At 48.1% G+C, this 1,153,433-nt stretch overlaps 1 protein-coding gene across 1 annotated transcript; it reads left to right on the top strand.

The window, feature by feature from the left end:
* The first annotated feature begins 319,881 nt into the window (after positions 1 to 319,881).
* Positions 319,882 to 1,088,666, top strand: LOC138468303 (zinc finger protein 318-like). Its single transcript, XM_069608797.1, has 6 exons — positions 319,882 to 321,043; positions 525,189 to 525,331; positions 606,320 to 606,584; positions 739,435 to 740,931; positions 919,619 to 919,718; positions 1,087,152 to 1,088,666. Exons 1-6 carry the CDS (start codon positions 320,063 to 320,065, stop codon positions 1,087,415 to 1,087,417), a joined length of 3,252 nt encoding a protein of 1,083 aa, XP_069464898.1. The 5' UTR covers positions 319,882 to 320,062; the 3' UTR covers positions 1,087,418 to 1,088,666.
* Positions 1,088,667 to 1,153,433: the final 64,767 nt, after the last annotated feature.

Genomic DNA, 1,153,433 nt, shown 5'->3' with positions numbered 1-1,153,433 from the left:
TCTCGGCTCCCCACAAAGGCGACTCCTTCCCAAGGAAGCACCCAAGCGTGAGGGACTTCTCGGGTCCTAAAACCAGCAAGAACACAGAGGCTGCTCCAGCTACTGGCCACCAGGCTGAGGGGTCGCAAGATCCTACTGGTACTACCGCTGTAGGACCGCAAGGCTCTATTACGGGGTCCCAACCAGAGGGGCTATGCCCTAACACCAGACCTATGTCTGAGGGGGCACCTGTACGTAGCACTACCAGCACTACAGCCGAAGGCACTCCGCCTACCAGGCTTCGACCTGAGGTGCAGGGAAGGCCACAAACCCAGCTCATAAAGTTCCACGACGCAGACACGTGGCACGGAGCAAAAACAATGGCCAGACAAAATGGCGGTGGAATGAACTTCCAGGTGGATTGGTCAACCTCTGTCACTTGGTCCACATCCTATCCATTCACTTCACAGGGCAGATATACTTCACCCTATGCAGCGAGACAGAGCACGCCGAGTACATAGCAGCCTCAGGGCCTGACCCCCGTGTCTATGCCTATACCATCATACATCCCTCCGGCCTGTAAAGACAGGTTTTTCTAGAAGTTCCTCGCACTCATGAGATCACCACAGATGGGTACCATCCTCAGGGACGTGATATGCTCCCTCCTGTACAGCCGTAAGCGCCCACGGCCACACCGCACCTGAGTCCAGCTCGGCCCCCGGCTCGCATGCCTGTACCAGTCACGGCAGCCCCGGCTCTGCCTCCTCAGCAGCCTCTGGCACTGAATCAGCACGCCACAGCTGCCTGCGCCCAGCACTCCTCCGGCTCCCCCGGTCTTCAGGACACAACAGTGGACACAGACAACGAGGAGGAGGAGGACTCAGACCCTCATTTGTCAGCCAAAGCATTTCATGAGCGGCTGGCTGGCATGGCTGAGTACCTAGGCATCCCGCAGCCACGGGTGGAACAACCGGAGGCGAGGGTACTGGCTGAAGTTCTCACGCTACGCCCTACTTCAAGAACAGGAATCCCACTTCAAAAAGTTGTTGCAGCACTTGCCAAAAAAGGTTGGCTGAAGCCACACTCTACCCAACCTACCAATAGGTGTTTTTGACGCTAAGTACAGGCAAACGGAAGGAGACCCCCTCTTATTGTCAGCGCACCCCCAACCACATTCCTCGGTGATAGCGGCAGGATCACTTTACTCCAAGCCCAATCTTCTTCGGCAACTTTGGCCTATGCACTCCTGAGCAAGGAGGAAAAGATCATGGAGGCATTCGTGAAGAAAACTGATTTGAACGCCACTCTCCACCTGTGCTAGACCAACGCCAACACCATGTTGGCGGCTTTCAACCAGAAGCTGTGGCGGCAGATAGCCAATTTCCTCCCTGTGCTCCCTAACCACAACCAAGCTCGCTTCAAGGCTGGGCTGACGGAGGCCAAAATCGTGGCACATGACATAATGGAGTCCATGGTGGCCCACATTGACACTTCAGGACGAACCATTATTTATGAGAAGGATGGCTTGGCTCGGGTGACAAAATTCAATCCAGATGTGCAGGAACGCATACTAGACCGGCCTTTCGAGTGGGGTGACCTGTTCCATTCAATAGATGAGGAACTTGATAAGAAAAAGAATAGCTCGCAGACAGCTAAATCTATCCTTACCAAGTCCTCACCTAAGACCTACAGCCAAACGCACCAGTGCTCTGAAAAGGGTCAGTCCTTCAGAGGCTTCCAGGAGGGACGGTCCAGACAACCGCACAGATCCCCTAGCCTGCACAAGGCGGCTAACAAGGGGATTTTACAGTGCCCCTCCTCAGCCTCAGAGGGGAGGAAACTGTGGTGGGCACATACGGATCCACAAGTCTTTGTTGGGGGGCAGGCTTGCCCTTCACATACACCGCTGGCAGACAAAATTCACGGACCCATGGATCCTCTCAGTATTATCCATGGGCTTCCGGTTCCCCATTCCTCCTCCTCCTTTTCCTCATTCCTCCCCTCTTCTCCCACAGATTGGTACCACAACTCTGTTGGCAGAAATCCTCTTGCTAGTAGATAGCCGGGCAGTGGAGGAAGTTCCAGCCTCTTAACGGGGCATGGGTTTCTATTCACAAATATTCTTGATTCACAAAAAGAACCAGGCTGGCCTGAGAGTTGTTGGACCTTTCCACCTTGAACATTTCCCGTCCCCTCCAAAAGTTCAAGATGGTTACCCCAGCCCTCATAGCGGAGACATTGTGTGTGGGAGATTGGATGTGCTCCCTAGATCTGAAGGATCCCTACCTACGCATCCCTATCTGGGAACCCCATCGGTCCTTCCTGAGATTCAGGAGCATGGGTTTTTATTTTCAATACAGAGTTCTGCCCTTTGGACTCAATTTGGTAATACAGTGGCAGCCCTACTCGGGGCACAGGGCCATCACATTTATACATATATAGACGACTGGCTAGTCAGGGCGTGATCCCTGGGGCGGTCCAGCATATGACTACACTATACGAACTGGGATTTTCTGTCAATCTGAAAGTCACAGTTGGTGCCCATGCAGAGTCTGACCTTCCTGGCACTTATCTGGAACACAAGCTCCCAGAGGATCTTCCCCTCAGCAGACAAGATCGTAGCTATCAAGAGGGCCACTGAACATTTTCTCAGAGCAGTGACCTTGGCCTTGTGGTACCAACACCTGCTGGGAGTTATGGTTGCATGTCTTCTTGGAGTGCCACATACGAGGGTCAGAATGAGGCGGCTGCAGCTACACTTCTCAGCCTCCTGGAACCCAGGAGGAGGGTTTGTAGCGGAGGTGGTCAGCATACCACAACATCTCCACCAGGATCTAGTCTGGTGGGGTGCAGACAACAACCTGTGGATAGGCAGGCCCTTCCGGCAACCAACACCTCAGGTCACTATTACTACAGACTCATCCCTAGGGGGATGGGGAGCTACCCTGGAAAGCCAGAGTGTCCATGGAGTATGGTCGCGTCAGGAGCAGCTGGCGCTCATCAAGTGGCTCGAGATGATGGCTATCTGGCTTGCTCTCAAAGCTTTCCTGTTATCGCCGGCAAGGTGATTCTCATACAAACTGTTACGCTCACCTGGTATCCACAGGTACGCCACCCAGCCCTGGATGATTTGCACTCTCGAACCCTCTCCTGGTCCCTGGGTAAGTCCTCTGGTTAAAGATGGGTCTGCAACATAGGAGAGCTGGATTCAATACCAGATTGTCTGTTTTCCCACCTCCCTTGGCCTCAACTCCTTCCTCCCCCTTGGGCCCTCTCCTCACCTTAATATTGTAAAAGGTGGATTCTCCGTCCTGCTCCTCGTGGCAGGGGCGCATAAATGTGGGGGGCGAGCAGCGACCAAATTACTTCACTGGTGCAAGCCCCCCTGTCGGAATCCAGGCCTGCTGCGACTCCGACAGTCCTTATTATGTTCCTCTTAGTTTGAATAATGTCTTGCTTCTTTCCTTTTAGGTATGGAAAGGTATTTTGGTGTTGTCATGCAGTTTGAAGATGAGCAGGGGCCGGTAGGCGAAAGCGCGGTGTGCGCAATGCTGTCCGGTGAGTAATGCGCGATGCACAGCACTGTTTCGCCTTTTATTTTGCTAACCTGTGTCTTTTCTCTCCTTGCAGTTCACGATGTTCCTTGCTGAGCGCCATGATGTTCCAGCAATGATACTGACCAGCTACGAATTGTGTGGCTTTCTTCGTTCGGGACGAAACGTGAGTAGATGCTTATTAATGCTGTCTTTCTTCCTCCTCTTTCCAGGTTATGGTATTCCAGGATGCATGCGGTGCCGGATGATGGAGTTCATACCTTCAGGTGAGTGGAACTGAAGTCGGCGATGGATTCAAGACAGGATACTATTACAGGTAAGTTTCGTAGTGTTCTTTCTCTCTCTGCAGGTCCTTGGTTTCAGGTAAACTGGCATCAAAGAACTGGACACAGTGAGCGTTACGCTGCCCACAGCAGAATAACACAAAGCGTGTTCTGCTGTTTGGGTGTGGTTTAAATAGTCTCAGGTAAAGTAGTCCAGGTAAAATAGTCCCAGGCCTGCCACACCCAAAGTAGTCCAGGTAAAGTAGTCCCAGGCCTGCCAGACCCAAAAGACTAGACCGTATAGCTCAGTTCCTTGTAACTGAGCTATGCATGTGCCTCCATGTTGGCTGAACCCCTCCCCCCCAAGTTAAATAGTCCCAAGTAAATAGTCCCATTCTAATGTTGCTCTTCATGATGGTTATGAGCCTGGCGCCAAGAGAGTTTTGGATAAGGTTTTAAGGCCTTTGATCTGGCCCTAACTGGAAGGCTGACTTGCCAGTGAGGGCCAGGGTTAAGGGTCATGACACAAACAGATGGCTCCGCCTGTATGTATTACATCAACAAGCAGGGTGGCACCCGGTCCCCTCCCCTCTGCAGACTGGCAGTCGACATTTGGGAGTGGGCTCTGGTAAACAACATGCACCTGTTGGCAGTCCACCTCCCAGAGGAGTCCAACCTAGAGGCTGACAGGCTCAGCAGCAGCAAATGGCAGTTAAACAAGCAGGTCCTTTATGGGATCTTCAACAGGTGGGGTCATCTGCAGGTGGACCTCTTCGCCACCAGTACCAACAGGAGGTGCCACCAGTTTGCTTCCTGGCTGGGCAAGGCAGGGGTCCGCTGGGCGATACAATGCAGATCCCGTGGAATATGAACGTGTATGCTTTCCACCCACTCCACTGGTGCACAGGGTCATCTGCAGGATCAGGGAGTCGAGGGACCTTCGGATCATTCTAATAGCTCCATGGGGGCCAGCAAGACCCTGGTTCTCTGAACTGCTCAGCCTATCGAACCAGGCCCTGGCCCACCTACTCTATCAGCAGGGCGGGCACGGTCATCCACCCCTCCCCACAGAAGTTGGCTGTTGGAGCATGGTTCCTGAACAGGTCTCCCTGAAGCATCTGCACCTGTCACAGGCTAACCTGGCCATTCTACAGGGGGCTAAGAGAAACGTTACCAGGAGCCAGTACAAAAGCAAGTTGACCAGGTTCTGTCACTGGGCAGAATCAAAGGAAATTGATCCTTTGACTTGCATGCTGGACAACGTGCTATCCTTCTCTGCACACCTCGCACACTCAGGGCTGCAAGTAGACATAAATGCCGTACTTATCTGGCGGCCATTGGAGCTTACAAGAACTCGGAAGAGTAGGTATTCTCATGCTCGTATCCGGCAGTTAAGAGGCACTCGGCGGGTCTGACTAGACTATATCCACCTATCAAGAAACCACACCCGGCATGGGACCTCAATGTGTTCCTGACCTTCCTGGCGCATAAATTATTTGAGCCTATTGCCCCTGCAACATCAGGCTAGTTACCATTAAGACGGCCCTCCTCGTGGGCCTCACCTCGGCATGCCGAATCAGTGAGATCCAGGCGCTCGTGACTTCAGTGCCATATACTACATTTCATAAGGACAAGGTAATGCACAGAAAGCGCCGCACATTTTTACCTAAGGTCTTCTTTTTTCACCTAAATGAGGAGATAGTGTTACCAACATTCTTCGCAGGCCCTAAGGATAACGCTCACAGGGCACTACACTGTCTACATGCCAGAAGAGCGCTAAGATTCTACCTGGACAGAACCAAGAGCTTCCGCAAATCAGACTCCCTCTTCGTCACCTTTACGGATTAACACCAGGCTGTCGCGCCTCCAATGCTTCCATAGCAAGATGGGTGCTTATGGCCATCAAGGAGGCATATAAGGGGCAGCACAAGCCATTGCCAGCAAACATGCATGTCATCAGTTAAGGCCACAGTGGTAGCTTTCTAAAGACATGTTCCGTGGCAGGTTATCAGCAAGGAAGCTATGTGGGCTACACCCTTAGCCTTCAGCAAGAACTACTGCTTGGATGCCAGCGCCAGGTTGGATGCAGTATTTGGTCAAGCAGTGTTGAGGAACTTGTTTTCTTAAGAGGGGCAATTCTCCACCCTGGGGCTACATTCACTTGTAATCGTCCATAGAGTGTGGAGGAAAGGGGATGGGACATAAGAGTAATTAAGTAACTCACCGTAGTGACTAACATACTCCTAGTGCATAGTCCCCTTTCCTCCATACGTCCCACCATCCTCCTAATAAAAGCAGTGTCATTAGGCAATGTTAATATTGTGGACGCGTCAAAAGGGACTGATTAGCAGCGCTGGTGGGCGGAGTCAGGGAGCACAGGCTCTCAGGAGGGCCACGCACCTTAATTTAAAGGGGAAGATGATTTTTCTGGTGAAAAGGGTTCCGTCTCCCGTCCCTAGTGAGGAACGCCCATACAGTATGTAGGAAAGGAGACTATGGACTAGGAGTAGGTTAGTCACTAGGGTGAGTAACTTATAATTGTTTGCGTATAAACTAGATACAAGTCTTCCCACACACTCAGCTAATATTACCCCATGGGGTATCTGGGCCATTGCAGCAGGACACGGAAATGCCACATAGTTCAGTCAGTGTGTTGTTCAACCAAAAATACAGGAACGGATTTAGAGCTCCCCACCCCACCCACCCCTCCACTTGAACTCTTCAATGGAAATTAATTGCCCCAGTTGAAACAAATCCTGAAACTGAGTGATGTGTAGTCTAGCCATGCACTGAACATAACATCTCACTCGTCAACGGAACCCCCGGTATGTGTACCACAGGGAGACTCAGAGAATACAGAAGCTCTGTCCTTCCTTTTTTTTCTTCAATACGCACCCATGTCCTACCGGTCAGTTCCCATATTCCTAGGTTTATCAGGTTCTGCGGGGAAGTAAGTGTCCTAGCCCGTAATAGAAAGGGAGGCTGCCCGAAGCTCTTTTTTTGCACATGCTGCCTATCAATGTCGGAGAAGAACCAGTACGATACAAATGATGCTCGTGCCGAGTCGTAATACAATTCAATATCTGGTAAGGCTGGCCCACCCCACTCCAGAGGGGCGCTCAGTCTCCCACCATGCTCTGGACTGTTTGCCAACCCAGTCTAGCACAGCCTTTCATCCTTGAAAAAGCTTTTTGACACCGTCATGGGCACGTTCAGAAATATATATATATAGGGACTGTGGCAGCAAGATCATCTCAATCATGGATATTCTACCATGATGCGACAGAGGCAGTCTCCTCCACCTCTGTGGTTTCCCTCGCCTGTTCTAACACCCTCGCTTAATTTTTTTGACAGGGAACATCCGTGGACCGTGACCTCAACCCCAATAAACCGAGTACTTTCCATGTGCCATTGGAACTCCAGCGTGTCCCGATATTTCTGCGTCTGATCCGTAGGCAGACACAACACTGACTTACTCGGGTTGACCTTCAACACTGACAGCTTTCCAAAATCCAGGATATCCTGCATTTTAGGGGCCAAGTTGGACTCTGGGTCCATCACATAGAGTACCATATCATCGGCATAAAGGGACACCACCAACTGATGAGTATACAGCCATACCACCCTTTGAAAGTGCCGATCAGTGATTCTATGGCAAAGGCAAACAGGAGGGGTGATAGAGGGCACCCCTGCTTAGTTACCCCTCCCCATAAACACTGGCCTAGTAAGTTGATCATTAATTCGAGCAACTGTAGAGCTATATAGTAAAGACACCAGTGACCGAAACCCCTCCCCACTCCCATCCATTTCAACAGTATAAACAAGATAAGCCATTTTATGGAATCAAGTGCTTTTTCAGTGTCCCATAGTGTTGCAACCAAGGGAACGTCACAATCTGCTGCTGACATTAACCCAAAAATATGTCTCAGGCCATAAGATGTGGACCTGCCTGGTATAAAAGCAGATTGGTCCGATTTGACACAGCAGCACCTTAGAGGAGCCAGTCTGGCAGCCAGGATCGTGGACAATATCTTATCTAAATTAACGAGATGGGGGCGGTAGGACGCACACTCATCCGCCACCTAGCGACTCATGACTCTCAAACCGTGCCAGGAAGCATCCCATCCTTCAGGGCTTATTGCTACATGCCCAACAAATGTGGGACCTGGAAAGTCATAGTCTTTATAAAAGTCTGCAGTAAGACGGTCCGGCCCAGGAGCTCTGCGCGCTGTGAGTGACTTGATAGCTCAATGCACCGCCTCCTCAGTAGTGGGACTATTCAGCACCTGCCTCTCATCATGCCCTAACCAATACTCTCCTCATAGCCTAAAAAATGCAGTGCAATCTGAATAAGGAACCAGTCTAGGTCTGGCTGCTGCACCTAGCTGTGTGAAGAATATAACAATACATAAAACACCCAAATCGCATGCACAATGTCACTGTCCGTGTACCGCATCACCCCATCCCTGTCCCTAATAGCCATCACATGCGTCCTAGTGGACTCAGTCCCACTCCCACCTGCCATTTCCAACAGCCAGCCTGGGCATTAACCTTCCCCATACTGCCGGACTGGCCTTTGCCTCTGTAAGAGCAGTGTGCTGTTGGATTTTGTGAGGCAGACGGGCGGTGGGAGGAGTTGTGAGTTTATGTGAGCTAAATAATGATTGGTGGGTTTGGTGCACATCAACCTTTAGGATGGAGAAGCGCCTGCGTGGGTCCGCCCACGCATCCGATAATGAAGAAGAAGAACTAAACGTCAGGGGATTGCATGACCAAGATGGCGGAGCGGCCGGTCGTCTTTCCTTGAGCTGCTCCGTTGACCATCCTGGCCTGCTGTCCTGAAGGCATGCCAGCAATTCTAGAAGGTTCCGGAGGCCACGGAATAGGCAGCGGAGGCTGAGAGTGCGCCTCAGAGGAGTTAGGTTACTACAACAGCAGCTTTTAGCGCCCAGGAAAAACTCCCAACAACGACACCAGAAGACACGCCAAGAGGGCGACTGCAGAGAACGGCTTCTGCAGAGACGAGTGCTGCCAGCTCTGATCGGTGACTGGTGGCTGATACCGTCCAGGGGCTTGGTTACTCAGCGGAGGGTGCCGGGCGTCAGACTGCAGTGCTGGAAGGCGAGCAGCTGCCGGAGCAGTACCAGCTGCGGAGGCTGGAAAGGGACCTTGTGCCCAGTGGGAAGCGCTGAGCGACCGGTGCAGAACAGGCACCTGCCACAGTGTAAGGGCTCTGGCAGCACAGTACAGGAAGCAGCATGGCGATAGGCACTACGAGAAGGCTCTCCAGAGGAATCAATGCTTTATGCTGGGAGCCAGTTAAAGTGGGTCAACCAGTTTGTGACTGAAGCAGTGGGTAAACAGAGGTTGGACCGAGGGAGCTGGCCCACACTATGGGACACTGGTAAAACTCTAATGCAGACCTTCAAGCCCGGGTCATGAGGTTGAGCATGGCAAAGGAGTGAGCACTGCGAAGAAGTGGCATAAAACCCAAAGCAGGCACCTGTGTAGCTGGACTAGGGACCAAGAAGAACCCCCCCCGCACCCCCAATAAGCACCTGGAGGGCTGGGACACAGGCTCTCCACGCAGCCAGATCCCCCCAGCCCCCCCATGTGGGGATTGGAGGAGGACAGCAGTGTGTGAATTCAGCTGGAGGGGCAGTGAGGATCTGAAGGGTAAGAACCGAAAGCACCTTTGATGACTGTCCCCCCCACAACACTGATAGCTGGGAGTCACAGTATGCCCAAACCCTCAAGGAAAAACGAAAGCATCCAGGCTTTCTTGACTACGACCCAGAAGCAGCCCTCACATCCTTTGTCAATGGAATGGAGGGGGGCACAATCCCAAGGATATAGGGGCTCTAGGAGATAGGGTTGATGTTAGAAGGGTTACTTGAGTTCCCATGGATGACAATCTGTTACTAGTTATAACAGTACCTTTGTGTCATAGATATCCAGGTACTGTTCATCATAGTTACTGTTGCTATGAATATTCATCACAAGGTTCAGATGATGGAATAAGAATGATCATGTTCCACCATATTCCATGTGAGAGCATTTGGTGGCTGTATCCCTGGTTTGAGTTTGTTACCTTTGTGTGTACAATAAAACTGAACTTTGATCAACTCATCTGTTCCCGTTTGGGTTCATGCACACTCAACATTGGTGACGAGGATCTAGTCTGGGTAGGATAACGACCCCCAGCGGCTCCTGGCTGGAGCTAATGGTGAAGGGACGTGGATTGCTGCGAGGGAGGAGAGACTTCGATTTGACAGCCCGATCCGACCCAGCGACAACACAGGGATGCGTGAGCCTGAATCAGGCGCAACTCATCGAAGTGCTAACCTGTTGAGGTGATTTCATACGGAAGCTATGCAGCGATAGGTTTGCGTGACCACAGGGAGCTCGCAACCTTAGCTCCCTGCAGATGTGGACAACGACCCTGTATAAGTAGAGTGTTTACACTTTGGATTTTGGCTGACTTTAAGGCGCACAACAGCAGCGAAGGAGATTTGGTTACTTTGAACTGTCGACGGTTACGGTCTGACCATTATTGACTTGTGCTTACGTTTGAAGATCTAGGCACCCACCCAAAGCAAGTCTGAGACTTGTTATGGTCCACAACAAAAGCCATTCCCAACATTATTAGAGAACACCCTACCCTGGCATTCCTGTGGAGCCTATGGAAAAAGGCTAAGTCCAATGACCGCCTCTCATTGTGGCCGTCTTCACTAACTTCAGTGTGGGTGCTCCCTCTGAAAGTGGGGGGTATGGGCTTCCGCCATTCACAAACATGGTCAGACATGGGCCTGGAAAGGGCTGATCAACTGTCCTCAGAAGATCACTTCATTGAATTTGAGGCCTTGTCCGGGATTCTGGGTAGGGAGTCGTTAAGTGTGTTGGAGTACTTGTGACTAAAGGGTATCATGTCTGATCCCAGATGGTGACCCTAGGTCTCCCGAACCCCCCCTCACCCCCACCTCCCCACACACACCCTTTGAGAAAGTCATTAACAAAGCCACATCACAAGGGGAACTGTCTCTAAACTATACAAGGTGAGGGTAACGTCAGAGCTAGAAGGGAGACAGAACTTTAAGGCATTTTGGGCCAATCAGGCAGGGTGTGAAATATCAGATGTCACTTGGGGTAAAGTATATAAACTATTGTTTTCTGGTAACCTCTACACCTCGGCAATGGAGCACAATTTCAAAGTGTTTCACTGGGATCCTCCCCTCTGTGCCCCAGCCACCGTGGCCAGGCAGGTTTGTGGTATCACATGTGGTGGTCTTGTCCAAAGGTAAAAGTCTACTGGTCGGAAGTCCTTAGTTGGACCAAAGACACAGTGGGAATATCCCTCCACCTTGATCCTTAGCAGGTTCTCTGGGGTGTCCTTGACGAGGATAGCAATGATTCAAGATTACCAAAACTTGGTGAAGCAATGATGAGAGCGGGGACGGGGACCCTAGCCCAAAAATGGAAGTGCAGCTCCTTACCTTCCAAGAATAACTGGATGAACCAACTATGGGACATATTCACGTTTGAAAAACGGTCAGCCGTGGTAAATGACTGTGTGGAATCGTTCCATATCGAGTGAGGAATTTTCGTTCTAATATGGGGAAAGTGACAGGTTGAGACGCGGCTCCCTGATATGACAACTGCAAGGGGAGTAAAGTGGTACTCAATGAATCAGTGCTGCCAATGCAAGGCGTTATGTTCCTCCATTAAAGTAGCTGATCCGCTGTCCTAACTGATTGAATGGTTACTGTGTGCAATCCATTGGGGGGTGGGTGGGGTGATTTTTTCTCAATAAATGTGGCAATTGTGAGGTTTCGATTTTTTTTTTTGATGATGTATCTCCTAAAAATGCCAATACACATCCAAGTTTCAAATGATAGACACGGCTCATAGTCGATCTGAGGAGGAATGGGACGAACTGGCACCCCAGACAAGGTGAAAGAAGCCATTTTGGGGGAGGTTGGCCAATACAATACTAGGATTCAGTAGTTCAAGTTTTTCAAGATGTCTCTCAATCTACATTGGCCAAACGCAGAGTGCTGAAGCCCATCACTGAGGAGCCACATCGTCAAGAGAGTTGATGGAGCTTGCATGGGAGGACATCATTGTTATTAATCAATGGTTTGGTTCTGTCGAAGTTCTCAGTTCTGCATCCTTTAGAGTTCACAATACTTGTTGTGTCAGTGGTTGCACAAATGGGAAGCAGGTCGGGTGGAGTGGGAGGGAAGGGTCTAAATCTTCTGTTCCAAATCTGGGGTGGATGGGAAGATGCACATGGGAATGTAGCGTAGTTAAAATTAGACGCAGATATGGGGGTGGTGACCATTCTCAGAGGCAGACATGAAGGAGGGGCACGAAATTAGGGCGATAAACGGGACCTATGTGGGGATGGAGGAAACTAGTGAAGAGAGGGGTTCTGAGGTTGCTAAAACGGATAACATCAACCGGGAGGATGATGATGATGATTAATGCGGGCACATTAAATGCCCAAAGTCTTAACCCGGACAAACGCACCCAGCTATTTCCAGAACTCCAGCGCCTACATCTACATATAGTGTGTCTGCAAGAAGCGCTTCTCCTACTTAAGGATCAAATTCAGCTCAAGAATATGCACTTCCCACACCAATTCTTCTGTTCTGCGTAGTAAGAGGGCAGGTGTTGCAATCCTATTGCACAAAGACTTGGGGGTTCAAGCACACCCGCACCACCGATGGGAGATACGTTATGATTGTGGGCGAGATTCAGGGGTCCACAATAACAATACTCTTTCTATGCACCCAACACAGGGCGGGAGTTTTTTATGCAGCAGGTAATTGATAAGTTGGAGCAGAAGGGTCTGGATGACCTGATATTGGTGGGCACTCGACATACTCTGTAACAGGCACTGCGGTCCCGTGTAGCTGAGTGTGACCTCATTGATGTATGGTACAACCATCACCCCACCGACATTGCCTTTACATATGTCACATGTTCACACCTCAGCATCACAAATAGTCTACATCTTCACTTCCACTGGGCTGGCCATTGCCTCAAATATCGGACCCATGACCTTGACAGACCATAGCATGTTATTACTACCCCTTAAGGGATGGGGGAAGACCTCGACAGCCGCATCAATGGAGGTTGCCCCCGAACATCCTATGGGACCCAGTTAGTTTGGTGGAAGTGAAGGGAGTCATACAGATTACCAGAGAAATAACCCTAGGGGGGGTTACTAGTGACGGTATCTGGTAGGATGCCCTAAAGGAGGTGACTAGGGGAAATAGTATGGCGAGTGCAGTGTCATTGAAGAGAACTAGAGGGCTAGTGGAAAAGGACTTGATAGAGGAGGTTAGAAGGGCAGACAGAATGTATATCACAGACCCGAACCACCCCAATTTTAGGCGAATGACTGCAGCTAAACAGCAACTGAAATTTCTGAGAACAGAGCGGGTAATGGTTTGGCTAAGACATTGGTAGTTTGAGCAGGGTAACATTCCAGGGAAGCTACTGGCACATCTTCTCAGACAGCAAACAAGCTGTGTATTCATCCATACGGCGATGGATGAGGGAGGCAGGGCATGGGGGGAGGGAAAAGAAAAGGGTAATGTTTCGTGACTTCTATGAATCCCTTTTCACAAGAGGACCAGATAGCCTACCTAAATGGAGTGGAGCTGAACCGACTGTCTTGAAAAGATAGGGAATTCCTAGAGACACCCATAAACCCACAAGAAGTCCTCCGATCTATTAAAAAAGCTCAAGCCCAACAAAGCCCTGTGATGGTCTGGCGACTATATTTTTCTGCTCACTAAGTCAGGAACTGACTTAACCCCACACCAGCGTTTTTAACTCCATACGGAATGGGGGTGAGGGGTGCGTCTACCACAATCTGAGGGAAGCCCAGGAGACACTGATACCCAAGCCTGGGAAGGACCCCACTCTCATATATACCTATAGCTCTATTAAACCTGGATGGCAAGGTATTTACCAACATTTTTGCTACCAGACTGGAAAGGTTCCTCCCTAGTCTGATCAACCTAGACCAGTGTTAGGCAGAATCCCGTGCAGTCCCCTCAGGGACACTACCCAGGATTAGGACTACAGGTAAGAGCAATAAATCCCCTTTGGTATCAGTCTGTACCACAAATATTTAGTTGGTAGCTGTTGCTAAGCAGTCAGACTTATCTCAAGAGGGAGATGAGCAGTATTCGGGGTTTACACAAGAGGCATCACAGCACTATGGAACATGGAAACACTGACCAAAGCTTTGTATCAAAAAGAGAATATATATTTATTTTATACACATCTAAGTCAACACATGAATCACAGTTGGTAAAGTAGTTAAAATTCAGTCAGGGAAAAGTATATACAACTCCCTATTCAATTGTAGATTAAGTTTGAGTTAGAGTGAAAACTGAGCAAAACGGCACAGTGAAAACCAACTACAAATGGCACTCTAGCAATTTCCCGAAAGGGAGAGAAAGCACAAGTTAAACCAAAATATCATCAGACACCCCCTAGCAACACTTCCCTGAAGTTTTGTGGACAAGTAATGCACAGTAACACCTTAGCAGAAAGATAAGTGAGCAAAAAACGGAGCAAAATGACACTCCACAAGTTAAAACAGTAGAGAAGAAGAGGGTTTAGAAGATTTAGGTGCATCAACACATTTCTCATTGAAAAACATTCTAGTGAGAGCAGATCTAACAAATCAGCCAGAATCAATAGGCCTGAGCCAGAGTCAGTGGTACAGGACCAAGAGCTTAGGAGCAAAAATGTTTTTGTAGCTGCAGTCAAGTCTTTGTTAGACAAATATTGAAAAGGTAGATGCGAGACGAAAGACAATGTAAAGAGAGAGGGCGGCCAACCCAACAAGTAGATAAAGGATTTAAAACACCTTTAGGGCTACCACGGAGAAAGGGCGGCCGGGCGGAACAATGTACCGTAAACATGAAGAAGTGGCACCTGTGGTGGCGGTTGTTCCTGGTAGTTCTAGCATGTCGAGGGGTCCAGCAGAGGAAGAGAGGCTCTCGTCGTGGAGGAAGGTTCGAGTCACTGCACTACCCAGGGATGAAACCAGCCGCGGTACTGCCAAACGAAGTTTAAAAGGTACGCTCCGAGGAAACCACCAGGGGGCACAGAGCATGCAGGACGCGTAAGCATCGCGCTCCTGAAAGCACCGCAGGGCCTAGTGGACTTCCCTAGTCCCCGGCCTAGAGTACGAGACTGAGCCGGAGAAGACCTGTCCCCTGATCAGCTGGCCCCACCCTGAGAGTACCGGGGGACCCGCTGCAGCGTTGCCCGGGGTCCTGACTATAGAGGTGTCCTGAGAAGTGCACACGAGCAGTGGGTACCGGTGCAGGCCTGCGACACCGGACACTGCCGTCCCTGCGGCTCCTCGAGGAGGCCCTTGGAGCCGGGCGCCCCAACCCCCCCTGTTGCGGAAGCATATCTCGCAGAGGTGTGCTGGGGACACACCGCACCGAGGGGGGCTCGGAGTGGGGCTCATACGAACGCTGCCCCCACGGACACATACGAGAGCCGAGGGCCGAAGAGGACACGGCCCAGGCTTCCCACCCTGTATTAGTGCATCAGAACGGGGGCAGCACATAGGAGCACCCTCCAGCACCCTGGGGCCCAGAGCTCGCTCCCGGCCCACACCCAGCACACAGACAATGCCCGGACGGAAGCATCGGCCCCGTGGACGCCACGGAAGCGGGGCCCAGCACAGTGACGAGGAGCAGTTGGAGGTGAGGAGAGCATGGGGGGGAGGGACAATCGAGTGGACAAGCCATCTAGGGGCAGCCCCCCCCCAGGGCCTTCTCCTTGGTTGTACACAGGAACGCCACCCGGTCGGGGCACGACGAAGGCAGGTCGGTGCTGCATGAAATCTACGGATCCAACTAGGACCGGTACCTCAGAGAGTCTACTTAGACCAGCAGGCCCCAGCTAGGGCACAGCGCCACTCACAGAGCAACGTGCGCACATCGCCCGAGTTCCCAGTGGTCCGGCCACTGAGAGGGCCTTGGACCATCGACCCTGACACCGTCCCTCGTAAGGGGTATAGCAGCACAACCCTGAGGTGCGCCAGAAGTCTTGGACCCTGGAGCGACCCCCAGTACCCGGGGCAATCTCATCCCTCCAGCGCTTTCGCCGGCCCCTCACGGTCACGAGTACGGTCCCCAGGAACACCATAACCACCATGCCAGCGTGCGGCGAAGCCCCTCCTGCTGCACTTACTAAAGAGGATCTCAAGGACATTCTCCAAGAGATTAAGGCGATATGCACAGACATTCAAGCCTCCATAGTGGATCTCAAGGGGAGGGTGAAGACCCTGGAGGATAAAATGGAAGGGATGGAAAATAATCACCTCCAGGCAGACCTGCTCGACATGAAATATGAGGCTAGGCTAATGGACTTGGAAATGAGAGAGGAGGACATCATTTTGAAGATGGACGATCTGGAAAACAGAGAGCGCCGAAACAACCTGCGCATTATGGGTGTGGCTCAAGAGAGGGGGGAAACTGCGGTGGACGTGGGGAGGAAGGTCCAGTCCCTGATAAACCAGCTTTTTACACTAGAGGGTGGCAAGGAGGTCCAGCTGGAAAGAGCGCATCGAGGTGGAGGGGGTGCGGGCGGTGGCCCGAGGTCCATCGTGGTGCGGTTCCTCCGCTATAGAGAGAAAATGGAGGTCCTGGAGAAGGCAAAAAGACTGGGGAGCTTTACCTTTGAAGGCGATACAATTAAGATATTCCAGGACCTATCATCCCTCACGCTCACCCGCAGAAGAGAATGTCGTCCACTCACCCAGTGGCTCACAAGCCAAGATATCAGATATAGATGGTCCTTCCCTTTCGCCCTTTCTTTTGAACGGGCTGGGGTAGACTATAGAGTGATTAGTGGCAAAGAAGCCTCACAAGTATTACAAGTGCTTAAGGGGGACACCCCGGAAGGGGGAAATTTGATGGAGACTCAAGAACCAGGCGACACCGTGAGAGAACCGGCGGGTCCCTGGTCCACGAAGAAGAAGACAAAGGGCAGGAGAAAATTCAGAAAACCTAACACTCTGACGTCCGAGGTTGAAGGGCACTAGGAGTGTAAAGATAGTTTAACGAGAAGATTAAGTCTGGCTCGTAGGCGACCCCGGCTGGGGACACAGAGTTTACCAAGAGAACTGCGGTGCAGGAACATGCACATACCCTGGTGGCTTGCCCGTTGGCAGGCGTCTTGGACAAAGGAGTGGGAATTGATGTTAAGGGGCTCGGGGCACGATATCCACCGCACTTCAAATGGGCACTGGGCAGCTCCAATATGATCAGGAGGACAAGATACTTAAGAAGGGAAAGCAATGGCAGTCAATGAAAAAAGGGGCCGGGTCGAGTCACTCAGGATGGGTTCACTCAACGTCAAGGGGCTCAACTCACCGACAAAGCGCTCCCTTCTCGGGAGGGAAATGAAAAATGGGAAGGTGGATATCTTGTTTGTCCAAGAAACCAGAACAGTGAGGGGGGAGGAGAGGGCCATCCCAGGATCTCACGTTGGCCAGACCTTTTGGGCATCGGGTCACGTAAAGAAAGGCAGAGTGGGCATCCTACTCCAAAGGAACCAGAAATTGACAGAGGTGTCCTGGTGGGAGAGGGAGGATAGAAGATCCCTGGTAGTGTCCGGCAATCTAAATAATTCCAGAGTCAGCCTAGCAGTGATACACTGCCCTAACGTGGGTCAGAGAGAATTTGCTCAAGTGGCCTTGGGGGAGGTGATGGCTAAAGCGGAAGGGCTCCTGCTCCTGGGTGGGGATTTTAATATGTGGGCAGATCGAGAGTTGGACCACTTTGGGAGTTCGGCCACATCGGGTAATAGTGGAGCTGAAGTTCGTGGTGGGCTGCGGGAATTAATGTGGGAACAGGGATTGGTGGACATATGGAGGGAGCTGCACCCTAGACGAAGGGGATACACCTTCTACTCCGCAGTCCATGGTACCGGGACCAGGATAGATTACCTTTTCGTGGGGAGTCAGCCTATGAGTAGAATAGAGGCCTGTGACATCCTCCCGGTAAGCTGGTCAGACCACGACATGGTCTGGTCGGATGTCAGTATAGCGGGGCTGAAACCCAGGATGTCTCTCTGGAGGTGCAACGATTTCCTGATGAGGGACGTGGTCTTTAAGAAAGAAATGACGTTGCAATTAAAGAATTCTTTGAGCTAAAGGACACGGGAGAGGTGAGCCGTGAGATGTTGTGGGAGGCGGCTAAGGCGACTTGGAGGGGAAGGTTGATCAGCGAAGGGGCATCCAAAAAAAGAATTAGGACCCTCTGGACCCACAGGTTGAGATCTAAAATAATCCTCCTAGAAAGCTCGGAGGGGAAGGTGGAGACAGAGAAAGAGAGGGACCTGGGCATAGCGAGGGAGAAGAGACTAGAATTGAGAGAAATGGAGATGGGGAAAATTGTAGCGGGGCTCCAACATCTACGTCAGAAATACTATGAGAAAGGGGACAAGGCCAATGCTATGTTGGCAGCAAAATTGCGAGGCCAAAGGGCAGATAGATGGGTGGCAAGAGTGGTTAGCGCTGAAGAAGGGGAAAGATCTGATCCGGAGGGGATCGTCGAGAGTTTCGCTTCTTTCTATGAGAAGCTCTACGAGAGGGAAGGGGAGATGGAGAAGGAAGCGAGTGAGGTATATCTCAATGGGTCACCCTCCCTGTCCTTGGTCCCTTAGAAGCATCGGCCCTAGACGCCCCCATAACTGAAGAGGAGGTGCTTAGAGCCATATCGGGATTGAAACTGGGCAGGGCCCCGAGGGAGGACGGGTTCACGGCAGGTTTCTACAAGGCCTTCTCGGGCCAACTAGCGGGGTTCCTGGCATACCTTTTCTCGAATATTATGAGAACGGGGAGGGCACCCCCTTCCTTTGGCAAAGCTCTGATCACAGTGATTCCGAAGGAGGGGAAAGACCCAGTGGACTGCCGCTCCTATAGACCCATCTCCCTCCTGAATGTAGATGCTAAGCTATTTACCAGGATTATCGCCTCGAGACTGGACAGCTACATGCTGAGGCTAATTCACTCAGATCAGGTGGGTTTTATACGGGGAAGGCAAGGTGCAGATACACTGCGCAAGACCTTGCACCTGATGAGAGAGGCAGCACCGAAGGGTGGGAACCCCGTCCTGGTGTCCATTGATGCCGAGAAGGCGTTTGATCGGGTTCACTGGGGGTTCCTTCAGGGGGTACTCGAGAAGCTGGGATTCGGTACGGGGATTAAACAAGCCATCAAGGCCCTATATGTGTCACCAACTGCCAGAGTTACAGTTAACGGGCGTTTGTCACGAGTCTTTCATCTCCAGAGAGGTACGAGGCAGGGTTGCCCCCTTTCCCCTCTCCTCTTCGACATGACAATGAAGATTCTGGCGGAGTACCTCAGGGGCGCATCAATGGTGAGAGGAATTGAGGTGGGCGAACGTACCTTTAAATTAGGCCTCTATGCAGATGACATCTTGCTCCACCTGCGGGAGCCAGCAAGGTCGGTCCCAGCCGCTTTGCAGGTGATTCAACAGTTCGGCCACTTCTCCGGATTCAAGGTAAACGTAGGCAAGTCAATGATCTTTCCCTTCGCACCCAATGTGGATAGAGACCTGGCGGAACTCGTCCCACTGGGCCTCCGAATTTGTACGGAGGAGATAAAATATTTGGGGATCAACATAGTCCGTCCCGAAGGGAATTTAGGCCAGGCAAACTACTCCCTGCTCTTTGATAAACTATTCAGGGACATGGAGGCTTGGGGGAAGGGCCAGATCTCCTGGATGGGGAGAATAAACGCCATAAAAATGAATCTGCTCCCAAGGGTGCTGTGCGTCTTTCAGATGCTACCCTTGGAGGGTCCTGAACCATACCTCAGAGAGGCGTATAGTGAAGTTTATATGGCAGGGCCAGCAACATAGAATTGGATACGAGACTCTCACCCTCCCCAAGGATAGAGGAGGGGTCGTCCTGCCAGACCTGAATGCCTACCATAGAGCAGCCTAACTTAGGGCCCTGGCTCCCCACCTTAGAGAGGACCCCAATAAACAATGGGTATGCATTGAAAATGTCTATCGACGCCCAGTTACCGTGGGTGAATGGCTGTGGGTCCCACTGAAAAAGCTCCCCAAAAGAATCAGGGACCAACCAATACTGGGTACAATGTGGAAAGCACTAGCAGGGAAAGGCTCTAGTGAGAAAGTCACCACCTGGCCCTCTCCCCTGAGCCATATCTGGTCTACACCATTCCTGGAAGAAATCCCAGGCCACAAACACTACCAGTCATGATTTGACGCGGGCCTGTGTAAAGGTAGGCCAATTGGTAAGAGAGGACACGTTCATAAGCATCCAGGAGCTCGAGGCGGCACTGGGAATCAGCAGGCTCTCCCCGCTCCTATACCTGTGCCTCAAGGGCATCCTAATGAAGCCGAAACTAAAATCTTGCATACAACGAGGGCTTACCCCGGTTGAGAAAATTCTAGACTCCCACACTGAAATGAAAGGTCTCATCTCCCTCCTGTACGGAGCACTGTTAAAGCTCCCACGCGGGAACGACTAAGAGCCTCAGAGGGAAATGGGAAAGGGACTTGGGTTGTGCCATTGGGGATGCGCTCTGGGGGAGACTATGTAGTAGGGCATTTAAGATTTCTATCTCATGTCAGTACAAGTCCCACGCCATCAAGCTTCTCCATATGTGGCAGTACGACCCGATCTCCCTCTCTAGGATGTTGCCAGATACTGTCCCGTTGTGCTGGCACGGATGTGGGGAAAGAGCAGACTACTGGCATATGTGGTGGTCCTGCAAGAAAATGCAAGTCTATTGGTCAGAAGTGCTTAGCTGGCTTGAGGAGGCGGGAGAGGGGGTTTACCCATTAGACCCATTTTCATTAATATTTGGTCTCTGCCACAGGGACGACCACTGGGAGAAGCTTCCGGACCTGACACTTCCTGCTATTGGCAGCCAGAGCTGCACGGGCCAGGACTTGGAAGAGAGCATCTCTCCCCTCGAAGAGGGAATGGGTGATTGTGGCCAAGGACATTTATTTTATGGAGAGACTAACAGCAGCAATACACGGCTCCAGCACGCAGGTTGAGACCGATTGGCTGCAATTCATGGAAGTGTTCTCCAACATTGAGGACGACACAGGAGTTTAACAGAGGCACTCCACCCGGCCCGAAAACTGGTCGTGGCATAAGACTCATTGTACTTTTCCAAGTAAGGTTCACTAATGTTTATCCCTTGTATGCCCGGTTGGAGCTGCCCGAAAAGGATAATCATGGAAATGTGGATCTTGTGCCCTATCATTAGGGGTCTTGTGCGGGAGGGGGTGGGAGGGTGTATACAGCAGAGTATTATGGTTCTCTAATGGAAGTTGGCACGGGCCGGTGCCCCAATGTCATTGTTTGTATTAATGCTTTGTTGCCATAAAAAACAATAAAATTGAATTAAAAAAAAAAAGGGTACGCTCCTTTTAATCGCTGTCTGGGTCGATAGCTGCCTGGCTATCAGGTCTCCAAGTGCTGTTCACTGTCGATTCGACCAAGGCAGGTCCGAGGAAGCGATGGGTGAACTGGTTGGCCCCACCAACTCAAGGGGAGAAGGCTCTTTCGATGAAGATCTCCTCTCGTTGTGTGGAAGAAAAGTGGTGAGACGATCCGGCAGGGCTTCACAGGTGGTGTAGATGCTGAAGATGTCTTGTGGCTTCTCTCCCCTTTGGTTCCGTAGTTCCAGTGGCGACGTCTTGCTCTTCCAGTCCTCAGGACCCTGCTTTTATGCAGAAAGAGACCCATTCATACAGCCTAGCTGTCACTCACACAGTGGAGTGGTCTTCTTGGTGGGAGACCCTCCAGCCTATCAGGTTAGAGTGCGACCTGAGTTGCTGTGGCAACTCTGTCCAGGGGTTCTACTCCCCCTCCCAAACAGACCCACCCCAGACTCAGAGGTGCCGAAAGGAGGGATTCTTGGCAGAAGCCCGCCAAAAGAGCGAACAAAGGATCCCCGACCTGGGTTAGGAGTTTAGAGTAAGACACGAGAAAGAATTTGTATTAAATTTCTGGCAAATAAAACCTACTGGAGTAAAGTTAACAATAAAATAAACCGGCGGTATGTTAGAGGCTGTCAGTAAAAGTGTTAGCCTCGAACAATGGGAAAATCCCATAGGAAAATATTTGCGGTTGAATATTTACGGTAGTAACCACTGCCACCAGCCAGAAACTTTAGAGAGCGGGACTTTAAGGTACCCCCTCGAAAATGAACCTAAGGGAAAAACTATTAACCCTTTCCAGTACCTCCATAGTAAGATGGGTTGGACTGGTTAAGTTCATAAGAATTGACTAGTAAAGTCAATGGGGACTTTACATGCCCTGGGAGACAGTAGTCAGTCCCAGGGTATGGAGTCTATGTTTGGGGGTCGCTACGATACCCCTGTGTTACTGCACTGAGGGTGCTGTGTAACACGTGCATAAAGATGGTTCCTATGGGTGAGATAAAATCCCATCGGCATTAAACACAAAATAGCCTAGAACACACATAGCAAAAAATGCCTAAGAGTGGGAAAAAGAGTCTCACTCTTAGCAGGTAAAAAGAAACAAACCCTTCAAATCCAGCAAAGCTGCTGGGGGACTCTATAGGTAAGGGAAATTAGCCATGAAATGAGAATTCTCCCTAACACTCCCTAATACTCGCCCCACCCACCCAAACCCAGACTAAGGGACAGGAGGATCTAATCCACTCCTGGATGAGTCTCGTACCTCTAGTCGGTTATAAACATCCTAGAGAGACCATCAACATTTTGGTGGTGACATCCTGACCTGTGCTCAATGGTAAAATCAAACCCTTGGAGGCAGATTGACCATCTTAGCAGTTTTGGGTTTTCCCCTTTCATTTGCATCAACCATCTCAAGAGTTGGTGGTCTGTTTGAATGGTGAAAGTAGATCCATACAAGTATGGTCTAAACTTCTTCAAAGCCCACACAATGGCAAAACATTCTCTCTAAATAGTTGCCCACCTTGTCTCAGGTTCCTTCCGTTTCCTTCTGATGAAGCAAATGGGGTGCTCCCTACCTTTCTCATCCAGTAGACCGAGTACTGCACCTATACCTATATTGGAAGCATCTGTTTATACAATGAAGGGTTGGTGGTAGCCAGGAGCTCTGAGAACTGGAGATTGACAAAGGGCTTTCTTCAGGCTTTCAAAGGCCTGATTGCACTCCTCATTCCATTTGATCTTTTTAGGGAATTTAGGAGAGGAGATTACATTCAGAGGAGAAGCTATGGACCCATAGTTCTCAATGAAATTCCTGTAATACCCAGTGAGGCCTAGGAAGGCTCTCACCTGGGTTTGAGTAAAAGGGGTTGTCCAATTTTGCACAGCTTCAATCTTGCTGAGCAAAGGCCTTATTTCACCACCTCCTACCTCATGCCCAAGGTAGACCACTTTACTCTGACCAATTTGACATTTGCTTGCCTTTATGGTCAGATGGGCCTGTTAAAGAGCCTGCAAAACATATCCTAGGTGGTCAACATGTTCTTTCCAAGTCGGGCTGAACACTGCAATGTCATCCAAGTATGCCATGCAGAAGTCCTCCATCCCATTCAGAACCTGATTAACCATCCTTTGGAATGTAGCAGGTGGAGAAAGCAGTTTTTTTCTCCTTGGCATGGTCAGTCAGGGCTATTTGCCAATAGTCTGAGGTGAGATCAAATGTGCTGAGGAACTTGGCTGAACCAAGTCTATCCACCAGCTCATCTGTCCTTGGCAAAGGATGGGCATTAGTCTTAGTGACTGCATTTAGAGCTCTATAGTCCACACATAATCTCAACTCTTTAGATCCTGCCTTTGGTACTAACACAACTGGGCTAGACCATGGACTAGTAGAGGGTTCTATTAGCCTGAGATCAAGCATCTTGTTGACCTCTCCTTTGATGTGGGTTCTTACATTTTCTGACATCCTGTAGCCCCTGCTTTTGACAGGTAAACTGTCACCAGTTTGGATATCATGTTGTCCCCAAGGGGTCAAACCTGGTGTCAGAGAGAACAGAGGGGCGAATTGATTTAACAAAACTTTGCACTCCTCCTGTTGCTCAGGTGTCAGATTAGAAGAGAAATTGACTCCTATTTTCTCATTTAATGGTTTGCCTCTGAAGAGGTCAGGTAGAGGTTCACTCTCCTCCTCCTCTTGAGCTGAAGCTAGAAGCAAAGCTCCCAGTTCTGGTCTCGAGACATAAGCTTTTAGACGGTTGATGTGAAAGAGTCTAGGAGCCTCCTTAGGATTGCCTAAGTCCACCAGATAGTTCACCTCTCCAAGTTTTCATACAAACCTTGAAGGGTCCCATCCATTTGTCCTGGAAGGCCCTCTGCCTTGTGGGGACCATAACAAGAACTAGCTGGTCTTGAGCGCACTCAACCATGTTGGCCTTCTGGTCATGCCAATGTTTGACCAGAGCCTGACCTGCTTTCAAGTTATCACTTGCTTCAGCCATCATGTGTGGCATTCTCCTCCGGAGACCTATCACATAGTCAGTGTGATGCTGGAAATACATCGGAGGGACAGGGCCTCTGTATCCTTGTCCTTTACTGCCTTTTTAGCGTGTGTTCTGTCATGTTTTCCGCGCAGGAGTTCATGTGGGACTCCTGGCGGTGCGCTCTCTCTCTTTTGGTTTAGTGAACAGACCCATGGGTGGGGGTACAACCCTGTGCCCCTAGTGTATGTTTTTGGGCACCTGTGGGTGACCCACAGAGCAAGGTATGGGCTGGTGGCAGCTCCATGCTGAATTTGACAGGTGCTCTGAGTATCCTCCATTTTGGGATACCCAGGCCCTGCCACTGGAATCAATTGATTCCGGATAGAAAACAAGATGGCCTCTGTGGCCTCTTGCTTTCTATTGCCTGTTACCTTGTTTTCCCAAAGTCCTGGGAAGCCCTGACTCTGTCCCTTCCCCCTGACTGGCTGTTGGGTGGAAGTTCCATATATGGTGTTGACGTGCTACGTGCAGCGTCCTGAAACCTGTCCAAATCTTCCTGTAGTTGTACCCTCTGCGCCATACTCTTTCTGCCCCCACCCCCAAACTCTGTGTTCGCCTGCATCTGGCGTGGTTTAGCCTCAATATCTGGAAGTTACTTCCTAATTGTACGCAGTATGCCTGCCCCCTTGTTTATGTACTCCCCCCGCACAAAACATTTAAAGGCCTCCCACAGTACTGCCTTTGACTGAACCGAGTTTTCGTTATCAATAAAGAAATTGGAGACCACATCCGCAATTGCTTTGCGAAACACACTATTCAATAAACCCTCATTCATGAAGGACCATACCGGTCTGCTAAGCAGCTCCCCCGGGATTCCCATACACATCATTACTGGCGCGTGGACCGACGGTGTGGGTCAGTATCTCACACTCAACCCACCCCGTAGTGTCGTCAATCAGGAAATGACCAAGCCACGGTTCCCCCATGCTGCACCTTCCAAATGTCCCTCAACTCCCAGGTTGTACACATCCCCACCAGCTTCTGAGTGATGTGCATAAGTGATCCCTGCACCCCCTGTGTTCTGCCTAGTGTTTGGTGCAGCACCTCATTGAAATCTCCGGCCCATAGTATAAGACCAGGAGTGAGTCTCGATAATTGCATCACAATCCATTCCAGGGTGTCTGTTGAATTTGTATTCGGGCCATAGTAGTTAATGAGTTACCAACTGCCCCTGTAGCACCCCAGTGACCAGTAGTGCCCTACGCTCTTCTTTTCTCATGTCAACAAAGTGAAAACCAACTGAATCACTGATAAGTATGCGCATCCCCCTGGACAAACTGGAATAGGATGCAAAATACCTGCGACATCCCCATGGTATACCCACTCGAGACTCCTCCGCAGGGGAGAGATGGGACTCTTGTAAGAAGGCAACGTCCACTCCATGTTGTTTCAAATACAACAGCACTCTGCAAGTTTTTGACTGGCAGTTCAAACCTTGGACATTCCATGACATAAATTGCGTCCCTATAATCATTAACTACACTTAAACAGATCATTCCGGCATTTCTCACTGGCCGTGACCAGAATTTCCAGTATATCAAAAGTCTCATGTGGTCAGACTGGTGAACTGACAATCAAACCCATAATGCCAAACATCCCTGCCAACCCCCACCGGCAATCCCAATCTGCCAGTTATCGCCATCGCCTCAACATCAACTCTTATTTGCAAATGCATGAGGAACCCTACTGAGCCCAGCCACCCCGCCGCCCTCCATGATCATGTGGCTGCTCCCACCACCTCAAGCAGAAACAATATGCACCCAATGTCTCATCACCCCTCAACGGAGAGGACCGCTGTTCTGCACTGCGTACCACTTGTCTGGGAGCCAGCGGTAAGGATTCCTAGGGCGAATGAAAAACTAGAACACGACCATTGTGCTCTGTTAACTTCGCCAGGACCATCATGGGGTATCGTAGGCCCCTGTCCCTGAGCCTTTTCTTAACATCCACATTCTCTGCTGCCTGCACTTTTTTTAGAAATATAGGGGAAGAACTTTATGCTGTCACCATTAAAGGTCAGGGTGCCTTTTTCCCTTGCCTTACGGAATGCCAAGACACTGTCCTGGTAATTCAGCAGCTTTGCTATGATTGCATGGGCCTGAGCCCCAGAGACAGGCCACCTCCCACTTAGAATCCGATGTGCACGCTCCACAATAAACAATGAGGAAAAGCCCTCAGAACCGAGTGACTCCTGTATAATGGACTCCACTAGAAGCTCCATTGATTTCTGTAGAATAATTGGTGTCCCTGAATCGGCTAAGATTATTCATTCTCAACCTGGATTCCAGGTCATCCTGCTTGTCAGCTAGCTCCTTGACCACTCTCTTGGCCTGGGTTAACTCCTGTCGGTGACTCATCCTCAACTGCAGACAATCTGGTCTCGGCTTCGTCCAGCCTCTCACCATGCTTGTCCAGCCAGACCTGTATGTCATCCACTTTGCAGGTTAAAGTATCCATTTTGCCATCAAGTGATTGGATCCCAGCTTGTACCTGCGTGAACATCGCAAGAATGTCTTTCAGGGCATCACTTGGGCCAGCCGCCCCTCGAGCAGGCTCCTGTCCTGCAGGCAGTTCCAGAACTTTGGATTTATTAGAATGGGCCGGGTGATCAAGCCAGAGCTTGGATTGGTTTTCTCTGCTTTCCCCATGATGTACTCCAGTGCAGGCCGTCCTGCCACAACCCTTAGGATAGGTTTCGTAGTGCACCTTCAGTTGCGCCCCGTCCTTTCCTACCACGCCAATATACTACACGTGGGGCCCCATGCCCACCCCTGGCCCTACAACGAGGCGTCCAGGCTGCTTTAGTTGTGTCCTGAGAGTCCCATCACCTACAGAGCGTGCTCCCATAGTGTTTACTCTATGACTGGTTCCTACAGTACAGGTTGCTCACGGTGCTGTGCACGCCTCTCCTTCTGCAGTATCCCCCTGGTGAGGATGCTCGGCCCGAGAGCATTCACCGCTCCCTCACATTGGATTACAAACCAGGACTGCACCTGAGTGAGAGGGCACTGTCTCTCCTCCTGTGATCACCCCTCCGGCCAATTGAGTGGGCATGCCGGTCGCTCCTGTTTGATCAACAAGAGTTATGGCATAGAACTCCTGTCCAAAGTCATTGGGCCAGCCTCCAAGGTGCCCAAAATACCGAACGTCCTGATGCTCAACGGGAGTAGTAGTAGCAAGAAGTGACCAATATCAAGATGCCCACTCCCTTGGAGTCAAACGTACCCACTCTGCTGTGGGAACAGGAGCCACTTCTCTCCTCCCACTGGTTCAGTGCTGTGCACGGACCCACCCACATCGACAGACCTGCAGTAGATGTTCCTCCCTCCCTGCCTGCACTGGGTGCTGCAGCAGGCATATGCTGGCCCCTGCCACACGGAACAGTTGTCTGTCTCGCCAACACTACTTTTTGGGTCAGGGCTGCATTTCTATACTCACAAATGGCACACTGGGCCCGCCGTCCACACCGAGCGCCTCCGCGGGTATGCACTGCCGCTCGCCGTTTCACCACGTCGGAGGCCCCCACACCATGTCCCTTTCTCACTACCACCTCACACTGCTCACTGTCAGTCAGAGCAGCACCAAGCAATCCGCCACACAGTATCTCCGGTGCCAGTGCATTCAGGGACAGCCCGTCATTGTGGCTGCTGCCGAATTCCAGAATGAGCTCCCGCCCTGGCGACCCTCAGCAGGCCTCCCATCACCGAGGCTGCACGGGATAACTACTTGGCCAGGGCAGTCGTTGCTTTCAGGATTTCACCGGCACTTCACCGCGGGACTCCTGCGGCAGGTTTAGGATTTGCGAGGCATCAGCACGCCACAGTGACAGGATAGTTGCCGGAGTTCTAGGAGGCCGACCGGGAACTCAGACTGGTAGCCATCTTGCCAGGGCTCTCGAGCGCCCTCCACTCCAGATACTGGCTGATTCGCTAGCAGTCAGGCAGGTGGATTCCCATCCTGAACTTGCATTGTCTTAAATTCCTAAAGTCCCGGAATTTCAGGATCGTTAAGGTGCAGCACATGCTCAGCCAACTGGAGAAGGGAGATTTCCTGGCGCCGCTGGATCTGGAGGATGCATCCTCATTCACCCAAAACATTCGAAGTGCCTAAGGTTCATCGTCCAAGGTAGACATTACCAATTCAAGGCATTACCCTTAGGCCTCAAATCACCCCGAGGCTGTTCACTAGTGACAGCTTTGCCTTCCTCGGAAGGGAGTGTTTGTCTACCTCTACCTGGACGATTGTCTGGTCAGGTCTCATTCTCACCCCAGGCGACGCAACATACAGCAGAGATGATCAATCAATCAGTTTCTTCCGTAGCGCACTGTCACCAAAGGCATCATGGTGCTTTTGAGAGATGGCAAAGAGACTAGATGGATGAATCACATAAAAAGACATGTTTTGAGATTTCGTTAAGAGTACGAAATCCGTGGTAGCTCACAGTTGGAAAGGCAGTGTATTCCAGAGCCTAGGCCCTGCAATAGAGAAGATACTGCCACACAATCGCTCCTTTTGATATTTGGGAACGTGCAGAAGTGCTGCGTCTGTGGATCTAAGAGGCCGATCCGGAATATAGCTCTGAAGCTTCTCCCGAATGGCCAAACATCCTTTTCCACTTAGTGCACAGTGAATCAAACAGGATGCTTTGAATTTAACCCAGGCAGTGATTGTCAGCCAGTGGAGGGATTGATGTGACCTAGTAACATGCAAGCCGAAGGGCATATGCTTCACCAATCGAAAAGCTGCATTTTGCAGCCCTTGGAGACGCTGGATAAGATGGCTATGCCAGATAAATCGCATTGCAATAGTCTATATTTCCATTTAGGCAAGCTGCAAGTATTTGGGAATGACATTTGTCAACCATAAAAGGAAGAGCCTTCTTCAGCTGCTTGAGTTTAAGAAAGCCCAGCCCACACACTGAATTTACCTGGGTCTCCATAGATAATGAGGCATGTATTTTGATACCTAGATTCCGGACCACTTTCGCTGGTTCTGGCAAAGCTCCAAGTGAGGCCGGCCAAAGGTCAGAGGTACAGCTGTTCGCTGCCTCAGACGGGGCCAGTGATCAGGACCACCATCTTCTCACCATTTAGCTTGAGCCAGTTGGCTTCCATCCAGCCACGAATGGCATCCAAGGAATGTTTTAATCTTTCGCCCACACCTGCCTGGTCAGGATGAAACCTGAACAGAATTCGGGTATCCTCTGCATAGGAAAAAATCCTAAACCCAAACGAATGAATAAGCGCCATTAATGGCTGAATGTACAAAGTAAACAATAGTGGGGACAGGGCCGAGCCCTGTGGAACTCCACAGGTTACAGCGACCAGTGATGAGCAATAAGGGGTAGAGAGACCGTTTGACAACGAGAAGCCAGGAAAGCACAACACCAGTCCAGGACAGCCCCTGAGAACCCTACCTCTTTCAATCTAGATATTAGAATCCCATGACCAATAGTATCGAAAGCAGGTGACCGCTCTAAGCGAATAAAACCTGCCGTGCCACCCTAGTCTCTGATCATAGTGAGATCATCAAGTACTGACACCAGAACTGACTTGGTGCCCATCATGGGATGAAAGCCTATCTGGCAGCTATCTAGGATGTTTTGGCCCTCAAGAAAAGCCCTCAGCTGTGGGGTATATACTGCTTCCAGTACCTTCATCAGAAAAGGCATCAGCGAAATGGGACCATAGTTTGCCGGGACTGAAACATCCAAAGATGGCTTTTTCAGTAGAGGGATTACAAGGGCTTCTTTTAATGTAGTAGGGATTTGGCCACAGGCCACAGGTGTGGAGTTCACGGCTTCGGCCAAAATACTCAAAAAAATCCTCTGGTGCCAACTTTAGTAAAAGCAAGGGGATATCATCAAGGGGAGAAGCTGACTTAAGGCTTGCCACCGTCTTGCTAATTTTGTCCCTATTTGTAGGGATGAAGACGGGAAACGGGCGACAGCCTCCGCTACAATAGAAGATGTAGAAGTGCTATTTTTATAGACCATAGTGATGATCTGTTCCTTTTTCCCTTTATCTGTAATATCTTTCCTGATCTCTTTGATTTTGTTGATGAAAAAACCTGAAAGGTCATCAAAGACTATGAACTAGCCGAGTCGATGTTTACATTAGGTTTTGTTAAATTTTGTACGATTTCAAAAAGCTTTTTGCGAGCATTTGCCGCTAATTGACTAGCATTAGCAAAATAGTGATTTGGTTTCTTTCAAGGCCTTATGATAAGCTGTGCATTGTTTCTTGAAAACATATACCAAGGAGCAAAATGAAAATGAGGTTTTGACATCATTTGAAATGGTGGCAGATGGTTTGCCACTACTTCCACAGTATTAACTAATCTAGATATATCTGATGGCACAGAGCCCAACTCCCGGGAAACCAAAGAGTAGTGACAAGCAACTTCCGAAAAAACAAGACCAGGATCCACTCTTGCCCAGTTACGTCGTAATGTAGGTATGCTGTGGTTTAAAGTTTGCTTAAGTCTCCCTACTGCCTGCATCGTGAAAGGAACCACATAGTGGTCCCACCAGATGAGGGGGTGGCTAGGAAGAACTCTCACAAGTGAGGGAGAAATAACATGTAAAGTGTGGACTTTAACATGAGTAGGGTCCATCTCTTGTTGCACTAGTTGCAGTTGCTTCATAGCATTCAGAAATACCTTGTTGGGCCGGTCTGATCCCGCCTCAGCCCATACGTTAGTCACCTAGAATAATCAAATTCTTATAGTGTAGCAGTAAATTGGAGGCACCATTCACAAATACATTGTTAGCTGATGAAGGATGATACCCAAAAAGGAGGTGACAAACCCAGGAGGCGTTCATTATAATTTTAAGTGTTTCATAACAGCATCCAAAGAATTAGGCACCAAAGAACATTCATATTTCACACTCTAGATCAGTGCTACACCTCCCCCTGGATGTTTAGAAAGTTGATCTTCCTGGAGTATTGCGTATCCCTGAGGCAGAGCTTGAATAATATCAGGGCCAGATGATTCAGTGACAAACACAAAATCAGAACAAGGGTGTTCCAAAAAGGAGTACATTTCTGATCTGTGAGCCACGAGTGATCGTGCATTAATCAGACATGCTTAAAGAGAAGAGGGGGGCTCAGTCGCGGTTGGCGGCTGCTCTTGCAATCCTTGCCAACCAGCTGTAAAAAGTGTCAGACGTGCCAAGGCAAGTATCCCTGTACATGTAACAGACTTACCAGCAGTATGCTGTACCCAGAGCAAAGACTCTACATGGACGAGCGCAGGCTGGCCGGACTTTGGCCTAACTGCGGGCTGCACACGGTCTCTACGCTCCTGGCACCCTCTCGTAAATAGTGAGGTCATATTATTGCAGAGATCAATCCCGGAGGAGGCCGGTGTTTGTAGAAGGAAAGCGAGAAAATACTCGCCTTCTACAATGCATGCGTGTATGAAACGCAAAAATAGCTGGGAAGTGTAGTCCTGGTACGAGCACAAGTCTAGGCACACTTGAGACCGCTGCAGGCGGCATATGAGGAAATAATGCAAACTGAATTTATAAGAGATTTTTAAAAGAAAGTTAGATAGAGTAAAAATGACTTGCAAAGTATTATTTGCTTCTTAATCCAAGGCATCCAGTCAGCCACCTGGGGCTGTAGCGCCTAAAAGGAAATCAAAATGTTTAAAAACACAAAAGTCAGAAATGCAACAAACAAAGCAACAAACCCACACTTTTAAGTGTTTCCTCGCACCTCTGCAGTATCTGCAGTCATCTGTTGGAACAGGGCTAATAAGCCCAAGAAATGACCAATCACAAAGGTCCAGACTCTACCCTTTCTGGGATTCTTCATAAACTATGTCAAATCCTCCATGGTGCTGTCCCAAGACGCAATGTTCCTGGGCGCCCTACTCAACACATTTTCGTGCCTGGCGGCCCCATTGGAGAAAAGGATACGTACCATCCCAGGAAAGGTCAAAAGGCTATCCTCCAAGTGGCGGCAGTCCGGTCCATCACATCGCTGTTAGGGATGATGTCTTGCTGCAGCCATCCGGTTTATAATTGCATGTTACACATGAGACCTCTTCAAGAGTTCCTGAATGCCAAGGGGAAGCAGATCTGCGGCTCATGGACGAAAAGATGGTCCTCAATCAAGCGTGTCTCCTGTCATAACCCTGGAGGCACAGAAACTATGGTGCTAGGCCATTGCTCAACAAATGTTTCTGGTCCCGTTCCACTTGGCAGGCGTTCAAAACACCATTGCGGACTCTCTCGGCAGGGACCTTCCATGTGTGGGAGCTCTAGCAAGCTCAGGTGTCTCAGATCTTCAGAAAATGGGGCTTTATGTAGGGACAGGGCCCCGTGTCGGTGTACTACCGCTTCTCTGTGTGTTTTCTCCGTTTTCTGTTTTCTGCCACTGAGGTCCAGCCTGGACCTCCGGCAGTGCAGCTCTTCATTTTATCTTTTGGTGAATGACACCCATGGGATACCCTTTTGGCAACCATGGGTGAGGGTACATCCTTGTATCCCTTATGTGTGTTTTTGGGCACCTATGTATTGCCCACAGAGCAGGGTAGGAGCTGACTTGGCAGTGTTCGGAGTATCCTCCATTTTCGGATACCCAGGTCCTGCCATAGGAATCAATGGATTCCTACACAAAGACCAGATGGACACTGTGGCCTCTTGGTTTCTATTGCCTTTCACCTTGTTTCCCAAAGTCCTGGGAAGCCCTGTCTCTGTCCCTTCCTCCTGAATAGCTGTTGGGTGGAAACACCATATATGTCTGTTTCCTTTCACCCTGACTGGCTTTTGGGTGGAAATACCATACATGGGTCTCCTATCAGGCTGACTGGAGCCTTCCCAGGTGTTGTGTGTTATCAGTACACCCTACGGGTGGGACCTGTGCAAATGGAGTCTGAAGTGAATGCACATTCTCTGTTGTGGGTGTCTGTTTTCTGTGTGTGACACAATGAATGAGACAGCCTTGACTGAAACAGACATGAATGGAGTGCAGTGTGCTGAGAGGCTGGGTACTTGCACCAATCCACATCTTGTGTTATGAGTGTCTGGATGGAGTGAATGCTTGTGAGCCTGATTGGCTGTCTGCATAAAGGCCCTTCTGTTTGATTGGCTGACTGAGCCTGGCTCAGCCAGAGGGAATGGAAAACATATGTGTATATCTGGGGACCTCTCACCGATTTGTTAAGAAGCTGAAGTCGAAGCTGAAGCAAGAAGCTATCCTTGAAGCCCAGCTGGAGGAGAAGTCTGCTGCTGCATTTTCTTCACTTAAATCCGAAAGTTGTCATGCACCGATTTGATCCCAAGGACTGATCCAGAGAGGACCTGCAAAATAGACATCTCACCGAGCTACGAGGGACTATCGTGCAAAGCTGCTGCTCTTCATTGAAGTATCCCTCCTCGCCACTTGGCATGTTAATCAGAGGTGAGCCTTAGTGTGTGGAACCCTCCTTGGTCCTATTGTGCTTCTCCACCTATATTTTAGAGCAACGATCCAGTGCCGTTGGCCTCTCTCCCTCCCCTCCCCAGCATCGATTTCCTGGTTTGTGTTCCCACCCTCCTCACCTGACTGGTGGCTCTGCTGATCTTCACTGACCCTTTCAGGGCAGCTCTCTGCCCGTGCAGCCACTTCGGCTAAGGGTCCCGAGACAGAGGCGGCTCCGGAAAGTGTCAGCAGGTGAAGCCAGTGTCTAGCCGTCGACCAGCAAAGACCGGTAAGGGAAGAGTGGCCCAGGTGGGGAGTAGAGAAATAACTCTACCCTGGAAGGCTAACTACTTCAAATCTATCTAAAACACCTTAATAATAAATAACCTCTTCTGCCTTCCTCAACTTCACACTATTAAACACAGCTGTGTTTACTACAACACCCATTTGACTCTCAAATCTAACTGTGTTTAGGACTGTAATCTTTTCACCTGTTAGGCGTAGGCCTCTCTCCCACTGTGCAGGACTCTCGGATCTAGCTGTGTTTAGCATTGCACTCATTGGTTCATTTGTGTCTCAAACATAACTGCATTTAGCACCGCACCTATTTGATCTGTCGGGCATAGGCCTCCCCTCCACTATACGGGACGCCCAAATCTAGCGGTTCCCTATCTCAAATTGCATTGTTGATTGCAGACCTCTCTCCCACTATACAGGACGCTCATATGTGACCAACCAACTCACATCTAGAGAGCGTCACCGTGGAGTGAGACAGACATCATTGGCTGATTATTGTGGAGTGATGCTGTGATTAGGGGCTCACGCCTCATTAGATGTCACAGTGATTGTTAGTTACGCCCATTAGGATAATTCTTTAGTTACTAGCTATCCTTCCTAACCCCCACATAGTTAGCTCACTGCAGTCAACCTCAACCAGGGAAAATCATATTAAGGACAGCCAACGTTAACCCAACGATATAATCCTAACAAACCTCCCCTACCTTAATCAAAACAGCGACTGAACAAGTCGGCAATACCAGCTGACCACCTACAGACAGTACCCAAACTTGTAGCGGACAATTCTCTACACCCAGTACTACACCACAAGACAGCCGGACCAAAACAAAACAAAAAAAAAGACCAAAACAGCTCTCAACCTCAAATGCCGCGAAGTCTGTACCAAGGGAAAGAAAAAGAGCAGAAAGAACAAACACACCAGAACAGCAACAAAGACTCGCAACTGCAGAACACACTCCCACAGACAGGAGCAACAACCGAACCAACGCTGAGAGAAGAGACAAATCCCTCTACTTAACTGCATACCTCACACACAGACGCACCTGTACCAACACCTTAACTAAAGATCGACCTGAAAGGAAACCCCAACACCGATCAGAAGACAACCCAACAATAAAGCCCAAACCAAACCACACCTCTAAATTTCACTGCAATCTAATAAACGCAAGATCCATGTCAAAACACTCAACAGAGATCTTTGACAACAGCATTTACATCCTATTTATCACAGAAACATGGCTGGACGACAACTACAAAATCACACTCCAAAGCTGCCTACCAACCAACTTCAAATGCCTTCAAATAAACAGAAAAAAATAAAAATAGACAAACCTCTCAACATCATTTACTGCGAAACCATGGTCATACACCTATCAGCGAACCCAAAAACCAACATCACATTCATCCTGGTGTACAGACCACCGTCATACGATGCAACCTTCGTCGATAAGTTTATAGAGGCCATCACAAACATAGCCAGCGAGCCCAAACATCTAATTATTTTGGGGGCCTTCAACATCTGGTTTGAAGAAAGTCACGGCAACTCCCAAAACTCACTGATTGGACAACTTACAACCATGAAACTATGACAGCTGGTCAAAGAGGCAACACACTCTACAGGACACACCCTCGATGCAATCTTTGCCAAGGAAAAACTTATCACCACGGCACCACCAATACAAATACTGTGGAAGAACCATCTCATCATCCCATTCGTCATCAGACTACCAACCCTACTCTGCATCCAGGCCCCCAAACTCACAACCACCACAAAAAGAAACTGGAAAACCGTCAAAGCAAGCAACCTGTTCGAACAACTGATGACGACCAAACCCTCAATTACACAACTTGAGCCGGCTGACCTAGACGGGAAAGCGGAGCTACTACACAAATGGAGCGCTGATACAATTGAAAAGATCACCCCAGAAAAACTATTCGCCCCATCAAAAAAAAGGGCAATGGCAAAATGGTTCACACCACTACTAAGCACAATAAAAAAGGACAACAAGAAGATGGAGCTGGAATGGAGGAAAGAATACAACCCAGATCAAAAAATACTGTTCCAGAAACAATTCTGAGCATACAAGAAGGAAATACAAAAGTCAAAGAGAAGGCACTATGACAGAATCACCAATGCGACAAACACACAAAAAGAAAAGTTCAATATCATTAAAGAAATGAGAAACCCACCAGGCTGCAACAATACCCCAACCCCCTCAGAGAAACTTTGCAATGACCTGGCAGAGCACTTCAAGAACAAAATCAACAAGATCTGACAAATCATACAAAACAGACAAACCAACCATAACATTCAACCAACTGGACCTAACACAGAACTACAACAAAAACCCCAAAACTTTCCCGAAATATCAGCAGAGGCTTTCGTCTTGCTGGTGAAACACAACAAGAAAGTAGGGTCACCCATGGATCCCTGCCCACTAGACATTTACAAATCAATCCTCGCACAAGGAACGCTATCGGAATATTACAGAAACCTCCTAAATCTCTCACTAGCACCAGGAACCATATGAAGAACCTTCAAATCCGCTTATATCAAACCACTTTTAAAAAAACACAAGTGGCGACGTAGAAGACTTCTCCAACTACAGGTCGATCTCAAACATTTCCTATCCAGCAAAACTCCTGGAAACCTACGTATACAAACTAACCCAAGAACACGTAGAAAAACACCATCTGCTAGACCAAGCACAAGTCGGTTTCACACCAGCCAGAGGAACAGAAACAGCACCACTATCCATCTGGGACGACCTAAAAACAAATGCTCACTCCGACACAACCTCATCCCAGATTCTGCTCGACCTCTCTACAGCCTTCGACACAGTTAGCCATGACACCCTAACCAAAAGACTAGAAGACATAGGCATAACGGACATGGCACTACTCTGGATTAAATCATTCCTAGCAGACAGAACAGAAACCGTATGGATAAAGCCCTTCAAATCCACCCCACGAGTTAACGACTGGAGTACCATAAGAGTCCTCACTATCACCACTGTACTTCAACATCTACCAAACTCCAGTAATCGGAATCTTCAAAAAATACAAAATTAAATGCTATAACTACGCAGATGACACTCAAATCATCTACAAAATCGAAGACCCTCAAGCCGATCACTGAACCCTAACCGAGTGTGTAAAAGAAGTCTTTAACTGGATGAATGCCAACAAATTGAAAATCAACTCAGGAAAGACAGAAATCATGATTATATCCAACAACCAAGAGAACACCTATATTCCATGGCCAACGGAAATGGGAACCGCACCAACACCATCTAAGGTAGTAAAAATCTGGGAGTCCTGATGGACAACACCCTAACCTTAGAACCACAAATGCAATAATCAAGAAATGCTTCTTCCTCTTTCACACAGCAAGAAGAATCATACCTTTCCTCTCCTTCACCCACAAAACACTCACAATCGTCGCCCTCATCATGTCAAGAATCGACTATGCAAACAGCCTCAATCTTGGGATATCAGAATACCTGCTGAAGAAACTACAACGGATCCAAAATACAGCAGCAAGACTGCTCCTCAAACTATCCAGAAGAGACCACATCACTCCAGCCCTAAAAACACTGCATTGGCTCCCAGTCAAGCATTGCATCACCTTCAAAACAATGTGCATAACACACAGGGCAATCGGTGGACAAGGAGCTGAATTCCTACAAAAGAAATTAACAATCTACAAGCCAACAAGACTCCTTAGATCAAGCAACAAAACCCGTCTGGAACAAAAACCACACCTTAAGAAGAAACTTGGGGGCTCCTCCTCCTCCCACTTAGCCGCAAAAACCTGGAACAACATCCGAAAGAAATAAGAAACAGCAAAGACCACTTACAATTCAGAAAATTACTAAAAACCTGGTTCGAAGGGATTGGTTCCTCTGACGTATTCGACATCTATGACAGGTAATCACGACAGCTGTGCTGCTTCAGGAAGTTTTCTGCGTTCTGCGTCAATACGCTGTCCACGAGGGCCTCTGTCGAGCCGATGTCACCGGATGTTATAAGTAGGACACACGACGCCCATAGCCTCAGTTCCGTTTTTCGCGCCAACGTGTTCGCTTCGGAGATCTCGGCATGCCTCGGTTCTTCTGAGTTATATTCTATCGGTTCTTCGACCTTGTTCGTTTGTGAAGATTTCATGTCTTCATCTTCTTCTACCCCGCGGCCGGGTTTCAAGAAGTGTCGGGACTGCTGTTCTAAGATGTCCCTTACGACCCGAACAACGCCTGCCTCTGGTACCTCGGTGAGGACCACGCCACGGATGATTGTGACGATTGCCAGTCATTAACATCGAAGGCCTTGCAGGAGCGGAAGAAGAAGCTTTCTGTCGGTAGGGTTTCCAAGCCCCGAAAGTCGATATCCGCTGGGCTTTCGACTGACGATTTGAGAGATGACTCTCCGCGTCGTTGGCGTAAGTCCAGGGGGTCTTGATTCCGGAATGGTTCCCGCCATTCCTCTGCCTCTTCGAGGCACTCGTGGAAGCGCCGTCACCGGTCGCCTTCCCCGTCCTCAACTGAGGACTCCGCCCTTCAGCGAGTTGCTTGTCCCAACAAGCACTCTTCTCCTGCGGAATGGGATGCATTTCGTACGGAGATGATGGCGATTTTTCAGTCGCAGTGCTCCGTTCCGTCCGTGCCTTCGAAAGAAGCCAGCAGGGAACGTGCTAGGACCACCGCTCGCACGCCTTTGGGCTCGGGTGGTCGGCGCGATAATCGGACGCCTTCGAGGTCCCGATCGGACAAGGTGGATCGCTCTAGTCATGCCCACTCCAGGTCCCGGTCCTCGACGCCAAAGAGGCAGTCGGAGCCTGTGAAGTCTTCGAAGAAGACGTCGATGCCATCGGCGCCATGTCCATCGAGGGACTCTCTCAAGGCTCTGCCTCCGAGGAAGTCATCAACGCCATCGGCGCAGAGGCCGTCAAAGGACACGCTCGGGGCTCCGCCCTCAAGGCCTGTGTCGAAGCCATTGGCGCCACGCTCGACGTCGACGCCGATTCTGTTGACGCCTTTCGAGGATGCTTTATCGGAGGTATCCTGTGCTTCAGTGGAAACCCAGAGTAAGGCCCTGAAGAAGTCGGTGAGGCCTGTCTTTGAGCCTTATTCTGTGCCCTCTTCCAGGGATTTATTCCAGCCTCTGGATTATATTTCTGAGGTGGAGGAAGGGTCTGAGGAAGGTTTGGTTCCAGATGACGTTCCTGACTAAATATTGTCTGGTCATAGCCAGATTGAAGACCTGCATCAGTCTTTGCATGAAGCCAGTGGTCTTGATACCTCCCCGGAGGTTGAGTTTGGCAGGCCTGAGCCTGATACGCATGTTGACTCTTCGTACAGGCGGCTGATGCCGAGGGTGACGGAGTACTTGGGGTGGTCTGCGCCACCAGTAGATTTTCTGCAGGATGACCATACAGATCTCTTGGACCGAGGTCCACCAACTTACCCGGTACTGCCATTCCATATGGCCTTGCAAAGACGGGTGGCAGCGGCTTGGACTGCTCCACAGAGTCTCCCGGCAGTGGGTAAGTCGTTGCCGAAAAAGTACCGCCCAGCCAGTGGCGACCCCGGCTACTTGTCCATGCACCCTACTCCGGAGAGTTTGGTGGTGCAGACGGCTACGGCCCCAGAAAAACAGACGTCCTACCCTACCATCCCTCCTGACAGCCATGACAAACATTTTGACGGTTGGGCGAAGAAAGTCTTTTCTTCAGGGTGTATGGCTTTGAAAGCAGCCAACTCTGTGTGTGCCTTAGCACGTTTCACTCACACTCTGTGGAATTGTGTTTCATTGGCGGCTGAACATATTCCCGAAGGGGAGGAATGGGATGGCTTTCTTGCCCTTGTACAGGATGGCAAGGATGCCATGTGTGAATCCGTTCAGTCGGGTCTGGACGTGGCAGACTGTGTCAGCCGGTCCATGGCGGCGAGCACCGTGATGCACAGATTTGCACGGTTGCGGAAGTCAGGGTTTGCTCCGGATGTACAAGCCTGGCTTCTCAACATGCCCCGAGATGGTGATTTTTGGCAGCAAGGCTGACGAGAGGCTTGAGAGGTTGCAGACCTCCAAAGCTGCGACGTAGTCGATGAGCGCTGCAGTTCACCAACCTCCGCATTTTGGTCCTGGGGGACCGCAATGGAGGGGAGGTTCCTTTCGAGACTACTCTTCCTTTGGTAGATCAAGGGGAGCTGCAAGTCAAAGGGGCCAACATAGGAGTACCAGAGGTGGAAAACAAGGTACTCGAGGTGCCAAGGCCGCTCGGGCAGTTGCCACTTTGCCCTCAGGCACTGCTGCAGCTGCTTCAGCTCAGTCATCAGGCCATGTCCCATGGTTCGCCGGTTGGGGGAAGACTGGCACAGCATCTTGTAGAATGGCGTGCCATTACTTCAGATGTGTGGGTTCTGGAGATCATAGCCCACGGCTACTGTCTTCCTTTCCGGCAGAGGCCTCACGACAATCCACCAGGGAATCTCTCTTTGAAAAGTCCGGATCCGCTCCTTGCGCAGGAAATCAAATCCCTGTGAGAATTCTCCTTGTGAGAGAGGGTATGCCCAGACGTGGGTCCCTTGCTCGCTGCGCCACAGGGAACCAGGCTGCACCTCACTGAGGAGGTCCAACAAGGCCGAAACATGTCTGGGGTTGCTTGGTTTTCTGTGCAGAGGGGACCTGGCCTAGCAGTTCGGGCAGGGCTGCTACCTTCGGTGGCGGCAGCTGCTGACTGATTTGCACATGGGTGGTCCCCTTTTGCAATGGCGCAGACGGGCTAAAAAACGGTGGTGTGGAAGGTTGCCCAGAGCAATTGCCAGTGGTTTAGATTCATTCGAAACCTTCCACCCATCACTTTTGTGGTCAGCCATAGAACTGGTGCCTGTAGCGGAGAGGAACAAGGGATGGTATTACCCTTATTTTTTTATTTTGAAAAAAGACGGGGGACTGAGACCCATCATGGACTTGCGTGGTTTGAACAAGCTCCTCAGGAAGGACAAGTTCAAGATGGTTACCCTCTCTCAAGTCCTCCAGGCCCTTCAACTTCAGGACTGGTTGGTGTCTCTCGACCTCAAGGACGCTTACTTTCATGTGCCGATTCATCCCAAGCACAAGAAGTACCTGAGGTTCGCGGTTGGCGACTCGCACTTTCAATTTCGGGTCCTGCCTTTCGGATGGATCTCCGCCCCGAGGGTCTTCACCGAGCTCATGGTGGTGGTGGCAGCATATATCGGGAAAGGGGGGATTCACGTCTACCCCTACCTGGACGATTGGTTGATCAGGGCATGCTCTCCCGAGCAAGTCCTGGATCATCTGTCAGTCACCTGCCACTCCCTTCACACGATGGGCTTCTCCCTCAACTTAAAGAAAGCCCACTTGACGCCAGCCCAGCGGCTCCAGTACATTGGAGCAGTGCTCGACACATCCCTGGGGCAGTGTTTCCCTCCCCAGGTGAGGGCTCCTCACATTCTGCAGATGGTACAAAAGTTTCAACTTGCACACAGTCTCCCGGCGTTCGAGTTCTTGAGGTTGCTCGGCCTCATGGCATCCTGCATTCTCCTGGTGCCAGAGGCCAGGCTGCGGATGAGATCTCTGCAGTGGGCTCTCAAGATGCTGTGGTCGCAGTCCTCCGGCAGAATGTCGGATCCCGTTCAGGTGCCGCCCTCGGTCGCCCAGGATCTTCTGTGGTGCGCCGTCGAAGGCAATCTGATGAAGGGGGTTCCATTTTGGCTACCCTGGCCGGAGGTGACGGTTGTGACGGACGCATCCCTCACGGGATGGGGAGCTCATGCCAACGAGTTGACAGTCAGCGGTCGTTGGTCTCCGTCGGAGTCCAGACTCCATATCAATCTGTTGGAGCTGAGGGCCATCAGGCTAGCTCTGAAGGCTTTTCTGCCGACTGTGCGAGGGAAGAATGTCCTGATTCTGACGGACAACACAGTGGACATGCACTACCTCAACAAAAAGGGGGAGGGGGGAGGGGCACTTCCTCTGTGCAGAGAGGCGATGCAGCTCTGGTTCTGGGCCATCCAGCCGGAAATTTCGATCTCGGCAGTTCATCTGAGACGAAAATGAGGCGGCGGACGCTCTGAGCAGGCAGAGCATGATCTCTCACGAGTAGGAGCTGGCTCAGGAGATTCTCCTGGAGATCTTCGCCCATTGGGGGACCCCTCAAGTGGATCTCTTCACCACCAGTGTCAACCGGAAGTGTGTAAGATTCTGCTCGCGGGAATTTCCTCCAAGAAGAGCCTTAGGGGACGCGTTCGTAGTGGAGTGGTCCTTCCCACTGCTGTACGCGTTTCCTCCAGTCCCCGTCATTCCGATGGTGCTGAGGAGGTTACGGAGGTTCAGTTCCCGAATGATCCTCATTGCTCCGGCATGGGCCCGGAGAACATGGTACCCGGACCTTCTCGACATGTCCATCTGCCCTCCGCGCGATCTTCCCTATCGAAACGATCTGCTCTCACAGGAGGGAGGGGTCAGGATCTCCATCCAGAGGTCAAGTCCCTCAACCTTCATGCTTGGCTTCTGAACGGTTGAGGTATAAGGATTGGGACCTCCCTGAAGACGTGATGGAGGTGTCGCTTTCGGCCAGAAGGCCTGCAACAAAGTCTCTGTACCGTTGCCGTTGGAGAAAGTTCTGCGACTGGTGCAGGGTTAAGAATGTGGATCCTTTTACATGTGCCATTCCTGTGGTTCTGTATTTTTTGCTTTCGTTAGCCCACAAGGGCCTGCAAGTGGGTACCATTAAAGGTTACCTGGCGGCGCTGTCCATATTTAAGCGCTCGTCTGAGGAGTGTTCTTATTTTAAGATTCCTTTTGATTTCTCAGTTTCTGAAAGGGCTCAATAATGTGTTCCCACCATCACCTTTCCAGGAGCCCGGTTTTGATTTGAACCTGCTTCTAAAATTCCTAATGGGAGCTCCGTTTGAGCCTTTACATTCTTGTCCTTTGAGACTGTTGACTTTGAAAACTGTATTTTTAGTTGCGGTCACTCCCGCTCGCAGAGCGAGCAAGTTGCAGGCACTTTCCGTTAAGCCACCCTTCACAGTGTTCCATAAGGACAAGGTTGTCCTTAGGGTTTGTACTTCTTTTCTTCCGAAAGTTGTGTCGGAATTTCATTTAAGCCAGAAAGTCATTCTTCCGGCGTTCTATCCTCCTTCGCATTCTGGTAAGGAAGAGGAGAGGCTCCATAGGTTGGATCCTAGGAGAAGTTTCTACATCTCTCGCATGTCCCGGTCAGAGTGGACGATCAGCTTTTTATAGGATACGCTGGAAGGCGTTTGGGACAAGCTGTTACTAAGCAGACTTTGTCTATGTTATGTTATGTTATGTTATGTTACTTTGCATTTATATAGCGCCTTTTGTACCATTGGTATGGTCTCAAGGTGCTGGTAGGTTGAACGCCCTCGGGAACCTAAGTTCATGTCAGTAGAGAGAATAGAGAGAGTCAAAGGTGTGTGTTAGCACCGGATATGTGTGCAGCTGGTGGGGCATTCGTGTGATAGCTGCTTCTTAGCGTGAGGTGTGGTGGTTGAGAGATCAAGAGTATGTGTTCGTTCTGGCAGGTTTTATCCAGACCGATTCTGGCTGCGTTAGGCCTGAGGAGAACGCCTGGCTCGAGGGTGTGTAACCAGCAATTTTTAGTTAGAGTGATGGGGATTATGAGGCAGATGATGGTATGAGAACAGCTATACCGAATGGTGTCATAGTATTGCTGTGTTCTAGTTGACTGGTGGTGTAAGAGAGTAAGCGTGGAGATGTGATATGGTTTACATGCTCTTTCAAATGTTCCATGCACTTCAATCCGTTCCATGCACTTCAATCCGTTCCATGCACTCCAACCATTTTATGCAATGCTTCTTTCATTCGTTCTACCCAGGTTATCATTTCTCCATGCATCATCCATCCACATACGTCCTCTTTATACGTTCCATCCACTTCACACGTTCCATCCACTTCACACGTTCCATCCACTTCACTGGTTCCACCCATTTCACACGTTCCATCCAATTCACACGTTCCATCCACTTCTACGGTTCCAAACGCATCACCCGTTCATCTGCCTACGTCGTCCGTTCTACCATTTCACCCATTCCATTCACTTCACCTATTCTACACCCGTTCATCCGTTCCATCGACATACTTCACCCGTTCCTTCCACATATTTCACCTTTCCATTCTATGTACTTCAGCCTTTCCGTCCACATATTTCACCCATTCCATCCTTTTCACCTATCCCACCCTGTTCATCATTTCTGTCTTGTTCATCCATTCCACCCAGTTCATCCGCATGCCCACAGTTCATCCGCACCCCCCGGTTCGTCCGTTCCACTCACATAGTACACTTGTTGCAACCCCATACTTCCATACTTCCTCCGTTCCAACTATATTTTTCATTTGATCGATCCACATCACCCGTTCCATCCACATACTTCTATCGTTCTATTCAATAGAGTTGACCCATTTTGTCCACACACTCCACCCGTTCCTTCCTCATACTTTACTTGTCTTATCTATATACATCACCCGTTCTTCCAGATCCATCCTCCATTCCTGCCACCCACTATGTCAAGGAACTGAAGTAGTTGGATCCTGCAGGAGTGAAGCTGGCCCACCAAAACCCCTAAGCCTGCCTGCTCAACAATCCAACTCTTATAAAACTATTGGCCAGGCAAACCCAAGGGGAAAGGGGAATGGAGAAAACAACAAAAGACAAAAACTCCCACTGCAGGTCTTTTAGACTTTCCTCACTGGGAACTTTCGACTCAGTAGGGTTCCTAAAGAAAAATACAACTCTTAATATAATGCTTTTCTATTCATCATCAGATATTCTCCCACTAACTATTTACTCTAATTACCTGTAGACTAAGCTTCCATTGCCATTAGGCTGCTTCTAGGATGTATAAGATGACTGTAGTACTCTCAATTCTTTATCTTCACCTTGTCTATCTTCTCACTTGATCTCATTACTTCTTCACTCCTTTAATTATTTTCCAAACAACATTGTGATTAATAGTGTTACTTTACAGACTATTTTGTGAATGAGAACTTTAATCTTCTTAATCTAAATTACCTGCTGTAATTTCGTTGTAGACTTTTTTACATTCAGCTAGAAGTTTTTTTTCCAATATAACTGCTGCGTGTTCTTCGAATTATGTCTTTGTAAAATTCTGGTCAGCAGCACTCAGTTGCCCTTCTGCGTGAACGAAAACACGTCTGAAAATGTAATGTAACCTGAAACCTTCTCGTTCACGCAGCGTATACAATTTAAAGCATATCTCTAGTTGCTATTTGTATACTGAAACTGCAGGTAAACTAGGGGAGTTAATTCTGCTCATATACAAAACGCTGAGTTTCTTAACTACATGTACAGCTTGTACAGTTCAATTCCGAACAATGCGCAACAATGGAAACCGAACGATAACGTTGGAAGTCCACAAAATGGCCGCGACGCACTTGCGACGTCGGAGGGTCCTTTCTTCTATAACCGTGCTCGCTCGGAGATGCAACACTATGCGCCGGAAAAATCTGTACGGAAAACCACTAAGAAGTGTTAGTTTCTTGGTTTTAGAATTGTTATATAAATTAGTAATGCGATGGTAGCGATCCGCACGCCTTATTAATATTATAAGAACATTTACATCAAAAATAAATCGCTGAAAGACTTTTCGTGTATTTTCTTGAGGAACTTGTTTACTCTTCAAATAAGTATACGGAACTCAAAATTAAACATAATACATTCCAACTGAATCTTACTAAGACTTCAATTGAGCTCAATTCAACAGTCCATACTTTGAATATTTCACTATAGAAGATTCACTTAGCTCAGTCCATGAAAGATATGCAAGGAACTCTGCAACACAGCAATCCAGATTTACGCTGGGAATCTTCCACTGTAATTTTCTGCTTCCTTGTACTTGACTGGTCTAATAATATGATCTAACTTACAACTAGAGATTCTACTATTTTTAAATATAACTTTTACTGTGTTCTTTCTCAGAGCTAAGGGAAAATGTGACCTACACTAATCAATACTTTAATGAAAGGCAGTTTAGAACTAATTAGAACATTCCAAATGACAACACAATGCTGCCTGCTGTGAACTAAACCAATCACTGTTGGCAAGGTGATCCACCATCTTGACCTGGGAGCTTTTCATCTTTCTATAATGAAAGTGGGTTAAGGATAATAGAGTAAGCCTAGAAAAGAAAATTAAATCTTTTAATTCTCTACCCAGGCTTGTACTATACTTAACTAACCCCCTTTTTTACACCTGTTTCTTCTTTTTACTACATCCGTTCCTTCCAACCACTTCACCGGTTCATCCGCATACATCACCCGTTCGCTCCGCACTCTACATCCGCTCGCTCCGCACGCTACACCCACTGGCTCTGCACTCTAAACCCGCTCAATCTGCACTCTACACCCACACTCTACACCTGCTCCGCACCCACGCCATACTCTACATCCGCTCAACACCCTACGTCTGTTCAAGACCATCACGCCCTACATCCGCTCAACACCGTAAATCTGTTCGACACTCTACATCCGCTCCACTCTATTAACCACTCGCACAACCTACATCTGCACCACGCTCCTATCTGTTCCACGGTCTCATCTGCTCCATGCCCTCATTCATTTTGCACTCGCCCGCTGCACGCACTCGTCCGCTCCACGCACCCATCTGCTCCACGCACCCATCTGCTCCACGCACCCATCCGCTCCACGTGCTTCATCCACTCTACCGACTTCATCCGCTCCACTCACTTCGTTCATTCATCCTGCATTATAGGTTCAGGCCATGTCACTTGTCATACGCACTCGATCCGTTCCGTGATCTCCATCTGTCTCATGCACTACACATGTCTCATGTGCTTGAATCGTCTTTTCTGTACATTCCATGTTTGCCATGTACTCATAGATTCCATGCCATCTGTCTGTGTACTCGTCAGTCTCCTGTATTCATCTTTCCATCCTCTTCTCTTTATTCATTTCATCCATTTTGTTCATTTCGTCCATTGCAATCATTACATCCATTTCATTCATTTCAACCGCATTACTGTTTTCGTACGATTTATTTTTTTTATCCACTTCACTGCTTTGATCTACTTTACTCATTCTGTTCTGTTTGTCCTTTTAGTTTACATTAGTGTTTGTTAGTTGTCGATTTCTCGCTAGGATCTTGATGTTGTATTGTTATTGGTCTTATTGTTATTTAAGATCTAGTTGTTTGTTGAGTTGCTGTCATTGAGATGCTGTTATTCAGTTTGAGTTAGTTTGAGTATGAGGTTGGTTTTAGGGGAAGAGCCAAGTTTTCAGTAATTTGCAGAAAGACAAGGGCCCTCATTACGACCCTGGCGGAAATCGAAAAACGATGGCGGAAATGCAATACCGCCATCGAATACCGCCCGTTGCGATTATGACCCGTCACCGTAAAGTACGATGCCATTAGCGACACCGTAGTGAACGCCAACGCTAACTGCACCAAGTACGCGCACGCGCGCACTGCGAAACCGTAATTACCACCATGGCGCAACGGTACGGGAATTCTGACCCTAGCGGACATGAACCTAACGCCATCAAGAATGGCGGAAAGTACCATTCCGCCATGGTGATAAGTACGGCATCGCAAACCAACCGTAAAAGGCCTTACTGAGTGCCTGTACACCACTCCCTGGCCACATTGCACAACTCCTCGTAGGTGCAATGAAGTCAAACTATGCAACCAGTGAAATGTACAAGTCACCCATGCATGCCAACGAACAAATGAATGTAGGGGCTCCAAGTGCCTTGTGAGTGGGCATCCATATTAGCCATGGCACCATTGCCGTACTGATGCAGCACAGGCATGTGAAGCTCCAAGTACAGCAACATGAACTGAAAACTGAGACAAACAAAAACAGGCCCCCCATCGCTTGACACCAGTGCAAGGCAACATACAAAGCAGTATCCTGAGTGAGACTGCACCAGCCCTGTACTCCTGCCAGTAAACAAACCAACCAGCAGCATAAGCATGTACCACACAAGTTGGCAGAGTGACTGAGCAGCCAGGCACATCTCAAGAGGGGCCAATGGGAGCAGCAGGGCACAGACGGCACGAATACAGAAGCCATTCCAATGGACATGACCTCAGTCTCCCTCTAAGAAACGCACGCAAACACAGGCACCTGTGACCAGCCATATTCTGAAAATCACATCATTCCACCAATCCACCTGGCTGACCGGCATCTGTTACACAAAAGCCAATCCCCCTCCCATGACCATGACATCATTAAAACAGTCATAATGGCAGCCCCTATCCCTGACCTTACTGGCCTTCGTAGGCAAACGCGCCCAGTACAGTACCACGCAACTATGCTCAGAAGGCCGAACCCAAAGCAGATCTCCTCACAATACATCGCTCCACAAATAGGAATATGCTACATTACTTGCAAAGAATAACGCTACAAGGTCAATATCATAATCAAAATTTAATGCACAACAAAATCACCCGGGCCATACAGCTATTAGGTCATGAACTCCAAATCATATCTCATAATTGTGGGCTGCATCCGCAATAAATGACCAGCTTCTTCTTGTGTGACGCCCTGTTCCTCCATGGTACACAGGGGCTACATCCACGTTCAAAAAGGCAACATGGAAGCGCCTAGAACCGCAGGGCCGTCCCATTAGGTAGGCACTAGTCCAGCTGAAAGCTCGAAATGTTGCTCCTAGCCACTAGTACTGCGTAAGGGCATGTGGGCCATTGGCGATCGTCCCATAAGATCGTAATGGTGCTCCACTGATTAACACGAAGCAGCAGGTGTCGGGAGTAAAAGCCATCTGCAGGAGCGGCATACAGATGGCAGCGGCAAAAGGGGAGGAGATACCTGTCACCCAAATGAAACGAAAAAGAATAGTATGGGCATCTGAACTCCATTTGAATTACTCACTTCAAAGATCACACTAAATCCACAGCCATATGCATGCTAGCCCACTCAAAAGGAATATTCGCACCCAATAATCACTTGCGAATCATAACCATATAAATCGAGTTGAAAACACTATTACAAACGAGTGTTTGTGTGCATGCGTCTGTTAAAACAGAATCCATTAGATGGGATTAGTAACGTGCATAGACACAAGTGTTTGAAGGCGCGTCGAGACAGGGAGGGTTCAACAAGGGCAGATAGACGATGGCCCCACTATGGCAGCCCTGCATCACATAGCGCAGAGGAAGTTGATAGATTCTAAAAAGCCATGTACATGGCAGACTCTCTATTAAATCATCTGTCCATGCATCCATACATCATTCCCTCATCCCGGTATAAAAACGCCTGATTATTTACTCACATAACATTAGAAATTTCCATTGAATCTGTGCTTAATGCAGTCTGCTAAATCCACTGTGCTCCAGGCCGGAATTCTAGTGTTGTGAAGTAACATGTATTTGGGAACGTCCTGCCTTATCCTCCACTACGCTATTGCGCATCCCATACTATTCATATTAATCATTGCATTCACGGCATGGCCCCTGTCCCAAGGACATTAAACAATAGAACTTTCTATCTGCAGTCAGACCTGTGGGCGTCTCCTCGCCGCTAGCTGGAAACCGAAAGCGCTGTCCTTCGAATTCCTCATTTGCAACATCACGTCGAAAAGGCATCTGTGGCCGCTTGAAATCACAAATCCATCCATTTAGTGCGGCAGTGTGTGAAAATGGCAACTGGCTACACTCACAAATGGGACGCCCCGCCCGTCGGTGAACCGCGGTACAGCGCTGCATGAGGGTCCACCGTTAATCGAGTACTACATTCCACGGACCCTTCACAAGTATGTTCCCGACTGCAAAGATAGTATGTGAAACAATGGGAGCATAGCAGAATTAACATATGAAGCAAAATCTCACTGCCATCGGGATGAAATACATGATTGTAATAGCAAGATGCCATGCGTCGATTTGCAGCGTTGTGTGCGGGACGTGCTCGCCCAAAGGGGATTGCAGCTTGCACAGGTGGAATGAATCACCATAGGTGGAGGCTATACAGCTTGGAAACACATATATTGCACACCCAACCCCCTCCCACAACCACACCCACTCCAAAATGCTACCGGCAGGACTTGCGATGTTGGCCCTGGGGGACCTGATAGCACTGCAAGTACTCCAACTTCAAGAAGAAGACGAACACCAACTACTACAACAACCGGCCGCACAGAGGAGACGCAGGAGGAGGAGGAGGGCAAGGCAGGGCCAGCAAGGCCCACCAGCACAGCCACTACCACCACGCAGGCAGCCCGCAATCCCACGCCTCCGAGCACATCCGTTCAACCTCACTGATGAGCAGATCCACACCCTCTACCGTTTGGACCGGGACACCATAACCGCCATTGTGGACATGACACACGCTGACCTTGTCAGCATGATAGATAGCCCAACCGCCATCCCACCCCTACTGAAGGTGGTGTCTGTACTCCACTTCCTGGCCACAGGCACCTACCAGCACACAGTCGGACAGTTGCATGGCATTTCACAGCCACTGTTGTCACGGACACTATTGCAAGTGCTCGATGCCCTCCTGAAGCACGCAGACGACTACATCTCTCTACCACGCTCGGAGCAGGAAATTACGAACACAAAAGTGGGATTCCATGCACTTGCCGGCATACCGGGTTGCATTGGTGCCATCGACTGCACCCATGTGGAATTGGTTGTCCCACATGCCATGGAGGCCCAGTACCGCAACCGAAAACAATATCATTCTCTTAATGTACAAATGGTGTGTGACTCAAACAGGATCATTACACATTGTTGTGCCCGATTTCCTGGATCAACCCATGATTCCATGGTCTTACGGAACTCAACAATACCACGCTACATGGAGCGACATGCAGGGAACAGATCCTGGCTACTCGGTGAGTCTCATTTCATGCATGATAATGTGGGGTATGTGATGCGGCAATGACCTGCCAGGAAGGGGGGGGTGCTTACGAAGCAATGTCATTCCTCAAACATCCTTTATTGTCCACATACAGGTGATGCCGGGTATCCACTGAAGAGATGGCTCCTTACACCACTCCGGAACCCACAGGACCAGCATGAGGAGGACTACAACCATGCCCACTCACGTACCCGTGTAGTCATAGAACAGGCATTCGGCCTACTGAAGGGTCGTTTCCGCTGCCTCAGCAGGTCTGGCGGGGCACTCCTGTACCGCCATGAGAAGGTTGCTAAGATGGTCATGGCATGTGTCATGCTACACAACATGTGCATACGTAGAAATTAGCCCATGCCCCCTGACGCAGAACTGCAAGCACCAGAATATGGTCATGATGTGGGTGGGGATGTGGCAGAACCTCAAGGAGTCCGCGAGGCACAGGAGGGCCGTGAAATTCGTCAGAATATCATAGATTCATGCTTCTAGCACTCACGCCTGGTGGTTGATACATGGACACGGGAGTTGTGGCACTGTGTGTGTCTGGAACATGCACAATATGAACTGTACGCCTATGATGGCCTCGTACACAAAGATCAATGTCCACACATCTCATTGGATGATTGTGAAATGTTTATAGCAAATGTGAAATTGTGTTACACACCCAATCGACCCGCCACCCAAGTAAGCCCAACACACCCCCTCCACCCTCCTACCTCCCCCCGAACACCAGTGTCCAAGGATGCTCATTGTCAGTGGGCAGACGCTATTGCAAGCCCCCTCTCCGGGTATCAGGGGCACCCCTGCCTGTGGAGCGCAGGTTCCTCCCAGATCTACGTTGGGGGCTGCCCTGGACGGAACTTGCAACGGATGATGTCTCTGCCTGCTCACGTCCATGCATGTCCCTAAGGGTTTGTGAGAGCTCAGTGAGCACACGGCGCACAGCGGCAAGTTCAGCACATACGTCTTTGGACGTCGCATGCAGTTCCCCACTCAGGCTCTCGGTGCTTCTCTCCATTTGTACTCTCAGGCTCTCGGTGCTTCTCTCCATTTCTGCCCTTAGTGTCTCTGTACATGTTTCTATGGCTGCCTTGGTACCCCCACATTCATCAGCATGGTCCTTGAGGAGCGTGGCCAGTTGCTGCTGTTGCACGATCACCTGGTCGAGGGACTTTTGCCTCTGCTGGGCCATGGCCATTTGCGGTGGTGTCACAGAGGGGCTGATCACCTCATGTTGCCTTGACACAGGGCTTGTGGGGGATGGCCAGTCGTCGTCTTGTGAGTGCCCCTGCGTGGTATCCTCATGTTGTACGGGATGAAACAAACAGGGGGATTGAGACAGGTCATGGATGGATCGTACATCGACATCACCGTTTTCTGTGTCGGAGCATGCTGCCATTAATGCAGTGTCACCTATGGTGCTGCTGCCACCAGAAGCAGTGCCTTCTGTGGCATCCATTGGGGGGGCCTGTGGTGGTGGTGGTGTTGTGGCCATGCTGGCTGCTGGGGTGCCTGTTGAAGTCCCCTCCTGTGTGCTGCCACTTGATTTGTGCTGCTGCCGTGTCTTGATGCGTGCAGCTGAGGTGGAGGGTCTTTGGCCGTTGGTCTTGGCCCTCTTTGCAGGTGTGCTGGTAGGGGTGTCCTGGAGCTCGTCGTTAGAATCGGACCCTGTGGTGGAGTAAAGGAGGGCGAGCGTTATTAATGGGTCTGTGGAAATTGGAATGGCAATGTATCACATGCATTGTGGTGGTACCTGAGGGTGATTTGGGTCAGGGCCTTGGAGGTGGTTTCATTTTTGTGTGGATTGAGGGTGCAGTTGTATTGCAGCCTGCAGTTAGGGGGTGCCTGCTGCACGTGTAGAGGGTGTTTTTAGGAATTTTAATTATTTATTTATTTAATGTGCCTTTTAATGTCCGCTATCAGGCCAATGTAAGTGGACGTTCTCCTGGACATGTGTTTCTGTTGCACTATGTGGACACATGGTACTTCACATGATTGGACATTGTGGTTTTCGCATAGTTTTATTTGGGCCACCTACCTGATTCTTCGGATGTCTGCACTCCTTTCTCCATCCCTCCGACTCCCTCTATGGTCTCCATTCCAATGGTGGAGGCACAGATTTCTTCCCAGGGGGTCAGCTTGATGGGTGATTCCGATCCTCCCCCGGTAGCTGTGGCAATGTTACGGTTGGCGGATAGTATGCTCCGTACGCGTATCCGCAAGTCGTCCCATCGCTTTCTGCATTGCTGTGGGTTGCGGGGTGCGGTCCCCACCGCACTTACCCGCTGTGCCACCAGGGCCCATATGGCCTTCTTGTTCGCAAGTGCCGTCCTGGTCATTTGCGTCGAGAAGACGACGGCAGCATTCTCCTGGAGGGTCTCTGTGAGCACCGTGAGTTCCTCACGTGAGAAGTGGACCTGCCGCTTGCGGTCGCACGCTTTTTTCGCTACTTTTCCCATTGTTTTGGTTTAACTAGGATGGATGACGGGTTGGGATGTCTCTCAGGGTAGTGTTTTTAATGGTTGTGTGAATGTTCTGATTTTATAGGTGTACGGCGTGCTGTTTCCCGTTCCGGGACCATGTTTTTGCTTCCGTTACCGTATATTTACGGTCACCGTATTTTCCGATTGCCGCTCTTTACGGTGACCGCTATGTCCGGTGGCGGAATTGCACCTAGGTCGCCGTACGACGGCGGTGAGGGGCGTTTTGGGGACATTTCCGCCATCGCGGACTTTGCACTTCCGCCAAGGCGTACTGCTCGTGCCCGATGGGTCAGAATTAGCCGCACTTTACTCTGTCGTGCCATGGCGGAAACGCTATTTACGCTATGGCGGTCAGGTCAGTTGCTTTCCGCCAGGGTCGTAATGAGGGCCAAGAGGTCTTGAGTTAGGCGGATGTGGGGTGGGAGTGCGTTCCACAGCGTGGGGGAAAAGGCTGAGAATGATGGTCCGCCTAACCTAACTGAGTTTGTTTTAGGTATGACTAGGAGGCCGGCTGAGCTTGATCTTAGAGTACATGGAGGGTGATAGGGTTTTAGTTTGTCTTGAAGATATTGAGGTCCGGTTTTATGCAGTGCTCGGTGAGAAACGCATAAGGTTTTGAAGGTCACCCTTCAGGCAATCAGAAGCCAGTGCAGAGTTTTGAGGGCTGGGGAGATGTGGTCTCTCGGGCCGAGCGCTACTAGCAGTTTGGCTGCAGCGTTTTGTGCTCTTTGTAGTTTATTCAGTTGGTAAGCGTGGACTCCGAGGTAGAGGGGGTTAGCGTAGTCCAGTCTTGATATAACAATTGATTGGACTGCGGAGAGTCTGCTGGGAAAGGAGAGATTTGGAAAGATGCGCCTAAGAGTTTTAAGGTGGTAGTGGCAGGACTTTGAGACGTTGTTGACTTGGCGCAAGAGTGTTAGGTCAGAGTCAAGGGTGCATCCAAGGTTTTTTACTGAATTAGAGGGAGTCGGTGAGTTGCCCCTGGCAGATGGCCAGGTTAGTGGGTGTGGAAGAAGTTCGGAGTTGCCACATACCATGATTTAGGTTTTGGAGGGGTTTAGCAAGAGGTGGTTTCTGGTCATCCAGAGTTCTATGTCGAGGAGGCAGGAAGCGAGGTCAGGTCGGCAGTTGGATTTTGAGTTCAGGAGTTTTAGAATTAGTTGAGTGTCATCAGTGTAATTGTAACACAGGATGTTGTGTGAACAAATTATTCCTGGGTGGGTGACCAAGTAGAGATTGAACAGGGGGGCTGATGGGCATGCTCCTTGTGGAACTCCCGTGTCGACTGGTCGGGCTTGGGAGGAATAGGTGGAGAGTAGCGTTATTTGGTACCTATTTTTGAGGAACGAAGCTATCCATTTGAGAGCGGTTCCACAAATTCCTACTGAGTGGAGGACTTCAAGGAGGATTGAGTGATTGATTGTGTCGAAGGCGGCGGATAGGTCAAGAAGGATTAACGTGGCGCATCCCGCAGAGTCTGCCGTGATTTTAAGGTCATCCCAGATTGAGGTTAGGGTGGTTTCAGTTCCATGTCGGGCTCTGAAACCTGATTGTGCGGGCTCTAGGAGATTGTTGGCTTTGCCAAAGGCATTTAGTTGGGAGTAGGCGGTTCGGTCAATGAGTTTGGCAAGGAACCTGGTGTTTGAGATGGGGCGGTAGTTTTTGGGCTCGAGAGGGTCGAGGGAAGGTTTTTTTATTAGAGGTTTGACATGAACCGTTTGGAATGCATCAGGAAAAATTCCTGAGGATAGGGAGTCATTTATGATGGATCCTGCGTATTCTCCTGCGCAGGTATAGCGAAAATTTCTTTGAGGGTTGTGGCCGGGCAAGGGTCTAGCGGAGAGCCGGATGGTTTGCGGGCAGAAAGAAGTTTGAGAAATTGGTTCGGTGATATTGGACTAAAGGAGTCGAACGTTGGTTGCGTAGTGGTCGCAGGCGGTGGGTTGGCCGGTATGGGGGGAGGGTTGCCTGGTGGATGTAAGAGAGCTAGTTTGTTGGTTAGAGCGTTTGTTATTTTGAGAGCTGTGGTGTAAAAGTGGAGAGAGAGTGAGTCGCACAGCAATTGTGAGGGGGTCAGGACGGTGGTAGTGCTTGATGGTTTGGTGAATTCGGTGATGATTTTGTGAAGTTCTTTGCTGGGGTTTTTACAGTTTAGGATTCGGGAGTTGTAATGGGCTTTTTTTGCTATCCGGATTTCAGCCTTGTACTGATGAAGGTGCCGGGCCAAGGTGGATCTGCTCTCTTCGGTTTTGTCTTTCCGCCATTTGCGTTCTTGGTATTTATATAGTTGTTTAGTGGTCTTCAATTCAGGTGTGAACCATCTAGGGAACAGGCCATGGCTGGCTGAAGGTTTGCAAGAGGGTGTGAGCCGCATTAGTGAGGTGTTGAGCCATGGGTCAAAGGCGTCAGGGGTTAGTTGATTATTGAGTTGGTAGGTAGGTGGAGGAGACTGGTGGAGCGCATCGGCTAGGTCAGGAAGGATTATTAGTTTTTTCCAGCATTTGCGTAGATTAGGAGGTTCAGGTTCGAGTACAGGAAGCGGGTTGGGTGAGCGAATGGCAAAAGAAACAATGAAGTGATCAGAGCAGATGATAGGGGAGAGGGGGGTTTAGATGTATCCGGTTGTGGGAGCTGAAGATGGCATCAAGAGTGTGTCCTTTATAGTGAGTCGGGCCGTTTATGTGGGGTTGGAGGTTAATCGCGTCTAGGCCGTCAACCAGAGAGTGTGTCATAGGCTTGGTGGGGATGTCGAGCCATGTGTTGAAATCTCCTAGAAGGGTGAGATTGGGATGGTTTAGTAGAGGGTGGCAATAGAGTCGCAGAGGTTGTTTGAGAATTGTCTATCGTAGCCAGGGGGTCTGTAGATTATTAGGAAGCTGTGTGAGAACGAAGGGGAAAGGGATAGTTTAATGAGGAGTGATTCGCAGGAAGGAATGGAAGGTTGGTTGTCGATGATTGAGGCGTGGAAGCGAGACTTGAAAACAAATGCTATTCCTCCTCCTCTAGAGGGACGGTTCAGTGGGATGAGGGAGTAGTCGCGGGGGAAGGCTTCAATGGCGATAGGGGCAAAGTCGTCAGAAAACCAGGTTTCGGTGATGAAAACCAGGTCTGGTTTGTCAGAGGTGAGGAGGTCAAAGATGCTGTCTATTTTTTTGCATACTGAGGGATCTGAAGCAGCATGTTTTGAACCCTCTCGGAGTGGAAGACTGGGCCGTCTTGTCTGAATTCGAGCACCTAGAAACTGTGACTTGACTGGGGTCTATTGTCTTCTGAGTGGCTCATAACCAGGGAGTCCTACGAGACATGCCTATTGAACAGTCATTGAGGTGAGGGTAAACTGGGATGGATAGTCTGTGCAGGTGTGCTGCCGCTACTGCCAGTACCTTTGTAAACACCCTTGGTGCTGAGGCAATGCCGAAGGGAAGTACCTTGAACTGATAGTGCTTGTCCACCATCATGAACCTTGGGTATTTTCTGTGTGCTGGCAACATCGAAATATTAAAGTATGCATCTTTCATGTCCAGTGTTGCCATGTAATACCCCTGTTTCAACAGCAGGATTACTTCCTGTAAAGTGACCATACAGAACTTGAGGTTTGACAAACTTGTTTGCTGGGTGCAAGTCTAGCACAGGGCGCATGGTGAGATCCTTTTTGGGTACAAGGAAGTACATTGAATAAATCTCCTCATTTACCTGTAGAATAGGGACGACTTCATTGGCATCCTTTTATAGAAGGGTCTGCACCTCTTGCAGTAGGATTTGCAGGTGGTCCGGCGTCAGGTGTCTTGATCATGGCGGTCTGAATTGGGGTGGTCAGGCAAATTCTATTCTATGGGTGGGGACTTGGATCCGCAGGTCATTACTGACCAGAGGCCGGAGCACCTCTGGGGTTGGAAGCTCATCCTCTACCTTTCCCACGCTGCTGTCCTCTGGGTGGAGGCATTATACCCTTGTCCCAAATTCCATTTGTTTCCTGCATTATACTGGGTTCTGGGAACAACAAGATTGCCCACGAAAGAACCAACAGGAGCAGCTCTCTTGAGCAAGGTACCTTGTGCCAAGGTTCTTCCTGTTGTCTCGGCAGCGTCCAGAGTGTTTTTGAGCACATTCTGGTTAACCTAGATTATCTTGACAATATCTGAATGTTACCGCTTGGCGGGTAAGGACCCTCCGGTAGGCTTACAGGCCCATTCTACCAGCGGTGTGGCTGCCTCTACTGCTCTGCAGAGGGGTGTTCCCATTCGTAACATTTGTGAAGCAGCCAAATGGGCCTCTGTCCATACTTTTGTAAAACATTATTCCCTGGATTCTATCCATGGGCAAGATTTGGCCTTTGGCAAGGCGATCCTTTATTCTGCAATTTAATTGGGCATTCTAAATTTCTAAATTATTTTCCCACCTCCATACATTGGTACTGCTTTGGGAGTCTGTCATAGATGTGGAATAAGTCGGCGGAACCAATCCCTTCGAAGAACAAGTTACTTTCTTACCTGGTAACGTTCTTTCGATGGGATGTTCCGACGACGTATTCCACATCGTTCTCTCCCAGCCTGCCCCGCTACAGAATATTTTATGCGATTGGAGCTTACATTTCAGCAAGGCTTTCTGTGGTCATACTGGCAGAAGATTGGTGCCACACGTTCTGGGAAAAATCTACAACTGAGGTTACGGGCGTTGTGCGTCCTACTTATAACATCCGGCGACGTCGGCTAGACGGAGGCCCTCGAGGACAGCGTTTCGACGTCATCGACGCAGAACATTTTCTGAAGCAGCACAGCTGTAGTGATTACCTGTCATAGATGTGGAATACAAGCCCAGCCAACAGACTTCTGGGCTGAGGATGCCAACAGCACATCACTGCTCTCTTTCACTTTTCCAGCTTATTCCCACTAACTCACTCCCCACCCCTCCCTTTTACAGAGCCGCCGGTGCGCCAGGGGACCACTCCAGTGGTGATAGTGCGCGGTACAAATATCCTTTAACATTAACATCCTGGAAGCTAGTACTGTGTGACTGCCGCCCAGAGTAGGGGTCTTCGAAGTCCAGAAGAGGAGTGCCGGACATCTCGAGCCAGAGAAGTCCATTGGTGTAACACAGGGTCCGGAGGTGCATTTCATGCCTGCTGGAAGCCGTAAATCTACTGCCCTGATGATTGGGTACCCTGGCATCGTGCTGCTGGACACCCAGAGCTGCGAAAGTTCCAAACTGCCTAATAACATTTGAAAAGGATATCCTTGCAGCCACCACTGACCACCTTCTCCTGCCGGAGAGAGCGCAGAGTCGTTGGTTGCAGAGGAAGGTCTGTCGCTGGGTTTCCCACCACCAGAAATTAACAAAGACGTCCAGAGGGTCCGAGGTCCACTCCAGTGGTCGAGTCCAGGTTGCCAGAAGCTATCCAGAGGTCCGTGTTGCGGCTGCAGCACTGAAGAACAAAGTCAGAAAAACGCAATATTCCGAAACCCGACACCAAAAGTGACATATGCACTCGCTGTCGCAAGAAGTCATCAAAGGGTCCCAAGGGTCTTACTTTCATCTGCCTAGTCTTTAAGGGTGCCCACAGCAGGTTTCACCTTCACAGGACTTCTACAGTCGGAGAAATCGACAAAATGAGAACACCGCGAAGATCCAAATTGCTGCACTTCCGAAAGACTTTGGTTCCTTTTTATTCTTGGACTCTGCATCCCAGTGGCTCCTTCTTCCAAAGGGGGTCCATACTCGGAGGGAATCGTTGAGTAAAGCCGAGAAATTCTGCCACTTCGCCTGCCAAGACACCAAAGGTACTGTGATGAGGAAGAGCATCATCCAATGCCCCGATTTCAGCCTCCACATCTGTGTCGGGCCCCTTCTCCCCGAGCAGACAACTATACGGGGAGGGATATGGCCACAACTATGGATGACCATGAAGATATCGTCTCAGGGGACGGCGAGTCTATGCATTTAGATGCTCCACCTAGGTCGTCCCCATCGGACAAGGTGGGGTCGTTCCACTCCATGATCTCCAGAGCCTCTGAGCTATTCCAGCTTGTGCCCGAGGAAACCATGAAGGAGAGTTTCTTATACCAGAGGCACGAGGCCAAGAGGAAGACAATCATGGGAGTGCCCCTTGTGCATGACGTGTGGGAAGAAGGCCTGGTCCTCATGAAAAACCCTTGTACGGCTCCAGCCAAAACCAGATAGGCTGGAGAAGAAGTATTGGGTGCCGGACTACGCATCCAAGTGCCCGAGGTTGCAACCATCGCTGGATCCAGTGATATCGGTGGCTGCGAGGAAATGACTGGCTAATCCGTCCTCTTTTTTTCAGTCCCTCCGGACAACGAGGGGAAGAGGATGCACACCATGGGAAGGCAGGCGATTTACACTGCGGAGTCCATTATGAGGGTGGCCAACGCACTGGCGATCCTAGCCAGGTACTACAGGGAGCTGTGGTACAAGCTGGGGCCTATTCTGTAGTTCCTCCCCGACAATAAGTGGATGGAGGCGATCGCTCTCTTCCAGGAAGGTTAAGTAGCATCTGATCATGCCATCACAGTAGCGTAGGACGTTGCTGACACAGGGTTCCGGCAGATGGGGGAACAGTGTTTGCCTTCATCGCCAAGGCTGGATGAAGGCCACGAATTTCCAGCAGGCGGTCCAGGTGAAGGTGTTGGACATGCCCTTCGGAGAGAACTTGTTTGGGAAGGTTGTCGACGAGTCCCTCCAGACCATCAAGGCGGATACGGAGATGGCCGTTCCCTGGGCACTCTCCAGCAGCATCGCTCAGATTTTCGCTCCTCCAGGGGAAAGACGAGCAGGTCTGCCAAAGGTTTCTCCTCTATGTACTGTCAGCCCTCCAGCTCCATGACTCAGGAAGACTGCAGAGGCCGTTCCCAGGCCTACGATAGCGGAGGACAGCGTCATCGCCCGCTGGGCAGGACGCCGGCTCCGAAGCAGGCCTGAACCAGCCGAGACATCGGGGCCCCCCATGCGTGCACCCTGGTGGGAGGCCGGCTGACTAGGTTCTGGAAGAAGATCACCGACAGATGGGTGCTGGACGTTCTCGCCCAGTGGCACACCCTGGAGTTTCAACGGAGGTGTCCGGGATCCCCCCGATTACCCTTCGGGAGCAGCACATCCCTCAGTTCCTGGAAGAAGTACAGGCATGCTGCAAAAAGGGGCGATAGAGCTAGTTCTCCAACGACTCCAGGGCTCTGTAGTCTATTCCAGATACTTTCTGGTCAGAAAGAAGGCAAGGGGCTGGAGGCCCATCCTAGACCCGCAATGTCTTAAGAAATACATAAAGTCCCAAAAGTTTTGGATGGTCACCTTGCAACATGTGCTTGGCCAACTGGAGGAAGGAGACTTCTTGACGTCACTGGACCCCGGAGGACGCCTATTTCCATGTCCCCATTCACAAGAAACATCAGAAGTTTCTTTGTTTCATAGTGCAGGGACAGCACTACCAGTTCAAGGCTCTACCTTTCGGATTGAAGTCGGCCCCCAGAGTGTTCACAAAATGCCTGGCACCGATGGCTGCCCTTCTATGTCTATGGGGCATACACATATACCCGTACCTCAACAACTGGCTCATCCGGGCCCACTCACTGGAGTTGGCCGTCAGACACAGAGAGATGGCAGTCCAGCTGCTGATGGTTCTGGGATTCTCCATCAACTATGCAAATTCCTGCTTAACATCATCGCAGAATGTGCTTTTCCTAGTAGCCAGACTCAATACGGTGTCCTGCCTGCGTCGCCCTCGGAGGAGAGGGTAGTGGCCATTCAAATAAGGTTCAGCAACTGTCGTTGATGAAGACAGCCACGGTGCGGGCCATCAAGTCGTTGCTCGGCATGATGTCCTGCATCTACCTCATCCAGCTCTGCAGGTTGCAAACGCAACCTCTTCAGGAGTTCCTGGATGCTCGCTTGATACAGGTGTCCGGATGCTTTGCAGACAACAACCCGCTCGACAACGAGTTCTGTAGGGCGATCATATGGTGGGGTGGCTGCTCCAATATCACTTGGGGCACTGGGTTTCAAAACCCTCCATACCAGGAGGTGGTCACCACCAACGCTTCACTGGAAGGCTGGGAAGCCCACACCAGACGTCTGCACACCAGAGGCCTGTGGCTGCCGGAGGAGAAGGGTCTTCATATCAACATCCTGGAGCTACGGGCAGTGTTCTTGGCCCTTAGGTCGTTCCTTCTGTCCCTGAAGAGCAAAGTGGTGAGGATCTTCACAGACAACATCACCACCATGTTCTACATCAGGAAATGGGGGCACTTGATCCCCAGCTCTCTCCAAAGAAGCACAGGACTTGTGGCGCTGGCCATCAGACAAGAGATGTTCCTCGTCCCTCTTCACCTAGAGGGAGTCAAACACACCATCGCAGACTACCTCAGCAGGGAATTGTGCTCCTGCCAAGAGTAGGAACTTCGGCAGGATCAGGTGGACTGCATTTGCAACTGCGGCGAACTCCAAATGCCAGATGTCTGCCAGCAGATTCCACCAACCAAGGAGCCTGGGGGACGTGTTCTCTCCGTGGGAAAGGTTGTTTCTGTACATGTTTCCTTCGTTGCCTCTCCTGCTACGAGTCATCAATACACTCAGACAGTGCCAATGCAGGATGATGCTCATCGCCCTGGCGTGGCCGAGGCAGATTTGGTACCCGGACCTTCTCAGCGTTGCCTCCGGTCACGCTACCAGCAGTTCCGGATATTCTCACTAGAGAAGGAGGTGCAGTCCTACATCATGACTCGGGATCGCTGAACCTGAGGGCTTGGCTCCTGCAGCCCTAGAGTTACCAGCGGACTGCAGGGAGGTCCTCGCAAAACCCAGGGTGTTGTCGACCTTGAAGTGCTACGATCACAAGTGGAAGTGTTTTGCTACGTGGTGCCAGTCACAAAAGCTTACCCCTTTGAGGGTCACGGCCCCACAGATCCTACCATACTTACTATCCTTGGCCAAGGACAAACTGGCGCACGCCTCCATCAAGCTACACCTGGCGGCTATCTCCCGCTACACCAGGTTGCCAGGAAAATCTTTGCTTTGGTCCCATCGACTCGTCAAAGAGTTTCTAAAAAGGACTTTTCAGATCTTTCCCACTGGTGAAGGCTCCTGCCCCGGGGTAGGATCCTTTCCCTTCAGGCCTCTGCATCGGGCCCCACTCAAGTTCTTCTCTTGGAAAACTGCTTTGCTGGTGGCCATCACCTCTGCCAGGAGGGTAGGTGAGATCCAGGGCCTGCCCTGCAAACAACCATACCAGACTTTCCACGAATCGAGGGTGGTGCTACGTACGCATCCCTCCTTCATGCCGAAGGTTCCATCGGAATTCCACCTCAACGAGCCTGGTGTTAACTGTTTTTTTCCCTGAAACCTTTGTCACCGGCGGAAAGGGCCTTACATTCGCTGGACGTTGCTCGTGCCCTGAAGTTCTACGTCACCCGCATAAGGAGTTTTCAGAAGACTTCACAGCTGTTCGTGAATTTTGGTCCTGTGAACCATGGGAAGGCCTTGCCCAAGACCTCCATTTCAAGATGGCTCTCCGTCTGCATCACGCACTGTCTAGCCGTCCGAGAGCCCACTCCACCAGATTGATCGCTGCGGCAATGGTGTTCCTGTCTGGTGTGCCCATGCTCGACATCTGCAGGGCTGCCTTGTGGAGGTCCACTCACACCTTCACGAAATTCTACTGTGTTGACAGGGATTCCAGGGAGGAGTCCAGAGTCGGTCAAGCAGTGCTATGCAACCTATTTATTTGAGGTGAGTCTGTTTCAGGGGTAAGTGTAATTGCTTCTGTTGAGCCTTGGCAGCTTGCGTGGTTGTGTAATATTGTACTGTTATGTATTCGTTATTCATGAGCATGTGAATCCATGCCAGACCCCATGCTGGAGAAGGTTTAAGTTACTTACCTGTAACTATTGTTCTCCAGAATGGGTCTGGCATGGATTCACATGCAAACCCTCCCTCCGACCCCTCTGCGTCTCTTCTTGGTCATAGTGCCACTTTATGTGCTTACCAAACCCGAAGATGGCTGCCAGAGGAGGGGCTTAGGGAGAAGACTGTCATTGGATGGGGGAAGTATGACCCAGAGGATAGTGATTGGTTTAAAGTAGAAATACAGTTTGTACTGAGGATTCCCAGCCTGACGGGGAATATTCATGAGCATGTGAATCCATGCAGGCCCCATGCCGGAGAACAATAATTACAGGTAAGTAACTTAAACCATATTTGATACATTTAGAGACTGTTTTGGCATGGACTCGGCAAAGATTTTATTTTGGGCCAGGCTTATGTGGGGGGAAGAATGTTTCATTAATTATTGCACTGTGTTGTTTTGTATGTGAGATTGATGTATTACTTGAAAACAATTATTTTATTTTCTGTTTTATCTATTGTATGCAATTGTTTTTAATGCTTTTTATGTTGTGCTGATTGTGTAAGGTTTATTTTAAACCATTTCACAATTACAAAAAAGACCTGTTGATGCTGGGATGCTGAAACTTGTCAAGCAAGCGACTTGTAGGACTAACAGGAGACCATAGAAGTGTCGGGCCAAAACCCAAGATAGCGACTCTTTTAGCATGGTAGCCCAAAACAGTCTACTGGGTGGTCCAGGGACACTTCTGATGGCTGCAGGATCGTGAGAAGGCATCGAGACTAGTTGGTCACACCAGTCCAAAGGGTCAAAGCACCAGCAAGGTTCTTCTGTGATCAGGTAGTCCAGCAAGGCTTCACCGGACAGCATCAAGAACGATCACCAGGCCTCTTTAGGATTCATCCTCGGGTCTTCCGTTGTCTGCACAGCTACACATGATACTAGGCTCCACGTCCGATCTGCTTGAATGGCTGCAAGAGTACTCTTATCTTAAATTTAGATAAATGGTCAAACTCATCCCTCCAATAGCAAGGAACTGCACCACTCATGCACACCAACAATGGTACAATCAGAGACCACTGTGGGCTTTCTCATGCATGCACACTCGACATACTGGCACCACTATGTGGATTGCAACCAGACAGTCCCAGCCCACTTCCTGCGCCCATACATACATGGCATGCACTAGCCCGCGAAAAACGGCAGCATTCCCGGGCAAATGCATGACCATAAAAGGGAATTCCTAAGAAGGCCAAAGAACAAGTGAAAAATCTTGTGACCCGGCCATCGTACGACACTAGCCACAGTTTTCGAACACAGTAAATGCGAATTAGCCAACTAAAAATATAGCAGAAGTGGTAAGAATGTAACTGCTGCCACCAACCTGTCTGTAGGCACTTTTTAAAGTAACCAAAATACCTTTGGTGTAAGTCTAGGGTGATGCAAAAGTATCCCCACTGCACTGCATTAAAAGATGTTGGTTGCAATATGAAAACGTTACCCAAAACAGATACGTCAAAAGAAAAAAGGGAAACCTAGTTTCCCAGTACTGACAGTCTGAAGGACTAGTCAGTTTCCCCATAACAAATGAGCAAAAGGCCAGTGAAGAGAAGCTGAAGGCTTCACTTCTCTGCAAAAAGTCAGGACAAGGTGTAAAGCAAAAGCAATACGTGTGGGGGTCCATTCAATATGGAAGGAAAGTTGTCTAAAAGAGGAATCTTTCCTAACAATATGAACGGTCGTCATAGGACCCAAAAACGTATATATGTGTGAGAAAATACATAAAATTAGTCAATGTCACTGTTCAACAAGATCTCATTAAATAATCACACCCAATTCATTTTAAATGTAATTTCTCTGACCCAAGGAAGCCAATTCTTTCCTACCCTTGTTCCAAAGAGAATTGTTACAGTTTCTTGGTTACCCATTGCCTGAGTATTTTTACATACAAAGTAAATTCAATTACTAAAAAGCACAACCCGTATTTTGTATCTGCCGCCATTGAGATCCACAAGGCTTTTTCATCCAAAGATGGCCGCCGCCCATCACATTTGACTTCGGAGACCACTTTGTAACATGCTGGGCAGGCCGTGTTGCTGATTGGGTACTCGCTTCCATAACCACCAATCAGCGAATGGCGGCAGGCGAAGCTGGCCTCTCCCACAAAGGCCTCACCACTAAGGCTACTCCTGTCCGATCCTGTCGACACCTGGAGAAGCGGAGACTGAAGGATCTCTATAAGGTGACCCCCTCACGAATATCTGAACGCCTTTAACTATGTTCTACTATCTAAGCATTATCTAATCTGTGCATATGAGTCTCGCTGTAACCAAAGCCCCACAGGCCGGTATTTCACCTTCCCTCACTATCACCTGAAACGCTGTTTTAACCTGGCCATTGCACTCCAGCCCACCCGAACCCTGTATTTGTCTTGATGTATGCGCCTCATACCGCGCTCGCTCTCGTGTGAGCCCAGGCTCATGACCGCACAATCCCATTAAGCATTACCTGCCGCTTTTCTTGCACACTTCACCATCGCACAACTGCTCCGAGTCACGACGCTGTACAAAAGTGATTGCCGCAATATATGCTCAATCTGCGCAACCCTCTCTGCGTACTATTGATTTACTGAATCCTGTTTCTGTTGCTGAAAAAACTGCTGCCTTACTTTAGTCCATTCCAACAAAGTACTTCTAGCCGCTTTTCTACCAGACTGCTTATATGATTGTAGTTGCCTGCTAACAACGGCAGCAACCGCATTACATCATTGTTACAAGCTATTATGCATTGCAGACCTACTTAAGTTGCCTAACACTCCACTACGATGTTTATATTTACCCCCTGTTCACATGTCTACTGTTTGTACTGCCCAACCTGTGCCCATCATATAATCAGTCGCCCATGTATGCGCTTAGCATCCAATCCCCCCTTGTAGGATTAACAATTCATGTTGTATTACCTCATCTGTATGCTTAACTGCTCAGAACTGATTTAGCCTAACTGTATGCAGAAGTGCTCTCTGGCCCACTGCCTACTGTTGGGACAGTTTTTCTGAAGTCCAAATAAGGGCCTAGAAAAACCATTCAACTGAGGCAGTACAAGACTCCACTCTTACTATAAGGCTGTACCACCTGAGTTCAGGGTAGTGTAGACAGAGCAGCCAGGCTTATCTTAGGAGGGAGAGAGGGCAGTAGACACAGTACAAGTTAAATTGTAATACAAATGATGCAAAGAAACACTGAAACACTATGTATTGTAAAAATAAAGGATTTATTTAAATACAGGTAGACCCATATAACACATTATATGAAATCACAATATAAAACACAACACTATACTTGAAAGTACACAGACCCAAGTATAAACCTTATTTGGAACACCTAACAGTAGTTCTAGGGAAGTCAAAACCTTGTTATACACATTTAGTATAGGTCAAGCCTATTCTTTGGGAGTAAAAGACCAGTGGTTACTTTCAGATTACATTCAGTAATACAAGGGCAGCAGGCCCTTCCAGTTGTACAGTGACTCTTGGAACAAATCACTTAAACAGTCAACTGGACAATATACTTTTGTTGAATAGTGAAACACTTATCTTAGGTGCAGTAAAAACCTAGAACTACTTTTGTCATAACACACAGTTATACCAGGTGAGTAAAACCTAAGGATGTAATATACAATTACAGATGCTTTTGAAATCGGGGAACCCCAGATTGAGGTAAGCAATAACTCTGGTAACTTGTTTTGGATGGCACACAGCTAACACAAGGTAAGGAAAACCCACATACTTTAACTTCACAATGAAGGGGAAAGTAAAACCCAATGTCACACTTTATTGAATAGTTATTCTATGTAGGCAACAACCTAATGTAGAATTATTAAGGACAGGCTAGCAGCAAATCAGGGGAAGCCAGTTGGGGGACACTCATACAGGTATCCTAACAGGACTAACCTGGTGATACCAACAGTTGGAGGACACTCATCCAATTACCTTACAGGAATAATCTGGTGAAACCAACACATTACTTTTTTTTTAAACATATTTTTATTTTATAGGTCAGCAGCAAGATACAACACAAACATATCAAAACATAGCTTAATTATTTTACAGCCTTCATGGTAAGGGAGGAGGGGAAGAGGAAGACATCACAGTTTTCAGACATGAGAGCAGCCAGTACAATAGTAGTAGACTTTGCAAATCAAGGCGAGGACCCGGGTGTTGCATCAGGGTCCGAGTCCAGGTCGCACAGGTAAAAGCGTAGCAATGACCAAATATCCTTGGGGCGACATGGTGGCGGAACCGACAATACAAATAGTTCCTCATCGTCATTTACCATACAAAGGTCTTTTAAGAAAGTGGTTTTGGTTGGGGCGGTGGAGGACTTCCAACATTTAAGAATACAGCGTTTGGCGACAATGCAAGAAATGTTAAATAGTCGCCTCGTGGTTTCCTTTACCTTGCCTATATCGCCCAACAAGTATTTCAGGGGGGAGAGAGTCGCCGGGATGGCCGTGATATCTTCAAGGAGCCTCGCGACTTCGTTCCAGAACTCCACAATCAACGGACATGACCAGTACATATGATAAGGCCCCGCATTGGGGGCGTCACATTTGGGACAGGCACCTGTGCAATTTTCCACAAATTTAGCTAATCTGGCAGGGGAATAGTGTAATTGGTTTAAAACTTTGAACTGAATCAGCCGGAGCCCAGCATTCATGGACACTGATCGAGTAAGCTGACAATACCGGGCCCAGCGGACCTCATCTATCTGAGTGCCCACGTCTCGCTCCCAGATTTCTCCCATCGTGTTGCGCGATGGGGAATGGGTCTGAACCAATGAATATATCATGGAGACCCCCTTGCCATGACCGTCCATAGACGCTATTGACCTAATGCATGCATGGGACTGGGGTTCCTGCGGAAATGTCGGCCACTTCGCTGAGAAAGCAGCCCTCATCCTGTAGTATTGAAGGCGTTTAAGCTGGCCCCTCCCCACTGCTTCAGTAAAGCCCGTGAGGTCACAGAACTCACCATCAGGGAACATGTCACGCAGCGTGAAAAGCTTGTTAGGGTCCCAGGATTGCTGGAGGGCTCGATCAAATGTGGGGGAAATGCTGGAGCTGTCCCATAGGGGGACTTCCGGGTCATAGGGGGATTCCAGTCCTAGCCTCTTGTAAATTCTGGCCCAAGCATGAGTGGTCGTTTATACCGGATCGAACGGGCATATGTCCCCATAGCTTTGGTTAAGAAGGACTGAGCGTATGTTGTTTGGGCAAACAGAGTGCTTTTCAATCAATATGTGGGGGGCAGTGTCCTCTGGTCGAACCAGTGCTTTGCAAATTGAGCTTGCACGCATAAATAATAAAGCTCAAAGTCTGGAGCCGCAATGCCTCCCTGCACGAACGGCTGAACCATCTTATTCCAACCCATCCTGGCAGTTTTCCCATTCCAGATAAACGAGTTGGCGAGTGATTTAAGTTTTGAGAAGAAAAGGCCAAAGTGGGATGTTATTGAAGTAATATAGGAGTTGGGGAGGACCACCATTTTGAGTAGCGCAACTCTGCCATACAGGGATAGTGGAAGGCTAGCCGACATCTGAAATTTGGTCGCAAGGGCTGACAACAGTTCCCCATGATTGTGCGTATATAGCAGGGTTTTATCTCTGGCGACCATTATCCCTAGGTAGCGTACCTTGGTAGGCGCAGGTCTAAATCCCTCTATTTCAGCTAGGTCTCCTGTGCCGTCAGTAAGGGGAATATTTCTGACTTCGGTACATTAATTCTATATCCCGAGTATTCTGAGCATTCATATATGTCCGACATGATGTGTTGCACATTTTCTTTGGGGTCGCGTACATATAATAAAGTGTCGTCCGCGTAAAGTGATATTATCTGAGGGGGGCCGGTTATCCTAAGACCTCTGTGTGAGTGGTTCGGACGTATGAATTCCGCCATTGGTTCAATGGTCAGAGCGAAAAGTATGGGCGAGAAGGGACACCCCTGCCTGGTCCCCCTGTCTAGGTGGAATGACGGGGAGAGAGTGGTGTTAGTCAGGACCTTAGCTGTCGGCTGTGTATATAATAATCAGAAAGTTAATATAGTATTGGCCAAGACCAAACCGCTCCAGCACCAGAAAGAGGTATGCCCAGGAAACGGAGTCAAAAGCCTTCTCGGCATCTAATGCGACCACGGCCGCCTTGGCATCTGGGTCTATCTGTGCCATAACATTAAATAGGCGTCTCAGGTAGAGAGCCGTGGATCGGGCTGGTATAAAGCCGGCCTGGTCAGGATGAACCAGGATCGGCATGTATGGCAGGAGTCTGGTGGCCAGCACTTTTGCGAAGATTTTTGCATCAGTGTTGATTAAAGACAGGGGTCGATAGGACGCCGTATCTTGTGACGGTCTACGGGGTTTCAAAAGGACCGTGATGATTGCTTCTCGCATCGATTCCGGGAGAACCGTAGTCTCATTGCCTCTTCCCACACTTTCAGCAGTATCGGGGCCAATTCACTAGAGAATTCTTTGTATAGTTCGGCTGGAAGGCCATCCGAGCCAGGGGAACGGCCGCTCGACAGAGCTTTTATGGCCTCTGCAATCTCCTATGATGTGATTGGCCTGTCTAGTATATTACGGGTTTCGGCCGTTAATGTGGGAAGGTCGAGATTATCTAGATATTGAAACGTGTCCTCTTTGGTTTTTTTATCATGGTTGGAATAGAGGGAGGAGTAGAACTCGGTAAAAGCGGAGTTGATGTCTCAGTCTCTGTTTACCGTCCCTCCCGTCGCTGTCTGTATGCTCGGGATCGGGTTATGGTGCCTATCAGTTCTAAGCATGTTGGCCAGGAATCTCCCAGCCTTATTGCTTTCCCCGTATCGTCGGGCTTTGGCTGGTGCAGCCATATAGAGAACTTCTCTATGGGCCAACTTGTGGAATTCTTTTAGTGTAGTATGTATTTGCGACAGGGTTCCCTTATCCTGTGTGATGCTGTACTCAGTCTGTAACATGTCCATTTTTGTCTCGGCCAAACCCAATTCCTCATGTATCGACTTCAACATACCAGTCGACTTGCCCAGGATGGCCCAGGCCTTGAATGCATCCCATAATGTGGCATAAGTGGCAACCGAACCCTTGTTTAGTTCTAGGAACTCCGCAATCTCTGTATGTAGCGATTCGCATATGTTGGGGTCTCTTAGGATTGCAGGGGGCATCCTCCATCTTCTCTCCGGGGGGGAGACGTCCCTAAAGTTAATGTCAAGCGACACCGGCGAGTGATCCGAAAGAGTCCGGGGATGTATATCGCATTGGGAGATCGCCCCAGATAGGGACTGACTAACGATCCAATAGTCAATGCGCGAATGAGAATCGTGCACCGACGAGTAAAAGGTGTATTTCTTCTCACTTGAGTGTAATGCGCGCCATGCGTCTACCATACCCATCTGTTCCATTAATTGTGTTACTACCAGTGCGGCCTTGGAGGGGGTTCTGGGGACAGTCGATGAGCGATCCAGGGATTGGTCCAATATCATATTGAAGTCGCCACCCCAGAGTATTTGTGTCTCCCCAGATGATGTTAGCATATCCAGTATTGTGCAATAAAACTGTGGGTCATCTAAATTGGGACCATAGGTATTAATCAGAAGCACTTGGTGCCCCGCCAATTCCCCCCACACCAGTACGTATCTTCCCTGTGGGTCTATTTTGCTGGACTGATATTTAAAACATAATTTGGGGTGTATGAGAGTCAACACTCCTTTGGATTGTGCTGAATATTCTGTATAGTACCTGTGCGACCCCCACCTTGGTAAAAGTTTAGTATTGACCTGCCCAAGCGCGTGTGTCTCTTGCATAAAAAGAATGTGAGGGTTATGGCGTGTGATGTATGCTGTGATCTTCCTTGCCTTAATCGGGTTATTCAACCCTCTGATATTCCAGGAAAGGAGCTTAACATTCAAGCCCTTCTTGACCTGTGTCATGGTCGTACCTGAGATTAGGCATACGTCCACACTCCCGCCCCTGCCGCAGGGAGAATGGGTATCCCGCTGCAAAACCGCTCTCTATTTTAACCGCAATAACAACCCGAAACATGGGTTCCCCCAACAAGCCCGGCATTCTGCACGGCAACACCGTATCCCCATTCCGCTCGCAACCCTCTCCCGCATCATCCTCCCCAACTGGACGATGTACCCCTAAAACCATAACCTAGGAACACTCCTGGGGGTGTGAGCTGCACTCATATGACCGCCGACCCAGGAAGTCTGCACGGCTCCATTCCAACAAACAGTTACATTCAAGGCCACCCTGTGGCCTTCAATTTAACACATTATAACAGTGTGGCATCAGAAAAAACACATCACCCCGCGGGGTCGTCGGGCTCCACCGCGCCCCGGGGCGGCAGATTCTGGTTCCCGGCTGCTCCCTGGTCGGTACAGAGATGGAGACTTCAACGTAGAGCATGGCTTCGGTTGGATTTTCAAAAAAGTGCGCCCTGCCTCCATGTTGGATTCTCATTTTTGCTGGGTAGACGAGGGAGTACGGGACCTGGCGAAGTCTCAGTTGTCTCTTGACGGGCTCATAAAATCTCCTGAGTGATTGCACATTGGTGGAAAAGTCCGGATATATGTAGATTCTGTTGTTTTTGTGGAATAGGGTGCCCTTATCCCTGGATATCCGCAGGATAGCGTCCCTGTCCCTATAATTGAGAAGGCGGGCAATTATTGTACGAGGTGGAGCTCCAGGCCTGGGCGGATGCGCCGATGTACGGTATGCTCGCTCCACAAGGAAATGGTACGAAAAGGAGTCGGAACCCAGGAGTTCCTTCAGAAGGGCCTCTACCTGGCGTTCCATAGACCCCTTGCCAAAGGTTTCAGCCACACCAACCAGACGGATATTGTGTCATGATCTCTGCTTCCAAAAGGTCAGGGTTTTCCCAACTCCCTTGGAAGCAGATCCATAACCCAGGTTCCGAGTGCCAACCAGTCCCAATTGGGACCTTTTGGACCCAGTCCTGGCGCCAGTGGCACCAGGCTCATAAATATGCCCAGTCCCAGCGCTGGAAGCGCCAGGCTCATAATGCTTGGGTGGACTTACCTGCAGCAGACCATGCTGCTTACTTGCCTGCCAGTTGAGCCTCTGATCCTCTTCTGTTTGGAACTACTTTTCCTGTTGGGTGGGGCAGGAGCCACTCCCTAGATTCAGAACACTGGAACTCTTCTGGAAAGCAGGAACTCTTTTCTTACCTAGGCGTGGCTGTGGAAGGAGACACCTAAGCACTAAAGGAGGCTATTTAAACCACACCCGATGGATGAATCTTGCTTTGCGTTATTCTGCATCCTCTGCAGCAGAACGCTCATTGTGTCTTCTGCATCTGATCCTGGGCCTAAGGAAAAAGGCTTACCATCCTGAATCCAGTTTTCAGCAACACCTATAAAGACAAGAAAGAACAGGTTAGCATTACGGTCTTCAGTGACAGCTCTTCACTTACCTGGTCCATCGGCTGTCACCAACGCCTCGCGCTGCATTCCGGCATCTGAAAGACAAAGGCTTACCTACTCTTCGTGCGCTCCGGAGGTCTTCACACTGCATTCCGGCATCTGAAAGACAAAAGCTTACCAACTCTTTGCACGCTCCGGAGGCCTTCAGCGCTGCATCCCGCATCTGAAAGACAAAACAAGGTGCATTTAAAGACATTGGGGAACTTTAATACTCACGTGCCATTACTCCTTTCCACATCTAACCCAGTGGGTATTCCGGCACCCTACAGCCCCTCCGAACTTGTACCTGCAAAATAAAAAGACAGTTAGAGCGCATCGTGAAGCAGGCAACAAGCGCTTACTTACGTGCTTCCAGGCGCTTCTACTCATCACACGGGCTCCATCTTCAACTCACTTCAGCCCGTCATCCCCGGAACCCTGCAAAACAAGAAACATCATTACTAAAGACTTTAAAGACATTAGAATTACTCGAAACTTACCGTTCGTGCAGTAAACGATGGACAGCAGTCCTCTGAAGTCAAGAGGCCTGCTCCCCTTATCCAGTGAAGAAACTGGTTACAGCACCCTGCCCCGAGGCAGATGGAGAGCACGGCGTTCACTTACCTAAGGTGAGAGCGTTAACCTTTGGGGTTCTACAGGAGAAGAGAAAGGGAAGAAGAGAGAGACATTCAATAACCCAGTTCCTTAATCCCATATTTTCTATCTGCAGACATCTTACCCTTCGAGTCAGACATGCAGTGCACAGAGGTCCAGCCCAAAGAGCCAGCCGTGTGTTACACATCACCTTTGAAGATACGGTATACGCCCAGTCAAGACCGGCGCCTCTATGGGAATCAGGTGAGCGTTACAGAACGCAAAGCCTACCACAAAACTCCCGTCCAGGCGCTATGGAAACCTCGGATACCGACCAGCTAGCCCAGTTACTTGGGGAACTAAGGGCAGAAGTGCATGCAGCCCGTCAGGAAACAAACGCTCTAAGAAGGGAACTGATTATTTCCAAGGAGCGAACAGATGATCTCGCTAGACAATTGCTACAGTCACAAGCCGGACAGACCCTGTAACCCGCATCTGGGGGAAATCTTCCTTCTACATCCTCTATGAATCTAGTGCAGATCAACCTACCTGGGAATGTACCTCTGGCTCCGCCCAAACGATCATCTGGTGACCCAAAGAGGTTTGCAGTATTTATCAATCAGTGCCGGTTGCATTTCTTATGCCGGCCAGCAGCCTTTCCAACTGATCAAGCTAAAGTAGCTTTCGTGCTTTCGTACCTTAGTGGCAATGCGGCAGACTGGTCGATCCCTCTAGTAAATCAAGATGATCCGGTCCTCCATGATTTTCAAGCATTTCAGCTCAGTATGGAAAAACTGTTCGCAAGACATTCACAGGGGCAGGCCTTGGACAATGAGCTTCTTTCGTTGCGACAAGGTAATCAAGACCTTTTGGCTTATATTGCGTCTTTCAACAGACTGATAGTGGAAACTCAATGGCCTGAGGACAAAAGGATTACGCTGTTTTATAGAGGTCTACGTGGAGAGCTCAAAGATGCGTTAGCCCAAGTAGTGAATTCCCCACAAGATTGTTTGGACTATATAGACTTAGTCGTTCAAATAGATCACAGACTGCAGAACAGGAAGGCCGATCGTTCCAAGTTTGATGTTCGAGTATTTTCCAAACCGCCAACTCCTTCCAAAGGAGTAGACTCCGGGGAACCCATGCAAATAGGGGGTCTGAAAGGTCCTCTAACACAAAAGGAGCGGGAAAGGAGAAAACAGTTGCAATTAGGCCTCTATTACGGAAACTCAGGGCACTTTCTTCGAGACTGTCCGGTGAAACCTGCCAAGAAGGCAGTAGGAGCTGCAGTTACCAAAGTTACAAACTCTGAGCAGGGAAACGACCTCGCCCGACAAGACTAGAGGTCCTCTTGCCGAGCGTGAAAACCAGTTCCGTGACCTCGCATTTCGTGATACCTATGGTCCTCATTAGCCCTGATAATCCGGATTGATTACATGCAATTGAAGCTTACGTCGACAGCGGTGCCATCGGCAATTATGTGGATCATGAAATGGTTTGGAGGATGAATCTAACTCTTTGTCCCAAGGCTGTAAAGGACGTCATTACTACGGTGGATGGTACGGAGATAGCCTCCGGGCCAGTAACGCATACCACTCAAGAGGTGACGCTAGTAAGTCAAGATGGACACCATGAGAAGATCGTGTTCGATGTGATCAAGGCCCCTCAGTTTCAGATTATTCTAGGAATACCTTGGTTAGAGAAACACAATCCTCTGATCGATTGGCGAGCAAGAACGGTCCAGTTTCCAGAATGTGTCTCTACTTGTCACCCTCCACCTGGTGTTGCACTGGCAGCAATTTCTTCAGAGACTCCCCAGTTACCTCCCGAATACCTAGAATACCAAGATGTTTTCCGGAAGGATCAGGCTAACTCTCTACCTCCTCATAGGTCTTATGACTGCCAGATAGACCTGATACCTGGATCTACTCCTCCTTGTAGTAGAATTTATGCCCTCACCGAGCCGGAGAACCTTCACCTTCGACAATACCTGGATCAATACCTGGCAAATGGGTTTATTCGTCCTTCCAAGTCCCCTGCTTCTTCAGCTTTGTTCTTCGTTCCAAAAAAGGAAGGAGACCTTAGAACTTGTATAGATTATCGCTCCCTGAACCAGATCACCGTTAAGAATAGATATCCGTTACCTTTGATCTCTGAACTCCTGGACCAAGTCAGAAAAGCATGCATATATACAAAGCTGGATCTTAGAGGAGCTTACCACTTGGTACGAGTAAAAGAGGGCGATGAATGGAAGACGGCCTTCCGCACCAAGTATGGGCTATTTGAATATCAGGTCATGCCCTTCGGACTTTGCAATGCCCCGGCCGCCTTTCAATATTTTATGAACGATGTCCTCAGAGAGCTCATAGATGTGTGTGTTGTTGTTTACATTGACGACATCCTCGTTTATTCTTCATCGGAATCTGAACATCGGAAACACGTGAAAATGGTCCTCGAAAGATTGCGTCAACACAAACTTTTCACTAAGTTGGAAAAATGTGTTTTCAACATGACTGAAGTTGAATTCTTGGGATTCATATTATCACCTGGCGGAGTGCGTATGGATTCAAAGAAGGTCGATGCAGTTCTCAAATGGCCATCACCATCCTCCGTAAAAGGTGTGCAAAGCATGTTAGGCTTCGCTAACTTTTACCGCAGGTTTATCCCCGAATTCTCTCGAATAGTCCAGCCCATCACTGCCTTGTTAAAGAAAAACAAACGTTTTGAATGGTCTACCGAGGCGGAACAAGCTTTCCAGGATTTGAAGACTAAATTTATCTCTGCACCAATCTTAAAACACCCTCGCCCCGAACTCCCCTACATCGTGGAAACTGATGCTTCAAGCCTTGCCATGGGGGCAGTTCTATCACAAAAGGACCCGGTAACCAATCAGTTGCATCCCGTGGCATTTTGGTCCCGCAAATTCTCGCCTCCTGAAATCAATTACACGATTACTGACAAGGAACTTCTGGCTATCAAGTCTGCCTTTAAGGCTTGGCGGCATTATCTGCTGGGGGCCCGACACACCGTTACTGTGATTACGGATCACCGAAACCTGCAATATTTGAAAACCGCAAAAGCCCAATCCTCTAGACAACTCCGTTGGGCATTATTCTTTGCCGAGTTTGACTTCATAATTACCTATCGACCTGGCACAAAGAACGGTAAAGCTGATGCCCTTTCTCGGATGGGAGTGGAAGAATACTTGATCAACCCTAAACCTGTACCAATCATTCCCGAGCAAAGAATTCTGGGTGTAATCGCCACAGAATCCATAGAGGAAGTTAAGGATAAAGCCAGGCAACTTGTAACTCCAGCAGACATACAGAATTGGCATCTGCAGGGAAAGGACTTTGCAGTAAAGGACAACTTATTGTATTTCCAAGAACGATTATACCTACCCAGCACAGATTTACAGAAAAAAGTAATCTCTTGTTATCACGATTCTTTAATGGAAGGACATCCCGGTATGGCCAAGACCTCAGAAAAGATCAAGCGCTACTTCTGGTGGCCGTCTTGGAAAAAAGATATCAGAGACTTTATAATGTCCTGTGGAGTATGCGCCCAAAACAAGAGTCAAAAGGAAAGACCAGCAGGCCTCTTACGCCCTATTGACATCCCACCTCGCCCTTGGCATACGCTTTCTATGGACTTCATCACCGATCTACCTCCATGCTCCGGATACAATACGTTTCTAGTAATCGTGGACTTATTCTCCAAGATGGCGCATTTCATTCCGCTCAAAGGCTTGCCAACAGCAGCAACTCTGGCCCGAGAATTTCTCGAAAACATCGTCCGACTGCACGGTTTTCCTTCGGTTCTAATTTCAGATCCAGAGGTAGTCAATTTATTTCTCATTTATGGCGAAGTTGCTGTCGGTCGGCTCAAATTGATGTGAGACTATCGACCAGTCACCACCCTCAAACCGACGGACAAACCAAGAGGACCAATCAAACTCTGGATCAGTATTTACGCTGCATGCTGCAACAAACTGAAAAAACTTGGAAAGACATCCTTTGGATAGCCGAATATGCCTACAATAACTCTGTCCATTCGGGAACTGGGAAAACCCCGTTTTTTCTTTTGTACCGCAGTCACCCTCGAACCTCGGAGTTGGATCCCCTCCAAGATCTTGAAACACCAGCAGTAGACTACCTGCATTCTACAATCACCCAAGCCTTTAAGGAAGCTGTTTCTCACCTTCAAAGGGCTAAAGAACAATACAAGAAAGGAGCAGATCAACATCGGAAGGAAGCCCCTCAATATCAAGTAGGGGATCAAGTCTGGTTATCCACCAAATATCTACCTCTAAAAGGGGCACGCACATTCAACCCAAGATACCTTGGTCCCTATTCCATCACTACCATAGTAAACCCAGTAGCGGTCATGTTGGACTTGCCCCCGCACATGAAGATACATCCGGTCTTCCACGTCTCTCTATTAAAACCCGTGCTACCTCAAACCCGACTAACTAAATCTCCAAAACCTATCCTAGTTGATGGAGAACTCGAGTTTGAAGTCAAAAGCATTCTGGACTCCAAGATCTCCAAATCTAAACTATTTTACCTAATTGACTGGAAAGGCTACGGCCCCCAAGAGAGATCCTGGGAACCTGCTGAATATGTCCACGCTCCTCGCCTAATCAAAAGATTTCACCGAACATTTCCTGACAAGCCAAAACCCCCGGGGAAGCCCGGTTTGGGAGGGGCCTTGAGGGGGGGTACTGTCATGATCTCTGCTTCCAAAAGGTCAGGGTTTTCCCAACTCCCTTGGAAGCAGATCCATAACCCAGGTTCCGAGTGCCAACCAGTCCCAATTGGGACCTTTTGGACCCAGTCCTGGCGCCAGTGGCACCAGGCTCATAAATATGCCCAGTCCCAGCGCTGGAAGCGCCAGGCTCATAATGCTTGGGTGGATTTACCTGCAGCAGACCATGCTGCTTACTTGCCTGCCAGTTGAGCCTCTGATCCTCTTCTGTTTGGAACTACTTTTCCTGTTGGGTGGGGCAGGAGCCACTCCCTAGATTCAGAACACTGGAACTCTTCTGGAAAGCAGGAACTCTTTTCTTACCTAGGCGTGGCTGTGGAAGGAGACACCTAAGCACTACAGGAGGCTATTTAAACCACACCCGATGGATGAATCTTGCTTTGCGTTATTCTGCATCCTCTGCAGCAGAACGCTCATCGTGTCTTCTGCATCTGATCCTGGGCCTAAGGAAAAAGGCTTACCATCCTGAATCCAGTCTTCAGCAACACCTATAAAGACAAGAAAGAACAGGTTAGCATTACGGTCTTCAGTGACAGCTCTTCGCTTACCTGGTCCATCGGCTGTCACCAACGCCTCGCGCTGCATTCCGGCATCTGAAAGACAAAGGCTTACCTACTCTTCGTGCGCTCCGGAGGTCTTCACACTGCATTCCGGCATCTGAAAGACAAAAGCTTACCAACTCTTCGCACGCTCCGGAGGCCTTCGGCGCTGCATCCCGCATCTGAAAGACAAAACAAGGTGCGTTTAAAGACATTGGGGAACTTTAATACTCACGTGCCATTACTCCTTTCCACATCTAACCCAGTGGGTATTCCGGCACCCTGCAGCCGCTCCGAACTTGTACCTGCAAAATAAAAAGACAGTTAGAGCGCATCGTGAAGCAGGCAACAAGCGCTTACTTACGTGCTTCCAGGCGCTTCTATTCATCACACGGGCTCCATCTTCAACTCACTTCAGCCCGTCATCCGCCATCGCCGGAACCCTGCAAAACAAGAAACATCATTACTAAAGACTTTATAGACATTAGAATTACTCGAAACTTACCGTTCGTGCAGTAAACGACGGACAGCAGTCCTCTGAAGTCAAGAGGCCTGCTCCCCTTATCCAGTGAAGAAACTGGTTACAGCACCCTGCCCCGAGGCAGATGGAGAGCACGGCGTTCACTTACCTAAGGTGAGAGCGTTAACCTTTGGGGTTCTACAGGAGAAGAGAAAGGGAAGAAGAGAGAGACATTCAATAACCCAGTTCCTTAATCCCATATTTTCTATCTGCAGACATCTTACCCTTCGAGTCAGACATACAGTGCACAGAGGTCCAGCCCAAAGAGCCAGCCGTGTGTTACACATCACCTTTGAAGATACGGTATATGCCCAGTCAAGACCGGCGCCTCTACGGGAATCAGGTGAGCGTTACATATTGTTCCTCCTGGAACGGGATTCCAAATCCTCGCATTTATCAAGGGTTTTCCAGAGGTCCCCTTTCAACTGGGCAATATCGCGGCCATGTTGTAGTATCGAGTCTTCGTTGATAGCAATCCTGCCTTCGGCCTCAGTAATCCGTGTGCTTTCCTTCTCCACCCTCGCCTTCAAGGAGCTGATTGTTGCCCCTATGTCATCCAATTTAGTGTTCACCGCTAGGAAGCCATTCTGAACCATAGCCATCAATCGGTCCTCCCTCTCCTCCGTTGGCAACTCGGGCTGACTGTCCACTTGCTGCAACGGGGGCGCCATGGACCCGCTGGGCTGGGAATTGGCAAAGGAGTCCATTGGGCCTGTTTTCTTGGGGCGTGCTCCCTTCTGCTTGTACTGGCCCATGTGTAGATTCAGGTAGACCGCGTCTTCCAGCGCCTCCAGCCCGGTCCGCCCCAACGTATGGTACGGACTCTATACAGGATTGGTAGTGAGCTTAGACCCAGTTATCGTGCAGGAGAGGTGTGTAAAGGTTGTCACCCAGGGAGGGCTGTAGTCGGATAAAGTGTCCCCTCCTCGGCAGATCCACCCTCCTCATGCGTTGCCCCACCCGTTCTTACTTGTTTTTACGTCCGTCCACTTGTGGAGGGGCACTTCACCAGCGGGAGATATCAGGGGAGCCAAGGGCAGCTCCGCAGGCATGGGAGTCGGATCAACAGTGACCCGCGTAGCACGGTGGCTGCACACCACGCGGCCGTTGGCGGGGGGCCACCGCGTTCGCCTCGCCCAGTGTGCGGCGGCGATATATACCGACGTGGCACCCTCACATTAGCCTGCAGCGATGGTCCGATCCCCTCCAGGAGTTTGGTCGAAGTGCGGCCTATCCGACTCGATCCGGCCCCTGCCCCCGCGGCTCCAGGGGAAGTTCGCCTGGAACTCGCGGGCGGCCAATGTCCCAGCCTCCGTCCGCAGGATCTTCAGGACGGTGTAACTTCAACGCGGTCCGGCGTAGCGGCCCACATTTTTCCCAGTATGTGCCCACAGTCTTGTGCCACAGATCGACGCGCTTCGTTTGTTCCGGGGGCGGCCCTGAGAGAGGATGCGTATCTTGAAGGATTTATAGAAGCCGGAGCTCTGGAACTAGGCGGCCATCTTAGATGTGCACAACAGCACCCCCGTGTGCAACCCAACACATTACTTTTGTAAAGAGGCACATCCTAATTACAGGAGAGTAAAATACCTTCACATCTACTTTCTATTAGACTGGCAAGACAGTAGCTAAGGAAGAAAAGATGTTAACCATACTTTTAAGAATAGTGCATCCCACATTCAAGATCAGTAAGAACTTTTTTAACTGTTCACTCTTAGAACTACAGTTACCAACCAACTCTTTACAAGTAAGTAAAACACTTGAATTCTTTTCTAGGCAGAAGTCCCAATCCCTTCAAAGTCTTTTCCTTATTCTTAGAGCATGAGTGTTTTCAGGAGCAGAAGGGGGGGGGGGGCGGGTCACTAGGACTAGTGACCAACAAACAGTGTCAGAATAGGTTCGGTCAGGTTGAAATTAGATCAAGAGGGACACCTGACTGATAAAGTGCAGCAGAACAGGGGGGTGAAACAGGGATGTGTGACCGCCCCTTTGATATACAATCTCTATGTCCATGACATACCTCTGACTTACCTGTGGCTATAACTGCCGCTTCTAATTGCCCTCCTAAAATCGGGGAGGTGGTTTGCTCTGTCCTGGCATACGCAGACGACTTGGTCATTTTTGATCATACGATCAGTGGTCTGCATAGATCAGCTACAGCAATGTGGGATTATGCTAAATGCAACGGTCTCACCATTAATCTTGACAAAACTAAGGTCCTGCGATTTATCAACAAAAGAGTATCACGCGTTAACCTTATGGTGGGCAATATCATAAAACCCTATGTGCTGCAATATCGCTATTTGGGTATTGATTTTGAGCTTAGCGGGGAATACGTGGCATGCAAACACTCCCGGAGCACGCGCACAGCGCAGGTCACAGTGTTAATTGCTAGCTTCAAAACAAACAAGGAGGTTTTACGCTATGGGGCACACGCCAACTCTATCTGCAAGTGTTCATACCCATGATGACCTATGGACTGGAGGCTCTTTTTGATCTAGAGCTCAGCTGGCTTCAGGTCATAGAGGGGAAGTTTTGGCGGCAGGTACTGGGCCTAGCACCAGGAATTCCAATGGCCATTATATGTTAGGAATTGGGAATACCATCATTGAAAGCTATTGTTATGAAAAAGAGGTCTGGGTTATTCAAGAAAATGCATAGTGGTACAACGAATCCTCTACTGATTACAGTTAACAAGGAAATATGCAAGAAGCAAAATCCCCTCTCTCCTGCTGTCAAAATATCTTGCACAAGTAGGGTGGTCTTGGCGAGAAGGCGGGTACTCTAAGCAGCTCCAGATGGCTCTTGACAAGCGTATTGAAATGTGGGACTGGCTGGAGAACTTTGCCCACCTTAGTTCATTGAAAAGCTATGAATTTGTGCAATTTAGGCTTTACTCATTCATGAAACCGCAAGACTACCGCAACCTTTGCCCCACTTAAAGACTGCAACGCTTTGTACTTCTATTAAGATTGGACCAACTACCAACCTTATTGGTCACGGGCAGAAGAGAGCGAACTCTGTCGGAACAACAGATCTGCCGATTGTGTAAAATTGACAATGTTTTGGGGTCAGCACGTCTTGATACAATGTAGAAGTATGATTGACGTAATTCATCACCGTATTGGAAAGTATACTCATGATCTGGCAGCAATCCCTGATTCATTATTTTTGCATCACTGCTTAAATTCGGAGAGTATTCGAGTCTTGACTACCCTATACAACATCTGGCTTAGGATAGAGGAAAAACTAGGCATCAAGATCGAATATGTTGTCCATATTACAACCTTAGACTCTGCCTATACCAAGGATCATTGAAGTCCGTGACCATATGTGTACCATAATGCCTTGATACTCTGAATCGTGTTCTAATTTATGTTAACTCTCTACTCCTTGTTAGCTAAGGTGGTATACTTTGGACATGTTTTAGGTTGGATTGTTATTTTAATTCTTTACCTTATTTTTCTAAAAGTAGACATTTACTGCTATTTTATGGTGGTGTTATTATCTCATGTCAGATTAGTTTGATCTTAGAATTAATTCTTGTTTAATTATTACTATGTATGTGTAAAGTTTATTAACTGAACTGTAACACATTAAATACATTATTAATAGGTTCTTTAGTAGCAAAAGTCAGAGTTCCTTAGGAAAACTGGGCAAACAGGTGAGTACTTTACTTTTAGAGTTAGAAGAGGGCCCAGGGGCTTCACAGAAGACATCCTAGCAGGATTCTAGCAGTGGGACTGGGTGCACTGGATGAGGGCCTCCCAATCACAGAAAACACCCCAGGACTACACAGAAATCCCAAAAGACTTAAGGTAAGTATATACCCAAGCCAACACAGTACCTCAGCAATGAAGAAGAGATTGCAGCAGGAGAACTTCAGGGACTGCAGCCAAATACCCAGATAGAGGTTTCCTTGTCCTGGAGACTGAACACAAGACCTCAGAAGGGGCTTTGCAGCAGGGGTCGATGAAGAAGGCTCTAGGCAAGATTTCTCTTGCGGCTGAATGCGGTTCTGCGGATTTGGCGCCTTTCCAAGGAGCACAGAAGAAGACAGAAAATCACGGTTGAATTCTCATCGTTTTAAAGGTCCAACACTCTTGTGAGGGGACTTTTCGGACTCGATTTGTGTCTCTGGAGATACACCAGGATGCCCACGAAGTTTCAGTGAGATTCGGAATTCGGAAGACCGTGCACCGCACAGTGGCAGGCGGTCCCAGGGTATTGGGGTATTGCAAGAACGCAAGGTCGCAGCAACCCGTGGGATGGCTCAAAATGCAGGTCGTCTTGAGTCTATTGGATCTCACCCGGCTCGCTGTTCGGGTCATCGTTTGGAAGGAAGGGCTGCAGCAGGCTCCGGTTACACAGCAGGCTCTCTGGTCGCTGGAAATCATCTCTGCCGCTTTTTTGTCATCCTCTTCGGTTTTCTGTTCCAGTGGTCGACATGACTTCATCTTCCAGGTTTCCAGTATTTATCAGGAACTACAGCACAACCTCTGCATTCTCTCCCCGCATTTTAGAAGAAAGGGGCGTCTAGTTATCCAATCAGGACAGCCAGCCCCCGACTGGGAATTGTCCCGGTTCAAGCAAAACATAAGACAAAGGAGGGGGAAGTTTTGGACTCCTCCCCAACTTCCTGTGCTTACAGACTGACTGGAGCCTGGGCGGGGTGTCCAGGGGACTCCCGCCGAAGACAAAACTCACACAAAGGAATTTCCCGCCCTGGATGTCAGGGGAAGGAACAAGAAACGACAAACACTAAAATGGCAGAAAAGGAAGACGGGGCCATTTTGGTAAAATGAGCTCCCTTAGGTGATCACAGCCCGCGGTAAAGTTGCACCAAATTAGTAAAAGGTATCACTGCCACCAGCCATTAAAGGTAAGCTTGTCACTGTAAAATAATTGTTACAGTTTTAATATGAAAGGGGATACATTGTATCTCCCCAGCACTCCACATAAGGTGGGATGTGCTGGCTTTACAGAATAAAATGTAAAAGGGATCCAAAGATCCTTTCTACCCTTGGGAACTGTAGTTCACAAGGAAGTTAAAAGGGGAGCCACTAGGGCTACCCAGAAACAACAGGCACTTATTGCCAATAAGTTGTTAAACATTATAACTTTAAAAAGACACTATGGAGAGTCTTAAAAATTACACCCATAAAAAGAGTTAAAGATTAGGTGAGTGTGGAACAAGGTTCCCACTCACTGAGGTATTAATGAAAAATATCCCACTAGAAAAGCAAACGGTTCTGGGGTTCAACCAGGAAAGAAAGATTTACCAGCTCTGTGGAAATCTAACCTAACACCTACTGCTTAATTAGCCTATTTTTTTATGATGTTCTCTGGCTTCCTGCTCAATCTCGAATTAGCCTTTTTTTTATGATGTTCTCTGGCCTACTGCTCAATCTCGAATTAGCCTATTTGTATGGTGCTTCACGGCCCACTGCCTAATTTTGAATTAGTCTATTTTTATGATGTTCACTGACCTACCATTAAACTTTGAACCAGCCTAGCTGTTTGCATAAGTACTCTCTTCACTACGCCCATACTAGTAGCCCTTTGCTGCGCCAGCTAGTACACTGTATCTACAGTTTTACAATTCCCTTCACTATTCATTGTGTGCCCTGTATCCATCTCACCCTTCCCAACCTTCAGCACGCCACTCCAACCACCTATCACACCCACGGGACCATTAGTGTGTCTCTTTAGCACCCCATGCATACTGCCAGAGCGCCCGCCCCAATGAAAACACACACACACACACACACACCACCCTGCGTTGGTGTACACCCCCCCACCCCAGACTAACAAGCCACCTATCAACAGTTCTGGGCACCCACTCCTTCGAGTTCCAACACCAATCCACGCAATCTTACCTATCCTCAGTTACTTTCTCCTCATACATAGTGCCTCATTCCACCAAACTATGACCGCCTGCGGTAATAACACCAGACCCAGCATTGGCACACCTGGTCACTCAATAGTTATGCCCATCGTCAACACAGTCTGCTCTAAAGGTGCATTCATGTTCTTCAAGATAGGCCTGGCTTAACTGCCCCAGACACAACCCCATGCCATGCCCCCATGCCATTCCTTCATAGCGCTCCAGCCTTCCCGACCATATCTGTTATGCTTGAACTAAAATGGCGCTGGTGCGCAATGCATTCTGGGAGCACTCTGAGCCATGATGGATATTTACTTCATGCCGCAGTGAAAAGCTGCACGCATTTTGCTGAGAGTTAGATTCACGGTTCTGAAGAAAACATGCTTTCCAAACCTGGTATGCAGTCAAGGACATTTCTGCTGGGAAAGCTAACTTTGTTATTTCTTGTTATGAGCTATGGGACTGTTTTTCGTGGTGCTTGTTTTTAGAGGAGGGAGGCACTCTGTTCCTTGAGGGTACTGTCGGTTGACCCAGCTGGCAACCAACGGCTGCTCATCAATGCGCAAGTGCGTTGCCAGAAGGTTCGAGAAATCGCCACCCCTTTTTGGAGTGTGCATATATGCGGAACCCCGAGGGTGGTCAGGTGAGACTTCAGCCGGAGGGGGACGCTTTCGTCTGGCATTCCTGTGGGGAGTTGTGCTCTCGGCCTGGCTGTTATCGGGGTCTTCCAGCCGCTTCTGGCGAGATGAGGAATCCAGTTACACTCACAGTGATGTATTTCCTTTTGAATTCTTTGCTTCTTCTGTGATATATTTCTATGATTTATTTCTATGTTATCACTGGTTGCTTCTAAGCTTTGAATAAATAGCCGTATAAGTGCTCATTATTTTCAAAGAGTGTGTGGTTGCAAGTTATTGCGTCTTACTGCGTTCAAAGTATTGGCTCCGTAATTGCATTGGTGATTTATGATTTTCCATGCACTCTGTAAGAGCAATACATTTTTGGCGTCACAAACAGGATATTTGTGATGAATTGTTCCAAATATTTAAGAATCTGTTTGAATGTAGATAGGGTTTGGTTACCTTGCAAGCGAAAGTGATTTGGCAGTGAGTGTTGAACTGTGAAGTTGTTTTTTTTTACTTTGCCGGTGTGGGAGTGATTGCAGTGTGGAAATAAAAAATATAGATACAAAGAGGTTTTGTTTGCAATAATGAGTAGGTTGTTCAAGAAAAAGAGCGTTACCGCTGGCCGTGAATGTTCTGATGTGATCATTCCAGGCTGGACTAAGAGTCCATATGATAAATTGGCCCAGGCGTGGGCATGCGGTGCAGGGCTAAGTGAAACATGGGATCAGGGATTGGGAGATGCTGGTCCGTCTGATGTAATGGTATGCTTGCAACAAGTTCTAGTGGAACGTGGCAGAGAATGCGCTGCATTAGGTAGGCGAGGTTGGGTTCTTTTGCATACTTATAGGAAAATACATCAAATGAAGGTGGAAATGAAAAATGAGGTTTTGCGATTAGAAAGAGAGCTGGCTGCAGAAAGTCAGTCTGCGGTAATGCAGCAGAATCAAATGAAACTTTTTAAAGATAAGGCTGACACATATCAGGCTGTGGCCGAGAGGGCAGCAGTCAGAGTAGCCCGGTATAAGTATAGGAAAAGAAGGGGAGGGGTCAACAAAAGAAAGGTGGCAGCTGTAATCGCTACCACTGGTGTGGACTGGGATCCGGATAGGTGGGATGGTGATATTTTTGACTCAACCAGTCTAGAGAGTAGTTCCACAAATGAGTCCGACCCCAAAATGGAAATGAAGCAGAAAACAGTGGTGGCTAAGCCTGTTAGAAGACGGCGAGCCGGACCCCATCCGCAGAATCCTGCAGGCGGAATGGTGGATTTAACCATGCTGGAGGATTACACCCAGCAGGAGGTTGGGGAAATTATTACCCGTTTGAGGCAAAAATCAGGGGAATCTTTATTGACCTGGATGGTGAGATTGCTAGATGGGGGCGTGCAGGGTTGTTGGTAGATTCCACGGATTCACCGCGTTTTCTGCTCCTGTCAACTGACACCAATGTACAGGAGGTCTTAAGGGCAGGACCGCCCCCTGATGACAATGGTCACGATGCACAGGTGTCTTTGTTGCACCTAATAGCCCATGCATGTAACCGTAAATACCCCATTACCACAGATTGGCCAAGTGAAGAAACGAAGTGGTATACTTTGAGAGAGGCAATTAAAAAAGTCAGAGAGCATGCTATGAAAGAGGCAATTCACGTAGATGCTCCAGGACACATGGGAGCCGTGCCGCTCTCAGTTTCAACTCGAAATATGGTGATTACAACTGCGCCACCTGCATACAAAAGTGTCATGACTTTGCCCGTAGGTATGATGGGCAAATCCACTGATGAGGTAGTGGATGCCATTCGGCAACTTTCAGATTTAGGGGAGTGGGACAAGAGTGATGAAAAGCCATGGGAGAGAGAGGGGCGTATTGAGAGAAGAACTGAAGGCAGGCAGCAAGATTGCAGAGACTCCCGAGTGTCCCGAAAGGACATGTTTCTGGCTTTGTTAAAAGACGGTATGCCACCTGAAGAGATTGATGGCATTGAAACTCGAGTAATGTATGAATTATTTAAAAAAAAAGGGCTTGCAGCCAAAGAGCACTATAAACAGGTTAAGAAACAGGTAGTAACCAAGCCACAGGGGGACACCTCACCTTCTGCTCCTCCTGCGGAAGAACAAGAAGAAGAGTCTATGGGGACACCTTCCCCGTACCAGCCAACATACGCTGATTTGAGAAAGGTGGTGAGTGCAATGTTAGAGGCGGAGTCGAGTCACACTCATTCGATATTTGACTAGGGCTACGGCCAAGCTCCGGCAGCGTCTGCTCGCATAAAAGTTGATAGGCGGCCCCATGTTGATTTTTTGGGGGTCAGGAAAAACACAAGGGGTGCGACCATTGATAGACACTGGGGAGGAGGCCTCTCTGATTTATGGCAATCCAGCACGATTTAAAGGCAAACAATTTACTATTACAGGTCTCGGAGGGGGGGGGGGATGGAGACCCCCGCAGTACAAACGAAAGTGGAGATGAAAATAGGCAATTTGAATAGGCAGAAATGCCAAGTGTTGATTGTTCCGATACCTGAATATATAATTGGCTTTGACATTCTGGAAGGGTTAACTTTGGGACTTGGTGGTAAAACGTACCAGTTTGGGGTGAGTGCATTGATCTGGACACCCATTACCGTAGGCAAATTGAAGATGCCCCCAGTGCAAGTGTCTGTGGCAACCAAGCGGGTAGCTATACCGCATTCCTGGGGGGCACAAGGACATTTCAGACACCATTAAAGAGTATGTGGAGGCAGGTGTGTTGCGCCCTATCACCACCGCATGGAACAATCCTCTCTGGCCTATTAAAAAGGGGGATGGGTCGTGGAGGATGACGGTGGATTACCGGGAGTTGAATAAACACACTCCTCCCTTAGTGCCCGCGGTCCCAGATGCTATTACCTTGATTGAGAATGTCCAAAAGTTTGAGGGAACTTGGTATGCAGTGATCGATTTAGCCAATGCATTTTTCTCTGTGCCAATTGCTGAAGAGTGTCAAGAGCAGTTTGCATTTTCTTGGAGTGGACGTCAGCACACCTTTACAAGGCTACCTATGGGGTACATACATAGCCCGACTATCTGTCACCGGCTGGTGGCAGAGCACTTAGATAAGATACTGTGTAAACCTGACATACAAATCTCTCTTTATATTGATGATATTTTGATTCAGGGCAAGGATGAGCACAGTGTGCAAAGCCAGTTAGATGTCATGGAAGGATTGAAGAAGGAAGGGTGGGAGATTAACCCGAATAAAATTCAAGGCCCAGCTGAAACAGTGATATTCTTAGGGATTCAGTGGCATCATGGGCATCGAGAAATGGTGCCAAAAGGCTGACAGAAAATACTTGAATTCACCACTCCAATGAACAAAAAGCAAGCTCAGCAGTTTATAGGGCTGTTTGGGTTTTGGAGACAGCACATTCCCCATTTAGGGCAGATATTGGCCCCCCTCTACAAGGTGACATGCAAGAAATATGAGTTTCAGTGGGGGGAAGAGCAGCAGAAAGCATGTGAGCTGGCGAAAGACACCGTGCAGCAGGTGCTTGATTTATGGCCATTGAAGGAAGGCGAAGTGGAATTAAATGTGTCTGTACAAGACAATTATGCTAACTGGAGCGTGTGGCAGAAACGGGACAGAAAACGTGTCCCATTGGGGTTTTGGAGTCGTAAGTTGCCCGATGCTGGTAACTCATACACTCCGTTTGAGAAGCAGTTGCCGGCTTGTTATTGGACCCTTGTTGATACCGAGCAAATGACGCTGGGCCATGATGTATTGATGAGGCCAGAAATACCAATCATGCAATGGGTACTGTGCTCTCCTAAAACGCACAGAATAGGACATGCTCAAGAAGCCAGCATAATTAAATGCAAATGGTACATTCAAGACAGAGCCAAATCAGGGAATGGTGGAGTTGCAAAATTACATGAGCAAGTAGCCAACATACCGCCCTCAGATTACATACCAACGGATGTGCCCGAAATACGCGAGTCTCCGGTGAAATGGGGAGTACTTTACAGCGATTTGACCGTGGAACAAACAGAGCATGCTTGTTTCACGGATGGCTCAGCCCGATATGTGGGAACTGAGCGATACTGGAAAGCAGTGTCGTACAATCCCAAGACAAAAAAGATGTTGACAACGTCAGGAAAGGGAAGAGCAGTCAGTTTGCAGAGCTTTACGCAGTTTACCAAGCATTGAAACAAGAAACCCCTGGTCAATGTTATGTGTACACAGATTCATGGTCAGTGGCGAATGGATTGGCAGTGTGGTTGCCAACCTGGCAAAAGAATGGGTGGAAGATTCATTCAAAAGAGTTGTGGGGAAAAGAACTGTGGCAAGATATTGCAGAAATGTTATTACAAAGTGAAGTCACTGTGTATCATGTGGACGCGCATTGTGCCACAGACTCATTAGAACGTTGGTTTAATTCTGTTGAAGACGAACACACCAAGATTTCATCTGTGGATGCGGAGGCTCAGGAAGACGATTTGGAGGGTTTGGCCAAATGGGCTCACCAGAAATGTGGGCACCTTGGAGAAAAGGCTACTATCAGGTGGGCACAAGCTCGAGGAAACAATCTTCCTTTAGAGGTAGTGAAAACGATCATTTTGCAATGTCCAGTATGCCAACACCAACAGCATAGACCTATCCCTCAGATTGTTCAGGGTACATTGCGAAGAGGAAAACTACCAGGTCAAATTTGGCAGATTGATTATATCGGTCCCATGCCAATCAGTAAAGGTTGTCAGTACGCATGCACTATTGTAGATACATACTCGGGATATCTGATGGTTTTGCCGTGCAAGCGTGCAACACATCTGAACACCATCAGGTTGTTAGATCAGATCATACTACATTATGGAGTGCCTTTGCAGATTCAAAGTGACAATGGGTCACATTTCAAAGGCAAACTAATACAGGAGTACTGCCAGGAAAAGAACATTGAGTGGCTGTACCACGTGCCTTATTACCCTGCTGCTTCAGGGTTGATTGAACGAATGAATGGGTTGTTGAAAGAACAGCTGCGCAAATCTAGAGATGGCAATTTGACAGGCTGGGGTGATCGTGTGTTTGATGCGGTGCAAGTATTAAACAATAGGCCTGTGAATGAGCATGAAACTCCTTTGATGCGACTAATGACTCCTACTTTACAGGTTCAACCCAATTCAGTCAGAGAAACCCTATTGTAGTGGGAAATTACCCCGGGTTCTTTAGCTCCCTATCGAGCGACTCCAGAGTCAGCAGGAGTAGACTTGCATTCCCATGAAGAAATCAGATTAGACCCAAGAGGGATCCTTGTAATTGAAACAGGGATTGGAGTACAAATTCCCCCAGAGCATATGGCATGGATTTCCCCTAGATCTGGCCTAGTATTGAAGGGAGTTCAAGTGTTGGGAGGGGTAATTGATGCTGATTACCAAGGCGAAATCAAAGTCATCTTGATGAATAGTGGGGACCAATTGTTATCGATCCACAAGGGTGATCGGGTGGCCCAATTGATTAAATTTCCCGTTAAGTTGTCCATGATTAAGAAGGGGGAGCCTCCTACAGTGTTAACTACCCGTGGGGATTGTGGTTTTGGCTCTTCAGATAGTATGGTACCGGGTGCGAAGGTGTGAGTGGAAAGGCCAAGTGGCCCACCAGTGCCCACAGATGTCATTGCATCAGGCAAAGACCAATTAGTTTTAGTCATGGAGCCCGGTAGAAAGAAGTGGCAATATGTGCCCGCAGACAAACGTTACCTGAGAGAGTGATGTACAACACTGATATCGCTTTTCTGGGTTTGCTTTGTAGATCCTGTGTCTGGCTGGTGTAATTGTGGTACTAAATGGACTCCATTTGGGAGAGTTAAACAGCATGCTGCTACCAACGAAAAATGTCACATCTGTGCCAGTGATCAAGGGGATACTGATAGTGATGAGTAATGTTGTCCAAAAGCAGCCTTATGCCGATGCTGAAAAGCCAGCCAGACCGAAGACATGGATTCGTGAAATGCGGCAAACACGTCAGGAGCAAGTAAAAACAACCTTGATGCAAGTCATGCGAGAGGCATCTTCAGGACGGCAAAGACATTCTCCCATGATTAAGCAAACTGAGAATATGTGGATATATCTGGCACAGCAGGTGCTCAACATAACACACTTTTGCCTTACTGATGTGCCCAATGCTGAAGCCTTACTGACTACGTGCTTAGTAGCAGTGCCGACGCCAGTTCCAGTTCTAAAGCATATTTTCGGCGTCACACACAATGATCCTTTGGTTCAAGATTCTGCTATTAGGCAATCTTTTTCCGTTTATGAGTACTGCAGATTTTGCCAAGAAACCGATCGCAAATGGAGAACTTTGACACGTGTTATAACCTATAATATAACCCAAGGTGATGTGTGCTACTTTATGACATGCAATGCACAAGAAATTGGCAAATGCCAACAGCTCGATTTAACCAAACAGCAAAATCATACAATGTTTGAGCAACGATTATGTTCGCGAGTGCCACGCACTTGTACCAGTGTAAATAATACTATGTCTTGTAATCATACAGTGATAGCTGTCAGTCATTTGAATCATGTGAAACTTCACATACACTTATATTCCAGCTAACATTTCCGGAGGTCCATGTGCCTCAACTCGATTAGGATTAATGATGTTTCCTTTACACCCAGCGATAACTCGAGGCAAAAGGTCAACTTTCGAGTCTGTGGGTCTATCTCCCGATTGTGATTCACATGTACACTTGTTATCAGAAGACGAGGTTCTAGCATTAACCCTTTCATTAGTGGGAGTTTGGGGTTTAGCGCTGGGGGTTACAAATCTTTGATGAAATTAGCATGTTTAGTAGTCAAAGGCCTTAATCATACTTCTCAGGCATTAGAAAAATGACTCCTTGATAGTCAAGTTATTAGAAAAGCAACTTTGCAAAACAGAGCTGCTGTTGATTATCTATTACTAAAGCATAAGTTAGGGTGTAACGCAGTCGAAGGTATGTGTTGTTTTAATCTAAGTGACCATTCGGAGGCCACCAGGGGGTGCACAGGCAATGGCTGCCTGAGTGCACAGCTCCCGCCGAAGGCTGGGAATCCGAGGGGATTGAGCCCCCCCCCGAGGCCCCCCAGCAGGCCCAACATGGCGGATCAATTTGGCACCCCCCCGGACCCCCAACGAACGAAAGAGCGGGGCTTGAGCTCCCCAGGGAGCCGGAGATCGCAACCCGTGGCTCCCGGGCGGGTGACGCAGCAGGGCCTGAGCGGCCTCGGAGCCGCATGGGAAGCGGTCCTTCCCCGGCCATGCACGGCCTCGCTGCCCGGCCAGCCTTCTCTCCCCCTGCGACTAGCCCCCCCCTCTGTGTGCGGGGAGCGACCCAGTCGGGGTCCGGGCCTCCGCGACATCGGAGAGGCGGCCGAGGAGCATGGACAGCTCCCTCCGCCCCTCCCCCCCACACCCCGAGCCAGAGCACAACACGCCGGGATCTCCCGTGCGGACAGGAGGCGAGTTCACGCCCGGCACCCGGGGGTCTGGAACGGCGCCACCAGGGACCCGGCGGCCCCCCCGGGAATGAGAGGAAGGAGCGGAGCAGGCCCCCCCTCGGGAATCCTCATCGTGGGCATTCACGGCCCGCCGAAATCCAGAGCAGCAGAGTCAGCGGAATCACGGAGGGCCCAGGAGTCGCGCCCCACGGGTGAGCGGATGACGGGGTGAGGGCTCCTCTGCACCCCCGCTCGAGCGGAGAGGGGCCCCAGGAGCACGCGGGCAAACGTTGTGGAATTCCAGCTGGGGGCTCCAGTCCCCCCCCCTCAGGACACAGAGGCGACCTGGGTGCGGGGCCCCCGCCTGCTGTTGGTGGGGCGTGTGCCTGCCCAGAGGTGCCCCCCCCCAAGACGAGGCCTGGAGGGTGAGCCACGGCGCCCTCCCCCCCTAGCTCTGCAGGGAAGGCCCTTTTGGCCTGGACAGTGGGGCCCCCTTGAGTCACCACCTCCCCTCCACAGGGAGACCAGAAGAGGCCTCTGCCTACCATGAGGAGCTTGGATAGGGTGAGAGGCCCCCGCCTGGGAACAGATGAGGCGTGTTCCCACCCCCCCGGACTTTGACACCCCCTTTGGGGCATCTGACGAGCGTACAACCCAAGCAAGGAGTGACCTTGCCTTGCTTTTCCCCCCCAGCACGGGCCCAGTCGGAACACCCCGGGAAGAAAGCAGAGGACTGGCGCAGAGGGGACCCTCGGCCCCCCGCCGGGGCCACGGGGATCTGGATGGCAGGGCACAGGAAAGCCCACATGAGCTGGAGGGAAGCTTTACAGAGATACTGCTTCCAAGAGGTTGTAAGAAGTGAAAAAGGCACGAACCGCAAAAGGCTCATGGCCCAATCTGTGGACGCAGCCCCCCCCTCGGCGACAATGGAAAGGGGCTTCGCCTCGATCTTGCAGGAAATCGGGGACATGCGCTCCGACATTGCCCAGAAATTTGAGAAAATGGACCAAAGGGTGGATAAGATCGAGGACAGACTGCTACAGGTCGAGTCCAACCAATCGTCAACAGCAGTCCAAGACGTACAATACAGCATGAGGCTGGAGGCCCTGGAGAAGAGGGACGAGGAAAGGGCCCGGCAGATGGACGATTTCGAAAACAGGGAGAGGAGGAACAACCTCACAATCTTTGGGGTGCCCGAAATGGAAGGGGAAACGGAGAGGGACGTTACCCGAGCGGTGCGAGATATCATCACCCTCGTGTTCGCGGAGGAGATGACAACTGAGCTCACATTCGACAGGGTGCACAGGGCGGGGGCAGGGCCGGGGCCCCCCGGTCGATTCTGGTCCGGTTCCACTATTACTCGGAGAAGACTAAGGTGCTGGAGGAGGCCAGAAAGGCTAGGGAAATCACCTATAATAACGCCCAGGTCTCCATATACCAAGACCTCTCTGCCTATACGCTGGCCAGGCGTAGAATGTGCCGCCCTCTTACACAGGTGCTTAAGGAAAAGGGAATGCGCTACAGATGGGGCTACCCTTTCTCCCTGACTTTTGAATACATGGGCCAACGATCAACCCTGATCATGGAAGAAGACATAAGGGGAGCCATACAAGAGTATACAGTGGATACGAACCCCCGGACGGGTTCGTCAGGGCCAGAGCATGGCAGACCCAGTGGCCCTGGACTGTCCGGTGAGAGGAGAAGGCACACCGGTGCGAGGAAATTCAGGAAAATGAACAACCCCTCCCTATCAAAGGACGGAGAACGTAATGACTCCAAGGACTGAGTACGGGGTCACCCTGGTGTGCCCTGGTCAGAGGGACGCAGACTCAGAGGATTCACTACTAACAACGTCCCCACGATCAGCAAGTAGGTGGGGTCCATAGAGGGGTCCGCGGGCGGTCTTTGGGGGCTCAAGGAGATGACCTTCTTATGCAGAATGCTTGGCCGAGGTGGGCAGGCTTGTGGTTCGGCCAAAAGCCAGCGATGGCAGAACTACTTGGCTGGACGCCGGGGAGGGGGGTGGGGGAACATGGGAGTTGGGGCAGTTCAGTTACGGTTCAGGGAGGGGGGGCAGTTGGGGTTTTGTTCTAAGCACACCCGGGGGGATGGGGAGGGGGGAGAAGGGGAACATAGAGCTGAATTAACAGAGCACACGGGGAAGAGCCCCGAGAAGACGTTGACCGAGAGAGAGGAACATAGAGATCATGGCTGACAGTCTGCCCGCCCTGGGTGTGGGTTCACTTAATGTACGTGGCTTAAATACCCCCACTAAGAGATCCCTGGTCTGTAGGGAATTTAGAAGGGCTCACCTAGATTTCCTCTTCGTGCAAGAGACTCACTGGCCACGGGGGAAGGAGCCCAAATTGCGGGGAGGGGGAATTGGGGAGGTTTACAGCGCATCCAACAAGTGCAAAAAGAGAGGGGTTGCCATCTTAATAGCGAAGAACGTGGGCTTCGAGAATGAAGCCACGCTGAAAGTCCCAGGGGGGCGTTACCTGCTGGTGCGGGGGTCCCTGCAGGGGGCCCCACTAACCCTAGCCGTCATTTACGGCCCAAAACGAAGGCCAAGGCCAATTTTGGGAGGAGGTAGGGGACAAACTCAAGTACTTCGTCCATGGCACGGTGGTGGTGGGGGGGGGGGACTTCAACATGGTCCTAGACCCTGCCCTGGACAGGAAACGTGCAGGTCCGCAGTCCTCCAGGGCAGCAGATGAGACCATGGCGCGTAATTTCCAAAGAGTCAACCTAGAATTGGGTCTGATGGACATGATCCCCATCCCCAGAACAGACTCCCCCTCTTTCACATACTACTCAGCCATCCACACATCGTTCTCCAGGACAGACTACATCTTGGTGGACGAGACCCTACACCCATTTATCTCGGGCCACAGGGTTGACCCCGTCCCCTGGTCTGATCACGATTTGGTCCGAGTCACTATAGCAAGGGGAGGGCTAAGCGAACGCAACGACTCCCTGTTAAAGGACGAAGTCCTAGCCCAGGAGGTCCTCGAGGCCATCACAGAACTTTTCGAACTCAATGACAAAGGGAAGTAGGTTTACACACCCTTTGGGACGCCTTTAAGGCGACCCTACGGGGAGTCTTGATCAAAATGGGAGCTCAGAAAAAAAAGGGAAAGGGGGGCCCAGGAAAGGTATCTTAGGGAGAAAATCGCCTTACTCCAAATGGGGGGTCTCCCCACGGTTCCCCTAGACCGCGACCAGGTGGCCCCCCTGGACAATTATAGACTCCAGCTGAAGGATCTCCTCCTCCACAAGACAGAGAGGAGTCTTCGACTGGTCAAACAGAAGTACTATGAAAAAGGGGACAGGGCGGATAGGATTCTGGCTTGGAAACTGAGGGAGGTGCAGAGAAGCAGATTAGTGAAGGCGGTAAAGAGCGAGGTGAGAGAGGTAGGCTACAATACACCCCACACTGGCGAGGCCTTCCGCCGATACTATGAGAAACTATACTCGTCTGAATATAATGGGGATGAGGCGGAGATTGAGGGGTTCCTGAACTCGATCCAGATCCCGGCCTTGACCAGGGAGATGGCAGAGGGGTTGGAGGGCCCGGTGACCGAGGACGAGGTGGAGCGCGTGATTAGTGGGATGAAGGTGGGCACTTCCCCGGACTCCATGATGGAGGCAATTATTGTAGTGCTCCCCAAGGACGGCAGGGACCCCATGGAATGCTCCTCCTACCGCCCTATCTCCCTGTTGAAAGTCGATGTAAAGATTCTGGCCAAGGTGATTGGGGGGCGTTTGGAGGGAGTCTTGCCGAAGCTGGTCCACGGAGACCAGGTGGGGTTCATTAGGGGAAGACAGGGCTCAGATAATATCCGGAAAACTATAGACCTGTTGCACTATGCCCAGGTGTTGGATTTGGACGCGAGCGTCCTGTCCCTAGATTCGGAAAAGGCGTTCAACAGGGTGGAGTGGAGATTCATGGAACTTACCCTCCAGAAAATGGGCTTTGGGCCACACATCAGGGATTGGGTGGCGGCTTTATACAGAGCCCCAAAGGCCAGAGTTCAAGTGAATGGCGGGTTGTCGGAGCCCTTCCCCCTTTCGCGGGGGACAAGGCAGGGATGCCCACTCTCCCCTTTAATTTATGTCCTCTCCATGGAACCCCTGGCCATAGCAGTCAGAGCACACTCAGAGATTAAGGGGATTAGGAGGGGGGAGGTGGAATTTAAGCTCTCCTTGTTCGCGGACAATATACTGGCTTATCTGGTTGACCTGAGATCCTCGCTCCTCCCCCTCTTGTCCCTGATGACCACGTTCGGGCGCTTCTCAGGGCTCAAGATTAATGCGTCCAAAGCAGTCCTGCTCCCCATGAGAACCCGGGACCCGGGCTTGGACACTCTGGACAGCTTGGAGGGAATAACGGTGGGGAAGGCCTCCATTCGATACCTGGGAGTCGTCCTCACCCGGGACTTATCCAATCTTGCCCCTGCCAACTACGACCCCGTTGTGTCAAGGGTTACCGCAGATTTAAGGAGGTGGAGGTCAATGATTCTGTCCTGGTACGGCCACATGACGGCAGTGAAGATGAACATTCTCCTGCGATTATTATATCTCTTCACCGCCCTCCCAATTGTTGTCCCCGACCGGACCTTCAGGGTCCTCCAGAATGCTGTGCGTGAGTTCATATGGCAGGGCAAGACCCTGAGGACCGCAAAGAAGGTCTTGACCTTACCGAGGGAGGAGGGAGGCTTCGGGTTGCCAGACTTTCAACTTTACTTCCGGGCCGCCCAGCTGCGCGTCCTCCTGGAACATATGAAAGAGGGGATGGGCACGGACTGGTCCTATTTGGAGGATATGGACGCTCACCCACTTAAGATTCGGGACCTCCTGTGGGCCCCTAGCAAGTTCATCCCGAACAGACTTAAATCTCATCCAACCTTGGGTGTTCTCTGGACAATCTGGAGGGAAAGCCCCCAGACGGCACACCTAACATCGTGGCCGTCACTGATGTCATCGCTCTGGGGTCACCCCCTCAAACTGGGAAGCAGGGGGTTCCGCAATGCCCAGTCATGGTCCGACTTGGGGATGGAGTGGGCAGGGCAAATGTTTAAGGAAGGGGAATTCCGACCATATGAGGAACTGAGAGACGCCCTCGGTCAGGGGTCCCTCTCCATATTTGAATATATCCGCTTGAAGGGAATCCTATGTGACCAGACCTGGGGCCAGAACTTGAAAAGACAGCTGACCCCCTTCGAGAAACTCCTGGACACAGCGACCTCCAGGAAAGGAGCGGTATCAGGGATGTATAGACTACTGAACACTGTTAACCTGAGGGAGAGAAGAGGGTTCCGCACTTTTTGGAATGACTTGGCGGGGGAAGAGATCTCGGAGGACGCCTGGTCAAGGATATTTAAAATAGCTTTCCATGGGAACTTATTCACAGCGGACATGGAACACAACTTCAAGATCTTACAGGGGTGGCATAGAGACCCTGTGAAGTTGTCTAAAATGTTCACGGGAGTGTCCCCCGCATGCCCAAGGGGATGTGACCAGGTTGGTACAAGAGGGCACATGTGGTGGCATTGCCCGAAAGCTCAGGCATATTGGGAGAAGGTGAGGGGCTGGATCGCCGAAGTTTCTGAAGAACTTCTCCCCAGAACCCTCTGACAATGCTGCTGGGCCTCCCCCGGAGGATACGGACATACCCCGATACCCAAGAATGTGGGAAACAATGTTGAGGGCGGGAAGGGTTGCACTGGCCCAGAAATGGAAGAGCCCGGAGACCCCTTCGAAGAAGGACTGGCTAAAAAAGGTTAAAAACATGTTCCTGAATGATAAATTGACGGCAATGATGAACAATGATTTGGGCTCATTCCAAGCAAATTGGTACGGGGTACAGCAGACATGGGGTTGAGATGTGCACTGATCCTCAGGGGGGGAATAAGGAGTGAACAGGCGCCCACAGCCCAGGGGACGATGGTCGATATTCAGCCATTCACATAGTCAACACTCACGCTCTTTCTCGAGCTCCAGACATTCGGAGCTTTCAACACGGCTCCCCAGTAAGATGACTCTATGGGGACTAAGTTAATGCGGGGGTGGGTTTGTTTGGGGAAGGTCAGGGTGGGGGGATACTGGGCCAGTTATCTGCACAATTTGTGAAAATGTCTTGCACCTTTTTGTTATATTATGAAAATGCTAATAAAACAAAGTTTAAAAAAAGTGACCATTCACGATCCATTGAAAGTCATATTCGAGGTTTGAGGGATCTCATTTCTCAAGTGTCCCAAGATCGTACTGGGAATTGGTGGGATTGGTTATTTTCATGGATTCCTGATATTGGGGGTACACTACGTTACGCTTTTGCTTGCATTTGCATTATATTAGCTATCATAATAGCTTGTTGTTGTTGTATTCAATGCATTCCTAATTTAGTTTTAATATTTCGTCGGTTTCAGAGACTGGCTCCTCTGCCACTGGGCTATGGAAGGTAAATATCCAAGGGTGGAATTGTTATGCTTGAACTAAAATGGCGCTGGTGCGCAGTGCATTCTGGGAGCGCTCGGAGCCATGATGGATATTTACTTCATGCCGCAGTGAAAAGCTGCATAGATTTTGCTGAGAGTTAGATTCACGGTGCTGAAGAAAACATGCTTTCCAAACCTGGTATGCAGTCAAGGACATTTCTGCTGGGAAAGCTAACTTTGTTATGTCTTGTTATGAGCTATGGGACTGTTTTTCGTGGTGCTTATTTTTAGAGGAGGGAGGCACTCTGCTCCTTGAGAGTACTGTCGGTTGACCCAGCTGGCAACCAATGGCTGCTCATCAATGCGCAAGTGCGTTGCCAGAAGGTTCGAGAAATCGCCTCCCCTTTTCAGAGTGTGCATATATGTGGAACCCCGGGGGTGGTCATGTGAGACTTCAGCCGGAGGGGGGCGCTTTCGTCCGGCATTCCTGTGGGTTGTTGTGCTCTCGGCCTGGCTGTTATCGGGGTCTTCCAGCGGCTTCTGGCGAGATGAGGAATCCAGTTACGCTCACGGTGATGTATTTCCTTTTGAATTCTTTGCTTCTTCTGTGATTTATTTCTATGTTTCTTCTGTGATTTATTTCTATGTTATCACTGGTTGCTTCTAAGCTTTGAATAAATAGCCGTATAAGTGCTCATTATTTTCTAAGAGTGTGTGGTTGCAAGTTATTGTGTCTTACTGCGTTCAAAGTATTGGCTCCGTAATTGCATTGGTGATTTATGATTTTCCATTCACTCTGAAAGAGCAATACAATATCTCATCCCCACATCCAAACTCTACAGCTACTAGGCAGAACACGCTGCACACGCCTCTCCTCCAGAACCACACATGATATAGCCCAAACAAGACCCATCACGGCATCTAAAAGAAATGATAAACTCACAGCACGCACCCACCACCAACTCCGCCACAACAAAAACCAGCACACCCTTCCTTGTATCACCTCCACTACCATGTCCAAACCTCTTGTGATCCAGGAGAACCCTAACATCAGTTCTCAGAGACTCCACAAAACGTACTTAACATCACAGCGACCCTCCCTCAGACCAACCTGACCCCGTCTTTGAGCTCGTCCAAATCCAGTCAGCCTTTACTAGGAGCCCTACTAAATGTTAGATCCATTGGGGCCCATGCGATCGATATACACGATTGCATTCTAGAACTCAAACTTGACTTTTTAGTGCTCACCGAAACATGACTACATACTGCCTCAGGCCCACAGATCACACTCCTCAGAGCAGATCGATTAGATGCCATAGGTGGTGGAGTAGCCATTATTCACAAAAGTTCACTACAATTTAGAGAATGTAAAATGGAATCACTTACTGGCTACGAAGCCCTCGCGCTCAAGCTAGCCGTCAGCCCTAAGGTAACAATTAACTTCCTAATAGTTTACAGAGCACCGAGTACCTCAAACAACCCAGATATAGACTTACCTTTATTAATGCCACCCTTACTCAAACCCAAAATAAAGTGCATTCTCCTAGGAGACTTCAATCTAGGTTACAATGACCTCATGGACAGCAAAGCTACAGTCTGCCACAAGGCTTTCCATGAAATGCAATTCACCCAAATTGTGAATACCCCCACCCACTCCAAAGGTAGAATTCTTGTTTGGATACTCACCTTGAATACTGCAGTAACCATAGTAGATATCCTCAAGATGCAATGGACTGACCACTGTTTAATCAAATTTAACATAAATCTAAATATAGACCCAATAGCTAAAACATATAGCCCAGCACACGTTCAGGTCAGAAATGCATGTAAACACCCCTGAGAACTTAAATCCATTACTTAATGACCTGCTAAATGCCAAATCACTAGACAGCATTAATACAGAAAGCATTTTGGATCACTACCACCAATGCGTGAAATCTGCGATAGATGAAGTAGCCACTCTCAAATCCAAACTGCCCAAGACAAAACGCAGCTCCCCTTGGTTCAATGACTAACTCATAGAACTCAGAAGGGAAAAAAGAGCCCTAGAACATGCATCCAGAAAAAAACACTCCCCAGAGCTCCAACTCAAATTGCAACAACTATCCAAAGTTTATAAACTCAGTGTACTCTCCCATGAAGCTGAATCGTTTAATAAACATATCTCCAACGTGGCCTCCAACACAAAATAATTATTCACTATTATTAGAGAACTAGAATCCCCCATCCAACCCACCAGCCCCAATATTACTAGCAAAGCCTGGTGTACCAACATTCAGGATGCTCTATCCTCTAAAGTGAATACACTCCAAAGCAAAATAGCCTCGCCAAAAAAGCTCCTAGAGCTCGCAGCCAAACCATCCCGCCTTTCAGGCACCAGCACAAGGTCTGATGTACTCGAATTCCACTTTGCTCAAGTTACCAATGACAAGGTCCTTACAACAATAGCATCTCTTAAGCCATCCAACTGTAAAGGCGACAACTTTCCTGCTAAAGTAGCCAAAGACTATGCCACCACACTAGCACCCATCATCACCAAATTTTGTTAATGAGTCCTTCAAATTTAGTGAAATACCAGCATCCATCAAAGCAGCATGGGTCACACCCCTACTCAAAAAACGTTCTCTCCAGCAATCCCCTCGAATTACAGGTCCATCACAACAGTGACATTTCTCCTTAAAATCATTGACAAAATAGCATACACCCAAGTACAAACCCACCTAGAACAGAACCACTTGCTAGGGGATAGACAATCATGATTCCGCCCTAGTCACAGTACTGAGACTGCCCTTCTAGATTTAAAAGACCAGATGGACTCTATTAGAGATTCTGCTAAACTGTGCATCCTACTACTTCTAGACCTCTCTGCAGCCTTTGATTTAGTAGACCACGACAAATTATGCCAAACCCTATCCACTAACTTTCACTTTTCCAAGAAAGCCACTACTTGGATAAAATCCTTCCTTTCTGACCGCACCTTAAGAGTCACCCTAGGGGAAGAAGCAGCTGATCCCATCCCTGTACCCTTGGGACTCCCGCAAGGATCATGTCTCTCCCCCACACTTTACAATGCCAACACGAAATTACACTTCGCGGCACTCGATGCTACGGGAGTAATTTATACAAATTTCGCCCATGACACACAAATACTTATTCCCATCACAGGTAACCTCGAACAGGACACGGCTTGCATTAACAAAATCTACTCCTTCATCCAAAATTGGATGGCTAACAGTATCTGCCTCAACTGAGAAAAAACAGAGATTCTCATAGTCGGCTCCCCAGCCAGACTCAGCAAACTCCACCCTGACTATACATCTATAGTGATTGACGGCACACCCATCACTATATCGCACAAAGTCAAAACCCTAGGAGTGCATCTTGACTCCAATCTCACCATGAATAACCATATTAGCGCTTTTGCCTCCTCCACGGCATACACAGCCAAACTCATCACACTAAGCAGGCCTCTTCTCTCAAACTGTCTGACACTTGCCAGAGCCCTTATCCTAACAAAGATAGACTACTGTAATGTTCTACTGTTAGGGACTTCAAAAGAAAATCTAGCCAAAGTACAACTCCTCCAAAAACAAAGCCCTCCGAGCAGCCCTGGGCATTAACAGAAGAGAGCATATTTCTCAACACAAAAGCGATGCTCACTGGCTTTCAGTACAAGCAAGAATGCTCCACAAAACTCTCACCATCACCCACAAATGCATATCTGACACTGCCCCCATCTACCTCAGTCGAAGCATTTCTCGTAAAATCGCAGCCAGAACACTCGGAGCCAGCGCCAATACACACCTCCACATCCCACGCTTCACTACATCCAGAGCAGGCAACGCCAGCTTTCCCATAGCAGCTCTGCGCTTCTGGAACTCAGTTCCCATCCACCTCAGCAACAAAACTTCCTTCCCTAAGTTCAAGAAACAACTAAAAACCTGGTTATTTAACAAATGCGTAAGTGTAACGCAGCTTGTCGTCACAGTCTAATTACTGCCAAATCCTTATTTACTGCGCCTTTATTTGAGGAACCCTCCTGTCCTCTTCATACCTAGGTTACTGCCTAAAGATTCCCAGGTTTGATGTTAAATGTTCAAAGATGCCTAAAATGCCTGTAACGGCTCAAGATTCACAAGGCGCATCGAAGTGGGCTCCAAGTGGCTGTTGGGCTGCCCGGAATTGCTTGCCTACAGTGGATTGTCTGCAAGCTTTAAACTGCTTCTTCACCTCTCACGCGCCGTGCGCAAGAGGAAGCACCTTGACGGCGAAACGCCGTTATTGGACTTCTAAGCAAGTAATGGACTAGCAAACTTAAATACCTGAACATATTTTCTTTGCGTTTTGTTTAAAAGTGTGCCACAGCTTCGCCGCAGCGTTCTTAATAGGTTGTGTATGCATGCACACATAGTCTTTCTCTGAGGGTAACTGTATCTCTCTCCTTTTCTTTTTAGTCACTCTTTGACTGACTATGCCTCCCTCCTTCCTCGCACTGCCCCCGGCCCGCTTCCACTTCCTATTTAACTTTATACGCGCGCGCGCATCGAAGTGGGCTCAAAATGGCTGTTGGGCTGTTAGACTGTGAAGGTGTGGAGGTGAGCACTGCCTTATATTAGGTTGTGATTTAACTTTGTATCACCTCACTGTATAAGGTTGTTGGCTCAGTGGGGTTGTAAGGCTGTTTTTGCTTGTTTGTAGTGCCATAATCTTAAATGGTTTCAAGTTTGCGTAGTGGTCACGCTTTAAAATCGCCTCCACCTAAGACAGTGTCCACGAAAAAAGTCCTTAAAAACAAACGCATGTCGATGTCAAAAAGCACTGTGAAGAGTGCTGCTCCTGTGCACTGTAAGGACACTGAATTAGCTGCATCATGGGGTCCTGCCACAGATCAGGACTTGGTACGGCATGAAGTAGCCTTCTCTTATGCGCGTGCTCAAGCACTCGCGGCGGCTATTAACGGGTCTGCCTCTATTTCTTCTAGTCCGACCCAAAGTAATGTTTTTCCAAAGCCGCCTCGAACGAACTTTCTTAGTATGCGTATGGATGATTGAAACCCTGCTCCAGACCCTTCAAATGACGATCTCCCCTCTTCACCCTCAGACAATTCTATACCAGTAGTACTTGCTGCCCTCAAAAAACGGGTGCGGCTATCGGTTGGTCCCTCCACTCCAGTCACTTATCCAAGTTGTAAAAGAGCTGATGTGCATATTCATTGTAAAGATGTGGCAAATATGGCTGACTCAAACATCTCCCCAGCACCTGCCATATACCTTTGTTGTTATTTTTTTGCTATTGTTATTTTGCATTTATATAGCGCCTTATATACCATTGGTATGGTCTGAAGGTGCTGGTAGGTTGAACGCCCTTGGGAACCGAAGTTCGAGTCAGTAGAGAGATTAGAGAGAGTCCAATGGTGCGTGTGCGCACCCGGTATGTGTGCAGCTGGTGCAGAGTTTGTGTGGTAGCTGCTTCTTAGCGGTAGGTGTGGTGTTGGAGAGATCAGGAGTATGTGTTTGCTCTGACAGGAATTATCTCGACCGAGTGTGGTTGCGTTATGCCTGAGGAGAACGCCTAGCTGGGGGTGTGGGGCCAGCAGTGTTTACTTAGAGTGATGGGGGGTGAGCGGAAGATGTTGATATGAGAACAGTTATACCGAATGGTGTCATAGTATCCCTGTGTTCTATTTGAGTGGTGGTGTAAAGAAGAGAGTAAGCGTGGGGTGTGGTATGATATATGCTCATTCAAATGTTCCCTGCATTCCACACATCTGTCTGCTTGACATACTTACACTCTCAAGTGCGCCTTGCGTGTACTGGTCTATCACTCGTTCTCCAGTGTGCCGCTGCGTGTGCTCTCATGGATTCCATATGCATGCGCTATGCACTCTTGTCCTCCCCGCGCGTGCTCCCGTCTCATATATATACACAACAAATCCATGTAACTCACCTTCTTCTAGCTCTTGTCCTCCTTCGCCAACCAAAAATCCAACTGCTTCTCTAGAGACCGCTTTAGATCCCTTGTTTTCGCCCACCAAAAAATCGATGAATCATCCCTTGGGATTTGATATTTTGGAACCCACAGAGGATATGCAATCCCTTGAAGCATCATATCCCGCATTAACAAGGATACTTAATTTACTAGATCGCGGCCACGATTACACGCATTGTAAGTTAAGAGACTGCAAGGCATTGCTGACGGAAATTCTCATAAAATCAACAAATTGGAGGGCTTTATATTTGCTGATAGACTCAGACGGGAATCAGGGGCCCACCAGCCGCTGAAATCAGATGCGCCTTGTTTTACCTCTGTGACTACGCAAACAGATGAGCTAGCTGCCCCCCAGAATGAAACACAAGCCAGGAATATTCCCTGTGCCACTTATACATTCCCCCCCAATCATTTGCTCAAACTGTACTTACCCCAGGAGCGGACACCTCTTGCCATATTCTCACGCATGCTCAACTATGTCTTGAAGTTGCTTCGCATGCTGAGAAGGTGGAACAGGTCCTATTCTTTTTACAACCTGGCCCTGGGGAAAAGGAGGAGGAAGCTTCTCTTGAAAATACAGAGGGGTGTCAGATTTTCCATCCTGACGGTCCTTCAGCATTAACCAAATTGTTGGATGCAAATGACCAAACGGATTCTGTTTCTGATCACATTGCACCTGCATCTGTTGAAAGTCCTTCGACTAATTCGGAGCGCACTTTTATCTCGAGGAAGGAAAAAAGACTTTTCTTCCGAGCTCTGAAAAGGAAAGTTGATAGAAAAAAAGCAGTCCAAATCCCCCATGTAGAACTAGCTGGACAAGACAAAATAAGTGAAAAAACCAAAATAATTGTTAAGAACAATGAATCCAAAGCATCGATGGGCATTGTCGGACAGCCATCGAACAAGCAACAAACAAGCAGTAACTTAGTAGAACTGTCTGAAAATCTTAAAAAAGCATCTGCACACATGGGTTCAGATAAACTGAAAATCATTAAAGGTGATTTGGACCCTGGTGAAACCTATTCCAAAGAAATCACTAAAAATCTACTAAACCAGCAAACGCACCTTCATACAGACGAGAAAGTGCACTCGTCTTCTCAGACCCAATTACCTAACTTTTTCAAATCCCTTGATAATAAAATCACTCAAGTAGGGAAGGCGGCAGATTTACTGCCCGCTATCAGTAAGATGGAACTGGACAATGAACCAGAGTTTGGAACATTGTCATCTAATGATGGGCCTCACCAGCCTCAGTACTCTGAGAGTTGTTCTGAGTCCGTACAGAATCTTCCTCTTTCGCAGGGTCCAAAGGGAGAGGGTTCAAAGAAAAGGCAGCGGTCTCAATCTCCGAATCAGTTTGGGGGGGAGGATGAAGTGATGGGAGAAATGAGTAAACATTCTACAACCATTATAGGATGGGAAATAATTTCTGACAAAAACGGTATAAAGCGATGAAATCATTCTGCATTGTTGCAAGTATTCAGCAGAATCCCAGCTCTTCGAACATTGAACACGGCAGACATAGAGTGGGTTACTTTGCCCCCAATTCAGAATCATCGAATGGTATGTAAGGTGCAATCGCCCGTTATTACTAACCTGTTGATACAATACACGAAAGAACTGCGTTTTATTGGTCTGATGTTGCACCCTTTCAATTCCATCGATGATGCCATCTCTTTTAATGAAACTCCCGTGGTGTCTACTTCTACGCAGTTGCCAAAAATAGCCTCTGGCGACGCTCAGAGTGGTGTAAATGCAGAAGTAATTGCTCAATTAGTAGGTTTATCCAACATCAGTAAGGACTGGTCATGGTTGTATCTGCTTTACATAACACTCTAAACCCAGTAATGGACAACACTGCCCACTAACCAGCCCTCCACCTTGTCAATTTTGTCTTGGAACTCTTGTGGTTTTAGAAACTTACATTCATGGATCACTAATGCATATGTAGGCACAGTATGCAATATTCTGTTATGCCAAGAAACTATGTGCGAGCATGAACTTCTGTTGCCTGGTTATACTGTTATACTGGTGGATTAGCCATATGTTCTTATTTTAGACATCTACAATGCTTTGGCAACACTGGCTTTATTGATCATACTCAATGATAAACAGTCTAATCCAATGCTCATGTATTGCGATTTACAAAGACAACTTTTACAAAGAGAACTTTTTTGGATCCAACGGCTTGACGCAATGACACCACTAGGCATGAATGAGGACTATTACCTTGGACCATTCCTCTAAGGTTTTAACATCTATTAAAGTAAACCAATTGCTGCTACCAGTTTAAACCTTATAGGTTACTATTGCTTCTTTGTTTTTAAATAGATTCTCCCATCAAACATACCCTAGCATTACGGGGGTATCGAATATTAGAACGAAGACCTTTATTTTCTTCACATATGAGTGTTTTAGTTACATTATCTGCTGTCAATTCACTTGTGATTTTCATCTTCAAGAAACTGCTTTTAGTGATGCTTTTGCTTTAGATTGTACACCCATACAATTGGGGTAGTGCTAACACAATGGCCTATATTTGTCAAAAAGGTTCACAACATGATAAAAAGTGTATAATGGTTTACACAAGGTCCTAGATTTGTCAAATAGGCCAATCACATGTTTTAATGTGGATAATGGTCGACACTAAGATATCCATTTCTTTAACCATTAATAATCAGGCAGGTACTCCATGACTATTTTGCATCTATGACCATGTGCCCATGTAGATTATTCTACTTAGCATAAGGTTTAACACCCTCATTTACCCAAGCATGTCCTGTGGACCTTTGAAATGCAGTCAATAAGACCTCACAGTTACATCGGATAAAATTTAATTTGTATTTTTAGTCAAACGTGTAAACATGACATTAGTCAAAATACAGACAGCCATTTACACCAAACCTATCACTGGCTTATCTTCTTCATTCTCCCCTCTAAGTGTTTTAACACACATATAGAGATTTAACTTGGTGGACGTACAACGCGTATGTGCGATTGACGTCACTAAGTTGGAGTCATTACCTATAATGTGACATGCACCTTTTCCACCTTCATTGGAATCGTTTCCCATTTATTTTCTAGCTGTAACAAGACGACATGCCCCTTGGAGCACCTGATCGTCTAATATTACATGTTGTTTACATAGACACCTTTATTTACACTTTGCACGCGCACGCGCAAACAACGTCACTCACTCAATATATAAACAACAGTGACGTCACTCGCGCATGCGCGAATGACGTCAGCTTGTCCGAAAGGTACATAAAGACGAGTTCCATCACAAAATGGCAGACGCCTCCACAGCCTTCGCCGGTCTGGATGTTGCTCCATTTTGGGACCTGTAAAAAAGGAAGAGAAGTAAGTTGACTTGGACTTTATCAATTTTTTGGTATCACTTAGTTATGTAGAATCGAAATAAGATACTTACTATTTCCAATCTGGCCACATAGCCTTAACTTGTTCTGTGCCAAGTACTTTGGGGAATAAAGCTTTTCTTTTTCCAAACACTTTTATGTAGAATCATAATAAGAGACTAACGATTTCCATTCTGGCCACATAGCCTTTACTTGGTCCATGACAGCTTTTCTAAAAAATACCCCGTTTCCCCTTTACTTACCTCTACCACCTTGGTTTTTTAGGTTACTCTTCTTGGAAACAGTTGATTTGGATTAGTTTTCATCGATTAACCGTTTACCAGATTAAGATACCCAGTGACCTTTGACTGGTCAGCTCTACCATTGGACCAGTTGTTCAACCAAAGACTTGTAAGTGTGTTTTCACTTATGTATAAACATGACAACCAGATACCTATATTCTTGTCATTAAGACAGCGTCTTTCTCCTTATCTGAATATTGCTTCTTAGACCAGATCTTACGACAGGTCAAGAACAAACTTTGCGAAATCATCTCAGGAACACTTTCATCTATGGCCACACAAGACACTCCATCATTTTTGGCCTATTTTTAATAGGTAAGAACTAGCTATAATTGTTCCTTATGTGACAACTTCAGTTTACCATTTTTGTTCAAAAACACTTGGAGCATTGAATTATTCTCTCCGTGAATAGCATATACAGGCATTTAGCACCAGTAATAACCTGGTTGTATGAAAAAATGTATCTGTTTTGATGAAAAATGTATCTGTTTTGATTCAAATTAAGAGTTTTAAGTTTTTGTCAATTTTTGATAACGGTTTCACTCTAAAGGCTGTTAGACACTCTAAAACAATTAAGTTCATTTGAATTATGCACTGTACACTTTAAGTCCAGGATCTGTGTGTTGACATGTAACTCAGAGATGTCCTTGAATTGAGGTTGTTTTGAAATTGTTGCTTTCGAAATTGCTTATTGACTAAAAATATTATATTGTTTAAATTTAAAATGTTTATTTTCTTTATAGAAATGTTATTCTTAAAGAAAAAATGCCCCTGATGAAGAGTTGTTTGCTAATCGAAACTCGTTGGGCCTACCATCTTGTATGAATAATAAATCATCTTGCTTATGAATTTATCCTTCAAGTTGTCAAAATTTAATTATTTAGTGAAATTTTGAATATATATCTAAAATGCCTTTAAAAGACTTTCCATCTTTAACGATTCTCTAATCACCATTAGGCTTTGGCCTTTTAGATAGTGTGCAGGGGACGAAGCTTTCCTAATAGGAAAACACTCTCTTTTGTTCTCTATCTCCAGCCTAGGTACCAAGGCTGAGCACCTCTCCCCGCACCTTTACTTTGTTTAATATCTCTAGATATATATAAAAATATACAACCTATATGTAATAAGATCGTCCAAATCAAGGTGTGCACAGTGTGTTTTCCACGTTTCTAGTATAGAAAATACGATACATGCACTGAAGTATTCAAAAGCAGCTGGCCCAGATGGGATTCCTGCTTGTGTTCTCAAATGGAATCCAGCTATGTGGGCTCAGATCTTTAAAAAACTCTTTGATAATATTCTAACAAACGTCGTTATCCCCCCGTCTTGGTTAAATTCTATCATTTTGCCAATATACAAAAGGGAGAAAGATCTGACCCCTCTAACTTTCGACCCATCGCGCTAATTGACACTGCTGCGAAAGTTTTTGCTGTTTTACTTTTGGGAGAACTACTATCAGAGATTAGACAGCTTAAGATCCTGTCTCGGTATCAAATTGGATTTCGGGCAAGGATGGGAACTGCACTTAATGCAACAATTATGGCACACTTGCTAGGGAAATCCAAAGTGCAGAACTCTGGTCCCTTGTACATGGCATCTATAGATCTTACATCTGCCTTTGATTGCGTTATACGCACACTACTCTGAGAAAAAATGGCTTCTATGAATATACCCAGTATACTATACAGTTAGTATCTAAACTTCATGCAAATACCACCTATCTTGTAAGAGTTAACAATGAAGGTGCAACAACAAATGCAATAAGGATTGATGTAGGCGTGAAGCAGGGATGCAACCTAGCGGCCACCCTCTATTTATGTGGCATAAACGATATTTGGGATAAGCGGATCTTTTACCCGGCGAGGCTTGGTCACTTAAAAATCCAATGGCTAGCTTTCGCCGATGACATAGTTATCTTTGATCGCACACCAAAAGGCCTGCAAGTTAAATTAACTTTGTTTGCCTCTTATTGTCACAGTCACAATCTGAAATGTAATGTAGAAAAATCACATATTGTGGTTTTTAGGAACTTCAAGAGAAAATGCACTACTCACAAATGGGCAATTGAAAACTTTCCCATGACCATAGTTCCTGCCATCCGCTATCTCGGTTACACAATAACCGACTCCAATTCTTTGGCAATGTGGAAAGAGGTACTAAATAAGAAAGCGCTCCTCTTGCCACCCAAATGCGGATGGTTTATATTAAGTTCTGCAAATTCTCTTTGCTTCCACTACTGCAATTCTACATATTGAAAGTGGAATCAGTGCTCCTTTTTGCTTTGGACATGTGCCTTGCGAATATTAACAGCTTTCTTGACCAATTGCAAGGTCGTATATGGAAGGGGGCGTTGCGCTTGGCCAATTCTATTCCCAACTTGGTAGTAAGGCAGGAACTTGGCCTTCCTACACTATCAGCGCGTTACAACTGGCAGCTATTTTCTCACTTAGCCAGAATGTTATATCCTCCGGATAATTGTCTATATGAAGATCTTGGTCAATTAATGGTTGCCCCTGAACCTTCCTCTATTACAAGATATTACGAACGAATGGTTCATCTACTTGATGAAATTGCACTTAAACCATCAGACTTGGAATTTAGACCAACTTATGTTAAATTACGTATATTTGATCATGATTGGTGCAAAACTTTAAATGGAATTGCTTAACTCAAATTATACAAAGAAGCTGCAAAGTTCAGCACCCCAAGACGTCCGCACAAACCTTATGTAATGCAATTTCCATGTAACAAAGCTAGGGAAATTTATCTCCGATTTAAACTGAACCAATCACTAACTCTTGAAAGAATTTGATGGTGGAATCTTTTCTTAAAATCTGATAGTGGATTGGGATGTAGGTTTTGTAATGACGCATCTAGTATAGAATCTCTGAAACATTTAGTTATATTCTGTCCCCACTTTGAGGCAACTCGTTTATTAACATTTGACACAGACGGTGTAGGCTCTGGATAGCCTGCATGTGGGGGAACAGAACGAGTCTTGTATTATCCCTTTGCAGATTTCTAATGATCATAAACCGAGAATTTGAGATTATGTACCAAAATCTTGAAGGGGTGAACTAATATTCTGGAGTGAATTTATATTATCTTACTGCTTTCACTACAACAAGTCGTAATCGTCTGTTGATTTATTTGTCATGCGTATGATTTGTTTTTACTTTATTATATTGCTTTTATATTCATGATGAGTTACACTTGATTGTAAATTGTAGTTTTGAACAATTTGTTGAAACATTCAAGTGGACAGATTGAAGTACTAACATAGATGCACTTTATTTTTCTTATTTTTTATGTATGTATATATGTAGAAAATCACTTGCCGCATGGCTTATAGTATACAAATGAGTTTCAATTGTTAATTTATATAATCTCCACTAAATTGTATAAAGCAAGAAAAGAGAATGGAATCAAAAGAAAATGAACTAAAATATTGTAAATATTCAATTGTAAGAACAAGAAACATATAACAAAAAAGTTGTAAAAGTTTGTTGATCGAACTAATAAACAACGGTTTGAATAAAAAAAATAAAAAAAAGATTCACAAGATTTCTTTAAGGCCTAAGATGACGATGTACGTAACCTACGCTGTGACACCCAAGGGTTTGGGTGTGTAACCAAATGCAATAAATAAAATAAATAAAAGGATTATGAATAGGTTTTAAGCCTATGTCCCCAAAATTGAATGTGCACAATTTCAGTTTTGATATGGGCGTGAAACCTGTTCATATTCCTTTTACCTTGGCTTTACTTTTCTTGGTTACACTGTGCCTGAGTATTTTTAACTACAATTAAATGTATAATGAACTGGGTATGATATTTCATGAGATCTTCTTTTACAGACAAATTGACTAATTGTGTTTTTCACAAAATATATACATGTTTTTGGGTGCTATGAATTATTAAATAGGACTCTACAAATCATGTGTGTTTGTGCAACGTTTAAGGTTTCTTCAGTATGTTAGGCATTTAAGGTTTGCACACTTTTCAGCTCCAAATTCCCCTGTAGAGAGGGTGTGTAAAAAAGGTTTCTCAAGGGATCACGCTAAAGACTGCTGCCTGGCGTGCCAACTATGTAAACCGAGAACTCATCGGGAGTGCAGTTCTGAGTGCTGAGCCTTTTTACGCCATGCACATGGTTTCGAAAGATGTAGATTCCAGCACTTGTGCTTTGGAACTTGAGATCAGTGTTTCGAACGAAGGGGTCGACACTGTCCGCCTACCGCCAAACAAAGAGGCTCTTCCAAGTCCACTGGCAATCTAGAGACGTCAAAGACACGCCAGCATAAACACTGACATGAACATAGCAAAAGTGTTGAGTCCTCGACTTTGTTGGATATGACTAAAGAAACTACGCACGCGGTTAAAGACAAGACAACCACACTCTTCAAAACAGTCGACCCCACAAAAAGGTCAATTGAAACAGACAATGAACACAGTGGAGGCCAGCAGAGAAAACTCTTGCCGAGACATTGAAACTGAAAACATTCGTATACATCTCTGATTCTGAGGAGTAGTCAGAGGAATATGACGAAAATATAGCTGCCGCCATTTTAGTAAAGACTCCAATTCTGAGTTCTACTGCATCAGACCCGATGCCGAAACGCAAAGTGGTCAATGCAGGAAATAAGACACTGTCGAAAATGATAGCTTGCATGGACAATCAGGAAACGTACGAATCACCCTCAAAAAGACACAAGTTACACCCTATGGCAAACTAAATCTAAGCACCTCACTGAACAGGAGGAATATGAGGGCACTGCTGGCACTGACTCCTCCAGAGTTTCACGATTTTGACTCTAAGGAATATTTGTTGATTTCCCTAAATGAGGTAAACCCCAGTATCCTATTCACCAACAGAGGACAATTTCCTTCTTTTCAGACGTCTTACAAAGAGCGACTGAACTGTTTGGTATTATCAGAGAAGAGCCTGAGGAAGATAAGAACCAATGCAAAAGCATCAATGTCCAGATACAACAGGGCACAGTGACATGACGTGGAGGAATTGCTAAAGCATGTCCCCGCAAATGTACAGTCATTTGGGAAAACTACTGAAGAGGGGAAAAAGTCACCAAAAGCAATAGTCAAAAAAACCTGATGCAGCGGATACAGTAGGACAGATTGCAGGGGTGGCAGTGATAAAACACTTTGCATGGCTAAGAGGCTCAGGCTTCAAGTCTTAAACACAGGCTACGTTGTTCGACAAACCCATTGAGGAAGCGTGCCCATTTGAGAAACAAGTCGACAAGACTTTATTAGAAAAAGCAAAGAAGGGCCATGACGCACTCAAAACACTGGGTCAAATGTCAGGTAGGTCTTTCCAACAGAGGGGGGGTGCAAACAAATCGACTCTCCATTTGTTCCAATACTTTTGCTCAACAACAATTCCACTTCACGCAGAATCAGGGACCAGCTGGTTTTCAGGAAACAAACAGTAACACTCGGGTCCATCCACCTCCAGGCAACACTGTAGTGGTAACTCCAGAGGGAGAGAACAGACCACTAGAGGTGCAGCCTCTGCCTCTAAGCAATGACTCCCCCCTAATCAAGCTAGGAGAACCCCAACTTGATTGGAGTTTCTTTAAATACAGAATGCGATTTTGATCTAGCATGTGACATTCGACTAGCAAATGACGCAGGGTTTCATGTTTTGAAGAAAACCTACATCTTAATAAAATGCTGGGCAGCATATTTGATGTTGGAGCCAACAGGCATTTTCTAAATAGAGCACTCTAATGTCATAAATATCTACCATGCAAGGATGTAAGTCCTAGTTCATGTCTGATCCAAACCACAGGGACCCATCTAGGTATGGTGTGTTAAGCTTATTGGGGGACTGGTCCTCTGCCTATCGACTGAATCAGATTGTCCTTTATGTTTATGCCACGTTTGAAATCATGCAAAGGTTTTTCCCATTCAGGAAATCTGGTCTGCACAATTTGCCACAATTTATTTGACATCCTTAACTTTGTTGATGAACCGACTAAATGTGGATACACACACACAATGCGTTGGTTGGGTGGAGTGGTATGTGATGGTTTTAATAGTGCAGTTTTGTTGTAATAACGTGCTCTTTTTTTTAGTGGATCTTTTGATAATTTGGGTTGGTATCTTCGCTCCCTGAGTCGTTTTTCCAAGGCAGATGCTGACTCTGACATATCAACGGGGTATTTCTATTTTTTTTTTCCTTTATTGTATTTGGTTTGTGATCTGTATACAATAGCCAAACCTTTACAATATGAAACAACACACAAAACATAAAACTTCACAGTTCATTTTTCCAGTAAAACACCATGGTTCCTTCGCCCAGCTTAAGCTTTCTAGAGCATAGGTGCTTTTTCACGTCATTGTCTAATGATCACCAGCACCCCCTCCTTTGATGTTATTCTGATCTTAATTTAGGAGGTTTAGGGAGCTTAACAAATCCACCAGTGCAGCTGTCAACAGTACTTCACGCCCTGATATCATTCTTTGCCACATATTTTCTGACGTTAACCATTCCGTCCTTTCAACAAATTTGGCCAGCTTTTTTAACCTCAGCGCCCAGGTTCCTCCACACTCCATTAGTAAATGCTGCAATGACTGATTTGCTGGAGCCGCACAGCCCTCACAATATATCACAGCCTTGTCCCCCTGCTTTCGATTTTCAAGTATCTCCCCGGCTGGCAGTATCTTCAGCCTGACCCTCAGAAAGTTATTTCTAATTTCAGTATCTGGGAATTTTTCTAGGTATTGCGGGAGGAAGCCTAATTTTTGGTCAACAACCAAAAAGGTGTTTCGGGGGTGTGATGACCTTACTTTTGCAATGGTTTCTATCCAATCTAAAGATTCTAGCTCCCGTTTCACCTTCAAAGGGTTGTTGACCAGGACATCAAGGGATAGTCATGTTTTAATCAGTAACGCTTCCACCCTAGATTCTAGACCCTGTAGGCTGCTGGATAATGATTTCTCATAATGCACCTTAATGTCCTCATACAGACATGTACAGGGTATTTCTGTCAGTGGGTTTCCGATACAGGGATAGTATTAGTTTCCCAGACTCATGTTTGATAGTTAAATCCAAGAAAGCTTACTTGAATCTGTCGTACATGGATGTAAATACTAGATTGGAATTGCAAGTGTTGGTCCAAGTGACAGATTCGAATAGTTTTCTGTACCTTTCCAGATGAAAATTATCTATATACCTCAGCCAATGGCGGATACTAGCTTGGAAAGGATTGTTGGCAAACACATACTGGGTTTCAAATGTGGACTTTCTAAGCAATGACTCTAGCATCCCCGTCCCCTGTCATGCAACCCCCATAGGCGTCCGCATAAAATCATTCACCTACACATGGGAAGGGATTTACATCCAATAAGTGGGTGCTGGACACAGTACACAGGGGGATATTGCATTGAGCATGTAGAATCTCCAAGAAACCTGTCACCATGCGACGGAAAGCTGCTGCAGAAACACCAACAGCTCCTACAAAAAGAAGTCGAGTCTCTCCTCCAGAAGAACACCATCGGAAGAGTAAAACCAGATCCGGTAAACAAAGGCATGTACTCGCTATATATCTCCTAATGCCAAAAAAGGCAAAAGACTAGAGACCAGTATTGGACCAATGCCAGCGAACAAATTTGTAAATAAATTCAGGTTGACAACCTTACAAGAAGTCATCCTCCTTTCTAAACAGGGACATTTTTGTGACAACACTGGACATGAAAGATGCATACATGTCACATTTCAATGTTCCCTGCACACAGAAAATAAAATTCAAAATAGGAATACTATCAGTGCCTCATGTGGTCACAAACGTGCTAGCGGTGGTAGCAGCACACCTACGCAGGCAAAGCATTCCTGTTTACCCTGAACGGAATGACTGGCTCATAACGGGGGAATCAGACAGAATGCCTACAAAACACTCTGCAAATGGTAGACTTAATTATTCCAATTTAGGTGCACCATAAACAAGACTCAAGTGTGGTACCAGCCTAGAGAAAAGCAATTCCTGGGAGCAATAATAGATTCAAGGCAAGCTGTGGCTTACCCATTCCCATTCCCAAAAAGAGTATAAGCGTTTCTCCTCTTGATACCTTGCTTCAAGAGAGGAGCCCGGTTTACAGTGAGGAAAGACATGAAGGTGCTCGGTACGATGTATAAACATAGTACCAAATGTATGTCTAAACACGAAAAAGAGACAACCGTGGCTATCAAGACAATGGTCCCAGGTTTTGGGCCAATTGGGCAATCTAGTGGTGGTTTCCAAGGAGGTGGTGAATGTTCTGCAATGGAGTTAAAAGGGTGCATAAGAACAAGCCTGACACAGAGGTGCCTTAATGGTTGGCATATACTTGTATTTACAATAACAAAGGAAAAAGAAAAGCCTATCTTTTACATTCTATGAGAGGTTGCCCTACCTCAACACTGATACTAAGGACTCAGTCAGGATGTTGGTAAAGTATCCAGCATCCTGTGTCTAAACCTATTTCCGTTCCCTTACACTTTCAATCTAGCTAAAGAAAACTATTAATCCAGGAGCAGCGCTCTGTCCTTCTGGATGTAAACTCCAAGACACAGTTTCTGTGAAAGAATATGTAGTTAACTGTTCACTGCTTGACGGTTCAGACCAACTTAAAGAAAACACAGTTCCTCACCCTCCTGGGAGGACCATCTTCCTCTGTGAATCAAAAATGAAAATGTCTAGTTGTTTATCAAGCATAGTTCACTAACCTGCCAGACCTGATCGTAGACTTTCCCAATGGTGTACCAAGTCAGGTTCCCTAACCTGGTAGATTTGATTCCATAGCTTTTGACTTCCAAAGATGTTTGCTCTTTCACTGGTTTTCTGTTTTATCTTTTTATGTCTTCTTGAGGTCTCGCCGACTGCTTCTGGCCTCCGGGCCACTGGTTATACGTATCTTTGCATTGATGTTGGCCTTTGCCAGTTTCTATTTGCGTCCCAGACCCTGTTGCACACTGGCGGGGCCCCCGCCTCTTTCATATGGGTCCCAGGCCCTATTAGTCTGCCTCTGCGAATTCCCTTTTCCTGCTTTACCTAGTGTCCACTTGAAAAGACCTGGTATACTCTCCTGCCAGATACTATCCCACATAGGTTTAATCTCAGCGTGTAGGACTCTTATGCTATCCCCTTGTGCTCTTTGGGATCTGCTTTCCAAAGTTTGTATCTAGTTTTACAATTCCTCTTTTATCCCAGTGTGCTCTGCAGGATATATTCAGTGTATTCAGCTCCCTCAATGCCACAAAAACCGGTCTGACTCTTCCCTACCTTTGCAAATTCTCTGGGCGGTCTCCGGCCTGTACGGGAGGTGGAGCGGAGCTTCTCAGTTGCTGCTGCGCTCAGTGTGCTCTTCTTTGCGGCCTGCAGTTCCAGACTGTCTATGGCTGCTCGCATCTTCGCTCTCGGTTGGTTTTCGCCATTCTGGCTACCTTTCTCTCTGCCACTGGCCAGGTCCACCTTGCTGGGACCTCTCAGTCATGCCTCTCTGGACCCCGGTTTCCAGCTTTCGGGTCCCCTGCCACGAATAGGCTTCTTGTTCTTTGCTGCACCAGGGCTGGTTCAACAGACCATTGAGTCCTTATTTCCTCTTTATGATTGGGGCCACTTCTTGACAACTGTACCGCATGTGTTCCGCAGTGAGCTTTTGTCTCCTTGTTCCCTCTTCTTCGCCGCAGTGGTAGTTAAGTTTGGGTAAGTCTCACTCTTCCTTGTCTCAGTATTGTCAATGAGACTCTCTACTCCACTATGACACCCAGAGGTATGGAGGACCAGAGTGGACTGAGTGAGGGGATAAGGAGAATGGGGGTTCAAAAGTGATAGGTGAATACCGCGTTCTACCAGGACCATCATCACTGGTCCCATGAAGGATTTCCCTGCCCATGAGATCCACCCGCTGAGTACCACCCCCCGGGGGGACTATCAGGTAGCAGCCTCCTCTCCCTGGCCTCATGGAAAGGACTCTTACCCCCCCAACCCTCCAAATAGAAGCAGTAACAATACTGTGGGAATCGTCACTGGTGTACAAAAGAGAAACTCTTAAAAGAAATGCCCTTCAAAATGCCAACAATTCAGAAGACAATAAAGGCGCCTCAATGTTAGGCTGGGGGGGGGCCCATTGTCAGAAACTCCCGGTTACAGGTACATGGACAAAAAGACAGCCTACACAACACTTCTGGGGGTCCCCCCAAAGGCTCACCATCTCCAGAGCCCTGGTTCTCTCTAGGCTGGACTACTGCAACAGCCTCTTTCTCAATCTTCCTACTTCTACTCTCAGTCCGCTACAACTCATCCAGAAAAGAACTGCGAGACTTAACCTTGGCCTCAAGCCCAGGCACTGCATCTCTCCAGTGCCAAAATCCCTCCACTGGCTCCCCGTGACTGCAAGGATCAAGTTTAAGACCCTCTGCATAGTCCACAAGGCTTACTGGGGCCGGGGCCCACACTATCTACAATGCTCTTACTAAATACTCTCATTCTAGAGCCCTCTGCTCGTCCTCCAACTCCTTGCGGGTGAGCCATTTTTCCAAACCGATTTAGGGGTAGATCTCTATCCTCTGCAGGTGCCTTCCTCTGGAACAGCCTCCCTGCCTCTCTCCGTCTTGAGCCAGTGTCCATCTTGACCCCAGCTCCTTAAGTTCTGGAACTTTCTCAAGACCTTCCTCTTCTCCTTCTCTTTCGAATGGATTTTGTCCTCCCACGTATTCCTCATCTTATAATATTTCCATTTCCAGCTTCAGCTGCTTCTGAAATTATTTCCGGCAGGGGGTGCTGAGTGTCGATGCCGTTGACTTAATGTCCCTCGGAGGCCTCCATCTCGATGTTGACGTCATTGATGGTATAAAGCACCTGCAGCAACCGTTGGCTTCAGTTCAATTTTTCCGCGAAGGTTATCGCTGCGGATATGGTACCCTTCGGTTCCCTATTGAGAATCTTCGAGTATATTATTGAGAAACGGCATCATCATCGACGTCTTCAACTCCGAGATCAGGGTTTAAGAAGTGCCAAGATTGTGGAGGCAAAGATGTCCCTTACGGACCCCCATCGGGTGGGTCTGTGGTGCCTTGGTTCCTCTCAAGCTACCTTCGACTGTAAGGCCTGACTATTGATGTCAGTGAAAGCCCTGAAAGAGCAAACAGGAAAATTTGCAGCAGGTAGGTCAAAATCACCAACGACCCTGTCAAAATAAATGTCTTCAGATGAGTCAAAAAAAATGTTCTCCTCGTCGTAAAAAGACAGCGATTGAGATCATGTTGTGGTTCTCACGTCATCTTGATCTGTCTTTTTTAAGTCAACGGTCAAGGAAAAGGCACCATAGGTCGTCGTCAAGTTCCTCCCCAGAACAAGTTAAATGCCCGATGAAATCGGCCTCTCCAGCTGAGATGGAAATGTTCCAAATAAAAATGATGCAAGTATTTGAGAATGCAGCTTTCACCCCCTCAAACTCATGAAAGCCATGCCCAGGTAGAAAAACTCAACAAGAAAAAGGATAAGGGCAAAAACTGTGCGCTAACGGGCCCGGAAGGGAAAGAAAGATCTCCTCGAGAGCGGTCGAAGGATCCCTTTAGTCGAGACAAATCTTCCTCGAGGAAGAAGTCATTGATGCCATCGGTGCCAAAAGACTCATCGGACCATGATAGGTCCTTGATGCCAAAGGCGTTAGACAAGTCATCAATGAAGAAAGCGTCGAAGCCCTCAATGGCGACTGTGTCGAAGATTTCCGCGCCACTATCGAAGATCACAAAAAAGGTGTATACACCACAACCAAGAAAGGATTTTGTTTTGTCACTTTCTACAATTTATGAAGAGGCAGAGCATTCTTCGGATGATTCACAACCTCTTGTTCTTCAATATGGAACACCTGGGGTCCCTGAGCCTTTGATGTCAGAGGAATCAAGACAAAAAAATGTACAGGAGTTCCTGCAGAATGCAACCTGGACTAGATATATCACCAGAATTAGAGTTTGGGAGGCCGTACCCTACTGACGATGCTGAAGGGTCTTATAGACAGTTAATGTCCAGGGTGGTAGGGTATATGGGGTGGAAAAAACCAACACCAATATACAAACAGGATGATCTAACTGACATCCTTGGTAAGGGACTCCAGGAGGACCCTATTCTTCCTTTTTATGTGGCATTGCAAAGGAGAGTGAGTTCAAATTGGGAGACGACAGAATTGATTCCAGCAGTGAATAAAGAATTGACATCTAAATACACGGCATACAGTAGTGACCCCAGTTACTTGACAAAGCATCCCACTCCTGAAAGGTTAGTGGTACAAGCTGCCACATCAACCTCTAAACAGAACGTATAACCAACTATTCCCTCAGACAGAGATGACGAGCGTTACGATGCTTGAGCCAAGAACATTTTCTTTTCAGGAATTATGGCCCTAAAGTCAGCAAATGATACATGCACGTTGGCCAGATTCACTCACACTATTCGGGAATATGTAGCAACGGTGGCTGATCGTGTCCCCGAAGGGGAGGAAAGGGACAGATTTTTAAATCTAGTCAAGAATGGGAAAGATGCAATGTGTGAATCAGCAGGTCCATGGCGGCTAGTACAGTTATTCGCAGATTTGCCTGGTTAAGAAAGTCTGGTTTTACTCCAGATGTGCAGTCCAGATTGTTTAACATGCCCTTTGATGGTACACATGTATTTGGTAGTAAGGCTGACAAGAGAAATTAAAGACCTCTAAAGCGGCAGCAAAGTCGCTTGGTGCTGCTATTAGACAGCCGCAAAACCGCCCCAGCGGCACACCTTGGAGGGGTAGGTTCTTTCGCTTTTACTCCTCAGTTGGAAGGGGAGAGGACTGTCCAATCAAAGAGGTCAGAAAAGATTTCCCTGTGGTGTAAGTGGAAGAGGTACTAGGACCGCCCAAGCAGAGGCTGCTTTACTGTCAGCCACTGCTCCAGCTGCCTCTAAACCTCTCTGAGGTCTTAGTTCACAAGACCCTAGTGGGAGGCAGACTGTCACTGCATCTGAAAGAGTGGCGAGGCATTACTTCAGATGCATGGGCATTGAAAACAGTTGCCCAGGGTTACTATCTTCCCTTTCTAAAATAAAGCCGGCGTCATCAACAGGGAAACAGCTCTTTGAAAGTTCCAGATCTGCTCCTGTTGCAGGAAATATTAACCCTGCTAGAGAAAGGTTTTATAGAACCAGTGCCTGTAGCAGAGAGGAACAAGGGTTGGCACTCCCTTGACTTTCTAATTCCAAAAAAGGACAGCTGATTGAGACCCATCTTGGATTTAAGAGACTTGAAGTTCCTCAGGAAGGACAAGTTCAAGATGGTTACCCTTTCTGAGATCCTTCAAGCCCTCCAGCTTCAGGACTGGCTGGTTTCGTTGGACCTTCAGGATGCTTACTTTCATGTGCCAATCCATCACAAGCACAGAAGGTACCCGAGGGTTCGCCGCTGGCGGTTCTCATGATCAGTTTAGAGTTCTGCCATTTGGGCTGACCTCCGCACGAGGGTTTTCACCAAGTTAATGGTGGTTGTGGCAGCGAGTCTCAGGAGAGGGGGATTCATGTCTACTCCTACCTGGACGAATGGCGGATCAGGGCACGTTCCCCCAAACAGGCCCTGGAACATCTCTGCTCCACCTGTCACTCCCTTCAGAGACTAAGCTTCTCCCTCAACTTCAAGAAGTCTCACATGATACCATCTCAAAAGCTCCTATTCATTGGAGCCGTCCTAGATGCATCCCTGGGAAAAGCCTCACCACCAGAGGTGAGGGCTCAAGAGATTCTGCAGATGGTCACCAAATTCCAGAGTGCCCAGCGTCTGCCAGCCTTCGACTTTCTATAATTGCTCAGCCTCATGGTATCCTGCATTTGTCTGGTGCCAGAGGTGTACCTGAGAATGAGATCTCTCCAGTGGGCTCTCAGGACTCAATGGTCTCAATTCTCAGGCAGGATGTCAGATCTCCAACAGGTCCCAAACAGAGTCATTCAGGATCTCGTATGGTGGGCCTGTGAGGACAACATTTCAAGGGAGAACCTTTTTGGTAACCATGGCCGGAATTAAAGGTAGTAACGGACGCCTTACTCACAGGGTGGGGAGCACATACCAACGGCCTGACAATCCGCGGTCGATGGTCTCCATCAGAGTCCAAACTACATATCAACCTGTTGGAGCTGAGGGCAATCAGACTAGCGCTGAAGGCCTTTCTGCCCTCTGTGTGGGGGAAGAACATCTTGATAATGACCGACAACATGGTGGCCATCTACTACCTCAACAAAAGAGGAGGTGTAGGGTCACAACCACTGTGCAGAGAGGCAATGCAGTTCTGGTTCTGGGCAGTTCAGGAAGGAATCTCCCTATCTGCAGTTCGCCTAGCCGGAGAGAAACAAACGACAGCGGACGCTAGGAGCACAGTCTCTGACAAGTGGGAACTAGCTCGGGAAGTCCTTCAAGAGATCTTCACCCTTTGGTGAACCCTCAAGTGGATCTGTGTGCGACCAGTGTCAACCGGAAGTGCGAATGGTACTGCTCAAGGGAATTTCCCCTACCAAGGCCACAATTTCCAGCTAGATTGTCAAGTGTATACATCTCTTATCTACTAGCAGAAATGGCACTAGACATGCAGCACAGGGGCTACTCTGGTATTGAGAGCCAATGGAATACTGGTGGAAATCTGCAAAGCGACTATGTGGAGCTCAGTTCTCACGACACACAGGCAAAGCTAAACTCACAGGTGGAACAGGCAGTACTTAAACATCTTTTTTCAACTTTCCCAAATCAAACACCTCCTACTTCAGGTACTGCTTGCTTATCTATGCAAAGCATGTGAATCCAAGCAGATTTGCAAACTCCAGAAGACCAATATTACTTACCATTAATAGTCTTTCTGTAGTTTGTATCTGCTTCAAATCACATGTGCCCGCCCTGCTTCCCCACAGGAGTTATGGGACAGTAAAACAAAAAAATATATGTTATGTACAACCTTCACAAGCATCAGGCAGAAGAAACCATCCGAAGAGTCGACGTTTAGGGGATTATGGATACCTTTACACATAGGATAGGGATAGTGTGACAGGAATGTCTGCGTCAATGCCTTTCTTTTTGACTTTGAAAAAGCAACTGTTAAACACAAAGTCAACCGATAGAGTGCAGAAGCTTCAGAAAGACTCTTACTGGTCAGTAATATTTGTGTTCCATTTCAAATCAGTTTGAAGTTGCCAAACCAGCATTACATTTCAACATATATTTATAGTCCAATATGTTTAAAGATGTATGTTTTGCCTGCAGCTCAATGGCCTATTGGATGTCACAGCTGAGACTCAGCAGAAAGCAGAGTGGATGGCTTTGCGTACTTTATTTTGGATTTCAGCCCCTTTTTTTATATATCAAGTAGGGGATTCTTCCATGAGAATGTGCGAACCAGACATACAGACGCCGGAGGCGTGCTTGCTGGGCAGTTATAAGAAAAATGCAAAGGACAAACCATTGAACAGGCTTAAAGATCTAATATACATATTAGCCAAGCGGAGTATAGCCATGAATTGGAAAAATGCTAGAGAACCTAGCTTTGTTAGGTGGTGGAGGGACCCAGATAAATGGATCAAAGCAGAAACCGGGACATGGGAGAAAGCCTTAAGGGAACAAAAAACAGAGGCAAGCTTGGACATCCAGCGTTGGATAACTCTGACTGTCACATTATTGGTTAACAGGAGCATGGGAGAAACAAATGAACAGACATTGGGGGAGGCTGATGCAACAGGCTAAGATGTGTTTTAGCAGGAGGCAGGGGCTGAGGGGGGGTGTGTAGTAGTATAGAATTGTTAGTATATGTATGCGCTAATAGGCATGAGTAAACATGTTACAATTGTACTGTTTGTCTATAAAATGCAATAAAAATTGTTTTCAAAAAAAGAATGTGTGAACCAAAGGCCCCATTTCTTTTCCACTTAAATAAAATATGTCCATCATACAGTAGTCGAATTGGGCCATTTGAATGTCTGGTTAGAATTTATCTCCTTAGGGATGTTCATTGTTGCAGAGCAAGTTGACAGTCTCTCTATTCTTTAGTTCTATGCAGATCATAATTGTGCGCCTGATAAAATAGAGTGGGCAATTACAAAGTTGAAGTTTGGGTACATCCTGGCTACCTGGTTCTTCAGCCTTTGTGACTTTTGAATTTGTTGCTCTGTAATTGTAAAACCAGTGCACAAGATGTTACCGTTAATTTGTGATATCTGCCTAGATTCATGCTTCCATTAATTGAACCAGACCCTTTCGTGAACTCCAGATTTATTTACTTTTTTCATAGGGCCGGACGTGTGCTTGGGGACCAGGGCCATATAGGTAGAAATCTCCTCTTTAATTCTCACCACATCCACTTCAATCAGTGGTACCTTTCTTAGTAATTTGAGAAGGCCATATGGTAACTTCACAGGATTTTGCAGGGCAACAGCACAAATACAGTTTTTGGGAATCTACAGTGAATGGGTGTAGTTGTAATGTTTTTTGTAACTGAAAACTGCTCTTTGTAGTAGACATGTGTTTTACAGTTCCACAGCGACAGGCAGAATGTTTGGGATTAACTCTAAGTTAAGTGGGATGGGTATGCCCAGGCTTGTGGTCTTGTGCAGAAGGGATGTGACCAAGCAGTTTGGGCTGGACTGCCCCTTTTGGGGTGGGACCAAACCTGATTTGCATGTGGTGTTTACCCTTTTTGTAACTATGATCTGGAGGATTGTTCAGATCAATGTCGGAGGTTAAGATTAATTCTAAACCTTCCAGCCATCACCTCTTTTGTTTTGCTGTGATAAACTCTGCGCCATGGTGCTACATATTAATGCCAGTAGACCGGGTCTTCTTTTCCCTGCCTAACCTGTATCCATTACCTGTAAACCACTGGATCCCTGTGCATGATTGCCTTCAATAGACTTATTGGCGGCAGACCATTCTCTGTCACTGACCCATACTGAGCCTGTGTACCAGGCTGCAGGAGCTTGCATCTCGTGCAGACCTCGAAAATTTTTTAAAAACTACTAGAACAAGGGTGTGCAGGGATGCTGGAAGCCTCTGTGTAGACCTCCGGTCCCAGTAAGTGGATTGAGCCCCCATTTATTACCAGAGGAGATGGGACAGCGAGATGTCTGAGGTTCTCCTGCACCTCTGGTCCCAAAAACAGAGGGAATCCGCCCAGGTTTCGTGGAGAGCGAGCATTCCAACGTCAGCGTGGAAACCGAAAGTGATAGCCCGCTCGGCCACGGAAGAGGTGGGAGGGCGATGAGTGTTGCACCCCCATTTGTTTGCCACTCTGTGGGTGAGCGTAAGGCCATGACAAAGAGGGAGCACTGGGCCACGTACATGTGGAATACTTATAGTGTGAGGAGACGGTGGCTTCTCTGTGGCCCTCCCTGACAGTGTGGACTACCGGGAGGGACAGGGGAAGATCACTCAAGAGGTCCTCTCCACTACACAGTGACCTCCAACGACTAATCTCAATGGAGAGTGCCCATCAGCTGCCTGTGATGCGCCGCAGGCCCTGGTCGACTGGAGGGTTGGACCCCCAGTCTTGGGGTGCGTGCCCTCCTCCGAGGCACCGGACAGAGAGACTACGGATACAAAATCACAGCCACAGCTCAGAAAGAACGGAGGGAGTGCTTGCTTCTCGATAACTCCCCTGCCGAGGGATAGATTCCAAGGGGCAGTGATACTCAGACAGCTGCTGAGCACAGAGGAGAAACTAACCACTGGAGCGGATCATCGGGGAGTGCCTAGAGAAAATGGTGGGACCTGAACGCCCCCCCTGCCCCGCCTGACTGCTCTCTGGTGGTGTGGGCACCCGACACAGGGGCGTTTGCCCGCCACAGGGGCCACATGTATAACTCGATGGCCAAGGAGTGCTCTGGAGCGTAGGGGAAGGGCCGCTCCGGGGACACGGGACCGAGTGTAGAGGAGCTGATTTGAACATTGAACAGAAGAGACACCCGCAGGCGACAGACATAGGGTGTATGGAAGTGAAAGAGAAGTTTGCAACCTACAAATACGTCCCACAGCGTCCCAGGTCTGAGACCCTGACAACATCCACTATGGCGACTTCGGTGACAGAATCGGCGGCAACTAAGGGGGATGTAGCGGCCTTGATGGAGGAAATAAGGAGCATGAGAGCAGACATTGGAGGTAGGGTCGACAAGATCACCCATAGGATCAACAAGATGGAACAGAGACTGGAGGAAGTTGAGAACAATCAGACGTCACTGAACACATTGGAAACACAAATGGATCAAAGATTAATCGAAATTGAGAACCAGGAGGAGGAATTCCATCTAAAAATGGACGATTTGGAAATTCGTGAAAGACGGAACAACCTGCGAATCTTCCACGCTCTAGATAAGGAAGGAGAGTCAGAACTAGACCTGAAAAGGATGCTCCAAGAAATTATGAAACTCCTATTTGCAGATGACTATTGATGAGGTTAAGATTGAAAGGATACATAGAGCAGGGGGGGTGTACTGGGGGCCCAAAGACTGTCCTAGCTTGATTCCACAATTATAGTGACAAGACCAGAATCCTTGAGAGAGTGAAGCAGAGGGGGCCGATCACCCTTGGCACTGCGAGAGTGACGATTTTTCAAGACTTATCATCATTGACCCAGGTCAAGAGACGGATGTGCATGCCCCTCACTAAGTGGTGAAAGGAAAAAGGAGTCTGCTATAGATTGGGCTTCCATTTCTCTCACGTTTGAACTGGACGTACATAAAGAGAGGCTGAGGACGGAGAAAGATATTTATAAGAAACTGCATAGCTGAGCTGCTGGACAATCCTGAGAATGAACAGAATCAAGACGGAAGAGGAGAAGACGGCAGACAATGGCGTCTCCAGGAGCAGAGATGGAGACTAATACCGGGCCCCAGGAAATACAGGAGGATAGACACCAGATGTAAGGTTGGAACACCTGAGTGCTGACTGAAAGCAAAGAAGGGCTAGATGTGAAGCTACGGTTGGTGGGGGGGAATCATATGATGGCTCCCCCAAGGGTTAGCCTCGGGGTGTTGTGACTCTCACAAGACCCCAGAAATGTTACATGGAGATCCGGCCCACAGGCACACCAGAAGTGGACTCTGCTCCCCATGCACTGTGGGCGTTTGTATGTTTTGTTGATAGTTGCTATTTGGAATGCAGCGATTTGTGGGAGCATAAGGTCGATGGGATTTTAGTGAATCCTTGTATTTAGAATGGCGCCCCGAATGGGGGTCTCGGACGTTGAGGATCCTGGCTGTGCACTGGCTAGCGGAGGATGTTTTGTAAGTGAGAGTTTTTGGGTTGGGTAGATAGTGGGATAGTGGGCAGAGGGTTCAATGTTTATTGTTTTAAGAAGGGACCTGGGGAGGGCTAGGGAAGGAACGGGGCAAGAACGGGTCTTTCTTCAAGCATAATCAATGTGGGAGTGCGGGTGAAGAATATGGGTTTGGGCCGTCAGGGGTGGCTGAGGTGGCGATTGGTGGATTGAGATTAAAATGGCAGTACTTGAACTGTATGTAACTAAGTAAGCAACTCTGTAACCAGCGCCACGATGCCTTCGGTCTGATGTGCGCTTAACAAATGCGAATAAATAAATAAATAAAATAGACCTTAGTTCTCAAAGGGTGACCTTCTGAAGGTGGGCACGTTGAATGTTAAGGGTCTGAATTTGCCCACAAAGAGGTCCTTAGTTGCTAGGGAGTTCCGAAGAGCAGGACTTGATGTGCTATTTCTACAGGAGACCAAATATGCTGAAGGGGGGACCAAATATGCTAAAGGGAGGAGGAACGTAGGATTTTAGGGGTGAGATTGGGGGAGGAATACTGGGGCTCTGGCCCCCTGAGGAATGCGGGGGTGGGCATCCTTGTTAAGAGAGGGTTAAAAATGGTAGTGACCAAAATATGGACAGATGTGGATGGGAGGGCCCTGTTGATTATGGGCACTGTACAGAAGGTGAACATTACACTGGCAACGGTGTATTCCCCCAATACGGGTCAATCACGATTTCTTCAGAGAACGCTTCCGAAGATAATGCTGGAGTCCTCGGGACATGTGGCCCTGGGTGGGGACTTCAATTTTTGGGTGGATGTTAATTAGGACAGACAGGCGGGCAACTCCGGAACACCGGACCCGTCAGATGGGGGACGCACAGTAGTCAGGGAAATGTTGGAAGTTTATGGATTAAGGGATACATGGCAGAGTTTCCATCCGGATGAGAAGGGGTAGACATTTTGTTCAGCACCCCACGGCACCTTCACCAAGATACACTATTTTGCGTGACGGGCAGGCTGTGGGATGTAGCGCAGGGCTCTGGGATATCTCCGATCACATGGTCAGACCATGATATGTTAACAATCGACCTAGATTGGTCAGGACTTCCGCACCGAGGGTTGAAGTGGAAATGCAAAGAATCGCTATGGAAGGACCCAGTCTTCCGAACAGAGATGGAGGGGGAAATAAGGGAATACTTTAAAACAAACGATACAGGCGAGGTCTCGAGGAGGACGGTGTGGGAAGCAGGAAAGGCGACATGGCGGGGGGCCCCGATCAGGGAGCGGGCCAGGAAATTTGGGTGTGAGCCCTCATTAAGAGCAGGCTGATAGGAGAGATAGCCCATCTTGATAGGAGGGTAAGGGAAGCTACTGCGGAGAGGGAGGATAGAATCCAAGAGGCCAGATGTAAGAGAGAGGAGTTGCGAGGAGGTCAGATAATTCGGAAACTAGAGTCCCTAAAACAGAAGTTCTATGAGAAGGGGGACAATGTGGATTCTCTTCTGGCCGCCAGGCTACGGTGACAGAGGGCCGAGAGGTGGGTGCAGCAGTAGAGGAGGAAGGAGGGGCACATCATTATGAAACGGAGAGTATCCCGGAGGCGTTTGCAATATTTTATGAAGCCCTGTATAAATCTGAAACCGGACAAGGGAACGCGGGAGTAAACGCATATCTGGCGGACACAGAGATGCCCAAAATCTCTTGTGAGGAGGCTGACACATTGGACGCCCCAATCACGGTAGAAGAAATTAAGAGCGGTAAAGAGATTACCGCTGTGAAAGGCCCCAGATGAAGACGGTTACACGACAGGCTTCTATAAGTCGTTTCTTTCTTCCCCCCCCTCCCCTTCATGATGGAACTTTTTAATGATATTCTTGAATCAGGTGACGTCCCGAATTCATTCTCATGGGCACTCATCACAGTGATTCCTAAGGAAGGGAGAGACCCCAAAAGGTGTGGATCCTACTGTCCTGTATCGTTATTAAACATTAATGCCAAGATTTACACGAAGGAACTAGCAGGGAGATTGGAGGGGTATATGCCCTAGCTAATTCTTTTGGATCAGGTCGGATTTATAATGGGACGACAGGACGCAGACACAGTGTGGAAAACACTACATTTGATTCATGAGTCACCGAACATGGGGCTGGGGGCAGACCCAGCCTTGCTATTGGTGGACGCTGAGAAGGCCTTCGATAGAATCTAATGGGGTTTTCTAGAGGGAGTCCTGGGGAAAGAGGGACTGGGTGCTAGGTTTAGGAGGGGGTTTTTACATGCGCATTATTTCTTTATTTTCTTTGAACGTTGCTGAACTTATTTTCACTATACTAGAACTCACGCTACCTGAATTCGCACTCCGCCGCTGGATCGTGCAGATTGAAGCGGCCACTGTCTTCACACACAGCTGCTCTGACACCACCGAAACAAATCTCCCCAGATCTGACGAGAATCCGTAATACGCGGCTGTAACGGACTTCCTGGATGCGCCGCCTCACGCAACTAGGTCGTTTTCTTGAACGCGGTCGAAGCACGACGCGTTCATAAACAGTTTTACTCACACAACAGAGACTTCTAAAGTTGAGCACAAGGCGATTGCAATCACTGCCGCAATGCGGGCGCGCGTACAAAGAGCAACGTTCATTTATATTTGCACTAAAGTTTTTACTTATCAAAAAAACTCAATCACATTGGTTGCTGGAACACAGTCTTTGACTTTTCTTTACTGCCTGCAACTAAATAACTTTCCAAACAGAACTTGCTTTAATTGATATGATAACAAGAAAACACTTTCTTTAAACTTTGCTTTTGAGATAACTTCTAATGAAAGAGAAGATTCTACCTAGGAATCCTCCCGTCCCCTGCACACTTTAAATTGTTTGGACAAAGGTCCAAACCGGGTTTGGAGGAATAGAGAGGAACTGAGGGGGGAAGGGGGGAGCTAGCACACCATTCTGCAGACTGTTAATCTCCTTTCTCATCTGCAGAAGGATATTCCTACGGGCCAAGGAAGCACGATTTGGAGGTCCTGTCCAATCGGTGTTCCGGGTCCTGCGCATCACGCTAGAAGAGGCCGCAGTAATCCAGACTAGATCAGCGCCCCCGTGGGAACCAGGTGAGCGTTACAGAACGCGAAGCCTCCCTACAAATTCCCACCCAGGCGCTATGGAAACTTCTGAGACTGACCAACTGGCCCAACTACTGGGGGAATTACGGGCCGAGGTACACGCTGCTCGTCAAGAGACTAATGCCCTCAGAAGAGAAGTGATTGTAACAAGGGAAAGGACTGATGACCTCGCTAGACAGCTTTTGCAAGTTCAAGCTGGACAAACTCCTTTACCCGGTTCCGGGGGGAACCCCACTCCTGTGGTTTCCAGTAACCCTGTGCTGATTAATCTACCTGCTGGCCCCAACCGAACGCTTTGCTGGGGACCCCAAACGATTCGTCGTATTCATGAATCAGTGTCGTTTGCACTTCCTATGCAGACCCGGGGCCTTCCCTAATGATCAGACCAAAGGTAGCCTTTGTGTTGTCATATCTCAGCGGCTGTGCTGCCGATTGGTCAGTCGCACTGGTAACTCAAGATGACCCGATTCTTCGTGATTTTCAAGGATTTCAAACAAGCATGGAAAGGTTATTTGCTCGACATTCCCAGGGACAGGCTCTGGATGACGAACTTCTATCTCTGCGACAGGGCAATCAAGACCTTCTATCCTACATTGCAACCTTAAATAGACTAATTGTGGAAACTGGTTGGCCAGAGGATAAAAGAATCACGTTATTCTATCGAGGTCTACGCGGAGAACTTAAAGATGTCCTGGCACAAGTTGTAAATCCGCCCCAAGAATGCACTGAATATATAGACTTAGTGGTCCAGTTGGATCACAGTGTCATGATATCTGCTTCCAAAAGATCAGGACTTGCCCGACTCCCTTGGAAGCAGACCCATAACCCCGGTTCCGAGTGCCAGCCAGTCCCAATTGGGACCTTTTGGACCATGTCCTGGCGCCAGTGGCACCAGGCTCATAAAGATGCCCAGTCCCAGCGCTGGAAGCGCCGGGCTCATAATGCTTGGGTGGACTTACCTGCAGCAGACCATGCTGCTTACTTACCTGCCAGTTGAACCCTGATCCTCTTCTGTTTGGGACTACTTTTCCTGTTGGGTGGGGCAGGAGCCACTCCCTAGGTTCAGAACACTGGAACTCTTCTGGAAAGCAGGAACTCTTTTCTTACCTAGGCGTGGCTGTGGAAGGAGACATCTAAGCACTACAGGAGGCTATTTAAACCACACCCGATGGATGAATCTTGCTTTGCGTTATTCTGCATTCTCTGCAGCAGAACGCTCATTGTGTCTTCTGCTTCTGATCCTGGGCCTAAGGGAACAAAGGCTTACCATCCTGGAATCCAGTCTTCAGCAGCACCTGTAAAGACAAAGAAAGAACAGGTTAGCACTACGGTCTTCAGTGGCAGCGCATCTCTTACCTGGTCCATCGGCTGTCACCAACGCCTCGCGCTGCATTCCGGCATCTGAAAGACAAAGGCTTACCTACTCTTCGCATGCTCCGGACGTCTTCGCACTGCATTCCGGCATCTGAAAGACAAAAGCTTACCAGCTCTTCGCACGCTCCGGAGGCCTTCGGCGCTGCATCCCGCATCTGAAAGACAAAAGAAGGTGCGTTTAAAGACATTGGGCAACTTTATTACTCACGTACCATTACTCCTTCCCACGCTGAATCCAGTGGGTATTCCAGCACCCTTCAGCTTCTCTAAAGCTCCGAACTTGTACCTGCAAGATAAAAGGGACAGTTAGTGCGCATCGTGAAGCAGGCTACAAGCGCTTACTTACGTGCTTCCAGACGCTTCTATTCCTCAAGCGGGTTCGATCCTCAACTCTCATCAGCCCGCCATCCGCCATCGCCGGAACCCTGCAAAACAAGAGATATCATGACAAAAGACTTTTAAGACATTTGAAGTGCCCAGAACTTACCGTTCGTGCAGTTAACGTCGGACAGCAGTCCTCTGAGGTCAAGAGGCCTGCACCCTTATCCAGTGAAGAAACTGGTTACGGCACCCTGCCCCGAGGCAGATGGAGAGCTCGGCGTTCACTTACCTAAGGTGAGGGCGTTAACCTTTGGGGTTCTACAGGAGAAGAGAAAGGGAAGAGGAGAGAGGCACCCAATAACCCCAGTTCATTAATCCCATATTTTCTATCTGCAGACATCTTACTCTTCGAGTCAGACATACAGTGCACAGAGGTCCAGCCCAAAGAGCCAACCGTGTGTTACACATCACCTTTGAAGATACGGCATTCACCCAGTCAAGACCGGCGCCTCTGCGGGAATCAGGTGAGCCTTACAGAACGCAAAGCCTACCGCAAAACTCCCACCCAGGCGCTATGGAAACCTCGGATACCGACCAGCTAGCCCAGTTACTTGGGGAACTAAGAGCAGAAGTGCATGCAGCCCGTCAGGAAACAAATGCTCTAAGAAGGGAACTGATTATTTCCAAGGAGCGAACAGACGATCTCGCTAGACAATTGCTACAGTCACAAGCCGGACAAACTCCGTTACCCGCATCAGGGGCAAATCTTCCTTCAACATCCTCTACGAACCCAGTGCAGATCAACCTACCTGGGAATGTACCTCTGGCTCCGCCCGAACGATTTTCTGGTGACCCAAAGAGGTTTGCAGTATTTATTAACCAGTGCCGGTTGCACTTCTTATGCCGGCCAGCAGTCTTTCCAACTGATCAAGCTAAGGTAGCTTTCGTGCTTTCGTACCTTAGTGGCAATGCGGCAGACTGGTCGATCCCTCTAGTTAATCAAGATAATCCGGTTCTCCATGATTTTCAAGCTTTTCAGCTCAGTATGGAAAAACTGTTTGCAAGACATTCACAGGGGCAGGCCTTGGACAATGAGCTCCTTTCATTGCGACAGGGTAATCAAGACCTTTTGGCTTATATTGCGTCTTTCAACAGACTGATAGTGGAAACTCGATGGCCTGAGGACAAAAGGATTACGCTGTTTCATAGAGGTCTACGTGGAGAGCTCAAAGATGTGTTAGCCCAAGTAATGAATCCCCCGCAAGACTGTTCGGACTATATTGACTTAGTCGTTCAAATTGACCACAGACTGCAGAACAGGAAGGCCGATCGTTCCAAGTTTGATGCTCGAGTATTTTCCAAACCACCAACTCCTACCAAAGGAGTAGACTCCGGGGAACCCATGCAAATAGGGGGCCTGAAAGGACCACTAACACAAAAGGAGCGGGAAAGGAGAAAACAGCTGCAATTATGCCTCTATTGCGGAAACTCGGGGCACTTTCTTCGAGACAGTCCGGTGAAACCAGCCAAGAAGGCAGTAGGAGCTGCAGTTACCAGGGTCACAAACTCTGAGCAGGGAAACAACCTCGTCCGACAAGAATAGAGGTCCTCTTGCCGAGCGTTAAAACCAGTTCCGTTACCTCGCATTTCGTGATACCTATGGTCCTCATTAGCCCTGAACATCCGGATCGATTGCATGCGATTGAAGCTTACGTCGACAGCGGTGCCATCTGCAATTATGTGGATCATAAAATGGTTTTGAGGATGAATCTGACTCTTTGTCCAAAGGCTGTAAAGGACGTTATTACTACGGTGGATGGTACGGAGATAGCCTCCGGACCAGTAACGCATACCACCCAAGAAGTGACGCTAGTAAGTCAAGATGGACACCATGAGAAGATCGTGTTCGATGTGATCAAGGCCCCTCAGTTCCAGATTATTCTAGGAATTCCTTGGTTAGAGAAGCACAATCCTCAGATCGATTGGCAAGCAAGAACGGTTCAGTTTCCAGAATGTGTCTCTACTTGTCACCCTCGACCTGGTGTTGCACTGGCAGCAATTTCCTCGGAGGCTCCCCAGTTACCTCCTGAATACCTAGAATTCCAAGATGTTTTCCGGAAGGATCAGGCTAACTCTCTACCTCCTCATAGGTCTTATGACTGCCAGATAGACCTGATACCTGGATCTACTCCTCCTTGTAGTAGAATTTATGCCCTCACCGAGCCTGAGAAGCTTCACCTCCGACAATACCTGGATCAATACCTAGCGAATGGGTTTATTCGTCCTTCCAAGTCCCCTGCTTCCTCAGCTTTGTTCTTCGTTCCAAAAAAAGAAGGGGACCTTAGAACTTGTATAGATTATCGCGCCCTGAACCAGATCACTGTTAAGAATAGATATCCGTTACCTTTGATCCCTGAACTCCTGGACCAAGTCAGAAAAGCATGCATATATACAAAGCTGGATCTTAGAGGAGCCTACCACTTGGTACGAGTAAAAGAGGGTGATGAATGGAAGACGGCCTTCCGCACCAAGTATGGGCTATTTGAATATCAGGTCATGCCCTTCGGACTTTGCAATGCCCCGGCCGCCTTTCAATATTTTATGAACGATGTCCTCAGAGAGCTCATAGATGTGTGTGTTGTTGTTTACATTGACGACATCCTCGTTTATTCTTCATCGGAAACTGAACATCGGAAACACGTGAAAATGGTCCTCGAGAGATTGCGTCAACACAAACTTTTCGCTAAGTTGGAAAAATGTGTTTTCAACGTGACTGAAGTTGAATTCTTGGGATTCATATTATCACCTAGCGGAGTGCGTATGGATTCAAAGAAGGTCGATGCAATTCTCAAATGGCCATCGCCATCCTCCGTAAAAGGTGTTCAAAGCATGTTAGGCTTCGCTAACTTTTACCGCAGGTTTATCCCCGAATTCTCTCGAATAGTCCAGCCCATCACCGCCTTGTTAAAGAAAAACAAACGTTTTGAATGGTCTACCGAGGCGGAACAAGCTTTCCAGAATTTGAAGACTAGATTTATCTCTGCACCGATCTTAAAACATCCTCGCCCAGAACTCCCCTACATCGTTGAAACTGATGCTTCGAGCCTTGCCATGGGGGCAGTTCTATCACAAAAGGACCCAGTAACCAATCAGTTGCATCCCGTGGCATTTTGGTCCCGCAAATTCTCGCCTCCTGAAATCAATTACACTATTACTGATAAGGAACTTCTAGCTATCAAGTCCGCCTTTAAGGCTTGGCGGCATTATCTTCTGGGGGCCCGACACCCCGTTAATGTGATTACAGATCACCGAAACCTGCAATATTTGAAAACCGCAAAAGCTCAATCCTCTAGGCAACTCCGTTGGGCACTATTCTTTGCCGAGTTTGACTTCATTATTACCTATCGACCTGGTACCAAAAACGGTAAAGCTGATGCCCTTTCTCGGATGGGAGTGGAAGAACATTTGATCAATCCTAAACCTGTACCTATCATTCCCGAACAAAGAATTCTAGGTGTAATCGCCACACAATCCATAGAGGAAGTTAAGGATAAAGCCAGGCTACTGCTAACTCCAGCAGACATACAGAATTGGCATCTGCAGGGAAAGGACTTTACGGTGAAGGACAACTTATTATATTTCCAAGAACGGTTATACCTGCCCAGCACAGATTTACAGAAAAAGGTAATCTCTTGTTATCACGATTCTTTAATGGAAGGACATCCCGGTATGACCAAGACCTCGGAAAAGATCAAGCGCTACTTCTGGTGGCCGTCTTGGAAAAAAGATATCAGAGACTTTATAATGTCCTGTGGAGTATGTGCCCAAAACAAGAGTCAAAAGGAAAAACCAGCCGGCCTCTTACGCCCTATTGACATCCCGCCTCGCCCTTGGCATACGCTTTCTATGGACTTCATCACCGATCTACCTCCATGCTCCGGATACAATACGATCCTAGTAATCGTGGACCTATTCTCCAAGATGGCGCATTTCATTCCACTCAAAGGCTTACCAACAGCAGCAACTCTGGCCCGAGAATTTCTCAAAAACATCGTCCGACTGCACGGTTTTCCTTCAGTTCTAATTTCGGATCGAGGTAGTCAATTTATTTCTCATTTTTGGCGAAGTTGCTGTCGGTCAGCTCAAATTGATGTGAGACTTTCGACCAGCCACCACCCTCAAACCGACGGACAAACCGAGAGGACCAATCAAACTCTGGAACAGTATTTGCGCTGCATGCTACAACAAACTGAAAAAACTTGGAAAGATATCCTTTGGATAGCCGAATATGCCTACAATAACTCTGTCCACTCGGGAACTGGGAAGACCCCGTTTTTTCTTTTATACGGTAGTCACCCTCGAACCTCGGAGTTGGATCCACTCCAAGATCTTGGAACACCAGCAGTAGACCACCTGCATTCTACAATCACCCAAGCCTTTAAGGAAGCCGTTTCTCACGTTCAAAGGGCTAAAGAACAATACAAGAAAGGAGCAGACCAACATCGGAAGGAAGCCCCCCAATATCAAGTAGGAGATCAAGTCTGGTTATCCACCAAATATCTACCTCTAAAAGGACCACGCACATTCAACCCAAGGTACCTTGGTCCCTATTCCATCACTACCATAGTAAATCCAGTAGCGGTCAAGTTGGACTTGCCCCCTCACATGAAGATACATCCGGTCTTCCACGTCTCTCTATTAAAACCCGTGCAACCTCAAACCCGACTAACTACATCTCCAAAACCTATTCTAGTTGATGGAGAACTCGAGTTTGAAGTCAAAAGCATCCTGGATTCCAAGATCTCCAAATCTAAACTATTTTACCTGATTGACTGGAAAGGCTACGGTCCCTAAGAAAGATCCTGGGAACCTGCAGAATATGTCCACGCGCTCGTCTAATCAAAAGATTTCATCGAACATTTCCTAACAAGCCCAAACCCCCGGAGAAGCCCGGTTTGGGAGGGGCCTTGAGGGGGGGTTGCTGTCATGATCTCTGCTTCCAAAAGATCAGGACTTGCCCGACTCCCTTGGAAGCAGACCCATAACCCCGGTTCCGAGTGCCAGCCAGTCCCATTTGGGACCTTTTGGACCATGTCCTGGCGCCAGTGGCACCAGGCTCATAAAGATGCCCAGTCCCAGCGCTGGAAGCGCCGGGCTCATAATGCTTGGGTGGACTTACCTGCAGCAGACCATCCTGCTTACTTACCTGCCAGTTGAACCCTGATCCTCTTCTGTTTGGGACTACTTTTCCTGTTGGGTGGGGCAGGAGCCACTCCCTAGGTTCAGAACACTGGAACTCTTCTGGAAAGCAGGAACTCTTTTCTTACCTAGGCGTGGCTGTGAAAGGAGACACCTAAGCACTACAGGAGGCTATTTAAACCACACCCGATGGATGAATCTTGCTTTGCGTTATTCTGCATTCTCTGCAGCAGAACGCTCATCGTGTTTTCTGCTTCTGATCCTGGGCCTAAGGGAACAAAGGCTTACCATCCTGGAATCCAGTCTTCAGCAGCACCTGTAAAGACAAAGAAAGAACAGGTTAGCACTACGGTCTTCAGTGGCAGCGCATCTCTTACCTGGTCCATCGGCTGTCACCAACGCCTCGCGCTGCATTCCGGCATCTGAAAGACAAAGGCTTACCTACTCTTCACATGCTCCGGAGGTCTTCGCACTGCATTCCGGCATCTGAAAGACAAAAGCTTACCAGCTCTTCGCACGCTCCGGAGGCCTTCAGCGCTGCATCCCGCATCTGGAAGACAAAAGAAGGTGCGTTTAAAGACATTGGGCAACTTTATTACTCACGTGCCATTACTCCTTCCCACACCGAATCCAGTGGGTATTCCAGCACCCTTCAGCTTCTCTAAAGCTCCGAACTTGTACCTGCAAGATAAAAGGGACAGTTAGTGCGCATCGTGAAGCAGGCTACAAGCGCTTACTTACGTGCTTCCAGGCGCTTCTATTCCTCACGCTGGTTCGATCCTCAACTCTCATCAGCCCGCCATCCGTCGTCGCCGGAACCCTGCAAAACAAGAGATATCATTACAAAAGACTTTTAAGACATTTGAAGTGCCCAGAACTTACCGTTCGTGCAGTTAACGACGGACAGCAGTCCTCTGAGGTCAAGAGGCCTGCACCCTTATCCAGTGAAGAAACTGGTTACGGCACCCTGCCCCGAGGCAGATGGAGAGCTCGGCGTTCACTTACCTAAGGTGAGGGCGTTAACCTTTGGGGTTCTACAGGAGAAGAGAAAGGGAAGAGGAGAGAGGCACCCAATAACCCCAGTTCATTAATCCCATATTTTCTATCTGCAGACATCTTACTCTTCGAGTCAGACATACAGTGCACAGAGGTCCAGCCCAAAGAGCCAACCGTGTGTTACACATCACCTTTGAAGATACGGCATTCACCCAGTCAAGACCGGCGCCTCTGCGGGAATCAGGTGAGCATTACACACAGGCTGCAAAACAGAAAAGCAGATCGGTCCAAGTTTGAAACCCGGGTGTGGGCCAAAACCCACGCTAACCCCAAGGGGGCTGATGCCTTGGAGCCTACACAAATCGGAGGAGTTAAAGGACCCCTAACTCAAAAAGAACGGGAAAGAAGACGACAGATGCAATTATGCCTTTATTGTGGGTCCTCAGGACACTTTCTTCGAGATTGCCCGGTTAAGCCGCCCAAGAAGGTGGTAGGAGCCGCTGATAAAATCCATGGAAACTCTGTATCGGGAAACGACCACGCCCGGCAAGCGTAGGGGTCCGCTTGCCGAGCTTGAAAACCAACTCTCAGACCTCGCATTTCATTGTGCCAATGGTCCTCATAGATCCGGAACAGCCAAAACGGTTGCATGCTATAAAGGCATACATCGATAGCGGGGCTATAGGAAACTATGCGGATCGAGAATTGGTCTCTAGGATAAACCTCCCTCTGCGTCCTAAAACCAGCAAAGATGTCATCACCACTGTAGATGGAACCGAAATTGCCTCTGGACCGGTAACACATTCCACAGCTGAGGTGACACTTGTAGGTCCGGATGGCCATTGGGAGGCAGTTGTGTTTGATGTGATCAAGGCTCCACAGTTTCAGCTTATTCTCGGAGTCCCTTGGTTAGAGACACGTAATCCTCAAATTGATTGGCGAGCGAAGAGAATAACCTTCCCGGATTGTGCACAAACCTGCTACCCAGAAAATCCAAAGATTAATCTAGCATCAGTAACCTCTGTCCCCGTGCAACTACCTCCAGAGTACCAAGACTTTCAGGACGTCTTCCAAAAGGAACAGGCCAACACGTTACCTCCCCACAGATCGTACGATTGCCAAATCGATCTGGTGCCCGGTGCACAACCCCCTTGTAGCAGGATTTATGCCCTTACTGAACCTGAGAATCTGCATTTGAGACAATATTTAGATCAATACCTCGCCAATGGTTTCATTCGCCCGTTAAAGTCCCCGGCATCTTCAGCTTTGTTCTTCGTGCCTAAAAAAGAGGGCGACCTTAGGACTTGTATCGATTACCGCGCATTGAACCAGATAACTGTTAAAAATCGTTACCCTCTGCCTCTGATCCCTGAACTCCTTGACCAGGTGAAGGATGCTTGCGTATACACCAAGTTAGATCTCCGGGGGGCTTATCATCTGGTACGAGTAAAAGAAGGCGACGAATGGAAAACGGCCTTCCGTACAAATATGGACTATTCGAATACCAGGTGATGCCTTTCAGGTTGTGCAACGCGCCTGCTGCCTTCCAATTCTTCATGAATGATGTCCTTAGGGAACTCATTGATGTCTGTGTTATCGTGTATATCGATGACATTCTTGTGTGCTCCTCTTCGGAATCTGATCACAGAAAACATGTCAGGGCCGTCCTAGAGAAACTGCGCCAGCACAAACTGTTTGCCAAGCTGTAAAAATGTGTTTTCCATACCACTGAGGTTGAGTTTCTCGGATTCATCCTGACACCTAAAGGGGTCCGAATGGATTCACGGAAAGTGGATGCCATCCTCAAATGGCCATCACCTAGTTCAGTGAAAGGTGTCCAAAGCATGCTTGGTTTTGCCAACTTTTATCGCAGGTTTATCCCGGAGTTTTCACGTGTGGTGCAACCCATCACTGCACTATTGCGAAAAAATAAACGTTTTGAATGGACCGAGGAAGCCGAACAGGCCTTTCAGGAGTTGAAAGCTAAGTTCACGTCCGCACCTATTTTGAAGCACCCGCGTCCTGATCTCCCATATATAGTCAAAACCGATGCGTCCAGCTTAGCCATGGGAGCTGTCCTGTCTCAGAGAGACCCTGAAACCAACCAACTGCTCCCCGTAGCATTTTGGTCCAGAAAGTTCTCACCGCCGGAGATAAATTATGCGATTTCCGATAAGGAACTATTAGCCATTAAGTCCGCCTTTAAGGCTTGGCGGCATTATCTCCTCGGCGCCCGGCATACCATCACCGTGATCACTGATCACCGAAATTTACAATATTTAAAAACTGCCAAGGCCCAATCGTCTCGACAGTTCAGATGGGCTTTGTTCTTTGCTGAGTTCGATTTTGTAATCACCTACCGCCCCGGTTCTAAGAATGGTAAGGTGGACGCTCTATCCCGAATTGGAATGGAAGAAATAGACATAAACTCAGAACCTGTGCCGATAATTCCCGAACAAAGAATTGTGGGAATAACCACTTTACAAACCCTTGAAGACATTCAAGCACAAGTAAAACAAGTCCTGGACTCTTCAGACTTGCAGGATTGGATCAAAAAGGGGTCTAACTTTTCAGTCAAGGATGGCTTACCTTACTTCCAAGGATGCTTATTTTTGCCAGAAAAGGAATTGCAAGAACTGGTTATTTCCCGTCATCATGACACCCTGATGGAAGGACATCCTGGCATTGCCAAAACTGAGGAAAAGGTTAGACGACAATTCTGGTGGCCTTCCTGGCGAAAGGATATTAAATCTTTCGTGATGTCCTGTGGAGTTTGTGCCCAAAACAAAGGTCAAAAGACAAGACCCGCCGGTCTTCTTCAGCCCTTAGACATTCCACCAGCACCTTGGCACACCCTGTCACTAGATTTTATCACGGACCTGCCCTCTTGTAATGGTTACAATACTATTCTGGTCGTGGTGGATTTATTTTCCAAAATGGCCCACTTTATTCCGTTGAAAGGATTATCTTCAGCCTTTGTTCTTGCCAAGGAATTCCTCGAGAATATCATCCGTTTGCATGGATTCCCGTCCATACTAGTCTCCGATCGGGGAAGCCAGTTTATTTCTCATTTTTGGAAAAAGTGTTGTCAGCTGGCACAAATCGACGTAAGACTCTCGACCAGCCACCACCCACAGACCGATGGTCAGACGGAGAGAACGAACCAGACCCTTGAACAATTTGTACGATGTATGTTGCACCAATCGGAGGGTAATTGGAAGGATATTCTGTGGGTGGCTGAATATGCTTATAATAACTCGATACACTCTGGAACGGGTCAAAGCCCCTTTTATACCCTATATGGACATCACCCTCGTACTTCAGACTTGGACTCACCTTCGAGCCTTGAAATGCCCGCAGTGGATCATTTGCATTCTACGATAACTCAAGCCTTCAAGGATGCAACTGCACATTTGCAACATGCGAATGAGAAATACAAAAAGAATGCGGATCTACATCGAAAGGAGGCGCCTCCGTACCAAATTGGGGATCAAGTATGGTTGGCTACCAAACACTTATCTCTCAAGGGACCTCGAACTTTTAATCCAAGGTATTTAGGCCCTTACTCAATCAAAGCTATAATTAACCCAGTAGCAGTCAAGCTCAATCTACCAGCCAACATGCGGATTCACCCCGTTTTTCATGTGTCACTTTTGAAACCAGTACAACCAGGAACCAGATTAATAAAGCCACCAGACCCAATCCTGATAGATGGAGAGCCAGAATTCGAAGTAAAGAACATTTTGGATTCCAAAATCTTAAAATCAAAGCTTTTCTATCTAATTGATTGGAAAGGGTACGGGCCTCAGGAAAGGTCTTGGGAACCCAGTGATCACGTACATGCACCTCGGCTGGTAAAAAGGTTCCATCGGAATTTCCCAAACAAACTGAAACCTCCAGAAGGAACGACCTTGGGAGGGGCCTTGGGGGGGGAGTGCTGTCATGATGCCTACCCCTGGAGCATCAGGCCAGGCCCAGCACCCCCGGAAGCAGGCATCATGCCCTCGGGTAAAAGCCCAGCGGCCCCTTATAGGGATTCTGTGGACTCAGTCCTGGCGCCAGGCTCATGTTGGACATCAGTCCTGTGCCATAGGCGCCAGGCTCATAAAGGGAGGTGTTTTGTGCACTTACCTGATGCAGACCATGCTGCACGCTTCAGGCCTCCCTGAGACCTGAAAGGGACTATTTTTTCATAGGGACTATTTTTTCACTCGGGCGTTTCCAGGGAAGGATACATACCTAGTTGGGGAAGGATACATACCTGGGACTTCTTTGGAGGCTATTTAAGCCACGCCCAGACAGCAGCTCATGCTTCGCGTTGTTCTGCTTCCTGCAGCTTAAAGCTCACCGTGTCTGCTCCTGGACTACAGCCACGCCCGTCTTGAACCTGGAAGACCTGCAAGGAAGGAAGAGAAGAGAAAGGTGAAAACCAAGGATTATTTCAAGCTTCTTACCTGCATCCGGAATCTTCTCGCCAGCATCCCTGAAAGAAGACTTCAATTTAAAAGCATCGTGTTGCTCGCTGCAGCGCCACGCTTCACTCACCTGTCCTGTCCTCGAGACATCTCCCGGCTCCATCGCGGCTGTCAGCATCAAACGCCACATCTCTGCACCTAGGGGAAAGAGGAAGAAACAAAAGGTGAGCAGAAGGACCCACAGAAGGAAAGCCTGATTAACAGCCATAATACTTACCGGCTTTTCTTCCACATTTCGGGTCGGCGCCGCCCCGTTGGCAGGTACCGTACACCGGCCCCTATGGGGAAAGGACTAGAGACATTTCAGAGGAATGATAAGAACATCTAGAGGGATCGCCCTCATTACTACTCACCTCGGCAGGTTAACCCCTCGACGCATCGCCTCCATTCTGCACCTGAAATAAAGGACAGATCACAGGTGAGAAAGACAGCATAAAGGGGGCCTCACTTCAACTTTGAACTTTCATACTTACGGCGCATCGCTCAGGAAAGTCAAGTGGATTTTGCCAGCGCCATTCTGAAAACCAGTGAAGTAACTGGACGAACGCGCCCCCCTGCACCAGAAGCAGGATGGAGAGTTCAACCTTCCAAACCATAAGGTGAGCTTAAACCGGGTTCGGAGGAATAGAGAGGAACGGAGGGGGGAAGGGGGGAGCTAGCACACCATTCTGCAGACTGTTAATCCCCTTTCTCATCTGCAGAAGGATATTCCTACGGGCCAAGGAAGCACGATTTGGAGGTCCTGTCCAATCGGTGTTCCGGGTCCTGCGCATCACGCTAGAAGAGGCCGCAGTAATCCAGACTAGATCAGCGCCCCCGTGGGAACCAGGTGAGCGTTACACTGCCACGCTATCTTACCTCCCAATAACATAGACTGCCATAGACTCACACCAGGTATACTCAGAAAGATCTGTAACCACCAGACTGAACCTATTCATGACAGGATTGCAGAGGTTGCCTTGCATTACATACTAACATACTTGTCAAGGTCAACAAGCGCTATTATTATGATATTATATTAGCATGTCCACACTTAGGTGAAACTTGAATGTTAGCATGCCCGCACTTAGATAGAATTGTGAATATTAGCATGTCCACACTTAGATAGAATTTTGAATATTAGCCTGCTTCGCATCTAGATAGGACTCTGAATGTTAGCATGCCCGCACCTAGGTGAAATCTGAAGATTAGCATATGCCACACTTAGAATTGTGAACATTAGCCTGCATCGCATCTGGATAGGATTGTGAATGTTTGCATGCCCACACCTAGACAGATTTCTAAACACTAGCCTGTGCCGCATCTAGATGGGATTGTGATTGTTAGCATGCCCACACCTGGATAGAATTCTAAACATTAGCCTGCGCCACATCTAGAGCGGATTGTGAAGGTCAACAAGTGCCACACTTAGACAGAACTGTGAATGTTAGCATGCTAAAGGTCAGGTAACCCACTAACCAATATAAGCTCAAACTCTGCATGCTTATCTCACTCAAAAAACTCACAACCATCTCCCGCACAACAAGCCGCATGCACATCACAACACTGCAACAACACATAAGCCGGAGCAACAGCACACGCGGACTGATACTGATCCAACACCTGCACCAAAGCTCAGCACCCGATTTATACCGAGTTGAACCTGGCAACAGAACACCACTCATCTTACTATCCTACTCCCTCTTCACCTTACTAACCTATCCCACCTTATCGTTTGCAGATCCACCAGAGCGCCTGGGGACCAATTCCGTTGGTGACGATGCGCGGTACAAATACATTTTAACATAACTAATTCCATCCATTATCGGCCCCAGGAGGATGAAAGGCTTGAGCAAGATTCAAACCAGCAAATTCTGGTAGTAAACAGATCTCTGCAGCAGGCGCATATACCCACTGCTTCCCCTCAGCAAGAGTCCTCATTCTTGCCCATTGGATTCCTGGACTATGTTGAATTAGCTGTGCCTGTGAGTTTGCTAGTGTTGAATCATTCTGGACTAGATATGGAACAGCCATGATGGGATCCCTTGGAGGAAATATTTGCACGCCCCACCAGGTCCAAGTTGTTGCGTTATTGCTGGATCCTCGCGTGACCCTTCACCCTGCACAGCATTTCACTTTCAAGCTGTATTTGACTTTGAAACTATTGCTTTACTTAATGAAGAAGGCTCTTTGGATTTTGCGTTGAAAAACATTGTTTTTTTTAACCAAAACTCGCAGGATTCGTCAAGCAGTCTCGTACAAATCTTTGACAGTTTTCAGGCAGAGTTCAATTTATCTGTAAAGCTGAATCCTGACGGATATCCGCCACAAAACACTCTGCCTCTTATTTTGCTTCAGAGGTGCTCAGAACCTGTCCACCTTCCGTCCTCAGTATTCCCTCTTTGGGCACAGCTCATTAGGTTCGAGGGCGATTTGGGAGCATGTTGATGTTTGCAGCACCCTCTGACATAATGAGCGGCAGCCATTTTGACTGGGCAGTTCTAGGGGCTATACGCCTACATGTCTGTCCATACCTCCTGGGCTATAGGGGCTCAATTTCAACCGTCAATTCTCTGGCTTAGCTAGGGCCATGGACATGCGGCAGAAACACGTCAAGAAGATTGGTCAAGTGAGAAAAATCATAGATAATTCCTTTAATTTTTATTTATTAGAATCCACCCAAGTCCACAGGCTTCAGGGGGCACATACACACAGGACAATGTAAAAAAGGAGACAAGACCGAGAATCAGGCATTCGAGGAACAAAGGATTACTCGAATACATAAGTCTTCAAGCGTCTCTTAAAGGTGGAAAGATCTCTTTCATGCTGCAGATCGGTAGTGAGTGTGTTCCATGCAAGTGCTTCTTGGGCAGGGAAGAAACGGCGGTTCCGTCTCACCTGCTTAGTCCTAGGGCGCATCCGGTGGTTGGTGTTACTGGAACGTAGTGTTCTTGGAGGTTCCTATTGTGCTAGGCATTGTTTCAGATGGGGCTAAGGGATTCATTTTGAATTGGACTGTAGCATCCACCAGGAGCCAGTGTAGCTCCTTCCTAGGGATGGACACATGCTGTTTTTAACAATCCTGACTGCTCCTTTTGGAGCACTTGGAGTCTCTTGATTGGATGCTGTTTTGACTACTGCAACACACTTCTCTGTGGAGCTAGTAACATTCTTGGTGTAATTACTGCCCTCACTAATGTCTTGCAATTTTTACTGGAGCCAAAGTGTTTATTATGCCTCAACAGCCTTAGGTGGTATTGTGAGGTTCTTAGGGTGTTTTCAACGGCAATTATACAGCAAATGAATTCTGGTTCAAAGCGCCCACAGGGCAACAGGGAGGGAACATGGGATGCAGTACAATTAAAAATACAAAAAATACAGCGGAGGAAGGACAGCTGAACCTACTATGTCTTGTGAGTATTCAGAATGTGTAAGTGCAGCAAGGAAGAGTGCAGTGGGGTAAGTGCTTGGGGTGTCCGTGCTCGAGGGTGAGCCACATATAAGTTCTATTCGGCCAGGAGCCACGTTGGGTGGGAAAGTGAGAGTCTCCAGTGTAGAGGGTGTGCCGAGGCAAGTGCTGAAGGTATACAGAAGCTGGCGAGATTGGGAGTGAGTGGTCAGGGGCCCCGAGGATGCATAACAGTCCAAGACACCAATCTCAGCAACTGTGAGATTAGCAGAGGAGGGAAGAAGGGAAGGAGGAGGAGAACAGGGAAGTCTTGAGGTGCATACAGAACTTAAGAAGGTCCTGCTCAAGGCGCATATTGCCTTTGATATTGAAATGTGGGTATCTGGGATCCAGTTTTGCTCTGGCATGCGAGGATCCAAAAATTGAGCGCGGTCTTTAATCCATTCAGACCCATCCAGTTGTATGACATCCAGCGGCCAATGGAGTCATGAGGTTTAACCTATCCAAATCCTTGGTATAGTCGCCACTCAGCTCCATTAGTAGCTAGGTGTCGGCTGTGTAGTTTGGTGAATTGTACCTCCATGTCTATGAATATATCAGAGGGGTTGATATATACATTGAAAAGAGCTGGGGAGAGGCAAGCCCCCTGTGGGACTCCACAGGTAAGGTCTTCAAAGTTGGATATTGCATTGTCCCATTGCACCCATGATTTCCTATTGTTTCTAGTGCTTTCTAGGAGCAGCCAGCTATTGTAATTAGGGTTTCTATGGGTTGTTCATTATTGATGAGGTTGAATGCTGCCGACAGGTCTAGTAAAACTAGAAGTCAGTTTTACTTTTATCCATGACATTTAACATTTGAGATTGGACAAGACGGTTTCGATGCCATGATTCAGCCTGAAGCCGGTTTGCCTTGGGTGCACAATGAAGTAGCATTCTAGGTATTCCTGAAATTGTATGGCTGCCATTTTATCAGTATTTCTCAGGAGCAGTGGGACCTTAGTGATAGGGCTTAGGTTTGCAGCATCTCTAGGGTTCAAGTTAGCTTTCCTTAGGCAGGGCAAAATAAAAGTGGTGGCTGGAAGTTTTAGAATTAATCTTGACCTCTGACATTTCTCTGGGCAACCCTCCAGACCATCGCTCTTCACCTACCAAGCCATTACAAAAGGGGAAAGACCACATGCAAATCAGGCTTGGTCCCACCCCAATAGAGGCAGTCCAGCCTGAACTGCCTCGCCACATTCCTTCTGCATGAGACTTCAAACATCTCCAAACATGTTTCGACCTTGTTGGGCCTCATCAGTGAGGAGTAGCTTGGGTCTGTAGGCCCAGCAGGCATGGCATCCATGTCTGGGTATAACCGTCGCACTCGAGGTGACTACAAAAAATCATAAAATCTTCCCTTCACAGGGCCTACTGATAGTGGTACTAATCGATCCGGAATCCCTGTTCCACTTCTGTCAGACTGATGAAGGAAAGTGTAAAGCCTGCAGTGGTTTTCCACTGGGACCCCCATCTTGGGACAGATGAATCGCATGGTTGACCACTCTAGATGTATCTTGATATCAAGATGGACTGCCAGGGGAACTTCATGCACGAATTGCAGGCGGAAGGGCCTCACATCTTGAGGAACCACCAACCTCTTATGGTCTCCTCTAGGTCTCTGTGGGCTTACACACTACTAACCCATCTTCCTGTTGGATTCTTTAGGCTCATCCTCCAATTCAAAGCAAGCCTTTCTCCATAGGCCTTTAAGTGATGGACATTTCTTTTGACCCTTACTAATTTTATCCTTGCGATGGTCCTCTGCTGCAAGCAAGCTTGGCAGTACAGGAGATTAATAGGTATGGCAAGGGGAATATTGTATTTCTCTCTTCCTTTGTGTTTTCTCTCTCCTTTCGCCTTAGGTTTCCCCTTTGGCTTAGACTTGCCTTTAGACTTGTTTAAGGCATCTTGATTTTGGGACCTTTCATTATGATGAAATATGGTATAAAAAGAATGTTGTATTCAAAAGTGTTAAGAACAGATTAGCCTCACCCTTTTTCATATGAAGATTGTGGTGTCTTCTCTGGAAGTGTCACTATTGAGCAAGCCAATTGTAGTGCATGCGCAAAATGAGCCAGAAAACATTGCGCAATGCGCGGCTATCTTGGACATTCACTTCCATTTACCGCAATGAAAGCCTATAACATGCCATTTATATTATAACTATAATCAACGTTTTATGTGTAATTCTTTGCCTATCTGAGTCCAATAACTGATTTTGCAAGGACCCAGAGAGCGTAAGTATGAGGTCTTTCCACATGGCCAGGATAAAGCAAAACAATTGGCGCTGTGAACAGGCTCTTTGTGCTGCCATTTATGCCAAAGTTTACTGCCAATATTATATGAGATAAAAGATATTGGACTCGAAGAGGAAAAAGTTTGGGAAGTGAATAGTGTGTGCTGAGGTATTAACGATAGGAACCTGTAATATCCATTTGGTAATATGAGTTCCCCATTTAGGAAAAAGCGAAGCTCTGCAGGCGGAGGCTGTCCTGAGGGGACTATTCCGGGGTGGGCTAAGAGTCCGTATGACAAAGTAGCACAGACTTGGGCATGCAGTGCCGGTTTGAGCGAGGAATGGGATACCAGTATAGGAGAGGCGAGTCTTGCTGAAGTGGCGGGTTGTCTGCAACAGGTGATAGTGGAAAAAGGGAAGGAGTGTTCAGCTCTAAGTAGGAGGGGCTGGATTTTGTTACATGCCTTCCGAAAAATATATCAGCAGAATGTGGAATTACAGACGACTGTCCTGAAATTGGAAAAAGAGCTCGCCGCTGAAAAACAACTTGTGTTGATGCAGCAGCAGCTCCAGATGAAATTGTATCACGATAAAACAGACAAATATCAGGTGGTAGCCGAGACGAGCTGCTGTGCGGGTGGCTCGTTATAAATACAAAAAGAGACGAGGAAGAGTGAATTGTCCTAAGGTAGCTACTGTGATTGCTACAGCAGGGGTGGGTTGGGATCCCGATCATTGGGGTGGAGATGTATTTGATAGTACTGGTACTGAGAGTGGTTCAGAACCAGATTTTATACCAAAATTGGAATCTAGTCGTAAAGAGGTAGTGGTTAACCCAGTGATATGATGAAGGATGGGTCGTAAACCCAATAATCCCGGTGGAGGGGTAGTGTATATGACCGTACTTGAAGATTATTCACAGCAAGAAATTGGGGAAATAGTTAACTGATTAAAGCAGAGGGCCGGAGAACCCTTGCTGACCTGGATGGTCAGGTTACTTGGAGGGGCGGCAGGTCTTTACATAGATGTGACACTCTGCTCGGTTTTTACCTTAGACGCAGGAAGTCCAAATACAGGAGATTCTACTTGTGGGCCCTCCGCAAGAGGCTGATGGTGGGAGTCTCTCAAATGTCCTTGCTGCAATTAGCGGCCCATGGATGTAATCGAAAGTATCCTATCGACTCAGATTGGCCGACCAAGGATAAGAAATGGTACATGCTGAAAGAGGCTATTCAAAGAGTGAGGGAACATGCCATGAAAGAGGCAATCCATTTAGATGATCCCGAGCATATGAGGTTAGTAGCGTTATCTGTTTCAGCCAGAAATACTATTATTCGAACTGCACCCCCGACATATAAGAATGTCATAATGACCCAGTTAGTTGGAATGACTGGTAAAGTAACGGATGGGTTGGTGGATGCCATCAGACAATTGGCGGATTTAGGAGCATGGGAAAAGAACGAGGAAAGACCCTGGGATCGAGAGAGGGAGGGGCGAGGTGAAAGACGCACTCCTGGGAAGAGGTTTGACAGCCGTGATTTGCACGTAACCAGAAAGGATGTGTTCATAGTGTTACTGAAAGATGGAGTGCCGCGAGGGGATATTGATGGGATTGAAACACAGGAAATGTATCAATTGCATAAAAAGCAGGGTTTGGATGGGAAGGAGCGTTATAAACGGGTGACATGCCAAGAAATACATAAACCCTAGAGGGAGGAGGATTCTTTTGCATCGCCTCCTCAGAAGGTAGATGGTGTGTCATCAGGCATGCCCACGTAATCTCCGCCAACATATGCTGATTTGAGGAACATGGTGAGTGCGATGGGGGAGATGGAATCCAAAGACATGCACTCAAAATATGAATAGGATGATGGTCAAACTCCGGTAACAAATGCCCAAATTAAGGTTGACGTCCTCATGAGAAAGTAAAATTATTTATGCAATCAGGGAACGTACAGGAGGTCAATGCTTTAATTGATACCGGGACTGAGGCCTCATCAATAAATGGAAATCCTTTGAGTTTTAAGGAGCAACATTTCACGATTACAGGGTTGGTGGGCAAAGAGACCCCTGCAGTTCAAACAAACAGATATGAAAATCGGAAGTCTAAAAAGGGACACGTATCCAGTACTGGTTGTCCCAATTCCTGAATACATGATTGGATTTGACATTCTAGAAGGATTGACACTTGGATTGGGAGGTAAACTTTATCAGTTTAGGGTCAGTGCGTTCACTTGTACCCCGTAGTGGTGGGACAATTAAAGATTCCACCGGTGCAAGTTCTGAATGCCAATAAAAGAGTGTCCATGAAACAAAATCGGATTCCCGGGGGACAAAACAAGATTTCAGAAACCATTAACGGTTATGTGGAAGCCAGTGTGTTGCGTACTGTGACCACGGCTTGGAACAATCGATCTGGCCTGTTAAACAGTATGGAATCTACAGGATGACTGTTGATTATTTAGAGTTGAATAAACATACTCCTCAGCTAATACCGGAAGTCCCCGACGCTGTGACTTTAATTGAAAATGTACAGAAGTTTGAGGGAACATGCTACGCCATGTTAGACTTGGTTAATGCCTTCTTCACCGTTCCGATTGCTGAGGAATGTCAGGACCAGTTTGCCTTCTCCTTCAATGTGAGGCAGTATACGTTCAAACGTTTACCAATGGGTTATATGCATAGTCCAACAATCTGTCAACGGCTGGTGGCAGAACATTTAGACAAAATCCTGTGCAAGCCTGATGTGCAGATCGTACACTACATTGACGATATACTAATCCAAGGGAAAGATGAGCATAGCCTGCGAGTGGACCTAGATCTTATTATGGACAGTTTCAGGAAGGAAGGATGGGAAATAAATTAGACTAAAACACAAGGTCCAGCAGAGACAGCGATTTTTCTGGGAATTGAGTGGCACAATGGACATCGCGAAATGGAGGCCAAAGCCAAACAAAAGATCCTTGAGTTTTCAACCCTGAGGACTAAAAAAACAAGCTCAGCAGTTTATTGGGCAGTTTGGATTTTGAAGACATTTACATTTACATTTAGGGCAGACTCTGGTGCCCCTTTACAAAGTAACACGCAAGAAATTCAATTTTGAAGGGGGTGAGGAACAACATAAAGCGTTCCAATTAGCCCAAGACGCCATTCAGAAAGTACTTGATTTATGACCATTGAGGGACGGAGAGGTGGAACTAAATGTATCCGTCCAAGGTGCATATGCCAACTGGAGTTTGTGGCAAAAACAGGACCAGAAACGGGTGACTTTAGGGTTTTGGAGTCGCAAGTTACATGAAGCTGGTGACAGATCTACTCCATTTGAAAAGCAACTGTTGGCTTGTTATTGGACACTTGTGTATACAGAACAAATGACGGTACGTCATGATGCATTGATCCAACCAGAAATACCTATCATTCAATGGGTACTGAGCTCCTCTAAAACACATCGGATTGGGCACACACAAGAGGCGAGTATCATCAAATGGAAATGGTGCATTCATTCAAGATCGTGCCAAGACAGGAAAGGGTGGAGTAGCCAAATTACACGAACAAGTGGTAGGGGTTCCGTTAGCAGATTTACAACCCAATGAAGAAGGGATCATTGGTAAATCTCCCGTTAAATGGGGGCTCCCATATGGAGAGCTGTTCAGTTAGCAAGTCGAACATGCCTTGTTTACTGATGTCTCAGCCAAGTATTTGGGAGTTCAGCGACATTGGAAGGCTGTAGCCTATAATCCCAAATTGAAAAAGGTGTTAACCACCTCTGGAAAAGGGAAGAGTAGCCAATTTGTGGAATTTTATGCAGTGTATAAGACTTTGAAACAAGAGACGCCCGGGAGTTGTTACATTTATACAGACTCCTGGACTGTTGCGAATAGGTTGCTAATGTGGTTGCCTACGTGGCAGAAATATGGATGGAAGATTCATGCTACAGAGGTATGGGGGAAGGAATTGTGGCAAGAAATTGCTGAGATGCTAATGCATACTATAGTAACTGTGTATCACATAGACACACATTGCAACAGATTCATTAGAACGGTGGTTCAATTCGATTGCAGATGAACATGCAAAAATTTCAATCATGGACGCGAGTGTTGAGGAAGAGGATTTGGAAGGGATTGTTAAATGGGCCCACGAGAAGAGTGGACAACTCAGAGAGAAAGCTACTATCAGGTGGGCACAAGACGGGAATCAGCATCCTGTTAGAGATTGTGAAAACAATAATCCTACAGTGTCCCATGTGTCAACATCAGAAGCAAAGATCTATTCCACATATAGTTCAAGGCAAATTGCCTGGACAGATTTGGCAAATCGATTACATCGGTCCCATGCCCATTGGCAGGGGATGTCAATATGCATGCACCATTGTAGACACATTCTGGTTTCTTGATGGTGTTACCATGTAAAAGAGCCACACAATTGAACACGATTAAATTGTTAGATTAAGTAGCTGGGTAGATTCCCTTGAAAATACAGAGCGACAATGGGTCCCAATTTAAGGGAAAGTTGGTTTTAGACTAGTGTCAAGAAAAAGGAATCAAATGGATCTTTGATGTCCCCTATCACCCTGAGGCTTTGGGGCCAATTGAGAGAATGAAGGGATTGTTGAAGGCACAGTTGCGTAAAAATTATGAGGGTACTTTGAAAGGGTGGCGGGTCCGCGAGTTAGATGCTGTTCAAATGCTTAATAACTGTCCCATTGCGAACGGTGAGACTCCCTTAATGCACATGTCAACGCCAGCCTTACAATTTAGAACCCAAAGAGCTATGGAAACTCTATTGTACTGGGAAATGTCTCCAGGTGCATTAACTCCTTATCGTGCCACTCCTGAATCAGCTGGGGTGGATTTGCATGCAAGAGAAGAAATCTGACTAGAGCCTAGAGGTATTTTGGTAATTGATATGGGTATTGGGGTGCAAATTCCATCTGAACATATGGGATTGATTGCCCCTAGATCCGGACTAGCCCTAAAAGGCATTCAAGTGTTAAGAGTGATTGTGGATGCAGATTATCAGGAAGAAATCAAGGTTATTCTCATAATATGGTCGCCTACAGACCACTTTTGAAGTTGTGCTGTGCCCTATGGTCGCCCACAGACCACTTTTTGAAGTTGTGTTGTGCCCCATGGTCACCTACAGACCACTTTTAAAGTTGTGTTGTGCCCTATGGTCACCTACAGACCACTTTTAAAGTTGTGTTGTGCCCTATGGTCGCCTACAGACCACTTTTAAAGTTGTGTTGTGCCCTATGGTCGCCTACAGACCACTTTTGAAGTTGTGTTGTGCCCTATGGTCGCCTACAGACCACTTTTAAAGTTGTATTGTGCCTCATGGTCGCCTACAGACCACTTTTAAAGTTGTGTTGTGCCCTATGGTCGCCTACAGACCACTTTTAAAGTTGTGTTGTGCCCTATGGTCGCCCACAGACCACTTTTTGAAGTTGTGTTGTGCCCTATGGTCACCTACAGACCACTTTTAAAGTTGTGTTGTGCCCTATGGTCGCCCACACACCACTTTTGAAGTTGTGTTGAGTCCCCCCACTCACAGCACTACCAAGTACACTATCATGCCCTTAGCGTCCTGCAAGCTCACAGCTGCTACCACCACGCTGCTCACCATCCTCTCCACACTCACCACTCTCAAACTCTATCCTCCCATCCATCCACACATCCACACACCACCCAGCCCACTCTTCTGCCTTAAGCATTTCGCTATTAAGGATATCACACCTACCATGACAGATCGTGCACCATGTGTAGTAACTCTGCACAGACTAGAAAGACTTAGAGCGCGCACACAGACCCCAGAACTTAGCACACTAGCCCTTCCCACTGAATTCAGAAACTATAGACTGAGCTCCCGCACCACCTCCACACGCTGCCCCCGCACGGAATACCCACACATCCACAGTTCACCACCCACTAACCTAGCCACACCCTGCAATACCACCTCACAGAACATTCCAGACACGACCATCACTCACACCTCCACAAGCAAACATCACACACCTCACATCAAATGTGCCCTCCTCAATGTCCGATCATTCCCAGCTCATGCCTCTGATATCCATGACATTATAACCAGTAATAACATTGACCTCTTAGCCATTACCGAAACATGGTTACATGAAGCATCAGGCCCTGCCGTTACACTTGCGCTACCACCGGGCTTCTCCATACTCAGACAAGATAGGCCAGATCGAATAGGAGGCGGAGTAGCCCTCATCTACAAAGAGAACCTACAGCTCCGACCTATCAGTCACCCCTCCACCAACAACTCTGACCTCTTATCGGCCAAACTTTCATTGGGCCTCATTACGACCCTGGCGGAAATCCAAAAACGATGGCGGAAATGCAATACCGCCATCGAATAGCGCTCGGTGCGATTATGACCCGTCACCGTAAAGTACGATGCCATTAGCGACACCGTAGTGAACGCCAACGCTAACTGCACCAAGCACGCGCGCGCGCGCCATGCCAAACCGTAAATACCACCATGGCGCAAGGGTACGCGAATTCCGACCCTAGCGGACATGTACCTAACGCCATCAAGCACGGCGGAAAGCACCATACCGCCATGGTGAGAAGTACGGCATCGCGAATCAACCGTAAACGGCCCCACTGAGTGCCTGTACACCGCTCCCTGCCCACAAAGTACAACTCCCCGTAGGTGCAATGAAGTCACAATGCAACCATTGAAATGTACAAGTCACCCATGCATGGCAACGAACAAAAGAAACACAAGAGGGGCCAATGGGAGCTGCAGGGCACAGATGGCACGAATACAGAAGCCATCCCAATGGACATGACCACAGTCCCCCACCAAGAAACGCACGCAAACACAGGCACCTGTGACCAGCAATATTCCGAAAATCACATCATTCCACCAGTCCACCTGGCTGACCGGCATCTGTTACACAAAACCCAATCCCCCGCCCCTGAGCATGACAACATTCAAACTGTCACATTGGCAGCCCCCATCCCTGACCTCACTGGGCTTCGTAGGCAAACGCGCCCAGCACAGTACCACGCAACTAAACCCCGAAGCTGGAACCCAATGCAGATCTCCTCACAATACATCGCCCCCCAAATAGGCATATGCCACATCACTTGCAAAGAAAAACGCTACACGGGCCAAATCATAAAAGAAATTTTAATGCACATCAAAGTCACCAAGCCCATACAGCCATCAGGCCATGAACTCCAAAACACTGATCACCATTATGGGCTGCATCCGCAAGAAATGACCAGCCACTACCTGTGTGTCGCCCTGTTCCCCCATGGTACACAGAGCCACATTCACGTACGAAAAGGCAACATGGAAGCGCACAGAACCGCAGGGCCGACCCAATGGGGAGGCACTAGTCCAGCTGAAAGGCCGAAATGTTGCTCCGAGCCACCAGTACTGCGTAAGGGCATGTGGGCCATTGGCGATCGTCCCATAAGATCGTAATGCTGCTCCACTGATTAACACGAAGCAGCAGGTGTCGGGAGTAAAATCCATCTGCAGGAGTGGCATACAGATGGCAGTGGCAAAAGGGGAGGAGATACCTGTCAACCAAAAGAAAAGAACAAGAACAGAATGGCCATCAGAACTACATTCGAACAACTCACTTCAATGATCACACGAAATCCACAGCCATATGTATGCTAGCCCACTCAAAAGCATCATCACCACCCCAAAACCACTTGCGACTCATAACCATCTATATCGAGGTGCAAACACACCATCACAAACGAGTGTACCTGTGCATGCGTCTGTCAAAACAGAATCCATCAGATGGGAATGTTAACGTGCATGGACAAAAGTGTCTGAGGGCGCCTCGAGACAGGGAGGGCTCAACAAGGCCAGATAGACGATGGTCCCACTATGGCAGCCCTGCATCACATAGCGTAGGGGAGGCGGATAGATCCCAAGAAGCCCTGTACATGGCAAACTCTGTATCAAATCACCTGCCCATGCATCCATTCATCATTCCCTCATCCCGGGATCAAAACGCCTGAATAATTACTCACATAACATTAGAAACATCCATTGAGTCTGTGCGTTATGCAGCCTGCTAAATCCACAGTGCCCCAGCCCGTAATTCCAGTGTTGTGAAGTAACATGTATTTGGGAACGGACGGCCTCATCGCCCACGTCGCTATTGCGCATCCCAAACTATTCATATCAATCATTGCTCCCTCGCCATGGGCCCTGTCTCAAGGACATTGAACAATAGAACGTTACATTTGCAGTCAGACCTGTGGGCATCTCCTCGCCGCTAGCTGGAAACCGAAAGCGCCGCCCTTCGAATTCCTCATTTGCAACATCACGTCGAAAAGGCATCTGTGGCCGTTTGAAATCACTAATTATTCCATCGAGTGCGGCTGTGTGTGAAAATGGCAACTGCCTTCACCCACAAATGGGACGCCCCGCCCGTCGTTGCAACTCGGTACAGTGATGCATGAGGGCCCACCGTTACTCAAGTACTACGTTCCACTGACCCTTCACAAGTCTGTTCGCGACTGCACAGATAGTATGGGAAACAATGGGACCACAGCAGAATGAACATATCAACCAATCTTACACGCCCATCGGGTACAAATACATGATTGCAATAGCAAGATACCATTCCCCGAATTGCAGCGTTGTGCGCGGGACGTGCTCGGCCAAAGGGGAGAGCAGTTTGCACAGGTGGAATTAATCACCACAGGTGGAGGCCATACAGCCTGGAAACACATAAATTGCACAGCCAGTCTCCTCCCACAACCACACCGAAATGCTACCGGCAGGACTCGCGATGTTGGCCCTGGGGGACCTGACAGCACTGCAAGTGCTCCGACAAAAAGAGGAAGACGAACACCAACTACAACCGGCCGCACGGAGGAGACGCAGGAGGAGGAGGAGGGCAAGGCAGGGCCAGCAAGGCCCACCAGCACAGCCACTACCACCACGCAGGCAGCCCGCAATCCCACGCCTCCGAGCACATCCGTTCAACCTCACTGATGAGCAGATCCACACCCTCTACCGTCTGGACCGGGACACCATAGCCGCCATTGTGGACATGACACAGGCTGACCTTGTCAGCATGATAGATAGCCCAACCGCCATCCCACCCCTACTGAAGGTGGTGTCTGTACTACACTTCCTGGCCACAGGCACCTACCAGCACACAGTCGGGCAGTTGCATGGCATTTCTCAGCCACTGTTCTCACGGACACTATTGCAAGTGCTCGATGCCCTCCTGCAGCACGCAGACGACTATATCTCTCTACCACGCTCGGAGCAGGAAATTACCAACACAAAAGTGCGATTCCATGCATACCGGGTTGCATTGGTGCCATCGACTGCACCCATGTTGAATTGGTCGTCCCACATGCCATGGAGGCCCAGTACCGCAACCGAAAACAATTTCATTCCCTGAATGTACAAATGGTGTGTGACTCCAACAGGATCATTACACATTGTTGTGCCCGATTCCCTGGATCAACCCATGATTCTATGGTCTTGAGGAACTCTACAATCCCACGCTACATGGAGCGACACGCAGGGAACAGATCCTGGCTACTCGGTGAGTCTCATTTCATGCACGATGATGTGGGGTATGTGATGCAGCAATGACCTGGCAGGAAGGGGGGGGGTGCGTACGTATCAATGGCATTCCACATCATACGTTTCTCGTCCACATACAGGTGATGCTGGATATCCACTGAAGAGATGGCTCCTCACACCAGTCCGGAACCCACGGGACCAGCATGAGGAGGACTACAACCATGCCCACTCACGTACCCGTGTAGTCATAGAACAGGCATTCGGCCTACTGAAGGGCCGTTTCCGCTGCCTCAGCAGGTCTGGCGGGGCACTCCTGTACCGCCATGAGAAGGTTGCAAAGATGGTCATGGCATGTGTCATGCTACACAACATGTGCGTACGTAGAAATGTGCCCATGCCCCCTGACGCAGAACTGCAAGCACCTGATGATGGTCATGATGAGGGTGGGGCTGTGGCAGCACCTCATGGAGTCTGCGAGGCACCGGAGCCCCGTGACATTCGTCAGCATCTCATTGATGTATGCTTCTAGCACTCACGCCTGGTGGCTGATACATGGACACGGGACTCGTGGCACTGCGTGTGTCTGGGACATGCACAATATGGACTGTACGCCTATGATGGCCTAGTACACAAAGATCAATGTCCACACATCTCATTGGTTGATCGTGCACTTTTTATGGCATATGTGATGTCATGTTGAACACCCTATCGACCCGCCACCCAAGTGAGCCCAACACACCCCCTCCACCCTCCTACCTCCCCCCCGAACACCAGTGTCCAAAGATGCTCATTGTCAGTGGGCTGTCGCTATTGCATGCCCCCTCTGCGGGTATCAGGGGCACCCCTGCCTGTGGAGCGCAGGTTCCTTCCAGATCTACGTTGGGGGCTGCCCTGGACGGAACTTGCAACGGATGATGTGTCTGCCTGCTCACGTCCATGCATGTCCCTAAGGGTTTGCGAGAGCTCAGTGAGCACACGGCGCACTGCGGCAAGTTCGGCACATACGTCTTTGGACGTCGCATGCAGTTCCCCCCTCAGGCTCTCGGTGCTTCTCTCAATTTGTGCCCTTAGCGTCTCTGTACCTCTCTCCATTTCTGCCCTAAGTGTCTCAGTTGATGTTTCTATGTCTGCCTTAGTGCCCCCACATTCATCGGCATGGTCCTTGAGGAGTGTGGCCAGTTGCTGCTGTTGTTCGATCAACTGGTCGAGGGACTGTTGCCTCTGCTGGGCCATGGCCATTTGCGGGGGTGTCACAGAGGGGCTGTTGTCCTCATGTTGCCTTGCCACAGGGCTTGTGGGGGATGGCCAGTCGTCGTCTTGTGGGTGCCCCTGCGTGGTATCCTCATGTTGTACGGGATGGGACAGATAGGGGGATTGGGACAGGTCATGGATGGATCTGACTTCGGCATCCCCGTTTTCTGTGTCGGAGCATGCTGCCATCAATGGGGTGTCACCTATGGTGCTGCTGCCACCAGAGGCAGTGCCTTCTGTGGCATCCATTGGGGGGACCTGTGGTGGTGGTGTTGTGGGCATGCTGGCTGCTGGGGTGCCTGTTGATGTTCCCTCCTCTGTGCTGCCACCTGATTTGTGCTGCTGCCGTGTCTTGATGCGTGCAGCTGAGGTGGAGGGTCTCTGGCCGTTGGTCTTGGCCCTCTTTGCAGGTGTGCTGGTAGGGGTGTCCTGTAGCTCGTCGTTTGGATCGGACCCTGTGGTGGAGTAAAGGAGGGCGAGGGTTATTGATGGGTCTGTGGGAATTGGAATGGCATTGTATCACATGCTTTGGGGTGGTACCTGAGGGTGATTTGGGTCGGGGCCTTGGAGGTGCTTTGATTTGTGTGTGGAGTGAGGGTGCAGTTGTTTGGCAGCCTGCAGTTAGGGTGTGCCTGCTGCACGTGTAGTGCGTGTATTAGGGGTTTTTAATTATTTATGTATTTATTGTGGGTTTTAACGTGCGCTATCAGGCCAATGTGTGTGGACGTTCTCCTGGACATGTGTTTCTGTTGCACTATGTGGACGCATGGTACTTCACATGGATGGACATTGTGGTTTTGGCATTGTTTTATCTGGCCCACCTACCTGGATCTTCGGATGTCTGCACTCCTTTCTCCATCCCTCCGACTCCCTCTATGCTCTCCATTCCGATGGTGGAGGCACAGATTTGTTCCCAGGGGGTCAACTTGATGGGTGATTCAGGACCTTCCCCGGTGGCTGTGGCAATGTTGTGGTTGGCAGAGAGTATGCTGCGGACGCGTATCCGCAGGTCGTCCCATCGCTTGCGGCATTGCTGTGGGGTGCGGGGTGCGGTCCCCACCGCACTTACCCGCTGTGCCACCAGAGCCCATATGGCCTTCTTGTTTGCAAGTGCCGTCCTGGTCATTTGCGTGCAGAAGACGACGGCAGCATTCTCCTGGAGGGTCTCTGTTAGCACGGTGAGTTCCTCACGGGAGAAGTGGACCTGCCGCTTGCGGTCGCACGCTTTCTTCGCTACTTTTCCCATTTTTCTTGGTTTCGCTAGGGTGGTTGACGGGTTGGGGTGTGTTTCAGGGTAGTGATTTTAGTGGTTGTGTGGTTTTAGTGTTTTTATAGGTGTACGCCGGGATGTTTCCCGTTCCGGGCCCATGTTTTATCTTCCGTTTCCGTATATTTCCGGTCACCGTACTTTCCGGTAGGCGCACACTGCGGTGACCGCTAAGAGGGGTGGCGGTATTGCACCTAGGGCGCCGTACGGCGGCGGTGTGGGCCGTTTTGGGGTCATTTCCGCCATCGCGGACTTTGCACTTCCGCCGTGGCGTGGTGCTCGTGCCCGATGGGTCGGAATGGGCCGCACTTTGCTCCTTCGTGCAATGGCGGAAACGCTATTTACGCTGTGGCGCTCCGGTCAGTCGATTTCCGCCAGGGTCGTAATGAGGCCCATTGTCTCCCAACAGCACCATCAACATTCACCTATTATACCGCCCCCCAGGCAACTCCCCAGACTCCCAGGACAACATATTGCACATCCTTAGCAACAATATCAAAAGCTCCACCAAAACCATTCTACTAGGGGACCTCAACCTCGGATTTAATGATCCCAAGGACAAATCTGCAGCCACTCTCACCAAGGAACTCAATGACCTGGGCTTCATCCAAAAAGTAGAAAGTCCTACTCACATCAAAGGCCGCATACTTGACTGGATCGCAGACCATAACTGCCTCTCCACTATCACCTCCAACTCCTCACTGCCTTGGACTGACCACAACTGCATAGAGTTCTCTATTCCTATCACCAAAAACCCTAAGACTCTGACCCCTGCCAGCGCTGCACAAGTCAGAAGCAAAAAAAAACTCACAGAGGAGAACCTACGCCCATACCTCAATACCCCAGTGTTAGCCCCCCCATTCGCTAGCGATCCCAATATCCTAGCCGACATATACAAAGATGTCCTCACCAAAGCCATCGATGAAATAGCGCCACTTGAATGGAAAAAAAAAAAGAAATCCTTACACTCCAACTCCTGGTTTACTGAAGAACTGCACTCAATGCGATCCCACAAAAGAGCAGCTCTAAAAAACTGGCAATCTGACCCCTGCACCTTTACCAAAAACATATTCAATTTAATCTCCCACCAATACAAGAGAGCTATCTCCAATGCCAAAGCCAACGCCTTCAACACTCGTATCGCCAATGCCAAGTCACACTCCAAAGAGATTTTCGCAATCTTTAATGAGCTCATCTCCCCCCCTAATACTCCAGATGAAATAATCAAAGATGAAGCGTGGTGTACCAGCATTCAAGCTGCCATGCTTCACAAAATTGACCTTCTCCAAAAGAAAATCAAAGACCACTGCAAAGCACTTCCTCACCAGACAGGAACCAAACCGACCAACACCCCACCCACCTCCTCCAAGCCCACCACACCTGACTTCTCCTTCAGAGATGTCACTGAAACAGAAGTTATTAACCTTCTAATAAACCTCAAACCCTCCCCATGCAAAGGCGACATCTGCCCACCTAAACTAGTCAAAGACTGCGCAGACTGCCTTGCGCCGCTCCTCACGGCATTTATCAATGCGTCCTTTAAAACAGGCATCATCCCAGCCAACCTCAAAGAGGCTTGGGTCCGGCCTCTCCTAAAAAAGCCGACTCTTGACCCCTCACAACCCAACAACTATAGACCAATAACCACTGTGCCATTCTTGCTGAAATTACTGGACAAAGCCGCACACCGCCAAATCCAACACTTTCTGGAAACCCACTCCATCCTCGGGACGAGACAATCGGGCTTCCGGAAAGGACATGGCACAGAAACAGCCCTGGTAGATCTGAAGAGTCAGATCACCCAAATCATGGACAAAGGCAAGCCGGCTCTTCTGCTCCTTCTAGATCTCTCAGCCGCGTTTGATCTGGTTGATCACAAGATTCTCACCTCCCACCTCACGCACTCAGCCAACTTCTCCAAAAAAGCAGCCGCCTGGATCACTTCCTTCCTCAAAGGTAGGGCCATGAAAGTCTTCTCGGACATCGCTAACGCCACACCCACGACAATCCACTGCGGGGTCCCTCAAGGTTCCTGCACTGCACCCACACTCTATAACTTGTTCACCAAGCCCCTCTTTGACAAACTTGACTCATACGGCATCACCTACACGAACTACGCGGACGACACACAAGTACTTCTACCCCTCTCAGGCTCATACAACGAAGACGCAAAGGCACTCCATACTATCTACTCCATCATCAAGGCATGGATGGCAATTAATGGCCTCTGCCTCAATGGTGACAAGACCGAAATCTTGATACTAGGTCAACAGAACACCTTAGACAAACTGGACAAACTGTACACTAACTTCTCAATTGACAACTCCATCATCCCCGTGTCCACAGCCGTCAAGACACTGGGAGTATACCTTGACTCTTCGCTATCTATGACTAGACAAGTCAGCGCTATCACTTCCGCATCCGCACACACCACCAAACTTATAAACGCCATCAAGCCCTACCTCTCTAAACCTAACTGCCTCTCCATAGCGAGGGCAACCATTGGAGCCAAATTGGACTACTGCAATGCTCTCCTAGCAGGCACATCAGCCAAAAACATAAATAGACTACAAATCACACAGAACAACGCTCTCCGGGCCGCTCTTAGTATTCCAAGAAGAGAGCATATCACCCAGGCCAGGCTCTCAGCCCAATGGCTCCCAGTCAAAGAACGGATCACCCTCAAAATCCTCACCCTCACTCACAAATGCCTCTCCTTCTCCGCCCCGTCCTATCTTTCAGATACCATCCTCAAACCTTCCTCCACACGTCCCACCAGGACGCAATACGCTAACCTACTCTGCACCCCGCGCATCAAAAAAGCCAAAGCCGGAGGTCTAGGTTTTCCCTACATTGCAGCACAGACCTGGAACGCTCTCCCTTCAGACATCCGAACGGAAAACTCACTTCCCATCTTTCGCAGGAAACTGAAAACCTCGTTCCTTGCTAAATAACTAGCAAATTTCAGGAAGCCATGTAAATATACTGCCTTGCTATTGTATATATTTCCTCTGTAATTTATGTATTGATTGTAACTACGGTTTCCTTTGCAACTAAGATGTCTGTAACAAGCGCCACGATGCTTCTGGGCTGTTGTGCGCTCAACAAATTTGAATAAATAAATAAATAATAAATAAATAGTGGTGAAAACATGTTACCTATCCATAAGGGAGACAGAGTGGCCCAATTGATTAGTGCCTGTGAAGTTATCCATGGTGAGGAAAGGAGAGCCACCCACAGTATTAACTATTCAAGGGTTTTGGCTCGTCAGATACTATGGTGCTGGGTGCAAAGGTATGGGTCGAAAAACCTAGTGGTCCGCCCATTCTGGCGGATGCGGTTGTAGTAGGGGAGGATCAGGTAGTTCTTGTGATGGAACCTGGGAAAAGGAAATTGACTCATATTCCCGCTGACAAATGTTATTTACGTGAGTGATGTACTCTGCTGATACCTTGTTTTTGAATTCTGATTTATGGATCCTGTGTATGCAGAGTGCCTGTGTGAGGCCCGGTGGAGTATCTTCAGGAGGGTCTGGGGACATGCTGGAGGAAGTGGCAAATGTCTCCATTCTGCCGATAGAATCAGGGATCTGGATCAAGACTGACACGCCGGTTACTACTATTGAGCCCAATGATGCATCCATTGCGGCATACTGCAGTGCTTTGAAAGGAAACGACGTGGACGTAAACGTGATGCTTTGAACCTTTGCGATCTTTCTATATTCTCGGTGCAAAATAACTATCCTACACTCGTCGGGCAGACCGAAAATATATGGGTTTACCTGGCTCGACGTGGTGCTGAACCTTTCACATTTTTGTATGTCGGATGTACATGACTCCGCCACTTTGGTTTCCACACATCCAACGGCTGTCCCGTTGTTACAGAATTTTTTGGAGTCTTGCATAAGGATTCCTTGGTTGTGAACTCTGATGTGCGAAGTTCCTTTTCAATGTATGAATATTGTAAATTCTGTGTAGACACGGACGGTAAATGGAGAAATATGACAAGTATTATTACTCACAATATTGCCCCTGCCGATGTCTATCAAATGACTTGTGATCCGAGCTTTGTTGGCAAATGCCAACAGCTGAACTTAGACCATGGTGAGAAGAGGACAGATTTTGAGCGGCCCCTATGCACTCGACCGACTTCTGTTTGCATTGATGTTTCCAATAATATGTGGTGTAACTTTAGTGTTCTAACAGCCAGACACCTGAACCATGTGAAACTTCCTGCGGCTTGGTTATTTTCCTGTGGGAACCAAACCTATGCATATATTCCTGCTAATATTTCAGTTGTTCCTTGCACTTTAACACACCTTGGCTTGATGCTATTTCCTCAACGCCCTGCTATTCGGTGGTCCACACAAACCGCCTCCGACACCGCCCTATCCCCTGATTGTAATTCCGATGTTCATTTGTTGTCTGAAACTGAGATGTTAGCGTTCCTTAGTGGGGATTTGGGGACTAGCGGCTGGGGGATATAAAACTATGATCAAATTGGCTTGTCTGGTAGTTAAGGGGCTTAATGAGACTTTGCAGGCTTTGACTGAACTATTGTTAGATGATATGAAAATGTAGGAAGGCTATATTGCAAAATAGAGGAGCTATTGATTATCTGTTTTTGAAGCATAATTTGGGATGCAATGCTGTGGACGCAATGTGTTGTTTTGACTTAGAAGATCGTTACCGTTCCATTGAAGACCATATTAAGGACTTGAAAGATCTAGTTGCCAGAGTCACACAGGATAAGGACGGGGACTGGTGGGGTCAAATGTTTTCCTGGATTCCCGAAGCGTTGCGTTCGGCTTTGGTTTTTGGTATCTTTGCTATTTTGGTTTGTTGTTGTTGTTGCATTTCTTGTATTCTAAATGTATGGCATTTGTTTCACAGGTTCTTGGAATCTCCTTTTCACCCATTGGGTTATGGTAGTTGAATCTCCAAGGGGTGGAGTGTAGTGCGTGTGCGAAATGAGCCAGAAAACATGGCGCTGATGCGCGGCCATCTTGGATATTCACTTCCATTTACCGCAATGAAATAGCAAGGAAAGCCTACGTTTTCGCAGGCTCAGCAAGTAAACATGTATTTCTGCAGCGAAAACAAGGTCATATATTTATGTCAGATGACCAAACGGGGAGAATAGTTGTTGTATTGTGCACCGAAGGACAAGCCAGAAAGGGAGTCCGAGCGCTCTGCAGGTGCAATGATATGGGGTAATGGGAACGAAAGCAAGGAGAGAAGCTGAGTTTTCTCCACTTCTAGCTGGAATATTCCTCTCTTTTTGCGCCTCATGCTTATTGTCTGCTCTTTGGCCGAGGGCAGCATGGGTAACCCATGAGGGGCGGGGATCGAAAGTACCCCCATAAAGAGAAGAGGTTTTCCCCTTGGGAAGGCAGTTAGAATTTGGACACCAGGTGATGCGGTCTCGCTGACAGGGAGGACGCTCCGCTCCAGATTCCGTTGGGATGAGCAATCTCTGCCTATCTGATGAGGGACTAAACAGTGTCGTAGTGGCCGAGATGAAGGTGTTGATTAGTGTTTTCTTTGTCTATGTGTAACTGAGTATGTGTTTATTTTTCTTTAAGTATGTTATGAGTGAATAAAGGGCCTATAATGTGCCATTCATATTCTAACTATAACCAACATTTTATGTGTACTTCTTTGCCTATCTGAGTCCAATAACTGATTTTGCAAGGGTCCAGAGAGTGTAAGTACGAGGTCTCCTCACGTGGCCAAAATAAAGCAATGGAAAGATTTGACCAATCAAAAAGTGACATAATCATAAAAGTGTGGGAATATCACCCATGATACACCCAGAAACAGAGAGCTGTCATTCAGGAATCAAAAGCTGCATAAAATGAAAAACACCTGTTTCAAATGGATAAGAGCTGAGCCTAGATATTAACTAGAGGATTTGGGCCCTATCCATGAGGTGACTATTGCCTGGAGCAGACATTCTTTCAGAGAGCGTGGAGAGGCTGACTGGGAGTTTCTTAAACTCATGAGGGCCTATTCTGACTGTGCGCCTTAAGGAATTATTTTAAAGTGAGTACAAAAATGACCATAAAATGTAATTGGGTGAGTCCCCTAGAATCATTGCCCCGGGGAAGTGGTTTCCACTAGGGGGTGCTCATTCCAAATAGAATATCCTTAATAATGTGTGCAACAGTTCTTTCTCACTATATTTAAGGCTAACTGAAATTTGACTTGTTGAAAACATAGCATTTTTCTGTGCACAGAACGCACGGGCTGATGGGATATAGTAGTTTGCTAGTGAGTTATATCCCACTTTCACTGTACTGAAGCTAAGTAAGATGTAGAAAAATTAACCACTCCGCAAATAATCCAATCACAGGGTAGGTTGATTAGCGTCTTTAATGGCAGCCGGCAATTCAGCAGATAAAAATCCACAGGACAGGAAACTCCCGATCCCAGTTCCGGGATGCAGCATGATAAATCAGTCCTCCTGCCTCTCCCACTATCCCCCAAAGTGTCAGGGTACCACAGGCTATTCTCATACTATGATCCATCAACTATTTATCCATGCGAGTGCTGTTTGGCTGGGGAAAGCTTTCCATGTTGGATCGAGAACTCTGGACTTCAAAGGCTTTTGCTTAAAATAAAGTATTCATTTGCCTGTGTTAGTGAAGAACCATCCTCCAGCCCTTGAAAAGCATTTAAACAATGAGCGCTGGTAGGGACAGCTTTGGAGGTGAGAATGGTATTTGAACCCAATCTGCAAGATAACGCAACATAGCATTGTATTCACCGCCTAACAACAGAGTCTTCTAATAAGGTACGCGGTCTTAAACATGTTACTACTCACAAGAAGTCCCATGACACTTGGTTATCATTGTTTCTTTCAGATTGGTACATTGAACTGAACAGGGTAAGCATGAATTCCAATATCTTGTCCACTTCAGTAATTTAGTTTTTTGACAAAGACTACACCCCATAATTAGAAATCATAATAGATATATATTTGTTTATAGATCAGAGCATGTTTTAATCCAAATAGGAATCAGGATGACTGTCACATAATAAGGTGTTCAATTTAAGGGAAAGCCCTCTGGGTTCCACATCCTTATGGCATGTCTAATAACTCATTATTTATCCTTATCACGGTACTTCCCTCAAGTAGATTTGAATGATGGAATATTGAATTCAGAACAACTGTTCATTGTGTTATTTTCATAAATGTTTCTTTGAATTGCATATCTGAATCCACAACCCGCCTATAGCCTGAATTGCGGTATGTTTGGGTTTTTTGTCTATATATATACATTTTCTTTCTTTTTGTACTAATTTACCAATGAACGTATGTTTATACATGGACTATGGACATCAATATTGTATGACCATGGGAACATCTGTGGTCCATGTTCTGTAATAATCACTACAAACATTACTCTAATGCAATTGTGAACAGACTTGAAAACGACCAGGAGGTCGAAACACGTGTCGGCTGTACTGCTGTACTGATACGTGGAATTAACCACAACCTTGTTACTATAGAACTGTGTAAAAAGATAATCAGTGACATACACATGGACATATTGCACCAGACACACTTACTAGTCAATCTAACCTGTACAGAAGAAGAAGAGGAACTAACAAAGGAATCATTGATGAATGATCTGGACATTGAGGAGTGTAACATCAAAATCAAAGAACTCAAGAGGAAATCAACCTTCACACCCAACCTACAAGGGGACAATGTGATTGAGATCTTCTCCAAAGCAGTAACTAGAGACCTGCATATAATGGAAGACAAAATGAGCAAAGCAAAACCAAGAAGGAAAGCTAACCTGAACAGCCAGGAAATTCATGCAATGAACAAACTTCGCATGAATTCCGACCTGATCATCAAGGAGTCGGACAAAGAACAAGTTACTTCTTACCTTGTAAGGTTCTTTCGACGGGATGTTCCTCTGACGTATTCCGTATCTTTGATAATACGTTTCCAGCTTGCTGGCCTCGGAAATGTTTTCTGTAGAGGGCGCTGCGCGTCGACGTCTGCCGAGTCGATGTCCCTCGACGGCCACTGTATCGGCGCCGACGTCATCATGCCCATAAATAGCCACGCGCTGCGTTCGTTGCTCAGTTCCGTTTTGTAGCATAAGAAAAGTCATGCCTGAATTGGTTATTGACCTTGAAGGAGCATAAGCTGCAACCACAAGGGAAGTATCACTGCAGGCATGGATGGGAGGGGCGATAAGGAATACGTCGGAGGAACATCCCGTCGAAAGAACGTTACAAGGTAAGAAGTAACTTGTTCTTCGAAGGGATTGTGTCCTCCGACGTATTCCTTATCTTTGATAGACTCCCATAGCAGTGGCATGTAATTGGAGGTGGGAGTGAGAATGTTATGTATCCCTTTAGGGATGGACCAAATGTAATACGGCCTTGCCAAATCTGGTCTCTTGAGTAGTGGAGGAATCCAGATTGTAAAATTTTGTGAATGTATGTGCGTACGACCATGTAGCAGCCGCACATATGTCTCGGACCGGTACCCCTCTTTGGAGAGTCGAAGAGGCTGCGATACCCCTGGTTGAATGAGCCCTGAGATTTTGGGGTGGCTCTTTCCCTGCCAATTTGTAACATTCCAGAAGGGCCAAAATAATCCACCTGGAGATGGTTTGTTTTGTTATGGGTAGTCCCAACTTGTGACCTGAGTATCCTACAAACAGTTGGTCTGCTTGCCTGTTCCTAGCCATTCTGCTGATGTAAAAGCTGAGAGCTCGCCTTGGGTCCAGCCTACGTAGCCTTTCCTCCTCTTTCCCCGGATGGGGAGGAGGGTAGAACGAAGGTAAGGTAATTTTCTGAGTAATATGAAATTCAGAAACCACCTTTGGGAGGAAATTAGGCTTCATCTGTAGGACAACTTTGTCCTTGTGGAAGATTGTATGTGGGGGTTTACAGGAGAGAGCTTGTAGCTCGCTCACCCTCCTAGCAGATGTTAGTGCTACCAATAGAACAGTTTTAAGCGTGAGAAATCTCAGCGCACAAGAGTGAAGTGGTTCGAATGGAGTGCCCATTAGGAAGTTTAAGACTAAATGTAAGTCCCATAAGGGAACCTGGAATGGTTTTGGAGGATAAACATTAGTTAATCCCTTGAGAAATTGTACCACTAGAGGAAGTTTGAAATACAATGGTTCCTCCGCAGTGCGCTTGAAGATAGAAAGTGCTGCGAGATAGCCTTTTACAGTGCCAACTTGAAGGCCTGAGTTTGCCAAGTAGAGTAGAAACGATAACACCGGGTCGATATTCTCTTCCCTACACCAGCTGTAAAATGTGTTCGAACGGCAGCGGTATAAAGACTTTGTTGCTGGCCTTCTGGCCGAAAGCAACACTTCCATGACGTCATCAGGGAGATCCCAATCCTTGTACCTCACCCTTTCAGAAGCCAAGCGTGAAGGTTGAGGGTTCTGGTGTCTGGATGGAGAACCTGACCTCCATTCTGCGAGAGAAGATTTGAGTGGAAGACGGATTGGAGGACAGATGGACATGTATGTATGTATTTGTATTTAATTTTTGTATAGCGCCGGTAGCCCGAGGGCATCAGGGCGCTTGTACATGAAACACTGGTACTGCAAGACGGACAACAAGTATGAGACGGACGATGAGTACAAATAGCTATTGCGTACCGAGGTCCCTGAGAGAAGTCCTAGGCCCAAGTTCTCATCTAAAGAGGTGTGTCTTCAGCATCTTCCTGAAAGCAGAGTGATTAACTTCAGACCTGAGGGATTCGGAGACGCTGTTCCACAGTTTAGGAGCCAGCACAAGGAAGGATCTGCCTAGCCCTGTTCTTAGCTTAAACTTGGGCACGTGCAAGAGGCATTTTCCACCCGAGCGTAGGTTTACTGGTGGGGTTGTAGGCAGGGGCGTTGCTAGGGGGGAGCTAAGGGGGCTATAGCCCCTGATCTTTTGGTTGTAGCCCCGGATAGAATCTCAGGAGCTACAGCCAAAAGACTAGCTAGCCCCCAGTCCCAACAGTTCCGACATCAGCGTAGCCCCGGGTCTTTTCCAGACCTAGCAACTCCCCTGGTTGTAGGCCACTATATGTGTTTTTAAGTAGGCAGGTGCTGTGCCATAAAGGCACTTGTGTACCAGGCAGAGAGCTTTGAACTTGATGCGCTCTTCTACTCTGAGCCAGTGCAGAGCAAGCCTCTCTTCAGTCACATGGTCTTTCCTTTTCAGATTTTTCACTAATCTGACCGCGTTGTTCTGGATTACCTGACAACTAGATAGATCCTTGGATGCGGCCCCCAACAGCAGGGCGTTCCCGTAGTTGAGCCGTGAGAGAATAATGGCTCTTGCTATCGTTGCCCTGTTTTCCTCATTAAGCAGTGGTTTGATTGCTCTCATAAGCCTGAGATAGTATGCTGAGTTTTTTTGGAGGAAGTTAGTCTGGGCGTGAGAGTCGACCGCTGAATCGACCATCATACCCAGAGTCTTCACCTTGGGAACCACCTGGATAGTGGCGTTTTTAATTTGAAAAGAGTTGTACTCTGCCCCTAGTTTTTCCAACTGACGACTGGAGCCAAACAACATCAATTCGGTTTTAGAGTCGTTCAGGCACATCCAGTTTGCCTGCATCCAGTCGTCAATTAACTTGTAAACCTTGGTGAGCACTTCACTGTCCGTGGCATGATTCCTACCCCCCAACTCCAATATGAGTTGGGTGTCATCTGCGTAATTTGTAAATGCCACTCCAGCTTTCACTAGAAGGCTACACAAAGTGCGCATATATATGTTGAAAAGCATTGGAGATAAACTAGCCCCTTGAGGCACTCCAAATATGATGTCACATGGGTCGGAGAAACTGCTACCCCAATGTACTCTCGCTTGGCGGTTAGAAAGAAAGGATAGGAGCCAATCGATAGCTCCCTCCGAGCAACCAACGTTCTCCCTAAGCGCCTTGATGAGAAGGTGGTGATCCACCAAATCAAACGCTGCACTAAGGTCTAAAAGCATCAGCATCCCCAATTTGTTATCATCCAGCATAGTCAACATCTGATTCTGCAAGTCTAGCATAGCTGTTTCAGTGCTGTGAGATGCTCTAAAGCCGGATTGTTGCTGGTGCAGAATTTCCTGGTTCTCAACAAAGTGTTGGAGTTGCTGTGTAGCTACCTTATCCAACAGTTTGAGAACAAAATTCGAGTTGGTTATGGGACGAAGATTTGCGGGATCCTTGGGATCTAGTCCTGCTTTTTTAACAAGTGGGGTGATAGTGACTCTCTTCAGATCTTTAGGCACCATGCCCTCATGAAATGAAGCATTCACTATTCTCCGGAGGATGGGAGCAAATATATCCTTGTGTTGAAGAATAATACCAAGGGGCAGGATATTTTCTGCGCAGGTGGTAGGTTTCATATTATTCATCACCTCTAGCATATCTGCTTCTGAGATAGGGTCAAATTTAAAGAGTTGTTCTCTGACAGATACATTCCCTTCGGTGGGGCAGATCTCCTGATTTGAGGACGTTCTGGCCTTAATAATGTTTTGTCCCGCCTTTTCCGTTTTGGCTTGGAATGCATTGAGCACCGTATTACAGTCCTCCTCAGATGGCGTGAATGGGGGAGTAAGAGATGCAGGTTTTTCTATACTCTTCAAAATATTGAAGAGTTTGCTAGTATTGTTATCAGCATGCTCGATTTCTGCGTTAAAGAAATTAGCCTTGGCTGACTTAATTTTCTCTTTATATTCCCTATCCTTCCTTTTCCAGCTCGCTTTACTATCCGCCGATTTATCTGTGATCCATTTTCTTTCCAAACGTCCGTTTTTCCTTCTTCAATAGAAGAAGCTCTGGTGTGTACCATTTTTGGTTGTTACTGTTCCTCCTAGTTAACTTGGTGGTGAGCGGCGCCACGGTTTCTACTAACTCATGTAAGTGTTTGTTATATTTGTCTAGCAATTCGGCACATGAGTCCTGATCCTGAAATGAGCACAGAATTTTCTCCAAGCAAGGCTTTAGCTGGAGTTCGTTTAGATTTTTAAAATTTCTGATTTCTGCCTTAATGTGAGGATTTTGCTTATGTGCATAGCAGGGCAGCTTTAGGTTGGCCGATATCAAATAATGATCACTCCAAATGCAGGGAGTGGTGCTACAGTTTTGTAAAAAGATGTTGTGACCACACAGCCAGTCCAACTGGTTTCCCTGGGGGGTAGTGGGATCTTTATTAAGGACTTTGTAGTCAAGATTATTCAGAGCTTTTTCCAATGCTATAGCCCCTTTGTCCCTCTTATTGCCTCGCCAAAGGTTCCAGTCTCCCATAGCAACCGTAGACGCGTTGACGGATATCAAAGTGTTTAAGTGAGAGCAGAGTTCCAGTGAGAAATCAGAGACCAATGATGGTGGTCTATAGATAGCTATCAAGTTGAGACAATTGTTGGGGAAGAAAATCAGTTTGAGGTGTAGTGCTTCGCACCCACTAAAACCTACAGATACCTTAAAATGTTTGAGGCTGTTCTTGGCAATAATTGCTACTGCACCTCCCCTACCCTGTACTCTGTTGTCGTAGTAAATAGTGTAATCTGCTGGAATGGCCTGCTCACATGTAGGCCCTACTGGGTCTTTGAGCCAGGTTTCTGTTATGCAGAGAATGTCGTAATTGTTGGAGGATATCATGTCTTTGATGTTGATAGCGTGTTTGGTTAGGGAGCGTGTATTGAGAAGACCAATGTTCAGGTACATCCACTTCTCCATACCATCTCTAAGAGTGTCAACAGACGAGTTCCCCTCCCTCGCATGGCTAGTGGCCTCCTCCCCCTCCCTCAGGCTCACTTGTGTGTCTACAATTGGTGCATGCATGTCTCTTGCCCCCGCTTACCAAAGCACTAGGGCACCAGGTGAGTTCGAGAATCCCGTGGGACAGGTAGAGGAAGATTATGGTCCCAACTCGGAGTTGCACCGAGCGCCGACACGTCCGGCCACGGAACGGCACAGACCGGCTTGCCCCCTTCGCACCGGCGCGTTCGCGCCGGGTTTAAACAGATAAGGCAGCCTAAAACTACAAGGCTGCTGGGAAGTGTAGTTCCACTACCCAGGTAGCACGAGTAGGGAAATAATCAAGTTGCAGTCAAACTGCGCAAGGTAAAAACAAGTACTGGCACGTGATCAGCAAGCACACTGTTAAAAATATAAGAGTGAATTCTTTAAAAGCAAAACTTTGAAATTTTTCTATGTGAGACTTCTTAAGAGCAAAGCTAAAATTACCAGATGCGACGAATTACGGCAGCGTTTAAAATGAAGATCCTTTAAAAAAAAGAGGTAGATCAGAGTGGACTTTATAGTCCGGCCAGACCGGCACAGATCGGCTTGCCCCCTTCGCGCCGGCGCGTTTGCGCCGGGTTTAAACAGATAAGGCAGCCGAAAACTACAAGGCTGCTAGACAAATCTAGAAGGTCCGGGTACCACGTTCTCCTGGCCCAATCCGGGGCAATTAGGATCATGGTTTTCCTGAATCTTCTCAACCTCCTCATCATTTGGGGAATAACAGGGACTGGTGGGAACGCGTAAAGAAGTGGAAACTCCCAGTCTACTACGAACGCGTCTCCTACAGCTCCTCTCGGGGGAAATTTCCTTGAACAGAACAGATCGCACTTCCTGTTGGTACTTGTGGCGAACAGATCCACCTGAGGGGTTCCCCAAAGGGCGAAGATCTCTTGAAGGACTTCCTGAGATAGCTCCCACTCGTGGGAGACTGTGCTCTGCCTGCTCAGAGCGTCCGCTGTCAAGTTCTTCTCTCCGGCTAGGTGGACTGCCGATAGAGAGATTCCTTCTTGGATTGCTCAAAACCAGAGCTGCATCGCCTCTCTGCACAGTGGCAGTGATCCTACGCCTCCTCTTTTGTTGACGTAGTGCATGGCCACCGTGTTGTCCGTCATTATCAGGACATTTCTCCCCTGTACTGATGGCAGGAAAGCTTTCAGCGCTAGTCTGATCGCTCTCAGCTCCAATAGGTTGATGTGTAGTCTGTACTCCGATGGAGACCAACGACCGCTGATGGTCAAGTCGTTGGCATAGGCTCCCCACCCCGTGAGTGAGGCGTCTGTGACTACTGTTATCTCTGGCCATGGTTGCCAAAACAGTTCTCCTTTCAAGATGCTCTCTGGATAGGCCCACCATTGAAGGTCGCGGGCTACCTTATCCGGAATCCGGAAGAGATCTGTCATTCTCCCTGAGAATTGCGACCACTGACTTCTCAGTGCCCACTGAAGAGATCTCATTCTCAGGCGAGCCTCTGGCACAAGGAAGATGCAGGATGCCATGAGGCCTAGCAACCTCAAAAAGTCGAAGGCTGGGAGACGTTGGGCATTTTGAAACTTGGTGACCATCTGTAGAATATCTTGAGCCCTCACCTCTGGTGGCGAGGCTTTTCCCATGGAAGTGTCCAGGACCGCTCCAATGAACTGGAGTCTCTGTGATGGTATCATCTGTGACTTCTTTAAATTAAGGGAGAAGCCCAGTTTGTGAAGGAAGTGCCAGACATAATCTAGCTGGGCCTGGGCCTGTTTCGAAGATACAGCCCATATCAGCCAATCATCCAGGTAGGGGTAGACGTGGATCCCTTCCCTCCTTAGACTCTCCGCCACTACCGACATCAGCTTGGTGAAGACCCTCGGGGCAGAGGTCAGCCCAAATGGCAGAACTCGAAATTGATTATGAGAGTCGCCCATTGCGAACCTCAGGTATTTCCTGTGTTTGAGATGGATTGACACATGGAAATAAGCATCCTGAAATTCCAGAGATACCAGCCAGTCCTGGAGCTGGAGGGCCTGAAAGATCTGAGAGAGAGTTACCATCTTGAACTTGTCCTTCCTGAGGAACTTGTTCAATTCTCGTAAGTCCAGGATGGGTCTCAGTCCTCAGTCCTTCTTTGGTATGAGAAAGTAGGGGGAGTACCAGCCCTTGTTCCTGTCCGCTACAGGTATCGGTTCTATGGCACCTTTCTCTAGCAGGTCTATCATTTCCTGCAAGAGGAGCAGATCTGGAACTTCTAGAGAGCTGTTCCCCGGTGGATGACTCTGAGGGATGTGTAGAAACGGTAGGCAGTAACCCTGGTCAACTGTCTCCAACGCCCAAGCATCTGACGTTATAGCCTGTCATTCCGTCAGATGGTGAGTTAACCTTCCCCCTACAGGTGTATTGTGTGGAAAGGCCTCAGAGTGGTTTGAGGGCGGCTGATGCAGCTGCCGAGGGTAAAGAGGCACCTGCTGCTGCTGCGGCCTTAGTACTTTTGACCCGTCCACCTCGGGTGGATCTCCTTTGGCCTCTTTGAGCCGGCTGTCCTCTGCCTTTCCCGAATGCGGAATAATAGCGAAAGGACTTTCCTCTCCCAGAGGTTCCTGAGGGGCGAAAAGGAGTTTGGCGGATAGCAGCTCCTAAAGATTTTGCTGCTGCTTTAGAAGTCTGCAACTTTTCCAGACTGTCATCAGCCATTTTCCCGAATAGTGAAGAGCCGTCAAAGGGCATATTCAAAAGTCTGGCCTGTACATCTGGAGCAAAGCCAGACTTTCGCAACCACGCATGCCTGCGGATTGTTGTACTTGCCGCCATGGCCCTGCTGATACTGTCAGCGGAATCGATGCCAGTTTAAAGTGATTCGCACATGGCATCTTTGCCATCTTTAATAATGTTAAGGAAGGCTTCCTTTTCCTCTCCTTCGGGTATGCAGTCAGCCGCTGATGAAGCCCACTCCCATAGTGTGTGACTGAACCTGGCGAGCGTACAGGTGGCGTTGATAGACTTCAATGCCATACTACAAGCAGAGAAGACTTTCTTCGCCAAAGAATCGTACCTCTTGTCATCTCTATCCTGTGGGACAGTAGGGTAGGCGGTCCTACTTCTAGATGAAGTTGCCGCTTGAACCACCAGGCTCTCTGGAGTCGGGTGTTTTGATAAGTATTCAGGGTCAGCAGCCGCTACCCTATACTTGGCTGACAATCTTTTATTGACCGCAGGGATAACTTCAGGAGTTTCCCAATTAGATGTAATTTTCCTTTGTAAGGCTGCATGAAAGGGGACCACAGGGTCCTCCTGTGGACCTTTGTCTAATATGTCTGTTAGGTCATCCTGTTGAAAAACAGGTGAAGGCGTAGACCAACCCATAAATTCAATAATTCTTGCCATAAGGGTTCTATAGGGTGTTTCGGCATGTTCCCCTGGGTCTGGTTTAACAAATTCCACTTCTGGGGAAGTGTCCAGCCCACTTGCCTCATGTAGTGACTCTTGTAGGTCCTTCAGCCTTCTTTCCTCAGAGGTGAAATCCTCTGAAATAGGCAGTGTGGTCCTCTGTAACCCAAATATTTCCTGGTCGGAATCTTCCCCCTCTTCATAAATTGAAGATAGTCCAGGGTACTCCGACCTCTGAAATGGTGTAAAACCCATCTCTAAGGCAGAAGGAGCCAAACTCGTCATTATTGGGCGAGAAAACGTTGATGTCGTCGACGCCGATGTGACAAGCTTCGAAGGCGCCGAAAACACTGGAAGGGGTCTCGAAGAACTCGAGAGGATTGGGATCCTACTCGAGGACATCGACGACGGTCTCGGCGTCGTGCTGGAGGCCCTTGGAATCACTGTTGGCTGTGGAGTGGCCTTGGTCTTCTCTTTCATCGGCGTCGATGTTGACGATGTCGTCGAGTCGATCGACCGATGCGTCGCGGAACCCTTCGACAACGGCGTCGATCCGTGCGTCGAAGGAATCTTCGACAACGGCGTCGAAGATGGTGCCTTCTTACCCGATGGCTCTCGGCTGGAATGTTTAGGCGGGTGCTACGACTCGCGGCGTTTTGATTTTTTGGGTTTTTCACCTGGGGTATCACCCTCAGCTGTCTTCGGGGGGGTCGAGGCCGCGTTCTCGAAGACGCTTAACATTTTCTTTCTGAATTCCTCCCACTCAGCTTGAGAGCTGTGTTTTGTGGGACAGGAGACCCTTTCTGGGGACACAGAAGACGACGAGGAAGGGGATATTCGACGTCTCTTTTTTGAGTGTCTTGATCTCGACGAATGGTGGGAGCTACTTCGAGATCTAGAATGGGAATGTTTTCGACGGCGAGGAGACGAATGCCTCGACTCAGCCGAAGAAACCTTCGATGAGGTTTTGACGGACTTACCTCTCTCGAGCTTCCCCTTGCGCTCCTTCAAGGCTTTCGCCGTCATGGACATGCAGTCCTCACACTCCGAACAATGGTGCTCGGATCCTAAGCACCACAAGCAAATCCTGTGTGGATCCGTCATTGAATTTTTTTTTACCGCAGTCTCGACATTTCTTGAAGCCGGATCGCGGCGTCGTCGGTTCCGATGAAGATGCCATCGAGAACGAGTAGGTATTATTCGAGTAGATATAGAGTTATCCTGACTGAACTGAGCAACGACGTTCCGAGGCCCCACGAAGCGCGGAAAAACAGAACTGAGCAACAGACGCAGCGTGTGGCTATTTATGGGCATGATGACGTCGGCACCGATACGGTGGCCGTCGAGGGACATAGACTCGGCGGACGTCGACGCGCAGCGCCCTCTACAGAAAACATTTCCGAGGCCAGCATGCTGGAAACGTATTATCAAAGATAAGGAATACGTCGGAGGACACAATCCCTTCGAAGGGGGAAACATTGTTGTCATGAATAGGAAGGATTACATCACGATGGCCCAAACCCACCTGGAAACACCAGGGTTTTGCCAAGTCTTACCCATCAACCCCATCAACAACATTAAGGAGCAATCCATCCAACTAATCAAGAAATGGCCCACGAGAGAAGTACTAACGGATGATGAAGAAAGATTTCTAAGAACTGATCACCCAAGGATCCCAACAATATATTTCCTTCTGAAAGTGCATAAACCATTTAACAACACACCGGAAGGCAGACCAATAATGAGTGCAATAGGTTCTATCAATGAACACTTAGCCAAATACATCAACAATGTTATTGAGAAAGAGGTGCCTAAAATCCCCACCTACCTACGGGATTGTGTTATGTCACACTCTTCAGGCACTGCCTGAGCCAGCTGAGCTAGCCACTTGGTACTGTGATGTCATGCAAGTACCAAGTGGAATGTTGATGTATGAGTGAGAGAAGGCTGTGCTGAGTGTTCTGTTTGTGGGTCAGTTGGTCGCTCCCTCCCTAGGTGATGGGTGCCGGTGATCTATCTTAGTATCTATCTTATGTCTTTATGTCCTGTGACATGTAACTGAAGAACTGGAAGTAAACTTACTTATAAGCAACCTATCTCAAGCATGGACATTGCTTTACTACAATGGCGACGAGAATGGGATCCCTTGAAGAGGAGCCCTGGAGAAAGGAAAGCTGGAAAGGTGACTGCAGAGACCGGCTGCGGGGGTGCAGGAACCAACAGGACCAAGGAAGGAAGAAGACATCACCGCCCCCAAGTAAGCATACCCATCACCGAGGGTGGACAAGGGAGGAGAGGGAGGAGGAGGACCACAGCGAGGACCATAGCAGATTGGATCAGCAGCCCGTTGCTTTGGGAGTGCTGGTCCTGCAGCCCATTGCCTTGGGAGTGAAGGGTCCCGGGGCAGAGAAGCCTAAGGGGTCCATGCAACAAGGGTGGCCCTGGAATGGTGGATTGTGGGACGAAAGAAGAGGTTGTCCATTTAAGAAAAGTGCCTCTGGAGTTATATGAACAGACCAGCAGCCTGTTTTCTACGGGAGTGATGTGTCTGTAGCCATAAGGAACTTAAAGGGACTGCGGAAGTGATGAAAGGCTTGCCAATAAGATGGAAGGGTCCCTTTTAATTAGAAGTGAAGCCTTTCCTTTGTGTGCACGCAGTGAAGGGTCCCATAATCAGAAATGAAGTAAAGGAAGGATAATTGCTTCTTTATGTGCTTCATAACGGAAGGACAATGGATTTAATATATATGTGCCAAGTATGTTTCCTGAGACTGTTCAGTGCACGGATGATCAGTGCTTGGGGAGTTTGAGCGGATCTCTTGTCAGTGGTGCGTGAAGAAACAGCGGGTAGAGCAGAAAGCAAAGGAGCTCAACGGACCGTTGGTCTACTAGAGAGCACAGGAGGAGCACAGGAGTTTAAATTGGATTTGGATGGATCGGAGACTAGGAAGGGAGAAGCGATCCCGCGTTTCGGGAACGCGCTCTAATTTTACTGTGTGGGGAGGAACGCTGTACTGCTCGGTATGCAGCAAACATCCTCCGCCCGTGAGGGGTACGATGTAGCGGGCGACGTGGCGAAGTACTGTGGAAGGCATCCTTCACTCATGAGGTCGGGTGCAGGTAACGCCGCTCCGCCTCACTACTGAGGTGCTATGCAGCGGCCAACATGTTGGTAAAATTGTTGTACAATGCTACTTGTATGAGACTGTATAATGCTTAAATGCATGTTGAGATGGAGTTTATTTTGTTTTGCATTTGGGATTTAAGTTAAGAACTTAATTAATGCAATGTTGGTTGTTGTTGTGCTGAGTATTAGTGTGAGCTTTGGTGAAAACTGTTGTATGAGAAATGCTGATCTGGTGAGACTGTGTATGGAATGGGTTAAGTCACTGCAGTTAGAATTTAACCATTTCTTTAATATTTGCAGGTTTATGGACTTTTTACACAGTTTACTGAAAGGTGCATAATTAAATGCAATGCGATACCGCGTGGAGCTCTTTGTGTGTGAATGAGCTAGTGTAATTTATTGAGGATTTTTAGGTTCAAAGAGTTTTATAGACTTTTGGACTTTGACATTTAGAATTAATGCAGGACATGGACGAGCAAAAGAACTATGTAGGAAATATTTTGCATTTAGGATTAATGCAAAACATGGATAAGCAAAAGAACTATGTAGGAAATGTTTATGTTAAATCACCAAGCCTAAAGAAATGTCATTTGTGGTTCATACATTGTACATAAGGTTGACTGTGAATAAGTAAACCTGATGAATATGTATCTGGTTATGAATGATGTGAGCTTAGTTCATGTTCAAATGATTTTGGGTCATTAATCTGTTTGGTAGGTTAGGAGTTAGGACAGTTAGGATTACCGTCCATCTGTTGAGATGGGGTAGCGCTTTTGCTTAAATATGTGTATTAGGTAGCGCCCCATGAGATGGAGGAAGTGCTTTTATTTAAATTGACGGTATTGAGGTAGCGCCTCATATAGGTGTCAATTTAAGGGGTAGCGCTTTTGCTTAAATATGTGTATTAGGTAGCGCCCCATGAGATGGAGGAAGCGCTTTTATTTAAATTGACAGTATTGAGGTAGCGCCTCATTTAGGTGTCAATTGGTTGGCAAGGGACACTTGTTTTAATATGACTAAGTGATGCTGGGAGGTAGGATCAATAGTAGTTGTGGATTTTGGTACATTGTATACGGAGGTAGCGCCTTTGTTTACTTAAACATGGTGAGTAAAGTCCTCTTTTGGTTATGGGGACGTGTGAGGTAAATCCTGGGGGTAGCGCCCTTTCAGGTGCAGGAGTGAGTAAGTGGAGAAGTGCACTAAGGTGAGTGGGAGTTGTGGTCGGGTGATTTTAGGAAGATCTTAGGAATGGTAGTAGTGCACTGTTAGAAGAAGTCAACTCTTATCTGAAATGGACAGGTGGTTTTGTTGGATGAAGATGTGGTAGTGGTTATCTTAGAAGTAGCTGTTGTACTGGTTGGGGACGCCCTCTGGTGGTAACATTGGCTAAACGGAAATATGTTGTCCAAGATGAAGAGTTGCCTTGTAGTTGTTTTCTTTTTGTGTTATATGTAAATCCAGGCCAAGGTACCCCAAGGTCAGGATTATGGGACTCGTCAGTGCTGCCATTGAGTTGAGCGTTTAGTCCAACCCACTGTTTTGTTGGTGGTCTTGGAGATGCCTGGCCAGTCTCTTCGAGTTGTTGTAGGATCTGTTTATCTTGGTGTGGTTGAGTTGGGCTCTTCTGACCTACTCCTTTTGTTGTATTTGTTTGTATATTTGTGATGTAGGCATAGTGGTGATATTTCAGCAGTGGTTAGCGGTTTTATGAATTCTCTCAATAGGTATGGTGATTCTGTTGTTTTCCTGGATGTCTAGTATTGCGCCAGGATCACAAGCCATGCTTCAGGGTGGCAGCCTGGAGGCTCGCCTGTGGCAGGGGCGGGCGGAAGGTTATATGTTATGTTAGCGAGTGTTTGGTTTGTAGGGTAGCTTTAGCCTGGTGTATAGGCTGGCATGTGTCTAGGGTGAGAGTCTAGAGTTTATCCGTGGCAGGGATAGACAGAAGGTGATTTGTGTTGGTATTGAGGGTGACCTGGATATGTAGGTGAAGTTTGGAATTGCATAGCTGTGGGATTTCTTGTGAAGCTGTATGGTGGATGGTGATATGACTTGCCTATATGTAAAGTGCTTATTGTTTGTGTAGATGTTTCGGTAAGGAGGGAGATGTGTTATGTCACACTCTTCAGGCACTGCCTGAGCCAGCTGAGCTAGCCACTTGGTACTGTGATGTCATGCAAGTACCAAGTGGAATGTTGATGTATGAGTGAGAGAAGGCCGTGCTGAGTGTTCTGTTTATGGGTCAGTTGGTCCCTCCCTCCCTGGGTGATGGGTGACGGTGATCTATCTATCTTAGTATCTATCTTATGTCTTTATGTCCTGTGACATGTAACTGAAGAACTGGAAGTAAACTTACTTATAAGCAACATATCTCAAGCATGGACATTGCTTTACTACAGATACTTGTAATTTCTCATCATCTCTCCATCACGCGGCCCTGCGCGTGATGGAGGGATGGAAAAAACGTGGAGACTGACGCATGGAATGCGAGGTTCAAATCTGCATTTCGTCAGTTGCTGCCCGAGGTCGGTGGGGCCTGTACACTCTCACTGAGTGACTTATGATAATAAAATAGCTTGTAAACTACTCACGTTTCCTCACGTATGTTAACCACTACAAGTGGCGACGAGGATCTCCAGGCCCCAACGCCCCCCTTATCTCTCCCAAGCGTTCCGCTCACTGATCTCCTTGACCGCATCCATCACGAGTGCGCAGCAGGCCATGCAGCTGTCCCAAAAGCTGTGGCCGCTCCGCTCTGCTGGAGATTATTTGATTTTCATCAACGCCGAGCGAGCAACGTATCACGTGAGTGCCCTGCGTGTATTTCTTACTGCATATTTTATCCTGACACGCCTCCTGATCTGTCTCCACAATTTCCTACCGTAGTTCTCAGTGTATAAGCTCATGTGACTGTTTTAAAAAATTCCTACTGTAATTCTCTGCATACCTGTGCAAGTGAAATTACACAAGTAGCTGGAGTGTCAATTTACAGTTACCACGACGGAACGCATTAAATTATATCAGGACACACTATCCGCTGTAAGCAAATCAAAATAAAGGTCAAGAAAAAGACTGCAACCACTTTCACAAACCTTTTGCCATGAACCCCAGCATATGAAACATGCGCACAGGAAGTGATAGCATGCAAGCATGAATTAAAACAACAGTTTTATTGCATGAAGTCAAACATATTGTGCAATATTCATGTTCAATTTGGACCCATTTTTCCAGTATATTTAAAGCTTAAAGAGTCAAAAGGAGGAGTGAGATTATACGGTTGAATATCAATTCTCAGCTGTGTGAGAATTATTCCATCTCCATCGTGATGTCTTTCAATAGTGTCCCACCACCCATGTCTTTCCTGCCTGATGTTGGGGAACCAGCTATTCCATGGAAAAGATGGATTAAATCATTTGAACATTACGCTGGCGTTGTATGCGGTCAGAACTGCAGCGTTGAGAAGAGGAAATCCCTTTTGATGCATTGTTTGGGTCCAGCAGGACAAGAAAAGTTTGAAGACCTGCCAGATCTGTTACCTGATGAGGAAGATGAACTGAATGAATATGAGGGATCAGTGAAGAAAATGGATAAACATTATGAAAAGAAGTTGAGCACTATTTTGGAACGTTATAAGTTTGGGAAGAGAACTCAAGGGGATGGAGAGAGCATAAAGCAATACATCACTAGTTTGAGGAAACTTGCAAAATCATGCAATTTCAATACTCAATTAGATGAGAGATTAAGAGATCAATTCATGTTGGAATGTAGGAGCAGTAAAGTAAGAGAAAGGCTATGGGCTGAAGATGACCCTAACCTCGACACTGTCCTACGTGTAGCCAAGGAAGTAGAACACACTGAGAAATGCGTCAAAGAATTAGAGAACAGAATGCAGGCTACAGATATTAAACAAGAAGTCTCCAAAGACAAGAATGTAACATATACTGCAAGCAAGGATAATGAATCCGTAGCTCAAGTATCAGGAAATCCCAATAGGAGGTACAAGTCAGAAAGGAGTGGGAGATTATCTTGGAATGATGATAAAAGGAAGAAAACGAATTCCAGAGCTAATAACAGTGATGGGCGGAAAAAAAGCCCAGGCAGGTGTGGAGATGATGCCAGGAAGAAAAGTACAGGAAGATGTTTTAGATGTGATAGCATGGATCACTGGGCAGACAATCCAGAATGTCCTGCTCTAAAAATTATATGTGGGAAATGCAAGGGCAAGGGGCATTATGCCCAATGTTGCAGAATGCAAAATGCCTCCACTAACGGGATAGGTGATGATGAGTATACCGATGAAGATGGAGAAGAGTGCGTGTTTGTTGTGACTGATTAAGAAAATGAACAAGAAATGGAAAGTCCTAAAGCTGTAGTGTGTGTAGATGGAACTGGCATGCACATGATGATTGATTCGGGAGCAAAATATACTTTAATACCACAAACTCTTTGGGACAGAAAAAACACAAATATCTACATGAGCCAGACATAAAACCCAGAGCGTATGGCGAAGTTGAAATAGATGTCATAGGGTGGTTTTGGGGAGCACTCAAATTTAAGGAGAGAAAAGCCAATGGAAAGATATATGTAACAAGGAAAGGTAGAACGCCATTGTTAAGCTGGACTCACCAAAGCAAACTCAAAGTAAAGTTTGATGCTGCATCGGACAAATCTGTATATTCTGTTGAAGGCATTGCTGGGAGAGTTCGAGGAAATAAAGAAGTCACCGGAGATGTTGACATAATAGAAGAAATTTTCAGGAAGGAAATTGGATGTTTACGTGGGTTTGTTCATGAAATCAAAATGAAACCAGGACATGTTCCTGTGGCGCAGAAGTTACGAAATATTCCACTCTCGATGAGGGAAGAAGTGAGGAAGGAGATCAAATTGTTAGAAGATCAGAAAATTATTGAGAGAATAGATGCCAGTGAATGGGTTTCACCATTAGTTGTACTGAGAAAAAGATCAGGGAAACTAAGAATATGTGTGGACATGAGAGAATTAAATAAGAATGTGATCCCGGATAGACATCCACTCCCCAATATACAGGAGATTGTTTCCACCATTGGATCCTCGAAGTATTTTTCTACCCTGGATCTAACGTCAGCGTACCATCAGGTTAAGCTTCACAAAGAGTCCAGGAAAATGACAGCGTTTATCATGCCAGATGGATTATACCAATACAGAAGGCTACCATTTGGGCTGGTGTCGGGCTGCCTCTGTATTTCAGAGAATCATGCACAAGTTGTTTGAAGGTGATGAAGGGATCATTTGCTTTCAAGATGATGTATTGGTGCATGCCATTGATCAGAAAACACATAATGAAAGATTACAACATGTCTACAAAAAGTTATATGAAGCAGGTATGACTCTCAGTAGAGACAAATGTAACATCAATCTCAGTGAAATTGAATATCTAGGACATACCATTTCTGCTGCCGGAATAAAGCCAAAGAAACAACTGGCGGATGCCATAATGAATATGCCAAGACCAGAGACAAAGGAAGGAGTACGTACGTTCATTGGCATGGCAGAGTATTACTCAAAATTTATAAAAGATTTTGCTATACATACAGTTCCGCTCTGTGAGCTCCTGAAAAAGAAATCATTCGAATGGAGCAAGGAGTTGGGTCAGCAACTGGCTGACCCAACATACTGGGCCTGGATTCCATAAATGCGGAACCTGCACAATGTGTTCTCAAGCGACCACAACCAATAGAGTGCACTTTGATAATCTTTATGAAAAAAAGATCGAACAATTCATCAACTGTCGCACTTAATTTGTTATTTATGTAATAATATGCATATGTGGATTGAAATATATAGGCAGCACCATACGGGAACTAAGCACAAGGATAAGGGAACACCTACATTCCCTGAAAACTACTGAAGCAAGATATCCACTGGCCACCCACTGGCAAGAGAAACATCAAATGGACAATCAGAAAGATATCAGATTTGTTGGTCTCGAGACCATCAACCTCAACTCCAGGGGAGGAAATCGAGCCCTAAGACTTCGCCAAAATGATACAAGACTCATTTGTAGAACAAGAAATACGGAGCTCGGTCTTAATACCCAGCATGAGTTCAATGTGTTCTTGTAAAATATAACTATTACCTGAATTATACTATCCCCACTATACCACCAGAACAAAGTCAGTAACTCAGACATTGGCCCACACTACTGGGCACTATTTCCCATGACCTCCATCACCTGACAATCCCAAATGGGCCCTCTCATGGACAAACCAGTGGAATTTGGGTGACCCAACTGACATCCAGATGCCAGTCTGGCACCATGAGTATAGCGTCACGCTCATACTGAATGAACCAGATTACATGCCTGCATCACATTAACTTAATTACAATGCATATAATCACTAGCACAATGCTACCAGCCCCCAAAACACAGCCATACCATTATTGCCATACAGGAACCCTTGCAATTAGTCAGGCTCTCGTGTTAACCCATACCTGCCCAATGTGCACTAAGGCGCCACGGCACGCACCTAGATCCGGGCCATCTTAACATGGGCCAGCACTATTTCACTGTATGCATGCCCTGCCCAAAAAGCACAAAGGCCCTTCCCACGGCAGCCGCTTCAGGCCAGTGAGGGAAGGGTCCCAGGGCACCAGTGCCCTTATTATGATAATCACCTAGACAACTGAACCCCAACTGGGCACTCGCCACTGTCGGGGCCGCACAATGGTAATATTTGATACAAAATATGAAATGAACCACGGAACCCTGTCTTTACACTATATCTATCAGCGCAGCATTTTGGCACAAACTATTCACAATAGCTTACAACATTTCCTTACCCTTAGGCATTGACCTCTAAGAACCAGGCAACTGGGCGGACTGAGCCCTCGCCAATACAACTACCCAGTAATTAACTGAACTGCGTGCAACAAGCAGGACCCAAGACAATCCCTCTATATTACCTACCAGGTGAGATCTGTTGCAACTGACTCAATCATTACCAAATACTCAAAACCTATTAGGACCATTTCCATCCAAACTTACGGAAATCTCTTCTTTCCTCTCCCTAAACATGTACTCAATACTCTTATTAATACTGTTTATTAAAAATTGTCTTTTACTGACCCAATATGCAAATCACTATGAATCTGTATATATATCACGCTCACTGGGAATTGAATCACCCAGACGTAATGTGTCCAAACACAAATGTCACACGATAACTGTTAGGCAGAAACCTGTGCAGTTCTCTTAGGAAACACTGCAAAAGATTTAAGACCACAGGTGTTGGCAGTAAACCCACTTGGTAGCAGTCTGTATCACCCAGATTTACCTGGTAGCTGTGGGTGAGCAGTCAGACTTCCCTCAAGAAGAGTTAGACAGTATGCAAAGTATACACAATAGGTACCCAGATACAATAATACAAGCAAACACTGACCAGAGCTTTGGTATCAAAGTATATAATTAATTTATTTAAAAACACACGGTTTGAAACACTCCAGCACCCTTATTGTAAAATATTCTAAACACAGTTACTATTGTAATATATGCACCCCTTTTCCTTATTAGATAAGTCACAGTAAAACACCACTTATTTTCATACAGAGGTGAGCGCTTAACTAGATGGCACTCCAATAAGTTTGTGAGAAAGGGAGGGAAAAAGACAGAATGTGGAAAGGTACACCACTCTAAGATTCAGGAACACTGTTAGCAAGGCTGAAGAGCAAAAAGTCACTGGTGAGCCAAAGTCCAAAGGCTGGGCCCACTCTTAGAGAGAGCAGAGCACGAATGCGCCCAAGATCACACAGTTACACTAGGCTTTGAAAGTTTTGCAGAGGGTTCAAAAAGAGTTTAGAGAGGCTTAGGAAAGTTTAGCCAGGGTATCCCAAGCTAACCCAGGTTCAAAAGCCGGGGACTAAATCTACCCGTACAGTCGGTAGCAAGGGAAGCCAGGCGGGACACGGTACCTTAAGTGGGAAGGATCCCCCAGCGGTGGCAGTTGTTCCTGGTAGTGGGTGCAAGTTGCGTCGTCGTCCAGGGGAAGAGAAGATCTCGACTTGGAGGAAAGATGAAGGTCATTGCACTACCAGGGCAGAAACGAGCCGTGGAGATTTCCGGTTAAAGGTGGCACCTTGGTTTCGCGGTCGTGGTAAAATGTGGTATCCCGGTTGCCGGGGTGCTTGGCACAGGCAAGGCGGCCACGAGGTACGTCTGGAAGGCGAAAAGACGGTGAAACTGGTTATCCCCACCAGTCAAAGGAAGAAGATTCTCCGGCGGGCGATCTCCTCTGTCGTTGGGAAAAGTGGTGAGACGGTCCAGCAGGGCTCCACCGGCGGTGGTGTCGTGGCAGGTCGGCTCAGCTTCTCCCTCGTCGGATTCTTAGGTCCTGTGGCGACTTCTGAAGTTCCAGTCCCCAAAGCCCTGCTTTTATGCAGAAAACCCCCATTCACTCAGTTTAGCTGTCACTCAAACATGTTAAGTGGTGAGCCGGCCGGCTCACCACTTGGGCCAATCAGGACGGAGTGCGACTTGAGTTGCCTAGGCAACTGAGTCCAGGGTGCCTAAATCCCCCTCCACCCCTCCTAAGTACCCCAGACAGAGTGGCACCACTTTGGAGGGCTTCTGTGGAGAAGCCCGCCATAAAGTGGAACAAAGGACTCGACTTGGGTTGGAGTCACAGAAGAGAACACAAACGCCATTTTAGAATCAAGTTTTGGCAAAAAATACCAACCAGAGAATTAATATTAATTAAATAAACCGGCGGTATGTTCGAGGCTACCGTAAATAATTAAATAAAGATAGTAGCCTAAAACAATGGGAAACCCCATAGGAAAATATTTGCGGTTGAATATAAAAAGTAGTATCCACTGCCACCAGCCAAAACTCGATCAGGGGGGACGGAGCCAGCCAGTACGTCCACAATATGGTTTGTACTGGTTCTGTTCAGAATTTAAGACTAGTAAAGTCAATGGTGACTTTACATGCCCTGGGAGACAGTAGTCAGTCCCAGGGTATGGAGTCTATACTGGGGGGTCACTATGACACCCCTGTGTCACTGCACTGAGGGTGCTGTGTAACACACATCACAAGAACACATGAAGCCCTATGGGGTAAAAGACCCCATAGCCCATTAAACACATCTAGATTCAAAGAAACACACTCACAGAGAATTCTCCCTAACAATAACACAAATCACGAATGGTGAATGCCCGATCTGGGGACCACATTGTCACCAAATATGTATTCAATCCTTGTGTATTCCAAAATTATAAATGGTAGCCTAGAAAAAGACCTGTTAGGTTGAAACACGTGTCGGCACCACCTGTTATATCATCAATTCATGAATTTGAGACAATAAAAGATTGGAAGAAATGAAAATTACAAACCTTGTGGAACTGCATTTTCCGGGCGCCGAAACAGGCAATGGGGTAAATCCCAGCATAAGAAATCGTACACACGCCGAATGAGTGGAAACTATAACAATTCTCTCTGTGTAAAAAGATACTTTGGTCACTGATTAATTCTCAATCAGAGCGCAAGTTGCCCTCCCTGATCTTCAATTCTCTCTACTTAATACGCTGGATGTTTTTACAGGAGATTTATCAGTTTGTGGTTCAGAGGTTTTGATGGAGGAAGAGTCGGAAGTTCTGAACACTGGCCAAACTATTTTTCAAAATGTTTGGATCGGGTGGACGGGAGGCCTGGCCAGGATGGCGGAGAGGTAGGACACGTGCCCTTAACCCTCTCAGTCCACCGACCTGCATTTGAAGAAATTCTCACTATACAGATGGCATTGCTGGTTGTCCCGGGGCTCTGTTGAGCGGGAAGAAATCTAGCAGTGCCGGTGTGGAGGGGCATGCCCGTGACACAGAGCTGTGCGGCTCGGCGGAGCTGGCTCCCCTAGGCAGTGCTGAGCCGTGGATTGTGGCACTCCCACGCAGGCACAGAAGGAGCGCGAAGAACCAGTGTGGCGGAGGCCCCTCCGGCAAGGAGAGACGCGGCTGCCTGTGAACCCAGAGGGGCAGCAGGGATCCGGTGCTGTGGATGGAGCAGTGGGGCTTGGCATGTGAATGCCTGTAACAGGGCAGCAGATAGGAGGAGGAGCGCAGCATCACCCCGCCGCTGCAGCGGCCTAGTCCTAGGCCGCCTTCTGGTAAGGGCGGAGAGCCGGAGAGAGCTGGGCCGGACTCCCCTGTGCTTTGCATCTGTGGCAGCACCGACAGCTGCCCTGGGAAGGCTGGAGGCCCTCTGAGGCCATGTAAGAATTCTCAGGTGGGGGTTGGGGGCTGGGCTGGAGTCACTGTCACCCCCTGCTGGAGACAGCTGGTAAATGCACCCTGCTGGCCAGGGCCCACTAAAGAAAGCCCACACATGGCAGCAACACTGGAGGGACATGCATGCCACTGAGGAACCCCTGAAGCCAAGGATTAGCCCAAAATGAGATAGTGGTGGCTGGACCAGGCCCCTTTCTGTTCCCCCTGCTGGGGGTAAGCCACCACAGCACTCTGCTGGGCAGACCATCAATAAAGGAGCCCATTCAGGCTAGAGGAAGCACCCCTGGCACCGAGTGAAGCTGTGAGAACCTACCCCTGGAGGTGGCAAGTGGAGAAAGAAGGGATCCCGCAGAGTCTTGCGTGGTGGGGGGGGGCAGTCAGACTGTGAACAGGTCCTGCGGGGCATACATCGGTCGGATCACCCCTGCCTAACAGAGGGGTGTTTGGGGTAAGCGTGGACCCGAGATCTATCTGAAACTGACCCCACAGGGACCCTAGGAGGTCGGAAGGAGCCTGAGCCCCCACACCAGTCAAAATCGCCTGGCAGCAAGGGACCCCTCCCAGAAGCCAACTTTCTCTCCTGCATGCTGCGCCCTCCTTACCCCAGGTGCAGCAGTGGTTGCTCGCCTATTGTGGGAGCCGGCATAGGAAGAAGTGGAGATGCGTAAGTCTGCCAAGAAGAATAAGCCGCAAGGTATACAGCTATACTTGGCGCAAGATATACAGCAATACTTGGTGAAGAAACCAGCCCAGTTGAGAGACATGGAGGGAGAAGCTAGAGGGATGTACCTGTCGGGCCCGGGTGTGCAGCAGCTAACTCCAGCCTTCCTAACCCATGCGCTAGATGCTTTCAGGACAGATATAAGGGACGCCATGCATTACTAGATAGCAGATCTACATAAAAAGATGGCCGACTCCACTAAGGAAAGAGATTGGGGTGCTGTGGGCGAGAGTGGATCAGGGAAAGCGGTCGACTGCGGACCTGGCATCAGAGATAAAAGAGGTGCAAGGCTCCCCATCTGCGCTCAAAGAGGATACTGAGGCACTGTGCTTGAAGTGTGAGGACTTGGACAACAGACCGAGGAGAGAGAACCTGTGCATCAAATATCTTAATAAACGGAACTGAGGGCGACAATATCGAGGGTTGTGTCTGGCAACTCCTTCAGCAGCTCCAGCCTGAAAGCTCCCAGGCTGCACCCAAGATCGATAGCGCTCACAGGATCGGCCCAAAGAGAGACTCCCTGGATCGCTGCCCCTCCCCCTCCAGGGACATAGTGGTAAAGTTCCACGACTACAGGACTAAAGAAACTATTCTGGGGGAGGCGAGAAGTGTTAAAAAAAATACAATTCATAGGATCTGCTGGCCAGATATTCCAGGATGTCTCCCAGAACACACTTCAGAGGTGGAGAAGGCTGAAACCTCTAACAGAGGAACTCCGGGAACAAGAAATACGGTACAGGTGGACATACCCTTTTGGTCTGCAATTCAAATTAGAAGACGGAGTCCACACAGTATTCTCAGTAGAGCAGGGACTCTACGACTCTACCCCGAGAGTACACAGGATGACTTGGCAAATTTATGGGGGTTGACTCGAGAGTCTTCCTGCCTGGAGGACCCTGCGCTTATCTATGGTACCTATTCAAATGTTAAAACGTCTTTTGCTACTAGGGACCCTTGATATTGAGTTAAGTCACGGTCCGGGGCGCCGCTGATGGGACGACCAGTTAAAATGTTGTCTACTAGTGCTAAAAGGGTCTTGGGGTGGGAGGAGTGGGAAGGAAACTATACCTTCCACTCTAGGATTTAGCATGAGTGGAAGCATACTGAGGGATGGGGGTAGGCGGATCACTTAGGGAGTGCTCTTAGGGCCTGAATCCAACAGGTGTCTGGGGATGACCATGCTTGGGGTGGTTGTTGGGGAGGGAGAAATAGAGTTGGGATACATGGGGGCAGGCCTCAGCGGAAAGTAAGGAAGCCGATACGGTTACGATACGGGTACATAAAGATCTGGGGTTTGTTAACGTTAAGACTAAGAAGGGGACTGATGGGAGGACGGTCATGGTGGTCAGCAAAATGTATGGGAAACTGGTTACTGGCCTTCTATGCCCCAAACACTGCTCAGGAGTCATTCATGCTGCAACTGATAGACTCTATGGAAGAGTTCGGCCAGGCTGAGTTTTTATTGAGTGTTGGCTGATATGAACATGGCCATGGATGGGGGTTCGATAGATCTACGCCAGCGACGTATCCATCAACAGGCGTGGCCTTATGCAAACTGAAGCAGTGCCTTCAGGAACTGAATCTGATAGATGTGTGGCGCAACAGAAAGCCAGCACTAAGAGCAAACACACACACTTCCCATGTTCACCTATCAGTGGCAAGAATTGACTTTCTGTCAGCTGAACTTATCCGGCGGAATTGCTCGGACGAGATCGAAATAACAATGACAGACCACTGGGCTGTGGTGGTGGGGCTCAGAGACTGGGCCGAGGGACGTCCGAGGGCAAAGTGAAGGCTACCCCCAGAATTCATGAGACCCGTGTGCCTCCAGGCACTGAAGGATGCTGTCAGGCTCTATCTGAATACTAACGCCCCTGTGGACACTTCTTATAGAACACACTGAGATGCTCTTAAAGCAGTGGCCGGGGTAGACATAATATCTAATACAGCAGCACTGAAATGGCTGCGTGGGCATGAAGAACGGCAACTCCTGCAGGAGGTGAGGGGAAAAAGAAAAGGATTACAGTTAGGCCCCCACATGAAAGGCCCTTTGGGAGGTCACAACAGTGAAAAAAGTTACAATTCCTTAGAACTTGGAGGGTAGAATGCGCCCTGAATTACCTTTGGCATCACTACTTTGAACAGGAAAATGTCCCGGGAAGACTATTGGCCCAGCTCCTTAGGCAGCAGAGTGGCTCCTCCTATATGTTAACCTTGAGGGATGCTCAGAATAGGGAGGTGGGGGGGAGAGGCAAGGAAAAAGGATATCTTTCACAAATTCTACAGCTCGCGCTACTCCTCAGACAAGCCAGACGCCCAAAGCAGAGGGCATACCTGGATGGGGTACAGTTGCCGCAGGTATCCCCCACAGACCGGGATAAACTGGAGGTGCTGCTTGACCCTCAGGAAGTTCTAAGCGCAGTTTGATCCCTAAATGCCAATAAGTCCCCCGGGCCCAATGGTTTACCGCCCAATTCTATAAGGGATTTTCTCCAATTCTGGCCAAACCCCGGCTGATGTTTTTAGTGCTGGGGGGATTGGGGGGGAGAATTCCCAGTATCCATGACTGAGGCGTAGGTAGTACTAATACCTAAGCCAGGGAAAGACTCTAAACAGTGCTCATCGTACCCTCTTGAATCTAGATTTCAAAATGTTCATGAAAAATCTAATGGTTAGGCTGGAGAAACTAATGCCATCCTTAATACATCCAGACCAGTCTGGATTTATTTGGTGAAGGAGCACTACAGATAATATTAGGAGAGTACTTCACTTGGTCCATAAGTCTAGCAGAAACCAGGCTCACTCTCTCTTGCTGGCACTGGATTCTGAGAAAGCATTCGACAGGGCAGATTGGGGATTCTTGGGACAAGTGCTTGATAGGTTTAACATAGGCCCTAAAATGCAACACATGATACTTGCCAACTACATCAGCCCTGCGGCCCGCCTAGTGATTAACGGGACCCTTACAGATTTGCTTCAGGAGAGGAACATGGCAGGGATGTCACCCCTTTTATTTACCTTCATTATAGAGCCCCTGGATGCGCAAATAAGCGCACACTGGCGATAGCAGGTTTCCAATTTGGAGGGACCCAGCACAAAATTTGTTTGTTTGCAGATTGTACCCAGGGGTCCTTAATCTGTAACATGTCATCCAAAGGATGGGGTGCAGAATAACTCTTACACCAAATAATCAGACCGACTCAGGAAGTTGGCAAAGTCTCATCTGACTGTTTTAATATCAATTGTCCAAAACGGGGAGTTACAACGGACGTTCGCTCGAGCTCTCAAACATTTAGCATGAACACATTTATATACTAAAAATTCATCATACATGACATATGTACTCAGTTTGTCTCTATGCCCCCGTTTTGTTCCTGAGCTATGTCTCTGTTTTGCTGTGTCCCACAGGGCTCTTCCCTCTCCCCTATTCTGTTAAATCTTTATATTCATCCTCTTCTGGCTATAATTAACACTTTTGGCTTGCTCTACTACTCTTATGCTGATGATACCCAGATCTTTGTACGGCTGGATATTTCCAACTCAAAATCGGCGGCCCAATTGAAGAACTGCTTGTTAGCTATTGGTGAGTGGAAGGCAAGAAACTGGCTAAAGATCAACGGGGGTATTGGTGGTGGACTCCGCTACGCCATCTCTGTATTGGACCCCAGAGTTTTGGCCAGTGAGTCTTGGATTTTTCCCTGAACCGGTTTTAACCGTCAAAGATCTGGGCGTCAAGCTTTTGGCTTCCCTGTCCATGGCTGATCAGGTCTCCTCTGTGTGTCAAAAGGCCTATTTCAAATTACGTATGCTGCGTAAGGTTCTCCCACTTATTCCAGCTAAGCTCCATGCGCTGGTTCTATCAGCCCTAGTTATCAGTAACATTGATTACTGCAATGCCCTTTACTTGGCTCTCCTTAAATACCTCCTGCGCCGCCTACAGCTTTTGCAGAATGCAGCTGCTAGGGCTATTCTTCAACCTCCATGGGAGCTCATATGACTCCGCTGTTGCGACAACTCCATTGGCTCCCTGTCGAGCAGCGTGTTAGGTTCAAGGCACTCAAGGCACTCTGTATTATACATAGGACTTTTCATGGTCTGGGTGCAGAGTTTCTTCAGAATACATTTGTCTTGACCTCTGAGGTCCCAGTGTCTTAGGATCTTACAACCCCCAAGGTTCAGGCTCTCCCATACTGGTGGCTGTGCATTCTCAGTGGCTGCCTCCACATCTTGGAAGCAACTGCTGTTCTGGCTACGCAGCACTGAGTCCCACATTGCCTTCTGCGGTGCCCTTAAGACGTTTCTGTTTTAATTCTCCAAACTTGATCCTCGTCAGCCAGCGCCAAGATGCCTTCGGGCTTATGTTGCACTCTATAAAAATTGTTAAGATAAGACGTCACACTACGTGGCAAATAAGAGAAACCTATGGGGTATTACGATACGCTCATGCGGAACATCTAAGTGTACTTTCTATAAGAGATCGGGTTGTGATTGGGTCTCTACAGTCAGGTGGACAACTTATGCCCACCCATAGTGCAAGTCATCTTCATCAGTTATTAGAAACATGGTACATCATTGGCTCTCAAAATATAAGCCCCTTCGTTATATGGCCCTCTATAATTGGTTGGCACGCTTGTACCCATCTAGAACACTCGGCTCACTAGCAGCACGTAAGATGGTACCCCAGGTGTCAGTGGGTGGCCTTTGGCCGTGTCTTCCCACCCAATTAGCCCAACATCTCTCATCGCTTATGCCTTCTGCCATTCAGATTGTCTTTGAACTTGGCCTTGCAAAGTATCCTTGCTCCTGAGAATATATGGGAGTACGAGCGTATGCTATCTCAAGTCTAGAACCACATGGCCTCCTATTTCTATCCATAGCCCACGTGACAGGAAACCGCTAATCAACTCATTTTCAAGCATTTAATTGTATTAAATGAACAAACTTTGCACCCATGGTTTCTTTCTTTGCATCTTAACAAGAGATGATTCTGCATCTCACGCCTACTGTTCTTAGAGGATAGATAACCAGTTATTGGCTGCTCCATCCTTTGACACCAGGCCAGACAGCTCTTCCATGTCGTTCCATGCTCTCGGCTTCATGTTGCCGCGACACAGCTTTCTGATCCTTCTTTCTCCGTGGGTCTGAGCTTACTAAATATGTGACACCGATGTCCAGTTTCTATATAATGACTGCACTGCCTGCAGTCTATTCACTACATATAACGAACCTCTATGATTACTTAGTCTACTTGCGTTGCTGCGTCTGTACAGTTATTAAACGGCTTGCATTTTCTGCAGTGCTCTTCACACATGCAATCTTCATTCTGCATATGAAAGTTTACTCGATTCTTTATTTCATCATCAGATTCCATAAAGTATATACATCCTCGTCTCAGTGCGTCATGCTCATCCCTTGTGATGTCAACAACTTCTCTTTCATCTTCATATTCCTTCAGGGATCTCCTCCAGGATATTGTCATCTCTACGGGGATACTTCATATAGGGGTTTTCTCAATGGATACCTTTTCTCGAAGGCTCTCCATGGAATTGGCACAATCACAGGTGCCGTGCCTGGCACGATTTCTGGTTTCCAGCATATAGGAAGTATGGGGTGGGTCTTCCTGAAGAGGCATTCAGCTGCTCCTCTACACTCCCCCCTCTGGTTGATTCATCAACCACACCGTCACCAGTCTTCACATCTTGGCATCCTCTCTTGAAGTGCTTCTTTGGAGTCCAGATCTTCTTCATTCCTTTCAGGGACCCTGCTGACTTTACATGTTCATCAACACTCGAGGTCATGTAGGTGCACTGTCCATTCGGACTACAATAGACCCATCGTCCTACATATGTCGTATGATTTCTTGGATGCAGGAACTTTGTTCCCTCAGGTGCTAAGATGCTGGCCTCTATATATTTTCTGATTTTTTCATCTGTCAACTCCTTGGGTCTGAACCCTGATTCGATATCAATCATGATCGTCTTGCACTGTGTAATTATTATCCTGATCACACAGAGTCCAAACATCACCATCACGAATACTGCTCCAAGAAGCTTAAAAATGTTTGCCATCCATTGTGGAACCCATGAGAAGATAGACACGAACCAACTGTCATCTGCAATGTCTTCTGTCTCATCTTCCATTTGATTGTGTAGTTTTGTCAGCAACGTTATAGCCTCTGTCAAGGTCCCGTTCTCGTCATCATGAGACGATATGAACGCGCAACATGATGGCCCAATTGTGGGGCAAACTCCTCCATCCATTGCTGTGATGATATCAAGGACATATCTGTTCTCAAGGGTTATCAGTTTTATGGCCCTCAATGCTTCTTCAATAGCATTGAATCCCTTTATGGTAGTGTTGATTGTCTGCAGGAGCTCCCATCGAGTGATTTACAACCAATTTGCATTGGCCATTGTCGGAATTTCAGGCATAAAGATAGTTGTGAATATCGCTGAAGTCTGGCTGAACAACCTGTGCTCATATGGAATAGCATCAAAGGCTTCTATCGATTTAGCTGAAAAGTAATTCTCCCTCTTTGTTCAGTTGAGAAATTAAAGTGATCTTGTCCACTAATGCTGGAACATGGATAATCACTATTGAGCACATTCCTCCCCAGTCTTTGGGCAGCTTCATGTAGGCTCTAGACCCACAAGCCCAGTAATTATTCATCCGCATGGCTGTTCCTCCTTTCATTCCTGTTACATCTAAAATTCGGCCACACGCGATTCTCTCCAACTTTTCTCATACCATTATTTCTGAAACATAAGGACGCACTTTTTAGAAGTATTATCTGCAATGGTCCTCCCTTATCGTCGATCCATGTCAACAACTTTGTAATATTTGGCCATTGATTTGTGTATTCTTTTTCTGCGGTTAACACAACTTCTTCCTACTGTCCAGCTAAGGCTGCTGCTCTGGACGCAACCATCCCATCAGCCCATCCTTCGCGAGTCAACACTGTTCCTTTAATTTGTAAATGTCCTCTCTCCAAGCATATCCGTATCCCTTACTTATTCTTGCCTTAGCAATTTAACATCTTGTTTACTTCAACCCTGATTCCTGCTCCGCTCATTTCAGGCTGTTCATGTCTTATTACTCGATGCCTTGTATCTGGCTTCTCTTGTGTCTTCAAACCTTAAACATAATTATCTTCTTTTTGATTTGTTGCTTCATTCATCCACACTATGGATACTGTTCCCCCTTAGAACTGTCCCCTTGACAGACAGAGTGTTAGAGGCGTCAGGCAATGAGTTTTTTTCACTGGTACATCTGTAGCTACGAATAATTTGGAAGTTCCTATGGCATAAGGTATTAGAGCACAGACTTAGCAACTCTCCTTAGACGTTCTTTCCCCCACCTTTTTCATGTGCTTGTACCACATGTTATTACCCAGGTGTGCTGTAGTATCTAGATAAGTGTTTATCCCATCATTGTCTTCCTCCCTAACAGAATGTTTGCAGCCCATGGAAACCACTCTAAATCAGCTTTACTCTGGTGAGACAACACAAGGGGCTTTGGCTCATTGGTAATGGGCAAATCTACAAGAGTTCCTGGAGTGGGGAGGATCAAAGCGACATCTGCCTTATCCGGACCAATGAAATAAGGGGCCTCAATACCCCGCAGAAGAAGAGGGAAAACTGCTAGGTGAGCTCAAGCGGCTGCAGGTTGATGTGGCATGTCTCCGAGAGACACATCTGGTCAGGAAAGACACTTGCAGGCTGAGGTCAAAGCAGTAGCAGCATCAATTTGTTTTGACGTCAAAGACCAAGGGCAAAGGGGTGGGTATCCTGGTGAGCAGAAATGTCCACTATTTTTGTGAAGACTAAGACAGACAATGAAGGAAGATATCCATTTGTAGAAGGATGGTTCAACAGGGCATTATTAACGGTAGCATCAGTAGACAACCCAAACAGTGGCCGAAATTAATTTTGCAGTGCAGTCCTACAGGAGTTCATAGAATTTGTGAGTGGGGATATGATTTTCACTGGGGACCTTAACATGACGTTTCACCCCAATTGGGACGTGTCCATTGGTACTTAATTTGGAGTGACACAGCCATCAAAAAATGTATTAAAAGGGGCTGGAGGAGGCAGGGTTAGTGGACTCATGGCGGCATGCCAATCCAGGAGTGAGGGATTTCTCATTCTACCCCCACGTACACAAAATATACTCCAGACTAGATTACATATTATTGGGAAGTGGAATACGGCCGAGGCTTGAGACGGCTATGATAGGCACAATCACTCTTTTGGACCAGGCTCCCATACATATCTCGTGGGATTTGAGCCCCAGGGAACATAGACCCAACTTTTGGAGGCTAAACCAGTCACTTTTACACTATCCTGTATGCTGGGAAGAGATTAGGGAGAGAATTGAGCACTACTTCACAGAGACCACGAGCGAGGGGATGCGATCGGACACATTCAAAGTCTACATAAGAGGGGTTATAATCTAGAAAGGGGTGGGGCTACATTGAATGCAACAGTTGGACCTGGAGCACCTACTAGCTCAGTCAAAGGAATTAGAGGGGCAGTACTGAGCCTCCAGCTCCCAGAAGGTTTATAGGAAGCTTCAGGCAACCAGAGGACAGATTACTACAATAGAAGGCAATAGGGTAGAATACACCCGGCTGAAAGTTAAGTAGTGCTACTATGAGCACGGAAACAGAGCTGGCAGACTGCTGGCATAGAAGATCAAGGTGAGAGTAAATAAGAGGGCCATTGGAGAGCTACATGCGCCCCCAGGTGAATGTGCCAAAACGGAACTAGAGAAACAGGAGGCCTTCGATCGATTTTATAGAGACCTATATTCCACAGACTCCCCCATGCACGCTGAAATAAGCGCCTTTTTAGAGGCGTGTAAACTGCCAACGGCGATAGAGGCAAGCGTTTGGGCAGGATAGAACTAAGGAAGAAATCTTGAAAGCCATTGCGTCCCTAATTTTATAAAATCATGGGTTTTGATGAATTTTGTCTGGAATTCTACAAGGTCTATGTATGCAAGCTTCTGGGCCAGCTTCACGCATTGTTCAACACATTCCGGAGGGAGGGGTTGGTCGCAAGCATGATGGAGGAAGCAAGAGTGTCAGCTATACATAGAGGGCAAGGATCCAGAACTCTACTGGTCGTACCGTTGCATTGCAGTATTGATAATAGACAGGAAGTTGTATGCCAAAATCCTAGTGAAGCGCTTGGACCAGGTACTCCTAGAATTGGTAACAGAGGATCAATCGGGATTCGTGGCAGGGAGGCAGGCAGCAGACAACACCAGGCGGGTGCGTAATGTTAATGAGAACTGCCAGAAATGGTGGTGACCTTAGATACAGGTGTTGGGTGGAAGACAGGGCTGCCTCCTCTCTTCTCTAATTTCTGTGTTGTCCGCTAGCCAAGCGTATAAGAGCCAACACAGACATAAGGGTCATCCAGTTATGAGGGGCTCTCATAAAATAGCGTTGTACACGGATATCCTCCTGGCAATCACAGAGCCAGAGTGCTCGTTACCCCAACACTAGCACTACTAGAAGAATATTGGGCAGTATCTGGATTCAAAATAAATCTGGATGTGAGGCCCTGAACATATCACTGTCGCCAGAAAGAGCGACAGGACTGCAGAACATCTCTCCCTTCAGATGGGCTGCGAAGAGCATTAGTTACCTGGGCATCCAGTAAACAGCAAAGTTTGAGGGACTATGCAACGCTAACTACTCCGAGGTATTAAAGGCGATCAGGGCGGATATGGGTAAGTGGCGCGCACAGGAGCTATCACTGGTGGGCAGAATAGCTGCAATAAAAATGAACACCTTGCCGAAGCTGTTGTATCTGTTTCAAGTTCTAACGGTGGCTCTTCCCAAGCAGGTGATGGACGAGACCCAGTGGCCTGAGATCTGGAGGGGGTGGAGGGGGGGGGGTCTCGAAAGCGACAGTGAGCACTCAGTACACAGAACAAAACTAGAAGATGCTGTCGAGATGGTATATATCCCCAGACAGAGGCACACAAGGGGAGGGGTGTACCAGTGTTGTGTTGGAGAGGCTGTGGAGCGGCAGGCACATACTTGCATTTGGTGGCACTGCCCAAAGCTATAACCTTACTGGGAGGAACAGGTTCTCACACTGAGGCAGATAACAGGCACGAGGATTGCATGTGTGGGAGAGATATGTCTGTTGGGACTGTGGTCATCACATAAAGAGCAAAAGCGAAGGAGCACGAATTCTTCAACAAAGGTCCTGAGACTGATGTCAATAGTGGCCCGGAATATCATTGCAGCAGCCTGGAAGTCTGGTTTGCCCCCATTCATTGATGACTGGTTAGGTGGCATGTGGAGGGTTCTCATCTGTGAGAAGGTGACATATGCCCTACTCAACAAACTAACCAGCTTTTTGGGAAGTGGGAAGGATTTCTGCAGTTCATTAAGTCAACGAATAGTCAACGAATAAGGACTGAACCTGCCCCCGAGACTCAGAGCACTGGGGCTACTCAATCTGCATAGGGCGCATCATAGCTCAACTCACACGCTTTTGGCGGGTGTCACCCGCCTTGTAAACAGCCGATTCACCCGCCAAGCCTCCAGCACGCTCATTCATTTCAATGGGCCTCTCACCCGCCAAAAATAAAATCGGGTGTTTTCACCCGCCTTTGCGATACAAACGGTTGAGAGCTATGGGGCGCATACATTGCAAAGTAAATGGAATGGCATGGGAAAATTGAAGCTGGAGGGAGAGAGCTACAGATTGTGGATGTGGGGTGGGGCAGGGAGACAGTAGGGAGGTCTTGAAGGGGGACATCCGAGTATGGTTTAAGCAGTATTGACAGTTAATTAAGTTACTATGATGAGTTGAGTTGTTTGTGCTGTTTTTAACCTCTTTATGGAGCAAACGTTTGACATGAGTTATGTAGTATTATGTTTATTATAATCCCAATAAAAAAGATTTGAACACAAACCAATAAAATTCGTGGCGTGGTCACTGGCCAGCCGAGGGATTCATCCTCGGTGAGCTCCAAGTCCCTTCCCCGCCCCAAGGCCCAAATCCCCCTCCAAAATGTGACCTGCGGACCGAGAAAAACTCTACAGGTGTTGAAATGCCCAGAGAACCTGCTGGGTGAAACAACAGTGGTGTCCACCTGACAAAATTATAGGAGGAAAACCTTTGAGCGGAGCCCTGACAAGATGGCGGCCGGGGTGTAGGACAGCGTCGCTGCTTCGTGCCCGGACCGCTGTGAAGCAGGGAGGCCAGCATCACAAGGAAGGAAGAACTCCCGTGGAGAACAGCCCGACAACGACTGCGGTATGCACCGTCACGGGCAGGCTTTTGCGGAGCCAGCCGTGCTGGGAAGCTCCGTCCCCCCCACATGTTAGGCGGCAGGAGAAAGCAGCCCAGGCGCGGGTTGATACGGAGACGGACACAGCACACGCGGATACCCGAAACTCACAACAAGAGAGCGCTGGGGGTGTGGGGGGGCGGCCGTGGAGATACAACGTGGGGGAAAGCACAGAGAGGTGGAGGTGGCAGCCCGTGGCAAGTGCTCACGCCTCCGTTTGGAACACTGGAAAGGAAGGTCCAGAACGGTTTTGTAATGTAGCAAGCATACATTATGGCCCACAATCAAAAGAAACCATGTAGGCAGTCTATGGCAATGGCACACACGCGCAGGGGCTGATTAGAACAGGAAGACGGCTGCAATAAGGACTGAATGCAAAACGTATGTGGGCAGCAATGAACGGCAACTACACCCAATGGCCGCTTAACTGTGCATAATATCAAAGAGCCCAGCAAAGTAAACTAGTACAGGGGCACGCATTTGACACAGACTGGGCAGGGACGTCATTTCACCAAAATGCAAGGGGTAGCGGAAGTGACATCACACGACCATTGACCCCCATGATGACATCACAGGAAGTGATGTCATTTGACCCCACCCCCAAGTGACATCACAGGAAGTGATGAAACAACCTTGCATCCCTTGACAAAACAGCCAGTGGCATCATATAGCAGTGTTCCTCGGTACAACAAGAAAAATATGGTCACAATATCACTGTAATATGATATACATTTCATACAAGAATGCATCACCATATGTCACGTTAAAGGGAATACATACATGGTTCATCAGCACACAGACCTAGAGGCTGACACCACAGCATTGTTCTCATCTATATGCTGCTGAGCTTATATGTTAGTAACCATATATGTCTGAACTATATGGTCAGTGGCATATATGGTTGAGTAGACCTGGCTAGGATTCAAACCTCTGATGGGCAGAACACACATTGACCCCAGCAGTGAGCACTTAACCCACTGAGCTATCTTAACAGCTAATTATCCTTAAATGTGCATACCACAGCATTTGCTAATGTGTTGGCTATGGGGATTACATTTCTTATTAACCTAACACTTACTATTACAGTGCTTAGAAGCAGCAGGGATATGTCGTGGCACACTAGTAAATCTGATAATTGTAGTGCTATACATTTTCTAAAAGGACTTGTGAGGTTGGTGGGTATATCTTCATAAATGTTTCTTTTTAACTTCACAATTGATTCTACAGCATAGTGTGTCACAATTGGACAGCTCATGGATTTAAATCATATGGCTTTTTTCTATTTCTGCTGCAAAATGTGCTGTCAAATGTATTGTTTCGACCTGGGGTTGGGTACAGCTCCCTCTCGTCACTTAGTGTGGGAATCTCTGCCCCCTTAGCACAAATCTAATTCTGCAACCCATTAATATATGCACATTAAGTGAACACATCTTAAAGTGAAATATACACATTTAGTTCAATTGACCTTTCCTTTTAGAAGAAAGTATTATTTGCCTTTAAAATAAGTAATCAAAACTGGAAAAATAACCTGAGAGAGAAGGATTTATAATAACTATACCGACAAAGTATAAAAGGTGTCCACCTTTTAAACCCAACAATTTATAATGAACTATTCCAAGGAAACAGGATGGGTCACTGGGGTGTTGTATTCCAGCCCACGGTGGGCGCACGCGGGGCTGGAAGGTCCGGGCTAGGCCGCGCGGCCTGTGGCGCAGCGCCAGCGCGAGCTGCAGGGACAGACACCCACACGCGTTGCTGGTCTGCCCCGGAACTGCCTCCCAAACGCGGGGGCGGGGCTTTTATTAGAGACGCCCTGCGTCACCGCGTAGCGGGACGCAGGGCGGAACATAACATTCCTCCTTTATTATAAAACAAACAAAACACAATACAACTGCAATCAACTGGACGTTCACCGGTAGTCTACGGGGTGTGTTGGCTACCACACATAGTCATTTAGCTTGGCTGGCGGCCTCGTGGCAGTTCTCAGGCCGTATCGCCCTTCTCGGGGAGTACCCCCCCTTGGCCCCTGATCTGGCTCACCTTCATTGGTGGTATCCTCGAGGCTCGGGGCATCCGGCGGTTCCCAAGTCCTGTCCCCCGCTCCTGTCTCGTCCGGGATGGATCCGGGCTCCTCTTCGCTGGACCGAGCATCCTCATCCTCCCGGTGGTCCTCTTTGTCTGTCCACATGGTGTGGGGCACCGCCTTGAACCACGACGAATTCCTCGTCACTTGACGGCGTCCTCGTGTCACTGTCACCATGGTTCCGCGCCGATCACTGACGGTCCATGGCAGTTCATCGTATCTGGTGTCGAGTTTTGCCTTGGTGGGGTTGCATAGCATGATGACTTGATCCCCTACTTGATGGTTGGACGGCCTGGCTCTCCTCTTGCCGCTCATGTGGGCATTGGCACTCCTTCTCCTCATTTCTGTGCGTTCTTCGTTGACCCCGTCCGGGGTCCTGCTCGGATGGTGCGGAATCGAGGATCTGATAACGGTGCCGAACATAAGGTCCGCCGGTGGTATACCGGTTGTGCTGTGGGGGGTGACCCGATAGTTTCTGAGGAAACGGTACAGATCAACTTTCCATGGGCTGGCATTCGCCTTGGATACCCTTAGCACTTTGTTAATTGTTCTCATGAACCGTTCCACATCCCCGTTTGCCTGGGGCCATCCCGGCATGATGTGGTGATACTGTATATTGAGTTCTTGCAAATAGTTCTTGAATTCCACCCCTGTGAACGGCGGCCCGTTGTCGCTTTTGATGGAGGTGGGTAATCCGTGAGTTGCGAACATCTTATCGATGGCCGGAATGACCACTTCCGCCGCGGTGGATTCGACTATTTCCACTTCAGGATAGCGCGAGTGATCGTCAATGGCCACCAGTAGGTAGAGGCCTTCTCGTAGCTTACAGAAGTCAATGCTGATTGCCTCCCACCGAGAGCGGCCGCGTTCAGCCGATAGAATTGGTTCCGGTTCTGGCGGGGCTCCCGTTATCTGACAGGATAGGCACGTGCTGATTAGGGCCTCTACACGTTCCTCGATCTGGGGAAACCATACCCTGTGCCTTATGCGGGCCTTTGTTCTAGCCAGTCCTTGGTGTCCTTCATGTGCTAGGGCCACAACCCTGGCTTGTAGTTTGAGAGGAATTACGATGCGGTTTCCTCGGAGTATCACCCCCCCTTCAGTGATCGACAGATCTTGCCTGACGGTGAACATGCCGGACAGAAACCCTTTCGCTTCCTCTGTCCTGTTGTGGGTGTGTCTCATGAAAGTCTTCCAATCACTCGAGATGATGGCATCTTTCACCAAGTCGCAACAAGGGTCCTTGTGGGTTTCCGACTCAATTTCCTCGATGCTCACCGCCTTAGGCCTCATTGCGCGTACCACTTGGCATATGTGTTCCTCAGTCTCTTCGGCCACTTGGATCTCTTGGTGGGTCGCCGCTCGCGGATGTCTCGAGAGAAAATCCGCGGGGTTTCCACTGCCTGGCTGGTAGATGAGATCAAAGTCGTATTGCTGAAGATGTAGGAGCCATTTGGTGATTCGTGCCGGAGGGTGCGACGATGTCCCCATGAAGATGGGCAGCAGGGGTTTGTGGTCCGTGATTGTCGTGAACCGACGCCCATATAAGTAGAGGTGAAAATGCCGGCACCCCCACAACACGGCGATGGCCTCCTTTTCGATGTGAGAGTACCTCTGTTCGGTCTCCGTGAGGGCTCTCGATGCGTACGCTATCGGCCTTTTCTCCCCTTCCTTTGTTACCTGCATCAGGATGGCACCGAGCCCAACCGGGCTTGCGTCCACGAACAGTTCAGTGGGCAGCTCGGTGTTGTAATATGCCATTTTGGTGTCGACAGACAGGGAGTCTTTGATGCTTTCGAACGTGTCCTGGCATTTCTGCCCCCAGTCCCACTTGGTGTTGGCCTTCGTCAGTTCCCGTAATGGCTCAGATAGGGTGGCCAGGTCTCGGATAAACCTCCCGCAGTAGGTGGCCATGCCTAGGAAACTGCGTACTTCCGTGGGGTTCATCGGTGGGCTTGCGGCCTGAATGTCTGCGACCTTCTGGGGGTCAGGGGAGATGCCCGTGCTGCCAAACTTGTAGCCAAAGAAGGTGACCTCTGATCTGAGGAACTCACACTTCTCCCGGTGTATGGTGAGCCCAGCCTCTTGTAGTCTGTCCAATAGGGTTCGAAGCCTCTTGATGTGCTCTTCCGTGTCGGGGGCGTGAATTAAAATGTCATCACTCACATTGAGGACACCAGGGATGCCCCTGATGACCTCTTGAATGGTTTGCTGGAATACCTCAGCTGCCGACGATATCCCGAAGCTCAGGCGTTTGTATCTCCGCAGCCCCAAATGCGTCGAGAATGTCGTGATATAGCGAGAGTCCCTGTGGAGCTTGAGTTGGTGATACCCCGCCTTCAGGTCAACCTTCGAGAATACACAGGAACCCGTGAGGTCAGCCACGATTTCATCGATTGTTGGTGTGATGTGGCGCTCTCTTTTAATGGCAGTGTTCGGGAGGCGCATGTCTATACAGATCCGCACTTTTCCAGGCTGTTTGGGTTTCCGCGTTACCACCATTGGCGAGACCCATGGTGTGGGTCGTGTGACCTCTTCTATGATGCCGGCTTCTTCCAAAGCCTTGAGTTCCTGCTCCACTTGCTCTCTCATGTGGAATGGGGTTCTCCGATGTCTTACGGCCTTGGGCTGTACTGTTTCATCAATGTGTAGTTTGATGGTTTTGCCCTTCAGACAGCCTATTCCCTCTTGGAGCTGGGGGTATTGCCTCAGTATGTTCTCCACCTCCTCGCCCGCATCGACGTGGCAGACGAATTTAACCACTCCCAGATCTTCTGCTGCGTCCCCACTCAGGAGGCTTTCAATTCCTGCCCTCACGACATAGACTTTCGACCATAGTCTATTTTCACCGTGTTCCAGCATGGTGCGGAATCTGCCAATCACTGGTAGGGGCTTCCGGCTGCCGTATGCGTATAGCAGCGTGTCTGTGCTTTTCAGCTCTGGTGGAGGGTTTAGAGTCTGGAATGTGCTTGTGGGCATCACATTCACTGTATCAGTGGTCATAAGGATGCTCTGGTTTTGGACGGTGACCATGCATTTGCACCTTCGGGCAGATTTTCTTTGCAGTCCTTGACCTTGGCTCAATGCATGCACCAGATATACCTTCCTTCCTTTTCTGTCGTTGTCTTTACTGGGATTCTGCTGCATCGTCGAGACGTCATCCCCTTCTTCCTCCGTGGAGGAGTTGGCCACTGCGACCCGCCTTGCATTGGCTTGCTTCTTTTTCTTGGTCGCATTCTTCTCAGGAAGATTTTGTAGAGGCTGGATGGAGCTGCCCGCTGATCTGCATACATTCGCATAATGATCCTTCCTGCCGCATGCTCCACACGTGTTTCCTTGTGCGGGGCAGTTGCGACGGCCATGTCGTGGGCCACCACACCAGCCGCACTCTGTGGGCCCAGGAATGCGCGGTTGCCACCTGTTCTGGCCATATCCCCTACTGTGATCATCCCTCGAGGATGGTTTGTTGGCAATCTGGGCCACCACGGCTGTGTTGAGGGTAGGTTGCAATCTGTGTAGCGTGGCCTCCATGTTGGCCGCTCTGGTGTGAGCCAGTTCCCTTTGGCGTCCGAGTTCAAGGATGCGTTGTAAGGGAATACCTCTTTCGCTGAGGACCAGGCGTCTTAGTTTTTCTGAGTGTATGCCGTTGATAACTTGCCTCCTGATTTCCCTCTCCACATTTGTGAACTCGCAGGACATAGCCAATTTTCTCAATCTGGTGTGATACGCGTCTAAGGTTTCGTCCGCTGCCTGTATGGTGGTGCACAAAATAAAAGTCTCGTAGTCCGGGTTTAGTTGAGGGAGAAAGTGAGCCGTGAGGGCATCTTTCGCGCTTTGGTATGCATCTTGGCCATCATCAACATTGAGGGAGTTGAAAATGCGCAATACCTCGTCACCCACACTGAGCAGTAGGTGTGCTTTCATCTTCCTGGCCGCCGTAATCTCCTTGCACTCCATCGCCATTTCAAACTTCTGGATCCACAGCTGCCATCTGGGTCCGCTTGACGATGGGTCCGTGAAGGGGTCAAACGGCTGGATTAGAGTTGACGACCCTCCTTGCGTGCGCGGCTGGGGGGATGACAGCGACAGGTTTGCTGCAATTCTGGATGGCGTGGTGGGCCCAGGGGTTGATGTGCCGGCCGCCATGTCGACATGTACCTTGTCGGTGTAGTCGTGATTCGCTTAGATCACCGCCAGTGCCGTGGAAATGGGCCTTCTCTGGACGTGCTGCGGTCCCCAGCCACTGAGTGATGAAGCGCAGGACCTGGTGTCTCCACGTTGTCCTGGTTGGCAATCCGTGTCGCTGCACTCAAATGGGGGGGTGCCAGATGTTGAAATGGCTCCACCATGCCCAGCAGGAGATTGTAGGGCGAAGGAGAAATGCAGAGAAAAATCCACCCCCCACCGAGTGTCCAAAAATTTCACCGCGATGGCTGTGGGCCATCGGTATGCTTTACACGCCGAGCGCGTGTTGAACTTCGTTCCGCCTCGTCGCCATTGTTGTATTCCAGCCCGCGGTGGGCGCACGCGGGGGCTGGAAGGTCCGGGCTAGGCCGCGCGGCCTGTGGCGCAGCGCCAGCGCGAGCTGCAGGGACAGCCACCCACACGCGTTGCTGGTCTGCCCCGGAACTGCCTCCCAAACGCGGGGGCGGGGCTTTTATTAGAGACGCCCTGCGTCACCGCGTAGCGGGACGCAGGGCGGAACATAACATGGGGCAGTTAAGCACCAAAAGCCGATGAGCAGGATCATAGACAGCCAGGCAGGCGAACAAATCCAAGCTGAAATGAAGCTCCCAAGCCATCCATTGCGCTGAATGTTCACACACACACACGTTTCATAGGAGGGCAGCCAACCCATAGCTGCCTACACTCTGGCGCTCACCTGGAGGCTCCAGAATTTTGTGATGGGGGCACACAGCACCCTGCCACATCAAATAGTATCTCTTTTCTGAGAGAACATTTGAAAACAGAGTTTTGTCTCTGTGAGGCACCAGGCATGACATTAAGTCTTGCTGTCCAAATGTTAATAGCAATAGTTTGCTAAGAAGCGGTCCTGCAATATACAGGAATAATAAAAAAAGGGTGGTTTAGTGCCAAACATAACATTTAACAGGCACCCACCACTGAAAGATACATTGCACATAAAAAGACATCTCCCTCTCTTGCTGCAATTAAACTATCTCCCCTGCACGTACCCGGGCTGGTGCTGCTGCTGTCTTCTCTCAGAGCTCTGCCTCTCAGCCCGCCTGATCTCCAGACGAGCTCAGCTCAAGAAGGCTACATTTACAATCACAGACAGACACTGAGACGCTGCGCCTGCAGTTTGGGGGTGCGTTGACAGCAAAGGCCAAACAGTGTAGCAAAAATACTGCTTTGTCGATGAGAAAGCACATTGGCAGGCACGGCAGGCCTACGTTTACGATAATGGCAGCTGACAGTGTTTGTAATGAGGACTTGTGTTCTTAGAACTTGAAGTCTGAAGTCTGCGCCTCAGACGTGGCGTGACTCGGAGTGCAGGGAAAGCTATCAGATGGCTGATTAATTAAATGAGCCCATTGTATTGGTTTTCACAGTGGGATAGAATAACAGTTAATAATTCTCTTAAACATTTTTTAGATTACGCTGCATAAAAAATTCATGCTTCCTTACAGCACATTTGCTGCTTTAGTGCAGTAATGGAGGGAACATTTCGGAATACCCTGGTGCTTTGCTCTGCTTTCCTTGGTGCTCGGATTTGATGACGCACACACATTGTTAAAATATCACACGTTTAAGATTTTGAAAGAGAATCTCAATGTGAATGTTTGCAGCTGATAAAATGTAATAAACCGGTGCCGTGTTATCCAGTGGTTTGAGGATAATAAATAACATTCCAAAAATAATTGTCTAAATTAATCAGAATGAACAATAATCCAGTGTCTTGTCTATAGCTATTTTCTATTAAGACACTTGGTTTTGCATGTTTCTTACCTTGCCTCCACGGGGGTACGCCTGTTGCATCTCGCAGAACTCTATTAGTGCAATCTAACAGTTGCTGTGAACAGGAGGATTTGTTCTGCCTTGTGGTGGTTTGCAGCAGGAAATATTTTGCAGTATACAAAAATGCACGTTTTGGGGCACAAAACTGCATTTATAGTGGCATTTTTGCTGGGGCCTCTTAATCAGGCAAAAATGCAGCTTCTGCAGTGCAAAACATTTCTATTGAGGTTCCGATCCATGCAGGGAAATATGTATCCACAGGACTGCTACAGCCTCGCAATTGGGAGAAAGTAGTAATACCATTGGATTCCAATATTCTGGGGGGGAGGTGGGGACTGTAAACGTAACCCTGAGAAGTTAAAGGAGATTTTTGACCTATGTGTTGTTGTTGGTGCAGACAATCTAGACCATGCATGCTTTTCAAAATAGTTTGTTGAAACAACAAACTATTTTTAAAAGCACAAAGGCTGTTGCGACAAGTTCAATGCAAAAGTAAAATCCTACCTTGCTGTGATTAAACAATCTCTCCTGCACGCACCCGGGCTGGTGCTGCTGATGTCTGCTCTCAGAGCTCTGCACCCCCATCCCCGACGAGCTCAGCTCCTCTCAAGAAGGTCAGTTTCAGTCAGACACATGCTAGTGATGCCCGCTGCCCAGGCATGGCAGAAGGCAATCTGGAGCTTGCACGCAGTTGAAAATAGTTTGTTGAAACAACAAACTATTTTTTAAAGTGCAACCTCCAGTCCGGGAACACAGAGGTCACAAAAATATTTCAGAGGTCGCTGGGGAGACAGCAGAGGTCGCTCTTGCGACCTCTGGCGACCCCCAAATGACGTCCCTGAGACTGGGAGCTGAGGACCCCTTTATGTCGCCCCTGTTGTAGCAGGATATAAGGGGAGACCTGGCAGACGTTTTACAGAGGTGCTGAAATGCAGAGAGGCCTGGGCCCATGAGGAGATTGGTTCACCTAAGGCAAGTGGGAACTCTGCAACAAGCATAAACCAAAAAGAGGACTTGAACCTCACAGGGATAAAGGCAGAGTGATCCTGCAATTCGGGTCCGCAAGAACCCGTGCGGCATCCGTAGTAGAGAAAGTAACAGATGCACGAGCCCTCCCCCCTGTGGGTCATCAGAGGCAGGTCTGATAGGACACCCGAAAACCAGGTGGACGCATGGCTGCCCCTGCTGCCTGTGACAGGTAGAGACCTGCACAAAACCTCAAGCAGTGGGAGTCCAAGGCAGAATGACAGCTGAAACATAGACACGACAAAAGGCACATTACCCAGTGTCAAATCAAGGGCCAGGGGACACCCTGCACCTCCCGAAAGGTAAAGAGAATAGCCAAGCAGGCAGCGAAACAGAAAGGGACAGCGTCCAGGGACCTTAAAGCCCTGATGCAAGTAGCAGAAGCACACAAATGCAATCAGAATCAAACAGCCGACCAGGTACATTCTCCACCACCCGAGGGCCTGCAGGAATCATAGAGGACCCACTGATACGGAAATCGGACCTAATGGCAATGTGCTGGAGCTAAAAAAGGATATCAGAGATAGCGCCGCCGACCAGGCCAAGTCGATTGCAGATGTTAACAAAGGTGTCTTGGCCATAGAGAAAAGGGTTGATAAAGTGGAGACTACAGTGGCAGAACAAGGGCAGGAACACAAGTTGGCCAGAAGGATGCAGGCTCTGGAACAACAGATGGACCGGCTCCAAAGCAAGCAAGATGATGCCAAAAAAATAGGCCAAGGCAAAATAATATACAGATTCGGGGATCCCAAAATCCGTGGCAGACACTGACTTGCAACAATAGGTGGTGGGTCTATTCCGACAGATTCTGAGCGCAGCGAGAGAAAGGGACATCATCCTAGACCAGACTTATAGGGTGTATTCTGCATATCAGCTCAACAAAAATCTGATCCCAGATGTACTGACTCAGAGACACCTATTTCAACTGAAGGAAGATATCATGCGGGCAGCCCGTAAAATGGAACCTATACGTTTTCAATCAGCATCCATTCAGCTTTATCAGGATTTAGCATACGCTACCCTAATGAAGAGGAAACACCGGAGGGTGGTCACGGATTGGCTGAGATCCAGAGAGGCGTGTTACCGATGGATATTCCCGAATGGGCTCAGATTTGAGTGGAACGGGCAATGATACACAATCTCAAAGGAAGAGGACATGGAGGACCTTATGCAAGAGGATGGAGGCACCGGAGGCGATGACAGGCAAAGAACCCTGCCAAGAAGCATGGGGGATGAGAAATGGAAGCTGGGGCAGCCTTTCCGAAGAGGACTCAATAAGGAGACCAAGACAGCGGACCCCACATGAGCGGCCTACACATGTGAATCGAACTGGTGGCTATAATCCAACCGCTGATCCATGAACTGATGGTAAGAGGGTGAATTTCTGGAAGTGGGGGGTCCGGTTACAAATCTGTCTGGCTTCCTAACAACGAAAGTAGCCACAAAGGGGGTGGAAATGAGATGAATCATAAGGAGAGAATGGGGGGGATGGGAGGGCGCATGGGGGCGTGGATTCGGACGCTATTTTCCCGGGTGTAACACAAGACTCAGTGATTCACTGTGGTATAATTACGGTGACAGGTGTTGAAGTTTATGGGGAACTTGAACGTTGGGGTTTTGGGGAGGGGTATAAAGGAAAGGGATGACACGGTTGAGGGAAAGCATAAGGCAGGCGATGTGTACAGTGTGATTAGCAGCTCGATGGAGGGCATGCTACAAAATTCTAATTATGGCTCAGCTGACATTTGTAACATTAAATGGGCAGGGGCTAAACTCCCCAGTTAAAAGGAAGTCATCATGAGGAGACTGTCCGAGCTTCGAGCTTCGGTGGTGTGGGTGCAGGAAACTCACCTGCTCCTTGAAGATGAACACATGTAAAAGCACAGAGCCTTCTCCACACAATACTTAGCTTCGAGTGGGACAAAGAAAAGGGGAGTGGGTATTTTGTTGGCTAAAAGAGTACACTTTGAGAAGCAATTAATAAAGAGGGACTCGGAGGGCCGATACCTGGTGTTGGGAGGGACACTGATGGGCCAACAGGTCACCCTGGTGGTAGTTTACGCCCCTAATGAAAAACAGGACAAGTTCTTGCTGAGGCTGCAGACCAAAATTGCAGATTGGTGTGTGGGTCAGGTCCTAATAGGAGGAGATTTCAATTGTGTAATGGATGCTCCAATGGACAAAACCTTGCCATCTACTCCCAACGATAACACATGCAGACAGGCCCTGGACCGCTTTCTCAGGGAGCTACACTTAATAGAAACTTGGCAGTTTTACTGCCCACAAGAGAAAACCTACACCTACTACTCTGCTGCACACAAGGGCTTCTCACGGATTGATACGATATTGATCTCGGACACCTGGTCTCGCAGATCACGTGATTGGAAATAGGGGTACGGTGCCTGTCAGATCATGCGCCTGTCTCCCTAAAGGTGGAACCTGTGGTCCCGCTTACACAGGTCCGAAAGCCATGGCGCTTATATGGAATAATCCTAAAAGACCAGGCCCTTAGGTCAGACATAGAATCGGTCCTGAGGAATTATTTTAAAGAAAACGCTACACTGAGGTTGATTGGGGAACAATTAGGGATGCCAGTAAGGCAGTGATACGGTGGCGGCGGGGAGGGGTGGCAGGTGGGGGGTGGGAGGGTATAGTTCAATGCACATACAGCAAACTTCTTGAAAAAGAAAGAGGGTGAGGCAGAAATTGAAAGCGGAAGTGGGGGCTGCGGAAGCACATTATAAAGATAAAGGGTCACAGAAGGCCTGACGTGAAATTAAAAAGGCTAGGACTGCCCTAGAAACACACCTTGCAGATGAATCGGCGCAGCTCCTGCTCCAGACCAAACACACGTACTATATAAAAGGGGACAAGGCTAATAGGTTTCTAGCGGCCAAACTAAGAAAGCAGAACGTCCGTAATCATATTAATCAACTCAAGCACTCTGGGGGTGACTGAGGAGAGTGGAAGGGGAAATAGCCAAAATCATGCACTCATACTAAACACGTAGCCTGAAGGGGGACAAACTAGAGAGGGAAGCACAGGTGGCATTTCTAGGGGAAGTGGAGTTACTGCAAATCACAGCGACGGACAGGCAGATCCTAGAAGCTACGATATAGGAGGAAGAGGTGGGGGTGCCATAAAAGCTTTGTAAGGGAATAAATCCCCAGGCCCTGACTGACTCGGCAATGTATACTGCAAAACGTTCAAGACAATTTTGGTGGGCCCCCTGATGAAACTATTTAATTATATACACAAAGGTAACCCTTGCACTTGCGCGATCTGATTGACACCTGGCCTATTAGGATCGCTGTCTGTCTCCCCTTGTTTCCCCCCGCCTCGTCGCGCCTTGAAACACTTGTGTATAGGCGCGTTACAAATGCCATATCATATCATATCATAAGGGATACTGGGAGAATTACTGGGGACATGGGCCCAGTTACCACAATACTCCTGTTGAAACCGGGCAGAAACCCGTCAGATTCCGCGAGCTATCCTATTTCATCATTAAACTGGGATGCAAAGATTTACTCCACTATCTTGGCACAAAGGTTAGCTAATGTTCTCCCGAAGATAATTCATCTGGACCAGGCAGGTTTTGTGAAAGGGCGCCACACATATGATAATATCCGTAGAGCTATAAATATCATTGAATGGGGACAGAGGAAAGGACAGCGTATCTCAGTGTTAGAATTGGACACTTCCAGGGCCTTTGACAGCCTAGAATGGAATTGACCTTTGGGAAATTTGGATGTGGGGCGATTTTCTCCTGTATTATCTTAGCCAACTACCGGAACCCGACCACCAGACTCATGATTAATGGGCAGCTCACAGATAGTATCCTGATTCGCAAAGGAACAAGCCATTTTTTCCATGGCCATGGAGTCCTTGGCACAGATGGTCCGGGATGGAGAGGGAATTCATGGGGTGGCGGCAGGGGCCAGTGGTACTCAGAAAATAGCCCTTTACGCAGACAATGTTCTGCGTATTTCTGAAGGAAACAGCGCACTCGCTCCCCAAGGCTATCAAGCTGTTAGATAGATTTGCGCAAGTCTCTGGGTTTCATAATTATCCAAAATCCAAGACACTTCACATTACTGAAGACCTAGAGCGGGTGTTAGAATGGGGGAGACGCTATCCATTAAAATGGGAACAGAGGTCCATCGCATATCTGGGGATAAACCTGGCATCTACATATGGGAGGCTTTATGGGGCAAACATCCTGTGGCTATTGAAATCCCTGATGGAGGATCTCAAAAGATGGGACATGCAGGAATTGTCCTGGTTTGGGCGCATAGCGGCCGTTAAGATGTCCCTCCTTCCCAGGTTTTTGTACGTGGTAGGAGCGCTCCCAATACAGATCCCAGGCTTAGTGATTATAAATCTACAAAAGGGAAGTCATGACGTTTATTTGGAAAAGGAAGTAGTCCAGGGTCCCTGGAAAGGTCCTGTTTCGGCCACAGGTCCTCGGAGGTACCAGACCTTCGCAGATACTTCTGGGTAGTGCAGGTGCACCAATGCTGTAATGGGGTCCCCGGGAGGACCATAACCGCAACCTTGGAAAGGGAGGACGCCAAGACTCCCCTGGAGAGTTTGGGATTCCTTCTTGCAAGGCACAGGGGAAGCGGGGGTGCGCTGCTAGAAACAACAAAGGCCACCTTATGGTATTGGGATAAAGGTAGGAGTAGGCGCACTTACACCAATGGCCCACAACCCGGACTTCACACCAGGCATGCAACCCAACCTCTGGCTACACTGGGGAGGAGGGCAGCCCCTGGCATTAGGGGACTTCTACACAGAAGGGACACCCTTAACTTTTGAAGGGTGCAAGGACAAGTTCCAGATACCCGAGAGTGAACGCTTCCGATGTGCCCAAATTAGACATTGGATTACGAACACAAAGGTAAGAGAGGGGGCCTCCCGGGACCCAGTGGGACTGGAACTTACTATAAAGGAGGGGGCACCGGAGACGGGGGTATCGAGACTATCGACTGAAGGAGGGGTCAGACCTGGAAGAAATCTTACCATACATGTGAAAATGGGAATTAGATGTGGGGAAACCAATAACTAGGGAGACATGGAACCAAATATGGCACCGGGCCACGAAAAATTCGAAGTATGTTCTGAACAAGGAGGCGGCATATAAATTATGCCCGAGATGCTATATGACACCCCAACGCATGCACTCCATTAACACAAACTACCCCTCAACATGCTGGCGGGGCTGTGGACAAACCAGGGACTTGATCCATATGTGGTGTGCCTGTCCGGTGGCGGAGACATTTTGGAAGGAAATCCTGAGTCATACTAAAGATGTGATGGGGGTACAGCTACCTTTTGATCCAGCTGTGGTTTTGTTGGGAAAGGAAGTAGAGGGAAGTTATGCAATCACTGGAAGTAAAGCCACCCTTATCACTCATGTGCTGAGTGCGGCCAGACTTAACCTAGTACAAGCATGGAAAAACAAACAGGAACCGGTGGTGGCTATGTGGTGGGTGAGACTATGGGGAGTTATGACTATTATGGTAACGGTGACAGCACTGGACTATGGCTCATATCAAAAATACCTGAACACGTGGATGCCCTTTCACAAATTCATGGGAGACAGGGAACAAATGTACTTTAAACTTAACATCCTTCGAAAAATCTCTATTCTTTGACCATACAAACCCTGCGAGGGTAGACATAGCCTGCAATGCAATAGAATGTAAAGATATATCTGCTCAACCGAATAATGATAAGTTAAATGGAGACAGGGGGGGTGTGGAGTTATAAATGTTAAAACCAAGAGCCTATGGACAATTGAGATGAGAACTGAAAAGAAGCTAGAGGCAGAATGTATATTGTAATGCATATTTGTAATGTGAGCTCTTGAAGGAATAAATAACGTTAGTAAAAATAAAATGGTCTCGACTGAGTGGATGAAGCGCATCACAGCTGCCATCTCCCTTCAGTCTTCATGTGGGTCTCGGAGTACCATCGCCATCCATCCAATCAGAGATGGTTGAGCTTTCCCTATCCCTTATTGTTGTAAAATTTGAGAGGGTAGGTGGTTTCAGCCTGTCTTTCGGAGGGTCTGCATTTGTCTGTAACACAGGACTCCAGATGTAACTTCGACGGGTTACTCCCAGAAGCCAGGTGGATAGGTGGTGCGTATGGGGTAGACGTTGCTGCTATTCCATCAAACCCCACTTCACACCACTTTTAGTTTTTCATCCGAGGAGTGATCTATCCTCTGTCCATGGCCATCATACTGTTAATGTGGACTACATCCCAGGTTAGACGGTCCACCAGGTTTGAAGGCACGGAATAAGGGGGTACAGATAGAGGAAGAAGAGGCCCGGGGCTACAGGCCCTACATCAACAGGGTTAGTTTTTACCCTGGCTGATGCGTTTGTAGTACACCAGGGGAGAGGAACGAGAGATGATATTCGATCACAGGCAGTGTTCTTGCTCTCCCCTTTCCCTTATCGTTATGAGTCCTCTTTAATCGGAGGTCCAAGGGGGTTTCAAGGTTTATTTCAGTCATACCATTTGTACCGCTTATAGCCCCACTTGAAGAAGCGGTTTTCAAGGCCTCAGGTGTGATCGTAGTGATCCTGTTAACCCCACCAACGTTGGCATCAACCATCTGTCTCTCTATAAACATTTCTGGGGTTTTCTCTTGGCAGGAAGTAGCGCGGTTTACACTGTTCGTTCCACAGCCTGCTCCAAACAGTCATGACAGTCCATATAGGGCAGTGAGAGGAGTGACAGAGAATTCAAAAGAGGATGCGGACAGACAGCTCCACGAGATTTTACACATTTTGAACTTCTATGTTTATGGCCCCCCGCTCTCTCTCCACATCACTCAACACACTTAAACGATGGCAGACAGTGGCCCACAAGCTCCATCAGCAGATGAGACTGCCCTCTGCTTCTTGAAGGATACAGTTGGGCCATCAGGCTGTATTAAAAGCTGAGACAAAGGTGGATATCCCCGTCGTCAAACCGCAGCCAGGCTGCACTCCAGCACCACTTGCACTCAGTTATAGGTCACAAACACCAAGACTGGAGGAATTCGTACTCCAACCTGCACATACTTTGGTGACTTTTATGACTAGGCTTGCCGTCACAGCACTCCCATGCGGCTCAAAGGGAATTAACCCTGCAGTTTCTGCACACCACTTGTATAATGTAGAGGAGTTTCACAAGAGGAAGTGTATGGCGGCCTTGGTCCGAGAAAAGAAAAAGGAATATTAAATGTAATTACACTGCTATCTGGGCATTGCTGTCCAGGACACCTACCTGTACCTATAGAGGTGGAGCCAGGTACCCCCATCCAAAGCTCCTCCCCCATGATGCCTATATGTTGGGAGCCAGAGTGTGAGACACGTGCATTATCAGTAAGAATACCTATACCAAAGAGTCCTGGAAGTAAGATTCCCATTGAGAAAGCCATACATGCATACACGACAATATGATGGCTGTTTGAATGAGACCCCAGAGGAAGTGTGAAAACTGAGCAAAAGGGAAGACTGGTGACATCATGAAAAGCAGAGCTGACGCACCCAGAAGAGATGCTGAGACGAGAGAACATAAATATTCTATAAATATTCTATAAATATTCTATAAGCTCTAAAGAGGAGGTGTTAAAGATTAGCAACATTTCAGGCTCAAGATGAAGATGCTCATGCTATAGAAATAATGAAGAAGATATCAAGTCATTTTAGAATTGTACAGATGCAGTAACGCAAAGTATTCTTAAAGGCTAGCCATGTAGTGAACAGATTGCAGCGATTCGCCAACGTATATACATAGGAAATGTAAGGACTATGGATGATCCCGCAACGCACTTTAGCAGAGCTGGATCCCGTAAGCAGAAAGACTTTCAGTGTGTTGCAGTTAGAAATCGGAAAACTTAACCATGGAGGTAAATCAAAGAAAGGCTTGGTTGGATCAACACCAAGAAGTCAAGGCCACCGTGGGCCTGGATGTGCGTACAAACAATTACAGAAAGTGTGAAAAGAATAAAACTTCTGTCTTAAGTGAGGGGCGAGAACGTTGAAGATGTCAGAGGTTCATCAAATAATAGTATTTTAAATGCAGTAAAACTCAAAAACATGGTCTACAGTGACGTGGTCAGATAAAAATAGACACTATGATGAGCTGTATCGAAACCAAGAAGACAGAGTATGCTATACTTCCTCGTGTTCTCAAGCACAGAGAACCTTTCCAAGGCCGAGTTCAAAGCCTTAATTGACTAGTAGACTGCAAGAGTGATGATGGATGCCAGGGCTAAATTGGTGGGAAGCTATAGTTATGACCAGCCCACCAGCACCTGTGTGCCAGCCTGCATGCTGCTTGCGTAGGTTGAATATTACAGAGGGCTACAAAGGTGCCAACCAATTATAGAGGGACACGTAATAGAGAGCCCTATAGTTTGTATAACCAATGGGACTTTGTGTATTTGATGACGTTCGTAGAAACGTGCACTAGAGGAGGGCTTAGTTGCCCCACCTGATGTTAGACACCCAATCACCTTCCCTGACAAGTATGGAATGTATACCTAGATGTTCCCTGTAAGCCTATTACCATCCCAAGTAGGTTTTTGTAGTTTGCAACACAGAATGACATGAATAATGATGAGTTTTTTGTATACAACCTGCTTTTTTAATGTGTTGCCTTGAGTGTGAATATCGAGTGAACGCGTTGATGTTCGTTGTAACTCCCTGTTTTAGATAATTGATATTAAAACAGTCACACTTTGCCAACTTCCTGAGTCAGTTTTGATTATTGATGCTTGAGTAATATTCTGCATTTCCATCTATCTCTAAGTATTGCTGCATCGTCTTAAAGGGCTGAGTCGGACACACCAGTTCACATGGTATTAGAGGTGATGGCTAAAAATCCATCGATCTAGTAAGCTTTGAGTTCCCGGAAATATCGGACGTCCTCTGCCATTTAACTGGAAGAACGTGAGCACACTGTAGATAGTGGCCGTTGGTTTAAAAACCTTGCAAGTACAGGTGGGACGGGTCCATCATTTTCAAGCAAAATCCCTTCCCGGCATATACAGGAAGCTGAGCGGACTGAAGGTTGAAGCGGCTGGTTTGAGGAGGAGACAATCCCGAGGGTCGGAAGTCGAAAACGCGAATGGTGAGAAGGCTGAGCGAGGTGGCAAATTGAATGAGCACTGAGTGGGGAAGAGTGATAACAGGGATAGAGTAATGGAGGCGCGTCATAGTGTGAGAAGTTGAGTGTCATGGTTTAAAGTACATAGACGAGGAGCGATCTATATAGTAAACCTGGAGAGCTACGTCAAGAACGTTTAAAAGGAGCTTGTCCTAAAGTCCCAAGTGGACGTATATAGGCTACGAATGATCAAGGCATCGTTTTATTTTTTTACATTTATTTATTGATTTATTAATACAACAAAACAATTCAAACCAAACAAGCAGTGCAACCTTCAACCACTTCATTATACTTCCTTGATTTCTAGTCGCTGCTTCCCTTTCCCTCCCCCCTTTACGAGTCTATTTCTTTTAACATTCTGTTTCTGCATCCTGTGGTACGGTCTCCCCTTCTATTGCATCTGCCTGGTCTCCTATTGACCCAAACAGCTCGGCTATCAATCATTTCCAGGCCATCAGGGGCTCAGTCTCCTCCTCCCCCCTGTGTTACTAGCTTTTTACCATTCCATGGTTTCTGCTTCCACCCATTTTTGTAAATCTCTCCACCACACATCCACATTTGGCATATGGCAGGTCTTCCAACCCATGGCAATTCTCCTTTTTGCAAGCACATAAGCCAGTTCCTTCAGTTTACTCACATGCTTGAGCTTCCGTGATCTTGGAAACCCCCCCAACAGACAGGCCCACACTGTGTCCACTACGATCTTAACCCCTTTTTTCCCCAAGTTTCTCTTTCACTGCACTCCAGAAGCGTTCTATGACCGGGCATGACCAGAACATATGCACCATGCCCGCGTTCTCCTCATCACATCATTTGGGGCATGCTTGCCGTCCTGCATTCTCAAACCTCAATATCCTCCAAGGTGTCATGTATGCCCTATGCGTAATATATAGTTGTATCTGTTTCAGTCTCGCATTTCTAGATACCTTCATATGATACCCCTGCACCCGTTCCCACTTCCCATCCTCCATCAGGGCACCAACTTCCATTTCCCAATCTAATCTCAACTGCGTGACTTCCTTCCCCACTTTAGACATTTCATATATTCTGGAAATCTCATGACCCCCTTCTGCTATGTCATATATCATATCTGTGGTGGCATCTGGTTCCTCCTCCAGCACTGTTTCAGGCCATATTCTCTTAATTCGCTGCACCATTCTGTAATATTTAATGTACTGGCCCCCGTGCAACCCAGTTTCTTCTTGCAGCTCCTCGAAAGTAATACTAGAGCCCTCCCGCCGAAATATCACCCATTGTTGCCACCCCAAACAATTCCCAGTGGTTCCTGATTATCATTCTTAGCTGCACATCTGCCCCCGTTAATACAACCAGTGGCACCTGCAGAGAGCATGGGGACGGGTTCTCCATCATCTGGCATGCCCTGCGCCATATCTTCCACCCCAATAGCAGCATCCTAGGGCGCCCCATCATTTCCGCCCTGGGTACCCACCTCATTTCTTTCAAAATCACGCCCAAACAGCCTGGATTCCGAGGTCTCCTCATCAGAAAGCCATTGGCGACATATTGCAACTGGCTTGCCACATAATACACCTCATAAGTGGGCAATTTTATCCCACCTTTGTCATGGAAATTCTGTAACTTCCATAACGCCACTCTATTCCGCTTGCCATGCCACAAAAAATCCCTACACATGCTATTCAGTTTGGTGAAGAACTTCTTGGGGATCAGGTACGGTATATTCCCAAAATAGTGTAGAAGCCCTGGCAGAACAACCATTTTTAGCATTGCTCCCCGGCCCATCATTGCTAAGGGTAGCTTGGCCCAGAATTGCATGCACTTCTCAATTTTTTTAATGGCTACTTCTGTGTTGCACCTATGCTCCTCTTCCACATTATGGTATATATTGATCCCTAAATACCGAAATGTACTGACCACCCATGGTACTTGCAATACAGGCAATCGCTCCACTGGAATCCCCATGTACCTCCCTAGTGGGAACATGCTGGACTTCTGGGGGTTCACCGCTATACCGGACAACCCAGCGAATCTCTCCATCACTTCCAAAATTTACTGGAGATTTTCTTCTGGGTATCACAAGTACAGCAACATGTCATCGGCGTATAGGAAAATCAGATGTCGCTCCCCTTTTACCTCAATGCCTATGATGTCATATTGCTGTCTCAAGTATATTTCAAGAGGTTCCAGGGCCAGTATGTAGAGCATTGGGGACCACGGACATCCCTCCCTGGTGCCCCTGCTGAGCTGCCACCTTCTCGATATCACAGATCCTGTCTTAACCCTAGCCAGTGGTTCGCTATACAATATCTTTGCCCACCTTACATATCCAGGCCCTAACAAATAACACTCCAGGGCCGCAAGCAGCCATGGCCATTTAACTGAATCAAAGGCCTTTATTGCGTCTAAAGACACAATCGCCATATCCTCATCATTTTCGCCACCGCTCTCAACAATTCTATGGAGCCGTCTATGGTTATTGGTAATATTTCTGTTTGGGACATAGCCCGTCTGATCTGGGTGTATTAGTTTGCCAATGACCTTCTTCAGTCTATTTGCTAGGACAGCCGCCAATATCTTGCTGTCTTGATTCAGCATCGACAAGGGTCTATAGGAGCCGCAGCTGTGCCCAGGCTTATTGGGCTTGGGGAGCGGTATTATGACAGCCTCTCTCAATGATTCGGGTAAACTTCTCATCTCAAACGCTTCGTTTAGCATTTCTAGCAATGGGGGAAGGACCTCTTCTATGTACACTTTATAAAACTCACTTGGGAGTCCATCGGTCCCCGGGGTCTTGCTATTAGGCAGCTGCCTCACCACCTCCCCTAGCTCTTCTAAGGTAATTGGTGCATCTAGTTCCTCTCTCTCTTCCTCACTTATCTTTGGCAATCCTATGTCCTCCAACGTTTCTCTCATCATAGCGCGACTACTTTCACCATCATCTCCATATAATACCTTATAATAGGTCATACATGCTTGATTGACTCCCTCTTGGGTGTCTGCTACGCTACCGTCCTCTCTCTCTATGGTCCTGATTGTGACTCTGGGAATCACCCTCTTATATAACCACGCCAAAAGTCTCCTCGGCTTATCACCTCCCGCATGCTGTCTCTCTACATATTTTCTATAATTGAGGTTACACAATCTGTCCCAGAGTTCTACACATTTTTGCTGTAGCTCGAGTGTCAATTCCACCTTCTCCGCTGTGTCATCTCCGCCCCTCAAAGCCTCCTCCAGTTTCTCCTCCGTCTCCCGTAGGTCAGCTAGAATCCCACCTTGTAAGCCCCTACATTTTGCTATGGCTACTCCCCTCATCACTAGTTTAAAGGCCTCCCATAGTGTTCCCGCCGAGTTCACAATCTCCCCCCTCAGGTCCTCCCTAAAGAAGGGGTCTCTCAGCGCTTCCGCTCGTAGACGCCATGTCGGGATCCTCACTCTTGGGGGGGGGGGCAGTATTGCCATTCGAGAATCATGGGCGAGTGGTCCGAAAGGACCCTAGCTTTGTACTCTATTTGCGTAATCTCCGCTATCATTTCAGGTGAGGTGAAGACATAGTCTAACCTCGTGGATAACTGCTGTGGGGCAGAATAGTTTGAGTATTGCCTCGCCCAGGGTTGTTTCACTCTCCATGCATCCTCCAGGCCAAAGTTCCCTAGCAATGTCTGTAACGTCTTGGCGGCCGGGGTCGGTCTATCCATCTTCCCATCCGTTCTGTCTACCCTTGGATTCAGTACGCAGTTGAAGTCCCCTTCCCAGATCATCGCACTTCCCACACATGCACTCAGATTAGTACACAATGTTCTAATGTACGCCGCTTTGTTCTGGTTCGGGGCGTACGTATTGACTATACTTATCTCCCTATTTTCCACTAGTCCCCTCAGTATAACCATCCTCCCGTAAGTCTCAGCTATCACTTGCAATCGCTGAAAAGGGACATGTGGTGCCACCCAAATAAGCACTCCCCTCGCATAAGCAGAGTATGATGAGCCCACCATCACTCCCTTCCATTTCTCAGCTATCCTATCCATTCTCTCTCATGTGAGGTGGGTTTCCTGCAGTGCAATATCTATTTTTTGCGTGCGCAGGTACAACATAACTTTGTTCCTCTTTAGGAAACTGTTGAACCCCCGTACGTTCCATTTAACTTTTTTAAGGTCTCCCATGGCCTATTCAAATTCCTTTCCTCCCCCCACAGGTGCAGTCTGACTCTAAGTTCCATTCCAATCCGTATAGACTTCTTAAACTCCCCTTAACCAAAAACACCCCAAACTCCCCATCCCCCCTCCCACTTCCCATCCCTGCCCCCACATCACTCCCCTTAACTGTTGCCCAGCTCCATCCCTGGATCTCAGGCTCCCCCGCATCTAGCCCTTTCCGGCCCTCGCCTGTACTCGAAGCTCCGCAGGGTGACGCCGCCCTAGTGGCTAGCCTACTACTACTACAACTATAATTCGGGGGGTAGGGTGCTTTCGCCCTGTCGCTCCTATTCGCTTAAGTTTAACTACACATAACTACACAACTTGCGCATGTATACATATTGCTATATTCCAGTCCTTAAAGTTCGTTCCAGTCAGTGGTATCTTAACAAAATGTTAGCCATACTTATTCGCACCCAGCAGCATCAATCTTTGTCTAGGCACCACTAAGGTGCTCGCGCTGCGCCTTATAAGTATGCATACAGTGTACCAGTCACTTATCGTGTTCCTCTTGAGCCTGCTCCGTGTCTCGTTCCGGGCAACCCTGCAAGTCCAGCCATGTTGTTGCTTCTTCTGGAGTATCAAAAAAATACATTTTGCTCTTGTGCACCACCTTCAATCTTGCAGGGTACAGAAGCATGTATTTTATGCCAGCCGCTCTCAGCCTCCTTTTGATTGCCACATAGCTGTACCGTTGCCTCTGGACCAACATTGTGTAGGCAGGATACGCCGTGACGGTGCTTGAAGTCTTTTCAATCGTCCCTCCTTTTCTAAAGTACTCCAGTATCTTCTAGCAATCTTTATAATTCAGTATTTTGGGGATGATCGCTGGGGGGGGGGCGCCAGGCCTAGGCTTCCTCATAAGGGCTCTGTGTGCACGCTCCACTGCAAACCCCTGCAAGAGTTTTTCAGCCCCTATTTCTTGTAAGAGTAGATTCTCAATGTAGTCTGTCGGGTCCTGTCCTTCCTCTCCCTCTGGCAATCCTACCATGAGGATATTGTTCCTTCTCGCTCTCCCTTCCGCCTCCTCCGCCCGAGTCTCCAGGTTAGCTACCTGTTGTTTAAGTATGTGGATCTCCTTTACGTTGCTCGTGCTGGTGTCCGTGTTGATTTTCACAGCACTTTCCAAGCTGCTCGTTCTCTCCGCCAGCCCCCTAACATCTTGCCTCAGCAGGGTGACTTCTATGCCTACTGCGTCTATTTTAGCCTCCAGGGAAGTGCGCAGGTCCGACATCGCTGTCCCCCATGAGTCTTGCAGCTCTGTGATGGCCGCTAATATCTGATGATGGTCAGTCCCTACGGCGCTCTCCCCCGGTGCTATCGAGCCTTTGGGCGTTATGGCCGCAGGAGATTGTTGTGTTTTGGCGAATGCCTCCATCGTGGATTACTTGTTCTTGTTCTCGCCCCGTCATCTTGCAGCCTCAGTTATACACCCGAGGTTGACTAGCCTCAGATGTGTAGTCCTGCTTTTCTGTATTAATTCGGCACCAGTGTACCTCCACAGGTATGGGGCAGCCGTCCTAGAGGAGCCCTGGCGTTATCTTATGTATACTGAGCTCTTACTCAGTGTGGGTTGTGCCCTCCCACGTATCAAAGTGTCTCACTGCGTCCTAGAGACCTCGCCACCCCTTGGTGTAGTCACCTAGCTTCCAGGCTTCTTGTATGCAGCGCATCACTGACTGTGTCCCCATCCGCTTGAGCTCGCTATGCATGCCATGCTTTGTGTGGTGACGTCCACTGTTTACTCCTTATACTTCTCACAGGCCCACTGGTCATTCCAGCCCTCCATAGTGCCAACAGCTCCCATTATTAGTCCCTCATTGTTGCCAGGGGTGCAATGGCGCTTCCATTAGAGCCGATTGAGTGTCCATGCCCCATATTTTCCAGTAGTCGCTGCTGCCGGGTGTCTTTCCCCACCCTCAGCAGCCAATTCAGTGTTCATTAGACTGCCGCCGTACCCTATTCGCCACTTCTTCTCACGGTATTGCGCTTATTAATTCATGCTGGGCGTGCGCTTCACCCATCCACTGTAGCATGGCCCATCCACTGCCATGTCCCCGCGCAGGGTGCGCTCTGCTGCTTCTTATTCAGGCGTGCGCTTCGCACCACTGTTGTGTTGCGGGGCTCCTAGCATGCTTTCTCCGCAGGATTGCCCCGCTCGCACACTTGTCAGTGCGACGCTGGGGCTCCCGCTGTACGCGGGCAAGGCCTGCACAGCGCCGTGTGCCAGCCCCTCTCCTCGAGCTCCCACTGCCCTTGGGCCCCTGCCTTCCGGATCGACTCACCCCCAGTAGGGTCCGTGTCGCAGGCCAGCGTCTCACAGTGCCTGCATGCAACTTACAGTCGCAGGGGCTCCAGTTTATCTCCACATGCCGGCATTATTTTTTCCTCACGGCTGCCAGCTCCATTCCGCCGCTCCGGGTGCTTCAGTTACAGTTCCTGTGTTAGCGGCCATTTTGTGCTACATTGTATCCAGCAGCCGCGTACATTAACAAGCGAATCCTTCAAAACTCCTCCTACGATTCGCCCGATCTTCACACAGTGTGTAGAGCACACGTTCCCACGCCAGTGCTACCGATCCTGGGACCAATAGAGCATTTTTTCTTGTAGTTTCGCAGATCATTTGGACGGATCCCTCGGAGCTGCACAGGAAGCACGTCCTACTCCATGGCTGCTCAAGCCACGCCTCGCAAGGCATCGTTAAAGAGGACAGCTCTGTTGTATTGTGCCTGACTGAGGTGAGGTAGCTTGAGATGTCATGTGGATTGTTTATGTGTGGATGATGGAATATTCTGAGTGAGTGTTCTGTGTAGAGGCGGTTACAGCTGGCTGGCCCTGGGTGATGGGAGCCGGTGTTGTCACAGCTTATGTCCTTTATGTCTTCATGTGGATATGTAACTAAGAACTTGGAAATAAACCTACATGAAGTGAACTTAAAGAGCCTGGAACCTGCTTTTTAACAATGGCGACGAGTCGATCTTTGGTAACCCACGTGCCACAAGCTGATGGACTGAGGACCCTGCTGCGGGGGGTGCAGGAAGGACAAGCTTCTGGAGAAGGACAACACTGCCCCCAAAAACTGTAAGTCCCATCACCCAGGGTGCAGGGGGAGCCGGAGGATTAAAGCCCAATCTTTGGTGGGACCGGCGCACATAAGTAGTGGGCAAGCTGGGCCCCAGGGAGTCTTCAGGGAGAAGCCCTGACATGGCTCCCCAGAGCACAGGGGCAGGAACAGGAATTGGGCCCCATTGCAGAGGGATCAGCTCCAGGAGCAGGACGGAGGACTGCGTCCCAGGGTTCTGGGGAAGTCCAAGAAAGAGGCCCCTTTTTGGATGGGCAGCTCCTTAGTAGGAGGCAGAGCTCTGCCCTGGGGGCTGGAGATGGCGCTGGACCAGCAGGTGAAAGATAATACTGGCAATACTGGGAAATTGATGTTGAAAGCAAACGCTGTACCCTGGTCCTCCGTGAGATGTAATGAAGAGCTAGCCCACTGGGAGGAATGTGATGCTACTCTACGTTTTTTTTAAAAAGTTAGAATGGCAATAGAAAAAAAGAGACGCTGCTCTGAGTTTGGGAAATGGATGTGAATTTGACATGAACAAGGAGGACTGTTTGCCTGACTACACGTCACTCCCATGTCTTGTGCACTCATAGCAATGGGGAGCTGTTGTTTTAAACGGTATCCTTCTCACAAGATAATTGCAGGCTTTGAAGTTATAGGAGCCTGGCAGCACCGTACTGTGCCTATCGTGCACATCATGTTTTTGGCTGTCTGAAATTCTGGTGATTTATGAGCCTTTCGTGGCGAGGTCTCCTGGGAAGTGAACGACCTTTGGCCTGTGAAGCTCTGCATAGCCCTGCTGAGCAGCAGTGACTGATGATGTCACATATGCAGCAGGGGGAGATGGTGAAGCGTAGAATGTTCTTTGGAATGTGCTATTGTTAGAGCTTTGTATTATAAGTGCTGTTTGCCCCGAGGATGTAAAAGGGAAAGTACTTTAAGGAATCTGACGTTTGGTAAGACATGTGTCTTAGAAGGAAGGAACCAAAATATGTGTGCAGCTATATTGAGGCAGGAATGAACAATGCTTAGAACATGGGAACCTTATGATACGAATCGGATCAAGAGACATGATTTGTTTAGGTGCCAAATGCTGTGGTCTCTGCTTGGCAAACAAGACATTTTCGGTGGATTGTGATGCTGGCATGCCGCTCCGTCTCAGTTAGTGAGGCGACAGGTAGTGGCCAACAAATAAGGTGACATTTTTAGGTCATGACAGTATGGTGGGGTATAGGCTTGTGCAGAGAGTAACAGCCATAATGTTGGGTAGTTTGGAACTTTAATATACCTATTTAAAACTGACAGAGCATTTTTGCACGTGCAGGATGGTGAGCGCCTTTGTGCGCTGTGAATCTGTAGAATGGGGGCACTGCGAGGATGCAAATGAGTTTGTGTTTATAGAAGATATACATGCCTCTTAAACAGCGCTCTTCTGTTATGTAAATGGGTATGTGAAACGGTGACAATATAGTGTGGCAATATGTTGTATTGAAGGGTATTTAGCATAATTCTTTTGAGGAATTGCAGGTTTCGAGTGCCAAGCACCATGGCACATGGACACTAATGTGCATAATTCGTTGCTGTTAGTGTAAGATGGGTGGTATGTGTATGAGTGTGATAGCTTTAATCATTTTGAGGATTTTCAGCTATATTGCACATGTCAGTTGAGCCTGTGTAAATGGCTATGGACTCATAGGTTCGCTTAAGAGCCTACAAATGGCTATGGACGTTTTAGTTCATAAAAGTGTTAGTTTTGGGGATTTTACTTACTATGAGCAACATGGTTTTGTATTCAAATGCGCACAACGCAAATGCTTTCAATGCGGTTTATGTATTGTTTACAGCATATGGTTGCAGCATTCTATGATTTTGGAATGTATGTTATGATGAATCTGACTCAGATAGGTTGGAGAAAGTCAGTGAGTGTTGGGTATTGGGTGAACTCACATTCAGCATGGAAGTGTTGCAGTGTGAAATGCATGGTTTGAATTGTTTGGGTAATGTCAGTGGGGTATATAGTTTTCCTTACATTGTTTTGGTTTGGTTTGGGTAGTTACCTGTCGTGGTAAAAGTTGAACACCCATGCGATTGTCTAGAGTGAGGTAGCGCCTCGACTCTTTCAATTAAGGATGTTAGGATTTTCTAATTTCATGTGAGGGGATTGGTCTGGTAATAGGGGTTACCTGATTCCGGTAATGGTTGAACAGCGATGAGGTTGTTCTGTGAGGGAGGTAGCGCCTCCTCTAGGTTTATTTTTATCCTTCTCATCACATTGGACAGTAGGTAGCTGGTGGTAAAGGGGTAGCTGGGGACGCCTGGTAATGACCCGTCGGTATTGAGTGTGGTAAGTCCTGAGATGATGAGTAAATTGCTTTCTATGTTACTTGTGGTATTTATTGTGGATTTCGTTGTATCCATGGGTTCAACAGCTTGTTTTGGGTTAGGATGTTTTCCTTGCTATAAAACCGTTTAGTTTTTACCAGTCATTGATGTTGGCATTGGGAGTGCATGGCCACCACTCCCAATGTGTTTGGAAGGCTTGTATATCCTGGTCTGGTGTAATGAGTATGGTATTAAGACCATGGGTGTTTGTGTTCTCAGTAATGTTGTATGTTTCCACTTTGTGAATCCCTGTTGGAGTGAGGTTGTGATTGTCTTTTTGGAGGCTTTGAGGTCTCAGTTCTCTAGAGTGGCAGTCTAGAGGCCTGCTGGCATTCCAGGGTGGCAGCCTGGACACCTGCGTTGTTGTAGGCGGGGGCAGGTGGTAGGAGGTGTAGCAGTCTTGTTGTTGTTAAGGAATGTAGGTGAAGTAGCCCAGTTTCAGGGTTGGCCAGGTCCTGGGGTGAGAGCCCAGTTGCTTGTTTGTGGCAGGAACAGGCAGATGGATGACAGTATTTTTGTTATTGGTACATGGAATGTAGTTTGTCAGGGTGTGATGTTTTGATGGTTGGGTTTGGCCGTGGAAGTGTCTGTCTGCCAGTTGAGTGTTACGTGTGCGTATATCTTGGAAGGTGGTAGTTGTGTTGTTCTGGTATGTGACTTGTTCTATGTATGGTGTAGTAAAGGAGGGAGGTGTGTTGTATTGTGCCTGACTGAGGTGAGGTAGCTTGAGATGTCATGTGGAATGTTTATGTGTGGATGATGGAATATTCTGAGTGAGTGTTCTGTGTAGAGGCGGTTACAGCTGGCTGGCCCTGGGTGATGGGAGCCGGTGTTGTCACAGCTTATGTCCTTTATGTCTTCATGTGGATATGTAACTAAGAACTTGGAAATAAACCTACATGAAGTGAACTTAAAGAGCCTGGAACCTGCTTTTTAACAAGCTCATACTCCATCTGAGTCATTTTTAGGGGCAGATATAGTCGCAAGGAGCGTGGACTAAGATATATGTGGGCCGGCCAGTCTGCCAAGTGTTGTCTGTTTGTCTGAATATGCTATATGTGACAAAGAAATTAAATATTGAAAAATAAGGAATAAATAGACTATGGTGGAAACGATGAGATTTGAAATTTGATTATTTATTAGTTAACTGATATTTTTCAGTGAATAGGTAGATTGAAGTAAAACGTGATATAGAGACTTGAAGCTGCGATGATTGGTGCACGCTCATATTGTATTATTTTTCTGGACAGTATTTATTTTGTGAAATAACGGTAAGTAGTGACAGTCAATTGTGACTAAGTCATGATGGAGGATATTACTCCGCTCATACACTTGTACAGACAGCTGCCAAAACGCGCACCCAAGCTTAAACAAAACAGTGCAGAATGGGTTAAGGGTACGGCAGCTAAGATGTTCATGGCATGGCCACAAGGGGGATCGCTGTCCAAAGCGGTCCTGCAACATACGACGACATATTTGCATGCAGCATATATGGGCAAAAAGTTAGAAAAAAGGTTTGCAAGCTTAGAGCTCTGGAAAACATACCAGGAGGAAATGGACAACCCGCCTCCTCAGGACTGGATGCTTAATCAGTGTAAAGAAGGGGGTGAAGAGCTTTCTGCTCCCCCTGCCGCGCCTCAAGTAAATGGCGATAGTATAAAAGATGAAGGATTATACCCTTTGAGGGAGCTCAAGGTAGCGACGGGGTATAGCAGCCCAAAGTATAAGTCAGCACGACAAGAGTACCACAAAAGACTCCAGAAAGAGGTTGAGATTGAAAACGGACGAGGCTAAAAGAAAGAGTCGGCAGAGACAGGAACTGTATCAAGATGAGCAGTTGAAAAAACAAAGTGCAGAGGAGCAAAGAAAGTATGATAATAGACAAAGAGCAATCAAAGAACAAGATAAGCTAGAAAAGAAAAAGGAGGAAGAAGAACAGAAGTTAAAGGATAGAAAGATACAAAGACTAAGAGATGAAGAAGTGCGTAGGGCAAACGAGAGAAGAGAGGTGAAAAGACAAGAGGAAAGGGTAAGAGAGGAAGCAAGGAAACGAAGAGAGCTTGTCGAGGAAATAGAACTCAAGAAAAGACAAAGGGCATGCGACATTGATCGCATAGAGAAAGAGTTAATGGAACCTAATCCACTAGTAGCATGAGAGGACATAGAAGAATCTTCCCGACACATGAACCAATGCCAGGTCCGTCTAGAGCAAATATAGAAGATGATTTTGATATAAGAAGCATTGGGGATAACATTGATAAGGTTTATCATGGCATGAGGACCAAAAGTGAATAAAAAAATAAGGGACCAAACAATCGATTTGAAGGTAAAGAGGGAAGTTTGTTTAGCCTTGAGCATAGAACTTTGTCTTTGGACAGGTAGACTCTGAATAGAGAAGAGAAAGAGGGAAGTCACACGATTTGGGGACAGGATATGTCAGACGAAGATAGAGAAACCTTCAGTGGGGAGGAGGTATATGGTTCTGAAGGGTGTTTTCCAATAGACAGAAGTAAGATGGTCAGATGTAGATCTACCTAAATCTCGACCGTCAGAACCTCTGGCACAGCTAGATCGACCTAAAGGACGGTCCCATAATGTAAGGGGGGACTCACCACCTTATGTGAGTCGACTAAGGTCATTACCGGGAAGAAGACGGTGTGGAACCATTGTCCCTGCTCTGGACAGACGGACGATGGGGGATGAATGCGAACTTGGGATCTCACAATTCCCATTGTTAGAGAAAGGAGGGGTCAGGCCACAGTATATTCCTTGACTCCAGATGGATAAGGGTAATTTAAGGTGTAAACTCCCGTATTTGACATCGGGTGACGGAAAATGGATCTATGAATTAGAGAAAATGAGCAAATACATTAGCAATAGGGAACATTAAGGGTCTTCTAGCAGCTATACTTGGGGAGAGAGCTGATGACATTTGGTCGAGAGCAGGATACACAGGTGTCACTGCTCAGAACACTGCTCACGATAGAGCACTGTTTAATAACTGTAGAGTGGCAGTCTGGAAAGCGCTTCGAGTACAGTATTCAGACACGTCAGACATGGGAGCTAAGATGGCACACTAGATGCAGGAAGGGGAGGGTCCGTTGATTTATATTCAGAATTTCCAAGAGCAATGGAGCTTGAAAACGCGCAAGCCGTGGGGAACATCTATACCTGTATTCTATCATATATTTTGTCAAGGGCTGCCAGACAAGGTGCAGCCAAATAGATTTGCATGCATTTTGTAAAATGTCAATGGTTGGTTTGTAGTCTCCAATTATTACCCATGCTCTGCTGATGACCACTCCTTCCTCCCATCCATCTGGAGAAAGTACTGATCCCCAAATCTGCATTTGGCCTTTGTTCTGCCATCTTCAAATGACTTCTGCTGATTTTCCTGGACTTTCAAATCTTCTGTTTACTTCCCATCTGATTCCAGCCCCTTTCACTCCAAGCTGTTCATATCTTATCCCATGATTTTTAGTGTGAGCTCCTGCTCTTCTCTTTGTGTCTTGCACATAGTCATCTTCACCTGTACATTCAGTTGCCCATGCTAAATAACCTGTACAGCCCATGAACTGATCCCTTGCTCGGCAGAGTGCAATGTGAGATAGGCATTGTGCTGTCTAAACATCTATTTCAATAGCTATGAATATCTTAGACTACCCCATACTATGTTACGAGCAGTCGCAGCTATGGGCCGTAGACCTGGTCACTATGGCAACGCTTCCCAGTTACGTTATCCTCACTGAAGTTGGCGCCGATAGAGCGAGGCACTGCTCTAGGTATTCAGGCTGACACTCCTCCTTCCTTCCCGGAAGAAGTACTTCAGACTCTGTCACTAGCAATGCAGCGCGTTGCTACTGTTTATCGCAGCTACGCTCCGTAAATTCGTAATTAGGTTTCCTTTTGTACTAACTACTTACATTACTTGCCTTAATTTCTTTAACAACTTCTCTTGTTCAATTTAGGATCTCTTACTTCCCACTCGGCTTCCTCACTGAAGTTCCTTACGATCCATTCGGTTTGGGAGATCGATGTGTCCGCATTCATGTAGGTTTTTCTTTCTTAACATCTCTTTCTTACTGGTGAGCGTGATGTGAATCAGATAGTAACCCCTTGCTTCTACAACAGCCAACCCACGATCCGCTTGCCAAGGAACTACTGTTACCAGTTTGCCTCGCGGATTCCTCAAGGAGGCTTCTACTGCTGCCCAGTGAGAATTATCATTCCCGGCTTATATCAGTATGTTCTTAACAATACCCTTTCCCTTCTCATTTTCTTTTCGACCATCACTTACTTACCTCTCATCCTACTGTCTTTCATCAAAGGCCATTCACTTAGCAGATGGAGCGGGTCTTCTACTCCTTCCTTCCGTCTTCTAGGATCTGTAAGCGGTACGACCTCTGCCTTAAAGACCCACCTCTCCTCTGTCAAGACTAGCGCTAACTGTCGTGTCTCTTCTACAGCTTCCAGCCATTCCCAGAGAGAGCGCTCTTTGTGTCCTTCCATGCGCCAACATACATATGGACACCAGTAACAGCGCTCTCTAGCTACACAGGATTTATTTTCCCCCACAACGGTTTCCCTGGCTCTTTCTCTCTGTGCCTGTCATTGTTAGGCATTGCGAGGGAGGTTTCCGGTGAACTTTCCACTCTCCAAAATTGCACCGAAGAACAGGTCAGTGATTGAATTTCGATTATATTTGGGCTGCTACTGTGTCGGCTTGAGAATTTCATGTGTTCCTAAAACTGTAGTATTCGAAGAATTGGGATTGGAAATGTATTAGATAACACTATAAGGCAGGAGTGTACATACATAGCCTTCCTCCTTTGAGGTTATCTTGCCTACTTCTTTCATGTGCTGATACCACATATTGTTTCCCAAATGAGCTGTGCTGTCTAGATAATCATTCAAGTCATGATCCTCTTCCCTTGTACTTCCCTTAGGTCTCCTTCTTGCCTCATGAGTATTTATAATCATCTCATGAAGTATATCTGCATAATTCCTTCCCACTGGGGGAATCATAGGGACATTTGTCAGTACAATCGGTGTCTTTACATGTGCTACTGGTGTAGTAACAGTCACATGAGGTCTCTTCCTATTGGCATAATACGAAGGTAACCAAGAATCATGAATAACTTGCAATGCTGACCTCCCCCCCAAAAGAAATCTTATACCTATCTGTCGGAGGGCTAGGCGCTTTCATATGCACCTCTGGAGTAGGAATAATCAAATAAGGCCTCAGTGGTCTTATACTTGCCACATCTGTACCCTCCTGCTGCATAGGAAGATACACAGGAACTACTGCTTTATTTGGATCTGCATAAGACAGTAAGACAGTACGTACTATGAGAGAAAGTAGAATGATAATGAACATAATGCATGTGTAGATAATGTGCCAGTAAGTCCAACGTATACAACAATAGCCTCTTGCACCTCGTGGCGGTCTCTCGTTGTTTTCCACATTATTGTTGCTATCAATGTTGCCCATTTTATATTTTTACTTTTAAGGAAAGAAAAAACAAACTTAATCGGGCAATCTCACAAAATATTCTGGCAACTGTCGACTATTAACTGGATTTCAGATAAAGACAAAGGCCTTGTCTTGTCGCCAAACAAAATGAGGATGAACTTCCAGCAAATAGCAAAAGTTCAAGGTCTGCATATCCTCACTTGATAAGCTCCTCAGGATGCTCACTGTGTTGTCTCAGACCATAGATGAACTTGTTCAATTATATCACGTAGCAATTGATTAATTGCTGGTTGATTCCTAGGGTCTCTCAGAAACACACGAGTGTTGGTTTGGAGTCCAACAAGGTGCAGGTGTTTCTCGATCATGAAATAAAAGACCATTCCACCTAGTTTATGAGCGTCTTCATCAGACAGAGGCATCTGTGTTTTCCATACAGTACTCAGGCAGTTGGAGGATTTGCTCTATTATGGTTGCGAACAATCTCCTCACGACTGGATCATTTTTAGAATCCTGCAAGAATACACAAACATCAGTAGTTCTCCCAACCAAATTGGGATATGAACGAAGAGGAAAACAGTAACAATGATCCAATGAACGTTGCCATTAGGCACCACCATGGGTACTTCCAAAGAGAAACTTGGCGAGGAAGGAATCTGGGTACTGCTCCCTTTTCCAATTGTACAAGATGAACTCTAGGCCTGGCATTTCTTCTCCCTTCAAGACTTCAATATGTCTCAGTCCAAGGTTAGCAAGCTCCTGTGGCTCAAGAACAATAGCTTTTACTTTCATTCCTTCTTTAGCAGCTGCATAGTGTGTCTCGGACAAACCACAGTCCAATGAACTCTTTATCTGTCTACTGGACAGTCTCTGCGTCCTTCCTCGTCATCGATCTAGTCTGCACATGCTGAACTACTTCTCCATTGCTTGCTTCAGAATGGGGTGAGGTTGCGGCAGTCTCGCCGGTGTAGATCTTCATGTCTCCCAGGAATATCCAAGTGCGTCTTCCTAACACCTTGACTGCTGATGGAGTAACGTTCTCGACAATGAAGGGACCATTAAACCTGGGTTGATGCCATTTGCGGAACAAAGTTCCAGATCAGAACTTGATCTCCGGGAAAAAGCTTTGGCAGTAAAAGTTCATTTGATCTGGTTGCTATATGGTCTTCATCTGTGTTCTGAAGCAGACACCTCGTCCGTTTGACTTGGTCTAAAATGACAGCGATACCTGTAGTCATACATGTTAAGGAGGCTCGTAGCTCATCTCCTAACAATTCTGATGTTTTCTGGGCATCACTTCTAGTCCTCGATGGAGAATTGATAGGCATTCTCATTCGCCTCCCTGTTACTAGTTCATGGGGCGTAAGATGATGGTCATAGCCTGGTTGATTCCTCAACGCATATAATGCAAGAAGCAGGCAATTCAGCCATCCTTTTTTCAATGTTAACTTAAGCTTGGCTATCCTCTCTTTAAACAGGCCTTTGAGTCACTCACAGATTCCGTTGGCTTGCAGGTGATAAACTGAAGAAAAATTATGCTTTATACTGAGCAATAAGCTGGTCTGCTCAAATACTTCATTCACAAAATGTGGGCCATTATCTGATCTTAATACTTCACATATTCCCCATCGAGGAAATACTTCTCGAACTAGGAACTTCGCAGCGCAAGTGGTGTCTGGATGTGTGCATGGGCCAGCTTCAACCCACGTTGAGAAGGGGCTAGCATATATCTATAACCATTACAGACTTGCTGCATGTCGACATAAACAATATATAAATGATGAAAAGGACCATTAGGTCGAGGTATGACTCCTCTGACTGTTCGCAGCGTGTGCCCAGCAGTAAACCTTTGACATACAATGCAATTTACTACATAAAATGCAACGTGTTCTAACCATTCCTCTCCAATAGTTGCTGCGAGGCTTTCCCTAGTGTCATGCGCAGAGTAGTGTAGCTGTTCCAACGCCACCCTTAATAAGGGTACAGGCATCACCGTTTACCAGTGCTTTCCTGTTGCCACAATGCCTCTGAGGGGATAAAGAACAACCCCTCCGTGTCCACAGATCTTTCTCATCCTGTGATGCTTCACCCTGAACTTCCATTAAATGTGTTTTCAACAAGTTATTAAAACATTAATTTATAATCATCATCCCCACAATTCTTTCATTCACATCTATCAAAGCTCATAATATCCTTTGAATATGCAACTCATTTTGCTTCTTCGTTTGCGGCTTGGTTTTCACGTGAAATAAAGTCTGCTCTGTCAGTGTGCGCTGTGCATTTAATGATTGCAATGGCTACTGGGAGCTGTAATGCTTTAATAAGTCTGACCAATAAGGCGGCATGCTGCACAGGAGTGCCGTCCACTCGGAGGTAGCCCTTCCTTTTCCAATGTGCTTACCCTGCGTGTACTGACGACGTCACATAGGCGGAGTCACTGTACACGGTTACTTACTTGTCTGTGTGGTTCGAGCGTGACAATCAGTGCTACTAATTCTGCAGCTTGTGCTGAAAAGTGAGCCGGTAGATGTGAACTTGTCATTACTTCGAATTCCCTGTTAGCCATGTGCCTTACCACAGCGGCACCTGAATATCTTTGCCCATAAGTTTGATCGATCCATGCTGAACCGTCAATAAAGAGGGTCTCTCCGGCTGCCAAAGCATTTTCTTTCACTCTCGGAATCTCGTCATAGAATTCCTCATAATTCGAGCAATCATGTGCATGCTCGTCTATTACCAGTGGTTCAGCTACAAACGTGACAGGATTCACGGTTTTACATCTGACTATTTTAATTGCCGGATTCGATATGACCACCTTGTGATGCTGGAAATGCATCAGAGGGACAGGGCCTCTGTATCCTTGTCCTTTTACTGCTCTTTATCGTGTGTTCTGTCGTGTTTTCCGCGCAGGAGTTCGTGTGGGACTCCTGGCGGTGCAGCTCTCTTTCTTTTGGTTTGGTGAACGGACCTGTGGGATACCCTTATGGCACCCATGGGTGGGGGTACAACCCTGTGCCCCTAGTGTATGTTTTTGGGCACCTGTGGGTGGCCCACAGAGCAGGGTATGGGCTGGTGGCAGCTCCATGCTGAATTTGACAGGTGAGCGGCGTATCCTCCCATTTTGGGATACCCCGGCCATGCCATTGGGATCAGTTGATTCCTGATGGAAAACAAGATGTCCCCGGTGGCCTCTTGCTTTCTATTACCCATTACCTTGTTTTCCCAAAGTCCTAGGAAGCCCTGACTCTGTCCCTTCCCCCTGACTGGCTGTTGGGTGGAAATGCCATATATGGTGTTGTTGTGAAGGCCCGGCCAGACTAGCTGGAGCCTTCCCGGTGATGTATGTTGTGGGTACCTCCTGTGGGTGGGACCTGGGTGAATAGAGTGTGTGACGAATATGCATTCTGTGTTGTGGGTGTCTAGTATCTGGTGGTTGACACAATGACTGAGACAACCCTGCCCGAAACCGGTATGAATGCAGCTTGGGGTGTTGAATGGCTCGGTACTTGTCCCAATACACATAACTTGTTGTGAGTTGGAGAGAAGTGAATGGCCTGAATACCTTGTGTGCCTGATTGGCTGCCTGCCTGCATGAATGCCCGTAGTCGTGATTGGATGCTTGAGTGTGACCCAGCGGAATGAATGGGAGATCAACAGTATATCTGGGGACCTCTCACTGCTAGGAATCGTGTTCAGAAGCTGAAGTCCACTACGACGAGTAACTGGAGTAACAGACGCTTGACCTTGAAACCCCCGCTGGACGAGAAGGAGTGCTGTGGCTCTCCCTCGCAATCTGAAGGCTGCTGTGTTTCCAAGGACTGACCCAGAGAGGACCTGGTAAGGCGCCCTCTTCCCGAGCTATGAGGGACCATCGTGCACAGCTGATCTTTGCCAGCGCTCCCTGGTAGACAAACCTTCGACAGGCTGCCAATCCGATACGGGGACTGCTGCGGAACTCCAAGGAGAAACACCCGGACTGTTGTCTGCCACTGTCGACGACTGCCGTCACCGACCGGAGTCGCCGTGCTCCCGTTTGCCTTAGAACTTTAATTGATCATCGGACGCTCTCGTCTGCATCGTCCCCCGGTTGTCTCCCGCTGGAGAAGGGCCGACCGTTGACGCGCTGAGGAGCATCCACCGGTGGGTTTCCCGCCACCTAAAGACCACAGAGACGCCGATGACTTGATGCCCTTGATGGGCCACAGTTCTTCATCATCTCTTTGCGGTCCAGAACTATCGTCACCGAGGTGCCCCGCACGCCTCTTCCTTGCGGGACGCCAACGCTCTGTCGTCAACGAGCACCGCTAGGAATGAAGCTGCCACTTCCCTGCAGTAGTTCACCCTGTTCACCGTCGGACGTTCGACGACCCGTGACTCCTGCCTTAAAGGGAGGACACTCAAGAAGGGTCGTCGATTCCCCGACACCGAACGCCAAGTTCCCCGACACCTTTCGACGATCCGTGGCTCCCGCCTGAAAGGGAGGCACTCAAGAAGGATCGGTCGGCGCATCGTCGGAGAACTCTACTCCACCAGGTACATTGGGGGGTAAAACCTTAATAGGAAGAAGTAAGACTATCGAACATTATATAGACTGGGCTTGTGCTATATATCTTTATTTACAGGTTGCACAGGTGGGGGGGATCTCCACACAGACTGTGCCTAGTGGTAGGAGTCAGTATTCTGCCTATTGTTTCAACCATCTTGCGTTCCTTCCTATATCTATTGCTGGATTCCTCGTTATTAGTCTGTGTGACATTTTAACCGTACAGTTGATGAGATTTGATAACATTAGTGGTACCACTTTAGAATTGTATATATTTATCATTTTTGACTTCCGAGTACAAAGTGCGTTATTGTGATCGTGTACATACCTTTGAATATTAATTATATAAAGACTGTGTTTTCAGTAATACAGTGTGTGGACATTCCTTTGTGGGGGTTCGGGGACCACACTGTACTTAAGAACCAGCCTGCATCACCTCCTGAGAAGCTAGGCCTTGATTGCTGGACCACGTACCAATAATAGAGAATCTTGGCTGGGGTCCTTGGCTGGGGTCCTCTGTGCCTCTCCTCTACCATATAGAGAGCGGAAGTACAGACACCCCCTACCAGTCTTTACACACCTCATAAGCAGAAGCTCTTTGAGACGACAGTGTACCTTTTTAGGTTTTTCCAAAACAGCAAATAATGCATGTTCAACAAACATCATCATGGAACATTCCATTACTATGCTGGCAGGCTTCTCAATTGCGAATGCGGTAGCTGCCAAAGCCTGTTCGCAGGGGAAGTGACCCCCTCATTACTGGGTCCAGAATACCACTGTAATACGCTAAAGGCTTGTACCCGAACATAGTTCTCTGCTTGAGTACTGCGTCATAACTGTTCCATTTGTGTGCAAGAATAAAAAGAATTCTTCAGAATAATTCGGGATTCCCAAAACTGGAACTGTGCAAATTGCCTTTTTCAACACGTCAAACCCTTCCTCCATTTCCTCGGTTCATACAGTCTTTTCCTGACTTATGTGAGCCTTTTTCAGGGCCTGCAACAATGGCCTTGTGTATGAATTATAATCAAATACTCATGCCCTCACATAACTGCATAGTCCCAAAAATTGCTGCATATTCTTTATCGTGTGTGGTTTTGCTGTCTTCAAAATGGCCTCAGCCCTTTCAGGTGTAACTTTCTTTCCTTCATGCGAAATTAACTGGCCTATGTATAACACCTCTTCTTGGCAATGCTGCAATTTTTCTTTGTCCACTTGATATCCTTTCTCAGCTAAAATAACCATTAGCTGAACTGAATCATGTCTACACTCTACTTCTGACATGCTGCAGACCAAAACGCCATCTATGTATTGATGCAAAGTACTTGGCAAATCAATATTGCTTATGTCCATCTGCAGGACTCTATTGAAAAATCGATGGGGATGCACAATACCCCTAAGGTAATCTTGTACTTTTTAACTTTGTCTGTCTGAACATAAATGCCGTCAGATCTTGAGAATCTTTATGTAATGGGATTGAGAATTTTTTTTTTTAAGTCAATCACAGTAAAATATCACACCTCAAGAGGGATACTACATAAAATCATTGCTGGATTAGGAACTAGAGGAAACTCAGCCTCTACAATCTGATTAATCGGGCGCATGTCCTGAATTTAATGCCACAACCCCCCGTTCAATTTGTTTGACAGGATACACAACCGTATTACATGGTGACTCTGACGTCACTAAAATACCTTGATCCATCATGGCGGATATCGTCTTAAAAATACCCTCATCTGCCTCTCGATACTGTCGTGCTTGAGGTAAAATTGCTCCTGGCTTCAATTTAATCTTAACATCTCCAACCCCTTTTAATAGGCCTACATCATAGGGGCCCGTAGTCCATAAAGAAACTGGCACATTTGCCATGTCTTCATCAAAAAAGGCAGGACGCTATCTCACTATCATCATTCTCTGATGGGTCTCCCGTTTTTCTGATCTAACCCAATATGTAATGCTCATCTCAAACACCACTCAACGCATCAATATCACAAAGCCATTAGGGCTGCAAAACAGCTTTATTTCAGTAATAGTATTGAACAGGCTATAAACCAGCCCAAGGCCTTATTTGAGGTTGTTACATCTCTTTCAGTACAGGCAACCTCTCAGTCGGATGCTCCTGTATCCCAGGAACTATGTAACTCGCTATCCCTCTTTTTTGAGTAGAAAATAGGTACTATACGAGATGGTATTGCTGCCTCATGTCCATCGGCAGTACAGCATCCCTCTGTGAGTGATAGTATTGCTGACCCTATTCCACCGACTGCTCAGTGGTCCTCCTTCCCACTGGTCACAGAGGATGAAGAGTTGGGCGCACTTGATTGTTCTGAAAACCTCCTCTTGCGCAGTATAAATCCATTCCCTCCTTGATCGAACTGCCGTTGGTTATTCACTTGCAGCATACCTACTGCTTGCTGCAATCCCTGCCCTTCTCCACTAGTTAACATTGCCCCTTCTATAGCATACCTTGATAGCTTCTTCAGTACCACCTTAGCCTCCTTAAGCTTCCTACCTTCTTCTTTCTTTTGTTTTTTCTCTTGTAACAAACGGCAATGATGCGCTATCGTCGACTGTATTTCTGGCCAAGGTTTTGCCTCCATACCCACCAATTTCTTGAGCTGTCTCTGAGACTTGCTAAACTACTGACATGGGTGGAAGACAAAGGAACGCCCTTGCAGATAGTGCCTCTGGAAAGTGCAAAGCTATGCTTTAGAAATAATGGGACAAGAAAGCTTGGAGAAAATGAGAATTGTGGCCAAATCTTTGATGGGCCAGGAATGAGCATTGGAACATCAGTGATAATTGATCGCTACTGGGCTTGTGGATCCAGAGCTTACATGAAACTGCCCAGGGATTGGGGAGGACCGTGTTCTATAGTAAATGTTCATGTTCCAGCATTTGTGATTCCTAAAAATGACCTGAACATTGACGAGTTTCCAAAAGCAGACGCTCACCTGAGGAAGAAGAGCTCTGCTGAAATCTTGAATCGAATGAATAGAAGAGAGAACTATTTCTCAGCCAAGTTGATAGAAGCCTTTGATTCTATTCCATATGAACACAGATTGTTTAGTAGGACTTAATCGATATTCACAATAATCTTTATGCCCAGGATCCAGACAGATGCAAACACTAAGTGGTTACAGATAACCAGATGGGAATTGCTGCAGACGATCAACACGACCATCAATTTATTTATTTATTTTTTACATTTGTATAGTGCACAAAACAGTCCATGGGCATCGCAGCGCTGTTACTTGCAGGGAACTTAGTTACAGGGAGGCACAATATAAATAAGGGAGGTACAATATACATATTTTACATAGTTTGCATTGGTAACACATTAATGCAGTCAGCTAGTTGCAGATACATTTGCAGGTTTGTCAGGAGAAGTTGCGTGAGGTCCTATAGGGACTGTGGTGTTGATCAGGCAAACAGAGTGGTTTTCATGGCTTTGCGAAAGGCAAGGAGTGAGGCTTCGGCACGAAGCGTCATGGGAAGGCCGTTCCAGTGTAGGGAGGCAAGGTAGGGGAAACTAGCGCCTCCTGCCCTGGCTCTTTTTACCCTGGGTACAGTGAGCATGTTTGCATAAGGTGATGTGGTTGGTCTTGCAGATGTGGCGGGGTGGATTCTTTGTGATAGGTAAGCTGGTGCAGAGAGATGGATGCATTTATGGGTAAGAGTCAGGGGTTTGAATATAACCTCTCCTTTATTGGGAGCCAGTGGGCTGATTTTCTCGCGGCCGAGGTGTGTTCTCTTTTAGAGATACCTTGGGCTGCACGTAGAGCATTGTTCTTGCAGTTTTTCTAGATTTTTAGTGGAGGTCCCTAGGAAGAGCACGTTACAGTAGTCCACCCTAGAGCCGGTGTTAGCTCTGGCTATGTTGGTGCAGTTTTCTTTGGAGAGGAAACGCCTGGCAGCGTTAATGAGTTTTGCATGGTAGGCTGCAGAAGAGGCAATTGCATTGACTTGTCTCGTCATGGATAGATTGGAATCGAGAAAGACTCCAAGGGTTTTCACTGTGTCAGATACTGGGATTTTAATGGAATAAATGGGGAAGTGGCTGAACTGGGTGTGAATATTTTTGAGTGTATCAGTGGATCCTACCAGCAGGAGTTCTGTCTTGTCAGAGTTGAGGCAGAGTCTGTTGACAGCCATCCATGTTTGGATGGTGTTGTACATGTTAAGAGTCGTGGAGTCTGTGTCGTAGTTGCCTGTGAGAGTGAGGCGGATCTGAGTATCGTCAGCGTCGTTGGTGTAGGAGAGACCCATGGTGTCAAGGATGAGAAAGAGAGGGCGTATAAAGATATTGTAGAGAGTGAGGGAGAGGCAGGAGCCTTGGGGCACGCCTCAGAGCATGATGGTAGGTGAGGCCAAGGCTAGGCCAGAGAACACTTGCATGGTTCTACCTTGTAAGAAGGAGGGGATCCATGCAGTGGCGTCAGGGGAGAATTTGGCTGTGGAGGTGAGGTGGTGGCATAGGACATTATGGTCTGCGAGGTCAAATGCCGCTGAGAGGTTCAGAAGTAGGAGTAGGACCGGTTTACCTTGGTCTCTCGCATCGTCCATCTGGTTTTTGAGGTCAAGTAATGTGGTCTCTGTCCTGTGCCTGGGGTGAAAGCCGGATTGTTGTAGCCCTAGGAGTTAGTTCACTTCTATGAAGTGTTGCACTTGTAAGTATGCTGCTTTGTCCAATATCTTAAGTAAGAAGGGGACGGTGGTGATGGGCCTGTAGTTATTGGGTGAGGTGGGGTCAAGTGTGTTTTTGTTTGGAGGGGTCGGACCCAGGCTTCCTTGAGGCAGGAGGGGACTATCCCTGTAGCAAAGGAAGCATTTACAAAGGCTGTTAAGAATGGGGCGAGAGTGTCAGCACAGTCTTTAATAATTGCGGCAGGGCAGGAGTCACCCTTGTAGTTGGAAGGCTTTATAGTTTTCAGGAGGCTGATTGATTATGTCCTGCTCCTGTATGCGCTTAAATGAGAAGAGGGGAGAGGTGTCAGGAGGAGAAGGGGGGTGTGGGGTGTGAGGGCTGGTGAGTGCGTGTTTGGTGTACAGGATTTTAGTTTGTAGTGAGTTCAGCTTGTTACGCATGGCTGTTTGGATGTCGTCACACCATGGGGGTCATTACAAGGTTGGAGGTAGCCATGGCACTATTAGCACCATGGCTACCCCCCTTACCGCATACCGGGTCCGGGTTCCCTGAATGGGGAATTATCGGGCCATTCCAACCTTGTAGGACCCAGTATTTCCCCATTCAGGGAACCCATTCCCATTCGAGCCCCCATAGGGCTCAATGGGAATGGGGACCATGCTAACAACGGCCCCGTTGTTAGCATGCTGGTCCTTTAGCGGCTCCCACTGAGGGTGCCTGGTAAAACCAGCCGCCCTTAGCGGGACCCGCTAAAAGAGCTTGCAATGCGGCGGTAAGGGGTTAACGGCACCAGCACCTTTACCAGCGCCGTTAACCCCATACCGCCAACCTTGTAATGAACCCCCCCCCATGTCTTGTCTTTGGTGAAATTTTGGGGGGTGGGTGTAGGGGTCTCTAGTTCTCTGAATATGGAGAACATTTCTTTTGTATTAGACAGGAGGGGAGGGGCAGGCTGAGAGAGGCATCGAATGGGCGCTCGGGCCCACAGCGGCAATTCTGGCAGGTTTTCTTGTTGTGTTGATGGCGTCCATGGCCGGCGTGAATCAACGAGGGATAATGTTAACGTTAAAGGACATTTGTACCGTGCACTATCACCACCAGAATGGTCCCCTGGCGGCTCTGAAAGAGGAAGGGAAGGGTGGTTAGTGGAAAGTAGCTGGAAAAGTGCAAGAGAGCAGTGATGTGCTGTTGGTGGTGTTTTGCGGCCGGTAGTCGTCGTGTACTGTTGTGCGAGTCTATGTGTGTTTTTTGTTTTGTTGTTTCAATGTAGTGAGGTTTTTGCGGTTTGTTATGCTGTAGGTTTGTGGTTGTGTTTGGTTTAGAGTTTGAGAGGTGTATGCAGAGGGGGAAATTGTTAGTGCAAATGGTTAGTTGGCATCTTTATCCTGAATTGAGACGCTGGGCTTCTGTAATTTCCCCATGGGGTTCGGAAGCGCCCCTGCGCCTCTGTCTAGATCTTGGTCCGTCCGGCCTTCGAGATCCCTTTCACATCTGGCCTCCTCCTCCCCCAGTCTTCCCTTCCCACCCATATGGCTAGCGCACCTGCCCATGTCCACAGCTCATATACTGTGGTGATTGCTAATATCCCGATAATTCCACTGTACTGTGGTACCCAGTGGCAATTTACGGACGAGTGCAGTTGTTGGGTCGGGAGTTGATTCCGTCTCAGTTTGGGTGTCGCCTATGTTCCCTTCTAACCGGCGTCCTTCGTCCAGGTGCCGTGGGACCTTCTTCACATAGGGAGATGTCCACAGTCTGTACTGGGGTTTGTCCGAGTCCAGTTCATTCATCCCTTTCCTTTCCGATTCGGTTTTCAGTTTGAGTCTGGTGTCGAAGAGACAGGTTTTTAGTAATTTCTTAAATTTTAGGTGATTTTTAGCGTTTATGTCTTTTGTGATGTTGTTCCAGGTTTTTGTGGCTAAGTGGTAGAAGGAGGTGCCACCCAGTTTCTTCTTGAAGTATGGTTTAGGTTCCAGGCGGTTTTCGTTGCTTGACCCGAGGGGTCTTGTTGGCTTGTAGATTTTTTTTTTGTTGTAGGAATTCTGCTCCCTGTCCATTGATTGCCCTGTGCGTTATGCCCATTGTTTTGAAGGCGATGCAATGTTTTACTGGGAGCCAGTGTAGTGTTTTTAGGGCAGGGGTGATGTGTTCTCTTCTTGATAGTTTAAGGAGCAGTCTGGCTGCTGCATTTTGGATCCGTTGTTTCTTCAGGAGGTATTCTGGAATTCTGAGGTAGAGGCTGTTTTCATAGTCGATACTTGACATGATGAGGGCAACGATAGTGAGTGTTTTGTGCTTGAAGGAGAGGAAAGGTAGGATTCTTCTTGCCGTGTCGAGGAGGAAAAAACATTTCTTGACTGTTGCATTTACTTGTGGTTCTAAGGTTAGGGTGTTGCCCATTAGGACTCCCAGATTTTTTACTACCTTAGATGTTGATGGTGCAGTTCCCATTTCCGTTGGGCATGGGATGGTGATTTAGTTCTCTTGGTCTTTGGATATGAACATGAGTTCTGTCTTTCCTGGATTGATTTTAAGGTTGTTGGCAGCCATCCAGTTGAAGACTTCTTTTAGACACTTGATGAGGGTTGAATGATCAGCTTGGGTGTCATTGATTTTGTAGATGATTTGGGTATCATCTGCGTAGTTGTAGCATGTAATGTTGTACTTTTTGAAGATTCGGATAACCGGAGTTTGGTAGATGTTGAAGTACAGTGGTGATAGTGAGGATCCTTGTGGCACTCCACAGTCGTTAACTTTTGGAGCGGATTTGAAGGGTTTAATCCATACGGTTTCTGTTCTGTCCGCTAGGAATGATTTAGTCCAGAGTAGTGCTATGTCTGTTATGCCTGTGTCTTCTAGTCTTTTGGTTAGGGTGTCATGACTAACTGTGTCGAAGGCTGCGGAGAGGTCGAGTAGAATGAGGGCTGAGGTTGTGTTTGAGTCTGCGTTGGTTTTGTAGGTTGTCCCAGATGGATAGTAGTGCTGTTTCCATTCCTTTTGCGGGTCTGAAACCGACTTGAGTTTGGTCCAGCAGGTGGTGATTTTCTACGTATTCTTGGGTTAGTTTATATACGTAGGTTTCCAGTAGTTTTGCCGGGAAGGGAATGTTTGAAATTGGCCTGTAGTTGGAGAGGTTTTCTGTGTCACAACTTGTGTTTTTAAGAAGTGGTTTGATATATGCTGATTTGAAGGTCCTTGGTACAGTTCCTGTTGCTAGAGAAAGGTTCATAAGGTTTCTGTACTATTATGCTGGCGTTCCTTGTGCAAGGATTGAATTGTAGATGTCCGGGGAACAGGGATGCATGGGTGATCCTGCTTTCTTACTGTGTTTTACCAGCAATGCAAATACCTCTGCTGATATTTCAGGAAAGTTTTTGAGTTTGTGCTGAGGTTCTGTGATGGGTGCCCTTTGTAGTATGTTGTGGTCGGTTGGTATGTTTTGTATGGATTGTCGTATGTCGTTGATTTTTTATTTGAAGCGGTCTGCCAGGTCGTTGCATAGTTTCTCTGAGGGGGTTGGGGTGTTGTCGCAGCCTGGTGGGTTTCTCACCTCTTTAATGATGTTAAACATTTCTTTTTGTGTGATGGCGGCTTTGGTGATTCTGTCATCATAATGCCTTCTCTTCGCCTTTTGAATTTCCTTCTTGTATGCGCGGATTTGTCTCTGGAACAGTTTTTTTGTCCGGGTTGTATTCTTTTCTCCATTCCAGTTCAATTTTTTTGTTTTCTTTTTTCATGGTGCTTAAAAGTGGGGTGAACCATTTTGCCATTGCTCTTTTTTTTGATGGGGTGAATGGTTTTTCTAGGGCGATCTTGTTGATTGCGTCTGCGGTCCATTTGTGTAGTAGCTCCGCTTTCCCGTCTAGGTCAGTTAGCTCTAGTTCTGTAGTTGACGGTTTGGTTAACTCCAGTTGTTCAAATAGGTTGCTTTCTTTGACGTGTTTCCAGTTTCTTTTTGTGGTGGTTGTGAGTTTAGGGGGTTGGATGCAGAATTGGGTAGGCAGAGTGATCACGAATGGGATGATGAGATGGCCGCTCCACAGTATTTGTATCGGCGGTGCCGTGGTGATGAGTTTTTCCTCTGCGAAGGTTGTGTCATACCGAGTGTGTTGCCCCTTTGACTAGTTGTCGTAGTTTCATGGTAGTGAGTTGTTCAGTCAGTGAGTTTAGGGAGTTGGCGTGACTGTCTTCAAACCAGATGTTGAAGTCCCCCAGGATGATTAGGTGTTCGTGGTTGATGGCTATGTTGGTGGTGGCTTCTATGAAGTTGTCGACGAAGGTTGCATCATATGTCGGTCTGTACACCGGGATGAATGTGATGTTGGTTTTTGGGCTTGCTGTTAGGTGCATTGCCATGGTTTCACAGTTGGGGATGTTGAGCGGTTCATCTGTTTTTATTTTCAGGTGTCCTTTTAATGCTATTGCAATGCCTCCTCCTTTTTTGATTTTCCTGTTTATTTGGAGGCATTTGCGGTTGGTTGGAAGGCAGCTTTGGAGTGTGAATTTGTAGTTGTCGTCCAGCCATGTTTCTTGATGAACAGGATGTCAATGCTGTTATCATCGAGTAGGTCGAAGATCTGTTAAGTGTTTTGACATGGATCTTGCGTTTATAAGATTGTAGTGGAGTTTGGGGTGTCGTTTGGGTTGGACTTTCTTGTTGAGGTCGTCTTCTGATCTGTGTTGGGATTTCCTTCCTGATCGAACTCTTGCTGAGGTGTGGGTGTTGGGGCGTCAGCGTCTTGTAAAATTCTTCTAGGTTCTGTCTTGGGTTTTTGTTTTCATCGGGTTCATCTTCCAAGAGTTGTGGTTGTCGATGGAAGTTCTTCTTGCTTTGGTGATGAAAGGTGTTATGGCATCGGAGGTATGTTTGTTGTTACTTGTGTTATTCATCCTTCTTCTGCAAGATTGTATGGGGTAGCTTGATGTTGCAGCTTCTAGCATTGGGTTAGTTTGCTCTGGTAACCTTTGGCGAGGTAAGGAGTTAAGTAGAGGGATTTGTCTCTTCTCTCAGTGTTGGTTCTATTCTTGTTCCTGACTTCGGGGTTGCTTTCCGTAGTTGTGGTTCTGTGTTGCTGTTCCGGAGTGTTTGTTGCTTCTTCTATTTTTCTTTCTCTCGGGATGGGTCGTTTGCGCAGCATTGTAAGAGGTTGTTTAGTCTTTATTTGTTTGCTGATGTCCAGTTGGTTCTGCTTTGGTCTGGTTGTCTTGTGGTGTCATAATGTGTGTGGAGGGTTGTCCGCTAACAGTTGGGTCTCTATCTGTGGGTGGTATTTCCAGCTGGCGGCTCATTCAGTTGCTGTCTAGAGAGGGGTAGGGAAGGTGGATTAGGGGGTTATATCATTAGGTGTTCTGAGTGGCTCTCTTTAGTGTCCGTCTCTGTATAGGTGGTTCACTGCAGTGAGTAAGCAGTGAGGGCTTAGGGAGGATATCTACTAGTTGAAGGGTTATTTGGAGGGGCGGAGCTAGGATATATGCCTTATGAGTGTTAGCCTCTAATCAGGGTGTCACATCACAGTAATTCACTGGTGGGATCGGTCTCCCTTTCGGGGTGAGAGATCAGCGGGGTTTGGGAGACCTGTCTAAGGGTCTGTCAATGAGATCTGAATATCGTACTATGCAATCTAGAACTGGAACCTCTACTAAGCTTGAGAAACCTGTATAGTGGGAGAGAGACCCATCAATGCAATCTAGATATCATACAATCCAATCTGGACACAGAGACCCCTGTGTTACGCTCACCTGGTCTCTGCAGGGACGTTGGGGCACGGTTGGAGCCCTCCCTCGACTTGGCTCCCTTGGATAGACTCTCTCACCCAGCTGCTGCTGAGCCTGGTGTTCTGGACACTGGTATTGCCCCTGAGAGAAGATGAGAGGCAATGAAAATGGCATGGTGGTGTCGTGAATTCCCTTGACCCTCTTGTGCCAGAATGAAGTGTGTAAGCGCTTTCCCATGCAATCTCACCTGTGGTTTTGTAACGTTGAGCTCTCGTTCCTGCTTCTTTTAGCAGGGGCGCGTAGTGTGGACCTAGTTGCTTCACTAGTCCATGGAAGTGACGATCCAGACCGGCTGCGACCACTCCACTTAGAAGGTAAGTCTTTTGATTATGATTAATGTTCATTTTCTTATAATGTCTTTTACCTTGATTATTAAAAGTAATTCTTGCAATGTCTTATGTCTTTCCCAATAGGTGTGAAGATGACCAATCAGAGTCGTGGAGCGAGTCCGGGGATTCCCTTGAGGATGATGGAGCTCCCGAATTAGCTGGTAAATTGGGCTTTATAATGGAACTCTAGACTCAGGTCGGCGCGGCCAAGCGTTCGTTATTTATATGGTTTCAAACCTGTTGTTTTCTTTTTCCCTTACAGGAGAAGACTGGCGGCATAGAGCAGAGTTTGGGGACTCGGGAGCAGCTCCGCCGCTGCAGGATGAAGGTACCACGAAGATGAAGAAAGGGCATGGAGCTCCGCGTTGCTGGACGCCCAGATCAGGTGAGGAAAGGCCCCGACTTCAATGGCGATGGGATGCAGGTAAGATGCGCACCCAGCGATGGAGCGGCTGGAATCAGATAAGAAGCGCCTACATCGATGGAGTAGCTGGATTCAGGTAAGAGGCGCCCTCAGCGATGGAGTAGCTGGATTCAGGTAAGAGGCGCCCTCAGCGATGGAGTAGCTGGATTCAGATAAGAGGCACCCTCAGCGATGGAGTAGCTGGATTCAGGTAAGAGGTGTCTTCAGCGATGGAGCAGCTGGAATCAAATGGATGCACGACGAGATGGAGAACAGGTAAGGACAGCGGTAAGCGTTACGCTGCTGAAAGCAGAATAACGCGAAGCGGAGGCATGTGGGTGGGTTGGCCTTAAATAGGCTGGCACTGGCCCCTCCCTTTGGCCCCGCCTCGTGGCTCCACCTTGCCCCTCCCAGGGACTCCTGCACGTGCCTTCCAACGATAGTCTATGGCTACGCCCGGCCCTGATGCACGTGCCTTATGCAAAGCACACTTTTCCATGAGCCTGGCGCCAGAGGCGCCAGGACTGGGTCCATTTGGACCCTGGGGTGAGGAAGGCCTGGACCCTTGTCCAATGGCCATGACAGCCTGCTAAATTTGAGAGACCTGTATAGTGGGAGAGAGGCCTATCAATGCAATCTAGCTATCATACAGTGCAAATTTGGGCACAGAGGCCCTGTTGGATTTGAGAGACCTGTATAGTGGGAGGGAGGCCTATCAATGCAATCTACATATCACAAAATGCAATTTTGGACACAGAGTCCCCTGTTAAATTTGGGAGACCTGAATAGTGGGAGAGAAACGTGTCAATGCAATCTAGCTGTCACCCAGGGCAAATTCGGACGCAGAGGCCCTGTTGGATTTGAGAGAGAGGCCTGTCAATGTGTTCTTGATATCACACAATGGACAATGCAATTTGGACACAGAGAGCCCTGCTAAATTTGAGAGACCTGTATAGTGGGAGAGAGGCCTATCAATGCAATATAGCTGTCACCCAGGGAAAATTTGGACATAGAGGCAGGCTATGTTGGATTTGAGAGAGGCCTGTCAATGCGTTCTAGATATCACACAATGCACAATGCAATTTGGACACATAGAGCCCTGCTAAATTTGAGAGACCTGTATAGTGGGAGAGAGGCCTATCAATGCAATCTAGATATCATGCAGTGCAATTTGGAGATTGTACCCCTACTAGATTTGAGAGGCCTGTATAGTGGGAGAGAGGCCTATCAATGCAATCTAGTTATCACACAGTGCAATTTGGACACAGAGAGCCCTGCTAAATCTGAGAGACCTGTATAGTGGGAGAGAGGCGTATCAATGCAATCTAGATATCATGCAGTGGAATGTGTTGATAGAACCCCTACTAGATTTGAGAGACCTGTAGAGGGGGAGAGGCACCTATCAATGCAATACAGCTGTCACCCAGGGAAAATTTGGACATAGAGGCTCTGTTGGATTTGAGAGAGAGGTCTGTCAATGTGTTCTAGATATCACACAATGCACAATGCAATTTGGACACAGAGACCCCTGCTAAATTTGAGAGACCTGTATAGTGGGAGAGAGGCCAATCAATGCAATCTAGCTATCATACAGTGCACATTTGGACACAGAGGCCCTGTTCGGTTTGAGAGACCTGTAAAGGTCTATATTGAGATGGGGGGGGGTCTGTGCCTAGCTGGTCATATTGGTACAGTCTTCAGTAATGATAATATTTTCTCTAAATTGAGGGTGAGAGGGATGCAGTGGGGAGTAATCACCATATTTATTATGGGTTTGGTAAGGTAGGGTGGTTGCCCTTACTCCTGACCCCGGCCACTCGTACATTATTGGTTCTTGTAGTTGATGGTTGACGGCTGGTCACTGCTTCCCCTGCGGGGCTGCCCTGGGAGGAGCGGTGATGAGGGCTGAGAGTGCCAATGGGAGCATGGGGGGCGGAGCGGGGCGGGAGGCTGGGAGGGAAGGAGAAGCAGGAATAGGATGTGGGAGAGGGTTTACTAAGGGCCTCGGGCCTTCACCAAATACACAAAAAAAATTTACCAGATAGCAGCAGCAGACAGGGGCAACACTCTGAATCACTCACCTGGGCAGGCTTGGTGGAAGAAGGTGATCGCAGGCAGTGCCGGACACCAGAGCCCCACACAGACGAGGGTTGGGCCAATCATGGAAGAGGAAGGCGGTGCGGGAGGCGGGACGATGGGAGGGTTTGTGGATTGGGAGCTGGGGAGGGTCTGGCCAAGCTACAAGGCTCGGGGGCATGGGGGAGCCCGAAATCTGTTTTAAAAAGTTGCAAACAAGGCCCAAGGGGGTACTTGTTACTGGAACACTCACCTGGGCAGCCTTAGCGGAAGAAGGCGCTCGAAGGCAGTGCCGGACACCAGAGCCCCACACAGACGAGGGCTGGGCCAATCAGGGAAGAGGAAGGCGGTCTGGGAGGACTGGAGGGTTTGTGGATTGAGAGCTGGGGAGGGCCTGGGTGAGCTACAAGGCTCAGGGGCCTGGAGGAGCCTGAAATTTGTTTTAAAAAGTCACAAACAAGGCCCAAGGGGGTCCTTGTTACCCGATCACTCACCTGGGCAGCCTTAGTGGAAGAAGGCGCTCGCAGGCAGTGCCGGACACCAGAGCCCCACACAGACGAGGGCTGGGCCAATCAAGGAAGAGGAAGGTGGTCCGGGAGGCGGGAGGGTTTGTGGATTTGGAGCTGGGGAGGGCCTGGGTGAGCTACAAGGCTCGGGAGCCTAGGGGAGCCCGAAATTTGTTTTAAAAAGTCACAAACAAGGCCCAAGGGGGTCCTTGTTGCCAGATCACTCACCTGGGCAGCCTTGGTGGAATGGAACTTCCAAACATTCCAAATTGTATCGGATGAGCTTCCGGCTGATCCACTTGTGAATCTGCTCTCAGCAGAGCAGATAAGAGCTTGGGAGGTGGCCTTTCCTCGCGGCCTTCCCTGCTCGGTTTCAAAGGGATGTAATGCAATCAAAGAGGAGTTGAGAGCCATTCGACTGATGACGCTTCAGAATAGATATGTCCTGGACATGATCACAGCCATGGATGGAGGCGTTTGCGCCAAAATTGGAGAATCATGTTGCACGTTCATACATACTCATGATGACGAGAATGGCACATTGACTGAGGCCACAGAAATTCTTACAAAGTTACACGTCCAAATGATAGACATAGTGGAAGACCTTGCTGATGACAGTTGGTTTGGATCACTCTTTTCGTGTGTTCCCAATGGATGGCAGATGTATTCAAGTTCCTTGGAGCCCTGATAGTAATGATATTTCTTGGATTCTGTGCGATTGGGATAATCATTTCACAGTGTAAGAAGACTGCAAAGAAAGCTGTGGGAAAGAAGATCATGATTGATGTTGAATCAGGATGGAAGACGAAAGCGCTGACAGACAAAAAGATCAGAGATTATGTGAAAGCCAGTGTCCATGCCTGAAGGAACGAAATTCCAATACCCAAAGAATCACAAGTAGTATGTGGGAAAATGGATTTAGTGCATTCCAAGTGGGCAATGCATGCTCATGTCTTGGAGTAAGGATGAGCATGTGAAATCAGCAGGATGCCTGAAAGGAGTCAAAGATATGGGTCCCAAAGAAGCATTTCTTCAGACAAGGATATCTAGATGTGAAAACTGATGAGGGTGGTCGTTGATGAATCACCCAGAGAGAGGAGTGTAGAGGTGGAGCCAAGTACCCCATCCAAAGCTCCTCCCCATGTTGCCTATATGTTGGGATTCACATAACAAGGATTTCAAAAGCCGTAGAAACTAAATTTGAAAAGTTATGAAATACTATTGAAATGGTATCCAACAGGATATCCTGATTGTTCTAACTTAGAACAACCCAAGGTCACCATGAGAAGCATAGAGCAATATCATTTTACACAAAGAAAAACATATTCTATTTCTGACTTATTTATTTCACAAAAAGTGAGTGTGTACAAGTACATAAAATTCATTTCTTTAAACAAAGACATACAATTATGATTTAAACAAAATCTAAGTACATTTATGTTGGGAGCCAGAGTGCGAGACACGTTCATTACCAGTAAAAATGCCTATACCAAAGAGAGTCCTGGAAGTAAGATTCCCATTGAGAAAGCCATACATGCATACATGACAATATGATGGCCATTTGAATGAAATCCCAGAGGAAGTGTGAAAACGGAGCAAAAGGGAAGACTGGTGACATCATGAAAAGCAGAGCTGACACACCCAGAAGAGATGTAGAGACGAGAGAAATTAAATATTCTATAAGCTCTAAAGAGGAGGTGTTAAAGAGGAGCAACATTTCGGGCTCAAGATGAAGATGCTCATGCTGCAGAAATAATGAAGAAGATATCAAATCATTTTATAATTGTACAGATGCAGTAACGCAAGTAGACAAAGTATTCTTAAAGGCTAGCTATGTAGTGAATAGATTGCAGCAATGCACCAACGTATATACATAGGAAATGTAAGGAATAAGGATGATTCCACAAGGCACTTTAGCAGAGCTGGATCCCGTGAGCAGAAAGACTTTTTCAGTGTGTCGCAGTTAGAAATCGGAAAACTTAACCATGGATGTAAATCAAAAAAAGGCTTGGTTGGATCAACACCAAGACAAGAAGTCAAGGCCACTGTGGGCCTGGATGTGCGTACAAACAATTACAGAACGTATGAAAAGAATAAACCCATCTTAAGTGAGGGTTGAGAACGTTGAAGACGTCATAGGTTCATCAAATAATAGTATTTTAAATGCAGTAAGACTCAAAAACATGGTATACAGTCACGTGGTCGGATGAAAATAGACACTATGATGAGCTGTATCAAAACCAAGAAGACAGAATATATTATACTCCCTCGTATTCTCAAGCACAGAGAACATTTCCAAGGCCGAGTTCAAAGCCTTAATTGACTAGTAGACTGCAAGAGTGATGATGGATGCCAGGGCTAGATTGGTGGTTAGCTATGGTTATGACCAGCCCACCAGCACCTGTGTACCAGCCTGCGTGCTGCTTGCATAGGTGGAATATTACAGAGGGGTACAAGGGTTCCAACCAATTACAGAGGGACACGTAATAGAGAGCCCTATAGTTTGTATAACCAATGGCACGTTGTGCATTTGATGACGTTAGTAGAAACCTGCACTAGAGGAGGGCTAGTTGCCCACCCTGATATTAGACTCCCAATCACCTTCCCTGACAAGTATGGAACGTATACCTAGATGTTCCCTGTAAGCCTATCACCATCCCAAGTAAGGTTTTGCAGTTTGGAATGTAGATTGACGTCAATAATGATGAGCTTTTTGTATATAACCTGCTTTTTTTTGTGTGTGTTGCATTGAGTGTGAAGATAGAGCGAATGCGTTGATGTTAGTTGTAACTCCCCGTTTTAAATAATTGATATTAAAACAGTCGCACTTTGCCAACTTCCTGAGTAAGTTTTGATTAATGATGTTTGAGTAATATTCTGCATCTCCATCTGTCTCAAAGTATTGCTGCCTTGTGTTAAAGGGCTGGCCCGGACACCTCAGATCATACCTTTTCATCAATTTTGTCACCAGAAGGAAATCGGGGGTTGGGGGGACATGCCGGCCCCCAACTCCAGGCCCTCTTTCTTTGCTTCTCGTAGACAGCACCACAGCCCCGCTGTCAGAGCCCTCTCCCTTCCTCTCCTCTCTTCTGTAAGGAACTCATGGTGGAAACAATAAAGACAGATACAAGTGATCACAGTTCAATGGTGTTTATTAAACTGTATGCAGGTTGGAAAAATGCCTAATCTAAACCTAAATCTAAGATGGGAGCAATCCTCAACCATCAAATGAATGAAAATAAGAAAGTCCTAGTGGCTTTGTGTCAAATAAAAAGGGCCTATACTAAGAAACATATTGCCAAACCTTACAACTAATACAAAAAAGGGTGTGGGATGATTTTCAAGAAATGAATGTGTCCACAAATAATAGCTTGGATCTCCCTTCCCCACATTTTGAGCACAGGGTAAGATGGGATCTTGGAGCACAGCACACACTCAAACTTTCCCAACACGAGTCGACAGTTCCACTTGCAGCTATCAGGACCATCAATGGCCAAGTCTGGTTTCCCTTGAAAGTCTCCTGCCTTCATGGGCCTGACGCATTCAACAACAAAACAAAAGTTCCTTCAACAAAATGAAAGTTAATTTCCTGGTTTTGCTTTGGGTGAGGCTTCTTCACCCCTGGGTCCCACTCTTCTGGGTGCTAAACTGTCTTTACTTTTAGCCTCACTTAAAAATCTTAATGTCTTTTGAAACAGTTGTAGTGAACATACATCGGCCGGGTTTACCTTTGTCAACACACTGTTCCTTGGGACTTTAGACTTGCCCCTTTCTCATCAGTAACCTCGGTTGGGTTCACACTTGTCAACTTCACATTTATAATTGTTTGCGGGATTCACTTCCCTTTCTTTCTCAAGTTCGTAGATCAAAGGCTTTCGACTGTACAGGGATTTTGCTTGACCTCCTGTATGACCACTTTGACCTAACGTGGCAGCTCTCCTACAGTGTAGATCGACCAGAATTTTCTTGGAGCAGCACCCACGTGGTGCCGGCCCCCCTCTGCAGCTGATCTCCCCTTACTTACATACTTTTACAGTTCTTTGAACTTTGTCACTTTGCGACTTTCATTCACCACAGCCCGGTTTTTATCTGCTATCCCCTCGACTCACTGGGTGTGATGAACCGCTTGGCTTTACGCTTCACTGGCGTCAAGGCTGGTACCACGGTAGCAGGAGTTTTCATTGCTCCAGCTTATCAGCGTCTACACGCTCCGTGTACCATTGACATCTGTTGCAGCACATTTGGGCTATTGTCCTCGGTCTTATGATTCCCTCTGCTGAGGTTTCACTGGTCTGCGTCGGAAAGCGCAAGGTCACGTCTCTCCTTGTCAGCCTCTCGATATTCGCTGCCTTTATTCTCCTCTTGAACTGGCGGGTCTGGATAGCGGTCTCGTCGTGTGGTCTGCCTTGCTCATACTGTGCTCTCTTGCTCTACGTTTTATCCCTGTGTGGAAAGGAAAGGGCTGTCAGGTGTGTGTGTGTGATACTGATCCTTGTATTGGGACATGTCAGGTAAAGGCTCTGGTGTTAGTCCGTTCTCTGGTGTGTCATTAGAAAGTGTTTGTGTCGGAAAAGGGGGCGGGTGGGGGCAGTGGTTTTGAATGTCCTACGTGGTAGGATGGGGCAAAGGTGTTGAAAGAAGAGGGATACCGTATCTCACCCGTCAGTGTCCCATCTCCCACTCCCGAGGACCCCCCATCCAGCTGCTCCTCCCTCATTGGTCCAACCCCATGAACTGGATCCAATAGCGATGGCTGTGTCCTGGCCACCTGGATGACAGATCCCTGGGGACTAGCCAGGGAGACACCTTTAGGTTTCTCACACTTCTCACAGTGTTACAAAGAGCTACAGGAACGGACAGCTAAGCGACCTTGCACGTCAGCTCTGTCATGATCATCAAGCCATGCTGCACTCTGAAACACACACTCTTGCAGCCACTTCTGACAATATTGCTAACTAGATTGATGTTCGTGTGCTAATTTTAGAAGAGACAAAATCCACAAAATGGTCTGTACAAAATGCAGGCACTAGCATATCATTAATATCACTATATACAAAATGTCACAGACCATTTTGTACAGAGTGTTATTAGCAGTACGCTGGTGGGTATAATGGTATTTGTTTTAATATTCATATTTGTATTCAGAGGGTAAATATAAAATGACATCAAAATATGTTTTCGGGAGGCCACCAGGGGGTGCAGGCAAGAAGGCTGCCTGAACGTGCTGCTCCGTCCCCTGCCTTGGCGAAGCTGCAGAGATATTACGCAAACCTGAACCTGTACCCTGGCAGAAATGCCTCTCTGAACGGGGGAGGTTCTCCTGACCCAGGGGTGTCCAAGCCGGTGAATGAATATGACCTGCGCCTTGTACAACGGGGCGCCCCATGCTGGCACGGCCCCCCAATGACCCAGCGGTGATACTGTGCGAGTCTCCTGACAGAGGGGCGGCGATGCGGGCATGAGAAGCAGGCCCGGGCTCCAAATATATGTGGATTGGTGCCTATACAGAACGAAGGCTGAGGAGAAAACGGGTCCGCCCCATGGCAGCGCCCGACTGATGAGAGAAGACCCGGTGTGTCCCGGACTGTTGGCCTGTGTGTCGGGGTTGGGTATGGTGGGGTGATCGTGGCTGCCACTGCCACAGAAGACAAGGTAGACCCTTACCAGCCTGGAGATCTCCAGCGGGCCCTCACAGCGCTGAGATGAGTGAGGAGGAGTGAGGAGGAGGTGCAAGCCGTCCTACGAACAAAGCTTGTGGCCAGGCGATGAGGACCCAAAAGGCACTGGGTTGACAGGCCCCACAGCCCTGCAACTAACGGCTGGTGGAGACCTGTGTTGGACATCGGGGCACTGGAGGAGGGGCGCATTGAGGGTGCCTGGACCCAGAGGGGGGTGTCCCTCAGCACCCCAGCACACATCAGAGCCACGGACAAGAAATGACCCCATACACAGTGAGGCAGTCAGGGTGATCTGTTACTGGAGGACAGCCTGAGGTGCGCAGAGGCAGCCCATCTGAGGTGCATTGGACACCTTGAGCGTTCACACTGCAGTGGGTGGGGGAGGCTTACTTTGAGGCTAATGACAACAGAGAGACTTGGATGTGACGGTCTGGGAGGCGACCAAGGCCACTTTCAGGAGTTTACTCATTGACGAGGGATCTCGCAGGAAGCGTGAGAGGGTGTTAATTGAAAACAAGCTCTAGGGTGATGCAATCCCAACTGACTCAAAGAGACACAGATAGGGACGGACTCTTGAGTGAAATGAGGTACAAAAAGGAAGGAACGCATACGCTCCTGAACGGGGGAAGTTGGTAAGATGCGATTTACCCAGCAGAGGTACTATGAAAAGGGGGGCAGGGTGGGGACCCTTCTGGCTAATGGGGCAAGGGGTCACAAAGCGGAGAGAAGGCTAGAGGAAGTTTGCGATGCGGGGGGACAGATAGCGAGGGACATTGCAGCATGCTTTGCAGACTTCTATAGCAATATCTATGCGAGGCCGAGGCAGCAAGCCGTGGAGCAGGTCAGAGAGTACCTGTCTGAACCGAGCCTCCCCAAGCTCACAGAGGCAGAGAGCAGGGTTCTGGAGGCTGAGATAACGCAGTAAGAAGTCGTAGGGGCCATTAAAACTTTGAAGACAGGAAAGTCCCTGGGGGACAAAGGATTCACTGCAGACTTTTATAAACAATACCAGGCTCAACTGTGACACCCCTCGCCAAACTCTTTTATTCTATAGTGGGGGGGATATGAAACACACAGACGTTCCTCCAGGCCTTAATAGCGGTAATTTCCGAAATCAGGGAAGGACCGAGCCAACTGCGCCTCATACAGGCCGTCCTCCCTCCTCAATGCGGACGCTAAGGTCTTTGCCAGAGTCTTGGCGTCGCGCTTGGAATCGCATGTTCCCTGGCTGGTTCACCCTGACCAGGCGGGCTTCGTTTTACATTAGGCAGGGGGCCAACAAAATGCGGAAGATGCTACACGTTCTGAGCACACTAATGTCGATGGAGGAGGGAGACCTTCTCCTGGCCTTGGATGCCAAAAAGGCATTTGACCGGGTGAGCTGGAACGTCATGGGGAGGTTTTTGCATCCCTGGGGATGGAGGCCAGATGGATGGGATGGATGTGGCCTTATACTCCACACTGACTGCTAGGGTAGTGGTCAATGGGTTCATATCACAAGCCTTCTTACTGCAGCGGAGGATGTGACAGGGATGCCCCCTTTCCCCATTGATACACGCACTGGTGATGGAGCCATGGGCTGCCTCAGTCAGGGAGAACAAGAAGATCAGGGATGTCACGTGGGAGAGGTTGAATGTAAGATAAGAATATTTGCGGATGGCGCTCTGCTTTACATTGCCAGGCCATCCCACTCGGTTTCCCCTTTGTTGGATAGTCTGGAGTAGTATGGGAGGCTCTTGGGGTACAAAATTAACTTGGGAAAATCTGTGACATTATGTGGTGGGGGCTTGGTGGAGGAGGAGAAGGTATATGTCGGGAGGCTCCCATTTAAGTTGCAGGACGATGGCTTTCAATATCTGGGGGTCCAGGTGACAGCGTCTCAAGGATCTGTACCCCAGAAATGTCCTACCCCTCTGGCCAGCTATAAAACGAGACATGGAAAGGTAGGCAGCCTTGGGGATGTCTTGGATGGCTCACCTAAACTGCTTAAAGATGGTGGTTCTTCCTACGTTTCAGTTCCTATTCCACGTGTTACCTGTAATAATACCTGATTTGTTCCTCTCTGAAGTTAAGGTGGCAATGCGGTTCCTCTGGGCGGGGGCTAAACATAGGATTGCCTATAAGACTCTGATTTTGCAAAAGGAGGAGGGAGGAGTGGGATTCCCCGATATAACAACATATTATAAAGCAGCCCAGTTGCGAGTTCTAGTGGATCACTTCCACCCACTTACAGGGAAACAGTGGGTGGGAATGGACAACACAGTACAAGCCCCTGTTACGTTGGATGAATGGCTGTGGGTTCCTAAAGCTCGCATTCCGAGGAGAGTGCTTCACCACCCAATCCTAGAGGTACTGTGGTCCATATGGAGGGGGGGGCACCAGGTGGCTTACTACAAGGCCGTCTCCACTGAGTTGCATCTGACCCCCTTGAACTCAAGAATGAGATTGGAGAGCCACTGGCATTCCAGACTTGGTATGAGGCCGGATTGAGTAGAGCGGGACAAATGTGGGACCGGGGCACCCATATTTTCTTGAACAGACTAGAGAAAGCATTGGGATTATGGAAACTGTCACCCTTCCGTTTCCTACAATTGAAGGGGGCATTGTCTGAGGGCCGATGGGGGAAACCCTCAGGAGGGAACTAAGGAGCTTGATCAACCAGAGGGGATCCAGAGGGCAGAAAACGGGACTGTATAGGCATATCCTCCTGGCGATCCCGAGTGACCTACTCCCAGCAAGAGCAAAATGGGGACGGGACCTGGGTAAGGAGATTGACGACAATCTATGGGTTCAGATGTGCAGGAAGGCCCAGCGCTCCACTGCCTCGCTCCAGTATAGACATAAGGCCTTGAAGCTGTTACACAGATGGCATTGCGCCCCCCCACCCCAACAGTGATTGCACGAATGAGTAAGGACTACGACCCACACTGCTGGAAATGCCACCAAGAAAAAAGGGGATTAAATTCACATGTGGTGGGGTTGCTCAGTGGTCCAAACATACTGGAGTGAGGTCCTGTCTAAAGGGGTTGATGGTATTCAGAGGGAGCTCTCGCCCTGGTTCCTCCTCTTCGGTGTAGATGTGGGGGGGGGAAATCACAGGGGGAACAGGGACAAGGGCATATGCTGCAGATCATGCTGGTGGCAGCCAGATGCTGTCTAGCCCAACTATGGAAAAACCAGCGGATGCCGTGGGAGAGGGAGTGGGTTCTAAAGATTTGAGCTATATATGCGATGGAGTATGTCACCCACCTCCTAGACAAATCCAGGTCAGATATTGAGGGCCTATGGCTTCCTTTCTTCAAGAAATGCGGGCGGTGAGACCAAAAGAGGGGGAGTAGGAGGTTGCGGGGTGAAGGGGAAAGAGGGGAATCAATCCCCACAAGAGGAGACCAAAGGTCTTGAACCGCAATCTCATTGAGGGGAGAAATGATGCTGACTTCAGAGGAGGGGGGAGTGCTTATCCACTTCACATATAAGCGTACCCGTGAGACACCTGGTCAAATTGGAGGTGCCACCTTTTGCTTCAATCTTATGGAGAGAATCGAATACCAACGCATGGTGGGAGGAGGGAGGAAGGAATGCCCAACAGCAACAAACAGAGCCTGGAACCCCACGAGATTTATAAACATTTCGTAAACACATATACATAACTCAATAAGCCAAGGCCATTGACAGACAGGAAGGTCAAGTTCACATGTAGAGACAAAATTAACAGACTTCAAACCCCACCCTGTGAGGACCCTGCTTAGAATAGCATTCGCTGATGTTCATAGTTAGCCAAGAGCGGGAGAAATTCCATTTCCCTTCCATTATATACCTCAGATAAAGTCGCTGTAAGGCTTTCCATATCATACATATCGTATGCTTTATGCAATCATTCCTCGTGTGTGGGAGGGTAAGGCTGTTTCCAGTGGATCGGCGTGCATGCCCTTGCAGCCAATAATAAATTAGCCGCTACATGAGTGATTTTAGTGTAGATCTCCCCATCATCAGACAAGCCAAAAAAGGAGCAACAAAGGAGTCAAAGGTCTCTCCATTCCATCCACAGCCTTCACCCAAGCCAACACCTCCTTCCAGAAAGTCTGCCTAGTCGGACACTCGCACCAGACATGCCAATAAGTACCAACATTGCCACATTCCCGCCAACACAAAGGGCTAGTACCTGGAAACATCTTGGAGAGCCTATCCGGAGAGAAATGCCAACGATGCAAAAATCTATACACATGCATCTTAAATTGCATGGCTATTGATGTTGTCCGTAGATCACGACACATATATGGCCAAGGATCTCTGCCCATTGAAAGGGAATATCTTGTGCCCACTGTTGTCTAGCCCTCGGAGGGTATTCTCCACCGGTTCCCTGCAAGGTTAAATAAAGCTTCCATATCAGGCCCCTAGAACCTACATGAATATCAGGCACCTGTTCAAAAGCCCTCAAAGAACGACTTTGAAGATTACTCCACGAGTAGGTGGTAGATCTCTTTCTTCGGCTGGAACAGCGGCCCTGCCTCCATGAAACTTGAGGAGAATCATTTTCGGTTCCGGAAGCACCTCAAAACCTTTCTCTTTGCGTCTGCTTTTTCTCCTCTCCCTTGCTGACTTCCTGGCTAACCCTGAAACTGCACTGGTTACCTGGCCACCCTCTGATCTTGGGCCCAGGTCCCCTCCCCCGCCAGTTGCACTTCTGCACTGCCTTCCTGGCAACCCCTGCACTAGGGAACTGTTTTCTGTATCCCTACAGTCCCACTGCCAGCACTTGACACCTGACGGCTGCACTTACCCCTGCACTTATCACCTGCTGGCCATACTTTTACTTATTGTTTATTTATTTTCTTATCCCATGTACTGCACTGTCCTCTACCCCTTCCGCCCCACACTTCTTCTTCCCCTTCCCATGCACTTGCTCGATCTGAATGACACTTGGCCTATTAGGATTGTTGTTTGTCTTCCCTCTGTTCCCCCTCCCTTGCCTCGTCACGCCTTGAAACACTTGTGTATAGGCATGCTATAAATGCCATATCATATCTATGAGAACCCCTTTTAGTTGTAGATTCATACAATTAGACAATAGGCCTGCACCCAATATCTCATCTAAGGACAAGTTTGGAGAGAAAAAAGCCCCCCTTCCATAACTGCCCTGCACGTACCAGACCTTTTTCGAAACATTACTGAAACCGAAGCGGTACAAGAATCCCATCACGGATCGGGGAAGCCCAAAGTCAACTCAAGGGGGAAGACCAGGTTGTTACACTTTGCGACAATGCAGTTTTCCACCATAAACCCCACAAGGTAGAGAGAACTGGATGCTTCCTGACTCTCTGAGGGAATCGATTACCCGGTATCCACAACCATTCCACTATCGTAACTGGGGCCATCAAATGATTCTCTAGGGTAACCCATTGCTTATCACTAATACCCAGAAGGTCATCTAATCGAACTCTGAACTGGGCCGCCCTGTATTAATTCCATAAATCGGGTAGACCCACCCCGCCCCAATCTTTTGGTTGTACCAATGTGGTCTAAGCCACTTGCGGCGCATTGGTATTTTTTATTCAGTATGACAAATATAAGTGAGTACACCCATAGGTTACAATTGGAAAGATAATACATGCTACTACATAAATTTCTATTCATATTTTCTATCTAGTACTATTAATATTACGGTCGTCTGTTCCTACATTTTTAGCTATTGTATATATTGGTCTTAATAGTACGATATGTGATGAATCAGAGGTGATCATCCCAAAAACCCTGGCCTGGGACCCTTCTCAGGTGGCATGGGAAAGGCAGACATGGCCTGATCCTGACCGTGAGGGTGGTGTTCTGTGGGAGGATCACTTGGAAAGGAACTCAGGTCAGGAGAATTGGGAGAACCCTCTAACCAACATACCTAATGATCGTACAGTGTAATTGCCTTTTGTAGAATGTAAGCCTTTGATGTAAAAAGGAACAAGAACATTAGGGGCTTCACGTCCCATAATACTCTAGGAATGGGATGAGGAGCTTAGAGGTGCAGAACTGTACTGCGTGGTCTAGTATTTCAAATGGCCCACACCTCAGCGGGACTTTTTAATATTTGAAGCCTCTTCAGGTGCGGGCCATTATAAGAAGTAGATTGGAGCAGCAGAAGCTGAACGAATAAGATGCCAGGACAGCCGCTGTAGTTGCAGCAGCGGGAAGCATGACAAGAGAGCCATGGAAGTGGGGACTCTGAAGGGCAGAGGATGCGCAGCGGGAAGCAGTGCTGTTATCGGCTGTCCCGTAGGAGAAAGAAACTCTCCTGGTCTGGTGTCCTACTCCGTCGATTGGCGTTCACCGGAGTAGGCGAGGAGTCAGACAGGCTTCCTTAACAAAAGGCATGGGCCGCAGGAGTGTGACCGGAGCTGTCAGATGCCCAGGACCCGACAAGGGAAGACGTTGCAGCAGCAAGTCGAATGGAGGTGCAGGGAAAAAACAGTGAGTTAGCCTTCATTAGGTGACCCTGGGGCGCTCCACAATAGACCCCTGGCTGCAATTAATGCTTTTGAATACCGAACTAATGAAATAAAGCATTACTGGTGTGATACTAATATTAAGAGAAAGCGAGTGAAGACAGCTTGTAACCAGCATTGCCTAAGCCAAAGAAGGGCAATATCAAATAAAAGGAGAAACCGCTTTCCTAGAAAAAGAAACTTGAATAACAGATATTACCAACAGTTAACCGGTGTGGTCGAAGGAACTACAAGGTGGCAAGATTTGATTTTGAATATTTCTTACGCGCACCAGGCAGAATGAACTGCATTCGGGTGCAGATGTTAACTATAATTCAACCTTTGACTGAGATAAGCTGCTGTAGCCCGTGTCACTTTGGCTCACTTAAATAGGAAGGTTTTTAGTGCCTTTTTAAAGCCTTGAAGCGATGGACATGACCGAATAGGAGGTAACTGATTCCATAATTTCGGGCCAAACACCGATAAACCTCCCTTTGCCCTTCAAGATCTGTTAATTGGGGGTGTATTTATCAACAATTTATCTCCCGAGCGGAGATCTCTGGTTGGTTGGTGGTGGTGGATCCTGGCACTCAGTATTTTGGTGCAGTCATAAAAACCTTTATACATAAGGCACGCCACCTTAAACTTAACCCGATCCTCTACCATGAGCCAATGAAGAGATCTACGGGAAGCCGAGACATGGTCCCTTTTTCTCAGATGAGCAATTAGCCTGACTGCCACGTTCTGGGCCCTCTGAAGTCTCATCTGTTTTGCTGGGATCCCTGCCATTAGACTATTGCAGTAGTCGAGATGAGAATTCGTTAACGCCCCTACGACCACTGGGTGATCTTCAGTTGCCACATAGGGAAGCACATTCCTGAGCATACGCAAGGAATGATACATGGCCTTGACTTTGGCCCCTACCTGGGCTTCGCTGCCCAGGTTTTCCTGCCATACACACCCAAGGTTCCTTACTTTCCTTGAGAACTGGAGTTCTTCGCCCAGGATCTGCGTGGTTATATTTTGTTTTTCAGCCCTCATCTTGCTCCCTGGTCCAAATAATATTACCTCGGTTTTAGCTGCGTTGAGCTGTAACTGGTTACATGCCATCCATCTTTTAATCTCTTGCATGCCCTGGTCAATCTTTTCAAATGCCTCAACTATATTCTCTGTTTACACGTAAATCTGGGTGCCATCGGCGTAAGAATGGAATCTTAGTCCATGCTTCAATATATCGAATAGTGGGCAAAACTATACATTAACAATCAATGGCAAAAGTGCTGAGCCCTGTGGGACTCTGCCTCTTAGCCATAGTAACTCTGAAAGGAAGCCTCGTAATGTCACCCGCTGGGTCCTATCCTTCAGGAAGGAGCCAAACCAGTTTACCACTACTTAGAGGCTCTCCCGATCTTCCCAATACGTTGAAGAATAATCTTATGGTTGATCGTATCGAAAGCCGCAGATAGGTCCAGCATCAACAAAATTGTGGATCCTCCCCCATCTGCAGCTTCTAACAGATCATCCTGGACCGCCAGTAGGGTGGCCTCAGTTCCATGATTGGGTCGAACCCACGACTGATTTTTGTCAAGGAGACCCTTGCTGTCTACAAAGCACTGAAATAGACCACAGACTGCCCACTTTCTCTAGGATTTTAGTAGGCCAGCACAGGTTGGCCACTGGACGATAGTTTTTTTTAGAACTGTGGGGTCTGAATTGGGCTTCTTCAGTAAGGGTTTCACCAGTGCTCCCTTCAGGGCACTTTGAACATACCCCTCCATTAAAGATTTATTTATAAACTTGGTTATAAATGAGTGAGATTTTCTGCCAAACGAATAGCTGTGCACGCTGGCATCGGAAATGCCAGGTCCTTTGTTGGTTTTAATTGGAGTAACAGGGTTAGAACAGTTTCCTTCTCGATGGTTTTGAAGCAGAAACTCATTTTCTCCCCGAGATTCTTCCATCTCCATCTCTTCTGGGAGCTCCTCCCATTTTTCAACCCTCCTCACTTCGGTAATACTTTTCTGAATGTCAACAATCTTTTCTTCAAAAAACTTATTAAACTTATTAGCTTGTTCTTGAGTGGCAGCAATAGGTGCTGCTGTACATTTCGGATTCCCAAACCTTGCCACTAAGTCAAATAGTCCTCTGGCTTGGTTTCCTGCCTGTTTACTTTCTCTTTGGAGGAACTCTTTTTTTGCTATTAATAGAGCTAATTTATACTCCTTTAACAGAGCTTTCACCTTCTCTGCTTCTCTATCCCGTTTAGATACTCTCCACAATTTATTGGCCTGGCGTACCTGTTTACGCATAAGGGCTAGTGCTGGTCCAAACCAGGATTTAGATTCTTTTTGTAACCTTCAATTTTAAAAAGGTGCATACTTATGGCAAATCTCTTCCAAAATATCTGACCCCTTAATTAAAAACTGCACACTTGTGCTCAGGGTCTAACTTTCCCAGTCTGCTCTCCACTTCCTCTCCTGGGATTTTTTCTAGATCCTCCATCTTTTGATTCCATGTTGGCGTACTTTCCCGTCCTCTCCCTTTTTGAGATTCTGTTCCCCTTAATCGAAATAATTTTACACAGTGATCTGACCACAAAAGTGGGATAGAGTCGAGGAATAATGCAGCTCCTCCTCTTATAGCTAATAGATCTAGACAGTGGCCCTTGTTATGTTAGGATTCCCTGGTGATAACTTCTAGGCTATGGATGTCCTGAAGTTCTCTCAAAGCACCCGAGTTGGGGTGTGCATCACTCTCCAACCATATATTCCAATCTCCCACACAGAGTAATTCTTTGTGTTTGCTCCCCATTAAGGTACAATGAGCATCTAGTTTGTCCAAAAAGTTCCCTTGGGGCCCAGGTGGTCTATAGCCCAAGATCACCTTTATTGCCCCAGTATGGGATAATAGAATTGAAAATTCCCCAAACTGAATGTTATCATTCCAACCTTTCCAAATGTGAAATATTCATGGAAGATTTATAAATTATCGCTAATCCCCCTCCTCTCCTATCCTCTATTGATGACTTGAATAATATAATTCTCAGGTACCAACTTATGAAATATCGTTTGGGACCCCTCAGTAAACCATGTTTCTGTCAAGCAAATGAGCTCCAAGTCTAGCTCTGGGATTAATTCTCCCAGCTCCACAGCATGTGCTACTGCTGAGCGTGCATTCAATGAGGCTATCTTTATAGATATGTCCTCCTCCTCGTCCCATGACATCCGGGCCCTTTTATCCAATCCATGTTCTCTGATTTTATTTAAACTTCTTAGATGTAGGTGGCCCTGCTCATTATCCCAAGATTTCAGATGTATGGTTGTGTAACTTACTTAATTTTTACTCTTATCCATCTTCTGCATTTTTGATAAAATTGCCGGGCACTGCGTCCTCAGCTGGCAGCGTTTGTCGCTGCTCGCCGACTCCAGGCCGCAAACAGGCCTAAACACGCCCAAACGCTGACGCGAAGCAGTTAAGGGCTATGCCGGCCATGGGTGATGTGCAACTGGAGCGTCCTGCACTCGTGCTTCTGGGAGTTGAAGTCTGCATCTGGCTTCACAGAACTTTCACTCGACCAGAAGTCACGGCAGAATCAGATACCGATATCACTGGTATTTAGCAAGCAAATGTTTTAAAAGTATTAAAAGCACATTAAACGGTTCACTTCCCTTCAATCCCCCCACGTTGTAAAATTTCCCCCGCTTTAAAAAGAAATAAATGTTTGTGCTAGTTACTATTATATTTCTAAATTACACATGAAATATCCAAGCCTTCCTAAGCTCACAGCCGCCTCTAACAGTCTTAATTCACCTAACTAACGCAAGAGAGAAGCCCTCCTTGTAGAAATAAGGCAGGGGGGAGAGGAACATAACCTGCATTGTAATACTGAGGTCTTAGATGTGGGTACTACATCTCCCCACCTATTTTGGACCACTGAGGTCTGGCCCTCCTCTCTTGGCCCACTTCCCACTCCTGTAATGTCGGTCAGAAATCTGGGGGTTACATTCTCTGCATCCCTCTCCATGGATGAGCAGGTGGCAGTGTTGTGTAAATCCGGCCACTTTAAGCTCTGTATCCTTTGAATGGTTCTTCCTTTTATCCCAGCAGCATGCCAGGCCTGAGTGGTTGCAGCTTTGGTCCTCAGTGTGTTGGACTATTGCAACTCACTCTACCTGTCTCAGCCCTGCTACTTGATTAAGCGGCTACAGCTACTGCAGAATGCGGCGGCCAGAGCTATTCTTCATCCCCCCATTTGGATCGCATATATCTCCATTGCTTAAGAAACTGCACTGGCTTCCTGTAGCAGACCGGATTTCTTTCAAGTCCATCTGTATAGTACACCGAGCCTTTTACGGCCTCAGAGTGGAATACCTTCTAACCAAATGTCCGCGTTATGTGCCTACCCGATCCTTGCTCTCCCACTCAGCTCTCCTGGTAGCTGTTCTCCACTACCGACTTGTCCGAACAGGAGGACGTGCCTTCTCAGTGGCAGCTGCGAAAGCTTGGAATGACCTCCCCCTTGCGCTACGTGGCACTGCTGATCATCTCATCCTTCGACGGCTATTAAAAATGACTATTTAAAAAAATCTAGCTCCTTCATTAAGACGTGCTTTCACGCTACCAGCGCCAAGATGCCTTCGGCTGTACGTGCACTATCCAAGTTCTGTTAACATGACATAACAGCATTGCATGTGACAAACAAATCAGTGGAACAAACAGCATCAATGTGTGTTCTACCCTTAATGAAAAAAGTTGTGAATCTCAATGTTGTTGAAAGTCAGACTTTTCTAAAGTTTGAAGCAAGCCTCACCACAGAGTACTTGTAGTAGTAGTTTAGAGTTTGATCCTGGTAGGCGAGTATACCAGGAAAATGACTATTAGTGGTTAGTCCTCGCAGGTTAGTGTACCAGGAACAAGACATTGAAGTATGGCATTGTGGTGGAGGTTTGTGGTAGAAAGAAAGTGGCAAGCCCACTAATGTGTTTTAATGAACTGTGGTAATCCATCCTGACAAAACATTATTATTTATGAAGAAATGTGAAGGTTTTTGTTCTTTCAAAGAAGAAAACATTATATTGCATACTGACTAGATGTGTGAAGGCAAAGTCTTTTTGGTTTATTATGCAAGAGCTTGTGGAAACTTTGGACAATCATTTGGAAGAGTGATAAATCGTGATTAGCAATAACTCAATCCGAGTGTCAAGTGAGACTCATGGAGTGAAGGGAACTTTGTACTGCATTTGGAACAGAACTTGGCTATTGAAAAGACATTTCTTAATTAGAACTTTGAGTTGGAAAATCCTCCATTAATCCTGGGGAAGGGGATCCGACTCTGGTTACAAGGATACATGTATACAAAGTTTATGTTTGAAAATAATTGTTGTTTAATATGAACGGCTATATGATACCTGTATGATTTTGTTGTATGTATAAGTATGAGGGACAGATACCTTTTGATATTAAAGTGCGATTCTTTAGTCTTAGTTTGACAGGCAGGGAAATCCTTGTTAGGTTAGGGAAAGTCAGGCAGTTTTCTCATCCTTATTATTTATTTAATAAAATGGCTAATTGTGAGAATCTCTAATCTACTTGTCCACCTGGTATTTCTGACCACTCGCATATGGTGTCAGCAGTGCAATCAGTGTCAACTGACACAAATTGGGTAATCCTAAATTTGAGAAACTTAGTAAAAGAGCCTTTGATCCTACAATTGCTACTGAATAATCTATTGGATTTGATATCTATAGTAGTAGATTTAACGCCTACCTGATGCCCTGCGGGATCGTCTGGATCTGCAAAGGGTGACTGCATTTTCCCCTCCTTGACACCTTTGGATGACTGTTCACCACCTCTCTTTTCCCCCCCAAGATTATCCTTGTGGCATAAATAAACAGACATTTTTGGGGAAAGGGAGGTGCGATATTAGTGGTAGTTTGGCCCCAAATGTGACACCTACAAAGGGGACAGTTACTACCGTGTTGACTGCCTTACCCCCACTGCTCTCCCACCCCATTGACTACTGGGGAAGGACTGGACTCACCTTATGTGTTTTAGCTGAGACTTGCACCGTTATCAGTTGCTTCACTGATCATGCTGTCCAGACCTGCTGCGACGCGCGTGTTGCTGGGGCCGTAGGAACTCTCCTTCTGAAGGTTCAGTGTCTTTGTGTACTTGTTTAAGTCTGTTATCTCCTTAGTCCTAATAATGCTTCTCTTTTTGTGTTTCGCACTTCCCTGGTGTTCTCTTTTCTTTTCCTTACAGGTTGTTGGTTGGCAGACGCAGGTTGGCGGAACATAAACGCGCACACACCGTCAGCATACCAACTCAGTAAGCAAACAGGTAGGTTGGGCCAGATGGTCTGTGGGGGTGAGGCGCATGCGGCTCTAAACCCGGCTGCTATGCAGATGGAATGACGGCAGATGGGATGCCTAAGTGTGGTGTGCGCAATGCCCCTCCTTTAAAGTCCCTACTGCTGGCTTTTGTTAGCACGGAGTATGCTCCTCGCTCAGCTCTTCCCTCAAGTTCCCGCTGTGTTCCTCCTCAGCCCGATCCATTTCTTGCTGTTGTCCCTCGGTGCGGTCCGCTTCTTGCTAGCTGTTGTCCCTCAGCGCAGTCCACTTCTTGCAGTTGTTTCTGGTTACGGTCTTGCTGATGTTCGTAGCACGCAATGCATGCAAATTATACTGTGTTTACTTTCCTTGCTGGTTCTTTACTGGTGCTGGCTCTTTACTGATGATAACTTCAATGCAGAGCAATGTTCAACTGCTCCTTGGTGAACAGATAAATGTGAAGCAGGGAGTGTGCCTTAGGTTGTCTTCTTTATAGCCCCGAGCCACTCCCTGGTTACATGGTGCGTGCAGTCTGCACAAACAACTGTGGGAAATAGTGTAGCCATGTTGGTTTCCCATGGGTCTTCTCGGAGGCAGCCTGTTGTATAAATGACTAGTTATGTAGTAGGCTCCATAGTAGAAATAGAGAGTGACTGAGCCAGGCTCATTCTAGAATGAGCCCGTGTCATAGATCATTCTAACATAGAGTGTTATGATATTGTTATTGCTCAAGCTTTGCCAGTTGAGCCCTGGGTATTGGATGTGTTGGGGGTTACCCTTGTCGATGCATAAGGCTGTACGAGAGGAGCTGGTGAAGCTGGAAAGAGAAGGTATCATTGAACCTGCCAGGACAGTTGAATGGATTTCTCCCGTGGTGGTGGTGAAGAAAGGTAATGGGGATTTGAGAATGTGTATTGACTTGAGGGAACTTAATTGGTGTGTTGTGGCTGATCACCATTCTCTTCCAAACATGGGTGAACTGCTGAGTAGAATTGGAAATGCTAAAGTATTTGCGAAACTTGATATGGCGAGTGCGTACCACCAGATCAGTTTGGATGTTGACTCACGTAAACTAACTGCCTTTATTACATATGAGGGGATATACCAATTTCGGCGCACGCCTTTTGGTTTGATATCAGCATCCTCTGTTTTTCAGAAGGTTATGGACAAGTTGTTGCGGGATGTCAGTGGAGTATGGTGTTTCAAAGACGACGTTCTGATATGTGGCGAGGAGGAGGATGAATTGAGAAGAAGGCTTGATGTAGTTTTGGACATTTTCAAGGCAAGAGGTATAACATTGCGGGGAGAAAAATGTGTTTTTATGACTCGAATTGTCAAATATTTGGGACATGAGATTTCAGAGCAAGGACTTAAACCAAAAAGGGATTTGATTGATTCCATAATGAAAACCCAGCCACCAAAGAATAAAGCAGAGTTAAGATCATTTCTGGGTACTATTGAATTCTATCATCGATTTGTTGAGAACTATGCCGATTGTGTAACTAACTTAAGGTCATTATTGAGGACGGGTGTTGACTTTGATGGAACAAGGATTGTGTGAAGGAGTTTGAAGATATTAAAAGTAAGATTGACATGGCGAAACCCTTAGCCATGTTTGACACAAGGAAGAAGACCATTCTTTCGGTTGATGCCAGCGATACGGGCATAGGTGTTGTGATGTTGCAACCTGAGGTTGATGGCACAGAGGTGGTCGTGATGCACGCGTCACGCATGTTGAGCGGTGCAGAAGTTAATTATTCTGTTCTGGAAAAAGAAGCATTGGCATGTCATTGGGGTGTAGAGAAACTCAAGAACTTTGTGTGGGGTCAGGAGTTTACGTTAAGGACTGACCATAAGCCTATCAAGTCGATATTTGAGAGTAAAGGACTGGACAAAGTTTCAAGAAGAGTTGCCTGGTCACAAATTTAATATAGAAGTGGTTGCGGGTAAGGAAAATGTGCAAGCCGATCATGCATCCAGAATAAGAATGGAAAACTGTGAAAGTGATGGAAGTAACAAAGCATGCGGTGAGAGTGAAATGATATTTGCCACCGTGGAAGGCATTATACAAAAGAGAGAATGGACCCACGTGTTGGGATCTGATGAGATGTGTAAACGCATTATAAATTTTGTAACAGAGGGATGGCCGGAGAAAAGATTACTGTCTGGGGAGGAAAGGTCACTATGGGAAGTGAGGGATGAATTGTCAGTGAAAGAAGGATTGCTGTATCGATGAGACAAATTAGTTGTTCCTGGTTGTCTGAGGGAAAGGTTGATAAAATCTGCTCATCAAGGACATATTGGTATGTGTAAGACCAAGGAAGTTATAAAGGCAGACTACTGGTGGCCAGGGATCGATCGTGAAATTGAGAGGGTGGTTGGTGCATGTGTGGATTGTGTCAGATCAGAAAAGAATCTGTTGGCGGTGTCTCAACCAATAGGAAAGGTCAGCGCTCCCGAGGGAGTGTGGCAGGATTTGGCAATGGATGTTTTGGGTCCTGTGGATATGGGTGTGGACCGGGGAAGTTTTATCCTGGTTCTGGTTGACACTTTCTCGAGGTGGACTGAATTCAGGATTATGAGAGAAGTGATTAGTAAGAATATCATAGAATTTCTGGAAAGTGTGTTCGAGAGGGAAGGTTTTCCCAAGAGTATACTTACAGATAATGGCCCGCAATTTACGGGGAAGCTGTTCAAAGAATATCTTGATAAGTGTGGAATTGGGCACAAAAGAACCCCATTGTATTATCCCCAAGGTAATGGTATGGTTGAAAGAGTTAATCGATCTATTATGGAAGCTATAAGAGGAGTGAATGCCTGTGGTTTAGACAGGAGAGTGGCTGTGAGAGAAAGGTTATATGCGTTGCGGATGGCTCTGGGTCCTGAGTCGGAGTGAGTCCCTTTGTATTGATGAGAGGATGAAGGGCGAACACTTTGGTATCGCCACCTTGGTTGGGCAGAGCAAGAGAGACGGACGTGGTTCTGGATGTTGTGAGAAAAAGGATGGATGCTCGTAAGGAAAAATGGGTGAAGAAAGTCAATGAAAAGTGCCCAAGAAAAAGAACTGTGTTTGAAGTTGGAGATTGGGTCCGGATAAGAAGAGCTGTCGTCTCAAAGAAAGGAGAGCCTCTTTATACGGAACCTGTCAAGAGTTGCCCGAGTGTTTAGGAATGCTGTGGGGTTGGAAAGTGGCCAAATCTGGAATATGTCTAGAGTTGCTAAAACAAAGAGATAATTCTAGATGATGTCCAGGTGTATAGACATGTTCACATTTGTGTTTCTCATCAGTCATTTACTTAGTTATGTAATAATGTTTTTTTTTTTTATATAAGGGAGGGGGGTGTTTTGTATAAATGACTAGTTATGTAGTAGGCTCCATAGTAGAAATAGGGAGTGACTGGGACAGGCTCATTCTAGAATGAGCCGTGTCATAGATCCTTCTAACATAGAGTGTTATGATATTGTTAATGCTCAAGCTTTGCCAGTTGAGCCCTGGGTATTGGATGTGTTGGGGGTCTCCGGTTACTGCTCTTCATGTGCCTCAATAAAAGTACAGCGTAAACATACTGGCTTGTTTACTTATATCACACAGCCATCTTGGAGAGCCTTCAGATACAGATACATGATGCGATTGCTACCTGCACCAAAATGTACCACAGTGTTCCGGTCCTTCCCCACTCCTGCTCTTACTTCTGAGATGTGTCTTAATGGGATGATGTGCCCTTTGTGTGTTGAGCCCGATGGTCATAACAGCACTCCCTCCCAAGGTCCCCCGTATGGTGGTGTTATGGCTCGGTTAGGGTTTTTCAGGATGATTACAGTGAAAGCGTGTTACCAATCGTGGGGCATGCACATGCGTGGCAGGTACCCAGGTCCTAATAGGAAGAAATTGCAACCTGCTTGCAATCTTGTACACAAGCTCCCATTGTAAGCTTTCAAATTCTTTGTTGTTGTAAACTCTGTGGTTTGCAAGGTAATTGGTTCATTGAGTTGAGGTTGCCCAATGCTTGAAAAATTGAAAATATAAGACTATTACCTTTGAGTTGCGCCTACAGATTCATGGAGGTCTGTATGTCAAACAAGTAGACTTAGTATAGTTGATTGTCATTTATTATTTGCATCACATTTTTTTAGAACATTCATATATTTTCAAATATTGTTCACAGGGTTAGATTCTGATATATTCAGTTGTTAGTCCTTGGTATCTCTTCATTTCAAGGTAAGTGTATTGATAATTGACCAAAAGTTGGAGTCCTTAATGTTGCATCACATTAGGTTTGTTATCAATGTTGGTTGGTGCAGAGTGAATCCTTGTAAATTCTCAAGGTTATTTGACTTTAACAGTATCTCATATCGACTTACGTTTGTTGTCAATTTTGGTTGGTACAGAGTGAACCCTTGTGGATGCTTGATGTTGCTTCACATAAGTGGTGTCACTTGTCTACTTTATTGTTAGTTCACATCTGTGTGAGACGTTCACTAGTCTTCATTGGTTATTGGGTAAGTAAGAGTTAGATTTCCCTCTATTAGGTGAATAAGAGGCGTTTTTCCCTCTTAGGTGAATAAGAGTTAGTTTCCCCTCGACACATGTTTCCCCAATAGCTTTGTATTGGTTCTTCTGGAGGGTGGTTAGGATTTTGATCTGTTTGTTACTGTCAGAAAAATAGAAATATAATGGAATTGAGTTAATCCTTAATTTTGTTGTCTATTTGACGAGTATGACATGCGGTTGATATGTAGGCTCATTAACAAATGCAGGTGATGGTGAGGCTGGACAACTAGTTATGGACAAACCGCTCGTTATTAAGTTAATCTCTTATTTTTGGACCAATATTTGTCGCAATGGTTGCACAAGGTAATAATGCGAAAGAAGCACCCACTTTACATGCTTAGAATCCTGCATGTGATGGGTCTCATCGCGGAGACAGTTTTAGTGAGTTCTATGTTCGGTTTGATTACTTTCCTGTCCTTGTTGCCGTCAGGAATATATGAATCCTGATTAGGAATGACATAGCATCTGTTGAGCTTTAAAATACATTCTTGTCTGGAGTTAACTTATTATGCTAAGGTTTGAGGAAATGCTTTGCTTACCTTGTGGATCAAGGAACGGAGCGTACTTGCCAGTATGATAGCCGCGATCATGGAGTTTTTTTGAATGCGCCATTTTGGATCGCACTGTTCATAATATCAGACGCAATGGCGTATCGAGGCAGTTGGGGGTGTGTTGACGTAATTAGCGTCAGACGCCCTCTTGGATTGGGCTGGACAATAACGTTATGTATTCTGTGGGTCTTGCAAAACGTTAGTACCTAAAATATTGTGAATGGTGGGTACTAAACATTTCGCCATTATAATTTATACTTTTCGCCATAATTATTTGCATTGTCATCAGTACCAGAGCATGTACATATGGGCCTGAGATACGAGGTATAGGAGTAACACCTGTAGGCAATACCCAAAGCAGATGCATCATAGTGGCTGAGGGCACTGCCTCCAGCACATACGGAGGGACACTGTGAGGAGGTCCAGAACCGACGTAAAATATGTACATCAGGAGTTCGCTGGCAAAGGCTAATCAGCTCGGGATACACTACATTAGGCATCATTGAAGGCAAAATGCATGAGTGTGCATGAGGCTACCTGCTGCAGTGACAGATTGACGCTACCAACGCAGCAAACATCAATAACATCACTCATCGGCAGAGTACTTCGGAGGCATTTGTGAGACAGTTTTGTTGCCCGGAATACAACAAATAGTCCCCACCTAACATCAGCTGGCGACCAGTGAAACAAACTACAGGCAAGTGAGGATTTAAGAGTGGGCAGTAGAACTGGTACTGAGTGAACCATTCATGGCTTCAAATGCCCAAAAGAACAAGTCTAAGCAGCCTACGTTGGACACATACAAAGCTACGAACACCATGCCATTGACTCCCGCTCCACAAGGAGAGCAGATCCAAGTAAAAAGGGAGACCAGCAGGTCCTGGACGCCAAAGCTTCCTAGAATCCAAAATGGATTCCATGAACTTGGACGTGAATGACCTGAGGAAGGATGGTCAGTAACTCGGAGAACGCACAGGAATGCTGGAAAAGGAATTTGCAGTGAACGAAGGCAGCCTGAAGGCAACCTCGAACGAAGTATCAATACCGCAGCAGCAATTGCGGAATCTTGAAGGTAGAGTGGGAGATGCAGAAGGACGGGCCAGACGCAATAATGTGAGAATGGGAAGAGGGGAAGAGTGGAGAAACCCACCAACTTTATAGAAAACATGCTGCTACAAGAAATTGGCCCGGGCACCCTCACCCAAGGCTTCACTGTGGAAAGGGCACACAGGTCTCTGATGAGGAATCTGCCACCAGGAGCCCCGCCACGGCCCATAATAGCCAGGATTTTAAAGTACAAAGACAGGGAAAAGTTTCTTGAACACTTCCGGAAAGGCAGCACAATACAGCAAACTTCAGCCAACATCGAAGCATATCCGAATTACACCTTGCTGGTGCAGACACAGAGGATGAACTTCACATCGGTCAAGAGGAGGCTGCAGGGGGCGAATCTTAAGTATATGCTACTATATCTGGCGAGGTTTAAAGTAATAAGCAAAGGAAAGCCATCTTCTTCGATGCCCCAGAGGAGGCACCTAAATGGATGGACACAGAACATTTGACAACTGAAGCGAACAATCAAACGTCAGAAGAGGGGGATACATGCTGAAAGGTCCTGGGATGGCCCGTAAGGATGAGTCCGGGCACGGCCAGCTGATTGCAAAGGGGTACAACCTTTTTGCAAAAGACACAGGCACCAACACCTCTGTGGACAGAGGGAGACAGCAGTGGGACCTCCATTCGGGAATGCACTGCAAGGAGGCGTCCTTCGCATAAGAGTGGTTTTGTTTACAGATACTAGCTGTTACGTATCTGCCTGCTGCACTCCAGGCACCAGGACAAGCAACTGGGGTGGGAGTGAGAAGCAGGGATGCCTGAGCACAAGGTATTGAGCTGGGCAATTGTTGGGGGGAGGGTATGGGAGTTGGGGTAGTTGGCGGGGAGTTAGCCTATATATCCACACAAGTAAGGCATAATATGTACGTTGGACTGATGAAGTATGTAGCAGTGTTTGTTTGGGATGGGGGATCTTAAAATTGCCTAGTGGAATGTCAGGGGGCTAAACAGTTATATTAAATGGAATAGGATAATGACGTATCTGAGATGCCAAAATATTGACATAGCACTCCATCAGGAAACGCACCTCACAAGGGAGAGTGGTACAATGTTGGGCTCACCATACTCGGCATCCGCAAGAGGGGTTTTCATATGGGTAGCACAGTCTGTACTATTCAAAGTATTTAAGACTTTTAAAGATGAAGAGGGTAGGATGATTATAGTGCAGGGACTTGTAAATAAAGTAATAATTTCTCCTGAAACTACCATATTAAGTTTGCTTCAGCAAGACTAAACCATTGTTCGCACTATATCATTTTGTCGGTGTTAAACCAACTGCCTTTTGTGTCCATGCACGGGCTCTAGGGTTTTGTCTTGAGCACGCATTACTCATAGATTTAAGAATGTCCCCTCTGCTTGCTTTTCTTGTAAATGCGTACATAACAGCATCTGTTAGCACTCTTTTGCTTCCCTTCCCACAGTGTGCGGCCTGCAAGTCAGCATGTGTTCACCGACCTTTTAGTCTCTTTCATGAATAATGATTGTTCAACATCCGCGCTCTTTCCCGAAAACATAAGCATAAACCCATCTATATTTGGCGTTGTTATTTCCTGGAATGTGTGAAGGGGAATTTTGTCTGGCGCTCATGCGTCACCCTGTAAAATGTATGACCCGCTTTTGTTTAACAGCCCATAAAAGGAAATGATTAGTGTTGCCTTAGCAAGATATGCGTTGGTGTGCAAAATTCCCCGCTGCACCAAATTTGATGAGATGCTTGTTTTGAACGACTATGCAGGCCAAGGTCAAACCTGCATCCTGCACATGTCATGACTCACCCAGATAAGTCATATGAATTAATAGCCATTAGCAATGTCCGGCCTTTGTGCTTCTCACCGCAATGTCTGGGATTACAGCCAAAAGTATCTTGGCAGGAAATTGTATGTCTGGAAGTGTCTCGTTTTGTTGCCAGTTATAGAGGCAGATGTTATCGTTTTCCTATAAAATGTATCAGCTCTGTAATATTAGTAGCTCACTCAAGACAGCATCCCTATGATGAGGTCCTGCAGTCGGAGCTTCCGCAGAAGCTTTTGTCTTGATTCCAATAAATAATTGTTGAACTCACTTACATGTGCGTTTATTTGACGGAGACCTCCGCCTGGTTAATTTTAGCATTACATAAATGGTGTCCCTGGCCTGGCTTCGCAGTTGCAGTCCTTCGCTTTGATGCGTGCCTTCCACTGAACCGTGTCTTCAGACGATGACTTCTGGGCCCAAACATCTATCGCACCTTTGATGTAAAAATCGCAGTCCTCGTCTTAAGACGGGGACAGGAAAAGGAGAGAAGACTGCTCTGCCGAAGAAAAGAACCAGACAGAGGAAGGAGGTCTCCTTGGTGCGGTGAGTGAATTGTATCTGCAGATATTGTATTGGTGGATGGTAAGCCACATTGGTATCAGTTTTATGGTACATATTATTTGATTCTTGGTAAGGATATATTATTAATAATGGGAAACTTGTGTGACCGAAACAAGAATGAGGAACCTATGCACGCACCTGCTAAAGGCACTCCGTGTTATACCATGTTAACCAATTATGGACTGGGAGGACTATACCAAGAAGTCCATTCAGTTCAAATGGCCTAAAGCAGGTACTTTTGATGTAAAAACGATTGAACACTTAGAATTGGTATTGCTAAGAAAAAAGGTTTGCCCAGCCCAACACGATGCTGTTCGCCAGAAGCGATAAAGCAGAAAATGTCCCAAGACAAAAAGCATAGGACCAAAAATGAACCATACCTGAGAAGGCCTGTGAATTAGATAACAAAGAGTTTGAGCACCAGCTAGAGGCAGAGGATCGGGCTGCACTAATAAAGTACAGTAAAGGCATGTACCCACTCCTCCCTAAAAGAGAAAAGGAAATCGCCAGCCTTGACAGCGAGGCTGATCAGGATGCAATCAGATTGACAGAGAACCTTTTGCGACTAACCATACCTGTCATACCCCAGTCTAACATTGCGCCCCCTGCCCCTTCTGCACCTCCCCCTGCACCCTCACCCCCATATGGTACCCAGACCGGCACTATGGATCCGAATAGTGCTGAGGAAGAGGAAACAGGGCACTTACCTAGAAAGCCACCCTTCTTCACACCGGTTGAATATGCCAGATTAGAATACATGGCAAAAGAGTTGTTTGACAACCCGGCCGCAGGGATAAAACAAAAGTTATACACCTGCCAAAAGAAGGAATTTCGGCAGGTAATGAGAATACATCACAGTGATTGAAAAATGAGGCCAAGCGCCACGGTCCCATGGGTTTGTATGACATTTATAAGGCCCTTGACACTGAGAGAAATCGGACAGCTCTATGGGATAAATACACTCAGATAATTGACCAGGTGACAAAAGTTATGAAAGACTACAATGACCAGGTAATGGGGGAAGAACAGGAGAATGAAAGGAGAAAGCATGCCCTACAGAATGCCAAAGTAACTGCTGATGGTTTGATTAAAGGGATACTTAATGAGAAGAAGGAAGGGAGGTTAGACTACTGGACGGAAATACTTGCTACCTATAACGCAGCAACCCAACTGGTGTGTCTAGATGGACTTCTGGATAAGATAGGATCGGAATGTGAAAATAGTGAGCAGGAAGATGTTTGTACGAAAGTGAGAGAGTGTAAGGTCGAATTAAAATCTTATGACGATAACTGGGAACATGAAAGTCCCCTTAGGACACTCAAATTGCTCAAAGAATTATTAAAGGTGTTTCTCTCAGGGATCCAAATGATGGCACCCCTGAGAGAATGGGCACCCATTGTTACAGCGGCTGAAGACCCAAATGACAAGACCCTCGTCATAACTAAGACATAGGTCTATGTACCCCTCACTAGAGCAGAATTGTTCAGTATAATAAAAATCACCCCGGACCCTAGGATGAATGCTGTGGGATTCTACCGAGAGCTGAGAGCATTATTTAAAATGTGTACCTTGACTTTGCAGGACATCGATCATGTGATGTCCGCCATAACCCCATCTGATGTATGGGAACCTTTTAGATCTCGGGACCCCCCTGGGCATGTTATTGCCTGGACCGCATTCGAAAAACAGGATACAGATCGGAAACCAACTGACCCCATTCCGGACGACCTAAAAACACTAGGGACAAGAATATTAAAAGCACCAAATGACATGTTGCCAGAGGTGGACGTGAATGTTGAGAAAATGGATGCTGTTATACAAAGCCCTGCAGAAACAGTTGGTGACTACTTCCTGAAATTTGAAAGTGCATTTAAGGCACACAGTGGTCAGTCTGTTAGCGACCCCACGGGTCAGAGATATTTTGCCATGGGCTTTGTGAAGGGTTTACGTAAGGGAATTAAGAAACCACTTAAATTGGGAGAAAATACTTGGCCGGCAAGCACCCCGTCCCAGATCCTAGAGATGGCTAAATATTATGAACGGCAAGAGGAGGAAGAAATGGAAGCTGACAGAAATTTAAAAAACAAAGTGTCAATGCAACAATTAGTACAGGCACCTTAAAATAAACCAAAGGACCAGAGACCCCAGGTAAGAAACCCCACAGGTAACGCCCCGCAATGGACACCCCCAAGAATAGACCAGTGCTCATTTTGTAGGCAGACGGGACATTGGAAAAACAATTGTCCCACATTAATGGCACGGGGCGCTCAACCAGCAGGTAGGAGAGGAAGAGGTCGAGGTGGACCCCCTGCGGTGCTACCCCAAGGGCGAGGAAAGTTTGTAAACCCTGAAAATAATGTATTCTCAACTGGCGCTGCGCAGCGACAAATGGTTGGAGTGAATGGCAATGGGTTTGTGGAAGATGAATTGAGTGGAGTGATGTTCTTTGATAATACAGCAGCAATTAGTTGAAACGCCCCTAGTGAACCTGGAGGCCGTGTCTGTTCCTATAGACCAGAAAGGACCTTATGTTAAATTGCAAATAGGACAGCACACCACCGTTAAATGCTTGATTGATATTGGAGCAGGTAACAGCTTGGTTTATGCCAAGACCGTCCCCTCAGTTCCACTATCAGGTGAAAATAAGGTTTCTGTAGGGTTTGGTGGGGAACCCATGTGTACTCCGGTATCCCAGAAAATTGTCAATTTCACGCCACATATAGATGTCTCAAACAAATGGCTACTCACCAACAGGCGTCCTGAGAATCTCCTTGGGTTCGATCTTTTGAAAGCTTTGAATGTAACCATTTATTGTTCCCCAACAGGTGTTCGCATGACTATATGTAAATCCAAAATTGGAGGTTGTTATTTGGCTGAACCATTGCCACCAGAGTTACAGGTGTTGCCCGCAGAGCTTTGGGCTGCTGGCAGTAATGATGTAGGTGTTTTGAACATCCCCCCTGTTGTAATCAAGGTAAAGCATGGGGTCCATCTATCCCGGACCCCGCAGTACAGAATATCTCCAGAAGGGGAAGCAGCATTGGTTAGGATTGTACAGGACTTAATACGGCTTGGGGTTGTTGAGGAGTGTGATGACAGCCCATCTAACCCTCCGTTGCTTCCGGTTAATAAAAAAGGAGATGAAGTGACCGTGTATCGATTTATTATTGACCTTAGAAGGATTAACAAAGTTGTGGACCCCAGGTATCCAGTTGTCCCCAGTGTGACCAGTATTCTCACTATGGTCCCCCCACAGCCACTTATTTTAGCGTAGTGGACCTTAAAAATGCATTTTTCTCCATACCCATAGCTGAAGAATCGAGACACCTTTTCTCCTTTGTACTAGCGCAGTGACAATACAGGTTTAGTCGTGCACCCCAAGGTTACACACAAAGCCCGGCCATTTTTAGTCAAGCACTAAAGCAACAGTTGGATGAGATTTTGTTACCCCCTGGAGTAATGCTCATCCAGTATGTGGATGACATCCTTATCTGTGGAGATACGGAATTGAGTTATAAGGAAGGTACCTTGATTGTGTTGCAGCATTTGGCATACCATGGTCACAAAGTGTCACTTAAGAAAATGTAATATGTACAACCAAAGGTTGATTTGGGATATGTTCTCAATGCAGAGGGTCGATCACTGTCACCTGAAAGGGTATGGGTAATCCACGAAATAGCCTATCCTAGTACCTTTAAAGAATTGCGATGCCTGTTAGTATCACCTCATATTGCCGTCATTGGGTCCCTGAGTTTTCCCTGCTAGCTAAGCCCCTGCTACAATGTTTGAAAACAGAAAAAAAATCAGATACCCTTCATTTGCACACAAGAAATGAGAGGCCTGCGATGCTCTGAAAAGCGCCTTGTGTAGTGCCCCGGGGCTCGGGACACCCAATTACGGCAAACCATTTACTCTTTTTGTACATGAACAGAATGTACTCTATCTGTATTAACACAGGAACAAAATGGAAGGCAAAGGCCTTGTGCTTATTTTTCTGGCACCTTGGACAGTGTGGCTGGAGCGCTTTCCCCCTGTATGCGATCAGTTGCTGCAGCAGTGGTAGCTCTTAAACAAAGTGCTGGTTTGGTGTTGGGAACTGCCATAATTGTAAGAGTCTCCCACGCCGTGGATGTGTTGCTCAATAGAACTCTGACTCAGCATCTCACGGCAGCCCGTTTAACACAATATGAATTAACATTGTTTGCACCAAATGTGACTATTATAAGATGCAATACTTTGAACCCAGCTTCCCTTTTGCCATTGCCAAGTGAGGAGGGAGATCAAGACATGTATGATTGTTTGATACGTACTGATGAACAGATCCGAGGTAGGGTCGACCTGAGTGACCTTCCCTTGGAGGGAGGTGATGGGGTTCTATTTTGTGATGGCTCAAGTTACAAATTGGAAAGTGGGCAGACAGTGGCTGGGTACGCGATACTAACTGAAAATGAAATTGTCCATATGGAACGCATACCCGAGTTATCAGCGCAAGCTACAGAATTAAGGGCATTAACAAAGGCTCTGGAACTAAGCAAGGACTAAGCTTTAACCATCTATACAGATTCAGCCTATGCACGTGGTGTGGTCTTAAATATTGGCCTGCTATGGAAAGAAAGAGGGTTTCTTACCTCACATAGTACCAAAATAAAACATGGTCATTTGATAAGCAAATTATTAGCAGCATTGGCTGAACTCGCTCAGGTGGCTATAGTGAAGTGCTCCACCCATAAAAAGATAGATTTTGTGGGGCAGGGAAATGATTTAGCAGACCAGGTGGCTAAATATTCCACGGAACATTGTGAATTGTCCCTTCCAGAATGTAACATGATGCAAAGGGATGTGGAAGGGACAAGGGATGGTAACTGGGAAGAGACATTGAAGTAGTAAGAGACATTCAAAAAGAAGCAGCAGATTATGAAATTAAAGCATGGACTAAGCACAGTAACAATGAACATACTTCCAAGGGTGTGTGGTTGGATAAAAATTGAATGAGGTGGCTGCTCCCTGACAGTTATTTACCCATGGTAGTAGACATGGCACATGGGAATGCCCACGTTAATGCAAGTGCAATGGAGGACATTCTGAGCAAGGTGTGGAAAAACCGGAAAATGTTATCCTATTGCATGAGGTGGGCAGCACAGTATGCCATCTGCATCCAGCATAATGTGGGTAAATCTGTGAAGGTGCCGGCAGGTCATAGCAGGCTCCCTACGCAGCCATTTGAGGTGGTGTATATGGACTTTATACAGATGGAACCAGTTGCCAAATTGAAATATTGTCTTGTAATGAGGTGTGGGTTTTCCGGCTGGACAGATGCCTACCCCCTGAGAGATAACACTGCTATTTCCACAGCGAAGTGCATTTTGAAATGCTGGGTGCCCAGTACACAGTGCCCAGCCTTTTGTATTCTGACAATGGAGTACGTTTTACTGGCCAGGTTGTAAAGTATGTCTGTACTGCTTTAGTAATCGATCAGAGATTCCATTCAATATATCATCCAAAGTCGGTTGGGATTATTGAACGTGCCAATTCCGTGGTGAAGAATAAGCTGGCCATGATCTGTGCCTCCACAAATCTAATATGGCCAGACACACTTCCTTTGGCATTGCTTAGCATGAGGACCACTCCAAAGGGGACGCATAAATTGTCCCCGTTTGAGATTGTCATGGGCCCCCCTCCAAGTGCCTGGTCCATCCCTAAACCAAAAGCCATTGGTTATATTGTTTGTTTTATTCACTTATAACGTGCACCAGACCCGGCGGTAATAGGGCGCGACAGAATGAAAATGCAAGGCTTACATAATTGTGCAATAAACAGGTATGTACAAATATAATACAAGGGCTCCACTATATACAGAGCACAAATTGCATGTAAGAATATAACATCTATATAGCTACAGTAATGTATCATGTACAAGTATGCAAATTGCAGAAAACTAAACTCCATGGGTCAGTAAGACTCGCAGGTAAAGTATGCTAAATGAGATTACAGCAATATACAATAGTCAAATGTACAAGTTATAGGAGGTAGCGTTCCTAGTATACTAGGATTTGGGGGTGAGCAAGATTCTACTTGGGTTACAGGTTGTGACAAGAAGTTAAGTAAGTTTGGTAAGAGAAGGGATAAGAGGGAATAAGTAATTCCGTATGGACAGAGGCGGTAAGAGATTATGGGTCAGACAAGATAATGTGTTTTATAACATTTTTCCTAAAGAGTAGGTATGGTTGGTCTGCTCGCAAATCTTGTGGAAGTGAGTTCCAAGTTTTTGCCGCCTTTACAGGGAAGCTGTTAACACCAATAGTAGTGAGCCTATATCTAGGTATAGTCAGGCAGTTAGTATTGCCGGCTCTAGTTGGTCTAGGAGAGATTCTTCTCTGGAGTTTATCTGTAAGGTAGCTAGGGGCAGCGTTGTTGAGAGCTTTATGAGTCGGAGACAATGGGCCTCATTACAGGTCAGGCGGTCCGGAATTAACAGTGGCGGTAAACCCGCCGTCACTGTTAATTCCAGACCGCCCGATCCCGAGTCCTGCAGGCGGGAGGTGATCTTCCCACCATGTCTGACCTGGCGGGTTGAACACCTCCCGCCTGCAGGCAGACGTGGAAACACCGGCACCATCACGAGATGGTGCCAGTGTTTCCACTTCCCTATTCCAATTGAGTCCTATGGGACTTAATGGGAATGGGGATTTACACCATTCCGCCTCCGGGATTCCCAGGACACCAGGGTCGTAATGACCTGGTATTTCCGGGAGTCACGGAGGCGGAATGGTAATCCGAGTCTGGCGGTAACCAGGCGGTTTTACCGCTGTGGTTACCGCCGGACTCGTAATGAGGCCCAATGTCTTAAACTGTATTTTATTGCCTGTAGACAACCATTTATGTTGGCGTCAAAGGGAGGAAATATGAGTTCTTTTATTTATGCCTAGGGCTGCTCTTAAGGCATTGTTTTGTAGTATCTGGATCTTTCGGATAGTAGTTTTATTAGCACCACTATATAAGGCATTGCAATAGTCAATTCTAAAAGAATGAAAGCTCTAGCCAGGATCAGACAGCTATCGTCAGAGAGGAATGGCTTGCCTGCTCTTAACAGCTTGCAGGTGTAAGCTGTGGAAGAAGGTAAAGATTTTATCTGTTTGTCGAAGGATAATGTGGAATCCAAATAGAATCCAGGGATTTTTACTTCCTTGGAGACTTTAATGGTATTACCATCGATGTTAAATGAGGAAAACTCCTTACCTAATTTTCTGATATTAGCCTGTGTACCTAAGATTATGAACTCAGTCTTGTCGTCGTTTAAGCATAGGCCATGAGTGGCCATCCATGCTTGGAAGACAAGGTATATCTTGTTCACCAACTCTGTGTCCTTACTCTGATCCCCAGAAAGCGGGAGGAGAATCTGAGCGTCATCTGCATAATTCGTGTAGGTGACACCCAGATGGTCCAGATCATCAAACAAGGGTTTGGTGAAGATATTATAGAGGGTTGGCGAGACACATGAGCCCTGCGGGACACTGCACAAGATGGGGGTCGGGTCAGCCGCTGCCGAAGGGGAGAAGACTCTCATAGTTCTCTCACTCAGGAAGGATTCGATCCACCTGATAGCTTCAGGGGAGAAATGGGCAGCAGAGTCAAGGTGTCCGCAGAGGACCTTGTGGTCAACCAGGTCAAATGCGGCTGAGAGATCAAGGAAGAGCAGAAGTACTGTTCTTCCTTTGTCTCTCAGCTCATCTAATTGGGATTTCAGGTCAATTAGAGCGGTTTCCATTCCGTGTAATGGCGGAAGCCAGATTGTCCATTACCTAACAGTTTATGCAATTCAAGGTGTTTTTGAATTTGGATATATGCGGCTTTGTCCAGAATTTTTAGTAAGAATGGAACCGTAGTAATAGGGCGGTAATTAGTGGGGATGAGAGGATCTAGTGTTTGCTTCTTGAGTAAAGGGAGTACCCAAGATTGTTTAAGGTTGGCAGGGATAGAGCCTGCAGCAAAGGAGGCGTTGATCAGTTTAGTAATGAAAGGAGATAATTCCCTGGCAGCATCTTTTATTAGTTGTGCTGGACAAGTGTCACCTTTGCAATTAGAAGGTTTCAGTGACAGGATTATATTCTCAACGTCCAAAATAGACATTGTGGAGACGTGGAAAAGATTGTTATGGGTCTTTAGTGGTACACTAGGCAAAGGTTTATTAGGCGAGTACTGTAAATTCAGTGCTTCTTTTTTTTTGGAGCGTGTTGATTTTGTTAGCTACCGCCTGTTGGATCTCTGTACACCAAGATTTGTCTTTGGTACAGATATCAGGTATAGCTATTGGGGACTCTAGTTCTTTTAGAATGGAGAAGAGTTCTTTCATACTAGAGTTTGATTTGGCAATGCGTTCATTATAGGAGTCACGTTTGGCCCGGCAGATTTCCTGAGTGTGAGGTTAATTTAGCTTTGTTCTCATTAGAGGGGCAAAGTCTCCAATTAGTTTCACTCTTTCTCTTCAAGATGCAAAGGTCTTTGAGTTGTGGCGTAAGCCATTTGTTTAAATGGGCAATGGGTTTACTAGATCTTAATTTGAGGGGGCGATTTTGTCCAGTGTAGTAAGCATAACCTTATTATATTCATGCACTAGGATGCTGGGATCAAGATTTTCAGACAATGTGTTCAGCGTAGGGAGTATAGCTATAGCCGGAATGACTTTCTCAGCTGTGATATTTCTTTTATTTCTGGTGAGGAAGAGTGGCACTAATGGTGGAGCTAATGGAGTTGGTCTTGTAGTGGATAGGTGGAAGGACACCAATCAATGGTCTCTCCATGAAAGAGGTATGATGGATGAGATAGTGACTGAGCAATTGTAGTCCGCTATCCAAACCAGTATTCTGCCTTTTAGATGGGTAGGTTTATTAACTTTTTGAGTGAGACCGAGTGAGCTGATTATGTTGACTATGTCGGAGGCATTTTTGTCCATTTGGTCATTGAAACCTATGTTAAAGTCCCCTAATAGGAGTAATTGTGAGGACGGTTTGACATCGTTCATGAGTAAGTTGTGCAGATCCTCCTCGAAGGTGCCAAGAGGACCAGGCGGTCTATATATTAACTGAATAGTGAGAGTTTGTGAGTTTTTTATTTGGAATTTAGCGGAGAGAATTTCACATGATTGTGAAGTGTGGGTAGGGGCTAGTTTTAGGGAGAGACATGTCTTAGAAATAATGGTAATTCCCCCTTCAGGGGCACTATCCCGGTCTTGTCTAACTATTGTGTACCAATCCGGGATAGCTAACATAAGTGAGGGTCCTGCTGCATTGTGAAGCCATGTTTTTTCCATAATTACAAGGAAATCCAGGTTACCTTTTGTGATGAGGTCAGCTATATCAGTGGCATGGGCGACGAGTGATCTTACATTGAGAAGCGCTCCTTTAAGGGGGAGGGTCTCACTAGCTTCTTTGACTAAAATAGGTTTGACTATATTAATGTCATCACATTGGGGGACAAATATGTGGGGAATATCCAGAGGCGGCATCCGTTTAGAATGACTAGGTTTCAGACTAAGCTTATAATTAGTTTTCAAATTAGTGGGTGGAAGGGATCTTCTCAGTGCTTCATATAGTTTGGTTAATCTAGCACAGAGTCTAATGTTTCTATTGGCTGTGGCACAAGGTAGACAAGCGTGAATTGCTGTCTCTAATGCACTAGGGGTGTTATTGGTTGCTGTCTTGGTCGATATGGGCAGACAATGGTCAAAAAGTGGTTCAAGTGGGAACTGTTTAACATGTGCTTGGCTTCTGGTGGCAAAGTATGTAGTGGCAGCCATAGTGCTGAACAGTAATGCTAAAATTAACATCTTACCCAATTAGCGATATCAAGGGTATAATGTTATTCACGGGGGTACCTAGGCAATGTTGCATGGGCTATCACAAAAAACTACTGAGCAGCATGAAAGTAGGGGTACCTATCAGTCAGCTGGTCTCTAGGCATAGTTAGGCATCAGGGGTAAGGCATCTAGACAGTAGTATTGTTACCAATGGTCACTTAATAATGACTCCAATATATTGAACAGCCATTGCTGAGTGAATACTGTGCTGAACTCACGCATAAACTGTCTATTATCCATCAACAGGTGAAAGAAGCAGATCTGTCGCCCCTAGAAGGAGGGGGCGACGCTATCAAACCTGGGGAATATGTCCTCCTGAGAAGTTTTGATCGGACCAATTGCTTGCAGGCCCGGTGGAAAGGGCCTTACTTGGTCAAATTGGCGACACAGACTGCTGTGAAGATCGCTGGCCATGAAATATGGATACACGCCAACCATCTGAAAAAGGCGCCACCTCAGATATACCACCCCCTGTGATGCTGGAAATGAATCGGAGGGACAGGGCCTCCGTATCCTTGTCCTTTACTGCTTTTTATCATGTGTTCTGTCATGTTTTCCGCGCAGGAGTTCATGTAGGACTCCTGGCAGTGCAGCTCTCTTTTGGTTTGGTGAACAGACCCAAGGGATACCCTTATGGCACCCATGGGTGGGGGTACAACCCTGTGCCCCTAGTGTATGTTTTTAGGCACCTGTGTGTGGCCCACAGAGCAGGGTATGGGCTGGTGGCATCTCCATGCTGAATTTGACAGGTGCTCTTGAGTATCAACCATTTTGGGATACCCAGGCCCTGCCATTGGGATCAGTTGATTCCTGTTAGGAAACAAGATGGCCCCCGTGGCCTCTTGCTTTCTATTGCCGGTTACCTTGTTTTCCCAAAGTCCTGGGAAGCCCCGACTCTGTCCCTTCCCCCTGACCGGCTGTTGCGTGGAAGTGCCATATATGGTGTTGCTGTGAAGTCCAGGCCAGACTGGCTGGAGCCTTCTCAACGACCGCATGCTGTGGGTACGCCTGTGGGTGGGACCTAGGTGAATGGAGTGTGTGACAAATACGCATTCTGTGTTGTGGGTGTCTAGTATCTGGTGTTTGACACAATGACTGAGACAGCCCTGCCTGAAACTGGTATAAATGCAGTGTGGAGTGTTGAATGGCTGGGTACTTGTCCCAATACACATAACTTGTGAGTGTCTGGAGAGGAGTGAATGGCCTGAATGCACTATGCACCCGATTGGCTTCCTGCATGCATGAATGCCCTTCTGACCGATTGGTTGCCTGAGTGTGACCCAGCAGAATGAATGGGAGATCAACTAGTATATCTGGGGGCCTCTCACTGCTAGAATTCGCGTTCAGAAGCTGATGTCCACTACGACGAGTAACTGAAGCTTGACCTTGAAGCCCTGCTGGACGAGAAGAATTGCTGTTGCTCTCCTTCACAATCTGAAAGCTGCTGTGCCTCCAAGGAATGACCCAGAGAGGACCTGGTAAGGCGCCCCCTTCCCCGAGCTACGAGGGACCATCGTGCACCACCTGACCTTTGCCAAAGCTCCCTGGTAGACAGACCTACGACAGGCTGCCGACCGGAGACGGGGATCACCGCGGAATCCCAAAGAGAAGCGCCCGGACTGTTGTCCACCACTGTTGACGACCGCCGTCGCCGACTGGAGCCGCCGTGCTCCCGTTTGCCTAAGAACTTCATTTGATCCAAGGACGCTCTCGTCCGCATCGCCGCCGCTTCCTCCCGCTGGAGAAGGCCTGACTGTCGACGCGCCGAGGAGTATCCACCGGTGGGTTTCCCGCCACCCAAAGACCACAGAGACGCCGACAGCTCGACGCCCTTGCTGGGCCACAGTTCATCATCTCTTTGCGGTCCAGAACTATCATCACTGAGGTGCCCCGCACGCCTCTTCCTTGCAGGACGCCAACGCTCCGTCGTCGACGAGCACTGCTAGGAACGAAGCTGCCGCTTCACCGCCCTAGTTCACCCTGTTCTCCGTCATAAAGGGAGGGCACTCAAGAAGGGCCGTCGATTTCCCGTCGACAAACGCTACACTTCCAGGGACATTGGGGCTGTAGAACTATTGTAGAAGGAAATAAGACTTGCAGAACAATATATGGACTGGGCTTGTGATACATCTTTGCTTTACAGATTGCCCAGGTGGGGGGGGATCTCCACACAGAACTGTGTCTAGGCATCTGGGCCAGTATTCTGCCAATTGTTCCAATCAACTGCTTTCCTCCTATTTTCTACTGTTGGTTTCCTTATTAATTTGATCTGTGTGACATTTAACCTGAGTACAGTTGATGCACTTTAATGAGATCCGCTAATAGTTGTGGTACCACTTTAGAACTGTATACATTTACCATTATTGATTTTCTGAGCACAAAGTGAGCTATTGTGAGTGTACATAACCTTGAATATTAATTATATAAAGACTGTTTTAACTAATACGGTGTGTGGACATTCCTCCTTTGTGGGGGCTTGGGGACTACACTGTACTCGAGAACCAGCCTGCATCACCTCCTGAGAAGCTAGGCCTTGATTGCTCGACCATAGCTACCGCATAGAGAATCTTGGCTGGGGTCCTCTGTGCCTCTCCTCTACCATATAGAGAGCAGAAGTACAGATACCACCCTCCAGTCTTTACACCCCCCAACTAAGGATACGGACCATTTTCCAGCCGAACCAACGGAGGACCCTCCAAGGTATAATCTGCACCCTAGAAAGCAGCATTGATTGCCTAGGTTTGAACTCTGACACCTGGCTGAGAAAGGACTTGGTAGAGGGTCGGAACAAGCAAGGACAATTGAACATACAGATGAAATGGCCTCAGCATCCCCTTAAGGGTAGAAAGTAGCCTCACTGAGACGTGTCAAGGTAGGTGCCAGAAGTGGTGACAGAAGAACGGGTTATACTGTGCAACCCTTGCGATCTAGCACATAAAAGGATGGCACTGTTAGGGATTTTAAACCTTTTGTGTAAATATGTATACTGAATGTAACATGTGACATTTAACAGCCAAGTTCCGGAACTCAGCCCTGTGTGAGGGAACCAAGTAGGTTGTTACAGTGGAGGACGCAGGACAAAGGCGTCCACGAGTTAATAGGTATGCATGCACAGCGAAAGAGAAAATTATATCCATAGTTTGTATTTTTATAGCAATGGGGTTCGCTATATTCCTTTGGTACCTTGAGCACCATGATATTTATGCTTCCCGTAACCTGTTACCCACCACACCGCAGCCTCCAACACCAGAACTTGTAACTACTCCCCATATAGATCAGGAGTATCGGAAGAAGCACCCCAGCAAAAGTGTCTTGACATGGATGAATGATACAAACCAAATACTAAATAAACAACTGTTACATATGCACGCATGTTCCCCATAGCCACCACAGTGGGCCCGAATGGTACGCGACTCCCGCTACGAATGATACATGTGTGCAAAGGCGAGATTTTATCTTGAGTGCCTCCCGTAACAATACCGACACACGTAACTCAATCAAATTTATAAATAAGAAAAATAAGAATGTATTCTTGGGCCCTGGGAAGAGATTACATCCACCTAACACCCGACGCAACTCGGTATCTGAATAAATCCACTTCCTGCCCTAACAAAGAGATAGAACTAAATTGGCATACTCTTAAAACAGGACGACCAGCAGAAGAAAAATTACCCCCTCCAATCCCTGTACATAATATAGTTTGAAAGGCCCCCTTTTGTTATCAGCGAAACAAAGACGCATAACAAAGCCATTTTTATGGGTCACCACAACTGTCAGATAACAGTAGATATGAATGAAGAGTCAGCACCCTTCCTTCCTCCAAAGGGGGCAATGTTTGTTTGTGGAAAGGAAGTTTATCTCAGTTTGCCCCACCTTTGGAAAGGCAGATGCGCCGTTGGTTATATAATGTTAGGTTTGCATTATAAACCATTAGAGGCAGCAAATTTAAGACAAGAAACAAGAAGGACAAAATTGAATATGGGGAATTACGGGCGAAGAAAAAGAGGTGTTATCACTGTAGAAGACACCACTTGGGACGAATGTTTTGATTTTCTAAAGGGTATAGTGATGCCGATGGGGATAGTTATGAATTCCCGGAGCATTAGGCACCTGGCTAGATTAGTGGAAAAGGAACTCAATGTGACCAGCGAAATACTCACTAATATTACCAAAGAATTACGGGCAGTTCGGATGGTCGCACTACAAAATCGACTAGTATTGGATACAATGCTGGCAGAGGTAGGAGGAGCTTGCAAAATAATTGGAACTTCCTGTTGTAACTTCAAACCGGATTATAGCACCGACATCTTTAAAGGAATCGATGAAATGCATAAAACGGCAGCTCAAATACATTCTGAATTTGGCCCCGGGGATGGGACATCCTGGTTCTGGGATCTATTACGGAGCTGGGGCTGGAAGCTTCTCACCCCTCTCCTTGTCATGGGAGGATTGATAGCTGCTTGCTGCTGTTGCATTCAGTGCTTTCTCTTATGTGTATCTGTCATAGGAGATTGCTGCAGGAAAATGATGGGTGCACTGGCACCCAAATCCACTAATGCTATGGCAAACAATGAGATGATAAAATTGGAGGAGGCAATAGAAGAGTTACAAAAGATTGATGTTTCTGACAATGAAAGTAAAAATAGGGAAACATTCAAGCCGAAATATGTAATGTATACTGAACCAACAGAGAGCCACAGTTGGGCTCTGTCCAGTGCCTGACAGAGAGCCATAGCCAGCACCTGTTAAAAGAATGAATAAATACTAGGCACACCAGGTTTATTACTGATATAGTCTTGCTGACGCAAATGGGTTGTTTGTAAATACAGAAATCATTTCTCCTGAAACTACCATATTAAGTTTGCTTCAGCAAGACTAAACCATTGTTCGCATTATAGCATTTTGTCCGTGTTAAACCAACTGCCTTTTGTGTCCATGCACGGGCTCTAGGGTTTCTCCTTGAGCACGCATTACTAATAGATTTAAGAATGTCCCCTCTGCTTGCCTTTCCTGTAAATGCGTACATAACAGCATCTGTTAGCACTCTTTTGCTTCCCTTCCCACAGTGTGCGGCCTGCAAGTCAGCATGTGTTCACCGACCTCTGAGTCGGTTTCATGAATAATGATTGTTCAATATCCAGGCTCTTTCCCGAAAACATAAGCATAAACCCACCTATATTTGGCGTTGTTATTTCCTGGAATGTGTGAAGGGGAATTTTGTCCGGCGCTCATGCGTCACCATGTAAAATGCATGTCCTGCTTTTGTTTAACTGCACATAAAAGGAAATGATTAGTGTTGCCTTAGCAAGATATGCGTTTGTTTGCAAAATTCCCTGCTGTACCAAATTTGATGAGATGCTTGTTTTGAACGACCATGCAGGCCAAGGTCACACCTGCATCCTGCACATGTTATGACTCGCCCAGATAAGTCATATGAATTAATAGCCATTAGCAATGTCCGGCCTTTGTGCTTCTCACCGCAATGTCTGGGATTACAGCCAAAAGTATCTTGGCAGGAATGTCTGGAAGTGTCTCGTTTTGTTGCCAGCCATAGAGCCAGATGTTAGCGTTTTCCTATAAAATGTATCAGCTCTGTAATGTTAGTAGCTCACTCAAGACAGCATCCCTATGATGAGGTCCTGCAGTCGGAGCTTCCGTGGAAGCTTTTGTCTCGATTCCAATAAATAATTGTTGAACTCATTTACGAGTGCGTTTATTTGACGGAGACCTCCGCCTGGTGAATTTGAGCATTTACAGACTTATAGAGCAGAGAGCTCTGCATCATCAATACATATGCACCAAACCATGATACAGCAGCCTACTTCCGTTAACTATACCCCCAATTTAGCACCTATAGGGATGGTACAGTAGTATGGGAAGGAGATTTTAATTGCACACTGAACCCTGAACAAGACAGATCGGACGATAAGTCTGTACATCCGGCCCAGCCAAAGACTTGAATACACTACTGCAAGCATTCAAATTGTCTGACAAATGGAGAACCCTGCATCCAGACGTTCGGGGATATTCTCATTCTACCGCCCTCAAACATTTATATACCAGACTGGACTAGGTCTACACAGGGGAAAAGACACTAGGAGAATTCAAACTGGTGAATACAGAGCACAGGTGCCATCAGACCATGCCCCCCCCCTGGTGGTCACATGGCAGTACTCCCCTCCTAGGGCATGCATCCCAACTTGGAAGCTTAGAAGCAAATCTCTCAGGGATATGGCATTTCGAGTACATTTAAGAGAAGGGGTTTAAGACTACTTCAGATATGACACAGGGATTGTAAACTCAGCCGGCACACTGTGGCAAGCCTTCATAGTAGTGATTAGAGGGACTGCAATAGCGAAAGCAAAGGGAATGCAAGACACAATTGAAAGTGACTTAAGGAAGGCTGAAACCAAGTTGGAGGCTATGGATTGCTCGGGGGACACAACCGGAGAGCAGGCTCAAGAAGCGGCCAGTTTGCAGCAGGAATGTTTGGAACAATGGGGAAGATTAGGCAAGCTATAAGAAATATGTAGAAAGGGAACATGCGGGAAGGGATAAGCCGGGACGTCTACTGGCCTGGCTATAATACGAGCGGTTACATGGAGAGACTGGGAGGTTTGTATGGCGCAATTAGACATAAACAAGTGCTTCTATGATTATTATAAGGAGTTATATTTAGAGACGCCAGCAACACATTTGTCAGAAATAGACGAGGCCCTGGCGCAGATAGATCTCCCCGAGCTAGATGCAGAGGCGGTGAGCGCACTGGAGGGTCCCATAGCCATTGAGGAGCTAGAGTCCACAATAAAAGGGTTGCCGACTGGTAAAGCCCCAGGCGCAGATGGAGTACCCAGTGAATTTTACAAGGAATTCAAAGAAGAAGTTACACCCCGTTGCTAGCAATGTTGAATGGAGCACTAGACATGGGCATACTACCAATATCAGTAACAGAGTCCATTATCGTCCCATTACTGAAGCCCAATAAGCCGGACACTGACTGTGGATATTATAGACCCCTGTCGTTCCTTAATCAGGACGGGAAAATACTTACAGCCCTAATGGCCAGTAGGCTTAAACTGGCAATATCCAACGTATACATTCGGACCAGTCGGTGTACGTACCGGACAGGAATATCAGATGTAACCCAAGGAGATTGCACCATGTCATTGATCATACCCAGGCAAGTTCACATCAATATGCTGTGGCCTCGCTAGATGCAGTCAAGGCATTTGACTCAGTCAGATGGTCATGGTTTCTGGTGGTACTGAAGAGTTTCGGTATGGGGCCAATATACATAACAGTGGGTACAGCTACTGTATAGCAGTCCAATGGCGAGAGTCAAGACAGCCACCTGCATATCGGACCATTGGCTGCTGGAGAAAGGCACCAGACAGGGCTGCTCATGGTCTCCCATGACATTTATACTGGCCTTAGAGCCATTAGTGGTACACCTCAGGAAAGAATACCAAGCTGCGGGCATACACATACAGGGCAGCAGTAACTTAATTTCCCTATATTCGGATGATATGCTTTTATGCACACAGCACCCAGAAACCAACTTACAGTATATTTTAGATGTGTTCGAGCGCTGACCAGACATATCTGGCATCACATTCAATGCACAGAAATTGCGTTTGTTCCTTTTAGCAGGGTACAGGGAGAGATGTCTGAACACATTGCCTGTGTTGTCGATTGGAGTTGACCACATTCTGATATTTAGGGGTGGATATCTTTCATGACCCCAAGATAGACCATCAACCGAACACACTAAAAGCGGTAGATACAATTGAGAAGTCCATGGCCTTCTGGGCCAGATTGCCGCTTTCACTGATGGGGAGGACTGCGCTGTTGAAGATGGTGGTGCTACCGAGGCTCCTCTATTTTTTCACCAAGGTCCCATATAACATACCTAAAGGCTTTTTTAAAAGACTCGACGCCAAATGCCGTAGCTTGCTGTGGTTCAATTTCGAGATGCCGGTTGGCATTAACAAAATTGCAGAGGTCGTACGATCAAGGACGTATAAATGTGCCCAGATTTCAAAGCATATTTCGTGGTTAGCCAGTTGCAATTCACCACAAACTGGCTATCGGATGAGCAGACCCAAGACACCTTGTTGCTACAGTCATTATGCACTCCATTCTTTTTGAAAAAGGTGATATGGACCGTGTCCTTGCATGTCCCGAAACCTCCACTGCTGCGGATGCTGGGTAGGACAATGTGGAATAGGGCTCATCGCATTCTGGAGAATTAATCACCCTACTCCCCCCAGATCCAATTAGTGACACTGCAAGGGGAGGATACACAACTCAGACTAAATGGGAGAAAATATTGGGAACCCATGGGGTGGTGACAATGGGAGACCTACAGAACAGTCTATCAGGGTAGACTGATAGACTTCAATGTACTCACCTAAGAAATAGGCATACAATGGAGTACAACACATTATACACGCTGCACTTATTAACAGGCTAAAGCAGAAATGGCCGGGTGCAGATGGGGTACTACAGGAAGACGATATAATATAAACACTGACATTTCGGAGGGGGACACATGCTGTGTCAAGATTATATGACTTATTAATGTCACAGCGGGGGGATTTGCTTGAGCAGACCAGGCGCAGCTGGGAAGCAGACCTACAGGAGCAATTGACAGATGTAGCCTGGGGTAGAACATTAGCGTACCATCAAGTGTCCAGAAACGTTAGGCTCCAGTTGATTCAGTTGTACTTAACTCAAAGGGCATATCTAACCCCCAAGAAGATCGCCAAATTTAGTAAGGCTACGGAACAGAACTGCCCAAAGTGTGTTATGGTTAATGCGGACCTGGTGCACATGTTCTGGGCGTGTGCAGAGATACGTCAATACTGGGAGGAGATAGCCCAGGCCTTAACCAAGGCGGGTATAACGCTAGTTTTCCCACAGCCTGCATGCTCTGCATTTTTGCACTTCCGAAGCAGGCGAAACATGTTGGCAAGTTGAAAGACCTAGCATACATCCTGGTGAAACGCAGGATAACAATGGACTGGAAGGCGTGTGAGGGTCCGGAAGTGCGCCTATGGTGGAATGTCCTCAGTTTGGGAAGAGGCAGCCCACCAGGGCCAAGGAGAACAACACATAGACTTAGATTCCTGGAAGCATAAGGTGCAAGTATTGATGGCCACGGCGCACAGTGATACTCGGAGGGCAGTAAATGCCCCGTCGCAAGAGATGGACTTAAAGGACTGACGTTGATAGGCATGCTTGTACAGTTGGATGTAATTTGGAAGAACAATGTATGTGGAATAGGCTGGGTTGCGGATGTGGGGGGTTTGGGTGGGTGCAGGAATATACACACACAAGCAGAGATACATTGTCATGCAAACATATACAAGAGTCTACGTTATACTGTTGTTAACAAATCAATAACTTTTTTAAACATTTAACACAAAAAAACACTTGATTACGTTCTTCAGGAATGCTTGCGCTAGGGTTCCTGCGTTCAGTAGGCCCTTAATAGCTATCAAATGAGCAATCTTGGATAATAGATCACCCACAACCAAAACTGTGTTGAAACCGTAAAATGCTGGTAGTTCTGTGATGAAATCGAGAGACACCATGTGCCAAGGAGCGGCACTGGTAATGGATGGAACAGGCCCTGGGGTTTTCTTTTCAGTCTTTTGTTTTGTGCACATATGTCAAAGGTATTGATGTATTGAACCACATCCTTTCGCCAGGTAGGCCACCAGTAGTGTTGTCATATTTTTGCACAGACTTTTGTGATTCCTGGATGGCCCTCCACCAATGAATTGAGAAAGTTCTGTAGGATTCTTTCCTGCATTGTCTTGTGCGGTAGCAGTAGTCTGGTTCCGTGGTCTGCAAGTCTGTTTTTGTTTTCTCATTGAGGACTTTGGGTGACCCAAGTTTGTATTTCCTCTGGTGCCATTGCCCGTTTCACGGCTCTTGCAAGGACTGCATGTTGGAGGGAACTGTGCTTAGAATACCCACCACTTTATGTTCTGGAATGATTGCCACTGGTTCTAGGGGGGTGTAGGCACTGTCTCACTCAGTGTCCCAGCCAAACTGTGATAGGGCATTGGCTTTTAAGTTTCGTACTCCAGGTCAAAAAGTTACCACAAAAATCATACTCAAAGAACTATGCCCAGCGTAGCTGGCGAGGAGACTGTGCCTTGACGGTTTTGAGATACTGTAAGTTTCATTTCGATGATCTGTAATAACGGTAACAGGATGTTGCGCCCCTAAGAGGTAATGCCACCATTCCTTAAAGGTTGCCTTGTTGGCAAGCAATTCCTTGTCTGTTACACCATAGTTTCGTTCTGCAGGGGTGAACTTTTTAGACCAAAACGCAACTGGATGCAACTGGTTTGTGTCTGGATTGCATTGGGAAAGCACAGCACTCATTGCTACATTGGAGGTATCGGTCTCTACCACATACGGGAGTTCTGGTTTTGGATGCTGTAGAACCGGCGCTGCAGTAAACCGCTTGTTCAGCATCTGTGGTCCAAGAAAAGATTCTGTTCTTCCTGAGGAGCGACGTGATGCAATGCAGTTTCTGTGAATTCTGGTAGCAATTAGTGAATCCTAGGAAACTTTGAACCAATTTAACTGAGGTGGGTGAAGGCCAATGGAGGATGGCATCGACCTTGCGGTTGTCCATACAGACTTCTTGTGGTGTCAAAATGAAGCCCAGGAACTCAACGTCCGTAACATGGAATGTACATTTCTCTAGTGGCATAGAGCGCGGGCGGAATGTGCAAAGTGTGTGGTCTGCAGTGGTCTTAAGACGCTGTGCTTCTGTGCTGACAAGAAGTCTGTTTTCACCTTCCATTGACTTGGAATGACTCCACCTCCTTAAACCCCTGACTCCAGCGTGGAGTGTGCAGAGTGTGTGGTTTGGTGTGACCTCAAGACGCTGTGTTGCTGCGCTGACAAGAAGTCTTTTCACCTTCCATTGACTTGGCTCCACCTCCTTAAAACCCTCACTCCCGCACAGTGTGTGTGGTCTGCTGTGGTCCGCGGGAGCACAGGGGCATTCATAGGCTCCCTTATGTGCTGGGCTGCACTATACTAGCAATCCCGTACTCTGAAATCTGGAGTCAGACGCCTTTCCCTGCACGAGAGGTAAGCTTTGCCTCTTAAGTGACTGAACACTACCAAAGAGATCAGGGATGGCGCCTGCAAGAGCCGGTGATAATAAAAAAGGAATTTGGAGGTAAGGGATGCAGAGTCCAATAACCCTCCACTAACTGTGCCCATGTGCTCTTTAGAATGGGGAAAGCAGGGTGGAGTGTGAGAGTGGCACGGCGGGGGGTGGGTGCAAGGATCTCAATATGCAGCAAATGAAAGCAAACAGGCAGGAACCTGCATGTTGGCCGCATTGGAGTCGCCATTGCAACTGTTTGAGGGAGAGATGCGCGAGCCATTGTTGGGAACACCATCGATCCCACGCAAGGGCCTGATCGGATCACAGCCACCAACAGGGGCTGCAGAATAGCTACCGACTTTCTAGATACTACCCGCGAGAAACAGGTTGTAAACATGGAACCCTGTAAAAACATTGGTGCCGAGGGAATCTTTGCAACGATGGATAGACCCGCAAGGCTGAGGTCAGACGAACCCCCCAAAGGCAGCAGGTGTATAAAGGAGAAGCTAGGGTCAATCATCTTTATGTCCCAGCTGAAGAGGAAACTACCGGTGCTCTCAGAGGGGGAGAACGATCCGATGAGGAAAAGAAACCTTCCACAAAAAACCTGTTGGAAGCATTAGGGAGTCCGTCGTTTTCGAAACAGCCGACCGTATTTTTCTTGAGTTAGCTGTATTGGTGGGACGTGATATGCATCAGGGCCCCGCGAAAGGCTGGAAACTGGAAAACCGGCCTCCAAAAAACAGTCTACCCGTTGCTCTTTAAACTTGATTTAAGCAGCATTTCCACTGTGTTGGAGGACCAAAGACCAGTAGCATCCAAATGGATGCAACACGAAAGGAACTATGAAGATGTAATGGAGGACCGAATGTTAGCCCCGCAGAAACATCTTTTTTCAGCGCTCTTGAAAGAGAGGGGGCACAAGGGTGGAAAGGGCAAGATGGACACCTCTAAAACAAGTACTGTTAACACCTGGGATGGGAGGCAATCCCACTCATTTTGTGGTCCATTCAAAGCTTTAACTGCACCCCCGGTTACCAGTAGTTTATCCCGGTTACCAGCAGAGACCCAGTCTACCAGCAGTTATTTCCATGAGGTGGTGGGATGCAACCTGGAGGTGGGAGGGCAGGGAGAATTGCTCTGCATTTTGCACCCCATCTGAATCCCAATTAACTCATACTGGAGGCAGTCCACCAGTGGGTCTGGTGGAAGTACACCAGGCCCCCATGGGGCCGCCTGATCACCCGAGAGAAGGTGGGACCCAGGGTCAGAGTATAGTGGTTGCCCTCATCTTCCTCTAAAAGCTTATCGTCCTCAGAAGCTTACAGTACCCCTATGGTGGCTGGCTGTTCCAGGACAAAAAGGAGGAGAAATTGCAGCCATGCTAAATTCAACCAAAGGGAAGAAACGGGCAGTGATGGACTGGATGTGGACATGATGTCAGCACGTTCCTAACGTTATATGAGGACATCAATGATAACATAAAAGATCACTCAACAATGCTAGCTATGATGCACTCTAAGCTGATCTTTTTAGAAGGGCTTGTGACCTCACCCCAAGGTGCCTACACCAACTCCCTGAAATCTACTTTGGAATCTTTGATCCAGGAATGTCACAGAAGGAAACCCCCAAGGTCGGAGGTTGATGAAGTGAGAAGCCCCTCCTGAGCTCGGGTGGAACGGGAGGTGGCAAAGTGTTCAGGGCAGTCCGAACCCTTTTTGGGGGCTGATACCAAGTCACACGGGGGGGATCTCGGTGATGATGTGGCATCACTTTTCAGACGGACCCAGAACTTGATTACGGGGTTACCCGTGGAGGAACAAAGGCACTGTGAGCCGACAAAAGGCTGCAACCTGACCCACGATAGTCCCAGTCAGTAATAGCTGAAAGGACACCCCTAGGTGGTGGCTCCAGGGACGGTGAGGCATCAAATAAACCAGACATGGTAGTGGTTGAATCTCCATACAGAGACTACCCAATATTTGAGACTACCCAATATTTGAAAGGAAAAAGCAGACGACGGGGCATCACCAGCATCTTATGACAAAGAAATATAAAAATGAGTCGCTCGGCAAAAAACAGGATCAAATGGCTCGAGAAAATTCCTGAGGGACCTATCCCTGCCAAGTTCCCCTGAGCAAAGTCTTGGGTGGCCGGTCTTGGGTTGGGTGGCCACGTCCAAAGATGGGTCGAAGTGAGGCCAAGGATGTAAGCTGGCTCTTACATGGGGGGGGAACATTTCTGAGGTAGAGGTTTCTCAGTCGGCCTCGGTTAAGTTGCTAATGAGTCGGTCACACACCACTTGGAAGGGCCATGCACAAGAGGGTGACTCACCCAAACCCCCAGGGAGAGAATAGCAAGTGAGGGTGGGATACTTGGGCGGAGGGCCCCCGCAGGCGGGCCGAGCTCTTTCTTCATTGCTGAGTGATATGGAGTGCTTAATGACGCTGGAGCAAAAACGTAATGCCCTACTGAGAAACACCGTCAGAATGCCACAGCAGACCTACAAAGAAACTACACATGATAAACAAGATGTCCACCAACACCCACCGAGTTTGAAAGGGGGAGTGGCCGTAGGCTGCACTCTGCGGGACCCTGATAACATTTCTGAACAAAAGCTGCCTTCTGACCTACGAAGTAGCCAAGAATATAAATCCTCCCTCGTTCGAGGTTTGAACATTGGCAGGGAGAAGGTGCAGTCCTTCTTAAAAAAAAAATGAGTAGCGACAATAGTAGAGGTCGCTCCAAGACCATGAAGGAACTCGAACATGGAGTCCGTCTGTAACGTCTGTTACGTCTGTTCAGCTTGTCGGTTGGCCTCACGCTGAACAAATACAACATACTAAGACTCTTTAGCTGCATACCGAAATTGAGACCCATTAAAACATGGGACATTGTTTGGTGGAATTTTTGCACTGTGTAGACAAAGTGCACATATACTTATTATCCAACCATGTGAAAGGATTGTTATTAGATCAGGCTGTGGGGTTGCTATCATTGGGGTTCGATCTAACGAACCTGGTCACTCCTAGGACTGAGACGTCACAGAGGGGGCAGAGGGACAGGGTGGTCGGGAAAAGGCTCAGGTGAGCAACCACAAAGACCGGATCTGCCAGCACATTGTGCCAGGGAAGAGGGGTGGCCTCAGGGTAAAAAGGGACCAACAGGGAAGGAAGCTTGGGAGAGAATGACTATCCAAACAGGGAGTAAGGTCCAGCCCCGGCACCTCACCATTATAGTTGGGAGTCCACAGAACATGCAGAGGAAAGTGATCTGTGGAGACAAATTAAACATGGGCCATGATGACAAGACCTTGTGGGCATGGCTATATTAGACATTTGTAGTTAAAAAACTGATGATCTAGCATGAAAGGATAACTAGGGAGGGGGATCCCACTTTATTTTCATGGAATACCTGTGGTTGCAAACACCTTTTTGGCCTAGGAGTTCCCGGTTCGTGCCCCCCAACTCTGATAGGTTTACAGGAGTCCTGGTTATGAGACCCGCCGATAATGGAAGGATACTCAGTCATCCTTAATCCGTCCATAAACGGGCCCAAGGAAGGCCTTCTTCATGGCTTTTGAAGGCGGTAGAGTTGAGCTGCAACATGATAGTGGTGGGGAATGAACATCACGATCCATACATACAGATGGTGACCATCAGGGAAGGGAACAGTACATATTATGTCATTTTTACTGGAAACCGGGTGACAAGGGCAACAAGCTCTTTTTGGACACATTTGTTGATACTCTGAACAAATGTTAGGAAGCTTGCCCGTGCTCCGATCATAGTATGTGATGATTTCAATCTCTCTGACTTTGACAGTGGATTGAATAAGGAAAAGCTGGGTGGTGGTAAGGGTGCTGCTGAGGGGTCGAGGAGAGGTATGTGGGCCCAGGAAACTCAAGAGAAATCTACATGAATTAAATGGCCAGGTGGAGGAGATATTCCGTAACAACCTGCATGGAAAGGGGGTGGAAAGTCCAGCATAAAAGACTTATGTTTGTGAGAAGCTTCTGAACTATGTCAAAAGATTTGAAGTTAGAGAAACACCAAAAAGTGACAACAACGTTCTATATTTCTGTTGTTCTACCAACTTGGTGCCTCCTAAAAAAATCTTTGCCCCTGAAATGGAGCTAAAACAGGGACGAAACAGACTCTGAATGACAATTAGGGACATTAAGCTCTTGCTGTCAAGGAGTTCCCCCCTTCTCACCTGGGTTCGTTCTTTGCTGGAGTCCTTGGTCGCTGCCTTCTTGCGGATGGACCTGGTTTTGAACAAGACTGCGTTCAGTTTCCGGGACACGGATCCAGGAATCCGGGAAACTGGAAAAGTGCAGCTAGCACACGAGTCCAGGAGATAGGAGGAAAGGAAGGGGCAAGGAACGGGTAGATAGACAGGTACAAGGAAACAATACCGCGAGCTATGGGACACACGTCGGATCGCTACTTTGCAATAGCACTGAGACACGCGGAGCCGCGGAAGGCGTGGTCTATTAATAGAATACGTTGCGTCTAGCGCATGGAGCGAGAAAGGGGTTTCACGCTGGACAACCATGTTGGGAGTATTATGGAGTACAAGCCCCGTTGTGACAAGGACCAGGAAGTCCAAAAGGGACGTGTTCTGTAGTTCATGACAGCATGCCTCCTCCGAAGACCCTTTCCTCCAAGTTTGCCCCGGTGTATGAGGTGAAGTGTTCTGCGCAACCGAGGGGTCTTGATATTAGAAATAGGTTCCCAGGTTCTTTCACTAGGAGGGTATCCTTTCCATTCAACCAGGTATTGAAGCTGGCCCGGTTTATACCAGGAATCGCAAATCCGGGATACCTCATATTCCAGTTGGTTCTCGACCAGCAGAGGAGGAGGTCTACAGGATTTCCGGGAGGATGAAATGTAGGGTTTCATATGGAGGTATGAAAAACTGGATGAATTTTCTTCCAGGAGTCTGGTAGTTTGATCCGGTATGAGACAGGGTTAATAATTTCCTTGATGGGAAATGGACCATAGTACCGGGGGGCCAATTTGTTTGGTTGTAGATGTCGGGGTAGTAGTTTTGATGACAACCATACTTGGTCACCAACTGCATAAGAGGGGCCTGGTCTTCTTTTGTAATCCGCATATCTCTTGGTCTGCGTTCTGACCTTCTCTAAGTATTCCTTGGCCTCCTGGTGTATGTTGACGAGGGTTTCGATCCAGGAGTCAACAGTAGGTACCGGTGTAGCATGAGGAAGAACAGAGGGTAAAACCGATGGATGGAACCCTTGACTACAATGAAAAGGGCTGGTTTTGAGCACTGAATGTTCGGAGTTGTTTTAGGCGAATTCAGCAACGGGTATCAGGAGTGACCAGTCATCCTGGACCTTGGTGGCAAAACATCGAAGATAGTGTTCCAGGGTCAGATTCGCACATTCTGTGGCTCCGTTGGTTTGGGGGTGATACCCTGAAGAGAGGGCACGTTGAATTCCCAGAATTCGGCAGAGATGTTTCCAGAATTGTGAGACGTATTGAGGTCCTCTATCAGATATGATCTTGGAAGGAAGTCCATGCAGACGGAATATGTGCTGCAGAAAGATTCCAGCTAGTTCGGAGGAGGATGGTAGTTTACTGAGGGGCGTAAAATGAGCCATATGAGTGAACAAGTCTATGCTAACCATGATAGTAGTGCATCCTCGAGATGGTGGTAGTTCCACAATGAAGTCTGTAGCGATGAATTGCATTGTTGGTTGTGGTAGAAGACCCGTCGGTCTCTTGTTATCATGCTTATTTTGAGCACAGACAACGCAAGCTTGTACATACTGCTGTATGTCAGTCTTCATCTTAGGCCACCAGAACTGTCTCTGTATAAGACGGAGGGTATTGGTGATGCCACAATGCCCGGAGTGAAGTGTGTCATGACAGAGGTTTATTATTTTCTGTTGTAATTTCTGTGTAGGAATGAGCAGTGCATTGTCCTTGAATAAATATCCTTCCTTGGCTCTTAGATTCCATTGATTTTTCCTTGACATATCCTTCCATAACTCAGAGGATTGGGTTTGCACTCGGATTTCTTCCAGGAGGTTGACTACTTGAGCTACGAAGATTGTGGGGGAAAACATCTTAGGATATGCCTTATCTTAAGTGGTTACGTAGTCAGGACGTCGAGACAAGGCGTCAGCAATCAGGTTATGTGGTCCGGGGACATGAGTGATGTGGAACTGTTACTGGGCAAAAAAGTAGGCCAAATGCGCCTGACGACTATTTCTACATTCCAATGACTGTAGAATCTCAAGTCCGTACGGATGGTCCGTACGGACTTGGACTGGATGTCTAGCTCCCAGAAGTAGATGCAGCTATTCAGTGAAGGCTTGCCGGGTGGCTAACAATTCCTTTTCCAGGACGGAGTAGTGTGTTTCACTCGGAGTCAGGGTTCGTGAAAGATAAGCAATGGGGTGTTCCAGCTTATCTTCTAATTTCTGTTTCAACACTGCTCCTATGGCATAATTAGAGGCATCCGTTTCCACTGGAAATGGTCGGCTTATGTCCGGTTGGGCTAAGATAGGAGCTTGTGTAAACTCGGTCTTCAAACGCTGGAACGCTGTGTCTTGCTGTGTGGACCAGATAAAAGGGGTGTCCTTCTGTAAGAGAGCAACGATCGGTTGAACAATCTCGGAAAAGGTGAATATGAACTTCCGGTAGAAATTGGCAAGCCCCAGGAAGGATTGAACTTGTTTCACGGACGTGGGAGCAGGCCATGCCAGAATGGCCTTTACCTTTGAAGGGTCCATACCGATTCCCTCTGGGCTAAGGATAAATCCTAGGTAGTGAACAGAGGTAACGTGAAACAAACATTTTTTGGGTTTGGCTAAGAGTTGGTGTTCACGGAGTCTTTGTAGTACTGCCTTTACGTGTTCTTCATGCTTTTGGGGGTCTTTGGAAAAGATCAATATGTCATCCAGATATACAATGACGAAGAGGAACAACATGTCAGAGAACACCCTATCCATAAAACGTTGGAAGACTGCCGGGGCATTAGCTAGTCCAAAGGGCGTGACCAGGTATTCATAATGGCCAAAGAGTGTTCTAAAGGTGGTTTTCCACTTGTCTCCTTCCCGGATACGGATCAAATGATGGGCACCAAGGAGATCCAACTTGGTGAATATTACCGTGCATGACACTTGCATGACAGACTCTGGGGTCAAGGGAGAGGTACGTTAGACCCGTCCTCCGTGGAAGACATCAATTACCCTAGACTCCTGTTAGACTTCTCATGTGTGGTGGGCTGTTCCAGTAAATTTGTATTTGCCCCCCAAACATGTATATAGTATGGACATCCTGAAGGAAAATAGGCTCCGCAGAGCCGATTTTAGACGAATTCAGTCACAGAAGGGTCATCAAATGGGGCAGATTGCTGCGAAAACGTCGTCAGCAATACCATAACTGGGTGAGAGCAAACAAATGGAGACAGGACCAATCATATGCTGAATCCATGCTATTTCAGATGAGAAACAACAACATAGCTGATGTATGGAAATTGATAAAGTGTGGTTGGATCCTAGAGTGATCCAAGTAAATACAGTATCCGAGCAAGGATGGGTGAAACACTACCCTGACCCCTTTAGAGGGGAGGGAGGCGAAGTCCCAACTAGATCTAAAGGGAGCCCATGAGCCTTGGGATTTGAGAAAGACAACAACATCTACAACCTAATAACCAAGGCGAGTAATTCCAGAGCACCGGGCCGGATGACCTTACTAACGTAATGCTCAAGGCTGAGCTTAGGGCGGCTGTCTATGGATCCTCTTTACAAAGATTGAGAAGCTGGGAATGGTCCTGGATTCCTGGAAAACAAATAGTTCTGATTATTTTAAAGGGCATCGGGACAATCCAGCTAATTACCGGCCCATTGCTATGCTAGACGTTATCGGTTATTGGTTATCTACGCAGCATTGTTGTGTGGATCGTGGACTATGCAAGCTTCGACCTATATCAGCCAGGCTTTGTAAAACAGACAGGCACATCATTGAACACATTTTTCCTGAACATCTTGAAGACTAGGGTCCTCAAGAGCAAAATAAATACATATTTGGTGTTTGTGGACCTTCAACAGGCGTTACTCGGTTGACAGACAGCTGCTGTGGGAAAAATTGAGGGAGGGGTTGCCCCGGTGGGATATTACAAGCAATCCAGTCCCTTTACTCTGGCACAAGCCTGACTGTAAGATTAAATGCTAGAGGGCGATTCTGAAGAGTCAATCAAAACAAGGTACAGTCTCAAACGGGGTTGGAACTTTATTTTTTTTTTATCTTGGATCTAGGGACAAGGTAAGATCGTTCCTGCTGAGGCTCAGTGGCTAGCGTGTGGGGCATCTGCTTTATGCAGATGACTTGGTCTTAATTGACCAAACACCAATTGCAGGAATACGTAAAGTTAAACCGGCTCAAGATCAATGTCCCGAAAACAGAAATCGTGATCCTGGAGCCTGCAGTAGGGAGAAGAAACTCTAGACCAGTCTGGCGACTACATGGGGAACGAATAACGGTGATGGCTTCCTTTTTGTATTTGGGCATGTTGGTAAACACTAGCCTACATGGTAGTCCCAGGATAGCCCAAATAAAAATTAAGCTCACACATCTAGCTTCACAAGCGCGGATTCTCTTAAATATCCCGGTGATCATGTTTTATAAGGCCAAGGTGATGGCCTTGCAACCAATGGTGTAGAGTTATTTATGGCAACTGACCGTGCATGGTGGGCGGTACTATAGGGCCGGTTCTGGAGAAGATTGTTAGACCTGCCCAGGAGAATGCTGATGTCCGCAATTGGAGCTGGGTCTCACGTCCTTACGTACAATGACGGAGTGGAAGACCCTCTCCTTGTATAGAAAATGTAGAATGGAGCCTTCTGTAAGAGGGTTCAAGATCTTGAAAGAGGCCTTAGATGCTAAAAGTGAACCGACCCTGAATGTTTGGAACACTGCATTCATCAAAATGCTATCGGAGTTGGAGTTCATGGAATCCGAATTGGTGAGCAACCCAGAGGCAATTAAAACTAAACTATGAAAGAACGACTGGGTGGACACAATAACAGCAAGGGGGTAGTACAAGACATACTGTAACTTCAAAGTGGAATGTAGGCATTTGAACACTATCCTGAGATATGTGAGATGGTTTCCATGCTGCTCTATTCGATCGAAATTACTGAGGTTTAGGTTAAGCATATACCCTACAAAGGAAATTCTGATGAACAGGAAACAATGGCAGGGGCCTGATTTGAATTGTAGGTTCTGCTATATCACTTAACTCTGTGTTGTGAGGTGCTGGCGTAGAAGAGAACTCTATACTTGGGGTAACATTTTAACAGCACGACTATGCCATCCCTAGATGAATGGTGGAGTAGGCGCATGGGAGGAGACAGTGTGAGCTTGACTATCTCACTGATTAAGTAGCTTGGGATCTAATCTACAGGGTGGGTTTTTAACTGGTTTTAGATGAGGGTGCATTATGTATTTTGGGGTTTGTTTCTGATTTTATCTTTTGATGAAATTAGGGATCTGGGATCTTTGGATAAATGTGAGGGACTTTTTTTCTTCTTCGTTTGTACTAAGTGGAAGGTTTTTGTAAGCCAAACACCAATATAAAATAAATAGAGCTTGTGTTGCCTTAATTTCTCTAGGACCGCTTTGACATGGGACACGTGGTCTTCAGGTGTCATGGAGTAGATCAGGATGTCATCTATATAAACGATTGCACAGACATCCAGCAACTCTCGCAGCACATCGTTCATAAAATATTGGAAGGCGGCCGGACCGTTGCATAAGCCAAACAGCACCACGGAATACTCAAAAAGTCCAAACCTCATGTGGAACGCGATCTTCCATTCATCACCAGCCTTGACTCGCACCAGATGGTACGCTCCCAAGATCTAAATTGGTATAGATGTTGGTGTTCTTAACCTGATCCAATAGCAATGGTATCAATAGCAGGGGTATTGTTTTTTTACTGTAATTTTGTTTAGAGGTCTGTAGTCGATACAGGCACATAGGTGTCCTCCCTCCCCCCTTTTTTTAGGAACGAAAAAGAGGGGGGAAGCTAATGATGACTTTGAGGGCAGGTTGAAACCGTTTTTCAAATACTGATCAAGATCGGTATGGAGGTGTTAGCTTTCATGCTCCGTGAGAGCGTAAATGCGACTACTGGGTATTTGGGCATCGGTTACGAGATCAATCTGGCAATCATAGGGTCTGTGTGGAGGCAGAGTATTAGTTTGTTTCTTCTGGAAGCCGTCCTGGTAATCAGCATAATCTGATAGCAATTGCCCTACGATAACCAATACGAGTGCCTGTGCCAAAATAGCTGGGGTTACTGGAGCTCTCGCAAGGGGTTGATAGTAGCAGGTGTTCATATAGTCGGTGGAGAAGGTTAGCATTCAGGTTCTCCAATCGATGCTAGGGTTATGGGACTCAAGCCAGGGTATGCCCAGAATAAGTTGAAATTGTGGGGCATTGATTAGATCAAACGTGATATGTTCCCGGTGTCCATCCTGGCAGAGCAGCACAACCTTTTCCGTGCGTTGGGTCACCGGCCCGGAGGATAGCTGTGTGCCGTCTACAGCCACAAAGTTGTGCACGGTTTTCTTCTGGGGAGGACTGTGGTGCTGGTGGGTGCACTGGAGGGGAGGCATGTCTATGTGATTCATTCTTACGCACTGAATGTGGACGGTAAAGATTACTTCCCATCAGAGGTTAGCCTGGCGTGGGAATACAGGGAGGGCTTGTTTATTTGGTGGTGCGGGGGGTTTATAGTCTTCTAGACCCGCATTTGGGTAGCACGGGGAAGGCCAGTCCTTCCAAACAGCAGGCAGCGACGTCCTTGAAGGGAGGTAGGTGGAGATTTGGACATGGTGGAATTATGGCGCGAGTCGCACGGACAGAAGAGGCTATTGCTTTTTTTTTTTTTCGGGGTCCATGAATCTTATTCCAGGCTGGTCTATACGTTCATAGCAGCAGATAACTTTCATTTGTTTGATAATGTGGAATATTTGGGGAGACTCATTGCAGACCATTCACCTCTAGTGATGCAGCTACAGGGGCTACAGCGGCATCCACCGGTAAGTCTATGGTGGTTACCCGCAGAGTCCCTGGAGGATGTGGTGTTTGCGGGACTATTACACGAAGTGCATTTTTTTTAAATCAATGAAGGGTCGGTGGAATCCTCTGGGATTTTGTGGGAGACTTCAAAGGCAACAATCAATTGGGGTCTGTAACTCTAAGGTGACTGGGGTGCGGCGGGTACTACCAAATTAATTGTGGGTGACAGAGATAGTGGTGTCGGCATTAGAGAAGGATCTGGCGAACGCACTGGCAGAAGCATTAGCTTCCCATCGCAACAGGCAAGCTTCGTTGTCACACTTCGATGGGAGTAGGTGAGATGTGCGGGTTAATGGGGAGGGGATAAGGATGGGCGATTGCTGGCTTGGCTGATCCATCCGGAGCAGCTTCGTAGTGCTAGCATGCAGGTCAGACAGGAATCTGGAGACTGGATTAGCACCCAGGAGGGGATCAATGAGACATTCCGGCTATTTTATCAGTCCCTATCTGCTAGTGAGGGTACTTAGCCTGAGACAGAGGCGGATGACTTGTTGGACCTGGTACAGTTACTGGTTCTAGAAGAGGATTTACGGGAAGGACTGGAGGGGCCTATTGAGGAAACGGATATTAGTAGTGAATTGCAAGCAAAGAAGAAAGGTAAAACCCCAGGGAGCGATGGTTTTCCGGTTGAATTTTACTGCAAATATGCAGATCTTTGGATCCCCCACCTTATGAATGTACGGTGAGGCCTTTCAGGCAGGAACTCTACCTAACTCGATGAGGGAGGCAGTGGGGAGGTAAGGATCCCTTAGAATGCACGTCCTACCGTCCGAACTAATTATTGAACATCGACGCAAAGGTCCTGGGGAAAGTCTTAGCCAACAGGTTATCTAAAGTGGCACCAATGCTAGTGCACCCGGATCAATGTGGATTTATAGGGGGGCATAATACTTCAATGAACCTGAGACGTTTGTATCATGTGATGGACCAGGTCAAAGATTCTGGGAGGGAGATGGCACTGGCATCTTTTCATGCAATGAAAGCTTTTGATTCATTGGAGTGGGACTTGTTGTTTAGGGTACTGAGGGCCTTTGGACATGAGGAGAATATCTGCCGATGGCTATGGCTGTTGTACAGCAGTCTAGTAGCAAGGGTAAAAACAAATAATTGGATCTTGTTGCAGTGGACACTGGGCAGGGGAACGAGGCAGCGGTGCCCCGTTTCACCAATTTTGTTTTCAATGGCACTGGAACCTCTGGAAAGTTTTCTCGGGAAGGCGATGGGAGAGGCAGGGTTATCCGCAGGACGGGTGAGGCATATTGTTTCCCCATATGCGGATGGCCTATTACTATATGTGTCAAGCCCCCGAGAGAACATGCCAATATTGTTGGAGATTATGGGTAATTTTCGTATGCTGTGGGGATTTCCCCATCAATAAGGAGAAGTCTTTACTGTTCCTGTTGGGGGTCCTGCATGGCCCCGATTTGTCTACCCTCCCGGATTGGGGGATAAAATGGGAGGGGGAAGCATTTAAATACCTGGAAATCACAGTTTTCCACGACATGGAGGAGATATTTGTATACAACACTGGCTGAGCACTGTCCAGGATAGGAGAATCGACCCAATTCTGGAATAAGTTGCTAATATCGCTGATGGGACGGGTGGCACTCTGCAAAATGGTTATACTCCCAAGGCTTCTCTACTTTTTGACTAACATACCATATGGCATTAAGAAAGTATTTTTTAGAATGTTGGATGAGAAGGTTGGGAATTGCTATGGGGTTCAGGGAGGAGGATGGTTTTACTTGCCACTTTGAGATATCCACGGTCGGAAGGAGGTCTTAATCTGCCAGATTATGAACTCTATGCTATGGCAGCACAACTGCAAGCAATATTGGCGTGGGCAGACACAAGGGGAGAAAACTACTGGCAGGGTTGCTGGGGGCCCTTTCTAGCTGACCGGCAGGGGTAGAGCTTTGTGGGGCACGATAGAAGGAAAGGGTGCTACCAACGTATTTCAGGTGGAGAGTACGCTCTGGAGGAAGCCTCTGATGAAACTGCAGCTGTATGGCCTCTATAGTGCAGATTTACCGTGGGGTGTGGATTTAGGACGTCGCCTGGCATTGAGGAGGATAAGAATATCGAGCTTGGAAGATAGGCGGTGCAAGACAGTGGGGGAATATTTTGAGGGTGGGAAGCTGATGTCCTTTGAAGAATGGAGAACTTGTTATGGGGTGGCGAAGGGGCATTTTCTAACATATGCTATGGTGACCAGATGATTGACTGCTATGTGGAGAGCAATCCCGGAGGAACCACCGACAAGCCTGCTGATGCAGGTGCTTCCTTATGCAAGAGGGTGGGAGAGGGCAGGGTTTCTCAAATTAACCAGGCATTGCGGAGTACACTCTCACAAAGGAATTGGTGGTACAGAGTAAATGAGAGATATGGGTGGTCCGATTTCAGAGGGTAAATGGATGAAAGTTTGGGAGCAGGTTTGCAAGGTTTTGCAGAAAGCAAGGTTCCAGCTTATCCAATTCAACATCTTACATAGGGTGTATGCGATTCCCGGCAAACAACTTGCAATTAATAGTGTTCCGAGTTTAGAATACCCCCGTTGTGCGACAGGGACAGCTGGGATATGGCATATGCTTTGGGATATGGCATATGCCTTGGGGATGTTTGGTTGTGGCAAGTTACTGGCAGGCAGTAAAAGTAAAGACTAAAGAACTACTAGGCTCGAGTCCTCTCCAAAGGTGCGTTTGCTCCCAGGGGGGAAAACAGAAAACAAATGGCCCAGTTTATGCTGGTACCAGCAAAGAGACGAGTGGCCATTGCCTAGAAGAAACCCCAGGGTCCATCAGGGGTGCATTGGAAGGAGGATGTCCGCAGGTGGGGGATGGCCGAGTTGGATATATTGCAGAAAACCAGGGACCCCGAGATGGAGGAAGGGGCGACAGTGGAATGGGGCCAGCTGCTGTAGGAGTTACGGTTCTCTGTAGATTTGAAACCCCCCAAGAGGGTGGCATGAGCGAACAAAGTATCTGCGGGGAGGAAAGTATCGGTAGGATGGGGGAGCGGGGTTGGATCCCACAGTCTATTGTAACCTAGTCTTCATTGTTGAATATGTATTATTACTGACAGTTATAACTATTATGCTGTGTTCCTTTATATACACTGAAACTCGAAGAAATGCGTTTTTCTTTTCTTTTTTTTCTTTTTAAAAAAACACACAGTATAATGGGGATCATGAAGGCCCAAATGCCATGACAAACAGCAACCTTAAATCAACCTAAAAAATAAATTGGAGACCAAACATCACTTAGCAAAGACACAGCATTCGCTAAGGAATTAGCCGATTCAACAGATTATATGAGCACGGAAATTGATGCTTCCCAAGCTACACTTAGAGGTGCAATAATAAATAGTGTCAACTAAGAAAAAGAAAGTCAAGATGGAACTCCAAGAGAGCCTCACTAAAATCAGACCGGAAAAAAACAATATTGAATTGACAACTCAGACCAAGCCCTTAACAGGTTTTTTCTCAGAGTTTTACCACACCATATACTCCTCCAGTACCGCAGACTCTCCTACTATGCAAGCAGACAAACAGATTCCTGGACAATATTCGCCTAGGTTGGCCAAACAACACTGACTTAAGTAGCCTAAATACCACTATCACAACTTATGAAATTATGAAAGTAATATCAACCAAAAAGACAGGGAAAGCGCAATGGCCAGGTGGTGACCCAATAATATACTACAAAGCCTTCATGACATCTACTAAAACAATATGATTACTGCAATAAAAATACCCCCCACACCCCAAAGGTACTTTCAAAGAAGCCAAGATCATTGTTTTACCAAAAGAAAACAAAGACCCCACCTACCTGAAAAACCAATGCCCCAATCTCACTAATTAACATTGAATGCAAGATTTACGCCAAAATCATAGCAAACAAATTTGAAAAAGTGCTACAATACCTCATCAAAAATGATTAAGCAGGTTTTATAAAAGGGATATGATCGGATACGATAGGTTATTTGTAATGCGTTTAATACCCAGAGGTTTCTAAGCACGGACCCGTGGATTGAACCTGTGTTGCTCTGTGTCATCTTGCTTTGAAAGCGAGAATGTTGCCCCTGAGCTATCCTCTTGAGACAAGCTAATGCAAACACTAAACACAGAGCTGTTCAACTACCTAGAGTGGAACTTTTTATTCCAGGCAATTAGGTGGCATGGCACCGGCAAGCCCTTTATTAATGTGGTTAAATGTCTATACCACACCCCAAGGGCCATACTCTCAATCAACAACACAACATCCTGTGTGTTGCCACTGGGAAGAGGTACTTAGACAAGGTTGCCTGCTATCCCCACTTCTGTGTGCTGGCACTCAAACCCCTGCTGGAATCTATTGGGAATGATTTGTACATTACAGGTCTTGATCAAATTAGCCGCCAATGCGGATGACGTAATTCTTTTTCTTTAACAGGGGTTGAGGGGGGCATGGCACCCTGCGTGAATCCGAGGGCAACCACGCCACCAGTCAGGATGAGCAGACAGGTAGAGCAGCAGAGGAAAGAGAAGAAGAGATAAATCTAAATCCCACCCAATGGGAACAAATTCACAAAAGAAGGAGTACAGCATCAAGAGCCATGAGCAAAGCACAAACCCTATTTTATACTACATGGAGCACTATAGTAATCAGATTTAATGTACAAGGCCAAAATTATCTCAAGCCCATCTTCCTGGAGATGAAAAGATCCTGGGGAAGTGGACTCACTCCAGTACATGTCATGCTGCCCAGCCTTTCCAGATTCTCGGACGTAAAGCAGCGGACCCCGAATACCACACTGAAGAAACTTTGTAATAAGCACCCTTAATAAGAAAGCTCAGAGCCCCAAGAACACACCTCTTCTAGACACACCATTGGAAACAGCCATAAAATGTACTACCCCCACTGGAAAATCCAAGAACCGCCATCTCACAGTGTGTGGTGGAACTCCATATGCTAATCCCACAGACTAGAAAAAAACACTATGGGGGCTCCACTGCAAAGTAAACGGCTCCCTGCCACCATTTTCGCCATTTGCACTACAGGGTGCGAATGTAAAGGGCAAAAGGCAGCGTATAAGCCGCCTTTTGCAGTCACACTGCCTGGCATGGTGGAAAAACGTCAATAAAATATTTTAATACCAAAACACACACGATGCAGATGTGCAGGCTAATCTGCAAATGTATGAACCCCGAAAAGCCAGCACCCCTTTCTCTTCTCGGTGATAAACGAGAGCTGATTGACAGGCCAGCAGAGAAGAGTATAGCCTTCTGTTCAGCCGTTCTAGGGGACGATAGCAATTCCCAGCGACCTTTAGACTACAAGAACTTCAAAGTGTGGATGAAAATGCCTTCCCCGCCAACGAAACGGGAAAAATACACCTGCTTTCGTCCCTAGACATTCGGCATTTCTGACATCAGCAGAGCTACGAGGACCAGAGTTGGGCCCTTTAACAGTAAAGAGGGCTTGTGTTTTCGTCCTTCTTTTATGTCAACTGATTAAGAAGATGGCGAACAGTCTCTTTGAAATGTAGCGGCCATCTTGTAATAGTAAAAGTCCATGGCATATCCACGAACTAGTTAATCAGTGGTATTTCTTATGAATAACCGTTGTATCTTTTTTTTAAAAGCAATGACGACTACAACGTTTTAAAACAGAAAAATCAACCTGTAAAATATGTGTACTTTTTGACTACCCTTATTCTAAAAGCTGATATCGAAAGCGTAAATAAATGGAAATCAAATCAATGCTAAAGACATATTTTGATTACATCTCATGTTCACCAGCTTGGCTTAGTTGCCACGATGATGAACGTAGGCGAACCATCTTTCAAGATGGTGGCTGCTGAGTCTGTTTACTGTTGAGCACTGTATCCGTGTGAGTCCCTGAGGTAGGGGGTTGTGCGCGCGATACGGTCGGTCATACGGATACGGGCTCGGGATAGTTGGCTCCGATATCCCCCTGTGTGGCCACCGCGGACGTAGAGAAACACCATAGTTTCAGAACAACGAAGCTTTGGTCATGGAGAGGCCGCGGGATAAGCGGCCCGCCTCTCCGCACGGCTTCTCAGCCAGGACACGCTCCCCACATTCCAGAAAACCTTCCCACAGCTCCGCTAACGGCTCCCGGCACCGCTCCCCCCACAGGCCCAGGGAGCACCGCTCCCCTTACATCTCTCGCTCCCCCCACGGCTCTCGACCCCGCTCCTCTCACAACTCCTCCCGGCTTCGCAGCCGCTCCCCGCATCGCTCCCGGCCGCGCTCCCCCAATGTCTACCACTCACCCCACCACCCGCGCCGCTCCCCCCACCCCCTGGCCCATGGTCGCTGTTCCCCCGGCGCCCCCCACCCCCGTTCCCCCCACGGGTCCCGGCTGCATTCTCCCCACGGTCGACGTTCCCCCCTGGCACCCAGACACCGCTCCCCCCACGGTGCCCACCTGCGTTCCTATGGGTTCCGCCTGCACTCTCCCAATGGTCGCCAGACCCCTCCTGGGCTAGCGTCGCACCATGGTCGCCAGTCCCCCCGTGGGCCACGGCCCGGCTCCCCCCATGGCCACCGTTCCCCCCTTGGGTTCCGTACTCTTTCCCCCCGCGATCGCCCAATCCTCTCCCCGCGTGGTTCTCGGCTGAGGTCCCCCCATAGCTTGCACCCTTATCCTTCACGTGATCTCCGCTACCACTCTCCCAATGACCACAGGCGCAGCTCCCCCCCTCCTTGGTCTTCTCACAGCACGGACCCCTATTCCTCGCGAACCCCCTTTCCCATGTCACCTCATCTCAGATCCAGCTCCCCTCGTTTATACCCCCACCATGGTCTTCGACCTCGCTCCTTATCCCCTCTGGCACGCTCCCCTCCTCGCTACCGACGCTCCCCCCCAAGGGGCCCACCACACACAGAGGGGCATGATTACCCCTTAGAAGAGTACCATGCTGGACCACATGATCCTGGGGACCTCCGGCACCGGCTCACACGTCCGAGGGGGTTTGGCAACGATGATGAGGTAAATGGTGATGACGGCTCTGCATGTTTCAAGTATTTGGTGGGTGCATGATCTGGATATGACGGACTAGTGTCATTTCATTATAACATTATGCTTTAAAAATCACAACTAAAGTTTGTTCATATTAATAAAATATATTTCCAATGATAAATTTAACCATACTCACATATGTTATTGTTAAGATGTACAGTTTATTACAAACCTTTATCAAGACATCCTCGACAAAAACTAAATCACATACCAAGTTAAAACCCCAACTCGTATACCAATCGCAATAATAAATATTTTCATCAAATAAAAACATGCCGCCCTTCAACAGAAATCTTAACCCCCCCCACCCCCACACGTTCCAAATTGGAGGATAAACCTTTATTTTAAAAACTTTACCAATCGGAACATTGCAGGGTAATTCTCACCTCTAAACAAAAGATTTCAGAATAATTCCACCTCTTGGCATTGCCTATCTCTGATCAATTTGCCCATGTACCTTGTTTGTGCTGCAGTCAATCCTGGACAGAACACTATATGTTCTAGCGTTTCAGATTGTCTTGCATTTCTCAAAATCTACAGATCCGATCATTAGTTTTTTTATAGACCCTCAACATTTCTTTAGTCGGGTGTATATTTAGATGGAATCTTAAGTACTGAGCTTGATACCAGGTACAGGGGAAATGTTTCAAGTATCTAGGTAAACAATTGTACCCCTTACACACGTTCAATAGTGCAGATTGTAAACGGAGGCCATTTTTATCTTCTATGGTATGGATCCAATCTTGTTGCCAGTTTTCTTTTTACCTTCTCAGGGTTGGCCAGCAGCAGTTCTTGGTCTACATTCAGGCATTCCAGAATCCCCTGGCAACAGAGCACCCGTTGACCCAGAAAATCAGGGCCTTACCTGCCCATTTCTGTCCTTAGAATTAGAAATGGAGGCGCAGGTAGGCACATCATGCACTTATGCAATAGTGCCAATGCCTTCCAGTTCTTGCATACATCGAGCTCAAACCTTACTCACATTATACATATTCCCCCAAATGGACCACCCTTCAACTATGCTGTTGTGGTGCTTCTGCCGGCGGCACATCTTTCTGGGGGCACAAAGTTCCAGGTACACATCCCTGAATGGTGTTTGAATTCAGGATCATACTTTTGAGACCAGATAAGTGAGCGCCAGAGGGACAAATTAAAGTTCTGATTTGCCATCTCACCCTCTGTATGGAGACCGTTTTATACTGATGCTTCAGAACTCCTACTAATAACTCATGCCATCAACAAATACTTGAAACGTCACCCATATTCCCCCCCAGAATTGCCAATCTTCTCAAGATCCAAAGCATAGTATTCTGTTTAGCTCAAACAATACTCACAAGTGTGTGAACCCCTGAACATGGACTTGGTGCTCCCAAAATAATCTGAGGATTATGCGTTGACATCTAGGAAAAGCCTAATCTGAGCAGAAAACTGCACAATGTGGTTGTGACTTTAAAATCAAACCTGCAGGAATTATTACTGTATCCACCTACCAAGATGCCAATGAAGTATGTTTGTCTGCATGAAGAACATCCGATGTTCTCGGAAGTACTGGAGTATCCAGTTCCTTGGTCCAAGTCTGATTCTATACATCCCTGAAGCAACATAATCCAACAGTTGCTCACTCTATTCCACAACACAAGGACAACATGCTTTCTAACATCCTTTTTTTTTTTTTTTTCTTTTTGCTGTGAACTGGACCTGTGGAACATAAAAGTCCATAAAAACCTCAAAAGTTAATTGGACTAACTGAAAATATTATGCTGTAGTGAAGAGCAGGTTCATTAGATGGTGTTGCTATCTGATGATGATGATCTCTGTGACTTCACAAGGCAATACAGCACATCCAGAAAAAAGTATCAAAAACCAAACTTTTTTAAATTCGACTAATGCAGCCACAAATGTTTCGCACATAAAGTCCAAGCAAAGTGGTCGATCTGGTCACTCGCAATAACCACTGAATGACAACCAAAGTCAAGATCAGAGGAATAGCCTTGCCCCAATCTGGATATCTTTTTGACCTTCCACTCATCATTCACTAATAATTTGAACACACCAAATTCTCAAGAACCCTCTGTTGCTTCACCCAGGGAATACTTCAAGAATCAAATTGTTTAGACCTTCAAGATGGAAGAACAAGTTTGTTATAATGGAAATTAATCTAGGATGCAGACGATGGAACCCTGTTTTAAGGTCCACATGAGAAATTACCACCAGGTGGCGGTTTACGCATATTGATGTGTAATCTGTTTTGCTTTTGCCACACTTTATGCAAGCAAGATAACTATTGTGAGGCTTGAGGCACGCTGAGGTAGCATTGGAGACTGCACCAGTTAAATCTTGAAAGCGTATTTTGCAGTATTGTATACTAGCCAGGAAACCTGAGCAGCTGGATTGAAATTGCTACAATGCCATGACACTACATAGAGGCACCAGAGCACATTTTTTAAACTTTTGTGTAAGGAAAATGCAATACTGATGGTTTCTTATGTGTTTTTGAAACTTTCATTTCAATACGCCTTTTAAAATAACCTTAGAAATCTCATAAAATCACCAGGGCCCACTTTAACACTGCCTGGGCCTAATTTACCAATTACATGTGAACATGATGTGTTTATTGTTTTGGTGAAAAAACATTTTTAAATGCAACTTTAAGATGAAAATAATGACTGTTTCTAAACCATTAGTTGTTTCCTCCTTCCAGGATGTTTATGGTCCTTTTTTCTTTTCTTTTTTTGTGGTCACTTTGGTCATTCTCAGAACAAACTGTGATGTGGCTTTCTCTTTACGAATCATTCCACACTGAACTATGAATACCTGTGGGACTTCATAAGCTAATGCTTTGTTCCATCTCTGCATAGTATTTTGAACGAGATAAATAAAAGGTATCAAAACCTGCATCTTGTGTGATCATAAATTATTGCAAATCTTTTCTCCAAAGCTACAGACGCCCACTCTCTGTCACCAGGTATTCAGGTGCCGAGTGTCAGAGGATTTCATAACTGTGCAATGTATAATATAGCATGTTTCAATAGACATGTTAGCAATTTCCCCATCAGAGTATGCAAAGCATATTCCTGATCTGGATACCAATACTGTGTCTTTAGGTATGGTGATTCAGGTAATGCGCTTTATATTTAGTAATGATTGCTCCAGAATCTGTTTCTTTGGGCATTTGCATCAAATGTGAAAAAAGTGTCTTTTTGTGCACGGTTTCACCAGCATGCATCAGATACATATGTCTATCAGAGGTTAAATACCATCTTTCAAGGTTTTCAAATGCATTTTCTTTCAATTGATGAATGGATAATGAACTAGTTGTTCTCGTTCTTTTGCTATTGGTCCAGGTAATCTCTTGCCTTGCCTTAATTGAACACATGGAGTAGATATATCATTTGAATGTAAATTATCACTTGAGTTTTTAGAGAGTGGAGTTGGGTGGTCTTCCAAAAAGGATTATAGTGAAAATAATTCCCTTCCATTGCGTTTCACTATATTTGAAATCCAATGGCAAACTTATTTGTATTGATGCCTGTTCATCGTCCCCAAAATTTAATCTAATTTTACAAGGCTTAAAATTCACAGGCAATTTAACATTGGATAGTTGTTCCAAACATGTCCATTCCCCCCACCCCCCCTCATGCCCTTTACCAAATAGTTTTGAATTGAGATCCGGGAAGAACACTTGGTCATCAAAGACTGGAATTAAATGGTGATGGATATTTCTGGACTTATTTATGTGATCTAAATATTTAATTTCAAAAGGAAAATTTGCTTTTCTTAGAAGGGCCTCCTTTGGCTTTCCACTGTGCTTCCAGCCTGGTGGGTTGGGCATCCCTCCCGAGTCTGGCACACCCCCATCACTTGCCTAGCCCATGGTCCGTTTTTTCCTTCCTCCCCTCTGCATTTTATGCCCCCTCGCCGGACCTTCATACAACCCCTGACCCCCACCACTCACCCCCCCCCCCCGCACTTCCACAATCTGAATGTTATAAGGCATAGCATGGTAGGACTGTTCTGCTTCATCAGTTGTCGTAGCTGAGCGAATTATGGCTGCTACTAAGTCACTCACCGTGGTGATTACCTTAATCCTAGTCCCCTTTCCTCCATACTTTTGGGACATTCCATCCATCAGGACGGAATCAGAGCACTTTTGAAGCATCAAAAAAGAACTCTTTTGACCTTTTTTATTTTTACGTGGGTCCACTGCATGTGACGTAGCACCGCCTTCCTGAGTTGCCCTTCAGTCCTTTTCTATTGCCAAAGTTGAAGGAGCATTAGCAAAATAGAGGATACTTAGACGGGACTGCGGGCAGGCGTATGGACGAAAGGGGACTATGGACTTAGGAGTAAGGTAGTGACTGCAGTGAGTAACTTTGTTATACTCCTACGTCCCGTCCCCTTTCCTCCATACTTTTGGGAGATTCCCAAGCACTGACCAAAGAAACGGGAGGATGGAAATGTCCCTTCCTGGAGCAAGTTATTGAGAACTGTGTGGCCGAACTGGGCGCTCTGGTCAAGATAATAGTTTCATGCAAAACGCAGAGGGAGAAGCCCATGTAGCAGCCTTGGCTATGGACTCCCAAGGGACATATTTCTGGAAGGCAACAGCAGCTGCTTTGCCACAGACCAAGTGTGCATGCACGCCCTTTGTGGACTAAAGGGCTTGAATTGTAAAAGCCTGTGAGATGCATGAAGCGATCCGTGTTATGTAGAACTCTCTCTGCATCTGAGACCGAGTTAGGAAAGAAAACCGTTAAGGATATTGATTGATTTATGTGGAACTCAGAGACTGTGTTTGGAAGGAAAGAAGGATGAGTGCAAATCACAAGCATGTTCTTGTGGAAAGTTAGGAACAGATATTCGACAGAGAGAGCTTGAAGCTCACTTATTCTTCTTGCATATGTTACCGCAATCAAGAAGGCCACTTTCCAAGAAAGGCACTTGAGCTCGGTAGTGGCCATTGGTTAAAATGGCTTATGACACAAAGCGTTAAGGACCACGTCCAGATCCCATTTCGGGTGAGGAGGCATGACCGGTGGAAAGAGGCGTAGAAGACCTGCAAAATGCCTCTTGCTTACTGAGTGTGCCAGTGAAAAAGAGCAACTGTTTGCAATGGCTGACAGATATGTTCTGCATGATAAGACGTGGATGCCAGAAGCCACACGATCTGATATAAAAGACAAGACAGTCCATAGAAGCTCTTTCGAGGATCAAGCTGTTTAGCAAAACACCAATCACAAAAACAAAGCCATTTACTTTTGTACTGAGCTCTTGTAGAAGGCTTACGTGTCGCCTGGATTATGCACACATTATCCTCTGAAAGGTTAAACTTCGCTAAGGCCCTTAACTTGGGTACCAAGTCGCCAAACTGAAGGATTCTGGGGAGTGGTGCCACACCTTGTGATGGCTTTGGTGAAAGTCAGGATCCAGCGGCAACCTGCTCAGGTTGCATACCGATAGGTGCTGCAGCTCCGAAAACCAGAACCTGATTGGCCACGAAGGAGCTATAAAGAGGAGGGTGCAGTTAGAGACACTCCTGAGTTCCCAGAGCGACCAATGAATCAACGGTAAAGGCGGGAAGGCATAAGCCTTCATGTTGTTCCAAGGAATCTCGAGTGCATCCCCCGAGGAGACTTCCCTGGAAGCGTAAAGTGGTAGTTTCCTGATTGTTGCCATCGCAAAGAGATCCACAGTTGGAGAACCCCATTGCTGGAAAAGCTTGGTGAGAACATCACTGTACATTTTCCACTTGTAATTTGCCACAGACTGATGGCTCAGGGAATCTGCCAAAACATTGAAATGACCCGGAATGTGCACGGCCTGTAGCCAGACATTGTGCCCGATTGCCTAATTCCAAATCTGGATAGGTAGATCCACCAGAGGAGGAGCCCTGGTGCCCCCCCCAGCTTGTTGATGTAGAACATAGCTACAGAATTGTCCGTGCAAATTCGCACCAATCTGTTGATGGAGTGCTAGAAATCTTTCAATGTCAGAAAGACTGCCAGGAGTTCTAGGTAGCTGATATGAGACATTCGGGCTTGGGACGTCCACAGATCGTACACCTCGAAGTGACGTCGTCGCTACCCACCCTAGGAGGGAGGAGTCTGTTGTAACCATAATCTGTGGGAAGGGCTCCTGAAAGGAGGTTCCCTCTGAAAGGTTGCTGGCGGTTGACCACCATTGAAGATCCGCCAACATGGAGGATAGCATCAGAATCATTTTGGAATCCGGGTCCACTGCTTCGGACCAGCAGCCCCGAAGCGCTAGCTGTGTGCGCCTCATTTTCAGTCTCGCAAGAGGTAGGGCTAGCACGCATGAAGCCATCAGGCAGAGGAGTCTTTGGAACCACCAGGCCGACATGTGAGAGGAATTTCTGGAGAAGATGGCACGTGGCCGATAAATCTGCAATTACGTCCTTGGTTGGGAGCACTGTGGTACTGACAGTATCCCAACGGAAACCTAGAAAAAACAGGTCTTGAGCAACCGTCAGACTATTTCAGCTAGTTCACTGACAGCCTCAGTTGAAGCTGGAGGAGTGACTGAAGATTGGCCGTTGCAGCCTGTAGACAAGGACTCTGGGAGACTCAGTCTGCTGAAGAGGAGGTTGAGAGGGTGGGCTATGAGGGAGGGGCAAGCAAAAGCCCACTTGGGCCACAGACAAAATCCATCAGTCTGTGATGATGGTCTGCCACGCCTCCAAACGAGACGATATACGTCCTCCCACCGGAGTCTCGTGTGACTGATGGAAAACATCATTTGGATGATTTGTCAGCGGCGAGACCACCTGCTGCCGAAGAGGAGGCTGATGACAGAGAAAAACCAGCCACTTCGCTTCTGCTGCTTGCGACGCAGTGCCCCAAAGGAACCTTCTGCCCGGCGTGCTTGATGCTCCTGGAACCCTCTGAAACCTGAAAAGGACCTTGTCTGGGTCCCTGACCTCTGCATATAGGCTGCCTTAGCTGGGGGGTTGGCAAAGACCGACAAAAGATTTAGCCGTTTGCGTGCTTGCCTTTTTGTTTTATTGAGTTCCTCGTTAGTGGAGGAGTGGAATAGCTCTTTACCTTTTGAAGCGACAATCAATTACTTTGCCCTGAACCGCCTAAGAGAACTTTGTAGCATGCAACCACGCTAGGCGGGAGAGGTCTACTCCAACCGTAAAGACCAGGGCAGAAGTGTCTACATGATGGGCAGCGGCCTAAAGCAGGTCATGAGCCAGAACTCTGGCATCGGATAGGCCCTCTTTAAAATCTTACAGCCTTTTGGGAGGAATACATTCCTGATATTCGGAAAGCTCCTTCACAGCCTGAGCTTTGTCACTGCAAGGAAGACTTTGGTATTCGCCTGGCTCAACTGAAGACCAGAAGTGGAAAATACCTTTTTCCCAATGGCGTCAAGAAGGTTGTCCTCCTTGGACAGGACCTGAGGGGCAGCCGTGGAGGATGTTGAGGACGGCTTGGACTGGAGCGTAGTTGTTGCAACTACCGTTGATGAGGGGAGTGGACATGCAGTCAGGGGTATGTCTTTTGACACTTGTAGCGAGCGTCACTTTTCCTATTTACATGCTGCGTGAGGTGTTTCCCAGACCTTGAGGGCTTCAGCAAGCACATCCTTTTGAAGGAAAAGGCCTGTGCTACACCTGTGTAGTAAGAGTTAAGGCTCCAGAAAGTACACCTACTCGTGAAGCCAAAGGCTCGGGTATAGGAATACCCAGCAACACCATCATATCCACAACCTGGTCATGAAAGCCTCTGACGGAGTGGGGTGGGTCTTCGCTGTCCTGGTTGCTTGGTCCTCGTCAGTTGTGGCAGGAACAGAAAACGGATCCGCAGCACCTGATACCTCAGATACCGTGAGCATACTTGTCTGCGCAACTGGCGTCTTAAGCTTTTGTGACAGTGGTGGCCGTGTAGGAGGAGGCGTCTCTACCAAAACCTTCTAAGGGGTAGTAGGAGCAGGCTGCAGCTTGAGAGGCTTAGGATACATTTCTTTGAATAGATCTTTAAAGTAAGCCTTCATCGGGACAGGGTGCATAAGGGCCTGGAATTCCGCAAGGGCGCATCCTCGGGGGAAGGTCTAGGCACAGAAGTGGGTAGAGGCCGCTCTGGAGGGGCATACCCCCAGGATTGTAAAGAGGCGGGTTGCCAGGAGGGCCCTCCACCAACGGGATCAACAAACTATGGGAGTGGACGCAGGAGGAAGCGAGACTCTGTGTGGCAGCGGAAACACGAGCACGCCAATCCATTGGAGGGCGTAAAGGATCGCAAAGGATTTCTATTGACCACATTCTGTGGAAAATGCTGTTCGGCCCCAGAAATAGGCCTTTCTGCATCAGCCGTTGAGAACGTTGGTGTGAAAGAGCTCGTCAAAATGGCCACCTCAGACCGGGTGGGTTGAACCGCCATTTTTTTTCACTGCCTGAAGTGATCTGCGTCAAAGGTTTCAGCAAGGCCATTGTCACCACAGAGGTGTGGGGGACTTTTATTAATCCATTTTAGCCTTGTGACAGGGAATCTCTGCAGAGCAGGTACTCGCGGATCTAAAGTGATTTTTGAAACCCTCGGTAGGATCGGTACAACCACAAGATAGTTTGTGGGAAGGCTTAGGGTCACACCCCGTAGTCGGAGCCCCTGGATGAGACCCCTCAATCTTGCCGGTTTTAATTCTAGCCCCTATCCGGTGATCCCCAGGGATAACCCTGGTACCCTTAGCCTCTGTACAGGAAACCTCGAGACAAGTATTGGTAAGATTAGTTTCAAATTTAGAAACATCAGGAATAACCCTGGCCAAAACAACCCCCAAAACTATGGCTTAGCCTTAGCCCCCAGATGACGAACTTTAGATGAATATCCAGTCCTGACAGCCCCTTGACAGGGGACCTTGGAGAAAACTCTGGAATCCAGGTTAGACCCCTTTCACGAAGAACAGGACACGAAACCCAGAAGTTCCGGCATAGACTAAGAACAGAAGACGTGGAGCCGGAGCAGGAAGATGAAGGACAAGGGAACAAAAAAAGAAGGTGGGGCTACAGTCAAGGACAGAGTTCTTTTTTGATGCTTCCAAAGTGTTCTGGTCCCGTCCTGATGGACAGTATGGAGGAAAGGGGACGGGACATAGGAGTGTGTCTTTTTCACTGTGTGCACTCATGGGCATATTTGTCTTTAAATGCTATGACCCATACCCTTGTGTATGCACTCTTATGTGCATTATCCATACTAAAGAGCGATTTTGTTTACTTTCCCAAACATCCTTCCAGAGCTTTCTGGAAGAGACAGTTTTATGCCTATTGCCCCTAAAATTATTCTGAATCCGCCAATGTAAATCAGTGTTATAAGCCGTGACAATGGAATCTGAATCTGAGACTACTAATGTGGTCTCCTGTGAGTCCACTAGCTGGAAACCCAGTTGAAGTATCCCCTGGGTGTCTGGTTGCCATGTCAGAATGTATCGAGTTTTTGTCATGTGTGAAATGCCTTGTGATTTCTGCATGTGCAGCTGCATACCTGAAACCGGTTGTTCCAACGGCTGGTATTGCTCACCCATCACAATAGATTTGATGGCAGCCACCGAGCATGCCCCAGATGCAAAGTATTATTATATAGCAGAATAAAAAAGAATGTGTAACCCGATGTGGTCCATGGCAACAGAGACCGACACTGCGTTACCAGATATTCCATTATTTGATTGCCATCTTTTCCTCTGCAAGCGCCACAGCGGGGGCAGAGGATTGTGGTGGGCAGGGATGAGCAAGCGTAGAGGAACCATGGAAAGAGGTTCATTTTGCAGGCGGTGATATGGCCAAGAAGTGAAATCTCCTGCTAGAGCCAGCGGTTAAGATCCCTCTCCAGCTCTTTGAAAAGTGGGGGGAAGTTTGCCTGGTAGATGTCTCCAGGGCGGGCAGGAATCTGGACCCCAAGAGAGAGAATGGCCTTTTCACTCCATTGAATCGGGCATAGTGTTTCTAGGGCTTCCCGCTCCCTCGGCCCCAACCCAGTTCCCAGGGCCACTGATTTCCCAAAGTTAATGGTAAAGCCTGCTACCCTCCCAAACCTATGAATCTCAGCAATGGCTGGCTTCAATGAGGCGGATATATCTGTAACGGATAATAGCACGTCATCGGCATAAAGTGCGAGGCCACTTGGAGGCCTTTATCTGTGAGTTCAGACGGATTCGTTGGGCGAGGGGCTCCATGGCCAGGGCAAAAAGCACGGGAGACGAGGGGCCTCCCTTTCTGGTTCCACAGGTTAAAGGAATCAGGTCAGATAGGAGACCATTGGCTCTAAGAGGGGTCTTTGGGGACTGGTAGTTAGCTAGCACAAGCTTTTGGAAGGTTGGACCAAAGTGGAAGATTTCGAGGGAGTGTCTTAGAAATGCCCAGTCCACTTTGTCAAATGCTTTGGTTGTGTCTAGGGCCTGCAAAGCAAGCTTTTGCAAATCCTGATTTGCAACGTCTATTAGGTTCAGGACTCTACGAATATTGTCCCTGGTTGACCTGTGCAAAATAAATCCCGCCTGGTCTGGGTCTATAATGTCAGGAAGGACGCCTGCCAAGTGATTTGCCAACATCTTCTAATATATGTTAGCGTTGAGGTTTAGTAGTGAGATAGGCCTGTATGAGCTATTATCCCTGGGGTCTTTCCCTGGTTTAAGAATGAGGACTGTGATTGATTCCTGCATGGAGGGGGGTGATGGTTCCCGAAGTAGCAAAAGAATTGAATAGGGTTGTCGGGGGGGGGGGGGTGGGTAGGGGACGGGGACGGAACATTTTATAAAACTGTTTTGTGTACCTGTCTGGTCCCGTGGCTCTGGATTTGAGACTCTTAATGGCTGCATTGACCTCCTCACCTAAGATTGGGATCTCAAGGCTCTCCCTCACAGAGTCCTTGAGGCAAGGAAGAGCAGCGCCTTGCAGGTAGTCCTGTTGTTCTTCTTGGTTCCTCAGGGATGCCTACATTCTTTCCGAGAGGTGGGTGACCGCAAGTCGGTTGTCCTGTTCTGCAAATTGGACCGTGCCGTGGGGGTCGCGTAGGACCAGGATAGTGTTCCGTTTCTTTTCTTTGGCGAGTTTGTCAGCTAATAGTTTATTTGCCTTATTACTTCTGGTATAGTACCCTTGCTTGGTTTTAGCTAGCAGCTGCGCAGTGTCCTCTGCATAATGTGCCTCCAGCCTTTTCAAGCAGCCTATAGGGCCCATTGGGATTTCGGGGACCAGTATTTGCGTTTGTGGACAACCTCAACTCGATGGACCTCGTTCTCCAGGTCTAGGCTAGTTTGCTGCCTGCGTTTGTGAGAGGCTGCTCCCTGGGCGATCAGCTCTCCTCGCACCACAGCTTTCATGGCATCCCTGGTGTTAGCTGGGGACGTGTCCTCGTTCAGATTTTCCCTGAAGAAATTCTTTATCGTCTTAGCTGTTAAGTCTCTTAATGACATATCATTTAGGACGGGGTCATAGAGGTTCCATCAGTGTTTGGGTCATGGCCCTGGAGTGTCAGGACAATTGGGGCGTGATCGGAGAGCACCCTGGGGCCAGTGATGACGTCGTCAGCGAAGGCTAAGATTTGGGGGGAAGCCCGCAGGAGGGCGAGCCGGGAGAATGGTTCTGTGCACATATAAGTAGGAGTAGTCCCTTTCATTGGGATAGACCACTCTTCATCTGTCCACCCCATCTAGGGTCTGGAATAGATGGAGAAGGCCTGCCGTCAGTTTGGAGTCTCTGGGGGTCGGAGGATGCGATCTGTCCTTAAGCAGGTTGGGACCCTGTTGAAGTCTTCCCCCCCGGATGATGGTTGGGAGGAGAGATTCTTCCAAGTCTCGGTAGAACCCCGCCTGTTTTTGTCGTTTGGAGCATAGACTGAGATGAGGGAGCAAAGCTGTCCATAAATGAGGCATTTGACCTCCATAAATTGGCCCTCTGAGCAACGCAGGGTCCCCAGAATTTTTGGTCTAACCCCTCTTGCGAAGAGAATCGCAGTGCCCCCTTTCTTAGTGCCATTGGAGGTCAGAAATTGCAGTGGGAAAAATCTGCTGCAAAGTCTGGTAAAGTCCGCTGGGATTAAGTGGGTCTCTTGCAGAAAAACCAGAGGATTCCCCATCTTGTAAACATTGTAGCATAGATTTCCTTTTAGAATTCAAATCTCTTGACATTTAGCGTGATGAATTTCAGTTCCTGTTGCGGAGGGGGTGCGTCCTGGATTTCCGTAGGTCCCAGGTGTTGGAATGGGCAGGGCAGAGCTCAGTCATCGTCCAGAGGCTTGTTCAGGGTGGGGTCATTGTGTGGCCAGGGTTTTTTAACATTAACTTCCGACGGGAGGTTGAGACATTAACGCGGGGAGACGATTTCTTTTTATCATGCGTTGCCCTAGCCAACAGAGCTAAAACAGTCAAAGGCTGAGTTCCACTCCTAGGGAATTTTGATGGCATGCACCTTGCAGTTGACATGGGCCGTATGAGGCCCGCAGCATTGCTTTTGTCGGGGCCATGTTCCAACTCGGTCTGTCCTACGGCTGGACCGCAGGTGATCATTTCACATTCCGGCTCCTTTTTGCCTTTGAACAGGATGAGCGCCTCAGTTTGGGGAGAGACCTGTCTGGCTCACCCCCAGTGCGATCAGTTGTGGCGTGTTTTGCACCCCCGGGAGAATCGGGGTGTAGGATCGCTGCAGCGTCATTGAGATGGCTAATCCTACGAAGGGTTCCGTTGTAGGAGAACTGTAGAGCCATCGATAACGAATGTGGTGGTCTTGGAGGAAGAGCGTAAGAGGTCGGAGGGCCCTTCTCTTCTGTAATGTCAGGAGGGAGATATCCTGGTAGATTTGGAGCAGGGAGCCTTGGAATGTTAACTCGTCCCAACATCGCCCTATTGCGGAGATGGCTTCTTTGGTGTTGAAGTGAACCCTTGTTACGTCTGGAGGGGAATCCAACTCCACTCCTTGTATCGGGCGCAGCCTGTGGGTGCGGTCCAGTATGAGCTGTAACTTAACCAAGTGCGGCAATAATGATAGTAAAAAGTCGCCCACATATTCAGCCAGGTCTTTATCTAGGACTGAGGAGGGAACTCCTTGTATACGTAGGTTGTTGCGGTGGGCCCTGTTTTCGAGGTCCTCCTGTTTGAATTCAAGGATCTCGCTCCTGTTAAGAAGAGCCCGAATCGAGCCTTGTACTTCCACGAGAGTTGCAGCGTGTTCTTGGGTCAAGTCCTCCACTTCCCCCAGTCTTTGTTCTGCGTCTGTGACCGTCCGCTCTAGTTTAGTGGTAAGCTCCGACATGCAAAACCTGAATTCCGCCTTTATGTCTGACATAAAGGCTTGGATGTCCTCTTTAGTTGCTAGCACCCCTCTGTCCTCTGAGAGCTTTTGAGGTGAGAGTTTCGGGGGCTCGGGCATTTTCCCTCTGTCCACTGAAAGTGCATGGTGGTAATTCCAGAGTTCTTGGGAGCTTTAAGGTGCTTCGCCATCACTTCGGACTCCCGTCGGGGGACTCTTGTGCAGACTTGGGGGTAGGACTGCTGTAATTGAGCCGTCAGCGTGATGTGGATGTCTGGAAGGAGGGTTCGTGGGCGCGTCCAGGGCTTGAGTGGGACGTAGGGTCTCGGTTGAGTTGGGTGCCAGGCCGGTGCAAGGATAGACTGGAGGAACGGGGGGGGGGGGGTGGAGCTCCCAGGGTTCCACTGAGAGAGTTGGGGACCGTGAGATGTTAGCAGCAGGGTAAGGCCCAGGCTTTGTACTTTCTGTAAGAGGCTGCAGCGTAGAGGTCTAGGCTGTGGGCCCAAAGCCGAAACCTATGGACGTAGATTTTTCTCCAGGGGAGCCAGCTATGTGCTTCTTCCTGATTAGGGGGCCAAGACCTCCCCCGATGAACCCAGTTAGGGCCCGTAATTTCTGGAAGGTTGTGGAGCCATGGGCTGAGGTGCCCCAAGGGACAGTTGCAGGACTGAATGTGGCCGAACTTGAGGTGGGTAGAGCACGGTGGGGGCAAGGTGTTTAGGTAGAGGGATGAGCTCTCTAGAAGATGCTGTGCTGCCGGAGTGCCCTCCTCCGTGTCAGGCCACCACAGAAGAGCGAGGTTGAGGCGAAGGTTAAGGAAGTCTGAAGTATGGCCGAGTGGTGGTTCTGTCGTTGGCGCCCCGGGAAATTCCCAGCGGGCAAGTGGAATCGGGGACATGCTAGATGGGCAGAAGCACATTTGTCGAGGAAATTTAAAGGAATGGTTCGGTCAAAAATGTTTATTGCCCCTACGGGTCGGCCATGTGTTTTTAAGCCTAAGTCGCTCGATTTTTAGCAAAATTTCCTATGGACCATACCCGAGTTTTCGTCCATTAAACGCACGCGAACAACAGGCATCGGGGAGCCGCCATTTTGTGATAATCCTATCATTTCCCTCATCGCCCTGGCTGACCTGCTTTTGCAGCACTAAATCACATCCCCCGCCCCTGAGCCTGTCATCAGCAGACGCGTACCGCCCATTTCACAACGCCAAAGCACGTCTCGTGTCAACATTCGCTGCGCTTCAGCTAATGACGTGTCGCCATGGAAATGGCAGGACGCCTCTTTCCTCAATAAGTATAAACAGACCGTTTCACAACACACAGCAGCAGATTTTCGATTCCATTCCCCTCTCTGTGTTACTTTGAGTATTCTGTGACTCGTTTCTGTGCTCTGGTCAGCTACCTTCGTTGCTTGTAGCCCGTGTGAACAGATACCAGTACCACTGCTATAAATTATTTTAGTTTAACACACAATGGCTACAATAATGCCCTACATGTACGAGCCCGAGTATACCGAGGAGGAACTACTGGAAAGGGAAACACGCGAAAACGATGGGTCTTCGGACGGCAGTTGGGAGGACGATTCAACAGCTGAAGAGCCTGGACCTAGTTGCATGGACGATGTTTCCACCTGGTGCACATGCAATCGGTGCGAGCTAATGCCAACCGAGGACGAGAACTGCTGCTGCTGTGAAAACTCGGGATGCATGGCCTACATTTCGGAAGGCGAGCCACGACCGCAATGCATCACCGAGCTGCCAGACTTCAGGGCAGCCTGCCCGAACGGTCCGTGTTGAGGATAATGATGGTGCTTATGCACGAACTTCGCGCAACTGTTCGTCCTCGTAATCCGAGTAACGAGTAAGTATACTCTGCTTGTCATGCCACTCCTATTTCATGGTCTTCTACTATATCCAAAATTACATATACGTATCATTGTAACGCACGAAAGTCGTTCAATAGTGTGCAGTGACTAGATAGCATTTGTCCGAGCAGAATGCCATTAGTTACAAGAATTGTCATTGACAACAAATGTTTATTAAACTTATCTTGGTCATTTAAAAACAGTTTGTTTAATTCCTTTTCACAGGTGGTACAGGCTGGTGGCCTATCGTTCCTTTAAATGGTGGCTTCACAGGAGGCTTGGACGCCGCGTTCGAAGAGTGATACCCGCCTGTGCCGTTCGTGCCATAAGAGAAACGTTCCCCAGTGACAGCGGTCAGTACAGGGGATTTTCTCTCGCTGTGCTGCACCTTGAACTGTACAATGTTTAAAGTCTTGTATTTTTGTGTCATCAAAATAAGATACAACATAAAACACCACATATATTTTAACAACGGTTGTTTCGATTTTTTTTTTTTTAAATGAATCAAGTGTCTCCGTTCAAGGATGGACGTCGGACATCTGTGCTCGGAATAGGTGAAGGTCAGGTCGCTGTGAAGCGGGGTGGTCACTATCTAAGCTAACATAATATATTATCAATAATGCAAGCACTAAATAACACTTGTTCAAAGTCTTTCAGTTGGTTATGTCTCTATAAAAGTCACACATATATCTATACTATCAATTAACTTTGGATTATACAGGCCTTAGGTCAAGGGTCTTGACCACTATAATACACTGTTTGAAGTGTGGGTCTGTGCTCACAAGAATCTCCGGTATGTGGCATTTGTTATTGATAGGCAAAGATATACTGCAGTAGAGGTCTAATGTTAGTTGGGGATCTGCTAGGTGGGCAACATGGTGTGGTCAGTGGTCTGGCACATGAAGAGAATACCTTGCAGGGACACAGGGTCAGAATGGCAGTAATTTTCCACTGGCGAGGGTGCGTGGGCAAGGACAGGTTTGTGGAGATGAACGAGCTATGTGCTTCGTTCAGGCTGGTTCACATGCAGGACCGTGATCTCGGAGGAAGAGTGATGCATTACATTTATTAGCTGTTGCAAATACCTCTGGAGATTTCCAGTCAGAGTGGGAACGAGGGTGTGGGCCATGTGCTCTGCGCGCTGCACTATCGCAGTGAGGCCTGGTCACCAAGATGGAGTGGAAAGGGGGTACAAAAATGGATGCCCCGTGTCCTGCTCAGTGTTCCCATCTACACAAATGTCATCCAAAGTTAACATCACATAAGGACAAGGGGCGAACCCACTACTGGAGGCACTTGGTACGAGTTTCTATTGAGAAGTAAAGGATGAGAGGGGCCTGATGGCCCCCCGCTCCCACACACTTGCCTGCACGCCCCAGGCCCATCCATCCCACCCCCTCTATCAAAGGCGGTTCGCACCCGGGGATGAGCGCTGGCATGGGGGGCTGTCACGGGCGCAAACGGCCAAGGTGCCAAACAGCATGTACACTTCAAAAGGTATCCCAGGGGCCATTGCTCACATGGCCTCCTCAGACCCCGTGTCTCCAGGCAGGCCGCCCCCCTGCAATAAACATAATACCACGACATACACACGTCATTCATTCACAAACACACCCCTGTTTCTAATACTTTATAAACCACTTGATATGTCTCACGAGAACATCTTTGTGCTTTGCAAGTCAACTCCTGAACCTTCTACCTGAGAAGCACTGAGATCTATGCTAATCTGCTCGTCACGCTATCTGTGACCGCTTCGAGCAAACTCGTCAGTGTGCTACCTGTGGCCATCTACCTGCTCTCCTGCAACGTACTGCTCGGCCTGCTGAATCCAACTGTTTGTTGGTCAAGGTAAGGCCATGTATCCTAGTCATATTTTGGTCATTTTTACATTTCAATCTATTTGCTATTACAGTACCGAATAGAGCTATGGTCATTGGTCTCATTGCTATTGACTTGAGTTTCAATTGTTATTATATCAATAGATCTATTTATTTTCATCTGTGTCAATTGTGATCGAATTGCATCCTTCGGGGGTCCAGTCTATAATGTAAGCATGGTTCCTTTTCATGCAAGACAGAACATCCAAGGGACGAGTCACATGTTCAGAGTTTAGTCACATAATTAAAAACATTTCTGTAATTTATGCAAATACTAAGCCGCACATGATGAACTGGTATAGTTCCGGCCACCAAAACAAACCTTGCATTGAGCATGGATGGTTCATTTACTTTTTTATGACATTGTGTTTCAGGGTGTTACTGATGCCTCCTCTTCAATACAATCATTCGTGGCAGTCCATGCAGAGCCAGAGGTATGGATACTGACAGCTCCATCAAACAAGGTCATCAGAGCTCGAATACTTGTCGTTTGATTGTTCCACACAATGTTTAAATTGTGTTTGACTATTGAGATGTACATGTGTGTTCGTCCTCACGTGTGTTTTATGCTAACAATATTTTGATGCACAGTAATGAAAGTACTATGTTTCAGGGAGTCGATGGAGCCTCATTCCGTGCTGTCTATGCGGATACAGAAAATATAGTCGTTGCAGCGCAAGAGGAAGGGGAGCCATGCGGATACGTATCGGAGCAACAGCGTGTAGATGTTGAAGGTCGAGTCAAAAAAGTTGCAAAGAAAAGAAACAAAAATAAGGTTAGTTACAAACGGTTCATAACTTTAGACATTTTTTTGTGCTGGGGACTATTTTGTTTTTTCAAGTCAATTGTACTATACTTTATCTTGTGTTTTAAACTGAACATCCCTTTTCCAATCTGTCCTCTAGTTACCCGTGGGTCTACAAACTATACATACAAAGACAGTGAAGCGAATGAGAGATGTTGCTTGCCAGACCATTTACACTATGGAGGCATTATTAATTCAGATGCGGCGTGTTGAGACTCGGGATGCTCATGTCCAATGTACAGAAAATTAAATGAATGTGTCCTGAGAATCCGGCAAAGTTGTATTGGACCATTGCTACAGTACGACCGCACCACCACAACAACATGATACTGGATGTATTGAAGATAGCTCTGAAGTAGTCGCAGATCAATTTACACAATCTACACCCACCAAGAAATTGCCACCAAAAAAGCTGTCGACAATGTTGAAGTAGCAGATGTTGAAATGACAGAGAATGAACCAGCAGCAGCATTCACCGACGCATCAGAACTTGATAGCAGCAATATTTCTTTCAAATGTGGTGGTATGTCCTCAACGTCACAGGCCGAAACAACTTTGATGCAGGATGACAGTCTAATGAGAGGACAAATACATATTATTTGACAGTTGTTTGATGGATATTATAAGTATGCTGAAATGTGGGCATTCCGTCAGAGGGAAAGTATGTGGGAAGCCATTGATTCATGTGACGCGTCAAAAACAAGGCAGTAACGTCACAATACAGGCCACCTGTAGATTACATCATACGTTCTCATGATCTGCACAACCGATGCTGGGGAAACTGCCAGCAGGCAATCTACTGTGTGCAGCTGCATCACTTTTTAGTGGCTCCAGTTTTAGAAAGTTAAAGTCTTTCTTTCAGTTTGTGGGACTCCATTTCATTTAAAAAACGCAGTACTACAAATACCAACATGATTATCGGTTTCCGGCCATTAGTGATGCTTGGAAAATGGAACCATTGTCTCAAGCGAGTACATTCGAAGGCAAACGATTCAGGCTAGCCGGCGATGGACAGTGCGACAGCCCTGGATTTTCTGCCAAGTACTGCACCTACCACTTTCAGGACATGGATAGTAAAAAATTGTGAGTTCGTTGGTCGTGCAGGTAACACAATGTACATCCTCAGTGGCCATGGAGAAACTAGGATTTATAAAATCAGTCCCCCCTTCCACCCGAGGAGCAGGAGCTCTGGACCATGTCCCTGCAGGAGCAGAGGACCAACGACTTCATCAGCCGTCTCCTGGCATGAGCGCACCTCCTTTCGGTAAGCGCTTTTGCTCTGGCGAAATCCTCCAAAAATTTGCATCCCGCCCACGCTCAACTGCTCATGAGCCTCTGTCTTACCTACGCTGACTGTGGAGGCTTTCCACTCTGCCCTGCACTACAAGACCGCAACTAACCCACCCACCGCCATTTCGTCCGCCGAGGCTCACTGCCTTTCCAAGATGGCCGCCCCCTGAATGCAGATTCTGCATCTGCCGAAGCCAGGCCTCCAGCAGCCAGCTGATTGGCTGCTGGGCCTACCTCTTGCCCCATTGGCCGCCGGCAGGCGAAGCCGACCCCCTCACTCCGGGGCTCACGAGAGGCTAATCCAGCACCTGCCGGTGCCCGCACAGCAGTCCCCCCTTCCACCCGAGGAGCAGGAGCTCTGGACCATGTCCCTGCAGGAGCAGAGGACCAACGACTTCATCAGCCGTCTCCTGGCATGAGCGCACCTCCTTTCGGTAAGCGCTTTTGCTCTGGCGAAATCCTCCGAAAATTTGCATCCCGCCCACGCTCAACTGCTCATGAGCCTCTGTCTTACCTACGCTGACTGTGGAGGCTTTCCACTCTGCCCTGCACTACAAGACCGCAACTAACCCACCCACCGCCATTTCGTCCGCCGAGGCTCACTGCCTTTCCAAGATGGCCGCCCCCTGAATGCAGATTCTGCATCTGCCGAAGCCAGGCCTCCAGCAGCCAGCTGATTGGCTGCCGGGCCTACCTCTTGCCCCATTGGCCGCCGGCAGGCGAAGCCGGCCCCCTCACTCCAAGGCCCACGAGAGGCAAGGCCAGCACCTGTTTTGTGCCTGTTCGGTGCCGTGAGTGCCGTCTGCCAGACCCCCTGGCCCTCTTCAGATAAGCTGTACCTACAGAAATAAAGCCTTACCCATGGAACGATCCCTATCAGGCTGTGCACAAAGGCTGTAGTCCTGTCCCTGCCTATCCTGCCGTCGGCTAGTCACCCTGCATCACTGCCGGCTAGCGTGGTATCCCTGGCACGGGGGCCACATGTGACACTTATTGCACTCGGCTGCCTAACCCTACCACTGAGGACATATGATGTTGACTCACATGCCGTGAGAATGTAATTGATTTATTAATCACTAGCCCAAGTATTATGCCACATATTCTCTAGCAAATCACCTCCTTAATATTTACCTCTAACAACCTTTGATACCCATCTGATGCATGAACAAACACTGCAAACGTCTAACTGAGAGCCGCACTAGCTACACATTGTTCCCTAATGTGATTTCTGGCTGCACTGTGACTCTTGCATCTTGGTGAAACACTGCCCTGGTTTTTACTATGCTATTAATGTGATTTCTGGCTGCACTGTGACTCTCGCATTTAGGCGAAATACTGCCTTGTCAACTAACTTGCACTGCCAGCCTGCCAACATTTCTGCCTGCCCAGCTCACCGGCCCACATAGGTCTTAGCACTCCTGCTCCCGCCTAGACTACCTCACTAGACTGCACACGCCACCTGCCTACACACTTTAGCCCAAACTTGGAGCTGCCTCTCCACTCTTCCCTGCCTATGACCACTATGAAAACTCCCCCACTCCAAACACTTCACCTTATACTGAGCCTCCTCACCACTATGGCACTTGCACTTGCCGCCTCACACCCTCCTAAAGACAGAAACATGAGGCTGAGGGCAAGATTACCCAGCCTACACGAACCATCATCCTACCATAACCACAGAGGTTACATTGACCTAGCAAATAAACGTTCGCAACACACCAAATCTGCCCCTTTCATAACACCTAACCAGACACCGTCACAAAGAGACACCCCAACTAAAAATAAACAGCCCCCTACTACTACACCAGCCAATACCTTATCACTTACTGGTTCACTAGTCAATGCTAGATCCATGGTAGCCCACGCTACAGAGATCTCTGACACCTTAACGAATGAGAACCTAGACCTACTAGTCATAACCGAAACATGGCTCCATGAGGCGGCTGGCCCAGCCATCATGCTAGCAATACCGGATGGCTACCAACTACTAAGAGTTGACAGACCTCACACCAAAGGAGGTGGCCTAGCTATTATCCACAAATCCTCTCTACCTATCAAATTAGCTACTAACGTACTATTCCAATCATGTGAACTCCTTACCGCTAAACTTCACCTCTCGTGCAGCCGCACCCTCACCATGCACGTCATCTACAGACCTCCTGGACCACTAGGATCCTTTGAAGATGACCTAACTAGTATCCTAACCAATAACACTAAAGACCATGCTCAAATCCTACTACTGGGAGACTTTAACTTGGGCTTCAATGACTGTAATGACAAACACGCCCTATCCGTTGCTACACTCTTGAATGACTATGCCTTAACTCAAAAAGTCTCCTCCCCCACTCACGTCAAAGGTAGGACCTTAGACTGGGTTGCTGATCGCAACTGCAACATCAGCATCACTAACATTTTGCCACAATCTTGGACCGACCACTACTTAATTATATTCAACGCCTCACTTGACCTCATCCGACCCAAACCCATACTCATGGCCCCGCCTCTCCCCACCAGAAATAAAAAAGATATCACAGCAGAAAGACTCCTACCTCACCTTCTCCCCACACTCGCCAATCTAGACATTACTACAGACCCTACTCTGCTTGTGGAAGTATACAACAACACGATGACTAAGGCACTAGATCTGATTGCTCCCACCAAAACTCGCAAAAGTAAACAACTCTGTCACCTGAACAATTGGTTCACACCACAGCTGAAAGACCTCCGAATCCATAAAAGAAAACTACAAACAATTTGGCAACACACACCCACGCTGGAGAACAAAATCAAATTAGCCACATTTGCAAAACAGTATAAAAAGGAAATTATAACCACCAAAAGGAACACCTTTAACAACAGAATTTCTAAGGCTAAATCAGATACCAAGGAACTATTCTCCATCCTCCGGGAAATGGAATCACCCATACCCCCGACTGATAACATCCCTAAAAATAAACTCTGGTGCACTAATATACAAAATGCCCTCGCGGGCAAAATTAGTCTGCTCCAAACCGAAATCGCTAATAAAAAAGCCGCCCTGCTCCTGCAAACTGAACCCATACCTCACTCAGAGCCGCCCTTAAACCAGCCTAACATTCCTCACCCATTCAGCTTCAGACAAGTAACCATACTAGAGACAGAAAAAATCATACTATCTCTAAAACCATCCAACTGCAAAGGAGACAACTGCCCTCCCCAAATCATAAAAGATGCAGCTAGAGACCTAGCCCCCTTCATCTCTAAACTCATCAATGCATCCTTTAAATCAAACCTAGTGCCCAATAACCTAAAACACTCCTGGGTGCTCCCCCTCCTAAAAAAACAAACACTTGACCCTGCTATACCGACAAACTACAGACCCATCACCACCGTCCCTTTCTTGCTTAAAATCATTGACAGAGTAGCGTATCTGCAAATACAGGATTACTTAGAAGCTAACAACTTACTAGGCTCTCGGCAATCAGGCTTCCGTCCCCTTCATGGAACCGAGACAGCCCTGATTGACCTCAAGACCCAAATTGACGAGTTGAAAGACAAAGGCAAATCAGCTATGCTACTCCTCCTTGACCTTTCTGCGGCCTTCGACTTGGTAGATCATGCAGTTTTATGCAATCACCTCAGTTCTGCCGCTCATTTTTCAAGTGATGCCATAGCCTGGGTACAATCCTTCCTGGCAAACCGGACAATGCGAGTATTCTCCCCACTAGCAGCTGCTGATCCCACACAAGTTTCATGCGGTGTCCCCCAAGGATCATGTGTATCTCCAACGATGTATAACATCTTCACTAAGCCTTTGTTCGACAAGTTGGATAGACTGGGTGTCATCTACACTAATTACGCTGATGACACGCAGATCCTTATTCCTCTCTCAGGCAACTTCTTGGCGGACACAGCCTTAGTGAATAAGATATATCTCCTCATTCAGGCATGGATGGCATCTCACGGCCTCTGCCTGAACGACGACAAAACTGAGCTACTGATCCTCGGCTCAGAGTTGGCCATCAAAAAATTGGACCCTAATTATGCCTCATTTAACAGAGACAATATCATTAAAGTGATGCCTGCAGTTAAAACTCTCGGGGTCTATCTTGACTCAGCGCTCAACTTCAAGAAACAAACCAACTCACTAGCATCCTCCACTGCATACACCTGCAAACTGATCCGAGCATGTAGACCGTTCCTAACGGAAGCTAGTTGCATTACCCTAGCGAACACACTTATCATATCCAAGCTGGATTACTGCAATGCCCTATATGCTGGTTCTAACAAATACATCCATGACAAGCTCCAAACGCTCCAAAACAACGCTATCAGAGTAGCCTTAAACATTCCTAACAGAGTTCATATCTCCACCGCTAGGAAGAATATTCACTGGCTAAAAATCAAAGACAGGATTGCGCTTAAGACCTTATCCCTTACCTCCAAATGCCTTAACAACATAGCGCCCCCCTACCTGGCAAACAGAATCAACAAGAGAATCTCAAACCGACCCACCAGAACGACGAATGCCTACACATCAGTGGTGCCCAGATATAAAAAGAGCACAGCGGGCGCCTCCAGCTTCCCGGTCATAGCTGCTCTAACCTGGAACAGACTCCCCCTTGACCTCAGAATGGACCAACCTTACACTAGCTTCAGGCGGAAAGTCCTCACCTGGATTCGCTCCTTCGACACTTAGCCTGACCACCTCACCGACACGTATTCTAGAGACTGCGGATGAGCATAACTAGATTATTGGTCGCCAGACAACCTACTCTATCTACATTTCTGTATTTTCTGTACTGCCTGTATATGCTTTCCTCATCTGTACAACCATTTTTTTTTGTATTGTAATTAAGTTCTCAAGTATCCTTGTACTGCCTGCGCCCAGTTACCCTTGCGGGTTTGGTCTTCTGCGCTATATCAAATAAACAAACAACAACAACAACAGTGGAATATCTGCAATCGAGGGGAATGCACATCGAACTCATAGCCACGGACAGACATGTTTCAATTGCCAAGACAATGAGAGAGCAGTTCCCACATATTAAACATCAATTTGACGTATGGCATCTTGCTAACTCAATCAATAAGAAAATCTCGGCTGCAGGGAAAAAAAGGTTTGGAAAGTATTTCAGAGTGGTCCCAGTCTATCAGCAACCATCTTTGGTGGAGCTCCAAAACTTGTGAAGGGTCAGTGGAAATACGACTTGAAAAATGGTGGTCACTGATGCACCACTGTACCAATGTGCACCGCTGGTCAGAAAACCTACATTTCCACCAATGTGAACATGGCCCTTTGTCCCCAGTGGAGGCACGGAAGAAGTGGTTGAATCCATCTTCACTGACACACAAAGCCATTGAGAAGATTGTTTTCGATAAAACTCTATCAAGAGATTTGAGGGGACTGACCGAATTCTGTGACACAGGAGGTTTGGAGGTGTGCCACAATATGCGCCTAAAGTACAGGCCAAAACGCTTGCATTTCAGCATACAGGGCATGAGACATAGTACTCTACTTGCCGTCTTGGCCCATAACGAGAATCTCGGCCGTGAACAATCTAGGACTAAGGGTAATGTAAGGATGCCTCGCTACACTAAGGCCTTTTCAAAAAGAAGTAAGCAATGGGTGATCAAACCAGTCTATGAGGAAATGGAGTTAGACTTTGTCAAAAGCCTTATTGTTGCTGTACAGATATGGAATTTTGAACGTTTCTGTGCAGAGCACTGATCCATTGCCACCCAACATTGCCACTGTGCCATGTCCACCCAAAGGAGAGCTGGTTGTGAAGTACAAATCCTGGTTTAAATAATTGTAATACGATTGTCTTTTTGTAAATAAATGTTATTGTACAGTGTGCATACAAAGTACGCTAACCCTAACCCCTACCTTCACCATCCTGGGTGCCGAACAACCTGGGAGTCCTCTTTGAATTCTCTCTCTATTCACCTCATATTGCTGACCTTGTCTATATGTGTATGTATATATTTTTGTTGATGTAACTCATTTTCGCAATCTCTTCTACATGCTGCGCACTGTTAACCGATGCTTGCGTATTGCAAATAATAAAACAAACAATAAATGTCACTTTCAACTCAACTCCTCGGGTACTTTATACTTTCCCTGACCTTCCCCAAAAAATTTAAAGTCTCAATAGTTATGGTTCTTTGGGGCTTCAAAGCTCGTAGACAATGAGGACAAAATAGGGGGCCTTAGAACGCGCCAAGCGAGCCATTGCAGATGGGAGAGAAGCCAGTTCGCATTTGCACATTGAGTCGCACTACATAGATGGATTCGAAACTTAAAGTTCTCACAGATGGCTTTACTGCGGGATGTTGCAAAGAAAGAATGTATGCTCATTTCTAGTGAAGGTCAGTGGCTTTGATTTTCAGCTTGCGCCCTGAAGAGGCCCACAACTCGCACTGGCAGTATAAGGTTCTATTATTTTTTGACCTTGAGAGACGGGGACCATGCCGAAAGAACTTCATTTGAAGGGGGCGGGGGTGCAATAACGTAAGACGATAAGGCAGAAAATTCTGAAACTAGACAGTTTCATGCTAGTTTAGTATACAAAAAATCGTTGTCAAGAGCACAGTGGGATTTACGGACTGCATTACGCAGAGACACAATGGAAATTGCAAATATAATGTAAGACTCTTTAGATGCTTTTATACCGGAATGAAGAATTAATGAATGGATGCATGAATAAATAAATGAATGAATGAAGAGCTTGGAAAACGTTTGTCAGATCGTCCTTGTAGCGGGCACATGGGCCTGCAGGTCCACATTCCACACGCATGTAGACAAAAAGTAGTTTCTCAAAGTGTACTAACCTCGATTTATTTTGTTAGTTTTCGCATTGCTTTTAGAGCCGAACATACTCCATTGCACTATCCTTGAAAGCAAATAGTTTCAGCTCGGCCGTAATAAATAAAATGAATAATATTAATAAAGTTCGGCTGGCGAGGCTAATTATAAATTTTAGGTTTTCAGAACAGGTATATCCTTCCCTTTTGCTACTGTCACCAGTTTCAGACACCGGCAGATGGTTTTTATAACCGCCAGCTGCAGCTTAATGTAAACAACTGCACAATCCTGATGTTTTTATGGGACGATCGCCATTGTCCCATATGCCCTTACGTGGTACTAGCGGCTCGAAGCAACATATCAACCTTTACGCTGGCCTAGTGCCTACTTGCGGTTCAACGTGCGACAAAAGTGCTTCTTTGAACGAAAACCAACACCCTGTGTACCCTAAAGGAACAGCGCGTGACTCACGGTAAACTTTTACGGATTTGCGGATAGAGAGAAAAGAAATGACTTTCGGAGTTCATATGGCAATTGCTGAATATTCTATACATTTAATGTCAAATGTACTTTACCAAATGTACCGTGTTGCTGTTTGATTTTAAAGTACAGTTTCATATTCTGAATTGTGGCGCGCTGTGTTGTGAGTTGATCTGTGTTGGTTTCTGGGTTCTGTGTGAAGTCGTGTCGAAGACTGGGCGCGTTTGCCTACGCAGCACAGAAACGTCACGGAGAGAGGCGGGGAATATGAATGTTTTGATAATGTCAGGCTCAGGGCGGGGGATATGATTTAGTGCTGCAAAAGCAGATCAGCCAGGGTGATGGGGGAAATGATAGGATTATCACAAAATGGCAGCGCCCTGATGCCTGTTTCCGCGTGCGTTTAATGGACACAAACTCGGGTAAGGTCCATAGGAAATTGTTCTAAAATAGAGCGACTTGGGCTTAAAAACACATGGCCGACCCGTTGGGGCAATACACATTGACCGAACCATTCCTTTAAAGAGTCTGTGCTCTCATCCATGAGTGTGTAACCCAGGAAAGTGACTTCACTGTGAGCTCTTTTTTTTTTTTAAGCGTTCTTGAAGTTAACCAAATACCCTTTGGAAGCCAACATGCAAATGATGACATCTCCTTGCAGCAAGCGTTCATGTAATTCCTCACGAGTGACAATATCATCTACCTATTGCCAGAAATTCGGGTTTTCTACTAAAATACTCTGTAGTCTGCTTGTGCTGGGCGAATTTCTTTAGCCCTGCATTATATTATGAACACAAAATAACTTCCCTTAAGCGTGAAAGCTGTGTATTTCTAGTTTTACTCACTGAGAGGTTGTGTGAAATGTCCATTACCTAGACCAAGGTTAGTTTTGTATTTGCATCTGTGCAGGTTGACAAATACCTGAGCTATGCTGATTTTGAACTGCCTCTGTGTTAGAATGTGCATTTGAAGTCCTATACTCTAATCCTAAACAACGGGTACCATCTGGCTTAAAGACCGGCAACAAAGGAGTATTATGTGGCCTTGCCTGCTTTATAATTATTCCTAGGTTCATTCATTGGTCCACTATGGTTTGTATGTGTCCATTGCTTATGGCTTAATGTCTTTGCAGTGGAGCAGTTGTAAGCACAGGGATTACATGTGCGGAGCATTCCAGATAACGTCCTACATGGTTTTTAAGCAGTTGCACAGCTGCCAAAGCAGCCCGTTTATTTGCATATTTTTGCACTTGGTCCTCGCTTCACTGGAGAAAGCAGACATCACATCTACTTGACTACTAGGCACTTGTCTCGCGTATAGTTTTGGTCAATGCTGATGTCCCCTAAAACCCTTTGTATTGACCTGTAACTTGTGTAAAAACAGTGCTTCAATTTCTTTGGTATTTTCACCTTCAAGCTGAATAATTGCAATCAAAATTTGCTAATGTTTGCCCAGTTGGTGTAGTTAGTTCAGCATTTGTGTGTCCACCTCAGTGTGCTCCAGCATTACCTTGCAACTGGACTCGTATGCAAATGTCAGACCCCGAATCTAATAGGATTACCATCCAGTCAGTGTGTTGATTTGTATTAGTAATGATTTGTTGGGTGCATGTGCTCTGCATGTGGAACTCGAAGGGCCACAGTATGCTTCCTGGCAACTTTCACCTCTTCCCCTCTGCTTTAAAACGGCCTGATGTCCTTGCCTGTGGTGAATGAGATGAGCCCTTGTCAGTGCAGGGTTCGAAATGAGGGGAGCTATTTAGCTCCTACTTGAAACCACCATCTACCAGGATCAACTTGACAAACTGATGCTGAACAAGCATACCTGTGTGAAAACCTCGTTATGTGGGATAATCTATAAATCAGCATTATGACACATCGATATGACGAAACAGAAGGGTTCATAAATAATGGACAAAATGTTACATTTGCATCTTATGTGGTAGTTAGATTTGCCGAACGCTCTATATTGTCTTCTTGTTTCCCAATGGTAGCTCCCGCTATCTGGTTAATGCCGGACACCAAGGAGCTGCTTTTAGCTCTTGATTAGCCAATCTTTCTTTCTTTCTTTCTTTCTTTCTTTCCATCCATGCAGTGTCCTATGGACTATCTATTGGTTTAAAATGGGACAGCTTTCTAGGTTTACTCCAAGGTCTTCCACTGGTAAGTGCCTCGCCCCTCAGGGGCATCCGTCTCTCGTAGCTTTCTCATTCTCTGGTTCATGTTCTGGGTACTTTACCTGCTCTGTTGTAGGAAGCTGATGGCGGGGTGTTGTACCACTTTTTGTCCCTTAAAAAGATCCCCTACATATTGAGGGTCGCTCTTGCTGATGTACCTCTTTGTCTGGCTTACTGTACCTGTTAGCCTTTTTCTGCGTCCCTGCAGGTCTCCTACCTGGGGGCCCTTTGCCTAGTAATTGTACTAGGGGTAGTTTTCTATGAACCTCTATTCTTGCATGCTCTCCTCTTAATTTAATAAAGGTAGAATTGTGCTCTCAACCATTTCATAATTATTGGGCACTATGGACAGCCTAAACTATAGCTGCTGCAGCACCCTGCCTCCTAATATTGACGATAAAGATGCGATGGCTGAAGTGCTGCGAGCAAAGCCCGCTATAAATTGAAATCTAACGTCAAAGCTTGCTGTGCGGGTGGGAAGAAATATGGCTGAAGCCCTGCGTCTTTGTTGAAGTGTATCTATGGACAGGCAGCTTGCAGTTGTCCCAGTTTTTCTGAATATTATTTGGTTTTGTCCTAATTTCTTGTAACGCAAGACCCCCACAGGATTCTCAATGTCTGTTACTGCACTCTCTGTGGTTGCTGAGGCATTTGCTATGCCATGCTGTACAGCACTATGTGATGCAAGGTTTCACACAGTGTCAACATTTGCAGTCAGGAGTTCATAGTGTGCTTGAACCCTCCACAATTTGGATGAAAGCGGGCCAAGAATTCTAGTGTCTGGTTCTGTGTAGCTAAAGGTCTTGGCCTGACATTTGTGCATGGGTAAACTAGTTTTCCTCCAAACCAGTTTCCACTTTCTATCCTCCTTTTTTTAAGCTCTTTAGAAAATATATTTTTAGGTCCATTTGCTGTACTAACCCAGGTTATGGATTAACAATGACCATCGTCTCTCTCAGATGAGTCCCATCTGCCAGCGTGCCACCAGTTGTGATGTTCTATAGGAGAGAACAAGAGTCATGGGTTTCGACCCTGGGAAATGGGGATATGATTTATGGCTTCAGACCATCCTTCTTTGTTCATAACTAAAGCAAACCCATGCACCTTTGGTAGCGCTTTGCATATCTGTACATGGCCAAATGTGTTTCTAGCATGATTCAACACAAATGCCAGGAAAGTATAGTGAATTTGAGTCCTCCTTTTTTAAGACGATAGTTCTGAATTGTTGCAGAAGTTAATGACACTTGACAAGAGAATATAGGATGCAGTTTAATGTAATTATCTTCTCAAAGCATGTGAAGGTATCATGAAAGCTGCTGTAATAGCTTCCAGGACATGACGAGCCGTCAGTCCGCATAGCAGAAAGATTACAAAATATGTAGTCCTTTTGGGTGAAATCGATGTAAAGTCTGCTAGGCTAAATCCATACCATTTTTTAAAAGTGTGTCTTTCCTGCTCTCACCCTCTTTCTTGCATCACGCCCAGTATAAATACAGAAAAGCAAGCACCATTGCCTTTCACGGTGTAAAGAAAACAGCTGAAGGATAACGACTTCCCTTCTATCGGGTCATGCCTGCCTTCATCTTAACAACTTTGCCCAGCACACCAGCGAGGATCCCGCTGTCCGACTACAACTGCGGTGTGTCCTGGCTCCAAGGCATACAATAAATTGTATTGCATCGCAGTTTGCGATGTAAACCCACTAAATTGCTTTTCATTTTATGGACTGTGTTGCAGAAACTGAGAAATGAATTTCGGGTCGGTAATCCCCTGCTGATTGTCCTTAGAAGATGTGTTGACATTGAGCCTTGATCAGTCCAGGCTCTGCTACACAAATGCAATCTCCCTTCACGCAGCTGGCTTGTCGTATTCCTGGCTCTAAGGCACTGCCTCGGTTCGCTGCTGCTGCTTCGTAGTACTCCAGTGACGTGTATGCTTAGGGAGTGGGAGGGATAGGGTATGGTGTGGGATTCGTGTTGAATTGGTTCTAACACCCCAATGCTGGGTGTGGGGGGCTGTTTTGATTTTTGGCCACCAGTGTTTTAAACTGACTGCTTTTACTGACCATGGGAGTTTTGCAGTATTTCATTTGACCAGGTTTGAGTGATCAAGTGTGGGAATGCAAAAGGCAGGGAAAGCAACACTGGGTTTTACCATGCCTTTCTAAAAATATGAAAACGCATAAACACTCCTATACAAGCATGCTCAATCTTAAAAATAAAATCCTGTTTTCTTAGGTGGTTGGTGGTATGATATATCCCGCGTCTGCTTTGACGGCCCCCATAATGGCTGGAGAAGCGAGGTTTTTTTTTTGTTTGTGGCCAATGTCAAAATGAATTTTGATGAGAGCGCTCGAGAAGAAGAAAGGCAAGGTTTGCATTTTTTTTCCTTTAGACCCGCTTCTTTTATTAAAAGACCACTATACAAATGCGTACGTGTGATAGAAACTTAGTGAAAACAGCAGCAGAGAAATATTACCACTCTGAAAAGAAAATATATTAAGAAAAAACACTGTTTGCAAACCAGTATGTTTTTCTGAGGCCAGAACCCTAGAACCCTCAATTTTACAATGGACATGTGTGAGAAGGATGTCAATCCCTGTTTTTCCCTTTGGATTCTGGGACTTGTAGTTTATAATTTCTTACATTTCAAATGGAAATGAAAATTCCCCCCACTCCCCAATTCCAAGCGCAAACAGGACTCGATGGCCTTGCGCATGGCCACAGGAAACTTGAGAGCTCTGGAATTCTGGGTGAATGGTAGCAGATAATGTACTGGTTAGGTCTGCTTTGCTGGCCTTCTTGCTTGGTGTGCCCCTGCTCCATTTCTGTATTGGCTTTAAGGGCAGCGAAATGGGTTGTAAGGGCAGGGGTGTTGGTGACTATGCTGAGCCTGCAGTTTTTTAAAATTGGTTTAATATCTCTACATGTTTCCAAATCTAAAACTTCACACAGTTCAGTTGGCGGCTTAAGGTTTACCTCCATATAAGTGGTCAATTCGATTTCTGTGCTTGACTACTTGTTGGTCACATACAAAATTGAATTGTTGAACTACAGTTTGAATGCACATAAGCAAGCTGCCTCCCAGTATTATAGGACTAAAAGTGTTAGGGTCTTAAATTGTTAAAGCAGTAGTAGAATTTGTTGTTCGAACGGATTGTGCTCTCCAACGTATTCCACATCTTTGACATGTAATGTCCACAGCTGTTCACTTAGGAAACTTTTTCGGCAGAGGGCGTCCTGTGTCGTCTACGTCGGGTCGATGTCCCTTGAAGGCCTCTGCCTAGGGCGACGTCACCGGATGTTATAAATGGGATGCACGGCGCCTGTAGCCTCAGTTCTGTTTTTTTCCTCAAACATATTTGCTTCGAGAACTCAGCGTGCCTCGTGTTTCATCGTTGAGATGTCTTTTTCTTCAACCCCTATGACTCTGCGGTCTGGCTTCAAGACCTGCCGGGACTGCAAGTCGAAAATGTCGATCACCGACCTGCATTGCATTTGTTTGTGGTACTTGGGCAAGAGTTATGACACAAACGACTGTTCAAAATGCTAGTTGCTGACTGCCACGCCTTGCTGGCGTATAAGGGTAAGCTCCAAGTAGGTTGGGGTTCTAAGCCCAGTAAGTCCTGTGCTTCTAAGTCGAAAACCAAAGGGGTGTCCGACAATTCGAGGGGCAACTCTCTGCGTCGGGAGGAGGCCCGGGGTTCTCGGTCCCAGAGTGGTTCCCGCCATTCTTCTTCCTCGTTGCGGCATTCTCGGAAGTGCTGTCACCAGTCTCTTTCCCGTCCGCTCCGGAGGATGGTGCCGTGAGGAAAATGGCATGCCTGACGAAGTCCTCGACTCCGGAGGAATGGGCTGCCTTTAATGAGCAGATGTTGGCGATATTTCAATCGCAGGGCACGGTTCCGGTCGCGCCTTCTAACGAAGCCGGCAAGGAACGCTCTCGTACCGTGGCTCGCACGCCTTTGGACTCGGGTCCATGACGCAAATTGCACCGGTAACCTTCGATGTCCCATTCGGTCAAGGATTTGGATGGTTGCAAGAGATGTGTTTTCAGGTCTCGGTCCTTGTCTCGAGCGAGACCTGTGCACCCTGCTTAAGGGCTCAAAGCCAGCGTCAACTTGTTCGACGGCGTGTCTGTTTGACTCTAACGTCAACGCTTTGCCGTCTTATCAGCCCACAGCGCCGTCGGCACCAGTGTCAACCCCGAGGTTGTCAGTGATTTCAGCATCAAAGCCTTTGGTGCCCTCGACGCCTTCAGATCTTTTTGCCCACAATTTGCCATTGGAGTACCCTGATTTGGTGGATCCTTCAAGGAAGGCTACGACAAAGTCTGAGAGACCTGTTTTGGACTCCAGGGTTTCAACTCCCTCTGGACGACATATATGAAGAGGAAGAAAGGTCTGAATTTGAGGACCCTGTTGAGCATGATGTGGCTCCTGTCTTTTCTGGAGACAGTCAATTGGAGGAGTTGAGGCAAACCCTTCATGATGCCAGTGGGTTTGACACTTCACCGGAAGTGGAATTTGCCAGGCCTGAGCCTGGGGCTCATGCTGAGTCTTTGTACAGGCGGCTCATGGCTAGGGTCTCGGAGTATCTGTGCTGGTCCAGTCCTCTTTAAGACTTCGTGCAGAATGATCTAACAGACATTTTAGATCAAGGTCCGTCCTCTGAACCGCTGTTACAGTTTCATCTCACCTTACAGAAAAGGGTGGCAGCTGCTTGGCAGTCACCGGAATCTCTTCCGGCTGTTAATAAATCATTGACAAAAAAGTACTGCTCTTCCGTTAGCAACCCCAGCTGTTTATCTACACCCCTCCACCCCCCCCCCACTCACAAGAGTTTGGTGCTTCAGGCAGCTAAGGCCACCTTGAGGCAGGCGGCATAACCTACCATCTCTCCTGATATGGACGACAAACGCTTCGACGGTTGGGCTCGGAAGGAATTTTCTGCGGGGAGGATGGCATTGAAATCCGCTAACTCCACTTGTGCCTTAGCAAGGTTCTCACACACTCTTGAGCATATTCCCGAGGGAGAAGAAAGGGATGGGTTCTTTGCTCTCGTGCAAGACGGCAAGGATGCCTTGTGCGAATCCCTTCAGTTGGGTTTGAATACGGCAAACAGTGTTAGCCGGTCCATGGCTGCAGGCACCGTTATACGCAGATTTGCGTGGTTGCGGAAGTCCGGTTTAGCTCCGGATGTGCAAGCCCGTTTTCTGAACATGCCCTTTAATGGCGCACATTTGTTTGGCAACAAGGCTGACGAGAGCATTGAGAGGTTGCAGACCTCAAAAGCGGCGGCAAAATCTTTAAGCGCAGCTGTGAGTCAACCTCTGCCTTTTCGTCCTAGGGGACAGCAGTGGAGGGGAGGTTCTTTTCGTTATTACTCCTCCTTTGGTAGAACGAGAGGGGCCGCCAGTCAAAAGGGCCAGTGAAAATGTACCCGTGGTGGTTGGGGAAATAGAGGTGCTAAAGCCGCTCAGGCAGCAGCCTCTGCCTTCAGGCACTACAAAACAGTCGCTGGTTGGGGGCAGGCTAGCTCAGCATCTCCAAGAGTGGCGGGCCATTACTTCGAGGTGTGGGTTCTGGACATGATGGCCTACGGCTACTGCCTTCCCTTACTTCAGCGGCCTCACGACAACCCACCGGGGAAACTCTCTTTGAAGCTTCCAGATCCGCTCCTTGTGCAGGAAATCTTAACCCTGCTGGAGAAATGCGCCATAGAACTGGTGCCTGTAGCGGAGAGAAACAAGGGATGGTATTCCCCTTATTATTTTGATCCCAAAGAAAGATGGGGGATTGAGACCCATCCTGGACTTGGGTTGGTTGAACAAACTTCTCAGGAAGGACAAGTTCAAGATGGTTACTCTTTCTCAAGTCCTTCAGGCCCTTCAGCTTCAGGATTGGTTGGTGTCTCTGGACCTACAGGATGCGTACTTAAATGTGCCGATTCATCCCAAGCACAGAAAGTACCTGAGGTTTGCGGCTGGAGACTCGCACTTTCAGTTTCGGGTCCTGCCGTTCGGATTGACCTCCGCCCAAGGGTCTTCACCAAGCTAATGGTGGTGGTAGTGGCAGCGTATCTCAGGCGAGGTGGGGATTCATGTCTACCCCTACATGGACGACTGGCTGATCTGGGCACGCTCTCTTGAGCAAGTATTGGATCACCTCGGTCTCACCTGCTGCTCCCTCCACAGGCTGGGCTTCTCCCTCAATTTCAAGAAGTCGCATCTGACACTTTATCAACAGCTCCAGTAAATTGGGGATGTGTTAGACATGTCCTTGGAAGTGCTCACCTCCCAATGTGAGGGCTCATCACATTGTGCAGATGGTGGACAAGCTTCAACATGCACAAGAGTCTCCCGGCTTTTGAATTCTTAAGGTTGCTTGGCATCGTGCGTTTTTCTGGTACCAGAGGCCCGGCTGAGGAAACCAAACTTAGGTGTGGTATTAGGCGCATTATTAAAAAAAACAATTGAATAATATGTCTGTAATATCTAAATGTCTGGAGTATAAAAATACTCCTTAAAATGATCTCCTGCAGCGCTTCCCAACTGCTGGTTGGTTGTATTTTCCTGGGCAACCAACCCATAATAATCCTCTCTTGAATATAATCTCTTAAACACTTAACTTTTGCTCAAGGTTGTTCCTCTGACTTATTAGAAACTGCAAGCAATCTGGAGGCACTCGCCCTCTGCTGAGAACAAAACTCTACTCACCAACTTTGCGAACAAATACAAAAAAGAAATCATCCAAACCAAAAAAAAGACTTTCAATGACAGAATTAGCAAAGCAAATTCCAACTCTAAAGAACTCTTTTCCATCCTCTGAGAAATGGAAAACCCTATTGCTCCCACAGACAGAATATTAGACGATGTCCCCAAGGACAAACAATGGTGCACTAGCATCCAAAATGCTTTAGCTAACAAAATAATAACTTTACAAACTAAAATTGCTAAAAAGAAAGCTACTTTGAGTTCCACTGGAACTCACGCTACCCATCTGACAGACACCCCAATCACTGATGTACCAAGTAACTGCCAACCGTTCAGGTTTAACAATATCTCGGTACTAGAAACTGAAAAGGTAATTTCATCTCTAAAACCTTCAAATTGCCAGGGCGACAGCTGCCCGGCACAAGTAATCAAGGATGCAGCAAGAGACTTAGCACCCTTCATCGCTAAGCTTATTAACGCCTCCTTCAGATCAAGCACCGTACCCACTAACCTTAAAGAATCATGGGTACTGCCCTTCCTCAAAAAACAGACCCTTGACCCAGCTATCCCTACCAACTATAGGCCCATTACCACTGTCCCATTCCTCCTCAAAATCATTAACAGAATAGCCTACCTCCAGATCCAAAACTACCTGGAGACGACCCAACTACTAGGATCACGCCAATCTGGATTCAGACCACAACACGGTACTGAAACTGCCCTAATCGACCTCAAGACACAAATCGACGAGCTGAAGGATAAAGGTAAAACAGCTATGCTCCTCCTCCTTGACCTATCGGCGGCTTTTGACCTGGTTGACCATGCAGTGTTATGCAAGCATCTAGCGTCTGCTGCCCATTTCTCAAGTGAAGCTATAGCCTGGGTACAATCCTTCCTAGCCAACCGGACAATGAGAGTGTTCTCCCCCTTGGCCTCAGCGGACCCAATGCAAATCACCTGTGGCGTCCCACAAGGTTCTTGTGTCTCCCCTACAATGTATAACATCTTTACTAAACCACTCTTCGACAAACTTGACAGACTGGGGGTAATTTATACTAATTACGTGAACGACACGCAGATCCTCATACTCTGATCTGGCAACTTTGCCGCAGACTCAGCTCTAGTAAATAAGATCTACCTCCTCATTCAGGCGTGGATGGCCTCTCATGGCCTCTGCCTGAATGACGACAAAACAGAGATGCTGATTTTGGGCTCCGACTCTAACCTCAAAAAACATAGCCCTAGCTACATGGCCTTTAACATAGATGGCAATAATATCAAAGTGGTAACTGAGATAAAAACACTAGGTTTTTACCTGAATTCCACACTATCTCTCAAAAAACAAGTCAACTCCCAGCCTATACTTGCAAACTTATCAGGGCCTGCAGACCGTACCTCTCTAAAACCAACTGCATCACATTAGCCAACGCATTAATAATGTCTAAACTAGATTACTGTAACGCCCTATATACAGGTGCTAATAAAACTGTCATAAATTACAAATTCTACAGAATAATGCCCTTAGAGCAGCCTTAGACATACCCAGTAGAGAGCACATCTCCAATATCAGGAGAGACCACCACTGGTTAAAAATTAGTGACAGAATCCTCCTAAAGACACTATATGACTCACAAAGGACTGAACAGCACAGCACCACCTTATATCTCGGCGAGACTCATTAGAAAATCCCACAGGCACCACACTAGAGCCTCTGACCATCTTCTACTAGAAATACCCAGATTCAAGCTCACGAAATCGGGGGGAGCGAGCTTCCCTGTTATAGCTGCGCGTGCCTGGAATGCACTCCCGTCTGCTCTAAGACAATCAGCCCTACTCTAGCTTCAGAAGAAATGTGAAAAACTGGCTCTGGACCAATGACACCTGCTAAACTGCTCCCTTACTCTTGACACCGGTTTTCTATATGTAAATATCCTGAAATTTGTACGATCTTGAAATCTGCATTCCGTGACTATTTTGACTCGTACTATAAATATTGCTGTATTATGTAATGTATCAACTGTATGTAACTAAGTGTCATGATGCCTACCTCCAAGGAGCCAGGTCCGACCCAGCAACCCCAGAGGCAGGTATCATTTCCCCCAGGGGAGTGCCAGCGGGCCCAAGCTGGGGCACTTTGGACGCAGTCCTGGCGCCTTAGGTGCCAGGCTCATGTTGGACCTCTGTCCTGGCGCCTTAGGCGGCAGGCTCATGAAGCTAGACATGTGTTCAAGTGTTTTAATGTGCACTTACCTGATGCAGACCATGCTGCCACATCCAGGCCCTCTTGAGGCCTGAATAGGAACTACTTTACCTGTGGGACTACTTTCCAGCCGGGTGTGGTCGGGGAAGGATACATACCTGATCGGAGGAAGGATACACACTTGGAACTTCTTCCAAAGCTATTTAAACCACACCCGATCAGCAACTCACGCTTCACGTTGTTCTGCTCCTCGCAGCTGGACGCTCACCGTGTCAGCTCCTGCATCTGGACTACAGCCACGCCTGTCAGCATCCTGGGTCACCTGCAAAGGGAGACAAGAGACCTACCAGCTAATCTGCACCACGGAGACATCACCGACGATCCTGAAAGGGAAGACATCATTTTTAAAAGCATTTCGGTACGATCGCTGCAGCGCTGCATTTCACTCACCTTTCCTGGGTTCCTCCATCTTCAGCAGCGATCATCCGGATACACAGCCACTTCCCAGAGCCTAGAGAAAAAGACAAGAATAAGAGGTGAGAGAAGGAAGGGAATAGGAAAAGCTCAGTTTCCTTCTAAGACTTACCTGTTGGGTCATTCCCATTTCATTTCGGGTCTTGCTGCTTCCAAGCAGGACCCCGGCCCCTATGGGGAAAAAAGACAGACATTAGATGAGCGAATGCAAAAACATTACCTCAGCGCTGGAACTGCACGTTTCACTTCGGGTGGCGCCATATCTCCGGCATTCCGAACCCCGGCCCCTATGGGGAAAAGACATCAACATCAGCGCTTTGTTGCAAGAAGTCTCCAAAGGAATCTTCATTCATCACCTGAAAAAAGACAATGAACATTATTATTTAAAGCTTGAACTTTTGAACTTGCAACAGAACTTTTACAGCGCCTTACCAGTATAATCAAGCTTACCTGAACTCCCATCCAACCTCAATCCAGTGAAGTAACTGGGTTCAACGCGCCCCTGCGTCAGAAGCAGGATGGAGAGCTTGTCCTTTCAGACCCTAAGGTGAGACTTCACGGGGAATCGTGGAAGGGTATCGTGGAGGGTTGGAAGAGAGTGGGAGGCTTGAGCATAACTCAGTCAGTAGGTAATACTCCCTTTTCACGCACAGGGGAATATTCCTGCGAGCCGGAGAAGCCAGAGTAGAGGGCCCTTCTTGTCCATCTTCAGAGACCTGCGCTTCACCATTGAAGAAGCATCAGCACTCGAAGACAGACCTGCGCCTCTGTGGGAATCAGGTGAGCGTTACACTAAGCTTGAGTATTCTTTTCACTGCTGCGCCCGGCTACCCCAGGGTTTTGAGTGTATTATCAAATATTAAACTAAACTAATTAGTTTGGAACCACCTGTGAGATGGCTTTAACAAGTTCCTTCTTTCTTGGTGTACTTAACTTTGGACTCATACTCTCAATATGTTTCATCACTTTACTTATAGTGGTTCCCCCAATCTTTAACTATTCTCTCTTGAAATCCCCTTTTCGGGGGTTTCTCTGTCTTCCCTACAATTCTTGTTTCCGCTTTCGTTTTTTAAAATATTTAATTTTTCCAGGTTTTCCCCTTACCTTCCAATAATAGTTAAAGCAGTCAACATTTTCACCAGTACGCATTATCCTGACTCTTATCCCTATAACAACCAGATTTCCAGTGAATACATGTTTCTCCATCAAACATCTCCATTCTCCTCTGTTGCCCCTCCCCCGTTCACCCATAACCTTCCCTTGTAACTTTCTGCCGCTCGAACTGCCCTTATTCAAGATTGGTGTAAGTCTGGTGTCGACATTAGTACATTAAGCTTCCCCTTCTTCCAAATCTACGTCCCTCTCGGGATCTCAACCTCAGCCATCCTCCATCGTTGTGCATCCCAGGTCCAAGTTTGCACTGCGGGTACCTCCAGGCGTTTTAGGATATCTCTAGTCTACGTTTTGCCAATATAAGCAGAAATGTTACTACTTTATTCTTCACTTTCCCTTTTTTTTTTCTCCACCTCGCACCAATTCCCAGAAACATATCTCCAGAGTACATTCTTACAGTGTCCAAGCATTCAGCTGCACCATAACTTCTCCACAATATACCTAGATCACCCTGCAGTCCCATATCATGTGCCAAAACCCAACTGATGCTTCCTCCACATCTAGGGCATCCATGTGGGTGTGTTGCAGGTCAATCCCTTGCAGTCTAGATGGAGTAATGTACACTCTGTGCATGAAATTATATTGGATTAGAACGAGCCTTGTGTTTCTGGACATCTTTTGTCACTTGCTCCCAGATATGCATCCACTGAGTATCCGTGATCTCATACCCCATGTCCCTTTCCCACGTTCCTTTGATCCCTAACGTGGGCCTCTGTTTCTGCTCCCCAATCCCTCTATACAACCTAGTGATCACTCCTTTACTTCCACCCAAGTCCCGCATCTGCTGTAGCAAGGGATTAGTCTCTGGTTCCTCAGGAGTCTTTTTCCCACAAGTCAGCTAGTCTCTAAACCAACCATGCCTAACCTAGAAAGGTTCCCCGAGGCATTGCATACATTTGTCTCCATTGCTGAAAGGATGGAAGCTTCCCTGCTATATAAAGTTTCCCTATCCTAGTACAGCCATTTCTGCGCAGTTTACCAGTACCGAAGGTGTAGAATCTCTCGGATGATGGGGTCAAACCCCGGTGGTCGGTTTGGACTATACATCCGCGGTTCTATGTTATTTCGCTGACGGAAATCTCATTGTGGGACATTTCATCGCCAAAAACCATGTTTTTTTATTTTTTTATTTCTGGGGGGGTACCCCCCCAGGCCTCCACGCCTACTTTAATAATAATACCCCAACCCCTACAAAACACCCCCCCAAAAATATTTTTTAAAAAAACCAGGGTTTTTGGCAATGTACAATTCGGCGATGAAATGTCCCACAATGAGATTCCCGTCGGCGAAATGCGTGCATACCACATCTGCTAGGTACCAAATTTCCTCAGGAGGCCCTTCCATATTTCCCTTGCCATTGCATATATTGGACTGAATCCCACCTCTCCTATTGGATTTTACAAATACTCCATTCCTTCCCTGATTCCCGTGAGCCCCAACAGGAGCGGTACCGCTACGGAGAGGTGTTTCAATTGGTCACTGTTTGCAACTGAGCCGCCATAAAATAGATCTCAAAATCTTCAAGTGTGAGCCCATCATCTTGATGCGATCTACGTAACGTCTCTAGAGCCACCTGTCTACAGCCCTTTCCCCATATTAATTCCCTGATTTTTGTATCTAGCATTTTGAAGAACACCCTTTTGATCTTATATGGGATGTTCATTAAGTAATGTCGCAGTCTTGGTAATATCATTTTACAGCAATTCTTCCCATCAGGGATAACGGCAGGGTCTTCCAAAATGCTACTGAGTAGCCTATTCCAGACAAAGCCCTCCCTGTAGTCCAAAGAAATGTTTCTTCCGTCTCGTGGAAAAATTGTAATACCAAAATATCAGAATGACTCCAGTTCCCCAGCGTATCTCCCCTTGAGGAAGCGGGTCCTTTGGCTGTCCCCACAACGCTGCCAGCGGTAACAGCAGAGACTTCTTCCAATTCATGAAAAAGCGTGACCACCGCCTGAAGTTGCCCAATATCTCCAATATTATCTTGATATTCTCCCTCAGGTTACAGACCTACAATAATGCGCCATCTGCGTACAAAGAAATATTATGGGTAATGCCCCGGACCTTGATTTTCTCCCCACCCCCTGTTTGACATACAGAGCCTAAAATACCCAGCCAGAGGTTCCATAGCCATAGCAAATAACAGTGAAACCAGGCAGCCCTGACTAGTTCCCCTTTCAAGTGTCTACTGTGATGAGATCCACCCCCCCTGTTTTAACCTGTGCCACTGGTTCCCTATACTAATAAATATATCTCTGGATATTAGGTCTCAACCCAAATGCCTGCATTACTCGGAATAGCCAGGGCCACTCCACAGAATCAAAAGCTTTGGTTGCATCCAAAGCCATTAGTGCAAGCTCTTCCTTTGAATCGTGCACCTACCCCATTATGTAATGCAACCTTCTGATGTTTGAGGTATTTCTCCCACCCACAAATCCACACTGATCCGGGTGTATGAGGTCCGGAACCACCGTGGACAGTCTTGTTGCCAACACTTTACCCAATATTTTACGGTCGACATTAATGAGGGAACTAGGTCTATATGAGTCATAATAGTTTGGATCTTTACAGGGTTTCAACAGTCCTGTAATTGGTGCCTCTGTCATAAACTGCCTCATACACTAGTTTCAGAAGAGGGACCAATATATCTGCATATTCCAGGTAGAATGCCACAGGCCGACCATCTGTCCCAGGGATTTCCCTTGTTGCATTGACTAAAGAGCTTGCATACTTTACTCCTCTGTCTCTATGGGTGCAACAAATTTCTTCTTCTGTTGTGGCAATTTTGGTATTCGTGCAATCTATCAAATCCCCCGCTTTTTCCTCCCTGTATGTGCCTTCACTGGTGTAAGGTTTGTTTTATGATGAGCCTGAAACGTCTCATATGTTGCTGTGTGGCTACCCGTGTCCCAAACTCCTCATTTTTCTGTGTAACGACCCCCCCCCCCCCCGGCAGGGATTCTTTCCCAATCAACAAGGTGTTAAGAATAATGAGTCCGAGAAGACACTTTGGCTCACATCAAGTGACTTTGCATGGTGCAGAGGAAACGGTCAGGGTGCTACACATGCTCCTTGATAAAAAAAGCACATGCTGTCCAACAATGTATGGCCTTTTTACAAGGGACAAAAACAGACACTAGCCTTTGATAATATAGGTTAAGTGACTAAATAACGCACATGCTTGTAAACTAGAAACATGTACATACATTTGCCATTTGGCTTCAGCTAAAGACGATGAGCAGGAAATCGTAGCTTCCCCTTTCCAGCGGAGAAACCTAACCACAAGTGGCATCTTCCTGTCTTAAACGGCTCTTAGCAAATTCAAGAGATGCTTTTTCGCACTATTCAGATCTGATAAGCAGCGAAGGACAGGACGCATGGCACCAAAATACACGCACACAGTTAAACGTGTGTGGAAGTGAGTGATATGCTTAACCTTTTCAGAAGCCCACTTAATATAATGGAGTTGAATCGGTGCGGAAGCACTTGACATTGACGTTTCCTGGTCAATAAACGGAAGCCCAGTTACTATGGTAGAGAAAACTAGGGGAGACGGACAACACCCGTCTCTTGGGTTTGCACACAGGTATGGCGTATGTTCAAAGCAAAGGAAAAAAAAAAGCACTAGGCTTTAACCTTCTAGGTGGCAGAAATTACGCACACGTGCTAGACAGACCAAGTCCCGTCTTAAGATAAAAAGCGCAAGCTAACGGGGTAGGGCAGAGGTTCACCCAGGAATCGGCAGAAATCGAGCACTGGGGGCTGGGAAGAGCTATCCATCGCAGGTCCCAGAGCAGAGGAAGCTGTGGTCGGTTTGTGTGCTGCACATCTTATCCTAAAGCGTGAGTTGAAATGTGGAAGTCTTGTTGTGTGTATTTTGAGACTAAAGGCGTTTGGTGTGTTACACCGCTCCATAGATTAACATACCAGAAATCCTATGTCACTCAATCTTCTAAACTAAAATGGTTACTTGTTGTTTTCTCTATTAATGTAAACCATGCTCTTAGCTTAGACAAGTCATTTTCATATGTATGTTAATGTGCTATGTCATAGTTGCTTTTGTTATAGCTTGCACAATGCAAATTTGAGTTTTCAGGAGATAGCTGTAATATTAAAAAATATATTAACCTGCTATTCTGTGTCAACTGCATATTTGTGAGTAATGCTTCAGAATGGTGTCTGTTAGAGTCCAAAGAACTTCCCGGCTGTGTTAAGTTAATTTATGCTAATGGGCACAGATACACAAGAAGGGTGTACCAAGCGCTAGGTCAACTCCAGGGGTACTTATTAGCGTCAAAAATGACTTCTGATTCATGTCCACTTTCCACAGCCCCACCTGAGGTGGAGGGGAGGGGCAAGAATCAAGCTTGACCGCAAGCAATCAAGTCACAGGCTAACGGTTGTCCTGCTTTGTCCCCCTTGCTGTGTACTTTCATTGTATATTGGAACCTATCAAACCTAGCTAACCTTTCTGCCCCCCACCAATTCTGATGCTAGAATATATACCTCACCCACATTTCATTCTCTTGTTGTCTGACCTTCCTTTTAGATTCCTTCGAGGAGTCTGTCAATGTCCTTCATATCCCCACCGCATTGGAACTGCAGACCCATCTTCTTATTGTTACTTTGAGTGCTTCCCAGAAGGTTCCCACTTCTGCAACAGGCTACTAGTTATGTTCTAGAAATGTGGTTAATTCTTCCCGTATTGTGATTTTAAACGCTCCATCTTTCAGTGAATCCACCCTTAGACTCCAAGTTGGTATTGTAGTCCGAGTAGCTGTTTGCTTGAATGCTGTCATTAATGGGGCATGATTCGACAAGATCTTCCCCAGATATTCAGTGTGTTCGAACCCATGTGCATGTTCCCTACCCACAAATATATAATCTTGTCGGAAGTACGATTTGTGCTCTGGCGAATAAAAGGAATATTCCCTTTCATTCCCATGCGTTGCCCTCCAGACTTCCACCAAGTCCAACCCAGACACCACTATATTCAATGAGCCCGTCGGCATCCACCTAGTTATTGGGTCCATACCCGATCGGTCCATATCCAGGTCTAGATTAGTTAAAATCACCTCCCCAAATGAAGATATCCGCTCTTTCCCCTGCAGACAGTGCCTGCACTGATTGAAAATATTCCTCATTATCTGTATTCGGCGCATATTCCTCATTGTATTAGGCGCATATGTGTTCACTATACAGATGCTCTACCCCGCAAACCTCCCTTGCACCATGAATGTCTGTCCTTCCTCGTCCCCTTTTTTTAAAATCTGCATTTGGACTTTGCCCTCTATCCAAATCAAAACACCTCTAGAGTATGATGAGCAGGTCGATTCCACCAGACAGTGCCCCTCCTCCCCCATTTCTTGCGCACCTTCTCAAGGCCTGTTAAATGTGTCTCCTGCAGGAGTGCCTTTGCCCTTTTTAGCCCCATTACCCACTCCTCTAACATTCCACGTCCCAATTCTAATCGGCATCATTACTCCTCGTAACATCTATCTGGCCCCAGGTTCCACACAATACCATGCAGTTCCGCCCCCTAACTCGGATAAACTCCCTATCCCTGCCATAAATGGGTAAACTCTGGTCTATAATACTAGAAAACCTTAGTGCGAAACATAATCCCTCATTTCTTCTCTTCCTCCAAACTCCCCACCCGCTCCCCCAAACTCTTCCATCTTTTGTTGCACCCGCCCCATTCCTCCCCTCCCCAGCTGTTAGTAACTTTCCCAAACTACATAGGCAGCAGAAACGGTCCTCTCCCAACTGCGGCGTGCTCTCGCTGCTGGTCATTCTCAAAGTTCGTAGTATAACCATCCAGTTTACCCGTCCCAGCACTAGCTGTGTGCCAGGGTAGGTGACATTGTGGTGGTCAGGGGTGTGGTCTCATTCGGGTCCGGCCCTGCAAACCTTAGCACTCAGCATCCCTCCCATATTTCCCATCTGTGAAAGGTACAGTGAGCAAAAGGCGATGGCTGTGAACTCTCAAAGTGGGGAAAAAACCACAGAACAGGTTATCGTGCCATGTTCTTTCTGGAGAGGGGCCCCTGCTACCTTTGAAAAATTGTGGCGTCATGCTCTAAAAGTAGTCTCTCCTTCCATTACTTCTCTTATTGTGTCGGTTTTCCCACAAATTATTCCTGCCTTCTTGGTGGGTCCTCTCCATCTTGCCTCGCTTCCGTGCTACCTACTGCGGCCTTCCTGGATTTCAGCAACGACCAGGGTTCCGAGGCCAAAAGAAAAAATGCATGGTCCTGTCTGGCAACACCTTTAATTTCGCCAGAAAGAGCATCATATATTTTAAATTGCTTTCACAGAGCTTCTGTTTCACTAACAACCGCCTCTGCACCTCTTGAAGATAGAATGTCTTGGATGCCCATGTTGTATACTGCTGACTCTTCTCGCTTCCTGCAGGATCATATCCGAGCTCGGAAATTAAGGAGTTTGGCCACTATCACCCTAAGCAGCACACCCAGTGTCCTTTCCACCATGAACAATTTTGAAAGGCCTTGTGGGGGCAAAACATCCAGTACTAATTTCTCCATGAAGAGCTCTGTGCAGTTTTCTTCTCTTTGTAGTACTCCCACAAATCTGATACCTCTTCTGCTCTATCTTCTTGGACCCTGGTCACTCCTACCAGGCCCTTGACCTGATTTTGCAACTGTGCCACCACGTCCTCCAAGTCACTCAGCCGTTGTTTCCGCCTCAATCTATCATTTACCTTTTTTAGATCTGCCCGTACCAGGGATACATCTACCCCAACTTCCTGTATTGTGGTTTCTAATGCCTTCCTTGAGTCTTGTATTGCCGCCATGAGGCTTTACTTGGGGGCAGTCCCCGCTGCTGGCTCGGCACCAGTGCCATCTTCTGCCGGTCCATGGCCTGTTTATGCTTTTTGGGCTTAGCTACCATATACACCTATTTTTATTGTTGTCCTCTCACCATCTCTTCCTCCTCTCGGGATGGCGCTCCCACCCCCCCTTATGGTCGTGAACACTCTGGTCAATTGGTCCAGGTAGTGTCCTTGGAATGTTCTGCTCCTGTCTTTATGGAGTCAATTGGCTGAAACCTCTCCTGTAGTCTTTACTGGAGCAGCACAGACTTTTTTTAAAAACATTTTTTTAACCCTAATTCTTCAGTGAGTGCCACTCCAGCTTTGACCCCAGTCTGTGCCCCCCTCTTCATTAATGACTCAATTTGCCCCTTGAGTCTTTGAATTCAGGCGTGTGCCCTATCAGGCTCCCTACCTCCAACAGTGTAAGCCTTTGTACCCCATTATTCCGACATCTATGCAGGGCCTGTCAATCTTTTCCGCCACCTGTGCTGTCCCCTGCGTGTGCGCTGCGAGTTATGATTGCGGGTCCCCTCTGGCAGCACAGGGACCCGCTTGCATGTTCTCCCTTTCCCCAAGCACCTGCTTTCATGTGCGGCCCCTATCCACCACTCGTTGTTGTGCTGGATAAATGAGGATCTCGCCGAGCGCCACTTCACACATGCTGCAGATCCCATCTCCAATACCTGCTCTGGTCTCCAGGCCACACTGCGTCTACCGTCACTGACTCCATCTCCCCTGCCAAGATGGCAGGTCGCACCTCGATGTTACTGCTGCCTCCATGTCACCACACTGCTCCACAGGTCCTTCAGCAGTCGGTTAGTGTGTGCACCATCCACCTTTACAGGAATGACCATAACTTTGCAACCTTGAAGGATATCTTAAAGATTTTACTGGGCCGACCTTGAAGCTCCGCAGATTAACATCTGCATCGCTCCGTTGCTTGCCATGCCCACTTGTTTCCACGTAACGTTTTTGAATATCTCCTCAGATATTTGTTTCTGCTCACTCGTTATTCCGTTAATGCATGTATCACAATCATAGTCCCTTTGGTTAATTATTCGTCCTCTTAGCGGCCACCCTCTCCTCCGGCACACCCTTATAGCTGCATCAGCCGCTGCTGACTACGCAGGTGTTGGGTCATGCTCAGGTAGGTCAATTTCATTTCTTCGCTTTTTCTTTACGGTGGCTGCAGTCTCTTCTCTATAGCTCACCATGATCCCTGAACGGCGGCAGGCGAAAGCTTTCCTCACTATCATCCAGGTTTTGGCGTAGTTGTGAGGCGGCAAGGCCCACCGTGGCAACTCTGTGGTCATACCACCTCTTCGGGTGGTGGTTCCGACCTGATACTGGTTCTCCTGCTGTCTGCTACACCAGTCCTCTGGCTAGCAAAACCGAAGGCCACTGTGTTTTGGATACAATACAGTCCCATGTATGCAGATAGTGTCCCGCATAAAGAGATCACTTTGGGAATGGTAGTCATTGTCCCCCTAAAGGGGAGCCATTCCCAGTGAAGTCCCTCTTGCCTAGACCTCTTGAGAAGCTCCTGCAGTGCGGACCCACCTCCCTAGCCTCAAAGGGGTTGGCAAACCCTAGGGTGTTGTTGGGGGGAGGGGGGGAGTGGAGAAGAGACGAATACTCCTTATCCATCACAGGAAAGTCACTTGCACAGAGAAGACAATTTAGCTCTCGGCTTGGCTCTGAGAAAAGTTACTTCCTCCGTTTGTCTAGCGAGTGTGAGCATGCTGGCAATGGTAGTAATTCCTAGCTGAAGTCTGTCTGCATTCTGTGTGTTTCAGCACACTTTGCATTTTTTCTTGCATTTCACAAACCTTTGACTAAAAGTGAAGCAAGTGCTGTGAGAAACCTGAAGGTGTCTCCCTATCTAGTCCCCGGGAATCTGTCATCCAGGTGGCCAGGACACTGCCATCGCTATTGGATAAATGATGAGCTCGCCGAGCGCCGCTTTACACGTATGGCAGACAGCACGACGAAACTGCTACCATACAGCAGTTCAAGAGAAGGAGAAAGGCAGCAGGTATCGAGAGGGTGGCGAGGAGAGAAGTGACCTTGCCCTTTTCTTCCCAGACCCGCAGAACCTTTTGTGGAAGAGAGACTAAGACCGCAAACATAAGTTTCCTGCAGCAGATGTCAACGGTACAAGGGGCAAGCCTATGCCGATAGGCAGGAGCGAGGGAAGCTCCTGTTCCTGTGGTACCGACCTTGATTCCACAGAATCCAACATCCAAGTGGTTCATCACAGCTGGTGAGTCGGGGGGAGAGCCGATAAGAACCGGGCTGTGTTGGGTGAAAATCGCAAAGAAGCACGTTTTGCACCTAAGCTGATTAACTTTGAATGTAAAAGTGTGAAGGGGAGACCAGCTGCAGAGGGAAACTAGCACCACGTGGGTGCCAACTCAAGAGAGACTGGTCGAGCCCCTTATGAGTGAAACTACAGATACCAGAAGGCCGTAGGAAGCCCTGCGAAATAGGTCAAAGTGGTCATACAGGGGGGGTCAAGCAAAATCCCCGTACAATCGAAAGACTTCGATCTACCAACAGTGTGAGAGAAAGGGAAATTAATTCCAGAGTGTGAGAAAAATTGAGAAACCAAGGGGAAGAAAACCCTGCAAGACGGGTCCGAGACCGACCGAGGGAGATCCAGGGGTGAAGCGGTCACCCAAAGTTGATTGATAAAGGAACTGTGATATATTTTGGAATACGGTTGAGTAGGGTCGGCACCCAGAAGAGGGGGACCCAGGGGTGAACCCATCCCCCAGCGAATATTGGAAAATAACTTTAATTTGTTAAAGGAACTTTTGTTTTGTTGTTTGAACACGTCAGGGTCTCGAAGGCAAGAGACTTTCAAGTGAAACAAGACCTGGCCATCAATGTCCCTGATAACTGAAAGCTTGAGGGTTAAAAGCTGAACTATCATCTTAGGCTAGAAAAGCCAGAGAGTGGGTCTGAGAGCTGCCATGGGAACTGTCGTCTCGTGCTGGAGAAGCCAGTGACTGTACTGTACTTCAAGCTTCCATTTTAGCCCCTGTCCAAAACGTTGGGAAGGTGACTTGATTGCTTGCGGTCAAGCTTGATTCCTGCCAACCTCCCTCCTCCTCAGTTGAGGCTGTGGGAAGGGGACATGGACTCATATTTTATGATAATACGCACCCCAGTAGGTGACGTAGCGCTTGGGACAGCCTTCCTGAGTTTGTGCTCATTAGCATAATTTAACAAATACCACCAGGAAATTTGGGAGGTTCTTTTCGACTCGGACACCATTCTGAAGCATTACTCAAAAATATGCATTTGGCAATGAGGATGGTGGGTTCATATACTTTTAGTACCGCATCTATCTTCTACCAGCTCTAATTTGCATTACACAAGCTATAACGAAAGCAATTGTAAACCAGCATATTGCCACACAGAACTGTTGTGTAAGCTACGAGCATGATTTACATTAATAGAGAAAGGGGCAAGTAATCATTTTAGTTTAGCAGCATGAGTGACCTGGGGTTTATACTATGTTCAGCTATGCTATGGTATGGAGTGGTGTAACATCCCAAACGCCTTTAGTCTCAAAATGCACACAGCAAGACTTCAACATTTTAACTCGCGCTTTAGGGCAAGATGTGCTGCATACGACCCGGTTTCCTGTTGGGAGGGACCTCCTTATCTCTTTCTTTCTCGACTGCGCTGCGGGCTCTGTGATGACCAATCTCTTCCCAGCCCCAGTCCTTGAGTTCTGCTGATTGCCTCCCTTCCCCCAGTCAGTTTGCGCTTTCTATGGATGACGGGACTTGGTCTATGTACCATGTGTGCGTCATTTCTGCCACCTGAAATGTTAAGGCCTACTGCTTAAGATTGTTCTTTGCTTAGCCATACATTATTCAAAATGTACACTCTAAAGACATATTTTGTCTGTTCAATGACTATACCATTGCATTCTATGGTTTTTGTTTTGGCACCGGACCAGAGCCTGTCAACTGCTTCTTTGGCGAGGACAGCCTATTGGTATTTCCTGCCTTTCACTGCTTATCAGATCTGCATGGTGTGAAAAGCAACTTTTGACCTTGCAACGTGCCGTTTTATTTCCTGCTCATCGCTTCTCACTAAAGCCAAACAGCAAGTTATACGTGTGTTCTTTGCTAGCCACACGTGTGATATTTATTCAAGGAACTTGTATTATCTGAAACATGTCTACGTTTGTCCCTTGTCAATAGCCCTTGCATTGTGTGTAAGCGCGTGCTTTGCACTCAACACACATTAGTAGTCTCTTGCTGTTGCTGTCACTGTTTCATAAGTAAAGTTGCCTGATCTGTGACCAACTGTCTTATCAGGCTATAATCCACGGTAAAGGGAGACCCAGGCTGATGCATCCTGACATATTATTTGAGAACACTTGTTTCTTTTCTTGAGAACTATCCCACACCCCTTTTTGCATTAGTTGTGAGATTTGGCAATATGTTTCTTAGTATATGCTCTTTTATTTTAACACAACGCCACTAGGACTGCCTTATATTCATTTGATGATTGACGCTTGCTCCCATCTTAGATTTAGATTAGGCGCTTTTTCCAACATGCATACAGCTTTTCATTGTTCAATAACACCAAGAAACTGTGTTCACTTGTGTCTCTTACTTGTTGTCACCATGAGTTCCTCAGTGCATTATAACACATTGTTCCGATAGCGGTTCTTTATGCAACATAGTTGTACTGATGGCAGGTATTTATACAAACATATATTTGCATCATGCACTGTTATAGTTTCAGTTTCACAGCAAGGCATAAAATAAGCAGTATCTCATATAAATTTGATATGCAATTCTGTAGGTTTGCTAATTAAATGGACACTTGTGGGGATCACAGCTAGCTGTTTTAAATTACTCTATTAAATGAAGGCACTGCTCACCCTAGATTTTTCACTTACCCCCAGGGCTCTCTTCTCTATTCACTACAATTTCAACTGAGCTAATGGAGAGGGAGTGCAGCAGTAATTGGCAAAGGCCTGTATGGGAGTGCTAGGCAAGAAAAGCGCTTTTTAAATAATTGCTACCAGGACGATACTTTTATAAAGCGAAATACATTCTGTTTGGAAAATACCAGTATGTATTAATTTTCTTTTTAAGGCATTTCTGCAATATTATTCCTAAAGATTTTGGGTTTTTGCATAATGCAGAATTACAGTATTGCTACTGTAAAACCTTTAATTGTCTTAATGATTTTCAGTAAAGGTTAGGTTAGTGTGTCATGACCTTTGCCCCTGGCCCTCACTGGCAAGTCAGCCTTCCAGTTAGGGCCAGGCCAAAGGCCTTAAAACGTCATACAAGACTCTCTTGGAGTCAGTCCTAGTGCCAGGCACATAACCATCATGAAGACCAACATTAGAATGGGACTTTTTACTTGGGACTATTTAACTTGGGGGTGGGTGGGCTGGTAGGGGGGGGGGTTAGCCAACATGGAGGCACAAACATAGCTCAGTTACAAGGAACAGAGCTATGTGGTCTAGTTGTGTGGCAGGCCTGGGAATACTTTACCTGGACTACTTTGGGTGTGGCAGGCCTGGGACTATTTTACCTGGACTACTTTACCTGAGACTATTTAAACCACACCCAAACAGCAGAACGTGCTTTGCGTTATTCTGCTGTGGGCAGCGTAATGAACTGTGTCCAGTTCTTTGATGCCAGTTACCTGAAACCAAGTACCTGCAGAGAGCGAGAGAACACTACGAAACTTACCTGGAACAGTATCCGGTCTTCAATCCATCGCCGACTTCAGTTCCACTCACCAGAAGGTACGAACTCCATCATCTGGCACCGCATGCATCCTGGAATACCATAACCTGGAAAGAGGAGAAAGAAAGACCGCATTAGTAAGTGTTTACTCACATTTCCTCCCAAATGAAGAAAGCCACACAATTCTTACCTGGGTAGTCATCTCCTGGTCAGTATCATTGCTGGAACATTACAGCGCTTGGCGAGGAACATCGCAACCTGCAAGGAGAGAAAAGACACAGGTTGGCAATATAAAAGGCGAAATGGCGCCGCGCATCGTGCATTACTCACCACACTGCATTGCGACTTACGCCAAGCTTTCGCCTACTGGCCCATGCTCATCTTCAAACTGCATGACAACAGCAAATTACCTTTCCTTAGCTAAAGGAAAGAAGCAAGACATTATTATTCGAACTAAAAGGAACATAAGAACTGCATACAAAGACTGTAAAGCAGGAAACCTACGGAGTCGCAGCAGGCCTGGATTCCCACAGGGGGGTTTGCACCAGTGAAGTAACTTGGTTGCTGCTTGCCCCCACATCTACGCGCCCCTGCCACGAGGAGCAGGACAGAGAATCCACCTTTTACAATATTAAGTTGAGGAGACAGCCCAAGGGGGGAGGAAGGAGTTGAGGCCAAAGGAGGTGGGAAAACATAAAGACAATCTGGTATTGAATCCAGCTCTCCTATTTTGCAGACCCATCTTTAACCAGAGGCATTACCAAGGGACCGGTAGAGGGTTTGAGAGTGCAAATCATCCAACCAGGGCTGGGTGGCATCCCCGTGTACACCAGGTGAGCGTAACAGAACGCAAAGCCTCAATAATATTATCCACCTTGGCGTCATGGAGACTTCAGAGACTGACCAGTTAGTTCAGTTGTTGGGACAATTACGCGCTGAAGTACATTCAACCAGGCAAGAAACCAACACTCTTAGGAGGGATTTGATTGTTACTAAGGATCGTACAGACAAAATAAGTAGACGATTGCTCCAATCACAGGTAGGACAGACCCCATTGCCTGGTAATATTCCGCCAGCACCTGTACCAACCTCTTCCACCAATCCAGTACAAATAACCCTTCCTAGGGCAGTTCCTTTAGCTCCACCTGAACGATTCACAGGGGTCCCCAAGAAGTACGCAACATTCATGAACCAGTGTCGTCTTCATTTCCTTTGCGGACCTAGGGCTTTTCCTAACGAACAAGCATGGTTTGCTTTTGTCTTGTCACATCTGAGTGGCAGGCTGCGGATTGGTCGGTACCATTGGTAAGTCAGGATTACCCGTTGCATGACTTTGGGGGTTTCCAAATGGATATGGAAAAACTCTTTGCTCGTCATACCCAAGGCCAAGCATTAGACAACAAACTTTTGTCACTCTGTCAATGAAGTCAAGACTTGCTTACATATATAGCAACATTTAACAGACTAGTCATTGAAGCTGGGTGGCCTGAGGAAAAAAGGACCACACTATTTCATCGGGGTCTACGAGGGGAACTAAAGGATGTCCTTTCTCAAATGGTTAACCCACCTAAAGACTGTGGAGAATTCATCAACCTTGTGGTGCAATTAGATCACAGATTACAAGACCGAAAAGCGGACCGGATAAGTTCAGACACTTGAGCTGTGTATGTCCGGTCAAAGGATAATGTTCCACGTACATAGGAAGACACGGTAGAACCCATGCAAATCGGAGGTGTACGACCCCCTTTAACTAAAACAGAAAGACAAGAGAAGGCATCAGCAATTATGCTTATATTGCGGAAAATTAGGCCACTTCCTCAAAGAATGTCCAGTGAAACCACCAAGGATAACTGTTGGAGCCACAGAGAAGGAAGATAATAACAAGGAGTCAGAAAACTACCAAGCCCGGCAAGCATAGAGGTCCGCTTGTCAAGCGAGAAGGATGAGCCACAGACCTCACACTTTGCATTACCAGTAATTTTGATCAATCACCAACAACCGTCTCGGATGCATGCTGTCGAAGCATACATAGACAGCGGAGCAGTTGGGAATTATGTAGACCAAGATCTGGCAGCAGAGATGGGGCTTCCCTTATTCTCTAAGTCGACTACTGAAAAAGTTACTACTGTTGATGGGACAGAAATAGCTTCCGGACCAGTAACGCAATGTACAGCAGCACTAACCCTACTGTGCTAGGATGGACACCGAGAATCTATTGCATTCGAGCTCATCAAAGCTCTTCAATTACGACTAATCTTAGGGATGCCATGGTTGGTAGCTCACAAACCTCTAATAGATTGCCGTGCCAAGAAGTTGGCCTTTTCCAATGTTTGTGCTCGGACCTGGTATTACCAAGAAAAGGGGAAAACCGACTGCTGTCCATCTGCTACTCCCAGTATGGCGGCGATTGTACTAAGTGTGACTAGTACTCTACCAAATGAATACCAAGATTTTCAAGACGTGTTCCAGAAAGAACAAGCAAATACTCTACCACCGCACAGGCCCTAAGATTGTCAGATCGACCTCATACCTGGTGCGCAAATTCCTTGTGGTCAAATCTATGCACTTGCTGAACCAGAAAACCTCCATTTGAAATCTTATCTTGATCAGTACTTGGCAAATGGATTTATCCGCCCATCTAAATCACCGGCAGCTAGTCCCTTATTCTTTGTACCAAAGAAGGAAGGAGATTTGAGGACTTGCATCGACTATTGTGCATTAAACCAGATCACAGTAAAAAACAGTTATCCACTGCCCCTTATTCCCGAATTATTGGATCAAGTCAAAGACACCCAAATCTATACCAAAATGGACCTTAGAGGGGCGTACCATCTTGTTCGAGTGAAGAAAGGAGACAAATGGAAAACCGCCTTTCGTACCAAATACGGCTTGTATGAATACCAGGTGATGCCTTTTGGACTTTGCAACGCTCCTGCTGCATTCCAGTACTTTATGAATGTTTTTTTGCGGGAGTTAATCGACGTTTGCGCCCTGGTTTACGTTGATGACATCTTAGTGCATCATGTTACAAAGGACCATGTTGGGCATGTCGCTCCGTCCCTACTAAACTCCGCCAACATAAACTGAATGCTAAACTCGAAAAATGCTCTTTTCATGTCCCTGAAGTGGAGTTCCTCAGTTTTATCCTCGCTCCAAAAGGCATTAGAATGGATAGACACAAGGTAGATGCCATTCTTAACTGGCCGTCACCAACTTCATTGAAAGGAATCCAGAGTATTTTACCGCCGATTCATCCCATATTTTTCCCAAATAGTGCATCCAATTACATCACTATTGAGGAAAAACAATCAAAAGTTCCATTGGACCGAAGAAGCAGAGAAGGCCTTTCAAGAACTTAAGAAAAAATGCACCTCTGCTTCAGTTCTACGGCATCCTCGCCCAGACCTCCCTTATATAGTTGAAACCGATGCCTCTAGCATGGCTATGGGAGCTGTTCTCTCTCAAAGGGACCCAGGAACTGGCCAGTTACACCCTGTGGCCTTCTGGTCACGAAATTTCTCAATTCCCAAACTCAACCATGCTATCGCAGGCTAAAAACTCTTGGCTATAAAATCAGCTTTCAAGGCATGGCAACACTATCTCCTTGGTTCTAGACGTACTGTCATAATTGATCATCGAAACCTGCAATACCTAACAGCAAAGGCTCATTCCGTCAACTGCGGTGGGCTCTTTTCTTCGCTGAATATGACTGTGATCACCTACCGGCCAGGAGTCAAACGGAAAGGCTGACGCCTTGTCCCGCATGGGTGTTGATGAAAAGGTATACATAACTCCAGATCCAGTAGCCATCATTCTAGAAGACAAACTCCTGGGTCTTACGACAACGTTGACACAAGGTGAACTCCAAAACAAGATCCAACTCTTAATGGATCCCACTTTCTCACAAGAGTGGTATACTCAAGGAGAACATTACACCATTAAAGACCAGTTACCATATTTTAGGAACCGTCTATACTTGCCAAGTAAAGATTTACAAGAGTAGGTTATTTCGGGTTATCACGACTCCCTGATTGAAGGTCATCCTGGAATTGCCAGAACTAGCTCATGTAAAACAAAACTATTGGTGGCCCACATGGCGTAAAGACGTCATACAATTTATTCAATCTTGCGGTGTGTGTACACAAAACAAGTCCCAAAAGCAGAAACCAGCTGGCCTTCTCCAACCATTGGAAATTTCTCCCGCACCATGGCACACACTGTCCCTTGATTTCATTACAGATCTACCTCCCAGTCAAGGATTCAAAACCATCTTAGTAGTTGTAGACTTGTTCTCTAAAGTGGTACACTTTATTCCTTTTTAAGGGTCTTCCAAATGCATCAATTTTAGCAAAAGTATTCCTGGAGGAAATCGTACGGCTACATGGCTTTCCATCGGTCTTGATCTCAGATCGAGGTAGTCAATTTGTATCCAACCTCTGGAGTAAATGCTGTTCAATGGCCCAAATTGACATTCAACTATCCACAAGTCACCATCCTCAAACAGACGGCCAAACAGAACAAACCAAACCCTCGAGCAATACTTACATTGCATGTTACATCAAGTGGAAATACATTAAAAGGACTTGTTATGGATAGCTGAATATGCCTATAATAATTCATTACACACCAGCACTGGACAAACCCCTTTCTACACTAGATATGGTGGACATCCACGTACTTCAGAATTGAATCTCCCAACCCCTTTGGAAATTCCAGCGGTTAAAACCCTACATAAGACTATTTCCCAGGCCTTCAAAGAAGCAGCAGAACATTTACTCCAAGCCAAGAACAGGCGGAATTCGCTGACCAACATCGTAGTAAAGCCCCCGACTATCAAATTGGAGACAAGGTCTGGTTACCATCAAAATATGTGCCCATAAAAGGGACTCGGACCTTTCGTCCCCGATATCTGGGACCTTATTCTATTGGATCCATAATAAATCCAGTGGCAGTTAAATTAGCCCAACCACCCACTATGCAGATTCATCCTGTGTTTCACGTATCACTCCTGAAACCCAGTACTCGGGTTACAATACCACCAAAACCAGTATTAGTTGAAGGAGAACCAGAGTTTGAAGTAAATGATATCCTTGACTCAATACACCAGATCCAAACTATGCTACTTAGTTGATTGGAAGGGATACAACCCTCGAGACAGATCATGGGAACCTAGTGAATACATCTATGCACCTCGCTTAATCAGAAAGTTCCATCAGAATTACCCAGCCAAACCAGGACCAGGCAGAAGTGCCACCGTGAGAGGGGCCTTGAGGGGGAGTGCTCTCATGACCCTTGCCCCTGGCCCTCACTGGCAAGTCAGCCTTCCAGTTAGGGCTAGGTCAAAAGCCTTAAAACCTCATTCAAGACTCTCTTGGAGTCAGTCCTGGCGCCTTTGGCGCTGGGCTCATAACCATCATGAAGACCAACATTAGAATGGGACTATTTACTTGGGACTATTTACCTTGGGGGGGTGGGTGGGAGGAGGAGGTTCAGCCAACATGGAGGCACACACATAGCTCAGTTACAAGGAACTGAGCTATGCTGTCTAGCCTTTTGGGTGTGGCAGGCCTGGGACTATTTTACCTGGACTACTTTACCTGAGACTATTTAAACCACACCCACATGCTTTGTGTTCTTCTGCTGTGGGCAGCGTAACGCTCATCGTGTCCAGTTCTTTGATGCTAGCTTACCTGAAACCAAAGACCTGCAGAGAGCGAGAGAACACTACGAAACATACCTGGAACAGTATCCTGTCTTCAATCCTTCGCTGACTTCAGTTCCACTCACCTGAAGGTACGAACTCCATCATCCGGCACCGCATGCATCCTGGAATACCATAACCTGGAAAGAGAGAAAAAAAGACAGCATTAGTAAGCGTATACTCACGTTTCCCCCCGAATGAAGAACGTCACACAATTCTTACCTGGGTAGTCCTCTCCTGGTCCGTATCATTGCTGGAACATTACGGCGCTTGGCGAGGAACATCGCAACCTGCAAGGAGAGAAAAGACACAGGTTAGCAATATAAAAGGCGAAACAGCGCCGCGCATCGCGCATTACTCACCACAATGCATTGCGACTTACGCCAAGCTTTCGCCTACCGGCCCATGCTCATCTTCAAACTGCATGACAACACCAAAATACCTTTCCATACCTAAAAGGAAAGAAGCAAGACATTAAGAACTGCATATAAAGACTGTAAAGCAGCAAACCTACGGGGTCGCAGCAGGCCTGGATTCCCACAGGGGGGCTTGCACCAGTGAAGTAACTTGATCGTTGCTCACCCCCACATCTATGCACCCCTGCTACGAGGAGCAGGATGGAGGATCCACCTTTTCCAATATTAAGGTGAGAAGGCCCAAGGGGGAGGAAGGAGTGGAGGCCAAGGGAGGTGGGAAAACAAAGACAATCTGGTATTGAATCCAGCTCTACTATATTGCAGACCCACCTTTAACCAGAGGCATTACCAAGGGACCGGTAGAGGATTTGAGAGTGCAAATCATCCAATCAGGGCTGGGTGGCGTCCCCGTGGATACCAAGTGTCGCTAAAGCTCATAGTGTCAACTATATTTCATTTTTTTGGGGAAGATGCATAATATTGACGAGTGACCACTTTTGAAAATGTACATGCTCACACGGCCAAATGCTTTTGATGGCAAAAGTAGTTCTGTGACCTGCTGGTTACATGCATCTGTGCAATTTGTGCTCAACCAATGAGCTTATCCAAACTCCTTGACATTCTATCTTATCCTGTTGCTTTATACCAGCTAGCCTGAAAGAGAGATGGCAACAAATTACAATATTCGATCTAGTTTGCCAAGGTCGCTGCCTGCTACACCATCCACTCTGCTTAGTCTCTTACATAATGAATACACAAAGCTAACTAGATGTTTACTCAAAGTAGAGATCAATAGTTTCATCCAGTCTGCACACCTATTTGTCTACTCTAATACCATGTGTGAGGGACAGAGATGGTCTTTTGACATAAGACTGTGAACTCTTGCTTTTGACATCCTGATTTTGAAATTAGTAATTGTTGGTTGAGGCACGGAAATCTCTCTTAGAGCCAGGGCAAGATAGGGTTTCCTTTCTTTTTCTCACTTGAATAAAAGTTTATACCAAACACAATGACCACTCTGTGTCAGTCTTACTTCTGCACCCTTACAGTAGTTTATAAACCTTGCTTACTCTGACCGCCCTTAGCTCTTGCCTCTTGGCCTGCATTTCCGCTATTCTCTTCTTGTCCGCCCTTGTCTTATCTTCCCCTCAACAATGTTATTTTTCTTTAAGTTTAGTCTCATCCATATGACTACTTATTTTCTTTACCTTTGATCCCTCAGCTATGGTAATTCCACTTTGAGGGGATTGGGTCCTCCGACGTATTCCATATCTTTGAAGCGGTGCTTCTTTGGAAAATGTTCAGTGCCTGTGTCGATGACGCCGATATGCCGCCCCTGAGGACCTCCTCCGACGGCCGACGTCACCCGATGTGATAAGTAGGACGTACGACGCCCGTAGCCTCAGTTCCGTTTTTTCCACGAACGTGTTCGCTTCGTGAATCTCGGTACGCCTCAACTCTTTGGAGTTTCTATTGTATTCTTCTCGGTTCTTTGAACCTGTTCGGTTTTTGTGAAAAAGCCTGTTCGTGACGATGTCTACCTCGTCTTCAATCCCGCGTCCGGGCTTCAAGAAATGCGGGGACTGTGGGTCCAAGATGTCGGTAACAGACTCGCACAAAGCCTGACTCTGGTGCCTCGGGGAGGCCCACGACACTGACGACTGTGTCGACTGCCAGTCGCTCACGGCCAAGGCCTTTCGGGAGCGCAAGAAGTAGTTGTCGGTAGGTAGGGTGTTTAAGCCCCGGAAGTCGAGGTCTGCAGGGTTTTCGACGGATGATTCGAGAGGCGACTCTCCGCGTCGACGGAGGTCCAGTTGGTCTCCTTCCAGGAGTCGGTCTCGCCACTCCTCTGCCTCTTCGAGGCATTCACGGAACTGCCGGCATCGGTCGCCTTCCCCGTCCTCTCTGAAACTGTGTGCTCAAATCTATTCCCAACATCACTTGTTACATTGCTACCTAATCACTAATATATCTACTCTTCCCACCAGTGATCCTTATATCTTTCTATTAATGGTCTAAAGTCTTGGCACTTCCAAAGGGACTGACAAGTGTCTGTATAAGATATGAGTTATCACTCATTGGAGTACACTAAGCCTATTTCGAAAAACATGCCCTCAACACATATCCCACAATTTGACATTTTTTATAACACAACACCAGCTAACTTTAGTTTTGTGTCAATGTGGATGAACAGATGTGAAGCACTATTAGTGGAATATGATATCACCTCTGTTATGCTCCACGAAAATCCAAACGCGGCAAAATTAAAAATGTGGCAGGCCGGCTGGGAGCAAGCTTGTACCCAGAGGGCTGCCGTAAAACTCATGAGCGACGTGCCTCTTGAATCACGCGCTTTTAACAGCTTACAACGCTACATTGCACGGTTTCCTGATCCTCAAGCACAAAGGCTGTTCACATTATTCCGACTAAATATGTTTAAAACCGCGGAGCGTCTATGTTCATGGAAAGGCAATGTCCTTTTAAATTCTGATTGAGCGTTTCTTTGGCTTGCGTACAAAGTCTGCAAACATTTGGTGCTATTTTGCACAAAATTACGAACAGAAAGAACTATCCATTTGGGACCTTGGAGTTTAAATCATCCCTCCCTTTGTGTAGACGAGTGGTGGGAGCACATGTTTCAGGGAACCGATTTAAAACTGCTACTCCCTCTAACAATGTTGTTAGCGATAATTGAACATCGTTTAATGATGGATCAAGCTGGAGACAGCTGAAGGTAAATTATAAGACATTTGGATTGATGCAAACGACGAAGTCGGGTCCTGGCAGCTCACTTTTCCTTTGTTTTGTTGGCGTGCCTGATGTCTGTTTTCTCCTTATTGCATCGGGCAGGGAAAGAGCTTCTCCAAAGCACGTCCATTCAGGCTGCCATCTTGGCCACGCCCCCATAACCTGCTTTTTTGAGTATCCCTTGCAAGTATATAGATCTTGTCCTTTGTAATAATGGCACTTGGCGAGGACTGATCTGGGACCTTCCTTGGGGCCCCTCTTCTCCTCGGCTCTATGAACAATGTCAAACTGTGTGTCTCAGAGTTCCCATTCAAAAAAGAGTCCCAACATGCCACCCACTTCTCCAGTTCCTGTGGGGGTTCACCTTCTCTGTGGCATGCCCCATAGCTGGATATTTTATCAGCCTTTATATATTCTCCAGCTCTTCAACCTTATCTTTTGGCGCAAAATTTGCCCAAAGGCATCTTGGCGTTCGGAGAAACATGAAAGGACAAAGCCCACAACCAAGGGCTTAGAAAAAGGTTTTTAACAACCAGCGAAATGTCAAAAATATTTTTTGTGACTCGTAGAGTTAGAGGGAGTGAATTCCCCAATTTTGCTGTGGCCACAGGAAAGGCAGCCTCCTACGCAAGATGGGTGTGCTGGAACATGGGGGCAAAACGTATGCTGTAGATATTCTGCACCCACGACATACAAGGCTCAATACACAATGCAGAGAGATTTAACCTGAACATGCTTCACAACTGGAAGCCAATGTAAATACCGGAGGACAGGAGGAATCTGAGCACTAAAAGGAGTGCCTGTAGCAAGTCGAGCCACTGAGTTCTGCACAATTTGGAGGCTATCGATGAAGACGCCTTGCTGAGATATATACAAAGAGCTACAATAGTCCACAATATTAAGCACCAGCGCCGCCCCCACTGGAGAGTGTAGAGGAAGAAAGCAGATTACCTTACACTGAAAATGACCAGACTGACAAACTGCACGAACTTGAGCTGCCGAAGACATTGAAGATGATCGCTTCACACACCTATCCCTGATCACAGTAACAGGGGCAGGATCCCCGTCTCTGCATTATAGCTCCTTTAGGTGAGCGTCAAAGTACATCCATGACGTCCACTGAGGATGGATTATTTTCTATGGCTTCGACACTGTCTTCTACTTTGGACACTCTATCAAAAGTTCTGATAGTGAGGTATGTAGTTTTAACCTCAAGGCTTTTTTTTCTTGAAGGATGCACAAAATGTCTATTTGTTATTTTGGCACCTCCATGTTGGCTAACACAAAACTTTCCCTGGCTTCTGCCATCACCAGGTTTTTAGTCGAATGTCTGCAGCAGATTGTTTCCCTTTGTCCCTTTGAGCCAAAAGGGGATTGGTGCTCCTGCAATACATATTTGTGAGAGGGGTGCACACCCTAAGGGAGGTAAAATTTGTGGGCTTCCAGGCAATTGGGGGCATTCGCATCTGCAAGTCCAAACAGGTGCTCCCCTCCCTATTCGTTACTCTGCGATGCCTGGCGAGTCAGGACGGCGGTGGATATTTGTGACTTGAGATACTCTCTTGCGTCCCTTTGTACTCTGATGCTGTGTCACACAGACCCCTAACTGCACTCAGAGGGCAGGGGTTGGTACTGGTGCTAATGGGTCACCGCCACCAGAGCACATCCTCTCCTCACAGTGGGAATTTCTCCTTATTTTCTGCACACGCGGATTTGGATGTCTTTGGGGTCTCCGTGCCACATCACTTTTGCTTCGCTCTCCTCCGGGGGTGGCGGGTTGATGGGTTAGCTATCACTGGTCTCCATCCTGTTAACACACGGGATGCGCCTTGCTAATGGCAGAGGCATCACCAGAGCACAGGCTTTAAGCAGCTATCAGTGCAGCAAAATCCCCCCTCCACCCCCAATCCGCGCACTGTGCTTTTATACAGGAGAGTACACCTTCATTTCAATGGAAGGGATGGTTCAGGCATTTCATGAGATTGACAAGCATCAATGTTTCTGGATGAGGTTTACAATTTCTTAGCATACAAGTCTTGGGCAGATGCAACATTCTCATGCCTGGGATAGCACAATCTTGACGCTAGCCGAAGACATTCTAAACTACATTAAGTCCCTACCGTGCATGCTACTTCATAGGTTCTTGCATGGTTCAGAGTGAGATGTCCCATCTACTGCTGAAGCCGCCTTGCCTGTCAAGGTGGTTCCCTAAAACACGCTTCAATATGCCAAACTGGAATTACACCCGAAGCGAGGACTATAGAAGTGGGCATCCTTATCCATGGGAGACGAATTCCGTCTGTGGTTATGACATGCATACTACAGCATAAGACCAATGCAGTTATGGCAATAAGGCACTGTTAAACATGGCAGTCGGCAAGTAACTAAAATAGCTACTAGCGTGTGTTAGGCAAAGTTTGTATGCCGTACCCTTTGGGACCACTACACAGAACTAGGACTACAGGTGTAAGCAAAGCCAACCTTTGGTATAAGTCTGTACTACACAGTTTTGGTAGCGTTGCTGAGCAGCCAGGCTTATCTCAAGAGGGGAATGTGAGCTGTAATGATGTTACACAGAGGTCTACAATCACAAGTATTCAAATAGACTCTTGCACTCAAGGTTTCTTGGTAAAACACTTATTAATGTATTTCACAGTCAGTTATAAAACATTCACTAGAAGGAGGCAATCTATATCACACAAAAATATACTTCAGTACTTTACACGGTACAGGTCTGAGGCATTTAAACTACTTTGATTTAGGAGCAAAAAGGCATAGGTTAATAAAAAGAATATTAGTTACTCATATACAGTACAAATAGTTTGAGTTCACCAGAGGAGCCAATTCAGTGCAATAGGTTAGGCCAAAGTCAAGGGCCTAAAGTCTTGTATAGGATAAAGCAGTTCAGGTAGTTAAATGGAAAAGTCTTTGCCAAAGTTCTATGAAGTAGTTCATAAAAAGATGTATATGTTGGGTCACAAGCTGACTGGGCCTGCAAGTTGCAAAAGTTCCAAGCACTTTCGCAGTGAGAGGTAAATTCTCTCGGTCGGGTTTTCACAGTACCTTACAATGAAGAAAAAGATGCAGCTGAAGACTTCTGATCCTGGCAGTTCCTGCAGATCTCGCTGTTCCTGAGCCTCAGTCATGGAGACAAGAGGGAGGACGTCTGGTGACTCCTGAAGCTGGCAACTGACAAATCCTTCAATTCCGGTAGCTGTAGTCAAGCACACAAACTGGTGTCCCGCTCCCTGGTTATTAGGTTTCCTGCAACACTTTTTGGAAAATACAACCAGCTCCGAAATTGGTATCCAGGTGGCTTACTTTTCGAGTTGATTGGTCCCACCAACTCAAAGGGAGAAGTCGTCCTTGCAGGACTTCTCTGTCGAGATGAACTTAGTGATTCAGACCTGCAGCAGGGCTTCACCGGGCAAACCAACGGTACAGGAGCTGCAGCAGCCGTCCTCTTCAAGCTAGTCTTCGGTTCTTTCGTTTCAGTGGTCGACTCTGCCTTCCAAGCCAAGAGACTCGCCTTTTATCCAGTTTCCTCCCATTCATTCCGTTCTAGCTGCCACTCACTCAGCCAATCACGCCAGAGTGCATTTGTGTCTCCTAAGGGACTAAGCACAGGGAGTTTCGGGCACCTCCCTCACTTCCTGCCCATCCCAGGGCACTAGAGGCGGTCTTCAGCCCTAAAGCCTGTCAACGGCGAAGAAACAAATGGACCAAACCTGGTTTGGCGCGCAGAGACAAACTCTAGAAGGACCTTTCCAAAAAGAAATGGCGAAAAAAGAATACAGGGACCAGTTTAAAAAAAGGGGACTCAGACACCATCTTAAAACACATGGCTCCCGCGATTTAACCCTACTGGTGTTCGGGGTCGGGAAAAATCATGGTAGTTTGTCGTAAAACCACTGCCCCAGCCATTTCGAGAGGAAAGGGTAGCATATGATTGCTACATGAGTTTCTAGACCCAGGGGATACTAGGTAACCCCTCCAGTACTCTATTGTAAGATAGGGTGTGCTGGGTCTAGGAGTTTAAAAAGACTAGTAAAGTCAATTTCACTTTACTTACTCTGGGAAGCAGTAGTTTATCCCAGAGAAGGTAGTGAACCTTGGGAATGCCTGAAAAGGTTTCCCTGTGCCACTGCACTGAGGGTGCTGTGTGACACAAATGAAAATATGCCTATGGAGTTGTCTAAAACTCCATAACCAAAGAAAACACAAGTAAAACACAGATCTAAAAGTTCAAAGTCCCAAAGTTTAGCAAAAGAGCTGGATCGCTCTAAGGTGGGAGGAATTGGCACATTTATGAGAATTCTCCCGAACAGCATAACTGAGGAGTTGGACCATTTTAAAATGTTGCATTTTCGTCCACAGATGTGAGGTGGTCGTTTGCGGTGGGATGGGGTGATGGCATGTGATGTGAAAAACGACCTGGCGTTTGTCCCTTTCGGGTTCGGAACAGAAAACTGCTAGTAATCCCATCCCGCCATTCTTACAAGGTTTGACCTGGAGGACCATCATGTTTTCTTTTGTATCCTCTTTTTGCTTTCATGTAAGATGAGTAGAGCCAGGCCTAGGCTAACATAGCTTTGTGATCTTGTCCATCGTACCCCACAAAGTAACACTTGATGTCCTGGCTGCTGTCAGGTGAAGCCGCTTGGTAACAAGACCCGAGTGTTGAATAAATGAAACGTTCACCTGTTTCGTAAAGTTGGAGGGGTATTCCCCCTTGTGGTGTTTCCAAACCTTAAATTTAGATTTTGGCCACCCTCTTGCCGAGCCAGGCAGTCCTGTAGGTTTTTGTGGTCATCTATTTTATTTTTTTTTTGGTTTGTTACCGTGGTACTTCATTTAGGTTGAAGAACATTTGTGAGAGTTGGTGGAGATCTGCCAGGCAGGGTTTGTAAGCATGGAGGGTGTCTTGTAATTTTTGGACATCTTTTTGTGCATTATTCTGAACAGCGGGAATTGTTTGAGGGACATGAGTTCATTCGGGGTCCACAGTGGGGGAACTTGTAGCAGCCCAAAGTTTTGAGGGGGAGGGGGCACTTCTTAGGACCATTATCAGTGAAAGCTAGAGTTGATTGTCTGAGTCGTCGGAGTACGCCTCACTTTTGTGAGAACCTACATAGGTAATCACTTTCTCAGCTCGCATTTCACCCTCCCTTTTATCAGTTGGTTAAGCTGTAGCTAATTTAAGGTCCTGCTTGAGACCTTCAGTTATTGGCCATTCAAGGTTGTCTGGAGGACAAAGCAAGCAATTGCCTCTTTTGGGGGCAGGAGCGGCTGTGTTTGGGGTTGTGTGGCCCCTCAGCCAGTGTAGTTTAATGGACTGGGTCCGCTAGGTTCTTTGTGTGCTCTACTACGGGAAGGGTTGGGGCGAACATCGCTTGACGCAATGGTTATGGGTCAGGGGCTGAAACTATTGAAACTAGTTTGGGAGGTAGTATGGAGAGAGGAACAGGAGACAGAAATGAAGGTCGCAGGGTTGGGGGGGGGGTGGATATGGTTGGCAGAGGTTATGGGTAGTATGGGGCGCCAGAACACACACTGAATATCCTTGCACATGCAAGGAGCCAAAGGTTCAGTTTAGGAGCAGAGGGAATACAGTTAAACACAATTTTCTTTCTTTACTTACTATAACTTTTTTCAGTTGTCACTTTGATGTGGGCGGGTAGTTCTTTTGACCATGCAGAGAATGCTTTCCTTTCACTGAGGGATGCTTTTGAATTTTTGCCATGAAGGACTGGGACTGAGTTCATCCTAGGTTCCTATAGAGGGAAATTATTTCTGATCCGGGAGGTGTGCAGTTTTAGAGTGCCACTTGGGTATGAAGTAGGAAACAGATGTTCCATATTTGCGTGTCATTTCATATGCTTATGTAACATGGCCAGTCAGATTATTTAATTTCTCTACTGCAGCTATTCTCCATAATATTTCTACGTCTTATCAGTTCTTGCACAGAAATTAGCAAATCCAGCGTTAATAATTGGGAGGGAGAGAGAGGGATAGAGAAGGATGGAGGCCTTCTGAATTTTTCTTCCGGGTCGCTTAAGCAGTCACCCTGACCAGAGACCTGAACAATACTGACAGTCCATTAAAATAGGACTACTGTGCCCGGGATTTGTCTTCACAGGGTATAGGGGAGTGACTCATTCCTAAACCTCCTTTATATAGGGTAGTCAAACATTACCTGGACTTGCATGTCTTCCGATGCAGGTAGGACCAGCAATACGGTAACAAAGATGGTCAGATCGTAGGATGCCACTGAAATCTTAACCTCGGTTCCCTTGCTGAGTGTGTGGAACCTGCTGTGGAGAACTAGTCTTCCTGTGTGTCCTTCCATGTCAGGGACTCCACCAGAAGGCAAGCAATTAGTTGGATGTGCTCGTAGTAGTTGAGACAGGAGTACACAGCAATTCTTCAGAAGTAGCCCTGCATGACATCTTTTATATAAGTGTTTACACGTAAGTGAAAAGCACAAACTGAAATATACTGTGCCTCATTTTCATTTCACATGCAGTGGTTGGAACATGGTATCTTTTTGTCTGGCTGCATGAGCCGTTAGAGTGGAGACTGTGGACTGAATCGTGCAGCGCTCTTAGCGGGTGAGCCACTCCATAAAATTGCAAATAAAATGCAGGCGTTGAGTTTCCTTTTGTATCCTGTGTGCACCCTACTTTAGAGGAAAGAGCCTGCCACTGTGCGGGCGAGTGTCGTGAAGGAGCAGCTTCTTCATTATACAGTTTGTTAGGCGCTGGTAGACGGCGATCCTTTGAGTGGCTTTGAACTGAAGTTAAGATGAGTTGTCAAGGCCCAGGACTGGTTAAGGAGAGCACTTTTAGATCCAGTGCAGAAATTAGAGTGAAATTGCCATGTTCACAAAAATAAATTAAGAAAAGAACAGAATAAAGGACAAAATAAGAGGAGGATAAATAACTTGTAGCAAAAAGGACAAATCGTGCAGGGCATGCCGCCTCCCAATTTCTTTAGGGAAACTTGTGCAGATTCTTTAGTCCCATAGAAAAGATGGAAAAAGAGGTTTGACGATTATGTGCAAGCTGTACATGGCCTGAATTACTCAAGTGATCGCAAGACATTCTTGTTAATAGATTGCCTTAGCAACTATGGGCAGAACAATTTGAGAACCTGTCTGTTTTTAGTGAAATAGAATCAGAGAGCCACAGTGGATGCGAGATCAGCACAAAGATGCTGGACAGGCACTGGGATAAGGTGGTCAGCATTGTGCTCGAGAGGTATAATTTTGTTGAGAGGTTTCAGGACCAAGGTGAGATGATTGAACAATACATGGCTACACTCAAGGTCTTGCCACAACTTGTAATTTTGGGTGCACGTTACAAGAGAGGCTCTGTGATCAATTCATGTTGGAGTGCAGAGATGGAAAGGTACGTGAGGCATTATGGTCGAAGCGCTTACGTTTGTTAAGGAAGTTGAATGCAGTTGAACACACCAGCAAGTGTTTGAGAGAGTTGGACAAAAAGGGGTGAAGCTGAAAAAAGGAAGAGTGAACCGTGTCCTTCGTCTGATGTTTTAAGTGTTCCAACAAAGAAGGTGGGGGGAAAAAGAAACTATTTGTGCGCAAAAAAGATTTTCGTAGATAAAATAATGAAGTGGAGGAATGTGTAAAATATTTTCGGTGCAACAATTTATATAATTTATCCAACACTTTACCAATTACTTGCTAAAGCGGAGTTTGACTATTTGAATGACCTGTTGAAGGGGTTGGTGGAATCCAGATACATGATTTACAAGATGGAGTGAGTTTTGGGTCCAAAATACCTTCAGCTATCCCGCCGCAAATACCTCCCCTCTCGAGCCCTTCGCTCCTCTAACTCCCTCGGAGTCAGTCGTTTCTCCAAGAAACAAGCTGCGGGTAGATCTGTCTTCGGCTGGGGCCTCCCTTTGGAACAGCCTCCCTGCCACTCTAAAACTTGAGGAGAACCATCTTCTTTTCCAGAAGCACCTCAAGACCTTTCTCTTTGTTTCTGCCATCGCCCTCCCTCTCCCCTGCTGATCTGTTCTCTCCTGGCACCGTGCTCCTGGCCACCCTCTGTCCTCCGGGCCCAGGTTTCTGGTCACCCTGCCACCCTCCCGCACTGCCTCTGGGCCTCCCCTTGCACCGGGTTCTATATCTGTACCCATACAGGCCCCCTTTTTCATCCTGCACTTATCTGACATACCCTGTCTGCTGCCTTCTACTCAGCACTTGCCACCTGCTGGCTGCACTACCACTTTCGTTGCTTTTATTTATTTATTTAGTATTATTTATTCTGTTCTCCTTTTGCCCTGCACTTTCCACTTCTCCCCCTTCCTTGCACTTCCCCTTCCCCCTTACACTTGCTCGTTCTCAATGTTATTGGGCCTAGTAAGATCGTTGTTTTTGTTCTCCCCTGTTCCACTCCCTTGCCTTGTTGGGCTCCTAAACACTTGTGTATGAGCGCGATAGAAATAACATTTCAATTTAATTGTCGATTCAGGACAATGATACAGACCCCGAGAAACCTATGGCATAAATTCAGGTTCAGGGAGTTATGGTGGAAGTGGTCATTGACTTGGGGGCTAAATATACCCTCATGCCGAAGACATTCTTTGACAAGTATTGGAAAGGCGTGGTTGTCCTGAACAGGATAGGCCTAAATCCTGTGGCATTTGGTGGAAAATATATAGCATTATGGTGGTGGTTTTGGGCCACCATAGAATTCAAGGAACTCTGCGGATGGGAAAGTTTGTTTCGACCAAAAGGAGGTTGCCTCTACTCTGCCTCACCAGAGGAGACTTAATATTAAATTGGACCCGGACCCTAATGCTGAAGAAGTGCTGTTTGTAGTTGGTGGCAAGCTAAAATAAGATAAAGGGGTTAATGCAATGCCAGGTATGGAAAAGGACCTGATGCGACACTGTGTTCAGGGATGGTTTGGAAATGTGTAAGGAAGGCATGGCATCAACAATAAGACGGTCACAAGTGACCATATTTAGAGGGTGTTTATTGAACTTCAGAAAGGGTTTGAAAAACGCCTATCTAATCTTAAATCTACAGATGGGAGCAAGCTAAGACCATCAAATAATAATAGCGCAGTACTAGTGATGTCTTGTCAAAATAAAAGGGCCTATACTAATAAACCTATTGCCAATCCTTACTTCTAAATAAAAATAGTGTGGGAAATAGTGTTACGAAAAAGAAAGGAAGTGTTCACAAAATAAGTTAGGATGTTTAGGCCGTGGGCCTCCCTTCCCCATGTTTTCAGCACAGAACAATGAGGTTCACTGGAGTGTAGCACAGTCGCTGGCTTCTTTAGCACGAGGATACAGTTCAATCATTAGGATCAGGACATTTGTTTATGCTCAAGTCTCTGCTTCTCAAAGTCTCTTCATTCAGAGGGTCTGATGCGACCAAATAAACAAGTTATTTTCCTCTTTAGGTTTTCAAAAGTATTCACTTACTATTCACCCCGGATCCCCCTCAACTGGGCTCAGATTCCTTAAGCCCAATTAGTCTCCTTCAGCCAAGCTCAGACCAATTTCAATTTTACGTAAGTATCGAAGACTTTTGAAGGTGCGCAGGGTTTGGCTTAACCCGTTGCAGGACCACTTAGATTTCACAATTCTTCTACTTTTAATATTCGTCAAATTTCAGTTGGATACCTAACAGACTTTTGTATGAGTGCCCACGTGGCGCCGGACCACTCTGTATTGTATCTTGGCTTCAAAGTTCATTCACTCATTTGCTGTTTTAATTATATTTGCATTGTTTGCTGCATAAGCTTCATACACTGTTCTCTTCAATCTTCTTTGCACAATGTTGCTGCTTGTAACTTTGGTTTTCACACAGTCTGGACTGGTCTGGTAGCTGTCGCACCTCGCTGAGGAGGCCCAACAAGGCCGAAACATGTCTGGGGTTGCTTGTGTTTCCGTGCAGAGGGGACCTGGCCTAGCAGTTCGGGCTCGGCTGCTACCATTGGTGGCAGCATCTGACTGATTTGCATATGGCTGGACCCCTTTTGCAATGGCGCAGACGGGCTAAAAACGGTGGTGTGGAAGGTTGCCCAGAGCAATGCCAGTGGTCAGATTTATTCAGAACCTTCCACCCATCACTTTTGTGCTTACAGTTTGTCTCACTATGTGAGGGAGGGTATGCCCAGACGTGGGTCCCTTGCTCGCTGCGCCATAGGGAACCAAGCTGCACCTCACTGAGGAGGCCCAACAAGGCCGAAACATGTCTGGGGTTGCTTGTGTTTCCGTGCAGAGGGGACCTGGCCTAGCAGTTCGGGCTGGGCTGCTACCATTGGTGGCAGTACCTGACTGATTTGCATATGGCTGGACCCCTTTTGCAATGGCGCAGACGGGCTAAAAAACGGTGGTGTGGAAGGTTGCCCAGAGCAATGCCAGTGGTTCAGATTCATTCAGAACCTTCCACCCATCACTTTTGTGCTTACTGGTATCTGTCTCCCCAACTAGCTGGCTGTGCTGACTTCACTGATGCTGCTTTGTTGTAGGTGCCAAGGACAACACCACAGCGGCAAATGCTTCTCCCCGCCTTGACTATCGCCACAGGAGGGCCCCGGGTACCTCTGACACACAATGCTGCATATTTCACCTTTGATTCCAGGTCTTGCGTTTCCGTTTCTCAAAGGCTCATGAAAGTTAGTCTTTCGGTGAAAAGATCAAGGGCACTTGCAATCCTCTTCTTTCCGTCTTTCTCCTTGTATTAAACTGCCATCTTGGAACTTCTGCTCCCTCCTGTGCTTGCCTTGCTCAGTGTGCTTTCGTGCTCCGCCTTTTATCCGTGCAGGGAAGTGTAATGGAAGTCAGGTGTGTGTAATGGTCAGTATTTGACCGACCCTGCCTGACCAGTGTATTGGGACACATCAGGTATACGGCTCGGGTGTTAGTCAGTTTTCTCTCACAGTGAGCTGTCAATGACAAAGTGTTTGCGTTGGAAAAGGGAGGGGGTTGAGTTCCTAGTATCCTACCTGGTAGGATGGGGCAAAGGTGTTCTAGGGAAGGGGATACCTCCTCTCGCCACCTGGTGTCCCACCTCCACTCCTCGAAGACCCGTCACCTCATCCAGGTGATCCTCCCACACTGGTCCACCCCCAGGAACTGGATCCAAAAGCGATGGCCCTGTACTGGCCACCTGGATGACAGATCCCTGGGGACTAGCATGTGAGACACCTTTAGGTTTTTCACTGGTATCTTAAAAATGTCCACCACGGGGGTGCTGCTGAGCAGCAAGAAAGATGGTGGCCTGAGTTGGAGCTCCGGACCCAATAAAAATCTGTTCCAACATAGATTCTGTGCGCACCACAGATCTGATCGCTGTTGGTGCCTGTGTACGGCTGACGGATCAGAGCGTCTGCAGTCAGAGTTTCGCTCGGATCCGCTCTGTGAGGGCTGAGCCAAGATCCGTTGAAGAGCGAGGCGGAGCCTCACCCAGTCGCTGTGAATGGAAAGCTGGGCACAGGGCTGGGACCTATCCTGACTGTGAGCTGTCCTCTCCATGCAGTGTTGTACACTCGGGGAGCCTTCGTATGCCCGTGATTAAATGCCCGTGACTGCCTGCTTTAAGTACCTGTGCTGCTGACTTCACAGAGACGATTGATCCTTCAGTATTACACTCACCAGGGATTAACAGGCTCACGTGGAAATGTAGTCCGGTGCCACACTACACAGGGTGCATTTCCAAGCACAACGCTGCGCTTCAGTGACATCTGTGGGTGTCGGTTGGGTCTGCTCTGCTGCCTCTGACTACTAGCACCTTGCCAGCCCCCAACGGACATTGCAGATGTGCTGAGTTCTTCCTGAGTATACGACATAAGCGCTGCCGATCCATTGCTGTGCTGACTCCCGGTGGCTTGACTAACTGCTTGGTGGAGAGGACCGACCTACATTTTGATACTTGCCGGCCCAAGCAGGGAAATGCACAACACTGAAAATACTTTGCTTGCAACCTAACACCCCGGTGCTACATATATACACACTGATGCCTGCAAGCCCTTTCCGCTTCCGGATTCATTTGGTCATATTCTTACCCATTTAACACTGCACGCTGCAGGTGCTGGTGCGTGCAGAGCCTAGTCTGCCCTTTATTTCCCAAGTTCAAATTTTAGCCCAAAACGAAATGTCAGACGCAGCGCCCGCAACAAGGCTATGTTTACCCGTTGCTAGGCAACTGTCCACCACTTAATCCAGCTACAACCGCTGGCAGGCGGTAACACCGGCCTTCGGCAAAAGCCAAGAAAAGACTTTCTTACAAGGACTAACCCTGTTGCGACCATCACCGCCGACCGACTCCTACACTTCGCCCTTCCAGAGACTTTTCCCAACCCTCCAAGACTTGCCATGCTCGCTCGCTGTACTGCAAAGAGTAACCACCAGTAAGTCACTGACTAAAGCTTTCTAACCGCATTGTATGTATGCCCAGAGGAGTCCCAATACTCATTACCTGCCTATTACCCACTATCGATCTGTTAGCATTTAAACCTACCGGTGATAATGGCATTTAGCATAACTGTGTTAGGCCCACTGTTGAGAAGTGCATTTAGCCCACTGCTGAAAATTGCATTTATCTTGAGAACTGCTTTCAGGTCTACCGCTGGAAATTGCATTTATATTGAGAACTGCATCTAGGTCCACCGCTGAAAATAGCATCTAGGCCCACTGGCCTCAAACTGAATAGCCAATCCCCTACTAATGTCCAGTACTGCACTGTAACGACAAGTTACTTAGCAAGGCACCTCCGCCTCAACCCCGGCCACATTCAGCCTTGCTTGGCTGGTTAATCATCACCATGTTCCCCTTTGTGTATTATTCAGAATGCCGTACCCTGCACAGGAAGTCATTATGTCAGCTATAAAAATGGACTATCCAAACTAGCCTGCCCCCAGCACCACCCCATCCCCTGCCCTACCCTGTTCTTGCCTTTCATGCCCCCTTTTCCGCCCATCCCAGAACAGTCGCATTCCACTAGCTCCAACAACAATACTCATGGTGCTGAGCCCCCCACCCACATAACGGAGCACCTACAGACCCACGACTTGTGAGGAACCCTACTCCCATCCCATCTTGGGCAAGACCAGACGCCAACGTGTAAGGTCACGTACCATGCATCGCTCTCACTGCCTTACATTAGCCACTAAAACACCCAGGCAAACACAGCCTAAAATGCACCCACGCCATTACAAGCCCAAAACAGACACCAAACAAGCACCCACCACACCGTCTCTAGAGACGCCCACGACTGCAGCTACTCCGTATCAGGAACCCCCCACTCGTTTCCAAGGTGCCCTCATCAACGCATGATCTCTAGGAACTCGCGCCATTGAAATACATGATCTCATCTCTGAACAACTAGACTGCCTAGTAGTCACAGAATATTGCCTTCACCAAGCTTCAGGGCCTCTGTTAACACTTCCCATTCCACCAGACTATAGCATCCTCCGGACTGATAGAACCCATTCTCATGGAGGCGGTGTAGCTATCGTAGCTAAGACAATACTGCAATTAAGAGCCTGTCCCATTGAAAGCATTGCAGGGTATGAACTACTACTGGTTAAATTTGCTACCAACGAGAAAACCACAATTAACCTTGTGGTGGTCTATAGATCACCTAACTCCAACAGCCACCCTGAAGTAGACATTCCTTTATTTGCTCAACTCCTCAAACCCAAAACCAAATGCATTATCCTTGGAGACATGAATCTAGGATTTAATGACATCCAAGACCCCAGAGCAGAAGCCCTACACTCTTGACTTAAGAATATGAACTTCACACAACTGGTGAATGCTCCCACCCCACATTAAAGGGAGAAGACTAAATTGGATCCTCTTCCTCAACACAGCCATAACCATTGATTCGATCTCACCCCTAGACTGGACCGACCACCACAGCATTAAGTTCACTCTCTTCTCAGAAGAACCAGGCCCCCCAAAACTAATGTTACAAACACTTCCGAAACCAGAAACATGCGTGAGCTTACACCTGACAATTTTGTCCCCATACTTGCTAAATTGCTAGACACCATATCGATGTCCAGTGACAACCCCTGTACCCTTGCAGACTCCTACCATAAATGTCTCGCCTCCACCATCAATGCTGTAACGCTGCTAACCACTAAAAGGCGACGGTAAACAAACCTGTTAGTATTACTAAGGAGAACCAAAAGTGCTCTTGAAAATGCCCCTAGAAGACATCCCACCACTGAGTCTGAAATTGCCTTCAAGGCGGCAAACAAAATCTGCCATCATCCATAAAGCCAATGCATACAATAGTTGAATCAGTAACGCTGCGTCGGACTCCAAAGAACCTTTCTCAATCCTGAGAGAACTGGATAACCCCACCACACCCCAGCCTCAGCCCTTGCCAACTCAAGTAAAGAATGGTGTACCACCATTCATGATGCCCTAGATGCTGGGATTGTTCTTCTGCAAAATAAAATATCAAAAAGGCAACTATTAGCTGATAAACCTGCTACCAGCAACCCCCTCACGAAATCCAATGAAAATACCAACCCACTATTTTACTTCACCCAGTCACCCAAGAACTAGTACTTGATACGATTACTAAACTCAAAGCCTCAAATTGTAAAGGAGGCACCATCCCAGCACATGTAGTCAAATCATGCGCCCATACCCTGACACCTATTATAACCAATTTTGTTAATGCATCCTTCAACTCTAATTAATTTGGTCCCAGCCAGCATTAAAGAAGTCTGTGTCAACCCCCTCTTGGAAAAAAAAAAAAGTTAGATCCTACCGTGCCCACAAACTACCGGCCAATAACAGTACCGTTTTTGCTTAAAATCTTAGACAAAATAGCCTATATTCCAGTCCAAGCTCACTGGGAACGTAACCAGCTCCTTGGAACTAGACTATCTGCTTTTAAGCCTAACCACAGCACGGAAACGATGGTCCTTGATTTGAAAATCCAGATGGATACCATCAGGGACTCAGGTTAGCTCTGCATTCTCCTTCTGTTGGACTTATCCGCAGTGTTCGATCTTGTGGATCACAATACACTGTGCTCCACCTTAGCTAATGATTTCAACTTCTCCAGTGGTGCTACCATGATGATGAAATCCTTCCTAGCTGAATCATCCAGAGTCTCTATAGGTATAGAAGCTGCAGACACCATCCCAGTGCCCATTGGAGTACCCCAAGGATCATGCCTTTCACCTACCCTTTATAATGCATACACAAAGCTTCTCTTCTCGGCTTTAGACGATATGGGTGTCATCTACACCAACTTTGCAGATGACACCCAGACCGTATACCTCTCTCAGGTAATTACGCCCAACACACACTGACCATCAAGAAAATCTATGCCATAAGACAAAATTGGATGGCCCTGAATAGCCTCTGCCTCAATTGTGAGAAGACAGATTCTCATTGTGGGCTCCCAAGCCAAAATAAGTGCCCTCCACCCAGATTAATCAGCCATTAACAATGACGGCACGACAATACCCGTACTTAAGCAAGTAAAAACCTTAGGAGTTTACCTTGACGCTTACCTTACAATGTCCAAACACATAAGCACACTTTCATCATCCACCTCCTACACCGCCAGATTAATTGCCCTAAGATGCCAATTCCTGACACTGACCAACTGCATCACCCTCGCCAGAGCTTTGATCTTATCAAGGCTAGACTATTGCAACGTGCTGCTACTCGGAACCTCTAACACCAACCTCAACAAATTACAACTAATACAAAATAAAGCATTACCGGCTGCATTAGGAATAAAAACATTAGCTCATATCTCCAAGACAAGGAGAGATTCCCACTGGCTGCCTATAAAAGCCAGAATTATCTTTAAAACACTATGCATCGCCTTCAAATGCCACCACACAAAAGCACCCACCTGAACAATGCCATAGCTAAAAAAGAATCCACTAGTTCCTTAAGATCTAATAACGACCTTCTTATGGCCACTCCCCGCTACAGAAATACCAGAGCTGGGGGGAAGGGGGGGGGGGTAATTGCTTCCAATGTCTAGCCCCTAAACATTGGAACTCCCTCTTTTTTGATGTTAAGCGGGAGGAATCCTTCCTTGGCTTTAAAAAAACTGCTAAAAACTTGGCTATTCAACCAATACCAATGAAGTCACATCCCCAGAATTTGTCAATAATGCTGTACATTTGTTGTATAAATGATCATTGTAATCCTTCTGTATCAATGTTTACATGGTGTATATATTTGTATATGTTTATATGTTGACATTTTTCATCCTGACCTATTACCAAGTTGTCTGTAACCTCGCCGTGATACCCCAGGGTTTGGGCATGTAATGTAATAAATTTAAAAAAAACGAAATATACCCACCAGCTGGACTGCGCATTGATTAGACTGGATTGATGCTGGTACTGTAACCAACGCTGCAAACTCGCTTTGAATGCTTCGTGAGGTTAAATACATGGTCTTAACATCCTCCGGCAGCCTGTAACTCTTCCGATTTAGTCCAACACCAGGGAGTGGGGTTTAACATGCTCACATACTGATTGCGTTGTAGTGGTCGACTCTTCTTCCTGGGGGCAGGCACTATACCCTATTGTGTTTGGCCTTCTCGACTAAGGCCGGTACTGGGCTCAATCCCCAGCATTCTCATCTGCGACCGCAGCTTGGAATGGGAGTACATTGCCTTGGAATGGAAAGGCTGCTCGAGTAACAGACTTCTCTCGATCGCACCCACCTGGCCCAAGTGGTCCTGTAGCCCAGATACTTGAATTGCTTGGCATACCAGACTCTAGGCTACCATCAACGCTTGCAATAAGATTGAAATAATGACGAAAGGTGCTGGGGGGCAGGGGGGAAGAGGCACATGGATTAATTTACTAACACTCTGGCAAAGGCTTCTGGACCTGCAAATCCTATCACCACTGACGACCATGGCATGACCTCTGGAGATGTCGGCAAGGATCATCTGCTGGCAGCAATGCAAAATGACTTAATGTCAATTATGAAGCTAGATGATATTGTGTCCACTCCACCATTGGCAATGCTCCCCACGAGGTTTCCATAGTTACTATCGGTCACATCATCAAGTTGGCGGTGTGGGTTATATCCGTCAAGTTGGGGATAATGTTGGATACGGTTATCAAAGGTTGGGTGAGGGGGGTGACGTTGAGCTGGTATATTTTGAAAATGAGCAGACATGTTTTCTGACTAGCATGAGAATAGAACCCTTTGCAAAATAAGTGTGTGAAGTACTTGTTAGGAAAGATTTCTTAATTGTGGGTAATTTTCCTTCCATGTGGCAACCCCTACACTTTTTGCTGTTATCACCATGATCTAGACTTTGCCAGAGAAGTGCAGCCTTCTGCCGCACTCCTCTGGGCTTTCGCTCCATTCTTACGGGGAAACGGACATGCCCTTAAGACAGACAGTACCGGGAAACGTTGTTTTCCGTAGTTTCTTTATCATTTTGCAGCTTTTGTGCAACATGGCACAAGAGGGCACTGTAAGCTAAGTTACTGCTCTCTTGGCTCTCTAGTCTTCTACAGGCCCTAGATACTCTCTTTGGATTGTAAATGAACGGTGCAAGTGAATCACGGATGGGATTGGTGGCAGCAATCGTTTCTTGTGTTTTTGAGCCCCAGGTCGAGCCGACCCAGGGCCTTCCTTATTTGGGCATGTACTTTCCCGCGAAACACGGATGCTTTCCCGGGCTTCTACAGGCCTGGTGTGTGCCTCCAGGATGGGGGCTGGGATGTCTGGTCCCAATACACATCCTGGGCACCAGAGAGTCTAGGGTGGTGTGAATGCCTGGGACCCCCTTGGTCCGTGATGAGGTCCACAGATGGTGTGAGTGTTTTATGAGCGGATCTCCCATTGGGTCCCCTCCGTTTTGGCGCAAAGAGAACCGTCGATAAGCGGGGGCTGGAAACGTCACTACCAGGTCGATATTCCGAGTTCTCACGAACTCGGATCCCCCCCCTACACTGGCTGAAACGTGCGTGAAAGATGCAGATTGGTGTGAGAGGATTCAAAAAGCCCTAGCAGACAAAATCACCATGTTACAGTCCAAAATCGAACAGAAAAAGCTCAGCCTAGCCAAAAAAACAAACCATCCACTGTCAACCACCCCCAAAACACCCACCTGCCCCCCCCCTTCTCCTTCTCACCAGTTTCCACTAAAGAAGTAGAAAGCATCATTAAGGGCCTCTATATGCCAAGGGGACTCATGCCCAGCTCCCATCATCCAAGAAGGCGCCAACATTCTGGCCCCCTTCATAACAGCCCTCATCAACGCATCCTTCAAATCAAGCTCAGTGCCTAGCAGCCTCAAGGAGGCCTGGGTCATGCCACTTCTAAAAAAACCTAATCTAGACCCCAATAACCCAGCTAATTACAGGCCAATCACCACCGTTTCCTACATCCTAAAGATCTTAGACAGAGTGGCCTACCTGCAAATACAGAAGCACCTGGAAGACAACAACCTCCTGGGTCTCAGACAATCCGGCTTCAGGCCAAGGCATGGAGCAGAGTCAGCCCTACTGGACCTAAAAATCCAGATGGACGAGGCAAAGGACAAGGGTAATCTAGCCATTCTCCTACTGCAAGATCTATCAGCTGCCTTCGACCTCGTCGACCATCAGATCCTCACGGAACATCTGATGACCTCAGCGGCCTTCTCTAACCAGGCGGCTGCCTGGATCCAGTCCTTCCTAGCCAACCGAACCACCCGGGTCTTCTCCCCGGGGGCATCAGCACTCCCTGTCCCCATCACCTGCAGCGTTCCTCAAGGCTCGTGCGTCTTGCCGACCCTATACAATATCTTCACTAAGCTATTGTTTGACCGCCTAGATAACTTGGGTGTCACATACACAAACTATGCTGACCCAGGTTCTCATTACCCTATCCGGGTGCTACGATGAGGACTCCACCAGAATCAACAACCTTTATTTGGAGATCCAAGCCTGGATGGCAGAGCACGGTCTATGCCTCAACGACGAGAAAACTGACCTCCTTCTTGTCGGCTCCCAACCACGGCTAAACAAACTAGACCCCCGTTACGCGTCCATCAACATAGACGGTAACCTAATCACAGTAGCCAAAGAAATTAAAACCCTTGTGGTTTATCTAGACTCTACTCTCTCGCTCAAAAGACAGGTGAACGCCACAGCCTCATCCACAGCTTACACCAATAAGCTCATCAACGCCTGCAAACCTTTCCTATCACCTTCCAGCTGCATTACACTAGCCAGAGCGTTAGTGCTCTCAAAAATTGACTACTGCAATACCCTCTTTCTCGGCTCATCAGAACGCAACCTGAACAAACTACAGGTGCTTCAAAATAATGCCATCAGAGCCGCCCTCAGTATCCCACGAAACGCCCACATCTCCAGCATCAGACAAGATGCTCACTGGCTCCCGGTACGAGACAGAATCACTCTCAGATCCCTCGTCATCGTCCATAAATGCCGCTCCAATGACGCACCCAAATACCTGGCAGAAAAGTTCCACAATCACACCTCAACTAGAACGCCATACTCGCATTGCCTTTCCGTTCCCAAATTCTCCCTAAAAGAAGCAGGTGGCGCTAGCTTCCCGGTCCTAGCTGCCAAACTATGGAACGCTATGCCACCAAACCTTAGAGCAGAACCCTCATTTTGGACTTTCAGAGCCAAAACAAAAACATGGCTTTCCAACGAAAACGCTGCTTAATGTACTTCCTCTCCGCATGTCTCTGTTGACCACCTTGTAACCCGGTCTGCTACACCTATTGTTGTTTTATCACAGTCTGTATTGTATATTTTTGCCATGTTGTAACTGTCTCTAAGTCTCCGGCGTCCAGTTACCCCAGGGTTCGGCGCGTGGTACAAATAAATAAACTAAACTAAAGGAATACAGGAGCCAAGTATCCTGCAACCACGAGGCTGAACCAAGGAATTGCTGGTGACCCGCTGAAGGACTGCTCCTCTGCACTGCTGTCGCTTGGTGAAACCCTTTCTACCTCTGATCGAACCAGAAGGCCTGTACTGGTACTTCGACCCCTTGGAATAGTGGGAACAACTATTCTCGGCATCTTCACCATCTCCTGCACGTAAGCCTTCGGAAGTGTCTCTGGGCCATCCAGCAGACTGATCAGCCTACCCAGGAGTCTTGCTCTGTAACCGCCGTCAGGTGGTGTTGTATTAAGAGTCCTTGTCACTCTCACACGAATCGTACACTTGGCATTCCCAGGTCTGAAGTGAGTAGTGTACATTTGGCTGAAATACACACGGCCGCTCCGTTGTCCTGCTGTGGTAACAAACTGTGCGGGTTCACTGTTTGGGACACCCTCAACTCAACTTCTGCTGCTGCGGAATCTATACGAGACGCCCCCTGTTCCTATCTGAACCTCCCAGCACTGAAACTGACGCAGAGAAGCCTGGGTCTCCTTGCATCGGGGACCGGTGAGTAGCATCGCTAGGAACTGGTCGCCCTCCTGCAGGAGCCCATAGCTTTTCCCCACTGTGTCTAACAGCACGCCTCTCCGTACTCGTGCTCTCCTTCTGCCCTCAGTGGAGGCTGCCCTGGAGTCGCGGAGCTCTGTTCATCTTCATTTGTTCACCGAACTAAACTGCCTGAGTCCCTCGAAGAGACTCCCCTTTTTGCCCGTTGGCACCAGCGTGTGCAGGTACTTTCGAGCACAAGGCTCCACTCTTCGTAGGGCTTGGACTTCCTTTTAGTTAGGTGCCTCTGAAGGCGGACTGGGTCTAATTATTATTCGCACTGCCCGTTTTCCTCCCCATCTTGGTGGTCTACACATTTCGTGCATCTAACTCGTTAGACTCGTTTGTATTTGTATATATATTGTATTGGTTTGGTATGTGTTGGTTTACTGGAGTTTTATTGTGATTTCTCTCTACGGTCAATGTTACAAAGGCCTTGTAATAAATGTGTATATATTGTTAATATAACACCTGTTTGGATTATTTGTAAGTGTCCTTGCTTTGTGTGCTCATTGCGGGCTTTCAGTCACCCTCACCCCTCTTGAGACCTGGTCTTGACCGCCGTGATCACTACCCTGATTGGTCTGGCTTGTCCAGAGGTTACCCTGTTCCAAGAAACTAGGTTGGCCTTCTGAACCTCTGCGCCTTCAGGACAGAGTTCAGAAATCCGTCTTAACACTTATTATGCGAGACAAGTGGACTTTATGGTTGACAAGGTTTCTTTTTTTGACATGGAATGTCCGTGAGCTGCTTAACCCTATTACGGCAAGAAAAGTGGTTGCATATTTAAATTGCCACAGTCCCAAGATAGTAATGTTGCAAGAAACCCAGGCCCAGGAAGCACTCCATAAGGGATTTGCACCCAGTTGGGGGATGGTGGGGGGGGTCAACAAGGTTACACTAACTGTTCATCACAGGCCGGGGGGGGTGATTACCATGATAAATAGTTCATTATGCTTCCAAGAGGATCAACAATGTATGGACCCTCAAGGGCGATATGGGGGAAGGTGTTCGGTGTAACTGTACTCTTGTTTAATGCATATGGCCCCAATCCTGACGACCCTGAGTTCTATGTGCGAGTATCGGAGATCCTGCTTGGGCGGGGGGTCGTTTTCAGCCGCCCTGACCATTTGGGAGGGAAGGGGGGGTGCACTTTAATACGATCCTGGACTGTGTACTGGACTGACCAGTAGAGAGATGCATGTCACAGTCGGTCTAGTGCAGGGCACATGGTATAACAAACTGTTACAGATGGAGCTGGTGGATGTCCAGAGAGACTGTAACGCTGGTGTGCGCAAGTTCACCTATTCGTCAGTCCACGATGCACAGTCTAGGATCGATTATTGGTTGGTTTCTGCTAAGTGGATATTGCGAGTACAGGACTGTGTCATGCACCGAACTATCTCAGATCACTCATCAGTGCTGCTGCTGATACAGTGGGAGGTTCCTAGGAGCCCCTTTCCATCATGGAGAATATCCCCTTCATGTTTACTGGATGCAAACTTGTTAAGAGTTGCTACGGGATAAGATTGAGGATTCTTTTCAAAGATATGAGGAATCTGTGCCCCATTGATCTACTGTTTGGGAGACTGTCAAGGTGTGGTTGAGGGGAGAAATGATCTCGGACTGTCGGAAGCTTGAAAGATTAGAAGGGAGTTGAGGGTGGTAGAAACAAATTTAAGGCAACTTGAAAATGACTATGGTACTTTACATGACAGACCCTTATTGGGGCTCATTAAAGGGAATTTTTTGAAATTCAGAGAATTGGCAGATGGAGAAGTTCACTTAATGAGCCAGCCTGCCCAGGCACGGCGATATGGGGAAGTGGCTAGGACAGGCCGTCTCCTGGTATAATACAGCGTGAAAAAGGGACACACTATATTACTGGGGTTAAAGGCAAGAAAGGTAGCATGTTGACCACGCATGAGGAAATTAACAGAGAATTCCACCGATGATATGAGGCCTTATATACTAATAGGGATGTATACACTGATGGTTTAGCCCAATATTTGGATGGGCTCTCTACCAGTCCTCTCCAATGAGGCACATGCAATACTCAACCACTTACATTAGAAGAAATTATGGGTGCAATATTGCCCGTGCCATGACTGTCATCTAGGAAGGCTCCGGGTCCAGATGGGATAGGTATTGAGGAACTTCAACAATGGTTGGCACCAAAACTGTTGAAAGTCAGGGAATAATCTCTGCAGGCCGGCCAATTACCACCCACGTTCTCGGAGGCCTTGATTAGTGCTACTAAAACCAAATAGACTAGTCTGAAATGGCCTCATATAGACCATTATCACTGATTAATGCCTATACCAAGGTCTTTGAAAAAATGTTATCGACTCGCCTACTGCCATATATGTCACCATTGGTTCATCCAGATCAATCTGCATTTATCCTGGAGCGATGCACTGCGCTTAATTTACGCAGACTCTTTTGTATCATTTCTCAAATAAACTCCAAGGCCAAGGCAGTTGCGGCCCGCTAGATGCAGAAAATGCTCTAGATTCTGTTTCATGGAAGTTCCTTTTTGCAGTCCTACCTCGAATGCGGCTAGGTGACCATTTAATAGGGTTTTTACAGTTGTTATATGCTAAATGGCATGTTGTCATCCACCTTTTATATGGAGCGCGGGACGAGGCAGGGTTGTCAGCTGTCCCCATTACTCTTTGCGTTCACAATAGAGCCCGTTGCACAAATAATGCATGATAGACACGGACATAGGGGGATTCGCATGCGGGACCGCCACAGGTTACATCCTTTTATGCTGATGACGCACATTTAGTGACCCGGACAAAACATAGCCCTATATTATACATTTTATTTATAGTGCGCCAATACACAAGTGTTTCAAGGCGCGACGAGGCAAGGGAAGGGGGACATGGGAGGACAAGACAACATTCTTACTAGGCCCAGTGACCTTGAGATCGCGCAAGTGCTGGGGAGAGGGAAGGGGGTGAAGTGCAAGGGAAAGGGGGGGGGGGAATGCAAAGTACTGAACAAGGAATCAAAAAACAGTGTGGCAGCCGGGTGGTGAGTGTAAGAGTTAAGTGTAGGTAGGGGGTCTGTATTTGCAACCCTACAACCCCAAGTGCAAGGGTCGACAGTGGGGAGGGACCTGTGCTTGATTTCAGATGGTAGCCAGGTGCCCAGTGCAATATCAGACAGTGATCAGCAGGGGAGAGGAAGGGCAAAGAGGAAGGTCTTGAGGTACTTCTGGAACTGAAGATGGTTCTCCTCAAGTTTCGGAGAGGCAGGAAGGCTATTCCAGAGGGAGGCCCCAGCCGAGGAAAGAGATCTACCACCAACTTGAGGAGAACCATCTCCGGTTCCGGAAACATCTCAAAACCTTTCTTTTTGCTTCTGCTTTTTATTCTCCTGCTCCTCTCCTCCTGGCTGTAACCTGAACTGCATTGGCTACCTGGCACCCCTGCTCTTGGGACTGTTTCTGTATCCCTACAGTCCCCCTTCCAACACTTGACACCTGTTGTCCGCACTTACCCTGCACTTGCCACTTGCTGGCCGTTACTTATTGTTATCCTCTTTCCATGTACATCACTGTCCCTTCCCCCTTCCCACGCACTTGTGCGATCTGAATGACACCTGGCCTAGTAGGATCGTTGTCCGTCCTGGCTCTGTTCCCCTCCCTTGCCTTGTCGCTCCTCGAAACACTTGTGTATAGGCACGTTATAAATGCCATATCATATCGTATATGATGAGCCCAGGGTCCACTCCATTTTCTAGCTAAAGTAATTTGTCTCTCGTCTGTCGGGTGCGTTTCCTGAAGAAGTGCTGGCGTCTCAAATAGGTCATCCTATTATGTTTAAAATAACTGTTCAGCACCCTGACATTCCACGAAACTATCCTAAAATCCCCCATCCCGAATAAGCATTCTTACTTCTCCAGCATTGAATCTTTCATGGATTCACATGCTTAGAATGTTCCCCGTCGTCAGACTGGGACCCCTCCGGTACACATATATAGCTAAACTTCCGACACTTTTGTGTCCTATCTACGTCCTTTTAGGACCTGCCTACGCATGCTCCGCAGGCCGTCCCAGTATAAGAGGCCCGCCCCCGCGGTTCCCCTTCAGATTTCAACCGTCTCCAAAGTATTGGGATCTCCTCGTGTTGTCTTACTATTTTGTACTAGGGTTGCCTTATTGGATTTCGAGTACGATATGTCCTCTGTATCAGGAAAAGCGTTGTTCCGTCCATGCGCGACGTGCGGCTTGAAAAAGATTTACGAGGGGGACGGACATATGGATTATATATATTGCCTCCACCCTCACCATTTCTCAAAAAACCCTCAAAGACCGGAGCCGACGCCTGGTGGCATGGCTGAATGAGGGTGCGGGGGCATACCCCCCCCCTCGGAGGTAGTCTCCACACAGTCGGCGAAAACATCACGCCGCGCGGCCTCGTCGGAACCACCGGCGAAGAAATCTAGACCGTCGGAAAAAGAGTAGTCTGGAACTCACTCCATTACAGACTCCTCGTCAAAGAAATCATCCTCATCAAAAAAGCATGAGAAGGAAAGGAAATCCTCCTCTGGCGATCATCACAGATCGACCACGAGTCGAGAGTCGAGTAAAAGCGGGCACAGTGTGGAGAAGGCGGGACCGCCAAAACCACCTGCGAAGCCTGCGTCGTCGACAGCGATTCAGTCACCGGCTGCCTTCCCGTCACTAGCGCAAGGGGCATCCTCCGTCCCGTCGACAATGGCGTCAACGTGAGCCTCGTCGACGGGGGTCCTACAGGAGGCCTGGAGGCCTGAAGTCTTCGACCCTACCCCCCCAGAGGCTTTGCTACAAGAGCAAGCTATGTTGCTGTCCTCGGAGGACGAGAGCGAGAGAGTGGCTGGCCCAGCAGACCTAGGGCTACGAGCGGCTGCCAAGTCGTCGACGAGGGCATCCGTTACACCGGTATCTGCCCCTCTCCTCAATCGGTTTTGTCGTTGGATATTCTGTCCTCGCTTCAGTCCTTGCTACGGTCGTTGGACCAGCGACTTCCCCAGGCCAGCCTGCCACAGTCACCCGTCGACGAGCCGGGCCCGTCCCGTCAACCGCCGCACCCACGCACGCCAATCTCAACACTGGCGCAGGAGGAAGGTGAGCTGCCAGATTCGGAGTCGGACAGGGGAGCCATGTCAGAGGTCTCTTTATCCCCCTCCAGGGATCCTACCTGGGAGTCAGAGGCGGAGTTAGAAAACCCCAGAAGCCCAGCTCACCCGTCCCCTCCGGACGACATTGCGTCATTCCATTCGATGATGGAGAAGGCATGCAAAGAATTTGGTCTGTCCCAGGAAGAACAGAAAAAGGACTGTTTTTTTGTTCGACCACATGGACAAGAGAAGGAGGTCGGTGTTCTCAATACTGATACTTGACCATGTATGGAAAGAGGGGTTGAAGACGATGAGTCACCCATTCTCAGAACCAGCAGTGAAAGGACGCCTAGAAAAAAAGTTTAAGGCTCCAGAGTCTACACCCAAGTGTTTATCCTGTCAACCAACACCAGACTCGGTGGTGGCGGCGGCAGCGAGGAAGGCAAAGGCACAGCACAAGTGCACGACTCCACCCGAGAATGAAGCGAGACGCCAAGATGCCTTTGGCAAGAAAGTGCTCTCCGTGGGAGCGACCACAGTAAAGGCCGCAAACTCTCTGGCAATTGTGGCCAGATACGATAGGGAGATGTGGCACAGGCTGGCTCCGCTGCTTGATCATCTTCCAGAAGAACAGAGGAAGGCGGCGATGCTACTGATCCGAGAGGGTGAGGAAGCCTCAAATCACGCAATAAACATCGCGGTGGATCTTGCTGAGTCTGGCTTCAAGCAAGTCAATAATGGGGTCGTTTTACGTCGACAGTCATGGCTGAAGTGTACCTACTTCAGACCAGAAGTACAATACAAGGTCTTAGATATGCCCTTTGAGGGAGACCTTCTTTTCGGTGAGAAGGTGGACGAGGCCCTAAAAGGGATGAAAGAAGATTCGGACACAGCACGTTCGTTGGGTGCCCTCCAGAGTGGCAGAAGCTACAAGTTTTTTTGCCCCTTTAGAGGGGCTTCAGGTAATTCAAGATTCTCTTCTGGAGACAGATCCTTTGCCAGATCGGCTTACCCCTCCCAGGGATACCGACGTGCCTCACAATCGGCTAACCGTCGACGAAACTTCCAGTCTTCCAGAAAACGACCATCATACCCATCGTCGGCGAGAGACAAGCAAACTAAAGATCAGCAGTGACGTTCCACAACCCGTTCTGGGGGGAAGAGTTTCAGCGTATGTCGACGAATGGGAAAGGATAACGACGGACCAATGGGTGTTAGACACTATAAGACACGGACACTCTGTTCAATTCAAACACAGCCCTCCGCAAATTCCACCTGCGTTCACCGCTCAGTCCCATATGAAGGCACTTCAACAAGAGGTTACACTCATGTTAGCGAAGGGAGTGATAGAATTAGTTCCAACATCACAGAGAGGCCAAGGAGTCTACTCAAGATACTTCGTCGTAAAAAAGCCGAATGGCAAATGGCGTCCCATCCTAGACTTGCGCGATCTCAACAAGTCCTTAAAGAGCCTGAAATTCAAGATGCTCACTCTGCAGGAAGTGATCCGCGCAGTTCAAAAGGGAGATTTCCTGGTGTCCCTGGATTTACAGGACGCGTATTTCCATATTCCAATGTGTCGGAAACACAGGAAATTCCTATGTTTTGTAATAGGGCGAACCCACTACCAATTCACGGTTCTTCCTTTCGGGCTCAAAACCTCCCCCAGAACGTTCACAAAATGCCTGGCTCCAGTGGCTGCCTGGCTAAGGAAGCAAACCCACCATGTGTACCCATACCTCGACGACTGGCTGGTAAGGGATCCTCCGCAGCGTCGACCAACACAAGTCTGCAAGCCACCATGCAGCTTCTACAACGGCTAGGATTCGCCATAAACTTCGTGAAATCCTCTCTGTGGCCATCAAGAACACTGGTATTCTTGGGGGCACAGTTCGAGACTCAGCTAGGGCTGGTGAAACCTTCTCTCGACAGGACCTCGAGACTCATTCAACAGGCGGCCCGGCTACGGCGAAACACCAGGATCTCAGTGAGAAAGTATGTTTCAGTCCTAGGGGCCGTGGCATCCTGCATCCATCTGGTGAGAAACTGTCGACTTTTCATGAGGCCAGTCCAAGAATTCCTCGCAGACCGATGGACACAGGCTCAGGGATCATGGTCGGACAGGATAACCGTCGACGACGACAAGCTACTTCGAACCCTTCAGTGGTGGCAGAGTTCCCACAATCTGAACAAAGGTGTGCCCCTACAGGAGCCGGAGTTCCAGAGCGCCATAGTTACGGATGCGCCCCTAACCGGATGGGGAGCGCACATGGGTGCTCTCCAAACGCAAGGTCGTTGGTCTCCAACGGAGTCACTCCTACACATAAACGTACTGGAACTCAGAGCGGTACGATGGGCCTTGAAGGCGTCCTACCACACATCAAGAGGTCGCGAGTGCGAATACTGACCGACAATACAACAGCCATGTTTTATCTAAGGAAACAAGGAGGGACACGATCAAGGACTCTCTCCATAGAAGCCCAGAAAACATGGCATTGGGCATCGAAGCACGAAATCTCCCTCGTGCCTCATCACCTTCCAGGAGTGAGGAACTGCCAAGCCGACTCCCTCAGCAGAAACATGGCCCAGATACACGAGTGGGAAATGGACACGGGTCACTAAAAGAAAGTGTTCGAGAAATGGGGCCAACCCCTCTGGACGCCTTCGCGACCAAAGAAAACAAGAAATGCGAGAAATTTGCAAGCAGGTGGCCCCAAGAGGGTTCGGTGGGGGATGCGTTCTCCTTCCCATGGACGGACATGTTCCTCTCTGCTTTTCCCCCGTTTCCCCTCATACGGAAAACAATGGATACGCAGATAACAATTGCCGGATGATTCTAGTGATACCATACTGGCCGAGGCAACCGTGGCTCTCAGACCTCCATCTATCGCTGGAACATCCCATAGCGTTTCCGAAAGTCCCGTACCTTCTATCCCGGGACAGAGGCACGGTGTGGCATCACGACCCGGACAGTCTCAACCTTACGTCCTGGCTCCTGACTTCTTGGAATTCGGGGCTTTAGACATTTCAGAGGAGTGCCAAGAAATCCTGCAGGCGGCTAGAGCCCCTTCCACTAACAAATCCTACTCCTATAAGTGGCGGAGATTCTGTGAATGATGTAGAAAACAGCGGGACCACCATTGTTGGTGACGCCGGAACAAGTTCTACCTTACCTGCTCCTCTTAGCAAAAAAGGGATTGTCCCCCTCATCGATAAAGGTACACCTGGCAGCCATCTCGAGGTTCACAAGGAAGAGGCAGTTGTCTCCTCTATTCAGTGACAGACTGGTGAAACACTTCATGCGGGGTTTATTTCGAGCTTTTCCCCCGGTGAAACTTTTTCCCCTGGCGTGGATCCTCAACACAGTGTTGGCAGGTCTGATGAAACCGCCTTTCGAGCCTATGGCCACGTCCGACATGAAATTAATTTCGTGGAAGTTGGCATTCCTGATAGCTATCACATCAGCCAGACGTATCTCGGAACTACAAGCGCTGGTCGTGGACCCGCCCTACCTAAGATTCTTTAAGGACAAGGTAGTCCTGGCGACTAACCCTACGTTCGTCCCTAAGGTTCCGACGGTATATCACAAACACTCATCCGTGGTTCTGCCTACTTTCTTCGCCACTCCATCGTCGGCAGCAGAAAAAACTCTTCATACCCTGGACGTTAAGAGGGCTCTGAAATTCTACCTACATCGCACACGAGACATCAGGGCTACTCGGCAACTGTTCGTCGCATATGGTCCGTCGACGAGAGGTAAAGCAATCTCGAAACAGGGATTGGCCAGATGGGTCTCGTCGACGATTGCTTTTTGTCACTCTAAGGCTGGAAGGCCACTGCAAAGACATCCTAGAGCCCATTCTCCAAGGTCGATGTCATCCTCAACAGCGTTATGGGCCGGAATTCCGCTGACAGACATATGCCAAGCTGCGGCATGGTCAGTGCCCCACACGTTTACCCACCACTACTGCCTTGCCAGGCAGCATGCGGATGAGGTGCAGATGGGAAGAGCTGTCCTGCGCCATCTGTTTCAGTAAGGTAAGCTCCACGTTGTGGAGAGTGTGTTTTCTACCTTTGATGACAGTATACTTTCGGTGGGAAAGTTTATATGAGTAAACTTATTACTGCTGCGCATATGTGTTGAGTTGTAGGGTGAGGGTACGTTACATTGCATTCTGACCACCGTCTCAAGTGTTACTGCTATACAATCTATTCTAAGCATGTGAATCCATGAAAGATCCAATGCTGGAGAAGGGAATAGTTTCTTACCCGTAACTCCATTTCTCCAGCATTGGTATCTTTCATGGATTCACATGCGCCCGCCAAGCCTCCCCGGGACTGCAATGGATGTGATGGATAAGTTTAACCCGTCCTACTTTGGAGTGGCCGAAATCTGAAGGGGAACCGCGGGGGCGGGCCTCTTATACTGGGACGGCCTGCGGAGCATGCGTAGGCGGGTCCTAAAAGGACGTAGATAGGACACAAGTGTCAGAAGTTTTCCTATAGGAAAAGGCTATATATGTGTACCGAGGGGTCCCAGTCTGACGACGGGGAATATTCTAAGCATGTGAATCCATGAAAGATACCAATGCTGGAGAAATGGAGTTACAGGTAAGAAACTATTCCCTTATCTTGACAGACCGATGTACATCACATACATTACTGTACTGCTTCTATAGGCTAACTCTCCCAACCCACACATCCTCTTCCCCTCCCCTCCCCTTAACTGTCCAGTTCAATACCTTGTGCTCAGGCATCCCTGCTTCTCACCCCGCTCCAGTTGTTTTTGCGCCTGGCGCTCAGCAGGCAGATACTCCACTAGTATCCGTGAACATATCCACTCTTAGGTGAAGGACACTTCTCTGAAGTGCGTTCCCTGCTAGGGGCACCACTGCTGGCTCCTGTGGTTTACAAAGTGTTAGTGCCTGAGTTTACTACAAGAAGGTCACACCTACGTGCAGTCAGTCATCTGTGTTCGGCCGCATCAATACGGACCTCTGTGCGCTTTGCTGCTTATGTTTCCCTCTTCTGTAGTTTGGTGGACCGCTCCAGTTGGCAAGTTTTCTGTATCCATCCATTTGTGCGCATCTTGAGGGATATCAAAAAAGACGGATCTGCCTTTGTATATTACTTTCTTGCCGGGTATAACAACATGTACTTCAGGTTTGCCGCCCGTAGCCGTCATTTAACAGATGTGAAGTTCATCCGCTGACGTTGCACCTGCGGTAATGTTTGCTGTTGCCCGCTGTATCGTGCTGCCTTTCCGGAAGTGTTTGAGAATTTTTTCCCTCTCTTTATAATTTACGATCCGGGCTACTAAGGGCTGTGGTGGAGCACCTGGTGGTGGTTTCCTCATCAGGGACCTATGTGCCCTTTCGACTATAAAGCCCTGGGTGAGAGTACCCGGGCTGACTTCTTGTTGCAACATGTTTTCAATTAAGTTAGTGGGTTTCATGCTCTCTTCCTCTTCAAGAAGTCTGATTAAGTTGTTGCGTCTGGCCCTTCCTTCTGCGTCTTCAACTCTCCCTTCCAGGTTCCGCACTTGCTGCTGCAGGATTGTTACTTCGCTAGAGGTGTCCTTCAGTCCGGCTGTGTGTACTGCGACTTCCTTCTCCAGCGTCCCTGTGCGTTCATAGTGTCCGAACATCTTGCCTCAGGAGATTTACATCCATGCTAATGGCGTCCATTTTGGCTGCCAGCGCAATCTTCGAGGCAGCTATGGTCTCCAAGACCTGCTGGTCTCCCTTAGCTTGGATCAGTTCCCCCTGTGGGGGTGAGGTCGCTGGCATGGTATTCTCCGCCGAGGCCGTTGCTTTGGTAAGTGTCCAGCATAGGTTGTTTAGATTGGCTCCTTTGGGTCTTGGGCGGCATGAGTGGTTTTGGTGGTGCCGATTCGTTGATCGCCTTTATTTCGATATGCGCCTCTAATTCGTTCCACTGCGCTGCTGACGTTGAGTGGAGGCTAGTCACAATGCACTGAGGCAATGGTGCTGGCTACCAGGTGCTACTCCAGCTCATCGCCACTGTGTGCCTTCAACTATGCCAGCTGTGATGGTAGTTTGATGTGGCCCTGCTGCAGGCCCCCTCTTGCGCCTACGAGTATTGTGCCCTCCTTGATGCCTGATATGGTATACTCCTGGCTGGATGTAAAATTGCTACTGCACTCCTACGTGCACATATGCGCTCTAAAGCGTGCCCCAGTCCTTGTGCACTGCTCTGGGGTCTGTTTGTGCCTATTGGAGGCTGCCAACTGCTATTGTCCACCGTTGATGCAACTTCTTAGTGTCCCTGGAGATGTCTCCTTGCTTCTTGCTGTAGTACTGTATATATGCGCTTATGCACATCTCTGCTGGGACATGTGCTGGACTGGGCTTACGGTTATGTTGGTGTGGCTGGCTATTTCTGCGCTTTACACTTGCCCCTTGGGGTATATTAATGGATATGGTGCTGGTACGTGGACGGTGCTGTCCAATTTATTAATTCAGTGGTAGAGGGGATTTGTACTGTATGGTGCTGTTCAGCTTATTATGTTATGTTGTTACTTGGCATTTATATAGCACCTTATGTGTCATTGGTATTGGCGCTTATTCATTCAGTGGTGGAGTGTATTTATACTGTGTGGCGCATATCTACTGCCTAGACCTCTCTCCCAGGCCGTGCCTACATTAGTTCTGGATCACACTTGCTCTGCGGAGCTCAGCTGTACCATGGTCAATGAGTACTGCATGTCTTCTGAGCGCAGTGGGCCAGCTTCCTCTCTTCTTCCACAGTCCGCCTCAATGTTGCAATCCGGGACCAGCTTCCTCTCTCTTCCACTATAGTCCGCCCCTGGTATGTCGTTACTGGGGGCTGCGGCGACCTGTGCGCGCACAGCATGCTTGGTCTCAATGTGGGCGGGGGGCGGCTGGGGACGCGTACTAATTTATTCGCTCTGGGTCCTCCAGGCTCACAGTCATATGCTCTGACTGCTGCATTGCAGGCTGCCTGTCCCCGTGTTCCCCGCCATTCGCACCCAGGCTCAGCTTACATGCTGGTCATCGCTGGTTGTCGTTTTGCTCATGGCTACAGGTTCTCGTTCTTTCTGGCTCCTTATCAGTTGCTGTGCTCACTACCGATCTTCTGTTTGCTAGGATCAAGCTCCACCGAGCACAAAGAGCGATGTCAGGAAGGTCCCCATGGCTGTTTTGTCCCTGAGCCGCCTTCTTATATCTCAATGTCACTTGTCTACGGGCCATTGTTCAACGGCCGCCATTTTGTCCCATACACCGCTGGCTGGGTCTAAAACTTTGCAGGCCCTGATTTCTACAATACACAGTCAGCCAATAGTATGATCTTGCACAATTGAGCCTCGTCAGGGGTCCACACTCATCGGGGCCGTTATTCCAGGCCAGGATCGTGGTGGATCTGAAGGAGCTGGAAGAAGAGAGTCCCTACTGCATGGCCGCTTAGTCACGCACCATCGTAGAACAATTGTTCATCTGTTCTAGTCAGTGTCTGGTCAATGCATTACATTGCGCACCATTCCATGTTGTCATTGTCTGTCCCACACAGGATCACCATGACTTTGCGTACCACTTATCTGTAACACAAGTGTAGTTCCCCTCATGTCATCCTTCTGGCACTGTGGTCTGAACAATCAGAACACCTTCTCTTGTATCCCCGGGACCCATCCCAGTAGGATCTCAACCCCGTACAGGAACATGCTCAGGTACATGTTCTGGGCTCTGAGGGTGCTTTTGGGAGTGTGCTGTCAAGAGGAGAGCGGCCACGTATGTATAATAAATGCCTGGTGTTGTACACACCATTTCTTTTTCTTTTCCGTGAATGAGATTGTAGCGTTTAGCTTTCTGAGCAAAGTTCTCCCTAGTATATTGATAGGACTGCCTTTGGAATATAGCAGTGGTGCTACAATGTGTTGCGTCCCTATTGTTAGTGGTAGATTCTTGTTACTGCTACCATGACCACCGCCCCGGAGAAGCCCTTTTTATCCATCTTCTTGTTTGATAATGGGAATTCCCCCTCCCTGATGCAGGATTTGGTTGCTCCTGTGTCTATTAGAAAGGGACATTCTCTTGGTCCTATTTTCACTCTACCTCAGGTTCCTCTTCGGGGACATCCGTTACTGCTACGACTGGACACACCTGGCTTTCTGTGGGCCGCCCTCCTGTTGCGAATTACACAGTGGGAAAGGGAAGGGATTTCCCCCGACAATTCTGATCCCGGTGTAGTGGGGCACTGCACTCTGCCCTATCACCACTGTATTTCATGCTGCAATAGCAGGAGGTTGTCACATTTGGAGCTGTTTTCCCAGCATCTATTACCCCTCTTTGTGCCTGCATCGCACCCTGCTATGTGGGCATCTGTACCTGTTGTGGCTGTGTTGTGAGCCCTCTCCACAGGCTCATTGTTTGCTATATTGGAGCAAATCTTTGCCTTCCGCACACATCTTCCTCTACAATTCCAAGCGTTTTATTTCCACACCCTTAAACAACACTACCATACACCTGTCCTTCTCTATACCCCCAGAACAGAGAACATTCAGTAACACAATCCCTAAAGTATACAATCGCTGTTACTACGCGCAGCTCCCACCTGACGGGGTTCACCTCATACTACGCACCCTTCCTGCTCTAATACTGGCGGGTCCACACTTGCGTCCAGCCCCTATTGGGTGTTACACACTCGTTTTCTAATACTACTTCGGCCGATCGTCCTCCCACCTTGAGGATGCGTTCTGGGCACCATAAATATGTATCCCTCCCCTGCCATAGGCATGCAACCACTATGCAGCATGTTCTTGCACGCTTATACTCGTGTCCTCGAGACCCTTGAATCCCCGCGGCACTGAGCCTCCAGCACAAGCTCACCCTTCGCACAGAGCGCAGGCAGCGCTCGGGACCAGGCAAAGCTTTGTGAACTCGGCGTCTGCATGGCCTCCTCAGTGTTGCACGTCGGTCAGGTCTGTGGTCGTCAGACCCGCGCTTCCTGGGAGGGTGGCTCATATACCCCCAGATAACCGGGAGGACTCCCTTGGGCCTCCAAAAATTATCAGGGGTCCTCTAATACCACTGTATAAAATTGTAATCTATAAAGGAGCACACACCAGGCAAGAATCGACACCGTTTATTACAGCTGGGCGAGCACAAATTGAACAGAGCAGTGAACTGGAACTGATTGATGAGAGCTGACATCTGGGCCTATAGTGAACATTAGTTTATACTTCAAATACAATAGTCAAGGCATTTAGAAACAGTTGTATCTCAAATGTTTGTACTTTCCAGCGTTCCCATGAAACGCATTGGCTATACTATGTTATATAATTAGTGCCAAGCATATGTTAGTAGAATGTGATTGGGGCAAACAGGTCACCAATATCCCAAAAGATGGCCTCCCCATGTGGTGCCACATTTTTCTCACCCCCCCGGAAGGTATTTGTAATTAGTCAGGTAACATTTGCGCTGGCCGCTGGGACTTTGTTATTCTGCCATTGGTCAGCACCATTGCGGAAGAAACGCGAGACAGCTTGCTCTGGTGGGACTGAAGACCTTCACACGACACCTGCTGAATAACTGCCTTCGCAGACATTGTGCTGGATACCCTGATGGCTAGCCACCTCCCTGGAACATGGAAACTAATTGGCCCTCCCGGGCATGGCATTCTGTGCAGCTTCCCCGTTCCCTTATCCACCTGCCTAAAGGCACTTGTAGTTATTTAAACGGTGCTCTGGCTCAGGTCTGCTTCCCCTCTACCGCAGAGTGGCCGTGGGATTAGATTGCCGCCCTGTGATTACATCACCCAGTGCTGTCTCAGCTGCTTTGGTCTGCCAATGCCGTGCAATCTAAGCCTTGCCTCCAACCCCTACCAAATCCATGGTGTCTCGATCATGTGTTTAGGACAGGTTTTTCTCGTAGCAATATACATTGGCTCGTTGGGCCGATTGCAGACACAGTGCAACCCTATTCCCTTATTTCCCCGTGAGGCCTTCATTCATGGCATAACTACTGTTTGTTTGGGTGCCCGTGTTAGCCCCCCCCCCTTAGGAAGTGCCCCATCCCCTTCTTGCTTACTCCTGCAGGTGGTAAGTAGTCCCGTCCCCGTGTCTAGCGCTGGAGTAGCACCTTTAATGCACCCTCTTTAAGTGCTGGGACACGTCCTAGGGTTTTCTAAACATGAATGACTGAGGACCAAGGGTCAATTGTCACAGCCTCGCAAGAGGTGGAGATGAGGGGCTTGTGATCACGCCTGGACCACAGGCAATCACATCAGGTGACGCCCAAAGTGAGGCTTCTTGGAGATGACAGTAGCATTGCTAATAACCTCAGGCCCCAGTTGTGATAAACGAACCAAGCAACATTTTTTCTAAAAACGCTATGTTAATAGAGGTTAGGTGGGCACAGAAGATGGCGCGTCAGGAAATCAAAATTCCTACCCATTTGTGGTCCATGATTGCCTGAGGCCATCACACTGTGAGGGTCCAAATATAAACTTTACTGTAGCGGATGGGCATTTGCGGGGTCTGCCCACCTGATCGATATTCACTTGTGTGAAGACCACAGCCAACAGGGTAAATCCTGTATATGCCACTCTCCTGATAAGGAGCAACTTAAATGCCATCCAATGTCTCCCATACCAGTTTCTTGAATTGGCTTTAAAACCTATAAATAATTTCAACTGGTTTGGAGGTAATCTAGTTTATCCACAAACAAATGCTAGGCACAGACCGTTAGCCACACCCAACCTGTCACTAGAATTTGTAGCCCGTTTCCATCCAAATCACACAGGCCCCCTTTTTACAAGCAGACTGAGCTCCTGGCTGCACACTTTGACACTATACACAAACCTTGCATTGCATCATGCTGCGCAGCATGGCATAACGTCTACCCCACAACCACAAGGACAGACTGACGCAGCAGGAGATCAGCTACAGACATTGAGAAATATATTAGGGCCATGCCCATCCAAAAATGAGGACATACCCAAGTTGTAGTCAGAAAAGCTAGTACAGCTGCAAGCTTCCCATCCACAAGTTACAGCACAGGCACAGGGCCCTAGCCATGTTTCTTTCCTCTGCATGTACACTGCCCTCAGCAGGGGCTGTGGCCACTGGATTTCAATGTACAGCTGGCTTTATTTACAGCTGTTAGGCACTCCACCCATCACATCTTTAGAATTAATATTGGCAGACATTACCGGAACACACGGTCCTGCTGCAGCCATCCACCTCCATAGCATCCAATAATAATCAAAGGGTTTGGAGCATAATACTACCTTTATTGAAAGGAGAGCCTTTAAGATTAGACGTTCATAGAAAATTGTCCCATTGAATAAGCAAGAAAAAAGGGACCGAATTTGGGGACATGGTGACATCCACTTATCAATCACTAGGTAGAGATCACCTAGTTGGGAGCCCTGCAGAGGCACCAAAAAAGGCTAATTAATAAATACATCAATTAATGATGGTCCGTGGCAGGCTGAAACAAAATGTAAATAACTTGCAAGCCAGGCACTTATCATCCATAAAAGATCTGGTAAATTTTCACTCAAACCAGTTTTGGCCTTTTACCACCAAAAGGTAATCCCTGTGCTGACATATGGGGCAGAAAACGCCCTTGGTTGCTCCTATGAAACTTTGGATTCACTCGAACTGCTTTTGGTCGAAATATTAGCCCTTCCGAAGGTCGTGAAGACTGCATGCATACGATATGAATGATCGTTAATAATCGATTCATGGAAGGATTTGATGGAGCTTGCTAAATCTATATCGCAAAACATGTACTCGTGCGAAAATCCCTCAATTTGACATCTTTTACAAAGTTTTGGCTGGCAACTCGAATGTCATTTCAATGTAGTCGAATAGATGCGAAGTGTTACTAGAGAACTATGATATCAAAGTCGATACGCTCCATGAAAACCCGGATGCGGCAAAATTCAAAATCTGGCGCGCAGATTTGGAACAACCGTGTATCGAGAGATCTGCGGCTAAGTCGATGCGTGATGTCCCACTGGAGATACGTGCCTTTAATAGTCAGCAGCTCTACATTACTTTGTTTCCAGACCCGCAAGCACGTAGGCTGTTTTTTCTGTTTAGACTAAATATGTTTAAAACTGCTGACCGCCTCCGCTCATGGAAGAGTAATGAGCACCTAAAACCTGAATGTAGACCTTGTTTGCAAGCTAATGAATCACTCAAACACTTAGTGCTATTCTGTACTAAGTTAAGCTCTGAAAGAACAATTCACTTGGGTCCATGGAGGGAAAATCATCCATCCTTATGTGCAGATGAATGGTGGAAGTTGATGCTTCAAGGAACGGACTTCAAATTGGTACTCCCATTAACACGACTCCTGGAGTCAATTGAAAATCGTCTGACGGCACCTGTAGAGCAAACAGGATTGTAAAATTTGAAATTGTATGAAATGAGACACAGCGGTGTAAGAGGAGAGTGACTAGGAACCACTATAATTGATGATTGTTTTGTATGTTGTATGTATATACATTTTAAAGGTTTGAAAAAAACCAATAAAAAAAAGGCTAACAAGGATGGCAAGCCAGACAAAGGGACAACTCACCAGGTAGACCGCAGAGAGGCAGGGGGATCCTTTCAAGGGATAGTAGGTGGCAAATCGTATGCCAGAAGCTTCCACTGATAGAGTAAGAAAGATACCCAGAGCATGAACCAAAGAAAGAGAAAGCTACATGAGATAGGGATGCCCTACAGTGCAAAGGCACTCGTGTTGTAGACGACGCTGGGGTAAACCAAGAGGGCAGTCCCATTTCAGACCAACAGACTATGATTTCAGAGACTGAAAACAAATGAGAAGTCCACAAAAATATCGTACTGATGAGGGCTCATATCATTCCTCACAGGCCAAGACGTTTATAAAACCGAGCCTTCAAGTTTTACAGACACTCTTCAAATCGCTCCTAAATATAAGCGACACACTGACTGGATAGAGTTCTTTCAGATTCTGGGTCTGATATTTCTATTTTTGAATGTAGCTCCCAGGTGCTGTTGGAGCCTACAAAGGCACATAGAAAGGCACAAATAAGTATGCCCGATGGGCAGACGTTAGCAAATAATGAAGTGCATTTTGTAACTATTTAGCTGGAAGGTGAACACCCCAAAGAGATTGAACCTCTGTTTTGGCCACAATTACATATCCAATATAAAGGACTTTTAGCATTTCAAGATTGGCCACCATTGTATGCGAGACGAGCACCAACGGGTGAAGTAGTAGTGATGCCTGCCTTTTCAAAGGAAGTGAGTGGGGAACTAGTACATAAATATGCACACGAATGGGCAGTACCGGGAGCAGTGCAACTGTTCAAAATCCATCTAGGACATGATCTGGAATGCCCTGCGCATGTGATTCCAGTGCTAAAACCACCTCCACCGCAAAGAGGCAGTATCCAGTTAAGCCACAAGCAATTGCCCACGTGCAAACCATAGTGGACCAGGTAATGGACACAGGGGAAAATATAAAACAAGCAAGGCCACATCATAATCTGGTGTTGCCTATTTTGAGACAAGATGGTACTTACCGTTTTATAGTGGATTATAGAATTTTGAATTCACACTGTAAAATCGAGGCAGTGGCAAATAAAAAAAAAAACAACCTTGATCTAGGTAATGGATATTTTACACAACCTTTAAGTGTAGAAAGCCAGAAATACATTGCATTTACTTTTAAGGGAATGCATTTTCAATTCACTAGAATAATTGAGGTGTATAAAAATTCACCCAGCACATTCTCAAGTAGAATAGTTTGCTTGCAGAAATTCCTAACGGTTGCCAATATGTAGACATTTACATCACCCATGAGAATTTCATTGAATGTTTGCAACAAGTATATTTAGTCATTCACACATTTACTGCAAAAAGAGTATGTGATCAACTTCAGAAAATCAAGAATAGGTTACCTTCTTAGGTTTTACTCTTACAGATGAGGGCAGTGGCTTGTCAGGCTTTCTCATAGTGTGCCAGGATAGACCTACTAACACACTTAGACATTGCAGACCTTGTATGCTTTGATAAAACCAAATCTCAATCGAGCTCATTGGTTGCCAGCGCACACTCACATTTTGCACCATTTGTACTCATTGATGACTCAACTGGTCCTCTACAAGACAGGAACACAAAAAAAGGTCTAGAGATGCATCTTTTAATGGGAGATCATGCTTTCACATATACAGTTTGTAATTTAGGGGAGACTAAACCAATTGCTTATAGGTCACGTGTGTACCACACCTGAATTAAGATTTACACCTCAGGAAACAAATCTCTCTTCAGTTCAGATGATCATTCAGAAAGGAAGGCCCTAGCGGCGAATAGAACTATACTCCTAAATAGACCTTTAATTTAACTTGAGGCTGCCACAAGAGCTAGCGTACCCAATGCAAAAGCATTACACGCTGGGTGGATTCAATGGTGAACATCTCAACATCCTCCAGATGTAAACTATCATTATAAAGCAGAATTGCAAAGAGTGAGTGGTTTGACTTGGACAATGGCTACAGAGTGAAGGCACGCCCCTAAACGTTCACAGCAGAAAGAATACAACCTGCTGGGGAAAAGGCCCAAGAAACTCTTGCAAGGATAGCAAGTTTTATGTTCTACAAAATAGGTGTGCCAGCAAAGAACTTTGCTACCCAGGAACGTTCTAGCGAGAAAGGTTACATGGAGACGCTTAAAAGTAGGTTCCACGTCATTGCTGTCATCATTACATATGTTTAAAACCTGCGTGGCTACTTGCTGCAACCCTATACATGGGCAGCCTACTCCAAAGGGGATGCCAGGCCATTGATTTCAGCCCAGTCCATCTGTCTTCCATCAGGTGGGCTCTGCTAAGCTCATCTCTAGGGAACCAAGGCCAAAGAAACAATTAGCTAAATTTGCAAATAAGGCTACTCAATATACAGTGCACCTGGAAGGCTCAAAGACTGGCACAGGGTGTGTCTCGAGGTCATGCTAACCCACACACACATTTCACCCATCCTGTTTGCTTCTCTCGACTTCCAAGGCTTCCACCCTCGCTTTTGAACTATAATGAATCCCTCCCTGTACCTCAGATTATAAATCATTCCATTGTAGGATAAAGGTGGGACAACCATATTCTTAGAACTTTTATGGTGGTTTGGTTTATGGTCGGTGGTTTGGGGTCTACTAGTATCTTGGAATTCAGGGGTCTTAGGGCTGGGACAGAGGCCGGGGCTAGAACTCGTAGTTGGCTGGGCGGGGGTCAGAGGACTGCTTTGGCCTGTTTGTGATAACACGTACACCAAGGTACTTAGTACTGTCCCCTGGCCGTGCGGGGCACATTCTTTCTTATAACAAACATATTGGTTACAATTTTAGAACAAAGGAGGGTATCTGTGGAAGCTAGCATGTGTGAAAGCTAAATGAAAACTCTGCTTCTTGTCCCACAATTAGTGTTCTCACTTTTGATTGCTAACTAAAGATAATTCGCATGTAATGTTTTCCCAAAGTTGTAGTTGAAAACCCGGGTAAAAAAGTTGAGATTCCTAGGCTTAGCATGTTGCACAAAGTATTTTTACAGGAGAAAGCTATGCAGACCCTGTCAAAAAAGTATGTTTGTTCTCTTACCTCGATAACTATTCTCGCTATGTTGGAAAGTAAGCTTCCGGGTGGCATTCGCAGATCGGAGCGTGATAACCTGCGGTCTTGTCTGTGTATCGTCAGGGAAAAGTTGAGGCCGGGTAGCAATCACGTTTGCCACGTGAGCGCGAGTCTGACTTTTCGAATAAGAAACTTTGATATTGCAGCTGCTCAGTGAAAACTGTTCGGACTTAAATACAGAATGTTGTACGGAATGACTATCTAATGAGAACGTTGGGATCATTACAAACTGGTTATATGTAAAGACTAATTTTACATTCTCTATTTTGACGATCACGTAATGGCCGATCCTCCATCTTGGTTAGGGTAAGCTCATGTGGAGGACAGTTCTCAATATAATTTTTGTGATAAATAATATGGACATTATTTAAATGTGATAAACAAAGGGTCTAGTCTGTTGTACGCTATGAACGTTGGGATAGTTGTAAAACTGATGTGTAAATACTAATTTTACGCTCTCTATATTTTCGATCATATGATCGCCGATCCTCCATTTTGGTTTGGGTACACTCATGTGGAGGACAAATGTCAATATGATTTATAAGAAAATATTGTGTGCACTATGTGTCCTTAAAACAATAAGCAATGTTTTTTTTTAAAACAAGAGAAGAGAAACAAAATATAAAAATTAACCAGTAACACTTGGAGAATAAATTATAGTATTCACTGTATTGTATTGGAGCTGCAGCAACAAGAAGTAGGCAAGCTATATTCTGAGTTAGTTTTCATCGGCTGAACAGCCTATTGGTCCTCATATTGTTGTAGGAGATGGATCAGATCTGCATCTGAATTTAGACCACTGTGGCAAGTGTCAAGAGTACAAATCCAAAATGGCTTCTCTGGATCTCAGAATTTTTTCTAGATTGCCTCCTCTCTGTGGCTTCATTTTTTTTTCGATTCCCTCGAATTTCATTTCATTTTTGGATTCATTATTGTATTTCATTAGATGATGGTATCCAAGGGGGTAGCTCATGTTTTCTTTTATGATGGCTCTGAAATGTTCTTGTGTTCTGGTCTTGAGCATTCTTGTCGTGCTACCAACGTAGAGATTGCTGCAGATAAATTCAATTGCATAGATCACTGACTTTGTGTTCCAGTTGATGAAATCTTTGATTTTATGCATTTGGCCATTGGGTAATATTATATCTTGTTTACCATTGTCAAGAGTAAATACAGCTTTTCCATTGACCACATTTGTAATTTCCTTCAAAGGGGATTGGAGTCCCATAGTTGTGGTAATCCTTTGCTTGACATTTTTGTTGTGAAATGGGAATGACTCAGGATATCCTGTAGGCTTTTGGCTTTTCTGAAAGTGATGTTGACTTGTTCATTAAGATAGGCTGATATATCTGGAACCATTTGCAAAATATGCCAGTTTTTCTTTAGAATTTGTCTGATTTGTTTCACATTAGAGGAATAGGTAGTGATGAATCTAAGCTTTTCCTGTTGGTCCGTAGTTGAAATGGTATTCTTGTTGACGAGATCATCACCTCGTAGTCTTTTTGCTGTTTTAACATATATCTTGTGAAGGTGTCCATTGTTATACCCTCATGCTTCAAATTTTAGCGTTGAACTTTTGACATGTTTTCATATTCTTCTGGTTCTGTGCAGTTCCTTTTGATCCTTAGCATCTCGCCATATGGAATGTTTCTGATGACATGTTGTGGATGTTGACTATCTGCATGTAGTTTTGCTTCCAGCTTTTGGTTTTATATAAAGAATGGTGAGTATTTTGCCATCTTTGACGTAAAGTTCTAAATCCCAAAAAATAATCGATTGTGTACTTTCATTGATCGTGAAATATAAATTGCATTGATTTGTGTTTAGATACTGATGATATTGAGTCAGGGTAGCAGTGTCTCCATTCCAGATCAGGAGGATATCGTTGATATACCTACCCCAAAAATGTTGTTTGGGTAAAGGCTTCATGTCTCCAAGCATGTTCGAATGCAAAATGGCCAACATAGAGATTTGCATGGAGTGGTGCAAATTTGGCGCCCATGGCAGTTCCCTGTCGCTGCCTATAGAGCTGGACATTGAACAGAAAAATATTGTTATTTAAGGTAAAAGTTAGCATTTACAATAGCATCTCGGTCTGTAGAATGAGACTGATCTCATCTTCAAAGTAATTAGTTGTTTCTAAACGTTTCTCATGTGGTATGCTAGTGCACAAAGATGAGACGTCTAATGTGACAAGCCTGTAGTTAGGTTCCCAGTTTATTTCCTCCAGCTGCTGGATGACGTGCTTGGTGTCGATGAAGGAGGCTAAGCCTGCCACTAGTAGCTGTAGATGTGGATCGATAATAGTCCTACGCCCTGTCCCCTTTCCTACATACTTAGGGGACATTCTTTCGTCCGGTGGGACGGGACCGGAGCACTTTGTAAAAGCATAAACATGTTTCAAACATTTTAGCCCTTCCGCTCTTTCTACGCGGGGTACTGCAGGCGGCCGTAACCCCGCCAATCTTACCTCTTACCCGCGTATCGCCCATCAGTCCTTTTCTCCGCTCGTTCGAGACTGGATGCACTTAGCATCTGTAGAAGTTTTCTTCCCTTTTTCCTCCTCTCTGGCTCTCGCTAGCATTCGCGTGATAGTCTGTCTATGCCTTTTCTTTTTTTTTTCCAACATTATTTTTATTTTATGGCATAACAGGTTATACAGGTTCTGAGTGTTACATACTTAGAAGGTTTATTATAGCATTAATGAAATAAGAGCGGCACTGGATGCAACTGAGTCATGGCAAGTTATGCAATAATTTACAAAACAAAATTGTTAACACCATAGGAGCGGAACGAGGGAGGGGGGTATGGAGCTTTATGCACAGTGGGAGCAGATGACATCTTAGTTCAACAGTGGGGTCATTTCAGGGGGTCAGTGTGTCGCTCTGGCTGTATTTCGGGCCAGTTTTTCGGAGTGGGCTCGGTACAGTTAGGGGGCTAGTTTAATTGGCTGCCGGTGTAACGAGGGTGTGTAGGAGCCCCGACGGGCCTCGATCTTAGTTTTAGACTTGTTCTTTTCAGTCCTGAGTTTCTATCCATCGCAGAGTTGGGGGCTGTCTTGCCATCCCCGGGAATTGTTGAACATAGTCCATGAAGGGGGCCCATATGCGTTCAAATTTGGGCTTATTGCCTAGCCTGATGGCCGTGACTTTCTCGGCTGCCACAATTTCCCAGCATTTGGCCCACCACACGTGTGTGGAGTGGCCCTCAGGATTTTTCCAAAGTTGGGCGATGGCAATTTTGGCGGCTGTGAGAAGGTGGGAGCATAGGTCCGCTAGGTAGCCTGTAAGGGGGAATTGACCTTCTCCTGTAGCCCCTAGTAGCACGATTCCAGGGTCCCAGGGGATGTTAAGCCCGGTGATTGCTTTAATCTGTTCTAGAATGTTCTTCCAGAATAAGGTGGCTTTTGGGCAAGACCAGAAGAGGTGGAACAAAGTTCCTCTTTCTAGGCACCCTCTCCAACAGTGAGCAGGGATCGATGGGTTGCATTTGTTTAGTATGGCAGGAGTTTGGTACCATTTGTAGCAGACTTTAAATGCACTTTTTGTTTGTTACGCATTTTGAGCTTTTTTGTGCTCGGGACCATATATGTTGCCATTCCTCTGATTCAGTCGGTCTTCCGATGTCTTCTTCCCATTTCAGCATGTATGGTTCTTTTTTAGTAGGGTCTGATCTGTCCAGCATTTTGTACAGTGCAGAGATTTTCCCTGTCGGGAGATTTGCCAAGGGGGTAAGTTCTAATGCTGTTAACTCCCTGCTGCCCTGTTTCCTGACTTGCCGGTTCGACAGCCAGTGTCTCAGTTGCGCGTAGCAAAACCTTTCTGTTTCCGAGATCCTGAACTTCGCTTTGCCCTCCTCAAAGTTTAGGGGGCGTCCATTCTCGAAGAAATCCGCCATGGTTTCCAAGCCACCAGCCCTCAACTCCGTTCCTTGTTGCTGGTAGGGAGCCGAAGTATTGGGTCCCATTGGGTTCTTTGGAGTCGGGCAGAGCTTCTAGCTAGTTCTTACTCCAATCTCCTTCCAGTTGTAACCACCTGGGGCGGTTAACGCTGAGCTTCCAGGCAAAGGCTGGGGCCAATTGGGCTGCCAGACAATATCTTGCCGCGTCTGGGACCCCTAGACCTCGCAGAGCTGGGCTTCGGAGCATGATGCTTTTCGGAATACGAGACTTCTTTCCTTCCCAGACGAGGTTCAGGATCTCTTTGGAGCTTTTGCAGGGACTTTTCTCGGATCGGTAAGGGCAGTGCTTGTGCATAATATAACAGTCGTGGGGTCAAGTTAATTTTTATTGCTGTGATTCGGCCAAACCAGGAGATTTCTTGAGTTTTCCAGCAGTTGATGTCCGTTTTAAGGGCTCTGAAGAGTGCCGGGAAGTTTGCCTTATACAGCTTCCCAGTTTTGTTGGTTATCTGAACTCCTGGGTAGCTGATGCTGCTTTTTGCCCAGGGGATTCCAAACTCCTCTTCGAGATTGGATTTGTGCATGTTTGGGATGTTGATGCCCAGTGCTACTGATTTGGCTATGTTTATCGTAAACCCTGAGGCTGTTCTGAATTCTTCTAGGGTTCGCCATAGGGCCCTTATTGATTCTGCTGATCGGGTGAGTGTGAGAAGCGCATCGTCTGCATATAAGGTGATTTTGTAGGTTTCTTTTTTGAACGTGAGGCCATGGTTTGATGGATTTCGGCAGACCCTGTCCGGGAACGGCTCCATTGATAGGGCGAAGATGAGTGGGGAGAGTGGACATCCTTGTCTCATCCCTCGGGTTATGTTTATGTTGCCAGATTTGGCCCCATTAGGCGTAGTCTTGTAGACGGCTTTTGATAGATGGCTAGGACCCATTTTATGAAGTTTGGGCCAAAGCCGAAATGTCGTAGGGTTTCCCTTGTATAGCCCCATTCGAGCATGTCGAAACCCTTGGGCGCGTCTAAGGAGAGGACTGCTAGCCTTGCGTTAAGCCTGTTTGCTGACTCTATGATGTTGATGGTTCTGCAAATATTGTCTTGGGTGCCCCGACCCGGGATGATGCCCGCTTGATCTGGATGGATGATCTCTGGGAGGAGGGGGGCCAGCCGGTTTGCCCAGATTTTGGCGAATATTTTCGCATCGTTGTTTAGCAGCGTTATGGGTCTGTATGATGCACATAGCGTTCGGTCTTTCCCCGGCTTTGGGATCAGTACGGTTATTGATTCGCTCAAAGACGCTGTCGTGGAGCCAGTGGAGAGAAAGGAGTTGAATAGGTTCGCCAACTGCGGTGCTAGCAAGTGAACAAACTTCTTGTAGAATTTAGAGGATAGTCCATCTGGCCCGGGCGTTGTATTTTTCAGGTGACGGATCGTTTCGCTAACCTCCTCTACTGATTTTGGGCCCTCCATCTCCAGGATTGAGGGTGATGTCTGCGGTTTTGGGATGGGGGCCAAAAATTGGGCAATGGCTGGGGATGACGTTGGCGGTCCTACCATAATTTCCTTGTGGTGCTGCACCATTATCTCCAGCTTGTCAGGGTCCAGGTGGTGTAGGGAACCATTTTCGTCTAGCAGGGCTTGGATGTAGTTCCTAGTTTGAAGTTTTTTCAGTTTGTGTGCTAGGAGCCAGTTCGCTTTGTTACTGTTAAGGTAGTAGTACTGTTTGGTATAGGTTAATACCCTGGCGGCTCGGTCTGCCAAGTGGATTTCTAGCTCTTTTTTGCTCTCGTTGCGTTGTTTTCGCGTAGCGTTGTTTGAGCTTGTTTTCTAGTTCTACAAGTCTGTCCTCTAGCTTTCGTTGCTTCAGTAAATTCTGACGCCTGAGTATGGCTGAGGAATCCATCGCCACCCCTCAGATTACCGGCTTCTTGGCGTCCCATACTGTTGCTATTGCGGTGTCTGGGTTTGTGTTCTCAATGAAATAATTCTGGATCGCCTCCGAGGTCGGAGCTGGCCGCTAGGTCAGTGAGGATGTGGTCTTGCAGCTTCCATTGTCTCTGAGTGGGTTTGGGCGCTCCGTGGAGCAGCAGCGACATCGTGACTGGCGCGTGGTCCGAGATTACTATGGGCCCAATTTGGATGTTCTCCACGCAGGGGGCCATGGAGTTAGCGGCTAGCAGGAGGTCGATCCGCGAGTAGCCTCTGTGTACATGTGAAACGAAGGTGTAATCTTTCTCCCTGGTTGCGTAGTCTCCAAATATCTATTGTCTCGGTTTCCTGCAGAAATTCGGCCAGAGCCAAGGATTTGCCGAAGGCTGGGAGCGTCTTATCCACCCTTGGGTCTGGAGGGAGGTAGAAATATCCTCCGATTCGGAGGTGGCCTGCAGAGAAGGCCGTGATGGTTGGGAGAAGGCTCCGGAGCAATTGGTCTTGCTCTTTGTTTGGTCCGTAAATTGCAACTAAGGTAATCAGTAGTTCGACTAATAGTCCTTTCAGGAGCAGGAATCTGCCTTCCGGATCGCTTTTGATGGTGATCTGTGATAATGTGAGATTTTGGCCTACGAGGATCGCGGCGACTCTTTTTCTGTGTAGCTGAGGCAAAGTAGCATTTTGGGTAGCGTCGGAATCGTATTCGCTTCTCATCTTCCGCAATCATGTGGGTTTCCTGGATGAAGACAATGCGAGTTGCTAGTTGGTCTGGTTTGTGTTCCACTGCTATCCACTTTATTGGTGCGTTGAGCCCCTGAACATTCCAAGTTGTGATAGTGAGTAATTTGTCTAGAGATCCCATTTTTTAAGTTGTAAGTAGAACGTTTTGTGGTTTTCCCCCAAGGATTTCCTGTTCGATGTCTTCGGTGTTGAGTAATGCCGTGCTCCCCTCTTTCTGAGACTCTCCCCCACTCGTTCCTCCCTCCCCTCACCCCCCCAACAATAACTAGGTTTCCAGACAAGCCTTTAACCAACGGGGCACTCGGCCGGACCGATGTGGTAGCTCTGCTTGGAGGCAAACATTGCCTCTTCTGTTAACCAGTAAAGTTCAGGATGAGGTTGCTGAGTTTGCTTGGTGAAGTCAGCTTGAGGTCTTTCGGTTTCCCGCTCAGCTGTTGATGTCCCTTTTGACCTTCCCCGGTGGGCCCCGAGGTCTGCGGCGCCCCGACACCCTGGACCAGGGGTCTCCGTGGGATCTCCCAGGGACTTCCGCTGCTTCGGCGGTGGGGCTCTCCTCATCTTCTGGGTTCATGAATCGCACAGCTTCTCTAGGAGAGGGGATTGTCCAAGACCTGCCTTCCCAGTTGAAGATTAGAGCTGTGGGGAAGCCGCAGTGAAAGGTTGTTTTCCTCTCACGTAGTAATTCGGTGAGGGGCTTAAGGGCTTTCCTTTTTGCGCGAGTGGATGCTGCAAGGTCCTGGTATAGGGATATTTCGGCGTTTCTGAAGCTGATTCGGGCTGAGCTTCTGGCTTCGTTCATTACTTCTTCCTTGACCTTGTAGAAGTGGACTCTCGCTAGGACGTCCGGCGCAGAGTTTGCGTTTTGCCTGGCCCCGACTCTGTGAACCCTGTCCAGTTCTAGAGGGGCTCCGTCTGGGAGCGTTAGGATGAAGCGGAATAGGTCGTTGACATAGGAGTTAAGTTGTTCGTCAGGGACAGAACCTGGTATGCCCCTCAAGCGGATATTGTTGCGTCTGGACCTGTTTTCAGCATCTTCTTGTTTGTTCTCGAGGGCTTCGCATCTGGCTTCTAGTGAGGCGAGTCTGTCAGCCCCCTCCCCGATATCTAAATTTTGCTCAACAAGGTGGTTTCAATTTCTTCAGTTCTGGTTTCGACTTCCCCAACTCTTTTGTCCAGGGACGCTATTTTGCCTTTCAGTTCCTCTGTGCCCTTTTGATACTCCTTAGTTATGGCGGCTAGGAGCTCCTGGAAGTCCGCCTTTATCGCTCCTTGGGTTGGTGGGTCGTTATGGGTGACTGGAGGTGCCCCCGCCTTGTCGTTACGCTCCCCTTTCTTAGATTTTTCACCCATGGTGGTAGAGAGTAGGGTCGCTATGTCTGTTTGCTTGGATGATTTCTGGTTTCTGGCCATTTACTACTTGTGACCTGGGCGGGGGTACGCCCGCTCCACACCCAAGTTGGGATGTGTTAGGGCACTCAGCCACCCCCACCTCCCCGTTGGGCGGGTTCATGTAGTTTCTACTGCGGAGCGAGTCGAGCAGACAGCTGTTGTGCTTTTCCAGAGACTTGGGGCCTGGTGGGAGGCAGTAGGGCTCTCGGGCAGATCACTACTCCGTGGGATTAAGGTAGACTCTGTGGGAGGGCTTGATGGAATCTGCAGCGCCGCGGGATTCAGTGGACGGAGATGGAGGCTGACTTCCCCCTCCAGTTCGTATCCCGGGTTCACTCCAGGGGGTGGGGGGGATCTACGGTCAGGTGGATTTCTCTCCTCCACAACCAGAGCCGAATTGGGGAGATTAGATTGCCGGATCGGGGAGCTTTTACACTGTTCGGCAGGTGCCGCCCTACCTTCCTCCAGTGGTGGGTCGCGGAGCCTGCGTTGCAGAGGTCGTTGAAGGGCCCCTACCGGAGACAGACCAGTGGAGGGCACACTCCCGCGCCCCCAGACCCGGCTAGGTCGCAGGGGGCTACGGATCACCCTCGGGCTTCCACAGGCTGCAGGCGATCGTGTGCTGAGGGGCCCGGGAGGGGGAATGGAGAGGAGCTCCGGGCCACTCTTCTCACTGTTCAGGCTCGCTCCGCCGCTGTTGGAGGCACCAAGGCTTGGTGTGCCGATTCTCCCGCCCCAGAGCGGAGAGGGTGCCCACAAAATGCACCGGAGGAACAGCCGTGTTGGGTGCTGGTTGTGGATAGGGCTCAGTCGCGGTAAGAAGGAAGCTGGTAGGGTCGGGGGGGGGGGACCAGACACATGTCTAGGCCTGCCCTGCTGCCACGGATGATGGATAGCAGTTTCCTCTCACCGGGGCTGGAGGCTCGCCGGGGCTCGTCTGGAGGCGGGGTTCACTGCGGTTCGTTTCGGGTCCCACTTGTGAAGCTGTCGCGGGGGGGACATGGGAGATGATACTCCCCCGGGCCTTGATGTTACAGCGCCACAGGTCCCAGGAACCCCAGGAGGCGAGGCCCGGGGGGGGGGGGGGAGTCCCGCGCCACCACACTGTGTCGGGGGATGCCCCGCAGCAAGCGCTGGTCTTCAGGTTAGGAGCCTCGGTCCTCCCGCTCAAAGATCGTCCCTGTCCCTGTCCCTGTCCGGGGACGGAGCATGCAGCATTAGTGGTTGGACCATGCAAACCCCGGCGCCACCCCGGGCGGGGGTGTCAAAGTCTCCGTCTTTTAGCTCGGGCACTGGAGAGAGGGCCGGATTACACCACGGCACAGTCCGCCATCTTCAGATGCCGCCTGATTCTGCGCGTCTCACCGGAGGGAATCGCCTCAAGCACGATTCCCCTGCAGCTTAGGGCGGCCGGGATGAGGCATGGGCTGCAGCCGCCGCCTGGCTCGGAAGGACGCCGATTTTGTTCTTGAACGCCTGTACTTTACTGGGGCATTACGGGCAAACACACGTCGCGGCCGGGAGCTCTCACCGGAACCAACTGTTCGCCATGGCGCCAAGCCACGCCCCCCCGTCTATGCCTTTCTCAGCTAGACTTCACGAATTGTTCTTCCCGTCAGTGATGCTTCACTAGGGCGGATCCCCATCCTCTGTGTTTAGAGTGTTTGGGTCCCGATCACCGTTGGGACTTGTGTTTTTATTGCGATTCCCTTTCGGTCCGGCAACTTCAACGTCGGTTAGAGCGGTGGCAGGAGGTGTTTCAACGCGCTCCTCCTGCATATTTCCAATCTTTTATCGATGAAAAGAAGAAACTCCCAGTAAGTTCTTTGGTTTTTAGGGCACACCGGCGGGGGACTCCTTCCCTGTCTGGGAGGAGCGTCAAGGGCTCCGTCACCGGGGCCTGCCCTGAGGTGCCCTCTTGGCCTAAAGTGTACCAGAGTTTTCTCTGAGGGTCTCCGTAAGGGGCCTGTGAACACTGGATCACAATCCGAGGCCCCTCCTGTGGGGGCTATTTGTAGACCTAGTTCTACCGAGTCGTGGGGTACCGGAGCTCACTCCAAGGCCTCCTTAATTGGAGCTTCCCTCAAAAGTACCGGGGTGTGCCCCGAGGCTTCGGCTGGGCCTGTAGATACCTAACGGAAGTTTGAGGCCCGCCATGAAGAGGCTTCCACCGGGCTTGGGTCCGAGGTCCCTCGTTTAGAGGCTAAGGTGACCAACAGCTCTGAGAGCCTTGTTTAGGCCTTGTCGGTGAAAGGTATTCCTCACCGTTCCCGCACTTGCAGTGATTCCAGAACCGTTGAGGGGGCAAGGAGTGAGATTTTGAACCTTAGATCCTCCTTTACCGGCATTGCCGAGGTCCTTCCTGAGAAGGCTAGTTTGCCTATTGGCATGTCGCAGAAACATCCCAGGCCGCACAGTACCGCTCGGTCGAGGTTCCTTGTGTAAAGGCTAAAATGAAGACCCCTGATCCACCTGCCTCACTTCCTCACCTGTTGCAGTTCTCCTCAGGTGCCGACAAAATGGCGGCCGTTCCCACCAAGACCACGGTGGCCATTTTGGATGCATCCCTTACAACTACGCCATCGGCTTCAGGTGTGGGGATCGGTTCCAAAGGTGAGCATCGGGTTCCTTGGGCACATCAGTTTCGTCCAGTTTATGACTGGACGCCCGGATGCCTCTTCCTCATAATGTCTTGCTGTCTGCGGGTTCGGCACCCTTGATTTTTGTGGACACTTCTGGAGATGGGCCTTCTTGGCAACCCTCTCCCCTGTGTCCCTGGAATTATCCTCATGAGAGACGACCTCCGGCCGCTCCAAAGCCTTCGCCGGAGGATGCCTTATTCGGCAAGTTTCAAGTACTTACGCGTTCTGACCCCATGAGAGAGTATTTCAAGGGTCTCTTTAGGGAGATATGCCCGCCGACGGTTCCACCTGCGCCTCAAGCGGTTCTACCGGCTCCTCCGGTGCCTGTGGGGTCTCCCCCTACCTTTCTGCCCTTGCCGCCCTTGTCCCCAGTGGACCAGGTGGTTGTGCCTGATGTGGTTCAGTAAGACACTGACCTGTCGGATGACGTGCAGGGCGATCAGGACAGAGAAGACCAGCCCCGCTTAATTCGAGCATTTCATGACCGGGTACCGGACATGTGTCTGTTGGATGTTCCAGTACCCGAGGCACCCGTTCCACAGGAGGGCGTGTGTTAGGCAGAAACCTGTGCAGTTACCTTTGGGACCACTGCAAAAGGCTTAGGACTACAGGTGTTGGCAGTAAACCCAATTGGTAGCAGTCTGTACCACCCAGATTTACCTGGTAGCTGTGGCTGAGCAGCCAGACTTCTCTCAAGAAGAGTTAGACAGTATATGGAGTATACAAGATAAGTACCGCAATACAGTAGCACAAGCAAACACTGACCAGAGCTTTGGTATCAAAGTATATAATTATTTATTTAAAGACACACTTATAAACACTATAGCACTATTATTATAAGTAAGTTCAAAAACAGTCACTATTATCATATGTACATCCCTTATTCCTTATTAGACAAGTCTTAGTTAACACCACTTATTTCCAGAGAGAGGTGAGCGCTTAACTAAAGATGGCACTCCAATAAGTTTAAGAAAAAGGGAGGGAAAAGGCAGAAATTGGGAACAGGACAACACAATCCTTCAGAAGCACTCAGCAAGGCACGAAAGTCCAAGTCTACTTGTGAGCAAAACATTTCAGAGGCCAGGCTCCCTCTTGGGGAGAGTAGAACACCAATGCGCCCAAGATCACACAGTTTAAAAGGCTTGGAGAGTCTTGCAGAGAGTTCAGGAAGGAATCATTTCAGTTTAGAAAAGTTCAGTTAGCCAGCCGAGGGCCAACCCAAGTAGTAATTTGAGGCTTTAAGAGTCACCCCACACAGACCGTTGCGAGGGAGGCCAGGCGGACACAGTACCTTTTTAAAGTGGAGCGGATCCTCCAGCGGGGGCATTTCCTGGCAGCGGGTGCAAGTCGCGGCGTTGTCCAGAGGAAGAGATGATCTCGACGTGGAGGAAGGCTGAAGGTCGTTGCACTGCCAGGGAAGAAACCAGCCGCAGAGTTCTCCGGTTAAAAGGTACTACCTTTTATTTGCGGTAGTGGAGAAAACGTGGTATCCCGGTTTCCGGGGGTGCTTGGCACAGGCAAGGCAGTCACGAGATGATTCGGGAAGGCGAAAAGGCGGGCAAACTGGTTATCCCCACCAGTCAAAGGAAGAAGACTCTTCGGAATGAAGATCTCCTCTGTCGTCGGGAAAAGTGGTGGGACGGTTCAGCAGGGCTCCACCGGTGGTGTCGTTGCAGGTCGGCTCAGCTTCTCCCTCTTCGGATTCTTTGGTCCTGTGGCGACGTCTGAAGTCCCAGTCCCCAAAGCCCTGCTTTTATGCAGAAAACCCCCATTCACCAGTCCTAGCTGTCACTCAAACATGCTAAGTGGTGAGCCGGGCGGCTCACCACTGGGCCAATCACACAAGAGTGCAACTTGAGTTCCGAGGCAACTCATTCCAGGGTGCCTAAACCCCCTCCCACACCCTCTGTGGTACCCAGACAGAGTGGCACCACTTTTGAAGTCTTCTGTGGAGAAGCCCGCCAAAAAGTGAAACAAAGGGCTCAACTTGGGTTGAAGTCACAGAAGCGAACACAAATGCCATTTTGGAACCGAGTTTCAGCAAAAAATACCAACCAGTGAATTTATATTAATTTAATAAACCAGCGGTATGTTTGAGGCTATATTAAAAAGTGGTACCCTCGAACAATGGGAAAATCCCATAGGAATATATTCGCAGTCGAATATAAAAAGTAGTATCCACTGCCACCAGCCAAAACTTGGTCGGGGGGACTGGACAGTGCCCCCTCACAGACCCCGGGGCAATCGAATTGCCCCGACCGGTACGTCCACAATATGATGGTTTGTACTGGTTCTCTTCACAATTTAAGACTAGTAAAGCCAATGGTGACTTTACATGCCTTGGGAGACAGTAGTCGGTCCCAGGGTATGGAGTCTATGTTGGGGGGGTCGCTACGACACCCCTGGGTTACTGCACGGAGGGTGCTGTGTAACCCACATACCAAAAACACATGAAGCCCTATGGGGTAAAGGACCCCATAGCCCATGAAACGCATACAAAGTCAAAGGAACACCTCAAATGTCTCACTCTTGGCAGGAGAAAAAAAATAAACCCCACAAATCCAGCAAAGCTACTGGGGGACTCACTAGGTTTGGGAAATTAGCCTTAACAGAGAATTCTCCCTAACAGCGTGCTTTTTGAGACGCTCACCCTGTCTCCTTCGGAGCGTACCGGTCTGTTTTTGCCGAGGTCCGTAGAGTCTGGGAGAAGCCACACTCTGGACTGTTTGTCAATAGGAAAAATGATGCACGCTACAGGCTGCATTCTTCGGAAGAGGTGGCCTTAGCTTCTAGTCCGCCCTACTCTTCCATGGTGTTAGCTGCGGCCACCTTGCAGTCCAGGCCTGCAGCATCCTCTTCAACGAAGGCTACTCAGGTCCTGGGTAAGGAGGACAAGCTCCTAGACTCCCCTGGGAGAACGTTTTTTGCTAACTTGGCCCTGCAGCTGCAGCAGGCTAATGCAGAACTGTTAGCGGGGGCGAATATGAAGATGTGGAAAGGTCTGTTGGAGTTTGAGGAGTTCATTCCTGTCGAGAAACTGGAGGACTTTAGGGCGGGACTGGCAGATGCCAGAGTTCTGGCCCAGGATCTGCTGGAGGCCGCGGTCCATCACGTTGACACTTCGGCCCGGGGCCTGATGATTGGGGTTGATAACTCTCGGCATGCTTGGCTACATGCCACTAAGTTCTCAAAGGAGGTGCAGGACAAGGTTTGGGACCTGCCGTTCGACGGCAAGGAGCTTTTTCATTCCTCAGCAGATGTGGAGCTGACCAAAACCAAGGATCGCACCCAGACCGCCAAGTCCTTGTCCGTCCTGGTGAAACCGCCTTTTAGGACGCAGAGACCGTTGTCACAAGCCCGGCCCTCCTCTGGGTTCAGGGGGTTTCTAGATCGAAATTCCCGCAGAGTGGACACCCCGTCGGGAAATTCCCGCCGGAGATAGCAATGGACTCGGTTTTTCTCCCGCTCCTCGGCCTTCTCCTCAGGTTCAGGTGGTAACACCACCGAAAAACCTGCCAAATGAGGGTTCTCTGTGTTCGCACGAGACCCTGGTGGGAGGACGCATTGCGTCTCATTGGGAGGCGTGGCAGACCATCACCGAGGACCGGTGGGTCTTGTCAGTCGCTCGGGCGGGCTTCCGCTTACCCTTACCTACTACCCCACCCATTTACCCTCCTTTCCAGCAGTCGGGGTCGCCTTCCCTCAGAGCCGAGATTCAGAAGTTGCTGGATCTCAGAGTGGTGGAACCCGTTCCCCTAGGGGAGCGAGGGGAGGGCTTCTACTCCTGGTTGTTTATGGTGCCCAAACCCAACCAGGCTGTCCTGCGCACCATCCTAGACCTTTCCCAGTTCAATCTTTCCCTACCCCAAAAGAAATTCAAGATGATCACGCCTGGCCAGATAACGTCCTCTTTACAGATGGGTGTTTGGCTCAGCGTGATGGACCTTCAGGATGCGTACATGCATATAGTGATTTGGAATCCACACAGGAGATACCTCTGTTTCTTTGTGGGAGAGGGGGAGAGGAGCATTTCCAGCTCCGAGTGCTTCCCTTTGGCCTCAGCTCGGCACCGCAAGTCTTTACGAAGATGTTGGTGATTGCTGCTTATCTTCATCTGCAGGGTATCCATATGTATCCGTACTTTGACGATTGGCTGCTCCCACTGAAAGCCGGTTGCAATCTTCAGTCTCTCCTCCAGCTCTTGTTCCATCTCGGACTGTTGGCGAACTGGCGGAAATCTTCCATGACGGTCTCTCGGGACTTGATTTTCCTGGGTTTTCGCTGGAACACGATCGACTGCAGGGTTTACCTGACCGGGGACAGAATGGTGGAACTGTTGGCCACATGTCAGATGTGTGCAGTCGGAGAGCATGTCAGCCTAGTAGTTCCAGAGGCTTCTGTGCTTCATGGCCTAGTGCGTGTTGGCTCTACCTCTCATTGGTCTCAAGATGAGGTGACTCAGATGGCTCTTCGGAGTTCTTGGCGTCAGGCTGTGGATCCGGATTCCAAGTTGATTTTGATTCCAGCTTCCATGAGGACGGACCTGGAGTGGTGGTAGTCTCTCAGCAACCTGTCGGTGGGTGCGGGTTTTCAGGACCCAGCCCCGATGGTAACTGTCACAACGGACTCCTCCCTTCTGGGGTGAGGTGCAACGTTGGATCTTCTTCAGGTCTCTGACCTTTGGTCGCCTCAGGACAAGTTCCTTCACCTAAATCATTTGGAGCTTCTGCCGATTTTCCTAGCGCTCAAGGCGTTCAGACTGGTCATGGCCAACAAGGTGGTCCGTGTCCGCACAGACAATGTGGTGTCAATGTATTGCATCAACAAGCAAGGGGACACCAAGTCTCCCCCTCTTGTGGACCTGTCCATCCAGATTTGGGAGTGGGCAGTTCGTCATGGTGTATGGCTGGTGGCAGTACACATCCCGAGCCAGCTGAATGTTACGGCAGATGCCCTCAGTCGGCGGACAATGGTCAGCTACAAATGGGAAATCCTGTCATGGATTTTCCTGCGTTGGGGCACTCCGTAGGTGGATCTCTTTGCAACGTCGGCAAATAAGAAACCATCTCTGTATGCCACCAGAAATGGTCTGGGAGCCTCCTCTCTGGGGGACCCTCTCGAGATCCCTTGGCACAACATGAGGGCCTATTCTTTCCCACCTCTGCCTCTGATTCATCGAACGATTTGCAAGCTGAAGAACACAGTGAACTGTTCGCTTCTGCTCATAGCCCCGTGGTGGCTGGCCAGGTTATGCTTCTCAGAACTGCAACACCTATCGGTGTGTGCACCGATCAGGTTAGCGGAGAGTCCTGATCTGCTTCACCAGAGGGATCAACAGCGGTGGCACCCCTCCCCACAATCGTTCAGCTTGGCGGCATGGTGCTTGAGTTCAGGTCCTTGGAACATCTCAACCTGTCTGCTGATAACATGCGCATTATCCAGGCAGCCTGAAAACCCTTGACGAGGTCTCGGTATTGAAGCAAATGGCTGAAGTTCTGTCATTGGTGCTTAGACATGCAGATGGACCAAAGGGAGGCTACGATTGACACTGTGCTGTCATTCGTATCCCACCTAGCAGAGTCAGGCATTCACGTTCTGTCATGCAGAACTTCTCTTTCGGCGGTAGCCGCCTACTTATCTACAGACCAATGTTCTTATGCTCTGTCTAATCCAGTGATTAAGAGACATTTCACAGGTTTGACGCTCCTTTATCCTCCGGTTCGCAAGCCGCACCCGACCTGGGATCTGAACGTGGTCCTTGGCGTTGTGCCATAAACCGTTTGAACCAATGGCCACGGTGGACCTTAAACACCTTTCGTGGAAAGTGTCTTTTTTGGTTGCCGTTACTTTAGCAAGCCGTGTGAGTGAGCTCCAGGCTTTGTCGGTGGAGCATCCCTTTTTGGTTTTCCACAAGGATAAGGTGTTCCTACGGACAAATCCTTCTTTCCTGCTAAAGGTGGTCTCTGAATTCCATCTGAATCGATCTCCCTGCCGGGCTTCTTTTAGAACGCTGCTTCAGAAGCTGAAAGGGTTCTGCATTGTTTGGATGTTAGAAGGGCTCTTAAGTTCTATCTTGACAGAACGTCTGAATTTAGGAGCTCTTCTCAACTATTGGTGACCTTTGGTAACCCACAAGGTAGACGGGCCTCGCAACTATCTCCAGATGTATCGCGGCCTGTATTAGAGTCTTACACCGTTCAAGGTCTGCAGCCTCCTAAAGGTATTCATGCACACCTGGTGCGGCTGCAGTTGTTTTACAGAAATATGTCCCCTGGGAGACCATCACAAAAGCGGCTACTTGGGCCTCCCCATCGGCATTTTGTAAACATTATTGCCTTGACCTGAGCTCCAGATCTGATGCTCAGTTTGGCCAGGCTGTGCTGAAGAACTTGTTTCAGTAAGGGTTTTTTTCCATCCACCCGTAGTTCCTGTAAGGAGTCCTTAGGAATCTCCCATAAGTATCGAGGAAAGGGGACGGGATGTAGGAGTGTAGCCAGGTTACTCACCGTAGTGACCACCTTACTTCTAGTCCATAGTCCCCTTTCCTCCATACGCCCGCCCGCCGTCCCATCTAATAGGTTTCCTCTGTTATTGCTTAAAGGTCTCTGACCTGGCGATAGAAAATAACTGATTGGTGATGCATGGGCGGAGCTAAGATGGATGGGCTTACAGCCACGTGCAGTACCCCGCGTAGAAGGAGAGGAAGGACAAAAATGTTTGCAAAATGTTGATGCTTTTACAAAGTGCTCCGGTCCCGTCCCACAGGACGGAGGAATGTCCCATAAGTATGGAGGAAAGGGGACTATGGACTAGGCGTAAGGTGGTCACTACAGTGAGTAACCTGGCTAATTTCGATATAGGTTCTCTGATGGAGCCAATGGTATTTATCATTTGCCTAAAGGATGGAAATGATTCATAGGGTTTATGTATTTTAGGTATAAAGTATATGGTACCTAAGATTGGATGTGGGTTGTTTAGAAAACTTTTTTCATTGTCCGTTAATAGGCTTTGATTTGCCCATTCGGTCGTCATTGAGGCCCAATCCAAGACCAGTTGTGGAATTGCATTTGTACTCAGTTTTTCATAACGCGATTCTTAGTTTAGGTGTTGTTCTGCTGACTTTAAGTAGTCAGTCTTGTTCATCAATACAATGTTGCCTCCTTTGTCGGCTTTTTTGAAAGTTAAGCTAAGCAAAAATTCTGATGTCACTATTTGTTTTCTCTTTCCAAGATAAATTCGGTTTGTATTTGAATAGGTTAACTGAAAAATACTGTAATCTCAACTCTTGGATAGTTGCTTTGTGAAAAATATCAATGACATGTTCTTTTAAAGTAGGAATAAAAGTTGATTCTGGCCTTAGTTTGTTCACTTTGATCTAGATCGATGGCCCTGCGTGATTTATTTTAAAGTGTGGACATCCTTTTCTTCTCCTAGGTTAAATAATTGAGCTGTTTCTTCAAAATGAGAGATGGAGAGTTCTGAAGGGATTTCAATTGTATGGTGTCCATTTGTCCCTTGTATTTGTGAGAAATGTTTCTTTAGCTTAAACCTTTTTCAGAACTTGGAGAGATCTGTGTTTACGGAAAAATAGGCATACAACTATTGCATACATTAAGCATACAACTATTGCTTCCTTTAAATTCTGGAATCAAGTTTGGGATCTTAAACAGACTTGCCCTTTGCTATGGGCGATGCACACAAGAGCTCATACCATTGGGCTCATGCATAGCATTGGCAGACAAATATGCCAAAGAGCACACTGTTAGAAGAACAGTAGCAGACTTAAAATGAATAGTGCCCTCAAAAATGTTATTGTACCGTTTTTTCGGGTAAGTCATTATAAGCTTACGGCGATCGATCGTAAAAAGGTTTCCTATGCATCTTACTTTAGTTTTCCTCACTTTTACACATGCGAAAAAAACGTGTTGGGCGTGGCCATCTTGTGCTAATCATATCTGTGGATCGATCGCCCTAAGTTCAAGTGCGCTCGCGGCAATAAATCAAAACACCCGCCCCTGAAGCTGACATCACTTGTCCCAACGATCTGCTTGACCTAGTTTCATTACGCTTGTGTCCAGCGTAACCCAAATTGCCACGTCATCACCCACGCCCGCAGAAACAGGAATATTTCAATGATACATAAACAATAGTCTGCAATGTCGCAAGTGCTTTTATTTTTCAAAGAATGTTCACAAGAAATTATAAACTCCAGGAAAGAAATGATTTGTTAATTTTGCGGGTAAGTTAGAGCTGACGACCATTGCATGACTCTCGAGCTACGCAGATTACGCTCAATGTTCTTTGTCCTTTTGTGTCCTTGTCATGCTATATGGCACAATAGCAAAACAATTCAATGATCCCCACCTGCCCCCCCCCCCTTTGGTGCTCTGTGGGGGTGAAGACATGTCTGTTTTTCACTTTCAAAGCCCAACGCTCTTGCTTCTCCGCATTGCTACACCATGAATGCTGACATGTTGCTTCTTATTGCTGGAAATGCCAATGGACTTGTAGGGCCATATTGATCGTCCCCCATAACGCTGATCGAAAAAACACTGCTTATGTTAATCCTTCAGTGTTGATTGAAGAAGCCATTGGCTGGCACCTGGAAGCTATGGCACAGGCAGTACGGTACAAAGTATCTGCAAACAAAACACAATAAAAATGCATTTCAGTAGCCATTTATTTTAATGTAACAAGTTACCGTATAACTCATAACTGTTTGAACCCTTATTATAATCGAAACCAACCAATATTTAACACACCAAGGAAAACAAGGTGTACTACTTGAGACCACGAGTTGCGTACAATTTTAACGATGTGAAATAGGTATAGCTCCCAATGGTATGGAGAACCAGATGGAGAAAACGAAGAACAAACATAGCAACCATTCAGCTTGACCCCCGGACAGAAGTCATAGCGATGCTTGCAAGATTACTGTTCGGAAATCTATCACAGTGCACACAGACAACTTTTACCCCACTGTCAATTAGTTATTATGCATACAGCATCCTACCTGTTTCTAATCCCAATAACAGTTTTATATAAACTTGAAATTACCAAACATGGAATTTCCAGCAATTATGTTTGTCGATGAGCAACCGCTCTGTACCATGTATCACACACTTTCACACTAACTTGGCGGTACATTTTCGCTCTCAATATATTGAAACATATCTTTTTTTTTTTCTATTCCCCACAACTTACGTCCTTTGCGCAATTGCTGCCTAGCGTTCAAGGCCAAATTACAATAAGGCACTTTTCCTATTCAAAGGCAGAGACGTCCAGGTTTCGATTTCGGCAACGAACGCAGGGGAAAAAAATGAAAAGGCATTGATGCAGTACAGTGTTTCAGATCTGGAAGGACAGCGTGAAACATCCATGTAAAGATACGTTATGCCATGTTAACTTGTTAACATTCACAATTTGTGTGCGTTGATGCAACACACAAGTGTTTATCAGCCGTCAATAGAAATTCCAAATAAAGCTAACCTCACCCTCCTCCTGAACTGTTTCATTCAACCGAGCGGATTACCTGTTGATCGAGTAGCCGGCTCTAGCATATTATCATGTCTTTCGCAATTTAACTTATGAGAGTTAGATAGACCTTAGCATTAGCTACGTGGAGAGATGATCCCAGCATACACACGCTCCGATCTATAGACGGATGAGCAAAAAACCAATTGTAGCCTCCCGCCCCCTATGTAATACTGTTATGTACACTGTTTTACCAATGAACGGTGCATGTTCAGACACTGTGTGATGTCATTACTGGTGCTGTGGCCTTCGAAAAGGCACCTGGGTCAGCTCTCTCTGTAACCATCATGCAAGACAGGTGACATAGCACATCACTGAGCAGTATGTCAACATGTTTTTAAAATGGCAGTAGCTGGTGAAAGTGCATGATCGTGCCGCTGAATGAAAAAACAGTGGTTCTTGGGATGTCTGTCAAGTCTGGAACGGGCATGAGACGTTGAAGAATTGGTTTCCACTATTCGAGTAGGGTGTGCCCTTGGTGACTGATCAGGTTTCAGAAGGCTGGAGCATACCTGGGTGGCACAGGATAACAAAGCCAACATTGAATGGCTGTCTGCTATCCCAGAGCGGTGTGCCTCCAATGATCTCACCTTCATCCAGATGCTCATTGTGTGGAGAGCACTGGTTCTGTCTAAATGTTTTTATTCTGAACGATGTACCACTTATATCATGCCCCTCTTTGAACCTCCCCTGTCACACTGAACCAGGAATCGGGCTGGTTTGCAAAATGTATTTTCACAATATAGCACACTATTTTTAATGGGGATACAATAATCACCAATGGGGTGAAGTCATACTAAACAATCTCTTTAATCATAAGGACTACTAATGAGCAAAAACAATGCAGCACAGAAATAATACTTTTGGGTCTATATTCAAATCAAATAGCAGTGTGTTTACTATTTCCCCCTGCCCACCCCTCAATCCCCCCCCAATATGCAATGTATAGATGGAGGAGGAGAAAGAACAGGTTTCAGGAATGCAGAATTCAAGCAAATATATCAATCCCAATTTCCCCCCAGCAACACACGAGAGAAACGGCAATAATTGGCAAACTGTCAAAATGGTTTTAAAGTTGGCTTTGAATGGAAGAGGTAAAACACTAAATATGGGCTAAATCACTGAAATTGTTGAAATTCTAAAGGGAGCCACTCTAACTGGTTGCAGACAAACACTAGCAATGATTTGATAGCAAAAAGCAATGAGAAAACTTAATTTTGAGGTCGGTGGCAATGAAAAGCTATTTTCCACGTTATAGATTTTGCCTGAGACAAAAAATGTGCAGCAAACTTTTCCGCGCGCGGTAATCACGATTGCGGGAGAACGATAAGTATTTGGGATGCGGTTTTGGGTTCTGGAAAGCTTAGGATGTTGGCTACAAGCAGACACTTAAATTTCGTTTCTAGCATGAAAATTGAAGAAGTTATGGGCGTTTTCATGGAGGTCTTTTTTTCTAGATAGAGGCAAATTGTAAAACAAGGATGCGCTTTTAAAAAGCCAAACAGGATTTCCTTCCACTAGGGATGGACTATGAAGAAACAAACTATACGACAGCACAGCCACCAGCCCAGGAAGTCTCTGGATGGTTTTTGCCTTCCGAGACACTCGTCTTCTTCAGAAAAATATATATCGGCGCAAAGATCTGTTTAACACTACCAGTACAGAAGGAGATAATAGGGATGAGATAGTGTTCAGGCAGTTCAAAAGTATTTCTAACAATGCAGTTGTGCATATAATAGAGGATGACTTTGGATAGGGATGACTATGGACAGTACATAGGCTAGTGACAGTCCTATACTAAGGATACTCACTATATAGGTTTGGACAGAACCGTCAGGAATTCAGGTCCGTCAAGATTTCTGGGCAGACATTCTGCTGGGCACACCGGAGTGGGCAGCACGACGCTCTAGTCTGCAATCAGCAAGGCGCTCTGGTCACCGCACGGTAGGACTGGACTGGATCTGCAATGGCTCTGGTTCACAGCTATCTGGTCACAGCACAGCTCTACTGGATTGGGCCTTCGGATTCTGGCAATAAGTCTTAGCAGGTAAGCAATACAGCACAGCCAGGCTGATCTTTGGTTCCCCTTAGAAGTCTGGGGTAAATTCTGGTTTCTGGAATTTTAAGGCCAAGCTGAGAATGGTTCAGCTTTAGAATGAGCATTTCTGCTTGCCAAGTGTCTGGAATATGGATAGTTCTCTTGCAGGGTGCTCCGCCAGCAATCGGTTGGTGGGTGAATGTGTGTGCCTTCTAAATCCTCAGTTGTCTCTATTTATGCATTTGATAAAGGGGTGGGTATGCTGAATTATCCTAGGCGCACCCCCTAGGAAGTCTATTGGCTTGCGTCTGCGCTCTCCCTGGATTGGAGGAGAAAACAGGGTGTCACCATGATGTGGTTTTATGAGTCAAAACATCCTCCCCTTTGCCTTTTGAACATGAAATCTACTTTTGGTATAATACCGATTTACATGCGTGCAATCTTTATACCAATAACATACATAGATCACATATTTTGTGGAGCAAACCCTCTTCCAAGCCCCATTGCTGTGGCATCTTGGATCTGGATTTGACAGCCTTTCGCACTTTTTGTGTGGGACACAATATCTAATTTGTCCAAAAATGTGTACGTATGTGTGCATTGTCTATGGGCATAAGTGTGTGAAGTTTCATGCTTGTGACATAAATACATTTGCGCAAAACCAGAATTTTCACAGTGCCTTCCCTGAACATCGCACAGAGTTCTGGCATCTTTTAAAATGTGCACCCAAAAATCACATTAACAATGCTATTCTATAATTTTTACAAATTTGCACAGTCATTTATCAGTCTTTTTCAAAAATAAGCTTTCTGTGCTTGTGAATCTATAAGTGACTCTGTCCGTCCCCGCCTCCTGTCCCTGCTGGCAGGTCTGAGGCAATCCGCCCCCTTCCTTCTGGTAGAGGCCACTTTTGACACGTCACAATCTGCATACCCTTTCAGCCAATCAAGGTTCTTTGTCCCCTTCTGCTGCAGAACCAGAATATCTTCCCCTAATTTAATTCTCGCAAAGGTGCGATTTCCTGGCCTTAGTGGGAAGCAGGAGAGAGATGACTTTTGTTGGGGGGAGGCTGTGGAACTTGTTGGGTGGCTTTGAGTCCGCTTATATTCAATGTCATTTTATTACATTTTTCATGGTTTAAAACAAAACTTGCAATTTTCACACAAGCAGCTAGAACTCTTATTCCAGCTCCTAAACCATGGAGATTAAATAGTTTCAACCTAAATTCGTCTTAATAACAGGTCACTTAATTTTCAGACATTTGATTTAAATTGCACAAGTTTAAACTTCTGATGGGATTACTGACAGCTGTCATACATGCGGCTGCTGGTACTGCACCCATATTTTGACAGCTTTTCACAGGCAAGCACACTTTTTACTGTGGATATTTTGATGACAGATTCCGCTTTCCATGACATTGTATGATCATAATGATTTCTTAAATGAAGTGACGGGTAACACCCAGCAAGGATATTGGATGTTTTATGGTGTTTTTGGACCAGCATTCCGTATTTTCAGCAACCAAGAAAAGATTTAAAAACCAGATTCTGGATTTCTTTTCAGCAGCACTGCTTTTCATCTGTGCTCCAATTTTACTTGGTGGGCAGCCCAATTACATGTTTCAGCTGTGAGGTCTCCGTGCCACTACTGACAACAGGCAAGGTAGATTTGGCAGCCATCTTTTTGTACTTTGTAGAGCGCAATTTCCGTAGGTTTTGGTGCACATAAGGCTTTTGCAGCCATTTTGATGATTCTGGCACCATCAGCACACAGGGGTGTCGCAGGGCAGAGCATAAGTGGGTTAAAACATCCCATACTATATAAATAAAGAAATACAATATGATTAGCCCTCACATCGGCCCAGAATTCCTAGGCCCCTTCATTCTCGTCCACTTTACAAATGTAATTTATAAGCTATCTTAATATCCTTTGGGAACACATGCAGGAAAGTACCGGATCTTTGACGTGGTTTGCAGAAGTGCAACCAACAACCACACATGATGGCATTCTTGAAAAGTGCGTGGGATCTGTATAAAGAAATATGAACTATTAGCACGATTAACACAGATTGACTGTGAATAAAGCAATTTGCACCAGAGATTTGTCTTTAAAGTTTCATTAGAATAAAGACCGGAAATCTGTGTGACCTAGCCCAGTGAACTCTGCGACAACGTTATTATACAATTGTTATACTGCACATTCTACTACAACGCACAGTGATGAATAGTGGTAGTTATCGAGAAGAAAATACCTAAACTACTCACTAATGCATACGTCTTTGAGATACACGAACATTAAAATCCTGGGTACATTTGGTGAAAATCGTAGTAACGTTCGATGAACATAGGGAAGTAATTAGTTGACTTACCCTTACTTTGGCAAACCGATGAGCAGATTCAGCAAGTAGAGGAGCAAGTATCCGGTGAACATGTAGCTCGATGATGATATATCTAGTAGATCTCCCAGATGTTCTCAAGGTAAATCTCAAGATGTTTAAAAAGGCTTATACAAGTGGGTGTGTATGTGAATGGATGACATGTTCATGGACACCCACTCTGCCTCCATCCCAATGGCTCCCATCTGCCATATTAACCCAACCTGCTGTCTTTCTAGCGCAAAGGCATATGCCTACTTGTACAACATATAGCACAATAGGACCAGGCTTGTAACACAAACGCAAACCTGGTTGTCGTCAATGTTCGACAACTTGAGCGGTCAGACCTACCCACTTGGGAGCGCACGGTCATAGGTGCAAACTGCCATTGGTACTGAAAGGGTGGGTGGATGGGCATGAGGCGAGCGCAAAAAGGCTGCAACAATGCGGAAGGGACACAAACGTTTGTTGATTGCAGGTTCTGGGCTTTGAAGAGGGGAGTGTGGAGACACAGGGTCTGGGGAGGCCATCTGGACAATGGTGAACGTCTGGCAGAATGCCATTGATACTGGAAGGCGGATGGATGGGGACAAGGAGAGCAAAAGTGCACCAACCACGGCTGGACTGGGCTACTGGGTACTGTGGAGATGTCCCTGTGTGCCCCAGCACTCTGTGCCTTTTTTGATTTTATTTTCACATATCATAGGGAAAGGGTGGAGCTAGATCAAAATGTTTAATATGGGACCGATTTGCAAAATATTTCCTGTGCCTCCATTCTTTCACAATCCACCCGGGCAACAACCATTCTAGCATAACAATCATAGACGATTGCGCGTGTTCTTGACTAACTGAAAAACTAAAATATCCTTATTTACTCAGTTGTATTTTATTTAATTGGGTGTTATTGATGGCACCAACAAACTATAAATTGTATACTTGAGTTTGAAGTATAGTATGAGAAAATCCCCTGTACTGTCCGCTGTCACTGGGGAATTCGTAGCGAATGGCTCGAACGACACAGGCGTGTATTACTCGTCGATTGCGGTATCCAAGCCTCCCATAACGCCACCATTTAAACGAACGATGGGCCACCAGCCTGTACCACCTGAGAACGAGAAACCTACATACTTTAATTGAACCTGATAAGTGTAGCAGCCAACTTCAAAAAGTGCATCCGAAATTCGATTGCATAGTTGCCCTTAGAAAAATGAAGGCGGGAACCCTTACAGTACAAGTACCCACTATATGCTAAAATAAATAATTATCCTTTATGGCCTAGAGGCCAAAACGCACCTGTGGAATACAAACTGGGCAAAGATGGAGGGCAGAATCTGGAAGGAACCCCAAATTTGCCGATGAGCACCCCGGGGTGGAATGTGCGGTTTGAGCTGGGCCCAAAATCCTTAGTGTATGGCCGAGTGGAAATTGGTAACACTGTACAGAGAAATAGTGAGTCCAAGGCCGGACTCCTTGTTTGAAGATATAAAAGAACACCTATCCAACTTGAAATCCTGTATACTGGCAATGCTAGAAGAAAAGGTAAAAACAATTCTAGCAAAGACCATTCTAAAGAAAGAAACTCCGATAACGAATCCCCTGAAGGTAAAGCGTGACCCCGAAAATCTGGATTGGATAGAGACTATAGCTAAGGTATGAAGCTCGATTCCAACCAATGCATTCTTGGCAGCAGAAAAAGAGCAAGGACATCTGCCTCAGTATTTGATAAAATACCCCGACAAAGGATAAGAAACCTTTTTTTAAGGGTTAGACTAAATCTTATTCCCACTGTGGAAGTATTGAATAAGCGCAAACAATGGGACCGAGCAAGCAAGCTGTGTAACATCTGTACCATACCATCAAACCAGTGGCTTCATCTGTTAATGGAATGCGAAGGAACATGGCCTTTAAGACTATCAAAGTTTTGAAGCCTGGTCCGTAGAGAGGATGGCATTCTATCAAATCACATCTGGAATAGAATGATCGCAGGCCAAAAAGTACAGTTAACAGCAGCAGTGGTTGATATATTGAAGGCCTTGAAACTCCTTTCTTAAGCCCAATGGAGAGGCAGGGGGCGGGATTGGTCAGAACAGTAGCATAAAATGCGACACAAAGTAGTTGGGTGATGGTGTTGTGTACAGCGCAGTGGACATTTGCGATTTTTGTTGAGTGGAAAAGGTCTGAGATTCCTGAGTACGATCTGTTAAAATGTAATTCTTGTTTTTTTCTTTTAATGTCGATCTGTTATGTTGTATGAATGTGATAAAATGTGTAAAGGTTTTGATAACCATAAATAATAAAAAATAAAAAAAATATATAATTCTAACACATCAGAGGTTTGATCTACCATCTGCCTTGCTTGGATCCTAGTGATATAGGTGGACGTGTGTTGCTTTTGGGAGAGTACACTGATGCACAGCATTAGGGCTGTAGTGGGTGTTCTGGAAGGGGTCAGATGAGTATCGGCATGAAAGCAACTTGGTGGGGTTAGGACTGGTGGAACCCTGGACTGGAAGGGTTGGGGTTGAGAGGGCACAGGCAGTTTAATGAAGATAAATGTACACTTGGGATATGGCTTGTCACAGTCTTGCGCTCTCAGCAGAGCACGTTCTTTCGGTAATGATACTACAGAACTGTAACTACGGCATGGCAGGACTTTCGTAAGAACAATGCTCGCACAGAGCTGACAGGGGGAGGCAATGGTGTGTGTGGGTTTGCTGTGCGAGGCACTGGGGAAGGCACAGCTGCATTTCTACAGATAGATGGATCACAATTTGAGAAAGTAGCAGAAAAACATGAAATTCAAATGGTCCAGGTAGCAAAAACGACATCACATCTAGAGTATACTTACTCGTTACTTGGATTGCGCGGCCGAACTGTTCCGCAAAGATCGTGCATAATTTAGTTTATTATTTGCAAGGCGCACCTAACCCTGTGATATCTGGGCACTTTAACGTAGGTATTTGTTACAGGTACATATGGGAAAGACGAGGCTTGTTGATCGTGGTTACAAGTTAGTCGACAGGCCAGCATATAAAAGGAGAGAAAGACATAAGCGATACAAAATACAGAGTACATAGTACGAGAGTGCTGAAGTTACTGTAGACCATACACAATTGCCCTAGGTCTGTTAGTGATGCTTGGCGAATAGCCAGTCTTTTACTTTGGCTCTGAAAGACCAGAAGGCAGGTTTGGCTCCAATGGTAGGGGAGGAGGGAGTTCCAACATTTGGCCGCTAGCACGGGGAAACTAGAGCCATCTGCGGTTTTTAATTTGTAATTCGGTATGATGAGACAGTGAGAGTAAGTGGATCTAGTGGGCCTGGCAGGTTGCTTCATTGTGAATTTGTCGGCCAGGTATTTGGGAGCTACGTTTGACAAGCATTTGTGAGTGATAGCTAGAGTGCGAAGTGAGATTCTGTCTGGCACTAGTAGCCACTGCATGTCCCATCTGATGGCCGAGATGTGATTGATGCAGGGAATACTTAAGGCAGATATAAGGGCATTGTTTTGGAGGACTTGTGATCTGTTAGTTACGTTCAGAAGAACCTAGGATTAGAGTGTTAAAATAATCCAGTTTGGAAAGAGTCAGCGCACTAGCTAGTGTGATGCTGCTGTTGGTGGATAAGTAAGGTTTGCAGGCGTTGATCAGTTTATTGGTATATGCTGTGGAAGAGTCAGTGGCATTAACTTGTTTCTTAAGGGAGAGCGTGGAATCGAAGTAGACGCCAAAGGTTTTGATGTCATTGGGGACTTTGATGGTGTTTCCATCAATATTGAAAGTCTTATAACGTGCGCCTAATTTGATTAGACGTGCTTCAGATCCGATGATCAGAAGGTCTGTCTTGTCGTTTAAACAAAGGCTCTGGGCTGGCATCCAAGCCTGAATTTTAAGGTAGATTTTATTTAATAATTTCGAATCTGTCGTTGCAGCCTGAGAGTGTGATGAGGACATGGATATCTGCATAGTAGTGTAGGTGACAACCATGTCGTCAAGATGATCGAAGAGGAGCTTTGTGAAGATGTTATAAAGCGTTGGTGAGATGCAAGAACCCTGAGGAACTCTGCAGTAGATTGGAACTGGATCTGCGGCGGCTGAGGGCGCGAAAACCCTTGTTCGGTTAGAAAGAAAGGATTGGATCCAACTAGCAGCGCCCAGAGAGAACGCAGCTGCTACAGTCAAATGTTTGGTGAGGATCTGATGTTCAACAAGATCGAACGCTGCAGAGGGGTCCAATAACAGAAGGATAGCCAGATTGCCTTTATCTTTGGCTTCATCCATTTGGATTTTGAGGTGCAAGAGGGCCATTTCTGTACCCTGCCTAGGTATGAAACCAGATTAGCACAGACATAGAAGGTGGTTCTCCTTCAAATAATTTTGAATTTGGAGATAGATCAGCCTATCTAAACATTTTAGGAGGAATGGGACTGTTGTAATGCGTCTGTAATTGGTTGGTATGTTGGGGCCTAGATTTTTTTAAATTTTTATTTTTATTTTTTAGGAGAGGCATAACCCAAGCCTCCTTCAGGTTGTTGAAGACTGAACTGCTGTTAAATGAGGAATTAATCACAGCAGTAATGAAGGGGGTTAGGTCTTCAGCTCTTTCCTTGATGACTGAAGCGGGACAGATATCGCCCTGGCACCTTGATGGTTTTAAACCAAGGATAATGTTTTCCACTTCTTTAGAGGTGACTGGCGAGAAGAAGAAAGGGTGGCACAGAGGAGATTGGAGGTCAGATGAAGTCCCAAGGCTTGTTCTTGAGGCCAGGCTGTTTTTCTTTTCTCTATTTTAGCTTGAAGCAAGGCTATTTTGTCAGATAGGGCCTTCTGTATATTGGCGCACAATGCTGCATCTTTGATGTAGGCTTCTGTTGGTGGTACTGGGGACTCTACTTAATACATTAAAAAGTTCTTTTGTGTCAGATTTAGCATTTAGAATTCTATCGTAAGTCTTTTTTTGCATTGAGTCTGGCTGATTTAAAGGTAGTGGCAGCTGATGAGAACAATTCCTTATTAGAGGAAGAGGGTGTTTTTCTCCAAGTGGCTGTGGCGGCTCCTTTGGCATTGCGGAGAGTTTTTAGATCGGCAGTGAACCATTTATTTAAGTGAGCTATAGGTTTAGCTTTTCTTAGTTTGAGTGGGGCGATGTTATTAAGGGCTTCTTCTAAGATGCCGTTGTGCAAATCAACCAGTTTGGTTGGGTCAAGATTGAGGTTGTTTGGTAGATCCATGATTGGGTGGAGTAAGGGTCGTAGCTTACCTATCGTATTACGGTTGTTTCTGGATAGGGTTTGTGGGGCAAGGGCGGTGCTAGTATTAGAGTGAACGCTCTCCTGTACCGTAAAGGAGATGCAGTGGTGGTCTGACCTGGCACAATGTTTATTATTGGCAATTCAGGCCAGCCTGCCAGTCCAGAGTTTGCCCTTGTTGTGAGTAGGTTCATTGATAGTGTTTGAAGCCTAGCTGAGAGAGAGTTTTCAATGGAGCACCATCATAATCCTCAACACAGAACTTGTGAGGAAGGCTGCCCTGAAGTCATGCAGCTCTGTAACGCAAAGGGGTGCTGTCTTCTTCGGCTATGTAGGCCGAGCATCCAGTGTTTTCTCGGCAGCAGCAGTTCTCCACCTCGCTTGGCATGACCTCGCAACGATTGCAGGTACACCACGTTGAAACATCTCCCATGCGACTCGACTGCGGCACATGCTCGGGTGATCTTGCAAACTATTGTCTTGATTCCCATCATCTCAGCAGCCTTCTCTTTCCATTAGTTCCTCCTCTGAGTACTCAGGCCCGTACTGATAGGGCTGTATTGTTCACATTGTACCATCAAGATTTAACCAAAACGCAAGTAATGCGTGAAATCAGTTCCGCTACTGTAAGTGACGGTTCGCAGAGCTTCGTTCTAGTAAGATGGCTCAACCAAGCAGAAACGATCCACGGGAGATCTAAACTAAATACATTAAAACTGTTGACTAGGAAACTAGAGTGTTGACTGATCAGAAAGGGTCTATTTATACTTCTTGAGGAAAGTGGCGTCCTGCCATTTCCATGGAGACACGTCAATAACTTGCGGACAGAGACCGTTGCACCGAGACGTGTATTGGCGTTGTGGAATGGGCCGAATGCGTCTAGTGATGTCAGCTTCAGGGGCAGGTGTTTTGATTTAATGCTGCAAGCGCACTTGAAATTAGGACGATCAATCCACGGTAAGATTAGCACAAGATGGCCACGCCCAACACGTTGTTTTTTCGCATGTGTAAAAGTGAGGAAAACTAAGGTAAGATGCATAGGAAACATTTTTTACAATCCATCACCGTATGGTCATAACGACTTGTCTGAACGATCGGCACAATAACATTTTTGAGCACACTATTCCTTTAACTCGCTCAGCAACTGCAATGGATGAGCAAATAAAATAAACTTGTTTGGGTGTTCTACCCAGGCCAAAAGGCTTCCCAAGTAATTACATTTATGACATTGAGAATAACAATGCAGTAATCTTAATTCCTATGAAAAAAGGGGTTACTATTCAAAGATTAATCCCAATGGAGCAGATCGGAAAGCTAAATAGCTGCCGCGCATGCTGCACTTGCATCTACCCATTTTGGGTTTACTGCAACCACACTGCTGCTTCTTGATGGGTATTGGTGGCCAGATTTAAGGCAACATGTTAAAGTATACATAGCAAACTGTGACACATGTCTGAAGACGACGGTGGACCACAGCAGAAACCCAGAAGAGGCTGCTTTAAGAAAGGCAACCTCCTTGGGTATGTGTTATTTGAATACTTGTCACTGTGAAACTATGTTGCAACCCTATAGCTCATATTGACCCCTCTTTAGATAAGCCTGGCTACTCAGTCAATCTACCAACTTGTGTAGTACAGGCCTATCCCAAAGGTTGGGTTACCTATTGCCAAGAGGAAAAGGCTGGTGTAGTCTTCCACAGGGATACTAGATACAATCTTGCCTAACACACTGTCTTCCCCAGCCCGCTCTCTAGAAAACTGGTGGCAGCAATGCTGCTGAGGGAATACCTCCAGGTGGGGGCTGCCAAGGCCAGTCCTGAGACCACTCAAAGCAGGAGACTGGGCAATATCACCCAAGAGAAGCGCCATACAAGTTTCTGAGGATCACCTGAAACTTTCTGCAGATGATTACAGCAATGTTCCATGCAATAGTCCTCTTCCAGTTGAGCCTGAAGAAGAGATAGAGATCTGACAGATGATGCAGAATATGCTACATTTGATGACTACAAGTCCACAATTTAGAGAAGTACTGCAGGTCTGCCAATATGGAAACAGAAAAGCTTTTTGGTTGCTAAAGTGATGAAATAATTATTTTTGACAGACATTCGGAAATGGTGTTGCATAATACTGGCAGTATTTTTCTTTCTGCTTTGGCTGAGCCTCGGTGTGTTTCTCATCTCACTGACTTCGGGGCATTTTTTTAGCAAGGTTTCCACTCCACCTGTAACCAAGGAAGTTGTTCTACATCCTTTGAGTTCTTCACACACACAGAGAAAAGAGAGCTTCAGGAGCCAGGAACTCCAGCCTCAATACAAATCTCTGAACATGGGTCGCGTGTGCATGCCATTGTTTAAAACTCTCAATGGCCCAGCCAAGCAGCTACAAGTTCACACTATTTCCGTGATTGATGAATCCAGCCTGTTTGCACCCAGTATACCTCTGTCCACAACCTATAAGAGAACTGTTTAAGGACTAGGCTCCAGACATATGTGCTAAATGCTTTGTTTGATGCTTTTGATATTGAGGATCTGCATGAGATGGGGTCCCATGTGTGTTATGTGAGAGATTCCAATGCCTTTTTGTTTGTCAAACGTGAGTCCATCCTGTGGCTCAAATACACTTTCTGGGAACACTGTGCTGTGCCTTTCCAGACTAATAGTCCTGAATTCCAAGCACAGTTCTTACATTTCACTGAAACCATATCAAGCCGGGAATTACAAGTTTGAAAATCATTATAAATTCCCTCCAGAGCCAGATAATACACAGCACATGTATGTTGCAGATTCAGTCGTTTATGATAGAGAATCCGTTTCAAACATGACTGAACAAACATGGCAGGAAACTCATTCTTTGGTCCGCTTGGGGTCAGCAAATATGGCAAATCAAAGGTGTTTACACATTAGATATGGCATGTAGAATCCCACATTTTGTGTATATTTTAAAATGATATGGAGTTCCACACTAGTTGCAGTAATAATACCTTGAGCTTCTACCTTGAGTGAACGAGTGTTATGACTTCAAAGACAAACTAAGGTAATACAGGATTTAGCATTCACAAATGACACCCACCTCCACTCATAGGTCTTCAATGATTCAACATGTTGGGAAGGTAGTGAGGCTCCACCTAGAAATCCCTCCACGATTCAGCTACAAAGCGCTAGAATGCGGTGGAGTCTCCAGGGAAAACCCCAGAGGGGGGAAAAACCCTGTGGTGTGCTGCTAGTGTGTGTGGCTCCTGAGGGCCTTAGTGATTTTATGATGTTGGTCCGTGTCTCCGCTAAGGGCAGATGTCCTCTTGTGAAGAGCTCTAATGATAATAGAACAAGTGTTTTCAGAGAAGTAGTGAAGAAAAGAGAAAGAAACTACCATAAGGGTGTTCGAAGAATAAGGGCTTACCCTGGGTCTAGAGGCATTGTTCCTAAATCCTGTCGGCTAAGTCGGGGTATCCAGACAGTGATATGAGAGCGGACACCTGGCCTGAAGAGACTAAATGGAAAGGGGAATAATGCACAGACTGGTTTGAAGGAAGGGAGGGAGAAGAGAAGACACAGGTGAGTGGTTAAGTTTGTGGCTTATCCTTAACTGGCAATTCTTTACTATGCAGCCTTTTGGAAGAACTGAGACTTTGGACTAAGCAGGGTGAAAGATCCTTGTTTATCGGGCAGATGATGCCTAACGTTAGATCTTAAGACTGTTATACGCGGAAATAGATACGCGCACTGAATAATTATACAAGCTGCCGAGTACTGCTACGTACCGAACGGCTTTTGGGAAAAGGCTGGTTGCCGGAACACTCCCAAAGAAGCCTTGTAAACAGCGGGCTGGGAATCGCGTATCTAATCACTGTGGGAAGAAAAACGAGAGGGAGTCCAAGAAGTGAAGTCCTAGGAAAGTCTTGGTAGGTAGTAGATAGGAAATCAGAAGATAAGGTAGATTTGGTAAGCGTACTTGCGTAGCGCAACTCTAGATAGAGTAGCAACGCGACGATTCAACTGCAGAGTATCCGGTCCAGTAAGTTGGGGGCGTGGCTACAAGCTCGTTTCGAGTGGATAGAAACGCTAGACCGCTGCTGTTAGTTCTGGTTCCTGCCATACTGGGGGAATTCTGAGGCAGCCGAAAAACCGGACTGGTGGAATCGCTATGAGAGATGTAGTGAGTACTGGAGTGCGTCATATAGAGAAGACAAGGAATGCTATGGCATCAAGCATATTACCTATGCATCGGGGGGTCCTGTGTTGTGGGCTGTCCAAACGAATGAACGCAATAAAAGAAAAGCTTGGACCAGTGTGCGTCCATATCGGGCATGGAATTCCCATAACACTTCCCAGAAATGAGCTGCATCTATAGGTAAGCAGTGTCAAGGAATGTTTTCAGTCTCACCTGAATGAGGTGTTGCAGTCCATAGAAAATTTTATAAAAGAAAATAATTGGACCACAATTGTGTAGACAGCTGCTGTTCTGAGGCGCACACAGTCGCTGTGTAAGATCAGCTACCTGCACCACCTCTGACCTTAGAATACCTTGTGAGGTGGGACAAGCATCAGTAAAAGGTAAAACTTACACTTGGTCACAAGCAATAATTCAAATCCTGCAGACTGAAATTGACAGTGCGACAAGGATTCCTTGCATCAGATTCGAATGATCAAGCACTAGAGTAGGGTTTCTATGCGCTAAGGGATGTAATTCGGGATGTAGAAGGATGGATTCAAAATCACCTTTTTATCATTTAGAAGTGACCAAGACGCAGCAGTAAGTATTTCTGTTGCAACAGACTTTCTGCACACTAGTCCCTGATTGGAATGTGATTTAATGGGCAGAACAGATCTTTTTTTTATTTTAACATGTGTAACTCCCAGACCCACAGGCATCACAGCGTTTTGTACAGGGTAGTAACAGATTACAAACTTTACAGATCATTAAGTTAGTAAGAAGTGGTACAGGAAAAATAGGAGACACTTCATGCTTGAAGTGTTAGTCCTACTTATTGAATAACCAAGTTTTCAGTAGTCTCTTGAATACTGGCTAGGAGGGCTCATTTCTTAAGTGTGGAGGTAAGGAGTTCCACAGGATGGGGGTTGTGGTGCAGAAACTAACCCCTCCTGCTAGTTTAAAGCGTGGAACAGCTAGTGTAAGCTGGTCAGAGGAGCGGAGAGAGCGACAGTGCCGTTTCTTTGTGATGCAATGGTTCAAGTATATGGTGGCTTCATTGTAGATTCATAGATGAGCTATAGTCACGTTTTGAAGTCAAGCCCTGCTTTTATTGGTAGCCAATGGACTTCTCATTGAGTTGCAGAAATGTGGTCCGATGTGCAGAGGCACAGGGCCTCCCAGAGAACTTTGTTTTGAAGCAGCTTTAGCTTAGATTGGACGTGGATGTGCCCTTGAATAGGACATTGCAGTCATCTAGTTTGCTCAGGATAATTGCTCTGGAGAGCATGAGGCAGTTGTTTGGGCTCAGGAATTGTCTGCTTAATGAGATAAGTTTGGCGGAGTGGGAGGCTGAGGATGCTAGAGCATTGCCATGCCTCATCATGGTTAATTCTGCATCAAGGTAGACCCCCAGGGTTTTGGCATGTTTGACAGGAATGGTAGAGCCGTCAATGGTGAAGGAGCATAAGAAAAGTTGAGGACTTTGAGGCGAGCATACAATGAGTAACTGTCTTCTCATCATTGAGGCAAAGATTATGGGTAGCGTTGCAAGACTGAATGATGCAGTAGACTTTGCTAATGGTGTTGGTCATTAGTGTAGTTCCCGGAAAGGGGATGAGATTTTGCGTATAATGTGTAAAGTTGGTGTAGGTGATGCCTAAGGTGTCAAATATATCAAGAGGTTTAGTGTAGGTGTTATAGAAGGTTGGGGAAAGGCAAGAGCCTTGCAGGACACCAAGAGACAGTGATCGGGTCGGCTGAGTCTTCAATTAAGACTCTGGAAGTATGGTTACTTAGGAAGGATTTGATCCATCGGACTGCCTCGGGTGAGAAGTGGAAGATCCCAAGAAGGTTTTGGCAGAGTAGGAAGTAGTCCACGAGATCAAATGCAGCAGAGGTCAAGGAAGACTAGAATGGCAGCATTGCCAGCATCTCTAATGCTGTCAAGTTGCATTTCTAGAAAGATGAGGGCCGTTTCAGTACTTTTTTTCGGAAACCAGATTGTCTGACGCCAAGGCATGTGTTCTAGGAATTGCTGGTATTGTAAGTAACCAATGCAGTCTAGAATTTGAAGCAGGAAGGGTACTGTGGTAATGGGCCTGTAGTAGGTCGGTACTGTCGGGTCTAGGGAGGGATTTTTTATTAAGGGGGTCACCAGGCTGCTTTAATAGTAGTGGGTATTTCATATGAATTGAATGTGGAGTTCACGAAATCTGTGATGGGGGTAAGGCTGAGGGTGCAGAGCTTTATGATGTTGGCAGGGCAGATATCTCCATTGGTGGTGTTTGTTTATATAGCGCCTACACACAGGCAAGTGGCTCAAAGTGCTCAAGGAGGGTGGGAACAAGGGGAAAAACAAACAGTCGCTCAGAGCCCTTGAAATTCTAAGACCATAATAGTCTGCACAGGCAGAGTACGTGCGTAAATAATACATTTAACAGTTTGGGAGACAGCAAATAGTCCTGACGGCGATTCTGCAGTTTTAACAGTGCAATTTAGGGGTGAGGACAAGGGAAAACAGACAGATGATCCTCAGGCGCAGTTAGCCCTACAGATAAGGCTTTATACGCATATAATTAAAGCCATTACAGAGCATTTCATTTTCTTCTGCGTACCATTTACGCTGTATTTATTTTCATTAAAAAACATACTTTCCGTCACTAGATGGCAGTAGAGGGCAATAATCTCCATATCTGAGTGAATTGCACAACTTTTATTAAATCACTGAAAGTACAGTGGGGTTAACTAGATTTTTGGGACTTCTAGTTTACCATTCAGGCTTAACATGTTGATGTAAGGATTTACATGTTTCCATATGGTGGTGTTATGCAATTTGTGTTTTTGGAAGTAAACTCTTTAAGTCATCATTACTGTAGGCCTTGAAATCCAAACTATTTGTACTGACTAACGCTTGGAAGGTATGTGGTCAAATTTGCAGTGTGGATTAAAATCCCTGCTTCACTGTTCAGCCAAGGTTTGTGATCCTGGTCCCCATACTCCACCCTGCCTCCCACCCCATCTGTCCGGCTATCGTACTCCCTCCTTTTTGGATGCAACCAGAGGACCACTAGTCCTTTTTTCCAATTCCACCACTGATGTGGATTAGCGGTCATGGGCTGAATTTGCTGTGATGCGCGTTATGTCTGAGATGCAGATTCTTGGCTATCTAGGAGGAAACCTATCGGGCAATCAAGACTGCTCTCCTAGGATGGAAGTAGAAGATGGGGGAAGGTACAGACAAGTCTTTAATACTCTGAGTTCATGTGAAGTTCTATTAAACAAGCAGCAAAGAGTAAGCCAAGAGACAAACTTTGTCATGTACATTATACAAATGGTCACTATTAATGCTACAGGTCGAACAGTGGAACAGAGGCCAGTCTGGCTTTTTTATTAGTAACTAGTTGGAAATAAATCACTTGTAGTAGCAATTTCTATATTTGCTAAAAAGGCACAGTGGCAAAAGTATTTGTCCAGGATCACACACTTTAGTGTTGAAGTAGGGCTTTGGGACCAGTCTTCAATTTACGCACTTGCCTGCATTTCATCCTAACTGTAATTGCCAGAATTATGGCTTTTGGCTTTGTACACAAACAATAAACCAGTAAAACTATAAATATGCCTACCATAATGCAATTCAGCTTGCATGCACTTTTTGGTTATTTGAAGTGATATTGCTAACTAGTGTCTGGTGATCCACATTAATTTCCTGCAGCAGACAGCAGGAAAGGTAGATTAGCAGTTTGTGACTTTTGCTAAAAGATTGTGTGCAAGTTCCTGTAAGTAAATCGTATGCCAACAATTGCTTACTCACACTCCATCTGCAGGCAATATATCGGTCTCAATCTATAGTAGTTCTCAACAGAGTCTCTAGGCTTTAGAATTTTGAAAATGAAGCTGTGTAAGTACCACGTACTTGTAAGTTATTTTATGGCAGAATATTTTCCACAAGTGTAATGGAATGGTTAAAGCCAAGCCAGACAACTTTGATCTACAACTCTTTTGGGCTACGGGTCTGATTTTACGTATGCATTGGGTGTATGTTGGATACGTTTTACTCTCTTGCAGAGGAGAAAACTCATTTTCACTCTCTTGAAATTGCATTTACGCTCTAATTTGAAAGATAATGCGTAAAATACTCCCAACTCAAAATCTTATCTGGAGCACTGTGAGCAGTGCGTATGGATTGTGCAAGTGCACAGAGGGTTGCAGGGAGGGGGACGATCGAGTGCACCTGCTCGTTTGAGACTGGGGTAAGTGCAGAGAGAGAGCTACTCTCGGACTAATTTCTCAAGTGCATTGAGTGTGGGTGGGGTGTAGGGCCCTGGGGCAAGTGCAAGAGAGGACTGGAGGGGGTGCCGGGGACCAGTGAGACTCTGAGGTACACCTGGCGGCCAGTCAGCATGCTCTAAGGAAGAGGAGGGAGAGAGGGGAAAACAGAACTGGGTTAGCAGCGTAGAGGGAGAGTGGAGGAGGAGAAGAGGAAAGTCTTGAGGCATTTCCAGAAATTAAGGAGATCCGGCTCAAGGCTGAGGGCGGCAGGGAGGTTATTCCAGAGGGAGGCACCTGCTGCGGATGAGGATCTCCCTCCAAATCTGCTTGGAGAACCGGATCACTCGCAGAAGGTTGGAGGTAGATGAGCAGAGGGCTTGTGAGGGTCGGTATTTAGGTAGGAAGCGTTGTAGGTAGGTCGGTCTCAGGAAGCCTTGTGATCAATGCAAAGGGTATTGAATTTGATTCTTGCAGCCATGGGGTGCCAGTGAAGGGATTACGGCACCAGAGATGCGGTCCCAAGGCTTGAGGCCAAGGAGATGTGTTGTGGTTCGGTTCTGGATGAGTTGCTGAGGGCGCAGGGCAGAAGGGAGGTCGAGGAAGAGGCTGTTGCAATAGTCCAACCTGCAGAGAGCCAGGGCTCTGGAGACAGTGAGCCTCTGGGGCAAAGCAAGAAAAGTTAACTACCTCTGAGGAGGTGAAGCTGATAGTTCTATTATGAGATGTCTGAAATGTGAGAGGAGAAGGAGAGTGTGGAGTCAGATGACCCCAAGGGTTCTTGCATCACAGGTGAGTGCTGGCACAGGGCCATGGGAGGCAGGCCAGAGCGAGCAGGAGCAGGGGTACCAATGTGAACGATCTCAGTCTTAGTGGCATTGAAGCAGAGGTCGTTTGTAGCACACCAAGACTCAATAGCAGACAGACAATCGGATATGAGCGAGGAGGCGGTGGCGGCTGAGGGTAGCCTGAAAGATAGTTGTGTGTCATCTGCCTAGCACTGTAAGTTAGAGGTGAAAGTGGCAATCGCACATGCCAAGGCAGCCATATAGATGTTGAAGAACCAGGGGGATAGGTTAGATCCCTGGAGAACACCACAGGTTGAGAGTGATAGTTGAGTGAAAGGCTTTGAGTTCCACCTTGGATGGGCGGTCTGAGAGGAAGGAGGTTATACACACCAGAGCCTGACCTGTGATTCCCAGGGTGTCATGGAGATGTGCGATCAGGATGTTGTGGTCAACTGTGTCGAAGGCAGAGGAGAGGTCAAGGAGGATGAGGATAGAGGGAGTGTTAGTGTCAAGATTTGAGAGCAGGTCTTCACGGGTGTTCAGAAGAGCAGTTTCAGTGCCTGGAGGATTTGAGGGCTCAGATGGTTTTCAGAACAGACGCTTAGGATACAGGTTGGAAAGAGAAGCTAGAGACTGGCTCCGGCAGGGAGGTGGAGGATTGAGGAAGAGTGTTATGAGTAGGGGGATTTGAGTCAGGTGAGCAGGAGGCATTAGGTTGACAGAGCAGGAGAATGGTGAACGATGTCTGGGGATTAGTCTTAAATTTAGTTAATAGCGTTTCATATCCCTCAGTAGGAGGCAGAGGAAGGGAGCGAATATGGAGGTCATGTTTGTAGAGGACGGCGACTCCGCCACCAATGGCATTGGCAGGGTCGGTTCTGTGGATTGAGTATTTGTGGGGGGGGTGGGGGTAAGTGGTGGGCAAGGGGATAGCAATGCTAAGCATAGTGCACAAGGCATAATTTAGTCAAGATTCTGTGATGGCTAGTAGGTCAATTTGCTTGTCGGTGATGAGGTCAAAACCTTCTATCGCATGGGCGCCCATGTATCTGTTGATATGGGTGCAATTAAGTGGTTTGTTCTGGACAGTAGGAGGCGATGGGTTAGTATGTGGTCTCATGGTGGGGGAAGGTGTTCAGGCGGTGGTGGTTGCGAGGTCCGGCTGCCTATCGTCTAAGCAGTCTGAGGTTGGCTGTGATAGGGTAATAGAGCTGGTGGATATCAACGGGGTGCCAGGATGTTCTAGAGCTCAGGTTGTGTAATCTTAGGGTTTCTGAGGGGGCTTGGGGGAGTACTGGTCATGTGTTTTGGCCTGGGTGGGTGTGCATGTCGTTTGACGGTCAGAGCAGGTGGCAGGGAACTCCGACTTTGGTAGCATGAGTGGCAGGTAGTGCAAGAGGCTGGACACTCGTGGTCCTGGGTAGCGAAGGAGGCAGGGCGCTCGTAGGTTTAGGCAAGGTAGGTGACAGGGTGCCAGTGCAGCTTAGTAGGCTTGAGTTTCTTGTAGGCTTGGACAGGAAGTAGCTTGGGCAGGGCGCGGTTGTGTAAAAGTGGTGGAGGAAGTGCAGGGCGTTAGTCCGATGGAAGGGTTTAGCACAGGGCAGGTCGAAAGAGGTCGTCTTGATATGTGGGGTCTGTGGGCACATCTGCACCAGAGCAGGTGGGCCACAAGTAGTGGCTAACAGGTTGCCAGGGTGCATATTGTTGTTGGGTGAAACACCCATTGCATAATCCTGGGGTGAGGCACACAGAACAGTGTAATCAGAAGGGGCAAACAAGGCCGTGCCATTGGATCTACGTGAACCGACCACGGCTGATTTTGCCGCGGCCGGAAAGTTTGCATGAGAAAGGTGAGAACCACCAAAAGTTTGCACCTTTCTCATGCGAACACACGTACATACCCACACCCACAACACTCCCATGACACACCCCACACCCACACCCTCAACACACCCCCACCATAAACCCCACTTACCTTTTTCTTTACGCTGAGTCCCTGCAACGCCAGTTCCCTTTCCCTTCTGTGATCGGGTACCGGTGTTGCAGGGTCCTTTTCTTTTTTCTTTTACAGGGGCTGCAGGGGTTTCCCCCACAACCCCCGCTCACTATACCGTAAGGTATAGTGAGCGGGGTGTTGCGGGGGACACCCCTGCAGTATTTTTTTTCTTCTTTTTTTCTTTTTTTTTTTAAACTTACCTGCTATGCTGCCACCAAAGGTTCGAACCTTTGGTGGTAGTATTTTTAGAACTTTTTGTTCATGCGACCGTTTAGATAGTCTTTTTGTACAATACCGTGCCATCAGGCAAAACACAATACTTTGTAGTAGGGCACCTTTCAAGCTGGAGTATGGAGCAGCACACATAGTGTGGAGAGGTGGGGCACACATGGCGGGGCTATCCAGGGAGGCACGCATTACTTTGTAGTGAAGCAGAGCATGCAGCAAGCTAACAATTGTTAAATTGTAAAAGTGGCACGCATGGTGATGTCATGCAGTGATGTGCCCGAAGCAGCAACATCAGGTGAGTTACACATCAAAATAGAGGTAGCATCAGGTGCATTCGGAACGCCGAATGATATGCAAAGGTTGAACGCATATATTGACTATTTCATTGCGCGATCAGCTGATGATGATTTAGGGGTAGGTGCTGGGGTGAAGAAATGCAGGCAATAGGGACAATGCATATAAAGGGTATGGTTGAGGGTGGAGAAGGTTACTTCTGAGCAAGATAGTTTGCTGGCTAGGGTGGTGACTAGATGTGCACCGTGGGGAGGGACTACTGCATGGTAGGCATTTTCTGGTGGGCAGCTTGGCATAGAGGGAGCATGGAACAGTTTTGTGACAGGCTTCCAGGTACAGGTATGAAATGGCCTTGCTTTTTGGTCTTCTTGAGCTGCGCCTACCAGCATTGCCTGGCGGCTCTTGTTACTGCCAGCAGATAGGCTGATACTGGGCCAATCACAGTGCAGCTGAGTTGGGAGCTGTGCAGAGGCACTCAGGGCGGAGGCCATCTTGGACAGAGTACCTTCTTCATTTTCAATAGATTTAGCACAAGTGGGAGCTTAGTTTTGTGCTTTAAACTGTTGCATCTTTAAATGAACACATTTAGGCATAGTGCTCTTCTATGAACATTGTAAAATCGAATTTCTAAGATTTATTTCAAGAACATTCATCTGTCTCCCTGGGGCACCCAATTCTCGTGCTGACATCATGGTGATGTGGGGAAGATGGTTAATTCATTCAGATGGCTGGAAACAGGTGCACTGGGGGTGCTGTGGTCCAAAAAGGAAATGGCCTTGATAAATGCACTTAACTTGTCCACAGTTGCAATACACCAGGCAATGTCAGTCTCTACCTTTTTGTTGCTTAGTGTACTTTCAAGATGTTTTGTGGCATCATCTGCCTGGGTACTGGGATTGACTAATTGGATTATGCATGGTGTTTTAAATATTCCCCTACACCTTCCATGGTTTTTCATGCACTGAATTCCTCGGGTAATGTGCACTCTAAATGATACATGGATTAGATAGGACTAGGCAGTGCCTTATTCCCTTGCCTGTGTTTCACCTTCAAGTCCAGAAATAACACTATAATCATTACGTGAATGCCAAGGTTCCACTTGCATAGTTTCTGCGCATGCTGCACATGTAAATAACACTAAATACACATTCCATGTTACGCCAATGGCATTTATCCACAGTCACGTACATAACTTAACAAATAGCTTGTATCTCGTACAGTTCAATGAAACCTGTTGTAATGTGAACATTGGTGCACCAACACTGGACACTGTAATTACCCAAGTTAAATGTTGTGGGTTTATTTTGAATCTGCCCAAGCCATCACAGTTCAAATTACTACCATGGCCAAGCCTCAAGTTCAGGCCCTTAAAACTTCCAAAATTGAGCTGTTATTTGGCATGCCTACAAAACATTAGTTTAACAGTATGCTGCAGTGAGGATTCTTATCTCGAAGCACGCTCTGCATTGGTCAAACAGATTGCATCTTTCCTATCCTCTGAAGATGCAATGGAAGAGGCAATACATTATTTGACAGCTCATTGTTCACTAGTGTTAAATGCTGTTTTTTCTGCGGTCACTTTGTTGGCTACAAAAACCCTGCGATAAGGCCTGACCAGGCTCAATGTGTTCATTAGGACCCTGACCTATTTGCCAATTGGGTTGTGGTCTGCTGCTAATACTTAGACTTTCCTTCCTATTCTGCTGCTTTAGTCACTGAATATGAATGTTCACGACATGCAGCACTTTGAGGCAAACAAAGTTCAGTTCAGAGTTGCACTATACACATGCCTCGGGTACCAGCAATGTGTGCAATTTCAAAGGCATTTACATTTTTCATTAATCGGGAACAAGTCGACTGTTTCAGCCATTTGCCAGAGTCATGGTGTGTTCCAAGGTGTTGCTACTCACCAAGAACGGGGGGGTCCGAGTCTCACTGAAAAGAATCCCATTGTGGCAAGATCGGATCTCCAGAATTCTGTCCCAGCAGAGAGACGTGTGTGCAATCCAGAGATTCTTTCCTGCAAGTGTTAAACTGTTATCCAGCCACCAGATGACACCTGCTTCCTTTCTAGTCCTGGGCCCCAAGGAGCCGACAGATTCAAGACAAATGATGGACACTTCTGGTTCCAGGAATACATGGCATAACCAGTCGATGCCTATGTCCTTGCAGAAGTCTGGAATGCAAATTCTGTTTCCATCACCATTTTGCTACCTGACGGAGATCAAAAGATTGGTAGCAAACCCTGAATTCAGAAAGCCTGAAATATTGCTGAATCCGCCATTATTGGAATCGCAATCTGGCGCCAATGAAATAAACATACCAGATAATATCGCAAGGCCCACGTTTGAGCTCATGTCATACGCGCATATTGGATGACCTCTACCTACAAATCACGGTGGGGGACAGAGGGACTCATATATTGGTCTACACCAAGGATCACCAATTTAAACTTTTACAACAATTTACACAAGAAGCCATTGAGAAAAAATTCGAAGGCTTGTTGGGTCAGAAAGTCGGGAGCCAATTTATGCTGGATGTAAATTTCCAATGGGTTCATAAACACCACGCGTCCTTACCACGAGACTAAGACCAGTAGTAGGAATTGGATTTCATCTGAATACCTCACATTGTGAATACATGTATTCACTTATGTTTTTTCTTAGCCATATCACTGGTAGCCCTTTATCTGAATGCTTCAAGTTGCATGCATTCATTTGTCTGTTTTCTCTTAGCACCTACAATGTTTCTTGGCGCTCATGTATGCACTCTGCAATGTATTCATTTGTATACGCATTGATTATTAATCGCACATTTCTAAAATGTGGATGCTTTATTTTTGTCATCAATATAGACTGCTTGTTTTGCAAATATAGCTCTTCAAGAAGTGTCAATTAGGGTTTAAAGCACCACAGATCTCTGATCTATTACAGTTGTCTTGAGGGGAGTGACATGCGTCAGGAACTCGTAACAATTTAAGACAGCCTTCATAGCACAGACACCCTCTGCACTATCGAATGGTAACCACTTTAAAGGTGCATACGTGTGCCATGTCTCCTTGGCCGTATAACCCAAGCGCTACAACCCAGCATGTGTGAAGACAGAGGCCCGAACCTGCACAGCATTTGTACGTTCTCTAGCTTAGCTAAGAAAAGGAAATGGGACTTTTCCTGTGGGCTAGCCACAAGAGGTCAGTTGCCAGCTTTTAGCATTGCATTCAGTGTTATCTGGTACACTCAGGAACAGGAAATCGCCAGTTGACGCAGACAAGTTTCAAGTGAGCACTTTCCACGTTTACAAACTCGGGTCCCATAGTTTGCAATTAGAAGTGCTTGGTAAAAGTTAAGATGACACTTGATAACAGAAAGCCATTTTACATAGCCTGCAGAAGACTGTGATTCTGTAATGTTACAGATGCCCACTTCGGATAAAGAAAGTGACATGACTGTTCAAAAAGTGGATATCACAAATAAACACTTAGGGCAGCCATTTTTCTGTTGATTAATATATGGCCCAGCACGACTGAGGGACACGCATGAGAGGCCAGCAGACTTGCCTTCAGTTTGAAGTGGGCGGGGCTTAGGAGAGGAGAGACACACATTGCCAGGCCCAGATAAGCTGATGCCAATTGATTATATTTCCCCTCTAAAAAGTGAGTAACAAATGGATTGTCCCGCTGCCATAAAGCATAATGAGGCGTGTAGTGCAGAATAGCTTAGGAGATATGCGTTGCCCTTGTTTTTAGAGTAAACATTACTTGTTTCATCATTTGTATAGGTTTGATATGCTATATCTGCTTTCACTCTAGCTTGTTTAATGAAGATGTCAACCCTCAGAATATAGGGGATCATATTAAAATGCCAACTCTCTTGTGAAGTGTATATGTAGTGCAACTTGTGAGAACGTTAACTCTTTGTCATGAACCTTAATTCCCCGAGTATGTCTGTTTAATTATGTTCATAACCCCAGAGACTAGGTCAGCCTGTCTTTAAGCGCTGAGACACAGCATAGTGTGTTTTTGGACATGAATGACTGATGACCAAGGGTCAACTGTCGCAGCCTTGCAAGAGGTGAGGGGCTTGTGGTCACGCCTAGACCACAGGCAATCTTATCACAAGAGTACAGCTTTAGGGCAGGTATTTACACATCCATCCGTTCTCAATGTAATATTGCCTGGCTTGTGACACAGACCACCTCTCCAGGGGATTTCCTTAACGCCTAATAGTACCAAAACTGCACACTCGGAAGTTCAATGATCACAATTCTGGGTTCTGGCATTTAAACTCGCCTTTATGATCTATCGTGGTCTTAATTCATTGTTGGCCTTCCTCTGGGCACCCATGTGCTAGCAACCAATCCATATTCAATCCACACCACCAGCACTCCTTAGCATGGCTGCAGTTTCTAAATCGCTGCTACAATTACGACTACTGTTCTGCGCCGTTTGAGGGACATGTACATGCCATCAGCTTGTATGATCGCCCCTTTTGTGCTTTGAGGCACACATTTTCGCGTTGCTTCATATTTTGTCCCCATGTTTACGGGTCTATCTAATTTCAGCTGTGATTGCACCCTTTACCCCCTTCATAACATTAATTCATTCATTTAATACTTTATTTTGGCAATGAGCCATACAAGTGTATCATAACAAAGCCACACAATAAACACATTAATTCCCTTGCATTGCAATGTCAAGTTACATGACAATAAAATGCAAATATATGCAAAAGCCTATGATAACCAGTAAGCATAATATAGTTAAAAAAAAGTAAATTTAATCAATCACCACATCAATAAATGCACAATCAACGTTGGAATAAAGCAGGGAAATACAATGGTTCTTCACGTTTTCCTGAAAAAGGGCAACTGTAGGACACAAAGTACAAAGCAGTTATAGAAATAAAGACAGAACCTGAAAATGATACAACGTAGCAAAATTGGTCTATACAGTGTGTTTAGGAAGTGGTTCCTTCTTGACCAAGCACAGTAAAGAGTTTGGAAAAGAGAGAACTATTTTAGGATTCTGTCTGTTTGCACGATTTCATAGCTTCTTCTAGGCCACATGGCCACCATTGTTCTTCCAAGAACAGGCAAAACTAGCCACTTGCAAAATAGACATTCTAAATTGAACGAAAAGTGCACGTACATGCGGGGGAGACACTAGATCAAAGAACTCCTTGAATGCAGCAAGTTACGTTCCAAATATTGGAGACCCAGCGATATTCGTTGACATGAAGCCACCAGCCGAGATCGTTTCATGTTCATAGCTGCGAGTTTAGCAGTGTTTTTAGAAGTGCTATCAATTTTTGGGGCTTAACCCAGATGTCACTGAGACCCAAAGCCCTAAGCCAACTCTATGTGCAGTAGCCATGGTAGTAGTGTAGGGACATTATGTATACTAGGGCCTCCTTATATTTTGACAAATCTGGTGTACCCCAAATCCGAACCCAATAGAGCACTGGTCTAATGCCGATCCCTGCAGATAATGGTATAACATTTGTTTCCATATGTAAAGGAGCATTGGGGGTACTTAATGGAAGCAAAAGCAACTTCTTTAAAAACACTTTTTCGATGGTTGCAAGGCCCATACCTTGCAAATTCCGTATAGGTCTGACACCATATGAAACTGGTGCTTTGACTGACTTTTAAACCCTTCTAATGCAGGCGTTTTAAAAAACATTTATTTGTAAAGCGCCAACATGCAGGCCCGTAAGCATAGCGTAATGTTCTCGATGCTGCGCGGAGCACCGGAAATTGTAGTTCAGCTTCTCAGTAACTCCACAAGGCGCTACAGCCTTTTCCAGCGCTGCACAGATATGTGGTGGGGAGCCCGGTAAGTTGGTGCCGTGAAAGATGCAGATGATGAAAACGAGCTAGTCGGTGTGGAAAATGGACATGAGGTGTGATCCCAGGAGAGTCCCTCGGGGCCCCCTATACCTTTCAGTGAATAAGATGCTGAAAATCACCCCTATGGACACGTCTGTCTAGTACTGCACTGACCTTGTAATCTGGGGCCCCCATGACTTGAAGGGAAGCAGGATACAGAGCTCAATGAGTGGAGAGTGGACAGGAGCAAAGCAGGGATACATGAAGGACACAGTGCATCTTCCACGTGGATGACGGCGCCAGTTGGACTGCTCGGAGCGTCACTCGGTATGGGCCTACGTACCTGGGCAGGATGTTACTGTTCCAAAGGAACTCAGAGGTGCATTGAAGACAACCAAATCTGATCATGGGGTCATTATTGCGGTGTCCTTTGTCTATGCCTGTCATAAAATTCTTTGGTATGTGCTTGTTCCCCACGAAGGAGGTGTCGTAAGTTTGTCTACAACTCCCCGACTTCAGTAAGGCTCGTTCCTACGGCCAGAATGTTGGATGTGTGTGGTGAATCGAAGGGCAACATTCGTGGATGAGTTTCATACAGAGCATGAATGGGATTACCTCGGTAGCATAAAGTTCTGCGCAGAACGGAAAGTCAGTTGCCCTGGTAATGTAGACCTAGACACCACAAATATTATTCAAGAGATTGGTGAACTCTTTGTCTTCCCATCGGTCTAAGGGTGATAGGCCAAGGACAGGCATTGTCTGTGTCTACCTTCTTCAGGAGTTCTCTTCTAAAAGCAGATGTATACTGTTACCCCCGTCAATGATTATATTGCATTGTAGCCCATGCAAACCAATGCTATGTTGTGGAAAAAGATTTGCTAGAGTGACAGGTAGGGAAATCCTTACATGGAATGAAGTGGGCCATCTCGTGAACATGCCCACTACGAACAAGAGGGTTTTCATTGCGTGTACATTAGGGATGTCCACCATGAAGTCCATGATGATAGCAAACCATGGCTTGTTGAGACATGGGCATGGCTGCAGGGACCAGATCGGCTTTCCCCATTGTCTTTTGCATTGAGCAGAAACTGGGCAGGTCCGGATGTAATCTACGATGTCTCGCTTCATATGGGGCCACCAACCCTGTATGAGATCCAGGGTTTCTTATAGTCCCAGATGAGTGGAAAGGCAGGCACCATGACAGATGCAATGCCTTCTTTTGAGACTCAACTTCAGAGCGATGCAGCCGATTTGTTTTTTTTGTTATTTTTTTTTTTTTACTTTATTTTTGGCATTTCCACTTAAGTTACATACAGAACCGCCCAACAGTGGGCGTATTTACCTTGCGCCATTAAGATCCCCTTACTTCCCCTCCCTCCTCTGACCCCCTGCTATAGGTCGTCATGTACTTTTTTAAACTTGTTTTTTTGTCTCATTCTTGGTACTGTTCTCCGGGACTGAGTGGTCGTGGGCACTCTCTCGGGTGTCCAGTCTTGTGGGGGTTGAAGAAGGTGAATTGTCTGAGTTAGAGATTAGATATGCCACGTATGGTCCCCAAATGTCTGGGGGCGTGCATGCAGAGGCAATGTCCTAATTTCCGTTTCCACATTTTGGCAGCAAAGCATGTCCTTCAGCCAATTTGCTTGTGTCGGAACTGGGCTCTGGCCCCGTGACATGGTGATTCTCCTTCGTGCCAGTACCAATAGGGCGCTGGCCAGTTTCCTAGTTGTGGGTGATGGCTGTTTCGTCATCCCAAGCAATGCAACTGTAGTGATGGGTCGTATTCTTCTCCGATTATTGCTGTCCTTGTTTGGAGGACTTGTGTCCAAAACGAGACTAAAGCTGGGCAATTCTAGGCTAAGTGGAGGAAGTCAGCCGATGGGGGGGCCACATCTTTCATACAACGCTGCAGTTTCTGGTTGTTGCGCGCGTCTTTTAGCCAGAGTATTGTACGTTTGGTGGAGGTAATTGAAGTGGATTTGTTTGAAGCGTGAATTCAGTGCTAATTCTTGGTGCCACAAGCGCCAAGTCTGACTACAAGTGGGTCTTTGGAGGGATGGAGAGGCCCTTGAGGGCCATGTGGGTGATCGTGGCCTGGCTCCAGCCTGACATCTTGGAGGGCTGGGGACATGAGGGGCAGGAATCATGACAGTGTCTCCATATGTCGACTAGGCCATAGGCTCTGCAGATTTCCTGAAACTGGAGGCTGGCTTTATATGGTTGAGTAGTTGTGATCTGCGATTTGTCTTTTTGTGGATCTAGCAGTGTGTTCATATCACCTCCCCAAATGATGGTCGCTGTGCCTGCCTCTGCGAGATGTGAGAGCACCCAGTCAAAGTTGTTCGCTCCATCTGTGTTTGGGGCGTAGGAGTTTACAAAAGTTATTTCTTTCCCGGCTAGGACTCTCTTCACCAGGAGTGCTCTGCCCTCAGTGTCTTTCTCTGTTTTTATGATACGGAAACAGGATTTGTGGTTAATAAGGATGCCCACACCTCTGGCATATGATGAATACAAGAAGTAGCGATGACAACCCCAGTTCCGGGCCCAGTGATGTTCGGTCCTAGGGAGGAGGTGCGTTTCTTGTATCATGGCCACGTCCACTTTGTGTCGCTTGAGGAGTTGTAGGATCCTTCTCGTTTTGGATTGGTGGTTGTCACCTCTGATATTCCACATAGATACCTAGAATTGGGCATGTGACAATTCTGTTTAGGTTGAGTTTGCGTGGTTGTTTCCCATGGAGTAGGGTGAAAATGTGGAGAATGCGGTGGGAGAGTGACTGGACCTTTTCCCATCAGGGTGAAGATTCTGAGGAGCGGGGATCGGTTGGGGCGTTCCCATAACAGTTCTTATAAATTGTCCCTCCCTGTCGCCCTGCCCCCCTGCCGGGCAACCCCCAACTCGCCCGCTGACATACCCTCCCCCTTCTTTAGGCTAAAATTAAACCGTGCTGAGCGTGGGGCGCTGGTGCTCTCCAAGAGCAGCTACCCCCGTGGAGGATCAAACGTGTGTGTGCTCACATGATATTCTCAAATTGATCTCTGGCTATGGATTCATGGTGGATCTCTCCCTCCCCCATCTCTTCTCTGTAGTCTCGGATTGTCATGCTGGGGGCCGATGTCTAAAAAGGAGGTGGCCTCCTCGGGTGAGGTAAAGAACTGAGTCTTCTCTGCGTGCAGAATTTGCAGTTTGGCTGGAAATACCATTGCATGTTGCATTTGGTTATCGCGCATATAGCGTTTCACCCTGGTGAAGGCCCTCTGTGCTGCTTGCACTTCTGGTGAAAAGTCCGGAAAGATCTGAACTTTAAAACACGGTGAGCACCTATTTCAGGATATTTTCGGGGGCTCCGCACAGAGCTCTTCTAGTGAGCTGCCATCTTGGATGGCTCTATAGCGCCCTCTTCAGATGATGCAGCCGCTTTTGCAGAAACTGCAGCCGTCTTGGATTCAAAGATTTAGCTCTTCTTGTTCGTTAGGTGCCTGTACCCAATTGCGGATTCAGCCTAGCAGGTCTAAGGAGGCGGTGCAAGTGCAGACAAATCAGTCTGAGGTTAAGATGAACTTAGGTGAGAGAGGTGTTACTTTTGGTGGGGGTCATTCGTACAAGGACACCTGAATTCCCGTGTTCTGACCCACGACTGTACTTGACCGCAAAATCAAACTAGGCAAAGAATAAATGGTGGTACATATCATGTGCGTAAGGGCCTGGAGGTTTCAGTGATCTGTATACAATGGTACTTGGTGTCTTGCATCCAAAAGGTAATGAGGCCATTCTAGGAAAGCTGCTTTATAGCTAGTCCCTTTTCGGTAACTGTGTAGAGGTGCTCTGTCTGAGTGAGGTTACGGAGTAGTAGGACACGGGATGTAATTGTTTATTTCTGGGGCAGTGCTGGGACAAAACATCGGATTGCGTGAGCCAAAGCATTGGCCTCTACAAGAAATGGCATGTTAGGGTTGAGTTGTTGGATTACTGGAGCTGTAGTAAAGGCCATGGTTCATGATATCAAGGCCTGTTGCGAATCTGGCGTCCAGACAAAAGTCACTGTTCTTTTGGTCAACCTGGTCAGATGGAGGCCAATGGCAGAAAACCCATGAATACATCGCCTATAGAAATTAGTGAAACCCAGAAACTGTTGTAGGGCTTTAATCGTAGTTGGTGGTTTCCAATCAAGCACTGCCCAGACCTTGCGTGTGCACTAGGGATGTAACGGTATAACGGTATACCGTTAAAGATACCGTGAACCACTTAATTGAACAATAACCGTCACATTGTTTATACCGGTATACCGTTCATACCGTTGAGTGTGCTTTCAATCTGATTTGGAAAGGCTGCAGCAAGCAAGTGCTGCGCATTCTTGGTCTTGCACTGTTGGATGTGCCGTCTGAAAAGTAGTTTCAGTTGGAGCAGTTTTTAATGGCATTCCATAAACCACATGTGCCTGACACAATATCAATATGATAGCAATAGGAAGAATAAATACAGTGCCAAGAAGGAAAAAGGTTTACTTTGGGTTGGCAGCTTTGGGGTTTATATATTTATAATGGATAATGTTTGCTAAACATATGACAATGGGGGATTTTCCTGGCTCTATCATTGAATTTACATATGTGTCACTGCGAAATTCACTAATCTCTGTGGGTATAACTTGCTGCCATACCAAAGGGTAACATGTCCGTGATTACTGAACACATTTGTGAGAGAGAGAGAGAGAGAGAGAGTGAGAGAGTGAGAGAGTGAGAGAGTGAGAGAGTGAGAGAGTGAGAGAGTGAGAGAGTGAGAGAGTGAGAGAGTGAGAGAGTGAGAGAGAGTGAGAGAGAGAGTGAGAGAGAGTGAGAGAGAGTGAGAGAGAGTGAGAGAGAGTGAGAGAGAGTGAGAGAGAGAGAGAGAGAGAGAGAGAGAGAGAGAGAGAGAGAGAGAGAGAGAGAGAGAGAGAGAGAGAGAGAGAGAGAGAGAGAGAGAGAGAGAGAGAGAGAGAGAGAGAGAGAGAGAGAGAGAGAGAGAGAGAGAGAGAGAGAGAGAGAGGAGAGAGAGAGAGAGAGAGAGAGAGAGAGAGAGAGAGAGAGAGAGAGAGAGAGAGAGAGAGAGAGAGAGAGAGAGAGAGAGAGAGAGAGAGAGAGAGAGAGAGAGAGAGAGAGAGAGAGAGAGAGAGAGAGAGAGAGAGAGAGAGAGAGAGAGAGAGAGAGAGAGAGAGAGAGAGAGAGAGAACACGAACACACGCGTATACTACCATCAGCCTCCATTGATCTTTGGCATACAGGATATCAAGATGGCAACATGTTCATCTTCACCAGTAGCCAGTGGGGGAGCTAAAAGCCTAAATTACCTCTTAAGAAAAGCTATTCAGTTTGCTTTGCCATTCGCAGCAGGGCTCCCAACCTCCCATCCTCCACTCCACACATGTGTTTGGTGGAAGCAAGGGGTGGCATTTCAGTGGAAAGGATGTTGAAAAGCCCAATTCTGGCCCTGGGTGCCTGGTTTTGTTTGTGTTGATAAATCTGACAATTTATGACCTTTTAGAAAATATTTGTTAAGATTAGTTAACTCCACCTGCTATACCGCGATAACCATGATATACCGTCATTTGGCAAGAAGGTTATCGTACCATCCTAAAACTAATACTGTGACACCCCTAGTGTGCACATCTGTACTCCAGCAGACAAGTTGTACTGAGGAATTCAACATAGTCGGTGTGAAAATAACATTTCTCATGCTTCGCATAGGAGTGTTCTCTCAGCCTTTGCAAGACGGTTTGCACAACCTATACATGTTGGTGTAACATCTGGGAGGATGAGAACATAAATATCATCATGGATAATGTCATTCGTAGAATTTTGGAAAGTAGCTGGAGTTTTACACAGGCCAAAGGGTATTCATACACACCATATTTTCTACGAAATGCCGTTTTCCATTGCGTCCCACGACTGGCTGCACGCCAGGTTATAGGCATCCTTGTGATCAAGTGTGGTTAACAGAGTGGCCGAGATGAGCTGGTCCTGGAGGACCAATATCAAAGGAATGGGACATTGATTCTTGATGGTGATATAATTGATTGTTGTACCGTCGGAGGCATAGATCCCCTTTCTTTTTGGGGACAAAGAAATAAGGAAGCCACAGAGGACCTGCAATGCCAGATGAACCCCGAATGAAGGGCTGATGTAATCTATTCCCAAAGCACCTGGTCTTCCTTCTGGTTGAGGGAATATACTAGACTACAGGTTATCAAGTACCACTCCACCAAATCGATTGGGCAATTGTTTTGGCGTTGCGCGTGTAGGTTCTCTGCTCATTTCTAGTCAAATGCGTACATGAAGTCTGAGTACTTGTGAGACAAGTGTCTCAATAGCACCCATGTCATGAACCATGGGGGGCAGGATGGCACAAGGCTATTATCTGAGCCTTGTGAAGAACAATGTGCAAAATAGTGCTGGGAGTTCAATGCCACCTCTCTGGTCTCACAGTTGATTTGTGGGTTATGGGAGCTAAACCAGAGTATGCCTAGTATCACCCCGAAATGAGAGGCTGCCATCAGGTCAAAGGATGCTATTTCTTGATGTCCACAACAGGTAGTCATGGAGAGAGGGACGGTTTATTCCTGTAAGAGGACAGAGGTTCATGTACAGCCATCCACTACTCTTCAGGTCTCAGGTGTTAGCCTTTTTTTGCCATTAAAATTATATTGAAAATAAAACGTACGTACAGTATGCAAGATCCTTCACTCAGGAATAGCAAATAGATACATAGCTCTAGAGCAGCACCCATCCTCATAACACTGTTGTTGAATACTATGGAAACATTTACAATCGGGATAAACAAACATCAAACTGTTACAGCCCAGTTTGAAATGACAAAATCACCAAACAAGAAGAAAAAAACCAATAGATCACAGCAAAACAAAGTAATGTATTCAGCTCTGGGAGGATTAGCAATCTAGTAAAGATGCCGCTTTAGGACAATGGCATCACAGTAACGTAAACAAAGTGATTTGTGGCTTATGATGGAGTAAAGGCTTATCGTTCCGAGCCATAAACTGGATTAAGGGCTCCCATTCAGCAAGAAATTCATATGAGGGTGGCTTTCATTTTGCACATAGGGGGGTTCAACCATAATTTAACCCACCATTCCCTAATATCTGGTGCGGTGGAAGACCAATTCCATGCTAACCATGCGATCATGAAATGTGAGAGTAGCCTGTATGAGTTGGCCAACAATTTATATTGCCCATCAAGGTCTTCATCCACCTAGAACAGTGTCAAATGTGCCATAGGAAGGTCTAGCCTTTTAAACCCCTTAATTTGAGCCAAGACCACCTTCCAATATGGCTGGTTCACAGCACAAGACCATCAAATATGATAGTCCCTGGGGCCTGCGCACATCTCCAGCACTGATCCGGAATAGCAGGGTCCATTATGGAGTCCTGAGGGAATAAGATACCATTGAAATAATAGCTTATAATTGTTTTCTTTCAATAGAACACATCTAGATGACTAAAATGCCATGCTCCAAACATTGTACCACGTAAGATCTCCAATGGGGACATTCAACTCCTCCCCCAAACCCAACATATAGACATGCAGGGTCTTAAAGCAACAAGCTTTTAAAGACATGATACAGTGAGAAATATCCTCAAATGGAGTTGTCACTTTTAGCCTGCTGGGAAACCTTTGCATTAGATATACAGTGGCAAAGCTGTATATGAGTGTTTATCAATGTCCCAGACCATGAAGGCCCGTTTACATTTATCAAAAGTTAAGGGACACTCTTACTCAAAAACCTGACCAAGCCATCTAGTGACCTTGCTCTGTTGACAACCTGGTGGGAATTCAGGTGTGTTGCATAGACGGGTGAGGGTGGGGAGGAGTAAACTTCGTCCCCTGGTACTTACAAGATGCTTTGTCACAATAATCGATTAGTATCCAAGTCGCCGGATGGAGATTAGCCTCTTTCTTAGACTAGGGGAGACCTCCAGCACCAATCATGTAGCAGAGTCTGCAGCCTAGACTGCTCAATAGTTAACCAGTGCTTAGGGTTATGGTCTGCACTCAGGGGCATACTAAGCTGCGCAAAGGTAACTATCAAGACCCCCTTTATCTTTTGCTGTTATCAAGGTGCGGCAGGAGACCCTCAGGGATTTCTTACCCCAAATAAATCTAAAGATAGATGTTTGTAAAATCTTTGAGGGCTTGTTTGAGGACCCAAACTGGGAGAGCTTGGAAAACGTGTAGTAAGCGCGTTAGCAGTGTAATATGGAGGGCTGCAACCGGCTCCAGCCATGAAATATCAGTTTTTGCCCACCGGCGAGGGTCAGCCTTGGCTGAGGAGAAAAGATCAGGAATATTCTGCGCATATAGCCGAGAGTGGTAAGGCGTGATACAGAATCCCAAATATTGAAGGAAGGTTACAAACCCCCCTTTGAAGTTCTTGCTTCTTCCCAGGACTCACTGAGACATCAAGAATAGTGAACTTAGAGTATTTTCATCAAGTTTCGAGGTTCAGGATTAATTACTCTAGCAAGGAAACTATACGAGGTAAAGTGGCCCAAGGATGATGCATAAAGAACAGAATGTCATGGGCTGTAAGAGCAACCCTGTGCTTATGTCCAGCTATAGTAATAACGTAAATATTAGCCAATGGCCTAACCTTGTTTGCCATGGGCTCTATTGACAGCGTGAATAACAGCATGCACTCTTGGCAAGTTCCCCTAGTCGGGGCTAATGGCTCAGATGGAGCCCATTTATTTTTATACGAGTGGTTGGGTGAGCAAAATTTACTTGTATTCTTTGGATACAAAGTGGCCCAAACCCAAAGCCTCCAAGCGATTTGAAGAGTTATGACCAGTCCATACTGTCAAGTGCTTTTTCAGGGTCTATAGATAACACTGCCAATCCCTGGTCATGTCGTCTCGCGTACTCCTAGGTTATAAGGATACCTGTAATACCACAGATCCTCCAGCTAAGTAATATAGTAATAAGAACAATGGACCTTGATAATGAGGTTGGGTAGATGTTACTAACAGCACATAGCCATAAAAACTTATAAATGTAAATGTATTATCCAAATTTCTTTTTCACATGTATCAACATTGTTTGCTTATAGAGCACATAAATCCAACTGATACTGAAGTGTTGTTTTTTTTATAAAGGGTCCCACATTGAGGATAAACCCTTTTTTGTTAATGTACCATTGGATGTGTATTAGTACGATTGAGTATGCGTGGTGAAATGATTTGGATGATGTCTAATGTATATGGATTAATGTGCTCTATGAGCAAACGATGTTGACAAATGTGAATAAATTGTTTTTATGTGCTGTTAGTAACATCTACCCAACCTCATTACCAAGGTCCATTGTCCTCCCGTACTCGGTCACATCCAGAGTTTGCAGAACATTATCAAAAGTTTGCCCTGGGATGAATCCCATTTGATCCATCTGCACTCTGCCCGGGAGAACAGCTGCTAAGCGGGCTGCAAGAACGTTGGAATAGATTTGGGAGTCATAATTCAGAACTGTAATGGGGCGGTATGACGCGCAAAGGGTAAGATCCTTATCAGGCTTACCTGTAAGCAAAAGCAATATTCACCCATAGTGGGCATAGTCGCCGCCTTATTAGTAAAGCTGTTAAAAAGAGAGACTAACTGAGGAGCAAGAAGATCTGTACATTTCTTATAAAAGAGAGCCGAATAACCATCCGACTCTGGGGCCTTATTGTTGGGAAGAGACTGTATAACCTGGGTCACCTCTTGCAATGTGATCCAATTCTCTAGTGTCTGTTGAGCTTCCTCAGTACAAGGATCCTCCACCCCCTTATATATATATATATATATATATATATATATATATATATGATATGATATGGCATTTGTAACGCGCCTATACACAAGTGTTTCAAGGCGCAACGAGGCTGGTGGGGGGGGGACAAGGGGAGACAGACAACGATCCTACTAGGCCAGGTGTCATTCAGATCGTGCAAGGGTAGAGGGGAAGGGAAAAGTGCATGAGGGAAAGGGAGAGGGGAAAGTGCAGTACAGGGTTATTAGCATACAGGATAAATAACAAGGGCCAGCTGGTGGTAAGTGCAGACAAGTGCTGGGAAGGGGGGGCTGTAGGGATACAGACACAATCCCGTAGTGCAGGGGTTGCCAGGGAGGCAGTGCAGGGGAGAGTGGCTGGGCCAAGGACCAAGAACGGTGAGTGGCCCAGTTGCAGATTCAGTGCAGTTTCAGTAGTATTAGTAGGGGAGAGGGGGAGAGAAAGCGGAGACAAAGAGAGAGGTTTTGAGGTGCTTCCGGAACCGGAGATGGTTCTCAAGTTTCAGGGAGGCAGGAAGGCTGTTCCAGAGGGAGGCCCCTGCAGCGGAGAGAGATCTGCCCCCAACTCGTTGTTTGGAGAAGCGGCTGAACCTGAGGGAGTTGGAGGCGGATGAGCGAAGAGCTCGAGAAGGAAGATATTTAGGGAGAGAGTTGAAGGTATTTTGGCCCAAGGCCCCAGACGGCCTTGTGGACAATGCAGAGGGTTTTGAACTTGATCCTCGCAGTCACTGGGAGCCAGTGTAGTGATTTTAGTCCTGGAGAGATACGCTCCCTGGGCTTGAGGCCAAGGACAAGTCTCGCAGTCCTGTTCTGGATGAGTTGCAAAGGGCGGAGAGTAGAGGCTGGCAGATTTAGATAGAGGCTGTTACAGTAGTCCAGCTTCGAGAGAACCAGGGCTCTAGAGACCGTGAGCTTCTGGGGGAAGGAGAGGAAAGGAAGGATACCTCTGAGGAGGTGTAGCTGGTAGTGTGACTTCTTAGAGACTTCGGATATGTGAGGAGAGAAGGAGAGTGTGAAGTCGAAGATGACCCAGAGGTGTTTTGCCATGCAGGTAGGAGCAGGAAGAGGGCCCAGAGAGGCCGTCCAGAGAGCAGCAGGGAAGGAGGGAGTGGGAGTGCCGATGAGTAGAATCTCAGTCTTACTGGCATTAAGGCAGAGGTCGTTGGTGGCACACCATTCCTGGATAGCAGAAAGACAGTCGGAGATGAGGGAAGCAGAAGAGGAGGCCGAGCGTAGCCTGAAAATGAGCTGGGTATCATCCGCATAGCACTGAAAGTAGGGGCAGAGAGTGGCGATGCGGTGGGCGAGAACTGCCAGATACTGGTTGAACAGCCAGGGAGAGAGGTTAGATCCCTAGGGGACACCACAGGTAGAGAAAAAGATGTCAGAGAGGAAAGACCCCAGTTGGACCTGGGAGGGTCGATTTGAGAGGAAAGAGGAGAGCCACGCAGAGCCTGACCAGTGATACCCAGGTTATCACGGAGACGGTTGAGCAGGATGGTATGGTTGACTGTATCAAAGGCAGAAGAGAGATCAAGCAAAATGAGAACACATGGAATGTTAGTCAAGGTTCGAGAGCAGGTCCTCACGGATGTTCAGGAGAGCAGTTTCCGTGCTTCTGGCAGCTCTGAAGCCAGACTGATGGTCATGAAGACTACCAACAGATTCAGAATGGAGATTAAGCTGGGAGATGGCCAGTTTCTCCAGGAGCTTGCCCAGGAAGGGAGTGATAGAAATTGGGCGATAGTTAGCTGGGCAGGAGGGGTCAGAAGAGGGTTTCTTAAGAAGGGGGTGCACCAGGGAGTGCTTGAGAGGGGATGGGAAGACTCCAGAGGCGAAGGAGTGATTGCAGAAGTCAGCAAGGGCAGGAGCCAAGGAGTCGATGTGGTCCTCGATAGTTTTGGAGGAACAGGGGTGGACCTGTTTTGACGAGACTTTCACAGATCGGACTTGTCTCGAAATCTCGTCAGCAGAAAAAAGTGGAAAGGCACAGAAGGGGAGAGGAGGGGTGACTGCAGAAGGGCCAGAGGAAGAGCAGAGAATAGAGGGGGGAGGAGAGTGAGGCAGGATGTCCTGAGTTTTTGAAATGAAGTGAGAGGCCAGTGCTGTGCAGAGGGCCTGGGAGGGGACAGGAGAGGTAGAGACTGCAGCAGGATTGGCCAGCTCCTTGCAGATTTTAAAGAGTTCGGCCGAATTGTTAGATGCCGCAGAGATGCGGGCTTGGATGAGGGCTCTCTTATTGGAGAGAACGGAGAGCCGGTATTGCCTTTGGAGCAGACGACAGGCCAGTTTGTCAGAGGATGAACATGAAGCACGCCATTTCCTCTCTGCCACCCTGCACTTGCGTTTAGGGGTGACGAGATCCGAGTCATACCAGGAGTTACGTTTGGCTTTGGGTTTCAGGCAGATTCTCATGACAAGGGCAAGAATATCAAGAGTATCAGATATAGCAGAGTGGAGAGGGCTATGTCAGGGTGGGAGTCAGCCGAAGGGGGAGGAGGGGGCGAGAAGGTGGCAGCGAAAGCCTCAACTGACGCGCGCATCATGGGTCGGATGACCGAGAAGCAAGGTGGCAGTGATGGGGATGGCTTTGCCTGTGGGGTAGAGAGGGTGAGGTGGGAGGAGAGGAGAAAGTGATCACTCCAGGAGAGAGGAGTGGAGAGAGGGACTGAGAGGGGAAGGTCGGAGGAGATCAGGGCATCAAGAGTGTGCCCTGCAGAATGAGTCGGCCCAGACGGGAGAATAGAGAGTGAGAGAGAGTCGCAGAGGTCGCGAAAGAGTCCAGAGGGGGGACAGGAGACATCCAGGTGGATGTTGAAGTCTCCAAGAAAGAGGAGTTGAGTGGTTGAGGACAGGAGTGAGGAGGAGAGGTCCGCCCACTCGGAGAGGCCTCTAGTTCCATTACACATCTCACTGTTTTTCTCACAGGGCCACCAGGAGCGGTTTCCTAGCGGAGGCCAGGCTTATAAGGTCTCTGCATAGCGTGGGCTTCTGCGTGTGCCAGACAGTTGAAATTGGCAGTTCCCCAGTAAGACTATGCGTTCGGAAATAGCAGTGCAATAGACCACATCGGAAAGCAACAGGTCATTTATCTTCCATAGGGAAGCCCCCCTGGTCCCCGGCGTCGGTATACTCTGCTGGAGCATCACAGGGGCATGGTCAGAAACCACAGCCAATCAAATGCAAGTATCAGTTATCTTTGGGATCAGGGCACAGGACACCAAAAAGAAATGAAGGTGGGAGTGATTGTGGTGTATGTGGGAAAATGGGTATAATCCCTCTCTTGAGGATGTTGCGACCTCAAGATATCCACTAACAGTAAATCATCAATGGCATGCCTAAGAGATTCAGACCTGGTTACATCAGGCCCCACGCCTGTCCAGCCCCCCATCAAGTACCACATTATAATCCCCCACAACAATACCTGGAACTGGGCAATATGTGGAAGCGTTTGAGCATAAAATACATCTTGTGATTGATTAGGACCATAAATCTAGAAAAACAAAGTCTACATGCCCAACCGGAACATACAAGCCCAAGAATTGCCCCTGCGGATCTTTAAGTGACTTCACTACTGTAACATTTAGAGAGTGAGCAAATAGAATAGCAACACCTTCCCATTTAGTTTAAGGGGATGCAAAGTACTGGTGGGGGAACCATTCAGAGCAATGCCTGGGCCAATCTGCCATCTGTAGATGTGTTTCTTGCAGCAGGACAACGTTGGCTTTCAGTTCTACAAGTTTAGCCAACACACTCTTCCTGGTGGAATTAAGCTCTTGTACGTTTAGTGAAATCACTTTAAGATCGCCCATTCACCTAGTTGTTCCACAACTCGTTCTTTTCTGACTTCCAGATCATAAAGAAACCAATCCCGCCATCTGTCATCGGCCCCATTCCAAAATATAGCCACAAAGAATAAACCCAATAAAAAATAGTAAAAACCAAAAACAGAAAAACATGGTCCTGTTCGGCACGTACATTGGGTCACCAATGAACCAAAGGAGGGCGGGCACTCCGGTTGCCCTGCCCATATATACATCGACGCAAAGACATTAAGCAGCTTAATGAGTGTTCTCAAATGAAACCAACAATGAAGTATAAACACTAAAACAGTCCAACCAGTAGATGCTAAACAACGGAGGGAAGATTAGAAGTAAATCGGGCCATCACACCCAGTCATGCTGGACCCTCAGAGTCCCCACTTTCTTGTATGTCTACTGAGGGGCCACCTACGATCTGTCTGCTCTTTCTAGAACGCAGTTTGAACCATTTGGATCGGGCAACATCACTTTGAGTCTCCTCTGGGAGTTGTAGCTTCGCAGGAGGGATCTTTAACACCTCTAACGCAGCGGCCAGTGAAGTAAATTGGTGCTGGACTCCCTCACAGTTAAACATAATACGAATGGGCTACCCCCCATCTCTATTGAATGCCTTTTTTCACCAACTATTGATTAAGCGGCTTCATCTGTTGCCGCCTTGGAATTATTCCCTGGGACGGGTCCTGGAATATTTCCAGTTCGACACCCCTGAATGTAATGCTACGCTGAGCCCTGGCCTTTCAGAAGATGAGCTCCTTGGTGTGAAGAAATGGATTCTGGATAACCCATCCAGAAGATTTGCTGCGAGTTTGAATAGAGTATGGGTGTGGTCTAGAATCAAATCCGCTTGATCTGTGTCCTCCAGGATACTATGGAAGAGTTCACTCATATATGCCTCCAGATCTCGGTTCAAGATTTCTCGTGGCATCCCATGAATCCGAAGATTATTACTTTGGGAGCGGTTCTCTGTATCTTCCAGCCACTCAACCGTAATTGCTTTATGCATCTCCAGCACTGCCACTTGCTGTTCAAGTTGGTCCTGGGAGTTACCCTGATCACAGAAGGCAGTCTCGAGATCACCTGGGTGATGCTCAGCCTGTTGAACATTGTGCAAAGTCCTGGAATGATTCTTTTAATTTTTGCAGCGTCGACACCATCTCTTCTGGAATTGACTGCAGAAGCTGGAAAATATCCCCCCTTGGTAGCTCGCTGCGAATCCTAATCTGACGCAGAGGGCATATTCATACCCGTCGTCCCAGATGTGGCCAGCTTGGTTGATTGTAGCAAGTCTTGAATGGAGGCAGCGGACGTTTCTTTGGATTTGATGGATTTCATGGTTTAATTGCCCTTGTTCAGTATCTCTTGCACCCACCTCGTGAAACTCTGCTCACCACACCACATGTATCAGCACCCCGTCAGGGAATGGAAAGGCAGCAAATCTAATGTCATCCAGCTGGCCCACCAAAGCCCAACCTGTGCCTCACAGACATGGTTCAAATCCGGCTGGATAGGCAGCCCAAGAGTGAGAGCTACAGGGCCCTACAGAATACAGCCCATTAGCGAAGTATAGAGGATAATGTCACTTCCCACCACAATCCAGGGATGAATGAAGCAGTTATATGCCAAGTCTGTGGCACCAGAGGCCAGCACCAGTCAGGATTCAAAGATTGCATTGACACGGGGTCCTCCCAGACATCCACCATGCATGGAAATTGCCTTGCCAACATAATCGTGAACCAACTTCTCGGAATGTCTGAGCCTGCCGTGCCGTGTCGCAGTAGTGCCCAGAGCCCTCTCACCAGATGAAGGTATCCACTAGTGTCTTACATACCGGCTTACTACACTGATTTCACATAGACCTATACAAGCAGTGAGGGTAGCGGGAGCCCAACTGTTACCATACCTCACTGCAGGAATCTTCGGGCAAAGTCCTTTGTTCCTCCTCGCTGTGACCCACAAGCAGATCTGTTAGGGAGCCGCACGCTGTCAGCGCCTCCCTCGCTCGACTGTTAGCTGCCGGGTGTGAGTTGCTGCCGCAGCTTATGCCGCCTCTGCTCCTAGGAAGCTGCTTACTCTTCGCCCGGTCTACGAGAGGTAGAGCGCAAAAGGGCTTACCTGTACCTGCTGTATTCACCCCCACCCCGCAAGGCAGTGTGCAGCCGGTTGCCGTCCAGGGCGAGCTCCCAGTTTCCAACAGCAGTCAGGGGGATGCTGCCACCTTGGGCCTCCTGCTCGCTCTCGCAGCGGGAAGCATCGAAGAACACCGGCATCAGCTGCTCCCCGCTAACAAAATCCACCCTCACCCGGGGCTACTGGATCTGGGGCTGCTGTCTGAAGGGTCCACCCCAGCTACAGGACGCCACAAAGCTGCTTAGTTCATGGCAGGGCTGAGGAGCTTGTAGATCTTAAGACGCCATCAGCTGCCTGCTATGCCACGCCCCGGGGTAGGTTTTTTTATGACTGGTATCTTCTGTTAGTACACGTGCATTATGTCGCTGTAATTGCCTGTAGAGCCACAGTCGACCATAATGCAGGTAGTCCATGGCCAAGCTCGGAGATATCAACACTAATCTGGAGGGTTACGTGGGGTACTGTAGACAAAAGAAGGCAGAGCAGCCGTGGCTTTATTTATTTAAATATTTTTTATATTCACATTTGTATGAAACCATTTTTAACAAATAGCACTACACGACAATCACAAGCCAGGAAATAGGAATAGAATAAACATTTAAAGCAGATTCAAGAACCTTCCCCAGATTCCTTCAAACAGATTCTCCCTGAAAAACAAACATTTCTGTGAATACGACAGATCCAGGAGCTCATCTTCCCCCAAATCAATGGTCTGAAAATCAAAATCCAGGTCTCATATCAGGACCTTATTCATGGTTTCAGTTATATTGATCTAAAATGTTGCTTTATTGCAAACCCATATCATATGGTCAAAAGAGCCCCCCATTTGACCGCTACCCCAACAGGTATCAGTCACTCAAATCTCTCGCACACAGTTTGGTTGGAGTCAAGTAGATGTTAAGGATTTGTAGCTGTCTCACTCTCTCCTCAGGATTTAACAATGTCAAAGCTACGTTCTGCACTTGTTGTATCTTTTTCTCTGTCATCTCAGTGGCAGTCGTTTTCTACCAAGATCTAAGAAGTTTTTCATTCATCTTCTTATAGCAAGTTCGAATACTGTATGCATTTCAAGCAAAATTACCTTTCGAATGGATTGTGTCCTCCCATGTATTCCTCATTTTATGATATATTTTTCAGCTTTAGCTGCTTGGGGAAAACATTTTCGGCAGAGGGTGCTGTGCATTGATGCGGTCGACTTGATGTCTCTCGTGGGCCCCCGTCTTGTAGTCCACGTCACCGTTGGTATATATAGCGCGTGCAGCGCCTGTTGACTTCAGTTTTTCCACGCCAGCATTCGTTTCGAGAATTACGGCACGCTTTAGTTTTTGTGAAAAACCTATGGCTTCGTCTACAGCTCCGACAATGCCTAAGACTGGGTTAAAAAAGTGCTACAATTGTGGTGCAAAGATGTCCCTAACGGACCTCCATTGGGGGTGTCTGTGGTGCCTTGGCTCCAAACATGAAACCGCAGACTGTCAATCCTGTCAGTCGATCGATAAGGCTCTGAAGGAGCGTAAAGGAAAACTAGCAGCAAGTAAGGATCCCTGCTAAAAACCCCTTTGATGACAACATCAAGAAAATGATCAACGGTTGAGTTGAGAGATTCCTCTCCTCGAAGGAAGAGGTCAAAAAAACGATCACGCTTCAGGAGCTGGTCACACCATTCCTTGTCCTCTTCGAGGAAATTGAAGAAAAGGCATCACAGGTCACCGTCTTCGAGTTCATCTGGTTCATGTCCGTAGAGCTGTATAACCTGTCCTACCAAATCCTCTGTGGAAAGATTTCAGACAGTTGGTGTCAAAGTCATCGCCTGTAGATAGACACCTTTACCTTCAAAACCAAAAGAAATTGAAAAATCTTAAAAGCCATTACCAAAGAAAGATTTCCTTGTCGTCATCCTCAATATATGTGGAATATGAGCCCTCAGATCAAGAGACACAACCATTTGGTTTAAGTGTAAGCACACTTACTGTCCCAGAATGTTTGATTTCACAAGAATCCAGGTTAAAGGATTTTAATAAAAATTTGCAGTCTGGTCTTGGGGTTGACACTTAAGCTGAGATGGAATTTGGCAAGCCGGATCCGGCAGACCATGCTGTTGCTTCTTCTAGGCATCTGATGACCAGAGTAATAAAGTTTATGAGATGGATTGGGCCTGCTCTGCTGTTTGAGCAAGACGACCTAACAGATATCCTGGATAAAGTTCCACGAAAGGATCCCATACTTCCTTTTCATGTAGCTCTCCAGAAAAGTGTAATGGCAAATTGTGAGTTTCCAGAAGCGAACCCTGCAGTGAACTATATTTTCTGGTGAGATTCTTGGCCATCTAGTAGAGCCCCTACCTATTTTTCAAAACGGCCTACACCTGAAAGCCTAGTTGTGCAGGCAGCAATGTCAACCTCAAAACAGACTGCGTACCCCACCATCCCACCAGATGGAGATTTTAAGTATTTCAACGCTAGGTGAGAAAAATTCTGCTGGAAGCATGGCACTCAAGTCTGCAAATTCCACTTGCGCTTTAGCTAAATTCACATACACCCTGTGGGACTGTGTAGCTCTGGGGGCTGTCCATATTTCCGGAGGGGAAGAGAGACACGGCTTCCTGGGCATTGTAGGAGACGGCAAGTGGGCAATGTGCTAGACTCTGCAATCAGGATTGGACTCAGCTAACCGCATCAGCAGAGCCATGGCTGCAAGCATGTTGATACATAGGTTTGCGTGTTTGAGGCAATCAGGTTTTGAATCTGACGTGCTGTCCATGCTCCACAACATTCCATTTGACGGCATCCAGCTGTTTGGCAGCAAGGCTGATGAAACTCTGGAGAAGCTGCAGACCTCAAAGGCAGCAGCCAAGTCCCTTGGAGCTGCTGTCAGACAGCCTCACCCCTCTCATCCCAGTGGATCATCTTGGACGGTAAGTCCTTTCGCTTCTTCTCAGTTGGAAGAGCGAGAGGATTCACAAGTCAAACGGGCCAAAGTAGATTCCCACGTGGTGGACAAGGGAGAGGTGCAAAGCCCACCAAAGCAACGGCTAACTTACCGCTGCTGCTTCAGCTGCCTAAAAACCTCTCTGAGGTCTTAGCCCACAAGACCCTTTGGGAGGCACACTCACTGCAGCTGCAAAAATGGCTGGGCATTACTTCAGATGCGTGGGCATTGGAAACAATAGCCCAAGGTTACTGCCTCCCCTTTCTGAAAAGGCCTAGGACCATCCACCAGGGAGCCACTCTTTCAGGGTTTCAGATCGGTTCCTTGTGCAGGAAATATTGAGCCTGCTAGAGAAAGGTGCTATAGAACCAGTACCTGGGATTGAGATGAATAAAGGGTGGTACTCTCCCTATTTTCCAATCCCAAAACGGACAGAGGATTGAGACCCATCTAGGACTTGAGAAACTTTAACAAGTTCCTCAGGAAGTACACATTCATGATGGGTTAACCTTTCTCAGATCCTTCAGGCCCTCCAGCCACAGGATTTGATGGTATCATTAGACCTTCAGGATGCTTACTTTGATATGCCGATTCATCACAAGCAGAAAGTTCCTGAGTTTCACAATTGGCGATTCTCATTATCAATTTTGAGTTCTGCCATTTGGACTGACCTCCACCCGAGGGTATTCACCAAGTTGATGGTGGTCGTGGCATTGAGTCTCAGGAGAGGGAGGATTCACGTCTACCCATACCAGGACGATTGACTCATCAGGGCATGTTCTCCAGAACAAGTCCTGCAACATCAAAGCGTCACATTCCACTCTCTCCACAGACTGGGCTTCTGCTTCAATTACAGGAAGTCCCACATGATACCATCTCAAAGAATCGAGAGTGTGGCTCCAGTCTAGCTTGCGCAACTTATGTTTAATCAGCATGGTATTAATCGAGCGATCCTTGAGTAGACTTCCATCTCTTCCAACAGGGCGCATGTTTTCCTACGTCAATTATGCAACACCAGGGTATCAGAAATAACCAACTCTTTGTGCAACATTTCTTAGATGTCTGGCAGTTGGGTAGGAAACATTTCCACAGGAGAGCTAGGTTCTTCCAGTCGACAATTTATTTTAGTGATGGCAAGCCCAATTCTCGCCGTATTACTTGGATTGGTGTTGCAAAAGGTAGACTAAACACCTTTTTCCAAAAGAGACCTTCAAGTTGTGGCCAGATCATAGATGGAATGTTGGGCATTGCTTCATATCCGGAAGTGATAGCTGGAACGGCTTTGGATTTCTAGAGTAAAAGCACTGGCAGAATGGAAAAGTGCCCATACTTACAATTTATGGCACTTGCTTGGCCGGCCAGTGCTTTTGTTTTGGCTCTTAAATGGGACACCATAGGCGCTTCTGAGATAGTGTCACTGAGCCAGATCCCCAAGTACTTAAAGGTGGTTACTTGTTGATAGCATGCCCCTCAAGTGACCATGAGTACTTCTGTCTTTCTTTATTTGAATTGCCAAGGTTTAGATTTTCGTTTTAGATTTGTTAATCTCTAAGCCATTGATTTGGATTTACTTTGCAGGCCATTCAGTTGCCATTGAAGTCCTATGGGTGTCTGGTCTGTTAGGACTATGTCGTCGGCGTAGAATACGCGTGGTAACAAGACTCCGCTGGTGGAAAAACTTAGATCTGGATCTGTGTTCTTGATGTTGGCTAGCAGGAAATTAAATAAAGCTGCAGCCATTGGGCATCCCTGTTCAACACCTTCAGCAGTGGGAATTTCGTTGGAAAGTAGGCCTGCTTTATTTAATCAAACTCTTAATTTGTAGAGCAATGGACAATTCTCAGCCTCCAATTTAGACCACGATCTCTGACTGTCGATCTTGTCAAATGCTTGGACCAGATTGACGAAAGCTATGAACATTTCTGGTTTCCCTTCTTTCACTCGTTTTTTTTGCATGTTGAGGATGAAGATGTTTGCAATAGTCCCAACACCTTTCACGAACCCCGGTTGAATGGGTCATTTATTCTTGAGTTCTTACACCAAAAGCTGAAATGATCAGGTATGATTAGGCTGTACAGTTTTCCTATAGCATCAAGGAGGGCTATGGGACGATAGTTCTTTGGGTTACTGCGGTCCCCATTTTTGAAGATGGGGACCCTAGTCGCCCTTCACCAAGAACCTTGAATGGAACGTGTATGTGGATATGTAGCAGCTGTGAGTGTATTAGAGGAGCCCATATAGCCTGATGTTCCTCGAGCATAAGATATCAGTCCATCAGGACCTGGCGCTCGCGAGTTATTTAATTTTGCTATGCGACTTTGAATGTTTTCAATGGAGACTGAAGAGACCCATGGGACTGTCAGCCGACATGTGATCAATTGGAATGGTGTAAGAGGCAGGAGCATATAGAGTTTTAAAATGCTCAATCCAGATAGATCGGATTTGTCTGATCATCATGGGTCTGAGTTCACACAACTTTAATTAGGAACCAAAAATCTTTTGCATTTTCCCCAGCCAAGGTCTCAAGCATGGTTTTGACATCTTGTTGGTAGAGCGCCCGTCTGAATGAGAAGAGCCAATTCTTATAGCTGTTTTTTCCAAGCCTCCTGTTTTCTTGAGCAGCAGGATTTTGTGAGCCTTTGGCTAATGTGATCTGTCTTCGTACCTCTTTTCTAGGTTTGACAAGCTCGATGTTGAAGACATGAGCATGGGAAAACTTGTTTTCGATTTTATGGTAGAACTGGTGGTGTGAAGTTCTAAGAGATATATATATTCAACCGGCGATCCTTTTGCTTTATAGGATATTGCAAAATTGACCATGCTGGAGTTTGTCCATTTCAAACGGTTGCCACCATCAGTGATATCGCAGACACCATTTTTTGACGAGTATTTAGGGAAGAACCAGTCCATTGCATACGTAATACATGGTGATCACTGCTCTTTATTTGAATAATCTTAAATAATGCCACTTGGCAAAATGTGGCCCGAAACAAAGATATGGTCAATCACAGATGAATGTCCCACGTTTTCCCAGGTCGCATTCAGTGGTGAATCTTATTTAAAGTTCACATTGAGCCTGTGGATATCTTTCATGGACATGAATGAGTTCCACATGCTAGCTCTAGAGTTATGGTTGGCATGGTGTAGGCTCATTTCTTCACAGGCATTGTTTGATAGACCTGATTTGCTTAAGGCACCGCAAAGTATGACGTTTCTTGTTTGTTGGACTATGTAGGCATCAGGAACAAATCGGTCATTGAAACAGGCTTGATTGAAATCAACGAACTTCCAGACTGGATGGCTGTTAGCTAGCGGGAAGTAGGGTGTCCCTTTTTGCCCTTTGTAGCGGGACATAGAGATGACGTGAAGCCATCCAAAATTGGGTTTACCTGCAGCCAGGTTTCTTGGAGACATACAGGATCGTAGTTGCCCAAGTTTATCTCGCTCGGTTTGGTCAAATGATTAAAGCCTGGAGTGTTCCTTGAGGCTAAAGATAAGCGAGGGGGGTTCAAGTCAAGTTTCTGTAGGACTTGCATCTTATTTAGTCCCATAATTACAGATGGCTAGAGAGTGTCATGAGTTGTTGATTCCCTTGACAGCCGATACCAGTCTTGATTGATCGATCAGACATTAGGTTCGCTTGGCGAATAGTTGATGATACTTACATGTCTTGAATGGTGCAACCGTCACTTTTAACTTTAATCCCAGGCTAATTGGGACTCGCCCAATTTGAAGGGGCTCCAGGTAATTGGGCCCAGGGCTATCAAGGTTGATGTCTTTATTGGCTGATTCGGCCATTGGAGCCTCCCGCTCAGTGTTTGTACTTGGCGATGTCAGCTGCACAGGAGGATGTTTCTCTCTCGTTCTCTCATTAAATCAAGACCTAACATAAACATGCTTCGAAGGGATTGTGTCCTCCGACGTATTCCTCATCTTAGATATCTCCTTCCAGCTCTGCTGGCCTCGGAAAAATTTTTCTCTAGAGGGCGCTGCGCGTCGACGTCCTCCGAGTCGATGTCCCTCGACAGCCGCCGTGTCGACGTCATCCTGCCTATAAAGGCAGCGCGCAGCGTCGGTTGCTCAGTTCCGTTTTTCCGCGCTTACTCAGTGCCTCGGAATACCGTTGCTCAGTTCTTAGTCAGATTAATCCTATTTACCTCGAGTCATTCGATCCGTACTCGATGGCTTCCTTGTCGGAACCGACAACTCCTCGATCCGGCTTCAAAAAATGCCGAGATTGTGGGAAAAAGATGTCGTTGACTGACCCTCACAGAGTTTGTCTGTGGTGTTTGGGAGCTGAACACCATTGTTCGGAATGCGAGGACTGTATGTCCATGACAGCTAAGGCCCTGAAGGAGCGTAGGGGGAAGCTGGAGAAAGGTAAGACTTTTAAAGCTTCTTCTTCGTCGACGAAGTCGAGACACTCGTCTCCTCGTCACCATTCGCGCTCCAGGTCTCGGAGTGGATCTCATCACTCCTCGAGATCGAAGCACTCGAAGAGGAGACGTCGAAGATCCCCTTCTCCGTCTTCCTCTTCCTCTGTTTCGCCAAAAAGAATCCCTTGCCCCACGAAACATAGTTCCCGGGCTGAATGGGAGGAATTCCGCAAAAATATGAGCGTCTTCGAGAAAGCGGCCTCGACCCCCTCGAAGACTGCCGAGAGCGATGCTCTGGTCGAAAGATCCAAAGGTCAAAAACGCTGTGAGTCGCAGTACCCGGCGAAGGTAACGTCTCGAGCGCGTCTCGAACCTATGACCTCCAAACCTTCCTCGAAGGTTCCGTCGACTAGGGTTCCGTCGACGCCGAGGTCGATGTCTTCGACGCCGTTGTCGAAGGGACCTTCGACACACGGGTCTGTCGACTCGACACCGGCGTCGACGCCAAGAAAAGTCACGGTTACGACACACCCAGTGACTATCCCCAGGTCCTCGACATCGATGGCGTGGAGATTGTCGAGCAGAATTCCAATTCTGTCGAGGTCATCGAGGCCTCCGCCTTTGTTTTCGACGCCACGCTCGAAGCCTTCGACATCGGCGTCGACGACATCGACGTTTTCGAGACCGATAATGACAAGTTCGGCACCCACTGCCTTGGAAATGGGATTTACTCCTTTTATGAGTTCAGAACAATTGAGAACTATGTCCTCAATTTTGGAAGAGGGTGAATTGTCTGAACAGGAAGACACATTTGAGTTGCAGGGACCTGTAACCCAATTAGAGAGGAATTTTCCTCTGAAGAACGCAGGTTAAAGGATCTTCATGATTCCTTACATGAGGCAAGTGGGTTAGACACTTCCCCCTGAGGTGGAGTTTGCTAGGCCAGACCCGGGGGAGCATGCTGAAACCCCCTATAGAGCCTTAATGGCCAGAATCACAGAGTTCATGGGGTGGTCTGCACCTTCACAATCTTTCCAACAAGATGACCTCACGGATATTCTTGACAAAGGCCCACAGGAGGATCCTGTGGTGCCTTTTCATAAAGCTCTTCAGAGGAAGATCATGACAAACTGGGAAACCCCAGATGTAGTACCAGCAGTAAATAAAAAACTGTCTACAAAGTACAGGGTATCTTCTACAGACCCGGAGTTTTTGTCTAAACACCCATCCCCAGAAAGTCTGGTGGTACAGGCAGCATCCTCTACCGATGTCAAGACGGCTTATCCTACCGTCCCACAGGACAGGGACGATAGAAAATATGATGCTATGGCAAAGAAAGTCTTTTCAGCATGTAGCATGGCGTTAGTCTGTTAATGCTACTTGCACCCTTGCTAGGTTCAGCCATACACTTTGGGAGTGTGCTTCTACAGCGGCTGACTGCATCCCGGAGGGAGAAGAAAGGGATGCGTTCCTGAATATTATACAGGACGGTAAAGACGCTATGTGCGAATCCTTCCAGACGGGCATTAATTCGGCTGACAGTATCAGCAGAGCAATGGCGGCAAGTACATCAACCAGGAGATTCGCTTGGTTGAGAAAGTCTGGTTTTGCCCCAGTTGTGCAAGCCAGGCTCTTGAACATGCCATTCGATGGCTCTTCTTTGTTCGGGAAAAAGGCGGATGACAGTTTAGAGAAACTGCAAACTTCAAAAGCAGCAGCAAAATCCCTAGGAGCTGCAATCCGTCAGACTCCTTTTCGTCCCACAAGAACCTCTGCGAGAGGCAAGTCCTTTCGCTTCTACTCCGCATTCGGAAGAGGTAGAGGACGACCGGCTCAAAGGGGACAAAGAACTACTACCGAGGTGGACGGGGTAGATATTCAAAAGCCGCAGCAACAGCAGGTGCCTCTTTACCATCGGCATCTGCATCAGCCGCCCCAAAACCACTCTGAGGACTTCCCTCACAGGACACCTGTAGGAGGCAGGTTGAATCAACATCTGGCGATATGGCAGGCTATCACGTCAGATGCTTGGGCATTGGAAACAGTTGCCCAAGGTTACTGCCTGCCTTTTCCTACGTGTACCTCAGAGTCATCCACCGGGGATCAGCTCTCAGAAAGCTCCAGATCCGCTCCTTTTGCAGGAAATTTTGGACCTGCTAGAGAAAGGTGCCATAGAACCGGTACCTGTAGCGGAGAGGAACAAGGGCTGGTACTCCCCTTACTTTCTCATGCCAAAGAAAGACGGAGGACTGAGACCCATCTTGGACTTGCGAGAATTGAACAAATTCCTCAGAAAAGATAAATTCAAGATGGTCACTCTTTCTCAGATCCTCCAGGCCCTTCAGTTCCAGGACTGGTTGGTATCTCTGGACCTTCAGGACGCTTATTTCCATGTGCCTATCCATCTCAAACACAGGAAATACCTGAGGTTCGCAATTGGCAACTCTCACTATCAATTTCGAGTGCTGCCATTTGGGCTGACCTCCGCCCCGAGGGTCTTCACCAAGTTAATGTCGGTAGTGGCTGCAAGTCTAAGGAGGGAAGGGATTCACGTCTACCCCTACCTGGACGATTGGTTGATCAGGGCTGTTTCTCCGGAACAAGCTCAGATCCAGCTAAATCACGTGTGCCACTTCCTCCACAGACTGGGCTTCTCCCTCAATTTAAAGAAGTCACAAATGATACCATCGCAGAGACTCCAGTTCATAGGAGCGATCCTGGACACTTCCCTGGGAAAAGCCTCGCCACCAGAGGTGAGGGCTCAAGATATTCTACAGATGGTTACCAAGTTCCAACATACCCAACGTCTCCCAGCCTTCGACTTTTTGAGGTTGCTAGGCCTCATGGCATCCTGCATTTTCCTAGTGCCAGAGGCTCGCCTGAGAATGAGATCCCTCCAGTCGGCACTGAGGACTCAGTGGTCACAATTCTCAGGGAGAACGACAGATCTTCTTCAGGTTCCCGGCAGGGTGGCTCGAGACCTTCAGTGGTGGGCCTGTCAGGAGAACATTCTGAAAGGAGAACAGTTTTGGCAACCCTGGCCGGAGATAACAGTAGTCACGGATGCCTCACTCACGGGGTGGGGAGCCAACGACTTGACCATCAGCGGTCGTTGGTCTCCATCGGAGTCCAGACTACACATCAACCTGTTAGAGCTGAGAGCCATCAGACTTGCGCTGAAGGCGTTCCTGCCAGCTGTACAAGGGAAGAACGTCCTGATAATGACGGACAACACGGTGGCCATGCATTACCTCAACAAAAGAGGAGGCGTAGGATCACTACCCCTGTGCAGAGAGGCGATGCAGCTCTGGTTTTGGGCAATCCAAGAAGGAATCTCTCTATCGGCAGTTCACCTAGCCGGAGAGAAGAACTTGACAGCGGACGCTCTAAGCAGGCAGAACAGTCTCCCACGAGTGGGAGCTAGCTCAGGAAGTCCTTCAAGAGATCTTCGCCCTTTGGGGAACCCCTCAGGTAGATCTGTTCGCCACCAGCCTAAACAGGAAATGCGACCTGTTCTGCTCAAGGGAATTTCCCCCCGAGAGGAGCTCTGGGAGACGCGTTCATAGTGGACTGGGAGTTTCCGCTTCTGTACGCGTTCCCACCGGTCCCTGTCATTCCTCAAATGATCAGGAGGTTGAGAAGATTCCGGCGAACCATGATCCTAATTGCCCCGGATTGGGCCAGGAGAACGTGGTACCCGGACCTTCTAGACTTGTCCATCTGCCCTCCAATTCGACTTCCACTCAGAGAGAACCTACTCTCGCAGAAGGGAGGTCAGGTTCTCCATTCAGACATCAAAACCCTCAACCTTCACGCTTGGCTTCTGAAAGGCTGAGGTACAAGGATTAGGACCCCCCTGATGACGTTATGGAGGTGTTGCTTTCGGCAAGAAGGCCAGCAACAAAATCTTTATACCGCTGCCGTTGGAACAGATTTTGCAGCTGGTGTAGAGAACAGAATATCGACACTTTTTCATGTGGTACACCAATGGTTTTGTCCTTCATACTATATTTGGCAAATTCAGGCCTTCAAGTTGGCAACATTAAGGGCTATCTCGCAGCGCTATCCATCTTTAAGCGTACTGCGGAAGAACCATCCTATTTCAAGTTACCCTTGGTAATACAGTTTCTAAAGGGGTTAACCAATGTTTATCCCCCAAGACCATTCCAAGTTCCCCTATGGGATTTAAACTTAGTACTAACTTTCCTGATGGGTACACCTTTCGAACCTCTCCATTCTTGTTCGTTAAGATTCCTTACCCTTAAAACTGTTTTATTAATAGCACTTACATCTGCTAGAAGGGTGAGCGAATTACAAGCTCTTTCTTGTAAACCCCCTCACACAATATTTCACAAAGACAAAGTTGCCCTGCAAGTGAAGCCTAATTTCCTCCCAAAGGTGGTTTCTGAATTCCATATCACTCAGAAGATTACCCTACCATCTTTCTATCCTCCTCCTCACCCGGGGAAAGAGGAAGAGAGGTTACACAGGCTAGACCCTAGGAGGGCTTTAAGTTTTTACATCAGTAGACCAGCCAGGATAAGACCGGCAGACCAGCTGTTTGTAGGTTACGCAGGTCACAAGCTGGGGTTACCAATAACTAAGCAGACCATTTCCAGATGGATCATTCTAGCCATTCTGGAATGTTATAAACTGGCAGGGAAAGAGCCCCCTCAAAACCTTAGGGCTCATTCGACCAGAGGTATTGCAGCTTCATCGGCCCTCAAAAGAGGAGTGCCGGTAAAAGACATATGTGCGGCCGCTACATGGTCGTCTGTCCATACCTTTACACGTTTTTACAATTTGGATTCCTCCTCCAGTCAAGAGACTAGGTTTGGAAGGGCTGTACTGCATTCTATTCATCAATAGAAGACAGCGTGAAGTCAGTACTCCCTCCTCCAATAATAGAATACTGCTATGGGAGCCTATCTAAGATGAGGAATACGTCGGAGGACACAATCCCTTCGAAGAACAAGTTACTTCTTACCTTGTAACGTTCTTTCGACGGGATGTTCCTCCGACGTATTCCTCATCGACCCTCCCATCCATCCCCGCAGTTCTACTTCCCTTGTTGTTGCAGCTTACGCTCCTTCAGGGTGAATAGTTTAGTCCAGAAAGTATTGTTGTGGGCTACAAAACGGAACCGAGCAACTGACGCTGCGCGCGGCCTTTATAGGCAGGATGACGTCGACACGGCGGCTGTCGAGGGACATCGACTCAGAGGACGTCGACGCGCAGCACCCTCTAGAGAAAAAAATTTCCGAGGCCAGCAGAGCTGGAAGGAGATATCTAAGATGAGGAATACATCGGAGGAACATCCCGTCGAAAGAACGTTACAAGGTAAGAAGTAACTTGTTCTTCTCTGGCATGGATTCACATGCTCATGAATATTCCCCGTCAGGCTGGGAATCCTTGGCAAAGAAAAAAATCAGTTTTTGTTTCTGAACTGTCTTTCTCCTAATAATCACTGGTCTCTGGGTCATACTGCCCCCAGCCAATGACTGTCCTCTACCCAAGCGCCTCCTCTGGCAGCCATCCTCAGATTTATACTGCATGTTCAAGTGTTGGGAGTCCTCGTGCTATTACTCTCGAGCTTTTACTGCGGTTTGCGATTTTTCAAAGAGTTTAATCTCATTTTTTCGGTCAATCAAGCCTCAAGCTCCACCGTTTCTACTTCCGATCAACGGGGACCCGTTACGGAATTTTCTATGCCCCTCAAGGGCGAAGTTTTCCTCGGGTTCCATTTCTTGGAGGATCCCAGAAGATCTTTGAGGCCTACCCCGCGTGGACATGGCCCAGGACAAAGGGAGCACAACGCCCGGATCCAAGCTGTTCAGCAGCTGCCCTGGATGCGGATTGCAGAATGTCTTCAAGGAGGACAAGCATTCTAGATGCCTCTACTGCCTTCACGAAGACCAAACGCACATGGAGAAGGACTGTGCGTTTTGCAAGAACATGTCGGAGCGGACCATGAAGAATCGGCGTGTCCGTCTCACCAACTGGCTGGAGGGGAAGAGCCCAGAGCAGGTGAGAAGAGGTCCGAGGGGGCTTCTAAGACCTTTGAAGGCGCTCCAGCGACGGGGGCCCAACAAAAGGCAAAGCACCGCGGGCACCGGGAGCGCCGAACGGTCGGTCTCCTCGGCTGGCAGGCAGGGCGCACTTTCACCGACGCCATCGACCACGAGCCAACGCTCTGGCTCGGGGAAGAGGAAATCGGAGAACCCAGGTAAGCTTCGGGAGAAGTCCCGGTCGATCCCGACGTAGACAGCCAAGGAGGAGCGAGGCAGCGACCCTCCCCCCAAGGTGAAGGCCTCAAGCGCGTCCAAAGTCATGAAGGCCTTGATTCACCCGGCTAAGCCCTCTATCAAGGGAGTCTTGGTAGCCCTGGCGAAGCATGTGGAGACTACCCCAGTGGAGGTGACCTTGGGGCCAGAGTTTCCCTGCCACCGCGGAGGGATTCCTCTTCTCAACCCTTCGATAAGGCCCCTGTGAGAACCCTGGTGGAAAAAGAGGGGGGTGGTGGCCATCACGGACACGGATACAGCCTCTGATGAGGAGCTGGCTGGAGTCGCAAAGATCGAGGAGGGCCGGTTCCACGGGAGGGATCCCGACGAGGCGGACGAAGAAAGCGACGGTGTTGATGAGGTTCCCATGGAGGTGGAGGATTCCACTCCCCAACCGTTGCGCCCGTCGCAGCTGGTACCTGGGCCCCAGGACAACTCGGGAGCAATCTTAATGGCTATCCAGCCCTTGTGTACGGAGATAAGGACAAGGTTGCCCTTACCCCCAATGGACGATCCAGCGGAGCCTCGACCGTCGGGAAGCCCTCCAAGCAAGCAGAGGAGAATTCATCCCCCCTACCCTTCCAGCCTTCATGGCCCTCAGAGCCTTCATCTCCTTCCCCGGATCCGACAAAGGCCAGGGCGTCCACGGGAACAGAGACGGCCACGACGGGGACGGGGGTGACAACAGGATAGGCTTTCCATCACCACCTCCTCGGGCCTCCCCGCCCGATGAAATTGGCTCCTTGCGCGCCATGGTAGCTAGGGCATCCAAGCTCTTCCAGCTCTGCCCCGAAGAACAGAAGGAAGGTTTCCTCTATCAATGGCGTGAGGCCAAGAGGAAGACGGTCCTCTCTGTCCCGTTACTTGACGACATCTGGCGCTCCTGAAGAACCCGTCCACGACCCCTGCCACGAGAGACCGGTACAAGTAGTACCGGGTCCTGGATTTTGCCCCCATGTACCTTAGGGCGCACCCGACCCGGATACGGTCGTCTCGGCAGCGGCTAAGAAGAAAGGGGCAGGGGCAACGGCTTCAACTTCGACCTGCCCGCCGGACGGCAAAGGGAAGAAATGGGACGACAGGTCATCGCAGCGACGACGATTAAAGCGGCCAACACCTTCGCGATTGTGGCCCGCTACGACAGGGAGCTGTGGTTTAAGAGTGCTCCGCTGCTGGTCTTCCTCCGAGACAAGAGGGCTGAGGCCCTGAGACCCTGCAGGAAGGTGAGGTGGCGTCGGACCACGCCATAACAGTGGCCACGGACATTGCTCACACCGGCTTCCGCCAGATGGGCAACAGTGTTTGCCTTCGCCGGCGTGGTTGGCTCAAGGCAACAGATTTCCTCCAGGATGTGCAAACCAGAATTTTGAACATGCCTTTCGATGGGAACAACCTGTTTGGCAAGACAGTGGACGAGTCACTGCAGGCCATCAAGGCCGACACGGAGACGGCTCAGGCCTTGGGAGTTTTGCAGCGACGACGGCCACCCTTTCGTAACTCCGGAGGCAAGCAAGGTGCCTCAAAAGAATTCGGCGTCGGCTCCTCGACGTACCGCCAGGCGGCCAGCTCCTCGTCGCAGGAGGCCTACAGAGGAGGATCTTGTTGTTGCCAAGGAGGCCAAGGCGGCAAGGCCGCCACCAATCAGGACTGAACCGGCCGTAGCGTCGGGTCCCAGCCTGAGCACCCGGTGGGAGGCCGGCTGGCGAAGTTAGTCAGCGTGTGGGAGTCAATCTCCACCGACTGATGGGCGCTGGATGCCCTGGCCCGCGGGCACACTCTTGAATTTCATAAGTGCCCCCGCATTCCACCCGTGGTCAGGAAGGAAAACCACGTCCCTCAACTGCTGCTGGAAGTAAGGGCGATGCTGAAGAAACGAGCCATCGAGCTGGTCCCAAAGAGGCTCCAGGGCTCCGGAGTGTACTCGGAATACTTCATCGTAAGAAAGAAGACCGGCGGCTGGCGACCCATCCTGGACCTTTGTTGGTTAAACAAGTACATCAAGTCCCAGAAGTTACGGATGGTCACCCTCCAGCACGTGCTGGGGCAGCTGGAGGAAGGCGACTTCCTATCGTCGCTGGACTTGGAGGATGCCTACATCCACATTCTAAGAGGACATCGAAAGTTTCTCCGATTCGTATTCCAAGGGCGGCACTACCAGTTCAAGGCCCTTCCTTTCGGCTTGAAGTCGGCGCCCAGGGTATTGACCAAGTGGCTAGCACCAGTGGCGGCGCGGCTGCACCTGCAGGGGATCCACGTCTACCCCTACCTGGACGATTGGCTCATCCGAGCAAGGACAAGCGAACTCGCCATCGAGCATACAGCGAAGACCATCCAACTGCTCACGGATCTGGCATTTTCCCTCAACTTCGCGAAATCCCACTTGGTTCCGTCGCAAGTCGCGCTGTTCCTGGGAGCTAGGCTCGACACAGTGGCGTGATTGGCCTCTCTGTCGGAGGAAAGGACGAAGGCCATCCTGGGCAAGGTGCAACGGCTGTCCACCATGGACGTGGCCAGTGTGAGGTCCCTCAAGTCCCTTCTCGGCATGATGTCCTCGTGCATCTACCTCGTGCGCCTGTGCAGGCTGCGGATGCGTCCACTGCAAGAGTTCCTCGACGCCCGTTGGATGCAAGCGACGGCCAGCTTCGAAGATAGGATCTCGCTCAACGAGACCTTCCGCCAAGCGATCCGGTGGTGGGGCACCAGCGCGCATCTGGCAGCGGGTATGGACTTTCAGACCCCAGCACATCAGAAGACGGTGACGGATGCCTCCCCTGGAGGGATGGGGAGCGCACACCGGAGATCTCCATGCAAGAGGCCTTTGGCTCCCAGAGGAGAGGTCACTACACATCGTCCTGGAGCTCTGAACCGTGTTCTGGGCCCTGAGGTCGTTCGTTCCGTCCCTCAAGGGCAAGGTGGTGAGGATCTTCACCGACGACACCACCCGATGTTATACATCCGGAAGCAAGGAGGTACCAGATCCCCAGCCCTATCCACGGAGGCCCAGGATCTGTGGCACTGGGCCATCGCCCAAGGGATGTTTCTGGTACCCTTCCACCTGGCAGGAATAAAGAACACCATCGCCGACTCACTCAGTAGGGAACTGCGCTCGTGCCACGAGTGGGAACTGCGACAGGATCAAGTGGATCTGCTATTCCAACGATGGGGCAATCCCCAGAACGACCTATTTGCGACAGCGGCGGACACCAAGTCCCGGAGGTTCGCCATCAGGTTTCCCCAGCCGGGGTGCATGTGCGATGCCTTCTCATTCCCCTGGGACGGCCTGTACCTGTGTGCGTTCTTGCCATTGCTGCTGCGACTCAGACGGTCCCGGTGCAGGATGATCCTCGTCGCACCGGCGTGGCCGAGACAGATCTGTTTCCTGGACCTTCTAGACATGTCAGCGTCCCCCACAGTCAAACTGCCGACAGATGCGGATCTCCTCGCCAGAGGAGGAGGCGTCATCCTCCACCACGACCCGGGGTAGCTGAACTTGCAGGCCTGGCTCCTGCAGCACTAGAGTTTGGAGGGTACGATATCCCGGTGGACTGCAAGGAGGTGCTTGCAAAGGCCAGGGCATCCTCAACTCTCAATTGCTATGGACACAAAAGGAAGAGGTTTTCTGTCTGGTGCCAGGCACGGAAGATTAACCCTCTGCAGATTACGGCCCCTCAAGTGCTGCCGTACTTATTATCACTGGTCAAAGCGGGGCTGGCCCATGCCTCCATCAAGATCCATCTGGCGGCTTTCTCCCGCTATACCAGAACTCCGGGGCTCTCTTCCCTGTGGTCCCATCGCCTGGTGAAGGAGTTCATGAAGGGAGTTCTGATCATTCCCGCTGGTGAAGGATCTGGCCCCGGCGTGGGAGCTCAACGTTGTGCTTACCAGGTTCATGGGGCCGCCATTCGAGCCACTGCATTCGGCACCATTGAAGTTCCTGTTGTGGAAAACAGCGTTTCTTGTGGCCATCACCTCTGCACGAGTGGGAGAGATCAGGCCCTTTCCTGCAAGCCTCCATACCTGACTTTCCACAAGACGAGGGTGGTGCTCAGGACGCACCCTTCCTTCATGCCCAATGTGCCGTCGGACTTCCATCTCAACAAGCCCTTGGTGTTACCTGTTTTCTTCCCGTCGCCTTCGTCGCCAGCCGAGAGGACTTCAGCGCTCTAGCTATATCCAGCGAGTGCTAAGTCCTCTCGGCTGGCGACGAAGGCGACGGGAAGAAAACAGGTAACACCAAGGGCTTGTTGAGATGGAAGTCCGACGGCACATTGGGCATGAAGGAAGGGTGCGTCCTGAGCACCACCCTCGTCTTGTGGAAAGTCAGGACCTGTGAATCAAGGGAAGGCCATCTCGAAGGCTTCCATTTCCAGATGGCTCTCTGGCTGCATCATGCATTGTCACCGGTTGGCAAACCGACCGTTGCCCGGCCGTCCGAGAGCCCATTCGACCAGAGCGATCGCTTCTACCACGGCGTTCTTATCTGGTGTGCCCCTGCTGGACATCTGCAGGGCTGCTACGTGGAGGTCGACGCACACCTTCATGAGATTCTACTGTGTCGACCGGGATTCCAGGGAGGAGTCCAGGGTCGGCCAGGCAGTGCTGCGTAACCTGTTTGCCTAAAGGTGGGCCTGGTGAGGAGGTAAGAGATGCTTAATGTTGAGTTGATGAAATGCTTAATGTTGAGCCTTGCCACCTCCCGTGGTTATGCATGTGTGTACTGCTATGTATTTCTGTATTCATGAGCATGTGAATCCATGCCAGACCCCATGCTGGAGAAGGAACAAGTTACTTACCTGTAACTTACCCTCATGAATATACCCCGTCAGCCTGGGAATCCTCTGTAAAGAAAAAATAAGTTTAGCTTCTGAACTGTCTTTCTCCTAATAACCAATCACTGGTCTCTGGGTCATACTGCCCCCAGCCAATAACTGCCCTCTACCTAAGCCCCTCCTCTGGCAGCCATCCTCAGATTTGGTAGCACGTAAAGTGGCAGTAGGACCAAGTGAAGAGCACCAGAGGGGTATGAGGGACGGTTCGCATGTGAATCCATGCCAGACCCATGATGGAGAACAGTTACAGGTAAGTAACTTGTCCTTTCAGCAGCATAAAGTAGCATGTTTTTAATCACAGGTGATGCTAGATGGAAGGAAATTTGGTCAGTTCTTCGGTCATCCACAAATTCAATTATTCTAACATCTTCTGAACGCAGTTGATGCAGATTGGGGATGCAGTGAAAGAGAGCTAGCAGTGTCCTCCGGTTAAGGATAAAGTTGTAATTTTTATCCCAAATTCATTCAAGCTTCAATGTTCGGATCTTGTAGCGGAGGCCCTTCAGTCTTTTTGTTCATGTGTCCATCACCCTGTCGCCTCAACACTCTATTAGACGATTTTTCGTGATTTTTACTGTGGGTCAGGGTGGGGCTAGCTACTATGCTGGCCGGTTGTTTCATGACAGTTTTAACTGTTCCCAATGAAGCTGGTGGACACTGAACGTTTACAGGGGAAACAGCTCTTGTCTGGCCAGCCGTTTGTGTCAACAAAACAGATGATTTGGGATGTTTATCCTTAATGGCGTCTTCCTTAAACTCATGCGTTGAACCATGGAGGCATCTAGTCCTATTTTCTGCCATGGTAAGAAATAAAAGGTGATGCAGTGTTTGGCTGTTGCATACTTTGACCGACTTCTTGTTCCAGTTGTATTTGAAGAGGCACAAATGTGTCTTGTGCATCATCATTGTCTGTATGCAGGCTTTCAATTGAATAAATTGAAAGGTTGAGCAAGATTTGTAATGACGGACTTGTCGCTTTGGTCATGTTCTTATCGTTAGACACGGTTACATTTGATGGAGAACATAGCGCTACAATCTTGGGTGGCATCGCTCTTGTTTTTTGCGGCAAGGAGATATCTCCAAGATGCTGATTTCGGAGCGTCGTTCTTGTTTTTCACAATCAAAGTGGGTGATGGGTTTCCTCTTACAGATAAGGAGTCTTGGGGCAGAGGTTTGGTCAGGATTGTCTCATGTGGTCGATTTGGTTTGTTTGCCATAATTATAGCAAAAGTTGGGTTTATTACGCCTTCTGGTGAGGCCACATCCGTCCCGATTTCTTCAATTTCCTGATCAATGCAGACACATGGGCACTTGTTTTCTGCTAATTGAGTTAAGGCTGCATTTTTACTTGAAGTTTGAATGTTGGAGAGTTGTGGTTGTTCAAGTTCGATGGTTAGGTCCACTTGTTGAGTCAACGTTTGGTCGTGAGAAAAGCTTGGATGTAAATTGGATTGTAAATTGTCCTTCGACAAGTCAAACTTCAACTGATCCGCGGATCCACACGGGCTCTTAGCTGTAACATACCCCTCAAGATAGACTCATTTAGAATGAGTCATTTGTGGTCTTTAAGGGTATCATTCAGATGTTCATACAGCTTAATGAAGGAAGCGAGGGCAATAAGAATCGTTGACCTCATAGTCATGAGGTCGGGTTTCTTTTTCCTGATGGTCTGTTTTGTAGGGGAGATTGGCTCCTGCTCGGAAGCAGCAACTTGTAATGTTCTGGAACTTCAATTATGGCACGCACTTGTGATGGTTCAACTGTGTGTGGCCTGTGGAGGCAAAGTCAAAGGCCTGTATCTCTGAATCCATCTGTGATCTTCGACGATCACAGGCAAAACTTGTTTCAGTGTTGTTGGTAGTAGTAGATACTTTGTGTCTTTGGGCAGAAAGTCGCCAATTGCTGCTACATATTGCGGGAATGCATCTAGAGCTGATGTGGAAGGAGTCTGTTGAGGGGTCGGCACAGCTTGGAACATTGAGGGATTTATAATCACAATTTCCTTTGGTTGAGTTTGTGTCGACCCTTCTCTAACCACAGTAGGGAGAGCGTTTAGTGCGCTTGCAGCGTGGCTAGTTACTTGCTTTCCCAAAGCAACCTCATATACATGAGGCGATTTATTTTCCACACCCCAGTTTAATGAAGGTTTCAGAAGAACATCATCTTTGCCTGCTCTGGTAAAAGGAGCAAAATCATAGGAGGTAGAAATTAATTGAGGGCCCACTGTAGAAACATCCAGTTAGTAATTAAGCACTGATGGAACTCTCTCGATTTTCAGTGCTTTCCAGCATTTCAGCATCCGAGAGAGCATTCTCAAGTTGAGGTTTTGTGATGTGAGATGCTTTGGACATTTTAATGGAGGAACCCGGGACACCTGGGCCAAAGCCCCTCACTACAGCTTTTTTGTATATTCTGGGCTTAGTATATGTTTTGATTTGATTTTTTGTGGCACGGTTGGATGATGTTCCTCAATTTTGCGCAAAGCATGGAAATTGTTTCATTGGGTTACCATGACCTGGTCGATTATTATGCCCTCCTTGTGGCAGACATGTGTTTTCCTGGCAGACGCGCTCACCAGCCACAGAGAGGACCTTTTGGCGGCAGGATTTTGGCCATCTTTATTTATAGCTGGTGCCATTTGCCTTTTTTATTAAGCTGTGACACATGTCGTACTGAGGTATTTTGACGAGCTATTTTGTGCGTTGTCGCCGCCAGGGATTCCATGTATTTGAGCTTTTATATATAGCCTCAATGCCCAAAAATACACTTGTTTCCGGTTGAACAGTGGGGTTCAACACCTGCGCTGCAATAAAATCTTCAGTCAGCTCCGTGCTATTGCCGTTCCCTTGGAGGCTGGGGGGGTAGGGTTCTTCAGACGGTCTACTGGGGACACGTGAGCCACTGATCCATAGATAACATTGCCTCCTATTTCGGGCTGGAAATGCTAGGTGATTGAACGTCGGCCAGAGCCTCAGGTGAATTTTGCTGAGTCAACCGATGCTACCCGTTCCAGTGTGTTTTCTGTCGACAGTATCAATTCCGGGGAGGCAGAGGGTTGTGCAGCTGGGGGGGCTGATTCCTAACATGAAACGTTAGCGTGAGCATCATGTAGTGGAGATGGGGAAGATATCAGAGATTCTTATTTGTTCTTACCCGATTCGGTCTGTACATGCAGCCGGGAAGTCGGGAGAGAGCATGATGCGGCCATGTCAAGGGAAGCATCCAGCATTGGTGTTGAAGAAATAAAGCGAGCACCGAAACCATCAAGTCTTTATCGGTCCTGGCGAAAGCTCCAGCCAAGACCCCTTATACGCAGAGGTCACGGTCCGAAACTCGGTCCTTCTCTGGATTCATGGTGTTTCAGGATCTCTGTGCACACCGATCTGAAGCTACAGTTGGAGGACCCTGTCGTAAGCAACCATGGCAAGGTGGCCGTCTTTTCTCTCAGCCATCAGCCTCCTTTTCAGGAGCAGGTAGTCTCCCTGCTGACAAATCGGCGAATGATATTTTTTGTCAGTTGCACGAGACTCTGGTGGGAGGACAAATCTCGTCTCATCTGGAGGCGAGGCAGACCATCACCGAAGACTGGTGGGTTTTGTCCATCGCTCGGGCAAGCTTCCACTTGCCCCCCCCCCCACCTTCAACCCTCCCTTCTAGCAGACTGGGTCGCGCTCCCTCAGAGCCGAGGCACAGAAACGTCTAGACCTCGGAGCGGTGGAGCCTGTTACTACTCCAGTCCGTTCAGTGCCCAAACCCAACCAGGCTGGAAATTCAAGATGATCATGCCTTGCCAAATAAAGTCCTCTCTCCAGAAGAGCGACTGGCTCAGTGTAGTGGACCGTCGGGATGCTTACATGCACATGATATGGAGCCCGCATCGGAAATATCTGCGGTTCTCCCTAGGAGAACACCACTTCCAGTTCTGTGTGCTCCCTTTTGGCCTCAGCTCAGCACTGCTTGTCTTTACGAAGATGTCGGTCATCACAGCTTTCCTCAGACTGCAGGGAATTCATGTATATCTGTATCTCAACGATTGCCTCCTGTGCAGTCCTTGCCCACAGACAGCCTTGGTCAATCTTTAGTCTCTCCTTCAACTCCTGTCAGTGAATTGGCGGAAATCGTCCATGACGGTCTCAAGAGCTGATTTTTTTCCTGCGTTTCCGTTGGGATACTGTCAGTACCAGGGTGTTCCTATCGACGGACAAGATTGTAGATCTATCGACCATGTGTAAGCTCTTCCTCCAGCCCACGCGCATGCCTGGTGGACCCATGGCCTTTTGCATGCTAGCTCTACCTCTTGCACGTCTGAAGACGAGGCGCACTCAGCTAGTTCTTCGGAGCAGCTGGTCTCAGGCTTTGGACCCGGATCACAAGATGATCCTAGTTTCTTCCTGCATGACGTCCGATCTGCAATCGTGGTCTTCTACCAACAACCTTTCAGTGGGGGCCTCCTTTCAGGAGCCCTACCCACAAGTGACAGTTACCACGGACTCCTCCCTTCTGGGGTGGGGAGCGATGCTGGGTCACCTCAAAGTTTTCGACCTATGGATACCTCCGGACAGGCAGTTCTACATCAATTATCTGGAGCTCCTGGCTATTTTTCTGGCGCTCAGAGCTTTTCAGCTGTTGATTGTCAACAAGGTGTTCCATATTCACACAGACAATTCTGTCGCAATGTTTTACATAAACAAGCAGGGTGGCACCAAGTCACCTCTCCTAGCCTAGCAATACAAGTTTGGGACTGGGCCATTCAACACAAGGTTTGGCTCCAGGCTGTACACATTCCGGGTCGCATCAATGTAACTGCAGACTCACTCAGCCGCCAGTCGGCTGCCAGTTACGAATGGGAACTGAACAGCAATGTTCCCCAACATTTTTCGCCAATGGGGCACTACAGAAGTGGACCTCTTTGCGACTTTTACAAACAGGAAACTTTATGCATCAAGAGACGGCCTGGGGGCATCCTTCTTGGGAGACACGCTCGAGATCCCGCTGCACAACTTGTGAGCTTATGCTTTTCCCCCATTGGCTCCGATTCATCGGTCACTCTGCAAGCTCAGGAGCACATCAAATTGCACACTCCTCTTCATAGCTCCTTGGTGGCCAGCCATATTCTGTTTCGCAGAACTTGAGCATCTGTCGATTCTTCCTCCGATCACATTGCTGCCGATTCCCAACCACCTTCACCAGAATGATCGCCAGCTGTGGCACCCTCCCCACAATAGTTCAACTTGGCGGCCTGGTGCCTTAATTTTAGCGCAGTACAATCTGTCCAAGGACAATATGCGTATTATCCAAGCAGCCAAAAAACTTTCCACGAGGGCTCAATATAGGAGCAAATGGCTCCGTTTTTGCCACTGGTGCGTAGCTAAACAGCTTGAGCCCAGGAATGCTACGGTTCACACTTTTCGATCTTTCATGTCTCACCTCGCTGCTACAGGCATTCATCTTCGTTCTTGTAGAACTTATCGGCTATTGCAGACTACCTGTCCACGGACAGCTGTTCTTTTTCATTGACTACCCTGGTCCTTAAGATATTTAGCGGGTCTTCTTCACCTCTTCCTGCCGGTGCGCACCCCTCATCCCAAATTGAATTTGTATGTGGTCCTTCCATAAACCTTTTGAGCCCATGGCTACTACCGATCTGAAATTCCTTTCTTGGAAAGTCACCTTTCTGATCGCAGTGACATCGGCAAGGCGAGTAAGTGAGCTTCAAGCTCTTTCTGTGGAGCATCCGTTGCTCACTTTCCACAAGTCAAGGTTGTGCTTTTCACTCGTTCTTTCCTGTCTAAGGTGGTTACCGATATTCATCTGAATCAATCATTCTCCTTGACTGTCTTTTTTCCTAACCCAGCATCTGATGCCGAGAGAGTTTTACACAATGTGGACATCAGGTGAGCCTTGAAGTTTCACCTCGATCGAACGAGTGAATTCAGGGGCTCCTCACAACTCAGTCACATTCGGAGATCCGAAGGGGAAACTGGCTTCCAAAGCAACTATTTCCCAATGGATTGCCTCCTGTATTTCAGAAGCCTATAGCATTCAGGGCCTTCAACCTCCGAAAGGCATCCGTGCTCATCTTGTACCATGCTCATCTTGTACGTGGCAAAGTGGCTGCTGTTGCCTTCCAAAAAGTATGTCCCTTGGGAAACCATTGCCAAAGCAGCTACGTGGGCTTCCCCATCAGCTTTTTGTAAGCATTACTGCTTGGGCCTGCGCTCCAGGGCCAATGCCCAATTCGGCCAGGCTGTTCTTAAGAACCTATTCCAATATAAGGGTTTTTCTATCCACCAGTATTGCCTGTGAGGTGTGTTTGGGGAATCTCCCACAAGTATGGAGGAAAGGGGACGGGATGTAGGAGTATAACAGTTACTCACCGTAGTGACTACTTTACTCTTATTCCATAGTCCCCTTTCCTCCATACGCCCGCCCACTGCCCCTATAAAAAGTATCCTCTATTATTGCTTAAATGGTTTCAGATCTGGCGATAGAAAAGGACTGAAGGGCAATGGGCGGGCCTCAGGAGGGCGGGGTCACGGTTCTGTGCGGTGCCCCGCGTGAAAATAAACCGACAAAACAAGTTTTGATGCTTTTTTACAAAAGTGCTCCGGTCCCCTCCCGAAGGACGGAATGTCCCACAAGCATGGAGGAAAGGGGACTATGGACTAGAGTAAGGTTGTAACTACGGTGAGTAACTTATTTGTCCAGATGGATCATTCTTGCTATTACAGAATGCTATAGATTGCCCGGGAAATATCCCCCAGAAGGTCCGAGAGCTCATTCCACAAGGGACATAGCAACTTCTTCCGCTCTCCAAAGAGGGGTACCTATAAAAGACATTTGTGCAGAAACCACTTGGTCTACCATCCACACTTTTAGAAAGCATTACTGTCTGGATTAACCCTCTAGCCAGGAAGGAGGATTTGGGAAAGCAATCTTATAATTGAAAAGTTTGTAATCCCTCGTCCAAAACCCAATACTGCTTTATATCTATAACTATGTAGTGGAATAAAGACAGTGTGCAAGGGACGGGAGGGTTCCTACTTTGGGTCCTCTTTTCTCCTTAATTTGTATAACAGGTCTTGTGCCAAGGCCTTATTTTGGTAGACGGGACTGCCATGTAGTCTCTCCAGCTTTTGAATTGCCTCTTTCATTGACCTCCTCTCCGTCTCACTCTTTTTGCACCTTCTGCTTGAGAGCCCAATCAACAGACCACGCATATACCACTTAAAAGCCACCCAGATGGACTCCACACTCACTTCCCCACTCTAGTTTGTGTTTACATAGAATTCGACTTCTTTTACAATTGTATCCACAGTTTCAATGTCATTTTATAATAAAGTACTGAGTTTCGAATAGTTAGAGCAGCCATTTTGTTAGTCATCCATTCGACCGGTATTCTGGAGGAGCAGGGAAGTTTCCCTACGCTCGAGGTTCTTGGTTCGTTTCTGTTCGCTCTCTTCCTTCGATAGAGGATGACAAACAATAACAATTTCCATGTGTTTTAGTGCAGGCATTGGGGCTTTCTCCTTTGGAAGCTGCAGCCGGGTTTCAAAACGGGAGCACAACCCAAAGTTCCTCTCTGCGTTCAGATAGATAAGTGACTTGCTGTTGACAAGGAGGTAACCATGGTGAGGGATTCTTCAAGTGTGTTTGAAAGACTGCAATAGAAAACAGCAGCCTTGTTGCTGTCTGGCCACTCGGTTTTAGCTGCTGGTTGGTTAAACCTGGCAGTATTTTCCAAGAGACTCTTCCTACCCTGTTTGAGCTCAAGGAATTCTAGGTAATTAGCCTGGGCTTCATATAAGGGATCAAATACCTGGTGCATAGCTAGTTTGAGGGATTCAAAGTTGTATAGTACAGGATAATTGGCTTCCAGGACAGGGATAACCCAGGCAGCTGCTATGATAGAACAAGACGAAGGCCGACGGTCTACCCTAAAGGGGCAGTTTGTTCTGATTAATGAAGGTGCAATACTATTGGGTATCACAATGGGAGTGGTGTGGTGGAGCCAATGGGAAAGGGGTAGAGAGCACTATTGGGCCTGATTTCCAGGGTTTTGATTGACCTGGCTGGCTGGGGAATTGTGGACAGTGGGATTCTCAAACTCTGCTAGGCATAAGGGGTGTCATCTGCCCTGAATGGTGTCTATCCTGTTTTTCAGTGAGGCGTGTGCCACATCCATGTCTTTATGCAAAGCCAGAGTGGCATGGAGGATGGCAGCCAGGGGTCCGCCCCACTCGCCATACCACCTACTGTGTGAGCAAGAGGCTTCTAAATCTGTATGGTGCTGAGATGGACCCAGGCAGGGTAGGTTCCTTCTCCCAATATCTAGATCCACCTGGTAAAACTAACGAGGGGTTCACAGGATTGGGAGGAAGCTATGGAGGCAGCTGGGAGGCCCCTGTTAAGTGCAAGGGAAAACAAATATTGGTTACAAACGGCAGGAAAACCCACAAAACATGCCACTATGAGAGAAGCTACCAGAGGCAGCACTTGGGGTACCAGGGAACCGCCTGGGAATCCCTCAGGATTGCAAACAGGAAGGTTTCCCAAACACAAGGCAAATTTGGTACCTAATCCAGGGGTCAGATCCAGAAAACCATACAACCTGCTCCTTCAACATTTTTGCTCTCCTAGCCATTCTCATGAGCCTTGGTTTGTAAGGAGCTTCCCTCCCCTTTTTCAAATTCCATTGGTTATACAGGTTTACCTCTCCTTTTTCCCCATACCTCTCCTTTTTTGCCTGCTTATGCCCGTGACATGACTGGGGAAGGTCTGGCGATATAAACCTGGTTGGCCATCTTTGATTTTGTCAGTTCTCCTTTTGGTGTGAAAAGGTGACATAATGTTTGCTCTTCTAGTGTTTTTGGCGTGGTCACGAAGCCCAATATCTGTACAGTATAGATGACAAATCTCTAATTTCAGTTTGGAAGCTGAGCGCCCATGAAAATATTGGATCTCCCATGGTTGGCCATCCATTTGAGATAAAAGTAGATTCAGGGAATGTCTAACCTTGCTGCACACAGTTTGACATATTGTGGAGATGGCAGTCTCCATGTGTGGATCCCTGACAGCCTTCACTTGCGTTTGACATTTGTGTCACACGTGAAGTGTGAGGGGGCAAGTGAGAGGCTGTCTACGGCAGTGGAGCAGAAGAGCGGATGAATGACACTTTTGGGATTGTTTTTGGATACTTGGTATGCTCTCTTTAACAGGAAAAGGAGGGTCAACCTTTAAAGTGACAACGAGTGCGAAGTACTGGCAAGAAAGCGTGAGTCGGCAAGTGAGGCAGTCATCCGTCTCCTAGCTTCTCTGGGTAAGACTCAAGCTCCTATTCAGTGTGGTGAAGTCTCCTGTCACCTTATTTTCACTTGCTGTGCCACATTCGTATGCTGTGCATAGTAAAGCTCTGGTGATTGAACTCACTCTTCATTGTATTGCCTATGCCATGGTTGGAGTGACTGATATACCGATGTTAACGGTGCCTGCATCTGCATTGGTTGGAATTTTGCCCTCAAAGCTGCCCTTGGTGCAGAGCCATCGAAAGCGTTTTACATCGGATTTGTCCTTATGATTGTCCCCTCCTGTTGGTTTAAATCTGCCGGCGGTTTCCACTCCTAAAATTACCTTCATTTTTCCAAAGCAAAACAAAAGCTTGGTCCATTTAAATCTGGCAGATGGGAGGGAGGGTAAGTGATGGAGCTTCCTGATGAGAAACTAATGCAGAGTGTATATGAAGTAGGAAATTATACGAGTTGGGAGCCTATTCAAATACCGACTAACTTAGCCTCTGGTATTCTGTCATCTTTATTGGCTTTGAGCATTCGGTCGGAACCAGAGGTGGGATCAAAGACTGAGTTGCAAGATATACAGAAGGGTCTTTGTCAAGAAGCTAAACCTGTGCATGAGGCTTGTGCGCAAAGTCAAACGTGTCTGGTTTGCTCCCCTTACTTTCATCTAAGCAAGTTAATGAACAGCTGCTGGAGTACTCCCTTTCGGCTTCTCCCCAGTTATATCCCGGTTCCTCTTCAAGTTCAGAGGATTCTTCCTCTGCTTATTCTGGTCAACCTTCTCATACCACGCATACAAAACCAGTCAGTTGGATGAGAATATTTCACATACCTCTACACAGACCTTAACTTTTGCTCTTATTAGCCTAGCGAAGCTATACAAGTCTATTAATTCGATGGTCAGTGATCAGTCTACTGTACTATCGAACGTGAGCTTGAAATTCTCGTTTATTAAAGGCTTCATTATGGCAGAACAGTGAAACATAAAACACATGGAAATTACTCTGGCAAAGGAGATTTGACTCAGATTTTTTTTTTAAATTGAATGATAAGAAATTTTAATCTCCTGTGAGCGAGCATTCCGTACTTATGTTTGGATCCCACCGACGGTGTTGAAGTAACTACTAATCAACTGCCCTCGGCATTATTACCAACTAACCCTATAGATTAACCCTGGAGTTCAGTCTCTGGTGATTAGTCCGACTGTGATTGTGGATGGTTGTGTTGCTGAACAAGGATATCCCAGTGAACTATTCCATCTTTCATCAGAGGAAAAAACTCTGAAAACAAGGGAAAAAGGTTTAAAAGTAAAATACATTTTTTTCAAGTGTTTTTTTTTTAAATGAAGATGCTCCTTAAACAGAGTACCTGTGGTTCTAGGAAATCTTTGAGAGTGTTATTGGACCCTCAAGAAACAAATGCCTGTATTGCAAAATATAAAGTCAAACAAGCCGAGACGCCAAGACGATTTGGGTAAAATGATGGACTCCGATGCAAGGCCTGTTGCAGATCTCATAGAAAACCTCCAGAGATGAGGAATTGGCCAATCTTATGGAGTTATCCCAGTACTCTAGTGACCCTGGAGATGTGGTGGGGAGCTCTGAGATTATAGATAACTCTTCTAACATTCAGAATCTTCTGGTGGGTCAGTTGTCTAATAAGAACTGTAATGTATAACAACGGTATGAAGAAATTGTGGCCCCAGTTGAAATTGAGTCTAGATTTGTAACTTTGGACCAGAGAAAAATGTCTGGTCAAGACCAGGGGTCTGAGTGAACAGAGTAAACACCCTCATTTGGTATTTTAAAAAAATTGTAAGGACTAATACAAATATATTGTATTAGGCTGCCTATCACAAAGGAGGACACAATTCTTCATCGGTCCAATCTTTTAAAGCCGATTACCACTGTACCTACTTAAGCTATATTCGATAGTGATCTAGGTCAGGTTGAGTTTTGTTCAGAGAACCAGTTGGACCTGGTGTTTTTGCACATAGTTCCTTCTTAATTTCGATTCTATCTCATAAAGGCAGCCCGTGTATTCCTGCCAATGGGCTACAATATGGGAGAAGTATTAAGAGCAGATTTGGGGGAACAATTGTCCAGGAAAGCAGAGCCTTCTGTGGACAGTGAGAGGCATGTACCATGTCACCCTCTGAAGGTGACACGCACTTATGAAATGGGAAATGATAGAAAGGTCATAGAATGTTTTCATACCCCTTTAAAATGCATTTGAGGAACTACATGGTCTTGATTGCCGTGGTTCCTTGAAAATAATAAGAGTAAAAATGAGCTAAAGAAATTGCCCACATTTGATAAGCTAAAAATTGCCACTTGGTATACCAGAGGTTTTTTGTTCATTTATTTCAGCCCAACAATTTTATTTTACATGATCTAGATATGGTACTTTTTGAAGAGACCTGGCTTGCATTTAAACTGGTCATTGGTGGTTTTACATCAATATTGTCTCTGGCTCGTAAAGGTCATAAGGGAAGGCGGCCCGCTAGTGGATTATTTATGGTGGTAAGAAATATTTGTGGCCTAGTTATCCCGAAATGGCTAACGTTGAGTCCTCATATTCGGGTGCCTAAGCTTAGATGGCTGTTTAATGGCAGTTTGCAAATGGGCTTGGTAGCCCTTATAAATGAATACTGGAACCCAGTGGCATTGCCTGACGATGAGTTTCTGGATATGCTGGCTAGCACCATAGACCTTTGCCTTCAAGATGTCTGAGTTTCCTCTGCGGTTATGGGAGGTGAATTTAATGTTATTTGATCCGATTTGGACTTAGACATTCCCAGACAGATAAAGGAGCAAGTACAGATAAGAAATCGGGGTTGTAAATGAATCTCTTGGTTAACTCGAGAGACTCACTTATGCTCAATGGGGTGGTCAAAGGCGATATGTCGCCTAACCCTATCTGACGATGTGATAAGCAGGTTGCTATTAGCGATTATTATTTTTCTTTCAGGAAATACTTTCATTTCTTACAAATTTGATTGTTGCCTTTAGCGATACTGCCCTTTGTACTACTGAAGGTGGCTGTGCCTAGCCCGTATGCCTGCTGTTGATGTTCCACCTTGTGTCTGCAGCCCAGTGCAGACAATCATTTGTGTCCAGTGTGCCTAACATAATCTGCACGCAAAAGTCTACTTCGAAGGGATTGTGTCCTCCGACGTATTCCTTATCTTAGATATCTCCTTCCAGCTTTGCTGGCCTTGGAAATTTTTTCTCTAGAGGGCGCTGCGCGTCAACGTCCGCCGAGTCGATGTCCCTCGACAGCCGCCGTGTCGACGTCATCCTGCCTATAAAGGCCGCGCGCAGCGTCCGTTGTTCAGTTCCTTTTTTCCGCGCTTACTCAGTGCCTCGGAATATCGTTGCTCAGTTTTGTAGACAATTTATCCTATTTACCTCGAGATATTCGATCCGTACTCGATGGCTTCCTCGTCGGAACCGACGACCCCTCGGTCCGGCTTTAAAAAATGCTGAGATTGTGGGAAAAAGATGTCGCTGACTGACCCTCACAGAGTTTGTCTGTGGTGTTTGGGAGTTGAACACCATTGTTCGGAGTGCGAGGACTGTATGTCCATGACAGCTAAGGCCCTGAAGGAGCGTAGGGGGAAGCTGGAGAAAGGTAAGACTTCAAAAGCTTCTTCTTCCTTGACGAAGTCGAGACATTAGTCTCCTCGTCACCATTCGCGCTCCAGGTCTCGGAGTGGGTCCCATCACTCCTCGAGATCGAAGCACTCGAAGAGGAGACGTCGAAGATCCCCTTCTCTGTCCTCCTCTTCCTCTGTTTCTCCTAAGAGAATCCCTTGCCCCACGAAACATAGTTCCCGGGCTGAATGGGAGGAATTCCGCAAAAATATGATGCGCGTCTTCGAGAAAGCGGCCTCGACCCCCTCGAAGACTGCCGAGAGCGATGCTCTGGTCGAAAGACCCGAAGGTCAAAAACGCAGCGAGTCGCAGTATCCGGCGAAGGAAGCTTCTCGAGCGCCTCACGAACCCTCGAGTAAAGCTATGACCTCAAAACCTTCGAATGTTCCGTCGACGAAGGTTCCGTCGACGAAGGTTCCGTCAACGCCAAGGTCGGTGTCTTCGACGCCGTTGTCGAAGGGAGCTTCGACATACGGGTCTGTCGACTCGACGCCATCTTCGACACCGGCGTCGACGCCAATTAAAGTCACGCTTACGATGCACCCAGTGGCTATCCCCAGGTCCTCGATGACGTCGAGATTGTCGACTTCCTCGAGCAGAATCCCAATTCTATCGAGGACCTCGAGGCCTCCGCCTTTGTTTTCGACGCCACGCCCGAAGCCTTCGGCGTCAACGACATCGACGTTTTCGAGGCCGATTACGACAAGTTTGGTGTCCTCTGCCTTGGAGATGGGTTTCACACCCTTTGTGAGTTCAGAACAATTGAGAACTATGTACTCAATTATGGAAGAGGGAGAACTATCTGAACAGGAAGACACATTTGAGTTGCAGGGACCTGCAACCCCAGTTCAAGAGGAGTTCTCCTCAGAAGAACGCAGGTTAAAGGATCTCCATGATTCCTTACATGAGGCAAGTGGGTTAGACACTTCCCCTGAGGTGGAGTTCGCTAGGCCAGACCCGGGGGAGCATGCTGAAACCCCCTATAGAGCCTTAATGGCCGGAATCACAGAATTTATGGGGTGGTCAACACCTTTGCAGGCTGACAAGATGACCTCACGGATATTCTTGACAAAGGTCCAGAGGAGGATCCTTTAGTGCCCTTTCATAAAGCTCTTCAGAGGAAAATCATGACGAACTGGGAAACCCCAGATGTCGTCCCGGCAGTAAATAAAAAACTGTCTACTAAATACAGGGTATCTTCTGCAGACCCGGAGTTTTTGTCAAAACACCCATCACCAGAAAGTCTGGTGGTACAGGCAGCATCTTCTACTGACGTCAAGACTGCTTACCCTACCGTCCTACAGGACAGGGACGATGAGAAATATGATGCTATGGCAAAGAAAGTTTTTTTCGGCATGTAGCATGGCGTTAAAATCTGTTAATGCTACTTGCACCCTTGCTAGATTCAGCCATACACTTTGGGAGTGTGCTTCTACAGCGGCTGTCTGCATCCCGGAGGGAGAAGAAAGGGAGGCGTTCCTAAATATCATACAGGACGGTAAAGACGCTATGTGCAAATCCCTACAGACGGGCATTGATTCGGCTGACAGTATCAGCAGAGCAATGGCGGCAAGTACAACAACCAGGAGATTCGCTTGGTTGAGAAAGTCTGGTTTTGCCCCAGCTGTGCAAGCCAGGCTCTTGAACATGCCATTCGATGGCTCTTCTTTGTTTGGGAAAAAGGCAGATGACAGTTTAGAAAAACTGCAAACATCAAAAGCAGCAGCAAAATCCCTAGGCGCTGCAATCCGTCAGACACCTTTTCGTGCCACAGGAACCTCTGCGAGGGGCAAGTCCTTTCGCTTCTACTCCGCATTCGGAAGAGGTAGAGGACGACCGGCTCAAAGGGGACAAAGAAGAACTACCCGAGGTGGACGGGGTAGATATTCAAAAGCCGCAGCAACAGCAGGTGCCTCTTTACCATCGGCATCTGCATCAGCCGCCCGAAAACCACTCTGAGGACTTCCCTCACAGGACACCTGTAGGAGGCAGGTTAACTCAACATCTGGCGGAATGGCAGGCTATCACGTCAGATGCTTGGGCATTGGAAACAGTTGCCCAAGGTTACTGCCCGCATCTCCTACGCATACCTCAGTCATCCACCGGGGATCAGCTCTCAGAAAGCTCCAGATCCGCTCCTCTTGCAGGAAATTTTGGACCTGCTAGAGAAAGGTACCATAGAACCGGTACCTGTAGCGGAGAGGAACAAGGGCTGGTACTCCCCTTACTTTCTCATTCCAAAGAAAGACGGAGGACTGAGACCCATCTTGGACTTGCGAGAATTGAACAAATTCCTCGGGAAAGACAAATTCAAGATGGTAACTCTTTCTTAGATCCTTCAGGCCCTTCAGTTCCAGGACTGGTTGGTATCTCTGGACCTTCAGGATGCTTATTTCCATATGCCTATCCATCTCAAACACAGGAAATACCTGAGGTTCGCAATTGGCAACTCTCATTATCAATTTTGAGTGCTGCCATTTGGGCTGACCTCCGCCCCGAGGGTCTTCACCAAGTTAATGTCGGTAGTGGCGGCAAGTCTAAGGAGGGAAGGGATTCACGTCTACCCCTACCTGGACGATTGGTTGATCAGGGCTGTATCTTCGGAACAAGCTCAGATCCGGCTATATCACGTTTGCCACTCCCTTCACAGACTGGGCTTCTCCCTCAATTTAAAGAAGTCACAAATGATACCATCGCAGAGACTCCAGTTCATCGGAGCGATCCTGGACACTTCCCTGGGAAAAGCCTCGCCACCAGAGGTGAGGGCTCAAGATATTCTACAGATGGTTACCAAGTTCCAAAATGCCCAACGTCTCCCAGCTTTCGACTTTTTGAGGTTGCTAGGCCTCATGGCATCCTGCATTTTCCTAGTGCCAGAGGCTCGCCTGAGAATGAGATCCCTCCAGTGGGCACTGAGGACTCAGTGGTCACAATTCTCAGGAAGAATGACAGATCTGCTTCAGGTTCCCGACAGGGTGGCTCGAGACCTTCAGTGGTGGGCCTGTCAGGAGAACATTCTAAAAGGAGAACAGTTTTGGCAACCCTGGCCGGAGATAACCGTAGTCACGGATGCCTCACTCACGTGGTGGGGAGCCCACGCCAACGACTTGACCATCAGCGGTCGTTGGTCTCCATCGGAGTCCAGACTACATATCAACCTGTTAGAGCTGAGGGCCATCAGACTTGCGCTGAAGGCGTTCCTGCCAGCTGTACAAGGGAAGAATGTCCTGATAATGACGGACAACACAGTGGCCATGCATTACCTCAACAAAAGAGAAGGCGTAGGATCACTACCCCTGTGCAGAGAGGCGATGCAGCTCTGGTTTTGGTCAATCCAAGAAGGAATCTCTCTATCGGCAGTTCACCTAGCCGGAGAGAAGAACTTGACAGCGGATGCTGTGAGCAGGCAGAGCACAGTCTCCCACGAGTGGGAACTAGCTCAGGAAGTCCTTCAAGAGATCTTCGCCCATTGGGGAACCCCTCAGGTGGATTTGTTCGCCACCAGTGTCAACAGGAAGTGCGATCTGTTCTGCTCAAGGGATTTCCCCCGAGAGGAGCTCTGGGAGACGCGTTCATAGTGGACTGGGAGTTTCCGCTTCTGTACGCGTTCCCACCAGTCCCTGTCATTCCTCAAATGGTCAGGAGGTTGAGAAGATTCCGGAAAACCATGATCCTAATTGCCCCGGATTGGGCCAGGAGAACGTGGTACCCGGACCTTCTAGACTTGTCCATCTGCCCTCCAATTCGACTTCCACTCAGAGAGAACCTACTCTCACAGAAGGGAGGTCAGGTTCTCCATCCAGACATCAAAACCCTCAACCTTCACGCTTGGCTTCTGAAAGGCTGAGGTACAAGGATTGGGACCTCCCTGATGATGATATGGAGGTGTTGCTTTCGGCAAGGAGGCCAGCAACAAAGTCTTTATACCGCTGCCGTTGGAACAGATTTTGCAGCTGGTGTAGAGAAAAGAATATCGACCCCTTTTCATGTGGTACACCAATGGTTTTGTCCTTCCTACTCTATTTGGCGAATTCAGGCCTTCAAGTTGGCACCATTAAGGGCTATCTCGCAGTGCTATCCATCTTTAAGCGCACTGCGGAAGAACCATCCTATTTCAAGTTACCCTTGGTAATACAGTTTCAAAAGGGGTTAACTAACGTTTATCCCCCAAGACCATTCCAGGTTCCCCTTTGGGATTTAAACTTAGTCCTAACTTTCCTGATGGGCACAACTTTCGAACCACTCCATTCTTGTTCGTTAAGATTTCTTACCCTTAAAACTGTTTTATTAATAGCACTTACATCTGCTAGAAGGGTGGGCGAGTTACAAGCTCTTTCTTGTAAACCCCCTCATACAATCTTTCACAAAGACAAAGTTGTCCTGCAAGTGAAGCCTTATTTCCTCCCAAAGGTGGTTTCTGAATTCCATATCACTCAGAAGATTACCCTGCCATCTTTCTATCCTCCTCCTCATCCGGGGAAAGAGGAAGAGAGGTTACACAGGCTGGATCCTAGAAGGGCTTTACGTTTTTACATCAGTAGACTGGCCAGGATAAGATGAGCAGACCAGCTGTTTGTAGGCTACGCAGGTCACAAGCTGGGGTTACCGATAACTAAGCAGACCATTTCCAGATGGATCATTCAATTCATTTTGGAATGTTATAAACTGGCAGGAAAAGAGCCCCCTCAAAACCTTAGGGCTCATTCGACCAGAGGTATTGCAGCTTCATCGGCCCTCAAAAGAGAAGTGCCGGTTAAAGACATTTGTGCGGCCGCCACATGGTCGTCCGTCCATACCTTTACACGATTTTACAACTCGGATTCCTCCTCCAGTCAAGAGACTAGGTTTGGAAGGGCAGTATTGCACTCTATTCATCAATAAAAGGAAGTCTGAAGTCAGTACTTCCACCTCCAATAATAGAATACTGCTATGGGAGCCTATCTAAGATAAGGAATACGTCGGAGGACACAATCCCTTCGAAGAACAAGTGACTTCTTACCTTGTAACGTTCTTTCGATGGGATGTTCCTCCGACGTATTCCTTATCGACCCTCCCATCCATCCCCGCAGTACTACTTCCCTTGTTGTTGCAGTTTACGCTCCTTCAGGGTGATTAGTCTAGTACAGACAGAAATACTGTGGGCTACAAAACGGAACTGAGCAACGGACGCTGCGCGCAGCCTTTATTGGCAGGATGACGTTGACGTCGATACGGCGGCTGTCGAGGGACATCGACACAGCGGACGTCGACGCGCAGCGCCCTCTAAAGAAAAATTTTCCGAGGCCAGCAAAGCTGGAAGGAGATATCTAAGATAAAGAATACGTCGGAGGAACATCCCATCGAAAGAACGTTACAAGGTAAGAAGTAACTTGTTCTTCTCTGCCAGTAATAAATCTGTTCCTGATTTCTGACCTGAACCAAGACTCTGGTGCTTTCATTGGTGTTCGTACTCTTCGGGGTAGCCTGCCTATTATTGCCAGCGGGTGAATACAGTCCGCCTGCATACACAACACACACACTCACCCGGTATGTTAATCCCTGGACCAAAGCTGTGGCTCTGCCTCGGGTCTCCCACACGGCCTTCCCCATTTTGGCCTGCCTCCCAAGTCCACAATCTTTGTCCTGCGTGCGTGGTGGCGGGTGGAGCGGGAGCCATTGAAGCAGTGGGTGTGTGTCCACCTCCAATTTGGGGAGCCCCTGACACCTGTAAGACATAAGGTGTGGAGGAGCTTCAGAAACTGGCAGCTTGATGTGTTGGACCCTCAGGCCCTTGCAGGGCATTTGGGATTGTCTAGGTGCTGGTCTGTTGGTTGTGGACCTTGTGGGGTGGAACTTATGCCGACCATGTAAAATGGCGAGCACTCTTGAGATTGAAGCAGACCCTGCACAAGGGTACAGGTGCTCTGGTGGGAGTGTAGAGTGACTATCTTGGCCAGCTGTCACCTTTGGGGCCAGAGAGTCACGTTTGTCACATCACTGAGGAGAAGACCCCTTGCTAGAAGGTAAGCACCCTCTGTGCCCTGGCATGAGGAGCACATTGGTTTATTGTTGTTTACCTTGATGCAAAAAAACGGATCTGCTGCTGCGCTCTACTGTAGTGACTCTGGATCCAAACTTAGTTTATATTTTGAAGTTAGGTCGGTTGTGAGGCCACACAGTGTTGCCTGGATACGCAAATTCACTTAGGGCCTCACCTAAGTTAGCCCTTCAATCGCGCACCAGGCAGACACACAAGGGTACTGGCAGCCAGTCCTTGGGCTGGCCCTAAAGAATTGCTGAACACTAAACAGTCTGGGTCGGAAATCCAGACTAAGCCTGTTTACCCCAATAGCCACCATACCCCTACATTGGGCTCTGATGCAGTAAAAACAACTGCACATTTGTTGATGCCAAAACCAAATTACTGCTGCAACCAGCCTAATTTGATACTACTGTAGGGTGAGAGACTTATCCTGGGCCACATTGGGGTACATGAAAGGCATATGGGTTGCCATACGGCAGCACCTGAGCAATGGTTGCGGCGACAGCAGAACTTCAGCAGAAGAGAGACTGTTAACTAAAATGGTAAAAAATCCTGGAAAACCCAAAAGTTTAAGGGTGCCATAAAGTAATATTAAAATTTCATTTTTGAGGTTTACTTTCCTAACAATGACATGCTCAAAAGTTATTCCATAATTACTTTGCCTGTTCGGGGTGTTGAGTGTAAGGGAGGGGACTCTCCTCAATTCTGAAATGTTCGTTTTCAGTTTTTTGGGTGTGCACATATAGTATGGAGGATTATTACGTATTCTCAGAAGATGAAAGTCTGATTTCGATATTCCTTATGACGATTGGTATTTGCTAAACTGTAATTCTTTTTCTTCCTTTTTTTACATATTTAAGACATGTCAATAATGCACTTTGGATTTGGTATACATAATCTGCAGGCTATCCCCCTCTCCTAGCGTGTTCCTTCTCTCGACAGACTCGATCGCCATGCTGACTTCCCTTCATTGTTTTCCTCCATTCATTTTCCAGTTGCGGATTGTCTACTTCCTCTAACGACGCCCGCTTGCTCGGTGGCGGACAGGTGAAGCTGGCTATAGAGGCATGTTTATATTCTGCCAATACCCCGAGCTCTCTCGAGGATGATGCCATGCCTGCATCCTCAATCTTTAGGTTAATCATATCATGCTTCCTGCCTTGACGCTAAGCCAGCCGGCTATCAGGCTGCAAGATTTGTATTTTGCGGCTCTTTGCAACACACAACTTGCAGACGAACACATCCAAGTCCATTCTGGGTTCTCTAATTAATGCTTATTCAAGTTTTATCATCACTTTCTTAACTTGTCAGGTGGCCACGGGGACTGATCTAGTCAATTAAGTTGATCTATGCAGTGCGGGAGTAATTAGTTTAGTTTACTGCCCCAAAGTAGTGTCAGGCTTGTATATATTTCCTTTGTACATCTCCTCGCAAACAAAAACAATCCAAAACGACACACGTTCACAACAAGTCATTGTTCCCACTTATTCTGCCTGTTACATGTGCATTGCATGCCACGCTACCCACTCGTGTGAGGCTTTAGCAGAAATGTGGAAGACTTGAAAGTTTGGGAGCTATGGGCATGTGCGCTTTAGGACTCGCTGTATGCAGTTTGATCGCTTTTTATTGACGGTCACCAAAGCAGCAGTTTTCCCACATCAGGGTTACTGGGGAGCCGAAGTTCAAGAGCACAGACATTATCCCATGAATCAAGGAGCCTCATCCTTTTCGTTTGACTCCATCCAGCATGTTTAGCTGTTTACATGTGGTAATTAAAATGAGTAATCTCTGAAATGTGTATGACTTTTTTTTGTTACAGTACATTAAAATATGAAGACGTGCCAATTTTATTATATAGAAGACAGTGAATCATGTTTAATAATTTCTCCTTTTTCAGGGATGGTCTCCACTCAGCCAACCTGGTAAATCTGTTGGGACCGAAATCTTGAAGATAACTGTTGGTAATGACTTCTACATGCGCAATTCACGGGAAACGACACATCTGTCGAACTCTCTGGATAATGTTAGTGATGACAGCAGGTATGATCAGACCATGTGTAAAGTTGAATTTGGCATAATTAACAGAGCAGTGATTTACATAATTTGATGAGAGTACTTTCCAGTATTTGTGAACACTTGCACAGAAAGCATTAACGTTTTTAGATTTGTTTTTTATTTTGACAATTAGTCAGGTGGCCTATTTCTTGTATATTTTCATGGTTGAATTAGTTGTAGGGTTTCCTGATCACTGACCATATGGGAGATTCCTGATATGCTGATGTTTCAATTGAACTTGTTATGCAGCACAAGCCCGAATTAAATTGTACATGTATGATTGGATACTTACTCAGAATAACTGTAAGACATATGTAGAATTTGACATACTTCTATTCATCCACAATAGATATCACATGGCAGAATATTAAAAGAAACACCCATCTCCTCAATTTAGAAACCAGTACTTGAGGTTTATGCTAAATTGGTGGCCCACAAGAGATATTTTGGCCAGACGAGGGATCATTGCCAAGAGTGAAAACCTATGTTGGTTCTGCAGAAAACAAACTTTGCAGCATCTCCTAGTTATATGTCCAGTTTTGATTCAGAGACGTTCTAAGTATTTCAGATGTTGCTTGTTGAGTATAAAATTATAAAATTATGCTGACTGATGAATTGTGGAGGAGTATATTCAGTACAAATAGCACATCGGTTAGAATAGCAACCATAACATTTCTAGAGTTTCTCAATTTAAAGGAAGCCAGTATGTGATAAAGAAGCTGTACAGGTCACATTTAAAAAGGTAATCTTAAAAAATATGGTCAAAAACTACATGAGGAATTTACACTACTAGATCCGACATTTTTTTTTAATTTGATTTTCCAGCAATTGCATAAAGTGAACAGTATCGCAACAAGCCTAGAAACAGTGGTGAACAATATCGATTCGAAAACTTCGGATAAGTTCAATAGGTTGTTAACATAAAATCTATCCCTTACGACCCCGGGTACACAACCCCCCGCCAAAAACTGTCAACACTTACAATCCAGAATCTAGACTCTCATTGTTATTAACACCACAAAAGATGATGTTACGCCACTAAAGAGGATGTTCTGCATATTCGCTGTCTACAAATTAAATATGTAATTATGACTCGAGCATTGTTAGTTGGTTATCATTCTCACCATTAATTGGCAGGAACAGCGCACACATTTTGCGAGGGTTCAACATATTAAATGCGCAAGTCCATCCATGCTATGTCCACAGAGGTGCGATCGCCATGAAGGGCAGCAGTCGGACTGTCCATTTGATATACGTTTTTTGCTACAATGAGCCATTCAGATTTCAGCGGGAGAGATACCCTTTTCCAGAAGGTGGCGAGACATGCCTTGGCATCCAGGAATAAGCCGTGAATCATTTTCAGAAGCTGGATGACTGTATCATCCTGTTCATCAAGTCCGAACAAGAGGGATCGTAAGGTGTTTTCCCTAGTTATACCATCTATTTCCTTAATCCAGCTAAGGTGTTCAACCCAGTACACCTGTATGGCTGAGCAGTCCCACCACATGTGCCAGTAGTTGGCTTTGATTCCGCATCCATGCCAGCAATGCGGGTCTGTGGTTTGGTACATTTTTGCTAATCTGATAGGATCGTATTGCCATCTGTGAAACAGTTTAATGCTGTGGAGTTTGTATTGGCATGCAATGGACGTTTTTGCAGTTTTTCTGCAGATGTGGTGCCAGATTTTGGGGGAAGAGTTCTCGTCCTAGGTCGGTCTCCCATTTGCTTTGAGCACCTCGGCAGAGGAGTTGTCAACTTCCACTAGAGCTGTATACATCGCTCCCATCAGGCATCTCGAATTCCGGGGACCCATAAGTGTCCCAATGGGGATGGCCTTGTTGTAACCCCTCTCATTCACTTTCCCTGCTTCCACACATTCCACAAAGTTCCGAGTATGGGATGTTCCCATATTCTCTTGAGTAGTTTAAAGCGGAGTACCCAGAGCCATTCTCCTACAGTCGAAGGTTGCAGATGGTAATTGTCCAGATCCACCCAGTGTAAGTATTTTCTTTGTTGAAGGTGTGGTATCAGGATTCTCAGCTATACGCTTTGTAGCATAAGTACAACCCCCCATTATCCTTTCACAGCCGGGAAGTGTGTGTGGGATTCTAGATTTTTTGTTCTGCCATAAAAACATGGATATTGCGTGCTTGACTATAGTGAAGAAGGTATCTGGCATTCAGATGAGGAGCATTTGGAACAAATATAGAAGTCTGGGTAAGATTAACATTTTGCTGGCGTTTAATCTCCCCATCCACATGATCGTGAGTTTGACCCATTTCTTGAGACCCACTTCGATAACCAAGATCGGGAGGGGGCAATTCATAGAGGTCTTCAAGTGAGCGGGTAACATTGATGCCTAAATATCGCAGGGTTGTTAGGCTGACTTTCATCCCCAAGGGTGCAAATCGTGCTTCTGTGTCATCTTTGTCTTTACCTACAGGAGGGATGATCGATTTCCCTGTATTTATTTTAAGACCCGCCAGTTGGCCTTATGCTTTAATCGTATCCATTGCAGACGGAATTGAGGTTAGGGGGTTTGTTACGTGTAGAAGTATGTCATCAGCGTAAAGACCTAGTTTGTATGTACGGCCTCCGACCGTGATTCCCTCTGCACATGTGTCCTGTTTGAGCTTCTGGGCCAGGGGTTCCAGTGAGAGAACAGAGAATTGCAGACAGTGGGCATCCTTGCCTGGTCCCCCTTTTCAGCTCAGACCATTGAGAGTATCTGCCGTTAACTGCCACACTAGTTTTGGGGAAGGTGTATATTGCTTTGACCCCACGCAGCATTTTCAGACCAAGACCTACCTTCATCAAGACTGTCGAAGTCCCAGGCTACCCTATCAAACGCTTTCTCAGCGTCCAATGAGAGAAGCGTAGGGTCTCCGTCCCTTTTTTGCACTTTGTTAATCAGGTGAAGTGTTTTTCTCATTGTGTCGGCACCTTGTCGTCCCATGATGAAACCCACCTGGTCAGGATGTATCAATTTAGGTAGGTGTTTCTCCAGCCTGGCTGCAAGTATTCTGGTGTATATTTTTGCATCTATGTCGAGGATGATATTGGGAGATACAAGCTGCATTGCTTAGGGACGTTGGCATCTTTAGGTATCACCGGGAGCAGGGCTTGGGCAAATTGGGGAGGTGGGGCGCTGAGCCTATTTCTGGTATGTTGTTAGAGAGTCGTTAGGAAGGGGGAGAGGAGTGAGGAGAACATTTTGTAAAAGCTAGGGGTAAATCCGTCATCGCCAGGTGCCTTACCCAGCTTTAGGCATTGAATGGCCTGTTTTACTTCTTCCAATGTGATAGGAACTTCCAAGGCCTCGGGTTCTGTTGCGGAGAGGGACAGCAAGAGTGATTCTGTGATGTATGTGTCAATTTCTTCGACGGGCGTTCTCTCTACATTGCAGTATAATTCTTCATAAAGACGGCGAATGACTTGTATTTCTTGGGGCGTGTTGATTTTTTCATGCGGCGTGGTCAGACTTTGGTTTCTCTATCTCCGTAATCCATGGTTTGGCTCGCTGTTTGCGTAGATGAGCCGCTAGGATGGCATCAGTCTTAGCCCCTTTCTTGTAAAATGTTTGTTTTAGGAATTGTACGTTTCATACTATTTTTCCTTCTTCTAGTGCTTTGAATTCCTCCCTGAAAGATGTAGTTGTCTCTTCTCCGGGACAGACTGAGCAGGTCTTGATCTTGTCTTGATCTTGTTTCTGAGATTCGTTTCAATGCGAGTCCTCTCCCTTCTCTTTTGGGCCCCTTCCCTGATGAAATTGCCTCTGCATGTGGCTTTGGCTGCCTCCCATATCATTTCCTTCCTGATGTCTTGTGTATCGTTGGTAATAAAGAACTGTTCGATCTCGTTCTCAAGTTCTTGTTTGAAGACAGTGTCCTTCCAAAGATGTTCATTGCATCTCCATTTCGAGTTCTGATGTGGGAGTCCTTCCCAATGAAGGTCTAAGATGACCATATCATGATCAGACCATGCAATAGGGTGGATGGTGAAGTCGTTCATCCCGTCCAATAGGTCTGTGGAGGCGAAGATATAATCCATTCTCGTGAGGGTAATATGTGGAGCAGAATAAAAGGTGAAGGCCTTTTCATGAGGGTGAAGTTGTCTCCAGCTGTCCCACATCCCGAGAGCTGAGTTGACCTCTGCGATCTCCTGTTTTTGGGGATCGTTATGGCTGTTGGTTTTAGTCTGTCTGTCAATATCTGTGTTCATCCATGTGTTAAACGTCTCTGCCTACCACGAGGTGACCCTGTGCCCGGCTAATCATTTTGTCTGTGGTTCTTCATAGGAATCTCTTTTGGCCTTGGTTTGGTGCGTAGATTGTTGCGAGCGTAACTTGTATGTTTTCGATTAGACCGGAAACAAGGCGCGCCCTCCCCTCCTTATCAGACCAGGTATTTGTAATTTTCATGTGTAGTCCCTTACGGATCAGGATCCCAACTCCCAGCTTTTTAAACCATATTCGAGCTCCAGTATGTGTCTCCCACAAGGTTACTTGGTATGTTACGTTCCTCTCCTCTCTGGTATCTAGTTTCCTGTAGGAATAGAATGTCAATGTTTGACTTCTTGATTTCTCTGGAGACCAGGGTCCTTTTTGTTGGCGAGTTCAAACTTTTGATGTTGAGTGTGCATATTCGAAGGGTATTGACCCTACAAGTCTTTATTGGTTCCGCCATCGACAGTGACGATATTGTCCATCTGTTTGCTTGTGTCTTTCATATTGCTCGAATGTGTTTTCTCCATCTATTGTGGTAAGTGCCATGCAGATTTTGTCGTGTGACTGAGTGACATTTGACTTTTTTTCTTCTTCCCTTCCCCACCCCAGTCACCCAATTCAATTTACGTGGAGTCTATGGAGTCATCATCAAAGAGAAGCAGATCTCCCCCGGTTTCAGGAATTCCAAAGAAGCGGCGATTGTTACGCCTCTCCTGATTCTCGAAATCGTCCATTTTCAACAACATGTCTGGCTCTCGTCGTTCGATTTCAGCTAGACTGACATCCATTTGTATTTCAACTGTGTCCAGGGATGACTGATTATGCTCCACCTCTTTTAGACTGTCCATTTGATCAATTTTGTTTCTGATGTCTGTGCACATTCCCCTTATTTCATCGAGTATGGCAGCAATGTCTCCATTGGTAGCTGTTGAGTCTTTGTTGTCGGTTGCCATTTTTGTCTCAATGTTCAAGAAAGTGTCCCTGGTATCACTTGTGAATGCGAATTTGGCTAAGTGTTCCTTATAGCTCATGTGTTACAGTTCTCGATTGGAGTGCGCCTCAGAGTTGCAGTGGTCAAGCACCGTGCACTGAAGCCAATGTTGGAAGATGAGGAGAGATGCCGTTCCGTGAATTGGGTATGTTGACCAGATAATGTATTAGAAGGAAGTGCCACTTTGTGGGGTGGTTTAATGGACATTACCTGCTCAACGCGGATGAATCCGCTGACACTGCAGGAGACAAGCGGGCACCCGCCCCTTATTGGGGGCCACGCACCTCTAGAAGTCCTCCAGTGAAACTCTGCAACAGTGATTGGCTTTATGATATGCTAAGCAATATTCCCAGTATAATGCATTCATGCATCCTGTGCTTGTGTTCGGAGAAGGTGGCATACTGATGCGCTCATCTCATCAGTGAGGGCCATCTCACCAGTTGGTAATTACTTTGTCGGCCCCTGTGGAAATCGCTATTGTGGGGGGGCTTCACTATGAGAAGTTCTCTGTGACAACGTTGTGGGGGCCGTACTGTTTGACTCCAATCTGCCACCACTCCCTGCCACAGTGGTAGCGCGGTGTCCGATGCCTGGGAACGTATTTTCACAGCACAGTTGCAGCATGGAGTACGTTAGGCTATGGTTTAGGTCCGTCCGGGCTTTCTCCCTCTGCAGCGGGGTGGAGGGGTCGAGGGAGGCAGGCCGTGAGCCGGGCTTCGTGGGGACAGATCTAAGTGGGGAGTTGCAGCACACGTCCTTCTCGGGGTACTGTGCTTGTCTGTTGCTCAGTTAATCCTGATGCGGAGGCTAGGAGGGCAGCATGTGCCAGGGCCAAGAGGCGTGACACACAATCTGGGGAAGGTGCAAGGTGAGGGGATTGGGGGCTCAAGCTGTGTTGATGGCGCTATGAAATGTCCAGATTGGTACAGAACTTCCCCTTGTCCCCGACTCACCAGTCTGGAAGGTGGCTCGGACCCGGCCGCAGTCCGTTTCACTGCACTTTGGCGTTTTTTTTTGTCACCGTGATGGCCTCAGAGCAAAGTTCATCAGGTTGAGGCTCTCCTGCGAGTGTTATCGTGTGCAAGGCGTTTACTGAGGGGTTGTGGTTGTACCACTCTGGGCCTTCCCTCTTCTTCAGTGTGCCCTTTGGTCATACGCCGCTCTTACTATTGTGCGTGGAGGTTTTCACTGCCTGCTCCGGGGCACGGACAACGGCTTGGGCCGCACGCCAGCGGCCGCCTCCACGACGTCTCTGCACTCTCACCGCCCCCCGTGTAGATGGGCTGAGGGAGGGCGGATTTCCTCACTGATGTTCTGTTCGAGCTCAGGTAGTGCACACCAAGGGCACCAATAGCGGGCCTGGAACAATGTGCCCCGCTGCCACTCGATCGACGACCAGGCCATTCTCTGATTATAGGCGCAGTCCATGGTTCTCCCCTTGTGCGGGTCAGATTTCTGTCATGTTTTCTCTCAAATGATGCCTCACACCTTCACCAAGTCCGATGGTTCCTCGAGCGTGCAAATTATTAAAGCAAATGGGGGCACATTTGCAGTTTTAGGGTGCCAAGGACGCGGAGAGGCTTCAGCTTGCTACCTCCATCCGCGCGCCCTCTGGTGGCCGTCGGATCCGACAATTGTAATATGAGTTTTGTGTAGCACCAATGTATATAATTGAATTCTAGAATTTTTAGAATCTCTAGATTCCTCATTCATATTTCTTATTGATGCTACCTTGTTAAATAAGTTTTAAATGTAACTAGCTAGTGTACATTGTATTTTCATGATATGAATGTTTCTTCTTTTAGTTTTCTTTTTATTACAATTGTAATTAGTGTGTGCAATATTCATTTAGATTGTGTATATATAAAGATCAAATTGCAAGCTTGATTATTCTGCCAAACAATAAAAAATCAAAAAAGATATGCCTGGTAAAATTCTATATTTCTGTGGATTTGGGAGCTTGGACTGAAGTTGTCGGTGGGAACTTTGTTTGAGCCTCTCCTTTCCTTGTACAGTTAAAGACCCTGTGCCTTAATTTCCTGCAAGTAAGCTTAATGTATTTAGTCAATTTCTTTGAGATATTTGGGCTATGGTCTTCCCTACAATTTTTGATTTCTTTTCCTCTAAACTTCTCCACAGACCCTCTTTCTCAGAACTTTGGAAGCTGTACTTAAATTGTATAAATTCAATACTTGTGGGGTTTCTTAAGATATTGGACATTTGTACATCAATGTACACTATGTACTCCTTGTCTCTTCCCATTATATTTGAGGGAGTTCACGTCTGCTGGGAAGGGACAGAGGCACGTTTATTTGGTCACATATATGGGTGCAAACAGCCTCGCCCGTCCTTCTCTCCTTGCCAGATGGGATGGAGGTTGGGTGATTGTGTTGTGATGTCTGAAGGGAAGCAGGGAGCTTTCAATGCTTTCCCTATATGATGTCTCAACCCTGTGTGATGTCATGGAATGTTCAGGTTGCATCTTACGGATAATGTTCTAAGTGGGTCAGTTGGAGGAAAGTGTTGAAGGAGAGGAGCCTCTGAGTGTTGGGGGTCTTCTTCCCTTATATGTAACCTAAATAAATACTGTTACATGTCTTACCTGACTGCGCCAGCCTCTTCATAACAATGGCGACGAGGATGGGATATTGAGGTCCCGCAGACAGGTCAAAGGAGACCCCCAGCATCTGCCAGCGTCGAGTCGCGGCCTGCAGCAGGCGATCGCATCGCCCCGACGTCTGCTCCGCCCGTGCCTCCTCTAAGCAGCCTGGAGGACGGAGTTTGAAAGTGCTCCGTGAGGTAGAAGCCGCTGTGGGGAGAAGTGTCGGCGCCGCCAGAGAAGTAAACGACTGGCAGTGGGCTGCTCCGCCTCCTCTTTGCGTTGAGCGGCCCGCCACACAACGGCGGATGCTGAGGCCCCATTCCGGCGTCCCTGAAGAAACGACCGAAGCTGCAGTGGGAGAAGTTCAAGGAGGTCTGCACCGCTTCCTAGCAGCGCGCCGAGCAGCCGTCGAGTGATCACGGCCTCAGGGAAAGTCGCTCCGCTTCCGAAGCGCCGAGCGACCACCGTGTCCCTGCAACGTTTGTGCAAGTAAGTGCCTTCAGCTCCGGTTAGCGCCCCTGCTGATCCCGGCCCACACACACACACTCGCCAGCGTGGGGAAGACGCCGGACTTCGCTACCATATGTCCCTAGCAGATGACAAAGAGAAAAATGATCTCTTACTGCGTTGAGTTCCAAAGGTGAACTGTCACGGCGGATACACGCCTTGTTGAACTGGTGCAACAAACCTAGCAAGGATTGAGCTAGGAGAAGTATATTTTCGTACAAAAGCATGGCAGCATTACCTGGCATATCTGGCCCGCCCATTTTCATGCCCACTCCAGGTGCGGCGAAGATTGCTTGGCCCCAGTGGCGAAAAGGATTTATGCACTATATGAGGGCAGCTGGCGGAACAGCATATTCTAGTGAAAGAAAAGTGGCATTGCTATTGCACTTCCTAGGTTATGAGGGACAGAGGATTTTCGATTTTCGAGACACTTCCTCAGTTGGTAGGTGATGGAAGCGGAGATGACTTGAATGAATTTGAATCGGCTCTGCTCAAATTAGATAAACATTTCAACCCCAAAAGAAGTACAATTTTGGAGCGGTATAACTTCCGCATGCGGATCCAGGCTCACGGGGAATCTGTTGAAGACTACGTCACCGCTCTCCGTCACCTTGCACTGACGTGCAAATTTCAAGGAAGTTTTGATGAGCATATCCGCGATCAATTCATGACGCATTGCCACTCGAATAAAATACGTGGGGAACTCTGGCTGAAGGACGAGCCAAATTTGGATGAAGTATTGGACTTGGCCAAGCATGTGGAGCACTCTCTGGCATGTGTTGCCAAGCTCTCCAAGACTGAAGGAAGTGATCCTAAGGAAAACAGGCAGGAGGTGCGGAATGTGGGTGAAGGGAAGAACAAAAGGAAAGGAAGAAACAGGCAGAAGGAGAGGAACAACGCAGAAGAGAAACCAAGTGTCGGCACAGAGAAGCGACAAGAGAGGAAAAAAGGGGCGAGAGATTGTGTTATCGATGTGCCAGTGCGACGCACTTTGCATCCTCTGTAGTGTGCCCAGGGCGAAAGGCTGTATGCAAGAAATGCAAAAGGAGAGGACATATTTCCACGTGTTGCAAGAACTATCAATTTGGCCAAACGGGGCAAAAGAAGATCCTGATTGTAGAGGATGAGGATGATGAATCATCAGAAGAAGACACTGCGTTGGCATTGACAAATGTTATTGTGAACACAGTTAATGTTGTAGCCAGTGGTGGAAACACGGATGATTGTGAGTGTCCCTATGCCGTGGTGGCAGTGAATGGGTGTAAGGTATCAATGATGGCAGACTCAGGATCAAAAGTGTCCAGGAGTGTTTTTGAAGACGAGATGAAGGGGAAGGTGTCAGCGTTGTCTGAACCCGACATAAATCCGGGAGGCTACAACCAAGATAAAATTGATTTACTAGGATATGTGTGGAGTAGATTTGAGTTTAAAGGTCGCGGTTGTGATGGGAAAGTGTATGTAACAAAAAAGGGACAATCCTTATTGGGATGGAGAGAGCAGAAGAATTTAGGAATCAGACTAGACCCCAACCACCCCGAGCAAGTTTTGCAAGTGTCAGAGGCATCCACGATGTCCTGCAAGTACGCGAGAGAGTTTGGTAAAGTGTTTGATGAGAGCTTGGGAAGAATAAAGGGTTTTCAACATCAAATATTGCTAAAAAGCGGTAGTGTGCCCACCGTAGCCAAACTCAGACCGGTGCCTTTTGCCTTGCGGGATAGTGTTAAACAAGAATTGCAGAAATTGTTAAAGACAGGAGTGATCGAGAGAGCTGGGGGTGTTGAATGGGTTTCCCCAGTCGTAGTAGTGAAGAAAAGTTCAGGGGACATAAGATTGTGTGTGGATATGCGTGAGTTGAATAAGTGCGTGTTAGTGGACAGGCACCCGCTACCCAACATGGGTGAGTTGCTGACCATGGTTGGTGGGGGGGGAAGTATTTCTCCAAACTAGATATGACGTCGGCCTATCATCAGGTGGAGTTAGAGGAGACATGCAGAAAATTTACAGCGTTTGCGACGCATGAGGGAGTGTTCCAGTTTAGGAGAATGCCTTTTGGGTTGGCATCTGCCTCCTCTGTGTTTCAGAAAATAATGGATCGCCTTTTGAGAGGAGTGAAGGGCGTGTTCTGTTTTCAAGATGATGTCTTGGTGAGTGGAGTGACTTTGGAGGAGCATGATGGGAATCTATACAAAGTGTTGAAGATATTTAAGGATAGGGGTATCACGCTGAGAGAAGAGAAGTGCAAATTTGCCGTGACAAATGTGGACTATTTGGGACATGAAGTATCGGGGGACGGCATTATACCCAAAGAGGAGATGGTAAATGCCATAAGGAGAGTGGGAGAGATCTTGTAATAAGAGTGAATTGAGGTCTTTTCTCGGAATGACGGAATTTTATCAAAAATTTGTGGTAAATTATGCTGACAAAGTGCAAGAGATGAGAAAAGTTCTGAGGAAAGGTGTTGATTTTGTGTGGAATAGTCAATGTGACTTGGAATTTAATAGAATAAAGGAAGATATAAACTTAGCCCCTCCTTTAGGATGTTTTGACACGACGAGACTGTCTATCATTACTGTAGATGCTAGTGAGTATGGACTCGGGGCGGTATTATCTCAAAAGCAGGATGATGGGTCTGAAGAGGTGATAGCACATGCATCGAGAGGTCTCAAGGGAGCAGATTTGAGATAGTCTGTTATTGAAAAGGAGGCATTGGCGTGCTTCTAGGCTGTAGAACGATTCAGGAATTTTGTGTGGGGAGTAGAATTTGTAATCCGCACAGATCACAAACCACTTAAGGCTATATTCGAAAGTAAGGGCCTAGATAAAGTTTCCCGTAGAGTGGCAGGTTGGGTCACCAGGATGCAGACACATTGTTTTAAGATGGAGGTCATTCCAGGAAAGGATAACATATTCGCGGATAATTTGTCAAGGGTGAGAGTTTCTGATTCTGATGTTGTGGACAGTGAAGAAATGGATTTAGTATTTATCAATACCGACGGTATTGTGTCCAAACAGGAGTGGTTCGATGAGGTGAAGAAAGATGAGACCATGAGCAAGGTAATTCCTTATGTGGTGTCAACGGCATGGCCGAATAAAGTGAATCTGGCAAAGGGGGTGAAGCCGTTTTGGGAAGTGAAGGATGAGTTGTCTGTCATGGATGGGATTTTATTCAGGTGGGGAAGAGCGGTAGTCCCGATAGGGTTGAGGAAAAAGGTGATAGAGTTAGCGCATTGTGGTCACATAGGCGTTACAAAAACCAAAGGGGTGTTGAGACAAGAATATTGGTGGCCTGGTTTTGATAGAGAGATTGAAAATTACTTAGCTAATTGTCAATTTTGCATCAAGAGTGGGAAGGGAGTTGTGGCCAAGAAGCAACCGTTGGTGGATGTGGGCCTCCCATCAAGGATATGGAGCGAGATAGCTATGGATATTCTAGGTCCTGTGGAGTTAGGTTACGGTCGTGGAAAATTCATTGTTCTGGTCGTAGACCTGTTTTCTAGATGGGTGCATTTTAAGATTGTGAGAAACATCACCGGAGAGAGTATGATAAAGACATTGCAGGAGATTTTTTGCCAATGAAGGCCTACCGGAAAGTGTATTGACGGACAATGGTCCCCAGTTCATATGTGGTAACTTTACCAGTTATTTAAGGAAGTGTGGAGTTGACCACAAAAGAACTTCCTTGTACCATCCCGAATCCAACGGGGTAGTTGAAAGAATGAATAGGTGTGTGATGGAGAGTATTCGGATGGGTGAGGAGTGTGGTCAGGATAAGATAGCCATGATACAGAGTAGGATATGGGCTTTGAGGATGGCACCTCATGCGACAACAGGTCTGTGCCCGTTCGAGCTTATGAGGGGCAGGAAGCCATATTCCATGGCATGTCCGCCATGGCTTGGTAGGAGTAGAGAAACGGATCTGGTCGTTGATGAAGTGAGAAAGTCACTGGTGAAGAAGAAATCCGAATGGGTCATGCGCGAAAATCGCAAGAGAGGGAAGAAAGAATTGCGCGTGGAGTGTGGAGATTGGGTCAGGATAAGGAAGGGAGTTGTCAAGAGGAAAGGAGAATCTCTGTATTCGGATCCTGTCGGGGTCGTGGCAGTCATGAAAGGGGCTGTACGTGTGACCGGAGGGCAAGTGTGGAATAAGGATAGAATTGCCACTGTGAGGAGAGCCCATGTATAGATGAGTGGATCGTCATGGGACTGTTGCTGCAGTGTCTTGTTGTTAGTTGGTGTGTCGGTTGTTTGTGAATGGTGCGTGTGATTTTTCTGTTGAATTAAAGGTTTAAGCTCATAGTATAAGTTAAAAAAAAAAGGGGAGATGTGTTGTGATGTCTTAAGGGAAGCAGGGAGCTTTCAATGCTTTCCCTATATAATGATGTCTCAACCCTGTGTGATGTCATGGAATGTTCTGGTTGCATCTTACGGATAATGTTCTAAGTGGGTCAGTTGGAGGAAAGTGTTGAAGGAGAGGAGCCTCTGAGTGTTGGGGGTCTTCTTCCCTTATATGTAACCTAAATAAATACTGTTACATGCCTTAGCTGACTGCGCCAGCCTCTTCATAACAGATACATTCATAGCACTGCTGTTTTTCTTACTTCCTCTTATTTTTTAGTTTTTGTTATGCCGTTCTCTGGTCCCCGGCGGCACTTTCTCTTCCCTCTCCTATGCATTGTGAAGTTGGTTGTGCAGCCTGTGTGCTGCCAGAAACCGGTCTCTGCATCAGATCCTCATTCACTCTATCCTGGTGTGTTTGGGCTTAGAAATCATTGGGGCTGTTGCACCTGCTGACACCCCTTGTTGGTCCACGCTCTCTTACAGCACCGCAACATCTTCTAGAGTTCCCGGAGGTGGAAAAAGCAGCATTAAGTAATCTTTCTTGCATTTGGGCACTCTGGCACAGTATGCTACTTCCTGGCAGTTTCTGGGTCCAGGAGGTGTGCTAGTGATACTTTGCCCAGCAGAGGCTTTTTTTCTGAGGTTCCCCACTTCAGTGGCTGAGTCTGGGTGGGCGGTCGACGTTCACCATACATTCAGGCGGAGTCTGTTTCCAAGGGTCGGGCCTGCTTTAACGAGGTTGTGGCAGACAACTATGTTAAACGGGCTAAGCCACCCAGCTCCTCTAAGTTGTTTGCAGGCGACAAATGTTTTGGCATGGCAACGTTCCTAACAAGGCGCACCGAAGGGTGAAGTCTGTCCTCCTCCAAGGGGGGTTATGGTAAACTAGCATTCCGGCAAGGCTGAAGTCCCCACAAGTTGCACAAGCAAGCCAAATTCTTGCGTCGGAAGACCGAAGGCAAGAAAAGTGACAAATGTTGCCCACTGGCTGAAGCGCCTGTGACACCTAAGGTCCCTGTGGACCTTTGGGCCTTCAGACAGTGACAAGCTCTCATTTTGCCTCGGACCCCCTCACCTTTGCCCAGAGAGTACAGTGGTCGGCTCAGACTAAGGTTGTCCCTTTCTCAGACAATTGACCTCCCCATCTCATCTTTGCCTCTGGTGTTCGTAAACCCATGGATTTTAGCGCAGAAGAGCATCTTCCTGGGCTCTGGCCTGCCAGTTCTCTTGGTAAGACTGGTTTTTGCAGTCCCCAGTCATGCAGAGCTATTCACAGGATTTAATCCTTGAGATGTGGCTGACAAATCCAGTGTCCCAGTAGTTCTGCCGGTCCCTGTAGTTGCCAAGTCTGTAAAAAGCATTGTTCCATTGATTCCGGTGGGAAGTCTATATCATTGGGGCCACCACCTCCGACACCAGTTCTTCTGAAGCTGCAGTTGTAGCCTCCATCTCTGCCTCCTTGGGCGCTTATCCCATCCCCCTTGGACACAGAAGATTTGGGGGACATGGGGACCAGCAAGAGGAGGAATTGTTGTCCTAGGTGGCTTTTCATGAGGGGATCATGGGGTTGCTTGAATTTTTGGACATCCACACTCTGGAGAGTCCTCTGGTTGTAACTGGAGCCATGGCAGGGCCTGTGTGTTCTGTGATGCAATTATGTGTGTGTTAGCTGGAGGCAGGTAGGAGGGACTTATTGTGGACCCTTGTCTTGATGTTAAGCTGGCGAAGGAGGGTTGAGGCAGTGTGCGCCCAACCAGACACAGCAGCATGCCTGGAGGCAGATGGAAGCAGATGGCGACAAAGCGTCAGGCAGCTGATGTCTGGGACCTTGCCCACTCTCCAGGCTCTTGCATCATCAAAGCATAAAAGTCCCAGGGTATGCTGTCTCCAAAGAGTCTTTACACTCATGCCGTTCGAGCAAGGCGGGCTATGTTGGCTTTCAGAGACATGTTTCTTTGGAGGTCATTGTCAGAGCCACCAATGGGGCCTTGCCCCCTGCTTTCTGTTGGAACTACAGCTTGGACTCCAGTTCCTGTGTGATGGCTCGATTTGGACAGGCAGACAGTGTGTTTGGCGTCAGTGCCACTACCCCTTCAGTGTGTGAATGCTGGTTTGACAAAACCTGCACCCCCCCTTCCACTTATGTGGGATTGGGGGTGGTACATGAGTACGTAAATGTTACTCATACTGTACTCGTAGTCCAGAGTCTGCCACCCTTCCGCCACAGGCCCTCCCACCTTCTCTGCTAGACTAGTCATCAGTGAGGTACAGCCTAGGTGACAGAAAAGGACTGGCATGACGTGACCGGGGGCAGCACCTGGAATGGTATGGCCGCATGTAGGCGACAAATCAAATTTGAGAGAGTCATTTGCTGTGCACAGAAATGTTCCCATCCCTGTGGGCGGGAACTCCCACAAGTATGGTGGCGGAGGGGGGGCTATGTACTGGGAGTCTTTTCCTTTAATTTGTATTCATTTCGCAGAATTGGAGATATTGATGGACTTCAATTTCCACAATGCACCATTTTCCACTGCCTTCGACTCTGCCTGAAACCTCTAATGAATTGTTACTAAACTGTACTTTAGTTCCCTCTTTGGGTCTTCTTTTTTAGCCAAAATTGGCACGCCTTTGCTCTTTGTGATATCAGTTCTATGATGCTGATTCCATGCATTAGCCGAAGTCCTACTTCTCAAGTTGGTACATCTGTCACCCCCTTAGTCACGTGCCACATGTTCATAATCCCCCCCACTTTTCTGTCTTGTCCGGTTCTCCCCTTACTGCGTGTGTTCAGAAGTTTTGAAACTCTGGTGAAGCATATGATATGGCATATATAATGCGCCTATACACAAGTGTTTCAAGGCACGACGAGGCAAGGGAGGGGAACAGAGGGAAGACGGACAGCGGTCTTACTGGGCTAGGTGACATTGAGATCGTGCAAGCGCAGGGGGGAGGGGAAAGTGCGAGGGGAGGTGCAGTACATAGGATAAACAGTAAATATATAAGAACAATAAATAAGTGCGGCCAGCTGGTGGCAGGTGCAAAGCTGCCAGCATAACACTTACTTCTGGTCTGCTCGCAATTCAGTTTCTCAGCAGTTTGCTGGGCAGGTAAGTGTGGATACCTCTTTAGTAGTGGACACTGTTGTGATGGGTATCCAAAATCCACCTTGGTGGGTAGATTTTGCGAGGCCACCCTATTACTGCGTACAGGCAAGTCATTGAGAGGTTAACAAAACCCAATCACGGTAAGGTAGCAGAGCGGCAAGGCTTAGTCTCAGGAAGGGTGCAAGAGTGATCTAGGGGTACAATGAGTCCACACAAAGCAGCGCCATTTATTTCAAATACCGGCTGCAGTAGCAGGAAGTTCCCGCAGAGCGTTGAGCAGAGCAAATCACTTTTTTGGCTTGATCTGAAGGCGGAGCAGCAAGTGAAGCTAATTGAATGTGCTGACTCAGGATGCTAAGTGCCAGTACTAATGGCAATTCCTGTAGTTCCGCTGTAGCATTTGGTCTGGGCAAGAAAGTAAGAGTGAGGGCCATCAATTGACTGCAGGTTAATGCAGGAGGAATCCCTTGTATCAGCATCTGATTGCAGTGTTTAACAGTCAATTGATGTGGAAGGAAGCCTATGTGTCAGAAGCAGCTGATAATTGAGGCTGTAGCCCGTGCGGCTTAGCATGTTGGCACTAGGTTGCTCTGGCCTCCTCTGGCCTCCTCTTCAGCCTGCTTTTTACACTCTGCCCATTTGTAATTGCCCATATTTTCTGAGAGCTTGGGATAAGGATAAGGATGGAAGAAAATAGAGACTGAAGAGTTTATCGGCAGAGGTGCTGAACACAATGCAGCAGTTGAGGCGCTGCATACAGAACTGAAGGTGAAGTGGACTGTCAGAATCCTGAATTGATATTGCTGCACTGGCTCCAGATGAGCAGTGTGTCTTGGCCCCTGTACGGGTTATCTGTTATTGAGGTTCTGCTTCTGTGCTGATGGCATACAATCTCTGTAGTAAACATTCCACAATGGTGGGTATTGCCCCTCCAGCTTTCTCAGTGAACATTCAGAGCCCTAATGTAATGCTGGTTGAGGAGGTCCGGGAGACGCCTGTGGAAGTTACTGTGCCTAGCGGTAAAACTCAGAGCAAGCCGGGAGGGCGGAACCCATTATAGCCTGTCCCAGTAACAACGCCAGTTTATGCCAAATTAACCTCGTTGTTTTTAAAGTATCCAACTGGAGGGCCAGACCGTAAGCACTTCTCTGATAATGGGGAAATTGCCCCCACCTTTTGAAGAAATTCCAGATGATGTAATACTTGAGCCATGGGAATTGCTCTGTGCGCCACAGGTGCCTTTGACTAATATGGTAGGCGATAATGCAGCCACAGCTGATCCCGTCGTTGGTATGGACGTTCAAGCACAGTTTCTACTTTCAATTTTACCCTCACTTCGCTGATGAAACTGTACGAAAATAAAAACGTGAGCATAAACGATCAAAGCACAGTGCATATACATTCCAGTGTAAAGCCATGAAAACTACCTTGTTCACCTAACCAACCCCACATGTTTAAACTCTCATGACTAACATGTATGATATACTATGGTGTATGATGTGTTATGGTTTATTATACTCCCTATCGCTTAACACAGGATCCTGCCTTACTCTAACCCAAGGCACAACCTGTACCTATACCTGTAACTAAGTTCCCTTACAAGTAACAGCGCCACAATATCCCTGGGCTTCCTGTGCGCTATACAAATGTAATAAATAAATAAATAAAGCTTACCTTCCTTGAAGGCTATATTATGGCTCAGAAGGGTAATGATTGCTCCCACTTGGCAAACAGAAGACCTGACTGGGTGCCCTATTTGTCTAGTAGATCCCCTAGTGGGGCCTCTCAGTTGCAGAAGCACCACCAAATTCAAGATATTGAGCGAATAGATGAAGCGGCACCGATGCAACATACTATTGCAGATTCAGTGGGCTGCAATCCTGTCATGCCCACACTTGTATTAGATAATCAGCTGTAATTCCTACCCTGAATCCAGTGGAACACTGACAAGAAGAGCTTCCCAACTATTCAATTTTCTACCAAAGGAAAAAAGGAAAAGAATGAAACTTCAAATGCCAAGAGTTAAAAAAACAAAATTGGAAAAATATCAGGGGGTTGTGAAAATGTCTTCGAAACTTCAGGGTTTTGTCACGAGACACTGGGGTCCCAATGACTGTTGCAAAAAAAAATGTGATTTTAAGAAAATCCCAGTATCCTGTGGTAAATGGCCCAATGAAGCAGCAGACAGAGGAGGCAACGTAGAACGATTTTTCTAATACTGGTAACGCCCCGGAAAGGTAAAGTACAGACGGAATGTGGCGACTCCTTTTTAGATCTGTTGACCTATTGCAATAATCCTCTGCCACATAATATGCGTCAAGAATCTGGACCTTTAATGGTGAAAAGGGTATCTCATCACATGAAGGTGGAAGATCCTCTCTTCAAAGAGGCAGTTTTGGGAAATAAGGCTATTCCATCTATGCATCATTGTCCAGGGTTCTGAATATTGCAAGTCTGAAGATAGGCTCTGGAAAGTAAGCTTCTGATGGAAGAACCGTGGAAACAGTCCAAAAAACACTGAATGCATCATCCACGCCTGAGATTCCTGGCCTTCTCCTGGACAAATTGCGAATAGTTAAGGAGGCGATCATTCTGAACCGAGGAAATGTGCTACAACTGTTAAAAAACTTCAAGGATGTGTCAAGGTTATGCTCTAGTGATACACCCAAGTAGAGTTTGTGAGCGAAGAGCTGGATCGTGCCATGCTCCATGTGCATTCTAAAAGGATTTATTTTTATTCAGCGTTTGGCTTATTATAAACCTTTTACTATGAAAATATATAAAACACAATTTTCAGGAACTACAGATGTACCAAATTCATATGCATTTCAGTAAAATTTAAGTAAAATATAAAACCTCATTGCAATGTTAAAAACAAGCCATTCCTAAATTCGAAATGTGTGTCCAGGCTGTTGGCAGCAGCTGATAAGTTGCTTACAAACTTTCTGAAATCCTTGATAAGAAAGAGCTGCGCCCTAGATCTGTGGCTGAAGTGTATAACCAACGAAAACCATTCCAGTTCGTGATGTCCTGCAAGTACCGGTGACCTGCTTTCAGGACTTGCAAGCTAAAAGACGGATCCAGATACCGGATATCGAAGACTGGAGTTAGCTAGCTCAAACCCTTCAATCCATCTCTAATTACACAGATTAACAACCAGACCGATCTATATTTGGGAAATACAAATAACATCATGGAACACGAGAGACAGTATACACTTATTTCAAAAGAACAGCCATAAACTGGAACTTTCTGAAATGTTTATGCTATTGGAAACCTGGTTTACGTAGGCCCCAGTGTTAGATGGTTATGTGCCTCTGCTAATACCTGCTGTTAAAGTGACAAAGGGCCGCCCTCCATCAGGGTTAACACGTATTCGCTCAGGGTTAGGTATGCTTGTAAAGCCTTGGAGATCCCCTAATGTGTTTTCCCAAGCAACATTGTGGATACCATAAAACTCCCTAAAATGAAGCCACTGTTGATTAATGCATATTGGAATACGACAAGTAGCTGGGCATGAGGGACCCCTTAAGGATAGACCTGCTATAGAAAATGCAATTAAAAGGGGAAACACCTTGACTGAATTTCTGCCTATGTGTGACAATGCACTGGGTGATTCGCCCGCTAATTATACTTGGTCTCATAACCTTCAAAAGATCACATGAGATTTATTTTCATATCTGATGCAATTTTACAAAATCTGATGTCTGTCAAATTTCGAAGCTAGTGATCTACTGCTTACTCTGAAATGGAGGAATGCAGCTTTAAGGGGGGAGTCTGGGCATTTATTTGCCCAGAGTAGCATTAAATAGAGCAGGGAATATACTTGTTTGGAATCCAAATGTTATAGCTTCTTTTAATCGAGGGCTAGAGGCAAGGCTTTTGTGCACATATCTAGCTGAATTTCTGCACCAGTATAAATATACTGATTTATTAAATAAACTGTACGAGTACACAGGTTGAAGTAAGAAAAGCTCACTGATAAAGCACTGCTTTGATCCACCTGTAAGTTGCGTGCAAAACTGCGAGAAGTGAAATAATGTAAATCCATGTCCAAGAAAGCTAGGTGCGCAAAAAATATAAACTGTTGGCTTTGAAGAATTCACGAGAATAGTGGAAGCTTATAACGATTGGGGGGACAACACGAGCCGAGCTGCAGTTTCTGATTGCAGAGAATATGAGGCTAGCTCATTTTAAGAAGGTCTATATGAGCATAGAAGTAAGGAAGTCTACTCCTGTACCAATTGATGAAAGTCTAATTAGGAATAGCCAGAATTCTAGGGTCCTGTGTCCTGATTTCACATCACACTAAAGGCTAACCCTGAGTTGTGGCAAAGTTTCTAAAAGTCTTATTTAGGAAGATACTGGTGACGAAAACTGTCCCCAAGTCAAGGAGATCTTCACTGTTTGTCCCGATTTTGAAAATGGGAGATGCAACCAATCCCACCATTTACCGTCCCATTGCCTAGAGATTCCTAGTAAATTTGCCTCATTGTTGAAGGGAGGATTGTTAACATGGGCTGAAAAAAGGGAAAGGGTTGACAGATGGCAATCTGTGTTTGTCAAAGGCACAGGTATGTCATGAGATGGTTTTATTTTAAGTTTACTGAAAGCAGAGGCTGTTAGGAAAGACAAACCCATTTATATCGAGTTCATTGACTACGCCATGGCATTCAATAGTATACATTGTAATCTCCTTTGGCAGAAAGTGAATACATGGGGTTGTTTCGGAGCATTATGTGATATGTTGATTGCCTTAAACTCTAATGCTCATGTACAAGTTAGGCTTAATAAACAATGGCTGAGGCGCTGGAGACAAGTCAGGGCTTGAAACAAGGCTGCATCCTTGGGCCACTCCTTTTCAATCTTTTACGACATAGGTAATGCCTTGAAGGGTTTTCGCTCCTTTCCTCCGAAAATTGGTCTGATGGCTGTATGGCTATTCTCTGCAGACGACCTTGGGCTCCTCGATAGTACGTCAGGCCTTCAACGACATTTGGGAGCTTAAGAAGGCTACATTGAGAGTAACGATTGAATGGTAAATATCACCAAAACAAAGATTTGTGTATGTAAAGCACTGAGGAAAAATTAATATAGAAATTTTAAATGGTATTATAAACCAGAGCTCCTTGAGACAGTTTAATTTATGTATCTGGGGTTTTATTTATCTATGAATTCAAAGGAATTTTGTGTATTCAAGTTGTTAAAGAGCAAAGCCTCATGCCTGGCCTCTCAAATAGCGATTATAACCAATAAATATGGGACATTTCCGCTGATCCTGGTATTGGAGATTTATGAAATGATCACCCATTTTAATCTAAGGGCCTCAAACGAGATTATATTTTCCAAAAGAATGGTAGGAACACCCCTAAAGGCGTCTTCTGGAAATGGGGCCTTCATTTGCCACAGGTGTGGCCAAATTGTGCACTCAGATTTAAATTTGACCTTGTGTCACTGGAGGCCATGGTCTGCTGGCTGGAAAAGATAAAATCTGCTCTCTAAAATGGTTGGGAATTTTTGGGCTGGAACACCTGAAGTGTCATAAGAGCTTCGAAACTAAACTGTGGTTTTAATGAGTGGGTGGATGGTTATATTAATGTTTTAAATTGTATTGAAGTCACTGAAGAGTTGATAACGGTAAACCTGTTTGAAGTAAAAAATAAACAATACCAACTCGATTGGATAAGGACAACTAAGGCGATTAAGAAGTACAAATATTTGGGCCATGTGGCTGCCCAAGTGAAGTTTATAGTTTCAATTTCGTAATTAAAGTTCGAGGGGATTGGGTCCTCCGACGTATTCCATATCTGACAGGTAATGTCCACAGCTGTGCTGCTTCGGGAAATCTTTGGCTCCTGCGTCGATGACGACGATGCGCCGTCCCCGAGGACCTCCTCAGACGGCCGACGTCGCCCGATGTGATGAGTAGGACGCACAACGCCCATAGCCTCAGATCTGTTTTTTCCGCGAAAGTGTTTGCTTCGTGAATCTCGGTACGCCTCGACTCGTTGGAGTTTGCTGTTTTCGAATTCTCGGTTCATTGAACCCGTTCGGTTTTTTGTGAAGACCTGTTCATGGCGATGTCTACTTCGTCTTCAACCCTGTGTTTCCGGGCTTCAAGAAATGCGGGGACTGTGGGTCCAAGATGTCGGTCACGGACTCGCACGACGCCTGCCTCTGGTGCCTCGGGGAGGCCCACGATACGGACGACTGTGTCCACTGCCAGTCGCTCACAGCTAAGGCCTTGCAGGAACGCAAGAAGAAGCTGTCGGTAGGCCGGGTGTCTAAGCCCGGGAAGTCGAGGTCTGCAGGGCTTTCGACGGATGACTCGAGGGGCGACTCCCCGCGTAATCGTCGGAAGTCCAGTGGGTCTCCTTCCAGGAGTCGGTCTCGCCACTCCTCCGCCTCTTCGAGGCATTCCCGGAAGTGCCGGCATAGGTCGCCTTCCCCGTCCTCTTCCGAGGACTCCGCCCGTCTGCGGGTCGCTTATCCCTCCATGCAAGTGACACCGGAGGAATGGGCTTCCTTCGGGAAGCAGATGCTAGTGATTCTTGAATCGCAGGGCACCGGTTCGTCCGCGCCTCCGAGTGGGGTCGGTTGGCACCAGTCGAGAGACACCGCTCGTACGCCTTTGGGCTCGGGTGGTCGGCACGGCTCGCGGGAGAGGTCCCGCTCGGACAAGGGTAGCCGTTCTCGCAATGCCCGTCCCAGGTCCCGGTCCTCGACGCGCTCGAAACCGTGTGATCCTGTGCCGTCTTCGAAGAAGACGTCGACGCCTGTGGCACCGAGGTCATCGACTATTTCTCTCGAGGCTCTGCCTCCGAGGGGGTCGTCGGCGCCTATGTCGTTGAGAGACACACTCGGAGCTCCGGCTTCGAGGCCTGTGTCGATGCTGGCGGCGCTGCAGCTGACGTCGACGCCGATTCGCTCGACGCCTTTTCTGTCAATGCCAGCGCCGACTCGTTCGGCGCCCTCGACGCCTTTCGAGGCAGTGGTGTCGGAGGGGCCCTGTGGCACGGGGTTTGCCCCTAGAAAGGCTCTGGCTAAGGTCAGGCACTGCTTTGGACCCCAGAGGTCTTCCTCTCCCCGCCTGGAGTACATTTCTGAGGGTGATGACGGCTTGGTTCCGGTTACGGTTCCAGATGAGTTTATCTCGGGCCATAGTGTCAAGACCGGTAGGGGGGTCTGTACTTCCGCTCTCTATATGGTAGAGGGGAGGCACAGAGGACCCCAGCCAAGATTCTCTAATATGGTAACGATGGACGAGCAATCAAGGCCTAGCTTCTCAGGAGGTGATGCAGGCTGGTTCTTAAGTACAGTGTATCCCCAAGCCCCCACAAAGGAATGTCCACACACTGTATTACTGAAAACACAGTCTTTATATAATTAATATTCAAGGGTTATGTACACTTATCACAATAACGCACTTTGTGCTCAGGAAAATCAGCAATGGTAAATATCTACAATTCTAAAGTGGTACCACTAATATTAGACCTCATTAAAGTGCATTCACAATACTGTTAAAATGGCACACAGATCAATAAGAAGGAAACCAGCAATAGAGAGAGGAGAGATAACAGAGGGTTGAAACAATAGGCAGAATACTGGCCCCTACCATTGGACACAGTTCTGTGTGGAGATCCCCCCACCTGGGCAACCTGTAAAATAAAGAGATATAACACCAGCCCAGTCCATATATTGTTCAATAGTCTATTTCTCTCCTATAATGTTTTTACCCCCCCAATGTACCTGGTGGAGTCGAGTTCTTCGAAGAGGCGTCGACAGATCCTTCTTGAATGACCCCCTTTAAAGCAGGAGTCACGGATCGTCGAGAGGCGTCGAGAAGCGTCGAGGAACTCGGTGTTCGGTGTCGGGGAATCGACGGCCCTTCTTGAATGCCTTCCCTTTCAAGCGGGAGACACGGGGCGTCGAACGTCCGACAACAAACAAGGTAGAACGGCGTCGATGAGGCGGCAGGCTTCGATCCGAGCGGTGCTCGTCGGCGTCGAGACGTCGGCGTCCTGCGAGGAAGAGGCGTGCGGGGCACCTCGGCGACACTAGTTCTGGACCGCAAAGATTGTGGGTGACGGTGGCCCAGCAAGGGCGTCGAGTCGCTCGAGTCTTTGGGGTCGTGAGGTGGCGGGAAACCCACCGGCGGATTCTCCTCGGCGCGTTGGTCGTCCTCGACTTTCTCCGGCGGGACAAAGCGGCCGACGATGCGGACGAGGGAGTCCTTCAAGGCAAATGTTCTTAGGCAAGGAGCGGACGGCTCCGGTCGTCGGCGGCACGGCGTCAAGTGGTTCCCACGGCGGGGCAACACAACTTCGACGGGCCTCCAGCGGTTACACAGACCTGCGAACCCTGGTCGACGGCAATGGACTTCGACAGCGTCGATGTCCGGGTGCTTCACTTCGATCTCCTCGGCGGTCCCGTCTCGGGTCGGCAGCCTTTCGAGGGTCTGACTTCCAGGGCGCTTCGGCGAAGATTCAGCGGTGCTCGATGGTCCCTCGGAGCACGGGAAGAGGGCGCCTTACCAGGTCCTCTCTCGGGTCAGTCCTCGACGATTTCGACAACCTTCAGTTCCGTCGAAGCAAATGCCACAGCAAGTCTTCTTCTTCCAGCTGGACGTCGAGGATCAGCAAATCCAGTTACTCTTGAGTGGAGACTCAGCTTCTGAATGCTTCTGAACAATTTCCAGTGGTGAGAGGTCCCCAGATATACTATTCTGTCTCTCATCCACACTGCTGGCACACACACAGCAGCCAATCACACAGAAGGGCATTCATGCAGTCAGTCAGCCAATCAGGCACACAGTGCATTCAGGCCACACTCCTCCCTTTCAGACACTCACAACAAGGAATGTGGATTGGGACAAGTACCCAGCCATTCAACACTACACACTGCATTCAGGCCAGTTTCGGGCAGGGCTGTCTCAGTCTTTGTCTCTCATGCCAGAAACCAGACAACCACAACAAGGAGTGTATATTGGTCACACACTCCATTCACCCAGGTCCCACCCACAGGAGGTACCCATAACATACAGTCACTGGGAAGGCTCCAGTCAGTCTAGCTGGGCCTTCACAACAACACCATATATGGAACTTCCACCCAACAGCCAGCCAGGGGGAAGGGACAGAGCCAGGGCTTCCCAGGACTTTGGGAAAAACAAGACAACAGGCAATAGAAAGCAAGAGGCCACAGGGGCCATCTTGTTTCTATCAGGAATCAACTGATCCCAATGGCAGGGCCTGGGTATCCCGAAATGGAGGACACCCAGAGCACCTGTCAAGTTTAGCATGGAGCTGCCACCAGCCCATACCCTGCTCTGTGGGCCACCCACAGGTGCCCAAAAACATACACTAGGGGCACAGGGTTGTACCCCTACCCATGGGTGCCATAAGGGTATCCCATGGGTCTGTTCACCAAACCAAAAGAGAGCTGCACTGCCAGGAGTCCCTCATGGACTCCTGGGCAGAAAACATGACAGAACACACGGTAAAAACAGAAAAAGGACAAGGATTCAGAGGCCCTGTCCCTCAGATGCATTTCCGGCATCACAGTCGCCCCCCCCAGACTGAGGTGGAGGGTGCCTAATCTCCCACGGGATAGACACCCTCATCCAGACGGTCAACATACCTTCTGGAAAGGCCATCTGCATTATCGTGACTCTTCCCTGGTCTGTGCTCTATGGTGAAGTCTAGCCCTTGTAGGCTAATCGACCACCTGAGCAATTTCGGATTCTCACCCTTCATCTGCATAAGCCACTTCAGGGGCTTATGATCTGTTTGGACCTTGAAGGTGGACCCCGTAAGGTAGGGCCTAAAACGCCTAAGGCTCCAAACTATACTAAAACATTCCTTTTCAACAGTAGCCCACCTAAGTTCTCTACCCTTGAGTTGTCTACTGATGAATATGATAGGATGTTCTCTCCCTTTGTCATCTAACTGGGACAAGACAGCTCCAATTCCGGTGTCGCAGGCATCCGTCTGGACGATAAAGGGTCGGCTGTAGTCAGGCGCACTCAACACAGGTGCCCTACACAGACTTTCTTTCAAGCCATCAAAGGCCCTCTGACAGTCTTCAGTCCAATTAACCTTCCTAGGCTGTTTGGGTGAAGTTAGAGCTGTCAGGGGTGCAGCTATGGTTCCATAGTCTGCCATGAAATTGCGATAGTACCCAGTGAGGCCCAAAAAGGCTCTCACCTGGGTTTGAGTAGTGGGCGTCTCCCAGTTCTGTACGTCCTGTACTTTACTGGAGAGAGGTTGGATTTGACCCCCTCCTACCTCATGACCAAGATAGGTAACTTTCCCCTGAGCTATCTGGCACTTGGTGGCCTTGATAGTGAGGTTAGCCCTTTTCAAGGCCTGCAACACCTTATCCAGATGTGTCAAATGCTCTTCCCAGGTGGAACTGTAGACGGCAATGTCGTCTAAGTAAGCCACACAAAAGGCTTCCAGCCCACTGAGCGCATGGTTGACCAATCTCTGGAAGGTGGCAGGGGCATTCTTCAACCCAAAGGGCATGACCCTAAACTGGTAGAGTCCCTCAGGTGTGGAGAATGCCGTCTTTTCCTTGGCATGGTCCGTCAGAGCTATTTGCCAATAGCCTGAGGTAAGGTCAAAGGTGCTCACAAATTTGGCAGCACCTATAGTGTCCACGAGCTCATCAGCCCTGGGCAATGGGTGCGCGTCAGTTTTGGTGACGGCATTGACTCCTCGGTAGTCCACACAGAACCTCCAATCCTTGGTACCCGCCGGGGAACTTGCCTTGGGGACAAGGACCACTGGACTGGACCAGGGACTGGTGGAGGGTTCAATAACACCCAGATCCAACATCTTGGCGACCTCAGCCTGGATGTGGTTTTTGACGGTATCTGACATACGATAGCTCCTGCTTTTGACAGGCACACTGTCACCAGTGTCAATTTCGTGCTTACACCACGGTGTAAGGCCCGGTGTCAGTGAAAACAGAGGGGCATACTGCTGGAGCAAAGCCCGGCAGGCCCTCTGCTGCTCTGTTGTCAAATCGGGAGAGAGTTGTACTCCCTCCACTGAGCCATCCTGAGGGTTGCTATGCAGCAAATCAGGAAGGGGCTCACTCTCATCCTCTTCTTGCCCTGAAGCTAGCAAGAGACATGAGACCTCTGCTCGCCTGTGGAAAGGCTTGAGCCTGTTGACATGGAATACCTGGGGGGCTACCCCAGAGGCTCCCATGTCCACCAGATAATTGACTTCGCCCATCTTGGAGATGATCCTGAAGGGTCCAGTCCACTTGTCTGCCAAAGCTCTAGGCTTGGTAGGCTCCATCACAAGGATTTCCTGTCCCGGAGTCCAATCCACTTGCGAAGCTTTCAGGTCATGCCAGTACTTATTCAATTCCTGGCTGGCCTTGAGATTTGCTGTTGCCTGACCCATCATTTGTGTCATCCTCCGCCTGAGGCCTAACACATAGTCCCCCACTTGCTTGGCGGGACCTGGAGGGGTGGCTTCCAAGCCTTCTCGGATCAAGGCGAGGGGCCCCCTCACGGGATGTCCAAAGAGTAACTCAAAGGGGCTGAAACCAACACCCTCTTGAGGTACCTCTCTGTAAGCAAACAGCAGGCATGGCAGGAGGAGATCCCATTTCCTCCTTAGGGGCTCTTCCAAAGCACCTAGCATGCCCTTGAGAGTTTTGTTAAATCTCTCAACCAGACCATTGGTCTGGGGGTGGTAAGAGGTGGAGAACTTGTAGGTTACCCCGCACTCTTTCCACATGGTTTTCATGTAACTAGACATGAAGTTGGATCCTCGGTCAGAGACAACCTCCTTGGGGAATCCAACACGGGTGAAAATGCCCAGGAGAGCCCTGGCAACCACCTTGGCAGTAACAGTCCGAAGGGGTATTGCCTCAGGGTACCTGGTGGCATGATCTACCAAGACCAGGATGAACCGATGTCCACCTGAAGTGGGAGGGTCAAGGGGACCGACGATGTCGATGCCCACCCTCTCAAATGGTGTGCCAACCACTGGTAATGGCTGCAGTGGGGCAATGACCCTGCCTCCAGTCTTGCCAGACAACTGACAAGTTGGGCAGGTCCTGCAGTGGGACTCCACCTCTACTCCCATCCGTGGCCAGTAGAAATGGGCAGAGAGCCTCTGCTTAGTCTTCTTGGTCCCAAGATGACCAGCCAAGGGCACCTCATGCGCCAACTGCAGTAGGAAGGGCCTGTAAACCTGGGGTACCACCAACCTCTTGCGGGCACCAGGTTCGGGCTTAGTGGGCTCACTAACAAGGAGCTCACCCTCCCAATAAATCTTGAATGTCCTAGGCACTTCACCTTGTGCCTGGGACAGGGCCTGTTTCCTCAGGCCCTCGAGAGAGTGGCACTCTCTCTGTCCCTTACAGAAGTCTGCCCGGGAGGGTCCCCCTTCAGCTAACAAGCATTGAAGGTCGGGATGATCCTCCGGGTTGAGAACCTCTCCCACAGGAGAGTCTTCTGTCTCTTCTCCCACAGGAGTTGAGTTTGGGTTTTCCGCTGGACCCAGCCCGTCCGGAGCATGGATCCCATTGGGTGCTGTCGGAACAGCAGGAAGAGAAGGTGTTCCCTCCACAGAGGTGGCCTTCTTGGTCTTCCTTCTTCTTGCCTTAGGCCTCGCCTTTGGCTCGGATACCTGACTCACAGCCAGACCCGGTGTCACCTGTGACCTAGTGACTGCAGCAGCAGTCATGGGAAGACCATCCGAGATCAACCCCAACTCTACTAGATCATTTCCTAACAGAATGTTAGCAGGGACATTGTCCTGAACCAGGACAGGAAGCTTTGCTGTCTTGTCTCCAATCATGAGTGTGACTAGGGCTACAGGCGATAATTTGGGAGGCCCACCAGCTAACCTGGTGGTTATCAGAGGAGCACCTACATAGTCCTCTGGCTTGAGCAGGGTCCTGTCCACCACTGTCATGCTTGCCCCAGTGTCTCTCAAACCAGTAGAAGGCTGGCCATTCAAGAGGACACTTCTCAAAAACCTACGGGTGTTCTGCGGGATAGTTGCCAGTACTTCTGCGTACTGGTCCCAGGCCCCAAGGGACACTAAGGAAATCTCTACCGGAGCACCAAATGTGATTCCTGTAGAGGAGGGGAGGACAGTGGCCTCCACCTCAGCCACGGGGTAAGGGTAGGTCAGGCTGACAGCCTGTACTCCAAGTGCCTTACCTTTACACTTGGGGTCACCCCTTTTGTGATCCAGAGCCCCACAATCCCAACAAGTGCCAGGAGTGCGGGGTACGGTACTGGAACCACTGGGAACCTGCTTTGCAGCAGGTGGACCACTACTCTTATTCCCACCCACAGAGGACTTATCCCCACCAGATTTTTGGGTCTTAGGAGAGGAAGGTTTTGGTTTACCCGACTGTGATTGCTTTTGGGACTCCTCAGCTTTCTGAGAGGTCCCCTTTTCTTTGTCCTTGTCCTTCCCACTGGAGTCCTTAGGGGACACCCGGTGGGAGACCCACTTGTCAGCCAACCTAGCCAGCTTAAAGGGGTCCAAAATGTTCTGGTCAGCCACATACTGACGCAGCTCTGGTGAACAGGCTTCAGAAAAATGCTCAAAAAACAAGAGGTGGGACAACTCAACAAAAGTTTTCACCTTGTAACCGTCAATCCACCCCATCATGTTCATGTGCGCAGTACTCACCCAGTCAACCCAAGACACATTCTCTCTTTTCTTAAAATCCCTGAACCTTTTAAGGTATTGGGTAGGTGTCTTGCCAAACTTGGCAATCAAAGCAGACTTCATACACTCATACTGACCCCTTTCCTCCACACTCAGCTTCAGAATACAGTCATATCCAGTTTGAGGCACTCTGCTTAACAAACACTTAGCCCAATCTCTTTTATCTACATCATGAATTGCACAAGCCATTTCAAACGCTTCAATCCATTGGAGGATATCTGAACCCTCCACAAACACACCAACCAAATCTTTCATAAACTTGGTGGCTGGGGACCTGCCACTCTCAATTGGTCTAGCTGAAGTCTCCACTCTAGCTCTCTCTAGCTGGATTCTCTGACATTCAGTGTCCTTGTCTTTGAGCGCAAGATCCCTATTCTTGAGTTCCACTTGCTGTGCCAGCTCCTCTTTCTTAAGCTCAGCTTCTATTTCCAACTTGCGATATTCAAAGGCCAATTTCATCCTTAATAACTCAAGTTCCATGGAATTGCTGGGGTTTGGAACAGAGGCAGCAGGAATGGTGGCATTCCCAGAAACAGATTCAGCGACAACCCCAGGGGCAGAGTCCTCACTGGTTGCATCCCCCCCTTCATCAAGGGTTTCACCATCAGTCTGGTAGTCCACCAGGGCAGCTATCAGCTCAGCCCTAGACTTATCCACAAAGTCCAACTCCCTGGCTTCACAAGCACTCTGGAGAGCCTCTAAGCTCATCCGAGTCAATTTACTATTTGCAATGGGCTCCATTGCCTGTAATGCAGTTATTTGGTACACACCCAAACCTTAATCTAATAAAGTGCTGATATTTTGTAAGTGGCACGGTTATACACTGAGTCTTAAAACCATAAGCATCCCACCGCTGCCACCAGCTTGTCAAGACCGGTAGGGGGGTCTGTACTTCCGCTCTCTATATGGTAGAGGGGAGGCACAGAGGACCCCAGCCAAGATTCTCTAATATGGTAACGATGGACGAGCAATCAAGGCCTAGCTTCTCAGGAGGTGATGCAGGCTGGTTCTTAAGTACAGTGTATCCCCAAGCCCCCACAAAGGAATGTCCACACACTGTATTACTGAAAACACAGTCTTTATATAATTAATATTCAAGGGTTATGTACACTTATCACAATAACGCACTTTGTGCTCAGGAAAATCAGCAATGGTAAATATCTACAATTCTAAAGTGGTACCACTAATATTAGACCTCATTAAAGTGCATTCACAATACTGTTAAAATGGCACACAGATCAATAAGAAGGAAACCAGCAATAGAGAGAGGAGAGATAACAGAGGGTTGAAACAATAGGCAGAATACTGGCCCCTACCACTGGACACAGTTCTGTGTGGAGATCCCCCCACCTGGGCAACCTGTAAAATAAAGAGATATAACACCAGCCCAGTCCATATATTGTTCAATAGTCTATTTCTCTCCTATAATGTTTTTACCCCCCCAATGTACCTGGTGGAGTCGAGTTCTTCGAAGAGGCGTCGACAGATCCTTCTTGAATGACCCCCTTTAAAGCAGGAGTCACGGATCGTCGAGAGGCGTCGAGAAGCGTCGAGGAACTCGGTGTTCGGTGTCGGGGAATCGACGGCCCTTCTTGAATGCCTTCCCTTTCAAGCGGGAGACACGGGGCGTCGAACGTCCGACAACAAACAAGGTAGAACGGCGTCGATGAGGCGGCAGGCTTCGATCCGAGCGGTGCTCGTCGGCGTCGAGACGTCGGCGTCCTGCGAGGAAGAGGCGTGCGGGGCACCTCGGCGACACTAGTTCTGGACCGCAAAGATTGTGGGTGACGGTGGCCCAGCAAGGGCGTCGAGTCGCTCGAGTCTTTGGGGTCGTGAGGTGGCGGGAAACCCACCGGCGGATTCTCCTCGGCGCGTTGGTCGTCCTCGACTTTCTCCGGCGGGACAAAGCGGCCGACGATGCGGACGAGGGAGTCCTTCAAGGCAAATGTTCTTAGGCAAGGAGCGGACGGCTCCGGTCGTCGGCGGCACGGCGTCAAGTGGTTCCCACGGCGGGGCAACACAACTTCGACGGGCCTCCAGCGGTTACACAGACCTGCGAACCCTGGTCGACGGCAATGGACTTCGACAGCGTCGATGTCCGGGTGCTTCACTTCGATCTCCTCGGCGGTCCCGTCTCGGGTCGGCAGCCTTTCGAGGGTCTGACTTCCAGGGCGCTTCGGCGAAGATTCAGCGGTGCTCGATGGTCCCTCGGAGCACGGGAAGAGGGCGCCTTACCAGGTCCTCTCTCGGGTCAGTCCTCGACGATTTCGACAACCTTCAGTTCCGTCGAAGCAAATGCCACAGCAAGTCTTCTTCTTCCAGCTGGACGTCTAGGATCAGCAAATCCAGTTACTCTTGAGTGGAGACTCAGCTTCTGAATGCTTCTGAACAATTTCCAGTGGTGAGAGGTCCCCAGATATACTATTCTGTCTCTCATCCACACTGCTGGCACACACACAGCAGCCAATCACACAGAAGGGCATTCATGCAGTCAGTCAGCCAATCAGGCACACAGTGCATTCAGGCCACACTCCTCCCTTTCAGACACTCACAACAAGGAATGTGGATTGGGACAAGTACCCAGCCATTCAACACTACACACTGCATTCAGGCCAGTTTCGGGCAGGGCTGTCTCAGTCTTTGTCTCTCATGCCAGAAACCAGACAACCACAACAAGGAGTGTATATTGGTCACACACTCCATTCACCCAGGTCCCACCCACAGGAGGTACCCATAACATACAGTCACTGGGAAGGCTCCAGTCAGTCTAGCTGGGCCTTCACAACAACACCATATATGGAACTTCCACCCAACAGCCAGCCAGGGGGAAGGGACAGAGCCAGGGCTTCCCAGGACTTTGGGAAAAACAAGACAACAGGCAATAGAAAGCAAGAGGCCACAGGGGCCATCTTGTTTCTATCAGGAATCAACTGATCCCAATGGCAGGGCCTGGGTATCCCGAAATGGAGGACACCCAGAGCACCTGTCAAGTTTAGCATGGAGCTGCCACCAGCCCATACCCTGCTCTGTGGGCCACCCACAGGTGCCCAAAAACATACACTAGGGGCACAGGGTTGTACCCCTACCCATGGGTGCCATAAGGGTATCCCATGGGTCTGTTCACCAAACCAAAAGAGAGCTGCACTGCCAGGAGTCCCTCATGGACTCCTGGGCAGAAAACATGACAGAACACACGGTAAAAACAGAAAAAGGACAAGGATTCAGAGGCCCTGTCCCTCAGATGCATTTCCGGCATCACACATAGCCAGTTTGATGACCTGAGGCAGTCACTGCATGATGGCAGTGGACTGGACACCTCTCCGGAGGTGGGGTTTTGTAGGCCGGAGCCTGGCACTCATGCCGATTCTTCATATCGGCGCCTTATGTCTCGTGTCACCGAGTATTTGGGTTGGTCAGCTCCCCCAGGGGAGTTCGTTCAGGATGATCTCACTGACATCCTTGATCTCGGTCCCCCCACTGACCCGGTTTTGCCGTTTCATATGGCTCTGCAGAGAAGGGTGGCGGTGGCTTGGACTGCTCCGGAGAGTCTCCCGGCAGTGGGAAAGTTTTTGTCGCGAAAATACCGTCCAGCCAGTAGCGACCCCTGCTACTTGTCCAGGCACCCCACTCCAGAGAGTTTGGTGGTGCAGGCGGCTACGGCCCCGGCAAAGCAGGCGTCGTATCCTACCATCCCTCTAGATAGGGACGACAAACGTTTTGACGGCTGGATGAAGAAAGTGTTTTCTTCGGGGGGTATGGCGCTTCAGGCAGCCAACTCCATATGTGCTTTGTCTCGTTTCACACACACTCTGTGGAACTGTGTTGCATTAGCGGCTGAACATATTCCCGAAGGGGACGAACGGGATGGTTTCCTTGCTATGGTTCAGGATGGCAAGGATGCCATGTGTGAGGCCGTTCAGTCGGGTTTGGACTTGGCAGATTGTGTCAGTCGGTCCATGGCAGCGAGCACCATAATGCGCAGGTTTGCGTGGTTGTGGAAGTCTGGGTTCGCTCCTGATGTTCAGTCCTGGCTCCTCAACATGCCCTTTGACGGTGAACACCTTTTTGGCAGCAAGGCTGACGAGAGCCTTGAGAGGTTGCAGACCTCCAAAGCTGCAGCGAAGTCGTTGGGCGCTGCAGTTCGCCAACCTCCGCCTTTTCGTCCTAGGGGACAGCAATGGAGGGGAGGTTCCTTTCTCTATTACTCGTCCTTCAGTAAAGCGAGGGGAGCTGGCAGTCAAAGAGGCCATCGTAAGAGTGCCAGAGGTGGAAACAAAGGTACTCGAGGTGCCAAGGCCATTCGGGCAGTTGTCTCTTTGCCCTCAGGCAACGCCGCAGCCGCTACCACTCAGTCATGAGGCCAGGTCTCATGGTTCGCCGGTTGGGGGAAGGCTGGCGCAGCATCTTGTAGAGTGGCGTGCCATTACTTCGGATGTGTGGGTTCTGGAGATCATAACCCACGGCTACTATCTTCCTTTTCGGCAGAGGCCTCACGACAATCCACCAGGGAACCTCTCTTTGAAGTGTCCGGATCCGCTCCTTGTGCAGGAAATTCAAGCCCTGCTGGAAAAAGGCGTCATAGAACTGGTGCCTGTAGCGGAGCGGAACAAGGGATGGTATTCCCCTTATTTTTTGATTTCGAAGAAAGACTGGGGATTGAGACCCATCATGGACTTGCACGGTTTGAACAAACTCCTCAGGAAGGACAAGTTAAAGATGGTGACTCTTTCTCAAGTCCTCCAGGTCCTTCAACTTCAGGACTGGTTGGTGTCTCTCGATCTCAAGGATGCTTACTTCCATGTGCCGATCCATCCCAAGCACAAGAAGTACCTGAGGTTCGTGGTTGGCGACTCGCACTTTGAGTTTCGGTCCTGCCGTTCGGATTGACCTCCGCCCCGAAGGTTTTCACCAAGCTCATGGTAGTGGTGGCAGCGCATCTCAGGAAATGGTGGATTCACGTCTACCCCTACCTGGACGATTGGTTGATCAGGGGGAGCTCTCCCGAGCAAGTCCTGGATCATCTGTCCGTCACCTGCCACTCCCTTCACAGGCTGGGCCTCTCCCTCAATTTAAAGAAGTCCCATTTGACACCAACGCAGCGGCTCCAGTACATCGGAGCAGTGCTCGACACGTCCCTGGGGCAGTGTTTTCCTCCTCAGGTGAGGGCTCTTCACATTCAGCAGATGGTGAACAAGTTTCAATTTGCCCAGGATCTCCCTGCGTCAGAGTTCTTGAGGTTGCTCGGCCTTATGGCATCCTGCATTCTTCTGGTGTCAGAGGCTCGTCTGCGGATGAGATCTTTGCAGTGGGCACTCAAGCTCCAGTGGTCTCAGTCCTCCAGCAGGCTGTCGGACCCTGTTCAGGTGCCGCCCTCGGTAGCCCGGGACCTTCTGTGGTGGGCCGTCGAGGGCAATCTGATGAAGGGGGCCCCATTTTGGATGCCCTGGCCGGAGGTGACGATCGTGACGGACGCATCCCTCACGGGATGGGGAGCTCATGCCAACGAGTTGACAGTCATCGGTCGTTGGTCTCCGTCGGAGTCTAGACTCCATATCAATCTGTTGGAGCTGAGGGCCGTCAGGCTAGCCCTGAAGGCTTTGTTGCCGACTGTGCGTGGAAAGAGTGTCCTGATTCTAACGGACAACACGGTAGCCATGCACTACCTCAACAAAAAGGGGGGGGGGCAGGGTCACTTCCGCTGTGCAGGGAGGCGATGCAGCTCGAGTTCTGGGCCATCCAGCAGGAAGTTTCGATCTCGACGGTTCATCTGGCCGGAGATGACAACGAGACGGCGGACGCTCTGAGCAGGCAGAGCACGATCTCTCACGAGTGGGAGCTGGCTCAGGAGATTCTCCTGCAGATCGTCGCCCTTTGGGGGACCCCGCAAGTGGATCTCTTCGCCTCCAGTGTCAACCGGAAGTGCGAAAGGTTTTGCTCGTGGAAATTTCCTCCAAAAGGAGCCTTAGGAGACGCGTTCGTGGTGGAGTGGTCATTCCCACTGCTGTACGCGTTTCCTCCAGTCCCCGTCATCCCGCAAGTGCTGCAGAGGTTCGGTTCCCGGATGTTCCTCATTGCTCCGGCGTTGGCCCGGAGGACGTGGTACCCGGACCTTCTAGACTTGTCCATCTGTCCTCCACGTCGTCTTCTCTACCGAAACGATCTGCTCTCACGGGAGGGTGGTCAGGTTCTCCATCCAGAGGTCAGATCCCTCAATCTTCATGCTTGGCTTCTGAAAGGTTGAGGTATAAGGATTGGGACCTCCCTGAAGACGTGATGGAGGTGTTGCTCTCGGCCAGGCGGCCGGCAACAAAGTCTCTGTCCCGTTGCCATTGGAGAAAGTTCTGTGACTGGTGCAGAGTTCAGAATGTGGATCCTTTTGAATGTGACATTACCATGGTTCTGTCTTTTTTGCTTTCTTTGGCCCACAGGGGCTTGCAAGTGGGGACCATTAAAGGTTACCTGGCGGCGCTGTCCATATTTAAGCGCTCGTCTGAAGAGTGTTCCTATTTTAAGATTCCTTTAATTTTCGCAGTTTTTGAAAGGGCTCACTAATGTGTTCCCTCCGTCACCTTTTTTGGTGCCAGGTTGGGATTTGAACCTTGTTCTTAAGTTTCTTATGGGTGCTCCGTTTGAGCCTTTACATTCTTGCCCTTTGAGGCTGTTAACTCTGAAAACTGTGTTTTTGGTTGCGGTTACTTCCGCTCGCAGAGTGAGTGAGTTACAGGCACTTTCAGTTAAACCACCCATCACTGTGTTTCATAAGGACAGGGTTGTCCTTAGAGTTCGTCCTTCTTTTCTTCCAAAGGTGGTTTCGGAATTTCATTTGAGCCAGAAGGTTGTTCTTCCGGCGTTCTATCCTCCTCCACATCCTGGTAAGGAAGAGGAGAGGCTCCATAGGCTTGATCCTCGGAGAGCGTTGAGCTTTTATATTTCGCGCATGTCCCGGGTCAGAGTGGAGATCAACTTTTCATTGGTTACGCTGGAAAGCGTTTAGGACAAGCTGTGACGAAACAGACTTTGTCTCGTTGGATTATTTTAGCTATCTCTGTTACCGCTTGGCGGGTAAGGATCCTCCGGCTGGCTTGCGGCCTCATTCTACCAGGGGAGTGGCTGCATCTACTGCCCTGCAGAAGGGAGTTCCTATTCGTCACATCTGTGATGCAGCCACCTGGGCTTCAGTACATAATTTTGTACGTCACTACTCCCTCGATTCCATCAGAGGGCAACATCTGGCCTTTGGCAAGGCAGTTCTTTATTCCGCAATTTGATTGGGCATGCAAAATTTGTATTCTAAATTCTTTCCCACCTCCTTGCTTGGTACTGCTTTGGGAGTCTGTCATAGATATGGAATACGTCGGAGGACCCAATCCCCTCGAAGAACAAGTTACTTTCTTACCTGGTAACGTTCTTTCGATGGGATGGTCCGACGTATTTCATATCGCTCCCTCCCTGCCTTCCCCGCTGCAGAATTTCTTTTGCGATTGCAGCTTGCGTTCCGCAAGGCCTTGAGTGTCTGACTGGCAGAAAACTGGTGGCACATGTTCTGGGAAAAAACTATAACTGAGGCTATGGGTGTCGTGCGTCCTACTTATCACATCGGGTGCCGTCGGAGGAGGTCCTCGGGGACGGCGCATCGAAGTCATCGATGCAGGACGCAGACGCCAAAGATTTTCCGAAGCAGCACAGCTGTGGACATTACCTGTCATAGATATGGAAAACGTCGTCGGACCATCCTATCGAAAGAACGTTACCAGGTAAGAAAGTAACTTGTTCTTCTAGCGCCAGGGGAGACCAACATTTCTGAAGAAGCGTTTGAATCTGTATCCAACCAATGAAATTGTGGGTGCTTGGGATGGAACTACTCAAAATAGAAGGTGCTGGTTTTGTGCCAAGTTGCATATGGTAGAGACTTTGACATTAAACTTTAGAATGTTGATCCCTACAAGTAATACGCTCTCAGCTCTTTCGACCACTGCTGAAAGGATTGAGTTTTATCTATTGAAGAAGCTTGGGATAAAATAACGAGATGCCAACCAAAAGTGTGGAGTTTTGCAGCCCTAGGTTTGATATTGTGTATTTTTCCTTAAGGAACTTGACTGATGAAATGGGTAAGATGTAGTAGGCTAACCTTTAAGATGAGCTCCTAGGTTATTTTTAATGTTTAAGAAAAGCTTGGTATTTATTTAGGTATTATGTATGGTCAAATCTATTATTCTTTTGTATTCTGCATCTTTTTCTTGTGTTTTTTATAATCTGTATGATTCGATATTTGTTTTTATAAGATATATTGTGTAAAAGGTTCATGATTGAACGATCTTGGGTTAAATAAAAAATGTATTCCAGTTAAACAGGAAAGTATAAAATGCAATTATTTATTTGGCCTTTTAGTTACATGCTAGGCACGTTCGATTTCCAACAAATATTGCACAAAACCTCATAAAACACATACATATATTTCTGAGGCTTGTGGATCTGCTTAGAATCACATAGGCTGACATCTAGAATTAGTTGCGGAGCATTGCATTCTTGTTTTCGAGTTTCGAAAAGGAACCTTGACAGGGGTGCTTGTGTGACGTATATTGTACCCATGATCCTTCATGCGTAGAGGTCCCTCAGATAGTTTTTTCCGCCATCGTGGTCAGTCGCCTAAGCGGCGCTCGTATCTTAGCTACACAGATTGTTTAACAATGATTATTACTAATGTTTATATTTCGACCGGCGCCTCAACGGTCGATCCTCCAACGTCTGGCGACTGGCGTCTGAAGTTTCGATTAACGTCTCCTGCTCAATGGCCGGCTGCAGCCTTCACCAGGCTTCAACCTTGCAGTAGGGAGAGTGGGGTTCTGTACATATACATTTCTTTATAGATTGCCCTTTTCCGCTTTCTTCTCTACTGATTCTCGTCTTGCTGCTACTAAATTCATAAAATACTATGGAACGCACGCCCTTTAAATGTTGTCCTTCCTGCAATAAAATGTCACTGGAAAGATAGTGTGTATAACATGCGTCTTCCATGCGATCACACCGAAAGGCATTGCGTTTCCAGTTTTTTTAAGCCGAAAACGCTTAAGGACGGGTATATCAAGCGGTGGGCGGCCTATGTCATGTAGGCCGAATCCCCTTCCCCCACCAGCGCTGTTGTCGGACGAGGAAGTGCTCAACAGCTATGGCTCTGTTTCAGAAGCTGTAGACTTATTAGAGGAACCACTAGACTCCCGCGTAGCCCCAGACTTTGCCTAAGTCCTAACAAATTAAAAGGTCTGTTCACCCAAAAGACATTTTATTTCCCCTTCCTGAAGTTCCAAGAACAGGAACATGGACAAAAGAAAAATGTGAAAACATCATTAGAGGGTAGAAGAGTCACCATAGCATTTTAAAGAACACCTTAGACTCTGCTGAAACAGCGGGCAGAGTCCATGTGCAAGGAAACCTATTAAAAAGGCACACTTGGCTGCATAATTCTGGGTTCAAACCAGAAACTTAGGCCACTTTAATAAAGAAGGCTATTGAGGAATCAGTCCTGTTTGGCAAAGCTGTCGATGAAGCTTTAGAGACAGTGAAGAAGGAACACAACACGCTTAAAGAACCTAAAGCAAATGTCTAACAAGCCATTTGTCCAACATGGGAGTTTTTAACGCCTGCTGTTCCATTCGCTCCAGTCCCACACATTCAAGGTTCTAATCTGGGTCCTCTTCCCTGTGCACACACCAGGCTACACAACCTACGTACCAAACTGCTCAACACGGTGGTTTCAGACAGAGCATAAGTAGTAGAGGTAGGAGTGCAGCCTCTAGAGGCTTCCCAAGCCCTGCTAGCAAGTGACTTTTCCATCAAGGTTCCCTCCCATGTATTACAGTAGATCAAATTTCACCCACGCATGGGAGATCACCTCAGACCAGTGGGTGCTGTCCATCATAGCAGACGGATATTGCATCAAATTTCTACTAAAACCCTGTTACTATCCGCCAAAGCACAGAAGGATGTTGCAAGAACATCAGCTCTCGTGCAAGCAGAAGTGGAGACATTACTTCAGAAAGGAGCCATAGAACTCGTCCACTTTCTACAGGTAAGCAAGGGTATTTATTCAGCGTACTTTCTTGTACCCAAAAAGGACTTAACCATGCAACCTGTATTAGATCTTCGTCCTGCAAGTATATCAATCCTTGAAAATTCAGGATGACTACCCTGCCAGAGGTAATATCTCTTCTCAAGAAGGACTTCATGGCCACATTGGACATGAAAGAGGCATACTTTCTTTGTTGCCACTGCACCGAAGGTTCCTAAAATTCCATGTGGGAAGCACTCCTTATCAGTTCAAAGTATTCGCATTCGGTATAGCTTCAGCGCCAAGAGTGTTTACCAAAGTTTTACCAGTGGTGGCGGCCCACCTTCACAAAACGTTTATTCCAGTGTATCCTTATCTTGCCTAGTGGCTAAATACAGGAGGCACACCTCAAGCGTGCCCAGTCAAGTCAAACAATTTCTGTGTGCTTTAATTGAGACAAGACCGCCTTGTCTTCACCTCCAACGAGAGGGTCCAAAACATGCTATTCCAAATTCCACAATATAAAGCTAGTCATCAGATAACCGTACGCAAGGCCATACGCCTGCTCGGAATGATGGCTTCCTGCATTTACCTAGTGCCTCGCGCTCGCCTGCGCATGCGTCCGATGCAAGAGTGGCTCGCAAGACAATGGTCTCAGGCAAGCAGTCAGTGGGACGATCTAGTGGATGTCTTGCAGTCTCTAGTTCTGTCTCTGCAGTGGTGGTCAAGGGAGAACCTTCTCAAAGGGACATCATTCACTCCACCAACAATAGAGGCCACTCTTACCACAGACTCTTCCCTATCAGGCTGGGGTGCACATTATCTTCATCACACAGCGTATGGCGTGTGGGCTTAGACACTAGCGAACAGGCACATCAGCCTGTTAGAGATTCTGGCAATGTTCAATGCTCTGAAAGCCTTTCAAGACCAGTTACAAGGGAAACCAGTTCTAGTCCTATCAGCCAGCACTACATTCATGTTTTAAATAAACAAACTGGGTGCCGCTACTCTCCAGACTAGCCCAAAACACATGGAATTGGGTGCCAAAACGCATGTTTCTCCTGTCCCTACCTTTCCAGGAGAACACAGTCTTCGAGTAGGTGTCCTCATCCGAAACGTACAACTTCTCATAGAGCACAACTGGCAGTTGCATGCCGACATTTTACACAGCGCCTTCACAGAATGGGGTCATCCACATCTAGATCTATTTGCAACACTGGAGAACGCGCAATGCCCAGACATTCGCCTCCAGGTATTCCCAGACGAGTTCCAAGGGTAAAGCCCTGCGGATGAATTGCTCAGGGAGATTTGTCCGTTCCCCCCCCCCCCCTCCCCAACTCAACAGAATCGTCCACAAGATGCACCAGGAACAAGTCAAACTTACTCTTATAGCTCCAAGATGGGCCCAGTGTCATGATCTCTGCTTCCAAAAGGTCAGGGTTTTCCCAACTCCCTTGGAAGCAGATCCATAACCCAGGTTCCGAGTGCCAACCAGTCCCAATTGGGACCTTTTGGACCCAGTCCTGGCGCCAGCGGCACCAGGCTCATAAATATGCCCAGTCCCAGCGCTGGAAGCGCCGGGCTCATAATGCTTGGGTGGACTTACCTGCAGCAGACCATGCTGCTTACTTGCCTGCCAGTTGAGCCTCTGATCCTCTTCTGTTTGGAACTACTTTTCCTGTTGGGTGGGGCAGGAGCCACTCCCTAGGTTCAGAACACTGGAACTCTTCTGGAAAGCAGGAACTCTTTTCTTACCTAGGCGTGGCTGTGGAAGGAGACACCTAAGCACTACAGGAGGCTATTTAAACCACACCCGAAGGATGAATCTTGCTTTGTGTTATTCTGCATCCTCTGCAGCAGAACGCTCATCGTGTCTTCTGCATCTGATCCTGGGCCTAAGGAAAAAGGCTTACCATCCTGAATCCAGTCTTCAGCAACACCTATAAAGACAAGAAAGAACAGGTTAGCATTACGGTCTTCAGTGACAGCTCTTCACTTACCTGGTCCATCGGCTGTCACCAACGCCTCGCGCTGCATTCCGACATCTGAAAGACAAAGGCTTACCTACTCTTCGTGCGCTCCGGAGGTCTTCACACTGCATTCCGGCATCTGAAAGACAAAAGCTTACCAACTCTTCGCAGGTTCCGGAGGCCTTCGGCGCTGCATCCCGCATCTGAAAGACAAAACAAGGTGCGTTTAAAGACATTGGGGAACTTTAATACTCACGTGCCATTACTCCTTTCCACATCTAACCCAGTGGGTATTCCGGCACCCTGCAGCCGCTCCGAACTTGTACCTGCAAAATAAAAAGACAGAGCGCATCGTGAAGCAGGCAACAAGCGCTTACTTACGTGCTTCCAGGCGCTTCTATTCATCACACGGGCTCCATCTTCAACTCACTTCAGCCCGTCATCCACCATCGCCGTAACCCTGCAAAACAAGAGACATCATTACTAAAGACTTTAAAGACATTAGAATTACTCGAAACTTACCGTTCGTGCAGTAAACGACGGATAGCAGTCCTCTGAAGTCAAGAGGCCTGCTCCCCTTATCCAGTGAAGAAACTGGTTACAGCACCCTGCCCCGAGGCAGATGGAGAGCACGGCGTTCACTTACCTAAGGTGAGAGCGTTAACCTTCGGGGTTCTACAGGAGAAGAGAAAGGGAAGAAGAGAGAGAAATTCAATAACCCAGTTCATTAATCCCATATTTTCTATCTGCAGACATCTTACCCTTCGAGTCAGACATACAGTGCCCAGAGGTCCAGCCCAAAGAGCCAGCCGTGTGTTACACATCACCTTTGAAGATACGGTATACGCCCAGTCAAGACCGGCGCCTCTACGGGAATCAGGTGAGCGTTACACCCAGCTAACATGGTTCTCACACCTAATGAGGATATCTTTGTCCTGCAGTCAAGCTTCCATGTCCGTTCAACATGCTCTCCCAAGATCGGGGATCAACACTGCATCCATGTCCGCAGACAATGAATTTAGCAACATGGCTCCTGAATTCATAGAGCTTGGATATTTGAATCTTCCACAAAGATGTATGGACATTCTTAAAGAAGCAAAAGAAGCATGTAAACCTAATACCAGACTCTGCTATTTCAGTAAGTGGAAATGCACACCTTCTCACATTGTTCCATACTTACTTTACCTTCTAGATTCAGGGCTTGTCTTTAAATCATGGAGAGTACATCTAGCTGCTGGGTCTGCTTATACCACCTCTCAAAAGAAAATGTATTTGTGGAAGTTAAATCCAACTGCCGGATGGGACTTGAATGTAGTCCTTATTAAACCTATGAGAACTACTTTTGAGCCAATGCATAAATCCAGTTTTAAGAGCTTCACTTATAAGACCGGTTTTCTCGTCACCATTACTTCTATAAGGAGGGTGAGTGAACTGCAGGTGCTCTGATCCATTTGTCACCATACTCCTACGTTCTGTCCCCTTTCCTCCATACTTATGGGCCATCTCTCCATCCTGTGGGACGAGACCGGAGCACTTTGTAAACAGCTTCCAAAAATGTTTTCAAAATGTTGTCCTTCTTTCTTGCGCGGGGCCCGGCATGTGGCCGTAACCCCGCCCATCTCGGCTCCAACCCCGCGCATCGCCCATCAGTCCTTTTCTCCGCTCGTTCGGGACTGGACGCACTTGCATCCGTGGAAGATTTTCTTCCCTATTTTCCTCTCTGACTCTTGCTAGCGATCGTGTACTAGTCTGTCGTTCAAACTTGACTTTCCAGATTGTTCATCGTGTCATCGATGTTTCGCGAGGGTGGTTCCCCATCCTCTTGTCTAGAGTGTTTGGGTCCGGATCACCGTTGGGACTCCTGTTTTTACTGTGATTCCCTTTGGGTCCGGGCACTTCAGCGTCGGTTGGAGTGGTGGGAGGAGGTGTTCCGATGGACTCCTCCTTAGCATTTTCAAGCGTTTATCAACGAAAAGAAAAAACGCCCGGTAAATTCTTCACTTTTCAGAGCACCCCGGCCGGGAGACACCTTCCCGGGTTCTTCCCGTGCCGGGAAGGGCGTTGATCGCTCTGTCACCGGGGATTGCCCTGAGGTGCCCATTGGGCCTAATAATTGTACCAGAGTTTTCTCCGAGGGCCTCCATAAGGGGCCTGTGGATACCAGAGGCCCCTCGTGTGAGGGCTGCTTGTAGACCCACGTTCTATGGAGTCTTCGGGTACCAGAGCTTGCTCTGAGGCCTCTCTATTGGCTTCCCTCAAAAATAAGACTGGGGTTCGCCCCGAGGCCTCGGTGGGGCTTGGTGTTACCGAACAGATGTTAGAGGCCCGCGCTAGTAAGGCTGTTACCGGACCTGGGTCTGAGGTCCCTCATACAGAGGCTAAGGTTACCAACATTTCTGAGAGGCCTGGCAAGGCCTTATCGGTGAAGGTTGTTTCTCACCTTTCCCGCTCTTGCGGCGACGCCAGATCAGTTGAGGGGGCAAAGATGGAAAGTTTTTCTTTTACTGACAGTGCCGAGGTCCTTCCTGGGAAGGCTAATTTGGCGATTGATCTGTCGCAGAAACATTCCAGGCCTCATAGTACCTGCTCTGCCGAGGTTCCTTATGTTAAGGCTAAAGTTCAACCCCTGATCCATCGACTGGGACCCCTGCCTCACTTCCTCACATGCCGCAGTTCCGCTCAGGTGATGACAAAATGGCGATTGTTCCCGCCACGACCACGGCGGCCATTTTGGGTGCTACCCCTACAACTACGCCATTGGCCTCAGGTGTAGGGCTTGGCTCTGTGGGTGAACATAGTGTTCCTTGTGCGCATCCCTATCGGCCAGTCTGATTGGAACGCTCGGATGCCCCTTCCGCACAATGTTTCGTTGCCTGGGGTACGTCGGGTGATGGGCCGGTGTGGCAACCTTCTACGTTACGTCCCTGGAATTATCCTCCTCATGAGAGGCCGCCTCCGGTTTCAAAACAGTCCCCGGAGGATGCCTTTTTCATCAAATTTCAGACACTCATGCGTAGCGACCCCATGAGGGAATATTTGAAAGGGCTCTTTAGGGAGATATGTCCACCCGCGCCTCTGGATCCACCCATTCCTCCGGTGCTCCCACCGGCGCCTCCCTTGCCTACGGTGCCTTCCCCGACTCTTCCGCCTTTGTCCCCATTGTCCCCTGTGGACAAGGCAGTGCCCGACACGGCTCGGCAGGATCCTGACTTGTCGGATGACGCGCAGGGCGATGGACTGCGTGTCACAAAAAGGACCTGCCCCGCTCTATTCGAGCTTTTCATGACCGGGTACTGGACATGACGTGCTTCTTAGATGTTCTGGTGCCCAAGGCACCCGCTCCGCAGGAGGGCGTGCTTTCTGGGGCGTTCACCCTGTCTCCTTTGGAGCGTATCGGCCTGTTCTTGCAGAAGAACGTTCTCGCTGAGGTCCGTAGGGTTTGGGAAAAGCCACACTCTGGACTTTTCTTCAATAAGAAAATTGATGCGCGATACAGGTTGCATTCTTCGGAAGAGGTGGCTCTGTCGTCTTGTCCGCCCCCCTCCTCCACGGTGGTGGCTGCGGCTACCTTACAGTCCAGGCCTGCAGCATCCTCTTCCACGATGGGTACTCAGGTTCTGGGAAAGGAGGACAAGCTCCTAGACTCCCTTGGGAGGAAGATTTTCGCTAACTCGGCCTTGCAGCTCCGGCAGGCCAATGGCGAACTGGTGTTAGCGGGGGCTAATATGCGGATGTGGAAAGGTCTGTCAGAGTTTGAGGAGTTCATTCCAGTCGAGAAGCTGGAGGATTTTAAGGCGGGATTAGCTGACGCCAAGGTCTTGGCCCAGGATCTCCTGGAGGCTGCAGCTCACCAGGTAGACACCTCGGCTCGGGGCCTTATGCTGGGGGTTGATGCCTCAGGACAGGCGTGGCTGCATGCCACCAAATTTTCAAAGGAAGTACAGGACAAGGTGTTGGACCTTCCGTTTGACGGTAAGGAGCTGTTTTATTCCACAACGGATGTGGAGCTGTCCTAGTTAAAACTCCCTTTAGTCGGTCCTAGTTAAAACTCCCTTTAAAACCCAGAGGCCGTTGTCGCAAAGTCGGCCCTCCTCTGGTTTCAGGGCTTCCTATACCGGAAATCTCGTAGATTGGATACCCCTTTGGGGAATAACCGTCAGAGGCAACAACGGACTCGGTTTTTCTCCCGCTCCTCAGCCTCCTCCTCAGGTTCAGGTGGCAATACCACTGAAAAACCTACAAAATGAGAGTTCACCACGCTCGCAGGAGACCCCGGTGGGAGGACGCATTGCGTCTCATTGGGAGGCGTGGCAAACCATCACCGAAGACAGGTGGGTCTTGTCAGTCGCTCGGGCGGGCTTCCGCTTACCCCTACCCCACCATTCAACTCTCCTTTCAAGCTGTCGGGATCGCCCTCCCTGATTGCCGAGGGTCAGAAACTTCTGGACCTCTGAGCTGTGGAACCCGTTCCCCTCGGGGAACGAGGGGAGGGCTTCTACTCCCTGCTGTTTATGGTGCCCAAACCCAACCAGGCTGGCCTGCGCACCATTCTTGACCTTTCCCAGTTCAATCTTTTCCTACCCCAAGAGAAATTCAAGATGATCACGCCCAGCCAGATACGGTCCTCTTTGCAGATGGGAGATTGGCTCAGCGTGGTGGATCTTCAGGATGCGTACATGCATATTTCGATTTGGAATCCACACAGGAGATATGTTTCTCTTTGGGAGAGGAGCACTTCCAGTTTCGAGTGCTTCCTTTTGGCCTCAGCTCGGTGCCGCGTGTCTTCACGAAGATGATGTCGGTGATTGTGGCCTATCTTTGTCTGCAGGGTATTCATGTGTATCCGTATTTGGACGACTGGCTCTTACGCAGCCCTCGCCTGTTGAAAGCCGCGCACAACCTTCAGTCTCTCCTATAGCTCCTGTTCCATCTTGGGTTGTTGGTGAACTGGCGGAAATCTTCCATGACGGTCTTGCAGGACTTAATTTTCCTGGGTTTTTGCTGGAACATGATCGACTGCAGAGTGTATCTGACCGGGGACAGAATGGCGGATCTGTTAGCCACGTGTCAGATGTTTGCGCAGTCGGAGAGCATGTCGGCCTGGTAGTTGCAGAGGCTTCTGGGCCTCATGGCCTCGTGCGTGTTGGCTCTTCCTCTTGCTCATCTCAAGATGAGGCGGACGCAGATGGCTCTTCGGAGCGCTTGGAGTCAGGCTGTGGATCCAGACTCCAAGTTGATTCTGATTCCGGTTTCCATGAGAGTGGACCTGGAGTGGTGGTCGTCTCTCAGCAACCTGTCGGTGGATGCAGGGTTTCAGGACCCAGTCCCTACGGTGACGGTCACGACAGACTCCTCCCTTCTAGGGTGGGGTGCAACATTGGATCTTCAAGTCTCGGATCTTTGGTTGCCTCAGTACAAGCGTCTCCAGATAAATCATCTGGAGCTTCTGGCAATCTTCCTAGCGCTCAAGGCGTTCAGACCGATCATTGCCAACAAGGTGGTCCGTATACGCACGGACAATGTGGTGTCGATGTATTACGTCAACAAGCAAGGGGGAACCAAGTATCCCCCCCCTCGTGGACCTGTCCATCCAGATTTGGGAGTGGGCTGTTCTTCATGGTGTCTGGCAGCTTGCAGTACACATCCCGGGCCAGCTGAATGTCACAGCAGATGCCCTCAGCCGGCGGACAATGGTCGGCTATGAGTGGGAGTTGAAGGCGAGGTCCTCCCGTGGATATTCCTGCGTTGGGGCACACCGGAAGTGGACCTCTTCGCTTCAGCCGTAAACAAGAAGCTTCCTCAGTATGCCTCCAGAGGCGGGCTGGGAGTCTCCTCTCTGTCCTCTCTGGGGGACGCTCTCGAGATTCCATGGCACAACATGAGGGCTTACGCTTTCCCGCCTCTGCCTCTAGTTCACCAAACAATTTGCAAATTGAAGAACTTGGTGAACTGTTCTCTTCTACTCATAGCCCCGTGGTGGCCGGCCAGGTTTTGGTTCTCGGAACTTCAACACCTGTCGGTGTATCTGCCGATCAGGTTACCGGTGACCCCCGATCTTCTTCACCAGGGGGAACAGCAGGCTACAATTGATACAGTACTGTACTTTGTATCCTCCTTAGCAGAGTCGGGCGTTCAAGTTCTGTCTTGCAGAACTCATCTTTCAGCGGTTTCCGCTTACCTTTCTACGGACCAATGCTCTTACTCTCTGTGTAACCCAGTGGTTGAGGCATTTTGCAGGCTTGATACGCCTTTATCCTCCAGTTCGTAATCCTCACCCGACGAGGGATCTAAATGTGGTCCTGCCGGCGTTGTGCCATAAAACTTTCGAACCGATGGCCACGGTGGACCTCAAGTACCTGTCCTGGAAAGTGTCCTTTTTGGTTGCTGCTACGTCAGCAAGTCGTGTGAGTGAGCTCCAGGCCTTGTCGGTGGAGCATCCCTTCTTGGTATTTTACAAGGATAAGCTGGTTCTACGGACAAATCATGCTTTCCTGCCGAAGGTGGTATCTGAGTTTCATTTGAACCAGTCGATCTCCCTGCCGGTCTTTTTCCGAACCCTGTCTCAGAGGCAGAGAGGGTTCTGCATTGTCTCGATGTCAGAAGGGCTCTTAAGTTCTATGTGGACAGAACATTGGAGTTCAGGAGTTCTTCTCAACTGTTTGTGACCTTTGGTAACCCACATGGTAAGCAGGCGTCTAAGCTGACTATTTCTCGGTGGATCGCCGCCTGCATTACGGAGTCTTACACCGTCCAAGGGCTGAAGCCTCCTAAAGGCCATTCATGCACACCTGGTGCCGGGGAAGGCAGCCGCGGTTGCCTTTCACAAATATGTCCCCTGGGAGACCATCGCAGGAGCGGCTACTTGGGCCTCCCCATATGCTTTTTGTAAGCATTATTGTCTAGACCTGAGCTCGAGCTGATGCTCAGTTTGGTCAGGCTGTGCTGAAGAACCTTTTTCAGTAAGGGGTTTTTCCATCCACCCATAGTTCCTGTAAGGAGTGCTTGGGAATCTCCCATAAGTATGAGAGAAAGGGGACAGGACGTAGGAGTATAACCCGGTTACTCACCGTAGTGACCACCTTACTCCTAGTCCATAGTCCCCTTTCCTCCATACGCCCGCCCGCCGTAATAAGGTTCCTCTGTTATTGCTAAAAGGTCTTTGACCTGGCGATAGAAAAGGACTGATGGGCGATGCGCTGGGCGGAGCCGAGATGGGCGGGGTTACGCCCGCGGGCCGGGCTTCGTGCAGGAAAGAGAGGAAGGACAATGCTTTTTACAAAGTGCTCCGGGCCCGTCACACAGGACGGAGAGATGTCCCATAAGTATGGAGGAAAGGGGACTATGGACTAGGAGTAAGGTGGTCACTACCGTGAGTAACCTGGTTATACTCCAATGTCCCGTCCCCTTTCCTCCATACTTGTGGGACATTCCGTCTTTTAGGACAGCACTGGAGCACTTTTGATAAAAAGCATCAAAATTGAAAACATGTTGTCCTTCTCTTTTTATGTGGGGTACCGCACGCAGCTGTAACCCCGCCCTCCTGAGCTCCGCCCCGTGCATCGCCCTTCAGTCCTTTTCTCTGAATGGTCGGGACTGGATGCACTTGTTTGTTCCGTTGTCCTTCTCTCCTGCTCCTGCTCTGGTTCTGCGTTCGCGTAATCCTCCAACTTTGCCGCAGCGTTTGGGATTTGTGTCCTGTTCTTCATGCGAAAGTCGCTTCGCTAGGGCGGATCCCCCTTCTCTCTGCTTGGAGTGTCGTGGGCCGGACCACCGCTGGGATTCGTGCTTCTACTGCGATTCCCTCTCTGTCCGGGCACTCCAGCGCCGTCTTCTTCGGTGGGAGGATGTTTTTCAGCGCGGTCCTCCTCCTCATCTCCAGCTTTTCATCGACGAAAAGAGACGCCTGGTAAGTTCCTTGCACCCCGGCCGTGGAGACTCCTTTCCGGGGTCGTCTCGGTATGGGAGGTGCTCCAGTAGCGCTACTAACAGGATTTCTCCTGAGGTGCCTTGCAGGCCTAATAGGCGTATCAGAGTTTTCTCAGAGGGTTCCCACGACGGACCTGCCAAGACCGGAACACGTTCCGAGGTTCACCTGTCGGGTGCTAAACGCTGGCTCAGTTCGTCTGAGGGTTTGGACACCGGTGTTCGCTCTGAGCACTCCCATTTCTGGAGCTTTCCACACAGACACCGGGGTACGCCCTGAGGCCTCCATTTCTGGAGCTTTCTGCACTATGCCTCGGCTTGAGGCCCCTCACGAGGGAGCTATACATACCGGGACGAAACCCGAGGTTCTTCTTTTTGAGGCTAAGGTCTGTACTGGCAAAACCGAGAGACCTGTTCCTAATGTCATGTCTGTAAGGGCGATTACTCAGTTTTCCTGCACTCATTGGGGTAATACCAGTTCTGTCGATGGGGCAAAGAGGGCGGTCATGCACCGTAACTCATCTGTTACAGGCTCTGCCGAGGTTCCTCCCTTGGAGGCTAATGTTGGGGCCACCTGCAAGATGTCAAGCAAACATCCAAGACCCCCCAGTACCGGCTCGGCCGAGGATCCCTGTCAAGGCTTAAATGTTACTTAAGTCCCCTGACTAGCCTGAGGAGGCGATTGCCTCAGCTGTACATGTGACACAGTTCTCTTCAGGCATCGACAAAATGGCGGCCCACCCCTCTTGGGCCACGGCGGCCCTTTTGGATTCTTCCCTTACACCTACTTTCTCGACAGGGGGTGCTGGGAATCTTAATTTTGGGATGAACAGACTTTTTCACCCCACGTGGAATGTAAAAATCTGTTCTGCACTTCTTATGACTGGCGTGCTCGGATGACACTGCCACATAGTCTTGCTTCCTCCTACTTCTTCTCCGTTGGTATATGCGGATCTGATCGGTGGAGGCCCTTTCTGGCAACCATCCTTATTGCGTTTGTGGGGGTATGCCCCATATGAGAGGCCCCTGCCTACTCCAGCGCCTAAATCTTCATCAGAGGATGTATTTTTCAGGAAATTTCAGAGGTTCATGCACTCTGACCCTATGAAAGGGTACTTTAAGGGTCTTTCCAAAGTAATCTACCCTGAACCTCCTGCTCCACCTTTCACCACGGCAGTTCCAGCGGCGTCGCTGGTGGTACCACCTCTTCCTACTGGTCCACCTCCAACGTTTCCTCCTCCACCCCCGCTGTCACCCGTAGAGAAGACACTGGTAGAACGGGTTAGCACTTTGAAACTTGTGGCGGCACAGCCATCTGTTCCCAATTCGCTGGATGACCCTCAAGCAGATCAGGATAGCGATGACCAGCCCCGCTCTGTCAGAGCATTCCATGACCGGGATATGATGGCCCTCCTTGACATTCCATTACCTGAGTCCCCCGTTTCGCAGGAAGGGGTGCTTTTTGGAGCGTTCACCTTTACACCACAAGAGCGTACCGGCCTGTTCCTCCATAAGGACGTTTTGGCTGAGGCCTGTAAAGTCTGGGATAAGCCCCACACTGGGCTGCATATCGATAAGAATCTACGCCCGATACAGGCTTCACACATCCGAGGAGATAGCCTTGGCATTTTGTTTGGTCTCCTCTTCGATGGTGGTAGCTGTGGCCACGCTTCAATCCAAGCCGGCCTCTGCGACCTCTCCTGCTGCGGCTCAGATTCTATCCAAGGAAGACAACATTCTGGACTCCTTGGACAAAAAAATTGCCAACTCGGCACTGCAACTTCGGCAAACAAATACTGAGCCGATCCTCGTGGCAGCTGATATGAAGCTGTGGAAGGATTTTGCCGATTTCCAGTAGTGCATTCCTACAGATAGGCCATACGACTTCAAGGTTGTTTTGTCGGACGCTCTGTTGTTGGCACAGAATATCCTGGAGGCTGCAGCACACCATGTGGATACTTCAGCTCGAGGCCTGATGGTGGGAATTGACACTCCCGCCAGGCATGGCTCCATGCAAGTTTTCCACAGAGGTGCAATATAAAGTTCTGGACCTTCCCTTCGACGGAAAGGAGCCGTTTCATTCTTCTACTGATGACAAACTCACAAAGACCAAGGCAAGTACCCAAACCGCCAAATCCTTGTCAGTCCTGGCAAAGGCCCTTTATACTCGGAGGTCGGGGTCACAGTCTCGATCCTTCTGACTTCAGAGGGTTTCAGGACCACCGGGCGCACAGAACTGACCTTCCGGTTGGTGGCCCCCGTCGAAAACAACGTGGTCGGTTTTTCTTTCGGCCTTCAGCCTCCTCTCCAGGAGCGGGTAGTCTCCCTGCCGACAAATCTGCAAAATATTTTTTTTGTCGGTCACACGAGACTCCGGTGGGAGGACGAATCTTGTCTCATCTGGAGGCCTAGCAGACCATCACCGACGATCGGTGAGTTTCGTCCATCGCTCGGGCGGGCTTTCGCTTGCCCCTACCCACTCTTCAATCCTCCCTTCCAAAAGATTGGGACACCCTCCCTCAGAGCCTTGGTTCAGAAGCTTCTAGACCCCAGGGCGGTAGAAACTTTTCCCCTCGGGGAGCAAGGGGATGGCTTCTACTCTCGACTGTTCACGGTGCCCAAACCCAACCAGGCTGGCCTGCGCACCATCCTCGACTTTTCCCAGTTCAAACTTTCTCTACCCGAAAAAAAATTAAAGATCATCACACCCTGCCAAATAGTCCTCTTTTCGGAAGGGTGATTGGCTCAGTTTGTGGACCTTCAGGATGCGTAAATGCACATCCTGATATGGCGGCGGCATCGAAAGTATCTGCAGTTCTCCCTGGAAGGGGGGCATTTCCAGTTCCGTGTGCTCCCATTTGGTCTCAGCACGGCGCTGTGTGTCTTTATATCCGTATTTGGACAATTGGCTCCTACGCAGCCCTTGTCCAGACGCCATTGAGCAATCTCCAGTCTCTCCTTCAGCTCCTGTTCCACCTCGGGCTTTCGGTGAACTGGCGGAATTCTTCCATGACAGTCTCCTAAGGCCAGATCTTCCTCGGTTTTCATTTGAACACGATCGACTCAAGGGAGTATTTGACGGCGGACAGGATGCGGATCTATTCGCCTCGTGTCATCTATTCATACAGTCAGAGCACATGGCGGCCTGGTGGTTCCAGAGACTTCTCGGCCTCATGGCCTTGTGTGTACTTGCTCTTCCGCGCCTCAAAATGAGGCGTATGCAGCTAGTTCTTTGGAATATTTGGTATCGGGCATCGGAATCGGATTCCAGGAGGATACCTGTTCCTTCCTGCATATGATGGCGACCTTCTATGGCGGCCCTCGACCAGCAATGTTACGGTGGGGGCCTTCTTTCAGGAGCCTTGCCCACAAGAGACGATTATCACTGACTCCTCATCCCTAGGGTGGGGAGCAACTCTGGATCACCTCCAGGTTTTCGATCTATGGACACCGCAGATCAGGCAGTTTCATATAAATTATTTGGAACTCCTGGCTGAGTTTCTTGTGCTGAAAGCGTTCCAACCATCACGAACCGTGTGGTCCGCGTTCGCACGGACAACTCGGTATCCATGTTTTACATCAACAAGCACGGTGGTACCAAGTCATCACCTCTTGTGGACCTTGCCATTCAGATGTGGGAATGGGCCATCCAGCACAGCATTTGCTGCTGGAGATACACATTCCAGGGCAACTCAATGTGACTGCAGACTTACTCAGCGGCAGACAGCGGCCAGCTACGAGTGGGAACTGAACATGGAAGTCCTCTCCAATATCTTTCGCCAATGGGACACTCCAGAAGTGGACCTTTTTGCGACTGCCACAAACAGGAAACTTCCTCTTTATGCATCCAGGAACAGTCTCTGGGTCTCTTCTCTAGGGGATGCTATCAAGATCCCGTGGCACAACATGAAGGCATATACATTCCCACCTCTTCCTCTCATTCATTGGTCACTCTGCAAGCTCAGGAATGCATCGAATTGCACTCTCCTGTTCATAGCTCCTTGGTGGCCAGCCAGATTCTGGTTTGCGGAGAACTTCAGCATCTGACAATTTGTACTCCGATCAGACTGCCGTTGATTCCCAGCCTGCTTCACCAGTGCGATCAGCATATGTGGCACCCCTCCACACCGTCATTCAGCTTGGCGGCCTGGTTCCTGAATTCAAATTCCTAGTGCAGTTTGACCTGTTTGAAGACAATTTGTGCATTATCTAAGCGGTCAGGAAGCCTTCTACGAGGTCTCCGTATAGGAGCAAGTGGCTCCGGTTTTGTCACTGGTGTTTAGCTAAGCAATTAGACCCCAAACATGCTACGATTGACACTTTCCTTTTGTTCATTTCTCATCTGACTGCTTTGGGCATTCTTGCAGAACTTGTCAGCTATTGCCACCTACCTGTCCAATGACGCCTGTTCCTTTTCTTTGACAAACCCAGTCATTAAAAGGCATTTTGCAGGTTTGTTAGATCTTTTTCCACCTGTACGCAATCCTCACCGAAAGTGGTATTTAAATGTGGTTTTGACTGCCTTATGCCATAAGCCATTTGAGCCTTTGGCTACGACGGATCTGAAGTACTTTTCTTGGAAGTTGCCTTTTTGATTGCAGTGACTTCGGCAAGGCGTGTAAGCAAGCTTCAAGCTTTGTCCGTGGAACACCCGTTCCTTACCTTTCATAAGGATAAGGTTGTGCTCCGCACTCACCCGTCTTTCCTTCCTAAAGTAGTGACAGATTTTCATTTGAATCAATCTATATCTTTACCTGTCTTTTTTCCGAACCTGGCCTCAGATGCTGAGAGAGTATTACACAATTTAGATGTGACACGAGCTCTGAAGTTCTATCTGGACAAAACAACTGAACTCGGGGGCTCCTCCCAACTCTGTTACGTTTGCAGACCCGAAAGGGAAACCTGCTTCAAAAGCTGTGATCTCCCGATGGATTGCCTCCTGTATCTCAGAGGCCTATACCATTCAGGGCTTTTAACCTCGAAGGGCATTCATGCCCATCTTGTGCGTAGCAAAGCGGCTGTTGTTGCCTTCCAAAAAATGTTTCCTGGGAGCCCATTGCCAAGGTGGCTACATGGGCCACCCCATCAGCTTTGTGTAAGCATTACTGCCTGGACCTGAACTCCAGGGCCGATGCTCAATTCGGCCAGGCTGTTCTTAAAAACCTCTTTCAGCAATGAGTTTCCATCCACCCGTATTACCTGTGAGGAGTGCTTTGGAATCTCCCACAAGTATGGAGAAAAGGGGACGGGACGTAGGAGTAAAACAAAGTTACTCACCGTAGTGACTACCTGTCCATAGTCCCCTTTTCTCCATACGCCCTCCCTCCCCTCTAATAAGTTTCCTCTATTATTGCTTAAATGGTCACAGACCTGGCGATAGAAGAGGACTGAAGGTCGATGCGCGGGGCATAGCTCAGGAGGGCGGGGTTACGGCCGTGTGCAGTACCTCGCGTAAAAAGAAAAGGACAACATTTTTTCTATTTTGATGCTTTTTATCAAAAGTGCTCCGGTCCCGTCCTGTAGGACGAAATGTCCCACAAGTATGGAGGAAAGGGGACTATGGAATAGGAGTAAGGTAGTCACTAAAGTGAGTAACTGTTATTCATGAGCATGTGAATCCATGCCAGAACCCCATGCTGGAGAAGGAACAAGTTACTTACCTATAACTGTTCTCCAGCATGGGTCTGGCATGGATTCACATGCAAACCCTCCTGTCTGCCCCTCTGTGGCTATTCTCTTGGTCCTACTGCCACTTTACGTGCTACCAAATCTGAAGATGGCTGCCAGAGGAGGGGCTTAGGGAGAGGGCAGTCATTGGCTCGGGGCAGTATGACCCAGAGTTCAGTGATTGGTTGTTATGAGAAAGACAGTTCAGAAATTAAACAAACTTTTTTTTTTCCTTTACTGAAGATTCCCAGCCTGACGGGGAATATTCATGAGCATGTGAATCTATGCTAGACCCATGCTGGAGAACAACAGTTACAAGTAAGTAACTTGTTCCTTTTGTTACTCCCCATGTAGAGGGCATTACAATAGTCCAGTCTGGATAGGATCAGAGCACTGCCTAGTGTTGTGTAGCTGGCTGTGGACAGGAATGGTCTGCCTGCAATAATCTTGGATATGCGGGCAGCTGCTGAGGCAGTATTATTATCTTGGCTCTTTAGTGTGAGGGCTGAGTCAAGATAGATGAACAAGGTTTTTACTTCCTTGGTTATGTTGATGGGATTACCGTCAATTGTGAAGGAGCCGTAGGTATCAGCGAGTTTATTTATGCAGTGCTGGGGACCGATTCGGAGAAGCTCTGTCTTTTCATCATTGAGACGGAGGCCGTGTTGAGCCATCCAGGCCGGGATAATTTGGTAGATTTGGTGGAGGGATTTGGAGTTGAGGTCATGGGAGCCTGTAAGGGGTATGAGGATTTGGGTGTCATCCCCATAGTTGGTATAGTTGACGCCCAAATCATCAAGGCAGTCGAACAATGGCTTAGTGACTATGTTGTAAAGCGTGGGAGAGACGCAAGAGCCTTCCGGCACACCGCACAAAACTGAGCCAGGTGGCGCTGAGGCAGATGGTGAGAAGACCCTCATGGTCCTATTGGACAGGAACAATTGTATCCAAAGAATAGCATCCAGTGCGAAGTGGGCGGCCGTTGCGCGGTGATTGCAGTGTGTATTGTGGTCAACATGGTCAAAGGCCGCTGATAGGTCCAGTAGCAGCAGGAGGGCAAGTTTTCTGTTATCTTTGAAATCCTCCTTCTGGATTTTGAGAGAGTATGGCAGTCTGTGCCATATCCTGGTCAGAATGCCGGATGGCGGAGGCCTAGGAGGTTAGAGCTTTCTAATTGTTTTGGGATTTGCAGGTAGGCTGCACGATCCAGAATTTTAAGGAGAAAAGGGACCTTTGTCATTGGTCTGCAGTTAGTGGGGATGCTGGTGTCAAATATGGGTTTATTAAGTAAGGGGAGATCCCAGGAGTCTTGGAGTCTGGTGGGGACCGTGTTTGTTTGGAAGGAGGCCTTTATGAATGTAGTAATAAAAGGTGCAAGTTCAGCGGCACAATCTTTGATGAGCGAGGCTGGGCAAGTATTGCCTTGACATTTGGACGGTTTGAGACTTGATATTCAGAGCCTCGGTTATTGAGATAGGGGCAAAGTTGAAGTGATTGTTTACATTCTGAGCTGGTGGTGTGGGGATTTGTACTAGCTGATGCAGAGTTATATTCTGTTTTTTTAGTTGATTTTTGTTTGGACTTAAGCTAATTTGCGTAGGAACCATTGTTGAATGTCTATGCACTAGGTGTTGCAGAGAATTGTCATCCTATAGCTAATTTCCCTTACCTAGCGAGTCCCTTAGCAGCTTTGTAGGATTTCTGGAGTTTATTTTTTCCACCTGGTAAGAGTGTGAGCTTTTCCCCCACTCTTACCTGTGTTTTGCCATGTGTATTTCAACTGTTTTTGTGATTGTGGACTCTGGAGTACACCACTTCACTAGCCCCACTGTGTGTTACACAGTACCTTCTGTGCAGTGACACAGGGTTCTCTTAGACTTCCCACCGACTCCATTTTCTGGGGCTGACTGCTGTCCCTCAGAAAAGGGTAAAGTTACCATTACTTTACATAGTCACTTTTACCACAGATCCAGTACACCCCATCTTAAATGGAGTATTGGAAAGGGTTAATTCTTGGCCCTTTTTATCTGTGCTTCTTGGGGCCTTGTTTCGCTCCCTTAACATTAAGACTTGGATGGTGGCAGTGGTACCTACCCTAATTTTCCTACCGCGGATAGATTACATAATGTGGTAACGTTTTAGGCTATTTTAGTGGCCTTGAACTTTAAACCTGCTTGCCCAAATACTTTTTATTTCAGCTCCGGGTGGGTTTGATCGCCATTTCTTTTTTGTTAACATCCTTCTTGGGTCTTTCTTTGCGCTGCAAACCAGGTTTGCCTACTTTGTTCACCAACCATTGGCAGGCTTCTGACCAGAAGCCCTTCTTTGGCGTCCGGGTGTCTAGGTGGCCTGAATGTGAGGGAGGGGTGTAGTCTCCCCCTGCACAGGGTCTCATTGGAGACCCAAGTTGCACTTTGTGTTGATTGGCTGAGGTGGTTGTTCGGGCTGGACAACCCCCCTGCTGAGTGATTGACAGCCAGGCTGTGTGAATGGGGGATTTTGGCATAAAAGGCAGGACTCTTGGGCTAGAAGGCAGTCTCTTCTGGAACTGCAAAGAACCGAAGAGAAGCGGAGAAGAAGACGGCTGCTGCAACACCGAGTCCCGGTGAAGCCCTGCTGCAGTTCTGAGCTATCTACCCTTCAACGACAAGAGAAGATCCAGTCCGGAGTCGTCTTCCCTTGAGCTGGTGAGATCAACCAGCTCACTCTTTCTTCAGTCAGAGAATCCTCTCCTGGGTCGAAATCACTGCTGTGCTGTAGTGGTCCGGATAGCCATCAGAAGAGCCCTCTCCTGATTTAAAGGAGTGCACCTTTTATTCATCGTTGTCTTTTTCACTGCTGCTGGCCTCATCCTTGGGTAGTGCAGATCGATCCAGACGTCCTTCTTGTATCCACGACTGAAGCCGCAGGAACTGTGAGTCTGCAGGAACTACCAGGAACAACTGCCGTGGCACCAGCTTTTCTCCAACGGAATAAGGTACTGAGCACATTTGCTCATTCTCTCCGTCTGACCATCCGTAATCGAGGTGAACCCTTTTCCTCCTCGAAAATGTGTTCCTTATTCCTTCCCTCTTATAACTTTTCCTTCCATCTGACAATATCTAAGTACTCTTGGCATCTCGAATCTCGAACTGTTCAACGTGTGATCCTCGGCAACTGAGCATCTGCTCCATTGACACTGGCGCAGTCCTATTGACTTTAATCTATATCTTTGAACGAGTCTTCCGATTCCCTTGCCTTGACAAAGTGTTGCCTGTGATTTTATCCACTTTTCCCTTGTTTGAAATTCTAAAGTACAAAGTGTGTTTTAACTTCGTGAGCATTTCTATTCGCGGGTATGCGTTAGTATCGCAACACCGGTCTGTCAAATCCTAATGTACTTACCTTGAATTTGCTGGAACAAGTGGAATTGGTTGTGTGTAGTGTATTTTACGTGTGGTTTTGAATTTATAGAAGTGAAGTGTTTTGTGAACAGATGGTTTAAAATAAATATAATTATATCTTTTACCTGAAACCTTGAGTCAGTGTTTGCTTGAGTCACAGTAATTGTGGTCCTTTGTGTAATCTCTATTACTGCTCATTTACTCTTGAGATAGGGTCTGCCTGCTCCGCTACTGCTACCACTTTAACAGTGTAGTACAGGCTTGTACCAAAGGTGAACTTGTGTTACCACTTGTAGTCTTAATTGTGTGTAGTGGTCCTTAAGGGCACTGCACAGGATTCTGCCTAACATATGCCCTGCCAGATAAAGTCCTCTCTCCAGAAGGGCGATTGGCTCAGTGTGGTAAACCTTCAGGATGCATACATGCATAGTCTGATCTGGAGTCCACATCGGAAATAACTGTGGTTCTCCGTGGGCACGGAGCACTTCCCTAATCATGTGCTTCCATTTGGTATCAGCTCGACACTGCGTATCTTTACAAAGATGTCGGTCATCGACTGCAAGGGGGTTCTTGTGTATCCATACTTGGACGATTGGCTCTGCGGGCAATCTTCAGTCACTGCTTCAGCTCCTGTTCCATCTCGGGCTGGCGGAAAACGTCTGACGGTCACTCAAGACCTGATCTTTCTGGGTTTCCGTTGGGATACCGTCAGTACCAGAGTTCCTGATGGATGACAGGATTGCGGCCCTCTCGACAACGTGCCAGCTCTTCCTGCAGTCCTACCAAATGTCGGCCTGGTGGTTCCAGAGGCTTCTGGGCCTCATGACCTCTTGCGTGTTGCCTCTACCTCTTGCACGCCTGAAAATGACTCACTCAGCTTGCTCTTCAGAACTGCTGGGCCCAGGCTATGGATCCAGTTTCCAAGATGATTCCAGTTCCATCCTGCATGACAGCGGATCTTCAATGGTGGTCATCCACTAGCAACCTTTCAGCAGGAACCTCCTTCCAGGAGCCCTGCCCACAAGTAACAGTTAATACAGATTCCTCCCTTCTGGGGTGAGGTGCGACAATGCGTCACTTTGAGGTGTATGATTTGTTGACGCCTCAAGACAGGTGGTTCCATATCATTTACCTGGAGCTCCTGGCAGTTTTTCTGACGCTCAAGGATTTTCAACCCTCTTTCACCAACAGTATGGTTCGAATTCGCACTGACAATTCAGTAGCGATGTTCTACATCAACAAACAGGGGCGGGGGGCACCAAGTCTCCCCTCCTGGTGGACCTTGCTTCCAAATTTGGAACTGGGCTATCCAACACTGTTTGGCTCCAAGCTGTACACATTTCTGTACCACACCAATGTGGCATCAGACTCACTCAGTCGCCAATCTGCGGCTTGTTACTAGTCACAGATAAACACTGATGTTCTCACCAGGATCTTCCAGCAATGGGGCACTCCAGATGTTGACCTTTTCGCAACGACATCAAACAGGACACTTCCTCTATATTCTTCCAGGGATGGGCTCGGAGTGTCTTCCTTGGGGGACGCCCTCGCGATCGTGTGGGACAACATGAGAGCTTACGCTTGCCCTCCTTTGACACTAATTGATTGATCGGTCAGTTTTGAGACTCAGGAGTGCGTCGAACTGCACTCTCCTGTTCATTGCGCCTTGGTGACCAGCCAGGTTCTGGTGTTTGAAACTGCAGCAACTGTCAGTGTCCTCTTCAGTCAGGGTGCCGCAAGTTCCCGACCTCCTTCAGCAGAGCTATAATCAGTTGTGGCACCCCTCCTCACAACTGCTCAGCTGGGCGGCCTGGTGCCTGGGTTTCCGATCTTTAGCGTAGTTCAACCTCTCTGCGGACATGTGTATAACTCAAGCGGCACCAAAGCCCTCTACAAGAGCTCATTACTGGGGCAAGTGGCTCCTTTTTTGTCATTGGTGTGTAGCCAAAGAGCTTGATCCCAGGCATGCGTCTCTTGACACTGTTTTGTCTTTTGTATCTGATCTTGCAGCCTCTGGCATACATGTTTTATCATGCAGGACTTATTTGTCAGTGTTACAGAGAATTCTCATTTCTGTGTTAATTCCTTGCTACCTTAGAAACCCCTAGCTCTTTTGCTGGACTTTAGGACTTTGATTTTTTTTTTATCCTGGAGTGATTGAGACCTTTTTCTCACTCTCATGTATTTTTATCGGATTTGGACTCTGTTTCTCTTTTGGGTTTGGAATCTGACAAACTGCATAGGCATCACCTTTTTGTATTGTGACACACAGCACCTTCAGAAAGAGTAGTCTTTTGGATTTCTCATAAGGTTTAAATACCTTCTCTTGGATAAACTGTTTCCAAGAGTAGTAAAGTGAAATTGACTTTACTTAACTTTTTCTCTTTGTAGATCCCGCACACACCATCCTATATGCAGTGCTGGGGGGTTACTTAGTATCCCCTTTTGTCTACTTTCTCATGTAACATTTTTGTTTCTCTCACTACAATTAATGGCTGGTGGCAGTGGTTTAATGGTTCTACCATTGTGTGTTTTTACTGCAGGCTGAATCAAAATGGCCCTGTCTTTTTTTTTTTTTTCCTGCCATTTCTTGCTTGTGAGGTCCTTTTTGGGTTTTACTCTGCACGCCAAACCCAATTTGGCCCCTTTGTTCGTTTTGTCTTTGGCTGGATTCACTGGTGAAGTCCGCCTCTGGCTCCAGTGTGTCTGGCAGGAAGCAAGCAAGGTTCCCGACTCCTGTTTTAGTCTCCTTGGTTACAGGAATGCAATCAAAGGTGATTGGCTGACTGGCTATCCTTGAAGGACAGCCACCCTGCCGTGTAAGTGACAGCTAGGCTGTGAATGAATGGGAGAAACCTGGATAAATGGCGAGTTCTTTTGTAAGGAAGGCAGAGTCGAGCACTGGATGAAGGAACCAAAGGAGAACTGGAAGAGCAGCTTGCTGCACCCTCCTGGACCGTTGGTTTGCCCGGTGAAGCCCTGCTGCAGTGCTGAAGCTCCAAATTTCGTTTAGACTAGAGATGGCCGCAACAGACAACTTCTTCCTTTGGGTTGGAGGGACCAACTGACCCCAAGACTAACTTGATTGGAACCCCTCTCCCTGCTGGCTGTACTTCTTCGCTGATGCTGGAACCGAGTGGTAGGGGACAGAAACACCAGGAACGAGGGCATCGTCTTTAAGGCAGACCTGAGTTCCAGGAAGATCTTGAGGACTCTCCCGAAGCAACGTGACCCAAGCCTGATCCACCTCAACAGAGTTCTGGACCCCAGAAGCAAGGAGAAGCCCACAAGGTGTCCAAGAACAGCAGTGGTGCTATTTGCCGCTAGCGCAAACCGCTGATCTGGAGTAAGCCCATTGCTGCCATCGACCTTCAAATCGTAGTTCTGGAGTCCCCAGGCCTCCTCCCTCTTTGTCTCCACGACAGAGGCCCTGGAATACAGAATCTGCCAGACTACAACAGGGACAGAAGCCAGCTGGACCCTTTTCTTCAGAGCTAAGGTACTGTCTAACTAGGGGTTGTTACCTCTTGTGTGTAGCTTGTTTGCTCTCACTGGAGACATGCATTTTCTGCCCTTTGCAGAGTTGCTTTCGTCTTTGCTTTTCACTAGCCTCCCAGCTTGTGGCCCAACAGTGATTCTTTATTTGAGAAACGATCCAATGTGCAAGACTTGTGTGCTATCTCCAAGAAGTGCCTCAGCTCCCCTAGACTTTGGTCAATTGACATTGGCTGTCCTGGCTCCCTGAAGACAGTCTTACCGTCTGACTTTGTGTTCATCAGTCCCTCAAAAAGTCATACAGAAGTTACTTGTATAGCTGAGAAAGGGTTAACCTATACTTCATTGGGGGATTGTAAAGTACTTACCTGTTCAGAGAAGCTTGTTAACCTTTGTTTCCTTCCCCAACCTTTCCCTTTTTCCACAATCTCAGTATTGCATTTAAGTGTAAAGTGATATATCACTGTCCAGTTTCCTAGCAATTGAAGTCACCTTATGGTGTAGAAAGTGTGTGTGCGACATCCTAAAAGGGTATCTACTTAATAAACTGAAGGAGTGTATTTTTGAAGTGTATTTTATTGTTGCCTATTGCCTTTTCTAAAGAAGGCTTATTTCAAAACTGAATGTTAAATTAAAATATATTTTAATAAGAGACCTTGAGTATAAGTGTTCTCCAGCATGGGGTTTGGCATGGATTCAAATGCTCATGAATATTCCCCGTTGTCAGGCTGGGAATCCTCGGTAAAGAAAAAATCAGTTTCGTTTCTGATCTGTTTTTCTTAGTAGTAACCAATCACTGGTCTTTGGGTCATACTGCCCCAGCCAATGACTGCCCTCTCCCTAAGCCCCGCCCCTGGTAGCCATCCTCAGATTTTTACCGCATGTTCAAGTGTTTGGAGTCCTCGTGCTATAGCTCTCGAGCTTTTACTGTGTTTTTCAAAGAGATTTATCTCATTTTTTCGGTTAATCGAGCCTCAAGCTCCACCGTTTCTACTTCCGATCAACGGGGACCCGTTTCGGATTTACCTAAGCCCCTTAAGGGTGAAGTTTTCGTCGTGTTACGCTTCTTGGAGGATTCCAGAAGTTTGAGGCCTACCTCGTGGACGAGAAGTACATGGCCCAGGAGAAGGGAAGCTCAAGGAGGACGAGCATTCAAAATGCCTTTACTGCCTCCACGAGGACAAAACGCACGTGGAGAAGGACTGTGCTTTTTGCTTTAACATGAAGGATCAGACGATGAGGGATCGCCGGACCCGTCTTTCCAACTGGCTGGAAGGCAAGAGCCCAGCAGGTGAGAAGAAGTCTGAGCGGTCTTCTAACTCCTGTGAGGGCGCCCCTGCGAAGGGGGCCCAACAGAAGGCAAAGCACCACGAGTCCGCGGGCACCTGGAGCGCCGAACGGTCGGCCTCCTCAGCTGCCAGGCAGGGCGCACCTTCACTGACGCCATCAACCACGAGCCAACGCTCTGGTTCGGAAGTGGAAATCCGAGAACCCGGCTAAGCTTCTGGAGAGGCCCCGGTCGATCTCAGAGCAACCGGCCGAGGGGGGAGCAAGGCGGTGACCCGCCCCCTAAGGTGAAGGCCTCAAGCGCGCCAAGGCGGCAAAGGCCTTGATCCACCCGGCTAAGGCCTCTATCGAGGGAGTCGCTGCGGCCCTGGCGAAGCCTGTGGAGGCTATCCCAGTGGCGGCCACCTCGGGGCCTAGAGTTTCCCTGTCTCCATGGAGGGAATCCTCTTTTAAGCCCATCGAGAAGACCCCTGTGAAGACCAGAGTGGAAAAAGAGGGGGGGGGGGGGTGGTGGCCATTACGGACACAACCTCCGAGGAGGAACTGACCGAGAATTTGGAAGAGGCCCGGTCTCACGGGAGGAATCCCGACAAGGGGGCCGACGAGAGCGAGGGTGGCAACGACGAGTTTCCCGTGGATGAGGAGCAACCATCGTGCCCGTCACGCCCGTCGCAGCCCGAGCCGCAGGACAACTCGGCGACCATTTTGACGGCAATCCAAGTCTTATGCACAGAGATCAGGACAATACTGCCCCTATCCCCGACGGACGACCTGGCTGAACCGGGAAGCTCTCCAAACAAGAGGAGGAGAATTCATCCAGTGCCCCTTCAGCCCTCACGGCCTTCTCAGCCTTTGTCGCCTTCACCGATCCCGAGGTACCACGACAGGGACGGATGGCGACGGCGGTGACAAGGGGACTGATCTTCCGTCTCCGATCCCTTGGGCGTCCCCGCCCGACGAGATTGGCTCCTTCCACGCCATGATTGCCAGGGCATCCGAGCCTTTTCAGCTCTGCTCCGAAGAGAAGAATAAGGAAGGCTTCCTTTACCAGCAGCGCGAGGCCAAGAGGAAGACGGTCCTTGCGGTGCCGTTGCTGGATGACATCTGGGACGAGGGACTTGCCCTTCTCAAGAACCCGTCCACGACACCTGCCAAGAAGGACCTGTACAAGAAGTAGTACCGGGTCCCCGACGCCACCCCCCCCCCGTTGTGCCTTAGGGCACAGCCGACCCTGGACCCCGGACTCGGTCGTCTCTGCAGCGGCCAGGAAGAAAGCGGGGAGGGGGAGTGGGGGGGCATCGGCTTCATCTTCAACTTCCCCACCGGACGGCGAGGGAAAGAAGCTGGACGCGATGGGACGAGTCATCTCGTCGGAGGCGATGACGGCTAAGGCGGCCAACGCCCTCGCGATTGTGGCCCGCTATGACAGGGAATTGTCGCCCCCCTGTTGGACTTCCTCCAGGACGACAAGAGGGCGGAGGCCCTGTTGATCCTACAGGAGGGTGAGGTGGCGTCAGACCATGCCATAACTGTGGCCACAGACATTGCCGACGCCGGTTTCCGCCAGTTGGGCAACAGCATTTGCCTTAGACGGCGGGGGTGGCTCAAGGCGTCGGATTTCCACCAGGACGTGCAAGCCAAGGTTTTGGACATGCCCTTCGACGGGAACTATCTGTTTGGAAAGACAGTGGATGAGTCGCTGCAGGCCATCAAGACCGATACGGAGACGGCTTGGGCCTTGGGAGTTCTGCAGCAATGGCGGCCGCCCTTTCGGAACTCCAGAGGCAAGCAAGGTGCCTCCAAAGGATTTGGCGGCGGCTCCTCGACCTACCATCAATTGGCCCGTTCCTCGTCGCAAGAAGCCTACAGGGGACGAGGCAAGTCAGGTGGATCTCGCTGTCGTCACCAGGGAGGCCAAGGAGGCAAGGCTGCTTCCAAACAAGACTGAACCGGCCGTGGCATCGGGCCCACACCGAAGCACCCCGGTGGGAGGCCGGCTGGCGAAGTTCATCAGCGTGTGGGAGTCCATCTCCACCGACCGTTGGGTGATGGATGCCCTGGCCCACGGGCACACTCTGGAATTCCTAAAGAAGTGCCCCCGAATTCCTCCAGTGGCCAGGTAGGAAAACCACATCCCTCTACTGCTGTTAGAGGTAAGGGTGATGCTCAAGAAAGAAGCCATCGAGCTCGTCCCAAAGAGGCTCCGGGGCTCTCGAGTATACTCAAGATACTTCCGCGTGAGATAGAAGACAGGAGGTTGGCGTCCCATCCAGAAAAGGAGGCGCCATTCTTCATCACGACCCAGAGTCGCTGAACTTGTAGGCCTGGCTCCTGCAGCACTAGAGTTTGGAGGGTACGATATCCCGGCTGACTGCAGAGAGGTTCTTGCAAAGGCCAAGGCGTCCTCAACTCTCAAGTGCTACGGACACAAGTGGAAGAGGTTCTCTGTCTGGTGCTGTGCACAGAAGATTAACCCTCTACGGATTACAGCCCCTCAAGTGCCATCCATGCCAGACCCATTCTGGAGAACAACAGTTACAGGTAAGTAACTTGTTCCTTATTTGAGCACCTGTTACTGCGAATCTCTGTTCAACCTCTACAGCTCAATCTACAGCTCACATTGACCCCTCTTGAGATAAGCCTGGCTGCTCAGTCACTCTACCTACTTATCTAGTACATGGCTGTACCAAAGGTTGGGTTACCTATTGCCATGAGGACAAGGCTGGTGTAGTCTTTCACAGGATTACTACATACCGTCTTGCCTAACATTCCGCAGCAAGAATGAACTCGGTGGCAAAGTTCCTATTTGTATTTGTATTTATTAGGTTTATATAGCGCTTTACACCAAAGCGCTGCACATTTTAACAGGATACATTTAACAATAACAAAAATAACTAACAGTAGAAGCAAATACAATTTTGAATCAGACCAACAAAACAGTATGTAGAGCAATTAGACAGAAGGGAAGGAAGTGGTGGAGTAGAACTGGGAGGAAGAGGGAGGGATGGGAAGGAAGAGGAGGAGGGAGATAGAAGGGGTAATGGGAAGAGGATAGAGTGGAGGGAGCGGATTATGGGGGAAAGGGGAAGGGAGGGATAGGGGAGGGGAATCATGGCAGGGAATGGAGAAGGAGCGATTTAAGGGATGTGCGGAATGAGGAAAAGGTAGGAATAGAGCGGATTGAGAGAGGTAAGGAGTTCCAGTGAAGGGGAGCTAGGAGTTGGAAAGAGCGGAAACGGAAGGAGGCACAAGGGGGAAGGAGGAACAGTGAGGAGGAAGTGGTCAGCAGAGCGAAGAGAGGGAGTGTAGAATGAGCGAAGGGAAGAGAGATAAGGGGGAGCAAGATCATGGAGAGATTTGAAGACTAAGCAGAGAAAATGAAATTTAAGTTGGGAGTGAAAGGGAAGCCAGCCAAGGGAGGATAGAGAGGCAGAGATGGCATTGCGGGAGGTGAGGAGACAGAGTACGGATGGCAGAATGGTAGATAGATTTGAGGGGGGTGAGATGTGAAGTGGGTAGACCAAAGAGTAAGGAGAAGAGGCGAGAGAAGATTAGGGAGGGGATTAAAAGGTTAGTGGCATGGAAAGTAAGAGAGGGGCGGACTTTGCGAATATTATAGAGGTGGTAGCGACAGGCACGAGAGCTGAGAGAGATAAGATGGGAAAAAGTGAGGGAGGAGTCGAAGTAAATGCCTATGAAGCAGGCATTAACACAATGACCAACCTCAGAGCGCAGCAGGATTTAACTCTGTGGTAAAGTTCCTATGCAGTAGGAATTAACACAATGGTAAATCTCAGAACTTCGCAAAATTTTGAATTATTATCTATATCGCGCTAAATACCTGCAGGCCTCAGAGCGCACACAAAACGATAACAAACAGAAATAGACTTATTATGATTAGTTTTATATCGCACTACAATCCCTCGGGCCAAGCAGCAATTAACACAATGGCAAATATCTGAGCGCAGCAAGATTTGAAGCAATGCTAACATTTTGACAGCTCCCCTGTCCCCTCGAGCATACCGAAGCACGAAGCCTCGGACTACACTCGGGCTGCCTGACCCCCTGATGCAGCAACCACGGAATCCACATCACTGGTGAGCTGCCTGCCTGCATAAACAGCCCACTCTTACCACCACTTGGGACACCATCCGAGCCTTGCTGGCCACCAGAGCCCCACCGGGGCACCTGCGTTCATCCATGGTGGAGATCCACCATCTTGTCCTAAGCAAGCGGCCTGACCCTAAAATGGCGGGCGCAGCGCGGCCCGAAAACGAGGCTGCATACTGCTGCTAGGCAACCTGGTCTTTCTTTGCCCAATCCCCGGCACCGATAGGCGGGAGCCGACACCTCGGGAAAAGGCCCTGTTCCTCCCCTGTTCGCCCCGGGTCGCAGCGGTCAGGCGTCGCCATCATACTCGACTCCTGCGCCCTCACGCACCAACACGGACACAACTGGCCCTGCCTTGCCCTATCCAGCCTGCACGTCCCTGCGGCACACCTCAGGTACTATCCTTCGGTTTACACGCCATCCTGACTACCGTCACTCTGTGGACATGAACAGCATTACTGATCTCGGAGCCAGGAGACTTGCCTGGTCAATTCACCCGTAATTTCTGTCACTCACACTTGTCCATATTGATGCTGAGCCTTATGGTCGCTTTCAGACCACATCTGAATTGTGTCGCGCCAAATAGCTACTCACCGGTGATCAGGCCGGTGCCTCTTGCCGCGCCTAGCCAGTTATATGCTAGTTCATATAGTTCATTTGTTGTTTGCACTACCTCTGCACGCTGTGAAATATGACTCTACCACGATATGTTATGATCTTTTCAGCATCAAAGTAAATACGGTAACCTGTCCCATCAATATATCCGGCTCAGGCCAACGTCACGGCATTGTCAGACCCTCTTCTTAGAGCAGGAGCTTTGGCTGCTCCCTCTCCCCTTTTGCACCCTAGCTACAACCTCGCATTTAGCCTGTGCCTACCTGTGTTTGCCTCATTCGAACTGCCCTTTTGCACCTAGCAACAATTTCGATTTTAGCCTGTGCCTACCTGTGTTTGCTTCATTTGAACTGCCCTAGCTACAACTTCGCATTTAGCCTGTGCCTACCTGTGTTTGCTTCATTTGAACTGCCCTTTTGCACCTAGCAACAATTTCGATTTTAGTTTGTGCCTACCTGTGTTTGCTTCATTTGAACTGCCCTTTTGCACCTAGCAACAATTTCGATTTTAGCCTGTGCCTACCTGTGTTTGCTTCATTTGAACTGCCCTAGCTACAACTTCGCATTTAGCCTGTGCCTACCTGTGTTTGCTTCATTTGAACTGCCCTTTTGCACCTAGCAACAATTTCGATTTTAGCCTGTGCCTACCTGTTTGCTTCATTTGAACTGCCCTAGCTACAACTTCGCATTTAGCCTGTGCCTACCTGTGTTTGCTTCATTTGAACTGCCCTTTTGCACCTAGCAACAATTTCGATTTTAGCCTGTGCCTACCTGTGTTTGCTTCATTTGAACTGCCCTAGCTACAACTTCGCATTTAGCCTGTGCCTACCTGTGTTTGCTTCATTTGAACTGCCCTTTTGCACCTAGCAACAATTTCGATTTTAGCCTGTGCCTACCTGTGTTTGCTTCATTTGAACTGCCCTAGCTACAACTTCGCATTTAGCCTGTGCCTACCTGTGTTTGCTTCATTTGAACTGCCCTTTTGCACCTAGCAACAATTTCGATTTTAGCCTGTGCCTACCTGTGTTTGCTTCATTTGAACTGCCCTAGCTACAACTTCGCATTTAGCCTGTGCCTACCTATGTTGGCTTTATTTGAACTGCCCTTTTGCACCCTAGCTATAACTTAACTTCGATTTTAGCCTGTGCCATCTGTAGCGGTATTACTGAAACTGCCCTTTCTGCACTATAACAGCAACTTCAATCTATAACCTCGGCTGTGCTTTAATTAAAATTGCCCGTCTCCGCACCACACCAGCTAGTTCAAATCTTGCCCCTGCCTATCCTACTGCGCCAACAACCAAACTACCCACGCTCTCCTCAATTCCAATTATGATCCATTGGCTCATACTCACCATGTTCCCTTTCTGTATCTTAAACAATAACACTCCATGTAGCAATAACAGCTACATACCATACAACAATGGACTAGCCAAACTAGGCTGCCCTAGGCACCACCCCATCCCCTGCCCCACACCCTTCCTCCCCTCCCTTCCACCTTTCTCACACACCCCCCACCAACAACTCTTCGCTAAAAGTAAGGCCACACCAGCCAACATCCTACCTAACAGTACCAACTCTACAAATGCCAACCATACTGCCTCCAACCTTCTCCTTCCCAACCTATTAGATCACTGTCCCACAACTTACCCCACCTTCCAAGACCGCAATAATAGACTTGGCGTTAGACTCCCCACCACTTCTAGCAAACTGCCTACCAAACCTATGACTAAAACTTCAACCACTAAGGATAGTGCCATGACCACTAACGCAACTGCTCTAAAAGGTGCACTACTCAATGTTAGATCTCTAGTAGCCCACCCCACCGAAATTGCTGACATTATCCTCTCAGGAGACCTCGACTTCCTTGCCACTACAGAAACTTGGTTACATGAAGCAGCAGGACCCTACCTCACTCTGGCCCTCCCCGACAACTACTCCATCCTCAGAGCAGACAGACCTAATGCTCGCGGAGGAGGTGTAGCTATCATTTTCAAATCCTCACTCGACTTCAGACACATCACCTCCCCCCCGCTAAAGTCCTGCGAGCACCTCACCTACAAAGTACAAACTACCCCCAAGAGTACCATTACTGTGCAACTAATATATAGACCCCCAGGCCCCACAGGATCCTTTGAGGAAGACATTACCACTCTCATAGCAGAGAACACCAAACCCCACTCCCAAAATATCATTTTAGGAGACTTCAACTTAGGATTTAATGACCCTAACGACTCTCCAGCTGCCTCCCTGGCCAACGCCTTATCCGAGCACGACTTCACTCAAGTCGTTACACTACCCACCCACCAGAAAGGTAGAACCATAGATTGGATTGCAGCCCACAACTGTAATATCACCTGCAAAGCCCCACAACCACTCGCATGGACTGACCACTCCCTCATATCATTTGAAATCAACCTAAATAATCCCAACCCCAAACAGAGCCCCTGTGCACCAGCCTGCCTGTCTAGAAACAAGCGCAATATCTCAGCAGAGACCCTCACACCTCTGATCCTCCCTTCGCTAAACACACTGCCTGCCACTGCCGACCTGAACCTTCTAGTCAACACCTACAATGATGCCCTCACCAGCGCCATTGATACTGTCGCTCCCCTAAAGGAACGCAAAGGTAAACCCATAGCCCACTTGAACCCTTGGTTCACACCAGAACTCAAATCCATAAGAAAAAAGAAAGCCAAGATGGAAGCCTTATGGAAATCCAACCCCACTGCAGAAAACAAATCTAATCTCAAAACCATCTCTTCCTTCTATAAGAAAGAGATAATCCGCACTAAAAAGGAAACCTACAATACTAGAATAAATAATGCCCAATCGTCGGTTAAAGAACTCTTCACCATCCTGAAGGAACTAGAAAACCCTAACCCTCCTACCGATACCTGCGTGAAGGACAAGCCTTGGTGCACCAGTATCCAAAATGCCCTCGCCAATAAAATTACTGGTCTCCAAAACAAAATTGAAACCAAAAGACAACAACTCGCCAACAGCAATGCCCTTACTCCTAGCGCACCCACCCCGACCCATAACACCTCTGGCTTCACTTTCAAACCGGTTACTATTCCTGAAATCCAAAAAATCATAGCATCCCTCAAACCTTCTAATTGTAAAGGGGACAGCTGCCCCGCCCAGATCATCAAAGATGCTGCACGAGACCTAGCCCCCTTCATCTCCAAACTAATAAACCTTTCATTCTCAACCAATTCTGTACCTAACAACCTGAAACAGTCCTGGGTTCTGCCCCTCTTAAAAAAACAATCTCTCGACCCGGCCATACCCACCAATTACAGACCCATCACTACGGTCCCTTTCCTGCTAAAAATCCTCGACAGAGTCGCCTACCTGCAAATCCAAGATTACCTGGAGACCAATCAACTGTTAGGCCTGCGTCAATCTGGCTTTCGTCCTCAACACGGAACAGAAACAGCCCTCGTTGACCTCAAAAGCCAGATTGATGGCATCAAGGACAACAACAAAGCAGCCATCCTACTCCTCCTAGACCTCTCAGCAGCCTTTGACCTGGTTGACCACAAAATACTCTGTAACCACCTTTCATCTGCTGCCCACTTCTCACACTCTGCTGTCACTTGGATACAATCTTTCCTAGCCAACAGAACCATGAGGGTTTTTTCATCTTTGGCTGCAGCAGACCCCATCCCCATCACATGCGGTGTCCCACAAGGGTCCTGCGTCTCCCCTACCCTCTACAATATCTTTACCAAACCCCTCTTTGACAAATTGGACCATCTGGGTGTCACCTACACTAACTACGCGGATGACACCCAGATACTCCTCACCATCACTGGCAACTACAACACTGACGCCACCAGGATCAACGAAATCTTCGCCATCATTCAGGCATGGATGGCCATACACGGCCTCTGCCTGAATGATGAGAAGACCGAGCTCCTCTTGGTCGGCTCCCCCAATAACCTACAGAAACTCAGCCCTGACTACTCCAAATTCATCATAGATGGCAACATCATTCCAGTTGTAAACCATGTGAAAACCCTAGGCTTCTACCTAGACGCCAATACCAACCTCTCCAAACAAGTTAATATGACCGCCTCAGCTACCGCCTACACGGGGAAATTAATTAGGGCTTGTAAACCCTTTCTATCTACAAACAGCTGCCTCATTCTGGCGAGGGCCCTCATACAATCTAAGCTCGATTATTGCAACAGCCTCTACCTTGGTGCCAACCAAGCTATAATCAAGAAACTTCAGATCCTCCAGAATAATGCGCTGAGAGCAGCTCTAAACATTCCCAGGAGAGAGCACATCTCACACATAAGACTAGCTTGTAAATGGTTATCTATCCAACAAAAAATCGACTTGAAAACCCTCTGCCTCACCTATAAAGCCCTAAATCACCTTGCCCCCCAGTACCTCACCAACAAACTCTCCCTCAAGCCTAACACAAGACTCACCAGATCATCCAATACTCTCTGCCTCACCGTGCCCAGATTCTCCGCCAAAAGAGCGGGGGGCTCAAGCTTTAGTGTCCTTGCCCCTCAACTCTGGAACACCTTGCCACTGAGTATTAAATTGACCAAATCCTTCCAACTGTTCAGAAGATCAGTCATTAGCTGGCTTCTAGAGAAGGAAATCCCCAGATAAATTAAGCTCAGTCCCACTTGCGTTTACTGTACATACCTTGAATAGATGATTGTCTTAGACCTGCACCAACTGTATATATTGTACATACCTTGAAATGCTCCTACTGCCTGCCTGTATACTCTATATTTGGCATCTTAACGCCACAATTGTATAACTGATTATTTACTGTAATTATGTAACCTATCCTTAAGCGCCCATTTACCCCTGGGTCTGGAGCGCTATACTAAATAAAACAAACAAACAAACAAACAAGCAAGAGTTAATACAATGCCAAAATCAGGTGGTAGTAAAACACTAGTGGTAGTGTTTCAGGGGCACAGCATTGGCTGTGCTTCCGATTCTTACCACTGTACCAGGTTGTTGTAGTAGACTGCTTGGCTGCCAGGGCGAACATGTGAAAACCGGTGAGGGAGTTGCCTCAGAGGGGTGCCCTTTGCCTTATTGCCTGTAGCTGGCGGCCTGGGCAAGGGTGCCTTAGCTCAAGCTAAGAGTGCTTTTTGAAATCCGTAGCAGCCTACAAGGAAGTGGGGGTGGTGGGAGCTGGGAGTTGAAGGAGTGAGAGGAAGGAGACGGAGTGAATGCGGTGAAGAGAAGGGGTGATCGGCATGAGGATCAGGGAGCCAATCACTCGGTCGCAGACTGTTAGTTTCTCCAAGCGAACATGTGGGGTGGATCAATGGTGTTAAACCAGTGAGCAGCAAACTGAGATTGGGCCACCACCCAGTATCCGATGAAATCTGGGGCGCTGAACCCGCCCAATTCCTTGGGCCGCTCAGCGTAGACAGTTTGAGGCGTACTGCTCCCGAATGCCAGAGGAGGGTGTTGTTTATACGGCGTAGTGTTTGGAAAAAAGCGTCCCCCAGCCACACAGGCAGATTGGTGAATCGGTACAGTAATTGAGGTAATACAACCATTTTAAGTATTCCAATTCTGCCTGCTAGTGAGATGGGGAGTCTGGACCAGCTGGAGGTCCTTGCAGCTAGGTTGGTCAGGTAATTCTGGTAATTGTCCTCCCGCAGATGCGCTGTGACACGTGAGACCACCACCCCCAGGTAAGTGACACTAGCCGGAGACCAGTTGAACCCACATTGGTCCGAGGGGGGTTGTGTGGAGTCTGTAAGTGGGAATAGGGCCGAATTGGAGCAGTTCACTTTTCAAGCCAGATATGTCCCCAAACAGCGCAACATCTGCTATTATAGGGGCAAGGTTGGTTTCAGGGGAGCGGATGTACAGAAGGGCATCGTCCGCGTAGAGGGAGATTATATCGGATTGGCCGGCTGCGCGCAATCCCCTATGTGAGTGTGACTGCCGAACCATGTCAGCGAAGGGCTCCATGGCTATGGCGAAAAGGAGCGGGGAGAAGGGCCATCCCTGACGTGTGCCTCTGGATATCTGAAGGGGAGTGGAACACCTGTCCTCTGTGCAAACTCTGGCCGATGGAGCGGTGTAAAGCAGCTTTATCCAGGTTCGGAAGTTGGGGCCGAACCTGCATTTCTCGAGAACTCGCCATAGGTATTTCCACGAGCCGAGTCCAAAGCCTTCTGAATGTCCAGAGTGGCTGCCACCGCCTGTGTGGTCAGGCAGATTCTGCTGATCACATTGAAGAGCCTTCTTAAATTCAGGGATGTGGACCTACCTGGGACAAATCCTGCCTGGTTCGGGGTGGATGATGTGGGGCATGTATGGGGCTAAGCGGTTGGCTAGCAGTTTAGCGTATATTTTAACCTCACTGTTAATCAGCAAGAGTGGTCGGTATGAGCCACACTGAGTTGGGGGCTTACCAGTTTTGAGGAGCACTGTAATCAGTGCCTCCCGGAGAGATGGCGGTAGTATCCCCCTATCACACGATTCCTCCCATAGGGCCAGTAGATGTGTGGCCAGATGAGACTTGTATAGTTTATAAAAATCCATGGGGAGCCCAAAAGGACCAGGGGCCTTCCCGGACACCAGCAACTCAATGGCCTCGATGAGCTCCTCAGAGGTGAAGGGCCTCTCCAGGAAGATGCTTGCGTCGGCTGACAGGACTGATAAGGGAAGATTCTCTAAATAGGAGTCAATTTCTGGTATCTGGGCGCCATGGCCTCAGAGTACAGGGAGATGTAGAACGAGAGAAACTCAGAATTGATATCCTGTGGGGAGGTGGCGAGTGAGCCGTCAGGCTTCAGTATGGCCGGAATATTGGGAGTTCCGAGTTCATGGCGCAACAGTCTAGCTAGCATTCGACCGGGACACTCTCCCTCCCCGTATTTCCTCACCGACTGAGGGGAGTCCAGGAATTTAACCTCGCGATCGGCAAGGCCACGGAACCTGTCCAGCTCCGGTCCCAGTGCTCTTAAAGCAGTTGAGGAGCGATCTTGAGCATATTGGGACTGGGACTCGAGGACAGCCAGGGCTGATTCGCTAGTGGCAATATCTGCGCGGATACCCTTCAGGATGCCACAACCTTTGGAAATGGCGATTCCTCTTGTATGCACTTTAAAGGATTCCCAGAGGACAGCTTGTGTTGATACAGAGTTTGTGTTGATCTCAAAGAATTCCTCAATGGAGGATTCGAGTTCGGTCACGAAGACCTGGTCAAGAAGAGAATGAGGGCTCATCCTCCACTGCCTAGTTTTATTAGCGTCCAGTCCCCAGTTTAGGGAGATAAGTACCGGTGAATGGTCTGATAGCGTCCTGGGGAGAATAGCCAGGTGAGACAAGCATCTGACCAGCATGTCCGTAAAGAACGATCTGTCTATTCTAGAATACGAACCGTGTACTGAAGAGTAAAAGGAGTATGTGCGAGAATCAGGGTTCATTAGACGCCAGGCATCCAATAGTGCCAGACGGGGGAGCATTGTAAGGACAGTGTAGGCTGCTTTGGATAGTTGGCGGGGCCTAAAGCCCGATATATCAAGGGTGACGTCCAGTAGTGTATTAAAGTCGCCTCCCCATAAGATAGGAATCAGGGGGTAGCCTTCAAGTACAGTGACCAGGTGTAGATAGAAATCGGGATCGTCGACATTGGGACCAAATATATTGGGGATGGCTACCTCCTGGAGTTGAAGTTTGCCAATGATCAGTACATATCTACCAAGAGGATCTATGTGGGAGTGATGACATGTGAACTTCAGGCTCTTGTGTATTAAAGTAAGAGTGCCACGGTTTTGGGTGGAATAGTTGGTATAGTATCTCTGGGGTCCCCATTGCTTAGCGAAACGCTCACATTGCTCCGGGCGAGCATGGGTTTCTTGTAAACATAAGATTTTAACCCCGTAGCGTTCAGCATGCAGCTGTATTTGCCGCATCCTTTTGTAGCTGCCCAATCCCTGAATGTTCCAGCTTATAAAGGACAGGTCGGTATTAGCCATACCACTGAGGGTATTGAATATATTTCTGTGAAGGCGTTCTCAGCAACAGGGAGTTGAAAAAACTGGATGTGTGTGGCCATTTATCTACATGTACAAGATATTCTGCTGTGGCGCATGCGGCGCCACCGGTGGCCGTCAAGACTTTTTTTTACCATAACGTCCCCTCCAACCTCCCCCGCCCTCATCCCTCCCCCAATCAGAGGGATGAAACCCAAACAAAACCATAACAACCACGAACTTCTAGGCATCAACGCCTGGGGGTCTGTTAGCAGCCGGGCGATGGCGCACCGGACTGCGGAGAGTGTGAGATGATTATGCAATACAATAGGATTAACAGAGCATTAGAAGTAGGTACGAGGTGGAGAGGGGCCATGGCAGAGAGGAGGATGACAATTGGAGCCATAGGGATGTAGCCATGGGCCCTGACACCTCATCTCGAGAACAAAATGTGGTCCCAGAATGGGCATGGGCGGGTCAGGACCCCGGCACCTAATCACTCGGGGCCCAGCTGTAGTAATAGGATAGTTACCAGACTGGAATCCCATCAGGGAGTCTAACATCTCGAAACACAATGAGACGAACAGGGCCACATTTGCGGAGGAATAATGGACCAATATGAACAAAATCCGTAACCAATGAACTACATGTAATGGGTGGCCATCATATGGGAACCCGCCAACGATGGTCCCATATGTGGCTTTGGTACAACAATAACCATAGTAGACGTAAATCTCGTATTGACAATGAGCGGATCAACAGGGAATGTGTTAGTCTATACATTTTGAAGCCTCTTCTGGAATAGTGAAGAACGACGTTAGGTTGGAGTGTTCGATCCTTAGCTTTGCGGAAAAGAGCATGGAGTATTTAACACCTAAGTCTCGAAGTCTCTTTTTTTTACCGCCAGGAAGGTTTTACGCTCTTGTTGAACAGCATTGGAAAAGTCCGGGTACAGGTGTATTCTTGCTGCTCCAAGAAGTAGTTCCTCTTTGGCCCTGGCCGCTCACAGAAGTGCGTCCCGATAGCGGAAATTTAGGATTCTAGCTATGATGGGACGAGGCGGGGCCCCAGGTCTGGGCTTCGCAGTCAGGGACTGGTGAGCTCTTTCCACCGCAAATTGTGCCGAGAGCTTGGGGTTATCTAGGAGTGTTAGCAGGATGCGTTCCACAGAATCCTCCATGGTCTCCTTGATGTTATCCTCGGGTACGCCGACAATGCAGAGGTTATTCCGTCTAGAACGAGATTCAAGGTAGTCATTTATCTTTTCTACCGCGGAGACCCGACTGATGAGTGGTCACAGCGGCGCGTAGGGAACCCAGGACATCCTCCGCGGTACCAACCCTGGTTTCGATCTCGGCAACCCTGCTGTCCGTTCTTTCGATATGGGCCTTTATAGATGAGATGGTGCCATTCATATCGTCCAATTTAGTATGCAGCGTGGCGAAGCCTTCGCGCATGTACTCTAGCATTTTCTGCGAGTCATCAGGGGGCAGGGGGCAAGGGATGACGAGGCGGTTGGTGAGTTCTCTGGGGGCTCGGTCGGAGGCCTGGAAGGTGTTTTGGCAAACATATTTATGGAGCTTTGCTTCTTCCCAGCCCCAGCTCCCTTGGTCATGATGACGAATAGAGTGTGGCTCCCAGGACCCTAAAAGGAACCAATGATCAGGGATATCAAGTTCCACGTTGCTGGATGCCCAGGGAGGGGTTGACACAAGTGTGATGGTGAGGTATGCTGGCTGCAGCGTTAGGGTGACCTCTCTTGGTCCAGTAGGGCGCCGGGTGTGCCAGGCGCAGCCGTAGGGGAGCTTCGGTGTGATGATGCCACAGGGCCACTGCTTGCTAAGGTGGTACAGGAAGAAATGGCTCGGATCGCTGGCAGCGGGGGTCCACAAGAGTCAGCCAAGTAAGGCACCAGGTGAAGCCAACAAGGGTCATCATGGGGGGTCGTGAGCAGGGGCAACCCGGTGCCAAGAGGGGGGGGGGCCCAGCCCCATGACAGGAGGGCGTGGAGCACCTGTATAGCGAGGCACAACCGGAGGTTTGCGGGGTTGGGCCGATGGATTGTATTTGGCACAGTAAGGCAGTGGGACCCACAGGATCTAGCTCAATAACTTGGGGTGATTAGCACAGCGGCTGGTGAGGCCCCACCAGTTAGCCCAGTAGTGTAGCTGCACAGCTGCGAAGGCAAGGAGAGCCAAATGTCCATAGCACAGGAGCAGAGTCCCACTGCAGGGCGCCCCTCCAGTGGGTCGCCCAGCACAGGCTCAGGATCCACAATAAATGTAACTGGGGCCACGGGTGAGGAGCAGCTTAGCGGCGGATCCCCGCACCAAGGGGCAGCACCAGCCCGCGCCCCCCAGAGCGGGCTGAGTCACCGCAGTAACAGCGGGAGTAGAGGTGGTGGGTGGCGAGGCCCGCACGCAGCAACTGGGGCGGCCGCAGGGACCGCCAGACTCGGCCACACCCGTCCCCCCGCACCCCTTACCTCGCAGTAGTCCGTATCAGTGTTCATGAGAAGGGGCGGCAGGAGGGGAGGGCAGACGAAGCGTAGGCCGGGGGGGGACCAGCCTCAGTCCACAGGTAACCGGCGCAGGGAATCCACCCCCTCTAGTTGTCGCAGATGGAGGAGGCAGCGGCCTCACACAGAAGGGTCGGAAGCCCAGGGCAGATTTCAGCAAGGTGGCGAGGAGAGCATGGGGGCAACCCCGTCGGCCACTGTAACCCGGCGCGCCTCAGGGGGTTCGGTGCCCCTCCCCCACAGTGGCCTGCAGCACCGCGTCCTCAGGTGGTTGAGGGAGCCGCTGCCTCTGGAGCCGCGGGGCGGGGAGAGCAGGCAGCAGCAGCCCCAACTCGATCGGGAGGCGAAGTCCGGCGCTCAGGGCGCGTTCGGGTCCGAAATTGCACAGGAATGCGGTGGAGAGGTTCCTGGAGGGGCACCAGCAATATTATAGGGAGTGGGCGAGTTTATAGGTGGAAAAGCGAGGATTATTCGCTCTCCCAGTCCGGAGCGTTACGCTTAGGCGGCCATCTTGCTTCGGCGCAACAGCGCCCCCACCCCCAACAAGGAGTTTTTAAATGTCAGAGCTTCCTGGAAGCTGCAGCAGCCAATCAGGGAGGTGGTTGGGTGGGAGCTGGGAGTGGAGGGAGGGCGGTGAAGAGAGGGGCAAGGAAAATGCACATGCAACACCAAAGCATTATAAATAAAAAGTCAAACTGCTCCCGGGGACCCAAGGCCTCACCTGCATGGGGGATGATGAAGATCCTAATCTGTCACGGCAACAGCACAGAAAGTGCAATACTCTGCACCAATCACTAGATGGCGGTCTATGCAAAGTATGCAATTCTAAGCAACTACAGAAAGAGATTACTGGTAATATTGGTCCCATAATCTGCATACATTGCTGCTACATGCTCTTTTCCAGATACTGTATACCTCAAACCTTAGAAATATTCCCTCAGGGTGCGATTTCCCAGGGACATGAACCGTAATAGAACAATACACGTCATCTTGAAGAGAGCTCCTCAATGTAGGAGCAAAAGCAGTGGAAAGGAAGACTTGAAGGCCGGAGAACCTGACAAAATGGGCACTAGTGGCTTGACGTACTAAGGAGGCAGCGGAGCCACAGAAAGCAGTCTGACGGCAAACACCCAGGAAGGCACTGAAAACCAGGTGATGCGGGATGGTGTTGGAGTGTCAACTCCCTTAAACCCGACAATACATTTGAGAAGACTATGATGGCAAACGGGCAGTAAAATGACCTGCAGATGGTTCCATCACACAAGTGGAGCCAGCGGGATGGTTGCTTGAAAGGTCCATTGGCTAACAATTGGGTAAATCATCTTGCACCCTTGGTGAAGCCAAATCTAAAGCATGCCACTGTTCCTCACCATCCACCAAGGCGGCCATGGAAATGAGGTGCTTCACACTGAGCCCTGCCCTCTATTTCCATGGGTTCCCTCTTTGGCAAGATTTCTTTCCCAAAGGGTCACACACTGGCTGTGGCATGTTCTTTCCTCACCCCACATAGCAAACGCTGAGTTCCAACGACCGTTGGACCCTTGTTAATGGCCATCTCTGCGCTCTGGCCAATTAACTCGGACACTTGGACGCTACAGCCTGAAAAATGGGTGATTATTGCTAGAGTAATTCTGCAGTAAATTGCACCAAATGAGGGAGGATTTTTTTTTAATAAACGCTAATTGTGGCTAGAAAGAAGGCTTTGTTTTAGCCACCCATTTCACTTTGTATATGGCTGGCAGACATGGACAAGCGTTTAAACTTGATTTAAAATGTTCTGCCTGAAATAGATAGCCCTATTCATTGGATTGCTTATGCGGATGAGTAACTTCTCCTTGACGTAACTCAAATTGGCCTTTGTTAATAAATGTCGACAAAATGAAAATGTCTTTTATGGCCAAAAGGTGTGGAATGGAATCTGGGGATGTGAGAGATTAAAATGGTTTCCAAGTTGTGCTACTTGGGGTTCACTACCCCATCTTTCAAAACAACTAATGTGTAAGTAATGGCAAGTAATTTATTTTATTGGCAGCTTTAAGATATTTTGTCAAAGTATGGGGGCTATTCCCTCCTGCCCTTTATCAAGGCTTATGAACATAGGGAGGTTCTGGAGGTGATGTATTAATGTTTTTAGCAACACGGTGTGTACCAGATTTCCTTAAAAAAATAAAAGGTTATCCGCCACCAAACATACAAAAGAGCAGCCATCTCGGCAGGGCAGAGAACTGCGAGGGGCTGGAACATCATCATCATAGTGTCTCAACATTCAAAGAAACAGACTGCAGCAGTCCCTGACCCCTGTGATTCCCATCCCCTCTGCACTCTCCTCAACTTCCGACTTCTCGCTCACATCCCTTTTTTGTGCGTAGTCCCTCTTACTGTTGTGGATCATCGTTATTAATGCTTGTATTTTTGTATGATTCTCAGCTAACGCCACACTTCATATATGCACTATATAAATAAGTAAGCAAATGCATGAGAAATCCATTGTTTTGTTTCCACAGAGAGAACTTCCCAGACACATGTATTTTGCCTCGAGACCATTCTCTTGCCTCCTTCAGAAGTCCTTCAGATGAAGAACGACGCCTCAGCCCATTGAATATAAGGAATGATGCAGACTTACAACAGCCATATCCACATCGTCAGCCCAACAGAATTGACGGGGATGCTCTTCAAATGAGCCATCCTCAAGAGTTTGAGTCCATGACCAAGAAATACATTCTCAAAAATCAAAATCTGCAAGAACCAGAGTCGAGGCGACACTTACAGGTTTACACATTTTACTATGCTTGGTTGTCTTGCTTATTTAGCTCCCATGCTCTGTTCAGTAGATGAACAATATTTGCGTAACTTATGGAATCTTCAATCCAGAACAGTTGAGTTATGGGTTGTCCTGGTCTGAAAGTGATTTTGACTAAGGTAAGATGTAATGTACCTAGTTGTGGTCCCTGCAACTGTTTTATAGCAATCTTCCAGGGATCGAAATTTGGATTGGATGAGTAGGAGCTAAAAGCAGCTCCTGCATATGAGGCATCACACGTTAGCCAGGAGCTACCTCTGGGGAACCAGGAGCATAGTGTCCTGCAAACCTAACTTGTGGACTAGAGGCAAACTCTTTCTACATTATATAGTAACTATTATGCTTAAAATAATGTCACCTAGGTTTGTCATTTATTCTCCTTAATGCACATTTCTACACCTATCCAGTTAATAATACACATCTATATTTGTTTGACACCACTTGCCATAGGGAGTTAAAAGTAGCTCCTAGTTGCTGTTGGTTTCAAGCCAACCAGGCTCTTCTATACTACATGCAGATGCTAAATACCTCCCAGATCCTGGTAATTTAGAACCCTAATTTTCCCTACAGTCATAGGGCTATAACTAATGGCCTGCGGACAGTACACTTTTGCAATGCATCAAATGACCTCACAAATGATATAGCACTAGACATTCATGGGAATGCCACTCTGATGCAAGTTCTTCCTCTACCCTGAATTACATTAGATATGGAGAAATGTTTTGTTTCCCGGCAATGTCTGTATTATCGCATTGTTAGTGCAACCCTGTTTTGCCCTTGCATGGTGACTTGTGCCCACTCCTATCACCAGGCTAGGGAGAGACCACTTCACACCCCTCTTCCCACAGTCCAGCTTCAATGAGAGGGGCACTAGGCAAACTGCCCCCCCCACCTTCCCAAGTTCCTAACCATACCAAAGTGATTCTCCTTCCTAATGATACTAGGGTGGATTTTTTAGGCCCCATCAGGGACCCCTATTTTAATAAACCGTAACAAACCATAAACCTCCTTACTATTCACTCCTAACTGTTACACTATTTAAAAGTCCTCTGCCCTGGCATGAACCTGTCCGTCGGCCTACCCTTTCTTAAAGGAGTCATGTAGGAGCCCCATTGGTGAAGCAACAGATAAGACCCCCTCCTTTCTGTTTGTCACCTCACATCCTGAGGAGGTGGCGGAAGATGTCCCCATCAGCGGCCCTTCTCCCAGGGAAGCCTCTGGCAGACCACCTAACTAAACCCCCCAACCACCTGCCGCTGCTTCTAGGGCAGCTAGCCGGCTCCAGGTTCTGCTCCCTATTGAGGCAGTGCCCCATGCCTTTGCGGGGCACCAATGTCACCACTGCTGCAGGACCCCCGGGAAGTCATTCACTTCAGCAGCACTCGTGCCCTCTTGGTGTCACCATGACTGCCGCGCAGCTCTCCAAACTTCAGTCATCCTTTCGGCACCTTGTCTTAGGAAAGCCATATCTAGTCGCTGCTGCACTCCACCCCTTTCCGGTAGGTAAGGTGCGGGCCTGCCCACTCCATTATTGTGCCTTAGCGGCGTTGACGGGAAGATCCGCTGCAGTACATCTGACACTCCAGTGCCACTTCATTCAGACCGGTGCTAGGGCGCGACACAGGAGTTACTACTTTGCCAGCCTATGTCATCGGGTAGGCTGGCAGCACCAGTGGTACTCCAGCGCCCGGGCTGCTTCGACAACGCTGTCAGGGACTCTATTTTCTTTCTTTTCTTTTCCAACCCACAAAACATACCTCTCTTCTGGGCTTCTCTTCCTCTCGTTCCTGACTGTCTGCTATTCAGGCATGGTGCGTTGCTAACAATATCTGCCTTAATGCCAGTAAGACTGTGATCCTTCTCATTGGGACCCCAGCTCCCTCCTTCCCTTCAACACACTGTCCGCCCTCCATGGACCCCCTCCCCTCACCCTCCTGTGTGGCAAAAAAAACCTTGGTTTCATCTTCAACTCCTCTCTCTCTCCTTCTCTCCTCACATCACTGACCTCGCCAAGAAGCTCCAATTTCAGCTGCACCTGCTCAGAGGTTCTCCCTTGCCTCACCGTCCTGCAGAAACTCAATGTCTCTAGACCCCACTGGTGCTCTCCAGGCTGTACTATTGCAACAACCTCTTTCTCAACCTGCCTAATTCCTCCCTTTTCCCCTTCAACTAATCCAGAATAGGACTGCAAGACATATACTTGGCCTCAGGCCCAGGGACCTCATCTCTGCAGCCCTAAAACTCTAACTTGATCCTTGCAGCAACTGGGAGCCAGTGGAAAGACCCTCTGCATCACTCAAGGCTTTTTGGGGCCTGGTACCCCGCTACATCCAACTCTCTCCCTAAATATCTCTGCTAGAGCCCTTCGATCTTCTAGCACCAACTCTCTGCAGATCGGACTCTTTTCCAATCAGAGAGTGGAGGGAGAGAGGGGGTAGATCTCTCTCCTCCGCAGGTGCTTCCCTCTGGAATGGCCCCTCTGCCTCCTTGACTTCAGCCGGATCTTCTTAAATTCCTGGAAACTTTCTCGTCCTTGCCTCTCTCCCTCCCCTGCTAATGTCCCCCTTTGCCTCTTGACTGGCTGCCTGATTCTCTCAATCATACAGGGCAGCAGGCCCTCCTCAACCAGTCAAGTTCCCCCCTGCACTTGGTCTCCCCTGACCCCCATCCTGCACTTGCTCATTTTTGCGATATTTTTGCTGCCCAGAATCTTTAACATGTTAGCACCATCCTCTTGGCACAAGGCTGAGCGATTACTTTTGGACCAATTCCTATAGGTAGTTCTTAATTTAGTAACTAGCTGTTTTCGCAAGTGGACAGGTTCTTTTTGGGCTCGTCTCAGGTCAGCACGAAGCTGCAATTTGTTTACTTTAACCACTCTATCATACACATGGAGGTGTTGGGTAGGCAGCGTGGAATTGAGTTTTTGATGTTGGAATACTAGGAACACATCGGATTGTACGTTTGCCACATTCTCAGGCTGTATATCAAAATCTGGCAGCCCTAATCTTAGCAAACGTTCAAGCTGATGTACTTCAGACTCCGACCATCAGAGTTTGTTCCCACCCGCATTCACTACACAACACCCTTTCATGGATGCCTTATTGGGGCGGCTAAGCAATGCGTAGTCTGCCCACTTTGCTACAAGAATGTTATGATCGCTCGCATCAGATTTCAAAACCTTAAAGTTGGTTCACTTTGATGCAAGATGTCAGAGGTTGGGGAGAAAAGCCGACCAAGAAGCGGGCATAGGATTGGCGCGGGGATGGGGGGTTAGAGCGTGCCCTCGGTGCTGAAAGGGCACAAAAATCTATCAGAGGAGGCGTGGGCTGGGGCTCTAGATGGTACTCAATACAGGCAATGGTCGAATAGAGTGGCTCGGGGGCTATGGCGACGGCACCATACGCTCATTCACAAACTCTGGGCCTAAAGTTAAAATTCGAAATTGGTTTGTCTTCAACAGTGTGGACCCAAATGGGTTTTGTAGACCCAATTCATTAATGTAAATCGATGAGCTTCAGCAAACAAACACGCGTTTCACTCTGTGTGCAAAGTGTTCCCACAATGCATTCATCCTCTGGTTCTTTCTAATCTAATATTTGTAAATTATTTTCTAATGTTTCTGAATCTGCTTAGATCACATGTTGTGCATATAGTCCGACATCTAGTGGTAATCGCGGAGTATTGCATCTTTTTTCGAAGATCGAAAAGGGAAGTCGACATGGGCGTGACTGTAACACTATCACTAACGTGACGTGTAGTGGACCCAACATCCTTCACGCGTCGAGATCCCACAGATTTGTTTCCACCCATCTAGTGGGTCGGACATAATGCAGAGCTCGTTGAGTTTTATATTGATGTTTCTGATACTTGTTAATCTGCTTAGAATCACATGCTGTGCATATGGTCCGACATCCAGTGGTAACAGTAGAGTATTGTATCGTGTCTTTCGGGGACCGAAAAGGGGACTTCGGCATAGGCGTGTCTGTAACACTATCCCTATCGTGACGTGTCGTGTACCCAAAATCCCTCATGCGCCGAGGTCCCTCAGATTGTTTTTTTCCGCCCAGATAACTGGTCGCCCTATAGCAGAGCTCTTACATAAGAGACATTGTTTATGTTTAGACCAACTTTGTTGCTTATTTCCCCCTTAAGTCACTTCGATGGCAAGCACAAACTTCGACAAAGACTGTGGGGAGTTTCTATGGCGGTGGATGTCGGTGCCTAAGATCCGGCGGCTGAGGCATCCACGTGGCCGGGCCTTCTGGCCGGCCTACACAGTAGGGAGAGTGGGGTCAGGGTGGCCATATCTTTAGTTATGTCTTTCCTCTTTCCCCCTCTTTGCCCTCTAGGTCTGGTCATCTTTGTTTACACCTTTTGCTATGGAAAGGACTCCATTTAGGTTCTGCCCTAAGTGTAGGGTCAGATATCCGTGGAAAGATGATCACAGAAGGTGTAATTCTTGTCTCCCCGTAGATCACGACGAGAAGCGGTGTGTGGCCTGTAAGCTCCCTAAGGAGCGCCGTGTAAAGCGGTGGGCTGCATATGGTATGTCGCCAGCGGAACCCTCTTCCCCCACTGCCACACCCACCGAAAGTGACAGGGGCACCTCCGATGACCAAACATCCGTAGCATATGTTATAGACCTTGAGGCGGACACTTCTAGGTCCGCCACGGCCGTCCCTGACCCTTCAAGGTCTGACGCAAGTTTTGCTTCAGGGACAACCTTCGGCGACAGGGGCGTACAAAGACATCATCACACTAAGCACACAGCCCCTTCACCGATTTCGACAGGTACGTCGAAAAAGGTGAAAGCGCCAACAGGGGCGTCAAAAATGTTGGCGGATTCCTCTGATCATGCAGATGAGCAGCCTTCTCTGCAACAGCGTCTTGCGACTGGGCAATCCAAAAACAAGGGCGCTACCCCTAAATCAGGTTTACACGTCGAAGCGCGGGCATTCACCGCCCCGACGGTCCCTAAAGGCCCGGTAGGCCCAAAACCTACTACTAGGCCTCCATGTGAAAAATGTACTGCTAGGCCCTCTAGCATCGCGGTAGGCGGTAAATCTACCGATAGAGCTTCGGACCTGTTAACTCACGCCAATTCGGCAGAGATTGAAGATAGTATTGTGAGAATTACTTCGGCGGTTGGGCTGGTACCTACCCTGTCGAAACGCATGGAGCAGGCCCCGGACAAGTCTAAAGATGCGCCATGGTGCCCCGATTTCTCGCGAAACCTACGAGGACAGTCGGGATCCTCTTTCCAACACCCATGGAGACAAATTTCGACGCCAAAAGGCGGAAGATGTTTTTCCACCCGTAGGCCCTTTTGGTTCCTCTAAGCGGACAAAGGAGAAATTTGAAGGGTGCATGGATCGTCTTGAGAAAATTATCTTTTTCTGAGCATCCTTCCCCTAATAGATCTCGTGGAGAACCTATTTTTAAATCGGCTTCACGTATCCAAGAAAATCTGGACTCTCAGCCCTCGGTCCCTGTCCATCATGAAGAAGTCGTCCAGATGGACACTTCCTTCCTGCAGGACTACGAGGACCAAGCTGATGCCATGGACAACTGGTAGGAAACCCAGCAAGTGGAAACTGAGCCATGGACGCTCCCCACGCAATATCAGGACAATAATCTTCTATGCCTGGATTCTCCCCCATCAACCCCAGCTCGCCAGGCCTCGCCAGTAGACGACCAAATGACCTTCAATGCCATCTTAAGGAAGGCAGCAGATCACTTTCAGATCACTACTCGAGGCGGTACCCGAGCAAGACTTTGTGGAGAACATTCTCAAGGTGAAACCCCCCTCAAGCCAAGCCATTTCCCTACTAAATTCTGTTAAAAGAAGATTGGCCCCCTCCCTTGTGTCGCCAGCTCAAACCAGGGCAGTGAACCCAAGAGTGGAAAAGCTATTTCGGCCTTCCCCTTTGGACCCTCAATATATTAAAGGCCACGCCACCCGCGACACCTTGGTAGTGACTACCACCCGTAAACGGGCAGGCGTACCCCTTGCTACAGGGTAGGCACCCCCAGATAAGGATTCCAAGAGGTTATACGCCCTAGGTAAGGGTGTTACCTCGGCAGCTGCATACACCATATGCGTAGCGAATAACCCCACAATGCTGGCGCGTTATGCAGACACTCAGTGAAACCTGGTACCGGAAGGTCTACAGGAGGTTCCTGAGCCCGTCCGGTCCAGGCTTCTCACCATTATGGCCGAAGGTAGGCAGGTAAACCAGAATATCATCAAGAACACTCTGAACACTGCTGAGACAGCAGGTAGGTCTCTGGCCAAGGGCACTTTACTCAAGCGGCACGCCTGGCTTCGTACCTCAGGGTTCAAGCCTGAAACACAGTCTGCGTTTATCAACAAACCCATCGAAGAGACCAATCTCTTCGGGAAAGCGGTCGACGGTGCCCTGGAGATGGCCAAGAAAGAGCATGAGACTCTTAAGTCATTGCAACAGATAACTCAAAAACCTTCCCCCACCAAAGGGGAGGTGGTTCTCGTTGGTCCTTTCGAGGGCAGTCCCGTGCAAATCAGAACTACAGCACGGGAAACTATAACTCTGGACAAACATCAGGAAGCCCTGTGTACTACTCACCAAGTGGTCAACGACGCGGCAGAGGTAGAGGCCCCAATCCCAGAGGAGCCACAGCCTCTGGTCATAAATGATCCATGTCCCCTCCCATGTCACCCCGGTCAGGGGGCGTTTAACATTTTTCCTCACGGCATGGGAGGGGATAACTTCATACCAGTGGGTTATAAAGACGGTTGCCCACGGGTACTGCGTGGAATTCGCCCTATCCACCACAGTTCAGACCACCACGCTCACGGCGCCTCTCACCGGACCATCTGCAGATCCTGAATCAGGAGGTTGAAGCGCTGCTGGGAAAGGACGCCATAGAAGCCGTCCCTATTCTTCAGTTGAACAAGGGTATTTATTTAGTGTACTTCCTTGTACCCAAAAAGGACCTTACCATGCGCCCTGTTCTAGAACTGCGCCCAGCGAAAAAATGTATGAAACCTCAAAAGTTTCATATGGTACCGCTACAGGAGGTGCTCCCACTGCTGAAACAGGGGCACCACATGGCAACATTGGACCTGAAAGATGCATACTTTCAAATGTCAATGTTGCCAGCACACAGGATATATCTTTTTTTTATTTTTTTTTTATTAAAATGACTTAGTTTGTTACAAACTTTTCATTTCATTTTTAAAAACTCAGTGATACACAAAATGATAAAATATAACAGTTCAATTGAGAACTAGAGAGAGTAGATAAAAGAAAATAAAAAAAAAAGGAATGTAGAGACAATAAGATCTCTTAACACTTTCGGCATCAATTAGGCCAGTCGTCAGTATCTTCACTTTGTTGAACTCCAGGCTGCAATCCCAAGATATGTTGTAAGTATTGAGCTATCGTGAAAATTAGTTTGTTTTCGCGTCCGTTCAATAATAAAGACCAACGCATATCCGTGTCCATCTGTCGACTCGATATTTTAAAAAAAGTTACCAAAATTCAGTCTCTTGGTCGTTAATTCTGGGCAGATCATTACTAGATGATAAATTGTTTCTGGTACTTCTCTATCTTTACAGAAACAACAATAGTTGTCACTTTTCGGGAATTGTCATATCATTGCCAGTTTCTCTTGTAAGTTATTTAAACAAATTGCCAAGTACACTGTACGGATATTATCAGGAAACTGTTCCATGTACTTCAGAATTTCGTTTAGTGCTCGAATGTCCAATTGACTTTGAAGATTTCTTATCCAGTCGTTCCAGTCGGATCCAGTCGTTTGCTAATTTGCGTTTTGCATGTTGTGGTCTGTTCATGAGGGTTTCGAGTGATATTTCTTCATCCTTTAATTTTTGGTGCAAATTATCTTTCCATTTCCTTAAAAATGTATTATGAAGAGCAGTTGGATTATTTTTCAAAATTGCTGTTGCTGGTGTTTCATCGTTTGTCAGAAGTGTTCTTAGTAGGTCGAGCTGCTTCCAAGTCACTATCGAAGATAGGGATTGGGTTGCCACCTCATAGCGAATTCTAGCCATCGGATAAGAATCTGGGAGCCTTAAGATCTTTCTCCAGAATATAGCTTCTAGTTTCGCCCAATTGTTGGATTGTGAGTGGATCATTGCGTCGCTGCCATATGTAATTACCGGGATTACTTTCTGCCTGTAGAATGTTATGACAGGTTTAAAGGAAAATTTGCCATATTTCCTGTGTAGGACACAGCCTTGTCTGGCTAGTGTCTGGGTTTTCATTTCCAGGTTATTGAACCACTGTTTTTCTATTTTAGATTGATGTAGTATAATGCCGAGATATTTGAAGGTCGATACTTCTTCTAGACAAATGTTATCAATGGAGAATTTTAGCGCTGGCTGTTTCTTGAATGGAAGTTTTACTAATGGCATGATTTTGGTCTTTGTCGTGTTGATTCTTAGGTTGTTGGATTTCATGTAGGTTCCCATAAGATGTAAGCTCTGTTGTAGACCCGAGATGGTTTTGTCTAATAGGATTATGTCGTCAGCGTAGAATAACACTGGAATTGGGACAGAGTTCAGTTTTGGAGGGTTCAGAGCCGGGTCATTAAGATGTTCTTCGCAATCTGCTGTGTATAAATTATATAAGGTGGCTGCAAGAGGACAACCCTGCTTTAGTCCTTTCGTTGTTTTTTTATCATGGGTGCAGTCGTGCCATTCTTTGAAAGTCTCACAGCTATTGTTGTATTGGAATATAATAGTTTTATTGGCTCGAGGCTCTCCACTGGACAATTCCACGCCAACAGTTTTTCCCATAGTCGTGTTCTTGGTATGGAATCAAATGCCATATGTAGGTCCAAGAAAACAGCATAGATCTGTGTTTTTTTTCTATTGCTTCATATTTGACTAAGTTCATTATAAGGATATTTATATTAGTACCAGCGCCAGCAGTGAATCCCGTCTGTCTGGCTACCAATCGCTTTGTTTTCTTTTGAGGAGCAATGCGGCGAAGATCTTGCCCAATGGGTCTAGTAGTGCGATCGGTCTAAAATTCTGCGGATTGTCCCGCGCCCCTAGTTTGTACATGGGGACGATTATCGCTGTTCTCCATGTTGGAGGGATTGTATTCTGTTTGTTGATGGTTTCTATGAGTCTCAACATGAAGAGAATCCACAGCTCCGCATTTTGTTTTAGAATTGCGTTGGACAGTCAGTCAGGACCTGGGGCACATCAGGTGTTCAGTTTTTCAAAAATCAGGATCAGGTCTTCCTTCTCGTAGCGAACATTCCATGCTTTATTTACAGTCTGTAGTGCTCACGGCATGGTATAATCTAGATCATTATATATATTTGCAAAGTGGTCTATCCATTGTTGCTTGGTCACGTTTGCTATCAAGAGTTGTTGGTTGCTTTCATTATTGTTCAACAGATTCCACAGTTGTCTTGGGTTGTGGTTCTTGTAAGCTTTCATCATCGTTTCTGCATCGTTTTGTATCAGTGTTGCCTGGTATGATTTCCTCCAGTTTGTGTATTTTTGTTTATTTTTTTTCTTCTGTACAGAAAGAAATTCCATTTGTGGGTTTTAGGTTGCGAATGTCCTTACGCATCTGTTGTTTTTCTGCGCAACTACAGTATCTTAACAATGATTGTATAGTTTTGCTTGGTTCTTCCTCGGCTTGAGGAAGGGAATCAGAAAGGTATCATAATTAAGTCTGTCAATATCTGGCATTGTTGTCAAGTGTAATCGGTCTGTGAGATCTCTTATTTGCTGTTGAGTTATTCGCAGTTGGCGATTGTTGCCAGCGACTTCTGTCGGTATGCTGAAGTAATCTTTTTTGGTTGTGTGGATCTGGAACCAGTTACTATTAGTTGGTGGTGATCACCTCTTGTTGATAGATTGATTTGGATCTCTGTAATTGGTTCCAGTAGATCTGTTGACAGATATACATAATCTATTATTGCTGTCGTATTAGCAACATACCATGTCTGTATGGTTATCCCTGTGGCATCTTTCGGTTGTTCTACTTGTTTCAGATTACGAATCGTAATTTCCTTGTGCCATTTCCTTGCCCGCATTGACAAATCGATGAACTCCATTTGTTGGCCTAGTTTATTATATAGGTGTATATTTAAGTCACCGCATATAATGAATTCCACATGTTGATGTTCTATGAGTGTTTGATCGATGACTAGAAACACACCATCTAGGAAACTGCTATCGTTTAACGATGCTGGATTCCAATACAGGTTCATGATGGATATGAGGCGGTCAAGGTTGTTATGGCCAGAAGTTTGTATTCAAATGATGGTATTTTGTATCCAAGGATTTATGTTGTTGGTCACGACAATTGACCATTGTGGTCGAATTTGAATTAATGTCAAGAGTCCAGATGCTGGTCTGCCGGAGGCACCTTTTATTGCAGGATTCAAGAGAGTAATATAGCCATTGCAGCTTGGAAGGTCCGTAAGCCAAGTTTCTTGTAGGCACACTATAGATGTTAATTCGAATTCCGGTTCTGCGTGGTTGAATAGGTGGGAGTTTCCCCTTGTATTCCAACTGCATAATGACCAATGGAAATCTTGTATTTTTAGCGGTTATGAAATAGAGGATATATCTTGCGTAGTGTCTAGGTCCTCAGCGTAATCACGGTGGAAAGGATAGTTCTCGTTGCTTTCATAAGAAGTATCTTCTGGTTTAATTCCTTGAGATTCAGGAGGCCTATAGGAAGGATCATATCTTATATGAATTGAACGTTCACTCTCCTGGTTTCTAGCAGATGAAGACTTTGTGTAATTGTTCCACTGTCGTGGTATAGCAGGTGTTGTCTCAGAAGACGTTTGGTTGCAGCTGAAGCCCAGAACATCTAGGACTTCTGCTTGTGCAAGAATTTTTTCCATTGTCACACGATCCCATAATTCCAGTGATACTCTGTCAAGTTGAGTGTGGTCCTGGAAGATTATAAATTTGTCTCGAGATGAGATTGTTTTGAGATCAGGTATTGTCTTTAAGAGTAAAAGCATGTTGGTTCGATTCAAAATCAAACGTTTGTTTTTGGTGGTTTGAATTTCTATCTGCAATATGTATTGGGATCGATCTGGTATTGGATTAATGACCTCTGGGCAGCTGATCTGTTTAGTTTTGCGCAGATCTTCTATTTGTCCTTCTCTTGATGTTTGTCGGGGAGTCATGACGTAGTCTGAGACATACATGGTTTCATTGGGGCTCCTAGAGCTGGTCTTGTGGGGTCCTCTGGTTCTTCTGGGCAATAATACAACGTCTGGAGAATCATCGCCGATTGATTGTTCGGTGGATGATGATATCTCGTCTAACATTGATTCATCCGATATGTCCTTGCATGTTAGTTCAAAACTTTGATATGTGGATGGTACATATTCATCCACAATAATAAGGCTTGAGTCAAAAAAAGGAGTTTGCTCAGTGCGAGCCTCTGTGCTGGTTGAGATGTACTCATTGTTGCCGTTTTGCACTGAGGTCGGCTGTCTTGAAGGTTTCATTTCTGTTAGTAGGGCGGTAGGGTTTTTTACACGTCCTATAAGGGGTGCAGGTTGAGTGATTGAATGTTTCACTGGCTGGTTCACTGTGCGTAGAAACGGCCTTGAACCGTTCTGTTTGGCGATTGCAGGGTTTTTTTTCCTTGTGGTTGTTGGTGGCTTTCCTATTTGTGTGATTGTCGCTTTAGCTCCCCCGTGAAAATTTTGAAGATTTCCGCACTTGGTTGCACTTCCTTGTTTGACTTTGAAGGTGCCATGGTAGGTTCTAGAATTGAAAAGTTATCGATACCTCCAACTGGCATTTGTGATGCTGTGGGCAATACAGACGTAATAAGTAGGTCTTGTGTATCAGGTGTTATTCTAGCACTGGACTCTGTCGGTATCTGTGGCTCCTGTGCCGTATGCATCCAAGCCATAACGTTACTCGTCAGTCTATTTTTCTCTTCTCTGTCGCCTCTGGCAATATCACACAATCTCTGTTGCCATCTCAGTGATTGCTCTGCTTCGCAGTCCAATCTTTTTTCCAGTGTGGTTAGGAAGTTCTCTATGTATACTTGCTTTGTGTGAATTAAGGCTAATAATGTAGCTTGGTCGCGAATCGCATCTTTAGAATCTTCCTGCAGTTTCAGAAAGGAATCATTGATTGGGATACAACTGCTATTAGCATGTTTTGTAAATCGATCATAGTTGTTGGGATTCTTAGTTGATTTGTTAGATCGTGAAAGGAGTGCTCTGTGTGCAGGTCGCGATTGTCATGTTTTCCGTTTTGGTTTATTGCGCTTGATTTCTGGATTTCATGGTCGGCTGGTGGTGTGTAATAAGATTCTTGAAAGTCATACGAAAAATGAGTTTGAGAGCTTCTTTTGTCCGTTTTTAGGTGCAAATCATGAGTTAATCTCTGGTTATGGTGATTTGTTGATTGAATAGGTTGCTGTGATAGCAATAAAATTGACTCTTGTTGTTGATTTCCATTTGTTGCAGTAATCGGGTAGGGTTTATGAATTATCGTTGGCGTGGATGTAGCTTCTGGACATCCAGATGAGATGTTGCCGAATATTGCTTTCTATTTTCCAATACTGTTCATTATTGACTCAATTTCTGTGATGTCAAGGGAAAGCCTGTCCACTTTAAAAGTCGCTTTGGCTGATTGGTCAATGTCTACATTTTTACTTTGAGCTTTATTCGTATGAGATTTGAGCCATTTTAATTTCGCTGGCCTAGCTTGCTCTTTTTTAGCGGTTGTACGTTCTGAGTTTTGTGGTATTGTGCACAAAGGAGTGGATAACAATGGAAATGTGTTGGGACGTTCCGCTGATTTTTGCTTCATTTATGGGATTGGTTGTTCCACTTTAGCAGAGTCTATATTCTCCTCGACAGTTGAAGTGGAATTCAACTGCATTGTATTATCAGGTAATACAGTATGTTGTTCTAGTGCTTCTATGTTTGTCTCTGGCACAAGAGTTTCGTGCAGGGGCCGTTTAAATTGGGGCTGGTTTGTATGTGCATTTCTAGTATCATTGACGTGTCGATATTTGTATCTTGGGCGCAAGATGGTTCGGTGTCCCATTGAGTAAGTTCGATTTGTGTCTGGTTAGATGGCTCTCCTTTGGGATCCTTCGTTTCCCGGGTTTGTTTTGAAGTGCTTAGTTGGTGGTGCTCTTGCTCAGTTGTTTACTCTAGATTAGATTGAGCAGGGAGTGCTTGTTTCTGTTTCTTGTATATAGTTTTTTCTAGCGTCAGCTGTTTTAGTTCGTTCGAGGTAAACACAATTGGTGCAGAACCTAATTTGCAGCGCAACCTAGTCTTGGGACCCGGAATGGTCTTTGGGGTCTTAGTAGTCATGGCAGTATATGACAATCTGACGAAAGCTGCTGGAAGCTGGGTGTGTTGGGGAGTCTCTGTATCTAGTCTCTTGATGGAATCTGGCTTTGTTACATAGTCTATATATTGACCCTTGGTGGCAATTCGCGTGACGAGATCAAAGGGCTCCTGCCCCACAGTTTCTCGCACGTTATACAGGTGTCGTCTTGTGATTAGATTCTTGTCTGTTTTCCAGCTGTTGATTTTATGGCAAAATCTCGAGGTGGTTGGTGAGCATGTCAAGGGTGTATGAGATCAAAGGGCAGATGCCCCGCAGGCTCTCGCGCACTAAGATGGTCTTGGTAGGTCCGATTTTTGAGTAGGTAAATCAGCAGCGCACAGGATCAAGGAGAAAATTCCGCAGGCTCTCAGTCGGTGGAAATTAGAATTAGTTGCTTCCAGTGATTAGCGTTTTGAGTACTGAGTGGGTGAGATCAAAGGGCAATTGCCCCGCAGTCTCTCACCGGCTGGGCGCTTGTTATCAGTGTCTGAGGAGTTGAGCATGAAATGCCAAGTTGCTAATTGGCGTTATGCGGGAAGGGCAGGCGAAATCAGTCTCTCGCACGCCTTTTAAGTGCTTTCAGGTCATGTTAGCGGCTTCTAGCAATTGCACGATGAATGGATAACAATGACTATAGTTCTACAAAGTCTAGTTCAGTAATAGCAGGGGATGCAAAGTCTGAGGGCTGGTTCCTTATATTCTCACACACGTTTCTCACAAAGCCCTTTCAATAGAGATGACTAGATGAAGGGGCTCAAGTGGGCGTAAGCATAGACAGTCGTTGCATCAACCGCGGTAGATTCCAGGGATATAATGCGGAGTGCCGTGTACGCGGCACAAGAGAGGTACGCCGGGATTAACTCGTTTCCGGCTCGTTGGTCACAGGCTCTGCCTAATCTAAACGGCAGGGCGTTAGATGTTTGTCACAGTAAGCCGATTCAGTGCGCCGTGAGAGGTACCACAAGGGGGCAGCAGAGGGTGCCTGTTATCGGAAGTTAGTGTTCTGTGTGACGATTTTTGATTTCTCACACAGTATATGAAAATAAATGGGCGTAGGTGCAGAAAATCAAAGGGATAGTATGTTTGGTTTACAAATGTATGCATGGGTCTTCATTACTGGAGTCAAAGAAGAAAAGTTTGTGGCATCGCTCACCTTTGATTGTGCTTTAAAAGTGCAGCATGGCAGACCGCATGGGTCCCGCTGGAGTCCAGCAGAGCCTGAAGACCCAAAGACACTGCGACCGACTCCGCGGCTCGCTCCGCGGTGGAAAGAGTCTTATGAAGAGGTGCAGGCTGGGTTTCCTGGGAATTGGAAGTAGAGAGGACTCAGGCAATCAGGAAGCAATCCAGTAGTAAGTTGAGGCAGACACAGACCCAAAGAGACTGCGACCGACTCCGCTGCGACAGTATATATCTAAGGTTTGTGATGGAGGACAGGCATTACCAATTCAAAGTGCTCCCCTTCGGCATCGCCTCAGCATCAAGGGTGTTTACAAAGGTCCGGGCACTAGCGGAAGCACACCTGCGCAGACTGTCCATCCCGGTTTACCCTTACCTCGACGACTGACTCTGAACAGGGGACTCTTATGACATATGCTTTTTGAACATCCAGAAGACTGTAGACATTCTGTTCAGTCTGGAATTCTCCATCGAGAAAAAATCCAATCTAGTCCCCAGTCAACTAAAACAATTTCTGGGGGCTCTAATCCGGACGAAGGATGGCCTCTTCTTCCCCTCGAACGAGAGGGTTCAGAACATGCTTTTTCAGATCCCTCAATATGTAGCCAGTCGGGAGGTGGCGGTACGCAAAGCCATGCGTTTGCTAGGGAAGATGGCGTCATGCATATACTTGGTTCCCCACGCGTGGCTGCGCATGCGTCCCATGCAAGAGTGGCTCAACAGCCAGTGGTGTCAGGCCAGCGGATAATGGGAAGATATGGTAGTTGTCTCGCCAGCCCTTGTTCTCTCTCTGCAGTGGTGGTCGAGGGAAAACATCTTGAAGGGGAACACCTTCACCACCCCTGCAATGGAAGCCACTCTCACGACAGACTCAGCTCTCACGGGTGGGGGGACTCAACTGCTTCAGCAGACAGCGCATGGAGTGTGGTCCCCACAAGTAGCATCCAACAATATAAATCTACTGGAGCTATTAGTGGTGTTCAAGGCATTGAAAGCCTTTCAAACGCAACTACAGGGGAAGACCGTGCTGGTTCTAACGGACAGCACCACAGCCATGTATTACCTGAACAAACAAGGGGGCACACACTCTCCAGGTCTATCCAAGCTGTCCCAGAACATTTGGATGTGGGCTCTCAAACACAAGATGTTCCTACTGTCACATCACGTTCTAGGGGAACTCAATCTTCTAGCGGACATGCTCAGCAGAGATTTCCCACTGCCCTTAGAATACGAATGGCGTCTGCACAAAGACATTGTGTCCAACGTCTTCGCAGAATGGGACTTCCCTGAGATAGACCTGTTCGCTACTCAGGAGAACGCCCAATGCCAAGACTACGCCTCCAAGTACCCCCAGAACCGCTCCAGGGGGGGTGGGGAAAACGGTCTCTGGATAACCTGGTCAGGGAAATTTGTTTACGCTTTTCCCCCTGACTCCCCTACTCAACAAGATAGTGCACAAGATGCACCAGGAACCAGTCGCCATGATATTGGTAGCCCCGCCAGCCCTGGTTCGCTCATCTAATGGAAATGTCCATCTCCCCACCAGTGAAACTACCCTGCCCCTACAACATGTTGTCTCAGGACGGGGGAGACCCTACACCCATGCCCACAAACTCTGAATTTGGCGGCCTGGCTGCTGAGGTCATAGAGTTTGGACACCTTCAGCTCCCTCAGAGATGCACGGACATTCTCAGGGAAGCTAGAAAATCTAATACCCGCTATTAATATGCCAGCAAATGGAAACGGTTTGTCATCTGGTGTAATACCAAAGGCGTCAATCCCATCTATTGCTCAACCACACACGCATTGTGCTGTACCTAACCCATTTGTTAGACACAGGGTTGGTCTTCAATTCCCTAAAAGTTCATCTGGCTGCTCTTTCAGCATACACCACGTCACAACAAAAGGTGTCGTGGTGGAAAATACCAGCGATTAAAGCTTTTATGGAAAGGGTTACGAGGATTTATCCTCTCATTTCTCACCCAACTCCTGGATGGGATCTAAATGTGCTTTTAACCAGACTCATGGGATCTCCCTTTGAGCCAATGCATAAAGCAAGTCTAAAAGATCTTACTTACATGGCAGCCTTCCTAGTGGCTATCACTTCTATTAGAAGGGTTAGTGAACTACAGGCCCTTTCGGTTCTAGACCCCTTTGTGACAGTCCACAGGGATAAGGTAGTTCTGCGCACTCACCCCAGATTTGTGCCTAAATTCATCTCGAAGTTCCATGTGAACTAATCGATCGAACTACCCACCTTTTTCCAGAACCCCTCTAGCATGTTCGAAAGAAGCTTACACACACTAGATGTGCGCAGGGCAGTCAAGTTCTACCTGGAAAGAACTAAATCACTTAGGTAAATAAACCAATTTTTCGTTTCAGTGGCAGCTGGTAGAGAAGGGGATCCTGTCTTTAAATCGGCTATCTCAAGGTGGACTGTCCAATGCATCACACTAGGTTACACTCTTGGTAAGAGAGAACTGCCCTTCAAGCCTAGAGCACACTCTACTCGGAGCACTGGGGCTTCCATAGCGTTCATTGCAAATGTTCCCCTAGAGTCCATTTTAATGCAAAGCGGCAACCTGGAGTTCTGTACACACCTTTACAAAACACTATTGCCTAGACACTCATTCTAGATCTGATTCTCAGGTGGGACAAGCAGTACCAAGACATCTTTTCTCTACTGTTCCTTCTCACAATCCACCTCCAACTCCGGGTGCTGCTCGCTAGTCTATGCACAGCATGTGATTCTAAGCGGATTAACAAGCATCAGAAGACATCCATTACTCACCGTAATAGCATTTCTGATGATTGTATCTGCTTAGATTCACATGCGCCCTCCCTACCTCCCCGCTCGGGGTGGAAGGAACATAGACATCTTACTTTCTCTCTTCATGTACTCACTCACAATAGCCTTGGGCTCCCTCATGGCAGAAAAAATACAATCGGAGGGACCTCTGCGTGTGAGGGATTTTGGGATACACTACACGTCACGATAGGGATAGTGTTACAGACACGCCTATGTCGACGTCCCCTTTCGGTCCCCGAAAGACCAGCTACAATACTCTGCGGTTACCACTGGATGTCGGACCATATGCACAGCATGTGAATCTAAGCAGCTACAATCATCAGACATGCTATTACGGTGAGTAATGCATGTCTTCCTATTTCTTCTGCAGTTTGCTTGCCTTAGACGACTACTCAACGGCTGTTTGACGCCTGATCTGGTCTGCCAACGATCCATCCAGTGACTGCTCTTTGGCTTTTTTCCACATGGTCTTGGCTGCCCTGCCTTTACAGTGGGGAGAGTGAGGCCCTGTTTGTACTGTCCTCTCTTGAGAATGCCTTTTCGTCACCCCTTCTGTCTCCTTTCCTTTGGTCTGGCTGCCGTTTCCCTCTGCTGTGGAGAGGACACCTTTTTAAATGTTGTCTTGCAGCTGCAAATTCCCCTGGAAAGACACCCATCGCTGATGCAATCAGGTCTCCCTCGTGATCACAAAGAGCGTAACTGTAAAGACTGTAAGCTTTGTCGGCCCAAGACTCTGAAAGACAGGCTTACGAAATGGTGGGCAGCCTACGCTAGGCAGGCCGAGTGTCACTCTCCTGCCGGCGCCTCAGACGAGGAGCCTGTCGACAGCCGTGGCTCTGATTGCAAGGCTGTCGACCTTATCGTGGAGCCCTCGTTCTCCCCCTTGTCCGTCCCTGACAAGCATGCCACCAGCAGTGCCTTGGGGAAACCACATCCCGGCAGCAGACACACGCACCTCCAACCCCAAAGCACCCAACCTCTAGCCTTCCCTCTGCGGAGCAGTCGAGGAAGGCTTCTGTGCCCTGTCTAAGTCCTCGGCTGGGAAGAAATGGTGCAACCTTTTGACAATCTCAAAGCGAGCTCTTAAGTGTAAGCTAATTTGTGAGAGAACTGTGGCTGCACGGTAGTACTGCATTGGGGTTGCCCAATGCTGAAAAAGATGAGAAAAACATTTGGTGTATTACCTTGAAGTTGTGCCTACAGTTATCAGAAGAGTAGATTGATATTTTGGTAGTAAGGCAGAGACACAATAGAGCTATAAATTCTTATTTTTTCAAATATATTTGTTGTCTTCACAGTTCAGATATATTATCTTCACAATAGATATCTAGTTTGTAGAGCTTGTATTCATACAAGTCCATACATGTAAGTCCTTTGAAGACCTTATTGGGATTTTGATCACAATTCAGAATATTGTTGACTTCAGAATAGATATCTGATTGTAGTGCTCTTTTTCATGAGTCCTTTGTTTGTTTCCAAGTAGATATTACTGTTGCTTAAGGTTGTTAGTTGCCTCATATTGTTTGTTCCCTTGTTTATTTCCTCATATTGTTTATTCCCTCATCGCTGTTGCTTAAGGTTGTTTGTTGCCTCGTATCATTTGTTCCCTTGTTTGTTTCCTCATATTGTTTATTCCCTCAACACGTGTTTCCCCAGTATGTGTGTGCCGTTTCCTCAGGAGGGTTTAGGGGGATGGACCACTGTGTGGTTGAGTGAGCCGATTATGTATTCTATAGACCAAAAAAGGGAGAAAGAAAGATAGAGAGAATCAGTAAGTAGAAATTATGCGAAAGGAAAAATAGGCACTTTATTGTGCTCCGCTTGCAAGTTACCAAGTAAGGTTTTATGTGAGTTAGACATTTACAAATGGCTGAACAGTATTAGTTTCAAGGATGTCTCTTTCAAGCACAATGACACACAGTATAAAGATCGATTTTTTTTTTTTATTTTTAATTTTTTTTATTTTTATTTAAGTCATTGGTATTGCCTTTGGTCGGCTATTTAATGGTATATGCCCCACATTTGATTTGACTGGCATTATTCCTTTTGCAATACTTTGGATTATTTACATTGTTTAACATTAGCGTGTTTCTCATTACTTCTAAGCTTACTTCGCTGAGTATAAGGCTTTCCTGCTTCTAGTACATAATCACTGATTAGGCTCTGGTTTTTTCAATTTGTAAATTCAAAAAGTTGTCTATGGGTCAGTGGTTAAAGGATATTATGACATCACCTGCCCATGCCACAAAATATATATAGGCAGCACTACTCGCAAACTTAAAACTCGGATATCCGAACATATCCGTAACATAAAAAATAAGGATATGACGTCCCCACTGGCTCTTCATTTCCTCTCGAAACATCCTCTTGAACACATTGAGTCAATCAAATTCTTTGGCATCTGAAGAATTCTCTCGCCCCAAAGGGGGGGCAACAGAGAACGTTTACTACGCCAACAAGAAGCATACTCCTACGTCCCGTCCCCTTTCCTCCATACTTATGGGACATCTCTCCGTCCTGTGGGACGGGACCGGAACACTTTTGTAAAAAGCATCCAAAAATGTTTTTCAAAAGTTTGTCCCTCCTCTTTCCTGCGCGGGGCCCTGCACGCGGCCTTAACCCCGCCCACCTTGGCTCCGCCCTGCGCATCGCCCCCAGTCCTTTTCTCCGCACGATCGGGGCCGGATGCACTTGCATCCTCGGAAGATTTTCTTCTGTTTTTCCCTCTCTGGCTCTTGCTAGCGTTCGTTTACTAGTCTGTGTCTTTTAAACTAGATTTTCCAGACTGTTCGTCGTGTCACCGTCGCTTCGCGAGGGCGGATCCCCATCCTCTTTGTTTAGAGTGTTTGGGTTCGGAACACCGTTGGGACTCCTGTTTTTACTGTGACTCCCTTTCGGTCCGGGCTCTTCAATGTCGGTTGGAGCGGTGGGAGGAGGTGTTCGTACTCCTTCGCATTTTCAGGCGTTCATCAACCAGAAAAAAAAACGCCTGGTAAATTCTTTGATTTCAGAGCACCCCGGCCGGGGGATACCTTCCCGGATTCTTCTCGAGCCGGGAGGGGCGTTGATCGCTCTGTTACCGGGGTTCGCCCTGAGGTGCCTGTCAGGCCTAATAATTCTACCGGAGTTTTCTCCGAGGGTCTCCGTAAGGGGCCTGTGATCACCGGAGTACACTCCGAGGCCCCTCCTGTGGGGGCTGTGTGTGACCCAGTTCTACTGAGTCGTGGGGTACCGGAGCTTGCTCTGAGGCTGTTCTTTCGGCTTCCCTCAAAAACAAAACCGGGGTACGCCCCGAGGTCTTGGCTGGGCTTGAGGTTACAGAACGCATGTTTGAGGCCCGTGCCGATAAGGCTTCTACCGGGCCTAGGTCCGAGGTCCCTCGTACAGAGGCCAAGGCTACCAACAGTTCTGAGCGGCCGTGCAAGGCCCTGTCGGTGACAGCGCACCGTTCCCGCTCTTGTGGTGACACCAGATCTGTTGTGAGGGCAAAGCAGGTTTCTTCTTTTACCGGAAGTGCCGAGGCTCTTCCTTCGAAGGCTCAGTTGGCGGTTGGTATGTCGCAGAAACATTCCAGGCCTCATAGTACCGTCTCTGCCGAGGTTCCTTACATTAAGGCTAAAATTAAGGCCCCTGATCCATCGACGGGGACCCCTGCCTCACATCCTCACGTACCACAATTCCCCTCAGATGAGGACAAAATGGCGCCCGTTCCCGCCACGACCACGGCGGCCATTTTAGGTACTACCCCTACAACTATGCCTGTTCTTGCAGAAGGACGTTCTGGCCGAGTTCCGAAGAGTTTGGGAAAAGCCACACTTGACGCGAGGTACAGGCTACATTCCTCAGAAGAAGTGGCCTTGGTGTCTTGTCCGCCTCCCTCCTCCACAGTGGTGGCTGCAGCCACGTTGCAATCCAGACCTGCAGCTTCCTCCTCAGCGACGGCGACTCAGGTCTTGGGAAAACGGACAAGCTCCTGGACTCCCTAGGGAGGAAAATCTTTGCCAATTCGGCCTTGCAGCTCAGGCAAGCCAATGCAGAATTGATTTTGGCGGGAGCTAACATGCGGATGTGGAGAGGTCTTTTGGAGTTTGAGGAGCATATCCCGGTCGAGAAGCTGGAGGGTTTCTGAGGAGGCTTTTTTGATGCCAGGGTCTTGGCCCAGGATCTCCTGGAGGCTGTGGCTCATCGCGTAGACACCTCGGCTCGGGGTCTGATGTTAGGGGTTGATACCTCGCGGCAAGCATGGCTGCATGCCACTAAGTTCTCGAAGGAGGTGCAAGACAAGGTCCTGGACCTTCCATTTGATGGTAAGGAGCTTCTCCAGCATGGGGTCTGGCATGGATTCACATGCTCATGAATATTCCCCGTCGTCAGGCTGGGAATCCTCGGTAAAGAAAAAACCAGTATCAGTTTCGTTTCTGATCTGTCTTTCGTAGTAATAACCAATCACTGGTCTCTGCGTCATACTGACCACAGCCAATGACTGCCCTCTACCTAAGCACCGCCTCTGGCAGCCATCTTCAGATTTTTACCGCACGTTCATGTGTTGGGATCCTCGTGCTATTGCTCTCGAGCGTTAGTGCTATTTTTCGCGCTTTTTCACAAAAAACTTCGATTCTTTCGGTCAAAAGAGCCTCAAGCTCCACCGATCCTACATCCGATCAACGGGGACCCGTGTCGGATTCATCTGTGCCCCTCAAGGGTGAAGATTTCGTCGAGCTACACTTCGGAGGAATCCAGAAGCTTCTCAGGCCCGGTCTCGGAGATGGCCCAGGAGAAGGGAAGCTCGACGCCCGGAAAGCTGTTCAGGGTCTGCCCTGGATGCCAGCTGCAGAACGTCTTCAAGGAGGACGAACACTCTTTCTGCCTTTACTGCCTTCATGAGGACAAGACGCACGTGGAGAAGGACTGTGCGTTTTGCGGCAACATGTCGGAACAGACCATGAAGGACCGCCATCAACGTCTCGCCAACTGGCTGGAGGGTAAGAGCCCGTCTGGCGAGAAGAAGAAGAAATCCGAGCGGTCTTCTAAGACCTTTGAGGGCGCCCCGGCGACGGGGGCCCAACATAAGGCCAAGCACCGCGAGTCCGCTGGCACCGGGAGCGCCGAACGGTCGGGCTCTACGGGCGCCAGGCAGGGCGCACCCTCCCCGGCACCATCAACCACGAGCCAACGCTCTGGGTCGGGTAAGAGGAAGGCAGAGCACCCGGCGAAGCTCCTGGAGAGGCCCCGGTCGAGCTCTAAGGCAGAGGAGGAGCGTGGCAGTGCCCCCTCCCTCAAGGATAAGGCGGTGAGCGCACCTAAGGTGGTGAAGGCCTTGATCCATCCGACCAAGCCCTCTATCGAAACGGTCGCGGCGGCCCTGGCTCAGCCTGTGGTGGCTGCACCAGTGGTGGCGACCTCAGGGCCCAGAATCTCCCTGCCTCCTCGGAGGGAGTCTTCCTTTGTGCCCATCGATAGGACCCCCGTGAAACCCTCCGTGGGGAAGAAGAAGGGGGGGGGCAGGGCGTCGTCGGAGATTCGGCCTCAACCTCAGAAGAGGAGCTGATCGAGGTCTTAAGCCACGGCCTAGGCGTGGAAGAAGGCCAGCCCGTCGGAATGGACCCCGACGCAGGTGACGACGACGACATCGTCGAGGATACCGACGGGGCCCCTGCTCGCCCGTCGGATTCCCCTCTGCCAGCGCCGCAAGACAACTCGGCGGCCATTTTGTTGGCCATACAGTCCTTATGCTCCGAGATAAGGACGAGGCTACCGTTACCGACGGAGGAACCTCTCCCGTCGGGGGATCCAGAACCGGGACCTTCTGGTGTTCCCCCTACCAAGAAAAGAAGGATCCATCCACCACCTCCTTTTCAACCGTCGCGCCCCTTCCAGCCCTCCTCCCCGTCCACCCGAGGGGATGATACGGGGACTGACACGGCAGCGACGGGTACGGACGACGAGGCATACGACGAGGATTTTCCGTCGTCGCCTCCCACCAGGGCTTCTCCGCCCGACGAGATCGGATCTTTCCACTCCATGATCTCCAGGGCTTCCGAGCTTTTCCAACTCTGCCCTGAGGAGAAGAAAAAGGAAGGCTTCCTTTATCAGCGGCGCGAGGCCAAGAGGAAGACGGTCCTCGCAGTGCCTCTGTTGGACGACATTTGGGATGAGGGCCTTTCCCTCCTCAAGAACCCTTCCACGACGCCAGCTAGAAGAGACCGGTACGAGAAAAAGTACCGGGTCCCGGACACTGCCCCCCTATGCCTCCGGGCGCAGCCTACCCCGGACTCCGTCGTCTCCGCGGCAGCCAGGAAGAAAGCGGGGGGGGGTGCGGCCTCCACATCGACTTCCCCGCCCGACGGCGAGGGAAAGAAATTGGATGCTATGGGACGTAGAGTCATCTCGTCGGCAGCGACGACGATTAAAGCGGCCAACGCCTTGGCTATCGTGGCCCGCTACGACAGGGAGCTCTGGTACAAGATAGCTCCCCTGCTGGATTTTCTGCCAGACAAGAGGGCGGAGGCCCTTGAGATCCTGCAGGAAGGTGAGGTGGCCTCGGACCACGCCATCACCGTGGCGACGGACATCGCCGACACCGGGTTCCGCCAGCTGGGCAACGGCGTTTGCCTTCGACGTCGTGGATGGCTCAAAGCTACGGACTTCCGGCAGGACGTCCAGACCAGAGTCCTGGACATGCCCTTCGACGGGAACAACCTGTTTGGGAAGACAGTGGACGATTCCCTTCAGGCCATCAAGGCGGATACTGAGACGGCCCGGGCCCTTGGAGTCCTGCAACGACGGACGCCCTTTCGGAGCGGCGGAGGCAAGGGCGCCTCCAAAGGTTCCGGCGGCGGTTTCGCTTCCTACCGTCAAGCGGCCCGCTCGTCGTCGCAAGAGGCCTACAGAGGACGAGGCAAGTCTAGCGGACCCCGCCGTCGTCGCCAAGGAGGTCAAGGCGGCAAGGCCGCGTCCAAGCAGGATTGAACCGGCCGTGGGGTCGGGCCCCCACCGAAGCACCCCGGTGGGAGGCCGGCTGGCGGGCTTCGTCAGCGTGTGGGAGTCCATCTCCACCGACCGTTGGGTGCTGGACGCCCTGGCCCGGGGCCACGCGCTCGAGTTTCAAAGAAGGTGCCCGCGCGTCCCCCCCGTGGCCAGGAAAGAACTTCACGTCCCTCAACTTCTCCTGGAGGTAAAGGCGATGCTCAGAAAGGGCGCCATCGAACTCGTCCCAAAGAGGCTTCGGGGCTCCGGAGTCTACTCGAGATACTTCCTCGTGAAGAAGAAGACGGGAGGATGGCGCCCCATCCTAGACCTGCGACGTCTGAACAAGTTCATCAAGGCGCAGAAGTTCCGGATGGTCACCCTCCAGCACGTCCTGGGTCAGCTGGAGGAAGGAGACTTCCTATCGTCGTTGGATTTGGAGGATGCCTACTTCCACATTCCCATCCTAAAGGGGCACCGCAAATTCCTCAGATTCGTGGTCCAAGGGCGTCATTACCAGTTCAAAGCCCTTCCCTTCGGACTACGGTCGGCACCCAGGGTATTCACCAAGTGCCTCGCACCGGTGGCGGCGCAGCTGCGCCGCGAGGGGATTCACGTCTACCCCTACCTGGACGACTGGCTCATCCGCGCCAAGACGAGGGAGCTCGCCGTGGTCCACACGGCAAGGACCGTCCAACTCCTCACGGACCTGGGATTCTCCGTGAACTACGCCAAATCCCACCTGGTGCCCGCGCAAGTCGCACTGTTTCTGGGAGCCAGGCTCGACACAGTGTCCCTTCTGGCCTCCCCGTCGGAGGAGAGGACCAGGACCATCTTGGGCAAGGTGCAACGGATGTTGGTGGCCGACGCGGCCAAAGTGAGGTCCATCAAGTCCCTCCTCGGGATGATGTCTTCCTGCATCTACCTCATTCCCATGTGCAGGCTCCGGATGCGCCCGTTGCAAGAATTCCTGGATGCGCGCTGGATCCAGATGACGGGCAGCTTCGAGGAAAGGATCAAGCTCGACGAGAGTTTCCGACGAGCGATACGGTGGTGGGGCACCCGCGCGCATCTGACGGCGGGCATGGACTTCAAGACCCCAGCCCATCAGGAGACTGTGACCACGGATGCCTCCCTGGAAGGGTGGGGAGCGCACACCGAAAATCTGCACGCAAGGGGACTCTGGCTCCCGACGGAGAAGTCCCTGCATATCAACGTCCTGGAGCTCCGTGCAGTGTTTTGGGCCCTCAGGTCCTTCCTTCCGTCCCTCAAGGGCAAGGTGGTGAGGATCTTCACCGACAACACCACCACCATGTTTTACATCAGGAAACAGGGCGGAACCAGGTCCCCAGCGCTGTCCAAGGAGGCGCAGGACCTGTGGCATTGGGCCGTTGCCCAAGGGATTTTTCTGGTGCCGTTTCATCTGGCAGGGATAAAAAACACCATCGCCGACTCACTCAGCAGGGAGCTGCGCTCGTGCCACGAGTGGGAACTACGGCAGGATCTGGTGGATCGCCTCTTCCGACGGTGGGGCACACCCCAGATCGACCTGTTCGCGACGGCAACGAACACCAAGTGCCGGAGGTTCGCCAGCAGGTTTCCCCAGACGAGGAGCATGGGCGATGCTTTCTCGTTCCCCTGGGAGGGCCTGTTCCTCTACGCGTTCCCTCCCTTGCCTCTGCTAATCCGGCTCGTCAACCAGCTCAAGAGGTCACGGTGCAGGATGATCCTCGTCGCACCTGCGTGGCCGAGGCAGATATGGTTCCCGGACCTTCTGGACTTGTCAGCGTCCCCGCCGATCAAGCTGCCGGCGGACGCGGATCTACTCTCCAGGGAAGGAGGCGCCATCCTCCACCACGACCCGAAGTCGCTGAACTTGCAGGCCTGGCTCCTGCAGCGCTAGAGTTTGGAGGATACGACATACCGGCCGATTGCAGAGAGGTTCTTGCAAAGGCCAGGGCGTCCTCGACTCTTAAATGCTACAGACACAAATGGAAGAGGTTCTCTGTCTGGTGCCACGCACAGAAGATTAACCCTCTACGGATTACGGCCCCCCAAGTACTGCCGTACCTGCTGACGCTGGCCAAAGCTGGTCTGGCACACGCGTCCATCAAGATTCATCTTGCTGCGATCTCCCGATACACCAGAACCACGGGGCGGACGTCCTTGTGGTCTCATCGTCTGGTGAAAGAGTTCATGAAGGGACTGTTCAGATCGTTCCCGCCGGTGAAGGCTCCGGCCCCGGCGTGGGAGCTCAACGTGGTGCTGACCAAGCTCATGGGACCTCCGTTCGAGCCTCTGCACTCGGCCCCGTTGAAGTTTCTATCGTGGAAAACAGCTTTTCTTGTGGCCATCACCTCCGCACGACGAGTGGGAGAGATCCAGGCCCTTTCCTGCAAGGCCCCGTACTTGACTTTCCACGACACGAGGGTAGTGCTCAGGACGCACCCCTCCTTCATGCCCAAGGTACCGTCGGACTTCCATCTCAACGAACCCTTGGTGTTACCTGTGTTCTTCCCGTCGCCTTCGTCGCCGGCTGATAGGACTTTGCACTCGCTGGATGTAGCTAGAGCGCTGAAGTTCTACGTGGACCGCACGAAGGGTTTTCGGAAGACGTCACAACTCTTTGTGAACTTTGGACCTGTCAATCAGGGGAAGGCTCTCTCGAAGGCTTCCATCTCCAGATGGCTCTCCGGCTGTATCATGTGCTGTCACCGGTTGGCAAACCGACCGCTGCCTGGCCGTCCGAGAGCCCATTCCACCAGAGCGATCGCAGCTACCACGGCGTTCCTATCTGGTGTGCCCCTGCTGGACATATGCAGGGCTGCTACGTGGAGGTCGACGCACACCTTCACGAAATTCTACTGCGTCGATCGGGATTCCAGGGAGGAGTCCAGGGTCGGCCAAGCAGTGCTGCGCAACCTGTTCGCCTGAGGTGAGCCTGGTGAGGAGGTAAGATGCTTAATGTTGAGTTGATGTGATGCTTAATGTTGAGCCTTTGCCACCTCCCGTGGTTGTGCATGTGTGTACTGCTATGTATTCTTTATTCATGAGCATGTGAATCCATGCCAGACCCCATGCTGGAGAAGGAACAAGTTACTTACCTGTAACTGTTGTTCTCCAGCATGGGTCTGGCATGGATTCACATGCGAACCCTCCCGCCTACCCCTCTGCGGCTCTTCACTTGGTCATACTGCCACTTCACGTGCTTCCAAATCTGAAGATGGCTGCCAGAGGCGGTGCTTAGGTAGAGGGCAGTCATTGGCTGTGGTCAGTATGACGCAGAGACCAGTGATTGGTTATTACTACGAAAGACAGATCAGAAACGAAACTGATACTGGTTTTTTCTTTACCGAGGATTCCCAGCCTGACGACGGGGAATATTCATGAGCATGTGAATCCATGCCAGACCCATGCTGGAGAACAACAGTTACAGGTAAGTAACTTGTTCCTTTTTCACTCTTCTACTGATGTAGAACTCACCAAAACCAAAGACAGTACTCAGACGGCCAAATCTTTGTCTGTTCTGGTTAAACCTCCCTTCAAGACTCAAAGGCCGTTGTCGCAAGGTCGACCTTCCTCTGGTTTTAGGGGCTTCCTCGACCAAAAAAATCGCAGAGTGGATACTCCTGCGGTGAATAACCGCCGTAGACAACAGCGTACGCGGTATTTCTCCCGCTCCTTAGCCTCCTCATCAGGTTCAGGTGGCACCGCCACCGATAAACCTGCCAAATGAGGGTTTTCCGCGCTCGCACGAGTCCCCGGTGGGAGGACGCATTGCGTCTCATTGGGAGGCGTGGCAGACCATCACAGAAGACAGATGGGTCTTGTCAGTCGCTCCAGCGGGCTTCCGCTTACCTTTACCCTCTACCCCACCCCTCAACCCTCCTTTTCAGCTGTTGGGCTCACCCTCCCTCAAAGCCGAGGTTCAGAAACTTCTGCTCCTCAGAGCTGTGGAACCCGTTCCCCCTTGGGGAGCGAGGGGAGGGCTTCTACTCCCGGCTGTTTACGGTGCCCAAACCCAACCAGGCTGGCCTGCGCACCATCCTAGACCTTTCCAAGTTCAATCTTTCCCTACCCCAAAAGAAATTCAAGATGATTACGCCCATCCAAATTCGCTCCTCGTTGCAGGCAGGCGATTGGCTCAGCGTGGTGGATCTTCAGGATGCGTACATGCATATCTTGATTTGGAACCCACACAGGAGATACCTGCGTTTCTCTCTGGGAGAGGAGCACTTCCAGTTTCGGGTGCTTCCTTTTGGCCTCAGTTCGGCGCCGCGTGTCTTCATGGTGATGTCGTCGGTGATCGCGGCCTATCTTCGTCTACAGGATATCCATATGTAAACCTATTTGGACGACTGTCTCCTATGCAGCCCTTGCCCGTTGGCAGCTGCGGGCAACCACCAGTCTCTCCTTCAGCTCCTGTTCCATCTTGAGCTGTCAGTGAACTGGTGGAAATCCTCCATGACGGTCTCACAGGATCTGACTTTCCTGGGTTTTCGTTGGAACACGATAAACTACCGTAGGTATCTGACCGGGGACAGAATGGCGGATCTGTTGGCCACGTCTCAGATGTTTACGCAGTCGGAGAGCATGTCGGCCTGGTGGTTCCAGAGGCTTCTGGGCCTCATGGCCTCGTGTGTGCTGGCTCTTCCTCGTCTCAAAATGAGGCGGACCCAGATGGCTCTTCGGAGTTCCTGGCGTCAGGCTGTGGATCCGGATTCCAAACGGATAATGATTCCGGATTCCATGAGTGGGCCTGGACTGGTGGTCTTCTCTCAGCAACCTGTCAGTGGGCGTCGGGTTCCAGGACCCAAGCCCCATGGGAATGATCATGACAGACTCCTCCCTTTTCGGGTGGGGTGCAACGTTAGATCTTCTTCAGGTCTTGGACCTCTGGTCACCTCAGGACAAACTCCTGCACATAAATCAATTGGAGCTTCTGGTGATTTTTCTGGTGCTCAAGGCATTCAGACCTCTTATTGTCAACAAGGTGGTCCGCATAAGAACGGACAATGCGGTGTCAGTGTACTACATAAACAAGCAAGGGGGAACGAAGTCTCCCCCTCTCGTGGATCTGGCCATTCAGATTTGGGAGTGGGCCGTGCTTCATGGGGTCTGGCTGCTTGCATTGCTCATCCCGGGCCGGCTGAATGTCACCGCTGATGCCCTCAGCCGGCGGACAGTGGTCAGCTATGATTGGGGGTTGAAGGCGGAGATCCTATCAACTGTTCTCTTCTACTGATAGCTCCGTGGTGGCCAGCCAGGTTTTGGTTCTCAGAACTTCAACACCTGTCGGTGTGTCCGCCGATCAGGTTACCAAAAACTCCCGATCTTCACCAAGGGGAACAGCAGATGTGGCACTGTTAGGGAGAATTCTCTGTTTAGGCTGAATTTCCCTACCTAGTGAGTCCCCCAGCAGCTTTGCTGGATTTCTGGGGTTTCTTTTTTTCTCCTGCCAAGAGTGAGACTCTTTTACCCTCACTCTTGGACATGTTGAAGTGTGTTTTCTTGGTTAAACCTTGTGTTGAATGGGCTATGGGGTCTTTTACTCCATAGGGCCTCATGTATTTTTGTGATATGGGTTACACAACACCCTCTGTGCCGTGACCCAGGGGTGTCCTAGGGACTCCCCAACATAGACTCCATACCCTGGGACTGACTACTGTCTCCCAGGGCATGTAAAGTCACCAAAGACTTTGCTAGTCTTGAATCCTGAACAGAACCAGTACAAACCATCATATTGTGGACGTACTGGCTGGGGCAATTCGATTGCCCCAGGGTCTGTTAGTCGAGGGGGCACGTCTCCGTCCCCCCTGATCGAGTTTTGGCTGGTGGCAGTGGAAACTACTTTTTATATTCGACCGCAAATATTTCCCTATGGGATTTCCCATTGTTTTAGGCTAACACATTTAATTATTTATTTACGGTAGCCTTAAACATACCGCCGGTTTATATATTTATTATTATAACTCCGGTTGGGACTTTTTGCCAAAACTTGATTCTAAAATGGCGTTGGCGTTCGCCTCTGTAACTCTGACCCAAAGTGGAGCCCTTTGTTCCACTTTTGGCGGGCTTCTCCACAGAAGCCCTCCAAAGTGGTGCCACTCTGTCTGGGGTACTTAGGAGGGGTGGAGGGGGATTTAGGCACCCTGGACTGAGTTACCTTGGTAACTCAAGTCGCACTCCGTCCTAATTGGCCCAAGTGGTGAGCCGGCCGGCTCACCACTTAGCATGTTTGAGTGACAGCTAGGCTGGGTGAATGGGGGTTTGCTGCATAAAAGCAGGGCTTTGGGGACTGGAACTTCAGAAGTCGCCACAGGACCAAGAATCCGACGAGGGAAGAGCTGAGCCGACCTGCTTCGACGACACCACCCGGTGGAGCCCTGCTGAACCGTCTCACCACTTTTCCCGACGACCGAGGAGAACTCTTAACGGAGTGGCTCCTTCCCTTGACTGGTGGGGACAACCAGTTTTCACCTTCTTTTCGCTTCTCGAGGTATCTCGTGGCCGCCTTGCCCGTGCCAAGCACCCCGGCAACCGGAATACCACACTTTTACCCCTAACCGCGAAAGTCGGTACAACCCTTTAACCGGAGGACTCCGCGGCTGGTTTCTTCCCGGGCAGTGCAACGACCTTCTTCTTCTGCTCTTCAGCGAGAACCTCTTCTCCCCTGACCGACGTCGAGCCTTGCTGCCACTGCCTGGAACAACTGCCACCGCTGGAGGATCCTTTCCGCTTAAGGTACCGTGTTCCGCCTGGCTTCCCTTGCCACCGACTGTACGGGGTAGATTTAGCCCCCGGCTTTCGACCCTGGGAGTGCCTGGGACACCCTGGCTAAACTTTCTAAGCCACTCTAAACTCTTTCTAACTCTTTGCAAGACTTTGAATCCCTAATAACAGTGTGATCTTGGGCACATTTTCGCTCCGGCTACTCTAAGAGTGGGCCCTGCCTAGTGACTTTTGCTCACCTGTGACTTTGTGCTTCTTTGAGCCTATTGCAAGTGTTCTGGACCTTAGAGTGGTGTGTTTAACCCATTTCTGTTACTTTTTATCCCTTTCTTGAACCTACTAGAGTGTCATCTAACGTTAAGCGCTCACCTCTGTTTTAATTATGTGGTGTTAACTTAGAGTTGTCTAGATAGGAGTAAGGGTTGGAACTGCTTTCATTATAACTGTGTTTGAAGTGTTTTTACTATATTTTGCTAGAGTGATTTCAACTTATGTGTGTTTAATAAATAAATAACTATATACTTTTGAAACCAAGCTCTGGTCAGTGTTTGCTTGTGCTATTGTATTTGAGTACCTATTGTGTATACTTTACATACTGCCTAACTCTTCTTGAGGGAGGTCTGACTGCTCAGCCACAGCTACCAGGTAAATCTGGGTGGTGCGGACTGCTACCAAGTGGGTTTACTGCTATACCTGTAGTCTTAAATCTTTTGCAGTGTTCCCCAAGGGAACTGCACAGGTTTCTGCCTAACAGGCACCCCTCCCCACAATCGCTCAACTTGGCGGCATGGTGTCTGAGTTCACGGCTCTAGAGCCTTTGGGTTTGTCTGCGGATAACATGCACATTATCCAGGCAGCCAGGAAACCCTCGACCAGATCCCAATACAAGAGTAAATGGCTCAGGTTCTGTCATTGGTGTTTGAAGAAAGAATTGGACCCGAGGGTGGCGACGATTGACACGGTGCTGTCCTTTGTCTCCTCCCTAGCAGAGTCAGGGGTTCATGTCTTGTCCTGCAGGACTTATCTCTCTGCGATTTCCGCCTACCTCTCTACAGACCGGTGTTCTTATTCGTTAACTAACCCGGTGGTGAAGACATTTTTCTGGTTTGACACGCATCTACCATCCGGTTCGTAGTCTGCACCCGCCCTTGGACTCAAACGTAGTCCTGACGGCACTGTGCCATTAACCTTTCGAGCCAATGGCTACGGTTGACCTCAAGTACGTGTCCTGGAAAGTGTCCTTTCTGGTTGCTGTTACGTCAGCGAGGAGAGTGAGTGAGCTCCAGGCATTGTTGGTGGAGCATCCTTTCTTGGTCTTTCACAAGGACAAGGTAGCCCTTCGGACGAACCCAGCTTTCCTACCAAAGGTAGTGACCGAATTCCATCTGAATCAGTCGATTTCCCTTCCGGTCTTTTTTCCGAATCCTCGGAGGCAGAAAGGGTTCTACACTGCCTGGATGTCCGAAGAGCTCTTAAGTTCTACCTGGACAGGACTGCCGAGCTTCGGAGCTCTTCCAAACTGTTTGTGACCTTCGGTAAACCCCAGAGCAGGCCGGCGTCCAAGGCATCCATTTCCAGATGGATTGCTGCCTGTATCACAGAATCTTTCACCGTCCAAAAGCTGAAACCACCTAAGGGTATCCATTCACATCAGGTGCGAGGCAAGGCAGCTGCGGTTGCTTTTCAGAAATATGTTCCCTGGGAGTCCATCGCTAGAGCGGCTACCTGGGCCTCCCCATCTGCTTTCTGTAAGCATTACTGTCTCGATTTGAGCTCTAGGGCCGACGCTCAGTTCGGCCAGGCTGTGCTGAAGAGCCTGTTTCAGTAAGGGGTATTTCCATCCACCCATAGTTCCTGTAAGGAGTGCTTGGGAATCTCCCATACGTATGGAGGAAAGGGGACGGGACGTAGGAGTATTACCAGGTTACTCACCATAGTGACCACCTTACTCCTAGTCCATAGTCCCCTTTCCTCCATACGCCCGCCCGCCGTCCCCTCTAATAAGGTTCCTCTGTTATTGCTAATGGGTCTTGGACCCTGCGATAGAAAAGGACTGATGGGTGATGCACGGGGCGGAGCCAAGGTGGGCGGGGTTACAGCCGCGTGCCGGGCCCTGCGCAGGAAAGAGAGGAGGGACACATTTTAGAAAAAAATGTTTGGATGCTTTTTACAAAAGTGCTCCGGTCTCGTCCCACAGGACGGAGAGATGTCCCATAAGTATGGAGGAAAGGGGACTATGGACTAGGAGTAAGGTGGTCACTACGGTGAGTAACTTGGTAAAAATGGATCTGTGTAATGGACTGTTGCCATACTGGCCTCAATTCAGACAATGAGCTGGTCCACTTTCTCTAAATTTCACTACTCAACTCTTTTCTTCACCATACAAAACATACTATGTAGAAATGGTACCAGCAAATAACCACAACACTCCCCATAACCACATATTCGCTTAGCCAAAAAGCATCCTTTAGTCAAAGATATGTTCCAAAGTACTCCATCACTCTTCATTGTCCCATAATCTCTAATTCCGCCTTGAATCTCTTTATACTCTTATTCTCAACCTAATATACCCTACATAGGCATCTAAAATTAAGCACCTACTCAAATCTACCCACTCCATATAACTCAGATAATGCCATTGACTTTTTGCACCCTATTTTTACACTCGTGCCTACTTGACCCTACAATGTAGTTTCCGAAGCTAACTAATCTAAAGATTTTTAGAAAGAAACTTAAGTGCATAAAATGCACCACGCCCAAAATGTTTGTTCGAATTGGCAGCACGTACGCCTTAAGATATTACCCCCGCACCATAGGAATCTTGTGCTCTGACACGTCACATGCAGCTGAAAACCATAGAGAAACCTAACCCTAAATTGTTATTAATTATGCGCTCTGGTCCTCTTAGTAACCTCTATATCTAATAATAAATTATGGACAATACATAACTGCATAGACTATATAATTGGTCTATACTCCGTATATATCAATATCCCATCCTGAGATGGCACCCCGCACGCTACAAACAACCAACCAATCACAGTGCCACTTTTTACGTACATACGTACCGCCCTATGTCATCACGCATTATAAAACTAACAACGCAAATGCAATACTGCAGCATTGCGCCTATTTTGAAACTCGGCTATCATACTGAACTTCACTCCTTCAATCTAGCGAACCGAATTATCAAGGTAAGCTAAAAATATATAATGCTCCTTAGTGTTGATATCCTGATGACAATCTAAAAGCCGCACAATAGCACGCTTTATAAAACTTCCACATCAGAACTATTGCTAATTACGGTACCCATTTTTTCAGGTACTCGCCGTCAGTGGAATATCCTATAACCACTGACCCATAGACAACTTTTTGAATTTACAAATTGAAAAAACCAGAGCCTAATCAGTGATTATGTACTACAAGCAGGAAGGCCTTATACTCAGCGAGGTAAGCTTAGAAGTAATGAGAAACACGCTAATGTTTAACAATGTAAATAATCCAAAGTATTGCAAAAGGAATTAATGCCAGTCAAATCAAATGCGTGGCATTTTCCATTAAATAGCCGACCGAAGGCAATACCAATGACTTAAAAAATCGATCTTTATACTGTGTGTCATTGTGCTTGAAAGACATCCTTGAAACTAATACTCTTCAGCCATTTGTAAATGTTTAAAAAAAGGTCAGGCGCGCACTCTGGTTCCAAGTCATTTAATCCTGATGTAAGTAATAACAGGGTTGAATCCCAACACAGTTCAAAAAATAATAACAGGGCTGAATCCCAGATGCAAATAGTCCCAACAATGTTCAAAAATTACCAGGGTTAAATCCCAACTGCTACAGTTCCAAAGCACAATAGTTAGTTCTACTCCTCCAAGTACTTTCAAGTCTCAAACTCCCATCAGGGAGGCTGTGTTAGCTGTGTTCCTTTTCAGGTGTTGCTAATTACTTTTTTCAATTTCAATCTCAAAGGATTCAGGATTAAATGACTTGGAACCAGAGTGCGCGCCTGACCTTCTTTTTCTACTTAATGTTACAGGAGACCCGCACTCCAGAGGCAGCAGCACCGGGGCTATTATGCCCCCACTTTGGAGAGCCATATTCATGGTTTTCCCCCCTCCCCCAATTGTGGGTAAGATTTGTGTTTGGAGGGGAGTTGGTTCCTGGTCTCCTGAATGAAACACTTGTGCCATCACTACAATAACCAGAATCCTTTGAGACTGAAATTGAAAAAAGTAATTAGCAACACCTGAAAAGGAACACAGCTAACACAGCCTCCCTGATGAGAGTTTGAGACTTGAAAGTACTTGGAGGAGTAGAACTAACTATATTGTGCTTTGGAACTGTAGCAGTTGGGATTTAACCCTGGTCATTTTTGAACATTGTTGGGACTATTTGCATCTGGGATTCAGCCCTGTTGTTATTTTTTGAACTGTGTTGGGATTCAACCCTGTTATTACTTACATCAGGATTAAATGACTTGGAACCAGAGTGCGCGCCTGACCTTCTTTTTCCACATTTGTAAATGTCTAACTCACATAAAACCTTACTTGGTAACTTGCAAGCGGAGCACAATAAAGTGCCCATTTTTCCTTTCGCATAATTTCTACTTACTGATTCTCTCTATCTTTCTTTCTCCCTTTTTTGGTCTATAGAATACATAATCGGCTCACTCAACCACACAGTGGTCCATCCCCTTAAACCCTCCTGAGGAAACGGCACACACATACTGGGGAAACACGTGTTGAGTGAATAAACAATATGAGGAAACAAACAAGGCAACAAATGATACGAGGCAACAAACAACCTTAAGCAACAGCGATGAGGGAATAAACAATATGAGGAAATAAACAAGGGAACAAACGATACGAGGCAACTAACCTTAAGCAACAGTAATATCTACTTGGAAACAAACAAAGGACTCTCATGAAAAAGAGCACTACAATCAGATATCTATTGTGAAGTCAACAATATTCTGAATTGTGATCAAAATCCCAATAAGGTCTTCATAGGACTTACATGTATGGACTCGTATGAATACAAGCTCCACAAACTAGATAGCTATTGTGAAGATAACAATATATCTGAACTGTGAAGACAACAAATATATTTGAATAAATAAGAATGTATAGCTCTATTGTGTCTTGCCTTACTACCAAAATATCAATCTACTCTTCTGATAACTGTAGGCGCAACTACAAGGTAATACACCAAATTTTGTTCTCATTAAGTCCTCCGCTGGGCCTTCTGAACCTTGCGGTGCAAGGCCCTCTGCGCACACTCCCTCGTGGGCTACACATGGCTGAAAAACTCTCCCCATAACGGGCATGCCCACTAAATCTATGGCTTCTGATGCAGTAGCTTCTAAAGCTGCGGTGTCATAGAAAGACGAGAAAGCGTCGAAAGATGCACCCAGATGGTTCCACTCGTCAAACACTCCCAAAGCTTTGGGAGAGCTTTCCAAAGCTGTTTGTCACGCCACTTACCGGGAGACCAGGGTTTTCTGTTTCTGTTCCCCTTGTTCCCTCCTGGCGGATCTACCCACGCTTTCGCGTCTGGGGATCCGCCGCCCGGAGGGTGCCTGGGGTCCGTGTTGACACGCCTCTGCGCATGCGCGGACAAACGCGTTTGCGTTTCCGCGCATGCGCAGTAGACTGGGACCTTGGCACTTTGAAGGCTTGCCTTCCAAGCCACGTTTTGGGTCCGCCAGTGCCCGGCAACGAGACAGCTTGCGTCTCAAGCCTCTCGGGTCCTGGCGGTCCATAAAGAGGAGCGTTGATCAGGAGCGAGCCGCGTCTCAACGCGGTTTGTTCCTGATCGTGTTGCTCGCTCCGCTCGGTCCTCCGAGCCTTGTCCTGTTCCCGGTCCTGTGACACTGCTCCTGCTCTCCTGCTCGCTGCCTTGCTCTCCAGTCCGTCCTGGTCTCTCCTTCTCCCCTGGAGGTCTTCCTCTCGGCCTGCCTGCCTTCCTGCCAGTTGGTTCTTCTGTCTCTGGGTTGGCTTTCCATGGCCTGTTTTGGTCCCCTTAGTGGCTCCTTCCTGTCAGTGGCCAGTTCCTTTGCCTGGATTGGTTCCGTATCCTCCTGCCTGTCTTACCTTCGCTGTGCAGTACTATCACCTCCTGGACCCTGGTGGGGTGCCTCAGTCTGGTCTGACTTCTCCTCGCCCGTTACCTGCGCCAACCATCCTCTCGTCTGCTGCCTGAATCAGTCTTCTCCTCACCAGTTGCCTGCATCAACCATCCGCTTCCTGCTGCCAGCATCAGCAATTTCAGCGCCCGTCAGTCTGCATCAGCTATCTCCTCGCTTGTATTGGATCTCCAGTCTCTCTTCACATCAGTTCATTGACTGCCGGACTTGTTTCTCCAACTTTACTTCTCCTTGTGATCATCTTCAAGTGGAGAACTACAGTCCTTACGCCTCTCCTGCCAGTGCGTGCACTATTCCGACGTCTAGAAAGAAAGGAGAGAGCGAACTGTGACGTTGGGAGTTGGTCCATCTTCCACCCAGTAACCATTTTGGGTGGAGGAAAGGCTGGTACCCCGTGTCATACGCTCATCTGGAAACAACAGTCAGTCTGGCTGCAACTTCAAGGTCTTCAACCAAACCAACAGGTACGCTGCATGCTCGTGATACTCACCTTAACACTGTTATGCACGTTTCGGACTCCAAGAAAACCTCCTCTTTGTCCGAGGACTATTCTTCAGCCTCTACTCCTTTCTTTTTGAAGCCGTGCACCTGGACCCAGTGCCTCCTTCACGGCCTTATCCTCCACCTGAACCTTCAGACTCTTCTCAATGGACAAGTTTGAGGCTTGTATGAATTAGATGGCAGAGTTTATTCTGCATTTCTTGGGCCAATTTGCTGATATTTTGAAAAGACATGGGGATTTTGATCCCTGCACTGTCGCTCTTAAATCAGAGGCTTCACTGCCCAGGTGCTCAGTTTTCATCCCTGGTTGAATCTCATAAGAGCCCTCAGGTGGATACGTTTGTAGATGATTTAGGCTACCCTTGGCAAGACATTTTTTATGTCCAAGATTCTGTCCTAGACAACTGAGATCCTACTTATCAGGACCCCGATTGGAACCCTGTTGATGACCTTGGCACGTGGCCTACCACTCCACTCCTGACCCTGTGAACAGTTTTCTGGATGCTCCTCCTACTCCTCAGACCAGACACTCACTTATTGACGACAGATGATGTTCAATGACCTTCTAAAGAGGGCCGCTGACCACTTTAAAATTACCACACAAGAAGCCGTCCCTGATTCAGACTTCGTGGAAAACATCCTTACGGAAAAGACCCTGGTCAGCAAAGCCGTAGCTTTGTTGAACTCAATCAAGAAGCGACTGGCCCCCTCATTGTTCACTCGTGCAGTTAATCCAAGTGTGGAGAAAATGTTCCGTCCGCTACCTTTTGGACCCGCTCTACATCAGGGGCAATGCCATCCCATACTCCATGCTCGTCACTACTACACTGAAGAGTGCTGGGGTACCACTGTCCTCGTCCGAATATCTCCCGAAATGGACTGCAAGAAATGGTAAGCCCTTTGCAAGCGTGTCACCACCTTGGTTGGCTTTTCCACCAGAATAGCCAACAACACCACACTCCTAGCGAGGTATAGTGATTTTCAGCGGGGTCTCCTCCAAGAGGTCCCAGAACCCGCTCACACCTGCCTTTTGGCCATGGACAGCAAGTTACCCAAAATATTATTAAAAATACCTTGGAATCTGCTGAAATTGCTGGGTGTGTCTTTGCCTAGAGGACCCCTCTCAAACGACCACGCCTGGCACAAAAATTCAGGCATTAAACCGGAGACCCAAGCCTCCCTGATCCACAAGCCGGTGGAGAAAGCCAACCTTTTCGGGAAAGTGTTTGATGAGCCTCTGTAGAACGCCAAGAAAGAGCATGAGACTTTCAAATCGTTATATCAAATCAACATTATTGTCCAAAGCAAAAGTAAGAAATTCTTTGATCATTGCAATTTGATCATGAAAAGAAGCTGACGTGTCTCTGAAAATGTAATCCACGCTGTCGAAGGCTAGTTCATGACGGATAGATGGATACAAGAATTTGACATCCACGTCACCAAAATGTGGCCAATCAAGTAGTTTACATACATGCATTGTATCACGTAAATACGCCCGCGTATGTATGGCTTCTTTCAACAAAATCACATTAATGTAATGAGACTCCTGTCTCTTATGAGTTGACCCTCCCCAAGCTCAGCGGTGGTCCTGGGGAGCCCCGGTGGGTCCTGTCCCTCCCAGAGGGATAAGCTGTAACACAGCCTGTCCAGAAATCTAGGACGGCTGCGGGTGCTGCCCTGGCCTTGGCCATCTGCCTCTCACATGGGTCAACCATCCTCAAGCCCAGCAGCGGTCCCTTGGAGCCCCAGCATGTTCCTCATCCCTCCTGTAATGCGCCATGGCCAGAGTTCCAGGACAGCCGAGGGTACTGCCCCCGGCTTTGGGCGCCTGTCTCCCATGTGGGTCACCTGTCCCCAGGCCCAGCGCAGTCCCATGGACCCCTGGCAGGTTCCTCACTCCTACCTGGAGGGAAAAGCTGTAATGCAGCCCAGCCAGAGCTCTAGGGCGACCGGGGGCGCTGCCCCTGGCCTTGGGCGTCTGCCTCGCACATGGGTCGATTTCCCCTACCCCTCTCCAGCTGAGGGGCAGTCGCAGGGAGCACCGGCTGGTCTCCGTTCCTCCCCGGAGGGAAAAGCTCTAACGTGGCCTGGGTTACTGCAACAGGCGAAACAGTCCCCCAACCCCAAAATCTTTCATTGGTTGCTTAGTGCTCCTTATTGCTTCGCAGGGTTGGCAAAATCGGACCATACCCTATATTTGTACCCCAGCCCCCAGGGAAGCAGAAAGGATCTGCCCCTCCATATGGGTATTCCTGAGTGGGTTGGCCCTACAGGTATAGTTATGTTATGTTACTTTGCATTTATATAGCACTTTATGTATCATTGGTAGGTTGAACACCCTCTGGAACCGTAGTTCAAGTCAGTTGAGAGAGTTGTAAGGTGCGTGGGTGCACCGGATGTGTGTGCATCTGGTGTGGCACTTGCATGATAGCTGCTTCTTAGCGGTAGGTGTGGTGTTTGGGAGGTCGGGAATATGTGTTCATTCTGGAGGGTTGACACCCAGAATGATTTCTGGCTGCGTTAGGCCTGCTGAGATGCTTAGGCTAGCGTTGTGTGCTCAGCTAGCTGTGCTTAATTAGGATGTTGAGGAATAAGAGGCAGGTGTTAGTATGACAACAGCTATACTGAATGTGTCATAATATCGCTGTGTTCGAAGGGATTGTGTCCTCCGACGTATTCCTTATCTTGATAGATCATCTCCAGCTTGCTGGCTTCGGAAACATTTTTTCAGTAGAGGGCGCTGCGCGTCGACGTCCCTCAAGCCGATGTCCCTCGACAGCCTCCGTATCAGCGCTGACGTCAACATGCGTATAAATAGTCTCGCGCAGAGTTTGTTGCTCAGTTCCGTTTTTCCGCGCTTCGTGAGCCTCGGAATCGCGTTGTTCAGTTAGTTAGTCAGATATATTCTTCATTATTCCTCGAGAATACCAACTCTTACTCGATGGCTTCCTCATCCGAATTGACGACTCCACGGTCCGGCTTCAAAAAATGTCGCGACTGTGGAAAGAAAATGTTGACAGATCCTCACAGGATCTGTTTGTGGTGCCTGGGATCGGAGCACCAATGTTCGGAGTGCGAGGACTGCATGTCCATGAGGGCGAAAGCCTTGAAGGAGCGTAAGGGGAAGCTTGAGAGAGGTAAGACAGTTAAAACTCCTTTTGAAAATTTCTTCAGCAGAGTCCAGACATTCGTCTCCTCGCCGACACAGGAAACATTCTCGTTCTAGGTCTCGAAGCAGTTCCCACCACTCTTTGAGATCCAAGCATTCAAGTAAGAGACGTCGAAGATCCCCTTCCTCATCTTCTGTTTCTCCGGAAAGAGTCACCTGCCCCACAAAACATAGCTCTCAGGCTGAGTGGGAGGAATTCCGTAAAAGGAAGCTTAGCGTCTTCGAGAAAGCAGCCTCGACCCCCTCGAAGACAGCTGAGGGTGATACCCTGGGTGAAAGACCCGGAATATCGAAACGCCGCGAGTCGTTGCACCCGGCGAAAGAAACTACTCGAGAGCATCACGAACCCTCGAGCAAAGGCACTGTGCCATCGACGCCATCGTCGAGTGTCCATTCGACGCATAAATCTGCATCATCGACGCCATTATCGAAGGGCTCAAAAAGAACAAGCCCACGGCCGTCGCTACCTCACAGCCAGTGGTCATACCCAGGGCCTCTAACACGATTTCGAGAATGTCATCGACAACCTCGAGTAGGATTCCGATCCTCTCGAGCTCTTCAAGGCCTCTTCTGATCTTCTCGCCGCCTTTTTCAGTGTTTTCGAAGCCTTTAATGTCCGCGTCGACGATGTTGACCTTTTCTCAACCAATTATGACAAATTTGGCCCCTTCTGCTCTGGAAATGGGATTTAAGCTGTTTCCAAGGTCTGATCATTTCAGACCTTTGTCTTTGTTAGGGAGAATTCTCTGTTTAGGCTGAATTTCCTAACCTAGTGAGTCCCCCAGCAGCTTTGCTGGATTTCTGAAGTTTGTTTTTTTCCTGCCAAGAGTGAGACTCTTTTTCTCCTACTCTTGGACATGATTTGTGGTGTTCCTTTGAATGTTAATGTGTTTCATGGGCTATGGGGTCTTTTACTCCATAGGGTCTCATATGTTTTTTTCTGTGTGTGTTACACCGCACCCTCCGTGCAGTAACACCAGGGTGTCATAGTGACCCCCAACCATAGACTCCATACCCTGGGACTGACTACTGTCTCCCAGGGCATGTAAAGTCACCATTGGCCTTACTAGTCCCAAATTACTAACAGAACCAGTACAAACCATCATATTGTGGACGTACTGGTAGGGGAAATTCGATTGCCCCTGGGTCTGTTATTCGAGGGGGCACTGTCCCGTCCCCCCTCGTCGAATTTTGGCTGGTGGCAGTGGATACTACTTTTTATATTCAACCGCAAATATATCTCTATGGGATTTTCCCATTGTTCGAGGCTAATACTTTTTAACATAGCCTCTAACATACCTCCGGTTTATTTAATTAATATTAATTCACCGGTTGGTATTTTCTGCCAGAACTCGGTTTTAAAATGGCGTTTGTGTTCGCCTCTATAACTCCAAACCAAAGGTCGAGCCCTTTGTTCCACTTTTTGGCGGGCTTCTCCACAGAAGCCTCCAAAAGTGGTGCCACTCTGGGTACCACAGGGGGTGTGGGAGGGGGTTTAGGCACCCTGGACTGAGTTGCCTTGGCAACTCAAGTCGCACTCTTGTGTGATTGGCCCGGCTCACCACTTAGCATGTTTAATTGACAGCTAGGCTGAGTGAATGGGGGTGTGCTGCTTAAAAGCAGGGCTTTTGGGACTGGAACTTTAGAAGTCGCCACAGGACCTGAAAACCCGACGAGGGAGAAGCTGAGCCGACCTGCTACGACGACACCACCGGTGGAGCCCTGCTGAACCGACTCACCACTTCCCGACGACAGAGATCATCTCCCTGCTGGAGAGTCGTCTTCCCCTGACTGGTGGGCACAACCAGTTTACCTTCTTTGCTCGCATCCCAGGACGTCTTGTGGTCGAATTGCCCGTGCCAAGCACCCCGGCAACCGGATAGCCACTTACCACTGGACCGCGAATAAAAAGACCGCTCCTTTTAATTGAGAACTCTGCGGCTGGTTTCTTCCCTGGCAGTGCAACGGACTCCTGCTTTCCTCCCCAACAAGATCCTCTCTTCCCCCGGACGAAGCACTGACTTGCACCCGCAGCCAGGAACAACTGCCCCCGCTGGAGCGTTCTCACCATTTTAAGGTACCGTGTCCGCCAGGACTCCCTTTCTAAAGATTGCTACAAGGTAACAATAATCCCTTAACCTTCTGACTGGGCTGGCCGCCTTGACCATCTAACTGGTCCCTTTCTGTTGATCCAACTCCTTCTGAAACTATTGCGAGACTTTTGGGCACTTTTAACCGTGTGACCTTGGACACATTTCGACCGGAGCCTCTTAAAGTGGGTCCGGCCTTGTTAACTTTGACTTTACAGTTTTAACCTGCCTTCTTCTCCTACTGTGTTCTTCCGAAAGGGTTGGGATCTGTTTCTATCTTTGCTCTGCCTTTCTCTCCCTTTTTAACCGATTGATTAGAGTGCCATCTTTGTTAAGCGCTCACCGCTGTCTGAAAATAAGTGTTGCCTTACTTAAGACTTGCCTAATAATTGTTGAAGGAAGTGTATATCTTTTAGTGACCGTGTTTCTGAACTGCTTAACATTAGTGCCAGTGTGTTTAACTAGATGTGTTTTTAAATAAATAATGATATCTCTTTTACACCAAGCTCTGGTCAGTGTTTGCTTGTTCTACTGTGTTCTTTTGACCTATTGTGAATACTCTGTATACTGCCTAACTCTTCTTGAGAGAAGTCTGACTGCTCATCCACAGCTACCAGGTAAAGCTGGGTGGTACAGACTGCTACCAATTGGGTTTACTGCCAACCACCTGTAGTCTTAAATCTTTTGCAGTGGTCAATTTATGAAGAAGGGGAGGATTCGGATCAAGAAAAACCCTTTTGGTTACAGAGAACTACAACACCTGAACCAGAGGAATTTACCTCTGAGGAAAATAGGTTAAAGGACCTTCGAGAATCCTTACATGAGGCAAGTGGGTTAGATACTTCCCCAGAAATAGAATTAGCCAAACCAGACCCAGGGGAACATGCCGAGACCCCTTACAGAATTTTAATGGCAAGTATTATAGAATTCATGGGTTGGTCTACACCTACACCTGCATTCCAACAGGATGACCTTACAGACATTTTTGTTAAAGGCCCACAGGATGATCCTGTGGTTCCATTTCACGCTGCATTACAAAGAAAAATATTGGCTAACTGGGAAACTCCTGAGGTTATCCCGGCGGTTAACAAGAAGTTATTATCCAAATATAGGGTATCTGCTACTGACCTTGAATTTTTGTCTAAACATCCAACTCCAGAGAGTCTGGTTGTTCAAGCAGCAACTGTATCAGGCAGTAGATAGGCATACACTACTGTTCCACAGGACAGGGATGACAAAAGATACGGCTCTCTATGGCTAAGAAAGTCTTTTCTGCGTGTAGCATGGCGTTGAAATCTATTAACGCTACTTGTACGCTTGCAAGGTTCAGCCACACACTTTGGGAGTGTGCTTCATCAGCGGCTGACTGCCTCCCAGAGGGAGAAGAAAGAGAAGCGTTTCTAAACATCATTAAGGATGGTAAAGACGCAATGTGCGAATCCCTTCAAACTGGCATTGATTCTGTTGACAGTATCAGTAGGGCCATGGCGGCAAGTACTACAACCCGCAGATTTGTGTGGTTGCGAAAGTCTGGGTTTGCTTCAGATGTACAAGCCAGACTTTTAAATATGACCTTTGACGGCTCTTCTTTGTTTGGTAAGAAGGCGGATGACAGTCTAGAAAAGTTAGACATCCAAAGCAGCAGCAAAATCCCTGGGAGCTGCAATCCGTCAAACGCCATATCGCCCCTCACGAACCTCTTGGAGAGGTAAGTCCTTTCGCTTTTATTCCGCATTCGGAAAAGGCAGAGGACAGGCGGTTCAAAGAGGTCAAAAAAGATTCACCCGAGGTGTACGGGGTAAAAATACAAAAGCCGCAGCAGCAGGTGCCTCTTTACCCTCAGCATCTGCATCAGCCGCCTCTAAACCACTCTGAGGACTCTCCTCACAAGACACCAGTAGGGGGCAGGCTAACTCAACATCTGACGGATTGGCAGGCTATTACGTCAGATGCTTGGGCATTGGAGACAGTTGCCCAAGGTTACTGCCTGCCTTTTCTACGCATTCCTCAGTCATCCACCGGGGAACAGCTTTCAAAGTTCCAGATCCGCTCCTCTTGCAGGAAATTGTAGACCTGCTGGAGAAAGGTGCCATAGAACCGGTACCTGTATCGGAGAGGAACAAGGGCTGGTACTCCCCCCTACTTCCTAATACCGAAGAAGGACGGAGGACTGAGACCTATCTTGGACTTACGAGAATTGAACAAGTTCCTCAGGAAGGACAAGTTCAAGATGGTAACTCTCTCTCAGATCCTTCAGGCCCTCCAGCTCCAGGAAAGGCTGGTATCTCTGGACCTTCAGGATGCTTATTTCCATGTGCCAATCCATCCCAAACACAGGAAATACCTGAGGTTCGCAATTGGCGGCTCTCATTATCAATTTCGAGTTCTGCCATTTGGGCTGAACTCCGCCCCGAGGGTCTTCACCAAGCTAATGTCGGTAGTGGCTGCAAGTCTTTTTTTTTTTTAAACTTTGTTTTATTAACATTTTCATAATATAACAAACAGGCTGGAAGCATTACCATAGATTCAACATGTCATCAGCCCCCAAAAAAAGAGAAAAGAAGAGGAGCCCCCCCCCCCGCCCACCCAGATAAGAAAAAGGAAGAAAAGAAGAGAAAAAAGGAAGAAACAAACCCTCCCCCCCATTAACTTGGATCCAGTAGAACCCCCTTTGCAGGGAGATGCGTTGCAACCTTTGTGTGACCGGAGTTCGGGAAAAAAGCAAGAAAATTCCAACTGCGTGATAGGCTGTATGTCGTCCATTCTCCCCCGGGACGTGGGTCCTCATTTCCATCCACCTTCCCTCCTCGAGCCTCAGTGGACCTCCCATCCCCAGATCTGCTGTACTCCGTACCAGTTAGTCTGAAAGGAGGTCATATCGTTGTTCATCATCGCTGTTAATTTGTCCATCAAGAACATGTTTTTAACCTTGTGTGTCCAATCCTCCTTCGTGGGCATCTCCCTGCTCTTCCATTTCTGGGCCAATGCCACCCTCCCGGCCCTCAGCATTGTTTCCCACATCCTCGGGTATCTGTGTATCTCCGTATCCTCTGGGGGGAGGCCCAGCAGTACTGTTAGGGGATTGTGGGGAAGCGATTCCTCCGTGACTTCGGCGATCCAGCCCCTTACCCTCTCCCAGTATGTTTGCGCTTTCGGACAGTGCCACCACATGTGGCCCCTCGTGCCTGCTTGGTCACATCCCCTCGGGCAGGCGGGGGAAGTTCCCGTGAACATTTTTGACAGTTTGACGGGATCTCTGTGCCACCCCTGTAGAATTTTAAAGTTGTGCTCCATGTCTGCAGTGAACAGGTTCCCGTGGAATGCTATTTTGAATATCCTCGACCAGGAGTCCTCAGATATTTCTTCCCCGGCCAGCTCGTTCCAGAAAGTGCGGAACCCCCTCCTTTTCTCCAGGTCAACCGTGTTGAGGATTCTGTACATTGCAGATACCGCCCCCTTCCTGGAGGTTGCAGTATCGAGTAGTTTCTCGAAGGGGGTCATCTGCCTCTTGAGCCGCTGGCCCCATGCTTGATCGCACAGGATACCCTTCAATCGGAGGTACTCGAATATGGAGATTGTCTCCGGGCCGAGGGCGGCCTGCAAGTCCTCGTATGGTAGGAAATCTCCCTCTTTGAACAATTGTCCAGCCCATTCCAACCCTGAGTCCGACCAGGACTGTGCATTACGGAACCCCTTGTTTCCCAGTCTGAGTGGGTGACCCCAAAGGGAGGACATCGGGGACGGCCATGATGTCAGGTGTGCCGTTTGGGGGCCCTCCCTCCATATTGCCCAGAGAACACCCAGTGTTGGGTGGGATTTGAGTCTGTTCGGGATGAATTTTGGTGGGGCCCATAAGAGGTCGCGTACCTTGAGTGGGTGCGCATCCATATCCTCCAGATACGACCAGTATGTGCCCATCCCTTCCCTCATGTGTTCCAAGAGGACGCGCAATTGAGCGGCGCGGAAATAGAGGTGAAAATCAGGGAGCCCGAACCCCCCCTCCTCTCTAGGTAAGGTAAGAACGGCCTTCGCGGTTCTCGGGGTCCTGCCCTGCCATACAAACTCGCGCACCGCGTTCTGGAGGACCCTGAATGTTTGGTCGGGGACGATGGTGGGGAGGGCGGTGAAAAGGTATAGTAGGCGCGGGAGTATATTCATCTTCACTGCCGTCATGCGGCCATACCAGGACAGGATTGTGGAGCCCCATCTCCGTAAATCAGCGGTGATCTGTGACATAACAGGGTCGTAGTTGGCAGGGGCGAGTTTGTGCAGGTCCCTGGTCAGGAGGATCCCCAGATATCGGATTGAGGTCTTCCCCACCGCTATTCCCCCCAGACTGTCCCGGGAGTCTAGCCCTGGGTCCTGAGTTCTCATGGGGAGGAGGACTGATTTAGATGTGTTGATCTTTAGGCCTGAGAACCTCCCAAATGCGGACAACAGGGACAGGAGAGGTGGGAGTGAGGATCTTGGGTCCACCAGATAGGCCAGAATGTCATCTGCAAACAGGGAGAGCTTGAATTCTACGTCGCCTCTCCTGATCCCCTTGATGTCTGGGTGTGATCTGATTGCTATTGCCAGGGGTTCCATAGTTAGGACATAAATCAACGGGGATAGTGGGCATCCCTGTCTTGTTCCTCGCGATAGAGGGAGTGGGGCCGACAGTCTACCATTCACTTGGACTCTGGCCTTAGGGGCCCTGTACAGTGCGGCCACCCAGTCCCTAATGTGGGTCCCGAAGCCCATCTTCCGTAGAGTGAGCTCCATGAACCTCCATTCGACCCTGTCGAATGCCTTTTCTGAGTCCAGGGAGAGGACGCTCGCGTCTAGGTCCGACACCTGGGCATAATGAAACAAGTCTATAGACTTGCGAATATTGTCCGAGCCCTGTCTCCCCCTAACGAATCCCACCTGGTCCCCATGGACCAGCTTCGGTAGGACCCCCTCCACCCGGCTCCCGATGACCTTGGCCAGGATCTTAACGTCAATATTCAGCAAGGAGATCGGGCGGTAGGAGGAGCACTCCGAGGGGTCTCTACCGTCCTTGGGGAGAACTACAATGATTGCCTCCATCATGGAGTCCGGGAGAGGACCACCCTCCAGGACCGCATTGAACACCCTGACCAGGTGGGGGGCGAGGGCCGACCGAAACCTTTTATAAAAGTACACTGAGTATCCATCTTCGCCCGGGGAAGTGCCCACCTTCATGCCGCTGATCGCATGTTCCACCTCCTCCTCAGTCACCGGACCCTCCAACCCCTCTGCCATCTCCCTGGTCAGAGACGGGACCTGTATGGAGTTTAGGAATTCCTCAATCTCCCCCCCCGTCCCCTCTGTACTCAGACGAGTATAGCCTTTCGTAGTATCGGCGGAAGGCCTCTCCAATGTGAGAAGTATCGTGTCCCAGCTCCCCCACCTCGTTCTTTACCGCCTTCACCATTCTACTCTTCTGTACTTCCCTCAGCCTCCAAGCTAGAATCCTGTCCGCCCTGTCCCCCTTTTCATAGTACTTTTGTTTGACCAGGTGGAGGCTTCTCTCTGTTTTGTGGAGGAGAAGGTCTTTTAGTTGGAGCCTATAGTCGTCCAGGGCAGCCACCCGGTCCCGGTCTAAGGGCTCCGTGGGGGAGCCTCCCGGCTGAAGTTGGGCAATTTTTCCCCTCAGATGCCTCTCCTGGGCTTCCCTTTCTCTTTTCCTCCGGGTTCCCAGTCGGATCAGGACTCCCCGCAGGGTTGCTTTGAACGCGTCCCACAAGGTGTGTGTACACACCTCACCGTTGTCATTGAATTCAAAAAATTCTGTAATGGCGTCAAGGACTTCCTGGGCTAGGACCTCGTCCTTCAGGAGGGCATCGTTACACTTCCATCTTCCCCTGTGTTCATTAAAGCCCCCTCTCGCTATGGTGACTCGCACCAGGTCGTGGTCGGACCAGGGGACTGGATCCACCCTATGGCCAGAGATAAATGGGTGCAAGGTTTCATCCACCAAGACATAGTCTATCCGGGAAAATGATGTGTGTACGGACGAGTAGTAAGTGAATATGGGGGTGTCCGTTCTAGGGGACGGGACCGTGTCCACCAGGCCCAGCTCCGAGTTGACCCACTGGAAGCCCCGTGCCATGGTCTCATCGAGTGCCCTGGGGGCCTGGGGACCGACCCGTTTCCTGTCCCGTATTGGATCCAGGACCATGTTGAAATCCCCCCCCACCACCACCGTCCCCTGGACAAAGCCTTTAAGTTTATCCCTCACCTCTTCCCAAAACTGGATTTGGCCCTCATTTGGGCCGTAGACGACGGCTAGGGTGAGTGGGGCACCCTGTAGGGTTCCCCGCACCATCAGGTAGCGCCCCTCAGGGTCCTTCAGCACTGCCTCTTTCTCTAGCCCCACGTTCCTCGCAACCAGGATGGCCACCCCTCTCTTTTTGTTCTTATGGGATGCACTGAAGACCTCCCCGATACCTCCTCCCCGGATTTTGGGTTCCTTCCCCCGTGGCCAGTGGGTTTCCTGCAGGAAGAGGATGTCGAGGTTGGCCCTTCTGAACTCTCTACAGACCAGGGATCTCTTTGTGGGTGTGTTCAAGCCTCGTACATTGAGGGATCCCACTCCCAGGGCAGGTAGACTGTCAGCCATAGTCCCAGATTCCCTCCCTCTCGGTCATTACCCACGCATCTCTCTCCTTCGCATGCTCCCTTGGTTCTACTTTACGGATCTCTTCCCCTCCCCCCCCGGTGGGCCTGAAACTCCCCAACTGCCCACCGTGTCCCAACAGTGTCTGAACAACCCCTGCTCCCGAATATTCCCCCACCCCCCTCCCCGGCGTCCAGCCAATTAGTTCTGCCACTGCTGGCTTTTGGCCGAACCACCAGCCTGCCCACCTCGGCCAGGCATTTCACCCATAAAGCTCATCCCCTCGAGCCCCTAGCGTTCCCCCCCGGTCGTAACCCGACCGTGTGACCCCTGTACTTGCTGTTCGTGAAGACGGTGGTAGTGGTAGACTCCAAATCTGCGCCTCTCCGTCTCGGATTCAGTGGGGCACCCCCGTTCTCAGTCCTCGGAGTCGTGCCGTTCTCCCTCTTTTGCTGGAGATGGAGTGTTCATTTTCCGAAATTTCCTTGCGCCGGTGCGCCTTCTCCTCTCCCCGGATGGACCGGGGCTGTTCGTTCTGAGGTTTTCTGGTCCCACTGGACCCCTCCGGGGGTGCGGTTCCGCTGTATATTCTTGAATTGCGTTCCGGATGTCTCCTTCCGTGATCAGGGTTGAGCGTCGGCCCATATATTCAAAGCTCAGGGAGAAGGGGTAGCCCCATCTATAGCGCACGCCCTGCTCCTTGAATAGTAGTGTGAGGGGTCGGCATGATCTGCGCTTGGCCAGCGTGTAGGAGGAAAGATCCTGATATATGGAGACCTGGGCGTTGTTGTAGGTAATTTCTCTGGTCTTTCGGGCCTCCTCCAGCACCTTTGTCTTCTCGGAGTAATAGTGGAATCGGACCAAGATCGACCGGGGGGCCCCCCGCTCTGCCCCCCGCCCTATGCACTCTGTCAAATGTTGGCTCGGTTGTCATTGCCTCTGCGAATAGGAGGGTGATGATGTCCTTCACTATTCGAATGACGTCCCTCTCCGTCTCCCCCTCCGCTTCAGGCACGCCGAAAATTCTGAGGTTGTTCCGCCTCTCTCTGTTTTCAAAGTCATCCATCTGTCGAGCCCTTTCCTCGTCCCTCTTCTCCAGGGCTTCCAACCTCATGCATAGTTGTATGTCCTGGGCTGCTGTCGATGATTGGTTGGCCTCCACTTGTAATAGTCTATCTTCGACCTTGTCCACCCTCTGGTCCATTTTTTCGAATTTCTGGGCTATATCTGAGCGCATGTCCCTGATTTCCTGCAATATCGAGGCAAAGCCTCTTTCCATTGCTGCCGACGAGGGGGCCGCGTCTTCCTGTCGGGCCATGGTTTCCCTGGGGTCCGCGCTCATGTTGCCTCTGGGGGTCTCCTGGAAACGGTATCCCTGTAGGGCTTCCCGCCAATTCATCCGATAATCTCCTGCGACTTGTGGTGTCGAAGCCCCCCCGCTCCGGGTCAGTGTCCGACCTCCCTCAGCGGTTCAGCTGGGGGCTTGGCTCTTTCCTGGGGGTTAGCCTTTGTCTGGGGGGGGCGGGCACACGCCCCACCCGTTCCTGGGTGGGGGCCTCACACCCCTCTCGATGTCGTTCCCCGTGCTCCGGGGCTACTTCCGGCCCGTGCGGCCTGGTCCAGTGGGCGCGGAGGGCACCTCTGCTTCGGCGCCGCGCCCGAGGGCTTCTGTGGCTAGTGTAGGGAGGTGGGGGAGGGCACACGCCCCGGTTTCTCCTTTCCACGAGGGGGCAGGGCGGAATCGGTGCATCCCGGGGGGCTTCCCCGTGGTGTTCTTGGGGGGGGGGGGGGCCCCTCCGCGTTGCTGCTGCTCACTTTTCTCGCCCCCCTCCTCCGGGGCCCAGCGGTCCGCTTCTTCTGGCCCGTGCGGCCTGGGCCCGTGGTCTTTTGGTGTGTGGGGGGGGGTGGGGGCGGGCACACGCCCCGCCAACGGCGGGCGGGGGCCTCTCACCCCGTCCGCCCCGAGGTCTTCCTTCCGCAGGGGGGGAGGGGGAGGGCGGAATCAATGCTCGCCGGGGGTCCTCCCCGCGGTGTTCTTGGTGTTTCCACTCGCGCCGGCGGGGGGGGGGCAGGCCCGGGCCCCTCCGCGTCGCTGCCGGTCACTCCTCTTGTCCCCCTCCTCCGGGACCCCGCGGACCGCGGCAGCCCGATGGGGGCGGGGGGAGGCCGAGCGCCGGTCCTCTCCGTTCGAGCGGGACCGGCCACGGGGGCCCCCGGCCGGTCGCTGAGCCTCCGTACCTCTGTTCCGTGTGGTGGGGCGGGGGGGGAGCCTGTCTCCCAGGCCGCCGCCGGGCTTCCGGACCTCCGGTTCCTCGTCGCGGCGAAGGGACCTCAGCTGCGGCGCCCGCTCGGACGCGATCACGTGTCCGGGCCGCGTCCTCCTCCGCAGTGGCCTTTCTCGGGAACCCCGGGGTCTGCGGACTCCGTTCTTTTTCCTGCGGGGTGCCCCGGGGGTTCGCCCGCTTCGTCCGCCGTGTCGGGCCCGCCGGGGGGGTCTCGGGGGGGCTCGAATCCCGCTGGACGCCTGGCTTCGGGGAGAGCAGCACGTTCAGGCAGCCATTGCCTGCGCGCCCCCTGGTGGCCTCGTCAGTGGCTGCAAGTCTAAGGAGGGAAGGGATTCACGTCTACCCCTACCTGGACGATTGGCTGATCAGAGCTGTATCTCCGGAACAAGCTCAGATCCAGCTAGATTGTCTGCCACTTCCTTCACAAACTGGGCTTCTCCCTCAATTTAAAGAAGTCACAGATGATACCATCACAGAGACTCCAGTTCATTGGAGCGGTCCTGGACACTTCCCTGGGAAAAGCCTCGCCACCAGAGGCGAGGGCTCAAGATATTCTGCAGATGGTCACCAAGTTTCAAAATGCCCAACGTCTCCAAGCCTTCGACTTTTTGAGGTTGCTAGGCCTCATGGCATCCTGCATCTTCCTTGTGCCAGAGGCTCGCCTGAGAATGAGATCTCTTCAGTGGGCACTAAGATCTCCTTCAGGTTCCGGACAAGGTGGCTCGAGACCTTCAGTGGTGGGCCTGTCGGGAGAACATTTTGAAAGAACTGTTTTGGCAACCATGGCCAGAGATAACAGTAGTCACAGATGCCTCACTCACGGGGTGGGGAGCCCATGCCAACGACTTGACCATCAGCGGTCGTTGGTCTCCATCGGAGTCCAGACTACATATCAACCTGTTAGAGCTGAGAGCAATCAGACTAGCGCTGAAGGCTTTTCGCCCATCTGTGCAGGGGAAAAATGTCCTGATAATGACGGACAACACAGTGGCCATGCACTACCTCGACAAAAGAGGAGGCGTAGGATCACTGCCTCTGTGCAGAGAGGCGCTGCAGCTCTGGTTTTGGGCAATCCAAGAAGGAATCTCACTATCGGCAGTTCACTTAGCCAGAGAGAAAAATGGCAGAGTACAGTCTCCCACGAGTGGGAACTAGCTCAGGAAGTCCTGCAACAGATCTTCACCCTTTGGGGAACCCCTCAAGTGGATCTGTTCGCTACCAGCATCAACAGGAAGTGCGATCAGTTTTGTTCAAGGGAATTTCCCCCGAGAGGATCTCTAGGGGACGCGTTCATAGTGGACTTGGAGTTTCCACTTCTCTACGCGTTTCCTCCAGTCCCTGTCATTCCTCAAATGATCAGGAGGTTGAGAAGGTTCCCAAAAGCCATGATCCTAATTGCCCCGGTCTGGGCCAGGAGAACGTGGTACCCGGACCTTCTGGACATGTCCATCTGCCCTCCAATTCGTCTTCCACTCAAGGAGAATCTTCTCTCACAGAAGGGAGGTCAGGTTCTCCATCCAGACATCAGAACCCTCAACCTTCACGCTTGGTATCTGAAAGGTTAAGATACAAGGATTGGGACCTCCCAGATGACGTCATGGAGGTGTTGCTTTCGGCCAGAAGGCCAGCAACAAAGACTTTATACCGCTGCCGTTGGAACAAATTTTGCAGCTGGTGTAGAGAAAAGAATATCGATCCCTTTTCATGTGGTACACCAACGGTGTTATCTTTACTACTCTATTTGGCAAATTCGGGCCTTCAGGTTGGCACTATCAAGGGCTATCTCGCAGCGCTATCCATCTTCAAGCATACTGCAGAGGAACCATCGTATTTCAAATTACCCTTAGTAATACAATTTCTGAAGGGATTAACCAATGTCTATCCTCCAAGACAATTCTAAGTTCCCTTATGGGACTTAAATTTAGTCTTAAATTCCCTCATGGGTACTCCTTTTGAACCACTCCACTCTTGTTCGCTAAGATTTCTCACCCTTAAAACTGTCTTATTAGTAGCTTTAACATCTGCTAGGAGGGTGAGCGAATTACAAGCTCTATCTTGTAAACCCCCTCATACAATTTTTCATAAAGACAAAGTTGTCCTACAAGTGAAATCTAATTTCCTCCCAAAGGTGGTTTCTGAATTCCACATCACTCAGAAGATTACCTTACCTTCATTCTATCCCCCTCCCCATCCGGGGAAAGAGGAAGAAAGGCTACATAGGCTGGACCCAAGGCGAACTTTGAGCTTTTACATCAGCAGACTTGCTAGGATTAGGCAAGCAGACCAACTGTTCGTAGGTTACTCGGGGCACAAATTGGGATTACCGATAACAAAACAGACCATTTCCAGATGGATTATTTTGGCCATTCTGGAATGTTACAAACTGGCAGGGAAAGAGCCTCCTCAAAATCTTAGGGCTCATTCAACCAGGGGTATCGCAGCCTCTTCGGCCCTCCAAAGAGGGGTACCGATTCGAGACATATGTGCGGCTGCCACATGGTCGACTGCACATATCTTCACAAAATTTTACTACTTGGATTCCTCCTCTAGCCAAGAGACTAGATTTGGCAAAGCTGTGTTGCACTCTGGGAAACATGGCAATTTTACTCCCACCTCCAGTTACACACCACTGCTATGGGAGTCTATCAAGATAAGGAATACGTCGGAGGACACAGTCCCTTCAAAGAACAAGTTACTTCTTACCTTGTAACGTTCTTTCGAAGGGATGTTCCTCCAATGTATTCCTTATCGCCCCTCCATCCCCTCAGTAAAACTTCCCTTGTGGTTACAGCTTACGCTCCTTCAGGGTCAATAACCAATTCATGTAAAGCAACTGTTAATGTCAAAACGGAACTGAGCAACGGATGCTGCGCGAGTCTGTTTATATGCATGATGACGGCGCCGATACGGAGTCTGGGGAGGGACATCGGCTCGAGGGAGGTCGACGCTCAGCACCCTCTACTGAAAAAAAAATTCCGAGGCCAGCAAGCTGGAGATGATCTATCAAGATAAGGAATACGCCGGAGGAACATCCCATCGAAAGAACGTTACCAGGCAAGAAGTAACTTGTTCTTCGAAGGGATTGTGTCCTCCGACGTATTCCTCATCTTAGATATATCCTTCCAGCTCTGCTGGCCTCGGAAAATTTTTTCTCTAGAGGGCGCTGCGCGTCGACGTCCCTCGAGTCGATGTCCCTCGACAGCCGCCATATCGACGCTCGACGTCATCCTGCCTATAAAGGCCGCGCGCAGCGTCCGTTGCTCAGTTCCGTTTTTCCGCGCTTACTCGGTGCCTCGGAATACCGTTGCTCAGTTCTTAGTCAGATTAATCCTATTTACCTCGAGTTATTCGATCCATACTCGATGGCTTCCTCGTCGGAACCGACAACTCCTCGATCCGGCTTCAAAAAATGTCAAGATTGTGGGAAAAAGATGTCGTTGACCGATCCACACAGAAATTGTCTGTGGTGCTTGGGAGCTGAACACCATTGTTCGGAATGCAAGGACTGTATGTCCATGACAGCAAAGGCCCTGAAGGAGCGTAGGGGGAAGCTGGAGAAAGGTAAGACTTTTAAAGCTTCTTCTTCGTCGACGAAGTCGAGACATTCGCTCCTCGTCACCATTCGCGCTCCAGGTCTCGGAATGGGTCTCATCACTCCTCGAGATCGAAGCACTCGAAGAGGAGGTGTCGAAGATCCCCTTCTCCGTCTTCCTCTGTTTCGCCAAAAAGAATCCCTTGCCCCACGAAACATAGTTCCCGGGCTGAATGGGAGGAATTCCGAAAGAATATGATGAGCGTCTTCGAGAAAGCGGCCTCGACCCCCTCGAAGACTGCCGAGAGCGATGCTCTGGTCGAAAGACCCGAAGGTCAAAAACGCCGCGAGTCGCAGTACCCGGCAAAAGAAACCTCTCGAGCGCGTTTTAAACCCTCGAGCAGGACTATGACCTCCAAACCTTCCTCGAAGGTGCCGTCGACGAAGGTCCCGTCGACGTCGAGGTCGATGTCTTCGGCGCCGTTGTCGAGGGGACCTTCGACACACGGGTCTGTCGACTCGACGCCGGCCTCGACGCCAAGAAAAGTCATGGTGACCACACATCCAGTGACTATCCCCAGGCCCTCGACGTCGATGGCGTCGACATTGTCGAGTAGAATTCCAATTCTGTCGAGGTCCTCGAGGCCTCCACCTCTGTTTTCGACGCCACGCTCGAAGCCTTCGACGTCAGCGTCGACGACATTGACGTTTTCGAGGCCAATAATGACAAGTTCGGCACCCTCTGCCTTGGAAATGGGATTTACTCCCTTTATGAGTTCAGAACAATTGAGAACTATATCCTCAATTTTAGAAGAGGGTGATTTGTATGAACAAGACACATTTGAGTTACAGGGACCTGTAACACCAGTTAGAGAGGAATTTTCCTCTGAAGAGCGCAGATTAAAGGATCTTCATGATTCTTTACATGAGGCAAGTGGGTTAGACACTTCCCCTGAGGTGGATTTTGCTAAGCCAGACCCGGGGGAGCATGCTGAAACCCCCTACAGAGCCTTAATGGCCAGGATTACAGAGTTCATGGGGTGGTCTGCACCTTCACAATCTTTCCAGCAAGATGACCTCACGGATATTCTTGACAAAGGCCCACAAGAGGATCCTGTGGTGCCCTTTCATAAAGCTCTTCAGAGAAAGATCATGACAAACTGGGAAACCCCAGATGTAATACCAGCAGTAAATAAAAAACTGTCTGCAAAGTACAGGGTATCTTCCACAGACCCAGAGTTTTTGTCTAAACATCCATCCCCAGAAAGTCTGGTGGTACAAGCAGCATCCTCTACCGATGTCAAGACGGCTTATCCTACAGTCCCACAGGACAGGGACGATAAAAAATATGATGCTATGGCAAAGAAAGTCTTTTCAGCATGTAGCATGGCGTTAAAGTCTGTTAATGCTACTTGCACCCTTGCTAGGTTCAGCCATACACTTTGGGAGTGTGCTTCTACAGCGGCTGACTGCATCCCAGAGGGAGAAGAAAGGGATGCGTTCCTGAATATTATACAGGACGGTAAAGACGCTATGTGCGAATCCCTCCAGACGGGCATTGATTCGGCTGACCGTATCAGCAGAGCAATGGCGGCAAGTACATCAACCAGGAGATTCGCTTGGTTGAGAAAGTCGGGTTTTGCCCCAGATGTGCAAGCCAGGCTCTTGAACATGCCATTCGATGGCTCTTCTTTGTTCGGGAAAAAGGCGGATGACAGTTTAGAGAAACTGCAAACTTCAAAAGCAGCAGCAAAATCCCTAGGAGCTGCAATCCGTCAGACCCCTTTCGTCCCACAGGAACCTCTGCGAGGGGCAAGTCCTTTCGCTTCTACTCCGCATTCGGAAGAGGTAGAGGACGACCGGCTCAAAGGGGTCAAAGAAGAACTACCCGAGGTGGACAGGGTAGATATTCTAAAGCCGCAGCAACACCAGGTGCCTCTTTACATCATCTGCATCAGCCGCCCCAAAACCACTCTGAGGACTCCCCTCACAGGACACCTGTAGGAGGCAGGTTGACTCAACATATGACGGTATGGCAGGCTATCACGTCAGATGCTTGGGCATTGGAAACAGTTGCCCAAGGTTACTGCCTGCCTTTCCTACGTATACCTCAGAGTCATCCACCGGGGATCAGCTCTCAGAAAGCTCCAGATCAGCTGCTCTTGCAGGAAATTTTGGACCTGCTAGAGAAAGGTGCCATAGAACCGGTACCTGTAGCGGAGAGGGACAAGGGCTGGTACTCCCCTTACTTTCTCATTCCGAAGAAAGACGGAGGACTGAGACCCATCTTGGACTTGCGAGAATTGAACAAATTCCTCAGAAAAGACAAATTCAAGATGGTCACTCTTTCTCAGATCCTCCAGGCCCTTCAGTTTCAGGACTGGTTGGTATCTCTGGACCTTCAGGACGCTTATTTCCATGTGCCTATCCATCTCAAACACAGGAAATACCTGAGGTTCGCAATTTGCAACTCTCACTATCAATTTCGAGTACTGCCATTTGGGCTGACCTCCGCCCGAGGGTCTTCACCAAGTTAATGTCGGTAGTGGCTGCAAGTCTAAGGAGGGAAGGGATTCACGTCTACCCCTACCTGGAAGATTGGTTAATCAGGGCTGTTTCTCCGGAGCAAGCTCAGATCCAGCTAAATCACGTGTGCCATTTCCTTCACAGACTGGGCTTCTCCCTCAATTTAAAGAAGTCACAAATGATACCATCGCAGAGACTCCAGTTCATAGGAGCGATCCTGGATACTTCCCTGGGAAAAGCCTCGCCACCAGAGGTGAGGGCTCAAGATATTCTACAGATGGTTACCAAGTTCCAGCATGCCCAACGTCTCCCAGCCTTCGACTTTTTGAGGTTGCTAGGCCTCATGGCATCCTGCATTTTCCTTGTGCCAGAGGCTCGCCTGAGAATGAGATCCCTCCAGTGGGCACTGAGGACTCAGTGGTCACAATTCTCAGGGAGAATGACAGATCTTCTTCAGGTTCCCGGCAGGGTGGCTCGAGACCTTCAGTGGTGGGCCTGTCAGGAGAACATTCTGAAAGGAGAACAGTTTTGGCAACACTGGCCGGAGATAACAGTAGTCACGGATGCCTCAGTCACGGGGTGGGGAGCCCACGCCAACGACTTGACCATCAGCGGTCGTTGGTCTCCATCGGAGTCCAGACTACACATCAACCTGTTAGAGCTGAGAGCCATCAGACTTGCGTTGAAGGCTTTCCTGCCAGCTGTACAAGGGAAGAACGTCCTGATAATGACGGACAACACGGTGGCCATGCATTACCTCAACAAAAGAGGAGGCGTAGGATCACTACCCCTGTGCAGAGAGGCGATGCAGCTCTGGTTTTGGGCAATCCAAGAAGGAATCTCTCTATCGGCAGTTCACCTAGCCGGAGAGAAGAACTTGACAGCGGATGCTCTTAGCAGGCAGAACACAGTCTCCCACGAGTGGGAGCTAGCTCAGGAAGTCCTTCAAGAGATCTTCGCCCTTTGGGGAACCCCTCAAGTAGATCTGTTCGCCACCAGCCTAAACAGGAAATGCGACCTGTTCTGCTCAAGGGAATTTCCTCCGAGAGGAGCTCTGGGAGACGCGTTCATAGTGGACTGGGAGTTTCCGCTTCTGTACGCGTTCCCACCGGTCCCTGTCATTCCTCAAATGATCAGGAGGTTGAGAAGATTCCGGCGAACCCTGATCCTAATTGCCCCGGATTGGGCCAGGAGAACGTGGTACCCGGACCTTCTAGACTTGTCCATCTGCCCTCCAATTCGACTTCCTCTCAGAGAGAACCTACTCTCACAGAAGGGAGGTCAGGTTCTCCATCCAGACATCAAAATCCTCAACCTTCACGCTTGGCTTCTGAACGGCTGAGGTACAAGGATTGGGACCTCCCTGATGATGTTATGGAGGTGTTGCTTTCACAAGGAGGCCAGCAACAAAGTCTTTATACCGCTGCCGTTGGAACAGATTTTGCAGCTGGTGTAGAGAACAGAATATCGACCCATTTTCATGTGGTACACCAATGGTTTTGTCCTTCCTACTATATTTGGCAAATTCAGGCCTTCAAGTTGGCACCATTAAGGGCTATCTCGCAGCGCTATCTATCTTTAAGCGTACTGCTGAAGAACCATCCTATTTCAAATTACCCTTGGTAATACAGTTTCTAAAGGGGTTAACCAATGTTTATCCCCCAAGACCATTCCAAGTTCCCCTATGGGATTTAAACTTAGTACTAACTTTCCTGATGGGTACACCTTTCGAACCTCTCCATTCTTGTTCGTTAAGATTCCTTACCCTTAAAACTGTTTTATTAATAGCACTTACATCTGCTAGAAGGGTGAGCGAATTACAAGCTCTTTCTTGTAAACCCCCTCATACAATCTTTCACAAAGACAAAGTTGTCCTGCAAGTGAAGCCTAATTTCCTCCCAAAGGTGGTTTCTGAATTCCATATCACTCAGAAGATTACCCTACCATCTTTCTATCCTCCTCCTCACCCGGGGAAAGAGGAAGAGAGGTTACACAGACTAGACCCTAGGAGGGTTTTAAGTTTTTACATTAGTAGACTAGCCAGGATAAGACAGGCAGACCAGCTGTTTGTAGGTTACGCAGGTCACAAGCTGGGGTTACCAATAACTAAGCAGACCATTTCCAGATGGATCATTCTAGCCATTCTGGAATGTTATAAACTGGCAGGGAAAGAGCCCCCTCAAAACCTTAGGGCTCATTCGACCAGAGGTATTGCAACTTCATCGGCCCTCAAAAGAGGCGTGCCGGTTAAAGACATATGTGCGGCCGCTACATGGTCGTCTGTCCATACCTTTACACGTTTTTACAATCTGGATTCCTCCTCCAGTCAAGAGACTAGGTTTGGAAGGGCTGTACTGCATTCTATTCATCAATAGAAGACAGCGTGAAGTCAGTACTCCCTCCTCCGAATATAGAATACTGCTATGGGAGCCTATCTAAGATGAGGAATACGTCGGAGGACACAATCCCTTCGAAGAACAAGTTACTTCTTACCTTGTAACGTTCTTTCGACGGGATGTTCCTCCGACGTATTCCTCATTGACACTCCCATCCATCCCCGCAGTTCTACTTCCCTTGTTGCAGCTTACGCTCCTTCAGGGTGATTAGTCTAGTCCAGACAGTAATACTGTGGGCTACAAAACGGAACTGAGCAACGGACGCTGCGCACGGCCTTTATAGGCAGGATGACGTCGAGGGTCGATACGGCGGCTGTCGAGGGACATCGACTCCAGGGACGTCGACGCGCAGCGCCCTCTAGAGAAAAACATTTCCGAGGCCAGCAGAGCTGGAAGGATATATCTAAGATGAGGAATACGTCGGAGGAACATCCCGTCGAAAGAACGTTACAAGGTAAGAAGTAACTTGTTCTTCTATTTTAGTGGTGATGTATAGGAGAAGAGTAAGCATGGTAGGTAGTGTGATATGGTGGTTTTCAGTAAGGCCGTTCATCCACTCCGTCCGTTCCATGCACTCCATCCGTTCCATGCATTCTCTCCACTCCATCAGATCATGCACTCCATCCACTCCATTCGATCCATCAGGTCATGCACTCCATCCACTCCATCAGGTCATGCACTCCATCCACTCCATCAGGTCATGCACTCCATCCACTCCATCAGGTCATGCACTCCATCCACTCCATCAGGTCATGCACTCCTTCTCCAGCATGGGGTCTGGCATGGATTCACATGCTCATGAATATTCCCCGTCGTCAGGCTGGGAATCCTCGGTAAAGAAAAAACCAGTATCAGTCTCGTTTCTGATCTGTCTTTCGTAGTAATAACCAATCACTGGTCTCTGCGTCATACTGACCACAGCCAATGACTGCCCTCTACCTAAGCACCGCCTCTGGCAGCCATCTTCAGATTTTTACCGCACGTTCATGTGTTGGGATCCTCGTGCTATTGCTCTCGAGCGTTAGTGCTATTTTTCGCGCTTTTTCACAAAAAACTTCGATTCTTTCGGTCAAAAGAGCCTCAAGCTCCACCGATCCTACATCCGATCAACGGGGACCCGTGTCGGATTCATCTGTGCCCCTCAAGGGTGAAGATTTCGTCGAGCTACGCTTCGGAGGACTCCAGAAGCTTCTCAGGCCCGGTCTCGGAGATGGCCCAGGAGAAGGGAAGCTCGACGCCCGGAAAGCTGTTCAGGGTCTGCCCTGGATGCCAGCTGCAGAACGTCTTCAAGGAGGACGAACACTCTTTCTGCCTTTACTGCCTTCATGAGGACAAGACGCACGTGGAGAAGGACTGTGCGTTTTGCGGCAACATGTCGGAACGGACCATGAAGGACCGCCATCAACGTCTCGCCAACTGGCTGGAGGGTAAGAGCCCGTCTGGCGAGAAGAAGAAGAAATCCGAGCGGTCTTCTAAGACCTTTGAGGGCGCCCCGGCGACGGGGGCCCAACATAAGGCCAAGCACCGCGAGTCCGCTGGCACCGGGAGCGCCGAACGGTCGGGCTCTACGGGCGCCAGGCAGGGCGCACCCTCCCCGGCACCATTAACCACGAGCCAACGCTCTGGGTCGGGTAAGAGGAAGGCCGAGCACCCGGCGAAGCTCCTGGAGAGGCCCCGGTCGAGCTCTAAGGCAGAGGAGGAGCGTGGCAGTGCCCCCTCCCTCAAGGATAAGGCGGTGAGCGCACCTAAGGTGGTGAAGGCCTTGATCCATCCGACCAAGCCCTCTATCGAAACGGTCGCGGCGGCCCTGGCTCAGCCTGTGGTGGCTACACCAGTGGTGGCGACCTCAGGGCCCAGAATCTCCCTGCCTCCGCGGAGGGAGTCTTCCTTTGTGCCCATCGATAGGACCCCCGTGAAACCCTCCGTGGGGAAGAAGGGGGGGCAGGGCGTCGTCGTAGATTCGGCCTCAACCTCAGAAGAGGAGCTGATCGAGGTCTTAAGCCACGGCCTAGGCGTGGAAGAAGGCCAGCCCGTCGGAATGGACCCCGACGCAGGTGACGACGGCCCCTGCTCGCCCGTCGGATTCCCCTCTGCCAGCGCCGCAAGACAACTCGGCGGCCATTTTGTTGGCCATACAGTCCTTATGCTCCGAGATAAGGACGAGGCTACCGTTACCGACGGAGGAACCTCTCCCGTCGGGGGATCCAGAACCGGGACCTTCTGGTGTTCCCCCCACCAAGAAAAGAAGGATCCATCCACCACCTCCTTTTCAACCGTCGCGCCCCGTCCAGCCCTCCTCCCCGTCCACCCGAGGGGATGATACGGGGACTGACACGGCAGCGACGGGTACGGACGACGAGGCATACGACGAGGATTTTCCGTCGTCGCCTCCCACCAGGGCTTCTCCGCCCGACGAGATCGGATCTTTCCACTCCATGATCTCCAGGGTTTCCGAGCTTTTCCAACTCTGCCCTGAAGGAAGGCTTCCTTTATCAGCGGCGCGAGGCCAAGAGGAAGACGGTCCTCGCAGTGCCTCTGTTGGACGACATTTGGGATGAGGGCCTTTCCCTCCTCAAGAACCCTTCCACGACGCCAGCTAGAAGAGACCGGTACGAGAAAAAGTACCGGGTCCCGGACACGGCCCCCCTATGCCTCCGGGCGCAGCCTACCCCGGACTCCGTCGTCTCCGCGGCAGCCAGGAAGAAAGCGGGGGGGGGTGCGGCCTCCACATCAACTTCCCCGCCGGACGGCGAGGGAAAGAAATTGGATGCTATGGGACGTAGAGTCATCTCGTCGGCAGCGACGACGATTAAAGCGGCCAACGCCTTGGCTATCGTGGCCCGCTACGACAGGGAGCTCTGGTACAAGATAGCTCCCCTGCTGGATTTTCTGCCGGACGACAAGAGGGCGGAGGCCCTTGAGATCCTGCAGGAAGGTGAGGTGGCGTCGGACCACGCCATCACCGTGGCGACGGACATCGCCGACACTGGGTTCCGCCAGCTGGGCAACGGCGTTTGCCTTCGGCGTCGTGGATGGCTCAAAGCTACAGACTTTCGGCAGGACGTCCAGACCAGAGTCCTGGACATGCCCTTCGACGGGAACAACCTGTTTGGGAAGACAGTGGACGATTCCCTTCAGGCCATCAAGGCGGATACTGAGACGGCCAGGGCCCTTGGAGTCCTGCAGCAACGACGAACGCCCTTTCGGAGCGGCGGAGGCAAGGGCGCCTCCAAAGGTTCCGGCGGCGGTTTCGCTTCCTACCGTCAAGCGGCCCGCTCGTCGTCGCAAGAGGCCTACAGAGGACGAGGCAAGTCTAGCGGACCCCGCCGTCGTCGCCAAGGAGGTCAAGGCGGCAAGGCCGCGTCCAAGCAGGATTGAACCGGCCGTGGGGTCGGGCCCCCACCGAAGCACCCCGGTGGGAGGCCAGCTGGCGGGCTTCGTCAGCGTGTGGGAGTCCATCTCCACCGACCGTTGGGTGCTGGACGCCCTGGCCCGGGGCCACGCGCTCGAGTTTCAAAGAAGGTGCCCGCGCGTCCCCCCCGTGGCCAGGAAAGAACTTCACGTCCCTCAACTTCTCCTGGAGGTAAAGGCGATGCTCAGAAAGGGCGCCATCGAACTCGTCCCAAAGAAGCTTCGGGGCTCCGGAGTCTACTCGCGATACTTCCTCGTGAAGAAGAAGACGGGAGGATGGCGCCCCATCCTAGACCTGCGACGTCTGAACAAGTTCATCAAGGCGCAGAAGTTCCGGATGGTCACCCTCCAGCACGTCCTGGGTCAGCTGGAGGAAGGAGACTTCCTATCGTCGTTGGATTTGGAGGATGCCTACTTCCACATTCCCATCCTAAAGGGGCACCGAAAATTCCTCAGATTCGTGGTCCAGGGGCGTCATTACCAGTTCAAAGCCCTCCCCTTCGGACTACGGTCGGCACCCAGGGTATTCACCAAGTGCGTCGCACCGGTGGCGGCGCAGCTGCGCCGCAAGGGGATTCACGTCTACCCCTACCTGGACGACTGGCTCATCCGCGCCAAGACGAGGGAGCTCGCCGTGGTCCACACGGCAAGGACCGTCCAACTCCTCACGGACCTGGGATTCTCCGTGAACTACGCCAAATCCCACCTGGTGCCCGCGCAAGTCGCACTGTTTCTGGGAGCGAGGCTCGACACAGTGTCCCTTCTGGCCTCCCCGTCGGAGGAGAGGACCAGGACCATCTTGGGCAAGGTGCAACGGATGTTGGTGGCCGACGCGGCCAAGGTGAGGTCCATCAAGTCCCTCCTCGGGATGATGTCTTCCTGCATCTACCTCATTCCCATGTGCAGGCTCCGGATGCGCCCGTTGCAAGAATTCCTGGATGCGCGCTGGATCCAGACGACGGGCAGCTTCGAGGAAAGGATCAAGCTCGACGAGAGTTTCCGACGAGCGATACGGTGGTGGGGCACCCGCGCGCATCTGACGGCGGGCATGGACTTCCAGACCCCAGCCCACCAGGAGACTGTGACCACGGATGCCTCCCTGGAAGGGTGGGGAGCGCACACCGAAAATCTGCACGCAAGGGGACTCTGGCTCCCGACGGAGAAGTCCCTGCATATCAACGTCCTGGAGCTCCGTGCAGTGTTTTGGGCCCTCAGGTCCTTCCTTCCGTCCCTCAAGGGCAAGGTGGTGAGGATCTTCACCGACAACACCACCACCATGTTTTACATCAGGAAACAGGGCGGAACCAGGTCCCCAGCGCTGTCCAAGGAGGCGCAGGACCTGTGGCATTGGGCCGTCGCCCAAGGGATTTTTCTGGTGCCGTTTCATCTGGCAGGGATAAAAAACACCATCGCCGACTCACTCAGCAGGGAGCTGCGCTCGTGCCACGAGTGGGAACTACGGCAGGATCTGGTGGATCGCCTCTTCCGACGGTGGGGCACACCCCAGATCGACCTGTTCGCGACGGCAACGAACACCAAGTGCCGGAGGTTCGCCAGCAGGTTTCCCCAGACGAGGAGCATGGGCGATGCTTTCTCGTTCCCCTGGGAGGGCCTGTTCCTCTACGCGTTCCCTCCCTTGCCTCTGCTAATCCGGCTCGTCAACCAGCTCAAGAGGTCACGGTGCAGGATGATCCTCGTCGCACCTGCGTGGCCGAGGCAGATCTGGTTCCCGGACCTTCTGGACTTGTCAGCGTCCCCGCCGATCAAGCTGCCGGCGGACGCGGATCTACTCTCCAGGGAAGGAGGCGCCATCCTCCACCACGACCCGAAGTCGCTGAACTTGCAGGCCTGGCTCCTGCAGCGCTAGAGTTTGGAGGATACGACATACCGGCCGATTGCAGAGAGGTTCTTGCAAAGGCCAGGGCGTCCTCGACTCTTAAATGCTACGGACACAAATGGAAGAGGTTCTCTGTCTGGTGCCACGCACAGAAGATTAACCCTCTACGGATTACGGCTCCCCAAGTACTGCTGTACCTGCTGACGCTGGCCAAAGCTGGTCTGGCACACGCGTCCATCAAGATTCATCTTGCTGCGATCTCCCGATACACCAGAACCACGGGGCGGACGTCCTTGTGGTCTCATCGTCTGGTGAAAGAGTTCATGAAGGGACTGTTCAGATCGTTCCCGCCGGTGAAGGCTCCGGCCCCGGCGTGGGAGCTCAACGTGGTGCTGACCAAGCTCATGGGACCTCCGTTCGAGCCTCTGCACTCGGCCCCGTTGAAGTTTCTATCGTGGAAAACAGCTTTTCTTGTGGCCATCACCTCCGCACGACGAGTGGGAGAGATCCAGGCCCTTTCCTGCAAGGCCCCGTACTTGACTTTCCACGACACGAGGGTAGTGCTCAGGACGCACCCCTCCTTCATGCCCAAGGTGCCGTCGGACTTCCATCTCAACGAACCCTTGGTGTTGCCTGTGTTCTTCCCGTCGCCTTCGTCGCCGGCTGAGAGGACTTTGCACTCGCTGGATGTGGCTAGAGCGCTGAAGTTCTACGTAGACCGCACGAAGTGTTTTCGGAAGACGTCACAACTCTTTGTGAACTTTGGACCTGTCAATCAGGGGAAGGCTCTCTCGAAGGCTTCCATTTCCAGATGGCTCTCCGGCTGTATCATGTACTGTCATCGGTTGGCAAACCGACTGCTGCCTGGCCGTCCGAGAGCCCATTCCACCAGAGCGATCGCAGCTACCACGGCGTTCCTATCTGGTGTGCCCCTGCTGGACATATGCAGGGCTGCTACGTGGAGGTCGACGCACACCTTCACGAAATTCTACTGCGTCGACCGGGATTCCAGGGAGGAGTCCAGGGTCGGCCAAGCAGTGCTGCGCAACCTGTTCGCCTGAGGTGAGCCTGGTGAGGAGGTAAGATGCTTAATGTTGAGTTTATGTGATGCTTAATGTTGAGCCTTTGCCACCTCCCGTGGTTGTGCATGTGTGTACTGCTATGTATTCTTTATTCATGAGCATGTGAATCCATGCCAGACCCCATGCTGGAGAAGGAACAAGTTACTTACCTGTAACTGTTGTTCTCCAGCATGGGTCTGGCATGGATTCACATGCGAACCCTCCCGCCTACCTCTCTGCGGCTCTTCACTTGGTCATACTGCCACTTCACGTGCTTCCAAATCTGAAGATGGCTGCCAGAGGCGGTGCTTAGGTAGAGGGCAGTCATTGGCTGTGGTCAGTATGACGCAGAGACCAGTGATTGGTTATTACTACGAAAGACAGATCAGAAACGAGACTGATACTGGTTTTTTCTTTACCGAGGATTCCCAGCCTGACGACGGGGAATATTCATGAGCATGTGAATCCATGCCAGACCCATGCTGGAGAACAACAGTTACAGGTAAGTAACTTGTTCCATCCACTCCATCAGGTCATGCACTCCATCCGGTCATGCACTCCATCCGGTCATGCACTCCATCCGGTCATGCACTCCATCCGGTCATGCACTCCATCCGGTCATGCACTCCATCCGGTCATGCACTCCATCCGGTCATGCACTCCATCCGGTCATGCACTCCATCCGGTCATGCACTCCATCCGGTCATGCACTCCATCCGGTCATGCACTCCATCCGGTCATGCACTCCATCCGGTCATGCACTCCATCCACTCCATCCGGTCATGCACTCCATCCACTCCATCCGGTCATGCACTCCATCCACTCCATCCGGTCATGCACTCCATCCACTCCATCCGGTCATGCACTCCATCCACTCCATCCGGTCATGCACTCCATCCACTCCATCCGGTCATGCACTCCATCCACTCCATCCGGTCATGCACTCCATCCACTCCATCCGGTCATGCACTCCATCCACTCCATCCGATCATGCACTCTGTCTGTTCTATCCACTTCACCTGATCCATCTACTACATCTGTTCTATCCACTTCACCTGATCCATCTACTCCAATCTGCTCCATTTGTTGCATCTGCTCTCCAATCTATCCTTTCCAACTTTCCGTTCCACTCCTCCTCCTGTTCCCGTCCACTCCTCCTTCGGTTTCCGTCCACGCCTCCTTCGGTTTCCGTCCACGCCTCCTTCGGTTTCCGTCCACGCCTCCTTCGGTTTCCGTCCACGCCTCCTTCGGTTTCCGTCCACTCCTCCTTCGTCTACCTGTTCCACCCACTTCATCTCTTCCATCTACTCCATCAGATCGATCCACTCCATCTGTTCCCTCCGCCCCATTTGTTTCATCAACTCAACTGTATCCGTTCTATCCATTTGATCTGTCCGCTTCGTCCCTTCCGTCCGCTTCGTCCCTTCCGTCCGCTTCGTCCCTTCCGTCCGCTTCGTCCCTTCCGTCCGCTTCGTCCCTTCCGTCCGCATCGTCCCTTCCGTCCGCTTCGTCCCTTCCGTCCGCTTCGTCCCTTCCGTCCGCTTCGTCCCTTCCGTCCGCTTCGTCCCTTCCGTCCGCTTCGTCCCTTCCGTCCGCTTCGTCCCTTCCGTCCGCTTCGTCCCTTCCGTCCGCTTCGTCCCTTCCGTCCGCTTCGTCCCTTCCGTCCGCTTCGTCCCTTCCGTCCGCTTCGTCCCTTCCGTCCGCTTCGTCCCTTCCGTCCGCTTCGTCCCGTCCGTCCGCTTCGTCCCGTCCGTCCGCTTCGTCCCGTCCGTCCGCTTCGTCCCGTCCGTCCGCTTCGTCCCGTCCGTCCGCTTCGTCCCGTCCGTCCGCTTCGTCCCGTCCGTCCGCTTCGTCCCGTCCGTCCGCTTCGTCCCGTCCGTCCGCTTCGTCCCGTCCGTCCGCTTCGTCCCGTCCGTCCGCTTCGTCCCGTCCGTCCGCTTCGTCCCGTCCGTCCGCTTCGTCCCGTCCGTCCGCTTCGTCCCGTCCGTCCGCTTCGTCCCGTCCGTCCGCTTCGTCCCGTCCGTCCGCTTCGTCCCGTCCGTCCGCTTCGTCCCGTCCGTCCGCTTCGTCCCTTCTGTCCTTCCGTCCGCTTCGTCCCTTCTGTCCTTCCGTCCGCTTCGTCCCTTCTGTCCTTCCGTCCGCTTCGTCCCTTCTGTCCGCTTCGTCCCTTCCGTCCTTCCGTCCGCTTCGTCCCTTCCGTCCGCTTCGTCCCTTCCTTCCTCCCGCTCTGTCTGCTCACCCACTTAATCCGTTTCACCCATTTCACCCATTTCATCCATTTCATTTCTTTCATCCTTTTCATTCAATTCTGTTTAGTTTATCCGTTTTAGTTTACAATGGCAGTTTTAGTTTTCCATTTTTCACGATCAGGTCTCGATGCATTTTTGATTCAGCAACCTTGGGTTACTGTTTACTGTTGCTGTTTATACTGTTTGTGTTTGTGTTTAGAGTCGATTTTATGGGGAAGAGCCACGTTTTCAGTAATTTGCAGAAAGACTAGGTCTTCAGTCAGTCGGATGAGAGGTGGAAGTTAGTTCTACAGAGTGGCAGCCAGGGCTGAGAAAGATGATCCACCTAACCTAACTGAGTTCGTTTTTGGTATCACTTGGAGGCGGGCAGAGCTTAATCTCGGAGTGCTTGGTGGATGGTAGGGTCTTAGTTTGTCCTGTAGATATTGAGGTCTGGTTTTATGCATAGCTTGGTGCGAGATGCATAAGGTTTTGACTGTCACACTTCGACCAGCCAGGAGCCAGTGCAGAGTTTTGAGAGCTGGGGAGGTGTGATCCCTTGGGCCAAGTGCTAGTAGTAGTTTGGCTGCAGAATTTTGTGCTCTGTGTAGTTTAGTCAGGTGGTACGCATGGACTCGAGGTAGAGGGGGTTAGGATAGTCTAGTCTTGACATTACAATTGATTGGACCGCAGTGAGTCTGTTGGGAAAGGAGAGGTATAGAAAAATGCACCTAAGAATTTACCAGCCCACTGATGCGCCCAAGTGGTGCCTCTGGCAAAATTGCCCTATGTGGTTTTGCCTTCCTTGGGGGCTGCTTCACGGAGTCACCCACATAATGTAATCTGGTACAATTCAGTATGGATTCTCGAGTTACAAAAAGACAGCCCTGCACAGTGTGAAACCAATGCAAGCATTTGTTTAGGAGTGCGTCCTTTGTGCTTTGTGTGGATTTTTGCTTGGGTACACCATGCATAAACACTATGCCCTTCCTTTGCCTCCCGTGGTCATTGCTGTTAGGCAGAACCTCCCTAGTTCAGCGTGGGGGTGAGCTGTTGTAGTCGAGATTAGGGCCATGGTTTCCCGCATTGCTAGGAACCCTATCACCTCTTAATACATGTTTTGTGTTGGAACTACAAAACTCACTAGGTTCCTTGTGTGTGGGCCGCCTAGCAAACCGCTCCTCTTGCTTCTGAGGTCATGGGGTAGTACCATGGGGCTCACACTGGATTAGGGCTTGCTTTGTTGGTAATATCTCTCTTGGAGGTAACATTTCCAACAATCCTTGGATCTTGTTTAGCGTGTATGCCTAACTCCACTGGTGATCTATGGGGCCATACAGTGTTACCAAGGCCAGAAGTCGGGCCATCCTCAGTTCCCGCTTCCTCCCTCTCTCTCTCCTAGGCCCTCCCACGCTCCCCTGGACTTCAAACAAGACCAATAGAAGCCTTTTTTTATCGGTAAGCTCGAATAGAACTTGCTTACAGTTACAACCATAATCAGGGTGCACCTCTTTGGAAAACTAATAGATGGAGGAAAAAATGCGTGGCCAAATGTTTTGGGGGGTTTTGGCACCCGAGGACAAAGCGAGGGACTATTTTGTAGGCTCATGTTGAACAGATGATTACTCCGGGACCTATCAGTAGCAACGGGCCCATTTTCGGGTGTAGCCCCAGCCCCCAGTTCCATTAGACCCATTGGTACTGGGACACAGTCTATACAGTTGTGGAGGTCTCCTTGGTTGGATGGCTCAAATGGACCATACCCAGTGACTTGCACGCCTCACATGCACCCCTCAGGCACTTCTTAGAGGACATCCCCCACTCTCCCACCCCCTCATTAACGGATTAGAGATGAGCTGACATCTTTAAAGCCCTTTGGGGCAGGTGTCACTCAGCGGGGCTATGTCATTTGCAGGGGCTTCAGAGCTGGTCACTAGTTTCCCAGGGACTCCATCGATTTCGGCATAGGATTGAGGGGTGAGGGGAGAACACCTTTATCTTTACCCAAGTCAACCTCTCCTCGATGAAGCAAGTCCATGGAAAGGGCTCCACAAGTGACTGCACTAACCATAGAGCTGACCCCTCCCGCCCCCCATCGCTCCCTGAGATGTGTGCCATCGCTTCATAAACCTCTTCTTTGATGTTACTGGAAATGGGCTTGCTGCCCTTTACATCTTAAGAACTACCCAAAAAAAGGTTCATCTCATTAACCGGGGAGTAGGCATCGCCCGTGATCATTGTAGGGCATTTCAGCTGTGCCTTGGTGCTCCCTTGGCCAGCCCTGAAGTGGGCGGTTCCCCCAGTTTGCATTTTTGTTGGAGTACAAGGATTTTCCTCTTTGGTTTAGCCAGCTCAATTAAACTTTGTCGTGGTGAAGAGTGAGAGGTTCGGGGGGCAACCTCCTCCATATTGTCTTCCATATCAGCAGTTTAAACCGCGATAAAAGGACATGATGGGGGGAACCAGCTGGTCGGGTGTGGGGTTAACAAGTCAAGTACAACGCTGTTACAGTCCCTCCTTGTCACTCCTCCTTGTCGAGCAGGCACGGATGTAGGTTACAGCGGATCTCTAATGAGCTGTGTGTTGTAGAATACTGCCCACCTCCACCCCTGCGGTCGCCAAACACTTTGCGGGAGCTCATCACCCCTGGCGTCCTTGTCCCAGCGGGCGTCACCCTGCGGCAAGTGCCGGCTGCAGAAATGTCCAAGGGGCATGGCCGATAGGCGGAAGCAGGAGCTGGAAGGCGTGGGCAGGAAACACCATGTGGGAGCTAAACACCCCCGCACCCATGTCCCGGCGGGCTTCACCGGCTGCAGAAATGCTGAGTGAGTTGTACCGGAGTGAAGAATGGGGTGGTAGAAAGAGTCTCAAAGGTTGCTGAAGGGTAAGGCTGCATCAGGAGAGTTAAGATGGATGTTGACATTGCCGAGGAGGAGAAGCTTGGAGGTAGAAGTCTGGAGACTTTGTAACTGCAGTAATCGTTCTTCACTGGGATTTTCTCCAGCCAAACCCAGCCTCCGAATCTGAATCTTGTGCCATAGGACGACTTTGAAACCTTGCATCACCGGCTACTGCAGTGTCTTTGCCTCTGCCCTACAACCTGGGTATCACCGAATCAATTACTTTTTCCAAGTGCCTTGGGGCTCTTCCTGCACCTGTTTCATCGCTAGAACCTAAGGTAGTTGCTCAACAATGGGCACAGCGACTTCCTCTGAAACTAGTCAAACCATCTGCTGTAGAACTGTTTTTTCAAACAATGGGTATTGCTCTCCTTACTATCTGGTACTGCTAGTGCGACCTCTCTTAGTTTAGTGCTTAATTCCTGGTCCCAATCTTCATCACCAAGGGTCTGTATCTGGACATCCACAAATTGCTCTTTTGGCATACTTTCTCAGAAGATAACTTTCACACCAACAACATTCACAAACTGCCTAACTCTATCCCACTGCCTATCTCTATCCCACTAGTCTCTTAACTTTCTAACCGAGACAGGAAAAGGGATTTACTTCCCTGTTACTACATTTACCCTTCCAGGAAAGAGGCACTACTGAACTCTGAGGACTCATTTTAAACTTTTTTCATACATTGTGGTGCAACTGTTTACAAAGATTATTAACCTGTAAATGTGTAGTGGTGAATGGTCACTCCTAATTATTTGTTTCGAATGGATTGTGTCTGAAAAAATGTTCTCTCTCCACCATAGGGCGCTCCACTCGAGGCTGCAGCGTCGATGTCCCTCGGCGGCATCCGTCGAGCACCGACATCCGTTGTTTAAATGCCTCGAGCGCGCCCATTGGCCTCAGTTCCGTTTTTCCGTTAGCTTTGCTTTGGATTGAATATAACAGTGCTTCAGTTCGTAAGAAAAGGTTGTCTTCATCAAATCCTTCCACACTGAAGACTGGATTCAAGAAAGGCCAGAAATGTGGGAGAAAGATGTCGCTGACTGATCCCCATCGGAATTGCCTCTGATGCCTCGGTTCCGACCACCGTATAGACGAGTGCGGTTCCTGTCAGCCGATGACCCATAAGGCCTTAAAGGAACGGAGAGGTGAACTGGCGGTGGGGCAGGAATCCTTGAAGTTTTCTTCAAGAGAGAGAAAAGACTCGGCTGAGTCTTCTTCAAAACGTCACAAAAAATCTAGGTCGTGGAGTAGTTCCAGGAAGTCCTCCTTTTGCCTCAAAAAAGGCAAGGAAAGACACCGGTCTCCCTCTTCCTCGACGTCTGAGGAAATCGTAACATGTCCGTCAAAAAATGATTCCCCAAGAAAGTGGGAAGCGTTTAGAGCATTTATGCAAAAGATTTTTGAGACTGCGGCCCAGACCCCCTCAAAAAAGTCTAGAGAAGAACATGCCCCTGCTCATAAAAAAGTGACTTGGGAAGATCTAAGACGAGAAAATCCGACAAAAAATCGAGGGTGTCGTCCAGGGATTCTTCCCCGACACCTCATAAAAAATGCCTACCGGTGCAGAAATTAGTGGTGGAACTCGAGTAAAATGGCATCAGACTCTCATATGCCATCACAGTCCTCGTCTAAAACGTCCTCGAAGCCTCTAACGAAGGCGATTGAGCACAAGGTGTCGACAACCCAAAAAGGTTATGCCGAGTGCACAGTCGACGGTGTCGAAGGCTCCTTTGACGGTCTCGACAATTCCTTCGGTGTCGAAGATTACCTCGACGATATCGAGGTGATGACCACAACATTGACGCCATCAATGCTTTTGTCGACTTCTTCGTTCACTCCAATTATAAAATCGACACCTGTGTCGATGTCTATGCCACCTGAAAAGGTATTTCATCCAGAAAATAGACATGATTTCTTTAGAACCATGTCCCCATATAGGAAGGAGATTCATCCGCAGAAGATGTTTCACCTGCTGGTGTGAAATTTGGTACAAAACAGGTCCCTGAGGAGTCAATTGACCCTCAATCTAAGATGCAAAACTTAGGAGTGCTTGCAGTCAGCAAGTGGTCTGGATACATCTCCAGAATATGAATTTGAAAAACCTGACCCGGCTGAGCATGCTGATGCGGGATATAGAAAATAATTGAACAGGGTAACTGAATCAGGGTAACTGAATTCATGGGATGGAGTAGAAATTCACCCGTCTATCAGGAGGATGTTATGACTGACATCCTTTCAGGAGGACCTCTGCAAGACCCCATACTTCCTTTTCATGTAGCCTTACAAAGGAGGGTTAACACTGCATGGGAAAACCCTGAATTCATTCCGGCAGTAAATAAAAAATGTGTCAAAATATAGACCCTGTTTCTCAGATCCCGAAACACCCATCACCTGAAAGCCTTGTAGTTCAGGGAGCTACTTCTACTAGAAATGCTGCATACCCTACAATTTCCCCAGATAGGGATGATAAAAAGATTGATGCATGGTCCCGAAAGATTTTTACGTCAGGGAGCATGGTTTTAAAATCCACAAATGTAACTTGCACACTTGCAAGATTTACATGTACCCTGTGGGATAGTATGTCAGCGGCGGCTGAACACATCCCTGAAGGTGAGGAATGTGAAAGGTTTCTGTCCATAGTAAGGAATGGAAAGGAGGCTTTGGGGGAATGCTTTCAATCAGGTTTGGCCACAGCTGACGGTATCAGTAGGTCCATGGCGTCTAGTACGATGCTACGCAGATTTGTGTGGCTAAGTAAGTCAGGTTTTGCACCGGATGTGCAATCCAAGCTTCTCAATATGCCATTTGACGGCTCGAGGTTGTTCGGCAGCAAGGCGGATGAAAGTTTGGAGAAGCTGCAGACCTCCAAAGCGGCGGCAAAATCACTTGGTGCCGCTATTTTTTTATTTTTTTTTAAAGTATTTTATTGGTTTTTTCAAGAAAGTGAGAAACATTACAAACTTACAAGTGTGGTAATAAAAAAAAAAAAAAAACGATACAACAACAAAAAAAAAGAAAGAAATAAAAAAAAAGTAACGTGAGAACAACCAAAACAACAGCAGTCTACGTGTAGCGTTAATTATGAGATGTTTGGTGGCAAGTAAAAATTATAGTTCCGATGTTACAGGAAGCGAGGGGAACAGTTTCGGGTAATTCCATCTCTGTATCAGTATGAAAAATCGGGTGTTGTAGGACGCTACAGTCCCTCAGGGAGGCTTATAGTTTGCCTTGAAGCGCATGTCACTCAGGAGGGCTTTCCAGGAGTCCAGGGTCCCACTTGTGGCTTCTCCGCTGGTTGTGATCCCGTCTTGCCAGGCCCTGGTTTCAGCAGTCGTCCATCTCGCCAGTTCGCTCAGCCACCGAGCATGGCTGGGGCCCGCTGGAGTCTTCCAGGCCATCGCTATTGTTCTCTTGACCAAAATGCATGAGATGTCCATTAGTTTCACCAAATGTTTAAGTTTGCCCGGTCTAGGATATATACCTAGTAGGCACTCGCCGGGCGTCCAGTCATATCTTACCATGCCAGCTTCTGCGCAGGATTGTTTGGCTTTGGACCAGAGTGTTTTCACTTTGATGCAGGACCAGAACATGTGGATCATATCTGCCTTGTCATTTCCGCACCATGGGCACGTCGGGGGTATTTTCGGGTTGAATGTGGCAATCCTGTGGGGAGTCATATATGTCCGGTAAAGGACATTCAGCTGTATTTGTCCGAATCTGGAATTCCGGGACACTTTCTTGGGGTAAATCAGTGCTCTCTCCCATTCCTTGTCAGTAAGTGGTGATTCAAGATCTGCCTCCCATTTCGCCTTCAGTGCCTGACCTTTGGGGTTAGGCTTGTCTATGAGTCTGTTGTAAAGTCTGGAAACTGGTCTCCAACCATCTGAGAGGTCGTGCATTTCCTGTAGCAGTGGGTCTGGGGTGGGCTCTTCCGGCCAACTGTTCCACTGCTTCTTAGCGATCTGTTTGATCCTGTGGTACCAGAGGAACTGGCCCCTGGAAAGTCCTTCAATGTTCTGTAACGACTCGAAGTCCCTGAATTCCCCATCTGTGAACATGTCTCCCCATGTATATATGCCTGCTTCCTCCCATCTCCTGGGCGTGGGAAGTTCCGCCTCTGACTTGCACACATCCACCATTATGGGGTTATCCGGTGAGTACGGATGTTTCACTTGCCTTATGTGACAGGCCCTGGCCCATATCTGCCTGCCCAGTTTGACAATCAGCGGAGCTTCGGGAGGTAGCCGAGGGGGAAACCATAGAGTTTCTTTAGGTATTAAGTTTGTGGAAGATTGCCTGAGTAGTTCCAGTTCGGCCGATGTGTCATCAGACAGCCACTTCGTAATGTGACTGAGCTGGGCCGCCAAGTAGTAAAGGTGAAGGTCTGGGAGTTTTATTCCACCTTCCTTATGTGGGAGAGACAGCGTGGCCAGTGTGAGCTTGTGTCTGCGCGGACCCCACAAGAAGTCCTTGATGATGGCCTCTAGTGTCTTGAAGAAAGGCGGGCGAACGTAGTGGCAAATATTGGCAAAGAAGTACAGAAATCGAGGAAGGATTATCATTTTGGCAATCGCCGCTCTACCCACCATTGACAGTGGTAGTTTGGTCCAAAATTTGATTGAACGCCGAAGGCCGGTGACTGCTGCTATAGTGTTATGTTCGTGTGTGAGTAGCGGGGTGTGACCCACATTGATTCCCAGGTACCGAAACTTGTCAGGTTGCCACTGTATTCCGATAGGCGGGAGGTCGTCTACTGCAATGCCCCTCAGGGTAGCCAGGGGGAATGCAGTTGATTTGTGTCTACTGAATCGTATCCCTGAGTACTTTGCATAATTGTCGAGAACTTCTAGCGTTGTGGGTGCGTTGAGCTCAGGGTTCCTCAAGTAGAGAAGTACATCATCCGCGTATAATGAGATTATATTGTAAGCGTTGCCCACCTTAATGCCCGCATCAAAAAACTGTTGGCGAAAGTATATGGCTATTGGTTCTAGGCCCAATATATATAGCATGGGCGAGAGTGGGCACCCCTGTCTCGTGCCCCTTTGTATTGCCCAGGATCCCGAGACAATTCTGCCTGTTTTAACCCTTGCCATTGGCGAATTATAAAGTACCTGGATCCATCTGATGAAGCCCGCACCAAAGCCGAAGCCCCTCAAAACCTCCACAAGCCACTCCCAATAGATAGAGTCGAAGGCCTTGATGGCATCGAGTGACAGTATCGCCAGGTCCTCCTCTCGGTCGTGGGTTTCGGCCATGATGTGTTGTAGTCTCCTGAGGTTGGCCGTGGTATTGCGTCCTGGGACGAATCCATTTTGATCTTCGTGAATTATGGATCCTACCACTCTGGCGAGTCTGTTGGCTAATATGGAAGTGAGGATCTTACTGTCGTAATTCAGCATAGCCAAAGGTCGATAAGAATCACATTCGGTGGGTGACTTGTGCGGCTTGAGCATTGGAATAATTATGGTCTCTTTCATGGTGTTGGGCAGGATGCCATTTGTGTAGGCTTCTTGATAAACTTCATGTAGGATGGGGGTGAGTGTGGGTTCGTAGGTCTTGTAGAATTCGGGCGGGAGACCGTCACTGCCGGGGGCTTTACCATTAGCGAGCGATCTGATGGCCGCTGTCACATCTTCGGAAGTGATTTCTGAGTCCAGTTCCTCCCTCTGCTCGCTGGAGATTTGAGGGAGGCCTATCTCCTCCAATGTTTCGATTAGTTCTGCGGCGGGCACCTGGGACTCGTGGGCATACAATTTGGAGTAGAACTTAGCAAAAGTCTCGTTGATCTCCATCTGCGTCCTGTGTGTTACTCCTTTTTCGTCCTTTATCTCCGTTGGCAGGTGTTTAGGGTGTTCCCGCTTGCAGAGCCAGGCGAGCAATCTGCCGGGTTTGTCAGACTCGCTGTGGGATCTGGCGGTATGTGTTGCGAAGTCAAATTTCTCTAGTCTGACCCATGATTCCTGGCATTTTATACGGGCTGTTTTAAGGATCTTTTCGGACTCTGGAGAAATGTCAGGGGCGGACTCTAGTCTTGCGATCTCTAATTCCTGGGCCTCGAGAGAGGACTGTAGTTGTCTGCGGGTTCCGCCCGCTCTTGAAATGATTTCTCTACTGGTAACTACCTTCATGGCCTCCCACAGTGTGGACCAGGTAGCCACCGATCCCTTATTGATTTCGACATATTCCTCTAGCTTCTCAGCAAGGTCCTCTCTGAACTCCGGATCATCCAACGCTGCTGTAGGCATCCTCCACATGGGAATTGGAGGTTTGGGTCCACGCAGCTGCCAATGCATGGCAAGCGGGGAGTGGTCGGAGATCGATCTCCCCAAATATTCAGTGGATGTGGCCAGTGGAGATTGTTCCTTATCAACAAACAAGTAGTCGATCCTTGTGTGGACGCCATGTGGAGCTGAGTAGTGTGAATAAATTCTGGCCTCTGGGTGTTACACTCTCCAGATGTCTACCAGGTTGAGCTGGTCGAGTGTTTCCGTCAAGGAGGTGGATGCGGGATTGCTTGGCTGAGGAGGAGGGCGCGATCTGTCCTTGCTTAAGTCCATGACGCAGTTGAAGTCTCCCCCCCACACGAAGGTCCTGCCTCGGTGTTGTGCCAATCTAGCACTCAACGTGCTTAAGTGTGACGGGATTCCGTGCTGCGGAAAGTATGTGTTAATGAAGCACACTGGGGTTTGTTCTATGGTGCCCCACATTGATGTATATCTCCCTTCGTTGTCAGAATCCCAGCCTTCTAGCTGGAAAGGCACATTCGGGTTCACCCATATCAGTACGCCTCTCGCATATTTGGAGTAAGGAGACCCCCTCGTGATCCCATCGATCTGTTAACTTAGACATGGAGTCCGCTGTAAGGTGGGTCTCTTGTAATAGCGCAATCGAGACCTTCTTCCTCCTGAGGTAGGACTGTACGCGGTTCCTTCTGAGGTATGAAGCCATCCCCCTCACATTCCATGTCATTACAACAAGTTGCGACGCCATCGGATCGGTGTTCTGAATTCGTCTTGGAGTTCTGGCCCGCTGGCTCGGTGGTACGACGATCCACAGGAGGTGTTCTGCGGGCGGGGGGCCCCTGGTTCATGAAGTCTTGTGTCGTAACTTGCCACCATCTTGTACTTTACCAACATTGATGTTTCGTAGACTACAAAATCGACTAAACTAATGATATAACACAAACTGGTGCGCCCAGCGACTACAACACTGTCGCGGTGCTCAGGCGCTCTCGAGCCGTCTGAACCCATCCGGGAATCGGGCGCGAGCTGGGTCGGGCGGTGAACTGGCCCAATTGGATTTTCTGCTGGGGGTAGGGTTGGTGCGAGGCGGCAGGGCCGTGCGAGGGCCGCTTCCGTAAGTTAAACTGTTATTTGGATTACCTGCTGGGGTCCGGTTACTGGTGGTGCGAGGAGACTCGGGACTTAATCTTCATTCCGAGGGGGATCCTTGCCATCGGCTAGGTTATTATCTTCTAGCCACATATTGGCCGCCTCCGGGTTTTCGAGAAATATCGCTCGCCCATTATGAACAACTCTCAGGCGCGCGGGGTACAGCAGCCTGTATTTAATGTCCAGTTGGCGAAGCTTCGCCTTGATCGGGACGAATGAGTTCCTTTCCCTCTGCACTTTCTGGGTGTAGTCGGGGTAAATAGTAATTTTTGAGTCCCCCCTTTCTATGGGACCTGCTTCCCTGGAGTGCCGTAGGATGGTTTCTCTATCTTGAAAATTCAATATTTTGGCTATTATTGGCCGTGGATGCGAGCCGGGGGGAGGACGTCTCTGGAGGGATCTATGTGCCCTTTCAACCGCAAAGCCTTGGGTTAGTTTTCCGGCCCCGATCTCCTGTAGCAGAAGGGTTTCGACATAGGATGTGGTGTTTAGGCCCTCTGTTCCCTCCGGGATACCCAGGATCCTGATGTTCCCCCGTCTGGCCCGTCCTTCGGCCTCCTCCACCCTTCCCTCCAGGAAGGCGACCCTCCTCTTTAGATCGGAGACTTCGGACTTCAGGGTGGTGGTGGCCCCGGACAGCTCCGTCGTGGAATTCTCAACGGTCGTTACCCTCTCCGTCAAGTTGCGGGCATCCTGGCGGATGAGTTGTATGTCCATTTTGAACTCATCAATCTTGGAGTCAATGTGGGTTCTCAGTGAGGCAATGGCATCTAGTATCTGAGAGCGATTGTCGTTGACCTCCCCTTCGTTCGGATGGGTGTTTTCGGAGAGGCTAGGTCTGGACTGGGTGGAGGTCTTCGCCTTGGTCGAGACAAAGGAGTCCATGGTGGCGGCCCTGCTCTTGTTCTTGGTGGCCATCTTGAAGCCGCTGGACGTGGATCGCCGAACCTGCAGGGGCAAGTGCGTGCCCCGGGCAGCCGAGTCGGGGAGCCAAGTGCAGGCGGCCCGAGGGTGCGGTGGTGGTCAGGGGCCCACAAAGGGTGTTATGTAGGCTCACGCACCTTGAATTTCCGGGCCCCCGAGTGCTTCAGCTGGAATCCGATCGTTCGGGTGATGGCCGCGGGGCGGGGTGCTGCTTCACAAAGGTGGCGAGTTTCTCTTTATGTGATGCCATCCACGTGGTTCTAGTTGTAGTCCGCGTTGCATAAATTGGGCCAGCCGAGGGGTAACGGGGTCAGGTGCCTGGGGGCCTGTGTCGATTCAGCGTCGGACCGGGGTCACCCCCCCCGGCCTTGTTGCCAATCCCCAACGCGCTCCGTCAGGGGACTCTGGTACAGGGGCTGCGTGAAGCTGTGCCAGGCGCCATCTTGGATCAATGCGCGGCGGAGGGGAGGGTGGGATCCGGAGCCCACCGTTCCTCACGGGGGCACCGAAAATTCCAACACTCGAGTAATTCCCAATGGGGAGCACTTCCCCCACCGATGCGTGCTTTTCCGCTGGCTGCAACCACTCTTGTACCGGAGAAAAAGGATCAGGAAGCGGCGTCTCGGCCGGAGCCCGGCAGATCAGCTTCTGCCCTCCATCGGCTCCAAGCCACGCCCCTCTGGTGCCGCTATAAGGCCACCTCAACAACGCCCCTACACAGGCTCATCTTCCTGGAGGGGTCGTCCCTTTGAATTTTATTCCTCATTTGGAAAAGGAAGGGGACAGGCCAGTCAGAGGACAAAGGAATTGTCCTCGGGGGGCCAGGAAAAGGTACTAGATCTGTCCCAGCAACAGCCCCTTCGGCCACTGCTGCAGCTGCCGCAAAACCACTCTGAGGTTTTGACCCACAAGACCCCGTTGGGAGGCAGGATCTCACAGCATCTGGAAGAATGCGGGGCATTACTTCATATGCTTGGGCACTGGAAATAGTATCCCAAGGTTACTGCCTTCCTTTTCAAAAGAACCCTCAGAATCCTCCGCCGGGATACAACTCTGTTAAACATCCAGACCCGCTCCTGTTGCAGGAAGTCTTAACCCTGCTACAGAAAGGTGCATTAGAACATGTACCTGTAGCGGAGAGGAACAAGGGTTGGTATTCTCCATATTTCCTAATACCAAAGAAGGACCGAGAATTGAGACCCATCTTGGACTTGAGAAGCTTGAACAAGTTCCTCAGGAAGGACAAGTTCAAGATGGTGACCCTTTCTCATATCCTTCAGGCTCTTCAGCTTCAGGACTGGCTGGTTTCATTGGACCTTCAGGATGCTTACTTTCATGTGCCAATACATCTCAAGTACAGAAAGTAGCTGAGGTTCGTGATTGACAATTCTCACTATCGGTTTTGAGTTCTGCCTTTCGGGTTAACCTCTGCCCCGAGTTTCAACCAAGTTGATGGCAGTGGTGGCAGCGAGTCTCAGGAGAGGGGGGATTCACATCTACCCCTACCTGGACGATTGGAAGATCGGGGCACGTTCTCCAGAACAAGCCCAGGAGCATCTGTCCAAGACCTGCCACTCCTTCACAAACTAGCCTACCACACCTACCATCACAGAAACTCCAGTTTATCGGAGCAATCCTGGATACCTGCTCGGGCAAAGCCTCGCCTCCTGAAGAGAGAGCTCACCACATTCTTCAGATGGTAATAAAATTCCATAATGCCCAGTATCTACCGGCCTTCGATTTTCTCAGGTTGCTCGGCCTCATGGCATCCTGCATTTTTCTGGTGCCAGAAGCCAGATTGAGGATGAGATCCGTTCAGTGGGCCCTCAGGACTCAATGGTCCCAATTTTCAGGGGAAATGTCAGATCTTTTGCAAGTTCCAATCAGAGTAGCACAGGATCTGCAATGGTGGGCTTGCAGGGAAAATATCCTCAGGGGAGAATCTTTTTGGCAACCATGGCCAGAGATAACAGTAATGACGGATGCTTCACTCACAATCAGCGGTCGTTGGTCTCCATCGGAGTCCAAACTACACATCAACCTATTGGAGCTGAGGGCAATCAGACTAACGCTGAAGGCCTCGCTGCCCTCTTTACGGGGAAAACATGTCCTGCTAATGACGGACTACACGGTGGCCATGTACTACCTCAACCAGAGAGGAGAAGTAGGGTCACTACCACTGTGCAGAGAAGCAATGTAGCTCTGGTTCTGGGCAATACAAGAAGGGATATCTCCGTCGGCAGTTCATCTAGCCGGAGAGCAAAACACAGCGGCGGACACTCTGAGCAGGCAGACCAGAGTCTCCCACGAGTGGGAACTAGCTCAGGAAGTCCATGAAGAGATCTTCACCCTTTGGGGAACCCCGCAAGTGGATCTGTTCACGACCAGTGTCAACAGGAAGTGTGACCTGTACTGCTCAAGGGAATTTCCTCAGAGAGGAGCTCTAGGGGACGCGTTTGTAGTGGACTGGGAATTTCCACTCCTGTATCAGTTTCCTCCAGTCCCTGTGATCCCTCAAGTAATCGGGAGGTTGAGAAAGTTCAGGAAAACCATGATCCTAATTGCCCCGGATTGGGCCAGGAAAACGTGGTACCCAGACATTCTGGGCATGTCTATCTGTCTTCCAATAAGTCTTCCAAAAAGAGAGGATCTTCTCTAGCAAGAGGAAGGTCACGTTCTCCATCCAGAGGTCAAGACACTCAACCTTCATGCATGGCTTCTGAGAGACTGAGATACAAGTATTGGGTCCTTCCGAATGACGTCATGGAGATCTTGCCTTCGGCCAGGAGGCCTGCAACTAAATCTCTGTACCAGTGTCGTTGGAACAAGTTCAGTAACTGGTGCAGAGATAATAATGTGTGTAATATTCCCACAATATTGTCTTTTCTATTATACTTGGCTGATCGGGGGCTCCAGGTTGGCACGATAAAGGGTTATTTAACAGCGCTATATATTTTCAAGCGCTTCTCAGAGGAAGAATCTTACTTCAAGATATCTTTTGACCTTTGATAACTCGATTCTTAAAAGGTCTAAATAATGTTTCCTCCAATACCTTTTCAAGCACCTGTGTGGGACTTAAACTTAATACTAAAGTTCCTCACATGCATTCCATTTGAGCCTTTACATTCTTGTCCATTAAGGCTCCTTACTTTAAAAACGATACTTCTTGTGGCAATTAGATCAGCCTGCAGGGTAAGTGAGTTGCAGGCACTTTCTAGCGGCCTCCTCCCTCTTTTTTGCCAAAAATTGACTCAGATGTTCACCTGTCACAAAAAATAACACTGACTACTTTTTACCCTCCACCTCGCGCAAGTAAGGAAGAGGAAAGGCTACATAGATTAGACCCTAGAAGGGCTCACAGCTTCTATATTTCAAGTATGACCAACTTTTTGTGGGATACTCGCCGCAAATTGGGACTGGCAGTGACTAAACAAACATTATCTAGATGGATAATTTTGGCTATAACTGAATGTTATAGATAGGCTGGGAAAGATCCTCTAGATGGGCTGAGGGCTCATTCAACCCAGGGCATGACGATTTCAACAGCACTTCAAAGTGGTGCCCCACTGCAAGATATTTGCGCAGCAGCCATATGGTCATCCATGCACACTTTTATAAAACATTATGCTCTAGATTCGACTTCTTCACAAGGAGGTCTTTTTGCTAAATCGGTACTTCATTCTGTACATGGCTAATATTTCTGTACTCCCACCTCCGATACAAAACTGCTTTGGGAGTCTATCTAAGATGAGGAATACGTGGGAGGACACAATGCATCGAAGAACAAGTTACTTACCAACTGTAACGTTCTTTCGATTGGATGTTCCTCTCACGTTTTCCTCATCGACCCTCCCAGCCTACTCCACAGTACAGTTTACGTGGTTTACACTCAGAATTCCTTTAAGGCTTGGTTCAAAAGAGGCACGCCATTAACTACAATCCATGGGCTACAATATACGAAAAAAACAGAACTGAGGCCAACGGGCGCGCTTGAGGCATTTATAAAGCGGATGACCTCGGCGCTCGATGGATGGATGCCGCCAAGGGACATCGACGCCGCAGCCTCGAGTGGAGCACCCTCTGGTGGAGAGACATTTTTTTCCGAAGCAGCAAAGCTGAAGGTAAGGATAAATCTAAGATGAGTATGGGAGGAACATCCAATACAGTTGGTAAGTAACTTTTTCCTCTAAGTGCAGAAATGGTTGGCAAGTGCAAAAGTAGCACGTCACAGCACTATTTCCCAACACATGGACTAAAAAAGATATTTTGTGATCATCAGGAGAGTTCAACAACCAGTCCAATACTTCAAGATTTGCTATAGTACCTATCAGAAGTACTCTTGTGCAGAGAAAAACGTGCATGCACAAAAGCATTGTATGGTCAGTGCAATAGGTTTAGTTGTGGCTATACATTTGTCGACACTACTTGACAATGCAGAAAGTGTTTGATGCAAATGGAAAGAACACTCATGTGTTATATAAAACAAATATTTCTTATTACTGATGTGGTTGTCAAAAAATTGCCGGTGCAATGATGGCTAAAAGGAATGTCAGAAAACATGGCTATGGGAGTTCATGTGCCACTTTAAGTAATTCAAGGGTCATGAGATCCTGCCTCTGAATTTATGTAAGGATGATAATTGCATCAGAATAACTGCACCATGGAGTATGAGGATCAGAATTCCTGGGCCTCGGCTTACCATCCACATTACATTGTCCTGTGAATAGGTACATTGTCCTGTGAACTGGTACATTGTCCTGTGAACAGGGCTGTGACAACACTTGCTAAAAACCAGCCTTGCAGCCAAGAGGCATATACATCATCCATTCATGCTCCCTAAGAACAGGATAATGTGCCCAACAAAAACAGGTAACAGTGAACATATAGGAGCCTACCCTCTGCTTATACAACGCTCCACTGATATTTTATTTAATCAAGGGACTAGCAGAGCAGTGGCATAGGAAGGGACTAATAATATTACTGCTCGATTTCAAGTGAAATTGTAAGGGGAAAAGAATATATTTTTACTAAGCATGCCGTATCCCTTACTTTTTTACCTGTTGAAAAATCATTTGGTACATAGTACAGCTTTTAGTTTTGCCCAACCCTTGCTTACAACAGCCTAGAGAAAATTCAACAAGAGCCTTACTGGGGTTTCCTATGGAGCCCTGCTGAAAAACAAAATCACACATATTTGGCATTTAAGTTAATTACAGCAATGCTCAGAGGTACAACAGATTGAGTGCCACCTTCTTTTTGCAATTCACTGTTTTCAGTTAAACCGGTGCATGGAGATGCTAGAGGCAATAAACACAGAACATATGATTATATTTATATGCCCTTAGCAGTTCAGCAAAGAAAGAAATGGGTGCAGTTTCCTAGACTGTAACTATTTTCTTATCCGTTAGCAAACAAACTACACATTTCCTACACTGTACTGCCAAAGCATCTGACTTGGTTTTTGAAAGTTGCTGATTTGTTCATCACCCTGAAAGTGTTTTCCTTTCCCTTCCACTCATACCCCTCCCGACTCGTGTGCTAGTATTGAATACTAGTTGACAGGGCTTTTTTAAAAAAGTGAGGGATTGAAACAGAAAAAAACCTTATGTGATAATTGCATACCCACAATACTTTGTAAGCAAAACATATTTCTAAAGCCTCACCGTTGATATGTGCAGTTTAAGATGTCGTGAATATGCATTTGCAGAATTATTTTATTATATAACATTGTTCGAATTAATTGTGTCCTCCCATGTATTCCTCATCTTATGATATTATATCTCTACAGCTTCGCTGCTTTGGAAAAATATTTTGACAGAGGGCGCTGTATCCAGATTTGCGGCGTTGATGTCCCTCAAGGGCCTCTGTCGACGTCATCATCCGTATAAATAGCGCATGCAGCGCCCGTTGGCTTCAGTTCTGTATGGCCTTAAAATCTACTAATGTGACTTGTACTCTATCTAGATTCATGTTTACCCCGTGGGACTATGTTGCCATTGCGGCTTATCACATCTCAGAAGGCGAAGAAAGAGACTCCTTCCTGGCGATCATTAAAGATGGTAAAGAGGCAATGGGAGAATGTCTCCAGTTTGGTTTGGATACTGCTGACCGCATCAGCAGATCCATGGCTGCTAGCAGGGTACTACGCAGATTTGTGTGGTTGAGGAAGTCGCGGTTTGCACCAGACGTGCAGGCTAGACTTCTCAACATGTCTTTGACTCCTCAAGGATGTTTGGCAGCACGGCGGATGAGTTTGGCGAAGCTGCAGACCTGAAAGGCAGCGGCTAAGTCCCTTAGCGCAGCCATTAGACAACCTCAACAACCCTATTCAGGTTTATCTTCCTGGAGGGGTAAGTCCTTTCGTTTCTTTTCCTCAATTGGAAGAGGATAAGCCAGAGAAAGGGGCCAAAGAAGATTCACTCGTGGTGGACGAGTAAGGGGCGCCAAATAAGCCCCATAGGCGGCAATACCTTCAGCCGCCTCTAAATCACTCTGAGGCCTTGACCCACAAGACCCCGGTGGGAGGCAGAATTTCTCAGTATCTGAATGAATGGCGGGGCATTACTTCAGATGCGTGGGCAGTGGAAATGGAAGCCCAAGGTTACTGCCTTCCTTTTCAAAAAAGGCCTTAGGATCATCCACCTGGATACAACTCTGGATTTGCTCCTTTTGCAGCTAATGTTAACCCTGCTAGAGAAAGGTGCAATAGAACATGTACCTATAGAGGAAAGGAACAAAGGGTTGGTATTCCCCTTATTTTCTGATTCCCAAGGAGGACGGAGAATTGAGAACCATCTTGGACTTGAGAAACTTGAACAAGTTATTCAGGAAGGACACATTCACAATGGTTACCCTTTCTCAGATCCTTCAGGCTCTCCAACTCCAAGACAGCTTGGGATCATTGGACCTTCAGGATGCTTACTTTCATGTGCCATTCCATCTGAAGCACAGAAAGTACCTGAGGTTGGCGTTTGGCGGTTCTCACAATCAGTTTTGGTTTCTGCCATTCGGGCTGACCCCCGCCTGAGGGTTTTCACCAAGTTGATGGCGATTGTGGCAGCGAGTCTCAGGAGAGGGGGGGGATTCACGTCTACCCCTACCTGGACGATTGGCTGATCAGGGCTCGTACACCCGAACAAGTCCAGGAATATCTCAGTATTACTTGCCACACCTTCCAGAGACTGGGCTTCTCCCTCAATTACAATATGATGCCATCCTAAACACTCAAATTCATTGGAGCAATCCTGGATACTTCCTTGGTCAAAGCCTCGCCACCCGAGGTGAGAGCTCAGCACATTCTGCAGATGGTAACAAAATTCCAGAATGCCCAGCAGCTTCCGGCCTTCGATTTTCTAAGGTTGCTCGGTCTCATGGCATCCTGCATTTTCTTGGTGCCAGAGGCCTGCTTGAGAATGAGATCCCTTTAGTACGCTCTCAGGACACAATGGTCCCAAGCCTCAGACCTTATCAAGCATAGTATAGACCACACCTATTCATGGGGAGTAAACCATAAGTTACTTTTAGATTACTCTCTGTAATTCAAGGGTAGTAGACCTTGTCAGTAATACAGTGGCACCCAACAAAGAAATCACACAGTAATCCAACTTGCAAATAGACTTTTCTGAATAGTGGAACACTCATTCAAGGAACAGTAAAAACCTATAATTCTTATTCAGGATAACAGTTATTCTAGGTAGGTAAAACCTTTTGGTTTAAAATACTATTACAGTTGCTTTTCGGATCCGTGTAACACAGATTGAGGTAAGCAATAACTTATTTAGGATGGCACATAGCTAATTCAAGGTAAGTAAAACATATATGTTTGTTTATTAATTTATAATGCGCACCAGACCCAGGGTAACTGGGCGCAACAGTACAGAATATGCACGGCTTATACTTTTAAAAGGAGCTATCGGCAACTTAAGGGCAAATATAACCTAAGGCAGACTTATTCTGGACAGGCTAACAGCAAGTCAGGGGAAGCAAGACCCAATGGGGGATACTCATGCATTTATATCCTAACCGGAATAGTAAAGTGAAACCAACAGCAATACTTTTAGGAAGAAGGGGACCCAATTCACTGGTGAATATATTAACCTTCTATCTACTTTCTGTATGAATGGCGAAACAGTTTCTAAGGAAAGTAAGACTTTCAATACAATTAAGAATGGCACACAGCTTATTCAAGGTAGGCAAATCCTATGTATACTTTTCAGAAATGGCAAAACATCTAAGGTAGGTAAAACCTTTTGTAACTGTGTACTCCCTGAGTTACAGTTGCCAACCAACTCTCTCACAGGCAAGTAGATACTTGTTATACTTTTCAAGGTTCAGCACTCCGGTGAGTGGACTTTTCGGACTTCGATTCACGTCATCTCAGCTGCGTTTTCTTCATCTTACTCTTCGGATTTGGTTCCAGTGGTCAACTACCTCTTCAGCTTCCAGGATCGGAACCTGCAGGAACCCAGCCAATCAGCCATGCAACATTAAAACTTGGGAGGTTGGCAGTCTTTCTTCGTCTCCCTGGGTTTTCACAAAGCTGCTAGGAGTAGTGGCGGGTCTACTCAGGAGGGGAGAGTGTTAGCCATGATTGTATGCAGTACCCTTTGGGTGCACTACAATAACCCTGACCTCTGGCAGTAGGGACCAAACCTTTGGTATAAGTCTGAACTGTACAGGTTGGTAGTGTGGCTGAGCAGCCAGGCTTATCTCAAGAGGAGTCGATGTGAGCAGTAATGTTGTGACAATTTCACAGTAGCAGTTATTCAAATAAACCCTTCGTTTCTTGATAACACAATTATGAATTTCTTTCAGTCAGTTGTATAAGCCTTCTTCAGAAGGGCACAATTTATGTAACAATTAAAATGCACTTCAAAACACACTTTATCTAAATTAGATGATACACATTGGGGATGACACACTGACACTGCCTACACCTCTGGTGACCTAAATAGCTAGGACGCTGTGGACATTGATTTATTACTAGTACATTTAGAGCAATACTGAGTTTGGTGTAAAAGATCGATGAGAGGAATAAAACATTGGGCAAACCAATGGTCCAGGAGTTTCAGCAGGCGTCTCTTCCAAGTTCTTTAGATTCCTTCGTCCAGTGGTCAACTGTGCCTTCCAAGCCAAAAAGCCTCGCCTTTTATGCAGGTTTCTCCCATTCATTCCAGCTTAGCTGTCAATCACACAGCAGGGTGGCTGTCTTTGCCAGACAGCCAGCCGGCCAATCACCTTTAGGTGCATTCCTGTAACCCAGGGGATTAAGCAGAGGGAGTTTTGGGCACCTCCCTCACTTCCTGCTCCTGCCAGACATACTAGAGCCAGAGGTGGGCTTCACTCGTGAATCCCCCCCAAAGACAAAATGAACAAAGGGACCAAACCTGGTTTGTTTATTTATTTGATATAGCGCAAAACCAAACCCTTGGCGTGCAGGGTAAATCTCAAGAAAGACCTTTCCAACAGGAAATGGCGAAAATGGCCGGGGCCATTTTGACGAAATGGGCACCTATGGGTGCCTTACCGTGGCTGTGAACGCAGCCCGCGGTAAAAACACAGAATGGTAGTAAAAAAGTAAACCACTGCCACCAGCCATTAATTGTAGAAAGGGTAACATAAAAAATGTTGCATGAGAAACTAGACAAAGGGGATACTCAGTAACCCCTCCAGCACCCTATGGTAAGATAGTGTGGGCAGGGTCTAGAAAGTTACAAAATGTAAGTAAAGTCAATTTCACTTCACTGCTCTTGGGAACAGTAGTTTCACCAAGAGAAGGTATTTAAACCTTTGGGAAATCAAAGAGACTTCCCTGTGCCACTGCACTGAAGGTGCTGTGTGTCACAATGTAAAGATGCCTATGGAGTTAGTCGGACTCCAAAGTTAAAAAGAAACACAGGGCCATAATCACAACAAAAAAATGAGTGAGAAAAAGGGCTCACTCGCTCCAGGTTAGAAATTAAGTCCTGAAGTCCAGCAAAAGAGCGGGGGGGTCTCTAAGGAAGAAGGGAATTGGCACCTTTTTAAGAATTCTCCCTAACAGAGAGCATTTGTCTTTCACCTACCTAAACGACTGACTTGTCTGAGCTTTCTCCCTTGACTTGGTGTCAGAGCACCTGCTCCATGCATGCAGTCTGTTGCACAGCTTGGGCTTTTCTTTGAGCTTCAGAAAATCTCGGATTTCGCTGTCCCAGTGCCTCCGATTTATTAGCACAGCCTTGGACACTCATCGGGGCAGTGCATTCACGCTAGAGGACAGAGTGGAGAACATCTTCCGGATGGTCAATGTCTTCCAATCACATGAACAAGTCCCTGCCTTTGCCTTTCTGCGCCTACTGGTCCTCATTACTTCCTGGTGGTTCCGTAGGTTTGGCTGAGCATGAGATTGCTTTAGTGGCTTCTCCTTTGCCATTGGTCACAATGTAAAGGTCACATGCTGGACCTCCTACCGGTATCTACCGTAGTGGTTTTAGGATCTTGCATAGTGGGACATGAGGCGCATTGTATCAGCAACCTTGGCCTGAGGCAGTGGTAGTCACTGATGCATCTTTGACAAGTTTAGGCACTCACACGTCGGACCTGACAGTGAGCATACTGTGGTCTCCCTCAGAGTCTTTGCAGCATATCAGTTTGCTGTAGTTGAGAGTTGCCAGGCTGCCCTGGTCGTCGTCCTCTGTTCTGTGAATGACATGACTTTGCTGATCCTGATGGACAAAAGTGGCATGCACTACCTCAACAAGCGGGGTGGAGTAGCGTCCTTAGTCCTATTAAGAGAAGCAATGCGACTATGGTTGTGGGCTCTGGAGAATGACGTCTCTGACGACTGCTTATCTTGCCGAGAGAGAGCATGTCACTGCGGATGCCTTGAGAAGACACACTTCGGCCTCTCACGAGTGGGAGCTCTGCCAGGAAGTTCATGACAGACTTGTGGTTCCAGAGACTCCTGGGCTTGATGGCTTTGTGCGTGTTAGCCTTACCCCTGGTGAGACTGAAGATGACTCGCCCAGCTTGCTCTTCGGGACTGCTGGTCCCAAGATGTGGATCCGGATTCCAAAATGATTCCGATCCCATCCTCTATGACCGCGGATCTTCAATGGTGGTCATCCGCCAGCAACCTGTCATGATCTCTGCTTCCAAAAGGTCAGGACTTACCCAACTCCATTGGAAGCAGACCCATAACCCAGGTTCCGAGTGCCAACCAGTCCCAATTGGGACCTTTTGGACCCTGTCCTGGCGCCAGTGGCACCAGGCTCATAAATATGCCCAGTCCCAGCGCTGGAAGCGCCGGGCTCATAATGCTTGGGTGGACTTACCTGCAGCAGACCATGCTGCTTACTTACCTGCCAGTTGAGCCTCTAATCCTCTTCTGTTTGGCACTACTTTTCCTGTTGGGTGGGGCAGGAGCCACTCCCTAGGTTCAGAACACTGGAACTCTTCTGGAAAGCAGGAACTCTTTTCTTACCTAGGCGAGGCTGTGGGTGGAGACACCTAAGCACTACAGGAGGCTATTTAAACCACACCCGATGGATGAATCTTGCTTTGCGTTATTCTGCATCCTCTGCAGCAGAACGCTCATCGTGTCTTCTGCATCTGATCCTGGGCCTAAGGGAAAAAGGCTTACCATCCTGAATCCAGTCTTCAGCAACACCTATAAAGACAAGAAAGAACAGGTTAGCATTACGGTCTTCAGTGACAGCACTTCTCTTACCTGGTCCATCGGCTGTCACCAACGCCTCGCGCTGCATTCCGGCATCTGAAAGACAAAAGCTTACCAATTCTTCGCACGCTCCGGAGGCCTTCGGCGCTGCATCCCGCATCTGAAAGACAAAAGGTGCGTTTAAAGACATTGGGTAACTTTATTACTCACGTGCCATTACTCCTTCCCACGCCGAACCCAGTGGGTATTCCGGCACCCTTCAGCAGCTCCGAACTTGTACCTGCAAGATAAAAGGACAGTTAGTGCGCATCGTGAAGCAGGCAACAAGCGCTTACTTACGTGCTTCCAGGCGCTTCTATTCCTCACACGGGTTCCATCCTCAACTCACTTCAGCCCGTCATCCGCCATCGCCGGAACCCTGCAAAACAAGAGACATCATTACAAAAGACTTTTAAAGACATTTGAAATACTCGGAACTTACCGTTCGTGCAGTAAACGGCGGACAGCAGTCCTCTGAGGTCAAGAGGCCTGCACCCTTATCCAGTGAAGAAACTGGTTACGGCACCCTGCCCCGAGGCAGATGGAGAGCTCGGCGTTCACTTACCTAAGGTGAGAGCGTTAACCTTTGGGGTTCTACAGGAGAAGAGAAGGGGAAGAAGTGAGAGACACCCAATAACCCCAGTTCATTAATCCCATATTTTCTATCTGCAGACATCTTACTCTTCGAGTCAGACATACAGTGCACAGAGGTCCAGCCCAAAGAGCCAACCGTGTGTTACACATCACCTTTGAAGATACGGTATTCGCCCAGTCAAGACCGGCGCCTCTGCGGGAATCAGGTGAGCGTTACACAACCTTTTCAGTGGGAACCTCCTTCCAGGAGCCCTGCCCACAGGTTACGGTTACACTAGACTCCTCCCTTCTAGGGTGGGAGGCGACACTGCATCACCCCGAGGTGTATGAACTGTGGACGCCCCAGGACAGGCCATCTTGTATCCATTACCTAGTGCTTCTGGCAGTTTTTCTCGCATAGAAAGCTTTCCAGCCCTCGATCATCAACGGCGTGGTGTGAATTTGAACAGATAATTCCGTAGCAGTGTTCTACATCAACAACCAGGGGGCACCAGGTCCCCTCCTCTGGTGGATCTAGCTAAACCGATTTGGATTTGGGCGGTCCAGCACAATGTCTGGCTGCAGGCAGTGCTCATTCTGGGTCAAATCAATGTTGTGGCAGACTCCCTGCGCTGCCAGTCTGTGGCGAGTTAAGAGTGAGAGATGAACAGCGATGTTCTTAGCAAGATTTTCCCGCAATGGGGTACTCCAGCGGTGGACCTCTTTGCAACGGCAACAAACAGGAAAGTGACTCTTTATGCTTGCAGGGATGGTCTCTGAGCATCTTCCTTAGGAGATGCCCTCGCGATTCCTTGGGACAACATGAAGGCTTATTCCTTCCTGCATTTGCTGTTGATTCATCGTTCGCTCTGAAAGCTCAGGAACTCTTGTAACTGCACTCTCCTCTTCCTTGGTGGCCAGCCATGTTCTGGTTCTCAAAGCTGCAGCACCTATCGATATGCAACCCGATCAGGTTGCCGTACATTCCAGACCTCCTCCACCAGAGCAATCACCAGGTGTGGCACCCCTCCCCATAATCCTTCAGCTTTGCCGCCTGGAGTTCAGGATCTTAGCACAATGTAACATTTCAGTGGATCATATGCACATAATTCAGGCGGCACATAAGCCTTCTATGAGGGCTCAGTACAAAAGCAAATGGCTTCGTTTTTGTCATTGGTGTCTAGCTAAATTTTGATCCTCGACAGGCTTCTATTGACTGCGTCTTTTATATCGGACCTTGCAGCCTCGGGCACCCACATCGTATCGTGCAGAACGTACCTATCATCTATTGCAGCTTATCTGTTTACAGACAGTCGCTCTTTTTCGTTGGCAAACCCAGTAATAGAGGCATTTTGCAGGTCTTCATCTCTTTCCTCCGGTCTGGCTTCCTCACTCAAAATGGGATCTGAACGTGGTCCTAACTGCTTTGTGTCATAAGCCATTTGAACTTATAGCACTACCGAGATCAAGTATCTTTCTTGGAAACTGGCCTTCTTGATTGCGTTACACCTGCGAGAATAAGTGAGTTTCAAGCTGTAGAACATCCGTTCCTAATTTTCCACAAGGATATAAGGTTGTGCTTTGCACTCATCCTTCTTTCTTACAAAAAATTGTCTCGAAGTTCCACATCAATAAATCAATATCCTTACTGGTTTTCTTTCCAAATCCAGGCTCGGATGCAGAGAGGGTTCTACACAACCTAGACATCAGACGAGCTCTGAAGATTTACCTCGACAGAACAAGCTAACTTAGAAGTTCTTCACAACTCTGTTACTTTTGGTGACCCAAAAGCGAAACCAGCTTCAACAGCGTCCATCTCGCGCTGGATCGCTTCATGCATCTCAGAGGCTTACACAATTGAAGGTCTTCAGCCCCCAAAGTCAGTTCATGCACGTTTGGTCTGTGGCAAAGCGACTGCTGTTGCCTTCCAGAAATATGTCCCTTCTCCAGCATGTGGTCTGGCATGGATTCACATGCTCATGAATATTTCCTGTCATGAGAATCCTCGGTATAAGAAAAAAGTTGCACTTTCACTTACAAACTGTATTTCAAAGGGATTGTGTCCTCCGACGTATTCCTTATCTTTGATGTTACCCATTCCAGCTTGCTGGCCTCGGAAATGTTTTCAGAAGAGGGTGTCGACGTCCCTCGAGTCAGTGTCCCTCGACAGCCTCCGTATCGGCGCCTGCGTCATCGTGTGTATAAATACCCACGCAACATCTGTTGCTCAGTTCCGTTTTTCCACGCTTCGTGGGCCTCGGAAACGTGATGCTCAGTTCCTTTCTTTAGTAAAAACCTTATTCTTCGAAGATTACCTTAATACGATGGCTTCTTCATCCGAACCATCGACTCCACGGTCCGGTTTCAAAAAATGTCGTGACTGTGGGAAGAAAATGTCATTAATGGATCCTCACAGGATCTGTTTGTGGTGCCTGGGATCGGAGCATCACTGTTCGGAATGCAAGGACGGTATGTCCATGACGGCGAAAGCCTTGAAGGGGTGTAAGGGGAAGTTAGAAAGAGGTAAGAGCTTTAACACTTCTACTCCCTCGAAAGTTTCTTCGGCTGAGTCGAGACATTAGTCTCCTCGTCGACAAAAGAAACATTCCCATTCAAGATCTTGAAGTGGTTCTCATCAGTCTTCGAGATCAAAACACTCTAAGAAGAGGCATTGTAGATCTCCTTCTTCCTCTACCTCGCCAGAAAGGGCCACCTGCCCCACGAAACACAGCTCTCCAGCTAAGTGGGAGGAATTCCGTTAAAAAATGCTTAGCGTTTTCGAGAAAGCGGCCTTGACCCCCTCAGAGACGTCTAAAGGTGATACCCTGGGTGAAAAACCCAAAAGATCAAAACGCTGTGAGTCGTTGAACCCGGCGATAGAAACTACTCGAGAGCATCATGAACCCTCGAGTAAAAACAGTAAAACCGCGTCATCGACGCCATCGTCAAAGGTTTCTTCGACTCACAAATCTGTATCAACGCCTTTGTCGAAGGGTCCTTCGCATAAATCGGTTGCATCGACGCCGTCTTCGATACCACTGTCTCTGATAAAAGACAAACCTACAACTGTCACTACGTCACAGACAGTAGAGGTGTCGAGAGCTTCGACCATGACTTCGCGGAGGCCATCGACAATCTCGAAGACGCGGAATAGGATTCCGATCCTCTCGAATGCATCAGCAGCAGCAACTTCATCAAACAGTTGGTCGACATACCCTACTATTCCACAGGACAGGGATGATAAAAGATTTGATGGCATGTCAAAAAGTCTTTTCGGCATGTAGCATGGCGCTTAAGTCGATTAATGCCACTTGCATGCTAGCAAGATTCAGCCACACACTTTGGGAGTGTGCTTCATTTGCGGCTGACTGTCTCCCAAAAGGAGAAGAAAGGGATGCATTCTTAAACATCAGGGATGGAAAGGATGCAATGTGCGAGTCCCTCCAAACCCGGCATTGATTCTGCTGACAGCATCAGCAGGGCCATGGCGGCAAGTACCACAATCCGCAGATTTGCGTGGTTGCTGAAGTCTGGTTTTGCTCCAGACGTACAGGCCAGACTTCTGAACGTGCCCTTTGACAGCACTTCTTTATTTGGAAAGAAGACGGATGACCGCCTGGAGAGATTACAGACATCCAAGGCAGCAGCGAAATCCCTTGGGCTGCAATCTGGCAGACTCCAAATCATCCCTCAGGAGCTTCCTGGAGGGGTAGGTCCTTTCGCTTTTACTCTGCATTCGGAAAAGGCAGAGGACAGCCAGCTCAAAGGGGCCAGAGACGATTCACCCGTGGTGGACGGGGAAAAGGTACAAAAGCCGCAGCAGCAGGTGCCACTTTACCCTCGGCATCTGCGTCAGCCGCTTCTAAACCCCTCTGAGGTCTCCCCTCACAAGACACCAGTAGGGGGGCAGGTTAACTCAACATCGGGCAGAATGGCAGGCTATTTCGTCAGATGCTTGGGCATTGGAGACAGTTGCCCAAGGTTATTGCCTGCCCTTCCTACACATTCCTCATTCGTCCACCGGGAAACTACTCTTTGAAGTTTCCAGACCCGCTCCATATGCAGGAGATTGTAGACCTGCTAGAGAAGGGTGCCATAGAACCGGTACCCGTAGTTCAAGATGGTAACTCTTTCTCAGATCCTTCAGGCCCTCCAGCTTCAGGACTGGTTGGTATCTCTAGACCTTCAGGATGCTTATTTCCATGTGCAAATCCATCTCAAACACAGGAAATATCTGAGGTTCGCAATTGGCAACTCTCACTATCAATTTCGAGTTCTGCCATTTGGGCTGACCTCCGCCCGAGGGCCTTTACCAAGCTAATGTCGGTAGTGGCTGCAAGTCTAAGGAGGGGAAGGGATCCACGTCTACCTGGATGATTGATTAATCAGAGCAGTATCTTCGGAACAAGCTCAGATCCAGCTAGATTAGGTCTGCCACTTCCTTCACAAGCTGGGCTTCTCCCTCAACTTAAAGAAGTCACAGATGATACCATCACAGAGACTCCAGTTCATTGGAGCAGTCCTGAACACTTCCCCGGGAAAAGCCTTGCCACCAGAGGTGAGGGCTCAAGATATTCTACAGATGGTCACCAAGTTTTAAAATGCCCAACGTCTACCATCCTTCGACATTTTGAGGTTGCTAGGCCTCATGGCATCCTTCATCTTCCTAGTGCCAGAGGCTTGCCTGAGAATGAGATCCCTCCAGTGGGCACTAAAAACCCAATGGTCGCAATTCTCAGGAAGAATGTCAGATCTCCTTCAAGTCCCGGACAGAGTAGCTCGAGACCTTCAGGGGTGGGCCTGTTGGGAGAACATCTTGAAAGGAGAACAGTTTTGGCAACCATGGCCGGAGATAACAGTAGTCACGGATGCCTCACTCACGGGGTGGGGAGCCCATGCCAACGACTTGACCATCAGCGGTCGTTGGTCTCCTTTGGAGTCCAGGCTACACATCAACTTGTTGGAGCTGAGGGCAATCAGACTAGCGCTGAAGGCTTTTCTGCCATCAGTACAGGGAAATTAATGTCCTGATAATGACAAACAACACAGTGGCCATGCACTACCTCAACAAAAGAGGAGGAGTAGGGTCACTGCCACTGTGCAGAGAGGCAATGCAGCTGTGGTTTTGGGCAATTCAAGAAGGAATCTCTCTATCGGCAGTTCACCTAGCCGGAGAGAAGAACTTGACGGCGGACGCTCTGAGCAGGCAGAGCACACTTTCCCATGAGTGAAGCTAGCTCTGCAAGTCCTTCAAGAGATCTTCGCCCTTTGGGGAACCCCTCAAGTGGATCTGTTTGGCACCAGCATCAACAGGAAGTGCGATCAGTTTTGTTCAAGCAAATTTCCCCCGAGAGCTGCTCTAGGAGACGCGTTCATAGTGGACTGGGAGTTTACACTACTGTACGCGTTTCCTCCAGTCCCTGTCATTCCTCAAATGATCAGGAGGTTGAGAAGATTCTGGATAGCCATGATCCTAATTGCCCCGGATTGGGCCACGAGAACGTGGTACCCAGACCTTCTGGACATGTCCATCTGCCCTCCAATTCGTCTTCTGCAAAGAGAGGACCTTCTCTCACAGAAGGGAGGTCAGGTTCTCCATCCAGACATCAGAACCCTCAACCTTCACGCATGGTTTCTGAAAGGTTGAGATACAAGGATTGGGATCTCCCGGATGACGTCATGGAGGTGTTGCTTTCGGCCAGAAGACGAGCAACAAAAACCTTATACCGCTGCCGTTGGAACAAATTTTGCACCTGGTGTAGAGAAAAGAATATTGAACCCTTCTCATGCAATACACCAATGGTGTTATCGTTCTTGCTTTACTTAGCAAATTCAGGTCTTCAAATTGGTACAATCAAGGGCTATCTCGCAGCGCTGTCAATCTTTAAGCATACTGCTGAGGAGCCTTCATATTTCAAATTACCCTTGGTAATCCTATTTCTGAAAGGGTTAACTAATGTTTATCCCCCAAAGCCTTTTCAAGGTCCACTGTGGGACCTAAATCTAGTCTTACAACTTCTGATGGGTACTATTTTTTAACCACTCCATTCCTGTTAATTAAGATTTCTCACTCTTAAAACAGTCTTTCGAAGCGATTGTATCCTCCGACGTATTCCTTATCTATGATATTTGTATCTCCAGTTTGCTGGCCTTGGAAATTTTTTTTCCCAGTAGAGGGTGCTGTACGTTGACGTCTGTCGAGTAGTTGTTCCTCGACAGCCACCGTGTCGACGTCGTCATGCGTATAAATGGCCACGCGCAGCGTCCGTTGCTTGAAACACCAGTGTATAGGCGCGTTACAAATACCATATCATATCATATCAATTCCGTTTTTCCGCGCTTCGTGTGCCTCGGAATACCGTTGCTCAGTTTGTCAGTCGAAATATATTCATATTTCCTCGAGAAAACCGACTCGTACTCGATGGCTTCCTCCTCCGACCCGACGACTCCTCGGTCCGGTTTCAAAAAATGCTGAGACTGTGGGAAGAAAATGTCGTTGACGGATCCTCACAGGATCTGTTTGTGGTTTCTGGGAATCGAACACCAGTGTTCGGAGTGTGAGGAATGCCTATCCATGACGGCGAAAGCCTTGAAGGAGCGTAAGGGGAAGCTCGAGAGAGTCAGTTTTAACTTCCTCGAAAGTTTCCGCGGTGGAGTCGAGACATTCGTCTCCTCACCGTCGAAAGCATTCTCGGTCTAGGTCTCGAAGTGGCTTCCACCACTCGTCGAGGTCTAGACACTCGAAAAAGAGACGTAGAAGATCTCCTTTGTCGTCTTCTATTTCCCCTGAAAGAGTAAATTGCCACACAAAACACAGCTCTCAGGCTGAGTGGGAGGAATTCAGAAAAAAGATGCTAAGCGTCTTCGAGAAAGCGGCCTCGACCCCCTCGAAGTCAGCTGAGGGGGATACCCCGGGTGAAAAGCCCAAAAAATCTAAACGCCGCGAGTCGAAGCACCCGGCAAGAGTCGACCCGAAAGCGCCATGAGCCATCGGGAAGTAAAGCATCTTCGACGCCATCGTCGAAAGCCCCTTCGAAGCATAGATCGGCGCCATTGACGCCGTTATCGAAGGGTTCTTCGACGCATCCGTCGATCGAGTCGACGCCGATAAAAGAAAAACCCACGGCTACTCCACAGTCAGTCAACGGTTACACCGAGAGCCTCCGACACGACGTCGAGAACGTCGTCTACATCCTCGAGCAGGATTCCGATCCTCTCGAGTTCTTCGAGGCCTCTTCCAGTTTTCTCGACGCCTTTGTCGGCGCCTTCGAGGATTTTTACATCGGCGTTGACATCGACCTTTTCAAGGCCACTGATGATGGCTCCCTCTGCTTTAGAGATGGGTTTTATACCATTTAACAGGCCAGAGCATCCCCCTTAACTTCAATTTATGAAGAAAGGGAAGATTCTGAGACTTTTGCCTCTAAGGAAAGAAGGTTGAAAGACCTTCAGGATGCATTACAGGAGGCAAGTGGCCTAGACACTTCCCCAGAAGTGGAATTTGTCAATCCAGACCCAGGGGAACATGCTGAAACCCCTTATAGAGCCCTAATGTCAAGAATTATGGAGTTCATGGGTTGGTCTGCGCCTTCACCTGTTTTTCAACAGGATGACCTCACAGATATTCTGGATAAAGGTCCACAGGAGGTTCCTGTGGTTCCCTTTCATTCTGCTTTACAAAGAAAGATTTTAACTAACTGGGAAACTCCTGAAGTTGTCCCTGCGGTTAACAAGAAAGTTGTCAGCAAAATATAGGGTATCTGCTGCTGACCCTGAATACCTATCTAAGCACCCTACTCCAGAGAGTCTGGTGGTCCAGGCTGCAACTTCATCAGGCAGTACAAATGCATACCCTACTGCTCCACAGGATAGGGATGATAAAAAAATATGATGCCATGGCTAAGAAAGTCTTCTCGGCCTGTAGCATGGCTTTAAAATCTATTAATGCGACTTGTACGCTCGCTAGGTTCAGCCACACTCTTTGGGAGTGTGCTTCATCAGCGGCCGACTGCCCCCAGGAAGGAGAAGAAAGGGACGCATTTTTAAATATCAGAGATGGTAAAGATGCAATGAGTGAGTCCCTTCAAACTGGCATTGATTCTGCTGACAGTATCAACAGGGCCATGGTGGCAAATACCACAATCCGCAGGCATACGTGGTTGAGAAAGTCCGGCTTTGCTTCTGACGTACAGGCCAGACTTTTAAATATGCCCTTTGACGGCTCTTCCCTGTTTGGTAAAAAGGCGGATGACAGTTTGGAAAAACTGCAAACATCTAAAGCAGCAGCCAAGTCACTAGGAGCTGCAATCCGCCAAACTAATTTTCGTCCCTCAGGATCCTCTTGGAGAGGAAGGTCCTTTCGCTATTATTCCTCATATGGAAGAGGCAAAGGACGGCCGGCTCAAAGAGACCAAGGAAAATTTACCCGTGGTGGACGGGGTAGAGGAAAGAAAGCCGCATCAGCAGGAGCAGGAGCCGCTTTACCTTCAGCAACTGCATCAGCCGCTCCCAAACCACTCTGAGGTCTCCCATCACAAGACACCTTTAGGGGGCAGGTTAACTCACCATCTGACGGAATGGCAGGCTATTACGTCAGATGCTTGGGCATTGGAGACAGTTGCCCAAGGTTACTGCCTGCCTTTTCTACGCATCCCTCAGAGCCATCCACCGGGGAACAGCTCTCTGAAAGTGCCGGATCCGCTCCTCTTGCAGGAAATTGTAGACCTGCTAGAGAAAGGTGCCATAGAACCGGTACCTGTAGCAGACAGGAACAAGGGCTGGTACTCCCCCTACTTTCTCATACCAAAGAAAGACGGAGGACTGAGACCCTTCCTGGACTTACGAGAATTGAACAAGTTCCTCAGGAAGGACACGTTCTAGATGGTATCTCTCTCTCATCCTTCAGGCCCTCCAGCTTCAGGACTGGTTGGTATCTCTGGACCTTCAGGATGCTTATTTCCATGTGCCAATCCATCCCAAGCACAGGAAGTACCTGAGGTTCGCAATTGGCAACTCTCATTATCAATTTCAAGTTCTGCCATTTGGGCTGATCTCCGCCCGAGGTTCTTCACCAAGCTAATGTCGGTTGTGGCTGCAAGTCTAAGGAGGGAAGGGATTCATGTCTACCCCTACCTGGACGATTGGTTGATCAGAGCAGTTTCTTCGGAACAAGCTGGGATCCAAATAGATTGTCTGCCACTTCCTTCACAAGCTGGGCTTCTCACTCAATATAAAGAAGTCACAGATGATACCAGCATAGAGACTCCAGTTCATTGGAGCAGTCCTGGACACGTCCCTGGGAAAAAGCCTCGCCACCAGAGGTGAGGGCTCAAGATATTCTGCAGATGGTCACCAGGTTTTAAAATGCCCAATGTCTCCCAGCCTATGACTTTGAGGTTGCTAGGCCTCATGGCATCCTGCATATCCCTTATGCCAGAGGCTCGCCTGAGAATGAGATCCCTTCAGTGGGCACTGAGGACTCAGTGGTCACAATTCTCAGGGAGGATGACAGATCTCCTCCGGATTCGGGACAAGGTAGCCCACGACCTTCAATGGTGGGACTATCCAGAGAACATCTTGAAAGGAGAACTGTTTTGGCAACCATGGCCGGAGATAACAGTAGTCACAGACGCCTCACTCACGGGGTGGGGAGCCCATGCCAACGACTTGACCATCGGCGGTCGTTGGTCTCCAATCTGAGTCCAGACTACACATCAACCTGTTGGAACTGAGAGCCATCAGACTGGCACTGAAGGCTTTTCTGCCATCTGTACAGTGGCCATGCACTACCTCAACAAAAGAGGAGGCGTAGGGTCACTGCCACTGTGCAGAGAGGCGGTGCAGCTCTGGTTTTGGGCAATTAAGGAAGGAATCTCTCTATCGGCAATTCACCTAGCTGGAGAGAAGAACTTGACAGCGGACGCTCTGAGCAGGCAGAACACAGTCTCCCACGAGTGGGAGATAGCTCAGGAAGTCCTTCAAGAGATCTTCGCCCTTTGGGGAACCCCTCAAGTGGATCTGTTCGCCACCAGTATCAACAGGAAGTGCGGCGGATTTTGCTCAAAGGAATTTCCCCCGAGAGGAGCTCTAGGAGACGCGTTCGTAGTCGACTGGGAGTTCCCACTTCTGTACGCGTTTCCTCCGGTCCCTGTCATTCCTCAAATGATCAGGAGGTTGAGAAGGTTTCGGAAGACCATGATCCTAATTGCCCCGGATTGGGCCAGGAGAACGTGGTACCCAGACATTCTGGACATGTCCAGCCATCCTCCAATTCGTCTACCATACAGAGGATATCTTCTCTCGCAGAAGGGAGGTCAGGTTCTCCATCCAGCCATCAAGACCCTCAACCTTCACGCTTGGTATCTGAAAGGTTGAGGTACAAGGATTGGGACCTTCCAGATGACGTCATGGAGGTGTTGCTTTTGTCCAGAAGCCCAGCAACTAAAACTCTATACCGCTGCGGTTGGAATACATTTTGCAGCTGGTGCAAAGAAAAGAATATCGAACCCTTTTCATGTGGTACACCTGCAGTGTTATCCTTCTTACTTTATTTGGCAATTTCAGGCCTTCAAGATGGCACTATTAAGGGCTATATCGCAGCGCTATCGATCTTTAAGCGCACTGCAGAGGAGCCATCGTATTTCAAAATTCCATGGGTAATACAATACTTGAAAGGTCTAACTAATGTTTACCCTCCAAGACCATTCCAAGTTCCCTTATGGGACTTAAATCTAGTTTTAAACTTCCTAAAGGGTGCTCCTTTTGAACCACTCCACTCTTGTTCATTGAAGTTTCTCACCCTCAAAACTGTTTTATTGGTAGCATTAACATCTGCTAGAAGGTTTGGCGAGATACAAGCCCTATCTTGTAAACCTCCTCATACAATTTTTCACAAGGACAAAGTCGTTCTACAGGTGAAGCCTAACTTCCTCCCAAAGGTACTTTCTGAATTTCACATTACTCGGAAGATTACTTTACCTTCATTCTATCCTCCTCCCCATCCGGGGAAAGAGGAAGAGACTACACAGGCTGGACCCTAAGCGAGCCTTGAGTTTTTATATCAGTAGACTTGCTAAAATTAGACAAGCAGACCAACTCTTTGTAGGTCACGCAGGACATTAGTTGGGATTACCAATAACCAAACAAACCATCTCCAGATGGATTATTTTAGCCATTCTGGAATGCTACAAACTGGCAGGGAAAGAGCCCCCTCAAAATGTAAGGGCTCATTCGACCAGGGGTATCGCAGCCTCCTCAGCTCTTCAAAGAGGGGTACCAATTAGAGACATATGTGGGCTGCCACATGGTCGTCCGCACATACCTTTACCAAATTTTATAGCCTGGATTCCTCCTCTAGTCAAGAGACTAGATTTGGCAAAGCTGTGTTACACTCTGTTCATTCTTAAAGAGTAATATGGCATCTCTTAATCCCGCCTCCAATCACATACCACTGCTATGGGAGTCTATCATAGATAAGGAATACGTCGGAGGACACAATCCCTTCGAAGAACAAGTTACTCCTTACCCGGTAACATTCTTTCGATGGGATGTTCCCCCAACGTATTCCTTATCGCCCCTCCCATCCATCCCCGCAGTAACATTTCCCTTGTGGTTGCAGTTTACGCCCCTTCAAGGGTAGTAACCATTCATGCAATAACTACCTTACTCTACAAAACGGAACTGAGCAACGGACGCTGCTCGTGGCCATTTATAGGCATGATGATGTTGATACGGTGGCTGTCGAGGAACACCTACTCGACGGACGTAGACGCACAGCGCCCTCTACTGGGAACATTTTTTTCCGAGGCCAGCAAGCTGGAGATACAAATATCATAGATAAGGAATACGTCGGAGGAACATCCCATCGAAAGAACGTTACCAGGTAAGGAGTAACTTGTTCTTCTAGTAGCTCTAACATTTGCCAAAAGAGTGAGCAAATTACAAGCTCTATCTTGTAAACCCCCTCATACAATTTTTCATAAAGACAAAGTTGTCCTACAAGTGAAGCCTAATTTCCTCCCAAAGGTGGTTTCTGAATTCCACATCACTCAGAAGATTACCTTACCTTCATTCTATCCCCCTCCCCATCCGGGGAAAGAGGAAGAAAGGCTGCATAGGCTGGACCCAAGGCGGGCTTTGAGCTTTTGCATCAGCAGACTTGCTAGGATTAGGCAAGCAGACCAACTGTTCGTAGGTTACTCAGGGCACAAATTAGGATTGCCAATCACGAAACAGACCATTTCAAGGTGGATCATTTTAACCATTCTAGAATGCTACAAATTGGCAGGAAAAGAACCCCCTCAACATCTTAGGGCTCATTCAACCAGGGGTATCGCAGCCTCTTCGGCTTTCCAAAGAGGGGTTCCAATTAGAGACATATGTGCGGCTGCCACATGGTCATCCGCACATACATTTACTAGATTTTACAGCCTGGATTCCTCCTCTAGCCAGGAGACAAGATTTGGGAAAGCTGTGTTGCATTCTGTACATTTTTAAAGGGAAATATTTCATTTTTACTCCCACCTCCTCTTTACACTACTGCTATGGGAGTCTATCAAAGATGAGGAATACGTCGGAGGACACAATCCCTTCGAAGAACAAGTTACTTGCTTACCTTGTAAAGTTCTTTCAATGAGATGTTCCTCCGGCGTATTCCTTATCGCCCCTCCCATCCATCCCCGCAGTAAAACTTCCCTTGTAGTTGCAGCATACGCTCCTTCATGGTTAATAACCGATTCATGTAAAGCAAAGTTAAGCTTCAAAACGGAACTGAGCAACGGGTGCTGCGCTAGTCTATATGCACGATGATGTCAGCGCCGATACGGAGGCTGTCGAGGGACACTGACTTGAGGGACGTTGAAGCGCAGCGCCCTCTACTGAAAACATTTCCGAGGCCAGCAAGCTGGAATGGGTAACATCAAAGATAAGGAACATCCCATCGAAAGAACGTTACAAGGTAAGAAAGTAACTTCTCCTCTAAACCAGTCACTGTACTCTGGGTCATACTGCCCCCAGCCAATGATTGCCGTCTCCCTAAGCCCCTCCTCTGGCAGTCATCTACAGATGTTTATTGCATGTTCAAGTGTTGGGAGTCGTAGAGTTTTGCTCCATGAGCTTTTCTACGTTTTTGCGCTTTTTTTTTCAAGAAAGTCCTATTTTTGTCAAACATAACTTGTGTGCTCTCTCTCCATCGGCCCACAAGCGGGGATCTGTTTATCAGTGAATTTAAATACCTCTCAGGTGCAAGGATTGTAGAGTTTCGTCAAAGTTTCCAGAAGGCCATCTGGTCTACTCCGCACTCCGGACTATGTCGGAAGAGAAGAAAGAGAAGCTCCCTTTTCAAGCTCTGCGCCAGCTGCGGACTGCGGAACGTGTTTATGGAGTACAAACACCTTCAGTGCCTCTGTCTTCATCTGAACCACAGAGACGGAGATTGCAGGATCTGCCTCGGGTTCACCAAGAGAACCATGAAGTATTGTTACAGTAGACTGGAGGCGTGGCTCTGCGCCATCCCTCTGCCCCGTGCCCCAAGCAGGGGGCATGCCTCACCCAGCACAGGCCAGTCTGAGGAGCGGGCTTCAAAGTCCTTTGAGGCTCCTCATCTGTGTGGGCCAAAGGCAAGGCCAAGCACTGTGAGTCCATTTCCGTCGGGGTCGGCTCGCAAGCGGGACCCGCGATGGACAGGGCGCGATCTGCCTCCATCTCCAGCCATCAATCCAGCTCCTCCTCAAAGAGGAAATCGGCCAACCCGGCTAAGCGGCAGGAGAAGCCAGAGAAGCCTAGGGTGCAAGAGAAGGCGGCTGACCTGCCAAAGAAGGCTAGGGTGGAGCAAGACAAATAGTCGACTATCGAGTTGGTGGCGGCCGCTCTTTCGAAGGCCAAAGGGACTGACCCTGGGAAGATAGCCCTGACAGCACCCAGAGTCTCCCTACCCCCATGGTCCGAAGCCTCGGCCGGGGTGGTAGAGAGGACAACTGAAAAGAGGATGCCGTCAATAAGCCCAAATCCGACCCCTCAGGATGCAAAAAAAGGTTGGGGGCCAGGAGGCCTCTGGCAAGGCCATATTCCAAGGCACAGATGTTTCTACTTTAGACGAGGAAGACCAGGCATCCATTCCCACGATCCATGAGGACGTAGGGGACGAAGTCGGCGGAAATGCTGACGACACAGAGCTTAGTAGGCCTACAGCCCCAACTCTGCCAACAGATGTGGTGTTGGAAATTCAGAAAAAGATGCCTCTGACCCTGGCACAGGTGGCCTCGGATGAGCCTCCGGTGAAAAAGAGGAAGCGCCACCCAACACCGCTGCATCAACCTCCACAACTGTGCCACATGCCATCCCCTGTGAGGGACCCAGATCGGGACGGACACGGCCACGGCAAAGACTGATGAGGACGACATTGTCACGGCGGGCGGATTGCCTCAGCCGAGGGCATCCCCACTGGATGTGGTGGGGTTGTTTCATGCCATGGTCGCCAGAGCGTCCAAACTCTTCCAACTAACGCACGAGGAGACCAAAGGGAAGGTTTCCTTTACCAGTGGCATGAAGCCAAAAGGAAAAACATCATTTTTTTAAAAACAATTTTTATTATATATTCAAATAAACAAAAGAAAACACCAACCAAACTCGCAGTGCAAGCAACAATACAGTTCTGCATTAACACACAATATTAATCACTGCTCTCCTTGTCCCGCCCTCCCCTACGAGCCTATTGTTCTTCTCGCTCTATATCCGCACCACATGGTGGGGTTGCATTTCCGGTGGATTCTGTCGAATCTTGTGTTGTTCCAAACCGTTCCACTACCATCAATTTCCATACCATCAGGGTTCCCACATCTTCCCCTCCCCCTATATTACTTGCTTCCTGCCATACCATGGTCTCTGACTCTGCCCGTTTTTGCAACTCTTTCCATCACATCTCCACCCGTGGCCTGTGACAAGACTTCCATCCCATGGCAATTCTCCTTTTTGCGAGCACATATGCTAGATCCTTCAATTTGTTAACATGCTTAAGTTTCTGCAATCTGGGGAACGCTCCCAGTAAACAAGCCCAAACTGAGTCTATGAATATAGTAACCCCCTTTGCCGCAAGTTTTCCCGCTACCTCGCTCCAGAAGCGCTCAATCACCGGGCAGGAACAGAACATGTGTACCATATCAGCCTTTTCCTCATCACATTTGGGGCAAGCTTGTCTGCTAGCATTTGCAAACCTCGATATCCTCAGGGGTGTCATGTATGCCCTATGGGTGATATATAGTTGTATCTGTTTTAATCTGGCGTTTCTCGACACCTTTTATGGTATCCCAGGGCACGTTCCCACATCCCATCCTCTATCAGGGCGCCCACCTCCGCTTCCCAATCTGATCTTAATTGCGTTGGTTCCTTCCCAACCCTGGACATCAGCATTTCCTACCATCTAGAGATCTCGTGCCCTCCTTCCGTTATATCATATATCATGTCTATGGTAGCATCAGGCTCTCCTACCAGGACTGTCTCAGGCCAAGTTCTTTTTATTTTTCTGCACCTTTTTATATTGTGTAATATATTGGACCCACATGTAGCCCCACTTCCTCTTCTAACTTCCAGATTCATGATAGCCCCTTCCCGCCAGACATCTCCCATAGTTACCAACCACACCGACTCCCAGTGGCCCCTAATTGTCTTTTGTAGCTGCTCATCTCCCCTAGTCAATGCCACTAATGGTTTCTGCGGGGAGCATGGGGCTGGGTTTTCCATAATCTGGCACGCTCGGCGTCAGATCCTCCACCCGAGCATCATCAACATAGGACGCGCTTTCATTTCTGTCTTAGGCAGCCAGATCATTTCTTTTAAATAATATGGGTCACAATCTGTTTTAAACAACCTAGACTCAGGTGTCACTTCGTCCGAGAGCCATTTGGCAACATGCAACTGGCTAGCTACATAATAGACGTCATAGTTAGGTAGTTTTATTCCCCCTTTTTCATGGAAGTTCTTCAACTTCCATAGCGCAAACCTATTCCTGGTGCCCTGCCACAGGAAGTCTCTGCATAGGCCATTCAATCTGATAAAAAACTTCTTGGGTATTAGATACGGAATATTTCCAAAATAATGCAGGAGCCTGGGCAAGACCACCATTTTGAGCATTGCACTTCGCCCCATCATTGCTAGAGGGAGCTTTACCCAAAATGTCATGCTCTTTTCGATTTTTCTTATGGCTGCCTCGGTATTATGCCTGTGCGCTTTTTCTACTGTATGATACACATCTATCCCAAGCTACCGAAAAGCTTCGACCGCCCAAGGAGCCTGCAGCACCGGCAATCGCTCAGTAGTGAGCCCTTTATAGTTACCCAATGGGAAAATAATAGATTTCTGTGGGTTCACCGCTATGCCAGACAGCCTCGCATACCTATCCATGACCTCCAAGACATACTGGAGATTCTCTTCTGGGTATCTCAGGTACAACAGAAGATCATCCACATACAAGGAGATCAAAAGTCGCTCCCCTCCCATTTCAATGCCTATCATATCGTACTGTTGTCTGAGGTATATCGCCAAAGGCTCTAAAGCTAATATGTACAGCATTGGGGACCATGGGCACCATTGTCTGGTGCCTCTGCCTAGTTGCCATCTTTCTGAAATCACCGCTCCTATTTTGACCCTGGCCAACGGCTCACTATATAGCATCTTTGCCCACCTTATGTATCCAGGCCCCATACCATAGCCAGCCAAGGCTGCCAGCAGCCATGGCCACTTGACAGAATCCAAAGCCTTCACAGCGTCTAAGGACACTATTGCCATTTCGCCCTCATTCCTGCACCCCCATTCAACAACCCGATGGAGTCGCCTATGGTTATGAGTTATGTTCCTGTTCGGGACATAACCTGTCTGGTCTGGGTGTATTAGTTTGCCAATGAGACTACGCAGTCTGCTTGGCAGGACAGCTGTCATTATCTTGCTGTCCTGATTCAGCATTGAGAGCGGCCTATACGAGCGACAGCTGTGTACCGGTTTATTAGGTTTGGGAAGTGGTATTATAATCGCTTCTCTAAGTGACTCTGGCAGCCGTCCCTTCTCAAATGCTTCATTTAGCATGTCCTGCATCGGGGGGAGCACTTCTGCCTTATACACTTTACAAAACTCGCTTGGAAACCCGTCTGCCCCTGGGGTCTTTCTAGTAGGTAGCTGCCTTACCACTTCTTCTAGTTCCTCCATGGTAATCGGTGCATCCAGTTCCTCTTTCTTCAATGCTTATTGTTGGTAGACCTATGTCGTCTAGTGTCTTATTTCTCCACAACTGCTTCCCTCCACATCTCTACATAGGTCCCTGTAATAGTTTGCAAACTCCAGATTAACTTCCTCTTGAGTGTCAACTACACTGCCATCTTCTCTTGTTATTGTCCTGATGGTGGGCCTGGGGATCTCGCTCTTGTACAACCGTGCCAAGAGCCTTCCCGTTTTATCTCCTCCCGCATGCTGTCTTTCTACATATTTCTTATAGTTAAGGTTAGACAGTCTGTCCCATAGCTCCGCGCATGTCTGCCATTTAAGTATCAACTCCACGTCTATCCCAGTATCATCTCTTCCCTTCAGCGCCTTTTCCAATTCCCTTTCTGCATCATGTAGATCAGCCAGGATTCCCCCTTGCAGGCCTTTAGATTTCGCTATGGCTACGCCCCGCAAAACCACCTTAAAAGCTTCCCATAGCATGCTCGCTGAGTCCACGCTGCCCGTTTTCACCTCAAAGTAATTTATAATCTCCTCCCTTATATCTTCCCTAAAAAGGGGGTCTTTGAGTGCCTCCGCCCGGAGGCGTCACGTCGGTATCCTCGCTCTTGGGGGGGAGGGGGGGAGGCGGTATTGCCAGCCAACTACCAAGGGCGAGTGGTCCGACAGGACCCGTGCCTTATATTCTGCTTGCACTACCTCTATCATAGTCTCAGACGTGACGAAGACATAGTCTAGCCTCGTATGCAGCTGCTGTGGGGCAGAATAATGCGAGTACTGCCTTTCATGGGGATGTTTTACTAGCCACACGTCCACCAAACCGAAGTCGTCTAGCAGTGTCTAACGCTTTTGCTGCTGGGGCAGGTCTATCGAACTTCCGGTCTGATCTGTCTATCCTAGGGCTTAATACACAGTTGAAATTGCCTCCCCAAATCACTGCGCTTCCCATACACAAGCTAAGATTAGTACTTGGGGCTCTGAAATGTCGCCGTGTTCTGATTGGGGGCATAAGTGTTCACGATGCATACCTCCTTGTTCTCCACCAGTCCCCTCAACATAACCATCCTCCCGTCTGCATCCACAGTTTCCTGCAACTTGTAAAATGGGACATGCGGCGCCACCCAGATAAGCACGCCTCTGGCATATGCAGAATATGTCGAGCCTGCTACAACACCCTTCCACTTCTTCACAACTGTTCCCAGCTTTTCCCGCGTCAAGTGAGTCTACTGTAGCAGCGCAATATCTATCTTTTGTCTACGCAAGTATAACATCACTTTGTTCCTTTTTAAATAACTATTGAGACCTCTGACGTTCCATGTAATTATTTTAAGGACCCCCATGGCATGTTAGAATTCCCGTCCCCCCCTACCCCCACCCCTGCCAGTGCAGACCAGTTCCTCTTTCCATTTCTGACTATATATAGGCTCGTTTCCTGATACCAACTACCCATAACTACAAACACCCCACACAGCCCTCCCTCCCTCCCTCCCGTCATCCTCCCCTTCCCCAACTTCCCTAACTCCCCTCTCTCATCCCCTCCCTCCCCCCACATCACCCCACTCAACTGTTGCCCAGCTCCTCCCTGGATCTCAGGCTCCCCCGCATCTAGCTCTTTCTGGCTCGCGCCTGTACTCGAAGCTCCGCAGGGTGAGGTCGTCCTAGTGACCAACCTACTACAACTACAATTATTATTCGGGGGGGGGGGGGAGTTGGGTGCTTGTGTCCTGCCGCTCCTGTATGCAACAGTTAATTACACATTGCTACACAATCTGCGCATATATGCGCACTACTATATTCCAGTCTCTTAAATCAACAATGTCAAGGGTATCCCAGCAGAGTGTAAGCTTTGCTCAGTCGCCTCCCTTAATTTTAAACACTATCAATGGCCCCGCTGGGATACTCGCTCTGCATCCCCTCAATATATTTGCAATGTCCCCATCACTTATCGTGTTCCGCTCGAGCTGGTTCCGCATCTTGTTCCGGGCAGCCTTGAGGGTCCAGCCATGTCGTTGCATCTTCCGGGGTGTCAAAGAAGTGCATCTTGCCCTTGTGCTGCTCTTTCAATTTTGCAGGGTACAGAAGCATGTATTTTATTCCCGCTATGCGTAGTCTCCTCTTGACTGCAACATAGCTGTACCGTTCCCTCTGGACTAGCAGTGTATAGTCAGGATACGCTGTAATAGTACATGAAGCCATTTCAATCGTTCCTCCTTTGCAAAAGTACTCTAATATCTTCTTGCGATCTTTATAATTCAATATTTTCACAATTATCGCCCGGCGGGGTGCCCCAGCTTAGGTCTCCTCATAAGGGCTCTGTGCACGCGCTTCACTGCGAATCCTTGCAAAAGTCTTTCAGCCCCTATTTCTTGTAACAGTAGGTTCTCAACGTAGTCTGTAAGGTCTTGGCTTTCCTCCCCCTCTGGCAGGCCGCCCACGCAGATGATGTTCCTCCTTGCTCTCCCTTCTGCCTCCTCCGCCCGTTTCTCCAGGTTAGCTACCTGTTGCTTCAGCGCGCGAACCTCCTTTGCATTGCTGCTATTAGTGTCCGTGTTGATTTTCACCGCACTCTCCAAGCTGCTTGTTCTCTCTGCCAACGCCCTAACATCCTGTCTCAGCAAGGCGACGTCGATGCCCACTGCGTCTATCTTGACCTCCAGGGAAGTGCGCAAGTCTGCCATCGCTAACCCCCATGAATCTTTTAGTTCCCTGATAGCCGCCAAAATATGTTGGTTTTCAGTCATTGCGGTGCTCTCCATCGGTGCTGTCGCGCTCTTGAGTGCTGTGGTCGCAGGAGGCAGCTGCGTCTTGGCAAATGCTTCCATAGTGGACTGTTTATTCTTACTCTTGGTAGTGGCCCCTCGTCCCGTCATCTTGTAGCAGCAGTTATTTGTCTGAGGTTGCTTAGTCTGACGTGTCGGCTCCGCACTTTTGTTTTGATGCAAACCCAGTGCTGAGCCACAGGTCTGAGGAAGTTGTCCAGAAGAGCTCCCGTGTAGGCTTGCGTTTGCCGGGCTATTCCTGGAGTGGGTTGTGCTCTCCCATGTATTGACTCATCTTATTGATCGCAGAGCTAATTCTTTCCTTTGCCTTGGGCACCTGACTTCTGGGCTCTTTGCACATTGTGCACTGTTGGATATGTCTTCAGCAATCTTCCTTGCATACTACCATATGCCATCCTTCTCTGTAATGCTCTTTGCTCTTAGGCTCTGTCTTCTTCGGGGTGACCTGCTGATTCTTCAGCTTCCCAGCAAACCCTCAGCTTCCAAGATTGCACCCCCCCTTAGCTCCTATGTGTGCAGAACCATCCCCATTAATATCAGCCCAGCGGCATATAAAGTGTCTTTCAATGGCTGTTATTGTGGGGTGTTCAGTTCCATCACTCGGCTGTTTAAACTGCCGGTGAAAAGCCTCCCTTTACATCAGCTGCCCCTTCTGCCGAAATGTCATATGTTGCCATCCAGCTCGGCTCGCCTGCATTGTTGTTTGTCCAATATGACCCCGTTACATTGTCTCACGGGTCCGTGTTCGCGGTGTTCATTTCCATTTAGGGAAGCGTTTATGTGGCTTCCAGAACACTTTGGAGCCTTGATCGTGTTAAAGTATCTTTTTAGCTCTCTCGGGAATGTCGCACGCCGTTGCGCTGCATGAGCGAATGTTGCTTCGATCTCCCTGTTTATTTTCTGCAGGGATTTCTTCCCGCCGCCATGTCCGCTCGATGCCCTTTGATCGAGCCTTCCAAGGTTTCTACGCGACGCGAGCCGGCGTCGCAGAGATACGGGCACTCGGACTAATGCACATGCTTTTACTGCTGTCCGCCGTGAGTAAACGCGCCTCTACGTACTTGGGAGTCCGCTTTTCCGAAACTCCCCACGCACTGCAGCTCAACGTGGGCTCTTGCTACAGGGGCCAGATGTTCCTCTGTGCGCCTCGTTCGGAGGGCGCTCTGCAGTCACCGTTGGCAGCTCAGAGATTCCGGCTGTCAGGGGTCTCGTTGTCTTTGTTGTGCCGCCATTTTGGGAGGCTTCTTTTCATCAAGGGCATACACAAAGGAGCTCATATCACCGCTGCATCTGACACGATTCACTCGCCTGTTGCTGCCGGAGTGGGGAACACTCTCCGACGCCTCTGTTTCGAGTTTTAGTCACATTTAAATCCATTTAAGTGCTTTAGCACGGATCATCTTCGGATTAACAGGAGCAGCACACCGGAGCACGTCCTACTCCATGGCAACCTGGCCACGCAAAAGGAAAAACATCATGGTGGTGCCTCTCCTGGAGCACGTTTGATAAGAAGGCCTGACCCTGTTGAGGAACCCGGCCACGGCCCTAGCCAAGAGGGATAGGCTGGAGAAAAAGTACAGGGTGCGGAGTCTGCAGTGCCTACGGTTGCAACCGTCGGCGGACTCGGTGTCGACCACTGCAAGGAGGTTATCTAATCTCTAGTCATCCTCCGTCCCTCCGGACAGGGAAGGGAAGAGGTTGGACGCCATGAGAAAGGTCATCTACTCCACAGCATCGACCATCAAATCGGCCAACGCAATGGTAATCCTGGCCAGGCACGACAGGGAGATGTGGTACAAGCTGGCCCTGATTCTGGAGTTCCTACCAGACAACAAGCGGGTAGAGATGATCTCCCTCCTCTTGGACGGGCAAGTGGCGTCGGATCATGCCATCACATTGGCCCTGGACATCGCTGACGCAGGCTTTCGACAGGTGGGGAACGGTGTCTGCCTCCATCGTTTGAGGCTGGCTAAGGGCCACCAATTTCTGCCAGGAGGTCCAAACGAGGGCGTTGAACATGCCCTTCAGGGACAACCTCTTTGGGAAGACCATTGACAAGTCTTTACAAGCCATGAAGACGGAAACTGCTCAAGCCCTGGGCTCTCCAACACCACCGCTCTTCCTTCGCGTCCTCAGTGGAAAGTCCAGCAGATCGACAGAAGTGGTTTGGTGGAAGTTCCTCGTCGTACCAGCAACCCTCCTGTTCTACGACCCAGGAGGCCTACAGGGGCTGTTACAAGGCTTTTGGTGGAAGTTGCCCGCGCCGTCGTCGCCCCAAAGCAGAATGCAGGCGCCGAAGCAAGACTGAACAGTCCAGGACGTTGGGCCTCCACCCACGCACCCCAGTGGGAGATCGGCTGACGGGATTCGTCAGCGAGTGGAAGAAGATCTCCACCGAACGCTCTCGCCCACAGACATACCCTGGCGTTTCAACAAAAGTGTCTGTGGGTCCCTCCAGTGTTCCGACAGGAGCAGCACATCCCTCTGATCTTGCAGGACATACTGGCCATGCAGGGAAAAGGGGCGATAGAGCTTGTTCCAAGACGACTCCGGGGCTCTGGAGTCTACTCCAGATAAGTCCTAGTCATAAAGAAGACCGTGGCTGGCGGCCTGTTAGAGACCTGCGGCGTCTCAACAAGTAACTCAAGTCCCAAAAATTCAGGATGTTCACGTTGCAGCATGTGCTCGGCCAACTGGATGAAGGATACTTCTTGGCGTTGCTGTATCTGGAAGATACATACTTCCACGTCCCCATCCACTGGAAGGATTGGAAGTTGAATACACTGCCAATTCAAGGCACACCCTTTTGGCCTGAAGTCTGCGCCCAGGGTGTTTACGAAGTGCCTGACACCAGTGGCTGCCCATCCACGTCTACAGGGGATACACGTGTACCAGTACCTCGACAGGCACATCCGGGCCAAGACAAGGGAAGTAGCCATCGAACACATGGAAAGGACCGTCCAGCTGCTGACAGATCTGGGGTTCTCAGTGAATTATCCAAAGTCCTGCTTGATTCTATCACAGAATGCACTTTCCTGGGAGCCAGGCTCAACACGATCGCCTGCCTGGCGTCACCTTCGAGGAAGAGGGTAGAGGCCATACTGGGGAAGGTGCAACAGGTGTATTCACTGAGGACTGCCATGGTACGGGCCGTCAAGTCGCTGCTCGGCATGTCATGCATCTACCTTATCCGCCTCTGCAGATTACGGATGCAACCTCTTCAGGAGTTCCTGGACGATTGCTGGATGCAAGTGTCCGTAAAATGTGCAGACAAGATTTGTCTTGACAAGGAGTTCCGTCGGGCGATAAGGTGGTGGGGCGTCCACTCCAACATCGCCCTGGGCACAGGATTCCAGACCACCCCTTACCAGGAAACATTCACCACAGATGCTTCCCTGTACGGCTGAGGGGCCTACACCGGATGTCTGCACGCCCCGAGGACTATGGCTGCCGGAGGAGAAGGATCTCCACATCAATATCCTGGAGCTACGGGCAGTTTTCTGGGCCCTCAGGTTTTTCCTTCCGTCCCTGAAGGGCAAAGTGGTGAGGATCTTCACTGACAACACCACCACGATGTTCTACATCAGGAAGCAGGGGGGCACCCGATCCCATCGCTTTCCTGAGAGGCGCAGCACTTGTGGCACTGGGCCGTCGACTAAGAGCTGTTCCTCATCCCCTTTCACCTGGCGGGAGTCGAACACCATTGCCTATGCTCTCAGCAGGGAGTTGCTCTCCTGGGAGTTGCTCTCAGCAGGGAGTTGCTCTCCTGGGAACTTCGGCAGGATCAGCTGGACCAAATGCCAAACATTCGCCAGCAGGTTCCACCAGCTGAGGAGCATGGGGGACACATTCTCTTCCTCGTGGGAAGGCCTGTTCCTATACACGTTCCCTCTGTTGCCTCTCCTGCTGTGAGTTATCAATCAACTCAAACAGTGCCGATGCAGGATGATACTTGTCGCCCCGGTGTGGCTGTGGCAGATTTGGTACCCAGACCTTCTCAGCCTTTCAACGTGGCCTCCGGTCAAGCTCCCAGTGGTCGCAAATCTCAACAGAGGAGGAGGCACAATCCTGCATCAAGACCTGGGATCGCTGAACCTGAGGGCTTGGCTCCTGCAGCCCTAGAGTTTGGAGAGTACGAGCTGCCGGCGGACTGTAGGAGGTCCTTGCCAAGGCTAGAGCGTCATCAACTCTTAAGTGCTACAGGCCCAAGTGGAAGCGTTTTGCTACATGGTGCCTGTCGCAGAAGATCAAGCTTCTGAGTGTCAACGCCCCGCAGATTCATTATTGTCCTTGGCCAAGGCGGGGCTGCTGCACGCCTCCATCATGGTGCATCTGGCGGCTATCTCCCGCTACATCAGGTCTCCAGGACGATCTTCTCTTTGGTCCCATCGTCTCGCCAAGGACGAACTCAATGTGGTGCTGAGGAGGCTCATGGGTGGGCCGGGCCCACTTTGAGCCTATGCATCAGGCCCATCTCAAGTTCCTCTCAAGGAAAACTGCTTTCCCCGTGACCATCACCTCTGCCAGGAGAGGGGGTGAGATCCAGGCCCTATCCTTTCATGAATTGAGGGTGGTGCTGCGGAAGCACCCTTTCTTCATGCCAAGGTTCAGTTGGAATTCCACCTCAACGAGCCTTTGGTGTTGCTTGTGTTTTTTCCAAAACCTTCATCGCCGGCTGAAAAGACTTTGCACTCGCTGGACGTTGTGCTCTGTAGTTCTACGTGGCACGCACAAAGAGTTTTCGGAAGACGTCTCAACTGTTCGTGAACTTTGGTCCTGTGAAGCACGGGAAGGCCTTGTCCGAGGCTTCCATCTAAAGGTGGCTCTCCTGCTGCATCACGCACTGTCATCGGTTGGTGAACCGACCGCTGCCTGGCCGTCCGAGAGCCCATTCCACCAGAGCGATCGCTGTGACGACGCCGTTCCTGTTTGGTGTGCCCCTGCTGGACATCTGCAGGGCTGCTAGAGGGAGGCCATACACACCTTCACAAGATTCTACTGCATTAACAGGGATTCCAGAAAGGAGTCCAGGGTCCGCCAAGCGGTGCTACACAACCTGTTTGCTTGAAGGTGAGCCTGTGACAGAGGTAAGAGTAATTGCTTCTGTTGAGCCTTGCCACCTCCCATGGTTGTGTAATGTTGTACTGCTATGTATTATTTATTCATAAGCATGTGAATCCATGCCAGACCCCATGCTGGAGAAGGAACAAGTTACTTGTAACTATTATTCTCCAGCATGGGTCTATCCTGGATTCACATGCAAACCCTCCCTCCTGCCCCTCTGTGAATCTTCTTGGTCATACTGCCACTTTACATCCTTACCAAATCTGAAGATCGCTTAGGGAGAGGCCAGTCATTGGCTGGGGGGCAGTATGACCCAGAGTACAGTGATTGGTTTGGAGGAGAAATACAGTTTGTAAGTGAAGTAAAACTGTTATTTTACCGAGGATTCCTGGCCTGATGGGAATATTCATGAGCATGTGAATCCATGCCAGACCAATGCTGGAGAACAATAGTTACAAGTAACTTACTTGTTCCTTGGGTGTCCTTAGCCAAAGCTTCTACGTGGGCTTCCCATTTGGCTTTTTGCATACACTATTGTCTTGACCTGAGCTCCCGGGCTTATGCCCAGTTCGGCCAGGCAGTTCATAGGAACTTGTTCCACTAAGAGACATTTCCATCCTTCTGTTTCTTTGATCAGTGCTTGGCAATTTCCCAAAAGTATAGAGGAAAGGGGACGGGATGTAGGAGTATAACAGTTACTCACCGTAGTGACTACCTTACTAGTCCATAGTCCCCTTTACTCCATACGCCCGCCCGTCGTCCCCTCTAATAAGTATCCTGTGTTTTGCTAATGGTCCTTCGACTTTGGCGATAGAAAAGGACTGAAGGGTGATGCGCAGGCGGAGTTCCGGAAGGCGGGGCTACGGTCACGTGCGGTGGACCCACCTGAAGATAAAAGGACAAAGTGTTTATTTTTGATGCTTCAAAAGTGCTCCGGTCCCATCCCAATGGGTGCAATGTCCCGAAAGTATGAAGGAAAGGGGACTATGGACTAGGAGTAAGGTAGTCACCACGGTGAGTAACATTGTTATAAGGTTTTGGCCCATTTACTCATATTTGCCATGGAATTTTTACAAAATTCTTCAAGAAGTATAGATGGATTCTTGTGAATTCTTTTTATTATTTCATTAGTATGACATGCACATACATGGCTTTTAATACAAATGTCTGTATTAAAATGCAATACTGTCACCGCTTTGCAATCCAAATGGATTAGCATCACTTTATAACTATCATTCATTATTTATATACCAATTTCAAAATAAATTCAAATACAATACTTATCACCACTTTACAGTACAAATGCATTAGCATCACTTTACAAACTGCCATCGTTCACAGTATGTACTTGATATCGTCAACATTACATTAATCTCTTACCAATAACATGTAGTATGTATTATAAATGAGTCGTCACTGGTTGTTTTCCTTGAATTAGTTTTATCTTCTGCAGCCGTACATGGTGTATGATGGTCACAGAAGAATTTCGTTCATTCTTAACATATTGGTGCCACTACATGATAAAGTGTCTAAGCTTCAATATTGCCTCTTGTGCATAACCGCCAGCCTCTACCTTTTACTGGAATTTTGGAATTGTATTCCAAGTACCCAGGATGTCTAAAATGGGAGTAGCATGTTGAGCGTGACACATAAATAGTCTCTTCTAGTTCACCTGTTGGGATAATCCATCACATATGTAGGTGTATTGCCCTGTTTAGGTAGACTGGGTAGATGGAAGTAGCTTTATTGCTTAAGTCGACTTTGTTTTGCTCATATGCCACTTGTGCAATCAATATATTCCGTACTATTTGAATAGCTTTGTCCATGTTGTCCCTGACATAAATTATAAAACATTTTGCCCAATATGCTGCATCTTTATCGAATTGTCCTGTAGTGAATCTATTCTCAGAGGTAATACATGGATTACATAGCTGCTTCAGAAGAGAAGTTTTAGACGAACAGTACATTGTGTTTAAAATACATTGTTTATTCTTTATCAGAAGGAATTGTAAGGATGTTAGACCAAATTCAGCCCTGATGCATTCAACAGGCAAGTTTTGGGCACAGTAAAACAATTGCTTAAGGCTGTAATCTTCCAGGGCTGCATACTGTTCATTTATTTGTGCCCTCACATGTCCACCCCACATAACATAATGGAAACCAACTGAAGCTTGTACAACTCTATTAGCGACTGGAGAGGGACCACATTGTTTATGCCTGAATGTGAGTTATGTTAGACTTTGTCATATCCATGTGTCCTTTCAGGACATTTTGTTGTCTACAACTACTCCCAAGTATTTATATTTTTCAACCACTTCGAATTTGTCAATGTGCCAAGTGTTTCCTGTTTGACGGAAACATTGAAAATAATAATTCTATTTTGTTTTATTAGCTAACAGTGAATGCGATTGTGTATTCTGCCAGAGCGGTAATTTGCTTTTCTAAACCAGAAGGTGTGCGATCCATAATAAAGATTGCCCACTCTAATAGCTCAGGAAGTCTTCATTCTATTAAAGACAAGGAGGCGAGCATTATGCTTATTCTTTCTTTAATACTGCCATCTCAGCAGTTTAACTTAAATTTTTATATTGTTTTATGTAACATAAGAAAAAAATAAACAGTAAGTTCAACATATCATAAAATCTCCTAGGAGTGTTCTGAACCACGACTCCCATGATCCTCCTGCCTTCAGTAGTCCTGATCCCGTCTGTCCACCTATCAGCACCCAGCGTGGGGTATAAGCACTGTGAACCCAATGTCCTTTCCTCTTTCTTTGCCATTAGAGTTCTATTTCTGCACATGTGCAGTCCTTAAACTCTGGAGCCCTTGATAACCTTAACTGCTCCTCTGCTGCGCTATTACTTTGGTCCAACGGGGAGAACTCGGTACCACTTCTTTCTATAGTCTATCTTCTTCAAGGCGCTTTCTGGTCCTCTCCTGCGAGAATAGAAAAGGTACCATGAGAGAGGGAATGAGCAAAGCTTAGCATACCATGTCTCACAATATTCATTACTTTGTCATTCAGGGTGGGATATAATGCTCGCCTCCTTGTCTTTAATAGAATGAAGACTTCCTGAGCTGTTAGCGTGGGCAATCTTTATTCTATGACAAGACAGGAGGCTCGCATTATGCTTGTTGAAAGCTTGCTACTACCCTGTTCGTTATATCTGACACTGGTTTGAAATAAAATGTCTTAAATGTCGACTCAGAGGACCAATCTGCTGATTTCATAATGTCTTGAAGTGACACCCCAGTTGCAAACGCTCTAGAAGCCATTGCCCCTCTAGCAGAATGTGCGCCAAATAAGGATAAGTCTATGCCAGCCCATTGCATCACCTCTCTTACCCATCTAGTTATAGTCGCTGTTGCTACTGCATGGTATGGTTTCCTACGTGCGATAAGCAGTTGGGTTACTCCGTGAGGCCTAGTCTGCGCTGTCGCTGCCTCGTAATCTTTAATACATTGCGCTACGTGGTTCTTATTATCTGTAAAGTAAGGGTAGGAAATCACTCTAGAATCGGTCTTTGTTCTCTTGGCGATAGAAAAGGCTAAAATATCTTCCTGTCTAATTCTAGCACTTTTAACATCTGACACTCTCCGGCACGCCACTAGGCATAGAAGCATAGTTAATTTCCCTGATAATTGGGATTGTGATAAGTCTTCGTTCTCAGGCCACCTCAAGAACAAATGAGACGTCTGACGTCCCACAGGACTGCGTACTTAGGCTCTGGGGGTTCTTCTCAATTTGATCCCTTTGAGGAGCCGTAAGACTGCTGGATGTTCTCCGACCGCAGACCCTTCCACTTTATCGTGGCCTGCAGAGATCGCTGCTCTGTAAACTCCTATCGTTTTGTAGGTGCTGCCTGCTTGGAACCTCGAAGCTTGAAAGTTGAGGACTTGAACTAGAGGAGATGAAACGGGATCCAAACTATGTTCAGCACACCAGTGTCCAACCATTCCAAGCGGTGCTATAGCTCCCAATAGTGGAAGGCGCCCATGAATCTCGTATGCAATCTGCAGCGAGCTCTGAAATTTCTGGCAATTGCCATCTTTTCCTGAAACCCTGCATGCTATCAACTGCAACGTACCCACTTCTACCATTGGATAGACGTGACCGCTCGGGTCGAGTAGAAGGTCCGGCAGACTCGGGGCTACTCTCGGAAAATCCGTAGAAAGTTCCATCACTACTGGAAACCAGGGCTGCGCTTTCCAACAAGGCAGCACCATCACCAGCTCGGCTTGGTCCCTGCGGACCTTCGCCAGGGCGCTCGTGATCATCATGAATGGCGGGAAGGCATAGTGGACTGGATGTAGGAATGCGTCTACCTGCTGACCCCGGATCTATCCTCCAACTGTAGTACTTTTGTGTCTGTGCATTGTCTAGATGCAAACAGATCTATGCCTATGGGTCCCCATAACGCTTGCAAGAGTCTGAATACCTGAGGATGAAGCCTCCAATCGCTGGAGTCTGCAAGATATCGAGAGTTCCAGTCTGCTACACTGTTCTGACTCCCGGGAAGATATTCCGACGTGACTGCAATCTTGTTCTGCATGCAAGATTGCCAAAGTCTTTCGCTAGCTCCGCTAACATCTTGGACCTTGTCCCTCCTAATTTGTTGATGTAACAGACCGCTGAAATGTTGTCCATGTTGAACAACATGCAGCATCTTATCTTGTCTTTCGTAAATGCCTGGACTGTGAAGGAGCCTGCTAGAAGCTCGAGGCAATTTGTGTAGGTTTAACCATTTCCCTCCTGTCTGAATATGATCGCACCTTGCTCCCCAACCTGACCTGCTCGCGTCTGATTCTATGACCAGATCTTGAACGTCTCAGAATATGGCTTTGCCGTTCCATGCCTCCATATTCTCTAGCCACCACTGAAGTTCCGTAATGGTTGAGATCTAAGCTCCCTATGTGATGGTAAGCCAACCCCTTGCGGAAATGTCTGATTTTGAGCTTCTGTAATGCTCGGTAATGGAACGGCCCTGGAAATATAGCTTGAATGGAGGCTGCTAGCAGACCGGAATCTATCCAGAGTAGTAGAAGTGAAATAGCTCTTTTCGCTATTACCGCTCTGAGTTCTTTCTTTATCGCCCTCACTTTGTGACCAGGGAGTTCTAGTATCACTTTCACTGTATCTACGGTGAAGCCCAGAAATTCTAATCTCTGAACTGGAATGAGCTGAGATTTCTCCAAGTTTACTAAGAATCCTAAGGAGGATGTGAGTTTGAAGATCAATTGCACGTCATTCGCTAGGATTTCCCTGCTGGCACCCATCACCAGAATATCATCTAGATAGATGATCATGCGAATCCCTCTCTCTCTGATAGCTGCTGCTACTGGTCTCATTAATTTCGTAAAAGCCCAAGGGGCTGACCCCAGACCGAACGGTAGGCATGTAAAATGCCATATCTCCCCTTCCCATCGGAAACAGAGATTCTTCCGAAATGCTTTTGGAATTGTGAGATACGCATCTTTGAGATCTAGTCGCGCTAACCAATCTCCTGTGCGTAGTAGGTCTCGAAGGAGGTGGATGCCCTCCATCTTGAAATGGTTGTACGCAAGCCAACAGTTTTAAGTTTTTTAAGTTTATGACGGGTTCGAATCTTGGCCCCTCTGTGAACTAAGAACATTTTGCTGAGGAATCCTTGCCCTCCTAGAAATTTGTGCTCTATTGCATTTTTTTGTACTAACTTTACTAGTTCGCTGTGCAAAAGTGCCTTTTCCTCTCACAGCATGCAGATGGGGTGCAGCTCCGTCACCTGAATTGGGTCGCCTATGAACTGCAGTTTGAGGCCTGTCACTGCCTCTAAAACCCAAGCATCGTTCGATAAAGCTTGCCATTGAGTCACAAAGTGGAGAGTTCTCCCTCCTACCCGTATAGTTGCTGTACTCACCGCCTGCTGCACTGGGCTGAGGATACGAGCCTCTCCCTCTGTTGCCTCTCGTATTCCTTTCCCTAGCTGGAAAGAAGGTATCCTGCTGGCATCCTTCCCAGTACTGGGCGCGTGGGCCTTGAGGTCTGCGATGATAATTGAATCGACCGCTCGAACGACCTCTGAAGCGTCGGGTCCTGGCAAAAACATGTCCCGGGTAAATCTTCCTTATGAAGCTCTGGGCTCTCTAGCGCAGAATATGTTCCTACAAACTGCGACATTTCTTTAGTGAAGGCTTCCCCGAAGAGAAGACCTTTTGCTCCTTCTCCTGCCTCATAAGTGGCTAGGTCGCTAAGTTTGCTGCCAATTTTTAGGAGGACACCTCACCTTCTCTCCTAAGAGAGAGCACAGTTAGCATTACCCAAGAGGTATACTGCCCTCTGGGCCCAGTTACCTAACGCTTGGGTATCTACTGGGACCCACGTGTCTTTAGATTTTTCCACCAAGTCCATAATTTTAGCTAACGGTCCCGCCAAGTCCAGGACCTTATCCTGACTGCCTTCCCAGGCGCGATCAACACCCTTTGTGATGTCTCGTGCGGAATTGGTAACAAAGGTGACCATTTTATGATCCAGATCCGTTGTCGCAGCAAGCTTCCCTAGCAGCTCTGGCCTTGGACATTCTGCCCTCATGCGTGATTGGACTTCCCTGTCCAGTGGCTTCCTAATATGTTGGGCCATATATATTGCCACTCTAGATGATTTTGGGTGCCTAATGGCTTCCGGATCAAACATGTCTAAAATGTTTTCATCTTCTTCGGGCCATCTGTCTTAATTGGCTCTACTATGTCTTCTTCTTCGCCACCTTCGTTGGGTGTGTAACCCTCTTCATATTCCCCTGAATTGTCCACCCCTAGGGCAGGGGGTCTGTCTTTGCAATCGGCCATCTTTGCTAGAAAGGCCTCTTTCAACCTTGCAACGGGGTTGCTTTCTTTTTGTGGAACAGAATTAACCCTTTCGTCCATGCCCGTGGGGGTCAGAGAGTCTGCGCTCTTCTGTGCTATTTTACACCCCTTACTATCAACCCCTCTTTGGGGTGTCCTGCTGACGTCCCTTATCTGGGACTATCTGCCAGTCTTTTTCTGTATTTCAGCTGTTCCTGTTGCTTAGCCATGAATGCTTCTAGCATTTCCAACCTTTGTGCCAAAGGCTGCACTCCCTGAGAAACTGCTTGAGTCAGGGAGTCTCCCAGCACTTTTTTAAAGCTGAGGGCTAGATCAGTATCTTGCAATGTGGGTTCCTCCTCCCATTCTTCTTCGCTCCACTCTGGGGTGGTGGATTGGGATCTGCTTGCTTTCTGAGCCATAATTCCCTGTTAGCAAGGCTAACCTCTGGGGAGTCAGCAGTAATCGGGCTCTAAACCTAGTCTGTGAAGACAGAGACAGTGCCCTTCTAGCAATGCTGTATTACTGTAAAATAGAGCCTCACAATTCAAATATCTTATTTTTTATTTTTTTTATTCCTTTCAGGGACACTGCCAGCTGCTAATCCGCTCTGTTTGTGGTATTATTCGAAGTGAATGAGCGTTAGTGTGCAGCGGAGCATGCTGTGAAGGTTTCCTGAGCTTTGGTTCTCCCGGGTACTAAAACCCGTTGCGTTCGCCGGCACGAGCGCTCGGCGTAATGAGGAGAGCGGGAAGACAGAGGACGGCTGCCTACTGCGAGCGGCTTTGCCTGCGGCACGGCACCGCCTCTCCCTCGCACAGAAACGATTGTTCAAAGAACTTGGAGATTACTAATGAACGCGGGGAGAAAAAAAAGCCTAATCTCCAATGCGCGCGTGCGCTTTCTATTGAAATACCTCAGCGCTTCTGAGATGCTGCACAGTAAGTTAAAACTTGTTATCCATAATAATTTATCAGAGCAACACTGCTGAAACCCAATAGTTATTTCCTTATAAATACTCTGACAATACTTAAATAAACATTTACTCAATAACACATAATCAGAACTTATCTCGAAATGGCAGCCAAAAGAAAGAGGAAAGGCCATTGGGTTCACAGTGCTTATACCCCACGCTGGGTGCTGATAGGTGGACTGACAGGGGTCAGGACTACTGAAGGCAGGAGGATCATGGGAGTCGTGGTTCAGAACACTCCTAGGAGATTTTATGATCTGTTGAACTTACTGTTTATTTTTTGTGTTACATAAAAAAATATAAAAAATTAAGTTAAAGTGCTGAGATGGCAGTATTAAAAAAAAGAATAAGCATAATGCGAACCTACTGTCTTGTCATAGAATGATGTCTGCATACCCTAGTCATTGCAATGTGAAGTGTGCTATTTTTCGGAAGATATACAGATTCAGCTGTAATTGCATTTGACATATCAGCCAGATCGAGATTAAATAAGGTTGGGCAAAGGCACATCCTTGTTTAAGCCCGGTTGATGTTGCAGTAGAATCACTCAGATGGCCCAGCCTATTTAATCACACTGACGCAGTAGTGTTATTGTGCAGCACGATAATCATGGTTAGCAGGGCTTCAGGAATCCCCCATTGCTGCAGTTTGTACCAGTAAAGTTCTGTCTACTGTTTCAAATGCCATGCTTGGATTTAAATAAGCAGCATATACGGGGCATTGTTCGTAAGCTTAGCATATTCCTTGGTTGTTAATGTGTTAAGTGTACTGCTGACCTTTTAAACCCTGTTTGTTGCATCAGTATTATCTGATTGTTCTCCATCCAAGCAGTGAGCGTGATCAAGACAACACTTTGGCTGGTGCGCCTAAAATGCGGTAGCTTGCTTTAAAGACCAGTACTGCAATGCTATCTCTCCAGCTATGGAACACGTTGCCAGTTTAGCTAATAGTTCAAAACAGTAGATCTATCTGGCTCTAAAGTACATTTTATGCCAAGTATTACATAGTCCGTCAGGACCAGGGGCAGTCATATTCTTTAGTGTAGCCTCAAGATCTGCTACAGTGGCTAATAGTTGCAATTTTGATAGGTGTTTGGCATTGAAAACAGTATTCGATTTGATTTTCTGCTTTCGTGTCAGAAATTAACTCTTTCCAACAATTCTTTGATGCACCAACGTCTAGATTAGATGCTCCAATGCCACCATACACTAATTTTCCAAAAAGCCTAGCATCATTTTTTTTTAGAAAAAAATATATATATTTTAAACTTTATTATTAGCTTGGCAACGCAACGGAGAACATACTGTAACATATTGGGTCATATGAGTCCATATGTGGTATACATACAAGTACATGAGTCAACCAGAGCATTAGAATAACATTAGAACATACAGAGGGGAATAAGCACTGAATCCATCATACAACTGCAATACATATTGCCTAACCAGTGCCAGGTATAGAAGATGGCAGCGCACTTGCCTCGTCTCCCTAGTCAACAGACAAGGAGATATAGAGGTGGAGGGGCCCACAAATGTGCCTTGTTCTAGATGTACTCAGTTGCAAGAGCAGCCAACACTCCTCGGTGTCCGACGCCCACGTGACGGCACGGAGCCACTGTTCATGCGTAACGGACCTGGGTCGGAGCCATAACAGGAGGATACAGCGGGTTGCAAGAAGGAGCCCCAGGCTTGCCAGTCTCTTGAAGTCACGGCTTAATGTAGGGAGTTCGTAAAAAAGACAAGTTAGCGGGGATGGAGTGATCGTACATTCTAACATTTCTGACATGGATGTACATACTGCAGTCCAGAACTGAGTGAGCTGAGGACATGACCATAGCATGTGCATGTATTCTGCATCTTAAGAGTTGCATCTTGGGCATGTAGGTGGGTGTTCACGTGACATTTGGTGTAACCTGACCGGCGTGTGGTGGAACCTATACAGTATCTTAAATTGAATTATTTTAAAACGGGAGTTAAATGAGAATGTCTGCGGTCGGGTGCACATGTGATCCCAGCGCTGATCGGACACTTCAACACCCAGGTCCCTGGCCTAGGATTCCCTGAGTTTGGCTAAGGGTGGGGATGCCTTATTCTGGAATGCAATGTATAATCTTGAGACCTTACACCTAAGGGTCGTAGTGTTCATGATTTCTGATAAAATCGGGTTATCTTGTGGGATAGTAGGGAAGTCGTGGAGCTTGGCCTTTAGGGCACGTCGTATACCCGCATATTGTAGCCAGCAGGAGGGTCTACCCCGTAGCTATCTAGGGAGGTCGCTCAACTCAGTGAAGGCACCCTGTTCAAATACATCTTGGACCGCCAGCAGCCCGGCTGTCTCCCAGCGGTACACGGTTGCGAAGCCCAGCCGGGGGGAATTTGGGAGGAAATTCCAGAGGGGGAAAACCCCATGAAACGATTGCATGTTGCAAGTTTGTTTCCATAACCTGGCCAAAGCCTGGACCTTCACGCCCACCGGAAAAGACAGTTCGAACCTGGCAACAAAAGGGGGGGGGGGCTTACCAGGAAGCGGATATCAGTAATCCGCAGCGAGGCGCTCTAATTTGACATGAAGGGGTGAGTCGGAAGGCATAAACCAGAATGATGCAAAGTGTACTTGGGCAGCTATCCAGTACCCCTCGAAGTTGGGAGCGATAAAAAGACCCCCGTCGCCACTGGGGTTGTCAATGTTGTCAGCTTCAGCCGGACCGTGCCAGAGGAAATCGTTGGTGGTACGAGCGAGTGTTGTGAAGAATTTGCGGCCCGGCCATATCAGGACATTTAGGAATCTGTATAGTAGTTGAGGCAGTATCACCATTTTAAGGATGGCAATCCTACCCGCCAGGGTTATTGGAATTTATGCCCACCCAGCACACTTCCAGGTCAGGTTAGTTAAGTATTTGCCATAGTTTGCATCATATAATGCAGCGGGGTCTCGCTTAATCCTTACACCCAAGTATGTGATCTCAGACTGCGCCCACACAAATCCCTGAAGGTCTGGGGGGGTCAGGGGTGGTGATGGCCTCCGTCAGCAGGAAAAGAATTGATTTGGTGCAGTTTACTTGAAGGCCTGATAGTTCCCCGAAGCGAATGACATCCTCCAGTGTTGGGGAGAGGTTTAGCTCGGTTTGACAAATGAAGAGCAGAGAGTCATCCGCATATAGTGAAACGATCTCTGGGGGGGCCAGATAGCCGCAGGCCTCTGTGTGTGTGCTGTTGTCGTATATTATCGGCCAGTGGCTCTATGGGCAAGGCGAAGATCAACGGTGAGAAAGGGCACCCCTGCCTCGTGCCTCTTGCTATCGGGAATTGAGTCGAGCACAGGTTGTTGGTGCGGACTCGTGCGCCGGGGGAGGAGTATAGTAATTTGTCCCAGGTTCTAAATTGAGGACCAAATTTGCATTTCTCAAGTATCTGCCATAGAAACCCCCATGAAACAGAATCAAAGGCTTTTTGCATGTCCACGATTGCTGCGACTGCTTGGGTGTTAGGATCTATACGAGCTAGTATGTTAAATAGCTGGCAAAAGTTATGAGAGGTAGAGTGGCCCAGGATGAACACTGATTGGTCTGGATGTATGAGGTAATGCATATATGGAGCCAGTCGTAGGGCTAAGACTTTGGCGTAAATCTTAGCGTCAGTCTCTTCCTCACTGACAGGAAGGTTTTCTGTTCCTGCTGGATGGCGATGGAAAAATCAGGGTAGTGATGGATCCTGGAGGATTCCAGGAGGTTGTCACCTTTAATCCTCACAGCATGTAGCAGAGCATCCCTGTCACGATAGTTCTACACTCTCCCTATAATAGGGCATGGGGGTGTGGGGGCCCGGTTTGGGCTTAGCGGTTAGAGCTTGGTGGGCTCTTTCAATAGCAAATTATGGAGACAATTTTGGAGAATCCAGCAGGGACAGCAGGGTTTGCTCTATGTAGTCCTCCATGGGACCCTCGATGTTGTCCTCCGGAATGCCTATGATGCAAATATTATTGTGCCGAGAGCGCGATTCGAGATCCTCATTTTTTCTGCTGCCCTCCTTGAATCGTACTCATTCTATTTTCAACCTCTGTCACTCGGCTATCTGTCTTTTCCATATGGGCCTTGATTGAACAAATAGTCCCACTCATGTCATCTTATTTTGAATGGAGGATGGTGAACCCCTCGTGTTGACTCGAACATTTTCAATGTTTCTGGGTTATCAGGAAGCGACGCCATGGCCGCCTCCTGCTCGAACTGCGGTTCCACTGATTTCTGTGTTTCTTTCGTGTACATATTAATAGAGCTCGTGTTTTTTGTTGGCCTCCTTAGTCATGCTGGCTGTGTGTATACTCGTCGGCCGGTAAGTCCAACTGGTAGTTTTCAGCGGGTGTGCAACAGCCCTCTCGTGAGCTGTCTATCTGAAGTAGGGTGCGGTCCTCGCGGTGGCCGTCCGCTGGGCCTGGTAGACAGTGGTATACTGAACAGAGGGAGGACACCGACGCCCCTGACTCCTAGGGTCGGCCCACGAGAGTGCAAGCCTGCAACTACAGTAGCAAGCTTAGGGGTTGCCCCCCAACACCCATCGGTCAATGTTTGATGGGCAATGGGGGTTACATATGGTTTCAGCAAGTAGTCCTCAATTCAATAATTGGACTGTGGTCTCTTATATTAGTGTGTATACTATGGGTGCACCCACAGGGTTTCTGCTAGCAGAGGTTATTACCGCCAAACAGGATCCGACCGGTCAAGCAAAGTGCGAGACAAGTTAGTGGCGCCTACTGGGAGCTGTGAGTTTAAGTCCTGTAGGTGTTGATATCTGACTTCTAATTATCGGTAGCCAAATACTGCCTATTACTCAACTTCCTCAGCAATTAGGCAGGGGAAAGGAAACACGTAAATATGTCCCGTCAGGTTTGAGGAATATGGGCAAGTTGACCCCTGCAGCGCGCGGTGTGGCACAAGTTTATCACAGGGTCATGGAAGACAATGGTCGTGTTGCCACAGAGAGTGGGGGCGTCGTTATACTGTGCAAGACCCTTTCAGTACATACGTCGTGGAGGCCAGTAGTTTGTAGTGAGACCAGCGGGTGTGGTCCGTTGTCCGATATGTTGTCCAGTTCCTCCCGAGTGGGTTGTGGCCTTCCATGTAGATCCAGCGGTCAAATCCTACAGCTAAAGTGGCTCCTCTGTTGGGGCTATCCCTGTATTTCATGGCCACTTCCACATGTCGCATTAGTTAGTTGAGACCTGTAAGGGCTGCGCGCGGGTGGCAACCATGCAATTCACTCATCGAGTACAGTGGAAAGAGGAGAATGGAGCAAGGTACGCAGTTACGTTCAGACACACGGCATCTCTGTGGCCACAGTAGTTCAGGTAGGCCTCTCCACAGCTGGGGACCCCCGAGTCTCGCACAGAGGAACTGTCAAAGTCCTACAGGGTCTGTGGCCAGATCAATGGAGTTCCCAATCACAGTGGTAGAGTGGGCCACCGGAAAACAACCACCCCCCCAAGAGCCCGCCCCCCCCGCGAGTGAGGGTAGAGGCTATGCAGTGGGGTCCACTGGGGGCGGCAGCACGGCCCAGCTGGTGCCTGTGGGGTATGCAGTGCGGGGCGAGGGGACCTCCGCAATATTCGGGCACAAGCGGTGCGCGGCAGATGTCCTTTACGTTCCTGGCAATTGCTAGATAAATTAGGGGATTCTCATAAGAGCATGTAGTCCTTCAGTTGGGCCGCTCCGGTGATCTGCTGAATGGGCGGTCCGTGCCGCGGGTATTCCCCAGCGCCCATCCGCAGCGCAGCAGGGACAGGGCTCACCTGGTCTCAAGTTGCCTGAAGGCGGGTCGATGGAGGACGGGAGGATGCGTGCCACAGGAGTTTCGGGCCGCGACTGAGCGCCCGCTTGTAGAATTCCCAGCCGTGCCCAATCCGGCTATCTGCAGTTGTGGGCCGTGTCACAGGGGGCCCCAGACGTGTCACTAGCCAAGGGGGAGCGCCGGGCGCCTGCTCTGGTCGACTGCCGGTGGAGCTATGTAAGGGGGTAGAGTTGGCGGCGTTGGGCGCTCAGACCCCGACCCAGGTGTTGCAGCGGTATCAGCCGGAGCCCCGCTGGTGGCCAGCTGCTGCCGTGTCTGGGGCATCCGCTCTCCGCCGGGGGTTGAGGGTGTGAGCGAGGTTTGCCTCGGAGCCAGTGGCGTCCCGGCCCGCTCTCAGTAGCCAGCTGAGGCGCGCCTCAGGAGGTTCCGGCCGTGATCCTGCAACGCCAATATCTCTTCAAATGCAGCGTTCCCAAGGCCAGGAGTCGGCCAGCGGCCGCGGGTCTTCCATATGTTGAACTCAGCCCAACGTTGGTAAAATTAACAGCACTAGGCCAGATTCATTCAGTAAAAGGACATTCCCAGCGTGGAGCTCTCGTCTATGCTACCATCCTCGATCAAGCGCAACAGCGCCGCCCCTATTTGTTTTAGAATATTAATAATTTCCTGTCACTTCTTATGTAATGTTTTTTGTAAATTTTCAACCACTTTATATATACCCTTTTCCTGGGTTTTCAGGCTATTGCCAATTGTTCACTAGTCATACTGGTATTAGATTAATGCCTCAAGTTGTTATGTAATTGCCTTTTGGGCGTTGTATATATGAATCAAACCTTTGTGTACGTGGTCTATTTTTTTTTTTGTTGTAGGGTATTGTTTTTATTACACCTACCTATTGATATTAGGGTTGCGCTATGACATTCAGATAAGCATCAATTCTTGTGAATTAGAACATTGCCGTAGGATGACGGGGCCTGCAACTTGTGGCTCTCCAGATGTTTTAGACTACAAATCTCACCAGTCCGAGCCATCATAGTCGATGATGAGTGTTCCTGGGTGTCATAGTTTGAAACACCTAGAGAGCCACGGGTTGCAGACCCCTGCTGGCCTAGGAAGAGACTTTTTTAATAGGAGTTTCAAATCTGGGCTTGAATGGCCTTAGAAACATTTTGGTGAGTCATCCAGGATGAATCCTTGCTTTTATTTCCGAAGTGATTTAAATCAAATTATCCCTCTTTCAGTGTTCTTTCAAATGCCTTCCGAGTTCTTTTGATAATTTTGTTTACGCTTCAAATTCTAAGAGAAAAATGTTTGTTTGCATAGGCAAAAAAAGACAAATTAGTTGTACATTTTTTATTCTAATCAGGCTAAAGGAAATGCCATATTCAAGTGTGGAAATCATGTTGGTTTGTGGAGATCTGTCATAGGTTTTTGCCTGGGAAAGTAGCAGTGTATTCTGATAAGATGCTTCCATGGACTGGGGATGCACATATTTGCAGAACTTACTTGTTCCTAAAGCATCTGGAATTATTGGCTTGAGAACAATTGATCTTGACAATCTTTGTGGACCGAATATAGCACTAATTCAAATAGTTATGATGCGTAGAATGATTACTAACGCGAATATGCAAGTCAGAAATTCAAAAATGTTAGCGATTTCAATGTAGCACTAATTCAAATAGTTATGATGCGTAGAATGATTAACGCGAATATGCAAGTCAGAAAATCAAAAATGTTAGTGATTTCAATGTAGCACTAATTCAAATAGTTATGATGCGTAGAATGATTACTAACGCGAATATACAAATTCAAAAATGTTAGCGATTTGAGACTCATGTTTTTTTAATTTCTTTGCAGCCTGAAAGCTTCTTGAACAGTAAAAGTCCTCACCTGCCTCGTCACGAGAGCCACAACCCATTTTTAGCCATTGTTTCCAAACCATATGGACCACAGTTTTATCGGAGATCGATACCTTTACTCTCAGAGGACATCTTTCACAATGTTCAAAATAATTTCAATTTCTTGGGCAGAGAGGACCACCTTCTGCGGAATCGGGATGAAGGATCTCTACAGCCAAACAGGAAAGCCAGCCAGGATGTCACTGGAGTGTCCGATAATCTGAGTATGATGATGGATGTAAGTGGGCAAGGCAGTGTCTTCTCAGCTATGGCAGATGAGGAAGCATTTCTTTATGGTAATACAGGGCATTATGGCCAGGAGCAGCACCTATCTCATAGCACAGAGTACAGCTCTGTGAGAGAGCAAACAAGCGATGTGAAAGAAGAAAACACAGCAAACCCAAGTTCCCCTTCAGCGCCAACAGGAACACAGGAGGAGACCTGTTCACAGAAGGATCCTGCAGAACAAAAGATCCATGATTTATTAAAGACGATTGGACTTGAAATTGGAGATGTAGACATTGGCAAATTGTCAGATCGCACACGCGAAAGGCTTTATGGAAAGAGTTTGCATTCTCGAGAGCGACGTTCTACAGAAGCACCACTGCAAGAATCCTCCCAGATGAGAAGTAGAAGTGGCACACGTTCTCCAGAGTCCAGCCATAAAGATTCCCGGTCTCCGGACAGATTTTCTTACGCAGACTTGGAATTCTCTTCAAGAGATGAGCAGCCCATCCCCTCACTGGGGCAGCAGCAGCCCATCCCCTCACTGGGGCAGCAGCAGCCCATCCCCTCACTGGGGCAGCAGCAGCCCATCCCCTCACTGGGGCAGCAGCAGCCCATCCCCTCACTGGGGCAGCAGCAGCCCATCCCCTCGATGTGGCAGCAGCAGTCTTCCCCTTCTACTCCAGTAGTACTTGCTCCTCCCCAACCTACTGTGTATTCAGTGACAAACTATGCGCAGTACACCACAACACACATAGCACCAAGTCCAGTTAACATTCCATCGCCAAATACTGTATTGCCCCCACATGGCTTTGCCCCAAATAAAACTGTACCTCCCCCTACCTTTGTACCCAATATAAACATGCCGCCGCCTTTCTTTTTCCCACCACCCCAGGTTCAAAGTTATGCCCAGTCCCCCACTGCTCAAGTGACACCTGCCCAATCCCCTTTTATTTATAATCGGCATCAGCAATACATGCATGCCCCAGAATCTAATTGGTCTAATTGGGCTCGTAGCTCTTCTGCGCCAGCCCGATTTGCTCTGACCCTACCACACCGCAGCAATCTTAAGGTGATCCAGACTGTTGGGAATGACAGTGCAGTAGCAGAAATGCCTCCTCAGATTAAGGAACAAGAATCTACCCAATCTGTGCCTGTTAAACCCAAGGGTGCGACGACTAAAGAACCTGCTCCGGCTAAAGATCAGAACCGGGTGGCTCAAAGAGTGAAGGTAATAGGAGCAAGTACGCTTTAGGTGTTTACAAATCTCATAAATGTCTGCAAACATCTAGTCTGATTATTTAACCGGAGTCAAACCTATAGTCTAAATGTCGGTCTTCAAAAAAGGCACACATAATAAATTGTATTTTTATAGTATTAAACACTAGCAGTTGCGCCAGAAAATAACTGCAAAAAGCGTCTTAATTGTGACAAAGTAAACTGCTTCAGGCATTTTCCCATCGGGATAGAATTAAAACAAAAAATAGTATTTAAATTATACTTTCTGTATTTTGCCATTATAAAGCCACATAATCTTGACTCATGAGGACAGTTGCGTTACGAGCACCAGGGACCATGGGTTGCCGCGCCCTCCATCTTCGTTATCGGTGCTCTAGCAGCCAGTTGATGGAAACTTGTAAAAAGGCCAGTGCTCGTGGTGCCTATTGTGTGCATCCAGAGAGAATTGTTATAGCTCCACTCATTCGCCGTGTGTGCAATTTCTTAGGCTGGGTTTTACCCCATTGTCTTTTGCTGCGTTTGAAAAATGTAGTTCCACAAGGTTTGTGATTTTCATTTTTTCCAATCTTTCATTGTCTCAAATTTATCAATTGATGATATAACAGGTGGTGCCGACACGTGTTTCGACCTAACAGGTCTTTTTCTAGGCTACCGTTCATAATTTTTAATAACAATGGATTTGATACATATTTGGTGCCAATGTGGTCCCAAGATCGGGCATTCACCATTTGTGATTGGGTGTATATCATGTGACATTTGTGTTTGGACATATTATGTGTGGGTGATTTAATTCCCAGTGATCACAATATATATACAGATTCATAGTGATTTGCAGATTGGTTCATACATTTTGCAGTCAAAAACAATTATCAATAGACAGTATTGAGTACATGATAAGGGAGAGAAAAGAAGAGATTTCCGTAAGTTTGGTTGACAATGGTCCTAATTGGTTTAGAGTGTTTGGTAATGATTGACTCATTTGCAAGGGGCCCTCACCTGGTAGGTAAGATAGAGGGATTGTCCTGGTTCCTGCTTGTTGCAGGTAGGTCAGTTACTGGGTAGTGGTAATAGCAAGGGCTCAGTGCCTGGTTTAGCAGAGGTCAATACCTACGAATAAAGAATTAAGGTAAACTAGTGTGAATATTTAGTGCCCAAGGGCTGAGCTACTAGGAATAGTTAAGAGACATGATTCTATGGTTCAGTTCATGTGTGGTATCAGTTGTTTCCATTGTGTGGTCCCGACAGTGGGGAAGTGCCCAGTTGGGTTTCAGTTTCAAGGCGATTATCATAATTAGGGCATTGGTGCCCTGGGACCCTTCCCTCACTGGCCTGGAGCGGCTTCCGTGGGAAGGGTCTTGGTGCTTATTGTGCTGAGTATGCATATAGTATACTTAGTGCTGACCCATATTGTGATGGCCGGGATCTAGATCTGTGACATGTTGGGCTTTGTTTGAGTGTGCTCTGACCATGGGAGCGCTGGTGCGTGATTACATATGATATTACGCATAATGCGTTTTTACACAGTGCCTGTTCTATTAATTGCCGGTTAGCCATGGTGTGCAGACGGCGTTTCAGTTGAGTATTTATTAGTAAAGGCATTGGTGCTCGGTGTCCTTTTCTACAAGGTGCCCCAGGAGGTGGCAAGTGTAGGAAAGGTCCTAAGTGCTTTTAGCAGTGCGGGTTTGTATTTTGTCAGGTTGGTGGAGGGAGATGCCGTGGGTGTCTGGATCTATACCCACCCACTGTCTCTTAGCTAATTGAGAGGTAGCCACTGTGGCTTGACAAGGCTCCCACTGGGTCAGAAGTGACAACAGGGTTAATAATAGGTGGTTACTGAGTTGCGTGGTGCATTTAAATCAAAGTGACGCTTTGTAATGACTTGCATTATATGGTTTGTCAAACTAGTGTCCATTGGTTGAATCAACCAATCACGAATGGTGAATACCTGATCTTGGGACCACATTGGCACCAAATATGTACCGAATCCATTGTTATTAAAAATTATGAACGGTAGCCTAGAACAAGACCTGCTAGGTCGAAACACGATGTCGGCACCACCTGTTAAATCATCAATTGACGAATTCGAGTCAATAAAAGATTGGAAAAAAATGAAAATCACAAACCTTGTGGAACTACATTTTTCAAACGCAGCAAAAGACAATGGGGTAAATCCCAGCATAAGAAATTGCACCCGTGGCGAATGGGTGGAAACTATAGCAATTCTCTCCTAATTTTGACTCATGCCAAAGGGTTGCAAAAGATATTTGAGAATTGAATGTGCATGCCTGGTCAAGGTTTGAAAGATTAATGAGTCTAATCCGTTTTTAAACTTACTAAACCCAGATGTTCTGAATTGACTAGACCAGGTGTGCAATGTAGAGCAAGGCAAACCTTCTGCACAATGCAATGGATCAGAATAATACCTTGTTTTTTGTATGCATCACTTTCCACACCCTTTTTTGTCATTATGTAGTTTGACTAGAATTTCTATTTGCCCAAACATTTTGTTGGAATTTTCTGTGGCTGTCCTTGAGTGAGTGTGAGATTGTTTAGATCTCACTTGCCACTATAGCTTCTTTTTCTGTGAAGCCATGGTAGTCTGTGTCTGCCAGGTGTACCATTGTGTGCGATTTTCTTGTCCACTGGTGAGTCGCTTCACTCAAGCAGTGTGTTTGGGGCAGGCTGGTGGTAGTGTTTTATTTCTTGGTGGTATTACTATGCACCCTCTCCTTTACTACAAGGTAGCCTGCTTTGTCTTTATAGTGGCCAAAATGGCTTCCACGTTTTAAGCCCTTTCATCCAAGTCACTGGCTTTGTTGGTGTTTATCCTTCCTTATGTACCAAGATCAACCATTTATGGCTGCTGTTGGCTTTGGTAAAACACACAATTTGATGGCTTGGAAGGTTTAAAATTCATCATAACCTCTGGATTGAACTGGGCAACCCTCCAAACCATTGTTCTTTTTCCCACAAAGCCATTACAGAAGAGTAAAGGCCATATGAAAATCAGGCTTGGCCCCACCCCAAAAGGGGCAGTCCAGCCCGCACTGCAAGGCCACATCCCTTCTGCACGAGACCACACGAATCTGCAGACATGTTTCGGTCTTGTTGGGCTTCATCAGTGGTCAGAGCCCGCAAAAGAAGACTAAGAATGAATGGGTACCAGTTGTGAGTAGAAAGGGGCTCCAAGACACCCTTATCCACATGCCTACCAAAGTGATGTCACCAATGGCGTTTGGCTGGCCATCCAGGTTTGGATGGCTGCCACAATTTTAAGTGCTGCATACCCGGTGATAGGACGGATGGGTTAATTTCGAGCCCTACAACTGCAGTTGTGTATATTCAGAGACATTCTTCAGTCGACAGCTGGACCTGAAATCCAAGGAACCCGAGCGCTGCATGGCATGCAGTGACCATCTGGATGTTTTGTGTTGCTGTCCTCCACCAGGTACTGCTTTTCTTTTAACAGGACAAGCTTGCTGAATGAGATTTCCTCGCTTGAATAGCTGGGAACTATCTGTTCACCAGTACTTCAGTCCTTGTTGGGACTCCCCTGAATCTCCTAGAACTAAGTTATGCTCTTGCTTAAAAGGGGGTTCCTGTTGTGCTTAACTCGAGCTTGCTTTACATGCAGGTCACTGATCATGCGTACTCTTTGAGGGAATTTTATTTCCTGTTAAACAGAGCTAGCTGCTTATTGCTTTGGTCCTCCTGACTCGCACTTGACCCATTGCGTCACCCCAACAGATAGCCACTGGTTATGTCAGTGGTAAAAAGATTGTCAGGGAAACCATGTTTTTTCACCCATTCTTTAGCACATTCCACACGTATTTTGGGACTGATTTGTTTATAATTATAATGGCCCTGTAATATGTTTGGATTGCCGATTAGTGGAAGGAGAAATCATTGTTCACTTGTTTTCTTTCCACTCATGTATTCAGATAGAACCACTCGTAGTGCTCTAATGCTACTGTATCTGCTGAGACCTTTTTGTTGATTGCCTCAAAGAGTTCTTCCATCATCGAAGATCCTCCAGTGCTGTCCCGGTCTTCAGTTAGTGGGTTAGCATTAGTTGCAGGTTCATTTTGCGAATTCGGACATATTCCAACATCTGAAAGTACATCTGCAGCAGTGATCTATGGGCCTTCGTTGCTGCAGCCTTCAGAGTAGCCTAGCAAATTGCATGTCTTCCAAAGTTGGGCTACCACTCTTGAAGGCCCCTTTTACTAAACCCTCCTTCTATAGGAGACCTTCATGACAGTCATCCCTCCTGTCACATGTCGAAACTGGGCTTCGGGGGGGATAGTGTTTGGGGTCCTCCTGACTCTATAGTTTGATGGCTGCCTTCATTTTCAGATCGAAGGACGCATACTAGTTATCAGTTATGTTATGAGTGCGTCGGAAGAAACACTGGAAGAACATCCAGAAATTGAAGAAATCGCACCCCCGTTTGCCATAAAGAGATGCTTCAGCGTGGAGGATAGTGGACAAATGACGCCGGAATTGAGGAAGGAAAGGGATGGGGTCGAAGAAGAAAGAGAAAATGACTGTGAACCCTTAATAAAGGATTGCCCCATTTTTCAGCAAATTAGGAGGAAGAGGCAGGGGAGAAAGCCTATGATTAGGGAAAAACATAAACCCCAGCCAAAGATGAAATCCAATGATTCAAGGTAATTTCTGTGAAACAGGTCTGTTCCGCCTAAACCACCTGAGAATATAGTGAAGGTAGTGTGATCAATCCGATTGACTGATCCCTGTTTTCCTGGCAGTGAACTCCACTCATGTGGCCCGGGGACGGCAGCCGCTGCCTGATCTTGACCGTGGGGGTGGCTGTATGAGGGAGGATCAAATGGGGGGAGCCCTCTGGGGAGATATCCTCATTTCATTGTGAGATGTGGCCCCCCCCCTTCAGAATGAATCCCCCGTTTGCAACAGACTAATGGCCCCTTATGGTGACTTCCCTCTTCCACCCATAAGAGCAGTGGAAAGCTTTGGTCACATCCCAAAGGCCAACTGTCAACTAACCGCCATTGTAAAATTATGAGACACTTTTCCTAGTTCCACATACTTTTCTTCCAAACCTAAACCTAGTTTGCCTTTAAAATCTATTGCAAACATTTATACAGTAGTCTCAGGAAAGGACTACTATTCCCCATATCCTCACAACACTGGAGCGAGGAAGAGGTAAAGATATTAACATGAGGAAAGACTCAGAGAGGTCCTCCCTGTGGGACCTAGCTGTAGGAATCTTGTGCTGGAGGGAGAAAGGCTTTATACTGCTGTGCCAAAAGAAGCAAGGGGGAACCCTTACATCCCAACTACCTGTGGGGAGCTGGAAAATGCTGGAGGTGTCGAGGTGACCCGTCTAACCCCTCCAGGAAGAAGGGGAAGCCATGGGCATCAGCAGAACGCCACAGCTCAGAAGGGATTGTAGTCTCCCTCACTGAGGGGGAAACTAGAGAAATACTGTTTCTTTGCCTAACAGCGGTGAAGCCCATTCAAGTGTATGGGAAGAAGTCTGAAGGACTTTGCTGGAGTGAGAGGGCTGATTCTCTCAGAGGCTGCTGCTGTTTTGAAGAAGTTGTACCACTCTGCGAGGCGCATGGTCCCTGGGAGCATGTGTGGCAGAACCAAGGGGCTCGCCAGCAAAGAGGCAAAGCAGGATGTGCCACAGACACGCCAGGAACAGGTGGAACACTCTGGTGTGCTCGGCAGTCGGAGAAAGCAATGCTTCACTTCCTGGGATCTAAAGAAAGGTTGCTGTGCTGACTGTAAGCCGCAAGAGTAACGAACTCCGTGAAAGCAGTCCAGAGTGGAAGATGCCACACAGAGCTGGTGAGTCAACCCAAGCAAAGTGGGGACCCGAGGGCGTTTTGGCAACCATGGCAAACACCATTTGTGAACTTTAAAGTTACGGAAACAGAGACATTGAAATGATTGGTAACAACCTAAGGGGGGATATGGCAAATAGAATATGAAATGTAGATTTGGGAGAACCCAAGAGCGAATGTTGAAACAACCAGATATACAGAATCAAAGAAGATATGTGCAGTTGTGGAATTAAAAGAGAAACTGTTTACCTTTCAATGTGAGATCTGCCAGGTGATTAAAACAGGCAGCTAAAAGTACATGAGAAGTCCTGGCAGGGGAGCATACCAAAAAAATGCCATACAATGCACTCCTCGGCTTATTAATTACTATTATGGTAAACATTTATACAATTAGAGATATGGTATTCAATCTTACAGTGCAGGGGAGCGAAACCAGTCCTGACACACAGGCTGGTGAGGTTCCTAGTCATTGCATCAAATTCCTACCATTGAGATACCATTCCATCTAAAAAAAAAAAATGCATCGGAAAAAAATGCATCGAATGCATTTAAAAAAGATTTAAAGATTTAATGGGGGGGGCCCTCCGCCCCCTTTTTAACCGTTACAATTCATTATAATTACACAAAACCCTTTACCTTTAAAAAAAAGCTTTTATTATTCGGTGCAATTTTTTTCTCTGGTAAGGAATTCGATGGTATTGCATTCGATGCAATGACCAGATACTGGCTGATGACAATGCAAAACGAAGTAAAGTTCCCAGAGTAGGGCACTGTCATCCCCTGCACACTTTCACAGGCCACCGACTAGTGAATGTTTGGCTGATATTCTTTGGCCTGTGAAAGTGTGCAGGGGACGGGAGTTCCCTACTCTGGGGACGTTACTTCGTTTAGGGGAGTATACAAGGCAGTTGAAAATCCACAGGAAGTCCCAGGTCAAGGACGTTGTTGATTAAATCAAAGAAGAAACTTTTGAAAGAAGGAACTGCAAGGATAATGAACTTTGTTACAAAAAGGGTTGTTGTGCGACAAGAAAAACAAAGAATTGTTAGACCAAGAATCATAGTGTTGAAGAATGCCTAATAGTATTATTTTAAACCAAGAAAGACATCAAGAACTGTTGCAACATTGTCACCAAGCAAGAATCCAGGGAAGGGAATACACCTTTGGAACCAAGGCTTTGCTACTCTTGTGTTGAAAGGATTTATTAATCGGAGACGAAATCCAGGAAAGGGATTCCCCCTGGCACTAAAAACCAAATTTTGACTTTGAAATACATTTTGTATTTGAATTGAGAGAGAATCCAGGTAAAGAGCCTCCCTCTGGAACCAGGGTTCTTTTTACCCAGGAGAACTTTTATGTTGGAGCTGTTCCATTTTCCGCTATGAACTCTTTTGGCAATCACCAGGTTAAAGACATTTCCTTTTTTACCTTACCTTACCTTATGTTATGTTAAAGGTTCTTATGCCGCTCACTGTTGTGAGCAGAATTCTTACAAAAGAAAATCGCCATTTACCAACCGCCAAGAACACTTAGTCTCTTGGTGCTCTGGTGGACCGGTAATGCAAGAAGGGTGAAATTATTTGATTTGTAGTGTGAGGGTCAGGATATAATATTTGAACACAATGACAGTATTGATTTTGACTTTTTGACACAGACAGATCCTTCGTTTTTGGTTTTAGGCAGAGAAATCCCTCTTAGAGCGGGGCCAGAGCGGCCTTTTTCCCAACCCACAGATAAAAGTATTTAACCACAAAAGTGGTAACTTTGTATCAGACTTTCATTTCAGACTCCTTACAGTAGTGACAAAGGGAAATCTAGTTAGAAATGAGCAAGCCTCGGGTATCTTTTTATAAAAAAAAATATTTTTAATATTTTCAAATTGTACAAAGTTACAAAACACCCAAACATTACCAAGTAGATCGCTTCATATGTTACAAATGTAGAGATTGCCATTGCTGACACCTTATGCTCATCGCATATTCGTGTCCCACACCCACAAGCCTGGTTCAGCAGAACCACCAAATACTGCTTCAACTAGAGCCCAGTCCGCTGATTATCATTTCGGGTGCCAAAGCGCATGGAACATCTTTGCACCAAGTTTATTTCTAGGGGGTCTGTTAGCATTCTCCACTACAACAAAGAAACCATCCCCCATAACATTACCTTCCCCTGCCTACCCTCCCATTCCTCCCTAACCCTACTCCCGACCCCGGTTGCCTTCCCATCCCAGTTGCTACCCATAGCACCCTTTATCTTTGCACACTTCACGGTTTAGGAACCCCTACCTCTCAATTTGGTCTCCTACACCTCCCACCCACATCTTGCGCTCTTGGCCCTGAGCCAATTCAGAGGCTTTAAATCCTGGGTGGATGCCAGCTCATTCAGCAACTGTCTCCAGTCTACTACCAGTGCGTTTTTCCCCTTCCGGGTCCCTATGTTTATTCAGGTAGTCCACCTCAGCCAGGCCCCACCTGCGCACATCATGAAGCCATTGCCCCACCGACGGACCTGCGGGTTTCTTCGATTCTATTGCATTCCGCCAATTGGCCAAGGTCAGCAGAAATCGTGCAATATTTGTTCTGGGTTTTGTATCTCTTTGACCCCGGTAGGAGCCCCCACAGACACATCTCATGGGTACATTCATACCTACTTCCCACTAGAGCATTCAATCAGTCAACCACCTCTCTCCAGTATTTAGCTACAACTGGGCAATCTCAAACCATGTGTCCAATAAGTTGTTCTTCAAAATGTCCTGGCTGTTGGGATCGCTTTTGGCTATTGTTTGTATGTCCTCGTATGATGTAAGTACTCTTTTCTTTTTCTGGATGCAGCAGGCCCAAGGCTTAGCCACTCTATGTTGTCAGATTTCCTGTATAAGGCCGTGCCGGTTAAACGGTCAGTGGCTTCATAGCTGCTATATTCTCTATGGGACAGCATTTTAATGCCAAAGCTGTAAAAGTTCTTCGCAAGTGTTTTGTCAGAGGATATGTCATCCCAGAGGTCTTAGAGCTCTGTTTTCTCTACTTTGGTTCAGACGGCAGTGACATAACATGCAACAGCAGTGGAATTGTCTGCAATGTACTGTACACCAACATTGGCATTCTATAAGAGGGCAATAATTGCATTGTAATCATTGATGTACTTTGATGATTCGCTCCTTTTTATGCAGTATGTGTTTTTAGGAGATTTTCCTTTCACACTGTGTCGAATTGAAAACATGAAGCTGTTTACTTGGCTTGTTGTTGAAACTATTCTAGGGACACCAAAGCAGCATTTTGTGTAGTAATTGCATCTGTTCTTTTATTTGTGTCGACAATACTTGCCACACTTGTGTATTTGGAATTGCAAAATTTGTGTTCGTAGATCACTATGGGTACTTTCCCCGAAGGGATTTTGCAAGTGACATATTTGTGAATGAACTGCAAAACAGTTTCCTCACCAAATTAGGAGGATTTCATGTGTGGTGCTCCTCTGGCTTGATATTCCGTTCTCCAAGTGTTCCACTTCTCCGAGGGGAGGAAGTGCTTTATTGCAAATGAAGTGCAGCATGACAAGAAAGCGATGATGAAAGTAGCGTGAAACATTTACTGGGTTGAGAGAGCACAGCTCTCCTGGTGTGTTCATGTCTACACCGGTTTTGTTTTTGTTTCATATGCGTAGGAAAGTATGCAAGTCTTCCCATGCATACTCAGCACAACTTAAAGTGACAAACCTTGTGGGTGGCCCAAGGTTGCATAGGATACACTGAACATCTGCGTGCCGTCGGAACCAGTACTCTTTCGTACCACCCATGTTTGCCAAGAGATTTGTAATACTTGACTGTAAAACTTTGTCGTCCTCTTGCACCCTTTTGAAGTAGCTATGTAGCAGACATGTTTTGGAAATGGGAACCTGTTTGTGTGGGCAACTCCCTAGCATAGCGTTGCCAGTTCCCTTTCAAAGAGCAGGTGAATATGTACTCCACGTTCTGTCTAAATCTAAGGTCTTCCGAATACATTGGCAAACAGCGGTATTCTGATGCTGTCATTTGCGTGCTTCTTTCATCATATCTTCCACCTTTTCCAGTCAGGAAGAGTAGAGGAACGGCTTGTGCTTCCACACTTTCCCCATGTACTGATTGTCGCTCCTTTGGCTTGCCGCATTTGATATGTTTCTAGAGCATCGTCTATGGTGTCTTTGGAGTGCAGTGGGTGAATTGTATAGTGGTCTAAAATATTGGATGCTGCAGTAGGATCTAGACGTTCAAATTGGCCAGTTGTTGAGGAGTCCTTAATTATTTTGGTTGTTTCTCTCAGGTTTAGTGGTCTAAAATATTGGAGGCTGCAGTAGGATCTAGACGTTCAAATTGGCCAGTTGTTGAGGAGTCCTTAATTATTTTGGTTGTTTCTCTCAGGTTTTCTTGAATGTTTATTTCCTTGTGGTATTCATCGTTTTCTTTAAGGTACTGCAACGCTTACCTAACTTTGGTTAAGTCTACTTGGTGTTGCCAAATTTTTTTGTCTTTTGTAGGTACACCATTTACCAGGATAATCAAAGATTCATGTATTGGCCTTTGCACTTGTAGAGTGTCTACATTTTCTTTGAGATCTAATGGTAAATAGACTACTTTACCACGAATGCCTTTCAGTAATTTGGTGGGAGGCAATTTTGTGGTTTTCTGTTGAAGACGTATTGTTGCTTGTAATGGGTGCACAGTTTGGATTATAATGCTCTCATACAAATTAAGCTGCTGCAGTGCGTTTGGCAGTGGAAATAGTTCCAAATTATTAGTAATTTGCAGTGAAGGCCTTTGTTTATTGTCAAGTTTTGCAGTGCAGTATATGCACAGTATGGAGGTGTTGCTAATTTCGTACTTCTATTTTCTGCATTATTTCTACTGTTTTAGTGCTCTTTCTATAGAAAGTTCTATGACAACACACACATACTTGGTTTGGCATTTCAGCAGAAGTGCTTTTGAACTTTTGTATTTCTTTTCTGTATGTGTGATATAAAAAGTTGACAGCGGCACTGTTGTCAGTACTGTTGTCCGAAAATGCTGGAGTTTGTAAGTGCTCTTCAGTTCCACAGTATTTCCTTTGGATGTGCTCAATCTCATCGAGCACTTGTTTGGCTGTACCGTGTAGGAGAATATCATTTAAATGTTGGAGTGCTAAAGCTGGACATTTTGCATAGTACAGTTTGTAAGCTAGATTTCTGACTGTTGAATGGTGGGTTGCTAACATTTTGATACAGTGGAAGGTGCTTTTGCAAGCAGGTTCAGAAATACAGGCTAAGGTATGTCCTATTCCAGTGTAGTTGCGCACTGGACAGGAGTCCATAGTTTGTAGTATTTTCATTTTCCTTTTGTCATTGCCTTTGACATACTGATTGAGGAATTGCTGCAAATATTTGATTAAGCATTGGCGAACGTTGCACATTGATGTGCAAGGCCATTTGTAGGCGTGTTGCTTTGGTGGATTAGAGAGTGACATCTAAGTTTGATGGGGATATTTCTGAAAGCAGTTTTTCCTCTTCCATTATGGTATTGTGCATCTTTTCATACCCTCGTCCGATGTAAGGCAATTTGATTTGTTTGATGTTTGTATGATTCTTCATTGAAGTATGGCTCTGTGTCGGTGGTGTGACTCCACTAACCTGTACAGATGTGGCCTAAGGTATCTATGCCGACATTGTGTTTGTTTCGAAGCAGTGCTGGCAATTTACAAATTAATCTTGTTAATGGTTTCATTCTGTTCAAAATTACTATAAACAATTTCTGCTTCATGCTCATAGCACTGTCGACAAGAGCTTCTAGGATGACTTTCTGCAGTAGGTTTTGAGGGTTGAGTGTTTTTTATGCACTCTACTTATAAGGTTCTGAAGGACTCTGTGGTGTAACATTTTTTGTAAAATTACTTTTTTAGAATGCTTGCTTGTAATTAGATCATCATTTGTACGTGCTCCCTTGGCAGTAGTGTGCGTTGCAATGTACTTGGCTTTCTTTTCATTCTCACATTTTGACAGATCAACTGCACTGTCTTCACTGGTAGATGCATCCGTTTTCCTTAATGACTGAATTACATCTTCACCTTTCTGTTCACGTTTAGCTTGCAGTGGATGGCTACTTTCTGTGGTTGTAGGTTGTGTGGCTCTTTCTGTGTTGCTTTCTACGGACATGCCGTTTGGTAGGCATTGTGTAGTAGCTGTTGGCGAAGAAAGGGAAGTGTGTGTGTGCACATTTTCAAATGTTTGTGTGCAATGTGCGTCATTGGGTCAATGGGAGGGTAGGCATTTAACTGCAAGTGTGTCGCTGTGCAGTGGTGTCTAACATTCGGCTGGGGACAGTATTTTACTATGTGGGGATTATTCTAATGGTGGCGACATTACAAACACTGAGCACCTGTAGAGGTGCGATCAGTAACAATGAAGTACATACTGGTGGATGGCTGCACATCTATATGCTACAGTACAACAATAGTGCACTCGTTTAGTAAGACATACAACAGTATGCTGGTATTGTACTTTGTTGATTGCTGAGAGTAGATTTATTGTAGGCTGTATTTTGAAGTGCACGCTCCAGTGGCTTTCCAGAGAGAGGTGTGTACTGCACCTGTATAAGAAGATGGTAGGAGAATATGTTGGCTAATGGCATAGTGCTTACATTTGTGAAATACATTCTTTAAAACTCTAGGGGGATGTCTTGGCAGGAAGAGGAAGTGTGTGTGTATAAATGGAAGTCTTACAATATGAATAACATGTGTATTAGTGTAGACCTATTTACTTTCAAAATGCAGTTCTGTGCAGTGTGGAAGGATGACAAAAAAGGTGCGGAAAGATGTACAGAGTGCAAAGCAGAATGTTTTTCTCCGTGCATTTGCATGTACTTGTTTGCATATGTATGTTTACTACTTGAGTGCAGGCATTGATTCAGGGCTTTAATTTCCTTATGCACATTTATGAAGGTTACTGTTGTGAAGGTGCACATAACTTTGTTTATTGATTAACTGCTGTTGGCTATGACGGGCGGCTGGAAACTGTTATTCTTGCAATGTATGCACTTGGCTTAGTCTGGTGGGAAAGGCTGCTTGATCATTTTGTGTGCAATTTGTACAAATGTGATAGGAGGTGCCTTAATGGGGGGATGACTGATGTTGGCAATGAGCTGTTTCTTTGTAATATCCAAAATGCTGTGCAGCACTTCTTGCAAGGGTAGGAAGCATTTTCCCTGTGGTTGTTCACCACTTCTAACGTTGCAAACACAAACAGTACAAAAAGGCTCTTTTCAGAGCCGACACTTTGTTTTGCAAATGCGTACAATGCTTTTGACGGAGTCCCGCCGCCCATTGTTGCCATCTCTGTACCCGGCGCTTGTAGGCTGCGCCACCGCCTGCATGGTTTCATTCAACTTCTGTTTTTCAACACTGCAAGGTGGCTCTGAAAAGAGCCTTTTTGTTCTCCCCCACCCCTCTTTTGGCTGTGTAGTATTTCTCCTGCTGTTATAAGACACTCCACAAAAGCCAGCAGTGGAGGGGAGACTTGGCGAAGGGTACTAATCACAGGGATAAGAAATCGTACATGGAGAACAGAAGATGTGGGGTGCACCTCACTTGGGTAGGGAGCACTTTGTCATGCTGCCAGACCGAAGCCTCAAAATGTTCTCCCCTACATAGTACTGCGTCACAGTATATGCACAATACAGTGACCTTTGAAAGGTATGGGCCGCATGTCCTCCAAGGCTGCTTGCGGGATGCGGTGGCCCACTGAAGTGTCCCTAGTGGTGGCAGGAGCAGATGCAGATGATGCTGGTGAGGACAAAAACCTACTGCCTGCTTGAAAGGGGACAACCCTCCGAATAGCTGCCTGGTGGTTCGCTTTCAGGTGCCGCTGCATGGAGGTGGTGCCATAGCTGTACAAGCCAGGTTTTCCGCGATAGAGTACTGGTTTGCATGAGATTTTGGCACATCTCCAACAGTCCTCAATAGTTTCCACACCCAGGACTCCCGCTGGCTGCAGGCAATGGGGATTCCTTCTACTTTATTCTAGTTTACTTTTCGATGTCCCTCTGCATTATCACACCTGTCCCCGTGCTCAGGACCTTCAGAAGGAGGTGTTTGTGGTGGGGGTGTGGGTGCTCCTGAGTCTGAGGTAGTAGCAGAAGTTCTGGTGGCCATTACTTGGAGATGTACTTTGCAGGAAAACAATTGGTTTGAAAGCACAAACCAATGTACGCCGCTGCTCTTCTCTGGAAAGCCAAACAGTGCACCTGTGGGGTGTGCCCTTTTATGGGACTGTTGTGGAGCATGTGACACAGCAAAGTGGGGCTAAGTCTTTCCCTACAATACCTACATTCAGAGGGAAGAGTGTATGATCTCTGTAAGGGTGCACTTTCACTGTAGTACTCCGTACATTGCAGAAGAATGTCCTTTTTCGATGTGTACAGATCTGGCTTGTGTCCGCCAAATAAGGGACCACAGGCACTGTTGATCCGTTATCATGGTGACCTCGCCATTGTTCTCCATTTGGACCCCTGTCTCCGGGACATATATTGGCCATAGCCAGCAGCGCTCCCGACGCTGAAGCCTTCAGCGCCCTCGACGCCTTTGGGGATTTTTGATGAAACATACAGTTGGCGATCCCTGATACTGTGGATCCTCCAAGGAAGGCTCCTTATAAGTCTGTGCAGCCTGTGGTGGACTCCAGACCCTGTTCTGTCCCAAGGCAGGGCTTTTCCCGCCCCCTGGAAGACATATATGAGGAGGAGGAAAGGTCAGACGTGATATGGCCCCTGTTGAGCCGGAGGTGGCTCCTGTCGTTTCTGGAGACAGTCATTTGGATGAGTTGAGGCAAACTCTTCATGATGCCAGTGGTTTGGACACTTCTCCGGAAGTGGAATTTGGTAGGCCTGATCCTGGGACTCATGCTGAGTCGTCCTACAGGAGGCTCATGGCTAGGGTCACAGAGTATCTGGGCTGGTGCAGTCCTCCTGAAGATTTTGTGCAAGATAATCTAACAGACATTCTAGATCAAGGTCCGTCATCTGACCCGGTGTTAGCTTTTCATCTGACTTTACAGAAAAGGGTGGCGGCTGCTTGGCAGTCACCGGAATGTCTTCCGGCTGTTAACAAATCGTTAACCAAAAAGTACTGCCCTTCCGGTAGCGACCCCAGCTACCTTTCGTCTCGCCCCACTCCTGAGAGTTAGGTGGTTCAGGTGGCTACGGCCACTCCGAGGCAGGCGGCGTACCCTACCATCCCTCCTGATAGGGATGACAAACGCTTCGACGGTTGGGCACGCAAGGTGTTTTCTGCGGGGAGTATGGCGCTAAAATCGGCCAACTCCACTTCTGCCTTCGCAAGGTTTTCACACACTGTGCAATTGTTTCTTTAGCGGCTTGGCATATTCCTGAAGGGAAGAAATGGATGGGTTCCTAACACTCATGCAAGATGGCAAGGATGCCATGGGTGAATCCCTTCAGTCAGGTTTGGTCACGGCCAACAGTGTTAGCCGGTCCATGGCTGCGAGCACCATGATACGCAGATTTGCGTGAATGCGGAAGTTTGGTTTTGCTCCGGATGTGCAAGTCCATCTTTTGAACATGCCCTTTGATGGCGCGCATTTATTTGGCAACAAGGCTGACGAAAGCTTTGAGAGGTTGCAGACCTCAAAAGCTGCTGCTAAGTCTTTGAGCACAGCTGTCCATCAACCTCCGCCTTTTCGTCCTAGGGGACAACAGTGGAGGGGGAGGTTATTTTCGTTACTATTCCTTCTTTGCTAGAACGAGAGGAGCCGCCAGTTAAAGGGGTCAGCGTAAATGTACCCGTGGTGTTAGGGGAAATAGAAGTGCCAAAGCCACTCAAGCAGTAGCCTCTTTACCTTCAGTCATGAGGCCATGTCCCATGGTTCGTCGGTTGGGGACAGACTGTCTCAGCATCTCGAAGAGTGGCGAGCCATTACTTCGGATGCGTGTGTGCTGGATACAGTCACCCAGGGCTACTGCCTTGCCTTCCTAAAGTGGCCTCACGCCATTCCCTTGAGCAATCTCTCTTTGAAGCTTTCGGATCCGCTCCTTGTGCAGGAAATCTTGACACTGCTAGAGAAAACCGTTATAGAACGGGTGCCTGTAGCGGAGAGTAACGAGGGATGGTATTCCCCTTATTTTTTGATTGCAAAGAAAGACTGGGGGATTGAGACCCATCGTGGACTTGCGTTTGTTGAACAAACTTCTCAGGAAGGACGAGTTCAAGATGGTCACTCTTTCTGAAGTCCTCCAGGCCTTTCTACCTCAGGATTGGTTGGTGTCTCTGGACCTACAGGATGCTTACTTTCATGTGCCGATTCATCCCAAGCACAGAAAGTACCTGAGTTTTGCGGCTGGCGACATGCACTTTCAGTATTGCGTCCTGCCATTCGGATTGACCTCCGCCTCAAGGGTCTTCACCAAGCTAATGGTGGTGGTGGCAGCGTATCTCAGGCAAGGGGGGGGGCTCACGTCTACCCCTACCTGGACGACTGGCTGATCCATGCGCGTTCTCCCGAGCAAGCATTGGATCACCTCAGTCTCACCTGCCGCTCCCTCCACAGGCTGGGCTTCTCACTCAATTTCAAGAAGTCGCATCTGACAGCTTCCCAAACGCTCAACTACATCGAGGCTGTGTTGGACACGTCCCTGGAAGTGCTCGCACATTTTGCAGATGATGGACAAGTTTCAACATGCCCAGAGTCTCCCAGCTTTCGAATTCTTAAGGTTGCTCGGCCTCATGGCTTCCTGCATTTTTCTGGTGCCAAAGGCCAGGCTGCGGCTGAGACCCCTGCAATGGGTCCTCAAGATGCAGTGGTCGCAGTTCTCGGGCAAGATGTCGGATACCGTTCAAATTCCACTCTGTCTCCCAGGATCTTCTGTGGTGGGCCGATGAAGGGGGAGCTGTTTTGGCAACCATGGCCAGAGGCGACTGTAGTGAGACGCTTCCCTCACAGGATCGGGAGCTCATGCCAACGGTCTCGACTACACATCAACCTGTTAGAGCTGAGGACCATCAGGCTAGCCCTGAAGGTTTTTCTGTCGTCTGTACGGGGGGTGAGGGGTGAGAGTGTCCTGATCATAACGGACAACACAGTGGCCATGCATTACCTCAACAAAAAAAGAGGGGGTAGGGTCACTCCCGCTGTGCAGAGAGGCAATGCAGCTCTGGTTCTGGGCCATCCAGCAGGGAATTTTATTCTCCGCAGTTCATCTGGCGGGAGACGAAAATGCGGTGGCGGACGCTCTGAGCAGGCAGAGCACGATCTCTCACGAGTGGGAGTTGGCTCAGGAAGTCCTTCTGGAGATCTTCACCCTTTGGGGAACCCCACAAGTGGATGTCTTCGCTATATGTGCCAACTGGAAGTGCGAGAGATTCTGCTCAAGTGAATTTCCTCCCAGAGGAGCCTTAGGAGACGCATTCGTAGTAGATTGGTTATTCCCACTGTTGTACGCGTTTCCTCCAGTCCCCGTCATTCCTCAAGTGTTACAGAGGTTCGGATCCCACATGATCCTCATTGCTCCGGATTGAGGCAGGAGAGCGTGGTACCCGGACCTTCTAGAAATGTCCATCTACCCTCCACGCGTCTTACCTACCGAGAGGGTCTGCTCTCGTGAGAGGGGGGGTGGGGGTTAGGTTCTCCATCAGAGGTCAGGACTCTCAACCTTCACGCTTGGTATCTGAAAGGTTGAGATATAAGGATTAGGACCTCCCGGATGAGGTGGAGGTGTTGCTTTCGGCCAGAAGGCCAGCAACAAAATCCATGTACCGTTGGCCTACGTTTTGCGACTGGTGCAGAGGACAAAATGTTGAGCTTTTTCAGTATTCCATTCCTATGGTTTTGTCTTTCTTACTTTCTTTGACCCACAGGGGCCTTCAAGTAGGTACCATTAAAGGTTACCTGGCTGCGCTGTCTATATGTAAGCACTCGTCGGAAGAATGTTCTTACTTTAAGATTCCTTTGATTTTTCAATTCCTTAAAGGACTGACTGTGTTCCCGCTGTCCCCTTTCCAGGTGCCGGTTTGGGATTTGAATTTGGTTTTGAAATTTCTAATTTGTGCTCTGTTTGAACCTTTGCACTCTTGTCCTTTGAGATTGTCCTCCAAAACATTGTCCTTCAAGACAGTGTTCTTGGTTGCGGTTACTTCGCTCAGAGTGAGTGAATTGCAGGCACTTTCATCTAAGCCGCCCTTTACTGTGTTCCACAAGGACAGGGCTGTACTAAAGGTACGTTCTTCCTTTCTACCTAAGGTACTATCTGACTTTCATTTGAGCCAGACAGTGGTTCTTCCTTCTTTTTATCCTCCTCATCCTGGTAAGGAAGAGGAGCGACTCCATAGGTTGGATCCTAAGAGAGCTCTGAGCTTTTTTTTTTTTTTTTTTTTAACTTTGTTTATTTTAAATCAAGGCAGAATGATAAGTACAGACATTATATGCAGTGGTTATATCGGCAAGTTGACCCCCAGTCCTTTACCCCCCTGTGTCCTCTCCCTCCACCCTCCCCCTGGTCCATCCGTCCCATAGGGTCTGTGAGCGGGCTCCTCCCTCCCGGGCAGTCCGGATTGAGCCTCAGCGACTGTGTGTCTTCCTCCAGGCTCTCCTGGTTTTTTAAGATCCAGTGGGCCCTGGTGGGTTTGTAGGTCAGGGCGGGGAAGCACTGTTCGAATTCCAGCACTGGAGCCCAGATGTTCTGGAAGCGATGTAGAGTTCCCACTTGTGCTGCCCTCACCTTCTCCGCTATCAGAATGTCCCATAGTTTGGTCCACCATTGGGCAATGTGGGGGCCTTCCGGGGTTTTCCAGGTTCGGGCCACCACCGTTTTCCCTGCTAGTAGGCAGTGCGTTAGTAGTTTCGCTCTGGGTCCGGAGCGCGGGTAGGTCCTGGGGATTGGAGCTCCCAGCAAGATCGGTTCTGGTTTCAAGGGAATCAATGTTCCGGTAATTTGTGAGATGGACTCTAGGCAAGCTTTCCAGAATGGTTGGATCTTCGGGCAGTCCCACCACATGTGGAAGAAAGAGCCTGGGTGGCCGCATCCTCTCCAGCAAGAGTGGTCCACCTGGGGGTTCATATGGTGAAGTCTGAGGGGCGAATAGTACCACCTCAGCATGATCTTATATGCACATTCCCTGTTGGTGATGCAGGTGGACGAGGTATGTGTTCTGGTCCATATGTCAACCCAGGTTTGGTCCTCTATCGGGTGACCCAGGTCCGCTTCCCATTGGGCCATGCATCGGGTTCTTGTGGTCAGGAAGTCGCTTAGAAAGCGTCTGTACAGGGTGGATACACTGCCGCGGGTTGGAAGGTCTCCTAGGGTGAGTTCTAGGGCAGTGGGAGGGCGCGTTGCTGCTTGCAAGGTTTGGGGATGCGAGCACCAATGGCGTAGTTGGATATATGTGAATCTATCCCGTTCCTGGAGTTGGAACTTCTCCTTGCATTGGGCGAATGTGAGAGGTCTCTCCCCCATATACAGCTGGCCTATGGTCTCCAGCCCACCTTTGATTCAATTGCGAAAATTGCGAAGATTCGTACCCGGTGTGAACATTGGGTTATGAAAGACCGGGGAAAGCGGGCTCAGTCCTCTTGGCACTCCCTTTCGTTTCAGCGCCCAGTCCCAAGTGCTAAGGGTATGTTTAGTTGATAGCAGGAGCTCTCCCCAATGGGTCCTGAGGGGGGGCGGGATGTGTGGTAGAAATCGCAGGGGTAGGGGTGCCCGTGATTGTTCCAGCTCCACCCATCTGGGGCGGTTTGTCGTATTTTGCCAGGCCTGGACCCGGGCCAGCTGGGCTGCCACTCTGTAGGCCTGGGACCCCCAGCCCTCCCAATTTGGGACTCCCCAACATAGTTCTGAGAGGGATTCACGCTTTCTTACCTCTCCAGATAAAGTTCAGAATTTTCCTCTGGATCCCTCGGAGAGTTGGCGTGGGGATTGCCACCGGTAATGAGGCGCATGTGTATAGGAATCTCGGGAGAAGGTTCATCTTGCATGGAGTGATGCGCCCGAGCAAAGAGATCTCTTGGGTCTCCCATCGCTTCAAGTCGCCTTCTAGTTCCTTGAAGAGTCGGGGAAAGTTGGCTTTGTATGTCTCCCTTGGGTCAGCCGGGATGTAGACCCCCAAATAGGGGATGGCGCTCCTTTCCCATGTTATCGGGCACATCCTAGTCAACGGTTCTCGTTCTGCTGAGGTGAGAGGCCTATTCCCAAGGCGGATGATTTATCGAAATTTATGGTGAGGCCTGAGACTTCGCCATAGCTGGTGATTTCGCGTATCGCATGTTCAAGGGATGAGTGGGCCTCCGAAATCGTAAGCAAAATGTCATCCGCGTATAGGGCGAGTTATGGTGTGCGGGGCCACTTTGAATGCCCTTAATTTGGTCATTCCGCCTAATTTTTTGTGCGAAGGGCTCCATGGTGAGTGCAAAGAGCAAGGGCGACAGTGGACAGCCTTGCCGAGTTCCGCATAATAAGGGGATTGGGGCCGAGTTATGGCCATTGATCCTCAGGCTTGTTTTAGGGCAATCATAGTTAGCTAGAACCATCGTTTGGAAAGCCGGTCCGAAGCCGAAGGCCCCTAGGGTGTGTCTCATAAACGTCCAATCTACCTTATCAAACGCTTTAGCTGCGTCGAGAGCCACCAAGACTAATTTTTGGGAGTTCCGGGAGGCGAGGTCCACCAGGTTCAGGGTTCTCCGGATATTATCACCTGCTGTCCGGTGCAGGATAAAACCAGCCTGGTCGGGGTGGATGATCTTCGGCAAGATGCAATTCAAACGGGTTGCCAGAATTTTTGAGTATATGTTCGCATCGATATTTAAGAGTGCGATTGGTCTGTAAGAAGTTATGCTTCTTGGGTCTTTTCCAGGTTTGGGAAGGAGGATGGTGGTCGATTCCTGTATCGATGGGGTCACTGCCCCCGTTTCCCTGAATTAGATGGGGGGTCACTTGTGCTCTGAATAGCTTATAGAACCTGGTGGAGAAGCCATCCGGGCCTGGGGCCCGTGTTTTGAGTGATTTGATGGCCTCCTCAATTTCCTCCCCAGTGATAGGCTCCTCCAGTTCGTCTCTCGTTGCGTCGGAGAGCCGGGGCACTTCTGCCTGCTGCAGATATTCCTTCTGTTGTGATAGGTTTCGTGGGGTTGCCTTCATGATTTGAGCCAAGTAATCTATTGCGAGGCGTTGCTTCTCGGGTTCTGAGTATAGTGTGACCCCGTTGGCGTCCCGCAGGCCCATGATCGCATTAATGCGTTTCTGCTTGGCTAGTTTGGCCACCAGGAACTTGTTCGCCTTGTTGCCCTTCGCATAATATGACTGTTTGGCCTTCGCCATTAGTTGGGCGGTTTGTTCCGCGTAGTGGGCTTCCAGTTTTTTCCCTGCCGTACGGATGATCCGTTGTGTTTTGGGGGACCAGCCTTTCTCCTTGTGGAGTGCCTCGGCCTCTTAGTTCGTTCTCTAGGGCCGTCCGGGTCTGTCGTCTATCTCTATGGTAGGCCGCACCTTGGGCTATCAGGGAGCCCCTGATTACTGCCTTCATGGCATCCCAGTTGTTCGCCAATGAGGTGTCTGAGGCTGGGTTTTCCTTAAAGTTATTTATTCCTATTGCGATCTTGTCTCTGGTGGCCATGTCGTTGAGGATCGGGTCGTATAGCATCCATTTACTCGGGATGTTGGGGTTAGGGTTATGAACCCGGAGTTCCAGAAGCACTGGGGCATGGTCGGAGATCGCTCTTGTGCCGATGGTGACCTTTTTGACTGAGGGGAACGAGTGCGGGGAGATCAGGAACAAATCGATCCTTGAGAAGGTGCGATGGACAAAAGAGTAAAAGGAGAAATCTTTTTCGTCAGGGTGAAACACCCGCCATGAGTCTATTATCTCCAGAGTCCTGAAGAATCGAAGGAGGCTGAGTGCTTGGGTGAAGTCGCCTGGAGCCGGGGGGTGTGAACGGTCTTTGGTGGGGTCGGGGACCCCGTTGAAGTGCCCCCCGACGATTGTTTGGCCCTCCACAAAGCTAGCGAGAGATGTGCCCAAGGCGTCGTAGAAGTGTGACTGTCCAGTGTTGGGAGCGTATACTGAGATAAGGGTATACAGGTCTCCCATCAGGAGGCATTTAATCGCTGTAAATCGGCCTTCTGGGCATATTTTCGTTTCCAGGATCTGCGGGTTCAGGTCTTTCCTGAAGAGAATCGCCGTACCTCCTTTTTTACTCGTGCCAGAAGCGAAAAATTGGAGCGGGAATAGCCGGGATCGAAGGCGAGATACATCTGCCGGCAGCAGGTGGGTCTCTTGAAGCATAGCTATCGCTGCCTCTTCGTCGCGAAGTTTTAGTAGAATTGCCCTTCTCTTGTTGGGGGAGTTCAGGCCATTAACATTCAGGGAGAGGATCCGAAGCGACTGAAGGTCCTCTGAAGGCTCATTCTCTGTTCCTTGGGTTAGAGGGGGGTCCTGGGGTGGAGGTTCAACTGCCATGTCTGTTAAGGGAACTCTTGGTATCATTCTGCACTTGAGGTTTTAACGCGGAGTCCCAACGGGGGACCGCAACTTTAACAGGGAGGTAGACCGACATTGTCAGTACGGTCATACATACCTAAGGCCAACAGGGCCATCATGTATCGAGTACTGTGGGTTCCCAAGGAACAAGAGATGGAAAGCATCCTTGGGGTGGGTATGAACCATGGGTTATCTGTGTCCTGGCTTACTTGCTGACGGAGCCTGGGACCATGGAAGTGTCCCCGTTCATCTCTTTCTGCTATTCCGCTGGGTCGACGACCAAGGCGTGCGTTTGGGTTTTGGAGAGGGAGGCAGTCCAGAGCCTTCGGTCCCCTCTAGGATTTGTGTGGAGGGATCTCGGGGTGAGGTCGGGTGCAAGATTTTATCCGCGTCTTCCAAGTGGCTGATTCGGCGTAGGGTGCCATTATATGTGAACTGGAGAGCTGTCGGAAACAGCCATCTATAACAGATCTGTTGCTCCTGGAGGAATAATGTCAGAGGCCGAAGTACCCTTCTTTTCTGGAGAGTGAGTGGTGAGAAGTCCTGGTAGATTTGGAGTGGAGTGCTCTGAAAAGTGATCTCTTCTCCTTGGCGACTGATCGCTGATATTGCCTCTTTCGTCATAAAGAAGTGGACCCTGGTAATCACATCTGGAGGGGGGTCCGAATCTGTCCCACGGCGCGGGCGGGGAGTCTGTGTGTCCGGTCTAGTAGGAGCTGTGATTTGTCCAGATCCGGGAGTAAAGCTTCAAAGAAGCTTCCCACATAGTCCGCAAGCTTATTGTCGGGGACAGAGGATGGGATGCCCCGAATGCGGAGGTTATTGCGACGAGACCTGTTTTCGAGGTCTTCATGTTTGAATTCCAGGATCTCGCATTTGTGATGCAGGGAATCGATGGATTTTTGCATTTCTCCCAGTGTGGTAGCGTGATCCTGGGAATGGTCCTCGATCTCTCCGAACCTCTGTTAGAGTTCTGTGACCCTCTGATCCGTTTGGTCAACTTTAGCGGTGAGTTCCGAGAGGCAGGCGCGGAACTCAGATTTGATGTCCGCCATGAAGCCTATCAGGTCTCCTTTGGTGGCGAGAGCACCCCTGTCCTCTTGTGGCTTCTGTGGGGTCAGTTTGGGAGGATCCTGTTTCTTGGGCTTCTCTGGAGCCGTGAACATGGCGGAGATATCTGTGCCCTTGCTCGCCTTCGTCAGCCTCGACATGCTGCTCGTGTCAGGCGGTCTTAATTAAGAGAGTAGCAGCGAGGCGGGAGACCGCAGTCGGAGAGCTTCGCCCCCTCGGCCCCCGCTCTGGGTGAGTGGGCAGGGGCGCCCCAGGAAACGTTGGTATGGGGAGCGGGTCTCCATCGGGTCTGATGTAGGATGGCAGCGATTCGTTCTGCGTAGCGGGGGGAGGGGTGGAGGCCTGCTCTCTTGGTCCCTCCGGGTGTATGTAAGCCGTAGCCGCCGGGGTGTTCCGGGCCGCCTTGGTGCGAATCGGGTGATTCTGTTTTAAGTACCGCTCTCCCTCACCAGCCCCCCGGCGTCCCAGGGCCCCGCTACCGACGAGTGCGGCGTGTGCTGCTGGGTTCCGAATTGGCGGCCATCTTGGTTTCTTCGGTCGAAGACGGGGAAGAAGTTCAGCCGCTAAATTCTGGTAGAACGCCGCCTCGGTCGAGGGCTATGTTTAGCCAGGTTGTGTCATGTCGGTTCCGGTCGCTTTAGATGGTATTGGCGATGCGGAACCCTGCTTAGAACCGCCGGAATTCGACGGCGGCGGGCATCCCACGGGCGGCCTCAGAGGAGCGACCACATCGATGGCGCTCCAAGCCACGCCCCCCAGAGCTCTGAGCTTTTATATTTCTAGGATGTCCAGGGTCAGAGTTGACGATCAACTCTTTGTGGGATATGCTGGACACCGGTTGGGCCAGGCTGTTACCAAACAGACCTTGTCCAGGTGGATTATTCTCACCATAACTGAAAGTTACCGATTGGTGGGTAAGGACCCTCCTGAAGGGTTGCAAGCTCATTCCACTAGGGGCGTGGCTACTTCCACTGCCCTACAACGGTGAGTTCCTATTAGGAATATTTGTGATGCAGCCACATGGGCTTCTATCCACACCTTTGTCTAACATTATTCCCTGGATAGGAACCATGGTCAAGACATGGCCTTTAGTAAGGCGGTTCTTTATTCCGCCTTCTGATTGGGTACTCTATATTCTTTTCCCTCCTCCATTTTCTGGTACTGCTTTGGGAGTCTGTCAAAGATGTGGAATACGTTGGAGGACACAATCCATTCGAAGAACAAGTTACCTACCAACTGGTAACGTTCTTTCGATTGGATGTTCATCCAACGTATTCCACATCGCCCTCCCAACCTGCCCCTCTGGAGAATTCCCTATGCGATTTCAGCTTACGTTTCTGCAAGGCTATGTGCAGTCAAGCAAGCATTGGATTGGTGCCACACGTTATGGGGGAAAACATAAACTGAGGCTACAGGCGCCGTGCGTCCTATTTATAACATCCGGTGACGTCGCCCTCGACGGAGGCCTTTGAGGGACATCGAACCGACACCATCGACGCAGGACGCCCTCTGCCGAAAAAGTTTCCGAGGTACACAGCTGTGGACATTACATGTCAAAGATGTGGAATACGTTGGAGTAAGATCCAATCGAAAGAACGTTACCAGTTGGTCAGTAACTTGTTCATCCAACACATTGAAAATTCCAATAGATGACTGGTTACCAACAGTATGCAGGTTATGCCGGCAACTGCCACTGTAAAATACATGTTGATGTCATTGCAAACAATGTTTCTTGTCATTTTGAACCATTTTTGTGATGGCGCCCTCAGTATGTCGAAGAGCTGTACGTGCAAGCTAGGCATCGCCCATTGGCCATACACCAGAATTACCTGCATGATTCCTGAAGGGGAGAGGCAGCGATCCTGTGATACTGCCCCTTTCATGAAGGGCAGACGGTTGGCAGGTTGCCACCCATGTGGCGTAGGACACTCCTCCTTAAAACCATACTCTTGCTCAAAATGTTAATGTAATGATTTGTATGGCTGGTTGGGTTACGATTCATGCACATTTCAAGTCATCGCTATAGAACAATGTTTTTTAGCCCTTTGAGTTACACTTTTTTGCATATAACTTAATCGCATGTTTTCCACGTTACATTTTTCAGTCTTGCCAATTATTTCAACACAGATACTTGTTAGTTTTATTATTTATAATGCGCGAGCATACCCAAGGGTATCAGGGCGCAGCCTTTACAAGAATTTGCAAAGCTTGGTTACAGGTCATAGAGTTTACAGAGTAATAGTAGGGTACAATGATAATATATACATTTCAACAATGAAGTACAGAGATATTATAAACATATAGACAAGTGGGCACACGCGGTTACATTGTGTACATACTGGTAGCATGAAAGTAGGCCTATCAGTTGGAGGAGTTAGTGACGTCCTACGTTTTCAGCCATGCGACAACCTTGGATCGGAAGTTCTGGTAGGGCAAGTCCACTCTGAGATTGGGCGGTAGGGAGTTCCACAGTTTGGCTGCTTTCATTGGGAAGCTATTACCCCTTAAGGTGGCGCATTTGAAGTTGGGGACAGAGGTAGTCTTTGTAGGCAGATCTAGTGGGTCTCAGGGAAGACTGTCTATGGAATCTATCAATCAGGTAGATAGGGGCAGCGTTATTGAGGGATTTGTGCGTGAGCGATGCGGTTTTTAAAATAATTTTGTTAATGGAGAGCTACTTATTCTGTTGGTTGAATCCTGAGATATGCTCTCTTCTGGAGATGCCCAGGGCCGCTCTGAGGGTATTGTTCTGGAGGGTTTGAAGTTTGCTGGTGGTAGCCCTGGAGGATCCCAGGTAGAGGGCGTTGCAGTAGTCCAGGCGGGACAGTATAAGGGCTCTAGCGAGGGTAAGGCAGCTAATGTCGGTCAGAAATGGTTTGGCTGTGCGGATTAATTTGCACGTATAGGCCATGGAGGCCGCTAGGGAGCTCACCTGTCTTCTGAAGGAGAAATTAGAATCCAGGTAGAAACCCAAGGTTTTGACCTCTTGTGCAACCCTAATGTTACCATTGATCAAGAAGGAGTTGTAGGCAGGGCCAAGTTTCTTTAAGCTAGCCGTGGTGCTTAGGGTGATGAGTTCCGTTTTATCATCATTCGGGCATAGCCCATGTGTGGCCATCCATGCCTGGATGATGATGTGCACCCTATTTAGCAAGGCCAAGTCCTTTCCATAATCTCCAGAAAGCGGAAGGAGGATCTGGGTATCATCTGCATAGTTAGTATAGGTGATACCAAGATGATCCAAATCATCGAAAAGGGGCTTGGTAAATATGTTGTACAATGTGGGAGAGGCGCAGGAACCCTGCGGGACGCCACAAGTGATCGGTATAGGGTCTGCCGCCGCAGTAGGTGAAAAGACCCTCATGGTTCTGCCGTTGAGAAAGGAGGTAATCCAGGTGATAGCCTCAGTGGAGAAATGAGCTGATGTGTGGAGATGTGTGCAGATGTGTGCAGAGGACAGAATGATCGACCAGGTCGAAAGCTGCAGACAGATCGAGAAGGAGTAGGGCAACTTGGCCGTTATCTCTTAGTGTATCAATCTGAGCTTTCAAGTCTGAGAGCAGTTTCAGTCCCATGTTGAGGGCGGAACCCTGATTGTCTGGAACCTAGTAGATGGTGTTCCTCGAGGAACTTCTGAATTTGTACATAGGCAACCTTGTCCAGGATTTTTAGTAGAAAGGGGACAATCGTTATAGGTCTGTAGTTTGTGGGCGTGGCTGGGTCGAGTGTGGTTTTTTAGGAGGCATAATTAGTTTTGTGATGAAGGGGGAGAGATCACGGGCAGCATCCTTGATGAGCTGTGCCGGGCACAGGTCTCCCTGATAGTTGGAGGGTTTTAGGGATAAGATGATTTTTTCTATTTCAAGAGTCATGACTTTAGAGAAGTTGAAACAAGTGAGATCTGTGGGCATGGGCTTATCTAGAGTTTTTGAGGGAGGAGTGTCGTTGAGGGATGCTTTTTTACGGAAGATTTTACTTTGAAGGGTCGCAATTTTGTTTGCTAAGGAGTTTTGGATTTCTGCACACCAATTCTTGTCTTTGGTACAGGTGTCAGGAGGTGTTATGGGGGTTTCTACTTCTTTAAGGATGGCGAATAGTTCCTTCATGTTTGATTTAGCCTGGGATATGCGGGAGTCGTAGGAAGTTTGTTTAGCCAGGTAGATTTCTTTTTATAAAGTGTAGTTAGTTTGGAGAGTTTGTTTGCAGCTGAGGGGGATTTTTTCCAGATAGCCTCACAGTTCCTTTTTTGCTGTTTTTAATTTTTAAGGAATGTTGTGTACCATTTGTTGAGGTGCGTATTCGGTTTTCTTGGTCTCAATTTGAGGGGGGCAATTTGGTCCAGTGAGGTAGCCATGATCTTATTATATTCTTCGACCAAGGTCTCAGGGTCCATGTTGTCTGGAAGTGCGTTGAGTGTGGGAAGTAGGTGTGGGATGAGTCTTTCAGCTGTCATATTCTTATTTCTTGTGAGGGTAGGCGGGGCCCTTATAATGGGTGGAGGGTCTCAGTCGAGAGCATGAACGAAACCAGGTGGTGGTCAGTGCAGGCTAGTGCTGAGGTATTGGTAATATTCGCTAGACAGTTGTAGTCAGCCACCCAATCGAGTGTTCTACCTCTGGAGTGTGTTGGTGACGTACTACTTTGCGTAAAGCCTAGTTCTGTGAGTGTGTTGACTATAGTGCTGGCGGCGTGGTCATCAGGATCGTTGTAGCCCGTATTAAAGTCGCCCAGTGTGAGGACCTGGGTGGAGCTAGTAAGGTTACTGGAGAGGATGGTGTTAATATTTTCATCAAAGGTGCCAATGGGGCCTGGCGGGCAGTAGATCAAGTGGATGTTAAGGGTTTGGATGTTGGTGAGTGGAACGAAAGTAGACTTTGGCTTACTTTTCCTTGGCTGAATTCTGTGACTTGGCGTGTGAGCAATTTGCATGAATTGGGATATGCTAAAATGGTAGTGGATTGTATTTTTTGACAGAGAAAAATGTTGTATATGCGGATTTCCTTCTTAAACCATTGATTGAAATACTCCTCAGATTGTTTTTGCACATGCAGCCTCAAAAGAAAAACCCTTGTTGAAATGCTAGATGCAGATGCACCATCCAACACAAAGCAAAAGATGCACCTTTTCCATCAAGATTGAACAACGATTATTTTTCTCTCCAGCTTAAATATAAAATGTGTATCTGTAATCTATGGTGCCCAAGTTACAGCAGGAAAAGAGTACATTTGACAGGCATTTTACAAAACTAATACACAAATTATGAAAATAATGTTACCCAAGGAAGCTGTCTGCCATCCTAAACCATAGGTAAACTAAACACTGCAATGCAAATGCTGTTACAGAGGCATCCTTCAAAGTTGGTAATTGTTTGATGAAAATCAAATGCACTTTTACAGATGGTGAAATTGTGAAGGGCACAGTTACTCCGGTGGCTGATTCTGTTGCAAGATTGTAAAAACTGCCATGAATGTGTCTGTCATATCAGGTATTCAGTTGGATGCAAACACTGTGGAGGGGTATGTGCACTATTAGTCTGTGCGAATCTGACTTTTTCAGACATGAACTTCCTGAAATTAAAACTTGGATCCCATCTGGCAGCATCCAAGAGCTGTTGAGGTTTTAAGCTACACTCCAGATTACTGAGCACTGGCTGATAGCATGCCGTGTCAGCCTTCACATTGAATGTCCCAATTGTTTTCCTACATTCAGATATGTTTGGCAATTTTTAAGAGACAGCTACTAATAAAAAATAAAGAAATAAGGATTTTGTTGGTTATTAATACCTTGGCAAATGCCCATGGTATTCCTTTTTTGTATATAAAAAGCAAATAAAATGCCCAAAAAATCTTGGTACAAATTCTGATACTCATGGACATCACCAACGCAGAAGCTGTCACCAGTACCTTTCGCCTATTGGCCATTAGCTAGAAGTAGCTCTTGCTAACGTAACAGTTTAGGGCCCCTGCTCTAGAGCATAATACTAACATTAACACAAATGCGCACATGGTAATAAAACATAGTGATGGAGAATAAGCATTTCAAAATCGTAGAAAAATCCTCCATGAGGTATTGAGACATTTTGAAACTTAATTTTGCAATACACATCAGAGAAGAAAATGTGTTAGTGTAATAATCCATTTACAATGAGAGAAGTGCAGATCCTACCTTGTAAAATACACGATTTTATTTCTTGGTGCAGAGCTTACTGAACTTCTTGTGGGTAAAAGAAAAGTGTATATGGGTAGATAAGTAACCCCAGAGTCACCGACCGATCGTTCTGGGACAGGGTAGCACGTTCCTTAGGAATCAGTGGGCCATCTACTTTAATTGGAACAATGCAAGTAAGTCTGTTTTATCCTACGGGTGCAGATTCTGCGACAAACTACCGAGAGGGAACCAGAGGAGAGGAGCCAGAGATACGAGGATGAACCACCATCCCCAAATGACTATTTATGTATTTATTTGTCATTTATATAGCACCAAACAAGTGTTTCATAGCGCTCCAACACAGGCAGGGTGAATAGCTAAAACAAAAGATGATTACATTCATAATGGCATTGGAACATTCAGAATAGGCAAGTGCTGTGCAACACATGACAAGGGGAATGCAAATTGTTACAACATATGACAATAATTGTTGCACGTGCCTGACGGTTGTTACAATAATGCAAGAGCTAAACATGAATAAGGGTGGGAGGTGAAGGAAGGTAGGGTAAGGCCAACAGTTCAAGGTAAGTAAAAGGGACACAAGGTAGGAAAGGAGGGGCGGTGAGAGGGGTGGCATGGAGTTGCACACCAAAAGCGACGTGGCTACATTTGTAAAGTTGCCTAAATTCACATTTTAAGCAAGGCACAGTAAACACACCAAAACGAAGTGGCTGCAGAAGTAAAGCCAAGGGTGATCCCAATTAGGTGAGCTGCCTACTCAAGACAATCTGCATGGGTGCCTGAAATACTGGTGGGCCAGGTACAAGGGGGGGGGGAGGTCAGAGTCAACCCCAAGTTCAGGAGTCTTCATCAGGAAGTGCTGCAGTGGTGGGTGACCAGGAGGGAGGCCATCCGATCAAGACAGGCCCGGACATGCTCAGACAGGGGACTTCATGTGGGACTACATGTGGGACTACGGGGTGGAGCGGCTAACGCCTGCCGGTTCTCCCATTAGCCCTTTGATGGGGGGGAAAAAGGGCCAATCCTGCAGCTGATTATGGTGAGGCACTCCAGTGCCTGGAGGGCAAATGGATGCTGCGGCGATGATGACAAACGAACGTGCCCATTGTTGAAGCAGGAACCGCTCACCAGAGAAAATGCACACAGCAGTGAAAATGATTGCGACATGCTTGTTATGTTAAATAGCGCACCGTCACCAACGGAATTGGTCCCCAGGCCCTCTGGCGGATCTGTAAACAGGAAGGACGGCTAGGGTTAGTTGGGAGGAGGGGAGCAGGAGAGTGGGAGAAGTGATGTGCTGTTGGCAACTTCAACTCGGTATACACTGAGTGCTGGGCTTTGGTGCTAGTTTTGGATCTGGGCAAGACCTCGAGTGCTGTAGGTGATTATGTGTTGTTGATGCGGTGTGGTAAAGTGCGTGTGGATTGCTGGGAGAGAGATGGTTGTGTGGCTTTGTGTAGTTTAAGTATGCAGAAGATTGAGGGTTTGGTTAGTGGGGTCTGTATGCTGATTCAAGTACTTCTGATTCCGTTAGTTGTATCCCTGTGGGTTGGGTTGCTGCTGGTTCCTCGTGGGCAGACTTGCTTTGTTGGTGCTGCGCTGACCCTGCTGTTTCATAGTGAGTATTATTTGGATTTTCTTCGGGTGTGGGCCTGGGATGGTAATATCTATTCTCTTATTATCTGGTGTGACACTGATCAGCTGAGCTTTTGAATGGTTCAGGGTCGGAGTGGTGTTGCTGTGGCATTCTAGTGCTTCCGTCTTGGTGAGCCTGTGTATTTGGTTATTTGTTTCCTCCTGTCATGACTGTCTTTCCGTTAGTTCGTTGGTTTCTGTGGGGTGAAACATCATTGGGGCTGTTGTTTAGTTTGTGTGATGGGGCATTGTGCTTCCCCCTGTGTAGTTGGTGGAGAGTGTGTAATGATGAAACATTCTGTTTCTCACCCACTGTATTGGGGCTTGTGGTGTAGTGCTTAATTTGCCTCTTTATCTGTTGTCCTTAGGTCTGTTGGATGATTCGTCCTAGTGTTTCTGTCTTTGTCTTGCTATGTATACGGTCTTCGGTCGTATTGCGGCTGTCTCCCTGTTAGTCGTTTAGTATGTCGTGGGATATTTTCCTGAGGGTTTTTCCTGTTATAGTTGTGTGCGTGGCTGGTCTTCCTCGTTATGTTGTGAAGAGCCAGGTTTTGAGTAGTTTCCTGAATAGTAGGTGGTTTCTTGTGTTACATATGTACTTCGGAAGGTCGTTCCACGTGTTCGGGGCTTGGTGAGAGAAGGCGGATCCTCCAAGTTTTCTTTTTTTGTAGGGTTTCATTTCCAGGCTGATGTCACTGCTTGATCTGAGCATTCTTGTGGGTTGATGTAGATGTAGTTTGTCTCTCAGGAACTCAGCGCCTTCATTGTGTACCGCTTTGTGCATGATGCACATTGTTTTGAATTTTATTAGTTGTTTTATTGGTAGCCAATGTAGTGCTTTCAGCGCTGGTGTGGTGTGTTCTCTTCGGAGTAGTTTCAGCAGCAGTCTGGCTGTTGCGTTTTGAATACGTTGTAGTTTTTTTTAAGTCGTTCCGGCATGCCCAATTATAGGCTGTTGGCATAGTCTACTCGGGACATGACTATGGCAATGATGGTGGTTGTTTTGTTGGCGAACAAATGGAATGGTAGGATCCTCTTTGCCACTCGCAGGACGAAGATGCTTTTCTTGATCAGGGCCTTTACTTGTGGCACTAGCGTGATTGTCCATCAGGACCCCAAGTTTTTTACAATCTGCAAGGGTGCTGGTGTCATGAATCGCTGATTCCGGCCCTTTTGGTCTTCATGGTCCTTAATGCACCGCAACATCGGGTCGGTGATCCTCCCAACATGGCCGACCGCACAGAAGCTAGACTCTCTAGCGTTCACGTATGACGCACTGCCTCCTAGAAAATAGGCACGCCCCGCGGCTCTGCACGTCTCAACGCTACTGTTCCGAGTTGTCGGCAAGTGCTATTGTTTCTTCTCCCCTCCGTCAGCACCCACTCCCATTCCTACCAACCTTTCCTTCCTGGTAACTCTTGAACTGCCATTTGCATTCGCTAGGTCTGTTCCTCATTCCATCCCGGACTCCTGTCTTGTGCTTCGATGCACGCAGGGTTTCCTCGCGCGTCGCGGACATTGGACTTCCTGCTCCCATTCCTTCCTGGATTCTACTGCCAGCGTCCTCCTTCCTGGATACTGAACTCTACCTGCTCTTCCTGGATACTGAACTCCACCTGCTTCTTGAGGCAGACGGCGATCCTCACACTGGAACCTGAGGATACACGCCCACCTGTATAAGTCCCGAACAGTCAGGAAGAAGGAAGGAGCTCCAAAAAAGACACTGACCAAAGACAAACAGGTGAGAAAAAGGGCAGTGTGTGACTGCTGGGGTTGTCCCGAGTTCCGTTGGCCAAGGGATGAGTTGGTTTTCGCTTCCATTTTTTTGTGACGATCATTATTTCTGTTTTGCCTGGGTTGATTTTGAGGCTCTTGGAGTTCATCCAGTGGAATACATCGAGGAGGCAGTTTTCTAGCGTTGAGTTTAATTCCGGGTTGTTTTGTATTTTGAAGATTGTGTATCGTTGGTGTAGTTGTAGCAGGTGAGGCCGTGGCTTTTGATTCTGATAGGTAGATAAAGGTAGATGTTGAATAGTAGCGGGGAGAAGGAGGATCCTTGTGGTACTCCACAGGTGGAATCTCTCGGACTAGATTTGAAGAGTTTCATCCATACGGTTTACATTCTGTTTGTTAGGAAAGATATGATCCATAGTAAGGAGGAGTCTGTTATTCCCAGTCCTTCTAATCGCGTTTTGTGGATGTCTTGGTTAACTGTGTCGAATGCTACTGATAGGTCTAGGAGTATCAAGACAGTGCTGTTCGAGTCTGCGTTCATTTTTAGATCGTCCCATATTGCGAGTAGAGCTTATTCTGTTCCTCTCATTGGTCTGAAGCTAAGTTGTGCCTGGTATAGTAGGCTGTGCTCTTCTATGAAGTCTTGGGTCGTTTTGCATATATATGTTTCGAGCAGTTTGGCTGTGTATGGGATGTTGGTGATGGGTCTGTAGTTGGAGAGGTCCTCTACGTTTCCCGTTGTATCTTTGAGTAGTGGCTTTATGTATGCAGTTATGAAGGCTTGTGGTACTTTCCCAGTTGCAATGGAAAGATTGAGGACGTTACTGTGATATTCCAGGGGCGTTCCTCGTTTGAGAATCGATTTGTAGATGTCTGGTGGGAAGAGGTCTTCAGGAGACCCTGAGTTATTGCTTTTATTCACCAGTTTGACGAATGTCTCCACCGATATTTCTGAAAAGCCTCGTAGTTTGTTTGGGTGTTCCTCCTGGGTGTAGGTGGGGATCGTGGTCGGATCAGGCGGTCTGCTTTGTATGGTTTGTTGGATGCTGGTGATTTTGTTTTTGAAGTGGTCTGCAAGGTCATTGCAGAGTTTTGTGGGCGAAGTTGGTGTGTTACATCCCGTAGGGTTTTTGATTTAGTGTATGATATTTTTGGGTGTTTGGTGCTTCTAAGATTCGGTTGTGTCATAGTGTTTCCTCTTTGCTTTTTGTATTTCCTTTTAGTATGCGCGGTTGTGTTGTAGGAATTTTAGTTTGTTCGCATCGTCGTTTTTCTCTAATGAAGTTCTAGTCTTCGGTTTTTCCTTTTCATGGTGCTAAGTAGTGGGGTGAACCATTTTGCCATTGCCCGTTTATGAGAAGGAGTAAAGGGTTTTTCTTTGGGGATGTTGTCTATAGTAGTTATAATCCAGGAATGCAGCAGGGCTACTTTTTGGTGCAGGTCATCTTCTTCCATGAATGTTGGGTGTGGTTTGCTAAGCTCCAGGAGTTCAATTAAGTTGGAGTTTTTGATGGTTCTCCAATTTCTTTTCATTGTGCTTGGTGTTTTGTCAGGTTGACTGTTTGTTGGGGCGGTCATTTTGATTACAAAGGGGGTGATGAGATGGTCGCTCCAGGGTATTTGAATAGGGGTTGCCGTGGTGAGTAGTAGTTTGTTTGCAAAGATTGCGTCAAGTGTATGCCCTCCTGAGTGGGTTGCTCCTTTGACTAGTTGTTGCAGGTTCATTGCTGCTAGTTGGCTGGTTAGCGATTTTTGTGTGGTCGTGGTTTCTTCTTCAAACCAGATGTTGAAATCTCCGAGTTCTCCAGCATGGGGTCTGGTATGGATTCACATGCTCATGAATATTCCCCGTCGTCGGGCTGGGAATCCTCGGTAAAGAAAAAATCAGTATCAGTTTCGTTTCTGATCTGTCTTTCTTAGTAGTAACCAATCACTGATCTCTGGGTCATACTGCCCCCAGCCAATGACTGCCCTCTCCCTAAGCCCCGCCTCTGGCAGCCATCCTCAGATTTTTACTGCACGCTCAAGTGTTGGGAGTCCTCGTGTTTAGCTCTCGAGTTTTTTACTGCGTTTTCTCATTTTTTCGGTTTAATTGAGCCTCAAACTCCGCCGTTTCTACTTCCAATAACGGGGACCCGTTTCGGAATTCTTCTACGCCCCTCAAGGGTGAAGTTTTTGTCGAGTTTACACTTCTTGGAGGATTCCGGAAGATCTGCGGCCTACCTCAACGGACATGGCCCGAGACAAAGGGTGCTCGACGCCGGGATCCAAGCTGTTCAGGAACTGCCCTGGATGCGGATTATATAACGTTTTCAAGGAGGACGAGCATTCGCGATGTCTCTACTGCCTCCATGGGGACAAGACGCACGTGGAGAAGGACTGTGCGTTCTGCGAGAACCTTTCGGAACGGACCAAACAAGATTGTTGTTCCCACCTCGCCACCTGACTGGAGAAGGGCACAGCAAGTGAGAAGGCGAAGAAGTAGTCTGAGCGGGCTTCTAAATCCTTTGAGGGCGCCCCGGCGACGGGGGCCCAACAGAAGGCCAAGCACTGCGAGTCTGCGGGCTCCGGGAGCGCCAAAAGGTCGGGCTCTTCGGTTGCCAAGCAGGGCGCTACTTCCCTGGCACGTTCGACCACGAGCCAGCGCTCTGTTTCGGAGACGAGGAAGTCCGAGAACCCGGTTAGGCCGCTGGAGCGTACCCGGTCGATCTCGAAGGGGGAGCGAGGCGTTGACCCTCCCCCCAAGGCGAAGGCCCGGGACGCACCTAAGGTGGTGAGGGCCTTGATCCACCCGGCTAAGGCCTCTACCGAAGTGGTCTCTGCGACCCTGGCGGAGCCGGATGAGACTCTGGGACCAGAGTATCCCTGCCGCCGCGGAGGGAATCCTCTTTCCAGCCCACCGCTAAGACCCCGTAAAGTCCCCGGCTTAAAAAGAGGGGGGGGGGCAGTGGCCGTTACGGACTCGGAATCAGCCTCTGAGGAGGAACTGGTGGAGACCGAGAGGAGCCTCAAAGAAAGGTCCATAGGCCTCAACAAGAGGTTCATAAACCTCAACGAGAGGTTCGAGAAGGTTCGATCCCAGGGGACGGTCCCTGCTGACGTGATCGAAGATGGTGACGAGGATGACGAACAGGGCCCAGTGGAGCGGCCATCCCTTCCGTCGCAGCCATTGCCCGAGCCCCAGGATAGCTCGGCGGCCATTTTGTTGACAATCCAATCCTTATGTACCAAGATAAGGACGGACCCCGACGGAGGATCCAGAACCAGGCCCGTCGGGAAACCATCCGAACAAGCGGATGAGAGTCCACCCCTCTCTGCCCTTCGTGCCCGCGAGGCCGGCGGACCCCTCATCCCCCTCGCCGGGAGAGGATACGGTGACAAACGACGACAGCGGCGAGGACACAGCAGACATCCCGTCGTCACCCGCCCCTCCCCCACCCCCCGCTGGCGTCCCCAGCCGACGAGCTTGGCTCTTTCCATGCCATGATAACCAGGGCATCAGAGCTCTTCCAGCTCTGCCCTGAAGAACAGAAAAAGGAGGGGTTTCTGTACCAACGATGAGAGGCTAAGAGGAAGACGGTCCTCGCGGTCCCTTTACTCGACGACATCTGGGACGAGGGGCTTGCTGTCCTCAAGAACCCTGCCACGACACCCGCCAAGAGGGACAGGTACGAGAAGAAGTAACGAGTCCCTGATGCCGCCCCCTTGTGCCTCAGGGCCCAGCCCACGCCAGACTTGGTCGTCTCGGCAGCGGCTAAGAAGAAGGGAGCGGGCGCGGCAGCTTCAACTTCCACTTCCCCGCCGGACAGCGAGGGTAAGAAGTTGGACTCTATGGGACGACGAGTCATCTCGTCGGCGGCGACGATTAAGGCGGCCAATGCGTAGCCCGCTACGACAGGGAGCTCTGGTTCAAGATAGCTCCCCTGCTCGATAACCTGCCAGATGACAAAAGGGCGGAGGCCCTAGAAATTCTGCAGGAGGGCGAGGTGGCATCGGATTACGCCATTACGGTGGCAACGGACATTGCCGATACCGGATTTCGTCAACTGGGCAACAGAGTTTGCCTCTGACGACGAGGATGGCTCAAGGCGACAGACTTTCGCCAGGACGTCCAGGCCAGAGTGTTGGACATGCCGTTCGATGGCAGCAACCTCTTTGGTTAGGCAGTGGATGAGTCTCTACAGGCCATCAAGACCGACTCTGAGACGGCCCGGGCCCTTGGGGTGCTTCAGCAGCGACGGCCCTTTCGGAGCTCTGGAGGCAGACAGGGTGCCTCCAAAGGATCCAGCGGTGGTTTCTCCACCTACCGCCAGGCGGCCCGCTCCTCTTCCCAGGAGGCCTACAGAGGTCGCGGCAAGCAAGGGGGTTCCTGCCGTCGTCGCAAAGGAGGCCAAGGAGGCAAGGCTGCTTCCAAGCAAGACTGACCCGGCCGGGTGGTCGGGCCCCCACCGAAGCACCCCAGTGGGAGGCTGACTGACCTAAGTTCGTCAGGGTGTGGGAGTCCATCTCCACCGATCGTTGGGTGTTGGACACCCTGGCCAACGGGCACTTGCTGGAATTCCTAAAGAAGTGCCCTCGCATTCCTCCCGCGGCCAGGAAGGAGAATCACGTCCCTCAACTGCTCTTGGAGGTAAAGGTGATGCTCAAGAAAGGTGCCATCAAGCTCGTCCCCAGGAGGCTCCGGGGTATACTCAAGGTACTTCCTCGTCAGGAAGAAGACAGGCGGTTGGCGCCCCATCCTAGACCTGCGGCGGTTAAACAAATACATCAAGGCGCAGAAATTCAGGATGGTCACCCTCCAGCACGTACTGGGACAGCTGGAGGAAGGCGACTTCCTATCGTCACTGGACCTGGAGGATGCTTACTTCCACATCCCCATTCTAAAAAGGCACAGGAAGTTCCTCAGGTTCGTGGTTCAAGGACGCCACTACCAATTCAGAGCCCTACCGTACGGATTAAAGTCTGCACCCTGGGTTTTCACCAAATGCCTGGCACCAGTGGCGGCGCGGCTGCGCCTGCAGGGGATCCACGTCTACCCCTACCTGGACGACTGGCTAATCCGGGCAAGGTCAAGGGAACTCGCCGTCGATCATACGGCGAGGACCGTCAGGTTGCTCACGGAGCTGGGGTTCTCTATCAACTACCCCAAATCCCACCTGGTTCCGTCGCAAGTAGCACTGTTTTTGGGGGCGAAGCTCGATACAGTGGAGCAGTTCGCCTCCCCTTCAGAGGAGAGGACCAAAACCATCCTGGGTAAGGTACGGCGACTGGTAGCCACGGACGTGGCCAGTGTCAGGTCCATGAAGTCCCTTCTCGGGATGATGTTGTCATGCATCTACCTTGTACCCCTTTGCAGACTTCGGATGCGTCCGCTACAGGAGTTCCTCAACGCCCGCTGGTTTCAGGCGGGGAGCTGCTTCGAGGACAGGATCCCCCTCGACGAGGAGTTCCGTCGGGCGATCCTATGGTGGGGCACCAGGGCTCACCTCACGACGGGCACAGACTTTCAAACCCCGGCGTTTCAGGAGACGGTGACTACGGAGGGTTGGGGGGGCCCACACCAGAGATCTCCACGCAAGAGGCCTTTGGCTCCCGGAGGAGAGGTCTCTTCACATCAACATCTTGGAACTCCATGCAGTGTTGTGGGCGCTCAAGTCGCTCCTCCTGTCCCTCAAGGACAAAGTGGTGAGGATCCAGAAACATCCCCTGGTCGACGACACAGTGCCACAGATGGGGGTCTGGTGCCTCCCTGTTTCCGTATGTAGAACATCGTGGTGGTGTTGTCGGTGAAGTTCCCTTCCATCTGGCAGGAATAAAAAACACCATCGCCGACTCACTCGGCAGGAAGCTGCGCTCGTGCCACGAGTGGGAACTGCGCCAGGATCAAGTGGATCGACTCTTCCAACGATGGGGCAAACCCCAGATCGACCTGTTCGCGACGGCGGTGAACTCCAAGTGCCAGAGGTTCGCCAGCAGGTTCCCACAGCCAAGGAGCATGGGCAATGCTTTCTCGTTCCCTTGGGACGGCCTGTTTCTATACGCATTGCCGTTGCTGCTCCGCCTCATCAGCCAGCTCAAGAAGTCCAGGTGCAGGATGATCCTTGTCGCACTGGCGTGGCCGAGGCAGGTCTGGTTCCCGGACCTTCTGGACTTGTCAACTTCCCCGCCAGTCAGGCTGCCGGCGGACGCGGATCTTCTCTCCAGAGAAGGAGGCGCCATTCTACACCACGACCCACAGTCGCTGAACTTGCAGACCTGGCTCCTGCAGCGCTAGAGTTTGGAGGGTACGATATCCCGGCTGATTGCAGAGAGGTTCTTGCAAAGGCCAGGGCGTCCTCAACTCTCAAGTGCTACGGTCATAAATGGAAGAGGTTCTCTGTCTGGTGCCGTGCACAGAAGATTAACCCTCTGCGGATTACGGCCCCTCAAGTGCTGCCGTACTTGCTGTCGCTGGCCAAAGCTGGACTGGCCCACACCTCCATAAAAATACATCTGGCTGCCATCTCCCGATATACCAGGACTACGGGACGGGTGTCCTTGTGCTCTCATCGCCTGGTAAAGGAATTTATGAAGGGACTATTCCGTTCATTCCCACCGGTGAAGGCTCCTGCCCCGGCGTGGGAACTTAATGTGGTGCTGACCAGGCTCATGGGAGCCCCATTCGAGCCTATGCTTTCGGCGCCCTTGAAGTTCCTATCATGGAAGACGGCGTTCCTCGTGGCCATCACTTCTGCACGATGAGTGGGAGAGATTCAGGCCCTATCTTGCAAGCCTCCATACTTGACTTTTCATGACACACGGGTAGTGCTTAGGACGCACCCCTCCTTCACGCCCAAGATGTCGTCTTGACTTCCACCTCAACGAGCCCTTGGTGTTACCTGTTTTCTTCCCGTCGCCTTCAACGCCGGCCGAGAGGACTTTGCACTCGCTGGATGTAGCTAGAGCGCTGAAGTTCTACGTGGACTGCACGAAGAGTTTTCGGAAGACGTCGCAGCTATTCGTGAACTTTGGGTCTGTGAATCAAGGGAAGGCTCTCTCGAAGACTTCCATTTCCAGATGGCTCTCCGGCTGCATCATGCATTGTCACTGGTTGGCAAACCGACCGCTGCCTGGCCGTCCGAGAGCCCATTTGACCAGAGCGATCGCTGCTACCACGGCGTTCCTGTCTGGTGTGCCCCTGCTGGACATCTGCAGAGCTGCTACGTGGAGGTTGACGCACACCTTCACAAGATTCTACTGCGTCGATCGGGACTCCAGGGAGGAGTCCAGGGTCGGCCAAGCAGTGCTGCGCAATCTGTTCGCTTAAGGTGAGCCTGGTGAGGAGGTAAGAGATGCTTAATGTTGAGTTGTTGTGTTGCTTAATGTTGAGCCTGTTGCCACCTCCCGTGGTTGTGCATGTGTTTACTGCTATGTATTCTTTTATTCATGAGCATGTGAATCCATGCCAGACCCCATGCTGGAGAAGGAACAAGTTACTTACCTGTAACTGTTGTTCTCCAGCATGGGTCTGGCATGGATTCACATGCGAACCCTCTCACCTACCCCTCTGCGGCTCTTCACTTGGTCATACTGCCACTTGGTCATACTGCCACTTGGCGTGCTACCAAATCTGAGGATGGCTGCCAGAGGCGGGGCTTGGGGAGAGGGCAGTCATTGGCTGGGGGCAGTATGACCCAGAGATCAGTGATTGGTTACTACTAAGAAAGACAGATCAGAAACGAAACTGATACTGATTTTTTCTTTACCGAGGATTCCCAGCTTGACGACGGGGAATATTCATGAGCATGTGAATCCATGCCAGACCCATGCTGGAGAACAGTTACAGGTAAGTAACTTGTTCCGACTATCCAGTGATTGTGTTTGATGGCTAGGACGGTGATTCCTTCTGTGAAGGCGTCTACCAAGGTTGCACCGTAGGTTGGTGGTCTATATAATAGTTTGAATTTCAGGTATGTTTTGGGACTTATTGTTAGCTGTATGAATAGGGATTCGCATTTATCGAAGTTTAGTGGGTCTTCCAATTTGATATCCAGGTGTTCCTTGTGAATGAGTGCCGCCCCCCACACCTCCTTTTGGTTTTTCTATTTGCTTGGACGCATTGAAGTGTTCAGGCAGGCAGTTGTTGAGGGTGAGCTTGTAGTTGTCGTCTAGCCATGTTTCTATTACAAACACAATGTCGATCCCTCCATCGCAGGGCAGATCGTATATTTCGGTGACATGTTTGTACATTGACCTTACATTGGTGAGGTTGCAGTGGATCTTTTTGGTGTGGTTTTGCTTGTTAGTTCCTTGTTTTGGTTTGTGGTTGTTTGGTTGTGGTGCTCCGTGCCGTTGATTGGGGGTGGATGAGGATCAGCGAAGGCTGCATCTTCATTGACGCGGTCTGCTACATTGAAAGCTTGGCTGTTCAATAGCGGTGCTTCTCTATATATGCCGTTTAGGTGAAGGTCTGTGAAGGCTGCTTCTTCATTGAATTGGTCAGTTAGGTTGATGTTTGGGTTGTTGGATGTTAGATCTTAGTCCTTGTTTTGTCCGGTGTGGCGTGGGTGTTGAGGGTCTCCTTCTGTTCTTGTGATGTATGGGGTGATGGGGTCAGAGTTTATCCACACTCTTCTTGGGTGCTCCTGTCTTTTTCCTGGTTGTCTCGGGCTGTTCTTTGTGTGTCTTGATGTCTCTTTGTCGTTGGGGTATCCAGGTTCAAGGGTTGTTGCGAGGTTAGGTGTGAGATATAAGAATTTTTCCCTTTCAAAGATTGTTCTGGTTGTTTGGGTTTTTAGCGTTGTTTCCTCTATTTTCGGTTGTTGCTTTGGTGGTAGGTTGGATTTGTGCGTCTGTGTCCTGTGCGGCCTTGTCTTGTGCCCTTTCTCTGCGTCCCTTCCTGGTCCGGGCATTTTGGTGCTCTGTGCGGAGGTGCCGGTTAAGTGGTTGGCTGCAGTGTCTTGTGGTGGGAGTACTGGAGTTACTTCTTGTGTTGGTAGGCTTGGGTGCTTTTTTGTGCTGTCTGTTCTTCAGGTGGGTTGGTTTGTGTATCCTCGGAGCGTTGTTCAGGAGGGTTGAGGCGCTGGGCTTATAGTTGTCGGGGGTGTAGTACAAAGTTCAGTGGCTGTCTAAGTAGGTCTCTCTGAAAGGTGAGGGCGGTTGAAACTATACTATCACGGTCTGGTTCTCACTAGGAGTATGTTAAGGTGGTTAAGGGTAGGTTTGTGCTTGAGACGGAGTATAACTATGTTCTCTAGTCCTGTATGGTAGGGGGAACTCTAAGGAGTGTTTTAATCCTTACAGTGTACATTTTTGGAGCAGAACCCCTGCTAGATTTGAGGGATCTGTGTAGTGGAAGAGAGATCAATGCAATCTGAATATCATACGATGCAATTTGGGAACAGCCCCTGCTAAATCTGAGAGACCTGTAAAGTGGGAGAGAGGCCTATCAGTGCAATCTAAAGATCATACAATGCAATGTGGGAACAGAACCCCTGCTAAATCTGAGAGTCTTGTATGAGAGAGACCGATCAATGCAATCTGACTATCATATAATGCAATTTGAGAACCGAACCCCTGCTAAATCTGAGAGCCCTGTATAGTGGGAGAGGGGCCTATCAATGCAATCTGAATACCATACAATGCAATTTGGGAACAGAGTCCCTGCTAAATTCGAGAGACCTTTATAGTGGGAGAGAGGCCTATCAATGCAATCTGAATATCGTACAAGGCAATTGGGGACAGGGCCCCTACTAAATTAGTGGGAGAGGGGCCTATCAATGCAATCCGAATATCATACAATGCAATTTGGGAACAGAGCCCCTGCTAAATCTGAGAGTCCTGTATGAGAGAGAGACCTATCAATATAATCTGACTATCATATAACGCAATTTGAGAACCGAACCCCTGCTAAATCTGAGAGTCCTGTATAGTGGGAGAGAGGCCTATCAATGCAATCTGAATATCATACAATGCAATTTGAGAACAGAACCCCTGAGAGACCTGTTTAGTGGGAGAGAGGCCTATCGGTGCAATCTAAAAATCATACAATGCAACTTGGACATGACCCCTGCTAAATTTGAGAGACCTGTTTTCATGAATCGCCGATTCCGGCCCTTTTGGACTTCATGGTCCTTAATGCACCGCAACATCGGGTCGGTGATCCTCCCAACATGGCCGACCGCACAGAAGCTCGACTCTCTAGCGTTCACATATGACGCACTGCCTCCTAGAAAATAGGCACGTCCCCGCGCGTCTCAAAGCTACTGTTCCAAGTTGTCGGCAAGTGCTATTGTTTCTTCGCCCCTCCGTCAGCACCCCCTCCCATTCTTACCGACCCTTCCTTCCTGGTAACTCTTGAACTGCCCTTTGCATTCGCTAGGTCCGTTCCTCATTCCATCCCCGACTCCTGTCTTGTGCTTCGTGCGCGCAGGATTTCCTCGCGTGCCACGAGCATTGGACTTCCTGCTCCCATTCCTTCCTGGATTCTGCTGCCATGATACCTTCCATTCCGACCACCTGTTGGAGCACATGCCTTTCATAAGATGTTTCCTGATACCGTTTTCGTGGCCCAGGCCAATTCCTTACTGGAAGAAATCCGTACCAAAACACCATCTTCTGAGCTCTGGGAGGCTTACACCAAGGCCAACTAATGGAACCTGGTCACAAAGGATGGTTACCTCTTTAAGGAAACGAGATTGCTGATACCCACACAAGGACTGAGAGCCAAGATTATAAATCTTTATTATGATACCTTCCATTCCGGGCATCGAGGCGTTACTGCCACTTTCCGCTCCATCCAGAGACAATTCTGGTGGCCAAAGATGATCGATGGAGTAAAGGCTTACATCCAATCCTGCAATGTTTGCAGTCAGAACAAATCTGATAACAGAAAACCTGCAGGTCTTCTCCACCAACCCACAATGCCGGCACATCCTTGGGAGACTATAGCCACAGATTTCATCGTGGAATTACCCCCGTCCAGGGGGTATACAACCATAATGGTTACCATTGATCTGTTCACCCATATGGCTCACTTCACCCCTTTGTACAAGTTACCTTTGTCACTAGAATTGGCAGGAATATTTCTAAAGCACATCTTCAGACTTCATGGACTTCCATCTAAAATCATCTTCGACGGTGGACCTCAGTATATATCCCAATTCTGGAAACATCTGTGTTAGGTATCCAGCGTGCATTGTCTTTAGGATACCATCCTCAGACTAATGGAATAACTGAACGAGTAAACCAGACCTTAAAACAATATCTACACTGTTTTGTATCCAAGGTCCAGGATGATTGGTCACTTTTGATTCCGGTAGCTGAATTGCCTACTACAACTTGGATCACTCAGCTATCAAGACTAGTCCCTTCTTTTGTAGTCAAGGGTTCCATTCATCAGTTCTGCCAACTATTCTACCACAACCTACACCGGTTCTTTAGGTCGATTCCTGGATTGAGCGTCTGGTTAACATACATAAGGATGCCAAAGAGCACTTAGAAAAGGCCAGGACGGATGTCAAAAGATATGCTGATACCAATCAGAGACCCAGACCTCCATATGGAATAGAAGACAAGGTCTGGTTATCCTTGAAACTCCTACCTTGACACCTACGACCAAATAAACTGTCTCCCAAGCATTACGGGTCTTTCTCCATTAAGGAGGTCATCAACCCAGTGGCTTTTCGACTTCAGTTGCCAGAATCTTGGAAGAAAATACATCTCGTTTTCCACACTTCCTTATTGAAACCTTATGTACCATCCACCAGATCGACTCATCGACCTAACCCCATGCTTGTCAATGATCAGATTGAATTTGAAGTCTCCAGGATATGCGATTCTAGCTACAGACGGGATCGACTCCAGTACTTGGTGGAATGGAAAGGATAAACCCCCCCCCTGCCCATGGAAGGTACTTGGGAACCGGTCTTCAATATGAATGCCCCCCGTTTAGTACAGAGATTCCACCAAACCCATCCAGGTAAACCCGGCGGATCAAGGTTTAAGAGGGGGCATGCTGTCATGAATCCCCGAATCCGACCCTTTTGGACTTCGTGGTCCTTAATGCACCGCAATATTGGGTCAGTGATCCTCCCAACATTGCCGACCGCACAGAAGCTCGACTCCGCTCCACCCCTCCCCCCCTGGGACACGGGAGCTTTGATTTCGGGATTACGTTATGCATTAAAAATGTCTGAGATCCTGGTGTTGTGTGGACACCATTGTGCCATAAAGACCGACTGGAGGTACTCCAGGACTCCTCCCCATTCCTTAGCAAACCTGTCTCTCGTTCCTTGGATTGTGTGTGAGACTTTTTCCTTCGCGATCTGGGCCCAAACTTTTTGAAGCCATGTGAAAATCTGTGGGGTGTCTTTCTTTTTCTAATTGTGGGCTATTGTTGTCCATGCCGCTATGAGGAGTCCCATAAAGCTTCTGCATTGTGTTTTATTAAATCTTCTTGCCATATCATCTCTTATTCTGCACAGCCAGACGCCCTCCCCTAGTTGTCCCACCTCTGGATATATTTTGCTCATTTCTCCCTTAACCTCTTCCCAGAATGGCACTATTTCCTTGCATGTCCACCAGGTGTGTTTCCATGTCTCCACCTGTCCGCATTCCCTCCAGCATCGGCTCGACGTTTTTGGGAACATTGTGTGAAGTCTCTCAGGGGTGTAGTGCCACTGTCATGATTTTTATCCACATTTCTCTTGTTTGTGCAGATTATTGGGATCAAAGTCCAGAGGTCCTCCCATTGTTTTCTTGTCGGTTCCTCCCCCAGAGTTCTTTTCCATTTGATCATATATGACCACTTAATTTCTTCATCCTGTGTATTAATGGAGTATAATGTCGATACCCATTTCTTTGCCCCTGAGTTAGTTGTGACGTATTTCTCAAATGAGGTGAGCGTTCTCGTTGCCTCCGCTATGTCCGGGCATTTTAACCAGTGCTCGTGTCTAGATTTCTCCCGTGTGGATCGTGCTGAAAGTGGGAGGCATGCTTCATATGGTCTTATTTCATTGTTGATGAACATTTCCCCAATTTTTGTAATTCCTGCCTCCTCCCAGCGTTCATAAGCCCCCTGCTCCATCCCTGGTGGGAGCTGCGGGTTCCTGCATATGGGGCTGAAAGGGCCTAGCGTGGTGGTCATTACGCCCCTTCGTGTTTGTATGTCCCACGCCTCCAACGTAGTTTTCATTATTTCGCTAATCCCTATGTTGGGGTGTCTATGCTGTTTCTGTTTCCAAAGGAGTTCCACTAAAGGTGTTCTAGCCACTGCTCTGTCCTGCGCTGCCCAGATTGGTTGTGGGTCGTCTCCCAGCCACTCCCGTAGTACTTTTAACTGAGCTGCTTGGTAATATTTCTGGAGGTGAGGAAGCGCCAGCCCCCCTTCCCTGATTGGAGTGGACATGACTGCCCTTGCTAGTCTTGGCGTTTTCCCTTTCCACACAAATGTACTGATTACCTTTGACAGTGTTTTAAAGAATGATCTGGGTACCCCTATCGGGAGGGCCTGGAAGTAATATAGCAGTTTTGGTAGGATAGTCATTTTTACCGCTTGGACCCTGCCCCACCAAGAGATCAGCAAAGGATTCCATCTCTCCAAGTCCCTAGGCAGCCTCTTAAGTAGCTGTGGATAGTTGTTCCCATATAGCTGTTCCACCCGATGTGTAAGTGTTATTCTCAGGTATTTAATGCCGCCCTCTGCTATCTTTAGTGCTTTGGCTTCTCTCGCTATCTCCCCCGGTCTCCTGATGGTATTAAGATTTCCGATTTGTTTCTATTCATTTTTAAGCCTGAGATGGCCCCGAATTCTTCTAGCTCCCTTATCGCTGCCGCCAATGCTCGACCCGGCTCTTCTAATGCTAACATATCAGCATATGCGGTTACCTTGTGTTGCATGCCTGCTATGTCTATCTCTTTAATATGTGTAGCTTCTCTTAATTTCAGTAGCAGGGGTTCTAGAAAGATAGCTTATAATAGTGGGGAGAGTGGGCATCCCTGTTTAGTTCCCCGGGATATGCATACCTTTTCCGCGACCTCCCCATTAATGGCCACTCTACAGGTTGGGGCGTTATAGTTCGCTCTTATTCTTGCTATGAAGTTCTGCCCAAATCCCATGAAGTGCAGGGCCTTAAACAGCATGGACCATTCCACCCGGCCGAAAGCTTTCTCTGCATCTACTGCAAGTAGAATAGCCGGAGTTTGCTTTATGCCATTTTTTTCCACCATTTGAGTGATCCTTCTAAGGTTGTCATGGGTTTGTCTTCCTGGGATAAAGCCCGATTGGTCTAGATGTATTAGCTTCGGGAGAAGAGGGGAGAGTCTGGTGGCTAATATCTTAGTGTATATTTTTGCATCGATGTTTATTAAGGAGATTGGTCTATATGAAGCCGGGTTTGAGGGGGCCCTTCCCTGGTTTGTGAAATACTAGGACCTTCGCTTCGTTCATTGTTGGGGTCACATTGCCACTATCATTAAATGAGTTGGAGCCTGGTTAGGACAGGGATTAACATATCAGCGTATGTTTTATAAAATGGGGCCGTGAAGCCATCCAGACCAGGAGCTTTATTTATTGGAAAGTCATTTATTGCTTTTTTAACTTCTTCTTTAATAGGGTCCTCGAAGGCATGCCTGTCTGCTTCTGCGATTTGTGGGAAGGTGAGGGTTTTCAGATGTGTCCTGTGCGTCTGCCTCTGGGTAGTCTGTGGTGTAAAGTTTCCGGTAGTATTCTCTGAACACTTCCCCTATGTCTTGTGTGCGCGTGAGGTGTTCTCCTGTTGTGTCTCTGATGCTTTTAATCGTCATGTCTTTTTGTTTTGCGCAGAGTTGTTGCGCTAGTAGCCTATCTGCTTTGTTTGCTTTTATATAGTACCTTTGTCTTAGGTATAGCAGGTTCCTTTCCGCTCCTTTAGTGCATAACATCTCTAGTTGGCCTTGTGTATGTCTGAGCGTCGTCTTCAGATCTCTAGAGGGTTGTGCCACTATTTTCCCTTGGAGTTCTGTTATTATTCTTTCAAGTTCCTTTTCCCAGATATACCTCTGTTTCTCCTTCGAGAATTTCAGTGCCATTATCTTCCCGCGGATCACCGCTTTAAACGCCTCCCAGACCGTGCACATAGATACTTCCCCAGTGTCATTTTGTATTGTACCCTCCACCTCCATAGACCATTAGATTTCCCCGGGAGTTCCAAATCGAGCCACAGTGGTGCGTGGTCTGAGAGTGCGATTGCCCCCTTTTCCAACCCCTGGATCTTGCCCATAAGCCCCACTGAGGCCCAAAAGTAGTCAATTCGTGACATGGAGTTATGCACATGCGTAAAGAATGTATACCCTCTTTGCTCCCCCTTCAATTCCCTCCACACATCGTTTAGGGCTAGTTCCATTTGTTGCTTAAGGCGTTTCGACGGGGCCCCTTGGCCATGTACGCTACCCGTGCTTCTGTCCAGTTTTGGGTCCCATGCCATATTCAGGTCTCCCCCCAAAATCACCTCCCCCTTTGCGAAGGATTCCAGTTTTCCAGTGTATCTCTCAGAAAGCCATCCTGTCCCACATTAGGCGCGTATACTGAGGCGAGAGTGAACCGCTGTCCCTCCAATACCACGTTAGCGAACGCATACCTTCCCTCCTTATCTGCAATGGCCAGCATTGCGTCCCATCCATCCCTCACTGCTATAAGAACCCCCAATCTTTTTTCTGTGGTATTTGCCTGGGCCCAAATCTTAAATTCCCTTACTCGGGTTTTCTGTTTGTCCTTTGCTCTGATATGGTTTTCCTGGAGGAGCAGGAGGTCCGCCCCTTCCCTTTTAAGTAGTCTCTCCAACTTCACCCTTTTCGTGGGATGATTCATCCCCCTTATGTTATAGGTTAGAATGCGGACCTTCCCCATTTATTAAGGCACAAGTTTCTTTGGAATCCCTTGCTTAGCCGCTGCCTTTATTTTTGTGTCCCCGCTCCCATGTTTCTTCCCCATTAACTCCCCCCCCCCCCATTAACCATAAACCAAACATGTTGCCCCCGAGCAGGGCGAAGGTTCCTATTGATGCCAGGGCGTTGCACCCACAGCTCCCTGCCCTCCATCCTCTCGGGGGAAAGTTTTGTCGGGGATTCTAAACCCCACATTGCTGTTCAACCTTACCGGATTCCAAGCCGATGGGGCCCCCCCGGGCCGCCGTCTCTGCCTCTCTTGTAGTGTTCTTGTTCTCACCTTCCCCCCTCGCTGGTGCTTGTGTGTTACCGCAAGGGTGCCCCCGGCATTCCATTTCTCTTTCTCCGATCATGGCATCTTCTTACAGCCTTCTCTTCCCGTGTTTGGCCTTTTTTGTTTGATCGTTTCCCAACCTTTCGGTCTTCTCCTTTGCTCCCCACTCGACATTGCTTGATCCGCGTCCTCCCCTTCGTCCTGGAGCCCCATTATGTTGAGGCCCTCCTCTCAGGTGGTCGCTATTCGCTGTTTCCCCTCCCATGTGAAGGTCAGCCCGAATGGGAATGTCCACTTGTACCGTATTTCTTTTGCCACCAGAGCCTTGACTAGTGGGGCCATCGCTCTTCTTTTTTGCAATGTGACCAAGGCCAGGTCCTGATATAGTTGAATTTCTTGTCAGTTCATCCTGATGTGATCCATTTCTCTGGCCTTCCTCAGTATCTGCTCTTTTTGTGGGTATGAGGATAATGCCACCAAAACGTCTCGTGGTCTTTCCCCCGGTGCTTCGGATCTTTTTGGTCCGACCCTGTGTACCCTATCTACTCCGATCGTATCTGTCTCCGATGCTTCCAGAGTGTCTCTAAACGCCTCCTTCACCGCAGTCATTAGGTCTTTGTCCAATATTGTTTCTACCATGTTTTTTATGCGAATGTTGGATCGCCTGGAGCGGTTCTCTAAATCCTCGCATTGTATCTCCAGGTTATGGGTGAGTTTCACCAGATGTTCCTTAGTTTCACTAGCGTGTTTCGTTTCCTCCTCGACCCCTGGAGCGTTCTTTCCAAGATGTCTGTTCGCTCCTCCAATTTAGCCACGTCTACCCTGAGGTCCTGCGCCGCCTGTTTCATGTCGTTTTTCATCGTCGTGAACTGTTCCTGCACTGAAGACATGAATTTTTCTTGCAGATCCTGGAACCATGATTGCATGTGGGTGATGGGGGTTCGTCAGCGACATGTCTTCGCCTTGTTGGTTGTCCTGCGGTTTCCCTTTCGCCTGGGGCGTATTGTCCGCTGACCACAGTTATAGTATGTTCGCTTCTTGCCTTGAGGTCTGTGGGGTCGCGGTATTCTTGTTTTTTGCCCTTGACATGTTCTGCTAGGTTGTCGGGGTATACGAGGGCTCCTGAATTGCCCCTGTGAGCTGTGAAATGTGCCCCCTTGGGCTCCTACGGAGGAGTGCTGCTGGGGATTCGCGGGCCTCTCCCATCCGAGGAGTCTGCTGCTGTTGGGGCCTGCTTGGGTGGGCCCCTTCTCCTATGAGTGTAGCTCCCTTACCAATCAGGGTTACTAATTTAGACCGCTGAGAGTTTCCGCACAGGTCTTAAAGTTTCGGTGGGATCTCTCTGTTCCCTGATGCAGTGTCCCCCTTGTCCCCCTGTCGTGTTCCCTTTGGCGCCTTTTGTGCTGCCCGTGGGCTCTGTACTCTGTGCCCTCCTACGGGTTCCGAGGGGCGGCTCCGCACTACCGGGCCTGATTCCTCTCCACCTCTGCGCTCACTCACCCCCAGGGGCTGTTTTCAGTCCGCTTTACCTCTCGTGCACTCGCTGGCTTCGTGGAGCCCGCGCCGAGCGGGGGAGTCTCGTCTTCCTTCTGCGCTGTATGCGCGCTTCCCCCGGCGGATGCGTATGTGCCAGCTGTCCCGCACTCGGTGGGCTTCTTATCCGGTGCGGCTCCGCATAATGTTAGCGTGCCCGCGCCCCAAGTGTCCTGGACCGTAGGTCTACGATGGGGGGGGCCGGTGCGCCCGCTCCACCGTCCGCGTTATGTGCCGCTTCGTTCTTGATCCCCCGTAAGAGGATGCCGCGGCGGGGTGCCGTGAGGGAGGGGGCACTCCCCTGTTTCTCCGTCTCCCCCCTCCTGCTGCTTTGTGCGGCTTGCCCTCCTGCGCCAATCCGCTGTGATTGCCGGCTCGGCGGCTGGAGCTCCCGATGGGGGAGGGGCGGACGCTGTTGCGCTATGTTCACATTCCTGCACCCCGACGGTCTTGCTACCGGATCGGAGGCTTCGGGGGGCGACAGGGGGGCAGTCCATTCACCGATCACTCTTTCTGCTGCTTCGATGTGCTATTTTTCGGCGGCCCGGGTAGAGCGCGGCTTAGACGCGACTCGTCACCCCGGCGGCCATCTTGGAATACCTGCTCTTTCTGGACACTGAACTCCACCTGCTTCCTGAGGCAGACGCGATCCTCACACTGGAACCCGAGGATACTCGCCCTTACCTGTATAAGTCCCGAACAGTCAGGAAGAAGGAAGGAGATCCAAAAAAGACCTCGACCAAAGACAAACAGGTGAGAAAAAGGGCAGAGTGTGACACCTCTATAGTGGGCGAGTGGTCCTGGACCAGCAGGTCTGTTGGGTACCGTATTACATAGTATGCTTAGTCTTCCTTTATGGTGTGGGAGGGAGAGGGGCAATGGGGAAGAATCACACTGTTTAACGTTGGTTTGCTAAGTGGCTAGGATTCTAGGATAGAGATGTAGCTCTCCCCTAACCCAGGCCACTCCTACATTACTGGTCCTTGTAGTTGATGGTTGACGGCTGGCCACTGGCTTCCCCTGCGGACACCTGCAGACACGTCCTGGAGCCGCTTTCGTTGGAGCTGCCCTTTGCCACCTGGTCCTTAGCCACGGGTCTGCATGGGCAGAGGGCTGCCCTGGAATGTGACTTATTGGGAGACGGGGGGCAATGACAGACCTGGTGGGCAGGAAGAAGGGAGGAGGGAGCGGGGAAACAAGGAAGAAGCAAGCAGTGTGCTCGGAGCGAGTTCGCTTTCTCTTTGGGCCTTATTCAGTTCATTTTTTCTCCAAAAATGAAAGGTGCCGGGCTGTGGGGCAAGATGGCCTCACCTGCTGCTGGTCTCCGTGCGTGTGATTGCAGTGCGCACAGATTCAAAAACAGCACCTAATGACTCCAAATGTGCTCTGGATCGGAACGCAGGCAAAAGGCAGTGAAATTTAACATTGCCCAAATGGGCTTACCTAGTCGTGCAGCACATCCAAAGTCAGCCGATGTTGCCTCGTGGAGCCTGATGGCGGAGGGGAAGAACCCGGAGCAGTAGAAGGGGGTAGCAGGGTTTGAGAGCACTGGACCAATTCAGAGCAGGGTAACAGGAGGACCCCCATTGTAAGTCAGTGCGAAAAGTGGTTGGGACTCTCAAAAAGAATCTCTTCCCCGGCTAGAGGAACCACTGAGGGAGGGTATCACCTATCTCAGGCCCCAGAGATAGGTATTATTTTGTCAGTTTTGACGAAAACTGTTGCAGTTCGACAAAACCCGGGTAAGTACAGACTTCCTTCCTAGGTGAGGTTTACAGGATCCATGCATATTGACTTGACCCAGAGCCACAGCGACCCTCCCAACCAAGGAAAGAAATAAATTACCTTCCCTTGGTGTTGACCTTGAAGCCTGAAGCGAACCTTGCGAGGAGGAGACTAGGGATCCTGTAAATATTGCTGCAGGTGACTAATTCGTTAAAGAAGGGTAGCTCAGCAGAAAACAATCCATATGGGCTAGCAGCAGGAGGCACACTGTGATATTCCAAGCAGAAAGTCAGGTGAGGAGCTGGTGTCCTGGGCGACTGCAACAACCCACAGCCAAGCCGAATATCCTGGTGGCAAAAGACAGGAAGCGTTGGTAAAAAGTCCTGAAATCTGTTCCAGCATGGAAAGGCTTCCCCCAGTAGATAAGAAAAGGCAGCATGAGAATTCTAGCAGCCCGGTCTTGGCCTCCAAGAGCAAAAAAAACAATTAGGGCTATGCTCAAACCACTGTATGCAGCCAGTATGTCCAGCTAAGGGTTTAAAACAATGGGAAACGTTGTAATAAACCTCCTTCAGAAGGTCGGCAGACCTGACTCTTCCAAGTAGCCAAACGAAACAGCAAAAGAGGGAAGCAGTCGTTTAGGTACGACTGAAAAACAGGGCTGACTAAACGTCAGTCCACCAAGAGGATGCTGGGGCAAAGGATCAAATGACCAACCATACTGTTTTGCCAGTAGGGCTGCCACTCAGCCTACACAATCCACATCTTGTGTCACTGCGTGTGGATTTGCTTCTAGGCGGTATGGGTTGTTGGGCGTGGGGGTGCTTGAGTTTGTATACAAATATGTTTTGATATTTTGGCAGGGTTAAGGAGAGTGCCCCCCCCCCCCAGGGATCTATACTAGCCTAAACCAGTTAACCCCAATATGGAGGCCGCCATGATGGCTCCCAAAGAGTCTACACCCTCAGAACTGCCATTTTGTGCCTTCCTTGTGGTTGCCCAGAACAAAGGGAATCCTAAAATACAAAATGGCAGAGAGCAGGATATATAGAAAATGTATTGGTACCCCAATGGGTATGAATGAGGTAAAATGGCTTGCACCACTGGTGTGTGCCTGTGGAGTTAGGGGGCATTGGCTGTATTGTGATTGTGTGAGTTATTGGAGGTTGTGTGGAGTTTTGCTGTCCGTCTGGGTGTGATTTATTGTAGTTGCTGTGTGAGGGTGGCCTAGTTGGTTGGTGTGGGGTGTGTTCGCAGGAGTGTGGAGAGTTTTAGTGGGAGACAAGGGGTTTGCCCATGTACTGAGGAATAAGGTTTAATCATTGGCTCGTTTTTTTGTAAACTGAAATCCATTGTGCGCTGGTTAAAAATTGTGGACAAATCTGCGTAAAGTCTCCCTCCAGGTAGCCAGAAGAGGGCAGATGCTTCCTGATCCCAATTCTGGGGGTGGTGTACTGCGAGAGGATCACCTTAGTTAAGACAAGGCCCAGGGCAGTGGAGAGGTTTTGCCGGGTGAGGCACTGTATTTCTCCTTGAAGAGGAATATTCTTACCTGAGACTTGGAGGAGGAATTGGCTTATTGCCATTTGTATATGTCTCTGCCTCCTACTAAGGATGGAAGGGTACGTTCTAAAGAAGTGATTCAGCATAGTGTCGTACCCAAAGAACCAGCATTTTATTTTTATACCCCAGAAAAACCTATATCCTCCACAATGCCAAAGGTATAACAAATGGGACAGGCGAAGTCACATGTTTGTGTTCCATCTGTCTATAAAAAGGTTCAATCCTATAATTTTTCTTCCAATAACATCAAGAAAGGAAAAATACTTCTCAAACCTTTTAAAAGAAGTTAGAAAACTGAATGTCTCTAAGGTAGACTACATGTCCCAGAATCCCTTGGGGACTGTGACGAAGAGGGTTGGAAAGGCATGTAGGAGCCAACGACAGGCAGGCAGGCCTATAAGCTTTTGGCAAGGCTAGGCAATTAGTTCAAGGGCCTGTACCCAAAGCCAATTAACCCCCCTGAGGGTCATAAAAGGCTGCAACGGGAAGGAACAGTAGAAAGAAGCAGGAGCTGGAAGGTTAGCAGTAGAAGGAGAGCATGAGGCGTCTGGCAGTAAACTAGAAAGTGTAAACTTGTTGCATGCTTTATTAATGTTAATAAATAAATGAATACAACTCACACAGCCTACCTAGCCTACTCTCTCCCACCTCCTACCCCACCTTCCTCCTTCTTGTACTGATTATGTAACTAAGTATGTATTACGTAACTAAGTATGCTGTCTTTTAACAGCGCCATGATGCCTTCAGGCTGTTGCAATTTTTATAAATGTAAATAAATATATACAGAGGGGACGCCCGAGCAGATGAAGAGCAGATTTCACCTGCAGGTCTCTGAGCTGGTCCTGTGCTCACAAACCCTGCTTGGCTGTGGCTGCATTGAAATAAACTGGCCGTCTTAACAGGTGCGCCTAATTGCTGTGAATGCAGAGCTGAAGTCGTGTATCCCCCCGAGGCCCTTGTGCAGAGGCAGGTCGAGGGAAGCTGGAGAAAGGAAGATTCTCCGTTATCGAGACGGGATCAGAGACACCTGTGCAGCGGAGAGGTGTGGGTCCCAAGAGTGTCTGTTGCATTAAAGAAATTAACTTGGGAAGTAGAATCAGCCCACAACTGCTGCGACTGTGGAGTCGGTGAATGACGCTCCATACTACAAATCATCAGGGATACCTTGCCGGTAACTATCCAGCTTAAGTGTTGCTTGCGAGTAAACAAAAGCGAGTAGAAGTTGTTTTGCTCTAACAAGCTAATTGTATCACATGCTTGTCTCAGCGAAGTTAAAGTACCCACATGTAGAGAAAGCCTTTCCTTTCCTTTTCCCATTGTTAGATCTAAAGTGTTGCCGAACAGTCACGTGTCTCAGATTAAGGAGGAGAATGTTGCTGGTAAACATTATGAAGAAGTAGCTGACTTTCGTGCATTGTTATAAGAAGCCTATCTAACATCAGAGAGGTCACGCATATGAAATTGTGTTTCCGATTTTCTTTTGAGGTTGAATGGTACTCAGAAAAGAGGGAACGCAAACCTTAAAGTGCAAGTTTGCCATCAAAACGAAATCGGTTGTACCTAAATTAGTTTCTACAGAGAAGCTTAATTATTGTAACATCTTGAACAATTATTTTGTAGTTGTAGCAGTTGTATAAGTTGCTGAAGTTAGTAGAAGAACAAGCATTACCCAAGCCAGTAGACACAACCCTTTTAAGGCGAAACCAGCCGATTTAAGAACTGAAGACCATTGTTAGGGAAGTTGTTCAAGCTGTTTTAAACCCAGAGTCCTCTGATGTAAGGGTGACAGTTATCCTAGGCTGGAGGAATGGCGATACAGCTTTGCGGTAACTAACATAGACAAGAATGTGTACATGAAGCTGGGGAAGGGAGCTGGGTGCTTGTTAAAAGAAATCATTTCTATATTTGTAGAGCTGAGATTGTTCAAGTCAAGAGAGGAGAAGAGTCCGGGAGCTGAGAATGATTTTGTTAGCTGCAAGACCTAAGGGCAAGGGAAAGAGGCTGTCCTTTCTCTCTCTACAAGAGAGAGGAGTGCTTTGCCAACCTGTAGAGGTCGAAGTGTCTTTTTGAAGTTGCCTAAAATAGCAAGTAGCAGAAGCAGTTGTACTGTGGTTGTCTATACATTTGTCAGAAATTATTTTTAATGTAGTAGTAGCAGATACAGGCTCTGGGCCAAAGGAGCCTGCTGTCAAAGTATTATTGGCAGAAGGGAGTTGCTAGAGATGGAGCAAACCCTAAGAAGAAGCATCCTGACAAAGAGTATTCAAGACGCTGCAGTACAAGAAGAGGAGTTGTTAAGCAGAAGTGGTGTTTTTGTCCTAAACGTTATCCATTCTTTCCTGGAAGGAGGTTATGCAGGAATACCATTGGTGCTGTTTTCTTTGTGGAACGTGACTAGGGAATATTTTCATCAAGCGAAGAAGAAACTGTTATCAGTGGATTTTTTGTTTAAGTGAACTTTTGTTTCTTTGGAACTTTTCAAAGACTGATGTAAGACTTTCTTTTTCTGGGAAGGAATTGACTTTGGACATTCCTGTGGGAGCAAGATCTTGCCAGGACAAACAGAGGTCCTCCCAGACACTGGTTATTTGGTAATCTTTTATTTGTTGTTCATATATTACTTTATAGTTTGTTGTTTAGAGTGAGGGTTAGTTTTGTGTATGCTAGGAGGTTTTCCCTTAGATCCTAGAATAGGTTGGGAATCTCCTGGTAGAGTAGGTTTAGTTGGGGTTCAATCACTGTTTAAAAAAAAAAAACATGAGAAAACTAAACAGTTGTGAGCCTCCCATTAATGACCCCTCACCCAACGTTGAGAGGCGCAGGGATCTCTTTCACTGGTATGTCAATCCACTTGCGCCATGTGACCTGGGATTAAAGTTGTGCGTTTCTCTTTGACCATGGCCCATGGTTTAGCTAGGCAGACCGGAAAATCACAGAGCCGTGTTTTCAGTGCTTTCCTGAATGTCCGGCATTACTCTTTTGTGCACATTTCCTTTGGGAGGGAGTTCAAGAGTTTTGTTGAGATTTTTGAAAAGGCTTATTCACCATATTCCATGTTCGTACATTGTTTGGGTTCAAGACGTATATATCATTGCTAGACCTCTGTGTTCTTATTGGTCTGTAGATGTATATTTTTCTTTCCAGAATTCTTCTCCTTTGCCGCAAATTGCTCTTTGAACAATGCAGTGTTTTGAAATGGATCCTTTTCTTGACTGGTCTCAGTGTAGGGATCTTGGTGCTGGTGTGATGTCCCTCTTGCGGACTCTTAAAAGTAGTCTTGCTGGTGCATTCTACATCTGTCATATTTTTGGTGAGAGGAATGACATTCCAAGGTGTATACTGTTGGTGAAATCTATTTTTGACTTTGCGAGAGAGATTATGGCAAGCGTTCTGTGTGGGAAAGTGAGAAAGGGAAATATCTGCTTGATGGTGCATATTTGGAAGAAGCATTTATTTATTTCTTTATTGCTGCGTTGACTTGAAGTTCCAGTGTTAAGTCATTGTCCATCAAAATTCTGAGATTTATAACTACTTTGGCTGCCTCGGGTCTGTTCCCGTTTCATTAGGCCACAGTATATTCGGTTGTTTAGAAAGGTTGTAGGGCATTATCATGATTTCAGTTTTGTCCTGTTGAGTTTAAGGCTATTGTTGCTCATCCATCTTTGATTTGTGAGAGGCAGTTGACAAGAGTTTGGTCCATGTCCTTGCTGGTATCGACTGTGTAGATAATTAATTTTAAGCACCATCTGCATAGTTGTAGCATGCAAGTATATGTCCCTTGATGAGTTTCACAAGCGGGATCATTTAAATGTTGAAGAGTAGTGATGAGAGGCGATGAGCCTTGTGGTACCAACTACTTCCGTTTTTTCTGTCGGGAAGGATTTCATCCACTGCAGAGTGGTGTTGCTTATACCTTATACTTCGATCTGTTAGATCATCAGTTACTTTATCAAGCACTTGATAAAGTTGCTAACTCTCCCAAGGAAGCAATAAGTTGGCTTTCCTCTTTCCTCGAGAACTGAATCTCTCGAGTACATTGGGGAGATAAATTCTCGTCTGACTGCAACATCTTCTGTGGTGTACCGCAGGGAGCCAACCTTTGACCATTGCTTTTCAATCTGTACATTCGATTCTTGTGCGAGTTACTAGATCTCCAGGTATTTTTTTACCAACTACGCTGACGACACTCGGCTAGTCCTAGAACTGAGTGAGTACTGTGCCAAGGATAGTACAGCATTGAATGACCTCTATACAAATATAGAAGATTGGATGGATAATAATTGGATGTGCTTAAACGGCAATAAGACCTAGTTATTGGTCTTTTAATCCACCCAGGCACCAGCCAAACTCCTGGACTACCAGGCATTTAAAATCAAAGAATCCCGTATTGAGGTCTCAGGCAAGTTTAAAACACTCAGCATGACTTTAGAAGCTTCCCTGAACACGGACGCTGAAGCCATGTACGTTAATAAAAATTGTACCTACTACATCAGATTGCTCAAAGCAATTAGACCCCTGCTCAGTGAAAAGAAACTACTACAATAGCTAGAGCCGCCATCCTATCGCGTCTAGACTATGGAAACGCGCTCCTTGCAGGCGCAAGCAAACAAAGTATGCACAAATTCCAATTGATCCAAAATAATACGATCAGAACAATCGAACAAAAAGCAAGAACTGAACACATCAGTGAAGCTAGACATGACCTCCACTGGCTGAAAATGGAAGACTGCATACAATTTAAGTCTTTGTGCCTGACACACAGGTGTCTGTACGGCAAAGCACCAGCCTACCTGAAATCAAAAATCACTTTCCATAACCCTCCCAGGGCACTAAGATCAGATGCCAAGGGATTAATAACTGGCATGAAGCACAAAAAAGAACACAGTATGGGTAGAGCATTCCCTAACCGCGCAGCAGTCAGCTGGAACAAACTTCCGACCAGCCTTAGCCTGGGGACTAATCATTCTTCCTTTCGGAAGAAGCTTAAAATGTTCCTTTTCAAGTAAACCATAATGAGAGCACTCCTTCCAGGCCTTGAAACGTCTTAATAACTTTGGTATATGTATTTGTCCTGTGATCACTGTCCGTCTTCTTTCTGTCCTTGTCTTTCCGTCTGCGCCCTGATGCCAGCAGGCTGCCGGCGCAATATAAATAAACAAATAAAATAAATACTGGCCGCTTGTATCCTTTTAATGAGGGTTGTGTGGTTGACTGTACCGAAAGCCGTTTTCAGGTGGTCCCAAATGGAGAGTAGGGCTCATTCAGTTCCTTTCATAGGCCTGAAGCCGGCAGGCTTAGTGTGCTTTATAAATTAACCTGACGCACATGTAAACTAACCTACTAGACCATGTGCCTGGTCTAGTAGTTTAGTTTACATGTGCGTCAGGTTAATTTATAAAGCACACTAAGCCTGCCGGCATCAAGGCGCTGTTCTAGTTCCAACGCTGTGATACCTCAGGGTCTTGGGCGCTATGAATAAATAGAAAAAATAAATACACAGACACAGATTAGTCAGGACAGTGGATCAGCAGTACCAGTTACCCGGAAGCAGGGCTGGAGGTCATAACAGAAGCAAAATTCACTATCCCATTACCCCAAGCGCAATTATGCGAACAGCCAAGTTTTCAGTGTTCTCGTGAAGACCCAGTATAACAGTTCTCAAGGGAGTGAGTTCTATTGTTTTACTGCAAATGTTGGAAAGCTTGCACCGCCATCATTTGTCTGTCCGAATTTCACTTGGACCAGTCTTAGTGTATGCCATTCCAAGCGGCCTGTCCTATTGAGCTCTGGTGATTTTCTGGGACAGGTACGGGGGAACAGAGTTGGAGAGGCATCTGAGTGATGGACAACAGCTTCAATATGATTTGTTCGCGACTCGGAAGCCAGTGAGATATGCCCGCGTTTGGTAATATTAAGAGCAGCTCTGATTGAGTTATTCTGGATCACCTGCATCTTCTGGATGTAGTGCAGTGAGGTGCCAGCCAATAAGGCATTACAGTAGTCTAGTTTTGAACCGAATCCGATGATCGCTCGGGCAATGATAAGGCAGCTATCCTGGGAGAGGAAGGGCTTTAGCTGCATTCATCAGCTTTGATGTGTATGCGGCTGATGAAGCAATGGCATTTGCTTGGGTTGTGAGTGAAAGAGTAGCGTCGATATACTCCCAGCGTCTTCACTGATGAGACTGGGATTTAAATGCCACCAATATTGAATAACGCATATTGGGATTTGAGCCTATTGATCACTGCCGGGAACCTACCAGACGGATCTCTGTCTTTACGTCGTCATTTCGATTGGTGTGTACACTTTGTTTAGTGAGCAGGTGTCTGCAAGATAGTTGCCAGTCAAGGGGGAAGGAGGATTTGGGTGTCATCTGCATAGTTTGTGTACTATATGCTGATGAAGTCTAGCAGGACAAATAGGAGTCTGGTGAATATATTGTACAGGGTGGGGGATACTTGCACACCGCTGGGGTATGGGTGCTGGGGGGGGGCACTGGCATTCTCAGCAAACTCATGGATCTGCCCTCTAAGAAGGATGCCACCCATGTAGTGGCTTCAGGTGAAAAGTTGGCCGCGGTAGTGAGTTGGTTGCACAGGATCTGGTGGTCGACCAGTGCAGGTTTCCTTTCATCTCAGATCTCTTCGAGCTGATTCTTCAGGTTGAGTAGGGCATATTCTGTGCAATGGCCTGGTCAGAAGCCAGACTGGCGTGTTTCCAGGATATGGTACGATTCCAAGAATTGTTGAATTTAGATGTATGGCACACTGTCCAGGATTTACATTAGGAAAGGGACTGTGGTGATGGGCGGATAGTTGCTGGGGACAGAGGGGTCAAGCACACGTTTTTTAATCAGAGGGAGTACCCAGGTTTCTTTTGAGGCTGGAGGGTACTAGGCAAGAGGAGGAGGAGGCATTGATGAGTCTGGTGATGAAGATGACCAGAGCTGCTGAGCAATCTTTAATTATGCTGGCTGGGCAAATGTCACAGTTGCATGTCTATGGTTTTCAGGCTCCTTAGGATGGCTGCAACTTTGGTCTCAGTGTCCGTGCTAAAGTGAAATACAGGGACCTGGCCAGTGGCATCTGTTGCATCTACTGGTGGCTAGGTGGCTGGTGCCACTAAGGGAGAGTTGAGTAGGGATTGCTTGTGGGGGATTTTCTTGTGTAGGGTGTCTATTTTATCCAGCATGTTTGTTTGAATATTTGTGTACCATGCCTCATTTTTGATAATGTTAATAGAGGGGCAGCTGGGGTTGCTAGTTCCTTCAGGATGGTGAATATCTCTTGCGTGTTAGATTTGGCGCTAGCAATTCTCACATTGTAGGAAGCAGATTTCACCAAGATGATGGATCATCTAAAGTTTAGCTTCTGTGGTCAATTGCAGCTTGTGGGTGTCTGTTGGAGATTTTTTCCATATTGCTTCTGCAAGACGTTTTTTGGCATTGAGCTCTAGGAGCTCAGGGGGTAAACCAGGCGTTGAGTTGTCTGGCCGGTTTGGAGTTTCAGGGTGCTGGGGGGCAACTGTGTCCACTGCTGTAGTTGGTGGCTTCGCGTTCAAATCAGCATGTATGCTGGGATCATTGATGTGAAGGTTCTGTGGTTGGAGTGCCTGTAACAGGGGTTCATTGCTGTCCTTAGTAAGTTTGCGGGAACTGCGGGCCCGAGCAGGCAGAAAGGCATGGCGGGGCTGGGGGGAAGGCAGTGGGGTTGTGTTCTTAATAGTCGAAATGGTGAAGGACACAATATGGTGGTCAGACCATGGACAGGGTGTGTTGGACCGGATAGATATCTAGCACTTCAGGTCTGCTATCCAGTCTAGTGTGCAGCCTTTGGTGTGTGGGTTGGGTCGCTGACGCAGTATTTGGAGCCCAGTCTGCTGAGTGAGTAGGCTGCTGCAGTGGCTTTGTGGTCCGATTGGTCATTAATGTCAAGGTTCAGATCACCTAAAATAATATATTTGGAGGTGGGCTAGATGTTCAGGCTGAATGTATGCAGGAGATACTCTTCAAATGTTCGGAGTGGGCCCGGTGGGCAGTAGACAATGTGGATGGAGTTGGTATCTGTGTGCGAGATGGTTAGTTTAGCAGAGAGTAGATCATAAATCCCCTCCATAGGTGTAATGGAAAGTCTAATGGAAGGGACTCTTCTTTGCAATCAGTGCAACACCTCCTCCTCCATCATCAGGTCTGTCATTTTTGTATATAGCGTAACCAGAAGGGATTGCTAGGGATAAGGCCGGGTTGTAGGCATCATGATGCCAGGTTTACGTGATTGCAAGGAAGTCTAGTTTCTGTGTAGTGATAAGATCATTTATGTCAAGGGCATTTCCAGGGATGGATCTGGCATTTACCAGGGCCCCGTTTAATGGTGGTGTGGGCGATTTAGGTTTGTTTGTGAAGCAGGGTGCTTTTGTCTGGCCAGGGCCATCTCCTGGAATGTGGGAGGACTGGTTATGGTGACCAGGGTGGCAGGCTGTTTGGTTGCCTTGGTGTGATGGGGACCTACGAGGATTTGAAGGCTCTGAAGAGGGTCTTGCCAGTGAAGGTCTGTGCATTATGGGGATATTGGAGTCCTGGGTGCTGCAAATGGGTCTCCAGTAGCAACTGGGGTATGAGCAATCTCCTAGCCATCGATTGCTTCAGACCTTGGTTGGGTGCCTGAAGGGGCAGGCAGGCAGCAGGTCCTCGTCTGGAGCCTACTGTACCTGTGATCAGTACTTGCCGGACATGTGTAGGGAGGGGTGCTGTGATATCTTGGGCAGTGCTAGCACAAGGTGTGGGCGCGTGCCGGAGCAGGATGCAGGGGGCAATATTTGCCAGTGAGATTGGGAATGCAGTGCCAGCAGGCGTTCTATTCCTGTTCAGGCGGCCAAAGCCGTAGGAGAAGGGATTTGTGGCAAGGTACGTGGGCGTGAGGGAAGAGGCTACATAGCGGGAGTGGGATAGTTGTAGCGAAATGAAGGTGGCGGTACAGCACTTGGCAAATGTGCGGAAGCCATTCACATTAGTGACGAATGGTGGCTTACCTTTGCATTGCAGGTGGATGCTTGTGCCAGGACACTGTTGAGCACAACGTGCCTTAGACCGGGCAGGGTGCGGCGGTCTCGGCAGATAGCGGCAGAGACCATTGAAGGCCTTAAATGCATTGGGCAATAGCCAATCTGCTTGCAGGCTCCACAGAGCTCTGTTGTTGCAGTAGTTTTGATCCTCTGCTGTGGCCATCCTATGCTGGAGACCCTCTGCAGTGAGCCCGGTGGTGGCGGGCGGTATCTAGGGGGTCCCAGGCGGGAGGGAAATGGGGCTTCTCCAGCATGGGGTCTTGCATGGATTCACATGCTCATGAATATTCCCTGTCGTCAGGCTGGGAATCCTCGGTGAAGAGAAAATCTGTTTAATTTCTGAACTGACTTTCTACTAGTAACCAATCACTGGTCTCTGGGCCATACTGCCCCCAGCCAATGACTGCCCTCTACCTAACCCCCTCCTCTGGCAGCCATCTTCAGATTTTTACTGCACATTCAAGTGTTGGGAGTCTTCGTGCTTAGCTCTCGAGCTTTTACTGCGTTCGTGTTTTTTCATAGTTTACTCTTGATTTTTCTCTCAAATCGAGCCTCAAGCTCCACCGATTCTTCTTCCGATTAACGGGGACCCGTTTTCTGAATTTCTGCGCCCATCAAGGGCGAAATTTTGTCGAATTTCACTTCTTGGAGAATTCCGGAAGATCTTTGAGGAATACCCCGCGTGGTCATGGCCCAAGACAAAGGAGACTCGACGCCTGTTGGATCCAAGCTGTTTAGGAACTGCCCAGGATGTGGAATACAGAACGTCTTCAAGGAGGATGAGCACTGCGGGTGCCTCTACTGGCTGCACTCTGACAAGTCGCACTTGGAGGAAGACTGTGCGTTCTGCAAGAACATGTCCGCCCGGACAATTAAGGACCGCTGTTCACGGCTTGCTAACTGGCTGGAGACGAAGAGCCCAGCAGCAGGTGAGAAGTCGTCGTCTGAGCGGTCTTCTAAGATCTTTGAGGGCTCTCAGGCGATGGGGGCCCAACAAAATGCAAAGCACTGCGAGTCTGCGGGCACCGGGAGCGCCGTTGTTTCGGGCTCCTCGGCTTCCAGGCCGGGCGGAACATCGCCGACGCTGTCAACCACGAACCAACGCTCTGGCTTGACGAAGAGGAAGTCGGACAACCCGGGTAAGCTTCCGGAGAAGCCCCGGTCAGCTCCAACGGAGAAAGCCAAGGGTGAGCGAGGCAGTGACCCTCCCTCCACGGTGAAGGCCTCAGATGCGCCTATGGTCGTGAAGGCCCAGATTCATCCGGCTAAGGCCTTGATTGAGGGAGTCGTGGCGGCCCTGGCGAAGCCCGCAGAGGCGACACCAATGGAGACGACCTCCACGCCTAGAGTTTCCTTGCCATCCCGGAGGAAATGGTCTTTTCAGCCTACCGAAAAGACCCCTGTCAAGCCCAGGCCTATAGGAAGGATCCCGACAAGGCGGACGTGGAGAGCGACGGTGGAGCTGATGAAGAACGGCAGATGGACGAGGAATTGGACACACCGCCGCTGCCAACGCTTCCTTCACAACCGATGCCACTGCCAATGGACAGGTCGGAAGACATCTTGATGGCACTACACACCCTGTGCACCGAGATAAGGACAAGGTTGCCCTTACCTCCGGCGGACAATCCAGCGGTTCCTGGACCGTCAGTCCTCCAGCCAAGCGGAGACAAGTCCATCCTCCCCCACCCTTCCATGCTTCACCTCCATCCCCTCCACTTAAGGATGAGACGGGGCCGGGGATGGACGACGGTCGGAACTCCCATTGCCCCTGCCTGGGCTTCCACTCACAACGAAATTGGCTCCTTTCACGCCATGATCGCCAGGGCCTCAGAGCTTTTCCAGCTATGCCCCGAGGAGCAAAGGAGGAGGGATCCCTTTACCAATGTCGAGAGGCCAAGAAGATGACCATACTCTCAGTCCCGCAGTTAGACGACATCTGGGATGAAGGGCTTTCCCGTCGGAAGAATCGGTCCACGGCCCCTGCGACGAGAGACCGGTACGAGAAGAAGTACTGGATCCTGGACTCTGCTCCTATGTGCCTCAGGGCACAGCCGTCCCTGGACTCTGTGGTCTCCACGGCAGCCAAGAAGAAATCGGCAGGGGCGACGGCATCATCTTCCACTTCCCTGCTGGACGGCGAGGGGAAGAAACTATACGCCATGAGACGTCAGGTCATCTCATCGGCAGCGACGACCATCAAGGCGGCCAACGCCGCTCGCTATCGTGGCCCGCTATGATTGGGAGCTGTGGTTCAAAATCGCTCCTCTCCTGGACTTCCTCCCAGATGACAAGAGGGTGCAAGCCCTTGAAATCCTGTAAGAGGGCGAGGTGGCTTTGGACCACGCCATCACGGTAGCCACAGACATCGCCGACACCAGATTTCGCCAGAAGGGCAACAGCGTTTGCCTTCGCCGGTGCGGTTGGCCACCGACTTCCGTCAGGACGTGCAGACCAGGGTACTGGACATGCCCTTCGACGGGAACAACCTGTTCGGCAAGGCAGTGGATGAGTCACTTCAGGCCATCAAGGCAGACACCGAGACGGCCCGTGCCTTGGGCACTCCATCAGCGACAGCCGTCCTTTCGAACCTCCGGAGGCAAGTCTCAAGGTGCCTTCAAGGGATTCGGCGTCAGCTCGTCGTCGTACCGTCAGGTGGCCCGCTCTTCGTCACAGGAAGCCTACAGAGGCTGCAACAAGGCCGGTGGACATCGTCGTCGCCAAGGGACCCAAGGTGGCAAGGCCTCGACGAAGCAAGGCTGATCCAGCCATGACATCGGACCCCCACCCGAGCACCCCGGTGGGAGACCGGCTGGCGAACTTCGTCAGCGTGTGGAAGTCCATATCCACCGACCGTTGGGTGCTGGATATCCTGGCCTATGGGCGCACTCTGGAGTTCCAAAGGCAGTGTCCCCACTTTCCACTGGTGGCCAGGATAGAAACCCACATTCAATAACTGCTTCTGGAGGTACGAGCAATGCTGAGGAAGGGTGTGATAGAACTCGACCCAAAGAGGCTCAGGGGTATGACTGCGGTACATCCTCGTCCGAAAGAAGACTGGCGGATGGCGACCCATCAGAGACCTCAGCCGCCTCAACAAATTCATAAAATCCCAGAAGTTCTCAGCACGTGCTGGGGCAACTGGAAGAAGGCGACTTCCTGTCGTCGCTGTACTTGGAGGATGCCTACTTCCACATCCCCATACACAAAGGACATTGAAAGTTTCTACGCTTCGTGGTCCAAGGGTGGCACTATTAGTTCAAGGCACTACCCTTCGGTTTGAAATCTGCACCAAGAGTCTTCACCAAGTGCCTGGCACCGGTGGCGGCGCGGCTGCGCCTGCAGGGGATCCATGTCGACCCCTATCTGGACGATTGGCTCATCCGAGCGAAGTCAAGAGAGAGTGCCATCGACCACACAACGAGGACCGTCCGCCTGCTCACGGAACTGGGGTTCTCGATAAACTTTGCAAAGTCCTGCTTGGTGCCATCGCAGGACACCCTGTTCCTGGGAGCCAGACTCAACATGATGGCGCGGCTGGCTTCACCGTCGGAGGAGAGGATAAAAGCCATCCTGGGCAAGGTACAACGGCTGTTAACCATGGAAGTTGCCAGGGCGAGGTCCATCAAATCCCTGCTCGGCATGATGTCATGCATCTACCTCGTGCGACTGTGCAGGTTGCGGATGCGGCCGCTGCAGGAGTTCCTCGATGCCCGTTTGATACAAGTGGCGGGAAGCTTCGGTGACAGGATCTCCCTCAACAAGACTTTCCGTCAAGCGATCCGGTGGTGGGGCACTTGCGCACGTCTCACGGCGGGCATGGACTTCCAGACCCCAGCACATCAGGAAACAGTGACGACAGACGCCTCCCTGGAGGGATGGGGCGCTCACACCGGAGATCTCCACGCAAGAGGCCTTTGGCTCCCGGAGGAGCGGTCTCTGCACATCAACGTCCTGGAGCTCCGGGCTGTGTTCTGGGCCCTCAGATCCTTCCTTCCATCCCTCAAGGGCAAAGTGGTACGGGTCTTTACTGACAAAACCACCACGATGTTCTACATCCGGAAGCAGGGGGGCACCAGATCCCCAGCTCTGTCCAAGAAAGCGCAGGATCTGTGGCACTGTCGCCGACACACTCAGCAGGGAGCTGTGCTCTTGCCACGAGTCGGAGCTTCGGCAGGATCAAGTAGATCTCCTATTCAGACGATGGGGCAATCCCTAGATCTAGCTGTTCACGACGGCGACGAACACCAAATGTCGGAGGTTCGCCGCAGGTTTCCCCAGCCGGGGAGCATGGGCGATGCATTCTCCTTCCCCAGGGATGGCCTGTTCCTCTGCGTTCCCACCGTTGCCGTTGCTCCTGCGACACATCAGTCAACTCAGGCGGTCCCGGTGCAGGATGATCCTCATCGCACCGGCGTGGCCGAGGCAGATATGGTTTGCGGACCTTCTGGACAGGTCAGCGTCCTCATCCTCCCTCTCCCCCACCCCACCCCAGTCAAGCTACCGATGGACAAGGATCTTCTCGCCAGGGAAGGGGGCGTGATCCTGCATCATGACCCAGGATCGCTGAACCTGCAGGCCTGGCTCCTGCAGCACTAGTTCGGAGGCTACGATATCCCGGCGGACTGCAAGGAGGTACTTGCCAAGGCCAGGGCGTCCTCGACTCTTAAGTGCTATGGACATAAATGGAAAAGGTTCTCTGTCTGGTGCCGTGCACAGAATACCAACCCTCTACGGATTACGGCCCCTCAAGTGCTGCTGTACTAGCTGTCGCTGGCCAAGGCGGGGCTGGCACATGCCTCCATCAAAATTCATCTGGCGGCTATCTCTCGCTACACCAGAATTCCGGGGCGGTCGTCGCTGTGGTCTCACCGCCTGGTGAAGGAGTTCATGAAAGGACTGCCGCTCATTCCCGCCGGTGAAGGCTCCGGCCCCGGCGTGTGAGCTCAATGTGGTGCTGACCAGGCTCATGGGCCCTCCATTCGAGCCTTTGCATTTGTCACCACTGAAGTTACTATCGTGGAAGACAGCGTTTCTTGTGGCCATCGCCTCCGCACGACGAGTTGGAGATATCCAGGCCCTCTCCTGTAAGCCACTATATCTGACATTCCACGAGACAATGGTAGTGCTGAGGACGCACCCCTCCTTCATGCCCAAGGTACCGTCAGACTTCCATCTCAATGAACCCTTGGTGTTACCTGTTTTCTTCCCGTCGCCTTCATCTCCGGCTGAGAAGACTTTGCACTTGCTGGATGTGGCTAGAGCGCTGAAGTTCTACGTGGCCCGCACAAAGAGTTTTCGGAAGACATCACAGCTGTTTGTGAACTTTGGCTCTGTGAACCAAGGGTAGGCCCTCTCCAAGGCTTCCATTTCCAGATAGCTCTCCGGCTGCATCATGCACTGTCACCGGTTGGCAAACCGACCGTTGCAAGGCCGTCCGAGAGCCCACTCAACCAGAGCGATCGCTGATACTGTGGCGTTCCTGTCTGGTGTGCCCCTGCTGGACATCTGCAGGGATGCTACGTGGAGGTTGATGCACACCTTCACGAAATTCTACTGCGTTGACTGGGATTTCAGGGAGGAGTCCAGATTCAGCCAGGCAGTCGCTTGAAGGTGAGCCTGGTGAGGAGGTAAGAGATGCTTAATGTTGAGCTTTGCCACCTCCGTGGTTGTGCATTCGTGTACTGCTATGTATTCTTGTATTCATGAGCATGTGAATCCATGCCAGACCCCGTGCTGGAGAAGGAACAAGTTACTTACCTGTAACTGTTGTTCTCCAGCATGGGTCTGGCATGGATTCACATGCGACACCCTCCCGCATACCCCTCTGTGGCTCTTCTCTTGGTCCTACTGCCACTTTACGTGCTACCAAATCTGAAGATGGCTGCCAGAGGAGGGGCTTAGGTAGAGGGCAGCCATTGGCTGGGGGCAGTATGACCCAGAGACCAGTGATTGTTTACTAGTAGAAAGACAGTTCAGAAACGAAACTGAAACTGATTTTTTCTTTACCGAGGATTCCCAGCCTGACAGGGAATATTCATGAGCATGTGAATCCATGCCAGACCCATGCTGGAGAACAACAGTTACAGGTAAGTAACATGTTCCTTCCTCATCTTCGCTGCGGCAGAGAGCACTGAAGGCCTTCTATTTGTTCATATACATAGGCTTCAAGGAGTTTGGCCAGCAGAAGATGTTTGATATAGGCTGGTAGTTGGGGGAATTGTCTGTGCAGCAAGCAACAGGTTTCCTTGCATCGTTAATTTGTTTGTAAAATAAATTCAATGTCACTGCTTTCTTGTCTATTACTCCCATCTCTCTTGCACTTACATCTCTGCATTTCTTCTTTACCCAGTCTCTCCCATTTTACCTCAATTTCTGCTGTCCTCCTTTCCTTCTTCATTGCACCTGTTCTGTCTCCTTTCTTCCGTGCCTCCTTCACTCATTTTCAAATTCTCTCCCTCTTATAATCTTCCTTGTCATACTCTCAAATAATGTCTCTCACTTGTCTCTCTTCATTCCATTCTTCCATCCTGTTCTCTCTCCACCCACTTTGGAACTTTGTCTTGCACCCTTTGACCATTTTATCGTTTGCCTCTCTAACTCCTGTTCTGTCTTGTCCTTTTGTCTCCATCTGTTCTTTCCGTCCCTCCCGTTGTCTGCTCTCCCTCCCCTTCCTCATTCTTTCTTTTCTCCTTCAATTATGTCCTTTCATTTTTCTCCCATTCTCCCTTTCTTTTCATGTTCTTGCTTCTTACTGTTGCTATCATTTTCTCTTATTTCTCTTAATTTCCATTCTCACCTCTTAATCCTCTTTCAACTCTCCTTTCAAATCTCTCCCTCTTCTCTTTTGTTCCTCTCCTCCGTCATTCTGCATCCCTCTTCCTCCTTTCAGTCACTTAAGGCCTTTTCCTCCTGTCCTTATCTTCTCCTTTCTATGCTCATTTTGTGACCCCTTCCGGTTCTCTGCCATCTTGGTTCTCCCTGCTATGGCTCTTCTCCCCTAAAGCTCCCATTCTTTCTTGCCCGAGTAATCTCACATTCGAGGGGATTGTGTCCTCCGTATTTCATATCTATGACAGTAATCACCACAGCTGTGCTGCTTCGGAAAATCTTTCTGCCTCGATGATGTTGATACGCTGTCCTCGAGGGCCTCCGTCGAGCCGACGTCACCGGATGTTTTAAGTAGGACGCACGACGCCCGTAGCCTCAGTTCCGTTTTTTCCGCGAACGTGTTCGCTTCGGAGATCTCGGCGCGCCTCGACTCTTCTGAGTTCTGTTCTTTCGGTTCATCAAACCTGTTAGTTAAGTATCTCATCATGTCTTCATCTTCTTCTATGACGCGGCCGGTTTTAAGAAGTGTCGGGACTGCGGGTCCAAGATGTCGCTGACGGACACGCACAATGCTTGCCTCTGGTGCCTCGGGGAGGACCATGACACGGATGACTGTGTGGACTGCCAGTCGCTTACTTCGAAGGCCTTGCAGGAGCGTAAGAAGAAGCTTTCTGTAGGTAAGGTGGCCAAGACCCGGAAGTCGAGATCTGCCGGGCTTTCGACTGACGATTCGAGGGGTGACTCTCTGCATCGTCAGTGTAAGTCCGGGGCAGGGTCTCGGGTCCAGGAGTTGGTCCTGCCATTCTTCTGTCTCCTCGAGTCACTCACGGAAGCGCCGGCACCGGTCGCCTTCCCCGTCCTCGTCTGAGCACTCAGCCCGTCGGCGAGTTGCTTGTCCCAACAAGTATTCCACTCCTGAGGAATGGGATTCCTTCCGAAAAGAGATGATGGCGATTTTTCAGTCGCTGGGCTCCGGTCCGTCCGCGCCGTCGAAAGACGCCGGCCGTGACCATGCTAGAGACGCCACTCGTACGCCTTCGGGCTCGAGCGGTCGTCGCGACCACCGGGTGCCTTCGTGGTCCCGGTCGGACAAGGATGGTTGCTCTAGACATGCCTGTTCTAGGTCCCGGTCCTCGACGCCCTCGAGACCGCGAGAGCCTGTGAAGTCTTAGAAGAAGACGTCGACCCCTTCGGCGCCGAGGTCGTCGAGGGACTCTTGAGGCTCTGCCTCCAAGGGAGCTGTCAACGCCATCGGCACCCAGGCTGTCGAAGGACACGCTCGGGGCTCCACCCTCGAGGTCTGTGTCGACGCCGCCGAAGCTGTCGGTGCCACGCTCGGCGTCTACGCCGATTCGGTCGACGCCTTTCGAGGCTGCTTTGTCAGAGGTACCCCGTGGCACAGTGGAACCCCCCAGAAAGGCTCTGGCCAAGGCAAAACATTTCTTTGTCCCTTTTTCTGTGCCCTCTTGTCCCTTTTTCTGTGCCCTCTTGTCCCTTTTTCTGTGCCCTCTTGTCCCTTTTTCTGTGCCCTCTTGTCCCTTTTTCTGTGCCCTCTTTCCAGCCTCTGGATTATATTTGAGGTGGATGAAGGGTCTGAGGAAGGTGAGGTTCCTGCAGAGGTTCCTGATGACCTCTTTTCTGGTCATAGCCAGCTTGAAGACCTGCGTCAGTCTTTGCACGACGCCAGTGGTCTGGACACCTCTCCGGAGGTGGAGTTCGGAAGGCCTGAGCCTGGCACGCACGCCGACACATCGTACCGGCGCCTTATGTCGAGGGTGACGGATTACTTGCGGTGGTCTGCGCCACCTGGGGATTTTCTGCAGGATGACCTGACTGATATTCTCGACCAAGGTCCACCAACTGACCCGGTGTTGCCTTTCCATATGGCCTTGCAGAGAAGGGTGGCTGCGGCTTGGACTTCTCCGGAGAGTCTCCAGGCAGTGAGCAAGTCCTTGCCGAAGAAGTACCGCCCAGCCAGTGGCGACCCCTGCTACTTGACCACGCACCCCACTGCGGAGAATTTGGTGGTGCAGGCGGCTACAGCCCAGAAAAGCATGCGTCGTACCCTACCATCCCTCCTGATAGGGACGACAAACGTTTTGACGGCTGGGCGAGGAAAGTGTTTTCTTCAGGGGGGTATGGCTGTTCAAGCAGCCAACTCCATATGTGTCTTGTCACGTTTCACGCACACTCTGTGGAGCTGTATTTCCTTAGTGGCTGAACATATTCCCGAAGGGGAGGAACGGGATGGTTTTCTTGATATCGTGCAAGAAGGCAAGGATTCCATGTGTGAGTCCGTTCAGTCGGGTCTGGACAATGGTAGATTGCGTCAGCCGGTCCATGGCAGCGAGCACCGTAATGCGCAGGTTTGCGGGGTTGCGGAAGATGTGGTTTGCTCTTAATGTGCAAGCCTGGCTCCTCAACATGCCCTTTGATGTTGAACCTCTTTTTGGCAGCAGGGCTGACGAGAGTCTTGAGGTTGCAGACCTCAAAAGCTGCAGCGAAGTCGTTGAACGCTGCAGTTCGCCAACCTCAGCTTTTTCGTCCTAGGGGACAGCAATGGAGGGAGGTTCCTTTCGATATTACTCATCCTTTAGAGGAGCTGCAAGTCAAAGGGGCCACCGTAGGAGTGCCAGGGGTGGAAAACCGGGTACTCGAGGTGCCAAGGCCGCTCGGGCAGTTGCCTCTGCCCTCAGGCACTGCCGCAGCCGCTTCAGCTCAGTCATGAGGCCATGTCCCATGGTTCGCCGGTTGGGGAAAGGCTGGCGCAGGATCTTGGAGAATGGCGTGCCATTACTTCAGATGTGTGGGTTCTGGAGATCATAGCCCACGGCTACTGTCTTCCTTTCCGGCAGAGGCCTCACGACAGTCCACCAGGGAATCTCTTTGCCGAGTCCTGATCCGCTCCTTGCGCAGGAAATACAATCCCTGCTGGAGAAAGGCGCCATGGAACTGGTGCCTGTAGTGTAGAGGGACAAGGGATGGTATTCCCCTTATTTTTTGATTTCGAAGAAAGACAGGGGATTGAGACCCATCATGGCCTTGCGCGGTTTGAACAAGCTCCTCAGGAAGGATAAGTTCAAGATGGTTACTCTTTCTCAAGTCCTCCAGGCCCTTCAACTTCAGTACTGATTGGTGTTTCTAGACCGCAAGGATGCTTATTTTCATGTGCCGATCCATCCCAAGCACAAGAAGTACCTGAGGTTTGCGGTTGGCGACTCGCACTTTCAGTTTCGGGTCCTGCCGTTCGGATTGACCTCCACCCCAAAGGTCTTCACCAAGCTTATGGTGGTGGTGGCAGCGTATCTAGGGAAAGGTTGGATTCACGTCTACCCGTACCTGGACGATTGGTTGATCAGGGCACGCTCTCCCGAGCAAGTCCTGGATCATCTGTCCGTCACCTGCCACTCCCTTCACAAGCTGGGCTTCTCCCTCAACTTTAAGAAGTCCCACTTGGCGCCAACTCAGTGGCTCCAGTACATCGGAGCAGTGCTCGACACGTCCCTGGGGCAGTGTTTTCCTCCCCAGGTGAGGGCTCATCACATTCAGCAGATGCTGCACAAGTTTCAACATGCCCAGAGTCTCCCAGCGTTTGAGTTCTTGAGGTTGCTTGGCCTCATGGCATCCTGCATTCTTCTGGTGCCAGAGGCCAGGTTGTGGATGAGATCTCTGCAATGGGCTCTCAAGATGCAGTGGTCACAGTCCTCCGGCAGGATGTCGGACCCCGTTCAGGTGCCGCCCTCGGTCGCCCAGGACCTTCTGTGGTGGGCCATCGAAGGCAATCTGATGAGGGGGGCTCCATTTTGGCTACCCTGGCCCGAGGTGACGATCGTGACAGACGCATCCCTCACGGGATGGGGAGCTCATGCCAACGAGTTGACAGCGGTCGTTGGTCTCCGTCGGAGTCCAGACTCCATATCAATCTGTTGGAGCTGAGGGCCGTCAGGGTTGCCCTGAAGGCTTTTCTGTTGATGGTGCGAGGGAAGAATGTCCTGATTCTGACAGACAAAAGTGGCCATGCACTACCTCAACAAAATGGGGGCTGGGGGGGGCAGGGTTACCTCCTCTATGCAGGGAGGCGATGCAGCTCTGGTTCTGAGCCATCCAGCAGGAAATTTTCGATCTCAGCAGTTCATCTGGCTGGAGACGAAAACGAGGCGGCGGACACACTGAGCAGGCAGAGCACGGTCTCTCACGAGTGGGAGCTGGCTCAGGAGATTCTCATGGAGATCTTCGCCCTTTGGGGGACCCCTCAAGTGGACCTCTTCGCCTCCAGTGTCAACCGGAAGTGCAAAAGGTTTTGCTTGTGGGAATTTCCTCCAAAAGGAGCCTTAGGAGACACGTTTGTGGTCGACTGGTCCTTCCCACTGCTGTACGCGTTCCCTCCAGTCCCCATCATCCCGCAAGTGCTGCAGATGTTAAGGAGGTTCGGTTCCCGGATGATCCTCATTGCACCGGCATGGGCCCGGAGGAGGTGGTACCCGGACCTTCTCGACTTGTCCATCTGCCCTCCACATAGTCTTCCCTACCGAGATGATCTGCTCTCACGGGAGGGGGGGGGTCAGGTTCTCCATCCAGACGTCAGATCCCTCAACCTTAACGCTTGTCTTCTGAAAGGTTGAGGTACACGGATTGGGACCTCCCTGAAGACGTGATGGAGGTGTTGCTTTCGGCCAGACGGCCGGCAACAAAGTCCCTGTACCGTTGCCGTTGGAGAAAGTTCTGCGACTGGTGCAGGGTTAAGAATGTGGATCCTTTTTCATGTGACATTCCTGTGGTTCTGTCTTTTTTGCTTTCGTTAGCCCACAAGGGCTTGCAAGTGGGGGTACCATTAAAGGTTACCTGGCGGCGCTGTCCATCTTTAAGCGCTCGTCTGAGGAGTGTTCTTATTTCAAAATTCCTTTAATTTCTCTGTTTCTCAAAGGGCTCACTAACGTGTTCCCGCCGTCACCTTTCCAGGTACCGGGTTGGGATTTGAACCTTGTTCTAAAATTCCTAATGGGTGCTCCGTTTGAGCCTTTATTGTCCTTTGAGACTGTTACCACTTAAAACTGTATTTTTAGTTGCGGTCACTTCCGCTCGCAGAGTGAGTGTGTTGTAGGCACTTTCAGTTAAGCCACCCTTCACTGTGTTTCATAAGGACAGGGTTGTCCTTAGAGTTCATCCTTCCTTTCTTCCGAAGGTGGTGTCGGAATTTCATTTAAGCCAGAAGGTGGTTATTCCGGCATTGTATCCTCCTCCACATCCTGGTAAGAAAGAGGAGAGGCTCCATAGGTTGGATCCCAGGAGAGCTTTAAGCTTCTACATTTCACGCATGACCCGGGTCAGAGTAGACGATCAGCTCTTTATTGGTAATGCTGGAAGGCATTTGGGACAAGCTGTTACTAAGTAGACTTTGTCTAGATGGATTATCTTGGCAATTTCTGAATGTTACTGCTTGGTGGGTAAGGACCCTCCGGTAGGCTTGCGGGCCCATTCTACTAGGGGTATGACTGCTTCTACTCCCATGCAGAGGGGTGTTCCTATTCGTAACATCTGTGAAGCAGCCACATGGGCTTCGGTCCATACTTTTGTACGACACTACTCCCTATATTCTATCCATGGGCAGGATCTGGCTTTTGGCAAGGCGGTGCTTTACTCTGCATTTTGATTGGGCATTCTAAATTTCTGTATTCTAAATTCTTTTCCCACCTCCTTACATTGGTACTGCTTTGGGAGTATGTCATAGATCTGAAATACGTCGAAGGACCCAATCCCCTCGAAGAACCAAGTTACTCTCTTACCTGGTAACGTTCTTTCGAAGGGATGGTCCGATGAAGTGGAATCTATCAATAAAAGGGTAAATAAACTGACCTCCTTATTAGACATTTTCCAACAATGGACTCTTCCCAACATAGATTTGTTCATGAGAAGCAAACTGAATAATTCCAATGCTTTGTCAAGTTAATTCCTTTGTGGAAGCCTGGAGGCAATGTACTATCAACTAGATTGGAATGTTTCTTGCGCTCCCCCTACCCACAAACACTGATAACATGAATTCAGAAAATCGACTGTCCACCACCTGGGGGGGCTGCATTGCTTGCATTGATGCTTTCACGGCCTTAACCTTTTTGAATGTTAATCCCCTAAAACGCATCTAATATGTTAGGTTCCTTGTGCAAGAAGGAAAAGATTGCAAGGTCCGCTTAATGACAGCGGAAGGGAATTCTTTTCACTTGGCGTTTCCGGATGGGGCAAAATCATTTGGCTTTTATGTTGAAAAGTTTCCATGCAGAGAATAGGGATCACACTGCATTCTTTCAATTGAATAGTTTATAAAATGTGTAGTATTTTCGTTCCAGTGGGCAGCGACAGGACAGTAGCATAGGCTTTAACTTGCTCATACAAATGGTGTGAATCCCTTCTTGATGGCCATTCAGAAAACTGCTTTTCTACCGTTAGACTATTTTTCATGTAGCTACAAAATATTTTGGCAATAAAAGGAAAATGGTTCAAGTTTTGCTAATATTGGTAGCCTTTCATTTTCTACCTTTTGGAAACCTGCATTGTATTTAAAATGGAATACCACATTTTTCCCAGAGGTAGACTCACTCCTACCCAAACTATACTGGAATTGAAAGTGAGCCAGGATTCGGCTGAACATTTTGCAACTCCCTCATGAGCAAGGGAGAATAGGTGTACCGAGCGTCTTGGCATATTGTAGGGCTGCCCAAATAGAATGAGTCACAGGTTTGTCTAAGGCAATAGTTGCGCTGTCTACCTGCATAATATCCCAGGACTGACTCACAATCTCTCAAAACACCAGACTTTCAACATACTGCGTTGAATCTGGACTTAGATGGCACAAACATGGATACATAAAGCCATGTATATCCGGTCCATGCCTGTCTGGAGTGATATACCCCCTCGATTCAACCTAGCTTCATAGGAGTGAGATCTCACATTTAGAAAAATTGCAAATATTATTGTGCAGCTATATGTGAATGGTCGGTTCATTGGCTTTACAGCCTTCTGTCAAAAATGACAAATTGGTAGCAGCCAATTTCTGGCAAATGCCCAATGCGCCACACGCATTGGCACAATATGGCCTAACTTTACACAAGAGAGAGAGACGTACCTAAAATTACCCTAATAATACCTGCACTAGGCAACAGCAGGCAGCAGGGTATCCCCCGCTATATAAAGTATGCACGTAATGGAAAATTAAACTAGACTGAACAGTGGTAGTCCAATCTAAGTAGGAATGCAACATCGGAAGAGAACGTTCATTGGCCGAATGGGGTAGGGCATGCAGTAACGAAGTGAAAGATTTCAGCTCATTCAATAGAAGCGACTCCAAAGGACATACCTGACCCACTGATAAAATGAAATGTATTGAAACGGATGAAGTAGGGCAATGTTCTAGATGCAGACAATGGGCCGTGTGTGTGTTGAGCTGCCCAATGCTGGGCCAGTTCTGGATTGGGGTAACAGAAGAACTGGGTAAAGTAGTTGAATTGCAACTTGAAAAGTTACGTGAGGTAGGTATTTTAGGATTGTTCCCACCCCAGTGAGAGGACAAAATTATATCCAAAGGTGTTGTATTAGGTAAAAGGCGTATTGCATAGGGTTGGAAACAATCTGCTTCCCCCAAATTAGTAGACTGGAAACGTGATCTCTGGAAGATGGGAGAGGCGAAACGTGACATCCGAATACAGAAAGGGAAAGTGGGGAGGATGATGGGATTTATTGTACACTAGCTGTTCCCGGCCACGCGTTGCTGTGGCTCAGTCTGGTGAAATGGAAAAGAAAAGAGAAAGCACACGTTTGTAATAGGTTTAATTTCACAATGCTTGTGGGTAGTTTTTAATGGCTCTGGCGTTTCTCCACGTTATGGCGGTTTAATTTTCCCAGCGGCGCAACACATTCCTTTCGTTTCTCCATTAAATTTCCGAGCCTTCCAATAAGGACACACTTCAGTCATGGTGCTGATGAGAACATGCCGGCTCAACCTATAATCAGTTGGGTTGTACCAGAATGCAAGGCGATTGTAATTGCGTGATTGCTGAGCACGGAGCCGTGTTTGACGCTGATCTGTTGTTTCTCGTTGACGTCTTTCAGCCACTCTCAGCCTGTCGCGTTCGAAGCGGATCTGAAGCTGCAGAACGCGAATGCCATGCTCGCAACTGTGCATCCTAAAGTCTGGCTACACGTCGCTCTGCTGCTTCCTCGGCACTTATTTGAGCCAGCGTGTGTTGCTTTTACGTCCAACAGATGGTGCTGTTTTTCAGAAAAGGCATGTTTTTACCTGTCACAGGTATGACATCTATGTATAGTATAGCATACAAACATGCACCTATTCGAATGCAACCGTGTGTCAAAATTTCAAAGCAATTGGTGAAGAACTTTCGGAGATTTAAGATTTTGAACAAACAGTTACATTTTTATTTATATAGATAGGATACATTCTTAGATATGACTGAATACTTGTCAGATTTGCACCCATCATAAATCGCTCCATAGTGCATTGCAAGAATACCCAGACTAGCAGACGACAACAATAATAATAATTTATGCGTGTATCTCCCATATTGGATAATTGTAGTACTGACGATTATATTCCATATGCTTCAACCCAGGTACATTGGTCTGTCAATAGGAAAGGGGCTGACTTTTAATGTTTGAACTGAAGTTTCGATTTGAGAATACTAGTCCCTGCTAGGCATTTAACTAATCTTTTTATTTTACATTTGTATGGTGCCTATACACCAGTGTCTCCAGGCGCCACAAGGCAAAAAAGGGGCTGGGGGAGCATAGGGGAAAACACAGTAACGGCCGTGCTAGGCCTTGTGACATTCTTACTGTGCAAATGCAGAGACACAGTGCAGCTGGGGGGTAACCACAGGAGTGGGGGGGGGGATCAGGGAGCTGAGTAAGTGCGGAGGGGGGACCAGATTCAGTCCCTGCACCTGCCCCTGTGGGGGAGCCACAGGTGCAGGTGAAGTGGGAAAGAGAGAAGTGCAAGGAGGGGAGGACCAGATTCAGGCTAGTCTGGGGAGGGCGCCTTGGGGCAAGTGCTGGTAGGGATGCTGCGGGGGGGACTGGTCAAGGAGGTCCTGGCCCCTGTAAAACTCATAAGGGACCAGTGCCAGTCTCAAGTGGCAGACTGTCATTAGCACAGGAGGGGGAGATGGAAACAGGAGGAGAAAAGGAAAATCTTGAAGTTTCCAGAACGTAAGAGGATCTGGCTCAGGGGGGCAGGGAGTCCATTCCAGAGAGAGGCTCCTATGGAGGAAAGTGATCTACCTCCCACTTTCTGCTTGGAGAAGTGTCTGACCTACAGAGAGTTTGAGCTAGAGGAACAAAGGACTCTAGCAGGGAGGTATTTAGCGAGAGAAAGCTGGATGTAGAGAGGTCCTAGGCCCCAGACAGCCTTATGAATGATGAAGTGGGTCTTAAATTTGATCCTTGCGGTCACCGGGAGTCAGTGAAGAGATTTTAGGGCTGGAAAGATGCGGTCCCTGGGCTTGAGGCCAAGGATAGGTGTTGCAGCCCAATCCTGGATTAGTTGAAGAGGGCGAAAGGAAGAAAGAGGCAGATTTATGAAGAGTCTGTAGCAGTTGTCCATCCTAGAGAGAATCTAGAGCTCTGAAGTCATTGCACTTCTGGGGGAATGTGAGGAAAGGGAGAATGACTCTGAGGAGGTGGAGCTGAAAGTTGGACTTCTTGCCAAGGTCCGTGATGTGGGGAGAGGAGGAAAGAGAGGAGTCAAAGGTGACCCCAAGGTTTTTGACCTCACAAGAGGGTGAGTGCAGGGAGCCTAAGGAGGGTGGCCAGAGACCGGGGGGGCAAACGGGGAGCACGTGTCCCAATGAGAAGGATCTTGTGAGTTTACACGAGACCCATGGTAAAGTACCTAAACTCCTGGAGGAAATGGGTCTGGCGCAAGGGTATACTGTATGCACCCCAATCAACAATTCATGACAAATCTAGTGAGTGCTCAAGTTTTAGAAACCTCTCCCAAGGAGTAGGACTTTGGTCTTGCAAAAATAAGTGCATTTGCATAACTGAAAGCAACTCTGTATGCTCTCCAGTCTGTGCTAACTTATCTGGATGAGAAATGTATGTTAGTGGTACAACACAACACCTCTCAATATTTATATTAGAAAATATGGTGCTGCAATGTCACCCATACTGTCCATAGTGGTACACATGCTTCTGAAACGGCTATTCTGATCCCTTCACCACGCTAGAAAACTCGAAATGTTACTACCTCCTGGCGAGTCACCAGAAGAGACTAGGAGTATTTCCAAATTCCTAGGAATCGAAATGTCGCCTGTACTTTTCCCATTTTGTCTCTCAAGCGAGTTGCACAGTCAAAGGCGGCAGCCATGCCGACCTGTTGCCCTGATTTGGGCCTGGTGGTATTCATTTTCTATTACCTGCCAATATCCCTGGATGAAATCCATTTTTGCCAAGATCTGTGTCTTGGCCAGAGAACAGGGTTGCATACTGCTTCACAAAAATCGCCTCACTCAGCCTGTGAGCCGGCTACTCGGCTTAGGGAATTCTGGCAGCTGAGGATCGTAGAGAACCACTTTCTTCAGTAAATAGAAAAGACCTCAAATGTAACTTAAATGGACTGTTAACGATTGTTTCGGGGGTGAACAACCAAGGGCTCAGTCCTTTTGACAGTCTTCCCCACCAGACTTTGCCCGATCTGTTAGGCATAGCAAAAAGGTAGATTGGCGCACACCTTGATCAAGGTGCATTTAGCAGCTAATTTCATGCTATATGTTAAATGTCCAGGTGTGCTGTCTCTTTACTCTGAAAAGATAATGAAAGATTTCATGAGGCACCTTTCTGGAAATTCCCACTTATCGATTGCACCTGTGTGTAGTGTTACAGATAAGATTTTAAAGTGGTGGTATAAGTTGGGAGTAGAATGGTTTATAAGGGAGTAAAAAGGTAAGTTCTATTCATAATAGTTTTTTTTATATGTGACTAAAAAGGTTTAACTGTAAACTGATTTTGTTTTGTTGTAAATATTCATGCACTTTCAAACATAAATGCTAACCTCTTTAAATGAGGAAGTAATAGCAGTTTCTTCCTGTGGCACTACATGTACTACTACAATATCCATGGAGCTGTGTGGGTTAAAGCAGGGGGTAGGGAACAGGCCTCTTATGTACCCATTTCCTATTTTTTGTTGGGAGTATTTATGCTCCCTATCTTGTTTTTTCAATTTTTATTTTTAGAGCATTTGCCTATTTTTAGGGATTGAAACTGGTTAATACACCCCTTATGTGTAGGGCTTCTTGTGTGGGGATATGCTACCCTGCATTTGAACCTGATGACCCCTCCATTCGAGCCTATGCCTAGGCTGGTCTCAATTTCGTCTCCTGGAGAACCATTTATCTTTTGTCTGTAAATTCTGCGTGGACAGTGGGGAGACCCAATCCTTTGCAGTGAATGACTTTACTAACATTTCATAGAGAAGGTGTTGGTATGTAGCAACCCACATTTTCTCCTCACTTTTCTGGTGTCTCGACATGCTGGTTGTCCTACCATTCTGCTTTTACAAGCAGGTTGTTAGGCTCCATGGGCATTTAAACAGTTCTAATATACAATACTACAGCTCCCTCTAGCGGTGACCACAGGGACTGCCCGCTTCATCGGACAAACATACATCTGGCCTTTTATTATATTGTATGATGACTTGGTGAGATCAATTGAAGATGTCAGTCCTATTAGTTTCTTGTTACCTTTGGCCGTCATTGTGCAGACACAGAAATCTTTATAATGTCATTGCTAGTTGGATTTCAGCATGTATCAAATATTGCTTCTAAAGTTTTGGAACCAGAAATACAGAACAGATGGCAGATATGCACAACCCTGACAGCAAACATCATTAGAAAGGCCTCCAAAATCATAATACATCAACAGCCAAGGTAGCCATTGAGAGGTTCCACCCCAAAAGATATACTCTCTGGGCCCCGAAAAGCACTGTTATAAGAGTACATTGCACGAAAAGGGTAATTTTAGGAATCTGACTTGGACCCTAGGCCAGTGCAAAGACACAAAATATCAAGGGAGATCTTTCAATCCTCTTTTGTCTACTCATCCCCATTATAGTGAATACATCCCTTCAAAGGGCACAGTTATATACACACCAAGACGGGGAAGGTGTACAGTAAGAACAGTGGGAGGACGACAAGGCCCACGGTCTGGAGGACATGAAAGAGGATCTTGAGGAGGAGGATAATCTGCAGAAGGAGACTGGAGATGACACTGTTATGGTGAAACAGGATTGCATCCAACCCTTACCCAATGTTAACATTTTAATGAAGGAAAGGGCAGACAATTTCTTGGAGGCAAGACATCCAATCCTCAGAGTAAGAAGATGTGAATTTCTGTAGTTGAGAAGCAAAGCGAAGACCTAGCTTCTTACAATCGAAGCACTTTTCCCAGTTGATGGATGTAACCTTATCTTTCAAGTAGCTATATAATTATTGTAATTTTCTGACGCTTGTGGATCTGCTTCGATCACATGCTATGCATAGGCTGACATCTAGGGGTAGTCGTGGAGTATTACATAATTTGTTTTCAAAACTCGAAAAGGGACGTTGATTGGCCGTGTCAATAATACTATCCCTTGAGAGACGTCCACTGTTCCCATGGGCCTTCACGCGTCGAGGTCCCACAGATTGGTTTTTCCACCATCATAGTGGGACGCAAGTTGCAGTGTTTCCATCTGGCTAATGCCTTTAATTATCAAAGTTTAATTATAGACTTTTTCTTTCCTTTCAACTGCTGTACCACCACAAGATCATCTTCAACGGCTTTCGAGCACAGATTCATAGTCGACGGTGACTGCCCATACTGTCTCGACAAACTTGAATGTGGCCTACACAGGTCTCCCCGGGCCTTGGCCCTTCACAGAAGGGAGAGTGGAGGGTGGTTCATAACTTTCTTCTCCTTAGAGAATGTCTGTTCCTTCACTATCTTTCCCTTTCTATCGCCAGGCTGCTATCACCCCTAACTATGGGAAATAAACCTTTTAAATGTCCTTCCTGCTACAGGAATTACCCCTGGAAGTACACACACAGTGTGTGTAATCGCGGTCTTCACAGGGACCACCCCGAAAAACACAGCAAATCTTGCTAATTATTTCGGCCTAAAACTTTAAAGGACTGTAAAACGAACACTGGGCCCATCACGCCATGCAGGCCGAAGCCACTATTGACGTGGAAGGAGTGTCCAGCAATGGCAGCATCAGCATATTAAGGGACGCTGAGGGCGATCGAGACCCGACGGGTTCCCACGTGCGAGCCCCCCAACTCCATCAAGCAGGCAGGCTCCCCTGTTAGGGACCCTACACCCGGGGGCTCAGATACTCACACTGCACACCACGCAAAACACATATCCCACAGCCGACAGTCGACACGTCCCTGTCCTCTGGGCCATCGCGCTCACGTTCGCTGCAGGACAGGCTCCCAAAACAGACGTCCAAATCGGTTTCTGACACTGCGAATAAATTGGACCATGTTCCGGGCTCCTGAGAGAACATGCATCACAAGACGCTTCAACGGCACCCTCCACTAGCTTGAAAATGAGGGAACTCATGAAGAAAAATGTGCCAGAAACACTCCTAAAGTCCAAGGTGTTGAATTTGTTGTTTGGTATTTATATAGCACTTTAATCCGAAGCACTTTACATAGCAAAAGATAGTACAAAAATGAACAAATGAGAACTGACATTAGATCAGAGAAAACCCCCAAAACTTTGATGCCCCAAGTGTCAAAATCCTCTACTTCCCTGGCTAGGCACCCTTTTCTCTCCAAAGATTCTTTCAGGGGCAATATATCACGAACAGCCTACTCCTATAAGAGGGTAGCCTTCACATACAATACACCCCTGCCCTCGCAGTGTTGCCTAGCTCCACTCAATGTACCACTGAACGTTTTGGCAGGATAGGGCGGAGAATGTCATGCTTTGTAAACTTCTTTGACCGCCACCCTAATCAACTTTCTAGCCTTAAAGGGCCTGGCTGCCTAGATACCGTATTACTATACGATTTCATGTATTGGTGTCTCAGACCTTTCAAGCTAGCACATATGAACATAATCTGTTCAGTAGTTTCAATGGATGTATCCGATTTGGCTTTGGCACAATTTGTTTGTGGCTGAATTGACCAGCGTCAATTTGTCCACGAAGACAATTTTGCAGCTGCCAATTCAAGCCAAACTTAATTCCCCCACCTCCCCAATACACTCCCCCACCACGCCCTAGTTACCTTTTTGAGGTCTGACGCCGCAGGGTCTGCTTTTCTTTTCTTCTTTTTTTTTTCTTTTTCCAGTCCCCCGCCTCCAAATCTCAAAAGCCATCACTACCAAATCTGAGGTAGCAATGGTCACCCCCGCATCCTCCACTCTCAATGTTTGGTAGTGATTAGCCAAACTAATTGTGTTTACAATCAATGGAATGGTACTGGCTGAATTCGGCCATTTTTACCATACAATCAATTGTAAATGATCAGTTTGGGTACCACAGTTTCAATGACAGATTCCCCAGAGACCGCAAAAACCCACTGCCCTGGGTATCCCAAGTTTGGCCTCTTCTATTTCTAAACTTTATCAAAAGATACTGCCTAACTATATTGCATGTGGGGAAAGCTTCTATATATTTCGGGCACAGACTCTGCTGGAGCCTATACTGAATAAAAAGACCACTGTTAACGTTCGACGGCAGCCTCAAAACTATAATCCTTTAGACCATGCTTGACCACACATTTCCGAAACAGCTGTGAGGATCCACTCGGTATTTGAACTTTCTCTTGCATCCAGATTTTGTGCATTCACAACAATCTTTCTAACGTACCAAACCTTGTGTATTCAAAAATCCCCCTAAAAGCCTGAAATATGTCCACCACAATTGTTCAGTTTGTCAGGCACAGCAATTTATTGTGGTACATGGCCGATATTATAACACTACTCCGCTCAAGCACTCATCATTTCGAACTCCAGATAAATATTTTCGGTTTGGAGTGTCTTGGGCATCGTTAGGTGTGATGTCAAGATTTTCCCCTCTAACATGGTCAGCTTTTTCTTGAACTCATGTCCCCATACTTCCACTCCATATAGCATGCTTGTTGCGATTTTAGCTGTATATAGTAATAGAACCGTCTTAATGGAATAGCCACCCTGTTTACCAATAAAAGAACTCATTGCACGGCCTATCCTCGTACAGTTTGCTTCCATGTACTCCCAATGCAAGCTCCAACTGGGCCTATCATCAATTAAAACACCACAGCATTTATAATAGCCTACTACTTCAATGGGTTTGAACTCTATCTTCCACACAAATTTAGGTGAATTTCTTTTTCCACCTAAATGCCATAATTTGTGTCTTTTCGATGTTAATATGAAGTCAATTTGTCCTGGAATAGTCACCCAAAGCATCAAGCAAAAATTGTAACACCCTCTGGGTATAGTACAATAACACAGATCTATGTGATTACTGCGACCCCCAGAATTCCGACGGCTGAAAATGGCAACTTTTTCTAAAACCCCCTTTACACCACATACATATTGTATGGCGGAAAAAAACAATCTGAGGGTCCTACACGCGTGAGGGATCATGGGTACAGTGGACGTCACACTAGGGATAGTATTACTGGCACGCCCTGTGCCGACACCCATTTTCGAGTTTCGAAAAACAAGCTGTAATACTCTGCAACTTCCACTAGATGTCGGCCTATGCACAGCATGTGAATCTAAGCAGATACAAGCATCAGAAATACGATTACGGTGAGTAATGTATCATATATATATATATATATATATATATATATATATATATATATATTAGGCAGCGAAAAAGAAAGTTGGAATTTCGGTAGTCGGAATTGTGAGGGCGACATTTTGGGCCATTACCCAATAACACAAGGTCAACAGCATACCCCATCCAGCCCACCTTTCTGGACTCAACCCTCACTGGACCTGATGTAGGAATATTTAAGGCCTCAATCAAATCCTCCAGATATAAATTGAAAAGGGTACAGGCCAGCATACATCCCTGCTTGAACCCCCTACATGTGGGGAAACATTTAGAGATTCTACCCTGCCCATCCAAACATACTCTCATACTAGTATCCTGATGCAGCTGCATTAACTTAGTCAACAGGCCATGAGGAATACCTCGGGCCACCAACTTAGACCAAAGTCGATTCCTCATGACCGTGCCAAATGCTGCACTAAAATCAGTAAAAATGCCTTATACTGAGTTGACTTCTCGACCAGCCGTATTTCACTGCTGACACCAGTGAGAGAAGGTTATGCACTGTGCTTGCGTGGCCTCGAAAGCCCATCTGGTTTGCAGGCAGAATCCCATTACACTCTATCAATTTGTTCAGCTCATTTAAGAAAATTCTAACAAAGATATTTGCTGGTATGTCCAGTATAGCCAACGTACGATAATTCATAGGGTCCTGTCAACAGCCTTTTCTTATGTATAGGAAGGATGTTGCACTCTTTCCAGGTTAGAGGAACACACCGCAGTCTACCAATACCCTGAATGAGTAAATGCAAGGCTTGTGCCCATACTCCAGGACATCTTTTAATCCGTACATTCCATGTCCCATCAGGACCAGCTGCCCTAGAAGAGTTACATTTCCCAATTATACTACAAATATCTCGCACTGACTTTACTTTCCCATGGTTCACTGATATTCAGATTACCCAAGTCCAATGGTTGCTTTGGCCCCAGAGTATTCCCTGTGTGTTTGCCCCATGCATCCTCTGACACACTATTAATGGGAAGGGCTTTCTTAATTGTACCCCTAGTTATAGCCCAAATACCCACATTATTAACCAGAGTAAAGTGGGCCAGCTGCTTCCAGACCTCGCTGTCATAAATCCGATATCTGTTATTTATTAACTTAATTTCAGTCGCTATCCCAGAGGCCGGCCGAACCGCTGTTGCCTTGTTGAGAATACTAGAGATATGTTGCATTTCTTTTTAGCCAAATGTATTTTATGATCATATTTTCGACCCTTACCTCCATCCCTATTCCATCGCTTACATACATACACTCTTGGAGGTTCTTTTCTGTTTCAAATCTTCTCTAATAACAATCCTAGTGGAAAAATCATGTATAAGGGCAGATGCAATGCAGTCTTCCCCAGATTGCCATCTGCTAATAAAGTGGGGAGTTTCTCTTTTAGCCACTAAACCAACTTTTTTAAGATTCACATCATAACATTGAATGCGATTCACACTGTTGCTCACAAAAAAGGCTCCAGCCCTATCAAACTGACCCCTGCTAATCTCATATTTGAGCAACACACATACAAAGCGGCAAGTTATCGCTCCCCTCTCGAGAGTGTGGCCATGTCCTTTACTAGCCCAAAAAGGACATGGTTCACAAAGATATTAAAGGTGGTCGCACCTTTCACAATCGAGTTATCACAGGGATAGGAATGAACTTGGATACTCACTCAGAAGGCCCTCCAGAAAACAGTGACAATTGACTTCACCCCGATTTCAGTTCTGCTTAGTCCTTCTCTCCCAGATTAAGTCCTTCCCAATGATGCACACTACTGCCCTAATAACAGTAAGGGACAGATGAGTAAATCACTTGAAAGGGCGAGTACGTAAAAACGCTCGAAGGACACCAGGCTGAAACAATAAAAGAAAAAATCAGAGATGCGCTCCAATATTTGACAATAGCAGCAGGAAGGAACAACAGTAGTGCTACCACCCCCTAACCTGAATGGAAGAGCCCGTACGCCTTGGATGTGTGCTGAGGAAGGTCCATGTCTAGCAGCGGCCCCTGAAAGGAAAAAAGAATTCCACTCCTAAATCAAACTGGAGAACACATCTACGACACCCCCCTACCGAGAGAAAAAAGTAGGAACAGGTCTTACCATGGGGACAATGGTAAAATGGTCAAGAGGTCGGCAGTCCTGTGGCGGGAGGTCCAGGGAAGAGAACAAATTGAAGGAGGATAAGTTAGTATGGGGACTAACCCGGGCGGAACGAGAGACGCACCAGTGTTGGGTTGCAGCACTTTTAGATCTACATAGCGTCCTCAGTCCAGTGCTAGAGGAATCAAAGGAGTGGACCAGGAAGAGGAGGTAAGGGCTGGGCACAGAAGGAGGTGTTTGAATACCAGAGGTCCCCAGGGATAGTAGAGCAGGCGGACCAAAGTCAGTAACAGTAGCAAAATCAATTAGCAAGAGGGATACCAGTATGCGGGCCGAGGTTGGAAACAATGCAAACTGGCAGAACAGGAAGGCAGCAGTAGAGATGAAAAACAAAAGCAAGTCCAAGGAGAGTATGCACGATCTGTAACGAGTAATCCAAAAGTACAGGAATAGCCAAGGGGCGTTACAGAGAATACGAACAAGCTTCAGAGTCCACGAATGAAGATCAGAAGCAGCGCCACAGTAGCTGCTTCTAGGTTTATAGGGTCTGTGATTACGCTGTTCCCTGGATATGGCGTTGACGCTGAACTGCCTCTCTCGTGATCACATGAACGCGTATGCCCGTGGGGCGTGTGGCCCCCCCACCCCGAATTTACCTGCGGCCCAGCTTTACCATGGCAACCACCACGCTGCCTTCCAGGAGCCAAAAAGTGTGCGTGTATGGAGCCCAAAACCATATGTTCAGGGCCTAGAACTGGTGGGTGAAGGTTGACTGTGTGGCGGTGAAGCCCTGGGAACCAGTTCAGCACCCTTCCCACTTATACGCGCGTGTTACTATGAACATCTCCCAGACAATAGCCATTTAGCATGGTGAGCTGATTGGAATAAAACAATTCCGCCCAGGCTTTCCCATGCCGATTACAAGCATTCAAATGAAAAGGTTTAGACTTGCGATAGTCTGTGAAACCTTCAGAGATGGGCACAATCCTGGCATTGAGGTCACCAAGTACAAACAAAGGAACACTTGGGTCAAGCTCCATAATGAACTTCCTCACCGTTTTAACATTTTGCTTATGTACTATCTCATTGGGTGGGTCATAGATGTTGATGATGGTCAATTCCATAAACTCACCAGGTACACAGCAAATTGTTCCAGCTTGAACCGTTGTAGTTGACCCCCTTATCTACACAATAGTCCATGTAGAACACACACCGATAACGAGCCCCCCTTTTGGTTTACCAATGGGGGCCCTTTTCTGCCAAAATTTGGATTGTACTATTTCCATCCAATTCACACATCTCAGTAATCCATGTTTCCTGGAGTGCCACTATACAGTTCTTTTTGGCTAATAATCCAACATCTGCTGAAAGATGTCCAAATCCCCTGGTGTTCCATGAGCACAACATACTCTTAACGTAACTGATTTGCAAAATGAGGCTTAAAGACCTTTGGGAGCCAATAACCCTCAGTGTTCTCATTCGACATGTGAAGCATTACTTTTCTTCTCAATATGCCTCTGATTTATTGAGGCCCACCTTTCATAACTAGGAGCACTAACCTCCTTTGACCCCCGAGCCATATCAGTCTTCCATACCCCTTTCAGTTGTTTTTCTCGTAAACATCTGCCTACAAAATACACATGTTAAGTCAGAAATGTTTTACAGAAATGTCAGCAATATGCTCAACTGTTCTCTGAGCATCACTGTAAAAGGTTAGGCAGGGTCAGTTAAGAAATTAAGTCCTGTGCCCCCTCCTCTTTGCAGATCTGATAACGAGACTGCCGTCCAGCAGCAGTCTCAACTATTAAAGGGACTAGAATTCTTTGGAAGTTAAGCATATACTAATAGGCATTATAACGGTCGGGCATGTTGATAATAATGGAGTGTATTACATTTTACCTACATTTATGTGTGCATTAATGCAGTGTATTATGAGGATCAGCAAATGGCAGGCAGACTGAGGAATGATGGGTGGTTCAAGAGGACAGTTGTGCAATTCATTGGCTGGAGGCTGATAGCTGTAGGTCTACTCAAATCAGTTAAAGATCACTTGCACTGGATGGTTTCCATACTGAACCAACGATGTATCATTTATAGGCAAATGCCTTTCATTTTAGGGACACTACATAACTAAGTTTGCGTCATGATTAAGCCCTTCATTGCACACAGAATATTCTATTGCCCACTAACTCCCCCTTAATTACCTTTGCTAGTTAAGGATCTGGTTGCATAAGAAAGTATTATTCAAAGGGATTGTGTCCTCCGACGTATTCCTTATCTTGGATATCTCTTTCCAGCTTTGCTGGGCTCGGAAATGTTTTCACTCTAGAGGGCGCTGCGCGTCGATGTCCGCCGATTCGATGTCCCTAGACAGCCGCCGTGTCGACGTCATCCTGCCTATAAAGGCCGCGCGCAGCGTCCGTTGCTCAGTTCCGTTTTTCTGCGCTTACTCAGTGCCTCGGAATATCGTTGCTCAGTTTCGTAGAGAATTATTCCATTTTCCTCGAGCTATTTGATCCATACTCGATGACTTCCTCGTCTGAACCGACGACCCCTCGGTCCGGCTTTAAAAAATGCCGAGACTATGGAAAAAAGATGTCGCTGACGGACCCTCACAGGGTCTGTCTGTGGTGTTTGGGAGCTGAACACCATTGTTCGGAGTGCGAGGACTGTATGTCCATGACAGCTAAGGCCCTGAAGGAGCGTAGGGGGAAGCTGGAAAAAGGTAAGGCTTCTAAAGCTTCTTCTTCCTCGACAAAGTCGAGACATTTGTCTCCTCGTCACCATTCGCGCTCCAGGTCTCGAAGCGGGTCCCATCACTCCTCGAGATCGAAGCACTTGAAAAGGAGACGCCGAAGATCCCCTTCTTCGTCCTCCTCTTCCTCTGTTTCACCTAAGGGAATCCCTTGCCCTACTAAACATAGTTCCCGGGCTGAATGGGAGGAATTCTGAAAAAATATGAGCGTCTTTGAGAAAGCGGCCTCGACCCCCTCGAAGACTGCCGAGAGCGATGCTCTGGTCGAAAAACCAAAAGGTCCAAAACGCTGCGAGTCGCAGCACCCGGCGAAGGAAGCTTCTCGAGCGCGCCACGAACCCTCGAGTAAAGCAAAGACCTCGAATCCTTCTTCGAAGGTTCCGTCAACGCCATCGACGAGGATTCCGTCGACGCCGAGGTCGGTGTCTTCGACGCCGTTGTCGAAGGGACCTTCGACACACGGGTCTGTCGACTCGACGCCATCCTCAACACTGGCGTCGACGCCAAGGAAAGTCACAGTTGTGGCGCACCCAGTGGGTATTCCCAGGTCTTAGATGACGATGTCGTCGAGATTGTCGACATCCTCAAGCAGAATTCCGATTCTATCGAGGACCTCAAGGCCTCCACCTTTGTTTTCGACGCCACGTTCGAAGCCTTCGGCGTCGACGACATCGACGTTTTCGAGGCCGATTACAAGAAGTTTGGCACCTTCTGCCTTGGAGATGGGTTTCACACCCTTTGTGAGTTCACACCAATTGAGAACAATGTCCTCAATTATGGAAGAGGGAGAACTGTCTGACCAAGAAGAGACATTTGAGTTGCAGGGATCTGCAACCCCAGTTCAAGAGGAGTTATCCTCAGAGGAACGCAGATTAAAGGAACTCCATGATTCCTTACATGAGGCAAGTTGTTTAGACACTTCCCCAGAGGTGGAGTTCGCTAGGCCAGACATGCTGAAACCCCTTATAGAGCCTTAATGGCCAGGATCACAGAATTTATGGGGTGGTCAACACCTTCACAGGCTTTCCAGCAGGATGACCTCACAGATATTCTTGATAAAGGTCCACAGGAGGATCCTGTAGTACCTTTTCATAAAGCTCTTCAAAGAAAAATCATGACGAACTGGGAAACCCCAGATGTCGTCCCGGCAGTAAATAAAAAACTGTCTACTAAATATAGGGTATCTTCTACAGACCCTGAGTTTTTGTCCAAACACCCATCCCCAGAAAGTCTGGTGGTACAGGCAGCATCTTCTACTGACATCAAGACTGCTTACCCTACCGTCCCATAGGACAGGGACGATAAAAAATATGATGCTATGGCTAAGAAAGTCTTTTCGGCATGTAGCATGGCGTTAAAATCTGTTAATGCTACTTGCACCCTTGCTAGATTCAGCCATACACTTTGGGAGTGTGCTTCTACAGCGGCTGACTGCATCCTGGAGGGAGAAGAAATGGAGGCGTTCCTAAATATCATAAAGGACGGTAAAGACGCTATGTGCGAATCCCTCCAGACAGGCATTGATTCGACTGACAGTATCAGCAGAGCAATGGCGGCAAGTACAACAACCAGGAGATTTGCTTGGTTGAGAAAGTCTGGTTTTGCCCTAGATGTGCAAGCCAGGCTCTTGAACATGCCATTTGATGGCTCTTCTTTGTTTGGGAAAAAGGCGGATGACAGTTTAGAAAAACTGCAAACATCAAAGGCAGCAGAAAAATCCATAGGTGCTGCAATCCGTCAGACACCTTTTCGTCCCACAGGAACCTCTGCGAGAGGCAAGTCCTTTCGCTTCTACTCCGCATTCGGAAGAGGTAGAGGACGACCGGCTCTAAGGGAACAAAGAAGAACTACCCGAGGTGGACAGGGTAGATATTCTAAAGCCGCAGCAACAGCAGGTGCCTATTTACCATCGGCATCTGCCGCCCCAAAACCACTCTGAGGACTTCCCTCACAAGACACCTGTAGGAGGCAGGTTAACTCAACATCTGGCGGAATGGCAGGCTATCACGTCAGATGCTTGGGCATTGGAGACAGTTGCACAAGGTTACTGCCTGCCTCTCCTACGCATACCTCAGAGTCATCCACCGGGGATCAGCTCTCAAAAAGCTCCAGATCCGCTCCTCTTGCAGGAAATTTTAGACCTGCTAGAGAAAGGTGCCATAGAACCAGTACCTGTAGCGGAGAGGAACAAGGGCTGGTACTCACCTTACTTTCTCATACCAAAGAAAGACGGAGGACTGAGACCCATCTTGGACTTGCGAGAATTGAACAAGACGAATTCAAGATGGTAACTCTTTCTCAGATCCTTCAGGCCCTTCAGTTCCAGGACTGGTTTGTATCTCTGGACCTCCAGGACGCTTATTTCCATGTGCCAATCCATCTCAAACACAGGAAATACCTGAGGTTCGCAATTGGCAACTCTCATTATCAATTTCGAGTGCTGCCATTTGGGCTGACCTCCGCCCCGAGGGTCTTCACCAAGTTAATGTCGGTAGTGGCTGCAAGTCTAAGGAGGGAAGGGATTCACGTCTACCCCTACCTGGACGATTGGTTGATCAGAGCTGTATCTTCGGAACAAGCTCAGATCCAGCTAGATCATGTTTGCCACTCCCTTCACAGACTGGGCTTCTCCCTCAATTTAAAGAAGTCACAAATGATACCATCGCAGAGACTCCAGTTCATCCGAGCGATCCTGGACACTTCCCTGGGAAAAGCCTCGCCACCAGAGGTGAGGGCTCAAGATATTCTACAGATGGTCACCAAGTTTCAAAATGCCCAACGTCTCCCAGCCTTCGACATTTTGAGGTTGCTAGGCCTCATGGCATCCTGCATTTTCCTAGTGCCAGAGGATCGCCTGAGAATGAGATCTCTCCAGTGGGCACTGAGAACTCACTGGTCACAATTCTCAGGGAGAATGACAGATCTTCTTCAGGTTCCCGACAGGGTGGCTCGAGACCTTCAGTGGTGGGCCTGTCAGGAGAACATTCTGAAAGGAGAGCAGTTTTGGCAACCCTGGCCGGAGATAACAGTAGTCACGGATGCCTCACTCACGGGGTGGGGAGCCCACACCAACGACTTGACCATCAGCGGTCGTTGGTCTCCATCGGAGTCCAGACTACATATCAACCTGTTAGAGCTGAGGGCCATCAGACTTGCGCTGAAGGCTTTTCTGCCATCTGTACAAGGAAAGAATGTCCTGATAATGACGGATTACACAGTGGCCATGCATTACCTCAACAAAAGAGGAGGCATAGGATCACTAACTCTGTGCAGAGAGGCGATGCAGCTCTGGTTTTGGGCAATCCAAGAAGGAATCTCTCTATCGGCAGTTCACCTAGCCGGAGAGAAGAACTTGACAGCGGACGCTTTGAGCAGGCAGAGCACAGTCTCCCACGAGTGGTAACTAGCTCAGGAAGTCCTTCAAGAGATCTTAGCCCTTTGGGGAACCCCTCAGGTGGATCTGTTCGCCACCAGTGTCAACAGGAAGTGCGATCTGTTCTGTTCAAGGGAATTTCCCCCGAGAGGAGCTCTGGGAGACGCGTTCATAGTGGACTAGGAGTTTCCACTCCTGTATGCGTTTCCACCGGTCCCTGTCATTCCTCAAATGATCAGGAGGTTGAGAAGATTCCGGAAAACCATGATCCCAATTGCCCCGGATTGGGCCAGGAGAACGTGGTAGCCGGACCTTCTAGACTTGTCCATCTGCCCTCCAATTCGACTTCCACTCAGAGAGAATCTGCTCTCACAGAAGGGAGGTCAGGTTCTCCAGCCAGACATCAAAACCCTCAACCTTCACGCTTGGCTTCTGAAAGGCTGAGGTACAAGGATTGGGACCCCCCTGATGACGTTATGGAGGTGTTGCTTTCGGCAAGAAGGCCAGCAACAAAATCTTTATACCGCTGCCGTTGGAACAGATTTTGCAGCTGGTGTAGGGAAAAGAATATCGATCTCTTTTCATGTGGTACACCAATGGTTTTGTCCTTCCTACTTTATTTAGCTAATTCAGGCCTTCAAGTTGGCACCATCAAGGGCTATCTCGCAGCGCTATCCATCTTTAAGCGCACTGCGGAAGAACCATTCTATTTCAAGTTACCCTTGGTAATAGTTTCTAAAGGGGTTAACTAACGTTTATCCCCCAAGACCATTCCAGGTTCCCCTATGGGATTTAAATTTAGTCCTAACTTTCCTGATGGGCACACCTTTCGAACCACTCCACTCTTGTTCGTTAAGATTTCTTACCCTTAAGAATGTTTTATTAGTAGCACTTACATCTGCTAGAAGGGTGAGCGAGTTACAAGCTCTTTCTTGTAAACCCCCTCATACAATCTTTCACAAAGACAAAGTTGTTCTGCAAGTGAAGCCTAATTTCCTCCCAAAGGTGGTTTCTGAATTTCATATCACACAGAAGATTACCCTTCCATCTTTCTATCCTCCTCCCCATCCGGGGAAAGAGGAAGAGAGGTTACACAGGCTGGACCCAAGAAGGGCTTTAAGTTTTTACATTAGTAGACTGGCTAGGATAAGACAAGCAGACCAGCTGTTTGTAGGCTACGTAGGTCACAAGCTGGGGCTACCGATAACTAAGCAGACCATTTCCAGATGGATCATTTTAGCCATTTTGGAATGTTATAAACTGGCAGGAAAAGAGCCCCCTCAAAATCTTAGGGCTCATTCGACCAGCGGTATTGCAGCTTCATCGGCCCTCAAAAGAGGAGTGCCGGTTAGAGACATATGTGCGGCTGCCACATGGTCGTCCGTCCATACCTTTACACGGTTTTACAACTTGGATTCCTCCTCCAGTCAGGAAACTAGGTTTGGAAGGGCAGTATTGCACTCTATTCATCAATAAGAGGAAGCATGAAGTCAGTACTCCCTCCTCCGAATATAGAATACTGCTATGGGAGCCAATCTAAGATAATGAATACGTCGGAGGACACAATCCCTTCGAAGAACAAGTTACTTCTTACCTTGTAACGTTCTTTCGATGGGTGTTCCGCCGACGTATTCCTTATCGACCCTCCCATCCATCCCCGCAGTACTACTTCCCTTGTTGTTGCAGCTTACGCTCCTTCAGGGTGATTAGTCTAGTCCATAAAGAATTATTGTGGGCTACAAAACGGAACTGAGCAACGGACGCTGCGTGCGGCCTTTATAGGCAGGATGACGTCAATACGGCGGCTGTCGAGGGACATCGACTCGACGGACGTCGACGCGCAGCACCCTCTAGAGAGAAAACATTTCCGAGGCCACCAAAGCTGGAAAGAGATATCTAAGATGAGGAATACGTCGGAGGAACATCCCATCGAAAGAACGTTACAAGGTAAGAAGTAACTTGTTCTTTGATTGTCAATCTAAACTGTGGAAGAATTTATTTTTTTGTGTTGTAGTTTGTTACAAAACTTTACACATTTAAAAATGAAGAAAAACCTCAATTGCTGTTCATTTCTCCTAGTTCCATTGTCATTACTTTTACGTTAGTCCTTTTGCACTTCGGCTTTCAGGTATTAACATCTGTTAATTCCTGTCTTATTCGCCTTTGAATTCCTCAATCAGCTTTGCTGCTTCAAGAAAATTGTCAATAAACTCTATACCTGCACATGTGCCAACCGTGTTTATTCGCCAAGCAGAAAAAGCCTCTAGCAAGTAGTTTGTCCTCTGTGCGTTAACTCCTTACAGGTGTTCATCAGATGTTTAATTGATTCTGTGGTGTTGGTTTGTTTACAGAATCAACATTGATTGTCTGGGCAGTCTTTTTGTTTCCTCATGTACATGATCTCTTTTGTTCGATATAGGTTTAATGTTAATCGCAAAAATTGATTGTGATGGTGATGACTTGCGAAACCTCTTTAAATATTTTGGCAAGGTGTTAAGCATCCGTGGGTCGTTTGGGAACGAGAGTGATTTTTTTTGCAGTCTGCCATTTTTGCATTTCTATCCAGTCATTGGTTTGCAGCTTTCGTTTGACTACATCAGTATTTGTGATTAGGACCTCTCAAGAAGTCTCCAAATATGTCAAGTACTCTATACAAATCTTTTGCCATTCATTTAGAGGCCAGGGGTAGCTTTCATTTATGTGTTGCAATTGTATTCGATATGGCAGAGCCGAGTCTTGCATGGACATCTTCCTAAATAGAGAGGTACATTTTCATAGCATGATTGATTGCAACAATTGGAGACCCAGTTCACATCTAATGGCACTTATTGGCACACCTTTTGGTAAGTGCAATCCAAAAGTTTCCTTCAAGTATGTTCCATGTTGACCACGGCATGCTTAGACCTGTTTCTCCCCCATATGTCACAGGTAATTATGGGTGTCATCATGAATTCCCCATAACATAAATGTACCATCGCCCCTTGTGTTGCAAGCAATTTAATTTTTGATTTTAGCGTGTTAGTCAGTATCACTGTGCCCAGTGTTTTGTTAAATTGGATGCCTAGATATCTGATGGAGGAAACTTGTTCAAGTACTTCTTGCCCTAGTTTCCATTTGAACAGAGATCTTTTTTTTTTCCACGTCCATATAGGAAGCGTATGATTTTAGATGTTTTGCTGTTTTATCACATGCTCATTTGTTTTCATATATTTTTAAAGTTCATTTAATTTGCGTGGAAGACCAATTTGGCTCTGATCTATGAGCAGCACGTTGTCGGCGTATATAATCCATGCGATGTGTGGGCCATTGATTTTAGGAGGGAAGTCTTTCACGTTGTTGAGTGCAGTTGGTAAATCTGCCAGATACAGTTTGAACAATGTCTGTGCCAGTGGGCAGACTTGTTTGACCCCTTTATCTGTTTTAATTTTAGACGTTAAGTCTCCTTGGTTGTTTAGCCTTATTGGAATAGAAGTATTAGTATGAAAGGCCTTAATTTCATGAAGACGGACGCTCATCTGGACAGTTCCACGCAGAGAGTTTCGCCCAGATGTTTTGATCTATCCATGCTGTCGAATGCCTGTATGTGAGATGTAAGTTGGATTAGGTTTTGATTGTTTGGATTTTTACGATGTTTAGGATGAATAGATTCAGCTCCGTCCCGAACCCCTTTAGTGAAGCCTGTCTGTCTTAGGTCCATGATGTTAGAGATGTTTGCCGAATTTACAAGACGTTTCTGTAATTGGATGCAAATAGTTTCCCAATTATGTCCAGTAGTGCCATGGATCTATGGTTTCGCTTTCTCACCTTGCTTGAAGATGGGGACAATGATGGATGTTGTCCATGAGGCGGGTAGCTCACCAATTTTTGTAACCTGTCAAAACATTGCCAATATAAATTGACCCCAGTCTTCTGGGGCTTTTTTCAAGATGTTTGTTATGCAATCTGGTCCAGCTGCATTTGATAATTTTAGTTAGAATGGATTGCGTCCTCCAACGTATTCCACATCTTTCACATGTAATGTCCACAGCTGTGCACTTCGGAAACTTTTTCGGCAGAGGGCGTCCTGCGTCGATAAAGTCGGGTCGATGTCCCTCGAAGGCCTCCGCCGAGGGCAACGTCGCCGGATGTTATAGGTCGCTCATAGCCTCAGTACTGTTTTTTCTGCAAAAGTGTTTGCTTCGAGAGCTCGGCGTGCCTTATGTGTTTCATTGTAGTGATGTCGTCTTCTTCGACCCTCCGAGTCCCCGGTCTGGCTTCAAGACTTGCCGGGACTGCAAGTCTAAAATGTCGATCATTGTTTGTGGTGCTTGGGCGAGAGTCACGACACCGACTGTTCAAAATGCCAGTCGCTGACTGCCAAGGCCTTGCAGGAGCGTAAGAGGAAACTTCAGGTGGGTAGGGGTTCTAAAGCCAGTAAGTCCCGAAAATCTAAATCGTCCAAGGTGGTTTCCACCGACGACTCGAGAGGCGATTCTCCGTTGCGGGAGGAGTCCCGGGGATCTCGTTCCCGGAGTGGTACCTGCCATTCTTCTTCCTCGTCCCGGCATTCTAGGAAGCGCCATCACCGGTCGCCTTCCCGTCGTCCTCATCGGATGGCGCCATGAGGAAAGTGGCATTCCTGACAAAGTCCTCAACTCTGGAGGAATGGGCTGCCTTTAAGGAGCAGATGTTGGCGATTTTCCAGTAGCAGGGCCTTCTACTGAAGCCGCCAAGGAACGGTCTCGTACTGTGGCTCACACGCCTTTGGGCTCCGGTCTTCGACGCGACTTGCATCGGGAACCTTTAAGGTCCTGTTCGGACAAGGCTCAGGATAGTCGCAGGAGACGTGCTTCCAGGTCTCTGCCCTCGTCCCCAGCGAGACAGCAGAAACCTGCTAAGGGTTTGAAGCCTACGTCGACTCCCTCGGTGCTGTGTCTGTCGGACTTGGACATCGAGGCTTTGTCTTAGTATCAGCCATCGGCACCATTGTCGACGGCAAATCCTTCAACGCCGAAGCAGTCCATGCTCTCAGCGGCGAAGCCTTCGGGGCCCTCGACGCCTTTGGGGATTTTTGCCCGAAATTTACCGTTGGCGGTCCCTGATACGGTGGATCCTCCATGGAAGCCTACTGCTAAGTCTGTGAGGCCAGTGGTGGTCTCCAGACCCTCTTCTGTCCCGAGGAAGGGTTTTTACCTAATTCTGGATGACATACATGAGGCGGAGGAAATGTCTGACTTTGAGGACCCTGTTGAGCCTGATGTGGCTCCTGTCTTTTCTGGGGGCAGTCAATTGGAGGAGTTGAGGCAAACCCTTCATGATGCCAGTGGGCTGGACACTCCTCCGGAAGTGGAATTTCGCAGGCCTGAGCTTGGGGCTCATGCTGAGTCGTCTTACAGGAGGCTCATGGCTAGGGTCACGGAGTATCTGGGCTGGTCCAGTCCTCCTGAAGATTTGGTACAAGATGATCTAACGGACATTTTAGATCAAGGTCCGTCCTCTGACCCGGTGTTACCTTTTCATCTCACTTTACAGAAAAGGGTGGCGGCTACTTGGCAGTCACCGGAATCTCTTCTGGCTGTGAACAAATCGTTTATTTTTTTGTTTTTTTAAAAACAATTTTGTTGATTTATTCAACCAACAACAATACAAACCAAAAACAATACAAACCAAACATGCAGTGCATATATCAACAGCGCATTTATACATTGCTTAATTTTGGTCACTGCTCCCCTTATCCCACCCCCTATTACGAGCCTATTCCTTCCCACACTCTGCTCCTGCATCACATGGCAGGGTCTCCCTTTCCGCAGGTTCTGTCAGATCTTGTATTGATCCAAACAACTCCGCTATTAATGATTTCCATGCCATCAGAGTTCCCGCCTCCTCCTCTCCCACTACATTGCTCGCCTCTTGCCATACCATGGTTTCTGCTTCTGCCCATTTCTGCAACTCTTTCCACCAAACCTCCACCCGAGGTCTGTGACATGTCTTCCATCCCATGGCAATCCTCCTTTGTGCAAGCATGTATGCTAGGTCTTTCAATTTACTAACATGCTTTAGTTTCTGTGATCTGGGGAACCCCCCCAGCAAGCAGGCCCGGACTGTATCTATAATAATCGTGACCCCTTTCTCCGCCAGTTTCTGTGCTACATCACCCCAGAATCGCTCAATAACCGGGCATGACCAAAACATGTGCACCATGCCAGCCTTTTCTTCATCGCATTTGGGACATGCTTGTCGTCCTGCATTTGCAAACCTAGATATCCTCTGGAGTGTCATATATGCTCTGTGCGTAATATATAGTTGTATCTGTTTTAATCTTGCATTCCTTGACACCTTCTTATGATACACCTGGGCTCGTTCCCACATCCCGTCCTCTATCGGGGCCCCTACTTCCGCTTCCCAGTCCAGCCTTAATTGCATTAAATCCTTCCCAACCATAGACGACATCATCTCGTACAGGCTAGAGATCTCGTGCCCCCCTTCCGCTATATCATATATTGTATCTATCGTAGCATCTGGTTCTTCGTCCAGTACCGTTTCAGGCCACGTTCTTCTAATCCTCTGCACCATTCTGTGATACGTAATATATTGGCCCGTGTGTAATTCCATTTCTTCTCCCAATGCTCCAAAATCTACAATGATACCCTCTCGCCAGATATCTCCCATAGTCACTAGCCCAACCGATTCCCAGTGGTTCCTGATTATCATCCTCAGCTGCTTATCTCCCCCTGCCAGTGCAACTAGTGGTAACTGCGGGGAGCACGGGAATGGGTTCTCCATCATCCGGCATGCCCGCCGCCACATCTTCCACCCAAGCGTCATCATCCTGGGACGCCCTTCCAATTCTGTCTCAGACAGCCAGATCATCTCTCAAGTAAAATTGAGCACAGTCATGTCCAAACAACCTGGATTTGGGGTTCACTTCATCTGAGAGCCATTTGGCGACTTACTGCAGTTGGCTTGCCACATAATAGACCTCAAAATTAGGCAATTTTATCCCCCCTTTTTCATCAGTTCTGCAGCTTCCATAGTGCCACTCTATTTTGCGTGCCATGCCACAGAAAATCCCTACACATACGGTTCAATTTAGTGAAAAACTTCCTGGGTATCAAGTATGGTATATTCCCAAAATAGTGCAGGAGCCTAGGCAAGACCACCATCTTTAGCATTGCCCCACGTCCCATCATTGCTAGGGGCAACTTCACCCAGAATTTCATACAATTCTCGATTTTCTTAATGGCTATCTCTGTGTTGTACCTGTGTTCCTCTTCCACTGTATGGTACACGTCTATCCCCAGATAACGGAAATTACTCACCGCCCATGGTATTTGTAACACCGTTAACTGTCCCACAGGGATCCCCCTATAACCACCTAACGGGAAAATGCTAGATTTTTGAGGATTTACCGCTATAACGGATAACCCCGCATATATTTCCATCACTTCCAAGATGTACTGGAGATTTTCCTCTGGGTGCCTCAAATAGAGTAGCAAATCGTCCGCATATAAAGAGATCAAATGTTATTCCCCACCTACCGCGATGCCTATACTATCGTATTGCTGTCTAAGGTATATTGCTAGGGGTTCCAGGGCTAGTATATAGAGCATTGGAGACCATCGGCATCCCTGTCTGGTGCCTCTACGAAGTTGCCATCTTTCAGATATCACTATTCCTGTTCGATCTCTGGCCAACGGTTCACTATATAACATCTTTGCCCACTGTATACATCCAGGCCCCATTCCATAGCCTGGCAGGGCCGCTAGCAGCCATGGCCACTTGACCGAATCAAAAGCTTTTACTGCGTCTAAGGACACAATAGCCATTTCGCCCTCATCCTCACTCCCCCAGTTCAACAACCCGTTGGAGACGTCTATGATTATGAGTTAAATTACTGTTCGGGACATAGCCTGTCTGGTCAGGGTGAATTAGTTTGCCAATAACTCTTCGCAGTCTGTTTGCCAAGACAGCCGTCAATATCATGCTGTCTTGGTTCAACATCGACAAAGGTCTCTAGGAACCACAGCTATGCCCAGGCTTATTGGGCTTAGGAAGCAGTATTATAATCGCTTCTCTGAGTGACTCTGGCAGCCGTCGCAGCTCAAATGCTTCATTTAGCATTTCTAACATTGGGGGAAACACTTCTTCTTTATATACTTTATAAAATTCACTTGGGAACCCGTCAGCCCCTGGGTTCTTACTAGTGGGCAGCTGCCTCACCACCTCTGCTAATTCTTCCAAAGTAATCGGTGCGTCCAACTCCTCTTTCGTCAGCACTTATCTTTGGCAATCCTATGTCCTCCAGTGTTTCTATAATCATCCCATGACTATTTCCTCCCTCATCCCCATATAGTAACCTATAATAATCCACAAACTCCTGATTGACTCCCTCTTGGGTATCAGCTACACTGCTATCTTCTCTTGTTATTGTTCTAATCGTGGGTCTGGGGGTTTCGCTCTTGTACAACCATGTCAAAAGCCTTCCTGTTTTATCCCCTCCCGCAGGCTTTCTTTATGTATTTTTTATAGTTAAGGTTACACAGTCTTTCCCAGTGCCCCGCACATTTCTGCTGCAGTTTAAGTATCAGCCCCATATCTCCTTCCGTGTTTCTTCCTTCTCTCAATGCCTTTTCCAGTTCCCTTTCTGTTTCTTGTAGGTCAACCAAGATCCCACCTTGTAGGTCCTCAGACTTAGGAATGGCCATGCCTCTCATCACGACCTTGAAGGCCTCCTACAATGTGCCCGCCGAGTCCACACTACCAGTGTTCATCTCAAAATAGGTTATAATCTCCTCCCTAAAAAAGGGATCCCTGGGTGCCTCCGCCCGGAGGCGCCATGTCGGAATCCTTGCTCTCGGGGGGCAGTATTGCCATCCGAGGATCAGGGGCGAGTGGTCCGAAAGAACCCTCGCTTTATATTCCACCTGTATACTCTCTGTAACTACTTCTGACGTAGCAAAGACATAGTCCAGCCTCGTATGTAACTGCTGCGGGGCGGAATAGTGCGAGTGTTGCCTTTCTTGGGGGTGTCTCATCCTCCACACATCTTCCAGACTGAAGTCATCTAGCAATGTATTTAACGCTTTAGCAGCTGGGGCAGGTCTATCAATCTTCCCATTCGATCTGTCTACCTAGGATTTAATACACAGTTAAAGTCCCCACCCCAGATCACCACAGACCCCATACACATGCTTAGGTTAGTACACAAGGTTCTGAAATATGCCGCCTTATTATGATTGGGGGCGTATGTATTTACAAAGCTTATTTCCCTATTCTCTACCAGTCCTCTTATTATGACCATCCTCCCATCCGTCTCCACCCTTTCCTGCAACAGCTGAAAAGGGACATGCGGCGCCACGCAGATAAGGACTCCCCTAGCATAAAGTTAAAGGACATTTGTACCGCGCACTATCACCACCGTAGTGGTCCCTTGGCGCTCTGGAGGCTCTGAAAGAGGAGGGAGGATGGGTTAGTGGGAGGAAGCGGGAAAAGTGCAAGAGAGCAGTGATGTGCTGTTGGTGGCCTCAGCCCGGTGGGTCCGTTGGCTGGGCCTGGGGTGTTTACGGCCGGTAGTCGTTGTGTACTGTTGTGCAAGGCTATGTGTGTTTTTGTTTTGTTGTTGCCATGTAGTGAAGTTTGTGCGGTTGTTGTGCTGTAGGTTTTGGTTGTGTTTGGTTTGGAGTTTGAGAGGTGTATGCATAAAAGGGAAATTGTTAGTAGGGTTAGTTAGTTTGCGTCTCTATCCTGAATTGGAGTGTTTGGCTTGCGTAGTCTCCCCTGTTGTGGCTCTGTCCTGATCTGGATCTGACTGGCATGCAGGTTACATAAGCAGAATATGACGAGCCCGCCACAACCCCTTTCCATTTCTTAGCCACCATCTCCATCTTTTCTCGCGTGAGGTGAGTCTCCTGCAACATTGCAATGTCTATCTTTTGCCTACGCAGGTATAACATGATCTTGTTCCTCTTTAGGTAACTGAGTCCCCTGACATTCCACGTAATTACTTTAAGGTCCCCCATGGCCTATTAGAGTTCCCCCTAGCCCCCCACCCCACCGGTGCAGTCCAGATCCAACTTCCAGCTCAATCTATATATCTATATAGTCTCGTTCCCCACTTCAAACTTCCCTTAACTACAAACCACCCAAAAACCCCTACCCCTTTCCCTCCCACCTCCCTTCCCTTCCCCAACTTTACCCCCCTCCCCACCCTCCCAACTGTTGGTCAGTTCCATCCCTGGATCTCAGGCCCCCCCGCATCTAGCTCTTTCTGGCGATATCCTGTGCTCGAAGCTCAACAGGGTGAGGTCGCCCTAATGGCTATCCTACTACTTCTACTATTACTTGGGGGGTAAGGAGCCTGTGTTCTGCCGCTCCTATTTGCTTTAATTCAACCACATGCTACTATCAATTTACTCATGTATTCAAGACTCTATATTCCAGTCCGTTACCGATCAGCAGAATCAAGGATATCATAACCTGGCTCGGACACCGCCCATCACTACACGACTATCATGTATTATCCAGTCTCCACTGGGATACCCTCCAGTGTGATACACCAGTATATATAGAACTTCTCAGTCACTTATCTTGCTCTTCTTGGGCTCGTTCCGCATCTTGTTCCGGGCAGCCCTGCATGTCCAACCATGTAGTAGCATCCTCTTGAGTGTCAAAAAAGAACATTCTACTTTTGTGCAGCACTTTCAACCTTGCAGGGTACAGGAGCATATATTTGATGCCGGCCATGTGCAGTCTCCTCTTCACTGCCACATAGCTATACCTTTGCCGCTGGACCTGCATTGTATAATCAGGATACGATGTGATAGTAGTCGAAGCTCTCTCGATCGTTCCCCCTTTTCTGAAGTGCTCCAAAATCTTTTCGCAATCTTTATACTTCAGTATCTTGGCAATTATTGTGCGGGGAGGGGCTCCAGGCTTCAGTTTTCTCGTGAGGGCTCTGTGCACTAGCTCCACTGTGAATCCTTGTGAGAGTTTATCGATCCCGATTTCCTGCAGGATCATGTTCTCCACATAATCCGTGGTGTCCTGGCCTCCTTCTCCCTCCGGCAGGCCAACCACGCAAATGTTATTCCGTCTCGCTCTCCCTTCGGATTCCTCTGCACGGTTCTCCAGGTTGGCCACTTGTTGCTTTAGTATGTGGACCTCCTTTGCATTATCAGTGCTGGTGGTCGTGTTAGTCCTCACCGCACTCTCCAAGTTGCTTGTTCTGTCCGTCAGCCCCCTGACATCCTGTCGCAGCAGGATTGCGTCTATCCCCACTGCGTCTATTTTAGCCTCCAAGGAGGTCCGCAGGTCCGCCATTGCTATCCCCCATGAGTCTCTTAGTTCCGTTATAGCCGTTAGTATCTGGTGGTTGTCAATCCCCAGGGCACTTTCAATGGGTGCATTTGCGCCAGTGTGTGTCGATGCCGCTGGAGACTGCTGTGTCCTAGCAAACGCGTCCATCGTGGGTTGTTTGCTTCTGGCCTTAACCCCTCTCCCCGCCATCATGTGATCTGGCTCAAGTGTCCGAGGCAACTTTGTTATTGGTGTGGCAATTCTATTCCTCTGTTCCGCCTTATCGGCAGTGGGTCACTCCAGGCCCGGGCTGTTATCTTGGGGTGCCCGGTGTGGGCCCGAGTGCACCGAGCTAAGGCCTCGGGTGGGTTATGTCCTCCCATGTTTTCAATTAGCCTTATTGCCTCCCGTAGATTGTGTCCTCAGGCATAGTGTGGCGGAGGAGCCACTGAGGCTTATGTCTCAGCCAGAGCGGGAAGTCCTTTCCTATCCCTTGGCATCTGACACTTTTGTACTGTCAGCACTATGGTGCAATTCTGGTTGTAAGAGGTGCTCAATCGGTACCTCCAATGGCTGGTCGCCGCCACAGTTCGAGTTTTGCCCCAGGTTCCCGGTCTCATACGTACTTATAAGGGTAGGCTTCTTAGTGGGCCGCGCCAGTGCTTCTCCGTAAGCGCTGCACCTCCGTGGTTTTTGCTTTACAGAGTCACCATGCTTCCTTTATTCGTTTTGCGTGGGCATGCAGCTCGTGGTTGTCAGGATTTCTCCTGATTAAAACCCCCACATTGTGCAGCTCGACCAGACGCCATCAACGCTGTACGTCCTCTGCCGATAAAGTTTCACAAAGTACACAGCTGTGGACATTACATGTCAAAGATGTGGAATACGTTGGAGGAACATCCAATCGAAAGACAGTTACCAGTTGGTAATTAACTTGTTCTTTCTGCTACTCATAAGGAATCATTGTTTGAAAATGAAACTTTCACTATTCTATCTGAAATAGTCCAGGGCAAGGAAACCAACCCCTGGGTCCAAGGATTGTTTTGTTGGATTTTTCATATTTTGTTTTGTACACTTTCTTTCTGAATCAAAAACAGACAATTGCCTTACACCTTTGGTAGTTTTAGTGTGAGGGTCGGATGCGTTTTGGACATGAGGACAGTTTGCACAATTTTGATGACGAGATACAGACTGATGTTTAGTTTTATTTATTTATTGTGCATTTGTAAGGGGCTTATGAATCAAGTAAATTGTGTTTCAAAATTCCCAGAGGGCAACAGGGATGGAACATGGGAGTGAAAAGCAAATATAACAATGAAGGATAGAAGCGGACTTACTAGGCCATGTGAGCATTCAGAATGTGCAAGTGCAGAGAGGGTGAAGGGATGAGGAAGGGAGGGAGGGAGGGAGGGAGTGGGTAGGTGGGTGGGCAAGTGCTAGGTGTACCAAGAAGAAAGTGCTAGAGAGTGAGCAGCTAAGTGTCTAGGTCAGTGGTCAACTGCCGATAAATAGGTAAGTGCAGGCCTGTGGTGGCATAGGCCAGTGGGTGCCAAAGCAAGTGCCGGGAGTGGGCGGAGGCTGAAGGCGATTGTGTGTTGGAGGCCAGGACCCAAGAAGATACATAAGGGCCCTGGTCAACAATATCATCAACTGTGGGGTTAGCAGAAGATGGAAGGAGGAGGTGAAAAGGAAAGTCTTGAGGAGCTTCCAGAATTTGAGAAGATCACGCTCAAGACACAGAGGAAGGGGGAAGTTGTTCCAAAGGAGGGAGCCTGCTGAGGAAAGAGATCGGCCACCAGGTCGCTGTTTAGCAAAGCGCTTGACACACAGAGTGTTGGTGCCTGAGGAACGTAAAGATCTGGACGGAGAGTATTTAGTGAGAGCAAGTTGTAGATAGCATGGTCCCCGCCCCCAGGCAGTCTGGAATGGTGGAGAAAGTAAGGCGAGGATCAGAGGGAAGTTTGAGTTGTCATTTGCAGAACACAAAGTAAGGAGAGAAAGTGGAAATTAGGCATGCAAGCGGCGCAAGATAGATGTTAAAGAGCCAGGGAGAAAGGTTGAAGCCTTGGAGAACGCCACAGGTGGAGATGAAGGTGGGAGAGAAGAACGAGCCCAGATTTAACCTGGGAGTGGCGATTAGGAGGACGGTAGTCAGCCAATTCAGTGCCCGCTCCGAGATACCAAGTGTATAGTGGAGCCGTATTATGAAGGTGGAGTGGTTGACCGTATATAATGCAGGGGAGAGATCAAGTAGAATGGGAACAGCTGGAAAGTTAGAGTGAAGAGATGTGAGCAGTTCTTCACGGGTATTCAGGAGGGCAGTTTCCGTGCCTCTGGATCCTCGGAATTCAGATTGATGGTAGTGTAGGCAACCAACAAGCTCTGTATGCTTGGCCAGTTGGGGGTAGACCAGCTTATCCAAGAGTTTACCAAGGATGGTGGTGATAGAGATGGGTTGGTAGTTACCCGGACACGAGGGGTCTGCAGAAAGTTTTTTCAGAAAGGGGCACACAAGAGAGTTATTGAGGGAAGAGGGGAAAGATCCAGTAGCACGAGAGTGATTGCAGGGGCAAGGGGAACGCTATTGTCCATAATAGTTCTGGAGGAACAGGGGGAGAACCGTTTGTAGGAGACCTTCATAGAGCAGGCAACTCTAGTGACCTCATCTGATGTGATAGGAGAGAAGGAGGCAATAAAGGCAGAGGGAGAACAGGAGGCCATGGGTGGCAAGGGGATGGGAGAGGGGAAGGGTTAGAAGGAAGAGTACGCTCAGGATATCCTGTGTTTTTGCAGAGGAGTGAGTGGCCAATGCATTGCAGAGGATCTGAGAGGGAAGAAGCGAGGTGCAGATTTCTGAAGGGTTGTCTAGTTTCTTGCAGAGTTCAGCCGTGTTGTTGGAAGCTCCTGAGAAGCGTGCCTGGATGTGAGCCCTTTTCTTGGAATGGATGGTAGGTCAGGATTGTCTCTGGAGAAGGCGACAGGCCACTTTGTCAGAGGGTGAGCCTGAGATCTGCAACTTCCGCTCCACAGCTCTGCACTTGCATTTAACGGCTGCAAGTTCAGAGTCGTACCAGGTGTTGAGCTTGGTGGCATGTTTCAGGCAGATCCTCACGACTGGGGAAAGAATGTCGAGAGTGTTGGGGATGGCGAGATGGAGGTTGCTAAGAGCAAAGTATGCGTAGGGAGTGGGGAGATGAAGGTGGATGCGAAGCTGGGGGAGGTGCGGTCGGGTGGCAGAGAGGACCTAGGTGAGAGGAGGGAGTGGTCTGACCAAGCGGGGGTACTATGTGGGGAGGAGAGCAAATGATCCATGTGGATCAAGGCATCAAGTGTGTGCACAGCTGAGTGAGTAGGACCAGAGGTGCAGAGATCGCGAAAGAGAGTGGACGTTGTGAAAGATTAGTCATGTTGAAGTCACCCAGGAGAAAGAGTTTAGAGGTGGATGTGAGGAGAGAGGAGGAGAAATAAGCCCATTCTGAAAGGAACAAGGTGACAGAGCCAGATGGTCATGGAGATAGCGGGAGAGATCACCCGCTTGCATACCAGGCTCTCGAATGGTCCTAGTGATGTTCCCTTCGACCATGGTCACCGTGGTATTTTTCTTCTTCCCCTTATCTTGAGCGTGTAGGGGCGTGGCTAAGTCAGAGGACTTATGCTATTTGTACAACTTTGCCATAGTCTGATGCGACAAGCGGCCTGTCCTGGTTGAAGTAGGGAGATCTTGCTGTGCTGTTTACTAAAAGTACGCAGCAGGAGAGGTGTGGGAGCTTCCGTATTTCCCTAGCCTGCCCCCACGCTCCAGAGCAGGGAATCAGGATTCAGATGTCTGAGAGCACACTCCTCACTCGAGGGCCACAGTGCCTTACAATCCAACATCCACAACCACAGCTGGGGGAGAGGGCATACCACTCCTAGAGGCACAGGACTCACCCGGTTCTCCCTCCCCTCGGGGCCGCTCACCAGGCCAAAACAATATCTCACAGGCTCAATTGCAGCATGCCAAGTTTAAGGGAGAATCCTCAGGAATGTGCTAATTTCCCTTACCTTTTGAGACCCCCAGCAACTTTGCTGGATTTCTAGGATTTGTATTTTTACCTGGGAAGAGTGTGAGCCTTTTTTCCCACTCTTCCATGGATTTTGATGTGTGTTTTACTTTTGTGTTCTTTGGATATGGAGTTTTAAAACAACTCCATAGGCAGCATCTTTTTCTTGTCACGCTGCACCTTTAGTGCAGTGAAACGGGTGTCTTTCAGACTCCCCAAGGTTTAAATACCTTCTCTGGGACTGACTACTGTCTCCCAGAGCATGTGAAGTTAAATTGACTTTAGTAATCCTTTTAAATTCATAGACCCAGCACACCCTATCTTCCTATAGAGTGCTAGAGGGGTTGCTTAGCATCCCCTGTGTCTAAACACTCATGTAACAGTCAAATGTTACCCTTTCCTCTTGAAATGGCTGGTGGCAGTGGTTTTAGAACAAACTACCATGACTTTTCCTGGCCGCCAATACCGGTAGCTAAAAATGGGATCAGCCATGTTTTTCAATATGGCGCCCATGACCCCTCTGTAAAAACAGACTCCGGTCATCTTTTTTAGCTGTTTCTTTTAGGATAGGTCCTTCTTGTGTTTAACTCTGCACGGCAAACCAGGTTTGTTCCCTTTGTTTGATGCCCTTTGGCGGGTTTCAGTGCTGAAACCCTCCTCTGGCGCCTGAGTGTCTGGGGTGGACAGGATGTGAGGGAGGCGCCCGAAACTCCCTGTGCTTAGTCTCCTAGGAGACCTGAATGCACTCTGGTGTGATTGGTTGGCTGACTGTCCTGCCAGGACAGCCACCCTGCTGGGTGAGTGACGGGGTGGAATGAATAGGAGAAAACTGTTTAAAAGGCGAGTCTCCAGGCCTGAAAGGCAGAGTTGACCACTGGAACGAAAAAACTGAAGACGAGATGAAGGAAGACTGCTGCTGCAACTCCTGGACCGATGGTTTGCCCGGTGAAGCCCTGCTGCAGGTCCGAATTGCCTGAAACTGCATCAACAGAGAAGCTCCTGCAAGGACGACTTCTTCCCTTGAGCTGGTGGGAACAACCAACTCGTAAGACATCTGGACACCGTCTCCATACTTCTCCAATTTTCTTACGAGTGCTGTTGAAAACCAGATAGCCAGTGCGAAGGATACCAGTTTGTGATCTTTAAGGCACTCACACCTTAAACCAGTCATCTTGCCAAGCTTCTGGCCTCTTCCCTGGGCAGTGCAGGAACCTCCCGACGACGTCGTCCTTGTCCCCACGACTGAAGCTCAGGTACATCGAGTTCTGCAGGAACTGCCAGGGACAACTGCCTCAGCTACAGCTTTTTTTCCATCCTTAAAATACTGTGCAACAGCGGTGTGGAAATCTTTTCTGCCGCAGTGAAAGTTTGTGAAACTTTCCCAACTTCTGGGCCTTGTTTGCTACTAAACCGACATGTAACTCTTTTTCTGGCAAACTACTTCCTCGAACATTGGCAAAGACTTAAGTTTCCTACCAGAACTGTGCTATCCTATCCAAGACTCTGAACCATTGACTTTGTCCCAGGCCTATTGAATTGAATTGCTGGTTGTAGTGAACTGAAACTCTTTGCCCTGCCTATGCAAGTAATTGTGCTTTAAATTATTTTAACCTTGCCTTTCTACCCCTTTCAAAAGTAACTGCAGTGCCATTTTGCTCCCACTTCAGGGGAGCCTAGCTTGTTCAGAAACGTATTGGTTGTGTACTGTAGTATATTAGCGTGTGATATTGAGCTGCTTTCTTTATAGTGGAATGTTTTCTAAATGACTGTATAAATAAATATATATTCTTTTACCAAGAAACCTTGAATAGTGTTTGTTTGAACTACTGTGATTGCAAGTACTTTGTGTAACATCTTGTACTGCTCACATAACTGTGTAGTACAGGCTTGTACCAAAGTTGAAATTTTGCTTACACTTGGAATCTTAATTGTGTGTAGTGTTCCCAAAGGCCACACCGGCTGGTCGGAGTGGGCCTATTCACGTTTGGCTTTGGCCCATCCCCACGCCGACTTATGTTATGACCGCTCCCCAGGCCGAGGGCGCAGAGGCCTCCCAGGCTCAGCCATAATATTTGCCAGAGTGGCCCAGTCATTCAAGAGGCCACGAGCTATAACAGCAGGAACCACCTGGGGCACCCCACCAGCGGCCCTCCTCGCACTCAGTAGGTCCACACTTTGGAGCCGGCCGCCGTGCCAGTACTCCTTCTGCCTCTGTCCCTTATTGCACGGCAGCCTAGCTCTTACCAACAGATGCTCCACCCGCTCTGACAAGAATACCCACAGCCGGTGAGTATGCAGGCGTGTCTGCCTGAATCAGCCCTATTTAGGGCATTTATTCATCACAGCTTCGGAGGTACTCGGGAGGCCGTCTTCCTCGCAGGCTCTACAGGCCATGCCCCCTATATTCCTATTTTATAACAGCACATATCTAACAATCACGTTGTTCATGTTAATTTTATCACAGCTTAAAAAGACGTGTATGACGTTTAATTCCCATCCATGTGCGCTTTATGGGTTTACGCAAACAATCTCCCAATTAAAGGACAAAATGTCTTGTGAGAATTTAGGGAATTTCCCAAATGGTTGAATAATAATGAACATACAATGGTCTTATTGCTCATTTGACAAAATAGAGCAACCAATGCTTATAATCCAGTATGGGCCCCAGTACTTTCATCTCAACTTTGTTGATTTTTAACCTTTGATGGGGATAACCCATCCACCTATAATTAGACTACTTTAATAATACTGATGACTCCTCTAACATACCATTGGGACATGTTTTTAGCCACTTCATTTAACATTATACTTCTCTGTGAGCCTGGAGAGGAATGATGCATTTTAAGCAGAGTCTCATCATGGCAGTCACCACCTTCTGTACACAGCAAGGTCTGATATTTTTTTTCTTTAACCTTTTTATTCATAGACACTTGGTGTAAATACAACAATTCAACGCTAGTATTTATTTATTTAAATTTATAAAGCGCACACAGAAAGACAATAGCAACTGTCTGTGGTTCTTAGTTACATTGAACCTGTTGCCAGACCGGTGAGCAGTAAAATGACGTTACAGGCAATAGGATTGCGGTAATAGACAGAGCTAGCAAGGGCTGGAGATCTCTTCGTGGGTGCAGGATGAGTAGGCAGAGAGTACTGGGAGGGCTAGTTGAAGAGCTTAGTTTTGAGCGATTTGTGGAATGCTAGATAGGATGTTTTGTTTCGAAGGGGTTGTGGGGAGGGCGTTCCAATGCTTGGGAGCAAGGAACATGAAGCAGTCCCCCCCAGCTTAGGCACTTTTGAAGGTGCGGACTTTGAGCTGGTTGTAATGGTGAGACCTTTTGGGTCTGGATGAAGTAGCTCTGGTAATCTTTTCTGCAAGATAAGGGGGGGGTGTGAGTGAGAGGCATTTGTGTGTTATGGACAGAGCCTTGAAGAGTATCCTTTATTTGACTGGAAGCCAATGTGCCTTTTCTCTGGTGCTGGCAATGTGTTACCATTTGGGAAAGCTGAGGGCAGCCCTAAGCGCATTATTTTGAATGACTTGGAGTTGGTTCAAATTCTTGGACGAGGTGTCGGCAAATAAGGCGTTACAGTAGTCTAATTTGGCCCCAATGGCGGCTCTGGCTATGGAGAGGCAATTTGTTGCCGATAACTATTGTTTGACCGCATTTATTAGTTTTGTTGTGAAGGAGGCTGAGGACGCAATGGCGCTGACTTAGCGTGTCATTGAGAGCGTGGAGTCAATGTACACCCCAAGGGTTTTAACTCTGCTGAGACAGGAATTAGGGAGTCATCAATTTTTATTTGTTTATAGTGCGCACAATTGACCCAGAGGCATAATGACGCAGACAGGACAAACAACATAAAAGTAAACCACAATAAGCATAAAATAAAGTACAAAAACATCTATGAGCAGACAGCCCCTAAAGGAGTTGTACTGTTTATCAAGCTTGTTGCGCGTTTCCTTGGGACCTAATATGAGGAGCTCAGTTTTATCCCCATTGAGGCATAATCCATTGGCTGCCATCCAAGCTTGGATGGTGGAGTAGATTTTGCATAGTGCTTCTGCATCTGTTCATACGATCCATTGAGGGGAAGGAGGACCTGGGTATCGTGGGCATAGTTTGAGTATGCTATGCTGAGATTGTCCAGATTGTTGAAGAGTGGTACAGTAAAGAGATTAAACAGTGTTGGAGATGTGCATGAGCCCTGTGGGACTCCACAATATATGGTAGTAGGAGCTGCGCAGCCTGCTCTGAGAATACCTTCATGGCTTTCCCTTCAAGGAGGGAGATAACCCAGGCCGTAGCTTCCTGGGAGAATTGGGCTGAGTTGATGAGTTGTCTGCAGAGTGTTGAATGGTCCACCAGATCAAATGCAGCAGACAGGTCGAGAAGGAGAAGCGCCGGCTTTCCTTCATCCATAATTTCACCTAGTTGGTTCTTGGTCCAGAAGGGCAGTTTCAGTCCTGTGACCAGGCGGAAAACCTGATTACCTCTTCCCTAAAATGTTGTTAGATTCTAGAAAGAGTTGGATTTGATTGTATGGAGCTGTGTCAATGATCTTTAACAGAAAGGGCACAGTGGTGATGCGTCAGTAGTTGTTTGGAGATGTTGGGTCTAAGAAAGGTTTCTTCAGGAGAGGGCTAAACAAAGCCTGCTTCAGGCATGATGGAATAGTGCTGGAAGCGAAGGAAGCCTTTATGAATGCTGTCAGGAATGGTGTAAGACTGTCTGCGCAATCCTTGATGAGGTTGACTGAGCAGATATCACCCTTCGAATTGGAAGGTTTTATGTTTTTCAGGATTAGAACTTCTAGTTCAGACACATCCCTGTAGGTGAAGAGCGTTTTTTCTTCTGTGGAATGTGTTTTGCCAGATGGTAGAGTGGGCAGATCATATTTGGGTAAGGCAGCGAAGTGTGATTTGATTTTACTCTGTAAGAGTTCAGTTTTATTGAGCATAGCAGAGTGGATGCCAGAGCACCAGGATTAATCTTTTGAGATCTTGGGTGCTAGTGTCTGGGGTGGCTAGTTCTTTAAAAATGGCAAATAGTTCTTTTGATTTGGATTTAGCATTAGCGATTCGAGCGTTATCGGAGGCGGATTTAGCTAATGTGATGTACTTTTTGTACTGGAGAGCAAGTTTCTTGTAAGCCAGTATGATAGTGTCCTGTGGGTTAGCTTGCCAATTTTTGAGAGCTAGGCGTTAGAGGGAGCGTAGTTCTTTAAATTCTGCCATGTACCAGGAACTGGCGTGTAGTTTCTTTTTGGCTTTCTTATTTTCAAGAGGGGCAGCTACATCGATTGCTTTTTTGATTGATTGTAGAGTTTTGCCAGAGCACTGCTGTTCTTGGAGAAGGGGGGACTTGTGGGCAGGGATCTCTCGGAAGGGCAGGATATTGTTTTTTGTTATTTTACACGCGCTTCTAGCTAAGGCAGGTGACGAGGGAGTGATTGGTGTAGCGGTTTTAGGGGCGGTGGGAATGGTGAAGTAGATAAGGTGCTGTACGGGCAGGGGGTATCGGAGCTGATGTCAGCGTTGCAGTTGTGGTCCGCTACCCAATCTAGGGTGCGTCCTTTCGAGTGAGTGGGGCTAGAGATGCGTTGTAAGAAGCCCCAGTCACGAAGAGCTTTGGCAAGCGATTTTGCTTGTTTGTCCATAGGATCATTGAGTTTTAGCTCACTCATTAGTAGGGATTTAGTGGTGTTTTTCAGGTTGTTGCCTAGTATATGGAGTAGGTTTTCCTGAAAGTCCAGTGAGGGCCGGGCTACCATTAGATGATGTGGATGGTGATCGTGCAGTCTGGAGCGAGGGATAATTTCACGGTCAGTGCATCCCCATTGTCCCCTATTGGGGAGTTGATTTGTCTGATCGAAAGGGTATCGTTCACTATGAGAGCCACTCCTCCTCCTCTAGAGAGCAATCTGTTCTGCCGGAGTAGGGTGTATCCTAGTGAGATGGCTGGATATATAGTCAAGATTCTGTGATCACGAGGGCATCAAGATCTAGGTTTGTGAGTAGGTCCCGGATCTCAGAGGCGTGTGCAGGGAGCAGCAAACATTTAAAAGGGCAAATTGGATGGGGGAGGGTATTGTACTTGGTTCGGGCAATTTAGGCAGTATGATGTGTACTTTGCTGGTGGTGCAGGTGGCGTGGAGGGTGTGGTTGGTGAGCATGCCTCATGTTTAATAGCAGTAGTCAGATGGGCTGTTCGCAAGCCTATTCGATGGTTCCTGCTAGTGGTGGGCCTTGGGCGAGTATATAGACTAGCAGAACAGAAGTACATTGCAGTATGCATTAATTGAGATACATGGCAGGTTGGAAAAGGAGATGCATATAAATTATGACGTTGCACTACTTTTATCGAAATAAGTAAGGAAATCAGACCAAATGTCTTTAGGGCGGCTGATGATCGGTAATAAAGTAATATGCAATTCTCCAGCATGGGGTCTGGCATGGATTCACATGCTCATGAATACTCCCCGTCAGGCTGGGAATCCTCGGTAAAGAAAAAAACAGTATCAGTTTCGTTTCTGATCTGTCTTTCGTAGTAGTAACCAATCACTGATCTCTGCGTCATACTGACCACAGCCAATGACTGCCCTCTACCTAAGCCCCGCCTCTGGCAGCCATCTTCAGATTTTTACCGCACGTTCAAGTGTTGGGATCCTCGTGCTATTGCTCTCGAGCGTTAGTGCTATTTTTTCACGTTTTTTCTCAAAAACTTTGATTTTTCAGTCAAAAAGAGCCTTAAACTCCACCGTTTCTTCATCCGAACAACGGGGACCCGTGTCGGATTCGTCTACGCCCCTCAAGGGTGAAGATTTCGTCGAGCCACGCTTTTGGAGGACTCCAGAAGTTTCTCAGGCCCATCTCGGATATGGCCCAGGAGAAGGGAAGCTCGACGCCCGGAAAGCTGTTCAGGGTCTGCCCTGGATGCCAGCTTCAGAATGTCTTTAAGGAGGACGAACACTCCCTTTGTCTTTACTGCCTACATGAGGACAAGACGCACGTGGAGAAGGACTGTGCGTTTTGCGGCAATATTTCGGAGCGGACCATGAAGGACCGCCATCAACGTCTCGCCAACTGGCTGGAAGGGAAGAGCCCGTCAGGCGAGAAGAAGAAGAAGAAGAAGAAGAAGAAGAAGAAGAAATCCGAGCGGTCTTCTAAGACCTTTGAGGACGCCCCGGCGACAGGGGTCCAACACAAGGCCAAGCACCGCGAGTCCGCTGGCACCGGGAGCGCCGAAAGGTCGGGCTCTACGGGCGCCAGGCAGGGCGCATCCTCCCCGGCACATCAACCACGAGCCAATGCTCTGGTTCGGGTAAGAGGAAGGCCGAGCACCCGGCAAAGCTCCTGGAGAGGCCCCGGTCGAGCTCGAAGGCCCCATCGGGAGAGCGAGGCAGTGTCCCTCCCCCCAAGGAGAAGGCGGTGAGCGCAGCGAAGGTGGTGAAAGCCTTAATCCATCCGGCCAAGGCCTCTATCGAGACAGTCGCGGTGGCCCTGGCTCAGCCTGTGGAGGCTACACCAGTGGTGGCGACCTCGGGGCTCAGAGTCTCCCTGCCACCGCGGAGGGAGTCCTCTTTTATGCCCATCGACAGGACCCCCGTGAAACCTCCGACGGAGAAGAAAAAGGGGGGGGCAGGAGGTCATCGTGGATTCGGCCTCAACCTCTGAGGAAGAGCTGATCGAGGTCTTAAGCCACGGCGTTGGTGTGGAAGAAGACCAGCCCGTCGGGAGGGATCCCGATGGAGGAGACGACAATAACGTCAAGGGTGCCGACGGGGCCCCTGACCGCCCGTCGGACTCCCCTCAACCAGCACCGCAAGACAACTCGGCGGCCATTTTGTTGGCTATACAGTCCTTATGCTCGGAGATAAGGACAAGACTGCCGTTACCGCCAGCGGAGGAACCGCTCCCGACGGGGGACCCAGAGCCAGGCCCTTCTGGGAGCCCTCCCCCTAAGAGAAGAAGGATTCATCCTCCACCTCCTTTTCAGCCATCGCGCCCTGTTCAGCCCTCCTCCCCGTCCACGACTCGTGGGGATGATACGGGGACTGACAGGGCTGCAACGGGTACGGACGACGAGGTTTACGACGAGGATCTGCCGTCGTCACCTCCCACCCGGGCTTCCCCGCCCGACGAGATTGGATCGTTTCACTCCATGATCGCCAGGGCATCCGAGCTCTTCCAGCTCTGCCCGGAAGAGAAGAAAGAGGGTTCCCTTTATCAACGGCGCGAGGCCAAGAGGAAGACGGTCCTCTCCGTGCCTCTACTGGACGATATTTGGGATGAGGGCCTCGCCCTCCTCAAGAACCCATCCACGACGCCGGCTAGAAGGGATCGGTACGAGAAAGGCCTCAGCCCACCCCGGACTCTGTCGTCTCTGCGGCGGCCAGGAAGAAAGCGGGGGGGGGTGCGGCCTCTACGTCGACTTTCCCGCCAGATGGCGAGGGAAAGAAATTGGATACGATGGGACGCAGGGTCATTTCGTCTGCAGCGACGACGATTAAGGTGGCCAACGCCTTGGCTATCGTAGCCCGCTACGACAGGGAGCTGTGGTACAAACTAGCCCCCCTGCTGGACTTCCTACCGGACGACAAGAGGGCGGATGCCCTGGAGATCTTGCAGGAAGGAGAGGTGGCATCGGACCACGCCATTACGATTGCGACGGACATCGCTGACACTGGATTTCGCCAGTTGGGTACCAGCGTGTGCCTTAGGCGCCGTGGATGGCTCAAGGCTACTGACTTGCGTCAGGACGTGCAGACCAGAGTCTTGGACATGCCGTTCGATGGAAACAACCTGTTTGGGAAAACAGTGGACGATTCCCTTCAAGCCATCAAAGCAGACACGGAGACGGCCCGGGCTCTTGGGGTTCTCCAACAACGGCGGCCGCCCTTTCGGAGCGGCGGAGGCAAACGGGGTGCCTCCAAAGGTTCCGGCGGCGGATTTTCCGCCTACTGTCGAGCGGCCCGTTCGTCGTCGCAGGAAGCTTACAGGGGACGAGGCAAGTCAGGCGTACCCCGCTGTCGCCAAGGAGGCCAAGGCGGCCAAGGCGGCAAAGCCTCGTCGAAGCAGGACTGAACCGGCCGTGGGGTCGGGCCCCCACCGAAGCACCCCGGTGGGAGGCTGGCTGGCGAGCTTCGTCAGCGTGTGGGAGTCCATCTCCACCGACGGTTGGGTGCTGGACGCCCTAGCCCAGGGTCACGCGCTCGAGTTTCAAAAAAGGTGCCCGCGCGTCCCCCCTGTGGCCAGGAAAGAACATCACGTCCCTCAACTTCTCTTGGAGGTAAAGGCGATGCTCAGGAAGGGCGCCATCGAGCTCGTCCCAAAGAGGCTTCGGGGCTCCGGAGTTTACTCAAGATACTTCCTCGTGAAGAAGAAGACGGGAGGATGGCGTCCCATCCTGGACCTACGACGACTGAACAAATTCATCAAGGCACAGAAGTTCTGTATGGTCACCCTCGAACACGTCCTGGGTCAGCTGGAGGAGGGCGATTTCCTGTTGTTGTTGGATTTGGAGGATGCCTACTTCCATATTCCCATCCTAAAGGGACACCGAAAGTTTCTCAGGTTCGTGTTCCAAGGGCGTCACTATCAGTTCAGAGCCCTTCCCTCGGACTAAGGTCGGCACCCAGGGTGTTCACCAAGTGCCTTGCACCGGTGGCGGCGCAGCTGCGCCGAGAGGGGATCCACGTCTACCCCTACCTGGACGACTGGCTCATCCGAGCAAAGACGAAGGAGCTCGCCGTGGAGCACACGGCAAGGACCGTCCAACTTCTCACAGACCTGTGATTCTCCATAAACTACGGCAAGTCCAACCTGGTTCCCGCGCAAGAAGCACTGTTTCTGGGAGCGAAGCTCGACACAGTGTCGCTTCTAGCCTCTCCATCGGAGGAAAGGACGAGGGCCATTCTGGGCAAGGTGCAGCGGATGCTGGTTGCGGAAGCGGCCAGAGTGAGGGCCATCAAGTCCCTCTTCGGAATTATGTCTTCTTGCATTTACCTCATCCCACTGTGCAGGCTCCGGATGCGCCCGTTGCAGGAGTTCCTGGACGCGCGCTGGATCCAGACGATGGGCAGCTTCGAGGAGAGGATCACACTCGACGAGAGTTTCCGGTGGTGGGGCACCCGCGCACATCTGACGGCGGGCATGGACTTCCAGACCCCCGGCCACCAGGAGACAGTGACCATGGATGCCTCCCTGGAACGGTGGGGAGCGCACACCGAAAATCGGCACGCGAGAGGCCTTTGGCTCCCGACGGAGAAGTCCCTCCATATCAACGTCCTGGAGCTCCGTGCAGTGTTTTGGGCCCTCGGGTCCTTCCTTCCATCCCTCAAGGGCAAGGTGGTGAGGATCTTCACCGACAACACCACCACCATGTTCTACATCAGGAAACGGGGCGGAACCAGGTCCCCAGCCCTGTCCAGGGAGGCGCAGGATCTGTGGCATTGGGCCGTCGCCCAAAGGATGTTTCTGGTGCCGTTTCATCTGGCAGGGATAAAAAACACCATCGCCGACTCACTCAGCAGGGAGCTGCGCTCGTGCCACGAGTGGGAACTACGACAGGATCTAGTGGACCGCCTCTTCCGACAGTGGGGCACACCCCAGATTGATCTGTTCGCGACGGCGACGAACTCCAAGTGCCGGAGTTTCGCCAGCAGGTTTCCCCAGCCAAGGAGCATGGACGATGCTTTCTCGTTCCCCTGGGAGGGCCTGTTTCTATACCCGTTCCCTCCATTGCCATTGCTGATCCGGCTCATCAACCAGCTCAAGAGGTCACAGTGCAGGATGATACTCGTCGCACCTGCGTGGCCGAGGCAGATATGGTTCCTGGACCTTCTGGACTTGTCAGCGTCCCTGTCAATAAAGCTGCCAGTAGACGCAGATCTGCTCTCCAGGGAAGGAGGCGCCATCCTCCATCACGACCCGAAGTCGCTGAACTTGCAGGCCTGGCTCCTGCAGCGCTAGAGTTTGGAGGATACGACATACCGGCCGACTGCAGAGAGGTTCTTGCAAAAGCCAGGGCGTCCTCAACTCTTAAATGCTACGGACACAAATGGAAGAGGTTCTCTGTCTGGTGCCACGCACAGAAGATTAACCCTCTGCGGATTACGGCTCCCCAAGTACTGCCGTACCTACTGACGCTGGCCAAAGCTGGACTGGCGCACGCGTCCATCAAGATTCATCTTTCTGCGATCTCCCGATACACCAGAACCACGGGGCGGACGTCTTTGTGGTCTCATCGTCTGGTGAAAGAGTTCATGAAGGGACTGTTCAGATCGTTCCCGCCGGTGAAGGCTCCGGCCCCGGCGTGGGAGCTCAACGTGGTGCTGACCAAGCTCATGGGGCCTCCGTTCGAGCCTCTGCACTCGGCTCCGTTGAAGTTCTTGTCGTGGAAAACAGCGTTTCTTGTGGCCATCACCTCCGCACGACGGGTGGGAGAGATCCAGGCCCTTTCCTGCAAGGCCCCGTACTTGACTTTTCACGACACGAGGGTAGTGCTCAGGACGCACCCCTCCTTCATGCCCAAGGTGCCGTCGGACTTCGACCTCAACGAACCCTTGGTGATGCCTGTTTTATTCCCGTCGCCTTCGTCGCCGGCTGAAAGGACTTTGCACTCGCTGGATGTGGCTAGAGCGCTGAAGTTCTACGTGGACCGCACAGTGTTTTCGGACGACGTCACAACTCTTTGTGAACTTTGGACCTGTCAATCAGGGGAAGGCGCTCTCGAAGGCTTCCATTTCCAGATGGCTCTCCGGCTGTATCATGTACTGTCATCGGTTGGCAAACCGACCGGTGCCTGGCCGTCCGAGAGCCCATTCCACCAGAGCGATCGCAGCTACCACGGCGTTCCTATCTGGTGTGCCCTTGCTGGACATCTGCAGGGCTGCTACGTGGAGGTCGACGCACACCTTCACGAAATTCTACTGCGTCGATCGGGATTCCAGGGAGGAGTCCAGGGTCGGCCAAGCAGTGCTGCGCAACCTGTTCGCCTAAGGTGAGCCTGGTGAGGAGGTAAGATTTGCTTAATGTTGAGTTTGATGTAATTCTTAATGTTGAGCCTTTGCCACCTCCCGTGGTTGTGCATGTGTGTACTGCTATGTATTCTTTATTCATGAGCATGTGAATCCATGCCAGACCCCATGCTGGAGAAGGAACAAGTTACTTACCTGTAACTGTTGTTCTCCAGCATGGGTCTGACATGGATTCACATGCGAACCCTCCCGCCTACCCCTCTGCGGCTCTTCACTTGGTCATACTGCCACTTCACGTGCTACCAAATCTGAAGATGGCTGCCAGAGGCGGGGCTTAGGTAGAGGGCAGTCATTGGCTGTGGTCAGTATGACGCAGAGATCAGTGATTGGTTACTACTACGAAAGACAGATCAGAAACGAAACTGATACTGGTTTTTTCTTTACCGAGTATTCCCAGCCTGACGATGGGGAATATTCATGAGCATGTGAATCCATGCCAGACCCATGCTGGAGAACAACAGTTACAGGTAAGTAACTTCCTTATTCATTGTCATTTGCCCAAACGTCCTCTTACCTCCACATTTTGCATGTGGGCGGAGTCTTCTGAGACCACCTTATCGAGATTGCTCTTTTAGCTAACAGCAGCACCAAATTCAAAAATATGCGTTTAACATCATCCATTTTACCTGCATAGCCCGAAATACAGCCTTTCAAAGTGAAGTTCCGTTGTTGACTCAGTATATCCTTCAACGTGGTGTTGATTGAGTGCCAGTTTTCATTCAGTTTAGGATAGTACCGTAGCATATGTAGTAACGTGGTATTTTTATCACTGCATCTGGGACATTCTTTCATCCTGTCAGGCTGAAATAAGTTCATTCTAGACGGGGCATAATACGATCTATTTAGAATCTTAGTGTAAAAGCCTGCGCATTGAGTTTAGATAAACTCCTATCTTCAGGGTGCATACAGCTGGCGCGTGAAATCCGCTGTCCTTATATGGTCGGGCCAGGTGTGCCCACCTCAAGTTAAAAGGACCATCCTATCAAATAAAGGAGGCACATGCTGCCATAAGGTCCTGAAAGAATGTGCGGCCTGGCCACAGCAGTATGTTATGAAACATATACAGTCGTTTAGGTACTATTATTGTTTTGATCCAAGATAGTCTCCCAGCCAACGACATCGGTATGTGTCCCAATATTTGAACTTTGGTTTTCATGTCCCTCATATACGCACCATAGATTTAGGTCCTTTGCCAATGCAGGAGAGGGAGTTATGATTCCCAGATACCGAATGGAGTGCTCCACCCATTTCAACCCCAGCGCGTGGGTCGCCTTCTTCGTGCCATCCGTCAATGGGAAGATCTCTGATTTGGTATTGTTTAGGTGTAAGACAGAATGCATGCCAAATTCTACCACATTGTCAATTACTCCCACTAGGTTAGCTTTGTGGTTCTGCATTTACAATAAAATATAATTCGCATATAATGATACGACTTCTGCCTTCCCTCTTATCCGTATGCCTTTGATGCAGTGTTTGGCACGTATCTTGTCTGCAAGCGGCTCAATTACAAAGACAAACAGAAGTGGGGAGAGAGGGCACCCCTGCCTGCTTCCACCTCCCACGAGCAGGACCTGGGATACACGCCCATTAGTATGGACCCAGCAAAAGGCTTCTTGTAGAGCATTTTGGCCCATGGGATGAACCTGGCCCCAACTCATAATTGGAGAATTCCTGAAAGAGGAATGGCCACGATAGTGTCAAATGCCTTCTGCATATCGAGGGAGACTGCCACTTCCTGTACTTCCAAGGGAGTCTGACTCGTAGCATTATTTTGGAGGCTTGTGGAATCTGCTTAGATCACATGCTGTACATAGACTGACATTTAGTGGAAGCTGCAGAGTATTATAGTTGTTGTTTCGAAACTCGAAAAGTGGCGTTGATTGGGTGTGCCAGTAATACTATCCCTAGTGTGACGTCCATTGTACCCATGATCCCTCACGCGTCAAGGACCCTCAGATTGTTTTTTACTCCTACGTCCCGTCCCCTTTCCTCCATACTTATGGGACCTCGCTCTGTCCTGTGGGACGGGACCGGAGCACTTTGTAAAAAGCATCCAAAAAAATGTTTTCAAACATTTGTCCTTCCTCTCTTCCTGCGCGGGGCTTGGCACGCGGCCATATCCCCGCCCACCTTGGCTCTGCCCCGCGCCCATCAGTCCCTTTCTCTGCTCGTTCGGGACTGGACGCACTTGCATCCTCGGAAGGTTTTCTTCCCTTTTTCCTCTCTGGCTCTCGCTAGCGATTGTGTACTAGTCTGTCTATGTCGTTCAAACTTGACTTTCCAGACTGTTCATCGTATCACTGTCATTTCGCGAGGGGTTCCCCTCCTTTTTGCTTGGAGTGCTTGGGTCTGGATCACCGTTGGGGATTCCTGTTTTTACTGCGACTCCCTTTCGGTCCGTGCACTTCGTCGGTTGGAGCGGTGGGAGGAGATGTTCCGACGAACTCCTCCTTCACATTTTCAAGCGTTCGACGAGAAGAAAAAACTCAGTAAATTCTTTACTTTTCAGAGCGCCCCGGCCGGGGGATACCTTTCCAGGTTCCTCTCGGCCGGGAGGGGAGTTGATCGCTCTGTCACCGGGGTTCGCCCTGATGTGCCATTTGGGCCTAATAATTATACCCGAGTTTTCTCCGAGGGTCTCCGTAATGGGGCCTGTGGATACCGAAGCACGCTCCGAGGCCCCTCCTGTGGGGGCTGTTTGTGGACGCAGTTCTACTGAGTCGTGGGGTACCGGAGCTCGTTCTGAGGCCTCTGTCGGCTTCCCTCAAAAATAAGACCGGGGTGCGCCCCCGAGGCCTTGGGTGGGCTTGCTGTCACCGAACGTATGTTCGAGGCCCGCGCAGATAAGGCTTTTACTGGACCTGGGTCCAAGGTCCCTCGTCCAGAGGCTAAAGCTACCAACAGTTCTGAGAGGCCTGGCAAGGCCTTGTCGGTGAAAGCTGTTTCTCACCGTTCCCGCTCTTGCGGCAACACCAGGTCCGTCCTTCGAAGGCTAATTTGGCTGTTGGTATGTCACAAAAACATTCCAGGCTTCACCGTACCGGCTCTGCCGAGGTCCCTTATGTTAAGGCTAAAGATAAGACCCCTGATCCATCGACTGGGACCCCTGCCTCACTACCTCACTTGCCACAGTTCCCCTCAGATGAGGACAAATTGGCGCCCGTACCTGCCACGACCGCGGCTGCCATTTTGGGTGCTACCCCTACAGCTACGACATCGGCCTCGGGTGTAGGGCTTGGTCCCTTGGGTGAACATGGAGTCCCTTCGGCGCATCCTTATCGGCCAGTTTACGACTGGAACGCTCGGATGCCTCTTCCGCACAATGTTTTGTTGCCTGCAGGGTCGGCACCGTTGATTTATGTGGATACGTCGGTGGAGGGGCCAGCGTGGCACCCTTCCCCGTTGCGTCCCTGGATTGGTCCACCTCGCGAGATACAGGCTGCATTCTTTGGAAGAGGTGGCCCTGTCGTCTTGTCCGCCCCCCTCCTCCACAGTAGTGGCTGCGGCCACTTTGCAGTCCAGGCCTGCAGCATCCTCTTCCACAACGGCTACTCAGGTTCTGGGAAAGGAGGACAAGCTCCTTGACTCCCTCGGGAGTAAAATCTTTCGCCAACTCGGCCTTGCAGCTCAGGCAGGCCAACGCTGAATTGATATTAGCGGGAGCTAACATGCGGATGTGGAAAGGTCTGTTGGAGTTTGAGGAGTTTATCCCGGTCGAGAAGCTGGAAGACTTTAAAGGAGGCCTATCCGACGCCAGGGTCTTGGCCCAGGATCTCCTGGAGGCTTCGGCTCATCACGTAGACACCTCGGCTCGGGGCCTTATGCTGGGGGTTGATACCTCACGGCAGGCGTGGCTGCATGCAACTAAATTCTCAAAAGAAGTGCAGGACAAGGTGTTGGACCTTCCGTTCGATGGGAAGGAGCTGTTTCGTTCTACAACAGATGTAGATCTCACCAAGACGAAGGATAGCACTCAGACAGCTAAATCCTTGTCTGTCCTGGTTAAGGCTCCTTTCAAAACCCAGAGACCGTTCACAAAGTCGACCTTCCTCTGGCTTTAGGGGCTTCCTTGGCCAAGTCGCGCAGAGTGGATACCCCTGTGGGGAACAACCGCCGTAGGCAACAACGTACGCAGTTTTTCTCCCGCTCCTCAGCCTCCTCCTCAGGTTCAGGTGCCACCGCCACCGATAAACCTACTAAATGAGGGTTTTCCGCGCTCGCACGAGACATGGGTGGGAGGACGCATTGCGTCTCATTGGGAGGCGTGGCAGACCATCACAGAAGACAGATGGGTCTTGTCAGTCGCTCGGGCGGGCTTCAGCTTTCCTCTACCCCCTACCGCACCCCTCAAACCTCCTTTTCAGCTGTCGGGCTTCCCCTCCCTCAAAGCCGAGGCTCAAACTTCGGGACCTCAGAGCTGTGGAACCTGTTCCCCTTGGGGACTGAGGGGAGGGCTTCTACTCCAGGCTGTTTACGGTGCCCAAACCCAACCAGGCTGGCCTGCACACCATAGTAGACCTTTCCCAGTTCAATCTTTTCCTACCCCAAGAGAAATTAAAGATGATCACGCCCAGCCAGATACGCTCCTCCTTGCAGTTGGCGATTGGCTCAGCGTGGTGGATCTTCAGGATGCGTACATGCATATCCTGATTTGGAACCCACACAGGAGATAGCTCTGCTTCTCTTTGGGAGAGGAGCACTTCCAGTTTCGAGTGCTTCCTTTTGGCCTCAGCTCGGCGCTGCGTGTCTTCACACAGATGATGTCGGTGATTGCGGCCCATCTTCGTCTCCAGGGTATTCATGTGTATCCATATTTGGACGACTGGCTCTTACGCAGCCCTTGTCTGCTGGCAGCAGCGGGCAATCTCCAGTCTCTCCTTCAGCTCCTGTTCCATCTTGGGCTGTCGGTGAACTGGCGTAAATCTTCCATGATGGTCTCTCGGGATCTGATTTTCCTGGGTTTTCGCTGGAACACGATCGACTGCAGAGTGTACCTGACCGGGGACAGAATGGCGGATCTGTTAGCCACGTGTCAGATGTTTGCGCAGCCGGAGAGCATGTCGGCCTGGTGGTTCCAGAGGCTTCTGGGCCTCATGGCCTTGTGTGTGCTGGCTCTTCCTCTTGCTTGTCTCAAGATGAGACGGACCCAGATGGCTCTTAGGAGTTCCTGGCATCAGGCGGTGGACCCGGATTCCAAGCTGATGATGATTCCGGATTCCATGAGAGTGGACGTGGAATGGTGGTCGTCTCTGAGCAACCTGTCGGTGGGTGCAGGTTTTCAGGACCCTGCTCCTACGGTGACGATCACGACGGACTCCTACCTCCTGGGGTGGGGTGCGACGTTATATCTTCTACAAGTATTGGACCTCTGGTCGTCTCAGGATAAGCTCCAGCACATAAATCATTTGGAGCTTCTGCCGATCTTTCTAGCGCTGAAGGCGTTCCCCCCACTCGTGGAACTGTCCATCCAGAATTGGGAGTGGGCCGTGCTTCATGGTGTCTGGCTGCTTGCAGTACACATTCCGGGCCAGCTGAATGTCACAGTGGATGCCCTCAGCCGGCGGACAGTGGTCAGCTACGAGTGGGTGTTGAAGGCAGAGGTCCTCTCATGAATCTTCTGGCGTTGGGGCACACCGGAGGTGGATCTCTTCGATACCGCGGTGAACACGAAGCTTCCTCTGTATGCTTCCAGAGGGGGGCAGGGAGCCTCCTCTCTGGGGGATGCTCTCGAGATTCCATGGCACAACATGAGAGTTTATGCCTTCCCGCCGCTGCCTCTAGTTCATCGAGCAATTTGGAAGCTGAAGAACTCTGTGAACTGCTCCCTTCTACTCATAGCCCCCTGGTGGCCGGCCAGGTTTTGGTTCTCAGAACTTCAACACCTGTCGGTGTATCAGCCGATCAGGCTACCACTGACCCCCAATCTTCATCAGGGGGAGCAGCAGATATGGCACCCCTCCCCACAATCGCTCAGCTTGTCGGCATGGTGCCTGAGTTCAGGTTTTTAGAGTATCTTAACTTGTCGACGGATAACATGCGTATTATCCAGGCAGCCAGGAAACCCTCGACCAGATCCCAATACAGGAGTAAATGGCTTAGGTTCCGTCATTGGTGTTTGGAAAAGCAGTTGGACCCAATGGTGGCTACGATTGACACACTACGGTCCTTCCTGTCCTCCCTAGCAGAGTCGGGTGTTCACGTTCTGTCCTGCAGAACCTACCTTTCAGCGGTCTCCGCTTATCTTTCTACAGACCAATGTTCCTACTCTGAGTAACTCAATCGTCAAGAGGCATTTTGCAGGCTTGACACGCCTCTACCCTCCAGTTCGTAGTCCGCACCCGCCGTGGGACCTAAATGTAGTCCTGCCGGCGCTGTGCTTTTGAACCCATGGCCACTGTGGACCTCAAGTACCTATCATGGAAAGTGTTCTTTCTGGTCGCCGTTACCTCATCAAGACGAGTGAGTGAGCTCCAGGCCTCGTCAGTGGAGCATCCCTTCTTGGTTTTTCACAAGGACAAGGTGTTACTACGGACAAACCCTGCCATTCTACCGAAGGTGGTAACTAAATTCCATCTGAATCAGTCGATCTCCCAGCCGGTCTTTTTTCCGAACCCTACCTCAGAGGCGGAAAGGGTACTGCACTGTCTTGATGTCAGAAGGGCTCTTAAGTTCTACCTTGACAGGACTTATGAGCTTAGGAGTTCTTCTCAGCTTTTTGTGACTTTCGGTAACCCTCAGGGTAAGCAGGCGTCTAAGGCGACTATTTCTCGGTGGATCGCTGCCTGCATTAGTCTTTCACCATCCAAGAGCTGAAACCTCCTAAGGGTATTCATGCACACCTTGTGCGGGGCAAGGCAGCTGTGGTTGCTTTTCAGGTGTATGTCCCCTGGGAGTCCATCGCTAGGGCAACTACTTGGGCTTCCCCATCTGCTTTTTGTAAGCATTATTGTCTTGACATGAGCTCGAGAGCTGATGCTCAGTTTGGTCAGGCTGTGCTGAAGAACCTTTTTCAATAAGGGGTATTTCCATCCACCCGTAGTTCCAGTTAAACATGCTTTGGAATCTCCCATAAGTATGGAGGAAAGGGGACGGGACGTAGGAGTATAACCAGGTTACTCACCGTAGTGACCACCTTACTCCTAGTCCATCGTACCCTTTCCTCCATACGCCCGCCCGCCGTCCCCTCTAATAAGGTTCCTCTGTTATCGCTAATAGGTCTCTAACCTGGCGATAGAAAAGGACTGATGGGCAATGCGCAGAGCGGAGCCAAGGTGGGCGGGGTTATGGCCGTGTGCCTGGCCCCGCGCAGAAAGAGAGGAAGGACGGAGAGATGTCCCATAAGTATGGAGGAAAGGGGACTATGGACTAGGAGTAAGGTGGTCACTACGGTGAGTAACCTGGTTATTCCGCCATGCTAGACGGACACACATAGCGGAGTCCCTTTCGGCGATAAGCCATTGAATTTGTATAATTACAATAGTTTTTCTTTCTATCCTTTCTTTGACTGCTGTAACACCACGCCGAGGAAAGAGAAAGAATACTGCCGTCGGAGACCATCACGACGGACCGTACGCCTTTGGAAGGCCGCCCCGGGCCTCGGCCCAGACATTAGGGAGAGAGGGGGGGGCGGCCATTGTTAGGAGGCCATTTTATAATGCATATTCTCCCCTTCCTACACTTTGTTCGCACAGCTGCAATCACCTTTACCCAGTATTATGGAAAACACTTAATTTAAGTTTTCCCTCAGTGCAACCAAAAATTCCCCTGTGTAGACAAACATTTAGTTTGCAACGTGTCTCCCGAGAGACCACGTCGAAACATCTTGTCGAGCGTGCAGGCTATTCAAGCCTAAGATGTTAAAGGACCGTTCCACTAAGCCAGGCAACTCGAGGTCATGGAGATAGGAGCTTTCAGCAATTCCGCACTTTTGGATGGCGAGGGCACCGGAGTAGCTTCAGCTACCCAAGCGCAGGCCCCCGACCCCATAGGACAGGCCGGCGGCCATGTGGTGGGGACTACAACCGGCGGCGGGAGCCCTTCAAAAGCACACACCACAAAACACACAAGCCCCAGTCGACAGATGAGTCGAATACTCTACAACGTTCGACACCCCGTGAACGGTCCACCGAGTCCCAGTACTCTGGGCAATCTCGTTCTAGATCGCCGCACGACAGGCTAAGACGTCGAGACGGCAAGGTTGTCGCATGAAAAACACCTTCCGAAGGTCGTTCGTCCGCGGGCGAGACCTCGGCCCCCACACCCTAAGTTCGCCATTCTTCATCTAGTAAAACGTCGGGCCTCAAAAAGGCAGTTCCTCACTCTTCTGGGCCCCAGGGTGGGGAGAAACCCCATAAGACCTCCTCTAAGACCCCCCATAGGGACAAAAGTCCTACTAGGGACAGGTCCTCATAAGAGTATCTTATCCAAACCAATATGGAAACCTAAAGACTCTAGGCCTAGGCCTCTTACTAATGTAGACATGGGTATTCCCGACACTGTGATCCCAGGTTCAAAGGAATGGTCTTCGCAGGATATTGACAGTAATGCGAAGAATGACCTTTATGGTGAATTTCTTTGAAAAAAAATCCAGATTATCTTCAAAGATCTCAGCCCCCTCGGCCGCTCAACCCCCTACCAAGAGGGCTCGTTCTGATGTCCCAACACAGGGCAGAATCATAGATCTATATGACCCTGAAATAGACCCAGAAACCAGGATGATCTTTCATTCGTGGATAGATCGGACCCTCAACTTATTGATGAGGACATAGACTAACTTTACAATGGGGACGATGAGGACCAGGAGGCGAACATGTATTCCATAGGTTCCCCTATTAATCAGGACCCTCCAGTGGTAGATTCCCCTGTGGACAATCAACCCCTCCTCAACGAAGTCCTAACCAAAGCGGCAAAACATTTCCGCATTGACGTACAGGAGGACAGAGACTTCGCTGAGCAATTGTTGGCAGACAAAAAGACTGTAGGTCAGTTTATTCCACTGCTAAAATCTGTGCAATGCAGAATTCAGCCTTCTTTGGAGGCACCGAACCTCACACGGGCTGTCAACCCACGTGTGGGAAAACTGTTCAGGCCTGCACCTTCAGACCCACTAACCATAAGAGGCCAATTAAAACTAGACACTTTGGTGGTTACCACCACACGAAAGAGAGCAGGCGCTCCCCTTGCTTCCTCCGAGGCTCTGCCGGAAAAGGAGAGCAAGAAAATATATGCAATGGGCAGAAAAGTAGCCTGTTCTGCAGCCTACCAGACAAGAATTGGAAATAATGCTATACTTCTGGCAAGTTACAACTGCCATAAGTGGGAAGAGGTTTCCCCATTACTCTCATCTGCACCTGAGCCACTTAAATCTCAATTAGCCCTGGTGGCAGCAGATAGAAGAGCTGTGTCTACCTGTCTCCTAAAGTCACATTTTGACGCGGCTGACAATGCAGGTAGAGTTATCGCTGAGGGCACCATCATAAAGAGACATGCATGGCTTCGCCAATCAGGCTTCAGGCCAGAAACCCAGGCCACATTAATTAATATGCCAGTGGAAAATGATGCGCTCTTCGGCATAGCTGTAGAAGATGCACTTAAAACAGCAAAGGATGAGTATGACACTCTAAAGTACTTAGGTCAGCTCACGAACAAGCCCCTGGGGCAAAGAGGTAACAGCAATTTTCGCTGCTTTCGCGGCCAATATTCTCAGAGGGGTTCAGGATGCAACCAAGGCCAAGGTTCCTATGGCAACAACCAAGGAGAAACCTTTCAGGGCTATCCATGAGGACAACGTAGAGGTTGTGGTAATCTGGGCAGGGGCCCAGCTCGAGGTGGCACCCCACCAGTGACATTCCGCTCCAGGTACCCTCCCATGCATCTCCAGTAGGAGTACGCATTTACAACTTCACCCACGCATAGGAGGGTATCACCTCGGACAGATGGGTGCTGTCCATTGTAGCAGGGGGCTACTGCATAGAACTTCAACGTCCTCACGACCACCCCCTCAAGACAGAATGTCCACTCGGAGGAACATCAGCGGATCCTTCTAGAAGAAATAACATTGCTTCTATTAAAGAAAGCCATAGAAGTGGTCCCAGCCAACCAGGTAAACTGGGATTTATTCAACTTACTTCCTTGTGCCCAAAAAAGATCTAACTATGCACCCAGTTTCAAGCCATAAAAGTTCTGCATAACCATGCTACACGAAGTAATCCAGCTTCTAAAAAAGGCGGATTACATGGCAACACTGGATATGAAAGATGCCTATTTTCATATTTCAATGTTCCCAGTGCACAGAAGATTCTTGCGAACCAGCACTACCAATTCAAGGTTCTGCCCTTCTGAATAGCCTCAGTTCCAAGGGTATTCACCAAGGTACTGGTGGTGGTGGCAGCGCACCTGCGCAGGGAGGCACTCCCAGTGTACCCTTACTTGGACGACTGGCTCATAACCGGGGAATCCCCTCTGATTTGCAGAAAAAACATCCAAACTACCATCAACCTCCTCTTTCAATTGGGCTTCTTGATCAACGAGAAAATATCAAGCCTGGTGCCCAGCACCTCCAAACAGTTCCTAGGAGCTATCCTAAACACAGAGGAAGGGTTGGTCTTTCCCTCAGAGGAGAGAATAAAAAACTTGTTACTGCAAATACCACATTATCAGGCCGGCCGCCAGATAAGGGTGGGCAAAGCAATGCGTTTAATAGGCATGATGGCAACGTGTAAATACTGGTTCCCCACGCGAGCCTGCGCATGCGTCCCATACAAGAGTGGGACAATCTAGTGGTTGTTTCGCCAACACTGGTACAAAATCTTCACTGGTGGACGAGAGAAAATCTTGACGAAGGGGAAACCCTTCTACGATCCACAGATGCAGGCAGTGGTCACAACGGATGCCTCACTGGCAGGGTGGGGGGCTCACTACCTTCAACACACATCTCAAGGTCTGTGGACTCGCACTGCAGCTCAGAACCACATCAATGTGCTGAAACTTCTGGCAGTATGAAAGCCTTTCAAGCATTCAAACCCCATTTAACAGGCCGGTCAGTGCAGATCCTAACAGACAGCATCACAGCCATGTGTTATATCAACAAACGGGGGAGTGGGAGGAGGGGGACACGTTCTCAAAATCTATCCAAACTTGCACAGAAAATCTGGAAATGGGCACTCTGACGAAAAATGTTCCTATCACACGTTCCAGGGGAACTCCACGTTCTAGCAGACTCACTGAGCAGAGATCCCCTGCCAGAAGAAAACGAGTGGCGGCTACACGAAGAGGTCGTAGAACACCTCGCCTATTCGCCACAAGCGAAAATCGTCAATGCCCAGACTTCGCGTCCAGTTTCCCCCAGCCAGGCTCCAAGGGGAACAATTTATGGATGAACTGGTCAGGGAAGTTTCCCTACACTTTCCCCCCCTGACTCCTCTCATGAGGAAAGTGGTAGACAAGTTACACAAGGAGCCGATGAAGCACATTCTAGTTGCTCCTATGTCGGCGAGACAACCGTGGTATCCACGTCTGCGCAGACTGGTAATGTGCAATCCCATCAAACTCCTGTGCCAGTACAACTCACCCACCACGAGGGACTAACAGTGCACCCACAGCCACACTCTATGAACTTGGAAGCATGGCTCCTGAAGTCAGAGTTTGGGCCTCTCAATCTACCACAGAGATGCATGGATATCTTGAAAGAATCAAGAAAACCAAACAATAGGCACTGTTACTATGATAAACGGAAACGTTTCGTAATTTGGTGCCAGAATAAGCAAATCAATCCCATTGATTGTACTCCATCTAACATTCTTACCTATAGGCTCCACCTACTAGATGCAGGGTTAGTGTTCAACTCCCTAAAAGTCCACCTGACGGCCTTGTCAGCTTACACCACTTCCCATAATAATGTCTCATGGTGGAAGGTACCTGTCATCAAAGCATTTATGGAGGGTGTAAAAAGACTCCACCCTCCAATCTCTAACCCACCGCCAGGTTGGGACCCAAACGTGGTACTTGGTAAGCTCATGGGACCCCCATTTGAGCCGATGCACAAGTCTTGTCTCAAGCACGTGACTTTCTTTACCATACATAAGGACAAACATAAGGACAAACTGGATTTACGGACTCACCCTAGGATCTCACCCAAGTTAATTTCCAAAATCCATGTTAACCAGTCTATTGAGCCTACCGGCTTTCTTCCAGGAACCCAAAAGATCTGCTGAGATAAATTTCCACACACTAGATGTGAGGAGGGCGGTCCTCTACTACATAGACGAGACCAGACCGCTAAGAAAAACAGATAAACTGTTTAGCGCCAGCCAGAGAAGGAGATTGCAACTCTAAAAATGCCATCTCAGGTGGATAGTCAGATGTATCCAACTGTGCTATCCCTTTCAAACGAGACACTGCCTTTTACGCCAAGGGCCCACTCCACAAGAGGTACTGGAGCCACCCTGGCTTTCATTGCAAACGCCCCCTTAGACAGTAATTGCAAAGCAGCTACATGGAGCTCTATACATACTTTCACTCAGAACTACTGCATTGACACCCATTCCAAGACAGATACACAAGTGGGACAATCGGTTCTAAGACATGTATTCGCTCATGGACCTTCTCACATCCCACCTCCTTCTTCCACCGCTCGCTAATCTATGCACAGCATGTGATCTAAGCAGATTCCACAAGCCTCCGAAAGGATACATTACTCAACGTAATCGTATTTCTGATGCTTGTATCTGCTTAGATTCACATGCGACCCACCCTTCCTCCCCTCGGAGAGAAGGCGCATGGATGCTTATGAGAGTGTCTGATACGTCTCTGCTTGGATACAACTGTACTCGCGCTACACCTCATGCTCCCTCATGTCAGAAAAATAATCTGAGGGACCTCGACGCGTGAGGGATCATGGGTGCAGTGGACGTCACTTTCGGTTGTTATAATGTGAGGTAAAAGTCATAGAAAATGCTACTAATTTCTTCATCAGTGTGCGCTATTGAGCCATCCGACTTTCCAATGAGGTGTTTATATGCATTCCCAGACTTGGACTTAACTAGACGAGCTGATGTGCGGCCCGGTCTACACAGTAACAGGGGCATGTGGGAGGACCAGTTGAAAAAAGGCGCACCAAAAACATTAAGTGCCCGGCAAAGAAACAGAGTTGCTTGGTCCCGTCTCCATTGGCATGAAATGCCAATGGAAGAAAGGGCAGGGGACACAGAAGAAAATCGTTTTTGGTGCTGAAATAGTTTGGCAAGAAACTTCGATAGAATTCAATAAGATGGGCAGAGTTATTGCATGGAAGAGGTTCTATGTGTAAAAACAAAAACATTAACATTAGCCTTGCTCTTGGCGCTGTGGAGCAGCCCAACCATGATGGAGGCTTCTCTCTGGTTCTCTGGTCCGTAAACGGTTCTCCTTCATCCACTTTCATCATAGTCTTACATAAGTAGTTTATCCAGGGGATCCGATGTAGGTTTTCAATCACCATAAAATCCTTCAAGATGTTTTGGGACAGACCAGTCTCGGGATTGGTCCATAGTGATTACCACATGCAAATCGGTCTTAATCTGAGCTCGTCACTTATAAAGGGATGGTTCAGCTCTGGGTGCATGGTAAAAAGCGGGGCAGAGCACGGGAGGTTGAGGAGGCGTCAAATAAAGGCATCCTCACAATCAAATCCCCTAAACTCAGCACCATAAAATGCAATCGCACAAGGTTTCCCCCTATACAACTACTATACAAAGTAGTTGCAACAGACTGGTATCCTAAAGTGTTTACAGTGCTATTAATGGCATCATATAACTGACACATGGATGGGCTTATTTAGATAGGTGGTCCCTCCTGTGCCATTTATTTGTAAATACCACCCTCAAATAACTAAAATTGTCAACCTGCTCATGTGTAATGTTATGCTAAAAAAAGGGAAAAGAAGATCCCTTTTTGTCTCCAATCATTACTTTTGACTTGATGGCATTGACTTAGTCTTTTGATCACATAAATTCTGAATATATGCTACTAAGAGCCTGCAATGCTTTTGGAGTCTTGGCTACTAACGCTGCTTCATCTGCGTAGCTCAGAACTGGAGTATGTGTGCCAGCAATCGTGGGAAAATAGGTGAGTGTAGCCTTCAACTCAAGTTGGTATAGCGGTTGAACAGGAGTTGTGCCAACACAAACTCCTGTTTCACACCCGTACCTAAGTTGAAGTACTGAGTACACTTGTCGGTGAGTCCAAAGGGAACAGCTGCCTGGGTGTCAAAGTGTAGATGCTTTATCACTGCTAAATGATGCAGGATTATTTTTAATCCTTCAAAGACCGACCAAAGCCAGGCCCTATTAACCATGTCAAATGCGTTTGAGAGATCTATAAAAGCCAAATGCATTGGTGCTTTATGCAGGTAATAGTATTTTGCTACTACGAGGTATAGATTTAAAGTTTGCTCTCTCATTCCCAGCCCATAGCATAAACCTCCCTGAGTGTCAGCCAGAATCCCTGCTGCAACAACCCACTCAATCCTAGTAAAGTCTTATTTAGCAAAATGTTTACTGTCTATATCCAATAGAGAGATTGGGCGATGTGATTGAGGAACAGCCCGGTCTCCCTTCTTGTATGCCTCCTGCTTCCAGGAATATGACCACTGATCCATATAGTATAAAAAACATTTATAGATCTAACCTGTAGCATTTAAACCACATTTCGAAAATCGATCCTGATGAAAGGGATATTATCCTATCGTGGAACACGAGAGGGAACTCTCATCATGTTAGTGATAAAAGGCTTTTAACGAATATCAATACATTTTGCGTAGTAGCTCTACAGCAAACATGGCTCACTAAAGTTTGTGATGTGGATGGCCGGAGTACTTTTCAAAGCCATGCGATACAAGGCCCCAGAGGGAGACCGAAAGGAGGACTTCTCATTTCAATCAAGCATCCAAGGACAGGAAGAAACACACATTGGTCTACCTCGATGGCATTAGCAATAGCCATACAATGCAAATTACCTCAAGTACTGACCTTTGTGTTAGTACATATAATCTTCCGAATGCCACTTTAAATAAAGCAAATATAGCTACGCTATCACAAATTCTAACAGAGAATGACCCTAATGTTGCAATTATTATAGTAGGTGACCTGAATGCAAATATCACTTTCTTCAATGATTTGACACCTGAAGGCCAAACCTCTGAGCCTTTTATGTTAGATATTTCCAACGGAATAGGGAAAACTTAGGTCATGCTAATCAACAAATACCAACTGATGGTGTTAAATGGTAATACTCCGGGAGATTGGAACAGAAGCGCTACTTGTGTAAGTGGTGCAAGCTTAAGTACACTTGATTATATGATTGTGAACAAGAGTGCCTATTTTTTATCATTAGAGGTCTTGTCCACGCTGCAAACGCTGCTGTGGACACTGGATGACAGACAGTAAATACAGTCCATATGTCTGTCCCCCTCGTAGACCTTCTTTAGTCTGCACGTAGTGCACGGGCGGAACAGTGCTTTTCCCAACATTAGGGACTGTCCTAACCAAGTAGAAAAGACACAAGGTGTTCCCACTTTGGAAACGGTTGAAATCTGAAGATAGCCGCGGGGACGGGGCATTTATACCACTACATCCTAGTGGGGCGTGCGTGCGCGACCCAAAACGACACAGATAGGAGACAAAGGTGTCAAACGTTTTCCTATGGGAAAAGGCTTTATAAGCTTAACGAGGGTTCCCAGTCTGTCGACGGGGAATATTCTAAGCATGTGAATCCAAGCATGTGAATCCATGAAAGATCCAATGCTGGAGAAATGGAGTTACAGGTAAGAAACTATTCCCTTCTCTGGTGCAAGACATGGCAGTCGGTTGTCGAGAAGAGAGTGACCACATTCCCCTCTATCTTCGTTGAACTACAGTGAATGAGAAAATTAAGTATGTGTATCAAGAAAATTGTAACATTGGAGTCAACTGTGCAGGCAATAGAATCACTTGGAATCCTTTGAAATCAGAAAACGGGAAGTACACCAACAAAAACAAATACGTTAATACCAAAGTTTGAACAAATGGTAGAGATGATAAAGTCTACTACAATTAAAAAAACACAAATATATCTCGAACAGTGAAAGATGGATTATGAGCCGTGGTAAACAGCATTCATATGATGCTGAAATACATACAGCAAAAAACACCTTAGAAATATAATAAAAGAGCTATCTTACAAAAAGAGCTCAGAGGCAGCAGCAGCAGGAAGAAGAGTGGCTAAATCTCAATGTAAACTATGGCCATTCCGCCCACGTCCCCCTCAGCAGCCCCCAACAGAATGAGGGGACTTGAGATCAAAGTGGCGCCAGAAGGAGCTGCACGGCCTAAGCCCCAGCGACAGCGAAACAGACCATATTTCCAGTGCAGGCGGCAGCAGTCTACCAATTTGGCGCGCAGGCTGCTAAGAATTTGGCTACTGAGGCTGGCGGTGATCCATCGATCGCCATCTCATCTGAGTAACAGCGGTACATCTGAATGACAACACCCAGGGTGTCCAGCCAAAGCCCTGTGCTTTTCATTTCCCCAGCTGCACAAAGATGATTCTGCACTTACCTTATATATACTCAACCCATGCTCCCCTTGAATCGCGTCTCTGCAGCGCACAACCTAGGCATGGAAATCTTGACATGCCCCTACGACTTCCGGGGGTGGTGTATACCCCAGACACTTATCCAGGTCGGGTGAGAACATGCTTTATTTTTGTTTTTTCCCCTACTCTTTTTTTTTTTTTTTTTTCCTACCAACATTTGTGTGAATCTCGTGCAGTTTGGGCATCAATAAAGAGAGGAATTTTCAGACAAAAAAGAAAAAAAACTATGGCTTAAACCCCATCGCAAAAGCAAAACTGAAGAGATATGGCGAAGGTTAGCACTTCAGGCAAAGAATTAAAATAGCCAAAAAGTGTGGTCAATTATTAATCCTTAAAAGAAAACCCTATCCATTAATAGTGTTTCAGAGGCTGATTGGATAGTTAATGTTACGAAGCACTACAATAAGTGGAGAAGTGGTTTGTGTAATAAAACCATATGGCAGGGTACCTATACACTTGATACTCTAATAAAATTGGTCAAAAAGTTGCCAAATTCACGCACCATGGGCCCTGATGGCACATGTAACATGTTGATGAGACTTTCGCCTGTCAAACGGGCCCAAGCATTAGACATACTGTTTAAATGGATTGGTAATAATGGACAAACTCCTGAATCATGGCGTAGGAGCAGAATTCTCCCTATTTACTAAAAAGGTGAGTGGAAAGACCCGGCCAATTACAGGATGTTGGCGATGCTCGACATCCCTGCAAAAGTATTCGCCAACGTATTACTGATTGAATTAAATCACGGGATAACCACACAGCATATCCTGCCAGTGAACCAGTCGGGCTTTAGAAACTGATTCTTCTACTTCAATAATATTGCAAATTCAGTTGCCGCCATAGAACATTCATGTACTTGTCGCAGATTGCCAGTGTATGTATCCTATATAGATTTCACAGCAGTTTTCAACAGTATAGTGTGGTCGTCTCTGGGCTAAATTAAAATCTTGGGGAATTCTCCCCAGGCTGCTATATATGATCCAGCACTTACATAAAGAAACCTCAATAAGAGTATGACTAGAAATCGAAGGAAAATTATCTGAATCAATAGCTACAAGGCGAGGGGTCAAACAAGGTTGCATGTTAGCCGCCATATTGTTCAATCTATACTTGGCTGAATTTGAGAGATGACTCAGATCCTAATGTGAATAACATCAAAATTGGAACAATGAGGTTGGGCTGGCTAGTATATGCTGATGCTAGATTACACACCGAAGGGTTTACAGGCCAAATTGGATGTTCTTGAAAGATTTGCCATCATCAATCACTTGAGCATTATTATGGGTAAAACTAAGATCATGAGGTTTTATGGCAAAATAAAAATAAGTAATAACAAGACACATGTGGTATATTAATGGTCAACCCATTGAGATAGTTGAGCAGTATAAATATCTAGGAGTAATCATTGAGCCTTGGCTCTGCTAGAAATTACACTGGCAAGAAACAAAAAGCAAATGTATGACGGTAACAATGGCACTAAGCAACTTTATAGAATGTTTTCTCTTAGCACAATATTGATGTTCTATTCTGCTAAAATCGTATCATGCCTACTATATGGGGCTGAAATATGGGGAATGCTTTATAAAAAAGAAATTGGAAAAATGTGAATCTAAAATGTTCAGACTATTGTTGCAAATGCCAAAATGTTTACCCCGAGAATACATTTGTTAGAATGTAATGTGAATAGTGGGAGTGATATAGTAGAATTTAAGATGGCATCACTCTACGTGAAATTAGTTAAATTAGATGATGACACATGCATTGTGGAAGTGATAAAAACTTTTAATAATTTGAAAAAGCAACAAGATCTAAAAATCTTTGTTAGATTGAGTCGTATATATCACAAATGGGCAAAAGAAAATGCTAATAGTTGGCTAACGTTCTCTACTGGTAAACTTAAGTGGTCATGGAAACAGACCATATTTGATAATTGCAGGGAAGAAAACATGGTCATTCTTGCAACAAAAAGTAACAGTGGGGTTTATCTGGAATTCAGGCCTGAAGAGAAGTGTAAACCTGGCTACCGGATAGTGTTTCCTGATTGTCTAACTATTAGACGATATCTGTTTAAATTTAACATGGGAGAAACACTGGACATTTTAGGGGCGAAATTGAATATACCCAAACAAACTATGCATTGTAGACTCTGTGGGATGTCGAGTATTGAATCAGCCAAACATATTTTATGTGAATGCGCAAGTGTGCAGAATTTGCATACAAAATGTTTAACATACGATAACTCCAGTAATAACGGAAACATAATGAAATATGGGAATTATTGTTGTATAGTAATGATATCAATTTTATTTTTTTATATACTGACATTTTATGAAGAAGTTTTAGCGATTTTAAAAGATTTATCAATTGATATTCTGTATTAATATGATCTAGTTTTAATAGAAGACTCTTTTTAGATTTTATAGATATATGTAAATGTATGTTATATGTAAAGCCACTTCTTGGCTATATGCATATTATTCAGAAATAAATAAATAAGAGCCCAGAAATCTAAATTAGACTTAAAGAGGTCTGCCGAAATCGCAACGGGGCCAGGACTTTTAAGAACTGCTTGCTTAGTGATGACTTCATTGACTTCTTTCAGTGAAAACTCTGCTGGTGAAGCATGCATGGAGATGCTTATATGAATTGATTAGTTGAGGTTAAATTCTCTGTCAAAGCCTTCTGTTGAGTATACCTCCTGGAAATACGAAATACTATATCCAAACCTGGGGACTGACGCTGGGATTGCATTGAGAGCGCCTTCAGGGAGTGTGAAACAAGTAACCAAAATGTGGGGCAATTATTTGAGCAAGTAGCCTCTTCTATTTCCTGTGCCGCCTTTTCTGACCAGATATTTTTTCAGCCAAACAGGTGATCTTATAGGCAAACCGCTTTAATTTCACCTCAAGAGTTATAAGGAATTGTTTAAGCATTTATTAACTTCTGCTTTGCTCACTTACACTCCTGTGAGAGCAAATCTACCTTATCGCGGCATGTGTTCACTCTTGTGTTTAGGGGTTTAGATTTTAAGTGAAGCCCAGTGATCTCTACACATTTCTGGAAGTTTGATATAACTAGGCTAGGGCTACAGTTCTCTTCCAGGCAATAGAAGATCTCATTAAGGGTGGTGTTCATGATCTCTTGCATGATGTGGTCTGGTAACAGTTTAGCCCAATTCCTTTTTCTTCCCATATTGGGGCTGCTTCAACTGGACGTGCTCAAGAGGAGCCAATAGCCCTGCTATTTTGATCATTCCCCCAGATCAAATTAAGTGATAATGCTGCATTGTCACTATGTGGCTTAGGGATAACCATGAATACTTAAAAATGTACCCAATCGCATACTCAGTATAAAATAGTGTGACGAATCCCACAATATTGTCACTGCTTCCAAAGGGGGGGAAATCACCTTCTCATGAGGCAAGGGTGGTTAGGACGCTACCCGATAGTCCATCTGGGGGTAGTACTCAGTGGATAGATCTGATTGGAGGGGAAACCCCCTTTGGGACAAGTGAACACCACATCGGGAGAACGTGATACCCCCACCAAGCACATGACCCTGGTACCCCTTACCACACTTAACCTTTCCTTCACATCCTTCCTTTTCAAACCTATCCTCGCACTGTATGTACTTTTCTAAGGCAGTCCAAATGGAGAGTACTGAGATGAGGAGTCTTGGTGAGTTACTACATCAACACTTGGTACTTTGACAAGGTGGAAATGCGGAGTAATACAGAGTAACCATTCGAACCACTTTCAACAGTCTAGTGGTTCACGCACAGTGATTGGAGGAAACGAGATAAACTCCAAAGAAGGACTTGACAAGGCGTCAAGCCCTACCTGGAGGAACACGAGAGCCAGAAGGAGCCTGATGTGCAGGTGGGTGATGACCGGGATGCTGTGAGGAGGGAGAGAGGGACAGGGGCAATTGGCAGGTTGTGCATACCTTTATAAAAGGACATGTCCGCATTAGCGTCAAAGGGGTGAAGAAGAGGCTGGACGCCAAGTACAGACAAGTGATGGAGAATCCATGATCCTCGCATCTGCAGCCACATTAATCTGCAATTCTGGCAGCATCATTATACGCCAAGCCACACACCTCAGGGGCATCAGGGTCTTGGGCTTCCCTCAGCAAGGAAGACTAGCAGGTGGAGGCTTATGGGAGAATGGCATCTGCGAATTCGGGCCTTCGCGTATACTATCTTGGCATTCACCAATCCAAAATTGTTGACGGAAATCGCTAACTTCGAATGGATTGTGTCCTTCAACGTATTCCTCATCTATGACATGTAATGTCCACAGCTGTGCTGCTTCGGAATTTCTTCCGGCAGAGGGCGCCCTTGCGTCGATGACGTCGCGTCGATGTCCCTCAAAGGCCTTTGTCGAGGGTTAAGACATCGGATGTTATAAGTAGAACGCACGGCGCCCGTAGCCTCAGTTCCGTTTTTCCGCAAACGTGTTTGCTTCAAGAACTTGGCGCGCCTCGTGTCTTCAACTTCGTATTTTACTACTGTCGTCTTCTTCCATCCCGATGACCTGTGGTCTGGCTTCAAGAAGTGTTGGGACTGCAGGTCCAAGATGTTCCTCACAGACCCACACCGTATCTGCTTGTGGTGCCTGGGCGAGGACCACACTACGGACAACTGCTCGAAGTGGCATTCGTTGACTGCCAAGGCCTTGCAGGAGCGTAAGGGGAAATTAAAGGTAGGCCATGTTTCCAAACCCCGTAAATCCAAATTGTCTGGGATGTCGAGGGGGGCTTTTTGGGAGCAGATGTTACAGATTTTTCAGTCTCACAGCACAGCCCCGTCCGCGCCTTGAGTTGAAGCCGGCGTGGGTCGGTCTCGGTCCGATACTCGTATGCCCTCGGGCTTGGGTATGCAGCGCGATAAACATTTGGAGCCGCAGAGGTCCCGTTCAAACAAGGCATCAAGAGATCACCAGAGCAATCCAGGTCGCATTTGTCGTCACCCACGAGACCGTCGAAGCCTGAGAAGCTGCTGAAGAAGGGGTCAACGCCTTCCGCACCGTATCCATCAAAGGAGTCTGTCGGGTCTCTCCCTGGGGTTGGACATTCGAGGCCTTCAAAATCTTCACGCCGTTGTCGATGCCAGTAGTCAGAGCCGTCGGCGACTGTTGGGCTGGAGTTGCCGTCAGAAGCAAGCCCCTGTGACTACAAGACCGCCTAGAAAGGCTCTTGCTAAAACTGTGAAGACTGTTTCAGATAAGAGGTGCACATTTTTGAGGAGGATGAGGAGAGGTCTGATGGTGACGTTGGGCCTTTCGTTCTGCCTTATGGGACACACAATGCTCCGGAATGTCTCATGGGGAGGACGATAGTAGGATTGAGCATTTGCGTCAGTCCTTAAATGATGCCAGTGGCCTCGACACCTCTGCTGAGGTGGAATTTGGGAAACCCGATCCGGGTGAGCATGCGGAATCCTCCTATAGGAGGGTGATGTTGAACGTTGCTGAGTACCTGGGTTGGTCCAGGCCTCAGGTTGAGTATGATCAAGATGATCTTACAGACATATTGGATCATGGTCCTTACGCTGACCCGGTGTTGCCATTTCATGTGGCCTTACAGAAAAGGGTGGCTGCTACTTGGACTTCCCCGGAATCTATTCCGGTGGTTAACAAGTCTTTGTCGAAGAAATACTGCCCATCCAGTGGCTACCGCAGCTACTTATCCACTCACCCCACTCCCGAGAGTTTGGTGGTTCAGGCGGCTACGGCCACCTCAAAGCAAGCAGCGTACCCCTCCATCCCTCCCTGTCGCAGCATCTCGAAGAATGGCAAGCCATTACTTCGGATGCATGGGCCCTGGATACAATAGCCCATGGTTACTGCCTCCCTTTTCTCCGAAGGCCTCACGGAAATCCACCGGGGACACTCTTTGAAGGTTCCGGATCCACTCCTTGTGCAGGAGATTTTGGCCCTGCTGGAGAAAAGCACTATAGAACTGGTACCTGTGGCAGAGTGGAAAAGGGCTGGTATTTCCCTTATTTTCTGATACCCAAGGACGGAGGACTGAGACCCATCTTGGACTTGGGTTATTTGAACAAGTTCCTCAGGAAGGAAAAGTTCAAGATAGTCACTCTTTCTCAGATCCTTCAGGCCCTCCAACCTCAGGATTGGTTGGTGTCATTGGACCTGCAGGATGCTTATTTTCATGTGCCGATTCATCTCAAGCACAGAAATACCTGAGGTTTGCAGTCAGTGGATCCCACTATCAGTTTCGGGTCCTGCCGTTCGGGCTCACTTCCGTCCCAAGGTTTTCACCAAGCTCATGCTTCTGGTGGCAGCACATCTCAAGAGGTGGGGGATTCACGTCTACCCCTACCTGGATGATTAGCTGATAATGGCGCGTTCTCCCGAACAAGCCTTGGATCATCTCCGCGTCACCTGCCACTCCCTTCACAAGCTGGGCTTCTCCCTCAACTTGAGGAAGTCGCATATGACCCCATCCCAATGGCTCCAGTACATAGGGGCAGTTTTGGAAACGTCCTTGGGATTGTGCTCGCCGCCCAAGGTGAGGGCTTATCACATTCTTCAGATGGTCACAAAGTTTCAGCACGCCCAGAGTCTTCCGGCTTTCGAATTCTTAAGGTTGCTCAGCCTCATGACATCCTGCATTTTTCTGGTGCCATAGGCCCGCTTGAGGATGAGATCCCTTCAGTGGGCCCTAAGAATTCAATGGTCCCAGTTCTCGGGCAGGATGTCTGATCTCCTTCATGTTCTGTTGTCGGTCTCGCAGGACCTTCTTTGGTGGGTCGACGAGAAGAATCTCATGAGTGGGGAGCCTTTTTGGCAACCGTGGCTGGATGTAACGGTGGTGACAGACGCTGCCTTGACAGGGTGGGGAGCTCATGCAGACGATCTGTCAGTCAGCGGTCGTTGGTCTCCATCGGAGTCCAGACTTCACATCCGTCGTTTTGAGCTGAGAGCCGTCAGGCTGCCATTGAAGGCTTTCCTGCCATCTGTGCGGGGAAAGAATATCCTGATAATGACGGACAACACGGTGGCAATGCATTACCTCAACAAAAGAGTGGGTGTAGGGTTACTGCCTCCGTGCAGGGAGGCAACGCAGCTCTGGTTCTGGACGATCGACGAGGGAATGTCCCTATCCGCGGTGCCATCTGAGCAGGCAGAGCGCCGTCTCCCATGAGTAGGAGCTAGCTCATGAAGTCCTTCAGGAGATCTTTGCCCTTTGGGGAACCCCACAGGTGGACCTGTTCGCAACCGGGGTCAACCGGACGTGCAAGATTTACTGCTCAAGGTAATTTCCTCTGAGAGGAGCTTTAGGAGACACGTTCGTAGTTGAGTGGTTTTTCCCGTGACTACGCGTTTCCTCCACTCCCCGTCATCCCTCAAGTTCTCAGGAGGTTGAGAAGGTTCGGAACCCGCATGATGCTCATTGCCCCGGATTGGGCCAGTAGAGCATGGTACTCGGACCTTCTAGACATGTCCATCTGTCCTCCAATATGTCTGCCCCTCAGAGAGGATCTTCTCTCAAGGGAGAAAGGTCGGGTTCTCCATCCAGAGGTCAAGACTTTCAAACTTTATGCATGGTTTCTGAGAGGTTGAGATATAGAGATTGGGACCTTCCAGAGGACGTAATGGAGGTGTTGCTTTCGGCTCGACGGCCAGCAGCGAAGTTCTTGTACCGTCGTCGTTGGCGTAAGTTTTGCGACTGGTGCACGGAAAGGAATGTGGATCCTTTTCAGTGCTCGATTCCGGAGGTTCTCTTTCTTGCTTTCCTTGGCCCACAGGTGTCTTCAGGTGGGCCCTATTAAAGGTTAGTTGGCAGCACTGTCTATATTTAAGCGTTCTTCAGAGGAATGCTCTTATTTTAAAATTCCACTGATCACTCAGTTTGTGAAAGGGCTCACAAATGTGTCCCCGCTGTCACCATTTCAGGTGCCAGTCTGGGACCTTAATTTGGTTTTGAAATTTGATGGGTGCTCCCATTTGAACCTTTGCAATCTTACCCGTTGAGGCTTTTGAAAAAGTTTTCTTGATTGCAGTTACGTCTGCTAGAGGAGTGAGCGAGTTGCAGGCACTTTTTTCTAAGCCACCCTTTACTTTGTTCCACAAGGACAGGGTTGTACTAAGAGTTTGTTCATCCTTTCTACCTAAGGTTGTGTCAGAATTTCATTTGAGTCAGAAGGTGGTACTCCCCACTTTCTATCCTCCTCCTCATCCTGGAAAGGGTGAGGAACGGCTCCATAGGTTGGATCCTTGGAGAGCTTTAATCTTTTATCTCTCCAGAATGACCAAGGTCTTAGTGGACGACCTGCTCTTTGTGGGAAAGACTGGACACCTTTTGGGACAGGCTGTTTCTAAGCAGATCCTGTCTGGGTGGATTATCCTCACTATTTCGGAATGCTACTGGTTGGCTGGTAAGGACCCTCCTGAGGGTTTGCAGGCACACTCCACCAGGGGCATTGCCACTTCGACAGCACTCGAGGGGTGTGTTGGTTCAGAATATCTGTGACGCTGCAACGTGGTCCTCTTTACATGCGTTTGTTATGCTTTACTCCCCGGATACGGCCCAGACTCAGGATGGGGCCTTTGGTAAGGCAGTGCTGTATGCTGCCATTTTTAATTGGGTATGTCTAAATTCTTTTCCCTCCTCCACTCATCTTTACTGCTTTGGGAGTCTGTCATAGATGAGGAATACGCAATCCATTCGAAGAACAAGTTACTAACTGGTAACGTTCTTTCAACTGGATGTTCCTCCAACGTATTCCTCATCACCCTCCCAGCCTACCCCTCTCAAGAATGTCCTATGCCGTTGTAGCTTATGTCCCGCAAGGCTAAGTGCAGTCGACTGGGTACTCTGGGCATGTGTGCCACAGGTTGTGAGGGAAGAAAAAACATGAACTGAGGCTACGGGCACCGTGTGTCTTACTTACAACATCCGATGACGTCACCCTCGACGGAGGCCTTCGAAGGACATCGACTCGATGCCATTGACGCAAGGGTGTCATCTGCCGCAAAAGATTTCCGAAGCAGCACAGCTGTGGAAATTACATGTCATAGATGAGGAATACTTTGGAGGAACATCCAGTCGAAAGAACGTTACCAGTTTGATAATTAACTTGTACTTCTTACCAGACCTCCCACTCAACAGGCAGGCTGCTTTCAAGACGGGGCTTGCAGAAGCAAAAGTAGTGGCTCAAGATTTGCTGGAGTCAAACACATTGACACGGCGGTGAGAGGAATATGCGTGGCTGCAGACAAGCGTCGATCAGCATGGTTGCGTGCTGCCAAATTCACCACTGATTTGCAGGAGCGTATCCTGGACTTTCCTTTCGAAGGGACAGAGTCTTCCACTCCTTTACGGATGAGGAGCTCAATAAAAAGACCAGCTTCCAGACAGAAAAATCGCTGGCAACTCTGACCAAGTCGGCAGCCAAGCCTTTTGGGTAACTGGGCAGAGCAGACAAGCTGAACCGGTTGTTCGGGGGCTTCTAGGACCGTAGGTCTAGACATCCGGACAAGTCGCCTAATCCACAGACATGCAAGCACCATCGGAGCACCCCAAAGGGATTCTTTCAGTCCCCCTCCTCCAACCAGGCCTCTGAGGCCAAGAAGCAATGAGGGTGGAATCCTGGTCCACCCATCACCAGTGTGGGCAGAATGGCTCTCCACAAGATGCAATTGCGTTCTCGGATAAAAGACTCGCCCTGGGTTTTCCTCCATTACTGCGGATAGGTGCCCCGGTTTTGATGGCAGAGATTGTTTCTCCACTTTCACAGCTAGCGGAAAAGGTGCTTCGAAGGGATTGTGTCCTCTGACGTATTCCTCATCTTAGATATCTCCTTCCAGCTCTCCTGGCCTCGGAACATTTTTTCTCTCTAGAGGGCGCTGCGCGTCGACGTCCTCCGAGTCGATGTCCCTCGACAGCCGCCGTGTCAACGTCATCCTGCCTATAAAGGCCGCGCGCAGCGTCCGTTGCTCAGTTCCGTTTTTCCGCGCTTACTCAGTGCCTCGGAATACCGTTGCTCAGTTCTTGTCAGATTAATCCTATCTACCTCGAGTTATTCGATCCGTACTCCATGGCTTCCTCGTCGGGACCGACAACTCCTCGATCCGGCTTCAAAAAATGCCGAGATTGTGGGAAAAAGATGTCGCTGACTGACCCTCACAGAGTTTCTGTGGTGTTTGGGAGCTGAACACCATTGTTCGGAATGCGAGGACTGTATGTCCATGACAGCTAAGGCCCTGAAGGAGCGTAGGGGGAAGCTGGAGAAAGGTAAGACTTTTAAAGCTTCTTCTTCGTCGACGAAGTCGAGACACTCGTCTCCTCGTCACCATTCGCGCTCCAGGTCTCGGAGTGGGTCCCATCACTCCTCGAGATCGAAGCACTCGAAGAGGAGATGTCGAAGATCCCCTTCTCCGTCTTCCTCTTCCTCTGTTTCGCCAAAAAGAATCCCTTGCCCCACGAAACATAGTTCCCAGGCTGAATGGGAGGAATTCCGCAAAAATATGATGAGCGTCTTCGAGAAAGCGGCCTCGACCACCTCGAAGACTGCCGAGAGCGATGCTCTGGTCGAAAGACCCGAAGGTCAAAAACACTGCGAGTCGCAGTACCCGGCAAAGGAAACCTCTCGAGCGCGTCTCGAACCCTCGAGTAGGACTATGACCTCCAACCCTTCCTCGAAGGTTCCGTCGACACCGTCGACGAGGGTTCCGTCGACGCCGAGGTCGGTGTCTTCGACGCCGTTGTCGAAGGGACTTTCGACACACGGGTCTGTCGACTCGACGCCAGCGTCGACGCCAAGAAAAGTCACGGTTCTCCAGCATGGGGTCTGGCATGGATTCACATGCTCATGAATATTCCCCGTCGTCAGGCTGGGAATCCTCGGTAAAGAAAAAACCAGTATCAGTTTCGTTTCTGATCTGTCTTTCGTAGTAATAACCAATCACTGGTCTCTGCGTCATACTGACCACAGCCAATGACTGCCCTCTACCTAAGCACCGCCTCTGGCAGCCATCTTCAGATTTTTACCGCACGTTCATGTGTTGGGATCCTCGTGCTATTGCTCTCGAGCGTTAGTGCTATTTTTTCGCGCTTTTTACAAAAAACTTCGATAAGACAGTGGACGATTCCCTTCAGGCCATCAAGGCGGATACTGAGACGGCCCGGGCCCTTGGAGTCCTGCAACGACGGACGCCCTTTCGGAGCGGCGGAGGCAAGGGCGCCTCCAAAGGTTCCGGCGGCGGTTTCGCTTCCTACCGTCAAGCGGCCCGCTCGTCGTCGCAAGAGGCCTACAGAGGACGAGGCAAGTCTAGCGGACCCCGCCGTCGTCGCCAAGGAGGTCAAGGCGGCAAGGCCGCGTCCAAGCAGGATTGAACCGGCCTTGGGGTCGGGCCCCCACCGAAGCACCCCGGTGGGAGGCCGGCTGGCGGGCTTCGTCAGCGTGTGGGAGTCCATCTCCACCGACCGTTGGGTGCTGGACGCCCTGGCCCGGGGCCACGCGCTCGAGTTTCAAAGAAGGTGCCCGCGCGTCCCCCCCGTGGCCAGGAAAGAACTTCACGTCCCTCAACTTCTCCTGGAGGTAAAGGCGATGCTCAGAAAGGGCGCCATCGAACTCGTCCCAAAGAGGCTTCGGGGCTCCGGAGTCTACTCGAGATACTTCCTCGTGAAGAAGACGACGGGAGGATGGCGCCCCATCCTGGACCTGCGACGTCTGAACAAGTTCATCAAGGCGCAGAAGTTCCGGATGGTCACCCTCCAGCACGTCCTGGGTCAGCTGGAGGAAGGAGACTTCCTATCGTCATTGGATTTGGAGGATGCCTACTTCCACATTCCCATCCTAAAGGGGCACCGCAAATTCCTCAGATTCGTGGTCCAAGGGCGTCATTACCAGTTCAAAGCCCTTCCCTTCGGACTACGGTCGGCACCCAGGGTATTCACCAAGTGCCTTGCACCGGTGGCGGCGCAGCTGCGCCGCGAGGGGATCCACGTCTACCCCTACCTGGACGACTGGCTCATCCGCGCCAAGACGAGGGGGCTCGCCGTGGTCCACACGGCAAGGACCGTCCAATTCCTCACGGACCTGGGATTCTCCGTGAACTACGCCAAATCCCACCTGGTGCCCGCGCAAGTCGCACTGTTTCTGGGAGCGAGGCTCGACACAGAGTCCCTTCTGGCCTCCCCGTCGGAGGAGAGGACCAGGACCATCTTGGGCAAGGTGCAACGGATGTTGGTGGCCGACGCGGCCAAAGTGAGGTCCATCAAGTCCCTCCTCGGGATGATGTCTTCCTGCATCTACCTCATTCCCATGTGCAGGCTCCGGATGCGCCCGTTGCAAGAATTCCTGGATGCGCGCTGGATCCAGACGACGGGCAGCTTCGAGGAAAGGATCAAGCTCGACGAGAGTTTCCGACGAGCGATACGGTGGTGGGGCACCCGCGCGCATCTGACGGCGGGCATGGATTTCCAGACCCCAGCCCACCAGGAGACTGTGACCACGGATGCCTCCCTGGAAGGGTGGGGAGCGCACACCGAAAATCTGCACGCAAGGGGACTCTGGCTCCAGACGGAGAAGTCCCTACATATCAACGTCCTGGAGCTCCGTGCAGTGTTTTGGGCCCTCAGGTCCTTCCTTCCGTCCCTCAAGGGCAAGGTGGTGAGGATCTTCACCGACAACACCACCACCATGTTTTACATCAGGAAACAGGGCGGAACCAGGTCCCCAGCGCTGTCCAAGGAGGCGCAGGACCTGTGGCATTGGGCCGTCGCCCAAGGGATTTTTCTGGTGCCGTTTCATCTGGCAGGGATAAAAAACACCATCGCCGACTCACTCAGCAGGGAGCTGCGCTCGTGCCACGAGTGGGAACTACGGCAGGATCTTGTGGATCGCCTCTTCCGACGGTGGGGCACACCCCAGATCGACCTGTTCGCGACGGCGACGAACACCAAGTGCCGGAGGTTCGCCAGCAGGTTTCCCCAGACGAGGAGCATGGGCGATGCTTTCTCGTTCCCCTGGGAGGGCCTGTTCCTCTACGCGTTCCCTCCCTTGCCTCTGCTAATCCGGCTCGTCAACCAGCTCAAGAGGTCACGGTGCAGGATGATCCTCGTCGCACCTGCGTGGCCGAGGCAGATATGGTTCCCGGACCTTCTGGACTTGTCAGCGTCCCCGCCGATCAAGCTGCCGGCGGACGCGGATCTACTCTCCAGGGAAGGAGGCGCCATCCTCCACCACGACCCGAAGTCGCTGAACTTGCAGGCCTGGCTCCTGCAGCACTAGAGTTTGGAGGATACGACATACCGGCCGATTGCAGAGAGGTTCTTGCAAAGGCCAGGGCGTCCTCGACTCTTAAATGCTACGGACACAAATGGAAGAGGTTCTCTGTCTGGTGCCACGCACAGAAGATTAACCCTCTACGGATTACGGCTCCCCAAGTACTGCCGTACCTGCTGACGCTGGCCAAAGCTGGTCTGGCACATGCGTCCATCAAGATTCATCTTGCTGCGATCTCCCGATACACCAGAACCACGGGCCGGACGTCCTTGTGGTCTCATCGTCTGGTGAAAGAGTTCATGAAGGGACTGTTCAGATCGTTCCCGCCGGTGAAGGCTCCGGCCCCGGCGTGGGAGCTCAACGTGGTGCTGACCAAGCTCATGGGACCTCCGTTCGAGCCTCTGCACTCGGCCCCGTTGAAGTTTCTATCGTGGAAAACAGCTTTTCTTGTGGCCATCACCTCCGCACAACGAGTGGGAGAGATCCAGGCCCTTTCCTGCAAGGCCCCGTACTTGACTTTCCACGACACGAGGGTAGTGCTCAGGACGCACCCCTCCTTCATGCCCAAGGTACCGTCGGACTTCCATCTCAACGAACCCTTGGTGTTACCTGTGTTCTTCCCGTCGCCTTCGTCGCCGGCTGAGAGGACTTTGCACTCGCTGGATGTAGCTAGAGCGCTGAAGTTCTACGTGGACCGCACGAAGGGTTTTCGGAAGACGTCACAACTCTTTGTGAACTTTGGACCTGTCAATCAGGGGAAGGCTCTCTCGAAGGCTTCCATCTCCAGATGGCTCTCCGGCTGTATCATGTGCTGTCACCGGTTGGCAAACCGACCGCTGCCTGGCCGTCCGAGAGCCCATTCCACCAGAGCGATCGCAGCTACCACGGCGTTCCTATCTGGTGTGCCCCTGCTGGACATATGCAGGGCTGCTACGTGGAGGTCGACGCACACCTTCACGAAATTCTACTGCGTCGACCGGGATTCCAGGGAGGAGTCCAGGGTCGGCCAAGCAGTGCTGCGCAACCTGTTCGCCTGAGGTGAGCCTGGTGAGGAGGTAAGATGCTTAATGTTGAGTTGATGTGATGCTTAATGTTGAGCCTTTGCCACCTCCCGTGGTTGTGCATGTGTGTACTGCTATGTATTCTTTATTCATGAGCATGTGAATCCATGCCAGACCCCATGCTGGAGAAGGAACAAGTTACTTACCTGTAACTGTTGTTCTCCAGCATGGGTCTGGCATGGATTCACATGCGAACCCTCCCGCCTACCCCTCTGCGGCTCTTCACTTGGTCATACTGCCACTTCACGTGCTTCCAAATCTGAAGATGGCTGCCAGAGGCGGTGCTTAGGTAGAGGGCAGTCATTGGCTGTGGTCAGTATGACGCAGAGACCAGTGATTGGTTATTACTACGAAAGACAGATCAGAAACGAAACCGATACTGGTTTTTTCTTTACCGAGGATTCCCAGCCTGACGACGGGGAATATTCATGAGCATGTGAATCCATGCCAGACCCATGCTGGAGAACAACAGTTACAGGTAAGTAACTTGTTCCTTACGACACACCCAGTGACTATACCCAGGTCCTCGACGTCGATGGCTTCGAGATTGTCGAGTAGAATTCCAATTCTGTCGAGGTCTTCGAGGCCTCCGCCTTCCTTTTCGACGCCACGCTCGAAGCCTTCGGCGTCGACGACATCAACGTTTTCGAGGCCAATAATGACAAGTTCGGCACCCTCTGCCTTGGAAATGGGATTTACTCCCTTTATGAGTTCAGAACAATTGAGAACTATGTCCTCAATTTTGGAAGAGGGTGAATTGTCTGAACAGGAAGACACATTTGAGTTGCAGGGACCTGTAACCCCAATTAGAGAGGAATTTTCCTCTGAAGAACGCAGGTTAAAGGACCTTCATGATTCTTTACATGAGGCAAGTGGGTTGGACACTTCCCCTGAGGTGGAGTTTGCTAGGCCAGACCCGGGGGAGCATGCTGAAACCCCCTATAGAGCCTTAATGGCCAGGATCACAGAGTTCATGGGGTGGTCTGCACCTTCACAATCTTTCCAACAAGATGACCTCACGGATATTCTTGACAAAGGCCCACAGGAGGATCCTGTGGTGCCTTTTCATAAAGCTCTTCAGAGGAAGATCATGACAAACTGGGAAACCCCAGATGTCGTACCAGCAGTAAATAAAAAACTGTCTAGAAGTACAGGGTATCTTCTACAGACCCAGAGTTTTTGTCTAAACACCCATCCCCAGAAAGTCTGGTGGTACAGGCAGCATCCTCTACCGATGTCAAGACGGCTTATCCTACCGTCCCACAGGACAGGGACGATAAAAAATATGATGCTATGGCAAAGAAAGTCTTTTCAGCATGGCGTTAAAATCTGTTAATGCTACTTGTACCCTTGCTAGGTTCAGCCATACACTTTGGGAGTGTGCTTCTACAGCGGCTGACTGCATCCCGGAGGGAGAAGAAAGGGATGCGTTCCTGAATATTATACAGGACGGTAAAGACGCTATGTGCGAATCCCTCCAGACGGGCATTGATTCGGCTGACAGTATCAGCAGAGCAATGGCGGCAAGTACATCAACCAGGAGATTTGCTTGGTTGAGAAAGTCTGGTTTTGCCCCAGATGTGCAAGCCAGGCTCTTGAACATGCCATTCGATGCCTCTTCCTTGTTCGGGAAAAAGGCGGATGACAGTTTAGAGAAACTGCAAACTTCAAAAGCAGCAGCAAAATCCCTAGGAGCTGCAATCCGTCAGACTCCTTTTCGTCCCACAGGAACCTCTGCGAGAGGCAAGTCCTTTCGCTTCTACTCCGCATTCGGAAGAGGTAGAGGACGACCGGCTCAAAGGGGACAAAGAAGAACTACCCGAGGTGGACGGGGTAGATATTCAAAAGCCGCAGCAACAGCAGGTGCCTCTTTACCATCGGCATCTGCATCAGCCGCCCCAAAACCACTCTGAGGACTTCCCTCACAGGACACCTGTAGGAGGCAGGTTGACTCAACATCTGGCGGTATGGCAGGCTATCATGTCAGATGCTTGGGCATTGGAAACAGTTGCCCAAGGTTACTGCCTGCCTTTCCTACGTATACCTCAGAGTCATCCACCAGGGATCAGCTCTCAGAAATCTCCAGATCCGCTCCTCTTGAAGGAAATTTTGGACCTGCTAGAGAAAGGTGCCATAGAACCGGTACCTGTAGCGGAGAGGAACAAGGGCTGGTACTCCCCTTACTTTCTCATTCCAAAGAAAGACGGAGGACTGAGACCCATCTTGGACTTGCGAGAATTGAACAAATTCCTCAGAAAAGACAAATTCAAGATGGTCACTCTTTCTCAGATCCTCCAGGCCCTTCAGTTCCAGGACTGGTTGGTATCTCTGGACCTTCAGGACGCTTATTTCCATGTGCCTATCCATCTCAAACACAGGAAATACCTGAGGTTCGCAATTGGCAACTCTCACTATCAATTTCGAGTGCTGCCATTTGGGCTGACCTCCGCCCCGAGGGTCTTCACCAAGTTAATGTCGGTAGTGGCTGCAAGTCTAAGGAGGGAAGGGATTCACGTCTACCCCTACCTGGACGATTGGTTGATCAGGGCTGTTTCTTCGGAACAAGCTCAGATCCAGCTAAATCACGTGTGCCACTTCCTTCACAGACTGGGCTTCTCCCTCAATTTAAAGAAGTCACAAATGATACGCAGAGACTCCAGTTCATAGGAGCGATCCTGGACACTTCCCTGGGAAAAGCCTCGCCACCAGAGGTGAGGGCTCAAGATATTCTACAGATGGTTACCAAGTTCCAACATGCCCAACGTCTCCCAGCCTTCGACTTTTTGAGGTTGCTAGGCCTCATGGCATCCTGCATTTTCCTAGTGCCACAGGCTCGCCTGTGAATGAGATCCCTCCAGTGGGCACTGAGGACTCAGTGGTCACAATTCTCAGGGAGAATGACAGATCTTCTTCAGGTTCCCGACAGAGTAGCTCGAGACCTTCAGTGGTGGGCCTGTCAGGAGAACATTCTGAAAGGAGAACAGTTTTGGCAACCCTGGCCGGAGATAACAGTAGTCACGGATGCCTCACTCACGGGGTGGGGAGCCCACGCCAATGACTTGACCATCAGCGGTCGTTGGTCTCCATCGGAGTCCAGACTACATATCAACCTGTTAGAGCTGAGAGCCATCAGACTTGCGCTGAAGGCGTTCCTGCCAGCTGTACAAGGGAAGAACGTCCTGATAATGACGGACAACACGGTGGCCATGCATTACCTCAACAAAAGAGGAGGCGTAAGATCATTACCCCTGTGCAGAGAGGCGATGCAGCTCTGGTTTTGGGCAATCCAAGAAGGAATCTCTCTATCGGCAGTTCACCTAGCCGGAGAGAAGAACTTGACAGCGGACGCTCTGAGCAGGCAGAACACAGTCTCCCACGAGTGGGAGCTAGCTCAGGAAGTCCTTCAAGAGATCTTCGCCCTTTGGGGAACCCCTCAGGTAGATCTGTTCGCCACCAGCCTAAACAGGAAATGCGACCTGTTCTGCTCAAGGGAATTTCCCCCGAGAGGAGCTCTGGGAGACGCGTTCATAGTGGACTGGGAGTTTCCGCTTCTGTACGCGTTCCCACCGGTCCCTGTCATTCCTCAAATGATCAGGAGGTTGAGAAGATTCCGGCGAACCATGATCCTAATTGCCCCGGATTGGGCCAGGAGAACGTGGTACCCGGACCTTCTAGACTTGTCTATCTGCCCTCCAATTCACTCAAAGAGAACCTACTCTCACAGAAGGGAGGTCAGGTTCTCCATCCAGACATCAAAACCCTCAACCTTCACGCTTGGCTTCTGAAAGGCTGAGGTACAAGGATTGGGACCTCCCTGATGATGTTATGGAGGTGTTGCTTTCGGCAAGGAGGCCAGCAACAAAGTCTTTATACCGCTGCCGTTGGAACAGATTTTGCAGCTGGTGTAGAGAACAGAATATCGACCCTTTTTCATGTGGTACACCAATGGTTTTGTCCTTCCTACTATATTGGCAAATTCAGGCCTTCAAGTTGGCACCATTAAGGGCTATCTCGCAGCGCTATCCATCTTTAAGCGTACTGCGGAAGAACCATCCTATTTCAAATTACCCTTGGTAATACAGTTTCTAAAGGGGTTAACCAATGTTTATCCCCCAAGACCATTCCAAGATCCCCTATGGGATTTCAACTTAGTACTAACTTTCCTGATGGGCACACCTTTCGAACCTCTCCATTCTTGTTCGTTAAGATTCCTTACCCTTAAAACTGTTTTATTAATAGCACTTACATCTGCTAGAAGGGTGAGCGAATTACAAGCTCTTTCTTGTAAACCCCCTCACACAATATTTCACAAAGACAAAGTTGTCCTGCAAGTGAAGCCTAATTTCCTCCCAAAGATAGTTTCTGAATTCCATATCACTCAGAAGATTACCCTACCATCTTTCTATCCTCCTCCTCACCCGGGGAAAGAGGAAGAGAGGTTACACAGGCTAGACCCTAGGAGGGCTTTAAGTTTTTACATCAGTAGACTAGCCAGGATAAGACAGGCAGACCATCTGTTTGTAGGTTACGCAGGTCACAAGCTGGGATTACCAATGACTAAGCAGACCATTTCCAGATGGATCATTCTAGCCATTCTGGAATGTTATAAACTGGCTGGGAAATAGCCCCCTCAAAACCTTAGGGCTCATTCGACCAGAGGTATTGCAGCTTCATCGGCCCTCAAAAGAGGCGTGCCGATTAGACATCTGTGCGGCCGCTACATGGTCGTCTGTCCATACCTTTACACGTTTTTACAATTTGGATTCCTCCTCCAGTCAAGAGACTAGGTTTGGAACGGCTGTACTGCATTCTATTCATCAATAGAAGACAGCGTGAAGTCAGTACTCCCTCCTCCAATAATAGAATACTGCTATGGGAGCCTATCTAAGATGAGGAATACGTCGGAGGACACAATCCCTTCGAAGAACAAGTTACTTCTTACCTTGTAACGTTCTTTCGACGGGATGTTCCTCCGACGTATTCCTCATCGACCCTCCCATCCATCCCCGCAGTTCTACTTCCCTTGTTGTTGCAGCTTACGCTCCTTCAGGGTGATTAGTTTAGTCCATAAAGTATTATTGTGGGCTACAAAACGGAACTGAGCAACGGACGCTGTGCGCAGCCTTTATAGGCAGGATGACGTCGACGTGGCGGCTGTCGAGGGACATCGACTCGGAATACGTCGACGCGCAGCGCCCTCTAGAGAGAAAAAAATTTCCGAGGCCAGCAGAGCTGGAAGGAGATATCTAAGATGAGGAATACGTCGGAGGAACATCCCGTCGAAAGAACGTTACAAGGTAAGAAGTAACTTGTTCTTCTGAGTCAAAGGGGCTCTGGTGGTTATTCCAGAATGTGTGCCATCCCCAAAAAGAACCAGGCTGGCCTGAGGGAGGTACTCAACCGGTCATAGCTCATCCTTTACCTCCAACTCCGATTCAAGATAATGCCAGTGCAGATCTCGCAGGTCCTCTGCGAGGGACCTTAGATGTGCTCCCTGGACCAAAAGGAGGTATACCTGCACGTTCTGATTTACCAGCCACACAGGCAATTCCTGCGTTTCAGTGATGGGGCGGCAGCTCCAATATAGAGCGCTGGCATTCGACCTCGCTTCCGCACCACGTGTCTTCATGGAACTGATGAACACCATAGCAGCGTTGCTGTGAGCAAGGGGTCACCATGTCTGTCCATATTTGAACATCTTGCTCATTAGGGACTGCTTGTAAGAGGCAGCATGCAGCACAATACCATGCCTCATTGACCGCCTCTACCACTTGGTGTTCTCTGTGCATCAGACAAGGCTGAATTTACCCCCCTCAGTCCTTGATCTTTCTCTGACTGCCCTGGGACTGGAACAGACCGAGGATCTTCCCAACTCAGGAAAGGATCAAGGCGATGCTCAAGGCTAATGGACAGGCAAGTCACGTCAGCATGGTGGTATCAACACCTGCTGGGCCTCATGGTGGCATGTCTTTTGGCGGTGCTGCTTGCCAGGCTGAAAGTTAGACAGTTGCAGTTAGCCACAAACTGGGACTTGGAGAAGGGCTCTCTTGTGGACAAGGTCTCTATCCCAGACAAGGTAATTTCAGATCTAGTCTGGTGGCGATGGTAGGAAAATATAATCATGCGCAGGACCTCTTTCTGCCAGCAGGACCCAGAAGTGGTCCTTAGGACGGATTCCTCATTGGAGGGCTGAGGGGGCGATACTGGACAACTTCATCAACAGCAAGACGAGCACATGAATGTTCTGCAACTGAGAGCAATCCAATTAGCTTTAAGGGCTTTTCTCCTGCTGATCGGGAGCAAAGCGGTTCTCATCAGGACAGACAATACCTCCTCGATGTTTTACCTCAACAAGCAGGATGGATCGATGTCCGATTCTATGCAATCTGCCAAATCTGATCTGGGAGTGTAGCAAGGTATACATCTCAGCGCCGTCCACATCCCGGGAGAGAGCAGCACTGAGGCGGACAGGTTCAGCAGGCTCCAGGCAGACCACTCTGAATGGGAACTGGGCTTGCAGGTCCTCGATACCTTGTTCAGGATCTATAGCCACCCAGAGGTGGATCTATCCGCAACACAGAACAATACAAATCGCAGACGGTTTGCGTCTTGGATGTGGAAGGGCAGTCACTCACTAGGGGATGCCCTCAAAATCTCCTGCATCAACTTGTAGTGTTAGGCGTTCCCTTCAATGCCATTGATACAGAGGGTGTTGAGGAAATTAGTCACAAGACAGTGCTGCTTGTTTCTGCAGGTCCCGGGCTGAACAGCCAGGATCTGGTACTCTGATCCGGTAAGGATGGCACGGCAGGGGCTGGTTCCCCTCTAGATTGTAGGCCCGTTGCACCTCTAACAGCAGGGGGTGTGGGCAGTGGTTCACCCGCAGCCAGAGTCCCTCGCCCTATCAGCCTGGTACCGGAGCAATTGAAAATAAAACTAGGACTATTGCAAACAAATCAGGATATCATTCAAATGGCGAGGAAGGCGTACACTAGACTGCCGTACAATTGTAAGTGGACCAGGTTCTGCTGTGGGCCAAGAAATAGGGGGTGAACCCAGTGTCCTGCTCTCTTGACCATGTCCTGTCATTCTTGGCACACCTGGCCAACACTGAGGTGCAGGTAGAGACACGTTGCACATATCTGCCTGCAATCTGAGCCTACGGGAATATGGAAGAACCGTTCTGCCACTGCGGCGGTGGTGAAGCCACATTTGTAGGGGCTGACCAGACTTGACCCAAAGCCCCCCCCAAACCTCCAGCCTCCCCGCCCCTCCTTGCTGGCCCCAGTCAAAAAACCTCTCCCAGTGTGGGATCTCAATGTGTTGCTGGCAGCACTGGTGCACAAACCGTTTGAGACCATGGCTAATACCGAGATTAAGTGGGCCATGCTGAAGAAGGCGCTATTGGTGTAGGCCTCACGTCAGCTGCCGCATTAGTGAGATACAGGCGTTGGTGGCATCAGAACCTTACAGTCTTCCACACAGTGAAAGTGGTCATGAGGACGCACCCAACATTCTTGCCCATGGTAGTTTCCTCATGTAACATCGAGGAAATTGTACTTCCAACCTTCTTTCCAGATCCTCAATTTGGGGCGGAGAAGGCTTTACATTGCCTAGACGTCGGGAGGACTCGAGTTCTACCTTGACCAGATGAAACAGTTTGGCGGTACTGCTCTGGGAAATCAAGCATCCAAGGCTTATATTGCCAGGTGGATGCTGGAAGCTATCACTGAGTTATATCAACTGCAAAAAAGTTTGTGACCTGAAAATAAGCATGCTTGCACTCTAAGGGCTAAGGTGGCAGCTTTAGCATTCCAGAGACCCGTGCGTCATCAGTAAAACAGCCACATGGGCTTCGTCATCTGCTTTTTGGAAGCACTACTGTCTGGATGCTGGTGCCAGGGAGGATGCCCAATTTCGACAGGCTGTCCTCCCTGAACTTGTTAACTAAATGAACTACACTCCTCCCGAAGGCCTATATCGTTTGCAATTGCTCATACAGTATGAAGGAAAGGGGACTAATGGACTAGGACACTAGTACGGTGAGTACCTTTTAATTTACAGACTAGGACCAGCCATAAGCAAATCATTATTGGTCCTGCCACAAATGTGAACCGTGCGTCCTGAAATGCTTCGCCATCTCTCCTTGGAATGGAAACAAAACCAACCCCATACAAATGTCAGTCTAGTTAGGCCTCATTAGTGTGCCGGTTTATCTTGGTTTGATATGGCGAAGCAAGCAGGCAACATACCTCTGTTTATGTACATGCTCATTTAGGGAGAGAGGATAATGGCACAGAGAGGATTATAAAACTATGGTTTGGAAGGTTGCTTGGAAAAATGGCCGTGGTTATGATGACTATATACAAAACTATTCATCACTTGTTAGCTTGAATTATTTTCAGGGCTGTGCTTTTTGCCTTCGTATGAAAATAAAAAAGGAGGGAGGGTGGTAGAATTAGAGATGTGTAAACAATCCATTGCCTGCACATAGTGAATGCTACAGTCATTCTACTAGTAAGTATTGGGGGTTCGGAGAGGGAGAGGACTGTGGTGAAAGTGCAGGCTGTGAGGCAGCTGCTTGGTACACTGGCGTGTACCTGGGAGTAAAGCCTGCATTCTTATCGGCTGGCACCCACACCAGAGTGCAAATACATATTGGTTATGTAGTATAGGTCTTTCATTCGGAAACAAAGGGGAAAGATGAAATGTTGACTTCTGCTCTAAAGGTGATACTACAATGTTTCCTAACTTCAATGTACATCATTGTTGCATATGGTACAGCTTTGAGTTGGGCACATTGAAGAGTGCCTTGGGCTTCATTGTGAGCATTACCAGACTCTGGTTCTCTAAGAATTGAAACCTTGAAACTACACTTAAAGGCCACATTACTCTTTTTCGTACAAACCTATTCTCCTTTATCAATGATTTTCTACTCAGCTTGATGAAAGCTAGGAGTAAATTGGAAAACGGCATGGGTGCAGAAGGGTAATGTATGCTAGACATTAAGTGGTCAGTCATCCCTGTACAATTGAGACAGACCATTCTATCAAAAGGGCATTCCCCCTTTTGACAACGATTCTGAAGGTGAAGTCTCAGCATTTTGAGTTCTTTGGTGGCAAATGTCACCGATGATGTCGTTGCCCTCTCCACCCCAGTAAATATTTATTGTAGTGCTTTCTTAATTACAACCCACTCTGGCCCTTCGCAAAACGATTTGCTGAAGGATCTGCTTGTATATTTTTACCTGAAACCATCAGAAATCAGATACCCCATACTTCGCCAACAAGGATCTCATCACCACGGCAACCCCAATTCAAATACTTTGGAGCGACCACCTCATTATTCCGTTCATAATCACAACGGCCGTTCCGACAAAAAAGCAACAAGAAAAGCAACCCATCATGATGAAAAGAAATTGGAGAACCATAAAGTCCAACCTAACCGAGCTCCTAGAACTCAGCAAACCACAAGCATCAACCATGGAAGAAGCAGACCTAGACAAAAAAGTTGCCCTACTTCATACCTGGATCGCAACAACCCTTGATGACATCGCCAAAGAAAAGCGCTTCACCCCATCACGCAAGAAAACTACAGCAAAATGGTTCACCCCACTACTCAAAGCCATGAAAAGAAAAAACCGAAAACTGGAATCTGAATGGAGGAACAACAACAACACTGCAAACAAATTGAAATTCCTACAACAGATCCGCGCATATAAAAAGGAAATACAAAAAGCGAAGAGGAAACATTACGACAACCGAATCTTCATAGCACCAAACGCTCAAAAAGAACTATTCAAAATCATAAACGAAATAAAAAACCCACCGGCCTGCAATAACACGCCAATCCCATCGCCGAAACTTTGCGAGGACCTCGGAGACCACTTCAAAAACAAAATAACCTCCATCCAACACACCATACAAAACAGACCAAGCGTTCACAGCTAAAACCCCACCGACGCAGACGAGGAACACGCAAACAAGCTACGAAACTTCCCAGAAATATCAGTTGAGGCTTTCGTCAAACTGGTAAACCAAAGCAACAAATCGGGCTCTTGAAGACCCTTGCCCCCCCGGACATATACAAAACAATTCTCAAACAAGGAACCCCCATGGAGTACCACTGGGACCTCCTCAACCTCTCAATCTCAACAGGTAAAGTACCGCAGGCCTTCAAATCGGCATACATCAAGCTGCTACTCAAAGATACAACAGGAAACGTAGAGGACTTATCTAACTACAGATCCATCTCCAACATACCCTACATAGCCAAACTGCTAGAAACGTATGTCTACCAAACAACCCAAGAATTCATAGAAGTGCATTGCCTACTAGACGAGGCACAAGTTGGCTTCAGACCTATGAGAGGAACAGAATCGGCTCTCCTCTCAATATGGGACGACCTAAAAACAAACGCAGACTCCGACAATAGCACTGCCCTGATTCTCCTTGATCTGTCTGCAGCCTTCAACACTGTCAACCACGCCATCCTCATAAAGAGGTTAGGACTAGGGATAACAGACACTGCCCTACTATGGATCAAATCCTTCCTAACAAACAGAACAGAAATAATATGGATGAAACCTTGTAAATCCAAACCCATCCTTCTCCCTGCTTCTATTCAACATCTACATGTACCTATTAATCAAACTCATCAAAAAACACGGCCTGACATGCTACAACTACGCCGACGATACTCCAATAATCTTCAACATACAAGACACCCGAGAAGAAAACACCACACTAGAGAATTGCCTTTGTGACATATTCAACTGAATGAACCTCAACCATCTCAAAATCAACCCAGGCAAAACAGAGATAATGATTGTTTCAAAAAAGGGAGGAGACATCAACTACATCCCCTGGCCAAGAGAACTCGGCACCACACCAGAACCATCATCAACTGCAAAAAACCTAGGGGTCCTGATGGATAACAACCTCACTCTGGAGCCACAAGTAAACTCGGTAATCAAGAAATGTTTCTTCCTCCTGCGAGCAGCAAAAAGGATCCTACCGTTCCTGTCATTCGCCAACAAAACACTTACCATCATCGCTCTGATCATGTCCAGAGTAGACTATGCCAACAGCCTATACCTGAGCATGCCCGAACGACTTCTAAAAAAACTGCAACGCATACAAAATGCAGCAGCCAGACTCCTCCTCAAGCTACCCAGAAGAGAACACATCACACCCGCGCTAAAATTACTACACTGGCTACCACTGAAACAACGAATAAAGTTCAAGGCCTTGTGCATCACGCACACAGCAATACACAAACAAGGCGCAGAATTCCTAAGCGACAAACTACGCCTAAACCAACCGACAAGAACACTAAGATCAAGCACCGACATACGCCTGGCACCAAAACCCTACAACAGAAAAAAACTTGGAGGATCGTCTTTCTCTCAACAGGCACCCAAAACCTGGAATGACCCACCTAAGAATATACGGAATACAACAAACCACCTAGCATTCAGGAAACTCCTCAAATCATGGCTCTTCAAAACGTAACCACAACGGAGATGCACTAGAATGCCCAGACATTGAAACAATTACGAAAATAACTCAACCTCAACTGCTCTCAAATTGGACAAACACTCAAACCAAAGAACCAACCATTCGACAGAGCATAAGACATCATGGAAAATAGCCACAAAGGAAGGCTGCAGAGACTGACCACATACCTAGACCCAGACGAAAGCCCCAAGTGACACTCCCACTCGTACGTACCGGACGAACATATCCAGAACGGCATACGCATCTAGATAGACGTTGGCCTGTGTCGCATCTGGATAGGATCAATTGAAGGATAACATGCCCACGCCTAGGAAAACGTTAATGCTAACATGTGCCACACCTAGAGTTGTGAACACCAGCCTGCGTGGCGCTCAAATGGAGTTGTGAATGTTATCATGCCAAAAACCTGGACGGGTCTCTAGACACTAGCCTGCGCCGCATCTGGATGGGGGTGTGAGGGTTGGCATGACCACACCTGGATGGAGTCCTAAACATTGGCCTGCGCCGCGTCTAGATGGGCATGTGAGGGCCAACAGGTGCCACACTCGGACATAACCATGAATGTTATCATGGTAAAGGTGAGGTAACCCATTAACCAATATAAGCTCAAACTCTGCATACCTATCTCACTCAAAAAAACTCACACAACCATCTCTCGCACAACAAGCCGCACGCACCTCACAACACTGCAACAACACATAAGCCGGAACAACAGCACACGCGGACTGACTCCGATCCGATACCCGCAGCAAAGCTCAGAACCCGGTGTATACTGAGTTGAAGCTGCCAACAGAACACCACTCCTCTCACTATCCTACTCCCTCATTCACCTTACTAACCCATCCCACCTTTATCGTTTACAAATCCACCTGAGCGCCTGGGGACCAATTCCGTTGGTGACGGTGCGCGGTACAAATACCTTTTAACATTTACCCTTCCAGGAGCTGGAAACACCTCCCTTTGTATGGGGGCCCCTTCAGGTTCATGATCTTTGGTCAGAACAGTACACATTATTGCGCATACATGAGCTCAAGAACATCTTCCTAGCACCCAAGAGCTTCCTCCCCTTGATAGAGAGCAGGAGTATTGTTACTTATGGAAAATACCCTGGCTATGCGCTATGTAACCAAATGGGGGCGGCATAGCTTGCGGATTGTCATCTAGCAATGGAGCTCTGGAATTTAGTCATGCAGAGCAATATCTTTTCAAAAGCCATTCATCCTGCAGATACACTAAATGTGAGAGCAGATGCTTTCAGCAGAACCAGCGACGGGGCTCATGACTGGGAAGTGTCACTTCAGGTTCTCCTGCAGAGCTTCAGGTCCTGGGGCACCCCCTTGGTAGATTGCTTTACCACCAAGCAGAACAAGAAATGCACACTATACATTATGGATAGCACAGGGCACGAATCATCTGGGGGACAGTTCCTGCATCCATGGGCAGACCATGTTCTGTATGCCTTTCCAGTGCTTCCTCCATTGAAGGGCTGCTCAAATTCAAAGTGTAAGGTAGCTCCTGCATGTTTAGTCTAGCACCAGTGTGACCTCAAAGGATTGATTTTTTTCAGACCAACTTCAACTGTCTTGTCAGCCTCCCATGCATATGTATCTTTTTTGGAAACTGACGAGTTGGTCTCCAAGCCCTTGGGACTCTCTCATGATGACAAGGACATTCTTCAGGCTGCTACGAAAGAATCAACAAGGTCTCAATTCTGGTAAACTTTTATTAAATAGACTGTCTTTTTAAAGTCTACAGTTTGGTCTTGCGCTTTTGGTCAATTCAACCAATATGTTTCTGGTACTTGTAAATCTGGTTAGATGCACATGTTTTGCATAGTCCAACATCCAGTGGTTCAATTGAAGTATAACCAGGCAGAAAATATATATTTGTGGGGATAGCTGAGTGAGGGGGGTGAAGGCTTGGAGGGAGGGGCAGGAGTGTGTTGGGAAGGGAGGGCGGTATTGGTGGGGGGAGGCCTCGCCATAAGAAAAAAACAGATCCAATTCAGGTCGTTCAGAAGTGTACATCAAAACTGCAGTCTTTCAAAAGAAAGTCTTTTAAACGTAAAACGCCACTGGATGAGTACAGGAAGCCCTTAATCATCTGCACTGCTTTTTGGATAATTTGCTTACCTTTCTCTCAGACATAGCCCATTTAGGTATAAAGTTGTACTCCTGCAGAAATTGCCAGCACTAAATCCGTACAGATAATGCAACCATCTCTTGAATGGATTGTGTCCTCCAACGTATTCCTCATCTTTGACAAGTAGTGTCCAGCTTCGGCTGCTTCGGAAAATTTTCTCGGCAGAGGGTGTCCTCTGTTGATGGAGTCGATGTCCCTCAAAGTCCTCCGTCGAGGTAGGCGTCATCGGATGATATAAATAGCACGCACGGCGCCTGTTGGCCTCAGTTCCATATTTCTGCAAACGTGTTTGCTTCATAACTCTGCGGGCCTCACTGTTGAGTAGTTACCTACAATTGTGCATTTTCCTTAAAAAAAATGTCTTAGTCTTCTACACTGATGACCCCTCGTTCCGGATTTTAAAAATGCAAGGAGTGCTGTTACAAAATTCACGGATCTGCATCGTCTGTCTGTCTGTGGTGCCTTTGTGAGGGCCACGATACTGATTCCTGCTCCAAGTGTCAGGCAATGACAGGAAAGGCCTTGCAGGAACAAGAGGGGAAGCTGCAGGTAGGAATGGTTTCAAAACCTCAAGTTTATACTTGATCGTTCTTTGACCGCCGAGTCAAGAGGAGACTCTCCTCAGCGTAAAAAGGATAAACGCTCAAAGTCCCGAAGTGGATCCCGCCATTCTTTGTCTTCGTTTGACAAAGTGATCGAGGAGGAGGCACCATCGGTCAACGTCCTCGTCAGGTGGCACCCGCGAGAGGGTAAAGTGCCCCTCCAAAAAGTCGACACCCACGGAGTGGGAAGCATTTCGTGTAGAGAAGGTAAACATTTTCGAGAAGCAGGCTAAGGCTCCATCTGCGCCTTCTGTGGAAGCCGGCAAGGAGCGGTCTCAGCCCAAAACTTGCGTGCCCTCGAGCCTGAGTGGACGGCGTGACTCGCATTGAGAGCCCTTGAGGCCTAGATCGGACACCAGTCATTCAAGACACAGCGAGTGTTCGAGACAGCTGCCTGCAAAACCCTTAAGGCCATCAGAGCCAAAACCGTTGATGGAGACAGTCGATTCGTCGATGTTGTCTAGGCCCTCGACCCCATTGTCGAACCCAATGCCATTGACGCTGAAGCTGTCGACGCCATCAATATCGATTGTGTCAGTTGAGCCCCCAGAACTTGGGAAGCCTCATGAGAAGGCTAAAGCCAAATCTAAGTTTGACACCTTCGAAGCCAGTGGATAATCCTGAAAAAATCTTTACACCTCTGCCAAGGAAGGATTTTTTTTAAGTCCCTCTCCTCCATTTTTGAGGAGGAGGAAAGATCAGATGGGGCAGATGCCCCTTTTGGACTTCAGTAAGGAACTCCCAATGTGCCTGAATGCCTAATATCAGAGGAGAGCATGATGCAAGATCTCACACCTTGCATAATGCCAGCAGCATTGAGACCTCTCCTGAGTTGCAGTTCGGTATGCCAGAACCAGGGGAGCACACAGACTCCTCATACCGGCAACTAATGTCCAGAATTGTGGAGTAACTGGGCCGGTCTAGACCCCCAGTACAGTTTGGTCACTGACATTTTAGACGAAGGTCCACCTACAGATCCTATACTACCCTGTCATGTGTGTCTGCAAAAAAGGGTGGCCAGAAATTGGGAGACCCTGGACACCAATTGTGCGGTGGACAAGTCCCTTACTAGAAAATACCCCCATTCCCTTAGCGACCACGGCTACCTGTCCAAACAGCCCACTCCAGAGAGTCAGTCTGGTGGTCCAGGCAGCCACGGCTGCTACGAGCAAGGCAGCGTACCCTACCATCTCACCTGATGGGGACAAGCGCGTGGATGGATGGGCACGGAAGGTATTTTTGGCTGAGAGTATGGCCTTAAATTTGGCCAACTCCATGTGTCCTTTAGCACAATTATCATACGCTCTGTGGAAGTGCATCTCCATGGCGGCGGAGCACATTCCAGAAGGGGATGAGAGCGACGGCGTTCTGGCTATTAAGGATGGCAAGGAAGCAATGTGCAAATCCCTCCAGTCTGGATTGGACACTGCGGATGGCATCAGCAGGTCCATGGCTACAAGCCCCGTAATGCACAGATGTGCGTGGTTGTGGAAGTCTGGTTTTGCAGCGGATGTGCAGGCTCGTCTTCACAACATGCCTGTTGACATGTCTCACCTTTTTGGCAGCAAGGCTGACGGCAGAGAGCCATGATAGGTTGCAAACCTCGAAGGCGGATGCCAAATATTTAGGAGCCGCTATTAGGCAACCTAACCATTTTGGTACGGCGTGACAGCCTTGGAGGAGGTGATCTTCGCTACTACTCCTAATTTGGAAAGGCAAAAGGAATGGGCAGTCAAATAGGCCAATGAAAGTTCCCTCGTGGTGGACGAGGTAGAGGTGCCAAGCCAACTTCAGCTGCAGCCACCTTGCCATCGTCTGTAGCAACCGCTTCAAAACCGCTTTGAGAACTTGCGTCATGTGTCACTGGTGGGGAGCAGATTACCTCAGCATCTCGAAGAATGGCGAGCCATTACTTCAGAGGCGTGGGCTCTGGAAACAATAGCCCACGGTTACTACCTACCTTTCATAATGCAGCCTCACTTCAATCCACCGGGGGTAACACTCTTTGAGGATTCCAGATCCGCTTCTTGCACAGTAAATGTTAACCCTGCGCTATAGAACCAGTACATGTAGCAGAGAGGAACAAGGGTCGGTATTTCCCATATTTTTTGATCCCCAAGAAGGACAGAGGACTGAGACCCATCTTGGACTTGAGATACTTCAACAAGTTCCATAGGAAGGACAAATTAGGGATGGTCACTCTTTCTCAGATCCTTCAGGCCCTCCAATTACAGGATTGGTTGGTGTCATTGGACCTTCAGGATGCTTATTTTTATGTGCCAATCCATCTCAAGCACAGGAAACACCTGAGGTTCACTGTTGGCTGCTTGCGCTATTAGTTTTGAGTACTGCCATTCGGGTTGACCTCTGCCCAAGGGTCTTCACCAAACTTATGGTGGTGGTGGCAAGTGGTGGCAGGAAAGGGGGGATTGAAGTCTACCCCTAACTGGACGATTGGCTTACCAGGGCGCGTTCTCCCGAACAAGCCTTGGATCACCTCGACGTTACCTGCTATTCCCTACACAGACTGGGCTTCTTCCTCAATTTCATGAAGTCCCAGAGGACACCTTCCCTGCCAGGTCCAGTACATGGAGGTTGTTTTAGACGCATCCTTGGGAAAGTGCTTGCCACCCAAGGTGAGGGCTCAAGATATTCTCCAGATGGTAAAAAAGTTTCAAAATGTACACTGTCTCCCGGCATTCGAGTTCTTTAGGTTGCTCGGCCTCATGGCATCCTGCATTTTCCTTGTGCCAGAAGCCCGTCTGTGGATGAGATCCCTGCAGTGGGCTCTCCAAATGCAATTTTCCCAGTTCTCGGGACGTATGTCGGACCTACTTCAGATCCCAATCAGAGTATTGCAGCATCTGCTATGGTGGGCCTGCGAGGAAACCATTTTAAAAGGAGAAGCTTTTTGGCAACCATGGCCGGAGATGATTGTAATAACGGATGCCTCGCTCATGGGTGGGAAGCCCACACCAACATTCTAACAGCCAGTGGTTGTTGATTTCCATCGGAGTCCAAACTGCATATTAATCTTTTGGAGCTGAGGGCAATCAGACTAGCGCTGAAGGCCTTCCTGCCCTCTGTCAGGGGAAAGAATGTCCTGATAATGACGGACAATACAGTGGCCATGCATTACTTCAACAAAAGAGGTGGTGTAGGGTCACTGCAACTGTGCAGAGAGGCAATGTAGCTCTGGCACTGAGCAATTCAAGAAGAAATCTTCCTCTCAGCGGTTCACCTGGCTGGGGAGGAAAACACAGCGGCAGACACTCGGAGCAGGCAGAGCACAGTCTCCCACAAGTGGGAGCTAGCTCAGGAAGACCTTCAAAAGATCTTTGCCCTGTGGGGAACCCCTCAAGTGGATCTGTTTGTGACCGGGATCAACCAGAAGTGCAAAGGTTCTACTCAATGGAATTTCGTCCGAGAGGAGCATTAGGAGATGCGTTTGTGATGAATTGGGATTTTCCACTACTATACGCGTTTCCGCCAATCCCCGTCATTCCTCAAGTAATCGGGAGATTGAGACGGTTCGGGAGCCACATGATCCTAATTGCCCCATATTGGGCCAGGAGGACGTGGTACCCGGATCTTCTGGACATTTCCATCTGTCCTCTGATACGTTTTCCCAAAGAGAGGACCTTCTCTCGCAAAGGGGGGAGGGTCAGGTTCTCCATCAAGAGGTCAACACTCTTAACCTTCACTCGTGTTTTCTGAAAGGTTGAGATACAAGGATTGGGACCTCCCGGATGATGTGATGGAGGTGTTGCTTCTGGCCAGGAGGCCATCAACAAAGGCTCTGTAGCGTTGCTGTTGGAATACGCTTTGTGACTGGTGCAGGGAAATGAATGTTGATCCTTTTCTATGTTCGATTCCGGATGTGCTATCCTTTCTGCTTTCATTAGCACACAGAGATCTTCACATTGGGACTATTAAGGGTTATATAGCAGCACTCTCCATACTCAAGCGCTCGTCGGAAGAATGTTCGTTCTTTAAAATTCCATTGGTAATTAAGTTTCTGAAAGGGCTCACGAATGTGCACCATTTGAACCTTTGCGCACACATGTCCATTGAGCTTGTTAACCTTTAAGACTATACTGTTGGTTGCTCTAACATCTGCACGTAGAGTGAACAAGTTGCAGGACACTCTTCCAAGCCACCATTTTGGTATTCCACAAGGACCTGGGTTGTGTTGAGTTAAACCCTCCTTCGTGCCTAAGGTTGTATCAGATTTCCATTTAAATCAGAAAATTGTTCTGCTGCCGTTTTATCCACCGCCGCATCCAAGTAAAGAGGCAGAAAGTCTCCATAGGTTGGACCCTATGAGAGCTTTAAGCTTTTGTCTCTAGGATGTCCAAGTTGAGAGTAGACGACCAACTCTTTATAGGATAAACTGGTCGCACATTGGGACAAGCTGTCTCAAAACAGACTTTGTCTAGGTGGATCATCCTTACTATTTCAGAATGACAGACTGGCGGTCAATGGCCCACCAGAGAGTTTGCGGGCTCACTCCACCAGAAGCATGGCCTCTTCCACAGCCCTGCAGAGTCAGAGGTGTCCCCATTAAGAACCTCTGTAATGCTGCAACGTGGTCGTCTTTGCAAACATTTACCAAGTATTATTGCTTGGATACTGCCTACAATCAGGACGTCGCTTTTGGTAAAGCAGTACTTTATTCGGCCCTGTGTAAATTAGCAAATCTAAATACTCCTCCCTCTTCCAGTCTTGGATACTGCTTTGGGAGTTTGTCAAAGATGATGAATACGTTGAAGGACACAATCCATTCGAAGAACAAGTTACTTACCAACTGGTAACGTTCTTTCGACTGCTTGTTCATCCAACGTATTCCTCATCGCCCTCCCATCCTACCCCTCTGTAGAATTTCCTATGCTATTACAGCTTTCGTTCCAACAAGGCTGAGTACTGTCCTGTCTGTACTAAGAGGCAACTTCGTTAACACGAGGAGGGGGGAAAAAGAGAACAGTGGCCAACGGGCGCCATGCGTGCTATTTATATAATATGATCACCTCGACAGAGGCCTTTTGGGAACATAGACTCGACGGCATCGACACAGGGCGCCCTCTGCCGAGAAAAATTTCCAAAGCAGCCTAAGCTGAACACTACATGTCAAAGATGCAGAATACGTTGGAGGAACACCCAATTGAAAGAACGTTACCAGTTGGTAAGTAACTTGTTCCTCTCTGTCTATCCAGATAACCAAAAGGCACTTTCATGTACTAAAACTATTTCCTCAGTTCAGGCAACCCCATCCTCTCTGGGATCTTAAGATGGGGCTCTCAGCCTGCCTTCATACACAAGCCTTTCGAGACTGCAACATCCATGGGTATTAGATTTGTAAACCTCACCTCTGATTGGATGGATTAGTGAACTTCAGGCTTTGTGATTTAAGGCAGCTTTGTTGACCTTCCAAAAAGAAAAAGTAGCATTTCACTTACCCAACCTTCTCCTCAAACTTGTATCTGTCGCATATTTGCACTCATGGGTTAGGCTTAGTCCATCAAATGTCTTTGTGAGGTTTCCCCATCTTGAGTCCAGGCCGGCCAATATTTACTCAGATCACAGAGAAGTTTCGGAGCAAGGTGGGTTTATGGTAGAATTGGTCTCTGTGGAACGGATGCCATGTATTTACAAATCTTTGCTATTTACCTATTGCCAATGCATATACTTTTTCCATGGCCATTATTCCCCACATCCTGACACACCACATTGCAAGTATCTGGCCTGTTTCCGATTTCCAGCTATGTGCCATGGTAAGCCTTGCTGCTCTGAGCATATGGGTGATAAGTGTGGCCTTTGGGTCGCTTGCGTCATACACTCCCTCTGCCACAACTCCTAAAAGAATCGACTTCAGGCACATGGGTAGCTGTATCCCCAAAATCTCTCGAATGTGGCTCAAGATTTCTTTACATGTCTTTGCCCTTGGGCACGTCCACCACATGTGTCCCATGTCACTCAGTTGACCACACCCCCTCCAGCATTTCATCAAAATGTCGGGGTTCATAGCATAGCCTGTATGGAGTCATGTACTATCACAAGTAGATCTCATATGCCGACTCCTTCAGCATGGAGCATCGGGAGCCCCTCTGCGTCCGCACCCAGATCGGCCCCCATTCCTCCTCTGTGATTGTTACCCCCAGGTCCTGCTCCCATTTACTCATGTATGGTAGTACGTACCCCAACATTGCCCCATCTAGTAAGCAGTACAGTCTCCAGATGCCCTTCTCGAGAGCTCCTTCCTTCATGGCGAGTTCTAAGCACACTGGGGTTCTGTTGGCCGCTTTCCTGCACTCTTTGTTTGTGGCCTAGTGGCTGACCTGAGCGCAATGGAACCTTTCTAGTTCGGCTTGAGACAATTTAGTTTTGCATTCCTCATTCTAGGGGCAAACCATCTTGAAAGAAATCATTCAACGTTAGTGTGGCCTGGCCCACCCAGTTTGCCCAGATCACCGGGGCTCTCCCTGGTGAGAAATAAAGGTCCTATCTAATTGCAGTAAAGGGGCCCATCCCTGGCTTCAGTTTTTTTGCCCGCAGTGCTTTGAATCCACAGTGTGTTTCGTGTGGATTCTAATAGTGGTCCACCCGCTTCTCTTTCAGGAACCCCAAACACCCCAATGGAATGTTAGTAGCATGCTTCTCCAGCTTGCACCACCCCCGCTCCATGCCCTGTGAGGCCCAATGTAGTATTGGCGCCATTTGCTCTATGAGATAGCGGGACATCTCTGGAACCCCCAGTCAACCCAAGCCTGGACCCCTAAACAAGACTCTCCTAGTTACCCGAGGTTTCCTACCTCCCCAGATGAAATGGGTTATCCCTTTTTGTAGGCAGAAGGTCAACTGTGGCGGTGTCCATATCGAGCGGGAACTCATGATCTATATAAAAATCTGGGCAGTAGCGTCATTTTACTGGCTAGAATTCGGCAGAACCATGAGAACTACCTTTGATTGATCCTATCTAATGTTAAGCACCTTGGATTTCACCTAGTTAATTTGGAAGCCAGAGGCTCCCACAAAATCATCCAGAAGGGACATCACCCTCGGCAACGAATGCCCTGTATCCCTTAGGAACAACAGTACAACATCTGCGTATAATGCTATTTTGTGTTCTGTCCCCTTTATGTCTACTCCCGTTATTGCCGGGTCTGCCCTGATTGCCCATGCCAGGGGTTCCATTGCCATGGAGAAAACCAAAGATAGTGGCCACCCTTGCCTGCTGCCCCTTTGTATGAGTATGGATTCCGAGATTCTCTTGTTAACCTGTAGTTTCATAGTTGGGAACCGGAAATTAGCCAAAATCATTTGTGTAAAGGTTTCTCCACACTCAACACCCTACAGTGTAAGCTTGAGGTAGTTCCAGTCCATGCTGTTAAACGCTCTTGTGGCATCCAAAGCCAACATGGTGAAATTCTGACCCGTCCTCCTACCCCACGCTGTCACATTCATCACCCTCCAAACATTGTCTTGTGTGGGTCTTCCCATTATGAACCCTGCCTGGTCTGGGTGTATAATTAATGGTAGGATTGTCATTAGTCGGAGGGACAGGACCTTTACGTACAGTTTAGCATCCCCATTGAGTAGGGAAATGTGTTGGTAGCTGGAGCAGGAGGTGGGGTCTTTCCCCGTTTTTAACAATAGCATGGTCACAGATGGGCCCATATCCCCAGAAACTGTCCCTCTATCCCATATATGGGTAAAAAGTCTAGTTAGCAGGCCTGTCAAGATAGTTTGAAAAGTTTTATAATATTCATTCCCGAACCCGTCGGATCTGGGGGCCTTGTTCCATGCCAATAAGTGTATTGCCCGGCTAACTTCCATCTCGGTGAAGGGGGCTTCCAGCACGCCTCGCTCTGTCTTCGTGATACTTGGCATGTTAAGTGCCCTCAGAAATGCCCACTAGTCACTTCCATTTAATCCCTCCCCCGCTACAGTACTGGAGTAGAAGTCGTTCATGATTGCCATCTTTTCCGCCTCCCCTCTCTCAAGGTTCCCTTCCCTATTCCTCAGCTGAGTAATGTAGTTCTTTGTGCACCGTTTCCTGAGCTTTGCTGCCAGAAATCCGTTCACCTTGTCCCCTTTCACATAGTACGTTTGTTTTGCTTGTTTAAGTAATTGCGTCAATCTGCCATGTGTGCTTCTAATTTAGCCCTTTCCTTAATCAGTGCCCAACATGCCTTCTTGGACCCAGTGTCTTTGTGCAAACCTCGGCTTCTGTTAACACCTTTTCAAGTGCCACCCTCACTAGTTCCTTTCCTCTCATGTATGCAGATATCTTAGCTATGACTTCCCCCTCAAGACCACTTTACTTGCGTCCCATACTATGCCCCAATTCTCTCCCCTTTGTCATTCTACCGAAACTAGTGTCTTAGGGTGTACTCCATATGGGCCCTCAACAGTCAGTCTCTTACTATTAAGGCATTCGGGCGCCACGGTTTCAGGCCCCTCCATGGCTGCAATCAGATGGTCTCAATGGAGGATCACTGGGGCGTGGTCCGATAAGAATCTTGTCGCAATTTCTATCTCTGTCACCTGGGATTTGAGGGTATCGGAGACTAGGATCCTATCTATGCGGGAGAATCCCACATGAACCACCGAATAGTTTGTGTATATATACCCCGTATTGGGGCTGGAAAAACCGCTGCGTCTCTGAGATGTAATTCCCTGAGGAATTGCGCCAGTGCTAGTCTGTCTACCATCTGCCTATGTGGGAGGGGGTCTTGTCCCTGAGTGGCACCATTACACAGTTAAAGTCCCCCCTACTATTGCCTTCCCCACGCACTAGCCCAATAGTTTCCCCCATAGATTTGCGAGAAAGTGTTTTTGCTTTTCGTTGGGGCCATAGATGGCCCCCGGCGTCACCAGTTGGCCCTGTAACATTCCCACCATCACCAAGAATCTACCCTCCGGGTCCTTGTGTGAGAACTGTTTAGTGAATGCTGCCTCCTCAGCGATCAGTATCATCACTCCCCTCTTTTTAGCACCACTAGAGGCGAAGTACTTTTTAGGGATTGCTAATATGTTTCTTGTAGCATGGCAACCATGGAATGCAACTCTGTCAGGCGCCTCAATATGGAGAGTCTCTTGACCGGGGAGTTTAAGCCCTGGACGTTTAAGGAAACCATATGTAGGTCAGCCATCAGCCAAGCACTGTTCGAAATCCTTTAATAAGACCTTTCAATTACTCTTTCCCTTGAGTGCCAAACTGTGCTTCTCGCACTCCCATCTCAACCAACAATATTATCTGTACCCCCTGCCCCCTTTTCCCCCCAACTGCCCCATAAAATCTTAGTCATCCACCACTGGTTATCAAGACTACCCAGGATATGGGGGCTATTCCGGTCCATCTCTACCATCCCCCCCTTTCTTCCCCTTTATTCATGTAATATCTGAATGCCATGAAGTCTGGGCCCCCTTATCTGTTGCCGATTGTTTAGTGGTAACAGCTGTTTCATTCAGGGTGGCACCCGATCTTTTGCTCCTTTATTCCTTCCCTTTGGCTGAAAGCATGCCAGTCTCCTTCGTTCTTTCCTCCCTGACGGTAGGGCTTCTTCCTTGTCCTCTGGACCCCCTTTGGTATAGAGGTGGTCTAGAGGGGTGCCCCTCTGACCCCCACCCCCTTCAATCGAGTCAGCAATTTCCTCTTCCTTGGAGATAGAGTATTGTTGCCCCCTGTAATTCAAATCGGGAACGACCATTGATAGTGGGTCTTGTTTGAGCGAAGCCAACTTGTAACCACTTGTAGGCGCTTTCGTTTAATGAGCGATGCTTGCGCCAGGTCTGATACAGAGTCAACGGGGTGTCTAAATCTCACTGGTTTTTGTTTGTGGGCTTCCCTCATTATTTCCTCTTTTACTTGGTAAGCAAGGACTCTGGTCAGGACATCCAGGGTTAGGTTTCTACTTATTTGGAAAGAGGAGTACACCCGGTGGGTGCGGTTGAGCACTACCTCTCACTCCTCCTCTGTTACCAAGAGGGACTGGAACAAGCTCTTCACATATTCCTCTAAGTCAACATCTGCTATTGCATTGGGAACCCCCGAGATCAGTATGTTACGTCGTGATCTGTTCTGTCTTCTCCTGTTTTTCCAGGACTATTTGCATCTGTTGTTCCATGGAGCCCATTCGTTGCGCCAGCTCATCGTGAGCATGTCCCCGATCACACAGTGCCGTCTCGAGATCGTCCACTCGCCTCTCCACCGCCATTTTTGTTGAGGTCTGAGATGGCCTTTGTTAGGTCAGCTGTACTCACTTTAATGTCCTTCTTTAACTCCTTCAACATGGCCATCAGATCTGACCTAATAGGAGGGTCCTCCTCCCCCAAATGTGCAGAGGGTGGCGAGTCAATTTGGACATTGATTTGTCGCTTTGCGTGCTTTTGTGGGTCTGCACCCTGCATGAGCGCTTTACTGTCCCCTGATCGTGGGCCCTTCTGTTTCGCTGGTTCTTTAGCCGCCATGTTGGGTTGCAGGGCTTTGTAGGGCTGGGAGAAATCCTACCCCTCTCTCTCCGCAGATTAAGGTGTACTCGTGGTGCCTCCTCACTCAAGGACCCTTTCGCGATGGTGGGGTGTCCTTCCTTACTGCTGCGTTATGAGTGTGGCACTAACTGAATTTATTTCCCTGATGTGGCAACCATAGTTGGCGGCTGCCTTATCCGCTCTCTGCCGTTGATGGCTGTGGGGGATAAGCTCCTCCTCCTGGAGCGCGTCTACAGCCCTCACCGCCAGTGGCACCGGGCTCCATCACGAACTGCACGTATTCGCGGGCCCCCCAATATGGGTCGCTTCGTTTAAGCCCTGGATTGGGACAGTCGCTGTTCCTCTATTTTCGCATGGGTGGGGAGATGTCTGTTCCCTGGCGGCCCCGGCAGTGAAGGAGAGTGCGCCTCCTCCCAACCTCGGGCAGTGTCCCCCGCTCTGAATATTTATATTTTTTTAGCCCACTCACTGCTGGGATGCCGATCCTTCCTCCAGGCACCGATCAGTGTGGGTGCTCGCCCACGGCAGGCGGTGGGGGAGGATGGACGGGGGGGGGGGGGGGGAATACCTTCACTCCTCGAACTCAGAGCACCACTGTCGTTTTTGTTTGCCGCCGCAGGACCCTTCAACAGGTCCTTGCCCCCTTGTTCTGGTGCTGGGAGTAGATTAATTTTCGGCCGGGAGTGTCCCCAAGCCATGGGGTGCCCATTTTGGGGTCTCCATCTGTTTCTTAATGGGGGATTTCAGGGTCAGAACAGAATCAAGAGCAGGGAGCTCAACGGAGCAGCATCTTGTTGGTGTCACCGGCTAGCCACGCCCCGCAGCCTTTTTCATAAGGACAGTTGGGCTTATTATATCCCCCCAGCCCTGTTGTCCTAGAAGCTTCACCACACCTTAGATTCACATATACGTGTAGGTAGCCCACATGGAGCTCAACACTAGAAGATTTTCTTTTCTGTGAGGAAAGAATGTGGATGTCGCATGCATGTTTCACTTCAATCTGTTTATGAAATAAACGTTATGCTACATCTGCAAATATTGCATATATTAAGACTATGTATGTACTTCATGCATATAGCATGTAATTTATATGATGCATAGAAGGTTCACTTTATAAACAAATGGCACATAATCATTCATGAGAAAAATAGTGCACATGGGCTGTGAACACCCACCAGCTCAGGCATTGTATTTTTGTATTTATTGGGCTTTATGTAGTGCTTCGCCAAACCACTTAACATATGTAAAGAGTGGCAGTACAAATCCAATGTTTTGGGTCAGACTGAGGAGACGGAAGATGAGCTTTAAGGTGGGTATGAAAAATGTAGAAAGTAGAGGAAGAGCTGATAGAAAGGGAAAGAGTATTACAATGAAGGGGGGCTAGTGGGAACAATAAACGAAAGCCAGAGACGCAGAGGGCTTTTTTGGACTAACAAGGCAGAAGGTCGATTGAGAGCAAAGGGCGGAAGTGGGAGAATAGAAGGAACCTAAGAATGAAAGATGGGAGGGAGAAAGACCATGAAGGCATTTGCTGAATGTTGATGCCAGTTAGCCATTTATAGTGCATCTGATTGCAGTTTCATGCAGTAGAATGAGTAATTCCTAAAATGGGAAGGACACTGCTGGGTCTTCGGAAGGTGTGTAAATATAGCCGAAGGAGAAGTTCTTGAATGTATTGTGGTCTGTCAATGGTTGTAGTTGTGTGCACCCAATGTGTGCCTCTTCTTGAGATGCCCTTTAACAGTCATGTATGTAGTGTTGACGTAGCCACATTACTTAACCTTACACTCTTTTAGGTTCTTAGAGATTTATCGAAACTGAGGTACGATCGGAATGTGCGACAGAAGAAACTTCAGTTTTTAAAGAAAAAGATTGAGTTATTGAATACACGGCATGGTAAGAAATCGAGTTCTTCTTGTTTTATTAGTGAGCTTGTTTATATTTCTGTCCAGTAACTATAAGTTTTAGACCATACAACATGTTACTCAACCAGTGGGCTGTTTTTTTCTGATTGCTCCTTATTCTTATAGATTGAATTGTGTGAACCCTGTTTTTTGCGCAAGTTTGTATAAGTGCTGCTTGCCTCCTATCTGCCTCACCAGAATGTAAAATAAGATGGTCTCAATTTTAGATGACCCAGTTGGGTGTGCAATGCAGCTCACTACATGATGCAATGCATGGTGTGTGGTGTCTTCAGGATCCACTGGGCAACCTTGTCACAGTCAGCCAGACAACATGTCCCCTTTAAGGAGGTTAGGAGGGCCCACAGAGCTGCAGAGACAAGTGTGAGAAATATTTTGGGACCACTAAACCCACTAAAGACTGGGGCAGGATGGGCCAGTACAGACTTTTGAACTCTGCATCCGTTTCAGCTTGTTTGCAGATAAAGCAATCTGTAAACTGACAGTCTCAGCCAGCCTGTGAACACCTGTGTTGCTTTGAAAGGAAACCTACTGGTGCATGCTGTGCCTGCAGCCAAAACAAATGATAAGCTCCCTGTGGGTTAATGCAGATTCTTAGAATCCAAGATGGTGGAACCTGAGAAAATGCCCTGGTCCACGAATCGACATCCACAACAGGGTGTAAACCAATCACCCCTGAATGATGATGGACTATGCACACCTGTTGGAAAAGTATAAAGGTCACATTAGCAATACAAATGTAGTGGGATTTGGAGCAAGCAGAGAGCAGAAGTCAGAGTCTTGCGAAAATAAAATAAGAACTTTGGAGGTGGCTGCAGGAGATTGGAGGTGGTGACTAGGAGTAGAGCAGAGGAGGAGAAGAGGTGATTGGGAGAAGGAAGGAGGATGCCAAGAGGAGATTTGGAGGAGGAAAGGAGCTGGATCAGCCAACTTTTTTAAGGAAGCTGAGGTGGTGAAGAGTTGACGAGGGACGGACAGAGCATAAGTGAAGAAAAAAGGGAGATGAACTGTGCTCCTAGGGTTTGGAGAGAGTTGTAGCCCAGTGGTTTGCGATGAGAAAAACACCTCTAGGATTGTATAGCGTTATACCCAAGATGATAGGAGAAGAAAATACTCCTAGACTTGGGGAGAATACACCACAGAGTTTGGGGAGGCGGGAAACTCCTGGAATCGGGCAAAGAGGCTGATCTGAAATCAGAGAAAGAGAACTTAGAGGCCGGAAAGGTCAAGGCCACCAAGTATAAAGAGACTGAGAAAAGTGGAAGGCGGTTAAAGAAATAAAAGGTGGACAGGTTGAGGACTGAAGGAGGCTTGAGTGAAATATGAAGCATTGAGGGGTCAACAAGAGTTAGACCTAGGAAAGGCAGCCAGGGGTGAGGCTAGGGAGTGACCAGCAATCCCTGGGGGTGAGCGGGTCAGGGGGCCGTGAAGTCCTTCCCTGAGAAACACCAGCCAACCTTTCAGAAACTGGACAGCGGCAAGCCAGACTGTCCAGGGCAGCTAAAGCCTTGCTGGGAAATTGGGGCTTGTTTGTGGACTTTTTCATGTGGGCTTAGAAGGAAAAGACCACCTTAAGAGGACTTGTGGGAAAAACTGTAAAGACTACACGGGGGTTTACAAGCGACAGCCATCCCTGTGGGTTGCCGGGCAGGGTGAAGCAGATATGGAGACTATTAAGAAAGTGACTTCTTTCATTTCCTCCCAGGAGGAGCCATCTTGAAACTTGTTTTGTGCTGATTCAACTTTATCAAGAAAGTTGTACAGTTTTATGGTAAACCTCAAGCGTTTTTTCTTGACCACTGTAAAACCCCTTTACACTTTCATTCTGTATCCGAGTCTCATTGGTTCCCATTCCGCCTTGTGACACTATGTACTGTGCAGTAGTACAATTCAGCCTTGCAAGCACTCCTCAATTTAGCGTGTTGTCACAGTAGTGCGAACTTGGAGCAACAGTACAGTGTGCCTTACTTGGTTTTCTTATGGAGCAAGACAATCCAAGTCACAATATGGTTAATCCTAAAGCTTTTGTCAGGGATAAGTGTTGTGGAAGGAATTAATTCAAATCTATCTCCTTACTTGGAGCATGTCTAATTTGCAACCTCTATAAATAGCTTCCCAAATTCTATCTCCATATTATTAAGCTATTTTGTTAGAATTGTTCTTCACTAAGCAGGTATCTCTAATCTAGAATTATCAAAATAATCAGGATGAGAGATCCTATCGACAAGATGTGTGGTGCTGAACAAATCAATTTATTTCAGGATCCCATATTTTCTTCTTAACTAGTTTCGATGAGCGCGAAAGTGAATGATGATGGACGACAGACGGGTGTAATCATTTACAGTGGGAATACAAGGTAAGTATCAACCTCTTGGTTGTTGAGGTCAAAAGACTCCACATAATTGCACAAACACTTATGACAGTCTGGAGGACTTGTCTTTCAACAAAAAGTGCACCCAGGACTGAAAGTGGGCCAGGGCGTAGTAAACACAGGGTGTACACAACACTATCTACAAGAACATAAACAAAGAAGGGTTTTCTGTTGTGTCACAGGGGATCGACACGGGTGTGTTTCGGCCATAGGAGGCTGGATTGTAGCCTGGTTGGAGGTTGGCCTTCATCAGGATGAACACCACTTGATGGTGCTGTCCATGGTATCTGTGGATAAATGAGGCTTGTCAGGATCTCGGGATATAATTCAGCCTCCTATGGCCGAAACACACCCGTGTCGGTCCCCCGTGACACAACAGAAAACCCTTCTTTGTTTATTTTCTTGTAGATAGTGTTGTGTACATCCTGTGTTTACTATGCCCTGGACCACTTTCAGTCCCGGGTGTACTTTTTGTTGAAATAGAAGTCCTCCAGACTGTCATATGTGTTTGTGCAATTAGGTGGAGTCTTTTGACCTCAACAACCAAGAGGTTGATAGTTACCTTGTATTCCCACTGTAAATGATTACACCTGTCCGTCGTCCATCATTCACTTTTGTGCTTATCGAAAGTTGTGTAAACTAAGTAAGAAAATGTGTTCCTGAAATTGATTTGTTCAGCACCACACATCTTGTCGACAGGGTCTCTCATCCTGATTATTTTGATAATTCTATATGTACCCCCCTGGGTATATCAAGACTCTGCCAGGTGCCCATATATTAACTAGGTATCTCTAATCTAACACCCTCTGGTGTACTATCCTACCCCACAATTCTGGGACAAGAAACTAGTAGTAGGAGTCAATATTTTGTTTTATATGAAGAAAATCACTTAAAGTGGCGATCCCTCATTTCATGGTGGGAAAGTCAACCTGCCTATGAAATTCTCATAGTCAAATATACACACATTCTATGAACATGTCTAGATAAAACAATACAATCAGGGTTTGAAATTAGGATTCAATGGCAGTAGCTAAAACCAGCTTCTGGGTGCCTGGCATCACCCACTAGGCAGGAACTACTGCTCAGAAACAAGGGTTGAGGATACAGAGCACTGCAAATCTAGCTTCTACAGGAGAGACAAACTTGAAACTTTTGCACACGGAATACGTAGATTTTTTTTTTCTCAAAACGAATGGGAGATTTGTTTGGATTTCGTACAGATTAAAATTTCAAATCAACCTCACATTGTGTCGTTATAGTGTACAAGGGGGGTGGGGGTGTACTCCGCACCAGTGTTCATTATAATGGCTTCGGGAGTTGCAGGGATGTACCCCGCGCTCGAGAGGATAATGTTTTTTTTTAAAAAAAGAAAAAAAGCAAAAGGGAAGGGAACCAGCATTGCAGAGGGATGGAGGATCGGCGCACACAGCGAGGTGTGCTGCCAACTGGTAAGTGTGAGTGAGTGAGTGGGGGGGGGGCGGGTTGCCAGGAATGTCTACGAGAGAAAACAAAACAAGTATAATTTTCATTCCAATAACTTTCGTTTTTTCTTCCGCTGACATTCCTCTTGCGATCAACTCATGAACAACCTTTGCACACTATGTATGATCCATTATATTTTGATGTGTACTAGATGTCTCCCAATTCCTCATCAATATCCTCAAGTGCACAGTTATTGTCATGTATTAATTTTTGTACGGCAACATTCGGCCTGGTGAGCCCATCGTAGCTCCTAGTAGCTGTCTGTTTCAATCACACCAGGCTATTCTGGGCTGTAAGCAGGAGCTAAATAGCTCTCTGCAATTTCGAACCCTGGCAATTCACATTTCCTTACGTTCCATTTGCCTGCTAATATAGGTCATGCTTTCGCTACATATGTACAGCATAAATCACTTCATTTATTTGCTCCAGTATCAAAAACAAGTATTGGTATCCGAGAAATTCTACACAGAAAAATATATGTACTAGATATTTCACATTAGCAATGTGTTCCCATGTGCAATGTGATATATTATGACATTTATAACGCACCTGTACACAAGTTTCTAGCATATGTGATTAGTTTCTAGGATAGGCGTGTAAATGCAGTAAATGCTCTGGTGTGTCACATCTCCATCTACAGGTTTGTGTTTATGAAAGCTGTGCTACCAATTTAAATGCACAGAATATTGATTGAGCCACACTAAGTATATAACCTAGATTTTCTGAAAGGACAATACTACTCCTCCTTCCCCTCCGGGTCCCATTCTCTAAACTGTTTTGGTGTATCTGATTTGGGGTTCTGTTACTTCAACACTCTGTCATTGGTGACATTTTAAGGTTTCTTGGAAATTGTGTGATTCTCTATGGAAGTGGTTGAACTAAGCTTCTTTTCCTCGCAAAATCCTTTTTTAAATTACTAGTTTTTCACAGGTCACAATTTATCAATCAATTGTGGAAATTGTACACCCTTTCACAAATCTAGTGTCGATAAAACATGCAGTATTCAAGCGATTTACAAAATGCTGCAGTCTGTGTTGGTGACTATCATCTGTTCTACACTGTGCCCACATGTATTGCTCTTCCCGAAAAGTGCATGGAACAACCATAAATCACCAATGCAATTATAGAGCAAATACTTTGAACCATAAACAGACACAATAACTCACAGCCATGCACTCTTTAGAAGATAATCAGCTCTTTACGGCTATTTATTCAAAGCTTACAAATACATGGAAATGACTCATAAAAATAATAAGGACATAGATCACAGAAGAAGTAAAGAAGTCAAAAAGAAATGCATCACTGTGAGCGTAACAGGATTCCTCATCTCGTCCAGAAGCGGCTGGAAGACCCCGGGAACAGCCAGGCCGAGAGCACCACAGCTCACAGGAAGGCCGGACGTTAAGCATCCTTCTCCGGCTGAAGTCTCACCTGACCACCTCCGGGTTTCCGCATATATACACACTCCACAAAGGGGAGTTAATTCTCGAACATTCTGGAAATTGCACTTGCGCAGTTGAGGAACAGCCGTCGGTTGCCAGCTGGGTCAATCGAGAGTTCCCCCAAGAAGCGCAGTGCCTCCCTTCTCTAAAAACACGCTCCACAGAGAACAGTAGCAAGCCATAACAACGTTAGCTTTCCCAGCAGAAATGGCCTTGACTGCATACCAGGTTTGGAAAAGCATGTTTTCTCAGCACTGTGACTCTAACACTCTGCAAAAATGTGTGCAGCGTTTCACTGCGGTATGAAGTAAATATCCAACATGGCTCCGAGCACTCCCAGAATGCATTGTGCATCCGTGCCATTTTGGATCAAGCATAAGTCAAGCATAACACCACCGCACAGAGAAAGGCAGAAAAATGCTATTTGTTCTTAGTTAAATGTAATCTCACTCAGCGTTGAATACAGTGAAAGTAGGATATTTTTCACACTTAAAAGTTCCTGATAGCATTCTGTTGGTGACAATTTATCAGCCGTTGAGAGCGGTGTTCACAAAAAATGCTATTTGTTCTACAATAAATGAGATGTCGCTTGTCTCATATTTTGAGAAAGCAATTGTTGCATTTCATACTAAAATGTTAAAACATTCTATTTGGAATGAGCCCTGCTGAGTGTCATTCCCTTCCAGTCCATCAACTCCTGGGACTAAGCACCAACGTGGTTCTATATGGCCTTTATGTAATTATATTGGGGGATTTCCATAGTCACTTTTGATTATTTTGCATAAATCACAGCCAGCATGCACCCCCAGTTTTCAAATATCAGTCATCTAGGCCCCTTCTGGTCTCGTTTTTCTGCCTGTGGGAAATCGGGCCTACCTCAGGTAAAATCTACTTCAAGCTCCCTCATGGACAAGGCCCAATCATCTTCAGTATCCAAGCTCAGCACTCATCTGTTTGGAACAGGTGTTGCCTTTTTGATCCCAGATGTCTTCTTCTCTGTGTTTCTATGTATAATGCATAACATTCCCAAACTGTCATACCGACAAAGCACTTTTTTGATTGGTGGATTTAGCCAATTGCTTTGGCTGACACCCCTTCAATATGCCCCTTTTTTAAAAAATAGGTTCACCATGTTTCTGCAATGTGACCTAATGGAGCTGTACACTTTGGACTTGTGTGATATTGTATCCCATATTTCATTGTGGCAACATGACATCAAAGAATTATGGATTTCTAAACCCCATGACCAACAGGTCTTCATATTTATGATTGTATTAATAATTATCGCGCAATGTCAGAAGTTGTCCTTTTTCAAAAATACTTGGACAATACAAACATACTTTCCAAACCATGTTTTGGCATTTTACATACATTTCAAACGCTGAGTTTAGTTTCTTGAATTGTGAATGTGAAACCTTGTGCTAGCAGGAGGAATCCTGTGCACATGCCTGAGGCCCTTTTTGTAAATCTTTAAGTCCATGATTGATATGGGTAGCTAACAGGCTTCTGTTGTTTCCAAAGCCTTTCATTAACCCCAGAGGTTGGATTTTTGTGGAAGGTCTTCAGAGGTTTTCAATTTTAAAAGCAATCTTCCATTGAAGTACTGGAGTTGGGTTTCAGGGCTGGTCATTGTGCAATCAGTCCAGACTACTGTTTGAGTCCTACTTGCAATGTTTTCCAATGTATTTCTCCTAATATTTCTCTTGATATGAGCCCATGTCGGTGGAGACATCCGATTACTCGTATGCTCTAAACCTATGGGTCGTTGTTATGGGGCATTTAAGGCCTTGCCTATAGGCAAAATATGTAGGGCTAACAGAAATTAGCCTGTCGGGTTCCCTGGAAGAATCTGTAAAACCAGCATTGCCAAAGCCGAATTAGAAGACCAATCTTGCCATGCAGATTTAAACCAGAATATAATCCCTGGAACTATGAAACTAAATAGATTTACAGTAAGCTTCTATTTGCACTCATAGGTGAATTGCAATATTTTTGACATGAATTCATAAAAAAATCCACTCAGTTTTGACTACTGTTGGAAAAAACGCATGGTTCTCTGGCTTTCTCGCACTCTGCTCCCAGCTATTGGTATGGGGTGATGTTATATATTCTAAATAAAGTACTGCTCTGCATTTCGCAGACTCCATATTTTTTGTATACTGTACGAAAACCCTGAGATACTTTACCAAACTTTACAGAGAACTAGACTTTCCATTACTCTTTTGAGAAAAGTACACCAGATTATAAGCACAGCAAGGCACCATTCCGGCACCTCTTGCTTTAGGTTCAGCCAGTCTCTGTCTATTAATGGACTCAACATTACTTCTTGCAAACATATTCATTTCACCCCTTAAACACCACAAGGGACTGCACTCCCTTCAGGTTCCTTAGCAGACTGCAATATAGGGGGTTATTGACTCCTATCTTCCCATTCCATTGCTAGTGTTTGATTGGTTTCTTGTAACCCATGCAAAGAGCCTTCAAGTCCTCAAGATCTGTTCGACAGCTCACCTCCATATAGTATTCTGCTCAATTTCATTCCTAGTTTGCCATCCTGCAATCCTTCCTTCTCTACTGGATGTGAATTTGTTTATAAATCTTGTTGTTGCTTTAAGAATTTTAGAATGGGCTCTGCTTGCCGTAACCCCTCACAGGAATGCCCTTGTCAATATAACATCACCCACAATTTGCTACTGTTCATTTTGCATATATGCATGTAAGGAACATACTCCTACGTCCCGTCCCCTTTCTGCATGGGGCGTCCCTCGCTAGGGATGGAATCCTTTTCTCCTGAGGAAAAAAAATCTTTATCCCTTTAAATGTAGTCAAGTATGGGGGTGTGGCTCTTGGAGCATGCAATCCCTTGACTCCGCCGTCCAGTGCCACACATCAGTCCTTTTTTTTTTTTTTCTTTTTCGTATCGATGGAAGCAGACCTGCTTCACCTACGCTGTGGTTGAGGCCCTTTTTGCTCCTCATAATTCCACACATTTTCTTCGGTCTTCCCCTGTGATCCCGGTCCCAATTTTTCTTTAGTCCATGCTAATAGTTTAATTTTCACTGGCCTCCGGTGCCTACCCCTCTCCCGGCAGATGTAGGCCCAGGCGGGCTTTAGAAGGTGCCGTTCCTGTGACGGATCCTTTCTGACATCGGGCCCACAGGCACTCTGCCTCCGCTGCCTAGGAGAAGACCATTGCTGGGATGCTGTTCAGCGTCCAACACCTTTACTCCCTGGTCACTTAAGAACTGGCACCATAGCTGGAGGGAGCTGTTTTCCAGGTCGCCCCCAGAGCAGATCAAGGTATGTGCCCAGGAAGACAAAGGCCAAGGTAGGTATTCTGTTCTCCAAAGCACCCTGCAAAGGCAATTCCTTCCCTGGGAATCAGCCAAGTGAGAGGGGCCAGTGAGGCCCCGTCACCAACCAGGGCACCAAGGCTCAGCAAGCTATCGGCCGAGGGGTCCACAGATCCTCTCGGTCCCAAAGCTGTGGGGCAAGTCAGCTCTAATACCCTTAAATCTTCCAGCAGGTTCTGCCCTGCTACCAGGCCTATGTCCTAGGGGACGCCTTAACGCAGCAACACTACCGGCTCTATGTCCGAGGGCGATCAGCCTACCAGGCAAGTGCCTGAGGCGCACAAGAGGTATTAACTTGCACAAAGTAGTAAACAGGTGGAGGCCAGATCCAGTAAAGTGTCAGACACGGGTGTGTCGGGCCAAGACAAAATGGCGGTGAAGCTTGACAAAGTGGCAGCACGTGAGGTGTCACACCACTCGGATCATCATCAGAAACTGTACTTCGAAGGGATTGTGTCCTCGACGTATTCCTTATCTTAGATATCTCCTTCCAGCTCTGCTGGCCTCGGAAAATTTTTCTCTAGAGGGTATCGACGTCATCCTGCCTATAAAGGCCGCGCGCAGCGTCCATTGCTCAGTTCCGTTTTTCCGTGCTTACTCAGTGCTTCGGAATACCGTTGCTCAGTTTTGTCAGGTTAATCCTATTTACCTCGAGATATTCGATCCGTATTCAATGGCTTCTTCGTCGGAACTGACAACTCCTCGGTCCGGCTTCAAAAAATGCCGAGATTGTGGGAAAAAGATGTCGCTGACTGACCCTCACAGAGTTTGTCTGTGGTGTTTGGGAGCTGAACACCATTGTTCGGAGTGCGAGGACTGTATGTCCATGACAGCTAAGGCCCTGAAGGAGCGTAGGGGAAAGCTGGAGAAAGGTAAGACTTTTAAAGCTTCTTCTTCCTCGACGAAGTCGAGACATTTGTCTCCTCGTCACCATTCGCGCTCCAGGTCTCGGAGTGGGTCCCATCACTCCTCGAGATCGAAGCACTCGAAGAGGAGACGTCGAAGATCCCCTTCTCCGTCTTCCTCTTCCTCTGTTTCTCCAAAGAGAATCCCTTGCCCCACGAAACATAGTTCCCGGGCTGAATGGGAGGAATTCCGCAAAAATATGATGTGCGTCTTCGAGAAAGTGGCCTCGACCCCCTCGAAGACTGCCGAGAGCGATGCTCTGGTCGAAAGACCCAAAGGTCAAAAACGCCGCGAGTCGCAGTACCCGGTGAAGGAAACTTCTCGAGCGCGTCTCGAACCCTCGAGTAAGGCTATGACCTCAAAACCTTCTTCGAAGGTTCCGTCGACGCCGAGGTCGGTGTCTTCGACGCCGTTGTCGAAGGGACCTTCGACACACGGGTCTGTCGACTCGACGACATCTTCGACACCGGCGTCGACGCCAAGAAAAGTCACTGTTACTACACACCCAGTGGCTATCCCCAGGTCCTCAATGACGATGGCGTCGAGGTTGTCGACTTCCTCGAGCAGAATCCCAATTCTGTCGAGGTCATCGAGGCCTCCGCCTTTGTTTTCGACGCCACGCCCGAAGCCGTCGGCATCGACGTTTTCGAGGCCGATTATGACAAGTTTGGCACCCTCTGCCTTGGAGATGGGGTTTACACCCTTTATGAGTTCAGAACAATTGAGAACTATGCCCTCAATCATGGAAGAGGGTGAATTGTCTGAACAAGAAGACACATTTGAGTTGCAGGGACCTGCAACCCCAGTTAGAGAGGAATTATCCTCTGAAGAACGCAGGTTAAAGGATCTTCATGATTCCTTTCATGAGGCAAGTGGGTTGGACACTTCCCCTGAGGTGGAGTTTGCTAGGCCAGACCAGGGGGGAGCATGCTGAAACCCCCTATAGAGCCTTAATGGCCAGGATCACAGAGTTTATGGGGTGGTCTGCACCTTCAGTCTTTCCAACAAGATGACCTCACGGACATTCTTGACAAAGGCCCACAGGAGGATCCTGTAGTGCCCTTTCATAAAGCTCTTCAGAGGAAGATTATGACAAACTGGGAAACCCCAGATGTCGTCCCGGCAGTAAATAAAAAACTGTCTACAAAATACAGGGTATCTTCTGCAGACCCAGAGTTTTTGTCAAAACACCCATCCCCAGAAAGTCTGGTGGTACAGGCAGCATCTTCTACTGATGTCAAGACTGCTTACCCTACCGTCCCACAGGACAGGGACGATTTAAAATATGATGCTATGGCAAAGAAAGTTTTTTCGGCATGTAGCATGGCGTTAAAATCTGTTAATGCTACTTGCACCCTTGCTAGATTCAGCCATACACTTTGGGAGTGTGCTTCTACAGCGGCTGACTGCATTCCGGAGGGAGAAGAAAGGGAGGCGTTCCTGAATATCATACAGGACGGTAAAGACGCTATGTGCGAATCCCTCCAGACGGGCATTGATTCGGATGACAGTATCAGCAGAGCAATGGCGGCAAGTACAACAACCAGGAGATTCGCTTGGTTGTGAAAGTCTGGTTTTGCCCCAGATGTGCAAGCCAGGCTCTTGAACATGCCATTCGATGGCTCTTCTTTGTTCGGGAAAAAGGCGGATGACAGTTTAGAGAAACTACAAACTTCAAAAGCAGCAGCAAAATCCCTAGGCGATGCAATCCGTCAGACACCTTTTCTTCCCACAGGAACCTCTGCGAGGGGCAAGTCCTTTCGCTTCTACTACGCATTCAGAAGAGGTAGAGGACGACCGGCTCAAAGGGGACAAAGAAGAACTACCCGAGGTGGACGGGGTAGATGTTCAAAAGCCGCAGCAACAGCAGGTGCCTCTTTACCATCGGCATCTGCATCATCCGCCCCAAAACCACTCTGAGGACTTCCCTCACAGGACACCTGTAGGAGGCAGGTTGACTCAACATCTGGCGGAATGGCAGGCTATCACGTCAGATGCTTGGGCATTGGAAACAGTTGCCCAAGGTTACTGCCTGCCTCTCCTACGCATACCTCAGAGTCATCCACCGGGGATCAGCTCTCAGAAAGCTCCAGATCCACTCCTCTTGCAGGAAATTTTGGACCTGCTAGAGAAAGGTGCCATAGAACCGGTACCTGTAGCGGAGAGGAACAAGGGCTGGTACTCCCCTTACTTTCTCATTCCAAAGAAAGATGGAGGACTGAGACCCATCTTGGACTTGCGAGAATTGAACACATTCCTCAGGACGCTTATTTCCATGTGCCTATCCATCTCAAACACAGGAAATACCTGAGGTTCGCAATTGGCAACTCTCATTATCAATTTCGAGTGCTGCCATTTGGGCTGACCTCCGCCCCGAGGGTCTTCACCAAGTTAATGTCGGTAGTGGCGGCAAGTCTAAGGAGGGAAGGGATTCACGTCTACCCCTACCTGGACGATTGGTTGATCAGGGCTGTATCTTCGGAACAAGCTCAGATCCAGCTAAATCACGTTTGCCACTGCCTTCACAGACTGCGCTTCTCCCTCAATTTAAAGAAGTCACAAATGATACCATCGCAGAGACTCCAGTTCATAGGAGCGATCCTGGACACTTCCCTCGGAAAAGCCTCGCCACCAGAGGTGAGGCCTCAAGATATTCTACAGATGGTTACCAAGTTCCAAGATGCCCAACGTCTCCCAGCCTTCGACTTTTTGAGGTTGCTAGGCCTCATGGCATCCTGCATTTTCCTAGTGCCAGAGGCTCGCCTGAGAATGAGATCCCTCCAGTGGACACTGAGGACTCAGTGGTCACAATTCTCAGGGAGAATGACGGATCTTCTTCAGGTTCCCGACAGGGTGGCTCGAGACCTTCAGTGGTGGGCCTGTCAGGAGAACATTCTGAAAGGAGAACAGTTTTGGCAACCCTGGCCGGAGATAACAGTAGTCACGGATGCCTCACTCACGGGGTGGGGAGCCCACGCCAACGACTTGACCATCAGCGGTCGTTGGTCTCCATCGGAGTCCATACTACATATCAACCTGTTAGAGCTGAGAGCCATCAGACTTGCGCTGAAGGCGTTCCTGCCAGCTGTACGAGGGAAAAATGTCCTGATAATGACGGTGTCATGAGCACTGCTCCCGGGAAGCCAAGTCAAGCCCAGCATCCCCGGAAGCAGGCTCACGACCCTCGTCCCCGGCTCCAGCAAACCCCTATTGGGGCCCTTTGGATCATGTCCTGGCACCTCTGGCGCCAGGCTCATAAGGAACCTCAGTCCCGGCGCCGGGGAGGTAATTCTTGCACTGAACTGGGACTACTTTCTTACCTGGGTGGGGCTGGTGCCACTCCTTAGCTCTGGAACACAGGAACTCTTTTACCTGGGCGAGGCTGAGGAAGAAGACACCCAATCACTCCAACACTATTTAAACCACACCCGATTGGGAAAACGTGCTTCGCGTTATTCTGCATCTGCAGCAGGACGCTCACCGAGTCAGCTCCAGCATTCCAGTGACATCTCCAGCTTCAGCTCAGCAACCTGTGGAAGAAAGACACGAGAACTATACTTAGCATCCAGGAATCCAGACACCGGCAGAACCTGCAAGCAAAAGAAACATAAGGTTAGCAAGTTGCAACACGTTCGCAGCCGCACTCGCTTACCTGATCCATCTGTGCTTTCACGGATTCTTCGCGGCCTTCTCTTCAGCAGCCTAACGGCACCTGTAAAGACAAAGAACATTGTTAAGTAGGAATTGGGTGAAGGCGGCCGCATTTACTTTTCTTACCTGCTTTTGTGCGCGTATTACGATCTCTTCAACCGCAGCAGCCCGGCACCTGAAAACAAGAAAAGACATTTTTTAAGTGCCATTAAAAACTGCAAGAAAGCCTAACACTTACGTGTTTCCAAACGCCTGCAAGGTCCCGACACCTGCAAATAAGAAAAGAACATTGTTAGAGGTGCTATAATAAGGTCACAGATCATTATACTCACGTACTTCGCACGTGCAACGGCAACGGACGAACAACGCCCGCAACATCTCAAGACCTGAAAACAGAAAACGAGGGACATTATTGAGGTGTCATTGAAATTCCCATACTTACGTACAACCGCAAGTGTCGCGCTCTCAGTGACCACGCCCTTAGCATCCAGGCACCTGAAAAAGACAATGCAAAGACTTCATTAAAGGTGCCCATCTCTTCAAGACTATAAACTCTTTATACCTACTGGCATCCGCTCGTGCAGTAACGGCGGCATCACCTTTTGGCATCTCAGCACCTGTGCCACTTCTAAGGCCACAAAAGACTTTGAGGACCTCCAGTGACGTAACTGGAACCTACGCACCCCTGCATAAGTCGCAGGATGGAGAGCCCAGCATTTATACGCCTAGGGTGAGAGCTCACCAGGACATTGGACTTTCGGAGAGTTGGCGATTAGTGAGGAGGAAGTCCAGCCAAACGGTCATTAACTCTTTTTTCTTCCGCCTGCAGAAACCTTACCCTGCAAGCAAGACGGTCAGTAAGAGGAAGCCCAGTCCAGAGAGTCATCCGAGCTCTACGCTTCCCAATTGAAGAGACTATAACAGTTCAGCCGGGACCAGCGCCTCCGTGGGAATCAGGTGAGCGTTACAGACGGACAACACGGTGGCCATGCATTACCTCAACAAAAGAGGCGGCGTAGGATCACTACCCCTGTGCAGAGAGGCGATGCAGCTCCTGGTTTTGGGCAATCCAAGAAGGAATCTCTCTATCGGCAGTTCACCTAGCCGGAGAGAAGAAATCGACAGCGGACACTCTGAGCAGGCAGAGCACAGTCTCCCACGAGTGGGAGCTAGCTCAGGAAGTCCTTCAAGAGATCTTCGCCCTTTGGGGAACCCCTCAGGTGGATCTGTTCGCCACCAGCCTCAACAGGAAATGCGATCTGTTATGCTCAAGGGAATTTCCCCCGAGAGGAGCTCTGGGAGACGCGTTCATAGTGGACTGGGAGTTTCCGCTTCTGTACGCGTTCCCACCGGTCCCTGTCATTCCTCAAATCATCAGGAGGTTGAGAAGATTCCGGAGAACCATGATCCTAATTGCCCCGGATTGGGCCAGGAGAACATGGTACCCGGATCTTCTAGACTTGTCCATCTGCCCTCCAATTCGACTACCACTCAGAGAGAACCTACTCTCACAGAAGGGAGGTCAGGTTCTCCATCCAGACATCAAAACCCTCAACCTTCACGCTTGGCTTCTGAAAGGCTAAGGTACAAGAATTGGGACCTCCCTGATGATGATATGGAGGTGTTGCTTTCGGCAAGGAGGCCAGCAACAAAGTCTTTATACCGCTGCCGTTGGAACAGATTTTGCAGCTGGTGTAGAGAACAGAATATCGACCCCTTTTCATGTCGTACACCAATGGTTTTGTCCTTCCTACTATATTTGGCGAATTCAGGCCTTCAAGTTGGCACCATTAAGGGCTATCTCGCAGCGCTATCCATCTTTAAGCGCACTTCGGAAGAACCATCCTATTTCAAGTTACCCTTGGTAATACAGTTTCTAAAGGGGTTAACCAATGTTTATCCTCCAAGACCATTCCAAGTTCCCCTATGGGATTTAAACTTAGTCCTAACTTTCCTGATGGGCACACCTTTCGAACCACTCCATTCTTGTTCGTTAAGATTCCTTACCCTTACAACTGTTTTATTAATAGCACTTACATCTGCTAGAAGGGTGAGCGAATTACAAGCTCTTTCTTGTAAACCCCCTCATACAATCTTTCACAAAGACAAAGTTGTCCTGCAAGTGAAGCCTAATTTCCTCCCAAAGGTGGTTTCTGAATTCCATATCACTCAGAAGATTACCCTACCATCTTTTTATCCTCCTCTTCATCCGGGGAAAGAGGAAGAGAGGTTACACAGGCTAGACCCTAGGAGGGCTTTAAGTTTTTACATCAGTAGACTAGCCAGGATAAGACAGGCAGACCAGCTGTTTGTAGGTTACACATGTCACAAGCTGGGGTTACCAATAACTAAGCAGACCATTTCCAGATGGATCATTCTAGCCATTCTGGAATGTTATAAACTGGCAGGGAAAGAGCCCCCTCAAAACCTTAGGGCTCATTCGACCAGAGGTATTGCAGCTTCATCGGCCCTCAGAAGAGGTGTGCCGGTTAAAGACATCTGTGCGGCCGCTACATGGTCCTCTATCCATACCTTTACACGATTTTACAACTTGGATTCCTCCTTCAGTCAAGAGACTAGGTTTGGAAGGGTTGTACTGCACTCTATTCATCAATAGAAGACCGCGTGAAGTCAGTACTCCCTCCTCCAATGATAGAATACTGCTATGGGAGCCTATCTAAGATAAGGAATACGTCGGAGGACACAATCCCTTCGAAGAACAAGTTACTTCTTACCTTGTAACGTTCTTTCGACGGGATGTTCCTCCGACGTATTCCTTATCGACCCTCCCATCCATCCCCGCAGTTCTACTTCCCTTGTTGTTGCAGCTTACGCTCCTTCAGGGTGATTAGTCTAGTCCAGAACGAATTATTGTGGGCTACAAAACGGAACTGAGCAACGGACGCTGCGCGCGGCCTTTATAGGCAGGAAGACGTTGACGTAGATACGGCGGCTGTCGAGGGACATCGACTCGGAGGACGTCGACGCGCAGCGCCCTCTAGAGAAAAATTTTCCGAGGCCAGCAGAGCTGGAAGGAGATATCTAAGATAAGGAATACGTCGGAGGAACATCCCGTCGAAAGAACGTTACAAGGTAAGAAGTAACTTGTTCTTCTTGCCTAGAAAAGGTAACATGTACAAACTGTGCAATATAATGGGCTTCTATCGTTCGCGCTGGAATCGCTCCATCGGCAGCAATCACTACTTTCGGAACAAACGTGGGAGGCACCTCCCTCATAGGTAATTGCAAAGTAGGGGATTCTACATCTGTTTGTCTATTAAGCAACAAAGCCAAATCAAGAAAAAAAGCAGTTGTTCCGGTGTCTGGCGAAAATGCTCTTTTATAAAACCGCCTTCTTCATGCATTCATCCTGTAAATATTCCACCATAACCTGTAACACCTTTCTTTGCATTTCTGGTGTGTATTGACTAAACGTATCATGCACTTCAATCGGGGAAATGGCGGCATCTGTAATCCATCTAAGCACATCTCGCGTACACATTCGCATCTCTTCACTAACAGGTTTCAGCGGCGGAAGAAATCGTTTCTGGACATGACATATGCGGTTCACACGTACTCATTATCTCTTTATGCAACCGATCAAGTTCTCGCTTAAACACAAATATTTGCCTTACATGTTCTCGTATTTTCGCCGCATTATCTCGCAAATTGGAAAGGACAAACCAATCGCGCAACTCTTGCGGTACCAAGGTATTAGTCAAGACACTCCATACTTTAACAAGGTAATCTCCCATACATTCTAACAATACCTGCTGTTCACCATGGCCTCTATGATCGGATATGGAACTTTGCACAGCCACTTCATTGCCATCATCAATATATGTCTCATCCCACTGTTTCTGTTCGTCTTTTCGTTCCTTGCTAATCGTACTACGAGTCAGTCTAATACTTCCTCTTTCAGGCCCCATTGTTGCAGAACTGCCAGCTAAAGTGTATAACTCATGCTCTGAAGGAGGTGGAATAAATTATGTCATGGTCTCAGATGGGACGGCTATGCAAGTGCAGATGGAAGCGTGGGAATAGCAACAGGAGGAGATACATAGGGAGGCGGTGCAACTGGGTCAGTGCTTGGATGATCATTTCTTCGCTCATTTAGTATCTTATTTATCAGTTTGTCTGATCTATGCAAATCTTGTGAAGGATATATTTTCTTTGTCTAATTGGAAGGCCCTATCCATATTCCTAATGGCTTCTGTCTGCTTCTGCTGATCATGCTCTAGCGCTTTCTCAACGGTTGATTTATGTCTACGTGCGTTTTTCTCTCTACTTTTCAAGCGTTGATTTGCTTCCTTCCTCCAGTCCCTTACAATGTTGAATGCTGCAGGTATGGCCTTTTTCCATAGCAAAACTGATTCTAAATGTTCAATACGCGCTAGTTCGAAGCTCCCATTATTCGGCCACTGAAGGTCTGATACACGTCTGGCCTGCCTATGCCAAACCGCATTAAACACTATTGCCCCTATTCCGTATTTAATGTACATAACATATGCTGGCGACCCCACGGGTGGCGCGGCCTGGCCAGTTTCCAAAGCCGTCTACCGCAGTGAAAAAATCGCACTAAACAGGAAGACAATTTCCCATGCATGGTTAACTCTTACCTCTTCCACCTGGACGTTTGTACTTGCAAGTGCAACACTCAATCAATATCAGGACGTTTAAGAATCGGTGCACGACTCACCTGATCAAACAATCAATTCGGGATCGGCTTTGTACAGATCTGCGGAGGAGTCTCTAATCACTTCTGCAGGGGTGCCCCGAACACCTTCCGATCCCGGTCCGACAGATTCGCCCTCAGCTCGTCCTTGTCTTCAACATACGCAATTCAACATCACGGGGAGGGTCCCTATTTGGGCGCCATTTTTGTGTGTGTGTGTATATATATATATATATATATATTTCTGAGGCTTGTGGAATCTGCTTAGATCACATGCTGTGCATAGGCCGACATCTAGTGGAAGCTGCGGAGTATTACAGTTTGTTTTTCGAAACTCGAAAATGGGCGTCGACACAGGGTGTGCCAGTAATACTATCCCTCGTGTGACGTCCACTGTACCCAAGATCCCTCACGCGTCTAGGATCCTCAGATTGTTTTTTTCCGCCACTCTGGTCGGAAGCATTTTGCGGAGTCCCCTGGCCTTAGCCATACTTTTGCTAAAAATGTAAAATAATCTATTGACATCCTTCCCCACCCCAACGTCGAACTTCGACACTCAACGCCGGCTGGAGAAGAAATCGACCGTCGGCTGCTGCACGACGGATTTGGGCCTCGGAGGGCCGCTGGTCTCGGCCCGGGCCTTGGAAGGCCTCTGGCCTCGGCCCTGCAAGTAGGGAGAGTGGGGGGTGGTACATACTCTATACTCTTGGTATATAGGTACACCTTATACATTTCCTACACTTAACAGCCCGCTGCCTCAAGGTGCGTATGGATGGTACCCCTTTTCAATTCTGCCCCAAGTGCAATCGCAAATATCCTTGGGTCGACAGGCACGCCACGTGCAATCTCTGCTTGCCGAGGGACCACCCCGAAGCGAACTGCAGAGCGTGTAGTAGGTTTAAACCTAAGACACTTAAGGACCGTTCGATGAAGCGTTGGGCCCACCACGCCAGGCAGGCGGCCATGGCAGCGGAGGGCGCCTTCAGCGACGGCAGCGACGCCGTACTTTCGGATGGTGAGGGCATTACGGCGTCGAAAGACAGCTGAGCGCAGGTCCCCGACCTCGGAAGGTCGTCCGGCAGGGCGGCTATGGGGAAGACCCCCGGCGACACAAGCGCTTCACATACTACACACACTAAACACACTAAGTCCAACCGAGACTCGACGACGTCGAGTTCTCGGAAAGAGGACCAAACGGAACGGTCTGATTCGGTGTCCTCTGGGCGCTCTCGATGAAGATCGCCGCATGACTCCAGGCAATCATCCACTCTTGCCAAGAGTGCCTCGCTCCCTAGGCTAACAGAAGTTTGATCGTCGGAAGACGGCTTCCACCCCCAGGCCGCGCTCCAGGAGTCGGAGCCCGCAGTTAAAGCCAGCGAGGCCCCACGCTCGAAGGACAGGGACACCACCCCCGATCCTCGACGCCAGGCGTCGAAAACCTCCGGAGCCACTAAAGGACAGGGAAAACATTTTTCCATCACGGGGAGGGGGGAAAACAGCAGAAGAAGCAACCTTTGCACTCTTCCACACCTGTGAAACACACCACTCCCCCTAAACAGACAGACAAAACCAGGTCTGCTGATATGTCTAAGACCAGCAAAGCTACTCAGGGTAAATCCCATATACTTGCTGAGAGAGTCATTCCCAGTTCCAAAAAATGGTCCAGTGAAGACATAGATAGGGTCATGTCAAGAATGTCTTCTTTGGCTGATTTTTATGATAAAAATCCAGAACATTTCCTCTCGTATGATCCACAAGGGGCGACACCCTCAGGCTCTACTGATCCTATCCCCCCGAGTAAAAAGCCCCAGTTTGAAACTCCGATGAGGTCAGAACCATTCGAGGTACAACCATACGCAAGACCATACTCACTGTATCAAGGAGAGGCTTCCTTTGCTGAGGACCAAGAATTTGGTATGGTAGAAGAGCAAACCGGGACGGGCTACTATGGGGATGATGAGGATCAGGAAGAAGAAGAGGAGGACCCGGAAACATACAGAGTAGATTCCCCGGTAGAGAACGAAGCCCCGGTTACCGACTCCCCGGTCGATAACCAACCCCTCCTAAACGAGGTTCTCGCACGCGCAGCAGAGCCTTTCCACATTGACACCCACGTTGTCCAGGAGGAAAGGGACTTCGCAGAAGAGTTAGTGGGAGAAAGGAGGCCTGTTGCCCAGACCATCCCTATCCTGAAGTCCATTCAGCGGAGAATAGATCCGTCCCTGGTGAACCCGAACCTCACCAGTGCAGTCAATCCCAGGGTTGAAAAGCTTTTCAGGGCGGCCCAGTCTGACCCTCTCTATATAAGAGGACATCTGAAGCCAGACTCCCTAGTTGTCACCAACACTGGTAAGAGGGCTGGAACACCCTTGTCATCGTCCGAAGCTCCTCCCGACAAGGAGAGCAAAAAACTATACGGATTCGGCAGGAAAGTAGCCTCAACGTCCGCCTATCAAGCAAGGATTGCAAACTCCACCACCCTGTTGGCCAGCTACAACTGCCATCAGTGGGAAGAAGTCGCGGCACTCATGGCTTCTGCTCCTGAACATTTAATAGGCCAGTTAGCTCTGATTTCCACAGAGGGTAGAGCCGTGTCTGGTTGCATTTTGAAAGCAACCTTCGACGCCGCGGACAACGCAGGCAGATTGATAGCGGAAGGCACTGTTATCAAGAGACATGCGTGATTACGGCAGTCTGGTTTTAAGGCAGAAACCCAGGCATCATTATTGGACAAACCGTGGAAACCGATCTGTTGTTTGGTAAGGCGGTCGAAGACGCACTGAAGAATGCCAAGGAACAATACGAAACACTCAAGTCCCTTGGCCAGTTAACCAATAAAGCCCCTAACCAGAGAGGGAATAGTAATTTTCGTGGCCCACGCGGCCAAAATTCCCAGAGAGGATCTACCTATTCCCAGGGGCAGGGTACACAGTGGAATAACAACCAACAGTCTACCCAGGGTTACGGCATGGGTAATAGGAGATGTCGTGGTAAGGGCAGAACCAGCCTCAAAGAGGGAGGTGGCACGCCTCCACCAAAGCAGTGACGCTCAGTTCAGGGTCCCTTCTCACGCAACCCCAGTAGGGGGACGCATTTCCAACTTCACCCAGGCTTGGGAAGGGATCACATCAGACAGATGGGTGCTGTCAACAGTATCCACAGGATATTGTATAGAACTACTACAGCGTCCCCGGACCCATCCTCCACGACAAAGAGTACATTCTTTAGAAAATCGGAAGATTCTCCTCGAGGAGATCGCCATTCTGCTAGAAAAGGACGCGATAGAACTCGTCCCGGGACACCAGGTAAACAAGGGTATTTATTCGACTTACTTCCTTGTGCCAAAGAAAGATTTGACAATGCGCCCAGTATTGGACTTACGGCCTGCCAACAAGTATGTCAAGCCCCAAAAATTTCGTATGACCACGCTACAAGAGGTAATCCCCCTCCTGAAAAAGGGGGATTACATGGCAACCTTGGATATGAAAGATGCTTATTTTCATATTTCCATGTTCCCAGCACACAAAGTATTTGCGCTTCAAGGTGGACAGTCGACACTACCAATTCAAGGTACTGACCTTCGGGATAGCTTCAGCACCAAGGGTATTCAATAAGCTACTGGCGGTGGCGGCTGCACACCTACGCAGGGAGACAATCCCAGTGTACCCTTATCTGGACGACTGGCTCATAACGGTGGAAACCCCAGGAATTTGCAGGACAAACATTCAAAGGACTATCGACCTCCTCCACGAGTTAGGCTTCTCAATCAACGAGAAAAAGTCAAGCCTAGTGCCAAGCACCTCAAAACAATTCCTAGGAGCAATCCTAGATACCCAAGAGGGGTTGACCTTTCCTTCAGAAGAAAGAATTCGGAATATACTACTGCAAATTCCGCATTATCAGTCCGGTCAACAAATAACGGTACGCAAAGCTATGCATTTACTGGGCATGATGGCGTCATGTATTTACCTGGTCCCCCACGCGCGCCTGCGTCCCATGCAGCAATGGTTGGCGAAACAGTTGTCTCAGGCAAGTGGTCAGTGGGACGATCTAGTGGTCGTTTCGCCAACACTGGTACAAAGCCTTCACTGGTGGACAAGAGAGAATCTTGCACAGGGGAAACCCTTTTACGATCCCGAAGTACAGGCAATAGTCACTACAGAAACATGCCTGACGGGGTGGGGAGCTCACCATCTCCACCACACAGCTCAGGGTCTCTGGTCTCACTCAGTGGCCAAGAACCACATCAACCTGCTAGAGCTTCTGGCAGTATCCAGAGCGCTTCAGGCGTTCGAGCCCCACCTACTAAACCTGTCAGTGCAAATCCGGACGGCCAGCACAATAGCCATGTTCTACCTGAACAAGCAAGGAGGGACTTGCTCGCCAAATCTGTCCAAGCTTGCCCAGAAAATCTGGATATGGGCACTCAGACGGAACATCTTCCTGTCATCACAACATGTTCCAGGGGAGCTCTATTCCCTAGCGGATGCTCTGAGCAGAGACTCCCTCCCAGAGGAACACGAATGGGTTCTACACAGAGAGGTCGTAGAAAATATTTTCTCTCAGTGGGGTTTCCCCACTATAGACTTATTCGCCACAAGCGAAAACAGACAATGCCCAGGATTTGCATCCAGGTTCCCCCAACCAGACTCCCAGGGGAACGCCCTGTGGATGAACTGGTCAGGGATGTTTGCATACGCTTTTCCACCAACTCCTCTCATCAGGAAAGTGGTGAACAAGATGAACAGAGAGTCAATGACGCTCGTCCTAGTTGTTCCCATGTGGGCAAGACAACCGTGGTTCCCACACCTACGCAGGATGGCGGTGTGCGAGCCCATCAAACTTCCAGCCTGGTGCAACCTACTGTCCCAGCACCAAGGTCAAACAGTGCACCAGCAACCCAACTCAATGAATCTGGCAGCATGGCTCCTGAGGTCATAGAGTTTGGACATCTCAATTTGCCACAGAGGGGTATGGACATCCTAAAGTAATCTAGGAAACCAAACACAAGGCACTGTTACTTTGACAAATGGAAGAGGTTCGTTATCTGGTGCCAGAGTAGATCAATCAACCCGGTTGATTGCACTCCTTCCACAATTGTTACATACATGCTCCACCTGCTAGATTCAGGATTGGTTTTTAACTCACTGAAAGTACACCTGGCAGCACTGTCGGCTTACACCACTTCCCATAGCAAGGTTTCGTGGTGGAAAGTACCAGTAGTTAAAGCCTTCATGGAAGGAGTAAAGAGACTTCACCCTCCTATTTCAAACCCACCACCAGGGTGGGACCTTAATGTGGTGCTAGCCAAGCTCATGGGCCCCCCTTTGGATCCCATGCATAAAAGCAGTCTCAAACACCTGACTTATAAAACGGCCTTCTTAGTAGCTATTACTTCTATAAGAAGAGTAAGTGAAATACAGGCTCTGTCGGTGCAGGATTCCTTCTTTACTGTCCATAAAGACAAACTGGTTTTACGCACACACCCTAGGTTCTCACCTAAATTTATATCTAAATTCCATGTAAACCAGTCCATTGAGCTTCCGGCTTTCTTCCAGGACCCGCAAAGCTCGGCTGAGGTGAAACTACACACCCTAGATGTGCGTAGGGCGGTCCTCTACTATGTAAATAAAACCAGACCGCTAAGAAAAACAGATCAACTGTTTGTCTACGTAGCTACAGGCAGAGAGGGGAATCGCGTCTCTAAAGGTGCCATCTCGAAGTGGATTATTAACTGTATCCAGCTGTGTTACTCACTCTCTGAAAGAACTCTGCCTTTCACGCCAAGAGCCCACTCTACTAGAGGCATTGAGGCCACTCTGGCTTTCATTGCAAATGTACCCCTTGACACCATTTGCAAAGCAGCTACTTGGAGCTCTATTCACACTTTTACTCAGCATTACTGCATTGACACCCATTCCAAGGCAGATACACAGGTGGGACAAGCGGTTCTAAGACACTTATTTGCTCATGACCCTTCTCACATCCCACCTCCTTCTTCAGGTACTGCTCGCTAATCTATGCACAGCATGTGATCTAAGCAGATTCCACAAGCTTCAGAAGGGATACATTACTCACCGTAATCGTATTTCTGATGCTTGTATCTGCTTAGATTCACATGCGACCCACCCTTCCTCCCCTCTGAGAGAAGGAGCATGATTGCTTGTAGTCTTACCTTTCTGTCTATCTGCTTGTATTATCTGTACTCACGCTACTCCTCATGCTACCTCATGTCAGAAAAAATACAATCTGAGGATCCTAGACGTGTGAGGGATCTTGGGTACAGTGGACGTCACACTAGGGATAGTATTACTGGCACGCCCTGTGTCGACACCCATTTTCGAGTTTCGAAAAACAAACTGTAATACTCCCTTCCACTAGATGTCGGCCTATGCACAGCATGTGAATCTAAGCAGATACAAGCATCAGAAATACGATTACGGTGAGTAATGTATCATATATATATATATATATATATATATATTTGTTAATCTGCTTAGAATCACATGCTGTGCATAGGTCCGACATCCAGTGGTCACTGCAGAGTATTGCATTTTGTTTTTCTTAGTCGAAAAAGGGGACGTCGACAAGGCGTGTCTGTAACCCTATCCCTATAGTGACGTGCGTCGTACCCACAATCCCTCACGCGTCGAGGTCCCTCAGATTGTTTTTTTCCGCCCAGCTTCTGGTCGCCTTACGCGGAGCTCCTAGAGAGACATTGCAAAATACTTACTACGGACCTCGGTCCTTAATTATACTTATTATATTCTTAAAGATCCCTCCACTCGACGTTGGCTGTGAAGCTGTTTCTCCGCCGAACAAGTTTTCGACGGAGGGGAAGAGACGGAGTGGATCCTTCGGCGCTGCCGAACACGTGGCCTGGCCTCGCCCGCCAACATACAGTAGGGAGAGTGAGGGTTCGAACTTTTATCTTCTTTTTGAGAATGTCTTTCTTTCTCCCCTATCTTTCCCTGGGGGTTGTTATCACCAGTTATTATTGCCTCAGCTATGGAGAGGACACCTTTTAAGTTTTGCCCACGCTGTAGGGGCAAATACACTTGGAAGGATAAACACAAGCTCTGTAATCGTTGCTTGCCCCTCGATCATAAGGAGGACAGCTGCGCGGCCTGTAAGCTCTTGAAACCAAAAACTCTTAAAGAACGGAAAGTTAAGAGGTGGGCGGACTACGCTATGTCGAAGTCAGTTTCCTCACCCGCTGCCGCTGTTACAGAAAGTGACGAGGAGGGTGATAACTCGACGTCCGTTACGGAAGTCATTAACCCCCAGAAGGAGCGCTTGCGCTCCTCGACGTCCGTCCCCGGCCCCGACGGGCTCGGCTCACGCCCTGCTTATGGGGATGAACACCCCGGCGACAAGGACGCACATAGACCCCATAGGCCTAAGCACACAACCCACGGCTCTTCTTCGTCGAAGACGAAGGATCCATCAGCGCCGAAGGGGACGCAGGGCACTCCGGCGTCTACCTCAGACCGTAAGGGTCTCAAGCCCCACCCGCAAACGCAGCCGCGACCAGCAATTGGGCTTTCATCAAACACGGGCGCTACCTCAAAAACATCCGACGTAACGCTCCATAGAGCGGCCGTCGAGAAACAACGCGTAACGCAGGCAACGTCGATACCAGAGCCCTCTACCGACAAACTCGTTGTCAAGAGCCTGGCGAGAATTGTTTCCGAAGACAAACGTAAGCGGACGACGAAACGGACGTCGAATACCGCACCAAAAGCTATAGAAACGCCGAAAAAGCACAAGAGTAGCCAAGAACTGCCCCCTTCATCTAAGGGCACTTCTGAACTACCGGAGGGCTTTTCTGAGGGCGAGGGAAACCTTTCTTCGACGTTGTGGGAGCGTTGTAAGCGTTTGGGAGGTGAAAACACTGATTTCCCCCCTCTAGACTATTCAGGGGTCCCCCATGAGACCCTTGAAAGACTCCATTCTTGTATGGAGAAAATGGAAAGGTATTTGGGAAGCCAAAACCCACCCACACACAAAACACCAGGAAATTGGCCCCCGGATGACCCTAGGGTCAAGATCCCTAGGCTGTTTCCCCTTTCTACAGACGTATATAACCTCACTGAAGAGCAGCAATACCTCCAGGAGGGTTTGGATGGAGAGGAAGAACATGAGGAAGAGGGGTTTGAAGAAGATCCTTACACTAGTGCAGGAGTTTTTGAAGAAGATACAGCTACCTCGCAGCCCTGGCAATCCCCATCAGTGCAGCCTTGGCAATCCCCATCTGTGCACTCAGACCCTGATGCCTTTCACCCTTCTCCTCCCAAGGATTCACTTATTGGAAACACCTCTCCCATAGATGACCAACCTTCACTTAATGCACTATTGCGCAAGGCAGCAGCGCATTTTGAAATAGACACAGGGGAAAATCTTCCTGACATAGACTTAGATGTAGAAAAAGTTATTAAAGAAAAAGCCCCTGTTAGTCAGTCTATTCCGCTCCTGGCTTCTATAAAGAGAAGAATAACTCCTTCCCTTTCCAATCCTGCATTAGTCAGAGGGGTCAACCCTCGGATAGAAAAGCTCTTCAGCCCTTCGTCCTCTGACCCCTTGTACATCAGAGGACATTCTATTCCGGACTCCCTTGTAGTTACTAATACAAGAAAAAGAGCGGGGGTACCACTATCCACTAGTGAGGCACCACCTGACAAAGAGGGCAAGAAGCTCTATGCACTTGGGAAGAGAATCACGACCTCCGCAGCCTTCTCAACTAGGATTGCAAATAACAATTCCCTACTAGCTAGCTACGCAGATGCACAGTGGAGCAAGCTGCACAGCGAAGCAGAGGACGCACCAGAACCCCTGCGTTCACGCCTGTTAGCTATCATCTCAGAGGGAACTCTTGTAAACCAGGGCATCGTAAAGAACTCCTTAGATGCCGCAGAGACGGCTGGCCGTTCCCTGGTTCAGGGAATACTTCTCAAACGCCATGTCTGGCTGCGCAATTCGGTATTTAAGCCGGAAACCCAGGCTTCCCTGATAAATAAGCCCATAGAACGAACACATCTGTTTGGGAAAGCAGTTGATGAGGCCCTAGAACATGCGAAGAAGGAATTTGATACCATCAAGACTCTTGACCAAATTTCTAGGCCCCCTAACAGTCGCGGCTATGGCAATAGACACTCCTTTCGTGGCCAACGCCAGCAAAACCAACAGCAATTTTACTCTGCTACCAACTGGCCCTCTAACCAGGGTAACAACCAATTCAGTCAGAGGCCAATGCCGTGGCAAAGGAAGAGGTCGTGGCTCCAGCCCCAAATGTTCCACGCCCAATACCAACAAATGACCCGAAGATTCGGGTCCCCTCCCATGCATCACCGGTCGGGGTCCAGCTAACATCGTTCCTATCAGCATGGGATGAAATATCGTCAGACCGCTGGGTTTTATCCACCATAGCCCACGGATACTGCATCGAATTCAACGGTTCCCCGAAGTACAGACCCCCACGGAACCGACGCATGACACCGGAACACCTCACCATTCTTCTTCAAGAAGTAGAAGAGCTACTGAAAAAAGAAGCTATAGAGGCTGTCCACCTATCTCGGGTAACAGAAGGTATTTATTCAGTGTACTTCCTTGTACCCAAAAAGGACTTAACCATGCGCCCTGTATTAGATCTGCGCCCAGCGAACAGGTTTGTCAAACCCCAAAAGTTTTGTATGGTGACCTTGCAGGAAGTAATCCCACTATTATCACAAGGGGATTACATGACAACACTAGACATGAAAGATGCATACTTTCATATTTTAATGTTGCCAGCGCACAGAAAATACCTCAGGTTCAAGATAGAGAACAAGCACTACCAGTTCAGAGTACTACCCTTCGGGATAGCATCTGCACCAAGGGTATTCACGAAAGTACTGGCAGTGACAGCGGCCCACCTACGCAGGTTATCCATCCCGGTATACCCTTACCTCGACAACTGGCTCATAACGGGATTCTTACGAAACATGCTTCTCCAATACCCAAAAGACCGTAGACCTTTTGTCCAAACTGGGCTTCTCCATCAACGAAAAGAAGTCCAGCTTAGACCCCAGCCAAATCAAACAATTCCTAGGGGCTCTAATTCGAACAAAGGACGGCCTCGTCTTACCCTCCAACGAGAGGGTCCAAAACCTGCTGTTTCAGATCCCCCATTATGTGGCAGGTCGAGAGGTGACGGTACGCAAAGCAATGCGCTTGCTAGGGATGATGGCGTCATGTATTTATTTGGTACCTCACACGCGCCTGCGCATGCGCCCAATGCAAGAGTGGCTCTACAGCCAGTGGTGTCAGGCCAGCGGACAATGGGACGATCTAGTGGTGGTCTCGCAGGCCTTGGTTCTCTCGCTACGGTGGTGGACAAAAGAAAACCTGTTATTAGGGAAAACTTTTGCCACACCCGCAGTGGAAGCCACTCTAACCACAGACTCATCCCTTACAGGATGGGGGGCTCACCTATCACATCAGACTGCTCACGGAGCGTGGACTCCGAGCTTAGCATGCAAGCATATAAACCTGCTGGAACTACTAGCAGTGTTCAAAGCACTGAAAGCCTTTCAGGAACACCTACAAGGAAAGACAGTGATGGTCCTCACAGACAGCACCACAGCCATGTACTACCTCAACAAGCAAGGAGGCACTCACTCTCCAAGGCTGTCCAAGCTGTCCCAGAATATATTGAAGTGGGCTCTCAAACACAACATGTTCCTACTATCACAACATGTACCAGGGGAACTCAATCTGCTAGCAGACAAACTCAGCAGAGACTTCCCCCTGCCCGAAGAGTACGAATGGCAATTGCACGAAGACATCGTCTTAGACGTCTTCACGCAATGGGGGTTCCCGGAAATAGACCTGTTCGCAACTCTGGAGAACTCACAATGCCAAAGTTACGCCTCCAGGTGCCCCCAGAACCAGTCCAAGGGGAACGGTCTGTTGATTCAATGGTCAGGGAAATTTGTTTACGCCTTTCCCCCGACTCCCCTTCTCAACAGAGTGGTGCACAAGATGCACCAGGAGCAGGTTACCATGATACTAGTGGCCCCATTGTGGGCCCGGCAGCCATGGTTCGCTCACTTGATGGAGATGTCCCTATCTCCCTCAGTGAAACTTCCCTGCCCGTACAACATGCTGTCACAAGACAAGGGCAGGACACTGCATCCATGCCCTCAGACCATGAATTTAGCAGCCTGGCTCCTGAGATCATAGAATTTGGACATTTACAACTCCCGCAGAGATGTATGGACATCCTCAGGGAAGCCAGAAAACCTAATACTCGCCACTGCTATTCTAGCAAGTGGAAAATATTTGTCATCTGGTGTACAGGTAAGAGCATCAACCCGGTTGACTGCTCTCCCATTAACATTGTTCTGTACTTGACCCATTTACTGGATTCAGGTCTAGTCTTCAATTCCATTAAAGTCCACCTAGCGGCACTTTCTGCATACACCACTTCCCAACTTAAAGTGTCGTGGTGGAAAATATCAGTTATCAAGGCCTTCATAGAGGGGGTAAAGAGAATACACCCTCCGATAGCTAACCCAGCTCCCGGATGGGACTTAAATGTGGTACTTTCTAGACTCATGGGCCCTCCTTTCGAACCCATGCACAAGGCAACTCTTAAAGACCTCACTCTTAAGACTGCTTTCCAAATAGCTATCACCTCCATTAGGAGAGTAAGTGAACTACAGTACATAGACATCTGTACTAGACCCCTTCGTAACAGTTCACAAGGATAAGGTGGTTCTACGCACACACCCAAGGTTTGCACCAAAATTCATCTCGAAATTTCATGTAAACCAGTCAATAGAACTACCAACGTTCTTTCAAAACCCTTCCAGCTTGGGAGAAAAAAGTCTGCATACACTAGATGTACGCAGAACTGTCATGTTCTACATGGAAAGAACCAGACCACTGAGAAAGCCTAATCAGTTCTTTGTCTCGGTGGCAGCAGGAAGAGAAGGAGATGCAGTTTCAAAGTCCACTATATCTAGATGGATTGTTCAATGCATCACTCTCTGTTACACTCTTGCTAAGAGAGAACTACCCTTCAAGCCAAGAGCACATTCCACTCGAGGCACTGGGGCTTCCATAGCGTTCATTGCAAATGTTCCCCTTGAGTCCATCTGCAAAGCGGATACCTGGAGTTCTGTGCACACCTTTACAAAACACTACTGTCTAGATGCACACTCTAGATCTGACTCCCAGGTGGGACAGGCAGTATTAAGACATTTTTTCTCTACTGTTCCTTCTATTAACCCACTGCCAACTCCGGGTACTGCTCGCTAGTCTATGCACAGCATGTGATTCTAAGCAGATTAACAAACATCAGAAGACAATGCATTACTTACCATAAAAGCATTTCTGATGGTTGTATCTGCTTAGATTCACATGCGCCCACCCTTCCTCCCCGCTCGGATGGAAGGAACATAGACATCCCTTTCTATATTTCTCTCTTTTCTGTACTCACTCACGTCTAGAAGGCTCCCTCAGGGCAGAAAAATACAAACAGAGGGACCTTGACGCGTGAGGGATTGTGGGTACGACGCACGTCACTATAGGGATAGTGTTACAGACACGCCTTGTCGACGTCCCCTTTTTCGACTACGAAAAACAAAATGCAATACTCCGCAGTGACCACTGGATGTTGGACCTATGCACAGCATGTGAATCTAAGTAGATACAACCATCAGAAATGCTTTTACGGTAAGTAATGCATTGTCATATATATATATATTTCTGAGGCTTGTGGAATCTGCTTAGATCACATGCTGTGCATAGGCCGACATCTAGTGGAAGCTGCGGAGTATTACAGTTTGTTTTTCGAAAGTCGAAAATGGGCGTCGACACAGGCGTGCCAGTAATACTATCCCTAGTGTGACGTCCACTGTACCCAAGATCCCTCACGCGTGTAGGATCCTCAGATTGTTTTTTTCCGCCATACTGGTCGGAAGCATCTTGCGGAGTTCCCTGGCCTTAGCCATACTTTTGCTGTTATTATAATTTTAATTCTTATTCATTCCCTTCCCCACCCCAACGTCGACCCTCAACCTCGACGACGGCTGGAGAAGTCATCGACCGTCGACTGCTGCACGACGGATCTGGGCCTCGGTAGGCCGCTGGCCTCGGCCCGGGCCTAGTAGGCCGCTGGCCTCGGCCCTTACAAGTAGGGAGAGTGGGGGGTGGTACATACTCTTCACTCTTGATATATAGTTACATTTATATATATTCCTACACTTAGCAGCCCGCTGCCTTAAGGTGCGTATGGAGGGTACCCCTTTTCAATTCTGCCCCAAGTGCAATCGCAAATACCCTTGGGTCGACAGGCACGCCACGTGCAATCTCTGCTTGCCGAGGGATCACCCCGAAGCGAACTGCAGAGCGTGTAGTAGGTTTAAACCTAAGACACTTAAGGACCGTTCGACAAAGCGTTGGGCCCACCACGCCAGGCAGGAGGCCATGGCAGCGGAGGGCGCCTTCAGCGATGGCAGCGACGCCGTACTTTCGGACGGCGAGGGCATTACGGCGTCGAAAGACAGCCGACGAGCGCAGGTCCCCGACCTCGGAAGGTCGTCCGGCAAGGCGGCTATGGGGAAGACCCCCGGCGACGCAAGCGCTACACACCTAACACACACTAAACACACTAAGACCAACCGGACCTCGACGACGTCGACTTCCCGGAAAGAGGCACAAAAAGAACGGTCCGACTCGGTGTCCTCTGGGCGCTCTCGATCGAGATCGCCTCACGACGCAAGGCAATCATCCACTCTTGCCAAGAGTGCCTCGCTACACACACTAACGGAAGTTCGATCGTCGGGAGACGAAGACGACTTCCACCCCCAGGCCGCGCTCCAAGATACCGAGACCGCGGTTAACATCAGTGAGGCCCCACGCCCGAAGCACACAGATACCTCTCCAGACCCTCGACGCCAGGCGTCGAAAGTCTCTGGGGCCCCCAAGGGACAGGGAAAACATTTTTCCACGCACGGAGAAGGGGGGAAACAGCGGAAAGCACAGCCTTCCACCCCTGTAAAGCCTAAGCAGACAAGCAAACACAAGTCTACCCTTGAAAATAAATCACCTGCTAAAGTAATACCCTGTTCCAGGGAATGGTCCAGTGAAGACATAGACAGGGTTATGTCTAGGATGTCTTCCTTGGCTGATTTTTATGATAAGAACCCAGAACACTTTCTTTCATATAACCCTCAAGGGGCCACACCCTCAGGCTCCTCCGATCCTATCCCGCTAAGTAAAGAGCCCCGGGTCGAAAGACCTGAACCCTTCAAGGTTCAGCCTTACTCCACTCCATATTCTACTCCACTCCCCAGTTATCAGGGACAAGTTTTCCCTGAAGAGGACCAGGAGTTTGCATTTATGGAAGAACAAACCGGGACAGATTACTATGCAGAGGATGAGGACCTGGAGGAGGGAGAAGATGAGCAGGAAATTTACAGAGTAGATTCCCCAGTACAAAGCGAAGCCCCAGTTACTGACTCTCCAGTTGATAACCAGCCCCTCCTTAACGAGGTTCTCGCTCGAGCAGCGGAACACTTCCACATCGACACCCACGGTGTACAGGAGGAAAGGGACTTCGCGGAGGAGTTTGTAGGAGAGAGAAGACCGGTCGCTCAGACCATCCCTATCCTCAAATCCATCCAACGAAGAATAGATCCTTCCCTGGTGAATCCTAACCTCACCAGAGCTGTCAACCCCAGAATTGAAAAGATTTTCCGGGCAGCCCAGTCTGACCCTCTGTATATAAAGGGACATCTTAAACCAGATTCCCTAGTGGTGACCAACACTAGAAAGAGGGCTGGCACGCCCTTATCTTCATCAGAAGCTCCTCCCGACAAGGAGAGCAAAAAACTTTACGGGTTTGGCAGAAAGGTAGCCTCAACGTCCGCCTACCAAGCAAGGATTGCGAATTCCACCACCCTGTTGGCTAGTTACAATTGCCATCAATGGGAAGAAGTCGCGGCGCTCATTGCCTCTGCTCCAGAACCGTTAAAGGGCCAGCTGGCTCGGATCTCGGCAGAGGGGAGAGCCGTGTCTGGTTGCATTTTAAAAGCAACTTTCGACGCCGCTGACAACGCAGGGAGATTGATAGCAGAAGGTACTGTTATCAAGAGACATGCGTGGTTACGGCAGTCGGGATTCAAGACAGAAACCCAGGCTTCTTTAATAGACAAGCCAGTGGAACCCGACCTATTGTTTGGGAAAGCGGTCGAAGACGCACTTAAAAATGCCAAAGATGAATATGAGACTCTCAAATCCCTTGGCCAGCTTACCAACAAACCCCCTAACCAGAGGGGGAACAATAATTTTCGTCGCCCACGCGGCCAAAATTCACAAAGAGGCAACTATGCCCAGGGACAAGGTACACAATGGAATAACAACCAGCAGTCTACCCAGAGTTACGGCAGGGGTAACAAGAGAGGTCGTGGAAGAGGCAGAGGCAGCCCCAACAAGGGCGGGGGCACGCCTCCACCAAAACAGTGACGCTCAGTTCAGGGTCCCTTGCCACGCAACCCCAGTAGGGGGACGCATTTCCACCTTCACCCAGGCTTGGGAAGGGATCACCTCAGACAGATGGGTGCTGTCAACAGTATCCGCAGGATATTGTATAGAACTACTGCAGCGTCCCCGGAATCATCCTCCACGACAAAGAGTGCACTCCCTAGAGCATCAAAGGATCCTTCTCGAGGAGATCGCCATTCTGCTAGAAAAGGACGCGATAGAACTCGTCCCAGGACACCAGGTAAACAAGGGTATCTATTCAACTTACTTCCTTGTGCCAAAGAAAGATTTGACAATGCGCCCAGTATTGGACTTACGGCCTGCCAACAAATATGTCAAGCCCCAAAAATTCCGTATGACCACGCTACAAGAGGTAATCCCCCTCCTAAAAAAGGGGGATTACATGGCAACCTTGGATATGAAAGATGCTTATTTTCATATTTCCATGCTCCCAGCGCACAAAAAGTACTTGCGCTTCAAGGTGGACAGTCGCCACTACCAATTCAAGGTACTGCCCTTCGGGATAGCTTCAGCACCAAGGGTATTCACCAAGGTACTGGCGGTGGCGGCTGCACACCTACGCAGGGAAGCAATCCCGGTGTACCCTTATCTGGACGACTGGCTCATAACGGGGGAAACCCCAGGAATTTGCAGGTCAAACATTCAGAGGACTATCGACCTCCTCCACGAATTAGGCTTCTCCATCAACGAGAAAAAGTCAAGTCTGGTGCCAAGCACCTCAAAACAGTTTCTAGGAGCTATCCTAGATACTCAGAAAGGATTGACCTTCCCTTCGGAAGAGAGAATTCGGAATATACTTCTGCAAATTCCGCATTATCAGTCAGGTCAACAGATAACAGTACGCAAAGCTATGCGGTTACTGGGCATGATGGCGTCATGCATTTACCTGGTCCCCCACGCGCGTCTGCGCATGCGTCCCATGCAGGAATGGTTGGCGAAACAGTGGTCTCAGGCAAGTGGTCATTGGGACGATCTAGTGGTCGTTTCGCCAACACTCGTACAGAGCCTACACTGGTGGACAAGAGAGAATCTCGCAAAGGGGAAACCCTTTTACGATCCCGAAGTACAAGCCGTGGTGACTACAGATGCATGCCTGACTGGGTGGGGAGCTCACCATCTCCACCACACAGCTCAGGGTCTCTGGTCTCACTCAGTAGCCAAGAACCACATCAATCTGCTAGAGCTTCTGGCAGTATTCCGAGCGCTAAGGGCGTTCGAGCCCCATCTACTGAACTTGTCGGTGCAGATCAGGACGGACAGCACGACAGCCATGTTCTATCTGAACAAGCAAGGGGGGACTCGTTCGCCAAATCTGTCCAAGCTTGCCCAGAAAATATGGATATGGGCACTCAGACGGAACATCTTCCTGTCATCGCAACATGTTCCAGGGGAGCTCAATTCCCTAGCGGATGCTCTAAGCAGAAACTCCCTCCCAGAAGAACACGAATGGGTCCTTCACAGAGACGTAGTAGAAGATCTCTTCTCTCAGTGGGGTTTCCCCACTATAGACCTATTCGCCACAAGCGAAAACAAACAATGCCCAGGATTTGCATCCAGGTTCCCCCAGCCGGACTCCCAAGGGAATGCCCTGTGGATGAACTGGTCAGGGATGTTTGCGTACGCTTTTCCACCAACTCCTCTCATCAGGAAGGTGGTGTACAAGATGAACAAGGAATCTATGACGCTCATCCTAGTTGCTCCCATGTGGGCGAGACAACCATGGTTTCCACACCTACGCAGGATGGCGGTGTGCGAACCCATCAGACTCCCAGCCTGGTACAACCTACTGTCCCAGCAACAGGGTCAAACAGTGCATCAGGAACCCAACTCTATGAACCTAGCAGCATGGCTCCTGAAGTCATAGAGTTTGGACATCTCAAATTACCACAGAGGTGTATGGACATTCTAAAGGAGTCCAGGAAACCAAATACAAGGCACTGTTACTTTGATAAGTGGAAAAGATTCGTTATCTGGTGCCAGAATAAACAAATCAACCCGGTTGATTGCACTCCTTCCAACGTTGTGACATACATGCTCCACCTGCTGGATGCAGGGTTGGTTTTTAACTCGCTGAAAGTACACCTGGCAGCCCTCTCGGCTTACACCACATCCCATAACAAGGTCTCGTGGTGGAAAGTACCAGTGGTTAAAGCCTTCATGGAAGGAGTAAAGAGACTTCACCCTCCTATTTCGAACCCACCGCCAGGATGGGACCTCAACGTGGTGCTAGCTAAGCTCATGGGACCCCCATTCGAACCCATGCATAAAAGTAGTCTCAAACACCTGACTTATAAAACGGCCTTCTTAGTAGCCATTACCTCCATAAGAAGGGTCAGTGAAATTCAGGCTCTGTCAGTGCAGGATCCTTTCTTTACTATCCACAAGGACAAACTGGTTTTACGCACACACCCTAGGTTCTCACCTAAATTCATATCCAAGTTCCATGTAAACCAGTCCATCGAGCTTCCGGCTTTCTTCCAGAACCCGCAAAGCTCGGCTGAGGTGAAACTACACACCCTAGATGTGCGTAGGGCGGTCCTATACTATGTAAATAAAACCAGACCGCTAAGGAAAACAGATCAACTGTTTGTCTCCGTAGCTACAGGCAGAGAGGGGGATCGCGTCTCTAAGGGCGCTATCTCGAAGTGGATTATCAACTGTATACAGCTGTGTTACTCTCTTTCTGACAAGACTCTGCCTTTTACGCCAAGGGCCCACTCTACTAGAGGCATTGGTGCCACTCTGGCTTTCATTGCAAATGTTCCCCTCGACACCATTTGCAAAGCGGCTACTTGGAGCTCTATTCACACTTTTACTCAGCATTACTGCATTGACACTCATTCCAAGACAGATACACAAGTGGGACAAGCGGTTCTAAGACACCTGTTTGCTCATGACCCTTCTCACATCCCACCTCCTTCTTCTGGTACTGCTCGCTAATCTATGCACAGCATGTGATCTAAGCAGATTCCACAAGCCTCAGAAGGGATACATTACTCACCGTAATCGTATTTCTGATGCTTGTATCTGCTTAGATTCACATGCGACCCACCCTTCCTCCCCTCCGAGAGAAGGCGCATGATGGCTTGTAGTCTTACCTTTTCTGTCTATCTGCTTGGATTATCTGTACTCACGCTACTCCTCATGCTTCCTCATGTCAGAAAAAATACAATCTGAGGATCCTACACGCGTGAGGGATCTTGGGTACAGTGGACGTCACACTAGGGATAGTATTACTGGCACGCCTGTGTCGACGCCCATTTTCGACTTTCGAAAAACAAACTGTAATACTCCGCAGCTTCCACTAGATGTCGGCCTATGCACAGCATGTGAATCTAAGCAGATACAAGCATCAGAAATACGATTACGGTGAGTAATGTATCCCATATATATATATATATATATATATATATATATACTATGACTCTCTCTCTCTATATCTCTAACACATCATCATTCTATAATGCTATTTCGGCCTGCCCTTATACATGACATACAAGCTAGGGTTCGGTAATTGACAGTTATGCATGTAACTTCATTCAGTCTAAACATTTAGTATTCTTGCAGAGACAGTTTTCTGTTATGGGGAACACTGGCCAGGGGGAAGATATCCTGTTCTAGCAGGGAGACATTCCAACCAAGGGTCAGACAGTTCTGAGGCAGAGAAAATACCATCCTTCGTGAAGGAGCACCGTTACTTGCATATAATTCACTTTTTTTTTTTTTTTTTTTTTATTTGTAACATCTAGTTTTTTTACAAACTTATTACAATTAATTCACATTTAACTGCCTTTTACAACAGCGCTTGCAAGACTAACCGGCACCTAGGCTACTGATTAGGCGCAGCTCTTTCACAGCTTCAAGACCTTAGTGAGAGGAAAATAATGTATTTCTGCATGGCTCTACATTCCCGTCTACGTTAGCATTCAGAGTTCAAGCTGTGGCCTCGCACTTTGTGTGGATCTGAAGCATAGAATATATTTGCAAAGCATTAAAGAAACAAAAATGGCCTGCATTTACAAATTGACTCCCAATGGTCACATTCAGGTTTCATGGTTTGCAATGTTTGTCACATGATGCGATTTGCTTCTGGCCAACATACTATTCATATCATTCGGGCTATGTGATTGCATTTACGGTCTAAAAGATCGGGACTTTTGTATATTTAAATCCCTTTCAGGTGCAGGCCATTAGAACTCATCAGCATTGGGAGCAGCAGAGGAATAAAGACAACGCTGCAACTGCCGCTGTGTTTCCAGCGAGATGCTGCGCAGAGTCGTAAGAGTTGGGGCTTGGAAGTACAGCATGAAGTAGTGTAGAGGCTGGCTGTCTCGTGGGAAAGAGTAGCTCTCCTAATTCTGTGCTGTGCTCTGGTGGCTGGTGAGCGCCAGAGTATGTGAGGAGTGAAGCAGACTCCCTGCACAGAAGATGCAAGCACTGGAAGTGTGACTGGAGTTGTCAGACATCCAAATCCTGACCCGAGAAGAGACTGAATCAGCAGTGGGTTGGACGGAAGCGCAGGGAAAGACCATTGAGTTACCCTATGCTACATGATCCTGGTGCGCTCCGTTATAGACCGCTTGCTGGAAAAATGCCCTTTCAATATCAAAATAATGAATTAAAGCATTTTTGGAATAACGCTTGTATTAAGAATGACCGAATAAAGAAAGTTTATAACCGTCATTGCCAATGTAAAGAGGGGGAAATATTTGAACAAAATTGTAACTGTCATTGCCAAAGTAAAAGGGGGTCAATATTTGAAAGACTGTAACCATCATTGCAAAAGTAAAGAGGGGACAATACTTGATCAAGACAACCAGCATTGCCTAAGCCAAAGAAGGGCAATAATAAAGGAGAATGCGCTTTCCAAAAGAGAGAAACTTCAACAAGACACATTACCAGCAGTTAACTAATGAATTATAAGAAACTTGAAGGTGGCAGGAGAGAAGCCCTCCAGGTAGCAGTTGTCAAGGGGGAGAGGAAATGAACCTGCATTGCATGTGGCAAACAAATCAGTGGAACAAACTGCATTCATGTGTATTATGCCCTTGTGAAAGAAGTTATGGACAGCCCTACAGATAAGGGGAAGTCACAAGGCAAACAAAACTGACTATCCGATTCTGTCCACTCAACGTCGCACCCCGGTGGGGGAAGGGTAAACCAGTTTAAACCAGTTCTTCCAATACTGGCAATCCATTACATCGGACAAATGGGTGTTGCAGGTGATCAGAGAGGGTCACACCTTAGAATTTCTAGAACAACCTCCGTCCCTGCCTCCATCTTCGCGCAGGGTGCACATGTTAAAACAGGTCATGTCCGAAGTTCAAAAACTGCTCCAGAAAGCAGCGGTAGCGCCAGAGCCGTACCCCCAGAGTGGGAAAGGGTTTCTACTCCTGCTTCTTCCTCATCAGAAAGAAAAATGGTCAATGGACCCATCTTGGACGTGAGGGCGCTCAACAAATGTATCAAACGCATAACATTCAAGATGGTAGCATTGTAAGGAGTGCTTCCCTGGTTAAACAAAAACGACTTCCTGGCAACTTTAGACTTGGAGGACGCTTGCTTCCATATACCGATCCATCCAGGTCACAGACGGTTCCTCAGGTTCACGGTCGGAGAGCTTCATTTTCAGTTCCGAGTGCTCCCGTTCAGGCTAAAATCAGCACTGAGAGTTTTCACAAAATGCTTGGCACCAGTAACTGCAAAGCTCAGGAGGACAGGAACGGAAGTCTTCCCATACTTGGACTGGTTGATAAAAGCATGTTCTGCCGCAAGGGCTCGCTCAGCAGTTTAAGGACGATCAACCTCCTAAAAAGGGTTAGGTTTCTCCATAAACAACAAGAAGTCCTGCCCCGTTCCCAGCAGGACAGCTCTTGTCCTGGGCGCCAAGCTCGATACTAGCATTCTCAGGGTGAGACCATCGGTGGAAAGGGTAGCAGCGATTCTACGCTCAACCTTGTGCCTCCTGGAGAAACAGACAACATTGGTACGTTCTTACAAATCCCTTCTGGGCATGATGTCCTCGTGCATATTCCTCATACCAAATTGCAGGCTTCGTATGAGACCTTCCAATGGAAACAAGCTCTCGGATGTTGGGAGGAAGTCGTCCAGATTCCATTAACGTTACACAAGGCTCTTCGATGGTGGAATGTTCCGCGGAATCTTCAACAAGGGATGCCGTTCCAAGCACCGACATTAACCCTTCTGCTGAGGACGGACGTGTCATTATCAGGCTGGGGCGCTCACCTTGCAGACCTCCAAACCAAGGGCACATGGTCAGCGCAAGAGTCCAAACTCCACATCATTGTGTTAGAGCTCAGGGCCATAAGGTGGGCGCTGAAGGGTTTCCTGCCGGTGGTAGCTCGACAGGAACTCAGTCCAGACAGACAACACGACCTCCATGCACTACACAAACAAGCAAGAAGGCACGTGGTCAGAGATCCTGTTGCAAGAAGCGCAAAGGCTATGGGCATGGGCCTTGTACCACGGGGTGTAGATCAAAGCAGAACATCTTCCGGGAGTTGACAATGTCCTAGCGGACAGTCTAAGCAATGAATACACGTCGTCGCACGAGTGGGAGCAGGACGAAAAGGAAAAGCAGCAAATTTTTGCCTTATGGGGCCATCTGCAGATCGACCTCTTTGCCACCAAGGACAATAAGAAGTGCCGAAGGTTTGCCTCGAGGTACCCTGAGTATCAATCACTGGGAGACGCATTCTCTAATATTTACTAATTATTTCATCACCGAGGATTCAGACTGACGACGAGGAATATTCAAGCATGTGAATCTATGAAAGATACCAATGGTGGAGAAATACACTTACAGGTAAGTAACTAAAACTTCCCTGGAAACCCTTCCCATGCTTCCCTCACACCCGCCATCAGTGCTGCAAATTCCAGAAAGTTAAGATGGTTCAAGTGGTGGGCCACCCTAAATTCAGTGTATGCAATTACCGTGTCCTCTACATATAGTGCATTTAATGTCACTCCTCTTCCAATTGCCCCAGGTCGCTGGCGTCCATCGCCCGGCACAGTTTGGTACATCTTAATGGAAGGACCTATGAGAAAGGAAAGTGTTGCCCTTCACTCGCAGTCGCCCTCCACCACACCCTGATAATCTTGTGCACAGGGCAGAGAACCTGCTTCAGCTCCCGGTCCCGGCCTTTCAAGGCCCCAAACAACCTGCACAGCGCCATCTCTTTCTATCCAGTCCATGATACGGTCCCCATGAGGTTGAGCAAACTAGTCCACCATATTCTGGAGTATGGGTGCCCAATAGTATGCCCTGAAATCCGGTGCCCCAATACCCCCCTTTGCCTGCCGGTAGCTAAACTGTGGCCATGGCAGTCTTCAGGGTTCCACCTTTCCAGAGCAGCGCATTAAGTATTGCATGCAACAACAAAAAAAAATGGCTGCTCCCAGCACCATTGGCAAAGCCGGAACACATATAGAAACCTCGGCAGCATTATAATTTTCACCAGAGCCAGGCATCCCGTCAGAGAAATGGGAAACCTGCTCCAAAACTTCTAGCACATCAAATGCCTTGATCAGCCTTCAGATGTTCTGAGTACATCCAGTTCCAATCCATACTAATACGTATGCCCAGATTTTTGAACCCCTCCGTTGCTATCTCCATCCCAAATTGGTCCAGTTCCCCACCTGGGTCCACCGGCATCGCATACACCACCAACCTAGCCTTATTGATTAGCAGCCCTGACCATCGACCAAAATCTTCCACCGTCGCCAATACCTGCCCCAGGTGTAATTGTGGGTTGCGGACATACAGCAAAGCATTGTCCGTGTATAGCAAGATGCAGCGTCTATCCCCCCGCCCCCAAGCAGCAGGCCCAGATCCTATACATTCTCGCCAGAGGTTTTATTACTAGCATGAATATCAGTGGCGACAGCGGGAAACCTTGACTCATGCCTCTACCCACTGTCCATGCAGAAGAGACAACCCCAGGGAGAATGACAGATCTCCTCCGGATTCCGGACAAGGTAGCCCGTGACCTTCAATGGTGGGCCTATCCAGAGAACATCTTGAAAGGAGAACTGTTTTGGCAACCATGGCCGGAGATAACAGTAGTCACAGACGCCTCACTCACGGGTTGGGGAGCCCATGCCAATGACTTGACCATCAGCGGTTGTTGGTCTACATCGGAGTCCAGACTAGACATCAACCTATTGGAGCTGAGAGCAATCAGACTAGCGCTGAAAGCTTTCCTGCCATCAGTACAGGGAAAGAATGTCCTGATAATGACGGACAACACGGTGGCCATGCACTACCTGTCATGATGCCCGCTCCCGGGGAGCCGGTTCAAGCCCTGCGTCCCCGAAAGCGGACATCCAGTCCCCAAGGAAGGACCCAGCAACCCCATGTAGGGGCCCTTTGGACAGTGTCCTGGCGCCTATGGCGCCAGGCTCATAAGACATCAGTCCTGGCGCCATAGGTGCCAGGCTCATTATGGGAGTGCTTGGGTGCACTTACCTGATGCAGACCATGCTGCAGGATCCCGGCCTCCTTGAGGCCTGAAAGGAACTACTTTACCTGTGGGACTAATTTACCATCCGGGCGTGGTTGGGGAAGGATACATACCTGGAACTTCTTCCAAGGCTATTTAAACCCCACCCGAACAGCCACACGTGCTTCGCGTTGTTCTGCATCTAGCAGCTGGACGCTCACCGTGTCTGCTCCTGCATCCTGACTTCTGCCACGCCTGCCAGCATCCTGGATCACCTGCAAAGGAAGAGAAGAAGAGAACAGAAGAAGGAAAAGTCCTTACCTGCTAAATCCGCATCCCAGAGACATCTCGCTGACAATCCTGAAAGGAAGACTTTAATTTAAAAGCTCATTGCGTCGATCGCTGCAGCGCCGCATTCCACTCACCTTTACAGTGCGCCTCCATGTTCAGCAGCGATCATCTGGATTCGCAGTCACGCCCCAGCGCCTAGGGAGAAAAAGACCAGAACAAAAGGTGAGAGAGAGAAGGGAATAAGGAAAGCTAAATCTCCATGTTACGACTTACCTGTTGATTCATTCCCACTTCATTTCGGGTCTGCGCCGCATCCTGGCAATTCCGTACCCCCGCCCCTAAGGGGAAAAAGAGACATCAGCGTTAATGAGCGAATGAAAAGACATTACCAAAAAATCACTCATTAAAGACTTACCTGATTTCTAAAGGATTTCACCTCTCATCTCGGGTCGATGCCTGTTCCCCGGCATTCCGTACCCCAGCCCCTATGGGGAAAAAGACACTAGCATTAGTACATTAATGCATGGACACAAGGGGAACCTCTTATCAAAAAACTTACCTGGAAGCCAAGCAAGTTTGGTTCCCACCAATCCGAAAATCCAGTGAAGTAACTGGATACCAACGCACCCCTGCATCAGAAGCAGGATGGAGAGCTCGTCCTTCCAGACCCTAAGGTGAGACGCTATGAGAAATCACAGGAGGGTTTCGAGGAGGGTGAGAGGGGAAAGTGGGAGGCCGATTGCATTACCCCACAGACAGTTAATCCCCTATTTTCGCCTACAGAAGGATACTTCTGCGAGCCAGACAAGCCAGATTTGGGGGCCTGGTCCAGTCCATCTTCCGAACCCTGCGCATCACCTTAGAAGAGGTCACAGCAGCGCGAACCAGGCCAGCGCCTCCGTGGGAGTCAGGTGAGCGTAACACTACCTCAACAAAAGAGGCGGCGTAGGATCGGTTTTGGGCAATTCAAGAAGGAATCTCTCTATCGGCAGTCCACCTAGCCGGAGAGAAGAAATCGACAGCGGACGCTCTGAGCAGGCAGAGCACAGTCTCCCACAAGTGGGAGCTAGCTCAGGAAGTCCTTCAAGAGATCTTCGCCCTTTGGGGAACCCCTCAGGTGGATCTGTTTGCCACAAGCACCAACAGGAAGTGCGATCTGTTCTGTTCAAGGGAATTTCCCCCGAGAGGAGCTCTAGGAGGCGCGTTCGTAGTGGACTGGGAGTTTCCACTCCTCTACGCGTTTCCACCAGTCCCTGTTATTCCTCAAATGATCAGGAGGTTGAGAAGATTCCGGAAAACCATGATCCTAATTGCCCCGGACTGGGCCAGGAGAACGTGGTACCCAGACCTTCTAGATATGTCCATCTGTCCTCCAATCCGTCTTCCACTCAAAGAGAATCTTCTCTCGCAGAAGTGAGGTCAGGTTCTCCATCCAGACAGCAGAACCCTCAACCTTCACGCTAGGCTTCTGAAAGGGTGAGGTACACGGATTGGGACCTCCCTGATGACGTTGGAGGTGTTGCTTTCGGCCAGAAGGCCAGCAACAAAGTATTTATGCCGCCGCCGTTGGAACACATTTTGCAGCTGGTGTAGAGAAGGGCATATCGACCCTTTTTCATGTGTTACACCAACGGTGTTATCGTTTCTACTTTACTTGGCAAACTCAGGCCTTCAAGTTGGCACTGTAAAAGGCTATCTCGCAGCGCTTTCAATCTTCAAGCGCACTGCGGAGGAACCATCCTATTTCAAACTACCTCTAGTGTTACAATTTCTCAAGGGATTGACTAATGTTTATCCTCCAAAACCATTCCAGGTTCCCTTATGGGACTTAAATTTAGTCTTAAACTTCCTAATGGGCATTCTATTCGAACCACTTCACTCTTGTTCGCTGAGATTTCTCACGCTTCAAACTGTCCTATTGGTAGCACTAACATCTGCTAGGAGGGTGAGTGAGCTACAAGCGCTCTCCTGTAAACCCCCACATACAATTTTCCACAAGGACAAAGTTGTCCTACAGGTGAAGCCTAATTTCCTCCCAAAGGTGGTTTCTGAATATCATATTACTCAGAAAATTGCCTTACCTTCGTTCTACCCTCCTCCCCATCCGGGGAAAGAGGAAGAAAGACTAAATAGGCTGGACCCAAGGCGAGCTCTAAGCTTTTACATCAGCAGAATGGCTAGGATCAGGAAAGCAGACCAACTGTTTGTAGGATACTCAGGTCACAAGTTGGGATTACCCATAACAAAACAAACCATTTCCAGGTGGATTATCTTGGCCATTCTGGAATGTTACAAACTGGTAGGGAAAGAGCCACCCCAAAATCTTAGGGCTCATTCAACCAGGGGTATCCAGCCTCTTCGGCCCTCCAAATAGGGGTACCGGTCAGAGACATATGTGCGGCTGCCACATGGTCGTCCGCACATACATTCACAAAATTTTACAACCTGGATTCCTCCACTAGTCAAGAGACCAGATTTGGCAAAGCCGTATTACATTCGGTTCATCCCTAAGGGGTGCATGAGATTCTTACTCCCACCTCCGATTACATGCCACTGCTATGGGAGTCTATCAAAGATCAGGAATACGTCGGAGGACACAATCGGAGGATATGTCGGAGGAACATCCCATCGAAAGAACGTTACAAGGTAAAGAAGTAACTTCATCTATTCCATGCCTCATGAGATGAGATCTAATTTTCCCGCTCTTCACAACATTGCTCAAACCTCGGACATTTCAACCAGCCACCTCAGCCTGGCCATGATGCCCTTTTCACAATCAGTGACACCCCATCACTCTCAAACATCAACCACCTCACTCCCCTTCTGCATAAACAAGTGCCAACCCCACCCCAACACCCAGGCCTCTCCACCCCTTTCCACACCCACGCCGCGCCCACAGTCTTCAAAACCAAGCCCCCCCCGCCCACCAACTTGCTTCAATCCGCCCACAAGTAACTGCTCTCCCCCCATCCCTCGGGTCCCATTTCCAACCGCACGGCCAGTACACAGGATGAGGAAAGAGCACAATAGGTAGGAACCCCACCATCCAGTCCACTGGGCTGCTGCAGAAGACAACCCCTGCCCGCCTCCAACACCACCCCGCCCCAAGCCCATTGTAGGGCATGCACCCATCCAGCCATCCTCCCCGTTGCCTCAAGCTCATACCTAGTCAGAAGAAACATTTTGCACAGTCAACACAAGCACCCCACCAACCGGCCCCCTCCAATCCCAGATATCTGCTGTGCGCTGGAAGAAATGCAATCTATCGTCCACCAACACCTTTATTTATGTAGGGAAGAACAGCATGTACAGAGCTTCCTCCTCGTTGTGTTGAAGGATTTACTCTGCTTTTAGACTTCCTGAGTAAGGTCAGGGAACACCAAGATCCTCATGCTGCCTACTTTGTATGCTATCGTCCTTCGTGGGTCCTGCAAAATTGCATTCCGGTCCCTATAATTTAGCAGCTTGGCCACCACTGCTCGAGGGGGAGCCCCGATCAGTGGCGGTTTCACCGGGACCCCGTGTGCCCTTTCGATGGTAAACCACATGGGAAGTCCTCTGATCTTCTGGATGTCAGTTAACAGACACTCAAGGTACAGCTCCATGCTGGGGCCCTGCTCACCTGCTGCAATCCCCGAATCCTGATGTTGTTTTGCTGTGAGCACCCTTTTGCATCCTCCGCCTTTACTTCGAGGGCTTTTGTAGCCGCGGCCAATGCGACCATCTGAGCCTGGAGCCTCATCACCACATCCTCCACTGCGGCAACCCGGTTCATCGCCTCAGTCACTCTCTCCCCCATCTTCCTGAGCTCTGCCCGGACTAGATTGGTGTCCACTGTCACCGACTGTATCGTACCCTCCAGTGACACCCTGGAATCATGAATGGCTGCCAGCAGCTAGTTCGACAGTCTTCCCCTGGAGGGCCTTGCTCCGGTCCTTCCTCAGCCTCTTGAGCCCTTGGTTTGGGCCCCTTACTCTTCCTGCCCAGGCAGTTCTCCAATTTCTGTTGTCCCTTCAACGTTTTGGCTGTGGGCACTGTCCCGGCCTGCTCCCCACACTTTGAGGCCCCTGCAGTTGTCAATTAGGGCACCAGTACCCCCAGCCCGCTTCCCCCAATGCCTCACTCTAAACGTGACCACAGCACTTTGCCCGACAGTCGGAGGATCACTGTAGAGCAGAGTAGCCCAGCAGAAACCCCCACCTTCATTCTATGGACACAATCCACTGGGGTAAAGATGGGAGATGGTTCTACCGCAAAACTACATGGGCATGTTCACAGGCACCGGTGGTGGGCTCACATCGTGGATTCCCATGCAGTCTGGGATTGTCTGTCACACAAGGCTCCCAGTTCAGCTCCTGCTCCAGTGCCTCTGACGAGGATCCCCATCCTCTCAGTTCCTAATGTTCCTCAGCTGTGGGCTCCTCATGGGAGTCTTCGGTCCCTCGGTCACCTGCCAGGCACGCTGTTGCACATACCTCCGGTCCTGGGCCAACACTGCGCTATCCCCCATTTCTGTGCGTTACAGCGTTCTGCAGCCTCCATCGCCGCATTCTGGTTGGACTCCCGCTGCTCTGTGAGTGTTATAGCTCCACCGGGACCACCCTTCCTCTTCCGCTACCCCAATGCAGTCCACTGCTCCTCATTGAGTCAGAGGATTTCTGCTCCTGGATTGGTGGGGCTCGTGGATGACTGTTACCAAGCTGTATAGCTGCAGCAGGAGACGCAACTCACTTTTCATTTTCGCTGCGTCCACTCTGTTGAACGGGTAGAGCAGCGCTAACTCTCCGCCCCTGTCCCTCTACCAGTTTCCTTCTGAGACAGTAGACTGCACCTTGATTTGCGATGAGCCGGGACACCATTGCGGCACAGATCGAAGCAAGCACTCTTCTGCCCTGGTTCCAGCATTTGGGCTAACAATGGGGCCAGGATGTCACCAGGATCTGTGGAGCGGCCTCCCTTCAAAGAAAGTGGTTCTGAGAGACACTGTCATCTTCGAGTTCTCTAGCGCCCCGTCTCATTATCTAACTCTGACAACACTCTCCTTTAGATAAATTCCTGATATCATAAATTAGTACTACATCAATTCAAGTAATTAACTACAACCTACTAGATTTAGCCACGTTGCTTCTCCTTGCATTGATAAAACCCTTCAAATACTTGGGAATATGGGTTGATTCTAGGCAGCTGTTCCAGGCTAAAGTTGCCAAAACGTGGTGTCTTTGATCGAAAAACGTAGTAAAAATTATTATGCCCAAGTATTTTAATCCATGTCGGTGCTTATTCTGAGGAAGCTGTTTAAGACCCTTGATAACTAACATCCTCTACTCGTCTGCTTTAAGTCACCCAGTGTGGCATTGGCACCATTGAAATTGTTATTGTAATAAAATGATGTGGTTGTGGAGGACCCAGAGTTTTTGTTGTATTATCTTTCCTTACAACCAGTTATTTTACTCCCTATTACTCTTATGACCCATCCCCTTTTTCCATAATGTATGGGCGTCCCTTCGCTAGTGATGGGTGACAGAAACTTTTTCACCAGAAAAAATCATCTTCCCCTTTAAATTTAGAGGTGTGCGGGGTGTGGCCCTGCGAGCATGCGCTTGCCTGACTCTGCCCACTGGTGCCACTCCTCAGTCCCCTTTTTTCCGTGTCGACTGGACCGGTCCGATTTTACCAGCGCTCCTATGTTTGGCTTCGGCCATGTAATACCACATGCACTTCCACGGATATTATTCTTCCATCTTTCTTTTCTTTTCAATTAGGTACTTGGTCCACCGATGCCCGCTTCTCCCCGGCGCATGTCGACTTCAGCGGGCTTCAGCAGGTGTCCAGCCTGCGAGAGGGGCTCTTCCCTACTTCAGATCCCCATGCTATCTGCCTCTGACAACTTGGCCCCGACCACGGCTGGGAAGCTGTTCCGCGCGCGATGCACTAACTCCACATGCACTGAAGAACCGGCTCGCTCAGTGGAGGGAGCTCTTCCAGAAGTCCCCTCCGGAGGTCCTGAAGGACTTCGTCAAGCATCATTTGAGGCCAAGGGCAAGGCTTCTGATTTTCCATCGCACCCCGTAAGGGCGACTGAGCGGACCTCTCGGGTTCTCGCACCAGCACATGTACCTATGCTACTCCAGCTACTGGCCTCACGGCCAAGGGGTCTACGTATCCTTCCGGGTTTAGTGCAGAGGGACCGCAAGTTTCTTTTACCGGGGTTACACGCGAGGGGCAACGCCTGAGTACCGGCAATATGTCCGAGGGGGTACCTTTACACAGCACTAACGGCAGTTCCGCCGAGGGCAATGCGCCTTCCAGGCCTCGGCCTGAGGTGCAGGGTAGGCCTCATGTTCCAACACCAAGTGTCCAGGCACCACGACTCGGGCACGTGGCAGGCGACTCGACAAGATGGCCGCTGTGCCAGACAAGATGGCAGCTCGTCCTATGCCACCCCTAGGAACGGAGCAGGCGGAGGAACGAGACACAAGGTGGGACTAGTGTCAACCAGGTACAAGGCCTACAGCCTATCCATCAGCAGCGCAGGGCAGTTATCCACAGCACCCAAGGCAGTGTGTGTTCCAGCCGCAGCAGCCGTCAGCCACCCTGTCAATATCTCTTGCCACCTCTTCAGCCTCCGAGTACAGGTTCTTTGAGAGGTTCCTATCGCCGATGAGAGCCCCTCAAATGGGGACAATCCTTCGGGATGCTATCAGGGACATGTTCCCCCAGTCACCCCATCAGCGCCCATAGTCATTCCTCATATGGCTCTGGCGCCTCAGGCCCCAGTGCAGCCACCGCTGCCCATAACGGCTCCTCCCACAGTTCAGGCGGTTCCGCACCAGCTTCCACAGCAGCTACCGGCTCCGGTTTCCACACCACCGCCCACGGCGCCCAGTACTCCAGCTCCGGACTCACCGGACACTCGTGTGGACACAGATTATGAGGAGGACGACTCCGACACGCAGTCCTCCGCTAGGGCCTTCCATGAACGCCTTGCAGGTTTGGCAGAATATCTAGGCCCTCCACAGCCCGAGGTTGAACCAGAGGCGGGGTTCTTGGCAGAAGTCCTCACCCTAGGAACCCCTACCAGAACGGGGATCCTGATGCAGAAAGACGTTGTTGCCCTGGCCAAGAAGGGGTGGCTCAAGCCACACTCGGCCCAACCTGTCAATCGGCGCCAAGTAAAGGCAGATGGAGGGGGATACACTCTTGCTTTTGGCCCATCCACAGCCGCACTCCTCGGTGCTAGCTGTGGCGTCACTCTATTCTAAGCCTCAGTCGTCCTCTGCCACCTCGTCCTCGATTCTGCTAGGCAAGGAGGAGAAGATCTTGGAGGCCTACGGGAAAAACCTGTACTCCAATGCCTCCTTGCACCTGTCCAACGCAGATGCCATGCTGGCACCAGTTAACCAAAGGCTTTGGCGGGAAATAGCGCATTTCCTCCTGGAACTTCCGGCGTAGAGCCAAGCACACTTCAAGGCGGGCCTAAGAGAAGCCAGGCTGCTAGCGTAGGACATCATGGAGTCCGCTGTGGCCCACATCGATACCTCTTGTCGGGCTATCTGAATCGCCACGGACGTGAGAAGGACGGCCTGGCTCCCGGCTGCCAAGTTTAACCCCGATGTCCACAAACGCATATTGGACCATCTATTCGAGGGTAGTGTCCTCTTCCTCTCCACCACGGATGAGAAATTAGATGAAGACATAAAGACTTCACAGTTTGCGAGCTGTTCTTTGTATCTATTCTTACAAAAGCCACGCCCAAGGTGTACAACCAGTCACATCAATGTTCCGACAAGGGGCGGCCGTTTGGCGGGTTCCGGGGCTTCCAAGAACAGAGGTCCAGACTACTTGGTGGTTCTCTGAGTCAGCACCAGCGGAAAACAACAAACGAGGGGGCAGGGGGGCTTTTTCCAATCCACCTCCTCCGCAACAGCCTCAGAGGGAAAGAAGGCATGACGCGTCCCTGTGTCTCCGGTGGGGGGGTAGGCTTGCCTTTCACGTGCAATTTTGGCAGCAGAATTTTTTGGACCCCTGGATCCTATCTGTAATCTCCACGGGGTACCGCCTACCGGTCCCTTCTCCTCCTCCTCTCCCACAGATTGGGACAGCAACTCTGTTGGCCGAGATCCGCTCACTCGTCGAGAGCCAGCCAGTGTAAAAAGTCCCAACCTCCCAGAGAGGCTTGGGCTTTTATTCCAGGATTTTCATCATACAGAAGAACGGGGGGGGGGGGGATTGTGTTGAACCTTTCCACCCTCAACCTCTTCCTTCCGCTGCAAGAATTCAAGATGGTTACGCCAACACTCATTGCGGAGACACTGGACAAGGGAGACTGGTTGTGCTCCCTGGATCTGAAGGACACGTATCTACACGTCCGATTTGGCAGCCTCATCGTTCCTTTCTGCGGTTCAGGATCATGGGCTGCCATTTCCAATACAAGGTGCTACCCTTTGGCCTCAACTCAGCACTCAGGGTATTAACCAGGTTAATGAATGCAGTGGCCGCCCTCCTGAGGGCCCAGGGCCACCATGTCTACCCGTTCTGGACTTGCTAGTCAGAGCCGCATCCCCGGAGATGGTTCTCCATACCTCCTCTGCACTAATAAACGCTCTCCACAACCTGGATTCACATCAACCTCAAGAAGTCTGAGCTGCAGCCTACGCAGACCCTGACCTTCCTGGGCCTCATCTGGGACACGAGCTCCGAGAGAGTCTTTCCTTTGGAGGACAAGATCACGGCCATCGAGAGCCACGGCTCACTTCCTCTCCAGGGCAGTGACCTCAGCCTGGTGGTACCAACACTTGTTGGGTATAATGGCAGCGGTTCTACTAGCCGTATTCCACAAATGACTCGGGATTCAGAGATTACAGCTGCACTTCACAGCTTCATGGAAACAGGTGAAGTGTTCCCCAGCACAGCTGGTCAGCATTCCTCATTTTCTCCGCTCGGACCTCACGTGGTGGTCCGCAGACTTAAACCTGAGGATGAGCAAGTCCTTCCGGCAGCCGGTCCTTCAGGTCACCATTACTACGGACTCTTCCCTAAAGAGCTGGGGCGCCACTCTAGGCAGCCACAGCGTCCATGGAGTCTGGAATCGGCAGGAGTCCTACATCAACTTGCTGGAGCTAAAGGCCATCTGGCTGGCTCTCAAGGCCTTTCTTCCTCATCGGAGGCAAGGTAGTACTTATCCAGACGGACAACTCCACCTGCATGTACTACGTCAACAAGCATAGGGGTACCAGGCCCCCTCCACTGTGCAACCTAGCAATCAGCATGTGGGAATGGGCGCTGGAGAAGATCTACCTCAGGCCCGCCCACCTCCCAGCGGAGGCCAACCTAAGGGCAGACTGGGAGCGGACAATCGCAAGTTGCAATTAAACAACCTGGTACTGAAAGAGATCTTCCTCAGATGGGGGCACCCCCAAGTGGATCTGTTTTCCTCATCCGACAACAGGAAATGCCAGCAGTTCGCCTTATGACAGGGGAAGGGACCCGGCTTTCTCGGCGATGTATGCCAGAAGCAAGGCTACCCAGAGCCAGTATAGGAGTAAATGGTCTAGATTCTGTCATTGGGCCGACTTTAAGGAGATCAACCCCAAAGGGTACTTTGTGCGATGTGCGCTCCATCTCCACACACCTTGCTAACTCGGGCGTACAGAAGGACACATGCCGCACTTATTGGCAGCCATCAGGGATTACAGGAATTCGGAGAAGGGGGGTCTCCCCCCCCAACCCGGTCGTCAAGCGACATTTGGTGGGCCTCCACAGGCTCTACCCACCTATAAAGAAGCCACAACCTGTGTGGAATCTCAATTTAGTGTAAGGCGCCCTGGTGCACAACCCATTCGAGCTAATGGCATCCGCGGACATCAGGCTGGTCACCATTAAGACAGCTCTGCTGGTGTGCCTCACCTCACCTCGAAGAGTCAGCGAGATACAGGCTTTGGTGGCATCAAACCCTTTCACAACCTTTGACAAGGACAAGGTGGTCCTGCGGATGCACTCTGCCTTCCTGCCCAAAGTAGCTGCCTTCTTCCATCTTAAAGAGGAGATAGTCTTACCCACTTTCTTAGCCAACCCCAAGGATGAGCCTCAGAGAGTATTGCACTGTCTGGATGTCAGACGCTCCCTGAACTACTATCTGGACAGAACCAATGACTTCCGCAAGTCGGACGCCCTTTTTGTCACGTTTTGGGTCAAGGCCCGGTTATCAGGCTTCCAAGGCCTCCATAGCAAGGTGGCTAGTGTCTGCCATCAAGGAGTCCTATGAGAGGCAGCACAAGCCAATGCCAGCAAACATGCATGCTCACGTTGTCAGAGCCAAGGCCACAGCCATCGCATTCCAACGGCATTTCCCGTGGCAGGTCATCAGCAGGGCGGCCACCTGGGCCTCCCCTTCGGCTTTCTGTAAGCACTACTGTTTGGACGCCGACTCTAGGTCAGAGGCGGCCTTCGGACAGGCAGTTCTAAGGAACTTGTTTTCTTAAGGAGGGTGTCCTCTCCACCCTAGGGCTACATTCAGTGTAATCGCCCATGCAGTATGGAGGAAAGGAGACAGGATGTAAGAATAATTAATAGTTATTCACCGTATGACCAACATACTCTTAGTTCATAGTCCCCTTTCCTCCATACGTCCCACCATCCTTCCCCCTAATAATTAGGCAATGTTGAATATTGTCGACGCGTCAATGGGGACTGAGGAGTGGCGCCGGTGGGCGGAGTCATGCTTGCGCATGCTCCCAGGGCCGCGCCCCCGCACGCCTCTAAATTTAAATGGGAAGATTATTATTTCTGGTGAAAAAGGTTCTGTCTCCCGTCCTTATCAAAGGGACACCCATACAGTATGGAGGAAAGGGGACTATAGACTACGGTGAGTAACTTAATTTTTTCAACGTTGGGAGTAAAATGATTTTTAGGGAGTCAAAATGTAAGTCCAATTCCCAATGAGAGTATTTTAGAAGCGAGTAAAAATAGGGTTTTACTGAAAAGCGGAAATGTTTTTGTAATTTATTTTTTCTTTGTACCTAGTTATTCAGGCACATTAAAAGATAGAGGTTTACTTCTTCGAATCAAGCAGTTAAAATAGTTGTATTACTGTGGTACTACTGGTCCAAACATATCCATGAAGCTGTGAGTGTGAAAGCAGAGACGCAAGATTGTCTTTTTCCTATTTTTTGTTGCAAGTATTTTTACTCCCTATTTTTATTCTAAGGAAAGTGTTATGACTGGGCAGTCTGCATACCTGGAATGAACTGTGGTCTTTATCAATGATTTTTTTTGTTAATTTTGTTTTTATAAAATATCACCAAATGCCAGAGTTGTTGTTAATCAGATGGTGCAGAGTAGAATAATTGGTCAGTTCATTCCCCAAGCAAAAAAGAGCATTTTCAGTTTAAACTTTATTAAAGGTATCTAATACTGCATTTTGTTGGATTTTGAAACCGGCTAACATTTTTTTAAAAAGGAACCTTCTGGTGCTGAGGCTAATGTGACGTACTCCGTGTGTGACATACACACAACCACACACTGCTCAGTCCTTCACTACAGGCTACTGAATTGGTGGCTACTGCTTTGTCACTTTGCTAACCATGGTACAACCTCCAGTACCACCCCCCTCTCACTGACCACTGACTAGATGTTCGACACAAGCTATAAACGGTTCTTTCTAATGGATACATCCAAGAACAGATTCCTCATATGTTAAAATTGTCATGAAGGCGCAAAGTAGTCCAGTAACATTTTTTGTATATCTGCTGTATTGCGTTGCTCTCTATTCACTAAGTCATAGGTACCTGAAGTGATAGTTTTGGATTATTTCTGCGTTTGCAAATCTGTTTGATTCACATCCTATGCATAGACTGCGATCTAGTGGTTGGCCTGAAGAATTGTTTCTTGATTAGTAAACTTTTCGGTAGATATCTACTGCTGCATCTCAGTAGTAGGGATGTATGATGTGGTCATGCTACCTTCAGTGCTCCTTCTAGTTGGTGTACTCTTTTTGACACCATTGGTTTCAGTCTTAGAGACTTTGCTGCAACTGGCAAAGTTTTTAGGTGGTGTGTGGAAACCAGTCATATAGAAGCAAATGTGGAGAAGCATTTTCTTTGTAGGCTGTTGTGACTAGACAAACCGGCTGTGCACCAGTGTCTGACACAGAATTACAAATAAAACAAGTGCACATCTTACAAAAACTTTTAGCTTAAGATTATTAAAACCACAGAAGGAAAAACAGTGAGTGGCCTATATCGTGGGGTAGGGTAGTATGGTACATCAAGTAACTTGCGACAACACTGAAGAGGTCAAGGAACACAAAGCAGAGATCATGTCTCCGTCATAGACCTGATTTCTCAAGTGCTTTTACAACTCCTTTAAAGGGAGCAGGTAATGGAGATACCATTATGGTATCAGACTCTGGTTCCGTCCACCTGTCAACATTAGACTCGCCCCCACACTCCTTCTGCATTTCAGGAAGGATCAGTTCACGAACCTCCTCTTAAAGGAATGGAGGAGTGGCTCCTCCCTAACACCCAGCCTCCACTCCCTTCCCAACCCTTGCTGCTTGTAGATCCCCTGCTGCATTATTGTTGGCCCTTCCCTCTCCTGTTGCTGGCAGCCCACTCCTGTTGTATCTTTCTTCCCTATACGTGTCTTTCCTCCTATGACTCTTGCTCTTTTTCTTGAAATGAGGTCAGCGCTCAATAAATGGCATAATAAACAGCTATTCTATACATGGGACTGAACAGTGTCTTTAAAAAATGACAACTCATTTATATTATTTTTGAAATGTGTATTGCGTGGAATAAAGTACAAAAGCAAAAAAGAATGCTTGCTGATGCTCGTAAAGAAGTCGGTGAGTGAACCAATGGACACGCCCCCTGCCACGCCCAATCCAAACTCCCAAACAAACACACCTGCTGTTTAAGGAAATGTTCAGTGCAGTGCACTCAAGTGCAAGTTTCAACTTATTCCTGCACTTTTATTTTAAAAATAAACCATTCTTTTAAAAATGAAAGTATAGGAACAAATAAAAAAAGTAGAAGAGCACTGCTACCGACCACTGCGCAAAATACCACAGTGCTCCACTCAGACATGCCCTTGAAAGCCATTGGGGCATCTAAAGCCATCTTGGCACATGAGGGAGAGTGGGCAGTGACACACATGACTCTGATTTTGCTAAAGGTGTTATTTTATGATTCAGATGCTGAAAAACATCTGCCAAAGGGGGAACTGAAGTGTCGAAAATGGAAGTGACACATGACTTCTGCATAGAAGAAGATTCTATGGCAAGTCCGGAGGCGAGCAATTATGCTTAACCTCTTAAATGCTTACTCTTCAGCAGCCTTTCAAATGTTAAAATCTCAAATTCTTTTCACGGCCCTTCAAGGTGTCCAGACCTGAACAAAGCAGGTTACAAGGACTAATGAGGGTTTACTTCCACCCCGGACTCCTACACAATTTCGCTGTGGGCGCTTTACTGACTCGCCACTTTTACTCCTGTGTTGACTGTCTCTGAAGCTCTGTGCTGGGAAAGTATCCGTGCATGGCGTTCACGTCGGCCCGATTGCACTCTGCATGAGCTCTCAACGCTTCCCGAAAAAAAAAAGGATGGGAAAGGGTGAGAACGGGGGGAGGAGGGGGGGAGTAGGGGTGTGAACTGGTCCACAAGTGTGAGAGCTCTTGCTGACGGCCCGGTTACGCTCCCAAATACACACCGCTAGTCTTCACGCAGTGTCTACAGTACGTACTATGTCGCGGCTTGGATACAAAGCAGAGCCCGAGAACCAAAACCCTGTGGGACCGTGTGCTACTAAAACGCACGCGCTTCCAGCTCGCCAAGCTGGATAGTCTACATATAAACCTTGTATACACATACTAGCCCACTAAATCAAATCAAACCAAACCTGCCCAAATAATAACAGATGGACATGAGAACAAGCTGTACTTACCTGCTTGAAGAGCAGCAAAAGAAAAAGTAAGGAACCCAGGCAGGACATGACCTCAGGGAGAGTTGCTGTGTCTGGATTGGTTGATTTGGAAATGGACAAAACTACTGGAGCACAGTGGATTTATGGGGATATGTAGTCGCTGATGTAAGTTTTGTTTGAGTTAAAGTTGTGTAAAAACAGAGAAAATTGTAATATTTGAAAGGCTGCTGAAGAGTAAGCATTAAATGTTTAAACATTCTCGCCTCTGTTTTTTAATAGAATCAAGACGCTCTGTGCTGTAAGCATGAGTAATCTTCATTTCTGCAGTAGTTTAAAAATATATATATTTATTGATTTTTCCATAACGGCAAACAATAACAATGTCACACAATGCAGTACGTTGTCAACATACAATATCTGTCAGCATTAATGCTCCCCAATTACCCCACCCTCCCCAAACCCGCCTGTGCATAGTGTCATTAATATGGGCAGATCTGATTATATTACATCCGCTTCTGCAAACATGTCTTGCATTGCAACCTCCCCATCATCACCCGTAAACAAAGTCTCAATCAATGAGATCCCCCTTTGGATGTCAATACCCGGTTCAAGTTCTTGTTCGCCCAGTGCCTTTTCCCATACTTCGGTTTCTGCCAATACCCATTTTTTCAAATATCCCCACCATCTATCAATACTCTGTTCCTTTGTGTACTTCCATCTCATGGCTATGCTACGCTTGGCATATGTACATCAAATCCTTGATCTTTTTCAGTGGTTTATTCTTCGCACTCATCTTAAAGCGGCCAAGCATGCAAGCCACGGGGTCTGTATCTCGAGTTCTATACGTCCTTTAGCCACTTTATTCGCCACTCCCCTCCGGATCACCTGCACTATTGGACATCCCTAGAACATGTGTATGTGGCCTGCATCATCTGCCCTGCATCTAGGACATTTTTGTTTTCCCGCACCTTTAAATTTAGCAATGGCATCTGGTGTAAGGTATGCTCTCTGCGTGATATAAAGTTGTATCAATTGGAGTCTGGCATTTCTGGAGACCTACTTAAGGTATAATGTTCTATCCCTCCATTCTTTATCTTCGAATGTTTTGCCCAATTGCCTTTCCCTTTTCTCTTTATACTTCAATTCTACGCTCCAATGTCATTCTATCAATATCTCATAGCTCCTTGAAATGGTGTGTCCACCCTCTGCCACAGTAAGTAATTCTCTATTTCTTCACTCTCTATTGCCTCTGCATAGCAGTTCGGCCACCTGCCTTTTAACACCTAAATCACTGTGTTATGTAACAAAAACTGGCCTGTATATGTATAGCTGTAATTCCCTGCGACTCAGTAAAAACTCATTATCCCCTGTTCATTCCGCAGGTCACGTACTGTAGCTATGCCGCATATTTCCCTTTGTGATCGGACCATTGCCCTCCCAACCGGCACCTCTGCCATTATCAGGGTTTGTGGCGAAATTGGGTCAAGTCCCATGACGTTACAGGTCCTTTTCCAAATTTGTATGCCCATGTTCACTATGTAAGGATAGCTATTCTGTCCTTTTGTGGGAATCCAGATGAGGTCCCTGAGGTATCCCTTCTTTATGGCAGGCTGTAATAGAGCGGTTTCTGTCGGGACCATCTGCCATCCATTGCACTACATATTGTAGCTGGCACGCCAGAAAGTACAACTCGAAGTTCGGTACCTTCAACCCCTGTGCTCATAAGGCCTTTGTAATACCCTCGGTACAACTCTGTCTCCCTCCTTGTCAGAGGAAGCCTCTGCATATTTTTTCTAAGTCCTGGAAAAATCACTGTGGGACATTATATGGGACATTTCCAAAACAGTGCATGAGTCTCGGCAGTGCCACCATTTTCAACAATGTGGTAACTTGCTCCAAAACTCCATAGATTTTACCAACCCATTTTTAGCCTGTAGGTAGTGTGTTGAATCTGTGTTCCCTTTTGGGATCATGGTATATGTTGACCCCCAAGTATCTGAAGGTAGTCCTACTCCATGGCAGGGGAAGGACCGGCAGGCCCTCCCCCGCCATAGTCTCAATTTTGGCCAATGGGAACAGGCATGACTTGCTCTTATTTATTCTAATCCCTGTCAATATACTAAAATTGTGTAGCATGTGGCAGGTCTATCTCTGGGTTGCACAGGTATATCAACATATCCGTGTACATGGACACTATATGCTTTACCCCATCTATTTCTATACCCTTGTCGCCATATTCCTGCCTCAGATAGGCGGCTATAGGTTCAGCGGCTAAAATATATTGCATAGGGGAGAGGGGGCATCCTTGTCTTGTACCCCTATATAATTGCCATTTGTCTGAATACGTACTTCCCATCCTGACCCAGACCATGGACTTAGTATATATAAGCTGCACCCACTTCATGTACTGCGGCCCTATTCCCATCCTTGCCATCGTGGCATATAACCAGTCCCAATGGACTGAATCAAATGCCTTAGTGGCGTCTAAAGAAGCAACCACATACTGTGCCACACTATCCCCCGTACTATAATCATGTGGTGCAGCCCTCTTAGGTTCTCTGCAATATTCTTCCCTGGCACGTACACCATCTGGTCTGGATTAATCAATGCGGGTATTACTTTACGGAATATATTTGCCAGGATCGCTGAGAGGAACTTACTATCCTGGTTCAGCAGTGACAATGGTCTGTAGGATCCACAATCTGTTCCTAACTTATTTGGTTTGAGTAACGGGATTATGTAGGCTTCTGCCATGCTAACTGGGAGGATGTCTTTTTTTTTTTGTATTTGTTTATTATTTGTATCGCGCTCTGAACCCTGAGGTAACTGGGCACTGGAAAACTTGAGTTGTATACATCTGAAGAGAAAAGTAGTAGTTAGGAGACCAGACCAATGCTTACAGCCGGGTCTGATGTTGGAACATTACAAATAAGTGCAGGTGTGATGTGGCAAGCAAACGATAGACCAAGTTAGTTGCATACAGACAAATGATGGGGGCCTCATAGAAGCGACTTATTGCTCAGCCAGTTTTTTATATTGGCTTTGAAAATCAGGAAGGATGGTTCTTGTCTGTAGGATAGATGAATGGCATTCCAACGCTTGGCTGCTTGGACTGGGAAGCTAGCTAGCTCCTGCTGTTTTTAAGTTGAACCTGGGTACTACAAGGCAATTGGAGGGAGCTGATCCAGTGGAGCGGGATGGTTGGTGCCTGCTGACTTTATCACAAAGACATTTATGGGCTGTGTTGGAGAGGCATTCATGTGTGATTGCCTGGGTGCAAAGAGTAATTCTGTCGTGAACCGACAACCAATTGGCAACACGTCTGTGGGTTGAAATGGGGCAGCATCTAGGCAGGTTGAGGGCTGCTGTCAGCGAGTTATTTTGTAGTACCTGTAGCCAGTTTAGATTTAGTTCAGAGGACCCTAGGAAAAGAGTGTTACAATAGTCTATTTTAGACAATGCTAAGGCTCTGGCGAGCGTTAGGCAACTGCTAGAAGACTGGAAGGATTTACAACTGTAGATTAGCTTGTTGGTATAGGCTGTGGATGCCGCTACCAAGCTAACTTGTTTTTTTAGGGACGGGGTTGAATCAAGTTAGACCCACAAGGTTTTTATTTCCTTGGCAACTTTGATTACGTTTCCATCTATGTTGAAAGATGTGTATCTCTGGCCTAGTTTATTTAGGCGGGCCTGTGTGCCGACAATCCGGAGCTCGGTCTTTTCATCGTTAAGACACAGACCTGATCCAGGCCTGGATTTCTAAGAAGATGTCGTTAATTAACTTAGAATCCATGTCGTAGCAGCCGGTCAGTGGGATGAGGACCTGTGTGTCGTCTGGATAGTTGGTGTAGACGACACCCAAATTGGCAAGGCGATCGAAGAGAAGCTTCGTGAAAATATTATTAAGCGTGGGTGACATGCAAGAGCCTTGGGTAACTCCACAATGTATAGGGCTCGGATCTGCTGAGGCTGACGGTTAGAAAACTCTGGTGGTTTGGTTAGAGAGAAAGGAGTTGATCCAATTAGACGCGTTGGAAGAGAATGCTGCTGCTGTGGTGAGCTGACCAGTTAGGATTTGGTGGTCGACTAACTCGAATGCCGCAGGCAGATCGAGGAGCAGGAGGATAGCCAGGTTGCCCTTGTCTTTAGCCTCGACCATCTGAATTTTCAAATCCAAGACGGCAGTCTCCATTAAATGCCTTGGCTTGAAACCAGATTGTCTGAGGCCTAATAGTTTTTTTTTTCCCTCCAAATGCTTCTGTATTTGCGGATATGCAACTCTATCCAGAATTTTTAAGAGGAAAGGGATGGTGGTGACGGGCCTGAAATGGGTAGGAATATTAGGATCTAAGTATTTTTTTTTTTTTTTTTTTTTTATTTTTTTTTAGGAGCGGCATGACCCAGGGCGGCTTCAGATTGTTGGGAACTTGGCTAGTCTCGAATGATGAGTTTATCAGAGTGGCGATGAAAGGGGACAGATCTTTAGCTCCTTCATTAATAATGGAGGCCGGACAAATGTCTCCTTGACAATGAGACAGTTTCAGACTTTAAATGATGTCTTCAACTTCATTAGGTGATACCTGTGAGAATGTGAAAGGAGGGCATTTAGGGAGTCTTAGTTCAGGCGCATGTTTTGGATGATGGCAGCTCGAGAGACTACTCTTTTTTTAATTCAATCTTGTTTTGTAAAAGGGTGATTTTATCTGCTAAGGCTTGTTGGATGTTTGTGCACCAGGCCGCATGTCGTCTTCGTGTGCCTCGTTATTTACCTTGGCAAGGAGCGGCTCCAACGTGTCTGCGTATGCTTTATAAAACTCGCCTTTAAGCCCATCCGTGCCTGGGGCTTTCCCAAAGGGCAACGTTCTGATGCTGGCTACAACCTCCTCTGGGGTTATGAGCAGCTCCAGTGCCTCTGATTGCTGTGCATCCAGATGTGGCAAGGCAATCAGATCTAGTGCATCTTGTAGGTCTCTCTTCCCATCTATCTGGGGTTCTGTATATAGTGCTGTATAGAACTCCGAAAAGACTTCATTTATGTCTGCCTGCGTAGTCACCTCTACTTGATCTTTGTTCCTAATGGAGCATTTAGGGGATCTTGCTTCCTTGCGTTTATACAGCCAGGCTAGTATTCTACTTGGCTCATCCCCCTTTGCATTACTCCTTTCTCGGTATCTTGCATAGTTACATTTCTCCAGCCTGTCCCACTGCTCTCGACAGGTTTGCCTAAATCCAATCACTTCTTCTACATGTTCCTTGCGTGCGTTTGCTTCTCCCTCCAATACCAAGAATTTCGCTTCCTTGTTTCTCAGGTCATTAACAATTGCTTTTTGCACTCCCCCCAGCTCCACTATAATTTCGCCCCTTATGACCACCTGGTATGTTTCCCAGACTGTGCTCACCTTTGACATGCTACCCTCATTAGTTCGAATAAAATCCACTGTACCTTTTCCTAATGTGCTCAGCAAATGCTCTGTCTAATAATAGCTTCTCAGCCTCCATGTGGGTATGGGTGGTCTTGGGGCAAATACCCGCCATTTTACTACAAGTGGGGAATGATCTGACAGGACCCAAGCTAGATAACCCGCCTCTGTAGATTCCATCACATGTTCAACTCATGTGAACAGATATTCAATTCTTGGTCCGACTAGTGGGAATATTCTCTGTTTTCACCATGTTGTACCCTCGATAGTTCTCCCAACTGGAAGGGGGGCTGGGTGGTGGTAGTTTGTATTCGAGATCAGATCTATCCATGATGGGGTTCAATGTACAATTAAAATCCCCTCCCCATATCAATATCCCATCCCTGTATAGTCCTAGCCTAGCATACAATGACCTAAAAAATACTGTGGCTTCATAATTCGGCGCATAGGTGCTCACAATACATATTTCCAGATTCTCTAGCATACCATGTATCATAGCCATTCTCCCTTCATTGTCTTTTTTCGTGGTCGGTACTATGAATGGTATGGCCGGGTCCACCCAAATGAGGACTCCCCTTGCATATGATGAATAAGTGGAGCCCACCAACACACCTCCCCAGGTACCCCCCAGATCCTTTTGCCTTTGTGCATCTAGATGTGGTTCCTGCAGTAGTGCAATCCCCACTTTGTTGTTCCTTATATACATGTTTACTCTTCTGCGTTTCACATAATTATTTAATCCTCTGACATTCCATGTCATGATTTAAACAGTTTCAGCCATTGTATTTCCATTCCCAGAGTACCATTGGGGTCACTGGTCCAATGCAAGCTGTAGCAAAAATGTTATGCAGCGTTTCCCCATCTATGCCAGGCCTCCCCCTCTTCCCCTCCTCCTTCCCCCCTCCCCCTCAACTGTCCCCAAACAAAAACGTATTTGTCCAGCTGTACTAGGCACTCTTGGACTCCCCTGTTTCCGCCCCATTCGACCTGGTTGATGGACTAGTCTCCTGGTGCCCAACAGGCGGGCACTCTTCAATAACCCTTAAACTAACCTTTGTGGGAGTATTGGGTCTGCACTTCATGTTCCCCCTACCGGGCTTCTGTGGCACACCGCACGGCTCCTGCTATGACTTTACATCTTATATTGCTTCCATGCTTCTCATTAGCGACTCTAAAAAGGTAGTCTAAACGTCTCTTCTCCTTGGCATATGTGTCAGTGCGTCCTCAACAATGTTATGGAGGTGTGCTCCAAATCCCGCAGCACACGTCAAGTACTTGCTCTGTAGTCTCTGGGACCTGCACACTGTCCATCCAATCTTGTGCTTCCATCGGCCTCTCAAAGAAAAGTACTTTGCTATTGTGGATGACCTTCAACTTTGCCGGGTACTTTTGCATGTACTTAAATCCCACCTTCCTGAACCTTGCTTTCGTTGCGAGGTATTGGGCCCTTCTCTTTTGTACCTGGAAGGTATAGTCGGGGTACACAGAAATGTTCGCCGAGGCTCTTTGTATTGTCCCGCCAGTCCTAGAAAAGGCGAGTATTTTCTCTCGGTCCTCGTCATTTAGAACTTTGGCTATCTTGGGCTGGGGCGGTGCTCCTGGCAGTGGCCTTCCGATGAGAGAATGGTGCGCTCTTTCTATAGTGAACCCTTGCGTGAGTTCCCCTGCTCCTATTTCCTGTAGTAACACATTTTCAACTTATGTGGTGAGGTCAGACCCTTCCGTTCCTTCAGGCAGTCCCACGATTCTTATGTTGTTTAGACGTGCCCGACCCGCCACGTCCTCGGCTCTATCTTCGAGCAATTTAACTCTCTGTAGGAGGATGCCAATGTCCTCTGTTGTTTGCACCACCATTTCTGTGTTTTCTTTAACCTGTTCTTCCAGCTTCCCAGTATGTTTCACTATGGCTCATACATCTTGTCTTAGTAGTCCCACATTGATGCCCACCGCATCAATCTTGTCATCCAGTGTCGCTTGTAGCGCTGCAATGGCCTCCGTGATCTGTTGTTTCCCCGAGTCCGCCATCTCCGCCAAAGGGGATGCCTGTTCCTTCCCCTTTTCTCCTCTGTCCCTCTCTTGCCGGTGTGCCTGGCCTTTCATAAAGGTTTCCATTGTGGTCTGCGTATTCCTTGACTTGTTGCCTTTTATTGCCATGGTATGCCGTCAGTCTTATTAGAACCACTGATCCGGTGCCTCAGAGGGGATTGTCCTCTCTTATGATATCTTGTCTACGGTCTCTTGTTCTACTCCGGGATACCCGTGATTCTGTGTGGGCCGGGGCCTCCGACGACAGCTACACTTCCCTCTGCTACATTTGGTGGTTTCCTTGCAACGTGTTCCACAGGAGGCACCAGCCAGTGTGTGTCGCCACCTCCAATTCTCTGGCCTTTGAAGATTCATTCTTCTCCCCACTTCGCTGGCCACTCTGTGGCCTTGCTGCATGGTATAAGTACGCCAGACTCTTTGATATATCGAGGCAGCGCTTAGTTACCACTGGAGAAATCACCCGTTGGTGCCATGTCCATCAAGCACTTCCCCTTTGTTGCCATGCACTAGAGCAAGGGAGAAGCCTGGGTCCTGCACAGGTAGTTTTTGTTACTGTCTCGGCACACACCGCTTCCCTGTGGCCTTTCCTGCGCCTATTGCGACCTTCCACTCAGGCTGCAGCTATCTTATGGTAGCACATGTGCCTGCTTATATGCCAGGTCGAGTGTGGCTGTCTCAGGCCATCGCCTGTGTTGAGTTTCTTATTTATGCTGGAATCAGATGTTGCGCTGCCTGAATGTGACAGTCTAGTTCGCCTTCGATTATGCCACATGCAGCCTTTCACTGCAATTGTGCTGTCCTCAGGTAAGCTCTATTGTTTGCCTCGAGGGCCTTAGCCGCCAACTTGTTTATGCGTCACTCATTAAATGGCTCTTGGTAGCCATGGCCGGTGTATACCAACTTCAGCGCATTGCTTATTCTCTGCAGCCCAGTGTTGCTGGGGTGGAAGAATTTCTGCACCCCTAAAGGGTGCTGTCCCCTCTGATGCGCAATGTATGGCTTTTTCTAGAGTTCGGAGCGTGGCAGGAGGGGGCCCTTTTCGGATCAATGCATTATGGCAACATGTGCGCTGGGCCGCCCCCCCGACTCTTTACCGCCTCTTGTCGCGTCCGTGGCCCCCTTTGTCGGCAGCTCCATCTCTGTCCATCCGACTGTTGCCACTGTAGCAGCTCACCGAGGAAAGCCCTTTGTTTGCGTGGCACTCTGGTCCTTCCTATGTTGTTTGGCTGTCCCGTCTGCTTCAGCCTCCTGCTGCCATCTGGGTATTCGAAGGTCGTTGTCAAACATTTACTGTACCGCAGCAGTGAACGCGGCTCCTGCTACTCATTGTCTTCCGTCTTGTGTTCCCCCCGTCTCTGCTGCAGCGCACCTCTGATCTCCTTTGTTCTCGGTACAGCGACCCGCACCACCATCCTAATCCGTCACCAGCTGTTGTTGCTCTGCTCAGTGGGGCACCCAGGCGTCGGATGCTACGCTTGGTCTGGCGGCTCAGCTCTCCGTCCTTGTTGGTGCCGTCCCGCTCATTTCAGTTGGGAGCCGCTCTCGATCACTTAGCCGCCATGTTTCTTCCTCACCCGCGGCTCAGTTTCAGCACCACATTGCACCCTTGGGTAGGCGATAACGTCTCACCACGCAGGCAGTCTTCTCTAATGCTTCTCCAGCAGTTTCCTTGTTTCCTAAGTCTTCATTTTAGTTATATGGTTGCCGTACAAGCTTCTCAGTGCTCGGATCTTCAGGATCTTCCAGTGAGCACATCTGCCTCACGTGACTGCCAGCCACGCCATCATTCTGCAGCAGAGTTAGACAAATCACCATCCCATTAGACTCTTACTCCAAGATGTTCCTGGAGATCTATAACTGAAACACGCCAGTTCCAACTAAGTGGATGCTTCCGCAGCAGCGAGAACACACTTATTGGGACCATATGCTCAAAATCAAAGGTACTTGTGTTTTACATCCTGTCCAAGATGGTCTATCCTTTATTGACCCTCCTACCTTGCCCTCTTTCTTCATACACCTTGGCAAGCTTCTTGGTAGAGGCCCTCAAAAGCTTGTATATGTGTGTGTGGCTTTGATGTTGCTGGGCATATTCTGGGCGCTGGCTGTCCACTTTTGTATAGACATCTCGAGGTCTGAATGTTGCAAATTGTCTTTTTTGGAGTGCTTGAGTCACCCTCATCCAATTTTCTGGATATAAGGAGACAAGTTGGACACAGGAACCCAATTCAACCTGAAGAGCTGAAGAGATCCACAGATGACAACCGAGGGACGCCAGAGGGACTGCAGCAGAAACTAACATTGGCTCATCCAATACCATTGCTTCACAAACCTAAACCTTCTGATCAACGGGGAAGACCTTTGCATGGTACCTTCCTCCCCAAGCCTCGTTAAACCAACCAATCACTTGTTCTGCTCTAGGTACATCACCAGTTTGTGTTTGTCGGAGCGTGCCTTTTTGCGTTTCCTCTGCAAGTCCCAGGACCAGCTGTTCATCATGGCAAGCACTCCAGGCTAGTCAAATGGCTGGCACTCCTTGCATGAATCTTCGAGGCACTGCTGGAACTCTGCTGTGCTGTTTTCCACCAGGAGACGAGATTGCAGGAAGAACAAACTTTAAGTGCCGAGTTATCAAGAGCCTCCTAACTCCATCCAGGCTCGATGCAAGACGTGCATCCATGAAGATCTCCATGAGGGTCTCGATCATGGAACCAAATATGTGTTTCCCCTCCACCCACTACCGTCTGAGCTCCCCAGAGGAACGTAAAGACGACTGTACTGAGATCCCTTGTATCTATAGAAACACCTCCTTCCCCATTCGGTTTGCAGTGGGCAAAAAAGTCCTGCTTACCCTAGGCCTATCGTGACTGGCCCAGGATGGTGGTGTCTGGGTTAATGCTTCTGGGAGTCAGCCTCGAGTCCCTCCTGGACTATTTTCCTTTTTTCTCAGGAACGTTTTGGGACTCGTAAAAGGCTACTAAGGACGTGTTACTGGATAGGGCTGGTCATCTGAATTTGTTGTTAATGATGCTGGATACCTTATAATAATGAAGTATATGTATCGATATGTGATTAACATCTGTCCTTCCTACTTTGGCGATTGCATTTACTGAATGTGATTCTAAAGTAGTGTGTACCCCAGTGAGATTCCAAACTGTGATTTGTATATATGTACTGCAGTATGTTACTTACCTTGAAATATTTGACTTGCGCCTTAGTGTAGTATTGTAATTAGACACCCTTGTGATTAGACATTTTCCCCCAACGATGGGAGGGGAGAAGATAGATCGCTTACTGTACGCGGATGATATCATCTTGATGGATTTAACACCTATAGGCCTTCAACGGCAATTGGATAACATGGTAACATACATGTCTGAAAACAATTTGCGCCTAAATAACGCAAAGACAAAAGTGCTCATTCTGGGCAGACCTCCAAAGTGGACTTCCAAATTCACCTGGCACTGTGATGGTAGGAGGCTGGAAAGAGTGGAAGCCTTTAAATATCTTGGGATCACAATTAGTAACGACAAAGAGGAAAAAATCATGTTGGAAACACTCTGGGCAAAATTAAAAAATCTTACAGCCCAAGCCAAGGCTGTGGACAAGAAACACGGCCGCTTCTCAATCGTACCTATTGTGAGATTCTATAAAGCCAAGGTCGTTCCGGCCCTAACCTACGGGATGGATGCAATGTTGTTAGCCCCGAACACCATCTGGGAGAAACTGGAAGCTTATTTTTGGCGAAGGGTCCTTGGTTTAGCCCAATCTACTCCAATTGCATTAATAAGACGAGAGCTATGCACCTCCTCACTGTTGGCAATAAAACTGAGAGCCACCTTGATGTTATACCGTAAGGTAATAAATAATCCAGAAGCCCGAGTACTGCACCTGATATGGAAAGAACTTTCTGAGGGAAGCAATCGGATGCTTGAATCCTGGGAACAATCCAACCGGAGAATATTGGAAGAATTGGATCTGCCTGTTGAGACACTCATACACAATCCAAATCGAGTGTCGAAAAAACTTTTGGAAGCCGACTGGATCCATACTCAAGAAGTGGCTTGGTCGTATTCCATCACAGCAAAATTACCAACTGCTCCAATGACGCTAAATGCCACGCGAGGTTACTTATTGAAGTTCCCAGATAAGAACCTAAGTCGTCTGTTTTTAAGATTCAAGTTGAACCAAATAAAAACCAACGAGATCTTGGCAATTCGTAACCAAGTACCATCGAGCACCTGCCGCTTCTGTCAGCCTATAAACGCTATAGAAAGCACAAAACACCTGCTAATGGAATGTTCCGGGCTCAAAACGAAAAGAGACAAGTATCTTGCTGACCCACTGAAAAACCACCTCACCCTCGATGAGGATAATCTCTGGTCATTTCTGACGAATGGGAATAACACCAGATGTGTCTTAGGAGTAACACTCTTCCTCAAATCCTTGAAGCTTGAGCAGGAGGAACTCCACTATGCTCTAGCTCACTGAACAAAGATATGTCTAAAAGGAACCTGGACGTTTTATGTATGAAGACCACTCATGTCTTATTTTTGTAAAAATTGTGACACAATTAAAACAAAAATTAAATAAATAAATAAATAACTGAGTTATGTATAGCTTACTGGTGTTTTTCTTATCAAGTCTGCTAAGTAGTAACTTTACTACACAACAGTGGGTTCCTTCCTCCTTAGTTCTGCCTTGCTGTTTGGTCGCTGCTTCTTAAGAGTGGCTTTGCTCAACCGGGGCTGTGACTAGACACTTCAGAGGATTTCTCAAACACTGTCAAATGTACCACATGATACTATAGTCTGGAGTAGAGGTGTGGCTTCCTACAATGGGAGGAACTGTGGAGAATAACTGATACACAGAGAGAGGTGTGTTACTACTAGTGCTTAATTCAAAGATTATTTTGTAATTTCTTTATACAAAGACAAGGCGTCCGGTTTTTCTCCCGGTCCTCAGCCTCCTCTTCGGTTACAGGAGCCCTTGCCTGCGATAAATCTACAAAATTATGTTACTCATCGGTCCCACGAATCTCCAGTGGGAGGAAGAATTTTGTCTCATCTGGAGGTGTGGATGACCATAACAGACGACCGGTGGGTTTTGTCCGTCTCCTGGTTGAGCTTTTGGCTAGCCCTTCCAGATACCGCTCCTTCTCAGCATTTGTCCATACGCATTCCGATCAGGTTGCTGCAGGTCCCCAATCTTGGGCACCAGAACAATCAACAAGTGTGTATCCCTCCCAGCAATCCTTCAGCTTAGCACCATGGTTCCTGAGTTCAAATCCTTAGCGCAGTTTAGTCTCTCAGAAGACAATATGCTTATAATTCAGGTGGAATGCAAACCTTCAACAAGAGCCCAGTACAAAAGCAAATGGCTTTGATTATACCAATGGTGCCTTGCCAACCAGCTTTACCCTTGTCAGGCTTCTATTGACTGTGTCCTGTCGTTCATTTCACATCTAGCGGACACTGGCATCCACATTTTGTCATGCAAAACGTATTTGTCTGCCATTGGGCCCTACCTTAGCACGGATAATTTCTCTTTCACCCTGACAAAACTGCTCTTAAAGAGACATTTTGCTGGGCTTCATCTTTTTCCTGCAGACAAGCCACCTCATCCTAAACGGGATCTCAGCGTGGTCCTCACTGCTGTCACAAACCATCAAACCCTTTGAGCTGCTGTGGAACTCAAGTTCCTCACCTGGAAAGTGGCCTTATTCGTAGTGGTTACATCGACCTGAAGATTAAGTGTGCTGCAGATCCTCTCTACTGACCATCTTTCCTTGGTTTTTCTTAAGGACAAGGTGGTGCTCCGCACACATCCTTATTTCCTTCCAATATTGTTTCAGAGTTCAATATCAACCAATCAATTTCTTTGCCGGTTTTCTTTCCGAACCCAGCTTCAGATGCAGATAGCGAACTTCATAACCTGGACGTTAGGAGGGCACTGTAGTTTGTTCTACATAGAACAAGCAACCTCCGAGGCGCTTTGTTACCTTTGGGATTCTGAAATGAACCCCTGCCTTCAAGGTTCCCATCTCGCGTTGGGTTGCTTTGTGTATCTCGGAAGCTTATACGTTGCAAGGCTTGCCAGCTCTGAAAGGCGTCCACGCACATCTAGTGCGAAGGAAAGCAGCGACTGACGCTTTTCAAAAATGTGTGCCATAGGGGACCACTTCCAAAGCAGCTACATGGTCTTCGGATTTCTGTAAGCACTATTGCCTTGATCTCAGTTCCCGGGCTGATGCCCAGTTTGGCCAGGCAGTGCTCAAAAACCTTTTTCTGTAAACGATTTCCATCCACCTGTTTCATAGGTAAATGCTTGGGAATCTCCCAAAAGTATGGAGGAAAGGGGATTTTTCTGGGAGTAAGACAGTAATTACCTTTGCCAGTAGGGATATGTCATGTTTATTAAAATACGTTATTTCCCCTTAATATTCCTCTTTAGATTAGGCAGTAGTATTATCTGAGTTTCTACCAATGCCACTGCTCTGCGGGTCACTGATTCAAAAAGATATCAGTGGAACTTTGTTGGTAGAAGTAGATTCCTATATGTCCATGATTTCCCATTTTTATTGGGCACATTTTCCTGTTTTGAGGGAGTAACAATGGATTGTGTACATGCCTCTTAGCTGTAAGGTTGGTTTTGGGCAAATGTCTCAACTCACAGGAACACGTAATGTAGATAGCAAGCAGAGGCCCAGGAATTCTGATCATATTCTGTGGTGCAGTTATTCACTTACACACATTCTGAAGCATTGTCTCATGGTCCTTGAATTACGTCATTAAAGTGGCACACAAATTCCTATGTGCATGTTTTCTTACGCATTCTTTTTAGTTGCCATTTTTTCCTTTGCAAAAATGTTAACCTGTCTGAATTTTTTGACAGCCACATCAGTGATAAGTGATATTTGTTTTTTTTTAATTAAACATGAGTATTTTTTTCAAATGGTTTTACACGCTTTCTGCTTTGTCTCTAAGCAATGTCGACAAATGAATAGCCACAACTAAACCTATTGTTTATCCCTACCATACAAAGCTTTTTCGTGCATTCACTTTTTCCTCTGCACATGAGTAATTTTGGTAAGGAACTATGACATATTTTGGAGTCTTGGACTGGTTGATGAGCTCTCCTCATAACCACATATTTTAACCCTATATGTTTGGAAAAAGTGTTTCAAGATGCACATTTTACACTGACTCGTAAAGTATTACAGTGGCTGGGAAGGAGAAATTCCGTTCCAAACTCTTTGAAGATGGTAGCTCACCAACTATGCATGCTCACAAAGTAGCTTACCTCGTAATTTAGTTGCACACATGGAAATTAAGTTGCGCACGAAAGCTAAGAATTTCCACACTTAGGGGAAAATAATTAGAGGGAACATTGCTCCTAGTCCATAGTCCCCTTTCCTCCATACGCCTTCCCCTCTAAAAGGTTTCCTTTGACTTAACGATTAAAAAAAGTAACGAAGGGCAATGGGCTGGGCGGGGCTCAGGAAGGTGGGGCTACAGGCACATGCGGTGGCCATGCGTAAAAATAAAGGGAGGACAAAACAATATTTCTGATGTTTGTTAATCTGCTTAGAATCACATGCTGTGTATAGGTCCGACATCCAGTGGTCACTGCAGAGCATTGCATTTTATTTTTCGTAGTCGAAAAAGGGGACGTCGACAAGGCGTGTCTGTAACACTATCCCTATAGTGACGTGCGTCGTACCCACAATCCCTCACGCGTCGAGGTCCCTCAGATTGTTTTTTTCCGCCCAGCTTCTGGTTGCCTTACGCGGAGCTCCTAGAGAGACATTGCAAAATACTTACTACGGACCTCGGTCCTTAATTATACTTATTATATTCTTAAAGATCCCTCCACTCGACGTTAGCTGTGAAGCTGTTTCTCCGCCGAACAAGTTTTCGACGGAGGGGAGGAGACGGAGGGGATCCTTCGGCGCTGCCGAACACGTGGCCTGGCCTCGCCGGCCAACATACAGTATGGAGAGTGGGGGTTCGAACTTTTATCTTCTCTTTGAGAATGTCTTTCTTTCTCCCCTATCTTTCCCTTAGGGTTGTTATCACCAGTTATTATTGCCTCAGCTATGGAGAGGACACCTTTTAAGTTTTGCCCACGCTGTAGGGGCAAATACACTTGGAAGGATAAACACAAGCTCTGTAATCGTTGCTTGCCCCTCGATCATAAGGAGGACAGCTGCGCGGCCTGTAAGCTCTTGAAACCAAAAACTCTTAAAGAACGGAAAGTTAAGAGGTGGGCGGACTACGCTATGTCGAAGTCAGTTTCCTCACCCGCCGCCGCTGTTACAGAAAGTGACGAGGAGGGTGATAACTCGACGTCCGTTACGGAAGTCATTAACCCCCAGAAGGAGCGCTTGCGCTCCTCGACGTCCGTCCTTGGCCCCGACGGGCTTGGCTCACGCCCTGCTTATGGGGATGAACACCCCGGCGACAAGGACGCACATAGACCACATAGGCCTAAGCACACAACCCACGGCTCTTCTTCCATCGAAGACGAAGGATCCATCAGCGCCGAAGGGGACGCAGGGCACTCCGGCGTCTACCTCAGACCGTAAGGGTCTCAAGCCCCACCCGCAAACGCAGCTGCGACAGAAAAGGTAATTCTGTCATTTTCAAAGTAACTGTTTTACTTCTGCCCGCTGGTCATATCCTGCAGTCTTGTGCACCCCCTTCCCTCCCACTGTCTAAATGCCCCTGGCTCGATCCCGGGGGAGAACTGCAGGTTCGTGAAGATTGGAGTAAAGGGGATGGGTATGAGGTTATCACCTTACTCTTGACTTCTACGTCCCATAGCGACTCCACCAGGGATGTGATTGTGCTGCTGTTCATGTTTTCCGGCCTGTCGGCTTGCAGGAGCCGCAGGACTTCATCCAGCTGTTTCCCCACTACCGCCTTTTCCATTTTGCACAATATTTTGTTTTTACTGTTCCCTAACCATTCCTTAAGTACCTTCAGTTGGGCCGGCACATAGTAAGTGTGAAAATTTGGTAGGGCCATAGCACAACCTCCCTACGCCCCCATCCCTAGCTGCCATCAGTACCTTCGCAGAGACTCTTGTTTTTTGTTTTTGCCATATGAATGACAATATTAATTTCTGGAGCGCTTTGAAGAATGACTGTGTGATCCTGACTAGGAGTGCCTGAAAAAGTAAAGCACCTTTGGCAGAATCACAATCTTAATGGTAGCTACCCTTCCCAACCAAGACCCTGTCTGGGGACTCCACTTGGCCAATAGCTGTTTCACCCTCTCCTAAAGGGGATCATAATTACAGCGCCTCTATGGATGTTGTGATTTGGATGCCTAGGTACGCTAGTCTGTCCTTGACCATCGTGAAAGGAACCTTACTTTGTAATGCGTTGCATGAGGGGTGCCTACCGACAGGTTCAACCATTCAGACTTCTTAATATTGATTTTCGGGCCCACCACTTTACCAAACCTGTCTAATTCCAGAGATATCCCTGGCAATGAAGCGCCTGGATCGGTTAGTGAGAATCAGGTCATCCGCAAACACCATTATCTTATGCTCCACCTCCCTCCCCCGAAAGGGATTCCTTTAATTTTGGACACCAATCGAATTGTGATCAACAGGGGTTCTAAATGTATAGTATAAAGCAACAGGGACGGGGGGGGGGGCGCTGTTGAGCAGCCGACAAATTGGCTGCCTAGCTTTCCAGCTCCGTGCACTGCCACTTTCCATCTGCTAACATCTGCGGTCAGCCACTCTAATCCATCTCCATACTCGGCCCCTGCCTTGCTGACATCCAGGGATACCTGCCCACGATATTTGACCCCGAATTGGACCTCCTGACCCGGCGCACGGCCCGCCTGCGCTGCCCCTGTGCTGGGCTGAGGCTGGGCCCTGGCGCTGTGGAGGTGCACGGCGGCACCGTGTGACGCCTGCTGCTGCCTGTGCCCCTGTGGCTCCCAGGCTCTTACCACCCGCCTGCCTGACTCTCTCTCTGTCCCCGCCGTGCCCGGCTGCCTGGAGGCCGGGGCCGTGTCTGGTGCGCGTGAGCCGCCTGTGGGACCTGTGCCGAAACGTGTCGGCTGATCCTCCACGGGGCGCCGGTGCTTGAAATATGAGACTCCCGGAGTCCTGTGACTGCTTCGTGCTCGCATGCGGTGTCGCTGCTTGGCCTTCCTCTCGCAGCCCCTGTGACATTGTTGTACCCCCTGTGATATTATTCTCGCTGCACCTTGCGCCCGGGGAGCCTTCTGAGACATCGCTGTGCGGCTCCGGAGGGGCCGGGCTTGCCCCCCTCCCCGGACCTGCTTGGGCTGACTGCCGTGCATATTAATCACGTGTGCTCGTGCGGGCTTGCTGAGGAGCCTGTCATCTGAGTTCTGGACACGAGCCAAGCTACAGGTGAGTTGGAGGGGCTGCTGCGCACGGACTCTCTGCTGTCCCCCTGGTTTGGCTGCTGCCCCCCACTCCCTCACTATGACTGATCTTGCTCTGTAACCCTGGGACTTAGCGACGCGTGCCCATCTTGCTCCGACCATTATCTGTGAGCCTTCTTTGAGCCATCAAAGTGGACTTCCTAGACGGACCTCCGTTAGTCTCCCCAGGCACTGTCTCCTCTGAATCCTGGCTCCGGGCATTGATGGCTCTCGCCTGATAGCACTGTGCTCTGTTGGCACACCACCGACAAGAGAGCTGTTTCTCCACCTTTGTTTCTGCGCCACACAACTTCTGGGTGCATAATACCCACATGAGACTCAACACCGAACTCTGAGTATTCAGACACCATACTACACAATGTCCAACAGATCCAGGAATACTAATAAGACTGGAGCCATGGACAAATTTGCTAAAGCCACCCCGAGGTCTGACTCAGCCCACGCATCGAGCGACCAGGCTGATGTACCGCTCCCCGCAGAGGTGCCTACTACGGACCTAACGGTTATGATGGAATCAATGGCTAGGAATTTTACAGCCTTTCACGAAAAGCTGGATGACATTAATGCTAATGTGGCATCTCTCAGGGCTAAACTGGATCAACAGGGGACGAGAATCACAGAAACCGAAAATAGGATAGGTGCTAATGAGGACAATGTAACCACACTACGGGGCACTCTGGTCGCGGACATGAAGTCGGTTAAGGCCAAATGTGGTGATCTCGAATCCAGATCACGGAGGAATAATATACGTTTTATTGGGGTCCCGGAAAATGCTCTGAAGAGCCGACTCGAACTGGCAGTTGAGAACTTCTTGAAAGATCTACTGGGCAACCCTGACATTTCCCCCTTCTTCACCATTGAGAGAGCTCATAGGGCGCCGTCACCGCGTCCCAAACCTGGGGACTTCCCGAGGCCCATCATTGCGAAAATCCTAAGCTTTAAAGACAGCGACCAGATTCTCTGACTTGCACGTGAAAAAGGAGAGCTCAGAATGGAATCGCAAGTGATCCGAATTTTCCCTGACTTCTCAACCGGCGTGCAGCAGGGGCGTCGCCAATTCCTCAGAGTTAAAAAAAAAAAAATGCTTAGAGAAAAATATTCCTTATGCCATATTTCCTGCACGCCTGAAGTTCACATTCAACAACAAACTTTACTTCTTTACGGTGCCTTCGGAAGCTGTGAAATTTATAGAAGCACATGTTCCCCCTCATCCTCCTGCTGATGATGACATGGACAATGACTGAACTTTGCGCACGGCCTGTACCCTCTAATTGTCCTACTGATATGTGAATTAAGAACTTCACCGGACATTCACCTTACTTGCAGTTAACCCTGTTATTTTACTTACCCTGGTACACAGCTCTGGCTGTACACACGTCACCTAGTATCTTGGATACACACTGCTGAACTAACGTAAAATTGAATTGCTCATCTTGATCATGCTTATTGGTTATTAATGTTCAAACTGCAACGTTCTAATGTTTTGTTTGTAGACCCCTAATTTCTATTTAGAGATACAAGGGCAAGCATTATAAGACCGCAAAAAAACTGCTTGTTTTGCAACAGAACCTGCTAATGCATGGCAGTGGCGCACCCCACTGCGATTGCACTGCTCTTTACACCTTTGTTGTGGGTTAGCCCCAGTTGGGCTTTCGGACAGGTTGTGCCAAGTTGGGGACGGCTCAGCTGTGTACAGTTGAGGGTGGGTGATGATCACACTGCTAATCTCGGGTTGGTGGTGAGGGAGGTGGGTGGGAATGGGGTGTTACTTAAAAAAGGCACAGGAGGTTGCACGGCACACGCATGGAAGGGCCATGATCGCACTTTCAACTCCAACTTTGGAAGCTCACACTATTGCTGGATCTGGGATGTTCACTAAACATGTATTATAGGATTAGATATCTGTCACTGAAATGTCTACCGTCATAATGTCCTGGAACATCCGGGGATTAAGCAATCATACCAAGGCCCGTAAGATCATGGCCTATGCTAATAGGCATAGCTGTAAGGTACTGTTTCTACAGGAGACACACTCCAATGGTCACATGCCAAGGGCCATAGCCCCGGCATGGGGGCCCGCTAGATTCTTCACTTCCTATTCCACCCAATCCAGGGGCATTCTCACAATGATCCATAAATCAATTAAGTTTATATTACATAAAAGCTACACAGACCCTGAAGGACGCTATGTTATACTACACTGCAGACTGGTTAACAAAGAATACCTACTTGTTGATACCTACTGCCCCAACGTAGACTCTCCTGAGTTCTTTGACGCTATAACCGCCATATTGCTGGGCTGCGTAGGAATTCAGGTTATATGGGGAGGAGACCTGAATCTTATTCTAGGTACTCTTCTGGACAGAACTGGTACTGCTGCCCGTGCCCTGTCCAGTGCTGCACGCAGGTTACATGGCCACAATGAGACACTTAAAATCTGCGATGCCTGGAGGACGCTATACCCCAGCGGTGGGAGTACACTTATTACTCGTCTGTGCACGACAGCTCATCCAGGATAGACCTGTTCTTTGTGTCAAGTGAAATTATGGGCAGGGCGGAGGGGTCCCGGATCCTACCTCGCACATTGTCAGACCATGCTCCAATTACTTTATCTGTGGGGCTGGGAATACCTATCCCGACATTCACCACCTGGCGTTTTAAATCTGAGGCCCTCAAAGATATTGTGTTCCAGGCTGGAATACTGGCTGACATTGAATCTTTCTTTGAGCACAACTCTCTTCAGGGCACTTCAGCTGCGGTCAGGTGGGACGCCTTCAAAGTGTATATTAGGGGAATGTCTATCTCCCGGGAGGCTGGGGTACTGAAAGCTATCAGAGCCGCCCTCGGTCGCTCCGAAGCCAAACTGAAGCAATTGGAGATGCAATGCTCCACTGGTGCTGACCCCGCCATACTCGCCCAAATCGGCGATGAACTCCAGACATACAACGCACTTGCCACCAACAAAGTCCAATACATTAGCCGCCCACAGGCCGCCAGTAAATATGGTTTGGGGGACAGAGCAGAGATAACATTAGCGACACTAGTAAGAAGGGAATCTGGCTGGACTCATCACCTCCATCAAAGATGAACATGGCAACGCACAGTGGGCTGACCAACAAATCTTAGACATTTTCAGAGTTTTACAGGTCCCTCTATTCCCAGCCTGCCGAACAACACATGCGTGAGCTTCGTGACCAGATCCCCACTACAGAAATCTCCTCTCCTACCCAGGTCCAGCTGGACTCCCCAATCACATTAGACGAGATAGTAACGGCCATCTCAGAATTGCCCAAAGGTAAGGTGCCGGGCCCTGACGGGCTCACCACTGAATTCTACCAAGAGCACATCGCCATATTAGCCCCCAGGCTGTTTGAGGTCTGTGACGAATCACTCCGTGTCTCTATCTTCCCCCTTTCTTGTGTGAAGCTGTCATCACGGTGCTGCTCAAGCCTGGTAAACCCGACGACAAATGTGGGTCTTATAGACCTCTCTCCCTCATGAACCTCGATACAAAAATCTTTGCTAAAATCATAGCGAATCGCTTTGTGCCCATCATGACATATTTAGTCCTCGAAGACCAGGCAGGCTTCGTCCCTGGGAAGGTCCACCTCCCACAATATCAGAAGATTGTTTAATGTCATGTCTCGTATAGACCAGGATGCGCAAGCTGTGGCGGTCACGCTGTATGCTCAGAAGGCCTTTGATATGGGGCTGGTGCTGGAGACAATGGGCGTCGGCCCAAACAGGATTAGGTTCATTAAATTACTATACACTTTACCTGTGGCGCGAGTAAGAGCTAATTCATTGACATCTGACCACTTCACACTCTTCAGGGGTACCCGACAAAGAAGCCCCTTCTCCCGATTCTTTTTGCCCTAGCAATAGAGCCGATGGCGGACTATGTCTGTGCACGCCAAGCCCGCAAGGGAATAAGACTGACAGATAACACCAAAATCATATCCCTGTATGCGGGAGATGTACTACTATACATCAGAGATCCTACAACCCATCTTGACCCTATACTGAGAGAAATCGCCCGCATCGGCGCCCACTCCGGATTTACAATTAACTATTCAAAGTCTGAGATCTTCCCGGTTACTAAATCTACCCAACAACCCACCACCGAATAACCCTTTCGCTGGTCCCCGGATGGTGTCAGATATTTGGGTGTTCAGATATCCCTAACCAAATCCACCCTGCTTGTCGATAACTACTTGGCGGTAGCACAAACAGTCGAGACTAAAATCTCACGGTGGCGCACTCTTCCATTATCCATTGCTGGTCGGCTCTCCCTCATTAAAATGATTCTACTTCCCAATCTCCTTTACACTTTCAGTAACGTACCCGTGGGAGGGAATACTTCGCCAAACTACGCCCATTATGTGCACAGTTCCTCTGGCACTCTGGCGCAGTGCGCAAGAAGTGGACTGACATGGCGCTCCCATACAAACAAGGGGGACTCTCGGCTCCGGATCTGACACTTTATTGGACTGTGGCCCAAGCCCAACACGCTACTCATTGGTGCCCTGGCTCTCCAGCGCGTCCGCATGTCAAATTGGAGCGACTGGCAGCCGCTGGCATTAACATAATGTCCCTCATACTGCACCAGCATTACACACCTGACTCTCCTATTGATCCAGTTAACACTGCCTTTCATGCCTGGACGCGCCTGCTATATCCGACACCTGAGTCCTCCCCATATTGCAAATGGCTCTCTGTGTGGGCCTTCCCCGGCCTGGAACCCACACATGACACCGCTTTGGTCTGGCACTGGGGGCGTTGGGATACCAGGCACTGTCTGACTTTTACCCTAAAGGCAGGTTCATTGACCCCCAAACATGGAAACGGGCACACCAGATCCTCCTCAAAGACCCTCCAATATTATAGACTTCGGGCCGCGTTTCGCACTAAATGGCCCTCATTTCCAGATGAGCCCCCAGATAACCCGGCGATCGCATATATTGCTAACTCTGGCGGCGCCCATGGCGTCGTATCCTCACTATATAAGATCCTACAGGACACCACCCCGACTCAAGCTCTCAGGGCACGCGATGAATGGGCAGCAGAACTGGGCCTAGAGGTATACAAACTTCTAAACAGGCTTTAGTCTACTCCACATAGGATTTCGAGGTTCACCACACCACGGTGCACCCCTGCCCCCGTTGCGGGGCGCGAAGAAGCTGATCACTTACATATGTTTTGGACCTGTAATAGACTGTGAATTTTGGAAAGCATTTTAGAAACACTCACTGTAATTACTGAAACTGTGGTTGATCCTGATCCTTTAGCAGTTCTGTTTGGAGCTTGGAGAACGGATGACACTAGACGTTTGGCTAAATTTCTGAACATAAGTTGTATGATGGCCAAAAATGCATACTCCAGAGTTGGAAAAGCTCCTCCCCCTGGTCTTTCTGAAATGGCTGCACTTGCTCACTTGGTCACATAACTGTGAGGAAGAATACCTGACCATGCTCCCCGCCCACTCTCTCCCCAAGAACATATGGGTTGAATTCAATACGTATTTTAACAATCAAAGTGAAGGTACACCTGGGTCTGGCTTGTCCCCTGCTCCATCAGGGACTGCTCCTGCATCATGAACTCTTATTCCCTCTCCTCTCATGTGAAGCTCTGTTGACATTGCTGTGAGTGATGTACTGAGATCAACGTGTTGCTCCATAATATACCTGTAATACACATTTGTTGCCTTAATGTATGTGCCTACTGTGAACCTCTGCCGTCAAAAATAAAAGTTAAAAAAAAAAGCAACTGGGACAAAGGGCATCCCCGTTTGTCCCCCTTCTAATATTTATAGGTTGTGAAAGGGACCCATTGATATGCAACTTGATTGTTGGGTTAATGTAATTCGCCTGATCTTACACACAAACCCATGAGTTCCATTGTTCGAAAAAGAAAGGACAATTTCAGTCGATCCAACGCTTTCTCCGTGTCGAGTGCTAAAAGAGTCTTCTCCTAATATTGTCATGGGTCCGTCTATTTTTTTTATAAACCCTGATTTATCTGGTAGTATGGAGTCTAACCTATTCACTAAAACGTTAGCGTATGTTTTTGCATTGAAGTTAATCAGTGTAATGGGTCTGAATGCCCCACACTGCATTGGATTTTTATTTGGCTTGGGAAAAAGCACCATTCTTGTTTCTTCCATTGTTGAGATTTTCCCCATCTCCGCTAGTTGGTTATATAGGGCCGTCTGCTTGGGGGCAGCAAATGGCCCTGTATGTCTTATAGAAGACTGCAGAGAATCCGTCCGGGCCCAGTGCCTTGTTAAGCGGTAAGGACTTAATCACCTGGGACACCTCTTACTCTGTGATATCTGCCTCATGACATTCTATAGTGTGCAGAGTGATTTTATTGAGGAGTAACTGGTGGAGATATGCCTCTTGAGCTTCCCTGTCAGGTAAGTGGGCGGAGTATAAACTGGAATAGAAGCCCTCAAACTGCTTTATAATGTCTGGAGTAGACTCAAAATGATCTCCCTGTGAGTTTTCAATCTGGATAATGCTCCGTTCTGCAATTTCCCCCCAAGTTTTCTTGCCAGGAGGCTATCGGCTTAGTTAGTTTTAATATAATTTTTTGCACGAAGAAATGCATTCAGCCTCCCTGGTGTGTAGCACATTTAGCTGTCCTCTCACACTTCAGTACTCCCTTCTGAGCTTACTGCTTTGGTACCACTCCATACATGCCTGAATCTCTATGAATTTTATTTCTAATACCTCTTCTGTTGCCCTCAGTTGTTCATTCTTCGTGGGTACTATCGCTATAAAATGGCCCCTAGTCACTGCCTTGAAGGTGTCCCACATCATCGCCCCATCCATATCTGGGGTGCTATTATGCCAAAATATTCCCTCATTCCATCGCCCAATTCGCCAGTTATCGTATCTCTTGCGTGAATGACCATCTCCATAAACCATCTGGTCGTCCCTGACACCGCGCTGAAACATTCAGTGGGGCGTGATCTGAGGAGGAGAGGAGGATGGGGCCTGCTTATATGCGTGTGATCCGGCCCATAAGTGTTGCTGATGCTCATACATAATCGATTCTCAAAGGATCGGTAAACGTGCGAATACTAAGTGTATCCCGTAGATTAATTTTGAAGCGTCCTCAAAACATCTTTTAGGGTCAGAAGGTCTATTTTGCGCTTCAATGCTTTGGAGGGAGACACTTGGCCATGATAAATCTGTGCACTGCGATCCTTTTGTGGGTGGGTCCCATGCCAAGATCAAGTCCACCATCAGAATTATCTCCCCTGTTACAAAGGTTTCTAGCGTGGCCAGCGTTGCTCTCCAGAAGCCATCCCGACCTGAGGTTGGCGCATATATTTAGGCTATAGTCTTCGTTTGCATGCTCACCTTACATTTGATGAATACGTATCTACCCCCCATATCCCCTTTCACTTCTAAGACCACCACCTCTAGTGACCATCTAAATGCTGTAAGGGCACCTATTTATCCGACCGCGTTGGCTTGGTACACATTGGGGTAACCCCCAATTTTTTACCTATGTTTGGCCCTCTTACAGGCATGAGTTTCTTGAAGGGCTAATATGTCCGGGAATTCCCTAGCCAAATATTATTCTGCTTTCTTCCTTTTAGTGGGGTATTTAAACCCTGCACATTGTATGACAGGAGCTTAAGGTGTGATCCCATTGCTCCCTAATTCTGTAACTCATGTGACCTCTGCCTCTGTAAGATTGTTTCTGATGTTTGTTAATCTGCTTAGAATCACATGCTGTGCATAGTCTGACATCCAGTGCTCACTGCGGAGTATTGTAATTTGTTTTTCGAAAGTCAAAAAGGGGGCGTCGACATAGGCTTGTCTGTAATACTATCCCTATAGTGACGTGTAGTGTACCCAAAATAGCTCTTGCGTCGAGGTCCCTCAGATTGTTTTTTTCCGCCCAGAATACTGGTCGCACTTAGGCAGAGCTCGTAAGAGACATTGCCATTACCATTTATTCGACCCTTGGTCGTTTTTTGTCAATTATCGTTAAATCCAAACGCCTCCAGCCCTCTTTCGACAGCTAGCAACTTCCCCACCGAGTCAAGATCTTCGACGGTGGTTTCGATGGAGGCAATCCTATTGGCGCTGCCGAACACGTGGCCCGGCCTCGCCGGCCTACACAGTAGGGAGAGTGGGGGTTGTTGTAGACATTTCTGTTTTCTTCTAGAATGCCTCCCCCCTCCCCCCCACTCCCCTTTCCCTTCGGGGTCGTTATCACAGCTATGGAGAGGACTCCTTTTAGATTTTGCCCTCGTAACGGCAAATTCACGTGGAAGGATAAGCATAAGCGGTGTAACCGCTGCTTACCTCTCGACCACAACGAGGCCGGCTGTGCAACCTGTAAACTCCTTCGCCTAAAAACTTTGAAGGACCGCAGGGTCAAGAGGTGGGCAGCCTATGCTATGTCGAAGGTTGATACCTCACCCGCCGCCGAATGTGACGAGGGGGACAGTGATAACGCTACCTCCGTATCGGAAGTTGTCGACCTCTCTAAGGAGCGCTCCTACTTCTCTGCGTCTGTCCCCGGCCCCAAAAAGTTCGGCTCACGCCCTACTTATAGGGATGTACACCCCAGCGACGTCGACACACATGGAAAAGTAAAAACTAAACACACAACCCACGGCCCTTCCTTGACTAAGTCGGGGACGCCAACCGTAAGGGTCGCCAGGCCTCCCCGCAGCCGCATACGCGACTAGCGACTGGGCCGTCCGCAACTAAGGGCGCTACCACCAAAACGTCAGACGAAATGCCTCGTAAGAGAGCGACTGTTGGCGAAAAAGGTTCCGGCACCGCCGGAAACTGTTCATGACCAGCCCTAGACTAGTTGTCGAAAGCCCACGAGAAGGTTTCTCAGAGGGCGAAGAAGGGGTATATCCTCCACGCTATGGGAGAGATCTCGGCGCCTAGAGGCGGAGGAGCACACCTTTCCGCCACTAGACAGTTCAGGATTATCCCAGTGGACTATGGAAATATTTCAATCGTGTATGGACAAACTAGATAGGTTTATGTCCACCCCTGAACACGTTACACCCAAAAGACCGAGAGATTCTCCATGAAGACCCTAGGGCCAAATATCCAAGACTCTTTGACCCAGTTGAAGAGGAGATTAATACATACGACCTCACTGAAGAGGACCCACATTTTCACGAAGATGAGGAGTTCCTAAATACGGAGGATCTACAAGACCCTGTAGGGGGCTTTGAAGAAGACCCAGATATAGGATGAAGGGGCTTTGATGAAGTCCCAGACATGGGTGGATCACAGCCCTGGCAGTCTCCAGGGGCGTCAACAGACCCTGAAGTTTTAGATCTGTCTTCTACTCAGACCACACCGGTCAGAAACCTGTCACCTGTGGATGACCAACCCACTTTCAATGCACTGCTACGCAAGGCGGCAGCACATTTTGTAATTGATTTAGGGGAAATTAGTCCAGAAGTAGACTTTGTGGAGAAAATAATTAAGGAAGAACCACCTACTAGTCAGGCCATACCCCTTCTTGCCTCAGTCAAGAGACGCCTCGTTCCATCTTTATCCACACCTGCATTGGTTAGAGGTGTTAACCCGAGAATTGGGAAGCTTTTTAGCCCCTCACCATCAGATCCCCTCTATATTAGGGGTCACTCCATACCTGATTCCTTGGTAGTTCCTACCACGAGGAAAAGGGCAGGTGTTCCGCTATCTACTAGCGAAGCACCCCCAGACAAGGAGGGGAAGAAGCTTTATGCCTTGGGAAAAAGGATTACATCCTCCGCAGCTTTCTTCACGCGGATTGCCAACAACAATACTTTACTGGCAAGCTACACTGATGCTCAATGGGGAATGTTACCAGAGCATCATTAAGAACACGCTAGATGCTGCGAAGACAGCTGGCCGGTCACTAGTCCAGGGGGTACTTCTTAAGCGTCATGTGTGGCTCGGGAACTCTGGTTTCAAGCCTGAAACCCAGGCGTCCCTCATCAACAAACCCCTCAAAGACTCAAACTTGTTTGGTAAGGCGGTTGAGGATGCACTGGAGACAGCTAAGAAGGAATTTGACACCCTAAAGACTCTGGACCAAATAACAAGACCTCCTAATAAGCGAGGTTACGGCAACAGGTGCTTTTTTCGTGGCAAATGCCAAAACCACCACCACCAACAACAACAATACTCCTCAGCAGGCAACTGGTCCTCCACTCAGGGAACCAGTGGACAATATACTCAGAGGACAACGTCGTGGCAAGGGAAGAGGTTGAGGCCCCACTCCCAGAGGCTCCCCGGCTGCCAACACCAAATGACCCGAAGGTTCGGGTCCCCTCCCATGCATCTCCGGTCGGGGGCGTGTTAACATCATTCCTAAAAGCATTGGAGGGAATTACCACAGACCGCTGGGTACTGTCAACTATAGCCCGCGGTTACTGCATCGAATTCAGTCGATCCCCTACATTCAGACCCCAAAGGGGAAGACACTGATCACAAGAACACCTCGCCATCCTTCTTCAGGAAGTCTAACTGCTAGTGGAAAAAGGAGCAATAGAGGTTGTGCCTCTATCACAGGTAAAGGAGGGTATTTATTCAGTGTACTTCCTTGTACCCAAAAAGGATTTAACGATGCGCCCTGTACGAGATCTTCGCCCAGCGAACAAATTCGTAAGACCTCAAAAATTTAGTATGGTGACTTTGCAGGAGGTAATTCCCCTGCTCACACAGGGGGATTACATGGCAACACTGGACATGAAAGATGCATACTTTCATATTTCAATGTTGCCAGCACACAGGAAATACCTCAGGTTCATGATAGAAGGCAAACACTATCGGTTCAAAGTGCTACCCTTCAGCATAGCTTCAGCGCCAAGGGTAATCACGAAGGTACTGGCAGTGGCAGCGGCCCACCTGCGCAGGTTGACCATCCCGGTCTACCCTTACCTCGACGACTGGCTCATAACAGGGGATTCTTACAAAGCATGCTTCTCAAACACCCAAAAGACTGTAGACCTTTGTTCCGCCTAGGCTACTCCTTCAACGAGAAGTAGTCCAGTCTAGACCCCAGCCAAGTCAAGCAATTCCTAGGGGCTCTAATTCGAACAAAGGACGGCCTCGTCTTCCCCTCCAACTAGATGGTCCAAAATATGCTGTTTCAGATCCCTCCATATGTAGCCGGTCGAGAGGTGACGGTACGCAAAGCCATGCGATTGATAGGGATGATGGCGTCATGTATTTATTTGGTACCTCACGCACGCCTGCGCATGCGTCCAATGCAAGAGTGGCTCAACTACAAGTGGTGCCAGGCCAGCCGACAATGGGACGATCTAGTGGTGGTCTTGCAGGCCTTGGTTCTCTCGCTGCGATGGTGGTCGAAGGAAAACCTTGTGTTGGGGAAACCAATCGCCAACCCCGCAGTGGAATCCACTCTAACCACAGACGCATCCCTCACAAGATGGGGGCTCACCTATCCAATCAGACTGCACACAAAGTTTGGACTCCGAGTGTGGCGTCCAAACACATAAACTTGCTGGAACTGCTGGCGGTCTTTAAAGCACTGAAGGCTTTCCAGACGCACTTACAAGGGAAAACAGTGCTGGTCCTCACAGACAGCACCACAGCCATGTACTACCTGAACAAGCAAGGGGGCACTCACTCTCCAGGACTGTCCAAGCTGTTATCCTAAGTGGGTGATCTCCACTCCTTCTCTGCAGGTTCAGTTGGAGGCACCCTCCACTGTCCATGCTTGCCGTGTGTTGCCACAAACTCACTCTGCTTGCAGGGGGGTGCACTGGTGGCAGGGGATCTATTCCTTGTGGGTCCACACTGCACCACGCGGCATATCGCTGGTCCCCGGGTGGGGTGGAAAGGCCTCCACCCATGGCATATTCTTCTGTCTTTGTTGGGCACCCGGGCCCGCTCCATTCCCCTCTGTGGGTGCCGGGTCCTCCTCCCGCCTCCTATCCAAGATTTGACTGCAGTCGGCAACCTGCACTCCTCCTCTGCCACTGGTGTCTAGGGCACAGCCGAATCCTGCCGCTGCTCTCTTAAGACCAATATGGAAGATGGCTGATGGGCTCTGCTCTCTCGCCCTCTCCCATGCCTGACAATAAGGGCCACCACCAGCCGCAGGGCTCAGCTCACTCACCGCCATCCCAAGAAGCGGCCACTGCTGGATAGTAAATCCCCCACCCCCGCACACCCTGTGGCTTCTGCAGGTTTCTGCTTGGGCTATTGCCGTGTTTTGGACATGCTTATCTGCTTGGCTTCATTGTTTGGCACCGGGGGAGCAGAACACGCATACGTACTGTTTTTCCATCCGGGTGGCCATCTTGGATCACGCCTTTGACACTTTTAAGAGTGGAGGAGATGATTACTGCTGCACTCTCTCTCCATTAGCTCAGTTGAAATTTTAGTGAATATAGAAAAGAGGTAGAGCGAGCCCTGCGGATAAGAGAAGATGCAGGGTGAGCTGTGCATTCATTTAACAGTGTAATTTAAATAGCTAGCTGTGCTGCACACGTGTCAATCTAATTAGCAAACCTGCAGAATTGCATAGCAAATTGCTATGCGATACTGCTTATTTTATGCTTTGCTCCCACATTGGAGGGAGTGCTGGGACGCTCCCTCTGTAAGAGAGAACCAGTCTTCTAATGGATCCATCATCAGGTTAAAGTTGCCTACCCAGACAAGCCCAGTTTTCCGTTGTTGCAGAAACAGAACCTCTTTACAGAACGGTAATAGTTGCTGGTTCAGTGTAAAGTCAGTACATGGTGTAATTTCAATATAGACAATCTTTCCCTTTATAGCCAATGGATGCCGCTCGAACCCCCGCTTAATTTGGAGTATCTCAAGAATCAGCATTCCTGCCTTTCTTACTAAACACAACCACAGGGTCACCCCAATGTTGTTTTATTAAAGATCATATTCCCACCCCCCATGATATTGGTTTCCTGATGGGTCCTGAAACATACACATCAAGGCCTGATTGTTTGAAATCCCTGATGGCCATGGATAGTTTTTGCAGAGAGCTGAGGGCTTTCACATTTAGGGTCCACAGACGGAACCCCCTGCCAGATAGCTTCCTGTTATTTTCCTGCATATTTGCCTAGGTTTACTCCTCAGATTGTGTTGCGTCTATCCTCCGATTGCACTGTTGTACATCTCATTGCACACATCTCCTTTAGCATATTTATCCCCATTCTGTTCGAAATTTCAAAAAATCCACATTGTTCCCCAATGTTTGCCCCTTCCCTTAAATTGTTTCCCTCACCACGGACTCCTTTTCTGGGATTGTAAAACCACTAGGCTGGTCACGCCCTTTCACCATTAAGAGACTCCTTGCCTCTTTGTCAGATCTCTAAACCTTTGAGAGACACACCAATCAATAATTTCATTGGTGTTTTTGTATCTGCATCTAAGCGTTGGAGTACACCTTGTAACCTGCGCCATTGGGCTAAGAGTTCTCACAAAGAGTTCAATTTGCGGATCTTCCTCGACCCAATTTGTTGGCCTGTTATTGATTGTTACTTCAGTTGGCTGCTGCTTGGCGTCCCCCGGCCTCGCTCCTCAGCATCTGGTCTTCGCCCCACCAGTTGCAGTCTCTTCAGGACACCCTCTGCCTCCTCTTCTGATGTCATCCTAAATTCTTCCCCATGGTGCTCAAAATTCAGGGAAAAGGGGTATTCCCATCTTTAGCTAATTTACTGATCTTGGAGCCACTCTGTCAAAGGAAGGCCTTCTTTCCATTTGGCGAGAGCTAGCACTGATGGGTCCTAAAATATACACATCTTTGTGCCTTCAAATTCTATAGTGTCCTTCTCCCTTGCTTTCTGGAGGATGGCCATTTTCTGTTTGAAGTAGTGACACTTTGCAAGGATGGATCATGTGCCCCCTGGAGTTCCTCCTCCTTGATGAATCATGTCAAAAGATTTTTCCCCCTTCCTTGGTTCGTCAAAGAGGGAGACAACCAAGGATTTGACAGCTCAAGGGATACTGCTGTTTTGACCAAGGTGTGTGGATCCAGCTTGTCTTGTGTGGGTGTTGTCCTCGCTCGGTTCTTTGCGGCCATTGTGCCTCATATTTTCAAGCCCTCTAAGCTCACTAGGGTGGGAGTGCGCCTTTGGTAATAGGATTCCAGAGTCCATGGAGGGTAAGCACCACCCCCAGTGAACAGGCACCGTCCCTCTTCCCCTAATACAAATCGGCACAGACGGCACCCATTTATTTGTTGCACATTGACTGGCATCAGTTCACTTCAAGGACTGCTTGCTGTGTGCCGGGTTTGTTCCTTTCAGTGTTTCAAAGGGTAGCACCAAGTTTCCTGTTAGGCAGCTGGCACAACATGAAGGAGGAATCCTGTTCCTCTGCTAGGGCTCCACGTGTTCGCCTATTGGAGTAGGACCCATGTATACGTTTAGTTTTACAGGGGGTTAGGGGATGGCACCACTCCCTTTCCCGGCTAGCACTCTGTTTAAGGCATGCTGACATTATGTGAAGTGTGGACAGGTGGCAGCCAATCGCGGGGCGAAGTTCCCAGGTGGGTCCTCCTCTGTGACTCAAGAGCTGCAGCGCGCCACCGCTCTTACCCCTCTGGCTCCCTCTCGCTGGTCTGTGTAGGACTTTTTATGGCGTCCGGTCAGCGTCCCTGCGGCTTGGACGTAGGTCGTATCAGCAGTTGTGGTGCATCCCCGGCACATTCCCCCTTGGTCCTTTCTATTCTCTGCTTGCACGTGGCTCGGTATCCCCGCCCACTGGTGCCTTGGACTTCTGTGTTTGCAGGGCGGGTCGTTGATTTCAGGGCTCTGTGCAGCTCGCTGGCTTGCACAGGATGGGTTTGATGTCTACATGTTGTGAATATGTAACTTCATACAGCTTTATCGATTAATGGGGGTCTCTCTTTCTCCAGCATGGGGTCTGGCATCGATTCACATGCTCATGAATATTCCCTGTCGTCAGGCCGGGAATCATAGGTAAAAGAAAAAAGTTTCACTTTCACTTAAAATTTGTTTTGCTCCTCTAAACCAATCACTGACCTCTGGGTTATACTACCTCCAGTCAATGACTGCCCTCACACTAAACCCCTCCTCTGGCAGCCATCTTATTTTTACTGCACGTTCAGGTGTTCGGAGTTATCGAGTGCATTTTTATGTGCTTTTTCAAGAAAGTCTTATTTTTGTCAGAGCCAGTGTGCTCTTTCTCTACATCGGCTGACAAGCGGGGGATCTGTTTGACGGTGAATCGTCGAGTTTTCATGGAATGATCCAGAAGGCCATCGGGCCTACTCCACACTCCCGACCATGTCAGAAGAGAAGAAAGAGGGAAGCTCTCTTCCAGCTGCAGACTGTGGATTGTGTTTTGTTGAGGACAAATAACGTCAGTACCTCTACTGTCTGTACCCGGACCACTGAGAAGGAGATGGCGAGATCTGCCTCAGGTTCAGCAAGAGAACCATGAAAGATCATCACAGTAGACTGGCGGCGTGGCTCAGTGCCAAGGCCTCCACACTGTGCCCAGAGCCGGGGTATGCCTCACCCAGGACCGGCCAGTCCGAGGAGCGGGCTTCCATGTCCTTTGAGGGCGCCACATCTGTGGGGGTCCAAGACGAGGCCAAGCACCGTGCATCCGTTTCTGTTGGGGTTGCCGTGCAAGCGGGTCCCACAATGGGCAGGGCAGGATCATCCTCACCATCTGCCTCCATCTCCAGCCATCGATCCAGCTCCTCCTCAAAGAGGAAGTCGGCCAACCCGGTTAAGCTGCTGGAGAAGCCAGAGAAGCCTAAGGTGCAAGAAAAAGCAACTGACATGCCTAAGAAGGCCCAGGCGGCGCAGGAAAAATCGTTGACTATCAAGATGGTAGCAGCCGCTCTCTCGAAGACCAAAGAGGCTGACCCGTTCAAGGTGCCCTTGCTGCGCCCAGTGTGTCCCTGCCCCCAAAGCGAGTGGCCACCACCTGGGCCGTGGAGAGGACACTGGAAAAGAGGATAACCGGAGCTAAGCCTGAATCGGACCCATCAGGATACACGATCCATGAGGACGCGGGGGACGACGGAAATGCTGGCGGAGATGGAAATGGGGATGACCAAAATGCCAGTGGTGCAGGGCCTACTAGGCCTGCCAAACCAGCTCCAAGAGATGTATCGTTGGACATACTCTCCACCCTGCACACGTTGGTGTTGGAAATTCAGAAGAGGATGCCCCCTGGTAGCGCCGGTGTCCCTGTATCAACCCGTGGCGAAAAAGGAAGCACCACCACCTAATCAACCTCTGCACCCCCACCCCCCTCCGAGGGACCAGGGCACAGTGACAGCGATGATGAACGAGGTGGGGTCGTTTCATGCCATGGTTGCTGAGCGTCCGAGCTCTTACAGCTGACACCCAGAAAAGACCAACAAGGAAGGTTTCCTCTACCAAAGGCGCGAGGCAAAGAGGAAGACCATCATGGTGGTACCCTTCCTGGATGACATTTGGGAGGAGGGCCTGGCCCTGATTACGAAGCCGGCCCAAGCCATGCGGGATAGGCTAGGGAAATAAAACAGGGTGCTGGAGTCTGCACCATGTTGTCCACGGTCGCAACCGTCGCCAGACTCCGCGGCTGCAAGGAATAGATCTAACGCCTAGTCTTTGTCCTCCGTCCCTCCGGATAGCAAGGGAAAGAAGTTGGATGCTATGGGGAGAAGGATAATCTACTCCGTCGTCGACAGTCAAGGCGGCCAACGCACTGGCGATTCTGGCCAGGTACGACAGAGAACTCTGGTACAAACTGGCCCAGATTCTGGACTTACTGCCCAATGACAAACGGCTAGAGGACGATCTCCCTCTTCCGGTAAGGGGAGGTGGCGTCAGAACCATGCCGACACAGGCTTCCGACAGACGAGGAACAGTGTCTGTCTCCGGCGTTGAGGCTGGCTGAAGGCCACCAACTTCAGCCAGGAGGTCCAGACGAGAGTACTGGACATGCCCTTCGGGCACAACCTCTTCGGGAAGACCTTCAACGAGTCTTTGCAGGCCATCAAGACTGGCATGGAGACAGCTCGTGCCCTGGGCATTCTTCAGCAGCACCGCTCGTCGTTCGCGCCTCTGTCGGAAAAAACTAGCAGATCGACCAAGAGTTTCAGTGGAGGTTCCTCGTACCGTCAGCCCGCCCAGTCCACAACCCAGGAGGCCTACAGAGGCCGTTACAAGGCTTTCGGTGGAGGTGGCCAGCGCCATAGTCGCTCCCAAAGCAGGACGCAGACGCCGAAGCAGTACTGAACCAGCCAGGATGTTGGGGGCCCCCACCCATGCACCAAAGTGGGCAGCCGGCTGGCGAGTTGCATCGGCAAGTGGAAGATCTTCACTGACAGATGGGTGCTGGTCGCTCTCGCCCACGGACATACCCTGGAGGTTCAGCAAAATTGTCCATGCATCCCTTCGGTTGCCCGGCAGGAATAGCACATCCCTCAGCTCCTGCAGGAGGTACAGGCCTGCTTGTTCAAAGATTACTCCAGTACTCCAGAGTTTACTCCACATACTTCTTAGTAAAGAAAAAGACCAGGGTCTCAAGGCCCATTCTAGACCTGCGGCCCCTGAACAAATACCTCAAGTCCCAAAAATTGAGGATGGTCACGTTGCAGCACATGCTCGGCCAACTGGAGGAAGGTCCTGTGCTTCGTAGTGCCGGGAAGAAACTACTGATTCTAGGCCCTCCCTTTCGGCCAGAAGTCATCACCCAGGGTGTTTACAAAGTGCCTGGCACCAGCGGTGGCCCATTTTAAGTCTACAGGGGATACACGTGTACCTGTACCTAGACGACTGGCTCATCCGGACCAAGTCAAGGGAAGTAGCGGTCTGTTGAGAAGGATTTCTGAACTCTTACCTGGTGGGCAGAGGTTCAGAAGGCCAACCTAGTTTCTTGGAACATGGTAACCTATGGACAAGCCAGACCAATCAAGGTAGCTTTGGCAGGCGGTCAAGACTAAGTCTCAGGAGGGGTGAGGGTGACTGAAAGACCTCAATGAGCACACACAGCAAGGACACTTACAAATTACTCCATACAGGTGTTATATCAAAAGTATAGACACATTTATTACAAGGCCTTTGTAACTGTCAGGCTGAGATTCGGATCTTGCGTCTGCGGAAGCTGCTGAACCCCGACAATCCACCCAAAATGTAGTACTCTGTGCTCTGAATTGTTTTTTTTAGCTCAGTTTACCACACTTCTAGGGGAAAGGGGGAAAAGTGGATAAAATAACAAACACCAGGCTGGAAGCTATTGACTAGCTGGTTCTTCACCTGTAGTAAAGACATAAGCATATACAACACCACATTTACTCATTGAATCACTGACCTAATAAACTATATCCTTTACTAAATATTTTAAACAACCATACCTGGTACTTCTCCTTTCCTTAAAATGCCCTGAGAAGTGATTTAGTAGATAAGACTTCCTTACCAGTTGCCAGGAAACTTCATGTTCATTCAGCCTTCTTAGATAGGTCCTTGAATGCTTTAGCAATCTTTTCCTGTAACTGCTTATTCTTCAATTAACTTTAACAACTTATTAAGTTTAAGATGAAGTAATGGAAGTTCCAACAAAATCCAATCTGGTAAAGTCTTTGTATGCAGAATTAGTCTCTTAATGAAGAAGAGCTTGAAACTTGCGATGGGAATTCTCGTAGTAATCACACGCTCGCGTGCTAAAGTTCCACGTAGCCGAAAACACGTACACGCGCTTTAGTTCCACGTAGCTGAGCACACGCGCAATTGTTCCACGTAGCAGAAAACACGCACACGCGCGTTAGTTCCACGTAGCTGAAAACACGCACACGCGCAATTGTTCAACGTAGCAGGAAACACGTACACACGCAATTGACTCCCGTAGAAAACACTCGCACTCCCGCTTTAACTGCTCAAACATGCGCTAGTTCTGAAGAGACACGTAGCTTATGAAAACATGCACGCGCGTTAGTTTATGCGTGGATAAGATGAACATGCTCGCGAACCTTTTCAATTAAATTAACTTTTTTACAAAAAATTAAGTAAGACTAGAATAGTTCTGTAATAAAGTTTTCTTCCACTTGGAAGTAACAGAAAGCACTTATCTCTTGAATGAGTCTTAGAAAAGTTCTTCTCCCTGAAAATGGAATTTTCTCACTCCTGTTCTGTGTCCAAACAAACTCCGAACTCTTTCCCAGTTTAATACACTAAGAAGCCGCTCGACTGTTTGAAACTTGAAGCCCCTAATCAAGTTAAGCAGGAGCAGCTTTAGACATGTCCTCTCAGCTGGGCCACGATGATGAAAGGCAGTTTAGAATGTTCACTGTCCTTCCTATAAACAATCACCAGCCAATCAAAATTTAGGCTGAGCACTTCCATCTTGGCTTGGGCCTTTTCCAAAGGCTGCAATTAAGGTTAAGGCTAAATTGTCTGTATCAAAATAAAGCCAATCATAACACACCAAAACCCTTTCATACTACATATGTGGCACACCTGACTCAATGTATGTAAGAATGTCAATGTATGTAACCCGACCCTAGAACATGTCAATGTATGTAACACCTGACCCAATGTAACACCTGACCCAATGTAAGTAAAAATGTGCCAACCTGACATTTACAAAGAACATAGCACAAGAATCACAGTAACACTAGGTAAACCAACACATCACAATCAATACAATATATATACAAGACCAGTAGGGTCTAAAGGGGTAAATGCACGAAATATGTCGACAACCAAGAGGGGAAGGAAACCGGCAGTGCAGATCATCTTTAGGCCCAGTTCAACATCAACAATACACCTAACTAAGAGGCGGAGCAAGCCCTACGAAGGGAGGAGCCTTTTGTTCAATAGTACATGCAATGTAGGTGCACACGCTTGTGCCAATGAGCGGAATAGGGTCTCTTCAAGGGTCTCTAGCAGCTCAGGAAGGTGGATGAGGCGATGCAGAACAAGTTCCCACTATTCAAGAAGGACCTCCACTTGAAGGTAGAGGCAGTTTGAGAGTGCGGGATGGAGTCGCTATTTCACAATAGCAGTGGAAAGGAGAGGAGATCGGACCAGGGTTATGTCTCCGGATGACCGGTGTGGACCATCAGGTCGCTACTCGGCCAAGGCCAGCGCGTTATCGACACTTAGCGAAACGCTTCCACTTGAACTCGTAGCGCTTATGTGGTGTCGGTCGCCGAAGATCAACCCTCTGAGTATCACGGCCCTGCTGGCTCTTCCATTCTGGTTCTCCTTGGCCTAGGCAGGGCTGGCGCACACCTCTATCAAGGTGCATCTGGCAGCTATCTCCCGCTACACCAGGTCTCCAGGAGATCTTCTCTTTGGTCACAATGTCTCGTCAAGAAGTACCTCCAAGGGCTGTTTCGATATTTCCTGCCGGTGACGTCTCCTGCCCCGGCGTGTGATCTCAACGTGGTGCTGTCAAGGTTCATCGGGGGGGTGGTGGGGGAGGCCTTCAAGCCTATGCATCAGGCCCCTCTCAAGTTCCTTTAATGGAAAACGGCTTTCTTCGTGGCCATCAACTCCTCCAGGGGGGAGGGTGAGATCCAGGCCCTATCCTGCAAATAGCCTCATCTGACTTTTCACGACACAAGCGTGGTGCTGCGGACACGCACTTCGTTCATGCCAAAGCTTCTTTCTGAATTCCACCTCAACAAGCCTTTGGTGTTGCCTGTGTTCTTTCCGAAACATTCGTTGCTGGCTGAAAGGACACTGCACTCGCTGGATGTGGCTCGTGCTCTGAAGTTCTACATGGCGCACACACAGAGTTTCCGGAAGACGTCTCAACTGTTTGTAAAACTTTAGGCCTGTGAACCATGGGAAGGCCTTGTCCAAGGCTTCCATCTCAAGCTGGCTCTCCGGCTGTATCACACACTGTCAAAGGTTGGCAAACCAATGCAAAACGAGTAATTGCTTCCGTTGACTCTTGCCACCTCCCGTGGTTGTGTAATGTTATACTTCGAATGGATTGTGTCCTCCGACGTATTCCTTATCTTGATAGATCGCTTCCAGCTTGCTGGCCTTGGAAAAAAATTTCAGTAAAGGGCGCTGCACGTCGACGTCCCTCAAGTTGGTGTCCCTCGACAGCCTCGGTATCGGCGCCGACATCATCGTGCGTATAAATACTCACGCAGCGTCCGTTGCTCGGTTCCGTTTTTCCGCGCTTCGTGGGCCATGGAATCGTGTTGCTCAGTTCTTTCTTCAAGTATTTCTGATTATTCCTCGAAGATATCTTCTTCATTCGATGGCTTCCTATTTCGAACCGTCAACCCCACGGTCCGGCTTCAAAAAGTGTTGAGATTGTTGGAAGAAAATGTCATTGACGGATCCTCACAGGATCTGTTTGTGGTGTCTGGGATCGGAGCATCACTGTTCGGAATGCGAGGACTGCATGTCCATGATGGCGAAAGCCTTGAAGGAGCGTAAGGGGAAGCTAGAAAGAGGTAACTCTTAAAACTTCTACTTCTTTGAAAGTTTCCAATGTTTCCTCGGCAGAGTCGAGACATTTGTCTCCTCGCCGTCACAGGAAACCTTCTCGCTCAAGGTCTCGAAGCGGTTCCCGTAAGTCTTTGAGATCTAAACATTCGAAAAAGAGGCGTAGATCTCCCTCTTCTTCATCATCTTCTACTTCCCCGGAAAGGGTCACCTACCCCACGAAACACAGCTCTCCAGCTAAGTGGGAGGAATTCCGTAAAAAAATGCTTAGCGTCTTCGAGAAAGCGGCCTCGACCCCCTTGGAGACGGCTAAAGGTAATACCATGGGTGAAAGACCCAAAAAATCAAAACGCTGCGAGTCATTGCACCTGCCAAAAGAAACTGCCCGAGATCGTCATGAACCCTCGAGCAAAGGCAGTAAGACTGCGTCATCGACGCCATCGTCGAAGGTTCCTTCCACTCATAAATCTGCGTCATCGACGCCTTTATCGAAGGGCCCGTCGACACACAAATCGGTCGACTTGACACCGTCTTCGACGCTGATGTCAACACCGATAAAGGACAGAGCTACTGCTGTTACTACATCTCAGTCAGTAGACATACCGAGGGCTTCAACCATTACCTCGAGGATGTCGTCGATAACCTCGACGACTCAGAGTAGGATTCCGATCCTCTCAAGTTCTTCGAGGCCTCTTCCTACTTTTTTGACACCTTTTTCGGTTTCATCGAAGCCTTTGACTTCCGCGTCGACAACTTCAACGTTTTCTCAACCGGTGACTACAAGCTTGGCCCCTTCTGCTTTAGAAATGGGTTTTAAACCATACCCGAGGTCAGATTATTTCAGAGCTTTGTCCTCTATATATGAGGAAGGAGAGGATTCTAACCATGTAAGACCCTTTGGGTTACAGAGGACCACTACACCTATACAAGAGGAATTTATCTCTGAAGAGAATAGATTGAAGGCTCTTCAAGACTCTTTGCATGAGGCAAGTGGTTTAGATACTTCTCCAGAAGTAGAATTCGCTAAACCAGACCCAGGGGAACATGCTGAGACCCCTTATAGGGTCTTAATGGCCAAAATAATAGAGTTCATGGGGTGGTCTACATCTTCATTTCAACAGGATGATCTTACGGACATTTTACTTAAAGGCCCACAGGTAGATCCTGTGGTTCCCTTTCATACTGCATTGCAGAGAAAAATATCTGTCAACTGGGAAACCCCTGAGGTTATCCCGGCAGTTAACAAAAAACTATCTGCCAAATATAGGCTATCTGCTTCTGACCCTGAATTTTTGAGCAAACCTCCAACCCCAGAGAGTTTGGTTGTACAAGCAGCAACTTCATCAAACAGTAGATCTGCATAACCTATTATTCCACAAGACAGGGATAAAAGGTTTGACGGTATGTCAAAAAAGGTCTTCTCGGCATGTAGCATGGTGTTGAAATCTATTAATGCTACTTGCACGCTTGCATGGTTCAGCCACACACTTTGGGAGTGTGCTTCATCAGCGGCTGACTGCCTCCCAGAGGGAGAAGAAAGGGAAGCTTTTCTAGACATCATTAAGGATGGTAAAGATGCAATGTGCAAATCCCTTCAAACTGGCATTGATTCTGCTGACAGTATCAGTAGGGCCATGGCAGCAAGTACTACAACCCGCAGATTTGCGTGGTTACGAAAGTCTGGGTTTGTTTCAGATGTACAAGCCAAACTTTTAAATATGCCCTTTGACAGCTCTTCTTTGTTTGGTAAGAAGGCGGATGACAGTCTAGAAAAGTTACAGACATCCAAAGCAGCAGCAAAATCCCTGGGAGTGGAAATCCGTCAAACGCCATATCGCCCCTCAGGAACCTCTTGGAGAGGTGAGTCATTTCGCTTTTATTCCGCATTCGGAAAAGGCAGAGGACAGTCGGTTCAAAAAGGTCAAAAAAGATTCACGAGAGGAGGACGGGGTAAAAGTACAAAAGCCGCAGCAGGTGCCTCTTTACCCTCGGCATCTGCATCAGCCGCCTCTAAATCACTCTGAGGACTCTCCTCACAAGACACCAGTAGGGGGCAGGCTAACTCAACATCTGACGGAATGTCAGACTATAAGGTCAGATGCTTGGGCATTGGAGACAGTTGCCCAAGCTTGCTGCCTGCCTTTTCTACGCATTCCTCAGTCATCCACCGGGGAACAGCTCTCTGAAAGTTCCAGATCCGCTCCTCTTGCAGGAAATTGTAGACCTGCTGGAGAAAGTTGCCATAGAACTGGAGAAAGGTGCCATAGAACTGGTACCTGTAGCGGAGAGGAATAAGGGCTGGTACTCCCCCTACTTCCTAATACCGAAGAAGGACAGAGGACTAAGACCTATCTTGGACTTACGAGAATTGAACAAGTTCCTCAGGAAGGACAAGTTCAAGATGGTAACTCTCTCTGATCCTTCAGGCCCTCCAGCTCCAGGACTGGCTGGTATCTCTGGACCTTCAGGATGCTTATTTATTTCCATGTGCCAATCCATCCCAAACACAGGAAATACCTGAGGTTCGCAATTGGCGGCTCTCATGATCAATTTTGAGTTCTGCCATTTGGGCTGACCTCCGCCCCGAGGGTCTTCACTAAGGTAATGTCGGTAGTGGCTGCAAGTCTAAGGAGGGAAGGGATTCACGTCTACCCCTACCTGGACGATTGGCTGATCGGAGCTGTATCTCCGGAACAAGCTCAGATCCAGCTAGATTATGTCTGCTACTTCCTTCACAAACTGGGCTTCTCCCTCAATTTAAAGAAGTCACAGATGATACCATCACAGAGACTCCAGTTCATTGGAGCGGTCCTGGACACTTCCCTGGGAAAAGCCTCGCCACCAGAGGTGAGGGCTCAAGATATTATGCAGATGGTCACCAAGTTTCAAAATGCCCAACGTCTCCCAGCCTTCGACCTTTTGAGGTTGCTAGGCCTCATGGCATCCTGCATCTTCCTTGTGCCAGAGGCTCGCCTGAGAATGAGATCTCTTCAGTGGGCACTAAGATCTCAGTGGTCGCAATTCTCAGGGAGAATGACAGATCTCCTTCAGGTTCCGGACAAGGTGGCTCAAGACCTTCCGTGGTGGGCCTGTCAGGAGAACATTTTGAAAGGAGAACTGTTTTGGCAACCATGGCCGGAGATAACAGTCGCAGATGCCTCACTCATGGGGTGGGGAGCCCATGCCAATGACTTGACCATCAGCGGTCGTTGGTCTCCATGGGAGTCCAGACTACATATCAACCTGTTAGAGCTGAGAGCAATCAGACTAGCGCTGAAGGCTTTTCTGCCATCTGTACAGGGGAAAAATGTCCTGATAATGACGGACATCACAGTGGCCATGCGCTACCTCAACAAAAGAGGAGGCGTAGGATCACTGCCTCGGTGCAGAGAGGCGATGCAGCTCTGGTTTTGGGCAATCCAAGAAGGAATCTCTCTATCGGCAGTTCACTTAGCCGGAGAGAAAAACTTGACGGCGGACGCTCTGAGCAGGCATGGTACAGTCTCCCACGAGTGGGAACTAGCTCAGGAAGTCCTTCAACAGATCTTCACCCTTTGGGGAACCCCTCAAGTGGATCTGTTCGCCACCAGCATCAACAGGAAGTGCAATCAGTTTTGTTCAAGGGAATTTCCCCCGAGGGGAGCTCTAGGGGACGCGTTCGTAGTGGACTGGGAGTTTCCACTTCTGTACGCTTATCCTCCAGTCCCTGTCATTCCTCAAATGATCAGGAGGTTGAGAAGGTTCCGGAAAGCCATGATCCTAATTGCCCCGGACTGGACCAGGAGAACGTGGTACCCAGACCTTCTGGAAATGTCCATCTGCCCTCCAATTCGTCTTCCGCACAAGAAGAATCTTCTCTCGCAGAAGGGAGGTCAGGTTCTCCATCCAGACATCGGAACCCTCAACCTTCATGCTTGGTATCTGAAAGGTTGAGGTACAAGGATTGGGACCTCCCATATGACGCCATGGAGGTGTTGCTTTCGCCCACAATGCCAGCAACAAAGACTTTATACCGCTGCCGTTGGAACAAATTTTGCAGCTGGTGTAGAGAAAAGAATATCGATCCCTTTTCATGTGGTACACCAACGGTGTTCTTTTCTACTCTATTTGGCAAATTCGTGCCTTCAGGTTGGCACTATCAAGGGCTATCTCGCAGCGCTATCGATCTTCAAGCGTACTGCAGAGGAACCATTGTATTTCAAATTACCCTTAGTAATACAATTTCTGAAGGGATTAACCAATGTCTATCCTCCAAGACCATTCCAACTTCCCTTATGGGACTTAAATTTAGAAGAAAGGCTACATAGGCTGTGCCCAAGGCGGGCTTTGAGCTTTTACATCAGCAGACTTGCTAGGATTAGGCAAGCAGACCAACTGTTTGTAGGTTACTCAGGGCACAAATTGGGATTACCGATAACAAAACAGACCATTTCAAGATGGATTATTTTGGCCATTCTGGAATGTTACAAACTGGCAGGGAAAGAGCCTCCTCAAAATCTTAGGGCTCATTCAACCAGGGGTATCACAGCCTCTTCGGCCCTCCAAAGAGGGGTACCGATTTGAGACATATGTGCGTCTGCACATACCTTCACAAAATCTTTCAACCTGGATTCCTCCTCTAGCCAAGAGACTAGATTTGGCAAAGCTGTGTTGCACTCTGTTCATTATTGAAGGGAAACATGGCAATTTTACTCCCACCTCCAGGTACACACCACTGCTATGGGAGTCTATCAAGATGAGGAATACGTCGGAGGACACAAACCCTTCGAAGAACAAGTTACTTCTTACCTGGTAACGTTTCGATGGGATGTTCCTCTGACATATTCCTTATCACCCCTCCCATCCATCCCCTCAGTAAAACTTCCCTTGTGGTTACAGCTTACGCTCCTTCAGGGTCAATAACCAGTTCATGTAAAGCAACTGTTAAACATCAAAACGGAACTGAGCAACGGATGCTGCGCGAGTCTATTTATACGCATGATGACGTCGGCGCCGATACGGAGGCTGTCGAGGGACATCGGCTCGAGGGACGTCGACGCGCAGCGCCCTCTACTGGAAAAAAAATTCTGAGGCCAGCAAGCTGGAGATGATCTATCAAGATAAGGAATACGTCGGAGGAACATCCCATCGAAAGAACGTTACCAGGTAAGAAGTAACTTACATCAAAGGCTGCATTCTTGACTGGATTGCAGACCATAACTGCCTCTCCACTATCGCCTCTATCTCCTCACTGCCCTGGACTGACCACAACTGCATCGAGTTCTCTATTCCTATCAACAAAAACCACTAAACTCCGACCCCTGCTTGCGCTGCACAAGTGAGATGCTCTAAAAAACTCATAAAGGAGAACCTGCGCTCATACCTCAATACCCCCGAGTTAGCTCCCCCATTCACTAATGACCCCAATGTCCTAGCAGACATCTACAAAGATGTCATTTCCAAAGCTATCAATGAAATAGCACCACTCGAATGGAAAAAAGAGAAGAAATCCCTACACACCAACTCATGGTTTACTGAAGAACTGTACTCAATTCGATCCCACAAAAGAGCAGCACTAAAAAACTGGCACTCTGACCCCTGCACCAATACCAAAAACAAATTCAATTAATCTCCCACCAATACAAGATAGCTATCACCAATGCCAAAGCCAATGCCTTCAACACACGAATCTCCAATGCCAAATTGCACTCCAAAGAGATCTTCGCAATTTTTAATGAGCTCATCTCCCCCCCCTAATACACCGGACGAAATAATCAAAGATGAAGCTTGGTGTACCAGCATTCAAGCTGCCATGCTACACAAAATTGACCACCTCCAAAAGAAAATCAAAGACCACTGCAAAGCACTTCCTCATCAGACAGGAACTAAACCTACTAACACCCCACCCACCTCATCCAAGCCCACAATACCCGACTTCTCCTTCAGAGATGTCAATGAATCAGAAGTTATTAACCTACTAAAAAATCTCAAACCCTCCCCCTGTAAAGGCGATATTTGCCCACCTAAACTCATCAAAGACTGCGCAGACTGCCTTGCGCCGCTCTTCACTGCATTCATCAACGCGTCCTTTAAAACGGGTATCATCCCAGCTAACCTCAAAGAGGCCTGGGTCCGGCCCCCCCTAAAAAAAAAAAAAAAACCCTACTCTCGACCCCTCACAACCAAACAACTACAGACCAATAACCACGGTGCCTTTCCTGCTGAAATTACTGGACAAAACTGCACACTGCCAAATCCAACACTTTCTAGAAACCCACTCCATCCTTGGGACTAGGCAATCAGGCTTCCGGACAGGACATGGCACAGAAACTGCCCTGGTAGATCTGAAGAGTCAGATCACCCAAATCATGGACAAAGGCAAGCCTGCTCTTCTGCTCCTCTTAGAACTCTCAGCCGCTTTCGATCTGGTTGATCACAAGACACTCACTTCACACCTCACCGACTTTGCCAACTTCTCCAAAGAAGCAGCCCTCTGGATCACTTCCGTCATAGATGGAAGAGCCATGAAAGTCTTCTCGGACATCGCCAATTCCACTCCCACGACAATCCACTGCAGGGTCCCTCAAGGATCCTGCACTGCACCCACACTCTATAACTTGTTCACCAAGCCCCTCTTTGACAAACTTGACTCATACGGCATCACATACACGAACTACGCGGATGACACACAAGTACTTCTACCCCTTTCAGGATCCTACAACGAAGACGCCAAGGCACTCCACAAAATCTACTCCGTCATTAAGGCATGGATGGCAGTTAATGGCCTCTGCCTCAATGGTGACAAGACTGAAATCAAATTAGGTCAACAGAACACCCTAGACAAACTTGACAAACTTTACGCTAACTTCTCCATTGACAACTCCATCATCCCCGTATCCACAGCCGTAAAGACACTGGGAGTATACCTTGACTCTTCACTTTCGATGACCAGACAAGTCAGCGCAATCACTTCCGCATCCGCACACACCACCAAACTCATAAACGCCATCAAGCCCTACCTCTCTAAACCCAACTGCCTCTCTATAGCGAGGGCAACCATTGGTGCCAAACTGGACTACTGCAATGCACTCCTAGCAGGCACTTTATGTTTTTGGCTAAACAGATTACAAGTCACGCAAAACAATGCTCTCCGGGCCGCTCTTAGTATCCCAAGAAGAGAGCATATCACTCAGGCCAGGCACTCAGCCCAATGGCTCCCAGTCAAAGAACGGATCACTCTCAAAATCCTGACCCTCACCCACAAATGCCTCTCTATCTCTCCGCCCCGTCCTATCTATCAGAAACCATCCTCAAACCTTCCTCCTCCCGTCCCACCAGGACGCAATACTCCAACCTTATCTGCATCCCACGCATCAAAAAAGCCAATGCCGGAGGTCTGAGCTTCCCCTACATTGCAGCCAAAACCTGGAACGCGCTCCCTGCAGATATTAGAGCGGAACACTCACTCCACATTTTTCGCAGGAAACTAAAAACCTCATTCCTTACTAAATAATTAGGAAACTCTCAGGAATCCATGTAAATATTCTGCATTGCTAATGTATTCATGTCTACTGTAAATTTTGTATTATATGTAATTACTGTATCCTACGTAACTAAGATTTTGTCTGTAACAAGCGCCTTGATGCCCCCGGGCTGAAGTGCGCTCTACAAATCTGAATAAATAATAATAACTTGTTCTTCTGAAGGGGTTAACTAATGTCTATCCCCCAAAGCCGTTCCAAGTTCCCTTGTGGGACTTAAATCTAGTCTTAAAGTTCCTGATGGGTGCTCCCTTTGAACCACTCCATTCTTGTTCATTAAGATTTCTCACCCTCAAAACAGTCTTACTAGTGGCTTTGACATCTGCCAGAAGAGTGAGCGAACTACAAGCTCTATCTTGCAAACCTCATACAATTTTTCACAAAGACAAAGTTGTCCTACAAGTGAAGCCTAATTTCCTCCCAAAGGTAGTCTCTGAATTCCACGTCACTCAGAAGATAACCTTACCTTCATTCTATCCTCCTCCCCATCCTGGGAAAGAGGAAGAGAGGCTACATAGGCTGGATCCAAGGCGAGCCTTGAGTTTTTTATATCAGCAGACTTGCTAGGATTAGGCAAGCAGACCAACTGTTTGTAGGTTATGCAGGACACAAATTAGGATTGCCAATCGCAAAACAGACCATTTCCAGATGGATTATTTTAGCCATTCTAGAATGCTACAAATTGGCAGGGGAAAAGACCCCTCAACACCTTAGGGCTCATTAAACCAGGGGTATTGCAGCCTCTTCGGCCCTCCAAAGAGGGGTACCGATTCCAGACATATGTGCGGCTGCCACATGGTCGTCCTCACATACCTTTACAAAATTCTACAATCTGGATTCCCCTTCTAGCCAGGAGACAAGATTTGGCAAAGCTGTGTTACACTCTGTTCATTCTTAAAGGGAAATATTTCAATTTTACTCCCACCTCCGTTTACACACCACTGCTATGGGAGTCTATCAAGATCAGGAATATGTTGGAGTACACAATCCCTTCGAAGAACAAGTTACTTCTTGTTGGGGAGAATTCTCTGTTAAGGCTAATTTCCCAAACCTAGTGAGTCCCTCAGCTGCTTTGCTGGATTTTTGGGGTTTATTTTTTTCTCCTGCTAAAAGTAAGACTCTCGGTTCTGGCCGCCAGGGGGCGCACGGGTGATGTCATGCCCCGTCTGAGCTCGCTCATCAGAGGTCCTGTGAGAGGTCTGAGCCCCCACTTCCAGGACCCCCCTACGGCTGAGACTCGAGACAAAGCTTTGGGAAGGTGCCCCCCCGCCAGTGGCAAAAAATCCGTAGCGAATCGGTGGAGTTTTCACCTTGAACCGACCGTCTGAAGTTCTTCCCCGTCTCCACTTTGAAACAACACGAAGCGCGCGGAGCCCAGCGCAGGCCCCGCCCAGCAGGTGCCCAGCGGAGGCTTTGCTCCCGAATACAGACAACTTTGAGTAGCTGGAGGCTGTAACGACACATCGCACATACCGTGCCCGCCCCCACCAAACCGTTCCGGGTGGCAGATCTGCAAAGGAAACCGCAGACACCAGAGCGCCGGAGGTGCGCAGGGGTGCGCTCCCGGTAGTCGCGGAGGCCCCGTCTGCGCGCGGCCTGTGCGATGTAAAGGGGACACGCGTGGCCCTCTGGACGACCCACTAACAGTACCTCGGAGCTGGAGCTCGAAAGGCCACACTGCGCCACCCCACGCCCTCTTGGTGGCGCGCACGGCCGCGGCCCCCTGGAGATCCGACTCCACAGCTCGGCAACTTGCAAGCCCACGGTCAAGATCCATAAGAGACATCCACGGGGAAAAGTCGAAAGGTAACCCAGACCCACGGATTATCCATATAACTATACAGTGTCTCCATAAAGGTTCGCCCGTTCGATGTGACAATTGACAATTGGCAAGCCGAGGGTTGGGCCCTTAAAACCTTGAGGCGTGTGCCTTCCTCCGAAACACTGGACATCTTACCCCGGTCCATCACGTCGGTGGACAGACCCCCTACGCGTGGCGACGAGTCTTTCCCACTTCTGATAATCAGGCGATCCGCGTGTTACGCACAAGGTTGCCCAAGTACGGAGCCACAAACTGCGACATAGATCTCCCCCCGCCGCCATTTTGGTGCATTACAGTCTCGTTCCAGTAATACTGGGACCCTGCCTAACGGAGCACAGGCCTACTTTAGATCTATGAACTTTACACAGAAATTGGCCAAATTTCGCTATAACCAGGTCCCTGAAGCATCGCCCCAACGCAAACCCTCCATCATGGCCTCCAAAGACCCAGAGGCGGCGCTGACTAGGAGCGACATCGCTGACCTCCTCTCAGAAATGAAAGGGATGAGAGCTGATATAGGCAACAAGATCGACAAGATCACGAGCAGAATCGACAAGATGGAGGAAAGAATTGAGGAGGTTGAGCATAACCAGACCTCCTCAGGCATCCTTGAAATGCAGGTCGACCACCGCCTAATGGAAATTGAGAGCAGAGAGGAGGAACTCCGCCTAAAAGTCGATGATTTAGAAAATAGAGAGCGTCGGAACAACATACGGGTCTTTGGTGTTCCCGAAGTGGACGGAGAATCGGAGACACACCTCAAACAAACCCTACACGACATTCTGAAACTCCTATTCGAAGACGGAATAGACGCACCCAAAATTGACAGGATCCACAGAGCCGGAGGAAAACCGGGCAGCCCGAGGTCCATCCTGGCCCGGTTCTACAATCACGCAGACAGGGCCCGGATTCTAGACCAAGCCAGGCTTGCACCGCAGATTTCCCTGACGGGGTCACGTATCACCATCTTCCAGGACCTATCATCCCTTACGCTAGCACTCCGAAGGAAATGCCAACCAATTACCAAGTTCCTCAAAGATAAAGGTGCCAGATATCGGTGGGGCTACCCATTCTCACTAACGTTCGAATGGGATGGCGTGAAGATGAAACTCACATCGGAAAGTGACATTTCCAACGCCATCACTGAATTACTAGGCCCGCAGCCGGATGGAACTCCCATCCCGACAAAGAAGAACCAGGAAGAAAATTGGCAATCTAAAGGCCCTCGAAGACGGAGAATGCAAGGTTCCAGGAAATTCAAGAGAATGAACGCCTCATCAGACATGGAACATTGACTTCTCCTCTATTCTGAACACCCACTATGAAAAGGCAACGCGAATGACAGAAGCGAACTGGGTGCCACCTTTACTACGTTGACTCCCAAACTGGACCCATGTAAGAGGTCTGCAGGCTGTGTCACGTGAACTGAGGTACAGGGTGGGATCAAAGGGGGGGAAATGATTAAGATATCGAATAGACCTGGGCAGGGAGGGCCGTCTTTGAGACTATGTTAACCGTTAATATAGAGGGCCTCCTCCCCTCAGGCATCGAATGATGAGATTGGGGGGCTCGAAAGTTTAAGTTATGGTGTGTTTTGATTGAATACGGACCGTTTGTTGTGCGGTTCACACTGGTGGTTCGATAACAGTTGGGTGATGTCCAACCAGCTGCATCGGACGCCGAGGGAGGGAAAGTCTAGGGGTAACCCTATAATGGGATACTTTGTTCATGGCGGGAGGGTGGGGGTTTGGGGTAGAAAAGTTGGACTCTTACAGGTTCCTTTTACAGAACGCAGGATACACATGCAAACAGGCATCAATCTAATAGCACTCACACAATGTAACAAGGAGCGCATTTCGACCACTTGGTCTACGAGAATCTAGGAATGCAACACGACAGGCACGGAGAATAGCGAAATCTTCTTAAGTAAGCCCTGATGGCAGCCACACACAACATGAAGCATTTACGCATAGGCACACTGAATGTGAAAGGGCTAAACACCCCTACGAAACGTTCCTTGGTTGCAAGAGAATTTAAGCGCTCCAAGATTGACATCTTATTCGTCCAAGAAACGCACTACATGAAGGGACAAGAGAGAGCAATCCCGCGAAGACACATTGGCCATACCCTATGGAGTTCCGGTATAACAAAAAAGGCAGGAGTGGGGATAGTAATTCGCAAGAATCTACGCATGTCGGTCCAGGGCTCGTGGGTGGACACAGAGGGAAGAATAGCAATCATTACAGGACTCATTCAGAACGAGTCTGTCACGCTGGCCACGGTATATGCTCCCAATCAAGGTCAAAAGAGGTTTCTTCACAAAGCACTTGAAAAAGTGTTTCAAATGACGAAGGGGCAAACGATCCTTGGAGGAGACTTCAATATGTGGATGGACCCCGCGCTGGACAGACAAAGTGCAACAAGCATACCCAAACCGCCACACTCGGCTGAAGACACTGATATGAAAGTAACACTCTCGACATTTGGGCTAACTGACAGTTGGCGTCATCTCCACCCCACGGATAGCGGCTTCACCTTCCGCTCTATTCCCCATGGAACCCTCACGCGGATTGACTACGTGTTCCTGTCAGAAAACCTGCTACGAGAAATCTCTGCTGCAGAAATATGTCCGATCTCGTGGTCAGATCACGATATGGTAATGACAGAGATACACTGGGCGACACGCACCCCCCAGAACACAAAATGGAGATGCAATGACTCTCTCTGGACAGACACGGCGTTCAGAGATGAGTTCGAAAATGAAATCAAACAATTCTTCGTCTCCAATGACACTGGGGAGATTTCAAAAAGTTCGGTATGGGAGGCTGCAAAAGCAACATGGAGAGGTATTCTCATTAGAGAAGGGGCCCGCAAAAAGAGAGAGCGAACCTTGATCGAAGAAAATATCAGGCAGAAATTGCGCGAAGCAGAGAAACTTGCACAATCAAACCCACGAGAAAGAGCGAAATACCTCAATGAAGCCAGGGAACTCAGAGAAGAACTAAAAATATTAGAAGTCGGCAAAATCAACCAAACTATGCAGTATTTAAAGCAAAAATTTTACGAAAAAGGCGACAAGGCTGATGCTCTTCTAGCAGCAAGATTACGCGCACAGAGAGCTGAAAGGTGGGTGAATGTAATAGAGAGAAGGGACGGCACGCTCCTAAACACCATCGAAACCTCGCCCCAAGGAATTCAAGACGCGTTCGCATTTTTCTACGAAGACCTATACACTTGTGACCCGCCATCCCCGCCGGGTGTCATAGAAGATTATCTCAAAGGAGTCAAATTGCCATCGCTGTCACGTGCTGAAGCTGAGGCGCTCGATGTCCCTGTTAGCGAAGAAGTTGTTACCGACGCTATCAAGAGGCTCAAGGCAGGGAAATCTCCGGGAGACGATGGATTCACCCCTGGCTTCTATAAATCATTCACCGCGTACATCGCCCCCTTCTTAACAACGCTCTTCAATGAAATATTTGAAACAGGGAAAGTCCCCCCCTCCTTCGCACAAGCACTGTTAACGGTTATTCCAAAAGAAGGCAGAGACCCGAAATTATGCGAATCATATCGTCCCATATCGCTTTTGAATATAGACGCCAAAATATACGCAAGGATCATAGCAGCCCGAATGGAAGTCCACTTGCCACGACTGGTGAATCCGGATCAGGTTGGCTTTGTGACCCAAAGACAAGGGGCAGACACCATGAGGAAAACACTCCACCTGATACACGAAGCACGGCGCATGCCAGGAGACCCCGCCCTCCTGTCACTGGACGCCGAGAAGGCCTTTGACGGGGTGGACTGGGACTTTTTAGAACAGGTACTCATTGAAGTGGGACTTGGGCCGAGGCTCCGCCTTGCCATAAAAGCGTTGTACTCATCCCCGCAAACATCTGTCTCTGTCAATGGTGGCTATTCTAGATGGTTCCCCCTGGAGAGGGGAACGAGACAGGGTTGCCCATTGTCAGCCATCCTGTTTGTCCTCTCCCTCGAACCTTTGGCGCAACGGCTGAGACAAGACACCGGAGTACGAGGGATCAGAGTCGGAGAAAAGGAATATAAGCTGGGTCTATATGCCGACGACATATTGCTTCATCTCACCTACCCACTCGAATCTATTCCGACAGCTCTAAAGATTATGGAAGAATATGGACAGATGGCAGGCTTGAAAATCAACACTGGGAAATCTATCCTGCTCCCGCTTGACAAGAGTAGGGACGATGAAGTAGAAAGATTCGCCCCATTAGGAATGAAGGTGAGCTTGACCACCCTGCGATACTTGGGCATCAACGTCACTCGAGACCTCCATACCTTGTACCAAGCTAACTTCCCGCCCTTGTTACTAACATTGCAAAACGATATGAAAAAGTGTGCCAATCTCACAATCTCATGGATGGGACGCTTAAATGCTATTAAAATGGTAATCCTCCCGAAGATACTATACCTATTTCAGATGCTGCCTATAAAAATGCCTAAAGAATTTTTCACTGAAGTAACAAAGTCCCTGGTGGCCTTTCTTTGGCAAGGTAAAAAACCGAGAGTCCCCAAAGCACTTCTGTATCTTAAAAAGGATGACGCGGGAGTGGGCCTCCCGAACTTAGAGGCATACTACAGAGCGGCACAACTGCAAATATTGATCCCTCACCTGAGACAACAGACGGAATTACAGATTTACATTGGATAGCGTTGGACAATTTTCACCTCCGTCCGTATACTGTAGGCGAATGGATATGGGTGCCTGGACCAAACTGCGAAACAGTATCAGAAATCACCCGATAATCGGGACCATTTGGTCTATTCTGAAACCGAACAAGAACATGAAAGGGATTACAACCTGGCCTTCTCCCCTGGGCCACCTGTGGGTCCCGGGAATATGTGATGACATACCAGAACCACTAAGCTACCAGTCCTGGTACGAAGTAGGCCTAGAGCGGGCAGGACAATTGTGGAGAAATAAGACCTTCATAACCATACAAGAACTCGAGGAGGCACTCAATATAGGCCCTCTCTCTGTTTTCCAATACTTAAAACTGAAAGGAGTAATGTCTTGAGGAAAGTGGAAAGAACAGCTTCTGAGAGACCTTACACCCTTTGAAAAAATTTTGGACACCTGGAAGGGCTCTAAAGGTCTGATAAGTGCCATGTATAACGCCCTGATAACAACCAACATAGCCCCCTCGACCAAGCTGAGGATCAGGTGGGAAGCAGACTTACGAAGACCCCTACATGACGAGTTGTGGCTACGCATGTGCAGGCAGACAGCTAAAGCATCGATATCATGCCAATATAAACTTCACGCGCTCAAGCTCCTTCACAGATGGCAGTACGACCCGCTCAGACTTGCTAAAATATACCAAGGGGTCAACCCACAATGCTGGAGGGGCTGTGGCCAAGAAGCAAACTACTGGCACATGTGGTGGGGCTGTAACAAGGTGCAGACATATTGGGATGAAGTCCTCAGTTGGATAAAAGAGCTAGACGATGAAGACAGAGGAAAAGATCCCATACTGGTCCTCTTTGGATTAATTGAGGATGACGATAAGATCTTAAAGGCCCCTAGGATGACTCTGGGTTTGTTGATGGCTGCAAGAGCTTTCCTCACAATGGCATGGAAAAGACCATCCCTCCCCAACAAGACGGAATGGGTGAATGTCGCACGAAACATCTTCAGAATGGAGAGTTTGACCGCCGCCCTACACGGACATAGTACACTGGTGGAAACGGAATGGGCTCCCTTCCGTGCACAATATAATATTTGAAAATTGGTGTGTGTGAGGCCTTACTATGATCTCGCTGATTGATCTGATGCCTGTATGAATAACATGCTGTGCTCATTTCCCTTGAACTTTAATAAGTAATAGGAGAAATGTCCATACTTGTATTTGAAATGCAAATGAAAGGGAGGGGTGATTGATGTCAGGGATGTCTTTCTTTTGTTGTCGCTAGCGTATCAAATGTCACACGTTTATATGGCTACTTGCGTATTAAGAATATATGTTCACTTTCCACGCAAATGTTTGCATTGAAGAAATGTCACTGTTGCACCTGTAAAACCAATAAAATTGAAATTTCAAAAAAAAAAAAAAGTGAGACTCTCTTTCTCCCACTCTTAGACATGATTTGAGATATCCTTTGACTTTGTAATGTGTTTAATCAGCTATGGGGTCTTTTACTCCATAGGGTTTCATGTGGTTTTTGGTAAGTGTGTTACACAGCACCCTCAGTGCAGTAACACAGGGGTGCCATAGTGACCCCCAAACATAGACTCCATACCGTGGGACTGACTACTGTCTCCCAGGGTATATAAGGTCACCATTGACTTTACTAGTCTTAAATTGGTAACAGAACCAGTACAAACTATCATATTGTGGAAGTACTGGTAGGGGTAATTAGATTGCCCCCGAGTCTGTTTTTCGAGGGGGCACTGTGCCGTCCCCCCTCGTCGTGTTTCTGGCTGGTGGCAGTGGTTACCACGTGAAATATTCCACCGGAATATTTCCTATGGGATTTTCCCATTCATTTTAAACGCACTACTTTTTGGTGCAATGTTAAAGATACCGCCGGGTTATTTAATATTTATTCCCCGGTTGGGTCTTTTTGCCAGGACTCGGTTTTAAAATGGCATTTGTGTTTGCCTCTGTAACTCCAACCCAAGTCGAGCCCTTTGTTCCACTTTTTGGCGGGCTTCTACACAGAAGCCTCCAAAAGTGGTGCCACTCTGTCTGGGTCTACAGGATGTGTGGGAGGGGGGGTTTAGGCACCCTGGACTGAGTTGCCTCGGCAACTCAAGTCGCACTGCTGTATGATTGGCCCAATGGTGAGCCGCCCGGCTCACCACTTAGCATGTTTGAGTGACAGCTAGGACTGATGAATGGGGGTTTTCTGCATAAAAGCAGGGCTTTGGGGACTGGAACTTCAGAAGTCGCCACAGGACCAAAGAATCCGAAGAGGGAGAAGCTGAGCCGGCCTGCAATGACGACACCACCGGTGGAGCCCTGCTGAACCTCCTCACCACTTCTTCCAACTACAGAGGAGATCTTCATCCCAAAGAGTCTTCTTCCTTTGACTGGTGGGGATAACCAGTTTGCCCGCCTTTTCGCCTTCCCGGATCATCTCGTGGCCGCCTTGCCTGTGCCAAGCACCCCAGCAACCGGGATACCACGATTTACCACTACCGCGAATAAAAGGGTAGTACTTTTTAACCAGAGAACTCTGCGGCTGGTTTCTTCCCTGGCAGTGCAACGACCTTCAGCTTTCCTCCACGTCGATATCTTCTCTTCCTCCGGACGACGCCGCAACTTGCACCCGCTGCCAGGAACAACTGCCCCCGCTGGAGGATCCTCTCCATTTTAAAGGTACTGTGTCCGCCTAGCCTCCCTTGCAACGGTCTGTTCGGGGTGTCTTTTAAATCCTCGACTTACCACCTGGGCTGACCCTAGGCTGGCTAACTGAACTTTTCTGAGCTGAACTAATTCCTTTCTGAACTCTCTTCAAGACTTTTCAAGACTTTTAAACTGTGTGATCTTGGGAGCATTGGTGTTCTACTCTCTCTAAGAGGGAGCCTGGCCTTTGAATTTTTTGCTCACAAGTAGACTTTGACTTTCCTGCCTTGCGGGTGCTTCTTAAGTATTAGTGGTGTGTGCTTTTCTAATTTCTGCCTTTTCCCTCCCTTTTTTTTGGATAACTTATTGGAATGCCATCTTTAGTTAAGCGCTCACCTCTGTTTGAAAATAAGTGGCTTTAACTAAAACTTGTCTAATAAGGAATAAGGGATGTATATATATTAGTAGTGACTGTGTTTTGAACTTGCTTACAATAATAGGGCTGGAGTGTTTCTATAAGTGTGTCTTTAAATAAATAATTATATACTTTGATACCAAAGCTCTGGTCAGTGTTTGCTTGTGCTACTGTATTTTGGTACCTATCTTGTATACTCTATATACTGTCTAACTCTTCTTGAGAGAAGTCTGGCTGCTCAGCCACAGCTACCAGGTAAATCTGGGTGGTACAGACTGCTACCAATTGGGTTTACTGCCAACACCTTTAGTCTTAAGCCTTTTGCAGTGGCCCCTAAGGGAACTGCACAGGTTTCTGCCGAACACTTCTTACCTTGGGATGTTTCTCCGACGTATTCCTTATCACCCCTCCCATCTATCCCCTCAGTAAAACATCCCTTGTGGTTACAGCTTACGCTCCTTCAGGGTCAATAACCAGTTCATGTAAAGCAACTGTTAAACATCAAAACGGAACTGAGCAACGGATGCTGCGCGAGTCTATTTATACGCATGATGACGTCGGCGCCGATACGGAGGCTGTCGAGGGACATCGGCTCGAGGGACGTCGACGCGCAGCGCCCTCTACTGGAAAAAAAATTCTGAGGCCAGCAAGCTGGAGATGATCTATCAAGATAAGGAATACGTCGGAGGAACATCCCATCAAAAGAACGTTACAAGGTAAGAAGTAACAAAGTTCTTCTATGTATTCTTTATTCATGAGCATGTGAATCCATGCCAGACCCCATGCTGGAGAAGGAGCAAGTTAATTACCTGTAAATATTGTTCTCCATCATGGGGCTGGCATGGATTCTCATGCAAACCCTCCCTCGTACCCCTCTGTGGTTCTTCTTGGTCATGGCTGCCAGAGGAGGGGCTTAGGGAGAGGGCAGTGTTTGGCTCGGGCCGTATGACGCAGAGTTCAGTGATTAGTTTAGAGGAGAAATACAGTTAGTAAGTGAAAGTGAAACTATTTTTTCTTTCACCAAGGATTCCCGGCCTGACTATGGGGAATATTCGTGAGCATGTGAATTCATGCCAGACCCATGCTGGAGAAAAATAATTACAGGTAAGTAACTTGTTCCATCCTTCCTCAAGTCCAGGAGAGGGGAGATGACATTTAAGTGGCCATGTCGTCTGCGCCCCCCTGGTGGTCTCATTAATTTTCAATTGTGTTAAAGGTTTACAATGAAAACCTTTCACAAGCCACTCATGTACATAAATAGAAGAAATGAAAACGGGAAAGAAAACGTTAAAAACAATGCATAACATTTACCAAATCCATACAAAATGTATTCTTCAAAATCTTCCTATTAATCATCTGTTCAAAATCGAGAACATTTCTTTAACTCATTGTATCCTCTGGATAAAGTGTCAAGATCTGTGCAATGGAATAGCATTAAAAAGGCTGTCCCATAAAACTTTATTTAATATAACATCTGTAGCTCTTCTTTATTCCAGAGCATGAGATTCTCTCTGGTTTCTAACAAGTTAAAATTAAAATGTATAAATCATTTGTGCTTGTGAACAAAGAAACGCTGTAAGTACGACATCGTTTCCCCAACTGTTTATTGATCAATGTCAAATCTACAATTAGTTTGTATTTTGAAATGCTTGAGCATGTATCACACCAGTCAAACGGATGCATTTTTTTGAATACGTGCAAATTACCCATCCCTTCTGTCAAGGAGATTCCCCACGGCTGTAATGCAGTTTCACAAATTCTGACCTATACATTTTCCACGCCCAGTGCAGCTTCACTGAAACTTTCATAGAAGGAAAATTGTGGCAGGAGCCAACATTTCGAACAAAGTAGCAATCTTTTTCAAAGTAGCCTAGTATTTAAAGATTATAAGCCCAATTTGAAACTAATTGCAGCTGTCTGTAAGCTTCTTGGCAGGGATAGGACAAATTTCCAGATAGGTCCTTCTGCTGAGGTTAAATCCACTTTATAAAGTGATTGATAAGTCTCTAAACGATATAACAATGCTGGGAAGACTTTAAACTCATAAAATATCCGAACAGACACCATTGTAAATTTCCCATATCTATTTAAAAAGGGTTTAATTTGATAGCCAAGGTCTCTCACTTTTTTTCTTGTTTAAAGCGATAACCGTTTTTTGATTGGACCTAGATATGAGAGTAAAGCCCAAATAAGGAACAGCTAAACTCTTCACAAGAAGCCCCATCTCTGCATATGTCAGTTTCAGTGGACCCTTGCCTTGAACAGATCTGTGTATGAGAAATTGACTAGGGCTATAAATAATGTTTAGGATCTAGATGTAAGCGAAAACCGCATTGTGAAGTGACAGCAAAGGAAAATTAAACACGTGTAAATGGTGCTTTTTACAAACTTAAAAGTAAATTGTTGAATTAACGCTCTGTCCTGGCATAGAAAGGTGAGGGGGTTTGTTTTAAAACATATGTAGGATATTTAATTCCAACAGTTTTGCTCTCTGGTTCAGGAAATAAATAAATTTGCTGAAGCCACAGAACAGGTTTTTTCCTGTCCTGGCTTCAAACGACTTTGCTTCCTGGGAACAGGATCTGCCCCTCCCCGCCCCTTCAAGTGGACCAGCCCCCCCCTCCCGGGGCATATGAATAGGCAAGGGTGGTGGATCTCGCACCCTCATCAGACTCTGTGGCAGTGCTCAAGCCGGGTACAATGGATTTCTGGGACACATTGATGTGACTTTTTAGCAGCACGTCCCCTCAACTCAAACTGGGGAGCTTCAAAGGCAACTCCAGAGCAACATTGGATTCAGGCTGGCTAAAGCCTGATATTTAGCTCGGGGGTTTGGGAAGTATGCTCTTATTTGGAAGACCATGCTGGCCCATTTCGGGCAAAAGACTGTTCTGAATTAATTTTTCTGTAACCGAAAAACACAGTAATACAACAGTTTAACATTTTAAATGTAATTTTGGTGGCATTAAAACAAGCATGTGGAGGACGCAAAAGGCAATAAAATGTAAATCATGGGAAAAGTATACATGGTAGAACTTGGTAATTTAATGCAAACATGCTTTGTGATAATAGGTACACATGTTAAATTGTAGAATTTTTAGGTGAGACGGATCCAACTAAAAATTGCGAAAGATTAGAAGAAGGGCTAAATGAGACCGTACAAATTTGGGAGTTTGAATGCCATGCTCTGAGTGAAATGTCATTTGCCAATGGGATTTTCAAAAGTGCCATAACTGTACAAAAATGTGCAATTTATGTCATAACTGATTTTGGCTAAAAGAACTGTGGGAGGGCCATGAGCATTGTAAACCCACACCATAAAAAGGATGTCGTGTCCCTGAAGTCCAACCGGCTGACAGGAAGGCGCTTACAGTAAACCGTGACCAATCCAGTTGTTGGAGGCATGCCAAGCCAAAGGTCTGCCCCCATAGTAAATCATGTGATGTCACCTGCCTAAAAGGTAGAAGCTCACAGACATAAAGGACACTCTTCTGAATCTTCCAGCTCCTGCGCATCCAGATATTCCATATTCACTCTACAAGATTCCAGATTCCACTGCCAGGCCAGATTATAGCTGACACTATCCAGGCAGGACCATTGATCCAGAAAAACCCCACTAAAATCCCAATAACTCAGGGAGAAAGGGGAAAGGTGGCTGAATCCTCATTGGGATTATCCAGTACTACCTCCTTGCCCTGCTACCTGCCTTATCCAGCTGAGGTACCGCTGTGCCGTGACCAGACCATTGCCCAGCTGTTTTCTTCCAGGAGAGCCCGCAGCTGTGACCAGTGACCAGAAATTCCCTTGCTGTCCAGAAACTTGGTCTGCTGTTTTGACATTTAAACCTGTGAAAGTAAGCAAATGCAATTTATACGTGAGAGATTTGGCTGCACTGTTTTTTCACTTCCAAGTCTATTTTCTGAAATGTATGCCTGTTGTTTGTACATTGCCTGTAGTTAGTTAGTGCTATTTTGTTCAATTGCAAAGTGTTTAAATCTGCCTCCCATTTCGTGGGGGAAGGTCGGATTCTAATTTTGTTTCTTGCGTAGGATACCTGACTCCTTGCTTCTCCCTGCTACCCACACAAAATTCGGTTAATAGGGTTTTGAGGGAGTATTGCCGGGGGAAATCTTAACTGGGGTGCTATAGACCCAAAAAGTAATATTGCTCTCATTCATTTGTGCTTTGTGTATGTTATATCAGAGGGTCAAACTAAGGGTATTTCATCAATTTACCTTGTAATTATTACCCCATTGGTGATAGCTGCCCACTATTAAATGTGTGTGATTTCCTTTGAATTTTAAAATAAATATTGTATTACCACCCACCGGCCTGGTTCATGGTCCATTGTGACCCGGGGTATTTGTAAAAAGGGGTTGTGAGACGGGTTGGGTGCCATCTCAATCCGAATTCTTAGGAAATAAAGAAAGTGTGTTTTAATTGTGTGCTGCATCCTAAGCATTGGCAAGAGTCCTGGGCTGGTGTCTGACGCCCAATTGGAATCCTTAACAGATTGGGGTGATCGTGCCGGGGATTGAGAAAGTGTTGCCACCCGTTACAGATTAACACAGCAGGCTAACCTTCAAGGTAGGGATACTTTGTGGGGTTAGAACACTGTGTTACACTGTAGAAGCTCCTTCCCAAAACATAGACGCTTAAGTATCAGGCCTGTGTGTAAAGATGAATTAAAATCAACCCCGAAATAGACAAAAAGCAACAAAATAAAGGTTACCATTATATAAATAAATTAAAAAAGAAACTACACTCTCCGTAATGACCACAGTAGAGATAAATATGGCCAGGCAGCACCTTCTGCATAAACTACTTAATAGAAGAGAATGGGCACACTAAGATGAGGTCTGGCTAGGGGAAATAATGCAACAGGTCACCGCCATCGACATGGATGTGTGGCAAGACAGTAGCCCGTTGCATCAAGCCTTAAGTGAGTTCTACATGACTCCAAATCTTAAAGAAGAGCAGACTAAAATGGTCCGAATCTTAGCCTACATATATCTCCATATGGGGATTATGTAGAAAATATCTAAAGAAAACAGAACTCTTGCTCAAAACCAATCTGAACTCTTAACTCAAATACAGACTGAGCTGAAACTAGTGGAAGGCAAATTGCAAAAGAGCCAAGATTCTCTGGTAAATAGAGAACTACATCAAACAGATAAAAGAGGGCTTGGCTCTACAACAGCAAAAGAATTCAGACCAAGAGGCCAAATTAAATGCATTAAGAGTGGAGTGTCAAGAAAAGGTTGACTCTTTGGAAGAGAGTCAACTGAAATTAAAACATGTGATACACAATAACGGCAGCGTAGAGCAAATGGCCACTTTCAGATAAAAAATCAGATCAGATAAAAAAATTGGAAGAGGAAAGTCATTAATTGTGAAACAACTCCACTTTTAATCAGAATTTGATGAAGAGCGCCAGAAATTAGGTGCCATAACGCAACAAAGGGATGACCTGGCTGAACAAAGGGCGCTGTGTATCGGGAGAAAGTGTCCCTATTCCAGGAAATTAGCAATTTAAAAACCAATCTGGAGAGAAGGGAGTCAGACCTTCGGGGACTGACTGGCATAAAAGAAGAACGTGAAAAATGAATGGGACATAGGAGACACACGGAACTCGAACAGGTCATAGAGGCTCTAAATGTGCAGAAAAGGGAGTTCCACCTCCTGCAACAGAAATTGTCTGTGTTCCCAGACCAGACAGGTAGCGCAGAGAGACAATGAGGCCCTCTGTGAGGAGAACAATGGAACTCCACAAGCGGGTGGCAGCTCAAGGACGGGTCATAGAGGCCAGTCAAGCCCTGATAGTGGAGCAAAAAGTTCAGACCTTTGCCTACTATCTAGAAGTAGGGGCTGAGAAGGAGAAACTAGGGAGGTTGGAGAAAGAGTATGCTTGGCTAAATCCAAACTTGAGGGAACTCGAACACGTAGAGGGGGGACAGGGCTACCCCTGATCAGTGTGATGCCCTCTGTACTAAGGGACTCAAACCCATTTAATACTTTGTGCACTGCTGACATCATGTCTACTGGTTCACATGAGCCAGAAACCATGAGGCCGTCAGAATTAAATAGGGCTAGTATGATGGAGCTGACAGGACAGCGCCCCTCAGAAATTGATGGACGGGCATCCCTGTATAAATACAAAACCATTTGGTTTGAAAAACAGCATGAAATGAGGCCCCAAAAGAGCATACCTTATCAGGGCAGTGGGGGGAGGAGGGTTCCTCCACCAACCCTGGAAGGCATGGAGGGGTCAGAAGACTACTGTCCTGTGCGCCACAAGGGAGAAGAAACTAGGCCCCACCATTCTGCAAGCCCCTCACAAGCTCACAGAATCAGGAGCGCCTAGAAGATCATGAGGGGTCCTCAAACAGTAGCGGCTCTGAGTCTGAGGGCGAGTGGACTCTGGTGAGGAGAGGTCTGGTGAAAGACACCATCAGGCAGATCAAGGCTATTAGGAATTTCATAACACTGTACCACAAAAATGCAAAATGTTCTGTCTGGGAGCATCTGGAACTCTATGAACAAATGATGGACACTTTTCACATCAAAGTTGCCAGAACTGCATAGATCATGCTAAATGGACATTCTCATCGGAGTACTCCAGCCTCTTTGCTGGACTGGAAGATCAAAACCATTCAAGGTGGTCCACCTACAAGACGGCCATCTTGAAGCACTTTTTCACCCACAGACACCCCCAGGATGCTCGCTAGGTGGCCTACAATTTGCAATGCGGTGAAGATCAGGCCCCAAAAGAATTTGTGCAGGAGCCAAAACGCGCCATTGCACAAACTACCAGGCAGTTGCGCTCTAATTACAGAGAATTTATAACCACTTATTTTCATGTGCTCCCAAAATACATATTGACCCAGCTGGTGAGGGATTTTCATGACAAAAGATCCCTGGACTGGGTAATAGAGCAGGCTACCCAGATCTATGAGGCCCAAAAACCTGCAGAAAATAAAAACCAGATAAAAAAAAACCTAAACCAACCAGCACCCCCACTGCTGCTATGGTGGCAAAGGTGAAGGTTGCCCCCATTTTAGACCTAGAAATGTGGGGACCTAAAAACAAACCGTCCCAAAATCAGCCACATCAGAGGCAAAGAAGGCCATCTGATCAATCAGCAACAGGTGGCAGTCAGGTAGGTAACCCCACCAATGGACCCCTAACTCTCCTGATTACATCAGTCCTAGATATAAGGGCAACCGACCTATCTTGGGGTATGTATGGACTCCCCCAGCCCAAGGTGGGGGGGAATCCAACCAGGTAAGTACTGCCCCAGGAAACTTCCTCCTAACTTCCCTCAGGAGGGCAGTAATCCCCCAAATCCTGGTTCAAGTTTCTTTCCCCGGTGTCTACCAAACCCCAGCCTGCAGGACAACCCTCCTTTCTGGAGGGTTACCAAAATGCCCAATACCCAGGGTACTCCGGGAGAAGGGATAGTTGCCCTTCCCGCGAACCACCTAGGTATGAACAAAGACCCCCGTACCAGCCGGAATCAGTGTCCCAACTGGAGCGCCAGGTCCAGAAGCTCACGCAGGATCTGCGTCGCATGTTGAGGGCTCATCAGAACCCTCAGATGAACATGGCGGCTCAGAACCCCTCAAACCAAGCCGACGTCACCCAGCCCATATATAGCCACGCGCAGTGTCCGTTGCTCAGTTCCGTTTTTTCCCGACCTTCGTGGTGCCTCTGAATATCGTTGCTCACTTATTCAATCAAATATACTTCATTATTCCTCGAGAATACCGACTCGTACTCAATGGCTTCCTCATCCAAACCGACGACTCCACGGTCCGGCTTCAAAAAATGTCGAGAATGTGGAAAGAAAATGTCGTTGACGGATCCTCACAGGATCTGTTCGTGGTGCCTGGGAGTCGAGCACCATTGTTCGGAGTGCGAGGACTGCATGTCCATGACGGCGAAAGCCTTGAAGGAGCGTAAGGGGAAGCTCGTGAGAGGTAAGGCAGTTAAAACTTCTTCGAAAGTTTCCTCAGTGGAGTCGAGACATTCGTCTCCTCGCCATCACAAAAGACATTCTCGTTCTAGGTCTCGAAGCAGTTCCCATCACTCTTCGAGATCTAAGCATTCAAAAAAGAATCGTCAAAGATCCCCTTCCTCGTGTTCCGTTTCCCCGAAAAGGGTCTCCTGCCCCACAAAACATAGCTCACAGGTTGAGCGGGAGGAATTCAGGAAAAAGATGCTTAGCGTCGTTGAGAAAGCGGCCTCGACCCCCTCGAAGACTGCTGAGGGTGATACCCTGGGTGAAAGACCCGAAAAATCAAAACGCTGCGAGTCCAAGTACCCGGCGGAAGAAGCTACTCGAGAGCGCCACGAACCCTCGAGTAAAGGCAACGTTGCGTCTTAGAGGCCATCGTCGAAAGTCCCTTTGACGCATAGATCTGCTGCTTCGACACCATTATCGAAGGGTTCTTCGAAGCACAGGTCAGTCGATTTGACGCCGTCTTTGACGTGAACGCTGAGAAAGGACAAACCCACGGACACCTCACAGCCAGTGGCCATACCCAGGGCTTTGATCACGCGAATGTCGTTGACAACCTCGAGTAGAATTCCGATACGATCGAGTTCCTCGAGGCCTCTACCAACTTTCTCAATGCCTTTTTCGATGGCTTCGACACCTTTAACGTCTGCGTCAACGTTTTCTCAGCCAATTATGACGAATTTGGCCCCTTCTGCTCTGGAAATGGGATTTATACAATTTCCAAGATCTGATCATTCCAGAGCCTTATCTATTTATGAAGAAGGGGAGAATTCGGATCAGGAAAGACCTTTTGAGTTGCAGGGATCTGCAACCCTTACCTCCTGAGGAAGGTAGGTTAAAGGACCTCCAAGAATCCTTACATGAAGCAAGTGGGTTGGACACTTCCCCAGAAGTGGAATTTGCCAAACCAGACCAAGGGGAACATGCTGAAACCCCTTATAGAACCTTGATGGCAAGGATAATAGAGTTTATGGGGTGGTCTACACCCTCACCTGCTTTTCAGCAAGACCTCACAGACATTTTGGTAAAAGGTCCACAGGAGGAACCTGTGGTGCCATTTCATGCGGCATTACAAAGGAAAATATTGGCAAACTGGGAAACTCCTGAGGTTATCCCGGCGGTTAATAAAAAATGATCAGCCAAATATAGGGTGTCTACTGCTGACCCTGAATATTTATCCAGACACACAACTCCGGAAAGTCTGGTTGTTCAGGCAGCAACTTCATCAGGTAGTAAATCGGCTTACCCTATTGTTCCACAGGACAGGGATGACAAGAGATATGACTCTATGGCCAAAAAAGTCTTTTCTTCATGTAGCATGGCGTTGAAATCCATCAATGCTACAAGGTTCAGCCACATACTTGGGAATGTGCTTCATCAGCGGCTGACTGCCTCCCGGAGGGAGAAGAAAGGGAAGCGTTTCTAAACATCATTAAGGATGGGAAAGACGCAATGTGCAAATCCCTTCAAACTGGCATCGATTCTGCTGACAGCATCAACAGGGCCATGGCGGCAAGTACAACAACCCAGAGATTTGCTTGCTTGCGAAAGTCTGGTTTTGCTCCAGATGTGCAAAGCAGACTCTTGAATATGCCCTTTGATGACGACTCTTTGTTTGGTAAGAAGGCGGATGACAGTTTAGAAAAGCTACAAACATCAAAGGCAGCAGCAAGGCAGCAGCAAAATCCCTGGGAGCTGCAATCCGTCAGACACCATATCACCCCTCAGGAACCTCTTGGAGAGGTAAGTCCTTTCGCTTCTATTCCGCATTTGGAAGAGTCAGAGGGACAGCCGGTTCAAAGGGGTCAGAAAAGATTCACCCAAGGTGGACGGGTTAAAAATACAAAAGACGCAGCAGGTGCCTCTATACCCTCGGCATCTGCATCAGCCGCCTCCAAACCGCTCTGAGGACTCTCCTCACAAGACACCAGTAGGGGGCAGGTTAACTCAACATCTGGCGGAATGGCAGGCTATCACGTCAGATGCTTGGGCATTGGAGACAGTTTCACAAGGTTACTGCCTGCCTCTCCTATGCATACCTCAGAGTCATCCACCGGGGATCAGCTCTCAAAAAGCTCCAGATCCGCTCCTCTTGCAGGAAATTTTAGACCTGCTAGAGAACCGGTACCTGTAGCGGAGAGGAACAAGGGCTATTACTCCTACTTTCTCATACCGAAGAAAGACGGAGGACTGAGACCTATCTTGGACTTACGAGAATTGAACAAGTTCCTCAGGAAGGACAAGTTCAAGATGCTAACTCACTCTCAGATCCTTCAGGCCCTCCAGCTCCAGGACTGGCTGGTATCTCTGGACCTCCAGGATGCTTATTTCCATGTGCCAATTGGCGGCTCTCATTATCAATTTCGAGTTCTGCCATTTGGACTGACCTCCGCCCGAGAGTCTTCACCAAGTTAATGTCGGTAGTGGCGGCAAGTCTAAGGAGGGGAGGGATTCACGTCTACCCCTACCTAGACGATTGGCTGATCAGGGCTGTATCTTCGGAACAAGCTCAGATCCAGCTAGATTATGTCTGCCACTTCCTTCACAAACTGGGCTTCTCCCTCAATTTAAAGAAGTCACAGATGATACCATCACAGAGACTCCAGTTCATCGGAGCAGTCCTGGACACTTCTCTGGGAAAAGCCTCGCCACCAGAGGTGAGGGTTTAAGATATTCTGCAGATGGTCACCAAGTTTCAAAATGCCCAACATCTCCCAGCCTTCGACTTTTTGAGGTTGCTAGGCCTCATGGCATCCTGCATCTTCCTTGTGCCAGAGGCTCGCCTGAGAATGAGATCTCTCCAGTGGGCACTAAGAACCCAGTGGTCGCAGTTCTCAGGAAAAATGACAGATCTCCTTCGGATTCCGGACAAGGTAGCCCGAGACCTTCAATGGTGGGCTTATCGAGAGAACATTTTGAAAGGAGAACTGCTTTGACAACCATGGCTGGAGATAACAGTCACGGACACCTCACTCACGGGGTGGGGAGCCCATGCCAACGACTTGACCATCAGTGGTCGTTGGTCTCCATCGGAGTCCAGACTACACATCAACCTATTGGGGCTGAGAGCGATCAGACTAGTGCTGAAAGCTTTCCTGACATCAGTACAGAAAAAAAATGTCATGATAATGACGGACAACACAGTGGCCATGCACTACCTCAACAAGAGAGGAGGCGTGGGATCATTGCCACTGTGCAGAGAGGCAATGCAGCTCTGGTTTTGGGCAATTCAAGAAGGAATCTCTTTCTCGGCAGTTCACCTAGCCAGAGAGAAGAACTTGAAGGCGGACGCTCTGAGCAGGCAGGGCAGTCTCTTCCGAGTGAGAACTAGCTCAGGAAGTCCTTCAGGAGATCTTCGACCTTTGTGGAACCCCTCAAGTGGATCTGTTTGCCACCAGTACCAACAGGAAGTGCAATCTGTTTTGTTCAAGGGAATTTCCCCCGAGAGGAGCTCTAGGGGACGCGTTCGTAGTGGACTGGGAGTTTCCACTCCTGTACGCGTTTCCACCAGTCTCTGTCATTCCTCAAATGATCAGGAGGTTGAGAAGATTCCGGAGGACCATGATCCTAATTGCCCCAGACTGGGCCAGGAGAGCGTGGTACCCGGACCTTCTGGACATGTCCATCTGCCCTCCAATTCGCCTTCCACTCAAGGCGAATCTTCTCTCACAGAAGGGAGGTCAGGTTCTCCATCCAGACATCAGAACCCTCAACCTTCACGCTTGGCTTCTGAAAGGTTGAGATACAAGGATTGGGACCTCCCTGATGACGTCATGGAGGTGTTGCTTTCGGCCAGAAGGCCAGCAACAAAGTCTTTATGCCGCTGCCGTTGGAACAAGTTTTGCCGCTGGTGTAGAGAGGAGAATATCGACCCCTTTTCATGTGGTACATCAACGGTGTTATCCTTTCTACTCTATTTGGCAAATTCAGGCCTTCCAGTTGGCACTATCAAGGGCTATCTCGCAGCGCAATCGATCTTCAAGCGCACTGCAGAGGAGCCATCATATTTCAAATTACCCTTAGTAATTCAATCTCTAAAGGGATTAACTAATGTCTATCCTCCAAGACCATTCCAAGTTCCAGTCCAAGGGACTTAATTTTAGTCTTAAATTTCCTGATGGGTACTCCTTTCGAACCACTCTACTCTTGTTCGCTAAGATTTCTCACCCTTAAAACTGTCTTATTAGTGGCACTAACATCTGCTAGAAGGGTGAGCGAATTACAAGCTCTATCTTGTAAACCCCCTCATATAATTTTTCATAAAGACAACGTTGTCCTACAGGTGAAGCCTCAATTCCTCCCAAAGGTGATTTCTGAATTCCACATCACTCAGAAAATTACCTTACCTTCATTCTATCCTCCTCCCCATCCGGGGAAATAGGAAGAAAGGCTACATAGGATGGACCCAAGGCGGGCTTTAAGCTTTTACATCAGCAGACTTGCTAAGATTAGGCAAGTAGGCAAGTAGACCAACTGTTCGTAGGTTAGTCAGGGCACAAATTGGGACTACTGATAACAAAACAGACCATTTCCAGATGGATTATTTTGGCCATTCTGGAATGTTAGAAACTAGCAGGGAAAGAGCCTCCTCAAAATCTTAGGGCTCATTCAACCAGGGGTATCTCAGCCTCTTCGGCCCTCCAAAGAGGGGTTCCGGTTCCAGACTTATGTGCGGCTGCCACATGGTCGTCCGCACATAACTTCACAAGATTTTACAACCTGGATTCCTCCTCTAGCCAAGAGACTAGGTTTGGCAAAGCCGTATTACATTCTGTTCATTCCTAAAGGGAAACATGGCGTTTTTACTCCCACCTCCACTGCTATGGCAGTCTATCAAAGATGAGGAATACGTCGGAGGACACAATCCCTTCGAAGAACAAGTTACTTTTTACCTGGTAACGTTCTTTCGATGGGATGTTCCTCCGACGTATTCCTTATCGCCCCTCACATACATCCCCACAGTAATACTTCTCTTGTGGTTGCAGCTTACGCTCCTTCAAGGTCAATAACCAATTCATGCAGGACTTATCTTATGCTACAAAACGGAACTGAGCAACGGACGCTGCGCGTGTCTATTTATGGACATGGTGACGTCGGCGCCGATACGGTGGCTGTCGAGGCACACCAACTCGACGGACGTCGATGCGCAGCGCCCTCGACTGAAAACATTTTTTCCGAGGCCAGCAAGCTGGAGACGAATTATCAAAGATAAGGAATACATCGGAGGAACATCCCATCGAAAGAATGTTACCAGGTAAGAAGTAACTTGTTCTTCTGTCTAAAAGGCCCTTTGAGGTGCTAAATTCAGGAAGGGGCGAGATAGACCTGATCCCTCTGACCCCTCTTCCTGGGCAACTCCAGAACTTCGACAGGAATTAAATCCCTCGACTGCGGATCTGGAAATAAAAATTGGGCGACATAAGGTGAAACACCCAGTCATAGTCGTGACTCCAGAGGGAACCCCCTGTCTATTAGGGAATTATATCCTTTGCAGGTTGTCTCCCCTAATAGACTGTGATAACAAGGTCCTCTGGACTCATACTAACCGGCCAATAAAATTAAAACATAGTATCAACCTTGTTAGTTTAAATGGCACATGCCACATGGTTGAACAAAAATCTGATCATATTGAATTTCATTTCCAATATAATCAAATACCTGACGTTACAGTAATTGCTGTAGGACAACAAACTGGTGATGGGAACTCCTCCCATTTCTGAAAATCCACCTTCCTTCCAGTTTCAAGTGGCATTCCACACAGGAAGGAAATATTTGGAAATTTTATACCAATTCACAATCTGAAAATCCCAATTCTATAGTCAAAAGTGATGAAAAACCAGCTCAAAGCTTAGCTGACATTCAGAAAATTAGAGAACAGATGTTTTTCCCAATTCAGTTAAATGACGAGGAGTCGTCTGTTCTCGCCAGGGTGTGCCTGAACAACGGAAAGAGCTTCATCAGCGAAGCCATGTTCAGAAAGCTCCCAAAAGATCCAACCATTCCCACATTTAAATTGATTGATGAGTGGGAAATGGGACTGGAAATTCCCAATTCGAAACATTTCCTGTCTAGCAGGTGTATGCTCAAAATTTCTATAGGTGACAGAAGCATAGAGCACAATTGTTGGGTCGTGTGAGCTGTCCCTGCTGCGTTCTTTTTAGGCAGTGACATTCTCAATCGGTTTGCCATTAATTTGGACCTGATAAATTACAAGGCCTGGTCCCGACTAGGGGGCAATCCTATGGGCTTTGATGATTCTGAAAAAGCATTTTGGTCCGCCCAATTGCTGCCGTATGCAGCTGAATCTCAAATTGGAGAGGTCCCCATCCCAGAACAGACCCGACAATTCCCACGGATCTAGGAAATTAACTGATAAGACCAATCCCCAATGACTGCTATGACAATGACAATGACATACCACCAGACAGAATCTTCACCCGGCAAGGGGGAAATTTCTAGGTGTACTCCTCCTGCCCTTACGGGGTGGAAAAGGTGACCTGTGACATCAGGCAGAATGAGGTGATATTCCAGGTCCACAATGACTGCCTCTCCTACCTGTCCAGGTCAATACTGTAATCAGAGTCCTCTCCACCGAGCTGGAGGAGGCCGCTGAAATGGCGAAAACCGAAGTCTTTCCAGGCTTCAGGCAAATGGTTGAAGACCGGGTCAACCTCGCTGATGCCTGTGAGACTGAGGAGCAAATGTTGAAACAGGTTTTCTTAGATTTCCAAGATATCTTTGCTGTGGACTCGTACGACGGTGGTTGCACTGAGATACATACCCCCACAATTCCCACCGACCCTGGAATGACTCTAGTATTTGTGAAGCAATATCACTTGCCTCTCGCATCTATGGAGACCCTGACGGAAATTATCAAAACCCTGAGTCCCGTGGGATAATTAGTCCAGAACACATTTTAATAATCCGGTGCTGGGGATTTTAAAACCAAATGGCCAATGGAGACTTTGTGCAGACCTTAGGGAGCTGCACAAACGGGTCCACATGTCCCGATGGCCTCTCCTCTACATTGACCAAGGACTGGCCCAGATCCAGGGGTCCAAGGTATGCACTGCTATTGACCTGACAAATGGATACTGGACCGTGCCCGTCAGTAGGGAGGTCCAATACAAGCTGACCTTTACCTTTCGGGGGGCAGCAATACACATGAACCCGGACTCCCTTCAGATACATAAACTCGGGCAACAAATTCAACATCTTCTTACACAAGGCCATGCCTCACTTGGGTGAAAGGGGTTACCAGGCCTATGTGGATGATGTCCTGATCAAAAGCTCAACTGTGGAGGAACATATAGCGGAAATCTGTTATGGTCTGACCCAGTTGAGAGTTGCCGGAGCAAAATTGTCCTTCCAGAAGGCACAGTGGTGCAGGACCCGTGTCATCTTTTTGTGACATGAAATAACTCCTGAGGGTCTCTGTCCCCAGGAGAGGAAAGTGGAAGCACTACTAAAACTCAGAGACCCCACAACTCTGCGTGAGCTAAGAAGCCTCCTTGGACTGACTAATTACAGTAGGAAGTGCATTGAGGATTACGCAGAGGTCACAAGACCCCCGGTCCATCTGTTGAAGGGGGGTTGAGTGGGAGGTGGGGTCCAGAACAAGCTGAGGCAGTAAAACAACTCAAAAGAAGTCTCTTAAAAACGCCTTGTCTAGCTTACCCTGTCAAAAACCTCTTCTTGGAGACAGGGTTCGAATACATGCTTGACAGCAGTATTATTTTTTAATGTTTTATCTTTCAACCTTTATCGTACTTCATTAGAAAAGTTGTCATCATAGGAAAAGAAGAAAATCAAAGCTAATATCCATTAGTCCTCTGGGCATCTGTTGAAGCCTCAAGTCTTTTTTATTGGATTTCGACTGACCGTAGTATCAGTCAACAATACCTCTAAAATTTCAAAGTGTCTATTGTTTGACCAACTCTGTCAGCAGTTAGTAGCCTCTCCCACAGTTGGTCTTCCTAAGATGGTAAATATTCGTGGTGTTGGCCCCATGCCCTTTGTTCTTTGCTCGCTTAACGAAGGGCAGCTTAACATCCGATGTCTAATTGATTCAACAGTATCTGCCTTCTTGCAGAAGCAACAAACTGCTTCCTGTGATGTAATGTGTTTCCTTAGTAATACTTCTCTTGAGGCCAAGATGTTAAGCCTACTCCATAGCAGTAACACTCTGTAGTGAGGAGATGGAAATATTTTCAAGTATAATGGTAATTAACTTTTTTCCGTTCCCAGATGATATTGGGACATAATTTGCTCTTGCTTTTTAGTTCAATGGAGGCAACAGAGTCGTTCTCCAGCAGAGACTTTTTCACCTTATTTGGATTTATTTTAAGGGTTTCAAGGTTGATGTTAAAGCTGTCTAGGTATTCTTTGCAACGAAGTTTCCATCTCAACACATTTTTGTCCCTTGTTGTATCCATGCCCATTAATATCACAAAAGGCGCTGGTAGAGAAACCATAACACATCTCCGAAAGAGGGAGAGTGACTACCACATGACAATTGATGTTAAAGATTGCAATCTTAATTCATATCTTATTGTGGCTGCTGGTACTGCATTGGGTAGTCTCAAAATCTTCCGCCAGAAGAAGGCCTCACATATCTCCCATGTTTTCCAAGAGAGATTCACGAGGGCCTCTGCCCCATATCTTAGTACTGCAGCCACCTTCTGCTTGATAAAGGTGACAGTGGGGATCAGAGAGAAGGTCCCATAACGATGGTGCAAGGCTCTCCCTGATTAGTCAGTTTCAGTAGTTTTCCCTGATAAACCGATATTGTCCCAGCTCGTTGACATTTTTGTTGATGCGTATCCCAAGGTAGATAATTGATTCTACTTCAAGTGGTCGGTTTTCAATGGGCCATTTAAAGGTTTTTAACTTTTTTGCTTGCCGCATGCAGATCTCATGATATCAGCACCTTTGACTTCTCTATGTTAATCTTGATGATATAGGTGTCCAGATAAACTTTGAACGCTTCCAGTCGCCTCTGGTGTCCTATAGGGGTAAAGCCGATAAAGAACAGATCATCTGCTTATACAATCCACAGGATTTCGCAATCCATAGGATTTCGCCATCTTCAATCTTAGGTGGGAAGGCCCTGATTTGTTTTTGGGAGTCCTTCATATCCGCCAGATAAAGTAAAAAGAGAAACGTTGCTAGGGCACTGCCCTGTTTGATCCCGCGAAAAATATAGATGATCTTTGATATGGTGCAGTCTCTGGAAAGTTGGATATGTATTGTTGTATCTGTAATACAATGCTTTAATTGCTGCTAAAAGATCTTCCGGGCAATTCCATTGCTTTAGTTTGGCCCAGTTTGAAAATCGTCTCTATTATTAATGAAATTCCATAAGAGTCTTGGGTTGCATACACGTATTGCAGCCAACATTCTCTCGGCATCATGCTGAGCTCTTTTTGCCTTGATGGACCTAAGCCAGTTTTTATAAACTTGTTTACACTTTCTAGTTGCCTCCTCTTTCTCAGGGTTGTCACCCTTTGATAGTCAGAGTAATTGAAATCGATATTCTTTCCTTTTATCAACTAAGTCTTTGTTGTAGGCATATTTTCTACTTACCATCCTTGTCTTAATTGAATCATGTTTAGTTTTAAATTCCTTCAGCAGCCAACCATAGTCAACTTTGTTCGGATTGCTCGTCACATGGCATTCGTATAGCCCTGCCAGTTTTGGAAGGCCCTCAGGCTTTATTCTTAGTTTGTTACAGCCCCAGGCTACTTCAACTGGGGCTATTTTGTACCTATCACCTCGGCCCCCTGGCCACAACATTTCAATATCAAGCAGAGCGTGGTCGCTGGCTGATTGTTTTTTCACTTCAAATGATTGAATATGTTGCCAGGTGTTTCCTGCGACAAAGCAATAATCTAGGCAGGCAGTGTGTATACCGCAAAACCAGGTGTCTGCTCCATCAAAATCCCCGGCGATCGAGCCATTTAACATTCTCATAGAGGGGATTTCCATTTCAGTATTCCATCGCCGTTCCTTATCAACCAAATGTGATTCTTTCTTCGGCTTCCCCTCTTTATTTAGCAATTTAATATTGAGGTCACCACATAGGATTATTAGTTGATTTGTGTTTTCTATCATAGTTGTCAATTTTTCCCACAATGTCATTGATAAATTCTTTGGTTGGACATTTGTTTTCGCTCCAGTATGATTGATGAGGAGGATCTTTACCTTGTGGGTTTTCAAAGGTATTTTGATCGTTAGGATCTGTACGAAAGGGTTTGGGGTTCAATGGTTATTTTAACCATAACTAGAAGCCCTGCATAGGATCTCCCTTTTCCCCTTTCCTTGCAGGGTTTATGTAGACCTGATAGTCTTCGCACAACGGTTTCTCCCTTACCCACGTCTCTTGTAGGCAAATAATTTCATATTGCCCTAAACAGTTGTCTCCTGTATATAAATGCTTGAAACCTCGGGTGTTCCATAAGGCAATGTGCATTTTTTTGACACAATCCTCCTTTTCGGTCTATTGTTTCTTCTTTGCAGCGAGGGCTTCGGCCATCAATGACCAATCGGCTTCATATTGAGCACTTTCCTGCGCGATTGTTTTAGTTTTTACTTGTTTTCTAGAGTTGTCAATGGATGCATTATCGGTTTCACAAAGGAATTGTTCCTTGCCAGCCCTAAACCTGGTATCCACGTTCCTCCTAAGTTGTTCATCGAACCGTGGCTTCACGTGCCCATTTTTCGGTGCTTGAGATAAGATTGTTCCCGAGGTCCCACCCTGACGTTGATATTTGGTGAGATCGGACCCCAGTTGGGTTATTGTGTCCTTCATCTCCATCAAAAATCGTTAATCATTCCGGACCTTAGGTGAAGTATCACCAAATCCAAGCTGTCTTCGTTTTGGAAATTCCACAATTACAATGTCGTCAGATTATATAAAACGTAAGGCCAGAATCTGCCACAGGAGGTTCATAACCTTTTCACGGTTTAAGAGGACCTTCTTTGACTCCTTCAAGGTTTTCTCTAATTTCAGTTTACTTTCTTTCTTTGCACCTTTTACTTCTTCCTTGAGATCCCTCACCTCTTTCTTCAGTGGGTGACTGAACTTGCATCTATCCTCTACTTCCGTCTTCATTTTTTCCTCTTTCATATTTCATTTTGATCTGGTTTCCTTTTCACATCCCTTTCTTTTATCTTCCAATTTTCGAAAAAACGTATTCTTTTTCTTTCCCTCTACGTCCAGGCAACTGTTTGTCTCTTTTAGAGCTTTTATTGCCAGCTTCGTCCCATCATTAATGCTTTGCTCTGTGCTGCTAGGCGTGTGATGATCACTATTCCTTGCAGCTGGTGAATCACATACCTGGTTTTCAATTTCCTGCCAGTCCGTAGAGCTGAAGTTATCCCACGCTTCGTCCTCCTTATTATTTTCCAGAACTTCAATGAGGTTGCTCAAGCATGAATCCGAAAACGTGTTGTCATCAGCTGGTTTATTGCAATGCAACACAACCTCTGGAGCTCAACCTGGTTGGGAATAGCACCATTTCTCTTCTAGGCTTTTTGGCACACTGTATATCGTCCATTTTAGGAGGAGTTATTCTGTTCCTCAGAAAGGACCTTGAGCCATGTTTCCGATTTCTGGCTTGGTTTTTAGATTTTTTTTTTCCCCCCCTTGTGGATTCGCTCTGGTTTCTGTTGGATTTCACGGCTGGGTTGGGAGCCTGGAAGATCGAAAAACTTGATTTAAAAGGATCCTCCGTGCTCGCATCGGCTATAGGAGCCATTTGGATTGTATCCTTTCTCTTGGCTCCACAAGTGTCCTCAGGCCACGGAGTTAACTTGCCATTTAATAGTTGAAGAGGACCACCTTTTGGAGTAGACTTGGTCCAGCTTTGTTTGCCGACCTTCTGGGCATCTTTATTTGCAGCCGGATGCTGGTTACCTGCATCCAAATTGCCATCTCCAGCTATTGGATCAGATCTTCGGTTTAGGATGGAGCAGTCTTTTCCGGACTTGTATAAGCTCCTCATCCACTTACAGTCTTCTAAGACGGCCTCCATTAGGAGTGTTTTGTCATTTGACTCACTTATTGCATGGTCCCCAAGACGAGTTTGCCACATACTAGTTTGTTCGTCGTCTTTGTCCAGTCTTCGTTCAATTGTTTTCGTGAAGCTGCAAGGTTACTCATCTGTTCCTTAGATTTAAGATTAGCCACAAATAACTGCTGTAAGGAGTCGTTTATAGTTTCATATCATTTAAGAAATGGGTCAACCGCTATTGTTAGTGCTGCCATGACTGTGTTTTGGATATGGGTAGCGTCCTCCATCCTATACTTTCTAAGCTTATCCTCCCATTTGAAAAATGAGGTATTGTTTATCAATGTTTCACTTGGAGATTGAATTGCTTGATGTTTCTCCGGATTGACGCTAAATGACACTTGTTCATAGCCAAAATTAGGATCCTTTTTAGGGTCCTTGTTAAGGGCTGCGATCTTGTCCTTAATAAAAGACAAACTTTTCTGTTTTTCTCTAGCAATCTTCCCCGTGCATGCCGAGATGTCTTTTGATCAGTTTATCTGCTAACCCTGAGTTACTCAGATCTTTTTTGTTCAAATCACTTAGTTTTTCCGAGGGCGCGGTTGCTGGTTGATTTAGGGGTAACTCCCTTTCCTCTTCAAACTAATGTCTATCCTGCCCCCTCTCTTCCATTTCTATGCCAACATCTTGGGTAGAGTCATTTGCCGTTTGTTCACCGTCATTACAATTGTTTACTACCTCCACCTCCTCACCGCTATCAGGCACTAGAAGGATATGATCAAAAACGTCCCAATTGGCTACTTTCTCCCAGGTTATAATCGCCTGATCGCTGGCTATTTCATAGTCGTCTTCATTTGCATTGTGAACCAGGGACTGAGATTGAAAATGATATTCCCGTGTATTACCCTCCTGTAATAGTCTTGACTTGCGCCGGGTCTCATCAGTCAGTTCTGCTGGATTACACTCTTTTAATGACACCCCCTGTATAGACTGCTTTAAGGGCTGAATCGAGGGCTCAATTCTTTTTGGCCCATTCATGGTAGATGCTACGATCAAACACACTGCCTCTGGACCTCCCACCTCACTCTCCCCTAAAACTAATGGCCGCTCCGATGGCTGCAAAATGGAATCTTCTCTGGACCTGAAAGGGGGCGGCCAGAGGGGCATCTCTTGATCCCAAGATATCAGTCCTTTCCTCAGTCTTCATCGATGATTTTTATCTGATCACCATGATTCCTGCCAGGTGAGGTTGAATGTGCCAAAGCTCCTATGTTGGAGGACAATAGTATCCACCACCCTTGGTTCTTTTACTCCCCCTGGCAAAGCCATCGTGTGAGGCGACAAGGAAGAGTTCGATGTTGAAGTGAGTATCACTGGCGGGTACATAGGTGGAGGCTCCGCACTGAGGCCCTCCCTGCCCTCATGATGATCTTGTTGACTGCTTTCACTCGGCGGCAGCACACTCGGCGAACTGACGGCATCTGGTGGAGGAGACAACTCTCCCCCCAGCCCCCTCCCGTAGCCCCTGTCGTGGACCTTGGTCCGCCATCCTCAAGTGCAAGTAAGTCTGGGGTTTTCCTTTGCTTACTTTCTTTACTCGACTCTGTGTTCGTAGGTGGTAGATTTGGAATTAAAGTCACACCCACTTGCGAGCACAGAACGGGAGGCGTGATTGTTTTAGGAGCAGATTAATCGGATTAGTTTGTGAGGGCGAGCAAGGGGTGGGTTTTGACAGTAGCGAGTAGCAGCGCTGTCTCAACTGCAGTCTCGTAAGAGTACTCGCCAACTCGCTCGCCATTTCCTGCTGAACTCCTGTCAGCTTTGTCATCGTACTAAAACACCTCCAGGCACAATTTCCACAGGAATGTCCCACACCGGGGTAACACGACTTGCCACCACTTTCTCGGTAAGCAATGGTTTTATGGGTGAATTCCCAGTGTGCAGCAGTCACCGCCTCCAGGCAGGCTTAAAGGAGCGGCAGCAGACAGGGAACCGTCCAGGTATTGGGTAACACCACTTGCCACCACTTTCGTGGCTGCTTTCGCAGTAAGCAATGGTTTTATGGGTGAATTCCCATTGTGCAGCAGGCACTGCCTCCAGGCAGGCTTAAAGGAGCAGCAGCAGGCAGGGAAACCTCCAGGTACCGGGTAACACCACTTGCCACCACTTACGCGGTAGCTTTCGCGGTAAGCAATGGCTTTATGGGTGAATTCCCAGTGTGCAGTATTATATCAAAAGTATGACATGGTCAATAAAGTCATCTCCGATGCAAGCAAGACTTTATCCTCTGTGGAGAAAAATTCAACGATTGTGAAAAGGCACTCCTGGCAACGGAGTGGGCATTGAAAAACTACCGCCCGTTCATCCAGGGAGAACACATCATAGTGAAGACTCCACACCAGCCTTTGCAATACCTGCAAAGTGACAGAATCCGGGCCGAAAATGTGAGTAATTTCAGAATTACTTCCTGGATTCTGTCAATGCAAGGTTTTCCTGTGGAGGTCAGATATGGCCAAAACAAAGAGTCCCCTTGCGCAAGGTCTGGCTGACTTGCATGATTGTGCCAAAGAAAACTGTCTCGAGGACGAAAGTCTCAACACCAAGGACAACATGGAGGCGTACTGGAATTCCCCACTCAGTCTATGAAGAAGACGAGTGCGAGGGAATGCCCACAGTTAATGTGGACGGGTGCTCCTACTATGTTGATGATAACGGGGGAAAAAGGAACTGGTGGTTGGCGTTGGCAATACCTGGGTGAATGATGCCCCAGAACCCTCCACTGGGTACAAAATCAGTCCCTGCAGTAGTCAGGTGGTGGAGCTTATGGCAGTTCATCAGGCCATCCTCACTGCCATCCAACTCCACAAACTGGTCATAATCACGGATTCAGATTATGTCCATAACGGTTCGTGGAGCACCTGGTAAATTGGATAACCAGAGGCATGCTGTGTGCTAATAAAAAAAAAAACACTTAAAAATGGCAAGCTAATACAAAATATTGATGATCTGGTCACCTCTAATGAGATGACCATCTATTGGAAGAAGATTAAGGGTCATTCCAGTATAGAGGGGCCAGACAAAACTGGGAATGACCTAGCTGATCAGCTGGCCAAAACCGGAGCCATCCAGGGGGATCTTCTTGAATCTCTGTTGGGGGAAATCCAGGTCACTGTTGTCACTAGGTCCCAGACCAATACTCAAAATGAACTCTAACTGCCCAGTGGAGTAAGGAGACCCCAGATGCTGATTTAAGCACGGCACAAAAAGGGGATCCGATTATTGGGAAATGTTATCAACACATTGAGGACCCTGAGAACTTTCCTCTGATGGATATCGATTACATTGGGCAAGAGGACCTCAGGTTGTTGAAGTGTCCCAAAATGTTATGAATCCAAGACGGTTTGTTGGTAAGGAGATCATCTCGGGATGCGACCAGTGGGTGGTACCTACCTCATTTTGGAGCCTGCCAATTCACGCCCATGACTCCGCCACCGCCGGTTATCGGGGGTTTCACACTACTATAGAAATCTTACGTGAGGTAGCATACTGGCCACACGTGGAGCAGGAGCTCGACCAATATTTGAAGGGGTGTCTGTCCTGTGTGTGCACAATTTCAGCCAAGTTCACTCACACACCGAGCTCCCCCTCCATAAGAGGGGAATGACACTGCCTTGGTCAGATTTACAAGTATATTTCATCGAGCCAGTGATTCGCTCCTTTAGGGGGAACAAGTACATGTTAACAGTCACATGCTTGTTTACCAAATGGGTGGCTTGTCTCCCGCCCCCAAATTGCAAGGCAGAAACAGCAGCTGCCCTGATGATCAACCACATCTTTTCGCGTTTTGGCCTACCCCAAAGAATTGAGTCAGACCGAGGAAGTCACTTCACCAGCGAAGTAATGACAAAGATGTGGGAGATACTTGGGGTAAAAAGGAAACTTCATATTGCATACCACTGTCCTCTAGAGTTGAGAGGTACAAAAAAACAATTGTGAGCATCCTAAAAATGTTTGTGGCAGATTCTGGGCCAAGTCGGGACATCTGATTAACGCTTGTCCTGATGGCCATCAGATCTACACATATTCTGCGACCAAAATGTCTCCATTCGAGCTAATCACTGGACGAAGGATGTTGCTACCTCAGCATCTGCCTTATAGAACACAAGAGCTGACACTGATAAACGCCTCCATAACTCATGAATATGCTAAGAATCTAAGAAAACACCTTCAGCATGCTTTTGCGTACGCTCAGCTGAATCTTGAAAAATCAGCAGAGGGGGATGAAGACTCAATATGACTTAAAAACAACCAAAAAGGAATACCAGGTAGGAGACAGGGTCTACTTGGACAATTTTCAAAGGAACCAGACTAAGGAAAGAAAATGTCTCCCGTCCTGGCGCGGTCCTTTTGAAATTGTAGTTAATATTTCACCTGGTGCCTACAGAATCTACTTCCACAAAGGAGAGCTGACAGAAGAGAAATGGGTCCACATTAAACAGTTAAAGAGTTGTCGTCCCAGGCACACTTTGCAGCTGATTGAGGAGCCAAGGGAAAGTCAAATAGAGGAGACATCTGGAGAAAGAAAATAAGAAAAAGAACCAGAAGGGAACAGATAGGTCCATAGGTATATCTATCTAAAAGGGAGTACTTTTCTTAATTATCTTTGCAAAAGTGCCTCACATAACCATGGCGTAAAAATAACTCTTTGCCTTGTTAAGGAATTATTTGCTGCTATTGTTCGTATACTGTAGTGAACGTAATGTATGTGTGTCCCACTGATGTCAAACTTGCACGAAGACAATCAGTGGGAACATTTTGTAACTGGTCTTTATTTATTCACTAGTGAGTACTGATTCCGTTACTTCATAGACCAATGAGAACCTCCCCGGGGGACCCGGAAGAGGTAAGGAAGGAAAGGGGGTGTCGCTCCACACTCCCAACGAAAGACAAAGGGAGGATCATGGCGTACCACTCTCTGATGGAAGGACTCCACCCGATGAACCCCATTTTGCCCTACTCTCCCTCAACAAGAAGTCTTAGGAAAGTCAGGGGGAGGGGAGGTCTGTGGGGTACATTTATCTACCCAGCAGAACCCTCCTACATCACCAAACTGAATTTTTCAGCAGTACCAGCAGAACGGATGTACTGGCTCTGTTGAGCGCCATTGCATTGCACCAAAACTGCGTTTTGCAGTCACTGAAATAATGGCTGCGCTGTCTTTGCCAAGCGCACATGGGCTGAGATGGAACATGAAACACTCCGAGAAAGGCTGCCAGTGTTTTCCTTATGTGCACCAAATAAAATAATTGAAAAGCAGCGCTACTACTCTGCTAGCTCAAAATTTCCCATTGAAAAAGGAAATATTTTGCATTTAAAATGACTGCGCCCTGATGCTCTTTTCCACCGTTTCAACAGTTCTGTTCCAGTGAGACCCAGCTATGTCCATCCATATTCAGGTTGTGCTTCCAACAAAAGGGGACATTTCTCATTGACAGCCTGTGTCAGGCAAGTTCTGTGAAATAACAAAGAACTTCACTCCAAGCCGTACAGAAAAACGCTTGTCTTTTTGCAACAAAATATCACAGCTAAACTCTTCACAAGAAGCCCGATCTCTCTGTGCGTATGTCAGTTTCAGTGGATCATTGCCTTGAAAACATTTCTGTGTATGAGAAATTGACTAGGGCTACAAATAATGTTTAGAATCTAGATGTAAGAGAAAATCACATTGTGAAGTGAAAACAAAGCAAAATTAACCACGTGTAAATGGTGCTTTTTACAAACAAGGAAATGTCCGTTTAAGAGTAAATTGTTGAATTAAGGCCCTGTCCTTGCATAGAAAGTCGAGGGAGGTTTGTTTTAAAACCATATGTAGGATATTTAATTCCAACAGTTTTGCTTTCTGCTTCAGGAAATAAATAAATACATTTGCTGAAACCACTGGCTTCAAAGGACTTTGCGTCTTGGGAACAGGATCTGCCCCCCCTTCAAGTGGACCAGCCCCCAGGGCATATGAATAGACAAGGGTGGTGGATCTTACACCCTCGTTAGACTCTGTGGCAGTGCTCCAGCTGGGTACAATGGATGTCTGGGACACATTGGCGTGACTTTTAGCAGCACCTCCCCTCCACTCAAACTGGGGAGCTTCAAAGGCAACTCCAGAGCAACATCGGATTCAGGCTTGCTAAAGCCTGACATTTAGCAGGGGGTTGGAAAGTATGCCCTTATTTGGAAGACAATGCTGGCCCATTTGGGGCAAAAGACTGTTCTGAATTAATAAACTTTAAGGCTTTTATTTCTGCAACCGGAAAACGCAGTAATACTACAGTTTAACAGTTTAAATGTAATTTTGGTGGCATTAAAACAAGACTAGCATGTGGTGGGACGCAAACGGCAGAAAAATATAAATCATGGGAAAAGTATACATGGTATAACTTTTGAAATTTAATGCAAACCTGCTTTGTGATATTAGGTACCTTTTTGCCAACCGTGGGCACACGAAACGATCGCTCAGTCAGTGGTTGTTGGTCTCCATCAGAGTCCAAACTACACATCAGTGTTTTGGAGCTGAGGGCAATCAGACTAGCGCTGAGTGCCACTGAGCCCTCCGTACGGGGAAAGAATGTTTTGATAATGGCGGACAACACAGTGAACATGTACTACCTCAACAAGAGAGGAGGTGAAAGGTCACTACTACTGTGCAGAGAGGCAATGCAGCTCTGGTTCTGGGCACTTCGAGGAGGAATCTCCCTATCAGCAGTTTACCTAGCCAGACAGAAGAATACAGCGACGGATGCTCTGAGCAGTCAAAGGAGTCTCCCGCGAGTGGCGAACTAGCTCTGGAAGTACTTCAAGAGATATTCACCCTTTGAGAAACCCCTCAAGTAGATGAGTTTGCAGCCAGTGTTAAGCGGACTTCCGAAATGTTATGCTCTAGGGAATTTCCTCCGGGAGAAGCTCTAGGGGACACGTTTGTAGTGGTTTGGGAGTTTCCACTCCTGTACGCGTTTCCTCCAGTCCCTGTCAACCCTCATGATATCAGGATGTTGCGGAAGTTCAGGAAATACATGATCCTGATTGCTCTCGATTGGGCCAGAAGGACGTTCTCCATCCAGAGGTCAAGACTCTCAACATTCTCGCCTGGTTTCCGAGAGGTTAAGATATAAGGATTGGGACCTCATGGAAGACGTGATGGACGTTTTGCTTTCGGCCAGAATAAGGGTTGTAGCTGGTGCAGAGATAAGAATGTGGACCGAGTTCTGTGTAATGCACCTTTGGTGTTAACTTAATTTCAATAGCTAGCCAATCTGGGACTCCAGATTGTCACTTTGAACGAAAGCTTTGCAGCGCTATCCATCCTTAAGCGTACGACTGACCTGACATTTTAATCAAAAATACATATTGTGCAAGTCCTGAAAGGGCTCAGTAATGTGCTGCCTCCAGTCCCTTTTGTGGTTCCCGTTTGAGATTTAAATCTGGTTCTGAAATACCTTGCATGCTTCTTTTGAGCCTCTGCATTCTTGTCCTTTAGAATGCTTACATTGAAGACAGTTTTCTTAACGCCTGTAACGTCTGCACGCAGGGTTTAGCGAATTGCAGGCTTTGTCGTGCAAACCGCCGTTTACAACCTTCTTACATGAAAAGGTATTTCTGAGAGTCTGGACCACTTTCCTTCCAAAGGTGGTTTCAGAATTTCACCTTTCTCAGAAAAGTGTCCTAGAAACTTTTTACCCTCCACCTCATCCTGGTAAGGAAGAAAAGAGACTTCCATAGACTAAAGCCCTTTTGGGGTCAAATCTTCTACATCTCTCGTATGGCAAAGTTGAGGTAAGATGACCAGTTTGTTGGGTATACTGGATACAAACTAGGTCTTGGAGTGACAAAACAAACTGTATCCCGTTGGATAATTCTGTGCATCACCAAGTGCTACAACTTTACCGGAAAGATGTCTCTATGGGCTTGCGAGCGCATTCATTGAGGGATGTGGCTACTTCATCAGCCTTGAAGAGAGGGGTGCTGGTACAGGATATCTGTGCGGCAGCCACTTTGTCCTCTTTTCGTATGTTCAAAAGACATTACTGTCTGGACTCTGCGTTGGGACGGAGCATGATTCGGGAAAGCTGTGCTTCACAACATTAATGAAAAACCATAGATTCTTTCTCCCACCTCCAATACAAGACTGCTTTGGGAGTATATCATAAAATGAGGAATACGTGGGAGGACACAATCCATTCGAAGAACACATTTCTTACCCCTGTTAATGTTCTTTCGACTGGATGTTCCGCCCATGTATTCCTCATTAGCCCTCACATCCTATCCCTCAGTAGAATTTCCATGTATTACACATTTTTTTCGGAGGTTCCTAGTCTTTTGACCTTGCAAAAGCCAGTGTTCTGATACAAGAGTGGGGGAAAAACTAGGAACTGGAGTAACAAGTGCAGTGCGTGATATATATAACATGGGTGACATCAGCCTCAAGAGTGGACGGAGGCCTTCGAGGGCCATTGAGCCAGTGAAGCACAGCGCCATTTACCGAAAATCTTTTCTGAAGCAGCTGACGCTAGAAGGAGATATCATTAGATGAGGAATATGTCAGAGGAACATCCAGTCGAAAGAAAATTCCAAGGGGTAAGTAATTTGTTCTGGTGCGGTGAAGAGTCTTCCTATTGAACCTCTTGATGGTCTCAGAGAGCCAGAGCATTCTATTTTTCTGCTTATACACTTGGATTCCTTTTATCCTCGTACTAGGTTTAAAGGTCCACACCCATCAATGGTGGCGCACAATAACTTGTGATCACTCTGATCATCAGCAACTATTTCAAAATGAATGCACGAGTTAAAAGGTTTCTCTGTGGGCGTGCGGCCAAGATGGTGGAGCGATGAGACGTCTTTCCCCAACCCGCTCTGACCACCGGCCTGGCATGCGCTCCAACGGCAGCATTGTAGCACGCCACTGCAGGAGAAACCGTGGATAAACATTCAGAGGCAGTGGTGACAACGGGCGAGCAAAGACAAAGCTGTGACAATGGGGCAGGGAGAGGTTGGAAGCGCCGACCCAACACCCAAGATGGCAGCAGTGCGGTGGAGAGCTGTTGGCAGAGGGGAGCCCCTGCTGCTGAGACGGAGGGGTCAGATGAGTAGCGGGAGCGAGTGGTAGTGGGAGACAGTTGGCCAGCGCTGACTGCATCCAGGAGTGCAGGGGGAAAGCGGTTGCATTGGAGGAGGCGGCAGCGATGGAAGCAGGAGCCTGCGCTCCCACGGCAGGCAAGAGGTGGAACCACGCACCAGCTGGGAGATTTGGGCCTATATGCTGGCAGTGAGGTGAGGAACGGCGGGCCAGCCCTGGGCTCCATTCGCAACCCGCCAAAGAGAGGAGGAGGGGTGAGAGAGCAGTGGCAGGGGGGAGCTCCGGGTCTGGGAGGGGGGAGGCCAGGACAGCCCCCTGATGTAGTAGCCCTCTGTTAGCTGGGCTGAGAAAAGCAGGCACTTTCTATGCCTCCTCCTGACAGGCGGCCCTGGGTGCAACTGCAGTGAACATAGGGAAGACCCAGAAACCGACCAGCCGTGCTGCAGATAGAACTACTCATTTGGCAGTCTTTCCAGATATTGGGCTGGGAAAAGAGAATGGTCTCCACTTGATCACAACAAGGCTCGAGCCAGAGGTGTGAATATTTGTGAAGGGAATAAAACTATCCTGTTGCCCGGCAGGGGGGTTAAAGGGTTTAGAGGAAGGTGCCTGTGGTGACCCCAACGATCGTACCTCTGGGGCACCTTTCATGCACTTCCCTACATAAGTGGCACAGAAGATGAGCCCAGCCAAGAGATGTAAGGAGGCCCTGTCTAACCCATCAAAGTGAGTCGCTAAAGGTATCATTGGCTCGATAGGGCATTAATCGACTGCTCTTCCGGCAGAGACCCACATTATGCCCAAGCAATCAAATAAAAATGAGCAGATATAAAAACGCAGGCATTCGGGCATTCTTGTTGCTGGCTCAGAAACAGCCCGTACAACCCAAACAATGGAGGAGAGGCGAGGAGGAGAGGAAGGGGCAAGACCCTCAATGGAGGAACCACAGCTCACGTAGGACTTTCTAATTAGATCTCTCAAAGCCCTCAAGAGGGACATCAAGGATTCTCTGCACACCGAAATATCTGACTTGCGCAAGGAGATGCTAGAATAGACCACTGAACTCTGGAAGGACTTGGGGGCCCTTGGCGACAGAGTTGATCACAATGAAAACACCCTAACTGCACTGAAATCAGAAATTAGAGAGGTTTTGGGACGTGATGGCCAACTTGAAAGAGGCTAACAAGCTCCTTCAATCGAAATGTGACGACCTCCAAAACCAGATACGAAGGGACAACCTTAGGATACGATTCCTGAATGAAGGAGCTGAGGGTGATGAGAGTGCTGTGCACGACGGCACTTTCTTCAGTTCACGGTGCAGAGCCCCCTGGATGTTCTCAAGATAGACGGAGTGCATAGGGTTGGCCCGAGAAGGGAGGGGATGAACAGACCCCCCCAGAGATAATGTGCTGAAATTCCACAAATATAAAGTGAAAGAAGCAGTCTTGGGGTAGCACGGAGGGTCAACAGAATCAGTTTCAGGCACTCCGAAGTTCAGACATTCAGGATATTTCACAATCCACACTTACCAAGTGCAGAGGGTTGAAACCTGTAACTGAGGAACTGCGCCGACCGGAAGTCGGGTGTAAGTGGACGTATCCCTTTGGTCTCCAATTCAAACGGAAGGATGCTGTGCGTACGATTTTCGCGGTGGAGGATGGTGCTAGTCTGCTGGGTCTTAACCTGTGCCATGTCGGGGCACCCCGGAGTGAAGCCAGAAGGGGGAGATGAGGCGGGGGGTTTTCCTGGCATACGGTCCAGAAGGGAAAGAAGAGGGCAGACCGCTGATAATGGGCAATGCTGTAAAACCTAGCCTTGCCTTAGCTGCATGCACCTGTGCTTGGGTGATGGGCATTGAGTTGTGCAGATGTGCGTGCATCATTAGGGCATCCAGGACTTGGTCCACCACGTATTGTGTCCCTACTGTGTGTTGGAAGGCACTTGTGCCACATAAATGTAGGACTGCCACAAGCTGCGGGGGGGGGGGGGGTGGCTGTTCTGTTGGAAATGGCATTCTGCAGTTGTGCCTGTGTCAGGGGGCGCAGAGCAGGTTGGTGATGGTTGGACGGTCCAGTCTTTATAAGGTGACCAATTTGATCTCCATGAGTGTCCATGGGGCTGGTCGGACATGTGGTATGTGTTCTATCCTCAGCCTGCGTCTCATATGCCTTAGTTGCACCTGGCTCCTTCCCTGCTGTGGTAAAGCATGCTGCTGTAGCTCGATTTAGAGTAGCAGGTTGTGGAGCCCATAATCTACATCTGCTTGTGGCTACATGTTGCTTGGATATGTGTTGGAGGAGGGGGGGGGCCTTTTGTACTCCACATCGGTGGATCAGGTGCACTTGGGCCTGGATTTGTGACCCCTGTATGCATTTACCTACACCTTTTCTTGTGGAGGTAATTGTGCTGTCTCTTTGGTGGAATTACCTCTGATATTGGGAGGTAATTCCGCCGGAGCAATTACCACCAATTTATGGGTCACTCATTTGACATAGTGGTAAAGTTTGCAGCCAATTTTACCGCCATACTCGTAATGAGGCCCATAGTCCTTTATCCACGTCTCGCAAATTCTTAAAAATCCCACTAGACCTGCAGGAGTACCCTAGGTTACATACTCGACCTAAAAGAAATGCACTTGCCCCATGGTGAGAATGGACACAAAATGCACAAGTGCTTTCTGTAAAATGGTATGTCTCCATAAGCATAAAGGTTTCAAAACTTCCTCATACTCAAAAGCAAGGTTGAGTACCATGCAAATGGTACTCGCCCTTCATAAAGTCTCCTCGCCAATGTGAGTGAACTAGTAGATTCTGTGATCCCTGCTTTACTTAACACACCTTTTAACTCTGGACTTGTTTTTAATTCCCTAAAGGTCCACCTTACCACCCTCTCTGCGAATACCAGAACTCAGAGCAAGGTAGAGCAAGGTTTCATGGTGGAAGATTCCTGTGATTAAGGCCTTAATGTAAGGGGTAAAGAGACTTCACTGTCCTATTTCCAACCCAACTCCCGGATGGGACTTGAATGTTGTTCTCACAAGATTAATGGGACCTTGTTTTAAACCAATGCATGAGGATAGTCTTTAGCCCCTTACCTATAAAACTGCCCTCTTAGTGGCCATTACCTCTATAAGGAGAGTTGGCGAACTGCAGGCTCTCTGTTCAGGACCCATTTGTGACTATTCACAAAAATAAAACTGCCCTCTTAGTGGCCATTACCTCTATAAGGAGAGTTGGCGAACTGCAGGCTCTCTGTTCAGGACCCATTTGTGACTATTCACAAAAATAAGGTGATTTTGCGCACACAAATTTGTTTTGCGCCTAAATTCATCTCGAAGTTCCATGTGAACCAATCAATCAAACTTCCTACTTTTTCAGAACCCCACTAACTCTGCTGAAAGAAGCCTCCATACACTAGATGTTAGGAGAGCAGTATGAAAAGACTACCCTCTGAGAAAAACAAATCAATTATTTGTCTTGGTGGCAGCTGGTAGCGCTATTTCCAAATGGATTGTTAAATGCATCACACTGTGTTACTCTCTGGCCAGGAGAGACTTCACCTTTACGCCTAGAGCTCACTCTACTCCAGGCACCAAGGCTACCATAGCATTCATTGCAAATGTTCCGCTAGATTATATTTGCAAAGCAGCTCTTCATACATTTAACCAACACTACTACTTAGACACACACTCGAAGTCTGATTCTCACGTGGGACAAGCAGTGCTAAGACATCTTTTTGCTACTATTCCGTCACACATCCCACCACCATCTCCTGGTACTACTCGCTAGTCTATGCACAACATGGGATTCTAAGCAGATTCACAAGCATCAGAAGACATACATTACTCCCCTTAATTGTATTTCTGATGATTGTATCTGCTTAGATTCAAATGTGCCCACCCTTCCTCCCCTCTTGGAGTAGAAGGACATAGACAATGAAGGCATGTCCCCAAACACGTATCCCAATAATAATAATAATAATAATATTCCCCGTAAGGGAATGAGACCAAGATATACAGTTGCAAGGATAACAAAGTTTATATAATATAATAAATGCCAGCAAAGAACTCTACTGCCCGAGAGCGCTCTGCCAAAAATTACACAGGTAGCACATTGTAAGGAACAAACCCATCATTTATGACATCACTATATGCGGTCGGTAATCACAATTCTGGTTGGAGTGGACATAATTGGCTGTTGCTTCCCAGTCGATCTTGGTGCACGTGGGTTAGCTAGGCTCATCTCCGCAGTGAAGGTCGGGTCAGGCTGGTACAACATCCCGAACTATCTAAGCTAAACAAGAACTGAGTAATGGCGGATACATGGACCTCACATGCAAAGGGATCCTTTGTAGAGAGGTAATATATTGGCATGGCGATCTCCAGATTCAGGTTTTTATTGATGCTGCACCCTGTATCTCTCCTGGGGGCTCGAATTACTGACCATCCTTGTGGTGCCCCATGATACGAACAGACATGGGTTATTGTTTGGAAGAATATATTGCTCCCCAAGATTAGCCTAGGGTGGGTGTCCTGAAATGATCAAGGCAAGGGGGTTATATGCTTATTGGTATGAAAGGAATTGGGGGAGGGGGAAGGGGTTGGACGGAGAAGCCAGGTTGGCCCTGGCCTGGCCTGGTGGCAGTCAGAGGGAGTTTAGTGATGACGGATGGGCATCGGTGCTGGGGCCTGTTTCTGTCTCATGCTTTCCGATGAGCACATTCTTTGAGAAATGGTACTAAGTAATTGCAACATTGAAAGAACAATGAACGGATGGACTTCCATGAGAACAAGGCTCGCGCGGAGCAGATCTAATGTGTGAATGGCTTGGTCCCTTTGCGAGAAAAGCTGGGGTTGCGAGTGCCACAGCTTCACAGAGTGGTAGCATTTGAGCCTAGTAAAAGATGGCGTCTAGGTCAGAATACAAAATGGAGTTTTAGTATGTAGAGATGGGCGAGATTAGTCATCTTATTTTCTATGGTGTAAGGCTCTGTGCATGTGTCATATGAGAACTGTCTTGCTCCTTTGTTTTTCCCACGTGTCTTGTGTCTATGGGGGCTGGGATAGGACCATTTCCTTCCCAACAACATCTTACACTTTCCCTCTGTACTCACAGCTTTTGTATGGCTCCCTCACGGCAGAACAAAAACAACCGGTGGGACCTCGATGCGTGAAGGGTTTTGTGTACACTAAACGTCACGTTGGGGATAGCATTATAGTCAAACCCATGTCGACGTCCCTTTTCGATCTTTGTAAAAAAAGATTCAATACTCCCCGATTACCACTAGATGTTGGACTATATGCACAGCATATGAATCTAAGCAGATACAATCATCAGAAATAAGATTACATTGAGTAATGGATGTCTTGTATGGTTATGTATTTTGATTGGGGTTTGTATATTTAGTGAATTTCCCCATACGTTCAGATTCCTAAGCCAAAGAACACTGTAAATATTACTTTCAAGAGCATAGTTTCCATGGCAATAAGCACACTGTGAGAAGCAGTGCATTGCGGTGCTGAGTTACTGTTACTTTAGGACTCATTACTGAATTGGTTTGGCTTTGCGCTGCAATCATAATACCCTTTTAACTAAACATGTTTTGCAGAATTTCAATGGATCTTTCACCCATAATGTCCCTTCAACCAAAGTAATTTTTCCATTATCTTTTTCAAATATGCTATCATATCTTGTTTACACTAAGGCTATGCCGAGCACCACCAAGCCAAATATTGCATTCACTGAGCATCTCCAGTTGGTACTTTGACTGGATGATGGCCTTCGACTAAGTTCCAGGCACTTCAGAGCACCCTATGTGCCTCATAGGAATGGCCCTTATGTACAGTAGGCATGAAATTGGAAATATAACTTTTGGGTATTCTGCCTCCATATAACTTTTGCCCCCTGGATGGAACTTCATCACACTTTAAATAATATACTCCGAGTTGGATGGACTTTTTGGCAGAAAGTATTGTGCGGTTTTTTCAAATAATGCCAGTTATAAGCATCTCAAAAAGTGTTCTCATATGGGGAGTCAAACTTGGCAATAGCCACCGTGCCGTCGTCACAAACCTTTGCAATAGTCTGTCGTGTAGTGCATTCAAGTAATGCTGACACTTTTTTTTGTTCAAATAGGTCAGATATACACAGATTGTTTAGGGAACCTTTAATTTTTCTAGTTATACAGTCAGTGTTTCTTTTAAGCAGACTAATCGGATGTCAGCCAATTTCTCATCCGACTAATTAAACATTTCTGCAGCATTGAATTTCGTAGTTTCATGCTTTTTTTTTTTATTCCATGTCGTTATGGCGGCTACACTGTAAGAAAAAACTGCAACTGAAGGGCACTCCATCCACCTTATTTTTTTTAACATTTCCATTGAGGTGAAGGGGCCTCAACCTCCATTCCAGGATGCTATGTTCAGATTGTAATAGCTTTGTCTTGCTGGGAGGTGTATCTAGACATTACTTGAAGTTCTAACCTTCGTATTTGTATGGCTTGAGATAATTATTTTAGAAATGTACTTTGTCACAAGGCATCTTAGAAGTTGGAAACCTTCACTCATGGGGACTAGACCAAAACCCAGTGAGCAAGAGGTTAGAAGTTACTTTTTGGGCCTGCTCCTGGAGGGGAACTGTCCCAGTCACAATGAGCAAAGGGCTTCCGCAGATTGAGAAGCCTGTCGAGCCCATTGACCAGAAGGTTGAAGACTGGGACAACATGACACAAAAATGGGTGTCGTTGATAATTTGCTGAGCACCACAAGCACGAAAGATTGCTTATTTTTAGACATTGCTGAGAAGCCGTGTTGATCTTTATTTTAGACGATATTTGGGCTGCTGCTCAGGGTTAAGATGAGCAAAAAATGTGTAAGACACCGGGCAATTCACTGAAGTTCCTGAGAGGTCAACCAAAACCTGCATGCGATACCTTTTCCACAGCTCAGAGGTGTCTGGTGAACCAGTTGGCTGTGTTCCATGCCCCCCTGTACCATGAGAGGAGGAAAGGAGATGCATTTGACAAGCAGTTGTTGCCCATTGAGGAGGCAGCAGTTAACGTGGCCAATGTTTTCACTCTTCCCATTCCTTACTCCCTTTGATTCAGGCTGGTTGCCACCCTGTACAGGCCACTGGGACCGCTTTTTTCAACTTCTCGGAGTCCCTTCTGTCTGCTTGTCGCACACTTTTTTCTATTCTAATTCTCTTGAAGCTTTCTGTGGCATTTCACATGGTTGATCATCCCACTTTCCTTTCCTGTCTGGCTTCTCTTAGGCAGTGTTCTTCATTGGTTCCACTCTTAGCTCTCTAATTGCACCTAGTCCGTTTCCTGGGCCTGTCTGATCTTCCCCTCTCCCCCATTGTCCCATTTTCTTGGTGGTAACTCGAGCTTCATTACTTGGCCGTCTACTTTTCTCTATAATAGTCTGCTTCTCGCACTCATCGACTCCTTTAAACTTTTTTTTCACGTATATGCTGATGAATCCCAGCTATTTCTTTCTTTTTTTGCATTCTTTAACCTGTTTGGGCTATTTGTTATCAGTCCAAACTAGGACATAATTACAACAGTTCTACCCCTCTAGGACTGAACTGCTATTTCGCCTCCCTCCTCCTCCTCCTCCAGGTGTATTCTTTCTTCCTGCTCACCTTTCATGTTCATCCTCTGACATTTCTTTGCTTCTCCAACCTCATGTCTACTATTGCTTGTATTTGTCAATATTTGCAGCATTTGTCCTGCTTTCCTTGCAGTCCACTGTGTTCTCTCGACTTGATAACTGCTCTGCTCTTTTTGCGCTTCCTACCCATCATCTTACTCCTGTTCAATCTTTTTCTTAACTCTATTTGTTTTCTCTGCTCTCTATCCACCCGCTCACTCCTCTCACCCTGTCACTTGTTGCCAACTCTCACCTTCCATTTGACTCGTCTTCGCTATGACTTTATTTGTATTGTATTTAATTGTATTCGTGGTCTTTCACCTCATCACTCTGATCTAGTCTCTCTTTATCCCTACCTGATCCCTTCACTCAACATCTGTCTCCTTTCTGTTACTACACAACTGTGTGCCCACTTCCACTCCTTTTCCATTCTTGTGTCGAAACAATGGTTGTCTTTGCCTCTAGATGTGTTTTTACCTTCTCTCCATACTCCGCTTACAGCCCATCTTCTTTCTTTTCCGTCAGTTGAGTTCTGTCTGCTTTCTTCCATATATATCCTGTCCATTACATCTTCTGTACGGTTTTCTGTAATTTAGTTTTTCCTGTGCAGCGCTTTTGCTAAAGCACTACATAAGTACCATGAAATTACAAAATGCTCTGGGAATATTGTAGCGTGAGCATTAAGAAAAATGCCACCAAATTTAACTATTTCTTAAGTACATTACAGGCGATAAGCGTAAGACTGCTTTTGGAGTTTTTAAGAAAGGAGGAGCAGCATCCAAGTAAGCTATCCCATTGACCTTGGATGTGGCTAAGAACAGCATTAAACTGAGTGGTCCCATGCTACACAGGCAGGGCTGGATTAAGGGTATCATAATTTTTCTCCAGAAGCTAAAGCTAAGACCCTCTACGTTCGTTTTTTTGGAAGATTTGTTTTAAGAAAATCGTGGACTCTTTAGACCATCAAAAAACCCTTTTGGGGCTCAACAAGTAATTCCTCCAGAAGTAGCTCTGCCTACCTTAAACAGGAAGAGCACAGCCTGCTGCAGCATCCATAAGCATAAATCGGCATACCGAACAAAGGGTCCGATTTCAAAATGGGTCTCATTTGTTGTGCGGCCTCAACCCGCCTAGACGCCAATAGGCCTTAGTTACACTTTATAAGTTATAATACAATACAACCCCTCCCTCACCTACCCCCCATCTGTCACAACCTTGTAGGGAAGCAGATAGCCCATTGTGTTTTCTTATCCTTATGTGTACAATGGACACATGGGTGCTGTTGATGCTCTGGTATGAGCACACACTAGAGTTCCCAAAGAAACCATAAAACACCTTCCTGGGACCCAACCTAAAATATCGGCTCCGGGAGCTACATGAGGTTGTCCTTATTTTAAAAAAAACATTGAGTTGCATCTGATTGCAAACTGAATCAAGGTGGATACTTCATGTATTACCTAGTGAAGAAGAGAAACAAGACCTGATGGCCATCAGGACCCTGAGATTTTAGATGCAGTTTACCAGGAAAGTGAACTTCAATATGGTCACTCCAAAGGACTTTATCCACTACTCCAGTAAGCGAAAATTCTTATAATTGCTTGACCTAGAGAATGCATTCTTTAACCATTGTTTGTTCCAAGAATTACTGAAAAGTCCTCCAGTTCATAGACATTAAGGTTCTGCCATTCAGGCAATTTATTTTAATGTAATTTCTTTCTTTTACTGTTCGACTAGATTTTCAAAAAGCAACCGCTTGATTCACTCGGTCTTCATATTGAAGAGCTTCTTTTACTCTTCTAAACTAGTTGTCCCGGGCAGGATCATGTGCCGGGAACAACTTCAGTAGATCCTAAGGTGCTGCCAAGTTCACAACCTTCAAATTTCCCGCATAGACGTCATTTCAGTATCGATTCCAGTTTCTACGAAAGGACGAGCTGTATGTTCCGCACACTGCTGAGTGCACCGAACTGACTTCTATGCGGGGAAATAGGAAGCTTGTGAACTTGGCAGCACTGTAGGATCTACTGAAGTTGTTCCCGACACATGATCCTGCCCGGGACAACTAGTTTAGAAGAGTAAAAGAAGTTCTTCAATATGAAGACCGAGTGAATCAAGCGGTTGCTTTTTAAAAATCTCGAACAGTAAAAGAATGAAATTACTGGGTGAGATTAAGAGGTCCACAAGAAATAGAATTAAGTTGAATAATCGATTGGACCAACTTTCCCTCTTTCCTAAGAAGATCAAGGAATTCATAAGTGTGACCATTGCCATACCATGGGAGTATACTAGATTTAGATAATTACAACATATAAGAATACTTATGCGTCCTGAAGAAGGCCTATATAACAACTTGAAAACGACACCAGCGATGATGTCTCATTTAAGAAGTAGGCCGAAAAACATGTCGACAATCCTATAAGACTGGAAGAATAACAAGTCTTGTTGGGTAGTTTTGTTTTGGAACTGTGGTTTATGTATTTTTTTAGATGAATACAACAGAGTGATGAACCTCTAACAATTAAACAGAGATCATTGCTTTTTTTCTCTGTATCACCACTGAACAAACGTCTGCTCTGTTCCTTTCCACCCCATTAAATGGTATTTGTTTTATCATTAACTTTTGATATTGTATAATTACATTGTGTGCGATGATACAAATTTAAGAAACATCGTGTTTTATGTGGAAAATATATTGTAAATGCTTTTTTGAAAATAAATAGTTAATGTTTTGAAATAGTTTATATCGTCCCACTTATGTTTCATGGCGGAGAAACGTAGAAGCATTGGGCTTGGCTAATCAGTTCACATAACATGGACAGAGAGAGGGGTGTCTGGTTTTTCCTTTTGAGTGCTTTATTCATAACTTTCTCGTTTAAAAAAACGCTCCCCTGATATAAAAAAAAGAGGGAAAGAACCCAATTCTTCATTCCCATTTGTTGGATGTTCATGTTAAAGTTGGAAAGGGCTACACCTGAGGGCTCTTTGTAGAGATTGAAAATGATGGGCAAGTGTATGAATCCTTGGTGCATAATACACATGACTGAGTCATCCATATCATTTGGTGCCAGTCTGGACAAGCTGGTACCTGTTACAGAGGTAAGAGGTGAATAAGTATAGTTCTGAATGGTCGAAACTGATGCATAAGACAAATATGTAGAGATGGTCTCTTTGGATGACTGTGCCCAATATCCCTGTGAGATCAAAGGACCTGTTTTTTTAATGTTTTGGATTATAGCTGTATGAGGCCTGCATCTTTGACAAAAAACGTAGTGTGTTCAGCAATTCTCTTGTGCTGTTGTAAGGTGGCTGTTTTTTTTTACGCTTTTGCCGATGAATTGCAGGGGACAAATTGGACTTAAAGTTACCCGCTTGTCAGGGTCTAGTGAGGGTTTCATTATTAGAGTTAGGACCTGCACTATCACAGTGCTACTGGGAAGATGGCATGCACGAATATGGTGTTGATAATGTCAAGAAATTTATAAGTACTTCCCTGAGATGGGGTTTAATCATAGATGTATGTAGGGTTTTATGAGATGACTAGGAAGAAACTTAGGTTAGTGCTTTGCTGAGACAGTCATGGTAGCTCGTCCATTTCGCTATGTTGAACAAGAGGGTGAGGGTTGCTAATGACTGAGATCATAACTTCAATATTGATAATTTCCTAGAGCAGTGCTAATATTGGTAAAGCTATTAAAGTAGTAAATGAGAAGCACAGTCGAAGGATCAGCACAAGAGCATTTGAAGAGAATTAAGCACGAGATCTGTGAAGGTGGATGTATTTCTAGATGGTTTGTAAGATACCAACGGGGAACAGTCACTTTGTAGTGCCACAAATAAAAGGATGTGGGTGAGAAGGGCAGACTTAATTTCCTGTGATAGGAGTTGGTGGAAAGAACTGCTGGGCGGCCCAGTGATGTGGGGTTTCAGGGTATAGTTGGGTTCAGACTTTATGCTGCCTTCGGAGAGGTTGTTGGGGCAGGGAAGGGGTCTTGAGTGGGAGCAAGCAGTGGCCAGATCACAATAGACAATATTGCTGAGTCATGCCCCAACTTATCAAAAGTCAGTTTTCATGATCTGGTGGGAGTTATTTATTGGCTTCTGAGGTCTATTGGACGCCAATTGGGTGGAGTTAATTGGGTTGTGTTTTCAAGAGAATGGTAAAGTTGCTGGAGATCAGCTTGACTTTGGCAAGCCGATTGGATCTCTGTGTTTTTGGCTAAAAGCTTGTTAAACAGTTCTGAAAGTCAAGACTTTCTTTTTTAGCTCTGAATCTAATTTCATCTAGAACAGACATGTTGGTTAGTTGTGCCCTGTTTTATCCTACCCTGCTGTGAACCAGGCAGCAAAGGCATGTATATGGCATTTAGGTATAGGGCCCAGAATGGATGAACAAACGTCTGCTTTTGGTACATGGGTCAGTTGCCTAAAGTAATTTCTTTAGGTTTGGTCTAACACCTAGTTTAGGTTATTAGGTATTCAGAGTGATATTGTGACAACTGATTTAAACAAGCTTACATTTATTCCCAACCCAATAGTTTCAATATTCTGTTTAGACAGCATAATTTGTTATAGTCGCAAAATGAGATTGTGTTGCTCTGTGCACTGACGATTCACTGGTTATAAGGTGCAAACCTAGTTCACTTAGAGCAGTGGAGCACCATGCATAAATGAATACAAAACAAAGCACAAATGCAATTCATTGTCAAAATATCTTTTTAAAACTTTGTCAGGAAAGAAGCAGAAATATGTAAAAACTACACATAACATGTTTTCAACAGCTAAGGTACTGTGGGCAGCAAAGTGTTAAGATCTCTGCAAAAGGATAATGAAGAGCAAAGATGCAGTGCATTGGGAAAAGAGTTTCAAAAGGTGGGCGAAAAACAGAAAAGCTTTTTCGAGGGGGATTGGGTCCTCCGACGTATTCCATATCTATGACAGTAATCACTACAGCTGTGCTGCTTCGGAAATTTTTTTCGGCTCCTGCGTCAATGACGTCGATACTGTCCTCGAGGGCCTCCGTCGAGCCGACGTCACCGGATGTTATAAGTAGGACGCATGACGCCCGTAGCCTCAGTTCTGTTTTTTCCGCAAACATGTTTGCTTCGGAGATCTCGGCCCACCTCGGTTCTTCTGAGTTCTGTTCTTTCGGTTCTTCAAACCTGTTAGTTGTGAAGATTTCCGTGATGTCTTTGTCTTCTTCCACCCCGCGGCCGGGTTTTAAGAAGTGTCGGGACTGCGGATCCAAGATGTCATTGACAGACTCGCACGACGCATGTCTCTGGTGCCTCGCTGAGGGCCACAACACGGATGATTGTGTAGACTGCCAGTCGCTTACGTCGAAGGCCTTGGGGGAGCATAAGAAGCTTTCTGTAGGTAAGGTGGCCAAGCCTCGGAAGTCGAGGTCCACTGGGCTTTTGACTGACGATTCGAGGGGCGACTCTCCTCATCGTCGGTCCGGGGGGGTCTCGGTCCTTGAGTAGGTCGCGCCATTCCTCTTCCTCTTCGAGGCACTCACGGAAGCGCCGTCACCGGTCGCCTTCCTCGTCCGAGGGCTCCGCCTGTCGGCGGGTTGCAAGCATTCCACTCCTGCAGAATGGGATTCATTTCGGCAGGAGATGATGGCGATTTTTCAGTCGCAGGGCTCTGTTTCAATCCGCTCCGTGGAATGACGCCGGCCGTGACCGTGCTAGAGCCGCCACTCGCACGCCTTCGGGCTCGGGTGGTTGGTGTGATTGAGCACCTTCGAGGTCTCGATCGGAAAGGTGGATCGCTCTAGACATGCCCACTCCAGGTCCAGGTCCCGGTCCTCAACGCCCTCAAGACCGTCAGAGCCTGTGAGGTCTTCGAAGAAGGCATCGGCGCCGAGGGACTCTCTCGAGGCTCCGCCTCCGAGGAAGCCATCGGCGCCCAGGCTGTCGAAGGACACGCTCAGGGCTCCGCCCTCGAGACTGTGTCGAAGCAATCTGCGGCACACTCGACATCGACGCCGATTCCATTGATGCCTTCGACGCATTTCGAGGCTGCTTTGTCAGAGGTACCCCATGGTACGGTGGAACCCCCTAGAAAGGCTCTGGCCAAGTTTAAAAATGTCTTTGTCCCTTTTTCTGTGCCCCCATTCCAGCCTCTGGATTATATTTCTGAGGTGGAAGAAGGGTCTGAGGAAGGAGGTTTGGTTCCTGCTGAGGTACCTGACAAGATTTTGTCTGGGCATAGCCAGCTTGAAGACCTGCGTCAGTCGTTGCACGACGCCTGTGGTTTGGACACCTCTCCGGAGGTGGAGTTCCGTAAGCCTGAGCCTGGCACCCACGCCGAGTGCTCGTACCGGCACCTTATGTCGAGGGTAACGGAATACTTGGGGTGGTCTGCCCCACCAGTGGATTTTTTGCAGGATGACCGGACGGATATCCTTGACCAAGGTCCACCAACTGACCCGGTACTGCCATTCCATATGGCCTTGCAGAAAAGGGTGGCAGCGGCTTGGACTGTTCTGGAGAGTCTCCCGGCAGTGAGCAAGTCTTTGCCGAAGAAATATCGTCCAGCCAGTAGCGACCCCAGCTACTTGACTACGCACCCAACTCCGGAGAGTTTGATAAAGGCGGCTACGGCCCCGGCAAAACAGGCGTCATACCCTACCATCCCTCCTGATGGGGACAACAAACATTTTGATGGCTGGGCGAAGAAAGTGTTTTCTTCAGGGTGGTATGGCTTTACAGGCAGCCAACTCCGTGTGTGCCTTAGCACGTTTCACTCATACTCTGTGGAATTGTCTCTTTGGCGGCTGAACACATTCCCGAAGGGGAGGAACAGGATGGCTTTCTTGCTCTTGTTCAGGAAGGCAAGGATGCCATGTGTTAATCCGTTTGGTCGGGTCTGGACATGGCAGATTGCATCAGCCGGTCCATGGCGGCGAGCACCGTAATGCGCAGATTTGCGTGGTTCCCAAAGTCGGGTTTTGCTCCTGATGTAAAAGCCCGGCTCCTCAACATCCCCTTTGATGGTGAACATCTTTTTGGCAGCAAGGCTGACGAGAGTCTTGAGTGGTTGCAGACCTCCAAAGCTGCAGCAAAGTCGTTGAGCGCTGCAGTTCGGCAACCTCCGCCTTTTCGTCCTAGGGAACAACAATGGGGTGGAGATTCCTTTCGATATTACTCATCTTTTGATGAGCCTGATCAGGCACATGGGGGCGCCATTCGAGCCCCTGTATTCGGCACCGTTGAAATTCCTGTCGTGGAAGACTGCGTTTCTTGTGGCCATTGTTAGGGAGAATTCTCTGTTGAGGCTAATTTCCCAAACCTAGTGAGTCCCCCAGCAGCTTTGCTGGATTTTTGGGGTTTATTTTTTTCTCCTTCTAAGAGTGAGACTCTTTTTCTCCCACTCTTAGACATGATTTGAGGTGTTCCTTTCACTTTGTATGTGTTTTATGGGCTGTGGGGTCCTTTACCCCATAGGGCTTCATATGTTTTTGGTATGTGGGTTACACAGCACCCTCCGTGCGATAACCCAGGGGTGTCGTAGCGACCCCCCCCCAACATAGACTCCATACCCTGGGACTGACTACTGTCTCCCAGGGCATGTAAAGTCACCATTGGCTTTACTAGTCTTAAATTGTGAACAGAACCAGTACAACCCATCATTTCGAAGGGATTGTGTCCTCCGACGTATTCCTTATCTATGATATTTGTATCTCCAGCTTGCTGGCCTTGGAAAAAAATTTCCCAGTAGAAGGCGCTGTGCGTCGACGTCCGTCGAGTAGGTGCGCCTCGACGGCCACTGTATCGACGCCGACGTCATCATGCCTATAAATGGCCACGCGCAGCGTCCATTGTACAGTTCCGTTTTTCCGCGCTTTGTGTGCCTCGGAATACCGTTGCTCAGTTCATCAGTCGATATATATTCATATTTCCTCGAGAAAACCGACTCGTACTCGATGGCTTCCTCCTCCGACCCGACGACTCCTCGGTCCGGTTTCAAAAAATGCAGAGACTGTGAGAAGAAAATGTCGTTGACGGATCCTCACAGGATCTGTTTGTGGTGTCTGGGAATCGAACACCAGTGTTCGGAGTGGGAGGAATGCCTATCCAGGACGGCGAAAGTCTTGAAGGAGCATAAGGGGAAGCTCGAGAGAGGTAAGTCAATTTTAACTTCCTCGAAAGTTTCCACGGTAGAGTCGAGACATTCGTCTCCTCACCGTCGAAAGCATTCTCGGTCTAGGTCTCGAAGTGGCTCCCACCACTCGTCGAGGTCTAGACACTTGAAAAAAAGACGAAGAAGATCCCCTTTATCATCGTCTTCTAGTTCCCCTGAAAGAGTAAATTGCCCCACTAAACACAGCTCTCAAGCTGAGTTGGGAGGTATTCAGAAAAAAGATGCTAAGCGTCTTCGAGAAAGCGGCCTCATCCCCCTCGAAGTCAGCTGAGGGTGATACCCCGGGTGAAAAGCCCAAAAAATGTAAACGCCGCGAGTCGAAGCACCCGGCGAAAAAGTCGACCCGAAAGCGCCATGAGCCATCGGGAAGTAAAGCATCTTCGACGCCATCGTCGAAAGCCCCTTCGAAGCATAGATCGGCGCCATCGACGCCGTTATCGAAGGGTTCTTCGACGCATCCGTCGATCGAGTCGACGCCGATAAAAGAAAGACCCACGGCTACTCCACAGCCAACGGTTACTCCGAGAGCCTCCAACACGACGTCGAGAATGTCGTCAACATCCTCGAGCAGGATTCCAATCCCCTCGAGTTCTTTGAGGCCTCTTCCACTTTTCTCAACACCTTTGTCGGCGCCTTCGAGGATTTTTACATTGGCGTCGACGACATCGACCTTTTCAAGGCCACTGATGATGGCTCCCTCTGCCTTAGAGATGGGTTTTATACCATTTCACAGACCAGAGCATCCCCCCTTAACTTCAATTTTTGAAGAAAGGGAAAATTCTGATCAAGAAAGGCCTTTTGGGCTGCAGAGGACCACATTACCTGAACCAGAGACTTTTGCCTCTGAGGAAAGAAGGTTGAAAGACCTTCAGGAAGCAAGTGGCCTAGACACTTCCCCAGAAGTGGAATTTGTCAAACCAGACCCAGGGGAACAGGCTGATACCCCTTATAGAACCCTAATGTCAAGAATTATGGAGTTCATGGGTTGGTCTGCGCCTTCACCTGTTTTTCAACAGGATGACCTCACAGATATTCAGGATAAAGGTCCACAGGAGGATCCTGTGGTTCCCTTTCATTTTGCTTTACAAAGAAAGATTTTAACTAACTGGGAAACTCCTGAAGTTGTCCCTGCGGTTAACAAGAAGTTGTCAGCGAAATATAGGGTATCTGCTGCTGACCCTGAATACCTATTAAGCACCCTACTCCAGAGAGTCTTGTGGTCCAGGCTGCAACTTCATCAGGCAGCACTTCTGCTTACCCCACTGCTCCTCAGGATAGGGATGATAAAAATATGATGCCATGGCTAAGAAAGTCTTCTCGGCCTGTAGCATGGCTTTAAAATCTATTAATGCAACTTGTACGCTCGCTTGGTTCAGCCACACCCTTTGGGAGTGTGCTTCATCGGCGGCTGACTGCATACCGGAAGGAGAAGAAAGGGACGCATTTTTAAATATCATCAGAGAAGGTAAAGATGTAATGTGTGAGTCCCTTCAAACTGGCATTGATTCTCCTGACAGTATCAGCAGGGCCATGGCGGCAAGTACCACAATCCGCAGGCATACGTGGTTGAGAAAGTCCGCCTTTGCTTCTGACGTACAGGCCAGACTTTTAAATATGCCCTTTGACGGCTCTTCCCTGTTTGGTAAAAAGGCGGATGACAGTTTGGAAAAACTGCAAACATCTAAAGCAGCTGCTAAGTCACTAGGAGCTGCAATCCGACAAACTAATTTTCGTCCCTCAGGATCCTCTTGGAGAGGAAGGTCCTTTCGCTGCTATTCCTCATATGGAAGAGGCAGAGGACGGCCGACTCAAAGAGGCCAAGGAAAATTTACCCGTGGTGGACGGGGTAAAGGAAAGAAAGCCGCATCAGCAGGAGCCGCTTTACCTTCGGCAACTGCATCAGCCGCTCCCAAACCACTCTGAGGTCTCCCATCACAAGACACCTGTAGGGGGCAGGTTAACTCACCATCTGACGGAATGGCAGGCTATTACGTCAGATGCTTGGGCATTGGAGACAGTTGCCCAAGGTTACTGCCTGCCTTTTCTACGCATCCCTCAGAGACATCCACCGGGGAACAGCTCTCTGAAAGTGCCGGATCCGCTCCTCTTGCAGGAAGTTGTAGACCTGCTAGAGAAAGGTGCCATAGAACCGGTACCTGTAGCGGACAGGAACAAGGGCTGGTACTCCCCACCTCCCCCCCTACTTTCTCATACCAAAGAAAGACGGAGGACTGAGACCCATCCTGGACTTACGAGAATTGAGCAAGTTCCTCAGGAAGGACAAGTTCAAGATGGTAACTCTCTCTCAGATCCTTCAGGCCCTCCAGCTTCAGGACTGGTTGGTATCCCTGGACCTTCAGGATGCTTATTTCCATGTGCCTATCCATCCCAAGCACAGGAAGTACCTGAGGTTCGCAATTGGCAACACTCATTATCAATTTCGAGTTCTGCCATTTGGGCTGACCTCCGCCCGAGGGTCTTCACCAAGCTAATGTCGGTTGTGGCTGCAAGTCTAAGGAGGGAAGGGATTCACGTCTACCCCTACCTGGACGATTGGTTGATCAGAGCAGTTTCTTCGGAACAAGCTCGGATCCAACTAGATTGTCTGCCACTCCCTTCACAGGCTGGGCTTCTCCCTCAATTTAAAGAAGTCACAGATGATACCATCACAGAGGCTCCAGTTCATTGGAGCAGTCCTGGACACGTCCCTGGGAAAAGCCTCGCCACCAGAGGTGAGGGCTCAAGATATTCTGCAGATGGTCACCAGGTTTCAAAATGGCCAACGTCTCCCAGCCTACGACTTTATGAGGTTGCTAGGCCTCATGGCATCATGCATATTCCTTGTGCCAGAGGCTCGCCTGAGAATGAGATCCCTTCAGTGGGCACTGAGAACTCAATGGTCACAATTCTCAGGGAGGATGACAGATCTCCTCCGGATTCCGGACAAGGTAGCCCACGACCTTCAATGGTGGGCCTCTCCAGAGAACATCTTGAAAGGAGAACTGTTTTGGCAACCATGGCCGGAGATAACAGTAGTCACAGACGCCTCACTCACGGGGTGGGGAGCCCATGCCAACGACTTGACCATCCGCGGTCATTGGTCTCCATCGGAGTCCAGACTACACATCAACCTGTTGGAGCTGAGAGCCATCAGACTGGCACTAAAGGCTTTTCTGCCGTCTGAACGGGGGAGAAACGGCCTGATAATGACGGACAATACAGTGGCCATGCACTACCTCAACAAAAGAGGAGGCGTAGGGTCACTGCCACTGTGCAGAGAGGCAATGCAGCTCTTGTTTTGGGCAATTCAGGAAGGAATCTCTCTATCGGCAATTCACCTAGCCGGAGAGAAGAACTTGACAGCGGACGCTCTGAGCAAGCAGAACAGTGTCTCCCACGAATGGGAGATAGCTCAGGAAGTCCTTCAAGAGATCTTCGCCCTTTGGGGAATCCCTCAAGTGGATCTGTTCGCCACCAGTATCAACAGGAAGTGCGACAGATTTTGCTCAAGGGAATTTCCCCCGAGAGGAGCTCTAGGACACGCGTTCGTAGTGGACTGGGAGTTCCCTCTTCTGTACGCGTTTCCTCCGGTCCCTGTCATTCCTCAAATGATCAGGAGGTTGAGAAGGTTTCGGAAGACCATGATCCTAATTGCCCCGGATTGGGCCAGGAGAACGTGGTACCCGGACCTTCTGGACATGTCCATCTGTCCTCCAATTCGTCTACTGTACAGAGAGGATCTTCTCTCGCAGAAGGGAGGTCAGGTTCTCCATCCAGCCATCAAGACCCTCAACCTTCACGCTTGGTATCTGAAAGGTTGAGGTACAAGGATTGGGACCTTCCAGATGACATCATGGAGGTGTTGCTTTCGGCCAGAAGACCAGCAACTAAGACTCTATACCGCTGCCGTTGGAATACATTTTGCAGCTGGTGCAGAGAAAAGAATATCGAACCCTTTTCATGTGGTACACCTGCGCTGTTATCCTTCTTACTTTATTTGGCAAATTCGGGCCTTCAAATTGGCACTATTAAGGGCTATCTCGCAGCGCTATCGATCTTTAAGCGCACTGCAGAGGAGCCATTGTATTTCAAAATTCCATTGGTAATACAATACCTGAAAGGTCTAACTAATGTTTACCCTCCAAGACTTAAATCTTGTTTTAAACTTCCTAAAAGGTGCTCCTTTTGAACCACTCTACTCTTGTTCATTGAAGTTTCTCACCCTCAAAACTGTTTTATTGGTAGCATTAACATCTGCTAGAAGGGTTAGCGAGATACAAGCCCTGTCTTGTAAACCTCCTCATACAACTTTTCACAAGGACAAATTAGTGCTACAGGTGAAGCCTAACTTCCTCCCAAAGGTAGTTTCGGAATTTCACATTACTCAGAAGATTACTCTACCTTCAATCTATCCTCCTCCCCATGCGGGGAAAGAGGAAGAGAGACTACACAGGCTGAACCCTAAGCGAGCCTTGAGTTTTTATATCAGTAGACTTGCTAAAATTAGACAAGCAGACCAACTCTTTGTAGGTTACGCAGGACATAAGTTGGGATTACCAAATACCAAACAAACCATCTCCAGATGGATTATTTTAGCCATTCTGGAATGCTACAAATTGGCAGGGAAAGAGCCCCCTCAAAATCTAAGGGCTCATTCGACGAGGGGTATCCCAGCATCCTCAGCTCTTCAAAGAGGGGTACCAATTAGAGACATATGTGCGGCTGCCCCATGGTCGTCCGCACATACCTTTACCAAATTTTCTAGCCTGGATTCCTCCTCTAGTCAAGAGACTAGATTTGGCAAAGCTGTGTTACACGCTGTTCATTCTTAAAGGGTAATATGGCATCTGTTACTCCCACCTCCAATCACATATCACTGCTATGGGAGTCTATCATAGATAAGGAATACGTCGGAGGACACAATCCCTTCGAAGAACAAGTTACTTCTTAACTTGTAACGTTCTTCCGATGGGATGTTCCTCTGACGTATTCCTTATCGCCCCTCCCATCCATCCCCGCAGTAACATTTCCCTTGTGGTTGCAGCTTACGCTCCTTCAAGGGTAGTAACCATTCATACAATAACTACTTTACTCTACAAAACAGAACTGAGCAACGGACGCTGCGCGTGGCCATTTATAGGCATGACGACGTTGGCGTCGATACGGTGGCCGTCGAGGAGCCCCTACTCGACGGACATCGACGCACAGCGCCCACTACTGGGAAAAAAAATTCCGAGGCCAGCAAGCTGGAGGTACAAATATCATAGATAAGGAATACGTCGGATGAACATCCCATCGAAAGAACGTTACAAGGTAAGAAGTTACTTGTTCATTGTGGACGTATTGGTCGGGGCAATTCGATTGCCCCTGGGTCTTTTGTTCGAGAGGGCACTGTCCAGTCCCCCCCGACCGAGTTTTGGCTGGTGGCAGTGGATACTACTTTTTATATTCGACCGCGAACATATTCCTATGGGATTTACCCATTGTTCGAGGCTACCACTTTTTTAAAATAGCCTTGAACATACCGCCAGTTTATTAAATGAATATAAATTCACCGGTTGGTAATTTTTGCCGAAACTCGGTTCCAAAATGGCGTTTGTGTTCGCTTCTGTGACTCCAACCCAAGTCGAGCCCTTTGTTTCACTTTTTGGCGGGCTTCTCCACAGAAGCCTCCAAAAGTGGTGCCACTCTGTCTGGGTAACACAGGGGGTGTGGGAAGGGGTTTAGGCACCCTGGACTGAGTTGCCTCGGAACTTAAGTCGCACTCTTGTGTGATTGGCCCAGTGGTTAGCTGCCCGGCTCACCACTTAGCATGTTTGAGTGACAGCTAGAACTGATGAATGGGGGTTTTCTGCATAAAAGCAGGGCTTTGGGGACTGGGACTTCAGACGTCGCCACAGGACCAAAGAATCCGAAGAGGGAGAAGCTGAGCCGACCTGCAACGACGACACCACCGGTGGAGCCCTGCTGAACCGTCTCACCACTTTTCCTGACGACAGAGATCTTCATTCCGAAGAGTCTTCTTCCTTTGACTAGTGGGGATAACCAGTTTGCCTGCCTTTTCGCCTTCCCGGATCATCTCGTGGCCGCCTTGCCTTTGCCAAGCACCCCGGCAACCGCGATACCACGTTTTCTCCACTACCGCAAATAAAAGGGTAGTACCTTTTAACCGGAGAACTCCGCGGCTGGTTTCTTCCCTGGCAGTGCAATGACCTTCAGCCTTCCTCCACGTCGAGATCATCTCTTCCTCTGGACGACGCCGTGACTTGCACCCGCTGCCAGGAACAACTGCCCCCGCTGGAGGATCCTCTCCACTTTAAAGGTACTGTGTCCGCCTGGCCTCCCTCGCAACGGTCTGTGTGGGGTGACTCTTAAAGCCTCAACTTACCACTTGGGTTGGCCCTAGGCTGGCTAACTGAACTTTTCTAAAGCTGAACTAATTCATTTCTGAACTCCCTGCAAGACTTTTCAAGACTTTTAAACTTTGTGATCTTGGGCACAGTGGTGTTCTACTCTCGCCAAGAGGGAGCCTGGCCTCTGAACTTTTTGCTCACAAGTAGACTTTGACTTTCCTGCCTCGCTGAGTGCTTCTAAAGGATTGTGTTGTGTGCTGTTCCTAATGTCTGCCTTTTCCCTCCCTTTTTCTTAAACTTATTAGAGTGCCATCTTTAGTTAAGCGCTCACCTCTGTCTGGAAATAAGTGGTGTTAACTAAGACTTGTCTAATAAGGAACAAGGGATGTATATATATTAATAGTGACTGTGTTTTTGAACTTGCTGATAATAATAGTGCTGGAGTGTTTCTAAGGGTGTCTTTAAATAAATAATTATATACTTGGTCAGTGTTTGCTTGTGCTACTGTATTTTGGTACCTATCTTGTATACTCTATATACTGTCTAACTCTTCTTGAGAGAAGTCTGGCTGCTCAGCCACAGCTACCGGGTAAATCTGGGTGGTACAGACTGCTACCAATTTGGTTTACTGCCAACACCTGTAGTCTTAAGCCTTTTACAGTGGTCCCTAAGGGAACTGCACAGGTTTCTGCCTAACAGCCATCACCTCGCACGGCGAGTTCGAGAGATCCAGGCCCTATCCTGCAAGCCTTCATACTTGACTTTTCACGACACGAAGGTGGTGCTGAGGACGCACCCCTCTTTTATGCCCAAGGTGCCGTCGGACTTCCACCTCAACGAGCCCTTGGTGTTACCTGTTTTCTTCCCATCGCCTCCGTCACTGGCCGAGAGGACTTTGCACTCGCTGGATGTGGCTAGTGCGCTGAAGTTCTACGTGGACCGCACAAAGAGTTTTCGGAAGACATCACAGCTTTTTGTGAACTTTGGACCTGTGAACCAAGGCAAGGCTCTCTCGAAGGCTTCCATTTCCAGATGGCTCTCCGGCTGCATCACGCACCGTCATCGGTTGGCAAACCGACCATTGCCTGGCCGTCCGAGAGCCCATTCGACCAGAACTATCGCTGCTACCACGGCGTTCTTGTCTGGTGTGCCCTTGCTGGACATCTGCAGGGCTGCTACGTGGAGGTTGACGCACACCTTCATGAGATCTATTGCGTCAACCGGGATTCCAGGGAGGAATCCAGGGTTGGCCAAGCGGTGCTGCACAACCGGTTCGCCTAAGGTGAGCCTGGTGAGGAGGTAAGAACTGCTTAATGTTGAGTTTTGATGTAATGCTTACTGTTGATCCTTTTTTCCACCTCCCGTTGGTTGTCTATGTGTGTACTGCTATGTATTCTTATATTCATGAGCATGTGAATCCATGCCAGACCCCATGCTGGAGAAGGAACAAGTTACTTACATGTAACTGTTGTTCTCCAGCATGGGTCTGGCATGGATTCACATGCGAATCCTTCCTCCTACCCCTCTACGGCCCTTCACTTGGTCATACTGCCACTTTGCGTGCTACCAAATCTGAGGTTGGCTGCCAGAGGCGGGGCTTAGGGAGAGGGCAGTCATTGGCTGGGGGCAGTATGACCCAGAGACCAGTGATTGGTTACTAGTGAGAAAGACAGATCAGAAACGAAACTGATACTGATTTTTTCTTTAACGAGGATACCCGGCCTGACGGGGAATATTCATGAGCATGTGAATGCATGCCAGACCCATGCTGGAGAACAACAGTTACAAGTAAGTAACTTGTTCCTTCTTTTTCCCTCCTCCATACGTTGGTACTGCTTTGGGAGTCTGTCATAGATATGGAATACGTCGGAGGACCCAATCCCCTCGAAGAACAAGTTACTCTTACCTGGTAACGTTCTTTCGATGGGATGGTCCGACGACGTATTCCATATCGCTCCCTCCCTACCTGCCCCGCTACAGAATTTCTTATGCGATTGCAGCTTACGTTTCTGTAAGGCTTTCTGTGGTCATACTGGCAGTAGATTGGTGCCACACGTTCTGTGAAAAAACTACAACTGAGGCTACGGGCGTCGTGCGTCCTACTTAATAACATCCGGTGACGTTGGCTCGACGGAGGCCCTCGAGGGCAGCGTATGGACGCCATCGACGCAGACGCAGAAAATTTTCCAAAGCAGCACAGCTGCAGTGATTACTGTCAGAGATATGGAATACGTCGTCGGACCATCCCATCGAAAGAACGTTACCAGGTAAGAGAGTAACTTGTTCTTCTCGTCTTTTCCTTATTTACCCAATCTTATCAATAAAGTGCTCCAAGTCCTACATAAACCTCCAAAGATTCCTATTTTACCTGTTAAGTAGGTTGGTGTACCCAGTTTAATAGCTTCATAAATGAATCCTCTATTTTAAAAATGATACTGTTCTTTAATGGCTGCAAATGTAATATATTCCGAACTAGACAGGACATATTTAAGTTTTCTCACAATCCATTTAGCTGCAGCTTTAAAAGGTGTAAAAGCGGATTTTGAGTCTCCCATCAATAATGCACTTCCTCCATCAACATGTGCTGGTACCAAAGCCTGAGCCACTGATTTAAAATTACTGGACAGGATTGGGTATTTAGCATTTTTCGGTTTGGGATTTAGAATTGAGATGTAAATCCAAGTAAAAGACGTTGCCTCTTTTTTGTTCACATGGGTTATAAAGATTTATGTTCCATAGAAGTCAATCACTCGTGACTGTTTGTCTCTGATGATGGTAAACAAATTTGGTTGTATTGCGAATGGATATGCAAGGGCCAAGGAAATCCACATTTCAGTTACCACTAGACAGCTTCTCAGTTGGTGGACATCCTCAATGTCAGATACCTTTAAATACAATTAGTTGTCATGTGAATATTGATGCGTTGAGGAATCCTTTCGCCTGCCCCACCCCACTAGGCACATGTTTACGATTAGAGTTTTACGAAATTTTATTTTTATTTAATGGGTATTTATAATGCGCCTATACACAATGTGTTTCGGTTGAACTCCAGGGTACTCCACAGGCCACAGAGGTTATCTTGCAGACTCCAGCTGGACAAATTCAGTTTGCGCTGATAGGAAGGAAGAAAACCAATCGAGGACTCTGCCTGCCAAACTGCCCTCAGCCCATTCCAGTTCTGCAGATAAGGTCGAATTGCTTTTCCCTCAGCCACCTGTATTGTATTGAGAGAAAAAGCAGCATAAGAAGGCAGGTCCCACCCTGATCTAGTGTCTTTAATGATTCATCCACTACCTGTAGGGTTGCAACTTGAATGTCATGACATGTTTGAAGTAAAGCTGCTCCATCCAAGTGAGCTTCTAACTGGATACAAATGGAAGATTAGTTGATTGGTCTGTGGTTTTTCCCCCAGTCATGGTGTCTTAGGGTTAATTTATTTTTCAACCATTCATTTTTCCAGCCAGGAGAAAGCTGCATTACACCATTATGTCCCAAGTGACCAGCCTTTTCATAATTGAATACATTATTTAATTTGCGGCTTTGTTTGAGATTACCAGCTAATATTTTCTAAATTAAAGAAGTGTCACAAATGTGCTATTTACTCTTACCGTATCTTTCTTTTTAAACAAGGTGATATTCTGAAAGATAAAGACCAGCAAAATGAGGTCCCCATGAACCCTCTCCTGGCACAGGCAAAGAGGCTGGAGAATGAGTTGGTTGAGCTCTGCAAAGAAGCTGAAAAAGCAGACGAGCAACAAACTTCACTTGAAAAAGTAGCAAATATCCTGGGTCTAGACATTTCATACAAACAAGCTGCACTGACTCAAACTGGTATGGAGACTACAGATTGCTCTACTGAAGTGAAGCCAGAGGTGGGCATCGGAACAGCCAAGTGAACCAGTTGAGGTAAAAACACAGACTCAGGTTGGTAATGCTACCTCTTTGGGAGGTTAAAAGGGCAATAAGGAATGCCCTTACATATTCAGAGGTCTTTGAATATACCAATCTCAGATTCATTTGGGTTTGGTCCCCGGCAGTTTTAGACACTTACGGTGATTTAACCAGTAAATAAAGCATGGCAGTTAGAGATGACTCCTCATTAATCCCTTGCATCTTTTATGTATTCAAACAGCCCAATTATTAGTCATTTATCCACACACACACACCCTGTTACATAGACTGAATTGTCCAAGTGCCCACTGTCTGGGAGGGGGGGGTGATGCAATTTCTTCTTTCTGTAGTAGTCTTTACCTATCTTAATTTGTTCATCTGTCTACAAGATGTGTGCATACCAAGTAAAACCTCCATATTACATACTGCGGTTTCTTTGTATATTTTTGGTTGATAGCGATTTCTACCCATCTGTTGCTTTTTCAAAGCTTCTAGCTTGAAAACAATCTTACTAGAAATGAAGTGTTTTTACTATCTGTCTCCAATTGACAACAGATGATTCATTTGGAGTTTGTGAGATAGATTGCAGTAAAAACCATTAAGTGTGCTAGTCTTACTCGTACAAACATTGGATTCACTCCATATGCTTTAAAAGCAGTCATCTCACTGGTTTGAAGCTTTGGATTCTGTCAAAAGGCACGTCCCTATCCCTATACGCACTTTGGACAACACTCCCAAGATTTCCCCAGGAGCAAAAAGAAAAAGACTTCAAATGTTTTTCTATTCCTCAGTGGATTTAAATCTCTTGATTTGCGTCTCTTCACATATCTTATTCTCTTGAAGATGCTCTGTTCTCCCAATGGAAAAGTCATCTCTCTAGGAATGTCCATTCATGAAACCAGCCTATTCTTCATGATCTTAACCAACTTCACTGAACGTACATCCAGACTTCTAAAGGATATGGATCATTTTCAGCTTCAATTTTTATTTCATTATTGGATAGTGGAATGCTGGGCACTAGTTTGTCTCTTCCGTATTGTGACCGGAAACAAGTCCTTTTTGAACATCCAGAAATGGGAAAATTGTACACTGTAATTTAAATGTATATTTAGTTTTATGAAACTGTAAAATACGTACTTTGTGAAATGCGTATTTGTACCTGCCATGCTAAAGTACTCTTTATTTTGACCTTTTAAGTAAAAAATGTAAAACACAATGTAAAAACCTGCAAAAATAAAGTGCTTTATAAGTGTGTTATGGCGTAAGCATTTTTAGCACCGCTGAACTTGGGATATGCCTGTTAAATTGTGTAGACAAAGTATTTTGTCACACTGTACTTGTTTGATGTGAGGGGAAGTACATTCGGAAATATGTGGTTTGTGAATGCCCCAACTTTAAAGTATTCTGTTAATACCACATTGATGTCTAAAGCTGGAACATATGGCTTATGTACTTTTTAGTTTAATGTCGAATATGGCATATGGCAGGAACTGTATACTTAGAGGGGTGTGTGTGTGTGTTTTGTCACTGCTATGACCGACTTGTTTCGACTTCTCACTGGCAACATTTACTATGTAGCTGTTGAGTAATTTTGCATTATGCCGGAAACAGATTAGTCTTGATCTTGTCCTTTAGGAAGGCGTGAACAGTGCTACAGATAAGGTTTTTATGCTAAAGTATTTTGCTAATTTCTTTGGGGTGCTGAGAGTAAAATGATAATTTTGGGCAGTAAAAAAGTAGTTCTCATCTTCGGCTGAGGCATCTTTAATCCAGTGACAATATGTTTGTAATTTTAATGATTGTCTTTTTTAAGGCCCTGTTTGCAGACCACCTCTTAGTGGCAAGTTGTACAAATGCCATTGTCTGCATGCATGTGGCATCAAGGGGTGGACATTGTTGTTCTGTAACACTGTGATTTACTGTGCCCTTAATTTTAGGGCATCAAATGGACAGGTACACCATTTATATGGCATCTTGACTGTTTGTGTTGTGCCATTAGTACTTCTGATGTACACATTGATCTTTCTGATGACTAGAAAGATAAAAACACGCTCAAGAGATCATGTTCGAACATTGGAAGACGAGAAGCCATGGATCGATCAGTGCGCACTTACTGGCAACGTTATCTCACATTGTGTGAAATGTGCAAGGCTGGGAATTAGTACAAAAGATAGTGGGCTTAGAGAGCCTTAAGCATATGCAAGAAATTTGTTTTTTACATAACATGTTTTCCATTTAATTAGAATCAGAGAGTGACCATCTAAAAACTGCTGGTTGATTAACCCCATCATTGTTCTAATTTTATTTGCCTAATTGGCAGCCAGAACGAACCTAATCATTCCAGTAATGAAACCTTATCTAATCTGTTTTAGTTGCATCTATCAAAATGTATCATTTTGCAGAGCACACACCAGAGATATCCAGGCTCTACAGTTATGTTGTTGAATGGGCTAGGAAACATTAGTTTGAAAAAGATTGTTTTTTAAATATTTTGCATACTAATTAATTTAATGGTCTTTCATGGGGAGCAGCGATTCTACAGAAAATAATTTGGTGACTTTAAAAGTATGTCCCGCCCTTTAAATTATCTACATCTTTACAATTTGGAAAGAGAAAGGGGTTTGAGTGTTATAAGACCAAGGGGAACCCACAAAAAGGCACAACACAAGAACCTGCTTGTCACCAGAGCTTATTTTGTGTGTATAAACAAGTAAATAACGAAAACCGGTTTGTCTGTCCTGCAGTGTTAAAAATTCAAACCAAATGTGTCTATGGTTTTCTCCAGGCTCATACCGGTTCACTTACGGCCCTAGGGTTGAAGAGCCCCATTCTTCTTTCATAATTGCCCACATGCTCAAGATAACTGGAGAACTATTTACAATTTCCACTTGCTGTTCTGAAGGACTCTCATAGCCTCCCTGTCGCAGGGTCCTGGTCTTCCTGCCCCAAAGCCCACTCACCTTCCTCTATCTTGCCAGGAACGTGTACCTAAGGGCAATCTCATCACCTTTCTCCCTCTCTCTCCTAATGCTTCACCACATGCTAGTTCCTCTATCCAACCCATGCTTGCGCTTCTCATGCTTAGCATCTTTCGTTCTCCCTGACTGATTTGCCCTTTCTTCCCACCACCATTTCTCTCCGATAGTTTATTTCCCTCTTCAATGTTCTTCTCAACGAGATGTTTCTTTTTGTCATGCTCCCCTGATGTTCCTCCTGCACTCTACATACTCTTACTGTCATACTCTCCTGGTATATCTCCTCTACTCTAGTCTTTTCATTTAAGTCTCCAATTCTTCACAGTTATCTTTATCTTTTCTTTCTCTCCGAGCATTCCTCCTCCTTAACCTTTAGCCTCCTTACTATCCTGAGCTCAGCATCTGATATTCCTACCCTCCTCTTTTCACCCTCCTCCTCTCGCCTTGTTGAACTCGGGTTCTTCCACTCGTTATCTCTTCCACCCTCCTCCAAAGTCATTACTTCAAATGGATTGTGTCCTCTTACGTATTCCTCATTTTATGATAATTATCCTTCCCGCCTTAGCTACTTCAGAAAGCTTTTTCAACAGGTAGCCTTGTGTGTCATCTCGTCGATGTCCCTCGGGCCTCCTTTCGACTGTCAATGCCATCATCAGTATAAGTAGCGCAGCACCCATTTGATTCAGTTCCCTTTTTCCGAGCTAACGCTTTGAAGAATTACAGCATGCTTCGGTTCGTCACTGAACTTCGTACACTTTTTTCAGAAACGAAAATGTCTTCTCCGTCTACTCCATCAACGCCTAAGATGGGCTTCAAGAAGTGCCAAGACTGTTGATCGAAGATGTCGATCACCGACCCTCAAAGGATATGTCTGTGGTGTCTTGGTACCGGTCACCGTACGTCTACTTTAACTCCTGTCAGGCGATGACCGAAAAGGCTCTGAGGGAGTGTAAAGGTAAGTTGGCGGGGAGGTTGCCTTCAAATTCTTCTTCAAAGAGTTCCAAAAGAAAATCCAATGAGTCGAGAGATTATCCTCGATGGAAAAGATCTAAAAGATCTCGATTGAGAAGTCGATTGTGCCATTCTTTGTCTTCTAAGAAGGCCAAGGAACGGCATCGCATGTCACCTTCGACCTATGTTTCTTCTGCCGATGTAATAAAATATCCAACTAAGTGGTACTCCCCAGCTAAATGGGATGCATTTTGTACAGAAATGCTTAACATTTTTGAGAATGCGGCCCAACCATCTCGAAGAACAAGCAGAAAGCCCATGTCCCTGTCGATCTGCATCAAGACGGCAAAGGGAATTAGAAGACAAAACCATTAAAATCTTCGAATCTGAGCTGTAAGAAAAATCTCGATCTGACGAAAAATCATCAAGGGCTTCAACAAGCCTGGAATCCAGTCCATCGAAGTTCCTTTGAAAAAACACCAAAAGTCGCTAACTCCAATGCCCTCTCGAACGCCATCAGAGCCCTCGACAGCAGTGTCAAAGTCGACTCCAACAAAATCGACTCCACCTTTGAAGTCGTCGACGATTTCTTTGAAGTTGTCAAAGCCAATAGTAACCCTTGCCAGAGAAAGACTATAAGTCTGTAACCTCAATCTATGAAGACAGTGAGCCTTCAGACTATAATATACCACAATTTGGTTCACAATATGGCACCCAAATGTGCGAGAGGAGTTGATTTCTTAAGAGTCTGGGTTAAAAGACTTCTATGATAACCTACAATCAGCCAGTGGTATAGATACCTCTCGAGAACTGGAATTTGATAAACCTGATCCTATTGCCCACGCTGACTCCTCATATATGCAACTAATGAGCAATGTGGTAGAATTTTCAGGTTGGAGCTAGTCCGCACCTTGTTTCGAGCAGGATGACCTGACAGATATTTTGGATCAGGGTCCCCAAAGAGATCCAATTTTGCCTTTTCACATTGCCCTACTGTTAAATAGTAGGCAGGAGGCGGTATCCGAAGTGGTAAAATAAAACTCCTTTAGTCAGGTTTGCAATTAGCAATTAAACAAACGGCCTGAATGTTCAAGAGAGGCCATACACCGTTAGGCTCCAAGTTGGGACAGCAGGTCCTTCCGTGCCACAGTTCTTGCAGTCGGAGTTACAATTAACTAAATTAGGAAACTAAACAAATTAACACAATGTCCACGTTGGTTTCTTCAGTGTCCCGTTCTGCTGTTGGTCACGAGTATGGCCCCTTCTGTGTCAGGAACTCCCCATCCGGGGTATGACATTTTTTTAAAAGACAATTTGCTCGTCCTACCTTCGTCTTTCCTTAAAGCTGTCAGGACGTGAATACAGCCTGTTCCGATGTCGGCTGTTCAGAGTCCTAATAGGCCCACTTGAATCCAGCAGCGTCCTCAACCCACTCCTCCAGCTGTGTTCAGATGAAAAAACAGAGAACGCCCAGTAAGCTGTGAGTGCTGGCTTTAACCTCCCTTCGACCCCTCCTCTTCCATACACAGGTGTTCCCACTTTCTCTAACCTCGACCGCTGTAATCCCTCCCCTCTTCCTTCCTCAACGCTCCATGACTCCCGTTCTCCTGACCTTTCTTCCCCCGCCTTCATGGGCCCAGTTTTCTGGAGGTGTGCTTTTCCCCGAATGTAAGGTAGGTGTCATGTTTTGTTAATCATCCAGTGTTTAATGTTTTTGTGTTTTCGGGATGTTGTACTGCGTGTGATGAAATGCATGTTGGGACTTGTGTCCGATCTAACCAACACATATACTCAGGTCCTGAAAGCATGCAGGAGGACTCTGACAACGGCATGATTGGTTGACTTTGTTCAGACCGGGTTAACCCTTCCGTACTGTTCTGCTTTCTTATCCGTACCTCTGCATTCATTAATTTTTATTACCGCCAGACCCGCCTCTTCTGCTACTTTACCCATATCCTGCCTTGTCGGAGCCTGCTCAGTCTGTTCATTGGGTTTTGGTTGCTTCCCCCTGTTCGAACTCCCGGAGCCATTGAGGTCATCCTCACACCTACAAAAAAGGGTCTTAATAACAAATTGGGAAACACCAGAGACTGCTGCTGCAGTAAATACAAATTTTGCACAAGCAAATCGGCCATACAGCTGTGACCCAGAGTACTTAACAAAGCACCCAACACCAGAACCTTTGGTTGTTCAAGGTGCTACATCTACCAAGCAATCGGCATACCCCGCTATCCCTCCCGATAGGGATAAGAGATTGGATGCCTGGGCGAGAAAAAATTTACTGCTGGTAGCATGGCTTTAAAATCAACTAACACAACCTGTGCTTTGTCAAAGTTTGTTTACCGTGTGGGACTGCGTAGCCATGGCTAGGAGCCCTTAACGCTAGATCCCTACCTGCCCATGTCCTAGACATCGCTGACATTATTACTTCTGACAAATTAGACTTCCTTGCCATAACTGAATCATGGCTCCATGCTGCAGCTGGCCCGGCCCTCTTACTAGCTGTCCCAGATAGCTACCTGATCTGTCGGATGGACAGACCCATCGACAAAGGCGGAGGGGTAGCCATAATTGCAAAAACCTCCCTGAACATGACACTCCTGTCAGTTCTCCCACATCATGTGAACTCCTCTCAGTAAAAATGTTGCTATCCCCAACTGCCACTCTAAATATCCACCTCATCTACAGACCACCAGGACCTGGTCATTTTATTTATTTATAACTGACTTTGAGATGATGTTATTCAAATCCTCTCCTCCAGCGCCAAACCCAAATCGCAAACCATCATCCTAGATGATTTGAGCCTTGGCCTCAATTACCCTCTTGACAAGAACGCGCTATTCTTAGCCAACACCCTATCAGCACTCGGCCTCTCGCATAGGATACAGAATCCCACTCATGTGAAAGGTCGACCTCTCGACTGGCTTGCTCATATTAATTGCAATGCAGTCATCCTATCAAACTCCCCCTGCCCATGGTCAGATCACCATCTTATAACATTTAAGATGGATAACCTCACCAGCCAAACCAAGCTCCCAACACTGGCCCCAGCCGTTCCATCCAGGAACAAACGGAATATCATGGCCCACGAGGAGGAAAGGGTGCGCTGTTGACTGCTGTTTGCCTGGGCTCTCTAATCTACCTTCTGTGAGCTAATTGACTTGTTTGAACTGCTACTGCCTCTCCGAGTCGCGTAAGACTGTCAGTCTTCAACAGCTGACAGCAGTTGAGGAGAGCGGGACACGAGAGCCGATGCATTTGCTTACGTGACTCGCGTCACGTGCCATCTGGAAGACACGACCCCTGACCAGTACATTTAAGCACAGCAGCACGACCCTTGCGGCCTGAAGCCCGCGAGGAGGAAAGGGCGCGCTGTTGACGGCTGGAGTCGGCGGTAAGGCTAGGTAAGTGACTATCTTCAAACTCACGTAGCAAACCGCCATCGTTAAAGTACAACTACAGCTAGATGAAGATGGATACTGTAAAACTCCGTACTAGACTCCAAGAGTAATTGGAAGCTATGAATGACCGAGCCAGAGCACAAGTCAATATTAAATCTCAATTAATTACTACTCAGATAGAGAAATCAAGACCAACTAAAAACATATTGAATATTGCACTGAAAAAAGAGTTAAAAGAGAATACTGGTGACCTAATACAAAAGATATCGCCTTCTTCAGACGATAATATGAATGCCCAGATACAGCCCCCAATCGGAAACTCGTTAGATCTGATGAGCATACTACCACTTCAAACTGAAAACCAACAGATGCTACCAGATGCCAATATTGATCTTATGACCGTGACATCAACTCAAGGAATTGTTAATAGTAATAAATTACAGAAAATAAGATCAGAAGATTCATGTTTTACACCATCCCTGCAAGAGAGAGCAAGGATCGGAAAACAACATTGGCAGGCATCATATCGTCCGACCCATTCTCTCTGTGACAATAATATGCAGTCTCTCCCCATCAGGATAGCACGGCTGTCGCTTGACATCACCGAGATAGATGCCCTAATGGACTGTCAAGAGAAAAGACAAGAAGTGTTCAACGGAATCTGTCCAACTATCCATAGCAACCAAATAAACACCTCTACGCCGATAAATTACAAGGAAAATCATACAACAGTGAAAACATGCACAGACAAAACAAATAATCATACAAAAAAAACTAAAAACAGAGACCCTTGAATCCTTATCCGTAAGTACTTATCTGACCTTACGAGGGACTTGTCTAAATCTCCACAGAGAATACTGACTACGATGTTAGGCTTGCAAAATACCCTGATTGCAGTATTATCAAATGCAATGATTCCATTTCTGAAAATCCAGGAATCCATTGTCGACGCTACTAAAGATCAAGCGACGCTTCTAGAGATGATCATGACAAAACAATCCCAGTTCGAATCATTCACAAACATAATACAAGAACGACTGAAATATGAAGCAGAAACATCTAGGACATGGCAATCACGATTGGCAGACATGGCAAGAGTGGACCATATGGACAAGCAGAATTTATTGGAAACAGTGTCAATTATAACAAAAAAACTAATAGATGAAAAAGCAAAAAAACAACCATATATGATACCTCAACTACAAGTAATAACTCAAGAAACCCAAACTGAGAAAAAAAGGAATTCAAGTAATAATTACACCGATCAGACAACACAGTATGAAATGCAACCACTGAGGATTGAAACAGTCACTTACTGCCGATAATTCAAGGCACTAACGAACCCCCAACGTGCACCCCCTTTGATATATTCGATCTTTCCAAACAAGGATCAACAGGACATGATGCCCTGAACAAACCAATTCATAAAAAAGTGATTAAGAAATCGCAAAATGGATATCGTGCATTCCGGAGTAAAATGCAAAGTGTACAAAAATCACTAGGAGACAAATATCCGCAAACTAATCAAAATAGTGTAAATAAGCACATAGAGCAAAAAATTCGAATTCCTATTCCGGCTACAATAAACAGCTCCAAACCAACTTCACCACCTGCTAAACAAGTATTAATGGAACCGTTGGATGACTTGTTAGCTGAAATTAATCATGATGCCAAAAATCAGACACTAAGTCAGATCCCTGTAACCGAGCCTCTGATAATTGAGTATTCGTTGGAAAATAACTCAATCGTTTCCAACGCTCAGGACGAGGAATTGACCGTAATCGATGAGTGTTATGATACTGACACAGCTATCTCGATAAATTCCCTAGAATCGGATGACCAAGTGAAAAACATATCTCTCCCATACTCATCGGTATCAAATGAGGAAACATGGTTATCCGCAGAAAGGCAACAGAATATTAAACAAAATGATGACAAACAGATGTCAAGCAGAAACTCTCTTATTATGAGACTGAAGTTCCAGAATCCCTTGAGTACAACGTATGCCAACAGACTAGCAATGTTCCAATTGATGTCAAATTCAGAAGAACTGGTTGTACTCAATAGATCTAACATTCTGTGTTTATTGAAAGCCATTCCACAACTTGGAGAAATTGAAACGGACGATATTGAAGTAATCATCTTTCCGAATAAGAATCGCATGGAGGAAGCACATATTGACTTCTATTTTGAAGAAACTATGCAGCGTGTCCTAGCGGCAAACCATCAACTTGAGAAACTTGGGTTCAAAGTAGAAGAAATCTTTGTAACCAGAATGATGGCTAAGAAAAAATCTTCGAATATTGCACTATTCGTTCAAAGGAAAAATAAAACAACAAAAGGAAAGAGACAAACGGACACAAAAAACAAAGTGATCATCCAAGTACTTCTAAACAAGATAACGTTGCTAATGAATATAATCATAGCCGACGATCCAGGAAAACATACCTATAACAACCAAAGGACAAATCAACCGACTTAAATAAAATATTCTTAACATCATGGAAAACAAAGGGTTATAAACATCTATTGAAAAACCCCTCTATAATTCTAGTAGATTCGGAAATAATCTGCCTACAAGAGACTTGGTTGACCGATGAGGTCCTTTGTGAGGGATATATAACTTGGCTGAATCCCGCAATACCCTCGAATATAGGCAGACCGGCATCAGGAATGCTAATCCTAATGAAAATCAACAGGATGTGGTCAATAACTGCAAGAAAGAACATCAATTCCTGGTCGCAATACATTACTATCACTATGCCAGCCTATAACTCACTATACATGACACAATGCGTAGAATATAGATGTATTTCAATCTTTAACATCTATTGGAACCCTACTGCAATCAGTGACAACATATGTATCGATTCCATATGTGAGGAAATTGATTCCATCGCGCGATCTAACAACGAAAACGATTTCATCATAGTTGGTGATTTCAATTTTCATCTCTTCGATAAAGAGGGCAATACATTTCTCAAGCATGGGGTCTGGCATGGATTCACATGCTCATGAATATTCCCAGTCGTCAGGCTGGGAATCTGTCAGAATGTACCAAAGTATTAACTGAAAAGGATACAATACTCAAAAGGATACAGGAGGTAGGGTCTTCCGGATCCCTGTTCACACGCTTTGATAGTCGTGAAGTCAATTAAAGACCTTCCAAATGATACAACCCTCTGGCTGATAAAACAGGCAGAGCGATGGATCACTGGAAAGGGCGTGGATAAGGTATAGTAATCCAGCCTAGGACAAGTTAAAGTATCATGAATAACTGCTCCAACCTGAGTATGTTGAATTAGATAATGACAGGAATGTTCACACTGACCTTTAGATTTGGGTAGAATAATCCAGAAGTCTCTTGATGGATTTGAATGAAGAACAAACGACAAGGAAGGGAAAATTAGTAAGGGAGACTTATCCCGAACGGAACGAGGCTCACGCTAGATACGGGTTGAATTCACCACAGGATAGCGTCCAAAGTTCAGTTCAATGTCACCTTCCAATAATCCTTGAAAGGCTTCCTTCCCACTATAGGGATCAATCCTTCTGTTAATTCCACAGATGCAGGAGTTAGAAGTACACGCGGTTATAAACAGCCGCGAAGAAAATAACGTTTGAAGACAACGTGCGCGTGTGGTTTTTTACACGCGGGCAGGATTCGCGCAGTATGGGCCAGCCGCGTGTGAAGACAATGTGCGCGTGTGGATTTTACACGCGGGCAGGATTCACGCAGCCTTGGCCAGCCGCACTTGAAGACAAAGAGCGCGTGTGGATTTTACACGCGGGTAGGATTTACGCAGTCCGGGCCAGCCGCGTGTGAAGACAATGTGCGCGTGTGGATTTTACACGCGGGCAGGATTCACGCAGCCTTGGCCAGCCGCACTTGAAGACAAAGAGCGCGTGTGGATTTTACACGCGGGCAGGATTCACGCAGCCTTGGCCAGCCGCACTTGAAGACAAGAACGCGTGTGGATTTTACACGCGGGCAGGATTCACGCAGCCTTGGCCAGCCGCACTTGAAGACAAGAACGCGTGTGGATTTTACACGCGGGCAGGATTCCCGCAGTCCGGACCAGCCACGCTTGAAGACAGAGAACGCGTGTGAATTATCACGCGAAGGGATAGCTCCAGGAATCAGCGTGTGGCGGAACACACGCTATTGAAGGCCCAAAAGTAGCTGTAGACATATGCCAGGATGCAGATCAGAGGTTCAGCTACACAACGCCAATAGATACGATCAGAAGCAGCGAGTGAAGTTTCTGCGCTGTTTAAATACGTAATACCGTAGTTCACGTGACGAAGCAAAAGTCACGTGAAGTTAGCGACGTGAAAAGTGCAAACGTCGTTTTCCCGGTAACGTATCGAATAACCTCCATTTGGAGTAGAACGGTCTAGCTGTTCTACGAGCGTAGCGTCCAGCATGCATGACAGAATCCTCGGTAAAGAAAAAACCAGTATCAGTTTCGTTTCTGATCTGTCTTTCGTAGTAATAACCAATCACTGGTCTCTGCGTCATACTGACCACAGCCAATGACTGCCCTCTACCTAAGCACCGCCTCTGGCAGCCATCTTCAGATTTTTACCGCACGTTCATGTGTTGGGATCCTCGTGCTATTGCTCTCGAGCGTTAGTGCTATTTTTTCACGTTTTTTCTCAAAAACTTCGTTTTTTCGGTCAAAAGAGCCTCAAGCTCCACCGACTCTCCATCCGATCAACGGGGACCCGTTTCGGATTCGTCTGCGCCCCTCAAGGGTGAAGATTTCGTCGAGCTACGCTTTTGGAGGACTCCAGAAGTTTCTCAGGCCCGGCCATGGCCCAGGAGAAGGGAAGCTCGACGCCCGGAAAGCTGTTCAGGGTCTGCCCTGGATGCCAGCTGCAGAACGTCTTCAAGGAGGACGAACACTCTTTTTGTCTTTACTGCCTACATGAGGACAAGACGCACGTGGAGAAGAACTGTGCGTTTTGCGGCAACATGTCTGAGCGGACCATGAAGGACCGCCATCAACGTCTCGCCAACTGGCTAGAAGGGAAGAGCCCGTCCGGCGAGAAGAAGAGGAAGAAATCCGAGCGGTCTTCTAAGACCTTTGAGGACGCCCCGGCGACGGGGGTCCAACATAAGGCCAAGCACCGCGAGTCCGCTGGCACCGGGAGCGCCGAACGGTCGGGCTCTACGGGCGCCAGGCAGGGCGCACCCTCCCCAGCACCATCAACCACGAGCCAACACTCTGGGTCGGGTAAGAGGAAGGCCGAGCACCCGGCGAAGCTCCTGGAGAGGCCCCGGTCGAGCTCGAAGGCGGAGGGGGAGCGAGGCAGTGTCCCCCCCCCCCCCCAAGGATAAGGCTGTGAGCGCACCTAAGGTGGTGAAGGCCTTAATCCATCCGGCCAAGCCCTCTATCGAAACTGTCGCGGCGGCCCTGGCTCAGCCTGTGGAGGCTACACCAGTGGTGGCGACCTCGGGGCTCAGTCTCCCTGCCACCTCGGAGGGAGTCCTCTTTTGTGCCCATCGATAGGACCCCCGTGAAATCCCCCGTGGGGAAGAAAAAGGGGGGGCAGGGCGTCGTCGTAGATTCGGCCTCAACCTCGGAGGAGGAGCTGGTCGAGGTCTTAAGCCACGGCCTCGGCGTGGAAGAAGACCGGCCCGTCGGGATGGATCCCGACGCAGGTGATGACGACATCGTCGAGGGTACCGACGGGGCCCCTGATCGCCCGTCGGATTCCCCTCTGCCAGCGCCGCGAGACAACTCGGCGGCCATTTTGTTGGCTATACAGTCCTTATGCTCCGAGATAAGGACGAGACTACCGTTGCCGACGGAACCTCTCCCGTCGGGGGACCCAGAACCGGGACCTTCTGGTGTTCCCCCTACCAAGAAAAGAAGGATCCACCCTCCACCTCCTTTTCAGCCGTCGCGCCCCTTCCAGCCCTCCTCCCCGTCCACCCGAGGGGATGATACGGGGACTGACACGGCAGCGACGGGTACGGACGACGAGGTATACGACGAGGATGTACCGTCGTCGCCTCCCACCAGGGCTTCTCCGCCCGACGAGATTGGATCGTTCCACTCAATGATCGCCAGGGCATCCGAGCTTTTCCAACTCTGCCCTGAGGAGAAGAAGGAAGGTTTCCTTTATCAGCGGCGCGAGGCCAAGAGGAAAACGGTCCTCGCGGTGCCTTTATTGGACGACATTTGCGATGAGGGCCTCACCCTCCTCAAGAACCCGTCCACGACGCCAGCTAGAAGAGACCGGTACGAGAAAAAGTACCGGGTCCCGGACACGGCCCCCCTGTGCCTCCGGGCGCAGCCTACCCCGGACTCCGTCGTCTCCGCGGCGGCCAGGAAAAAAGCGGGGGGGGTGCGGCCTCCACATCGACTTCCCCACCGGACGGCGAGGGAAAGAAATTGGACGCTATGGGACGCAGAGTCATCTCGTCTGCAGCGACGACGATTAAAGCTGCCAACGCCTTGGCTATCGTGGCCCGATACGACAGGGAGCTCTGGTACAAACTGGCTCCCCTGCTGGACTTCTTGCCGGACGACAAGAGGGCAGAGGCCCTGGAGATCCTGCAGGAAGGTGAGGTGGCTTCGGACCACGCCATTACCGTTGCGACGGACATCGCTGACACTGGGTTCCGCCAGTTGGGCAACGGCGTTTGCCTTAGGCGGTGTGGATGGCTCAAGGCTACGGACTTCCGTCAAGACGTTCAGACCAGAGTCCTGGACGTGCCCTTCGATGGGAACAACCTGTTTGGGAAAACGGTGGACGATTCCCTTCAGGCCATTAAAGCGGACACCGAGACGGCTCGGGCCCTTGGAGTTCTGCAACAACGACGGACGCCCTTTCGGAGCAGCGGAGGCAAGGGCGCCTCCAAAGGTTCCGGTGGCGGTTTTTCCTCCTACCGTCAAGCGGCCCGCTCGTCATCTCAGGAGGCCTACAGAGGACGAGGCAAGCCTGGCGGACCCCGCCGTCGTTGCCAAGGACAAGGCGCTAAAGCCTCGTCGAAACAGGATTGAACCGGCCGGGGGGTCGGGCCCCCACCGAAGCACCCCGGTGGGAGGCCGGCTGGCGAGCTTCGTCAGCGTGTGGGAGTCCATCTCCACCGACCGTTGGGTGCTGGACGCCTTGGCCCGGGGCCACGCGCTCGAGTTTCAAAGAAAGTGTCCGCGCGTCCCCCCCGTGGCCAGGAAAGAACTTCACGTCCCTCAACTTCTCCGGGAGGTGAAGGCGATGCTCAAGAAGGGCGCCATCGAACTCGTCCCAAAGAGGCTTCGGGGCTCCGGAGTCTACTCGAGATACTTCCTCGTGAAGAAGAAGACGGGGGGATGGCGCCCCATCCTGGACCTGCGACGTCTGAACAAGTTCATCAAGGCGCAAAAGTTCCGGATGGTCACCCTCCAGCACGTCCTGGGTCAGCTGGAGGAAGGAGACTTCCTGTCGTCGTTGGATTTGGAGGATGCCTACTTCCATATTCCCATCTTGAAGGGGCACCGAAAATTCCTCAGGTTTGTGGTCCAAGGGCGGCATTACCAGTTCAAAGCCCTCCCCTTCGGTCTACGGTCGGCACCCAGGGTGTTCACCAAGTGCCTCGCACCGGTGGCGGCTCAGCTGCGCCGCGAAGGGATCCACGACTACCCCTACCTGGACGACTGGCTCATCCGAGCCAAGACAAGGGAGCTTGCCGTGGTCCACACGGCAAGGACTGTCCAACTTCTCACGGACCTGGGATTCTCCGTGAACTATGCCAAATCCCACCTGGTACCCGCGCAAGACACTCTGTTTCTGGGAGCGAGGCTCAACACAGTGTCCCTTCGGGCCTCCCCGTCGGAGGAGAGGACCAGGACCATCCTGGGCAAGGTGCAGCGGATGTTGGTGGCCGACGCGGCCAAGGTGAGGTCCATCAAGTCCCTCCTCGGAATGATGTCTTCCTGCATCTACCTCATTCCCATGTGCAGGCTCCGGATGCGCCCGTTCCAGGAGTTCCTGGACGCGCGCTGGATCGAAACGACGGGCAACTTCGAGGAAAGGATCACACTCGACAAGAGTTTCCGACGAGCGATCCGGTGGTGGGGCACCCGCGCGCATCTGACGGCGGGCATGGACTTCCAGACCCCAGCCCACCAGGAGACAGTGACCACGGATGCCTCCCTGGAAGGGTGGGGAGCGCACACCGAAAATCTGCACGCAAGGGGCCTTTGGCTCCCGACGGAGAAATCCTTACATATCAACGTCCTGGAGCTCCGTGCAGTGTTTTGGGCCCTCGGGTCCTTCCTTCCGTCCCTCAAGGGCAAGGTGGTGAGGATCTTCACCGACAACACCACCACCATGTTTTACATCAGAAAACAGGGCGGAACCAGGTCCCCAGCACTGTCCAAGGAGGCGCAGGACCTGTGGCATTGGGCCGTCGCCCAGGGGATGTTTCTGGTGCCGTTTCATCTGGCAGGGATAAAAAACACCATCGCCGACTCACTCAGCAGGGAGCTGCGCTCGTGCCACGAGTGGGAACTATGGCAGGATCTAGTGGATCGCCTCTTCCGACGGTGGGGCACACCCCAGATCGACCTGTTCGCGACGGCGACGAACTCCAAGTGCCAGAGGTTCGCCAGCAGGTTTCCCCAGGCGAGGAGCATGGGCGATGCTTTCTCGTTCCCCTGGGAGGGCCTGTTCCTCTACGCGTTCCCTCCTTTGCCACTGCTAATCCGGCTCGTCAACCAGCTCAAGAGGTCACGGTGCAGGATGATCCTCGTCGCGCCTGCGTGGCCGAGGCAGAAATGGTTCCCGGACCTTCTGGACTTGTCAGCGTCCCCGCCAATCAAGCTGCCGGTGGACGCGGATCTGCTCTCCAGGGAAGGAGGCGCCATCCTCCACCACGACCCGAAATCGCTGAACTTGCAGGCCTGGCTCCTGCACCGCTAGAGTTTGGAGGATACGACATACCGGCCGATTGCAGAGAGGTTCTTGCAAAGGCCAGGGCGTCCTCGACTCTTAAATGCTACGGACACAAATGGAAGAGGTTCTCTGTCTGGTGCCACGCACAGAAGATTAACCCTCTACGGATTACGGCCCCCCAAGTACTGCCGTACCTGCTGACGCTGGCCAAAGCTGGTCTGGCACAGGCGTCCATCAAGATTCATCTTGCTGCGATCTCCCGATACACCAGAACCACGGGACGGACGTCCTTGTGGTCTCATCGTCTGGTGAAAGAGTTCATGAAGGGACTGTTCAGATCGTTCCCGCCGGTGAAGGCTCCGGCCCCGGCGTGGGAGCTCAACGTGGTGCTGACCAAGCTCATGGGACCTCCGTTCGAGCCTCTGCACTCGGCCCCGTTGAAGTTTCTGTCGTGGAAAACAGCGTTTCTTGTGGCCATCACCTCCGCACGACGGGTGGGAGAGATCCAGGCCCTTTCCTGCAAGGCCCTGTACTTGACTTTTCACGACACGAGGGTAGTGCTCAGGACGCACCCCTCCTTCATGCCCAAGGTACCGTCGGACTTCCATCTCAACGAACCCTTGGTGTTGCCTGTGTTCTTCCCGTCGCCTTCGTCGCCGGCTGAGAGGACTTTGCACTCGCTGGATGTGGCTAGAGCGCTGAAGTTCTACGTGGACCGCACAAAGTGTTTTCGGAAGACGTCACAACTCTTTGTGAACTTTGGACCTGTCAATCAGGGGAAGGCTCTCTCGAAGGCTTCTATTTCCAGATGGCTCTCCGGCTGTATCATGTACTGTCATCGGTTGGCAAACCGACCGCTGCCCGGCCGTCCGAGAACCCATTCCACCAGAGCGATCGCAGCTACCACGGCGTTCCTTTCTGGTGTGCCCCTGCTGGACATATGCAGGGCTGCTACGTGGAGGTCGACGCACACCTTCACGAAGTTCTACTGCGTCGATCGGGATTCCAGGGAGGAGTCCAGGGTCGGCCAAGCAGTGCTGCGCAACCTGTTCGCCTGAGGTGAGCCTGGTGAGGAGGTAAGATGCTTAATGTTGAGTTTGATGCAATGCTTAATGTTGAGCCTTTGCCACCTCCCGTGGTTGTGCATGTGTGTACTGCTATGTATTCTTTATTCATGAGCATGTGAATCCATGCCAGACCCCATGCTGGAGAAGGAACAAGTTACTTACCTGTAACTGTTGTTCTCCAGCATGGGTCTGGCATGATTCACATGCGAACCCTCCCGCCTACCCCTCTGCGGCTCTTCACTTGGTCATACTGCCACTTCACGTGCTTCCAAATCTGAAGATGGCTGCCAGAGGCGGTGCTTAGGTAGAGGGCAGTCATTGGCTGTGGTCAGTATGACGCAGAGACCAGTGATTGGTTATTACTACGAAAGACAGATCAGAAACGAAACTGATACTGGTTTTTTCTTTACCGAGGATTCCCAGCCTGACGGGGAATATTCATGAGCATGTGAATCCATGCCAGACCCATGCTGGAGAACAACAGTTACAGGTAAGTAACTTGTTCCTTACACTGCAAGAAATGACTCCCCGTGCAAGGAAATGGATGAAGGATCTGAGAATTTGTAATATTTCATTAACTGACCAACCCCATGAATGCAAAAGGAATACCATGTTCGACATGGACAGGACAAACCTCCACTTCAATAATTGATTATATATTTGCCTCCGAAACCTTACAGAAATTAGTAATTGCAACTAATAACACTCCAAATGATGCAAGCGATCATCAAATCTCAATTTCATGGCATGCCCAAAAAACTATCATTGAGCAAATAAATTTACCAGAAATCGAAGTATCAAATGGGCTGAATAAGTTAAGAATACGAAACCACCAAGTCCGCTTAATACTTTCTACATTTCAAGAAGCCCCGTTGAAGGATCAGGAAAAGTTGAATTATGGATGGATATTAGAAAAATACAAACATCCGGAAGTAAAATCTACGAATTCGGCTAAGATATCCTATAGCCATCAATATAATCCAGAAATCAAACAAAAAAAACAAGAGCATCGAAAGAAGACTACGACAATTGAAACTAAAGAAAGAACCTGACTTCGAAAAACAAATAAAAAAAGAAAAACAAAGTTACTCAAATTTCCTAAAAAACCAACAAGGCTATGATGAAACATGATGCCAAAGCGATTTTGAGAGCTTTACAAAAGAAAAATACGAGAAGTCTGTGGTCAATGATGAACGACAATTCTACCCAACAAACAATGATACAAGAGGTGATGCCTCATACGTGGGTTAAACATTATCAAGAAGTCTATAACGCCAAAACACCAAACTTGTTAACAAACAGAGCAAATGACAAGTGTACTTTGAAATTTAACTGGGACGTGGAGGACATAACAAATAAAATTAAAGCCTTGAATCCATCTCGAGCACCTGGCCCGGATGGGCTTTCAAATGCAATTCTTAAAGCAACACAGGAAGAATGGGCAACATTCTTCTTTCATCTATTGCAACTCATAGAAAAAAGAAAAGAAATCCCCTACAGCTGGACAGTTGCGATTCTGATCCCTATTTGCAAAACAGGAGACCGAAAGAAGCCAAGTAAGTACAGACCAATAGCTCTTCTAGACCCATTAGGAAAATTATTTGCAAGCTATTTACAAAAACTGAACAATTGGGCAGCAAACAATGGAAAGCAAGCTAAAAGAGAAACGGGTTTTGTGACAATGATTGGAACCAATGTAAATCTATTACTACTGAATTTGATGAAAGCGGAAGCAGGCATAAGAAACCAACAAGTCTATGCCCTGTTCATAGACTTGAAAATGGCATTTGACTCCGTAAACAGACATAAGCTCTGGGAGAAACTAACATCATGGGGTTGCCCTACTTGCATCTTAAATCCAATAATTCAATTGTACTCAAACACATCTATTAGAGTTCGCCTAACAAATGATGGTATGGTCACACAGTCCATTCCTACTCAGAATAGATTGAAACAAGGATGCCCTTTAGCTGCTTGTTTATATAATCTATATACCAACGATTTTGAAGACCAAATACAAAATCTGAAAGCAAATCCTCCGAAGATTAATAACGAATCTATCCACACATTAATCTATGCTGACGACATATTAGATAAAACCATAAAAGGCTTACAAGAATCCTTGAATAAAGCACAAGAGTATATGTGCACAAATGATTTGCAAATGAACACGAGCAAAACAGAGGTCATGAAACTGTTCATTCAAAATCGGACAATCCAACATCCCATAAAAATTTTGCTTGAAAACGAAGAAATATCAACAACAAAGACAATAAAATATCTGGGCGCTCTGATAAATCCCTCAAACAATGAAAAAGAATGGTATGAATATATCGAAGAAAAAGCAAGATCCTTGGCCAGACAAGGAAGGTTTTTCCACCTGAAATATAGAACATATTCAGTAAAGGCTACAACGTTATTATACAGACGAAACATAGTTCCAATAATAACCTATGCCAGTGAATCTTTAATCAACAAGAAGATAATTAATTGGTCTTTTCTAGAAGGGTTATACTGGCGAAAAACGCTAGCTCTCCCAAAATCGTTTCCCATTGCAAGGATCCGATTTGAATTGGGTCTACAGTCTATTGAATCTATAGTTTCATGGAAACAGATGGACTTGTATAGAAAAATCATTTCGGATGACCAGATTCCGTCACTAGAAATACTAAAAAGAAAAGAACAAGCATTTCAAACGGTAGCTCTTTCGAAATGGCTAACAACAATAAAAAGAAAACTAGAATTTGAAGAAATAGCAGATGAAATGTTAACAAAGAGACCTCAGCAAGCCAAACGAAAATTAAAAAACGACTGGATAAAAACAGTAGATATGCAAAAAACATACAAACGTTACCTCAAATGTGATATAGAGGTAAGAGCTCTAAACGAACTACCAGAATATCTAAGTCATTTTCCAGACAGAATGATTTGTGATCTATTTCTGAGATTTTGCCTGAATATATTACCAACCAGGGACTATGTAGCAAGGTTTGACAAAACTGGCACGGTCTCCCCGTATTGTAGATTCTGTAAAGTGCAAATAACAGAAACCTTATTCCATCTAATCATGGTGTGTCCTGTGTTGAAAGAAAAAAGAGAACTATTCAGAGACTTCTTTAGAATCACGAACAAAGCGAAGATGACTGAAGAAAGATGGGCTAATCTCCTAAAAAGAAACAATCAATGGCTAATCATTACAATAATTAAATTTTGGATTGAGATCATAAAATGAGTTGTAATGCACCAAAAAAATGTATTGTTTAATAATGAACCTGAAAAAGTATTTTAAATGTAAAGTTTGTAAAATCAAACGAAACATTTTAATAATTTAAAAAAAAAAATCATGGCCAACAACCTACTCCCACTACTGCAACCCATCCTGACAGCACAATCCTCGAATAACCCTGATCCAACAAAAATTACATCACAATACAATGACACCATGCTTGTAGCCATTAATAACCTAGCTCCCCTTGCCATATGCGTGGCCAAGCAACCAGCCCACCTAAACGGATGCTTGACACCCCCCCTCCTTTTAAAAATACTAAGAAATGCTAAACGGAAGGCTGAATCCACCTGGAAGAAATCTCCAACCGTACTTAATAGAAATGACTTGCAGTGTTGCACGAGAATATAAAAACCAAGTGCTCCTTAGCAAAAATACCCTGTATAATGACAATCTCCAAGGCCAATTCAAATATTAAGGAACTTTTGTCAATCCTAAGGGAACTAGAAACCCTGATTTTTTTTCCCCCAGTGGAAAATTGTAAGGACGACACAAGCTGGTGCTTGAACATCCAGAATGCGCTTCAAGATCAAATCACTAAACTCCAGTCTAAAATTGAAACAAAAAGGAAAAGTCTACCTTAACTTACCAATCCGCTTACGAAGCAGTTGAAAACCCCCAACAACAAGGAAACGCCACAATTTGAATTCACAGAGGTCACCAATGAAAAAGTCCTCTGAATCATCTGAACTCTAAAACCATCAAGGTGCCAAGGGGACCCTAGTCCCCCATCGGTCATTAAAGGCTGCACATCTCAACTTAGCCCGTTCATCACCAATCTCATCAATGCCTCTTTCAAGAGCAACTGTGTCCCAACAGACCTAAAGAACGCCTGGATATTACCACTACTAAAAAAAAAAAAAAAACACTGTCAACCCAAACATCCCCACGAACTAACGCCCAATAAAGACAGTACCATTTTTACTTAATTCTAGACAGTTGCCTACCTTCAAATCCAGAAACAACTTGAAGCTAACAACATTCTAGGGTTGCGCCAGTCAGGATTCCGTCCAAAACATGGCACGGAAACAGCACTCCTCGACTTAAAAGTCCAAATGGACAACCTGAAAGATAGAGGAAAGTTAGCCCTTCTTCTCCTCCTAGACCTCTCGACTGCGTTCGATCTTTTGGATCACAACATCCTTTGCAAACACCTAGTATCAGCAGCTCCGTTCTCCCCCAATGCCGCATCCTGGATAAAATCATTCTTAACAGACAGAACCATTTAAGTCTTCTACCCTAAAGCGGAAGCACCTCCTTCCCTTGTCTCGTGTGGAGTGCCCCAAGGATTGTGTTTTCCCCCCTACTTTGTATAACATCTTTACACAGCCCGTCTTTGGCCGTCTGGACAATCTGGGTGTCATCTACACTAACTATGCAGAGGACACCCAGATCCTCATACTGATCATGGGAGATCACGACTCAGACTCTGCCACCCTCAATGCCATCTATCTTACCATTCAGGCCTGGCTGGCTCACCACAGACTTTGCCTGAATGACGATAAGACTGAGCTGCTCATCATAGGGTCCCCACATAGAATCGCCAAGCTAAATGATGCGTTCAAATACTTTATCATCAACGGCACTACCATTAAAGTATCCAACTAGGTAAAAACACTAGGTTTCTACCTGGACTCCTCTCTCACCCACTATAAAAAAGTAAACACCACCATATCGGCCACATCATACACTAGCAAACTCATCAATGCCTGCAGACAGTTCCTATCTCCAGGCAGTTATATCACTCTGGCTAGAGCCTTAGTTCTTTCCAGACTTGATTACTGCAACACCCTATACGCCGGTACCAAGATCCAAAACATCCGTTAACTAAATGTTCTACAAAATAACGCCATCAGAGCCGCGCTCAACATTCCCAGATCAGCACATATATCTGCAATAAGACAAAAACTACATTGTCTCGCAGTACAAGTACGCATCTCGTTCAAAATACTGTCCTTGACACACACGTCTCCACCATGTAGCTCCGACCTACCTGTCAGATAAACTCACCTATGCACAGCGTGACAGACCCACAAGAACAACCCACCAGCACCTTCACACAACCCCAAGATTCAAGCTCCAAAAAGCAGGAGGCAGTAGCTTCCCCACAATTGCCAGTAAGCTATGGAATTCTCTCCCAGTCCAATTAAGAGCACAAAACTCCTTTGGATTTTCCGGAGACAAATCAACACACCTTAGGCGGGTGCAATTTAGCCACTCCACCCTGCCAGTTGAACGCGTAAGACTACCTCCCGACTATTCCACTGCAACAATATAAATATTGTATTTAAATTTTGTGCAACATATAGACTTTGTAATTATTCTATGTACAACTATACATTTGAACTGTACTTACTACACCTGTGAATATTGTATTTAGCACGCCCTTTGACCAGTGTATTCCTGCAACCAGAGTGACTACTGTGTCGTCTGTAAGAAAGCGCCCAGATGCCTTAGGGCTTGGCGTGCTATATAAGCAACACAAATAAATAAATATGGCGGCTGACCGCATCCCAGAAGGCGAAGAAAGAGACAGATTCCTGGCCATCATCGAGGATGGTAAGGAGGCAATGTGTGAAGGCCTCAAGTCAGGTCTGGATACAGCAGGTAGCATCAGCAGATCCATGGCAACTTGATTAAGGAAGTCTGGATTTGCACCAGATGTGCACTCTAGACGCCTCAATATGCCCTTTGACGGCTTACAGCAAGGCTTATGAAAGTTTGGAAAACCTGCCGACCGCCAAAGCGGCGGCTAAATCTTAGTGCTGCCATTAGACAGCCTTAACACTCCGACCCCGGTTGATCATCTTGTTGGGGTTAGTCCTTTTGAGTCTACTCCTCAGTTGGAAGAGGACTACCCAGTCATAGAGGTCCAAGAAGATTCCCTTGTGGTGGATGAGGGAGAGCTGCCAAGTCAGCCCAAGCAGAAGCAGTTTTACCCTAAGCCACCGCATGAGTCCTTGGCTCACAAGACCCCAGTGGGAGGCAGACTTTCTCAGCATCTGAAAGAATGGCAGGCATTACTTCAGATGCTTGGGCACTGGAAACCGTAGCCCAAGGTTACTGCCTTCCTTTTCAAAAAAGGCCTACATATCATCCACCGGGGAGCACCTCTTTTAAAAATCTGGATCCGCTCCTTGTGCAGGAAATTTTTACCCTGCTAGAGAACGGTGCTATAGAACCAGTACCTGTGGCAGAGAGGAAGAAGGGTTGGAACTCCCTTACTTTCTAATTCCCAAAAAGGACAATGGATTGAGACCCATCTTGGACTTAAACTTGAACAAGTTCCTTAGGAAGGACAAGTACAAGATGGTTACCCTCTCTCAGATCATTCAGGTTCTCCAACTCCAAGACTAGATGGTGTAATTAGACTTTCAGAATGCTTTCATGTGCCTATCCATCAATGGCACGGAAAGTACCTGAGGTTTCGGTTGGCGGTTCTCATTGTCAGTTTCGAGTTCTGCAATTCGGGCTGACTTCCGCCCGAGGGTTTTCACCAAGTTAATGGCGGTGGTGGCAGCGAGTCTCAGTATGGGGGGATTCACATCCACCCCTACCTGGACAATTGGCTGATCAGGGCATATTCACCCGAACAAGCCAGAGAACATTTCAGCGTAACCTGCCACGATTTCCACAGACTGGGCTTCTTCCTCAATTACAAGAAGTCCCACATGATACCATCTCAAAGACTCCAATTTATTGGAGCAGTCCTGGATGCTTCCTCTGGGAAAGCCTTGCCGTCCTAGGTGAGAGCTCAACAAATGGCCACCAAATTCCAGACAGCCCAGCATCTTCTGACATTAGATTTGTTTGAGGTTGCTCGGTCTCATGGCGTCCTGCATTTTTCTGGTGCCAGAGGCTTGCCTGAGAATGAGATCCCTCCAATGGACCCTCAGGACTCAATGGTTCCAATTCTTAGGCAGAATGTCAGACAACGTTCAAGATCTGAGCAGAGTAGCACAGGATCTTCTGTGGTGGGCTTGCAAGAACAATATTCTGAAGGGAGAATCTTTTTGGCAGCCATGGCCGCAGATAACAGTAGTGACCGACGCCTCACTCAAGGGTTGGGGAGCCCACTCGCAACGATCTGACCATCAGCGGTTGTTGGTCTCCATCGTAGTCCAAACTACACATCAACATTTGGAGCGGAGGACGATCAGACTAGCGCTGAAAGTCTTTCTGCCATCTGTACAGGAAAAGAATGTCCTAATAACGGACAACACAGTGGCGAATGTACTACCTCAACAAGAGAGGTGGTGTAGTGTTACTACCACTGGTACAGAGTAGCAATGAAGCTCTGATTCTGGGCAATTTCATGAAGGAATCCTTCTATCAGCAGTTCACCTACCATGGAGGTGGGCGCTATGAGCAGGCGGAGCAGTCTCCCACGAGTGGGAACTATCTCAGGAAGTTCTTCAGGAGATCTTTACCCTTTGGGAAACCCCTCAAGTGGATCTGTTCACGACCAGTGTCAACAGGAAGTGTGAACTATTTTGCTCCAGGGAATTCCCTCCAAGAGGAACTATAGGGGCCGCATTAGTAGTGGACGGGGAGTTCCACTTCTGTACACATTCACTCCAGTCCCTGTCATTCTTCACGTGATCAGGTGAAAGTTTGGGAAATCCATGATCCTATTTGCCCTGGAATGGGCCAGGAGGACGTGGTACCCGGACCTTCTGGACATGTCCTTCTGCCCTCCAATGCGTCTTCCACAAAGAGAGGACCTTCTCTTGTGAGAGGAGGGTCGGTTCTCCATCCAGAGGTAAAGACTCTCAACCTTATAATTAATTATAACTGGTTATTTCTGACACTCTTAATACCCAGGAGGTTTCTAAGCGCGGACCCAGGGATCGAACCTGTGTTGCGCCGCGTTGTCTTTCTTCCAAGATTAGCGAATTGCCACTGAGCTATCCTACCAACACAAACCTTCACGCATGGTTTCTGAGAGGTTGAGATACAGGGATTGGGACCTCCCGGATGACGAAATGGAGATCTTGCTTTCACCCAGGCCAGCAACGAAAGCTTTGTACCGCTCCCATTGGAACAAGTTCAGCAGTTGGTGCAGGGATATGAATGTGGACCCTTTTCTTTGTGACAAACCTATGGTGCTTTATTTTTTTATTACATCTGACGAATCTGGGGCTCCAGATTGGAACAATTAAAGTTTACCCGACAGCGCTGTCTATTTTCAAGCGCTCTTCAGAAGAGGATTCATATTTTGAAATCCCTCCGATTGTTCAATTCCTTAAGGGTCTTACTAACGTATTCTCACCGGTTCCTTTCCAAGTCCCTGTATGGAATCTTAACTTGATGTTAACATTTCTAACATGCATCCCTTTTGAGCCAATATATTCATGCCCATTAAGACTGTTAACTTTGAAAACTGTTTTGCTAATAGCAATAACGTTAGCCCGCGAGTTGCAGGCGCTTTCCTGTAAACCTCCACTTGTTCTTTTCTATAAAGACAAGGTTGTTCTCGGGGTAAAACCTTCTTTTCTACCTAAGTTAGTCTCTGACTTCCACCTGTCGCAAAAGATCATTTTTTCAACTTTCTACCCACCTCCTATTCCTGGAAAGGAGGAGGAAAGCTTACGTAGGCTGGACCCAAAAATGGCTCTCATCTTTGATATATCAATAATGGCTAAAATTAGTCAATATAACCAATTATTCATTGGCTATACAGGCCCAAAATGGGTTATGCTGTGACAAAACAGACCCTATCCAAGTGGATCATTCTGGCTATTGGGCAATGTTACAGGTTAGCCGGCAAAGACCCGCCAGAAGGCTTGAGAGCACATTCCACAAGGGGCTTGGCAACCTCTGCTTCTCTTCAGAGAGGTGTTCCAGTCAAAGACATTTGTGCAGCGACCACTTGGTCATCTGTTCACACGTTTGTGAAACATTACTGCCTGGATATATGATGTGGCATTTATAATGCGTCTGTACTAAAGTGTTGCCAGGCGCAACAAGACTAGGAGGGGGGAAACAAAGGGAGGACAAAATAATGATCTAACTAGGCCTTGTGCCAATCAGATCGCGCAAGTGCGGTGGAGATGGAAGGGGAGGGGGAAGTACAGTTAACTCACAAGTGCAACCAGTGGGTGGCTCATAAGTGCAGAGAGAAGACACTGTAGGGTTGCAGATAGACATGTAAGTGCTGGGGAGCCCGTAGACAGTGTGAGGGCAACCGGACATGCAGGAGACTGGGCCCGACTTCAGAGGGTGAGAAGTGCGCGGAGCAGTCGGGTGCATCAGCATGGGAGAGGAAGAGAGAAAGCGGCAGCGAAAAGGAAGGTCTTGAGTTTCTTCCGGAACCAGAGGTGATTCTGCTCAAGTTTGAGGGAGACAGGGAGGTTGTTCCATAGGAAGGCCTCAGCCGAAGATGGAGATCTGCCCCCAACTCTCTGCTTGGAGAATCATCTGACCCTCAGAGAGTTTGAGGTGGATGAGCAGAGAGTTCGAGAAGGAGGATCTTTTGATAGAGAAAGTTGGAGGTAGAGCGGTCCCAGGCCCCAGAGAGCCTTGTGGACAATGCAGAGGGTCCTGAACTTGATCCTTGCAGCCACGGGGAGCCAGTGAAAAGATTTCAGAGCTGGGGAGATATGATACCTGAGCTTTTGGCCAAGGACAAGTCTTGCAGTGCTGTTCTGGATAAGTTGTAACGGTTGAAGAGTAGAGACAGGAAGATTTAGACAAAGACTGTTGCAATAGTCCAGCCTAGAGAGGACCAGAGCTCTGGGGACAGTGAGCTTCTGAGGGAAAGTGAGAAAGGGAGGAATATCTCTGAGGAGGTGCAGCTGACTTCTTGGAAACGTCAGAGATGTGAGGAGAGAAGGAGAGGGTGGAGTCGAGGATGACACCAAGGTTCTTAGCCTCACAGGAAGGCGCAGGAAGAGGGCCCAGAGTGGGTGGGGGGGAGGAGCTGAAGGAGGAGCCAAAGGAGGATGAGGAGGAGCTGAGAGGCTGACACCCCCTCCCCCCCAATGAGGAGGATCTCAGTATTACTGGCCTTAAGGCAGAGATCATTGGCGGCAGAGCATTCCTGGTTTGCGGCCAGATGGTCTGCTATGAGTAAAGAAGCAGGGGTAGCTGAGGGGAGCCTGAAAAAGAGCAAAGTGTCATCCACATAACATTGAAAATTAGAGTAGAAAGTAGCGGTAGGCAAGAGGTGCCAGATAGTGTTGAAGATCCAGGGAGAGAGGTTAGACCCCTGAAGAACACCACAAGTAGAGAGATATAGAAGAGAGGAAAGACCCCAGTTGGACCTGAGAGTGTTGGTCGGTGAGAAAGGAGGTCAACCAGCCCGGGCCTAATCAGTAATACCAAGGTTGTCACTGAGGTGATTGAGCAGGATGGCATGGTTGACCGTGTCAAAAGCAGAGGATAGATCGAGGAGAATGAGGACAGAAGGGAGATTAGAGACAAGATTTGAGAGCAAGCCTTGACGGGCGTTCAGGAGAGCAGTTTCCGTGCTTCTGGCAGCTGTGAAGCCAGATTGGTGGTCATGGAAGCAACCAACAGATTCAGTATGTAGATTAAGCTGGTAGATGGCCAGCTTTCCCAAGAGTTTGCCAGGAAAGAAGTGATGTAGATCAGGCGATAGTTAGCCGGAGAGAGGATAGGCGAGGGCTTCTTTGGAAGGGGGTGCACAAGAGAGTACTTAAGGGGGTAGGGGAAAGATTCAGTGGCAAAGGAGTTATTGCAGAAATCGGCCAAGTCTGGAGCAAGGGTATCGATGTGGTCCTTGATGGTTCTGGATGAGCAGGGGAGAACCTGCTTTGACAAGGCTTTCATAGATCGGACTTGTCTTAGAAACATTGTCGGGGTGATCAGGAGAAAGGGCCTCATACGGTCCAGGAGTGGTAGAGGAGGGAGGAGGTAGAGGAAGACAGGGTGGACAGGATGTCGTGGTTTTAGTAGTAAAATGAAAGGCCAAGGCCATGCAGAGGGCCTGGGAGGTAACAGGAGATGTAGAGACTGCAGCAGGATTGGCCAGAACCTTGCAGATTTTGAAAAGTTTGTCTGAGTTGTTAGATGCCGCATTCATCTTCCAGTCATGAAAGACCATTTGGAAAAGCGGTCCTTCATTCAGTCCTTGATAAGTTGAGACAAAATGTAATGAGTACTCCCAACACCAAATGATTACTGCTTTGGGAGTCTATCATAAAATGAGCAACACATGGGAGGACACAACCCATTCGAAGAACAAGTTACTTTCTCCTAGTAAAGTTTGTTAGATTGAATGTTCCTCCCACGCATTCCTAATCGCCCAGCCTACGCCACAGTAGAATTTTCGTGACTTTACGCTTTCTTGGCGCCTACGGTCTATGGTACGCCTGGTAATTCCTCTACAGATCTGAAGCCAGCGGGCAATGCGTGCGCTATTTATACTGATGATGATGTTGACAGTCGAACGGAGGCCCTCGAGGGACATCGACTTGATGAAACGGCACCCAACGACCCCTCTTGAAAAGAATTATCATAAGATGAGGAATACGTAGGAGGAACATACAAATCGAAAGAACGCTACCAGGGGTAAGGTAACTTGTTCTTCTCCAAATATTCGCCCTCCTTTGCACATATTTATAACCTTCATTGGCTGTTTTCTGGACCCCACCCTATTTTCACCGGTCTCAGTGCTACTTTTTGTATCTCTTGTCCACAAAGTGCTGAGGTAATCCGAACTTTTTATTTACACTTCAGAGAAGAGACATTTCTAGCACAGATGGTATTTCTGTGCCAAACGTATCCAATGTCTGCCGTGGTTGTTTCTCCTGGCCATCAGTCCCTGATGATACCTTAAGTTGTATGGCGAGAGGACCTGATGTTTGCATTAGAAGCTAGGACTCTATGGGTGGTATATAGGGCACACTAGTCTTGCCAAGACCTCTGCCCCTCAAAGGAACTTATCTGCATTGCTGCATTATGTTGCAAGCCCTTGCCTCCCACTCTGGGCATGATGGAATTGGCCACCCCAAACATCACCCTAAGCCACAGGTAGCACACTAAATCAGTGTGCACAGCCTTATCTCTGGCACCATAATATCCCTCCCCGACCTTTATTTTGCCTCGATTTATTTTCACTCAAAAAGATGGGAAACTATTTTATTAATGAAGCATTTCCCCCATATTCAATCTTTTAAAGCTTCACTTACTGTAAATGCCCAGAACTGTACAACAATCTTTCCCTGCAAGAGGCTCACATTTTCATTACCTAGCCCGTACTTTTTTTTTATTGGGGGATTCAGTCTTTTTGTTAGACTTTATTCTGATAAGAGGGCATCTGAAACCGGACTCCGTGGTAGTGACAAACACCCGTAAGAGGGCGGGAACACCCTTGTCATCGTCGGAAGCTCCTCCCGACAAGGAGAGCAAGAAGATTTATGGCTTGGCCAGGAAAGTAGCCTCCACTTCCGCCTACCAGGCAAGGATTGCCAACTCCACCACCCTGCTGGTGAGTTACAACTGCCACCAGTGGGAAGAAGTCCCGGCACTCCTAGATTCCACACCAGACCCTTTAAAAATCCAATTGGCACGAGTTTCGGTGGAAGGAAGAGCTGTGTCCGGTTGCATACTAAAAGCATAACGCCGGCAGATTGATAGCAGAAGGTACTGTTATCAAAAGGCATGCTTGGTTGCGACAGTCTGGGTTCAAAGCCGAAACCCAGGCATCATTGATAGATAAACCGGTGGAGCCGGATCTATTGTTTGGAAAGGCGGTCGAGGACGCGCTGAAAAATGCCAAGGACGAGTATAAGACACTCAAATCCTTAGGCCAACTAACCAATAAACCCCCAAACCAGAGAGGGAATGGCAATTTTCATCGCCCACGTGGACAAAATTCCCAGAGGGTCTAACTATTCCCAGGGGAAGGGTACACATTGGAACAACAACAGCCAACAGTCTACCCAGGGTTATGACAGTCAAGACCGGCGCCTCTGCGAGAATCAGGTGAGCGTTACAGAACGCAAAGCCTACCGCAAAACTCTCGCCCAGGCGCTATGGAAACCTCGGATACCGACCACCTAGCCTGGTTACTTGGGGAACTAAGGGCAGAAGTGCATGCAGCTCGTCAGGAAACGAATGCTCTAAGAAGGGAACCCATGCAAATAGGGGGCCTGAAAGGACCACTAACACAAAAGGAGCGGGAAAGGAGAAAACAGTTGCAATTATGCCTCTATTGCGGAAACTCAGGGCACTTTCTTCGAGACTGTCCGGTGAAACCAGCCAAGAAGGCGGTAGGAGCTGCAGTTACCAAGGTCACAAACTCTGAGCAGGGAAACGACCTCGCCCGACAAGAATAGAGGTCCTCTTGCCGAGCGTTAAAACCAGTTCCGTGACCTCGCATTTTGTGATACCTATGGTCCTCATTAGCCCTGATCATCCGGATCGATTACATGCGATTGAAGCTTACGTCGACAGCGGTGCCATCGGCAATTATGTGGATCAGGAAATGGTTTTGAGGATGAATCTAACTCTTTGTCCCAAGGCTGTAAAGGACGTCATTACTACGGTGGATGGTACGGAGATAGCCTCCGGACCAGTAACGCATACCACTCAAGAAGTGATGCTAGTAAGTCAAGATGGACACCATGAGAAGATCGTGTTCGATGTGATCAAGGCCCCTCAGTTCCAGATTATTCTAGGGATACCTTGGTTAGAGAAACACAATCCTCGGATCGATTGGCGAGCAAGAACGGTTCAGTTCCCAAAATGTGTCTCTACTTGTCACCCTCCACCTGGTGTTGCTCTAGCAGCAATTTCTTCAGAGACTCCCCAGTTACCTCCCGAATACCTAGAATTCCAAGATGTTTTCCGGAAGGATCAGGCTAACTCTCTACCTCCTCATAGGTCCTATGACTGCCAGATAGACCTGATACCTGGATCTACTCCTCCGTGTAGAATTTATGCCCTCACCGAGCCTGAGAACCTTCACCTCCGACAATACCTGGATCAATACCTAGCGAATGGGTTTATTCGTCCTTCCAAGTCCCCTGCTTCTTCAGCTTTGTTCTTCGTTCCAAAAAAAGAAGGGGACCTTAGAACTTGTATAGATTACCGCGCCCTGAACCAGATCACCGTTAAGAATAGATATCCGTTACCTTTAATCCCTGAACTCCTGGACCAAGTCAGAAGAGCATGCATATATACAAAGCTTGATCTTAGAGGAGCCTACCACTTGGTACGAGTAAAAGAGGGCGATGAATGGAAGACGGCCTTCCGCACCAAGTATGGGCTATTTGAATATCAGGTCATGCCCTTCGGACTTTGCAATGCCCCGGCCGCCTTTCAATATTTTATGAACGATGTCCTCAGAGAACTCATAGATGTATGTGTTGTCGTTTACATTGACGATATCCTCGTTTATTCTTCATCGGAATCTGAACATCGAAAACATGTGAAAATGGTCCTCGAGAGGTTGCGTCAACACAGACTTTTCGCTAAGTTGGAAAAATGTGTTTTCAACGTGACTGAAGTTGAATTCTTGGGATTCATATCACCTAGTGGAGTGCGTATGGATTCAAGGAAGGTCGATGCAATTCTCAAATGGCCATCACCATCCTCCGTAAAAGGGGTTCAAAGCATGTTAGGCTTCGCCAACTTTTACCGCAGGTTTATCCCCGAATTCTCTCGAATAGTCCAGCCCATCACCGCCTTGTTACAGAAAAACAAACGTTTTGAATGGTCTACCGAGGCGGAACAAGCTTTCCAGAATTTGAAGACAAAATTTATCTCTGCACCAATTCTAAAACATCCTCGCCCCCAAACTCCCCTACATTGTTGAAACTGATGCTTCGAGCCTTGCCATGGGGGCAGTTCTATCACAGAAGGACCCAGTAACCAATCAGTTACATCCCGTGGCATTCTGGTCTCGCAAATTCTCGCCTCCTGAGATCAATTACACTATTACTGATAAGGAACTTCTGGCTATCAAGTCTGCCTTTAAAGCTTGGCGGCATTATCTTCTGGGGGCCCGACACACCGTTACTGTGATTACGGATCACCGAAACCTGCAATATTTGAAAACCGCAAAAGCCCAATCCTCTAGACAACTCCGTTGGGCACTATTCTTTGCCGAGTTTGACTTCATAATTACCTATCGACCTGGTACAAAAAACGGTAAAGCTGATGCCCTTTCTCGGATGGGAGTGGAGGAACACTTGACCAACCCTAAACCTGTACCTATCATTCCCGAACAAAGAATTCTGGTTGTAATAACCACACAATCCATAGAGGAAATTAAGGATAAAACCAGGCAACTTATAACTCCAGCAGAAATACAGAATTGGCATCTGCAGGGAAAGGACTTTGTAGTAAAGGACAACTTATTGTATTTCCAAGAACGATTATACCTGCCCAGCACCGATTTACAGAAAAAAGTGATCTCTTGTTATCACGAGTCTCTAATGGAAGGACATCCCGGTATGGCCAAAACCTCAGAAAAGATCAAGCGCTACTTCTGGTGGCCGTCTTGGAAAAAAGATATCAGAGACTTTATAATGTCCTGTGGAGTATGCGCCCAAAACAAGAGTCAAAAGGAAAGACCAGCCGGCCTCTTACGCCCTATTGACATCCCACCTCGCCCTTGGCATACGCTTTCTATGGACTTCATCACCGACCTACCTCCATGCTCCGGATACAATACGATCCTGGTAATCGTGGACTTATTCTCCAAGATGACGCACTTCATTCCACTCAAAGGCTTGCCAACAGCAACAACTCTGGCCCGAGAATTTCTCGAAAACATCGTCCGACTGCACGGTTTTCCTTCAGTGCTAATTTCGGATCGAGGTAGTCAATTTATTTCTCATTTTTGGCGAAGTTGTTGTCGGTCGGCTCAAATTGATGTGAGATTATCGACCAGTCACCACCCTCAAACCGACGGACAAACCGAGAGGACCAATCAAACTCTGGAACAGTATTTACGCTGCATGCTGCAACAAACTGAAAAAACTTGGAAAGATATCCTTTGGATAGCCGAATATGCCTACAACAACTCTGTCCACTCAGGAACTGGGAAAACCCCGTTTTTTCTTTTATACGGCTGTCACCCTCGAACCTCAGAGTTGGATCCACCCCAAGATCTTGGAACACCAGCAGTAGACTACCTGCACTCTACTATCGCCCAAGCTTTTAAGGAAGCCGTTTCTCACCTTCAAAGGGCTAAGGAACAATACAAGAAAGGAGCAGATCAACATCGGAAAGAAGGCCCCCCAATATCAAGTAGGAGATCAAGTCTGGTTATCCACCAAATATCTACCTCTAAAAGGACCACGCACATTCAACCCAAGATACCTTGGTCCCTATTCCATCACTACCATAGTAAACCCAGTAGCGGTCAAGTTGGACTTGCCCCCTCACATTAAGATACATCCGGTCTTCCACGTCTCTCTTTTAAAACCCGTGCAACCTCAAACCCGACTAACTAAATCCCCAAAACCTATCCTAGTTGATGGAGAACTCTAGTTTGAAGTCAAAAGCATCCTGGACTCCAAGATCTCCAAATCTAAGCTATTTTACCTAATTGACTGGAAAGGCTACGGCCCTCAAGAAAGATCCTGGGAACCTGCAGAATATGTCCACGCTCCTCGTCTAATCAAAAGATTTCATCAAACATTTCCTGACAAGCCAAAACCCCGGGGAAGCCCGGTTTGGGAGGGGCCTTGAGGGGGGGTACTGTCATGATCTCTGCTTCCAAAAGGCCAGGACTTACCCAACTCACTTGGAAGCAGACCCATAACCCAGGTTCCGAGTGCCAGCCAGTCCCAATTGGGACCTTTTGGACCCTGTCCTGGCGCCAGTGGTGCCAGGCTCATAAATATGCCCAGTCCCAGCGCTGCAAGCGCCGGGCTCATAATGCTTGGGTGGACTTACCTGCAGCAGACCATGCTGCTTACTTACCTGCCAGTTGAACCCCTGATCCTCTTCTGTTTGGGACTACTTTTCCTGTTGGTTGGGGCAGGAGCCACTCCCTAGGTTCAGAACACTGGAACTCTTCTGGAAAGCAGGGACTCTTTTCTTACCTAGGCGTGGCTGTGGAAGGAGACACCTAAGCACTACAGGAGGCTATTTAAACCACACCCGATGGATGAATCTTGCTTTGCGTTATTCTGCATCCTCTGCAGCAGAACGCTCATCGTGTCTTCTGCATCTGATCCTGGGCCTAAAGGAAAGTGGCTTACCATCCTGAATCCAGTCTTCAGCAACATCTATATAGACAAGAAAGAACAGGTTAGCACTACGGTCTTCAGTGACAGCTCATCTCTTACCTGGTCCATCGGCTGTCATCAACGCCTCGCGCAGCATTCCTGCATCTCAAAGACAAAGGCTTACCTACTCTTTACGCGCTCCGGAGGTCATCGCACTGCATTCCGACATCTGAAAGACAAAAGCTTACCAACTCTTCGCACGCTCCGGAGGCCTTCGGCGCTGCATCCCGCATCTGTAAGACAAAAGAAGGTGCGTTTAAAGACATTGGGTAACGTTAAATACTCATGTGCCATTACTCCATCCACGCCGAACTCAGTGGGCATTCCGGCATCCTTCAGCAGCTCCGAACTGGTACCTGCAAAATAAAAGGACAGTTAGTGCGCATCGTGAAGCAAGCAACAAGCGCTTACTTACGCGCTTCCAGGCGCTTCTATTCCGCATACGGGTCCATCCTCAACTCACTTCAGCCAGTCAACCGCCATCGCCGGAACCCTGCAAAATAAGAGACAGCATTACAAAAGACTTTTAAAGTCATTTGAAATATTCGGAACTCACCGTTCGTGAAGTAAACGACGGACCTTTGGGGTTCTACAGGAGAGGAGAAAAGGAAAGATAGGGACACCCCAATAACCCCAGTTCATTAATCCCATATTTTCTATCTGCAGACATCTTACTCTTCGAGTCAGGCATACAGTGCAGAGGTCCAGCCCAAAGAGCCAACCGGGTGCTACACATCACTTTTGAAGATACGGTAGTCGCCCAGTCAAGACCGGCGCCTCTACGAGAATCAGGTGAGCGTTACACTATCTAAGATGAGGAATACGTCGGAGGACACAATCCCTTCGAAGAACAAGTTACTTCTTACCTTGTAACGTTCTTTCGACGGGATGTTCCTCCGACGTATTCCTCATCGACCCTCCCATCCATCCCTGCAGTTCTACTTCCCTTGTTGTTGCAGTTTACGCTCCTTCAGGGTGATTAGTTTAGTCCAGAAAGTATTATTGTGGGCTACAAAACGGAACTGAGCAACGGATGCTGCGCGCAGCCTTTATAGGCAGGATGACGTCGACGTCGATACGGCGGCTGTCGAGGGACATCGACTCGGAGGACGTCGACGCGCAGCGCCCTCTAGAGAGAAAAATTTTTCCGAGGATATATCTAAGATGAGGAATACGTCGGAGGAACATCCCGTCGAAAGAACGTTACAAGGTAAGAAGTAACTTGTTCTTCTGATGCTTGGATCTGCTTAGATTCACATGCGACCCACCCTTGCTCCCCTGTGAGAGAAGGCGCATGGATGCTTGTAGTCTTATCTATCTATCTGCTTGGATTATCTGTACTCGCGCTACTCCTCATGCTACCTCATGTCAGAAAAAATACAATCTGAGGGTCCTAGACGCGTGAGGGATCATGGGTACAGTGGATGTCACACTAGGGATAGTATTACTGGCACGCCCTGTGTCGATGCACATTTTCGAGTTTCGAAAAACAAACTGTAATACTCCGCAGCTTCCACTAGATGTCGGCATATGCACAGCATGTGATCTAAGCAGATGCAAGCATCAGAAATACGATTACGGCGAGTAATGTATCTCATATCGGCTTGCAAATCATGCAGGTAGTTGTTAGGGAGATTTTTCATTTTTATGCTTCATCCCCTCTCCTAGTGAGACACCCAGCACTTTTTGCTGGACTTCTGCACCTTTTTCTTTCAATCCTGAATCAGTGGAACATTTTTCCACTCATTCCTTGTGGACTCTGTCTTTTGGAACTCTATTCTTTGTACCTGTACTATAGAGTCTGTCTGCTCCATGGCTCTTAAAGGCATTTGTTTACACTACTGCAGCACACAGCTCCTTATGGGCAGTGTTGCTAGGGACCCTTAGGGTCATCCTTTAAGATTCCTTTACTGTATCCTCAAGTAACTACAGTTCTTACGGATAGAGAGATGCCTAGTATCTCTCCTAAAACTCTATAGTTTGAGAGATTGGCGCACACCACCTTAAGTGGAGTGCAAAAGGATACCTAGTATTCCCCTTCACACTACCCCTGTGCCTTTTTAATCACATAGGCAATCTCCTAGTTATGGCTGGTGGCAGTGGACATGTTTTACCAACTAGTGTGTAATTTTTATACCGCAGGCTATGTCCAAAGCCTTAGTAGTGCACAATAGGCAAACCCAAGGTCCATCTCGGGCCTCCCTTCTTTTTTTGCCATTACTAGCGTGGTGGTTCTTTGTTAGCCCTTCTACCCTTCTGGGAAGGGGAAGTCAGTGTGTGTTTTGCCTTTAGCGGGAACCCTTTGGTATCCCCGCCTAGGCTCCGGAGTGTCTGGGCAGGCAGGAATTTGGGGGAGGAGTCTTCCACCCCCTTGTCCTTTGTCTGCCAGAGTGCCTGAATAGGACCAGCTCACACAGGGGTCTGGCTGTCCTCATTGGACAGCCAAACGCCCCTTTCTGTAAAATGCTAAGAGAGTTTGCAGAGGAGTCTGTGCTGGAACTGTATAATAGATGAGGCTTCTGGAGTGAAAAGCAAGTCAGCCACTGGAATCTGAAGTAACCAAAGACGACTATCAGACGCCTGCAGATCCTTTGCAGCACTGTGCAGCGACCACTGCTGGCCTGACCCTGTTTTCTAAGCGACAGGACTTCCGAAGAGGACGGTTCCTTCCCTTTGGCTGGTGGGAACAACTAGTCCCAAGACGAACTTTGACTTGAGTCGTCTTCCAAGGTGCTAGGAGCTTCCAGAGTTGCGGAACCCCAATACCAGGAAACGTGCTGCCCATTTCAAGTGCATAATCGTGGAAACGCCGAATTCATCAAAATCTTTGCTGAACCCGTTAGGACCCTCCGGAGATCCAATCCAACTCGCCCAGACCTCCTCACCAGAAGTGAAGAGGATTGACTGGACGATCCATGTCCTCTGTTGGTGCTGCAGAAAAGGCGCCAAAACCGGAGAGTGAACCAAGAAGTTGTTGCTGAAAGCCGTGCCACAGGTCCTCCCTTGAGACTGCTGCTGACAGATCCCACCCATTGTCCTGCCTTCAGTCATCAGACCAAGGAATCCAGAGGTCTGGGCCAGAGCTGCAACATCACGGAGCAGCACGAACATTTTCTTCAAATGTAAGGTACTGTGGGGAAAAGGTATTGCTTACCGGATTCCAAGAAGTCGCTCCAGCGTGTTGCAGTGCACCTGGAGTTGTCCAGGGTCACCCCCTCTTACCTCTGACTCAAGCCACTGCTCAAGCCCCTTCAAGTACTTTTACAGGTCCCCCTTGTTAGTTAACTTGCTGCTTCTATAACACTAGAGACTGGAAGAAATCCTCTGGAACTCTTCGTATTCGACTAGACTTTGAGCCCTCACTGAGCTACCTTTAGCGAGGGCTGCGTTTTTGGACTTTAAAAACTTGCTTTGCAAAGAAACCCGCTCTAGAACTTGGAACCAAGCTAATGTTACACGAACTAATCATTTTCTTCCCTTAAAGTGAATTTACTATGTGTTTGCAGAGTAAATATATTACTGTATGAACTGTTACAAACCGCAGGTGCGCGTAGTAACCGATAGTACGATAACATTGTCTTTTCCCGTTCTAACATTGCTACAAATGTAACCGCAAACAAACACAAAAGTGAAAGTGTCCTTTGAAGTGTATTATCAAGTATTTCGAAGTGGTCTATTGTAAACGTCTAAAGTATTTAAAGTGATTCTGGTGTGTGTGTGTATATATAATAAATATATAATTGTATATATATTACAGGTGTAAGAGCTTCTTTGATGTGCATGTCTAGCTAAGGTTCAGTGTACTTACCTACAGCTCACATCTTCCTCTTAAGATAAGCCTGACTGCTCTACCACTCTGGTCCTGGGTTATTATAGACTGATTCTAAGAGTTAGAGATCTACAAACCACTGGGATAGATTACCAAAGTCTTACTACCAGTAGTACGTTAGAAAAGCTCCACTAACAATAACTGTCTGCTTTTAATGGGGTGGATATTGATTGTAATGCAGGTGAGTGAGGGCATCCGCACCAGTGAAATGTAAGCGCCATGCAGAAACCCAGCCCTAGGAACTAACTACAGTGCATCACCCAATAATAATAGTACCAGAGCAGAGTTGCAATGTTTAGGCTGCACTTGTAAATATTCACAAACAACAAACTCCCAAACATTGGGATTAAAGAACATGGCCCCAATACAACAGTACAAAAACCCATGCAGAGGCGTAAAGGGGAACCAGCTGTCTTCCCCTAAACTCCACAGCATTGCCGCTGTCTTGGTAAACGGCAGGCGGTATGAAACATATTTGTGCAATACATGCACAAACATAGTGGGGGAAGGTGGACCGCAGGTAAATAGGTGCAACACAAGTTCAGAGAGCTCTAAAGGCACGCCAAAGTAAGGCACAAAGGATGCAAATCCCATGGCAACGTAGAAACAGACAAATATCATAAGCAATTCAAAGTGGCCTGCCCCTAAGGGATTTAGGAGGTCACCAGGCTGACATGGAAAGAAGATGGGACATCGAATTTTATCTCATGGGTCGTCTGTCTTGTTTGCATCTGACTTTCTTCCAGCCATGGCAAGTGGGGAGATCACGCTGCAGCAGTGGTTCCTGTGGAACTGTGCCTGCGCCATTTGCTTCTGATGGCATATGATCAGCTGCCACCAGATCCTGAAACTTCAAAAGTTCCAGGCTTCTTCAGGAGTGTCAGGCGTAGGCCACTGTCACTCTGAGAATGGAGAAAAAGGCAGAGAACTTGAGGTAGTGCCAGTGATCTGACGCCTTCAGGGCATCAAAGATGGGGTTGAAGCTTCTTCTGCATTCAACACTTATACAGACATTTTTGAAGATCCGCACTGGCGTGCCATCAATCTGGACATCTCCCGGGGCGCGATATGCCTTTAAGATCGCCAGCTTATGCTGAAAGTTGTGGAGGCGCATTATGATTGTGAGGCATTGACACAGATTTGGTTTCGCTATAGCGGTCCTATGCGCTCAATTGGATAGCCTGTGGGCTTCGCAATTAAAAGTTTGTCCTGCAGAAGCTCTTATAGGAAGCAGTCAAAGTCTGCTCCTTCCAATGCTGCGCCGCAATCTGTTTTCTTGGTCCTCAACCTTGGACTCGAGTCTTTGCACTTCCCTGATTAAATCATCCACGTCTGTCACAGTAGTGTCATGGCTGTCCTCTAGAGTGCTTATTGGACTTTCATTGTCCATGGTACGCTCTTTCTAGGCATTGAGGCAAGTATTGATGTCCTTCAATTCTTTTACAATATCCTGTACAGTACCATGGGTCTCCCGCTTCCTCTGACCGATGGTCTTCATCTCAGTATCATCTGTAATTGCATGGACACATTCATCTTGGTAGGTTGGCAGGCTGATCAGGGTAGACTTGACAATGCTGGCGTTGAAATGGTGGCAATCTATGTGTTGATCTCAAGAGGTGACTGGGCCATGTCCCCCATGACCCAGGATGTCTATCAGCCCAGACCACCCTACTCGGTGCCTTTTGAGTTGGTTGTATGTGAGCGTGCTACAAAATGCACAATCGTGATGTCTGCCAAAACGCGCATACCCAACCGAGTCGCCCATGCAGATCTGCGATGTTGTATGGCGTTACGTTGCCACCTACTGGGGGAGGGTGCTTGCTTCAGTGGTCTAGGTGTGGGTGAATCTGCTGTTTCCCAGGCGCTCAGGGCCCCTGCAAAGTCACATTGCCATTATGGAGTGCGGAAAAGCTCCCAGTGTACAAACAGTGTGGTGCATCAACTTGTACAAAAAATGTAATTGTACTCTTGGTGCCATTTCGTTTAACAAACATGAACAGCAAAGCGCCTCCTCCTGAAGTCATACTCTGTCCAATAATTGTTGACATACACAATGTATGTGACCTTCACAAGCAGGAATACCTCTCAAACAGTAGGGATCTATGGTGCCAGCCTCCATGTATCGTGTGCACTTCCAAAATAAAGGGCGTCCGGCACAGGCGCCATGTGTGCACCTGACGCCCAGTGCCGCCTCTGCTCTGTGTGACCTCGCTTGTTACATCTGGGGCAGTCAGAGCATCCCATCATGGCATGGTTTGCTAATCATTGCCTCCATGACACGAATCAAGCACCCACTGCTTCTCCGACTGCATGTCAGCTCTGGCGAAGGAGCTACACCATGCGCCATTGTACCCAAGGACTGTCAGTGCAGTCGAGTGTTGTAGCAGGTCTGGTTAGCATTCAGCCCAAAGGTGCGCGGACGTACCTGCACCCTTGTAAGATGCTCAGCTTTGCGATAACGGTTTGTTGTAAGCATTAAAACACACTAACCCTGCTTGTCTGTCTCGGAGCTCTCTCAGCCCGCCATTTTGCTCAGGCTCTCGTGCACCCCCACTCTTGCCTAGCTCTCATCTTGGAAGGGCCCTTAGAGGTTGGTCTGCTCCTTCAAAGATGTCGCTGCCCTCACCCCCACCCTGTTGTGTCTGCTACATTCTTTTCTCTAGAATATGGAAGCTTGGATAGCTAGACCTTCATGGGAACCTAGATCGGTTAATTCCTCACCCAGGCCATTCGAGTGGCCTTCTCCTCTGAAACCAAGGAATACTCAGGTAGAGGAAGGCAGTTTTTTTTTTTTATTTTTTTTTTTTTACAAACGTTATTTATTTCTCAAGAGTACAAATGACAGACATGCATATAGGAAGCATAGCACTACATTCTCATTGTTGTTCTTCTTGTCAGTTCCCAGCTCTGTTGCATGAGGACTCAAGAGTTTAACAGTTATAACACCCCTCCCTCCACCCCCCTTTCGCCTTTGTAATTTCTGGTATTTGGTTGAAGCGATGCAACATTGTTCAGTACAGCCAAGTGTGTTGTGGACCAGTTCGTCCTCAAGAGGCATACAGTTCACAGGATATAGACCTTGCAGAGGGATTTGGGTTTAAAGTACATTTGTAACTTTAACTTGTGGAAAGGCAGCTAAGTGTTCTGGTATTTCGGGAGCAAGCGATGCACCAATGCCTTCCCCTTTTCCATGGCCATCACTCCTCAGTCTCCCCCACCACCGCCCCCTGTTTATTTTTCCACGTCTGTGCTAGGTTGATTCTGGGCGAACTCAGCATGTGGGTGATGAGGGCGGCCCAATTCCCCGTATTTGCATGGCTTCCCTCTACCGCCTCCCCCAGCAGGACCACCATTGGGTGAAGAGCCAGCTGTACTCCCACCACTTCCTTGATATGGCTCAGGATTTCCTTCCAGTATGTCCCCGCGGTTTATAGTGATAATTCCGAAATAAAAGTTTTGCAAACAAAAGCTGTGACAAGCTATATTTAACATGCAAAGTGCATTTCTTTCTAAACCAATCCGCCGACAATAGTCATGGACTGATTTCAATTGAAATGCACTTTTACATGTTAAAAGTAGCATTTCATTGCTTTTTTTTTTTTGTAACTTTGAAACATTACATGGAGCTGTCCAGTGCTGTAAATTCAGCAGTGGACAGCTCCAAGTAACGTTTCACGCCACACTCCAACCCTAACCCAAGCCCTAACCCATGTCGATGGCACTTTCAAATTTTTTTCAACAAAATTGTAATTGGAAAGAATGGCATTTCAACAAAAAAAAGTGAAAGTTTGACATTCAAAACTTTTACGTTCGTTAAAATGACAGGATACCTATCCCCTCCACTGGACAAGCGCACCAGATGTGCATTAAGTCCCTGGGTTGACCACAGCCCCTCCAACATGTTGGGGGATATCTTGGGTTGATGGAGTGCATTTGTTGGGGGGTCATGTACCACCTCAAGTGAATTTTATATGTCACCTCTTTAATTGAGACAGATTTGAAGCTTTTCATGGCCCAGCGCCATATTTGGTTCCATGTCTCTCCAGGTAGTGGTTTCCCTACATCTAGCTCCCACTTCTGCATATATGGTAGGTTCTCTTCCGGGTCCGCTCCACACATCAGCCTATAGAGTCTTGACACCCCTTTCTCCGGCGTCCCCTCTTATAGAGAGTTCTAGGCCTGTTGGGTCCCGGGTTGCCCCCTCCCGTGTTTTTGTGTTCGTAATCCAATATCTGACTTGGGTGTAGCAGAAGCGTTCCCTTTCCGGAATTCGGAATTTATCCTTGCATTCTTTGAATGTTAGAGGTGTCCCTTCTGCGTAAAAGTCCCCCCTGCATCAGGAGTTCCCCCCCCCCTCCCCAATGTATCCAGAAGCTGGGCTGCAGCCCCGGCGTGAAGTCAGGGTTGTGGGCCACTGGTGTTGGGGGGCCTCCCCCTATTTTTATCCCTTTTCCCTGCAGCGCTCTATCCCAGTACCATGGTGTGGCTTTAGCTGCTTCCAAAAGTGCACCTCCTTTACCCCTGCCCCTTGCTGTTAGGAATCCCAAACTTTCTAAGTGTCTTGTTTGCCTCCCTTTCTAGGGTTGCCCACCGGATTTGGTTTTCTGGGCGCCCATTGTAGCATCGGTACCACTTGTGCTGCCCATAAATACTTATGGAATTCTGGTACCCCTAGCCCCTCTAGTTCCTGTGGCCAGAATCGGACCTTCCGGGGAACATTTTTTCTTTTTCCAGATAAAGGACATGGCTTCCTTTTGTAGGTTTTTGATCGCTGGACCTGGGATACCTATTGGGAGTGCACCCATTACATATAGCAACCTAGGGAAGGCTCTAGAGGCGTTTAGAGCCAGCACAGAGAACCTCTGCCCCCATTCTATGGTGTTTATGGCCCTACGGATATTGTCATATGTGTGGCGCCCTTTCACGAAGCCTGTCTGATCCAGGTGGATTATTTTCAGGAGAATGTTTTCTAGCCTCCGGGCCAGAATTGTAGAGTAGGTTTTGGTGTCCCCGTTCAGTAATGCGATGGGGCGAAAGCTTGCGCATTCTGAGGAATCCCTATCCGGTTTTAATAGGAGAACCGAGGTGGCCGTGCCTATGTCCCCAGATGCTCGCCCGGGATATCTTATGTGGTTGAACAGTTTAGTTAAGGGGCCGACCAGAATAGGCTTCAACATTTTATAATATGCGTTACATAGCCCATCTGGGCCAGGGGATTTGTTTCCCTTCAGGGCGCTTGTGACCTACCCTACCTCGTCCTCTGATATAGGCGCTTCCAACATTTGTCGATCTGTTTCTGTGATTTGTGGTAGCTCCATTTGTCTCAAGAACCTCACCTGTGCCTCTCTTTCTAAGTCTTGTGTAGTATGAGTGCATGATTTCAACTACATCTTTTCCTCCTTATTAGGTTGCCTCCCTGGTGCCTGAGTTGGGTGATGCGGTTCTGGGTTTTCTGCTTTCTTTACTTGGCCGCAAGAAATCTGATCGCTTTATCCCCATTTACGTAGTAGGAATGTTTAGTTTGTAGGAGGAGCTGTGCAGATTCATCTGCCAGGTGCGTCTCTAGGGCCGCCCTGGCTTTTTTGAGTTCCCGCCATGCCCTCTGTGACCCTTTGTCCTTATAGTGTGCCGCTGCAGTCCCTATTTGAGCTTCTAGTTCCCGCCTCACTTTCTCTTTTCTTTTAACAAAATTTGATGTGTGTGTGTGCGATGAACTCGCCCCATAACCACTGGCGTTGCTGGCATCCCAAATAGTTCCCCCGTCGACCCCATGTGTGGTGTTTTCTTGAAAGTAGTGTCTTAGGGTCGATTCTATATCCGCCCTCTGAGCCAGATATTTAAAGATTATTTCGTTTAGGCGCCATGGTTTCCGGGCTTGTGGGAGCGGGGTAATCGGCTCTATCTTTAGGGAGACCGGTGCAATGTCAGACAAACATCGTACCCCAATATCTATCCCTGTGATTTGCAGGACCATGGTGTCCAAGATTAGCACCATGTCGATCTGTGAGAAGCCTTAATGTGCGGCTGAATAAGGAGTATAAGCTCCTTCTTGTGGGCGTAAAAACGGCCAGGTTTCAATTAGGTGTAGTTCTCTGAGGAATCGGGCCAAGGCTTGTCTGTATATGTTCTGTCTCTGAAAGGCACCGGAGACCCCCCCTCTCTAGATTGGGGTATTAACGTAATAGTTCATCTCAGAAAGAAAATCCAGAGGAAACAGTTTGCAAAAAAGCGTATTAAGGATTTTATTGTACCGAATACATTTTATTCTGTGAATTTAATCGCGAATTAATCTGCACTGAAGCAATTATTTATTTAACATAGCAGGAATATTTTAAAAGAACATCAAAATTTCATAAAAATCATCCTATTAAATCATTCATACATTCATCCACAAACATACTACATTCATCAAACTGCTCATACAACTCATCAAAAAGTACAAGATAAAAACATAACAAGTGTAACAATTCATCCATAATTTGATTATTGTACAGAAAGTTTTTGTGCAAAACACATAGTGCAAGGCCACAATAGGTTTTTTAAGTGGTCAGCAGCAACAACACATAATGCATGGCCACCATAGATTTTAAAAACGGTGGTCAGCAATTTGGATAGGCCAAAAAGAATCTTCACGGGTAGCCTTATCCTAGGTTTCTCTCATGTGTGGTGTTTTCTTGAAAGTAGTGTCTTAGGGTCGATTCTATATCCACCTTCTGAGCCAGATCTTTAAAGATTATTTTGTTTAGGCACCACGGTTTCTGGGTTTGTGGGAGCGGGGTAATCGGCTCTATCTTTAGGGAGACCGGTGCAATGTCAGACAAACATCGTACCCCAATATCTATCCCTGTGATTTGCGGGACCATGGTGTCCAAAATTAGCACTGTGTCGATCTGTGAGAAGCCCTTATGTGCGGCTGAATAAGGAGTATAAGCTCTTTCTTGTGGGCGTAAAAACGGCCAGGTTTCAATTCGGTGTAATTCTCTGAGGAATCGGGCCAAGGCTTGTCTGTATATGTTATCATTAGGAGTGGCAGGGAGAGTTTTGTCCATTGGAACATCCGTTATGCCATTGAAATCGTCCCCTATCAGAATCTGCCCCACCCCCCATTCTACGATTTTTGGCAGCAGCCCTTGCATAAACTGGTCCTGTTTTTCATTTGGGGCATAAATATCCCTCCCATCACCAGGTATCTGCCCTATGGGGTCCCTTTTAATAAATTGTTTCCTGGAGCAAATTCCTTTAGCTAGCAATATGCTCACTCCCCTCCTTTTGGTCCCGCTTGATGTCAGGTATTGTGTGGGGAACGCTCTATGCTTAAATCTGTGTTCATCCTCTGGGAGCAAGTGTTTCCTGTATCCACACCACTGAAACCTGAAGGTCTGAGGGCCTTCTCATTATTGATTTCCTTTCGATTGGGGGATTAAGCCCCTGGACGCTTAGCATCACAAATGTTAAGTCAGCCATAGTTGGGATGTAGTTGTGTGCCCTCCGTCCCGCTGTAGAACTCGTCCGCCCCCCCCTGTGTGTTTGGCCAATGTTATGCATGACCTCAACCAGAATGCCATATTCCTTTGTCCCACCCCTAACTCCCCAATTTATAACAACCCCCTGAACTTTAACAATAACTTCCACCATGGTTATACCATGGTGCGTCACCGGGTTTGTATATTCCCTGGGAATTTTGGGGTCCTATTTTATTTTTATTTTTTTTCTTCCCTCCCAAGCCCCCCCAATCCATGTCCCCCCCTGCTCATCATCTTCAAAGCTATTACATTCCCTCCTTCCGCCGTTGCAGCTTACGCTATGAGTATGCATAGCCCAACTGTTTCTTATCCCTCCAGATTCAGCATCACCCCCTCTTACTTTCAGACTGGCCCCCTTTATCATTGAGGTGTAACCCCCGGTTTGCTCCGCCTGCAGCTAGCTCTCATGTGGGATCAGTAGACGGGTGTTCTTTGTAGCGGCCTCTCGGATGGAGCCGTACTGGTCTCCATTGCTCCCTCTCCGGTCTGACCTCTGTCTTTGTCGCTACCTTCAGTTCTGTCGTCTTCCCTCATGAGGTCATCCATGTCCTCCTCCTTTGTGATTGTATATCGCTGCCTCGGCGAAGCAAGACTGAACCGGCCGTGACGTTGGGCCCTCACCTGAGCACCTCGGTGGGAGGCCGGCTGGCGAACTTCGGCGGCGTGTGGAAGTCCATCTCCACCGACCGTTGGTTGCTGAATGCCCTGGCCCACGGGCACACTCTGGAGTTCCAAAGGAAGTGTTCCCACTTTCCACGGGTGGCCAGGAAATAAAACCACATTCCACAGCTGCTTCTGGAGGTACGAGCAATGCTGAAGAAGGGTGCGATATAACTCGTCCCAAAGAAGCTCCGGGGCTCCGAGTATACTCGCGATACTTCCTTGTCAGAAAGAAAACCAGCGGCTGGCGACCCATTCTAGACCTCCGCCGCCTCAACAAATTCATAAAATCCCAGAAGTTCCGAATGGTCACCCTTCAGCACGGGCTGAGACAACTGGAGGAAGGCGACTTCTGTTGTCGCTGGACTTGGAGGATGTCTACTTCCTCATCCCCATACACAAAGGACATCAAATGTTTCTACGCTTCGTGGTCCAAGGGCAGCACTATCAGTTCAAGGCACTGCCCTTCGGTTTGAAGTCGGCGCCAAGGGTCTTCACCAAGTGCCTGGCACCGATGGCTGCGCCTGCAGCGGATCCACGTCTATCCCTATCTGGACGATTGGCTCATCCGAGCGAAGTCAAGAGAACTTGCCGTCGACCACACAGCGAGGACCGTCCGCCTGCTCACGGAACTGAGGTTCTCGATAAACTTTGCAAAGTCCTGCTTGGTGCCATCGCAGGACGCCCTGTTCCTGGGAGCCAGACTCAACATGGTGGCTTCACCATTGGAGGAGAGGATAAAAGCCGTCATGGGCAAGGTTCATGACCATGGAAGTTGCCAGGGTGAGGTCCATCAAGTCCCTGCTCGGCATGATGTTGTCATGCATCTACCTCGTGCGACTGTGCAGGTTGCGGATGCAGCCGCTGCAGGAGTTCCTCGACGCCCGTTGGATACAAGTGGCGGGAAGCTTCGAAGACAAGATCTCCCTCAACAATACTTTCCGTCAAGCGATCCAGTGGTGGGGCACCCGCACGCATCTCACGGCGGGCATGTACTTCCATACCCCAGCGCATCAGGAAACTGTGATGGACGCCTCCCTGGAGGGATGAGGCGCGCATACCAGAGATCTCCACACAAGAGGCCTTTGGCTCCCGGATGAGTGGTCTCTGCACATGAACGTCCTGGAGCTCTGGCCCGCGTTCTGGGCCCTCAGGTCCTTCCTTCCGTCCCTCAATGGCAAAGTGGTACGGGTCTTCACCGACGACACCACCACAATGTTCTACATCCGGAAGCAGGGGGCACCAGTTCCCCAGCTCTATCGAAGGAAGCGCAGGATCTGTGGCACTGGACATCGCCCAGGGGATGTTCCTGGTACCCTTCCACCTGCCAGGAGTAAAGAACACTGTTGCCGACTCACTCAGCAGGGAGCTGCGCTCTTGCCACAAGTGGGAGCTTCGGCAGGATCGATCTGTTTGCGACGGCGATGAACACCAACTTCCGGAGGTTCGCCAGCAGGTTTCCCCAGCCGGGGAGCATGGGTGATGCATTCTCCTTCCCTTGGACGGCCTGTTCCTCTATGCATTCCCACTGTTGCTTCTGCGACTCATCAGTCAACTCGGATGGTCCCGGTGCAGGTAAGCTACAGACGGACGCAGATCATCTTGCCAGGGAAGGAGGCGCGATCTTGCATCACTACCCAGGATCGCTGAATCTGCAGGCCTAGCTCCTGCAACACTAGAGTTCCGAAGCTACGATATCCCGGCGGACTGCAAGGAGGTACTTGCCAAGGCCAGGGCGTCCTCGACTCTTAAGTGTTATGGACATAAATGGAAGAGGTTCTCTGTCTGGTGCCGTGCACAGAAGATCAACCCTCTATGGATTACGGCTCCTCAATTGCTGCTGTACTTGCTGTCACTGGCCATCAAAATTGATCTGCTGGCGATCTCCTGCTACACCAGTACTCAGGGGTGGTTGTCGCTGTGGTCTCACCACCTGGTCAAGGAGTTCATGAAAGGACTGTTCTGCTTGTTCCCGCCGGTGAAGGCTCCGGCCCCGGCTTGGGAGCTCAATGTGGTGTTGACCAGACTCATGGGCCCTCCATTCGAGCCTTTGCATTCGGTGCCCCTGAAATTCCTATCGGGGAAGACTGCATTTCTTGTGGCCACCACCTCCGCACGACGAATGGGAGGGATCCAGGCCCTCTCCTGTAAGCTGCCATATATGACATTCCACGAGACAAGGGTAGTGCTGATGACGCACACCTCCTTCATGCCCAAGGTGCCGTCGGACTTCCATCTCACCGAGCCCTTGGTGTTACCTGTTTTCTTCCCTTTGCCGGCTGAGAGGACTTTGCAATCGCTGGATGTGGCTAGGGTGCTGAAGTTCTACGTGGACCGAACAAAGAGTTTTCGGCAGACATCACAGCTGTTTGTGAACTTTGCCTCTGTGAACCAAGGGAAGGCCCTCTCCAAGGCTTCCATTTGCAGATGGCTCTGCGGCTGCATCATGCACTGTCACCGGTTGGCAAACCGACCGTTGCCCGACTGTCTGAGAGCCCATTCAACCAGAGCAATCGCTGCTACTACTGCGTTCCTGTCTGGTGTGCCCATGCTGGACATCTGCAGGGCTGCTACTTGGAGGTCGACGCACACCTTCACGAAATTCTACTGCGTCAACCGGGATTTCAGGGAGGAGTCCAGAGTCGGCCAGGCAGTGCTGTGCAACCTGTTCGCTTGAAGGCGAGCCTGGTGAGGAGGTAAGAGAGGCTTAATGTTGAGTTGTTGAAAAGCTTAATGTTGAGCCTTGCCACCTCCCCTGGTTGTGCATGTCTGTACGGCTATTCTTGTATTCATGAGCATGTGAATCCATGCCAGACCCCATGCTGGAGAAGGAACAAGTTACTTACCTGTAACTGTTGTTCTCCAGCATGGGTCTGGCATGGATTCACATGCGGACCCCTCTGCGGCTCTTCTCTTGGTCCTACTGCCACTTTATATGCTACCAAATCTGAAGATGGCTCCCAGAGGAGGGGCTTAGGTATAGGGCAGTCATTGGCGGGGGCAGTATGACCCAGAAACCAGTGATTGGTTACTAGTAGAAAGACCGTTCAGAAACGAAATTGAAACTGATTTTTTTCTTTACCGAGGATTCCCAGCCTGACGACAGGGAATATTCATGAGGGAATCCATGCCAGATCCATGCTGGAGAACAACAGTTAAAAGTAAGTAACTTGTTCCTTCACTTTACTGCTCAGGGAAACAGTAGTTTATCCCAGAGAAGGTATTTAAACCTTGGGAAATCTGAAAGCCTTCCCTGTGCCACTGCACTGAAGGTACTGTGTGACACAATGTAAACGATAATACCTGTGGAGTTTGTCAGACTCCATAACCAAAAGAAAAACTGAGGTAGAATTCACATAAAAATACATGAGAGAGTGGGGAAAAGGGCCACACTCTTTCCAGGTTAAAAAAACCAAGTCCTCAACATCCAGCAAAGTTGCTGGGGGTCCCTAAGGAGGAGGGAATTACCACATTTTTGAGAACTCTCCCTAACACCTCTGCACATCCTGTGAAATCTAGAAACCCATGGTCTGGCATGCTTTGTTCTATGTGCAACATGTGAACCGTATAATAAGCAAGGAGACACATAGTTTGGTTTATAGTGGATTTTTTTTAAAACATTTTTTTATTTTATAACCAGCACTCCAAACATTACAAACAATCAGGACTTACATAATTAAGTTTCACAACATTACATTACTGAATGCACTCTTCGGTCCTCCCCCGACCCACCCTTTTAACTCGAGCCCCTGTATCCATGTCATCAGCCTGTTTGTCTTCAGGCGCGTCTATTGCCATCATCTCTTCCGTGTCGTCTTCACTATGGTCGGCCTGGGAGGGACCCACCATTGAGGCCACCAATTGTCTCCATGCTATTAGGGGTCCCACCTCCCCCCCACCCACTACTAACTGCATCATACCAAACAGCTGTTTCTGCCTCTGCCCACTTCATGAGGTCTGTCCACTTCATCTCAATTCTAGGCCGATGGGCTGCTTTCCAGCCCATTGCAATCCTCCGTTTGGCCAGGATGTAGGCCAGGTCCTTCATCTTACTGACATGCCTCAGGTTATGTGGTCTGGGGAAGACCCCAAGCATGCATGCCCAAACTGACTCCACATTCAACATAATCTCTTTTCCTGCGAAGCATATCTTCAGCTCTGTCCAAAACCTTCCCACCTCCGGGCAAGCCCAGAACATATGTAGCATCCCAGCCGCCTCCTCCCCGCACCTAGGGCATTTTTTGTATCACCGGACCCCCAAACCTGGCTATTTTACTGGGGGTCAGGTATGCCCTGTGAGTTGTGTATAATTGTATCTGCTGGAGTCTCGTGTTTCGGGACACCTTCTTATACCACCTTTGGGCTCTATCCCATTGCCCATCCGACATAGGTTCTCCCACCTCCTTTTCTCAATCTCGCCTCAGCTAGAGCAGCTCCTTCCCCACCTTAGTCCCCAGTAGCTCATATATGCAGGAGATTTCATGGCCACCCTCCGAGATATCATACATTGTCTCGAAGATGGCGTCTGGTGTTTCCGCAAGCACTGCCGCAGGCCATCTTTCTCGCACTTGTTTAATGATTCTAGAATAGGTAATGTGTTGGCCCCTATTCACCCCAGTGTCCTCTATAAGCCTCTGAAAGTCCAATGCCTCACTCTCCTGCCATATATCTCCCAGGGTAGCCAAGCCCATCGGTTCCCAAAATCTACGGACCCCTTTTATTATTTGCGAGTCCCCCCCCCCCTCCCACATAGCGCCACTAGCGGCACCTGTGTAGAGAACGTTTTAGATAACCACACTGTCTCTCTGAGGAAGTAGGGAGCAGGATCATTACATAACAACCTGGCCTCAGCCGTTTCTTCATCAGACAACCACCTAGCCACATATTGCAACTGTCCCACCAGGTAATATAACTCATAATTTGGCATATTTATACCTCCCCTGTCACACAGGTTTTGTAGTTTCCATAGGGCCACCCTATTCCTGGAGTTATGCCATATAAACCCCCTGCACAGGCTATGGAGTTTGGCGAAGAAGCGCTTAGGGATTACATACGGGATGTTTACGAAAAAGTGTAATAATCTAGGCAGGACTACCATCTTAATCAGAGCCGCTCTCCCCATCATAGCCAGGGGTAGTCTAGACCAAAATGCCATGCTATTTTTAATGCCATCAATAGCCTTTTCCGTGTTGTGTTCTTCTCCTGCTGTGTAGTATATATCAATGCCTAGGTATCGAAACGTCACAGTCCGCCAGGGTATTGGCAAAACTGGAAGATACGGCGGTAGGGCGCTTCTATACCTCCCCAGGGGGAACACACTGGACTTCTTAGGGTTCACTGCTATGCCCGAGAGGGTAGCGTGTCGTTCCATCATCTCCAGGACATATTGTAGGTTCTCCTCTGGGAAGCGCAGATATAAAAGTATATCATCGGCGTACAATGATATAAGATGCGTTCCTCCCGCAGTGTGGATCCCTATCTCCTCATATTGTTGTCTGAGGCAGACTGCCAGCGGCTCTAACGCTAGGATATATAGCATGGGCGAACAGGGGCAACCCTGTCTAGTACCCCTACTAAATTGCCATTTATCTGAAATTGTGGCACCCGTTTTAACCCTTGCAATTGGAGAACGGTATAACATCAGAGTCGCTAGCAACCAAGGCCACCTCACTGAGTTGAAGGCCTTGACCGCATCTAACGAAACAATTGCTAGTTCGCCAGGGTCCTTCTCAGTTTGGTCAATAATGTGGTGAAGTCTCCTATGATTATCAGTTATGTTCCTGCCAGGGACATATCCCGTCTGGTCGGGGTGTATCAGTCTGCCGATGACTCGCTTAAGCCTGTTTGCTAGCACTGCTGTGAGGATTTTGCTGTCCTGATTAAGCATCAACAGGGGCCTGTATGACCTACAATCTGTGCTTGGCTTACCTGGTTTTAAGAGCAGGATAATCACCGCCTCCCGTAGGGACTCGGGCAACCTACCACGCTCATACGCTTCGTTGAGCATAGCCAGCAATGGCGGGAGCAACTCTTGTTTATATGTTTTATAGAATTCGCTGGGGAGCCCATCCGACCCCAGAGCTTTGCATGTGGGCAGGTGCTGGATCACTGTCTTTAGTTCATCTGAGGTGATTGGGGCATCCAGGTCCGCATGTTCCAGATCGTCCAAGGAGGGCAATCCTATATCTTATGTTTCGTGGATCTCTTGATCCATATCTTCCCATACGTCCTCATACAGACGTTTATAGTATCTCCTCGTTTACTCCCCCTTGGGTATCCCAGATCTGGCCCCCATCCCCCTTGACTTCCCTGATCACTGGTTGTGATGATTCGTTTTTATATAACCAGGCCAGCAATCTGCCGGCTTGTCTCCGCCCGCATGTTGCCTTTCCAGGTATTTATTATAGCTCAACTTAAATAATCTGTCCCTATGCTCACTGCAGGCTTGTTGTAGCAACCCTACCCTTACCCCATCCTCCCGAGAGGTGTCCCCCTTAAGCATTAAATCTTCCATCTCCCTCTCATTTTCCTGCAACTCCCGTGCTATGCCCCCTTGGAGCCCTCTGGATTTTGATATGGCTACACCCCGCACTACTACCTTAAATGCCTCCCATACGGTCCCCTCATATTGAACGCTTCGTTGTTAATGTCGAAATACTCAGTGATCGCCTCACTGAAGTCCTCCTGGAATCCTGAGTCGAGCAGGGCCTCAGCTCTGAGCTTCCACGTTCGGATTCGTGCTCTAGGGGGTTGGTGTCGCCACTCCAGGACCAAGGGGGAGTGGTCCGAAAGCACCCTGGCCTTATATTCCGAACCCACCATTTCTCCTACTACCTCAGCAGCAAACATATAATCCAGCCTCGTGTGCAAGTCATGTGGCGCCCCGTAGTGCGAGTACTGCCTGTCCGCTGGGTGTAGCTGCCTCCAGACATCTTCGAGTTCAAAATCCCTCAACAGGGCTTGCAACGCCTTTGCGGCGGGGTCGGTTTGTCTGGCTTATCGTCTGACCTATCCATTTTGGGGTTCAGTGTACAGTTAACGTCCCCGCCCCATAAGATCGCGCCACCCAGCAGGGGGCTAATTTAGCCATATAGGGCCCCAATGTAAGCCGCTGTATTTTGGTTGGGGGTGTATAAGTTTATGATGCTCACTTCCCGATTTTCCAACTAGCCCCGCACTACAACCATTCTGCCTTCCGGGTCCACTGTAGACCAAATAATCTGAAACGGTGCAGGCAGTGCCACCCATATAATAACTCCCCTTGCATACGCGGAGTATGTGGCTCCCTTGATGCACCCCCTCCATTTTCTCATGACCACCTCCAGTTTCTCCCTAGTTAGGTGGGTTTCATGTAATAATGCTATATCAATCCTCATCCTTCTTAAGTACATCATTACTTTCTTATACTTTAGATGGCTATTGAGGCCCCCTCACATTCCACGTCACCACTCTGAGGCTACCCGACGCCATTTATTTGGTATCCGGCGTCCCCTCCCAGTTTCCCTTCCCGCCTGTTATTGCTCAAAGTTTGGCTCGATCCCCTCCCACTCCCAACAAACTTACCCTCCCTCCCTTTTCCCAACTCCAAACCACTGCACACAACCCTTTCCCTCCCCCCGCCCAGCCCAACCCCAACAAGTGCCCAGCACCATCCCTGGATCTCAGGCCCCCCCCCCGCGTTTGATCCTGCCTCGGGATGCCATGGTCAGGAACCTGGCAGGGTGTCACCGGGCTACCGGTGACCTAACTAAACTTCTCGTCGTGGGGGTATGAGGGTTGGCTCTGTAAGGCTCCCGCGCTATTATCAAGATTACTCGGTGCTAATGGATCATGCATGCATGTATAGCCCTAGCAGCACCCTCCCACAGACTATGTCTTATGCTATATTCAAGTCCCATTGTCTTGGGCTGTGACACCGTAGGTGCCGCAGAAACACGTTACTTATCTTCTCCTTCTCTCGTCTGGAGTCCCGATTCTTGGGGGCAACTCTGCATGTCCAGCCACCCCATAGCATCCTCCGGGGTTTAAAAAAACAAGGCTCTTTTCTTGTGAAACACCTTCAGCTTAGCTGGATAAATCAACATATACTTGTGGCCTGCTTCCCGCAATCTTCTTTTCACCGTCCCAAAGTTCATACGTCTGCGCTGCACCTGCAAGGTGTAATCCGGGTATGCAGTTATGTTTGCAGGCCCCCTCTGTATTGTTCCGCCCTTCCGAAAGTGTTCAAGAATTTTTTCCCGGTAGTTCAGGTTCTTTGCTATCACCGGCCTAGGGGATTTCCTGGCTGTGGCCTCCTCATCAGGGGCCTGTGTGCTCTTTCCACAGCAAACCCCTGGCTCAACACTCCTCCGGTTATCTCCTGCAGCAGCATAGATTCAATATACTCCGTGGGGTTGGATCCCTCCGCTCCTTCCGGCAATCCAACGGTACGGATATTATTCCTTCGGGCGCGTCCTTCCGCCTCCTCCGCCCTACTTTCCAGGTTACCCATGCGCTGCACTAGGGCGTGAAGTTCCGATTTATGGGCTGCACAGGCTGCTGTATTCGGGGCCACCTCTTTTTTTAGGTCCCCCGTGCTTTCCGCCAGTGACCTGACATCTTGCCGAAGGAGGTTCACCTCCTCCTGCACAGCCCCGACTTTGAGCTCTAGTGCCACCTTCAATTCGTTCATAACCAATCCCAATTTGGTCTCCCAGGCCACTTTCAGATCAGCAATTGCGGCAAGGATCTCCTGGTTCGAGCCCATGGTGTCTGCGCCCCCGCCGGGGGTCTTGTCTTTGCTCCTGGCACCTTCTGCACCCGGCGATGTTCTGGTGTAATCGTAGAGCATGGGCTGCTTGCCCTTCGTTCTTAGGGGTTTGTTGGACATCTTACTGTGTCAGAGAAGTGTGGGCAAGCCCGGCCACTTGTGGCCCCTGGCCCTAATAAAGTTAGGCTGCTCTTCGTGTCAGGGCCCAGACATGCCGTCAGGGGTGTCTGCAGGATGCCCATTCTACTCCTGGAGTAGGCTGTGTTCTCCCACGTGATTAGGTGGGTTTATTCGGGCCTCTTGACCTCCAGGCCCCGGCCCCAGTTGTCCCGGGGCGCACCCTCAGTGCTCGTAGGGCTTCCTGGGCATTTTTGCTGGCCCCGTGCGCATCAACCCTGGGCTCCGGCAAGTTTGTCACTTCCCGCCTGGCGGTGGTGTCTGTGGCGCTTCCCACCGAGCACAGTCCATGAACAGGCTATGTTGAGAGTGCCCACGGGTTTCCCGTGCAGGCCCTGGAGTGGGCTATATCGTTCCACGCTGTTATTTGGGCTTGATCTGCTCAGAGCTGGAGTCCTCTCTCAGGGGCTCTGCTGGTGTGCCTTCCGCCTATAGCGTTGATGTGTAGGGGCCCCGACACTGTGTTCTGGGTCTCCGCGTCACTACCTGCTAGAGTTCAGGATCGTGGCCTTGTCCGGGCGTCAGGTGCGCAATGTCACTGGCCCCAGTATGGCTTTTTGATGTCAGTAGGCTATTGCCTCTTAGCAACCTCACCTACGCTGGTGCAGTCCATTGGAAGCCGTCCTGTTAACGCGGCGCGGCAGTGTTACAGGCCTGTTTTTTTCAGGATCCGCCCTAATCTGCGGGCGTGCGTACATCTGCGCTTACTGGGTGCCCGACGGGCGATCGGCCACATGCTGTTCCCTAGGGCCGGCGTCTAACCATTCGGGCCTCCACTTGCTGGATAAGATCTCCTTCGCCGGCCTCTGTGTGCTACTCCAGTGCTGGTCCCAAGTGCCACGAGCCCCACCGGAGCCGGCTCTGGCACTCTTTCGACACATGTGCATACGTTACTGCTGAGGCGGTGCAGGGCAGGCGCCACCGCCCTCAATGCGCTATTCAGGGCCTCTCCAGAGACTGGTGCCCCCACCGCGTCTGCGGTCCTCCAGGTCCAGGCGTCACGGGCAACATCCAAGCCCGATGACCGGATGCGGAGCTGCAACATCTCCACTGTCCAATGCTGAGGCACCGCCGGGGGTGATCTTCCTTAGCCCTGCGCAGCGTCCCGCTGCCGGTGCCACCCGCAACCTCACGCCGCACTCACTTTCTGTGGATCTCCGTCCCGATCGCCCGACCCGGCGAGAGCACCACCCATCCGCAAGGGTCCTTATTTGTTGGAACATGCGCTGGACTCTTTCTTGTCCTCCCGGGACACGACGGGCACAATCTCTGCCACGCCTGCCAGCTCTCCCAGCGACTCAGCGGTCAGTTAATGGCCCTTTGTTCGATGTCCACCATCTTGTGCAGCTCCGAAAGCCCCTGCTCCCCAAATCTTCCGGCAGTCTTTCCACGCCCGTCACTCCGCAGATCGGTACATCATTGCGCTCCATGCATTCCCCTAATATTCATGCTTCTGTAGGTGTGCTGCAGGCATACGTGACAAGGATTAAGCACGTCAATTTCTAAGGATCAATGTCGGATCCGCGGGAGCCGTCCGGGAACACGTCCACTCACGCAGCCATGTAGCCACGCCCCTCCTTATAGTGGATGGTTGATCTGCATTGTGTGTATCATAGTTTATTTGAATAAACTACTTGCAAGCACACATTCTCCATTCTAATATCTCTGAGGATATGATGCAAACCTTTTTCCTCCTTTTTATTGCATGGACTGTTATATCATTTCTTTGCAGAGAAGCAACAGGGGTGGCATGCTGTTTATTTAATATTTTAGTGTTTTATTGAGTACTGTTAGGCAGAATCCAGGGCAGTTCCCTTAGGAAGCACTACCCCAGATTAGGACTACAGGTGAGAGCAATAAATTCCCTTTGGTATCAGTCTGTACCACAAAGATTTAGTTGGTAGCTGTGGCTGAACAGTCAGACTTATCTCAAGAGGGAGATGAGCAGTATTCAGGGTTGACACAATAGGTAGTACAGTACTATGGAGCAAGGAAACACTGACCAAAGTTCTGTATTAAAAAGAGAATATATATTTATTTTATGCACTTCTAATTCAACACATAGATCACAGTTAATAAACTAAGTTAAGTTTAGTCAAAAGAAAAGCATATACAACTCCCTATTCAATTGTAGACACGTTTGCGGTAGAGTGAAAACTGAGCAAACGGCACAGTGAAAACCAACTACAAATGGCACTCCAACAATTCAACGAAGGGGAGGGAAAGCACAAGTTAAACCGAAATATCTTCAGACACCCCCCAGCAACACTTCCCTGAAGTTTTGTGAACAAGTAATGCACAGTAACACTTTAGCAGAAAGATAAGTGAATGAAAACTGAGCAAAATGGCACTCCACAAGTTAAAACAGGAAGGAAGAGGGGTTTAGAAGATTTAGGTGCATCAACACATTTCTCATTGAAAACTAATCTGAGGGCAGACCTAACAAATCATCCAGAGTCAATAGGCCTGAGCCAGAGTCAGTGGTACAGGACCAAGAGCTTAGGAGCAAAAATGTTCTTGTAGCTGCAGTCAAGTCTTTAGTAGAAAAATATTGAAGAGGTAGATGCATGGCGACAGACAATGTTAAGAGAGGATTCGGCCGACCCTACAAGTAGTTAAAGGATTTTAAACACCTTTAGGGCTACCACGGAGAAAGGGTGGCCTGGCGGAACAATGTACCTTAAACATGAAGAAGTGGCTCCTGCGGTGACGGTTGTTCCTGGTAGTTCCTGCAGGTCGAGGGATCCAACAGAGGAAGAGAGGCTCTCATCGTGGAGGAAGGTTCGAGTCGCTGCACTACCCAGGGATGATGCCAGCCGCGGTGCTGCCAAACGAAGTTTAAAAGGTACGCTCCTTTTGATCGTGGTCCGGGTCGATAGCTGCCTGGCTATCCGGTCTCCAAGTGCTGGACACTGTCGATTCGACCAAGGCAGGTCCGAGGATGCGATAGGTGAACAGGTTGACCCCACCAACTCAAGGGAAGGTGGCACTTTAGCTGAAGATCTCCTCTCGTCGTGTGGAAGAAAAGTGGTGAGACGATCCGGCAGGGCTTCACCGGTGTGTAGATGCTGAAGATGTCTCTGGCTTCTCTCCCCTTCGGTTCCGTAGTTCCAGTGGCGACGTCTTGCTCTTCCAGTCCTCAGGATCCTGCTTTTATGCAGAAAGAGACCCATTCATACAGCCTAGCTGTCACTCACACAGTGGAGTGGTCATTTTGGCGGGAGACCCTCCAGCCTATCAGGTAAGAGTGCGACCTGAGTTGCTGTGGCAACTCTGTCCAGGGGTTCTACTCCCCCTCCCAAACAGACCCACCCCAGACTCAGTGGCGCCGAAAGGATGGCTTCTTGGCAGAAGCCTGCCAAAAGGACGAACAAAGGATCCCCGACCTGGGTTAGGAAAATGGAGTAAGACTCGAGAAAGAAGTTTTATCAAAGTTCTGGCAAATAAAACCTACCGGAGTAAAGTTAATAATAAAATAAACCGGCGGTATGTTAGAGGCTGTCAGAAAAAGTGGTAGCCTTGAACAATGGGAAAATCCCATAGAGAAATATTCGCATTCGAATATAAAAGGTAGTAGACACCAGCCAGAAACTTTGTAGAGGGGGACTTTAAGGTACCCTCTCGAAAATGAACATAGGGGAAAAACTATTAACCCCTTCCAGTACTTCCATATTAAAATGGGGTGTACTGGTTAAGTTCCACAAAAATCGACTAGTAAAATCAATGGGGACTTTACATGCCCTGGGAGACAGTAGTCAGTCCCAGAGTATGGGGTCTATGTTTGGGGGACGCTAAGACACCCCTGTGTCACTGCACAGAGGGTGCTGTGTAACACATGTGCATAAAGATGGTTCCTATGGGGAGAGAAAAGATCCCATAGGCATTAAACACAAAAATAGCCTAGAACACACACAGCAAAAATGCCTAGGAGTAGGAAAAAGAGTCTCACTCTTAGCAGGTAAAAAGAAACAAACCCTTCTAATCCAGCAAAGCTGCTGGGGGACTCTATAGGTAAGGGAAATTAGCCATGAAATGAGAATTCTCCCTAACAAGTACCTGGGACCATGCTACCTCCAACAGGCTCTCACCAAATACTCTCCCTCCAGATCTTTACATTCCTCCGGCACCAACTCTCTGCGTGTCAAGCCATTCACTAAACGGTGAGCTGGTGGCCGATCTTTCCTCAGCTGGCTCCCTCCTTTGGAACAGCCTCCCACTTCCTCTTTGCCATAAGCCGGATCTCCTCAAATTCCAGAAGCTCCTCAAAACTATCATTTTCTCCTCCTTCTCCCCTCCCTCCTTTGCTAAACTTCAAAGTTGCTGAGATGGTGACCAGGTCCCGTATGTGTCCACCTGGGTCCTGGCCTCCCACACCAATCGCCTTCAGCCTCTGCCCACTCCCAGCACTTGCCTTAGCGCCCGCTGGCCTGTACTATCACAGGCCTGCACTTATGGCAATTGATCATTCTTACCAAGTGATCACTGCCCAGCACTTAACAGCTGCTTGCAACTTACTCCCTAACACTTCTCTCCTGTTACTCCTAGCACTTACGCCCCCCTTTCATCCTTTCTCTCCCTCTGCACTACCTCAGTCTGAATGCTCACAAGGCCTAGTAGGACCGCATCTCGCTTTCATTGTTATATTTGCCTTTCACTTCCATGTTCCCTCCCCTTTGCAACACAATTTACTTGATGTATAAGCGTCTTACAAATGCACAATTAATAAATATATCTATGGTGGGATTCACAAACTGTCACCTAGGCAACAAAGAGGAATGGTTACTAGAACAATGGGTTAGTAATCCGCCCTTTATTAACTTGTAGAACCAAGTAGGGATGAATCTGCAGTGTGTGCTTCTCTTTATTTGAACTAGTCGGGCATCTGCTGTACACTTAGCTATCATGCACATGACCTACCTAAAATGCTCTCATCCATGCACACACAACAGCATTGATTTAGGCAAACCTTTTTGTGTCTGTAGTCTGTGCCCTCAAAATATCAATGTTTGTAAATTCTCCCTCCGCCCATTGCTTACTGTACCAGTACTAGTCCGGAGCATTTCTTCACAATGAAAGCACATTACTAGAGTGTTTATCTCCCCAATGAAAATGATCGGTGGAGGTTGCATCTTTGTGACATCAACATTGGAATGTCTGTCAGGTTGATGGTGTGTGTGCGCGCGCCCCCAATCATAAACTGGATGGGTTAGCATAGTTGAATGAAAGCAATGAGGTCCCGCCTGTTAAAGTGAAGAATACATCTTAAGCCACAGCATACAAGGTAAGCAAAGGTATCTATTGTCTTAGGTTTAATTGCGTGTGTGAGAAGAGAAAAGTTATTTTGTTTGTGAAAGTGTTAAAATTCTGTGAGCATATTTATCTTTGAGTTTTCCTAAAGATGTATTGAACCTTGTATGCATCCTCTGTGGCAATAAAGCAGATCTTTCACCAGCCGCCACTTGCATTGTGTCCAATATGTTGCTCCTGCAACGCTTTTTTCAATCATGCATGCTTCATCACATTGTGAAATATGTTTGAAAGCCTTCAAATTTATGACTTCATTTGTTTTGCTGCATTTGCCACTTCACTTTAAAAAGAAAAAGTTTTGGGAAAAAAATTATCTTTGCTACCAGTGTCAGCCAATGTTTTTTGTGGATATGCAAATAACCCAAAAACCACACATGGTAGTAGCTTTCTGGATTTAAACAGTTATAAGAAATGTACAGAAAAGCAAGTTTGTCAAAATTAATAATTTTCAATCATCAGAATTTGTTCTTGATTCTAATGCCAAGTTGTGCTGTTAAATATTATGGAAGACCCCAACAAGCCCAAACATCATTTGCTAACCACAAGAATTGTGTATTTTGAGCATGGACGCCATGCTTACTTTTAACAGAGGTATTCAAAATCTCTTGCAAGGAATGTTATAAAGCGTGCAGTCTGTCTTTATGGACATATGAAGTCCACAGGTAATAGTTTACCAGTTAGACCTATTGTGCTCTAGGAGAAATTGATGGAATCTTAACTTTGTAATCATTACTCTTGATTTGCAGTTATAGATTGAATACAAAGAATTAGCATATGACAAGATGTATACACGTTTTGCTGTGGTTTTGGGCAACTGCGCCTAATTAAGATATTCTTTCTGTACGTTTATATAGGCCTTGATTGAAACAGGCTGCCAAAACCAAGTGTAGTCGGTAAAACTCAGTGCTTTATCCATTTTATATTGTGCAATCCATCAAGGGCCAGCAAATATTTTAATATTGGCTGTGATGAAACAGCCCTGTGTTTTTACCTGCTGTAAATCCATAACGGGACAAGTGCCAAGGTCAGTAGTCCTTTTTGGATTAGGAAACTGGATACTAAGCACACCAGCTCTTTGGCTGCAATCCTAGTTGAAATCTTGAGATTTCTTCATTAATTTAGTTAATCAGTTGCTATGCTGCCCATAATGGGAAAAACCCACACTCCTTCAGCATAGCAAATTATCCTCCAGGATTACGCCTCCTAAACAGGTAACGTTGGAGAGGTGGCTTGCAGAAAGTGTCCGTATCCCCCCATCAGACTGTGTGATCAAGGACGGGATTTTCATAGCATGCGCTTTCTACAGATGGTTGTCCATGAATTGGACAGCTAAGTGGTTTAATGAATAGATTTGCAATAAATCAGCCCTGTTTACTTTAAATGTATGCAGCCTGGTTTAGATCTAATTTAGGCTATTAAATGAGACTTTAAAACACTAGTTAGTCTTCAGGTGGTTGCCAGAAAATCGCACATTCAAGTAGTCTAATGAATGGTCTTGTGATAAATCACGCTTACTTTAAATATATGAAGCCGTTGTTTCAATCTAATTTGTTGAAGCATGAGACTTTAAAAAAACTCTTTGGTCATTCTTCAAACGGCATGCTAAAGACTCAGGCCATCCAGATATACAAAAATGATTAAACTGATCCAGTTATTCAGGGTTTTTGAGTCTTCCCCATATCCTCTAACCCTCTGCTTAAAGTAATCCTGTCTTCATTTTGCTCTCGGTTCCTATTTCTTTTTTCTATTTTTTTGCTGACCTTTCCAAACCTTTGTGTTGGGGGCGTTTAGCATTACTTTAAGAAAATGTGTCTGGATGGGCGCATGCGCGAGCGACGTATGCGCTACTAAAACCAACGGCTCCCGGCGGCCGCTGCTAACATCCTGTAAATTTTCCACTTTACGCGGACTAATCTTCCCTCAACCGCCTGCCAGCGGTGGTGGCCCCACCAGGGCTGCTGACGCCGCACTCCGGAGAGAAACCGGAACGGGAGACGCCAGAACCAACCCGCGGACTGCCGGCGGACGGCAGGCGACCATCGCGGCGCGGGCGGAAGAAGAGGACCGCCCCTCCCCCCCGGAGGCGCTGAGTTCGCTGGTCCCCAGGCGAGATCGTCGCTCGGAACGCGACCCCACGGCGCTCTCCGGGGGCCATTGAGCGGCCGTGGAGAGGCCCCCCCTACCTCCTCCACCCTCAGGACAACAGTGGCCCACACACGACGAGAGGCTTTGCGGCCTGGGCGCTGCAGCACCGGCCTCACCTGCCGGACCTTCCCCCCCCATCAGCAAGACTGCGAGACCCGGGGTCGAGCGGCAGCGGGAGCCGTGAGCTGCGCTCCCCCGTTGAGGAAGACACGCTGCAACTAGAGGCACCCACGAGAAGGTACAAGGGAGTGGGGGCGGACGCTTTGCTTGTTTTCCCCCCCCCGCGACCCCTTTTTGCAACCAGCCTGCACAGAACACAGGTGCGCCACAGACCAGCACCAGACCCAGAGCGCTGCTACTACCTACGTGTCCGCGGTGGACCCCAAAACTCGGCGTGAACAGTGGAACTGCCCTGCCTCTCTCTTGGGACCACCCCGAGCGGCCTACCTCACACCAATAAGCGCAGCACTCGCGGTAGAACAAGGGCACAGTCCTACGCACTTTGGCCACTCGGTACGCCCGAGATAGACAAGGGCCAACATCACGCCGCCTGGTGAGGCCGAGCGACGACACTGCGAACACCCCAAACGTGACCTTGGCCGCGATTCACAGTGCGCATCCCGCGCAGCCTGTACGCAATCGCCCGCCTCAAGGGGGAACAGCTAGACCCCTGCTACACAGAACCCGATCACAACATGGGAAAGGAGAAAACCAGGAGGCAAACGCTACAGAGCAAGATGGATCTCTATACCGTGGGGGCCCCTCCCCAGCGCGAGCCTCAACCCCTAGAAGAAGAAAGTAACCCTGGAGAACTCAGCGACCCTCCTATCTCCTTGTCAGACCTTATGAAAGCGATTGGGGACTCCAGGACGTCCTTGGAACTTAAAATGGGCGGCTTATCCTCAGAGGTGTCCCTCATACGCCAAGACCTCCGCAACTTGTCGACCAGAGTGGGTGAAGCAGAACAGAGGGTGTCCAGCAATGAAGATGCGATCCACCGCATGGAACAGCAGCTCACTGCGATTGCCCAAAAGGTGACCCAACTGGAAAGCCGCGCCGAAGACAGTGAGGGGAGGGCGCGACGCAATAATCTCAGGATCCTCGGTATACCGGAGGAAGGCCCCAGTGCAGAACTCTTCCTGGAAGATTGGCTCACTCATATCTTTGCCCCGAAGAAGCTATCCAAATTCTTCTCGGTGGAAAGGGCACACAGAGTCCCCACCGGCCGGCCTATACCGGGCGCCCCACCCAGAACAATGATCGCACGCCTACTGAATTATCGCGACCGAGATGCAATCCTACAAATGTCAAGGGCCATGGGCCCGATCGCATACAACGGCTACAAGGTTGGCTTCTACCCCGACTACACGAAAGAAGTCCAAAAAGCCTGCCAATCTTTTGACTCCGTTAAGAGGAAGCTCCAGTCACTATCCATCAAATATGCCCTCTTCTTCCCGGCATTGCTAAAAGTCCAGTATGAAGGCGCTACACACTTGTTTTACAACCCCAAAGATGCATGGGACTGGCTTGAAACTCACGTCCTCACGGAATCCAACGGGAGACGTGGGCCATCGGGCCCACCCTCGCAGCGACCCCGACCTGGGAGACCCTCGCCCCCTCGTTCCCCGTCTGAGGCAGACGACGACGCGTCAAGGACCCCGGCGGGAAAAGGATGAATACCCGGTACTGTAGGGCCCAAACTACAGATTGGTAGAGTGGAAATGCTCACTTAGCGGCCGCCGCCCCCTAAGGCTGAGCGTGCGTTACCACACCCGGGTTATCCCGAAGAAGTTTATAAAGTTATAGGTTTAATGTTTGGGCGACAGGTGCTCCCAGTTGGAGGGGAAGTACAGGGTGGGGGGGAGTTCAAAGTTCGTAAAGAAAACGAAACAAGAAACAAGAAGATACGACACATAGAAGCACTGGCAAGGGAGCCAGATATTGGCTATGGGCAAGACCACAGACACGATCATCATCCAGGCAGGAGATATACCAACACGAGAAGACCTTCGGGCATCCCCCCCGAAAGTATAGCGTTGCACAAATCTCGAGCGTACAGGACTACCATTGATCCTTCCAGATATCCAGATAAGCGCCCCACGCAGAGAGAATGAACTCCAACAAGGTGACCGTGCTCTCCTGGAACGTTAACGGCCTCGGCTCCAGCATAAAGCGAAGACTGGTGCTCCAGTACCTTAACCGTTACTCACCTGATATTGCCCTACTAAATGAAACACACTTGCTAGGCACGAGCACAAACTTCTTCAAAAAAACCAACTACTCTCACACCTACCAGGCTGGATTCACAACAGGAGCTAGGGGCACGATGATCCTGGTTCACAAGCGAGTCCCCCTGCAGGTCAGGAAGGTCAAGATCGACCCCCGGGGCCGATATGTTATGTTACTGGCCGACATCTGGGGCGAGAAATGGGGCCTCGCTGCAGTCTACGCCCCCCCCTCACAGACGAAAGAGCTACTCTCCGAGCTACAGAGCCGGTTGCTTGAGGATGTGGCCGATGTATGGGTGATTGGTGGGGACTTTAATGAAGTGATGAACACTACAATCGACAGATCTCACAGGAGGCCAGGTTCCTGTCTTGCCCCCACACCACTCGCCATGTTCGCCGAAGCTCTGGGTATGACAGATGCATGGCGCGCGCTCCACAACGAGGCTGGGTTCTCCTTCTCAGGTGTCCACAAGTCATTCTCCCGAATCGACTATGCCTTCATCCCCCGCAATGTAAGTCACAGGCTCCTTGACGCTGACTTCCTCGCAAGAGGTATTTCTGACCACTCTCCGCTCCTACTGTCTATGAAGAACTCTTGCCGTGGTCCGGATCGTAATTGGCGCC

This window comes from Ambystoma mexicanum, chromosome 4q (assembly GCF_040938575.1).
Source record: "Ambystoma mexicanum isolate Mex_15411 chromosome 4q, UKY_AmexF1_1, whole genome shotgun sequence".
Lineage (NCBI taxonomy): Eukaryota > Metazoa > Chordata > Amphibia > Caudata > Ambystomatidae > Ambystoma > Ambystoma mexicanum.
Note: the sequence above shows the minus strand (reverse complement) of the source record. Positions and strands in the feature narration are given on the sequence as shown.

Excerpts from the sequence above, each read along its gene's own strand:
- LOC138468303 (XM_069608797.1), top strand. The coding sequence starts at position 320,063 with ATGGAGAGGCCGCGGGATAAGCGGCCCGCCTCTCCGCACGGCTTCTCA. Across the intron at positions 525,332-606,319 it reads AATGTTAGTGATGACAGCAG|AGAGAACTTCCCAGACACAT; the intron begins GTATGATCAGAC and ends TTGTTTCCACAG. Across the intron at positions 606,585-739,434 it reads AGTCGAGGCGACACTTACAG|CCTGAAAGCTTCTTGAACAG; the intron begins GTTTACACATTT and ends ATTTCTTTGCAG.